This window comes from Lissotriton vulgaris, chromosome 5 (assembly GCF_964263255.1).
Source record: "Lissotriton vulgaris chromosome 5, aLisVul1.2, whole genome shotgun sequence".
In the NCBI taxonomy this organism is placed as follows: domain Eukaryota; kingdom Metazoa; phylum Chordata; class Amphibia; order Caudata; family Salamandridae; genus Lissotriton; species Lissotriton vulgaris.
Genome location: NC_141693.1, coordinates 2,012,713,412 through 2,013,730,689, shown reverse-complemented (window position 1 = coordinate 2,013,730,689; position 1,017,278 = coordinate 2,012,713,412). Strand labels below are relative to the sequence as shown.

General features: G+C 49.4%; 1 protein-coding gene across 15 annotated transcripts; it reads right to left on the bottom strand.

Moving 5' to 3' along the window:
- Positions 1–124,688: 124,688 nt before the first annotated feature.
- Positions 124,689–1,012,158, bottom strand: FNBP1 (formin binding protein 1). 15 transcript variants are annotated; one of them, XR_015296123.1, is made up of 18 exons: positions 1,012,010–1,012,158; positions 838,395–838,510; positions 791,018–791,074; positions 736,984–737,131; positions 613,362–613,424; positions 559,216–559,320; positions 508,045–508,173; positions 458,444–458,590; positions 384,114–384,311; positions 352,513–352,689; positions 300,828–300,842; positions 299,387–299,496; positions 298,770–298,902; positions 233,244–233,368; positions 171,867–172,006; positions 164,113–164,271; positions 142,460–143,150; positions 124,689–124,875 (listed from the first exon to the last, which is right to left on the bottom strand). XR_015296123.1 is itself a non-coding variant. In XM_086924822.1 (17 exons), the coding sequence occupies exons 1-17, from the start codon at positions 1,012,031–1,012,033 to the stop codon at positions 124,817–124,819; spliced, it is 1,905 nt and encodes a 634-aa protein (XP_086780948.1). In that variant the 5' UTR covers positions 1,012,034–1,012,158; the 3' UTR covers positions 124,689–124,816. The 15 variants fall into 15 exon arrangements, 14 of the variants coding, with proteins under 14 accessions (XP_086780948.1, XP_086780950.1, XP_086780953.1 ...); XM_086924822.1 differs by lacking the exon at positions 142,460–143,150; XM_086924824.1 differs by lacking the exon at positions 142,460–143,150 and having other exon boundaries at positions 171,867–172,003.
- Positions 1,012,159–1,017,278: the final 5,120 nt, after the last annotated feature.

The window sequence follows — 1,017,278 nt, the reverse complement described above, 5'->3', positions numbered from 1 at the left end:
AAGGGTAAACCCAGCCCTGGGAAGATTGTATTTTTGTCCTATGCAGGGGGTCCTTTTGCTAGCACACCCACCTGATCCAGTGGTTTAGGGAGTGCTTTCCCGGGCTATTTCTTTCCCCTCAGCCAGTAAGAGAATTTCAGTTTTGAAAACCTCCTGGCTCCCCCCTTTGATTTTACAGACCCGAAAAGGCCAATCGGAGAAAAAAGCTCCCTCATCCAATCGGGTTTTAATATATGTTTACATGTTGGTCACTAGAGGTCCTTGAAATTACCCTCTCGGACCTCTGGATAACGATACATATAGCTCTATAATTTAACCTTTAACCCTTTTAAGAACACATAAAACATTTTTAATACTAATTTCTTGAACTGAATGGATTTACATCAAACCAAGCAAAAGCACTTCCTTGTAAGTTTTAACTGTTTGCACAGTTTGATGTAATGGAGAGCAAAGATTCCTGAGACTTTTTTGACCCCATCTCCCTTTTTAGGTCTCGCCCAGCGACGCAGCGCCATGTGTTGCTCGCCTTGGCGAGCTCTATTGTTGTCGACTTGGTTTGCGAAGGGGGACAGGATATGTACAAGCGTAGAAAAGACAGCAGTCGTGCACGCATATGGCATCGTCAGCAGGACTCGGAGGACAAGAGATGTGCATGCGAACTGCTCGCGGCACGTTAACACTCCTCCTTGCTTACTCCCACGCCTACAGCGGTGTTAGTATAACTCAGAGGGCAGAAGATGTGCACGCGTCTTGTAATACATCTTGTAATACATCCTGCTCGCTCCCTGCCGCTCCTCTTGCTCGCTCCCTTCCTCCCTCTTTTTAAGGCACGTTCTGCTTTAACTGCATTGCGTGCTTTTTCCTTTCCTCATACCATCAGGCTCCTACGTAGTTTTTTTAAATGATACACCGTCCCATTTCCCACAATAACGCCTACTATCACCAAACTGCTACTTGCATCAACGCGTACAGTGACGTTAGCATAACTCAGTGGACAGTAGATGTACATGCCAGTGGTGTAACGAAACTTGAGGGGGGCACCCTGCAAAGCACATGGAGGGCCCCCCCATGCTCTGGACCCAGTCAGGCGTTCTCAGGCCAGGGCCGGACTGGGAACCGGAAGCAGCATTGACATATTTTGTTAGACCAGTCTCTCTATGGTACGTAGCGAGTCAGCCTGATTCTTGCAAGTGGGCTGGGGGGGTGGGGTTCTCCCCCAATAATCTTTTTTTTTTAAGTGCAAAAGCTGTGCATTATACAACATATTTTTCATTGTATATTCAAATGTATTAACTTTTAAAACATAGTAAATGATGACCTTAGAGTGCATTGGGATACCCAGTCATACCCACATTCTTACAGAGAACATAGAAGATGGACCGGAGAAGCACCACTAAATATGTAAGACTTTCTTTTGCACGTTTTCCATCAAAGGTCACTGCTTTATCTGTAATGTTTGGCACCTGAGGGGAGAGCGTGGGTGGCAGACAGAAGCCACATGGAAGTCAGGCTCATTTTGGTCTCGAGGATCCGACCAAGAAGAGCTGAGCCAGAGCAATCATCTGCACGGAGGGTCCGATCTAGCTGCTGTGCCGGAGCTGGTCAAGGCCCATCACCCAACTGGAAGCAGGATATCAGGAGAGAGGAAACAGGCCAGGCTAAGCCTACCTCCCACCAAGCCTCATTTGGAAAGCCGCCTGCGCAACTGGGGGCTGCCAGACACTGTAAACATCCCAATAGAAGCAACGCTTTCCCACCACCTCTCCCTTAGGAGAGAAATACAGAATCCCCAAAGAGGAAGAATGCAAATGTGTTCTGTATTCACTTCCTGCTCAGATGGAAATATGCCTCAGAGGAGCTGGTACCGCCCACAAATACTGAGGCGATGCAGCTGGAAAACTGCTGGATGGTGCCCCTCACCAACGCAAGGGAGTGGCTGTATAAACCTTCTTGTGCCCACCCCCTTCCCTCGTGTGTCTTAGTGCGTAGACCTCTATCTGCCTGCAACACGCTTTAAATCAGCAATGGTACGACGTATCACAGCCCAGTAACATAACACAATATAAAAGCTTAGCAACGTAACATAGAAAAACGTGGCACACCATACTATTTAACAACATAACATATCATGCAATTTCATTATACCATAAGCCAACATATATGGCATAGCAGCTCTTGTAAGGTGGTCCGATTCTTACAATGTTGCTCTCATAGTTTTATGTTTAATATAACCTTTCATTTTAAACAGCAGGGTCACAGAATTTTAACGTTTTCAAAATCATCTTTAGAGTTGCACTTTCATCAAACAATCTACTACACTCTGTCTCGTGTTAAAACAACAACGGTGCAACCTCAAACAGGGCTAATTTGAGGCATGCACTTAAATATTGAGTCCTGCCTCTTATGGGGTCATCCAAGAAATCAGGCCTCCTATAGCCCTGCCAACCTAACTAACAAATAAGTCAGCCTCACCCATGCAACCCAGGGCATTACAGTCAGGATTTTGAAAAAACAGCTTTCTTGAAAAATGGTCACATGCTTTTAAATGTTTTTTAATCAAATATTATGTCAATAAAAATTAATCTTACTGATGCTTATTATTATGACCACATTATCAATACTTTCAGCCACTGTGAATCTATATCATAAATATGCCCACCCACACTTTCTGTCGATGGCATGGACTGCACTGGCAATGTGGTGCCACGAACGCACACATGCTGGAGAAAGTATCTCTTTCTAATAAATATTTCAGTCAATGGTGGCTGGCGTATTTGAACTGATATATTACCAACTTGGTAGCAAACCATAGCATCCTTAGTCAGTTGTTCTCAAAATAGCTACATTGTGTATTTTTTAATCCTCTGCACCTTAATAATGACAAGCACCACTTCAAGACTGCGTTATGACAGAAAGGCAGACATTGCGCTGTCGAAAATACAGGGGCATCCAAGGTAGGTCCAGGAGGGCCGGACCCTTGCCAAATATTTAGGATATCCAAATAGAAGACATCCGCATAAAATGACTCTAACTTGCATTTGTTTACATAGCGCATTGATAGCTGAATATCTTGCATGGATCCGGTTCTCCTAAACCTATGTTGGACACCCCATTTCTTTCCGAGGAGGCACAGAAAGAAAAAGTAGCAAGAGAAGCTTTGTATTTCAAGTGGCTGCTGAATTTTAACAAGTGTAGATTGTTCTAAAAGCAAATCGGCTACAGTGACATATGACCACCATGGACAGATGCACAGAAAACCCAGGCTAAAAAGAAGAATTATGGACATTTGAAAAACCAGTCTGCACCAGGGGAGTGCAGCCCAAGTCGATAAAAAGTAATTAGTGGAGGTGGCAGCCTACACAAAAGTTAGTGGATTTGTTCATTTCAGAGTCAAAGACGTACCAACGTTTTTAAATATTTTTTTTATTTCCTCAAAACAATGGACACAAATTTTGTTAAAAAAAAGAATTGTTCCTGCACTGAGATGACGACCTTGAGTTTTCTCAAGTTGAAAGGAGATGGTCTCCTGCAGTGTAAAGATTGGTTTAAATTGCTTTTTTCATTTTTTTTATTTGAAGTGTGTGCACTACTGGGAAATCTGACGAAGGCAGATAACAATTAGCAAAGGTGCCGAGGGCGTGTGATGTCGACAGGCAGGAGAGCAGAGTCGCAGAGACTTGTCATGGACAGGTAGACTGGCTCACAGGAGTCGGCTCCTAAACACTGAGCAGTCAACACTGGCGTGGCGCTTGGTTATAGTGCGGCTGGGTCTCGGATTAAGGCTCATGGTCTCATACTGTACAGAAGAGCGGCAGAAGTGCGGAAGCGGGTGCCTCTACCCCAGGTTCAACCTCCACCTTAGCAATGGAAGATACAGTTAGATCCAGTGCAAGATCAGTGAAAGGATGTAGCAGACAGGCTCTCACCACTACAGGCGCACATCAGTGGCTGAAATAGTAAATACATCCAACTCATACAGTGCACGCTGCACTCATTGAATAGTGGGTTCATCTGAATCTGTATTCAGCTTAATGTTATGGCCTATGACACAATAATATTACTCAAAAAGTAAAACATACAGACGACTTTCTTCAAACTGCCGCCCTTTGCAGCAAGTCTCTTTTATTATCCTGAAAGGCATGAAGTCTTTTTGGAAGAAGCACGCATGCCAACTGTTGCGACAACATAAGACGCCGGCAGACTTATTGTGGCCTCCGACAAACAATGATGTACATACTAGCATGTTTAATTTATGTTTCCATGAGGAAACTGCAGGTGATAAGGCTTCATCTGAGTTCTCTCCTGGCTTACAAATGTGCTTGTAATGCTTAACCGGTCTAACTCTGTGCGGATGCACGCTAAACTCCTCTATATAAGTAACTGGGATTGCTGACCTTTTGCTGTTATGATGACACAGGGCCTGGCCGTCCTGGTGCACACCCTGGCCTTGCAGTGCATGCCCATTCACTAAGCCGGACTCAAGAACTTCTACTGAGGCAGCCCACTAAACACCTTTCATACTGCAAATCAAACAAGCGCAAAGACCTTTTTCAGGATCAGATTGGCGCTCGGCTCCGCTACAGGTTGTGCCATCTGCTGTCTTGAGAACGACGTTGTCTTTCTTTTATTTCCGTGACGACTGACTTGGAAATAAAAGAGGAACAACGGCGTTTAGTTTAACCCCAGTGCTGCTACTTCTAAAGCTGGCATTTAGGCAGTGCCAAACACCTTGGATGGGTCAGGTGGCGTGATGTAATATAGAACCCCAATAAGAAAATCGCCCCACAGAACAAAACCGGCCCCAGGAAACCCCAGGTACTGCCAGTCTGGGCCTGTCTCAGAGCAGGGGCCCACTGCACGTGCTCAATTCCAGAGGGGGGCCCTGGAGCTCAGGGCCTCCTGCGCTGTAGGGGCTGCAAGGGAAATTCTTATGCCCCTGCCATTATGCACAGTGACAGTTAACTGGCACACTCATTTATTCCGCAACGCTCCAAACACCAATCAGATGAGCCAAGGAACTAATGCAACGGAATAGAGTGAAGGCGGGAAACAAAAATGAACAATCAAGGTAACATAATGAAAGATGTATTGCAGAGCATGAGTTAGAAACATAGTTAGACCAGACACTTTCATAAAGAGGATGCTGCTGTAGAAGGTGGAGGCTACCAGAAGAGAGTGACCGTCTTTGACGAGAAACAATACTGGAGGAAAGAAGCAGCAAGAAAATAAGAGCGGTCAAACGACGAGAGACAGCAGGCCATAATGGATGCATAAGAGGAAAGAGAGACTGAAAGAGGATGCAAGGTGATACAGTCAAAGAAAGAGAAAGAAAAGGAGATCGAGAAGGACAGTCATTACAAAAAGTGGGTAGAGAGAGTCAGTGAGTAATGACGGAGCACTCTTAAATAATATGTATGAGAGATTAATGAAAGAGTTAGGGATAAAGAGAGAGAAAGACTACTTAGAAAGTCAGGATAGTTGGCAAAGAGATAAAGGAATGAGTGAGAGAAATAGGTCAGAGAGGTAAGGGTAGAAAGGAGGGACATTTATGGGAAAGAGAAGAAAACAAGAAAGGGAAAAACAGAGAAAGAAACAAAAGAGCTAGAAATAGAATGAGGATATGGAGGGTCAGGAGTGACCACCTCTGAGCAGATGCTGTCCAGAGAGTAAGATTACCTGAAATGAGGGTCACTCACAGTGCATGAAGGGGACTATATGGAAGAATGAGGCACAGAAGACCAGTACATCATAGTAGCAGCTAGAGAGAGGGGAGGAAAGAGAGCAGAATGAAAACTACACGTTGGGAGATAGCGGAGATCAAGTGACCCACAGAATAAAAAGTGAGGCAACCAACAGGGAAAAAGAGGGATGTTGTGTTGGGGATAGAGATTTGAAAGGTGATGGGAAGACTCACGGAATAAGTACATTGAATGTAGCGTGAATGTTTGCTTTACTTCGAGTAGCCGAGCTCTGGGAGCTTTTACACAAGTTTTCAGTGCTTTCCTACAACACGAAAAACATACATTTAAGGAAGTGCAGTGCACTCATTGTAGTGCAGTTTGAAAAATAGAAATGCTTTCTCTCCCAGCTTTCAATATTTATAGAGGAAAAACATACATGTAAAAGGAGCAATGTCCCCTATTGGGATAGAGCTGCAGGCCAGGGCCCGGAGCCACAGGGCCACCCTGCTACAATACCTAGGCACTGACAGTCTGAGCCGACAGCGCCTCTGCGAGAGTCACAGGAACTGAACCTGGCGTGGCTCTCGTCTCCATTCTCAGACCAGAGCAACACGTGCAATCCACATCTGCGCTAAATGTTATAAATCCTAATGCAGGTGCATTTACTTGGTCAGATCTCGCTTTTTTGGGGCGGGGGGGGGGGGGCAGCAGAACCTACCTCTGAAAAGCCAGACAAGCAATGCAAGGAGTCGCTCATACCCAGATTCCATCGCTGTCACAACAGTTGCCTTTGTTCAGCACTTGCAGGGGCCCCAGTGGGGGCTTCTGCGGTTTTGTTAAGTCTTGTGTGGCCACGTAGTGAGGCATAAAGATTGCTATGGTATCGGCCCAGAACCCCCAGTTCCTGCAAGTTACTCTATGCCTCCCTTTATCACATCAAGGTAGAAAGAAAAGGGCTGTTGGTGGACTCACCTGTTTGGGTGACCCCAGTTAGTCCAGCGCTGGACTCACTACTTCTTTAATCCCCGGGAATCCCAGCCCTTCCGCAGATGAAGGATGCCAGCATGGCCGGGGAGAAGGCTGCTCAGGACGCATGAGACCATTTTGCTCCTTGCTGCTTGCCACCTCTGTAGTCTGACTGATAATGGACTCAGCTGGTTGTGGGAGGGTCCACAGACAATCACTGAATCCTGCTTTAGTCATCCATCCAGGCCTTCTGCAAGAGCCCTTCACCCTCTCCTGCAATTTAAAAACCCTGGCTGGCGTCCTGTAGAATCAGTGGTTTCCTAAAAAGTAACCATAAAGTGTTACTTACATTTCTTCAGAGCAGTGTCAACCTATTGCACCTTTTCGGCACAAAGAACAGAGCAAGTTGCTGTCTGCTGAATATCAGGACAAGCAAGGTGCATGGCTGAGGGTTGCCGGGTCCTCCTGCACCTGGCGGGTGGGTGGGGGGGGGGGGGGGGGGGGGGGAGGGATAGGGCGTTAAGCACATTTGTGTGCACACACATTCACACACAGAGTTCTTTCATCTGTCTCTTCCTCTCAGCACTTCTTCCTTTGAACTTCCTTTTGGCTTTCTCCTTTTTGCTGCTCTGTAGACTCTGCACGCCAGCACTCTGATTCACAGATACATCCTGGGTGCCTCCTTCCCTTCCAGGCCTCTGTACACATGCAATAAACCAAACCTATGAATTGCAGATGTTTCTTTTTTGTGCCCCAGATCTTCAGAACTCTGCTACCTGCACAAAGAAAGGCTGCAGTTTAACAGAACTGGTGTGCATTGCTCAGGCCTGTGCTTCAGTGTGGCACCGGGGGCGGGGGGGCGGGGGGGGGGGGGGCTCTGGGGAGCAGGCCCCTTCAAGTGTAGGGAAGCCTGGGGGCCCCCATGCACCGCTTACACCCCTGCTTCCAGTGCCTCCCAGCCAAGGACATCTTAAGCATTTTGGGGTCCTGGGCCAAACATATTTGGGGGCCCCCTGTGCTGTACAGCTTTGCCCTCTTTGGCCAGCACTGACAGTGCACAGGCGCAGCCCAAATGCTCAACATTGCAATATAGCAGCCGCTTAGTAATATTACTGCAAATATTATCTGGCACCCTGCTGTTTATTGCGTATGAGATCCTGTTATGATATAAAAGAAACTTTTTTTATGAGTGTTGCATGAAACATAAACACAACATTTATCTGCAAAATGCCTGTAATAGTCTCTCACTCATCTCCCACATTCAAATAAAATTTAATAAAAAACAATATTTAAAACAATCCGTTTAAGAATTAGTCAAGGTCATCAGGTCAAGATTCCCTGCAGAACCGAGCTTGTTTCTATCAGGGGCCCCCCCAGAAAGGCTGGGTCCTCGGCAGTGGCCCCCCAGGATCCAGAACCAGTGAGTAGCTCTCAGGCCTGCCCATGCACAGTGCCAGAGTGACCCTCCTGGAGCTCCAGGCCTCCCGGGCTGCGGTGGCTATTGTTGCGCCACTGTCCCTCCTGACATGTATAAACTACACGTTTTTCACTGTAAACCAGGTTCTGAGGGTCACAGGGCAACCCCATTATATTGAATGGCTTCCTCACATGTAGGCAAGTACTAACTTGCACTCAGGCAGAGTGTGGGTTCTAGTAATGACCTTCTACACAAATGTAGCTCGAAGACAACACCCCTAATTAAGGTAGGTTCAGCTAAAAAGATAGAAAAAAGGACTGTACTCTAAGACTGAATCATCTGCCACCAATCGTTAGTACGTTCAATGATTGGGTATGGGGACAGCAGTCATCTGCATTAAAAGGAGTACCACTGTTGTCACCACAAAGCCACAACAGTCTGGAATTCTGCTAGTGAGCAACACAATATAGTTATGTTAAAGCAGTTGCCAGAAGACTTGTGCCAATTATCCCCTGTACCAGGAGGGTGTGATGGTTTGAAGGCATGTGGCAGAGTCAGCACACCTTAATATCTGTGAAATGATGGCAAAAAATTAGATAGCACAATACAAAACACCCTCAGGTGCAAGCAACCACACAGCTGACTCAGTAAAAGTGCTATTTTCGCACTGTGCTTATGTCACGTTTGCAGGGATTGGTCAAGATAAATGTCATTTTGCACAGTTTGATTGGTGCAAATGCTAGTCCAAACATGCTCTTTCATCAGCTCAGAAGTTGGCAGGCAATGCACGTGACATGGCCCCTGGTGTATTAGTGTACCAAATATTTAACATACTTCCACATAAGCAAAGGATTCACCTGGCATCCGCTGAATGGTGGTTTTCCCTAGAACTAAGTTCAGCTATCCAATAAACCTGCCATTCACCATCTCCACGAGGATATTTTTACATTCTCTTCTTACGTTTATGCCATTTTTCTCATCGATTCTTTTGTTGGAGAATCTTCATTTCAGATTCGCTGGGGCCACCGAGGAACGGGTGAATTAATGATTTGTAAAGGAGGCTGGTAATGATGAAGGAAGATGGCTGCAGGCAGAGAAACGAGGTTTACTGCGCACGTGAGCCCCTGTGCAGAGGAGGGTAAACAAATATTAAATTTGTCATTTTGTCCACTCAAGGCCAAAAAGACGGCTAACTCTCGGTACACAAGTCTTTCACTAGCAGTAAGAAAGAGCATACACTCATAGAAAAACGTTTAAATTCCATTAAATGCCCAACCGTTAGCCATGCCCGTTTGCTACCGGGTGTACACCAACTACTTAACGCCCCCTAGCCGCTTAGATGCATTACTTTAGTTCTCACACAAAAGCACTGCTTAGACCTAAAGTTACAGGAAATGTAGTTAATTTCTTCTTTTCCTTCTTTCCCACAAAAATACTTCACAAAATCGGACTTGCAACATACTTTACAGAGCGTGCACATGACAAGGGACCTTTGGTTGGTTGGGAGCTTACGCTAGCATGGCATGGGTTAAAACCATATGGCCGGGATGCCTGTCACCCCCTCCCAACACAATCCCCAAGGATGGGAAGACGGACACAGTTCTGAACTTTTGGAAGGCGGGAGGGAGTTACCCTCCCGGCCGTATTTATTAAAATATGAAACAAAATTAAAACATTAAAATAACAGTTTCATATCATGTACAATTTTTCATTTATGACATTACGATGCAGACACGTTTATTGGCTAACCTTAACAAATCTCTAATACAAAGGTTCTGCTAGCCGAGTCTAAACATCCTGCAAATGCATACTTTCTAAATAAAAATTGTACATCCTAACATTACGGGCCAACGGCAAGGTCGTAACCGGTGTCGGATCCCGAATACCAGAACTCCCCCCTCACTTGTGAGGGGCGGGCGCACAGAGGACTGTACCTCTGTGCCAACTTCCAATTTCCCTTGTCTTAGCGGGGGCCCCTTATTTAACTCGACGCCATCTTAATGGTCGTCCGAGGACTCGTGTGAGGTGTCTAGAAGGTAGCGTGGACCCCCCTCCCACCCCACACTGCTTATCACATCCGCCGTCGCGGATGTCCTGGCCCCGGGAAATTCGTAGGAGGGGCATCTAGCCGCCTCTTCCCCTGGGAGGGGCCTATGACCGCCTTCCCTTTAGGCGACCCCATACTTAGTGGGTGCCGCCTCCCCGTGCGAGGGGCCAATGGCCGCCTCCCCCCGGGCGCTCCCATCCATAATGGGTGGCGCCCCCCCTCTAGGGATCTTGAAATTACTGCTCACCGATCATGACCTTACCGCCCGACCAAAAATAAATACGACGTTTTATCTACCTATTGAAGAAAGAAAATAAACTTTACATTGCAATACTTATCCTCTTAACTAAACATTCAACACATCTTTCCATTAGACTGTGATACTCTGTTCCACTGGGGAAGAAAATGTTATGAAGCAAATCATTTTATTGCAGTACCAACATTGACATCTTTATTAACCACTAAAACAGGAGAAAAAGATACTATCAAAGCAAATCAATTTTATTGCAGTACTAATCGTTGCCATAAGGGGCTGGTGGGTGGGTCAAAAATTGCTCCTTGTTCCGTCGAGGGCTCACGTGCAACGAGAGGGTGCAGCTTCCAAGCACAGGAACAAGAGGATGCTTCTTTGGATTGTTGCTCCTTTTATTCCTCTTCGGGAGGGCGTGTACCCTCCTCCGGTCCGCCTACAGGGTGTGGCCAACGGTGTAGGTGTCTAGGACAACCCTTCTTGGGCGGGAAAAAGGCGCGCCCCGGCTACGCCGCTTCGGACATACCAGCCGAGACACGCCCCCGCCCAAAATGGTTTCCCGGGGGGATCCGGGCCCCCTACCATACGTTCGGGGGGACCGAGTGGTCGCCCCTTTCCATATGGCCGGGATGCCTGTCACCCCCTCCCAACACAATCCCCAAGGATGGGAAGACGGACACAGTTCTGAACTTTTGGAAGGCGGGAGGGAGTTACCCTCCCGGCCGTATTTATTAAAATATGAAACAAAATTAAAACATTAAAATAACAGTTTCATATCATGTACAATTTTTCATTTATGACATTACGATGCAGACACGTTTATTGGCTAACCTTAACAAATCTCTAATACAAAGGTTCTCCTAGCCGAGTCTAAACATCCTGCAAATGCATACTTTCTAAATAAAAATTGTACATCCTAACATTACGGGCCAACGGCAAGGTCGTAACCGGTGTCAGATCCCTAATACCAGAACTCCCCCCTCACTTGTGAGGGGCGGGCGCACAGAGGACTGTACCTCTGTGCCAACTTCCAATTTCCCTTGTCTTAGCGGGGGCCCCTTATTTAACTCGACGCCATCTTAATGGTCGTCCGAGGACTCGTGTGAGGTGTCTAGAAGGTAGCGTGGACCCCCCTCCCACCCCACACTGCTTATCACATCCGCCGTCGCGGATGTCCTGGCCCCGGGAAATTCGTAGGAGGGACATCTAGCCGCCTCCTCCCCTGGGAGGGGCCTATGACCGCCTTCCCTTTAGGCGACCCCATACTTAGTGGGTGCCACCTCCCCGTGTGAGGGGCCAATGGCCGCCTCCCCCCGGGCGCTCCCATCCATAATGGGTGGCGCCCCCGCCCTCTAGGGATCTTGAAATTACTGCTCACCGATCACGACCTTACCGCCACAGGCCGGATAGTTGACCGGCTATCCGGCCCCCCCACACTCCTACTAAGGTCATGCTTTTACAAACCCCTTAACCATGCTATGAAGTCTCCTATGAGTAAGACATTCCCTCCCCGGGACAAATGGACCCCATCTTCGAGATACATGTGATCCCCCCGAATACATCCATGCGGAATACAATGCAACTGTCCCGAGCGAAACAACCTACTAAGCTTGTTATTGACTTTCTTTACTGAATGATTCAAAGCTGATACAGAGAGGGCCCCCCGCCACACCTTCCTGGGAATCATGTGTGACCATGCTATCGTGCACCCCGGAATCCTTCTCGCCAACCAGCTAACAGTAGATAGAACTCGCTCGAGTAGTACTCGCCGACCGAGTGTCACCAAATCATTGCCTCCCAGGTGTAGTATGATTACAGACGGCGGTGACCTTGTCCGCTCTAACAGTCCCTCAACAAAACATTGAAATTGGTCAATACAGAGCCCGCCCCTTCCGTGGAAGGTCACCCTGTACCCGTATTCCCCAGCCGCGTGAATCATGTCACCTGCTTTGAATACGTCCCCGGCACGCCTCACGTATGAGTGGCCAACGACCCACACCACTCTTTCCTCAGCCGGTGATCTTTGACCGCTGGTCCCCAGGTGTCGGGTCGACTGCACAGTCCGCCCCGCATAGCATGCTCGCGAAACTGTAAACCAAACAGAAGACAAGAAGCGTGAGTGCATGACATTGGCTTCACAACATGTGCAACCGCACATACCTTTTATAACAGTTCGAGGACCATCGTCCCAATTGTTTCACCTTTTCCACACTCAGACCCCTGGCTGTAGCCTCTGTAGCAGCCCCTATCCGAAAGGAATGGGTCCCAAAATCGCCCGGGTCCAAGCCCGCTGCCGCGATTGCCATTGTTAGCACCCGCTGAAACTGAAACCTAGTCAGTGGGGTGGCGTCGGTGTGTCTCAGCAAGCTTCCCCCCCATGCTACCGCCCTTTGCGCTAAATATTCCTCAACGCATTTCACCGGGCACATGGGGGATCCTCGCATGCGCTGGACAACAATACTGTCCCCCATAGCACCCTGATCGGTCTTGGACCTGGCTATTGTGGCTACCATTGAATCACCCTTGATCAGAATGTGTTCCCGACACAGACCTCCCCCCGTATCCTGCTTATTTTTTGCCACCAGCTCGCTCACCCGCATAGCCCCATGGAATGCTAATGCGAAAGCGGCCCGGAACAGCACTGCCTCGGACTGGGAGGAACATGTCGCGGGGAGTACCGACATCAGCAGGGACAACCTTTCTAGCCCAATCGGGCGCCTCTCGTCTACTCTATGACCCTTGAGGCGTTGCCACCCTCGCAGTGCCTTCTTTACCAGAAAGCACGATGTGGGGTCCTTGATGCCATGCGCCTGTGCCATGAATGCAATGGCCGCCCGGTGCCTATTGGCCGTTGCCGCTGATCGGCCTGCCTTGTGGAGTGCTACTAAAAACTTCAGGACATACTCCTCCTGCCCCCAATTATCCCCTCCTGCTGGACCCAAAAATGCACAATAGGAACGAAACGCTCCTTCGTATGCCTTCCTTGTCCTGGGGGCTAGGCTTGCTCCCACGAGGTCCTGTAATCCGGGGCACCGAGTAACCAGAGACCTTCGGGAAATGATGCCGCCACTAGGTCCGCGGAAGGTAGATAACCCCTGAAAGCCTGCATGTGGGAACGAGAGAGCGCATCAGCCGCCTGGTTCAGTACACCCGGCACGTGCCTCGCCCTAAACTGAACGTTCAGTCTCATACAAAGTAGTACAATTTCCTTCAGTAATCTCAATATCCACTTGCAGCGTGCTGCCTGATTATTTATACATTCGACTACGGTCATGTTGTCGGACCAAAACACCACTATGCGATCACGAAACTCATCTGGTCATGCCTTCAGAGCCACAAAAATGGGGAACAACTCAAGAAACCCAATGTTACCTGTGAGCCCACTGGTGTGCCACCACGTCGGCCATGTTTGTGCCGACCATCGATTACCGAAGATGGCGCCAAATCCCACGCTCCCTGCCGAGTCGGTCCACAAACCCAGCTCCTCCGAGGATGCTGGTGACTTGCTCCACACGACTCGACCGTTTAAATCTGCCAGAAATGCCAACCATATGCGCATATCCTGGCGAACCTCTGCAGACAGTCTTGTGCGGTGGTGCCCTTCCTTGAGACCGACCATGGCTTGTGCAATATAGCGGGAAAAGGGGCGGGCCATTGGTATCACTCTAAGGGCAAAGTTAAGCTGTCCCACTGCTTGCTGTAACTGATGGAGAGTTACTTTTTCTTTGTTAATGCACAGTTCTAGAGAGGCCCTGAATTTCACCACTTTTTCCCTGGGCAAACGGAAGCATCCCTTCACAGAATCGAGCTCAATTCCAAGAAACTCGAGTGAAGTCGATGGCCCCACCGTCTTCCCTGGTGCCAATGGCACACCAAACTGCTTCATGAGAGTGCAAAATTCCAGTAAGGCCTGTGCACATTCCGTGTCACCGGCTGGCCCCAAGAACAAAAAATCATCTAGGTAGTGCATAACCTGGGTATAGCCCGTGGCTCTGGTGAACGCCCATTGCAGAAAACAACTGAATTTCTCAAAATAAGCACAAGAGATGGAGCAACCCATTGGCATACATCTATCCATGTAATAGCGTCCCTGAAACACAAAACCTAACAGACGCTGATCCTGTGGGTGTACCGGGAGCAACCGGAACGCTGACTCAATATCCGATTTAGCCATCAGCGCTCCGGGCCCCAGGCGATTCAACATGGCGACGGCCTCATCGAAGGATGCGTACCGCACCGAACAGATTCCTGGATCAATCGCATCGTTCACCGAAAGACCCCTAGGAGCCGACAAGTTATGAATTAACCTAAACTCACCTGGGTCCTTCTTGGGGACTACTCCCAACGGTGAACAAACGAAATTAGTGACTGGCGGGTGCCTATATGGGCCAGCAACCTGGCCACGGGCAACCTCTTTTGCAATCTTACTCTCCACCACCGCCGTATGCTGCTGAACCGACAGTTGGTTTTTACACAGTGATTCCCCCCGAAAATCCCCCGCCGGGATGTGGAAACCATACGAGAAGCCGTCTCGCAACACCCCAGCGGAGACATGATCAGGGTATTCATTTAGCCAGGGGATCATTGCCATGATATCTACGGGGGTAGGTAGCGGTACCCCTTGGTCGACATTAGACCTGTTTGGCCCCTCCTCTACCCCCTGTATCACCATTCTTGGCTCTGCACGAACTCTCAGGGTGTGAAGAGTGTCCGCACCCTGCACACTCATGCCTGAACTTACATGTCCCTTGTGTGCACTTGCCTCTGTTAAAGTTCCAACAAACCCCTTTTTTACCCCCATTCCCACCACTCCTTGGTTGGTGGTCACCAGCGGCGCCTGCTCGAAAGGGCGCCGCCGATTGATGGCGGGAGGGCGCCGACCTATTCCCGCCAAGCGAAGACGACTTCGTCGCGCCCGGCAGGAGCTGCTTCTGCCAAGAGATGGAGTCGAGACAATCCCACGTCAGAGATGAATCGTGCTCCTTGGCCTTACGAAACTGAGTATCATAACCCAACCATTCATTGCCCTCATACGTTTCATAGAAATCCATTATACGTGTCTGATAGCAGACCAATTCGGTCAAAACCTCGGGCTTACGTTCCCCCATGATCGCAGTAAACATCGCAAATGCCCTGGCCCAATTGGAGATCGTCTCATCCACCCTGAATCCCGCCATTTTTGCACGCCACACATTCGGGTGCCACAAATCCTTCTGACTTTTAACATACTCCACCTCGTGATGGTCAGTCAAAAGAGAAAACATATTCACATACTTATCAGCCCAAATCAATTCTTTCGTGGCCAGCGGAATATGTTGGACCACCTTTTCCCTTCTTGAGGGTAACGTTCCCCCCCTCGCCATTGGCAATGGCTGCTTACCCGAATCCATAGCTGGTCCCGCTGTTTTTCCAACGCCAGACGCCGGTCGTTCTGAGGGAACCTGTGGGGAGACAAGAGGGAGATTCGCCTTCGCGGCATCTCTCGATTGCCGCAACTGCTTCATTAGTAACCTGGCCTCTTCGGCCGTGTCTCCTGGTGCCGTAGCACCTTCATTATTTTTGCCGAGCCATGCGGCTAACTGGGCGGCCAACTCCGGAGGCATATCCTCCTCGTTAGTGGGCGTAACTACAACCGGAATCGGTTGGCCCGCGTCGGGGATCGGAACCGGGGCCTGTACTGGACTAACCGGGCTTGCCGGGGGTGCCTCGGGAACTGGGGCCTCCCCCCCTGCCGCCCTATTCCTGGCCCTTTTACCTCTCCCAGCGGGGACTACTCCCGGCAATGCTAGTCTGATGACTTTCTTCGGTCTGCCCGCATTGTTCATTGCCGCCATCTGTTTTTTCATGCTCGCCATATCCTTCATCAACATGCGAAGCATCTGGTCAGTCCCAGCCTTCTTTCCGGCCTTCTTGCCAGGCATCGTTGTCGGATATTCGATCCTTGATGCTCCACGAGGTCCTAGATCCGAAGGTACGGAGTCGCTGAAAGAGAAACACAAAAATTACAAGTTCTCAAAAATTGCTCCTTGTTCCGTCGAGGGCTCACGTGCAACGAGAGGGTGCAGCTTCCAAGCACAGGAACAAGAGGATGCTTCTTTGGATTGTTGCTCCTTTTATTCCTCTTCGGGAGGGCGTGTACCCTCCTCCGGTCCGCCTACAGGGCGTGGCCAACGGTGTAGGTGTCTAGGACAACCCTTCTTGGGCGGGAAAAAGGCGCGACCCGGCTACGCCGCTTCGGGCATACCAGCCGAGACACGCCCCCTGCCCAAAATGGTTTCCCGAGGGGGATCCGGGCCCCCTACCATACGTTCGGGGGGACCGAGTGGTCGCCCCTTTCCATTTCCTTTCGTCATCGGTGGATTTTCCGGGGATTGGTTGTACTCTTGATGTGTTGCATTCTGGAAACGCGGCTGGTATTGTGGTCTCCAGTTGCTTCGCCTCATCTGGCGGCGCCCTAAAAAAGGCTGTCTATTTTGATAACGTGAATTCGCTCTGGAATTTTGATAACCACCATCATAGTAAGTCCCTTCACTGCTAGAATCTGATGACTCAGAAAATGTGTTGACCTTTTTACCATATTTCATCGTTTTTTGCCCCCAGGTGTCGGTTATATTATCAACATTTTTATAAAAGCTGTCTGACAGATATGGATAAGTGGTTTCTTTTCTGTAGTACTTAATGTCCTTTGGTAGTTTCTCTGTCTTTCTCTTAATCAGATAATCTGAATAGGAGTTCAGATCCTTTTCTATGTCATCCAACTTTTTTTGACATCTTCCACTATTCCTGAACTCTTTATTTTTTCCTCTAGATCTGCAATTTCCTTTGCCAGTTGTTGTAGCATATCGTTAGATGTCTCCACTATCGACATCATGTAATCTCTGGAGCATCGGTTCGATATTAAAGGCCAACGTTCCAGAAATTCCTTGATGTGTTAAAAAAAGCACAGAACTAATTGACTAATTTTATAGTTATCATTGATAAAGACTATATACAGAGTTCCTGAGGAAGGCATTGCCGAAACGCGTTGAATGGAATTTTTTCTGTATATAGTCATGGACAACAGTATTGTATTCTATAAATTTAGAATTTTATATTATCAATGAATTTATACTAGTAATTGAAAAATCTGTACATAAATTAATCCATTGTATATATAGGTTATGAAAAGAAAGAGATAACTTCACATTTAATGAAGAAAAAATAGCATATATGAAAAAGGAAAAAAAAAGAATTTAATAAAAAGAAAGTTGAATCAGAAGTAAAAGTGTCAGTTGAATTAAATTTGATAAAAATAGGCATCTATAGGATGTTTTAAAACATGCACAAAGCCGGTGCTAATTTTGCGATTTTCAAAACCGGTTTTTCCTTGCCAGGGTTTATCCTTTAAGGCAGGGGCCCCTAATTTTTCTAAAACGCATATAGTTCTAGGATTATGATGGCCATTTTATCAAATTATGCAGCCAAATAAACACAGGGCCGTAGCCAGGAGTGTATACTTTGGGGGTCACGGCCCCCCAGTACTGACAAGGAAATGTTCTCGGGGACAAGTTGGATGTGGTAGCTTGCGAAAAAATGCAGTGCAAATGGTGATGTGAGTGGTAAACCGAATTATTCTTTTTATGCTGTTCGCCCAAGAGGTTAAAGTTGGAGACAAATATTGCATTTTAAAGCATGTTAGTCAAAACTGCACTTACTGTAAAGACATCCTTACATGAGGGATACGATATTCGTCATGGAATCTGTTGGAACAGGAATTTCTGGTGCTGCACATATAGCACATTGGACTAGTACACTGGAGTAAAATTAACCAGACTTTGAAGTCTACTTTGCATGGAGTTGGAATAGACTTATGTCATACTTATTGGCATATGGAACATTACAAAGCTCATTGGAGCAGTCAAATTAGTTCAAATCGGATCATTTCGAAGACAACTTTACAGTTGGAGAATCCCTAAAAGGTTATTTGAGAATATTTAAGGCACATTTATAAGTGCAAAGGGTAAGTAACACTGATGAAAACTCAAAATGAAAACATGACTTCATAGGCTCGGGGTTCAGTTAGTTTGTACTTCAAGGAATCTAGGAGTAAAATAGAAGTCAAAATGAGTATTGTAAGCAATTTTGTCAAAAAGCGTCAATACACACTGGTTATGGTTTAATATCAAGCCCCGAGTTCGACAAATGACATGTTTGGATGTAGTACACATTAGTGCCAGCTACCCACTGATGCCCAATGACCAAAATGTCTGTAAAAAAACAGTATGAACCTTCTTTCCCGGTCCACAAACAACAACAGAAATATGTGCCTTTCCACAACTATCATTATTATTCCAAAAAAAGGTGTTACTCATCAAGAAATTAGAACCCGATCAGTACCCAATAGATCACCCGCTGCACAAATTTAAAAATGCAAGGCCAATGGCCTGCTCCAAAATAGCCACAAACCTGACAGAACTACTGTTTGTATGTTCTCACTTTTTAGCTTCCCTCACTCCTCTTTCCTTGTAAGAAGGGCATACCAAACTGATAAACAAACCCAGTGCACTCAATATAACTATCTCCTAAATAGTTGGAATAAAGATTCAACCGAGAGCGGTAGTTTAAGGATGGTATTGAAAACAGAAAATGTATTAATCCGAAACGCTAGAAAATTGATAATGGATGTGAAGAATGTCCCTTTTTGTGTGCTTACCCCCATTGTTTCCTGAAAAGTGTTGTGGGTTATAAGACTCTGTACATTGTAGCATTTCGGTTCTGTGCCCAGTGGTTGTGCTCTGACCCTCAAACATGTTGAAATAGGCTAAGCCTGATTCGTTTATTGAACTTTTCTATGTCTATAAGGGTATAGTATAACGTGTGGGAATACACCTACGGCATTGGACGTTGAATGTCACCTGTAGGCTGCAGCACATATTATGCATAGTCTTGGGCCTACTGCAGTTGCCAGACTGCTGCAATGTAAAACCTGCTATGAGACCTAATAAAATAACTTTTTTGATAAATAGAAACCTCTTTTTTAATTATGATAACATTATAGCTCGCAAGGAAGGGTGCGTAACATTTAAAAGGGGGACATGTAGAAAATAAACATTACCAACTCCTAAAAGTTACAAGGACTAACCACTATTTCACTGTTGCAGGTCTAGCTGTACTATGCAGAATACCACAGTAAAGATCAGAATTCTAATCCTGCTATCTCTAGAATGGAACAAGCTACAAACAAAGTAAACGACTATTTTAATAGTTATTGAAAAAACAATGGTGAAGTCAGTTTTTTAATAAATAGGGAAGGCAACTTTTAAAAAGTTTTCCTTTACCTGCCGTAACTGTCAGAAGACTAATTTGCAGAAGCCAAAGCCCGTGCTCAAGCCTGGGAAAGGTACAACATAGGTGTGAAATGCCTCCAAGAAACAAGCAGTAGACTGACCTAAATGGGTGTAGATGACACTTCTGAGCCCAACTGAATATGCCAGGTGGGTTCTGTGGGCATCATGATTACACCAAATTGTAAAATCCAGCTTAACAGATCTTTTGAGCCACATGCAATATTTTGGGCACACGGGACAGGGAGAGAGCAGGATGTCAAGACATTTCCTGTGTACCCTTTGTTTGGTTGCTGCGGGCTCAGCTTATGCCCTACTAGAGTTCTGTCTCTGGGTTGGTTGTGGGTACATTGCCTGCCTCAAACTGGATTTTCACGTTAGATGCGGGTGGGCACTTTGACTGCCATAGTAAACTCCCCACTCACACCCCAGCCTCCGGGCCAAGTTTAGTGTAGTCTAAGACACCATTTTGGATTTGCCCGGACGCATTGCATTTTGGGCCTGTTTGCAGTAAAGCAAACAGAAACGACTGCAAAAGTAGGTAGGCAGAGGCTTAGGAGGCTAAGAAAGAGAAGCATCTCCACCGCCTGTATCCAAAAAGAGCGCTGTCGTTCTAGCATGACCGAACAAGAGTTCCGGGTGGATGACCAGCTCTTTGAGGGGTACGTGGGAGCTAAAAAGGGTGGGGCAGTGCAGAAACTGACCATTTCTTGCTTGGTCGTTCTCTGCATTAAGACCTGCTATGCCCTGGCTAAGAAGCAGCCCCCCCCCAAGGGCTTATGTGCTCATTCCACCAGGGGAAGTCTGCGACCATGGCTGTCCCAGTCCTTGACATCTGCCAGGCAGCAACGTGGGTATCTTTGCACATGTTTGCCAAGCACTACTGACTGGACAGTCAGGTCCACAGGGATGAGCGTTTTGCCCGTTTGACTCTCCAGGACTTGTTAGTGTATTTAGCTACAGATGCCTTACAGACCCACCCATGCCTCCCTGCTCTGTGGACTCATTTGTTAGGGCTAAGGAGCTCCCTTTCTCAATTCCCTAGTTATGACACATACTCAAGCCAGTCACTTCATGGCTCTGTGCTTCTGGTGTGGAAAAGTGAAAGGTACTGCAGTCTGCACGCCTGGGTGTCACCTATATAGGTGACCGTGACATCATAACCAACTATTACAATGTTGACGTTGTCACATGGAGCTGAACGAAGCCACCCGACCGCGCGCACAGGGGTGCTGCGCACGCAAACGTTTCCGGATCCAGCCGAACGCCTGTGAAATTCAAAGGTAAGGAATCTGCAGCTAGATATTGTCTCTGCAGATAATGCATTACCTAAGGTAAGAAACTTGTTCGTTAAGACTGATGACTGTGTTTTCTTGCGGTGGTTTACTTCAGCGAGATGTCAGTGAGTTTGAAACACTAAGCGTCCATCCTAATATTTTTCCCCACACAGATTGGTTCTTCGAACGAGCTGCTCTCCTTCCAAAGAGGGCAACCCCTTGCCATCTGGGATCCTCCATTACTCCTTGCCATCTGGGGCCCTCCATTACTCCTTGCCATCTGGGGCCCTCCATTACTCCTTTCCACCTTCCTTTTATCCTTTGCCACACTCCACGAAGGAGGACGAGAGAGTACACAGGCAAGATTCTAGAAGAGGGATTATTTCATCAACCCCACAAGGAGATCAGGTCTGATGACCAGCTGTTTGTGGGGTGTGAGGGGAGCAAAAATGTAGGGCAGCCCAGAAGAGGACGGTATCCTTTGACCAGGGTTTTCTCCTTTACTGACATCTGAGCTTCTCTTTGCAACTTCCCTCCAACCTTGTTTGGACTTGGAGGAAAGAACGCATGTTTATTTTGCACACTTAATAATGCAACTTTTCCTTTTATAACCGTTCCTTTAGATCCTCCTCATGAGGGAGGGGGGGGGGGGGGAAGGGGGTTCTTCTTTGCAATCTGCTGAGGAGGTGTCCACTAGAAGAAAAAGTGATTTACCTTCTATAACAATCTTTTTGGTGAACACTGTTTACCTACAGATTCCGTATTTATTTGGGACCCCCACCTCCACATTCTCAAGGGTATTTGAAGGATAAGTTAAAAAGGTTCTAATTTAGGTGGTTGCTTTGCACAAGCACAAATTAATGTCATTATCCTCCTTTGCCTCGAAGGACATAGAAAGAATGGATGGGGAACTGACATCATGGTGCCGGAAGTTGCTCTCTGCGGCTCCAGAGATGTCACAGTAGCATAACATTTGTTGCAAGCTCAGAACCAGTGCCCTTTTCAGCCATGGGAGAACTATTTAAAGTTTCTGGATCGTGTCTAGTACCTGGCATATTCAAGAGGCCAGGGCAGAAATCTATAAGTAAACAGAGTCGCCACCAGAAAGATCTGCACAATGTATTCTACAAGAGAGGTTTTCCTTAAATAGATCTAAATTCTACAGCAGAAAAAAAATGCCTAAAATGTACTTCCATATTCTCTGAATAGGAGCCGTACGCAGTACCTGTTTGATCAGGTATGGGAACTTTTCTAGCACTTTTGTAAATGTAAATGTGTAAATGTGTGTATACTTGTAAAGCGCGCTATCACCTAGAAGGTATCTTGGCGCTGTATACCGCTGTGGAACCCTTCCAGGCTTTCCCTGTGAGATGGCCCTTACTGGGCACCTCCAAGGTGAGGCCAGGCATCCCAGTGTTGTAGGGGCCGTTGTGGAGATTAAGCAAGCCATTGCCCAGAGTTGCAGAGTGGGACCCATGATTAGAGTAGGCACCTAGGCGAGAATTATCGAGTCCGCGGACATTGAGCCCAAGACCCTGCCACGTCTGGAATTGAACCCTGGTCCCGGGCCAGACCTCTGCCTCAGGGTCTGCCGCTCTAATCATTGAGCCACACTTCTGCCAATTAATTCAATACGGCCAACTCTAATAAAATTGACATATTCTAAGGCCAGCAGAATGACCCTTTTTTTGGACCAGAATGGCCAGGGCAGTAGAGGTGCATGGACATGCTCCAATACCACCAACTACTAAAAGTGACGAAGAGGAGCGCACTGGCCTACCGCATCGAAGCCAGCTCTAACCACAGGAAAGAATTCAACATAGTCAGGGAGTTCTACAACCCCTCAGCCACTGAAAACATCATCACCCCTTCTCAGGAACTCTGTGACAACTTGGCGGACTTGTTCCACAACAAGATCTCCATCATCAACAAAAACTTTGAACCCCAACCCACAGCCACCCTCAGCCTTCTCGCTCCCACAGATGGAAACCCCAATGCTATCTCCGACCACCTTCTCACAGTCTGGGACCAGCTCTCCACACAAACCACCACAGCCATCATGAACTCCGTCCACTCAGGAGCACGCATGGACTCCTGTCCCCACTACATTTTCAACCGCAGGAGCCAAATATTCAGCAGCATGCTCACCACCATCTTTAAGTCATCCATAACCACGGCCACCTTTCCTGAAGTATGGATACTCACAGAAGTCAAACTCCTTCTCAAAAAATCTTTCGCCGACCTCAGTGAAATCAAGATCTACCGTCCAATCTCTTTGCTCACCTTTCCTGCCAAAGTCCACAAAACGGCTGTCAACTCACAGCACCTGGAGATCAAAAATCTTCTGGACCCCTCCCAAACCGGATTTTGCACAACCACAGCACAGGAACTGCCCTGATCGCTGCCACTGATGACAACAGAACCCTCCTCGACTGGGGAAGAAACAGCGGCCAAAACCCTCCTCGACCTCTCAGCAACATTCAACACTGTATCCACCACACCCTTATCAAGAGGCTTCATCACATCCGAATCCTCGGAGATGCCCTCAAAAGGACTGCATCCCTCCTACCTAGATGAACCGCCGCCTCCTTTCACCTCTACACCCAAGAACATCATCTGCAGTGTCCCTCAGCCCTACACTGCTCAACATCGACATGGCCCCCCTGGCCAACATCAGCAGAACCCACGGAATGAACATCAAATCCTATGTAGATGATACACAGCTCATCCATTCGCTATCAGAAGACCCCTCCACCACGAAGGCCAACTTCCACAAGATCATGACGGGCATGGATGAGTAGCAACTGCCTAAAACTCAACACAGACAAAACAGAAGTGCTAATCTTCGGGAACAACACCTCCCAGAGGAACGACTCCTGGTGGCCTACCGAACTAGGACCAGCACCCTCTCCAACAGACCACACTCTCAACCAAGGCATCATCCTCGACAGCAAGCTCACCATGAAAAGCCAGATCAACGTAGTCTCTTCTGCTTGCTTCCTCACCCTTTGCATGCTCTATAAGATCTTCAAATGGCTCCCATCAACACCAGACGAACTGTCACTCAAGCCCTTGTCACCAGCTGGCTTGACGATAGCAACACACCTCTACGTAGAAATCACCATGCACCTCTTGAAGAAACTACAGACCGTACAGAGTTCAGCGGCCAGACTCATCCTTGACCTCCCCAAACGGACCCCCCCACTCCATCTCTAGAAGCTCCACTGGCCCCCCACGCAGAAGAGATGTCAATTCAAGATGGTGATCAACACCCACCAGGCCCTTCACAATCCAGAGCCAGCATACTTCAACCACCGCCTGAACTTTCACCAAACCTCCAGACCCCTGCGCTCTGCTTCCATCTCCCTCATACACCCCCGCATCTGCCGCAGCAACAGTGAAGGACGGTTCTTCTCCCACCTCATGGCAAAACCCTGGAATGACCTCCCCTTCACGCACGGACCTCACCCTCTCTTCTGGTATTCAGGAAAGGACTCGAGACCTGGCTGTTCACCTGGACCCCTTAGCATCTGTGTTCTCAGCAACTCAGAACCCTCGTGGTTGATCAGCCGCGCTCTATAAATCTTGATTGATTGATTGATTGATTGATTGATTGACGTCTCAGCGAAGGCTTTTAAAGAGATTGGCTTGCATGTCGAATCCAGGTTTCATGGCGCTATGTCAACGCAGCCTTGTATCCTCAACGTAGAAGCATGACCATTAACTCTCCCATGGACTCAATGGCTATTTTACAGGAGTCGAACAGACCTTCATCCCGCGCCACGTATGCCTTCAAATGCAAAGGGTTCTGCTCAGGGAATCAGCAGAAAAGCATCAACCCCACTGCTGGGCACGAGGAGGCTGTGTGCCGCAGAAGGCCAGATCAGGGTTCTAGATGGATGCAATCCCAGTGTACAGAAACATACATCCCAGACTCCTGTCTTCACAGTCTGTGTGATAAAGGATTTCATGGAAGGGATGAAAAGGGTGTTTCCTCTTGATAGACAGTCCCATCTTTGGTATCAGTTTAGCTGAAGGCTCCACCTTTGCACTGATTCACAAATACACATTGCAGCGTTTGTCCAGGGAGGCTGACTTATGTAGCAGTAACTTCAGCTTGTAGGGTCAGTGCGATGAAGGCTGCCACGCCCTGTGTGAAGCACGGGTTTGAAATTCACACACCTCACCCAACACTTCCCATATTAGACATACTAACCCGAGCATCTTTTGAAGCACACACTCTTGATGAGACAGATGCAGAAGCAGTTGCTAAAAAACATTTTATAGATGAGATGGGACTTTTGTCATTCTAAAGTAAACATAAGTAAAATGTAGTAAACATCGAAAAGTGATGAGTGTAATATAGCCAGTGGTTGAAGACTACATGTTTGTAAAGAGAAGAAATAACTACTACAAAGCAAGGGTTGCACATGGACCAAAACGTTCAAATGGGTACTACTTGTAAATAAGTAGGGGATATTGTTAAATACTTTTGCAGGAAAACGAAAAATAATTGAAAATTTTGAAATGCATATTTGTTTTTTCCCTTTGAATGTTGGTGGGTAGTACTGGCTTCATCTATGCACAGGTGTGACGTCAATGGAGGTGTATAGTGCCACCCCAGCGCCTTGACATCATTCTCTTTATGGAGTAAGCGGGGTGCTATATCGCTGCATGTTCTTTGCCTAGGGGGCAGTAAGCCTTGCATGCAGCGGATGGTATGTGGTATGTTCTGTCCTGTGTGGCCTGTGCCCTTCCAGCGGTCTCTGTTTGTCCAAGGACTGGATAGAGTGTTTGTTTATGGATTAGGAGGCAGCTGTTAGGAGAGCTGGGTCCTGACCTGCGCAGAGGGTTCCTTATTCATACCTACAATAAAGTTTATTTTCACAATCTAAAGGAATTGGATTCATCTTCCTTTGGGCTTCTATATCCTGCTGGACACGTTCTAGTGTCTCAGCAGACACAGGGGCATATTCTCAAGAACGTGTGATAATAATCACAAAATTAGCTTAACGCAACTCTTCACTACGTTGGAAAATAATGCCATGTTAAGGTTGTATTCTCAATACCGCGGTACCATGCGATAGGCACACGATAACGCGTCAAAAGAGCGCGTTAAAATCAACGTGATGCCGCAAAAATGCGAATCACGAATGCAGAAAAAATTACGATGAGGCCAATCGCGATACAAAAATCAACGATAACCAGCGACAGGCCTGCAAAACTGCGTAGCACCATGGATGCACCCGGACCGAGTGCAAAGGCCAGCGTGAGCCCCCACAGACCACCAACAAGGAACCTCGGGGTCAGGAAATGCCAAGGAGAACAGGAAGAGGAAGACTGGGTTCAGTCTGCATGAAAACCGGATCAGCGTCACGGAGGTGACAGAACACTACCAACTAGTGTACGTCACCTCCACTGTGTCATTGGCAACACAAACGGAAATATGGTGGCCACAGTTATCATTGCGGAGACGGTGCAAGGAGTTGGGAGTCTGGACACGCTCAATAGGACGTGACACAGCGTCAACAGGGTGAGTAACGACCTGGGACTGGGGGGACAGTGGGAGATGGGCACAATGGCACACATGCACAATGATGTGTAGCACACTACATACCCACAATGACCATGGATGATGTCTCTGATCCCTTTGGCACACTGCAGCACACATACAAACACCAAGTAGACCCCCGTCCACCACGTGCCCAAAGGGGTCCCACCCCAAACATCAACAATCCCACAACCAACACGTGTGAAAGCCTGCAAAGATGCGCATTTGTGAGCCACACTGACAATGCAAGTGACACTACATGATGATCAGCATGGCTGCAGTACAATCATCATGACATTGTGCACGCCACAACACTGAGGTGGCTGAGTGTAGACCACATCCGGAAATGAGCAGTGACACATCCATGTACACAAACAACCCCCGACGTCAACAATACATCTACAGACAATGTACAAGAGTACAAAAAACGTCCAACAACACAAATGACCCAAGTCGCCAACATCTCAGCACCGTAAAAGCACAAAAGTCAAAGGCACACCGCCTCAAAGGGATAAGGTGTGATCGAGCAAGGCTTGGGTCCGTAACTCCCCAGAGTGGACAACCTCAATATTGAATTAAGAAAACAGGATATCTGGGGGTGTTATTTTGATTAGAGTTGTGATAAACTTAGACCATTAATTTCAAAGTTTTCAAGCTTTATTTTGCTTATTTTTTATATTTCAACAGACATTCATAAATCAATAGAGCATGTCTTTTTAAAGAAACACCACATTAGTAAATCGCACAATTCAAAAACGTTTGAAAAAGAACTATATACAACATTTACATAGTGCAAAAAAAAAAGAATTTGTGAGAAAAAATAATAATATATGAAACGTTTTTGCAAACAAATAATAACAACAAATCAATAATCACAAGAAAAACATCAATAACTCATGTGCCGGTCTGAAATTAAACCAGTCCCTGGTTTGATTTCAGGCTGTTCTATTACAAACGTATTTCAAACGTTTTTGAATTGTGCAATTTACTAATGTGGTGTTTCTTTGAAAAGACATGCTCTATTGATTTATGAATGTCTGTTGAAATATCAAAAATAAGCTAAATAAAACTTGAAAACTTTTGAATTAATGGTATAAGGTTTATCACAACTCTAATCAAAATACCCCCCCCCCCCCCCCCCCCGAGACAACAAAGGGATAAGGGGCAGCAAATAACAGCTACAGGGACGACTCTCCCACAATGCAGCACACACACATAGCAAGAACAGCACATCCACATTGATGACAATGTGGTACAAAGTGCAACACTTACACTGCAGAACAGAGGAACCGTCTGGGTCCGCTTGTGCGTAGAAACTGGCCAATCACATCTGAGAGCAGGAAACTGAGAGATGAAAATGTACGTGCACAACCTCACATCCGTCATGTAGTCCAAATGTCAAGTCAAGTCATAAGATTTATATAGCGCGCTACATACCCGGAGGGTCTCAAGGCGCTTGAGGAAGGGTGGGGAGTTATTTGTCGAATATCCAAGTTTTAAGTTGCTTTCTGAATGCTAGATGGTTCTGAGTGAGACGAAGGTGAGTGGGGAGTGAGTTCCAGGTTTTAGCTGCGAGGTAGGAAAAGGATCTGCCTCCAATGGTGGTTTTATTGATGCGAGGTACGGTAGCAAGGGCTTGGTTGGAGGATCGTAGCTGACGGGAGGGGGTGTAGAAGGAAAGTCGTGTGTTGAGGCACTCGGGTCCAATTTCGTAAAGTGCTTTGTGTGCGTGGGTTAGGAGTCGGAAAGTTATCCTCTTATTGACGGGGAGCCAGTGGAGGTTTTTCAGGTGACTGGAGATGTGGTCTTTACGCGGGATGTCTAGTATGAGTCTGGCTGATGCGTTCTGGATGCGTTGGAGTTTATTCTGGAGTTTTGCGGTGATACCGGCGTATAGGGTGTTTCCGTAGTCCAGACGGCTAGTAACCAGTGCATGGGTGACCGTTTTTCTGGTTTCGGTGGGGATCCAGCGAAATGTTTTTTTGAGCATGCGAAGGATGTTGAAGCAAGATGATGAAACGGCGTTTACTTGTCTGTTCATAGAGAGTGAGGAGTCCAGGATGACGCCCAGGTTCCGTGCGTGGTCCGTCGGAATGGGTGCTTTTCCAAGGGCCTCTGGCCACCAAGAGTCATCCCAGGCGGAGGGGGAGGTACCTAAGATGAGGACTTCTGTTTTGTCTGAGTTCAGTTTCAGACGGCTGTGCTTCATCCACTCGGCTACTTCTTTCATTCCTTCATGTAGGTTGGTTTTGGCAGTGTTAGGGTCTTTGGTGAGTGATAGGATCAGTTGAGTGTCATCAGCGTAGGAGATGATGTTGAGGTTGTGTTGGCGTGCGATGGCGGCGAGGGGGCTCATGTATACGTTGAAGAGGGTGGGGCTGAGTGAAGATCCTTGTGGCACGCCGCAGATGACTTCAGTGGCCTCTGACTTATATGGTGGGAGGCGGACTCTCTGGGTTCTTCCGGTAAGGAACGAGGTGATCCATTCCAGTGCTTTTCCTTGGATTCCGATGTTTCTGAGGTGCTGTAATAGAGTGCTATGGCAGACTGTGTCGAAGGCTGCGGAGTGGTCAAGGAGGATGAGGGCGACTGTGTCTCCATTGTCCAGAAGAGTTCGAATGTCATCTGTTGCTGCGATGAGGGCGGTCTCCGTGCTGTGTTTGGCTCGGAAGCCGGACTGTGAGGAGTCGAGGGATTTGTTGGTTTCGAGGAAGGCGGCGAGCTGGTTGTTGACAGCTTTCTCGATGACTTTGGCTGGGAATGGAGGGAGCGAGATGGGGCGATAGTTTTTGAGTTCGGTGGGGTCCGCTGTGGGTTTTTTCAGAAGGGCGCTAAGTTCTGCGTGTTTCCAGCTTTCCGGGAAGGTGGCAGAGTTGAAGGAGCAGTTGATGACGTCTCGAAGGTGTGGTGCTATGATGGAGTCTGCTTTGTTGAAGATGTGGTGAGGGCAGGGGTCTGTGGGGGATCCTGAGTGGATGGAGTTCATCAGGCGGATGGTGTCCTCGGTGGAGATTGGGTTCCAGTCATTAAGGATGTTCAAGGGGGGTGAGGGTCCTGCAGAAGGTTGGGTGGGTTGGTCTCCGGGTCGGTTGTCGAAGCTGTTGTGGATGTCTGCGATTTTGTTGTGGAAGAACGAAGCTAGGGAGTCGCAGAGGGCTTGAGAGGGGGTGATGTCGTTGGAGTTGGCTGAGGGGTTGGTAAATTCTTTGACGATGTTGAATAATTCCTTGCTGTTGTGGGCGTTGTTGTCTAGTCGGTCTTTGAATGCGGCTTTCTTGGCAGATCGGATTAGTTGGTGGTGTATGCGGGTGGCGGTTTTGAAGGTGTCGCTGGTGCTGTTGTTTGGGTCTTTTTTCCAGGCCTTCTCGAGGGAGCGACAGAGTTTCTTGGATTTCTTAAGATCATCGTTGAACCAGGAGGCGTTTTTGCTGCCTAGTTTGATTTGACGTTTTTTCAGCGGTACTAGGATGTCGGCGCTGTTGAATAGCCATTGGGTGAGGTTAATGGCTGCTTGGTCGGGATTTGAGGAGTGGGCAGGGGGGTTTTGGAGAAGCGCTGAGGAGATCTGGTCGATGGTGATTTTGTTCCAGTTTCTTCGCATAGTAGGTTGAGGATGGTTGTGAGTTGTCCTCTTTTTGTAGATAAAGTGAACGCAGCTGTGGTCCGTCCAATGGAGAGTAGTGGTGTGACTGAAGGAGACATGATTGCTGGAGGTGAAGATAGGGTCGAGTGTGTGACCAGCGATGTGGGTGGGTGTAGTGACAAGTTGTTTGAGTCCGAGGTTGGCGAGATTGTCCAGAAGGGAGGTGGCGTTGCTGTCATTTCTCTTTTCCAGGTGAAAGTTGAGGTCTCCCAGCAGAATGTATTCTTTGGAAGGGAGGGCGTGTGGGGTGATAAAGTCAGTGATAATGTCGCTGAATTGTGCACGGGGTCCTGGAGGTCGGTAGAGGAGTGTGCCTCTGAGTGTGGTTTTGGGGTCGGTATGGATCTGGAAGTGAAGGTGTTCTGCGCTGGCAAGGGTGGCGTCTGAGCTGGTTGAGATGCGGATGGAGTTCTTATGGACAATAGCGATGCCTCCTCCTGTTTGGTTGGTGCGGTCCTTACGGATGATCTTGTATCCTTCCGGGATGGCTATGGTGATGTCTGGAGCTGATGAGGCGTTCATCCATGTTTCTGTTAGGAAGGCGACGTCCGGAGAAATGGTGTCTAGTAGGTTCCAGAGGTCGATGGCGTGTCTGTGGACTGAGCGGGTGTTGAGCAGGATGCATTTTAGGTGGTTGGAGTCAGATTTCGGTTGTGTGATCGTGGATGAGGAGTTTTTCTTGGTGCCGTCGAACTTGCAGGAGTAGCAAGTGAAGGGTCCATGGGTGTGTCCAGGAGCGGCTTGGGCGCAGTTGGAGAGTCGGCCGGGGTTAAGGGCTAGGAGGGTGGAGGCGTCGTAAGTAATGAGAGAGGGCTGGGCAATGCGTGGACCAGGGGCTCTGGCGCTGGGCGCGGTCCAGGCGCGGACGGGCGTAGACGGGCTTACCTTTGGCGCACCTTCGGCGCAACTGGGGTGCGGACGCTGCGCGTGGACGCTGCGCGTTGGGACATTGGTCATAAATGGATAGTGGAGGGGGCGGAGCGTGGGAGGGGCAGCAGCTGGGAGGCGGTGGCAGGAGGAGGGGCGGACCAGGGGAAACAAACAACAAAATGGAGGGTCAAAGGCGAACAGAGACAGGGGCAGCAAATGCTCAACAGCACTGAGTGTGCAGGCTAAAGAAATGTAAACACACCAGCCTCAGTGTAGTGATATTAATTCTACCAGCCTTAGCAAGGTCGCTCAAATAATTAAATAATATAGTGCGGCGCTACGCGAGCAAAGCGCTACAAGGCTGCGAGGATCAGCCAAACAAAGCTGTATATGCTACTGAAATGACAAACAAAGCTGAAATGACAAACAAAGCTGTATATGCTACTGAAATGACGATACCGCTAGGGCGACAGAGCGTGGCAGCTGCAGTTCAGCAGGAGCGTGGGGGAGCAACCGATCTGAATGAAGGTCCAGGCGGTCACACTGTCCACTGTCCCGCATCAAATATTCAGCTCCTCCCAAATAGTCACAATGTACATAGTCATACAGTATGTATGTAAACATGACCAATGCGCCAACATACATGTCAACACAATGTCTAAATGCATTTCCCCTTCACATTGCAGATGGACAAACAACACCTCCAGCAGAGCACACCAAACAACTCATCAGTGATGCTGAAGAGGACCCCCCACAACCAACCCACCTCCAGGAGCAGGGCAACCCAGTTGCATCGAGGAGACCCCACCCCCTGCACAGACCACACAGCAGGAAGCACCCACCACCACGGCTGGCCCCCATCCCCTCACCGAAGCACACATCGCATTCCAAGGCCAGGTGTTAGACTGCCAGAAGGAGGTGGCCAAACGGGTGCAGGTGGGGTTCGACCTCATGGAAGCTGAACTAGATCACATACGTGGGTGTCGAAGTCCCATCAAGGACCACTTACACTCCCCAACATAGACCCACACTGTGACAGAGACAGATACATTTGCACATTTCCAGTACTGAAACACGCCCAGGGCCCCAGGATAATCATTCACACCCCCCCGCTGGACTTGCGTACGCCAGGCCAGTCCAATCTTCTTATGTATTGAATGGGTGACGACAAAGCTACATGTCCAAGGTCTTACCCATAAGCCTGCGTTGACCTGTTTGCGTCCGCTGTACACAGCACAATGTAATGATGTAGGGCCCAGGCCCTCATGCATACATTATGACCACACTGACACACTCCGATAGTTTGTGGAACTGGCTATAAGCACGTGCGCCCAGCACCTTTATTGCCAGGGTCACATGTCCAGTGACGCCTGTACTGGATGTGTATGGGGTGATTGTAAGCCAGCCCTCTCGGAGTGGTTGGTGCTGGCAACAACTCGACTTGGACAGTGAACACTATCAAAGCGGAAACAGAAAACACCAGCACTACAGAAACAACTGCGAGGCGTCATGGTGGTAGCCAGAGCAAGTACAGAGCTCACCCAATACGCAATCAGAAGTTTCCGTAAGGTGCAGTGCACTGAGTTTGGGGCAGTAGAGTTGAGCGCGCTCATGTGACAAAATTGTCTAGGATTGTGGCCATTCGGGATATTCCTGCTGCAGCTGCAGTTGGGTGTGTTCCACCTGCATCATCTTCCTCATCATCGTCCCAGGTGTTCCACACTGCCTGAGGGGACATTGCTGCGTCTGCTGTCCACAGCACAAAACTCCATCATAAATGGTTCATGAATTGTGGTGCACTCAGTTAGTGGCACCTGAAGAGCTGAGCAGGGTATCAGGCAGCACAGAGTTAGTGGCCCAGGATGCACTGCGGCCGGCACAGACACACCGCCATGGAACAGTGACTTGCAGTGCACTGAGGTAGGGCCACGCGAGCTGAGCGAGTCATTGTCGATGTCGAAGGTGAATGTCGTGGAGGGTTGTGGGGGACAGTGGAAGTTGTCCTTCCAGGGCATGATGCTGAGGGCAGAAGCCGGCAGAAACAGGCAAATAGAGAAGTGGAATACTACAGCCTCACTTTTTACCACCAAGTCAGTATCACCTACATGATGACCCCCAGGCCATAGACTCAGACGCCACCAAAGTTCAACCAGAGAGTGTCCATGAATGTCGGGCCACAGACTTAGTGGCACCGGACCTGAAAGGTGATGCAGTCTGCGATGAGGCCTGTACAATGATGTAAACTCTGCTATGAATAAATCAAGACTCAGTTCCAAATGTGTGACCAACTATGCCGCAGCGTAGGCCGGAGGCAGTGCTCAGCAGGGTCCCACAGCCACGTGTCGGTGGCTTGCGAAACACAGAGTCAGTAGCACCAGAGCAGTTGTTGGTAGTGTCCGATCACCTCCGTAACGACGATCCTTTTTCCCTCCGGAATGAACCATGTCTTCCTCTTACTCCTCTCCTGGCGTGCAATGAAATGTACTCTGCCATTGAGAAATCAAGACTCCGTTCCAAATGTGTGACCTACAGGACCGCAGTGTAGGCCGAAAGCAGTAGTCAGCAAGGGACCACAGACACGTGTGGTTGTAATGCTATACACAGAGTTGGTAGCACCACATCGAGGGAGTACAGTGACATTAAACGTCCCATGAACATATGAACTCGGCCATCAGGATATCAAGACAGAGGGGCAGATTTACAATAACTGGCGCATCCCCAGGGATGCACCAGTTATTGTGCGCCGCAGCTCCGCCACCCATGGTGCGCCGCATTTACAATGTGGCGCACCATGGGGCAAAAACGGCACAGATGCGTGACGCATCTGTGCCGTAAAGGCGGCGCATTGCTGGAGTTGTGTGGCAAGCGCGACGCAGCTCCAGCAAGACTCGGCGGTGCCCTATCTGTCCAATGCTGCGTCAAGCCTTACGCTGCTTCAAGCAGGCGCAGGGTTTTGCCGCAGCTTTGGCCTAAAAGTGACTGAGTAAATCTTGCAGATTCCAGTCAGCCACTTTTAGGAGGTGTTCCTGCGCAGGAATGCCCCCCCCCCCCCTGCGGCGGAACGCCTCCTTATGGCGCAGGGCTTTACAACGTGACGCATCTCCCAGATGCGTCACGTTGTAAATACCCCGCACCATGGTGCATCTTTTGCGTGACGCAACGGCGGCGTAAAAGAGGCGCAAGGGGCTTGTAAATCTGCCCCTTAGTTCCAAATGTGTGACCTACTTGACCGTAGTGTAGGCCGGAGGCAGCGGTGGAGTACGTCAACGAGAAAGGAATACTGCTGCCTGTGTCGTGGAGGCCGTGATGGTCTGAAGAGGCTGCCAAGGTCGCGGACCTTAGGCTTGGAGCTTGCACCGGCACGTGGTGGGCCTTCTTTGACACACGCTAGTGTCAGCAGTTGAGCAGTGAGGCCTGGGTGTGCAGGGGCGGTCAAGACAGTCGACTCTCCTTCTACGTACCCAACAGGAAACTCCCCTCCGCAGACCTCTCCCTGGCCACCGCCCCACGCATCCGTAGAACGACAGCTGGAGGCAGATCCTTCTTCCACTGCACCGCCACAACCTGGAACACCCTCCCCCTCATCCTACGACAAACCGAAGACCTTCTAACCTTCAGGAGTCAACTCAAGATCTGGCTGTTCGACCCTCCTTCTCCCCTCCCTTAGCGCCTTGGAACCCTTGCGGGTATGTAGTGCGCTCTACAAATTATTTGATTTATTGATTGATTGGGGACCAGCAGTCTGGGGTGCAGCAGGTGCACAGGATCGCATGCAACACCACTCACGACATCGGCCTATTGGTGGGGTGAGAGGCGCCGCCCTGGCAGACACGTTGGGCATTCCGGAAGAGAACCACGCCCAGAGCAACGTGTTTTTTTTATTCACACCCCTACGCTGGCTTGGCGCACTTCGGGCCAGCCCACTCTGCTCAGGCTTACAGGGTGGGACATAACAAGTTACATTTCCGTGACCTTCCCCACTGGCTGAGGTAACATGGATGGTTGTGTCCACTGTCCACTACACTCCAAACACCAGCAGTGTATGTCGTCATGGGTATGTGTGTGTGGTCTGCATACTGCAATCTTGCCAGCACATCCACGCCGCACTTGACATTGTTTACATTCTCATTCACGGGTCACTGGCCTCCTTCGCACATGCCTGGTTTCCACCTCTCCCCCCATTCTGCTATTGTGTGGCTGCGGTGCCAAGCCATTGATGGCTCATGTACATGGCTAGCCACGGTTACCACAGTAAGTTGTGCTGTTGTTTCTTGTGGGTGGGCATGTTGTTAGGCATGTTGAATGTGACTTTGTAACGTGTGCATTACCGGAATTGTGAGTTGCATGATTGTGGAGTTGGGGTGTGTGGTGTGTTCATTTGGTTCTTGTCAACGAGCAGAGCATTTCCGTAGGTGCCATCCTGGAGGCGCCGGTTGATGATGGACTGTCCAAAGATGTGGGAATCATGCACACAGCCTGGGAAGTTGGCGAAAACATTGGCGCTGGAAGCCAGCTACGGCGTAGACGCCTTGCTTGGTCTCCAGCTGTTCCTGCGCAGTGTGGCGGAAGTGAAGGTGCTGGGGTACCAGGCTGATGATGGCATCCAAGACAGTTGTGATGAACTTTGATTGGGCTGGCTGTGAGACTCCTCCGACTCAGGCAGTTGTTGGTTGGAAGGTACCAGAGGCCAACAGATGCAGCACAGCCAGCAGCTTTGTCTGAGGGGGGATGTTGGTTGTCCGCTGTGTTGGTACTGTCAGCCTGTGGGCTATGATGTTCAGGATGCAGAGGATGGTTGTCCTTTTGAGGCTGTGGTGGGCAATGACATCCTCTGGTGTTAGGTCTGTGAGGCTAGTGCATTTTCTGAAGGTCTGCTGTCTTTATCTGCGCTGCCTCTGTGGTAGTCCTTTCTAGGGGGGGGAGCACGTAGGTGTGGTGGCATTGGGTGTTGTGGCCCTCTTGGGGCTCCGAGCTGCATGATCAGTAGCTCCATGGGATCTGTTGTTCTTCAGGTGTGCCTCTGGGCTGGTCTCCCTTTTATGGTGCAGATTATTGTCCGTATTTACACCAGGTCAGTGCAAGTGTTAAATCCCTGCTGGTAACACGCCTTATCGCCTGTTTTGGGATCTTAACGCCGATCTGGCTGATCGTTGGGTACGTTGCAGAGTGGTGTTGTCACAACTTTTTTCACAGGAACACCTACTCTGCATCTCATTAGCGTTCCATGCTGGGGTCATCTGTGGTGATGTTTTTTGCGGCTGCTATCGCAGATAAACTGGTGATATGGGCTGTTAGCACCAGCTTGTGAATGGGGCGAGGAATTCATCGCCACTTTGGCTGCAATAAGGTACATTTAACTCGGCGATAAGTCCTTGAGAATATGCCTCACAGTTTGTTAACCACTGCCTTGGGGGATTGGGCACACATGCACCCCACACCCATCCAGCACAGGCGCAGGAGATACGTGAGCCTGTGCATAAAAGGGCCCGGATTCACGTGCTCGTGGCCAGTTCCAGATATAATACTCCGGTGTTGAGGTTCTGTGAAATCCTGATTGGCCTCGTGAGGTCATGGTTCCGTCACGATTTTGGTGATTTCGAACCGTATTTAGTGAGTGCGGCCAATATGGAGTGAATTCGTCACGTTAACTAGCGAGTTCATTACGTATTCAGAGACTACGTTTTCGAACATGGGTTCCATTTTGTTTGGGACTCAATTTTATGTTGCCATCACGTAGGTACGTGGGCCCGTGGAGGTAACTAAAACGAACGAAGTTGCATGAGCTTCGCTGTTCATACACTTATTAACTAGGCCTTTTCTCGACTTTAAGGTGCATTGTAAGAAACTGGCCCCTCCATCTGAAACTGACCTCGCTAAGCCAATTTCCTTGGTTGATAGTGGTCTGAGATTCCGAACCAAGGTTCAGGACATCGTTAACTTTTAGGTTCCTTACACATGTTTTATCTTGCTCGTTATCTGTCATTGTTTCCTTTCCTATGCTCTTTCATTACATGCATTGTGCTTCCAATTATGGGTTTGTCCGGCTTGTGAAGATTGGATTTGGGGCATTCCTAATAATTAACTTGTGGGTTGGGGCAATGTAAACTGAGAGTTTCTGCTATGTGATACTTTGTTTGAGAATGTACCTTATTGGTTAGAATTTTGCGCAATGGGTGTGTACTCGTATTGTGGATTTTGGGATAAAAAGGGATGTCTTGCCTTACAAAAATTGAACAGTTTCTTGGGTTGTACACTGTGTTGTATTGCTGAGATTACTGTTACTAGCTGCAGCTAATAAATTTGGTCTCTGACGCCACCCATAAGTATTCCGTGTCTCTGTATACTAAGACAGGTGAACTCGAAGACTTTGGGCGCCCCTGGGTTCTAAAACCCAGTTCTTCAACTGGCGCCCACGTGGGGCGACTTCAGTGGTTCCGGTCCAAGCCTGAAGATCGTGAGGAGCTTCGTGAGGAAATACTGGAGGAGGGCCCCCACTTCATCGACCCCTGCATGTCGACTGTGGACCGAAGGTCTTTACTTCGAGGCTTCCCCTTTCCGACGGCTACGAAGGACTGCTGCCCTGACTGTCGCCCTGTCTTGGACCCGTTTGTGAAGATTTGTAAGGCGAGACGATAAACGGTCTTCTGGTGGCGTGATAGACATTTTGGTTAAGTACAAGTGGGTCGCTCCCACGACTTTGTTTGGATTCTTGGGTTTCTTTGATTTGATCGTTGCAACAATCAAAGCAGAGGGGCTCGTATATTTGCAAGTATATCGTGTTGATAACCCCTTGAAGTTTGAAGCTAGATTAGTGAGCTATATGATGCCTGGTCTTAGCAAATTTAGGAAATGGTTTTGTTGTTCTAACAGGGATTCCCGATTGGAGGATTCGTGTCCGATACCTCCGATTGGAACTCCAACTTATGAGCTCTTTTCAAAGCATGGTGTGGGTCCAATTACGTATAATGAAATATGGATCCGTTACACCAGGAAAGATGGTGTCTTACGATGGCCCCAACATGGTAGTTTCGAATTAGTGGTTTTAGATAACCTAGAAGTTGCGCTATTTAGGAAGAAAGCCCGGCCGGCGATGTTTGACTCTTTCCGCCTCTGGCGTAAGGAAGCCAAACAGCGAGAAATTAAGCAAGCGTAGAAAAATAGGAAAGAGAAGAATATATCGATTATGCAAGCTGCTAGGCAGTTTAAAGAAGATGAAGAAGATCGTGCGATTGAGGTGTCAGATAGACAACATTGCATGGCCATTGACAAATGTTATCCGGCTTTGCCATCTCTTCTTTCGAATGCGACAAATGACCCTGAAAAGGATCCTTTGATTTTGCATTTGTTGAGATTACCACCCCCTTATGTGCAGAGTGCTACAGCACCTCAGCAACCCCCAGTTGTTCAACCCCCTGGTGTTGCTCAGCCGCCAGCTGTTATTCCACAGTTGGTTCTTTCTCCATTGGCGCAGCCTTCTCTAGGGCCGCCAGCTTTGTTACCAGTCTTGCCTCAAACTCCTTTGCCTTCTTCACCTGCGCCTTTGACTTCTTTTTCTACTGATCCTATGTCTTTGTCTCCTCAAAACACTTCGTCTCCTGTTCTTATGTCGACTACTTCTCCTTCTGCTCGGATTTCTGAGACTGTTGTCAGTCTTTTGTCTCCATTCTTTGGGTCACTGAATATGATCCCGGTTTCGGAACGTAAGCAGAGTCATAGTCAAATGCTTCTAGGTATGATTTACAAGCAGTTATGGATGTTTTCTTGCAGTGGGATCCGCCTAAGCAAAGGTATGTTTTTGATGTGATGTGTCCTTCGTGAAGAATGGGAAAATAATGAGTTGGGTCTGATTACGCAGGAAGTGCTCGATGTTCAGTCTGAATTTGCTAAAGGGACGGTAGTGGGTCCCGATGTTGAGGAAGCGGTAGAGACGCTTCTGGCGTTAAGATGTAAACTTCCTTCTCAGTCGTTGTTCGAACCTGATCCTTCTGTTCGGAGGAAAGTGAAGCAGTATCCTATGAGAGAAGTTCCCCCTGTATGGAGAGAGGAAGTTGTGGCTAATCTTAATCAGGGTATTCAAGGAGTACCGGCTCATTTTCAGCGTCTATGGGTACATGTCCCTTGGAAGAGAGCAGAGGTCTTGGCTCTTAAGCAGACCTTGCCTGGCCCCTGTACAAGGAGTTGTCCCAAACAGTTGATGCGTGTGTTATGAATCTAGCTGACATAGATATGTTGTTGGATAATGTAGTTCCTCAACCTTTGTGGGCGAAGATCCGTCATGAGAATCACGCACAAGAGTTGGGAGATACGTGGGCTAACATTTCTGCTGCAGATGGTCGACAGGTAGGAGGTGCCAAACCTGAGCATTTAGTTGCAGAATCACCTGGTAGGATTATTAATCTAATGGAAACTTTGATGCCTCCCAAGCGAGTGAATTGGGACAAGTTAGCAGCATGCAAACAGAAGAAAGATGAGAGTGTGTCTGATTTCTTCACTAGGTTCGAAGAGACATTTATCGATCACAGTGGTCAGGACATGAGTACAGAAGGTGGCCAACGATTGTTTGTGGATAAGTTTGTTTTTAATTTGCTTCCCGAACTTTGTAATAAGTTGAAGGACTCTGAGAGGTTGTGGGCTGTTTATTCTTCGGCCCGGATATTGGCTACTGCACAGTACTACGAGAATAGGGATAAAGAAGAGAAGGATAAAGCAGAAAAGAAGACTAAAGATTTAAAGACGAAGGTTCTTTTGCAGCAGGCGTATCGGCCTCGCTCGAATCAGCGTCCGCAACCTTCCCAGTTTCAGCAGCCCCCACAGTTTCAGAGATTGTTGCAGAAGCCTGAGTCTTTTCCTCTGCGACTTCCGTTAGGCCCTAATCAGTGTGCTTATTGTAGGGAAGAGGGTCACTTTAAGAATAGTTGTTCGGTTTTGCTACAATGTGCAAATGGTGTGTCTGTTCAGAGAGGTCGTGGTGGTTTTCAACAAGCATCTAGGGGTAGAGGACGTGGTACGTTTTCTCAGAATGAACGTTCCTTTCCCCCTCAGAACTCTATGAATTATTTTGATCAACAGAACGATTCGTCTGTTCAGTCTGCTCAGTACTACACGGATAACTATTATGTAGAAGGTGAGAGTGCTGGCTTTAATGACAGCTAGGACAGCCATGGACAAAGAGAGGGAATAGTGTCAGTTCCAGTAGACCAGAGTGGACCTTATGTTGAAGTAATTACATCGGGTGTGTCAGAACCTTTTCTTTTGGATACTGGTGCGGCTAAGAGTTCTATCATGCACTCTAAACTCCCTGGCGCACCTTTGTCTGGCTTGACGAATGTCTCGGTAGGATTTTCTGGCGCCCCAGTTCGTAATCCGGTTTCTAGTCCTTTGTCTCTTTCTATTGGTCTTTGTGAATTGGAAGCACCCCTTATTCTAACGACAGGTTGTGGTGAAAATCTGTTGGGTTTGGATTTGTTGAAAAGATTGCAAGCGACATTACATTGTTCTCCTTCAGGAGTACATCTTACGTTGTGTAAGAGAGTGATCTCTCCGATGTATTTGTCTAAAGATCGGCTTCCACTGGAATTGCGTTCGCTTCCCGATACTTTGTGGGCTACAAGTCCGAATGATGTTGGCCTTTTGCAGATTCCACCCTATGTGTTACTCTCAAGTCGAATGCTAAGCTACCTCGCATTCCGCAATATAAGATCTCTAGTGATGGTGAGAGAGATCTTTTAGCGATTATCTATGATTTGGTTGAGAAAGATGTGATTGAAGAAATGAGAGGTAACGTGTGTAACAGTCCTGTTTTGCCTGTCCTTAAGCGTACTGACTCTTATCAACCACCTGTGTATCGGTTTGTGATTGACCTTCGAGAGGTCAACAAAATTGTTGTGCCACAGTTTCCTGTTGTTCCGGACATTACTGCCTTATTGACTATGATCCCTGCCTCGGCTGCTTGGTTTTCTGTCATTGATCTGAAGAATGCTTTCTTTAGTATTCCGATTGATGAAGAAAGAAGAGATATTTTTGGCTTCTCTTTAGGAGGTCGAAGCTTCCGGTTTAAGTGCGCTCCTCAAGGTTATTGTCAGAGCCCTCCATCTATAGTCAGGCTTTGAAAACTCAGCTCAATGCTTTTGTTTTGCCTCCTGGTGCGACTCTTATCCAGTTTGTGGATGATTTGTTGGTTGCTGCTGATGATGAAGAGATTTGTAAAGCAGCTACGCTTTCTTTGTTGCGACATTTGTCTGACCTTCACCATAAAGTGTCGTTTTCGAAGCTGTAATATTGCCGCCAAGAAGTGACCTACTTAGGTCATCTCTTGTCGAAGGAGGGAAGACGATTGACCCCAGAGCGTATACAAGCGATTGCCCAGATGACGGTGCCATCCACACAAAGAGAGGTGCGTGCATTTTTAGGTATCACCTCGTATTGCAGGCAATGGATTCTGAATTTTTCTCTATTGGCGAAACCTTTGTTGGCACTTACCCTTAAGGATACACCGATTCCTATTCCTTGGTCTGACGAATGTCAGAAGAGTTTTTCTGAGTTGCGTGATGCATTGTGTTCTGCTCCGGTGTTGGGTACTCCCGACTACAGTAAGCCTTTCACACTCTACGTACACGAGAGAGAGGGTTGTGCGTTATCAGTACTGACACAGCAATTCGGGGACAAGCAGCGCCCATGTGCGTATTTCTCGTCTACTTTAGATCCGGTAGCTAGAGCGTTGCCGAGTTGTTTGAGGGCTACAGCTGCAGCGGCTGTTTCTATCCGACAGTCTGCTGGCTTGGTATTGGATAATACATTGATTGTGATGGTCCCACATGCAGTGGATACCTTACTGAATAAGACTAGGACTCAGCACCTTACTAGTGCACGATTGTCTGGTTATGAGTTGACACTTTGGCTAGTCATGTGCACATTAAGCGGTGCAATACGTTAATCCAGCTACATTGTTGCCGATTTCTGTAGAGACAGATGCTCAGGAACAGCATGATTGTTTTCTTCGGACAGAGGAGGAAACGAAGGGTAGAATTGATTTGAAAGATACTCCTCTTTAGAAACCAGATGGTACTCTATGGGTAGATGGTTCATGCTTTAAGCTTCCGAATGGCGATACGACTGCAGCGTATGCAGTTACGGCTTTGCACACGATTGTTGAAACTGCACGAATTGCACAGAATTCAGCTCAAGCAGCAGAGTTGATTGCACTGACGAGAGCATGTGTATTGTCGAAAGGAAAGAGAGTGAATGTGTATACTGATAGCCAGTATGCATTTGGTGTTGCCCTTAGCTTTGGACGTTTGTGGAGAGAAAGAGGTTTCATTACCTCTCATGGTGCAAACATTCAGCATGTACAATTGGTGAATGAACTTCTTGATCACTTACTTACCGACACAAGTTGCGATTGTGAAATGCAGTGCACATAGGAAGGTTACGGATGATGTTGGTCGTGGTAATGCGTTTGCGGATGAAGTAGCGAGAGAAACAGGGAAAGATGTGATGAGTCGAATGTATGTTGCAGGCCCTGCTAGATGGGTTATGGCAGGAGGAATGTGCGAAGACACAATAGAAAGTGTGAAATCGATTCAGGCAGAAGCTACTGAGAAAGAATTGAATGTGTGGAGAGAGACTACGGGAATGTTGGACTCGACTGGCAGTTGGGTTGAATTGTAGGAGCATCAGCGAGGGTTGTTGCCTGATGCGTATGTGCTCCCAGTGGTTACAATGGCTCATGGATTTGCTCACATCAGTTCGAAAGGGATATGTAAGTTGTTGGCTCCGGTATGGCAGAATGCTGGAATTCCAAAGTGTGCAGAAAATTTGGTTAAAAACTGCATGATTTGTTTGATGCATAATCCTGGCAAGGGATCCCCAACTCCAGCTGGTCACTTTGCTCCTCCAACGTATCCGTTTGAGGTGTTGCAGTTGGATTTTAATCACATGGAGAGATGCAATAACCTAAAGTATATCCTTGTGGCTGTTTGTGCCTTTTCCCGATGGGTAGAGGCCTACCCCCTAAAGGATTATACTGCTATATCTACAGCCAAGGTTTTGCTGAAGGAATACTTCCCTAGGTACGGTTCGCCGAGGATGGTATGGAGTGATAACGGAAGTGAATTTGTGGGCCAGATTATGAAGAAAGTGTGTGCGGGTTTGGGAATCAAACAGAAATTTCATGCTGCGAATCACCCCCCAGTCAGCTGGTTTGGTTGAATGCTACAATGACACTCTTAAGCTTAAATTGGCCAAGATACAAGCGAGCACTGGTCTTACATGGCCCGATGCTTTGCCGTTGGCACTTTTGTCAACAAGGACGACAGCTCATTCTCGTGTGGGACTTAGTCCGTATGAAATTGTTTTTGGTCGCCCGGCGAATGTTTGGGGTGTGCCGAGGCTGAATGAGTATAGCGACATCGAGTATCCTATGTTGGTTGATTACTTACATGACCTGACTGCTAAATTGCTTATTCTTCACCAACATGTGCACAATATCTTACCTTCAGCTTCTGTGGATCCAGGACATTCAATACAACCTGGAGATTGGACCTTGGTGAGGAATTTCCAGAGGACAAAGAATCTTGAAAGGAGGTGGGTAGGACCATTCCAGGTTCTACTCACAACAAGGACTGCCGTTAAGGTTGTTGGGAAAAAAAACTGGGTGCATGCCACCCATTGCAAGAGGATTCCTCTGCCCTTACCATATGATCAGTGGGCGATGGAAGGAATTGCAGATTCAGAAACCGAACGGGTTCCTAATTTTGTGCCTTTTAGTGATGCATGTTTGACATGACTCAGTCGGAACGTGCAGATGACGAAGTTCTACAAGAAGCTGTGCCTCCTCACCTGAAGCTTGACACTACCCAACCAGAGTTGCTTTTTAAGGATCAGACGGTGTCTGGTAAAGAACGCTATAATCTGAGATCTAACATGGACAAGTAAAAACTGAGTTTTTTTGGGAACTATACTCTTTCAGACAAAAAAACTTTTTTGTTCTATTTTTCTTTTTTGAGCTACCATCCGAGCTCAGCTGTAGGGTCGCGGTATAAAGACTCAAGGTTGTGAGCCGTGTAAACGCAAGGTCGACGGTTCTGGTTTGTTCTAGGGCGTTCCCTGGACTTACAGACGCACACTTGAGTGAAAAGAATCAACTGCCACGAACAGCACGGTTAGAGGATGGAGTTTATTGTAACTGAGAGAGTTGTTGATAAAATGAATTTTAAGATGAGATTATGTACATTGATGCGTAGCAAATGTTTTATAATACTGTGTTCTTTTATGCTTTTAAGTATCACATCAGCCTTTGTGGGTTTGATTGTCTATGCTACTCCACTGAATTCTGCACCAACGTCCCAACCTATGCTTTCTTTTTCTACTGTTTCTTCGCACCAATTTTACACGTTGCCTGAACATGAACAGATAAGGAGATCGGAATTTGTTAACAATTCTTTTATACAGTTGTTGCATCAGCATCAGTTGGTAGTGAATACCACTAATTGCTGGGTTTGTGGTGTTATGCCTCATACGACAGATAGAGGTATGCCTTATTTGGTTTTGCCTTTTTCTTTCAATGGGTCTGTAGGGGATTTTCAGACTATGTTTATCTATGCGAATGAGGTATATCCTTTACGTTCCATGAAAGACAATCCGAGAAATAGTGCCTTGATAAAGGGAATAGTAGATATGATCCGAGATATTGATGCATATAATGCTATCCCTAAGGATGAGGTGCAGGCTTACGTCGGATGGAACGTGACTGGGTATAGTACTAGTCTGACAGTGAAGGAGAGGCGAAAAAGGTCTCGCCCGATTTGGATTGTACCACATCGAGGCCTCTTTTGTTTGCAAGATAGTGGTCAAAATCCGAGAGCTCAGTTAGGTAAGAGTGTGTGTGCTCACACCTATGTTTATGCATCTCAGACTTCTCCTCCGTTCGTGCCAGCTAAAGAAACGTATTTTGTTTGTCATGACAGAGCCTACACATGGTTGCCACCTGATTTTTCGGGAACTTGTTATGTGGCATTTTTGCTTCCCCCTACGTATACTGCTACTCCAGACTATCATAGGACAAGATATGGTAGAGGTGTCTTTGATCAAAAAGATACCGCAGCACAGGAAGTAGGAGACTTTTTCAAGGGTTTCCTACCGTTTTGGGGTCCTATGGCCAAAAGCAGGAATATACGACACCTTACGAGAGTGGTTGAGGCCACTATCAATGAGACTGCAGGTGCCCTTAGTAATGTCACAGCTGAGCTTCAAGCGGATCGTCTTATGACGTTACAAAACCGTGTGGTTTTAGACATTATACTTGCAGATAGAGGAGGGGTATGCAAATTGATCCAATCTAGTTGCTGTGTTTTCATACCAGACAATGCCCCTACGGTATACCAGGCCATTTCTTACACATGCTTTATCTTGCTCGTTATCTGTCATTGTTTCCTTTCCTATGCTCTTTCATTACATGCATTGTGCTTTCAATTATGGATTTGTACGGCTTGTGAAGATTGGATTTGGGACATTCCTAATAATTAACTTGTGGGTTGGGGCAATGTAAACTGAGAGTTTCTGCTATGTGATACTTTGTTTGAGAATGTACCTTATAGGTTAGAATTTAGCGCAATGGGTGTGTACTCGTATTGTGGATTTTGGGATAGAAAGGGATGTCTTGCCTTACAAAGAAGGGATGTCTTGCCTTACAAAAATTGAACAGTTTCTTGAGTTGTACACCGTGTTGTATTGCTGAGATTACTATTACCAGCTGCAGCTAATACATTTGGTCTCTGACGCCACCCAGAAGTATTCCGTGTCTCTGTATACTAAGACAGGTGAACTCGAAGACTTTGGGCGTGCCCCTGGCGCCGCTGGGTTCTAAAACCCGGTTCTTCAGTGTCCGTGTCGATTATTGATAGCATGTGGGCCTAGGGCCCACAACATTACATTGGCGACGAGGGGGTCTGATCCCTGCGAACACCTCGGCTGCAGCTCTGCCATGCTCCAAGGGAAAATGCAGTCCGACGCACCGTGCAACTGGTGCCTGTAGGGCATGAAACTGCAGCCGCACACAGTGAGCCTGCACAAAATCGGCCTGGGAGAGAAAAAGGGATGAAGTACCACCGTAGCATGAAGTGACGCCCTCCGGCACCTACAGCACCCCTGTGGGGTGAGGAGAGAGTGTGCCCAAGTGCTCGCAACGAAGAGATGATGCATGCCATGCTGCCGCCCTGTCCTGAAACCACCTGCTAGCTGCGCTTTGGCTCGAGTCCCGCTGAGGTGATGAGTCCTAGGCGGTCACAGCCCATGAGCTTTACACTAAGCAGCAAGAAGGCCCTTAGCCTATTGTCAGTGGCGGAATGAATCGAGTCTCCTCCCCTAAGCCATAAGGTGCTAGAGCAGTGGTCTTCAAACTGTGGGGTGCGAACGCCCCAGTGTTGTGAAAGGGGGTGCTGCTTGACAACCACAGCATTGCACGAGTCCCACAAGAAACAAGCTTGCAGTTTTCTTCACAACATTTTGTAGCCTACACTACTCGTTTTAAGTTTTGTGGTCTTATTTTTAAAGGCAGTTCCCGTTTACTGGAAATGCTCCTTTCAGACCTAAACCTCATTCCAGGAACACTGGAAGCTCTGTAGGCAGGGTCAGGCTGGGATCTGAAAGCAGCCTGGGCCAAATGTTGAAACAGACTCTGCTACTTTCCGCGCCTTCCAAATTCTATCTTCCTTGTTTTGTTCCTTCTGTGAATGTTGCCTTAAACCTGGGAGCTGGAGACATAGGCTATAGCCCTCAATGGCTCGGACCTCCTTGGAACCCCCTCCCCCCAGGGCAAGAAAATGTCCATAGAATAAATAGGTAACCAGGCCCAGCCCAGGGACCTGCTGCAAGAGTCTAGTGCTGAGGATGAAACCTCAAAGGAAACTTGCAGCTTACACAAGTGGGAGCAGTCAAGATAACTCCGCTTCCAAGGATGTGCTAAATGGTTTCTTTTCCACACATGTTAATGTTTTTTTTTAGATCATTAGAATATAACATGCATCATCCAACCTAAACAGTTACACCAATTTTTCAGTGGCTTTTCCGGATCTTTTTTCATGAGTTCCTTGTAGTGATTGCATGTTCCTTTAATTGTTAATGGAATTGTAATATGCATTAGAATCTTGTTCGTGGTGTTCTGCGGATTGTAGAATGTCATGACTTCATTCTTATACTGGTTACCTGTTTGATCAGCTGCATGCACTTTTATCTTCTGTACTTCGAGATTAATAAATACTAAATACAACCTCTGGAGAGTCGACTTATTCATGAAGGAGGTCACTACATTCCTCTTATAGGAAATTTCAGTTCAATTTGTTTTTTTTAAAATTATTTCCTGAAAACGCTGACTAGATCGAATTGTAGAATAGGACACTATCTACCAGACAAAAAAAGTAGTTTACGTTATGGCAAGTAAAGCAAACCCCAGAGCTAGAGATTTCTTTGCTTTCATTCGCATGCCTCTTGTTCATCTTATTGCCCCATGCTACCTTAACTTGACAGCACCGCACCTTGGCCCTCCCCTGCTTCATCTAATCTTTACCCCCCTGGCCCTACAATGTTCTCTATTCGGTCTTCTCGACACTGGGCAGGGGGTATTCCTGCCTCTCAAATACCTCTCACACAAGTTGCTGGGGCAGGGCACTGTGAGGCAAAGAAGCAAACAAGCAGTAGCACATCCATCCTGCTGTTTACCCCCACTCCCTAATGTCCCAGCCCCACCCCCATCTTTTCAATCACCTCCACACTGGGTGCTCATAGTCCCAAACACATAGGGGCGTATCAACAAGGGGCGGCGATAATATTATCGCTGCTTTAGAGCCCGTTTTTGGGCGAAAAGCGGTGATAATATCGCATTATCAACAAGGACACACTAGCACGAGTTTCCTTGCATTAGCGCCCCTTGTCAGCACGCCTCCCGTCACATCGCTAATGAGATGCAAAGGAGGGCGTGCCTGACAAGACACCATGGGAAAGTATCGCTAACCCAGCTTCGTGATATTAACAACGAGGGTTAGGGATATTTGAAATTGTGTTAACTCTGCCTTAGCGCAGGAATTTAACGTCTGTTAAATTCCTGACTAAGGCATACCTAACATTGGGGGTGGATTGTGTGGCTAAGACCACAGGCCCTATCATCAACGATATCACCGTTTTCCATGGCACATCGTTGTAAAACCAGCGATATGCCATGGAAAACATCGCTATCACTGGAATAATTGTCGCCATTGCGCTATGCGTTGTTGATACATCGCTAGCATGGCGATAATTTCCGGCGATATGCAATCTGACGCATAAGAAGCCCAGCAGGGCATGAAGAGTGCCTGAGGCACCTGCAAACACTCATCCGCCACCAGCGCCGGGTGGGCAAAACCCCACGAGCTGCCACGGTGTGCCACAGCGCCACCAGGTGGCTGGTGACTGCACCTGCATTGTAAAACCAAGAGGCTGTGCTGCCGCAGCGGCACCATGGGAAGCTCTGCACCGGGGTTACAGCCCTCCCTAGACCCCCCCTCAAATGAAGCGCCATCCAGTGGCCGCCGCATTGTACTGCGCTTGGTATACAGGGACGAGTGTGAAGTGGCGGGCAGCCATATAACACTCATGCTGCCGGACACTAGCACAGCCTGCCGCGGCCCCCCCCACCTCAACAGCATTATTTATTTATTTTATTTAAAACAATTTTATATAGTGCAAACTTTACCCGAAGGTGTCGGAGCGCTTTACATAAGAACCAGTTGCAAAACATAAGGACTAAGGATTACATGCATTACATAAAAGATACAAACAGAAAAAATTGCAAATATACAAGATGTAAAGTCACAAAAGGAAGAGATACACACAGAAAGAAAAATTGCAAATGTACAAATAGTAAAGTCACTCAAGGAAGAGATACGAATGGATATACTCTAAGAGTCACATAGGAATGGTAGAGAGTACAAAGGTCTACTGCATGTACTTGTGATTAGAGTTATCTCTATATACATAGGGAAGGGATACAAATGGATATACTCTAAAGTGTCACATAGGAATGGCAGCGAGTACAAAGGTCTACTGCATATACTAGTGATTAGAGTTATCTCTATATACATAGGGAAGGCATATGAATGGATATACTCTAAGTGTCACATAGGAATGGCAGAGAGTACAAAGGTCTACTGCATATACCAGTGATTAGAGTTATCTCTATATACATAGGGAAGGGATACGAATGGATATACTCTAAGAGTCACATAGGAATGGCAGAGAGTACAAAGGTCTACTGCATATACCAGTGATTAGAGTTATCTATATATACATAGGGAAGGGATACGAATGGATATACTCTAAGAGTCACATAGGAATGGCAGAGAATACAAAGGTCTACTGCATATACGAGTGATTAGAGTTATCTCTATATACATAGGGAAGGGATACAAATGGATATACTCTAAAGAGTCACATAGGAATGGCAGAGAGTACAAAGGTCTACTGCATACACTAGTGATTAAAGTTATCTCTATATACATAGGGAAGGCATATGAATGGATATACTCTAAGTGTCACATAGGAATGGCAGAGAGTACAAAGGTCTACTGCATATACCAGTGATTAGAGTTATCTCTATATACATAGGGAAGGGATACGAATGGGTATACTCTAAGAGTCACATAGGAATGGCAGAGAGTACAAAGGTCTACTGCATATACCAGTGATTAGAGTTATCTCTATATACATAGGGAAGGGATACGAATGGATATACTCTTAGGGTCGCATAGGAATGGTAGAGTACAAAGGTCTACTGCATATACTAGTGATTGGAGTTATCTCTATAAACAGAAAAGCAGAGTTCCATTAAGTGGGGTCGGAGGAGGGACGCAGACACAGCACCAAGGGAGGGTGGTAGGGATACAAGGGTATGGAGAAAAGGCAAATCAGAAAAGGGAAGAAACATTTGAGGATCGTCAAGGGGGAAACGAGGGAAAAGGGTTAAAGGACGAGGGAATGGGCAAAGTGGCGGGTCAGGGTCCAGAGAAAAGCGGCCGAGAGCAGCAGCAAAATGGCGGCCAGGACAAAAGAAAAAGTAAAGAAGTCCAGGAGAGTCCATGGCGTAGTTTCTTTCCTTCAAATGTGGCTGCAGGGCTGCTGTCTGCATCTGGTGTTTTCACGGCCCGTTGCTTTGTTTTGCGGAGGGGTGTGTGTGGCCCGAGGGCCGCTCCGCATGGGCCCTCTCTACTGGCCCAGAATTGCGGGGGCACCTGCTCCGCACCCGCAAGAAGAGAGAGGCGGCCGTGAGATCAGAGTGAAGAAGGCACCTAGCATCCCTGGCGGCTGCTCGCTGTGAGAAGTTGGCCTGATATGCAGTGCTCACTATTCTAGTGATCACTATGCATCAGTCCAAACAACCCTTATGGTGATTGGTTGTAAGTCAACCTTAGACCAGCTATCCTAGTAGCGTGGATATGAGCAGTCTTCGGGCTAAACTCTAGAGGGCGTGTTAAGCCAGCTGTTATACCATCACATATACCCCTTGAACACCAAGTGAAAGGACACCACACAAGTGTTATGAAAATAAACAGTGTATTTATTTAAATCACAACAGCCCTGTACTCTTTGTGAGGACAGGGTACTAAGCACACAACAAAACTCTTGGGAAAATACTTCAAGTGCACAATCTACACAAATGCCCGAGGGCACGGAAAGTTTAGTGTTCTCGGGCGAACCCGATAAGGTAAGTCGGAAGCGACAGTGACTCTGGACCCTTAGGTAATGAGGCTATGCTGGGGCACCGAAATGCCGAAGTTACCTAGCCCAGGGGCTGCGGCTGCATAGGTCTTTACAGACGTCGGGAATCCTCGCTGACGAACCAGGAGCCTGAAGGAAGGAGTTGCTGGCAGGCGACCAGTGAAGATAGTTCGAAGAGATCCAAGCCTGGATCGAAGATGGATGACACCTGAAAGCAGAGGGGACCAAGTTCGTAACTACTAGCCACTAGTCAGAGGGCACCAGGAGGGCACCGGATGATCGTCACCTCGACTAGGTGAGTGGGCGACGCTGGGCTCTGCAGTCTCACGGACCAGGAGGCGTTGTCGGCAACCAGGATGGAGGTGCGAGCTGTCCCACGATGGTTGATGCTGTCGGCGTCGCTGGGCCCAGGATTGGGGCAACAAGCCGTGGCAAATTCAGGGCCACGTGGTGGACCTAAAATGGCGTCTTGAGTGGACCAGGAGGGTCCGGGGTGCTCCTCTTTCAGAAGGGAGCAAGGGCCAGTCTGGAGCAACCAGACCAGCAGCGTTGTTGTCGTCGGGCGTCATCGAGAAGGCCACAAGCCAGCGGGCTAGTAGCTAGACAACGTGATGAGAAGCAAAAAGCAGAAGGGCCCAACGCAGATCGTGGAGATGCTGGGAGGCTGGACTTTGGTGCTGGAGCTGCTCAGGGTCGGGGCTTCTCGGACCCCAAAGCACTCACCAGAGGATCCCTCGGCGGTCGTGCTGGATAGAAGTCGTGCAGTCCTGATGATGGCCGGTCCCTCGAGGTCTCGTCGCACCCACGGATCTCAGCTGAGCTGACGATGTGGGTAGAGGTCAGAGGTGCCAGGGAAGCCGGGTCTCGTCGAGCTGGGCAGTCGGATTCCGGAGGAATGACGTGCAGCAAACCGCAGAGTTCTTAGATGGTGCCTGCGGATGCAGGGTGACTACTCCTTAGTCACAAGGGAGAAATCTTGAGAAGAGTCGAGAGTTCCTTTCGTAGAAAGTAGTTTCTTGATTCAAAGATGATCTAATTTGGAAGGGTCCCCGCTCCTGCCTTTATCCTAAAGAAAGGGGTGGGTACGCGACTAGGTCCTGCCCTAGGGGTGGGACCAGGAAGGGGGGTGGTTACACACCTCTCCCATGCCGGACTTTCCCCAGGCCAGGGGCTGGTGTGCCCCTGGAACTGGTTCTAGCCGGCAGATGCGTAGTGAGCACCGGGGTGCCACTCCGCAGTCACCTTCCTGTAAAGCCCTGCCTACCCAGGATACACAAAACCCTGTCTGGGATGGTGCGAGCACCGCCCCGGACAGGAAACCCTTTCTCCAAGCTCTCCTCGCTGGAAGGACTCCCAGCAGCAGGAGGTCAGACTCGTGTCTGTGGTGGCAGCATCCATTTTGTGGAGCTGAGGCTTCAGTTAACTTTAACCGGGGTTCACAGTTACGTACATGTCGTGTCCCTCTAGAAGGGTGGGATGCTAACCCCGTCGCCAGCATTGGCGAGGGGTTAGTATCCCAATTCGTATGACACCTTACTCGACATGTTTTGATAAAGCGATACCAAAGTTAGCATTTAAGAGTATATTGTACGCGTTATCATGGAACAGCCATTGGGACTTGGTTCCGCAAGCTGCAAACGGGCTCAGCTCATGCCAGAGCACCATTTCACACGATTCCACGCACTCTGCCTTCAGGATTGTCAAGGCCTGCCATAGGAGTGACTGATAGGAATCCGTGTGTCCATTTTCGGGGTTAGATATAGGTATACTATATCTAAAGCAAAGGGTGATTACACCACCTTGCCCCAGCTGTCATGCAGCCAGTTGTGTCAGATTTAGATGGCCATCCAGGGGTGGCATAATACCTGCTTCAGCCCCTGGTAGGCCCTGGGTACACCTATTCCCTGAGTTACAGGGTCTGATAAGGTGGCCCAGTACCAATTGGAAATGTACCTAAGGTACATGGAATCCATTTTAGAGAGAGAGCAGTAGGCCTGGGGTCCTGATTGGCAGGGCCCCAGGTCAAGTAAGTCGGAAAACCAGCAAAACACCAGGCAAAAAAGTTGGGGGTAACCATGGTCAGGTATCTACCTTCCTACACAACCCCCCCCCCCCCCCAAACGAAAGGAGATAAGGCTATCCTTGACCAGGTAAGCCTATATTGCCTGAGTGGCCATATGAGGTGGTACATGCACTGGCATGGTTACCCCCTGTATCATGGTCCACTAAGCAACCCCTCACCCTAAGGGTATCTGAGGGTCTCCACCATAGGGAATCACTACCTGTGGTGTGCCTTGGCAAAGTAAAAGGCTGGTGAGGGAATGGAGTATTGAAGTGAGACTCCACTATTGTTGGGCTCAACTTCCTCCAATCACTATCCACCATATGTGCCTTTCTTTCCAGTACTGAGTTGCTATGAGCTCTCAGGGTCAACCTCTGGCTACCTAAAGCTGGAGGCTGAGTCCCTCTGTTTGGCTTCCTGGAGGGACAGGTCAGGTTAGGGGTTTTTAGGCCCCATGTTTGGCTGTGCCCAGCAGTGTCCAGCTGTGGGAGTTCCCTAACTAAGTTTAAGGGGGATCCCTCAGGAGTCTGTTTTATTTTCACTTGGCTAGGGCTACTAGCTTCAGTGATCCTAATCTGCTGATTGGGGATTTTTGGACAGGGGGCCCTTTGGGGTCCACCACTGGCCTTCCTGACCTCTACAGCCCTGGGCTGACTGAGGCAGGGTAGAGAGGTGCAGGCTACCTGCTCCAGACTGGGTCCCACCTGGGAAGGATCCACTGTCATCAGGGGCTCTGCCAGGCTAGGCCTGACTACCTCTGGGGCAGCTCCTTCACCAGGGGTAGAGTCATTTCCCTGAGGAGGCTGGCTCTCACCTAGTATCTGGGAGGGGGAAGACTTTTCTTCCTCCTCAATGCTCTCAGTTTGAGTGGAGTGATCCATTGTTTCAGGCTTCACAACACTATTATCTGTCTGAGTTTGAGCTGTGGCCATCACAACTCCACCAACCTTTTCAGGAAGGGACTCAGTTTGGGTTTGGGCTGTGACCATCACAGCCTTGCCAACCTGTTCAGGAAAGGCATCTTTCTGGGATAGGGCTGTGACTGGCACAGCCCTCCTGACCTGTTCAGGGAGGACATCTTGGACTGGGGCTGTGGCTATCACTGCCCCACTACCCTTACCATGGAGGTTTACCATTTTAAAATGTGTTTCTTGCTCTACCTCAGCCCAGGCTGAGGTCTCTAAATCATTCCCCAGTAGGCAATCTACAGGTAAGTTTGGTGACACTGCCACTCTCTTGTGACCAGTGACGCCTCCCCAGCTGAGATTTACCACTGCTATGGGATGATCTCTCTGCACTCCATCAATGTTCACTACCTGGTATGTGGCTCCAGGTATAAGTTGCCTTGAGGGGACTAGGCTCTCAGTCACCATGGGGATGCTATCCCCTGTGTCTCTGTAGGCCTCAACCTTTGAACCATTGATGAGGGGCTCCTGACTGTACCTGCCCAAAGTGTTGGGACAGGTTGTGAAGTTGGCAAACCCCATGCCAGTCTCACAGACAAGAGTATCTAAGTCAGGGGACCTGGTTAGGCCAGAGTCCCCAGGCACTCCCAAAGAAAATGCACCCAGATTTTGGGGGCACTCCCACCACCTGGGGGATTACTACTAGTAGTAACAGGAGGCTGGGAAGCTTTATTTGGGGGTATGTTCTCCTTATTGTTGTTGGCCTTGGGACAACTGCTGTCAGTTTTGTAATGGCCTACCTGTTTGCAGGTATGACAATAAGGTTTCTTTTGGGTTTTGGGAGAAGTTTGGGACCCACCCTTTTCAGAGGAATTTTGGGGCCCTGTGGTTTGATCAGAAGATTTATTCCCACCCTTCTCTTGAGGCTTGGTTGATTCCTTCTTTTGGTCACCACCCTGGTTCTTAGGCCTGACCCTGGTTCTGACCCATTTGTCTGCCCTCTTACCCAATTCTTGTGGAGAGGTCAGATCAGAGTCTACCAGGTGTTGGTGTAATAACTGGTTCTGACAATTACTTAAGATTTGCTCTCTCATAATTAGATTGCATAATCCTTTAAAATCAGTAACCTTACTTCCCAGTAGCCAGCCTTCAAAAGCCTTAGTGGCACAATCAACAAAGTCAGTCCAATCCTGAGACTGAGTTTTCTGGGTGTCTCTGAACATCAACCTGTACTGTTCAGTGGTTAAACCAAACCCATCAATCAGTGTATTCTTCAGGACTTGGTAATTGTTAGCATCCTCAGCTCTAGTAGTGAGGAGCTTATCTCTACCTTTGCCTTCAAAGGAGAGCCACAAGATAGCTGCCCACTGACTCTGGGGAACACCCTGCACAGTGCAGGCCCTCTCCAAAGCAGTAATCCATTTGTGGATGTCGTCCCCTTGTTTAAAGGGGGGCACTATCTTACTCAGGTGTCTAGTGTCTAAACTCCTGTCTTTTTCTCTTGGGAGAATGCTGCCACCAGTGGGGTCTGCCCCACACAATTTTTGCTCTCTAGCAAAGGCAAGTCTCTCTTTGGCCAGGGCAAGTTCTTCCCTTTCAATCCTCAGATTGACTTCCCTCACTTTGGCTTCATACACTCTCCTCTGAGGGGATGTCATCCCTCTTTGAGAAGAGCCCTGAGAGCCATTGGTTCGAATGGATCTGTTAGAGCCTCTGGATAGAGACCTAACTCGTCCATTCCCAATGTTAAGCTGGCCTGAGAGGGGCCCCAGGGGTCTCCTAGTACCATTCTCATGCCTGCTTAAGTTGTCCCTAGTTAGCTGGCTAACTACTTCTGGACCTTTGTCTGCCTCATCCTCAGATGGCTCTAGATCCTCATCCTCCTCTTCACCTTCTGCAGAGGGATGGATAAGGTCAGGGTCACCCAAGGTTCCCTCGAGGGGAGGCATATTCCCATCTGGATGAGAAGGTTCTGTGTTACCAGCCCTCCTAGCATCATAAGTCTCTAAGAGACCAATCAGAAAAGGAATGGTAGGGTTTGCACCCTGTTTTAGCTTCCTGGATGTACAGATTTGTCTCATCTCCTGGAAGCTAAGTGCAGCATATCTGGACATGACCTGTGGAGGGTCGACTGACACAAGGGGAGACTCAGGGTTTCCTCCTTTGTCTGACATGCTGCTTCTAGTGTGGTGTAAGTGATGCACCTACCTACACTATATGTTTGCCTACTGATCCCTTGCTAAGAGTTGTAGCCAAGGTGTGCTAGCCTTGAGGAGCTACAACAGCTGGTTCAGTAGAACTCAGAGTATTCTAAGCTAAGTTATATGTACCTGGAGTACTTATGCGATCTTTCACAAGATATTCTTAGGATACATGTGGTAAAACAACAGCAAGCTCAAATCCCAACCGCTGCTCACCAATGTGAGAAGTTGGCCTGATATGCAGTGCTCACTATTCTAGTGATCACTATGCATCAGTCCAAACGACCCTTATGGTGATTGGTTGTAAGTCAACCTTAGACCAGCTATCCTAGTAGCGTGGATACGAGCAGTCTTCGGGCTAAACTCTAGAGGGCGTGTTAAGCCAGCTGTTATACCATCACATATACCCCTTGAACACCAAGTGAAAGGACACCACACAAGTGTTATGAAAATAAACAGTGTATTTATTTAAATCACAACAGCCCTGTACTCTTTGTGAGGACAGGGTACTAAGCACACAACAAAACTCTTGGGAAAATACTTCAAGTGCACAATCTACACAAATGCCCGAGGGCACGGAAAGTTTAGTGTTCTCGGGCGAACCCGATAAGGTAAGTTGGAAGCGACAGTGACTCTGGACCCTTAGGTAATGAGGCTATGCTGGGGCACCGAAATGCCGAAGTTACCTAGCCCAGGGGCTGCGGCGGCATAGGTCTTTACAGACGTCGGGAATCCTCGCTGACGAACCAGGAGCCTGAAGGAAGGAGTTGCTGGCAGGCGACCAGTGAAGATAGTTCGAAGAGATCCAAGCCTGGATCGAAGATGGATGACACCTGAAAGCAGAGGGGACCAAGTTCGTAACTACTAGCCAGTAGTCAGAGGGCACCAGGAGGGCACCGGATGATCGTCACCTCGACTAGGTGAGTGGGCGACGCTGGGCTCTGCAGTCTCACGGACCAGGAGGCGTTGTCGGCGACCAGGATGGAGGTGCGAGCTGTCCCACGATGGTTGATGCTGTCGGCGTAGCTGGGCCCAGGTTTGGGGCAACAAGCCTTAGCAAATTCAGGGCCACGTGGTGGACCTAAAATGGCGTCTTGAGTGGACCAGGAGGGTCCGGGGTGCTCCTCTTTCAGAAGGGAGCAAGGGCCAGTCTGGAGCAACCAGACCAGCAGCGTTGTTGTCGTCGGGCGTCGTCGAGAAGGCCACAAGCCAGCGGGCTAGTAGCCAGACAACGTGATGAGCAGCAAAAAGCAGAAGGGCCCCACGCAGATCGTGGAGATGCTGGGAGGCTGGACTTCGGTGCTGGAGCTGCTCAGGGTCGGGGCTTCTCGGACCCCAAAGCACTCACCAGAGGATCCCTCGGCGGTCGTGCTGGATAGAAGTCGTGCAGTCCTGATGATGGCCGGTCCCTCGAGGTCTCGTCGCACCCACGGATCTCAGCTGAGCTGACGATGTGGGTAGAGGTCAGAGGTGCCAGGGAAGCCGGGTCTCGTCGAGCTGGGCAGTCGGATTCCGGAGGAATGACGTGCAGCAAACCGCAGAGTTCTTAGATGGTGCCTGCGGATGCAGGGTGACTACTCCTTAGTCACAAGGGAGAAATCTTGAGAAGAGTCGAGAGTTCCTTTCGTAGAAAGTAGTTTCTTGATTCAAAGATGATCTAATTTGGAAGGGTCCCCGCTCCTGCCTTTATTCTAGAGAAAGGGGTGGGTACGCGACTAGGTCCTGCCCTAGGGGTGGGACCAGGAAGGGGGGTGGTTACACCCCTCTCCCATGCCGGACTTTCCCCAGGCCAGGGGCTGGTGTGCCCCTGGAACTGGTTCTAGCCGGCAGATGTGTAGTGAGCACCGGGGTGCCACTCCGCAGTCACCTTCCTGTAAAGCCCTGCCTACCCAGGATACACAAAACCCTGTCTGGGATGGTGCGAGCACCGCCCCGGACAGGAAACCCTTTGTCCAAGCTCTCCTCGCTGGAAGGACTCCCAGCAGCAGGAGGTCAGACTCGTGTCTGTGGTGGCAGCATCCATTTTGTGGAGCTGAGGCTTCAGTTAACTTTAACCGGGGTTCACAGTTACGTACATGTCGTGTCCCTCTAGAAGGGTGGGATGCTAACCCCGTCGCCAGCATTGGCGAGGGGTTAGTATCCCAATTCGTATGACACCTTACTCGACATGTTTTGATAAAGCGATACCAAAGTTAGCATTTAAGAGTATATGGTACGCGTTATCATGGAACAGCCATTGGGACTTGGTTCCGCAAGCTGCAAACGGGCTCAGCTCATGCCAGAGCACCATTTCACACGATTCCACGCACTCTGCCTTCAGGATTGTCAAGGCCTGCCATAGGAGTGACTGATAGGAATCCGTGTGTCCATTTTCGGGGTTAGATATAGGTATACTATATCTAAAGCAAAGGGTGATTACACCACCTTGCCCCAGCTGTCGTGCAGCCAGTTGTGTCAGATTTAGATGGCCATCCAAGGGTGGCATAATACCTGCTTCAGTCCCTGGTAGGCCCTGGGTACACCTATGCCCTGAGTTACAGGGTCTGATAAGGTGGCCCAGTACCAATTGGAAATGTACCTAAGGTACATGGAATCCATTTTAGAGAGAGAGCAGTAGGCCTGGGGTCCTGATTGGAAGGGCCCCAGGTCAACTAAGTCGGAAAACCAGCAAAACACCAGGCAAAAAAGTTGGGGGTAACCATGGTCAGGTATCTACCTTCCTACACTCGCCACCACCAGGGGAAGACTAGGGGCCTCATTTATGAGAAGTGCCACACCAGCAGACGGCTAGCCACCATTCCGTGAGGTGTGCTGCTGAGGAGCACACATGCTCCCGCAGAGGCGCTGTGAATGCATCATCATAGCAGCAAGTAGCAACTCCAACTCGCATCCTCCGCTCCGAACGGATGAGACACAGTGCGATCATGACAAGTCGAACCAGGCTATGCAATGCACTATAAGTGCCACAAGAGGGTGCTGCAGCATAAAATACAAGCATTTGCAATGCAATAGGTCTCGCAGTACTGAAAGTTTGAGCTGTTGGCATTGCTAATAATAATGCAATGCCAATAGCTTAAACTTACCGTAATATGACAATTACTGGATTGCAAATACTTTTTTTTTAGGACTTCCGAGCGACCAATGTGGGTACTACAAAAGCCTTGCAAGAGGGACATAACTGACCTAATCAAAAAAAATAATATATGCTTTTTTTTCGAAAGCTTGGCAGTATTTTGTGTATATAAAGGTTGCGTTGAATGTCGCTGCGCATAAGAGAAGCACCTGTTGCTGAAATCTATAAAACAGTCACGTTTACAGAGGTCTCTGCCTTTTTTTGTTGCTGCCAGTTTTATATAGCGCGAACTCGACCCATGAACATTGGAGCACTTTACATGAGCGCCAGTCACATTGACCATGGTCAGATTCATTTGTCGTATCCTAGGGGCAAACAAGCACCGTAAATGGATGAAGACACGCATGCATGGTCAATAAAGAAGAGACTAGGAAGACAAGCCCACGAGTGGTGCGAGCGAGCAACAGCGAGCCATGTGGTTTCAATTATCGCACCCGTGTCTGGGCACGATATATATATATATATTTTTTTTTAATGCGTTTTTATATAGCGCGGACTTTACCTGAAGGTGTCAGACATGGCGGCTGTGCGTTATGAGTCCCCGGGCTGGGCCTGCGACTTCTCTTCACCCTGGGCTGGGCTTGCGCCGTTGTGTGAGCCTGGGCCAAAGTCACTGGACCCCCAGCTAGACCTCCGCAGTCATGTGACCCTGGCTGGGCTCAGAGGTCTGCGCCATTGTGTGACCCTAGGCTGGGCTCAGAGGTCTTGCCCATTGTGTGACCCTAGGCTGGGCTTGCACCGTTGTGCGGCCCTTTCTCTAGTTAAGACTTCTGCAAGCCTCAACTCTAACATCAGGCTTATTAGAAGAGGTGATGTGTACCCGAGGAAACGTCTCTGAACCAATCTAAAGTGGACACTCCGCAGTGTAGGCGCCCTATCAATTGTTAATGTTTCATAATAAATCCATAATAATATTTATGAGAGAGCTAAAGGCAAGAGGTTGAATGAAGAATGCAAGACGGGAAAACAAGGCTATTATAGAAAGAGAAGAGTGGACCAGTGAGTGCACTGATTGTTTAAAATATTAAAGAGTTCCCAATGTTACCAAGCCTGAGTGATAGGTGCCCGTGTGTGAGCGAAAGTCTGACCCTCTCTCACACATGCACATACTGCAAACATTCACGTATGCCGGAGCAGCAGTGGACGAAACAAGTACTCCTTGCTTTACTCTGGCACCTGCATTTCCACCGCGCTTTCTACCATCAGGAGGGGCGTCAAGGCGCTTTCTCAATCTGGCTGCCTTTTCATATGATGGGCGTTTACATCAGCCGCGTGTACTTGGTTGTGTGTCTGTAACAGTAGTGGATCTTTAATGCAGAAGTAAATTGAGTTCAACCCTATCCACGAACTTTGTAGTGTGCTAGGAGTCTGCTCCGGAACAACGTGCATTTGTTGCTAAGCCACAACATCGTGGTCTGCGCACCATTAAATGTACGCCAGAAAAACAACACATTTCCGGGGGGGGGGAAATCCAGGGGCCTCATTTATGAAAAGTGATGCATCGCTGCGTGAAAACAGTGATGCGTCAATTTTCATTGCGCCCTCCTTGCCACACCAATAATGCGTCATATTTACAGTATGACGCATCATGGTGCAAGGAGTTACAGATACGTCAGTATTTCTGACATATCTGTATTGCGCAAAAGTGACGCACTGCTGGAGTGTGTCACAAAAGTGACGCAACTCCAGCAATGTGTCCTTTCACATGGGGCAAGCCCCATGTGAAAGGGCCTGTGTCAGTCTTATGCCTGCTGTGAGGCAGGCGCAAGATTTTGACGCAAAGGCGTCACTTCTACGACCCTTCCTTGCGTCAATACACCCCCCTTGCATACATTATACTTGGTGCAGGTATAGTGTGGCGCAGGGGTCTTCAAAGTGACGTATCTACCTAGATGCGTCACTTTGTAAATATGGGGCAACAAGGCGCATTTTTTACGCCACTGGTGCGTCACAAATAGTGACGCACTGCGCCGTAAAAGTGACGCACAACCTCATAAATGAGGCCCCAGGCTTTTTTGTATTATTCACCTGAATGACACAACCCTGTGGAGCACGTGAGAGTGTATGTATGTGTGCACGCATTTGGAGGTGTGTACCCGTGTGTGCTCCTGTACCACAGGGAATCCGTGCAAATCGCTTTCCGTAATCGCACCTGTTATAAAACATGCTTGTAGTGGTATTAACTGCTTTACTCGCTTGCAGAAATGTAACGCTCAATTGATTATAAGTCTTGTAATAATTGCGACATCACGTCCATATCTTGGCCAACTATCGCATCTCTTTGCACGTGTGTCATGCTCACAGCAGTGCAGCCAGAGGCACGTTGTCGTGTGATATATATGTGAGATTAATGTGCGGCACAGATCCAGCCAATGGGGGCGCAGCACGCGCCACTGGCCCTGGCAACAGTCCCATAGGTAAAGCCCCCATCCCTTTCTCTGTAACCAAGTGTGCAAATTGGACAAATGAGGCCTTTTGGGGTCTAATTGCGCGTGAGAGAAGGAGCTGCCCCCGTTAATGAGGTCCCTTTTCATGCCTTCAAGAAGACCCCCCCCTTTCAGTCCCCATAAAATCACCAATCACATGATATGGCAGAGTCTGTCGGGACAGGCGCGCGGAGGCCGCTATCAGGAATGTTAATTAGTGCGGAGATTGTTTCTCTCAATTGAATCCCCACGGGGCTGTCTTTTAAGGCACGGGGGATTCACAGGTAGTGCACACAGGGGCACAGCGTCGCCTCTGAGTGCGGCATCACGAACCAGGTAAACACACCCAGTGCAACAGCCGCGTGACTTATGACAACAGAGGTAAATTAATTGCAGGATTATATGTGTTTGGGGCCAGGCGGGAATCCGTTAGACAGCTCCCATCCTTGCCTCGTGTACACATCTGTGCGGTGTTCAGCCTGCACAAGGCACGAGTAGGACACCGCACCTGTGACGCAACATTGGTGCCCACTGGAACACCTCAAGCATGTTACACCCCCTTACCTCTGGCTGTGGTGCACATAAAATGCCTCACATGACTCAATGTACACTATAGCAAGGCACATCTTCGCTTGTTGCACGTGAGAACAGATCAGGTGTGTCAGTGTTGAACTATGTGGCACCTTACATATATCAAAAAGTGGAGCACACTCGAACAGTTCTAAAATCAGAAGTATTACACACTCGAACAGCTTAAATCGGGCTTTAGTGCAATCTAGAATGCCCGCATCTGATAGTGTGCACACTAGTACACCTTGCGTCTTTTACACTGAAATAGCTCACATGTGCCACTAGTGCACATAGGGACATCTCACATCTGTACATGGTGAACCGTGCTACACCTCTGCCTTTGGTGCATGTGATAACGGCTTGACAAAATGCACGTTAATGTCAGGCAAACTGTTTGTGGATCCCACAATGTCAGAGCCAGAGCTGGAAGTATGGAGGCCTAGTCTGCGAGGCATGCCCTGCAGCCGCAGCACTGGTGGTGGTCTAATGCAGCGGCGGCTGCCCGTACAAACATAACCAGTGGTGTGCGCACACCACAGAGGAACGGGGGAGGGGAATCGAAACCAGTGGTGCGCGTGCACCACAGAGGAGCGGGGATGAGGGAGTGCGGCAGCAAAGCGAACATGCTAATTAGAAACACATGCTTATTATTAGGTCTCAGATGCCGCTGCTGCGCGTAACAGACACCAATAGGACATGAGCGGTTACATTTCTAAAGAAGCTGGGACATGCACCCGTCTTTCACCAATGGCTTGCTGCCTTTTTGTTTAAAAACCGCAAAAGCCAATAGCAGCTGACGGAAACAAAAGCACACGCACAAGCGTGTGGTCAGCTTTCTGAAGCCCCTACATGAGGTCTCTCGCTGCGCGAGCAATGCTGCGCACTGCAACGCTAGGCGCGAGACCTAATAAAACCAACAGGGGCCTCTGCTATGTCTTACTGGACTGCAGCCACACCGTAAGTGTTACTACATGTGGAGGGACCAGCACAGCGTCTAGGCTTCACATCTGGGGAAGAGCCAGCAGGCTGGGAGCAGCACAGTATCTACGCTTCACATCTGGGAAAGAGACAGCAGGCTGGGAACAGCACAGCATCTAGGCTTCACATCTGAGGAAGAGCCCGCAGGCTGGGAGCAGCACAGCGTCTAGGCTTCTCATCTGGGGAAGAGACAGCAGGTTGGGTACAGCACAGCCTCTAGGCTTCACATCTGCGGAATAACCAGCAGGCTGGGAACAGCACAGCATTTAGGCTTCACATCTGGGGAAGAGCCAGCAGGATGGGAACAGCACAGCATTTAGGCTTCACATCTGGGGAAGAGCCAGCAGGATGGGAACAGCACAGCATTTAGGCTTCACATCTGGGGAAGAGCCAGCAGGATGGGAACAGCACAGCATCTAGGCTTCACATCTGGGGAAGAGCCAGCAGCCCGGGAACAGCACAGCATTGAGGCTTCACATCTGGCGAAGAGCCAGCAGCCTGGGAGCAGCACAGTATTTAGGCTTCACATCTGGTGAAGAGCCAGCAGCCTGGGAGCAGCACAGTATTTAGGCTTCACATCTGGTGAAGAGCCAGCAGACCGGGAACAGCACAGCATCGAGGCTTCACATCTGAGGACGAACCAGCAGGCTGGGAGCAGCACAGCATTTAGGCTTCACATCTGGGGAAGAGCCAGCAGGATGGGAACAGCACAGCATTTAGGCTTCACATCTGGGTGAAGAGCCAGCAGCCTGGGAGCAGCACAGTATTTAGGCTTCACATCTGGGGAAGAGACAGCAGCCTAGGAACAGCACAGCGTCTAGGCTTCACATCTGGGGAAGAGCCAGCAGCCAGGGACCAGCACAGCATCGAGGCTTCACATCTGGCGAAGAGCCAGCAGGCTGGGAGCAGCACAGCAGGTTGGAAAGTTAGCCCAGCGCATGTGGGACAGGAACTGTGAGAGTTGCAACTGTTGCGACTTCTCCGGGAAGAGAATCCAGCGAGGGCTAAGATGGCGGCCGGAGTCCACCTTTGACGAGAGACGGCTCGACCCCTCTGAACAACGTGGCTTCCACAGACGCTTTGGACACACCGGGACCTTGAGGAACGCAGCGGTGAGCCCCGCAAAGCGTGCTAGGGGTTTCTGGAGGCAGTGGAGTCTGCAGCGCTGTACATCCTCAATGCCTGACTTCAACAATCCAGCGAGGGACAAGATGGCGGCCGGAGCCCGCCCGTGATGAGAGACAACTCGACCCCTCTGAGTAACGTCGCGGCTACAGACACTCGGAACCTTGAGGATCACAGAGGTGAGCCCCGCGAAGCGCGCGTGGGGTTCCTGGAGGCGGTGGAGTCTGTGGTGCTTTACATCCTTAATGCCTGACTTTAACATGGCGGCCAAAATTGCCCTCAAATGCGCCTGGAGCTGAAGCTCCGTGTCGACCCTGCTCTCCAGGCTACAGAAGGGATCTTTGCAGCATCAAACTCTGGAATAGAGAGCGTGTTCCAGCGCCGGAATTTGGTTGGAGGTGCATGGGCATAATATCACTGCCCTAACTTGTGTAGCTGGCCCCAAAATTGGAGTTTTCGGTTGCAAACACCGGTGAGCAAGATAGCGACTGCTCCAAACTGTCTGGTTGCGGATTACCCTAAATTTCAATTTTTGACTTTGCCAGCGGCTGGTTGCTGAACCTTTACATGCACCCTTACACTTACCATATGTCAGAACAGCTGACGTGTAGCGTTCACGCGCAGCGGTCGCGCCCCATTCGCGCCGAAGGTGCGCCAAAGGTAAGCCCGTCTACGCCCGTCCGCGCCTGGACCGCGCCCAGCGCCAGACCCCCTGGTCCCCGCAAATCGCACTCATCCCGCATAACGTATAACGCCGCCACCCTCCTAGCCCTTAACCCCGGACGCACATCACAATGCCACGAAGCTGCCCCAGGACGTACCCACGGTGCCTTCGCCTGCCACTCCTGCAAGTTCACCTGCATCAAGACCCCCACCAAATCCACCAACTCCAAACACAGCTCAGACCCTAACCACCTGAAGTGCATCCTGCTAAACACCCGCTCGATCCACAGACACGCCACTGAACTCTGGGACCTACTCGACACTGCTTCACCGGACATCGCCTTCCTTACAGAAACCTGGATGAACGCCTCTTCAGCGCCCGACATCGCCATAGCCATCCCGGACGCTTTCAAGATCATCCGTAAAGACCGCACCAACCAAACAGGAGGAGGCATCGCCATCGTCCATAAGAACACCATCAAAATCACGACCAGCCTCGACGATAACCTTGCAACCGCCGAACACCTTCACTTTCAGATCCACACCTACCCCAGGACCACACTTAGAGGCATCCTCATCTACAGACCACCAGGAACTTGTAAACAATTCAGCGAAGACATTACTGACTTCATCAGCCCACATGCCCTCCCCTCCGAGAACTACATGCTACTGGGAGACCTCAACTTCCACCTGGAAAAGAAAAACGACAGCAACACCACCACCCTTCTGGACAACCTGGCCAATCTTGGTCTCAAACAACTTGTTGACACCCCCACCCATATAGCTGGACATACGCTCGACCCAATCTTCACTTCCAGCAAGCACATCTCCTTCGATCACACCACAGCTCTCCATTGGACGGACCACAGCTGTGTTCACTTCAGCTACAAAACTACCTCGACCCACAACCTATTCCACGAAGAAACTGGAACAAAATCTCCACCGACCAACTCCTCACATCGCTCAAACAAAACCCTCCCGCCCTCTCATCGGACCCAAACCAAGCGGCCACCAAACTCAAACAATGGATCACTCACAGCGCTGACGAACTAGCACCCTTGAAAAACCACCAAACCAAACAGGGTAGCAAAAAGGCCCCCTGGTTCAACGAGGACCTTAAGAAATCCAAGAAACGATGCCGTACTCTCGAGAAAACATGGAGAAAAAACCCAACCAACTGATCCGATCCACCAAGAAGTCAGCATTCAAGGATCGACTCGACAACAACGCCCAAAACAGCAAGGAACTATTCAACATTGTCAAAGAATTTACCAACCCCACCACAGCCTCAAACGACATTACTCCCTCCCAAGAACTCTGCGACTCGTTATCCTCTTTCTTCTACAACAAAATCGCCGACATACATAACAGCTTTGAAAACATCTCCAAAGAACAGTCCACTTCACCCACCTCCGAACCTAAACCGCCCTCTAACATCCTTAACGCCTGGAACCCAATCACCACTGTAGAAACCATCCGCCTAATGAACTCCATCCATTCAGGCTCGCCAACCGACTCCTGTCCCCACCACATCTTCAACAAAGCAGACTCCATCATCGCACCCCATCTCCGCGATGTCATCAACTGTTCCTTCAACTCCGCTACCTTCCCGGAATGCTGTAAACATGCCGAACTCAGCGCCCTTCTGAAGAAACCCACAGCAGACCCCTCTGAACTTAAGAACTACCGCCCCATCTCCCTCCTGCCTTTCCCTGCCAAAGTCATTGAGAAAGCCGTCAATAGACAGCTTGCCACCTTCCTTGAATCCAACAACTCCCTCGACTCCTCACAGTCTGGCTTTCGGGCCAAACACAGCACCGAAACCGCCCTTATTGCAGCGACAGACGACATCCGAACACTACTGGACAATGGAGAAACAGTTGCCATCATCCTACTCGACCTCTCCGCCGCCTTCGACACAGTATGTCATAGCACCCTCATACAACGCCTCAGCAACATCGGCATACAAGGAAAAGCCTTGGACTGGATCATCTCGTTCCTCGCCGAGAGAACTCAAAGAGTCCGACTCTCCCCATTCAAATCAGAGGCCACCGAAGTCATCTGCGGAGTACCACAAGGATCATCACTCAGTCCCACCCTCTTCAACGTTTACATGAGTCCCCTCGCATCCATCGCGCGACAACACAACCTCAACATCATCTCTTACGCTGACGACACCCAGCTAATCCTTTCCCTTACCAAAGACCCTAACACTGCCAAAACCAATCTTCATGAAGGCATGAAAGAAGTAGCCGTATGGATGAAAGACAGCCGCCTAAAACTTAACTCAGACAAAACGGAAGTCCTCATCCTAGGATCATCCCCCTCTGCCTGGGACGACTCATGGTGGCCATCAGCCCTGGGCACGGCACCCACACCCACAGACCACGCACGTAACCTAGGCTTCATCCTAGACTCCTCCCTCTCGATGACCAGACAAGTCAACGCCGTCTCATCCTCCTGCTTTAACGTACTTCGTATGCTCAAAAAAATCTTCCGTTGGATCCCCACCGAAACAAGAAAGACTGTCACCCACGCCCTGGTCACTAGCCGACTGGACTATGGAAACAACCTCTACGCCGGAACCACATCCAAATTACAGAAAAAACTCCAACGCATCCAAAACGCATCAGCCAGACTCATATTGGACATCCCGCGCTAAGCTCACATTACCGGTCACCTGAAAGACCTCCACTGGCTTCCCGTCAACAAGAGAATAACGTTCCGTCTCCTCATCCACGCACACAAGGCCCTCTACAAACTAGGACCCGAATGCCTCAACACACGACTGTCCTTCTACACACCGACCCGCCAACTAAGATCCTCCAATCAAGCCCTCGCCGCAGTTCCGCGCATCCACAGATCCACCATGGGAGGAAGATCTTTCTCCTACTTGGCGGCCAAAACCTGGAATTCTCTACCCACTCACCTCCGCCTCACCCAGAACCACATTTCCTTCAGGAAGGAACTTAAAACCTGGCTATTCGATAAATAATGCACCCCCTCCCCCGAGCGCCTTGAGACCCTCTGGGTGAGTAGTGCGCTATACAAATTCCTGAACTTGAACTTATAAGACGCTTTGGAGAATCGTATGACCACAATTACAGCTCCTGGTACGAGAAACTCCTGAGGCATTGCAATTGTGGACCACAGTCTCTCATGGACTTCTTTACTTTTCCCTTTGTCCTGCCCGCCCTTTTGCTGCTGTTTTCGGCCGTTTTTTCCCTGGTCCCCGACCCGTCATCTTGTCCATTCCCTTGTCTTTTTACCCTTTTCCCTCTTCCCCCTTGAGGATCCTCAAATGTTTCTTCCCCTCTCTGTTTTACCTTTTCTCCATACCCTCAAATTCCTCCCACCCTCCCTTGGTGTTGTGACTATGTCCCCCCTCCGACCCCACTTAATGGAACTCTGCCTGAGGAAATCTACTATGTTTGTATATATATGGATAACTCTAATCACTAGTATAGGCAGTAGACCTTTGTACCATATACCATTCCCATGTGACTCTTAGAGTATATCCAGTCATATCCCTTCCCTATGTATATAGAGATAACTCTAATCACTAGTATGTGCAGTAGACCTCTGTACTCTCTACCATTCCTATGTGACTCTTAGAGTATATCCATTTGTATCCCTTCCCTATGTATATAGAGATAACTCTAATCACTAGTACATGCAGTAGACCTTTATACAATCTACCATTTCTATGTGACTCTTAGAGTATATCCATTCGTATCCCTTCCCTATGTATATAGAGATAACTCTAATCACTAGTATATGCAGTAGACCTTCGTACTCTCTACCATTCCTATGTGACCCTTGGAGTATATCCATTTGTATCCCTTCCCTATGTATATAGAGATAACTCTAATCACTAGTATGTGCAGTAGACCTCTGTACTCTCTACCATTCCTATGTGACTCTTGGAGTATATCCATTTGTATCTCCTCCTTGTGTGACTTTATATCTGTACATTTGCAATTTGTTCTGTTTGTGTCCTTAATGTAACGCATGTAATCCTAAATCCTTATAGGGCATATTATCAAGGGGTTTTATATCGGCTTTTTTGGCTTTAAAAGCCACGAAAGCGGAGATAAAATTATCTCCCTATTACCTAGCTGTCGCTAACACCAGTTACTAGTAGGAGATAGCGACCATCTTGGGCCCCGCTTTGCATGTCAGTGAAATTTATCACTAATGAGATGCAAAGTGGGCGTGCCAAGATGTTAGCGACTGGAAACAGTCGCTAACCTCGCTATCTCCTATTAGCAACTTTTGGAGATATTTGCGCTAAGCGCGAATATCTCCAAAAGCTAACACCTGCCCTGAGCAGTTCTTAGCCATGTTATCCAATGGGAGGTGGATACCATGGCTAAGAGCATTAGCTCGCTAATGCATGAATATCGCTGACTTTTCAGCGATATTCATGCATTTCGGCCGATTTTTATCGCTAAGGAGATAAACCTTGATAATAGCAAGGTTTCTAAGCGATAAAAATCACTGTAGCTCGGCGATAAAAATATCCCTGTTAAACCAACATAGCGATAATTATCGCTAGTTGTTGGTAATATGCCCCTATATTTCTCAACTGGTTCTTATGTAAAGCGCTCCGACACCTTCGGGTAAAGTTTGCGCTATAGAAAATCGCATAAATAAAATAAAATAAAAATAAATAAATAAATAACTCACATCCTTCCGCTCCGAACGGATGAAAGACACTGTCTGATCGTGTCAACTCAAACCAGTGCAATGCACTATAAAGGCCACAAGAGGGTGCTGCAGCATGAAATATAAAACCCACAGGGGCCTCTGCCGGACTGCAGCCACCCCGTAAATGTTACTACATGTGGAGGCACCAGCACAGTATCTAGGCTTCACATCTGGGGAAGAGCCGGCAGGCTGGGAGCAGCACAGCATCTAGGCTTCACATCTGGGGAAGAGACAGCAGGCTGGGAGCAGCACAGCGTCTAGGCTTCACATCTGGGGAAGAGCCAGCAGACCTCAGACACTAGGTCTTATCTAGCAGATCGATGGCCCAATTCTTTTCAGGCAACGCGGTGAGAATCTGGAACTCACTTCTGCCGCAGCTCCGGACCACCACCTCCTCCCAGGCCTTCAAAACTGACCTCAAAGTTCTCCTACTTCAAAGACACTTCCAAATGTAATTCACGCCCTCTCTATTACCTGAAGGAAGACCCTCCATTATAGGAAATTCTGTTCTCCATGACTATGGAAGTGCCTTCCCAGTGTGTTCTTGTGGCCTGAGTGCCTGCCAGTTATTGCAGTATTATACTTGTACTTGAATTGTGTACTTTTTTGTAACATGCACACGTCACTTTTCCTCGTGTAATGTATCGTTTGCTACCTCTTGTATTGTGTTTGCTCTTCTTGATACTTGCACAAGTGCCACCATTGCTTCATGTAACGTAACGTTTGTTCTTGTGTTTTGAATATCTGCCTTTTATTGCAGTTTGTACTTTGTACGCTTTTGTAACATGCACACGTCACTTTTCTCCTCTTGTAATCTATCGTTTGCCACCTCTTGTATTTTGTTTGCTCTTGATACATGCACAACTGTCACTATTGCCTCATGTAACGTAACGTTTGCTTTTGTAACTTGCTCACTTGTCATTTTCTCCTCATGTATCATTGCTGTTCCTATTGTGAAGCCTCTGACACTTTCGGGTAAAGTCCGCGCGATATAAAAATGCATAAAATAAAAATAGCAATTAGCTCTCTCCCCAGACACGCTACGGCAGATTTACAAGCCCCCTGCGCCACCAGTACGCCACTTTTCGTGACGTACTGGTGGCACTGGCGGCTCCTCCATATTTACAAGGAGAGGAAAAGCCACCCTGCGTGACTTTTCCTCTCCTTGTAAATACGACCCCTTCACACGCAGCAGTTTGCATTGAAGGGGCGTTCCATGGGTGTTGCTATGGGTGTTCCCACGCAACACCCATGGAACAAGACACAACTCCAGAGTTACGAGAAATCGTAAATCTGGAGATGCGCCTGAATGCTACGCCACCCTAGAGGTGGCGTAGCGAGGCGCAACGAGGAGAAATGTTATCATTTCTCCTCGTTTTTTCCTCTTTCAATGCGTGCTGCATTCTACAGCACACATTGAAAGAGGAAAACACCTGTAGTGATTGTTTTTGTGCAGGAAGGTGCCCCTTCCTGCACAAAAAACAATCTCCCCACGAGGCAGGCATCTTTGCACCATGGTGCAAGGGTGCCTGCACCGGCGCTTGGCAGCTGTTTGTGAGCCAGCGCAGGGGAGAGCCCAGGAATGCGACATATTCTTGTAAATATGTTGCATCCCTGCGCTCTGAATGTGCTGCAGCGTGGCGCAGCCAAAGGGCTTGCGGTGCCACGCTGCGGCACTACCGTGTAGATCTGCCCCATTGTTCTTCTGTGGTGCTGCTAGAGTGCCCCCAGGGGGTAGATAGATAATGTATGGCTACACGAAAGAGGCTGTATCAACCAGTCACCCTAGCACAAACCCACCGGAAGAGAACAGCAGCATACACAGCTCTCCATCTCCGGTGCTGTAATGCTGCAGGTACAGCGGCCTGAAAGGAGGAGATGCAGCCAAGTGAAGCCTCCTCTGCATACCAGGCTCCACGGGGGACAGTTCCAACCCTGGCCCTCCCCTGTAAAGGCTGCCCACAAGCAGACAAGAAAGCCTCCGATCGGAACTGTAGTGAGCATGAAGAAGAACCTCCATTGTTGCCAGAACGCCCAGAGAGGGCCAGAGCCATTTCATCAGCATTCAGACAGAGCAGCAGTGCCTGTGATGGAGCAAGGTTTCAAATGTAAAGAAACTTGCTGGAACTCAACCCTCTCGAAATAACATGTAATAAATTAACTGTTTTGTAAGGACTAATATTTGCACAACATGACACTTACTGTATCTAGGGGAAGCTTTTAAATGTGCTTTACTCACAGTAACTCGAGTATCTTAAAATGGCTGCCGAAAACACGGGAACTCTTCTGCGCATGCGTCTACTGCATCAACGTAGTAGGACGTCTATCGCTTTTGGTGGGAAATCTTTGCAGCTGCGTAGTAGAAGCAAAGATGGCTGCTTTGAACTTCACATGTTTATGAATATGCTTTCGTTCAAATTAAACCTCACTTGTTCTGCTAAACTATTAAAGCCATAGTTAAAATAAATAATGGGATTAGAATAGAAATAAGTGGTCTACAGTGCATTAATTTATTTTCGTATTCTAATGTGTCTTTCTTTGACTTTACTATTAGCTCGTATTTGGGTCTGAAGGGTGACTGGTATCGCCATTGCATGCGCTGGGAATCCTGCAAGACCTCGAGCGGTGACATTGAAGGGCTGCCAATTCCCAACTTACCAGTGATGCGCCTGAGAACTTTACCTTTTGACCCGAAGAGAGGAAGAAGATGCGAACAAATAAAATACATTGTATCAAAAGTAATATGAATGTTGATGGAGGAATAAAGCTTGGGAAAGTAAATTAAAGGCGGGATCATAGAACAATTAAATTAAAGAAGATTACTTCATATTAGTATGGTGTGATGACCTCTCCCCATCCCATTGACCAATCGAATGCAGGGAATACACGAATATTGAAACATTGGGGGGTGGTACATACACTGAGAATAGTATAACTAAGGTAGGCTTAGCTAGTTAGATTGCCCGACTTGTCACAGACCTGTCACTGACCCAACATTTGCCAGAGGAGATCGTGGATTACTCGTAGCTCAGAGGGCTGGTCGAGCACTCTGAAAGAAGAATCCGTAGATTTGCTGAAAGAGAAGACTCTGACCATCTAGAAGTGGAACGAGAGTAGCTGCAGAGAGGGGTGTATTGCTGGTGTTGCACTTAGAGGGGGTTACCTGTCCTGTCCTGTTGGCTCCTGACTAGTCAGGAGCCCTTTCTTTCCAGCCCTTGGCCAGGGGTTGGTCCTCGCACCATTCTAGGTAAATATAAATCCGTGTGGTTACGTATGTCCTGGTATCGTATCCCTTTCTCACCCTTCCCAGGTACCAACGTCTAGAGATTTTTCTAAGTCTTTAAAGATTTTTGCTTTGATCATTACTTTTCTCCTTGAAAAGTTGGTGATTGACATGTATTGGTATTTGACTCACTAAATTTTGCATAGATAAAGTCTTTAAAACTCTCCGGAGTCTGTGATCATTTCATGAAATAAGGTAAATAGATTGTTTATACCTATTATGCTAATAACCTGATTTGTTGACCTGAGTAACTTAAAATCTGAAGTGATAAGGAATTGGTAAGTTATGGAATACAGGTGCAAGTCATTATAAGGAAAAATAATTCCTGATCGGCAGCAAATAGATTACCGGCTTATTGTGTGTGTGTGTATGGGCCCAGGTGAGTATGGTGTATTATGAGTAACCCAAGCTGGTAATCTCGCGTCATCACCTGCATCACCTGTGCCAGCAGACAGCACGCCTCAGGAGACAATGCGAGTTACAGCAACGGCCTGGGAGTATGCCAGGTGCCAGCGTAAGGGACACTGGACATGTCCAGTGCCACCAGTGCTCCCCAGATCAAAGAAGGGAGGAGAGCCCTAGTGTGGCCCAAATGAGGTAAGAGAGCCTCACATCGCCACTGCTCCAGCAAAGCCCCGCAGTGGGCCAAAGAGAGCACTGTGTCCTCCCTCACTCTGCCTCAAGACGGAGTCGTCGGTGACCCAAGACAGACAAGAGGAAAGTCGCCCCCTCCACGGGGCAAGTTGTCACCGCAACCTGTGCCTCAAGGACATGCAGCACGTGGCCAATTGCCGCATTGCACTGGAAGCAAGGAGCACGTCAATTGAAGTGACCAAGCTTGCCTGAAAGGAGGCAGGATCAAGCACCAGGATTGCACAGCCTCGAGGCGCAAGCACAACGCCCTCGAGCGAAGAAGGTAACGGGCACCCTGTCATCATGTAAATCCAGGAAGAAGAAAAAGAGAGGAGGGCAACTGGAAGTCTTACCAGCATAGCCCAGGGACTGTCAAAGGTGATAGGCCCAGTTGGCCTGATTGGAAGAAGGTACATGCAATTGCACACGGGAAGAAGAACCGAAAATAAGAGTGACAATCCGGTCACCATGAAGAAACGGACAAACAAAGGTGCGCTGTAGAGAACAAGAAGAGACGAACAAGGACCCGGACCATCGCAAGCCAAGAATGCACCCAGAGACACCAGACAGCCACCAAGGTGTACTGACGTCCCTGGAGACAGCCCCAAGGGAGAACCTGTCATAAAGTGAAGGTTTCACTAACCTTAATAGCCGGATACAACAGGAGAGATGCTAGGATACCAATCCCCCTACTCTGGCAACACCTGCGAGTCTATGATAGTGACTCTACAGATCATACCATAGCCGGGGAAAGGGTAAAAAGGGACAAAGGAAAAAATAAAGTTGTTGCAGTAAATCAATGAACGGCTGTATTGGAAGTTTGTTGTCCTCACTTCTCTACGTGCCCCTGGGTTCCTGCATATAACACAAACAAACAAATAGTGAGTACAACCCCGCCCTACCCTTGTACTGGATAAACTAAAGACACAAAGAATCTTTACCTATGCACTTACAATGATATACTGCCCCATTCGCTCCAAGAAAAAACAGCACAAAAGAGAAAAAATGAAAGAAAAGAAATCAATGATATCTGTAGACTTTCCAAAATGTCTGAGGAAATTCTAATGTTCAGTTGAATCCTCTTTCTTGTAGTAGCAAAAAGAGAATGGACTACAAAATGTACTTAGCTGCCCAGCTGAATGTTGAAGCAGGAGTCGGAAAAAACAGACGATCCTAGTGCACCAAAATGAAAGACCAACACTGCTTCTTGCTTCAGAAAGCCGTGATCGAATATAACTCTGTGGAAAACAAACAGACTTTCCGACAAACTGCCAAATACAAGCCCATTCAGGACTAGCCTTGGTAAATGCGGGAAAAGGCAATCCTCTCGTAATTCCACCACTGATCCAAAAGAGGAAAAGAGAAAATCCCAAAAATGGCGGCAGCTGCCGCGAATGCGCTCCGGCGCTGACAACAACGATTAAAGTAATCACTTGAGAAAACAAACGCGCTGAAGCTTCAGCGCTGATGCGGTCAAAAAATATAGTCTGGTTCAGAAAACCACAGCGATACCTGGGCAGGATAAACGAAGACAACTCCTCTCAGGAATGTCCAGGATGTACTCAGGTGACAAGCACTGGGAAGGGGGAGGAGCGGGTTTACATAGAAAGAAACAAAACAAGGAAAGAGAAGTAGGACCACACTACAGTCATTCTGGGAGATGTAGTTTGAGCAGTGTTCTACCTAGCCTATGGCTTGACCGTGACAGAACCAAACGTAAGCCGCAGCATGCGTAAACCGCGTCTCTCCCAACGATTCCCAGTGCGACCGCCCATCCACGAGCGTCGGCAGTCTAAGTCGGACAGCATCCCTGCTCCTCACCACAGATACCATGGGTGAAGGAACAGCCTCAGCAAGATAAAGACACATGGCTGCGATGTTCCTCCAGAAGCCTCCTCTCCTAGAAGATCATCACCATCTGTCGTCCAGGTCCAACGGCAACCACATCACCATTGCCATGTGCATGTCACCGCACTGAGCAGGAAATGTGGAAGTGTGACCGGAGGGTCTAAATGAAGAATTGGACAACCAACCAGGTTCAGGGGGGGGAAGTAGAGAGTGGCTGGGCCGGACATTGATGAGAACCCAATCTGCTAAAGGAGCGCATACTGACACACCACCAGCAAGTGAAGGGGGTGACAACCAGAGAATGAACTGGTGACTACCCAGCGGGAGACAGAGGGTAAGCTGTAAGCCCGCGCAAACAGACTCATGCCTCACCTTTCTCAACGTGTCCATCACGCCAGTCACCAACGTCCTAGTAGCCCGTGAAGTCCAAGTGCACAGATGTAACTGCCTCCCCAAAGGAAATGAAGCCACCTGGCCACCCCCGCTCCAGGTGATCCACTCAAGACTGAAGGCCTTCAACCATCAAGGCAAGTCATCACCAACCGTTCTCCAGATTCACCACAGCTGGCAATGTCATCACGCCAGTCCTCATCAAATGCGTCATACACTACTATCTCGGGTACCAATGGACTGGATTCCTACACCGTTGCCAAACCAGCCGACAAGAAGACCCAGCGACTACCTGCTAACCTGGCCTACACCTGAACTGCGGCAGCGAGAGCATGTCTTGATCAAGACTCATTCACCCCTGAAGTTTGTGCGAACAACTGGGTACTGGCTCCTCGGTGTTCTTGCAGCTGCCCCACGCCGGCACACGCGCAGCCCCAGAGCAGCTCACAAGCAGTCCTGTGGCAAACCCGACAAAGGGCCTCCCGAGGCGGGAGAGTTGGACGAGACATGGCCCCACCGACAGGATACCGGAAACAGCAAAATAGTCTAATAGAGACTTCAGTCGATCCAGCAACACTTTCGTGAACTTTCACCATGGACTCCAACCATGTTCTTGACGCACCCTGTTTATTGAACTGTTAGTACCCACCACATACCATCCTCTATGTAAGCGAAAGGGAGTCACCTCAGCCTAAGAGACATATTTCCACCGGCCTGGAACGAGAGTGCAGCTGACGTCTTCAAGCCAGCGTTCATGTCCTGAACCACTCAGGTTAAATTATGAGTGCCCGCCGAGATCGTCCTGCTGCAGTCAGAGTCACCAGCCCCTGTCTGCGGTCTTCCTGCTGCCTGACAAGAAGCTGACGGACCCTGTGGTGTATAGCTAATTGTTTTTACCCCTACAGGTTGGACTAGTGGTTGCTTTATTTTCATTAAAATTTGAGAGGAATGTAGTGTCCAGTTGGACACGTTCTGGTGTCTCAGCAGACACTGAGTTTGTTAACCACTCCCTTGGGGGAGTAGGCATACATGCACCCACACCCATCCATCACAGGCGTCACGAGTGACGTGAGCCTGTGAATAAAAGGCCTGGGTGCACGTGGCCAGTTCCAGATATAATACTCCGGTGTCTGTGCCAATTATTGTTAGCATGTGAGCCGAGATTACAATACTTTCTGGTGACAAGTTTCGTTGGAGCCGACGAGGACTCCTGCACGTTTCTGCCAAGATACTGTTCTTACCTTGTGGGATGCATGCTGTGGTCTTATTTCCATGCTATGGATTACTTGTCAGTTATTTCTTTACTGAGGTCTCAAGTAAAGGTCTTATATGACCCGTTGTGTTTAAGTTTGTTTATTGCAGCATCTTTTGATCTGAACCGCCTCGTGCTCGTCCCTCGAGCTGCCGCTGTTTCTCATCTTGACTGACCGAAGGGACCACCTTTCTCTGCTCCTTCCTCCTAGGCGTGGCTTCCCTGTGGTCATGCACATGTGTGCGTGTCCTGCCTACATATGAGAGGCGGCCTCGTCTCCCTGCGTCCAGACTTTGGGCTTTGCTGCCCTGATCAGAGTTTCTATTCTATTCCTGTATTATCATTAGCCCGCGATGGCCTGTGGGTAGGTCTACATTATTTTGCAAGGGATCTTTGGATAAGTTTCTCTATACTTCTGGTGGGACACTAGAACATGCATCTTTGGGAATTACTGCTTCCTGAATACTTCTTGGTGGAAGACTAGAGCGTACATCAATTTGCAGTCATTCCTCATGTTGGAAAAACAGTACATTGACTATTTTCATGATTGCATACTGCGCCAGTGCCTTATTTTCGAGCATATGTGTATTTGGTGTTTTCTTAACCTTACTTCACTTTGCAGGTTCTACTTTCTTGGCATCTCTTCTGGTGTTATATGAGGTTGATTAATAATTTCCACTGATCTACTTAAGTATGCAAAACAAGTCACCCCCACCTTTTTTTTTAGGACTCGGCCTGGCGAAAGCAGCGCATGCGTTGCTCTAGTCATACGAGGACTTCTTGGAATCAATACGATTCAAGAAGTCGTGTCACGGCTCCGCCTGCAATTTTGATTGGTACATGTCGTTTTGCGTCATTGACGATGCAAAACACATTGCAATGATTGCACCGGAGGCCATTATTACACTGAGGGTTGCCACCCGGTCTGCTTTTGGCCCCACCCACCGGGATTTGATCTTTTACTGGCGGCTTTACACACAGTCCTTTAAAAGACAATCTGCACTCTTTTCTTTACATTGTCTGCGCTGTCGTCTTTGGCTGCGCTTGTTTTTATTTGCATCGGCTCGTGCCCAGCTCGGCCGCGCTTATTTAATGTGCCTTGATTTGTTTTCTAGTGCTGGTTTACTTTATTTCGGAGCTGTGCGATTGAGGTGGCTACAAATGTAGATGGCGTTGGGCTTTGCGCTCATCCCCTTGCAGTTTGACTAAGACTTGGTTGCTTTTAAGCTTTCCCCTTGTGAGACTTGGATACATTGAAGCTGAGATCTGCTTGAGAGCATTCAAGCGAGTGCACTGTGGAGTTGGGAGAACACAGTTTGGATCAGTGAGCGCTGCGTGGCTTGGAGCTGACATCTGGGCTTCTGTGAGCTGGAGTGAGTGCAATGTGGCACTGGGAGCAGATGAGTTGGTTTGGTGAGGCCTGCTTGCCAGTCAGCCAATATCTGGGTTTCGGTGTCGCTGAAAATACACGGAATGCTTTCATGAGGCGTGCGTGCCTCGGTGCGGATAGCTGGACTTCATTGAGTTAAAGCAATAGTACCGTTGTGCTGACTGCATACGAGGTGGTTCAATGAGGCCTGCGTGCCTCGGAGCTGATATCTGGGCTTCGGTGAGCTCGAGTTAGTGCACTGCCGGCACACTGGGGGTGCTGTCCGCAACAGCCCTCTGCCCTGAAGCCATATGCCAGTTGTGACTGCGGCTCCTGACAGCTGCCTTCCCTCACTCCGCCCTGCCCGGCTAACCCTTCAATTCGTCCTGACTCGCAGCCGATGGAAAGCCTTGACAAGGAAGGAGAGTGGAGGCTCGTTTTATTGTGTTTTACCGTGTTCTGCTGACCTACTTACACCCGCCTCCCCCTATCGTTACCAGCGGGTTCTTACAAACGAAGCCTCTTGTCGTGTTGTGATCTCCCGCCATCAGACTTCACCGGAAGCCCCAGTGAGCAGATCACGTGAGTCTGCACTTGGTGCTAGAGTCGGGGAAGGGGTGGGCCTGTTGCCAGGATGTACGTAATAATTGGTAGTAGTATTTTGGGTGCATTGTTACTTGGGGCACCTACACTCTTTAAGGACGGTGCGATCTCAGTTCTGATTGTTTGGCTTTGTGTAGATCTTTACCCAGCTGTTCCCTGCTTAATCGGTGGTGTCTCTTCATCAGGATCTGAGCAATGGACCAAAATGACATTTGGGAAAGCTACTGTCATGCTTGCAAGTGAGTGTCAAACCTGCCTAGGGCCACACTGATAATCAGTTGAATTAAAAAAAAAAAGGAATCGATCTACTGGCACACTGAAGGACAGGTGGAAGTGCGTACACGTCAGGCTGTCCGAGCTGTCAGACAGCTGCCCTTTGCTTTTTTGACTCCATTGTCTGCACACCAGTTTGTCTTTAGCCAGATCATGGGGGATCTTTTTACTCTGTTGATATTTCGTGTTGCTAAAACATTACCAGTCAACATCGACTATGTCAACGAGGGGCAGAGAAAAGTCCAAACTAAATGGAAGTCTAATAGGAATGCAATCCTACCTTTCTCGCATCGATACCTAGTGTATTGGGTAGGTTGAAAGAAACCCAGGCGAGGTGTCTACCAGAATCACAGACCAACCTTTTCCTACTTTTGTCTGAATCATATTGACACTTCGATGCACTGGCCTTTTTAGGTCTCGGCCTGGCGAAAGCAGCGCATGCGCTGCTCTCATCGTACGAGAGCTTCTTGGAATTGTAACGATTCCAGAAGTCGTGTCGGGGCTCCGCCTCCAATTTTGATTGGTGCACGTCGTTTTGCGTCATGGATGATGCAAAACACAGTGTAATGATTACACCGGAGGCAATCATTACACTGCGGGTTGAATGAGGTGCCTACAACTGTAGGTAGCGTTGGGCTTTGCGCTCACCCACTTGCAGTGTGACTAAAGCTGGGTTGCTTTTCAGCTTTCGCCTTGTTTATTTGTATTCCCCGATCCCATCATTCACGCCCCCTCCCGTTATCCGTGTTTTCCATCCTCCTCCCTCCAGTTAAAAATGCAATAGGTCGCGCCTTTCATTGAGTTAAAGCCATTTGCTTTGCTCTACAATACCATTAGCAAAGCAAATGGCTTTAGCTTAATCAAAGGCAAGACCTATTGCATTTTCAAAGCTTGTTTTTTTTACTGTTCCCCGGAGAACCAACTTTACGGTGATCCAAGTGAAAGTTTTATTTCTGTGAAGCGACCAGCTCACCAGAAAAAAGTCAATGCTTATGTATTTCTTTTTTATTTAAAGAGTTTTATATAGCACTGGCAAGACCCGGGGGTATCAGAGCACTTTACAGACATAATCAAAGCTGTGTGAAAAAGTCCTAAGTTTCGAAAATAACAGCCTGCTTGCGGATCGGGTCACAGCACAATAGATAACATGGAGAAAAGAGTTGAGTTGTGAGCGATGTGACGACAGTCCAGAGAGGTATCGATCGAGGAGAAAGTCTTTTAATTGTCTTTTGAAGCTCCTAATACACTGTTGGGAGCCGAAGGTCAGGAATTTTTTTAAGAATTTGCCAGATCCATCAGATGTTGGTCCAGATTCACCCTCTGCGTGGTTAGGTAAGTTTGATATTGCCTTAACTGGATAAGAATTTTCTACCTAAAATTTCTACTATTCTCGAACGGTAATTTTGGTATGAGAGCAGCTAAGGATGAGTCTGCCAATGATTTTGTCACTGTATTAAGAAAATTAGCTTCTACATGCAGTTTTAGAGACTCTGTTAATGAGTTTATTAGGGACCAGTTCTTGTTACAGTTTAACAGTGATAAAATCAGAGAAGAATGTAGGTTTACCGATAACCCAAAGCAGGGGGAAGTTATCACCATAGCTAAGAGAGTAGAACATTCGGTAGCTTGTGTTTGTGAATTATGTAAAAAAAAAAAAACTATTGTGCTCACATTCATAAAATCACTTCTAAGCCAGCATTTGCCCCCAAACCACCCTCTTTCAGTAAACTTAAAACTTCCTGTTTTCATTGTGAAAATGCCAATCTTTTAGCTAAATGTAAGAATTGTCCTGCCATTAGGGTGGGAAAAGGCTGTGGTAAGACAGGTAAAATGAAATTCATTGAGCCGGTATTGATGAATCCAACTTGGTTTATTTAAGATACTGTGAAACACCTCAGCCACCACCTTTGCTTCTGCTCCAACCCTCTCCTCGCATTTGAATCCACCATCCCACATTCTGATGCTGACCTTAAGCTCCACGGATAGCAGGTTCCATGGAGCTATATGATGTATACATTCTAATACTTACCTAGAGCTCCACGGATGGCAGGTTCCATGGAGCTATATGATGTATACATTCTAATGCTGACCTTGAGGTCCACGGATGGCACGTTCCATGGAACTTCATGATGTATACATTCTAATGCTGACCAAGAGCTCCATGGATGGCAGGTTCCATGGAGCTTCATGATGTATAAATTCTAACGCTGACCTTGAGCTCCACAGATGGCAGGTTCCATGGAGCTTCATAATGTATACATTCTAACGCTAACCTTGAGCTCCACGGATGGCAGGTTCCATGGAGCTTCATGATGTATACATTCTAATGCTGACCTTGAGCTCCACCGTTGGCAGGTTCAATGGAGCTTCATGATGTATACATTCTAATGCTGACCTTGAGCTCCACAGATGGCAGGTTCCATGGAGCTTCATGATGTATACATTCGAACGCTGACCTTGAGCTCCACAGATGGCAGGTTCCATGGAGCTTCATGATGTATACATTCTAACGCTGACCTTGAGCTCCACAGATGGCAGGTTCCATGGAGCTTCATGATGTAAGTATATTCTAATGCGGACCTTGAGCTTCACGGATGGCAGGTTCCATGGAGCTTCATGATGTATACATTCTAATGCTGACATTAAACTCCTTTCCCAGATGGCAGGTTCCATAGAGCTTCATGGTGTATACATTCTAATGCTGACCTTGAGCTCCACTGATAGCAGGTTCCATGGTGCTTCATGGTGTATACATTCTAACACTGACCTTGAGCTCCACAGATGGCAGGTTCCATGGAGCTTCATAATGCATACATTTTAATGCCGACTTTGAGCTCCATGGGTAGCTGGTTAAATGGAGCTTCATGATGTATACATTCTGACACTGACCTTGAGCTTCACGGATGTCAGGCTCCATGGTGCTTCATGATGTATACATTCTAATGCCGACCTTGAGCTCCACGGATGGCAGGTTCCATGGAGCTTCATGATGTATTCATTCTAATGCTGACTTTGAGCTCCACAGATGGCAGGTTCCATGGAGCTTCATGATGTATACATTCTAACGCTGACCTTGAGCTCCACGGATGGCAGGTTCCATGGAGCTTCATGATGTATTCATTCTAACGCTGACCTTGAGCTCCACGGATGGCAGGCTCCATGGTGCTTCATGATGTATACATTCTAATGCCGACCTTGAGCTCCACGGATGGCAGGTTCCATGGAGCTTCATGATGTATTCATTCTAATGCTGACTTTGAGCTCCACAGATGGCAGGTTCCATGGAGCTTCATGATGTATACATTCTAACGCTGACCTTGAGCTCCACGGATGGCAGGTTCCATGGAGCTTCATGATGTATTCATTCTAACGCTGACCTTGAGCTCCACGGATGGCAGGTTCCATGGAGCTTCATGATGTATTCATTCTAATGCTGACTTTGAGCTCCACAGATGGCAGGTTCCATGGAGCTTCATGATGTATACATTCTAACGCTGACCTTGAGCTCAACGGATGGCAGGTTCCATGGAGCTTCATGATGTATTCATTCTAACGCTGACCTTGAGCTCCACAGATGGCAGGTTCCATGGAGCTTCATGATGTATACATTCTAATGCTGACCTTGAGCTCCACGGATGGCAGGTTCCCTGGAGCTTCATGATGTATACATTCTAATGCTGACCTTGAGCTCCACGGATGGCAGGTTCCATGGAGGGTCATGGTGTATACATTCTAATGCTGATTTGATTTGTTACATGTAAAGCACTCGAATGCCGTGGCGTCTTGGCTCTGATTGGAGTACATGAGAATGGAGAGCTCTGAACGAACCATTACATCGTGGAAAACAACCAAGTTTTAGCGTTTTCCTAAACATCAGTAGGTTAGGTTGGTGTTGTAAGTTGGACGGCATCTGATTCCATAGCTTAGCCGCACAAAATGACAGGGTACGGCCTCCCGCCTTACCTTGCAGATTTTCGTAGTGCAAATGAGGCTCATCATTGTGGATCTGAGTATTCTGATAGGAAACTACCTAGAAAACAACTTTTGTATCTCCCCAGAGATTCCTCTGTAAAGGGCCTTATGCACCAGACAGAAGGACTTGAGTTCAGCTCGTTGCTGGGCAGGGAGCCAATGCAAAGACCTGATGGCAGCGGAGGTGGAGAAACCCTTAGGGATGTTTCATAAGTAGTCTGGCTGCTGCTTTTAGCAGGTATTGCAGCTTCCTCCTCTGCGCCTTATCAATTCCTACAAAGAGCGTGTTGCAGTAATCTAACTTAGAAAGAAAGAGTGCCACTACAACGGTCTTTATGAGTTCATGTGGAATGAACGGAAAGATTTTCCAAAAGGAAGAATCAGGAAGAGGTCAGATGGTTAACTTGGGCCGAGAAATTGAGTTGATCATCGAAGATCCCACCCAAGTTCCTAACTTTAGTGACAGGGCGAGGGCAATCACCCGCCTCTGTTGGCCAACAGGTGTTATTCCATAAAGAAGGTCCCTTGCCAAACTCCAGGACCTCTGGCTTGTCAGTATTTATCTTCAGAAAATGTTGGCTCATCCAGCTCATGATATCCTTCAGACAGGCATAAAAACTGCTGGCAACGATCTCTGGTTGTTTAGATACCGATATCATGAGCTGGGAGTCATCAACATACGTGATCAAGGTTAAGCCATGTTTTCTGGTAAGATTAGCTAACAGGGATACATATATGTTAAAAAGCGTCAGTGACAAGGTAGATCCCTGTGGGACTCCGCATGGGAGGTGGAAAGTCTCAGACTGTAGACTCTCCCAGTGAAGGATCTGCTCCCTGTCTTCTAGGAAGGAGGAGAGGAGTGTCAGAGCGGTATCCTCTATTCTCACGTCCCTCAGCCGCTGCCCTTATACTGTGTGGTTCAAGGTATCAAATGCTGCTGATAGGTGTAAGAGGACGAGGACCGCTCTGCCCCCCTCTCAACTATCTTCCGGATCTCCTCAGTGGCTAATATCAAGGTTGTCTCAGTAGAATAATAGATCCTGAAGCTATGCTGTGTCGGGTCCAGCAACTTATTTTCTTCAAGGTATTGTATTAGCTCCTTATTCATTGCTCTTTTGAAGATTTTCCATGGGTCCAAGAGCTGTTTTTTTAAGTATTGGTGGGATACAGGCTTTTTTCCAGGCACTGGGATACAGGCTGGTTTTTAAGACCTGGTTTAGAAGAGGGGTAAGGTGAGAACAGATAGTCTTAGATACTAATTGAAATAAGGCCAGGGGGCAGGGGGTCATTGGAGGAGCCCGACTTTGTTGATAATAGGAGCTTGTTGACATCCTCCTGAGAGAGTGACCTGAAACCTGAGAGCCTACAGTGTACTGCCCTGGTTTCCATGAATGGAGTATCTGATAGAGACTACTAGCCACACATTCCTTAAGGTAGAATTATCCCCAGACGTGAGACTGGCTCCAGAAAATCTTTGCCACAGCATCCCTGCGCACTGGGGGGATGGTATCACGTGACTCCGCCCAGGCGTTGTCCGCTCATGTGACCTCAGCGAGGTCACATAAGTCCCACCCCAGAGCGCCTATCTCAGTTTTTTCCTTTTCCGCGTGCAATGCGGATCCGGTTCGTGCTCTGGGCCTGTTTAGGCCATTCCCTTTCGCTATTGCGTGTGTTTGTGGGAACAGTGTGCGGATGCCTTCGGGCTTTAAAACGTGCTTGTCTTGTGGACGCTTGATGTCGGCCACCCTCACCTCATTTGCATGTGGTGCTTGGGAGAACGACTCCACTGATTGCGAGGCGTGCCAGCAGTTGAAGCCAAAGTTGCGGCGGGAGTGCAGGATGAAACTTCTCTCGGCTTGCATGTCCAGATCGGCTTCTTCACCTCGATCAGCTTCTGCGGAAGGATTTCGAAGCCGCTGCCATCGTTGTGGTCCTCGTCCCTTTCCTAAGCCGCATGAGCATCGGTAAGTGTTGCAGTTTGTCCCCAGGGGCTGGTTTCCGGCATGTTGGGGGTGTGGGCTCCCCATGAGTGATGCGGTCCGCGTATCGTCCCCTATCCACTATGTCTCCCGGTGTGGGGTCGTCGAGAGCCCAGATGGAGACATATGCGGCGGCTTTGCAGGCCTCGCTGGCTTCTCCTCCTCCTCCTTCCCCACCAGGGACGACAGCAGATCCCTTGTGCTGTGCAGGGCCCTCCGCGGCATCGCCTGTGGCTCCAGCCCCGGCGCCGACTGGTTCGGATCCAGGCTTGGAGGATGTGGTGCCGTTGCGATGCGGCCCTTGGGGGTCCCTCCTTCGGACCATGGCGCCTCTGCTTTGCCGCAAACTCCTGCGGGAGTCCCTGTGGTGTCTTGGGATGTCGCAGACCCTCCTTCCACTTCGGTATGGCTAGGGTATCTATTCTACGTTACTTACCTTTGGTAACAATGTATCTGGTAGAGGCGATTCTAGCAGCAGATTTCTTCACGGCCCGCCCTTCCTCCCCATTCTGTGAGGCCATTTGGCTTGGTTTTCTGCACTTGCCTCCCTGTGGGTGGCTAGGTCTTATGTGAGTGCGTTCTTTTCCTCTTTCTGACAGGGTGTTCTTCCTGTTTACTTGTTCCTTTTCCTCCCCTGTTTTGCACATTGGAAGATGGGTTTATGGGTACTTCTGTGCCCTTATGCTCTAGTTGCTCCAGGTTGGAGCCTATCCTTCAACCCCACCCCCTCCTCTCCCTCTCCTCCTTTAAAACTAGGGTTCTGAGGCCTCTGCTATCCTCTAGGTTGGGGTCTTTTGGCTGTGACTCTGACCATTGTTCCTTGGGGTTTGTCACACTCTGTGATGGGACTGTCTTGTAATGTTGTTGCTCCTTGTTTGTCCCCTTCATTGCTATTAGTTGGGGTTGTAGTCCTGTTCTTGTCTCGGGGGGGGGGTTGGGGAGGGAGGGGGGGGCTATCTCCGTACTGGCAGGGTTGCTGCTCAGGGCTGGGCTCTGTTCTTTATTCTTTCCCTGCCTTTGGGTACTGCAGTACCTGGCACTGCTCTTTATGGTGTGTTCCTCACCATTCCTTTTTCCACTTTTTCTGTTATTTCGCACACTGTTCCTATACTCTCGCAGTTTTTTCTGATGGCTCTGCGTTGTGGCGCGGAAAAGTTCTCCAAAGAAAACTGACGTAGGCGCTCCGGGGTTGGACTTATGTGGCCTCAGTGGCGTCACATACGCAGACAACGCCTGGGCAGAGTTGCGTGATGCCATCCCCCCGGCGCGCAGGGATGCTGTGGCAAAGATTTTCACGTCAAGGAATAATTCTATGTTAAGGAATCTGCGGCTAGAATCGTCTCTACCAGATACATCGTTACCGAAGGTACATTAATACCAGTCATAGCAGTGGCCGAGTTCAGAAGATCGTTATAAATCAATTGCAATTTGCTGTGTGACAAGATAGCCAGTTTGTTACAAAAAGCTTGGTCTGGTCTGAACTGATCGGCGTGCTGTGGTTTAACTAATGTTTTAAAAAGTTCCTTGGAGGAGTTTCTGGCAACCCTCAATTTTAGCAGTAAAATATGCTCGCTTGGCTTCAATGATGGCCCTCTTGTATTTTTCTAGGTTTAAGTTGTAAGCTAATGCTGACCTTGAGGTCCACGGATGGCAGGTTCCATGAAGCTTTATGATGTATACATTCTAATGCCAGCAAGTCACTTAATCAGCCAATATCAATGCCAGTGATTAATCATTAAAGCAGATACCACACATCTCCCTCCTATTGACAAAAGAAAAACAGAAGCGAAGATGTAACTGAAATTGGTACAACAAATGAGAAAATATGTTTCTCGTAACTAATTACAAGTTAAGCTTTACTTGGCACCCAGTACCAGAAGAATGTATGTGAAAGAGACACGTTAGTGATAGATTCCTTACCTTAGAATATCCCCAGGCGTCAGACTGGATCCGGAACGTTTTTCGTCAGCAGTACACCTGCGTGTCGGTAGGTGGCGTTGTGCGGCTCCGCGTCCGTCGCAGACGTCGTAAGCGCTGAGATGACGTCACAGAGACTACTTGGGTGCCACCCATGCGCGGGAACATCAATTCTCTCTTTTTCTGCACCAGCAAGCGCAGATCCGGTTAGAGCACGTACCCTAGTCACTTTTTGACTAACTTTTTTGAGACTTTTGTCTCTACTTCTTTTGAGTCTTTGACTCCTGGTGCCATGTAGGGATGCCTGGGTTTAAATCCTGCACGGCCTGTCGCCGTACGATGTCGGTGGCTGACCCCCATGGCATCTGTCTCTACTTTCTGGAGCACGACCATGACTCCCGGTCTTGTTCTGACTGCCTGGCCATGCTTCGAAGGTTTTGCGGGAGCGGTCGTGAAAGGTGCTGGAGGCCAGGCAGTCGTCTCCGCGATGTTAGAGGTCCAGGGGTCGCTCGAGGGACCGACCACGGAGCCATCATCATCGCTCCTCTGGGTCTTCACCCTCGGAATCGGGTAAGAGACTTCACAAGAAAAAGTCAAAGAAGTGTGTTCGCTCTCCGACGTCCTCCCGTCGGTCTCCGGACGCGGACGAGGGGGCCAGGGTCCTTACCCTGCGGCTCCGTTGGAGCCTGGGAATCCCGCAGCTTATCCGGGTCCGTCGGCAACTCCGGCCCCGTGCAAGAGTTTTTTCCCACCATGGACCACCTTTTCAGACCCAGGGCTCCCGCTGGCGCACCTTTGGCCCCGCGGTCCCTATTGAGGGCCCTTGCTTGCCACCGACAGCTCCGGCCCGGGGCCGTAAGGTCCTCCGCCAGCGTCTCCAGCCCTGTGCCCCCTGCAGCTCCATTCCCGGAGCCGCCATGGGTTCGGTTCGTCCCACCTCCGCCTTTGCCAGAGTTTCAGTGCAGTTCTGCTCCGGCTTGGCACCCTAATTGGGACATGGAGCCGGATCGGCGCAGACCGGCACCGGTCAAAATGCCGTTGGAGCATTTTCTTTTCCCCTGTGCCTCCCCCGCCGCTGCCACCTGTGCCTCGGGCCGCGATGGAGGGGGCTGACTGGGAGGAGTTAGAGGACCCTCTTGCATGGCAGTGCGAGTCCAAACATGAGTGGGAGGAGGACTCAGAGGATGCAGGTGGCCTTGACCTCTCCTCTGAGCCTGGATTTGTGTCTCCTCCCGCTGTCATGGAGGAAGGCACCACATACACTGTGGTGCTCCGTAGAGAAGCTGAGGCTTTTGACCTTGATCTGCCTACTGTTACCCTCAAAACTAACCTCCTTACTGAAGTGCTTCAGCCGGAGGCAAGTTCTATGGAACCTCTGCTTCCATTCAATGAGGCCTTGTCGGATGTTTTAATGGGCACCAGGTCTAGACCAGCCACAGGAGTTCCTGTGGATAAAAACGTGGCCAGGCGTCATCTCCCAGCACCGGGTGACCCTGCCTTTTTAACGAATCATCAGACCCCGGAGAGCCTGGTCATTCAGGCCTCCACTTCCCAAAGTGCATTCCCTACCGCTCCGCGAGATAAGGAGTAGAAAAAGCTGGAGCAGCTTGGCAAGAAGTTGTTTTCCTCTGCCAGACTGGGGCTGCGGTCAGTCAACACCGCGTGACTCCTGGACCGCTACTCTCATGCTGTGTGGGACGCGGTGGCGCAAGTTCTGCCCCAGTGCCCGGAGGACGTTCGGGCTGTACTTTCCCAAGCTGTTGTGAAGAGGAAGGATGCCATCTCCATGATGGTGGCCTTGTGTACCAATGCCTGGCTGCGGTCTGCGGGGTTTTCAGGGGATATCCAGTGTTCCCTCATGGACATGCCTTTTGATGGTACTCGCCTGTTTGGCGATAAGGCAGACAGTGCGCTGCAGCGTTTCAAGGACTCTCAGGCTACAGCCAAGTCCTTGGGTCTCTCCACCACACGCCCGGCCACGTCTACTTTTCGTTCCTTTCGTGGCCAAGGAACAGGCGCCCCTACACGTTCGTTCAGTGAGAAGCCTGCGCAGAACCAACCTCAGCATGGCCACCGGCATGGTGGACGCCGTGGCGGTACAGGGGGTCAGCGTGCGGTTCAGTCCACCTCGCTCCAGCTGCATCCTCCTCAAAGCCTTCCTAGTCCAAGCTTTGGTGTGCACCCTATGCCGATGGGCAGCAGGATCCAACATCACCTCCCCCACTGGCGCTCTGTCACTTAGGACAGGTGGGTGTTGCAAATCGTCCGAAGGGCTACTCCCTCTCCTTCGAGTCTACGCCCCCAGCCATGCCACCTCAGTTCCACCGCATGTCTGGGGATCACTTTGCACTTCTCCAACAGGAAGTCACGGCCCTCTTGGCCAAGGGGGCCATCAAGTGCGTTCCTGGGCCAGAAGTAGGACGTGGTTGTTATTCCCACTACCTTCTGGTCCCCAAAAAGGAGAAAGGGGGCCTGCGCCCCATCTTGGACCTCAGGAATGACAATCGCTTCCTCCGGAAGGAGAAGTTCAAGAGGTTGACTCTAGCTCAGGTCTTGGCTGCCCTAGACCCTGGAGACTGTATAGTAGCGTTGGACTTGCAGGACGCATATTTATACATCCCTGTCCTGCCGGCCCAGCAGCGTTCCCTGCAGTTCACGGTAGGCCAGGAGCATTTTCAGTTTGCCGTGCTCCCCTTCGGCCTTACCAGCGCTCCTCGGGCGTTCACGAAAGTAATGGCGGTGGTCGCAGCCCATCTGCTCAGGTTAGGGGTTCCAGTCTTCCCCTACCTCGACGACTGGTTGTTGAAGGCGGGCTCGTCCCAGGCAGTCGTCACCCACCTTAAGACTACGGCCAACCTCCTTCCTTTGCTGGGATTCTCCATCAAATTGCAGAGTCGCACTTGAGTCCCTCTCAGAAGCTCCCCTTCATCGGAGCGGTTCTGGATTCAACGCAGTTTCGGGTTTATCCTTCGAGCAGCGAGACTGGGATATTCAGGCTATGATTCCGATCTTTCATCCTCTATCCCGGGTTTCAGTCAGGATGACCCTCCGGCTCCTGGGCCTGACGGCCTCCTGCATCCTGCTAGTGCAAAATGCCAGGTGGCATATGCGGGCTCTGCAGTGGGACCTGAAGTTCCAATGGGCACAGCATCAGGGCAACCTGTTCGATCACATCCAGATCCCGGAGGGCACAGCACGACAATTTCAGTGGTGGCTCACGAATCACGATTGGGTCAATGGCAGATCTCTCTCCCTTCCCCAACTGGAAAACACAGTGGTGAAGGATGCGTCCCTCCTGGGATGGGGAGACTACATGGAAGAGACCTCTGGTCTCCGGCGGAGTCCCGGCTCCACATCAACCTTCTGGAGCTTCGGGCGATGCGACTTGCACTGAAGGCATTCCTTCCCTCTGTCCGGGGAAGTGTAGTGCAGGTGTTCACGGACAACACCACTGCCATGTGGTATTGTAACAAACAGGGCGGGGTGGGATCGTAGACCCTATGTCAGGAGGCTCTGCGCCTCTGAAGTTGGCTGGAACATCAAGGTATTACCTTGGTAGTTCAACACCTGGCAGGTTCTCTGAACGCCAGGGTGGACAAACTCAGCGGCCGGTGCTTGATAGATCACAAATGGCGTCTGAACTCAGATGTGGCGCAAGGTCTCTTTCTGCAGTGGGGAGAGCCTTGGTTAGATCGATTCAACACCGAAGAGAACGCGCAATGTCATCAGTTCTGCGCATTGGAATTTCCAAGGCGGCACTCGCTCGCCGGCGCTTTTTGTCGCGAGTGAAGTTGCGGTCTATTGTATGCCTTTCCGCCTATACCACTTCTACCCAGAGTGCTGAAGAAGATCAGACGCAACAGGGCCCAAGTCATTCTTGTGGCACCGGACTGGGTTTGAAGAGTTTGGTATCCCGAGCTACTCAATATGAGCATGGATCCCTCAATCCGACTGCCTCTTGGGGAGGATCTTCTGTCGCAGCAGCAGGGGACGGTCCTCTTGAGGAAATATAAATTTTTGGTCATGTTATGTTCCCTAGCGCGTACCCCACCGACTCCATGTACCAGATTAAAGTGCATGTAACTTCCCTCCTGTACCAGTTATGAAGACGCAAATACATTTGCGTCCAACGTTAACTTGTCCTCTTTCAGATCCACCCTGAATGGATTATGTAGTCCGTTCCTAAGTATGTTATGCCACCGTCTTTTTGCAGTACACTTTACATGTTTTTCCTGCTCTGATAGAGTAGGCCCTGAATTCCTGCCATCGAACCTCTTTTTGGCTCCTGACTCTGACAGCCTCTGCCCAGGCTACCTCTGTACCCGTGAACTCTGACTTACTTTCAGCGCGGCCCCTCGCGCTCGGCTCAGCCTGCTTTCTGCCAAGACTGACTATAACCTTCGAGTTATCTGTTCCGCTCCTCGAGAATGCATTCCTGCCTACTAGCTCCAGTAAACATCCTCTCCAGCTGCAGAGCCAAAGGGCCGACCTGTCTCAATGCAAGTAATTCATGACTCTGTTACCATGCTTCCATGGAAGGCCCCGTGCCCCCACGCTTCTCATGTAGACACTTAGGCGCTTATACGCGCATCCACAGTTAGCATAGAATAGCTTCTGCCCTAGAGACCTTTCCGCCCAGATAGTATGGTTCCTAAACATCAGATATCAGATACGATAAAAGTACAAGTTGATCTGACATGCCAGACTTCTGTCTCTTTCCGTCAATGTAAATGTCAAGTCCCCTGCACCCCGTCAATCACACGTCATGTAGCTGCGCGCGCATCCAAGCTTCCGATTTCTGCTGACATTGCAACAATTCTGTTAGCACCACCCCTTGGTGCCACCCACTTGCGTCACCTATCAGTAACGTTTCTAGCACACACCTCTGATTCACGCCTAGTTCACGCCTCTTGATTACGTACTAGTAACACGTGCATACTGTTATCTTGTCTTCTCTCAGCTGTTACGCCTCTTACATTACTTCCTATGGTATAAATCAAGTATATAAGCTATGTAATGTCAATAAAGTTTGCTCTATCCCTTCTGACACCCCTGTGGTGGTCAGAACATGATATCCTGGTCTTGACCATTCCTTTATGAGGAATAAAACCCTTAGAAACTCTAACACCACGGACTCTGTCTTGTTTCATCCGATCTGAGTTATTATTGATTAAGTACTTACCTGCATAGAAATTAAGAGAGTAAATTAATTATTTACGTCATTTTGGCGCCCGAATAGGGACCCCTCCCCCACCTCACGCGCCGGTTGGCGCATTGCAAGCTCTGTCCCCTGCCGTCAGTTAGACGGAACCTACGCGTACCGGCAGGATTTCCTGCATCTCCCTCTGACCCAAGGAGGTGACGAAGACTGCGATCAGTGCCCAGACGAGGCGGTGAGGAGTGCGGAGGATCCCGACCAGAGCCTAGCCGAAAGAAGCAAGGTCCGAGGTGTCAAGAGGCCCACCAGGTTTCCGAGGTTTTCCGAAGTTTTCCGAAGTACCGAGTCGAGTCCAGTCGAGTTTTCCGAGGCCTTCTGTTTCCGTGCTTCCCGGTGAGTACCATTGCTGGGTCGTATCTAGACGGGTTTGGGTACGCAAGTCCGGTCTGCACTGTTTTTAGGCAGTGTATCTGTACTGTTTAGCAGTATATCTAGTATTCCGAATTTCTGCACTGTTACACCAGTGTATCTGTACTGTTGAGCAGTACATCCAGTATAGGGGGGTAGTCATCTATGTCTCAAATGTTTTCATGTGATTAATGTCGTGGTATGAATGTGACCGTTTAATGTGCATTATTGTGTTTCTTGTATCAATTAAGTTGTAACCAGTATTAAGTAGTAAGGATCGAGCATTCAGTAATAAGTAAGCATAATGCCGTTTTTCAACAAGTTAAAACAGATAGGAACTAGGAAAGGGATACTGGAGGAAGAAATTCCTATTCCCCCTAGGGACACTCCAGGTAACTTTATGTACCACAAGCATGGCTTAGATGCCATACTGTATCTAGATTTATGGGCCGATTACACCAAGCACCTAGACGAAAGACACAGATGGCCTGTTACCGGAACATGGGATGCCGAGTGCATCATGAAGGTAGAAGAAGCATTATGGAAAAAGAAAGCTAGACAATCCCAGAAAGACGCCATAGAATTCTGGCGTAAGGAATCACATAAGCGTGCTGAGAAAGCACTCCGTAGAGAAGACAGACTTAAAGAATCAGAAAAGGCTCAAGAAAATGAATTAGTTATTGAAGGGATCCGAGTAAAAACAGAACAAATAGATCGTGCCCGAAATAATCTTGTAAACGGAATGTATCTCGCGGCCGAAGGTACACCTGAGGCCCTATCAGAAATACCGAAAAACTTACCGCCACCATTAGTTCCAACTAAAGTAATGCATAAGACTACTAAAGACATATTCTTAAATTCATATTTAGAGGATATAGCACCAGCTTACGCCAATCTGCCTGTTCGTGCCCTGCCCACTGACAGGGACGGGGGTGGCACTACGCCCCCAGATCATGTTCCGCCAGTACCACGACAGACCTCCCCTGTTCCGCCAGCTCCGCCACTTCCCACACCCAAGATTGACCTACCGAAACAAGTTCTACCTGATCCTACTAAACGACAAATTCAAGTTCAGATCCAGACTCCACAGGGAGATAATGCCCAAGCATCCGCTTCAGGAGGTGCGACTGCGGGTCCTCGGACCCCGCCATTAACACGCAGATTTAATTTCAGGGACACGCCTACGTTCCAGTCTCCTCGCCTTGATGCATTAAAGGAAAATATGTCAGTTTGCAGATATGATCCAGTACCCGGAGGAAATGATTTAATGATATTGGCATCACTACGGTTAAGATCTGCCACTGATATCTTACTATGCTATGTAGGAATGAAGGAGCGTCTCGATAGAATATATGAGTTTGTTCAGACAGGGAAAGACCCTGACAGTATCAAGGATGCCATGGATAAACAGAAAGTTGACATTCAAGCACAGATATTACGATTTTTCATAAATTGTCTAATAAGAGAACGAGACAGGCCTGAGACAGATCAAAGTGAATTAGATGTACTAACAAAGTGGGGTCAAAATATAGCCGAAGGAAAACATGACAGGGGGGCTTGCATAGCCAGTATGTACCAGAAAATCAGAAAAACAGTGATAACCGCACACCAGAAAGAAAAAACTTCCTCCGAGGAGGAAGAAGAACTTGCAGAATCAGGAAGGTCTACAGATACTATAGCGTATGTAGGTAAGGGAAACTACCTTAGGAAGGGCATCCGTCCGGAAAACAAGAGAGTTTTCCTCTCTGCTTTAACAAACCCGAATTCTTCTGAACATCAGTTCCAGGAAACTGATAAAAGGCTTCGAGACCGAATGGGGTACCATGTACTGAATTCTATGGATGAACAGGAACTAGCCCGGTCAGCCGTGTTATGGGCCGAAAACCCAGACATATATAATGATGATACGTTAGCACAGACATTCTTGAACCTTTCCCCAGAGGAACAGAAATTAGCAGGCGTATACATGATTCAGCACCTCCTCATCAAGTTCAGAAACCACCATTCCGATCCAGGTCCCTTACACGAAACATTAGAAGCACTACTCATGGATAGATGGAGAGGTTTCAGTACCAAGTTAATACAAATAATTCTAGAACAACGACACAAATATAACACCTTCATAAACTCTGAATATGTTCCCGCCCCGCCTCCAGAAAGAAAAACGTATCACATGCAATGCCTGAGTGGCATTGAAAGTCAGAACCCCTTACGAGAAGTACACCCAGTTATGGGTGCGGATCAAGTCCTGAAGCGTGTGTATGTTCACACACCACTGACTAAGTTAGAACTGTTAGAAATGAAGAAACTAGTTCCGTGTCACGATAAAGACCCAGCAGGTTTTCACAGAGAGCTTAAAGACATGTTGTTAATGGGGGATTACACGTATGATGATATTATGAAAATGTTAAAAGTACTGTTGCCCACGGGCATTTACGAGAAATTAAAGGAAAAGGATTGGGAGGTGGGAGAGACAAAGATAGCATGGGCAGAAATAGAAGACGAAGAAAGCAAACGAATCCCAGGGTTAGGCCTTGGGGATAGGACTAAAGCATTACCCGGATTAATAGTACAGGTTTTGCCAAGATTATTGACAACCAGAAAGGAAGATTGGGACGCAATCTCGTCCTGTAAACAGAAACAAGATGAAGATACGAGTGACTTCTATTCAAGATTCGAGAAATGTTTCATTATAAATAGTGGCCTACAACCAAGCAGCGAGTCATATCCACACCTTTTCGTATCAAAATTAGTCGAGAATTCCCTACCATTAGTTAAAAATAGAGTGTATAAAGTTGAAAGTACTTGGCAGGCAAATACGCCATCCCAGATGTTACAAATGTTACAATATCATCAAAACAGAATTAGGGAAGAACAAGATCAGGAACAAAAGCGTATGAAAGATACGAAAATGAAAATGTTAGTGGCTCAGACGGTCCCAGCCGACGGTCAGAGAAAAGGTGGGGCCCAGACAAATCACACTACAGCTCCCGTTAAAGGGACATGTAATTATTGTAAACAGCCAGGTCACTATGTACATGAATGCCCAGTCCTGAAACATAACATCTCAACAGGTAAAACTAAAGAAAGACCGCATCCGCCTAGACACGATCAGGTCCAGCAACAGACCTCACAAAATACACAGCCTATGCATGCTCCATCCCACACAGCGCAGACAGTAGCAGTACCACAGCCACAGCCCATTGCCGCGACTCAGCAAGTCTCACAACAGATGTACCAGTATGCCCAATCTGCATATCCAGATTATCCCCGATATACATGAAACAGCCTAGAGAGGGAAGGTGGTTTGCCTCTTATTGAAATTCCTGTAGATCAAGAAGGTCCTTATGTACATAGTCACGTATTGGGAAAAGACAGAAAGTTTTTAATTGACACAGGGGCAAGTCGCACTACAATCAGTCACAATGAAGTCCCAGGGGCACCCCTCTCAGGCTCACAGAATGTTTCCCTTGGTTTTTCAGGACAGCCTATTGTAAATGAAGTATCAGAACCAGTACCATTGGCTGTGGGTCCATTATCACGAGTTACAGACTTGTTACTTACGAAATCATGCCCAGAAAATCTGTTAGGAATTAAAACACTGAAGGCTCTAGGAGCTATAATATGCTGTTCCCCGGAGGGAGTTAGACTCTTTCTACGGGATTTCAAGGGTCATTATGTTTTGCGAGATTTTGATGTCAGATTGAAAAATGTACCAGATCACCTCTGGGCAAGAGGCCCAGCTGACGTAGGTTGTATGCATATCACTCCATATCGTGTTACACTCAAGACAGGAGTTGTTCTACCCAGAATCAGACAATACAAGTTACCACCCGATGCTGTAGTGGCTTTACTGAAAATCATTGAAGAGCTTATTGCCCAGGGAGTGGTCGTAGAGACCGACTCCAATATCTGTAATTCACCCATCATTCCAATTCTTAAACGTACAGACCCCAATGCACCGCCAGTATATCGGCTGGTGATTGATCTTCGAGAGCTGAACAAATGCATTGTACCACAGTACCCTGTGGTCCCCGATATCTCTTCCCTATTGACTGCTATTGATTCAGAAGCAACGTTCTTTACTGTAATTGACCTCAAGAACGCTTTCTTCAGTGTACCTATTGATCCGGAGAGCCAATATCTCTTCGGATTCAGTTTAAATGGACGAAGTTTCAAATTTTCCCGCGCACCTCAAGGATTCACAGAAAGCCCCAGCATCTATAGCCAAGCACTGAAAAAACAACTAGATTGTATTCAAATGCCAGTTAACACCGCTTTACTGCAATACGTCGATGATCTACTGATCACCGCACGAAGTGAGCCCGAATGTGAACAAGCATCATTGACAGTTTTACATTTCCTGGCCGACAAGGGACACAAGGTGTCTCCTTCGAAGCTACAATTCTGTGTTCAGCAAGTTGTGTACTTGGGTCACTTGCTGTCCAAAGTGGGGAGACAGCTCACTCCCGATCGCATTCAGTTAATTGTAAATATGCCACGACCCCAGACACAAAAGGAAGTGCGGGCCTTTATAGGCCTCACCTCGTACTGCAGACAATGGATTCCTCAATATGCATTTCTAGCTAAACCACTCATCCAGTTAACGACGCAGGAGGCAGCAACTTCGCCTGCCCTCCCTTGGACTCAGGAACATACACAAGCCTTTGAGGAATTAAAGAAAGCACTATGCCAAGCACCAGTTTTAGCGACACCATGTTACAGCAAACCGTTCACACTTTTTGTTACAGAACGTGACGGTACAGCATTGTCTGTCCTCACTCAAGACCAAGCAGGTTCACATAAGCCTTGCGCTTATTTTTCAAGTACATTGGACTCAGTAGCCCAGGCACTCCCTGCGTGCTTAAAGTCAGTAGCAGCAACAGCGCTAGCAATCAGACAGAGCGACTCAATTGTTCTAGGTCACCAGTTAACAGTACAAGTTCCACACTCTGTAGAGGTTCTGTTAAACAGAACCCAAACTCAACACTTGACTATAGCACGACTGACAGGTTACGAATTGACACTATTCCAGCCACACATAGAAATCAGACGCTGCAGTATCCTGAACCCAGCAACACTGTTACCTACAGATATGACAGATCCAGCTCCGCATGATTGCATAGAGATCATTAATGCAGTAACAAAGCCCCGACGAGACTTAACAGATGTTCCATTGACAAATCCTGACCTGACACTTTATGTGGATGGTTCATGTATGAGAACAAGTACAGGAGAATTAGTGGCCGCGTATGCCGTGACCACTGAAACTGAAGTTAAAGAGACACATCGCATTGATACACTGTCTGCTCAAGCGGCAGAGCTCATCGCTCTGACCCGAGCCTGTATTCTAGCCAAGAACAGAAATGTCAATATATACACTGATTCCCGTTATGCGTTCGGAGTCGTACACGACTTCGGCATGCTATGGCAAGAACGAGGTTTTCTGACCTCTCATGGTGCCAAGATTCAACATGGTCCCCTCATTCAAGCATTATTAGAAGCAATACATCTGCCTTCAGCCATATCCGTTATGAAGTGTAAAGCACATACTAAAGTCACAGATTCTGTTTCCCAGGGTAACGACCTGGCAGACCAGACAGCAAAACATACAGCACTGACTCACATTCAGACAACTGATACGACAAAGACAATAGGACCGACAAATTGCATGTCAGTCAGGGATCCCGCACTAGATGTTATCGATATTCAGACACATGCTACTCCAGAAGAAATAAAGAAATGGATTGAACTAGGAGGGATCCAGACAGATCAAGGTTGGATGACGAAGGGAAAATCTACATGGTTTCTCCCTGACTCTATGGTTCAAGTCATGATAAATACAGCACATAGTCCTGCACATCTAGGAGAGAAAGCGATGTTAGACAGTTTACAAAATATTTGGAACAATAAACACTTACGAGCAGCCGCAAAACAGAAAGTGCGTACTTGCATGATCTGTTGTCAGTTCAATCCAGGTAAAAGCGTCCCTGTAGAGCAAGGTGGATTTCATCCTCCTGATCACCCTTTTGAAGTCCTCCAGATGGATTATATCCAGATGGACCGTTGTCGAGGATTTAAATATGTTCTCGTAATTGTTTGTGCTCTGTCCCGCTGGACCGAAGCATACCCAGTCCCAGATTACACTGCTCCGACCACTGCCAAGCAGCTGGTTCGTGAATTCTTCCCACGATACGGCTTGCCTCGTGTCGTGTACTCAGATAACGGTCAGCCATTCTCGTCTGCATTAATGAAAGAAGTTTCTTTATTACTGGGATATCAGTGGAAGTTCCATTGTGTCCGACACCCCGAAGCAGCAGGCCTTGTAGAAAGGCATAACCAGACACTAAAGATCCGCCTCGCCAAAATATGTCAGGAGAAAGGGGTCGACTGGATAGTCGCCCTGCCAGTGGCACTATTCTACATGAGAATGGTCGCCCATTCGAGATCAGGGCTATCCCCGTACGAGGTGGTTTTTGGCAGACCACCGAATATGTGGGGGACGCCCATTCCGAAAAAGATTACTGATGTTGATTGTAATATGTTGACAGATTACCTTGCCTCCTTGATGTCTGCACTCCAATCATGTCATTCACAGGTTGCCGCAGCCTTCCCTGACAACACTGATGTAAAGCCACACGACGTCCGTCCTGGTGACGTTGGGCTCGTTCGCAACTTCGACAGAAAGAGTCCGCTGGAGCCCCGCTGGAAGTACCCGAAGACCGTTCTTCTCACCACAAGGACGGCCGTGAAAATTGAAGGAAGAAAGGGGTGGGTCCACACGAGTCATGTGAAGAAATTCTTGGGACTGAAAAATGATCGAGACTCGTCCACCCCCACCAAAGACTGTGTCGAACAAAAAGACTTTACGGAATCTGAACGAGAAAACACTCCTCAAGAAAATTATCGCATGAAACTCCGATCTAGCAAGTCAGACAGTTTAATTGTTTAAGTCCTCCCCTAGGTGAATCGGTTAAATAGTTTCTGACATGTATCCCCTAGATCGAGATAGAGAGAGAGAGAGAGAGGCCAAGAAACGTACATATTGTAAATCACTTCGTAGTCACTGTATAGTGACACTATTAATCATGTTTATTCTCAGTATTCTAATCATTGTTGCTAGCATCCTGTTACCTATATATTACCCTATTTTCAAGCGTGAACATTCTGCCTATAATGTATCTGCTGAACACACTTTTAGTGAGTTACCTCCACACGAGCTTTCCTACAGACTTGCGCTGCGCAACAATACATTCATTAGTATGCTACATCATTCTCATCAAACTAACAATGCTACAAATTGCTGGATATGTGGCCGACTCCCTCCCTACCAGAACTACAAGGGAGCTCTGCCCCTCTTTCCGTACCCGTTCACTCACAATGGCTCCTGCGGAGCATGGTTTAAAATAATTAATTCCTTAGATCCTGATATTGCTGTTTTCGATGGGGGTTGGGTTTGGGGAAACCTGAACTTAGTCCTGCTCGACGTCTGTTACCCAGATAAGGAGGGACTCCCCACTAGAATAGGAACTGATCTAGAAAATGAAGTGTATGGATTAGGTAACTATACAATTAGCCTTATGATCCTTACTGTCGAATCCGAAGACGCACCTGTTATACCTACTATGTCAGTATTGCCAGTCACTGGTGAATTATGCATCAAGAAGAAAGGTTCAGTACACTTAGGTCATAGTAAATGCACTACTGTGGTCAAATTCAGTGATCATGGAAAATCGTCCTTTAAAGCTATTAGTCATTCTTACTTTGTTTGTGGTCATACCGCATACATACGTCTACCTCCAGATTGGGATGGTACCTGTTACATTGCATTCCTTCTGCCACCTGTTTTCCTAGCTCCCCCTGATTACTATAGAAATACTAATCTAGTAAAGAATAGACCCAGAAGAGATATCCCACTTGTCGACTACACAGAAACGGCATGGGAACAGTACACCGACTTTAATAAAGGATTCTTTTTCTTCTTAGGACCTGTTCAGAATAGTAAATTAATACGCAGATTAACTAGAACACTTGAAGCAGTAGTGAATGAAACTGCCTCCGCCTTAGGTAACTTAACAGAAGAGCAGTCCGCCATGCGGGTTGTTGTCCTTCAGAATCGTCTTGTTATTGACGTCATCTTGGCAGATAGAGGTGGAGCCTGTAAGGTCATCGGGTCAAGTTGCTGTGTTTTCATACCACAAAACGCACCATCTGTATATCAAGCTATCACCCGTCTCCATAAAATTGCAAATCAGATACATCAGAATCCAGGCACCTGGACTTGGTCCGGTTGGTTCTGGACAACGTTAACAGCTTGGGGATGGAAGATCCTATCCTTCCTAGGCATTGGCCTAGTCCTAGTATTCAGTTGCTGCCTGTGCCTGCAGTGTGGGCCAGCGATTTGTGGACTGTGTGCCTCTTCTTGTATTGAACATTCCAGTTTTCTCTCAAAACGTAAACGAAAGAAGGAAGAACAAATGATGTTACAAGAACAAACTGATCGATTCATGAGGATCGATATTTCATGAAGGGTCCGTAGGGAACAAGGAGGGAATGAGGAAATATACATTTTTGGTCATGTTATGTTCCCTAGCGCGTACCCCACCGACTCCATGTACCAGATTAAAGTGCATGTAACTTCCCTCCTGTACCAGTTATGAAGACGCAAATACATTTGCGTCCAACGTTAACTTGTCCTCTTTCAGATCCACCCTGAATGGATTATGTAGTCCGTTCCTAAGTATGTTATGCCACCGTCTTTTTGCAGTACACTTTACATGTTTTTCCTGCTCTGATAGAGTAGGCCCTGAATTCCTGCCATCGAACCTCTTTTTGGCTCCTGACTCTGACAGCCTCTGCCCAGGCTACCTCTGTACCCGTGAACTCTGACTTACTTTCAGCGCGGCCCCTCGCGCTCGGCTCAGCCTGCTTTCTGCCAAGACTGACTATAACCTTCGAGTTATCTGTTCCGCTCCTCGAGAATGCATTCCTGCCTACTAGCTCCAGTAAACATCCTCTCCAGCTGCAGAGCCAAAGGGCCGACCTGTCTCAATGCAAGTAATTCATGACTCTGTTACCATGCTTCCATGGAAGGCCCCGTGCCCCCACGCTTCTCATGTAGACACTTAGGCGCTTATACGCGCATCCACAGTTAGCATAGAATAGCTTCTGCCCTAGAGACCTTTCCGCCCAGATAGTATGGTTCCTAAACATCAGATATCAGATACGATAAAAGTACAAGTTGATCTGACATGCCAGACTTCTGTCTCTTTCCGTCAATGTAAATGTCAAGTCCCCTGCACCCCGTCAATCACACGTCATGTAGCTGCGCGCGCATCCAAGCTTCCGATTTCTGCTGACATTGCAACAATTCTGTTAGCACCACCCCTTGGTGCCACCCACTTGCGTCACCTATCAGTAACGTTTCTAGCACACACCTCTGATTCACGCCTAGTTCACGCCTCTTGATTACGTACTAGTAACACGTGCATACTGTTATCTTGTCTTCTCTCAGCTGTTACGCCTCTTACATTACTTCCTATGGTATAAATCAAGTATATAAGCTATGTAATGTCAATAAAGTTTGCTCTATCCCTTCTGACACCCCTGTGGTGGTCAGAACATGATATCCTGGTCTTGACCATTCCTTTATGAGGAATAAAACCCTTAGAAACTCTAACACCACGGACTCTGTCTTGTTTCATCCGATCTGAGTTATTATTGATTAAGTACTTACCTGCATAGAAATTAAGAGAGTAAATTAATTATTTACGTCACTCTACCAGAAAATGTCCAGCCTCCACCTCCATGCGTGGAGATTGAGCGGCAACATTTGACAGCCATCGATCTTCCTCCCGAAGTCTGTGATGTCATTCTGGCAGTCAGGCGTCTCTCCACTAAGACGGTATACCCCGGCAGGTGGAACAGATTTGTGGCATGGTGCACAGCAAATCCCCTTTCTGCCCCTCTTTCTGAGGTCCTTCTGTTCCTACTGTCTTTGGTCCAGCAGGACTCTGCTCTGGGCACTATCAAAGGTTATCTTTCGGCCATCTCCGCCTGTCTAAGGCTTCCAGATCAGCATTCTCACTTTAAGTCACTGGTTGTTAACCGTTTCCTGAAAGACATTACACACACTTTTCCTCCTGTGCCTTTCATAATGCCTTAATGGAACTTAAATGTTGTCTTGACCTATCTGATGTGCGCTCCCTTTAAGCCCCTTCATAACTGTCCTTTACGTCTTCTCACTCTAAAGACGGCTTTCCTGGTAGCTATCACCTCTGCCAGAAGAGTGAGTGAGCTCCAGGCTTTCTTCTAAACCTCCTTTCCTTTCTGTTAATCAGGACAAGGTGGTTTTAAGGACCCGTCCTTCTTTCTTGCCAAAAGTTGTCACGCCCTTCCACATCGGGCAGACCATCACTTTGCCCATCTTCTTTCCGCCTCTGCATCCCTCAAAAGAGGAAGAGAGGCTCCACCGTCTGGACCCAAAAGGTTCTATCTGAAGCGTACACAGCAGTTCCGGGTGGATGACCAGCTCTTTGGTGGCTATGTGGGCGCCAAAAAGGGTCGGGCCATGCACAAACGGATCATCTCTCTGTGTGTCGTTCTGTGCATCAAAGCATGTTACTCGTTGGCTAAGAAGGAGCCCCCTGTGGGGCTGTATGCCCATTCTACCGGGGCAACGGCAGCCACTACTGACTTGGGACGCGGCGTTCCCTTGCAGGACATTTGCCAGGCAGCTACGTGGGCCTCGCTGCACACGTTTATCAAGCATTACTGCCTTGACAGTCAAGTCCGGAGAGACGGCTTCTTTGGCCGTTCTCTTCTCCGTGACTTTCTGGTGTAATCTTATTCGCAGACCCACCACCGGGGTTGGTATTGCTGGGGTATCTATTCTAAGGTAAGGAATCTATCACTAACATGTCTCTTTCAGATGCACAAGTTTCTACTTGTGTAACAATATATCTGTAAGAGCCATTAGTTAGTGATAGATTCCTTACCGCCCCATCCATCCCCCCCGTTCTGCGAACTGATTTCTAGGGTTAAGGACATCCCTTTCAGGGCCCTAGTTTCATGGCACCAGTGGTCAGTTTCTTGCAGTGTTCTGTGTTCCTTTCCCGGAAAGTCGTGTACAGAACTGACGTCAGCGCGCATGGGTGGCGCCTAAGTAGTCTCTGTGACGTCATCTTGGCGCTTATGACGCCAGCGACGGACACAGAGCTGCGCAACGCCACCTACTGACGTGCAGGGGTACTGCTGACAAAAAAACTTTCCAGATCCAGTCTGACGCCTGGGGATATTCTAAGGTAAGGAATCTATCACAAACTAATGTCTCTTACATATATATCGTTACACAAGTAGTAACTTGTGCATTACTCTATACATAATCTTTCAGAAATGTTGGTCTCCCACAAGACCTTACACTTTTCCTCATACTATGTTTGTTCTGATCATTCCTTTCATCCTTGGAAATGTTTAAATGCCAATTCACTTTTACAGCTCTATTAAGATTTTAAATTCCATTATCTTCTGTCTATATGGAATTATTCAAAATTGTAATTCCGTTCAAAAGAGCAGAGAATTTGCATTGAGGTTTAGAGAGCCCTATACAGGCATGTCTGGTCTTTACAACATCGCCAGCCTTGCAAATGTCCGATCTGGCCTGCCATTCAGACATTTTCTCTAGTTCTTTCACTCTTTTTATCTTCTTCTTCTTCATCATGTTCCACGCTCATTCCATCTCTTGTTTTACTATTTATCCATGAAGGGCAAATCAAAGTGTTGGCTTTTTTTGCGAAATAACTCAAAAGGTGTGGTCCCTGTTGCTGTGTAAGGTGTAATTCTGTAATGTTGTTTTTACTTTTTCTAGTAGCTCCTTCTCCCAACACAAATTACTTGCTTAAGCTCTTTGCAATGTTTCTTTCAGCAGTATATGGAGCCTCTCCCCCATGCCATTTGTTTTGTTTTGGGATGGTACAACCTGAGTTCTTGTGTTTGCTATCCCTGTCCCCAAGAAATCTCCATTTCCCAGGACACAAATTGTAACCTGGTGTTCATTGAAATGGAGGAAGGCAAACCTTCCCTCGGGAAAACTTTTTCAAGGAAATTGATTACATCACCTGTCTCTTCTGAGCAGATGATTCCCACCTCTGGCCCCCTTTATTACATGTCAATTAATAGAATAACATACCTATCAGTACTTGAGCATCTACTGGTTCCTAAGAAGTCCATGGACACATCCTCCAATGGTACATTTGATATTTCACTCATGCCTATTGGCTGCGCTCTGCATTATAGTGTTTTGTTAGCATTAGCACATTCCCTACACTCTCCAACACATGTCTTGACTTGGATGTCCATCCCAGACTACCAGTACATTTGTCTGAGCCGTTCCTTTGTGGTAGAAATTCCTAGATGACTATAATTTGCAAATCTTCTCTCAGAGATGTTGGAGGAATTAATCTGGTTCCCCTCAGTACCAGTTCACCCTGAGCGGCTAATTAATCCTGGACTCTCCAAAATCCACATAATTGATCTTGATCTTTATCTTGTCCACCCCAACCATTTTTAAATCTTTGTGCAGCTTGTTGCATTACTTTATCTCTTTTAATTTCAACAACCCATTAATTCTTCTTTTACTTTCCTCTGCCTGATCAGACATACCTCCCCTCACAAACCAAGTCTTCCACTCCCACTAATCATAACCCTTGTAGGGATACCACCCACTCTCATATTGTCCCTGATATGGCATTCAAACCCTTTTTTTTCAAAGATTTCATTTAGAGGGTTGTGGTTCATCTTTATTTTAAACCTGCCACCCCCCAAAAAAAAATCTTAATTTTCTTAATTTCCATACAACTCAAAAAATAGCCTGCACCTCCTTCTCTATGACAGAGTAGTTTAACTCCACTCTTTTCAATCCTCTAGAAATAAATACAATTTAAGGCAATTAAAGTATGTCTTAAGAAGGCGTCCTGTTTGCAGAGTTTTGAACTGGGACATGAGTCATGTCAGACGCCATTGCGAAAGGTCTGGAAGCGGTCTTGTAAAAACACAATGGAGTGAAAATTACTTTTCTGACTCACAATCAGCATTCCATTGAAAAGTAGCTCCCTTTTTAAACAGCAGCCTCATGTTTTTAGTTTTTTCAGCTAAATTTACAACAAATGTACTATAATATTTCATCTTTCCGAGAAATTCGACAACTTCTTTGGACTAGCTAGGTTGTCAATCGTGCCGTCCAATTCCTTTTTAGGCTGTGTACCCTCAGGTGGTATTATATGTCCCAAGTAGTTAATCTCATCTAGATTATATCTGCACTTTTTAACCTTTGAAATCAGCCCCCAATCTCTAGAGCACCTTTTGCGCTTGGTTGTTGTGTTCGTCCATATTGACTTCCGCTAATGAGACCAAATGGCATTCTTACAAATGTAAAGGTTCCAAATGGCGTGGCAAAAGTTAACTCTTAGGAGTCCTAAAGTGACTCCAGTCGATAGTAAGCGGAGGTTAGATCAATAGACAATTTTTTTTGCCCCCTTTAGCATGGGCAGCATTTCATTGATGTTAGGCAAAGGATGGTTATCTACTACAATGCATTTATTCAATTCACACAAGTCTACACAGAGTCGAACATTACCATTTGCCTTTGCCATGACCTCAGGCGCCAGACAATTCACTACTACTGAGAGCTTGGTGTTTCAAGCTTCCCCCGCAAAGTGAGTCCAAATTCATTCCCCATGACTACCACCCCTCTCCCTGAAAAGGAGTTGAAAGAGATTGGGCATTTGGAAACAAAGGTTCTCTTCAGCCACTGTAGGCATAATGTCAGCCAATGCGGCTCGCCTATTAGGCTGAGAAAAATAGGGCAAATAATCATTCATACTGGCTTGGACACTACTGATTGCTTGGAGCTAGCAGTCCGCATTAGTGTGGTGCGTCGTCGTCATGAATGGATGCGACTCATGAGTGTTTGAGATGTACAGGCATTGATGCATCCCACCTACTCAACTAAAACACTTACTTAGAATACTTTAACCCCTTCACTGCGGCGGCTATTCCGCCGCAGTGCTAAGGGGGCGGGGCGGCGCATGCTGGTGACGGAACCGCTCCGTCACCAGCGTCGGTGGCGCTGTGCTTATGACGGAGCGGTTCCGTCACGGCCCGCCCCGCTCAATAGAACGCTCAGCGCAGGTGCGGAATTCGCACCGCGCATGAGCAGCGAGCGGGCTATGACGGAAACGCTCCGTCATCAGCACAGCGCCACCGCAGCTGATGACGGAGCGGAGGCAAGGCCAAGCGTGTTTTTTTTAGGATGGGGACAACTTGGCCAGCCTTGAGCGAATCAGGAATTGAGCCCTGTAGGAGGTAGGCGTTGATTGTTGAGGTCCAGGAAGGGATGATAGCCTTGGAGGCGGCAGCTAGAGGAGAGAGGATCATTAAAGTGATTGTTCGGTTTTAAGGAGGCAAGAGTTTTTGAGATAGAGTTATTGTCATAGATTTTAAATTTGGACCAGTGCGCTAGGTTTTTGGGGGAGGTTTGGGAAGACAACGCGGAGAGAAGAGGTGGAGCTGGCTGATTTTGATTTTGGTGGTGCATTGCGGATTTAAGTTCCTTTCCTAGGGCAGAGATTTTGTCACAGAAGAAGAAAGAGAATTCCTCGCTTGAAATTAAGGGGTTAGGTGTTTCTTTGGCAGTTTTAGCTAGTTTGTTGGATTGGTGTTTGACCAAGTCGAACCGCTTGCGAGGTCGACTTTTGACGTTCTCCAGTTCAGTTCTGAAGGATTCTTTTTTAGTGTTGAGGATTTTTTTATTGTAGGCATTTCTGGCCTGTCGAAGGAGTTTTAGATGTACTGCAGATTCGTTCAGACTGTCGCAGGGATCTCCTCTCCTTGTTGAGGGCTACGCTGAACCAGGGATTTCTTTCTTTGATCTGGGTTCGTTTCATTTTTAATGGTGCCAGGTCTTCAAGAATGTCGGATATGGTGGAGCAGTAATGGTCCGCTAGGTTGGTGACCGTTGTGCACTGTGGGGGGGGGAGGGGTGTGAGGTCCGATTCACAGCGCGCTGCCAGTTTCTCGTAGTCGAGGTTCTTGGTGTCCCTAACCCATCGTTTGGGAGTCACGGGTTGGGTTGTCCATGATTCGTGGGTGCTGAGCAGGAGGAAAGTGATGGCATGGTGATCACAAGGATCAATGGAGATAAGTTTGACCGCTGATTCCTTATCAATGATCCAGTCAAGGGTGGCACCTTTCGAATAAGTAGGGAGGGAGCAGGCTTGGGGAAGGGCTTGATTGGCCAAGAGGTCTCTGATGGCATTGGCCTGAGGGTCCTTGGGATCGTTCCAGTGCAAGTTAAAGTCGCCAAGGAAAATGTCGTTAGAGTTAGGGGACACCTTGGCTATGATGATTCCCATGAGGTCTGTAAAGGTGTTGTTCTTGCCAGGGGGGTGGTAAAAGAAGTGAAGTTTGCACAGCTGTGAGGTTTTGTTGGAGATGGCGAGTGCGAGGTAGTCGCAGGAGTCCGTGGGGTCCACTGGCAGTTCCGTAACAAGGAGGTTGGAGCGGTAGATACAGGCAATGCCACCCCCTTTTTTCTTTGAGTGCCTGTCCATCCTCACGATGTTATAGTTGGGTGGGACTAAGAGGTCAATGTAAGGCAATGAGGAATCCTTGAGCCAAGATTCAGTCAAGATCGCAAAGTCCAATTTATGACTAAGGATTAGGTCGGCGACATCAGATGCATGCTTTACAGCTGACTGGCAGTTTATTAGTAGGCCGGCTAGGGAGGGGTAGGAGTGGGTGTCGAAAGTCGAAGCAGAGTTGGGCACTTTAGCTAGGTTGCTATTGACCACCCCTTTGATGCGGAGGTTAGCAGATCTCTAAGGGTTGGTTGCAACCGTGCAAATAGGGTGTACTCCATTCATGTCCAAGGGGCATAGGGTTGTCAAGGCAGAGTCGTAGCTACTGAGGTCAGCCACTTCTTCCTCCGTGAGTTCTGAGGGATTAATCGCACATGGGGAGGGTTTGTAGGTGTGGAGGAGAGCAAGAATTTCCTCCTCAGAGAGGTGGCAGGGTTGCTTGCGTGGGCGCAAGTGTCTCTCTGGGATAGTGGAAGAGGGTGAAGGAGGGGCTTTATGAGGTGGATGTGAGTCGCATTCTGTGAGAGCCATAGTTTAGAGAAGGAGAGTTCAGTGATCTGAAGGAGGTGCTTTAGGTCCAGAATTGATTTTTGGATGCTCTGTGTTAACTCGGAGGATCTACAGCGGGGAATATCAATATCTCTAAGAGAGGTATGTTCTGGTAGGCCGGGGTCCCATTGCCAGGGAGCGATTCTGATGGTATGTTCAGGTAGCCTAGAGGTGGGTTCAGGTGGGCTAAGGGCTAGTAGCAGGTGAGCTATTGGGATGGAGTGAGGGGGGCTAGGTCGATCCGCATCCCTATGTGAGGGGTGGTCTTGTGGGCAGTGGGCCAAGAGGGTGGGAGCGATTTTGTCGGATAGAAATTGCAACCTAGTGGAGGGGCTAACTCGACCAGAGTTCTGGGCCATATTAGGAGTTTCTATATCAGTGTTGTGAACAGTAGGCCGGTAGCAGGCGGTTAAGGGATTAGGGACGCTACTGAAGTGTGCTGGAAGCGTAATGGCGTGGCTGGGTTGACATGAGAGGTGGGTCCTAGGGGGTTTCGGAGTTCGATGGAGCGGGAATTCCTGGGAGGTCTAAGTGCAGTGGTAGGGGGGCGCAGTGGGTGGCATGCGTGGGTGACGGGGACGGGTTGCCCAAAGGCAAGGTCACTGGCAGGAGTGGTTGGTGAGAGGCCAGGTATACTTGGCGGAGTGGGCGTGAGGTGGAGAGGCGGGAGAGTGGACTGAGAGGGGTTGTGAACATGTTTTTTAAGGAGAGTGAAGAGGTCTGCAAATTTGATTAGGTTTTTAGAAACCCTTGATTGAGGATAGTGCCGCTGTTGTATAAGGTGATAGTAAGGTCTGCACGTAGATTTGCAGAAGGAGTGATTGTGAGTTTTTTTCCGTGAGGGATGTCCCTTGTTTCTTGGACCTTGAGGAGGCTCGAGAAGGCATTGCACCAGAGTCGTGCTCACATTTGGCCCAACCAGTGCCCCTCTGATGTTTATGACGGTGATGGCGGTGGTCACAGCATAGCTCTGGAAGCCAGGCATCCCAGTCTTTCTCTACCTCAGTGACTGCTGTTGAAGGCATGCTCGCCACCATCAGTTGTAAAACATCTCCAAACAACGGCAAACGTCCTGAGTTCTTTGTGGATCTGATAGAGACATCTAGCTGCAGATTCCTTACCTTAGAATTCTCCCCAGGTGCCTGACTGGATCTGGAAAATGTTTCCAGTAGAACCTCTGCGTGTCAGTTGAGGGCGTCATTTGACTCCGTAGCGATGTTGTCCACCAGACATGATGTTAAGGTAGTCCATACAAACCCTTCCCCAATGCTCTGACCTCAGTTTCTTCTTTTCCGTGCTACAACGCTCATCAGGAGAAGCGGTTCCTTTGGCCATTTTTCAGCCTACAACATTTTTTCATCTGGAGTAGTGGGCCTTTTTTCTATGCCTTCAGGTTTTAAGCCTTGTGAGTCTTGTGCTCAACAGATGTCAGGCACGGACCCTCCTTCTGACTGTATGTGGTGCTTTGACAAGCGTGGCGCTGGTGAACAAATGAAGCCAAAGGCATTGTGGGATCAACGGATGAAGCTCCTGATATTGCAGTTGTCGAAATCTTCTGAATCTTGCTGGTCTCCTTCCCGATCAACGGTCCCTTCATAAAGCCGGTCCCACAGACGTTGCTCGCTGACGACATCCAGCGTTAAGTTGCGTCGCAAGCGGTTGAAGTCGCAGAATCACCCGGCTTCGTTGTCTCACGACGTGGTTTCCCATGACTCCTCACGCCTTCAAGCTGAGTACTCTGTGCAAGAGTCTCTCCCGGGCGTCCCTGCCTTTTCTAGATCCGGGGCGACTTGAACTAAAATGAGAGATTATTATTGTGCTCGCCACACCATCTTTGAGTCTTCACATTCCCTTGGAGCTCCTTCAGGCCCCAAATAGGTGACAGGTGATATGACTATGCACACTCTGGTGGGCTTGCCCTCAGTGGCAGTTAGGTCCCTATACACATCAACGCCTTAGCACAGCCCTTTGGGATTTGACTCGACTTGGCTTGGCTTCGGGCTCACTTCTGTGGCGCCGATTGCCCCTTAGGGGCTTGCTCCAGAGACGCTGGCCTCCCCTCATGATCGCGCCGTCAGAGGCCCTACCACTGTCTTCTCCTGAACTCGGTATGATGCCGGACCTGCGCTGATTGCCGTCTGGTGCAGAGTCAATGCATCAGGGTTTGGTTGAATGATTTTTAGAGAAAATGAGGTGAGGGTTGGGCCTGCGGATCTTCCTATGGTGGATAGTTTGATTGCTTATTTTGGTGAAACAAGCGGGTTCGAGTCTTCCCCTGCTTTTGACCTTCTTTCTCATCCTGGCCTGCCAACAGAGGACAGCTCTTCTTGGGTAGACATGCTGGAAAGGGTGGCAGTAGTTTTAGATTGGTCTCTTCCTTCTGTGGCAAAGTTTACGGACCCCCTATTGGATTTCTTCATCCAGGCCAATCAGGTGTTGAGCCAGTATTGCCCTTTTGAGAGGCACTGCATGATGTTTTTTGGTCCAAGCCATATACTGGTGCTTTTGTGGACCGTTAAGTGCCTGCGAGCACCACCCTGCCCCCACCGACCAGGATTGTCTCCTCCGTCCCAGACACACCGCAGTTTCGTGGTGCAGGTCACTATGGCTTCTCATGATTTGGATTGTCTGTCTCATACTCCACATGATAGAGATTCCCAGCGACAGGACTCTTGTGGCAAGCATATTTTGTCTTCCTTCAGTGCTACTTTACGTTCCATTAACCCATTTTGCGTTTTTCTAATGCCTTATGGGACTCGTTGGCACAGCTGCAGGCATTGATCCCAGAGGCTAATCGGACCGATCTGGCCTAGTTAATTTAGGAAAGGTAGCAGTCTGCTAAATTAATCATTTGGTGTGGGGTGGACAGAGCCGATTTGGTTGGTTGCACCGACGGGCTTGGCTTCGAAGCACAGGGTTTTCAGAGGCAGTCCAGTCCTCTTTAGTTGACATGCCTTTTGATGGCCTCCATTTATTTGGCGCCCCTGCTTACACTGCTTTTTGCTGTTTTCTAGACAGTTGGGGTACTGCAGACGCTTAGCTCTTTTACCCCTTCTCTCAGCCTTCATTGTTAGTCTACAGCTGAGTTGGACATGTTCAGCTTGTTATTTTGTGTTGTCAGAGACTTGTGTTCTGTTATGCTTTTTCAAGGGCCCCTATGTGTGACTCTGTATAGCACATCACCCAGAGGGTTGTTCCTGCTTCTGCAGGTCTTATTCTTCTTTGTATTTACACTGTCAATGGCAGGTTGTCTTTTTTTGTGACCTTATGTAGGTCTACTACCTTTTGAATAGGTTTTTACGTTATTTCTGCTGAAGGACTCCTCGCTCAAGACTTCTTTTTTCAATGGTATTTCTTTCTCAAACAAGATAATTTACCTGTTTTACCTGCTCTTGGGGGCACTTGCTGTAGGCATACTGCCATTCTTTTGACTAATTTGATATCCTTTATGGGATCCTGTGGCTTTTTTCCCCTTGTTAAGGTTGTGTACAGTTTGTTAAGATGCCACTACTGTTGCATCGTTGGTCCATCCTGATTTTCTCCAAGAGCAGCCTTTATGTTAAAGATTTTCTACAGGAGCAGTGGAACATCTGGTAGAGTCTCTACTTGGCAATCGAAATTCTGAGCCTGACCAGTGATAACCCCCGCACTGCGCCCCATTCATGCGTATGTACCCATATGCTTGGGACCCTCGATGGTCCTCGGAATAAATAAGCCAACACTGTTTTATTCTCTTGGTGGCAATGTTGGCCGCAGTTTTATTATCATACATGCATATTCATACGTCATATGGCATTTGTCATACAGCACTATTTTATGACTTGTCATGCATGGTCATAAATCATCCGCTTGCCTTTTGTGGATCACTTTGTTGTCCCTTTGGACTGGCTGTTCGCTCGTTCTCTCTTTTGGGTTGTCTCCTCGCTTCCTCTGCGCGGGGGTTGTGTTAAGGCGCCGGCTCTCGAGCCCCCTGCGGGGGCGGCCTCTGCGATAACCCCCGCACTGCGCCCCATTCATGCGTATGTACACATATGCTTGGGACCCTCGATGGTCCTCCGAATAAATAAGCCAACACTGTTTTATTCTCTTGGTGGCAATGTTGGCCGCAGTTTTATTATCGTACATGCATATTCATACGTCATATGGCATTTGTCATACAGCACTATTTAATGACTTTTCATGCATGGTCATAAATCATCCGCTTGCCTTTTGCGGATCCCTTCGTTGTCCCTTTGGACTGGCGGTTCGCTTGTTCTCTCTTTTGGGTTGTCTCCTCGCTTCCTCTTCGCGGGGGTAGCTTCCTTCCTGGAGTTAGGACCCTACTCACCACCATGTTTGTCTCTGTTGTGCCCTGCCAGCCGGCGGGGGCTGGGTGGCGAGTGCCGTCTCCGTTGCTACCCCCTTCTCCTTGTTTGACCCCTCACCCTGCCATTCGGCATCCCAGTGTGAGGGTCCCACTTCTTACACACCGCCCGTCGGTGTGTCTCCGTAGCAAGTATTATCTCCTTATTTCTGCCACGCCGCCAGGGAGGCTTACGTCTTCCTGCGGCTCCCCCCTTTGTGTCCGAGACAGGGGGCTTCTCTTTATTTGCAACCCGCCATCGTCATCGCACCCCACAGGTTGCTCCACAACGCCTCTAACCCGACATCGAACAGGTGTACTCCGTCCCTTGCATAGAGCTCGGGGCGGCCCAGGTGGATGAGCCCGTGCCTTACACTTCCCATACCGTTGACCCTGCAAAATGTCCTTGCTGCTATGTTTAGCTTCCTCCTGGAATTTTCTACTGCTCTTCTTGACTGCCCCGCGCAATACCTGTCTGCTGATGAGCTCCGACCATATGACAGCCGTACTCTCAAACGCTCTAGCTGTCTCTGTGAGGTCTCTCTGGATGTCATGGAGGAGCGCCTTCCTTCCCCTGCTCACCAGGTCGTTTCCCCCCTAAGTGGATGATCATTACATCGGGTAGTCAGGGTGTGTCTGCCTGTACTCTCTCCAGCGTCGCCGGTAGCTGGTCCCATCTCATCCCCGGCCTGCCCAACCATCGGATGCATGTGTCCACCGGCCTATCTTCCCGCTTGCAGCCGGCGTGCTGCAACCTGGCCACGAACGAATGGCCCACCACCACCACCAGCCGAGGTCTCCTCCCTGCCGGAGTAACATTTACAATAGTCAGTTTGCTGCCGGGGCGATGCCCCCGGGCCTGTCGATGATCAATTGCTTTTTTATATCAGGTGAGACCTGACGTATGCCTGGAATGCGCGGGAACGCCACCTACCCACAGCTTTTATTCTTTCCTCTGACATCCCGTGCTGAGCTGCTGACGTGCCCGCCCCAATCCTGAAAGAGTGGGACCCGAAGGCGGCGGGTGGGAGACTTGCTTTGCTCAACACTAGGCGCATTACTGTCGTGAATTGGAATCTGCTCAAATGGCTGCCATCCCTGTGTCTGAAGAGGGGCCCCTCCCCTACTGGTCTAATTGCCATGAAGGCCTGAAGGCAGCATACTGCGCAATACCTCGGCTCCTCTATGCAGTGCAGTCGGATGGTGCTCCACGCACCAGACTGGTCGGTCTTCGAGCGCCGTAGCTGAATCTCAATCTGGGTCCTTTGTGGCGTTATGTCCCTGGCTTGTAGGCAGTCGTCAGCGGGCCCACCCCTGCGCGGTGCCACCAGTTGGCTGATGCGGAAGGCACCGAAGAAAGCTATGGCGAAGGCTGCTTTAAACAGGCTGAGCTCGACTGTGTCCCTCGTGACACCTCCCAAGGCTTCTAATAGGAGAGCCAGTTTGGAAAAATCTATCGGCCATCTGCTGTCCTTTCTCTTGCCCTCGACGCGCCTCCAACCTTTCATGGCTGCCTTGATGTAGTGAGATGCCGCTGGATCGTGCCCTGCCGCCAGCTTTGTGAAGTGTGTTACTGCTGCTAGGTGTGCCTGGGCCCAGGACCTTGATTTGCTACAGTTGTATGCCCACAGAATGAACCTCTCCACTGCCGAGCCTGTTGCCCTGGCATCCTCTAGGTTTTGGATACCCCCTATCTGCATTACTGTACCCACATACTTCCTATATCTCTTCGCTGCTTCGGGGGCGAGGGCCTGGTTTACCAATGCTGCGAGGTCTACTCCGCTAGGTCCCACAGGTGGCCCAGTAAAAGGGGTCATGTCCTGATCTGCCCTGGGTGCCAGCTGCCTGAATCTGTCCATCTGTGCTCTTGAAAGGGCGTCTGCCAGCTCGTTCTCCACCCCTGGTACGTGCCGTGCCCTCAGGCCTATGTTGCCTTCCAACTGTAATTTAACCAGATGGCGCATTAGTGTCAGTATCTCTGGGCACCTGGCCGCCCCCTTGTTGATAGATTGTACCACCCCCTTGTTGTCGGACCAGATTGTGAGCTTCATGTTGCGCAGCTCGCGTTTCCAGATCGCCAGGGCCACCACGATGGGAAATAGCTCGAGGAATGTTATGTTTCCTATTTTGCCTGAACTGTGCCAGGCGCCTGGCCATTGCCACCTGCACCACTTGCTGCCCAGGATGGACCCAAAACCATGGCTCCCGGCTGAATCTGTGAAAAGCGCAATCTGTCTGCATGTCACCCATCCTTCCCTCCAGATGAGAATCCCATTAAAGTTCCTCAGAAATGAGTCCCACATCTGCAGGTCCTGTTTGACGCGCGCCCCTAATCTAACAGGGTGGTGTTTGCTTGTCATGCCTGATATCAGGTGGGTCAGTCGCCTAGCGAACACCCTGCCTGCCGGGATCACCCTTGCCGCAAAATTGAGCTTACCAATCAGCCCCTGGAGCTCCCTGAGTGTTGCTTTTTCTTTTCCGCATAGGTTCTTGATATCTTCCTTGAACTCTGTCACCTTTACTTCTGGCAACTTGGAGGTGCCTGCAACGGAGTCCAGCTCTTTCCCTAGGAACGTGATCGTTGTTGCCGGGCCCACTGTCTTCTCTGCCGCTAGCGGTACCCCTAACTCCTTAGCCAAAGTTTGGAATGCGGCTAATGTCCGTCCGCATATGTCAGTAGTGGTTGGGCCTGTGAAGAGGAAGTCATCCAGGTAATGGAGCTTCCCCCCTTCCTTGTGCCTGGCGTGTAGGGCCCATTCCAGGAACGTGCTGAACATCTCAAAATAAGCACAAGACACTGAACAACCCATGGACAAGGCTTTATCGAAGTAGAGCTCCCCCCCCCCCGCTGAAAACCCAGGAGGTGGAAACTGGAAGGGTGGACTGGGAGGAGGCGGAATGCCGATCCTATGTCTGCTTTAGCCATTGAGGGCTCCGTGGCCTGATGCTCGTACTAGGTCGATGTCGTCGTCCACTGTGGCGTAACCCACTGAGCAAGACTCTGGGCTGATCTCATCGTTAATGGATGACCCTTCAGGGAATGACAGATGGTTAATCAATCTAAATTGACCTGGATCCTTTTTTGATACCACCCCTAGTGGAGAGACCACTAGCCCCGAATGCAATAGGGGAGGCAAACGGCCTTCTATTCTGCCCAGTGCTTTCTCTTTTTCCAACTTCTTGGAGACTACCTCGGGGTGTTGGAGGGCCGATTTTAGATTCTTTGCCCCGCCTCGCGGCGGGGTGCCCTCGAAGGGGATAACAAACCCCTCCTCAAATCCTTTCACTAATGTCTTGGTGTCAGCTTTGTTGTGGTACATGTTTGCAAGCCTGCGTAGTTGTGCTGTGTTGATGGGGGACCTGGCTAGTCTGTATTGATGGAACTCTCCTGGACTACCCCTCTCCTCGGTCGCTCCCTCACTGCTTCTTCCCTTTCTCTTTTTTGTCTCTTCCTTGGTCGCTTTTTCGCTTGCACCCCACTGTTGGGTGTCCGCCCCCGCAACTGAAGCAAACGTGCAGGAACTTGCACGACGATCCCCATGAACATTCGTTAGCTTCATATTTCCAGCATATGGCAGGCCCTCCCCGCGGTGGGGAGGTCTTCCATGTGTTGTGCGCTCTGCCTTTCTGGAAAGTCCTACTCTTTCCCTTGTGATGGGGGGGGGGCGAAAGGGCTGTTCTCTCCTCCCTGCCCAGTGCCTGGTTCACTTAGCAATCATCATCTTGTGGATGAACCCAGACACATCTACCTCGTTCCATTCAATCTCTGGATGGGTCTGCATCTTTAAACAGAAGCCCTTATCATACTCCAGCCAAGTGTCCCCGGGGAACTGTCTCTGCGCATTGTGTATGTTGGCCTCATAGAGCCAAAGGTCTGCAGCGCAGCGCAGGAATTTCTCCACAATTATGCAGGCCATGATCCTAAAGGTGTTTAACCAATTGTCAAAGCTCCTCTCTTTCCTTTCCCTCCGCCTTTCTCTCCTATCTTCCTCGTTCTTATCGCAAGCCGTCAGGCCTAGCCCATCAAGTTGGATCTCTAACAAAGTAAAAATGTCTATAAACTCCTTCTTCCAAATTCTCTCCTTGACTGAACGGTATCAAACTGGCTAGACCCGTGGCTCTAGTTGTTAAGGATGCGGGGCCGGGGGAGGGCTGCGCATAGGGGTCTTGCGCCGGGAGGGCAGGTGGCAGGCCTCCGACTGGGCCGCCCTCAGCCTGTTACTGGTGACCCTAAGCCGCCTTGCCCTGTTGGAGCGCTCTGACCCCTCAGCTGCGCTTGCCGCACCCACCCAGGATCTATCAAGTGCCACGGAAGGCCTGAACATTCCTCGTACTCTGGGTCGCTGGCGCCCCCTTCTCCTTGCACGTTCTGCCCCTGCAGGATGAGGGGCGTCATGGCTTTCATACATTCTTGCACGATCGTGCCAATATCCTCACCGCTCGTTGCTGCCGTCTCTATTTCTCGTCCTGGCCCTTCCGTCCTCAGCTTGCCTGCCGGCGTGGGCGCTTTCTTTCCTGGCCGCGTCTTCTTCGTAGCCGATGCCGTCTCCTTCAGCTTCACTTGGATTCTTCTCTGCCGCTTCTGCGCTGGCTCCTCGGCTACTGCTGGCGGTCGTTTGCTTGGACCTCCTCCGGCGCCCTTGCTTTTTTATATCAGGTGAGACCTGGCGTATGCCTGGAATGCGCGGGAACGCCACCTACCCACAGCTTTTATTCTTTCCTCTGACATCCCGTGCTGAGCTGCTGACGTGCCCGCCCCAATCCTGAAAGAGTGGGACCCGAAGGCGGCGGGTGGGAGACTTGCTTTGCTCAACACTAGGCGCATTACTGTCGTGAATTGGAATCTGCTCAAATGGCTGCCATCCCTGTGTCTGAAGAGGGGCCCCTCCCCTACTGGTCTAATTGCCATGAAGGCCTGAAGGCAGCATACTGCGCAATACCTCGGCTCCTCTATGCAGTGCAGTCGGATGGTGCTCCACGCACCAGACTGGTCGGTCTTCGAGCGCCGTAGCTGAATCTCAATCTGGGTCCTTTGTGGCGTTATGTCCCTGGCTTGTAGGCAGTCGTCAGCGGGCCCATCCCTGTGCGGTGCCACCAGTTGGCTGATGCGGAAGGCACCGAAGAAAGCTATGGCGAAGGCTGCTTTAAACAGGCTGAGCTCGACTGTGTCCCTCGTGACACCTCCCAAGGCTTCTAATAGGAGAGCCAGTTTGGAAAAATCTATCGGCCATCTGCTGTCCTTTCTCTTGCCCTCGACGCGCCTCCAACCTTTCATGGCTGCCTTGATGTAGTGAGATGCCGCTGGATCGTGCCCTGCCGCCAGCTTTGTGAAGTGTGTTACTGCTGCTAGGTGTGCCTGGGCCCAGGACCTTGATTTGCTACAGTTGTATGCCCACAGAATGAACCTCTCCACTGCCGAGCCTGTTGCCCTGGCATCCTCTAGGTTTTGGATACCCCCTATCTGCATTACTGTACCCACATACTTCCTATATCTCTTCGCTGCTTCGGGGGCGAGGGCCTGGTTTACCAATGCTGCGAGGTCTACTCCGCTAGGTCCCACAGGTGGCCCAGTAAAAGGGGTCATGTCCTGATCTGCCCTGGGTGCCAGCTGCCTGAATCTGTCCATCTGTGCTCTTGAAAGGGCGTCTGCCAGCTCGTTCTCCACCCCTGGTACGTGCCGTGCCCTCAGGCCTATGTTGCCTTCCAACTGTAATTTAACCAGATGGAGCATTAGTGTCAGTATCTCTGGGCACCTGGCCGCCCCCTTGTTGATAGATTGTACCACCCCCTTGTTGTCGGACCAGATTGTGAGCTTCATGTTGCGCAGCTCGCGTTTCCAGATCGCCAGGGCCACCACGATGGGAAATAGCTCGAGGAATGTTATGTTTCCTGTTTTGCCTGAACTGTGCCAGGCGCCTGGCCATTGCCACCTGCACCACTTGCTGCCCAGGATGGACCCAAAACCATGGCTCCCGGCTGAATCTGTGAAAAGCGCAATCTGTCTGCATGTCACCCATCCTTCCCTCCAGATGAGGATCCCATTAAAGTTCCTCAGAAATGAGTCCCACATCTGCAGGTCCTGTTTGACGCGCGCCCCTAATCTAACAGGGTGGTGTTTGCTTGTCATGCCTGATATCAGGTGGGTCAGTAGCCTAGCGAACACCCTGCCTGCCGGGATCACCCTTGCCGCAAAATTGAGCTTACCAATCAGCCCCTGGAGCTCCCTGAGTGTTGCTTTTTCTTTTCCGCATAGGTTCTTGATATCTTCCTTGAACTCTGTCACCTTTACTTCTGGCAACTTGGAGGTGCCTGCAACGGAGTCCAGCTCTATCCCTAGGAACGTGATCGTTGTTGCCGGGCCCACTGTCTTCTCTGCCGCTAGCGGTACCCCTAACTCCTTAGCCAAAGTTTGGAATGCGGCTAATGTCCGTCCGCATATGTCAGTAGTGGTTGGGCCTGTGAAGAGGAAGTCATCCAGGTAATGGAGCTTCCCCCTTCCTTGTGCCTGGCGTGTAGGGCCCATTCCAGGAACGTGCTGAACATCTCAAAATAAGCACAAGACACTGAACAACCCATGGATAAGGCTTTATCGAAGTAGAGCTCCTCCCCCCCGCTGAAAACCCAGGAGGTGGAAACTGGAAGGGTGGACTGGGAGGAGGCGGAATGCCGATTCTATGTCTGCTTTAGCCATTGAGGGCTCCGTGGCCTGATGCTCGTACTAGGTCGATGTCGTCGTCCACTGTGGCGTAACCCACTGAGCAAGCCTCTGGGCTGATCTCATCGTTAATGGATGACCCTTCGGGGAATGACAGATGGTTAATCAATCTAAATTGACCTGGATCCTTTTTTGATACCACCCCTAGTGGAGAGACCACTAGCCCCGAATGCAATAGGGGAGGCAAATGGCCTTCTATTCTGCCCAGTGCTTTCTCTTTTTCCAACTTCTTGGAGACTACCTCGGGGTGTTGGAGGGCCGATTTTAGATTCTTTGCCCCGCCTCGCGGCGGGGTGCCCTCGAAGGGGATAACAAACCCCTCCTCAAATCCTTTCACTAATGTCTTGGTGTCAGCTTTGTTGTGGTACATGTTTGCAAGCCTGCGTAGTTGTGCTGTGTTGATGGGGGACCTGGCTAGTCTGTATTGATGGAACTCTCCTGGACTACCCCTCTCCTCGGTCGCTCCCTCACTGCTTCTTCCCTTTCTCTTTTTTGTCTCTTCCTTGGTCGCTTTTTCGCTTGCACCCCACTGTTGGGTGTCCGCCCCGCAACTGAAGCAAACGTGCAGGAACTTGCACGACGATCCCCATGAACATTCGTTAGCTTCATATTTCCAGCATATGGCAGGCCCTCCCCGCGGTGGGGAGGTCTTCCATGTGTTGTGCGCTCTGCCTTTCTGGAAAGTCCTACTCTTTCCCTTGTGATTGGGGGGGGGGGGCGAAAGGGCTGTTCTCTCCTCCCTGCCCAGTGCCTGGTTTCCTTAGCAATCATCATCTTGTGGATGAACCCAGACACATCTTCCTCGTTCCATTCAATCTCTGGATGGGTCTGCATCTTTAAACGGAAGCCCTTATCATACTCCAGCCAAGTGTCCCCGGGGAACTGTCTCTGCGCATTGTGTATGTTGGCCTCATAGAGCCAAAGGTCTGCAGCGCAGCGCAGGAATTTCTCCACAATTATGCAGGCCATGATCCTAAAGGTGTTTAACCAATTGTCAAAGCTCCTCTCTTTCCTTTCCCTCCGCCTTTCTCTCCTATCTTCCTCGTTCTTATCGCAAGCCGTCAGGCCTAGCCCATCAAGTTGGATCTCTAACAAAGTAAAAATGTCTATAAACTCCTTCTTCCAAATTCTCTCCTTGACTGAACGGTATCAAACTGGCTAGACCCGTGGCTCTAGTTGTTAAGGATGCGGGGCCGGGGGAGGGCTGCGCATAGGGGTCTTGCGCCGGGAGGGCAGGTGGCAGGCCTCCGACTGGGCCGCCCTCAGCCTGTTACTGGTGACCCTAAGCCGCCTTGCCCTGTTGGAGCGCTCTGACCCCTCAGCTGCGCTTGCCGCACCCACTCAGGATCTATCAAGTGCCACGGAAGGCCTGAACATTCCTCGTACTCTGGGTCGCTGGCGCCCCCTTCTCCTTGCACGTTCTGCCCCTGCAGGATGAGGGGCGTCATGGCTTTCATACATTCTTGCACGATCGTGCCAATATGCTCACCGCTCGTTGCTGCCGTCTCTATTTCTCGTCCTGGCCCTTCCGTCCTCAGCTTGCCTGCCGGCGTGGGCGCTTTCTTTCCTGGCCGCGTCTTCTTCGCAGCCGCTGCCGTCTCCTTCAGCTTCACTTGGATTCTTCTCTGCCGCTTCTGCGCTGGCTCCTCGGCTACTGCTGGCGGTCGTTTGCTTGGACCTCCTCCGGCGCCCTTGCCCAGGTGCGCCTGCAGCCATTCTGTTCCATGCACCTCGGAGGCCGCTCGGATCTGTTTCAACAGCTCCCCCAGCTCCCTCTTACTGGCCATGTTGCTGGGTGCTACGTCTTGTTTGGAAGTGCTCGGCCGCTCGGTGGAATCACTCTTGGATAGCCTTTGGCCTCTTCCCGCTCGTTGTCGTCCCGGACTCGGGCCAAAGCATGGCCCGGCTCGGTCTTCTGCCTGGTATCGCCGTTGATGGTCTGGTTGCTCGGCAGCGCTTCGCCTCCACCTCGTCTCCCTGGACAAGATCCTTTCGCCGTGCTGCCGCTGTCCCCGGGTCCAAGATGCCAACTGGACCGGGGTGCGGTGTTCTTATGCCCCCCGACTTAGCATCTCTGGCTAGCCGGCCTTCTTCCCCATTGGGGGGTTTACCCCTCGCCCCAGCCCCATTGACCGCTAGGCGAGGCGCCTACCTGGCAAGGCTAGCGGGGGGCCGCAAGGATGTGCGACACGGACTTTTCCGCTTCTGGGGGCGCCGCCCCGAACCGGCTTTCCTTCCAGGGGCCTGGCGTGGGTTAAGGTGCCGGCCCTCACGTCCCACTCCATACCCCAACCAGAGCGGACAGTGGTGATGGATTCATCCCTTCTGGATCAGAGTGGCCATCTGGAAGAGTTAGAGATCAAAGGCCCCTTGGTCTCCAGCGGAGCCCCAGCTCCATATCAACTGCCTAGATTTGAGGGACATATACCTGATGTTGAAGGTCTTCCTTTCGCCCATCAAAGGGAGGCTGGTGCAGGTGCTTATGGACAACAATAAAAACATGTGATATTGCAAGAAGGAGGGCAGTGTGGGGTCCTCGAGCAAGTGCAGAGAGCACTATGCCACTGGAAATGGATGGACCATGGAGGTATCTTCCTGGTAGTAAACCTCTTGGCAGTACCTTTGAACTCATTCATCACCTCGTGGATCACAAGTGGTAGTTACACCCTGAGGAGACTGAAGTTCTCTTCCACAAATAGTGAGAACCTTATCTCAGTCCATTCACCAACACAGAGAACAGGCAACGTCAGCAGTTCTGCTCGTTTGCGTCTCTCGCTGGGAGACTCGTTCCCCCAGAGTGGAACTTGGGACTCCTGTATGCTTTTCCACCAATAATTCTCCTGCTCCTGCCCTCTAGCTGATGATTGGACCACTACCAGAAAGAGCATTATCGAAGGTAACTTTTTCATCTTCTCCTGCACTCGATAACTCCTACAGCTATGTGCTCAACTGATCTCACCTCACACTCAACTCCTGCAGCCACACATCTCCTTGGCCGCCTTTTGTAGTCAGTGACTGCAACACACAGCTGATCTTATCCTGCACTTAGACTCCTACAGCCACAAGCTCAACTTGGTGACTCCTAACGCAGGCTTCACTGATCTCACGTGCTGAATGACTCTTACGTGCTGAATGACTCTTACACCCACATGCTCAACTCATTTCATCCTGCTTATGGTTCACTGATCTCCTTCAGTACCCCATGACTCCTCCAGCAACAAGCTCCACTGATTTTGTCCCACGCTCAGTGGCGCCAACTGCTACGTCCTCAAGTCATCTCATGCAGCTCTCAGTTCTACAGACACACGATCAACTGATCTCCTTCTACACTGAATAGCTCCTACACCAACATGCTCAACACACAGGCACATGGCACTGGTCTCCTTCAACTCACTCAGATGAAGTACAGCCCCACGCAGACCAATGCTTGTCAGTGCTGGGCTCCAAGCTTTGCAACCTTCTCACTCAAGTGATGGACTATACATAACCCACAGATGCTTCGCTCTACGGGAACGTCAACTCTCTGATCTGCCCGTTCCGATGGACAGCCCCTTGGAGTAGTGGACCCTCCGGTATGGAAGCTAATCCCTTAAATAAACGACCCCCTCTTGTAGACATACTTTGTAGTGCCAGGCCAGAAGCTTCGAAAGGTTTTTCTAACTGAAATGAAAGACTGCCCTTTACTGACCGATTATTTGTTGTGCTGAGCCACATCATCTAGAACGGACTCCGCTGAAAGCGCTCCTCACGGCCCCCAAACTTTGCTAGGAGCTCAGATGACAGACTACCCCTTGCATACAGATGCTTTGAAGGGCTGGCCCAGTCTCCAGGCATTACCTTGCTCCTATGAAGAACCGGCGCTCTCCACCTGATTTTAGGAAGGCCGTCAAGACCTTCTATAAGCCAAAGGCCTGATTGACTGGTTTCCACTGTCCAATGAAAGGACACTGTTTGTGCTTTGGTTTTAGGTCTTGTTGACAGACAGCTTTTAGCGATCTGTTTTGTATTCTACCAATGCTTAGAGTGACCTTTCTTACCACTGATTGACAGTTATTGGCTTGGGTCTTATTGAACAGCTTTCCTTCCTCTTCTCGTGCATGGGGAATACCTTCTTTACCATCCTTTCAATTAGATGACTTGTATCTTTCCACTGCTTACATTTAGGGAACTACTATTGTCTTTCAGCATTCCAGCGGATCGCATGTGGCTTCTTGCTTCCTCCTCCTTCCATCCCTGCCCCCTGTTGCTAGTTCTTCCATTGTTGCCCTCGCCTTCAGTTCCTCTATGGCTCTCCCTGGCCCCAGCTCCCTGATCCTCTCGATGCTCAGTGGCATTGACTTGTCACCCTTCTTCTGTGCCCAGCGTGCTCTCCTTTTTTGGGAGTACACAGCAGATGCAATTTCCTCCCAGTCCACTTCTTCCTCTTGAATGTGTGTTCACAAGCAGTTTTTGTAATTTACCCCTCAAAGATTGGGGTCTGCCTCATTCCTGGATCAGTGAAACAAATATTGCAGGTTAACATGTAACATCATCGTGCTTCTGTATTTTTTATTTTTTTTATAATGCTTTTGCCACTGCACGTTAATAATCTAATTTGTATCTTTTTATCGATGCAGAACAGTATCGGCAAAAACATTGGTAAAGCCGAAAGGCTGAGTATCACCATTGAAAAGCGAGATATTTGGCTTTGCCAATGCTTGTTGCCTGTTGTGATTATCACACAACTGCCCTCCCTTTAGAGGTTTTGTGATGCATCTGCTTCATGTGGACAATGCAGTTTAGAGTGTGAACAATGTAAATAAATAACCAGGCTGCACCAAAGTCAGTATATCATGGAGTTTATTTATGGCAAAGCGGCAGTTCTTGGAACTGAATGGCAAACTCTAGACATGCTTTGTGTTACACGCTTGGCTCCGGCGCCCTCTGTATCCAGTGGCCGAGGCTGCTCTTCATCCCCTGTCCCAGCTGCTGAATAGACAGGCTAGGAAGCTGGACTCCTTCTGATGAACTTTTAAAACAAGGGGGAGGACACAGAGCTTCTATCACAAATGCAGAGTTCAGTGTGTCAACAACACAAACACAAAACAGAATAAAAATAACACAGAAAAGTGCTCAACACCATTCGGCTAAAATATAGGTTTGGCTTAAGTGTGACACTTCACGCAGAGGGGTGAGGGTAGCAGAACACAAGAAGAACATTTTAAAAATCTTTACTGTACACGTGGACTGGGGCTCTCGCCCACGCCATTTCCTGCTGCCTATTTACACGTTAGCGATGAGCACTTGTGACACGGCTGCATGAGTGGTTTGGTGATCATGTGCACGTGACAGTGGTTATGAATGTATGTGAGATGGTAGCTCGGAGGGCACTGCCAAGTGTGCAAGGAGTACTCATATCAGACTTCTGGTTATCCTGCTGCGTGTGCAAGGAGTATCGGTATCAGACCTCTGGTGATCCTGCTGCGTGTGCAAGGAGTATCGGTATCAGACCTCTGGTGATCCTGCTGCGTGTGCAAGGAGTATCGGTATCAGACCTCTGGTGATCCTGCTGCGTGTGCAAGGAGTATTGGTATTAGACCTCTGGTGATCCTGCTGCGTGTGCAAGGAGTATTGGTAACAGACCTCTGGTGATCCTGCTGTGTGTGCAAGGAGTATTGGTAACAGACCTCTGGTGATCCTGCTGTGTGTGCAAGGAGTATTAGTATCAGACCTCTGGTGATCCTGCTGCGTGTGCAAGGAGTATTGGTATTAGACCTCTGGTGATCCTGCTGCGTGTGCAAGGAGTATTGGTATCAGACCTCTAGTGATCCTGCTGCGTGTGCAAGGAGTATTGGATCAGACCTCTGAAGATCCCGCTGCGTGTGCAAGAAGTATTGGTATCAGACCTCTAGTGATCCTGCTGCGTGTGCAAGGAGTATTGGATCAGACCTCTGAAGATCCCGCTGCGTGTGCAAGGAGTATTGGTATCAGACCTATGGTGATCCTGCTGCGTGTGCAAGGAGTATTGGTATCAGACCTCTAGTGATCCTGCTGCGTGTGCAAGGAGTATTGGATCAGACCTCTGAAGATCCCGCTGCGTGTGCAAGGAGTATTGGTATCAGACCTATGGTGATCCTGCTGCGTGTGCAAGAAGTATTAGTATCAGACCTCTAGTGATCCTGCTGTGTGTGCAAGGAGTATTGGTATCAGACATCTGGTGATCCTGCTGTGTGTGCAAGGAGTATTGGTATCAGACCTCTGGTGATCCTTCTGCGTGTTAAAGGAGTATTGGTATCAGACCTATGGTGATCCTGCTGTGTGTGCGCAAGGAGTATTAGTATCAGACCTCTGGTGATCCTGCTGCGTGTGCAAGGAGTATTGGTATTAGACCTCTGGTGATCCTGCTGCGTGTGCAAGGAGTATTGGTATGAGACCTCTGGTGATCCTTCTGCGTGTGCAAGGAGTATTGGTATCAGACCTCTGGTGATTGTGCTGCGTGTGCAAGGAGTTTTGGTATCAGACCTCTGGTGATCCTGCTGCGTGTGCAAGGAGTATTGGTATCAGACCTCTGGTGATCCTGCTGCGTGTGCAAGGAGTATTAGTATCAGACGTCTGGTGATCCTGCTGGCAAGGAGTATTGGTATCAGACGTCTGGTGATCCTGCTGTGTGTGCAAGGAGTATTGGTATCAGACCTCTGGTGATCCTTCTGCGTGTGCAAGGAGTATTGGTATCAGACCTCTGGTGATCCTGCTGTGTGTGCAAGGAGTACTCATATCAGACTTCTGGTTATCCTGCTGCGTGTGCAAGGAGTATTGGTATCAGACCTCTGGTGATTCTGCTGCGTGTGCAAGGAGTTTTGGTATCAGACCTCTGGTGATCCTGCTGCGTGTGCAAGGAGTATTGGTATCAGACGTCTGGTGATCCTGCTGCGTGTGCAAGGAGTATTGGTATCGGACGTCTGGTGATCCTGCTGTGTGTGCAAGGAGTTTTGGTATCAGACCTCTGGTGATCCTGCTGCGTGTGCAAGGAGTATTGGTATCAGACCTCTGGTGATCCTTCTGCGTGTGCAAGGAGTATTGGTATCAGACCTCTGGTGATCCTGCTGCGTGTGCAAGGAGTATTGGTATCAGACCTCTGGTGATCCTGCTGTGTGTGCAAGGAGTATTAGTATATCAGACCTCTGGTGATCCTGCTGCGTGTGCAAGGCGTGTAATGAGCTCTGTTACGTCTCTAAAATGAGTATATATCTCTTGGGACCCTGCTTGGCGTGTAAAGAGCTCTGTTACGTCTCTAGAATGAGTATATATCTCTTAGGACCCTGCTAGGCGTTTAAAGAGCTCTGTTACGTCTCTAGAATGAGTATATATCTCTTGGGACCCTGCTTGGCGTGTAATGAGCTCTGTTACGTCTCTAGAATGAGTATATATCTCTTGGGACCCTGCTAGGCATTTAAAGAGCTCTGTTACGTCTCTAGAATGAGTATATCTCTCTTGGGACCCTGCTTGGCGTGTAAAGAGCTCTGTTACGTCTCTAGAATGAGTATATATCTCTTGGGACCCTGCTAGGCGTTTAAAGAGCTCTGTTACGTCTCTAGAATGAGTATATATCTCTTGGGACCCTGTTTGGCGTGTAAAGAGCTCTGTTAAGTCTCTAGAATGAGTATATATTTCTTGGGACCCTGCTTGGCGTGTAAAAAGCTCTGTTACGTCTCTAGAATGAGTATATATCTCTTGGGACCCTGTTTGGCGTGTAAAGAGCTCTGTTACGTCTCTAGAAGGAGTATATATCTCTTGGGACCCTGTTTGGCGTGTAAAGAGCTCTGTTACGTCTCTAGAATGAGTATATATCTCTTGGGACCCTGTTTGGCGTGTAAAGAGCTCTGTTACGTCTTTAGAATGAGTATATATCTCTTGGGACCCTGCTTGGCCAGTAAAGAGCTCTGTTACGTCTCTAGAATGAGTATATATCTCTTGGGACCCTGCTTGGCCAGTAAAGAGCTCTGTTACGTCTTTAGAATGAGTATATATCTCCTGGGACCCTGCTTGACTTGTAAAGAGCTATGTTACGTCTCTAGAATGAGGAAGGATCTTTCAATACCTTGCTGGACATGTAAAAAGCTCTGTTAAGTCTCTAGAATGAGTATATATCTCCTGGGTCCTTGCTTGGCTAGTAAAAAAGCTATGTTAAGTCTCTATAATGAGTATATATCTCTTGGGACCCTGCTTGGCCTGTAAAAAGCTCCGTTAAGTCTCTAGAATGAGTATAGATCTCTTGGGACACTGCTTGGCCTGTAAAAAGCTCTGTTAAGTCTCTAGAATGAGTATATATCTCTTGGGACCCTGTTTGGCGTGTAAAGAGCTCTGTTACGTCTTTAGAATGAGTATATATCTCTTGGGACCCTGCTTGGCCAGTAAAGAGCTCTGTTACGTCTCTAGAATGAGTATATATCTCTTGGGACCCTGCTTGGCCAGTAAAGAGCTCTGTTACGTCTCTATAATGAGTATATATCTCCTGGGACCCTGCTTGACTTGTAAAGAGCTATGTTACGTCTCTAGAATGAGGAAGGATCTTTCAATACCTTGCTGGACATGTAAAAAGCTCTGTTAAGTCTCTAGAATGAGTATATATCTCCTGGGTCCTTGCTTGGCTAGTAAAAAAGCTATGTTAAGTCTCTATAATGAGTATATATCTCTTGGGACCCTGCTTGGCCTGTAAAAAGCTCCGTTAAGTCTCTAGAATGAGTATAGATCTCTTGGGACACTGCTTGGCCTGTAAAAAGCTCTGTTAAGTCTCTAGAATGAGTATATATATCTTGGGACCCTGCTTGGAGTGTAAGAAATTCTGTTACGTTTCTAGAATGAGGAAGGATCTCGGTGCCTTGCTTGGTGTGTAAAAAGCTCTGTTAAATCTCTAGAATGTGGCAGGTAATGTTTTCTGAATAGTCTGCAGGTGGTGCAAGAGTGTATAAAGGTTGTAAACTGCGGCGCTTGTAGGGAGAGTTTGTAAACACTGCTGAGGGCTCAACATGTAAGCAGCTCTAGAAAAGAGCAAAGAATTGTGGCTTCATAAACCTTGAAATATGTGCTAAGTCTCAACAGACATTGAGGAAGGGTCTCAACAGACTGTTGAATGTGTAAGGACAGTGTAGAGAACTTGGATGATACTGATGTGGGCAAGGAGTTTAGAACAGATTGTGGGGTGTGAGCTCGAGAGAGCTCCCGTATCACTACTGGGCACTAGTGCTGGGTATGATGCAAGGCACTGCTGAGTGTAAAGCGATCTAGGTGCACTGATGTGTGTGAGGAATCAAGGTAGTCTGGGTAGAGTGCTGAGTGTGCGCAATCAAGGTATTCTAGGTAGAATGCCTAGTGTGCAGAATTGAAGTACTTTGGGTAGAGTGCTGAGTGTACAAGATCAAGGTGTCCCAGGGAGTGTCAAGTGTGCATGATCAAGGTGTCATATGTAGAGTGCCAAGTGTGAAAGATCAAGGTGTCCCATGTAGAGTACAGAGTGCAAGATCAAGGTGTCCCAGGTAGAGTGCCAAGTGTGCTTGATCAAGGTGTCCTAGGTAGAGTGCCAAGTGCAAGATCAAGGTGTCCCACAAGATGTCCCAGATAGAGTGCCGTGTATGCAAGATCAAGGTGTCCCAGGTAGAGTGCCTAGTGCAAGATCAAGGTGTTCCAGGTAGAGTGCTGAATGAGGGATCAAGGTGTCCGCAAGGTGTCCCAGGTAGAGTGCAGTGTGTGCAAGATCAAGGTGTCCCAGGTAGTGTGTCATATGCAGGATCAAGGTGTCCAAGGTAGAGAACAGAGTGTGGTTCAAGGTGTCCCAGGTAGAGTGCAGAGTTTGCAAGATCTAGGTGTCCAACAATGTGTACCAGCTAGAGTGCAGAGTGTGTAAGATCAATGTGTCCCAGGTAGAGTGCCGAATGCAGCATCAAGGTGACCCGGAAGGTGTCCCAGGTAGAGTGCCGAGTGTGCAAGATCAAGGTGTCCTAGGTAGAGTGCTGAGTGCGGGATCAAGATGTCCCGCAAGGTGTCCCAGGTAGAGTGAAGTGTGTGCAAGATCAAGGTGTCCCAGGTAGTGTGTTGTATGCAGGATCAAGGTGTCCCAGGTAGAGAACAGAGTGCGGTTCAAGGTGTCCCAGGTAGAGTGCAGAGTTTGCAAGATCAAGGTGTCCTGCAAGGTCTCCCAGGTACAGTGACAAAAAGATCAAGGTGCCCCAGGTAGAGTGTCGAGTGCGGGATCAAGGTGTCCCGCAAGGTGTCCCAGGTAGAGTGCAGAGTGTGCAAGGTCAAGGTGTCCCAGGTAAAGTACTGAATGCAGGATCAAGGTGTCCCAGGTAGTGCGCTGAGTGAAGGATCAAGGTGTCCTCCAAGAGGATCCAGATAGAGTGCAGAGTTTGCAAGATCAAGGTGTCCCGCAAGGTTTCCCAGGTACAGTGACAAGTGTGTAAGATCAAGGTATCCCAGGTAGAGTGCTGAGTGCTGGATCAAGGTGTCCCGCAAGGTCTCCCAGGTACAGTCACAAGTGTGTAAGATCAAGGTATCCCAGGTAGAGTGCTGAGTGCTGGATCAAGGTGTCCCGCAAGGTGTCCCAGGTAGAGTGTGCAAGATCAAGGTGTCCCAGGTAGAGTGCCGAATGTGTGCAAAATCAAGGTGTCCCAGGTAGAGTGCAGCATGTGCAAGATCAAAGTGTACCAGGTAGAGTGCTGAATGCGGGATCAAGGTGACCTGCAAGGTGTCCTAGGTAGAGTGCCGAGTGTGCAAGATCAAGGTGTCCCAGGTAGAGTGCAGAGTGCGGTTTCAAGTTGACCCAGGTAAAGTGCAGAGTATGCAAGATCAAGGTGTCCCAGGTAGAGTGTCGCGTGCGGGATAGAGGTGTCCCGCAAAATGTCCCAAGTAGAGTGCTGAGTGCGGGATCAAGGTGACCCGCAAGGTGTCCCAGGTAGAGTGCAGATGCAAGATCAAGATGTCCCAGGTAGAGTGCAGAGTGCATGATGAAGGTGTGCCGCAAGGTGTTCTGGGTAGAGTACAGAGTGCGGATCAAGGTGTACCGCAAGGTGCCCCAGGTAAAGTACCGAGTTTGCAAGATCAAGGTATCCCAGGTAGAGTACAGAGAGAAGGTTCAAAGTGTCCCTCAAGGTTTTCCAGGTAGAGTGCAGAGTTTGCAAGATCAAGGTGTCCTGCAAAGTGTCCCAGGTAGAGTGCCGAATGCGGAAATCAAGGTGTCCCACAAGGTGTCCCAAATGGAATGCAGAGTGTGCACGATCAAGGTGTCTCAGGTAGAGTGCTGAGCGCAGGATCAATGTGTCCCACAAGGTGTCACAGGTAGAGTCTAGAATGTGCATGATCAAGGTGTCTCAAGGTGTCATATCTAGAGTGCCGAGTTTACAAGATCAAGATATCCCGGGTAGAGTGCTGAGTGTGCGGGATCAATGTGCTCTTAGTTGAGGGCAGTGTGTGCTGGATCAAGGTATTCTGGGTAGAGTGCCAAGAGTGCAAGATCAAGGTGTCCCAGGTAGAGTGCTGAGGGATCAAGGTGTTCTAGGTAGAGTGCCAAGTCTGCAGGATCATAGTTTCCTGGGTAGAGTGCTGAATAAGCAGGATCAAGGTATTCTGGGTAGAGTGCGTAGTGTGCAGAATGAAGGTGTTCTGTCTAGAGTGCCAAGCGTGCAGGATCAAGTATCCTGAGTAGAGTGCCGAGTGAGCAGGATCAAAGTATTCTGGGTGAAGTGCAAACTGTGCAAGATCAAGGTGTTATGGGTAGAGTGCAGAGTGTGCGGGATCAAGCTATTCTGGGTAGAGCCGAATGAGCATGATCAAGGTATTCCGGGTAGAGTACCCAGTGAGCAGGATCATGATATTCTGGGTTGAGGGCCTAGTGAATAGGATAAATATATTCTGGGTAGAGTGCCGAGTGTGCAGGATCAAGGTGTTCTGGCTAGAATACAGAGTGTGCAGGATCAAGGTGTTCTGGGTAGAGTGGCAATTGAGAGGGAACAAGGTGTTCTGGGTGAACCACTGAGTGTGCAAGATCAAGATATTCTGGGTTAAGGGTTGAATGAGCAGAATCAAGGTATTTTGGGTGGAGTGCCGAGTGTGCGGGATGAAGGTGCTCTGGGTAGAGAGCCGAGTGAGCGGGGTCAAAGAGTGCTGGCTAGAGTGCAGAGTGTGAGGGATCAAAGTGTTCTGGCTAGAGTGCAGAGTGTGCGGGATCAAAGTGTTCTGGCTAGAGTGCAGAGTGTGTGGGATCAAAGATTTCTGGCTAGAGTGTCAGGTGTGCGGGATCAAAGTGTTCTGGCTAGAGTGTCAGGTGTGCGGGATCAAAGTGTTCTGGCTAGAGTGCCGAGTGTGCGGGATCAAAGTGTTCTGGGTGTGCGGGATCAAAGTGTTCTGGCTTGAGTGCAGAGTGTGTGGGATCAAAGTGTTCTGGCTAGAGTGCTGAGCATGCAGGCTCAAAGTCTTCTGAGTAGAGTGCCAGTGTGTAGCATCCAAGTGTTAGCACTATGAACGGTGACAGCTTTTCACTACATGGTTTCCTTGTAGCTTTCGCTAGTCCAAGCCAGCCATCACATACTGTTAAGAATAGTTGTGTGCACTTTCTATAAATTATTTTCATAGACACCTGCCCGTACTGGCTAGACATGTATTGCAAGGCAGGGTCTGCAGGTTCGAATGCAGGATTATATAAATGGACTAGTAAGTTCTGATGGCAGCGGAGGCCAAATAAAATAACATTTGACAACATGGAACCAAAAACTAAAATGGTATAAGTCAAATAGTGTGACAATCAACATAGACGCAGATCTCACTCTAGAACCCAAGACAGATGTTGTGGTAAAACCTCCTGTGAACATGCTCAGACTCTGGATACTCATTTCCCAGTGCGTTGCGCCTCACAGTTTTTCAGTCATGGCCACACTGTACTCCCAAAGTCTATGTTGATGGCCTTTACAGAGGGTTTCCGAAAATCATCCTCAACAATTTATAAGAGGTGCAAGCCTCAGCTTCCACACTGCCACCACATCTCAAGTCCCAAACCCTATGCGAGGCTCCCACCACATCTCAGGTCCCTGACCCTATGCAACGCTCCCACCACATCTCAGGTCCCTGACCCTATGCAAGGCTCCCACCACATCTCAGCTCCAGGAACTTATGAAAGGCTGCCACCACATCTCAGGTCACAGACCCTATGCAAGGCTCCTACCACATTTCAGCTCCAGGAACTTATGCAAGGCTCCCACCACATCTCAGGTCCCAGACGCTATGCAAGGCTCCCACCACATCTCAGGTCCCAGACCCTATGCAAGGCTCCCACCACATCTCAGGTCCCTGACCCTATGCAAGGCTCCCACCACATCTCAGGTCCCTGACCCTATGCAAGGCTCCCATCAAATCTCAGGCCCTGGATAAACTTCATGCTCTCACCACTGTACTGGCTTCAGCCATTTGCGGACCAGGCTAGCACCACATCCCAGGTCCCAGAGTCTAAGCAAGGCCCCTACCACATCTCAGGTCCTGGATCTTGTGCAAGGCCCCTATCACATCTCAGGCCCTGGATCAACCTCGTGCTTTCACCATTGCACTGGCTTCAGCCTCTCGTCTGGTTACTCCCATGCTGGCCCCCCATGACACATCAAGTTTCCTAGAACAGAAATGTCATCATCACTGCCCTGGCATGCAGTCTACTTTCCAAGGCACGTGCCTCGCTTCAACAGCACCCGAGATGGAGGTTGCGCTTTTTGTCAGAGCCAACAAACTTTGGAACTCACTCCCTTCTAATAAAGACTTTGAAAAAGCACCCTACTTTCTTCAGACCCTGAGTGATCAGTAATGTCATGAAGAACAGGAAAACAGCAGTGGCATCCACTGCAAGCCTCCGTATCCAGAGCTCTGACAGTAAGGACTCGGGAACACACCCCACATGCCATGACCTATGTGGAATGAAAGCTGCACAAGGTGCGCACCTTCGCTTTTCACGTAACCTTTAACCTACCTGATGCATACCAGCAATGAGAGCAGCCCATTTCTGAGGACCTCACTTACCACACCAAACTGCCCACACAGACACCAACAACCACTGCTGCCTTCAACCAAATATCCAGGTGAGGACCACACCTACCACACCAAACTCTGCCCACATAGACACCAACAACCACTGCTACCTTCAACCAAATATCCAGGTGATTACCTCACCTACCACACCAAACTCTGCCCACATAGCCACCAACTACCACTGCTGCCTTCAACCAAATATCCAGGTGAGGACCTCCCCTACCACACCAAACTCTGCCCACATAGATACCAACAACCACCGCTGCCTCCAACCAAATATCCAGATAAGTGTGTATGTGCTGCGATGCCTCACAGGTGGCAACTGAGTGCAGTATAGATGACAACAGAACGTGGGCAGGAGTACGCTGAGAGCAGGCCATGCAGCAGCCATTTTGTAGAAGTGGAACCACCCTACTTTAATCAAGGTGCAGGGCTGTGGAGTGTTTGAAGACACGGGGAGGGAGGGCTTGCCACCAGGGGTTCCACCCAACCTGGGCAGACCATTAGTACTTTAGGAAGATGGTGGGCCGGGCAGAGCTGTTCACAAAGTCCAAAGGGCTCTGGCAGTCACAAACTAGGAAAGCTCTAACTCATAAAAAGTATCAAAGTCATTGACACTAGGTGCTAGTAGGTGGCTTGGGTTGTAATAAAGCCTTGATTCCAGGGCGTATAACCTTTTGCAAACTCATTGTTCTTTCTGATCACTTTTATATCTTATAAACTGCCGCACAAGTGGGGTTTCAAGCTGAATGTCGGTAGGACCTCTACACAGCTCCACATAAGTACATAAGTGACAGCACTCAGTCTTTATTCCAAAGTTCTACTAGTGGGCCTATAAGTACAACTGTGTCCCTATCATGGACATTACAATGGACCTGCTGTTATTACACATAGGTGTGCATATTGCCAAAACTTCAAGAGCTGTATTAACAGAAATGTTCAATGTGGGTCCCTGCTTTTTGCCCCCCTGGGGCCGTTGGGTATTACAGAAGGGGCTGCATATTCTTCCACAGTACAATAAGGTGCATGGGGTGTGGCCCCCTGCAAATAAGGAAACACCTTGCCTACGTACCTGTGCCATATTATAGATGCGGGTGCAGAGGCAAAGAGACCATCAGGAGGTGTACTGATTGTCAGCCACACTGACCAGGCACACAGAACCCCCTCCCCTCCCAGGTGGCCCTTTAGAGGGGTGGGGGGGTGTCCGTGTCGGGGAAACCACAGACCTCCCCTGTCGACAATTCAGGTTCAGTCATGGTTTGTAGATTTATATGGTGCAGCTTAACACCAGTGAGGGTATCCAGACACGGTCCATGAGCAGGGAAGATTAGGTAATTTGCCCACAATCACAGGATGTGGTACTGACACAGAGACTAGAACCCAGATCCCCAGCTCTGGCCGCTGGGCCACATCCTCTCCTTCGCTAGCCTGCAGAGAGATCTCTACCCCCCTTTCAAATATATGCCAGGTTGCTACCTGCACAGTGAAAGGTGGATCTGTGGCTTCAAACAGCTCCTCCATAAACACTACTCAACTACTTCAAGGCAGGCCAGAGGTGACGGCTGCAATGGGGACAGCACATTCCCTGAAAGGGGAGTGCATCCTATCTGTAACATGGGCCTAGGCTGCTTCTGTTGGGCAGAGGAACACATAGTAGGTCCGCCTTGGATTCTTTCAGAACAGCTTCGGTACTGGCTGTAGAAATACTCCGAACCCCCTTTGTCCGCGCCATCCCCTTGGTCGGGTTAGGGTGTCTGGGCACTCTCTAAACCAAAATGGTTATAGGGTTACATGTTCTCACACCCTCCACTTATCCCGCCTACACACGTTCCCAAGCCCTCAGCTCTTCTTTATGGTGCTTATTTCAGAAAACAGAATCTAGGTGTAACTCCAAATATGGTGCACCGATTGGCCAAAGGCAAATGAATTACTTAAGGTGGCAAGGCGCTGCCACCTTCCTGTAATCTTGGGGTGATTCCTCTACTACTGCTCTGCTTCACCTGACCCGTACAAGTAGTAGGCCTTAACTGCTGCAACTACCTGCTCTGCCAGTTGTGTCCCGCACAAGCAGTGAACCTCCACCTTTGGTAGTGTCTGCTCTGCCAATTTGTGTAAGAGTTTCGAGTCCTGTACAAGAAGTGAGCTTCCAAAGGGGGGCACAGGTTACCCTGCCTACTCAGATAAAGGCTTCAAGTCCTGCACAAGTAGAGGGCCACCACTGGGGGCACACTCTGCTTTGCCAACATGTGTGCAAGAGTTTCAAGTGCCATACAATATGCTCCACTGTGTGCATTGGCTGCTCTTTCAACTTGTATGTAGTTTTGAGTCCCTTACCAGAAGTGGGCTTCCACCGGGGCAAAGTCTCCTCGGCCTGCTTGTGCCCAATTCATATAGGTTGGCCTTCCATGGTGGCAATAGCTTCTCTTCCAACTTGTGTAAGGGATTAGAGTCCATTGCACATTCACCCAGGGCACAGGTTACTTTGCTTACTTGTGTAAAGGTTCTGAGTCATGTACAATAAGTTGGGCCTTCACCTGGAGCACGGGTTACCCTGCCTGTTTGTCTAAGAGTTTTGTGTCCCGTACAAGAAGTGATCTTTCTCCTGATCAAAGGTTACCCTGCCTGTTTGACTAGGGGTTTTGTGTCCCGTACAAGAAGTGATCTTTCTCCTGATCAAAGGTTACTCTGCCTGTTTGTCTAAGGGTTTTGTGTCCCGTACAAGAAGTGATCTTTCTCCTGATCAAAGGTTACCCTGCCTGTTTGTCTAAGAGTTTTGTGTCCCGTACAAGAAGTGATCTTTCTCCTGATCGAAGGTTACTCTGCCTGTTTGTCTAAGGGTTTTGTGTCCCGTACAAGAAGTGATCTTTCTCCTGATCAAAGGTTACCCTGCCTGTTTGTCTAAGAGTTTTGTGTCCCGTACAAGAAGTGATCTTTCTCCTGATCAAAGGTTACTCTGCCTGTTCGTCTAAGGGTTTTGTGTGCCGTACAAGAAGTGATCTTTCTCCTGATTAAAGGTTACTCTGCCTGTTTGTCTAAGAGTTTTGTGTCCCGCACAAGAAGTGATCTTTCTCCTGATCAAAGGTTACCCTGCCTGTTTGTCTAAGGGTTTTGTGTCCCGTACAAGAAGTGATCTTTCTCCTGATCAAAGGTTACCCTGCCTGTTTGTCTAAGGGTTTTGTGTCACGTACAAAAAGTGATCTTTCTCCTGATCAAAGGTTACTCTGCCTGTTTGTCTAAGGGTTTTGTGTCCCGTACAAGAAGTGATCTTTCTCCTGATCAAAGGTTACTCTGCCTGTTTGTCTAAGGGTTTTGTGTCACGTACAAGAAGTGATCTTTCTCCTGATCAAAGGTTACTCTGCCTGTTTGTCTAAGAGTTTTGTGTCACGTACAAGAAGTGATCTTTCTCCTGATCAAAGGTTACCCTGCCTGTTCGTCTAAGGGTTTTGTGTCCCGTACAAGAAGTGATCTTTCTCCTGATCAAAGGTTACTCTGCCTGTTTGTTTAAGGGTTTTGTGTCCCGTACAAGAAGTGATCTTTCTCCTGATCAAAGGTTACCCTGCCTGTTCGTCTAAGGGTTTTGTGTCCCGTACAAGAAGTGATCTTTCTCCTGATCAAAGGTTACTCTGCCTGTTTGTCTAAGAGTTTTGTGTCACGTACAAGAAGTGATCTTTCTCCTGATCAAAGGTTACTCTGCCTGTTTGTCTAAGGGTTTTGTGTCCCGTACAAGAAGTGATCTTTCTCCTGATCAAAGGTTACTCTGCCTGTTTGTCTAAGGGTTTTGTGTCCCGTACAAGAAGTGATCTTTCTCCTGATCAAAGGTAACTCTGCCTGTTTGTCTAAGGGTTTTGTGTCCCGTACAAGAAGTGATCTTTCTCCTGATCAAAGGTTACTCTGCCTGTTTGTCTAAGGGTTTTGTGTCCCGTACAAGAAGTGTTTTTCTCCTGATCAAAGGTTACTTTGCCTGTTTGTCTAAGGGTTTCAAGTCTCGTACAAGAAGTGATCCTTCATCTGGAGCACGGGTTACTCTGCCTATTTGTGTAAGGGTCTCTCAGTCCACTGCTGTCAATTGAGAGAGATGTTGAGGAGCTTACAAGTGTTAAAAGAGCTCTGGTAACACTGTTGTATTCAGGGCTTCCTTGCAAAGATTGTACATTGTGTTCAGGCTGTGGGATGTCATCAAGGTATTGTTTTTAACTAAGTTTGTAACCACATTTCTGAATGGACAGCATGCTTTCATTCCCTGAACTCCAATCAGTGAAATGTACAAACTCCACAGGGAGTGTGGGGATGGGTGGGAACGATTTTGAAGAACACCAAGCAACAACTAGGACTATGATTTTGTCCTCTTACAATGTCAGGTTCATGTGGTTAAATATGCCACCCTCTCTCGCTTCCTTTGGGGGAAGAGTTGCATCTGTAGAAACACAAAAAGACCAGCCTTTCATAGAAACCTCTCCAATTACTAATTGGCTTAAGGAGAACTTTTCCTGCTCTGTGCAAGGCAGCCAGGTGCTGGTATTAATGGACAATATTGCTGCCGTCTCTATATCAACAAGTTCCGGCAAGCGGGCTGCTTGAAGAATGTCCAGGAAAGCAACAATAGTCTGGCATTTGGCAATTTCCAGGAGCATCCATGTTCGGACTTCTTATTTGGCAGGGAAAAACAATGGTAAAAACAATGATCATGCAGATGCTCTCATTAGACTCCAGTCTTCACAAAAATGAAGGTCACATTTAGATGAATGCTTGTGATGTCATTTAAGTTTTGCTTAAAACTCTTTTCCTTACAGCAGGAGAGTGGGTTATAAACCTTATTGAGGGGTTAGCTTCATACTCGTTGTACAAAGAATAGTTAGCTTGCAAGTGTAGCCATCCTTTCTTCATTCCCTCCTTTCCACTATAACATCCATCTAAGTTGAAGGAGAGACTTCACAGGCACTCAGTCATTTCATTGTGACAGCTCATTGACCACTTTGGGAGGGCTTCTACGGGTGCAGCTGTTACAAAAAGGGCCATATGAAGATAGGTAATATGGTGCCTTAGGGGCGAGAAAGGCTTGATGCCCTTTAGAGGTGGATTGGTCGACTCCAAAGCCTTCTCTCTGTGCCAAACGGAGCCTGTAGGCGCTCAAACTCCAGTAGGTGGCTGTTTCTTTTGCCTGTGCTTCAGGCTCGATGTTGGACTCCCAAAGGAGGAATGCCGTAACTCGACTCTGGACTTCGTATGCAACCTTGATTTGGTTGCATGGCTCTCAGAGACTAGTGTGTTACTAACAACCCTATGATCTTCTTGGTTTGAGGGACTGCAGGCTTCAGCATGTGTTCAACAACTTCTTCTTTATCGTGCTCTAAGTTGCTCAAGAAAACAGTCTCTGGACTGGGTGTTGGCTATGCTACGGGACCTCAGATGGACCTGCATCAGCCTTTTTCAGAGTTGAAGGGATATTTCCCACCAAAAGCGTCCCTACTATCAGAGGATGTTTGTTGGGATATTTTGTGGTGTGCCCAGAACCTCTCTCTATGGTAACTTAAGCTTTGAGTATAAAGTGAGAAACACCTTGCAGGAAGTGTCATAGTGGTCAGGGGATAGGCAGAGATTACAGACGTGGAGATCCAATCACAGATACTTAAGAATTACACCTAGGGCAATGTGCAATGTGTCCATCGCCCATTTAAGACTCCGATTCACCTGCTTCCGGTCTTCATCATCTGGTGCAGATCGTGGAGTAATCCCTTATGGTCCTAGAAGGATGAATCGGAGTCCAGGGAGTTGAACAGTAGTCGGCTGTCTTACGAAAGATCCAAGAAATGTATGAGGATCACTATGAACTCAGAGGTCCCTGATGTATGCCTGAACCCTACTGCAGAAAAGAAATTTAACATGGAGTTGGTGCCTATGCACTTTGTTGGCGATTATGGAAAAAGGGAGGCATTGCATCACATCGTGTGACTCCAAGCTTTCTTCAGAGAAAAATAACTAGCAATTTCTGAACCCAAAACTAGATGGCAGGGATATGCATATCTACAGCAACTCATGCTACAAACACTCAAATGATTATGTATTTGTAGAAAATGATGCAGGTTCTTGTGCGTAGGCAAGATAATTCCGTTCTTATGACTAAAAATGAAGATTCCCTTGAAGAGAACACTGTATCCGTTGGATACACTATGTCCTCTGCAGACCTTTTCCAAGCCCAGCCTCTCCTCTGGGTCATCAGACCTTCTTGTGGACAAATGTCTGAAACACTCCCAGAACTGAAGCAGCTAGACAGGGTTGTGCCGTCTGGTTGGTAACACGCAACACCAGTGTGCTAGCTTGGACATACGCAGCACCAAGAGTGCCTTAACATGTAAAATCCCTTTAGGGATAGCAGCCCTCATTATCTAGGCTACTGAAGATACAAAATACTTTCCTGTAGAAGAGTAGTGCGTGGACTCCTGTGTTCCATTCTTTGCACTGTATGAACATGGTGCACATCTTGTGTTAGGCGGGCTGCCGGACTGAATGTTGGACAGAACATTAACGGGCGAACTCCAAAGTGACGCAGCCCAGGTCATAGAATCATTAGAAAAGGGGTCGTCAGGAGGCAATATGAGAATGTAGACGGGATACAGGCCCGCAAGGGTATACTGGCTTGGGCATGATTCTGAGAGCACGTGGGGACATGTCCTCATGGAAGCAGCAAAAAGCTACATAATATGGATTGAAGCACAAGTCAGTCTCTCGCTTGTCCTCTCCTGGGCCAACACTGCATTTCTTCCAAGTACAGGAAGACTTGCTGTCTCTCATGCAGGTGCTCGCCTTCGATGTGAAGAGACCAGAGTCTGCTCCACAGAACACGTTTCCACTGTAGAGTGACGGTCCACCTCTTGATAAGGAAACCTCTCAGCGACTGACTGAAACACGCTGTTGTCCATTACACGTTGTGAAGTGTTTGCCAAACTTTAATATTAAGAGGCAGCAACCAATCGTCAGACAGTCTTCTTTTCCCTTCATGGTGCCCTTCAAGACCTACAACTCATGTCTGCATAGATAGTTCAGGAGCCGGCTATAGTCAGCAGCAGCTCCATTGCACTCTGATCTCTTCTGGACGAGCTATCCCACAGAGTACTCCGGTCTTACACACCAGAGTTAACTCCATGTTTAAACAGACTACACATTTTACTTGTTCAGACATTAGATAGCAAATAAACTCTGCCCTTTAATAGTGAGCAGAGCTTTAAAGTCGGTTGACTAGTACAGCAGTGCTAACCCTTAGTTATCAACGGCTTCACAGGCTCAGATAATAAAGCACATTTAACCACATCAAAGGCCTTCATGCTCCTGCATGGTACACTAAAGCTATCCATTTGCTAATAGAAATTTCAAAGTGTGAGGTGACTTGCATTAGGACCACTTTCCTGATCATGTTACTAGCTTAGAATTCATAGGTTCCACAGATGTCCAGAACCAGGGAGTATATCAAATGCCGACTGTTTTCACACACTTTACAGACCTGTGCCTGGTTCACCAGGTCTCCTTCTCTAGGATATATCTAAGAATAGCTTGGATTTTGCAGCAGAATGTTTTCGCTTATTAGCACGCTCTCTGAAACATTCTTTATCATCATCATGACAAAGGTATTCCTAAGGTAACCCTCTCAGGAGGTTTGAGGTAACATACACAAGAGCTAACTCTCTAGCCAGCGATCTTAAAGGCTCTAGCCCTTGACAGAAAAACTAGACCTCAACTAACTCCAATCTTACAACACCTTACACAACAGAACCATAACTTGTGCGTCAACTCTTGCAGGCAGTGACCAAACAGTAGAGCTGTCTCCATCCTCACTGCTCAGGCCTCAAGCAGCAGAGCTGTCTCCATCCTCACTGCTCATGCCTCAAGCAGCAGAGCTGTCTCCATCCTCACTGCTCAGGCCTCAAACAGCAGAGCTGTCTCCATCCTCACTGCTCAGGCCTCAAACAGCAGAGCTGTCTTCATCCTCACTGCTCATGTATCAAATAGCAGAGCTGTCTCCATCCTCACTGCTCGGGCCTCAAACAGCAGAGCTGTCTCCATCCTCACTGCTCAGGCCTCAAGCAGCCGAGCTGTCTTCATCCTCACTGCTCATCTATCAAACACCAGAGCTGTCTCCATCCTCACTGATCAGGCCTCAGACAGCAGAGCTGCTCTTAGAACCTTGGAAGGCAAAAGAAGACATGGTGGTCCAGTGCACCAGACACTTAGTGAGGAGGGCCCCGCGCCACAACATGGACACCTACTGGAACTCCCCTAATGAGGACGCAGTTCGAACAGTGTGCTCTGTTTAGCTCATACAACTCTTACAAAGTTAAAAAAGCAAGAAAAATAAAATATTTATCTTTTTACAAATAAAAAAGTGATAAATGTATGTATAGCATCTGATAACAGCAATAGTGCATGAGTGCAATAGACCTTAAGTACGCGGACACACCAGGTCGGATGCCTATGCCAAATCCTGCAATGGTGCACACCAGTGCCATGCACTTTAGCCAGACGGACACTCCATGTCAGATGCATCATCCTTCAATAGTACATACCAGTGTCATGCATTTTAGGCACCCAGGGTAGAATCCTACAATTGTGCACAAGACTTGCAAGCAGTCAAGGATTCTTAAAGAGCAGGTGGCCACAGAACGTAGGCTTCCGGACACACTAATGCAGGAACCAGAACCCTTCTCTACTCATTCTGTCATGCTGTGCTGCCCACCAATTTGGCATCATTGCATATGCTGAGGATGCCCAATGTTGCCCCATTATGTGGAGGAGGACAGGGGGATGGCAATCTGGAGCCAGGACAGCGCACATCTATAGAAAAGCAGCAGCAAAGCTATCGGAAGCAGCGAGGGTTCTGGCTACAACAGCACTGTGCCTCTCATGGAGCCTTGCAGAGGGTCACACACCAATGACTGGTCCTCTGAGCAATCATGGAGCTGATGGGAGGGGCGCGAGGAGTGTACAATGATCGCATGCACCACACAAGGGCTGGCTGGAGAGCTTGGAAGGAGCAGGTAGCTTGAGGCAGGCCGCGTCTCAACCCCAGGAGAAACGAGTGCCTGGCAGAGTCATGACCAGCGGTATCACAATTTGTCTTTGTCATTTTGACTATGTCCAGCCTAGAGCAGCCCGCTCCCAGGGAAATGTTTAAAGACACCAAATGTGTGATGTTGTAGTTTCCTTCTGTGGAAAGCCCGCCCGAAGTTCTTGCACCAGCACACCACCTTTAGGAATCTACAACATAAATGGAAGACAACAAAAAAGAGAGAAAAAAGAAATAAACCTCTGAGACACAGAAAGAGGCATTGAAGATTGAGGAAGGGTCCATCAAGCAAAATATGAGCTACCCACTGTAGTGACTCCTGCCTTAACTAACCCAGAACATCCTCAACATTAGGTGTGGTGCATCTTTTGCCCAGCACAAAAGTGAAATAGAAGCCCCTTCCCATGGCAGTGACCCACTCCCCTCCCCCAGCATGCTGTGGCTCACCAATTCCTCATTTAATATTTTCTCCACCCAATAGCACTAGCCTTCAAAGGGAGCAGGGATGGTGGCTGATACACCTGAAGTAAGGAAGGACAGGATTCACCATGGTAAGTAACTTGTCCTTATTCTGCCAAGTTCGCCTACTTCGAGCCTAATGGAAAGCTACCAAATCACTGTTGAGCTATCAGAGGGAGGTAAAGTCCAGAAACTTGGCTTGCATAAACTGGGCATCAGTTCTATGGCAGCATTCAAACCATCTTGTTTACAGATATATGGAGCCACCCAGGTGGCTGTCATGGATATTACTTGAAATGGAATGTTAGGCTTGACTGCCACTGACACTAGTTTGCTTTTTACTGCCGTGTGGACACCGTCAAGCAGGGCCATGTCTGCAAAGTGAACGCCACATGAAACAGTGAGGATATAACGCTGCTTGAATATTCACCACATTTGCTTTAGATGATTCAAGCTGGCCAAGGGTCATTGTCTCAAGAACTTGGCGGCTCATCTCAGAGATGGAAGGTACAAGTGAAGAAAGGGGTTTCTTTCTGAGGCAAGAGATAAAGTCTGTTGAGTGACATAAGAGTGGTCTTCTTTTGAAGCTAGCAGGAGGGACATAAACCAGAATTAGCCAGGCCAACAGAAAAATTGTGCAGTTGCAATTTACTCCTTTGTAAATTACATTTTGGGGAAGACTGTAAATGGTTGGAATACGTGTAGAAATGGAAGAACTCAGTTTAAAAAACAGAAGATCTCTGGCATCGAGCCAGCCATCCCCATCAAAGACGTCAACGGTGGAGACTCAGATGACTCCACTGATGCGAAGAGGTTCAGAGACGATCCGCGTATAAGGTTTGATCTCGGTCCCATTCCCTAAATCAACAAAGCCACCTTGGAGGTCGGTCTTCATTGCAGTCAAATCCCTCAGGTAAGTCAAAAAAAGAAGCACAAGAAATTGAAGCGGGATTCCGCTTCCTTGCGCCTTCCTTGCTCCACTCGCATTTGTCTGAACCTGTGCGGGAGTAGCGCCACAACCCTTGATCACACTCTGGAAGTCAGCCGACTTCAGAGCTGATCCTGCAACTAGTTCCGGCACAACTTGAGTTTCCGGGGCCAATAGACAGGCCAAATCAGATCGAAGAGCTATGCTACAGCTCTTCGGATCCCTTCAGACTCCATTGGGGGCATCTTCGGGCACCAAGGAGCCGAGAAGTCCTCTAGCTGGAGTATCAACTGCGGGTTCACCCTCGATGCCAGTTGGACCCTCTGGGCAGGGACATCTCTAGAATTTTGGGGGTCCTGGGCCAAACATATTTTGGGACCCCAGTTCATAACAGCTGTGAATTTATGATCTAATTACAGCTCTTACATGCCCTCTTTGGCAAGGTCACTGACAGTGCACAGGAACACTGGTCCAAAGTCTTGTATCACGTGTTTTCAATAGTGTAATACAGCAGGAGCTCACTGATATTACTGTAACTAATCTCTGTGACCCTCTCCCATTGTTCTTATGTGAGGTCTTGTTTCGGCTGAAATTAACTTTGTTATGGCTGTTGCATGGTGCTGAATTTTTTTTCTGCAAAATGTTTATAATGAACTCCCACACATTACCTGAATTAAAAATACATTAAAATGAAAACTGTATTTATAACAATCTAGGTTTAAAAATCATTTATGGTCATCAGGACAGGAATGTCTGCAGTACAGAGCCTATAAGAGGGTCCCCTGAATGGCTTGGGCCCTGGGCTAGCGCCCACATGGCTTAAAAAAGTGCCTTCCTCCGAGCTAGTCTTGCCTCTGGCTCCACTTTTGACCTCACTTCTGGCACCAACCCATATACCAGCCCCGGGGACGACTACATCGGCACCAGGGGGCAAGGTCCAGATATTTTTATCCAACACAGACTCAACGCTGATCTGACCTCAACCAGAATTGCGCTCGATAACAACCAAGGTGCCATTCACCCCACTTGAATTACATCTTTTAGAAGGGAGAACACAGACCCGGTGAGGAGTTTGTCAAACCTACCAGAACGTTCTTTGGTATGATGACTTACAGGAGGCTACTGGTCTCAACACCTCCCCAGAAACAGGTCTACTCTCACCCTCTAACCGGCCAGAGGAATCCGCTTTCTACACCATGGGGATGTTTAGGGTGGCTGAAATGCTTAACCTCCAGGTTCCCACTTTGGAGTTAAGACCAAAGTCCTGTAACCAGAGCAAACATCTTCCGATCCCCTTCTCCACTGAATGAGGCTCTGCAAGATACATTATTGGGGCTTGGTCAAACTGTATTCCTGCCCTAGTCAATCGTCAAATTGCTCTTGTCCTGCTCCAGCCGACCCTGCTTCTCTCTCTCAACAGATTTTGCCCATATGTCTAGCCTCCACAAGCAGGTCTAATTCAAACACTTTCACAACCACAACCCAGACAGGGATTCTAAGTGGTTGGAAATGTTTGCGAAACCAGTGTTTTCCTCTACCAGTTTGGCTCTCGGATCATTTAATGCCAGCTTATTGTTGGAAAGCTATTCCCACTCTCTTTGGGACTTGATGGCACAAGTCCTCTCTGGTATGCCTGAAGGTCTTCCACCTATTCTCACTCAGGCAATTCAAGACTGTCATGATGCGGCCAAGTTCACGATTCGTTGAAGCTTGGACACTACCAAATAAATTGGGAGCGCCATTGGCATCAATGTTGTCATTCACCACCATGTGTGGCTATGTTCGACTGGGTTCTCAGGTGATGTCCAGCGCTCCCTGATGGACTTGCCCATTGATGGGACTCACCTGAATCCGCTCTAGAGCGTTTTAAAGATAGCGGAGCTACTGCACACTCTCTAGACTTGTTCCCCCCATCTTGACAACCGCAACAGTTCCACTGCTACTCTTGCAGATTTGGCCTTGGTGCCCCATACCATCAGCTTGTCCAGCCTCGACAAGGAACCCAGCAATTTCATGGTTGAGGCTATGGTGTGCCCCCCCCTATGACCAAGGTTAACATGCCACCAACCCTCCAGTGACTGACGGAGGACCTTCGCTCCATTTTGTGGCAGGAAGTGCAAACTCTTTTGGCCAAAGGGACTGTTAAGAGGGTGCCAGTGCCACAAGTAGGTTGCGGTTGTTCTTCCAGTTACTTTCTGGTGCCCAAGAACAATAGAGGCCTGCTGCCTGTTTTAGACTTGTGCCCTCTCAACACCTTCCTCCAGAAAGAGAAGTTCAAAATGCTCACCCTAGCCCAGGTCCTATCTGCCCTTGACCCTGGAGACTGGGTGGTGTCACTGGACCTCCAAAACATCTATTTCCATATACCCATACTGCTGGAACAACAGCGCTACCTGCAGTTTGTAGTGAGACAGGAGCATTTTCAGTTTGCTGTACTCTCTATGATCTCACTAGTGTCCCTTGGGTGTTCACAAAAGGGATGGCGGTGGTGGCAGCACCCCTATGAAGCTTAGGGGTGCCAGCCTTTCCCTACCTTGATGACTGGCAGTTGAAGTCAGTCATCCACCACCTCCAGACTACAGCGAGCTTCCAGGCTTCCCCAGGGCTCAATATAAACATGCCAAAGTCAGGCCTTGTTTCTTCTCAGATGCTACCTTCTATATGAGCTATTCTGGACAGTTCAGTTTTGTGGCTTTCCTCCGGGAAAGAGAGTCCATGACATTCAGGTTTTTATACTGATCTTTCTTTCTCGGTCGACTCTGAGGCTACTGGGGCTGATGGCCTTGTGCATGTCTATTATGCAGGTGGTGTATGAGGACTCTGCAGTGAGATCTGAAGTTTCAGTGGGCCAACATCAGAGAAACTCTCCGACCAAGTTCAGATTTAAGAGGAGACTGCAAAATACCTGCATTGGTTTCTGGACCGCGATTCGATCAGAGGCTTCTTGCTATGCCACCCAGAGCTCACAGTGGTGACCGATGCATTGCTTCTGAGGAGGGCAGGCATTAACCTGCCGGAACTGTTGGCCATTCATTTGGTGCTGAGAGTCTTCCTTCCGTCTATCAAGGGAGTCTGGTTCAGGGTTTCACAGAAAACACCACCACCATGTGCTACTGTATAGTAATCAACGGGGGTGGGCGGGTAGGAGGTTGGGGTCTGGGATCCTGTGCCAGGAGGCGCTGCACCTCTGGAAATGGCTGGACCACCAGGAACGTTTACTGGTGCTCAACCACCTGGCAGGTTTTTAATTGACAGCGGAAACAAACTCAGCCATTGGCGCCTAGCAGGTCAAGAATGCAATGACACCTGGAGGTGGCACAAGGCCTCTTCCGCAAATGGGGAGAACCTTGGCTCGTGACTTTGCCACCAACGAGAACACACAATGTCGCTGCTTGTGCGGCTGGAGTTTTCAAGACATCGCTCAATCAGAGACATGTTCTGCTTCCAATCAGGCTGCCCCTTCCGGAAGGACCTGCTGCCACAGGAACATGAGAGTTTTGCACCCTGGCCTTCGCAACCCTCATGCTTGGAGATTGAGCGTCGAGAGCTGAACACCTTCGACCTTTCTCAAGGAGGTGGTTGATGTCATCATGGCAGCCATGCGTCCCTCAATGAAAGCTGTATATGCTTTTTGTCCGGACAAATTTGTGGTTTGGCGGGCACATGCCAGATTGACCCTCCTCCAGGCCAAGTTATATGGCGTCTTTTACTTGTTTTCTCTTTGGCTCGGAAAGGCTTTGCTTTGGGCATGGTAAAAGGTTATCTTTCATCTTTCTTATGGTTGTCAGATCAGCCCAATCTTGTTTAAGTCACCAGTTCCGATGTGATTATTGAAAGGGATACCACATATGTTTCCCCTTCTCCTTTGTAATCCCCAATAGGACCTGAATCCGGTCCTCACTTACTTGATGTGCGCTCCGTTCAAGACGCTTCACATCTGTCCTTTACGTCTGCTTACTATTAAATCTGTGTTCCTTGTCGAATTCACCTCGGCACAGTATGTGAGTGAGGTTCAGGCTCTTTATGGTTAATCCACCATACACTACCTACTTCCCAAACCAACTCGTACTGCGGACACAAGCATCTTTTCTACCATGCTGTGATGCCGTTCCATGTCAATCAAACTATCACCCTGCCGGCATGCTATGCTCCAACTCACCCTTCAGAGATTGGATCCCAAGAGAGCCCTCAACTTTTACATTGATTGTACTAAAGAATGCCGATTAGACGATTATCTTTTTGCGCAGTTGTCTGGAGCAAAAAAGGGCAAATCTGTGCAGAAGAGAACCATCTTCCTTTGGATTGTGCACTGCATTAAGATCGGCTACATGTTGGCCAAAAAGCAGCCAAGAGAAGGACTGCGTTCACATTCTACCAGGGCCAAAGCTGCTACCTCTGTGTTAGCAACCGGAGTCCCTATCCTAGACATATGCCTGGCATCTACGTGGACATCCCCCTATTCGCACAGCGCTACTGTTCAGATAGTCAGGTATGCCGAAAGGGGAATTTTGGCCACTCGGTCCTGCAGTACTTTTTGGTTTGAGTCCATTCACAGACCTGCTTCCAAAAAGGTACCGCTTTGGTATCTATTCTGAAGGTAAGTAATCTGTGGCTAGAGGTCTCTACCAGAAGAATAAGTTACTTACCTTTGATAACTCTCTTTCTGGTAAAGACTCTATTTAGCCGCAGATTCCTCATCGACCCTCCCATACTCTCCTTTCTCTGATTGGACTCTATCCATTAATAAGATCCTAACTGTAGGAATCTGCACTCTGGTCACAACCAGTTTGCTCTTGGAGCTCTAAATTTGGGAGCGCAGACAGCCTCGAAAGCAACTGACGTCAGCACACAGGGGTGGCGCATATATAGGCTCTGCACATCATGTGCAGAGCAGAATGTTACCATTGTGAAGTGGCAAGGTGCGACCTGACAGCACGCAGAGGTACTGATTAAAAGTTTCTGAATTCATTCTGATGCTTGGTGAATGTTCAAAAGTTGAGCTATCCGCGGTTAGATAGAGTCTCTAGCAGAAATAACATTACCGAAGGTATTTAACTTGTTCACCTGGAGCATAATTCTATGACAGACCAGTGGCGACTATAGAGAATTTTAATCTGAGAAATCAATGGAGATGCAGGTGTCCAGATCTGAAAGGAGCAGGAGAACCTCTTAGGAGATAGGTGCCCTCTTCAAGCCACCATGGGACCACTTCCTTCACCAGCTGAGGAAGTGGAACAGGTCTGGGTTGTGGGTGAGGCTCCCGATTTCATGGTTGTAACAGGTTTATCTAACTAGCCCTCATTCTAAAGTGAATAAAAGTGTGCAAATTCACACACAACCCATTAACACTGCAAAAAAGATCACTCTCTCAATGTCTAGACTGGCACCTTGAGGGGCATATGTTCTCACTAACCAGCCGTTCAAACAAAAGTCATTGTGGCCATTAACTTTTTAAAGCTTGTCGGAGCAAAGGTAAGACCTAGTGGTGCTCACTCCCACCGCATCTCACGTCATCCGGGCAAAAACTATGAACCAAAGGAAATTCCTCTATGGTTTCCACACTGGGGTGTAGAAGAATCAATCGCTGTGTTACAGCGCACAAAGGTGGTCCCCCAGTCGTAAGACTAAATCTGCTTATGCCCATATAACCAGGAAAAGGCTGATATGGCGGATGCCGGGAATAGTCCCCAAGCTGTGAGAATGGTGCTCAAACTACAAGAGCTGTGCAGAGATTGAGAGAATGGTGCATAGACTGCCTCTTTTGCACAGCAAAGAGAGAAAATATACTACAAGAGTAAACTCCTGCTACGAGTCCTTCATTGACACTGGAACAAGGAGGAAGAACCGGGGGTAGGGTTTCTAATGGCCTGTCAGACCACCAATAGAACCATAGAGTAAAGGTGGACTCCCCTTCGTCGTGGCGATTAGCCTGACACAAGTGGGTGAACAGAGTCCATTTAATTTTCTTTCACTCGGAATAGAGGAGAGAAGAACTCCCAGTCTAACCACTGTTAGAGCAGGCCTCTCTCTCTTCAATAGTGAGCAAAGCTTTCAAAATTGTGTGGATCTCTAGATCAGCCCTGCTTAACTCCTCTGCCTGGAAACTATGTGGGTTAAGGTGGAGGTTTGGTGGTGATCATCTTTCACATCCTCCCCTTACACTAGATGAAGATATCATCCACCGGAGCAGAAGTGCCCTGCTGTCTCCATGTAAACCGACCATCTGTTGAGAATCAAAGAGCTGCATTTGGTGCCACCAGAACCTTGTCTGCAAAAGAAGCAAAACCAGGGCGTTTCGATTCTTCAGTATAGCAAAGAAACGCAGGACTAGGCCAATGAGAGTGACAGCACTTTCACTGGAGGCTTGCCATCCAACAGTTTCAGAGCAGTAGGGCTTGTATCTAATTTGATTACCTCGTTTCAGAACATCTTTGAAGATCGCAGAGGAGGGTTTGTGGCCTGTGGCCAACACACTTTTGTCAAAGAGGGTTCTCCAGGCCGGAGGCTGCTCCAGAACATTACATTTCCATTCTCCTTCACCATCTGTTTCTATGCCAGCACTGAGTAGTGTCAAATAAGGGTGACATGCGCTAATAAACCTACAGGACAGAGATGAGGAGCAGTAGGGAATGGAGACCCACAGAGGAACAATAGGTGGAAGAATTTAGCAGAACAGGTGGGTTTATCTGCTGCACAAGTACATGATGACTGGACACCATGAATCCCAGTGAGGTTGATGGCTCCAAGTGTACTTGGACCATCGTAGAACAGAAGGGATGTGTGACACTTTATACTGCCTTTGGAGCCACTGATCCTGCCAACAAGTAGCTGTGGCCATAATTAAGAATATCCTATGGCCCTAGCTATGTTTTTTTAAAACAGGGCAGTACAAGTCTTCAGGAAAAAGTGTCAAGAGGGTCACCAGAGGGCCTGAGTCTTGTGAAAACAACCTCAGCGAAAAGAAGCCCCCACCTTTGAGGAGTGCCTGGCAAAGAGGGCTTGGAAATCGGGTTGAAGGCAAAGACCAGGCACTAAGATACTGCTGCCTCTGTTGAGTTGCTGTTTGTCGGAATCTGGTGAGAAGCCACAACCTGCAGCGGCTACAAAAAGACAAAAGCCTCACTAGCAGACACAAGCCTCTAATGCTTTTATGTCTTTCAAGACTCTGTGTAGCATGGTAATTAACATCTGAAGGTTGAGCCGTTATAGTGAGTGTAAAAGTCCTTGATAACTAGCACACTGTGAAAAAAATCAGCCCTAGTAAATACCACTTGAGAATACTGGAGAGTCGCAACAGGTCAGAAGTACAGAAAACATGGCCGATCAGCAACAGAAGAGAAACAACATTTGAGGGATGTAAGTTTCCAATAACATGGCATTCTGGTCTTCACTTGGGCTTACAGATTTGAACCATGAAAAGACCTCAGGGAGATCTCAAGTTCTAGGCTGCAACTCAGTGATGGTTCCTTTGTCAGGTACCTCCGAATGCTATGAAGCTACTTCATGAAGACCTCAAATGTTAGGCTCTGACAGGCGCCCGAGGGATTGTTTCAGCCCGCTGTTAAAAGGTACCTTGAAACTAAAGATGCTCGAGTAGGCCTCCTATTATCCGGCCATATTTTGTTTACTCTCGAGCCCTTAAATTAAGTGGACTGCTCCCTGTTGGAACTTGGAAGGCATCCTGTTAGACAGCTCCAGCTGCTTCTGGAAAGGAGACCTCAGGTCATGTGAAGAGATGTGACCGTGCTGCAACATGGACAATCAGTCTTACTGTCCTATATAACAGCAAGTTCCACTAAAGTCCAAACTAAGTGTAGTTTTCAACATTACCTCCATGAAGCAGAGTGAATTCCATAAATGGAAAGCAAGTCCATCAAACTAGTCAAGGGAAGTGTTCAGTCAAAGATCAAAGTAAGTGGAGGCAAACTTTCAGGATAGAACAACGTGGTGGGTCAGTGATAGGAGAGAAGCAGTGCTTTCCCTCATCACACATCAGATGCGCTTTCACAACGGCCTGAAGGAGGGAAAGCTGCAAATTGGAGTGATTTGAGACAGCCTATCTAGGAGGTTGTGAGACGGGGGCATAAAATAACTAGGGTAAGCATGATCTAGAAAGCTTAGGTTAAAAGGGACAGACTGGGGTAAGGGGGGGGGGGAAGAGCATTCAGGAATGGTGACAGAGAACTTCTGTAATCCTATTGCATCAAGGGTCAAGTATACTTTGAGAATGTACTTCATCAAACACAAACACAAATAGCTTTCACAGAAGCTGACATAACCCAGACATAAAAGAAAAGAACAAGCCCCTCAAAAGCTGAATACCCCAGCAGGGAACAGAAAAGCAAGTCTGTTTAGTGATCTTTTACAGCACATGCACAACACACAAAAGACACATTAATCAACCAGGATCTCTCACCACCTCCTACAGTAGTCTAAACTTGACATAAGTGCCAGTTCCATTATATCAATAAACCTCCAAATGATACCATCAGGGGTACTTGGGGTCTGTGCTGCCACTCGAGGGCACTGTGTATAGCACCGTCAAAAATCAGGGATGCATATAGTATGTTATTAGTATTTGTATGACACACATATCATCCTGTGTGAGTATCCCGATCCCTGGAGAAGGAGGCTTTATGAGCCAGGTACGAAAATGCACGTCCGCCGGCTCTGGCACTTCATATTCAGGGGCCGTGAGCGAGTAATGGGCCGGCCATGCAGAAGTGTCTGGCTGGAGTGTGGAAGCTTATGCGGCTGTTCAGGTATGCAGGGCATCGGTAGTGCAGGGCTATGTATGTGTGTGTGAGGAGCTTCAAAAGTGCGTACTTGTGAACAGGGACCAAGTGAAGGTTTTTGAGATGAGTTGTGATGTCAGTGCGGGGTAGAAGTTTCAGCATAAGTCTAGCCGCTGAGTTTTGGATGACCTGGAGTCTCTTGGTGAGCTGAGGAGTGACGCAGATGTAGAATGTGTTGCCGGTGTCCATCTTTGCTGGTGATCAGGGCCTGTATGCTTGCTCTTTGGGAGTGAAGCAGGAGCCACCTGAAGAGGTTTCAGGGGCGATTGCGGCTGTGGAAGCAGGAAGAGGAGAAAGAGTTGATCTGGCTGGTGATCGAGACTTGGTTGTAGATTACAGTTCTAAAGTTTCTGGTTTGGTTCAGTGCTGAGCTCAGTTTGGATGGCCTCTAGGCTGAGATCCAGCATGAAGCGTCTTTTTCTTCTTGTCAGAATTGAGTTTTAGACAGTTGGTATTCATCCAGTTGGCAACTTCAGACATATGGGAGATGAACATCAAGTGCCTATAGGGGTGTTGTCGGAGATAGAAAGGATGAGTAGGGTGTTTTCAGTGTAGGAGATGATGTTAAGGCTGTGGGCTCGGATGATGGTGGCAAGCAGCTCCATATAAACTTTGAAGAACATAGGGCTGAGCAAGGATCCTTGCAGGACTCCTCATATCAGATGGGTGCAGAAGAGCTGTATTAGGCAGGCTTATGTACTGAGTGCGTCTGCTCAGGAAAGAGTTGATCCATCAGATGACGAGTCCGTGTAAGCCAGTTTTGTGGAGGTATTGAATGAATTTGAGGTGTGAGGTGGTGTCGAACCCGGCAGAGAGGTCGAGAAGGATGAGTGCTGCTGTCAGTGGGGGCTGCCTCAGAGTAGCACGAGGGTGAGACGGAGGGTGCGGGGGGGGGGGGGTTTAGGGATAAAAAATTAATTTAAAGATACTTACCTTGCTGCTTCCGCTGTCTCGCCTCTGTCCTCTTCTGTTCCTGCTTGACGCATACACAGGCTCTCCATAGCCAGTAACAACGCTGATTGGTCTGAGCCCCGTGGTTTGGCGCACAGACAGGGACTGGGAGCCTGTGCATGTTCCTCACCAGGCTGTGTATTATAGCCTGGTGAACATCCAAAGCGTGCATGACGGTTTGGCCGGTCCAAGACAAATGGCCAAACCGCCTTTCGCACTTAAGTGCCCCAACCTCTCCTCCCCCGCTGGCTGTGACGACAGCCAAGCCCTACCCCATAAGCCTGCCTGACAATGGAAAAATAAAATGATAAAATAGTGTTGTTATCATTTCATCTTTCCTTTTTCCACTGCTCGAAGAGAAGTGAGGTGGCGCTCCCCGCCTTAGTGGTGGAGCCGCCGCTGGCTGGTGTGCCTCCTTGGTCCATGATAAGACAGCTGTTGCCAGTAGAAGCGATGAGGGCGTTCTGGGTGCTATAGCTGGGCCTGAATCCAGCCTGTGATGGGTCCAGGAGGTAGTTTTGATTGAGGTCGTCAGCTAATTTTCTGTTGATGAGTTTCTCCAAGACTCTGGCTAGGTAGGGTATCAAGGAGATTGGTCTTTAGTTGGCTAGGTCTTCGGGTCTCCAGAAGGCTTCTTCACTAGAGGTAATATGGTGGCATGTTCCAGGCATCGGGGAAGATGGCAGTGGTGAGGGACTAAATAAGTATCTGGGTGCTGGGGTTTAGCCCTTCGGGGAAGATGAAAGGTTGGGAGGGGTCCGATGGGGTTCCTGAGTGGATGGAGCACATGGTGTCTGCAGTTACTGAGGAGGTGATGATGGGTCAGCAGTTCAAAGTGAATTCTGGGGTGCTTGTCTCGGATTGGAGGATGGCAAGGGTGGATAGGTCCGGCTGGAGAGTGAAGTTGTATTTGGTACTCATTTAGTTGCTCAAGTAGTGGGAGAGATGTATGCGGAGAGCCTCTAATGGGGTGATGGTTGTGGAGCTGGCAGCAGGAGGTGAATTCCTTCACTATGGAGAATGTTGGAGCTGGTCTCAGTTCGATCAGTCAGAATGGTGCTCTTGGAGGACTTGAGTCGCTGGTGGTAGAGCTGGAGGGTTGATCTGTTGGTGTTGCTGTAGCTGATGTTGTGGGTGTGTCTCTATGGGCAGTCTAGTTGTTTGCAATGGCATTTAGTGAGTCATAGTTCTTCTGTAAACCAGCTGTTTTTGGTCCATTCCAAGGGATGGTGATGGTCTTGAGCTAGGCCAGGGTGTCTGCGCACAAGGGGATCCAGGCATTGAAGTTAGTGATGGAGGTTGTTGGATTCCTGAGGTCCAGGTTTTCACAGGGATCTTGTGCCAGTTGCCACGGGAGGCTCTGGTGGACACAGTTCTTAATTAGTGGGGGAGGTGCAAGTCGAAGCAGATAAAGAAGTGGTCAGTCTAGGTGAATGGGTGGGTTTGCCCTCCGTAATGTAGTGAAAGTTGTGAAAAACGAGGTTGAGGAGATGCCCGGCGGTGTGAATTGGGTCCTGAACTCGTTGGGTGAGTCAAACTGTGTTCAGGACGTTGATGGTGTTTGGGTTGGATGAACCTCCTGGTGGAAGTTGAGGTTGCAGAGGAGGCTGGAGTCAAGCACTGGTGAGGTGATGAGGTCTGAGATGGTGCTTCCAAAGCTGATTCTTGGTCAGGGACAACCGTAGAGATGGCCCCTCCCAGGGAGATGTTGTTCGAGAAGGTGAGCTTCAAGGCAGGTATTCAGTTGGACGCTGGCATAAGCCAAAGTGATTGAGCAGTGGATGTTGTCCTTGTAGATGATGGCTAGGCCTCCTCTGGATTTGCAGGTTTCGTCCTGTCTTCAGATCTTGAAACGTTTGGGGCAAGAGGGATTGTGAGTGGGTTGCTGTGCGATGTCGGGCCATTGTCAGGTTGACCCAAATCTAGGTCAGGAAGAGAAGGTCCAAAAAGAAGTTGGGTAGAAGGTCCCAAATGTCAATGGCATGTCTGATGAGTGAGTGGGTGTTGGGGTCGTTGGAGTGTGTAGCGATGTTGTACAATGTGGGGTCATGAGCGTGGGGTGCGAAGGGGGAGGGTGAGGTGGGCTGGGGGGCGCAGAGGACAAGCAGCAGGCAGCACAGGAACACACACCTTCAGAGTAGGCAGGGAATGCACAGGGGCAGCAGATGTTTGGTGTTCAGACTGTGAAGTTCTGTGGCAGAGTAGTGTCTTGGGCTTCAGTGGATGGAAGTAGGACCAAGTCTTCTGGTGCTGGGCGCAAGTGGCCTATATTAAGTGGGTCTGGAGGGCTAAGCTTTTAGGGGTAAGAGTGTTCAGGAGCGGGAAACTGTGAGAGCAGCAGGTAGGTGTAGGGAGATGGCGGGAAGGTTGCCATGGGGGGCAAGGGTGCAAATGGGGTAAAATAAAGAGAGGGAGATGGCTACAGAGAGAGGTAAGAGATAAAAGTAAACAGGCAAATGGTGCAAAAGATATGGAGAAAAAGATAAAGAGATGATGAAAAAAGAGGTAAAAGATTTAATAAGAGGTGGTGAAAGAAGAGGCATAAGATGAAAAGGGGAAGAAGCAAATATGCAAAACAGGTGGTGGGACTGAGGAGTGAAAAAGAAGCAAAAAAGTCTAGAGAGACAGTGCGAGAGAGGGTACAACACAAAAAAAGGGAGTGAGAGCGCTATAAGCAAGAGGCCTGAGGGTGCTAGAGTTATAGAGAACAAACAATGTTCAACTGAAGTACAGAGAGTGGAGAAGGAGTCAGATGGCAGAGCAAGAGAGTGAGACAGAGAGGCCTCGGTTCAGCCACGTTGGAGAAGGTTTAAAAGGGCCAGGCCTGATCTGAGTACCAGGCTCAGGTAAGCTGGCGTGGGGGCTTTGGGGGAGGGCCAGAAAGACCCTGCTTAGTCCTATAGTGATTATCACTCGCCATTTCACTGCGGATCTGATTTGAGTGAGATCAACCCTGACCCCTTATCCTGAGCATATGGTTTGCCTTACTGAGTCAGGGATGAGTGGCATAAGGGGGAATTTACATTAAAGTGGCAAAACTTAGTAACCAAGGGGGGAGTGACAGTCAAGAGACCCAGCATATTAAGGAAACCTCTACCCTCAGGTGACACAGCCTAATGAGAATGGGAGTTTTAGCAGGGAGGTGGGTTGACCTAAGAGAATGTGAAGTTGGCAGGCATGATCCAGTGTGCAATGAATGGCAGAGAGCAAGATGGGTCATCAAGTGGATAAAGGCTGGGAGATGGCATTTGACCCATCTACTGGGTAAATGCTAGTGGAAGTCCGGTGGTATATCTACATTGTAACGGTGAGTGAATAGACGCTGTTGGACTGTGAAGTGGCTTGCTCTAGTGGATAAAGGCTGGTGGCCATTAAGGTAGCAACTGCAGTGGGCAGAGACTGCTGGATAGAGAGGTGGTTTGTGTAGTGGTGCTGCAGGACTCTAAACCACCCCTGATCCATAGGTGCCCAGCAATATCAGTAAAAAGTATTTCCATACTGTCTGGATATTGCTGTTATGCAGGCAGTCTCAGCAGGGGCCACGGCCTAGCATAGAAGGCAGACTCAGCAACAGAAGTCACAGTGCAGCCATATGGGCAGTGGTAACAGAGCCCATGGTGCAGCGTAGGAGGCAGTCTCAGGCCACCTGCAGGCAGTCGCACCGGAGTCCATGGTACTGCCTTAGAGGCAGACTCAACAGCAGAGGACACAGTGCAACTCCACAACCTCCAAATGCTCAGTTCTGCTCTCTGTTGCCTCAATATGTGTACTGATATTTTGGCATTTGAGAAGTCCACTCGAGTACTACAAAGTATTCATTTCCACTCTTTTCACTCATTAAGGGAACTCTTGTTCTTTGCTCTCTCAAGGACCTCATGTCTGCTCTCTGCTATCTCAAGATGTTTACTAATATTCTGAACTGCCGCAGGAAGTTCATCCTACCAGCGGTTCCATGAGAAGTTCACATTCTTAGTTTCCTCTATCTAAAAGCTCATTCTACCTCTGCAGCTTTGAGATATCAACTCTTAATCTCTGTCCCTTGATGATGGGCAGCCACCCCCCAGCCCTGGCTCCTTTAAAGTCGAATTCCTGTTTTTTTCTTCCAGTAGCTGTTCACACCAGCTGTGTATTCCCCCCAAAATTACATGTACTCTCTGCTCCATTAGAAAGTTCTCTCCTGCTTTCTGCTCTCTTAAAGAGTTCATTTGTGCTTTCTGAGCTCTCACGAATCTCTTGAGTCTATTGAGAAGTTGACTCCAGTTCCCTGCTTGTTCAAGAAGGTTACCCCAGAGCTCGGTTTTCTCAAGAAGTTCACCTCCATTGTGTTTTCTCGATAAGTTCAGTTCTTCTCTCTAACCCCCAAAAGGATCTCTATTTATTTGGTTACCTTCAAAAGTTCACCTGTGCTTTTTGTTCTGTCAAGAAATTCTCTTAATCTTTTTACTTCCTCTGAATATTGTCTTTCAATTTCTACTGCTTTGAGATGTAAAATCTGGATCTCTGCATCCTTAGGAAGTTAATTCTTGCTCTGTCCTACCATTCTTTGTTACGATGAAAGGTTCACACCTGCTGCTTGCTCCATTAAAATAACAATGGACTGTAATGCAGCCCAGTGGCTGAGATTCATTCAAGCCATCTATACTTTAGTGTGTTGCTCTAACTGGGATGGGTAAGCCAAGATGTGGGTCCCGTGCACACTGTGTCACTGGAACTAAGCTGTACCCGGCTGATGAGCCATAACTAGGTCAAAACCAGCCCTTGGCTGCTTGTGTTCAGGTTCAGGCAGGACATGCTTTTTCTGGAATCCCACTCCTATCCTGTAATACCTCAAGAAGGTACATCCAGCTGTTGACTCTCTCAATAAGTCCTCTCTTGATCTCTATGGAGAGGTTTACCTCCATGCTCTGTTCTGTCAAGTTCAGTCACACACTACTCTTTCCTAGTGAAACCCACTCACATTCTGCTCCCTCGGAAGTGCACTTCTGATGCCTAATCTCTTAAGAAATAAATTCCCACTCGCTTGAGAAGTTCACCTAGGACTTCCTTTTGGCTTCAATTTTCCTCTAGATGCTTATCTTAGTCTTCATTCTCTATTAAATCCACTCCCAACCCTTTCTATTTCCTCAGAAAATCCACTCTCATTCTTTAATCCATAAAGAAGTTTGTGCGTTTCCCCATCTCACTGCAAAAATGTATACCTCCTGTGAGTTCCTTGAAGAAATCAACTCCCACTCTGAGCTGTCCCAAGATAATTACTCCCTTAAAAAGCTAACCTGCGTTGTCTCCTCTGAAATGCATGTTTTCTTCTCCCTCAGGTGCTCTCCCCAAATGATATGTCCTACCAGCTGCTTCCTCAAGAAGTGCACCCTCAAGAAGTTTATACCCACTCTGCTCCCCCTCATGATATTCACTTGCACCCTCATCTCTCCTATGAAGTTTGCTCACACTTAATGTTCCCCTTGATAACACCCATTATGGGAATAAAAAGAAGCAAAGGGTCTGAAGGCAGACTTGCTCCTAATGATTGAACAGAGCATGGCAGTCTGGAAGGTGGGCTTGCAGTAGAACATGGTGATAAAATGTAAAACAATGCCAGTATGAGAAAATATAGGTTTTATTTGAGACACGTGGTGGATGGGACATGAGGAAGAAAACAAGAGAGACCGTGGGTGAGTAGATCTCTTCCTACAAGAAGTTCATAAAGGGTAGGCGCAATCTCTCTAGCGGTTATATACAAGGCGTGTGCAAAGGAAGAACAAGTTGTAGGAGACATGCACATGCACTAGAACACAGAGATGCGGGCGATACACAATATTTGCAGCATGGGATTCATTGTTAGAAAAACAAGTGTGTTAGGCGTTGCAAAACTGGTTAGCAAAATAATGGTTAAAATGCATATATAAATTAGAAAAAAACAATAAAAATGTAAAGCAATCTTGTAATATATACACAAAAATGACCTGCGTCTAAAAACACTGGCTATATGTACACATTCAATGGCAACAAGGAGAAACTCCCGCTCGGCTCAAGAAGCAGCACCTCGGATACATTTTGGCAGACATTCTGCTTCACTGCAGAGGACAAGTGCACACTCGCCTGGGGTGTATCATACTGAAGTTTGCTCCAAATTTGGGACAGTAGTGGTTCATTCTTCACTCAAGGGTGGCCCGACCTGCAAGGTTAACAACTGGTGATTTAGAGTCTACTGTGAAGACGCGGAAGAAAGTCCTCAAGAACAGAGTCGTGTTAGGACTTCCACTACTCTCACATTAGAGGGATGGAGCCTGGCTTTAGTAATGGTCAGACAAGACAACTATGCTATGATAATTACAAATGGCAGACGCTTAGGTGAACAACACTGTTACTGTACACAGTCCAATTTCCTTCACTACACTGATACCGAGGCACTTTCTGGAGCCTGAAAAGATGTTCCAAAGTTCAGCTGCTTCCTCCAAGCTGGTTTCAGCTAATGGAAGGCCACCTAAGCCCGTAAAGCGAATGCAACAGATATTAAAGATGTCCTCCACAGATTTTTTTCCAAGCTTAGTATGTTTTGTTAAGTAATATTTGCCACAGTGAGCCATGGGGAACACCCAAAGTAAAATGGGTGTAACTTATATACATGATTGCACATTGTTTCACTATGAGCCGTCAAGACTAGCCCACGCAGGTGAGGCCATGACACTGCTGCCTTCTGCCCTCCAGGATCGGTACAAGGTCTTCCCTGTAAGTAGCATGACACTGAGATGCTTCGGTCTAACCTGAAGAGAGCCATGGCTCCGCTCCACACACGCCTTCCAAGACAGAGAGGAGACTTTCTTGACAAGGACCTCGACAATCACATGCTTCGGCATGTCAAATATGAGCTGTAACATCTTAACAAAGCAAAATTATCATTCATATCTCTTAGCAGGCCTCATTATGCTTGTACTGTTTGCACTTTTCTCTGCATTTACCTTTTTCGGGAGCAAATTTAATTCCATGACATCACACTAGATACATTTTCAGGGTAAGCGGGGGCCAAGTGCTTCTTCTTGACAGGAGAAATTTGTTTTAATGGCACCAACTGGTCTTACGCCGGGCACAACCTTTAAGAAAGTTCAGAACAGGTGAAGCCCTTCACTGAATGCTTTGGGGTCTATCGCAGCTGGATAGAGACCTCATATGCACAGCTCAACATTCCGACCACTAACAGAATGCCACGAGACAATAAAAACACTCATGGCAACATTGCCTGGGACAGCACCCAACCTGCCGTCTGCGGTTTCAGCACCATAATCAAATCCTAACTTCCTTGCGCTTCGTGAAGCAGAAGAAAATAAATGACATGCACTTGATGAGTGACTACTGGTGGGAGCTCCTCTTTGTTCCACAGACAATTCTTGGAAGGGGGCGGGACACAGAAGTCTTCTATTAACTTGTCCAAAAATTGGGACAAATGTCTGGCATTAAGAGAAGAATCCAAAGCAGCTGCTATCCCTCAGATTACTGGCCCTGCATATTCCATGAAGCTGTCTTCAGATGCTAACAGCACACACATGTACCTGGGATCTGCTGGGACTGCAATTAGATCCCTGAATCGATCCCCTTGCTCTGGCATAGGTGGTTCTTTGATACAGACCATATGGTTGGCATCTCCAGCGGTGCAGTACCACCATTAGGGTATCCCTAGTGATTCATTGCTTCAATTAGGAATTAGCAAAATCTCTGAAATATCTGTGTGTGATGCATGGTCATCTGTGTTACCCTGGCTATTGAGGGCACCCTTCTGTACCATGTGCACTCCTTCAGGCCACGTCGGATGCTTCTTTTGTGGTCAGTCTCGCAGTTAGAAGGAGCTTAGCCTGCTGCTGCATGAGCATCTGCTGTGGATATTTTCAGCCCTCCTCTGCTGATGCTCGCTGCACCTCTCAATACCACTACCAACAAGACTACTACTTCTTGTTGATGCATAATGCTTCTGCCGAGACATCCTATAATCCAAGTTTTGTCTGCGAATTGTATCTTAATCAGCAGGCTAAGGGTCATGTCCTCCCAGAGCCCCATGATCTAGATTACTGAAACTGTTACTATGTGCAAGACTATTCCAAAAGCATCTTAGAGCAACAGTCCCAACACCCTTGTCAATAACTGTTTTACAAAAATGTTAACAAGGTTTCCAAACTGATTTTCTTAAAAGTTGACCTTTTTCCAATACTGTTGCTCCCAACGCTTTTTCCTAGTGGATGCTAGGTCCGTACATGCCAGCAAGATCACTAGGTTGCCACCCAACTCTTCACCCGCCACATTCTTGACATGCTGGATGCACCACTGGCCTGATCACAGCTGCCTGTGAAAGAGGACCGCCGCTTCACAACAACACCGTACTTAGAGGCTATGTAGCAGGGAGTGGGAGTTCCTATGTCAAGATGTGCGCCCAGAGGCAGTTTGTAGCAGAGTGGGCGCTCCTGGATGAGTCTTACTTGAAAACACCCCTGGAGATACAGAACATAACAGGAAGCGAGTGCTCCTGGGTGTAGATGTGCCTGCACAGGGAGTGGGCGTTTCTAGGTGAAGACAGGCCTGGAGTGGTAGTCCAGAGCAGGGTGCGGCTGGTTGAAGAAATGCCATTAGAGTTAGTTGGGAGCAGGGAGTGAGCATTTCTCTGCGAGGACATGAGTCCACAGAGGCAGTTTGAAGAATGGGGTGGGTGCTCCTAGGTGAAGTCATCCACCAGAGAAAGTCTGGAGCAGGCACTGTACATTCCTAGGTGAAGGCACCATTAGATGTCCTCATCTACGCTTCTAATCTATTGAGTGAAGCCCTTGCAAGAGTCAGATATTGTACACCTGCGGGATATTACAGAGGGTGGTGTCCTAACCTTTGTGTAGACCATACCCGGTTGGTTAGTGGTGCTTCAGGATCCCCAAGAGACTTTTTATTAGAGGTGTGGAATGGTGTGTGCCTCCTGCTCTCTTGGTAGCGCGCCAACTGGTTTAAAATTAGTTAGGGACATATTTTGAACCTGTACAGATGTTTGTACGGAATCGGTCTCTTTGACATATCAGCAATGAGAGTGGTCACCTTTTCCTAAACCAGGATAGCCTTAGAAATAATACATTTCATTAAATGGTGAGCGAGAAGCATTTTTAACAACCAGTGCCTATGTCTACGATTTGAGGGCACATTCCATGGCATCTGGCAAGCCCAATATCTGCTTCTCCTACAATAAAACTTCTTTAGCAGCGGACCTCTAAATCTGATGGTAAGGTGGGAAAGGCAGAGGTACTAATTAAGAAAAGTGCACTAAACACAATCTAGACGCTTTCAAATGCTGGATCCCCTGCAACATTTGTATAAAAGGCTAGCTCCAACTTCAAACAAATGTGATACAAGCTCACACACAGCCTTAAGAGAAATAGAAGCCATAGTGGGCCTTCTTGCAAAGAGATCCATGTCTACTCTTTCTTCCTGCAGCCAAGGATATCCCACTCCATGGAGAGGCATCTAGCGTGGGAAAGGATCATCTCACAAGAGAAATGGTTGTTCAAATGTATACTCCAATTCCAGAACTATGGAGCGTTGACCCCTGCTGGAAAGAAGGCTCCTGGTGTGAAATACAATAGGTTTACCAAGTGAAGAGTTACTTTTCAGTTGCACTTATGTAGACCCATAACAAACAACTATGACAGAATCAAAGTCATAGATTACGACGGAGGCTTGAAGCGCAGCAGGTGCAGAAGAAGCCAGACAGACGTGGGAGACATAGCCTAGGCTGCTCCATGTTAGTAGTCCTCCCTGAACTGCGTCAAGACTGCAACTGCTTCCAGAGCCAGCCTTCTCTACTAGTTGATCACACCTCATACATATGGACTCTAAATCCAGCTCTTACAGAGCGGGAAAAAGTTTCATTATCAAAAACCAGAATCCAAGTACTATGAATATCCACCCAACAAGGGGTGCATGGGACACAGCAAGCTCCTTCCTTTAAAGAAACATCAAAACGATAGCACAGAGTGTATTAAATGTATGTCATTGCACCTTTGGCATTTCTGTCCAAATAGACTTCCACGTATGACGTGGGAACGTAACCTTCCTCGTCTTCATTTCGGCGAATCCGTGTCCAGCCATCTCCTTTGTCTTCTTCAATGACGCTCAACACTTCTCCTTCCTCGACAGCGATGGTTCCTTCATTCTGACCTAGAGAGAGAACAGGAGAGCGGGGCTCAGTATATGCCCAAGGAATGGCAGCTGGGAACTGGTCTGACATGCAGAATAGGCAAAGTATCTTAAACAGTAAGTCAATAGGACCAAGTCTGTAGCTCTTCCTTACTAACTTGTGAGAAAGCAAAAGATACTTCCTTGCAATTTTTGTTCTCTATCATGGAAGTCTTCATTGTGGTAAATACTTACCTGCATGGTAAAGGTTCTCCTGCCAACCCACAGGACCGCAGTACATTTATTTATTTATTTGGGTCATTTGTAATGCGCACGAATCATCCCCAAGGGTATCTCTCGGCGCCTGAGAAGGGACAGGCAGTCACTGGGGTGCAAGATTAGACTAGCCAGGTCTTAAGCCATTTTTTAAATTGAGACAGGTTCGGGCATTCCCGAATGTACTCAGGGAGATCGTTCCAGAGTTTGGGGGCCAGATATGAAAAGGCACAACCTCCCATTTTTCTGGGAGCACAGCATACGATTGCTGGATCTGAGCTGACGTGCCGGGTGGTACCATTTAAGTTTATTAGTCAAATAGACTGGTCCCAGTCCGTGCAGGGACCTGGCGCAGCAGTTTAAAGGTGGCCCATTTATTGACTGGAAGCCAATGTAGTTGGCGTAGGAGGGGCGAAGAGGGGGTTCGGGCAGATTTATCCAGGGCAAGACGTGCAGCTGTGTTTTTCACAACCTGTAATTTGGATAAAAGATCTTCCCTAATTCCAACCAATAGGGAGTTGCCGTAATCAAGGCGACTAATTAAAAGGGCTGAATCAGGGTCTTCCTGGCACTGAGCAGGATCCATGGGAAGATCTTTCTCAACATCCGCATGGTCCCGAAACAGGAGCTTGCAAGCGGGAGAACGTAAGACCCGGCAAATAACAGGCGGTGAGGGTGCCTTGGAAGCTACTGGCAGCGGACGGCACATGCAGCGCATTTCCATCTTGGCTCCCCGGCGCTGAGCGCGAAGTGTGGAGTGCAGAGAAAGCCCGCGGTGCCCGTTTCGGCCCGACTTGGTGTGCGGCACACCATCGGAGCATACGGTAGGCGAGGCGGCCTGCGTACCAGATTGAGGCCGGGACACGAGATATGTTTGTGTTCGCCTCGGATTGTGCATGACTCGACGTTGGGCTTGAACGGCTGCACGCGCGCCCTGGCGAGAGGTGTGGCCTGAGCGCCCAAAAGAGGCCGGGACCTCAATTAATGCTGCGACCCGCATGCGGCGATTCCACCGGGAGCAGGAAACACGCGCATCAGGGATCATATGGTGGCAAGGGATTTCAGCGCTGAACTCCCCATAAGGAACCCGGGGGTTAGATCAACGCCCGAGATAGCGTTGGGCACACTGATGAGCGACAGCCTTCAGGAATAGAAGGCCATAAGTATTGCCCCAGGGGGACCTGACTTATGTACCAGTGTGGCTTCCCTGAACGGTTTGCTTCCGGCAGTGGCTGCGCCTGGACGCGGATACGTTGACAGATAACCCCTAGCATTAAGTAGAAAGTGCGTAGACTGACAGTCTCATATACAGTGAGGGGTCGGCTACAGGACCATGACAATGGGCGGAAGACTCCGAGCACTGGGGCAATACCTGGTGGCGCGGAGCACTGGCGTGCGGCTTCCCAGCCTGAGGGACGTCTGGAACGGTCCTCACTATCTGGAAGGCAGGTGCCCTTCGGGGTGCATAAGGAAATTTGTGGATCCTAGCGACAGTGGGGCTCAAGTACACGCGCCGACGGAGGCGGGGCTCACGGACCCCAGATACTAAGAAGAGCAGTAGGAGAAGACACACGGAGACTAACCGGCTGGCGGCCCCCGACAACAGAGAAGTGAAATTCGTGAAGCGCATGCTACAGGGGAACAGCGTGGGAGACATTCCTGTCCTTACGTCACCACCTAAAGACCTTGTAACATCATCCAGTGGCGCAGAGAGAAAACTAACAGGCCACGCGTGGGGCAGACAGTGGCGATAACCGAATAGCGCCGAGCAATCCAGGCGAGGATGGGTGGCAAGGGCCCGCACACGACCGCCCCGACCAAACTGGACAAAATTCGCCTACAGAAAGGACTTCCCTCCGTTGCCTGAACGTAAGGGCCCTACGGACCAGACCGCTGGAGAGGAAGGTGCACACAAGGTAACATTGGAAGACATAATGACTGCCCTCACCAGTGTACAATCCACGGAGGGATCGATATCCGCGGATGTCTCCTTCCTACGAGCGGACTTTCAAAAAATTACGGCCCGGGTCACAGAAGTCGAGCAGGTGACGAAATCCTTGACAAAAGATACTACAGCTCTGATACAAAGGGTAATTCGCCTGGAGGCAGTGGACAAACTCATGGCAGTAAAGCTGGACGACCAGGAAGGACGTTCCCGGAGTAACAATGTCAGAATTATGGGAATTTCCGAAAGCAAAGGGAGCCCAGCCTTGGACTTGTATATAGAGGACCTCATAAAAACTAGACTCCAAACCAGGGGGCTCTCGACTTTTTTCTCAGTTGAGAGGGCCCACAGAGTGCCGGGGGGTAAGCCCAAACCCGGGCCCCCCCAGACCTGTTTTCGCCCGCATCTTTAATTTCAGGGATAGAGACGCTATATTACAAACAGCAAGGGTGGCTCCGCCGCTACGTATCCAGAATTCACTGATGTCGTTTTTCACTGATTATACGGCGGCGGTCTCTAAGCGCTGCAGGAGTTTTATGGAGGTCAAGAAAGAATTGAGAGCCAGGGAACTGCCATACTCAATGCTATTCCCAGCGAGACTGCGTGTGGTAGCAGACGGGAAAACTTGTTTTTTTTTATACACCCGAAGAGACACACAACTGGCTCGAGGGATGGCGTCGGGTGGGAGGACCCAAACGGTCAGAGAGAAGCCAGCGACGACACAGGATAACTGGGGACCCGGGGGACAGTGGCCGGGAGCGAGAGTAAGAACGCCTGCACCAGAGTGAGACCGAGGAGTGAGACCGAGCGAGAACGATGGACATTGCGGCTGGACGATGTGCGGTGGAGCGCAGACGGACTTACCTGCACAAAGAAATGGTCTATATTTTCTGCAAAAGCTGTCTTTGGGGTGGGGAAGGACTGCGACCGTCCTTGGACCTCTCCCCTCCCGTAGGCAAGTACTGTTTCAGGGATTTGGGACTGAGCGCTCAGCAAAATTGGGGAGGAGGGTAGTTCTGAGTCCGCCTGGCAGGGAGGGGGTGGGGGGATGGGACTGTTTCTATGGTTTTGTATGTTATTGGTTTTTGTTTTCAGCGGCTATTTCAGGTTTGTAGCATTGTCCTTACTCATGTGGAATGTGCGCGGGCTGGGGGACAAAATAATGAGGGTCCTGGTCCTACAGTGTCTGAAACGATGCGCCCCAACGGTAGCCCTGTTGAAAGAAACGCACCTCACTGGTAAAGCATGTAAGGCGATGGACAGATGGGGGTACAAAATGATAGTGCACTCAGAGTTTTCTTCTGGTTCCAGAGGAGTTGGCATCCTGGTGAAAAAACAATCCCCAATAATAGTGCATAAAACAAAAACGGACGAACAAGGCCGATTTGCGGCCGTACTGGGTCAGTGGGAGGGGCGGTCAGTCAATATAGTATCTGTATACATCCCTCCAGCACTGCATGCGATAGCACTCCCAGCCCTTAGCGACTTCTTACTTGACTTTCCGGAAGGGGAAATCCTGATAGGAGGAGACTTTAATGCGACTATAGATGGTAATCTGGACGCGTGCCTGGCGTCTCTCGTCTTCAGAGTTTTCTGGAGGCGCTTGGGCTGATTGACGTGTGGAGAAGGCAGCTCTCCACGACACACCACTACACATTCCACTCAGGGGTACATAGCAGCCTTTCTAGAATAGACTACTTCCTGGACTCGGCGGATAGTATTAGGAACATTGATGGTATAGAAATCAGACCTAGGGGCATTTCCGACCACTAGTAACTTATTTATATCACCGCAAGACTCAGAGGCGTATTTGCCCCATTTACCCTGGATATTTACAGGACCCTAAGATCAAGAAAGTGGTGGTTATGGCGACAAAACACTACTTCAAAGAAAATGCTGGGTCGGTCAGCTCGCCGACTACCCTGTGGGAGGCTTACAAAGCTGTTATTAGGGGGAAGGCCATAGTCTCTATTGCAGGGCACAAGCGGGAGAAGCAGCGGGAATTACATGTCATTGAACTAAAGTTGCATGAGGCTGAGACACACCATTCTATAGAGAATATCTTCGAGAGGCGACCAAGTCAAGGCTTACGACCACTAAACATAAAATATACGAAACCGGTGACAAGGCAGGAAATCTTCTGGCGTGGCTCGACAAGAGGGAGCGAGGTAATATGGGGATAGCACAGATTCAGATGGGGGAAGGCCACACTGGCACAGCATTTTAGAAGAGCATATAAGTCATCCTCCACGATGACAATGGAGGATGCGTTGACTTATATTAAAGATATAGCGATGCCTAGGCTCACCCAGGAGGCGGCCCTCATGCTTGAGGCGGACCTCACGGTGGAAGAACTACAAGTGGCGATCCGATCGTTGCAATCTGGCAAAGCGGTAGGACCTAACGGTATGCCTATTGAGCTATATAAAAAGACGGCGGGGACTATTGCCCCACACATACTACGCATGAACTCCGACAGCCTGAAGGGAGGTGAACTCCCGCTTGATCAACGATTAGCTACCATAGTAGCAATACCTAAACCGGGTAAGCCTGCTGCAGAGTGTACAATGTATCCCCCAATATCGTTGATCAATGCGGAGGCCAAAATCCTCGCGAAATTATTGGCGATTAGACTTACACCGCAACTCGCGACCCTGATACACACAGACCAGTCCGGGTTTATGACAGGCAGGAATACAGCACTGAACCGGAGACGCCTACATGGAGTGATGGCCCGAATTCCACATCTTCGAGAGCCAGCTGTCGTACTCTCCTTGGATGCACAAATGGCGTTCGATATGGTTGAGTGGCACTTCCTATTTACACTACTTCATCACTTGGGCTTTGGCCCCAAATTCTGCGCTTCTAAGCCAGTAGCACATGTTACGGCCAATGGGCTCATCGCCGATGATTTTCTGCTTGCGAGGGGAACGTGTCAGGGCTGTCCCCTGTCACCACTGCTCTTCGCCCTGGTGCTAGAGCCGCTGGCAGCGTGGATCAGATGGGAACCAATGATACGGGGTCTCGGGTGGACAGGCGGGTGGGAAGACCGCATCTCCCTATAAGCGGATGATGTTTTGTTATATCTGGCATCTCGCAGGCGCTCCATACTGGTTCTCCTCAATATCTGCAAGCTTTTCGGAAGGGCATAAGGATATACCATAAACTGGTCCAAATCTATCTTATATGTCCTAAATTGCCCCCCCAACGCAACTCCCTGCTGACTGTCCACTCCAGGTTACGGACAACACATTTAAGTATTTAGGTATATACATAACAGCCAACCCAAATGACTTCTTCTCAGGAAATCTGGTCCCCCCGTTGGAGCCTCTGAGAAGACATGCAACACACTGGGAATCGTTACCGCTGACTCTGTTGGGAAAAGCAGCACTTTTTAAAATGATGGCCCTTCCCCATTTTCTATATGCGCTAGAAAACACGCCGTTCCCAGTACCTCCAGGCTATTTAAAAAAAATAGCAGCCCAAGTAGCACAGAATAAGTTGACCCGTGGGTGGTACGATGGTGGGATAGCACTCCCGAATATACAATTGTATTACTGGGCGGCGCAATTAAAGGTGATCAACCAGTGGATACATGCCCCGCAGATAGACCCCGCATACAGAGTGGACAGGTTTTCATTGGGACCCGGAAATGTACTCTCTGCACTATACAACAAGAGACATACCCCTGCGTTAATAGGGCTCACACAACATTCTGTCACCATATGGCATGCTGCGCAGGCAAAAATGGGCTGGCAAGGGGTTTTGACCCAACTTACTTCTCTCTTGGACACAAAGCGATTGGGACGATTCAGGAATAGCAAGGGCTTTGAGCAGTGGGATGCCATAGGCATATCCACGGTGGGTGACATGTGGTCTAAAGGGAAAATAGTCACATTTGAGCATCTTCAGCGACAATACGAACTGGCATCCTCTGAAATCTTTTGCTACATGCAGATAAAACACGCGCTGACCACAGCCATACCACACGGTACCAAGGTTTCCCCTTTGGAGGACAGGCTACTGACGGACTGCATGCAATAGAGGGCTACGTCATTCACTTACCGGAAACAAGTTAATAACCTTCCAGACCCCACAACACCACTCAGGGATAAATGGAACCGCAAATTAGGGACACCTTGATGACACAGAGTGGCAAGAGGCACTGGCCTCGCCACTGGAGGTGGGCATACCCTCACGACTCAGGCTAGTACAGCTTAAAATCTTCCATCGTACCTATTACACTAGGCACACCATATGCAAGATTGGGAAAAACACTGCATCCATATTGCCTCAGAAGTTGTGGGGAGGACGGTACCTTCTACCACACCATATGGCACTGTCCAAAAATCCCTGACTACTGGAGGAAAATAATAAAAACAATATCGCAGACAGCAGGGGTGTCGTTGGTACCAGAACCAAAGAGGTGTATGTTAAACATATGGGAGCCAAATGACCGTACTCATCCGGCACAGAACTGGGCCACGCTACGGATAATGGTTGCTAAACGTAATATTGCGCAAAAATGGGGGGCGATGGAGGTGCAGTCTCTGACCGCCTGATGCAAAGACAGGGACACGGCTATGGTGGCTGAAAGGACAGTGTCTATTAGTCGTGGCTGCCCCCGGAAACGGAGTAAGGTGTGGGGAGCGTGGAACAAATTCAGGGGAGACATTTGTGAACCGCCGCCGGAACGAAATGAGGACAGTTAGGAGGAGGAACATTAAAAATAGTGTCATGGCCTATATGGGAGGATTGAATATAGATTCTGTTGATCTAGATGAGACTTTGTACATTATTTTTGTATTAATGATATGGGAATGTGGAAGAATGTGTTTCACTATGTTTGTATCACACCTGAAGATTTTCGGCTACGCTGATAATGAAAATAATTAAGAGAATTTAAAATAAATAAATAAATAAATGCTGTTTTCAGGCAGCCACCTATGGTGCACAAAACAAAAATACCATGAGTTGTAACCATTAGATACAGAGTCTCAGAGAAGGTGGGAGTCAATGAAGAAGTGGCAAAAAAGACCAGAAATCAAAGGGAAGACAATGTTCTATATGTGATCAAAGTCACAGTATATAGCGACTCAATAACAAGAGAGAAAGAAGGAGGTATGGAAGCAAAAAGAGAAAGCTGAAGCACGAGTGTTGAGCAATGTGCAGACGGAAAGAGATGAAAGTATGGTGGGAAGCACAAAAGACAGACGATACAGAGAATTAAACATGGGAACTAAGGCTACAGCACAATAACAAGCATGTTCAGGAAACATGGACATTTATGTGTAAAGAGGGAAGGAGTTTAAAGAGTGGAGAACACTATCCATGAAAGGCAATGGCACTGCCGGCGTACAGTAACCGGCAGATGAAAGAAAAGGCCAAGAAAGCCAATAAAACACAGTCAAGTTACCTTCAAACGGATACAGCGCTTTGCAGGTTCCGATGGTGGGCAGGGGCTCTTCATCATCAAACTCGTCATCGAACTCGGTTGGTGTCACCTTCACCTCAGTCTCCTGACTCTGATCCTCTGTGTAACTACCATCCGGGCTGCTCAAGACAGAAAGCACAAAGCCACTATAGCAACTGCCTTCTAGGGTGCACAGAAAATAAAACAAAGCAAACCAGACACAGCCACAATAGCAACAAGCGCGAGGCTCAGAGAATACAAAGAAGTTGTCTGACATGCACCCATAGTAAGTGGGCAATAGACAGCTGGTCAGAACATCAAAAAGACAAGATACCACACCTGGCCTCAACAGCAATTGGCATCAAGGGTGGAGGTGCAACGAAAACATGCACAGTGTAGCAGCAACAACCACTACTGCAACTGGCATTGAGTGTGCATGGAGAAGAAAACACAATATACCACAGAAACAGTTGAGAGTTCAGTAAAGCACACACTGTACCCCTCACAGGCCATACGACAACTGGCATTGGGGTGCAGGGAAAGGAAAAACCCAATATACCCTACCCAGCCAATATTGCAACTAGGATTGAGAATGGAGGTCACCCCCTCTCCTGAGTGTGAATCCAAACGCATAAAGACCCATGGCAAGCACATGTTCTTGTCTGCCAACCTGGCATTACGCATTGCCAATGCCTGATGCTTCCTGGGTCCTACACCCACACTTTGTGCACATGGTAGATAAAATCCTACTGGCAGTTCTGGAAGACTTATAGACATTTTTTGCCCAAACCATCCATGGTAGCTGCGATGCAGTAAAATTTGCAATTCGGTCTAGCCTGAACACAACCGATTGCTTGGGGCAGGCAATCGAACAAGTGTAGTACTTCAGTCCCGATCTGGATGAGACTGTAGGTTTTTCAGGAAATGTCCAGGTATCCTTCATATTCATACAATTTGATGACTCTTGCCTCTTCGGTGAGAAAGCAGATAGGGCCTTGGAACTCTTTAAAGGAAGTTGCACTATAGTGCGTTCCTTGGGCTTTCCGTCCCTACCGAGCACTATCCACAACTGTTCGGCCCCATTTGGGAATATGCCAGGGGGTTTCAATCTCGGCGGAACCATACCTATTGTCGGCACAACAAATATTTAAGCTCTTTCTTGACCGAGGCGCGGCTCTCAGAGACAACGTTAGGGGCATCAGGGACAGCATGCAGATCAGTCTCCCACCCACTGGCAACCACAACCACAAAATCACTTTAGTGTGTCCTTTTTGACACACACCTATCATCCTGTAGGAGGCAAGAGCTGACAGTTCTTCAGAGTGTGGTGAGTCGTCACTTTGGACATCTAGATCCTCCAAAACGTCCAACAGGGCTATGCCTTCACATTTCTTCTACCCTGCCGCACCTTCCAGACCAGCATGGCTGACGCAGGATCACATGTCAGTTTCGCAGTTGTAAGGACAGTCCCTTTTGGGCCACAGATAGGTTTACAGCCTCGGAAGTAGGACCTGAGTGTTACTCCTAATACTTCCTTGTGCTGAAAGAGGAAAGAGGTATTCGTCCTATTTCGATCTCTGTCCTCTAACGCTTCTCTGCACAAGAACACATTCAAGATGCTCACGGTGGCGTAGGTCATCTACCCTGGATCCTGTACATTATATGGTAGAGTCAGACCTGCAGGACCCTGTGTTCCATATTCTTGTCCTGCAGGTCCACAGGTGTTATCTGTCAGGCGTTCACAGTGGGCCAGGAGCATATCCAGATTGTGGTGTACCCTTTTTATCTTACTTGTGCCTCTCAGGTCTTCACAAAAGTGATGGCAGTGGTCGCAGTGCATCTTTGGAGGTCGGATGTTTCAGTCTCCCCTCACTCAACAACTGGCTGTTGAAGGCAGGCTTGCTCCAGGCAGTCATACACCACCTACAGCCGATGGAGAACCTTCTATCATCACTGGGATTCAGTATCAATGTGCCGAAGACACAACTGACACTACAGATGTTCCTGTTCATTTGAGCCATGCTGGATACAGTGACAGTTTTGTGACATTCGGGCTAGGGTCCCAATGTTTCAGTATCTGTCCTGGATCTCAGTGAAGACGGCATGGAGTCTACAACGACTATTGGCCTCCTGCATCTTGCTAGTCAACAATGTCAGATGGCACATGCAGGCTTCACAGTGGGATCGCAAGCCCCAGTGGGCACCGTACCTGGAGAACCTATTGCATTCTATCCAGGTTCAGGAGAAGACTGCAAATGACCTCCAGTAGTGGCTGCCAAGCAGTGATTAGGCCAGTGGCAGACTCCTCTCCTTGTCCCAACAGGAGTTAATGGTGTAGACGGATGCATCACTGCTGGGCTGGGAAGGCCATCTGGGGAGATGGAGACTACTTAGATGAATCCGGTCTCCAGCGGAAAGCAGCCTTCACATCAATTTGTGGGTGTTGCGGGCGACCTGCTTGGCATTGAAGGCTTTCCTACGATCCATCAAAAGGAGGCTAGTACAGGTACTCATGGACAACACTGCCACCATGTGGTACAGCAACAAGTAGGGCTGAGTCAGCCCTGTGCCAGGAGGCTTTGCAGCTCTGTATGTGGATGACTTGCCAGGAAGTTCTCTGGTCGTGAACCACCTGGCAGGAACTTTAAATGCCAGGGCAGACTAACTCAGTTGACGACACCTAGCAGATCACGAATGGCAGTTATACCCAAAAGTGGAGCACAGCACTTTCCAGCAACAGGAAGACTCCTGTTTCAATCTTTTTGCAATTGCTGAGAACGCCCATGTAAGTGTTTTTGAACGATAGAGTTCCCAAGAGAGCTCTCTTTCAGAGACAAATTCTACCAGACATTCCTATATGCCTTCCCGCCTCTACCCCTCTTGGATCAAGTTTTAACTAACCGGGCCCATGTATTCCTGGTGGCTCTGGATTGGCCAAGAGCGTGTGGTACCCAGAACTTCTGGGCATAAGCATTGGTTCTCCAATCAAGCTACGTATTCCTGGGTGGCTCTACTGTGGCAGCAATAGGGTAGAGTCCTGCACCCGGGCTTCTGCAATCTGCCCTCCCATGCATGGAGACTAACCTTCGACAGCTAGTTTCCTTTGTGCCTCCTCCTGTGGTCATTGATATTATTCTGGCAGCTAGGCATACATCTACGAAATTGGTGTACGCAGGGTGCTGGGACAGGTTTGTGGTTTGTTGTGGCACCCACCATATTGGCCCGCTACAAGCTCAACTGTCTGTAGTGTTGTGTGTTTTGTCACTAGCCCAGCAGGGACTTGCAGTGGGCAGCGCTATCGGCCATCTGCCGGATCTTTTGGCTTTTTGACGGCTGCTGGATCAGCCTTCTTTGATCAAATCACCTGTTGTGATGAGGTTTCTTAAAGGGTTACAGCATACATTCCCGACTAAGCCCTTTGTGGTACTACAATGGGGATTGAATCTGATGTGCAGCCCCTTTGAGCCAATGCACAGTTGCCCACTACACCTTTTGACTCTGAAAACATTCTTGTATTTGACGATAACATTGGAGCGGAGGACTTGAACTGCATTCCTGCCATAAGTAGTAACACCTTTTCACATCAGATACGGTATTATCCTTCCAGTCTTCTCCGTATCACTTCACTCCTCGTTTTGATCCCTAGAGGGCCCGCAGTTTCAATTTCTTCATTTTTCGTACCAGAGGTCATTGGGTGGACTCTTAGTGGGCTTCTCAGGAGCAAAGAAGGTGCAGAAAAGAACTCTCTCTAAATGGATAGTTCTCCGTATTAATATTTGCTACACATTACGATTAGAAGCATCCTCCTTGACCCCTCCGATGCTGTTGACGAGCTCAGCTCGTCATCAGCCACGGTGCTCGTGTGCTGATGACGAGCTGATCTCGTCATGGCCGTTAGAATGCTCACATGCGGGGATAATTCCCCTGCTGTGCTGAGCGTTCTAAGGAAACGGGTGTGGCCGTAACGAGCTCAGCTCTTAAATCAGCACACGAGCACTGTGCTGCATGACGAGCTGAGCTTGTCATGAGCACCGGGACGCTGTGCGCGCCCCCAGCACAGCGGGGGAATAACCCCCGCAGTTAAAGGGTTAAGGATTAAGGGTTCATTCCACACAAGCTAATGCTGCTCCTACTGTGCTGGTTCATCACTGAGGGCATGTTCTAGATATCTCTCAGACTGCTAAGTGGACCTCAGTGCACATGTTCACGAAACCTACTGCCTTGATAGCGAGATCTGCAGAGAGGGGCATTTTTCCTGTTCATTCCTCAAGACGTTTTGGTCTGAGCCATTCCACAGACCCACTTCCTGAGGAGGTACTGCTTCGGTATCTATAGATAAGGTGAAGAATCTGCAGTTATAAAGTATTCATCAGAAGAACAAGTTACTACAGAAATGCTCTTTTAAGTGGATAATCCAAACCTCAATTTCCTCATCACACTCCCACTTTCCCGTTCTGTGAAATAAACTATTTTCCATCTAGAAAAACACTTAACTAGAGATCTGCACACTCATCAGGCCAATTTGCCTATAAGTTCAGTGTCTGAGGGCGCAGATTGTAGTGTAGTTCCTATATTCCCAATAGGCTCTGCGCATTGGAATAACATAAACGATAGTTTACACGTAGGACTGAGGTCGACTAGGTCTCTATTGAATATGTTAGACTTAATTGTGTGTGCCAGCTAGCTCAGAGGTCACTAGAAACTTTATTGAGTAAACAGGAAGGTGTTTAGCTTTCCTGAATAGACAAGAAGGGATTAGCTTCTGACAACCATATCACATGACAACTTTGTTCCCCCTGCAATAAGGAATATATCTCCAGAGTCGCGGAAACAATAGATAGCTATTTTACTCAGTCAATCGTGCATGCTTCGTTTCACCAGAGATGCAGAGAAATAGAGAGACTGCCGTTTTCAATAAAAGGATTATTTATTGAGCAGTCTTCTTTCTCATGCAAGAGAAATGAATTGCCACAATTGCAATACTTGTCATAAAGTAAAGTGCGTACAGTAAAAGGAGTATTATGAAATAATACTGTAAAAGCATTTATATGGTTTCAAAGCCATAAGATACTTAAAATGGATAAATTACATACAATGATAAAATAATGACTAAACGTACTCAACTGGTGTTTCTAAGATACGCCTACCCCAATGTACCTAACCTAAGCCTAGTACAGGGAAGGAGTAAATGAGTTACAGTTTTTGCCAAGAATCTGAATCAAGAATTCTCTATGGGTCTAATCAGCTCCGTACCTTGGGTATAGAAAGAAGGAGGTCTTGTATCTCTCTCTCATGACTCAATCTCCCAGTAACCCGCAAGGGTAACAGGGAAACAATGGAGTTGAATTTCTCGGCAGGAGAAAAGACAGCGTCTATCTCAGTGCGTCAGCAGGGAGGGTCGGTTTCCTTCGGCACTCGCAACAGCAGGGCGTTGGGCAAGTAGATAGCCGATCTGCTCCAAACTACTGTGTGTTGCTTAAGGCAGATGTTGGTATATTTATACCTGGAAGGTGCCGAGTTTGACGTAAGGTTGGACATAAGACGTCACTAAGAACTGGCAGTTCTTTCAGGAGTCTCAGGAGTTCTAGGACAAATCAAAACAGAAGCAGGGGGAATTCCCTGGCTGCTGGAGGCTTGGTTTGTTTAAGAACGCGTTGTACTTTCTAGGAGTCTATGGGAGTAGCCTTGCCGTATTTGGACTGCATTGGCTATGACTTAATATGGATATGATTCTCATGTCTTTATAAGGATATGATTTGTTATAACCACGTTAGGGCATAAATCGGGAATGTCTAATTAGGGTCCTAGATACATTCACAACAAGATAAGCCTTGAAAAGCAAATCTCAGCACAACCTGAAGGCATTTATATGCAGCCTAGCGCATCACTTCCGGAGTGGAATTTTGTTGGTGTGGAGGTGCACTACACCACCTACAGGTGTGCAGGAGTACTGCTGTTAAGTTTCAGGATCCAGTCTTATTCCTGGGGAAATAGTCACAAGGTTAGAAACCTGCAGTTAGATAAGAGTATCCACTGGAAGGAAAATTACGCACCCTGTAAGCATCTGTTTTTGCATGCAGTGTTGTAGATTCAAATGATGTGCATACTCCTGCCATCTAGTGTTGGGCCTCGATGTGTGCAAGGTGATTTTCTTCAAAGAAGTTTTTTGAGTCACAAGGTACTGTTACCCCATCTCTTGCTGATAATGCGACTCAATTGTTACGATTGTTTTCCCGCATGGCAGGTGAGGATGGAATCTGAAGCAAAGCGATGTATAGAGAGATGTCCATGAATAAGAGAAGAAAAAAGATCGTAAGATACTGCAACAGCCATAGGCGTCCGGGAAGGAGGGTGTCCACATGTGAATCTGCAGCACTACATACCACAACCAGATGCTGACATGGTAAGTAACATGTTCTATTCCAGACATGTGTGGCTGTAGAGACACATGCTGTACATAGACTGTAAAGGAGTCCTCCCAAAAATCGGTGGCTAGCCTTCGAGTTTTGCAGAAGATTAAAAGAGTGTATAGAGAACTTCCTGACCCACATTAGCTTGATGGCAGACTAGAACATCTACACAGTAACATTTAGTGAAAGTGTGTACCATGTAGCTGTTTTGCATATATCCGCTATAGGAATGTTCCCCCGGAAGGCCACAGTGGCTCTGTTCTTCCAAGTACAGCGTTCTCTAGGAGGCTTTAGCATAGCATGTCTGGATGCATTAGACTATCCATCTGGCAATACCAGACTTGAATAGAGCCTTCCCTTTGTGGGGTTTGGAGAAAGCAACAGAAAGTTGTTTTTGTCCTAAATGGCTTGGTTCCATCAACGCAGTACATGAGGGTTTGTTTTACCTTCAAATTATGGATTGCTTGTTCCGCAACTGAATCAGGATGTGGTAAAAAAACAGGAAGGTCAATGGACTGATTAGGGTGAAAATGAGAAACTACCTTAGGAAGGAATTTAGGGTTGGTGCAGTGGACAATCATATCCCTATGCACTTGGAAGAAAGGTTCTTCCAGGGTTAGTGACTGAACTCACTGACACGCCTGAGTGAGGCGACAGCAACCAGAAATGCCACCTTCCAAGAGAGGAACTGAAGGGGGCAGGTGTTGAGGGGCTCAAATCAAGGAACCATCAGTCGTGTTAGTACAACTTTGAGATTACATGAGGGTGCCGGTGGGACCGGAGTAATGATAACCGTCTTGAGACCCTCCATGAAAGCTTTAATGACCGGTATCTTGTCGAGAGAGAGAGATGCTGTTTATTCTGAAGGTAATCAAAACGAAAGGATCCACCTTGAAGGGGGGGTTCTCTTGATAGAGTGTCTTACTGTGTCAAGAAAGTGTGTTTCCTATCCGGGGTTGGATACACATAGTGTTTGCCTAAATACCCCTCACACACCAAAAGGGCCCTTGGTGTCATGCTTCATCATAGGGGTCTTCCCGTCCCGCTGCGGGACGGGGCGTGCTTCGGCCTGCGACTACGTGGGAGCCCTGATCTTACAGTACTATGTGTTGTGTAAGGGTAGTGAGAGGAAGTTTCTGGAGTGAATGAAAAAGTGAATTTAAAAAGGACATGGACTTAAGAAACTTTAATAGGTCATAGAGGCTGGACCTGTTAAAAAGGTGATTTGGAGGTGTCCTGCGTACAATGTGCGGATACTCATAGTGAGTCACCATGTTTCGAAGCATTAAGGCTTCTTCTTCTTCAGTACTCACTACATTGCTATCAAAATGTGATTGTGCTATATACAGAAGTGAAAAAATGCACAAATGTCATGCATTTTATACAATACCCATTGGTATTCCTAAAATGTTAGTCTGAAAGAGAAAGTACAATCAGTATTATAATTGCGCCTACCAATGCGCAAACACTTGAAACCTGTAAACGTAAAAAGCCAAAATGAGACTGTTTTGTATTAGGCCTTAGTTTTATGTTAAAACATAGGCGCCATGACCTGTGGAAAGAGAGGACAAATAAGACACACACACATAAAACAAAAATCACATACTCTATGCTTGTGACTAGATTAATTGCAAAGGAAGTGGGTATGTAAATGAACATACACTTGTAAATACATACTATATAATGTAGTAGACAATACTCCATGAGCCTCTGAAATGAGTGGGCAGAGTGTCGCCACTGTATTCAGTTAATTAAAGACAGGGAAAAAATATAGGTTCGTAGTCCATCGCTCTGCGGTTTTACAGAGGGCTGTGGAAACCTTGGTTCTTCAAACAGCTATACCGCACTTACGTAGTTGTCAACACTGCCTCACTTTCAAGAATGCCATCCCGCGGCTCCGCTGTGTAAATGAGTCCGCGGGGAAACTCTATTTATGAGGCCGGTAATTGGTAGTTACGAGAGTAAGTGATTGCACCTGTTGAGCTGCCCGCAGTGACCCGGAAGTCAAAGGCTGTTTGCTTCCGGGGCCGGGTAGCGGTCGCGCACTAGAGCGCTGCCCTCACTTTGAAGGATTTTGCCGGGCTGGTCCACACAGAAAGTGGATCGGCCCGGCTGGGTTCTAGAATATTACACCGTAATTCCGCATCATGGCCAGCAGATGGATTTGAACTTCATATATTATGGCTATGAGTTCTTTGAACACTGTGAGGAAAGAAGGGAAATTAAGTTTAAGGAAAGGAGCACAATATTAATATGGCTGTATTATCAATATTAAGAAAGTATAAAAACTAAATACACTCGTACAGCCTACCTAGTCTGGAGAGGGGTTGTTATAAACTTAAGCCTCATGGGGCAGTATGTCTAGTGGGTTGTAAAAATCTGCGTAACTGGGCCGAGGAAAGGCTTCTCCTGCAACAGGTTGTCGTTGTTTCACCACTGCAGTGAGCGACAAGTGCGGCATGCAGTCAACAATGGATTATCCCAATGATCCTCCACCTTAAACCACTGTTGAGCTAAGCATTCCTGAAACAGACGCATATGTAGTCTGGCATATGGAACTATGGCAATGCAGGAGGCAATTATGCCTAAGAGGTGCCTGCCTGTTCTGACTGAGTTGTTGATTTGGTTAGAAAAGAGGGAGCAGTGCCTGAAAGGACGGGATCCTGACAGAGTTTGGGTAGGCTATGCCTACCTCCGAGTTGAGAATAGCCCTTAGGTAGGGTTAGATCTGAAGAGGTTGAATGTTGTGGCGTTGGTGGTAAACTGTAAAGAGATGAAGATGTGTGTGTTGGCACCAGCTGGCAGGTGGCATTTTTGATCAGCCAGTCGTCCAGATATGAGAAAACATGGACGCCCTGTCTGCATAGGTGTGCAGCCACCACCGCAAGGCACTTGATTAACACCTGAGGCACAGTAGTAACCCTAAAGGGGAGCACATTGAATTGGTAATGTTTTTCGCTGACCGCAAACCTGAGATACTGGCGATGGGTGGGATGTATTGGTATGGGAAAATAGGCATCCTTCAGGTTGAGTGCGGACAAGAAGTCTTGCTGGAGAAGGGGAATGACATCCTGAAGGGTGACCATATGGTAGTGCTACAACGGTATGTGTTCATTTATGGGCCTAAGGCCCAGAATCGGCCTGAGGTACCCGTCTTTTTTTAAAATCTGGAAGTACAGCGAGTACATTCCTGGCTCATGGTGGGGGACGAGTTCTATAGCCCCTTTGAGGAGGACTGCTCTGACCTCCTCTCTGGGTAGCCTTTGATGTTATGGTAAGAGTTTGTGTTTATGAGGTGGAATGGTAGAAGGCATAATAGTGACCTCCAGACAATAACCATGCTGGATAATATTCAACACCTACTGATCTGAGGTGACTGTTTGCCATGTCGGGAAAAAAGCCTTGTAGGCACTTCACAACCAATGCTTTGTGGTCCAGGGAAGAAGAGGCAAGTCAGGGATTTATGGTGGTTGTAGCTCTTCTTGAGGATGGATTAGTTACTTACCTGTAATCCTAGTTTTCTTCCAGGGGTATCCTCATCAAAGTCATAAGCACTAGAATATTCCCGCCCATGCACAGGACACCGGAAACACAATCATATATGTGCCTCATATATGTATCTCTCTATTACCTACTGGCGGTCGCCAGTAGGTAGTTATAGTTAGGATTATTTTCAATGCAAAATCTCAACATTCTATTGTGAATAACTTTGGCGCCGGTTGAGGAATCAGCCTGAAAATGTCCTCAAATTTGCCTCACGGGGGATTTGGGGGGGATTCGTCAATGGGGGCCGAGATAAAAGGGGGGTCCCAAAACGTGTTTTACCCATGTTAATTTCCATAGGGCGGTCAACCTCACTTTTAGCCTGAACGGCTGAACGGATTTCCACCAAACTTGGCAAAATTATAGGGACTGGTAGCCCGATGTGCCTTTGCTATGTCTCAAGAGATGTGCTCCAGTGGTTTTTGAGTAATTTAGGTTCAAAAAAATATATATATCTATGGCCGCGCCCCGGTACGCGCACCGGGACGCTAACCAGCGCGCTACGCGAGTTCGCGCGCGGAAAGAAAGCTGATTGGCTCTCGGGTGTCTGTCAACATTCCAAACAGTCCGGAGCGGCCGTCATCTTGTGTTTCGGTAGGATCGAGACACAAGAGTTGGCAAAAACAAAGGGGGAAATGACATAAGGGGCAGAGTAGACCCCACCCCCCCCTCCCCCCCCTCCCCACCCCCTGACCCCCTAGGTTTGATGTGGGGGCTATAAAAGGGCCCCGCGGGGCAAAAAAAAAAATTTGATTTGCGCGGGGGGTGCGCCCGGTACGCGCACCACGGATCGTACCGGGAAGCGTTCCATGGGAAAAAAGAATGATAGAGTTTTTTTTAAAATGTAGCCTTTTTTAAAAATTGGAGGTAGTTCTAAAAAGAACTGTTTTTTTTCTTCTTTTTGTTGTTTTATATTTTTTAATGTTTTTTGAACATTTTGTACTTTTTTTGGCTTTTATGAACTTTTTTATATTTTTTTTGTTATTTTTATGGGGAGAAACAAAAAACAGGGAATTGAAAATGGCTCAACTGGAGCAAAAAAAAATCAGGAACAAATTAGGGTTTTTTGGGGCAATTGTGGTTGTCACCAGCAAGGAGGATGAGCTTTATGCTCTGTTCACCATAGGAGATGGTCTTACCACAAAAAATACATGTAATTCTGAATTCCCCAAACCGTGGTTGTATGCAAGGGATCGTCTCCCTTGTCTCTGGTCCCGATGGAGTGGGTTGCTTTCTTTTGGAGGTGGTGGTTGAAGATTGGGGAGGGTTACTGGCCAGTTCTCACCTCTGCGGCAGAATAGTTGTTTGGATGCTTGCGCTGCATGTGTATCTAATCATGGTATTATTACCAAAAGAATATTTTTGTTAGGGTTCCCCTTTGAAAGTTCCATGCCACAGATTAGGCAAGTCACCTTGGGCGCATTGACTTTCTTTTTGCCCTCTGGGATAGAAAAAAACTCTCATACAATGTGCTGCCTTGGTTTGTATGGGGTATTGTCTTCTTGCAGCCACCTTCTCCCCTCCTCCTCCTCCTTCTCCTGCTACTCTTCTTGACCACCAATGTAATGTTGTGGTGGTCCTCTTGATGGTGGTGGTGGTGGTGGTGGTGCAGATGCTCCAGCTGCTGCTGCTACTGTAGCCATTTTAAAGTACAAAATATTTCTGATAGATTTCCAAACAGGTCTTCCTCAGTCAAAGGACAAAGTCAGAATAAGGAAAAAAGGTGGGGTCTTTCATCATTTGGAAAAAAAACTGTCCTGAACCAATGAAAAGTGTTATTTTCAGGTCACATGAACCGGGCTTTCATCATTTAGAAACCAAAACTGTTCTGCACTAATAAAAAGTGTTATTTTTAGGTCACATGACCCGACACGCTTACGCGTCGTGCCCCCGGGCGCGCGCCACGGGGGCGCGTCGAGTAAGCGCGTCAGATAATTACGTTGCGCGATCGTATTTGCTCGAGTATTTCCGGGTGCGCTTACGCCGTGCGTATCACGCGGACACGGCTACGCGATATGTCATGATGTTTTCGTTCGCGGCAATAGCACTAACGGGACGCTCACAGGTGCGCGACCCGGGGCGCTCCGAAAAAATGCGCTTTCCAGTGCGCACACCGGGGCGCGCACCAGGGCAAAAAAAAATGTATTATATAAATATACAATATAGGATTAATTATAAAAAATATTACATTTCATAGGTTTTAGGCCCTATATATAGTTAGGAATTAGCATTTAAAAAACCTTTGAAATTCACTGAAAAAACCATAGGTTTCACACCAGTTATAGTTAGGAATTAACATTTAAAAAACCTCTTAAATTCACTGAAAAAACCATAGGTTTCACACCAGTTATAGTTAGCTGGAAATTTTACTGACATAAAACCATAGAAATTCCAACGTTATAATTAGTTGGACTCACTATAACAAGCGTTCCTGCAATGCACTGCTGATGACGTCACATATTACAACACTCATGACATCGTATGGTTTTATGTCAGTAAAATTTCCAGCTAACTATAACTGGTGTGAAACCTATGGTTTTTTCAGTGAATATATATATATATATATATATATATATATATATATATATATATATATATATATATATATCACCCAAAGCTTGCTCAGCAGTTCGAAGCCGCACTCCCAAGCAGGTTAGGAACATCCTTTATTAAAAGAAAACAGCCAGCTTCGCATCCCGTGTTGTAGTCCTTTGGCCGACGCGTTTCGGAGAATTCTCTCTCCTTCTTTCTGGGCCAATGCAAGCATTTCAAAAAATTTCACTCCTGGAACCGCGACCCTGCGTGCTATTTTAAAAGTCACTAATTGGCTTCCGGTGTGCCCGTGATCTTCACTTTAGTCCCATTGCATTCTGGTTGATACAATGCACGCTGGTTGATGTAGTTCCCAATTTTTTGCATAATTTTTACCCTCCAGTGGGCTTGGGTGCTCGCATTTTAATACAGGACAGTTTACGGCCCTCTATTGAGCCCCCGGATGGGACTCTGCCTGTCTGATTTATCTTTCCTGCCACGCCATCAACGAGGCGAATTTCCCCTCGTCGGACCCTTCGTTGGTTTGGAGGTGGTGCGCTCGCTTCTGCGACCTGAAGCCGTCGCATATCTATCACCCAAAGTTTGCTCAGCAGTTCGAAGCCGCACTCCCAAGCAGGTTAGGAACATCCTTTATTAAAAGAAAACAGCCAGCTTCGCATCCCGTGTTGTAGTCCTTTGGCCGACGCGTTTCGGAGAATTCTCTCTCCTTCTTTCTGGGCCAATGCAAGCATTTCAAAAAATTTCACTCCTGGAACCGCGACCCTGCGTGCTATTTTAAAAGTCACTAATTGGCTTCCGGTGTGCCCGTGATCTTCACTTTAGTCCCATTGCATTCTGGTTGATACAATGCACGCTGGTTGATGTAGTTCCCAATTTTTTGCATAATTTTTACCCTCCAGTGGGCTTGGGTGCTCGCATTTTAATACAGGACAGTTTACGGCCCTCTATTGAGCCCCCGGATGGGACTCTGCCTGTCTGATTTATCTTTCCTGCCACGCCATCAACGAGGCGAATTTCCCCTCGTCGGACCCTTCGTTGGTTTGGAGGTGGTGCGCTCGCTTCTGCGACCTGAAGCCGTCGCATATCTATCACCCAAAGTTTGCTCAGCAGTTCGAAGCCGCACTCCCAAGCAGGTTAGGAACATCCTTTAATAAAAGAAAACAGCCAGCTTCGCATCTCGTGTTGTAGTCCTTTGGCCGACGCGTTTTGGAGAATTCTCTCTCCTTCTTCCTGGGCCAATGCAAGCATTTCAAAAACTTTCACTGCTGGAACCGCAACCCTGCGTGCTATTTTAAAAGTCACTAATTGGCTTCCGGTGTGCCCGTGATCTTCACTTTAGTCCCATTGCATTCTGGTTGATACAATGCACGCTGGTTGATGTAGTTCCCAATTTTTTGCATAATTTTTACCCTCCAGTGGGCTTGGGTGCTCGCATTTTAATACAGGACAGTTTACGGCCCTCTATTGAGCCCCCGGATGGGACTCTGCCTGTCTGATTTATCTTGCCTGCCACGCCATCAACGAGGCGAATTTCCCCTCGTCGGACCCTTCGTTGGTTTGGAGGTGGTGCGCTCGCTTCTGCGACCTGAAGCCGTCGCATATCTATCACGACGGTTCCAGCAGTGAAAGTTTTTGAAATGCTTGCATTGGCCCAGGAAGAAGGAGAGAGAATTCTCCGAAACGCGTCGGCCAAAGGACTACAACACGGGATGCGAAGCTGGCTGTTTTCTTTTAATAAAGGATGTTCCTAACCTGCTTGGGAGTGCGGCTTCGAACTGCTGAGCAAGCTTTGGGTGATATATATATATATATATATATTTACAACAGATTTCCTCAGTCCTGGGGAGGTTTGGAGTCGCAGAAAAAACTGAATCAATCGCTTACTTTCGTGACAGTATTGTGTTTATTCCATCAATCCATTGGGGGATCAAAAACAAAAACAACCAACGCGTTTCGACAGCGTCCGCTGTCTTGATCACGGTCAGTTTTGTGCTCAGTGCTCACAAGTTTTAAGGACAGCATAACAATAATGGTTACACCCATATGGTCACATGGTGTATCCCGCAAATGGTTGGAATTCTGGGAATGGTAGTTCTTAGCGATGCAATGCTTTTGAAAGTAATAAGTTTACATTTTTCAAGCAGTTCAGAAAGAAACCATTTGAGGGTAGTCAATATTCATAAATTGTTGTGAATTGTCCAAACTATAATTCCGCTTTTTAACACCAAGAGTACCGCCCTCCGGTGGGCGAAACAGCCATAAACAAACAATTATCAACAAACAGTACTGCCCTCTGGTGGGCAATTGGAGACCTGTTGACAAAAAGCGGTTTCATATATTAAGTGAGCTTATGCAAAGGTGAGAAAAGGTGGGGGAAGTGAACTCTCTGAACTGTGATTAAGTGCCAAAAAATCTTGAAACTGCAATATAAATCCGACTAAGGGATTTAGCAAAACTAAAGAACTCGTGGTACAATCAATAAATACGGAGAGATTTGAATATAAATTCGCTTTTTTCAAACACGATAAAATACTGAATATCCACTAAAGGGGAATCAACCAAAAGAGAGAGTCAGTAGGGAAGGAATTTATTGTCACAATGTTTGACAAGAGTGACATAAATAAACCCACGGAAAGCAATAAGGAACAAGGAAAAAACGACACGAAAGATAAACTCCGCCTATGGGAAAAGCTAAATAAAAAAGAAATAAACAAATCTTGGGAATTGATTTCCTTGCAAAAATATTTGGAAGTGGAGCGGGTGCCGCGTGGCTTACGCATACTCATAATGCCCAGCCAACAGGATGCAACAAACTAACTACTCCAGGAGTGGGGTGAATACACAATAAACTCTTCATTAGGATTGATAAAAATACTGATGAAACATATAGAGGTAGCCCTGGAGAAAATAAAGGAACAGCTACGAACATTGGAAAAGGAACTAGACAATTTAAAACTCAATACTGAAATGACAAAGTTCAAGGAGGATTTAAATAAACAAATCGAGAAGCATGAAGAGGAAGTAAGAATTAGAAAACAAACTCAATTTGAGAGAGACGCTAACGATTACGCGCAAGGACGCATCTTCACCTTCGCCCGAAAATATGATCCTTTCAGACCACCTAAAACAGATATAGCCAGCTCATCATCAAGCCTGGCATCCTTAACATCAGCAGAACTTAGTGAGGATGACTCTAACTTGGACCCACTACAAAAGGCTTTTTTAGGGGGCATGCGCCTAGTTCTATCACAGCGACAATGGGAACACAATCACGGGGCGCAAAGAAATACACGTGGTCGAGCAAGATAAAGGGGGAGAGCTTGGCAACCGAGATTCACAAAACCCACACAAGGAGGAGCCGCAGGCGAAATGGTTACAAGCGAAAAAGTTGGCACGGAAACCAGATTAATGAAACAAAAGAAGGGGAAATGAATGAGGAACTACAGATAATCAACCTTTCGGGGAGAAAAATTACGGAAGCGGAAACCTCACTCCTAAAGAAAGGAATCAACTTTTGCCCAACAGCGCACTTGGATATGGCACAAACAAGAATTGACTTGTATCTTTATATTCGTAAAATCAAACTTGCAAAATTCTTTGCCGAGAGAGAAAATAAGCCTAAAATACCAAGATGCCAACCGAAACCAACATCTACCCTGTCAGCAAAGGAGTCAGAAGCATACTTAACAGTTCTAAATTTAAATGCGCAAGAGGGCAAAGAAATCAACCTAAAGACAGCAATACCGCAACTAGGAGCAGGAACCAGCGGCTTGAGGGCCAAATCCAAATTCTATCCCCAATTGACACCGGGAAATAAAATAGATATGTCATCCACAACCTGTATAAAATCAACATTAAAGCAAACACCAATGACAATTTATCCAAAAGTGAAAGACAAGCCCTGATCTCACTACGAAATGATGAAAACTTTGAAATCAAGTTAGCTGACAAGGGCGGAAATATAGTGCTGTGGGACAAAAAATTATACATTGCGGAAGCTATGGACCAACTAAACAATCAGCACTATTACGAAAAACTTGAAAGAAACCCAATTGACAATATAAAAAGAGAACTGGACAAGAAATTATGCCAATGGGAAAATGATGAACTTTTGGATTTAGATGAGAAAAAATACTTGACAGTAGATTTCCCAAAAATAGCAACTGTGTATTTTTTACCTAAAATTCACAAAAACGCCACCAAACCACCGGGGAGACCAATCGTGTCGGCCAATGGCTCTTTGCTTGAACCATTATCAAATCTCATTGACTTTTACCTAAGTCCACAAGTAAAACTCTTGAAATCCTACATAAAGGATACTACTGACTTTCTGTGCAATCTGAAACAAATCAACTGGCAACCTGATTTCATCATGATCACCATGGATGTGATCTCGTTATATATACTAACATTGACAATGAGATGGGTCTTAATGCATGTAAATATTTCCTCAAAGAACGGAATATCCACTATCAAAACCACAATGGCATGCTATCAGAAATGATCAACTACCTGCTGTCTAACAACATCTTCAGGTTTGGCGACACACTATACCGACAAAAAAATGGGGTGGCCATGGGGTTTTCCTTTAGCCCTAACTATGCCTGTACGGCCATGGGATGGTGGGAGGAAACAACGGCATGGAATGAAAAACTTCAAACATTCACACAGCACATCATAGTCTGGAAAAGATTTATTGATGATCTGTTTATAGTGTGGAACAGTGGAAAGGAAACATTTCTGGAATACTTCCAAATACTAAACAGTACACCATGCATAAAATTCACTTACAGCATCAGTCAGGACAAAGCTGTTTTTCTTGACACAGAGGTGTACATTAAAAACAACCATATGGAAACGACACTCCACCGAAAATGCACCGCAACCAATGCAACATTGGAGGCCACAAGCTTCCACCAACAATCCCTCATATCAAGCATCCCCTATGGGGAATTTCTTCGCCTAAGAAGAATCTGTAGTGAAGAACAAGAATGGCAAAAACAAAGTAAAAGCTCCATGAAACGTTTCCAAAACAGAAAATACAACCAGCATACCATAAGACAATGTTGGGAAAGAGCAAATCAAACGACAAGATCGGATTGCCTAAAGCCAAAAGAAATCCAAATTTCAGCAGAGGATGAGCCAATCAGGCTAATTCTAAACTACAGCAAAGAAACCAAACAAATAAACCAAATTCTGAAAAGAAATTGGAAGATCTTGCAATTGGATCCAGTTATAGGTTAAAAAAAATGGGCAAGCACCCCACAATAACATACAGAAGGGCAAGAAACCTCCAGGACCAATTAGTCCACAGTCACTTCCAAACAACCATGAAAAAGAAACACTGGTTACAAACTAAAGGCTTCGTAAAATGCTACAACTGCAAAATCTGTGAAATTGCCAAACCCACAACAGAAATAACCATGCCAAATAACAAGATCTGGCAAATCAAGGAATGCATAACATGCAACAGCAAATATACCATATATATGATCGAATGCCCATGTAAGCTGAGGTACATAGGCAGTACCATCTGGGAGTTAAAAAAGCGCATTCTGGAACATGTTCGTGCTACTGTGCACAAGGACAGGGGCAATGCAGTTGCCAAGCACATGGAATCGAACCACAACGGGGACTGGAAACAACTACGCTTCTGGGGTATTGAGACCATGAGCCTCTCAGCAAGGGGTGGCCACAATGAAAAACTTCTTCGACGCAAAGAGTCAAAACATATCCTAAGTTTCAGAACTATGACTCCGTTTGGGCTTAACCAATCTGAAGAATTGTACATACATCTTTGAAAATGAACCATGATTGAAAATTGACCTCCTTATATCATCCTGCCTGCCATACCATATTTTAAACACAACATTATTGTTCCCCTCTTGTTTTCACTTCCCCCACCTTTTCTCACCTTTGCATAAGCTCACTTAATATATCAAACCGCTTTTTGTCAACAGGGCTCCAATTGCCCACCAGAGGGCAGTACTGTTTGTTGATAATTGTTTGTTTATGGCTGTTTCGCCCACCGGAGGGCGGTACTCTTGGTGTTAAAAAGCGGAATTATAGTTTGGACAATTCACAACAATTTATGAATATTGACTACCCTCAAATGGTTTCTTTCTGAACTGCTTGAAAAATGTAAACTTATTACTTTCAAAAGCATTGCATCGCTAAGAACTACCATTCCCAGAATTCCAACCATTTGCGGGATACACCATGTGACCATATGGGTGTAACCATTATTGTTATGCTGTCCTTAAAACTTGTGAGCACTGAGCACAAAACTGACCGTGATCAAGACAGCGGACGCTGTCGAAACGCGTTGGTTGTTTTTGTTTTTGATCCCCCAATGGATTGATGGAATAAACACAATACTGTCACGAAAGTAAGCGATTGATTCAGTTTTTTCTGTGACTCCAAACCTCCCCAGGACTGGGGAAATCTGTTGTAATGGTCAGCGGTTGGCTCAACCGCAGGAGTAACGCGACCAAGGAAAAAGCAGCGCCTAACGGGAGAGGAAGGGAGCCAAGTGGTAGATATATATATATATATATATATATAAGCAACTGCAGCCTAATACACACCAGAGCTGAATAATGCTGTAAGGACTCCCCATTATATCATAAAAGCATACATTAGAAAGAGGGAAAAACAACAGCAAAACATGTTTTGAATCCGTTTTAATGCTTAGCAGTCATAAGAAACTCTTACATAGGACTGAAAGTATATACAGCTCCCAGGCTGCATTGCAGAAACATAGTCTAAAAAGGACTGAAAAGCGAACTCATAGCAACACAGAAATAAACTGACACCGTGCCTTTAAGGCAGTAATGACCCACAGCTTCCCATCATGCCTCAGGGGTGAGAGTTAGGTCAATTGTTCTTTGCGGCGACTCAAAAAGCCATAACACAAAGAGTTGACATTACCTCATTAAAACACAATGATCCTTTGCCCAGGGAGGCAGGAGGGTTGCTTATGACTTTGATGAGGATACCCCTGGAAGAGAACTAGGATTACAGGTAAGTAACTAATTCCTCTCTTCCAGGGGATCCTCATCAATAGTAAGCATTAGAATAGAATACCGAGCCTCACCTCATCCACCTACAGGCAAAGGAAACATATTGGTAAATTAATCAATCAGCTCAGATAACTAAGCCTGGATAGATAGATTACTATCAGAATAGATTCCTCAAGGAGGCCTGGCCCACTTGAGTATCAGCCCTGGAATTGGATTCTAGACAATAATGCCTTTTGAAAGTGTGAACCGATCTCCAAGTTGCAGCCTTGCAAATTTCTTGACATTGGAACATCATGCAAGAAAGCTACTGTGGCCGCTTTTCACCTAGTGGAGTGTGCTTTAGGCGACAACAAAAAGGGTTTATGTGCCAACTGGTAAGCCAATTTTATACAGGACACTATCCATCTTGAAATGGATCTTTTGGAGGCTGGGAAACCTGTTCTCATGGCACCATAATTCAGAAACAATTGATCCGATTTCCTTATTTATTTATTTTTGAGATTTAAACAGCGCGTACAATTGCCTGTAGGCGTCTCGGCGCTAGAAACTTTGAATGTATTCCCGAGGTTAGGCCGGTAACTATTCTTGATCAAACAGCCAGGTCTTTATCTTTCTGCGGAAATGCATCAGGGATGGGCTGTCTTTGATGGAAGCTGGCAGGGAGTTCCATAACCTGGGAGCTGCCACAAGGAAGCGTCTATCGCCCCAGTTAACTGTTTTTGTTCGTGGTATTTGAAGGATTTTAAGGTTGTTAGATCGGAGCGATCTTATGGAGGACTGGTATCTGAGATGGGATTTCAGGAAATGTGGACCACAGTTGTGCAGTGCTTTATAGAGTATGCACAGCGCTTTAAACTTGATCCTGTTTCGAATCTTGAGCCAATACAGGTCTCTTATAGTCTCAGAGATTGGTGAGAACTTTGGGATTCCAGACAAGAGGCGGGCTGCAGCATTCTGGATGGTCTGCAATTTGTTGGTCACTCTTGCTTGGGCGTTGATGAATAAGCTGTTACAATAGTCAAGAGATGACAGCACGAGGGCGCTTACCAGCGTCTTACCTGCTGAGGTTGGTAGAAACTGCATGATTTTCTTGATCAGCCTAAGTTTGTGATGAGCTGTTGCTGCTATTTTATTTGAGTGGGCCATGAAATTTAATTTATCGTCAAAAATCACCCCCAGATTTCTGACGGTGATGGCTGGTGTAGGTGGTGTTCCGTGCGTAGGGGGCCACCAGGTGTTTGACCATCCGGGGGGAGAGATGTCCAAATAGGACGACCTCTGTTTTTTCAGCATTTAACTTTAGGCAGTTAGAGGCCATCAACTCACCGATCGCCCGCATGCCCTCTTGGAAGTTTTCAGCTACATTGTCTCCATTCCCGTTGATGGCCAACACAAGCTGGGTGTCATCCGCGTACGAGGTAAGGCTCATCCCATAGGCCTTGATGACAGAGGCCAGGTCCGACACGTATATATTAAATAGTGTCGGACTAAGGGATGAGCCTTGGGGAACCCCACACGGTAGTGACAGCTTGTGCGATTGGAAGGGCCCCAGTGTGACCACCTGTGATCTACCGGCCAAGAAGGAGGAAAGCAGATTTCTAGCCATGTGGCGGATGCCCAGGTTTTCGGCACGGTCGACCAGGATCTTGTGGTCGACCGTGTGGAAGGCTGCCGACAGATCGAGCAGTACGAGTATTGCTGTACCTCCCTGGTCCCGGATCACTCTTATGTCCTCTGTAGCTTTTATTAAGGCAGTTTCGGTTCCGTGGAAATTGCGGAAACCAAATTGGGTGTTGTCCAGTAGTTGATGTTTTTCTATGAACTCTGAGAGTTGTGAGTTCATAGCCTTTTCCACTACCTTGGCTAAAAAGGGGAGACTGGCTATGGGGCGGTAGTTTTTTAGTTGGTCCTTGTCCAGATTAGCTTTCTTAAGTAGGGGTTTGACCAAGGTTTTTTTTTTAGGGAGTCTGGGTATATCCCAGTTCTGAACATTGTGTTGCAGATTGATACAATGTCAGGGGAGAGATAGTCCACGATCGGACGAATGACTTTTAGAGGGCAAGGATCTAATGCTGAGCCTGATTTGATTGTAGCCGTCATTTCCTTGATTTGTGTTTCTCCAAGGTCTAAGAACTGAGAAGGTTCGATATTGTTAGTCCTGTTGTTAGATGTGGGGGGGGGGGGGGGAGGGGGCTGATTACTGTTTTTGTGGAGAATGCTTGATATATATCGTTCACCTTTGTGAAAAAGAAATCAGCCAGAGAATTACAAAAGACTTGGGATTGTGGAGCATTCAGGTCCGGTGCGTTTCCTGCTAAAACCTGTTATCTCAAAAAGTTTTTTACTTGAGTTTTTAGCAGAATTGATTTGTTCAGTGAAATAGGATTTTTTTGTCTCAACTATAAGGGCTTTGTATTGTCCGAGTGCTTCATCATAGCTGGTCTTGCTTTCAGCGCTGTAGGATCTGCGCCAATGTCTCTCCCTGTTTCTACAGAAATGCCTCTTAATACGGAGCTCCTCTGTAAACCATGGGGCTGATGGCGTTGCTCTATTTCTAAAGAATTTTTTAGTTGGGGCTAAGGAGTGGGTGGCGGTACCTATCCACTCCTGAAATTGTCGTGTGGCCAAGTTTGGATCAAATGTTGAGTCAGGACGAGTTTTTTCAAGTAGGCTCGTTAGCTCAGCGTGATCGATGTCCTTCCAAACTTTAATGGTTTGTGGTTTCGGTACAGAGTGGGGTCTGAGTCTATTTAATGTGACTGATATTTTTATTAAAATGGCGAAGTGGTCGGTCCATTGCATTGGTAAGGTATCTATGATATTAACGCCTTGCATATTAGTAAAAATGCCATCTAGCGTGTAACCGGCTATATGGGTGGGGGAGGTTACCAGTTGCCGAAGACTCATGGTGTGCATGTCTGATATCAAGGAATGGGTATCTTTGTCAGCTGCATGCTCAAGATGGAAGTTCAAGTCGCCCAATAATGTAAATGAGTCTTCCAGCGCTGGAGCTTCTAGTATTGCACCCAGATTTGCTAGAAAGTTGGTGCGAGAGCCTGGTGGTCGATATAGGAGGATACCTTTAAAATTAAACGATGGGGTGAGTTTAAGATCGAAAAGAAGGGCTTCGCAGGAGGTGGAGTGGATGTGAGATATTCTGACCGTTATGTGGTCGCGGGCGATGATGGCTAGTCCTCCTCCGCGTTGCCCCACTCTATCTAGGCGATAGGCGTTATAGGCTGGGGGGGGTCGCAACTGCCATGTCAGGATCGGATGCTCCATCCGTACATGTCTCCGTGAGAAAGAGACAGTCAAGGTTGTTGTTGATAATAAGATAGTGTATTTCTTGCTGGTGCTTATGCCCTTGGTAACCTCCAGATAGAATTTAAGCACTCTTTTGAGGTCCAAGGAATGTAGCGACCTCTCCGCAGGAGTCGCGGGGTTTGGAAAAAAGGACGGTAGGGAGATTGACTGATTAATATGGAAATCAGATATAACCTTTGGCAAAAAGGCAGGGTTAGCCCTTAATACTAGACAGTTGTGGAGAAACACAGTATAAGGTTCTTTTGCACACAGCGCTTGGACTCTGCACGCTGATGTTATCGCTACCAGAAAAGCGGCCTTCCATGTCAGGTGCTGCAAAGAGGCTTTATGAATGGGCTCAAAAAGAGGACCCATTAATATAGACCTATTATCACAGGGGCGACCCATTAAACCACAAAGGCATCAGGGAATATAAACTAAACTTGATGCCTATGGAATTGTTTGGATGGTGACTAGATGAATGAATACAAAGTACATTTTGAGATTAATTCAATTAGTATTTGAAAAACCTAGGACAGATAATTTATGGTATCGGTCTAACATTAGATATTTCAGAGAGCATTACCATAGGCATCATCTTTGTAAGTTTAGTTACATTAATATAGACAGCACCAGATTCAACTCCCAGGAAGGAGAAGGGTTTTGAACCGGGGGATACACTTTCTTCAACCCCTGTAAGAAATCCTTAACCACCTGCATTTGGAAAAAGGAAGGTTGGCTGGGTGACTTTCTGTATGACGCAATGGCTGAAAAATTTACCCTGATTGAGGCATATTTTAAACCCGCTTTAGCTAAATACAGAAGGTAAGAAAGAATGACGTCTTCCTGCCCCTTCGTATGGTCAAAATGATTTTCAACACACCATAGGTAGAACCTCTTCCACTTAAAAGTGTATGACGCTTTTGTGGAGGGCCTCTTAACCTCTTTCAGAATATGCATGCAATCTTGCGGTAGATTCAAGTGTCCGTATTGTAGGACCTCAGGAGCCATGCTGCCAAGTTCAGGGAGGGAAGGCTGGGATGGAGAATCTTCCCGTCCATCTTGGTCAGCAGGTCCGCTCTGTACGGCAGCCTCCTGTGGGGGAGTACTGATAACTTGAAGAAGGTCCGGGCACCACCACTGTCGTGGCCAGTCTGGAGCTATCAGAATCATCTTCATGTTGGATCTGATGAACTTGGACACGACCTTCGGGATCAGAGGCAGAGGAGGAAAGGCGTAAGCAAATGTCTCTGACCAATCCATCAAAAGCACATTCCCCCTTGTCCCTGGACAATGGAATCTGGATGCGAAAGCGAGGCATTTTTTGTTTTTTGTCGTCTGCAAACAAATCTATTGATGGACGACCCTACTGTTGGAAAATATCTGCCACCACCTCGTCGTGCAACATCCAGTCTTGGCTGATCTTCGAAGGGCCGACTGAGTATGTCTGCTTTGACATTCTACTCTCCCGGAAGGTGCACTGCCACTATGGAAAGGTTCCGGCCAGAAGCCAGAGCCAGATCGCTTGAGCCTCCAGGGAGAGAGGGCGAGAGCGCATACCACCCTGTTTGTTTAGATAATATAGGGTGGTCGTGTTGTTTGTTTGGATCAGGACCGAGTTGGACGTGATCGAAGGCAAAAAAGCTTTCAGAGCAAGATGGACTGCTCATAGCTCCAACATGTTTATGTGGTAGGACTGTTCTGTTCTTTCGTGGACCACCGGCCCTGCATTTGAAGGCACCCCATGTGTGCCCCCCATCCTTGCAGAGATGCATCCGTGATCAACAATCGCACTGAAAGGGACTCCCACCAACAGATTCTGCGGCCGAGTCCACCACTTGATGGAGGATTTCGCTGCTTGGGAGAGCACAATCCGATCCTCCCAGCGGCCCGTTGCTTGGTCCCACTTTTCCCCTAGATCTTGTTGCAACGGTCGCATTCTCAGCCTGGCGTTGGGGATGAGAAATATGTAGGAGGCCATCGACCCCAGCAGAGATGCCACTTGTTGGACTGCTGGGCGATCTGTCTGAAGCAGAGCCTTGCACTTCTGCTGCATTGAAGAAAGTCTCTCCTCCGAAGGAAACGCTCTTCCTTTGTTTGTATCCAGAGTTGATCCTAGATAGTGGATCGTCTGTGTGGGCTGTTGTACAGACTTCTCCATGTTGACATGAAGACCTAGTTTGTGTAGTTGCTGTAGACAGACTTGGAAATCGCTCCTTACTTGTTGAGGAGATGGCCCTTTGAGGAGCCAATCGTCTAAGTAAGATAACAGACCTTTTCCGTGTAAGGCGGCCGCCACCACTGCCATGCACTTGGTAAAGACTCATGGGGCAGATGTCAGCCCGAAGGGTAAGACCATGTACTGATAGTGCTTGTCTCCAATCACAAACCGCAGATACTTGCGATGACGTGGAGCAATGGGTATTTGGAAGCACGCATCTTGGAGGTCCACGAACACATCCAATCTCCTGCTTGCAGATGTGGACATATTTAATGAGGGGCCAACATGCGAAACGTCTCCTTCACGATGACTCTGTTTAGCAGGCGAAGGTCGAGGATAGGCTGAACTTGTGCTCCTGGTCTCTTTTGGGCACAAGAAAGTACCTGGAGTAGACTACCTTCCCTCGCTGCGTGGAAGGAACCTCTTCTATGGCCTTTTTTCGCAGAAGGGTTGGTGAGAACGAGATCTTTTTGGAGGAATGTCCTTTGGAAGCACACGAAAACGTAGTGCGTATCCATTGCGCAGTATATTGAGCACCCAACGATCTTTTGTGATGCTGCACTACCAGATGATGTGAAGCACTTCCTCCCACTGGAGTGGGCAACGGCGCCAGAGGGAGCTCCTGGTCAGGGCTTCTCTGCCGATCTGGCTGTGGTAGAGGACTGCTGCTGGTGACCACCTCTACCTCTGTTTGATTTACGGCCCTGATACTGCAACTTGCCTTGGCTTTTTCCTTGGGACCATTGAGGGGGTTGAACACTCGGCTGGTATCCCATGCGCTGGTTAGGCTTGTATCGACGCTTGAACTCCTTCTTCTTCTCCAAGCCAACGGCTTTGAGGGTATCTAGTTCCGCCTTCATCCTGCCCATTTCCTCATCTGCATGGGTGCGAAACAGAGAGGAGCCCGAAAACAGGAGATTTAGGATTCTCTGCTGCGCATCCGGCTTGAGTGCTGTCAGCCTCAACCAGGAGGATCTCCTGGCACAAACCCCATGGGCATATGAATGGGCCAATAGTGTAGCCCCGTCCGCTGCTGTGCTGATCACTTGGTTGGCAACAAGCGACCCCTCGTGATGATCTCTTCAAAGTCCTTTTAATCCTCTTTTGGCAGCTTCTCTTTGAAGCTGTCCGAGGAGTCCCACAAGGCCCTGTCATAGCGACCTAATAAGGCTGCAGCACTGGAGACTTTTAATGATGAAGCTGCCGAGCTGCAAACCTTACATCCCCAAGAGTCTCCTGCTCCTCGACGCCGAACATCGTCGTGCAGATACAGATGAAGAGCTCTGCTCCTCTACGCCGAACGTCGCCATGTTGACGACGGTGGAGGGCTCTTCTTCCTCGACGCCGATCGTTGTCGAGACGACGGCGGAGGGGTGCCGATCCTCGACGCCGATCGTCGTCGAAATGACGGCGGAGGAGTTCCAATCCTCGACGCCGATCGTCGCCGGGTTGACAACGGCGGAGGACTCCTGCCCCTCTACGTCGATCGCCGATGGACTGACGACGACGGAGGGGAACCTGCCCTTGACGCCGAATGTCGTGCTGTCGACGGCTGGGTACTTGTACTCCTCGATGCTGATCGTCGCCGCGTTGACGACGGCGGAGGGCTGATACTCCTCGACGCCGATCGTCGCTGAGTTGACGATGGCGGGGGGCTTCTGTTCCTAGACGCCGATCGTCGCTGGGTTGACGACGGCGGAGGACCGGGATTCTTTCGCATCGACGACGTACCTGAATGGCGATGTCTTCTCGACGGCGAGCCCGCCGTCGATGGCCTTTTCTTGGAGAAATGACCTACCGGTGGTAGATTTTTCAGCGCCGAGCCCGACGCTGAAGTAGAAGGGTGAGGGATCTGGCTTCTGGCTGGAGATCTAGCCCTCTTGGAGCTCTTCTTAACTGTCAACCTAGCCTGTTGATGAGGGGTAATGCCAGAAACTGGTCCCAGGATGCGTATTTCCGGCCTAAGGGAGGATCTGGCCTGGCAGTTCAGGCTGAACTTTTCCCATGAGGAACAGGGTCAAGACTGATTTGCATATGGCTGGGTTTAAACTCGAATGACATGGAGAGCACAAACACAATGGATTTAGGCCCAGATCTCTGTACTTGGGGAAATGTTTGACATTGATCAGCATTCTGTCTATCAAATGTTCTTTAGATCTTTAGGTCTTTCCAGGACAACTGCTTTAAGGGTCTCAACTTCAGATTTATTGCGAGCCATCTCATCGTCAATGAGGCTGCCGAAGAGGGTACAACCTGAGAAAGGAAGATTTAAAATCCTTTGTGGTGACTGGTTTCAACGGCGGAGACAGGAATCCTGCATTAAGGCGATGCCATTCACGGGCCGCTAACAGAGAGGAATCTACTTCAGTACTGATGGCTTGGTTGGAAACTATATGTCCTTCATTCACAACCTCAACAAAGTCTTCCCTTTTGTCCCTAGGAAGAACATCTGCAAATTGTTGGATAGAGACCCAGAGTGCTGTATCATACCTACCCAGGAGGGCAGTAGCACTGGCTGCTTTCATGGACGACGCAGCTGTGTTACAAACCTTGCAGAGAGCACTGATGATCTATCTAGCCAGGTGAAAACTGTCTCAGTATGGAGGAGTTGACGAAGGATGAACGTTTATAGCCTGAGGCCTTGACTCCCCCTTTGCTTGTAAAATGCCTTGGTCTTGGGAAAGGACCACCCCCCCTCCCTCCCCCACCACACACTATTGTTGTTTCTTGACGGAAGAGCTCTTTGGTAGTACCACATTGGAGACTGGAGTGATCAGCTGCCAACAAAATGGACCTTCAAATGTTTTTTAGTATTTCCACGCCGGAAGCTGCCCTGTTGATTCTTTCATTGTTCTCCCTTTTTCCTTGCATACCTGACAACCTTCATACTCATATGTCCGCTACAGACACTTCAGCCACACCATTTACAGGGTTTTATAGTGAACCTCTGGGCACTCCCAGCTCCCATCAGATCCCACATACCTATGATTAATATACTTAACGTGAATGCCTGAGGGCTTAATGCACCTGTGAAGCATCATGTACTCCTTTCCTTCCTCAAAGATACTAAATGCGACGACTGACTCATCCAGGAAAATTACCTGCAAGGCGGACTGAAGGCACCTATGCTCCTGGTGGTTTGACAGCCAATATTTTCTCTCAGGTCCCAGACAAAAGGTAGGTGTTGCAATCCTGCTTGCCACTCTCTTCCCAGGGAGGGTGGCACAAAACCACTCCGAGTTACCTGGAAGGCTCCTGTTACTATGCATGGATTTGAAGGGTCACAGTTTTACATTAGCGAACTTCTATGCTCCTAATGATCATCAAGAATGCTTTCTTAAGGATGCAGTAGGCCACTTCATAACCACCCCTGACACTGACATCATCATTGGAGGGGATTTTAACAGTCATTGACTCACACCTTGACAGATTTATCCTCCGAACGAGGGAAATGGGTGCTTTTATGCTTGACTGTAAGCACTGGCTAAAGGCCATGGGGTTAACGGATGTTTGGTGGCAAACACATCCATCCATGAAAGATGACACTTTCTTTTCGGTACAAAAGGGGGGGGGGTGATGGACGGAGCATCTGGACCAATCAAACACTCACACCCAGGCAACAGATCTGGGTTTAATCCACCACCGTTCTTTAGCCCACTCTGCCACCCCAGTTCAGGCATGGCCATATGCAAATCAGTCTGACCCTGTGCCTCATGGGAATAGTCCAGCCCGAACTGCCAAGCCATGCCTTCCCTGGACCGGATTCAAGCTTCCTAGGACCGGTTTCTGGCATTACAGCCGCCTTCAGCCAGGCTTGCTTGAATCCAGTGGCAAAGTAAGCAAGGGACTCACGTCTGAGCATACCGTGCCAACTTATGGCGAACAAAGCGGTACAAAAGGGGGTGGTGAAGGACGAAGCATCTGAACCAATCAAACACTCACACCCAGTCAACAGATCTGGGCTTAATCCATCACCGTTCTTTAGCCCACTCTGCCACCCCAGTTCAGACATGGCCATATGCAAATCAGTCTGACCCTGTGCCTCATGGGAACAGTCCAACCCGAACTGCCAAATACCTCTGGCTTCCCTCCCCGCCCAGCCATTTCCTCCACCCCTACTGAAGTCCTCTTGGCCATTCAATGCCTGCAACCTGGTAATGCTCCTTGGCATGATGGGTACAATACAGATTTCCATAAAGCATTTGGGCCACTGCTAGCATCCACGCTGGCAAATGTGGGCAATGCCTTCAGCATGACGGGTACCCTTACAGGCATGATACAGCTTGCAACGATCACTGTAATCCCCAAACCTGGGAAGGACCCTAAAAACTGCTCCTCCTACCATCATATTTTGTTAATGAATGTGGACGCTAAGATCTTTACGGGTGTCTTGGTAAATAGGCCTGCCCCGTATATGCAAGGCCTTGTGGACCCTGATCAGACCGGGTTTATACTAGAGAGAGGCTGCAGAGATAATACAGAATGCATTTGTCACCTTTTAGACAAGACGCAGCACTCTTGTACAATGGCTCTTCTCCTCTCCATTGATGCAGAGAAGGCCTTTGACCGGGTACACATTGGCCATTTCTTTGCTCGGTCTTGACGTGTTTTGGTTTGGCTACCCAATTCGACATTCTGTCCACTGTAGTTATACCTCCCCTAACGCAACAGTGAGGGTTAACAGGATTTTATTCCAGCCCTTTAGCATCTCCAGAGTACTCGTCAGGGCTGCCCCCTTTCACCCTCATAATTTGCTCTGTATATGGAGCCTTTCAGATGAAAACAAGTTACTTACCTGTAACTGTAGTTCTCCAGTATTGGAAGCTTTCATAGATTCACATGCCTGAATCATTCCCCGTCGTCGAGACTGGAGTCTCCAATACATAAAAAAGCAATGCTTAGTAGTATAGCAAACTGAAAAGAGGCATAGGTCCATATCCCTTTTGCAACCCAGAACCCTTGTTACGTAAAAGAGACCAAACTTTTCCTTGAACCAATCAGAGCTCCTCACCCCCTAGAACCCTCCTGATAGAATCTTTTGCTCCTCAGATTTTCGCGCACTTGTGCATGAAAACACTCTTCGTGCTAAATCCAAGGTGAGCCTCTCAGGGGAGGAGGGTGGGTCGCATGTGAATCTATGAAAGATTCCAATACTGGAGAACTGCAGTTACAGGTAAGTAACTTGTTTTCATTCTCCAGCATTGGAGCTTTCATAGATTAACATGCTGGAATCAGAATAGCGAGCAGTAGCATAAAGCACATTTTTTTTTCATATAGTTACTTAATACAGCTACATCCTGTACATAGTTAGTTTAGAATTCTGCGTATCAATATTGCAATCACCGTAACTAAACATAACAATAGAAAAAATGTGCATTTGTAACAAAGACAAAAGGACGGAGGGATGTAAAGAGTGCTCACCGTTATTAGATAATGTTTCTCAGCACCGCTTCTCCCACCGCCACATCTGTCTCTGCGGCTGCTTCCAAGCAGTAGTGCCTGGTGAAGGTGTGCGTAGATCTCCATGTCGTTGCCCTGCCGATATCCTGGATCGGCACTCCTGCAAATAGAGCAGTGGAGGTGGACACTGCTCTCGTTGAATGAGCAGCAGCTTGGTGACAGTATACTATCACACTGGAAATCCATCTGGCAATCCAACGCTTCGATAAAGGGAAGCCTTTCCTGGGTGTGCTGAAAGCGACAAAAATCTGTGAAGACTTGCAAAAGTGTTTAGTCTCTTGAAATAGAATTTGAGACATCGCTGGACGTCCAGCGAATGTAGAACTCTTTCCGCCGCTGTTGTTGGTTGTGGAAAGAAACGTTTTAGAACTAATGGCTCATTCAAATGAAAATCAGTTGGTACTTTTGGGATACATTTCGGATTAGTTCTGAGAATCATTCTGTCCTCTTTAAATTGCAAAAAAGGGTCTTGAATTGTGAGAGCCTGTAATTCCCCTACTCTTCTGGCCGAAGTTAGAGCGATTAGAAGTGCCACCTTCCACGATAGGAATTTGAGATCTGCCCTGTGTATAGGCTCGATGGGCTGCTTCATTAATTGTGAAAGGACTATGTTCAAACGCCAAAGAGGTGGCGGAGGCTTTATTGGAGGAAAAACTATGACCAAACCCTTCATGAATTGTTTAATAATTTTTGCTGACCACAAGGATGGTCCTGAGGCAGTCCTTCTGTAGCAGGATATTGCGGCTAAATGCACCTTTATAGATGCGTGAGCCAAACCTGACTTAGCTAAAAGTAACATGTATGGAATAATCTCATGAGGTGCCGAATGCAAAGGATGAACGTTACTTCTTTTGCACCAGAGACAAAATCTCTTCCACTCCATTCTGTAGGTTTTGTTCGTACTATCCGCCCTGGCCTTTGAGAGGATGTCTTTACATTCTTCTGAGATGTTTAGATGCTGAAATTCACAGTGCTCACGAGATAGGCCGTCAAGCGCAAGGATCTCAGGTCCGGATGGAGCACTTGTCCCTGGGACATCGTCGGAGGCGATGGCATTGGTTGGAGGCGACACGGATGGACCTCCAATAGCAGCAGCTCCGTGAACCATTGTTGTCATACCCACCATGGGGCTATCAGGATCATTCTGCAAGGTTCTTTCTTGATCTTCACAAGCACTCGCGGAAGCAGGGGAATCGGAGGAAAAGCGTAGGCAAAGACGCCTGACCATGCCATCGAAAACACATTCCCCCAAGATCCCCGCTAGGGAAGCCAGCTTGTGAAGAACCGCATTTCTTTTTCTCCGCTGTTGCGAAGAGGTCTACTGTCGGCTCTCCCTATGTTTGAAAAATGTTATTCAAGATCCCTTGGTCTAACTCCCACAGGTGGCACGAGGACTTGATCCTGCTGCGAAAATCCGCCTTGATGTTTTGATCCTCTGGGAGATGTTCTGCTGTTATGGATATCCCGTGTTGTAACGCCCATTTCCATATGTCCTGACTTCCTGAGAGTGGGGGAGTGATCGTGTTCATCCCTGCTTGTTTAAGTAGTGCATTGCAGGGATGTATGACGTTACATCGCGCACACTGATATTGCGCGCTTTTTTCCCTGCATCTTTTACATCGCACAGACCATGACATCGTCTGTTTTTACCTCGCTATCTGTTGCAACGCGATTCCGTTGCTTTCTATTGGCCCGTACATTACCCCACAGTACACCAAGTCGCATGGCAAAACAACGCGGTGTTTGATATCGCCTGCGTGAACCCGCCTGTAAGCCCTGGTCCCCACTCCCCCCCATCCCCCCCACCCCCGTGCCCCCAACGCTAATTCTTCACTTTTCATTGCACGTTTGTGTTTTTTTGGGGGGGTGTAAATTAATTTTATAAATATATCCTAACCTTTGTCCTGAATTTTTACACTCACTGTCCTGCATTTGCATCTATGCCAGTTGGTCCCCCTACCCAGGATCTTTGTATCGCGCAAAAGGGATGTGGGATTGTTTTCGGCATCTCAAACGAGTTCATTAATTCGAAATCTCTCCGATGAATGCATGTTATTCGACACCAGAGCACGGAATCACAGAGAGGCAGTTACTGCATTGTGTTTCTGAGCTTCGCTATCAGCAAAACATGAATTAACTCAGTATTACATCGAGTTAATCTACGCGCTCGAGGCGGCAAAAAGAACAGCACAGATCCCTTCTAGACTGGCACAGCGCAGAACACGGCATCTTGATACAGTCACTGGTGATTTTGGAGAGATTGCTTAGTATCTCTATAAAGCCTAATGGCAGGGCTTTAAGTGGGGCGGGCCCTGTCAGGTCTTTAAGTGGGGCAGGTCCTGCCAGGTCTGAGCACTGGTAGAATTTTCAGAGGGTGATTAAACGAATCATTTCTGGGCTATGTAGATATCCCACTAACTGAGCTCAGAGCAAGAATTGTTTCCTGATCAGCATTGTCAGGTCTGAGAGGGAGGCGATTAATGGAAATATATGTGTGTGTGGTTTCTCCTCCAACTCTCTGTGGCAGGACTGTGGTCGAGCATGAAAAGGAACGATCAAAATGTAAATCTGAAACTTTCTCTAAAAGTTGAAGGCAGCTGTTCCCCTCTGACCCGTGGCCCGAATTTCGTTCTGCCTTGCGTTTATTTGCTGCCTTCCAGCGTCTCAGGCAGCATATGCTGTATTCAATTTGTGAGGAGCAGTTTTCCAGAGGCACTTGATTGAGGGATGGCTCCTCTTACAAAGATCACACCTTTTGAAAGAACCTTTGGACACACCTTTGGCCATTCCAACGCCCCCCTCTCCCCCAAGATTGTTTTATTCCACCGCCTAATGAAGGTATCTGAGGCAACAGCTGTATTTGGCCTATTCACCACTACACCAAGCAGAATTAAAAGATACGTCTTCTGCGCTAGAATCTTGAATTGACCAATTTGTCAAAAGAATTTGGGAAGTTGCAAAACACCTTGGAGAACAAAACCGAAGAGATAGCCTTACGTCATACACATAAAAGAAAATAGAAAGAATGTATTGACATCCTTCCTTGACCCACTGGTTAAAGAGTCATTAATGACAAGTACACCAAATGGTGTCAGTTTCCAGACTGCATAAGACACTTATTTCAATACCCACGTGGCACAACATAAGAATTAGGCACACATACTATTGTACACCATCACAGCCTAAATTATTACTGTAGGGAAAGCTTTGGATAGCGTAGGGGTGAAAATTACTATTCCCACTCCAGAGAGTGCAACAGTAGGGAAAGCGTTGGATAGCGTAGGGGTAAAAATTACTATTCCCACTCCAGAGAGTGCAACAGTAGGGAAAGCGTTGGATAGCGTAGGGGTAAAAATTACTATTCCCACTCCAGAGAGTGCAACAGTAGGGAAAGCGTTGGATAGCGTAGGGGTAAAAATTACTATTCCCACTTCAGAGAGTGCAACAGTAGGGAAAGCGTTGGATAGCGTAGGGGTAAAAATTACTATTCCCACTCCGGTGAGTGCAACAGTAGGGAAAGCGTTGGATAGCAGGAGGGTAAAAATTACTATTCCCACTCCAGTGAGTGCAACAGTAGGGAAAGCGTTGGATAGCAGAGGGGTAAAAATTACTATTCCCACTCCAGTGAGTGCAACAGTAGGGAAAGCGTTGGATAGCGTAGGGGAAAAAATTACCATTCCCACTCCAGTGAGTGCAACAGTAAGGAAAGCATTGGATAGCGTAGGGGTAAAAATTACTAATCCCACTCCAATGAGTGCAACAGTAGGGAAAGCGTTGGATAGCGTAGGGGTAAAAATAACTATTCCCACTCCAAAGGGTGCAACAGTAGGGAAAGCGTTGGATAGCGTAGGGGTAAAAATTACTATTCCCACTCCAGTGAGTGCAACAGTAAGGAAAGCATTGGATAGCGTAGGGGTAAAAATTACTATTCCCACTCCAGTGAGTGCAACAGTAGGGAAAGCGTTGGATAGCAGAGGGGTAAAAATTACTATTCCCACTCCAGTGAGTGCAACAGTAGGGAAAGCGTTGGATAGCGTAGGGGTAAAAATTACTATTCCCACTCTAGAGAGTGCAACAGTAGGGAAAGCGTTGGATAGCGTAGGGGTAAAAATTACTATTCCCACTCCAGTGAGTGCAACAGTAGGGAAAGCGTTGGATAGCGTAGGGGTAAAAATTACTATTCCCACTCCAGAGAGTGCAACAGTAAGGAAAGCGTTGGATAGCGTAGGGGTAAAAATTACTATTCCCCCTCTAGAGAGTGCAACAGTAGGGAAAGCGTTGGATAGCGTAGGGGTAAAAATTACTATTCCCACTCCAGTGAGGGCAACAGTAGGGAAAGCGTTGGATAGCGTAGGGGTAAAAATTACTAATCCCACTCCAATGAGTGCAACAGTAGGGAAAGCGTTGGATAGCGTAGGGGTAAAAATTACTATTCCCACTCCAGTGAGTGCAACAGTAGGGAAAGCGTTGGATAGCGTAGGGGTAAAAATTACTATTCCCACTCCAGAGAGTGCAACAGTAGGGAAAGCGTTGGATAGCGTAGGGGTAAAAATTACTATTCCCACTCCAGTGAGTGCAACAGTAGGGAAAGTAAATACTTCATATATTATTTAAAAAATATATTTATATCTATAAAAAATTGATTAAAATTACCAATTTGATATAATAATTAATTAAAAATCCAAATAAAAATTAATTATTACAATTAGTTACCTATTAATACCAATTAATTACAAATTAACAATTAATTAGCAAATAAATACCAATAAATAAATGTACATATTTAATTAATTATAATTAAATTACTTCCCACCCTATTCCCCTATAAACCAACAATCCGCTACAGAATTAAATTACGCAAAAGTTAAATAACAAATTTCATTAATTAACATAAATTATCCACCCACCCATCCACCAACGCATCCACCTACCCACGCATCCACCTACCCACGCATCCACCGACCCACGCATCCACCCACCCATCCACCGACCCACCCAGCCACCCACGCACCCACCCACGCATCCATCCACCCACCCACGCATCCATCCTCCCATCCATCCACGCATCCACCCACCCATCCACCGACCCACCCACCCACGCATCCACCCACCCACGCATCCACCCATCCACGCATCCACCCATCCATCCATCCATCCACCCACGCATCCACCCAAGCATCCACCCATCCATCCACCCAGCCACCCATCCATCCCCCCACCCACCCACCCACCCATCCACCCACCCATCCACCCACCCACCCATCCATCCACCCACCCACCCACCCATCCATCCACGCATCCATCCATCCACCCACGCATCCATCCACCCACGCATCCGCCCACCCACCCATGCATCCATCCACCCACCCACCCACCCACACATCCACCCACCCATCCACGCACCCACCCACCCATTCACGCACCAACCCACCCACACATCCACACACCCACCCACCCATCCACGCACCCACCCACCCATCCATCCATCCATCCACCCACATAAAAAGTAGTAAGTGTTACAAAAACACTTAACATTTAGTAAGTGCATATTTGGGGTGCTCGCACGCAGGTTAGCTAAATTTATATATTTTATGATCGTTTCCCATAACATTAATATATTAGGTGAGCGTTTGTTTTGGGAGACGTGACAGGAGGCTCGATTCTGACTTCTCAGCACCAAAGACGGCAGCGCTTGGCCTCAGACCACATCGTTTCCCGTTATGTGGTTGTGAATCTTTTGTAGTATTTGGGGGCCTCGCACGCAGTTTAGAGTTTGTGATCGTTTCCCATAACATTAATATATTAGGTGAGCGTAGTGTCAACAAAACACATTAAAATTTGTAAGTGTATATATATTTGGGGGCCTCGCACGCAGCTCAATTAAGATATTTTGTGAGCGTTTCCCATTACATGGTGAATATTACATCGTTTCTGGTCCTCGCAGATCATGGTGAATATTATATCGTTTCACACTGTGACTCGCACGTCACAGTTTAGAGCAATTTTTGTTTTATTTTGGTGTATATCGTGCAGTTTAGCATTTTTGCTAATTTTCATTAATTTTGGTGAATATTATATTGTGCAGTTTAGCATTTTTCCGTGTGGTGAATATTATTTTGCATTTTTCCAATTACATCAGTTTTGCAGTTTAGAGCAATTTTTGTTTCATTTTCAGTTTCTTCATTTCCCATTCACAATGCGATGTCATCACTGGCGATGTAATGGCCCATGTCATCGCTGGCGATATAATGGCTTGCGATGTACAAGTCATTGCGACGTCTTAGCATGCGGCGCGCTAGCATGCGGTGTGCAGCCATCCGCGAAGTAATAGTCACGTTGCGATAGCAACGCAATGCAGTACTTTCGTTGTAACGGGTGTTTCCCGCATTGCAGTTGTGTTGTCCGTTCTTATCAACAGAGATGACCCTCTTATCCTTGGTAGGAAAGCTGGCAATGAGAAGTTCTAGTAAGTTTATGTGTAGTTGTTCCTCGTGCAACCTCCAGCGACCGCTGACTTGAAGGAACGCTCCCCATCCTTCTAGGGACGCATCTGTCATCACTATCAATGGGGCTGGAATTGTAAGAAATGAAAGACCCTGCAAGACATTCCGTTTTTGGGTCCACCATGTTGCTGCTTGAACCATGACCGGCGTGCCTTGGACAACACCCTCGAAGGATCCCTCTGCTTGACGCCATTGCAGATCTAGTTGCTCTTGCAACGGACGCATTCTTAACCTGCAGTAAGGTACGAGGGGAATGCAAGATTACATTGTTCCCAGTAATGACTTGTACTTGAGTACTGAAAGACACTTTCTTTTTGTAAAGTCTTGGAAGAGAAATATAATTTTCAGTTGCCTTTCTTTGGAGGGGAACGCCTTGTTCCTCTCTGTATCCAGTATCGCCCCCAAAAAAGTGATGTTTTTCGTTGGTTGGAGGGAGGATTTTTCTTCGTGTAGAGTCAGACTTAGCCTGGCAAATAACTCCACGGAAGCCTCTGTTGATGCTCGGGCTAATGCTGCTGATGGTGCCATGACTAACCAGTCGTCGAGGTAAGGAAATACTTGGTGTTTCTGTCTCTTTAGAACGCAGCCACTGGAGCCAGGCATTTCGTAAAAATTCTTGGGGCTGATTTCGGGCCGAACTGCAGTACCTTGAATTGGTAATGTTCTCCGGCTACCACGAACCAACGGTACTGCCTGTGTGAAGGATGGATGGGGATATGAAAGTACGGATCCTGTAGGTCTAGTGTGGTCATATGGTCTCCTGGGTTTAATAGTAGAATGATGTCTTGCAGAGAAACCATCCTGCAAGATTGCTTCTTGAGATAGGTGTTTAGGGATCTGAGGTCTAGAATAGGACGCCATTGAAGGATGTTTTTCTTGACGAGAAAAAAGCGGGAGTAAAACCCCCTTCCCCCCCTCTGGGAGTTCGGTACCGGTTCAATTGCTCCCTTTTGGAGCACTGCCCGAATCCCTTCTCGCATTTGATGTAAATGCTTGATCTTCTGATGTATCGGCGGTGTACGAGGGGTTTTCTGTAGAAATTCTAGAGTGTGGCCGAATTGAATAATGTTGAGGACCCATTGGTCCGTAGTTATCTGTTGCCAATTTTGAAAATAATGAGCAATCTTTCCACCCAGGGGAACATGTGATCTCAGAGGAATCAGTGTAGCTGGAATTAGAAGGTTGTCATTGTCGTCGGGTGTTGTCTTTTCCCTGACGACCTTCTTTACCTCTCGGAGTAGATTATGTGTAACTTCCTGACTGGCGCTGTGTATACTGCTGACAGTAGGGCTAGGATGAGGTGGAGTAAGAGGAATATCAAACCTGTTGGTATACTCCCCAGTAAGATGATTGACCTTTACCTTTAGAGCCTCGAAAAGGAACTTTCCTGTATTGTAGAGTTCCCAATGACTTAGCCGTAACCGTATCTTTTTTGATACTCTGCAGTGCTTCTTCTATATGCTTGCCAAATAGATCTTCACCTTTGAAAGGAAGATCCAAGATTTTATTCTGGACCTCCGGTCTAAAAGCCGTTGCCCTCAACCATCCTTGTCTGCATAGTACCGCAGCTCCTCCCAGAGATCTTAATGCTGTGGTCGCTATGTCCATAGCGCAATTATAACTTCGGCTGAAGTCCTCTCCCCCTCTTGCTGAATTTTTCTGGCTTCTTGTCTCTCCGCCGTTGGTACACGGTCTATGTAAGGCGAAAGGTCGCACCACATTTGCCTATCGTTCCTCCCTAGAATGTCCAGGGCATTCACAGCTCTGACTAACAGGACCGACATAGAGAAAAATCTCTTTCCTGCATTGTCCAGCCTTCTACCCTCTATAACCGGAGGTGTCATAATAGGAGCTGACGGATTTCTTGATTTTTACTGAGCTGCTTGGGTAATAACTGAGTCCGGCTTAGGATGACTTAAAAGATAAGCTGTAGCATCTGAAGGCGCTTTATATTTTTTGTCCAGTCTGGCGAGCACCGGAGTCACTGTAGCTGGTGCAATCATGACCTTCAGGCCTTCCTCCCAAAGATGACTAACAATCGGTAAGGATCAAACTGTCCGGCTATAGGGTTCCTTGAAGTCATACAAGAAACATTCAGCCTTATTCTCTGCCATGGTAAGTGCCAATCTCTTAGTGGCTCTCTCCATTCGGTTATGAAAACCACTGATGTCCTCCGGTGGAGAATTAACAGGCTTCGGTGAAGGAGAAGAAGGTGACGGAATGAGATAATCGTCCCACTCTCTGCTAGGGTCCGTAATCTCTCCTTCTAACTAGTCATCATCTGTGGTCCCTGGATCTTGACCAGATCTCGGTGGTGGAGATCTAGGAAGGAGCTCCGGTAAGATCTCCCGCCTACGCACTGGTGTACATGGTACAGAGCCTGGTTGAGGCTTAGCCTCTGGAATTTCATTTAAGGCTTGAGGTACAGGATATCTCCTCCTATAATCCTCTAACATGAACTGCAGATCTTTTAACAAAGAAGATGGCACACTCGTCATCTCCTCCTGATGTTCCTGGCGGTATTGTTGCTGGGGACGCTCTTGAAATTCATATTCATCCTGTGAATCCTCCTCTTGGTACTTCACCTGCAACTGAGACGGGTTACTAGCATAACCAAAAGGACCGTGATCATCTTCGTCCCCTTCCGAATCTTCTTACTCCAGAAGGTGAGATGGTACCAGAGACGACATCTTACTTGGAGAGGTAAGTTCTGGTGTAATTGTCCTCTTCCAGGCCAAAAACCTCTTTTCTGGGGTTTTTTCCTTCGCCGACGAGCCCGTTGACGAGATCGCCGTCAACGATATCATCGTCATTGACTCTTCCGTCGACGTTGCCATTACCACCGTTGTGGTTGCCGGCGATGATTCAGTCATCACTGCCGTCGTCAACAATTGCGTCGATGACATGGTTGTAGTCGTAGTTGTTGTCTACGCAGTCATCGTCAACGCCATCGTCGTCGCAGGTCTCGGTGTTGATACTGTCGTCGACGGTGGTACTGTCGACGGTGATAAAGCTCTTGAAGCAGCTTTTACCTCAGGTTTATTCGACAACTATGTTATTTTCCTTGCCGACGCTCCCGTCGACGATGCAGATTTCTCCACTTTCTCCTCGGAAGATGTGGAGGATGGCTTCTTGACAGTAATATTGAACTTATTGGGAGATTTTGAGGGCTCTGAACTAGTTTTCTTGGTATGTTTAACCCCCGAAGCATGACTCTTCCTCCCCTTTTTTTTGCCTGAAGGAGATTTTAAGGGACTGCACCATGAAGACCCTGGGGTGGTCTTTTTAAGGGACTTCTCAGGTCTTTCACCTGAGGTATGAGCCTGAGGAGATCTACTCCTTTTCTGAGATCTCCTGGAAGAAGAGGACTCCTCCTCGCTGTCACTGGATAAGATCTCCTTCCTAGCTTTCACCTTTTGAAGCCAGAGTAGAAGCCTTCCTTCACGGTCCCTCAAAGGTTTATTGGAAAAGGTACGACATACCTTGCAATCCTTTGCCTGATGGTCTAGATAAAGGCAGTAGATGCAGTCTTTATGAGGGTCGTCTGTATAGAGCCTTTTCTTAGAGCAGGTGGCACAAGCTCTAAATAATCATTTTTTCTCCTTGTCAGCCATGGTAGAAGAAGGAGAAATAATCTGAAGTATTCCAAATAATTAAATCTGGAGAAGGAAAAAGACTCGGGTCCAATACAACTTGAATAGAACTGAAGAGTTTGAGCAGAGCTCAAAGGAGACTCCCTAGCACAACGTGCGGTAGAAAATCTGAGGAGCAAAAGGTTCTCTCAGGAGGGTTCTAGGAAGTGAGGAGCTCTGATTGGTTCAGGGAAAAGTTTGGTCTCTTTTACATAACAAGGGTTTTGGGTTGCAAAAGGGAAATGGGCCTAGGCCTCTTTTCAGTTTACTATACTACTAAGCATTGCTTTTTTATGTACTGGAGACTCCCGTCTTGACGACGGGTAATGATTCAGGCATGGGAATCTATGAAAGCTCCAATACTGGAGTAAACATGTTAACCCCAATATTACCAGTGTGACCATGGGGGGCGGGGAACACAAAGACATGCTCTATGCTGACGATGAACTATTGATTTGATCAAACCCGTACGTCTACCTGCCTGCTGTGATGCAAGTACTGACAGTCTTTGGTGCAGCCTCGGGCTTGAAAACTAACCTCCAGAAATCCTCCAACTTGAATCTTACCATCCTCAGAGCTGACCAAGGTCAACTCGAGAGTTGATTCCCCTTCTCCCGGGTTTCAGAAAGGACAGGTTACTTGGGTTTACAGATCCACCCCACGGCTGGGCACACAGTAATCTTCGCAACCGCCTGCTCCGATCGGTCTAGGTGAAGGGGAAGCGGCCTCTCCTAGCTGGGCCATTTATCAGCCGTCAAGATGACACTTTTACAGAAAATCCTCTTTATTATGCAAACTCTGCCTCACCAGCCCTCCAGGAACATTTGACAAATTGCTGCATCTTATATAGGAATTCATTTGGGCGCGTATGTCCAAGAAGCTGGCTTATCGGTCTCAAGAGGACGGAGGACTGTGTGTCCCCAATCTAAGGAACTATTATCAGGCAGAAAAGTTGTGTTACATAGTAGAGTGGAACCGCCCCAACTCTGAAAAGACATTACACTAAAGAGGGTTGAACCCATGCAGTCACGGGGACCTGGGCGCTATGTGGTACATATAGATACGGGGTCCCCGCAAGAAGGTGTATTGTACTAGATATACTGACACATTAAACAAAATTCAAAAATAAGGTACACGTATTTATGAAACTTACACAGTATTGTAATTTATTAACAACACTGAGCACCTAAACTGGTGACAAATACTTAATATTAATTGATCTATTAAGAAGCCCCAGGGAGAGGGGAGAAAGGAAAAGAAAGGGGGGTGCTTAAAGATGTGAAGTACAAAAAGAAATAGTCATATTCAGTCAGAACAATCAAATAATGACAAACCAAAATCAAACATTTCAGATGCAACAAACCGAAATTTGTGGCCAAAATTGATACAACTTAGAAAGACATTCTACGGTCACAACCTATCAATGGGAACGTCAGGGACTTGAACCGGATGTCAAAATAAACAACACAAGCCGTCGACGTTTCGACCCCTGTCTTATAGGTCAAATTAGGTCCTTAGGCGGGGTCTTCATCAGGACAAAACAGGGAAGGAGGTGATGGGGCAAAGATATCTGAAATTTAAAAACAAAGAATCAAACATTCAAAGGGGTACAGCTAATGTTACAAATTAACTTGAGACGTCGTATTTACGGCGTCAGAATTATTTTTAATAACAATTACCATGGACAACAGGCCCCAGAAGGCTCTGCTATGGGAACTCGGGTACACCACTCAGTCGTAGTGGATGCCACCGCGAAAACAAAATAGCAACTACAGAGGAATAAGGGTAAGAAAAGGGAGTCCATTGTTAGACACACTATGGTTTTACAGGAGCCTTACAGATGTATGACTAAATGAATCAGGTCATAGAGGATACCCTCTTACATCAGATGATTAGGATTATCTCAAAGCATAGTGGCCCGTGGGCATTTGAAAAAGAAGGATTCACAACATACACTAGAGGTACGGTTACTACCATCATACTAAAAGTTGTCTCATGATCTAATACAGATGGAGATATATATCATCATGGTCACCAGGCTAATTACAGAGTAGTTAAATAAAAGCATCATCTAGGAAGCATTCATGTCCGTTGTGCTCACCCTTGCTTTAAAACAGACTGGGACATCTAGAGAACCGAACTGGTTTTTAGGATTGTAATTATTCTACGCGCGGTCCTCAAGGGTCATGTATACCAATGACACAGCATTTGCAAGGTGATATCACTTCAGACAAGCCACGCTGTGGGCAGAAAAATGATGAGACTGATCAGTGGATTAGTAACATGCTAAAGTATCGCACCACCCCCTTGTTGTGAAAGATTTAGGCACTTACTATTATGTGCTGAGAATGTTAGAAAACAAAGCACCTGGTTTCAAAGGGTCAATTCAGTGCGGCACTACAAACAGGATAAAGGAATTTTGTTACTTATTACAAAAGCTCCTGTGAAATATGGTCTGTGGTTCAAGCTTAGCCACGAGAAATACGGGGAATTACTTACATAATCCTAAAGACGGGGGCCGGATGGGTTAGAACTGCTTAACACGTCCCATTCGATAGTCGCTGTTTGGAGGATAAACAAACAAACGGAACACCGATCTGTTACTCGTTGCGGAAATCGGCTTGGAATAACTAGCCAGACCGTGCTTTCTATTTAAAAAGAAGGGGTGGAGTGTGAACTTACGATCAGTCGATCTCGGAACGCCATCCAGCGGATTGACGAACGCCAAGGCAGAGCGCCGTTGACACTACGCGTAGTTTTGGATTGTCGGGTCACGTGTCCAAAACATGATAGAAAGTGAAGACATACTTCACCATTCAAGCAGGTCGCGTGTTTTTACCCGTATGAACCCGCGTACATTCATGGATTCTGAACAATTCGAAATTAATTATTGGAAATTTTAGAAGTGTAAAATTATAAAACTCAAAGGTAAAAATAAGGGGGTTGACAATAAAAAACCTCTGTATGTCCAACCAAATTACCAATGCAAAGTAAAGTTTGAGGAAAAAGGTGAATGGTTTCTCTAAGCGGTGATCGTGCAACTCTCAAGCATAAGGTTGTAGACGATTTATAACACGCGCAACTGCCATCACGTTTACAATGTATTTCTGTCACTCATTACATAACACATTTTATTTAAATATATGCGAGAGGCCATCTGAAAGCTCAATATGGTTCTAAATCAGACGGAATCGGATCACCTTAACAAATTCATCGGAATTACCCGTGCAACTCTCGAAACATGAGATTGTAAACGGATTGTATTCAAAAGATAGGTTACAACAACACAGAATATCTGACAAGTGACATAATCCTAGTATCAGTTTCATATCTTTTAAAAATGAGTGTTCTGTTAGATTTTTATAAACAACGTTAAAATCCCGGAGTCATGGAACGATGCTACCATTTCTATTATCTTGAAACCAGGTAAAAACCCAAAGAAATGTGAATCCTATCACCCAATATCCATCCTAAATCGTGACTATAAGATCTTTACTCAAATCCTGGCAAAAAGATTGGGGAAAATAGCGGGGTCACTAATAAACCCTAATCAAAAGGGCTTCATGGCAGGAAGGCATCTTCAGGATCTCACACGAGTTGATCGGGGCAATTGACATCGCTATTGTAGAGAAAATCCCACTATCAATAATTACAATTGACGCTGCCAAAGCATTTGACAGGGTAAACTGGTCCTACCTAAGTGAGGTATTAAAGAAATTTAAACTGGGCGACAACATCATAAAAGTCGTAGAAAATATTTACAACTCACCCAGAGCCAAAATATTAATTAATGGTCACCTAACTAATAACATTCAAATAGGTAGAGGTACACGCCAGGGATGCCCCCTCTCCCCCCTGCTTTTTAATTTCTATATAGAGCCAATTGCAGAATATCTTAGGAATCTCCCTTCAATCTCCCCATTTGGCTATCAAGGGTGGCACAAGAAAGTTGCTTTATATGCAGACGATCTCATGATTTTTACTTCAGACCTAGAAGAGGCTCTCAAAACAACTGAAGAGACCTTAATAGACTTTGGGAGGATATCTGGTTATCAGATAAATCAAACAAAAACTGAAACTGGAAGCTGGAATGAAAATTTCATATCCCCCTTTAGTAAAGAAAAGATAAGATACCTGGGTATTGATCTGGTAAAGGAGATTGATAGAATTACCCAAATACATTTTCATAGGGTTGAGATGGAGGTAAAGAAGTTACTGAAAGTCTGGAGAGCTCTGCCCTTAACATTCCTGGGTAAATCGAACATCATAAAAATGGCAATATTACCAAAACTCACCTTTATTTTTAACGCTATCCCGCTCGAGTTCAATAGAGACAAGATAAAAAAGATGCAGGGAGACCTATCTAGTTTCATATGGTCTTCTAAAAAACCAAGAATCGCATGGCGTAAATTAAGAAGATCTAAAGAGCAAGGAGGTATAGCAAGCCCAGATCTACTAGAATACTGCAGGGCTTTCCAATTCAAAAGTATTAGAGTGTTGTTGGGTCCTTATGAAAACTATCCATTATACCTACGAATTTTAACAAATAATTCCAGCCACTTTCTCTACAAATTCGGTCATCCGAAGTTCTTTAAAAAAATTAAATTTAAGGTCCTGAAATCTGCAGCTAGACTGTGGTACTGTATTAGATCCACAGTGGATATCCCCTTTTACAGTGATAAGGCCCCGATCTGGGATTCTCAGATCACACCAGACTGCCTTAAAGACAGTTTAGCGATTCCGCTAAGATCAGCAGGAATAACGGAATGGGGACAGCTCCTGTTTCAAAATAAACTTCTTGACTGGGATATATTATCTCAATGCACGAACTCCACTCTTTCGAAATTTAAATATTACCAACTACTGAGTTGGAGCAAGTCCCTCAAAGAATTTAGAAAAGGTAACATCGCCCTGGAGATAAAGATGCAGATGTCCAAACCATTTCCGAAAGAAATTTCCTTCTGGTACTGGGCTCTAATCTCGGCTGGGGAGGACGACTTCCGAATTCCAGAAAGTATCTGGGGAAAAGACCTGCCGACGCTGGATACAAGTATTGCATGGCAAGTATCTATGAGCATCTGCTGGTCAATTGTAACGTCTGCTGCTCTCAAAAGAAATCATTTACTCACTGTACACAGAGGCTACTGGACACCGAAAAGATTATCCAAACTGAACGGGGCCACAGTGAAGAGCTGCCCAAAGTGTGGTCTACAGGTGGTTGATGACCTGCATATGTTCTGGCGCTGTCCCAGCCTGGACAGAAGTGGGTACTACCTTAGAAGGGGTTTTTGGAAGACAACTTTCTGTAAGTATCGACCTAGTTATCTTTGGGGTCTCAAGTACGAATGTAGGAAGACCTTTTACTAAAGCTCAAGAAAACTTAATTTTCATACTGATTCTCTTGGCAAGAAGGGAAATTTGTGTAAAATGGATAACTCCTGTGCCCCCCACTCATAATGAATGGCTGGCTTCAGTTTTGAAAGTGTTCAACCTAGATAAAAATAAGAAACATGCTTCTAAAAAAATATAAATTCTGGGACTTATGGGAAGAATATCATAAGAGGTGAATTTAATGGAGCGGTATATATATTGTGCACGTAACATGGTGGTATCATTCCTGGATTTCCCACTTCTCCTCTGTAAAATGTCCAATGATTACGCTATCGTAACAATGTCGAGGAAGGCTTGCAAGAGTAGCAAATATGGCTAGCTCAACCTACTACGATACAACAATCCTCCTCCTTATAAGTGTATGGATGTAAGGGGTCTCTTTTCTCAGGGGAGCCACGAAGTTGAGAAAGGTCCCTGAAAACTCCTTACTTTTAACTGTTGCGTAATGAGGACAAAAAAAAAAGAAAAAAAAATGAGTGTTCTGTTAGAAAGCTGCCAAACAGGGGGGCCTATCATAATGACTCGGGCACTTCTCTGGCACGAGAGTGAAACCGAGTATTGTTGTCTCAACCCATATGATTCATGCATAACAGTCGCATTAGAAAATGCTACAAATGTCCCACTATTAGCCAAGTGCTGCCAATTGGGACAGGCTACTGTCCCAATTCTGGACTGAGGTCTTGGAGGCTGTGAACGAAATGTACAATACTAACCTGCCACAGTTTCCCAGCTACATTTTCTTAGGCCTCCTCAACCTCTTGACATACCAATTAAAATCTGGAAGGGGGTGCGCTATTACATTGGTGCTGGTAGTTGCTAAACAGCTCTTGCTCTCCCGCTGCGGCTCTGATTCAATCCAGATGCGCTTCGACTGGCTGCACAAATTATGCAAACTCTTGGGATTGGAGAAACTGATGGTGGTGGCATCACGTACGCTGCCTCGGTTTAAAAAGACGTGTAGACCATGCATACGATACCTGTCGGATAAATTTAGGGAACTGACCTGCCCGCAATGTCTGCGGGTTCTTCGCCTAACACATCTAGACTGTACACCTACTTGAACCAATGACATGGATACCACCATCAAAGCTCCACAACTTCCCTTTCCTGTCCTCATGCAACTAGTTTCTGGTTCTAATCCAGCTGACAACGTTTCCCACCTCCCATACACCCATTCAGATTATTGAATTTAAATTCTTCACTGCTCCCACTGGCCGTGGATGTAGGTGGGCTGATAGTTGCAAATAATAACATGATTACAAATTGTTTTATAGTTGGATGTAACACACAACAATGGGGGAAAGCACTTGCATTAAATACACCGAAAACCTCATTCGCCCGTCGCAGAAATGCAATTTGCAAAGCATAAATACTTTTCTCAATTCACTCACAACACAAAACTATTATTTCAGCTCACCACGGGCTACCACTGGTTCCAAGTTGCCCCAATGTTGTCTCTTGCCACAGTTGGTCCATGGTGAGGAACCTTCCCTATCAACCGGTTTCAACGAAGGGACTCCAACTTTCCTGCAAGGACTCTACACTTCCTACGCAGTCTTTGCAGATAAAGGCTGGGGACTCCTCCACCAGAGGCAGCTGCTGCACACTACCCACCTCTCAAAAAGGACCACATTTCTTAGGGGTTGCCACTGCTTCCTCTAAGAGCCTGACCTTGTCTCTCCATGCTGGAAACCCACCCTAAGGATAGAGCCGCTTTTAAGCTCTGGCTACAGGCCTATCATTTTGGAGCTTGTCTAACTACCCTGCCTCAGGAAAGGTTTGAAAGAGATGAATGTACCAATTTGTCACTATTCCAGGACCTACTGGTCAGAGGTCAATCTATTTCATTCAAAGAAAAACAACATCATCTTTTCCCTAGCTAATGTCACATTTCACAGGTTTATTACTGTAGGATACCAAAGCTTGAGCTACCATGTTCTAATTACTTGGCTCACTTACCCCTAGAAGGTTTTCTGTATTGGAACTGTCCCACCAAACGTATGACAGTGATGGGCTGGGAACGGCTCTAAATTGCTGTGTTATGTGAAATGCGCCCCCCCACCCCGAGCCTACAAGTAAAATAAACATGTAAATGTGAACATTTGAATGTTTTGGTTCTTTGGAAGCAAGAGTACTCAGTGCACATTGGATGACTCTAAGCCTGGCACCTGCTGCTGCTGGTGTTTAATCGAGCTTACTGGAAGCTGCAAGATGACTGGCCAATATAAGCACAGAAAAGCAACTCTAGGAATACACAGAGAAGCACCATTTGCTCTATCAGTAACTAGATATGAATGTTGCCATCAACAGCCTTGACAGAGTAAAATACTCTACAGTAGATGTTTTAATAACACTTATTAGCTCCTCGTTCGACAGCATGGCCCTTTTTAATGTCCACCTGAGAGGGGGTTTCGGTTTGTCACTTAAGTATAGGAAAGTTATTGGAGCATTTCTATTTCTATTTTCTATTTAAAATATTTGTACAGCGCACGTACACCAGCGGTTTCTTGGCGCTAGAGACTGAAAGAGGTCAGAGAAGAAGTCCCGGGGTAGGCGAAAAAAGAGAGACTAAGGAATTAAAGGATTTGGCAAAAAGGTATGTCTTGAGTTGTTTTCGAAATAACAGATATGAGGTTGAAGCTCTGAGTTCTGCAGGCAGAGAGTTCCAAAAAGTCGGGGCGAGGGTCGCAAACTTCGAGCCTCCCCATTTCTTTCTTCGAAACCGTGGGACAGTAAGAAAGGATTGGGAAGATGACCTTAGTTCCCTAGATGGAACGTAGGGGATGATCTCTGAAGAGATGAAAGCTGGCGCCGTGCCCAGTCGTGCTTGGAAGGTGATAGATGCAAGCTTAAACTGGACACGGGCCCAGACGGGAAGCCAATGTAAAGCTTTCAAAAGGGGAGTGGTATGGGAGGATTTAGGGAGTTTGAACACCAGGCGTGCCGCCTGGTTCTGGATCTGCTGCAAACGCCGAAGACTATATGCAGGGATACCTGCATATAGGGCGTTGCCATAAACCAGGCGGGATACGACCATGGCAAGGGTGATGAGTTTTAGTGCGTCAAAAGAAAAGAAACGGGACACCTTGCGAATGGTGCGAAGAGCCAGGAAGGAGGAAGAAACCACAGAACTCACCTGGGAGTGAAGGGTAAGTTGTGAGTTGAGCTTGATGCCAAGGGTTTTAACCGAGGTGGAGGGAACAGGTGGGGCACCAAGGGAAGGGGGCCAGAAAATGGGGGACCAGGGGCTGGATGATCGGATAAAATACATGGAAGGATGGAAATATCCACTAAATGCTCCAAACCCCACCTATCCGTAAGGATGTAATCTATTCTCGAAGAGTGGCCATGCTTTTTACTGAAAAAAGTAAAACCTGGTTCCCCATCCCTTTTAGACCTCCAAAGATCTACCAACCCGAGCTCATGCATCATATTAATCATTGCCCGACGTGTACGATGAGCAACCACATGTCGGCTATGGTTTGACCTGTCTTTAGAGCAGAGTTCTTCAAACTGTGGGGCACGCCCCCCTATGGGGGCTCGACACCATCCTAGGGGGATGGGGGGGGGGGGCGCGCACTCCACTCTAATTTCACCTTTGTTCCCTGTCGCAAGTCGAGGGGGGGGGAAATCGATGGGGCACGAAGTGCCCATGCTTTTATTATGTTCACCGTCCCAGGAGGGGGTTAATTCATTCAGCTTCAGCGAGCAGACAGGAAGTCTCCTCTTCTAAACCGAAGGTAAACTGCCTCTCCAGGACATTTCATTTAGGAAATGAGGTCTGTGATAGTTTCTGCTGATATTCGCAGAAGCCATGGTGATGCGGCAGGCACTGCTTCAGGTGACTGAGCCCAATTGAAAATGATGCTTAGTGAAAAAAATGGGAACAGTGCCAACTGCAAACAGGATTCAAAAAAGGGGGTGGTGATGAACAGAGTGTCTGAATTAAGCAGACCACTCTTACCCAGTCCAAAGATCAGGGCTTGATCCATCACCGTTATTTAGCTCACTGCACCATCCCAGCTCAGAACCTGGCTATATGCAAATTAGTCTGTCCCTGGCCCAGTGCATCATGGGAACAGGGCAGACCAGACTACCAAGCCAATTCTTCACCGGAAAGGAGACAAGCTCCCGGGGACCGGTTTCTGGCATTTCAGCCGTCGTCGGCCCGGCTTGCTTGAATCCTGATGGTGCAGTGAGCAAGGGACTCATGTCTGAGTATACCCTGCCACACCTATAGTGGCCAAAAACGATTAAAAAAAGGGGGTGGTGATGAACAGAGTGTCTGAATTAAGCAGACCACTCTTACCCAGTCCAAAGATCAGGGCTTGATCCATCACCGTTATTTAGCTCACTGCACCATCCCAGCTCAGAATCTGGCTATATGCAAATTAGTCTGTCCCTGGCCCAGTGCATCATGGGAACAGGGCAGACCAGACTACCAAGCCAATTCTTCACCGGAAAGGAGACAAGCTCCCGGGGACCGGTTTCTGGCATTTCAGCCGTCGTCGGCCCGGCTTGCTTGAATCCTGATGGAGCAGTGAGAAATGGACTCATGTCTGAGTATACCCTGCCACACCTATAGTGCCAGGAGGGGATTAATTTATTCAGCTTCAGCGAGCAGACAGGAAGTCTCCTCTTCTAAACCGAAGGTAAACTGCCTCTCCAGGACATTTCATTTAGGAAATGAGGTCTGTGACAGTTTCTGCTGATATTCGCAGAAGCCATGGTGATGCAGCAGGCACTGCTTCAGGCGACTGAGCCCAATTGAAAATGATGCTTAGTGAAAAAAATGGGAACAGTGCCAACTGCAAACAGGAAGCATTTAAAGTAGACACGGAGCCTGGGCCCCCTTTGAGATGAAGTGAAGCCATACCAAGAGCACATAATCGTAAAGAACAAAACCATCCAGAAATTGGGCAAAGTCACAACATGCAGACTATGAAACAGGACATATTGTTGCAGCCCTTTTGATTACAGTTACTTTCGCAAGAGGAGGACGTGCCCACCTCGGTGCCACACAGCACCACCTCTTCCTCCCCCTTCTGATTTCCTGACACAGTGCCAGAAAACAGGCACCGAAATGGGAAATGGTAAAAATGTTGTATTGTTGCAGCCTCATTTTGACACCTTTAAACAATTGATTTGTGGTGCTTGCCAATGGTCCCTTAACCCACATTCCTGATTGTATGTCTCCAGGTAGAGAAAAAGCACATAGATGCTGCATGGGTGGCATGGGTTCACCCACGAGTTTGGATATAGCTCATCCAGAAGCGTAACCTAGCAATTATAAGCAATGTCCTTGGGAAAGGACAAAAGGTCGTAGGAAATTCAGTTCCTGCAAATCGGCCAAATATTCCTTCACTGATGCAGCTCCCACCACCTGGAGCTCTCTTCTAGTTAATGTGAGAAGCTGTGAAGAAACAACTCCAAGTTCGCAAAGGGCTAAAAAAATCACCTGTTTAATGCCTGTGATGATTTCTGTCGATATTTGCAGAAGCCCTGCTGCTTCGGGTGACTGAGCCCAAAGGCAAATTATGCTTCATGAAAAATGGGAACAGTGCCAACTGCAAACAGGAAGCATTTAAAGTTGGCCCAGAGACCGGGCCCCCCTTAGAGATGAAGGGAAACCATACCAAGAGCACATAAAAGTAATGAATGAAAACAGTTTTGGGGGAGTGTACTATTGATTTCAAATATCCTGAGATTGCGCTCGAGTTCATCTTCCCACCTCCCTGTAAGTGGTTCTGCGGGCCCTGCAGTTTCTGAGACGCCAGTGATTCTCTCCGCTGTAGTTTGCCGAAAAAAATGAATTTTCAAAATTTCACGGGCAGTTTTGTAAAAATCGTGGACTTTTTACAAAACTGCTGATTTCGCGATTTTTTTGCAAATCGCGAAATCCTGGAGGGTCTGATTTCAGCTCTATGAATTAACCCCCTCCTGGGAGGGTTAGCGCTTCCCAGAAAGGAGACAAAGTTTCATTTAAAACTACACAGGCAGGCGCGCAAAATGCCAGCCAGCCATGTGTTCTTTTAACCAGACTGCAAATTGCTTCTCTATAAATAAAGAAGCATGTTCCCTTTTATTATCAGCCATAGATTGTTCAGGCAGCCCTAGAACACAAGCAAAAGTTATTTCAATTTATATTTGCAGTTCAAAGTATGCAATGACAAGTACTAACAAAACAGCTTGAGGTGACTGCTTATTTTTGTACCGCCTGGGACATCAAAATAATGAGCTGGCAACCCTAATCACAACATTCTCATTCTCAAAAATCCATCCACAGATTGACCGTCTGTGGCGAAAACAGGCCCAACCGTCACATTTATGTTGGTGGTGTTATCAATCAATGTCATGTGTAAAACAAAGCATCCTAGTAAAAACAATTTGTGCACATTTTATCTAGGAAAATGGTGGTTTGAGCTATGTAATAATCTGTCATTTCAGCACACCCACTCACAAACCTGCACTTAACTATTATCATGTTGGACATTATATGCTGGATATGGCCCCGGATATGCGCGCGGCGGTCAATTATGAAGTGTACCAGATTCCAGCAATTTCTGTCAGGTATTGGGGGGGGGGGGCCAACAGCTAAAACAATTGAGCTGGGGGGGCTCAACCTACAAAAGTTTGAAGGCCTAAGCTAGATCTAATCAAAACCGCTACCCTTTTATTATGTATTGTCTGCTCAGAGCAGCGAAAGCATTCAATCTATTTATATTTACCAAAGACTACTCTAGACTCAAGATGACTCAGGTGAGTCTCTTGTAGAAGGAAAACCTGGGCAGAGGATTGTTCCAGGTATTTCATAATCAACCTTTGTCTTCGGGGACATCGCAAACAGTTGAAATTCCATGAAATAAACTTTATTTTTGTAGACGTCATTCTATACCGGATTCTCCTCCCATCCTCCCTTTCCTCCTTTGGCCAGGCAAACTAAAAGGCAGCTTACTCTTTGAAATACAATGGAAAACAAGGACATTTTTTATAATTACTCCCACTGCTACCCCACCCGTGCTCCTCCTCACCCTTCCCCACCCACTCTCCCCCCGTGACCCCATCCATCCCCCACACCCTTGGGGAACCCTCCCTTTTCCTCAGGGCATATGCCCTTGGACAGAAATCCCCCTTGATGTGTGGCTATAAGAAAATAATTCTACAATTAATGCTGATAGACTGACCCTTCTCAGCTACATGGGCTTATCATTATTCTGTTACCTCTAAACACTCACCCTGCTGTTCTAATTTTATCAATTACGAATAGGTGTATTATGGATATCGGATGTTATGCATGCCTTTACTGATTACACCTTACTAACACTTCCACCACCACTTCCAACCCCGCATCCCTCTCTGATTTTATCTATTAGGGAGTCAACTTCATCTAGATGGCGCATCTTGTACATGTGGTTGTTCCACATGATCCGCAGGGACGCTGGAAATCTCAATTGGGTCTTAGCTCCTAATGCATTCAAGATCATCATTCTTTTGCTCAGTTCCCACTGCTTTGTGGCAGTGATGTGAGACACATCCGAACGGATAGAGAAGGAGAATGCAGCAGAGAACGAACTACACTTAAGACGGCTGGCTCTCAGGGCTAGAGATAATATTCTCTCCTTGATGTTATACGTGAAGAAGTTCACCAAACAATTTCTAGGACGCTCTCTTTCTGGGATTCTCCTGAATGGGTCCCGATGCACCCTTTGAATGTCTGTAATCAGCTCCAAACCTACATCTACAGAATCTTTCAGAATAGTTGCCTTCAGGAGAGATACGACAAAGTTCTTAATATCGTTCCCTTCAAGATCTTCTTGGACATTTAGGATTTTCAAGTTGTTTTTCCTGGAATGATTTTCCAGCCGCTTGATGTCTTTCAGGTCCTGGTTTTGCCTGACCAGCTTGTTCATTGAGGCAGAAGACGTACACAGAGCTTCCTTGATTTTCGGAATCTCAGCCTCAAGAGCGTCCGTTCTCTGTGTAACTTCCTCTACCTGTTGTGCTACTACATCACAGGAAGCCTGGATAGCTGCCTGGTTAGCCTCCGAGGTAGTGAACCTCCTACTGATATCTTCCCTCAAGCTCAACAGGATATCAGCCAGTGTCCCAGGTGACCGAGATGACCCAGAGGACCCAGATACAGGCTGGATGGACAATAGGGATAGCAGAGAAGAATGCTGAGGAGACTCAGGATTTCCTAACATCTGTTGCCCTGATTGAGACCCACACCCCTTCGCTGAAGTTATACTGGGGGCATTTTCCTGATCAAAACTCAGAATCTCCAGCGCTGAGAAGCTGTTTGACAGTTCCACTAACGGGTGAATATTACCGGGTGATCTTGCAGTAGTAAGCTCTCCGCTGTGCCAGCAGGGATGCTAGAGGGAGGCTGGGGGTTCCTTTCACTAACCATAGGTCCTGCTAAAGTAGTGGTGGCTAGAGCAGCAAGATCAACAGTAGTAGTAGTAGCAGCCACCATATTTATAGCCTTAACATTACCTTTATAGTTTTATCCTGCCCGCACACCACAGTATTAGTGGAAATGACCTTATAAAAGGACTTCAGCGATGGCGTGATATTTAATTTAACTGAAGGCCCCCCAGTTTTTTTCCAGCCTTTTCCTTTAACTGGGTGTGTTTCCGCTGTTGTACAGGCGCCTGTCCCCTGTCTTGTGATGGCCTTTACTTTTATTATCAGAGTTGAAACAACCTTTAATTTAGGGACCACTGAAAGGCTATCGGCGGGCCTATTACGCAGTGTATACCGACAGACCGTCGGCTCGTGGGAGGAAATTTCTTTAGCACGATACAAACTACTATCGGGGACACTACCCACACACTCCTCCATACGATTCACTGTTTGGTATGCAGTGGTTTTGGTTGTGTAAGGTGCGATGTCCTCCTTGCAAACCCCCAATACTGGAGGAAAACATGCAGCTCCCAAGCCCAACCCGATCTGAGCGGCAGGCCCCAACCCTTGCCTCGAGTCCAGTCGCGCCGTAGAAGAAAACGCTCCCCACGCTCTCCGCCCCAGCTACTACTGCACTCCAAAATGGTCCGGGAGCTGGCGAATCCCTCCCCACAGCGTGCCGGAATGGACGAGGCCAGGAAGTCGGTGCCGCGAGCAGGTGCAGCTGAAGCTGCAAAACGAAAACCTGCCGCTTCCACTCTCGAGCCACACTGAGGACGCTGCTGCACGGAGGCTCAGAGACCGCTCCGCCCCCTGCGTCTTGCACCATCCGCGCGCTGCCTCAGTGGATAGTTCAGCAGCAACACAGGGATCCGTCAAGGTACTAAGCGGGTGGGAAGGATTTTAGGACGGATTATTATTCTGATTTTTACGGAATTACCAAAGCAGCAGACCAAAATACAATAGCCGCCAGCCGCTGTAGCGATAAGGTCAGACATCTTCGAAGCCACACATCAGGGAGCTCCGTCGCGGCCGTTAGCTTCCGGCCGCCATGTTCTCCAGGATTCCCTGCCTGTAGAGTATTTTACTGAAAATATAGGGTCAACATCTCTGGAATATGTTTGAGACGCATTTAAGGCCCATATTCGTGGAGTGTTACATAGTTAGAAATGCTCCAAAAATAGGGAAGAGCTTTTAGAATTTTAAAAAGTGGAGAAGGAGATATCAAGGCTAGAAAAAGTTAGATCGAGTTGTCCACCTGATGACCTGCCACAAGTCCTGGAGAGCCAACGTTTGGCATATAGAGGTAAATTGGATCAAAAAATTAGAGCTCAATGGGTAGTCCATAAAATGGAAAATTACAAATATGGCGAAAAGGCAGGAGCCACTTTGGCATGGAAGGTTAAAACCGACAGAGTGAAGAAAAACATCAATAAGTTGATCGTAGATGAGACTGGTGCGACCTAATGTGATCAGGAGGACATGCAGAGCTGCCTCCTGTCTTTGTTGTCAAAGCTTTATAAAGAAGAGGGGGCACCTTCCACTGATTTAATTCAAGACTGGCTAAAAAGTAAAGCTTTACCTATATTGTCAAGAGAGAGCCGGGTCATTTTAGAATGCTGAAAAACAATAGTTTAGGAGGGTCCAGGGGACTATATTTATAGACCATCCAAACTCAAATACCCCTAATCAAGCTACAAAGAACAAGAAGAGTTGGAGGGTCTGTGAACCAAAAGAGCCGAGCCTATACGGTCCTATTTAGAAAACCACACTTTTGGATTGCACTAAACCAGACCAGGTGGTCACATGACACAAGTATATGATAGATATCCTATCAGCCCACCCACTTGGCGGAGCCTCGTCATGTAGGACGTCTAACCAGGATGGTGAGTCCGAGCCCAGATGAATTGGCCAGACAACACACACTTCTGGTTCATATAGTGGAAGTGTCCATGCCACAGAGTGGTGCTGAAAAAGTGCAGTGCAAACAAAAAAGGAGTGAAGTAAGTGATGTTAAAATGACGGTCGAGGCAAAAGAATTTTTTTTTATTGATATTCACCAGGACGCCAGATTAAAAAGAGATGTAGGACAGTGTGAAAAAATCACTGTTTGCTTTGGTGTGTTGTGGATTAGGCACCCTAGAATGGCCATACATGATAGCGGTGCTCCGTAAAATGGGATTTGGCCCAAACTTTATAGCATGGGTCCGTCTTCTCTACTCGGAACCCCTAGCCCAAGTGGTAATTAACGGCAAAGTCTCCGAGGTTTTCGCCCTGGAGAGGGGAACCAGACAGGGCTGTCCGCTCTCTCCCCTCATATTCGCACTCTCCCTCGAACCACTCGCGGCGTGGATCAGGCAAGACGTGTACCTCAAAGGGATACACTGGGCGGATGAATGGGAGGATAAGATATCCTCCTCCACTTGTGCAAACCACGGAGGTCTATTGTGGCAGCAATGGATATATTCACTAGTTTGGGAAGAATTCGGGGTTCGGGATCAATTGGAGCAAGTCTCTTCTCTATGTCCTCCATGGAAGCCCCCCCCAGGCTTCCCAGTGACTGCCCACTCACCGTTGCGGAGGACGGATTTAAATACCTGGGAGTTTTTGTCTCCACAGACAAGGCTATTCTCTACGACAGGAATCTATTACCGCCCCTGAGACGGCTCCAACGTGACTAACACTTGGCAGAAACTTCCACTATCCATGCTGGGCCGGGCGGCCCTCTTCAAAATGATGGCACTGCCTAGGTTTCTCTACACCCTACAAAACTATCCAGATCTGGTACCGAACTCCTATTTTTATAGCAGTAGAGGCGGCGCAGCGGGCTCTCCTCTGGTCAGGTACACCTAGAATAGTGCTCCACAAACTCACGCTGGGATGGTACGATGGAGGGATAGCCCTCCCAGATATCCGCAAGCATTACTGGGCCGCCCACCTGTCTGCGATCAACCAAGGGACATACAGCGACGATAATGATCCAGGTTATGGGATGGACAAGTGGTTACTCCCCGGTGGGAACTATGAAGCCGCACTCTATTCTAGACCTGGTAAACATCAGCTCACGGGACCGACAAAACACTCGGTACAAATATGGCATATGGCGCAGCATAAGCTTGGTTGGTCCAATACTCTGACCATGGCCCCTCCACTATGGGCATCCGAGAAATTAGGCAATCTGGGACGCACAAAAGGGTTCAATAGCTGGGACCTTATTTCAGATATATGCAAATTAGACACTCCCTCCAATCTAACATACCACCGGGGACTAAACCTTCACAGGCCTCCCCACTCGAGGACAGGCTGCTCGACGGACACATGCCAGAACACGCCATCTCCCTCACATTTAAAAAACTGATAAATAATCCTCCTGACCCACTCGTGTCCCTTAAAGAGAAGTGGGTGGCCGACGGCTGGAGATCGATGATGAAGAATGGTTGAATGCGCTGGCATCTCCTAAGGAGTTGGCGATATCGGCTAGACTTAAGCTCATACAACTTAAAATACTGCATAGAGTATACATCTCCTTCACTAGACTACAGTCGATGGGAGGAGGGGGGAGGGACTCTGCAGGCGGGGCAGCGGTGAGACAGGCTCTTTTCTCCACATACTGTGGGACTGCCCATTGGTGCGGAGGTACTGGAGACGTATGGTGCAATGTATGCAAGAAGTATGGGAGGTAGACATACGCCTGGAAGCCAAGAGGTGCCTCTTGAATATCTGGGAACCCACAGACTTGCCTTCAAAAGGGAAAATCTGGTTCACACTGGGGAAAATGGTGGCAAATAGAAACATCGCCCACCTATGGGGTGCATCCCCCCCACCGAAACTAGCCGAATGGCAAAAAGACATGGATTGGTGCATGCTGCAGGAGAAGACTGTATATACTGTGCGAGGATAACCCCGAAAATGGAGGGAGGTATGGTCAAGCTGGAACAAATACAGAGGTGACATATGTGAGCCTCCACAAACCCGCCGTTCTGGTATGGAAGATATAGAATAACATGTTGCTCTCCAAAGCTAATTCAATTTACATTTTGTATCACACTGTCAATGTATTGTACTGGTGTTATAACTGACTCTACTATGCAAAATGTATTGACCAATTTTGTTTACTTTATTCTGCAAATAAAAAGAATTAAAAAAAAATAAATAGAAGGTATGGTTAAAAGTAATAAGGTCAGCATTCAATGTATGGCATAACATCAAAGCGAGATGGGGAATAAGATATTACTCTGATTTCGTCCCAATTTGGGACTCTCCGGGTCTCCCCGTTTGCCTAAATGATAACTTAGCCATCCCTATTAAGAGGGCTGGAATTTTGATCTGGTCCGATTTAATCTCTTCGGACGGTGTTCATCCTTGGGATTTGTTAAGGGCAAAAATAGGCGACTCTTTTTCTTGCTTTAAATATATACAAATACACTCCTGGTATGCAGCTGAAAAGGACCTTATTGGTGGAATATGGGAGATCGAACATACACTCCAAAATGTAACCCTCAGAAAGGAGGAGGTAGGGCTATGGTATAGGTGTCTTCTTGATGCGGAGGATGCTGAGCTCCCTCCTCCCTATAAAGTATGCAATTCATCAGCCCTGGAAGATGCATCTGTTAATTTCTATTTTCTATCCCTCCAAAATCTACACAAGTATGTTAAGTCAGCTTCTTTAAAAAAGAATCACTTTTACGTTATAAACAGGTTATATTACACGCCCAAAAAAAAACAAGGTTCGCCCCAAACTCATCTTCTAAGTGTCCAAGGTGTGGTTTAGTGGAGGCAGACGATCTGCATATGTTTTTTGATTGTGTTCATTTAAGGGTTTTTTGGCAGAATGTGGAGAGCGCACTGGAGGGAATCTTTAAAGTTAAATTGAATCTTAATTTTGCATTAGTTGCTTTCGATACCGAAAATAACCTTATAAACCGACTTCCTAATAAACAAATGGGTTTACTCCTCTGCTTGAACTTAATGACCCGTAGAGAGACCCGCAGGCTGTGGAAAGGCCCCAGACCACCGCATTATGAGAACTGGTTGGGAGTAGCTTTCTGCATGGCGAGATTGGACCAAGGGGGGGAAAACATTTCGCCATCACTAATCACCTGGGGTACGGTAATGAGGTTGGTCTAAGCCCTCAATGGTCCAATGATTACACCAAGCCTTGCACAAAAGAAGCTGGCCCGGTCGGCCCAAAGTGAATGCAAGAACATGGACCCAGGGCGCCCAGGTAGGAAGAGGGTCTTCATTGAGTGAAGTAGTGTGGCTCACTGGTTAGAGGCGGCAGACCCGAGAGCAGAGGATGGCCCGGGACCAGGGTTCGATTCCCGGCGCGGCAGGTTTCTGGACCAGGGTCAGCGGACTCGATAATTCTCTCGCCTCGGTGCCCACTCTGATCAGCGTTCACACTCGGCAACTCTGGGCATTAGCTTGCCTCATCTTCACTAACGGCCCCACCAGACCGCCGGGGATGCCTGGTCTCACCCTGGAGATACCCATTAAGGGACCATCTCTCAGGGAAGCCAGGAAGGGTTTCGCAGCAGTCGAAGCGCCTTGGGACCCTCCGGGTAAGTAGTGCGCTATATAAATGCCTATACATTTACATTTACATTTTACATTTACATTGTGAAAATTGCAGACGCTTACGGTGGGATGAGGAATAAAAAAAAAACAACAAAAAAACAGCCTTGACAGAGTATGTGTTTGGGGTCCCAGGCAAAGAAAGAATCTGCTGGAAAATGGTATTCATTAGGAGAGGTGGCTATCAGGGAGCTGGAAGGTCTTGTGAATTATGATTTGCAAAAGTAGAGTTTAGCCATGTCTGTATCATAAAGGCAGCTCCTGAAAATATTCTTCTGGCCAATGTGTGTGCTAAGTTTTGAGACATCTGGAGATGGTTAAGCAGTGACAGTATCAAGAACTACAATTACATCTAAGCATTCAATAAAAATCATACAGTACTGCCCTGGCATCTGCTTAGGACTGTCGATCAGGCAATCAGAGAATTAACAAGAGGTAGTGTGTAGTAGTGAAGCATCCAGGGGCTTGTATAGTGCAAGCGCATGTGGTTGGGGGGTAGAGAGCTTGTGCAGATGGGAGTGATGCATCTCAATGCACCCTGGTGAACCATATGATGAAACATGAGTCAAGGACTTCAGATTAATGGCACTTTGACAGCGAGAAGCAAAAAGTACTTAACAATTCCTCGACATCTAGGGCCAGGCTATCATGTAAATGTTTTAGTGCTTATATAGCGCACAATCACCCCAAGGGGTATCACGGCGCTGTACATATACCGCTCTGGAACCCCTCCTGGCCTTTCCATGTGAAGTGCCCACTCCTGGGCCCCCCAAGGTGAGGCCAGGCATCCTGGCGCTGTTGGGGCCCAGGAGTGAATTGCATCCACTCTCACAGGTAACTGCCCCACTTGCCCTGATCATAGATCACTCAAGTACACGTATAGTGCCAGTGTTGCAGCACCTGGGAGAGCTCAGTGCACATCGGGCAATGGACCCTCCCCTCTATCTGAATCAACGTAACAGGGGACTTCAATGCAAAGACAATAAATACTGCAAGGACAGGTCACAGCTGTGTTTGGTCTGAAAGCTCACAGCAGCTTGTTCTTAGTTAGACTATGTCAGTCATAGTTGGGGAGTTTGTCACTGTTTGTTTAAGGGTTTGGACCTGGCCTATCCTACTCGGGGAAGGTGGTTGGGTGAAGGAGTCCAGACTGGTCCATTATTATCCAAATTGGCATAGGGTTGAGCCAAGGCAGTTCAGATTGGGCAGATTTGGTGATATCTAGGGTTCTATTATGCTTGCACTTGTTATAGGTTCATAGCTGTTGACTGGGGGTTATGAGGTCTAGAACTTGTTTGGAGGAAGGGGAATCTATGTGTGCATGCGGCGGGTTCAGAATGTCCATCCACATTGATACTGTACCTCTCACGATCTTGTGCACAGTTGTTGTTTACTGTGGTGTTGTTCTGGCCTTCATAGACTTCGCTTTGTCGTCTGGAGTTATCATTTCTCGTGGGCAGTCGACCTTCAACCTCCGCCAGCCATCCCTAAAGAGGAGTATCCGGGTCACTGCATGCATCACTCAAGTATGGTCAGTGTTGGACTTTTCTAGAAACTAGAAGCATCACTCAATTGTTCACCAGGGTTTAATTATTTTTTCCTTTCATATAAAGTTCTATTTTTCGGTGTCAAACTTGTAAGCTGTTCAAATCAAAAGACAGCCATTGTAATCAAACAAGTTACTTACCTTCGGTAACGCACTCTGAGGTGGATAGACTCTAACCACAAATTCCTCTGATGTCAGATTGGATCAAGAAGACTCAAAGACAGTACTCCTGCGGATCGTTAGGTGGTGTCGTGAGGCTCCACATCAACATTGTTCTGCTAAGAGTCGCATAAAGGCACCCTCCATGTTCGCACATGTCAGTTTCTTTCGCAGGCCTGTTCGTACCTTCAGAGCCCATCAGCAAATTGCTATGACCAATGAGTAGATCTCTACATTGGAACCTTTTTAGATAGGAAAAGAGTCCATTTCACAGAGCAGGGAAGAAGGAGGCGTTGAGGAATATGATGTTAGATAGAGTATCCACTAGAGAGAGTGTTAGTGAAGGTTGGGTACCTTGTTCTTCTGATGGATTCCTCTAACAGTGGATTCTTCACCGTATGGATAGATAAAGCAGTACCTCCCCAGGCGGGAGTCTGTAGAACATCTCAGACCAAAATGTCCTGCAGGACCAAACGGTCAAAATACCTCTTCCGATGGACCGGATTGTCAAGTCAATAGTGCTTCGTGAATGTGTACACTGATGCCCACATAGCAGCTAGACAGCTTTTTAGGACAGGCACTCTGCATATCAGCGCAGTAGTAGTAGCCTGAGTGGAATGATTTGTTAATCTTTGAAGAAGCAGCTTCTTACCTAACACTGATCAGATTGTAATACACAGGACTGTTCACCTAGAGATGAGTCTTTTTTGCCGTGCCTTTCTTTGCCCCAGAGAAACTCACAGAGTTGATTGTTCACCAAAGTTTCCCTGGTACAATCAATGTAAAAACTGAGGGCTCTCTTGAGATCCAAGCTATGAAGTCTCTCCTCTTATGGGGGGTGAGGTGGGCAAAGAAAGTTTGAAGGGTGATACCCTGCCTGACATGGACCAGTGTTACAACTTTCAGCTGAAATACAGCTTGAGTTCTCAGCAACAGTTTGTCTGGAAAAAATGTGTGGATGGTGGCTAAACTGAGAGCATCGTGCCGAGCTGATATCACATTCAGAAAGACCTTTCTCAGGATGAAGAGGCTTAGTGGGCAACTGTTTAGTGGCTCAAAATGGGCACATATTAAAAATATAAGAACCAGATTAAAGTCCCACTATGGCATTAGAAAGGGCTTTGGTGGAAACATACGTTTAAAAAACCTCATCACAACAAGTGAGTTGAAAAAAGAAGGCTGATAAAATTCTGCAAAAATGCTGAAAGAGCTGGCAAATATCCTGTAAAAGTGCCCAGTGAAAGGTCTTGCTGGGCTAAAAATAAAACAAATAACAGTTTGGCCTGCAATGGGTCCATCTGACATTTGCCATACAAAGCCATTAACTTGTCCCAAGTGGTCAGCATACCTGAACTTTGTGGAAGGGGACCTAGATGCCAGGATGATATCTATGACCTTGTGAGGGAGATTAAATGGAATCAACTGAAGCTGTTCAATCTACACAAATGGAGGCACAGTATGCAGACCTGACTGCAAGACCCTGCCCTGATGCTGCGACAGACAATCCTTCCGAAGCTGCAGCTTGATAAGAGGACAGATGGTCATGCTAGATCAATCCAGAGACACTTGGACTCGGCCGGTCCTGATCTTTTTGAGAACTCAAGGCAGAGAAGGAAATGAATACAGGATTCCTGAGCAAAACTGGAGGCAGAATGTCTCTTTGAGAAAAAGCCTTCTTGAGAACTCAATGGGGCAACAGTGTTGGTATTACATCGTCTCAGCGTTGCCTTAAATATCTAGTCAGGGTTCTCCCCATTGCTGGAAGATGCCCTGCACCACCTCTGGATGTAGTTGCCATTCATGAACCGCTAAGAAGAGGCGGCTGAGTTTGTTTGCCCTGGAATTTAGAGATCACATTAGTTGGTGCACAACCTCAGAAATGCCAGATAATGCACTGTATATAGGATGCCTCAGATGAACAGGAGTGCCTATGAGGAGTCAAGTGTGACTTTGGCGTGTTAATGCACACGTTACTTACCTCCGGTAACAATATATTTGCAAGAAACATTAGTAGTGAGATTCCTTACCTTAGAATTACCCCCAGGTGTCAGACTGGATCCGGAAAGTTTTTTGTCAGCAGTACCCCTGCGCGTCGATGGGCGTCGTCATGCGGCTCTGCGTGCGTCGTTTGCGCCGGGATGACGTCGCTGGGGCTACTTAGACAAGCCCACGCGTGCTGACTTCAGTTCTGTACACGACTTTCCACGCCAAGAACGCAGAGCCATGCAAGAAACTGACCACTGGTGCCATAAAACTAGGGCCCTGAAAGGGGTGACCTTAACCCTAGAAATAATTTCGCAGAACGGGGAAGATGGGTGGGGCGGTAAGGAATCTATCATTACAAATGTTTTTTTACAGATATATTGTTACCGAAGGTAAGTAACTTGTGCATCAGAAAGAAACACGTAGTGCTAGATTCCTTACCTTAGAATAGATACCCCAGCAATACAAACCCCGGTGGTGGGTCTGCGAACCAAGATCACATCAGAAAGTCCTGGAGAACAGAACGGCAAAAGAAGCGGTCTCTCCGGACTTGACTGTCCAGGCAGTAATGCTTGGGCAGCGAAGCCCACGTAGCTGCCTGACATGTCATACAAGGGAACTCCCCGTCCCAAAGCAGTAGTGGCTGCCGTCACTCTCGGAGAATGGTGCGTAGCCTCACCGGAGGCTCCCTTTTTAGCCAAAGAATAACAAGCCTTAATGCACAGAACGAACCACCGAGAGATGGTCTGCTTGTGCACGGTCCAACCTTTCTTGGCACCCAGGTAGCCAACAAAGAGCTGGTCATCCCCTGGAACTGTTGTGTGCGGTTCAGATAGAAAGAGAGCGCACGTTTTGGATCCAAACGGTGGAGCCTCTCTTCCTCTTTTGAAGGATGCAGAGACAGAAAGAAGGTGGGCAAAGTGATGGTCTCTTCTCTTATAAATGCTAGATCTCTTAGTAAGCATAAAGAGGAAATTGCCGATTTCATCGGCACTGAAAAATTGGATCTATTGTTTGTAACAGAAACGTGGACTACTCCAGCATCCGAACCCGATCTCCTGGCAGCTATACCTGAGGGTTATAACATCCATAGGCAGGATAGACTATTAAGAACTGGAGGAGGGATTGCTATAATTTACCGAAGTCAGTTTAAAACCACTGTCAATCCCCTACTTCTCCCTACATGTGAGGCTCTGCAGTTCGATATACTCCTCGGTCCGTCCCAACGTTTCAAAGAGGTTCTTCTTTACCGACCCCCGGGTAGTAAAAGCCAATTTCTCGCCACTTTTTTAGAAACAATGGAATCTCTTGCCATTGAAAACACCGCTACTATCTTAGGCGACTTCAACTTTCCGCTGGAAGATGGGACAAATAATGACACCAATACCCTTATCACGGACCTGGAACCACTCGGTCTAACTCAAAGGATTACAAATAGCACACACGAAGCAGGACATACCCTCGATGGGCTATTTACCAATGAACTGAGATTACACATCACGGAAATTATTCCATTGGGATGGACTGATCACCATGCAGTCGTATTCACTATTCCATCCTTCCCTCCGTCCCATAAGGAACATAACTTTCGACCCATTAAAACGTTTAGATCTTGGAAAAATATTGATTATAAACAATTCCATGATTTACTTTCTGCTTCCGTAACTAACCTGCCCCCAGATCCCAATGAAGCAGCCACAGAATATAAGATTTGGCTTACTCAGACTCTAAACAAACTGGCACCTACCAGAACTAGTTGAAAAAATCGGACCACCCCGTCGGCACCCTGGTACTCAGAAGAATTAAGAATGCAGAGACAACTCTGTCGTAACAAGGAAAGACATTGGAGGAAAACTTACTCCAATCAAGATAAGGAACATTACAAGAGAGAAATGTCCATATACAAGTCCCTTATTCTTCGTGCCAAAACTTCCTATTACTCGTTGCAAATTGAGCAGGCCAAGAACTCAAACAAAGAACTCTACAAAGTAGTAACTAAACTATCACATCTACCCCCACAAACTACTCCCAAACCTACCCAGGCATTCTGTAATAACTTAGCCTCATTTTTCTATGATAAGGTAAATAACATCTATGCCAAATTCTCACAAGATACTCAGTCAGACCCCTGTCCTAATCCCGCCCCCATCAAACATCCCACCTTTTCACAATTTCACAAAGTCAACCTTATTCAAGTTGCCGAAACCATGAAAAGCATCAAATCAGGATCAGCCAATGACCCATGTCCAGTCTCCATTCTCCTTTCTCTCTCAGATCTCATTGCACCCCAACTTACTAACATGTTCAACATCATGTTTAGCACTGGAGTCTACCCCGCAATCTGGAAGGATACGATTCTCAAACCCCTTCTCAAAAAATCCCATCTTGACCCGGAGGACACCAATAACTATCGTCCAATAGCCAGTCTGCCATTTCCAGCAAAAGCAGTCGAAAAATTGATGAATTCCCAACTGTCACAATACATAGAACAACACTCTCTATTGGACGATAGTCAATTTGGCTTCCGTAAATTTCATAGTACTGAGACGGCACTCATCAAATCTACCGATGAGATTAGGAAAGCACTTGATCAGGGAGGAGCAGCGGTCCTCATTTTGCTGGATCTTACCGCGGCGTTTGACACGGTCGATCACAACATCTTGATCGACCGTGTCAATGCCATTGGCATCCAAGCCAAAGCTAAAGATCTCATAAGATCCTTCCTAACAGGCCGTACTCAGACAGTTCAGCTAGATACATTTTCATCAGAACAACTGACCTTACCCTGTGGTGTTCCTCAAGGCTCGTCCCTTAGTCCAACCCTATTTAATATCTACGTCACTGATCTGGCAAGGGTAATCAAGGACTGGGGGATGAGCCTAACATCCTATGCGGACGACACCCAGCTGGTTCTCACCATCAAAGAGAACGGAGAAAAAATTGCTGCCAGTTTCCAACAGGGCATGCTAGCCATCAGTCATTGGATGTCAGCTAACTGTCTTAAGTTAAACTCAACAAGACAGAGGTAATGATTTTTAGCAAACTTACTCCCTCATGGTCTGATGTATGGTGGCCTACTGATTTGGGTCCTCCCCCACCCCCTGTCACCAAGGTTAAAAACCTTGGTATAACATTAGATAAAACACTCTCCTATTCAGTTCATGTCAATACCACAGTGTCATCTTCTTTCTTTAAACTGAAAACTATAAAAAAGATTCTTCCTTATCTTCCCCCCAACTCTGGTAAAACTCTGGTCACATCATTTGTTATGTCCTCAGTGGACTATTGTAACGGACTTTTAATGAATACTCAAAAGAAAGTCATTAAGAGGTTACAATCTGTACAAAACGCCGCAGCCAGACTACTTTCTGGCACCCCCAAATTCAAATCCATTACCAACACTATAAAAAACTATCACTGGCTCACAGTCAACAAAAGGATAAAATTCAAAGCACTCTGTATAGCCTATAAAGCCGCGCACAAACAAGGCCCTCGCTTTCTCATTGATCCATTCACGTTTCATGTCCCCAATCGTTCACTTCGGTCCATGAAAAATTTCACTATGACAGTCCCTCGCACCAGAACAGTTGCATGGGGAGATCGCAGCTTCCACATTGCAACCGCTAAACTTTGGAATTCTCTTGATCTAGAGATCAGGTCAGCTCCTACTCTTATCATTTTCAGAAGAAAAATTAAAACATGGCTCTTTGACCAATAAAGCAATTCCTATTTCTTTCTGCCTCATTCATAGCGCCGAGACGCCCTTGGGCAATTGTTCACGCTCAACAAATTCCATAAATAAATAAATAAATAAATAAATAAATGGTCTGCCCGATGTGAAAGGCAGTGACAACCTTTGGCAGAAAAGATGGACGAGTCCGCAGAACAACTTTGTCTGGATGGACTTGGAGAAATGGCGGCTTACAAGAAAGAGCCTGGAGCTCACACACTCTTCTGGCAGAGGTGATGACCTCCAGGAAAGCAGTCTTTAAAGTGAGAAGACGAAGAGGACAGTTGTGAAGTGGCTCAAAGGGAGCACACATCAGATAAGTTAGAACGAGGTTCAAGTCCCACTGAGGCATTATGAAAGGAACAGGAGGGAAATGATGAGTAATGCCTTTTAGGAATCTATTTACAACAGGGGACTTGAAAAGAGAAGGCTGATCTTTAAGTCGTAAAAAGGCTGAAATGGCAGAGAGATAGCCCTTTGGATGTGAGCCTCCGGCTAGGCTAAAGCAAGTAGAAAGAGGAGGACCTCTGAAAGAGTGGCAGAAAGGGGATCCACTGCCTTTGCTTTGCACCATGCCACAAATGTATTCCACCTGCAGACGTACACCGTTTTAGTGGAGGGACGCCTGGCTGTCAAGATGACATCACAAACTTCGGGAGGCAGGTCAAAAGACATCAACTGCCGCCGCTCAATCTCCACACATGGAGGTGGACGCTGGACAGGTTCGGGTGGAGGACCCTCCACTGCTGCTGCGACAGAAGATCTTCTTGAAGAGGCAGACGGAGCAGGGGATCAAGCACCATGCTGAGTAGCTCGCGCTCGGGACACCATACTCTTCAAGCCCAGTCCAGAGCCACAAGAATGACTTGGGCCTTATTGTGCTTGATCTTCTTTGACACTGCGTAGAAGTGGAATAGCCAGAAAGGCGTATAGTAGACCGCAACTCAATTCGCGAAGAAAAGCGTCGCCCAGCGAGTGCTGCCTTGGAAATTCTAACGTGCAGAATTGATGACATTGCGCGTTCTCTTTGGTGGCGAATATATCCAACTAAGGCTCTTTCCATTGCTGAAAGAGACATTGCGCCACGTCCGAGTTCAGATGTCATTCGTGATCCATCATGCACCGGCGGTTTAGTTACTCCTCCCTGACGTTCAGAGATCCTGCCAGGTGTTGAACCACCAGGCGAATGTCCTGATGTTCGAGCCATGTCCAGAGGCGCAGAGCTTCTTAACATAGGGTCCACAACCCCACCCGCCCTGTTTGTTGCAGTACCACATGGCGGTGGTGTTGTCTGTGAACACCTGCACTACTCTACATGACAGAGGGAAGGAATGCCGTCAGTGCAAGTCGGATCGCCTGAAGCTCCAGAATGTTGATATGCAGTCGGGACTCCGCCGGAGACGAGAGGCCTCAAATCTCTGCCTCTCCCGCGTGGCCGCCCCATCCCAGGAGGGAGGCTTCCGTCACTACTGTGTACTCCGGTTGGGGAAGGTAGAGGGATCTGCCATTGACTCAATCACGATTCGTGAGCCACCACTGCAATTGTCGTGCAGTGCCCTCCGAGATCTCGATGTGATCGGACAGGTTGCCCTGATGCTGTGCCCACAGGAACTTCAGGTCCCACTGCAGAGCCCGCAAATGCCATCTGGCATGATCCACCAGCAGGATGCAGGAGGCCATCAGGCCCAATAGCCGAAGGGTCATCCTGACCGAAACCCGGGATAGAGGCTGAAAGATCTGAATCATAGCCTGAATATCCCGGACTCGCTGCTCGGGATGAGAAACCCAAAACTGTGCAGAGTCCAGAACTGCTTTGATGAAGAGGAGCTTCTGAGAGGGAATCAGGTGCGACTTCCGCACATTGATGGAAAACACCAGCAAATGCAGGAGGTCGGCCGTAGTCTGGAGGTGGGAGACGACTGTCTGGGACGAGCCCGCCTTCAACAACCAGTCGTCGAGCATACACCTATTGTGGCAGTGCCCGGGTATCCAGAGATTCTGGATCAGGATCTTTACCGAAATGAGCAAGATCCTAGAAATCGAGGTGATGCCCGACCCCGCCCTGACCCTCTTGGGCCTCTCTCTGGGCCTTCCCGTCGCGATGCGGCGGCTAACTGATATGGGCATTCTGATGGCTAGACGAATCGTAGCTATGTGCTGGATGAGGGCCCCCCTTCCGACTGTACAGAGGTGGGAACGAGACATGAGTTATTGCTGTACGCAGTCCGAATGCTACAGTGAACTCCCCCCTCCCACGAGTCGTCCAAAAAATTTCTGGAGCCTGTACCGCGACTACCTCAGGGTAAAGGAGACTGAGAAGGCAGTGCGCGCGGAAGTACCTGAGGGGCAGGAGCGCTCATACGGCGTGCCCTCTGTTGACGGATCGCCCGGATGCTCAGTGACTGGGCGAGGGGGGTTCCGACAGGAGGCGGAGTAGTGAACTCAGATGGCGTGAGTCGAGCGCAGTCGCAGCACAGCAGATTAAACCCGTATCCTTATATGAGTGGTGACCCTCCCACCAGTAGTACAGTCATATACTCAGGAGCATGGGTCCATATCACACTACACCTTTTCCCAGACGAGTGGGTTCGAACAGCAGAGCACAGTTATGAACATTAGTTAAGGTAGTGTAGGGGGGGGCTCTAGTACAGGGGTTGGGGGCTGTTGGGGGTTGTGTTAGTAACGAATACACAGGGAACATGAATCTGTACGCGGTGACTGACTGCCCTAGAGACAGTAGAGGCGAGGAACAGGTTACACTGTCACCCCTGAGGATCAACGCACATTACACCATAGGTATCCTACATATGTTTGTCTGTGCAAACAGGATATTACTTCAGACGCCGCCGGACCCCCGGGTTGTCGGCCACTGGCTGTGTGTAATTGATGATAAGAGAGATTCTAAAACTGATCCTGCTGCCGGCCTCCGGGTTGTGGCTAATTGCTGTGTTTGACTTATTTACATAATAAAGGTATTTCAAACTTAAAAAAAAAAAAAAAACAACCAGTCGTTGAGATAGGGGAAGATTGGAACCCCTGATCTGTGCAGATGAGCTGCGACCACCGCCATCACTTTCGTGAACACCCGAGGGGCGCTGGTAAGGCCGAAGGGGAGCACAGTAAACTAAAAAATGCTCATGGCCAACCGTGAACCGCAGGTAACGCCAGTGGGCCGGCAGGACGGGGATAAGGAAATAAGCATCCTGCATGTCCAACGCTACCATCCAGTCTCCAGGGTCAAGAGCAGATAAGACCTGAGCAAGCGTCAACATCTTGAACTTCTCCTTCTGGAGGAAGCCGTTTACGTCCTTGAGGTCCAAGACAGGACGCAGGCCCTTGTCCTTCATGGGGACCAGAAAGTAGTGGGAATAGCAACCAAGACCTACTTCTGGCCCAGGAACGAGCTCAATTGCTCCCTTGGCCTTAGTGAAGTAGTGTGGCTCACTGGTTAGAGGCGGCAGACCCGAGAGCAGAGGACGGCCCGGGACCAGGGTTCGATTCCCGGCGCGGCAGGTTTCTGGACCAGGGTCAGCGGACTCGATAATTCTCTCGCCTCGGTGCCCACTCTGATCAGCGATCACACTCGGCAACTCTGGGCATTAGCTTGCCTCATCTTCACTAACGGCCCCACCAGACCGCCGGGGATGCCTGGTCTCACCCTGGAGATACCCATTAAGGGACCATCTCTCAGGGAAGCCAGGAAGGGTTTCGCAGCGGAAGGGTTTCGCACCGGTCGAAGCGCCTTGGGACCCTACGGGTAAGTAGTGCGCTATATAAATGCCAATACATTTACATTTACTTGGCCAACAGGGCAGTGACTTCCTGCTGAAGAAGCGAAAGATGGTCCCCCAACATGCGGTGGTACCAAGGTGGCATGGCTGGAGGGGTAGGCTTGAAGGGGAGGGAGTAGCCCCTTCGGACTATCTGCAGCACCCACTTGTCCAAAGTGATGTTGCGCCAGTGGGGGAGATGATGGCGTATTCTGCCGCCCACTGGCATTTGATGGGCCTGAAAGGCCCGACTAGGAAGGCTTTGAAGTGGATGCTGTGGGGGTGAACTGACCCGCCCGCTGGCCCCCAGAACTGCCTCAGCGGTTCCCAAGTCCGCGGCCCAGCTGAGGTTGTTGCTGGACCGGCATGTGGCTCTGGAATGAACGTGTTGGGGCACCCCTTCCGTGGCAGGTGACTAGACCACTGGCATCCCCCAAATCCTCCGCCCAGTCTGGGACATCACCGCACTGTTGTGTGAGAGGGTCCTCAGACCCCTCCCAGTCCTCCCCTTCCTCCGAAGTCTGTGAAACAGGCTGAAAATGAGGAAGACGGACATAGGGGTAGAAAGGCCCCTGGTTTCTGTATTCCTTGTACTACCTCCTACAGTGCCCAAGGGTGTTGGATTGACGTAGTCCAACTCATAAGTGATTAATAAACTTGTTATTTGATATTCCAGCTTCCGTGCCAATCTCTATTTTGTTGTTATAAGGACCAGAGGACAGGTAAGGGTGAACCCCCGCACCGATGGGCCCCTAAAAAGGCTAATTTCCAAAAAAGGAGGACCTGCCGCTCCGGGGCACGTGCCAACGGTGGCGTAGGGGTCGGAACCACCGATGTCAGAAGGGTAGGACCTCCAGTCTGGCATGCGAGGCCCAAAGGCGCACCGGCGGGGTCAGACGGCTCAAAGAGTTGGGCCATGGCAGCAAGAAACTCTTGCACCTGTGCAGGCATCGCCGACGGACCCGGAAAAGGTGGGTAGACCGGAGCCGCCGGGGTGGCACCAAACGCACCCTCAGCCGCGTCGCGCAAGGGGAAGTCGAAGAGCGACTGCGCTTCTTCGACTTCTTCTTGGAATGCTTCAACTTACCTGACCCGAGTGCGAAGACTTAATACCAGAGGAACAATGGTGAAGGCTCCGCGACCAGTCCCTCGACCTCCTACAGGACTGGGACCTTGAACAGTGCGGAGACGACTGCCGGACTTACAGCAACTTTTGGGACCGCTCCCGCAAAGACGTGGAGTCGTGGTCGCGCCCCAGGCAGTAAAGACACACGCAGTGTCGGTCCGTCATCAACATCATACTGTGACAGTCCCCACAGTTCTTAAAGCAGGGCATCCCTACGACACCAGGAGTCGATCAACTCGAAGAAATGAGGTAAAAGGCTTTGAAAAAACTTAGTCAAAAATTGACTGGGGTACTTGCTCTTCCCGGATCTGCGCTTGCTGGCACGTAAAAAGAAAGAACTGACGTCAGGGTGCGTGGGAGCATCAAAGTAGCTCCAGCGACGTCATCCCGGTGCCAACGAGGCACACGGAGCCGCATGACGACGTCTTTTGTCGCGCAGGGGTACTGCTGACGAAAAACTTTCCGGATCCAGTCTGACACCTGGGGGTAATTCTAAGGTAAGTAATCTACACTACTAAGGATGGGAATGTGGAAATAAGCATCCTGCAGGTCCAACGCTACCATCCAGTCTCCAGGATGCAGGGCGTACAGATTCTGAGCCAATGTGAACATCTTGAAATTGTCCTTTCACATAAAGGTGTTAACCCCTTAAGTGCTGCGCCCGTTCAGCGGCCGATGGCACCACTACCTCGGGAGTGCTGCCGTCGGCCGTTGAACGTTCCAACTGCACCTGCGCAATGGAACGTCCAGCACTGGAGCTGGACGTTCCATAGCTGCTAAGGTGTTAAGAGGGTAAAGGTCCAAGATCGGCATAAGGTAAAAGCAGGAGTAACACTCAGTTCCTGCCTCAGAGTCCAGAACAGTCTCTACGGCCATGTGGTCTTCCTTCAGTCTCTCTGATATAGGTGGGAGGTGCAGCCATATAGAAAGAAAGGAGAGGGTGAAGCCCTGATGCACAATTTGGAGGACCCATTAGTTGGAAAAACCACTGTGACATTCTTGGAGGAAGTGATGGATCCTGCCTCCTAAAGAGTGATTGTGTGCCGGGAAGGACACATTAAAGTTGCTTTGAAGATATGGGTGCTGGAGGGTCAGTGGATTGAGCTGCACATTGTCCCTTATGGGCTGGGCACTTTCTTTGGGAGCTGCGGTCTCACCCTCAAAGAGGTGAGTAGTATGCTGTGCCGGAATTAAATTGACGTGGTATTAAAAGCCCCTGGCCTACCCCCAAAATGGAAGAAATTATCTGGGAAATTATCTGTCAAGCAGGTATAGAAAGACCCAAAGAGTGGGCTGTGGTATCACTCTTTGAATTGTGCTAGGGCGGAATCTGCTTTCTAACATAGGAGGCGAGCACCGTCAAATGTAGTATTCATTAAGGATGCCTGAACACCTCCGGAGATGCCCGTAGACCTCATCCAAGCATGCAGCTGTATTACCACACTCATGACAACAGACTGACCTTAGTAATAGGTCGTGTCGAAGCCACAGCGGATAACAAATTTAGTCACATCAAGTCCATCCTGCATTGTTATGATTAAAGCCACACGCAGGTGCTCTGGAAACACCAGTAAGATCTGACCTACCATGTCCCTTAAGGCAAGGGTGTATCAGCCAAAAAGGCAGCTAGCATTCAGTGAGCGCAAGACAACGCTGGTACAAGAAAACATGCAGTTGCCAAATGTTTCCATCCATTCTGATTCACGGTGAGGTGGGTTGAACAAGGTATCTGCAGCGAGTACGCTGAGCCTCATTTGATGCCGGGTAGGCGTTCTGTACTTTCATCCGGTACAGAACACGTACCCGGCATCAGATGAGGCTCAGCGTACTCGCTGCAGATATCTTGTTTTATCCGGACCACCATATACTGTGGGTCTTTGCTTACTGGCCATAAAAGAAAGGATTTGCTACTGTTATAGAATATTCGATTCCTGATACAACCTTGAAGAGTGATACTGAAACACTCATAGTCGAACCATTGACCAACCGGGTCGTAATTATAACTGGCAGAGAGACGTGCAATATTTACACAGAGAACCGAACAGCCCTGAAGAAGTCTACGGATAATCTCCAACGATGAAACATGCATTGGCTGTACATTCCTTTCTTCTAAACTAAAGACAAAGAAAGGACTACAAGAGACATTATTTTTTTTTGCACTTGGCTCTAAAAAATATTATGATGTACTCTCATTGAATACCCATTCGTGTGCATAGGACAAGCTATAGATTAACTGACAGTATGTTTTGGTCCTACTTTATTGGGGGTCTAGGGTGTTTTTCCTCACCTTTGCACCGTGATATTACTGATAATAGGCCACATTACGCTTATCAGACAGGCGCAAATATCCTGTGCTAATAACACCCCGACATTTGCGATATATTTTAAAGTATGGAACTTCACTTTCAACCTGCAGTGCCAATTACGGGGTCAAATGTTTTTTGGAATGGAGTATCAAACCGTAAAAACTTGGAAGGGGAACAGAGTGCTTGTTTCCACTGTAGGACACTTTTAGAATCACCTTTCCCATTTGAGTGGTTGCCTTTCGGGGACTAAAACACAGGTTCTTTCACCAGATTCTGGACTACTTCTGGCAGATAAATCCCCTGGTAATAAATGGACTTTTTGGAATGCAGATTGAGGAGACCTAAGCTTCAAGGCATAGTCTTTTACGCAATATTAAGCACCCACTTATGTTTGTGATCTAACGTCCTACTATCAGTTGGTATGTTCTGTTTCCAACTACTTAAAGTGGTTGATAGAGTTAGGAGAAAAAAAGCCATTAAATTGCAATAGAAGGGTGCTGCCCTGATGCAGCGGACGGTGATGACCTACTCTGCCTCTGGACAGATAATGAAACATTTACATTTCCTTCCAATGGCTCGTTGCAGCTTTTCTGGCTCTGTTCCCTATTCTACATCACTGCATCTTTCAAAGTGTCTGTTTCAGCCTTTATTTGATACATCTCATTACATTTCTTCCCAAACAATAGTTACAAATTGATGTGCTCACAGCTTTTATGATCCCACAGAAAAGGTTTCAGACAGATTTGGTGAGCACTGCTGAACTGTACAAGCAAATAGGAGTTCATTCACAGAAATCCCAAGTACCAACATTGGCTGTGTCCTTTGTCAACTTGTTAATATTCAGATGCAGGCACAGCCAACATTCTCATGGCCATCATCAGGACAAACAGCTGAAAGCAACTGCACATGGAATTATGTTCTAAACGAGGGCCAGACCTGTGCAGGTCTGGCAGTTTTGGTTGCTGCTTGGGGAGTTATGCAGTCAAGGTCTAAAAATTCAGATGAATGCAGATCTTGAGATGAGAACTGCAGCAAAATGTGACGGATACGCTAGGAGGACATTGCGGCTTGGAAAGTGGAGGCATATCTATAGAATGCAACAATACAGAAAATATTTATGAAGCGAAAATACGTGTCCGTTCCAAAGATCATATGTGGGGTAAGTGTTGTATTGTTATCCATATAGACAACCGCCAAAAAAGAGAATCAGGCGGTGAGGCATGCAGAACTATCCATCCCCAGATACATGCAATTCTGCATGACCAGAAGTAATTTGCGGAGGTTGTGTTGGGTGATAGTTGATATGCTACTTCATTAGTCAAACCCCTGAGGTACAAAAGCTTTTAGAAGTGGTGCAGACCACCTATGTTAGCAACTGCACCGTTGTCACAAACAACTGCGTATCTGGCTTTTTGTGATGAACTTTAGTAAATAAGGTGGAGCATTCCTTCCCAAACAGAGTCTGAATATGACCAAACAAGACTACATGCACACCCTTTTGCTCGTTCAGGCTATGCTAAGTGACATCTCAGTGAAATCTCACAGTCCTTGCCAGAGGTAGGCTGCTTAATAGCAAAGTCTGGCCAGCTTCCTTTTGGCAGCTGTCCGCACAGTTCAGATGAGTTTAATATCAGATAATAATAAAAAACAGTATGACATTGGATTATTCTCATTCTCACAATTGAGAACAATTGGAAGGGAACAGACCTATAGAGACACGAAAAGCAGACAAGGCTATTTATCGCCAAAGACTAAGGCCCCTTAGAGAGCGCCAAAGGCTAAGGCTTTATCACTAGATGACGAAGAGTTGTGAAACTGAGGCCATGTTGTCTGTGTCAATCAATAACATTTCTCCTCCACGCATATGAAGGAAAACTAAGGGTTCAGAATATAGCCTTCTAGCTAGATGCATACTGGTATAGCCTAATAGGACACACATCATAAAACACAAGAGACTTTCAAGACAAGCTCTCTCAGATTAAGAGAGTGTGATCTCTTTGGAAGTGAGCCTTGCCGAATGAGCCTTCGGACACGAGCAGGTTATCTTCAGCATGCTTGTAGCATTATTGAGGGTCCCCATTGCTAGACAGAGGAATCTGCTGAATGTTTATGCGAATTCTCATAAGCAGGACCATAGATGGACAGGAGGTGAGGAATCTGAGGTCCCTGGAACAACCTTGCTGCAATGACTTTTACATTATTAAATTGCTATTTTGTATCTTTCAGTGCAAGGACATGTCCTTGAAGAAGAACTGCTACACCTGCCCCAGTATCCAGTTTAGGACAAATGAATCCCATTGTATTGGTGGTGATGGGCCTCTTATTCCCCAGCTGTCAAGGTTCCTTCTTTTGTCATGTGACCACACAGGGCTGCCACAGTCCTGAAGAAGGTTTACTTACCTGTAACTGCAGATCTCCATCCTTGGTATCTTTCACAGATTTACATGCTTGGATCCTTCCCTGTCGATTACAGGGAATGATTCAAGCATAGGAATTTAAGCATGCCATAATGCTGAAGAACTTCGTATGATTGAAATACATGAGGAGAACTCAGTGTGAATAATTAAATCTCCACTAGTCCGAAATTCCAGATATTTTACGGGGGTGCCAGAAAGCACTGTTGAAGCAGATGTCCTTAATATATTCAGAAGACTATTAATCCTCCTGTGGGGGTGACTGGGGTTCGGCTAAATGAGATGTTTGCGATATACCAATCCAATAAAAAGTGGTACAGTTGAACAAGCTACTGGCCTTCACTAACACTCTTTCTGGTGGATACTCTAGCTAACCACAGGATTCCTCGACTTTAGAATATATCCTGGCGCCAGACTGAATTTGAGATTTGTTTTCAGCAAGACTTCCTGTGCATCAGAAGGTGACACCTTATGGCTCTGTGATGATTTCTTAACAACACAAAAGTGACAAAGCATAGCTGTATAAAAGCACCACCGCTGTGCACAGATGTCAGCTTCTTAATCCTCTTCCTTCCGCGCTCTCAGACATGGAACACTTGGTGAAATTGTGCCTAAATCTGACTTGGGACCTTTTATAAATGACCAGAGTCCACTCTACAGAAGAGGGAGGTGGCACTGCAGTGAGGAATATGCGGTTAGAGTTTCCCCAGAAGGAGTTGTTACAGGAGATAAGTATCATGTTCTTCTGATGGATACTTGTAACTGCAGATTGCTTACCATTACAATAGATACCACAGCAGTGCTTCCCAAAGGTGTATGGTCTGAAGACTGGGCTTAGAAAAGGAAGTCTTCTAGGACTAAGTGGGGAAAATGGCCCTCCTGTCGTACCTAACTGTCAGGGCAGAAGCGTTTTGTGAAATTGTGCACTGATGCCCATGTCGGAGTCTGGCTGACGCAGTGACCCTGCAGTCCCATTGCCAATATCATCGTAGTGGCCTGGTGGAAAAAGCCTGCATGCCTTCTGGGGATTCCTTCATAGCCAGCATGTAGCAGACTTTTATGCAGAGGACTATCTACCTGGACAGTCCTTTAATGCACCGCCTTGCATTTCTTGTCCCCAGTGAACCCTAAAAAGAGCTGATAATCCAAACAGTGGCCTCTAATATGGTTAATGTAGAAACGCAAAGCCTTCTAAGTTCAAGCCAATGGAGTCACTCTACCCTTCTGACATTTTAAGGTCCATCACGAATCTGGAAAGAGGAATAAACTAGTTACTTACCTGTACACTATGGTTCTCCAGTATTATCTTTCATAGATTCACATGCTTGTATCTTCCCCGTCGTCATGGTGGGAGTCTCACGGTAACAGAATGACTATAGCAGTATTATAGAGTAAAACACACGCATAGAAAGTCCCATAAGGGACCATGATCTTTGGTTGCCAAACCTCCTCATTATTTGGACCAAATCTCAGCTAATCAGCTGCCAGCCCTGACATCACACTCCCCAGCAGTCATCATACCTCAAATTTCCAGCCCAGAGTGAGAGCCAAGGAAATATCTAGAGATAAGAGCTCTACCTGAGTAACTGGGAGGTGGGAGGGTCGCATGTGAATCTATGAAAGATAATACTGGAGAACCATAGTGTACAGGTAAATAACTAGTTTGTTATCCAGTATTGAATCTTTCATAGACTCAAATGCTTGTATCAGAATAGCGAGCAGTACTTATAGAAGATGCGTTGCTCAGGATAGAACCTCACAGTCTCTGGGCTCTGCTCCTATTTTTTGTATATAAATAAACAGAATCTTAGAATAGTTTTCAAACTTTACACAAGTCATGTCTGTTGAACAAACAGAACATCAATAAATCAAGAGCATAACCTTGAAAGAAAAGCAAATTTCGCCATGCTGTATCTAGACAATAGTGTCTAGTAAAAGTGTGCACATTTTTCCACGTTCCTGCTCGGCAAATGTCTGGCAGAGACACTCCTACAAATAGGGCCGAATTGGAGAGGATTACTGGCTTTGTCATGGCACAGAGAGATAGTCGAAGAAATCCATCTAGAAATACTGGATCTTGAAAGTGCCAACCCTTTTCTTGGACCCGAAAATGCTACAAAAAGCTGGGTCGTTTTTCTGAATGACTTTGTCCTGTCAATGTAGAACTTTAGACACCTTTTGACGTCTAGAGAATGTAGAGATTGCTCCGCAGGCGGCGAAGGACTAAATTGGAGAAAAGGTTCAGAAATCGAGAAAGCCTGAATTTCACTTACTCTCCTTGCTGAAATGAGAGCTAAAAGCAAGGCCGTTTTCCATGATAGAAATAGAAAATCCGTTTTATGTATTGGTTCAAAAGGAGACTTCATGAGCTGTGCTAGAACCGTGTAAAGCTGCAATGAGTCTGTTGGGCGGAAGCAAGATGGCGGATCGTAGACGCCACTCCCGATCGAGCCCTGAACTCCGAGAGGCACGGACGTCTTTTCGCCGATCGAAATATACGAACTGAACACCGTATGGCATAGAGAAAGTGCTTAACATATTAGGATTGCCGGATTGCCAGATTAATGGTTTGGCCCGCTGCAGCCTCGAGAAACGTGGAGACAAGTCGGGCTGAGCTGAGTTGAGCTGCTGCTGCTGCCAGAGTGCTTCGCTCCGCCACTCCATCGCCTGAGGCAGAGGCTGCGCAGGTGTTCGCCCGTTCGGCACCCTTTCGGCACGCAGGCACGGAGGCAGCTGGAAGTGTGCAGATTCGACAGAGGAGCCATAGGAGAGTACGGTCACAGTTCCAGCGAGGTTGTTTGCCCGTTTCTTTTACGTCTCCCACTCATTGGGAGCCTAGTTTTCTTGGAGGAAGCCCCGAATAGCTGTTGAAGGCAAAAACGAACGAACTAAAACGAGAAGCTGCGGTGAGTTGCAGTGCTTAATTGATACAAGGGCTTGCTGCAGGGGAGAGGGGGAGAGGGGAGAGAGGGGTGAGAGGGGTGAGAGGCTTAAAGGCTTGCTGTTTGTGGCTATTTCTGGCTGTTTTCTGATTCACGGAAAAGCGAAAGAGCAGCGCCGATGACGCGTAAAAACCCAGTGCGACAGAACCGAGCGGGGAAAGGTGTTCCTTCGGGAGAAAGTGCAGAAGAAGGGTCCGCTTTGGTATTTAAAACGATTAAGCCAATTTCACCTGCAGTAGTTGCAAGGACGCTGCGGCATGTTGTCAATGCTCATGAAAGTCCCGGCGATACAGAGACTAATGCTGGTAAGCCTCAACCTACTCCCCCGCACCCTCTTTCTCTTGTTACGCCTTCTAAAGATAGCATCTCCTCACCAACTCTAAAAGATAAAGATAAAAATAAAAACTTAGCAGCCAGGAAAGCTTCAATAAATACTATGGGCTTAGATGTCGAAGGCAGTCTTGTGTCTGCGGCTGAGACAGAACTTAGTAAACTGACGGGGGCGAAAATACTAGGCCAGTGGTATTATTTTAGGTATTTGAGGCGCCAGTCAGAATATCACACTGATGTAGAAAATTCAGTATTGAAGACGGTGCTATAAGGTAAAGAGAACCACAACCCTTTTTAAGTTTGGCAAAGTCCTATACATAACCAAAAAACTCCCTAGCACACGTAATATATCAAGTCCTTTTTAGTGTTTCAGAGTTATATATTCATCATTCTTGGATTCAGAAAATGACTCTTGTTCATAGCGTCCGGTCGTTTCTTATGAAGTTTATTCCTGGACTTTCACAGCCAACACGTGTTTCGTCGTATTGGGAACATCTAACTACGACGCCAAGATCGTCCCTAACAGAAACCCAAAGCGGGTTGGAATTATCACCGCAAAATAAGTAAGTGATGAGAATAGGTGTACTGACAATGCGATAAGTATACCTAGAGGGAAGCTAAATTATATACTGATGATCTATTGAAAATCTCATCATATTTACAGATACAACCGCGTTACCAAAGAAAGAGGTATTTCAGGGAATTTGATTCACTTTCACCAGTTATTATGCATGCAACGTTCACATCGACAACCATTCTATTTTCACACCGACCCAAGAAAATAAGTTCCCTAGTCAACTATATCACATCCCAAACACTAAAAGATTTACTGATAGATGCAGCAATCACGGATATGTCTATTCTGCACGTGGTCTCTCCGTCTTACTATGAGTTCATAGACCTACTGAATACAGAGGTACATTATGTGTTATATGAACAATTAAATATTACTATATGTAGCTTTACAGTTTTCAATGAACTAAGTGAACTGACTAACCACCACCCAAGAAGCTTTAATGCACAGTACTAATACTAATGTTTATCAATGACCCAACTTGGACAATAACTAATGGATAACAGTGTGATGAATTAACGCTGAAATAATGGGACTTTGTATTAGGTCTTAAAACAGTATTGTATGTTCTTTTCTTTCACCTAGGCAGCCTTGAGAAAGTCGTGGGTTACATTCCCAATACGACGAAACACGTGTTGGCTGCGAAAGTCCAGGAATAAACTTCATAAGAAACGACCGGACCCTATGAACAAGAGTCATTTTCTGAATGCAAGAATGATGAATGTATAACTCTGAAACACTAAAAAGGACTTGATATATTACGTGTGCTAGGGAGTTTTTTGCTTAAACTGACGGGGGGCTGCTGCCCCTAGCAAGAGCCCGGATGTGGAGGCTGAGGTGGCTTTGGAGCATATGAAAACGCTGGGGGGGAACAGGGGAAACAGGGGGGGGGGGGGCAAATGGAATATTGGCGGAACAAGAGGAAAAGCAAGAGGAAGAGCCTGAAACATCCCTTGTAAATGCTGCCCCTCCATCTCCACAATCTTCTGAACCCATCCACTCTATTCAATTTGATAATGACACCAATGCAGGGTCAATTAAGGAACTTACTCTGGCTGGGGCAGGGATAGGGACAGGGGCAGGGATAGGGACAGGGGCAGTGGCAGGGGCAGTGGCAATGGCAATGGCGGCGGCAGCTGCTGCTCAAACGGAAATAACAACTGAAAATATCAGCATTTCCCTGCCAGCACCAGCACCCGCACAGCCCCTGGCAAAAATTCTTTTTGTTTGTGATTCTTGATTTTTTACGTATGAGGTTGATACGGAGAGATGTGGTTCTCGGTGAGACCGCTCTGACTGGCTGCCCTTCGAGCGGCAGCAGAAATAGGGGTAGGCTTCCGGGGAGATACGGGGAGGGGGTGCTTTAAGGGTTGGGGGTCAGGGTTAGGGGGTGACTGTGGGGAGGGGAAAGGACAACGGGGGAAAGGGCGGGGGAAAAAACTGAAAAGGACAAGACAAGTTTAAGGGTGATTGACTTTGTAGCTTATAGACTAGGAAAGGTACAGTTTACTTTGATTTTGTAACTAGTCAATATGTTGCGTTTTAGATGTTTAGCCTGGAACGTTTCAGGCTTGAATAATAAAAACAAAAGAAATTTGGTATATGAAGAATTGAAAATATATGATCCACATATGGTTTTGTTAACCGAAACGCATATTTGCTTTAAGGATAAGAAGCTATTGGGCCAATTGGGATACAAGATGATGATATGCACTACTTTAAATGCTCCTATTCGAGGTGTGGCTATTTTGAAAAAGCAACAATTATGTGTAGAAGTGATTAAATCTGCTGGGACAACGGGGGTCGTTGGGCAATTACCCAATTGCAGTTGGAAAATCGTAAATGTTTTTTGTGCTATTTAAGGCCCAATACCGATGACCCACATATTTTTGATTGGTTAAACATGGAACTACTTGCATGGGAGGGGGAACTTATTTTGATGGGGGATATTAATTGTGTGTTAGACTATGATAAGGATGTTACAAAGAGAGGTATATTTCGACGTATGCGTAAAACCAGGGCTGCAATCTTAGAATTAGCAAGGATACACAATGTTAAAGATGTATGGAGAAATGTGTTTCCCGGTATATCTGGATATACTTATTACTCCCCACCTCATAAACGGTGCTCACAAATAGATCTGGCTTGGGCTACGGATGAAATTATTGATACAGGACACATGGAGATCTTCCCAAGGGTCTCATCCGATCATAGTCCTATACTTCTCATATTTAATATTTTTCAAGGGGTACCTGAACTCAGACCCTTCACGTTCCCTAGATATTTGTTAACAGACTCAGTATTTGTAGCTAAGCTTAAGGAACATATTAAAGAATTTATTGAAATTAATATTAACACTGCCAATCTCCTATCAGTTTGGGATGCTTGCAAAGCTTCTATCAGGGGAGTTGTGCAGCAATACGTATTCAAAGAAAATTTTATGCGCAAGAAAGACTAAGGCTATCCTAGCTAATATTTTATTACTTAAAAAACAATTAGATGACAGACTTAGAGCTGATGAGATGAGCGCGCAAAGCATAGCTCAATTAGAAACTAAACTTGTAATTCAGCGTTCAACTTTTAAAAGCTCTCTTAGGGAGAAAAACAGTCAGAAAATTATCAAATATAAATTATCTCAATATGAATGTGGGGATAGAGTTGGGAAGCTTTTGGCTTATAAAGTTGCAGATGATCGTGCAACAACCCTAGTTAAAGCTATTAAGGGTCCCCATAATATTCTATATACTCAATCAGCACAAATTCTGGGACAAGTTGTCTCATACTATGAAAGCACAAGTTACTACTTGTGTAACGATATATCTGTAAGAGACAGTAGTTAGAGATAGATTCCTTACCTTAGAATAGCCCCAGGCGTCAGACTGGATCCGGAAACTTTTGCGTAGCAGTACCCTTGCGCGTCGGAAGGCGTCGTCTGCGGCTCCGCGTCCGTCGTCGGCGTCATGGGCGCCGTGATGACATTGTCGGAGTACTTAGATGCCGCCTCCACGTGTTGACGTCAGTTCTTAGACACAGCTTTTCCGCGTCAGAAGCGCAGAGCCATGCCAAAAACCAACACTGGTGCCATGAAACTAGGGCCCTGAAAGGGGGATGACCTTAACCCTAGATATCGGTTCGCAGAACGGGGAGGATGGGTGGGTCGGTAAGGAATCTATCACTAACTAATGTCTCTTACAGATATATCGTTACACAAGTAGTAACTTGTCCATCTGAAAGAGACACGTTAGTGATAGATTCCTTACCTTAGAATAGATACCCCAGCAATACCAACCCCGTGGTGGTGGGTCTGCGAACCAATAATCACACCAGAAAGTCCTGGAGGACGGAACGGCCAAAGTAGCCATCCCTCCGGACTTGACTGTCCAGGCAATAGTGTCTTGCAAATGCAAACGTGTGCAGCGAGGCCCACGTAGCCGCCTGGCAAATGTTCTGCAAGGGCACACCTCGGCCCGAGGCAGTTGTAGTGGCTGTGGCTCGAGTGGAATGAGTCCTCAGCCCAACAGGGGGTTCCTTCTTAGCCAAGGAGTAACACGCCTGGATGCAGAAGATAATCCACCGGGAGATGGTCCGCTTGTGCACCGTTTTCCCTTTCTTAGCGCCCGCGTATCCAACAAAGAGTTGATCATCCACCCGGAACTGTTGTGTGCGATTCAGATAAAATGAGAGTGCACGTTTTGGGTCCAGACGGTGGAGCCTCTCCTCCTCTCTCGAGGGGTGCGGAGGCGGAAAGAAGGTGGGCAACGTGATGGATTGCCCAATGTGGAAGGCCGTGACTACCTTGGGTAGGAAGGAGGGCCTCGTCCGTAACACAACCTTGTCCGGATGGACTGAAAGGAAAGGAGGCTTACAAGATAGAGCCTGGAGCTCACTCACTCTCCTGGCAGAGGTGATGGCTACCAGGAAGGCAGTCTTCAAAGAAAGAAGGCGAAGAGGACAGTTGTGAAGTGGCTTAAAGGGAGCGCACATCAGAAACGTAAGAACCAGGTTCAAGTCCCACTGAGGCATCACAAAGGGAACAGGAGGGAACGTAGGAGTGATGCCCTTCAGGAATCGATTAACGATAGGGGACTTGAACAAAGAAGGTTGGTCAGGCAGCCTCAGAAAGGCTGAAAGAGCTGAAAGATAGCCCTTGACAGTGCCCAGAGCAGAGCCCTGCTGGGCAAGAGAGAGAAGAAAGAGGAGAACCTCAGAAAGAGGGGCATTGAGGGGATCCACAGCCTTTGCTGTGCACCATGCCACAAATCTGTTCCACCTGCAGGAGTATACCGACTTTGTGGAGGGACGCCTGGCTGCCAGAATGAGGTTACAGACTTCAGGAGGCAAGTCAAATGGCCTCAACTGTCGCCGCTCAATCTCCAAGCATGGAGGTGGAGACTGGACCGGTTCGGGTGGAGGACCGTCCACTGCTGCTGTGACAGAAGGTCCTCCTGAAGAGGCAGACGAACCGGGGGATCGACTGACATACTGAGTAGCTCGGGATAACAGTACCTCCGTGCCCAGTTCGGAGCCACAAGGATGACTTGTGCCCGGTCGCGCTTGATCTTCTTCAGCGCTCTGGGCAGAAGTGGTATAGGCGGAAAGGCGTACAACAGACCAAAGCTCCACTCGCGACGAAAAGCGTCTCCGAGCGAGTGCCGCCCTGGAAATTCCAACGCGCAGAACTGATGACATTGCGCGTTCTCTTCGGTGGCGAATAGATCTAACCAAGGCTCTCCCCACTGCTGAAAGAGGCCTTGCGCCACGTCCGAGTTCAGACGCCATTCGTGATCCATCGAGCACCGTCGGCTGAGTTCGTCCGCCCTGGCGTTCAGAGAACCTGCCAGGTGTTGAACCATCAGAGTCACGCCCTGATGTTCCACCTATTGCCAGAGGCGCAGAGCCTCCTGGCAGAGGGTCCATGACCCCACCCCACCCTGTTTGTTGCAGTACCACATGGCGGTGGTGTTGTCCGTGAACACTTGCACTACACTCCCTCGGACAGACGGGAGGAATGCCTTCAGTGCTAGACGAATCGCCCGTAGCTCCAACAGGTTGATATGGAGACGGGACTCCGCCGGAGACCAGAGGCCTCTGATCTCTGCCTTTCCCATGTGGCCTCCCCAGCCCTGGAGGGACGCGTCCGTCACAACTACGTGCTCCGGTTGGGGAAGGGAGAGGGATCTGCCGTTGACCCAATCGCGGTCCGTGAGCCACCACTGCAGCTGACTCGCAGTGCCCTCCGAGATCAGGACATGGTCGGACAGGTTGCCCTGATGCTGGGCCCACTGAAACTTCAGGTCCCACTGCAGAGCCCGCATCCGCCACCGTGCATGATGCACCAGAAGGATGCAGGTGGCCATCAGCCCCAGAAGCCGCGGCGTCAACCTGACCGAAACTCGGGATAAAGGCCGGAAGATCGGAATCAGAGCCTGTATATCCCGAACCCGCTGTTCGGGCGGGTAAACCCGAAACTGCGCCGATTCGAGAACCGCTCCGATGAAAAGGAGCTTCTGAGAGGGGCACAGGTGTGACTTCGGCACATTGATGGAAAATCCCAGCTGGTGCAGGAGATCCGCCGTAGTCTGGAGGTGGCCGACGACTGTCTGGGGCGAGCCCTCCTTCAACAACCAGTCATCTAGGTAGGGGAAGACTGACACCCCTAACCTGCGCAGATGAGCTGCGACCACCGCCATCACCTTCGTGAACACCCGTGGGGCGCTGGTAAGGCCGAAGGGGAGCACGGTAAACTGAAAGTGCTTGAGGCCTACCGTGAACCGCAGGTAACGCCGGTGGGCCGGCAGGACAGGGATGTGGAAATACGCGTCCTGGAAGTCCAACGCTACCATCCAGCCTCCTGGGTCTAGGGCAGCTAAGACCTGAGCCAGAGTCAGCATTTTGAACTTCTCCTTCCGGAGGAAGCCGTTGACGTTCCTCAGATCCAAGATAGGGAGTAGGCCCCTTTTGCCCTTCTTGGGTACCAGAAAGTAGTGGGAGTAGCAACCACATCCTACTTCTGGCCCAGGAACGCGCTCGATGGCCCCCTTGGCCAAGAGGGCCGGAACTTCCTCCTGCAGGAGCTGCAAGTGATCCCCCGATACGCGGTGGTGTTGCGGTGGCATGGCTTGAGGAGTCGTCTCGAAGGGGAGGGAGTAGCCCCTCCGGACGATCTGCAGCACCCACCTGTCTGAAGTGACAGTGCGCCAGTGAGAGTGGTGATGGCGAACCCTGCCTCCCACTGGCGTCACATTGGCCGAAAAGCACGGACTAGGGGGGTTTAGAGGTGGATGCCGCGGGGGCAGGTGTGGACTGACTTCGCCTGGTTCCCCGACCGCCTCCGCGGCGGTTTCCACAGCCGCCGCCGCCCTGGCGGATAGTTTGCGGCGAGTGGCTGGCGGCACGTGTGGGGGCGCCCCTTCCCTGGCCACGAAAGGAGCGAAAGGCACCCGTTTGCTGGCGCGGGGCCGAGAGGCCCAAGGAGTTGGCCGTAGCCCTGGAGTCCTTAAAGCGCTCAAGTGCGTGGTCTGCCTTGTTGCCAAAGAGGCGACGGCATGTCCATCAGAGTGTTCTGGACATCTGCCGAAAAATTGGCGGATCTCAGCCAGGCGTGGCGTCTCACCGCCACTGTCGTAGCCATCGCTCTGCCTAGCGAGTCGGTAGTATCCAGCCCACACGTGATTGAATACTTGGCTGCATCTCGGCCCTCCACAAGGGCTTGGCCGAGTTTGGCCCGTACCTCCAACCGGCACTCTGGCAGCACTTCCGCCACCGTCTCCCACAGAGGCATGCGGTGTTAGAAGACAGCAGTCCCAAAATAAGGGAGGAGAATATCTTCTTTCCATAATTCTCGTACCTCTTGGATTCCCTGTCCGGCGGGGCCGTCGGGAATGCGGTCTGGGAATTAGAGGCCTGGATGACCAGACTCTCGGGGGTGGGGTGGGAAGACAGGAAACATGGGTCGCCCAGAGCCGGGCGGTGGCGTCTGGCCACGTTCCTATCTACGGGCGAACCCGTAGTGGGCCTGGACCAAGTGCCCAAAAGAACGTCGGTCAAGGCCTCATTAAAAGGCAGCAGAGGCTCAGCCGAGCATGACTGCGGTTTAAGGACCTCTGTGAAGAGGTTAGTCCTCACGGCCGCGACGGGGAGCTCAAGGCCCAAGGCCTTGGCAGCCCTCGTCAACACCACACCATAGGTAGCTCCCTCCTCCGAAGCCACGGTAGGAGGAGAGACAAACCCAGTGTCTGGAGAGGTGTCCAGGCCACTGGCCTCCCCAAGGTCTCCTGCCCAGTCCATATTAGACTGACACTCCTTGGTCAGAGGGTCCTCAGACCCCTCCCAATCCTCCTCATTACCCATCTCCTGAGATTCAGGGTTGTAATTTAATGAGGTCGGTTCATAGAAGTAAAAATCTCCAATCGGCGTCGGGTGCGGTGCCGGAACCGAAGCAGAGGAGGTATCGGGGACAGCGCCGCCCAAGGACGGCGCCGGAGGTGTCACCACACGGACCGACGCCGGGGGGGTCGTAAGGTCCACCGGTGACGATCCAGAGCCCGAGGAAGGCCGAGCGGCGCCGGTGCCCGAAGGCGCCGGCGCCGCTGTTCCCTACGGCGCCGGGCCCGAGGGCACCGGCGGTGTCGGGATCGTGGGGCCCTGCGGCGCCGGGCCCGAAGGCGCCGGCGGCGTCAGGCCGAAGCACCCAATGGCGTCGGGGTCGAAGCCCCCGACCCACTAGGGCCCCCAGACGGGTCCGCTGGGCCCGGAGGCGCCGGGGAGCCCGTCGGAGGAGAAAGGGACCTCATGGCCATGAGGAAACGCTCAATCTCCTCCGGCGTCGCGTTCAGCCCAGGGACCGGAGGGTATGGGGCCGGACGCGACGCCCGAGGAGTCGCATGGGCGGTGTCACCCGAACCCCCGGCCGCATCGTGCGAGCGTCGGGGGGGGGGGGGGAGGGAGGGGGGGGACTTGGGAGTCAGAAGAGCGATGATGCCTCTTCGACTTCCTGTGTTTCTTACCTGACGACTTGGACCCGGAGGAGTGGTGCCGACTCCCGGAGCTGTGACGGCTCCGTCCCCGCGACCTGTCCCTCGACCTCCCGTGGGACCGGGACCTCACGTGGCGCGGGCCGACTGCCGGAGTTCGAGCCGCCTGCGGGACCGCTCCCGCCTGGCTTTCCTCGAAAGGGACCGACAGTCGGGGCAGGCCTCGTCGTCGTGGTGGACGCCCAAACACGTCAGGCACTGGCGGTGAGGATCCGTGACCGACATGGTGCGGTCGCAATCTTCACAATGCTTGAAGCCGGGCATTCCTACTGCACCGTCGGAGTCGTAAGACTTCGAAAAGGATCAAAAAGATCACCAAAAAGTAAGTCAAAAATTGACTTGGGTAACTGCTCTTTCCAGATCTGCGCTGGCTGGCGCGGAAAAAAGAAGAACTGACGTCAGCACGCGGAGGCGGCGTCTAAGTACTCCGACGACGTCATCACGGCGCCCACGACGCAGGCGACGGATACAGAGCCGCTGACGCCTACCGACGCGCAAGGGTACTGCTACGCAAAAGTTTCCGGATCCAGTCTGACGCCTGGGGATATTCTAAGGTAAGGAATCTATCACTAACGTGTCTCTTTCAGATATGTATATACCCCTGAGAGTAGATGCACTGAAGTTCTGATACAATCCTATATTAATAAGAATTTGCCTGCAGGAATATACTTGGAACAGACATGCATTGACCAATGGAAAGAGGAGGTTACATTAACAGAGCTTCGTCTCGCTGTTACCTCTCTTCCATCTAATAAACCGGCTGGCGAGGATACACTTTCCATAGAGCTATACAACACTTGCACGGATGAAATTCTACACTTCTCTGCTTGGTCATTAATTCAATTGGTGCTATTGGGAAGGCCCCGGATTCATGGGAGACAGCTAAAATTATGTTCTTAAAAAAAATAAACCTCCTGTGGAGTGTGGGTCTTATAGACCTATATCTCTGATAAATACCGACACTAAAGTTTATTCTAAACTTTTAGCAATGCGATTAGCTCCTCTTATGCCCCAATTGGTAAACGATCAACAGCACGGCTTTGTTGTTGGGAGGGACACCACCACACATGTCAACATGGCTATTACTGCTTTCGATGTGGCTACAACTAATCTCACCTCACTCGGTATGATACTTTTAGACGCAGAGCAGGCGTTTGACCAAGTGGGGTGGGATTATTTGTGGGGAGTCCTAAGGCTATTTGGTTTCAGAGGGCGTTTTTTGAGAAGTATACAGGCATTATATAAGGACCCTAATGCCAAAATCAGCAATGCGGGGGAACTCTCACCAACTTTTTCAATTCTGCGGGAGACGCGGCAGGGATGCCCGCTTTCACCCCTGCTTTTCGCTCTCTCCATGGAGCCATTTATCAACGCTTTGGAGGCTCAAGCCAAGATTGCCCTTATTTTGCATGAAGGTAAAACTCTAAAAATTACCGCATATGCGGATGATTTAGCTATTTATACCACCAATGTTGTGAATGCATTAATAGGGATAAGGGCAGAAGCTAAAAATGTTGGGACTATCTCAGGCTATAAATTAAATATAAATAAAACACAAGTTATTATAAATTATCAGGCCAACCTACCAGTGCAAGGACTCTGTCAATCTGCAGTATATCTAGGGGTAAAGATATCATCTAAAATTGCTGATATAAATTCATTAAATTATGATCCTTTATTAAAAGAAGTGACCAATCTTTTGAAAAAATGGCACAAGATCCCATTAAACCTCCTAGGTTGTATGAATTTGATCAAGATGAACATTCTGCCAAAGTTTTTATATATTTTCCGTTCCATACCCTGCCGCGTTAATAACTTATTCTTTAAAAAATTAGACGGCTGTGACGGGGCACGTGTGTCGGAACCTCAGGCTAATGCAGAGTGGTGGTCAGCCACACCTCTTTTACCGTGCCCCTTGTCCCGACAGAGTACACCCTCGTCATGGACTGAAGAGGACGAGTCAGGATGGATCCCGCTCGGTAATGCGGATGGTCCCTTTAAGACCTTGGACTACGGAGACGAGACTCCGTCCCCGGATAGCGTAACGACGTCAAAAGCCGGAAGGACAGAAACCTCATCGGACGGCGTTTCCCTAGGAGTGGACGTGCGAGTGGAAGACGACGGGAGCTGCCAGGATCCTGAACAGAAGGAGAACAACACGCCTGGAGGCCAACGTTTTCACGCTGCGCCCCGCCACGTTCCCACGGGAGGAGCGTGGCTCCAAGAGGTACGGGGACGGGTAGCGGGTTGGGTCGGGCGGAGGAAACAACCGTGATTGTGCCTGTAGATAAGCCCTGAACCCTCTGCCTTTTCACGAGCACTTCCTTCACCTTTACCTGTGTAATTGATACGTGCACCAGCTCACTACGGTTCTCCCCTCACTCCCGGTCCCTTGATGTATTAGTATATTACATTGTCCTGACCCCCGTTTCCTTTTCTTTGCCGGTACGGGAGCGGATTCAAGAAGACGACGTCCCTCTCAGAGCACAGCCACCCTGCCCCAGGACTAGACGTACCGAAGCTGGAGAACTGACGCTAGAGAAAGGCGTATTTCCTTAGCTACATTCAAGAACTGTTTTTCATGAAAAAAACTTACATCCCAATAAAGCCTTCGTTAAAACCGTTGCTGAAGGCACCTGTGTTCCTCTTTTCCCCTACACCTACGGTAGAACCAACAGTAGCCAGTAGAGGTCCCCAAGTCCCGTCCTCCTCGGGACAACGGCATTCTAAGCAGTTTCATTTGGGGCTATAAGAAGGCTCTAAGGTCTATGACAATATTAAAACTCCCATCTGAAAAGGGAGGTTTGAACTTCCCTGATTTCAGAGCTTATTTTTTTGCTTCCTTCTTAGGCCGGCTTAGTAGCCTATTTGGCGCTAACAATCAATATTTTTTTCACCAATTCATGCTCGGTGGTCACTCAAAACAATTCCTGGCAAAAGTACAAGACCCAAATTACTTCGAACGTGTAAAATTTAAGACTGCGAGAGATGCAGTATTTATATGGAAACAGATGTGGACTAAGTGCAATACTTCCTTTTTCACAATGAGCTGCCAATATGGGACAACCCTGGGCTTCCAGATATTTTTAGAGATAAAATTGGTCGAGAATGGGCTAACTATGGTATTGAGACATTAGGAGATCTGTATGGTATTGATGGTTTTCTACAATTTGCAACATTGCAACTTCTGGAAAAAAAATTGCCTGAAAAAATGAGATATAAATACATTCAAATGAGGGACTACTTAATACGTAAAATGAATCTGATAGAAATTACCAGTTCAGATATATGGACTTGTTTCTATTCTGTGAATAGAAAATCATTAATTAGCTTGAGATACAAGTGTCTCAGTCAAAATAGCTTTGATGAAGCCCCTAGATTGGCGCTAAAATGGACTGTTAGCTTAGGATCTAACGTGACAGCCCAGAATATCTCTGCTGCCTTAGTCAATATCAGCAAAGCCGTCCAGTCTTCCAGTTTGAAACTCCAATCGTATAGGACGATTAGTCAACTTTACTATACTCCATTAAAAATTTCAAAATGGCCACAAAATAACTTCAATAATGATCGTACTAAATGTCCTAAATGCGGTCTGGTGGCAGCAGACCTCATACATATGATTTATTCGTGCCCATCACTAAGTATTGGTTGGACATAGAAAATATTTTAACCCAAAATCAACTGATTAATTTTCCATTAAATGCAGCGGCGGTATTATTATCCATATAGCCGGTTAGTTCTATCTATAAAGATTTGCTAAATATTACCTTGGCTTGTGCTAGACTGGCGATTGGTAGGGCTTGGATCTCTCAGAACCCTCCTCATACAACCGAATGGTGGACATTGGTTTACGAAATTTATACTATGGAAGATGCCATTGCCAGAAATAGAGGAATTAAAGCCAAAACAAAGTTTGCTAAGATATGGGGTAATTTTTTGCAATGCCCGTAATGATATGGATCATGGATGCTCTTTCTGTTCACGATGTTTTTAAGTATTAGTGATTTGTCCTGACTAGGAATTACTTCTTTTACTTTTATTTGTGTCTTTTCTTAATATGAACTTGCACTAAATTGAATTCGATTTATTTTATTTTGCTGATTCTGTATTTGGAAATGTTAATCTCCATGACTTGCTTGTCAAATAAAAAATTAAAAAAAAAAAAAAAAAGAGACTGTTGGGCGGTGAACTGGAGGAAACGTCCTGCAAAGTCCCTTGAGAAATTCCTTTACTACTCTCTGAGAGCAGAGAGATGGACGGTTAGGATGTCTTCTATATCTTGAGATAGCTGCCAAATGTCCCTTTATAGAAGCATGGGAAAGTTTCGCTCTAGCCAGATGCAAAAGATAAGGCAGGATTTTTTGTGAAGAGATATTAAAAGGATGAATATTTTGAGAAGTGCACCATTGACAAAACCTCCTCCATTTTGCCGTATAGGTCTTGTTTCTAGAGATCACCCGTGATTTGGAAAGAATCTCTCTGCATTCCTGAGAAATATTCAAAGATTGAAACTCATGTTCATGAGGTTCCATGCCGATAAATTGAGCGATTTCAAATTCGGATGAAGAATTTGGCCTTTGTTCATGGAAATCAGATTCTGAGAGAGTGGGAACTGAATCTTGGGTGCCACTGACAGCTTGAGGAGATCGCTTGTCTTGGCCATGCTAGAGCTATGAGAATCAAGTGGCACGGCTAGGATTTCATTTTCCGGATCACTTTTAAAATTAGAGGAAATGGAGGAAAGGCATATGCGAACATTCCTGTCCAGCACATTTGGAGAGCATTGCCCCACAATCCTTTCTGATGGAATCTGCTTGCGAAGTGCTTGCATTCTGAGTTGCGAACTGTCGTGAAAAGGTCCAGTGATGGGGTTCCCCATAGGCGAAAGACTTGGAGAAGTTGATCTAGATGTAATTCCCATTTGTGGAAACATTTGGAGATCTGCTGAGAGCATCTGCCCTCAAGTTGTTCATTCCCGGAATATGCTGCACTTACAGCAAGATGTTGTGGAGAAGTAAACATCTCCAAATCACCGGCGCTTGTCTTGAGAGAAGTTCCGACCTTGTACCCCCTTGTTGTAGTAGGTAAAACATTGTAGTCGTACTGTCGGTCCTGACCAGAACCGTGGAACCTCTGATCCTGGGTAGAAAAGCCTGTAATCCCAAGAACACTGCCTTAAACTCTAGTAGGTTGTTGTGAAGATGAGATTCTCTGTCTGACCAATGACCTTGAATTTCTAATTCTTGGAGATGTTCCCCCCAACCTTGCAGAGATGCGTCTGTCATCATTACATAGCTGTGATGCTGAGGTTCGAATAGCAGACCTTTCGTTAAGTGTTTTTTGATTGTCCACCATGACAGGGCTCTTTTTATCTGAGGAGAGATGGACACCCGATCTTCGAAAGATTCTAGAGATTGAATCCACTGTTTGTCCAGAAGTTCTTGAAGAGGCCTCATATGTAGCCTGCAATTGGGAAGCAACAGGATACAAGAAGACACCCCCAACAATGACTTGTAGATCCTCACTGAAGTGAACTTTTTTGTTCGCAGAAGAGATGCCAGATTTATTATCTTCTGAACACGTTCTTCTGAAGGGTAAGCTTTTGCTTCTTTTGTGCGAAGCATGGCTCCTAGAAACTGAAGAGATTGAGATGGGAGAAGACACGACTTCTCCATGTTGACTTTCAAACAGAGACGACTGAAGAGATCCATGCAACGCTGCAGAGAGAGCTGTGTTTCCTGAATTGAAGCACGTTTTATGAGCCAGTCGTCTAGATACGGGAAGACTTGGAGACCTTGAAGTCTTAGGTGAGCTGCTACTGGCGCCATACACTTCGTAAAAACCCTTGTGGCTGACTTCTGACCGAATGACAAGACTTTGAATTGGTAGTTGCGCCCTGCCACCACGAAGCGAAGAACTTTTCTGTGTTTCATGTGGATTGGAATATGAAAATAAGCATCGAAGAGGTCCAGGGATGCCAAATCGTTCCCTCAGCAAATAAGTAGTAATATTTCTTGAAGGGTTAACATGCGAAAATAAATCTTTTTGATGAAATTGTTTAAACTTCTCAGGTCCATTACCCTGTAAGCTTTTTCTTTATCAGAAAGAAATGCATATAAAAGCCTTTCCTCGTTGAGGACGTGGCACTTCGTCTATTGCCTCCTTTTGTAAGAGAGATAACATTTCCATTTTGAGAGCGGACAGGTGCCGTTGTTTTCGGAGGCTGATTTGGAGGCTTCTGTATAATTACAGGGTATGGCCCTGATGGATTATGTCCAAAACCCATTTGTCCGTTGTAATTGACTTCCATGCTTGGTAAAATAGAGTTAGATAATGGTTGATTGTAAGGCTGATATCTGCCAGATTGATTTGCTGGTCTCTGAGTATACTGACCTCTCGATCCTTTCCTTCGAAAGGACTGAAACTTTCCTTGTTGCAGAGATCCCAGTGCCCATGCCGTATCAGTGTCGGCCTTGAAGCCTTGAAGGGCTTCATCAATGTCCTTACCAAACAGATGTTCTCCTTTGAACGGCATGTCAATTATTTTTGTTTGGACTTCTGGTCTAAACGAAGTGGCCTTAAGCCATACCTGTCTTCGCAGCGCTACAGCCGCTGACATCTGTCGAAGAGAAAGCGAAGACATATCCATTGCTATATCGATGGACTCAGAAGCCGCTCTGGAGCCATCCTGGATTATGGAGGCTGCCTCTTCTTTTTTAGCTTCTGGCAAATGTTACAATAAAGGAGCTATAAACTACTGCATTTGGCGATTATATCTACTGAGGAGAGCTAAGGCATTTGCAGCCCTAATCGGTGCTGCCGCCAGCACAGCAAAGCGCTTCCCCGCTCCATCCGTGCGTATTCCTTCCTTATCCGGAGGCGCTGCAGTTGTTGAGACCGTATTTTTCCAATTGCGTTGCGCTGCCTGCATCACCACAGATTTCGGCTGTGGATGCTCCAATTAAACACGCCGGAGAGGATTCAGGTGCCTGATACTTTTTTCTATCCTCGGCACCGAGGCTGCGACGGAGGCTGGGTTCTTCATCAATTTTAACCCTTCTTCACAAATGAAATCTATAATTGGGATTGACCGGACGGATTTTCGTGATTCTTCTTTAAAGTCGTAAAGAAAACACTCTGCTTCTTTGACTGGGAGCTCAAATCTTTTTGTGGCCTTCTCCCATGATGTCATGGAATCCCCCAATATCTTGAGGAGGAGAAGAGGACGGCCCGGGACCAGGGTTCGATTCCCGGCGCGGCAGGTTTCTGGACCAGGGTCAGCGGACTCGATAATTCTCTCGCCTCGGTGCCCACTCTGATCAGCGTTCACACTCGGCAACTCTGGGCATTAGCTTGCCTCATCTTCACTAACGGCCCCACCAGACCGCCGGGGATGCCTGGTCTCACCCTGGAGATACCCATTAAGGGACCATCTCTCAGGGAAGCCAGGAAGGGTTTCGCAGCGGTCGAAGCGCCTTGGGACCCTCCGGGTAAGTAGTGCGCTATATAAATGCCTATACATTTACATTTACATTTACATCGCGGCGGATCCGGCGTGGTGCGTAACTGATGGCTGGATGCAGGATGAAGGTTTTGCATCCAGCCATCAGTTACGCACCACGCCGGATCCGCCGCGATGTGGCTCTGAAAGCCGAATACCGAGAGGCTCTCGACCGGATAACACAACTATAAAACGTTCTAGAAACTGATCCTTTATTACGGAATCGAGCCTCTCAGTCGACCCGAAAATAGAACGCCTAGTTTCATCATAAGAAAAGATCATAACGAGTATAATATAAACATATAGATGCCATCAGCGATAAAAGACGATATCCTATGAACTACATACTACAAAGACAGAGCGATATCGGAACACCAATTCCAACGTCGAGACGGCTACTTACAAACATTTCGGCAGACTTTTAACCACGGTTGCGAAATTTTGACATAAACCTAGAAAACGCGACCATTAGAAAATCATAGCTATCTGAAGACCACTTGTGTTACATCCAATGTTACAATCAAGAGCTGGCGAATATAATAAATAGCTTTTCTAGTCTGCATATCAAGGTCTGGATACCTTTGGTTACAGCAATACACGGCCACCTGAGGAAGGCTACATTGGCCGAAACGCGCGTTGTGAACCATCTTGCCGTATTGCTAACACCATTTGTTCTATTTTCATTCACTGTCTGTTTATAACTGTTTTTATAATTCATGTATGTGATTTATCAATTACTACCTGCTATGTAATAATAAGGAAAAAAAGAATTTTATACGTAACAAGAATACTAACAAAAGATATAAAAAAATCTTCTTGAAAAAAACTTTATAATAAATAAATGAAATAATATTTTTCTAAATTGGTTTGTGGGTGACTTTTTCACTTAAACACTGGGTATTGACAAACATACATATCATAATGTACATCATACAGTTTTTATAAGTTTTGAATTTACTTGGCTATAGACCGTTTCCAACCTGATTTACTTCCCTATGTATAGCAAATATACTAGTACGAATATATAGGGGTCCCCTACTTTCAAAAATGGATGACTTTGTCTACAGAGACTTAAAATGTGTCGTCGACGAGTCTCCCGTTGACGAAGTTCCCCTCGTTGACGAAATTCGGATTATCGTCGACGCCAATGATGCAGTTGTCGCAGAGGGCGTCGACGAGATTGTCGTTGACGGCGCGGTCGTCGACGGTGTCGACGTTGATCTTCCCATCGACGCCGAACCCTTCATCGACGGTGATGCCTTCATCGTCGACGTTTCAGAAAAGGGGGTGGTGATGAACAGAGTGTCTGAATTAAGCAGACCACTCTTACCCAGTCCAAAGATCAGGGCTTGATCCATCTCACTGCACCATCCCAGCTCAGAACCTGGCTATATGCAAATCAGTCTGTCCCTGGCCCAGTGCATCATGGGAACAGGGCAGACTAAACTACCAAGCCAATTCTTCACCAGAAAGGAGACAAGCTACCGGGGACCGGTTTCTGGCATTTCAGCCGTCTTCGGCCCGGCTTGCTTGAATCCTGATGGTGCAGTGAGAAAGGGACTCATGTCTGAGTATACCCTGCCACACCTATAGTGGCCAAAAACGATTCAGAAAAGGGGGTGGTGATGAACAGAGTGTCTGAATTAAGCAGACCACTCTTACCCAGTCCAAAGATCAGGGCTTGATCCATCACCGTTATTTATCTCACTGCACCATCCCAGCTCAGAACCTGGCTATATGCAAATCAGTCTGTCCCTGGCCCAGTGCATCATGGGAACAGGGCAGACTAAACTACCAAGCCAATTCTTCACCAGAAAGGAGACAAGCTACCGGGGACCGGTTTCTGGCATTTCAGCCGTCTTCGGCCCGGCTTGCTTGAATCCTGATGGTGCAGTGAGAAAGGGACTCATGTCTGAGTATACCCTGCCACACCTATAGTGGCCAAAAACGATTCAGAAAAGGGGGTGGTGATGAACAGAGTGTCTGAATTAAGCAGACCACTCTTACCCAGTCCAAAGATCAGGGCTTGATCCATCACCGTTATTTATCTCACTGCACCATCCCAGCTCAGAACCTGGCTATATGCAAATCAGTCTGTCCCTGGCCCAGTGCATCATGGGAACAGGGCAGACTAAACTACCAAGCCAATTCTTCACCAGAAAGGAGACAAGCTACCGGGGACCGGTTTCTGGCATTACAGCCGTCTTCGGCCCGGCTTGCTTGAATCCTGATGGTGCAGTGAGAAAGGGACTCATGTCTGAGTATACCCTGCCACACCTATAGTGGCCAAAAACGATTCAGAAAAGGGGGTGGTGATGAACAGAGTGTCGGAATTAAGCAGACCACTCTTACCCAGTCCAAAGATCAGGGCTTGATCCATCACCGTTATTTATCTCACTGCACCATCCCAGCTCAGAACCTGGCTATATGCAAATCAGTCTGTCCCTGGCCCAGTGCATCATGGGAACAGGGCAGACTAAACTACCAAGCCAATTCTTCACCAGAAAGGAGACAAGCTACCGGGGACCGGTTTCTGGCATTTCAGCCGTCTTCGGCCCGGCTTGCTTGAATCCTGATGGTGCAGTGAGAAAGGGACTCATGTCTGAGTATACCCTGCCACACCTATAGTGGCCAAAAACGATTCAGAAAAGGGGGTGGTGATGAACAGAGTGTCTGAATTAAGCAGACCACTCTTACCCAGTCCAAAGATCAGGGCTTGATACATCACCGTTATTTATCTCACTGCACCATCCCAGCTCAGAACCTGGCTATATGCAAATCAGTCTGTCCCTGGCCCAGTGCATCATGGGAACAGGGCAGACTAAACTACCAAACCAATTCTTCACCAGAAAGGAAACAAGCTACCGGGGACCGGTTTCTGGCATTTCAGCCGTCTTCGGCCCGGCTTGCTTGAATCCTGATGGTGCAGTGAGAAAGGGACTCATGTCTGAGTATACCCTGCCACACCTATAGTGGCCAAAAACGATTCAGAAAAGGGGGTGGTGATGAACAGAGTGTCTGAATTAAGCAGACCACTCTTACCCAGTCCAAAGATCAGGGCTTGATCCATCACCGTTATTTATCTCACTGCACCATCCCAGCTCAGAACCTGGCTATATGCAAATCAGTCTGTCCCTGGCCCAGTGCATCATGGGAACAGGGCAGACTAAACTACCAAACCAATTCTTCACCAGAAAGGAGACAAGCTACCGGGGACCGGTTTCTGGCATTTCAGCCGTCTTCGGCCCGGCTTGCTTGAATCCGGATGGTGCAGTGAGAAAGGGACTCATGTCTGAGTATACCCTGCCACACCTATAGTGGCCAAAAACGATTCAGAAAAGGGGGTGGTGATGAACAGAGTGTCTGAATTAAGCAGACCACTCTTACCCAGTCCAAAGATCAGGGCTTAATCCATCACCGTTATTTATCTCACTGCACCATCCCAGCTCAGAACCTGGCTATATGCAAATCAGTCTGTCCCTGGCCCAGTGCATCATGGGAACAGGGCAGACTAAACTACCAAGCCAATTCTTCACCAGAAAGGAGACAAGCTACCGGGGACCGGTTTCTGGCATTTCAGCCGTCTTCGGCCCGGCTTGCTTGAATCCTGATGGTGCAGTGAGAAAGGGACTCATGTCTGAGTATACCCTGCCACACCTATAGTGGCCAAAAACGATTCAGAAAAGGGGGTGGTGATGAACAGAGTGTCTGAATTAAGCAGACCACTCTTACCCAGTCCAAAGATCAGGGCTTGATCCATCACCGTTATTTATCTCACTGCACCATCCCAGCTCAGAACCTGGCTATATGCAAATCAGTCTGTCCCTGGCCCAGTGCATCATGGGAACAGGGCAGACTAAACTACCAAGCCAATTCTTCACCAGAAAGGAGACAAGCTACCGGCTTTTGTAGTTTGGTTTGCCCTGTTCCCATCATGCACTGGGACAGGAACAGACTAATTTGCATACAGCCAGGTTCTGAAACTGGGATGGTGCAGTGAGCTTAAAAAACGGTGTTGGATCTAGCCCTGATCTCTTGACTGGGTGAGAGCTTTCTGCTTAATTCAGAGACTCTGTCCCTCACCACCCCTTGTTGTAAATATTTTTGTCCACCCTAAGCGTGGAAGGGTATTCTCAGATGTGAGACCCTTGCTCATTGCACCATCAGGATTCAAGCAAACCGGGCCGAAGACGGCTGTAATGCCAGAAACCGGTCCCCGGGAGCTTGTTTCCTTCCCAGTGTAAGAATTGGCTTTTGTAGTTTGGTTTGCCCTGTTCCCATCATGCACTGGGACAGGAACAGACTAATTTGCATACAGCCAGGTTCTGAAACTGGGATGGTGCAGTAAGCTAAAAAACGGTGTTGGATCTAGCCCTGATCTCTTGACTGGGTGAGAGCTTTCTGCTTAATTCAGAGACTATGTCCCTCACCACCCCTTGTTGTAAATATTTTTGTCCACTCTAAGCGTGGAAGGGTATTCTCAGATGTGAGACCCTTGCTCATTGCACCATCAGGATTCAAGCAAACCGGGCCGAAGACGGCTGTAATGCCAGAAACCGGTCCCCGGGAGCTTGTTTCCTTCCCAGTGTAAGAATTGGCTTTTGCAGTTTGGTTTGCCCTGTTCCCATCATGCACTGGGACAGGAACAGACTAATTTGCATACAGCCAGGTTCTGAAACTGGGATGGTGCAGTGAGCTAAAAAACGGTGTTGGATCTAGCCCTGATCTCTTGACTGGGTGAGAGCTTTCTGCTTAATTCAGAGACTCTGTCCCTCACCACCCCTTTTGTAAATATTCATCGTCGACGTAGCTGTCGTTGTCGAAATCGTTGTCGACTAAGTGGTCATCAACGGTGTCGTCGACGTTTTGACAGGAATTACAGCTGGAGATACTCCTACCTTGAATGAAGGAGCAGATGATACCTCTCTTGAAACAGAGGATCTTTTCAACGGTGTTTGAGGCAAAGAAGATGAAGAAGACTCTTTTTCTTTGGTTTTTTGCTTTTTAGCAATCATTTTCTCCTTAGGAGCAGAAGACTTTCTTTTGTTGGGAGTCTGAGGATCAACATCTTCTTCAGAGTCCGAATCTGTAGTGGCTTTCTTCTTTTGAAGCCACAATAATAAATGTGCCTCCCTGTCCCTCAAGGTTTTAGCCGAGAAGGTTTTACAATGCTTGCAGACTTTAGGGATATGCTTAGGGTGGAGACAGAATAAGCAGTCCTTATGTGGATCCTCAGAGTATGGTCTACGTTTTCCACAGAATCTGCAGGGCCCGAAAAGCCTCTTTTTAGAGCTTTCAGTCATTGTAGGTAAAGGAAATAGCGCAGTACCTCAATCCAGTAGCAAGAAAACTTTCAGTTGAGAAAGGTGAAAAGTTCACAGGAACTAAACTGAGCAGAGCTCAGGGAGACTCCTCTTCACACGAAGGCGGTTGGAAATCTGAGGTATGATGGCTCTGCTGGGGAGTGTGATGTCAGGGCTGGCAGCTGATTGGCTTAGTATTGGTCCAAATAATGAGGAGGTTTGGCAACCAAATATTATGGTCCCCTATAGGACTTTCTATGCAGTGTTTTACTCTATGATACTACTATAGTCATTCTGTTACCGTGAGACTCCCACCATGACGACAGGGACGATACAAGCATGTGAATCTATGAAAGATTCATTACTGGAGAAATTGACTAACCGACATGGAAGGGTGACACTGCCTTTGGCAAGAAGGCAGGCCAAGTGCTTAGCATCGACTTGTCGGGAAAGTGGTATAGGCAGTTGCCCAGAAAACCTCTGTAGTTCATTCATGTGGCACACAGGATTAATGAGGATAAAAAGACAGTTTTCATCGTCAGAAGCTGTAGCAAGCAACTGTCCACAGGCTCAAATTACGTGTACTTAGGGAATGTCAGGACTAGAGATAGGTTCCACAGGGAAATGACAAAGGCTTTGGAGGCATCATACGTATCCAGTCCTTCAAATCACAACTGGTGATTTAAAGAAAGAAAGTTGATCCGGCTTACATAAAAAGGTTGAATGTGCCGACCCTAAACTGGGCCCACTACAAGGCCATGCTGGGCCAATAATAAAACAAACAGCAAAACATCAGTGTCGATATGACTGACCCAACACCAGGCCCAAACTTTTCTCAGCACTCGTCATAGAGGGGCTTTGTGGCCAGGGGTCTGGATGTAAAGAAGGCACGCATTACTTGAGCCAGCCAATCAGAAGTGCTCAGTAGTTGCAGATCTATCTCCATGCACGGAGGTTTAGGTTGCAGAGTTCAGGTTTAGGACACTTCCCTGTTGCAGAGCTAGGAGGTCCACCACCACAAGTAGCCCGATCGGAGGACAAACTCAGACACTTTGGGTACCACACTGTCCTGGCCCAATTCATGGTTAAGATCACCTAAGCCTGGTCTGTCCTTACTTTCCTCAGAGCTTGAAGCAAGGTAGGCAGTGGTGGGAATGCGTACATTAGACCTGCACCTCCCAATTACCTCTTCGGAGGAAGCACAAATGCGAACAAGCCTTGACTCTGAGTTCTCGATGGTGGCAAACTGATCTAGCCAAAGCATGCCCCACTGATTGCCCAGCTTGTTTGTTCCGGCGTTCAAGTATTCCACAAGGTGCTTGTCTACCAAAAATATCTTCTGCTGATCAACCACTTGCAGAGACGTATAGCCTTCTGCCACAGGATCCAGGAGCCCACACTGCCATTCTTGTTACAGCACCACATATTGATCATGTTGTCTGTAAGGACCTGTACCAGCCTTCCCTTCATGGTCAGTAGGAAGGCTTTTGGTGGCAGATGGATCCCTCAAAGTTCCAAGGGTGATGTGGAGTGGTCTCATGTGGAGACCAGAGGCTTCTGATCTGCACATCCACCATATGGTCTCCTCAACCCAGCAATGACTCATCCATTAAAACTGTGACAGCACGATGGGGAAGGAAGAGTGGTCAGCGATTGTTAGGTTGGTTCTCATCTGCCATCACATGGGGTCCCGAGCCACTTCTTGAAAGATCTGGACAGAGTCTGAAAAACAACCCCTGTGCTGAGCTTACTGAAATAGTAGGTTTAATTGCAGGGTCTGCATGTGCCAGCTGGCGTGCGAGACTAGCAGGAAGCACAAGGCATGGAGCTCAGATAGTCTGAAAATGAGCAAGATCCAGAGCCCAACCTGAAGCGCTCACAATCAGATCATGAATGCCCCAACTCGGTGCAGCAATGGAAAAGCCTTAACGGCTACTGTGTCCAGGATAGCCCATAGGAAAGGAATCCTCAGCATAGGGCTCAGGAGGGACTCCAGTTTCATTGATGAACAACCCGATGGTGATCAAACACCGAGCCAATGTCCGCAGGTAGTCTGTGATTGACTGTTCAAGTCTGCCTTGGGAAGCCAATCATGTTGGTACGGGAATAGATGCATCTCCAACCTCCGAAGGGGAGCCACGGCCGCCGCCATCCCTTTTGTGAGCATTTGTGGGGCCAAGGTAAGGCCAAAGAGAAGCATGGCAAATTCGAAGTATTCCAACCCCTTGGTGTACCATTGTTTTTTTTTTTTATTGATTATTTTTTGTGTCCTCATACATGCCACCAGAAGATGAATACTGTAGATGGGCACTCTCTGTGCCTTTCACACAAACAGACTCGATTGCCACCCTGGTGTCTGTGTGCAGCAAACAGGGTTCACCCAGAGGTAGGCTGTCTCCTTGTCCAACTCCCTTTCCCTTCGATGGACCGTCATGGGAACCCGGGAGGACCGGACCACAAACCTCTGGCATAATCATTGGACCACTGTTAGTTCTTCGACCGGGCCACCAGTGCGGACCAGACCCTGTCAGCACTTGCTTCATCGCAAGCCATATCTGACTTACTGACCATCATAATATTTTTTAGACAGTCCAACTCAGACTTCCATTCCCTACATATGTCTCTCCTAGCAATGACTATCACATAGAATAGAAATTGTGAAGCAAAGCTATTCATATTGAATTCAGATGGCAAACAACAAAAAAACAGTCTAGGGGAACATATAATCGAGACTGACAAAACCTCCTCCAAAAAACCACAAACGGCCTCCCAATATCTGTAGATCTCTGGGCATTCTAAAAACATGTGTCGGTCATCCGCTGCCGGATCTTTACATCTAGGGCAGTAATAATTATCCAGTGTTACCTTGGATAATTTAGCCGGAGTCCAATAAACCCTGTAAGCTGTGAACAAATGGTTCCTCCTCAGGTTTGCTGGCTTTATTAATCTCTGGGTCATAGGGAATGAATCTGTCCATATTCTCTGAGCCTCCTCTGGACTATCAGATAAAACGTTTCCCCAGAGGTTCGCCAATTCAGATACCAAGGTATCCTTTACCCCCACGAACGACCTATACCAGAAAGAGACCTCCCGTTTCTAAACTCCACCCCTACAGATAGAATCTAGAACCCCTGTGTCCCCTCCAGTCCCTGCTGATTGCCTTGACCACCAGGCGGAGAGCTGATAGAACTTAAATCTAGTTAAAGTCTTGTTGGTTAAGTTCGTTAGAGACTCCCAACTCATAAGGCAAGAGTTGACACAAGGATTTCCCCATCTCTTAAAACCTGCCGCTTTAAGCGGCTGCAACAATTGGTCTTGAAGACATTCCGGGGTGCCGGGGGAATCCCAAATTGTGGCCTGTGTGTTGTAATAGGATATCCCCAAATTTCTGCGGACATAACTCCAGTTCTTGAGCGCTGCCTGCAGGATCTTAAGGCGACTTTTTGGAAAAACTTTTGGCCGCCAAATTTGAAAAGAAAGAATTCCAGGTCCTGTGACTGATCGTGCAACAACACCTGAAAGAGGCGGCCTGTGAAGAAGAATCTAGTTAATTGGCCAATATTCTAAAATTCTTGAAGTGGAAGGCATGGCAGTATCTCCAGTCAATCCTGGGTGATTTTGCGGCCCATATGAAGGATCTGATCTTCCCTTTAAGGATAGCAATGTCCTTAGGGACAAATGGTAACGGGATGGTGTTAAAAAGAAAGGTAATTTTGGGGAGGATGGTCATTTTCACGAGATTGACTCTCCCATATAAATTCAGTGGCAGACTTCCCCATCTTATTAACAGCTTGGAGACTTCCTTCACTACTATCTGCCAACTGACTTTAGGGATATCAGTCAATTTTTGAGTGAGGTGGATTCCCAAATACCTAAACTTTTTTCTAGCCCCCTGAATAACGGATAAGTTGTTCCAACCCATTATATCTGTTTTCTCCTTATTAATTTTGTACCCGGATACCCTTCCAAATTCCTCGGCCAGTTCGAATAGCCGAGGGATTGCCTCAAGTTGATTTGAAGTATATAAAAGAAGGTCATCTGCGTACAGGGCGGTTTTAAGCTCTAGATCTGCAATTTTAAAAGGTGAAATTATACGGTCCGCTCCAAGTGTACAAACAAAAGGCTCAATATAAAGAATAAACAATAGGGGGGACAGGGGACATACCCGCCTAGTACCTCGAGAGATATCAAACCACTCAGATAAGCCTCCATTAATCAGGACTTTTGCTCGAGGGTTCCGGTATACAGATTTAACTCCTTCGATGAAAATCAATGGAAACCCAAACCTCGCCATGGCAGCCCAAAGATACACCCAGTTAACCTGATCGAACGCTTTGGCCGCGTTGATTGCTATGATGGTGAGTGGCAACCCCCTCTCCTCTGCGAAATCAATTGCCACAATTACCTGGAACGTTAACTCGTTAAGCTGCCTTCGCGGTATAAACCCTCTTTGATCTGGGTGAATGATTGTTTTTATAACTGTGGCGAGTGTAGAGGCCAGTATCCCAGAAAAGATCTTCAGATCCGAATTTAAAAAGGAAATTGGTCTATAAGACTCAATTTTTTGTGGATCTTTAGTCTGCTAAGCTATCAGAGTTATGGTAGCTTCTGACCAGGAAGGAGGGATACTATTGCCATGTATAAAAATACTATTAAAGAGTGTAGTAAGCACCGGAACCACTGACTCAGAAATATCGGAGTATATCTCAACCGGCAAGCCATCTGGGCCGGCGGCTTTACCTCGGCTCATTTTCTTAAGTTTTTCACTTATTTCCCCCTCCGTAATCTCACTCGCTAGATATCTCTTATTAAGTTCAGACATCTGGGGCAGATCTCTCTGGCTCAACCACGCATTGACCTCCTCTAGTCCGAGGCTACTCTCTTCTTGATATAAGCCCTGCATGAACCCCCTGGCCTCTTCCCTAATTGCCGCATCCTCTGATATTGGTAGGGCGGACTCCCTTTGAATTAAAAACTTAATTATTCCTAACCCTCTCCGTCCTAGATTGCCACTCCAAGAGGGCCCCACATTTTTAGCCATATTCAATGTTTTTTTAATCAACTGACCTCCCACCTTTCATTAATGATCTTATCGCTTGCGGCTTTAAATGCTATTTGTAAATCTAGCAGCTCTTTCTCCAGCTTCTGGATTCTCTCCCTAGCTGACCGAGCGGCCGACTGTAGTTCTAGATCTTTTTCTTTTATTGCTTTCAGATCATCTAGTTCTTTTTTCTTAATGGTTTTCCTCTTATGAATCATCAGTGAGCTCAGTAACCCCCGGAGGTAAGCTTTGAAGGACTCCCAGACTATTTGTTCAGTAGAGGAACCAATATTGAAGTTAAAAATTCGATTTTTTTCTTTTACCTCTACCTTCACTCTTTCATCCAGAAAGAGCGTTCTGTCAAGTGTCCATCTAATCTCCGTGGTCCTGGAACCCAGCTTAAATACTAGTTCGACCACTGAATGAATGGAGATCCCCACTGGAATGTGGCAAACCGATACTATATCTGCAAGCAGTCCCTCATCCGCCAAGAAGTAATCTATTCTAGAGTACTGCTTGTACTTCTTGCTATAAAAAGAATATTCTCTTATAGCACCATATTTAGCTCTCCACACGTCCAGGAGGTTAAGTTCTTCCATGATATTTCTAAGTGTCGAAACAGTTTTAGTTGGAGCACCATATTTCACCCTGGAGGTCCGATCTAACTGATGATCGAAGACCAAATTAAAATCTCCCCCGAGTATTACGGGGTCCGAGGTCAGTAGCAAACTAACACCAAGTTTCAAAAGAGGACCAGGATTAACGTCATTCGGGATATAGTAAACAGCACAGGTAAAAAGTGAGCCGCATATAGAGAGGGTTGCCACGAGCCACCTATCAGACTGATCAGTGTCCCATTTCTGTACCCTAATCCCCTTATTTACCCTAACAACAATTGCTACCCCTCTTGTGCCTTTCTGCCTTGAGCATAATACATCCTGAGCCCATCCCACTCTACCAAATACTTGTTCACATGCATTCGACTCTAAATGGGTTTCCTGCAATAAATAGACGTGGGCATCAGTATTTTTTAAATATTCACAGACCCTGGATTGTTTCCTCCCTCTCCCTAGAATATTCACATTCCAGGAGAGGATTTTTATACCGGTTGACCTACTCATGAGCCGACAGGTGATTGCCATACATCTAGAGCTTTAAAAAAAAGTAGTGACTGCTATGTATGAGGACAATTTTTCCATTCTCCCCCCGGTGATCCCTCTCAATCCCTCCCTCGAGGAACCCTCCCTTCATACCTGGCGTTGAAGCCGCCTTTAGGGGCCCCATGGAGGCAACACAACGACTGAATTATCTTCCGTTAACAAGGAAGGCGACATGATTTTATAGCTTTTCCCACTGAGTTTAATATTAATTCATCTATATATATGTAAGTGCCAGTGCAAGTGTAGGTGATTCCTATATTTCTATATGTGTTTTTTATGTTTTCCCCCTCCTGATTGTAAAACCCTACACCCTCATAAGGTATCATTTCACTATTCAGTCCTTCTCTTCTCAATTCTACCCAATTCTCTCCCAATTTAGTATCCTCCTTCACCCTTTCCTCATACGGACCGGAGTGGAATTTCTCAACCTCACTTTATTACTGTCTCATCTGAGATAAAAGGTCGTCGACATCTTCTGGCTGACTACAATTGTACATTTTATTCCTCCACATAATCTTCAATAAGGCAGGGAACTTCATTTGAACTGGTGCCCCGAATGATCTTAATTGAGGCATTCTAGATCCCAGTTCCCACTGACTCTGGGCTTTTCTCCCTCCAAAATCTGATATTGATTGGCCCTGTGTTGGAGAGTAGGTCGAGATAGACACCTACCTAAAATTAGCTCCTTGACACTATAGGTCTGAAAGTTAAAAAGGATCTTCCTAGGAGCTTTCCTATCTGTGTGTAACTTAAAGGGGGCCCGGTGCACCCTTTGTATCTCCGCCTCTAGATCAATATCAGGCCGATCTTTTAAGACTCCATCCCTTAATAACTTGCAGACAAACCCATTGATATCCTCCAGCTCTTCCCCTTCGGGAATCTTCAATATTCTGAAATTGTTCCTGCAAGCTTGCATCTCTAGTCTCTCCATGTCCATCGTAAGGGATTGATTCTGGGCCCTAAGGGCATCGATATCCTTGGTGCCCCTGAACAGATTCTGACAGAGTGGTAACTTTCAGCTCAAGGGTTCCTGTCCAGGTGCAAATACCATCCAGTCTAGACTCTAGAAGATCAAACCTATCGTGGATAGCTTTCTGATTGCTCTCGGAAATTTCAAACTTAGTCATAAGGCTCCCCTTAGTGACTGCAAAAGGAAACTCAACCTATCTCCATCCGGACTGTCTGACCGCTGCAGGCTCCCTCGGACCTGAACATCCAGCTGGGGCTGAACTGGGACTTGTGGTTGACAATGCGTACTACGATCCGCTTCGACTTGTGGGAGCAGAGGGTCTAATACCGTTAATGACACCTGAGGAGCTTGTGAGGCTTGCGGAGGAGGGAGGCAGTTAATATGACTAGCAACCAACTATCTCACAGAAGAGTCGGCGGAAGAACTTTCAGTCAAACTCACCACGTTCCCTGAATCCGGCATACTTTCCAAGAGCGTGTAACGGTTTTCAAGTGGCAGCGGGGGGCAACTGGCCTCCTGGGCCGGTATGGCTGTACCTGGTTTCGCCCCAGAGCCTACAACCTGCTCCATAATTTTAAAGAAGGTCTTAAGTGATGGAGTATTTTTTGGAGGAGGTTGGACTGTCTTCGGGCCCTTTACCTTTTTAATCCCTCCTGCTTTTTTTCCCTTTATGGGGGGTTAATGTAAAATGTAAATTGATACTTGTATAGCGCACTACTCACCCGCAAGGGTCTCAAGGCGCTTGTACGAATACCGCTGTGGAACCCATCCTGGCTTTCCCTGTGAGGCGTCCACTCCTGGGCACCCCAAGGTGGAGGCCAGGCATCCTTAGCGTTGTGGGGGCCGTTGTGGAGATTAAGCAAGCTATTGCCCAGAGTTGCAGAGTGGGGCTCCATGATTGGATTAGGCACCGAGGCGAGATTTATCAGGTCCGTGGAATTTTGAGCCCAAGACCCGCTGAGGCGGGGAATTGAACCCTGGTCCCGGGCCAGACCTCTGCATCAGGGTCTGCCGCGCTAATCATTGAGCCACACTTCTCCAATGGTATAGGACCCTCCTTCTCCACCGAGTACAGCACACCCTTTGATCTTAGTTCCTGCTGGGATCTAAGTTGGTATCTGTTTCTATATTTTTTCAGGGGTGAGATTGGCAGCTCCCTCTGGCCCTTCATAGGATTTTTACTACTAATACTAATAGCACTCGAACCTGAACCAGAGCCAGAACCAAAACCGGGTTTTTCAGCCCGCCCCTGGCGCTGCACAATGACCCCTCCTCCCCACTCAAGGGGTTAACTGGATTTACCCCTGAAGACTCCAGATCCATACAGTCAGGCTGCCGCTCCTCCCCTGCTTGAAAACACATTACCGCGGTAGGCTGTGTAAAGTTGCAGTGAGAAAGGGAAAAATCCTTGCAGACCGGCCCCCGAAGCTGAAGATAAGCCAAAGCAGCTCAAGCTCGTCCCCAGAAGCTCCTCTGACGATCTCCAAACCGCCGCGCTGGGGAGAAGCCTGCTTCCTGATGTGTCTGCCCCGCCTCCTTCTCCACCTCGTAGCCCATCGGCTTCCCGAGGCCCTAGTGCCGCCAAAACGTCACAGCAAACCGCAAAAAAACCCCGATCCTCGGAAAATCAAAAAAAAAAGGAAAGCAGGCCGGTTAATCGCTTTTGCCCGAATAATTTAAAAGGCGCCACATCGTTATCTTACCCAGAGTGTTACAGCCGCAGATTCACCCTCTCTCATGCCGCTCTATTCCGCTTCAGCTTCAGCCTGTGCCACCTCCCGGAGCCCCTGCGACCCGCGTTCAGCCTGCCGCCGCCATGTTTCTCCTGGCTCCGCCCAGGTGCTGTCCTTGGTGTACCATTGTTAGCATCCTATATGAAAATCATGTTCTGCAAGTCCAGGGACACCATTCATTCCCCCAGATCCACAGCAGAGAGGAGCTGAGTCAGAGTGAGCATTTTGATCGTGTTTTTCTTCAGAAAGGCATTAAATGACCAGAGGTCCGGTATAGGCCTGAGGCCCTTGTCTTTCTTCAGGATGAGGAAGTGACAGCAACAGCACCCCTCTCCAAGTCCGACGCCTGCTTGATGGCACCTTTGGCCAACAGGAGACTGACTTCATGCATCAAGATAGTGCTGTGGTCCACCAAAAAACGCTCTAGTGCGGGTGTGGGACAGGGTGTAATAAGAGGTGGGGATGAAATGAAAGGCAAGGCACATACCCTTTAAACAATTTGTAAAATTCACTAGTTTGACATGATGAATTTCCAGCCAAGGAGGAAATTCAGCATCCTGGTCCTATCGGCTGATCATGGCTAACCAAGGTCTGTAAGAGCTTGGAGCATAAGATCAGATGCCTCAGTGTTTGACAGCTTACCTGCTCCATCCCTTTATCTCCACCCAGGTCCTGTAAGCCTAACCATCTTCTCTCAACCTAGGGGCAGGTGGAGTTACCTGGAATCCTCTCCCTAACTTTCTGAGACGTTTACTCAACCTTATCAGCTTTAACAAAGCACTAAAGAACAAGTTACTTACCTTCGGTAACGCTTTATCTGGTAGATACAGTATCTGCCTGTGGATTCCTCACCTTGGGAATATCCCCCTTGCGTCAGCAATATTCGGAAATTCTTTTTGTAGCTTCGCTCCGACGTGGACTTGGACGTCATAGAGACACGGCATCGCTCGCGACACAGCTGACGTCACCGACGCCTACCATAGGCTCACGCCGGCGTGATGACATCAGTTCCGCCCTTTTTTCCGTTCCCATCGAGGAACACGGACGGACCAATGACAGTAGATATATACACAGTATACACAGTACACAATAGTCAAGGTAACACACACAGTGTGAAGCAAATGCAGAAAACATTTTAAATAACACATTTTCTTGACCTTGAAGTAAAAACATTACAGTAATTCTGGTATAGAAGAGTGGACAACGGGGAGGCGGGCGGGTCAGTGAAGAATCCACAGGCAGATACTGTATCTACCAGAAAAAGCGTTACCGAAGGTAAGTAACTTGTTCTTCTGATAGATAACTCTGCCAGTGGATTCCTCACCTTGTGAATAGAGTCCCACAGCAATCCCCACTCCCGGAGGAGGGTGTCCACTCTTCTAAACCAGGAAGCCCTGGAGAACTGAGCGCGCAAAGTGACCCTTCCTCCTCACTTCGGTATCTAAACAGTAATGCTTTGCGAAAGTGTGGAGGGAGGTCCAAGTCGCGGCTCTGCAAATATCCTCTACAGGCACACCTCTAGCCAATGCTGAGGTTGACGACATAGCCCTTGTAGAATGAGCCCGTATACCCTCTGGTGGTTCCTTACCGGCCAAAGAGTAGCAGATCTTAATGCAGAGGACGATCCATCTTGATAATGTTCTTTTATGGACCGCTCTACCTTTTTTACAACCAGCAAAACCAATGAAGAGCTGGTCATCCAAACAACAGACTTTCGTTTTGTCCATATAGAAGCTTACAGCCCTCTTAGGGTCTAGACGATGCAGTCTCTCCTCCTCCTTGGAAGGGTGAGGCGGAGGATAAAAGGTAGGAAGAGTAATGGATTGACAAAGGTGGAAAGGAGTCACCACCTTAGGGAGAAAAGCAGCCCTGGTCCCAAGAACCATTCGATCAGCATGAATGGTCAAGAATGGGGGCTTGGAACTAAGAGCTTGAAGCTCACTTACCCTCCTTGCTGAGGTTATTGCAACGAGGAAGACTGTCTTTAGAGTCAAGAGCCTCATAGGACATTTGTGAAGGGGCTCAAAGGGAGCACCCATTAAAAAGGTCAAGACAAGATTTAAGTCCCACTGAGGCACAATAAAAGGAATAGGAGGGTACTTATTTGTGAGGCCCTTCAAAAACCTCAGCACTACAGGAGACTTAAAAAGAAATGGCTAGTCTGGAAAGCAGAGAAAAGCCGACAGCGCAGAAAGATAGCCCTTAACTGTGGCAACAGCAAGCCCTTGCCGCGCCAGAGATAGAGCAAACTGGAGAACATCCGTTAAATTGGCTTTCATAGGGTCAATTGTTTTCTCTCTACACCATGCGACAAATCCTGACCATCTGTATGAATATATGGACTTAGTGGAGTCACGCCTGGCTGATAAGATGACATCCACCACATCAGGCGGGAGAGAAAAGGAATTCAGGTTGCCCCGTTCAATGTCCATGCATGTAGGTGTAATGTCTGGAGGTGGGGGTGTAGAACCTGTCCCTCCATCTGAGAGAGGAAGTTTGCCCTGAGAGGGAGACGGAGCGGCGGGTGAGAGGAGAGGTGGAGAAGATCTTTATACCACACTCGGCCAATCCGGGGCGACCAATATAACTTGGGCCCGGTCTTGGCGAATCTTCCTCAGAACCCGAGGAATCAAGGGTATGGGAGGAAACGCGTAAAGGAGTGGACTTCCCCAATTCAACTGAAACGCGTCCCCCATGGCTCCTTGCATCGGATATTGGAGACTTCAGAATGACGGGCAGTGAGCATTCTCGTGAGTGGCAAACAGGTCCACCCAAGGAGTTCCCCACATCTGAAAGATGTCGCGAACTACCTCTGGATGGAGCCTCCACTCGTGGTCGGCCGAGAACTGCCGACTGAGATTGTCTGCACGATCGTTCAGAACCACGGCCAGATGATTTGCCATCAGACAAATCTGATGGTCCTGAACCCAGGACCAGAGCCGCAGAGCCTCCCTACTGAGACACTGCGACCCCACTCCTCCCTGTTTGTTGATGTACCACATCGCGGTGGTGTTGTCCGTCAGGACTTGAACCGACCGACCGCGAAGGGAAGGAAGGAAGGCCTTGAGTGCCAAACGTATCGCCCGCAATTCCAGAAGGTTGATATGAAGCAACCTTTCCTCTGGAGACCAAAGACCCTTGACCTCCAGATCCCCTAGATGAGCACCCCACCCTAGAGTGGATGCATCCGTTATAACTGTGGCCACCGGATGAGGCAGATGAAAAGGCTTCCCTTGAGACAGGTTGCCTTCCATGCCCCACCAAGACACATCCGCTGCAGCTTCTCTGGAGATCCTCACTGACTCCCTGAGATCCCCGTTGTGTTGATACCACTGCCTGCGGAGACACCACTGGAGCGCCCTCAAGTGCAAGCGTGTATGGTTGACCAACAGAATGCATGAAGCCATCAGACCGAGCAGGCGAAGGACCTTCAGGACTTTAACAACCGCTCCACTGTAAAATAAAGGAATCATTTCCTGTATGTTGCAAATCCTTTGAGGAGGAGGGAATGCACGACACACAGTTGTGTCCAGTACCGCACCTATGAACAGGTTGCGCTGGGAGGGCACCAGGTGAGACTTGGGTACATTTAGTGAAAAACCCAACCTGTACAACAACTGGATTGTCTCTTGCAGATGTTTCAGCATGTTCTCTGATGACTCTGCTTTGATCAGCCACTCGTCCAAATAAGGGAATACCGGGATCCCCGACCTTCTGAGATGTGCTGCCACCACCGCCATCACCGTGGCGCAGTAGTAATCCCAAAAGGAAGGACCGCAAACTGGTAGTGTTGCGACCCCACCGTAAAACGGAGATACTTCCTGTGCGACTTCAGGATTGATATGTGAAAATACGCATTCTGCATGTTGAGCGACACCATCCAGTCTTCTTCCAGCAGCGCTTGAAGAACCTGTGCAAGGGTGAGCATCTTGAATTTCTCCTGTTTCAGATAGAGATTCAAGATCCTGAGATCCAAGAGTGGACGAAGTCTCCCATCCTTCTTGGGGATCAGGAAATACCGGGAGTCGCATCCCTGACCCCTTTCCTGCTCTGGGACCACCTCTATCGCACCCTTTCTTAACAGAGTCTGTACTTCCTCCTGTAGATGTAACAGATGTTCCTCTGTGCAATAACCTTGGCAAGGAGGGTAATTGGGAGGGTATTCCCGAAAGGGAAGGGCATACCCATTTTACACGAGATTGAAAACCCAAAGATCTGATGTAACCGATTCCCAATCCCGTAGAAAGTAGGTAAGCCGACCCCCCACCGGACCCACGTGATCCTGGATGGCGGATCTAGGGCTGCTTTTCTGTGGCTGGGGGGTTGGAGGAGAGGGAGGAGGAAGAGGCTTGACATCCTCGAGGACAAGACCTTTGCTTTCCCCTGTATGACCTATGCAAGGTATTTTGCTGCTGCTGCTGTTGTTGCTGCTGCTGACCTTGTCTATAGGTCCGAAATGAAGAGCGTCCAAATCCTCTGAACTTCCTGGTCGTTGAACCTCTTACTTGAAGACCAAGAGATTTTGCAGTTGCTCTGCTGTCTTTAAACCTCTCTAAGGCTGTATCTGACTGCTTGCCAAAGAGTCAAACTCCATCAAATGGCAGATCCAACAGTGCTGCCTGCACGTCTGCTGAAAAATCCGAGGATCTTAGCCAAGCTGATCTTCTTGTGGCTACCGCAGTGCCCATAATCCGTGCCACAGAATCAGCAGTATCTAGACCGCTTTGGATAACTTGACGTGCTACTGCTTGAGTATCAGACAACACCTCCTCAAAGTCACCCCTGCTGTCATCCGGAATCTTAGGAATCAACGTGCGCATTGAGTCCATAGTGAGTGCACATACCTCCTCATGAGACAAGTGGCATTTGTTGACTTTAACGCCATACTTGCGGAAGAGAATGTCTTCTTGGCCACTTGATCTTGCTTCTTGGCCTCCTTGTCACCAGGCACCTGGGGGAAAGCATCAACTGACTTCTTAGAGCACGCAGCTTGAATTACCAGGCTTTCAGGAGAAGGGTGAGATGTTAAAAAGGCAGGGTCTTCCGGTGCCACCCTATATCTCCTCGCCACACTTTTTGAAACAGCAGGTGCAGAAAGAGACTTTTTCCACACCTCCATAATGGGTTCAGTTAAAGCCTCATTAAATGGGAGTAACGGCTCCACTGCTGAGCTTGGTGAATGGAGTACTTCCGTAAGCAGATTTGACTTAAATTCAACAGTTGGTAATGTCAAATCCAAAAGACCTGCTGCCTTCCTCATTACCACATGATATGGCTGGACATCCTTTGAAGGCGCATCCGGACCTGATGGTAATTTCATCTCTGGGGAAAAATCTTGGCCACTAGCATCAGCCAGCTCTCCGAAGCAATCCTCATCCAGCTCACCTTCCTCCAAGTCTAGATGAGACTCGATGTACCTTCGTTCCTCCAAGAGGCGTTGTGCTTCCCTCCTGGACCTCTCCTTTACACGCCTCGCAACCGGATCCACCATCGACTCCGACGGAGCCGGAGCCGACGTCGGTACCAAATCCGATGGCCCAGATGGATGCTCCAAAGGTCTGCTTGGAGCGGGCGATGCCGGTATCGGAGTCGTCGACTTCGGCCGTGCCGGTGTCGACCTCGGCGGAGCCGGGTACTGCCACGGCGCCGTCGGGGCTGGCATAAACGGCATGAATGGTGCCGGGGCATAAGAGTGTGGAACACCCAAAATAAATGCCAGTGGACCCATGGGACCCGAAGGTGCACCAGAGGGGTACCATGACCTCGAGAATACGCCATACATAGTGTTCAGGAACGCTGATGGGTCCTGGCCTGGTGCAGGTAAAGTAGGATGAACACCATCAGGCCGATCTGGAGGTAGGTTCGAATCCGGCTCTTCTACAGGCGCCCATTCTTCTTCCTACACAGGGACTTCCTCCTCCTCCTCTTGAGCCGGAGACGGTGTAGGAGTTGGATTAGAAGCCGGAGCCGGAGAATGAACTTGTGACTCCGAAGGCGAGGCCTCACCTTCCCGATCTGAATTCTCTTGCGGCGGGATCACCTTCGATCAAACCTTTTTGGGCAACCTCGACTTAGAGCCCGACTTCTCACCTGAATGACGTCGAGACTCATGCCTCCTTCTCTTGTGCTTCTTATGCGACCTCGAAGCATGTTCCGACGAGGACTTCGAAGCCGATGCTTCTCGAGATCTTGATCTTGACTTCGACCTCGACTTCGTCCTCCTCGAGCGGGATCTTGAAGTCTTCCTACCTTTGTCGGCTTTCAGCTTCGCTACAAGAAGTTTGGTTTCCCTCTCACGCAGGGCCTTTGGGTTAATTTTTCGGCACGATGAACATACATCCACGACGTGATCGGAGCTTAAACACCAAATACAGTCTTGGTGCGGATCCGTAATGGACATCATCTTCCCGCACTCCCTGCAGGGATTAAATCCGGTTTTCTTTGACGACATTTTAGGGAGATAAAGAGGCAAGAGAAGAAGAAAACAAGGAAAAACATTAACAGAGTTACCAAAAGCTACTGAGTATCCCAAAACCGTAAGCGTCGACGATGCGGAAAAAAGGGAACTGATGTCATCACGCCGGTGTGGGCCTATTGTAGACGTCGGTGACGTCAGCGGAGTCGCAAGCGATGCCGTGTCTCTATGACGTCCAAGTCCACGTCGGCGCGAAGCTACAAAAAGAATTTCCGATGTTGCTGACGCAAGGGGGATATTCACAAGGTTAGGAATCCACTGGCAGATGTATCTATCAGAAATCTTCCTTTTATGGTAGATTCCGTTGGGACATTCTGGATATCATGTGCATAAAACATACTAAAAAGGGATGGACAGGCGTGTTTCACCATAAGATGTTTATTCTAAAAGAATGTCAAGAGTGCTTCAAAGCTACCACAATTACATTCCCACTGAGAAGAATTTGTAGAAAATGACTACTCTCTTTTCCATTTGTGGAATTTGTTTTGCCTCAGACATGAAAGCAATGGAACTACAATGAATGGAAGGCAGTAACTTTTACTACTGACTAGGAGCCAAAGGTCTTCTGATATTTATCTATACTGGTATATGTATGATAAGATACAGGCACCTATTTCTCATGTTACTTTGTGATAGGAAGCATCTCCTCTTACCGTTGAAACGAACAGTGCAAGGGCTAGAGGTGCAAGTCAATATGAGAACAATCTAAATTATGTTAACAACCTTTTCTTCATCCATATATACCTGGTTTTTACAACGTACTCCACATCGCAGTTTTTTGCACTCTTTATATGCTGTTATACCCAATCAACCAATCAATCAATCAACCAACCAAATTTGTAAAGCGCGCTACTTACCCGTAAGGGTTTCAAGGCACTGGGGGGGGGGGGGGGGGGGGGGGGGCTGCTACTGCTCGAAGAGCCAGGTCTTGAGGAGTCTTCTGAAGGCGAGTAGGTCTTGGGTCTGTCGCAGGTAGGTGGGTAGGGTGTTCCAGGTCTTGGCGGCGAGGTAGGAGAAGGATCTGCCGCCGGAGGTGGTTCGTTGAATGCGGGGAACGTTGGCGAGAGCGAGGCTGGCGGAGCGGAGCTGGCGGGTGGGAGTGTAGCAGTTGAGTCTGCTGTTTAGGTAGGCTGGTCCGGCGTTGTGGAGTGCTTTGTGTGCGTGGGTGAGGAGTTTGAAGGTGATCCTCTTGTTGACGGGGAGCCAGTGGAGCTCTCTCAGATTGGGGGTGATGTGGCTGCGGCGGGGGCCGTTTGCGATGAGTCGGGTGGAGGCGTTTTGGATGCGTTGTAGTCGTCGTAGGTGTTTGGCTGGGATTCCTGTGTTAAGTGCGTTGCCGTAGTCCAGTCTACTGCTGACGAGGGCCTGTCTCACAGTTTTTCTGGTTTCGGTCGGTATCCACTTGTAGATCCTGCAGAGAGTGCGGAGGGTGTTGTAGCAGGAAGAGGAGACGGCATTGACTTGTTTGGCCATGGAGAGGGAAGAGTCGAGGATGAATCCCAGGTTGCGAGCGTGGTCGGTGGTGGTTGGTGCCGTTCCTAGGGTGGTAGGCCACCAGGAGTCGTCCCAGGCTGAGGGGGAAGGTCCGAGGATGAGGACCTCTGTCTTGTCGGAGTTCAATATCAATGGTACTCAATTACCGACCTAGGAAGGAAGGAAGGTTTGCTGGGACTCGAATGTTTGACCTGAACTTCAATGCAGGTGTTGAGGTGAGGGTGCAGCTATTTAGCTAACTAAACTATCCAGCGTCACTAAGCGACTGATGGAGGAATTTGGGTCATTACTAGCTGTTGTGACGCTGCACATCCCCTTCTAAAGAAGACCGAAGCAAGACTTTATATCATTTATAGTCGACTTCATCTGTGCTGCTTGTTGCGCCTGCAACAGTCATAATGGAAAATCAGGTGCTTCAGGACTCCTCACATTCTTCAGGAAAAAATCAACCAGGGACAAAGTCTCTGAGTCTTGGTAAAATGAAAAGTTGCATCCATCACACTCTGCAGGACATAGGATGTTTTGGGTCCTGAAGATACATCAGATGAATGTCTGGATCTGCCCCGTCATTTCTTGAGTGCAGCTGTGTTCTCCGAGGTAAACCATAATTCCATTCCTCAAAAATGACTGAGGTGCAAAAAGAGCAGCCGGGAAGAAAAGGCAGCTCCAATGGGAGGGTTTGTGAAAATAAACTCTCTATTTACTTGAAGTTAAACATAGTTAGGAAACCCAGCAGAACCAAGGGGTCAAGCCCTTCAGGGACAACACATTTGTTGACCTCTAGATCTTGGCGAAGCATACAAGTGGCACCAGTCCACCAAGAAGGATTAGTTACTTACCTGTAATCCTAGTTCTCATCCAGGGGTATACTCATCAAAGTCATAATCTATGAATAATCAGCATATAGAAAATACGTATATATATATATATATATATATATATATATATATATATATATATATATATATATATATATATATATATATATATATATACATACATATATATATATACATATATATATACATACATATATATACATACATATATATATACATACATATATATATACATACATATATATATACATACATATATATACATACATATATACATATATATATATACATATATATATATACATATATATATATATATATATATATATATATATATATATATATATATATATATATATATATATATATATATATATATATATATATATATATATATATATACATATATGTAACAACACTCCTGGTTTACTCTCCTTTCCTTGAAATAGCCAGAATCGGGGCCCCAGTGCAGTTTAAACGGTGATTCAGGTGTATTAGGCAAGAAAAAACGCAACGCGTTTCGAGATCAACCGATCTCTTGCTCACGGGTGGAGCTTACGTGTACCATCATTCTTTTAAAGTGACATTACCGTGTTTACACATTCACACGTGATCTATAGACATAAAGACGTTATTTCATTCCTACAATGTCCTTGATATTTAACAATTTTAAATTCATTCAAAACTTCCCTTAACATTTAAGTCATGCTATTGTACAGGAACGGAAAGTGTACAAATTATAGTACCCAAGAGGCAACAAAAAGCATATTAAAACAAGTGGGCTCAAGGCACATTAGTGTTTGAAATTGCTCTTTACAATAACACAATGTATCTAGTGTCAAGTATGCATAAGTGAAAACATATACATGTAGCCTAAAATATTTCCAAAATGGCAAAGATGCTAAAATAACATAGGTTTGCATAGTAGCACCTATACTCTCCCAACCCCTAAGGAAGAAAGAGAGCAGTAGACATTTGTCATACAACAAAGCTTTATTGCCATAGAAAAACCTGTAATTGCAGGCATTTGCCAGTAGGCTGCAGGAGAGTACCTGTAGACGCCCCCCTGCTCCCATGATGCACCACAGGTGGTAGTTAGGTCAGTTCTTTTTGGAGGTGCATAAACACCTGAGTAAATCCGTAAGTAAAATACCATAACTTTGCAGTAATGCTCGTCCGGGGAGGTGGGTGGGTCGCTTATGACTTTGATGAGTATACCCCTGGATGACAACTAGTCCTTCTCATCCAGGGAATACTCATCAATAGTCATAATCTATTAATAGATTAGCAAGCTCATACCCAAAGTCTTGCGGACGAGCAATCAAGTATACAGCAAAAATATGAATCAACTTCACATTTATGATGCAGTTATGCAAACAAATTCCTTAAAGAGGTCTGTCCCACTTGGGCATTGGCCTGTGCATCTGAATCTAGGCAGTAATGGCGGGTAAAGGTATGTACTGAACGCCAGGTAGCCGCCTTACAAATCTCAGATATTGGAATGTTGCGAAGGAGAGCTGTTGTAGAAGCTTTTCCTCTAGTAGAATGTGCATGAGGTTTGCCCTATAAAGCTCTGTTAGCTAATTGGTAAGACAGAGCTATACAGGAGACGATCCATCGCGAGATAGACCTTTTTGAAGCTGACAGACTTATTAGTTGTACCATAATTAACAAAGAGCCGGTCAGACTTCCTAAGTGGAAGAGTTTTAGCCAGGTAAAATTTCAAAACCCTCCGGAGATCTAGAGAGTGTAAAGACCTCTCCGGGGGAGTGGCTCGATGAGGGAAGAAAGCAGGCAGAGTGATGGTCTGATTGATATGGAAATCCAAGACCACCTTGGGCAGGAAGCCTGGATGTGTTCTCGCACCACTCTATTGGCATGAAACACTGTGTAAGGTTCCTTGCAACACAGGGCCTGGATCTCGCTCACCCTGCAGACTGAGGTAATGGCTACCAAAAAGGCAGCTTTCCAGGTCAAGTGCTGCAAAGATGCCGTATGAATAGGCTCGAAAGGAGCACCATCAACTTGGTAAGACCGATGTTAAGCTCCCAGGGAGGAGAGGGGGACCTCACTGGTGGAAACACTTTCTTAAGCCCCTCTAAGAAATCTTTGACCACAGGCATGAGGAAGAATGAGGTCTGAGAAGGAGACTTCTTATAGGCTGTTATTGACGCTAAGTGATCCCTGATGGAGGGGTACTTGAGGCCTGATCTTGCCAAATGCAATAAGTGTGGGAGAATCACCTGCTCATGACCTTGAATCAGATCAAGAGCATTGTCCATACACCAAATGTAAAATCTCTTCCACTTGAAAGCATAGGACTTTCTGGTGGAGGGCCTCTTCGCTTCTCTCAGGTTGTCCATACAGTCAGCCGAGAGGTCTAGGTGGCCATACTGGATGAACTCAGGAGCCATGCTGTCAATCGAAGGGAAGGGAGATTGGGGTGAAACACCGTCTCCTCGTCCAGTGTGGGCGGCAGGGCAGCCTCCGTGAGGAACCTCTGACAGCTGAAGGAGATCCGGGTACCACCACTGGCGTGGACACTCCGGCGCTATCAGGATCATCCTGGTGTTGGTCCTGTAGAATTTCTGTATCACCGCTGGGATCAGAGGCAGTGGAGGAAAAGTGTACAGCAATGTCTGAGAACAGCTGATCAAATGTGCATTCCCCCTTGATCCCTTCTGGGGGAATATGGACACGAAGACGGGGCATTTCGTGTTTGCTGCGTCTGCGAACAGATCTATGTCTGGTACGCCCCATTGTCGAAACACCTCCTGCACAACCTCTTCGTTGAGCACCCAGTCGTGCGCTTCTACGAAGTCTCTGCTTAGGCCGTCCGCCTGAACATACAGGATTCCTGGAAGGTGAACTGCAACGATGGAAAGACCTCTCGCCAGAAGCCACTGCCAAATGGATTGAGCTTCCAGAGACAGAACTCGTGACCTGGTGCCTCCTTGTTTGTTCGGATAGAACATCGTTGTTGTGTTGTCTGTCTGAACTTGAATATGGCTGGAGTGCATAGACTTGAGCGCCAGATAGACAGCCTATAGTTCCAAGAAGTTGATATGATAGCTTCTTTCTGTCTCGGACCAGAGACCTTGTACCTGCAGCTGGTCCATATGAGCATACCAGCCGTGCATTGAGGCAACCAAGACCATTGTCTGCGTTGGAGGTGACTGATGAAACGGAACTCTTGCAACAGGGGAGAACGTTTCATCCACCATCTGAAGCAGTCTCAGGCTACTTGATGAAGAGAGACACGATCTTCCCAGTGGCCTGACCTCTGAGACCATTGGTCTCATGTGAAGGCGTGCATTGGGCACAATGTAGATGCACGAGGCCATCGATCCCAGTAGTGACGACACTTGTCTGGCTGTAGGACTTTGGGTGTCGAGCAGGGTGCGGCACTTCAGAAGCATTGATGACAACCTCTACTCCAAAGAGCACACGCTTGCCTCTGCGGAGTCCAAGGAAGCACCCAGATATTGTATTCGTTAGGTGGGGTTGAGGACCGACTTCTTGTAGTTGACTTGCAACCCCAAAGAATGCATCAGGTTGAGATAGTAGGAGAGATGGCTCTGAAGCAGAACAGGAGTGGACCTTTTTAGGAGCCAGTCGTCTAGGTAGGGATAGACGAAGCTCTTTCGCCTGCGGAGGAAGGCAGCCACCACCGCCATGCACTTGGAGAATGTCCGGGGGGGCGGATTTAAGGACGAACGGAAGCACTCGATACTGGTAGTGGTGACGGGCTATCTGAAATCTGAGAAATTTGCAATGCTTTACTAAGACAGGTATATGAAAGTAAGCGTCCTGCAGGTCGATGGCACACATCCAGTCTCCCTGGTGAAGGTGCGGAAAGATCTGGTGCAGGGCTAGCATTTCTCCTTTCTGATAAACCTGTTCAGCAGGCGCAGGTCGAGGATAGGTCTGTACTCTTGCGGAGGAGGAGACTTGAACCTCAGCAAGTAACCATGCTGCACAATATTCAGCACCCATTTGTCTCTTGTTATGGCTTTCCACTGTTCCAGGTGACAAGCTACACTACCTTCCACCAGAGTGGCGAACGGTTGCGGAGGAAGCAACAACTCAAGGCTTGGGAGGCTGATTGGAGGTGGACTGTTGTCTGTTGTTGTTGCCTCTACCTCTCCCAGGACGTCTTTGTTGGAACTGGGATCTTTGTTCGTTCTAGGAGGACCATTGAGGGGTTTGAACCCTCTGTTGAAACGAACATTTGTCGCCCTGACTGAAACGTTTCTTGAACTCATTGCGCTTCTCCAGACCAACCGCCTTAACAGTGTCCATCTCAGCCTTCATTTTGGTCATCTAGTCATCAGCGTGAGCCCCAAACGGAGATGATCCATTAAATGGGAGGTACAGAATTTTCTTCTGGGCATCAGGCTTGAGGCGCAGCCAGTCCGAGCGTCGTGAACAGACTCCATGTGAGTAGCCATGAGCGGCGAGATCTGAAGCGTCTGCTGCAGCACTTATTACCGGATTAGCTACTAGCCCTCCTTCCTGTAGAGTTTCAGTGAAATCCTGCCGGTCTTCTTTGGGAAGCTTCTCAGCAAAAAGTGTGAGGGAGTCCCAAAGAGATCTGTCGTATCTCCTGAGAAGGGCAGAGGCACTCGCAACCTTCATTGATGACGCTGAAGTGTTGCACATCTTCCTCCCATATGAGTCCATCTGTTTGCTATCCTTCTCAAGAGGCACAGAGGATGAGGTAGAAGCGGAGTAGGACTTCATGGCTGCGGCCACAATGACGGAGTCCGCTGGTGGATCTGCCCTGAGAAACAACGGATCCTCTACTGGAGCCTTGTAATTTTTGGCGACTCTGGATGGCACGGAACCTACCGTCGCAGGAGTGAGGAAGGTGGCCATCGCCGGTTCCAAGAATCCAGGCACCAGTGGTAGCAGCGGTCTAGGAGCTGTCTGGTGATGCAAAGTGTCAAAGATGACAGCCGTGGGAACCACGGGGTATGCAAAGTGATGTTGAGTTTCTTTGCACCCCTACCCAGAACATTTGTGAAGGTCGAGATGTCATCTATGGGCGACAACCGTGATGGAGGCGCTGAGGAGAAGGTCGGAGTGTAGACCCGGACCGTAGATCTTGTAGAGGAAGACCATGTAGGTGACCTTGGGCGCCTCCTCTTATGGGGCCTGTCATGATGACGTCTGTGATAACACCTAGACCGACGTGTAGAGGGCGATCTTGGGCTGGAGGGCGATCTTGGTCTGGAAGGCGCCATTGGTCTGGAAGGCGCCCTTGGTCTGGAAGGTGATCTTGGCCTGGAAAGCGATCATGGTCTTCTAGGGGGAGACTTCGAGGGTCCAGGCGGAGTGCTTGTCCGAGGAGTGGGCCCGGATGGTGAGTACGTGCGGGAGTAATCCGAGTCTGGACTACTGCGCCCACCTGACAGAGCGCCTTGCAGATAGCTAGCAAGGTGACAAACTGCGAGCCCTCCCCTCCGCAGGTTTGGGGGATGCTTCTGGTGAGATCTCCACAATGTGCAGTCCTGGAGATGATGACCGGTCTCCTGACGATGATCTGGACCCGGGATCTGACTGTCACAGGGACTCCGCAATTCCCATGACTTCTTCTTTTGACGCCGAGTGCTTCGACGGCAATGAGGTCTGGGTCACCAGCGGCGTCGAATGAGGTCTCGATGTCCTTGACGTCGATCGCCTGCGGCGAGTTGGAGACCTCGACGTTGATCTGCTACCACGTAGAGTCGACGGTTATCTGCCATAACGTCGAGTCAATGGCGATCTTTCACGACGTCGTGTCAACGGCGAACCTTCTTGCCGTTGTTTCGACGTCGAGTGATGGGACCTAGACTATCCTCTCGACGGCGGCAAGCCCTCCGGCGGCGAGATGTTAGCCGTCGTTACTCTCGGCACTGACCCACTCGAGTGTGGTGAAGAGTGTCTCGACGTCGACGGAAGCCTCGAAGTCGATGGAGACTTAGGTCTCTTAGCACCCACAGCCTTCGAGCCCGAATGTGTGGTGCCTCAACGCCGACTTACTTGCATGCGGTGGAGACTCTCGACGACGTCGAGATGGTGTTCCTGAAGAGTGTCTGGGCTTCTTTGATGGCGACTTCGACATGGACGGTGAATCTCTCGTCCCCTTTCTCTTCCTAGGGTCAGGAGGTGGAACGTCGCCGCTTTTGACGTTGCTTGCTGGAAGATGATGTCCTGGAGCCTCCATGGCCACCCACCTGATGGCTCTGGTCTTTTTCCAGCAGCGCATGACGTTTAATGCGTTCCCTGTCGCGCAAGGTCCGCATGGAGAACTTCTGGCAATGATGGCACTGGTCAGGATTGTGAGATGATGGAAGACACACAATACACAACAAGTGTGGATCTGCCAGTGCCATTTTCTTGTTACAGGAAGGACATTTCCTGAATAAGGCTGGTATTCTGACTGGAAAAAAATGATGGAAGACCACAAAACCAGCAGCAGAAGCCTTTAGAAACAAGAAAACGTAGAATTTTCTGAAAAATTCTCTTCAAAATCAGTTTTAGTGAAAAAACTGAAGAGCTCAAGCTCCAGGATCCTCTCAGAAGGAGCCGGAAAAAAGAACTGACCTAACTGCCACCTGTGGTGCATCATGGGAGAAGGGGGTCACCTACAGGTCTTAAAGGCACGGTACCCCCTACTTTAATGTCTTAAAGGCAAGGTGTCAGTTTTCTTTGTTTCCTTATACTCTGCTGCAGCCTACTGGCAAATGCCTGCAATTACAGGTTTTTCTATGGCAATAAAGCATTGTTGTATGACAAATGTTTACTGCTCTTTCTTCCTTAAGAGTTGGGAGAGTATAGGTGCTACTATGCAAACCTATGAAATTTCAGCATTTTGCCATTTTGGAAATATTTTAGGCTACATGTATATGTTTTCACATATGCATATATATGTATATATATGTATTTTCTATATGCTCCGGGATCCCGCACAAGGGCGTGGGATTATTAATAGATTATGACTATTGATGAGTATCCCCTGGATGAGAACGAGGCTGCCTGATGTTTAAAACATATAATAAGGCTCAGAGGCGAAAACAGACAACTGCAGGTGCCACCACATATGTGCGCCCAATCTCAAAGCACAAAAAAACAACATCAATAGGTGAGAGACCTCCTTAACTGCCCAAGGTGGAGAGAAGATGGTTAGGCTTACAGGACCTGGGCGGAGATAAAGGGATGGAGCGGCTAAGGTGTCAAACAAGGAGGCTTCTGATCTTATGCGAAAATGCAAGGCTGATAATGCCATCCAACAGCTTAGATATCACTTATGCAGGTCTGATGGGTTCAGCATCATCAAAGAACAATGTATGTTCTCTGTATATCCCCCACTCTGGTATTTCAGTGGCAACACCACCATTCCTAAAACACATTGAATGCTTCATTAAACCATAACAAAATATAATAGAAGAAAAAGAAGAGCAAAGCTCACAGGTACCTCAAACTTCTGTGCTTCCAGTCGCAGTTTCTCGATGTTCTGCTCAATCTCGGGCAGCTTTTGATCGACACTGGCGGCGTCTCCCATCTGGGGGTTTTTACTGTACACATCCTTCATCTTCGTCAAGGCATCTCTGTACAGGACAGAGGCACAATCAAAAGCAGGACTGGTACTCTCAGAAGACTGTTTCAACCACTCACACGGTCCTCAGAAACCAGTCTAAACTGACCTCAGGTACACTGACAGCCCAAACTCTGCCAGCAATGCCCTAGGTATGGAACTGGTGAATGCATTGATTCATTAAGTAAAACATTATAATCTCTGAATTCATGGGATGGAGTCTAACAGCCTAATAAGGGAAGTAGTGGGCTGTAAACTTAAAACAAGAGAAGGTTGGAGCATTCCATGGGTGGGAGCAAACACTCAATTATTGTTATTTTCCCAGACAATGGCTCATGAAGCCTGGACAAAGATGCTGCACAATCAGAGCACCGTGCTTCTGAAAAGCATACTGGGTCCTGGTGCTTTCAAGCCCTCCCAGTGAGCCGGGGTAAGGAGCATGGCACAGTGAAAGAACTTGGTATAAGCGCAAGGCAGAGCCAGTAGAGTTCTCTTACCGCTGATCCAGCTCTTTCTGTAGGTCTTTGTTCAGCTCGTCCACCTTCTGTTGCAGTTTCTTCCTTCTTTGCTCCGGCGGGAGGTTGCTGAAGTCTTCGGGGCTTGTACCCTTCAGAGGAAAATATACATCACAAAACAGAACCCCTTGCTGGGTGAGAAAAACTAGAGACCAGACAGCATGCAGGAGAGTCTGCAAGAAACAAGGCTCAAGCGTGAATGAAATATTTCCAATTTCTTTACATTACTTGATTTGCTTAGGCCCTAAATCACCTCGCAGGCCTTTGTGTCCCAAAAAAATGTGTCCACAAGCAAATACCACAAGAATATCTTCTAGGGGTCAGGACGAGAAGCTCTAAAAAAGATAAACTACATCTGTTAAACCAGATTCTCTTGCTACTGGTCTACATGCAATGGAACAGTGGAAGAGGGTCTGTAGACAAATAGACCTCCTTGAAGGGACACTTCTGAGCAAGTTTAATACTCGGTCCTTACTTCAGTAGATCAAGCATCCCACCAGCTACATGAATCCTGGCACATTGTCTTCCAGATCACTCGAGTAACTCATCTCAAGTGGTCACCTCTCGCTGCCGATTGTGGATGCAGTCTGTGATAGACTAAGGCTGTGTTCAGTGGCAGGTAGCATATCTTTTGATGAAGCGGCAAACCTCTGCTATCTTCATTAAACAAAGACTTTACATTTGATAAACAGGGGCCCTACTACGCTCACTGCTGTCTAGATAACCCCGATGGACTCAACCCTAGCTGAAGAGATGATGCTTGACTTACAGGACATGTTGCGGGAAGAGAGAGGAGGCTGAACACTTTTTGCCTTCATGAAATGCAGAGGAAGTCTGCACTACCCGCCTTGAATTGGCGATGCATGCTCACACTGAGCGTGTTGTGTCAAGGAGCCATAACATCTGACAAACACATCTTTGAGCTTGCATTACAGCGTCAAAATCAACTGCCCTTTAAGATTAAACATATGCTCTGATGAAACAAATATCTAAGGTTCCATTGTCCAAAATATAAACTCATGAACATTTCAGCTTCTTCTACTGTTCAAGCATTTATTTTGAGGGCTGACGCCTAGCCGAGGTCAGGAAGTGAGGTTCAGGTTACAATCATGTGTTAGTAGCTCATTATAGGAACATTCATTTTCTGATTTTGCAAGCAATGTTTGATCATTGGATAACCCTTGTAAGATCAGTTACTAAAAAAAAGCTGTGTTCTAGTCATCTAGACTCGGTGCATGAATATTCAAAGTTAATTGATTAAGAAACATTTAGTTGCAGATAAATAAACAAAAACAGGAAATTAATTCAAGGGCCTGTGCTGCTTGTGTCAGGTCACACGTAGAAACAGACACACAAAGGTGACACAAAAACACACATGGTGGTGAATCACAACACAAGTGGTTCATGCTGCAACAGGGCTTACCAGCTTCAGAGAAAGCTTCATGGAAAATTGTAGGGTGTGGGGAAAAAAAGAGAAAAAAAACAAGAGCACATGAGTAGACAATGAACTTTCAAAGGTCTGATCCCCTGGTGACAACTGAAACATCCTTTTCACAAATTTGACAACAAAAAGAATGAAAAGCTAAGAGATCTGTGCCAATGTTCACAAGCCCAGCCCAGTCTTGCTGCAAATCTGCCTTTGTCCTTCCTGAGCACTGTGATCTTGGTGCACAAATAGAGAGTATTTAACAGCTTCCTCTGGTAGGAGTAAAGAAGCTAGCCACCCGATGCCCCTGAGAGGAAGGCAACAGAATACGCAGGAATCAATGGAGGAATCATAGAACGCGTGAAATGGGCCCACCTGAAGGCTCTGATAGTTAGGCAGTTACTGGAAGAATGCTGCTGCCTCCATCACCTCAAGTTCCTTCTGCCCCTTTATCTGGGATTCTCCGCTGTACGAGGTCCTACAAGTGACTCTATATTTTGATTACACAGAGATAGATAGATAGATAGATAGATAGATAGATAACGCCACTCTAGTATTAGTTGCTGCCTAAACATGGTCGGGTTAGAGCCTCATGCTTATACGGTGGTTGGTATTCGGGATTCTCGTCTCACTGCACTTAGCAAACCACCAGTCCCCTTGGTCTTTCAACATTTTAAAGCGTTTTGTTCTTATACATTCTTTATCTTTTTTACTGTAAAATTGCTCATTCTTTTCCTTTGTTGGAGGTACAATACTTTTATCAACTAATTAAGGGGTAAATCTGGTCTCTCCTGTGTACAGAATGATCTCCAGTCATGTGTACTACTTCTACAATGGCCAATGTCTACCTCTACCATGCTCTGTAGATCAAACATGGAGCACTATCGGAGCCAGGAGAGCTTTTCAACTCCAACTGAAATGGTCGAAGCCCAACGGGGAAACTCAAGAACTACAGAGAGCCTTTGGCAAGGAGGCGATCGGAAAGAGGGTCATTGAGGGATCCATTTGACGTGTATATTACTCTGCTGACTTCATTGGCTGTACCGTTAAAGATGTGTTTAGGCCCCTTCCCCAAGCCTGGTTGTGTGAATTAGGATTGCAGAACTCAGGGCTTCTCTCCATGTCACAGTTCTTTTTTAAAAGGCTGTACTTTGATACTGGTCATTTAATATCTCGCTAATCAATACTTTTTTAAATGTGAGATATTGAAATAAATGGACACAACCAGGTCTCCACAGGTAGCTAAATTGCACTGTACTTCCCCAAAAGCATTATCAGACCAAAGTAGTGGTGGTAAGTGCACCCCGCCCTTGTTTCAGAGTTGGTTCTGATACAGCCAGTTTGTTGTACTCAGAAGAGGACAAGGTTTATATACGACACAAATGAGAATGTTAGGGCTGTTAAAAACATGTATCTGTCATCATCTTTGATCAAAAGGTAGAGGGAGGCTTGAGTGCTCTGGAGGCTTGGTGTCTGAGAAAGCCACTTAAGCACCCCAAGCACATCACCTTCTGCACTTAAAGAACAGTTACTCGAGATGTCTTACTAGTGCCATTCGTTTTAAGCAACGCAGCAGACCCCAGGGGTTCTTGACCAGTAGGAAAAGAAACTCCTCACTTACCTGCAACAGTACTTTGACCACCTAGGATAATTCTAGATTGTCATCCTGTTCATTATTGTTCTATCTGGTGGATGACCCAGAAATGTTCTTTGTCAAATATAATTTAGGTTGTCCTTTGGATTTCTGCCATAGGAGATTGTATGACTCATAATTCCATCCAATGTAAGCCAACCCACCACAATCACTCTGTTCTCTGTTGGTGACCCTGTGGGCTTATCATATAATTGTTCCTACTCTTCTGCCTCTCTGCTACTCAGCCTCACTGAGAATGTTGGAGGAACACATGTGAATATTGGACAGGCTTCTCCAACTAATAGTTCGCGAGCTACTGGTAGCTCTCTGAGTACCTGTAAGTAGCTCACGTGTCCAGCTCAGCCTACTAAATTAGAAGCTTTTGCTTGAAAAATATATGTATACTTAAATTGTGTATTCAAGACGACAATTAGTGTATTTTCAGAACTCATAAGCTGATGTCTGGAGGAAAATGGTCGGTTTCCAAAATATTTAAATCTTAGTAATAGTATTTTCTTGTTGCCACTGCCATTGAAGCTATAGCTATTATGTTTTATAACTGACCCATCATTGTCCATTATTGCTGGCTATCCTGCCTGATGCACTGAGGTCATCACGGCTAGTAATCTTGCCTGGTGTGGTCACTGTCAGTAGCTGGGGATGCTTGTCATTGATGGTTGGAGTCTCCTCAATCAGTAGAACCTTTGTATCCGTCTTCGATCTTAGAATGAACTCGGCATACATTGGCAGACTGCGCATTGATTATTCAGTCCTAGTCTTCAGAGGAAGGTTTCAAAGTGCGAGTTGTAGCAATGCATATGCCTTCAAGTGGTTTGCCATTCTACTGCTTTCTGGCATGACACCCAGACTGAGGGTTTTTAACAGTGTGCACTGAAGACCATGTGTCTGCACTGTAAGTGTCCCTATGTATGCTAATGAAGGAGTCATGGTTTTGCTGGTTTGGGCTTTCATGCTAAATATACTCCTCGATCCACCGAGCACTTTAACACGTTGGCCTGATTTAGATCTCGGTGGACGGGTTACTCCGCCACAACGGTTAGGGATATTCCGTCCGCCGAAATGTAAATCCCATTATATCCTATGTGATGTCCATTTCGGCGGATGGGATATTCGTCACCGTTGTGACGGAGTAACCCGTCCACTGAGTTCTACATCAGGCCCCTAGTCACGGTCCTCCCTATTGAAGGTGAGGCATGGGAAACCAAGAGTTGCTGTACTGTCTGATCAGTTTTGTTATCAGCGTCTTCTAATATGCAACATGTGTGAAGCAGTTAGATTTTCAACCAAAGTTGGCAGTTGAATATTCAGATTGTGAAAGACCGCCACTACTTTCCTTTAAAAACAGAAATGCATGTGCTCTCAGCAAAGCTCAGGTGACTGTAGAAATCCGTCTTTAACGTTATATGTTTTAAGGTGGCCTGCTGTAGGCCGTGACGGAGGTGGGAAGCATTCTCTCTTAGACCTTCCGGACAGCGAGGAGCCTCACGCGCTGCTGAAGAGTCTGTAAACTGTATCCTGACTGCTGTCTAAGTTGAATGGAAATACAGGAACTTCACAATATATCGAACAATCACTTTTCTCTTCGGGACAACAAACCTGTTGGGTTTTTTCCATACTGTAAAACAAGCTGTCATTTTGCTTCCTAACACTTCTGTGGCTGTTAGCCTCTCTTCAGAATCTCCATACATGTCTGACAACTTTATGGGTCTGAATTCAGCATGCGTGATTATCAGTGGGTATCTGTATTGTCCCCCTTTACCATGAGTAACCATGGACTGGCAGTACCCTCCACCATCTCTCCAATGCCATGCTCATTAAGTGAGTACCCTTGTTAGTGTTAATGGGCAGGCTGTAAGTGTTGGCCACATGAGGTACCACAGGGATGAAGGAGAAATCATATGGAAGGATTGTTGACCCACTCCTCGACAGAGCATTCCCCCGAGACTGAGGGTGTGGACACCTGGAAGTGAAGCCTCCACATTTTCTTCTGCTTCTCTTTAATAAATCTCACCACTTTGGTAATATATCCTCTGTGAAAAGCTGAAGTAGTTTGCATTCATGAGATATTCCCACTTGTCTGTGATGCCATTACACATTCCTAACAGTGGAATTAATGAACTTGCAGATGTTCTACATGAGATCCACCGCACACCCTGGAAGTAAGACATCTGCTGTAACTCTTACAGCTGAGACTACAACCGAGAAAGATACTCCCACCATCAATTTGTGTCCATCAGCACAAGGTGTTTATGATCTTTTAAAATACAAGCCCTTGGTCATCTCATCTCCTCGGTGACTGTGACAAATGATTCCTGAGCAATCTGTTGCTGGGATGGATTTGGGGGTTAAGTCTTCATTGTAACCAAGATCCCAAATTGAAGCAAGAATTCCATGATCTTGTATTTACGTTTTTAAATATTTCACAAGAAGTGCTAGAAATCATTCAGCTTGGACATGCCTACGCGTCAACTGACCATAGAGATTAAGAAAGATTAAAGAAAATTTGAGATCATTGTAATGTAAATATACATTTAAAAGATGTGGAAACATCACAATGCTTATTATAAGACAAGAGACATGCTTAGCCGATGCTGGTTAAGTTTTAGACGCGTGTTACAGTGATGGTGGCGAAGCCTCCATACTCTAGTACCTGCCACATTAGGTAGCTTAGCCCCAGGACACCTGTATACTGTTCTGGCCATGAAGGATGAATTAATTCCCCTTTAGCCGCCACGCGTCCACATACGACTGATTTCATGTGCTGCCACTACTACTAAGAATTTAGTGGACAGTCTTACCCCCGACTTAGGGCCAAATGGAAGAACTTTGAACTAATCTTCCCACCTGCCACACCTCTTCTCTTAGAAATGGGTACAGTGTGTGGGGGATCTTGGGGTGTGATTGATTGTCCTCAGATAGTCCCTCTCTCTCTCCTAGCACTGGAATGACATTTTGAACATCCAACAACATCCTCATGTAATACTACAAGGACCGCAGGTCCACCAGGGCTCTCAATGTTAACTGTGTACTTACTGCCGCAAGAAAAAAACACGGTCTTCGTATTCTTAGGATTTATGGTGGTTGGCTTGTGTCTTAGAACTGTGCGATACCTATGTCTTATTATTGCAAGTCCCATTGATTTGAGGTATTTCCTGACACTTCCTTTGCTAAACCCTCGCATATCCCTTGACAGGTGTTGAGTGCTACAGGGAACAGATGTTTTGTCACTTGTAGAGGATCTGGCCCTCTTCCTTACCTCTATCCTGAAAGGTTGGTCTTTGGCGGAGTGAGAACTGCTGTCATGAAGCTTTTATCTAACAACTTTCTTGAATATGCTGGGAGTATATCAGTTGTTGATACCCCTTTCTGCCCATTGTCATCTTTGAGTTGGAGTCTCACTCTGACATGTTGCTCTGTTCTACAAAGCCCTATCTCTTCCATTTTCGTTGTCCTTTTTCTTGCGCTTCAAAGGCTCTTCTGCTTAGTGTCCATAGAAGTATGCTTTGTCAAAAAACATGTATCAGTTACTGCAGACTTAAACTCTGGTTTTAGCCATGATTCTCTCCATTTTGCAGGCCATGTTGTGGAGCTGTTGTTTCTGATAGAGTCTTCTAACCACAGATGCCTCACCTTAGAAAATTCCCCAGGCCTCAGAATGGATCCCAAAAATCTTGAGCAGTACCTCTGCGCGCTTGCAGGTGACGCTGAGAAGCTCTGCGTCTGCATCTTTCACGTCGGAGGTGACGTGTGCAGTGCCTATAAAGGTGTATTCTCAGCATGCCGACCTCAATTCCTTTCTTTCGGCTCAAATAACATGGATTCGGAGAGGTATATCATCACTTTTTGACCACTTTGTTCGACCTTTTGATGATCATTTTTGAGCAATTTGCTCCCACTGTGATAGGGATATGTACCCTAACAAACCTCCGTTTTTTAAATCTTGTGGGGAATATCCTAGACCGATGCCGGATTCTGATCCTCATTTGGTCAGTCTCTGGTGCCTGGAGTCGGGCATCAACCCCAAGGCCTAGGCAGAGTGCAAGACAATGAACCTCAAAGTGATACGCAAGCGGGAAATGAACCTCCTTGTGGTGCTGCTGAAGAAGGCTATGCTTTGTTCCCGTGGAAGATCTCGGGTTGCTCTGGTAGTCGTTTCTGCAGACAGTCGTCTTCCCACTCCAAAACCTCTAATTCAAAGTTGGAGAAGTCCAAAAAGCAGAAGCGTTGTCGAAGCATTCTTTAGCTTATTCATCCAAACAACGTGCTTTGAGGCCCTGCTCCCGCACTCCACCTGACGATCCAGTGGCCGGCCCAGTTCCACACTTCCCGAGATGGCCAGAGCAATCCTCACCCAATTAAAGGAAAATGCTAATTACCAGTATGCATCTGTTCTTGGCATGTAGAGCTGCAGAGTTACACACTATGCATAGATGGCCACCTAGTGTTGGGCCCGGATGTTTGCAGTTTGTTTTGTTGTAGAAAAGTCTTTCGGAGTCAAGGGAGTAGGTGACTCCTCCTTAGGATGATACTTCACATGGGCATCAGCTCCATCCCCAGATTGTTTTTCGCCATTAGGGAAGTGATGGAGCTGTACAAGAAGTAGTGATGTCCATGTGATTTGTATCTAATTAAGATGATACTGGAACAGATAAAGGTAGCCAGGGAGGCGGGTGGGCGTGTGTAACTCTGCAGCTCTACATGCCAAGAACAGATGCACACTGGTAAGTAGCATTTTCCGTTCGAGGCATATGAGCTGCAGATTACACACTATGCATAGATTGTATAGCAGTACCCACACCTAGCGGCGACCACCCGTATCTGTTGCAGTTGTTTGACACAGTGTTTTTAATATAGCCTGGCCCACAGTGGCTTGTTGTTTAGTTTGCACATCTACACAATAATGCTTTGTAAATGTGTGCGGTGTAAGCCATGTAGCTGCTCTGAATATGTCATCTAAGGGGATGTTCCCTAAGAATGCCATTGAAGCCCCTATCTTTCTTGATGAGTGGGCTTTTGGAGGAATTGTTAACGTGCGTTTGGCTTTTTGGTAACAAATTTGTATGCATTTAACTATCCATCTGGCGATCCCTGATTTTGATATAGGGTTGCCTTTATGCGGCGGCGAAAAAGACACAAAAAAGTTTTTTTTTTTTATGAAACGATTGTGTTCTTTTGATATAGTACAGCAGAACTCTTTTAACGTCTAAGGTGTGTAGAGCCCTTTCTGAGACTGTTTGAGGCTGCGAGAAGAATACGGGCAGCTCAACGGATTGATTTAGATGGAATGGTAAAATGACTTTAGGCAGGAATTTTGGATTAGTACGAAGAACCACTTTGTTATGATGCATTTGCAAAAAGGGTTCTTGAATGGTAAATGCTTGTAGTTCACTAACCCTTCTAAGAGAAGTAATTGCTACCAGGAAAGCTACTTTCCAATTTAGGAATTGCAATTCACATTTATGTAATGGTTCAAAGGGAGGACCCATTAACCTTGGAAGAACAATTTTGAGGTTCCACACCGGTGCTAGTGGCGTTCTGGGAGGAATTATTCTTTTGAGTCCTTCCATGAAAGCTTTAATAGCTGGTACTCTAAAAAGAGATAGATGTTGTCTATTTTGTAAATATGCTGCAATGGCAGCAAGGTGTAGCCTGATAGACGTATAGGCTAAGTTACACATTTGAAGGTGTAATAGATATCCTATGATGTGTTGGATAGACACGTCTTAGGGATCTATTTGGTTGTTTTGGCAGTATATGACAAAGGGTTTCCACTTAGCAGCATAACATGCTCTGGTAGTGGGGCGTCTAGCTTCTTTAATGATGTTCATGCATTCTGGAGGAAGGTTCAGGTTACCAAACTCTATGACCTCAGGAGCTAGATAGCTAGGTTGAGCTGAACTGGTTCCGGAAGTCTGATCTCTCCATGGTTCTGCGTTAATAGGCGTGGAGATAGATTTAGTTTTTGATGTGGCACCACAGACATTTGCAGCAGCGTGGTGTACCACGGTTGTCTGGCCCAAGTTGGACCGACTAGAATGATTGTGTCAGGGAATGTTGTTGTAGTTTGCGCATCACTAACGCAAGTAGTGGGAGAGGAGGAAAAGCGTACGCAAATAGTCTTGACCAGATCATCTATATCGCATTGCACTTGGACAATGGGTGTGGGTATCTGGCGGCAAAGTTTGGGCATTTTGCGTTTCGTGGGTGGCAAAGAGGTCTATCTGAGGTTGCCCCCATATTTGGAAGAACAAATGAAGAACCTGTGGGTGAAGTTCCCACTCGTGGATCTGCTGTGTTTGTCGACTTAGCAGATCTGCGATAGTGTTTTGTACTCCTGGGACGTGTTGGGCTAAGAGGAAGATTTTTAGCGGTATAGCCCATCTCCATATCTGCTGTGCTAACAGAGAGCTGCAGAGAGTGCCCCCCCCCCCTTCTGTGTTTGTGTGGTACATAGCTGTCATATTGTCTGTGTAGACTAAGACAGCTTTGCCTGACACTTGAGTTTGAAATGCTTTCAGAGCTAGAAACACGGCTAGCAACTCCAAATGATTGATATGAAGTAACTTTTGTTGCGGTGACCACCTGCCCTGCAAAGTGTGATGCAGTAGATGGGCTACGCAGCCCGAGAGCGATGCGTCCGCTGTCATGACTACTTGGGGAACTGGCTCTAGAAACGGCCGTCCTTTGGAAAGGTTTTTGGTGTTCCACCATTGCAGAGAACGATGAGACCGACCGTCTACCAACACTAGGTCTGTTAAGTGACCTTGAGCCTGGTTCCATTGGCGTGCTAGGCACTCTTGAAGTGGACGCATTTGCAATCTTGCGTGAGGTACTACAGATATGCAAGATGCCATCATTCCTATGAGTTGCATGAACACTCGAGCTGGTACCGAGTGCTGTGGTTTGAATTTTGTTAGGACAGTTTGTACACTTGTTATCCTGGCTGGAGAGGAAAAAGCTAGTGTTAATTGGGTGTTTATTGTAGCGCCATGTATTGTTGTATGTGTGAGTAGTGCAGGTGCGATTTGACGTGATTTACCGTGAATCCCAAGTTGTGAAGCAGTTGAATAGTAGCTTGAGTGTTTTGCACACACTGTCTGTATGAGCTGGCTTTCATGAGCCAGTCGTCCAGATATGGGAAGAAGTGTATGTGCTGTCTTATTAGGTGTGCTTCTACTAATGCTAGGCATTTGGTAAACACCCATGGCGCTGTTGTGACTCCGAATGGGAGCACTTTGAACTGGTATTGTTGTCCGTCTAGCACAAATCTGAAATATTTTCTGTGTGCTGCGTGGATGGGAATATGGAAGTAGGCGTCCTTGAGATCTAGAGTGACAAGGAAGTTGTTTAATACCAGTAATGGGAGGACCTGTTGTATTGTGACCATATGAAAATGATCCGACTGTATGTAAATGTTTAGAGGTCTGAGGTCTAGGATGGGTCTAAGAGATCCGTCCTTCTTTGGTATTAGGAAATATAGGGAATATACTCCTTTGTTTTTCTGATGCTCTGGAACTATTTCTATTGCATTTTTCTGCAGGAGGGATATTACCTCCTGTTTGAGCAATGTTAAATGTTCCTGTGACATTGGACGTTGCTTGGGTGGTATGTTTGTGGGGGTAGATGTTAGTTCCAGACAATAACCTGATTGAATTATTTGGAGCACCCACCTGTCTGATCTGATGTTTTCCCAGGCTGGCAGGTACTGTTGAAGTCTTCCCCCGACAGGAGTGGAATGAGGCGAGGAAGGGAGTCATTGGGCAGGGGTAGAGGCAGAGCGTTAATTGTTATTTTTGTCTCTGCCTTTGTTATTGTTACCCCTGTACCCACCCCTTTGGGAGCCTTTACTGTAGGTAGACTGTGTAGAGCCTTTGTAAGAGGTAGAAGAAGTGTCTGAAGTATATCCCCTGGTGGCACCTCGATAGTTTGAGCAACAAAATGAACGTCTGGGAACCTGCGACTGTAGGGCTCCCATAGATTTGGCGGTGTCTGTATCTTTTTTCATTTTCTCCAATGATACATCTACCTCGGGTCCAAATAGGTGTAGTTCGCAAAAGGGTTGGTTAAGAATGGCGCTTTGTACCTCGGGTTTGAACCCTAATATGCACAGCCAGGCATGTCTGCGTAGCAAGACGCTGGTGTTAACTGCCCTACAGGCCGTATCTGCTGCATCAAGGGCACACCTAATAGAGGTGTTTGTGATGTTTTTCCTCTCCTGGATGAGCTCGTTTGCTCTATCCTTGTAGTTGTCAGGGAGGTGCCTCATTAGTGACTCTAGCTCATCGTAATGTGCCCTGTCATATCTGGCTAGTAGTGCCTGTGTATTGGCGATACGCCACATGTTCGCTGCTTGAGATGCTGTTCTTTTGCCTGATGCGACAAGTAGCTTAGACTCTTTATCTGGTGGTGCAGCCTCACCGGATGTTTGTGAGTTTGCTCTCTTGCGTGTGTTGGAAACTAAAAGTGAGTCTAGTGGTACTGGGCCTTTAATATATGCTGGGTCTGATGGGGCAGCTTTATATTTTTTCTCTATCCGAGGTTTAATGACCCGAGTTCTGACTGGGTATTTGAAGACTTCAGTAGCATGCTTGATGACTCCTTTGAGCATGGGCAAGATGGATGAAGACCTTTGTGCATTATCAAGTGTATCCATCAGTAAGTCTTCCTCAACAGGGTCTGTATAAATATCTACCCCATAATAATGTGCAGCCCTGTGAATTAATTCATTAAACCCTATAGTGTCTTCTGGTGGAGAAGGCCTTGAGGGGTATATGTCATCCTGAGGGACATTTGGGACATCCGGGGTGGTATAATTGTCCTACGGGTCTGAAGATCCTGTGGGCATTGTTGGATCAGGTGTGTTACCCCCCCATATCGTCAGAACTATCATCCCTGTGTGGTGTGATAGGGGATGCTGAAGAATGCTGTGGTGGTGGTGGTGGTGGTGATGGTACAGGCGAGAGAGAAGGGGAACGCAGTCTTAAGGGAGAGGTAGCCATGTCCTTCTTTGAATGCAGAGCTGAAGCTGGTGTGTCCAGTGGTCGCTTTTTTGGAGCCAAAACTAGGTGTACAGTGACTGCGTCCTTAGCCAGAGTCTTTTGAGCAGGGTCTGGGTAGGATAAATCCACTGCAGGGGATTGATCTTTTAGTGTGGAGGAATTCTTGTGCACCGAGATGGCCTGTTTTGGTTTCTTGGCAATGTCTTTCACTGGGGAGGCAGCCGTCTTTTTCGGCTCCGAAGCTTTTTTTGGCTCAGAGTGGTTTTTCGGTTCCCGTACGGTTTTTGGATCCGATGACCTTTTCGGATCCGATGATTTTTTCGGTTCCAGTGGTGTCTTGGAATCCGAAGCGGGCTTGCTTGGTTCCGGCCTGGGTTTCGGTGCCGAAAGAGTAGAGGTGTGCTTCGGTGCCAATGGCATGGATGTCGGCTCGTTGTCTTTTTCGGTGCCGGTGTATGTGCATCGGCACAGTGTGAAGGTCGACTCGAGCTCGAGTCGCCTGAAGGCTTGGTTAGCTTCTTAGCCGGGCCCGAAGGTGGGGCAGTAGAAGCAGTTTGAGGGTGTGCGCCCGAGGGCGAGGGTGTGACCGGGGCCTTCTGTGCCGGGGAGGGGTCGGGGTCGACTGTCTTACTTACGACCCGCTGCGCTGGAGTGATGTCCTCGACTTCGGAAATATCTGCTTCGGAGCTGCTGTCGACGTCGTATTGTTCAGGGATGTTGACGCCCTCCTCGAAGATGTCGTTCGGAATCGGAGCTGAAGATTTTTGAGCCATTGTTCTCCTCGCTCTTCGGTCCCACATAGTCTTTTTGGAGCGGAAAGAGGCACAAGCTGAACAGTCTTTCGCCTCGTGCTCCGGAGAGAGATAGAGGTTACACACCTCATGCAGGTCGGTGTGGGGAAACTTCGAACCACATTGAGGACACTTCTTAAATGGCGTCCTTTCCATGAGCTGGAGTTTAGGCCTAGGTAGGCCCGAAGGCCGTCGACGACGACCGGAATCGAGATCCTCAATGTTCGAAGATTAGCGTCGACTGGAAAACGTTTGTAACTAAGTTTTGTAGTTTGGTGAAGATTGCACGCCGAAGGAAATCGGTTCCAACACGGAGCACTGGAAACACATCCGAGCCCGGTGGCGGACAAAAACAATCTGGGGATGGAGCCGATTCCCATGCGCACTATCCTCCTAAGGAGGAGTCACCTATCCTGTGACTCCGAAAGACTTTTCTACAACAAAACAAACTGCAAACATCCGGGCCCAACACTAGGTGGCCATCTATGCATAGTGTGTAATCTGCAGCTCATTTGCCTCGAACATAATTTTACAATGCCATGCATGCAATCTTTGGGCTACTGACTTTCTCTTGTGTGTCTTGAGGCACCATGGAGCCAAGTGGTGTCCCTGCTAGGTTACACCCGGCCAGTTTGCCCCCACCACCAGCCATGCCCTCTGGATTCTCTCCCAGATCTGGTCCAACGCGGTCAAGGGTGCCTACACCCACCCAGCCCCTCTCAACCATTTTGGAAACCCATTCGATGTGTAATAAGGATACATACTGGCTCATTCTTTGTGTAGGCCTTAATATCTCTATAAGAAATCGGGTTAGTACTGGGACCAGAGCTCAAACCATAGCAGTAATGTAATACCATTTTAGATAAATACAGGTTCTTTGAAAAAACGTGACCTTTCCTCTTTAGTAGCGACCGTACACTGCACAGTGGTTTTTTTCCCCAGAGAATTGTGAGTAAAGGATACGAGCAGTAAAATGAAATGCAGGCAACTAACCAGTAACATTTCCAAATCAATTTTCAAATCATCATGTCATCTGCTGTAAATAGTCTACATGAGCATGTTTCCAGATCATGTTCCTGAGAAGCCTTCTCAGCCTCCAGTTAAATCTTTGGTTTATCTTTTTCTTAACCCCAACATCATAGCATGCAGTGATGTCATCAGCTTGAGATGGTCTACATGAGCATGTTTCCAGATCATGTTCTGAAGGAGTTAACTTAGCCTCCGGTTAAATCTTTGGTTCATCCTGTGTGTACCCTAACATCATGGCATGCAGTGGTCTTTTGCTGGAGATTGTCTACAGGAGCATGTTTCCAGATCATGTTCACGAGAAGCTATCTCAGCCTCCGGTTATATCGTTGGTTTATCCTTTATATTCCCTAGCATCATGGCATGCAGTGGTCTTCTGCTGTAGATGGTCTACATGAGCATGGTTCCAGATCATGTTCCTGAGGAGCTGTTTCAGCCTCCAGCTATATCTTTGGTTCATCCTTTTCTTAACCCTAGCATCCCTAGCATCATGGCATGCAGTGCCTTCTGCTGTAGATGTTCTACATGAGCATATTTCCAAATAATGTTCCGGAGGAGCTACCTCAGGCTCCGGTTAAATCATTGGTTAATCCTTTTCTTTACCCTAGCATAGTGGCATGCAGTGGCTTCTGCTGTAGATGTTCTACATGAGCATGTTTCCAGATCATGAAGAGGAGGAGCTATCTCAGCCTCCGGTTAAATCTTTGGTTAATCCTTTTCTTAACCCTAGCATCATGGCCTGCAGTGGTCTTCCGCAGTATATGTTCTACGTGAGCATGTTTCCAGATCATGTTTCGGAGGACCTATCTTAGGCTCCGGTTAAATCTTTGGTTCATCCTTTTCTTAACCCTAGCTTCTGCAGGAGATGTTCTACATGAGCACATTGTTTACTTAATTTCTTTTGGGACCGACATGGGGTTTCAGGTGTAGTTTCATGGTAATAGTAGCTCCCAAATACGACCTCTGATTCACAGAACTGTTCTCTCCGTGCTTTCTGTGCCCCTTCTGCACTCAAACCTTTGGCAGAAGAGTCGATTTCAAATACTTATGATTGGGCCAGAAGTCTGAAGCATACTATGATCTGATCTGTGTGCCACATCGGAACTGGTTCAACGTTTTACTTTATAGCTTTTTTGCCTTTTCGGGGGATACTTTGCACAACAATCCTACTCTGTGAGGTTAATGGGATGCAACATTTACAAACCTTGTTTTAGGCTACCACAAGGTACCTTATAAGGCAAACACCACATAATCCTCATGGTTTTATAACTATATCTAAACAAAACAAAAGCTGCAAAAAAAACCCAGATAAAACACCAAACAATAAATTCTCTACATCCTCTTTCTCCTATGGTTTACGACCTCAAATAAAATCTTTAAGAGAGTTCCCAAAAGTTGAAATACCCGTGCCAGTGGTGGAAAAAAAGAACCTGAAGATGGTGGTCATCTACTGGAGCATTCTGGGCTTAACGTTGGTGTTTTAATGAGTCAAAATCACTCCTCCTGTGGTCCATTCTCATCTAAAACTTTATTCACATTTGACAAAGAACATTTCCAGACCAAACCACTAGATTATGAAATAATAATAAAAAAGGCAAATATAGAATAGGTTTATACTGCACAATTCTGCTTAAGTGCATGGTTTAGTAATTCTGCACTCTGCCACGACATGTTTCCACCATCTGTTGCTAGGTATCCTCCACCTGCTGCAGTTTGTTTTCAAGTTGACTGTGCCACATTGAAAGACTTAATAGGGCACCCTCTATTTCGCTTTGCTGATTGTACGTTAACAACGATAGAGGCGTAAGGCTGATCTGGAAAGTGGGAATGAGAAGGAGGGCCCTGTGCTGCTGCTGGTAGCCCATCAGCAATGCAAACATTTACAGTAAAGTTAATTAACGAATAATTTGCATTTGCAGTGCTAATCCATGAGCTGAAAGTGGGCATTTCAGAGTTAGCTGCTGACATATAGTGTAGAGGAGACTATTGTGATCTTAGCATGGGTTATTGCCAGGCAATGTGTTATTGAAAATGTGTTGACCATTTCCTGTATGTTATCTTCCCTCTCTGTAATAAACATGGTAAGTTGATAAATTACATAGTAAATGTGGCTAGAAAACATTTGTATACTCTCTACTCCGACCAAGGCTGGAAATAGTCACTAGTCACAGACGTGAAGACTGGATGTGCTCTTTCTGAACACACTGCAGCGGCAGAGCTGTGAACATCGGCCCGATCAGATCCGCACACCATTTGTCATAGATAGACAATAAGCACATTGCATGGAGAGCAAATGTTCCTTCTGCTGGTCTACGAAGCAGTCTGTAAGACGTAGACACACACTACATGCTCTACTGCACAACCTCATGAACACACTACAAAGTCCGCAAGGGCTAGAGCTAGAGCAAGGCAAACCCAAAGCGCAGCATACATATATCTACGGAAATCTTAAATGAAGCAAAAATAAACACAAGGCTCACAGTGCCCTCAAGCCACAGTCTAGCACACGATGACTGGGAATCCATCTTAGACGGAGCCATAATGAGCGAGTGGCCAACAGAGCCTGTAAGTCCCAGTGGGGTACACATGTTACTATGCTAATCCCTAAACTAAAGCCACAAGAAACATGTGGTAAATGGAGACTATAAACAAAAACAGAGAACTCATGAATCTACAGGAAGACATCCCAAATACAGCCATAGAAAGCGATTGGTCAAATATACCTAGGATAACCATCTGAGACTGAGGCAAATGGACATGTGCTCAATGCAGGCTGTACACAGCGGAGCACACATGTATGTATGGGAACCCACCTTAGATAATGGACTTGTGGTCAATGTGGTGTGTAAGCCACAGCTGAGCACACATATACGTATGAGAATCCATCTCAGATAATTTACATGTGGCCAATGCAGCCTGTAAGCTAGAGAAAAAGCATTCATATGCGTCTGGGAATCCATCTTAGATGAAATCATAATGGAAGGGTGGTCAATGGCCTGTAAGCCACAGCGGGTGACTACTGTTACAATGGAAATCCATTTAAGATGAAGCCATAACAGTCATTTGATCAACTGAGCCCGAATGTCACAGCAGTGCACACATGCATCTATGAGAGTCCATCTTAGATGAAACTGTAGTGGACACCTGGCCAAGTCACTCTGCAAACGCTCAGCTGATTTCCTAAGTTATAGCTATATTTGACATATGGGCAATGATGCCTTGAAGGCACAACAGAATCCTAAATGTACAGGAATCATTCTCAAATGTAGCCACAATAGAAGGATGGCCAATAGAAAAAGCAAGCCAAAGCAGAGCACCATATTCCTAGCAGACTCCAGATGGATGGAGTGAAATTGGACATGTGGTCACTGCAGCATGTAAGCCTCAGCCAAGCTCACATGTATGTGTGGAAATGGATGATTAGGCAATCAAGCTGTGAGCCACAGCACAAAGGAGCTACAGGAACACATCTCAGGTAGCGCCATAACGGAGGAAATGGTCAATGAAGCCTACAGGCCACAGGGGAGATCACATGTCTATGTAACTCCTTCACAGATGTAGCCTTGCCGCATGTGCAGTTATTGCAGATTACAAGCCACAAGGGACCACACATGTATCTATGGAAATTTATCTAAGATGTACCCTAATTGTAAGTGGAGTCAACAAGGCCTGTAAGCCACAATTTATCTATGGAATGCATCTAAGATGTAATCATAACTGATGCATTTTAATAGATATTGCAAACGACATTAGTATGTATGGAAATCCATCTAGCATTCTGCATTAAAGGGTGTGTCGCCTATGGTATTTGTACACCCACAAAAGAGCACCTATATATCCATGGGCATCCATCTCAGATGTAGCCATAATGGAAGCATGGTCAATGGAGCCTGTAAGGCACAGTAAAACACACATGTATCAACAACAAACAATCTCAGATGGAGCTATAATGCAAGTGTGGTCAATGAGGCTACAAGTCACAGCAAAGTACAAGTGTATCTACCAGAATCCATCTCAGATGGAGCCATACTGGGAATGTGGTTACCAGAATCTGTAACCAACAGTGAAACACACATATATCTCATCTTCAAGAAGCCATCTTAGATGGAGCCGGAATGGATGCGTAGTAAATGGAGGCGAAAAGCAACAGCAGGGCACATACATATCTACATGAATCCATCTTCGATGTACTCTAAATCGATGTGTGGTCAGTGGAGCCTACAAGTCACTGCAACGCACAAGCTTCTAAAGGAATCCATCTCCGATGGAGCCAAAATTGGAAAGGTGGTCAATGGAGCCACTGTTTAGTAGTTACTTCAGACTGGCAAATTGCCCTAAAGGCGTTGTAGAAATACAGCTGTCACACAGAGTGCAATGCTGTGGAAGATGTACCGGTGGAGAAATATTGATAGAAGCAATAACTTGCTGAATGAAAACGAGTGGCTTTGTGAAGCAGACAGGGTGAGATCAGTTACAATTACTATTTACTAAACTACAACTAGATCACAATCTAAATAATTTTTATAAAATATTGTGCCATTTCCATGGTTTAGATTTCACAAATATGTTGAGAGAAGATTCTAGGAGCAGGTACCTAGCAGGCGGTCTTAGCATTGTGAGTAAGTTGGAGGCCCACGAGGTGTCAATGAGGAACGTAGAGCACACATAAATGGGAGTTTTAAGACAGTCACGGACACTAACCTCACTTACAAAGGGCAGGGTCACTGCACCAGCTTGGAGACACTATACACCATGTACAGATATTTCTCTACAACCCATAGAGGGATTTGGCACCTCGACCCTCCAAGTGCACAGTTCCAGACACCTTTTATGCTCAGGCGCAAAATTTACAGCAAAAACTGAGATCACATAGCTGGGGAGAGCCCAAGTCTGAAGCATAAACTCTCCTGGCAGGAACCAGATGAATTGTGTAAGATCTCACTTTGCACTGTCCGATGTGTGTGCTGCACACATTCAACACATGCTCAACACTTAATCCTCTCAATTAGAAATTTGAACATAAACGCTTTTGTTGCATGAATTGATCTTTTAGTTGTAAATGTGGTTAGTGACTGTGTGGCCTGACAACAAACACAAACTTACAACATAGGCCCTAGCTTCAAAGGCACAGGTGGGCCGCCCTAGCGTCCTCTTCATTAGCCCTTTGTGACAACTCAAGGTTTGCGTCTGCCGGGGTGTCCGTAAGAGAAAAGACAATACAGTTACAAGGGTAAATGCATACAGACAGACAATGCAGGGCTGACCTAAAGGTCTCGTATACAAAACGTGGTATTTTTGCACAAGACCTGTACCTCTGGACGACATACTCTACTTGTATGTAGAAAGAACAACAATCCTCCTCTATGTGTATGGCATGGTAAGATTGTGTAACACATTACAGGTCTCTCAGATATGTATTGGAAACCCCATTCATCCAGACTACAGGGATTCCTGGGAATGGTAGAATGTAAGATTAGAGTTCATGTTTACCCGGAATGAGAATGGTTACCATAGAAACCTGCAGCTTCAAACTGGAGTCCCTCCTCTCTATGTTTAGGCCATCACAAGTTCTCAAGGGTTGGGTAGTTCCTTATCCAGAGCGAAGAATTAGGGCAGTCAGTATAAGTACAGCATTTGCTGGAACTGGCAGTGCAAGTTCCTTGAAATTTCCGTTTCACTGGGTAATCTTGCATACTTTTGCTAATTTCGCATTATGCTTGTTACACCAATGTTGCATTTTGCTGAATTTTCCCACATTTTTGCATAATTCTGTATATTTCGTAGACCCAGGGAAAGATTTGACTTTGGCTAACATCTTATTTGTTATCTGGAGACAACAGGCACCATTGTAGAGTCCCGGATTTAGTGAAGTACAATTTTAAACAGCTTCAGGCTCTGGCATCTGACCTGAAACGGATACCTGTGGCATGGCTCTTTCAAAAGACATAAGGAAATGCAGCAGAGAAACCAAACCCTGGGAAGAAACCGAAACAGCCTTGACACCCTTACTTAATGGGCATACAGCCTAGTAAAATGATCCTTTCATCTTAAAAAACAAAAGAATGCAAGTGAATGAAGCGATCGCCCCTCAAGTGACAAAGGAGCCATCCTGCTCTATCCTGAGGTCCAGAAGAACTATGTGAGCTTATGATCTTTCTTGGCATCCGAAGATGACCTTAGGAGAAGGGATGGAGGTAAAATTAAAATTGGGCAAAATATGTGATAAAAGTGAATGACAACTTCATCTTGGTAAAATACAACGTGGGCACACTAGCGGACAGTGGTCATTGTCCACTAGCCCTCCTGCACATGCAACAACCCCATAAAACACAGTCTTTGGTGAGGCCTATTGACTCTCGCTGGTTGCTCTATCCAAGGCAAGTAGTAGTCTTCAATCTTTAGTTAATATGATATGAAGTTATATGATATTTTTATATGATATAAACTTATATAGCACAAACAATTACAAAAGGGCGTCAAGGCACTGATTGCCAATCCCAAGAGTATACCCGTCCATCTACAGATCAGAAGGGGAGAATAGTCTGTTACACAGATAAGACCAGGTTTTCAAGGCCTTCCTGAATGGCATATAATGTGTTGTACTGGTCAGATGGAGGATTGGCCGCAGCAAATTAAAAAGCTCTACTCCCCATCTCTTCCTGTGCACTCTAGGGTAACCCCCTTGTTGAGGCTTTACTTATTTATTTTTATTTATAAAGTTGTTGATCGAAGGAGTCTACTTGGTGAATACCACTGAAACAGATTTGATTCCTCCTGGACTCACACTATAAAGTGCTTTGTGAACAATAGACATAGTAAACTAACTAGTGAAGGAGACAAGCACCAATTCCTGGAGCAAGAAAGAACTAATCTCACAATCTGAGGACTCACACTGCAGACAGGTAATACCCGAATGAATCAACTTGGGGCGAGAGGCACAATAGTGGCAGTCATACAAGGAAGACAACTAGATTAATTCATTTAAAGGTAGACCAATGCCAAACCCTTTGGAAAGGTGAATGACAGCATTAAGTCTCCAAAATACCACCGGAAAGCATGAGATGCCCATGGACAAGCTGCCCTAGGGTCATGCAGGCAATGAATGGCAAGCCCAGCTCCTGAAGTAGGAGGCAAATAAGAGGTGCAGTGCACAAATATTATATGCATTGAAATTGGGAGTTATACCTGCTTTCTAGCCCTGCAAAGGTGCTGGAGTACTCTGTCAGACTCTGCTGGTGGAACAGGCGAGTCTGTGATATGATTTATGGAAGTAGTCTTTCAGTGGAAGACATCCAGAGTTGTGCTCTTAGAGGGTTTTATCACTGCATCCTAGAGTGTAGTGAAGCTCAAGAAGCGAGAGAGAATACTTAGGTGTGTAAGAAGCCAATGTGTGAATCAACAGAATAATGTCTAAATGTCGTGTGGCCTGGGATCACGTATATGTCAGAAGCTTCTCATATGACATTGTGAACATGTAACTGCGGCTATGCACGAAAGAAGGTAAAGAAGAGTGAGAGAGTTGTACATGTAGTTGTGCCCCCCCATCCTCAGGGAGATTTGTTTCAGGCGGGTATGGTTCCAAGTTTTGGAAAGTCCAACACTCTAAGCAATGGCATGAGATTCTGTGAACTAGGTCTTGGATACATCTTGGAACGAGTTAACTCTTCACTGCCTTCCTTAGTTACAGGTTATTATGGATTGTTTTTTAGAAAATTGAAAGTTGTTTTGCTTTCACCAATGTGATTTGAGGGAGGCACCACTAGGTGGCAAACTAGAGTGTCCACTTCTATGACTATCTTTTCAGTTTTACTAGAATGAAAGTTGGTGTGTACTATAGATGGGCCGATGTATGATGCAGAGAGTATCGAAAGAGAATCATCTGTGAAAGGGAGCAAGTTCTTAGGGATGCTGGTGACATGTCATATAGATGGAGGTCTAGAAGATGTAGTTACTGTGTTCTGGTTTCTTTGCAGCAAAAACAGTAGGACGACATAAAGGACCAGGTTGCATATACAAGATGAGACAGAAGAAATGTGTTACTTACCTGTAACTGCAGTTATCCAGTATTGGTGTCTTTCATAGATTCACATGTCTGAACCATTCCCCGTCATCGAAATGGGAGTCCATGGTATATAAATAAAGTAATGTCCCACAGACATATAGATAAATAGGCCTAAAGGCCTCACATTTGTAACCTATCCCTGTCCTTTTGTAGAAAGGACCAAACTCTAGAAAAGAGCCAATCAGCTGTCACCTCCCTCTAGAACCCTCCTAAGAAGGAGCCTCAATCCCTCAGATTTTCGTACGCACAAAGCTAAGTCGGTGTATTACTGAGAGAAGTAGGTGAGCCCTTCCAGGGGAGGCAGGAGGGTTGCATGTGAATCTATGAAAGACACCAATACTGGATAACTGCAGTTACAGGTAAGTAACGCATTTCTTATCCAGTATTAGGGGTGTCTTTCATAGATTCACATGCCTGAATCAGAGTAGCAGGCAATAAACAAAGCACATTTCGGATGGCATAGGATATACAAGTCATTATATAATAACATATCAAACGACTAATAGAAACATGCATTTGCAAACAAGAAATACCACCAAATCATACAATAGAGAAATGTGCATACATGAGAAGGATGAAAGGATGAAAGAGGGCTCACCTTTTCTGAAACAGATGATGAAGTACTGCTTGTCCCACTACAGCATCCTTCATGAGTTCTGTATCTAGGCAGTAATGCCTAGTGAAGGTATGTGGCGACTTCCATGTTGCCGCTCTACAAATGTCTATGACCGGCACTCCAGCAAAAAGCGCCATAGATGTAGATATTGCCCTGGTAGCGTGGGCTCGCACTTTAGATTGCAGGGGCTGCCCTGCCTGTTCATGTCAAAACGAAATAGCTGCAGAAATCCAGCGGGATATACTTTGCTTGGTGAGTGGAAGACCTCTCCTGGGCCTACTGTAAGCCACAAATAGCTGATGAGGCTTCCTGAAGAATTTTGTCTTTTCAATATAGAATTTGAGGCAGCGCTTAAGATCTAGAGAGTGCAACGACCTTTCCGCTGCCGTCGTGGGATTCGGGAAGAAAGAGCGTAAGACCACAGGCTCGTTGAGATGGAAGTCCGAGGGGACTTTTGGAATAAACTTTGAATTTGTCCGTAAGATTACTCTGTCCTGCTTCAATTGCAGGAAAGGCTTCTGTATTGATAAAGCTTGGAGCTCACTCACCCGTCTTGCGGAGGTGAGTGCAAGCAGGAGGGCTGTCTTCCAAGAGAGGTATTTCAGGTCAGCCCTGTTAACTGGCTCAAAGGGATGCTTCATAAGCTGGTTAAGGACTGTGTTCAGGTGCCAGGTAGGTGGCAAAATTCTCACAGGGGGAAAGGTTCTGTAGAGTCCTTTTAAAAACTGTTTGATCAATCTGTGAGACCAAAGAGAAGGGCCAGTAGGAGATCTTCTGTAACGAGATATCGCCGCCAAATAGACCCTGATGGAAGCATGAGCAAGGCCTGAAATCGCCAGATGGAGAAGATAAGGCAATATTTGTTCCGGAGAGGAAGAGAAAGGATGTATACCTTGAGCCGTACACCAGATGCAAAACCTCTTCCATTTCAAAGAGTATGTTTTGTTGGTGCTATCCGCCCGTGCCCGAGCCAAGATTGCTCTACATTCTGGCGGAATAATCAAACTCTGAAATTCTCTGAACTCGGGAGCCAAGCAGCTAATTTGAGTGAGGCCAGATTTAGATGCTGGACTTGCTGGTTGCTCATCGTGAGGAGAGATGGAAACTGTTTCAAGCGTATCGGCGGCTCCAGAAATAGGCGGTGGAGTTCCGTGAACCAATGTAGGCGTGGTCAAGTTAGGACTACCAGAATGAGAGTACAAGGCTCCCCTTTAAGCTTTCTGAGGACCCTGGGAATCATTGGAAATGGTGGAATGGCGTACGCAAAGATGTTGCACCATGCGATCGAAAATGCATTCCCTAGGGACCCTTTCTGGGGATGCCAACTTGCGAAGTGTGGGCATTCGGTGGTGGACCTGTGGCGAATAGGTCGATCTGGGAAGTGACCCATCTCGAGAAAATTTGGTTGAGGATTCCTTGATCCAGTTCCCACTCATGAGACTTTGTCCTCTGTCTTTTAATGAGTCGGCAAGTACATTGTCCATGCCTGGAACATATTCCGCCCGAAGAGATATATTGTGTCCGATTAACCAGTTCCAGATTTTTTGTGTCTCGTGTGAGAGTGTCAGAGAGCGAGTTCCTCCTTGTTTGTTGAGATAGTGCATCGTCGTAGGGAACAAGTTACTTACCTTAGGTAACGATATATCTGTAAGAAGCAGTAGTTAGAATTAGATTCCTTACCTTAGAATATCCCCAGGCGCCAGACTGGATCCGGAAATGTTTGCATAGCAGTACCCTTGCGCGTCGGTAGGCGTCGTCTGCGGCTCCAAGTCCGTCGTGGGCACTGTGATGACGACGTCGGAGTACTTAGACGCCGCCTCCGCGTGCTGACGTCCGTTCTTAGACACAGCTTTTCCGCGCCAAAAACGCAGAGCCATGTCAAAAACCAACACTGGTGTCATTGAAACTAGGGCCCTGAAAGAGGATGACCTAAACCCTAGATATCGGTTCGAAGAACGGGGAGGACGGGTGGGGCGGTAAAGAGTCTAATACCAACTACTGTTTCTTACAGATATATCGTTACCGAAGGTAAGTAACTTGTTCATCTGAAAGAAACAGATTAGTATTAGATTCCTTACCTTAGAATAGATATCCCAGCAATACCAAACCCGGAAAGTCCTGGAGGATGGAACAGCCAATGAAGCCATCCCTCCGGACTTGGCTGTCCAGGCAGTAGTGTCTTGCAAACGTGTGCAGCGAGGCCCACGTAGCTGCCTGACAAGTGTCCTGCAAGGGGACTCCCCGACCCAGGGCAGTGGTAGCCGCCGTGTCCCGAGTGGAATGGGCCCTCAGCCCAACAGGGGGCTCCTTCCTTGCCAAGGAGTAACAAGCCTTGATACACAAGATGACCCACTGAGAGATGGTCCGCCTGTGTACCGCCCGTCCCTTCTTAGTGCCCACGTAACCAACAAAGAGTTGGTCATCCACCCGGAACTGGCGTGTGCGATCCAAATAGAATGAGAGCGCACGTTTTGGGTCCTGACGGTGGAGCCGCTTTTCCTCCTTTGAGGGATGCGGAGACGGAAAGAAGGTGGGCAAGGTGATAGACTGCCCAATGTGGAAGGCCGTGACAACCTTGGGCAGGAAAGAGGGTCTTGTCCGCAACACAACCTTGTCCGGATGGACAGAAAGGAAAGGAGGTTTAGAGGAAAGAGCCTGGCGCTCACTCACTCTCCTGGCAGAGGTGATGGCAACCAGGAAAGCAGTCTTCAAAGTAAGAAGGCAGATAGGACAGTTGTGAAGTGGCTCAAAGGGAGCGCACATCAGATAAGTAACAACCAGGTTCAAGTCCCACTGAGGCATCACAAAGGGAACAGGTGGAAACGTGTGGGTGATGCCTTTCAGAAAGCGATTTACAATAGGGGACTTGAACAAAGATGGTTGATCAGGCAGCCTCAGAAAGGCTGAAAGGGCAGAAAGGTAGCCCTTGATAGTGCCCAGAGCAGAGCCCTGCTGGGCAAGATATAGAAGGAAGAGAAGAACCTCAGAAAGATGGGCAGAGAGAGGATCCACAGCCTTTGCTGTGCACCATGCCACAAATCTGTTCCACCTGCAGGCATATACCGACTTAGTGGAGGGACGCCTGGCTGCCAGAATGATATCACAAACTTCAGGAGGCAAGTCAAATGGCCTCAACTGTTGCCGCTCAATCTCCAAGCATGGAGGTGGAGACTGGACAGGTTCGGGTGGAGGACCATCCCCTGTTGCTGCGACAGAAGGCCCTCCAGAAGAGGCAGACGAACCGGGGGATCGACTGACATACTGAGTAGCTCGGGATACCAGTACCTTCGTGCCTAGTCCGGAGCCACAAGGATGACTTGGGCCCGGTCGCGTTTGATCTTCTTCAGCACTCTGGGCAGAAGTGGTAAAGGCGGAAAGGCGTACAACAGACCGCAACTCCACTCGCGACGAAAAGCGTCTCCAAGCGAGTGCTGCCTTGGAAATTCCAACGCGCAGAACGGATGACATTGCGCGTTCTCTTTGGTGGCGAATAGATCTAACCAAGGCTCTCCCCACTGCTGAAAGAGGCCTTGCGCCACGTCTGAGTTCAGACGCCATTCATGATCCATCATGCACCGGCGGCTGAGTTCGTCCGCCCTGGTGTTCAGAGAACCTGCCAGGTGTTGAACCACCAGGGTCACACCCTGATGTTCCAGCCACTGCCAGAGGCGCAGAGCCTCCTGGCAGAGGGTCCACGACCCCACCCGGCCTGTTTGTTGCAGTCCCACATGGGGGTGGTGTTGTTCGTGAACACTTGCACTACACTCTCTCGGACAGAGGGGAGGAATGCCTTCAGTGCTGGACGAACAGCTGCAGCTCCTAAAGGTTGATGTGGAGCCGGGACTCCGCCGGAGACCAGAGGCCTCTGATCTCCGCCTCTCCCATGTGGCCTCCCCAGCCCTGGAGGGACGCGTCCGTCACAACTACGTGCTCCGGTTGGGGAAGGGAGAGGGATCTGCCGCTGACCCAATCGCGGTCCGTGAGCCACCACTGCAGCTGTCTCACAGTGCCCTCCGAGATCAGGACATGGTCGGACAGGTTGCCCTGATGCTGGGCCCACTGAAACTTCAGGTCCCACTGCAGAGCCCGCATCCGCCAACGGGCGTGATGCACCAGAAGGATGCAGGAAGCCATCAGCCCCAGAATCCGCAGCGTCAACCTGACCGAGACCCGGGATAAAGGCTGAAAGATCGGAATCAGAGCCTGTATATCCCGAACCCGCTGTTCGGGGGGGGGGGGGATAAACCCAAAACTGCGCCGAGTCGAGAACCGCTCCGATGAAAAGGAGCTTCTGAGAGGGGCACAGGTGTGACTTCGGCACATTGATGGAGAACCCCAGCTGATGCAGGAGGTCTGCCGTCGTCTGGAGGTGGCTGACGACTGTCTGGGGCGAGCCCGCCTTCATCAACCAGTCGTGGAGGTAGGGGAAGACTGAACCCCCTAACCTGCGCAGATGAGCTGCGACCACCGCCATCACTTTCGTGAACACCCGTGGGGCGCTGGTAAGGCCGAAGGGGAGCACGGTAAACTGAAAGTGCTCGTGGCCTACCGTGAACCGCAGGTTGTGCCGGTGGGCCGGCAGGACGGGGATGTGGAAATAAGCGTCCTGCAAGTCCAACGCTACCATCCAGTCTCCTGGGTCCAGGGTAGCTAAGACCTGAACTTCTCCTTCCAGAGGAAGACTTTGACGTTCCATAGGTCCAGGATAGGGCGGAGGCCCCCTTTGCCCTTCTTGGGTACCAGAAAGTAGTGGGAGTAGCAACCACACCCTACTTCTGGCCCAGGAACGCGCTTGATGGCCCCCTTGGCCAAGAGGGCCGTAACTTCCTCCTGCAGAAGCCGCAGATGATCCCCCGATACGCGGTGGTATTGCGGTGGCATGGCTTGAGGGGTCGTCTCGAAGGGGAGGGAGTAGCCTGTTCAGACGATTTGCAGCACCCACTTGTACGATGTGACAGTGCGCCAGTGGGAGTGGTGATGGCGAACCCTGCCCCCCACTGGCGTCACATGGGCCTGAAAGCACGGATTAGGAGGGTTTTGAGGCGGATGCTGCGGGGGAAGGTGTGGACTGGCCTCGCCGTTGTCCCCGACCACCTCCACAGCGATTTCCACGGCCGCCACTGCGTTGGATGTTAGTCTGCGGTGCGTGGCTGGCAGCATGTGTGGGGGCGCCCCTTCCTTGGCCACGAAAGGAGCGAAAGGCACCCGTTTGCTGGCACGGGCCGAGAGGCCCAAGGACTTGGCCGTTGCCCTGGAGTCCTTAAAGCGCTCAAGCGCATGGTCTGCCTTGTTGCCAAAGAGGCGACGGCCATCAAACGGCATGTCCATGAGAGTATTCTGGACATCCGTTGAAAAGTTGGCGGACCTTAACTAGGCGTGGCGACGAATCGCCACCGTCGTTGCCATCGCTCTGCCTAGTGAGTCAGTGGTATCCAGCCCACACCGGATGGAGAAACGTGCCACATCTCGACCCTCCGCAAGGGCTTGGGCGAGTTTAGCCTTGACCTCCGCCGGGCATTGTGGCAGCACGTCGGCGACCGAGTCCCACAGGGAGTGGGTGTAATGGCCCAAGAGGCATGCGGTGTTGGAAGGCCACAGTCCCAAACTAAGGGAGAAGAATATTTTCTTTCCATAATTCTCATACCTCTTGGATTCCCGATCAGGTGGAGCCGACGGGAATGCGGTCTGAGAATTAGAGGCCTGGATGACCAGGCTCTCGGGGGTGGGGTGGGTGGACAGGAAACAAGAGTCGCACGTGGCCGGGCGGTGGCGTCTAGCCACGTTCCTATCTACAGGCTGGCCTGCAGCGGGCCTGGACAAAGTGCCCAAAAGAACATCAGTCAAGGCCTCATTAAACGGCAGCAGAGGCTCAGTTGAGCTTGACTGTGGTTTAAGGACCTCAGTGAGGAGGTTAGTCCTCACGGCCGCGACAGGGGCTCAAGGCCCAAGGCCTTGGCTGCCCACGTCAACACCACACTGAAGGTTGCCCCCTCCTCCGAAGCCACGGTAGGAGGTGAGACAAAACCAGTGTCTGGTGAAGTGTCCAGACCACTGGCATCCCCAAGTCCACCTGTCCAGTCCTCCTGGGACTGAAACTCACATGTCAGAGGGTCCTCAGACCCCTCCCAATACTCCTCATCACCCATCTCCTGATAATCAGGGTTGTCAAATGACGGGGCCGGTTCATTGAAGTTTAACTCCCCAAGCAGCGTTGAGAGCGGCGCCGCTCCAACGCCGGAACCGGGTCGAGGGAGGTATTGGGGACGGCGCCACCCGAGGACGGGCCCGGAGGTGACACCTGTGGTATCGGCGCCGGTGAGGTCGTCAGGTCGACCGGCGACTATGCGGATCCAGTGGGGCCCTGCAGCGCTGGGCCCGAAGGCGTCGGCGGTGTCGGGGCCGAAGCACCCGCCGGCGTCGGGGCCTAAGCACCCGCCCCGCTAGGGCCCCCAGACGGGTCAGCTGGGCCCGCAGGTGCCTCAGAACCCGCCGGAGGAGTGAGGGACCTCATGGCAATGAGGAAGCGCTCAATCTCCTCCGGCGTCGCTTGCTACCCAGGGACCGGAGGGTATGGGGCAGGTCACGACGCCCGCGACTCCGACGGAGCTGCGTGGGCGGTGTCACCTGAACCCCCGGCCGCATCGCGCGAGCGTCGGGGGGAGTCGGAAGAGCGATGACGTCTCTTCGACTTCTTGTGCTTACCTGATGACGACTTCGACCCGGAAGAGTGATGTAGACTACCGGAGCTATGATGGCTCCGCCCCCACGACCGGTCCCTCGACCTCCGTACGGACTGGGACCTCTCACGGCGTGGGGCCGACTGCCGGAGCTCGAGCCTCTTGCGGGACTGCTCCCGCCTAGTCTTCGAGGTTAAGGCCCGACAATCAGAGCAGGTCTTGTCGTCATGATCGACGCCGAAACAGTGGAGGCACAGACGGTGAGGGTCGGTGACCGACATCAGTCGGTCGCAGTCCCCACAAGGCTCAAAACCTGGCATCCCTAGCGGCACCGATCGGAGTCGAAGACTCGAAGAAATGATCAAAAAGATCTCAAAAAGTTAGTCAAAAAGTGACTAAGGTACCACTTTTTCCGGATCTGCGCTGCTGGTGCTGAAAAAAGAAGAACTGACGTCAGCACGCAGAGGCGGCATCTAAGTACTCAGACGACGTCATCACGGCGCCCACGACGCCGAGGACGGACGCGGAGCCGCAGACGACGCCTACCGCCGTGCAAGGGTACTGCTACGAAAAATTTACGGAAGCAGTCTGACGCCTGGGGATATTCTAAGGTAAGGAATCTAATACTAACCTGTTTCTTTCAGATGTTGTCTGTACGGACGAGCACTAGGGAATTTTTGAAAGGCTTGAAGGGCGAGGAAGACTGCCCATAGTTCCAGGAGATTGATATGCAGCCCTTTTTCTAAGGGGGACCACTCCGGCTTATCTGTGGCTCTTGGAGGAAAGCTCACCAACCTTCCAAGGAGGTGTCTGTTGTGATGATATGTGGTGTAGCCGGAACCAGGAATGGTAAGCCCCGAGAAAGGTTCCGAACAGATATCCACCATTGCAGGGCCATGACCATCTGAGGAGTTACTATTATGAGATCATCGAAAGACCCTGTGCATTGGACCCATTGTTTTGAGAGTGCCTCCTGGAGTGGGCGCATCTGTAGACGGCAGTGAGGTATCAAGAGGATACATGATGACATCATTCCCAGTAGGGATTTGAAAAGGCGGACCGTTAAGGTCCTCTTTGAAGCCACAAGCATAGCCAGTGTTAAAAGCTTGTTCTTTCTCTCTTGAGATGGGAAGGCTTTCCTCAGTCGTTTGTAGAGGGTTGCACCTAGGAAGTTGATGCACTGAGAAGGTAGAAGGACTGATTTCTCCCGATTGAGCGAGAGTCCTAAATGATTGAAAAGTTGCAGACAGGCGTTGGAAGACCTGGACGCGTCTTCTAAGGATGGAGCCATGATCAGCCAGTCGTCCAGATATGGAAAGACTTGCTGACGGTGCTGCCTGAGATATGCAGCTACTGGGGAGAGACACTTTGTGAAGATGAATGGTGCAGACTTGAGCCCGAAGAACAGGACGCGAAATTGAAAGTGTCTGCCTGCCATTGCAAATCTTAAATATTTTTTGTGATTTCTGTGAATCGGGATATGGAAGTAAGCGTCCTGAAGGTCCAGGGACCTCATGTAATCTTCCACTTCCAGGAGATGTAAGACCTCCTGAATCGTTACCATGCGAAACGGCTGCTTCTTCAGGAATTTGTTGAGGGCCCTGAGGTCCAAAATCAGTCTCCACTTCTTCTCTTTTTTCTGAATTAAAAAGAAGCGTGAATAAAATCCCCTCCGCCGTTGAGACAGAGGGACCTTCTCTATTGCCACTTTCTGGAGCATAAGAGAGATTTCTCGGAGAAGCAGCTGTAGATTTTTGTGAAGCATAGGGCGGGGAGGAGTTTGGGGAGGAATATGCGTGAATTCTAGAGAATGGCCGAATTGAACTAATTGTAGGACCCACCGGTCCGTGGTAATCTTCTTTTCTTTTAAAGATATGGGAAATATTTCCTCCAAATTTTGATGAGGGAAATGAATCCGGGACTGGCTGAAGAGACAGGTCATTGTCTACATCCGTTGTTTTTTCGTTGGCATATACCACGAAAGGGCGACTAGCCATAAGAAGATTGTTGTCAATGTTGCTGGCGCTGCTGATACTGGGATCGACTCTGGCCTGAAAAATATGAAGACCGGTATTGGTAGTTCCCTCTATAAGAGGACTGTCCTCTTCCTATAGACTCACGAAAGGATTGTTTTTTGTACTTGAGAGTGCCCAATGCTCTAGCAGTGTCCGTGCCCTTTTTTATATTCTGCAGCGCTTCATCAATCTTTGAGCCGAAGAGAAATTGGCCATCATAGGGCATATCCCCCAAAAAAAATTCTGTATCTCAGGACGAAAGGAAGTTGCCCTTAGCCAACCTTGTTGTCACAAGACTGCTGCTCCAGCCAGTTGGCGAAAACCTGTTGTAACGATATCCATTACACAGTCTATTATTTCTGACGCCAAGGTTTCACCCTCTAGTAATACCTTCTTGACCTCTTCCTTGGATTTGTCTGGTAGTTCTGATAGATATGGGGCTAAGTGCTAAGGCATTGGCCGCCTTCAACGTCATTGCAGACATTGAGGAGAAACGCTTCCCAATGTTGTCTAATCTCCTGCCTTCCTAATCCGGAGGTGCCGATAACGGGGCAGAAGGATTCCCGGAGTTCTTCTGGGCCGCCTGTGTCACCACCGAATCCGGTTTGGGGTGTCCTGTTAAACAGGCCGGTGCAGTATCAGGTGCTCTATACTATTTAAATCCAAGCGAGGCACCACCGGAGGTACAGAGGAAGGGTTCTGCATGACTTTAACACCTTGCTCCCACAAGTATTCAATAATGGGTATTGATCTATCTGATTTTTTGAGAGGCTACTAAAACTCATACAAGAAGCAGTCTTGTTCTTGAGAGACCATTGGTATTTTAAAACGTTGAGTGGCCCTCTCAACTACGTTATGGAACCCTCCAAAGTCGCCTGGTGGTGAATCTGTGGGCACAGGCACTGGAGACGCGGGAGAGGGAATAACATAGTCATCTCAGTCATCATGAATAGATTGAGTATCTTGCAGTTCTCCCTCTTCCTGCTGTTCTTCCTCTTCCTCATAAGTAGTCGGAGGATGTGGTAGATCAAACCGCTCCGGCTGAACACTCAGAGGTGGAGGCCGTGGTCTTGGTGAAGGAGATACTGTGGAAGGTGGAGGAGCAGGAGACTCTGGAAACCTCTGTTTGTAGTCTTGCATGAGGTACCTCAAGTCAGTAACTAAAGAGACTGGAAGGCAAACCATAGGAGGAGGTGGCGGATGATATTCCTCCTCCTGATCCTCTTCATCGTCTGAACTCTGACATTTAACATGAAGCTCCGATGGGCTTGTCGCCGTCTGAAATCTGAATCCTTCTCTTGAAGAAGACATGCTGGAGGCAGTGGTTGAACTCTGCTTGGCGATGTTAAAGCAGGCGTCAGCGCTTTTTTCGTGATCTTTAGGCGCACACCTGTGGTTTGTAGAACAGAATCTATCATAGTCGACGAGCCCGTCGACTGCGTGGCCGTCAACGGTGGAACGTCGGCGGGTGTTGTAGTTGGCGGAGTCATCGTCGACGGGGCCCCCGTCGACGGTGGAGACATCACTGTCGTCGACGACGTCTTCATCAACAGTATCTTGTGCTTTCGTCGACGACGTTTTTGTCGATAGTGTAGACGTCGACGATGTTGGCTTCGTCGTCGAGATCCCATCGTCGACAGGTTCTTCGACGTCAACTGTGTTTTCTTGATGGCTATCGTCGACGACAAAGTCTTACCTGCCGTCGACGATGGGGTCGTAGTCGTCGACGAGGATAATGACGATGCCGTTGATGTAGAAACAGTCGTCGTCGATGTTGATGTTGATACATACGATGCAGTAGACATAGCTCTCCTCGACGATGAAGACGTCGTCGACGATACGGTCATCGATGGTGTTGAAACAGGCTTTTTGAAGGTGTGAACTTACTGAGAGGGAACCTTCACAGAAGTTGCCTTGGAGAGAACTTCTGAAGACTTCTTTGATGTCTTCTTTTGAGGAGGAGCTGTAGGGCTAGGAGAAGCCACCCTTGGTCTCTTTAGAGAAGATTTTTAAGAGACTGAAAAACCTTCCCTTTCCTCAGAAGATTCTGGGTGTTCCCGGTCTTTCAGCCTCTGGAGCCAAATTAAAAGGCGTCCCTCACGATATTTGAGGGTTTTAGTGGAAAAGGTACAACATACCTTGCAGTCTTTAGAAGAATGGTCCGGATACAGACAATACAGACAGTCTTTATGCTGGTCATCAATATGCAGCCTTTTCTTTCCACATGAACCACAGGATCTAAAAAGACCCTTTTTTGATGTGTCAGCCATGATAATATCAGCAATCACAAAAGAATCAGGATAAAATATCCAAGAACACTGGAAACCAATTGTGAAGAAAAAATCTGAGCAGAGCTCAGAGGAGACTCCCTTAGTGCGGTAGAAAATCTGAGGGACTGAGGCTCCTCCCAGGAAGGTTCTAGAGGGAGGTGACAGCTGATTGGCTCTTTTCTAGAGTTTGGTCCTTTCTACAAAAGGACAGGGATAGGTTACTAATGTGAGGCATTTAGGCCTATTTATCTATATGTCTATGGGACATTACTTTATTTATATACCGGGGACTCCCATTCCTACGACGGGGAATGATTCAGGCATGTTAATCTATGAAAGACACCCCTAATACTGGATAATGAGGAAGCTGCTACCTGGAGTTTCCATAGGAAACCTAGATGCTGAAAGATTTGCTGTTGAGTGTCAAGGTTTAAAAGGTGCTTCTTGTTATGTGGTTCATTATGGAGAATGGGCATATATTGGATTCTGTGATCACTTCAATGTTTCTCACATCTGTCAATGTCACAAGGGGTACATTGAGCTCTTGTGGCCACATGGTTACAGATTAAAATTTCTTCCAATCTCCGTATATTAGGATCTCGGTTTAGGATAATTAAGTGTAGGATGACTCCTCAGCACTCAGTGCTCAATGGGTTGGAGGCAATGATCTAGTCCTGGGGTGTCTGGGTCCATTTGACTTTCCAGATCAAGATGGTCGGAATGGCATTGATCTAGCTGTAGCATCCAAAAAAGGAGCTGACCTGTAAATCAAACAGGAACCCTCTGTGCAACACTATCACAAAAATAATGGTTTTTTTTGTTAACATTTTCACTCTGTAGGTTTACAGTGTGAAAATGATACCTAAGTGAGCCATTCTATTTGTTCATGTTCAAGTAAAACAGTAGGACTAGATCAGATCCAGTAGTGGAATGAGGTAGGCACTAAAGAGAACTGGTGGGATTACTGAGCCTTGACGTGCACCAGTCTCAATGCCCAAAGTTGGGGATGTGAACGGTGGCAGACTGAGCATACTGGGTCTACCCGAGAGGTAGGAGAAGATCCAACTGTGCATGCTTCCCATGAAGTCAAATCCCTCTAGATGTGTGGCGAGTGGCGACTTCTTTTGTGTCCCTAGTGAGGGTCAGGCTGTCTAGAATAAAAAGGAAAGCAAATATGTTGCCCCTTCCCTGGCAAAACCTATTTTGTTCATCTGAAGTAGGTTGCTTTCTTCAGGTAAGGCGCAGATCTGAAAGAATTATGCTCTTGATCAGTGTTCTAAGAACCAACTGAGATTGGTTTATAGCTGGCTGCGTCTGATGGATATATGTTATCCTAATAGATAATTCTAATAGCCTTTTCCTCACCTTTAAAATATCTCCAGGCACCACACTGGATCCGGAAGATACATTCATCAATGTCCCCACATCAATAGGTGGAGTTGTGCGGTTCCACGTTGAGTCTGCTCTGCCCAGAAAGTGACTGGAGCCATATATAGCTGCACTACTAACATCAGTTTCTTTCTTTCCACACCTTCGTTCGCAGATACAGAGTTCGCTCCTTTTTGTCGCGTCAGTTAAACTTTTTCTTCTTAGAACTTTTTCTAGTGTGCAAGGGAAATGTCACCTCCTAAAACCACAGGTGTTAAACCTTGTATGAACTGTCATAAGCAAATGTCTGCGACAGATCCCCTCGAGGTGTACCTCTGCGATCTAGGGGCAGGTCACGACTCCACATCGTGCTGGAAGTATACCTTGATAAATATGAAGGCAATCCGAGACCACAAAGCCAAGCTCTACGTCGCCAAGCGAAGCTGAAAATCACCCTTTCACTCTAAGTCAAGGACACAGACCCGTTCCTGTTCTCGAGGTAGGTCCCACAACAGATATATGTTACACTCTCACTCGGGTAAGTTCAAATCGAAGAAGAAAGCCAAGATGGCGAAGTGGGCCTTATCCCAGCCTCATCGCTCTCCTTCTGATAAGTCATGAGACGTGAGCATGCCCCACAGTTTCGCAAATGATTCAAATGCATCCTGAGCCACGACAAATATAGGCATTGGAGGAAGTCATGCTTCGCCTATTCAGCACCTTACAAGTTCCTTTTGGCGCACATTCGAAGCCCAAGTATTCACAGATCGAAGCTGCTTGTGAGCTTGGTTGCTACACACCTGGCTGGAAATCATTCTGATTCAGACAAGACAATGCCTTTACCTAAAGGCTGCCCCCCCAGTACATCAACAAATCTTTAGGTTAGACTCTGATCAGAACCAACCTGCTTTTGGTGATGATGCTGATGGTGGAGAGGATTTTTTGCCTCAATAGGATTATGCCAAATTCTATATGGACCTACAAGAAAGCACTGGGCTGGATATTTAGTCACAATAGGCTGACTCCTATTGACAATGACCCTCTTACGAAGCATTTTACTCCGAACTGTCCGGTGGTGCAGGCATCCACCTCAAAGTCAACCCTAATTTCTTCCCTACGCCCCCACCAGATAGGAAGTTGAAGAGAATGGAGGCATTTGGGAAAATAATGTTTTCCTTCACCAGCCTTGACCTTCAATCCGTCTACACAACTGCTGTGCTCTTAGAGTCTACTTCCATGTATTAGGGAACTCCATAGCTGAAAATATGCAGGCACTGCGTGCAGTCAGTTGTAGCTTGGTTCCAATAGCCCAGTGAGCACAGGAGTGACTGCCAGTGTTTAGACCTATTGAAAGCATTGTTTCCATCACTTTTTGTGTATTTGATCAAACACCCAAAGTAGCAAGGGTACGCTCAAACGTGGGTCCTGTGCTCACTGTGCCACTAGGACCTAACTACACCCAACTGATAAGCCCCAATCAGGTCTAAAACGGTCTTGGTCTGCTTGTGTTCCAGTTAAGAGAGGACCTGGCCTGGTAGTTTGGGCTGGTCTGTTCTTGTTGCAACAGGGTCGAAACTCATTTGCATAAGGCAGGGTCCAAACTGAGGCGGCATGGTGGGCAAAGAATGAAGGGTTAAAATGCTACCCGACCAATTGCCAGTGGTTAGACTTATTGCAAGCATTCCTCCCATTGCCTTTTGTGTGCTTGATGCTTGGGTAGCCTGGTTGGTACTTGAGTGGTGTTCCAGCAGACCCTGAACATCTGATGCGGGCAATCTCTCTAAGGCCGTTTTGCCAAAGAGAGCTGTCACTTCCTGACGGAGTAATGATATGTGGTCCTCCGTCATCCTGTTGCACGTTGGTGGCAAGGGTGGAGGGGTAGTCGCAAAGGGGATGGAATAGCCCCTTTGGACCGTCTGGAGAACCCAGATGGTCGGATGTTATCAACCTCCACTGGTACTGGTGATGGCATATCCTGTCCCTAACTGGATGCCCATGATAGTTGGAGGGCAATCTAAGGAGGCTTGGAGACTGCAGCTGCCGGGGGTGGTGAGCTGGCCTGACCTCTGGCTACCTGACCCACGAAGTATGTGGGTACAACATCCTCAGCCACAAGAGGGCTGGGAAGCGTGTTGGTCCTGTTGGCTGGGCAGGTAGAGAAGTGTCTGGAAGCCCATTCCGTGGCCATGAAAGGAGCCGCAGGCGAACTGGGGTAGGCGAGGGGCCCAAAGACCTGGCCGCAGCCCTTCTGTCCTTGAAGAGCTCGAGCGCTTATTCCACCTTGACTTGGAAGAGATGGGAGCCATCCAATGGCTTATCTTTGAGCGAGACCTCGACATCCTCCGAAAAGTCAGTGGTTCTCAACCCTCCCACATTCCCACATTACAAGTAATGCACTGTAGGATCTTTAGTGATAGTCGAATATTAGAATAGAATCGCAGCTTGCCCACCCACATTACAATTAATGCACTGTAGGATCTTCAGTGAAAGTCGAATATTAGAATTGAAGCTTGCCCTCCGACATTACAAGTAATGAATTGTAGGATCTTCAGAGATAGTCGAATATTCAAATCGAATCGCAAGCTTTCCCTCCCACATTACAAGTAATTCACTGTAGGATCTTCAGTGACAGTCGAATATTAGAATCGCAAGCTTACCCTCCCACATTACAAGTAATGCACTGTAGGATCTTCAGTGATAGTTGAATATTAGAATCAAAGCTTGCCCTCCCACATTACAAGTTATGCACTGTAGGATCTTCAGTGATAGTTGAATATTAGAATCGAAGCTTGCCCCCCCACATTACACGTTATGCACTGTAGGATCTTCAGTGATAGTCGAATATTAAAATCGAAGCTTGCCCTCCCACATTACACGTTATGCACTGTAGGATCTTCAGTGATAGTTGAATATTAAAATCGAAGCTTGCCCTCCCACATTACAAGTTATACACTGTAGGATCTTCAGTGATAGTCGAATATTAGAATCCCAAGCTTACCCTCCCACATTACAAGTAATGCACTGTAGGATCTTCAGTGATAGTTGAATATTAGAATCGAAGATTGCCCTCCCACATTACAAGTAATGCACTGTAGGATCTTCAGTGATAGTCGAATATTAGAATTGCAAGCTTACCCTCCCACATTACAAGTAATGCACTGTAGGATTGTTACAATTAACCTTGTTGGTACATTCTGCTCACCCCTACCCCCTGCCCCTGTTGGGTTCTCATGAAGGTGGATAAGGATCTTAGTACCTTAAAAGAGCACCTCAGAAAAGGTTGGCCGAACAAGAAGAAAGATGTTGAAGCAGGAATTTAAGAGTTTTGGGAAATCAGAAATGAACTAAGTGTCATTGGAGAATAGGTATATCGCAACAATAGAGTGATACCCCCTAGAATGAATGAATGAATGAAAAACAACTTATAATGCGCAACTAAAACCTGAAGGCATCAAGGCGCCTAACAGACAAAAGTCCTCAAAAAAAGGCAGAGACAAAAACTACAGGTAGGCTTTGGCAAAAAGACAAGTCTTCAAAGCCTTTCTGAAGGCTTGCATAGTAGGCAGGGACTTAATTTCATCCAGTAGGGTGTTCCACCATTTAGGCGCAAGACTCGAGAAAGCTCTGCCCCCCCACTTAGCTCTACGAATGCGGGGCGCTCGTAGCAGAGACTTCTTGCCAGAGCGTAAATTTCTGGAAGGGCTATAAGGGACCAAAAGTTCTCCTATTCCTTCCGGCCTATTTCACGCCAAGGCTCCATATGCCAGGCAGAGAATTTTAAAAAGAATCCTGTCCTCCATCGGGAGCCAATGAAGGAGTTTCCTAGCAGCGGTGGCTGATGAACGTCTATGCAGGTCTAAAACAAACCTCGCTGCGGCGTTCTGAACCATTTGTAAACGCTGCAGCAGGCCCTTGTTGATCCCTGCATATAGAGCATTACAGTAGTCCAATCTTGACCCTATGAGGGCTACCACGACTTGCTTTCTCGCTTGCGGGGACAGGTAGTGTTTGATCTTCCTTAGAATGTGGATAGCACCCCAACAGGTGGCAATTGTTCTGTTCACCTGCTGCTGCATGCTAAGCGAGGGGTCGATCAGGACTCCCAAATTCTTAGCCAGGCCCGTAGGTGCTGGACAGGCTCCCAACGAAGTGGGCCACCAGTCCGCCGACCATGTCTCCTCCTTTCCGCCGAACACCAGAATCTCCGTCTTCTCGCCGTTAAGCCTCAATGAATTGCTGATCATCCACTGGGTGACTGCCTCCATGCATAGTCTAAAATTGGAGGCAGTCAGAGTGACAGACTGGGCGAGAGACACCAGAATCTGCGTGTCGTCGGCATAGGAGACTACCTCCATCCCAAAAGATCTAATAAGCCTGGCCAGTGGGGTTACATAGATGTTGAAGAGGGTCGGACTTAATGCCGACCCCTGAGGAACCCCACAGTGCACAGGAAGGGATGGAGATAGAAACTCTCCCAGCTTGACTTTGTTCTCTCCGATCAAGAAAGGAGGTCAGTGGGCTAAGTGCAGACCCCCCCACCCCTATCTCCCTCAGTCGAGATGTTAATACCGAGGGGGAGAGGGTGTCAAACGCAGCTGTGAGATCCAGGAGGATGAGCAAGGTAGTCTGGCCCCTATCCACTCTAGTGCGGATGTTGTCGAGCACAATGGTGAGGGCAGACTCCGTACTGTGCCCCCTCCTGAAACCATGCTGCGAATTATCAAAAAGATCGGAGTTTTCCAGGAAGGCTGAGAGATGCTGGTTCAGATGTATTTCCAGCATCTTTGCAGGGGCTGGGAGCAGGAAAATTGGGCGGAATTTTTTTAGCACCCCCGGATCCAAAGTGGGTTTTTTCAGCAGTGGTTTCACCACTGCCCTCTTCCACTGCGATGGAAAAATACCGTCCCTCATCGCCCTATTCATGATCTCCAAGAGTGGTGGCAGCAGAGTCTCCTTGCACTGCTTTAGGAGCTTGAGGGGGCAGGGGTCTAGCGGGGAGCCCGACCTGATCCTGCTGAGAAGATTCTCCAGGTCTGAAAGAGAAAGGGGAGGAACGCTACACAGACTACCCTGTAAAGAAACCTCAGCCACCAATAAGGGGGGGAGAAGGAAGGGGGGGAAATGGATAATGAAGTCTTCTGCAACTCTTAACGCAGCATAGATATCCCCAATTTTTGATTGAATAAATTGGGCAATGTCGTTGCAGAGCTGTTGAGACCCAATGACGGGGTCAGACATCTGCAGGGAGGTGAGAGAATCCACGATTTTAAAAAGCTCTTTAGGAGAGGACAGGGAGGTGGTACGAGTTGTAAAATATTCCTGCTTGGTTCTGATAACCTCAGCCTTATACCTCCTCAATAATGTTTTATGAGCTACTTTGTCCTTAAGGTCCCAGGAAGCCCGCCAGAGGCGTTCCTGTCTCCTGACTCCCTGCCTAAGAAGCCTTAGCGACTCAGAAAACCAGGGGGCCGACGGCCTTTTCCTGGCGCAATAACGCAGGGAGGCCGGGGCCAGCTCATCCATTGCTATTGTGACAGCGGTTTCTAGTTGATGTACCGCCATGCCTACATCTTCCTCCCGGGAAATAGCCTCACTAGGGATCCTCGGGGCAAGTGAATCATTAGAAATATTTTTAAATTTCTCAGAGATTCCATTTTACTCCCAACCATAGCTTTACTAATCGTGGAGGTAAAGGTCAATTCTATCGGGACGGCAAAGTGATCAGATCACGAGAGAGGAAACGGGTCTTTGACTGTCAGCCTCCCGTCATTCGAAAAGATCCCGTCAAGCGTATGACCCGCCTGGTGGGTAGCCCCCTTTACTCGCTGTTGTAGCCCACAAGCAGATAAGGCATCCAGGAGGGAGAGGGTTTCCGTGGACTCCAAATTCTCTAAATGGTAATTCAAGTCCCCCAGAATCGTTAGGTGCTCGCAACCAAAATAGGGTTCTAAAATGCCGAGCAAATTTTGTCCAAAATCTTTTCTGGACCCCGGAGGTCGATAGATGAGGATGCCCGTAAATGGGATCACATAAGGACCATTTAAAGAGAAATAAAGGGCCTGAAAGGCATCCTGAGGGTCAGTTAAAGTGATGGTGTGACATATGAGACCCTCCTTAAACAGAATACCTAACACTCCCCCTATCCGTCCGACTCTATCCTGCCTGACTAGTGTGTAACCTTCTGGGACAGCTTCCACCAGATCAGGGCCTGAGGAATCTTTGGCCCAAGTTTTGGTAACAAAGAGGTACTGGTGACTGAAGAGGTAAGATGCATCTTGGATTCAGGGGGATCAGTGGCTCTGATCCTCCTGGATCTGAGTGCTGCATTCGATACTGTGGATCATGCAGTCCTGGCCCAACGCCTGGCCCTGCTGGGCATTACAGGATCAGCCCTTAAATGGCTGCAGTCCTACCTGGAGGAGAGATCCTTCAGGATCTGGGAAAATGGGTCCATGTCGGAGGCCTTCCCTCTTCAGTGTGGGGTGCCGCAGGGCTCCTCCCTCAGCCCCACACTGTTTAATGTCTACATGGCCCCGTTGGAGAAGGTGATAGCCCCATTCGGGGTTAAATCCATAAGCTATGCTGACGACACCCAGCTTGTCGTCTCGTTGTCACAACATGGGGGCAGCCCGGTCGATCTCCCAGACTGTCTTATAGCCATTTCCTCCTGGATGTCCAGCTCGAAACTTAAACTAAATGGATCTAAGACGGAGATCATGCTCTTAGGCAATCAATTCACCTCTCTGCCCCCTGAGATGTGGCCTGCCTGTATGGGAGATCTCCCACCCCCCAAGCAGCAAATTAAAAGCCTAGGGATTTGGTTCGAACCCCAACTGACCTTCAAGACCCATGCGCAGAAAGTGGTTGGAGGCTGCTTCGGCCTGCTTCGGGCAGCCCGGAAGGTCCTCCCTCTCCTTCCGTTTCAATCTAGAAAGCTGCTAATCCAGGGTTTGATTCTGTCCAAACTGGATTATGGTAACTCCCTTTTCCTCGCAGCCCCTCTTGCTACTATCAATACTCTTCAGCGAGCTCAGAATGCCGCAGCCAGGCTGCTGATGGGGGCGCCGAGACGGGCCTCAGCCAAACCATTGCTGAAAGCCCTGCACTGGCTCCCCATCCAAGAGCGGATCTCTTTTAAGCCTCTCTGCATCGCACATAAGACTCTGCAGGGTAAAGGCCCTCCGGCCTTGAGAGGACTGATCCGACCTTACAAGTCGACCAGGGCTCTTCGCTCGGATGGAGAAAATCTGGCCATTGTTCCACGAGTGAGGAAAGCACGAACAGGAGGCCGACGGTTCTCACTGAATGTGTCAAACAAATGGAATGCCCTTCCTAGAGAACTTCGAATGGAACCGGATCTCCTGAAATTTAGAAGAGCACTCAAAACCTTTTTGTTCCCTACCATCCCCGAAACCTTGCTTCTCGCTTGAGTTCACCAGGTTCAGATTAGGATTAGCGCTGGGACGCTCCAGGGCAGCCATGCGCTCTACAAGTCCAAATCAAATCAAATCAAATCAAAGACCCAAGAGGGTTTTCTATCTAGGACAAAATCCTTAAAAGCGACATTATGTTTTATAATTGATTGTGCGTTTAAAAGGAATCCATGTTCCCTCAAGGGGCAACTGCCCACAGTATCACCTTTCGCGCCCGAAATAGGGCCCAAGAAAGAAACAGACCCAACGGAACCTGTCTGAAGGCAGACGCACGGGGGTGAATTAAGAAAATCCTCCGGCCTGAATTAATGATGGCAAGACATCCTGGTCGGATGAAAAGTCAGCAGATCCTGCCAAGAGTACCTGATAGGAGGGAGCAACAATCCCAGTCGTCCGCCCGACCAGCCCGTCCTCAGCGCGGACGGGCGCAGACGGGCTGGACTCTGGCATGACTCCGGCGATGCTTCGGCGCACACGCAGCGCGCACACGCTGCGCGCCACCATACCAGGATTTTAAAAGGCTCTAGCTAGTCAGCCTGACTGCTAGAACGCTCGTCCCAAGTCTAAAGCGTCCCCTCACAACCCCCAAGATGGCGCTCCAAGTTGCCCTAAACGCGATGGCCAGCCCGCTGAAGCCGCGGTGGGGGGCACAATTATGGTGCAGGCAATGCGGTGGGTGAGCTGAAAGCAAGGCGAAGTGCAAAAATAAATTTAAACTAAAAAGACAAAACGGGGAAAGTTAAAAGTAAAGCGGCGCCTGATTTACAAAGCTTACCCTCCCACATTACAAGTAATGCGCTGTAGGATCTTCAGTGATAGTTGAATATTAGAATCAAAGCTTGCCCTCCCACATTACAAGTTATGCACTGGAAGATCTTCAGTGATAGTTGAATATTAGAATCGCAAGCTTACTATGCAACATTACAAAAAATGCACTGTAGGATCTTCAGTGACAGCCGAATATTAGACTAGAATCGAAGCTTGCCCCCCCACATTACAAGTAATGCACTGTAGGATCTTCAGTGATAGTTGAATATTAGAATCGAAGCTTGCCCACCCACATTACAAGTAATGCGCTGTAGGATCTTCAGTAATAGTTGAATAATAGAATCGCAGCTTGCCCACCCACATTACAATTAATGCACTGTAGGATCTTCAGTGATAGTCGAATATTAGAATCGAAGTTTGCCCTCCCATATTACAAGTTATGCACAGTAGGATCTTCAGTGATAGTCAAATATTAAAATCGAAGCTTGCCCTCCCACATTACAAGTTAAGCACTGTAGGATCTTCAGAGAAAGTCGAATATTAGAATCGCAGCTTGCCCACCCACATTACAATTTATGCACTGTAGGATCTTCAGTGATAGTCTACTATTAGAATCGAAGCTTGCCCTCCCACATTACAAGTTATGCACTGTAGGATCTTCAGTGATAGTTGAATATTAGAATCGAAGCTTGCCCACCCACATTACAATTAATGCACTGTAGGATCTTCAGTGATAGTCGAATATTAGAATCGAAGCTTGCCCACCCACATTACAATTAATGCACTGTAAGATCTTCAGTGATAGCCGAATATTAGAATCGCAGCTTGCCCACACACATTACAATTAATGCACCGTAGGATCTTCAGTGATAGTTGAATATTAAAATCGAAGCTTGCCCTCCCACATTACAAGTTATGCACTGTAGGATCTTCAGTGATAGTTGAATATTAGAATCGAAGCTTGCCCTCCCACATTACAAGTTATGCACTGTAGGATCTTCAGTGATAGTTTAATATAAGAATCGAAACTTGCCATCCCACATTACAAGTTATGCGCTGTAGGATCTTCAGTGATAGTTGAATATTAGCATCGAAGCTTGCCCTCCCACATTACAAGTTATGCACTGTAGGATCTTCAGTGATAGTTGAATATTAGAATCAAAGCTTGCCCTCCCACATTACAAGTCATGCGCTGTAGGATCTTCAGTGATAGCCGAATATTAGACTAGAATCGAAGCTTGCACTCCCACATTACAAGTTATGCACTGTAGGATCTTCAGTGATAGTTGAATATTAGAATCGAAGCTTGCCCTCCCACATTACAAGTTATGCACTGTAGGATCTTCAGTGATAGTTGAATATTAGAATCAAAGCTTGCCCTCCCACATTACAAGTCATGCGCTGTAGGATCTTCAGTGATAGCCGAATATTAGACTAGAATCGAAGCTTGCACTCCCACATTACAAGTTATGCACTGTAGGATCTTCAGTGATAGTTGAATATTAGAATCGAAGCTTGCCCTCCCACATTACAAGTTATGCACTGTAGGATCTTCAGTGATAGTTGAATATTAGAATCGAAGCTTGCCCTCCCACATTACAAGTCATGCGCTGTAGGATCTTCAGTGATAACCGAATATTAGACTAGAATCGAAGCTTGCACTCCCACATTACAAGTCATGCGCTATAGGATCTTCAGTGATAGTTGAATATAGAATCGCAAGCTTACTATGCAACATTACAAATAATGCACTGTAGGATCTTCAGTGATAGCCGAATATTAGACTAGAATCGAAGCTTGCCCCCCCAACATTACAAGTAATGCACTGTAGGATCTTCAGTGATAGTTGAATATTAGAATCGAAGCTTGCCCTCCCACATTACAAGTAATGCGCTGTAGGATCTTCAGTAATAGTTGAATAATAGAATCGCAGCTTGCCCACCCACATTACAATTAATGCACTGTAGGATCTTCAGTGATAGTCGAATATTAGAATCGAAGTTTGCCCTCCCATATTACAAGTTATGCACAGTAGGATCTTCAGTGATAGTCAAATATTAAAATCGAAGCTTGCCCTCCCACATTACAAGTTAAGCACTGTAGGATCTTCAGAGAAAGTCGAATATTAGAATCGCAGCTTGCCCACCCACATTACGATTTATGCACTGTAGGATCTTCAGTGATAGTCTACTATTAGAATCGAAGCTTGCCCTCCCACATTACAAGTTATGCACTGTAGGATCGTCAGTGATAGTTGAATATTAGAATCGAAGCTTGCCCTCCCACATTACAAGTTATGCACTGTAGGATCTTCAGTGATAGTTGAATATTAGAATCGAAGCTTGCCCACCCACATTACAATTAATGCACTGTAGGATCTTCAGTGATAGTCGAATATTAGAATCGAAGCTTGCCCACCCACATTACAATTAATGCACTGTAAGATCTTCAGTGATAGCCGAATATTAGAATCGCAGCTTGCCCACACACATTACAATTAATGCACCGTAGGATCTTCAGTGATAGTTGAATATTAAAATCGAAGCTTGCCCTCCCACATTACAAGTTATGCACTGTAGGATCTTCAGTGATAGTTGAATATTAGAATCGAAGCTTGCCCTCCCACATTACAAGTTATGCACTGTAGGATCTTCAGTGATAGTTTAATATTAGAATCGAAACTTGCCATCCCACATTACAAGTTATGCACTGTAGGATCTTCAGTGATAGTTGAATATTAGAATCGAAGCTTGCCCTCCCACATTACAAGTTATGCACTGTAGGATCTTCAGTGATAGTTGAATATTAGAATCAAAGCTTGCCCTCCCACATTACAAGTCATGCGCTGTAGGATCTTCAGTGATAGTTGAATATTAGAATCGAAGCTTGCCCACCCACATTACAATTAATGCACTGTAAGATCTTCAGTGATAGCCAAATATTAGAATCGCAGCTTGCCCACACACATTACAATTAATGCACCGTAGGATCTTCAGTGATAGTTGAATATTAAAATCGAAGCTTGCCCTCCCACATTACAAGTCATGCGCTGTAGGATCTTCAGTGATAGCCGAATATTAGACTAGAATCGAAGCTTGCACTCCCACATTACAAGTTATGCACTGTAGGATCTTCAGTGATAGTTGAATATTAGAATCGAAGCTTGCCCTCCCACATTACAAGTTATGCACTGTAGGATCTTCAGTGATAGTTGAATATTAGAATCGAAGCTTGCCCTCCCACATTACAAGTCATGCGCTGTAGGATCTTCAGTGATAGCCGAATATTAGACTAGAATCGAAGCTTGCACTCCCACATTACAAGTCATGCGCTATAGGATCTTCAGTGATAGCCGAATATTAGACTAGAATTGCAAGCTTGCCCTCCCACATTACAAGTTATGCACTGTAGGATCTTCAGCGATAGCCGAATATTAGACTAGAATTGCAAGCTTGCCCTCCCACATTACAAGTAATGCGCTGTAGAATCTTCAGTGATAGCCGAATATTAGACTAGAATCGCAAGCTTGCCCTTCCACAATCTGCTGCCTCAATCTGATATCAAGAGAACCAGTGAAGCTAAGTGTAGGTTCTGACAGGAAGAGGTTTTTCAGAGCAGCTTATCTATCCAGCCTGTCTGTTTTATCATCCGAATCTAACCAGCCATGCCTAGTGAAAGCAGCTTTGCATGTGTCATCCAAAGGATGACACATGTATTGGGCCACAATCCCATGCAAATGAGGGAATTCCTTCTTGCGACAACGCTGTCAGTATTACACAAGGGAAGGCACAAGTGTCTGCGGCCCCTTCTTTAATACTAAAGCGCCCGGGGGTGCGCCAATTGGGCGCACTTGCCCAGTGCACCCTTGGTCCACTTTCTGTAATACAGCCCCTGGCCTTTAAGAGTTCTTTGTGAAATTTTCTTACCAAAATCACAATCTACTGTCGAATATGAAGCAGGAGGGCAGGCTATACAAAAGTGCTAGGGCTGGAGGCTGCTTTCTTCCTCCCACAGGAAGGGGACGTCACAAAGAGGAAGCCTTTTTAAAGTAAAAATAACACTCTTAAGGAGCAGTTGAAAAAAAGCACACAGATGTTTCACATGACAAAATAATTTGCCTAGTTCTGACAGAATATTCTTAAAGGAAAGAGGCACAATCCCCGTGGAGTATTCAGAAATCCTACTTAAACAAGCTGGAAAAAATGAGCTGACATTCTGAGGTAACTGCTAGGATAACGTACAATGGGATATGGAGACTGTTGGCTTCTTAAAGGAACAGTATGTCATTTTGTGCTGGGCAGTAAAGTTAGGGTGCATGCTCCAATGCAGTTTTAGGTATTTTTCGGTCTTCTCATACTTCAAAACATTCTGAACAATTTGGAAAATGCAGCTAAAGATGAAGGTTATTTTTTTAATTTAAAAATGGCAGTTTCCATCTTTCCATTTTTGGGGGGATGAATGTGAATGTTCTGGGAATACTGTAACATTTATGACCATCAGTGAAGAACCTACGATGCAAAAAATCTATACAGTGCTATACAAAAACAAGAATGCCGCTCAGGAGCTCACAAATGTGTACCTGATCTCAGCCATTAATAGATTAAGGACTAACGCAGGAAAAAGTTGGCAGCTTTCACAGGTTTCAGGGAAGGGTGGACCCTCACTCGGACAGGCTTTCAGCTGTGACAAGTTTTATACAGGCCACATAGGTGCCAAAAGTTCTACCATCTGATGGATCAAAACCTCCAGAATGCAGAGGGTTTCAAGGTAGCAGTCATGCGCTTCTGTGGTCGGCAAACAGCAGCATGGAGCGTCTCCTACAAAAAACTGTGCACACATACCGCTCTATCAGCACTGTTTCTCACTACTCACACCCCATCAACATTACTTACTGTCCGGCTGCGCCATCCTCTGCATCCTCATGACATCATCGCTTCCCTGCGGTCACTGTTCAATGATGGTTCTCTGACCGTATTTGTATCATTCAGTCCAGCCACACTCACTGTACTATTCACCCAACACCAGTGACACGTCTCTGCACTCACTGCTTAGCATGTGGCACTGCCCTAAATAATACTCTCCATCCAATCACAGTAGTAAACTGGTACACAAAGTGCAATGGCATGCCTACTACATGGAGCAAGGGAGGAGATCTTTGGAGAGTTGTCACTGACAAGAGACCAATGCAAAACATCTCCACAGCGAGGGAGGAAGAGGGTGCGTGCAGTACACAGGCATGTGAAACGGAAGTCGTGCATTCATGCTGTACATGGCACACAGAGATTAAACAGTAAGAAAGCTAAACAACTTTCCTCTGGGAAAGAAGGCATGATCATTCCAGTTATGAAATACTGCACATCTGAACAGTTACAAGCTATGTGAACATACACTGAATGTTGCTCAAATGGTCAATACCCTTTCATGGCCAAGTGCAGAAGGTGTCTGTTGGACTTGGCCCTTTTTGCAGGTTCACCCCTAAACTTTTTGCATTTCTCCCAGCCTTTTTCTCTGTTTAGTGTTAGTTGTTTTTAGGCCGCTGGGCACTTTAGCACTGTGGTCCAGTGTAAAGTGCGTGCGCTCAGTGTTACAATTAGTGGGAGTGAGAGTGGCCTGCCCTCCCATAGGAATGCATGGGGGATTCCCTGCTCAGTGCGTGTCAGTGGTAATTCCTGTTATGAGAGGAGCAGTAAAGTCAAGTCTGGTATGTATGAAATCGTGAGAATAAAAGCTGCACAATGGTGTGAATAGATTTATTATGACTATGTGAGAAATGCCACTTTTAGAAGTTGGCATTTCTATGTGCTATGGGTCTGCCTGCCTGATGTGAATTGCATGTCTGGTTTTGGAGGGACGGGGCAGGCTGAGCCAGACATGGACTGAATAGAGAGATCTGCAGTTGTAGTATGGGGAGGGGTGACCCTTTGATCTGAATGACGGCTCCACCTTCCACTGTGCGTCTTTATTGGCAGACCCCCTCTTCCTGAAAGGCAAGATGCAGCCTTATAACCAAAGTGCTCCAGGACCACTGATTCTGGCTGGGTTCAGTGACTTTTGAGAACAAAGACTTTTGGTGATATAAATATAGGGTCTGTGACCCCATGAGGGGTTCAGTTCCATGATGCCACGATTCTGTGCTAATCCTGCTGGGGCATGCTGCTGCTGGGGCCCAGGAGCAACAGCCATGAGGGCTTGCCTCCCTGGGCCCTGCATTTCCCCCTTGATTGCCGAGGACTTTTGCTTTTAGAGCTATGGCTCCCTGCGCCCTGTGAGCGCTTTTTGTTTTCCTCGTGAAGGGGAGCACGGTGCTCGGAGTTCCCCAGGAGAAGAGGCAGAGCGTGGGCTTCGCAGCGCGCGCTGCAGTCCCTTTCCCGGCGAGAGGGATTGCCCTTGTGGACTAAAGCGGCGGGTGCCCACCCCGCTTATTTCGATATTCAAATAGTGGGTGCCCACCCCACATGACCGCTTCATGTTTATTTCTTGAGGATGGGTGCCCAACCCGGCTCGTTGTGCATTTTAAAATTGACGTGTGCCCACCCCGAATTGCTGCCCGGAGAGAAGAAATCACTGCCACGGCGCGATCGGCTCAACAGGAAGTCAGGCAAACCTTGTCGGCACCTGGGCGGGTCCTGCTGTCGAATCAGAAGTCGCCTCAGGCCCTGGGGAAAGAATGAGTAGTGCAGCGTGGTGAGAGGGGCTCCCTTAACCTGTGGGGAGCCCCGGCACCAGAAGGAGGAAACAAAAGGCATCTGGAGCCTCCCTGGCTCCACATGGAAGTCCCGGTCCTAAGAGAGGGGGCCAGGTGAAGAGGAGAGCCCCGCGTGCAGCAACAGAGACCGAGCAGCAAGTCCCACCAAGAGCCCGGTGAGTAGGGTACGGAGCAGGGCACATCGCGAGTTCTCGGTCCCTGATCGGTCCAGTCAGGAAGCAGGCCACTCCTACTTGGGGGTCATTTCCTTTGCAGGGTCCTGGGGTGGGGCTTTGTGGCATTTCTGGGCACAGGTTGTTGGAGCCAGTGAAGACCAGCCGTTGTGTACCACTCAAACGTTGGGGCACATTTATTTAAAGCACCCCAGTGGGGCCCCTAGGGCACAGATGAGCCAGGGCCCCTTTTCTGCATTCCCAGCTGCGCCGCACCAGCGCGGGGAACTACTGCGAGATGGGCATATTTGATCCGAGGGCACAGTGAATGCCCAGGCCCTTCTTTTATTCCCAGCTGTGCAGCAATTAGTGCCAGCTGCAACGTTTAGGCCACAGTTCCGTGGGGCTCCCGATCGGAGCACATTGTCGGTGCTCGTGCTCCTGCCACAGTTGCCCCGCTTGACAGTGGGCGACTGCAACATTTTGCGCACATTTGTTAAGGTCCACGTTCCGCTTCACAGCTGCCCAGCAAGTAGAGAGCAGCTGCAATTTTTAGGCCATCATTCCTTTGGGGACATTGTGGGAGATAGGAGTGAGCGACACTCCTCTGCCACAGCGCAGATGCGCGCTTTTGGAGACTCTGCTGCAGTGGCAGCAGCCCTGACATTCTGGACACAGGGCAGTTGAGCCCCTTTGAGAAGGCCAGTTGGCCAGGGGGACTGTTAGGTTAATAGGGTACCAGGCCCTAGTGTGATTTATGTAGTGCTAGGAAATGTGATGCATGTATTATGATTTATGCACCCTGATTTATGGCTCTAATGTGGTTTTATGATTATAAGGTTGTGCATACTGTGTTTATATCTGAGTTATTCTATACTGTGATATATGCCTCTAAATATGGTGTAGGTAGGAGGTTATTTGCATACTGTGGTTTATGGTAGTGAGATAACTCCCTACTGGGAGGTATACCCCTAATGTGAGTTATGCTTAGGAGGTTGTAGTCTAATGCGTTTAGACTTATGAGAAAGATTGCATAATGTGTTTATGCTGGTGAGGTTGGCGCAGAATGTATTTCACGCCTAAATGTAATACTGTTCATAATATGGTTTGTGTTACAGGATGATGCTGAGTGCAGTGTTTGCCAGTAATTACTGGTTGTGTTCTACGTCTATTACATGTTCTACATTTACTATCTTTACTAAGTGATGTTTCTGACAGTGGCCCCAGTGGCCCTGTCATGTGTACATAATCCCCTGTAAATACTGCCCAGTGCTAGCTGGCACGGTGTATATTGTATGATTACTAATCTAATGTGTGTTATGATAATACAAAGGCTATTTTTGATATAACCTAGTGTGGAGTTCCTTTTGTGGTGTGCCTAGTATGTTGTTGCTGTGTGGGTTGCGCAAATGCTTTTTACATGGCCTCTGGGATAAGCCTGACTGCTCGTGCCAAACTACCAAGTGGGTGAGTAGGGGTTATCTTTGGCGTGTAACTCCCTTGCCCTGACTAGGGTGGTGGTTTCTGCCTGGCTTAGGCGCAAGCCCTAACCAACCAGAAATCCCATTTCTAACAGTGTCCAATGAAGAACAGTTCTTGATGTTTGTGGGAACACTGGTTGTAGATCTATTTGTACTCGTATTCCTGGAATGCATAAAGAGCATGGTGTGGCCACTGAAAGAATCCCTGGAACAGCAGCAAGCTTGAGCAGTGCCTGAAGGGCTCAGGTGGACTGACACAGAAAGCACCTCTACAGACCTACAGGATTAGTAAGCAAAGTTTTGACCCCACATCTGCATGGGGCCTCCCTTCTTGTGACCTGATGTAGGGGTCTCCACTGGGGAAGGGGACGTGGTTTACCATGGCGAAGAGGCTGGAAAGCCGCTCAGAAAAAATTTCATATGTTCCTTTAAACTCCTGGTAAGAGTTTTCTGGTATATGTTTAGGGTATTGCCCTGAACAGATAACTACTCTTTCGAGCTTTGTTGATGACTGAGCCCTATGAATGCGAGGCCCTCACTCTCTTGATCAAGTTGTTGTTCTTCAGAGAAGGTTACTCATACAAAAGGCATGCTATGATGCTGTGCAGCAGACATGGCTTTTAGTTACAAGTCCCCATATCTTCAGGAGTCTGCTCCAGGTGCAGAGTACTGACCTTGGCTGGGGATGTATTAACAATCCATAGCCTCTCTAGCTCAGGGAAGGTGAAAACATCAACATCTTAAATTCTGCAAGAAAAAAGCTTTATTTGATGGTGCAATAAAAACAATGGGTTCTATCCTTTTCCTTCACACCTGGAGTTACTCACGCGTAGACCTGTGGGTATATCCCTTTGAAAAATGTTTACTTTTCGTAAAAACTATTCTCTTTAGCAGCAGCCAAAGGCCACGTTCTGCTTTGAGTCTCACCCCACTACTACGGAGAGGTCGAGGTAAAATAGTGTATTCCCTTTGTTGCTAAAGAAGCACATCTTACAAATCTGCCATGGGATAGTGATGGTGGCTCCGAAGTCTGCCTGCTGCTGATCTCAGACACCTCCTCTGGTGTCAGGGCAGCTTGTTCTCATCCCTGAAGGAAGGCAGGGGGGCTCCCACATGACCAATGACACGCACAGTTTCACACTCCCACTGTGGACGTCACGCACATGGCTTAGCTGTTAATTAACAGTGAATACATTAAAACATGTTAGGTCTATTTTAATACACTCTCTTTCTTCCTAACAAGAAGCCCACTAATGTGGGACAAAGAAAAGCCGGATCACCCATTTTTCCACCACGGTTTCTAAAGTCAGAGAGTGACAGTGTACCGGGCAGGAGGCATAACAAAATATTCACTTGTTGTGTAGTCTCCAAATGTTCAAACCAAGAAAGATGTCACCAATCATGGCCAGTAAAAGCCTCTCCTAAACAGGTCTACTGAGGGTCTGTCTGGGATCTCCATCTGTGAAGCTCTGTGTGCATGTTCAGGACACACCATCGCGGTGTATTTCTTTTTAGCCAGGAATGGACACTCGGCATGAAAAGCAATGGAAACAACCTAGGATGGATTCAATGATGAGACACAACTTGAGCAAAAGACAGAGTGCGCCAGAAGCATGAACCCAAGACAGAGAGAGAGAGAGAGAGGTAACCAAAGCAGCACTTACCCCTCGCTTTAGGCTCCGGAAGCAGTGGATTTTGGGTTTGGACGTCATGAAGTCGTTGAAGCGGTGGGAGAGGGGCTCCTTTTGCTGCTTGGGAGACTGGGGGCCATTGGGAACAGCAGAGGGGGAGGCAGGAGGAGGAGGAGGGGGCTGATGAGGGGATGTTAGAAGGGACATAAGCTAAGTATAAGAGATGGAGTAGTGATAGAATATAAACCAACACAAAGATAAAAAAAACACAAAACCAAAATAAGGATCAAATAATATTTCATTCCAAACCAGTGAAACACAAAAATTAGGATTAATCAAAACTCGAGCCATGGTTTGGAAGAAAAAAGTATTATCACAGTGATACAGAAGGATGAGGATGAAGTGGAAGGGTAGTTAGTAATGCGGTGACCATGAAGAGCACAGGCATGCAGAGTCCTTTCCATGCACGCGACTTCAAAATGGAACCAAGAGGAAGGTGATCGCCTGGCAGCACGCGCATGCAAATCGGCACTCACTGGTGATACTTTAAAGGGCGCCACATTCTCCAAATTAAAGTTGTATCTGCTCTATTCTTGCATGACGCTGAATTCCAAGAACATTTTGCCTTTATGCTTCCTTTTATTTTGAAAAAATTAAGTTGGGAATCCCACATTCTATTTCAATGTGGTGGCCCATATCGGAGTAGAAATCCTCCAGGAAAAAGTACAGATGATAAGTGACTGTCCGAATCCACTGCTAGGGCTGTTTTCTGCTGTCAGTAGAGCTTGTTTTCTCCCACTTTCTTGTGCATCTGTGGACCTCCTGCTTCAAACTAGCATCTGATTTTAGTCAGATTCTGAGCATCCAACAAAGGATTGTCTGTGAGAAAAGGTGGCGCATAGGACACACGATAACAATACCGAAGGACAAGTGACACATTTGTCTTCATCACTGGGGTTTTTGAAGATGTCAGTAGTATTTCAATGGAGTAGAAAGTGATGAGGAGGCCAACAAACACGGTAAGTTCATCAGCACATCCTGTCTACCTTACGTATCCTCCAGTGCACCCATGTCCAAGCAGTAATGCTTGGTGAAGACTTCCGGACCGCCTTGCGGCTGCCTCACACACAGGTGTAGATGTGGAAGCTTTGCTTTGCATTGAATTTGCTGTTTTTCACCCAGTCCACACACTATTAGAGTTATACCTTCTACTAGCCATTTGGAGGTGAACAACTTGGCCACCGCCTGACATTTTCTGGCAGACAGTCAACCCACAAACTGGGTGGCTGAATCTAAATCACTCTTCAGGCAGTATATTTGTGCGGTAGTCATTCTCCTGGAATTAAAAGGATGCTTTGCAAATGTATCCAAATAGCAGGTGTCTACAGTTTTGGTAGAGGGATGTCTGGCTGCCAAATGACACCTCGGGAGGGAGCTCGAAGACTTTCAAATGCTGCTGCTCAATCTCCAAGCATGAAGGTGGAGCGTGTGCAGGTTCGAGTGCAGGACCCTGCCCTGCTGCTGCAACAGGATATTCACCCAAAGGGGAAGCCTAATCGGAGGACCGTGGCTCATACTCAGGAGTTCTGGATACTCTACTCTCAGACTTCTGGAGCTACCAGAATGACTTGGGCCCAGTGGCTCCTGATTTTCTTGAGAGCTCAGGGCAGGAGTGGTATCGGTGGAAAAGCATACTGGAGTCCCGAATTTAATTCTAAATGGAATATGTGGCCTAGCGAGAGACATCTTGGAAACTCCAACATGCAGAACAGTTGACATTGTGCATTGCAGGCGGCGGGCGAATCAATCACACCAAGGCCTCCCTATTGACATAAGAGACCTTGCACCGCCTCCAGGTGCAACTGTCACTCACAATCCACCAGGTAACGACGGCTGAGTTCATCCAACCGGGCATTTAAAGATTCTGCCAGGTGGTTCACCACCTGGAAAATCCCTTGATGGTCCAGCCATTTCGATAGGTATAGTGCCTCCTGGCAAACAGCCCAAGACCCCACTCCGCCCTGCTAGTTAAAATACCACATGGTGGTGCTTTTTTTAGTAAGCACCTGCTTCATTTGATGGATGGAAGGGAGGCTTTCAAACCCAAGCGATGGCCCGCATCCCCAAGAAGTTGAAATGGAGCCGGGCCTTCAACTGAGACCTTTGATCTTCACATCTCCGGATGGCTGCCCCAACTCAGAAGGTACGCATCAGTCACTACTGTAGATACTGTAAATTCTGGGTGGGATAAGGTGAGGGGTCTGCCGCAGACCAGATCATAGTCCAGTAATCACTACTGTCCTACAAAACCAGCATGTGGTCAGAGAGGTGCCCTTGCTGTTTGGTACACTGAGAATTCAGATCCCAGTGCAGAGCCCGCATATGCCACCTGGCGTTCTTGAACAGGAGAATTCATGAAGTCATCAGTTCCAGCAGCCTCAGAGTCAGTCTCCCTGAAAACCAGGACAGAGGCTGAAAGATTGAGATCAGAGGCTGAATGTCTTGGACTCTCCTTCTCTAGGAGGAAAGGCACAAAACCAAACAGTGTCCGGGATGGTTCCGATGAAATCTATGGAGTAAGGTGTGACTTCAGCACGTTGATAGTGAACCCCAAGGATGACATGCGATTTGCCACAGTCTGGAGGTGGTTAATGACTGCTGGTTGATCCTGCCTTTAACAGCCAGTCGTCGAGGTAGGGGAAGACTGGAACCCCTGAACTCCAAAGATGAGCTGCAACCATCACAGTCCCTTTTGTGTACACTGAGGGGCGCTGGTGAAGCCAAAAGGGAGCACAGCAAACTGAACGTACTCCTGGTCCACCGTGAACAGCAGGTAATGTGGGTGGGCTCGCTGGACGGGGATGTCATGTGTCTAGCCCGCACCGAATAGGGAACTTTTCTGCATCCTGACCATCCACAAGGGCTAGGTTGAGGATGGCTGGCCCTCCTTGGGATGCATGGGAAGCAGCTGTGCTACAGAGTCCCACAACACTTGGGACTCATGGTGTTCACCAGCTGCATGGCTAGGTTGGTGAAAGCAAAGATGTGCTTACCAAAAGGTGCCCGGCCTCTTGTATTGCCTGTCCATTGGAGTGAACCGCAAAACATTTTGATTGACCTTAGAGGTTGCGGCTTGCACCACCATGCTCTCAGGGGAGGGATAATGGGAGACGAAGGCCGGGTCTCTTGGGGCGGTATGATGGTGTTGGGCAATCAAGCTGTGCACAGGAGCCCCTGTGCAAGTCTTGCCCAGGCCCCCAAGAAAACGCTTGTAAGAGCTTCATTAAAAGAAAGCAAGAGTGCAGCGGTGCCCCCGCCTGGGCTAAGCACCACAGCCAAGACGTTGGTTTAGACCTAGACTGCTGCCATCTGCAGGTCAACAGACTCTCTTGCTCTGAGCCTCACAGTGGCAAAGTATGTCAGAATCTGGGGAACAGTCCAGCCTACTGGCGTCAACCAGCTCCTCATACCAGTTCTCAGCTTGGACCTACATAGGACCAAACCTTTACTCTACATCTCTACATGCAGGGAGGTAAAGGTTATCAATAGGCAGGAAGTCGAGGTTGGTAAGGTCTGGATGGGGCCTGCAACAATGTTGAGCAACATTGGCTTGGAATCAGGTCTAAGGATGGGCTTGTCAACTTCAAGTAGCGCTGTGATGGAGAGCGCCAGGGTGAAAAAAGGCACCTGTGTTGGAACGGACCCAGGGGTGGATCCAGTGGGCCCAGTTGGTATTGGGGGCGGACCTGCTTGCGGTAATACAGCCAGGACACCTCGCAATTCTGTGGCGCCTGAAAGTGTACCAGAAGGAGTGGGTGTGCCAAAGATGGAGTGCATGGCATTGTAAACTTTTGAGTTGGGCAGGTGTCACTCCAGCTCCAGAACTCGGGGTAGCACGGAGGGGGCCCCGACGCCGGCTTCGCAGGAGGACTGCAGGAGCAAGCCTACAAGCATGGCGTTTAGATGGCAAAGCTGCAGAATGCTTTGCCTTCTTATTCTTGTGCTTGAAATTACCCGACTAGGAGGAAGACGTTCTTGAGTGCTTAGACAACCGTCCGCGGTAGCGGGTACGAGAACGGACCCAAGACGGAGAATGGCACAGAGCCACCTTCTGCCACGCCAACAGGAGCTTCATCTCGCACTTGCAAATTGCCTTGGTCTTAATCGATCTGCACTCTGCGCAGGCCTGGAATCGTGCCCTGACCCCAGGCACCAGAGACAGACCAAGTGGGGATCAGACACAGACATCTGTCTGAGACATTCCCCACAAGGCTTAAAGCAAGTAGGCTTAGAAGGGGACATTCTGGGAGAAATTGCTAAAAAAGGAGTTGACAGAAAAGTAAATACAAAAGAGGTAAAAACAAAATGAATGCGGTAGCTCTCCGGATCAGCGCTCTTGGTGTGGAAAGAAAGAAACTGGTGTCAGCACTCTGAGATGGCAGTTATATGGGCACCGCAACATCACTTCTAAATCCAAGCGGATGGACACCACCTACCGGCGCGCAGAGGTACTGGTCAAGATCTTCTGGATCCAATCGGAGATCTGGGTAATATTCGAAGGTTAGGAATCTGTAGTTAGAAGCCTATATCAGAAGGAGTCAATTTAGTCCTCTCATTGAGAGACGCCTAGCTGCCTGGTTTTAAGACAGTGTTTTTCTTTCTACACTTGTGAATTTTCCTTGTCCTTGATCTTAAACTTCTCACTCTTAATATTTGAGACCTAGGAATTATTCCCCTCCCCGATATTTTTCTTTCTCACATTCTCTCTCCTTCCTGATCTTATTCTATCTGCCTCTTCTTCTTCAGCTCCATTCCCTGAAGATTTTGTCACATTCAAAGTTGGCCTCTGCATTGGTCTCACTAACAAACTATGTATCAAGGTACCATACAGACGTCTTCATTTGTAATGGCCATTACAACGAGGATTTAGAGGACAAGACTGCCATGGATGGCACTGGCTCCAGAGTCAATGACTCCAGTGTCAATATAAGCAACAATCATGTCAGCGGTCATATTGCGAAACATGGACGCGTGGTGTCAGATGTGGATGGGAACATAGGTTTCATCATTGAAGCGGAGAGACAAAGGGATTTGGAGTTAGAGAGTATTCTGAGGAAAATTGTGAAGCAGAGAAAAAAAGACAACACTCTTTAAACGCTTGGGCTACGCTGGTCCTAAGGTATTCCTATGTATCCTTCCCCAGAGAGAGCAGATGGGTTGGAAAAATCTTAGCTAAACATATTTTTGTTGGGTGTTTTTGATCCATGCTCAGATTCAAAGGGCAGTGATGCACAAGTTACTACTTGTGTAACGATATATCTGTAAGAGACATTAGTTAGTGATAGATTCCTTACCTTAGAATATCCCCAGGCGTCAGACTGGATCCGGAAAGTTTTTCGTCAACAGTACCCCTGCGCGTCGAAAGGTGGCGTCAGTTTAGTACATGACTTTTTGCGCCAGGAACGCAGGGCCATGCAAGAAACTGACCACTGGTGACATGAAACTAGGAATCTGAAAGGGATGACCTTAACCCTAGAAATAAGTTTGCAAAACGGGGAGGATGGGTGGGGCGGTAAGGAATCTATCACTAATTAATGTCTCTTACAGATATATTGTTACACAAGTAGTAACTTGTTCATCTAAAAGAGATACGTTAGTGATAGATTCCTTACCTTAGAATAGATACCCCAGCAATACCAACCCCGGTGGTGGGTCTGCGAACAAGATTACACCTGAAAGTCACGGAGAACAGAACTGCCAAAGAAGCTGTCTCTCCGGACTTGACTGTCAAGGCAGAAATGGTAAACGTGTGAAGCGAGTCCCACATAGCTGCCTCACAAATGCCCTGCAAGGGAACGCCGCATCCCAAGGCAGTAGTGGCTGCCGTTGCTCTGGTAGAATGGACACGCAGCACCACAGGAGGCTCCTTCTTAGTCAACGAGTAACATGCTTTGATGCACAGAACGACCCACTGAGAGATGGTTCGTTTGTGCACGGCCCAACCTTTTTTGGCACCCACGTAGCCATCCACCTGGAACTGTTGGGTGCACATCAGATAGAACGAGAGCGCCTGTTTTAGGTCCAGAAGGTGGAGCCTCTCTCCTCTTTTGAAGGATGCGGTAGCAGAAAGAAGGTGGGCAAAGTGATGGTCTGCCCGATGTGGAAGGGTGTGACAACCTTTGACAAGACTGAAGGACAAGTCCTTAAAACCACCTTGTCTGGATGAACAGAAAGAAAAGGATGTTTGGAAGAAAGAGCCTGGAGCTCACTCACTCTTCTGGCAGACGTGATAGCTACCAGGAAAGCTGCCTTAAAAGTGAGAAGACATAAGGGACAGTTATGAAGGGGCTCAAAGGGAGCGCACATCAGATAAATCAAGACAAGATTTAAGTCCTATTGAGGCATTATGAAAGGCACTGGAGGAAACGTGTGCAAATGCCTTTGAGGAAACGATTAACAACCGGGGGACTTAAAAAGGAGAAGGCTGATCTGGAAGCCGTAGAAAGGCAGAGACGGCCGAAAGATAACCTTTGATAGTGCCCAGAGCGGAGCCATGCTGGGCCAAAGATAGATGGAACAGAAGGACCTCGGAAAGAGGGGCAGAAGGGTGATCCGCAGCTTTCATGTGCACCATGCCACAAACTTGTTCCACCTGCAGGCGTAAACCTTAGTGGAGGGACGCCTGGCTGCCAGAATGACATCATAGGCTTCGGGAGGAAGATGGAAAGCTGTCAACTGGCGCCGCTCAATCTCCGCCTCCTGACATAGGGTCCACGACCCCACCCTGCCCGGTTTGTTGCAATACCACAAGGCAATGGTGTTGTCCGTGAACACCTGCACCACACTTCTCCAGACAGAGGGAAAGAATACCTTCAGTGCAAGTCAGATCGCCAAAAGCTCCATAAGATCGATATGGAGTTGGGACTCTGCCGGAGACCAGAGGCCTCAGATCTCCGCCTCTCCCAAGTGTCCGCCCCATCCCAGGAGGGACGCATCCGTCACCACTGTGTGCTCCGGTTGGGGAAGGGAGAGGGATCTGCCATTGATCCAATCGTGATTTGTGAGCCACCACTGCAATTGTCGTGCAGTGCCCTCCAAGATCAGGACTTGATCGGACTGGTTGCCCTGATGCTGTGCCCACAGGAACTTCAGGTCCCACTACAGACCCGTATATGTAATCTGGCATGTTGCACTAACAGGATGCAAGAGGCGACGATGCTTAGGAGCCGGAGGATCATCCTGACTGAAACCCAGGATAGAGGCTGAAAGATTGGAATCATAGCCTGAATATCCCGGACTCGCTGCTCAGGAGGATAAACCCAAAACTGAGTCGAATCCAGAACCACTCTGATGAAGGGGAGCTTCTGCGAGGGATTCCGGCATGTTGATGGAGAATCCCAGCAAAAGCAGGAGGTCGGCCGAAGTCTGGAGGTGGGAGACAACTGCCTGGGGCAAGCCCGCCTTCAACAGCCAGTCGTCTAGATAGGGGAAGACTGGAACCCCTGATCTGCGCAGATGAGCTGCGACCACTGCCAACACTTTCGTGAACACCCGAGGGGCACTGGTAAGGCCGAAGGGGAGCACGACAAACTCAATGTGCTCTTGGCCTACCGTGAACCGCAGGTAATGCCGGTGGGCCGGCAGGACGGGATATGAAAATATGCGTCCTGCAAGTCCAACGCTACAATCCAGTCTCCAGGGTCGAGGGCAGCCAAGACCTGAGCCAGAGTCAACATCTTGAACTTCTCCTTCTGTAGAAATCGGTTCACGTTTCCGAGGTCCAAGATGGGGCGCAGGCCCCATTTTCTCCTTCTTAGGGACCAGAAAGCAGTGGGAATAACAACAACGTCCTATTTCTGGCCCAGGAACGCGCTCAATGGCCCCCTTGGCCAAGAGGGCAATAACTTAATGTTGGAGAAGCGCAAAGTGATCCCCCGACATGCGGTGGAGTGGAGGTGGCATGGCTGGGGTGGCAGATTCGAACGGGAGGGAGTAGCCCTATTGGACGATTTGCAGCAGCCAACTATCCGAAGTGACAGAACGCCAGTGGAAGAGATGATGGCGAATCCTGCCGCCCACCAGTGTGGGGTGCACCCCAAAGCTCGGACTAGGAAGGTTTTGAGGCAGATGCTGCGGAAGGGGAAGTGGACTGTCCCACGCGCTGGACCCCTGTCCCACACCGGCGGGAACCACATCCGCGCGGAGGTTGGTTCTGCACAGGGTTTTGGCTGAACGAACGTGTCGGGCGCCCCTTCGGTGGCCACGAAAGGAACAAAAAGCAGACGTGGCCAGGCGCGAGATGGAGAGACCAAAGGACTTGGCTGTAGCCCGGGAGTCCTTAAAACGCTCCAGCGCACTATCGGCCTTATCGCCAAACAGGCGGGTACCATCAAAAGGCATGAGGGAACTCTGAACATTCCCTGAAAACCCAGTGGACCGTAACCAGGCGTGACGATGCAGGGCCACTGTGGTGGAAATCGCCCAACCCAAAGAGTCTGCGGTGTCTAGTTCACACCGGATGGTGAACTTTGCTGCATCTTTCCCGTCAGCCACAGCTTGGGAAAGCACTGTCGAACTTCCTTCGGACACTGAGGCAGCGTCTGCGCAACCGTGTCCCACACAGCGTTAGAGTAGCGGCCCAAGAGGCATGCGGCGTTCACCGACCGCAGCCTTAAGCTGGCAGAGGAAAACTGTTTCTTGCCAAACTGTTCCAGCTTCTTAGATTCCTTATCCGGCAGGGCGGTAGGGAATGAGCTTTGGGAGGTGGAGAATTGGCTCACTAGGCTCTTGGGAGTTGAGTGAGTCGTTAAAAAGGCAGGGTCACTCGGGGCCGGACGATGACACCTTGCTACGTTCTTATCCACAGGGACCCCCGTGGCTGGCCTAGACCAGGTGCACATTAACACACCCGTTAACGCCTCATTGAACGATAGCAGAGGCTCCACAGAGCTTGCCGTCAGCTAAAGGACTTCAGTGAGGAGGTTCGTTTTTAGAGTAACCGTAGGCAGGTCAAGGGCCTTAGCTGCTCTACGGAGCATCACAGTGTATGTAGCGCCCTCCTCCATGGGCACAGGAGGAGGAGAAAGCAAACCAGGTTCAAAGGAGAGGTAAAGGCCACCTGCATCCCCCAACTCTTCTGCCCACTACTGCTCCGACTTGCACTGCCAGGCAATAGGGTTTTCAGACCCCTCCCAGTCGTCCCCCTCCACCACTACCCAAGGCACAGGCGGCGGAGAGGTATAGGGGAATATAAATGGTCCAACGGCGCGGGGAACTGTGCCGATCGGTGCTGATCCGGCTCCATATCCCAGTTAGGGTCCCAACCCGGAACAAAATTGTCCGGAAACCCAGGCAAGGGCAGAGGTGGTACAAACGGAACCCATTGCGGCGCCGGGAACGGAGCCAAGGGGGTGCCGGGGCCGGACCTGCAGCCGTAGGACCTTGCGGTGCTGGGGCCGGTGTCGGTATCGGAGCTGGCGGCAAGGGAGGCCCCTAAGGTGGGACCACGGGGCCGGGAAAGCGTACTGGCGGGTGCCTGAGGCTGAAAAGGCGGTTCATGGCAGCAAGAAAATCTTGCACCTGGGCCGGAGTCACCAACGGACTCGGATAAGGTGAGTAGGCCACGGGACTCACAGGCTCCAACAGAGCCGCGGGGGAGGGACCCCCAGCCCCCTCGTCCGGAGACCGGTGGGGGGACGTCGGAGAGCATAAGTGCTTCTTCGACTTCTTCCTATGACGTCTATTACCTGATTCAGAGTGTGAATACATCGACCCCGAGGAGCGATGATGATGGCTTCGCAGTCAGTCCCTTGATCGATCACTGGATCTCGAACGGTGAGGAGACGACTACTGGGCCTCCAGCAGCTTACAGGAGCGGTCCTGTAAGGCCTTCGGAGCCATGGCCAGACAGTCGGAACATGACAGGGAGTTCTGGTTGCGCTCCAAACAGTAGAGACAGACACCATGGGGGTCGGCCACCGACATCGTACGGCGACAGGCCCCACAGGATTTAAACCCAGGCATCCCTACATGGCATTAGGAGTCAAAGACTCAAAATAGTGGAGACAAAAAGTTTTTAAAAAGTTCTTCAAAAGTGACTAGGGTACGTGTTCTAACCGGAAAGAATTGACGTCAGCGAGCATGGGTGGCGCCTAAGTAGTCTCCGTGACGGCTTCTCGATGCCAGCGACGGACGCAGAGCCGCATGACGCCACCTTCCAACACGCAGGGGTACAACAGACGAAAAACTTTCCGGATCCAGTCTGACGCCTGGGGATATTCTAAGGTAAGGAATCTATCACTAACGTGTCTCTTTCAGATGTTCAGGCTATTCCTCTGCTTCAATTTAAATCAAATGCTGCTGTCCGAGAACTCAGAGTCTGAGTGCAAAGTGCGCACATGTCACCTATATTGGCCACTGTGTAACACACCTCGAAAAGACCCTGTGTTTGGTTCGATCTAAAAATGAAACCTGCCCTGTTGCCGGTACAGGGCAGTAATGCGTTGCTCCTCGTGACCTATGTGCACAACCAGGGCACCTGAATTCTCTTTCAGCCCTTGAGGACACCGAGCTCAGCTCTGTTGGAGGGTTTCTTGGACCTCAGGCTGTGCCCGTGGAAGGAGCCAGGAGGCCTGAAGGTGTAAAGTGTGGGTGAAAACAAACTCTACAGTCTACACATGCTACTGACAGAAAGCAGTCCTGGTGAGGGAACATATCTGAGGAGTATGTGAATCTATCAAAGAGGCAGCACTGGACAGCTGTTCTTTCTGAGCCACTTGAAACAGCATGCACTTCTAGACTGTTTCCCAAAATACCTGCAGGGCTGAGACATAGCCTCACTGTGACAAAAGAGATATGCATGTATTAAAAAAGCTTCTTCTATTGCTGGCCATTTGCGCAGGATTACCAGATCCGCTGCCAATAATCTATCGGAAGGTGAGGATACATTTCTACAAGCCATGCCCGTTGGTGGCACTGCTAGGGGCTCTTAGAAAGTGCTCTTAAAAAGGATGCCTCCATGCAAAACCCAAAGATGTCATTCACATAGGATTCGAGGTCACCAAAAGGGAAAGGCTAGAGTGCAGTTGCACACATGCACACATGTTCTGTTTGACTCATGGACTCAACATCTGTCACGGTGTGGCTCAGCGCCAGCATGTAGGAAGTTAGAGTATGTCAACATAATGTGAAATCACAGATCTGTTCATTCTAGCTCAGTGGTGTGAAGTGCCATAAGCAGACAGAATACAGACATTCAAGAATGGTGTGCCTGGGACCTGCCTCTGTTGGGAATCGTGGCACTTCAAACGGTGTCACTCCAACACACTTCCTGCTGTAAGGGGGTCCAGAGAGGCAGGCTGTGGAGAAGGAGTTCACATAAAGCACCTGGTACCCTGGACAGGACGGAGTATAGAGAACCTCCCGTCACCGCATCCAACATATGAGGTAGCGAATCTAAACCGATGCTCGCAATGGACACGTGGTCTGCAGGCATTTTCTAGGTGATGAGGGAATAAAAGACAATCCTGGGTTTGAATTCAGTGGAGTGCTCTATAGGCAAACATAATATACCCTTGCTGCACACAGCTGCATTCTGCACTCCATGTGGACTCCAGATGTGCTCAGATGGAAGGTGAGTAAGAGGCGTGCTTTTCATTATGGGTCATGTACAACATTAGAATCTCTCTGCCTATGTGTGGGATCCCGGAACAAACGTTCATAGTTAACATTTGCACGTTTTAAAATCATCTTAAACAAAACATGACCTACAGAAAATAACATTTTCAGTTTTTCCCCTTTAAGACAATCAATGAGACTTTTAATATAAAAATACATCTGACCAAAAGACCTCAGTTAAAATGACACTCTAAAAAAGAAGAACGAAGCGTTGTGCACACGGGCATCACCCTTTACTGATTAAAGTAAACCAAGGTGCACATAGCAACACCCTGAACTGCTCTCACTAATGCAGGTCAAACAGGGTCAAGACATGTCCAGCAGTGGAAGGCAGCTTAATCTGTCGCTCCTTGAGACATGGATGTGTGCACAGCATTTTATCCTAAACCGTGTGTCCTCAGCAGCCCAGCATTACTATGCTGGTTCCTTTTCATACTAAGCATCCTCTACTGGGCAGACATCTTTGGTGGTGCTGATCTCAATTGTCGGCCGGGGTAGTAACGATTGAAGTTTTTGGACAAGTATGTTGGGCCTCGTTTATGGAACGCTCTGAAGGTAATTATCAAAACTTTAAACAGGATCCGCTTTTGTATGGGGAGCCAGTGAAGATTATCGAGCGCTGCAGATGCCGAGGTCTTTCTTGGCATTTTAAGCACTAATCTTGCCGCAGCATGTTGTACCATTTGCAACTTATGTAGGGCTGCTTTATTGATCCCAGCATAAAGGCTGTTACAATAATCCAACCTGGATAATATTAATGCCACCGCTACTGTTTTTCTGGCTGATAGGGGGAGAAAGTTAAAAAAAATTCTGAGACCCTTTATTACATTGAAGCATGAGCCTGCCACTTCACTTGCCTGTTGCTTAAAGGATAATGCCTCATCGAATTTAATTCCTAAATTTCGAGCACTCTTAATAGTGCTCGGCGGGGCCTCAGTGTCTGACGGCCAGCAGGTCTGGGGTGAAAACAGATTGTTTTTGCCAAAGGGTAAAATTTCAGTCTTTGCGGTGTTGCATCTCAGGTGATTAATATTCATCCACTTAAAAGTGGCTTTCAGGCAATCCCTCAGAGAGCATTCAGCAATTGCCGCGTCCTCATCTAGAATTAGGACTAGTTGGGTGTCGTCGGCATATGCTATTGAACTTATAGCAAAAGAAGAGATGAGCTTCATTAATGGGACCATATAGAGATTAAATAAGATGGGGCTCAGACGAGAGCCCTGAGGTACCCCAGATTGGACTTCCCTTTCCTCCGAACAGTACTGCCCTAGCATGGTAATCTGCTTTCTTTGTCTCAGGAAGTTGGTAAATCATTTCAACACGGTGCCCACTATGCCTACACTTCTTAGGCGGTGTATCAAGATATCGTGGGACACCGTGTCGAAGGCTGCAGATAGGTCTAACAGGATCAGGACTGCTCTTTTGCCGTGATCCAAAGCAGCTCTGATTGTTGCCGTAGAAAAAAGGAGGGCAGATTCTGTGGAGTGATGGGATCGGAAGCCCGCTTGGTTTGGATGGGGAAGATTATTGTCCTCCAGGTATGCTGTGAGTTGTTTATTGATGCAGGACTCTGCAAGTTTGCATAGCGCTGGGAGAAGCGATATGGGCCGGAGATTTGACAATACTGTTGGGTCTTGAATGGCTTTTTTTTGGAGAGGTTTAACAGCAGCCACCTTCCAGCATGTTGGAATATCTCTGCTGCTGAGACTCTCAGTAGCGAGGCATCTCTTGCTGCTGAGACTCAGTAGCGAAGCATCCTATGCTGCTGGGACTCTCAGTAGAGAGGCATCCTTTGCTGCTGAGACTCTCAGTAGCGAGCATCCCTTGCTGCTGAGACTCTCAGTAGCAAGCCATCCTTTCCTGCTAAGACTATCAGTAGCGAGGCATCTCTTGCTGCTGAGACTCGCAGTAGTGAGGCATTCTTTGCTGCTGATACTCTCAGTAGTGAGAAACCCTTTGCTGCTCAGACTCTCAGTACTGAGGCATCCTTTGCTGCTGGGACTCACTGTGGTGAGGAATCCTTTGCTGCAGAGACTCTCAGTAGTGAGGTATCCTTTGCTGTTGAGATTCTCAGTAGGGAGGCAGTCTTTGCTGCTGAGACTCTCAGTAGTGAGGTATCCTTTTGCTGTTGAGATTCTCAGTAGTGAGGTATCCTTTGCTGTTGAGATTCTCAGTAGCGAGGCAGTCTTTGCTGCTGAGACTCTCAGTAGTGAGGAATCCTTTGCTGCGGAGACTCTCAGTAGTGAGGTATCCTTTTGCTGTTGAGATTCTCAGTAGTGAGGTATCCTTTTGCTGTTGAGATTCTCAGTAGTGAGGTATCCTTTGCTGTTGAGATTCCCAGTAGTGAGGCATTCTTTGCTGCCAAGACTCTCAGTAGTGAGGCAGTCTTTGCTGCTGAGACTCTCAATAGTAAGGCCTCCTTTGCTGGTGAGACTCTCAGTAGTGAGGTATCCTTTGCTGTTGAGCCATGCGGAGGTGAGTAGGAAGAAACAGATCTACCAGTGATCAGAGCATTCAGAGCTGCTCCCCATCCAGGTGATCAAACTTTGGCACCTCAAGAGGATGAATCTTTCCTGCCTCCCAGTGGAAAGTAATGACTCCACAGCAAACGCCACCAGTGACAGTGCCTACACCATATGGTTCTCCTACAATAGACCACCCACCGCCACCTGAAGGAAGACTAGTTAGGGGCAAGTCTCAGTTCTCCTTATACACTCAGACATCTCTCTAGGTGAAACAAAATGACACAGGCAAGACACTCTGCAAACACAAAGTGAGTCTCTTACAAGGGTGCATATTCTATTGAGTAATTCCAATCGGTTTTTTTCCACACATACCAAACTTTCTTACTGACTGACAATAAAACTGCATATTGATCCTTTAATGCTTCGAGTACAATCTTTAAGCAGTTTTGAGAACTAGCACAATAAATTACAAGACGGAGTCCTAGATCCCATCAAGGAAGTATTTCTGAGGGCCAGGGGAAGAAATTCAATTGCCACCTAGACCAGGACCTTTTCTTCTTGTGGCAGAATGGTCCTGTATATTCCCAAATATGTTTACTGTTCCTCAGAGATTCTTTCATCATCATCTCCTCCTGTGAAAGAAAGGAGACCAGACAGATGTGCTTTCGCGAGCAGCAGGTTCTACAGCCCATCTAATCCAACAGGACAGCGTCCTGCGAGATCTTTTAGGGCCCTTGTGAGCATACAAACATGCCAATTCAGAGAAGACTTCAAATGAAGACATGGTCACCTCTAATGAGCAAGTAACTCTGCCACAGACCCAAGGAGTTGTCAGCACATGGTTGGTCCTACTGTGTGGTTCTGAAGAACAAGTTACTTACCTTCGGTAATGCTTTTTCTGGTGGATGCAGTATCTGCCTGTGGATTCCTCACCGTGTGAATATCCCTTGCGTCAGCAACATTCGGAAATTATTTTTGTAGCTTCGCGCCGACGTCACAGAAGCACGGCATCGCGCGCGGCTCCGCTGACGTCACCGACTCCATAATAGGACCACGTCGGCGTGATGACATCAGTTCCGCCGTTTTTTCCGTGCCTTCGAGGCACACGGACGGACCATTAACAGTAGATATATACACAGTATACACAATTGTCAAGATAACACACACAGTGTGAAGACAATAAAGCTAATCAAGTAGAATAACACAATACTCTTGAAAGCAACACATATGCATTAAAACATTGCCAATAACTTAGGTATAGAAGAGTGGACAACGGGGAGGCGGGTGGGTCAGTGAGGAATCCACAGGCAGATACTGTATCCACCAGAAAAAGCATTACCGAAGGTAAGTAACTTGTTCTTCTGATGGATACATCTGCCAGTGTATTCCTCACCTTGTGAATAGAGTCCCACAGCAGTCCCCACTCCCGGAGGAGGGTGTCCACTCTCCTATACCAGAAAGTCCTGGAGGACAGAGCGCGCAAAGTGACCGTCCCTCCTCACTTCGGAATCCAAGCAGTAATGCTTCGCGAAAGTGTGGAGGGATGCCCAAGTCGCCGCCCTACAAATGTCCTCTACAGGTACACCTCTAGACAAAGCAGATGTAGCAGATGTAGCTCTAGTTGAATGAGCTCTTAAACCTTCAGGAGGTTCCTTACCCGCCAAAGAGTAACATATCTTGGTGCACAAGACAATCCATCTTGAAAGTGTGCGCTTGTGCACTGCTTTGCTTCTTCTGGCACCAACAAAGCAAACGAAGAGCTGGTCATCCACTCTAAATTCCCTGGTTCTGTCCAGGTAGAAGCTCATCTCCCTCTTCGGGTCCAAGCGATGAAGTCTCTCCTCCTCCTTGGAAGGGTGAGGGGGAGGAAAGAAGGTAGGGGGGTAATGGACTGCCCTAGATGGAAGGGAGTTATCACCATAGGCAGAAAAGCAGCCCTGGTCCTGAGAACCATTCGTTCAGCATGAATGGTCAAGAATGGGGGTTTAGAGCTAAGAGCTTGAAGCTCACTTACCCTCCTTGCCGAGGTAATTGCGACTAGGAAGAGCGTTTTCAAAGATAAAAGTCTCAAGGAATTTGAGTGTAAAGGTTCAAAAGGAGAACCCATCAAAAAAGTAAGCACAAGATTCAAGTCCCATTGAGGCACAATAAAGGGAGTAGCAGGAAATTTATTTGTAAGACCCTTTAAAAATCTTAATACTACAGGAGATTTAAATAAGGATGGCTGATCAGAGAAATGCCGACAAAACCGAAAGATAACCTTTGACCGTAGCCACAGCAAATCCTTGCTGAGCCAAAGAGAGTGCAAATTGAAGTATGTCAGATAAACGAGCCCTCAAAGGATTGATGGACTTTTCTCCACACCAAGCAACAAATTTAGACCACCTATAAGAGTAGATAGATTTGGTCGAGTCACGTCTGGCTGATAAGATGACATCCGCCACATCATGCGGGAGAGAAAAGGAATTCAGGTTGCCCTATTCAATCTCCAAGCATGAAGGTGTAAGGTCTGGAGGTTGGGGTGTAGAACCTGCCCCTCCATCTGTGAGAGGAGGTCTGCCCTGAGAGGGTGGGCACGAGGAGAGGTGGAGAAGATCTGTGTACCACACCCTTCTTGGCCAATCCGGGGCGATCAATATAACTTGGGCCCAGTCTTGGCGAATCTTCCTCAGAACCCGAGGGATCAAGGGTAAGGGTGGAAACGCGTAAAGGAGTTGAGACTTCAAACTCAATGAAACGCGTCTCCTAGTGCTCCTTGCATCGGAAACTGGAGAATGCAGAATGACGGGCAGTGAGCATTCTCGTGAGTGGCAAACAGATCCACCCGAGGAGTTCCCCGCGTCCGAAAGACGAAACGAACCACCTCCGGGTGAAGCCTCCACTCGTGGTCGGCTGAGGACTGAGACTGAGACTGTCTGCACGCACATTCAGAACTCCGGCCAGATGATTTGCCATCAGACAAATCTGATGGTCCTGGACCCAGGACCAGAGACGCAGAGCCTCTCTGCAGAGACACTGCGATCCCACTCCTCCCTGCTTGTTGACATACCAAATCGCAGTCGTGTTGTCTGTCAGGACTTGAACCTACTGACCGCGAAGGGATGGGAGGAAGGCCTTGAGTGTCAAATGTATGGCCCGTAACTCTAGAAAGTTGATGTGAAGCAACCTTTCCTCTGGAGACCAAAGACCCTTGACCTCCAGATCCCCAGATGAGCACCCCACCCTAGAGTGGATGCATCCATTATCACTGTGGCCACCGATGGAGGTAGCTGAAAAGGCTTTCCTTGAGACAGATTGCCTTCCACGCTCCACCAAAACAGATCTGCCGTAGCTTCTCTGGAGATCCTGACTGACTCCCTGAGATCTCCGTTGTGCTGATACCACTGCCTGCGGAGGCACCACTGGTGCACCCTCATATGCCAGCGGGCATGGTTGACCAACAGAATGCAAGAAGCCATCAGACCGAGCAGACAATGGACCTTCAGGACTGGAACGACCGCTCCATTGTGAAATAAAGGAATCATTTCCCGTATGTCGCGAATTCGTTGTGGAGGAGGAAATGCCCGACATACAGTTGTATCCAGTACCGCACCTATGAACAGGTTGCGCTGGGAGGGCACCAGGTGAGATTTGGGTACATTTATCGAAAAACCCTACCTGTACAACAACTGAGTTGTAACTTGCAGATGATGGAGCACCTTCTCTGGAGATTCCGCTTTGATCAGTCAATTGTCCAAATAAAGGAATACCGGTATCCCTGACTTTCTGAGATGTGCCGCCACCACAGCCATCACATTGGTGAAGACTCGAGGGGCAGTAGTAAGACCAAACGGAAGGACCGCAAACTGGTAGTGTTGCGATCCCACCGTAAAACGGAGATACTTCCTGTGCGACTTCAGGATTCGGATGTGAAAATACGCATCCTGCAAGTCGATCGACACCATCCAGTCTTCTTCCAGCAGCGCCTGAAGGACCTGTGCAAGGGTGAGCAACTTGAACTTCTCCTGTTTCAGATACAAGTTCAAGATCCTGAGATCCAGGATTGGACGAAGTCTGCCATCCTTCTTGGGGATAAAGAAATACCGGGAGTAGCATTCCTGACCCCTCTCCTGCTCCGGAACCACCTTTATTGCGCCTTTTTTTTAGCAATGTCAGGACTTCCTCCTGCAGGAGCAGCAGGTGGTCCTCCGAGCAAAAGCCTTGGCAAGGAGGGTAATTGGGAGGGAATTCCCGAAAGGGAAGAGCATACCCATTCTCCACGAGATTGAGAACCCAAAGGTCCAATGTGACTGATTCCCAATCCCGCAGAAAATAGGTAAGCCGACCCCCTACAGGACCGACATGATCCAGAATGGCGGATCTAGGGCTGCTTTCCTGTTGTGGGAGGGGGGTGGGTAGAGGAAGAGGAGGAGGAGGAGGAGGAGGAGGAGGAGGAGGAGGCCTGACGTCCCCGAGGACGAGCTCTTTGCCTGCCCCTGTATGACTTATACCGCAGATTTTGTTGCTGTTGCTGCTGCTGCTGCTGCTGTTGCTGTTGGGATTGTCTATAGGGACAAAAGGAGGACCTTCCAAAACCCCTATATTTCCTGCTCACAGAACCTCAGGATTCTAGACCCAATGATCTGGCTGTAGCCCTGCTGTCCTCAAACCTCTCCAATGCTGCATCAGCCATTTTCTCAAAAAAGCCTGAGCCATCAAAGGGCAGATCCAATAATGCAGCCTAGACGTCCGTAGAGAATTCAGACGACTTCAACCAAGCAGCCCTTCTCGTAGCAATTGAAGTCCCCATAACTCTAGCCACTGAGTCAGCAGTGTCAAGACCACTTTGAATGACCTGCCTTGCAGCAGCTTGAGTGTCAGCCAACACTTCATTAAAAACATTTCTGTCCTCTTCCGGAATCTTCGGGGCCAATAGCCTTACAGAGTCCATCAAGGCATGAATATACCTTCCCATTAGACATGTGGCATTCGTGGACTTAAGAGCCATACTTGACGAAGAAAATATTTTCTTACAGTCTGGTCCTGCTTTTTTGACTCCTTGTCTCCAGGCACCTGAGGAAAGGTCCCAACAGATTTTTTCGAACAGGCCGCCTGTATTTCCAAGCTCTCTGGTAAAGGATGCGATGTCAAAAAGTACGGGTCGCTCAGATCAATGGGAGAGAGAGGACTAGATAGGCTAGACTGTATCCCCTGAATTATATGTAAATATCAATAAGGACTAGCTAGAGAAAGGAATTTAGAAGACTCAGGTAGGTACGTCAATATGTAGGGAAAAGCATTGTTTTCCTTATAAAGCCCTCACCCACCTACCTAGTCGGTGGCATGCTTCATCATCGGGCCCACCACAGTGGCACCGAATGTGCCCTGGGTGTGCTTTAACGCCAGGAGACTGCGGAGCTGGTATGTTGCTGAGTGTGCAGTGAAAAGGGTGAGAAAGTGAAGAGTTAAAAGCTATACAGGCGGTCCCAGCACCCGAGGGTTACTTACTTTTAATAAACTGGGCCTCTGTTAGCGAATAAAAGGCAAGTAGACGTAATTTTGGAGTATGAATTATGACCTCCAACGTCTAGTGTGGTCTACATGTTTCAGCCAGTGCCTTTGTTTAAGCTGGCTTTCCTCAGGACCATTTATTTATGTGAGAACGTGCAAATTAAAAAATAAACTTAAATTTAAGTGGTTGTGTAGTTCTTTGACTATGTGTAACTGTTAGAGGGGGATTCCCTCAAGCTTGACTACAGATAACACATAGGACAAAGACAAGACGTACATGGTAGAGTCATGTTAATATAGTATATTGTTGTACTTTAAAATGCCGGCATATAAGGTGGTGAACGACCTATAATGGGCTATAGTGATTTCATGCCAGCTGAATGAAGTAGGTGAGAATTCTAGATAAAACCGTTAGTGTTTGGTGGTGGGCTAAAGAGCGTATTTACAAGGTGAGGTACAGGTAAGTATAATGCTAGGTCCTCACTCTGTTTTATCTTGTAAAAAGCTTCAAGGGTCGCCTGGCAGAGAAAGAGACCCTGTTGGGATGAGAGTTTGGTCAAAATGTATCCAACCTGTAGGGAGAAAGCGTGATGGCTTACCCCAGTTGTAGCTGTAGTTTTACTCACGAGTATTTCGATCTGGTTCCTCCTTGGACCTATTCGTCCTTCCGCGGCGCCCGTTATGGAGGAAGGGGCCGCTGGTATCTTTTTTATACATCCTATTTGATTGGTTTCACCTGTATGAGGTAGAAAGAGAGGGAGGGGTGCGCGCTAATCGCCATGTCATTGCTCCCCTGTTGTGCTCATGCGCTGAGGAGTAGTGCGCGATTGCGCATGCGCTGAAGAGTGGTGCGCGATTCGCGCATGCGCTGAAGAGTGGTGCGCGATTCACGCATGCGCCAGTGTGTAGCGCATGCGTGCTGATATCGGTTTGGGATACTGGCTGGGGGCATTGGTGTGCGAATGCGCGGGTGTGCGGCGCATGCGTACAGAGGCAGGCGGGCTGGTCTGTTCAGGGGTAATTTAAGCAAAAAACGCCAACATTGTGGCGATGGATATTGAACAGTGAAAGACTAAAACACGGGGGTGATTTTATAAGTGCACATATGTGCACCGGGGACTCGCACTCATATGTGGTGCTCTTTTGGAAGAAGATAGGAATCGGGACGGGGACGCTCATGCATAGATACCCTGGCACAGGTATCGAGTCTGTGTTGACTGTTTCTTACTACAAAATAGAGTTTTATACAGCTAAGGAGTTCCAAGGTATGGCGTCATTGAGGCCATGAGTATGTGTGGATAAACAATATATCCATCCTATTTTTTAATTTGCACATTCTCACATAAATAAATGGTCCTGAGGAAAGCCAGCTTAAACAAAGGCACTGGCTGAAACATGTAGACCACACTAGACGTTGGAGGTCATAATTCATACTCCAAAATTACATCTACTTGCCTTTTATTCGCTAACAGAGGCCCAGTTTATTAAAAGTAAGTAACCGTCGGGTGCTGGGACCGCCTGTATAGCTTTTAACTCTTCACTTCTCACCCTTTTCACTGCACACTCAGCAACATACCAGCTCCGCAGTTTCCTGGCGTTGAAGCACACCCGGGGCACATTCGGTGCCACTGTGGTGGGCCCGATGATGAAGCATGCCACCGACTAGGTCGGTGGGTGAGGGCTTTATAAGGAAAACAATGCTTTTCCCTACATATTGACGTACCTACCCGAGTCTTCTAAATTCCTTTCTCTAGCTAGTCCTTATTGATATTTACAAAAAGTACGGGTCACCAGGCGCCACCCTGTGCCTTCTTGCAACACCCTTTGCAACAGTAGGAACCGAGAGGGGTCTATTCCATACTTCCAAAATAGGCTCCGTCAAAGCATCATTGAAAGGAAGCATGGGTTCCACAACAGAAGACGGAGAATGGAGGACCTCAGTCAGCAAATTAGACTTGAACTCAGCAGTAGGCAGAGTCAAATTTGAGAGAGTTCTGCTGCCTTTTTCATGACCACATGATACGGTGCATTATCCTTAGAAGAGGACAACTCCCAGTCTGGCGAAAATTCCAGACCACTAGCCTCCCTCAGGTCATCAAAACAATCATCCTCCTGCAGCTTCCTTCCTCAATTTCAGCCTCTCTATACCTCTGCTCCTCCAGAAGGCGCTGAGCATCACGCCTCGATCTTTCCTTTAAGAACGGCGTTGGCGGATCCGCGATCGACTCTGACAGAGCCGGCGTCGAGATCGGATCCGGATAAATAGGACGATGCTCTCGAGGTCGGGCCGGCGCCGGTGACACAGGTATCGAAGAATGCCATGGCGTGGTCGACACCGGCATAAATGGAGCTGGGGCATAAGACTGGGGCACTCCCAGGTCGTATGCCAAAGGACCCATGGGACCCGCAGTTGCACCAGAGGGGTACATAGCTCTCGAATAGACTCCATACATCGTGTTTAAAAACTGTGTAGGGTCTTGACCTGGGCCTGGAAAGGGTAGGTATGGGCCCAGAGGATGTCCTCGAGGAGGTACAGGATTTGTCTCCTCTTCCTCGGGCTGATGACCTGGAGTCGCCAAACCCTCTGGTACAGGAGCCTCTTCTTCTCGTACTGGGGATCGAGACGGCGCCGAGAGGGATTCGCCACCGGAGCCGGTGAATGCTCCGGCGACTCCACAGGCGAAACCTCACCAACTGGATCCTCAATTGGAGAAAGCTCTTTACGACGTCTCCTACCTGCGACTTCGGCCTCGAATCCGAATTCTTGCCTGAGTGATGTCGAGACTCATGCCTTCTCTTCTTATGCTTCTTTTCGAAGATCTAGAAGCATGCCCCGACGATTACTTCGCAGGCGAAGCCGTGTGAGACCTCGACCTCGTCTTCGATCTCGACCTCCTCGAATGCGACCTTGAAGACTTCTTCTCCTTTTTACCCTTTAACTTGGCTACCAGAAGCTTAGCCTCTCTTTCACGAATAGCCTTCGGGTTCATCTTTTTACATGAAGAGCAACCTTGAACATCATGGTCCGAACTCAGGCACCAAATGCAGTCCTCATGCGGATCCGTGATCGACATCCTCCTTCCGCCATCTCCGCACCGCTTGAACCTGGTCTTCTTCGAGGATATCTCGACAGGTGACAAAGAAGCAAGAAGAAACTAGCAGAAACAAACAGTAACAAAGTTACCAAACAGCTACAGAGGATCACTCGAAAACCGTTAGCGTTGACGACACGGAAAAAAGGGAACTGATGTCATCACGCCGACGTGGTCCTATTATGGAGTCGGTGACGTCATCGGAGCTGCGCGCAATTCCGCACTTCTGTAACGTCGTCCACGTCCATGCGAAGCTACAAAAAGAATTTCCGAATGTTGCTGACGCAAGGGGATATTCACAAGGTGAGGAATCCACTGGCAGATGTATCCATGAGAAGCAGTTGTACTTTTCCTTGCTTTACCGACTGCACAACAGAAGGCTAAACATTTCAAATTTTTCTGGAAAGGTTCAGAAAATGGAAAAGAATAATAACACCCTGAAGCCGATTGAGCTGAAGAACTTAATACCCCAGTTCAGCTTAAGGTTTATGAGAGAGACGTTTCCCATCTGCAGGTTCTGGTACACTGCGGACAGATGTACATGAACCAACAGCAGCATCACCACCACCTGGAGAGCTAACCTACCAGCAAGAGAAGAAACAGTCTATCAGGGAAGAGAGTGATATCAACAATCCAAAGTGCTTACACAAGCTCAAGCAACTACCAAACAACCTCTACTTCTTGTCACCGCGTGGGAGGAAGCACTCCTTTCCAGCAACACACTTTTTGTAGAATTGCAGATTTAAAAACTCAGATTTCTTAGTTTGTCAATCAACAATGTTTGGCATACATTACAGATGTAGACAACAAACAGAAGCATACGAAAATAAGGTGATTCACTTTCATTTTCAACAGGATGATAGAATGCGAGCTGTAGATTTGTGAGCTCTCAGAAAACAAAGGAAATTCCTCTGCTTCAATATCAGTCATACGCACCACCTGGCATAGTTCTGCCCTGCGGGGTGAAGTGAGCCTCATCTGCCTTTGCCAAGTGCTCAGTAATAGTGGCAGTCTTTGAGAAGCACAAGTTTTTGTCCACCCATACTTGGACAACAGGCTGGTCAAAGTGCACTCTCAACAGACGTTTTGTAAACTATACATAAAGCATCCAAAATACTACACAGTTTGTAGGGTTTCACCTAAGCTATCATGATTGGCTGCTCTAGTTAGCCAATGCTTTGAGTCATTTTGGACACAAGGGTCACTAAGGAAATCCTCAAGTGGAAAGAATAATTTCTATACAGTAAAGATATTTCCAGCTTTGCAAACTACCAAATTTGATAACACATCAGATCTGTTCACTTTTGGGCTCCGAGGAATCCTGTGTCTTCATACAGAGACAGATTCCACATGAGGTCTTCTTCAATAGTGGAACTGTGACCAGAGAACTGGAGACTGGCAGGACTGATTGACACACGTTCTAAAAGTGTTGCAATTGTTCCCTTGGTCTTGCCACTTTGAAGCATACTGAAAGATCTCTCCTAAAGCATTAGTCATTCAACCCCAGATACATTCCAGAAGCTTACACGGAATTGGGAGACAGATGTGGGACAGACGATGCGGACTAGAAGGATGCCCTGCTCATTCCTCCAGAGTAAAAGAAGGAAGTTTCCCGACACGAGATTTACAGAACACCTATCTGAAAATCTGCCCACACCTTTGCCAAACATTACTACATTGACCAGGACTCCAGAACTAACACCATAGTGGTTTTGGTCTCTCTGTGAAGGACAAGTTACTTACCTATAGTAATGCCTTATCTGGTAGAGACATACTCTAGCTACAGATTCCTTACCTCTGAACTTCCAGGCATCAGGCTGGATCCAGAAGATTTTGATAGCAGTACCCGTGTACGATGGTTGGTGGTTTTGCTCGACTCTGCGTGACGTCGTAGACGTCTGGCTTGTCGTTGTTGTGACGTCTGCATCATCTATATAGGCACCACCACGACGCGCTGTCAGTACTTTACATGACTTTCTACACCAGAAGTGTGGAGTCATGAAGTGACTGACCATGGTATGTTAAAAGCAACTAGGACCCAGAAGGGGAACACTCCTTGACAATAAACTCAATCTGCAGAGCAGGGAGGATGGGTGAGTCGGTAACAAATCTAAGGCTAGATTATGTCTTTACAGATAAGGCATTACGAAAGGTTAAGTAACGTATCCACCTGATGGAGACATCTAGCTGCAGATTCCTTACCTCTGAACAGATACCCAAGCAATACCTTCCCGGGAGGTGGGACTGCAGAAAAGATTTAAAAAAGAAAATCGTGCAAGACAGAGCGGCCTAACAGGTCCTCCCTGCAAACCTGAGAATCCAGGCAATAGTGTCTGGCGAACGTGTGCAAAGTACCCCAGGTAGCCGCTTGGCAGATATCAGCAATTGGAACACCACTCTGGAGGGCTGTGGTGGCTGCCTTTGCCGTGGTGGAATGGGCCCCAAGGCCTTCAGGAGGCTGTTTCTTTGCTAAGGCGCAACATATTTTTATACAGAGGATGACCCAACATGAAATGGTCCTCTTCTTTGCTCCCACGTACCCTACAAAGAGTTGGTCATCCACCCGGAACTCGTTTGTGCGATCAAGGTAGAACAATAACGCTCTTTTTGGGTCCAGGTGGTGGAGAAGGATGCCAAGGTGCATAGAAGGTGGGCAGGGTAACTGACTGTCCCTGATGGAAGGGTGTTAACACATTAGGCAGAAAAGATGACCTAGTGAGGAGCACCACTTTGTCCGGAAAGGCGCTCAGGTAAGGAGGCTGAGAGGATAGAGCCTAAAGTTCGCTTACACTGCTGGAGATGTTATTTGCCACTAAAAAGACTGTTTTGATAGTGAGGGGATAATTGTATAGCTGCTCAAATGGTGCCGCATCAACAAGGAAAGGACCATATTAAGGTCCCAAAGAGGCGTAATAAAAGGAGAGGGGGAAACAAATTAGTTAACCCCTTCAAAAATCTCTGCACAAGAGGAGACTTAAAGAGTGATGGCTGATCTGGTAGCCGGAGAAAGGCAGCTGGGGCGGAAAGGTAGCCCTTTAGAGTGCCCAGAGCAGAGACCTGCTGGGCCAAAGAAAGAATGAATAGAAGGATAGCTGACAGAGAGGCAGACAATGGGTCAACAGACCGTTCTGTACAATATTTACAAAATGTGATCATCGCAAGGCGTGGAGGGACGCCTGGCTACCAGAATAACTTTGCAAGCTTCAGGAGGAAGGTCCAAGGCTGTCAACTGTCGCCGCTCAATCTCCATGCAAAGAAGGAGGCGGAGAACACACAGGTTCGAGTGGAAAACCCTCCCCTACTGCTGTGACAGAAGATCCTCCCGAAGGGGAAGCCTGATCGGAGGATCGATGCTCACTGCCAGAAGATCGGGATACCAGACTCTCCGTGTCCAGTCTGGAGCCACAAGACGACTTGTGCATGGTCACTCCTGATCTTCTTGAGACCTCTCGACAGGAGTGGTATGGGCAGAAAGGAGCACAGGAGGCCTGAGCTCCACTCATGACAAAAGGTGTCGCCGAGTGAGAGCCGCCTTGGAAACTCCAATTAGCAAAACTGCTGACATAGCGCGTTCTCTTTGGAGGTGAACAGATCTACCAAGGTCTCCCCCCCTCCTGTACTACTTCCGGATGGAGATACCACTCGTGATCCGCAAGGCACCGAAGGCTGAGATTGTACACTCTGGCGATCAGAGAACCGGCCAGATGTTGAATCACTAGGGAAATGCCCTGTTGTTCCAGCCAAGCCCAGACACGCAGGGTCTCTTGACAGAGGGTCCACGACCCCACACCACCCTGTTAGTTGTAGTACCACATGGCGGTAGTGCTGGCGTGAACACCTGAGCCAGCCTTCCCTTGATGGATGGTAAAAAGGCTTTCAGTGCCAATTGGGTTGACCAAAGCTCCAACAGTTTGATACGGAGCCTGGCTTCATCGGAGACCACCTCCCCCATATGGCCACCCCATCCCAGAAGAGACGCATCCGTCACTACTGTGAGATCTAGGTGGGGAAGGGAGAGGGATCTGCCCCTGACCAAATTGTGGTTTGTTAGCCACCACTGCAGGTCTTTCGCAGTGCCCTATGATATCTGTACCAGGTCGGTGAGATTTCCCTGATGCTGTGCCCATTGGAACTTCAGGTCCCACTGCTGAGCCCGCATGTGCCATCTGGCATGATCAACAAGCAGTATGCAGGAGGCCATGAGACCCAACACCCTCAGAGTCATCCTCACCAAAATCTATGATAGAGGCTGAAACATCGGTACCATTGCCTGAATATCCTGGACTCATCGCTCCGAAGGATAAGCCCGAAACTGCACTGTGTCCAGAATTGCTCCGATTAAAAGGAGTGTCTGAGAGTTAGTCAGGTGTGACTTCGACACTTTGATAGTGAATCCCAGCGAGTGCAGGAGGATTGCTGTAGTATAGAGGTGGGAAACGATAGCATAGGACGAGCCAGCTTTCAACAACCAGTCGTCGAGATAGGGAAAGGCTGGAACCCCTAATCTTCGCAGATGGACTGCAACCAACGCCATCACCTTTATGAACACCTGAGTGGCACTTGTGAGGCCAAAGGGGAGAACAGCAAACAAACCGCAAATAGCGATGATGGGCACGCGGGATGGGGATATGGAAATAGGCATCCTGCAAGGCCAACGCTACCATCCAGTTTCCAGAGTTCAGGGCAGACAGGACCTGAACGAGGGTGAGCATCTTGAATTTCTCCTTTTTGAGGAAGTAGTTGAGGGCTGTGAGGTGGAGGCTAGGATGAAGGCCTCCGCCCTTCTTTGGAACCAGAAAATATCAGGAGTAACGACCACAGCCTATTTCTGCCCCGGGTACCCTCTCTATAGTTCCCTTGGCCAAGAGGGTTTTGACTTCCTTGCGGAGTAGGGCATGGTGATCCTCCATCAGCTGATCGTAAGCAGGAGGCATGGATGGAGGGCTAGTCTTAAAGGGGAGGGAGTAGCCCCATCAGCCTGATTGCAACACCCACCTGTCAGAAGTGATGTCCCGCCAGTGGTGGAGGTGATGGCGTATCCTGCCACCAAATGGACGGCATAATCCGGGGGGGATCGGACTAGGAAGGTTTTGCGGTGGAGGATGGGAGTGTAGCTTGGCTCAACTTCTGGCCACCTGGCTGAGGACGTCTGGATTTTCAGGCGATGTCCAAGCTAATCATATGGACATTTGATGGCCATGTCTCTTCGAGACAGAGCTGATGCAGCATTTGAGCGTTTTAAGGACTCGCGGGCTACAACCAAGCCCTTAGGCCTCACCATGTCATCCTAGCCTGCGTCTGCTCCACTCTGCGGATCCTCGAACGCCGAGGTTTCTTGGTCTCGTCACGTGATTGACGGGGCACGCTTCGACTTCTTGTGTTTCTTATGGTGCCTCTTACCTGACTGCAATGACTTCAAGGAAGAGGACTTCAACCCTCGGTAGCGGTGCTCTCGACATAGACCAGGCCCGGGAATAAGATCGGCGAGGAGACCTCCGTGGTGCCGTACGATGGACCACAATCTGCTTTAGGGACCACTCCCTCAAAGCCTGCAGCAACTTGGCCTGGCAGTTGGAGCACAACTTTGTTTCATGGTCACGCTACTAGCACCAGAGACACACAAGGTGAGGGTCCGTGACCAACAAGGCGCGTGACAGTCACCGCATGGCTTGAACCCTGAGGTCTTCTTACTAAACATCACTACACACCAAAAGGAGTCGACAAAAAAGTCTGTCAAAAATGACAGGTACAAGCGCTCTTCAACGGATCTGTACTGGCTAGCGCGAAAAGAACTGGTGTCAGAGCGCTGGGGTGGCACCTATATAGACGATGCAGATATCACAATGACGACGAAGCCGACGCCTACGACATCACACGCAGTGGACAGATGCCACACTCCGGCGCAAAGGGGTACTGCTATCAAAATCTTCCAGATCCAGTCTGACACCTGCAAGTTCAAAGGTAAGAAATCTGTGGCTAGATGTCTCTATCAGATACTATTTCCATGATCAGAGTCTAACCTTCTGTGCATTTTCTCCTTAATGACTCAGCTGTTGAGTCGCAGTGAGGAGTTTCTTCTTCAGTTATAAGTTTAGGAATATCAGAGAAGGCCCCATAACAGAGTGGAAGGTTACTTGTAAAACCAAGTCTCCATCATTGACATCTTTTTTAACTCTTGAAAAACAGTCTAACTGACACTACTATGCACCATGGGCAGCAGAGCACCATTGTTGGTCATAGTAGCAGTATCAAATGTTTCCTTATGAAGGGTGATACCTACAAGCACACTTGCTAAATTTGGGGGCAGGAGTCAACTAAAGTGAGTTATTGAGTACAATTTATTTTTAGGGTCAACATTTAATTCTATTCATCTCTAATTAACAAAAAAGTTGACTTTTGCAGTTGTTTTCTCGATGAGACAATTCTAAAACGTAATCTATGCAAATGTGATTCGAGATCCTGTACATAGGCAGCATATTCTAACATTTGTAGGAAGGGGAGCACAACTTACTGGTAAACAGTTATCCTGATAAATACTGATGGCGGTAAATAGTGGTTTGTAATTCTTCCTCCTAAATATCCACCGCTAACAAGGCTGAGTAGAGAATAAAAGAATGTATTGGAGGTGGTTGATCTGCTGTGTTGGTAGTCTTGTGAGAAGTATGTCTCCTTATACGCTCTTACCATAACTGTCTAGAGGCAGAGGAAGGTAAGGGAGTACGTAAATATGATGGTCTTGGTCGTCCACTGAGAAGTACGCTTCCATAGTCGTTCATATCTGGGTGAAGGTGGCTATGCTTATCTGCCACCACGGCAAGTGACTCCGCAAGGACATCAATAGCCAGGGAATGGCTCTGTCAACAGCCACAACAACAGAGCAAAGACTGACATGAATAAAACGTAGCACCTCAGCGAAAGGAAATACCTCAACGACACAGAATTGTGTAAAGCTAAGCAATGAGGTGCTCAGCCTCTTGAACATAGCTTTACTGTTGGGATGCAGTCATTATTACTGGTGGCCACGTGGGATGTTTCCCATCGCTAGGAAGGATGCATAACGATTCCCATGCCACCGGTGGCCATAGGTTTACAGTAGGACTATTGCCACTACCGATTGCAAACAAGCAGTCCTAACTGTTCTGCTGCCAACTGCGAGTGCATGAAAGATATCACACTAGGATCTAAAGACTGGTTTTAGTTCAATTAACCTTGTTGAGAAGTATTTCAGAACATTTTAAATCTGTTTCAAAGATGTGGATAGTGGAACTAAAAGGGCAAGACTCTAGAGCAGTGGTTCCTGATCCCCACTTAACTTTTAATAGAATCCGAGGACTCCCACTGAGTCTTTGTTGGAACCTGGGGACCCTGGCCTAAGGAAATTCAATGATTTGTACTGCTAAACAATACAGAAAAATACATACGGAAGCGTTCATTAAACAAACACAAATGATGAAATATTTTAATTCGCCAAATAAAATAAAAATCTACTATTTGATTTTAATGTAGGAACTTTTTTTTTAATTCAATTGAGGTCATCCATCATACACTCTAGATTGTGTTTAGCTGCTCCCAAGAACTATACTGAGGATACCACCCAATTTTTAGCCTCCAGTTTCAAATGCCTTCACATTAACCGAACGTTTTAAAATGTGTCATTTTACATTTTGCTTCTTTATTTGTATACGACTTATTAATCTGTTAACATCATTCATTTTTCTACTCAGCCACGGACCCCCCTAAGGAGGCTTTGTGGATCCCCAAGGGTCCACGGACCCCAGGTTTAGAACCGCTGCTCTAGAGTGTGCAGTGATAGCAACAATTGAGGCTGAGTTCTACAGGGCAGAAGTCCCAGGTTTGGGGTTTGCAAGACAGGATCTGCTCAGAGAAACCCTATTAAACATAGGAACCTGCAGAGCAGCGCAGTATTGGAACGGGGAGGCGCTCAATGGGGCGAGTATGGAAGAAGTAAAGCAGGGGTGCTCACTGAGTCTGCGAGACATCGTCCACCATCAGAAACAAAAGCAATAGAAATGCAATATTAAAACTGCAGTCCTTTCAGGTGATGTGGGGAAGATTGTGGCAACAATCCAGCCAGGGTGACATGGACCTGGGCACAGGGGAATAATGCCAACTTGCTGGCATTGTGTTCACCTGTGCAAGAGTAGCAGTAGGAAGTTACAATAGTATAGGTGCAGAAGGCCAAAATGGACCCTACCACTGAGAAGGGTGCAGAAGTTGGATCACCCCTACTTGGGGAGGGGGTCATCGAAAAGTGGGATAGTCCTACCACGAAAGAGCATTCAACCACTTTGGTCGTACCCATTGGGAGATGGAGGGGAGCCAAAGCCGGCCTCCCCTGAAGAGCGTGCAAGAGCTAACGCGGCAACAAGGCCGGCTGCTGTGGATGCCAGGGCTATGCAGCATCGGGCACAAACCTTATGAAAAAGAGGGACTCTATGGTAGGACACAGATGTGGGTGGCAAGGATGACAATGGTTCACAGAAAACCAGCAGCCTGCGATTTACAGAGTTAGAAATGCTAGAACATCAGAACCTGCAGGAATACTGCCCAACAAATGACAGACATGGTGATGTTACAGAGTTAGTTGGTGGTGAGCACAGACGCCATTGCAGTGTGATCCAGCACAGTGTTGAATGCAAAACAGAAAATGCAATGGCAAAGCCTTCACACCGATAAGAAATTTATGAATATAAAATATAAAAACACAAAAATCCCCAAATTTTTTTCCCCAAAAACAACACATTTTAAAAAATAAACATCAGATAAATATAGTTAAGCATTCAGGTGACATTTCTTAAGCTATAAAGCGCAGTGAAGCTGCACAGGTTGTACAGTGAGGGGCAGAAGGCAGACCACGCCCCAGTCTAAAGCTAGCTCTGGAAGGCAGTACCTTGTTCTTCTTGATGAAGGGCCACAGTTTGCCCCGTGACTTGCCCCCAGGCTTGGCTTCTGTTTTACCATCACTCTTGGAAGTGGTCAGGCTGGTGTCAGAGATGGTTCGTTTCATCGGCTGGGTGTAGTCCTCAAACTCCACGTCTCCGGGTGGCTCAAACCCAGATTTAAATGCTTCAATCACCAACCTGGAATCCTAAAATGACATTAAAGCACATCACGTTCAGCAAAAGCAGTTTGTAGTCAAGGGCGTCTTTCTATGGCTCAACCCCCTTGATTCTAGTGTCTCACAGTATGCTAGGTGTTGTCGGAACAATTCTCATTGAGAATTGTTCAGACAACACATAGCATGCTGTGAGACACTTGAATTAAGGGGTTTGAGCAATTAGGAAACAGCTACATTGTTCATCTTCTGGCCACAGGCATAGGCTCCACTGTATATTGCTCTTACAAGTGAAGCTTCCTCTTGTAGCAGAGGCGAGCACCGCCACTCAATCCAACAGAATTGAGATGTATCACGAATGGAGCGTTTAACATTTCGATTCACATCATGATTAGTTATACTTCCAAGAACAGTGTCTCTGAATTATTTTTATACCTCTGAAGCTATTTACATATTGATTCGAATATTATGGATTGTGGGCACATTTAACGGAAACAGATATTAACAATAACTCACAATGTGATTGCCAACCCATGATGAAATTGAAATGCTCCAAAAGCCAATCCTCCTATTCCTGAATCCCACCACACCGAGAGATCATGGCAGGAAGAGTCATCCAGCGGGAGTGTCTTATAACATCACTGGAGACCGTTACCTGGTTTCTTCTGTTATGGAGTTCGCTCAAACTAAGGCGTGCAATCAATGGGAGATGCTAGCAAGCCCCTGAAGAAACCTAGGAGTGGATGGGAGCGAGCTGGAGTAGAGAATGGACACACATGCAAATCAAACAAAACAAACAAGAAGGATTCATTGCAAAAGATGTTCATTAGTAGCAGCCGAAAATGGCCCTGATTCAAACAAGGAAAGCGGGTCAGATCATCTTTATCAATGTTTAGATCATAAAGACATTTCTACCGCTAATTTCCATATCTATCACATTAACACTTGTTCCGGGGACAATTAGGGATACAGGCAACAAGGAATTTATGGAGTAAGCCAGAACCCTAAACAAACACCCAAGCAAGGACCAGATGAAACATTGTAGCAGAATGAGGGCAGTTAGAAGGAAATAAATGCATGACAAAATTATGAGCAATTAAATACAAGAGAAGAATATGGTATATAACAATACACTAAAGCTCACACAAGAGGCTTGACTGAGATGAGAAAGAAAGGGGGATAAGAGTTCAAGTCCTGCTTGCAGCTGCTGACTCCTTGGACAGAGTTAAAAGCTCTGGATCCGATGCACTCCGCCTCATTTTATCCATTACAAAAGCAGGACGAGGATCTTTTCCATGTACAAGGTTATCACGAAGCAGTATAGATTCAATTCTATCTCCACCCTCTATCTATTGTTATTGTATTTAAATATCTTGACCCTCTGGGTCAACACCACATTTCTATCAAAGAGATTGGCATGTTTTTCTTTCCGCTTGTAGGCATTATCATAAGTCTTAAAGCGTGTTTGATATGTTTAGAGATTCAGGGTGTCATCTGCTTGACCACTAAGGATGACAAAAAACTGAATCAAAGTCAAGTTGCCATTTGCCACTTCAACAGAACTATGATCTCCTTTTCAGATACTTCTCCAGTTTGAAATTAAGGCCCAATAACATTTGCTAGACGAGCTTCCAACGACTCTACTTGACCTCCTATAGGAGTCAAGAAATAAACCGAGGGTTAGTGGGTCCAGGGAAAGTTTAACGACCAACACAGATATAATCCCAACCAGAACTAGAAAATACAACAATGTATCTGTGGGTCTCTTAATTCGCCTAAGCTTCCTATACACGAGCCTGAATAATAAAGTACACGCACAAGTTACTACATGTGTAACAATATATCTGTAAGAGACATTAGTTAGTGATAGATTCCTTACCTTAGAATATCCCCAGGCATCATACTGGATCCGGAGATTTTTTGCGTAGCAGTACCCATGCGCGTCGGTAGGCGTCGTCCGCGGCTCTGCGTCCGTCGTCGGCGTCGTCGGAATACTTAGATGCCGCCTCCGCGCACTGACGTCAGTTCTTATACACAGCTTTTCCGCGCCAGAAACACAGAGCCATGTCAAAAACCAACACTGGTGCCAGGAAACTAGGGCCCTGAAAGGGGATGACCTTACCCTAGATATCGGTTCGCAGAATGGGGAGGTTGAGTGAGTTGGTAAGGAATCTATCACTAACTAATGTCTCTTACAGATATATCGTTACACAAGTAGTAACTTGTGCATCTGAAAGAGACACGTTAGTGATAGATTCCTTACCTTGGAATAGATACCCCAGCAATACCAACCCCGGTTGTGGGTCTGCGAACCAATAATCACACCAGAAAGTCCTGAAGGACAGACCGGCCAAAGAAGCTTTTCCTCCGGACTTGGCTGTCCAGGCAGTAGTGTCTTGCAAACGTGTGCAGCGAGGCCCACATAGCTGCCTGACAAATGTCCTGCAAGGGGACTCCTCGGCCCAGGGCAGTAGTAGTCGCTGTGGCCCGAGTGGAATGGGCCCTCAGCCCAACAGGAAATTACTTTTTAGCCAAAGAGTAGCACGGTTGGATGCACAACTCGATCCACCGAGAGATGGTCCATTTGTGCACCGCCCGTCCTTTCATAGCACCCACATAACCAACAAAGAGTTGGTCATCCACCCGGAACTGGCGGGTGCAATCCAGATAGTATGAGAGCGCACGTTTTGGGTCCAGGCGGTGGAGCCTCTCTTCCTCTTTCAAGGGATGCGGAGGCGGAAAGAAGGTGGGCAAGGCGATGGACTGCCCGATGTGGAAGGCTGTGACTATCTTGGGCAGGAAAGAGTGTCTTGTCCGCAACACAACCTTGTCCGGATAGACAGAAAGGAAATAAGGTTTAGAGGAAAGAGCCTGGAGCTCACTCACTCTCCTGGCAGAGGTGATGGCAACCAGGAAAGCAGTCTTAAGCGTAAGAAGACGGAGAGGACAGTTATGAAGCGGCTCAAAAGAAGAGCGCACATCAGGTAGGTCAGAACCAGGTTCAAGTCCCACTGGGGCGTAATGAAAGGAACAGGAGGCAACATATGAGTGATGCCCTTTAAAAATCTGTTAACAATCGGGGACTTGAACAAAGAAGGCTGATCAGGCAGCCTTAAGAAGGCGGAAAGGGCAAAAAGGTAGCCCTTGATAGTGCCCAGAGCAGAGCCCTGCTGGGCAAGAGAAAGAAGGAAGAGGAGAACCTCAGAAAGGGGGGCAGAGAGTGGATCCACAGCCTTTGCTGTGCACCATGCCACAAATCTGTTCCACCTGCAGGCATATATCGACTTTGTGGAGGGACGCCTGGCTGCCAGAATCACATTACAAACTTCAGGAGGCAAGTCAAATGGCCTCAACTGTCGCCGCTTAATCTCCAAGCATGGAGGTGGAGACTGGACAGGTTCGGGTGGAGGACCGTCCCCTGCTGTTGCGACAGAAGGTCCTCCTGAAGAGGCAGACGAATCGGGGGATCAATAGACATGCTGAGTAGCTCTGGATACCAATACCTTCGTGTCCAGTCCGGAGCCACAAGGATAACCTGGGTCCGGTTGCGCCTGATCTTCAGCACTCTGGGCAGAAGTGGTATAGGCGGAAAGGCGTACAACAGAACGCAACTCCAGTCGCGACGAAAAGCGTCTCCGAGCGAGTGCTGCCTTGGAAATTCCAACATGCAGAACTGATGACATTGCGCGTTCTCTTCTGTGGCGAATAGATCTAACCAAGGCTCTCCCCATTGCTGAAAGAGGCCTTGCGCCACGTCCGAGTTCAGACGCTATTCGTGATCCATCATGCACAGACGGCTGAGTTTGTCCGCCCTAGCGTTCAGAGAACCTGCCAGGTGTTGAACCACCAGGGTCACGCCCTGATGTTCCAGCCACTGCCAGAGGCGCAGATCCTCCTGGCATAGGGTCCACGACTCCGCCCTGTTTGTTGCAGTACCACATGGCGGTGGTGTTGTCCGTGAACACCTGCACTACACTCCCCCGGACAGAGGGGAGGAATACCTTCAGTGCAAGCCGGATCGCCCGCAGCTCCAGAAGGTTGATGTGGAGCTGGGACTCTGCCGGAGACCAGAGGCCTCTGATCTCCGCCTCTCCCATGTGCACCCCCCAGCCCTGGAGGGACGGGCCCGTCACAACTACGTGCTCCGGTTGGGATAGGGAGAGAGATCTGCCGCTGACCCAATCGCGATCCGTGAGCCACCACTGCAACTCTCTTGCAGTGCCCTCCGAGATCAAGACATAGTCGGACAAGTTGCCCTGATGCTGGGCCCACTGAACTTCAGGTCCCACTGCAGAGTCTGCATCCGCCACTGGGCATGATGCACCAGCAGGATGCAGGAGGCAATCAGCCCCAGAAGCCGTAGCGTCAACCTGACGAGACCCGGGATAAAGGCTGAAAGATCGGAATCAGAGCCTGAATATCCTGAAACCGCTGTTCGGGAGTATAAACCCGAAACTGTGCCGAGTCTAGAACCGCTCCGATGAAGAGGAGCTTCTGAGAGGGACACAGGTGTGACGTCGGCACATTGATGGAGAACCCCAGCAGGTGCAAGAGGTCGGCCGTAGTCTGGAGGTGGCTGACGACTGTCTGGGGCGAGCCCGCCTTCAACAACCAGTCGTCGAGGTAGGGGAAGACTGAAACCCCTAGCCTGCACGGATGAGCTGCGACCACCGCCATCACTTTTGTGAACACCCGTGGGGCGCTGGTGAGGCCGAAGGGGAGCACGGTAAACTGAAAGTGCTCGTGGCCTACCGTGAACCGCAGGTAATGCCGGTGGGCCGGCAGGATGGGGATGTGAAAATAAGCGTCCTGCAAGTCCAACGCTACCATCCAGTCTCCAGGGTCTAGGGCAGCTAAGACCTGAGCCAATGTCAGCATCTTGAACTTCTCCTTCCGGAGGAAGCCGTTGACATTACGTAGGTCCAAGATAGGGCCGTAGGCTCCCTTTGCCCTTCTTGGGTACCAGAAAGTAGTGGGAGTAACAGCCACACCCTACTTCTGGCCCAGGAACGTGCTCGATGGCCCCCTTGGCCAAGAGGGCCGCAACTTCCTCTTGCTGAAGTTTCAAGTGATCCCCCGACACGCGTGGTACTGCGGTGGCATGGCTGGAGGGGATGCCTCGAAGGGGATGGAGTAGCCCCTTCGGACGATTTGCAGCACCCACCTATCCGAAGTGACAGTGCGACAGTGGTGGTGGTGATGGCGAACCCTGCCCCCCACTGGCGTCACGTGGGCCTGAAATCTCGGACTAGGAGGGTTTTGAGGTGGATGCTGCAGGGGCAGGTGTGGACTGGCCTTGCCGTTGTCCCCGACCGCCGCCACGGCGGTTCCCACGTCCGCCACCGCGCTGGATGGTAGTCTGCAGCCCGTGGCCGGCAGGACGTGTGGGGGCGCCCCTTCCTTGGCCACAAAAGGGCCAAAGGCAGCCGTTTGCTGGCGCGGGGCCGAGAGGCCCAAGGACGTGGCCGTAGCCCTGGAGTCCTTAAAGCGCTCAAACGCATGGTCTGCCTTGTCGCCAAAGAGGCGACGGCCATCGAACGGCATGTCCATAAGTGTGTTTTGGACATCAGCCGAGAAGTTGGCGGACCTCAACCAGGCGTGGCGACGAATCGCCACTGTCGTTGCCATCGCTATGCCCAGTGAGTCAGTAGTGTCCAGCCCAGACCGGATGGAATAACACGCCGCATCTCGACCCTCCACAAGGGCTTGGCCGAGTTTAGCCCAGACCTCCACTGGGCATTCTCGCAGCACGTCTGCGACTGTATGCCACAGAGAGTGGGTGTAGCGGCCCAAGAGGCATGCAGTGTTGACTTGAGGAAATAGAAATTTTACATGGCCAATGTGTCCCCTGCTTGTACCCCACGTTTAGTGTATGTACATATCATCCATGCATTTTTCCCTCTCATGCCTGTAATAATTGATGCCTCTGCATTTCCGTCTCACATTAGAATGTCAGTTACCAAGCCTTCCATGAAAGAAACGTTAATTCTGCACTGAGGCCTATGTTGCCAATGTATTTGCATGGTGCACGTTTAAAAGTCGAGATGAACCCGTTTTCTGGCCCAGCCTGAGCCAGTTCCCGAATTAAGGTTTTTCATGACTCCAGACACTCTGAAAGCTGCAGCTCAGTTACGTATCCCTGACCTCTCGCATACTTCTGGCTCAGCCGAGAGGGGCCCAGCCCGTGGTGCCAAGACAGTATTTTGCACACAGTTATCTGCTTGCTCCTCAGAAAACACATTCCTGCCTAGTGAAGAAGGTAAACAGAACCCGTCTACAGAGATAGAGCCTAGTCTTCCTGGCTCCGTTTAAGTGATTTACAGAGCTCGCATCCATAGAAAGCCCATGGCCCCCACGCAATGCACGAAGAAATATATGCACACACTGGCTCTTAGTGATGAGCAACCTTTACTTGAGCGACCTTTACTTCAGATAATACATCCCCGGACCCAAGATATCAGATAATACCAGACGAGCAGGTCGTCCCGACACTGAAGGTCTCTCTACTAGATCGAAAGTCGGTTCCCCCCAGCTTCCCCCCAATTACACGTTAGTTGCACGTCATGACCAAAGATGCGCACACAAGTAGGGTAAAGGTTCCAGCTGGCCATGCAGACCCCCTCCATGTATCCACCCACCTATGACTCACCTATAACTCCTCAAGTGAACGCCTTCTTACACGCCCTCTTGCACGCCCATATGCTCTTATCTCTCCTTTCTCATGCTCTGCCTGGAGCGCTCCTCCTTCTCTATGCAAGTTAATGTATATCCCATGTATAAATATTGTACTCTGTGAATAAAGTTCGGAAGACCCTTCCTGAACCTTAGTGGTGATGGAACCCGATTCTCCCTTAACTCGAGTTACTGAAATAAAGCCCTTTTGAATCGGACACCACGGACTCTGCCTCTCATTATATGCATGACCTTTTGTTTAAGTATAGAAATTCCGACAGGGTAATATTTTATTTACCACAGACTGACCGCAATCCTAAACTCAGGGAGGAGAAAACTTACTTCCCATATTGCTCGTACCTCTTGGATTCCCGATTGGGGGGAGCCTCCGGGAATGCGGTCTTGGAATTAGAGGTCTGGATAACCAGGCTCTCGGGGGTGGGGTGGGTAGACAGCAAGCAAGGGCCGCCCGGAGCCGGGCGGTGGCGCCTGGCCATGTTCCTATCCACAGGCTGACCTGTAGCGGGCTTGGACCAAGTGCCCAGAAGAACGTCTGATAAGACCTCATTAAATGGCAGCAGTGGCACGGCCGAGCTTGACTGCGGTTTAAGGATCTCAGTGAGGAGGTTAGTCCTCATGGCCGCGACGGGGAGCTCAAGGCCCAAGGCCTTAGCCGCCCTCATCAGCACCACGCTATAAGCAGCCCCCTCCTCCATAGCCACGCTAGGAGGGGAGACAAAACCAGTGTCGGGCGAAGTGTCCAGACCACTGGCCTCCGCAAGCTCTCCTGTCCAGTTCGAAGAAGACTGACACTCACGTGCCAGAGGGTCCTCAGACCCCTCCCAATCCCCCTCGTCACCCATCGCCTGGTACTAAGGCTCAAAGGATGGGGCCTGGTCGTAGAAGCAAAAATTTCCAAGCGGCGTCGAATACGACACCGAGCGGCGCCGCTCCGATGCCAGACCCGAATAGAGGGTAGGACCGGGGACGGCATGATCCTGGGATGGCGCCGGGGGCGACACCCTTGGGGCCGGCGAGGTCGTGAGGTCGACCGGCGGCGACCCGGATCCGGATCCAGTGGGGCCCTGCGGCGTCGGGACCAAAGTCGCCGACGAAGCACCCAGCGGCGCCGAAGCACCCGGCCCGCTGGGGGACTCAGTCGGGCTGCTTGGCCCGAAGGCGCCGCGGAACCCGACGGAGGAGTGAGCGAACTCATGGCCGAGAGGAAGGCCTCGATCTCCTCCAGCGTCACGTGCTGCCCAGGGACCAGCGGGTATGGAGCAGGCCGCGATGCCTGTGGCTCCGGCGGAGCCGGTGTCGCCCGAACCCCCGGGCGCATCACGTGAGCGTCGGGGGGAGTCAGAAGAGCGATGGTGCCTCTTCGTCTTCTTGTGCCTCTTACCTGAGGACTTCGAGCCCGAAGACCGATGACGACTCTCGGAACGGTGGTGACTCCGGCCCCGCGACCGGTCCCTCGACCTCCTTTCGGACCGGGACCTCGAGCGGAGTGGGGCGGACTGCCGAAGCTCGAGTCGCTTACGGGACCGCTCCAGTCTAGCTTTAGACGTCAGGGCCCGGCAGTCAGAGCAGGACTTGTCGTCGTGGTCCGGGCCTAGACAGTGCAGGCACCGGCGATGGGGGTCGGTAACTGACATCAGTCGGTTGCAGTCGGCGCAAGGCTTGAACCCGGGCATCCCTACCGGCACCGTCGGAGTCGAGAGACTTTGAAAGTAGATCAAAAGGATCGTAAAAAGTTAGTCAAAAATTGACTATGGTACAACTTTTCCGGATCTGCGCTTGCTGGAGCGGAAAAAAGAAGAACTGACGTCAGCGCGCGGAGGCGGCGTCTAAGTACTCCGACAACGTCATCACGGCGCCCACGACAGACACGGAGCCACGGACGACGCCTACCGACGCGCATGGGTACTGCTACGCAAAAAATATCCGGATCCAGTCTGGCGCCTGGGGATATTCTAAGGTAAGGAATTTGTCACTAACGTGTCTCTTTCAGATATTTATAACCATGACCTCTCATTGGAAAGCCCTATTTAAAGGTCGGAATCCCATCACTCACCCAAAGGTGACATGCTTCATCATCTGGGATCTTCTCTCACTGTAAACCTAGCACATCCGAGGGCTACAACCCCCTCAGCTACGAGGGAGGAGCTCAGGGATGTTTTAACTAGTACCACTGGATACACTAAGATCGTCAGATGAAGAGCTAACTATCATTCAAAGTGATGGGTACAGTGCTTGAGTGAAAAAATGTGAACTGTATTAAAACTGGCTACTATGAGAAAACTGTTTTAATATCTATCTCATGGTGTCAGGGATTAAAAACAGTGCTTGTGCAGTTTGAAAAAACAACTGCCACCATAAGGTTTATGACAATCGGTCTACATGTTTCTGCTTCCGTGACCTACAGAGTGTCTAGCATTCCTCAGGACCTATGAATATAAGCTACTGCAAATAGTAAAAAGATAATAAGTGTAACAAAGTGACTACGAGTAATGTAATTACTGTTCAATGGAACAGATACAACCATACACACCAGATCTACAGAGGTGACGGCTCAGTATAGGCCGGGATACCGAAGGACAGGGCGGGGCCTCACGTCCTGAGCAGTTGCCAGGTGAGTTGAGGGGATTTGCCCACACATAATGGGTCTGATAATTACAACAGTCCAGAATCTGTAGATCTGGTGTGTATGGTTGTATCTGTTCCATTGAACAGTAATTAAAAATTTTTTAAATTACCTAACTGTTATTTGGAGATTAATAAAAACCATTACAAGAATTATCCATCATAATTTCAAAAATATCACAAACAACGCTTATTCCGACTTGTACAAAGAATAAAAAGCATTGGCAAAGCCAATAAATAGATCTAGCTTTAAAGTGCCAATGAGTGTAAATACAGATGTGCGCTGCATGTACAATCACTATTTAACATGTTCGAATCTGACTTGCAAACTTTTAAAATAGTATCAAAATTGACAAGAATCAAAAGCCAGGCTGACGTCAGTCCAGGAACCAGATGTCAGGTGATTATGACGTAAAGATAACACATGGGGAGCCTGACCCCACTCTAGTCATCTGTAGTCAAATCCCATGATCGGTCCAGTCCATTCACTTGCGATCAGACGGACAGCCGTACAAAAAACCTAAGCCCAGACTGTGACGTAGCAATAGCCCCCAGACGTCAGACTGACGTCAATCCAGGGTCCAGATATCAGATTGTCACATCACAACCTGTTGTCAAAAAGTGACATCCCTCCAGGAACCCGCCCGCAGACAGACTGGCACATCACTGCACCAGACATCGCGGCAGGAGTAAGTCATGGGCTGGACTGACTCACAGTTCCAGACATTCAGAACTTACCCATGGCAGCACTGGGTGAATCAATTTCCTCCTCTGGAACAGTGCCGGACACAATAACTGCCAACCTGCTGTTAAATTTGGCCCCGGATGACCTCTGCGGGCATGAAATAACGTGCGCGTGCACGCACACGGGCATCTACTTAAGGGGATGTGCATTCCTTTCGAACCCTCGCTGTCCAATATATATCCCTTGGTCTAATGCCTGCGTGCACGGGCCGTGCACGCAAATTAACTCCTTGACCGTGTTAATATTATTTTAGAAAATTTACAAAGCACAAGCTAAGAAAAGTAACTCATCTAAGCGTTATTTACAAAGAAGCAGCATATAATGCAAAATAAAAGAATACCAATGAAAAGTCGCAGGTAAGGATCAGCAGGCGTATATGGAACAAAAACAAAAAACATACACAAGAGCGTGCGCAGTTATGGATGAGCAGTACAAAAGGGGGTGGTGATGGACGGAGCATCTGAATCAATCAAACACTCACACCCAGTCAAAAGATCTGGGTTTAATCCATCACCGTTCTTTAGCCCACTCTGCCACCCCAGTTCAGACATGGCTATATGCAAATCAGTCTGACCCTGTGCCTCATGGGAACAGTCCAGCCCGAACTGTCAAGCCATGTCTTCCCTGGACCGGAAACAAGCTTCCGAGGACCGGTTTCTGGCATTCCAGCCGTCTTCAGCCCGGCTTGATTGAATCCAGTGGCAAAGTGAGCAAGGGACTCACATCTGAGCATACCCTGCCACACTTATGGTGGCCAAAAGCGGTACAAAAGGTGGTGGTGATGGACCGATGTTTAAAGTTCCTAATTGCATCTCACTTGTGACTCTTTGGTCACTGCTTACCCGTCTCGTGCTCCTAGTCCCCTTGATGGCTCAGGAGTTCCATAGTACATACAGCTCCTCAGAAGCGCGGCACATTCACGTGTTTCTCTGTACTACACGGGTCTTGTGCTTACCATACATCGGGTGGCGCTCGTTTTCAACGCTTCCTGAATTCCAGAGTGCTCACCAGAGTCTTTGTTTGCCGTTCCCAAGTGCTCCTCCTATTCCGTGTTTACAGCTCTCCCAAAGCTTCCAGTTTCAGTATTTACATGTTTCCAAAATAATCGACAGTAGCAGGATTTTCAATTCCCAAGAGTTCCAAGTTGTGATTTACAGCTCTCCAGATGTTCGAGGTCCTGCTTTTCCAGGTTTCCCACGTGATTGCAAATTCTTCCAGGTATATTTCCATGAACTGTCTGCTCCCAATATCATATGTTTACTGTTCACCAACGTGACACCAGTTCCGGTTTAGACTGTTCAGCAAAGCCCAGCTCACCTGGGTCTGTGCTACATGTGTTTACAAACCGACAATTTCTGTCCCTGGCAGCCTCGGTATTGCGCTTACAGGATCCGACTGCCACACAGTTTGTGTTAAAGCTTAAAGGGTTAACGTTTTCTCCCCGAGTAAACCCACAACATGAGTGTACAATGTCCTTTAGCCCCACGGATCTAGTATTTACAGTGCCGCCCGAGTTTTCATTTGTTGCCCTCCCGTGTTTACAATCTCCCTTGCCTCACGCCCTCACCCCTTGTTTTAGTTAGAATGCTGCAGTTACAGCCCTCATAAGTGCACTCCAAGGTCCTCCACAGACCCCGCTTACAAGTGATCAACCTCAGATTTCATGTGTTGACAATTGCCCTAACTCCTGTGTTTTAGAGCCCAGCTACACAAGCGTTGCCCCGCTTCCAGTGGTCATGGCCCTCTTCTCCCTACCCCTGTGTTAAAAGTGCTCCAGCCCTTCGGGTGTGAACAGTCACCAGCCCAACTTCACGTGTTGACAGGGATACCATAACCTATATTTACAATAGTGCCCCCCCATTCCTGTGTTTAATGGTGCTTCCCACTAGCAAACGTTGCGCGGCTCCGCCCCTTCTGTATTTACAACAGCGCTCCACCATTGTTTACAGTATGACCCCCGTGCTAAAGCTTGCAGTACCCTTCAGGCCGCGTCTCTTCCTGTTCTACAATGGAGCTCCCCTTCCTCAAGCTTGCAGAGCCCCATTACGAGCAATTGCTTGCCGGGGTCTCTATTTGCACTACGCACCGCCTCCCCCTCCACAAACAGCGTCCCTGACACACTTTTTAATACTAGATTATTCCTGTTTTGGAACACGGGAAAATCCCTATTTTCATTGGCTCGTCCTCTCCTTTTCTCATGCAGCCACTGGGTCAGAGGAGTTCAAGTAGTGTGAAGTGTGGGGATGCTGTGGGGGTGTAGGGGACCATATCCTCGCAGTCAGGGTTGCAGATTGCCGATTAATATCACGTCACCCTGTCCAGCGCACTCTCCAAGAGGCTCCTTTAAAGCCCCAAGGCGCACTCAGAGGGAAGAACTACGCCCAAGAACCACAGGGTTGACTTGGGGGACTAAGGAGAGGCGAGTTGAAATGACCGAGGAGGATGCTGGGGTCTTTGAACCACAAGGTTGACCGTGGAGGGTCAGTTAATGGCGGCCCCACATAGCCGCTGCCACCCGCCTGCCTTCTCATCTCATTATTGTGGTATGCAGACCCCGCAGGCATAAAAGCGAGCAAGCTGGTGAAAGCGCGGCAGTGAAACTGAAAGCCAGAGGGGAGACGCCATGAGCGTGAAGAAACAGTTCACAACCTCTCTTTCTTCTTTCATGTTGTTGCTTCCCTGTGAAATAGATCCAACAAAAAAGAACAGGCTGTCTCTGTGGAGCCTACGGGGGACAGAAAGTGAAAGCAAAGCAGAGGAGACACCATGCGCATGCACATCGGATGTCCGTGCGCGACAATGGTTTGTCTCCCTTTGCTAGGAAAAGCCACATAATAGAATCTCACCAAGGCGAAGAAGCTGCGCTGCTTTCGCTAGGTGAGACTTAAAAATTATGGATTTAGGCCCCGATCTCTGTACTGTGGTGAATGTATGACATTGTTCTGCATTCTGTCCATCAATTGTTCTTTTTACATTTGTCAGCCCATGTTGGACGGGTATGCTCAGACGTGAGTCCTGTGCTCTCCATGCCACTGGAGTCAAGCTATACTGGCTGATGAGGGGTAAAACTCCGAAACCAGTCCTAGGATGCTAGTTTCCAGTCCAGGGAGGACCTGGCCTGGCTGTGCGGGCTGGACTGTTCCCATTGGGCGCAGGGTCAAGACTTATTTGCATTCGGCTGGGTTGAGACTGGAATGGCATTCTGTCCATCAATTGTTCTTTTTGCATTTTTCATCCTGAGTGGGACGGATATGCCCAGACGTGGGTCCTGTGCTCTCCATGCCACTGGAGTCAAGCTATTTTGGCTGGTGAACGGTGAAACCCCGAAACTGGTCCTAGGATGCTAGTTTCCAGTCTAGGGAAGACCTGGCCTAGCAGTTCGGGCTGAACTGGTCCCACTGGGCGCAGGGTCAAGATTGAATTGCACATGGCTGGGTTCAAACTGGAATGGAACGGGGAGCAAAAACACAATGGATTTAGGCCCAGAACTCTGTACTGGGGTGAATGTATGACATTGTTCTGCATTCTGTCCATCAATTGTTCTTTTTGCATTTGTCACCCTGAGTGGGACGGGTTTGCCCAGTAATGGGTCCTGTGCTCTCCATGCCACTGGAATCAAGCTATCCTGGCTGATGAGGGGTGAAACCCCGAAACCAGTCCTAGGATGCTACTTTCCAATCCAGGGGGGACCTGGCCTGGCAGTTCAAACTGGAATGGCATGGGGAGCAAAAAAACATGGATTTAGGCCCAGATCTCTGTACTGGGATGAATGTATGACATTGTTCTGCATTCTGTCCATCAATTCTTCTTTTTGTGGAACTCTTGATCAGCCAATCATACAGATAGGGGAAGACATATATGTTTTCTCTTCGTACACTCACAGCTACTACAGCTAAGCATTTAGTGAACATGTTTGGGGCTGTGTTCACAACGAATGGTAATACTTTCAATGGTAGTACTTTGAATTGATAGTGACGCCTTCTTACCACCATCTGTATGTACAGGCGATAGTCTGGATGGATTAGTATATGGGAGTATGCAATGTTGCAATAGTTAGTCCATCTCATCCCAAGTTGCTCTATTATACTGGGATAGGAGGCCCACATAGTTTGTGATCCTCCCGTGATTGGCCTGTCTTGTCGCAACTCCCTTCCCTGCAGCGTCAATGCGCTTTCTCTTCTTGTCTAGAGATGGTGCTTCCCCTAAACTCTGAGCCAGTTGTTTTATGTGCTGTAGTTACTGCTAAGGAGTTTGCAGCAGGGTGTCCTCTGATGTACAGAGGGTCCGAAGGTGAGGGCCTGTATTTTCTCTCAATCCTGGGCATACGCACCCTTGATTTTACTGGGTATTTCAACATGTCTTTTGAGACTTTAAGCATGGATCCTATCATTGGTAGGTATTGGATCGTTCTCTCTGTCTTGGAAAGCGATTCCACTAAGAAGTCTGTTTCTTCCGCAGTGGTGTGCATTGGCAGTTTGTGATATTTGGTTCCCTTTTGAATCACACAATGATACGATGAGGTATCATCAGGTGGAGATGCCTTTGTTCAGACAGGCGGTTCAATGTCAACGTCTGGGAGGACCACATCATAGTCATCCCATGGGTCGGGGCTATGTGCGAACTCCCCCTGTGAGTCATAGTAATTTGCCTCGTGTACCGGGATTTCTCCTCTCTCCATTTCCTGGGTAGATGAGGGTGACCTTGTGCGTGGTGAGAATGGTTGAGGTAATGGCATGGGCCCTGTGACCCTATGCTAAGTAGCTCCCTTTTTTGGTAGTGGCTGTGGCACCTCCAAATCCTGTGCTTGTCTTCTGGATGCCTCCTTATGACATTTCTTTTTCATGCGTTCATTAAGCCATCAAATGCATTGCCTTCTTCCTCTTGCAATGCAGGCTTCTGATATGTTTTTGCCTGTTTCTCTGGCACTGGGGTTGTTGCCAAGGATTTTTTTTTATCTTTTGGGTTGTTGGCACCAAGGTCTTCCTCTGCATTGAAGAGTGGCTGTGCTGGCTAGGCTTTTTCAGGGTTGATGTGCCTTCGAGTCTGAATGGCTAGACGCTGAGCGTTTTTTTAAGATCCAACGCTTTGTCCAGAGCCTAAGCCTGGTATGGATGTTTGGTCGATGTAGATAGCTGTTCGGCATCAATATCAACCTGGTATCAGCCACATCCCTCCCTGTAGGCCTTGTCGACCAATCAGGAACATTCTGGTGCTGTCTCGGCTCTGAGGCATGCTCTCTGTGTCGACCAGAGCTGGAGGGCAGTTGCACACCGTGGCATGGAGGGGGAGATTTATGTATAATCATTTTAGCACAGGTGGGTCAATTGTACTCACGGCCCTTGGATCCTGGTCCGGTTCGACTTGTACGTTGGACTCTTCTCCCTCGCTAGATCGATCGGAAGCGACGTACTGTGGGCTGGTGATGACATACCGCTGTTCAACCTTTACCTCTGTGTCTGGCTCGGTCGCAATGTGCTCTCTTTCTTGGGAGCACATCGCGACCGAGCCAGACACTCTTTCTTGGGAGAACATAGCCTCTGTTGCCATTTCCATATTATGGTCTAGCCTTCGATCTTGTCTGCTACTCAGTGTCTTCTTGTTTTTAAACAGGTTGCACAGGTGTAGTCCTGCTGCTTGTGCTCCAGAGACAGACACAGACAACAGATTTCACGAGTGTCCCCAAAGGCGTATTTCGCCCTGCACCAAGGGCAACTCCTGATTAAAATGTCTTTTTTCTCCTCCATTACCCGGAGACAAATATTTTCAACTGCTGTGGATGGCCACGATGTGGAAGTCAATTGCTTTCACTCAATGTTTACATGGTGCCAACGTGTGCAGGAGCTGTGTGTTAGTCTCCACCGTCAATCTCCGATCTTTTGGATCCATAAATTGTCCTTAGGCAGTATGGGCGTTGAAAACTACAGAGCTCTGACGCAGTCATCCGAATCTAATGGCGGAAAAATTATCTAACAAAGGAAATACTGAACATGCGCAATGACTCGAGGAGGCGGAGATACGGTGCACGACAACGACGCCCGCTAGGGTGACCAACTGGCATAGGTGCAAATTCAGGACGGTGAGTGTAAAAATTCAGGACAAAGGGACAAAATTCAGGACAAAAGGTCAAAATTCAGGACAAAACTTCGGGACAAAAGGTAAGCTTTACAGACACGTCAGAGGTGGTTGCGCAATAGTATATAAGTAAGTAAATAGACAACCACCTAAGTACAAGTCAAAATAAGCTTATATTAGGTTGAGACAATCATGCACGTCAAGGTTTTCAGTATGGCCGCAGCTTGCTACCTTAGACGATTCAAAATGTGCATCTCGCTCCAGCAGGTAGATTAGTCACCAGACAATGGTGAACCACACCTGAATATAAGTGAGGCCGCTTTTATTGTTGATTGAAAACCACTGGATATACAATGAGTTTTGCAGTGCCAGCCCCCAGTAACAAACCCCCCGCCCCTCCCCCCCCCCCTCCAGCCTCTCAGTGAAACATCCGGCCAGTCCGGCCTTGCTACCACCTTTTATTGGTGCCCCTCATCTTCACTTAGACCGTCTCTCATGTGTATTTAATTTCTCTTATAGTGTTTCTCATCCCAAGTATGTAGGGCAGGGTGTCGGAGTACGTTACATCACACACACATTATATAGAGACAATGACTCATATTAACGTGAAAGTCAATTTATAGGAATGTTACTTAAGATAATGGGTGCTACAAGGTGTAATCATTCTTTCATCCATCATTCAGTCTTTCACCATTCATTCTGTCCTTCCATCTGTGTTCCCATCTATATCCAAACATATTCAACCATTTGCAAACCTATCCAGCATATATCCTTCCATCCATCATTTCACTCATCCATCCCTTCATCCACCCTTTCACTCATTCATCATTCATCTACCCACCCTTTCACCCCATCCATCCGTACAGTCATCCATCCATCTATTCACTCACCCATCCAGCCATTTACCCATTAAGCCATCCATTCACTTACTCATCCATACACCCATTCACTCGCCCATCATCTACCCTTCCACCCATACATCCATATATTTACTTTTTCTCTCACCCATACTTCCACGAATTCACTCATCCATCCATCGTTTCAATATCTATCCATTTATCCTTTCATTCATCCATTCATCCTTTCATTAATCCATTCAGCCATTCACACATTCCTATATTTAATTACTTTCTTTTTCACATTATGAGCTGAGCCTTTGTCTGCAGAGTCGCAGACAGAAGAAGCCCATCAAGAACTACACCTCGCTGTAGTTCCTAAAGCAAGGGGTGGGGTATGGTTCACTATGCCCCTGCACATAGGCAATCTGAAAACTTAGAAGTCATGAGTCATGCATGATGCACAGTGCCAGGATGTGAGGTGACTGTGACATGGTGTTGTTTCCATGGCTTTAACCCTTTCCATGCTAGTGACGGAACCACTCAGTCACGAGCCACAGGCACACTGTGCTCATGATGGAGTGGTTCCGTCACGCCGTCACGCCTATGCGGAATCAATTCCGCGCCTGCGCGGGTGAATTGATGAGCGGGCGGGGCCATGATGGAACCACTCCGTCATTAGCACAGCGTGCTCGTGACGGAGTGGTTCCGTCACAAGCATGGCGGCGCTGCTCTTGTGCTCCAGGAGGAGCGCAAGGCGCCCCCGTCAAGGGGGGGTGAGGCCTCTCACAGGGGAGCAGCGCTCCTCCCTGTGATGGCCAAAATTACGGACAAAAGGCGCCCGTAAAAGGGATCCTCACAGACAACGGACGTGAGGTTCAAATTACGGACGGTCCGTGAAATTTAGGGACGGTTGGTCAATGGTCACCCATAAACGACTTACTCGCGAAACATTAGCAGAGTATGGGCCCAACACTAGAGGGCAAGAGTGTGCACCACACCTGTATCTGCAGCCAACACATGCTACAAACAGGGACTTACCTATCATTCTAGCGCTCTCTGTTCTTTCTAAGTCAATATATAGTAAAGTATTTCTGTCCAGGTTTTGGATTCCACAAGCAGTATTTTAACAAATTATTAAAATGTTCAAAAAATGCCAAGAGGATGCAACTGTTCTTCTTTTTTGACAAACAATTAAAAAAAACAAATTAAGAGACTATTGCATTTGGCTGAAAGCACCATTGAAACAATCCATTTTTTAAAACTTAAGAAAATATCAAATGAAGCCTCAAATATATCTAAACACACATAGTACTAATTGGATACCACACTTTTAAGGCATCTCGAGGCATCCAGCCTTCCCATCATGCAGTGCAGGGTCCCTGAAGCAGTTGGTTTTGGAGGACATAAGGTGGAAGGATTTATGAGGTTGGGGCCTGCTGAAGGCCGTTGATGTCCCAGAGAGAGAGGAAAAGGATGGATCGAACTGTAACAGAATGGAGTTCTCAGTTGAGGGACAGGAACTCATGGAATTGGCTGTGGGGAAGGTAGAGTACAACACGTAAGCAGCGAATACAGAGAGTGAAGAAAACAACATATGGGAGGTGGTACAAAATCTGAGAGCGACAGTAACTCATGATACACTGGCTGCCACAATCTGTATATCATGAATGATCGATAATACCGCTTTTCCACCAATGACCTATGAAGTACCCAGAACCAGGAAGTGAGTATAATGAATAGTCCTTTCAGTTATTAGTCTTTTGTTGCCACCATTCTCGTCGGTTTCCAAGGGCACAATCTCCAGTCTATAACATCCCTGCATGTTTGGCTTGACTGTGCATCTCCCCCCTCTAAAACCCCTTCCTCCTGCTACCCCTGAACGCTATGTTGAGACTTGGTTTCAAAGTTTGGCAACTATGACATTCTTACCAATTGGAAAGCATGAAAGAAATCTGTGGGCACTTTTGACCTTTCAAACACATCATACCCTCCAAGTCACCAGGCACTGCAATGAGCCTCGATATATATGCAAGACTTTCATCTCCTCTACCTCATACTCCGGAGAGCTGTTTATTAAGACAGGCGGAGGTCTGCGGACTACATCCGAGACAGTGGGCTTAACTATAGATATATGAAATACAGGGTGAATGTGTCAGTAAGGGGCAGAGATAGTTGTACTGCAGAGGTGCCCACCCACCCTGTTACTGTGAAAGTGCCAATAAATTGTACATTTGTATGTGACCCTTGAATGGATAAATACTTTATGAATCACCATATATCACCCTTTTGATACAAAGGGTCTTTCTTCAGTAACTATATGCAAAGTGCCACCAGCACTAACTTTGGGGACTGGCCTTTATTTGTTTGCATCTGACAAACAGTCACATGGAGAAAGCAGGAACCTGCAAGAGTAAGCTCAAGGGGCAGGGAGTGTCTGGCAAATGATTAAAGAGGCATAAAGTGGATTTAGGACTACAAAACCTTGGGTATTCGGCACGCCGACAAATAGATTGCACTGGCCAGGGGCATCTGAGCAGTGCCTTGGGCACCAGCATTCATTCTTTCATAAGTTAAGCACTGAATAACCTCAACTGTCCACTGGGACAGTGGTGGTAGTGATCTTTGTGGCCACATCTAGGGATGGAATCCACACGAACAGAAGGGAGATCTTCCTAGCAAGGAGAAAAAATTGTTCTATGCAAACTCGGGTAACACAACCTATCAGTTCCACGCATTTTGATATCCATCATAACACAATATAAGGACTGTTCTGTGGATTGGTTTAATCGTTCTGTTTGTCCATTGGTTTGAAGGTGGTAGCTGGTAGATTTTAAATGCTGTTTGCCCATTTTTCTGGTCAATTCCTTCCAGCAAAGTGCTTTAAATTGAGTTCCTTCAGCGGAAGATTAAAGTGATGAACATGCCTGACAATTCAACCGTTATAGGGAGGTTTTTGAGGGGAAAGAAATGTTCCATCTTAGTAAAGTATTCCAAGACGACCAACAAGGTTGTGTAAACATTTAGCAGAAGTATTGTTATGATGAAATTCATAGTGTACATGCACCTTCTCCCCTGCAATTTCTTCCTGCTCATGGGGCAGGAAGAGGAGCCAAGCGTCCAGTTGCAGGCATATGTGATAATTTGACCAGAGCTCATACAACAACGCAGTTGTTGACAGCGGTCTAGAGATTGGGCCACAAAAATTCACAGCCAATTAACACCTTACTTTGCCCTGAATATCCAGTGGCAGGAGATTAATGACACAGTTTCATCACTATTAAGTGGGTCTTTCTGAAAGAAAGAAACAAGGTTTCTCCTCAATATAATAACTCATTCTATAGAGACATCTTGTCGGAATCTTGCTATTTTGATTGTTGATTCCCAAATTCCTATTGTGACTTTATGACGTTCTTCAAAAGTCCGTTTTCTGAGACTTGAAAATCGCAAGTATAAAGAGAGAATTGTTTGCTATCTCCGAGTTAACGCAAACACAAGGAGATGATGGATGGAGCGCTGAAACTTTTCAGACACTCACCCCCAGTCACAGATCTGGGTTGAATCCATCATCGTTGCCGTTAGGCTACATCCTCTCCCCACTATTGCATTTTTCTGTTAGGACCTCTATTGGTAGATAAGCACAATTACAGCTTTCCATGTCCACTGCACTCATCTGTTAAGACCTCTGTGGTTATATTAGCACAAATGCAGCTTTCCAGCTCCATTGCACTCATCTGTTCAGACCTCTGTTGGTAGATTAGCGCAACTGCAGCTTTCCGGCTCCATTACACTTTTCTGTTAGGACCTCTGTTGGCAGATCAGCATAGCTGCAGCTTTATGGCTCTATTCTATTCTTCTATTAGGACCTCTGTTGGTAGATCAGCACAGCTGCACCTTTACATCTCAACTGTATTATGTTAGGACCTCTATTGGTAGTATAGTGATATTGCAGCTTTCTGTCTCCATTGTACTCCTCTGGAGACCTCTGTTGGTAGTAGAATGAAACAAGATTTCCATTATCTACATTGTACCACTCTTCTGTGAAGATCTCTGTTGGTAGTATAGTGCAACGTGTGTACACCCACCCATAAAATAGTTCCCTAGGAATAAAACTGTTTAGACAGTTGTACTCCCCAGTGACTGCTAAGCTCTATGCACAGAGAATGTTATTAATTACTTCCTTAACAATCAACATATTTATTGTAAGTTGCAATGTTGACTCACAGCTATCAACCAGTTTTGGTGTCTTTTGTTATTCTTAAATGAAAAACAATAATAAAATTGGAAGAATGTGTATGAAACTTTCTAGGTTATAGCCACAACCCCTCAGCTTTGTGGCTGAGGAACAAGTTACTTATCATAGTTAACACTGCTTCCGATGGGCACTATATCTAACTGCAGATTCCTCACCTTTTCAATATCCCATATGTCAGACTGGATATGGAAAATTTTTAATAGCTCTCCCTATCCGGTATGGAGCGCCGGCTCCACTTGGTGCCGCATGCAGCCCCTTGTAACACCGCAGGAGCCCTAAAGCAACCCGTCTGCATGCTGATGTCAGTTTCCATACATTATATGGTGCACCTTGAGAGCTAGATGTATCACTCATAATTTCAACAGATTTAAGTGTAAAGTTTGTTCTTCTGGTGAGCAGAAGCTTCTGATCACCAAATTGTCCAGATGACCTCCTCACCCTAGAGTGCAGGCATCTGTGCTCAGTTGAGAAAGGTTGCTGCTCATGCTCCAACATTGCCGATCCACTGCAGTGTCCCTGAAGATTTTGATACTGTCTTGTAGATCTCAATTGTGCAGGCACCACTGGAGGGCTCTCATGTGCCAGTGTGCATGGGTGACTGAGATAATGCAGGAGGCTAGCAGACAGGGCAGGCGTAAGACGGTCAACACTGGAATAATTGCTCGGCGGGAAACATTAGAATATTCTTGAATTCTCTGAGAAGGCGGAAAGTCTCGACTCGATGCAGTATCCAATACAGCCCCTATGAACAGGGTCAGATTTGGGCTCCATGATTAAAAAGCCCAGGTCGAACAACAATCGTGTTGTCATTTGCAAGTGGCAAGATCCTATCTCTGAAGACCTGGCTTTGATGAGCCAGTTGTCGAGGTAAGGGAATGCTGGAATTTCCATTTGACTGAGATAGGTCCCATCCACAGCGGTGAAGACTTGTGGTGAGGCCAAATGGGAGAACAGCAAACTGATAATGTCGTGATCCGACAATGTAGGGTGTCAGAGCGCTTTACATCACACAGAGGCACAATAAGTCCTACATATCGGTAAATCAATGCACAGGAAATGTTACTTGCAAGAATGAGGGTTATGACTTATAAGATGTAGTAATCACATATCATCTATAGTAGTAGACATATGTTAAGAATGAACAGTCAGAAAAAGCTCCAAGTCAGGATATAAAACCTAGTGCAGTGATTATTGTTGTCTGTGCTAATAAGACCTTATTACTATCCAAGGGAAGCCTTCTTTCAATCTTAGAATAACAACGCATTGAGAAAAAAACTAAGACCTTATCCCAAGACTTACAGTTTGCATGGAGCTCCTTGATGCTGGTAACTGCGGCACTGTGCTATATAAGCCTGGCAAATTATGAACTGGAAGTAACAAAACTATCTGAGTGTCAACAGCAGTAGCCACCTCTCTAAATATAAAAACAAGTGAATAATGTGCATGTTAAACAAAGTGCTTTGCAGCAGGCACACTAACCCTCTGTGCTACTTTACGAGCCAAAATTGGGACTGGAAGTCAAATCTCTGCTATTCTCCCATAACGGATGACAACTAGAGTTATCTTACTGCTATTATAATCCTCTCTGTAATCACAACGATCTCTGCAGCAGGTGCTTAACCCTGTAAGGTATTTTAAAACGCAGCCACTTTGTGACCAATTAAGTAAACTAAAAGAGATGTTCTGTCAAACATGTCCTAGTTGCCAATGTATTTATTTGCAGTAGATTCTTTAAACATCATAAATGTATATTTTATGATCCCCCAATGTAGGAGTTCCCGGATGTAATATTTCCAATTGTTTGGCTGGCGAGACTCCAAGAAGGCCCAGCAGCACCCAGCGCCGCCTCCAAGGGTGAAGAAGGACCCCCTCCGCCCCGCGCGGGGCAGAGGGACTGAAATAGCAGCAGGCACTCAGGCAGCTCTGTCCACTTCCGCATTGTCTGTGTGCCGGAAGGAAGCCCACGCGCGAACAGGATCTCAGGGTCAGCACGCCCTGCTGGGGCCAGGGCAATGCCACGAGACAGGAAGGAAGCCATAGCCTGGGCAAGGGGCACGCGCCTCTATTGTCAGAGCTGCGCGTGCGTCGGCACGAGCGCCCTCCGCTGACGCCTGCAGCTGCTTATCGCCCACTTGTACAGCCTGGTAAACCCCAGAGCCAGCGGTGGCGCCGTGACCCGGAAACAGAAAGTACAACGGGGTCACAGTGCACGTATGACACAATGCAGCACGAGCTACAACCATGAATACAGCACAGGGAGGCAACGAAAACACTCCAGCAAGCTAAGTGCACGGTGAGATCTTAGGCTGCAGCCAGTGCAATGAAGGACGCACGGAGCCCTGAGCACTGCAGGCGCCATGACAGGCCTCACTGCACACAGAGGGACAGGCCTCACTGCACACAAGGGCGGCCGGGGGGCCTTACTGCACACAGAGAGACAGGCCTCACTGCACTCAAGGGCGGCTGGGAGTGGGAGGCCTTACTGCACACAGAGTGACAGGCCTCACTGCACACAAGGGCGGCCGGGGAGCCTTACTGCACACAGAGGGACAGGCCTCACTGCACTCAAGGGCGGCTGGGAGGCCTTACTGCACACAGAGGGACAGGCCTCGCTGCACTCTAGGGCGGCCGGGGGGCCTTACTGCACACAGAGGGACAGGCCTCGCTGCACTCTAGGGCGGCCGGGGGGCCTTACTGCACACAGAGGGACAGGCCTCACAGCACACAAGGGCGGCCGGGGGGCCTTACTGCACACAGAGGGACAGGCCTCACTGCACTCAAGGGCGGCTGGGAGGCCTTACTGCACACAGAGGGACAAGCCTCACTGCACACAAGGGCGGGCGGGGGCCTTACTGCACACAGAGGGACAGGCCTCGCTGCACTCTAGGGCGGCCGGGGGGCCTTACTGCACACAGAGGGACAGGCCTCACTGCACTCAAGGGCGGCTGGGAGGCCTTACTGCACACAGAGGGACAGGCCTCGCTGCACTCTAGGGCGGCCGGGGGGCCTTACTGCACACAGAGGGACAGGCCTCACAGCACACAAGGGCGGCCGGGGGGCCTTACTGCACACAGAGGGACAGGCCTCACTGCACTCAAGGGCGGCTGGGAGGCCTTACTGCACACAGAGGGACAGGCCTCACAGCACACAAGGGCGGCCGGGGGGCCTTACTGCACACAGAGGGACAGGCCTCGCTGCACTCTAGGGTGGCCGGGGGGCCTTACTGCACACAGAGGGACAGGCCTCACTGCACTCAAGGGCGGCCGGGGGGGCCTTACTGCACACAGAGGGACAGGCCTCACTTCACTCAAGGGCAGCCGGGGGGCCTTACTGCACACAGAGGGACAGGACTCACTGCACTCAAGGGCAGCCGGGGGGCCTTACTGCACACAGAGGGACAGGCCTCACTGCACTCAAGGGCGGCTGGGAGGCCTTACTGCACACAGAGGGACAGGCCTCACAGCACACAAGGGCGGCCGGGGGGCCTTACTGCACACAGAGGGACAGGCCTCGCTGCACTCTAGGGCGGCCGGGGGGCCTTACTGCACACAGAGGGACAGGCCTCACTGCACTCAAGGGCGGCCGGGGGGGCCTTACTGCACACAGAGGGACAGGCCTCACTTCACTCAAGGGCAGCGGGGGGGCCTTACTGCACACAGAGGGACAGGACTCACTGCACTCAAGGGCAGCCGGGGGGCCTTACTGCACACAGAGGGACAGGCCTCACTGCACTCAAGGGCGGGCGGGGGCCTTATTGCACACAGAGTGACAGGCCTCACAGCACACAAGGGCGGCCGGGGGGCCTTACTGCACACAGAGGGACATCACTCACTGCACTCAAGGGCGGCTGGGGGGCCTTACTGCACACAGAGGGACAGGCCTCACTGCACACAAGGGCGGCCGGGGGGCCTTACTGCACACAGAGGGACAGGCCTCACTGCACTCAAGGGCGGCCGGGGGGCCTTACTGCACACAGAGGGACAGGCCTCTGCACACAAGGGCGGCCGGGGGGCCTTACTGCACACAGAGGGACAGGCCTCACTGCACACAAGGGCGGCCGGGGGGCCTTACTGCACACAGAGGGACAGGCCTCACTGCACACAAGGGCAGCCGGGGGGCCTTACTGCACACAGAGGGACAGGCCTCACTGCACACAAGGGCGGCCGGGGGGCCTTACTGCACACAGAGGGACAGGCCTCACTGCACACAAGGGCGACCGGGGGGGCTTACTGCACACAGAGGGACAGGCCTCACTGCACACAAGGGCGGCCGGGGGGCCTTACTGCACACAGAGGGACAGGCCTCACAGCACACAAGGGCGGCCGGGGGGCCTTACTGCACACAGAGGGACAGGCCTCACAGCACACAAGGGCGGCCGGGGGGCCTTACTGCACACAGAGGGACAGGCCTCACTGCACTCAAGGGAGGCCGGGGGGCCTTACTGCACACAGAGGGACAGGCCTCACAGCACACAAGGGCGGCCGGGGGGCCTTACTGCACACAGAGGGACATCACTCACTGCACTCAAGGGCGGCTGGGGGGCCTTACTGCACACAGAGGGACAGGCCTCACTGCACACAAGGGCGGCCGGGGGGCCTTACTGCACACAGAGGGACAGGCCTCACTGCACTCAAGGGCGGCCGGGGGGCCTTACTGCACACAGAGGGACAGGCCTCTGCACTCAAGGGCAGCCGGGGGGCCTTACTGCACACAGAGGGACAGGCCTCACTGCAAACAAGGGCGGGCGGGGGCCTTATTGCACACAGAGTGACAGGCCTCACAGCACACAAGGGCGGCCGGGGGGCCTTACTGCACACAGAGGGACATCACTCACTGCACTCAAGGGCGGCTGGGGGGCCTTACTGCACACAGAGGGACAGGCCTCACTGCACACAAGGGCGGCCGGGGGGCCTTACTGCACACAGAGGGACAGGCCTCACTGCACTCAAGGGCGGCCGGGGGGCCTTACTGCAAACAGAGGGACAGGCCTCTGCACACAAGGGCGGCCGGGGGGCCTTACTGCACACAGAGGGACAGGCCTCACTGCACACAAGGGCGGCCGGGGGGCCTTACTGCACACAGAGGGACAGGCCTCACTGCACACAAGGGCGGCCGGGGGGCCTTACTGCACACAGAGGGACAGGCCTCACTGCACACAAGGGCGGCCGGGGGGCCTTACTGCACACAGAGGGACAGGCCTCACTGCACACAAGGGCGACCGGGGGGCCTTACTGCACACAGAGGGACAGGCCTCACTGCACACAAGGGCGGCCGGGGGGCCTTACTGCACACAGAGGGACAGGCCTCACAGCACACAAGGGCGGCCGGGGGGCCTTACTGCACACAGAGGGACAGGCCTCACAGCACACAAGGGCGGCCGGGGGGCCTTACTGCACACAGAGGGACAGGCCTCACTGCACTCAAGGGAGGCCGGGGGGCCTTACTGCACACAGAGGGACAGGCCTCACAGCACACAAGGGCGGCCGGGGGGCCTTACTGCAAACAGAGGGACATCACTCACTGCACTCAAGGGCGGCTGGGGGGCCTTACTGCACACAGAGGGACAGGCCTCACTGCACACAAGGGCGGCCGGGGGGCCTTACTGCACACAGAGGGACAGGCCTCACTGCACTCAAGGGCGGCCGGGGGGCCTTACTGCACACAGAGGGACAGGCCTCTGCACACAAGGGCGGCCGGGGGGCCTTACTGCACACAGAGGGACAGGCCTCACTGCACACAAGGGCGGCCGGGGGGCCTTACTGCACACAGAGGGACAGGCCTCACTGCACACAAGGGCGGCCGGGGGGCCTTACTGCACACAGAGGGACAGGCCTCACTGCACACAAGGGCGGCCGGGGGGCCTTACTGCACACAGAGGGACAGGCCTCACTGCACACAAGGGCGGCCGGGGGGCCTTACTGCACACAGAGGGACAGGCCTCACAGCACACAAGGGCGGCCGGGGGGCCTTACTGCACACAGAGGGACAGGCCTCACTGCACTCAAGGGAGGCCGGGGGGCCTTACTGCACACAGAGGGACAGGCCTCACAGCACACAAGGGCGGCCGGGGGGCCTTACTGCACACAGAGGGACATCACTCACTGCACTCAAGGGCGGCTGGGGGGACCTTACTGCACACAGAGGGACAGGCCTCACTGCACACAAGGGCGGCCGGGGGGCCTTACTGCACACAGAGGGACAGGCCTCACTGCACTCAAGGGCGGCCGGGGGGCCTTACTGCACACAGAGGGACACGCCTCACTGCACTCAAGGGAGGCCGGGGGGCCTTACTGCACACAGAGGGACACGCCTCACTGCACTCAAGGGAGGCCGGGGGGCCTTACTGCACACAGAGGGACAGGCCTCACTGCACTCAAGGGAGGCCGGGGGGCCTTACTGCACACAGAGGGACAGGCCTCACTGCACTCAAGGGCGGCCGGGAGGCCTTACTGCACACAGAGGGACAGGCCTCACTGCACACAAGGGCGGCCGGGGGGCTTTACTGCACACAGAGGGACACGCCTCACTGCACACAAGGGCGGCAGGGGGGGCCTTACTGCACACAGAGTGACAGGCCTCACTGCACACAAGGGCGGAAAAGGGGCCTTACTGCACACAGAGGGACAGGCCTCACTGCACTCAAGGGCGGCTGGGAGGCCTTAGTGCACACAGAGGGACAGGCCTCACTGCACTCAAGGGCGGCCGGGAGGCCTTACTGCACACAGAGGGACAGGCCTCACTGCACTCAAGGGCGGCTGGGAGGCCTTACTGCACACAGAGGGACAGGCCTCACTGCACTCAAGGGAGGCCGGGGGGCCTTACTGCACACAGAGGGACAGGCCTCACAGCACACAAGGGCGGCCGGGGGGCCTTACTGCACACAGAGGGACATCACTCACTGCACTCAAGGGCGGCCTTACTGCACACAGAGGGACAGGCCTCACTGCACTCAAGGGCGGCCGGGGGGCCTTACTGCACACAGAGGGACACGCCTCACTGCACTCAAGGGAGGCCAGGGGGCCTTACTGCACACAGAGGGACACGCCTCACTGCACTCAAGGGAGGCCGGGGGGGGCCTTACTGCACACAGAGGGACAGGCCTGCACTGCACTCAAGGGCGGCTGGGAAGCCTTAGTGCACACAGAGGGACAGGCCTCACTGCACTCAAGGGCGGCCGGGAGGCCTTACTGCACACAGAGGGACAGGCCTCACTGCACACAAGGGCGGAAAAGGGGCCTTACTGCACACAGAGGGACAGGCCTCACTGCACTCAAGGGCGGCTGGGAGGCCTTAGTGCACACAGAGGGACAGGCCTCACTGCACTCAAGGGCGGCCGGGAGGCCTTACTGCACACAGAGGGACAGGCCTCACTGCACTCAAGGGCGGCTGGGAGGCCTTACTGCACACAGAGGGACAAGCCTCACTGCACACAAGGGCGGCCGGGGGCCTTACTGCACACAGAGGGACAGGCCTGCACTGCACTCAAGGGCGGCTGGGAGGCCTTACTGCACACAGAGGGACAGGCCTCACTGCACTCAAGGGCGGCTGGGAGGCCTTACTGCACACAGAGGGACAGGCCTCACTGCACTCCAGGGCGGCTGGGGGGCCTTACTGCACACAGAGGGACAAGCCTCACTGCACACAAGGGCGGGCGGGGGGCCTTACTACACACAGAGTGACAGGCCTCACTGCACACAAGGGCGGCCGAGGGGCCTTACTGCACACAGAGGGACAGGCCTCACTGCACTCAAGGGCGGCTGGGAGTGGGAGGCCTTACTGCACACAGAGGGTCAGGACTCACTGTACTCAAGGGCGGCTGGGAGGCCTTACTGCACACAGAGGGACAGGCCTGCACTGCACTCAAGGAGGAGAGATGGACAGGTCTTCACTGCACCAGGAGTGCACAGGGGATCTGGAGAGAACCTTAAGTGCACATAGAGCCCAGGAGGAGAGGGATGGACAGATGTTCAGTGCATATCAGGAATGCACAGGAAGAGCAAGAACCGGCGTCCACTGCACACTAGGAGTGCATGGGGGCTATGGGGAGAACCTTCAGTGCACATATGGAGAGTCCAGGAGAAGAGGGATGGACAGATGGTCAGTGCACACAGGTAATGTGAAGGAGGTGGCACAGGTATCCACTTTATACTATGAGGGCACAGAGGGATAGGGACAAACCTTCAGTGCACACAGGAGTGTCCAGAACGAGGGGGATGGACAGATGTTCAGTGCACATAAAAATGTATAGTAGGAGGTAGGACAGGCATCCACTGCACACGAGGAGAGCACAGGGGGATACGGACAGAACCTTCAGTACACATACGGAGAGTCCAGGAAGAGGGGGAATGAACAGATGTTCAGTGCACAAGGGGAGTATATAGAAAGATTAAGGATAAAATGATGTAATTGAATGAAGTGTGATATCAGGTCTCCCTCAACTCTTCAACCAAGATGTTTTGGCCAAAAGGGTCTTGGACCTTTATCAGGGTTAATAAACCATATATGCTAACATGCTACACCAAAGCCTGTTTGTGGACTTCTCCACCTCCTCGGATACTAATCATGGCATTCTTCTTCCATCTTGTCATTCTCTTCTCTTTTTTAGGGGCTTCTCCCTGCTCATCTTCGGCATGCTCAGGCTTTCGTCCTCTTCTTTCTCTGTGTCCATCAGCAACATAAGTACCATGTTTGTAGGAAATGAAGGTGGATGATGTGCGGGCAGAGGTGAAGGTACTGGCTGTCGCTTCAGCAGACTTGGCTGGAATGCCTGCTGAGAAGGTAGTGAGGGGAAGCTGGACCAGAGCTCATCCATCATGTGCAGAAGCCTGGACAAAAGGAGGGCTTTGACAATACTTCTGAACTCGTGGTACTGCTGGTACTTCTCTCGCTATTCTCTATCAAAGTCCTACTTTGATTGGCGTCCATGGTAGGTGGAAGTCATTTAGCAACCCCCTCTTTCCCTTTTTGATCGCCGTGGTCATAGAGGTTGATGTTTCCCGTGTTCAGCCGGCCTGGAATGTAGATTATCATACTCGCTATCCTCTACCTTCTCCTCACTGTCCAGAGCACACGCGGCAGCTGTGCAATCACCCTTGGTGGAGAAATTAGAGGGGTTGTAAGGTAGGTGGGACATTAAGAGGAAATTGGAAGGAAGGGTATGAATGAACTTGTTGGATGCAAGTTTGCCCTCTTGGCGTTGGCAGTGTACTCAAGGGCATTGTAGTGAGTGTTTTCACTAGGATGGTAATTAACGAGAAGAGATGTGCTTAAGATTGAGCTCTGCCAGTGCAGTATCAATGGGACTCCCCCCTTATGAAACAAGAGGAATTGTCCATTGCTAAGTTGTGAACGAGCTATGTTATCCTGGAAGACGGCAACGTTGGGGGGTGGCAGCCTCTACATGGTCTTCGTTGACCTTCGGTCCGCGTTTGACCTAGTACCTAGGAGTAAATTATGGGCGGTGCTCCAGGACATTGGAGTCCCAAGCGCAATTTTGGCCGTCCTGAGAAGGCTGCATACACAAAATTATGCTCAGGTTAGATGTGGTAGGGAAGGGGTGCTGTCGTCCCGGTTTGCGGTCGCCAGGGGGGTCAGGCAGGGTGCGTCCTGGCACCAACCCTATTTTGTCTTTATGTGAACGGTGTTGTAGCGCACCTGGATGCGGTTCCCAACAATGATGCACTGAGACTGGCAGGGTAGGAGGGTGCCAGCGATAATGTTTGCCGATGACACCCTCCTGCTTTCCAAGTCCCCCATGGGGATCCAGCGAGTGCTGGATGGCTTTATCGACTTCTGTCGTTGCCGGGGACTGGAAATCAATGCTGATCAGGCCAAATATATGATTTTCAGTCCCCCGGCACACACTCGCCCAACACCGCTCCTTGGTAGGGTCAGACTGGAGAGGGTACAGACTTTTCAATATCTGGGGGTGACGATCAATGAAAATCTTTCTTGGGGTCTCCAACAGGTGAAAGCCCAACTCAAACTCTCCCAGTTAATGTTAATGTTAGTTATGTTAATGTTAATGTTAGGTGGTGTTCTATATAGCGCTCGGCTACTCCGAGGAGTGTCCCGGCGTTTTATGACCTACAGTGGAAACAGGGTGGCAAGCGGAGAGGGGGCAGGCCTACTGAACGAAAAGCCAGGATTTTAGGTCCTTCCTAAAGGCCAACAGTTTGGTATTCCTACGAAGAGTAATCGGCAGGGTATTCCAGAGCTGAGGCGCCAGGCGCTTGAAAGATCGGCCACCAGTCCGTACTCTTCCGCAGCCAGAGCCAGCGACTCTGACCTCAGAGATCTGGCAGGCTGATAGAGAGCCAGCCGCTTTTGAATGTATTTGGCCCCAGTAGCATGAAAAGCCTTGTGGGCCAAAGTAAGTGCCTTGAAAACTATCCGTTTCCGGATAGGCAACCAGTGAAGAGTGTACAAGAGGTCAGACGCTCTGGCTCGCCTATGAAGGCCAAAATGGCCCGAGCCGCCGAGTTCTGAACCACCTATAAACGTTGGAGAAGGTACTCCGGCAGGCCCAAGTACAGGACATTGGCATAGTCAAGCCGCGATCCGCTAAGGGCTTGCACCATAGTTTTCCTGTGTGCCAACGAGAGCAAGGGAAGGAACTTACGGAGCATCTTAAGGAGGCCGAAGCATGTTCCTGCTAAGCCAATAATCTGGGACTTCAGCGTTAAGCCGTTATCGATTTTAACTCCAAGGTTCTTGGCCATCGAAGATGCAGCCGATGGAGGAAACAAATTTACAGGCCACCAATCCTGCCAGCTTGGATCAGACCAACAGCCGAAAAAGAGCAACTCAGATTTGTCTGAGTTACACTTGAGGCTGTTTAGCTGGGACCATTTAAAAACAGCCCCAAGGCACCCTCGGATGTTCTCACCGTCGAACTCAGACCCCTTCCCACACGTGAAGAGGAGCCGAGTGTCGTCGGCATACGACACGATCTGGGCCCCGAAGGACTCTGCCAGTGCGGCCAGAGGGGTCATAAAGATATTAAAGAGAGTAGGGCTCAAAACAGAGCCCTGGGGAACTCCGACCTCCAGAGGCGGCACTACCGCAGAACAAGGGGGGTCCCAGACCGTTTGGCAGTGGCCCGCTAAAAAAGATCTGAACCAGCTGAGCACCGTCCCCCGCAGACCGATCTCACTAAGTCTGGTGAGGAGACCCTCATGGGGGACGGTGTCAAAGGCAGCCGACAGGTCGAGCATCACCAACATGGCAGACATAAGGGATTCCTTGAGCACAAAAGAACACGTATCTGTGAGTATTACAGATAATATCTATTCAAAAAATAATTGTCCATATCTGCGCATCCATAGTATGAAAAGTCCTTATTTTTGTTTTCTTAGTCCATAGATGTTCATGAAGACTTGTGGATACAGCAGTACAGTCTTGATACAGTACACAACAGCCAAACGCCAACACGTGTTTCGTCAAGGGATATTACCCAATGACTTCTTCAGGGCTGTAACAATAAATTTGTACCCAATTATAATCCCCATACAGTGGGGAGCCAAGTCTTGACACAAAATACCTTCACCTAAAGGTCATAAAGTGTATTAAACAAAGAAAAAATCACTCCAAGAAGAAAATGAAAAATGAGTGGGAAAAGGATATCCACAATTGCCAAAAAATATATATATGAGCCCAAAGCGTGCCAATATATAGGACACACCGTGACAAGGGAAAAAGGAGACACAGGAAACAGGAGAGAGGAAACCATCCCAAGATCAGCAATTGCAATCCGATCTTTAGGTGTAACTAGTGAAATGACTAAAAATTAACTGTGTGTTAAAAACCCAAGTGCAAAATACCTATACCTTTATTAAATAACTTCAACTCACCCTAAACTGTTCTTACTCTTAGTGTCATACAATCAGGCTCATATCAAGGACCTTTGTTCTATAATTCTCTATAAAAAAGATTAAAACAATCCAGGTTATTCATGCTTGTATATCATTTTATGAAAATGGTTCTAAGACAACCTAAGCATACAGTTTAATAGTTAGACTCTCTTACCCTTCAATTGGTTTTTCAACTATCCCATTAAGTAATCCACTGGTATGCCAGGTTTTCAATTCATTATTAACAACTTGTGTGATCTCAAAGACTGGATTGTTAGAAAGTTTAAGATAATTATCCTCTTTGGATAATTGGTCCAAGATCTCTGCCTCATACGCTGATTTCTGCATTACGACAATATTTCCACCTTTGTCGGCTTCACGTATGATGATGTTATCATTAGTCCTAAGTTGTTTTAAGGCAACCTGTTCTCCCTTCGTAAGATTATGCATATATACAATGTTCTTACCATGTTTTCTCATTGATACCTCACATTTATCAAGTTCAGATGGCGCTGGTGTTACACGCCGTATTGGAAATAGGATCGGACACACGCTTTGCTCGGAGAACCCGAGGTGAGTTTAAATAGAGGGTTTGTCGAGTGCTAATGACTTAGATGATATCCGTACAATTGGGGGTATTGTCCCCACTAGTCTTTGCGGCGATAATGCTTTAATTGTAAAGTTCGGCAGTTGGACATGGAATGTGAATAGTGTTTTTTACAAAAAGAAAATATTTCTTTGCAGGTATACGGTGTAATTTGCAATCGGGTATAGATAAAGATCTCTTTGCTCGGTTTTACTTTCAGATACTATTGATGGTTCCATAGAGCGAAGGCTGATATTGCCTGGTGTTACTTACCAAGAAAATTATATTAAGGAAAACAGTGACTTTTGGCAGTTACTTGCACTCCCTCTAAGCACTCCTCTCCTTCCATTGAGATTGGACTTAGGACTGAGTTTTATCCAGGATGAGCTAGCCCTGAAACCCTTATGGTTTTGGCGCAGGCTATGGATAACACCAGAACTGTCCAATTATAGGCACGAGTTGAAGGATGTGCTGAGCCATGCTAGCGTAGCTAAAATCCCCTGGCTTGTATTTGTGAAAAACGAACTAGGAAAAACGGGACTACTGGACCTCTGGTACGATCCAGAACGGGCATGCAGGGGGGTCTCCAGCAAAATGCTTGCGAAATCCTTTATGGACTATAAACAGAATATATGGTTGCAAGATTCTACAGCTGGCTCCCTGACAATAACTTTTCTAACACTCAAACATTCTTTTGCTTTTGAGGAGTGTTTGAATGTTATCTACCCAGTAGGAGCAAGGAAGTTATACATTCAATGGAGGCATGGATCATTACCGCTAGGGGCATTTGTAGGCAAGTGGTCGTCTTCTTTGAGCAAATCCTGCCCTGGGTGTGGTGCGTCTAAGGAGGATGAAATGCATATGCTCTTCTTATGCCATGCCTACAGAAAAGCTAGAAAGTACTGGCTTGTTCCCCTATGCAAGAACATGGGTTTTGATAAATGCTCTGTTGCAATGAGAGTTTAAGACAGATACATCTCCACATATAGTTTCTGCACTTTCAAAATTCCTTTTAGCAATGTGGTCCAAAAGATCCGCTCTTATTACAGTGGCACCCAGGGGTGATTTTATACAGTGACTGTATACATTGTATGACAAATTCATTTTTATCTAATCAATTTTATGCTTTTTATGTATACTGTTTTTATTGTAATCTTTTATGACTGAAAACATTTCGAAATAAAGATTTAATGAATGAATGATTATTTCAGAAACAGGTCAAGCGACAAGCTCTGTTCAGGGACTCCAGAAATCTAAGCTATGGTTGCCTTTGGCGAACTGTAATGCTCAGCATGTTCATTTCACTGGCTGAGGTTGGAGCTGCTTCTAAGGAGGTATACCTACTTATAAACACGGATTGTTGTTTTGAATTTGGATATGTTAATATTATTTACCATGTTAAAATAATGGAGATTCCCTGAATGAAAACAAGCAATGATTCTAGAACATAATCAATTAAAGATCCAATGCTGGGAAATTTTTATTCCCACCTACGGGTCCAAAAATCTCCAATCCTAAAAGCTCAAGTCTGCCAGATTCCTGTATTCAGAAGTCAAGTCAAGTCAAGTCAAATAATTTGTATAGCGCGCTACATACCCAGAGGGTCTCAAGGCGCTTGAAGACGGGTGGGGAATTACTTGTCGAATATCCACGTTTTAAGTTGTTTTCTGAATGCTAGGTGGTTCTGAGTAAGGCGAAGGTGAGTGGGAAGTGAATTCCAGGTTTTAGCTGCCAGGTAGGAGAAGGATCTACCTCCCATGGTGGTTTTGTTGATGCGGGGTACAGTGGCAAGGGCTTGGTTGGAGGATCGTAGCTGGCGGGGGGGGTGTAGAAGGACAGTCGTGAGTTGAGGCATTCGGGTCCGATTTCGTAGAGTGCTTTGTGTGCGTGGGTTAGGAGCCGGAAAGTAATCCTCTTATTGACGGGGAGCCAGTGGAGGTTTTTCAGGTGACCAGAGATGTGTTCTTTACGCGGGATGTCTAATATGAGCCTGGCTGAAGCGTTCTGGATGCGTTGGAGTTTTTTCTGGAGTTTTGCGGTGGTACCGGCGTAAAGGGTGTTTCCGTAGTCCAGTCGGCTCGTGACCAGAGCGTGGGTGACCGTTTTTCTAGTTTCGGTGGGGATCCAGCGAAATGTTTTTTTGAGCATGCGAAGAATGTTGAAGCAAGATGAAGAAACGGCGTTGACTTGCCTGTTCATCGAGAGAGAGGAATCCAGGATGACGCCCAGGTTCCGTGCGTGGTCCGTCGGGATGGGTGCTTTTCCAAGGGCCTCTGGCCACCAAGAGTCATCCCAGGCGGAGGGGGAGGTGCCTAGGATGAGGACTTCTGTTTTGTCTGAGTTCAGTTTCAGACGGCTGTGCTTCATCCATTCGGCTACTTCTTTCATTCCTTCATGCAGGTTGGTTTTGGCCGTGTTCGGGTCTTTGGTGAGTGAGAGGATCAGTTGAGTGTCGTCAGCGTAGGAGATGATGTTGAGGTTGTGTTGGCGTGCGATGACCGCGAGGGGGCTCATGTATACGTTGAAGAGGGTGGGGCTGAGTGAAGATCCTTGTGGTACGCCGCAGATGACTTCAGTGGCCTCTGACTTGAATGGTGGTAGGCGGACTCTCTGGGTTCTTCCGGTGAGGAACGAGGTGATCCATTCCAGTGCTTTTCCTTGGATTCCGATGTTTCTGAGGCGCTGTAGAAGGGTGCTATGGCAGACTGTGTCGAAGGCTGCGGAGAGGTCGAGGAGGATGAGGACGACTGTGTCTCCATTGTCCAGTAGAGTTCGGATGTCGTCTGTTGCTGCGATGAGGGCGGTTTCAGTGCTGTGCTTGGCTCGGAAGCCGGATTGTGAGGAGTCGAGGGAATTGTTGGTTTCGAGGAAGGCGGCGAGCTGGTTGTTGACCGCTTTTTCGATGACTTTGGCCGGGAATGGAAGGAGTGAGATAGGGCGGTAGTTTTTGAGTTCGGTGGGGTCAGCTGTGGGTTTCTTCAGGAGGGCGCTGAGTTCAGCATGTTTCCAGCTTTCCGGGAATGTTGCGGAGTTGAGGGAGCAGTTGATGACGTCTCGGAGGTGCGGTGCAATAATGGAGTCTGCTTTGTTAAAGATGTGGTGAGGGCATGGGTCTGTGGGGGATCCTGAGTGGATAGAGTTCATCAGACGGATGGTGTCCTCAGTGGAGAGTGGCTTCCAGTCATTGATGATGTTCAGGGGGGGTGGGGGTCCTGCAGGGGGTTGGGTGGGTTGGTCTCCGGGTCGGTTGTCGAAGCTGTTGTGGATGTCTGCGATTTTGTTGTGGAAGAAGGAAGCTAGGGAGTCGCAGAGGGCTTGGGAGGGGGTGATGTCGTTGGAGTTGGCAGATGGGTTGGTAAACTCTTTGACGATGTTGAATAATTCTTTGCTGTTGTGGGCGTTGTTATCTAGTCGGTCTTTGAAAGCGGCTTTCTTGGCTGACCGGATTAGTTGGTGGTGTATGCGGGTGGCGTTTTTGAAGGCGTCCTTGGTACTGGTGGTTGGGTCTTTTTTCCAGGCCTTCTCAAGGGAGCGACAGAGTTTCTTGGATTTCTTAAGATCATCGTTGAACCAGGAGGCCTTCTTGCTGGCTAGTTTGATTTGTCGTTTTTTCAGTGGTGCTAGGATGTCGGCGCTGTTGGATAACCATTGGGTGAGGTTGGTGGCTGCTTGGTCTGGGTTTGAGGAGTGGGCTGGGGGGTTTTGAAGAAGCGAAGAGGAGATCTGGTCAATGGTGATTTTGTTCCAGTTTCTTTGCAGAGTGGGTTGAGGATGGTTGTTGGAAGTGGTCTTGTTGTAGGTAAAGTGAACGCAGCTGTGGTCGGTCCAAAGGAGAGCCGTGGTGTGGCTGAAGGATACATGTTTGCTGGAGGTGAAGATAGGGTCGAGTGTGTGACCTGCGATGTGGGTGGGGGTAGTGACAAGTTGTTTAAGTCCGAGGTTGGCGAGGTTGTCCAAAAGGGTGGTGGTGTTGCGGTCGTTGTTCTTTTCAAGGTGAAAGTTGAGGTCTCCCAAAAGGATGTAATCCTCGGAGGGGAGCGCGTGTGGAGTGATGAAGTCCGTGATGTCTTCACTAAATTGTGCGCGGGGTCCTGGTGGCCTGTAAAGGAGGGTGCCTCTGAGTGTGGTCTTGGGGTCGACGTGGATCTGGAAGTGAAGGTGTTCAGAGTTGGCGAGATTGACATCAGAGCTGGTTGAGATGCGGATGGATTTCTTATGGACGATAGCGATGCCTCCTCCTGTGTGGCCGGAACGGTCCTTGCGAGTGATCTTATAACCTTCCAGGATGGCAATGGTGATGTCTGGGGCTGATGAGGCGTTCATCCATGTTTCTGTTAGGAAGGCGACGTCTGGAGAGATGGTGTCTAGTAGGTTCCAGAGGTCGATGGCGTGTCTGTGGACCGAGCGGGTGTTGAGCAGGATGCATTGTAGGTGGTTGGGGTCGGATATCTGTTGTGTGTTGGTAGATGAAGAGTTGTTCTTGGTGCCGTCGAATTTGCAGGAGTAGCAAGAGAAGGGTCCATGGGTGTGTCCAGGAGCGGCTTGGGCGCAGTTGTGGGAGCGGCCGTGGTTGAGAGCTAGGAGGGTGGAGGAATCGTAAGTAATGCGGGGGGGGGGGTGGGAGGGACGGGGGCCAGGGGGACTGGCGCTGGGCGCGGACCAGGCGCGGACGGGCGTAGACGGGCTTACCTTTGGCGCACCTTCGGCGCGAACGCTGCGCGTTGGGACATTGGGCATAAATGGATAGTGGGGGGGGCGGAGCGTGGGAGGGGCAGCAGCTGGGAGGCGGTGGCGGGAGGAGGGGCGGACCAGGGAAACAAACAACAAAATGGAGGGTCAAAGGCCAATAGAGACAGGGGCAGCAAATTCGTAGCAGCGCTGAGTGTGCAGGCTAATTGTAGGTAACACACCAGCCTCAGACTATCAAAAAGATTTCAGCCGGTCTCAGTAAGGTTGCGCTAATAATTATTTAATTAAATTAAATCGTGCGGCGCTGCGCGAGCAAAGCGCTTCTAGGCTACGAGGGTCAGTAAAAACACAGCTGAGAATGCTTATGGGGATAACGATACCGCCAGGAGACAGAGCGAGGCAGCAGCAGATCAGCAGGAGCGTGGGGGAGCGGCCGATCTGGATGAGGGTCCATACCCCTTAATAGGCTAGTTTTGTGGGACACAGAGTAGATTGTTTTGTATTCAGTTAGAGGCCAGAGAGGAACAAGTTACTAACCTTCAGTAACACCGTACCTGTTAGCTCTATGTAGCTGCAGAGTCCTTACCTTAGAATTATCTCCATGCGTCAGACTGGATCTGGATTTCTTTTGAGTAGTACCTCTGCGTGTCAGTAGGTGGCATTGCTCGACTCCACATGGCGTCGTCTGCACCAGAAGTGACGTGAGTGGGGCCTATATAGGCGCAGCGCCAGCCAGAGGCATGGAGCCACAAAGAATATTGACCACTGGTGTGGAAGACTAGGGCCCTAAAAGGTGAACTGCCTTGTCCGTAGAAATCCGTTCGAAGAGCGGGAAAAACTGGTGAGTCCATAAGGAATCTGCTGCTAGATAGAGTCTCTACCAGATAAGATTTTACCAAAGGTAAGTCACTTTTTCATCTGATAGAGACTTCTAGCAGCAAATACCTTACCTTAAAATAGCTACCTGAGCAATACCTCCCCAGAGGTGGGTCTGCGAAACAGTTTCACACTAGAAAGTCCAGTAGGACCGAACTAGTAAAGTGCCTGTCACAACGGACAGGACTATTCAGATAGTAATGCTTCATAAAATTGTGTGTAGAGAAGCCCACGTTGCTGCCTGGCAGATATCTAGGGCCGTAACTTTGTGTGCCAATGGACTGGTCGCAGCCTTAGCACTGGTGGAATGAGCACACAAACCCTCAGGGGGTTTCTTCTTGGCAATATTTCCACCTTTGTCGGCTTCACGTATGATGATGTTATCATTAGTCCTAAGTTGTTTTAAGGCAACCTGTTTTCCCTTCGTAAGATTATGCATATATACAATGTTCTTACCATGTTTTCTCATTGATACCTCACATTTATCAAGTTCAGATGGCGCTGGTGTACACACCGTATTGGAAATCGGATCGGACACACGCTTTGCTCTGAGAACCCGAGGTGAGTGTAAATAGAGGGTTTGTCGAGTGCTAATGACTTAGATGATATCCGTACAATTGGGGGTATTGTCCCCACTAGTCGTTGCGGCGATAATGCTTTAATTGTAAAGTTCGGCAGTTGGACATGGAATGTGAATAGTGTTTTTTACAAAAAGAAAATATTTCTTTAAAGGTATACGGTGTAAATTTCAATCGGGTATAGATAAAGACCTCTTTGCTCGGTTTTACTTTCAGATACTAATGATGGTTCCATAGAGCGAAGGCTGATATTGCCTGGTGTTACTTACCATGAAAATTATATTAAGGAAAACAGTGACTTTTGGCAGTTACTTGCACTCCCTCTAAGCACTCCTCTCCTTTCATTGAGATTGGACTTAGGACTGAGTTTTATCCAGGATGAGCTAGCCCTGAAACCCTTATGGTTTTGGCGCAGGCTATGGATAACACCAGAACTGTCCAACTATAGGCACAAGTTGAAGGAAGTGCTGAGCCATGCTAGCGCAGCTAAAATCCCCTGGCTTGTATTCGTGAAAAACGAACTAGGAAAAACGGGACTACTGGACCTCTGGTACGATCCAGAACGGGCATGCAGGGGGGTCTCCGGCAAAATGCTTGCGAAATCCTTTATGGACTATATAGCAGAACTTAATGCAGAACACGATCCACCGGGAGATGGTCCATGTCTGCACGGCCTTTGCTTTTCTTCGCTCCGACATAGCCTACGAATGGTTAGTCGTCCACTTGGAAGTCAAAATAGAATTGCAACGCTCTTTTCAGGGGCCAGACTGTGAAGTTGCTCCTCTTCTCTACAGGAATGTGGCAGAGCGTAAAAAGTAGGTACGGTGATGGACTGGCCTACATGAAACGGAGTGATGACTTTCAGCAGAAAAGAAGCTCTAGTGTGTAGAACCAGCTTGTCTGGGTAATTGTTTAGGTATGGAGGCTTGGATGACAAAGCATGATACTCACTGACCTTCCGAGCAAATGTTATTGCCACCAGGAAGTCTGTCTTGATGGTAAGGAGCCTGAGAGAACAGTTGTGCAATGACTCACAGGGTGCACACATCAGAAAAGTTAGTTTTAGATTGAGGTCCCACTGAGGCACAATGAAGGGCTAAGGTGGAAATATGTTGCAAATCTTTCAAGAAACTATTTACAACAGGGGATTTGAAGACAGATTGTTGATCTGCCAACCACAGAAAGGCTGAGATGGCAGGAAGATAGCCCTTTAAGGTGCCCAACGCGGAGCCCAGCTGGGCAAGATAAAGAGGATTGAGAGAGGGGAGCAGAAAGAGGATCAACCTCTTTGTCTGCACACCATGCCACAAACTTGCCCCAATGGCAGGCGTATACAGTCTTGGTGGAGGGACGGCTGGCTGCCAAGATAACATTGCAGAATTCAGGCGGCAGGTCGAAAGCTGTCAACTGCCGCCGCTCAACCTCCATGCATGAAGGTGGAATGTTGACCGGTTCGAATAGAGAATCCTTCCTGCAGCTACAAAAGAAGATCCTCTCGAAGGGGCAGCCTGACCGGAGGACTGATGGCCATGCTCGAAACCTCTGGATACCAAACTCTCCGAGCCCAGACGGGAGCCGCAGGGATTACTTGGGCCCGGCCGTTCCCGATCTTCTTGGGCACTCTGGGCAGGACTCGTATTGGCAGGAAGGTGTACAGGAGGTCAGCGATCCAATCGGGACGAAAAACGTCTCCGAGCGAGAGCCGCCTTAGAAACTCCAGCGTGCAGAACTGCTGGCACTGAGAGTTCTCGGCAAAGGCGAACAAATCTAATCAAGGCTCTCCTCACTGCTGAAAGAGACCATGCCCCACCTCTGGATGAAGACATCATTTGTGATCCGCTAGGCATCTTCGGCTGAGTTTGTCTGCCCTGGCGTTCAGAGAGCAGGCCAGGTGTAGAACCACCATGGATGTGCCCAGACGTGCCATATATGTCCAGAGATAAAGGGCCGCTTGACAAAGGGTCCACAACCCCACCCCATCCTATTTTTTGCAGGACCACATGGCGGTGGAGTGGTCCGTGAACACCTCGCTAGCCTTCCCTTGATGGATGGTAGAAAGGCTTTTAATGACAGGCCGATCGCCCAGAGCTCTAGAAGGTTGATGTAGAGTCTGAATTCTGATGGCGATCAGAGACCTCTGATCTCGACTTCGAAGGGAGAGGGGGTCTGTCAGTGACGTAATCGCGGTTCGTTAACCACCACTGCAGATATTTTGCAGTTCCCTCCAATACCTGGACCATGTAGGAGAGATTCCCCTGATGCTGTGCCCACTGGAACTGCAGGTCCCACTGTAGAGTCTGCATGTGCCAGCGGGTATGTGTCACAAGCAGGATGCAGGAGGCCATAAGGCCTAGCAGCCTCAGAGCCAGTCTTGCCGAAATCCAGGTTACAGACAAACATTGGTATTATAGCCTGAATTTCCTAGACTCGCCATTTGGGAGGATATGGCCGAAACTGCACCATGTCAAGAACAGCTCAGATGAAAGGGAGCGTCTGAGAGGGAGTCAGATGTGACTTTGGCACGTTGGTAGTGAACCCCAGCAAGTGCAGGAGGCCAGCCATAGTCTGTAGGTAGGAGACGACAGCCTGTGGTGAGCCCGCCTTCAACAGCCAATCGTCGGGATAGGGGAAGACTGGTACTCCTGATCTCCACAGATGAGCTTCAGCCACCGCCATCCCCTTGGTGAACACCTGAGGGGTTCTGGTAAGGCCAAAAGGGAGCAGGGCGAACTGAAAGTGCTGTGGCCTACCGTGACCCATAGGTAATGCTTGTGGGCAGGCAGGACGGTAATGTGGAAGTATGCATCCTGCAAGTCCAAGGCTACAATCCAGTCTCCCGTGTCCAAGGCAAACAGGACTTGAGAGAGCGTGAGCATTTTGAACTTCTCCTTTTTGAGGAAGACATTGAGAAGGCGCAAGTCTAGGATAGGATGAAGGTCTTAGTCCTTCTTGGGCACCAAAAACTAGTGGGGATAACAACCACAACCCATTTCTGGCATCAGCACCCTCTCTATGGCTCCCATGCCAAGCAAGAGTCATCATTCCTGATGGAGTAAGGAGAGCTGGTCCTCTGTCAGCCTGTCGCAAGCATGTGGCATATGTTGAGGGGAGGTCACGAAGGCAAGGGAGAAGCCCCTTCGGACAATCTGAAGAATCCAGCAGTCTGATACTTTTTAAAAATTATTTTTATTTCACAAAATAAAGTCGTAATCGCCATGGTTACAGAGCAATATTAACACCTCTCCTAGTCTCTTTTTTAGCAATCTTAACATTCTCATCATGTAGCCCACGGGATGTCACACCATGTGTTCCCCCTTAGTCGATTTGCTCATGTGTTTCCTCTCCCCCCTCTGCGAACTTGGGGCCATACATGGGAAGCTCACTTCCATACACCACGTTGAAGCACTGGATTATTGCTGCCCAATACTCCTGAATCCTGGGACAAGACCAAATTATATGAAAAAAGGAGCCTTCCAGCTTGCAGCCCCTGCGACAGAGAGCTTCTATCTGTTTTCCCGTCTTTACCAATGTGGTGCATGAAATGTAAGCCCTATGGAGGATTTTGAGCTGCACCAGTCAGAAACGAACCCTAATGGCCACTTCCCGCGGGGAAGCTTGCGCCTCGGTCCACTCATCTTGAATGTCTCTCTCCCATTTTTCCCTTAAATTAGTCAACTGGTCTGGTGCTTTATTTATTAACTTCTTATAGGTTAACGAGATTGCCTTTTTTAGTAATGTGCTCCTCCAATAACCTGCACTCTATAGGGGAGGACTCTGAAAGGGATTCCCCCTTGAGCTGAGCTGCCTGCAGGGTATACCTGATCTGTATGTATCGTAACGCTTCGGTAGGGGCGAGATTGTAGTCCTTCTGTAGATCAGTAAATTATCTGATACCCCCTCTCTTCCACACGTCTCTGACTGATGGGATGCCCAGAAGATCCCATCTGTCGAATCCCTGTCTTACCCTCAACCTGTCCAGGAGGTGGGACTCCCAAAGCGGCATCGCCTGTGTGATCCTATTTTTCCAACCCAGCTCTGCCATAGTGGAGTGTCGATCTGGACCGTAACAGCTGTGGAGCCCACCAACTGGAGTCTTTTTGGAGGAGGGGTGGGGTGTATACAGGGCCTGGAGGTATCCCCTGGATCCCATCGTCAGTCTATCCATCCGATACGCCGGTTCGGTCATGGGGCTGATGGGCCCATTGTTTGACTACCATTAGATGCACTGCTCTGTAGTAATTTCGGATATCGGGGAGGGTTATTTCCCCGTCGTACCATCTCTTGGTAAGTTTATTTAGCGCTATACTTGGCACCCCGCCGTCCCACAACAATTTCCTAATCTCACCCTGTATAGATTTGAAGTAATCGTCAGGTACCTGGAAGGGTGTATATTGGCAGACGTACAGGAAGCATGTAATCGCACACATTTTAAATAGGGTTGCCCCACCCAGTAGAGAGGGAGCTCTTTTGAATGCTGCACATCTTCCTTTATCTAACAAAACAAGGGCCAACGCTGAGACGTTCAGTTTACCAGCAACTAATTAACAAGAGTAGCTGTTTTGAATAGAGCAAGAACAACTTGCTTAAAGTATAGCAGATTTATTCTTTTTTGTTTGTAAATTTTACTTTCACTTATTGTAACACTATTTGAGTGCATGGGAATACAAACAGATTTATATACAATATATACATGAGACAACATCAATTACAATAAAACATTTGCACGCTTCATACACACTTGGCCATTCAATCATACAACACATTCACACAAACGTAACCTAAACAAAACTAAAGCGTCCACGTAATGGTTGTAGCTCCAATGGAAAAAATCCTTTCGTAATTTTAGTTATTATAGTCTTTACAAATCACAGTTCAAAGGGAGTATCCACATCTCTTGTGAATAATGAAAGGGTCGTTGTGAAGCACCAATTGAGGACCAAATACGGGACAGGGTCGGTCGACGCGTTTCGAACCCCTATTTAGTGTTGGGGTTCTCCTCAGGACCAATAGGGTTCTGTAAAAATAACAAAACAGCTATTTCAGAATAAAGCACAATAGAGACTAAAGACTAACTCCAGTGTCAACCAACTGCCGCTCCCTACCTTAAGCCATGATTAGCCAAACGTCAACAAGGCTCAAATTCCAAAATCAAGCGAAGTCATCAAACTTCTCCAAAGAATGACGTATTCCAAGGGGCTGCAGATAGACATACAACACATTCAAAGTGAGTGGATGCGCTACATTTAATCCCACACGCTTACACACAGTCACTCCGTCTGTCCTGTCTAGCGGTATAACACTTACCCGCTTGCGCGTTTACTTGTGGCTCGCTGGTCTGTTCAAATCCCTCCTATTACTTGAAGCTGAAAAATGAAGCGAAAGGAGGTCATAGTACGACGCTGTTGCGGGGATCGGAACCCCATCAAAACGCTAATATAGTGTGAGAGAACACGCATCGGCAAGGGGAAGGCGTCCGTCCTTCACTCGGGTGTAACAATTGTTCCGCCCTCGGTAGCTGCATGAACACGCTAGTACTTCCTGGATACAACGCGTCCCAGGGAGTTATGGGACTTGTAGTTCAAAAAACGAGTGTGCATAGCAATGAAACGTCAGGAAAAGAAGGAAAAGGATCTCTGGATAGGAGTTCAAGCAGTGGGCTTGTAGATTTCAGAAATCTCATTTAACCCCTTTATAGCCGTGTTAAATTTCATAATCAACAACGCCTCGCGCTGTGATAATTTGGCCTCCAGGTCGCCTCCTCGTGGGTCTCTTTCAATTTTAGATAAAACTGTCCATTTTAAGTCAGTTAACTTATGTTTCAAATTTGTCCAATGATTCACCAAAGGCGCATTTTCAACCCCTCTACGAATACGCGATTTATGTTGTGTTATCCGATTTTTTACTTCTTGTGTAGTCTTCCCAATGTAAACCAGAGGACATGGGCAAACAATAGCGTACACCACGTTTTTAGTTTTACAGTTTGTAAAGGTGTCATGCTTCCAATGAATGTTGTCATACGTGAATACAGATCCTTCAATAGTTTCACTGCAGCAGGTACATATCCCGCATTTGTGATGTCCTTTGGTTGGGGGTAATCCGAGTAAACTTTGCAATGTTGGAGCTTTCACTATCGGGAGGGCAGCCCTTACAATGTGGTTGGCCACGCTCTTTTCTTTCCGGTACGCAAAAAGTGGGGGTGTAGAAAAGTCTTCATGAAGATTTTTCAATAAATGCCAATTGGACATTATGAGTTTTTTGTGCTGGTTCGCAGCTGGACAGAAAGTGGTGATACACACCATCCTTTTGAGGTCCTGTTTGGTTTTCTTTTCGAGTAAAGTCTCTCGTGGGGTCCACCACGCACGTTTGATAGAATTTTTTAATAGTTTTTTGGGGTATCCTCTTTGGATGAGACGATTTTTCAGGTGGTCTGCATGTTTGAAATACTCCTCTTTTCCTGAACAGTTTCGCCGGATTCTAAGAAATTGTCCGTAAGGAAGATTTTGTCTCAGACTCCGTGGGTGGTTGCTACTGAAATGCAAGGCTTTATTCCTGTCGGAAGGTTTGCGGAATAAGGTTGTGCTCAGGCCCTCTTCATGGGGTTCCACTTTCACATCCAAGAAAGTGATGGCTTCATTGGATGCTGTGACCGAGAACTTAATGTCACTTGTTCGTGAATTGAGCCAACTAATGAATTGGTTCAAGTCTTCATGTCCTCCTGTCCATATGAGGAACACGTCATCAATGTAACGCATATAGTTGGAAATGCAGTTACTAAAGGGATTGTCGTTGTATATAAATTTATCCTCGAATAATCCCATAAACATTATAGCTAGCTCTGGGGCGAAGGGGCACCCCATCGCTACTCCCTTTATCTGATAAAAGAACTCTGAGTCAAATGTAAAAAAGTTTTTTTGGAGTGCATAGCGGGCTAGATCAAGAATAAACTCAGTGGGGACTCTCGTCGGTTTTTCCCTGCTTTCTAAAAACACCGTAAGTGTTTCCAGAGCTTGTTCCTGCGGGATTTGGGTGTACAGAGACACCACGTCTAGTGTGACAAGAAGTTGTCTCTTGTTGTCAAATTTAATAGTTGCTATTCGATTAAGAAAAGCAGTTGTATCTTGTAAATGGGCTGGAATATTGTGAATGAAAGGTTTTAGGGAAAAGTCGATATATTTGGCTACCGGCTCAAAGAGTGACTCGCACCCAGAAATTATGGGGCGGCCAGGAGGATTCTTTTCATCTTTGTGCAATTTCGGGAGCACATAGAATACTGGGGTTCTGGGATTTTTATTTTGTAAGAACGCTAGTTCTTTTGGTCCCACAAAACCTTGGTCAAAGCCTTTTTGGATTACTTCAAACATTTGGTTTTTTATTTCATAAGTAGGGTCTTTTCCATTGCGTCTATAGCAGTTTTGGTCATTTAATTGGCGGTGGACTTCCTGTTTGTATTTGGCGGCGTCCCAGATCACAATTGCTCCGCCTTTATCTGCCTGCTTGACTACAATGGTGTTGTCATTTTTTACAGATAATAAGGCATCCTTCTCTGCTTTGGATAAATTGTATTTAACTAAAGTTTTCTTTTTTTCAATTGAAGATATTCCTGATAACACCGTACGTTCAAACGTGGTCACTTCCTTCGGAATGCTAGGTCCTTTGGGGCAAAAGGACGATTTTCTTTTGAAACCTGTCACTTCCCCTTGTTGGTCTTTCTCAGATTCGTGGAAGAATGTTTTTAGACGAATCTTCCGACAAAATTCTAAAGTCTCCAATTTCATCTTTACATAATCTGTAGGTCTAGATGGAACAAAATTAAGTCCTTTGGTCAAAATGGATGTTTCAGCTGGTGAAAGGATCCTATCTGATAAATTATAGATTGGTGATTTATTTAATTCTTGTAGAATTTCTGACGTGTTCTCATTTCCCATGGTTGGGAAAAGCGGGAGCGGCCTCTGGGTTTCTCCTGGCCGCGTCCTAAAAAAGGCGTTTGGTTTTGTTGTTGCTGATATTGCTCCGATCGATTGCCTGTTCTATTTTGAGGTTGTCGGTTAGTGTTATCTGACTCACTTCCTGAGGATGAAGTTGTGTCGGAGAAGGTCACAAATTTCCGACGTGACCGTCCTTGGTTGTTTTGTAAGAAATGACGTGAATCTGAGTGTGTATAAAAGTCCTTGTTTAAATACGGGTAGATAGATTCCAAAGAGAAGTTCTTTTTGTCCAATTCGAATTTGTTATTTTTTTGGGTAACTGTAAAATCCTTGAATTCCAAGATTACCTTGTCAATTTTTTCCAAAAGTATTTTAGAATCTGTGATTAATTGGTTATTTTCAATTTCCCTTTGTAAAGCAGCAATCTCCTCTGCTTCTTGAAGAGATATCCTATGTGCAGTCTCGATGGTTAGGACCATGAGGTCTCTACTGCATTTTGTTTCGATCCCACTGAAGCCTTTTTTGTAGACTGGGTCGTCAGTGAAAACGACTGGTATATTACGAATAACAAGTCCCGCTGGAATAGTTCCTGACCGGAGGTGTTGAAGTAAGAAATGACCATGAAGGTCCGTCCGGATCTGTTTTTTGCGTAAACGAGTTAGTTTGTCCGACTCGTTCTGAGTATTAGCCGTAAGGCTTAGAGCTGCTAAGGCAAACACTGGAGGGTCTCTAATCAAATTTTGTATATGTTCTTCACTAAAAGTAAGTGTGTCTTTTTCTGCCATCACACAATTATACACGTCTCAAACACAAGAACACAAATGAAAAAAATGAGTGAAAAAAAAAAAAATCCAGACAAAAAGAGGGAAAAAGAAGGGGATTTTTTAAGAGAAACGTGACCATACACGATTGCCCCTACAGTGGGCAAGAAACCGTATCCTCACAAGAAAACAAATACCCTGCGGCAGAAGTATTCCTACCAAACAGGACCTCGCGAGCAACTGCCCGCTCAAAAGTCAATAAACAAACAAGGGTCTTGACTCTTAACTCAGCAGGCTGAGTCCAACAATTATCTAACAAAACAAGGGCCAACGCTGAGACGTTCAGTTTACCAGCAACTAATTAACAAGAGTAGCTGTTTTGAATAGAGCAAGAACAACTTGCTTAAAGTATAGCAGATTTATTCTTTTTTGTTTTTAAATTCTACTTTCACTTATTGTAACACTATTTTAGTGCATGGGAATACAAACAGATTTATATACAATATATACATGAGACAAATCAATTACAATAAAACATTTGCACGCGTCATACACACTTGGCCATTCAATCATACAACACATTCACACAAACGTAACCTAAACAAAACTAAAGCGTCCACGTAATGGTTGTAGCTCCAATGGAAAAAATCCTTTCGTAATTTTAGTTATTATAGTCTTTACAAATCACAGTTCAAATGGAGTATCCACATCTCTTGTGAATAATGAAAGGGTCGTTGTGAAGCACCAATTGAGGACCAAATACGGGACAGGGTCGGTCGACGCGTTTCGAACCCCTATTTAGTGTTGGGGTTCTCCTCAGGACCAATAGGGTTCTGTAAAAATAACAAAACAGCTATTTCAGAATAAAGCACAATAGAGACTAAAGACTAACTCCAGTGTCAACCAACTGCCTCCCTACCTTAAGCCATGATTAGCCAAACGTCAACAAGGCTCAAATTCCAAAATCAAGCGAAGTCATCAAACTTCTCCAAAGAATGACGTATTCCCAGGGGCTGCAGATAGACATACAACACATTCAAAGTGAGTGGATGTGCCACATTGTAAGGGCTGCCCCCCCCGATAGTGAAAGCTCCAACATTGCAAAGTTTACTCGGATTACCCCCAACCAAAGGACATCACAAATGCGGGATATGTACCTGCTGCAGTGAAACTGTTATTTTTACAGAACCCTATTGGTCCTGAGGAGAACCCCAACACTAAATAGGGGTTTGAAACGCGTCAACCGACCCTGTCCCGTATTTGGTCCTCAATTGGTGCTTCACAGCGACCCTTTCATTATTCACAAGAGATGTGGATACTCCCTTTGAACTGTGATTTGTAAAGACTATAATAACTAAAATTACGAAAGGATTTTTTCCATTGGAGCTACAACCATTACGTGGACGCTTTAGTTTTGATTAGGTTACGTTTGTGTGAATGTGTTGTATGATTGAATGGCCAAGTGTGTATGAAGCGTGCAAATGTTTTATTGTAATTGATGTTGTCTCATGTATATATTGTATATAAATTTGTTTGTATTTCCATGCACTAAAATAGTGTTACAATAAGTGAAAGTAAAATTTAAAAACAAAAAAGAATAAATCTGCTATACTTTAAGCAAGTTGTTCTTGCTCTATTCAAAACAGCTACTCTTGTTAATTAGTTGCTGGTAAACTAAACGTCTCAGCGTTGGCCCTTGTTTTGTTAGATAATTGTTGGACTCAGCCTGCTGAGTTAAGAGTCAAGACCCTTGTTTGTTTATTGCACATCTTCCTTTAGTCGGATGAGCGGACGGCGTAAATTCTTTGCCGTAAATAATTCCTGATTAGCCATGACAAAAACACAGAGATAGCTGAACCCCTCTGTCACCACCTCCGCCTCACATACCCTAGGTATTCTCGGTGCTTGTCTGTGTAGGATGAGCACTACCGATTTCGTCCGATTGATCGTGTACCCCGAGAACCGGCGATAAGTGGCAAAGATATTTACAATTCTGGGAATGGAAGATCTAGGTGAAGCCACATATAAAAGGATGTTGTTGGCATACAGTGATAATCTATCTTTCCAATCCATAGACCAGCGCAGGCCCCGAATCAACAGATCCCCTCGGATCCAGGTTGACAGTGGCTGCAGGGCCAGAGTGAATAGTAGGGGCGAGAGGGGGCTGCCCTGCCTGGTAACACGGTAAAGTTGAAAAGTTTACGACACCCGCTCATTGACCCTCACATGAGCGAGAGGCGCTCTGTATAAAAGCTGGACCCATGCCAGAAACCGTGGTCCCACCCCCATATGTTCCAGCACCGCTAGTTAGAAGGGCCACTCGATCATATCAAAGGCCATACGGGTGTCGAGGGAGAGCACCACCGCGTCTTCTTGCTTCGTGTTTGCTCGACCAAGAACCCCCTGACCTAGATTTAGGGCTGTGTTTTGGCCTGGGATGAAACCAGATTGGTTTATCACCTTGGGCAGGATGGCAATTAGGTGGCGCACCAAGAGTTTAGCCAGGATTTTTGTCTCTGCATTTAGTAAGGAGATGGGTCGATATGACCCACACTGGTCCCTAGGTTTCCCTTCTTTATGGATTACCACTATTAAGGCAATTCTCTGTTTCATGGGTAGTACTCCTGTTACTTGGCTCTCCTTGTACATTCTCAGTAGATGGGGTACTATGTGCTTGGCCGTGGATTTATAAAGTTCCAGGGGTACACCATTGGGACCCAGTGCCTTCCCAGATTTCACCTTCATAAGAGCTTATTGCATCTCTTCGGCAGTTAGCTCCTTATCTAAGGCTTGTACCTCTTCTGGTGTGAGTTGGGGAGGGGTCTATCTTTAATAAACTCTAGGGCTTTTTAAACTGTTATGGAGGAGTCAGATGTATAAGCCTTGGCATAATGATTGTCGAATTCCTCTGCTATATCCTGTGGGTCGGTGAGGATCTCCCGATCCTCCGATTAAATTGACGCCACCCATCTGTTGGCCCTTTCTTGTTTATCGAGCTAGGCCAAAAGCCTCCCCGCTTTAACCCCGTGCTCACACACGCAGTACCGTGTCTCGTCCTGCGCTGCCCACGCCGCGTTGCCCGTCAGATCCCTATATTCTTGGCATTTCAGACTCAATAAGTGTTTTGTATCGTCGCTGTCTGTGCTTCCCACTCTTTGTTTCAACTCCAACATAATCTTTTCCAACCCCTCCACCTTCTTTAGTTTTTCCCGCTCATGCCAGATCGTGGTTGCTAGTGCTTGCCCTCTAATAACTGCTTTATAAGTCTCCCAGAGTGTAATTTTTTATGTCACCAAGGACTCATTCTCTTTGAAATAACTCTCAGTCGCTTTCATGAGCTTTTCCCTGACTTCTGGTATTTTCAGGAACCTGGCATTGATGGCGATTGTTGTACCAGGTCCTTGCTTGCCGACCGAATAAGTCGCCCCCAGACTGGGAAGTGATCTGATATTCGCTGTGGGAGGTGTCTAACTGCACCGAAACACTGAGTTTGGGTGGAGGGAGTGATCAAGAGTTCTATCCTTGAGTGTCTATTGTGTACGTTAGAGTGAAATGTAAATTCTCTCTGCAGCAGGTTCTGGGCTCTCCAGAAGTCAGTGAGCCAGAGAGCTCGGAGAAAGTCAGCTAGGGGAGTCTGTCCTGCGTGGGTCTTTCTCACCGGATACCTATCAAGTGCATCATCCAACGTCCTATTAAAATACCCTCGATGATAAGTTGGCCTGCCAGGAGGTCTACTAGTAGTTTCCCCAGGTCTGGGAGAGTCAGATTTGCCAGGGACGGAGGGACATATACCGAGTGAATACTAAATGCTTCTCCTTCCCATTTCCCAGAGAGGCCTGCATTCTGTCCCAATTTATATGTCCATCTCCTTTCAATGATCAATGGGAGTCGTTTCTTAAGGAGAATCCCTATGCCCCTGGAGCCAGCGGTGAACCCTGCATGACTCTCCATCTTGTTTCTCCACCTGTCCATCGCCTTACATTTATTGCCCAGCAGGTGGATTTCCTGCAGAAGGATTATATCAGGTGAGTGTCGTTTAATAAATTGCAGTACTATAACTCTTTTTATTTTGTCCCCCAACCCGGTGACGTTCCACGTCAGCTGCTTTAGTTCAGGCGTCACCTTTTGGGCCATGTGGAGCATTGAAAAGAAGTAGGAAGCATTTGAGTTCAGGGACCCTCCTCTCTGCCGGTCTAGTTAAGTTATATCTCGCAAAGTGAACTATAGGTGTTTGCGCCAATGCATGGTGATCCTTCAATCAATCAATCAATCAGTGACACTTATAAAGCGCGCTACATACCCGTGGGGTCTCAAGGCGCTGGGGGGGGGGGGAGCCGCTACTGCTCGAACAGCCAGGTCTTCAGCTTCTTCCTGAAGGAGAGGTGGTCTTGGGTCAGGCAAAACAACTGGGAAACCAGAGGGGAGCGACCACGGCGTCAGCGAGGCCGGCGGCGAGGCAGAAGGCAGGCAGAGGGGAACACACGCAGCAGCTGGTGGCCGTGCGGCGCGGGGGTGTCCCACAAGTGGGTCATCCTTCCTTGATTCTGGGTTTACTATGTGTCTTTCAACAACAATTGTGAACTCACCCAACGGGGTGTCAAACTTCCCCCCCCGATCCCCTAAAATTTCCCCCAACCCCGCAACCCTGCCTGACGGACCCATCCAGCCCACCTCCCCCAACTTATCAGAGCGCCTGTCCTCCCTCCCCAGTTGAACAATCATGAGACCGTGTACTTCTCCAAGGTCCCGGCCTCCAACCCCATTAAAGCACATTCAATTTGGCATCCGACCCCCAACAATTAAACCCAACAATGTCCAAAGTCTATTTTCGGGTTGTGCGTTGCACAACATTGCATGTCCCAACCGAAAGTCATTTTACCTCGCCTCCTCTATGGGCAGTGGAAGTCGGGCACTTGTCGATCCTCAAAGGGGTCCACTCCCTCGACACTCTAATTAAACAGTCTTACCTCACACAAGTAACCCCAGCCCGGGCTCAATCTCTCTCACTTGTTACACTGGTCTCTTCTTCTCTTACTCACAATAGGTATCTGTCCAGTAGTTTGCTTATATTCTAAGCTTACACATAGCCATTTCCACACACAGTCATTTTACATTTCTAGACCCACAGTCTCTCCAAAGTCTCTCTTTTCATGGACTTAGAAGTGTGGTTGGGCCTTGTCCCTGTTTTGCTGGGGAGCGCCCTACTGTTCGCTAGCCCTCCAGCTATGCCCAGGCTTCCTCCGGAGATTCAAAGAACGATGTTTTACCCCCTTCTTCCAACCGTAGTTTCGCTGGGTACATCATTGATTATTCCACTTTTCTCCTACATAACTCCTGCTTCACCGACAGAAATGTTAGCTTCTGCATTTGTACTTTCTGGGTGTAATCTCGAAAGAAGGATATTTTTGCATTTTCATAACAGACCTGAGGGGCCACCACATCCCGGTCTGTATAATTAGGAAGACGGGCCAGTATCGGTCTCGGTGGGGCGCTGGGTCGTGGCTTCTCTCCCGGCACTCTATGGGTGAGGCTGCAGGTGTTTAACAATAACATCCTCAACAAAGGGGGGCGCTAGAGGGTGCCGAGCAAGATGGCCGCACGTATGTGAGGCTCTGCGGGGACCGTCTAACATTTGCTAACATATCCTGCATATCCCGCCTTTCCCGACCCCCGGCTCTGTGGCAGACGATATCCGAAGCGACTGGGCACCGGGTGTGGCGCTTTTCGACTGCCAGGGAGACTGCGAGAGCTGCTTCCTAAGAAGCGCCGTACCGCGCTGCACCCGCGACCAGAAGGATCCGGCCCTGCGACCGGTGACTCGCGGACGCTTTGGGACCGGACGGCCTCTTCCCCTGCCTGTGAGAAGCGACCAGGAAGAGCGGAGGCCCGCACTGAGGGCGGCGACGACAAGCTGTGGCGAGCGAAGCAGTGTTCGAAAAACGAGCGGCCTGGAGCCCGGCCCTGCTGGCGGCGGTGAGTGGGGCGGGGAGCTAGGCGAGCCCGAGGATGCGGAGGCGGCGCTGGGCCGCGCTAGGCCACGCCACGCGAACTGCGGCCGGCGGGGACGCGGGGGGGCCTGAAGCACGGCGGCGTGGAGGAGCTGGGGAAGCGCTGACGCCCACGGGGAGCTGCTCCCTGAGGTGCAATTGGCGATTAAGTGCAAGACCGTTTTGGTGCAGTGTCTCTGGCCGACAGTATTGGTGACTCTGCCCCTTGCTGGGAATAGCTGCGGAGGTACCGGGAGGCGCCCTGGTGCATTGTTACTTCACCACACCCTGGGACCTACTGGTGCCCACGAACCGGGAGCACTTTTGACTACGCCTCTCCCACGAACTATTGCGACTGGGCAAGGTCACAGATCAGATAGGCGCCATGGGCAGGCCGGAAAGAAACCAACCAAAAATAACATTTGAAGCCAAAAAGACAGCGCTATCTTCTTCGCAGACGCCGCAAGAAACAGAGACTATGGGGGCAGTTGGGGGCACCCCGAACCTAGAGGCCACACTGGTGGCGATGCAAAAAACGCTGCAATCCATAGAAGGCACCATGGAAGCGGTCAATCATCGACTCAATCACAAGGCGACACAATTTGACCGGCAAAATGAGCGGATGGGAGAGGTGGAACAGAGAGTGTCCGCCACGGAGGATGGGCTAGCCACGGTCACGACCAAGGTGTTCAATATGGAAAGGGTATTGGCGGTAATACAGGCGAAAAATGAGGAGTTGGAAGGGAGGTCCAGACGAAATAATATACACGTTACGGGCCTGCCAGAATCCACAAATGTTGGTCGGATGGAAGACTTCATGGAGCGCATGCTGGTGGGTATTTTTGGCTCTGACCAATTGTCCCGAGTCTTCATCGTGGAGCGCGCCCATCGCTCTCTGACGAAGCGACCAGTACCTGGGGCGCAGCCGCGTCCTATTATTGCTCGCATCCTTAACTACAGGGATCGGGATGTCATACTACGCCTTGCACGGGAGAAGGGCACTATTGAGTACCAGGGTAACAAACTGGAATTCTATCCCGATTTCACCATGGCGGTACAAACGGCCCGCAAGGAATTTGCCACAGTGAAACATCTATTAAGCGCCGAAAACATCCCATACGCCATGTTGTATCCGGCACGTCTTCGGATAGGGCCCCCGTCGGACAACAACATTTTCGCCTCCCCTAAGGCGGCCATGGACTATGCAAAAAAACAGAAAAAACGTAAAAGGGACTCGAATGTGCATCACGATGGGGAGGAGGACCTGCAGGAAGAGGTGGCCTAGGGAATTGACTTCTTGCTGCTGTAGTGTTGCTGTTGTTCATACATTGTAGAGTTGGTTGGTGCTCTGTCACAAGTTGCCCAATTTGACGCTAGTTATGATACCCTTACCTTAGGCGGGGCGAACACTAGTTCATGAAAAGAACTACCTGAGGATGTTGATATTTACTGTATAATGTGGCTCGCACCTTAGACGGCTGACAGAAGCGGGGATTATTGAGTGGGTCTCATGTGCTACAAGCGTTATCATGGACTTACATGAGTATTGCAGGCACTAGGAGATGTGCTATGGTACTACATTGACTGTCTGTGACATGTTCTAAGCATAATGGAAGCTTTGCTGCGGCGCAGTTAGGAGGGTTGATGCCTCTATTGCAGAATGCCGATTGTATATTGCTTGCTGTAATTCTTCTTGCTATGGAGCTGGGGTGGGAGGGATGGGATTGTCCAATGGTATGCACGGTCTGCACTCTCGTTAGTTTCCTGACGGGAGTTGTGTGCCACTGCGCCCCCTCGTATGGGAGATCCCCACACACTTTTGTATGTACTGTTGGGTTCTGTGGGGAGGGAGGAGGGGGGGGGGGGGGCGGCTTTCGCAGGTTGGGGATGCTGAAGTGGGTGGCGGGGGGATTGAGGGTTTCTGGAGTTCTTGGGAAGGGGTGCTGCGTTTCCTGGTCTACGGTGGGAGGTTTGGGTGGTCTGGAGAGCGGTTGGAGCATTACTTGTCAATGTGCTGCTTGACTTGCAAGGCACTTTTTGTTGACACTCGTTTGCTGGTGTATTGTGAGTGTCATATCATTGGTAGGCTTTTGGGATGGTTCTGCTGTCTCTGGGGTATATTGCAAACCTGGAAGTATGGATAGGAGGGGTAAACTTACCTGTATCACTTGGAATGTTAGGGGTTTGAATCGTCCGCAGAAAACTAGACAGATGCTGGCGTTCCTAAACAGGCATGGGGCGCACGTAGTTTTTCTTCAGGAGACGCACCTTCGGGGGAAGGCGGCGGAAACTGTGGGTAAGCAGTGGGCGGGTGTCAGACTGGCGACGGCCTATTCCTCTTATGCATGTGGCGTTATGATTTTAATTAAAAAAAAATGTACCATTTGACGTACTACATGAAGATATTGACCAGGATGGTCGGTATATTATAGTACATGGTAAATTATGTGGGACACTGGTCACCCTCCTTAATGTCTACGGTCCAAATGTAGATGACCCTGACTTTTATGTTAAACTTTGGAACAAAATTTACATGCTACCCCCATCGGCTGTAATCTGTGGTGGAGATTTCAATGTCACGCTGGATGGAGAGATGGACAAAAAACAAGACAGGCCTTGTGTGCGGCTGATGCAGTTTGTGAAGGTATGACTGGCCTTGGGCTGGTGGACGCGTGGCGATTGAGACACCCTGGCAGACGGAAGGGCACCTGTTACACATCGGCGCATGACACATGGTCGAGATTGGACTATTGGCTGGTGACTCGTGATGTGAGTGGATGGGTAATGGATGTGGATCATCTACCTCGCACGATCTCTGACCATGCGCCAGTTCGCTTGGTGGTGCAATTGCCGTCACATACACCGGCTCCTTTCACTTGCCGTCTATCGCCGGAACCGTTGACTGATCAGGTGCTGCGCGAGCGGCTTCGAACGATCATTGAGGAGTTCTTTGATAGGAATGTAGGGTCTGTTGACAATAGGAGTACGGTGTGGGAGGCATTTAAGGTGACTGTACGTGGGGCATGTATTGGCCTCCAGTCGGGGGTACTTAAGTCACTGAGAGATTCCATGTCCAGGTTGGAGAGAGAATTGTTAGCGCTGGAATGACAGTTGGTAGAATGCTCGTCGGAGACGTTGTTGGCAGACATTAGATTGAAAGTTACAGAATATAACGAACTAGCTGATCAGGAGGTGAAGTTCCTGTCCAAACACACTAGGGCAAGATATTATGGGGAAGGGGGTAGACCAGGGAAAGGGCTGGCGGATCGTATAAAGGACCCCTGGGCAAGACACTGTACTGTGCAGGAAATAGAAGACGGGGAGGATATCGTGACTAGCACGACTGGCATTCTAGATTGTTTTACGAAAGATTATAAACAGATGTATGAGCACAGAGAGACAGCGGGAGAGGAAGAAATAGCTCAGTACTTTGAGGACATAGCATTGGTATGGCTGTCAAGGGGGCAACAGGAATTCCTTATGCATCATATCACGGAGGGGGAATTTAGGGATGCGATAGCTGCTCTTCCAAATGGCAAAGTAGCTGGCACAGACAGATTGCCCTCCAAATTTTATAAAGAATACGTTGATCTTTTGCTTCCACACTTGGCGATGGTGCTGGAGGAAGCGGTGGACCAGGGCCAGTTACCGACTACAATGAGAGAGGCACTACTTGTAGCGTTACCTAAGCCAGGCAAGCCTCCTAATAAGTGTGATTCATACCGCCCTCTTTCCCCTATGAACACCGATGTTAAAATTATAGCTAAGGTTCTGGCTACTAGGCTGCGGTTGCTCCTCCCAGTCATGGTGTTGCCGGACCAATCAGGATTCATACCTCTCCGGTCTACCACCCACAATCTGCGGGCTCTGTTTGCGGTGTTACATCTGCTCAAGCCGGATTTGGCTGCGGTGGCCGTCATGCTTGACGCCGCTAAGGCCTTTGATTCGGTTGCATGGCGGTATACGATAGCCATACTGCACCGGATGGGGGTGCCTTTTTTCTTTACGTCACTGATAACTCTTCTATATACCAATCCCATAGCACGAGTAAGGGTGAATGGACATGTCTCAAGCCCGTTTCCGGTGCAGAGGGGAACAAGACAGGGCTGCCCTCTTTCGCCTTTGCTATTTGCTATTGTGATGGAACCACTGGCCTGTGTTCTGAGGCAGAGGTATGCGGAAGCGGCTTTGAAGTTCCCTCTTCGATCGCTGGCGGTGTCCATGTATGCTGATGACATGGTTCTCTATGTACGTGAGCCTGCTCTATATCTTGAGGCTATACTCCGAGAGTTCATCTGATTTGGTCGTCACTCGGGTCTGACCATCAACTGGGAAAAGTCTGTTATGCTACCTCTCACGAATGCTACTCTTCCCTTTCCCTTAGAATTCCAGCTAGAATGGGCGACGGATTCAGTGCGTTATCTTGGAATTTGGATGCATCGAGACAGCCAAGAAATTATTAGGGCTAACTATGGCGTGGCTATCTCCAAGTTGGAGGATCAGGTAGCGCGTTGGACTCGGCTCCCTCTTACCCTGGCAGATCGTGTATCTCTAATTAAAATGGTGGTACTGCCAAAATTCCTATATCTTTTTGTTAACATTCCTCTCCCGCTAAAGTCGCACTTTTTTGCCAGGCTGCGGTCCTTGTTGATTACTTTAACCTGGGCTGGTAAGAAACCGCGAGTGACGTGGGATGTACTGACTAAGCCGTACGAGTTAGGGGGTTTTGCTGTACCAGATATGAAATTGTATTATGTGTGCACAAGCACATTTTGCCTCCTACTGGCTGTCGGCTCCTCCGTATACCCCGCATGTGGCGCTTGAGGCCAGTGCTGTTCTGCCGAATCCGCTGAGAGCCATGATAGTAAACAAACATTCAGTGTTTGACAAAGGGGAAGTGGACACGGTGCAATCCACTGCTAACGCCTGGCGGGAACTGGGCAGACGAGCGGACAGATTGCCATTGTATGCACCTGCTGTGCCGCTTCTGTATCACTCGGAAATCTCAGTGTCGGGCGAAATTGGGGGATTGCAGGTCCTACAGGGGGCCGGACTGCATACTATGGGGGATCTATTCCCTTGGGCCTCATTCCTCTCATTACAGACTATGACGGACCGCTCTGCAAACACAGTTATGTCTACATTTATATATGTCAGACTTAGGGCTGCAATACATTCCTTATACCCTACGTATCCGGAAGAGCCGTTGGCACTTGGTGCCTTGCAATTGCTCTATACTACTACAGATAGGGTTAAGCTGCTCTCTAAACTGTATCGCGCTGCACAAGAGGATGAGGGGGGAGGTGCGGTACTGGCTAGGGCTAGATGGGACGGGTGTCTTCCAGAGCCACTGAGTGACGATGAGTGGACTGAATGCTACTCCATGACTGGGGGATACGTGGCCAACGGCAATTTTCGTCTTCTTCATTATAAATTTGTACATCAATGGTACTACACGCCAGTCCAGCTGGTTAGGTTTGGTCTTCGTGCAACTGCTCAATGTGTCCGGTGTGGTGAGGATGATGCGGACTTTGTGCACCTGGCCTGGGGATGTTCACGTGTGTATGCCTTCTGGGGGGCTGTGACTGAGGCACTAACTACAATGACGTCGACTGAGGTTGTGTTGGATATACGCCTGTGCCTCCTGGGAGTAGCCTCTGAAATACCGGCGAGAGTGCGGCGATTAATTGTGTTAGCATTACAACTTGCTAAGCGGAGAGTCGCTATGGTGTGGGGGGGGGGGGGGGGGGAGGAGAGCACCTGATGTCCAACTGTGGCTGACTGACATGGCATAATGCAGGGATCAACTGACTTGTTACTATGAGGGGCTGCTGGCGAAATCGAGACCGCGGGACATTTGGGCCCCGTATACAACGTATATGCTTTCCCTGGCTGATGACGACAGCACTGGTGATGAGAGTGGGGGACCATTGGCAGGAGGGGGAGAATCTGAGTGATTGCCTGAAGGAGTAACTATAATGTGAAGATACCTGGTGTATGCTGCCTTTGCGCCTGAGTGTGGGAGGTCTTTTAGAACTTGACTATATTCAACTGTAGACATTCCTTTTGTCAGCCAATGATTAATGATAAGTGATGGGTATAGAGGTCAGGGGCTGCATGGCCTGATCGATCGCTTTCTTGCATTTCAGAGGGTTGTGTATAATTTCACCGTTTTGCCTTAATGCCACGGGATACTTCTGTGACCAGGAACCAGGGAAGACTGGGTGGGGGGCTGGGGGTTGGTGTTGTTTGGTTTTACAAAACAAATTAAAAAATGAGACCGAGATTCCATATGTGTGATACAGCTGCAGGATTAGCGATGAACCTGGAACACTGGCTATTAATGACTTTGCATCTTTTCCTTTTTGCATGTTCTTGCTGGATGTTCTTGATTGCAGGTTCTGTATCATTGGTTATTGTACTGGTTGCGGCCGGCCCTACCAATGGGTTGTAGGCACACTGCTGTGTATATGTATTCTTTGCAATAAAGGTCTCCCAAAAAAAAAAAAAAAAAAAAAGATCCTCAACAAAGAGGTCAGTGGATGGGCCATCTGCTCTTTCAGGTACCTCCAAAATGCGCACATTCTTCCTCCCTGACCTTCCACGAAATCCTCCAACTTTGCCTCTGAGCTGATCAATGTTGCCTGGTGTTCCCCAACTTTTTCCTGCAGGGCTTTAGTGTCTTGTGGGAATGCCCCAGTGGTTTCTTTCACTCTTTGAAGCCTTGCGCCCATATTTCAGAGATCCGCCCATATCAGGGTCACCTCCGCATCCACGTTGTCTATTCACCCCTTCCAGGGCCGTTCGCACTCCCTGTATTTCAGCCATGTTTTGTGACAATAGGGTTTTACTCGTTCTCTGATGCAGAGGTGTCGTCGTCAGGTGCTCTCCAGGAGGGTCCATTCCCTCTTGGCTCTTTGGCAGGGTAAATTTATCCAGCTTGGTCTGGTGCCATCCCTTCGGGCCGTGAGCCCCCATCATCATATCTCAGGCTTCTGGATTTTCTGTGGGGGGTGCGAAGGTGGGCTCCGAGGCCCCGGGAACTCCCTGCCGCTGGAAGAAAATATCCCCAAGCTCTTCGACGTTGAAGTTAACAGGAGCAGTGAATCATTGTCTAGCACCCCCCACCCCCCTCCCCCCCCGACACCCACTCTCCGTTACTCTGGACTCTTCGTCAGTCGACCCCTTTCAGCCGTCCTGGGGCGTTCAAGATGGGGTCCGATCCCATGGAGGAGAGTATCTCTGTGACTGCCGCTGGTGAGCTGGGCCTACGGCTGCTTTGCACATTGCTGGGTACCACTTTTCCCAGCCCTGTTACCCCTGCATCTGTCTTTCCCGGGCCCTCCAGGAACACTGCCACCACTCAGAGCTTTAGACACGCCTGACCTGAATTTGGCCACCGGGCCCGCAGTCACAGGCGTCTCACCACTGGCGACGCCAGGTCTCACTTATCACCTGGATCTGAACGCACAAATCGATCCTCTCTCTGGAGCTGCGGCGCGTCTGGCTGCCGTTCGGCGATCGCTAAGCACCTCCGTCTGGGCCCTCTTTAGGGCGTTACTGTTGCTTCGTTGGCCGCACTCGAGGCCGAGGCTTAGCGTTGGTGCGTAGGCCCTGGAGGCGATCCCGGCCCTTACGGCTTCGGTGGCAGTTGCAAATTGACGATACCCCTCTGGCAGCGTGTTGGAGTCGGAGATGAGAATGTTGACAGCGGCGGGAAAAGTGGAGGCGGTACAACTGGTTCCAATCGTGAATCCAAGAGACCTGACTGAAGCAGAGAATGGGACCACCGGCGGAGAACCAGTCGGGCCCCTCGAACCTGCAGGGCCCAAAGGCGTGCCAGCAGTAACGGGCCGCCCAAATATGAGGTATATAGACTCACAGAACTCACATAGTTGGGCGGGGTCGCTCCGGCTCCCCGAAACTCAGGAAAGTACGGAGTCGGCCCAGACATAGGCTCAACTGCAGAGCCAGGCCTCGAATGACGACACTCCCACATCCCATTGGGTAACTTGGACAGACAGGGCAAAGTCCTCTGCGACGACTTCTTTCTATGGGACTTACCAAAGGATGTCTTCGAGGGTAACAAGGATTTTGGGGTCCGCGACCGATCCGGAGACCTTCCTCTCGGCTGAGATCGAGACCATCAAGGCATCACATGTCGAGCAGCAAGGCTCTTTAGGGAGAGCTCCCTTAAGGCCTTGATGGTGTATTGCGCAGCACTCGACGCAAGTCTTCACGTGGTCGCACTCGAGGGACCAGAGGCAAATAAGATGCAGGTCCGTCACTGAACACCTGCCAGTGACAGGCGTTACATGGCTTAAAGCCGGCCTTCCTAGATGCCATCCTGCAATACCAGGAGAAGATTCTCAAAAAGATTTAGACAAAAAGTTTAAAATGGTCAGTCTAAAAATAATTTGGGGTAGCTCTTTCTGGGTCTGTGCTGACTGGCGCAGAAAGAAAATAACTGACGTCAGCGCACTGGGTGGCATCTATATACGTCACTTCTTGCGCAGGTGATGCGACAAGGAGAGGAGGACACCACCTACTGGCATGCAGGGGTACTGCTTAGAAACAAATTCCAGATCCAGTCTGATGTCTAGGGATAATTCTAAGGTAAGGAATCTGTGGCTAGAAATCTCTATCAGACAGAGAGTATGAGAGCGAGAGCAATAAATGGAGCAGAGCATTTTGTGTTAATTAAGGTCTTAGTTCATCAGATTTAACACACCAGAGTGTCAGTGACCGGTTAAGCAATACAAGGCATCTGACCGGCATCCTACAGCTCTGAAAGTCATTCTGCAATATCACTCAGATAGGAAATCCACGGGGAGACTAGAAGGTAAAGGGAGATGATTAGAAACCACTTATCGCTTCAATCCAACACCTATACCATAGCAGCATCTAGAGCTCCGTCCAAAAGCAGAAATTAGATAACCTCATGGCTCTTGTCCGCTACCAGGACCCCAGTATCACTATCAGCAGAATACTTCCTTTGACATTCCTGAGCTGCTACACACAGTATCCCATTGCCCGACTGCCAGGGATAGTCTTCTCTTCACAAATCACGGCTATTTTAGATTTCTCTTAGTCACTCTTAACAGGCGTACTCGACTGCGCAGTCCCTGCCTTCACAAAGGAACTTGAATATGTGTGCTAACCTAGCAAGTTGTACAAAGTAGGAGTTGGTAAGAAGTGTAGAACACCAAGGTGAAGCCGACAACACTATGAAAGCAAACTGTGGACAACAAAAAGGATGTATACAAAGATCATGCAAGACTTGAAAAGCTGTGCAGGTACACATAGATTATGCCCATCGTCATGCCCCAGGCATACAACTCTTGAGTTGTGTGCCTGGGGCATGACGATGGGCAAAATAAAAATAGGATACAGGCAGCTGCAGGGCAGAGACCTTTAGCTTTAAAGAGGATCCTCTGAATGTATGCACTACTAAAGTGCCAAGTGTTTCGAGAGGAATACTAGAAGTCTAGAAGCAATAGTCTAAACACGTGGTTGAAGGAAGAAGGATGGGCCTTAACTTAACTGACCAAATATTTAAGTGCAGGCACCACACCAGAGTATAAAGAAGCCATATGCAAAGCTAGCCTGCGCTGAATGTGGCAAAGGTAGCCAAAAATAAGTATGATTTCAACTTAATCGTTAGGCTTGAATTACAAAGCACAAAACACTGAGAAGTCTGCGGACATTCAGTGGGGATCACAGAAAATAGTAAAGAAGCTATCGCTTTTAATGTACATATGAAAAGTCTATAGAGTCCATGCAGTCTATGGGAGGCTTTAAGTGAACTTTAATTAGAGATGGGTGGGGTGAGGGAGGCTTAGGGGGACTCTCCAGTTGAACAGCCTACGTATCCTGGGCCTTCTGAAATGCACAGCTATGGTAAAGTTGGATTCGTACATTGAGACTATGCTACAAAACATGTTTGAAGGCTAGCTTACAACCATGTTCTCGGTGGAGTGTGCTCACTGCTCCATGGGTTCCTATTTTTGTCAGTTTTCTGACTTACATAAAACAACACAAGGTCCTAAGATTGGAGAGGAAGCGAGGTAAACTTCAATATCAGGGCTGATCCCAAATTAGCTACTATATTCAGCAGTACAAAACACCTCTCAAACTATTTTACAATGAATATGTACAAATATTAGCTTCTCATCTACTGGCAATCTCCCACTATCACTGCGGGAAGCCTTAATTGTCACTCTCATGAAACCAGATAATCCGCTCACGAGCTGCGTTTCCCAAAAGTCCCTCTCTGTTATCAACGTAGACAATAAGCTGGTCACAAACAGGCTACTCCCCTTACTCCCTAACATCATTAGAATAGATCAGTCAGGGTTTATCTCGGGGCACTCCACAGCACACAACTTGCGGATCATATTCGCACTGTTAGAATCGATAAACCCACAATTAAAAGCTGTGCCTATTTTGTTAGATGCCACCAAGACATTTGATTTGGTGGAAATAAAATACTTTTTGATGTTACTGGAACAAAATGGATTCAGCAAGTTATTCTTCCAGTGGATCAAATTCTTATGTGAATGGCCCACTGCGGGGATAAGCTTTCGTGGGATTGTTCCCCCAGCCCAGTCTTCCATTGCCGTGGGTACCCGACAGGGACACCCTTTCATGTCCCATATTGTTTACGATTGCTATTAAGCCCATGGCATCTAGATTGATACAGCACCACTCTGAAAGAGGGTTGAATTACACAGCCAGGAGACTGGTGGCTTCAATGTTTGCTGATGATGACACAAAAAATGTCTTAGTTTCAGAGACAAATGCCCTTCCAATACTGAGAATTCCTTAAATTTGGCCACCTTGCTGGATCAGCCACTAACTGGTCCAAGTCATTTGCATTCCCCTTGACCTCAGCAACTTATTGACTTGACTCTGGGTTTCGCCTGAGATGGTCACCTACTGCTGTCAAATATTTGGGTTCCTGGGTCAGCAGAGATATTGATCAAATATGGTGTGAAAAGTACAGCAAGGCGATGGTGTGGCTGGAAGAGCAGGTGCTGATATGGATACAAGTGCCACTGTCCCTAGCGAGTAGAGTGGTCATTGCCAAAAAGGTGGTTCTATTAAAGTTCCTCCGCCCGTTTATTAACATTCCAATACCACTATCGAGGCACTTCAACAAGATCAGATCCAGCCTGGTTAGGCTTGCTTGGGCGGGAGAGCAGCCTAGGGTTGCATGGGAGGAGCCTACTCTGCCATTTGAACAGGATGGGATATGTGCACGGGATTTTCAACTCTGTTACTACTGTGCACAGGCCAATGTGAACATTTCTGGCACCACCCTAATCCTTTTCAACCAAATACTGCAATTAAGACCGACAGTGTGGCAACATGCCCATTGAACATTATGAAAACAAGTTACTTACCTGTAACTGTAGTTCTCCAGTATTGGAAGCTTTCATAGATTCACATACCTGAATCATTCCCTGTCGTCGAGACGGGAGTCTCCGGTATATAAAAAGCAATGCTTAGGAGTATAGCCAACTGAAAAGTGGCCTGGGCCCATTTTTCTTTTGCAACTCATAACCTTTGTTATGTAAAAAAAGACCAAACTTTTCCCTTAGCCAATCAGAGCTCCTCACTCTCTAGAAAACTCCTGAGAGAACCTTTTGCACCTCAGATTTTCAGGCACTTGTGCCATAAACACTGTTTGCGCTTAATCCGAGGTGAGCCTCTCAAGGGGAGGAGGGTGGGTTGCATGTGAATCTATGAAAGCTTCCAATACTGGAGAACTACAGTTACAGGTAAGTAACTTGTTTTTTTACTCCAGTATTGGAGCTTTGATAAATTCACATACCTGAATCAGAATAGTGAGCAGTAAATCATAACACATTTTGTTTTGCCACCTACTTCTCTCAAATAGGCAACACGTGTCTTTTCTCCCATAGCAGTAGCTGTATATAAATATCCATAGACAGACTGTTCATAAATTATATACAAGACAGTATACAAAAATAAAATGTGATTATCTTCCAAGGAATCAGGGATGACAAAGAAGGCTCACCGTTACTGGAAAAGGTTCCTCAGTACAGCTTGTTCCACTGCTACATCGCCTCTTGCATGAGCGTCTAGGCAGTAATGTCTGGTGAACGTATGCGCACTCCTCCAGGTAGCAGCCCTGCAGATGTCCTGGATAGGAACTCCTGAGAACAGAGCAGAAGAGGTTGACACCGCTCTTGTTGAATATGCACAAACACGTGCATTCAACGGCTTCCCCGCCGCCTGATCACAGTATTGAATGGCGTTTGAAATCCACCTTGCGATTCCCCTTTTCGACAACGGAAACCCTTTTCTGGGGGCACTAATAATTGTGTAGATCTCCTGAAAGATTTTGTTCTTTGCAAGTAAAATTTCAGACAACGCTGAACATCCAGAGTATGGAGAGTTCTCTCTGCAGCTGTAGATGGTTGAGGGAAGAATCTTTTAAGGATCAATGGCTCATTCAAGTGGAAATCCGTTGGTACCTTTTTTATAAATTTTGGATTCGTTCTGAGCACCATCCTGTCCTCTCTGAAGAGCAGAAAAGGTTCTTGCGTTGTAAGTCCCTGTATCTCTCCCACTCTCCTGGCTGATGTCAGAGCTTTTAATCGAGCCACCTTCCAGGATAGGAATTTTAGATCAGTTCTGTGAATTGGCTCAAATGATGGTTTCATCAACTGTGATAAAACAATGTTCAGTTGCCATAGTAGAGGTGGAGGCCTGATAGGTGGGTAAACTCTAAACAACCCCTTCATGAATTGTTTAACAATCCTTTCTGACCACAAAGATGGACCTGATGAGCTTCTCCTGTATCTAGAGATTGCCACTAGATGCACCCTAATAGAGGCATGGGCCAATCCTGACTTTGCCAGCCGTAGTAAATATGGGATGATCTGATGTGCCTCTGCCTGCAAAGGATGTAGGTCGTTCTCTTGACACCACAAGTAGAATCTCTTCCATTTCATTTTATATGTTTTATTAGTGCTCTCAGCCCTTGCTTTTGCCAGGATCTCTCTGCATTCTGCTGGAATGTTTAATTGATGAAATTCACGGTATTCAGGAGCCAGGCCGCTAATTGCAGAGAGGTCGGGTCTGGATGCCGCACTTGTCCCTGAGCCATAGTCAACAGTGCTGGTATTGGCTGTAGACGTATTGGTTCTGTTTCCAATACAAGGAGCAGTTCTGTGAACCAGTGCTGCCTGGGCCACCAAGGGGCTATCAGTATTATCCTGCACGGTTCCTTCTTCATCTTTGTGAGCACTCGCGGCAGAAGATCAATTGGCGGAAAAGCGTAGGCAAAGACGCCTGGCCATGCCATCGAAAACACATTCCCTCACGAGCCCCGATGGTGATGCCAGCTTGCAAAGAATTGGCATTTCTTGTTCTGGGCTGTGGCAAATAGATCCACTGTCGGCATTCCCCATTTGCCAAAGACCTCCAGTAGTATGTCCTGGTTGAGTTCCCACTCGTGACAGTTCGTCTTCTTCTTGCTGAGAGTGTCCGCTGTCGTGTTTTTTAATCCCCTGAAAGGTGTACTGCTTTTAGAGTTATTTTGTGACTTTTCACCCATTTCCAGATCTTCTGAGCTTCTCTCGACAGAGAGAGTGATCTTGTGCACCCCTGCTTGTTTATATAGTGCATTGCGGTTGTGTTGTCTGTCCGCACTAACACCGATCTTCCTTCGACTCTTGGTAGGAAGGCTAACAATGCCAAACCTATTGTCCTCAATTCCAATAGGTTTATGTGAAGTTGCTGCTCTTGCTGTTTCCATCAGCCATTGACTTGTAAATCCTGGAGGACTGCTCCCCATCCTTCCAGAGAGGCATCCGTGGTAACCACTAATAGGGCTGGTTCGGCAAGGAAGGAAAGACCCACCGAGATGTTGCTTCTGTGAGTCCACCACGTTACCGCCTGCAATATCGGTTGCGTGACATTGATTTTGTCCTCGAAGGATCCCTTTGCTTGGCCCCACTGTAGAGCTATCGCCTCTTGCAGTGGACGCATTCTCAATCGACAAAGGGGGATGAGTGGTATGCACGAAGACATTGTCCCCAGAAGCGATTTGTATTTCGGACTGAAAGACACTTTTTTCTCCTGAACTCTTTGGCTAGAGATACGAGTCCCAATTGTCTTTCTGTTGATGGGAATGCCTTGTTTTGTGAAGTGTCTAGGATTGCAACTAAAAACGTGATCCTTCTGGATGGTTGAAGAGACTATTTTTCTACATTTAAAGTCAGACCCAGATCTGCAAACAACTGCATGCATGCCGAAGTTTCAGCCACCTTCTCCGATGGTGCATTTATCAACCAATCATCCAGGTATGGGAATATTTGGTGTTTTTGTCTTCGGAGGTAAGCTGCCACTGGCGCCAGACATTTTGTAAAAATTCTCGGGGCAGACTTGAGGCCGAACGATAGCACTCCAAATTGGTTATGGTCTCCGGCCACTGTAAAACGAAGGTACTTTCTGTGGGAAGGATGAATGGGGATATGAAAATATGCATCCTGTAAATCTAGGGAGGTCATTTGATCGCCTGGGTTTAAGAGTAGCAGAATATCCTGGAGAGTCACCATCCTGAATGACTGTTTTTTGAGATAGGCATTTAGAGACCTTAGGTCCAGAATCAAATGCCACTGGAGAGCATTCTTTCCGATCAAGAAGAAACGGGAATAAAATCCTTTCCCTCTGTGGGAGTTCGGCACCGGTTCTATTGCTCCCTTTCGGAGCATTGCCCGAATCTTCTGACGCATTTGAGATAGATGTTTGATTCTTGATACATAGGTGGTGTGGGAGGAGGGAATTGTAAAAATTCTATAGTATGTCCGAATCTTATTATGTGGAGGACCCACTTGTCCAATGTTATTCTCTGCCACTGATGTAAATAGTAAGTTACTCTTCCACCCAGGGGAACATTTGTAGGTGTAGGAGTATAAGAAGTCGGACACCGAAGGTTGTCATTGCCTTTAATTACTGTCTTTACCTGAACTACCTCCTCGTCCTCTGGGAGCGGATTTAGAATAGCTTCCAGACTGTCTCTGTCGTAATGCTGTCGGTATTGCTGCGATGAGGAAGAATAAGAGGGGTATCTCCCTTGTTGGTATCCACCTCTATAAGATGGTTGTCCTCTCTCTCTGGCACCTCAAAGGGCACCTTCCGATATTGCAACATACCCAAGGCCTTCGCCGTATCCGTATCCTTCTTAATACCTTGAAGGGTTTCATCTACCAGACGTCCAAACAAATCCTCCCCATCAAATGGTAGATCCAGAATCTTATTTTGGACCTCCGGTCTAAAGGCAATGGCCCTCAGCCAGCCCTGGCGCCGTAAAACTGCCGCCCCTCCTAGAGAGCGAAAGGCTGTGGTAGCGATGTCCATCGCACAGTCGATGACTTCAGCCGAAGTCCTCTCACCTTCTTGCAGAACCTTATTCGCCTCTTTTTTGCGGTCTTCCGGAAGGAGGTCGACATATGGTACCATGTTGCACCACATCTGTCTGTCAAATCTGCCCAGGATGGAAAGGGCATTAGCTGTTCTAACTAGAAGAGCTGACATGGAGGAGAATCTTTTCCCTGCATTGTCCAATCGCCATCCCTCCCTGTCCGGAGGTGCAGAAATAGGAGCTGACGGGTTCTTTGATTTCTGTTGCGCTACCTGTGAAATTATAGAATCCGGTTTAGGATGGCCCAGCAAACATGCTGGTGCGTCTGAGGGAGTCTTATACTTTTGTCCAACCTAGCAAGCACAGGTGTAACCGTCGCTGTCTCCCTTCGTCGGATTTGTGTCTTTGTGCGGCCGACACGGAAACACCAGGAGTGAATAAACAACACGCTTTGGTGTTGAGGAAAATCAATATATTGAGCACACAGAAGTAGCACAAAAAGAGTGTACTACTCTTCAAGATTAAAGGCTAGAACATCTGCCCAGCATTAGGCATCTGAGATGTCTTTCTTTATCCAAGAAAATAAACATAACAACTTCATATATTCTGGGGATACAGAGATACATTCAACTGGGGATTCGGATGGACTCCAGTCTGGGAACATAAGTGGATTCCCTTTGACATTATCACCTTGAACTAATACTGCTATACTTCTTTCATGTTCCCTGGTATTTGAAAGATAGGTATCTGGAAAAGTCCTGAGGAAGGTGGTCCCAACATCTTGACTCCACCGAAACGCGCGTCGACCTTGTGTTAAGCTTTATGCCCTGCACTGTGATTCCGTTTGTGGCAGAGGCTCTCTCTTGTCACAGATTGTACTCAACTGTGTACAGATACTGGATGTTTGCAGTTGGTGTGAAAGTGGATGAATTGATATGATTGAAGTATGATGTATTTAATAAATTTAATCCAGGGGTTTGTGGTGGTTTTGCTTTAAAATTGAATTTGTATATGTTTCTATGTAAAAAAAAAATTGGGATTTGAACAATCACGGACTAAAAGAAATGTATTTGTGATTCTATAAACCATGATGAAGAATGTATAATGTGTTTTTATAAAAAAGATATAATGAAAATAAGAATCTAAAAAGAAGAAAAGAAAGAAAAAACTTTTTTTGATAAAATACAATAGTAATGAAAAGAAATGTTTTGTTAAAATAAAAGAATAATAAGATGATTATAGTTTTCACTGTTGTATTTTGATGATTATCTAAATGTTTATGAACAATGTTCAATGAGAAAGTATAACAGGCTGTGAGGGAAATATTTAATATTGTGTTTTTCCTAACCCCTCTCTTCCCTGGCCTAAACTACTAAATAGTCCCTTAACTCTTGCTGTAACCGTCGCTTGAGTCGTCATCACTTTCAAGCCTTCCTCCCATACATGGCTGATGATTGGTATGGATTAACCCTGGGCGTAGTATGCGTAGTGGGGATACGCGAAGCTACGCAAAGTGGGCGAAAAACTACGACCACCTACGCACTTCGCGTAGCCCCACTACGCGCCGCCTGCCCCCCTCCACTCCATATCTAATTTTTGAAAATATTGAAATAAAAGTAAATAAAAAGGCACTTACCTTGTCCGCTGCGTCCCGGGACTCCCTCTGCTCGTTCGCGCCGCGGTCGCCGCCATCTTGGATACCAATGCGCATGCGTGGGCTGTCGAAGTTCCTGTCGACGACCCGGTCGTCATCACCGTCGACGACGATCCCGTCGCCGACATGGTCGTCCTCATCACTGCCATCGTCATAGATGTCGTCATCGATGTTACCGGCGTCTATGCTGACGTCGACACCATAACAGGTAATGGCAATTTCTGTACCTCTGTCTTCGTCGCCGTAGACGATGATTTCTTCGTCGACACTCTCGTCGACGATCCCGTCGACGATGTCGATTTTTTGCTTTTCTCCGAGTACTAGAAGATGGTTTCTTGAAGAATTCCTTGACCAGAGTTGGGGAAGGTTCAGAAGAGGCTCTCTTTGAAGCTTTCTCTCCAGAAGTGTGTCCTTTGCTCTCCTTTTCTTTTGGCTGAGGAGATTTTGAAGGACTACGCCCTGAAGACCCATGAGTGGTCTTTTTTAGGGCCTTTTCAGGACGTTCCCCTGAGGAGTGAGCCTGAAGAGATCTTGATCTTTTTTGAGATCTCCTAGATGTAGAGGAGGATTCCTGATCACTATCACTAGAGATCACCTACTTACTGGCCTTAATTTTCTGAAGCCATATCAAAAGGCGTCCCTCACGATCTCTAAGAGTCTTGCTAGAGAAAGTGCGACATACCTTGCAGTCCTTGGCTTGGTGGTCCGGATAAAGACAATAAATGCAGTCTTCATGTGGGTCATCAGTGTAGAGTCTCTTCTTAGAGCCGGTTGCACAGGCTCTAAATAGACCCTTCTTCTCTTTCTCAGACATTCTACAGAATGTAGCTGAGAACAGGTCACAATATTCTCAAATCCAAGAGAAAATATAAAGAAATCAAGTTTCTGAAAAGCTGAATAGCTAGAGTTTGAGCAGAGCTCAAAGGAGACTCCCTAGCACAACGTGTCGGTAGAAAATCTGAGGGGCAAAAGGTTCTCTCAGGAGTGTTCTGGAGGGTGAGGAGCTCTGATTGGCTAAGGGAAAAGTTTGGCCCTTTTTTACATAACGAAGGTTATGGGTTGCAAAAGAGAAATGGGCCTAGGCCTCTTTTCAGTTGGCTATACTGCTAAGCATTGCTTTTTATATACCGGAGACTCCTGTCTCTAAGACGGGGAATGATTCAGGTGTGTGAATGTTTGAAAGTTCCAATACTGGAGTAACATTTGCACTTCTGCAAGACGCTCCAGTGTTTAGATTGGCATGGTTGAAAGCATGGTGACAGCCTGGGACAGGCTCTGCTATCAGGCGGGACTAAACTGTCTTTATGCAAATGGGATACCCATAGTATAAAACCCAGTAGCTGCCCCTTACAGCTAATCAGAGGACGAGCCTCCAGCTGCAGAGCATGCGATTGGCTACGATGGGAGACTTATACCTGGATGATCAATTTATCATGCTACAGTCCACCAAAAATGAATTCCACTGTACGTCACTTGACATATTCCTCTACGGCTATGTGCCATATGTAGGGAGATGCACGGTAAATTTCCGCCTACACCGCCCTGGATCCATATGCTAGACTAGTTCCTGGCGTCCCCCCTTCACCAAGAAATCAATCACCTGCTTAGACTACGCTATGTAAGACAAGACCCGCTGTAGGTACCCCGAGAGCGAGAGCAGCGTGGCAGATAGATCTAGACCCCTCGCCTCTGGAGGAATAATGGAGCTGTTGACTTGCTATCACCAAGTGTAGCGACTACGGATGATGCAGATTAAAATCCTCCATAAAATGTACCATACTCCTACAACATTGTACGAAAGGGCCCTCAAGTGTGATGTGACTCTGATGAGGCCCACATTATACATCTGGAATGGTTGTGCCCAACAGTGGCAGGGTATTGGTCATTGGCATTTGACACAATTGATGACAACACCGATTTCCGATCTCTGCAGTACGAACTCATTGCTGGGACATGTTAATGACAAAGCAAACACAAGGCAACATACTGGATGGGTTGCGATACGACAACTCATGGCCCTATTGCTCCTCTTAGTAAAGCGTAGAGTGGCAATAGGCTAGAGCCGAAGACCTTCTCCAGAGATGGAATGTTGGATATGAGACATTCTATACCGTCAAGAACAACTAGATGAATACTGGGCCTGATGCCCTTCAAATCCTGACCCAAGAGTGTCTGGTGCCCCCCTACTACCTACCGAGCTCTGCGAATGGAGGGAAGCCTCCGTTAGCTGGAAAAGATGCAGGAGAGAATTTCTGCCCAACCCATTCACAGTAATCAAAAACACTTCATGAAATGTATGCTTGTCCTGTCATGCCTTTGATTATGTTATGTTACATATGTGTGACCACAAACCCCATGGGATGTGGTGTGCCACTGTGCACTTGTGGGCTGCTATGAGACATCCAAAGAATATTGGGACAATTGTACGAATGACCTCGCTGTGCTGACTAATTACATTGCAGATCTACACTGTTCTCTGCAATAGCCTGTGATGTACAGCTAATTTCATGCCTTCTGTGTTGCTTTGTTTGATAAAACTCAATTAATTTTTTTTTTTAAATGTAGACGCACAAAATCATTCAAGTACACATGAAGAATCATGTTAGATCCCTGTTAAATGGTGAGAAGGACACTAACCTGCTGCTGGTCGATGCCCTCTGCTGCTTTCGTGATCCCGTCCAAGCACTTGCCAATGATTGGAATCACCTGGCGATCGATCTCGGCATACGTCTTTATGGATTCTCCAATCCTCACTATCCTCTTCTCCTCCATCTCTTGCAGTTTCTGAAACATGAGAAAGCATATATCCAAGTTGACTTGCTCACTGAATACTACTTGGTATCTTGAGTAAATATTGTTAATCACCTTATTTAACTAAATATGTACTCCTATTTCCGAACCCACAGTAAACACAATGCTTGGGGAAGAGGGCCCTCTTAGCCCACTCAGGTTGATTCATGTTACTCTTCAGCGTCGAACCAGTCCTTCAAGACTGGCTCATACACATCTTGCTAATACTCTGATGTAAAATTCCTAGTCCTCAAGAAGCCCATTCCTAACCATGATACCCCCCAACTACCACCCATTTTGCTCCATCCCCCAAATCTACCAATCACTGCTGACCCGGTCAGGCCGTAACTACCACTCAGCAGCCTTTATTACTACTCCAAATCACGGTTAACCCCGACTACCCTTCAAGAACAGCCCAACAATTCTCTAAAACACTACTAACCCTAACTCCTTTCAAGAATAAACCACTATCCTTCTATCACTTCTCTAAATCACTGTTACCCTAACTCCCTTCCAGAATAAACCACTATCCTATCAATTCTCTAACTAACTGTTAACCCTAACTCCCTTCAAGAATAAACCACTATCCTTCTATCACTTCTCTAAATCACTGTGAACCCTAACTCCCTTCAAGAATAAACTACTATCCTTCAACCAATTCTCTTAATCACTGTTAACCCTAACTCACTTCAAGAATAAATCACTATCCTTCCAACACTTCTCTAAATCACTGTTAATCCTAACTCCCTTCAAGAATAAACCACTATCCTTCTATCACTTTTCTAAATCACTTTAAACCCTAACTCCCTTCCAGAATAAACCACTATCCTATCAATTCTCTAAATAACTGTTAACCTTAACTCACTTCAAGAATAAACCACTATCCTTCCACCACTTCTCTAAATCACTGTTAACCCTAACTCCCTTCATGAATAAACCACTATCCTTCCACCACTTCTCTAAATCACTATTAACCCTAACTCCCTTCAATAATAAACCACTATCTTTCTATCACTTCTCTAAATCACTGTTAATCCTAACTCTCTTCAAGAATAAACCACTATCCTTCTATCACTTCTCTAAATCACTGTTAACCCTAACTCCCTTCATGAATAAACCACTATCCTTCCACCACTTCTCTAAATCACTATTAACCCTAACTCCCTTCAATAATAAACCACTATCTTTCTATCACTTCTCTAAATCACTGTTAACCCTAACTCCCTTCAATAATAAACCACTATCTTTCTATCACTTCTCTAAATCACTGTTAACCCTAACTCCCTTCAAGAATAAACTACTATCCTTCAACCACTTCTCTTAATCACTGTTAACCCCAACTCCCTTCAAGAATAAACCACTATCCTTCTATCACTTCTCTAAATCACTGTTAACCCTAACTTCCTTAAAGAATAAACCACTATCCTTCTATCACTTCTCTAAATCACTGTGAACCCTAACTCCCTTCAAGAATAAATCACTATCCTTCCACCACTTCTCTAAATCACTGTTAACCCTAACTCGCTTCAAGAATAAATTACTATCCTTCCACCACTTCTCTAAATCACTGTTAACTCCAACTCCCTTCAATAATAAACCACTATCTTTCTACCACTTCTCTAAATCACTATTAACCCTAACTCCCTTCAATAATAAACCACTATTTTTCTATCACTTCTCTAAATCACTGTGAACCCTAACTCCCTTCAAGAATAAACTACTATCCTTCAACCACTTCTCTTAATCACTGTTAACCCTAACTCACTTCAAGAATAAATCACTATCCTTCCACCACTTCTCTAAATCACTGTGAACCCTAACTCCCTTCAAGAATAAACTACTATCCTTCAACCACTTCTCTTAATCACTGTTAACCCTAACTCACTTCAAGAATAAATCACTATCCTTCCACCACTTCTCTAAATCACTGTTAACCCTAACTCCCTTCAAGAATAAACCACTATCCTTCTATCACTTCTCTAAATCACTGTTAACCCTAACTCCCTTCATGAATAAACCACTATCCTTCCACCACTTCTCTAAATCACTGTTAACCCTAACTCACTTCAAGAATAAATCACTATCCTCCCACCACTTTTCTAAATCACTATTAACCCCAACTCCCTTCAAGAATAATCCCCTATCCTTCTATCACTTTTTTAAATCACTGTTAACCCTAACTCACTTCAAGAATAAATCACTATCCTTCCACCACTTCCCTAAATCACTGTTAACCCTAACTCTCTTCAAGAATAAACCACTATCCTTCCACCACTTCTCTAAATCACTGTTAACCCTAACTCTCTTCAAGAATAAACCACTATCCTATCACTTTTCTAAATCACTGTTAAACACAACTCCCTTCAAGAACAGACCACTATCCTTCCGCCACTTCTTCAAATATCAGTTAACCCAGACAACCCGTCCCATAATGATCACTATCTATACCCTTAATCACTACTAACCTCGATTACCCTGGAAGGACAGCCCATTACTCTTCAACCACTTCTCCAAACCACTGCTGACAATGACAGCACCAACTGTCAGCCCGCATCTCCCACCCCCTACTACAAATCATGCAGACCCTGCCCCCCCCCCCAGCTACTACCCATTGCCTTCACATCCTATTCCAAATCACCAATACTCTCTCCTAGTTCGGTGTCGTCCTTTGAAAAGGTTGTGAAATATTGTAGTCTGACTCCAAAAGCTATTACGTCCCAAAGAAAGGAGGAGTGGAAGTTGTGGACTATCTCGGGTGAATCTGGGCCAAGGACAGCCCTTCCCCCAGCGAGGCATTAGCTTCAAAGGCCCAGAACTACCCAAGTGGAGTGGTTTGTTGAAGACAACAGCCATGCCATTGTAGATAAGCATCTACAAAGATGTACCATTCTTTTGGCAGGATGCAGATCAGTGGCCTCGAAGGAATATTCTCCCACAAACCACCTCCCTTAGGGTCTCCAACACAGTTCCTCCTAAACCCCCAGCTCGTTTACCAGCCTTGCTAACACTAGCGCCCGAGACCTTTGGTCTCCTCCCTTCTATCTCCCCCTATGGTCTCCATGGTTTCTAACACAGCTCACCCTAACCCCCTCAGCTCACCTACCAGCCTCCCTAACGCAATAGACCAGAGAACCTTGGTCTCCTCCCTTCAAGCTCCCCACTCGGACTCTGAGACTGGTACGCCTTCAACGACATTTTTTGATCCAGGTCAAGCTAGCCCCTCTAACGCACAAACCAGCCCTCCAATGGCCCATAACACAGTCCATCCTAACCCTCCTATCACCTTTACCGCACCCCCCCCCCTTTACATGGATAGCAATACTCTGCACTCCAGAGCCACCAAAATTATTCAGAGAATCCACTTCTCCATCCTGGATCTAACGAACCTCCTTCACGGCTGAACTCTCCTTCGTTAGCCTCAAGCCCCAGCTGAATTCCACTTCCCCTCCTATCTCAGAGCTCCCCAAACACCCACTACTGACATCCTGGAGGCACCTTTGCCCTTGTAAGCACCCTAGCCACTTATCGGAGGAGGAAACACTAGCCCTCGTCCTCTCCTACAACACTTCCCTCGCCACAGCAAATCCGCTAGACCTCACTGAAAAGGAAATCCTCGACATTCTCCAGGACCATAATGCAGCCCCAGTTACTCCTTGACTATCAGACGTGAGTGCAGAACATCCCATCCGCACGGTCGCTATCAACCCCTGCAGATAAGCTCCCATCTGTAACAAAAGTGTGATCAGAAGCAATCTAGCGCCTGTACACCTGTCTGCCCCGACTCTCCCTCCCTTCCCTCCCTGACTGGTCTCTTAATTAACTGCCGATCGGCAGTAAAGCATGCCGCCGATGTTGCTGGTCTCATCCTGAACAATAATTCCGACTTAGCAATTCTAACAGAATCATGGCTTAATGATTCCTCATCCCCATGTCTGGACCTCTTAGTCCCCCCCCCCCCTCTCCAACTATAATATTGCTAGGCTAGACAGACAACATAGCAAGAAAGGTGGTAGGCATTGCCTGCATCTATCGCTCTAGCCTTCTTGTCACGGAGCTTCTGGCGGATACCACCGATTCCTGCGAATACCTAGCCCTCTCAATTTGCAGTAACACCACCCAACTGTGCAACCTGCACATCTTTTACCACCCCCCAGGCATGAACGACTCCTTCACTGACCACCTCATGGAAATTCTCACAGCAAAGAGTTCCTCCAATACCAAAGACATTTTCCTCAGCGATTTCAACCTGCACTGGAATGATCCCAAGGATCCTCATGTCAATGCCTTTAAAGACCTCCGAGCCCGGACCCAAGCTTGTTCACTCCCAACACACTCGAAAGGGCCACTCTTGACTGGATCCTCTCTAAGGAAGCAACCGTCAAGCTTATCTCTATAGGCCCCTGTGACTGGTCTGACCACCACGCCATCGCCTTCCTTCTACCTGGCACCAACAATATAAGGGCAACACAACCGGTGCTTCCTAAACGCTGGGTCAGAGACACCAAGAACCTGGACCACAAGGAACAACTTGAGGTTCGCTGCAAATCTGACCTCCTCCCCCCTCCCACATATCAGATCGGTCAGTGACCTTAATCATCACTACTCTGCAACTATGTCAAACATTCTGGATGACCTAGCCCCTCTAAAACTAAAAAGAACTCAAGTCAAAGATAGAAACCCATGGGTCACTGGATCCCTCAACAATGAGAGGAGATCCCCCCGACAAGCCGAAAGAATCTGGAGACAGCACCCCTCGGCCGCGGACCTAAAACTTCTCCGCCAGGCCAGAAATACATACAACAAGAACATCCTCAACTCAAAAAAAGAATTCTGCAGAGCGGAACTAGGGAATGCCCAGAACAGACCCCGCAAACTCTTTGAGGTGGTCAAACACCAATCCAACAAATTAGCCAAAACATCGAAAGAAAATCCCAAGTCTCTAATCTCATCCGAGGAATTCTCCTCGTTTTTTGCGAACAAAATCAAAACCTTAGGTAATAAACTTTGTTCTGCCTCACTCTCTCTACCGCCCCCTGACCTGCCGCCTCCACCCTCGCCGCATCTACAGTCCTCACCTAAGAATCAAAAACACTGGACCGACTTCTCACTCTATGACGAAGACTCTGTCGCCAGAATCCTTTCCACCTTAAACCTGAACAACAATTTAAACGACCCGCTCCCCTCAAACTGTCTAGCGGCCGCCGCCAAAGCCATTATTCCTAGCTTGACTGCGATAATTAACGCCTCTCTCCAGCAGGGATCAATCCCTGACTCTCTGAAAGCGGGCCAAGTCCTCCCCATTCTGAAAAAGCCATCGCTGGATCCAGCCTCCCCAGACAATTTCAGACCTATTTTCTACATTCCTCTCTTAGCTAAAGTGCTGGAGAAGTGTGTGCAACTGCAGCTAATTTAATAACTTCCACCTACTCGATGACTGTCAATCTGGATTAGGACCTGGACACAGCACTGAAACCACCATGCTCCACATAGTCGATGATGCCCTACAAGCCCTAGACCAAAGCAAAACCTGTCTCCTAATCCTCCTAGATCTATCCTCGGCCTTCGACACGGTCAACCATGGGAAGTTACTTGAACGCCTCAAACTTAGGATGGGATAAGATGGCCCTGTCCTTGACTGGTTTAGATCATTCCTCCAAAATTGATCTCAGAGATTCCTAATCAATGGTTACTTGTCCGCTCCCTCCTTGGTTACGATTGGAGTCCCTCAAGGATCAACGCTGTTCGTCACCCTTTTCAACCTTTATTTAGAACCCCTTGCCGAAGTCCTTCGCACCGCAAATATCTCCTACCCTAAATTTAAATAAATAAATAAATTCTCATTGTGATCTATTTGATTCAGAGGCAGAGGGGGCGCAGCAGAAGATTGACCAAGGTCTGAAGGCATGAAAGCTATGCTTCATTATCCACAGCTCTCCAGAAGATTGAGGACTGTAGGCAGTGCTGTGTATAAAGGTGGGTTCTGGTACACACTTTTTGATATTCTCTGTACTTCAGCCTCTACAGCTGATGCAATTGCCAGAAGACAACATATTTAAACACAGAATTCTGGAGTGAACAGTGGTAAGAAGAATACCATGGCCAGGTGCTGTTGGGCCACAGCTACAGCATGTCATTTCCAAGTCTTGCAAGCAAAGAAGATCCATTCTTCCATGTGCAAGTAAAGCCACGGCTTCATCTTCTATTACATATTGCTATGCTGATAACACTAAGTGCATCACCATGGAAGATGTCAAAGGTGGAGCAGCCAAGTCTCAAGGCATGGATATAGGACAAGGGAGACCAAAGCTGGTACCAACATTTCTCCACCAAAATAATGGCATATTCCTAGACCCCAGCATGGATCTTAATCGCTACCTGGTGGAGTATTGGATCGCCATGTACTGGACATTGTCAAGTTAGCAGTGGTTTGTTTGGATCCCAGTGTCCTGGTTAAGCAATGGCTGGTGGGTGCAGTGAAGATGCAGACTCTGTGGCAAAGGATGCAGCAGTCTGTTTCCAAGTATTTCTGCAAGGGAAGGACACGAAAAGGCTGTGAACCCTATGACAGTTGTTGTACAAAAGGATTCACTGGGTGCTGCCTAGCTTTCAATTTGAAGAAAGTGAACCATTTAATTGAAAGGATCCATTTGAAAAGGGAGATGCCGCTACCTAATATCAAAAGAGTGCTAATCGTGCTGACCCTGGATGTGCAGAGTGCCTACATTCACATCCCTGGTCAACGGAAACAGAGATTTATGCCTGAACCTTTTCTTACGGAAGTTGTTCCCAGCATCTTAAAAGCACAGGGCCTAAACATTTCTGAGAGAGGAGCTGTCGGCTTTCATCATCATGTTTGTGACAAGGATGGCTATATGCTCTTGTTCCAAAGAGGTTCCTGAAATAGAAAGAGTTGGGCAGTTTGTTCCATGTGCCATGTATTCTACAGTGAGCTGGGTGTGCTTATTCCTAGCCATACTGCAATTTTAGGTTTAGCTAGACAGTGCAATTGTTCCCCAGACCTAATGTGAGTAACAAAAAAAACTTTAACAAGCATTGCTTGAAGAGGGCATTGGCTCCTCCCACCTATTGCTCTTCATCCCTACAAGGTCTGGGCAGAAGGTGCGTGCTGCACTGAATAAAGTGCTAGGTGGACTCCTGTTGCCTTGTGTAGGTTTCACCTCAAAGTGGAACAGCTACAGCTTTAAAAACATAGTGACACAGTGGCTTCAATTTCAGTCCTTTTGGAGCCAGAGTGTGTCCGCTCACCCAACAGGCCCACCATAATGAAGTTTGTGTGCCAAGGGAGTCACAGGAAAATGTTATTTTTTATTAATCTTTTTACATAAGTCTTTTGCCGTACTGACAATACATATTTTGGCAGTCATCAGGGTGTGGAAGGGATCTTATGTTTAAGGTGACATAGAGCTGGAGGGTTTTTAGCTCATCAGCCATTCTAGTGTGTTGCACAGACTGTCATCCACACATGCCTCTGTGTGTAAACAATAACCAGCTCTGTGTGGAGTAGGTTGGGTGTCATAGACCAGATGGAGACAAGTAATCAGTCCTTACATCGCCGGCATACCCGTCTGCAAGCAATAGGCGACTTCCGTCAAGAAGCATCCCCTCTACTTCACATTTCGGATGCGTCAGTCTTTTTTTTGCGCACCCGGTGAGTATCAACATGCCCTTTTCTCCCTCAGATGGACAGCTCTCACTCTTCCATCTGCAGGCACCTGTCCGGTTCAGTCATGCTGCTCCTCTACCACTGCCTTACCTCGCTTGGCTGCTCTTCTATCTGCAAGCACCCCATTGGTCACCGTATGATGCCCTCCTGGTCCCTTTATGCTGCCTTCCCGGTCTCTTCCTTCCCCCTGGTAGGCTTCTCTTCCATCTACATCACCCAGCGCGTCCCATCATGCTGCCCTTCTGCCTTTTTCATGCTCTAATGGGCTGCTCTTCTCTCCGAGCGCCCAGTAGGTCCCATCATGCTGCCTTCTTGTCCCTTCCTTCCCCGGTAGGCCCACTCTTTCATCTGTCAATACCGAAAGCAGTGGTTCCTCTCATTCTGCCCTCCTGTCACTCTTCCACCACCAGACTACTCTTCCATGTGCACCCACAGGTCCTCTTATACGACCCCTAGGGTGTGAGTGCATTGTGAGATGACAGTCTTTGTGAGTGCTGGATGCAGAATGTATCTTGTGAGTGCAGGTTTGAGTGGGTCTATAAAAGTGGAGGAAGGGTTTTGTCTGAGTGAAGTGCGTGGATTGAACTGTGCGAGCGCGGGGTGACCTGTGCCTGTTCGAGCACGGATGACCTGTGCCGGAGTGACCTGTGCCTGTGTGAGCGCGGATTGACCTGTGCCTGTGTGAGCGCGGATTGACCTGTGCCTGTGTGAGCGCGGGATGACCTGTGCCGGAGTGATCTGTGCCTGTGTGAGCGCGGAGTGAACTGTGCCTGGGTGAGCGCGGATTGACCTATGCTTTGTGAGCGTGGATTGACCTGTACCTGTGCGAGCACGGGGTGACCTGTGCCTGTGTGAGCGCAGAGTGACCTGTGCCTGTGTGAGCGCGGATTGACCTGTGCCTGTGTGAGCGCGGATTGACCTGTGCCTGTGTGAGTGCGGATTGACCTGAGCCTGCGTGAGCGCAGAGTGACCCGTGCCTGTGTGAGCGCGGATTGACCTGTGCCTGTGTAAGCGCCGGATGACCTGTGCCGGAGTGACCTGTGCCTGTGTGAGCGCGGAGTGACCTGTGCCTGGGTGAGCGCGGATTGACCTATGCTTTGTGAGCGTGGATTGACCTGTACCTGTGCGAGCACGGGGTGACCTGTGCCTGTGTGAGCGCAGAGTGACCTGTGCCTGTGTGAGCGCGGATTGACCTGTGCCTGTGTGAGAGCGGATTGACCTGTGCCTGTGTGAGCGCGGATTGACCTGTGCCTGTGTGAGTGCGGGTTGTCCTGTGCCTGTGTGAGCGCGGATTGACCTGAGCCTGTGTGAGCGCAGAGTGACCCGTGCCTGTGTGAGCGCGGATTGACCTGTGCATGTGTGAGCATGGATTGGCCTGTGTGAGAGCTGGATGACCTGTGCCTGTGTGAGAGCTGGATGACCTGTGCCTGTAAGAGCGCTGGATGACCTGTGCCTGTAAGAGCGCTGGATGACCTGTGCCTGTGTGTGCACTGGGTGACCTGTGCCTGTGTGTGCACTGGGTGACCTGTGCCTGTGTGAGCGCTGAGAGACTTGTGCCATTAAATGGAAGATATGGTTTATAGCATTTACAAAATATTTAAGGGCCATTGGTGGAAATCGATACTGTCCAGAAAGGAAAAGGTTTCTTCTGGAGCACAATTTTGGTTTCAAGAGGGAAACTTATTTTTGGATATCTTCCTCCAATACGAGCGTTAGACAATGAAGAGGAATTGGACGAATATCAGAAGTTAGAAAAACTATTTGATATAGTGCCAAGTCTAATTGTAAATAGACATACATTTTTTACAAGTAAACAGCATCAGGAGGAGTCAATAGATTCATATGTGGCAGCTTTATGCGTCTTAGCTGCTGACTGAGTTGGAGGATGTTATGAACAAATTGATCAGCGATCAAATTGTGGTGAGATGCCATGACAAGAGAGTGCAGGATATACTTCTTGCAGATAAGAATACTTCTTTAAATGAGACAGTTCACATGTCAATGTCAAAAGCATTTAAATATCACAACAAAGAGAGTTGAATAATAAGGAAAGTGGCTGGGCAACGTCTGAACACATTTCGGTTAAGGGCGTGGAAACTCCAAGTTTCCTGTCCAGAAGAAAAAATTTGATAACAATAGAGGTGACAAAAATCCAATTTCTAAGCAAAAAAATATGTTTCAGATGTGGGCACCCTCAACATTTCCCCACTGTGCATCCGTGCCCTCTCAAAAATGCTGCCTGCAAGAACTGTGAGAGACTTGGTCATTTTGCTAAAGTGTGCCAGGCAAAAAGGAACAATGTGAATGTGGTGTTTGGGGATGACTTAAGAGATGATATGACCAAGTTGATGGATGGAACAAGGGACATGGTTTAAGTTACACATGATGAGAGTGAACACGAGTGTTGAGACCCATATTCTGATTTTGTGAACAGTAAGGTATTGAAACTGCTAGTAGATTCTGGGGAAAAAATTACCATAATAACTCATGAGTTGTTTAAGTGCACGTGGGACAACAAGGTGTTGTTGCCTCCTGACAGGTGTTCGGTCACATATGATGGTAAAAGATCTGAGCTGGTTGGCTATTTTTTAACTACCCTCCAATTCAAAGAAAAAAAAACATTGTGGAAAGGTGTATGTTGGGAAAAAAGGACTTAAAATTTTAGTGTGGTATCATCAAGGATTGTTTGGTTTGACTTTGAGACTGGGCAAGGATGTACAGGTGTTGTCGGTCTAAAAGAGATGTGCAGACACTGGCAATGGGTTGGTGGCAAAGTCCCCCAAAGTTTTGGATGAAAATTTGGAAACGATTAGTGGGTTCAGGCACAAGATAAAGGTCCAGGACACTGCTGTACCTGTTAAACACAAGCTTGGGATGGTGCCATTTAGCATCAGAGAAGAGTTAGCTGACATTCTGGAAAGAATGTGTATCTAAGGCGTTATTGAGCCCATAAATTTGTCTCTAAGGCTTTCCCCATTGGTTATTGCAAGGAAGAAATCAGGAGATCTTAGGATTTGCATTGACCTGCGAAGCTTGAACAAAGTGATATGGGTTGACTCCCATCTCCTACCACGGATAGATGACATAGTGTCTATTTTGCGCATCAGTGTTTAGCAAGATTGATTTAGCGTCTGCATACCATCAGGTGGAACTTGATCAATCTTGCAGGCACCTTACTACTTTTATCTCACCAGTGGGCATGTTTCAGTTTAAAAGGATGCATTTCGGTCTGACATCCGTAGCTTCGGTTTTCAAGAGAGAAAACCAGTGTTTGGCGGCCAAACACTGGAATGCTCTTCCTTCAAGCCTGCGTTTGGAGCCATCAGAATTGATTTTCAGAAAAAAACTCAAGACCATTCTGTTTAGCAGGTAGTCGGCGGGGAGGGTGGGTGGAACCTCAGCTTCTCACTTATCACAGCGCGGGGACACGCCGGTGGGCGTACTTCCAAGCGCTTTATAAATGTCCAAAATGAAATGAAATGGATCATGAAGTCTATATTGAAGGGCATTAATGGGTTAGTTGTCTTTCAAGACGATATCCTTATTGCTGCTAGGGATATTCAGGAACATGACAAAATTATGTACAGTGTGTGGGAAAGGCTGGACTGTGCGGATGTCGTAGTGAATGTTCAGAAATGTGAGTTAGCTAAGACACAAATTGAATATTTATGTCATATGTTCTCGTGGGTAGAACCACATCCTGGATTAGTGGAGGCTATTGTAAGAGCTCCAGCACACAGAAGTAAGGAACAGGTATCGTCATTTGTGGGTCTTTGTGAGTTTTATACAAAGTTCATCAATAATTTTGCTAGAAAGACAGAGAATTTATGGAATTTGCAAAGTCAAAAAAATAAAAATCTGTTTTTAAGTGGGATGATGAGTGCCTAAAAGAGTTCGAATAGCTGAAGGTAGAGATAGGATCTGAGATGATTTTGACAACTTATGATCCCAGAAATGGATGCATCCTCAAAGTGACACGAAATAGTGGTCTGGGCACTACCTTCGCCCAAATTGTGGGTTCAAGTGAACGCACAATTAGTTTTGCATCTAGAGCTCTGTGTGAAAATGAGAAAAAAATCAGTATTAGAAAATGACTTCTTGCTTTTGTTTGGCAGTAGAGCATTTCAAATGTTTTGCGTGGGGAAAAAAGTTCAAAATTCTGACAGATCAGATCACAAACCTCTCCTTGGGATTCTGAGTGGGAATGTCATTAGAGATTGGACGCCAAGGGTTGCGAGACTGAGTGCAAACTTATCCAAGGTGGAGCACATCCCTTGTGGGAGGAATATAAGGGCAGATTATTTGTCAAGGTCACCTGTAAGTGTGGCCGAAGTAGAACCTGAGGATGAGGACCAGGAATATCTTATAGCGGCAGTGGATTCGTGTTTGGAAAGTTCTTTTGGAAGAGATGAATGGATGGAGGGTATGGACAAAGATGATGTTTTGAAGAAGGTTCAGGAGTGTATGATGAATGGATGGCCAAAGTAATCTGCATTTCATCCCAGTGTCCAACCATATTTTAAGGTATCAGAAGAATTAACATTAGAGGATGAAAATCTCATCATGAGGGGTGACAAGTTTACTCCTCTGGTGTGGCTCAGAAGGTGTTAAATGCATGCTGGTCGTGGTGGTCATTTGGGGCAAACATCACCAAGAGAAAGATTTTTGCTGTTTATTTGTGGCCTAGTATGGACAGAGAAATTATTCAAACAGTTAGGAATTGTGTTATTTGTGCTACATGTAATAAGGCCCGAAGACCGTCACTACACCCTTACACCCAACAGAGCTTCCAGAAAGGCCATGGTCCAAACTTGCTTTTTATTTCATAGGACCTTTCTGGCGTTTTGCCAACTAGATGCAAGTATGCCATTGTTTTGGTGGACTATTACAGAAAGTGGTGGGAGGTGGAATTTGTACAAGAACCGAAAACCAATGTTGTTATTTCGTTCTTCAACAAACTTTTTCAGAGAGATGGTTTACCAAAAGACTAGTTTGTGACAATGGTGTACCTTTCGTTTGAGGAAGTTTTTGTACAAAGAAGCTGTGACACACAAAATGGTGGCTTTGTCTCATCCACAAGCCAATGGCTTGGTGGTAAAAATGAATAGAACTTTAGTAGATTGCATCCGGTGGGCAGTTCAAATGGTGTTCATGTGCCCATGGCAGAGGAGAAAATGCTATTTGCCGTCACCCCAGTCCCAATGCAGTTTTGCGTGTGATATAGAGAAGTGTACTCGCCCTTTAGTGGAAATGGCAGAGGGAAGAGTGAAGCAGAGTTTAGATGGAAAACACGGTGGGAGCAAGCATGTTATTGCTATCATGATCGGAGATTCAGTTTGTATAAAAAAAACGTCGCATGTGCCAAAGGGTCAGACTTAGTTCAGTGAACCACAAGTTGAGGCTGTTACCGGTTAGTCCATTAACGTGAAGGGTAAGCAGTGGTGGTATTGCTCGAGGGTGGTGAAGGTAAAAGACAAATGATCTGGATAATGGTGGGTCCTCGGAAAGAGGAGTACGCCACAAAGGAGTAAAAAAAAGGTATCAACAATAATGTTTTAGAGCGGTTTCATTATTGCATGGCAAGGTACGTGCAGGTAAATTTGTATGTATCCAAATTTCTCTTATAGCATGTCGTGCAATCATTTTCTCATGGTGGTTTATTTGTCATGTTATTTTATTTAGTTTTAAATTGGTTATAGGGATCCTGAATGTGGGGTGGCAAGTTGCAATGGACTTGGAGGAGGAGGTTGAGGCTATGGTGTAGAAGGCTGTAGTGCCCAAGATGCTGGACCATGCCCTGGATAGCTAATCTTAGATACAGGGTATCCTTAAATTTTCACTGAGATTGCCTCTTCTTTTATTTTTTTAAGGTGTGGCATCCGGCTCCTATTGTGGTGGTGGACAGGCCAGGATCTTTTCCGAGGTTGAATGAATGAAGCGTTCCTCTGTCTCACATCTGGGACTTTAGGTAACTTTTTTGAGTGCCGATTTCTTAATGGGTGTCGGCACTCGAGGTGTTTGGTCCAAGCTTTAAGGCTTTGCTGGTGTCTTCTTAAATCAAGGCTCTGAGATCATGCAACAAGACTTCTCTAGGGCAGAGACTGGCTCTCAGTGTCGAGCAGGTTCAGAGGCTGGAGCTGGGTGTTTAAGCTTCATATGCCAAGGCTCAGAAGCCCAATGCCGGAGTCCATTTGGAGCAGTGCTTGGCCTCAATGTGAGACTGTTTTAGTCTCACATTGTATTAGACTTAGTATGGGTGTTTTCAGACTAGTCTTTGGTGCAGACCTTACTTCACCGCCTGTCTTTCCTCTTCTACATCGGAGCCTTCCGATGAGATGATGCACAAATTTTCCAGCGTCTCCCAAAGGACCTGTCCTCGAAGTCGTCCAGATGAAAAAGCACAGGTCAGATGGGTCATGTTGCTATATTTTATAAAGTGTCCAGCAAAGCTGCCTCAAGTATGTAATGGGCTTTTTGTTCTTCCATGCTTCACAGGCATAGCAAGTGGATACCACTTGGGGCCATATGTAGGTGGCCAAATACCGATCGGTAACACCGAAAAAGGCTCATTTTCGGTATTACCGACAAATATGTAGCCATGTGAGATGTAGGTAATACCGAATAGGATCGATAATAACGAATCGGTAAAAACCTTACGTCACCGAATCGGAATTACCGAAACAATGAGATCCGATTCGGTAGAAACGAATCGGTAAAACCCCCAAATATGCTATGTAGCAAACCCCGGTAATACCGAATTTGGCCAAAATCGGTGATAACGATTCGCTAATTACCACGTTTCTGGAGCATGTGGTAATCAGGAGGAGTCTATATAAACACACCCAAAATGCATCTGTATGACCACAATGGCAGGCCTCTATCTCATAGCAAGGCGCCTACGGCTGAGAGCAGCAGGAATGAGGATCTGGAGACGTGAGGAGCAGGTGTACAGAGTACGCATCACTCTGTTCCAATTGACAGACGCTGAAATACACGAGAGATACAGATTGCACCCAGACACCATCCTGGAGCTAATACGGGACCTAACACCCTATCTGGAGCATCAGACACCAAGGGCCCACGCAATCCCCCCCCATGTCCAAGTACTCTGCTGCCTGCACCTGCTAGCATCAGGAAGTTTCCAGGGTGTGATAGCAGCAGTGGGTGGAGTATCACAGAGCTGCCTCTCCCGGATCTTCGACACCTTCCTAGACGCCATGATGGACAGAATGGAACATTACATATCCTTCCCCAGTACGCAGGTGGAGCTGCAGAGAACCAAGCTGGAGTTCTATCAACTTGCCCACTTCCCCCACGTGATCGGCTGCATCGATGGGACCCACATTCCCATCTGCCCACCTGCAGCAAGTGAATACATTTACAGGAACCGCAAATCCACCCACTCAATCAATGTGCAGGTGATCTGCAATGCCAAACACATTATCACAGACATTGTGGCCAAATACCCCGGGAGTACCCACGATGCTTACATCTTCAGGAACAGTGGCATACATACACATCTGCTTGCTGGTGAATTTGCCGACGGATACATACTAGGTAAGTAAATGTCACACACCCTGATGTACACCCTGCCACAAGCTGTTGGGCACACCAATCAATGCCACTTACTTCTCTTCATAGGTGACAGCGCATATGCCCTCCGGCCGTATCTCCTCACACCATATCTGAACCCAACCACCCGAAGGGAGAGGAGATACAATGTGGCACATAGGAGCACACGCAACGTGGTGGAGCGCACTTTTGGTATGCTCAAAAGCAGATTCCGTTGCCTCCACAAAACAGGAGGTGCGCGTCTGTACAGCCCCATCAAATGCTGCAAGATTATTGCTACGTGTGCAATGCTACACAATCTGGCCACGAAAAAAGGAACTGCAGTGGAACTGACTGAGTCAGAGGACGAAGACGAGGACAACCCTCAGCCAAAGCCCAGCGCAGCTGGTGCTGCAATTGAACATGATGGGAGACATAGACGGGCAGAGATAACATCACACTACTTCTGAGTGAGTAACGACACTGAGGCATTTCAAATTACATGTACAGGTGTTTATTTGGCACACCTACAGCATTCTGAGCAATGTCCAATTGGACATGGGTTACATCACCCATCACATGCATGTGGACAGCCAGAGTCCTTCACTTCTTGCGTCCCCGTGCTGCACGTGCATGTTCCCCATCCACACTGACTTGTGAGTTGGACCGTTCCTGTGCTGGGACAGTACGTCCACTACGCCTCCTGCACTCGGTGGGTGAGGGTGTGACGCTACCACGGCTGGAAGCCTCCTCACTGTCCCCCCCCCCCCTTCCATATTTGAGGCCTTAGCATTCTGCATGAGCTCTAGCACGGAGGTCATGGACACCATCCCCCTGGCCACATCCCTGCTGCAATGCGCCATCTCCTCCTGCATGGCGATGGACCGGCGACACATCAGTGCTGTCGTACTGGCCAGCCGGTTCACCGACGAAGTATAGTCTTGGAGTCTCAGTCTCTGTCGGCGCATGCCAACACGGTCCTGCTCCAGCTGGCTGCACAGGTTGTCCACCGAGGTTGCTACCCTCTCCATCCCTGCAGACATATTCTCCCCCATGGCACTGATACCCTCCTCCATCTTGTGCATATGTCTGTTAATGTTTGCCACCTCCCTGTGTAACGACTTCATCTCCCTCCATTGCAGGCGCTGGACCTTCAGCATGTTGCCTTCCAGTCCAGCAAACACACTGCCACCCTGCTCAAATTCCACTGGACTGACCGGCCTTGCCCTGCGGCGTCGTGATGAGATGTTCGCACCCTCGGATGCTGAACCAGCCCGCTCCCTGTTGGATCTCTCTACAATAGGACTATGTTGGCGCTGGCTGCCCTCCTCCTCCGACTCCTCCATCTGCTGGAGGGTGATCACGGCATGCCTCCTGCCTGACTGTGGTTGTGGTGGTGGTGGTGATGGTGGTGGTGGTGATGTAGGTGAACGTCGCAGTGGTGACTGAGTGAGAGGGGATTGCGGCCCTCCCTGGCGCTGTGGTGATGTCTGTGGTGGACGATTGGCTGGCTGCGATGGCGCAGAGCTGGTGTTCCCTGCAGCCATGCTGTCTTCATCGTGTTCACTCCCCTCTGGCCTGGCTGACCTGCCTCTGCTGCCCTCAGCTGCACTGCGAGTTGACTCGCCTGAAATGACACAAATGTAAATTTTCTCAATGCTCTGTCTGCTATGCCATTGCATTAAAGTGCATGCCAACAGTGCACAGTGGTTATCCTGACCTGTCCAATTATGTTACCATGCTATTGTGTTAGCTGCCCTGACAGTCCTGATCATGATTTCACACTGACTACATCACCCAGTATGCATTGCAGGTAAGCAGTAAGACATGGTGTGGAGTGGGAGCACTTTTACCACTATGGGGGTTGGGGTTTGGGCAGCATGCTGGGCATGCTTTTTACCTTGTTTTCTAGCTGCTCTGGCGGAGCTGTCTGCGTCTCCTATGCCACTCACACTCTCCCGCTGGATGGTGGACTCCACCATCTGTTCCAGTGGTGTTGGTACTGGGGCTCGATTTTTTCCTCCTCCAGTTTTCCCTGCCAGCCTATGTCTCTCTGCCATCCTCTGTTTTGCAGTTTTTCTGAGGTCGTACCACCTCTTTCTGATGTCCTCTATGGTGCGCAGGGTCACACCTATGGCATTGATCTTGTCCCGAATGCCACTCCATATTTGCCTCTTCTGTGCGTCTGGCACTTGGTGGGACTGGGCTCCAAACAGCTTGTGGTACACTTGGGTGACTTCCTCAATCAGGATCTCAAGCTCCTTGTCGCTGAACTTGAGTTTTCTTTTTCTTTCACCTCCCTCCTTCTCCTTGTCCTGGCTTGCCATTGCAATGCTTGTTCTGTTTTTTTTCTCTATTCTTTTTCTGGTTATGTTGCTGCTGCCTCCTCAGCTCTCCTGCCTGCCTGTCTGCCTCACAGTGAACTCCAGGCCCTGTGCACATGGCTGGGTGTGGCAACTTCCTGTTTGGGAAGTAAATGGGTGTATCAGGATTGGCTGATTCACCAAAACGCTGTTTTTCGAATTACCGATTCGGTATTTCCGATTTTGGGTGTGGATTCGGTAACATCGAATCGGTATTAGCCTTTCGGTATGCATTTTTATTACCGATCTGGTCACAATCGGTATTTAATACCGATTCGGAACGAATCGGTAATGTTTAACGAATATTTACCTACATCACGTTTACCTCATTCTTAATACCGATTCGGTATGATTCGGTATTACGGAGTCGGTATTTGGAATTTACCTACATATGGCCTTAGGTCTCCAGGCAAGCAAAGGTTACACACTTGATGGTCTGACCACTAGAATTTAGCATTACATTTAGGGCAGGACTGGAAGACTGTGTTCTACATAACATTGCTGCCTCGCGTGCTCATACGATCTGATTCTTGGTAAGCCCCTCCTATCCCAGTTGAACCTGAAGCGTGGCTGGTGAAGAGGAGTTCTTCGATGCTGATTTTTGAAGACTCCGATGCCTCGTGTTGAACAATTTTCGGGTGTTGCTCAACGATCCTAGAGCTTGAAAAGAAATGTTTGAACACAATAGCAGGAAACAAGGGAAACCCTTTCTGAGGTGGAGTCTCTTTGTCATGGTGCAAACATTGGCATTATTAAAATAACAGATAGGGAACTGAGATTTATCCAGATCAATAGTGGCTGCTAAGTTCAAGACCATGTTGACAAAGATGGAGAATCAACACCAGAGGGTGGTTTGTTTTGCAGGGTTGTTGGCTCATTATTCCAATACAGAAGCATGCATTGTGAGATGACCAAGACAGTTTGGTTCCCTTTGTATAGTAAGTCCAAGATGACCAACAGTTATTGGTTAGAAGCTGGGATCAGCACACTGCCAACGCACTAAATCTACAGCGCCAGGGCCATTGCTAGGGACCAGTCATCTTTCTCTACCACCATTGCACAGATAACTCTCTTGCTCTGAAATCAGGGCCTGCCAGACCTAATGAACAGGTGACCAGGTGATGCTCCCCCTTCCTAATCTTTATTTTTCCAGCACTGGCACTACAAGGCTCTAGCAATGTGGTGCCCTCCAACCGCAAACCTGGGCTCTTCTCTGAGGGAAGAGCAGCCCTCCAGACATCACCACTCAGCTACCTTTCTAGCGATGAATGCTCACTCTAGTTCTAGAATATCATGCGGTGCACACTACTGCCACAGATCTCATACTGAACACATATAGCTTGCAACTGGCAATAACAGCATTACAACAATCGCCACACATCCACATTCTCTATTCGTGAGGCTTTCTTTTAGAACACAGTGCAGAGAATGCATTTTTGCATGCGTTGCTGGTTAACTAGCATCAGGCGAGAATGTCCCTGCCTAGGTCACGAACCAAGTGCCCTGAAGAGACCACAGCATGCAAAATAAATTGATATACGAATGTTTGACCAGCCCCCCCCTTTTGAGTGCATGATCGGTGCGAAATATGAATCCCCTCCCATGAAGATGTTGGGCATCAGTACATTATATTAATCATATCTATCATGTAAAACAATGCACAGCTGTGCGTACTATATATATATATATATTTTTTAAACTCTTTTTATTTAGCAGTTGTTCAGTTCAAAGCTGTTCAGTACAAACGAAAAGCAAATACGATAAGCCACTGGTAGGAGGCATTAAACATTTCTCTTTTTTCCATAGTGGTCAGCTTCACTAAGGACACTACCACATCTCCCCTGACCCACACCAAGAACCCCTATGGTGTGTCCAGCTACCCCAAATCTTGTCAAACTTATGGGGACATCCCCTACCATTCCCCCGGTGGTACTAGGCCCTATGAGCGTGTCCGAATTCCCACGAGGGTCGCAGAGCACGGCTTTCGCCCACCGGGGGCACCAGAGACCCACCAAGGGTCGTATTCTGGAACCTTGGCACTGCTGGATGCGGATCATATGACGGATGGCGTGTCTGAGGCGGTGAGCTCACCAGAGCTACTATATCGTGTGGCCATCTTGGCTGGAACCCTGCCACGCCCTGTGTGTGTAATATTTATCTTTTATGTGCATCTCACCTGAGGAACTAGGGAGTCTGACAATAACTGACAGCAAATAATATCATAAGAATAAGGAAATTTGGTAGATGTGTGAGTCTGTGTGTATTATTCATCTTTATGTCCATCTCACACCACGATTATGAAGAGCTGTCTGAAATGAACAAGTTACTTACCTTCGGTAACGCTTTTTCTGGTGGATACAGTATCTGCCTGTGGATTCCTCACCTTGTGAATATCCCCCTGCGTCAGCAACATTCGGAAAATTCTTTTGTACCATGCCGGCGTGGACGACTTCATAGGAGCACGTCATCGCGCGCGACTCAGACTGTCACTGACTCCTTATTAGGCCTACGTCGGCGTGATGACATCAGTTCCGCCCTTTTTTCCGTGCCTTTGAGGCACCCGGACGGACCAATGACAGTAGATATATACATATACAGTGTACACAGTACATAATATTCAAGATAACACAAATAGTGTGAAGACAATGCATGAAAAACACAATATATATATATATACATATATATATATATACACACATATATATATTATTGTACTATCGTGATCTAAGGGTTTTAACATATTATACCTTGATCTTAAGTGTTAATAAATCAAATATAATTTTAGTTATATTTTAATATTTATATAACTATTTATAGGTCCTTTTAACTTTTATATGAATTTTAAAAGTTTATTACTGCCTAAGCCTTGCAAATTTTCATGTATTAACATTGATTTTAAGAGAGAAAAACAGTTGTGTATTGTGTACAGTTTCATAATGTTTATCATTTTAACATGAATATATGATGCTTATTGTGCAGCTTTGTTAACAATATACGGGCATTCATGCCGTAATTATTTGTTTTGAAAATTAGAAACACTGATAGTATTTTTTCTGTTTCTAATATCATGTGATGGCACATTGCACTTTAAAAGGGTGATCAGCCCTCGTGACGTTGTCATGTGATCAAGGCTATCTCTAGCCGAAACGCGTCATGGCGGACTGGTGCTGGGCTACATACTAAAATAAAAAGATTTGCACCAAACTACGGGTCTTGCTGGTTCCTGTGTCCACTGATCGGCTAACTTGCTGTGTGTTGTCTAAGGAGCGCCACGTACCATATATATATATATATATATATATATATATATATATATATATATATATATATATATATATATATATATACACACACATTTAAACATTGCCATAAACTTAGATATAGAAGAGTGGACAACGGGAGGCGGGTGGGTCAGTGAGTCAGTGAGGAATCCACAGGCAGATACTGTATCCACCACAAAAAGCGTTACCGAAGGTAAGTAACTTGTTCTTCTGATAGATACATCTGCCAGTGGATTCCTCACCTTGTGAATAGATTCCCACAACAGTCCCCACTCCCGGAGGAGGGTGTCCACTCTCCTATACCAGAAAATCCTGGAGGACAGAACGTGCAAAGTGGCCATCCCTCCTCACCTCGGTATCCAAGCAGTAATGATTCGCAAAAGTGTGGAGGGAGGCCCAAGTTGCAGCTCCACAAATGTCCTCAACAGGTACACCTCTAGACAAAGCAGATGTAGAAGACTTTGTTCTAGTAGAATGGGCTCTTATACCCTCTGGAAGTTCCTTACCAGCCAGGGCGTCAAAAGTGTGCGCTTGTGCACAGCTCTTCCTTTTCTGCAGCCAGCAAATCCAACAAACAGCTGGTCATCCACTCAATAGTCCTTTGTTCTATCAAGATAAAAGCTCACCGCCCTCTTAAGGTCCAAAGGTGAAGCCGCTCCTCCTCCTTGGTAGGGTGAGGGGGAGGATAGAAGGTAGGAAGGGTAATAGACTGTCCTAGATGGAAGGGAGTTACCACCTTAGGCAGAAAAGCAGCCCTGGTCCTAAGAACCATTCGTTCAGCATGAATGGCCATGAATGGTGGCTTTGAACTAAGAGCTTGAAGCTCACTTACCCTCCTTGCCGAGGTAATTGCAACTAGGAAAACCGTCTTAAAAGACAACAACCTCAAGGGTCAATTATGTAAAGGTTCGAAAGGGGAACCCATTAGATAAGTAAGCAATAGATTCAAGTCCCATTGAGGCACAATAAAAGGAGTAGGAGGAAATTTATTTGTAAGGCCCTTCAGAAATCTCAAAACAATAGGAGATTTAAATAAGGACGGCTGATCCGGCAGGCAGAGAAAGCTGACAACGCTGAAAGATAACCTTTAACTGTAGCCACAGCAAACCCTTGCTGCGCTAAAGAAAGAGCAAATAGAAGTATATCTGACAAACGAGCTCTTAAAGGGTCAATGGACTTCTCCCCACACCAAGTCACAAATTTAGACCATCTGTAAGAATAGATAGATTTGGTGGAATCACGCCTGGCCGATAGAATGACATCCACCACATCATGTGGGAGAGAAAAGGAATTCAGGCTGCCCCGTTCAATCTCCAGGCATGAAGGTGTAAGGTCTGGAGGTGGGGGTGTAGAACCTGCCCCTCCATCTGAGAGAGGAGATCTGCCCTGAGAGGGAGACGGAGCGGTGGGCACAAGGAGAGGTGGAGAAGATCTGTGTACCACACTCTTCTTGGCCAATCCGGGGCGATCAATATAACTTGGGCCCGGTCTTGGCGAATCTTCCTCAGAACTCGAGGAATCAAGGGTATGGAAGGAAACGCGTAAAGGAGCTGTGAGTCCCAACTCAAATGAAACGCGTCCCCCAAGTCTCCCTGCATCGGAAACTGGAGACTGCAGAATGACGGGCAGTGAGCATTCTCGGGAGTGGTGATAAAAGGTCCACCTGAGGAGTTCCCCAAGTCCGGAACACGTGACGAACCACCTCTGGATGAAGCCTCCACTCGTGGTCGGCTGAGAACTGCGGACTGAGACTGTCTGCACGCACGTTCAGAACTCCGGCCAGATGATTAGCCATCAGACAAATCTGATGGTCCTGAACCCAGGACCAGAGACGCAGAGCCTCTCTGCAGAGACACTGCGACCCCACTCCTCCCTGTTTGTTGACATACCACATCGCGGTGGTGTTGTCCGTCAAGACTTGAACCGACCACCCGCGAAGGGAAGGGAGAAAGGCCTTGAGAAGGTTGATGTGCAGCAACCTTTTCTCTGGAGACCAAAGACCCTTGATCTCCAGATCCCCCAGATGAGCACCCCACCCTAGAGTGGATGCATCCGTTATCACTGTGGCAACCGATGGAGGTAGATGGAAAGGCTTTCCTTGAGACAGATTGCCCTCCACACCCCACCAAGATACATCCGCCGCAGCTTCTCTGGAGATCCTCACAGACTCTCTGAGATCTCCCTTGCCTGCGGAGACACCACTGGAGTGCCCTCATGTGCCAGCGTGCATAGTTGACCAACAGAAGGCAGGAAGCCATCAGACCGAGCAGGCGAAGGACCTTCAAGACTGGAATGACCGCTCCATTGTGAAACACAGGAATCATTTCCTGTATGTCGCGAATCCGTTGTGGAGGAGGGAATGCCCGACATACAGTTGTATCCAGTACTGCACCAATGAACAGGTTGCGCTGGGAGGGCACCAGGTGAGATTTGGGTACATTTATCGAAAAACCCAACCTGTACAACAATTGAGTTGTGTCTTACAGTTGATGGAGCACTTTCTCTGGAGATTCCGCCTTGATCAGCCAATCGTCCAGATAAGGGAATACTGGAATACCTGATCTTCTGAGATGTGCTGCCACCACAGCCATCACCTTGGTAAAGTCTCGAGGCGTAGTAGTAAGACCAAACGGAAGGACCACAAACTGGTAATGCTGTGATCCCACCGTAAAAAGGAGATACTTCCTGTGTGACCTCAGGATTGGGATATGAAAATATCCATCCTGCAAGTCGATCGACACCATCCAGTCTTCTTCCAGCAGCGCTAGAAGAACCTGCGCAAGGGTTAACTTCTTGAACTTCTCCTGCTTCAGGTAAAGGTTCAAGATCCTGAGATCCAGGATTGGAGGAAGTCTGCCATCCTTCTTGAGGATCAGGAAATACCGGGAGTAGCATCCCTGACCCCATTCCTGCTCCGGAACCACCTCTATCGCACCTTTTCGTAACAGTGACAGGACCTCCTCCTGCAGGAGAAGTAGGTGGTCCTCCGAGCAAAAACCCTGGCAAGGAGGGTAATCCGGAGGAAATTCCCGAAAGGGAAGAGCATACCCATTCTCTACGAGATTGAGAACCCGAAGATCTGATGTATCAGATTCCCAATCCCGTAGAAAATGGGTAAGCCGACCCCCTACAGGACCCACATGATCCGGAATGGCGGATCTAGGGCTGCTTTGCTGATGATGGAGGGGGTTGGGAAGCGGAGGAGGAAGAGGAGGAGGAGGCTTGACGTCCTCGAGGACGAGCTCTTTGTCTGCCCCTGTAGGATTTATATAGTGGATTTTGCTGTTGCTGCTGCTGTTGTACTTGACGGTAGGGTCGAAAGGCTGCACGCCCAAAACCTCTAAACCTCATAGTCGCAGAGCCTCTGGACTGCAGCCCCAAAGATCTGGCAGTAGCCCTACTGTCCTTAAATCTTTCTAAAGCTGCATCAGCTTTCTTTCCAAATAATCCAGTACCATCAAATGGCAAATCCAACAAAGCTGCCTGAACGTCCACAGAAAAGTCAGATGACTTCAGTTAAAGCAGCCCTTCTAGAGGCAACAGAAGTTCCCATAATGCGAGCAACTGAATCAGCAGTGCCAAGTCCACTTCGAATCACTTGACTTGCAGCCGCCTGTGTATCAGCCAACACCTCATCAAAATCCTTTCTGCTGTCCTCAGGAATCTTTGGAGCCAACTGCCGTACAGAGTCCTTCAGAGCATGTATATATCTCCCCATGAGACATGTGGCATTGGTCGATTTTAGAGCCATACTCGCAGAAGAGAAAATCTTTTTCGCAGTCTGATCCTGTTATTTGGACTCCTTATCCCCAGGCACTTGAGGGAAAGCACCAACAGACGTCTTCGAACAGGCTGCCTGTATAACCAGACATTCAGGCAAAGGATGTGAGGATAGAAACTCAGGATCACCAGGAGCTACCCTATACCTCCTTGCAACACCCTTAGCCACTGCAGGAGCTGTAAGAGGCCTGTTCCAAACCTCCAATATGGGCTCAGTCAAAGCCTCATTAAAAGGAAGCAATGGTACTACAATCGAAGATGGGCAATGAAGGACCTCAGTCAATAAATTGGCCTTGAATTCAGCTGTAGGCAAAGTCAAATTTAAAAGAGGCGCAGCCTTTTTAATGACCACATGGTATTTTGCAACGTCCTTTGAAGAAGCATCAGAAACAGAGGGCAGCTCCCATTCAGGGGAAAACTCTAAGCCACTAGCTTCCCTCAAATCATCAAAATAGTCCACCTGAAGCTCACCTTCTTCCATCTCAGCCTCAACCTCTCTATATCTTTGCTCCTCTATAAGATGCTGAGCATCCCGCCTCGATCTTTCCTTCACGAGCCATGCCGTCGGATCCGTGACCGACTCCGACGGAGCCGGAGCCGGCGTCGAGATCAAATCCGGAAGCACAAGCTGCTGCTCACGAGATCGAGCCGGAGCCGGCGTCGATGGAATCGGCGTCGACGACTTCGGCGGCGCCGAGAAAAGCCAAGGTGAAGCCTGCGCCGGCATAAATGGCATTAAAGGTGCTGGAACATAGGAGTGAGGAACTCCTAAATTATATGCCAAAGGACCCATGGGACCCAAAGGTGCACCTGAGGGGTACAAAGCTCTCGAGTAGACTCCATACATTGCGTTTAAAAACGAAGTAGGGTATTGACCTGCAGCTGGGAAGGGCGGGTAAGAACCCATAGGATGCCCTCTCGGAGGTTCTGAATTCGCCTCCTCTTCCACAGGTGGATTGACTGGAGTCACTGAGCCCTCTTGTAAAGGAGCCTCTTCCTCCTCTCGAGCCAGGGACGGCGGTGTAGAGGGACCCCACACCGGAGCCGGAGAATGCACCGGCGACTCCAAGGGCGAAGCCTCACCTTCTGGAACACCAAGCGAAGGAGACACCTCATCTTTTCTATGCCTCCTCTTAGGCGACTTCGGCCTCGACTCCAAGTCCTTACCGGAATGATGTCGAGATCCATGCCTTCGCTTCATATGCTTTTTCTTTGCTAACCTCGAAGCATGACCAGAAGACGACTTCGAAGGCGACGCCTTGCGGGACCTCGACCTCGCCCTACTCGAACGCGATCTCGAAGTCTTCTTCTCTTTTCTACCTTTCAACTTCGCCACCAGAAGTTTTGCTTCCCTCTCTCGAAGAGCCTTCGGGTTCATCTTCTTACACAAAGAACAGCCTTTGACATCGTGGTCCGAACTCAGGCACCAGATACAATCTTCATAGGCCTAACAAGGAGTGAGTGACGTCAGTCGGAGTCGCGCGCGATGCTGTGCTCCTAGGACGTCGTCCACGCCGGAGTGCTACAAAAGAATTTTCCGAACGTTGCTGACGCAAGGGGATATTCAAAAGGTGAGGAATCCACTGGCAGATGCATCCATCAGAAACTCATCTTCCACGTGCTTTCAGCTCCAAGTTGCTGGTTGCTGCATGTAATTTACCCATATTTCACCTGAATGATGTAGATTATTTGTGTATAAAATGAGTCCGGTCTCACATTGGAGATGCTTTGTATAACAATTTCCGCACAGATCTCATTGTGAGGTGCTGCGAGGTGCCTGTGTGGAACCTAAATCACATCTCACCCGAAAGATACTGGTAATGTGTATAATATTTATTGATATATATATTTCTATATAGCTCTTTCTATGTAGATCTATCTACCTAGAGCGATCTATCAATCTATCTAGATATCTATCTAGATCTTTCTAGATCTATAGATCTGTTTATATTTTCACTGAAAAAAGACAAAGTAACGTTGTAGTTAGATGAATATATCAGTGAAAACTAAAATTTTGAACACAAAAAAAAAGAATTCACCAGTTATAGTTAGCAGAGTTAACTATAACTTGCGCCCAGCCCTGCACTGCTTGAAACCTCACACATTGCATCACTTATGACATGGTATCTCAAATGATATGGGATTTTCTACGGTCTGCTAAGCATTAAACAGTTTCAAAACATGTTTTATTGTTGTTTTTCCCCAATTTTTAATGCGTGTTTCTCATGTTATGATGGAAAGTCCTTGCAGCATGATTCAGCTCTGATGTGTATGAGGCTGCAGTTGCTTATTTGTATATATATATATATATATATATATATATATATATATATATATATATACACACATATATATATACACATACATATATATATATATATATATACATATATATATATATATATACACACATATATATATATATATATATACATATATATATATATATTTATTTATAATTATATATATGTGGGCACATATATTGTAGTGTTTCCGGGGTCCCGCGCATGGGCGGGAATATTCTAATGCTTATGACTTTGATGAGGATCCCCTGGAAGAGAATCAATCAATCATTATACTTATAAAGCGCACTACTTACCCGCGAGGGTCTCAAGGCGCTGAGGGTAGGAGAGTGGGGCGCTACTGCTCGAAGAGCCAGGTCTTGAGGAGTCTCCTGAAGGTGAGGAGGTCTTGGGTCTGCCGTAGGTAGGTGGGGAAGGTATTCCAGGTCTTGGTGGCGAGTGAGGAGGTCTTGGGTCTGCCGTAGGTGGGTGGGGAAGGTATTCCAGGTCTTGGCGGCGAGGAAGGAGAATAATCTGCGGCCGGAGGTCGCACGGTGGATGCGGGGGACCGAGGCAAGGGCGAGGTTGGCGGAGCGGAGCTGGCGGGTGGGGGTGTAGAAGCTGAGTCGGTCGTTGAGGTAGGCTGGTCCGGTGTTATGGAGGGCCTTGTGTGCGTGGGTTAGGAGCTTGAAAGCGATCCTCTTCTTGACGGGGAGCCAGTGGAGTTCTCTAAGGTGGGGGGGTGATGTGGTTGTGGCGAGGGATGTTGAGGATCAGTCGGGCAGAGGCGTTTTGAATGTGTTGCAGTCGCCGCAGGTGTTTGGCCGGGATGCCAGCGTAGAGTGCGTTGCCGTAGTCTAGCCTGCTGCTGACGAGGGCCTGGGTCACCGTTTTTCTAGTTCCGGTGGGGATCCACTTGTAGATACTGCGGAGCATGCGGAGGGTGTTGTAGCAGGAGGAGGAGACGGTGTTGACCTGCTTTGACGTGTGAGGGAGGAGTCGAGGATGATTTCCAGGTTGCGTGCGTTGTTGGTGGGTGTGGGTGCTGTTCCTAGCGTGGTCGTTCACCAGGAGTCGTCCAGGCTGAGGGTGTGGGCCAGAGGATGAGGATCTCTGTCTTGTCCGAGTTCAGCTTCAGACGGCTGTTACTCATCCATTCGGCGACGGCTCTCAGTCCCTCGTGGAGGTTGGTTTTGGTGGTGTTCGGGTCCTTGGTGAGGGAGAGGATCAGCTGGGTGTCATCAGCGTAGGAGATTATGTTGAGGTTGTGATGGCGAACGACTTGTGCGAGGGGGGCCATGTAGACGTTGAACAGCGTCGGGCTGAGGGATGATCCCTGGGGTACGCCGCAGATAATGTCGGTGGCTTCGGACCGGAAGGGGGGGGGAGGCGCACGCTCTGGGTCTTGCCGGGGAGGAAGGATGTGATCCAGTCCAGGGCCTTTTCTTGGATTCCGGCTTCTTGGAGGCGTGTCTTTAGTGTGCGGTGGCAGACTGTGTCGAAGGTTGCTGATAGGTCCAGGAGGAGGATGTTTATCTGTTGTCTAGTTTAGTCCTGATGTCGTCTGTGGCTGCGATGAGGGCTGTCTCGGTGCTGTCGTTTCTTCGGAATCCGCACTGGGACGGGTCTAGGATGTTGTTGTCCTTGAGGTACTGGGTCAGCTGCGTGTTGATGTATACAGTACCCACGTCTCTACTCATAACAACTTCATTTCTTAATGCAGGCTTGGTGACTGTTTGGGGTTTGATACAGATAAAAGCTGTCTATAGTAGGACATTCGTTTTGGAACAGACGTTCAGTAGTTTTAGGAACTTGGCTTTCTCAGAACAGTTGTACACAGATTGAACTCCATGTGCAATAAGGGTTTTCCATAGATCTGTGGCTGATTGCTAATGTGAACAACGTTACCTGTGGATGATGTAGCACATAACTCATGCTTTCTACACCTACGGGAGTTGTATCTGTGATGGCATTAATGATGCCTCCTATTCCTCTGAGCTATTTTGTACTTACATTCAGGCCTCTAGAGCCATACTACTTTATACGGTAATATGTGTAAAAATAAAGCTTAGACAATGTCATACATGATGTCATTAACCATGTCATGAGTGATACAATATGTGAGGTCACAAGCAGTGCATGGCGGGGGCCCAAGTTATACTTAACTCTGCTAACTATAACTGGAGAATTTCTCAGTTTTTTTTTTAGTTCAAAACATTAATGTTGCCAATTACCTATTCACCTAACTATAATGTTACTTTAACATTATTTTGTTCAGTGAATAAACAAACCGATTTTTTTCTTTAATCACACCCAACTGGAAACAGTATTTTAACATTTGTTTTTTCCAGTAAATTTCTATGGTTTTCTTAAAGAACCAGTACTTACCTTAGGTATTTGCCTTATCTGGTAGAGACTATATCTAGGCACAGATTCCTTACCTTTGAATTTTCCAGGTGTCGGACTGGATCCAGAAGATTTATCGTGATCAGTACCCCTTTGCACCTAGGAACTGGGGACCGGATCCCCCAGGGCGCTTTTTTTGTTTTTAAGGGGGAGGAGGGCCAAGTGGCCCCACTCCCAGAGCCTTACCAGGCTCTCAGGCCACATACCCTAGGCCCATTTTTTATTATGAAAGGGGAGGGGGGCACGTGGCCTCCTACCAGAGTCTCATTAGGTCCTGGGGACCTCATCCCACAGGGTCCTATGTATTTTCAAGGGGAAAATTCAAAATGCCCGTCCCGAGCCTTATTAGGCTCTGCCCCCCCCCTCAGATCCCCCCTGGGGTGGGCACTTGGGCCTGTTATGGCTCGGGAAGGGGGTGGTGCCCTTCCCTTCTCCCCATACACAATCATTTTAGCCTTGGAGGTGGGCTTCCTGGGGCCTGTAAAGGCTCGCGGAGGGGGGGGGGGGTCATGCATTCCAATCATTAATAAAACACACCATAAATGATTCCGATCTTGCGGGAGTCCTGCGGGATCATGGCAATTCTTGACGATTATTTTTGATTTAGCCCGGGGATCCTTCGGAGTCCCCCTATGCGCCCTAAGGGGACAGGGTATATAATATTCAACTTTGTGTACCTCTAAATGTAAGATGTTGGGTAGCTGTGTGTAATATTCATCGTTTGTGTGGCTATCACACAGAAGATGCTCTGTATCAGCATGTAAGAGTAATAGCTCACCTGCAACATCTGGGGTACTTACATTTAATAATAGCTCACTTACAAGATGTTAGGTATCTGATGTAATGTTCACTGTTTATGTTGCTCTAACCCTGAATTGAGGTACCTAGATGTAACATTGTTATCCCACCTGGAAGATACTAGTTATGTATGTGCAATATTCATAGTCTTCGGCTGCCACACAGAAGATTTTGGAGGCCTACGTGTAATATTAACCCTTTTGCTGCTCGGCCTCCCCCCTTCCCCTCCCCTGTGCTAAACCTTTTTTTCCGATATTTAGGGTAGTTCGCGCTTAGGCCCCTAGTAACTTTTTGTCCACAGAAGGTATCCACACCAAATTTGCATCCTTTTCTTCCAACATCATTGGGTTTCTAAAGGTACCCAGGGTTTGCGGATTCCCCTGGAGGGGACCCAGAAATTAGCCAAAATACAGCTATTTGTTTTGTTTTTTGAGGAAAAAGTGCTGCAGAAGAAAGCGTCTGGTTTTTCCCTTCAAATGATATTAACAAAGGGTTTCGGGTGCTGAAATCACCATCTTCCCAGCTTTCAGGGACAGGCAGGCATTTGTCAGAAAACCAAACTTTTCTGCACAGTTTTGGCATTTTACTGGGACATAACCTATTTTTGCTACTTTTTGTGCTATCAGATCCTACAAGGTTTTGTTATAGAAAGTAACGGTTGAAAATAAGACATATTGAAAATGAGTTGAAAAAAACAGCCATTTGTACCAACGTTTTCACATGTAACAACTTCTAAGTTTCTAAGATTTTTGAAAGCAATATACTGTTACATCCGCTGGACCCTTCTGGTTGTGGGATATATCGGACTTGAAGGTTAACCTAAAACCCGAGGAACTCAGAGCCAAGAACTGAGCTGCGGCTTGCAATGGTTTTTCATTGTGTACCAGGTATATAGCAATTCATTTGGTAAAATATAAAGAGTGAAAAATAAGTATCCAGGACACCTATATATTTCTGAAATGGGGACAAAACAGAGTTTAAAAGCAGAAGTTATTTGCACATCTCCGAAATCGTGAGTACCCATACTAGCATGTGAATTGTCGAGCATTTTTCAAAGTGACTTCCTTTTTTACACATTGTCTTATATTTGGAAGGCAGCAATGCATAGAAAGTCAATAGGTAATAACAGCTGTTCTACAAATCTGTGTTCCCCTAAGTCTTTCGATACAAATGGTACCTCACTTGTGTAGGTAGGCCTAGTGCCTGCGACAGGAAACGGCCCGAAACACAACATGGACATATCACATTTTTCTAGTGAAAACGGACACTTTTTCTCTATGTGCCTAGCTGTGGATTTTGGACCCTAGCGCAGCCGGCACCAGGGGAAACCTAGCAAATGTGTACATTTTTTAAAACTAGACACCGAGGGGAATCCAGGATGGGGTGACTTGTGTGGCTCAGACAGGGTTCTATTACTCAGAATTCCTTGCAAACCTCAAACTTTGTAAAATAATAAAAAAACACATTTTCCTCATATTTCTGTGATGGAAAGTTCTGGAGTCTCCCGATAATAATGAAACCTCACTTGTGTGGGTGAGCCAAGAGCCCGCGGCAAAACTTATTATTGAGACATCAAGATTACCAGTCACAAAACAACCTGGTTTCTGGTTTTGCAGAGGGGAGGGAGGGTAACCTGGGTTTTAGGGCCCGGGGTCGGCGGCCATCTAATGAAACCTACTAACCCCAGACATTTACAAAAACTAGACACCTGAGGGAGTCCAGGGAGGTATGGCTTGCGTGGATCGCCCAACGTATTCCTACCCAGAATCCCCTTCAATCCTTAAATGTAGTTGAAGTTTTTGGATGTACACAGATTCCAGAACTTTCCATCAATGTGAGGAAAATGTGATTTTTTCAGCTAAGCTTGAGATTTTCAGGGGATTCTGGGTAGGAAATTGTAGGGGGATCTACGCAAGTCATACCTCCCTGGACTCCCCCGGGTGTCTAGTTTTCAGACATGTCTGGATTTGGTAGGTTTTCCTAGATGGCCACTGAGCCTGGGACCAAAAAACGCAGGTAACTCCCTCGAAAACCAGGTATTTTTGCGACCAATAATTTTGAAGTCTCCACAGTACGTTTTGGGCCATTTCCAGTTACGGGCACTATGCCTACCCATACAAGTGAGGTACCATTTTTATCGGCAGACCGGGGGAACAATGGGTGGTAGGAAATTTGTGGCGGCCCGGTGAACGCACTAATTTCCCACACCGAAAAGTGAGGAAAATGTGATTCTTTGTGTGCTAAATTTAAGGTTTGAAGGGGATTCTGGGTAGGAAACTGTTGAGAGATCCACGCAAGCCACACCTCCCTGGATGTCTAGTTTTCAGAAATGTCTGGGTATGGTAGGTTACTCTAGATGCCCATTGAGCCCGGTCTAAAAACGCAGGTGACCCCCTTGAAAAACCTGGTTGTTTTGTGATAGATAGGTGGGCACCAGTGTTTTTGGTCCCGGGTTTGCAGACATCTCGGGGAACCTAAAAATCCCAGACATTTCTGAAAACTGGACACCCGTGGGAGTCCAGGGAGGTGTGGCTTGCATTGATCCCCTACATTTTCCTTCCTAGAATTCACTGCAAACCAAGCTAAAAAAATCCAATTTTCCCCCAATATCAGTGTGAGTAGGTTGTGGGATCATTGCACAGCACAAATTTCCTACCACTCACCGTTCCCCTCAGTCGTCCGATAAAAATTATACTTTACTTGTGTGGATGGGCCAAGTGCCTATGACATGGAAGGGCCAAAAACGTGTAGAGATTGAGGGGGGTCCAAAGGGGCAGTTTGTTTATACGTTTTTAGGGTGACGCTACTTTGGGGACCCACACAAGTGAGGTATAATTTTTCTCGGGAAACAAAGGGGAATGCTGGGGTGTAGGAAATTTGTGCCTGTGCGGTGATCCTACAACTTATCCACACAGAACTGTGAAGTAAATGCGACTTTGTAAGAAAATGTTAGGTTTGCAAGGGGATTCTGGGTAAAAAATGCTGGGGGATCCATGCAACCCAGATCACCAGCCAAGAGTCAAGTACAAGCACACCACCAGCCAAGCGCCATCCAACCACACAGCCAGCCAAACGCTATACACGCACGCTGCCAGCCTAGCGCCACCCACGCAATCCGCCAGCCAGGTCCCATCCCAGCCAAGCAGGGCGACTGGGAACAGCAACCAGCCTTGGCAGATTGCTGCTCGACCAACCCTGGAAGGAAGGGGGGTTGTGCGCGCTAGTAAAAAGCACTGCTACCGCTTTTGTTACTGGGGCAGATATTGCAGCACTGCTGCAAAACCGGCCCCCAGTGACAAAAGAGACCCCCACAGCCAGAAACCGGCCCCAGGCCCACCGTGGAAATGCCCGGTGCCCGCTACGACCAGTCCGCCCCTGCAGCCAAGCATCATCCATGCACACAGCCAGCCAAGCAGAAGTCCACGTACACCGCCAGCCAAGCGCCACTCGACCAAAACCACCAGGCAAGGACCAATATACACACACCGTCATCAAGCGTGAGTCCACCCACACAATTAGCCAAGTGCAGGTCCACATACACCGCCAGCAAAATGCCAGCCAAAGGTCGGTACATGCAGACTGTCAGCCAAACTCCAGTGTACACACACACAAACTCTCCCTGGTTTGTAGTGGTTTTCTATCCCCGCTTGGGTGCAGCGAAGACTAAAAATATAATTGAAACAGTAGAAATGTGTGCCAAAAAAAAGGGAGCCTTCCTTGCCTATAGGGCTTCTCACTGGCATGCCCATAAACATATCCCTGGTTCCTAGTGGGCTTTCTGCCCCCCGGGGTGGGGGGCGGGGGCTGATAAGGCTCTTTTGCCACAATCTGCCTTCTGGGGTGGGGAGTGGATTAGCATGCCCATTCTCAACAGCCCCCAACCCTACGTATAAAAAAATCTCTGGTGGCTAGTGGGCTTTCTGCCCCCCTGGGGGCAGATCAGGGACTATTGCCTCATCTGCCTCCCAGGAGGGGCAGGAAGAAATGCGTTACTTACCTGTAACAGCAGTTATCCAGTATTGGTGTCTTTCATAGATTCACATGCCTGAATCATTCCCCGTTGTCGAGACGGGAGCCTCCGGTAAATAAAAAAGTAATGTCCATAGACATACATAGAGAAAAAGGGTCTAAGGGCCTCCCCTTAGTAGCCTTTCCTTGTCCTTATGTAAAAAGGACCAAACTCTCACAGTCAGCCAATCAGCTCCGACCTCCCTCTAGAACCTTCCTGGGAGGAGCCTCAGTCCCTCAGATTTTCGTACGCACCCAGCTAGGTTGGCGTAATATAGTCCGAGAGGGAAGTGAGTCCTTCCAGGGGAGGCGGGAGGGTTGCATGTGAATCTATGAAAGACACCAATACTGGATAACTGCTGTTACAGGTAAGTAACGCATTTCTTATCCAGTATTAGGGGTGTCTTTCATAGATTCACATGCCTGAATCAGAATAGCTAGCAATCATAGTAGCACATTCGTAAAGTAGAGTTGCTCTGCCGTCATGTTAGATAATGCATATAATATCATACAACAAGGAGACAGCATAGATAGAACATCATCAGAGCAAGAATGTGCATACCTGGAAGGCGGGATGTAGGAAGGCTCACCTTACTGAAAGAGATGGCGAAGCACCGCCTGGCCCACTGCCGCCTCCTTCTGGAGTTCGATATCCAGGCAGTAGTGTCTTGAGAAAGTATGCGGTGACTTCCAGGTCGCCGCTCTGCAGATGTCCAGGATCGGCACTCCAGCAAACAGTGCTGCTGACGTGGACATTGCCCTGGTGGAATGAGCAGTAACATGATCATTCAAAGGCCGGCCGGCCTTGTCGTGGCAGAATGAAATCGCAGAGGAGATCCATCTGGAGATGCTTTGCTTCGTGAGAGGCAGGCCCATTCGTGGTCTGCTGTATGCCACGAACAGTTGTGAAGATTTCCTGAGAGCCTTAGTCTTGTCCAGGTAGAACTTGAGGCATCTCATAAGGTCCAAAGAATGCAGCGACCTTTCCGCTGCTGTAGAAGGGTTGGCAAAGAAGGACTTCAGGACTATTGGTTCATTGAGATGAAAGTCCGAAGGTACTTTTGGAATGAACTTAGGGTTTGGTCGCAGTATCACTCTGTCATGTCTGAATTGCATATATGGTTCCTGAATGGACAAGGCTTGCAGCTCGCTCACCCTTCTGGCAGATGTTAGAGCGAGCAAGAGCGCCGTCTTCCATGAGATGTGTTTAAGAGATGCCCGATGAATGGGCTCAAACGGGTGACGCATGAGTTGGTTAAGTACCAGATTAAGCTGCCATGTAGGAGGTACTTTCTGAGGCCTCGGAAAGGATCTGTATAGCCCCTTGAGGAATTGCTTGACTAGCCGACTTGACCACAGAGAAGGTCCTGTGACAGTCCTGGTGAACCTCGAGATAGCCGCCAGGTGAACTTTGATGGACGCATGCGCCAGTCCCGACTGAGCCAAATGCAGGAGGTATGGTAATATCTGTTCAGGGGTGATGGAGAGGGGCCGTAGGCCCTGGTCGGAACACCAAATGCAGAACCTCTTCCATTTGAGAGTGTAGGTTTTGTTCGTACTGTCTGCCCTTGCTTTGGCTAATACATCCCTGCAGTCTTGTGGGATATTCAGGCCACCGAACTCTCTGTGCTCAGGAGCCAGGCTGATAATTTGAGCGATTGGAGGTTCGGGTGCTGCACTTGCCCGTTGGACATCGTCAGGAGGTTCGGGTGTTGTTTCAGGCGGATCGGTGATCTGATGGAGTCGAAGCAGATCCGAGAACCAGTGTTGCCTCGGCCAGAACGGGGCAATTAGGATCAGGGTACAGGGTTCCACCTTCATCTTCCTGAGGAGCCGTGGGATCATCGGGAATGGAGGAAAAGCGTATGCAAAGGCGTTGAACCATCCGATGGAAAATGCATTTCCTAGTGATCCTTGTTGGGGATGCCAACTTGCGTAGCTTGGGCATTTGGCGTTCCTCTTGGTGGCAAAGAGGTCGATGTTCGGGACTCCCCATTGAGAGAAGATGCGAGTCAGAGCGCTGTCTGAAAGTTCCCACTCGTGGGAGAGGGATTTTTGCCTGCTCAGGGCGTCCGCGATGGTATTGTCCTTTCCTGGGACATATTCCGCTTTGAGCGGGATTCCTTGCAGCACTAGCCAGTTCCAGATTTTTTGCGATTCGCGTAAGAGAGAGAGCGAACGCGTTCCCCCCTGTTTGTTGAGATAGTGCATCGTCGTGGTGTTGTCTGTCCTGACGAGCACCAGGGAGTTCTGGATGCGAGGCAAGAAGGCTTGGAGAGCCAGATACACGGCTCTTAGCTCCAAAAGGTTTATATGGAGCGATTGTTCCTGAGTGTCCCATTTGCCGCTGATCTGAAGGTCCTGGAGAACAGCGCCCCATCCCTCTAGGGAGGCGTCTGTGGTTATCACCAGCGGTGATGCTGGAAGGAGAAACGGTAACCCTACAGTTAGATTCTGGCGACGTTTCCACCATTGCAGAGCTTTGGACATTTTTGGTGTGATCCGAATAATGTCTTCGAAGGAGCCAGTACTTTGAGTCCATTGGCTCGTGAGTGCCTCCTGCAAGGGCCGCATTCTGAGTCTGCAGTGCGGGATGAGGAGTATGCAGGAAGACATCATCCCCAGGAGGGAGGTGTAAGTCCGAACTTTTAGGTGCGTTTTTGCTGCCACAGCCATGGCCAGGGATAAGATCTTGTCTGTCCTCTCTTCCGAGGGGAAGGCTCTTGTGCACTCTGTGTCCAATGTGGCCCCTAGGAAGGTAATTTTCGTTGCGGGGACCATGCAGGATTTTTTGAGATTGAGCGTCAATCCCAGATTCTGAAAGAGATTGGTGCAGGCGTTGGAGGATGTGACTGCGTCTCCAGGTGAGGGTGCTTTCACCAGCCAGTCGTCTAGGTAGGGGAAGACTTGGTGGCCCAGTTGACGCAGGAAGGCTGCCACTGGCGCAAGGCATTTCGTGAAAATCCGCGGCGCGGACTTGAGGCCGAATGGCAGGACTTTGAACTGATAGTGACGGCCCGCCACCTCGAATCCCAGGAATTTCCGGTGATTTCTGAGGATGGGGATGTGGTAGTAGGCATCCTGGAGATCTAATGATGTCATGAAATCTCCTATCTCTAGAATGCCCAGAATTTCTTGAATCGTCACCATCCTGAACGATTGGCTCCGTAGGAAGGTGTTGAGCGCCCGGAGATCCAGGATGGGCCTCCACTTGTTCTCTTTTTGCTGTACAAGAAAGAAGTGGGAGTAAAATCCTTTCCCCTTTGAGGATGCCGGTACCCTTTCGATTGCCCCTTTCTGTAGCATTGTCGAAAGCTCCTTGAGAAGCAGGCGCAGGTGTTTGTGTGTCCGTCTGCGTGGAGGGGTATTGGGAGGGATGGAGGTGAATTCGAGAGAATGGCCGAATCGAATAATTTGAAGAACCCACCGGTCCGTGGTGATGTACTGCCAATTGGTGAGGAAGTGGGTCAGCTTTCCTCCAATTTGAAAGGATGGAGAGGGTGTTTGGACTGGCTGGAGTAGTCGGTCACTGGCGGCCGCCAGCGCCCCTCTTGGTATTTTTACCTCTGTAGCTAGATCTTCCAAACGAAGACTGGCGGCCTTGTTGCTGTTTGTTTTGGTATTGGCCTTTGTGATTGTATGAAAACGAGGACCTGTTCTGATAGGAGCCTCGATAGGAGGACTGACCTCTGGACCTGTTGCCCCGAAAGGACTGGTTTCTGGACTGCAGAGTGCCCAGTGCCCTTGCCGTGTCTGTGTCCTTCTTAATGGCCTGCAGTGCCTCGTCGTTTTTTTCTCCAAAGAGGTGTTGCCCGTCGAAGGGCATGTCCAGAACCTTCGCTTGTACTTCCTGGCGGAAAGATGTCGCTCTCAGCCATCCTTGGCGTCGCAGGACTGCAGCCCCCGCAAGTTGACGGAAGCCTGTCATGGCTGCGTCGATAGCACAGTCAATGAGTTCCGCTGCTGATGATTGACCTTCCACCAGGAGTGCTTTCACCTCACCCTGGACTGCGTCAGGTAGTTCCTTCACGTAAGGGGCTATGTCCTCCCAGAGCTGGCGGTTGTAACGCCCCAACAAGGCAATGGAGTTGGCCACTTTGATGGTCATGGCCGATGTGGATGTGAAACGTTTTCCAATCGTGTCAAGTTTCCTGCCCTCCTTGTCCGGGGGAGCGGACAGTGGTGAGGAAGGGTTGCGGGAGTGTTTCTGGGCCGCCTGCGTCACCACCGAGTCTGGTTTGGGGTGACCATTGAGGCAAGCCGCCGCAGTAAGTGGTGCTCTGTATTTCTTGTCTAGGCGTGGGACCACCGCCGGTACAGAAGCAGGTGTCAGCATTAATTTCTTTCCTTGTTCCCACAAAAATTCTATAATTGGAATAGCCTTTGCGGACTTTTGAGTCTGTTCCTTAAAATCGTGCAAGAAACAGTCTGTTTCTGTTGATTCCACAGCCATGTGGAATCTCTTCGCTGCTCTCTCCACAAGCTTGTGGAAGCCGGCAATGTCCACAGGCGGGGAGTCCGCTTGACGTGGTTGTGGTGAAGCTGGGGATGATGCTATATATTCATCCTCTTCATCCTGGTCTGAGTGGTCCGAGTGTACCTCCTGGACCTCTCCTTCCTCTAGTTCCTCCTCCTCCTCATCATCGTCCGAAGAGACCACCACCTGAGGCTGGACGTCATGGTGGGTTTGAGGGTGATGCTGAGTTTGTTTTGGTGCGGACACTGTTACTTGGACTGTAGGTGTCTGATTCCCCTTGTCCTCAGGCGCATGACTCTTAGGCGTCTGACCGCCTCTGTCCGCCTCTGGGAAGCGTTGCTTGTAGTCTTGTACAAGGAATCGTAAGTCATCAACAAGGGTCGCCGGTAAGCATATCATGGGGGTGACTTCCGTGCGGACACTAGTATGGACAGAGTGTTCCTGATAGGTGAAGTCTTCCTGTTCCTCATCAGTGCTTTGGCATTTTATGTTCAGGTCCGAGACCGAAGTAGCGGGATCCAGATGGTCATCCTCTTCGGATTCCTCGCTTTGGAAGATTTCCTGAGGTGGTTGCTTTTCCACCTTGCTCGGAGACGTCGTTTCCGGGGTAATTTGAGGTTTGTTCGGCTTGCCAGACTGCACATCAGAGCCTGTCGTCGTCGAGGGAATCGTCGACGGCGGCAGCATCAGGGTCGATACCTCTACCAGTTTCGATTTTTTCCATGGCTCCGGCAGTGCCCCCTTCGACGACGAGCTCTCCGTCGACGGTGTCGTCGTCGAGTCCTTCGTCGACGGAGTCTTTGGTGTCGTCGTCGAGTCCTTCGTCGACGGAGTCTTCGTCGACGGGGTCATCGACGACGAGCCTTTCGTCGACGGAGTCGTCGACGAGGTCCTCGTCGACGGTGGAGTGGGCGATGGGATCTTGGTCGTCGACGACTGCGAAGTCGTCGTCGACGTCTTAGTCGACGGTGCTTTCGTAGACGACGTCCTCGTCGTCGAGTCTCTCGTCGACACCTTCGTCGTCGACGGTGGGATCCTTTGTAGCGCCTTCGACGACGATGGGCTCGTCGATGACGACGGCGTCGTCGACGGCGTCGTCTTCGTTGTCGACATGGTCTTCGTCGTCGACGACGATTTTAGAAGAATAATAGAAGAAACAGGTCTACCTGAAGATGAGGAGGACGTAGTCGTTGTCGTCGACGCTGAAGGCGACGACGCTGACGTGGTAGACACTGTGGTCGTGACTGAGGTAGTCCTCTGGGCTTGTCTAGAGGACGGAGCAGGCCTCTTAAAGGTTTTATCCTCCTTAGCAGACACTGAAGATGTCGCCGATCTCGCCTCTGAAGACTTTTTGTGGGTCTTCGTAGGAGGAGTGTCTGAGGGGCCAGGGGAAGCCTCCTTAGGCCTCTTTTTAGAGACAGCTGAGGTCCTGGAAACACTGCTCACAGAGGAGTCCAGATTGTCTCTGTCCTTAAGCCTGTCCAGCCAAATAAGAAGGCGACCTTCTCTATCTCTCACGGTCTTCTTTGGAAAAGACCTACAAATCTTGCATTTGTCTGAGACATGGTCCGGGTAAAGGCAATACAAGCACAGGTCGTGCTGATCATCCACATGGATTCTTTTCTTGCTACAGGAAGAGCAGGCCCTGAACAGGGCTTTCTTCTTCGAGTCAGACATGGAAGAAGCAGTGGAAAAAACACACTTACTGTCAAGACAGTGTAGTGCAGTAGTCCTTGAAGAGTTGAGGGTTTAGAGAACACTTTCCAAGAAAGTTTGATGAATTTTGAGTAATCCTGAGGAGAGCTCAGGCTGGAGACTCCCTAGCACAACGTGCGGTAGAAAATCTGAGGGACTGAGGCTCCTCCCAGGAAGGTTCTAGAGGGAGGTCGGAGCTGATTGGCTGACTGAGAGTTTGGTCCTTTTTACATAAGGACAAGGAAAGGCTACTAAGGGGCGGCCCTTAGACCCTTTTTCTCTATGTATGTCTATGGACATTACTTTTTTATTTACCGGAGGCTCCCGTCTCGACGACCGGGAATGATTCAGGCATGTGAATCTATGAAAGACACCCCTAATACTGGATAAGACTGTGGAATTAAGGGGGTGGGGGCATTGGCATGCCCATCTCTGGCAGCCCCCCCCCCCCAAATGTGCTGAAAAAAACAAAATATGTGGTGGCTAGTGCGCTTTCTGCCCCCCAGGGGGGCAGAAAGACTGAATATGGCAGAAATTATTTGAGGGGGAGCAGTGGGCGATCCCCAAGCAGAGATCCACAGGAGATTCTCCCCTTTCCAATAATACCTCACCTGTCTTTCTACGTGCACGGAGGGCTGAAATAGCCACACGAGCATGCAGAAAGTGAAACTGAAAAGTGCGATCAGAGAAACCAAGTTAACATCCTCGGGAGCTAGGGAAGCTCTTCCAATGCCATGGCACTGGAGATCCCTCTGGTGGGTGCGGGCACCAGAGGGATTTCCAGGGCCATGGTGTCGGACGTGTGGGAGCCATCTGACGCACATGAGCACTTTTGCGTTAGACTGCTCCTGCACATCTGATGCATGGAAAGGGTTAACAAAATCTCAGCTGGAAGATGCGGACTAAGAACCAAGTTATTTATCCAGTTGTATCTTTTATAGATTCACATGCTTGAATCATATCAAAGTGGGAGTCCAAAGTACTAAAATAAAGCAGAATAAAAAACCATATACTAAGAAAGCAAATGCGAACTGTGACCGAAGTCGAGACTTGGATCAGAAGACTCAGAAGAGCTGGGGACACAAGGAACCACCCGAGTTAGGTACCCAGGAACACCACGGAGGCTGTGTGCAGAGTGAAAACACAGCTGCATACTCAATGCAAGTCAATGGAAAAGTTGAAGTTTTCAAGAAGAAGGACCCATCCCAGAGCACCCTGATGAAACCTTGTGGAAGATGGAAGGTTGGAGAGTCACCCCACCCCTGGATACCCCAGGAACCAAGCTACCTACACCAGGGAAGCCATGTGCATAGGTACGGAGTGATGTTGGAAACCGCTGTAGACCACAATGGAGGATTTCAGTAAAGAGGACGCTGGCGAAAAAGGCGAAAAAGTCCAGTAGAATCCAAGGATGGATTCAAGAACAGGAGTACCTGCAAGCAGAGGGGACAGAACATACGCCATTCTGGAGTGACCAGGAGGCACGGAAGAGGAAGGACCACCAATGACAAAAGATGCAGCTGAGGTGACCTGGTCGCTTCAGCTGTGAGGGCCAGGTGACACGGTGGCAGACGAGGAGCCATTTACAAGCTGTCCCACGTGGGAAGTCGAGAACCAGGAGGTTGGTGTCCGGCAGGAGCACCAACAAGCCTTAGCTGCAGCAACAGACTTGGTAAACGGAGAAGGTGCAGTGTCGGGATCAGCAAGGTCCAGGAGACTCACCAAGTGCAGGAGGGTCGGAGTAGGCCCCGAGCAAGCAGGGGAGCCCACTTAAGCGAAAGAAGAACCTCCTCAAGAGGACCCACAGGCCGAAGGCACAGGAGTCGCAAGATGACCTCGAGCAGCTCACCAAAGATGGAGACCTAAGATGCAGATGATGCGGTGAGGATGAAGACCTTGGTAGGAGGAGATGCTGGAGCTTCTTGTTGTCTGAAGAGCTCTGGAGGACAGAATCAACAAGCCTTGGCAACGGCAAGTAAACGTGTGCACAGGGGTTCTGTTCCAGACGTTCCGACAAGGAATACTGGCCTCAAACTTGCTGTGAAGACTGTCCAGGCCTCGAGGGAGTTACAGAACCACCACTTGTGTTGCTGAACCTTTATTATTATTTTCTGTGACAAGGGTATTGCATGAACACTCCGATTTGTTTTTTTCTCTCTGCCTCACCATGTAATCTGAATCTCTCACGTGGTTCATTCTGTTGATATGTTACTCTGGTTTTCTTAATGCTGAAACTGCAGTGTATTCCAGGCTATTTTTATGTTTTTGATATTAGAAAACCTATTGCTCTTAGCCCCCCGTTACAGTGATGTTTTTGAATTAAAATTATTAGTTGATTTGTGGTATTCTCTACAGATGTTTTTTCCCACTGTGAGTTGTACATCTCCGCCCTGATGAAGGTGTAGCCCCGGCTGGGGCCACACACCGTAACGCGCGTCAGCGTTTTCTCATCTGGGGATTATCCGACTGATCTCCCCGATGATTTATTTCCATCTATGAAACTGAGATCAGCCCATGGCTGCTATGTACCCTTGGTTATGGTGTTTGTATGTGGTATGAATTGTATGTAACCTTGGTATGTATGACGGTATGAGAGTTATGTATGAAACTGGTGTGTGGGTCTTTATTGAAGACTTATTCTGTTTTAAGAATTATCAGCTGACTTGATATATATGTATAGAACAAAAATGTATTCTATGTAATAAAAATTCTATATATTTGTTATGATGCTTTGACATGATTATTTGACTTGTCTTTGGTCTGTTCTAGGGTCTTTTTTTTTAATTATTTAAGGACCTCCAAGTAAGGCCTATATTTGAATTTTATTGGCAGGTATTTCTTCTTTTTCCTGTATTGCTGAACCCTTTGGAGTCTGTGGGAGCTCAGGAGCAGTAGACCAGACAGCTTTGTTGCGGTACCTGCAGATACAGGGGAGGGACTCCTTCACTCCAAGGGACATTATTTTGGGTGTCTTTGATGCCCACAGGCCTGGAGAAGAACCTGGATGAAGCACAGGCACAGACGGTTGCGGAAGACTGGCACAACGGCGAGACCAAGAGCGGCAGGAGTCTTCCTTGATGCAGTCTCGGTTCCGGGCGAAGTCCAAGGTGCCTAGACGGTCGAAATTGAAGTGGTTTTGGGTTTGAATCTCGTCTCACGACGACTAGAGAGCCACCCGCAGGTAAGCCATTAAGTACACTAGTGAGAGGGTTAGGACGATTAAAGGGTCCCTCCCGGAGGAGGTGCTGGACAGAGGGGAGGATCCTCCCATGTCCTTTTTCCAGTCTCGCACCAGAGCGGAAGCCAAGAACTCCCTGAACGGGTTTCAACTGGAGTATGCAAGGAGGGCACCAAATATGCCCTTCAAAGCAGTCTGGTGGCGCTGGGAATTGCCCCCAACCTAGCATAATACACCAAGTACTGTCTGGGAGGTGATCACACCTCCCTGTGACAGGAAACCTATTGTTCTACTTTCCCCTGCTCCAGCTCAGCAGCAGGAGGGCAGAATAGTTTCTGGGGTTGGCATCAGCACTAGCTTGCTGACAGACCCTGGAAGGCTGTTACCGGGAGCACTGGGGGCTTCCCAGAAGAACACCCGGTGCATGGAATCATACCTCCAACACCAGTAACAGTGTTGGGGTATGATTCCAACATGTTTGATACCAAACATGCCCAGGTTCGGCACATCCAATATATAGTTAGCCATCGAGTAATGGGGCATGGCCACTATATGTATAAAAATGGCTGACAGCACTTACAAAGCCTGGATAATCGACTGTGGGGTTTGGTGCTGGTGTCCTGCTCATGCAGAGCACACTCACACTTATAACCTAGCACCATGCCTTCAGGATTGAAAGGCCTACCTTAGGGGTGACTTATAGGTTTTAACTGCAGTGACCTCAGATATAAGAAAACGTATATCTGTCGTAAGTGGTGCTAACACCAACTTAAACAGTCTGCAATGTTCAGTTCAGTTCAGGTAACTTTATTCGATTGTAAACATTACAATCATAAAAGTACATATCATCAACAAACAATTAAAAACGGTCCGGATAATTCATTTTGACAAGTAAGAAATCCAATACACAGTAAAAGGTAAAAAAGAGAAAGCAGCGGGCAACACGAGCATGAGCATTATTAAAAGTACATTAAAAACAAATATATTCATTATAAAAATTAAAATTGCCTAGAGCATTAGCAGTGTAATTATCCATCCATACTTTTCCTAAAGGTAATGGCTGATTTTAAAAAGTTACAGACAAATAAAGTGCAATCACAATTCAGCAATTGAAGATAGTAAAGTGCGGGTTTGATTTGTGCAGAGTTCAATTTTAAGGCATGGTTTAAGATATAATTTCCGTGGTAAAGTGTAGTAAGGACAAATAAATAAAAAGTGTGCCAGGTCTTGCGGAGACTTCCCGTCACACCCGCAAGCTGGCAACTTCTCACCCCGATGAGCCCCACTTGGGACCGCCATTAAGAGATAAAATAGGTCAAAGCGAAACCTTGTTAACAGAAAACGTTCGTAGCCAGTCATATGCCATGACAAGTAAGGTTCCATTTGTGGACAGGTTTTGAGTAGTAGGTGTTTCCTAACGCTGTCCTTCTGTAGCTCAACCTCTTCTCTGTCTGAGCATCTTAGTATTAACATAGCATTTTTTGCAAAGATAACATCGGGTTTCGTAATCAAGTTGGGAGCAAAAAACAAATCAGACCGGCCAATTGCCGTCAAACAGTCCTTTATATACTTCAACCACGGAACTTGAAACCTCCCATCAAGTGTTAAGGCTTCTTTTAACAAAGCTTGGGTGAGAGGTATATCTTTATTAAGCCAACAACTCAACCAGCACAGTACCGGGTTCATTGCTATTCTGTCACTTAAATAGGGGACACCCAGCTCCTCATGTATCGAGAAGTTCCCAGTGCCCCTTGGTAGCCTCAATATCTTTTTCAAAACATTATTTTCTGTAACCTCTAGGTCCTTTATCTTACAGTAGCCCCAAAGCTCGCTTCCATAGCTGGTGACAGCAACACTTTTTGCCTGGTATAGTTTGAGCAGGGCGGCCGTTGGACAATTTCCGATTTTTTTCGCAAAGCCAAGAATGGCCGCATTTACACGTGTTGCCTCACCCTTCTTTTTGATGACTGCGGGACCCCAGGATAATTTGTGATCTAAGAGGACTCCAAGGTATGAAAAGGTGTTGGTGGTAGGGATTTTCTCCCCATTTATACAAAAAGAGTTAGGTTTTCCGTATACCCTGACCTATTTTCATAACATAGGACTTAGAGTTGTTTATACTTAATCCACGGGACTCCATGAACTTAAAGAAGGAATTTAGTAGTTTCTGAAGGCCATTTGCTGTTCTAGAAATGAGTACAGCATCATCTGCATAAAGCAGCACAGGAACCCCTTTGCGCTCTACAAAGGGGTAGTCTGCTTCAATTTTTAGAAGAAATTCCTCCAATTCGTTGATATACAAATTGAAGAGGAATGGAGCCAGGATGCACCCCTGTAGTACACCCCGATTTATTCTAAATTCGCCCGTTACTTTTAGGTCTTGGTGTAACGGACATTGGCTCTTGTGTCCGAGTGCAGATCGGCCAAAAAGTTAACAAGATTCCTCTCTACACCCATTTTTATCAGGGTAGCCCATAGTGTGCCTCTGTCCACGCAGTCAAAAGCGGACGATAAGTCCATAAATGCCATATAGACTGTTCCTTCTTTGGCCAGGGTATATTTACTTGAAATCAAATACAGGTTCAGACACTGTGTAATTGTCGAATGACCGGGTCTGAATCCGTATTGTATGGGTGATAAAATATTATTTTCTTTAGCCCATATAGATAGCCTGTTCAGAATTATTCCTCCTACCACTTTAGCTACTGAATTTATTAGAGATATCGGCCTGTAACATAATGGGCTACTACGGTCGCCCTGTTTAAAAACAGGGACTATGGTCGATAACCCCCACACATTTGGGCATCCCAAGATCACTGCTGCATTCACTACCGCTGTGAGGACGGGAGCCCAAAAGGAAATACTTGACTTAAAGAGGTCCGGTGGTAAACCATCCGGGCCCGGGGCCTTATTACTAGTTAGTCCCTGGATACCCCTTTCAACCTCATTAACTGAAAAGCTCAAAAAATTATCGGATGGTGTTACAAAGACATTTTCTGCCCGTTGCTCATGACTCTTAAAAATTGTGCTAAAATGGGACACCCACTCCTCCTCGGAGATGTTAGTACCAAGGGCTGTATCATTAGGATTATCAAACAATGGTTTGTTGATAATTTGCCAGAACTTACTGCTGTTCCCCAACACTGAAGGGTCAAGGAGAGACTCTATAGTGTTGGCCTTAATTTCTTTTTTCCTAGCGGCTAATGCCTTCTTGTGTATCGATCGGAAATTTCTTATTTGATCATAGTCTCTGGGTTTGATTTTTAGAGCATTCTTCAAGTCTCTACTTGCCTTTGAACAGTTATGGTCAAACCATTTAGAGTTATTATCACATTGTCCTTTTGTTGGTGCTGTTAGCATAGGGCCAAATTTTGAAACTATCGCCTCAAACCCAGACAAGATGTTCTCAGGGGGTGAGTAGGAAGATGTACATGTTAACAATTCCTCCTCACATACTTTATTTATTTTAGAGTAAAACATATCTTGATTTACCATTGTCCATTTTATACGTTGTCTGCCATTTATACAGCTCATCGTTCCCCGATCATTGCGGGGCATGCGTTGTTTGAATAAAGTCCCACCCAGTTTGATAGTTAGGGGATTGTGATCACTGTGAACACTCGAAAGAATGGTGAAATTCGAAACCCAAGTTACGAGATCTGAGGAAACCAGTATATAGTCTATAAAAGATCCCTGACCAGGTCCTTTAAAGGTTGTAACATCATAGACCTTTGTTTCAGGAACCATAGACATGGCTACAATTAAATTGTTTTCGTTCACTAGATCGTTTAAGTTCTTGCCTCCCCTGGTATGGGCAAAATGGAAACCTTCTATATTGTTACATCCCAAAGAACCCATTGGGGTGAAGCCTGGATTACCACATGGGTGTACATTAAAATCGCCTGCAATCAACAACTTCCGTGACACAGTGCATGCAGTTTCTCTCAATATCTCTGTTAAAGACACAATATTACAATCACCATTACCATTAGCATTGTAAAAATTAATCAGGGTCAAAACACTTCTGCCACTCATAAGTTCAAGAATCTGAATGTTCCGATTGGCATTATAGCAGTTACTTATTTTGCAACACAGACCTAGATTGATGAAGATGGCCAAACCCCCCTTTGCTCTGCCCCTGGTTGATGCAGCTGCTGGTATGACAAAGCTTTGGAAACCCTCAATATGGACATTTTTATCCTCCATCCATGTCTCTTGAAGGCATATAATTGTGTATTTTTTAATAGATATTAACCAAGCGGGATCACATAATTTATCGGCCAAGCCGGCTATGTTCCAAGAAACTAAGCTCAAACTACAATCACCAGATGCTGTTTCTATGACAGTTTTTCTGTTAATTGGAGTTATCATTGGGTTGGCTGTATCTGTGTTCATCGCCCCCAAATTCACAATGCTGGCCAGGTCTGGTTCTAGGTTGGCCAAGGGGGGTTATGAGCCTCAGGCAAGACAGGAAAGTTGTTGTTATTGGGTGGATTGACCATGGTTGGCAATAGCTTACTGGGGTTGTCTAGCTTTGACATCAAAGGGGGGGCTACTATGGCTTGGTTGTATGCCTCTCCTTGTGCATGATTAGGTTCTGTGAAATCAGATTCTGCGAAATCGTCTGGCAATAATGTAGATGGACCAGCCTGTAGTCAGTCAACCCCCTCCAGATCACTTTGGTTATAAAAGGCGTCAAACCTGTTAGTGACGGGTGCATTATAGTAGATTTTTGGATCTATAAATTGGGGGTGTTCTTGATAATACGGCCCCTGAGCAACCTCCCAATTCTATGGATAGGTACCTTCATATCTAACCTCTCTGGGTTCCCAGGATGTATTCCTTCTTTGCTGACGCTGCTCCTCTGCGATATAGTGGCCTTGATTTCTAAATGTTATCCCACTATAATATTGATGAAAGTTATCTGGGGCTCTTACATGCTCAGCGGTAGAGAAAGAATGCACCGATGTTGGAGGATGGTTATTCGGGGGGTAAAAATAACTCAAATCCATGGTGCGGATCAGGCTGCTAATAGAGCTGTCCTTCCAGTCCGTTATAAACTTTGCTGTGCGGCCATCCTTGAAGTTAACTACAACACAATCACCCTCGGTGGATTTAAATCTATTTCCCACCCAATCCACTCTTCTGACATTTGTTATTTTACCACTGATATATGGGGGAATTGGTCTACGAACAGTTAGCCAATGGCTGACAGCACTTACAAAGCCTGGATAATCGACTGTGGGGTTTGGTGCTGGTGTCCTGCTCATGCAGAGCACACTCACACTTATAACCTAGCACCATGCCTTCAGGATTGAAAGGCCTACCTTAGAGGTGACTTATAGGTTTTAACTGCAGTGACCTCAGATATAAGAAAACGTATATCTGTCGTAAGTGGTGCTAACACCAACTTAAACAGTCTGCAATGGCAGGCCTGTAGTCACAGTTTGAATGGTCTCTCATGGGTGGCACAATACATGATGCAGCCCATGGGAGACCCCTGGTTACCTAAAGCCTGGGTATCTTAGTACCATATACTAGGGACTTGGAAGGGTACACCAGTACCCAATTGGGAAGGTACCAAAGTACTTACCACAGTCCAATTTAGGGAGAACGCACAGTGACTGGGATCCTGGTTAGCAGGATCCCAGCAGACTAGTCAGAAAACATAATGACATCAGCAAAAAGTGGGGGTAACCATGAAAGGAGATCCTACTTTCCGACAGTATTTACATGTAATATTCAGTATTTCACCTGGAAGATGCTGAATATCTGCATACATTAGTCACTGTTTATGTGGCTCTCACATAGAGCATGTTGGTGGGTTACTTACAAAATGAATATCTTACTTAGAAGACGTTGGGTCTCTATTTGAAACATTCATTCTCTGCGGCTTTTACATAGAAGATGTTTAGTGCTTAAGCAGAATATTAATAATAGCTCACCTGGAAGATGTTGGGGATCTGTGTGTAATAATGCTCGTGTTGTTCGTGATTGAACTTTTGGAGTGATAACGAATAATCCCCCTTGCTGTCCTCTGCCATCTGATGTCGAAGCTGGGCTTGCTGGCGAGCCTGTGAGTGAAAAAAAGAGGATGAAGCGGGACATGGAAGAATGATGAGACTGTATGAGGCCACTCCTGCCTCACAGGACATGACATGTCTGCTTACACTCCGACAGAAGCAGGCACTGCAGCAGGAAGACAGATGACAGACAAACAGACAGATTAATAATAAGGCAGACTTTCCCATCTAGAGCTCATGCCATGAGTTACCTGTGGTGAGAGGTACAGACAGCCCAGACTCCGCTCCTATTATCTTCATGCGAGAAGAGGCCTGCTCTAAGGTGGTGCAATAGAATGGACGGGTACCAGGGGTTGAAGGATGCAGGTCACCTGTGTGGGCTACACTTCACTCAAACTGGACTCCTGCATCCCTCTCACCTGGGTGCATCAACTTTCAATGTCAAATACATGTCATTACAGCACTTACAAGGATGTGCTTTAAATATATCTTGTTCATCAAAAGCCATGTTTAGTACCGTGGGCCTTTCAGAATCGTACAACGATGGCATCACACAGATAATGCTGATGACACCAGCTTCAAAGTAAGGCCATTTCAAGGCCCCTGTGAGGGGGGAGACAGTGGAAGTGGGGGCTTCAACTGAGAAAGAAGGAGAAGAAGCTCAAACATGGAATTTGTGCAGTTTTATTTTTTGTAGGAATACCTTTATTTAATGAAAACTACAATATGAACATTCTACATTAAATAGCGAAGTGAGTTGCCAGTCAAGGATCTATGCAGGTAAAACCCGACAGGTTTGAAATAAGCTAGATTAAAAATAAGCACTGTCAAAGCCAATAGGTCTGATATTCATGCATGCCAGAGGCAATAAGTAGCCATTAAAAAATCATATCATAGCAAAGCCAATAGGTCTCGCCTTAGATAGATGTTAGCTTTGACAATGCTTCTTGCCGATGCTTAACATCCTCAGAAAAAAGAAAAAGAAATGCGGCTATGCTGCAGATGCTGTAAACATTGTAAACAAATAAAAACTACAAAAAAAGGCTTAATGGCGGTCCTAAGTGTGATGAATTAGGCATGCAAATACGTCAAGAAGTAGCAAGCCTTGTAAGTCTAAAGAAAAACATTGGCTAATCATTTTTTGTTTTGAAAAGCACATGTTGCTATAGTAGTCACTGGCACTGAAAGGAACTACTTTGTGTGTGGATGTGCTCCTTGTGAAAGGGCTGAATGCCATTACTCACAGTGAACTCAGCCAAAGGCTGCAGTGGGTCGACAAAGTGACGCATGCTGTAATGGGCGGGAGAAAAATGTGACTAACAATTACACACCAATATATGAAGAGGTCTGGCTAAAAGCCCATATAATAAGCCCATATAATACATACTAATTTAATAAAATCAAAAGGTCCTAGTTAATGCTGGACATAAAATGTAGGTCGCTGAATAGCAGCCATGGAAGTATTCAAGTCATGCAATCAAAGAAAGTAAAGAAAGCCATCGAATTAGAAGCATGCAAATGAGACTGACAAGAAGGCCAACCAATGGCAAGCAATGGGCTGATCCAAAGCCCTGTGCAAGTATTGGTGTAGAACATAAGAGAATTTGAACGGCAGACAGCTGAAAGAGGTCTTAGTTGAGATAAAAAAAAAGACCGCTTTGTGCAAACCATAGAGATGAGCTGAAGAATCAAATCAAATGCCTGATCACAGTGTACACAGACATTAAATATTAGAACTTAAAATAACACAACAGTACCTGGATTGATCAATAGTGTTTTCCCCCATACTGTTTTCCTGCAATTGACTTTTTAGATCTGGCCTGAACGAGCATCTACCTACAAGCTGTATTGTCGCCAATTACTCGAGGTGTATGGAGGGTGCTTTGGCTTCACCTAGACTAGTATTACTCTTTCACTCACGCTCTTGGCTATTTGGTGTCTGATTCTGCCTTCCAGGAAGGGCTTCCATTGGAATGCATGAGGTACTCATTTACATTTGAAATGTATACTCTTGTCATTGCGCTGTGTGTTATATTCAGTCTTCTATGTGCATTCTATATAGAAAGCTCTCCTTTCATGCTACTTTAAAGCCAGCACTGGCAAAGTAAAAAGGGAGGACTGTAAAGTGACAAACTGCATTTGAGCATACGATGCAAGTAAAGAACCGGGCTGCAGTACTTTTCTCAGCTGGGCTGTAGTACATTTAGTGGGAGAGTACGACATTTCCCAGTGGGGCTGCAGTACTTTCAATGGAAAGAGTACCAGCGAATCTCAGGGGCTGCAGTACTTTTAATCGAAAGAGTACCAGCGCTTCTCTGGGGGATGCAGTACTTTTAATCGAAAGAGTACCAGCGCTTCTCTGGGGGATGCAGTACTTTTAATATAAAGAGTACAAGCGCTTCTCAAGGGGCTGCAGTACTTTTAATATAAAGAGTACAAGCGCTTCTCAGGGGGCTGCAGTACTTTTAATAGAAAGAGTACCAGCGCTTCTAGGGGCTGCAGTACTTTCAATAGAAAGAGAACCAGTGCTTCTCAGCGGGGCTGCAGGACTTTTAATAGAAAGAGTAATAGCGCTTCTCAGGGGGCTGCAGTACTTTTAATATAAAGAGTACAAGCGCTTCTCAGGGGGCTGAGGTACTTTTAATAGAAAGAGTACCAGCGCTTCTCAGGGGGCTGCAGTACTATGAATAGAAAGAGTACCAGCGCTTCTCAGGGGGCAGCAGTACTTTTAATAGAAAGAGTACCAGCGCTTCTCAGGGGGATGCAGTACTATGAATAGAAAGAGTACCAGCGCTTCTCAGGGGGATGCAGTACTTTTAATATAAAGAGTACAAGCGCTTCTCAGGGGGCTGCAGTACTTTTAATAGAAAGAGTACCAGCGCTTCTCAGGGGGCTGCAGTACTATGAATAGAAAGAGTACCAGCGCTTCTCAGGGGGCAGCAGTACTTTTAATAGTAAGAGTACCAGCGCTTCTCAGGGGGCTGCAGTACTTTTAATAGAAAGAGTACCAGTGCTTCTCAGGGGGCTGCAGTACTATGAATTGAAAGAGTACCAGCGCTTCTCAAGGGGCTGCAGTACTTTTAATAGAAAGAGTACCAGCGCTTCTCAGGGGGCTGCAGTACTTTTAATAGAAAGAGTACCAGCGCTTCTCAGGGGGCTGCAGTACTTTTAATAGAAAGAGTACCAGCGCTTCTCAGGGGGCTGCAGTACTTTTAATCGAAAGAGTACCAGCGCTTCTCAGGGGGATGCAGTACTTTTAATATAAAGAGTACCAGCGCTTCTCAGGGGGATGCAGTACTTTTAATAGAAAGAGTACCAGCGCTTCTCAGGGGGCTGCAGTACTTTTAATAGAAAGAGTACCAGCGCTTCTCAGGGGGATGCAGTACTTTTAATAGAAAGAGTACCAGCGCTTCTCAGGGGGCTGCAGTACTATGAATAGAAAGAGTACCAGCGCTTCTCAGGGGGCTGCAGTAATTTTAATAGAAAGAGTACCAGTGCTTCTCAGGGGGCTGCAGTACTTTTAAATGGAGAGTGCCAGCGCTTCTCAGGGGACTGCAGTACTTTTAATAGAAAGAGTACCAGCGCTTCTCAGGGGGCTGCAGTACTATGAATAGAAAGAGTACCAGCGCTTCTCAGGGGACTGCAGTACTTTTAATAGTAAGAGTACCAGCGCTTCTCATGGGGCTGCAGTACTTTCAATAGAAAGAGTACCGGCGCTTCTAGGGGGCTGCAGTACTATGAATAGAAAGAGTACCAGCACTTCTCAGGGGGCTGCAGTACTTTTAATAGAAAGAGTACCAGCGCTTCTCAGGGGCTGCAGTACTATGAATAGAAAGAGTACCAGCACTTCTCAGGGGGCTGCAGTACTTTTAATAGAAAGAGTACCATTGCTTCTCAGGGGGCTGCATAACTTTTATAGGGAGAGCACTAGCGCTTCTCACCAGGGCTGCAGTACTCTTAAAGTTAGAGTACCATCACTTCACAGTAGGTTTGAAGTAGTTTTAATGGGAGAGTACGAATACTTCTCAGGGGGATGCAGTACTTATAATAGAAAGAGTACCAGCGCTTCTAGGGGCTGCAGTACTTTCAATAGAAAGAGTACCGGAGCTTCTCAGCTGGGCTGCAGTACTTTTAATAGAAAGAGTACCAGCGCTTCTCAGGGGGCTGCAGTACTTTTAATAGAAAGAGTACCAGCGCTTCTCAGGGGGCTGCAGTACTTTCAAAAGAAAGAGCACCAGCGCTTCTCAGCAGGGCTACAGCAGATTCAATGGGAGAGTACCAGTGCTTTTCAGCGGGGCTGCATAACTTTTATAGGGAGAGCACTAGCGCTTCTCACCAGGGCTGCAGTACTTTTAATAGAAAGAGTACCAGCACTTCTCAGGGGGCTGCAGTACTATGAATAGAAAGAGTGCCAGCACTTCTCAGGGGCTGCAGTACTTTTAATAGAAAGAGTACAGGCGCTTCTCAGGGGCTGCAGTACTTTTAATAGAAAGAGTACCAGCGCTTCTCAGCGCGGCTGCAGTACTTTCAATAGAAAGAGTACCAGCGCTTCTTAGGGGCTGCAGTACTATGAATGGAATATGCTACTTACCAGTATGCATCTGTTCTTGGCATGAAGGGCTGCTGACATTCATATCTGTGCATAGATCCGCCGCCTAGTGTTGGGTCCAGATGATTGCACATTGTTGTCCTGGAAGAGTCTTCGAAGTATCACGAGATAGGTGGCTCCTCCCCTGGACTACAGTGCGCATGGGCATCCTCTCCATCCCCAGATTGTTTTTCGCCATTGTGGCAGAGATGGAGTGTAATACTGAAAGTGATGACCATGCCTGAAAATGATTCTGAGAGCTACAGCTGCAACAGGCACCGGGGAGGAGGGCGGGCGATATGAATGTCAGCAGCCCTTCATGCCAAGAACAGATGCATACTGGTAAGTAGCATATTCCTTTCGAGGCATGAGGGCTGCTGAATTTATATCTGTGCATAGAATAAATAGCAGTTACCTCCTTACCGGCGGGTGCCCGTGCCAGCTGCAGCAGTCTGAAAGAGAGTTCTGAGAACAGCCTGTCCTACAGCAGCTTGCTGTTTGGAGTGTACATCTACGCAGTAGTGTTTAGTAAATGTATGTATGGTGGTCCATGTGGCTGCTCTACATATATCCTCTAGTGGAATGTTACCCAGGAAAGCCATGGAAGCCCCTAACTTGCGTGTGGAATGCGCTCTAGGGGGAACTGTTAATGTGCGCTTAGCCTTCTGATAACAGATCTGGATACATTTAACAATCCACCTGGCTATACCCGACTTGGAGATGGGGTTGCCTTTATGTTGTGGAGAGAAGGCAACGAACAGCTGTTTAGTCTTTCGAAAGTCTTTTGTCCTGTCGATGTAATACAGGAGAGCCCTTTTGACATCTAAGGTGTGCAGTGCTTTGTCTGCCACTGAGTCAGGATTAGGAAAGAAAACTGGCAGTTCTATGTTTTGGTTAAGGTGGAACTGCGAAACCACCTTTGGCATGAATTTAGGGTTGGTGCGAAGCACCACCCTATTTGCATGAATTTGCAGGTAGGGTTCCTGAATTGTGAGGGCCTGCAGCTCACTGACCCTCCTTAGCGATGTAATAGCTATCAGGAAGGCCACCTTCCAGGTAAGGAACTGTATTTCACAGGAATAGAGTGGCTCAAAGGGTGGCCCCATGAGTCTGGTGAGAACGATATTTAAGTTCCAGACTGGTGAAGGGGGTGTCTGGGAGGGATTACTCTCTTAAGTCCTTCCAAAAAGGCTTTAATGGCAGGCACCCTGAAAACAGAAAGGTGCTGCCTGTTTTGAAGGTAAGCGGCTATGGCCGCAAAATGGATCCTGATGGAACTGTATGCCAGGTTGCATTGGTACAGATGCAACAAGTAACATATAGTGTTTTGCGTAGATGCGTCCAACGGATTAATGTTATTGTTGGAGCAGTAAATAACAAACCGCTTCCATTTGGCTGCATAGCAGGCCCTGGTAGTCGGTCGTCTTGCCTCCTTGATGATGTTCATGCATTCAGGAGGCAAGTTCAGGTATCCAAACTCTATGACCTCAGGAGCCAAATCGCAAGGTTCAACTGTTGGGGATCTGGGTGCTGAATGTCGCCATGGCTCTGAGTGAGGAGGCTGGGAGTGAGGCGCAGCCGCTGGTGAGGCACCACTGAAAGTTCCAGCAACGTGGTGTACCAAGCTTGCCGTGCCTACGTTGGAGCTACCAGGATGAGTGTCATGGAGTGCTGTCGCAGTTTGCGCGCCACCAGAGGTATGAGGGGGGCTGGCGGAAAAGCGTACGCAAATCTGCCTGACCAGTTAATCCATATCGCATTGCCCTGAGACTGCGGGTGTGGGAACCTGGCGGCGAAGTTTGGGCATTTTGCGTTCTCGCTTGTGGCGAAGAGGTCGATGTCTGGATGACCCCACCTTTGGAAGTATGGATGGAGCACTGACGGGTGGATCTCCCACTCGTGCATCTGATGACTGTGCCTGCTGAGCAGGTCCGCCATTTGGTTGTCGACACCCGGAAGATGCTCCGCCATGAGGAAGATGTTCCTCTGAATGGCCCACTTCCACATACTCTGCGCTAGGTGAGACAGCTGCGGGGAGTGCGTGCCTCCCTGCTTCTGGATGTAATACATGGTGGTCATGTTGTCCGTCCGGACTAACACGACCTTGTTGCACAGGTGCAACTTGAATGCCTTCAGTGCCATGAAGATCGCCATCAGTTCCAACACATTGATATGCATCCTCTGCTGTTATGTTGTCCATAGGCCCTGCACCGTGTATTGGAGGACATGCGCTCCCCAACCCTGGAGAGATGCGTCCGTCGTTAGCGCTATTTGTGGGACAGGCTCTTGGAACGGTCGTCCCTTGCAAAGGTTTTGTGGATTCCACCAATGCAGAGAGTTGTAAGCACGACCGGTCACCAACACTAGGTCTTTTAGATGGCCATGAGCCTGGTTCCACTGTCGGGCTAAGCATTCCTGAAGGGGACGCATGTGCAGCCTCGCGTGCGGGACTATGAATATGCAGGATGCCATCATACCGATCAGTTGCATGAACACCTGCGCTGGGAGGGATCGCTGAGGTTGGAACCTCCGAATGAGCATCTGCATGCTGTTGACCCTGGCCGGGTTCGGCTGCGCTGTGGCCAACTGGGTGTTTAGTGTCGCCCCTAGGTAATGTTGCACATGGGTGGGCTGCAGGTGAGACTTTGCGTAGTTGAGTGAGAACCCCAGACTGTGAAGGAGGTGAATGGTCCGCGACATGTCGCGGCCGCACTGCTTGGGTGATTTGGCCTGAACGAGCCAGTCGTCAAGGTAGGGATACACGTGAACACCTTTCCTGCGAAGGTGCGCTGCCACAGTCGCTAAGCACTTGGTGAAGACCCTGGGAGCAGTAGTGACCCCGAACGGCAGAACTTTGAATTGGTAATGCTGATTGTTGATTGTGAACCTGAGATATTTTTTGTGACTTGGGTGAATGGGAATGTGGAAATATGCATCCTTGAGGTCCAGGGTGGCTAGGAAGTCGCCCTGACGGAGCAGCGGCAGGACCTGTTGCAAGGTTAGCATGTGAAAGTGCTCCAAAAAGATGTATTGGTTGAGGGGTCTGAGGTCTAGAATGGGCCGCAGGGACCCGTCCTTTTTTGGAATCAAGAAGTACAGAGAGTACACCCCTGTACCCCGCTCTTCTACAGGCACGAGTTCTATGGCTCCTTTTTGCAGCATGGAGAGTACTTCTTGCTGCAATAAGTGTGTGTGCTCTGCGGACATAGGACGGTTTCTTGGGGGTATGTTGGGGGGGTGGAGGTCAGTTCTAGACAATAGCCGTACCGGATAAGTTGTCTCACCCACCTGTCTGTTGTGATGTCTTCCCAGAGTGGCAGGAACTGCTGGAGTCTCCCCCCGACATGTGTTAGATGGTCGGGGGCAGTGACAAGAAGTCACTGTTTGTTGGGAGCGGAGGACCTGGCGTTGTTATTGCCGCGGCCTCTCCCTTTGGCGCTGTTCCCACGGTATCCACCCCTGGTGTTTTTAGTGTAGGTAGATTGCGTGTTGCCCCAGGCGTACTCTGAATGCTGTAGAGCCTGTCCTCTTGTTGCTCCCCTGTTACCGGAGCGACAAAAGGAACTGCCCCGAAACTGCTGGGACTGGAGAGCCCCCATGGATTTCGCTGTCTCAGTGTCCTTTTTCATTTTCTCAAGTGTTGTGTCAACTTCCGGTCCAAACAGGAAGTCCGGATTAACCGGCTGATTGAGAAGAGTAGTTTGGATTTCGGATTTAAACCCTGAGATGCGCAGCCATGCATGGCGTCACAGCATTACGCTAGTATTTACTGCCCTTGCTGCTGTGTCTGCTGCGTCCAGTGCACATTTGATTGACGCATTGGAGATCAGTTTCCCCTCTTGTATAACTATTTCTGCAGCTTCTCTGTACATATCAGGCATGTGCTGCAGTAACTGTTCTAGGGTGTCGTAGTGCGGCCTGTCGTATCTAGCCAACAGGGCCTGTGTATTGGCTATTCTCCAAATGTTAGCGGCTTGCGCTGCCACACGCTTTCCAGACGCTTCAAAGATCTTTGACTCTTTGTCCGGAGGGGGAGCGTCACCAGTGGATTGAGAGTTAGCCCTTTTGCGCGCATTAGCCACCACGAGGGAGTCCAAGGGGAGCTGGCCTTTGATATAGGTAGGGTCCACTGGGGCAGGCCTGTATTTCTTGTCGATCCGGGGGTTGATAACCCTGGCTTTGGTTGGCTCCTTGAAAATGTCTGTTGCATGCTTGAGGACCCCTTTAAGCATGGGTAGAGTCTTAGTGGAGCGTTCAGATGTGGAGAAGGTGTCAAATAAGAAATCTTCATCCACTGGCTCGGCATGCATTTCGACGTCATGGTTAAGGGCTGCCCGCTCTATCAATGCATTAAATGCCGCGGTGTCCTCAGTTGGAGATGGTTTAACATTGTAGGACTGAGAGTCCGGAGTGGTATGGGGGTCGTCAGGGTCATCGCCTTGATCTCCTGCCCCTGCCCATTGATGCGAGACATCCTGATCAGTGTCAGTGTTGTAAGAGTAGGCCATTTGGCCATAGTCCACATTCAAGTCCTCCTCACTCTGTGCTGGAGAATGAACTATTTGCTGGGAATAGTCCTGAAGTGGTTCAAAAAGAACCGGAGAGGTAGAAGAGACCATCTTCTTCTTGAGGGGAATCCTGTAACCTTCCAAAGGATGTTCAGGCGTGATCTTCCGCTTGTGGACGGTAAGCCTGCCCGACTCCGAGTCAATAAACAGTTTTGCCTGGTTGTCGTAAGAAGGCTCGTGATAGACGACCTGTTCATGTGAGGACACCGTCGCCATCTTGGAAGCCTCGGCGGTGTCACGGCGTTCGAGATGCTTTGGGCGGAAGCCCAAACTTTATTGGCGCTGAGCCTGCAGGTTTCGAATCTGAAGCGGCCGATTCGGGTTTCTTCGACGCCTGTGCAGGCCGCTCGCTTGACCGCGTCGAATCGAGCTCCCGGGGCGGAGCGCCTCCATCCTTGGGCGTCGACGACACTTTCGGGGCGTCTTTGGTCGTGGGTTCAACCCGTTTTCCAAGCCCAGCCTTGAGTCCTGAAAGGTGTGGCTCGAGACTTTTAGTCAACTGAAGGCTTTTGCCCTTCTCGCCATTTTTGGTCATCGACGTCGGCGCCGACGCCGAGCCCTTCGAGGCGACGTGCTTGCTGGTCGAGCCCTGCTTCGATGTCCCAGTCTTGGAGCCGACGGGCATCTTCGGCGCCGAAGGATCGTCGACAGCGTCGACGTCGAACCGACCACCATCTTGAGTAGTTTCGGTTTCGATTTTGGCTCCGTCTGTTTCGGTTTCGATTTCGCAGAATCGACCGATGGCTCCTTTGAAAGGGTCTTAGCCTGGCTTTGGCGCGGGGCTGTAGACCGTGAGGAAGGATCTTGGCTAAGGCCTTTCGGCGATGCCTCGACCGGAGCCGGAGGGGGCGGAATGTTAATGATAGGCCCCGTAATTACAGGCGGACTCGGTTCTCCACCGGAGTCGTCATCAACGGCCACTAGGGCCTCATCGTCGTCCCCTACCTCGACGTCTTGGTCGTGGACGTATTCCTCGGCTTGCTCGTCCACCTCGAAATTGGAGTCCTGCTCAGACGCCGGTTCCGACATTTCTTCGGGAACGTCCTCTTCTTCCTCTTCCTCATCTTGGAAGAGTTCCTCGTCTCCGGCATCGAAGATGTTCGCAGGTGCTGGGGCCGACTGTTGGGCCGACTGCCTCGCCGCGCGTCGAAGTTTAATAGTTTTCTTCGAGCGGATCCTCGAGCAGGCGAAACATTTTGACTCGTCGGGGGACAAACATGTATTGCACACTGGGTGCACATCTAAGTTCGAATATTTTGAATTACAAACGAGCACCGCTTAAACGGGGTCCGTTCCATCGTCGATGTACTCTGGGCCTGTGTCGTCGACAGAAATTACTTCTTTCGACGCCGATTGAAGAACACGAAAGGGACAGGCACCGAACTATACAATACCGACGCTGTGAAGGCCTTTTGGCCTTAGGAATAGAAAGAGTACAAGTTTTTGAACTGGAGTCGAGATTAGACATCCGAACCCACTGGCGGAAAAAAACAATCTGGGGATGGAGAGGATGCCCATGCGCACTGTAGTCCAGGGGAGGAGCCACCTATCTCGTGATACTTCGAAGACTCTTCCAGGACAACAATGTGCAATCATCCGGACCAAACACTAGGCGGCCATCTATGCACAGATATTAATTCAGCAGCCCTCATGCCTCGAACAGAAAGAGTACCAGCGCTTCTAGGGGCTGCAGTACTTTCAATAGAAAGAGTACCAGCGCTTCTCAGGGGGCTGCAGTACTATGAATAGAAAGAGTACCAGCGGTTCTCAGGGGGCTGCAGTACTATGAATAGAAAGAGTACCAGCGCTTCTCAGGGGCTGCAGGACTATGAATAGAAAGAGTAACAGCGCTTCTCAGGGGCTGCAGTACTTTTAATAGAAAGAGTACTGGCCCTTCTCAGGGGCTGCAGTACTTTTAATAGAAAGAGTACCAGCACTTCTCAGGGGCTGCAGTACTGTCAATAGAAAGAGTACCGGCGCTTCTCAGCTGGGCTGCAGTACTTTTAATAGAAAGAGTACCAGCGCTTCTCAGGGGGCTGCAGTACTTTTAATAGAAAAAGTACCAGCGCTTCTCAGGGGGCTGCAGTACTATGAATAGAAAGAGTACCAGCGCTTCTCAGGGGCTGCAGTACTATGAATAGAAAGAGTACCAGCGCTTCTAGGGGCTGCAGTACTTTCAATAGAAAGAGTACCAGCGCTTCTCAGGGTCTGCAGTACTTTTAATAGAAAGAGTACCAGCGCTTCTAGGGGCTGCAGTACTTTCAATAGAAAGAGTACCAGCGCTTCTCAGGGGGCTGCAGTACTATGAATAGAAAGAGTACCAGCCCTTCTCAGGGGTTGCAGTACTTTCAATAGACAGGAGTACCAGCGCTTCTCAGGGGGCTGCAGTACTTTTAATAAAAAGAGTACCAGTGCTTCTCAGAGGGGCTGCAGTACTATGAATAGAAAGAGTACCAGCGCTTCTCAGAGGCTGCAGTACTTTCAATAGAAAGAGTACCAGCGCTTCTCAGGGGGCTGCAGTACTTTTAATAGAAAGAGTACCAGTGCTTCTCAGGGGCTGCAGTACTGTCAATAGAAAGAGTACCAGCGCTTCTCAGGGGCTGCAGTACTTTTAATAGAAAGAGTACCAGCGCATCTCAGGGGCTGTAGTACTTTTAATCAAAAGAGTACCAGCGCTTCTCAGCGGGGCTGCAGTACTATGAATAGAAAGAGTACCAGCGCTTCTCAGGAGGCTGCAGTACTTTCAAAAGAAAGAGTACCAGCGCTTCTCAGCAGGGCTACAGCAGATTCAATGGGAGAGTACCAGTGCTTTTCAGCGGGGCTGCATAACTTTTATAGGGAGAGCACTAGCGCTTCTCACCAGGGCTGCAGTACTTTTATAGAAAGAGTACCAGCGCTTCTCAGGGGGCTGCAGTACTATGAATAGAAAGAGTGCCAGCACTTCTCAGGGGCTGCAGTACTTTTAATAGAAAGAGTACAGGCGCTTCTCAGGGGCTGCAGTACTTTCAATAGAAAGAGTACCAGCGCTTCTCAGCGCGGCTGCAGTACTTTCAATAGAAAGAGTACCAGCGCTTCTTAGGGGTTGCAGTACTATGAATAGAAAGAGTACCAGCGCTTCTAGGGGCTGCAGTACTTTTAATAGAAAGAGTACCAGCGCTTCTCAGGGGGCTGCAGTACTATGAATAGAAAGAGTACCAGCGCTTCTAAGGGGGCTGCAGTACTATGAATAGAAAGAGTACCGCCCTTCTCAGGGGCTCCAGTACTTTAAATAGAAAGAGTACCGGAGCTTCTCAGCGGGCTGCAGTACTTTCAATAGAAAGAGTACCAGCGCTTCTCAGCGGGCTGCAGTACTATGAATAGAAAGAGTACCAGCCCTTCTCAGGGGCTGCAGTACTTTCAATAGACAGGAGTACCAGCGCTTCTCAGGGGGCTGCAGTACTTTTAATAAAAAGAGTACCAGTGCTTCTCAGAGGGGCTGCAGTACTATGAATAGAAAGAGTACCAGCGCTTCTCAGAGGCTGCAGTACTTTCAATAGAAAGAGTACCAGCGCTTCTCAGGGGGCTGCAGTACTTTTAATAGAAAGAGTACCAGCGCTACTCAGTGGGGCTGCAATACTATGAATAAAAAGAGTACCAGCGCTTTTCAGCGGGCTGCAGTACTTTTAATAGAAAGAGTACCAGCGCTTCTCAGGGGCTGCAGTACTATGAATAGAAAGAGTACCAGCGCTTCTCAGCAGGGCTGCAGTACTTTTAATAAAAAGAGTGCAAGCGCTTCTCAGGGGCTGCAGTACTTTCAATAAAAAGAGTACCGGCGCTACTCAGCGGGCTGCAGTACTATGAATAGAAAGAGTACCAGCGCTTCTCAGGGGCTGCAGAACTATGAATAGAAAGAGTAACAGCGCTTCTCAGGGGGCTGCAGTACTTTTAATAGAAACAGTACCAGCGCTTCTAGGGGCTGCAGTACTATGAATAGAAAGAGTACCAGCGCTTCTCAGGGGCTGCAGTACTATGAATAGAAAGAGGACCAGCGCTTCTCAGCGGGGCTGCAGTACTATGAATAGAAAGAGTATCAGCGCTTCTCAGCGAGGCTGCAGTACTATGAATAGAAAGAGTACCGGGGCTTCTCAGGGGCTGCAGTACTATGAATAGAAAGAGTACCAGCGCTTCTCAGCGGGGCTGCAGTACTTTTAATAGAAAGAGTACCAGCGCTTCTCAGGGGCTGCAGTACTTGCTATAGAAAGAGTACCGGCGCTTCTCAGCGGGGCTGCAGTACTAGGAATAGAAAGAGTACCAGCGCTTCTCAGCTGGACTGCAGTACTTTTAATAGAAAGAGTACCAGCGCTTCTCATGGGGCTGCAGTACTTTTAATAGAAAGAGTACCAGCGTTTCTAGGGGCTGCAGTACTTTTAATAGAAAGAGTACCAGCGCTTCTCAGCGGGGCTGCAGTACTATGAATAGAAAGAGTATCAGCGCTTCTCAGCGAGGCTGCAGTACTATGAATAGAAAGCGTACCAGCGTTTCTCAGGGGTCTGCAGTACTATGAAAAGAAAGAGTACCAGCGCTTCTCAGGGGCTGCAGTACTTTCAATAGAAAGAGTATCAGCGCTTCTCAGCGGGGCTGCAGTACTATGAATAGAAAGAGTACCAGCGCTTCTCAGCGAGGCTGCAGTACTATGAATAGAAAGAATACCAGCGCTTCTCAGCTGGGCTGCAGTACTTTTAATAGAAAGAGTACCAGCGCTCTCAGGGGCTGCAGTACTTTCAATAGAAAGAGTGCCAGCGCTTCTCAGCGGGGCTGCAGTACTTTCAATAGAAAGAGTACCAGCGCTTCTCAGCTGGGCTGCAGTACTTTTAATAGAAAGAGTACCAGCGCTTTTCAGGGGGCTGCAGTACTTTTAATAGAAAGAGTACCGGCGCTTCTCAGGGGCTGCAGTACTATGAATAGAAAGAGTACCAGCGCTTCTCAGCGGGGCTGCAGTACTATGAATAGAAAGAGTACCAGCGCTTCTCAGCTGGGCTGCAGTACTTTTAATAGAAAGAGTACCAGCGCTCTCAGGGGCTGCAGTACTTTTAATAGAAAGAGTACCAGCGCTTCTCAGGGGGCTGCAGTACTTTTAATAGAAAGAGTACCAGCGCTTCTCAGCTGGGCTGCAGTACTTTTAATAGAAAGAGTACCAGCGCTTTTCAGGGGGCTGCAGTACTTTTAATAGAAAGAGTACCGGCGCTTCTCAGGGGCTGCAGTACTATGAATAGAAAGAGTACCGGCGCTTCTCAGGGGCTGCAGTACTATGAATAGAAAGAGTACCAGCGCTTCTCAGGGGGCTGCAGTACTTATAGAAAGAGTACCAGCGCTTCCCAGGGGGCTGCAGTACTTATAGAAAGAGTACCAGCGCTTCCCAGGGGGCTGCAGTACTTATAGAAAGAGTACCAGTGCTTCTCAGGGGGCTGCAGTACTATGAATAGAAAGAGTACCAGCGCTTCTCAGGGGCTGCAGTACTATGAATAGAAAGAGTACCAGCGCTTCTCAGGGGGCTGCAGTACTATGAATAGAAAGAGTACCAGTGCTTCTCAGGGGCTGAAGTACTTATAGAAAGAGTACCAGCGCTTCTCAGAGGCTGCAGTACTTATAGAAAGAGTACCAGCGCTTCCCAGGGGGCTGCAGTACTTATAGAAAGAGTACCGGCGCTTCTCAGGGGCTGCAGTACTTATAGAAAGAGTACCAGCGCTTCCCAGGGGGCTGCAGTACTTATAGAAAGAGTACCAGCGCTTCCCAGGGGGCTGCAGTACTTATAGAAAGAGTACCAGCGCTTCTCAGGGGGCTGCAGTACTATGAATAGAAAGAGTACCAGCGCTTCTCAGGGGCTGCAGTACTATGAATAGAAAGAGTACCAGCGCTTCTCAGGGGGCTGCAGTACTATGAATAGAAAGAGTACCAGTGCTTCTCAGGGGGTTGCAGTACTTATAGAAAGAGTACCAGCGCTTCCCAGGGGGCTGCAGTACTTATAGAAAGAGTACCGGCGCTTCTCAGGGGCTGCAGTACTTATAGAAAGAGTACCAGCGCTTCCCAGGGGGCTGCAGTACTTATAGAAAGAGTACCAGCGCTTCTCAGGGGCTGCAGTACTTATAGAGTACCAGCGTTTCTTAGTAGTTACCAGTTCCTCTGGGAGAGTGAGTACTTGCACGTCTATTTATCCAAAACTTGGTACAAAATGAAATAACACAAACTTCACCAGAATCTTCTCACACACGATAAACCTGCCGCGCTGTAAAGACAGGAGAGAATATACAATATACAAATGAAGCATCCGCCGGGTCCATCCTGTGTCCGGACGGAGCGGAAATGTTGATTCCTGCGATGGAAAGGGTGGCTGCTGCCCCGAGCATCAGTCATCTGACGTCACTACCTGCCGTCAAGGGCTCTGCGACGTCACCAACGTCAAGGGATCTGTGACCTCACGTTTGGCAGGGGCTCGGTGAGCTCTGTGACGGCATCAAGGGCTTTGTGACGGCATCATGGGAAATGGAGGTGTGACGTCACCAAGGGCACCATTATCATAGGTTCAACGGGCTTAATGACGCCCCAGGTCTGACCGTCGAGGGACAGGCAGGAAAAAGAGCGGGGGCTGGGTGGGGCCGCAATTAAAGCACTCATGAAGGCTTGCACTCCGCCCCCACTCTTCATCTCCTTACGCTTCATTAGAGTGGATGCTCTCAGGAATTTTAATTATAAACTGATCTTATTCCAAAGGCCACAGCAATCAGGCAGCAGGACAGTTACCGCGCACAAATTGTGCATCATTAAATGTAATAGCTACGAAAGTAAATGGATATCAATCAACCAATCAGGGTTTTTGAAGCGCGCTACTCACCCGTGAGGGTCTCAAGGCGTGGGAGGGTGGGGGGATCGAGCAGCTCCGTGGTCATCCGAAGAGCCAGGTCTTGAGATCTACACAAGTCCACAATCCACAACGTACTTCCAATCCTCACCACCGAGCACCAAACGTCACTCACCACCACCATTTTGCATCAGCGCACCACCTATGCAGCAGGTCAGTCTGCCCTCGGAATCCGGCATCTCTCGATTCTCCCCTAGTGTTCGTCCGCTGCTCGTGTTCTAATTAAACTCCACTCCCTTGTTATTTATGTCCTGCTCCCCCATAACACATTTTTTTTAATAACAAACAAGCACGAGAACAGGCAGTAATTATGTGGCTTCAAAATATGTGGCACTGAATGGTATGAGAGGTGTATTTATGTTACATTGAGTAGAGTGTAATTATGTGGCGTGTAACTGTGTCACATTGAGTGGTATTATGTGGAGTGTATTTATACAGACAGGAAGAAGTTGCCAGCAGTGCAAGTACAAAAAAACTAGAAGACATTTTTTACGCTGAAATCTTTTTTTAATCAGGTTAATGCTTAACACTTTTCATTATAACTTTTCAACATGATGCACAGCAGCCACAATTCTCTCCAACATAGCCCAAAAATCTGGCTAAAGACAAGGACCCAAAGGCGAGACCTATTGCTATACCAATGCTTGTTTGTAAATCCAGTTTCCTTAATGCCCGTTCCCGGTCACCTCCTCTCGGATTCCCCGTCAACGCCAAAAAGTGGATACGAGAGAAGGGGAACTGGCATTAAGGAAACTGGGATCACCCCAATGTTCCCAACCAAGATGAGCGTTTGCACGCCCATCTTATCTCCAGCAGGTCCCTCTTTCATTCCGGTACCCCGCCTGCTCTCCTTCCAGATACCCTCTCTCCCTGTTCTTCTTTTTCTCTGTCTTTATCTGTTAGCCCTGCTCTCTTCTCCTCTTTTCCTAGACACATGTCCTGTTGCTTATCTTGGATGATGTATATATTAATCAGTGAACACAGGACCTCTCCCATGAAGAGGCGTGGGCTGCACTGGTAGATTTCTGTCTGAATGAGCTGTTTTCCATGAAGGATTGTATGTTTAATGTGTTTTTGTTGTGGTTCACAAATGCATTGGTATTTATGGCAGCTAGCCCGGTCACATTCGTTGTTTTTGTGTATGGGATCCCTTGGACCAGCGTATTATCTGGTGCCTGGGGCAATTTTAATGTCCGAGAAACATCACGTATTGTCACTAATGTAGAACAAAACTGGCGTAGTGACTGAATCACTGCACATGGTGGAATGAAGTACTTAGCAATAGGTTTTTCATTTTTTATAATTCACATTTCTTATATTTTTTATTTAAAAACAACCATTTGTGATATACTTGCATTATATGCATGATATGTATTAATTATGCAAGTTTAGATACTTGGCAGAATTCAAACGTTGATCTGCTACAAAGATGTATATGGTTCCAACTGATTTGCTGGTATGAAATCTTCTAATATGTATTTCTTTAGTTCAATTGTGTTGGACATTGGGTAACCATGATAATAAATGAGAGAAATCACACACTTGTATTTTTTAACTGGTTTGCTTTCGTTGCCTACACAAAATGACACCAGTCTGTTTTTTCAGGTCCTGGGTATCGAGTCAGGTGCTGTCAAGTCTTTTGACTATGTTTATTGATGTGTTAGCTTGGTGTTTATAGGTGCTAGGACACGATCACCACTTGTGTATTGGCTTCGAGAAAGACCAGTATGGTCGACACGCGTCAGCCGAATATGAGTTGAATTGGAAACCTTTGGAGTGCTGGCATCATTTGCGCTGTGGCGCGAATGCTCTTTTACATACTTACGGGGATCCTGTGCCCCACAGCCTTGCACCAACCTCGTGAGGTGGAAGTGGTCGGGCGTTCCACGGGAAGCAAAGGTATGCATATATGGATATATACTTACCTTGCAATGTAAAAGCATGTGTGGGTAAGGAATATGCATGGTAAAGGCTAGTGTTGTAAACACAATGTCAGGTAAAGGCATTGCGTGGCAATGGATGCGTGGGGAGGCATTGCGTTGTGATGCCCGTGTTGTAAAGGCTGTTTCCAGCTGAACACAGTTGTTTGCTGAAGCGTGATGCTCACTAGTTATGAAAAAGAAAAAGAAACATTGAAAAAAAATTAACCAGAGTAATTGAACAAGAGAAACTGATCGAGAGTAACTGACCATGGGTGACTTAAAAATGCCCCAGCATTCGAAGACCTTGCGCTGGCCTCACTTCATTCAAAACCACAGTAACCGAACAAGAGTAAAGAAACCACTGTAACTGAGCCATGCCTCACTCATTGGAGACTACAACGTCTTAGAGCTTATTCTCCTTCCAAGTCCACGTCCTCCACTCAGCCCAGCGCTCTCTGCTTCATAGCTCAGTAATTTAACCAGTGTCACTGAGCCATGCCTCACTCTTTGGACAACAAAGTCTTAGAGCTCAGTCTCGGGATCTGAGTTCAGGTAAGATGATAGCTAACTTCCAGTACACTGAACTTGCATCCTCTGGACCAGCTGACTCCACTGCACTGTCAGGGTACATTCCACCTGCACATGCTACCCTGGGATTCCAGCTCGGATACCGCACTTCGGACATGATTTAGATCTCGGCAGATGGGTTACTCCGTCACAACGTTGACGGATATGTCATCCGCCGAAATATAAATCCCACAGATATAATGGGACTTCTAATTCGGCTGACGGGATACTCAACACCAGGAGTAACCCGTCCACCCACACAATTCTATATCAAGCCCCAAGTCTTCCAAGTCCAGGTCCTCACCTCAAAGCAGCCTTCGCCATTTCATACCTCAGTGACTGAACTTGAGCAGCCGAACTATGCCATACTCATTGGAGATGACAGAGTGTCAAAGCTCAGCCTTCCATGTCCACGCTTTCTTCTCAAACTAGATCATTTAATTTCATACTGTACCTTAGTAACTGAACCAACGTAACTGAACCATGTCACACTCATTGGAGATGACGAAGTGCCAGCACTCAGACTTCTAAGTCCATGCCCTCTCCTCGAACTAAGCCGTGTAATTTCATCCAGTACCTGGACCAGACTAATGGAACAAGTGTCACCGAAACATGCCCCACTCACACGAGACAATGAGGTGCTCCATGTCCTCACTATTTCATACAATACCAGAGTAACCGAAGCAGGTAACGATCCATGCTTCACTCACTGGAGGTGACGAAGTGTCAGAGCCTAGTCTTCTATGCCCTCACCTCAAACCAGGCCCATCATTTCCTTCAGTTATGGAGCAAGTGAACCATAAACAACTCACTGGAGATCAGAGTGTCACAGGTCAGTCTTTCACTTTGAGACTTCGCATCAGGATTGCGCCTCATCATCTTATACTGTTCTGAAGTAACGGGAGAGTACTTCGTTCACTGAAGACCGTGACTCAGCCTTCCATCTTCATGCCCATGTGTCAAACAATGCCTCATCATTTCTTACAGTACAAGGACACTCAAACATTACTTAATACACTGAAGGCAATGGAGTGTCCGAGCTCTGTCACCGATGTTCAACCCAATGTCACTGAGCCAAGCCTCATGGTTTCTTCCAGTACTGGATTAACTGAAGGGTACACAAAACAAAGGGGGTTTACTGAAACGTGTTTCAGGAAGGGATTCGATATATGATCCTGTGATCAATGGACACTGTATGAGCTGGTCTGTAGGGTGAACTTCTGCTCCACACGATGTTGTGATGAAGTCAACAAGTTAAAGTGAACCTCGTGATGTGATGATCAGAACCTCACATCTCTTCCTGCAGGTTGTGAAGTTCTACTGCTTGATACAATGAAACCAAAGAATGAAAACCAGAACAATCATCACCTGGTTGACAGGGACATCTGAAGTGACACCTTTAAGTCCTTGGGTGTGACTTAGACATTTGAACTGACACCTGGAACACCTTGGGTGAAAACATCTGAACTGACACCTGGAAGTCCTTGGGTGTGACTTGGACATTTGAAGTGACACCTGGAAGTCCTTGGGTGAAAACATCTGAACTGACACCTGGAAGTCCTTGGGTGTGACTTGGACATTTGAAGTGACACCTGGAACACCTTGGGTGAAAACATCTGAACTGACACCTGGAAGTCCTTGGGTGTGACTTGGACATTTGAAGTGACACCTGGAACTCCTTGGGTGAAAACATCTGAACTGACACCTGGAAGTCCTTGGGTGTGACTTGGACATCTGAACTGACACCTGGAAGTCCCTGGGTGTGACTTGGACATCTGAACTGACACCTGGAAGTCCCTGGGTGTGACTTGGACATCTGAACTGACACCTGGAAGTCCCTGGGTGTGACTTGGACATCTGAACTGACACCTGGAAGTCCCTGGGTGTGACTTGGACATCTGAACTGACACCTGGAAGTCCCTGGGTGTGACTTGGACATCTGAACTGACACCTGGAAGTCCCTGGGTGTGACTTGGACATCTGAACTGACACCTGGAAGTCCCTGGGTGTGAGTTGGACATCTGAACTGACACCTGGAAGTCCCTGGGTGTGACTTGGACATCTGAACTGACACCTGGAAGTCCCTGGGTGTGACTTGGACATCTGAACTGACACCTTGAAGTCCCTGGGTGTGACTTGGACATCTCAAGTGACACCTGCAAGTCCTTGGGTGTGACTTGGACATCTGAACTGACACCTGGAAGTCCCTGGGTGTGACTTGAACATCTGAACTGACACCTGGAAGTCCCTGGGTGTGACTTGGACATCTGAACTGACACCTGGAAGTCCCTGGGTGTGAGTTGGACATCTGAACTGACACCTGGAAGTCCCTGGGTGTGACTTGGACATCTGAACTGACACCTGGAAGTCCCTGGGTGTGACTTGAACATCTGAACTGACACCTGGAAGTCCCTGGGTGTGACTTGGACATCTGAACTGACACCTGGAAGTCCCTGGGTGTGACTTGAACATCTGAACTGACACCTGGAAGTCCCTGGGTGTGACTTGGACATCTGAACTGACACCTGGAAGTCCCTGGGTGTGACTTGGACATCTGAACTGACACCTGGAAGTCCCTGGGTGTGACTTGGACATCTGAACTGACACCTGGAAGTCCCTGGGTGTGACTTGAACATCTGAACTGACACCTGGAAGTCCCTGGGTGTGACATGGACATCTGAACTGACACCTTGAAGTCCCTGGGTGTGACTTGGACATCTGAACTGACACCTGGAAGTCCCTGGGTGTGACTTGGACATCTGAACTGACACCTGGAAGTCCCTGGGTGTGACTTGGACATCTGAACTGACACCTGGAAGTCCCTGGGTGTGACTTGGACATCTGAAGTGACACCTGGAAGTCCCTGGGTGTGACTTGGACATCTGAACTGACACCTGGAAGTCCCTGGGTGTGACTTGGACATCTGAACTGACACCTGGAAGTCCCTGGGTGTGACTTGGACATCTGAACTGACACCTGGAAGTCCCTGGGTGTGACTTGAACATCTGAACTGACACCTGGAAGTCCCTGGGTGTGACTTGGACATCTGAAGTGACACCTGCAAGTCCTTGAGTGATATTGACATTTGAAGTGACACCTGGAAGTCCTTGGGTGTGACTTGGACATCTGAAGTGACACCTGGAAGTCCTTGAGTGATATGGACATTTGAAGTGACACCTGGAAGTCCCTGGGTGTGACTTGGACATCTGAAGTGACACCTGGAAGTCCTTGGGTGAAAACATCTGAACTGACACCTGGAAGTCCTTGGGTGTGACTTGGACATTTGAAGTGACACCTGGAACACCTTGGGTGAAAACATCTGAACTGACACCTGGAAGTCCTTGGGTGTGACTTGGACATTTGAAGTGACACCTGGAACTCCTTGGGTGAAAACATCTGAACTGACACCTGGAAGTCCTTGGGTGTGACTTGGACATCTGAACTGACACCTGGAAGTCCCTGGGTGTGACTTGGACATCTGAACTGACACCTGGAAGTCCCTGGGTGTGACTTGGACATCTGAACTGACACCTGGAAGTCCCTGGGTGTGACTTGGACATCTGAACTGACACCTGGAAGTCCCTGGGTGTGACTTGGACATCTGAACTGACACCTGGAAGTCCCTGGGTGTGAGTTGGACATCTGAACTGACACCTGGAAGTCCCTGGGTGTGACTTGGACATCTGAACTGACACCTGGAAGTCCCTGGGTGTGAGTTGGACATCTGAACTGACACCTGGAAGTCCCTGGGTGTGACTTGGACATCTGAACTGACACCTGGAAGTCCCTGGGTGTGACTTGGACATCTGAACTGACACCTTGAAGTCCCTGGGTGTGACTTGGACATCTCAAGTGACACCTGCAAGTCCTTGGGTGTGACTTGGACATCTGAACTGACACCTGGAAGTCCCTGGGTGTGACTTGAACATCTGAACTGACACCTGGAAGTCCCTGGGTGTGACTTGGACATCTGAACTGACACCTGGAAGTCCCTGGGTGTGAGTTGGACATCTGAACTGACACCTGGAAGTCCCTGGGTGTGACTTGGACATCTGAACTGACACCTGGAAGTCCCTGGGTGTGACTTGAACATCTGAACTGACACCTGGAAGTCCCTGGGTGTGACTTGGACATCTGAACTGACACCTGGAAGTCCCTGGGTGTGACTTGAACATCTGAACTGACACCTGGAAGTCCCTGGGTGTGACTTGGACATCTGAACTGACACCTGGAAGTCCCTGGGTGTGACTTGGACATCTGAACTGACACCTGGAAGTCCCTGGGTGTGACTTGGACATCTGAACTGACACCTGGAAGTCCCTGGGTGTGACTTGAACATCTGAACTGACACCTGGAAGTCCCTGGGTGTGACATGGACATCTGAACTGACACCTTGAAGTCCCTGGGTGTGACTTGGACATCTGAACTGACACCTGGAAGTCCCTGGGTGTGACTTGGACATCTGAACTGACACCTGGAAGTCCCTGGGTGTGACTTGGACATCTGAACTGACACCTGGAAGTCCCTGGGTGTGACTTGGACATCTGAAGTGACACCTGGAAGTCCCTGGGTGTGACTTGGACATCTGAACTGACACCTGGAAGTCCCTGGGTGTGACTTGGACATCTGAACTGACACCTGGAAGTCCCTGGGTGTGACTTGGACATCTGAACTGACACCTGGAAGTCCCTGGGTGTGACTTGAACATCTGAACTGACACCTGGAAGTCCCTGGGTGTGACTTGGACATCTGAAGTGACACCTGCAAGTCCTTGAGTGATATTGACATTTGAAGTGACACCTGGAAGTCCTTGGGTGTGACTTGGACATCTGAAGTGACACCTGGAAGTCCTTGAGTGATATGGACATTTGAAGTGACACCTGGAAGTCCCTGGGTGTGACTTGGACATCTGAAGTGACACCTGGAAGTCCTTGAGTGATATGGTCATTTGAAGTGACACCTGGAACTCCTTGGGTGACAACATCTGAAGTGACACCTGGAAGACCCAAGTGTGCACAGAAAGGGCGAACTTTCTTAATTCAAAAACTAACAATAGTCTGCACTGAATAAGACTTTTGGCCACGACCAAGTTCTCTGTGCCCAAAAACTCCAATCACAGAAATGCTTGAGCTACTCAGGACTCTGCCATAACAAAACAAAAAACGGACAATCAATTGCTTGTCTTGTTCTCTCACTGGAGGAACCATCTCCCTTAAGTAATTTAATGGCGACTTCAAGCCAGGCAAGATTCAAGCTTAACTTTGGCATGAAGCAGTGGTCTTAACCCTACTTAATCATTACTGGAACCTGGGGACCCCCGACTGAATTATTATTAGAATCAGGGGGAGCCCCACTGAGTCATTAGTGAAGGCAGGGGACCCCAGCCTAAGCATTTTCGATGATTTTGAACTGAAAAACAAAATGCTGAATACATAGAAACAAGCACTCATCAAAAAAATATACAAATGATGAAATATTTTATTTAATTCACAAACAAATATAAAAAAAAAATTCAATTTTTTGTGACGGTTGGTGCTTTTCTAAATTCAACTAAGGCCACTCATCGTCCATATTATCTTCTGTTTGGTGCACTTGCACTGCTCCCAAAAATCAATCTGAGGATACTAACTTAAGGTTTAGCCTCCATTTTTAAATTTCTTCACATTTATAAAACATTTTTAAATGTTAAATGTTGCTTCTTTATCTATATACACTGTACTAGTCTTTTATTATTTCCTTTTCTAAGCAGTCGTGAATGGCCTGAGTAAGCTTTGCGATCCCCAGTGGGTCCTCTTGGACCACAGATACGAACCAATGGTCTAAAGCGATCTTGTAAACAAAGTAGTACCAAGTAGTTGTGTCAGGAGTAAATGTGAATGGCTGTTTAAAACAACCGCGTGAACTACCTAATATCACAAAAAAGAGGCAGAGAGGACGCTCTGTGAAGCCAAACAAATGTTGGGTCATTGGCTACCCTACCCTGGCTGGTGTAAACCATTCCTCGTGCCCCAGTTGCATTGACACAGGAATGCCACTTATGAGTGCAGGGTCTAGGAGCCTCATTCCAGCCCTATCACAGAGGAAACATGCCAAGTAAAATCTTCCAAAACTCTATTTTTAAAGAGCCAAACTTTTGTTCTTGAATATGTTAAATATATGCTAATAATCACATTTTAACTTGGATTTTCAGCAATGATCCAAGCAGCAGATGCCTGCAATTTAATCTATACTGTGTTTTAGACGTGTCATTATTCTTTTCAAACTATGAGATTTTCATGTTTTAAGCCACATTAGGGGGTGTCGAAAGGTTCTTTGTAATCTGGCATTTCAAGCTTTAACGTCCCTGGCACACAGGCATTCGGATGCAGCTCCCTCGTAAAAGCAGTCCTTCACTAATGTTGCTCAACTCATCCCTGACACTCCAGAGCTGGGTCAACTTCGCCTGGTGAGTGGGAGCTAGCGACCCAGCACCATCTAAGAAGTTCCACCACTGCATCCGAAGTAGCACCTCTTTGACTTTGGACAAACTTATGTCCGTCATGCTTGCCTGCGTGACTTCCTCAACCGACAGGGCTCAAGGACATGCCTCATGCACGTCCATCCGTACATATACTTCAGCCCCTTCATCCTCATCACTCCGGCCATTGACGAGCTGCTTTTGGGGGTAGTCAGCCGGGTTATTCATTCCAAGGTATTAAACTACTTTGAAGGAATATGACTGCGGCTGCACTGCCCACCGCTCAATGTCATGTCGAGAAATTCCAGCGAAGAGCGGGACGAGTGGCTTGTGACCTGTGATTACCTTGAATTCCTGGCTGCAACAGTACAGAAGGAAATGGCGGCAGGTTCACTGGATCGCCAGCGCCTCTCGCATTATCTGAGCATATTTTACCTCAGTGCCTGGTAGCGCTTTCCTGGCATATGCAATTGGGTCCATGACTCTTCACTCTTCTCCTGTAGCAGTACAGCTACCACAATTTCCGTCCTGCGTCTCGGGTCAAAGTTGTCCATGGTGGCATCTGCCAGCAGTGCATTCTTCACCTGGCGAAATGCCATGTCTGTGTGCTCCATCCACGCCCAGGTGGTATCCGACCTTGTAAGGGCTCTCAGGGGTTCGGACGAAGTAGCCAGGTTCAGAATGAATCAGCCACAGTAGATTGCAATCCCAAGAAAGTGCCTCAACTCTGTGGCGTTCCAGGCAACTGATGCCTTCTGTATTGCTTCGACCTTTCTGGGGTCCACACTAAGCCCCTCTCTCAAGAACACATACCCAAAGTATTAGATTTAGTCTCCTAGAATAAACATATATTCTCGCGTAGTGCCAGGCCACAGTCTGCCAACCTCGCCAGCGTTGCTATGAGATGTATGCAATGTTCCTCTAGGGTCTCTGAGGAGATCAAGATGCCATCACTGATGTTTAAAACACCTACAAGGCCGGAGAGGGTCTCACTAATGGGGTTTTGAAAGTTCTCTGATGCCGAGGATATGCCCAAATGTAACCGCTGGTATCTCCTGAGGCCCATGTGCGTTGAAAACGTCGTTATATAACGACTGGCTGGATGCAGCTGGTGATAGCCAGCATTGGGGTCAAGTTTTGAAAAACGTTGTGCGACATTTGGATCTCCCACAATGTTATCCATAGCACGGGTGATATGCTGTTCACTCCAAATGGCGTTATTGAGAATGTGCATGTCCACACAGAGCTTAATGGCCCCAGGTTACTTTAGTTTGGGGGCAATTACTAGGGCTGAGGACCCAGGGTGTGGGCCCGGTGACTTTTTCTATCACCCCATTGCTCAAAGTTCTGCAATTCCTCCTCCACCAGGTGGTGGAGCACCGTAGACCTTAAGGAGTCATCAATGTGCAGCTGCACCTTTGGTGTTCATGAGCCGTCCCAGTTCTTCAAGCAGCTGAGGAAACTCCTGCATGATCGTTGTGGCATGCAACTCATGGATTTGTCTCACAAAGAATAAGAGCCCCAGGTCTTCAGCATGTGGCAGCCCAGGAGGGTGCTTGTATTGCCATCTGTGACATGGATGCGGGCCCTTGTCGATCTCCCTTTGCTTACCACTACCACTACTCTTACCTGTGCCAGTGGTCCCGTGCCTCCATAGGTATATATCCTCGCTCCGGTGTGAGCCAGCTTAGGGAGTGGGGCTATTTATATGTAGAAATGACAGAAAAGACAAAGTTGGGGGAGGTGTTGCAGTCATCTTTAGAAACTCCCTTCAACTTAAGGCTTTTCCTAACAGCTCCTTCTGCACTTTTGAATGCCTATCTCCTGAACTTCAATTGCACCACCGCTCACCCTCAGATTCCATGCCATTTACCGCCCGCCTGGTAGCTGCCCTTCGTTTATGGAGGAACTCACTGACTTCATCAGCGACCAATAAACGCAAAGTGACAAAAAGATCCTCGTGGGTGACTTCAATCTCCACTGGGGCTCGCTTCAAGACTCTTCTGGCCACCTTCCTCTCTAAAAGAGATCTTATCCAACACTGCACAGAAACAACACACTCTAAGGGGTCAATCCTGGACATTGTTATTTCTAAAGCAGGCATGCTTACTATCGCTATCCCTATTCATGTAGACTGGTCTGACCTCCTCATCCCATTCTCTCTTCATCTATCACACTCTTTAACTCTCGGTCAACCTAAGAGGCATACTTCCTGGTTCCTTGACACTAAAAATATTGACCTCGGTACACTCTGTGATTCAGCTTTGCTATCACTTCCAAAGCTAGACCCGAACCTGGATGTTAACGATCTCATCTCCCAAATGCCTCACAGTCCTTGCAGTCGAAATCAATAACATTGCTCCTCTTCAAAGCAAAAAGAAAAGGCCTACTCCCTCAGCACCTTGGTTCAACAAATACCTTTATGAAGAAAGGAAGTACCTGAGAAACCTGGAGAAACAATGGAGACAAGCACCATCCACCGATAATTTGGCCACGCTTCGTTCAGCTAGATCCAAGTACCATAAGCACATCTTCCTCAGAAAAGCATCGCACTTCAGAACCCTCCTCGATTCAGCCAAAAAAAAGACCCAAAAAACTATTTGATCTCATCAAGAATCCAAACTGCTCTACCCCAACCTCCAAGTTGGAGGATTCTACAAAGAAAGCAATGGAATTCACTATATTCTTTGATGAAGAAGTGTAATCACTTGTGGATCAGGTCATTCATCCTACCCCTCCAAAGGAGCGCAAATCCTTAGCCATTTGGCAGAACTTTGACCCCATCTCTGAAGATGCCCTCCTCAAATGCATCCTCGAAACAAAGCCCTACAACCATTCTCTTGACCTCATCCCTAGTGCCATTGCCATCGACTTCCATACACATTCTCTTTCCTATTGGACCACTCTGGTTAACCTCTATCTCTGTCAAGGCTCCCTTCCGGTTTCCTTCAAAACTGGGCAGGTTACCCCTCTGCTTAAAAAACCCACCGCTGATGCGAACGACCTCAACTTACACCCCATCACTAACCTACCTTTTCTTGCAAAAATCATAGAAAGATGTATAGCGAAATAACTCTCCTGTCATATCAAGGACAATGATCTTCTTGACAATTTCCAGTCTGGCCTCATTCAAAACTGCAGCACTGAAACAGTCCTGCTGCAAGTGATTGATGACGCGCTGCGGATACTCAATTCGGGGGAGTCTTGTCTTCTAATTCTCCTTGACCTTTCTGCAGCCTTTGACACTGTCAATCACAACACTCTCCTTAACACTCTTCAACAGAGAATGGGCATGGAGGGCACTGCTTAAATGGTTTGCTTCCTTCCTCTCTGATAGATCCCAAATGATCAAAATAGCAAACAGTCTTTCATCTCCTTTGGCGGTAGGTCAAGGTGTTCCTCAAGGCTCTATACTTGCACCCACTCTGTTCAACCTCTATTTGGAACCATTGGGAAATCTCCTAAGTAAATCCGGGATCCTCTATCATCTCTATACAGACGACACTCAAATCTCCCTTAAGGTGTTCTCCACTCACGATCTCTATATTTTAAGCTCTACTCTCAACTCCATTCAAATCTGGATGTTAACTCATCAACTGATTCTGAATCCCTCCAAAACTGAATTCCTCCTCCTCTACTCCTCCTCACCTTCTCCTCCTGCGGTTCAATCATGGATGGATTAGATGAATCTACTCAACAATAAACCCATCATTGTCGACAGGGCAAAATCCCTTGGGGTCATACTCGACAAAAAACTCAATCTACTCTCCCACATCAATTCCATTGCAAAATCTGCTCGATACCTACTGCGCCTTCTTTGGGGGATTCGTCGCTTCTTCCCGGAGCAAGACCTTAAAACCCTTGTCCAATCGCTGGTTCTCTCTAGATTGGACTACTGCAATTCTCTTCTTACTGGCCTCCCCAAATCCCACCTGTCCCCGCTTAAGTCTGTTCTCCATTCAGCAGCTCGTTTCATTTATGGGGCCAAAAGAAGCGACCACATCACACCCATTTTATCCACCCTCCGTTGGCTTTCCATTGAGGCAAGATCGATCTACAAGACTTCCTGTATCACCCACAAAGCCTTGCACTCCTCCTCTCCTCGCTACCTGGCGAATAAACTGAAACTCTCTGGAGGCTCTAGACCATCACGCAATGTGGAAAATGTATTGCTTGAACCTCCCACTTTCAAAAAGGAAAGATCGATGGCCCAATCCTTTTAAGGCAACGCGGTGGAATGTGGAACTAACTTCTGCCTCAGCTCCGGACCACCACCTCTTCCCGGTCCCTCAAAACTGATCTCAAAGTTCTCCTCCTCCAAAGACACTTCCAAATCTAATTCACGCCCTCTCTAGTCCCTGAAGGAAGTTCTTCCACTATAGGAAATTCTGTACTCCATGCCTATAGAAGTGCCTTCCCAGTGTGTTATTGTGTTTTGAGTGTCTGCCATTTATTGAAGTTTTATACCTCTACTTTTATTTTGTACGCTTATATAATCTGCACACGTCACTTTTTCCTCTTGTAACATATCGTTTGCTACCTCTTCTTGTATTTTGTTTGCTTTTGATACATGCACAATTGTTACCTTTGCCTCATGAAATGTAACGTTTGCTTTTGTAACTTGCCCACTTGTAATTTTCTCCTCATGTAACGCTACTGTTGGGGGCGTGGCTAAGCGCGCAACGGGAATGGCCGCCTTTGGGTAGAGCTCCGCTCTGAGGTCCCCGTCCCAGCGCATTTATCTGGGGATCCACCGCTCGCAGCCGGCCGAAAACCGCCGGCGCTGCAGAGGGATGTCTCCCTTCACCACCCTGCCGATTCCGAGAGAGATCGGTGCACACACGGAGCACCGGAGATTCCGCGGCACAGAGGCCGCACACGAAGCACCCGACCTGGGAAGGCGCTCAGGTAAGCCCGAGGCTTCGACGAACGTGGAAGGCCTGAGGCTGCGGCCTACGCACGAGGCGGCCACACGGAGCTGTGGAGTGGAGGTGACGCCCGGGATCAGACCTAGCCCGACTAGGGGGGCCCATGCATCATGTGCTAGCTGCCTCAATACTCGACCGGACAACAGGCTGAGAGTAGCTGGAGGGAGCTGGCCGGACAGACACGCACCGGAGGTAGGAAGGGGAAGGCTGCTCCATCAGCTGCGGGGGCCTACCTACACCCTCCGGGGAGGCCGGGGATCTTACCCCTCCACTCGGCGAACAGTGGGACAGGAGCAGCACGGCCACGAGTGGCGGGTGGCGCGCGACCAGGTGGCAGACACGGCTGGCTCTGACGACGCAACTGCGAAGCGACCTGTACAGCTTCACCTGCAAGACAGATCAATCGTCTACAGACGAAACGCGGCGGGGACACACAGGCGCCTTCGGCGGAGGAAACACGGCGCCCACAGCGCCACCCGCACCACATAAGCGGCGCAGTGGCCCGCACGACCCACTGTTGCACCTATCTCACCACGGGGAAGCACGCGCCGGCCCCACGCCACATGCAGACGGAGACGCGGCGGCCTACCTGACGCCGGACGCTGTGAGCCGCTGCCACGAGGACACGGACACGGACGCCTGTGTATACCGGGGGATAAACTGTTGCCCCGCCACTCGGCAAACCCACGCATCGGCTGGCCCTCTGGAGGTGGACCACGCCACTGAAGCGGGAGCAGCACCGTGGTACAGATGTCTAACGGGCCTAGAACACGAACTGGGACCGGAGGCACGAACTCAAAGGGCAAAATGGACAAGTCGGGGAAGGCAACGACCCAGACCAAACAGCGGCGAAGCTAGACACCATGCTGGCAGCAATGGAGAGGCTGGAAGAATCCATACAACTGACCCGCACCTCCCTGGCCACCAAAATTGATAGCGTGGTCATAGACCTGACGCACCTAAGGGCGGACCATAAGAAACTGGCGGAACGCACCACGACTCTAGAAGGCACTATGCAGGCGCTTCAACCTCAAGCCGACCAGTCACACAAGCAAATACAGGACTTATTGAACAGGGTGGAATTCCTGGAGGACAGAGCCGAGGATGCGGAAGGCAGGACACGCAGAAATAACGTACGCTTGGTCGGGGTCCCGGAGAAATGGGAGGGGAGATCCCCAGAGGAACACATGGAACAGTGGCTGAAGGACATACTGCCGGAGGGATCTCTCTCCCCACACTTCGTAATAGAATGAGCTAACAGAGTCCCTACCAAACCTCTAGCAACAGGCTCCAACCCGAGGCCCATGCTGCTCCGCGTGATGAACTACAGAGACAGGGACTCCATACTACGCGAAACCTCCAGGAGATCCAGATTGAAAATGCGTCAGTAATGTTCTTCCCGGACTACACCATACAGGTACAGCGGCAAAGACATTCCTTCATGGCGGTGAAAAAGCGCCTGAGGCAATTAGGCCTGCAATACTCTCTGCTGTTTCCTGCGAAACTGAGGGTCGTGGCCGGAGAACGAACTCATTTCTTCACGGACCCTGCGGATGTGGAATCATGGCTGGACAGTGGAGTAGATACGGACCCCAGAAAGACTACGTGACCTGCGCCCCGGCGACAATCCGGAGGCAACAGAAGAAGACGTGGACCCCGCCAGAGGTCGCGGGCTGGGACGAGCACCGAGACAAGGACTTCCCCCCCAGCGGACACCGCGCGACAGGAGAAACAAGATGCCCTCCGCCTGGTGATGGAACTCAGCAGATCCCGTGCGGAAGAACGACCGGATGTCACTCCCCAAACGGCGGACTACATCAGCTAACCACACGACGTGCTTGGCAATCCTCAGAGACATTTGCCCAACACCACCACGACGGCTCTGGAGCAACACACTACTGGGACCGAAGCGTAGCCACTGCAGGGAGCACACGCAGCTGCGATAAGCCCCCTTAACCCTGAAGGTCGGACGAGCGGAGAACACACACCAGGAGCCTCCCCGATGGGCAAGAGGCCATTAACCGGCACTGGGTGCCCGCCTTTGACCGGGGTGCAGCTGCAGAGACACTTCGCCTGGTAGCAGTTCGATTGGAACACGTAACGTATAATGTTTAATGCATGTACAAATGGGACTCCCTGTATGCAAGGGCGGTATAGACTGGAACATTCTTCCCGGGAAGGCGGTGGGCCTTCCTGCAATAACTTTACTGACTTGAAACAACTGATTAAGTGCGCATAGCACAACCACCCCCTTAGAATAAAATTTGGTTGCTCTCCTAGAGAGTATGGACGGGAGCACGTTTCGCATCCGACCTTTTGGTATTTTGACTGTTCATAATGTTCACTGGCTCGTTGTTTCTTTAGCCATGTTCCCTTCCCCCCCTCTGGTCTCAACGAAGTGGTGCGCCAACTTAAGTGTCTGTTTGATTGCAGGAATATTTGCTCGATGGAGGGCGTGGGTTGCGCAGGGGGGTGGTGGGCGGCCTGGGAGGAAGATGCTATTAAACAAATGTAATGTCGGCCATTAAGATTTGTATGTGGAATGTGAGGGGTATACATACACCGTCCCGACGCTACCAAATCTATTCGTACCTCAAACGCCACCACATACAAATCGCCCTCCTGCAAGAAACACACCTTAGCGCCACGGAGACACCCACGCTACGCCGCAGATGGCGCGGGCAATTATATGCTACAGGTTTCTCGTCTTATGCTAAAGGGACATTGGTGTGGATCAGGCCGGGCACTCCGTGGACCACGCTGGACGTACACATAGATCCCGGGGGGAGATACGTAGTAGTCCACGGCAGGTTAGATGGGAACCCACTGGTACTGGCATCAGTGTACGCGCCCAACACAGGACTGTCAGATTTCCTTGCCCAACTATCGCACACATTGGCCCCCTGGCATGGTGTCCCCTGGGTGCTCGGAGGAGATTACAACAGCTCATTAGACCTGGACCTGGACCGCTCCCACCCTCCACCACCCAACTCACAGGCACAAAACACTACGAACACACTCCAGACATGGTCCACACAATGGGATCTCCATGACGCGTGGCGCACTCGCAAACCGCGCTCCAGAGTCTACTCGTATTATTCGGGAGCACACGCCCTACATGTTCGCCTAGAAAGGTACATGGTCACCAGTGAGATCCTGCCACACGTCGCAGACACCACCTATATGGGCCGCACACACTCTGATCACAACCCACATCTATTAGAGCTGTTATGGGAGCAACCGCAGGCCCCGATACCAACATGGAGGTTACAACCCGACCTACTACTGGACGGCCATTTCCGAGGCTCTATAAGCGTACAAACTGCACAATATTTTGAGGACAACTCTGACACGGCATCGACACCACAGATAGAATGGGACGCTTTTAAAGTGGTCCTCAGGGGACAATGTCTAGGCACTCAGGCCCATTCCCGGCGACAATTAGAAGCTGACCTTAGACGCTTAGAATCGCGCTTGCTACAAGCGGAACAGGCAGCAGCTACGGGCGCAGACACTGACTTATTAGAGGCGCGGGCGGAGCATGACAGACTGATTGACAGGTTGAAAAATATTAATTACACGGCCCACTCAGCTCGCACACATCACACTGGAGACAAACCTGGTAAGCTACTGGTCTGGTTGATACAGCGTGAGGAGCGCACAGCGCCTGTGACAACTATACAACCTGTAGTCGGCCCGAGGGTGTACACCCAGACGAAAATCCACGAGGCCTTTGTGGAGCATTATGGGGCGCGATATGAGTCCCGTCTTCTAACGACACAACCCACCATAGATGCGTATTTAGACGACGTTGCGCTGCCGACCCTAACAGATGACCAACGAGATGACCTGGGGTCGCCGTTGGCAGCGGACGAGCTACGTGAGGCCATCTTTGCCCTCTCGAATGGCAAAGCACCCAGCCCCGATGGGCTGCCTGCGAAATATTATAAAGCCTGTTCCGATATCCTGATCCCGGAGCTCCTCAGGGTATACGCAGCGGCAGTGGAAGACTCGGCCTTGCCCCCGTCGATGAATGAGGCGACCCTAGAGTCCCTCCTTAAACCGGGTCGAGATGGCACGCTCCTGGGCTCGTATAGACCTCTAGCGCTGCTGAACATACTGGCGTCGACCCTGGCCCGTCGCCTGGCAGCCCTAGTGCCCGCCGTAATACACAGTGACCAGAACGGCTTCGTGCCCACTAGATGCACCTCCCACAACATACGGAGACTCTTCCGGGTGCAAACATATGCAACACGGGATTGGCCGAGATCGGGTTGCCTGGTTCTGGACCTAGAGAAGGCATTCGACTCAGTCAAATGGCCCTACCTGCTGTCAGTATTGCGCACATTCGAGTTAGGGTATGACTACATTGAACTGCTTGGACTGTTGTACAGACACCCCGTAGTGAGAGTCCGCATGGGTAAGCTGCTATCCGACGGCACCAGACAGGGCTGCCCACTGTCCCCACTGCTCTTTTCGCTCACGATAGAACCCCTTGCTGAGATATTGCGCAACAGGGGCGCACGCTGGGGCATCCCACTAGCGGACGGCGTGCACATTGTCTCGCTGTATGCGGACGACCCGCTCTTGTATGTCAGGGACCTCACCCGCATACCGCCGGAACTCTCAGAAATCTTCCGGCCCTTCGAGACCATGTCAGGCCTTAAAGTGAACTGGGCCAAATCAGGGGCGTATTCCTTCAATCCCAACATTCTAGATCCTGACATTAAGATTAATGGCGAACGATTGCCATGGCATCAAGCCACATTCAGGTATCTGGGAATATATATTTACAGAACACCCCCGGATATTCTGGACGGTAACCTAACACGCGCCATAACATCTATAAGGTCCCAAATTGCCTTCTGGAAGACCCTACCACTCAATGTTCCGAGCAGAGTAACGTTGACGAAAATGATTGTCCTACCCAGACTCCTATACTACTTCGCCAACATCCCGGTAAACATACAGGTCCGCACCTTCAGAGACCTGGCATCCATGATCAGGGACCTGATATGGAACACTGGGAGACCTAGAGTGGCCCTACAGAAACTGTACGCGCCAGTCAGCGATGGCGGCCTCGCAGTACCGAACTTAGAACTCTACTATCTAGCCGCACAGCTACAGTGGGTGACTGCTTGGCTCGCGGGAAAGAACCTGGAGGAAACGGCCACGGCAACAGACGTGCTGTCCTCCGCACAGATACATGCCTTATTCCACCCCCTGGCACACTCGAGGAAATCGTCACAACCGCATGTAGAAGTTGCGGTGAGATGCTTCACCAGAAGCTTACGGCTCATGAAACACACCAAGCCATATGCCCCAGCACTCCCACTCCTAGGCACCTCAAAGACCACTTCCGTTGTCACGGAAGCGGCACTGGAACACTGGACACGCACGGGAGTGGACACCATGGCGGACTTGTACGCCGAGGGTACCCTGATACCTTTCGGGACACTGGCCAAAGACACGGGCCTCCCAGCGGGACAGTTCCTACAGCACGCCTCAATAATCATGGCATACACGCAACGGTGGGGTAACATTACTGAGGAATTACCTACACATCAACTGATACAACACCTACATGTCATGGGAAACGGCACACATGTCGTACACTGGCTGACTCAGGCGCTTTTGTCGCACACTCAACATACTCTACAGCCACTACGTGACAAATGGGCACTTGACAGGGGACGAGGCTGGACGGATAAGGAGTGGACAATGGTACTCATGGGCCCCAGAAACATTCCCCGCAACGCGCGCTTCAAACTGATTCAGTTCTACATACTACATAGGGCGTACCTCTCACCTGACAAAATTAACCAGTACTTCCCGGGCGCCACAGCTAGCTGCCCCAGATGTGCACTGGTGGGAGCAGACTTGTTACATATGCTGTGGCAATGCCCACAGATTCAGGCATACTGGCAGACTGCGCTACAGATTCTAGAAAGATGCACAGCCATGCCGATACCACACACATGGGAGGCATGCCTCGTAGGCCTATACCAGCGGACCAAACAAAATAAAGTACCTTCTCGTTTCTGGGACCTCTGCCTCCTCACGGCCAAAAGGCTGATCATGAAACACTGGAAGCGGGCCACTCCACCCCTGACGGAACACTGGAGTGCCTCCCTAGACAACTGGGCGAAAGTGGAAAGCAATACCCTACACAGTGAGGAAACGGCGGGACTGAGACAGTTCCCGATCGCGACGCTGTGGGATGCGACGCTAAGCTCCTTTCACAAGGAATGCCAACTAGTGAGGAACCCCCCAAATGATTCCCCCTCTAGGAGAGACCAAGAGGCACTGGGCGGAGCGGAGGACACATAGGCCACAACCTTGGCACCACCGACAGGTCCATACACGATCACCCCGAAGACACAGTCGATGCACTGGCTGCCGACATCCCACACTGACCGCCTTGGTGATGTCCCACCCAACGCTTTCCACACGCCTGACACCCACCCCCGCCGACCCATTACCCTCCCTAACACAGGACCCACGCCTACACCTGTGATTTAATGGCATCCACGAGCCCCTTATGCATCGATGCACCCTCCACCCGATACACGCACCACATTTTCGAAATCAATGACCATAACCCCGCTTTACCTTATTCCCCTAGTTTTATATCTCCTTCGCTGTTTATCTTGTTATGCCTTCTCCTTTGTTGCGCCAAAATGCCTGGGACATTTGTAATGAACCACTGACGTGATGTATGAAGCAGTGCACTGCTATGTAATGTGATGTGCCTCGCGACCATGACAGACATCCCTGAGATGTGGAAATGAGTAAGATGTATCTTACAAGTTTTCTTTTCTCCTGTGTATTCAATAAAGGATATTTTTTTAAAAAATGTAACGCTACTGTTCGTATTGTGAAGCGCTCTGACACTTTCGGGTAAAGTCTGCACTATATACAAAACGCATTAAATAAAATTAAAATAAATATCCTATTGAGATGGACGATTTCTAGGCCAGCTCATGTCCTGGATTGGTTGACAGAACCCTAAGGTGGGTGCTCTTGGCTGGGGTCAACACCAGCGCCTCATGGGACAGTACCCACCCCTGAACACATCTTTGATGGGGGGCTGATGCATGTACCGCTGTTCGCTGTCCCCTGCCCATGGGATTTGCAAAATGCTGTTCCTAGAATTCTGAGTAGACAGCAGAGAAGGCTCAAGCTATTCTCCCAGGCAAACAAAAGAGAATGCGAATGTTCCCGCTGCACCTTAATAAACGTCCTTTCCCCGACTTTTGGGAGCACCCACCAGAGGGTTCTATCCCTCTCCCAATCGGGACATGAGCTGACCTGGAAATCGTCCACAAGGCACGGTGCTCCAAACACACCAGTGGGTGCCGTTCCTACCTCTCGCTGAGTTTGGGGCCCACAGGCCCTCAGCCCTCACTGCGGGGACACACCAGGACCGCAGGCAGCAGGGGAGTGAACCTAGCTGGAGCGGCAGATGGGGCTGAGGCCTAACCGCTGGTCTGATGGGGACCGTCCTCTTCTCGCTGCGGGCGGGGCAGTGCAGATGGCACAAGCGCAACCGGCCTCGTCGCCAATGGAGTGCCCCAGGGCGCAGGCAAACAGGTAGTCCTTGGGTATCAAGCGCTACTACACAAAGGGAAAAAAGATGCTAGGCAGAGGTGTAGCTGCAGTGGCCACCTACTTATCCCTTTGGTCCGCGTCTCACCCTCGGGTGCAATTGCATCAAAGTATCATAAATTATAATGGCCAGGTGGCACTCTACAATTAGGACTGGTTAGAAGAACGCCTTATGAGGTCTAAGATGCATTACATTGAGGCATAAACTGGTGTCTATCTCATTAAGACATTTAAAGAACCAAGGAACACAAAGATGAGACCAAAAGAAGGAAAGAACTTCAAAAAGCAGCGACAGACACCGCTGGCAGACCTATGACTATCACTCTGCATCGCAGCATCGAATCTGTCGCTGTCACAAACATCTCATGAGTGAGTCTGAAGGATGAAAATAAAGGGAGATGGGCTTTTGACTGGGCCTCGCCGCCCACTCCACCCCAAGAGGTCGCTGTGGTACATGGAGTGATCTGTTCACACTTTGCTATGCTCGTCTTCATGACTGCACAGTTTTCTGGTGAGTGCAGACGGACAGCCAACAACACTGACTTGTCCAAAGACCACAGCAAGGCTCAGAGCAGGCTGCAGTGGCAGAGAATGGCCCATTCTTCATCAAGTCATAACCACAGTTAGAATAAATTCCAGAGATGAGGCGCGGTCAATGGGCCCATTGTGACTCAGCCTTGTGCAGATGTAAACATGCAGCTCTGACTGGCTTCAGAGGGAGGCCTGAATACGTGAAAAGGGCATATCGGTCGTCAAGATGCAAAATGTTGGTCTATGTTGAAAACACTGTTGAAACAGTTAAACAATTTAGCTGAAAGTGTATCACTGGAGGCGCCTTTTGTCCAACCCCCCCTCTGTCCTTCGGGGTAGATGTGCAGAGGACAGCCACGTCTGTGAGAGGACAGGCTCAACTCATGCAGCGAGGCAGCAGCTAGCGGCAAATCTCATGCTATGGCAGCAGGCGAAGAACAACATTCATGGGGGTGGGAGGCACATACTGTCATTCAAAGTCAACATTTCAAGATTGGTTCTCACTCCCTGTGTCAGCACTCAGAGGGACTGTGAAAAGGCCATACGCACAATGGGTAGTTAGCTAGTCATCCACGCCCTATGAGAGGGTAGTGTGTCCTTGTAACGGAAGAAAACGGCGGTGAAGAGATTCACGAACATGTAACCTGAAATGTGCGATTTTTATACAGATGCTCCAAACATCACAATGAAAGTCAACAAAAACGTTAACAAGGGCTTCAGGAGCTGACAAGAATCCCACCAGGCTTGTGTCCACTCATATCCAAGAGAAGCCATCAAGAAGCAAAGGGACCGTCCCTTTCATTCCCAATCACTTAAGCAGGCTGTAGGGGGTCATGTCCAGTCAGATCCAAAAGAAGCCATCAAGAAGCAAAGGGACCATACCATTCCCATACATCCCACCAGGATTGAGAGGCTCGTGTCCAATAGAAGCCATCAAGAAGCAAAGGGACCATACCATTCCCATACATCCCACCAGGATTGAGAGGCTAGTGTCCAATAGAAGCCATCAAGAAGCAAAGGGACCATACCATTCCCATACATCCCACCAGGATTGAGAGGCTTGTGTCCAATAGAAGCCATCAAGAAGCAAAGGGACCATACCATTCCCATACATCCCACCAGGATTGAGAGGCTTGTGTCCAATAGAAGCCATCAAGAAGCAAAGGGACCATACCATTCCCATACATCCCACCAGGATTGAGAGGCTTGTGTCCAATAGAAGCCATCAAGAAGCAAAAGGACCATACCATTCCCATACATCCCACCAGGATTGAGAGGCTCGTGTCCAATAGAAGCCATCAAGAAGCAAAAGGACCATACCATTCCCATACATCCCACCAGGATTGAGAGGCTCATATCCAATAGAAGCCATTAAGAAGCAAAGGGACCGTCCTTTCTATTCCCATACATCCCACCAGGCTTTAGAGGCTCGGATTCAGTCATATCCAAGAGAAACCATCAAGAAGCAAAGGGACCATACCATTCCCATACATCCCACCAGGATTGAGAGGCTTGTGTCCAATAGAAGCCATCAAGAAGCAAAGGGACCGTCCCTTCCATTCCCATACATCCCACCAGGATTGAGAGGCTTGTGTCCAATAGAAGCCATCAAGAAGCAAAGGGACCATACCATTCCCATACATCCCACCAGGATTGAGAGGCTTGTGTCCAATAGAAGCCATCAAGAAGCAAAGGGACCGTACCATTCCCATACATCCCACCAGGATTGAGAGGCTTATGTCCAAGAGAAGCCATCAAGAAGCAAAGGGACCGTCCTTTCCATTCCCATACATCCCACCAGGCAATAGCGGCTCGGATACAGTCATATCCAAGAGAAACCATCACGAAGCAAAGGGACCATACCATTCCCATACATCCCACCAGGATTGAGAGGTTCGGGTCCAATAAAAGCCATCAAGAAGCAAAGGGACCATACCATTCCCATACATCCCACCAGTATTGAGAGGTTCGGGTCCAATAAAAGCCATCAAGAAGCAAAGGGACCGTCCCTTCCATTCCCATACATCCCACCAGGATTGAGAGGCTTGTGTCCAATAGAAGCCATCAAGAAGCAAAGGGACCATACCATTCCCATACATCCCACCAGGATTGAGAGGCTTGTGTCTAATAGAAGCCATCAAGAAGCAAAGGGACCATACCATTCCCATACATCCCACCAGGATTGAGAGGCTTGTGTCCAATAGAAGCCATCAAGAAGCAAAAGGACCATACCATTCCCATACATCCCACCAGTATTGAGAGGCTTGTGTCCAAGAGAAGCCATCAAGAAGCAAAGGGACCGTCCTTTCCATTCCCATACATCCCACCAGGCAACAGCGGCTCAGATACAGTCATATCCAAGAGAAACCATCAAGAAGCAAAGGGACCATTCCATTCCCATACATCCCACCAGGATTGAGAGGCTTATGTCCAAGAGAAGCCATCAAGAAGCAAAGGGACCATACCATTCCCATACATCCCACCAGGATTGAGAGGCTTATGTCCAAGAGAAGCCATCAAGAAGCAAAGGGACCATACCATTCCCATACATCCCACCAGGATTGAAAGGCTCGTGTCCAATAGAAGCCATCAAGAAGCAAAGGGACCATACCATTCCCATACATCCCACCAGGATTGAGAGGCTCGTGTCCAATAGAAGCCATCAAGAAGCAAAGGGACCATACCATTCCCATACATCCCACCAGGATTGAGAGGCTCGTGTCCAATAGAAGCCATCAAGAAGCAAAGGGACCATACCATTCCCATACATCCCACCAGGATTGAGAGGCTCATGTCCAAGAGAAGCCATCAAGAAGCAAAGGGACCGTCCCTTCCATTCCCATACATCCCACCAGGCAATAGCGGCTCGGATACAGTCATATCCAAGAAAAACCATCAAGAAGCAAAGGGACCATTCCATTCCCATACATCCCACCAGGATTGAGAGGCTCATGTCCAAGAGAAGCCATCAAGAAGCAAAGGGACCATACCATTCCCATACATCCCACCAGGATTGAGAGGCTCATGTCCAAGAGAAGCCATCAAGAAGCAAAGGGACCGTCCCTTCCATTCCCATACATCCCACCAGTATTGAGAGGTTCGGGTCCAATAGAAGCCATCAAGAAGCAAAGGGACCGTCCTTTCCATTCCCATACATCCCACCAGGCAATAGCGGCTCGGATACAGTCATATCCAAGAGAAACCATCAAGAATCAAAGGGACGATTCCATTCCCATACATCCCACCAGGATTGAGAGGCTTATGTCCAATAGAAGCCATCAAGAAGCAAAGGGACCATACCATTCCCATACATCCCACCAGGATTGAGAGGCTCGTGTCCAATAGAAGCCATCAAGAAGCAAAGGGACCATACCATTCCCATACATCCCACCAGGATTGAGAGGCTCGTGTCCAATAGAAGCCATCAAGAAGCAAAGGGACCATACCATTCCCATACATCCCACCAGTATTGAGAGGTTCGGGTCCAATAAAAGCCATCAAGAAGCAAAGGGACCATACCATTCCCATACATCCCACCAGGATTGAGAGGCTTGTGTCCAATAGAAGCCATCAAGAAGCAAAGGGACCATACCATTCCCATACATCCCACCAGGATTGAGAGGCTTGTGTCCAATAGAAGCCATCAAGAAGCAAAGGGACCATCCTTTCCATTCCCATACATCCCACCAGGCAATAGCGGCTCGGATACAGTCATATCCAAGAGAAACCATCAAGAAGCAAAGGGACCATTCCATTCCCATACATCCCACCAGTATTGAGAGGTTCGTGTCCAATAGAAGCCATCAAGAAGCAAAAGGACCGTCCTTTCCATTCCCATACATCCCACCAGGATTGAGAGGCTCGTGTCCAAGAGAAGCCATCAAGAAGCAAAGGGACCGTCCTTTCCATTCCCATACATCCCACCAGGCAATAGCGGCTCGGATACAGTCATATCCAAGAGAAACCATCAAGAAGCAAAGGGACCATTCCATTCCCATACATCTCACCAGGATTGAGAGGCTTATGTCCAAGAGAAGCCATCAAGAAGCAAAGGGACCATACCATTCCCATACATCCCACCAGGATTGAGAGGCTCGTGTCCAATAGAAGCCATCAAGAAGCGAAGGGACCATACCATTCCCATACATCCCACCAGGATTGAGAGGCTCGTGTCCAATAGAAGCCATCAAGAAGCAAAGGGACCATACCATTCCCATACATCCCACCAGTATTGAGAGGTTCGGGTCCAATAAAAGCCATCAAGAAGCAAAGGGACCATACCATTCCCATACATCCCACCAGGATTGAGAGGCTCGTGTCCAATAGAAACCATCAAGAAGCAAAGGGACCATACCATTCCCATACATCCCACCAGGATTGAGAGGCTCGTGTCCAATAGAAGCCATCAAGAAGCAAAGGGACCATACCATTCCCATACATCCCACCAGGATTGAGAGGCTCGTGTCCAATAGAAGCCATCAAGAAGCAAAGGGACCATACCATTCTCATACATCCCACCAGGATTGAGAGGCTCGTGTCCAATAGAATCCATCAAGAAGCAAAGGGACCATACCATTCCCATACATCCCACCAGGATTGAGAGGCGCATGTCCAAGAGACGCCATCAAGAGGCAAAGGGACAATACCATTCCCATACATCCCACCAGGATTGAGAGGCGCATGTCCAAGAGACGCCATCAAGAGACAAAGGGACCACACCAGTCCCATACATCCCACCAGCAATGAGAGGCTTGTGTCCAATAGAAGCCATCAAGAAGCAAAGGGGTCATACAATTCCCATACATCCCACCAGGCAATAGCGGCTCGGATACAGTCATATCCAAGAGAAACCATCAAGAAGCAAAGGGACCATACCATTCCCATACATCCCACCAGTATTGAGAGGTTCGGGTCCAATAAAAGCCATCAAGAAGCAAAGGGACCGTCCTTTCCATTCCCATACATCCCACCAGGATTGAGAGGCTCGTGTCCAATAGAAACCATCAAGAAGCAAAAGGACCATACCATTCCCATACATCCACCAGGACTGAGAGGCTTGTGTCCAATAGAAGCCATCAAGAAGCAAAGGGACCATACCATTCCCATACATCCCACCAGGATTGAGAGGCTCGTGTCCAATAGAAGCCATCAAGAAGCAAAAGGACCATACCATTCCGATACATCCCACCAGGATTGAGAGGCTTATGTCCAAGAGAAGCCATCAAGAAGCAAAGGGACCGTCCTTTCCATTCCCATACATCCCACCAGGATTGAGAGGCTCGTGTCCAATAGAAGCCATCAAGAAGCAAAGGGACCGTCCTTTCCATTCCCATACATCCCACCAGGCTTTAGAGGCTCGGATTCAGTCATATCCAAGAGAAGCCATCAAGAAGCAAAGGGACCATACCATTCCCATACATCCCACCAGGATTGAGAAGCTCTGATTCAGTAATATCCAAGAGAAGCCATCAAGAAGCAAAGGGACCATACCATTCCCATACATCCCGCCAGGATTCAGAGGCTCATGTCCAAGAGAAGCCATCAAGAAGCAAAGGGACCATACCATACCCACACATCCCACCAGGATTGAGAGGCTCGGATGCAGTCATATCCAAGAGAAGCCATCAAGAAGCAAAAGGACCATACCATTCCCATACATCCCACCAGGATTGAGAGGCTCATGTCCAAGAGAAGCCATCAAGAATCAAAGGGACCATACCATTCCCACACATCCCACCAGGATTGAGAGGCTCGGATGCAGTCATATCCAAGAGAAGCCATCAAGAGGCAAAGGGACCATACCATTCCCATACATCCCACCAGGATTGAGAGGCTCATGTCCAAGAGAAGCCATCAAGAAGCAAAAGGACCGTACCATTCCCATACATCCCACCAGGATTGAGAGGCTCGTGTCCAATAGAAGCCATCAAGAAGCAAAGGGACCATACCATTCCCATACATCCCACCAGGATTGAGAGGCTCGTGTCCAATAGAAGCCATCAAGAAGCAAAGGGACCATACCATTCCCATACATCCCACCAGGATTGAGAGGCTTATGTCCAAGAGAAGCCATCAAGAAGCAAAGGGACCATACCATTCCCATACATCCCACCAGGATTGAGAGGCTCGTGTCCAATAGAAGCCATCAAGAAGCAAAGGGACCATACCATTCCCATACATCCCACCAGGATTGAGAGGCTAGTGTCCAGTTAGATTTGAAAATAAGCGTTAAGAAGCCAAGGAAACATATTTTCCTTTCCCGCTCACTCCATTGTGCTTAACACAATCATGTGCAGTGAGGTCTAACCAAAGCCACCAAGAAGTGGAGGTCCAATCCCTTCAATTAGCTGCCGCTGCACTCTGTGCCCAGCCACCCAAGGCAGCCACGTTGTGTGGGCAATGGTTTCTGGATTCTTGCCCACTGGACTTAGCACTAGCCGCGCACCGGTCGAAAGGAGACCGGGAGACAGCTCCTCTGAAGAGGAGGGTTGGTCTCTCATCAGCTCTAGATTCTAGGAGGGGTTGGCGTTCCACTCCTTCTGCCCAAGCTTTGCGTCCTGGACTATTGTGGGGAGCACATAAGACAAAGGGGCAGCGTGCCGCCCGAGCCAGGCCAGCTGCAGGAGAGCAGAGTCCCAGGAAAGCAGTGCGGGCAGCATGTCTCAGCCTTTTGCCCATGAGACTGTGAGCACTGGATGAATCCCCCAAGTGACAGCAGCAGGAGAGGATGAAAGGTTATCATCTGTGAGCAGACATCGGATACTAATGTACTGTCCACTCTCGGGCAATCACCGAGCCCAGGGTGATGCAGAAGGAAGAGATGCTGGATTTCAAAGGGGAGTGACGGCCTCAGAAAGGAGGCACGTGCAGCCCCTCTACGGCAAACAATTACTGCGAAATGAAGCTGCATTTGATGAAGCCACTTCCCCCCCATTTCTATTGTTCCAGAAGGAGACAGAGGGTGTGCTTTAATTAATACCGAGGGAGGGGTTTACACCGTCCTCTGCAGCAGGCAGCAGGGCTGATGCAGGCTTTCACACAGGAAGGCAGGCCAGTGCCTCTCAGCAACACTGGAACAGGAACATGAACTGGGAGGACACAAATACACAGGATGCATCAGCACAGGTGAGTGAACGCTCCCGCCTGGCAGCGCGGGGACCCTCCACTGTATGAGAGGGGGGAAATCTGCAGCCAAAGAGGCGCAGATGATTCAAAGTGAGACCCGATGACACGAGCAAAGCAGCTCCAAGGCAAGATAAAGGGAGAGGGGTGCAGCGGATCCACAGCCAGATAGGGTGGAGGAGTGCAGCGGATCCAGTGCGAGATGAGGTGGAGCAGTGCGGCGGATCCAGGGCGAGATGAGGTGGAGGAGTGCGGCAAATAAATGGCAAGATGAGGTAGAGGAGTGCGGCGGATCCAGGGCGAGATGAGGTGGAGGAGTGCGGCGGATCCAGGGCGAGATGAGGTGGAGGAGGGAGAGGGTCCATGGCGAGATTAGAAGGAGGAGTGCGGCGGATCCAGGGCGAGATGAGGTGGAGGAGTGCGGCAAATAATGGCAAGATGAGGTGGAGGAGTGCAGCGGATCCATGGCAAGATGAGGTGGAGGAGTGCGGCAAATAAATGGCAAGATGAGGTGGAGGAGTGCGGCGGATCCAGGGCGAGATGAGGTGGAGGAGTGCAGCGGATCCATGGCAAGATGAGGTGGAGGAGTGCGGCAAATAAATGGCAAGATGAGGTTGAGGAGTGCGGCGGATCCAGGGCGAGATGAGGTGGAGGAGTGCGGCGGATCCAGGGCGAGATGAGGTGGAGGAGTGCGGCAAATAAATGGCAAGATGAGGTTGAGGAGTGCGGCGGATCCAGGGCGAGATGAGGTGGAGGAGTGCAGCGGATCCATGGCAAGATGAGGTGGAGGAGTGCGGCAAATAAATGGCAAGATGAGGTGGAGGAGTGCGGCGGATCCAGGGCGAGATGAGGTGGAGGAGTGCGGCGGATCCAGGGCGAGATGAGGTGGAGGAGTGCGGCAAATAAATGGCAAGATGAGGTGGAGGAGTGCGGCGGATCCAGGGCGAGATGAGGTGGAGGAGTGCGGCAAATAAATGGCAAGATGAGGTGGAGGAGTGCGGTAGAGCCATGTCGAGATGAGGTGGAGGAGTGCGGCAGATCAATGCCGAGATGAGGCGGAGGAGGGAGAGGGTCCATGGCGAGATTAGGAGGAGGAGTGCGGCAGATCCAAGGCGAGATGAGGTGGAAGTAGATCCGAGGCGAGATGAGGTGGAGGAGTGCAGCGGATCCATGGCGAGATGAGGTGGAGGAGTGCGGCAGATCCATGGCGAGATGAGGTGGAGGAGTGCGGCAGATCCAAGGAGAGATGAGTTGGAGGTGTGCGACAGATCCATGGCGAGATGAGGTGGAGGAGTGTGACAGATCCATGGCGAGATGAGGTGGAGGAGTGTGACAGATCCATGGCGAGATGAGGTGGAGGAGTGTGACAGATCCATGGCGAGATGAGGTGGAGGAGTGTGACAGATCCATGGCGAGATGAGGTGGAGGAGTGTGACAGATCCATGGCGAGATAAGGTGGAGGAGTGCATCAGAACCATGGCGAGATGAGGTGGAGGAGTGGGACAGATCCATGGCGAGATGAAGTGGAGGAGTGTGACAGATCCATGGCGAGATGAGGTGGAGGAGTGTGACAGATCCATGGCGAGATGAGGGGGAGGAGTGCGGCAGATCCATGGCGAGATGAGGTGGAGGAGTGTGACAGATCCATGGCGAGATGAAGTGGAGGAGTGTGACAGATCCATGGCGAAATGAGGTGGAGGAGTGTGACAGATCCATGGCGAGATGAGGTGGAGGAGTGCGGCAGATCCATGGCGAGATGAGGTGGAGGAGTGTGGCAGATCCAAGGCGAGATGAGGTGGAGGAGTGTGGCAGATCCAAGGCGAGATGAGGTGGAGGAGTGCGGCAGATCCATGGCGAGATGAGGTGGAGGAGTGTGACAGATCCATGGCGAGATGAGGTGGAGGAGTGCGGCAGATCCATGGCGAGATGAGGTGGAGGAGTGTGGCAGATCCAAGGCGAGATGAGGTGTTGGAGTAAGGCAGATTCACATCGAGATGAGGTAGAGGAGTGTGGCAGATCCATGGCGAGATGAGGTTGAGGAGTGCGGCAGATCCAAAGCGAGATGAGGTGGAGGAGTGCGGCAGATTCAAATCGAGATGAGGTAGAGGAGTGTGGCAGATCCATGGCGAGATGAGGTGGAGGAGTGCGGCAGATCCAAAGAGAGATGAGGTGGAGGAGTGCGGCAGATTCAAATCGAGATGAGGTAGAGGAGCGTGGCAGATCCATGGCGAGATGAGGTGGGGGGGAGCAGCGTGTGAGAAGTTGGCCTGGTATATGCTGACTACTAGTTATAGTGGGCACCTTGCACCAGTCCAAACGTCCCTTATCAATGATAGTCTTAAGACAACCTATATTGAAAGCTCTGAGTGGTAGCTGTGGAGAGCAGCCTTCAGGCTAAGTCTTGAAGGAATGTAAAGCAGCTTGTTTAACTAGTCTATAACCTCCTGAATGACTAAATGAAAGGAGAACCACACAGGCGATATATAAAATATATGTATTTATTACTAAACACTCTCTACTAATCTCTTTATAAGATTAGAGCACAAAGTACACAGTATTAAATCTGCAGAACGACAGTAAATAGCACAATACACAGTGGGCTCCAGGGGGAGACTAAACCATATACTCAGAACGTGATATAACAACCACGAATTGAATAGACACAGTGCCTAGAGCACGTAGAATCGCTGGGATCCCAAGGAACCCTTTCAGACTTAAAAGGTGTTGCAAAGTCATACTGGGCCCTGGGCACCCCCCAACTTTTTGCTGACTGATGTTGGTGGTAACTGATTTTGACTGACCCTGGACTCTGCCTAACCAGGCCCAGGGCCAGTGCTGAGCTGAAAGGAACAAATTAGAATACAGTTAAAACACCCAACATACACTATGGTATGGTGGGGTACCCCTGTATTTGGCATGACCTACCCCATAAGCCTCTAGTATATAATAGGGCAGGGGTTTGAAACTACATAGAAGTCCCCAGTACCCTGTGGTATGGCAGTTTAGAGGCCAGCAGCTTTTTTGCAATAGCATGAGTGCAGTGCAGAAGCGAGAAAAATAAAGAAGGATACTAACTCTTCTGCAGCTCTATATCTTAGAGATGCAATTAACGAGTTTGGGGTCATGTCTATATGGGAAACTAATATAACCAAGTCATCATTCAAGAAAATCATTAATAAAACCGCAGCCCACTTATCCATCATAAAGGATAAGGCTACCCTTACCAAGAGGAAACATGCCTGGACTGTGCTAAATGGTTACAAAAAGAAGGAGATACAACAATATCTGATAACCCAGTGGACGGAAAAAAACAAGCAGGTGCTCCTTAAAGCAAGATTCGGATCCATGCCAGGGCTATGTCATCTTCCCCCATGGGAATTTCAAGAAACCCAAACGCTATGCAGACTATGCGACAGGGGTGAGGAAAACATTCAACATCTTCTGTGTATTTGCCCTGAACTCCTTCAAGAGAGAAAAACATTGCTGAAAGTTCATCTCAAGTCACGCGGCATACGGTCATGCAGGCAGGCCGTGATTAAATGTATGATCCCAAATGATATCATTTTAAACTCCTCCTTTGTAAAGTTCCTACTGTTAGTTAGAAGGAAACTCAAAGACGTAATTATTGCAAATACTTAATGGATTGTAAAGGTCATTTTATATGATTTTAAACTGGAATATAACTTTTAAATTCTTCTTTTAGTGTGGAATGTTGTAAGATTTTAAAAATTCATCACAATAAACTACCTTTTTACCTTTGTACCCCATAAGCCCCTAGTATATAATAGGGAAGGAGTTTGAAACTACATAGAAGTCCCCAGTACCCTGGGGTATGGCAGTTTAGAGGCCAGCAGCTTTTTTGCAATAGCATGTGTGCAGTGCTGAAGCCTGAGGTCAGTTTAAAAGCAGCACTGGGTGCCAGGACAGCTTTTAAACAGTAAATTGTGCCCAAACTCGACTTTGGTTGTAGGGGCACTTAAAAATGGAAAACCTATAATGTTTTGGAATATTAGGCTATTAGGCACCCCTAGGGTCACCGGTAGTTATCCGAGAGGTGGTTGGGGGGGGGTCAGTAATCTATAAGGTACACCCTTACAAAATGAGTTTTTATACGCCTGGGTAAAGTGAAATTTCATATTTCACTCCCCACATCGTGTTAAAGTGCTGCTCAAATTCGACTTTGATGCTGGGAGCACTGGGTAAGGAGGATCTGCAATATTTCTGCAGATTCAGATCCCCTAAAGTCTCCCTTAGTTGCACAGGGGGTGGGGGTCCTGCAGAAATTAGGGAAATACTTATAAAATATGTTTTTATAAGCTCTGGTGCTAGGACACTGGCCCAAGTCATTTTCCCCATTGCAAACCCCATGGCCCATAGGTTAACATAATAGGAAGTTATCGATTAATAAATATTGATAGGAGAGGACTAGTCGGACCATTCAAAGACTTCCCAGAATGGTACTAGTAAATCCAACAATATAATATTGTTGAATTTCTCCTAAAGTGTACATACAAGAAGTTATAAGACTTTCTTGCTTGTAAGTCCAAATTCAGCCTTCCAGTGGTCTGTCCTGATTGGTCAAAGTTAAGTGGATTAGCCAGGCTGCTTTGAAGAGGTGATAAGAAACCCTTAGGGTTAACAACTCTGCTGGGAGGGCAGTGTGCTGGTCTAAAAGGAATGCCAGGCCAGGGGGTGGAGTCATAAACCATGCTCTTCAAAGGCAGAGGCGAGGCTTGGTTTTTAGTTTCACTCTTACAATCTTGACCCAGAGTCACGGGCTAGGCTTAAGGAATGTATGTGCAGATGGAAGGGGGAGAGTCTATGGAAATAAGGCCACCAAGGGGGTGTGTTTAGCCAGCTCTTACCTCCTTTCTGGAGAATCAGCCATTATGGATTTGGAAGATTGGTGCACTCTGGGACAAAATAATGTCTACCCATTCTAAACCTCTTGCATGTTTTTACAAAGTTTTCTTCAGGCCAATGTATCTGCTTGCCTCAGTCACCAGAAGGCAGGAATAGCAAAATATATGGTTTGTGAAATGTGTGCTCCTACTATACTTGCCACACCACTTTTAAATTTATGAAGGTGAATAATTTGACACTATCCGTAAAAGTATCAACTAATTCCAAAGATGACACAAGACACGCCTCTGATGCATTGAAGTGATGTCTCCCAGGAACCATATGTGCCACAAAACTACCTTTTGTACTCAAATGTGCTCACTTTATGTACCAGCTGGTAAGATCACACAAGGAGTTGTTCACAATGCACAGATGTACCATCATATATCAGTATGGGGCCAAATAGAGCACCCCGCCCCGGGTGCAGGAGTATACATGTTTGCCAGAAGGTTCATAGACTAGCATAAAATAGCTGGCAGATGCATACCTGTCAAAAACAAAATGCGGGTAAAGTCAAGGATTTAAGTTGGCGATCCCATTAAGGTGAATGGAGGTTGAGATGGGTTTGAAATCTGGGGGACCCAATTTGTTTGTCAGGCAGGTGAATACAAGTAAAGAGAGGATGAAGCCCACCAAATGAGGGTGAGTAGACAGGTATGTAGATGCCACACTGTAGGGAGATCAAATGGCTTACAGGGATACCACATAGCAGTCAAGCAGGAGGCGGAACCCACTAGTCTGGTTAGACCCAGCCTGAAGAAGGTGACTGAGGAAAATATGATCAATAAAGACATTAGTTAATCAAAGAGACTTCACAGCAGAGCTCATGTAGATGTTAACAATACTCCCAGAGGAAACCCACAATACCCACTAGCTCAATGAACATCTTCACACCCCCCCCCCCCCACACACCCACAACCCTCTTCATTAGAGCCCTGATGCACTGTATCACACATGAGCACAAACCCTACAAAAGCACTCTAGGCCCCAAGGCCTGGAGCTTACCTTCTCAACATCTGCTTTTGTTACATTGAGATCTGCATCCATCCTTTCGAAATACTGCTGCGCCCGGTCAGCCTCTTTACAATCCCGCTCAAACCTTCGCTTGCTCTGGAGAAAAGAGAAGAGGCCAGTCATACAGTGCTGGGTTAAGATACCTAGACTTTACTGCTGGGCGAGCCAGTATATATGACATCACTACTACTGGACTTACCTGCAATCCTTCATCCAGTGCTGGCTGCGTCCACCATTTTGAAAACACTGCCAAGCGGGAGAGGGAGCTGCACCAGATTTGTTCTTTGAAACTGTTACTCAGGATAGTCATGGGAGGATCAAGGGAACCAGAAGTTACTCTTCCAATTCCAACTCTGATCATCAGAAAGTTTGGGAAGGAACATTGTAAAATGCTCCTGCAGGTCCAACAACAAGCTTTGCCTTACCTAATTGATCCTAAGGAGGCATGCCTGTATTAACAGGACAAAGGTAGTGGCTTTTGGGAACGTATGCGTCTCTTACGTACATATTTCCCGGGCATGCCCGTACTTACAGGAAAAGTGTGGCTTTTGGAAATTTGTGCGTCCCCTTCGTACATGGCTCTAGGGCACGCCCTTATTAACAGGACAAAGACTGTGCCACTACATACTGGAGAACTGGGTATGTAAGGGCTGGCTTGAAAAACAATCAGACTATGGCAAGGTATCAGAGCGCGTGAAAAAACAATGGGACGGAGGAAGCGAGAACATAAGAAAGGCTTCACCCCGAGTACTGTGCTAGCCCAGGTCTAGTTCTCGCTGCCCTGCACTGCGTTCTGGAGCTCTCCTGGATTTAACAAGATGAAGGTGCAAATCGGGGAATGGAGACGAAGAACGTTTCAGATACACAGTCTCCTTATTTACAGGGAGTGCAGACAACACCCGTGGAACAATGTGTGCAGCGTCCTGAGAACCGCCTTGTTTCTATGGCACACCCTTGACTTTGGATCCTGAGGCACAAAGGACTTGTAGCTCAGTTATGTGACTGGCTGATGTCCTGGTGATTCGAGAAAAACATCTTCTATGTGAGAAGTTGAAGGGTTCATGAAGCTGATGGATTAAAAAGCACATACAACAGCCTGTCCAGAAGCAGGTACTGAGGCCGAAGCACACCTGCTGAGAGAGCTCGGCCTGAGAGCGCTCAGTGTGTATTGATCAAGGAGGAGGGAGTCCCCTGGCCTCTTCTGGTGGACTCTCTAATAAAAGAGAGGGACCCAAACACACCAAAGGGAGTGGGTACCAAGAGACAATTGTCAACAAATAGAAATCCCCTTGGGCATATAGATTTGAGTAAACATACCCATACAACTTACACACCAAGCATCACTAGGTATAAATGCAGCAATTACACAATGGCCATATAAAGGGATAAAATACAAATAATATATGTCACAGAATTTATTATAAAAGACAGAAATTAAAATTGACCAATATGGTCCAAATCAGATAAATACATTTCATAAAAAGTCAAAACACAATTTAATCATAAAAACAGGTTGTAACGGGACAGAAATATAAGGAAAAGTTTAGTTCCTATGAGCAAACATAAAAGGGGAGAAAACACAGAAATTGATGAACACAGTAAAGCTTATCATCAAAAAGCTGTTATCTCAATAGATGTAACGTGTTTCTCCTTTGAGTATCTCGACGCGTTTCGGTGAACCACACAAATATCATCACCTTCTTCAGGAAAACATATTACCATCCCGTTAAAAATCTGTAATATCAAAGATAAGCCCATTTAAAAACACTGCAACTTAGAGGTAGCAGAAGGGACGCATAACCTCCCGAGAGAAACACCACGTTAAGCTTACTAATATTGAACCAATATCCTGGTCAATACTTGGAAGAAGATTCAGTTATACTCACAACATCCCCACAAGAACCCCTCTGAGGGTTGGAATGATCACCTCAAATTATAACTAAAGAAACAGTGGAGAATAGCCTTGAAAAAGTCGGGGGTTACATTCCCCAAAACGACGAAACATGTGTCGGCTGTGACGTCTCCTGAAATAAACAACAACCAACCCTGAATAAAAGGAATGAGAATTTATTTTGTGTGAACTGTATGGTGGAAACACATGTATATAGTTGTAACATAATATACTAAACGTGTGCTAAGGAGTCTCAACCATTTAAAAACTGTATTTATACATTCTGCCAGACGTACATATTTAATTTATTCTCATTACGGCCAAAATTTCATCGCTAAACATCCCTATTTACAACAGATATATCACGTAGATATTGGACCACTAAACAGTAACAACTGTTATGTTGCCCAAGATCTTGCTGTTTAATGACCACAATTCGGCTTGGCCTATTGGGAGGGTAAATATGTCCTTTATCGCCTTAAGTACATATATACGAGACTCTGAGTAAGTTCGTTTTTATTTTTATTTTTAGACTATCAACCCATGGCATCTAGTAGTACGGATCGCTAATTAGGTGTGTCACCATTCTTTCAAGGGTCCCTGCACAGTGACGTTTATTCAATACTGCAACGTCGGGATCCGATTTCCCCGTATCGCCATGCATAGTTAAAAAGCGTTCCTTATCGCCTTATGAACAGGCTATTGAGACTCTAAGTAAGTTCTTGTTCGCTATTGGATTATTAACACGTGACATTTAGCAATACGGACCACTAATAAGACGTGTTATTATTTTCTGAAGGGTCCTTGTACAGTGACGTTTTTGAATAGGCGATTCCATACTGCAACGTCGGGAGACGTGTTCCCCGTATCGCCATGCAGTATTGATATGATGTACCTCAACTAAATATATAACCGAAGGTGCGTTGATTGTATCTAGCTACCTGGTGTTCGGTATATGCTTGGTATCGAAGTAATAATATTGGGCTATTTTTCATTAAAACACAATTTCAATTTTATTTTCATAGTAAACCGTTCCTGCTCATAGACAGAGGTCTCATTCTATGGACCAGAAGAATAGACTCAAGATTATATAGGAATTCTAATATACTATATTGATCCGGATTTCTAAGGTATGATGGGTGCCCACTTGAGCTTTGACATAACTATATATACTGGCCTGCGTTCCACAGCACGATTTTGACTAAGGAAAGGTTTTTTTGCCTCCTTTGCCACAAACCATATGATAATAGATGTGGGATGTTATTTATCTCTTTGGTCTTGTATTCTAGGAGGGTAACATTCCACTAGACATACAATGATATCATAGTCTCATATGTTTTTCATGTTTAAATCTTTATCTACCAGAGACATGATGATATAGGAGCTTTTTTATGTCTTACTGAAATGTATTATTCTGTAGGAATACATTGGCTGTGTTTAATGTAAATAATGATGAAGTTATAGATGTACTGTATATATTCTGCGAAAGTGTAACAATGAATTGTGTATGTAGATTTGTCTGAGAAAAATTGTGGTCATTGAACAGCAAGATCTTGGGCAACATATCAGTTGTTACTATTTAGTGGTCCAATATCTACGTGATATATCTGTTGTAAATAGGGATGTTTAGCGATGAAAGTTTGGCCGTAATGAGAATAAATTAAATATGTACGTCTGGCAGAATGTATAAATAAAGTTTTTAAATGGGCTTATCTTCGATATTACAGATTTTTAACGGGATGGTAATATGTTTTCCTGAAGAAGGTGATGATATTTGTGTGGTTCACCGAAACGCGTCGAGATACTCAAAGGAAAAACACATTACATCTATAGAGATAACAGCTCTTTGATGATAAGCTTTACTGTGTTCATCAATTTCTGTGTTTTCTCCCCTTTTATGTTTACTCATAGGATCTAAACTTTTCCTTATATTTCTGTCCCGTTACAACCTGTTTTTATGATTAAATTGTGTTTTGACTTTTTATGAAATGTATTTATCTGATTTGGACCATATTGGTCAATTTTAATTTCTGTCTTTTATAATAAATTCTGTGACATATATTATTTGTATTTTATCTCTTTATATGGCCATTGTGTAATTGCTGCATTTATACCTAGTGATGTTCGGAGTGTAAGTTGTATGGGTATGTTTACTCAAATCTATATGCCCAAGGGGATTTCTATTTGTTGACAATTGCCTCTTCTGGTGGACTCCAATGACTGCCACTTGAGCTCTGCAGGTGTCCACCGGCCACGTGTCTCAGCCAAGTGACGCAACATTTACCAAGTGGCAGAAATCTGAAGATATTTCCAGTGTTCTTGCAAGAATGCTTTGAGAGGTATGAATCCTGAAGATAGACTGGACGCAGTCATACCACGCTTGAGCCAAGCAGCTGCCAGGGCGAGATGCAACGTCAGCATCTTGAGCTTCTACAACTCCAGTTCATTGCTTTGCCTGGAAGCCCGCCCTTCTGTCTATTGTGTATTTAATGCATACCCTGCTTCCTTTTGGAATTCCCTGCATCGTCTCAGCACTCTGGCTAAAGGTTACCTGGCTCTTTAAGACCCTTTTTATGTTAAAGTGAGTTCCTTTACCCTCCATTTTCATGTCCTTGTATTTGCTCCCCAAGACTGTTAGAGCTCATTTACTTAAATTTTGGCTGTTATTTGAGCCTATTTTAGTTGCCAGTTTCTTTTCTTTTGGCCAGTTTTGGTGCAGTCGCCTGGCTTCCGTCTCACCCAGCGGGGCTGGTGTTGGACTCAGTGCTGCACCATCTACTTTTCCTTAAAGGAGTCCCCTCTCTGCTTCAGGGTGACTATATCATGGCAGCTGCAGCATGGACGCTTGTCTAAGGCAGGCCTATCCGTGCCAGTCCACGCATGGATCCTGCACAGTGTCAGGAACCCTGTTCTTGCCCTAGGGACACCACTTTAAGAATTATTGACAGTGCAGACCACCTCCCATGCACAATGGTTGTTGCAGGGCCAGACTGTCTTACATGGCTGCGCGCAGAGAATACAAAACTGTCATCACCCTAGCCAAATCGGAACACTTCTCCAATAGGCTCTCGTCTGCGGTCGATAAATCAAAGGAGGTGTTCAAAATCATGAATAAACTCACCACAGACGACAGAACCCTCTCAGCCCAGACCCCCACCCAAGAGACATGCGATGCTCTCAACCTCTTTTTTGTGGAAAAGATCATAAATATCAAGAACTCTATCCCCCCTCCACCCCAGTCACATCCCTCGGACACCTTCCCCAACAACCCCCTGACCCTTACTACACTCCCTGCCCTGAACCCCACTTAGTTAGTGGAACTCCCTACCCGGGTCAAATCAGGCTCCCCAAATGACTGCTGTCCGCCATCGGTCTTGCGGAATATCTGCCTCAATCTACCTGACTGCATCTTACCCCTGCTGAATGGCTCACTCAGCAGCGGTACTGTTCCTAGATCTCTCAAAGAGGCCATCCTAGTGCCCCTCCTCAAGAAACCTGGCGCTGACCCCGCGGAACCGTCCAATTATCGCCCTATCTCCCTCCTCCCTTACTTTTCCAAATTAATGGAGGCCCACGTCACTCGATGCCTTTCAAATTTTATTGAAACCTCCTGCCACCTTGAGCCCAACCAAGCCGGCTTCAGACCTGCCTACTCTACTGAGGCCGTCATTCTGGCAGTCCTGGCCACACTGAGGAGTAACGCGGATGCGGGGATCCCCCAAGCCCTCGTACTCCTGGATCAGTCAGCCGCGTTCGACACGGTGGACCATAACATCCTCTTCCACTGTGTCGGGCAGGCAGGCATCCAGGGCACCGCTCTTAAGTGGATCGAGTCCTTCCTGACTGGAAAAACACAGGCCGTTCGTCTGGGCCCCTATGCAGCGGCAAAAACTCCCACGACCTGTGGAGTCCCCCAAGGCTCCTCCCTCTCGCCACTGCTGTTCAACCTGTACCTCCGGCCTTTGATTCACTCACTTCAGAACTGGGACATTATTGTATACAACTACGCTGATGACTTGCAGATTGTCTTCCCACTCAATTCCCCTCATGCCATTAACACTTTTCACACCGTCATGATCCACATCCAACACTGGATGAACCTGAATCAACTGAAGCTAAATCCTGGGAAAACCGAGCTCCTCCTCCCTGGATCCAGCCCTGCTCACTGGGGCCCGCAGTTCTGGCCCTCTGAGCTAGGTCCCCCCCCAGTCCCGGTCAAATCAGTAAAAAGTCTAGGTGTGATTATCGACACCGAACTATCCCTCAAAGCTCAAGTGGGTGCTGTCATCTCATCCTGTATGCACCAGCTCCGGAAGATCCGCAAAGTCAGCCACTTACTGCCACCCGCCGCACTAACCCAGGTTGTCATCTCTCTGGTACTATCCCGTTTGGATTTCTCCAACTCCCTTTACTACGGTCTCCCACAATCACTGCTGCACCGCCTTCAGGTTGTTCAGAACCAGGCGGCCCGTCTCATCCATAAAACTCCCAAATGGCAATCGGCAAAACCCCTGCTTCACAGACTGCACTGGCTATCAATCGGTCAAAGGGCAGCCTTCAAGGTGGGCTGCCTCACATTCAAAGCCCTCCACTGCACCGGTCCCGCGTTTCTCAAGTCTCTAATCATCCCACATCGACCAACGCGCAACCTCCGATCAGCTTATCTTCATCTGCTAGTCACCCCCAAAGCTAAAACCAAGAAATTCGGTGGCCGTCGCTTCTCCCACCTGGCTCCCGGTTTTTGGAATCTCCTCCCTCTTTCCATTTTCTGAAAATCGCTCAAAACTCACCTCTTCCCTCCCCTTGGTTAAACTCCGCCACCCATGCCTTACCCTCACTCTCTCTGTCTCCAAGCGCCAGGAAACCTTTGGTGTCAGCGCGCGATACAAGCTTCATTTAACATAACATAACAGGGCATCTACAAGGCGGTAGAGGGCCCATTTTGCTGCCCCTTCTAAGTTTTCCCCACCTGGGCGCTCTTACATTAAACCTTTCTGTGAAAGGCTGGCTTAGTATATGGTGCTCACTTTTGTAAATGTAGCACCATGCACTAATCCAGACAACTCTTATGGTGATTTTAGTGGTCTTAGACAACCTTGGAAAGCTCCCTAAGTGGTAGCTGTGGAGAGCAGCCTCCAGGCTTAGTCCAGGAGGAGTGTTAAGCAGCGTGTTTTACCAGTACTTAATCTTATGGTATAGGAACCACACAGTGTAGTTATAAAAATATGTATTTTGTTACAAACATGCATTAACACATTGCAATATCTCCAACCCGAAGATATAAACACAAAACATAGGAAATAGAGCATGTAAGTAGCACATATACTAAAATAGTAGAATGCGAACCACAACTCAAGTCAAGAATGGACCCAGAAGACGCAGAAGTGTTGGGGACCCAAGGAACCACCCAAGGTAAGTACCCAGGAACCCCACGGAGGCAGTGTGCAGAGCATGAACACAACCGTGTGATCAACACAAGTCAATGGATAAGTCGTGTTTGCCGTTTTAAAGAAAAAAGACCCTTCTCAGCGGACCCTGAAGAAAGCCAGTGGAAGATGGCAGGTTTGAGAGTCACCCCACCCATGGATACACCATGGAAGCCGGGTGCTTAGGTATCCAGTGACGTCAGAAACCGCTGTAGACCACAATGGAGGACTTCAGGAAAGATGCTGCTGGAGAAAAAGACAACGGAGTCTGTTGGAACCCAAAGGTCGATTCAAGAGGAGAGGTACCCGCCAGCAGAGGGGACAGAGTCTACACCACTCAGGAGTGACCAGGAGGCACAGAAGACGAATGCCCACCGATGTCGGAGATGCAGGTGAGGGTGACGGTGTGGCTGTGTGGACCAATCGATGCTGTAGAAGACCAGGAGCCGTTCAAGAGCTGTGCCACGTCGGATGTCGAGGGCCAAGGGGTCGAGACCGCCTCCTTCCCAGAAAGCTGGAAACATGCAGAGATCAACGCCCTGCTCAAGAATCCCAAGGCAGACCCAAAGGACCTCAAGAACGTCCGGTCCATCTCCCTGATCCGATTCCCAGTGAAAGTTATCAAGAAGATAGTTAACAGACAACTGACCCAATTCCTCGAAGAGAACAACACCCTGGACTCGTCCCAATCCTGATTCCGCAGCAACCACAGCACCCGAACTGCCCTCATCGCCGCCACAGACGACATCAGGGCCCTGCTGGACAACAGCAAAACCGTGGCCCTCATCCTCCTGGACCTCTCGGCCGCCTTTGACACCGTCTGCCACCACACCCTTCGCACACGCCTCTACAACGCAGGGATACGTAACAAAGCCCTGGACTGGATCAACTCCTTCCTCATAGACAGAACCCAGAGAGTCCGCCTCCCTCCATTCCAATCCGAAGCCACCAAGATCACCTGCGGCGTACCCCAAGGATCTTCCCTCAGCCTGACCCTCTTCAACGCCAACATTGTCCGATCGCACAACCTCAACATAGTCTCATACGCCAACGACACTCAGCTGATCTTCTCCCTCACCAACGACCCCCCCCACCGCTAAAGCCAACTTCCACGAAGGGATGAAGGCCGTCGCAGAGTGGATGAAGAGCAGCAGCCTGAAACTGAACTCGGACAAGACAGAGGTCCTCATCCTCGGCTCCACCCCCTCCACCCCCTCCACCTGGGACGACTCCTGCTCGCTGAGAACTGAACCGACACCCACCGACCACGCACGCAACTTGGGGTTCATCCTGGACTCCTCTCGGTCAATGGCCCAACAAGTCAGCGCCGTCTCTTCCTCCTGCTTTAACACCCTCTGCATGCTTCGCAAGATCTACAGATGGATCCCCACCGGAGCCAGAAGAATGGTCACCCAGGCCCTCGTCACCAGCAAGCTGGACTACGGCAACGGCCTCTACGCGGGAACCATGGCCAAACTCCAGAAGAGACTCCAACGCATACAGAACACCTCCGCATGCCTCATCCTCGACATCCCCCACCACAGCCACATCACCGCCCACCTGAGAGACCTGCACAGGCTCCCTGTCAACAAGGGGATCACCTTCAAGCTCCTCACCCACGCTCACAAGGCATACCACAACACGGGACCAGCATACCTCAATGACCAACTCGACTTCTACACCCCGAATCGCCAGCTCTGCTCCGACAACCTCGCCTTCGCCACCGTCCCATGCATCCGCAGAGCGACCGCTGGCAGCAGATCATTCTCCCACCTCGCCGCCAAGACACAGAACACCCTCCCCACCCACCTACGACAGAACCAGGACCTGCTAACCTTCAGGAGACTCCTCAAGACCTGGCTGTTCGATCAGTAGCTGTTCCCCCCTCCACCCCCACACACACTACCCCACCCCTCAGCGCCTCTACACCTCACGGGTGAGTAGCGCGCTTTACAAGTGTTTTGAATGACTGATTGATTGAGTGTCCAGCTGGGGCACCAACAAGCCTTGGCAGCAGCAACCAACAAAGTAGATGAAAAGGGTGCAATGTCAGGACCAGCAAGGTCCAAGGGACTCACCACGACCAGGTAAGTCAAAGCAGGGCGCGAATAAGCAGGGGAGCCTACTAAAGCCAAAGAAGACCCTCAAGAGGACCCACAGGCTGAAGGCACAGGAGTCCCAAGAGGACCTTGAGCAGCTCACCAATGAAGAAGGCCTAAAGTGCAGAAGAAGCGGTGCAGATCTTGGCTGTAGGAGTTGCTTGAGGGTGGAGCTTCTTAGAGCCCAAAGATCTCAGGAGGAGAGAGTCACCACACTTTGGCAACGGAAAGTCGATTTGGGGCATAGGGGTTCTGAACCAGCAGTGCCAACGAGCGATACTGGCCTAAAACTCAGTATTAAGACAGTGCAGGCCTCAGGGGAATTGCAGAACCACCGGCTGAATTGCTGAGCCTTTCGGAGTCCGTGGGAGCCCAGAATCAGCAAACCGGTCAGCCACCCTGTGGAGCCTGCAAATGATGAGAGTACCAGGTTCTGACATTTTTGTCAGAAGGGGGTCCTTACTCCTAAAAAACGTTGACAAGGGGGTCTTGTAATCAAAAGGTTTGAAGATCTCTGCCTTAGTCCCATCTGCATAAATGATCGTCGAGTAGCCATGTTTCATCAGCCCTTCCCTGCTGTATTATATTCTGGAAAGTGCCTTTATTTGGAAATCAGGGAAGATTGAACTTGTAAAGCCAAGGTATGAGAGACTGCTTGCATTTGTACTTGTTGTAGGCAATGTTTGCAGTAATATCAGAGAAATCAACAGTAAAAACCGGCCAGACAGACCACAAAAGATGCTAGAAACAGCCCATAGACTGATCCTTCAGACTAACCCTTTGGGCACTTCCAGATTGCCCCTTTTGCCAGTCGAACCCTGCTGCCCACCATATATCTTAAAAGTTCAATATTCCTATGGCATCCCATTGTTGAACCCTCACGGAGCCTGCAGGTAGCGTGTCCGCCTTTATCGCCACATTCTGGCTTTGCCTGGCATAATGCTCATCCTGGACATATCGTTGCCATTCTGGGCATAATTCTGATTAGCCTTGGCATAATGGTGGTGATTACTGCCATATGAAGGGCACCCAAGCTTTTGATGAGCATGAAAATTGGGCATAAAAGGCAAACTCTGACAAAGTGTGATAGTTGTACATGTATGTGGGTGCTTGGTGGAAATGGAAAAACAATAGTTACTTACCTGTAATCTGTGGTTCTCCAGTATTGATGACTTTCATAGATTCAAATGCATGAATCATTCCCCGTCGTCAAAGTGGGAGTCCCACGGTACATAAAAAAATCAATAATATGCACATAAAAACCAAAAAACCTTGGTAATAAACAACCAGGAAGTAAAGTAGCCCTAAGCTACAAAAGCAAAAACCTCCACACTAATGAATATCATAGTCATTTTGTAGCCAATCAGGCGACAGCACCCACCAGAATGTTCTCCCCAGAGGCTCAGGCTCTCAGATTTTCTCGCACAGGAGTGAAGCTAAACATATAGCCTAAGAAACTCTGAGGGGAGGTGGGCGGGTGCATGTGAATCTATGAAAGACACCAATACTAGAGAACCATAGATTACAGGTAAGTAACTATTGTTCTTCTCCAGTATTGGGGTGTCTTTCATAGATTCACATGCCTGAATCAGAGTAGATAGCAGTACAAACCATAATTCTCGTTAGACGCTCATTGTATCACAGTATATATGAACATACGCATATCAATGCATTATGAATAAATCGTAAACGTATATAAATACAATAGTTCTGACACATACATACTGGGTAAGATATAAAAACAATTAATGAAGAAGCGTCTAAAAAGAGCATAGTGGAGGAGGGAGAACAGAGGCTCGCCTTATTTAAAAAAAAAATGCGGAGAACTGCTCGTCCCACTGACGTATCTGCATCACTTGCAGTGTCCAAACAGTAATGTTTGGTAAAAGTGTGCCTGCTGGACCAGGTTGCCGCTCTGCAGATCTGATGGAGAGGCACACCAGCAAAGAGAGCGGTGGATGAGGAGATCGCTCTCGTAGAATGTGCTCTCGGCATGGTGCGTAGAGGCCTTCCCGCCTGTTGATGACACAGACTAATCATCGAGGACATCCAACAAGCTATGGTCTGCTTGGATACAGAGTAACCCCGACAAAGCCTTCCATACGCTACAAAAAGTTGATCTGATTTTCGAATTGTTGCAGTTCGTTGTAGATAGAACTTAAGACATCTCCTGATGTCAAGGGAATGCAAAGCTTTTTCTGCCACTGTTTGAGGATTTGGAAAAAATATTTTCAGAATCACTGGTTCATTAAGGTGAAAATCTTCAGGAACCTTAGGCATGAAGCTGGGATTGGTACGAAGCACCACTGAATTTGATGGGAATTGTAGAAAAGGTGATTTAATCGTGAATGCTTAAATGTCGCTGATCCTTCTTGCCAATGTCACCGCCAACAGCAGAGATACCTTCCAAGAAAGGAACTTAAGGTCCACTTTATGAATACGTTAAAAGGGGTGACGCATGAGCTGAGCGAGTACCACATTCAAATGAGAGGATGGAGGCGGATGGCGAATAGGAGGAAACATTCGAAATAGTCCTTTAAAAAATTGCTGAAAAACTCCAGTAGAGTAGAGAGAGTTAGAACCATCCTGACGAAACCTCGAGATAGGTGCCAAGAATACCTTAAATTTGGAATGAGATAAACCTGATTTAGCCAAAAGAAGAAAGAACGGCAAGATCTGTTCTGGTCTGGCATGAATTGGATGTAAATTGGCAGAGTGACACTAGGTGCAGAATCTTTTCCATTTGAGTTTGTATGTTTTAATCGTGGCAGGTGCTCTAGTTTTGGCTAACACTTCTTGGAAATCCGCAGGTATATCCAAGTGTGCGAACTCAAGGTGTTGTGGAGCCAGGCTGCTAATCTCAAGGAGGCTGGGTCAGGGTGACAGATTTGACCCTCCTGAATAGCCATAAGGTTCGGTATTGGTGGGAACTGAATGGGATTGCACTCCGAGAGGAGGAGAAGTTCGGTGAACCAGTATTGGCGAGGCCATCTGGGACGAATGAAAATGAGGCAACAAGGCTGTCTCCTCATCTTGCGGATGACTCTGGGAACCAACGGAATCGGAGTAAAGGCGTATTCATATATCTGAGACCAGTTCATCAAAAGCGCATCCCCGCAAGAGTCCTTGTGGGGAGCCAGCTTGCAAAGTGTGGGCATTTGCGGTTCTGACTTGTTACAAACAGGTCTAGATCGGGGTGACCCCACTCCCGAAAGACTCGGTCCAACGTTAGTTGATGGATCTCCCATTCGTGATTGGATATTGCAGATCTGCTGAGATAATCCGATAGGACATTGGAAATCCCTGGAACATGGACAGCTGAAAGGTTGATCCTGTGATGTAGAGCCCAGTCCCAGATCTCCTGGGCTTGCTGAGAGAGTAGGCCAATTTTGTACCGCCCCGTTTGTTTAAGTAATGCATACTTGTATTGTCTGTCCAAATTAGTATCGAGGACCCTTGGATGACTGTCCGAAAGGATTTCAGGGCCAAGAATATGGCTCGTAGTTACAGGAGATGGACGTGCCACTTCCTTTGTTGCACATTCCACTTTCCGTTGATTGTCATTCCATGAAGGTGTGCTCCCCATCCCTCGAGAGAAGCATCCGTGGTGATAGTAAAATTTGGTACTTCCGCTAGGAATGCACATCCCTCTTGTAAATTCTTTATCTGAGTCCACCAGAGAAAGACTTCTCGCAACCGAGGAGTTATTTGAATGATGTCGTCGAACGGCCATGAAACCTGCAACCATTGGAGGTTGAGTTTCTCCTGTAGAGGTCTCAGTCAAGAGACGACAGTTGGGTATCAGAGGGATGCAGGATGAGATCATCTCTAGGAAAGATTTGAACATCCAAACTGAAACGTACTCTTTTTGTTGTAATAGGCGAGCCATCTTGCAGGTTTTGTGTTTTTCTTTTGAGACTGAGTGAGATGGGTGTCCTGTGTGGCTCCCAAGAATGACTTTCTTTGAGATGGAATGAGATGGGATTTCTCGAAGTTGATGAAGAGACCCAGAGACTGGAATAGTGACAGGCATCTTTGAATGTGTGCGCTTGCTGTTGCAAAAGAACTAGCCTTGATAAGGCAATTGCCCCAGTATGGGAAGATTTGAGTGCCCTCTAAGCGGAGATGTGCTGCCACTGGAGCTAAAACTTTTGTGAAAACACGGGGCGCTGAAGAAAGTCCAAAGGGGAGAACTTTGAACTGAAAATCCCAGCCAGCCACTCCGAATCGTAAGAATTTTCTGTGTCTGGGGAGGATCGGCACATGAAAATAAGCGTCTTGAAGGTTGAGGGTGGCCATTTGATCCCCCATTTAAAGAAGAAGGTGGAGGATTTCTTGAAGTGTTAACATCCGGAAGGACAACTTTTTCAAGTATTTGTTGAGGGCGCACAGGTCGAGGATGGGGCGCCATTCTCCCGACTTTTTTCGTATGAGGAAAAATCTTGAGTAAAAACCTGATCCTTTTTGCAAATAAGGGACTTTTTCAATCGCTCCCTTCTGTATCATCGAATTTATTTGGGTGAACAACTCCTTGATATGAGCTGGTGGTGCGCCCTTGGGAGAAGAATTTGGGGGAATCTTGATGAATTCCAAAATGTGGCCCCTGACCACTATATCCAGGAGCCACGTATCCTTAGTAATTGCGGACCAGTTTGAGTAGAATCAGGATATTTTTCCTCCAACATTTGACTGGGGGGAGGGTAGAGATGGTGGCAGGTGGCGTGTCTCATTGTTTTTTATTGGAATCTCTTCCACAGTAGGAGGACTTTCTTCTTGACTGCGTGTAGGAGTTACCACGCTGTCCGTAAGACTGTTGTTTGAAGGGCTGGTATCTCTGGTTAGTATGAGAGGTCGGATATGACTTCTGCTGATTGAAGTTTCCTCTGTTGGAAAAGGATCCACGCTCTTTAGCTCCCCGAAAGGACGATCTGCGATACTGAAGGCTACCCAAAGACCTCGCCATCTCCGTGTCCTTCTTGATAGCCTGTAGGGCCTCGTCAACATACTGGCCAAAAAGAAACTCGCCATCAAATGGCATGTCAACTATTTTGGTCTGGACCTCTTGGCGGAAAGATGTGGACTTCAGCTATCCCTGCCTTCTCAACACTGCTGCACCCGCTAGCTGCCTGAAACCTGTAGACATCACGTCTACTGCTGCGTCGATTATTTCTACTGAAGCAAGTTCACCCTCTCGCAATATCTGCCTTGCCTCCAATCCAGCAGGTTCTGATAACATCTCTACGTAGGGGAAGATGTCGGACCACATTTGCCTGTCGTATCTCCCTAATATCGCTAGGGAGTTTGCGGCACGTACAGTTGTTGCTGCCATCGTGGAGACCTTTTTCCCGATGGAATGCAAACGTTTTCCATCTCTATCTGGTGGAGCAGATATAGGCAAAGAGGGGCGGCCTGGCCCGTCGTCGTGCCGCTTGAGCGACAACCGAATCAGCCTTAGGTTGTCCTATTAGGCATGCAGGAGAGATGTCCGGTGCCTTATACTTCTTGTCTAACCGAGGTAAGACAGCAGGAAGAGAATTGGGTGTTGACATAATCTTTAAACCTTCCTTCCATATGAAGTCAATGATGGTAATAGTTTTGACTTGCCTTCACGGTTGATCTTTAAAATCATAAAGAAATCACTCCTTTTACTTTGTTTCCATTGGAATTAAGACTTTTTTAGTAGCAGTAGCTCTCTCCATAAGGAGATGGAAGCCTCCTATGTCTACTGGAGGGGAGTTAGCCATAGCAGGAGCAGAAGGTGATGGTATCTGAATTTAGTACTAGTCACACTCCGACAGACTAGATTTGTCATCCACCTCTCCTTCCTCTCTATCTTCATCCGTAGTGTTCGCCTCCTGAGAATGGTGAGATGGTGCTGGGGAAGGTGGTCTTGAAGATCTCAAAGGAGAGGCAGAGGCCTGAGGCATGGGAGTGGATGGGAGAGATGCGCTGACTCCGATGGAGGGAAGCGATGAAAGCAATTGTCTAAAATAAACTGCAAGTTATTAAGAAGGGCCAACGGCATTTGTGCTGTAGGCACCGTGGCAGGAGCTTGATCCACAGGCTCAGAGAACTGTTCTTCGTCTTGATCTTCCTCTTGATATTTAATGAGCAATTCAGACGGACTTGTAGCAGTGCGCAACATGTCGTCTACATCAGATTGCTCCTTGTCGTCATCGGAATCCAGAAATTGGTCAGGCAATTTAAGTGGTGATAGAGATTGCAATGACGAGCCACATCTTTCAAGCAAAAAAAGTGTCGTAACTGGTTGGGCAAAAGAGGCCATAGATGGTGTGGAAGACCATACTTGTAGTTCAGTACAAGTTGACAAAAGAAGCTTCGATGGTCTTGTCGTCGACGGTGACGTCATCAAAGGAGATGGTGTCGATGAGACATTTAACTTCATCAGTGGTGTAATCTTTGTCGACGATACTTTCGACGACGAGGCATCCTTCGTCGACGATGCATTTTTCGTCGACGATGTGGCTGTCGACAACAAGGTAGTCTTCGTCAAAGGTGGGGTCGTCGACGTCGAGCCAGTCTTCGTCAGCAGGTAGTCTTCGTCGACGGTGGGGTCATAGACGTCGAGACAGTCTTAGTCGATTGAGCACTCGTCGACGGGATCTTTCTTCCCTTCGTCGCCGGTGACGGAGCGTCGACGATAGAAGGCACAATCCTCGTCGATGAAATAGGTCTTACCGAAACAGAAACCATCGTCGATGGAGAAGAGGCTGACAACATTATCATCTTAGGCTTAGGTGATGAGAAGGTGACTGTCGACGTTGAAGTGGCGTCGACGATGATAATCGTCAACGAGGGAGCCGCCGACGGCGGGGTCTTCTTCTGAGGAAAAACCTTTTAAGGAAGCCTTTTAGAAATTAAAGACTTTCCAGTCTTTTTAGGGGGCGATACAAATGAGGAACCAGAAGGTGGAGAAGCCTTTTTTGCAGAAGGCAAGCCACAGCCCTTGGAGGGCTGAACTTTCCTCAACACCTAAGCCCCAGTAGCAGATAGATCTTCAGCCATCCTCTTTCTGGAGGATACAGATTCCCTGAGGCCACACTTTCCACCTCAGATAAAGGGTTGTCCTGGTCCTTAATCTTCTGTAGCCAGAGAAGAAGGAAGAAGGCGTCCTTCCCTATCCCTGAGGGTCTTCTGAGGGAAGGTCCTGCAGATCTTACACTCTCACCTCATGATCAGGATAAAGGAAGTAGATGCACTTTTTGTGGGGATCTTCTTTAAAAAGCCAGAGCTTCCCACAAGATTCACGAGGCCTGCCTGATGAGAGATGTTTTAGTAGATGACATCCTAGATGAAGAAATCCAGTCACCAAAGTGAAGTACTGAGCAGAGCTCAGGGAGACTCCCTTCACACGACGTGCGGTAGAAAATCTGAAAGCCTGAGCCTCTGGGGAGAGCATTCTGGAGGGTGCTGTTGCCTGATTGGCTGCAGTTTGGACTATACAAAATGACTATGATAGTCATGTGTGTGGAGGTTTTTGCTTTTGTAGCTTAGGGCTACTTTACTTCCTGGTTGTTTATTACCAAAGTTTTTTGGTTCTTATGTGCATATTATTGCTTTTTTATGTACCGTGGGACTCCCACTCCGACGACAGGGAATGATTCAGGCATGTGAATCTATGAAAGACACCCCAATACTGGAGAAGCTGATATCTGAAGATGAAACATGTATTTCCTACACATTTTAATCTGACGTTTAGGGACCGAAGTAGTTTTGTTTTCATGAAAACGACAAGCTTGGTTTCGGGGCAAAGGAAATTAAATTGCACAAATATGACATTTGGTATTTCAGAGTGAAATGCCTCTTTCAGAAAGTGCCAGGGTGATGCTCAGGAGCACGTGACTGCACTGATGCTTCGTCCTGAATTTGGCAGGCTACTGCTGAAGGTGGTTACTTGGTAGCAGAGGCCTCTCCACTGCTCTGACTGTTCCTTCCAGATGTGTATTGATGCAGATGTGCTGCAGCCTGGGGTCTGAGCCAGCTTGGCTGATGTAACCTGTCTGCTATGTGACACTGCTGCTAGCTCTTCGATTCCGAGCAGCAGCCCTGCTGGACTGGCCGGTACCGAGAGGGCCTCAGGAAATGATGGTCATTGTAGGAGAGTAGGGTCTGCAATCCTATGGTCACCCCAGATTTTTGCTTTTTGCTTCACTGGTTTACGACTTTCCCTGGCTGTGGGCCTGCTAATCAGACCCACAGCCTAGCTGTTCTCTCTCTACATTGACACACATGTACTATAGGTGCATTTACCAATTGGTATTGGGTCACTCTTGTAAGTCCTTGTACAGTGTACCATAGGTACCCAGGGCATAAGTGTACCCAAGGCCTACCAGGGGCTGCAGCATGTATTATGCCACCCCTGGCTGGCCATCTAAACAGACACAACTGGCTGGTAACACAGCTGGGGCAAGGTGGTGTAGTCACCCTTTGCTGTAGATATAGTATACCTATATCTAACCCAAAATGGACACATATACACCTATAAGTCACTCCTATGGCAGGCCTTATCAATCCTGAAGGCAGAGTGCTTGGAATTATGTGAGATGGTGCACTAGCATGAGCTGAGCCTGTCTGCAGCTTTCGGAACCATGTCCTTATAGCTGTTCCATAATAACGCTATACCATATACTCTTAAGTGCATTATAATCCTCGCGGTTATTGCTAACTTTGGCATAACATTATCAAAACATGTTGTGTAAGGTGTCATACGTTTTGTAATACTACCCCCCCGCCAGTTCTGGCGACGGGGGTAGCATTCCACCCTTCTAGAGGGATAAGACATGTATGTAACTAGAACCCCGGTTAAAGTTAACCCGAACCTCAGCATCACAAAATGGATGCTGCTGCCACAGACACAAGTCTGACCTCCTGCTGCTGGGAGTCCTTCCAGTAACGGAGGCCTGGACAAAGGATTTCCTGCCTGGGGAGGTGCTAGCACCACCCCAGACAGGACTTTGTGTATCCAGATAGGCAGGGCTGAAAGGAATGAGACATACCTGGGGCACACAAGGTGTCCCTATGCATACCCCGGGTCAAACCAGTTGCTGGGGCACTCCAGCCCCTGCTCTGGCGCGAAACCGGACAAAGGATAGGGGGTGTAACCACCCTCTTCCTGGTCCCACCCATGGGAGGGACCTAGTCACTAGTACAGCCCCCTTTAGCAGAATAAAGGTAGAAGCTGGTCCCATTCCAAATTAGATGATCCTGAACAACTCTACAAAGAAGAAACTCTGGACTTCGACGTTCTGCTCCACAGAAGAATGAAGAAATCTCCCTTGTGGCAAAGGAGTGACCACCCTGCATCTGCAGGCACCATCAAGCGTCCTAGCGGTTCACTTTTTCGTCCTTCCTGGTGGACCCAGACTTCAGAGCCCGACGAGACCCGGACTTTCAGACCTCTCCGACCTCAACTCACATCTGCAGCACAGCTGAGATCCGTGGGTACGACGAGACAGGTGGGGCCGGCCATCTTGAAGAAACTGCACTTCGCTTCAAACACGACCTCTGAGGCACCCTCGAGAAAGTGCTTTGGGGATTGAGAAGCCCCAGCCCCGAGTAGCTCCTGCACGAAGACCAGCCCTCCAGCCTCCACGAGATCTGCGTGGGGCCCTTCTGCCTGGTTGCTGCTCGACGCGTTGTCTGGTCACTTGCCGGCTGGCTTGTGGCCTCCTAGACTACGAACCTTGAAAACTACACCGCTGGTCTGGTTGCTCCAGACTGGCCCTTGCTTCCTTCCAAAAGAGAAGCACCCCGGACCCTCCTGGTCCGCACCAGACGCCATCTAACACTCACCGCGTAGGTTGCCTTTGCCAAGGCCTGTTGACTCCGATCCCGGAACCGACACCGCCGACAGCGAGAGCCTGCGTGGGACAGCTCGCGCCTCCATCCTGGTCGTAGAAGACACCTCCTGGTTCACGTGGCTGCAGAGTCAAGCGTCACCTCTTCACCTGATCGCGACGACATCATCTGGTTCCTTCTTGGTTCCTCGCCGGTGACTGGCTAGTGACTGTGAACATTGTCCCCTCTGCTTTCAGGTCTCCATCTTCCTTGATCCACCCTGGGATCACTCCGGACATCTTCCTCCTGGTCGCCTGCAGCATCTTTCTCCAAGGCTCCATTGACTTCAACGAGGAAACCGGACACACTTTCACACCTATGCACCCGCAGCCCGTGGGTGAGGTAACAAGAGCATTTCGGTGCTCATAGGTAGATTGACTCTCCTAGTGTCCTGGTATCCTGTAGTTTCAGTCTCAACCAGTCGGAACTGTCTTTACTTACCTATTTCGTAATTTGTTCATGCCCATTGACTTTGCATTGAAACCCGCGTGTGTGTTCTAACACTGCACACGCGTCCCGTGGGCCTCCTGCTCCTTACCTAAGGTTAGGGTAGTGTGGCCCAAGCGATTCTACAGCCTCTGGGCATCCTCATTTCTTCTATGTTTCTACTTATACCATTTACTTAGTATATGGTTTGCCGTGCCCCAAGGGCACCATTGTAATTTGTGCGACTTACTGTATTTTTCTTAAGATTATTGTTATGTGCTTAGCCCTCTGATCTCATAAAGAGTTCAGAGGTGTTTGTTAGTAATAAATATATTGTTTATTTTCATAACAACCTGTGTGGTGTCCTTTCATCTGGTATTCAAGGGGTTATATGTGGTAAAACAGCTGGCTTCACATGCCAAAAGAGTTTAGCCTAAGACTGCTTTGTCCATGCTACCATTAGGATAGCTGGTCGATAAGGTTGACTTACAACCAATCACCATAAGGGTTGTTTGGACTGATACAAGGTGATCACTAGAACTAGTGAGCATCATATATCAGGCCAACTTCTCACAGCCATGACCTAGGATTTGACATGTTTACAACCTGCTCCTTCCAAGGAGATTCCAACCAATAAGATGTGACTGAGAACCAGGCTGGAAGGAAAGACAGAAACATGAAATGAAGAGAAAGACCATCTATATTTTGTAAAATGATAGCCCACGCGCCACAGCATAACCAGATGTTAAAAACATTTCATGCATACTGCTCGCTGGACAATTTTTAGGGAAATATTGCTCAAAAAAATAAGTGTTGATCCACCATATTTTCTGAAGGGGGTAAGTAAGCCCGGCACCCTGGGGAGGGTTTGTTTGAACACCACAAATGTACTGGAATATTAGTGAAACTCTAGCATTGCTGTTGATTTATATAAAAGTTGTGCTGTATAATGTGCCATCTAATCATGGTTTGCCAAATTTTTCTCGCACATTTTTCGGGCAGGATCTAAAGGGCATTGCGCACACTCACCTCACTTTGGGGGTTACACCCCACATCTATCACTTTTCACCGCCTGCAACTGTCTACACCAGTGGTCTTCAAACTTTTTAATGCCATGCTCCCCCAGTGAAGAAAATAAAATCACCTGGGCCTTCCTTAAAATTGTTCTCATTCATTCTGTTAAACTGGCAATGTTTAAATATGTCTAGACTTGTTTAAATATTGCAGTTAAATTGTGTTACTGTTTTAAAAATGTAGTTAAGTACAACAAAATTGCCAGACATACTTTTCTGGTCAGGAAGGCCTTACTAACATGTAGGAGTATCCACGGTGTGATTATTAGAAGTGGAGTGGGGGGTTTGAAGAATATTTAGAGTCCTTTCCCTTTTGACACTTTCTCCAATCCAGGATATAAAAGATGTTAGTGATGGCCCGTTACAGAGCGGCTTACTGCCGCCATTTGTTTCTACTGAAAACAAAGCACTGTTATCAGCACAATGCTTCTTTTGGCCAGAGCACTCGCTGCTGCTGGGCACGTCTTTCTGTAGGCCAACACATGCGTGATGACGTGTGCACGCATGCAAAGTGTCCCCTCTTTCTTTTTAAATTTACAACCTAAGACGGTGGATGCCAGGGGGGCGTGGCTTGGCCGGCTGCAAGATGGCCACACTCTGTCTGGGCTCTGCCGGCCAAGCTCCTAATCCAATATGATCCTGCAGCCTACCCTGTTCTAGCTGCCCTACGCCATCTACCTGATCGTGGCGGTGCGTGGCGCTGGGCAACGCTTGCCAGCATTTCCTTTCCTCTCGCTGCCCGCCTTGGGGGATGGCTGCCTACTGCCTGACTCTAGCTGTGGTCTCGTTGTTGGCCTTCTGTTGCTGCCTGCCCTGCTGATGACCCTACCCAGCCGCTGGTGACCGTCACGCCTGGTCGTTGACTGCCCTGACCTTCCGCTCTGGTGCTGCACCCGCTATCGCCGCTCATCACTCTTGCCTGGAGGCCTCTCCACTGTGGCTTTCTTCCTCTGCTGCAGCCTCGAACCAACTACTGGTGCGCCCTTCGTGGGGTTGGGAGTGACGCCACCTCTGGCAGCTCGCCCCTGAAGCCTTACCCGGCAGTAGTGCCTGTTGCTCCTTCTTTGCTGCGAGCTGGCCGGGTCCCGGGGCTGTCATCCTTGGTGCTGGACCTCCTGTGATCGGCAGGGACGTTGACATGGCGTGTATATTTGCCCCCATACGGACGGCCAGCGGGCCCTCGCCCTACATCTCCTGCCCTGACCTGGGGTCCCTGGCGCTGTGGTGCGTCCTCCTGAAACGGCTAGTCGTGCGTGGTCGGCTTCACTGGACTGGCTCATCTCCTACCTACCTGCACGGAAGCGCCGCAGGACAGGGGTTGGTGCTCTGCTGCTTTGCTCGTCTCCCAGATCCTTCTGTCACTGGTTTGTTCCTCCTGCACTTCCTCTCTCACCCTGAGCCTTGTCGCCCCCTCTTTGTCTGCTAGACCCACGGCGATTTGCTCCGTTATGGGGAAGTCGGACCCCAAGCAGCAGCCCAAGATCGCCTTTGACCTTCGCAGGTCTTCCCGCCAGGATGGCGCGGGCTCTGAGTGGTGGACTCTGCTGGGGCTCCGGATGCTCTCCCCAGCCGCGATGACTATCTCAAGGTGATTATGCTGGAGGTGAAGTCTGCCGGTATCGCCTCCCAACTGGAACAGCTCCGCTCACCTCAACTCGGTGAAGGCCCGGGTAGACTCCCACGACAACAGGCTCCTACACGTCGAAACTAGGGTTTCGGATGCAGAGGATACGGCCACCCAGGATAGACAGAAGCTGCTCCAGATGGACAAAATCCTAGCTATCATCCGCAAGAAGAACGAGGACTTGCAGGCGCGCTCTCGTCGAAGCAACCTCCATCTTACGGGCCTTCCTGAATCCACCAAAATCTCCAAAATGGAAGACTTTATGGAAAACCTCCTCCGAGAGCTGTTTGGGGACGTCCTTTCATCTTTCTTTGTGGTGGAGCGAGCGCACCGGTCCCTGGGCCCGAGTCCCCTTCCTGGTATGCCTCCACGCCCCATTGTGGCCAAAATTATTAATTTTCACGACCGTGATGTCATCCTCCGAGCCGCCAGGGACAAAGGCACCATCACACACCAAGGCAATACCCTTTCATTTTATCCCGACTACACCATGTCTGTTCAGGCCGCGAGGAGAGAATTTCTACCAGCCAAGCGAATCCTCCAGAAACATGAAGTATCTTACTCTTTGGCCTATCTGGCGAAGTTGAGGGTCCGCCAGGGTGCCAAGACGCTGATCTTCCCAGACCCGAGAGAAGCTCTCACTTTCGCCAAACGCCTGGACAAGGAATCCAAAAACTCCCCCTCAGGGTCATTACATGAAGCCACCAACCATCTGAGTGACAATGACTGATGGGCCTAGCTGGGCACTACTGTGTCTCCTATGTTAACTGGTGCCGACCACGGCCCACATGCTAGTCAAGGGTGTTTTTTTTTTCTCTTCCTCTTTCCTTCCTGTCGTTTCTGGGGACCAACATTTTTTGCGTATAGTACAATGCATGTCTGAGATTTTGTGCTGATGCCTGGGGTTGCCCTTTCGTCCTTTTCTCTCCTCCTCACAGGTAGACTTTACTCTTGCTTATTATCAAGATTGCTGGGTAGTGTGGACACATTGTCTGTATTCTCCTTTTTTGAGGGCTCGGCCTACGGCGGAGCTCCGAGCCGTCTTGTTTCGGGGCTCAGAATAGTGAAGTAAAAATTCCTCCCTGCGCGAAATTTTTCCGTAGTTTATTTTGGCATCTGCATGCTAATTGGTCCTCGCAGTGCTGTGTTTCTAGTAGCCTTCACGCAATAGGCCATATGGATTTCAGTCTGTGCATATTCTGTGCGGTTACGCGCAGGGGAGAGCAATAAATTGTCAATTACGAGCTGTCAGGGTGCCGGGGTAATTGAACACAGTTTTTCGGGGCGCGTTCACCAGTCTGCAGTGAGTTTGGTAGGCGCGCGTTCGTCTGCATCCTTTCATGTGTAAGAGTTGGGCTTTGAAGAGCTGGCTTGGTCGTGCGCCGATAATGAGACACACAGTCTTCATTACCCCACAAAGTATGTAAGTGCGTTTGTATTGGAGACAGTAACGTCCAGGTACGAAACGGAATTCATTTCACAGGCTTCTAACAGTCCCACATTTTGCCGCATTCTCCTCATCTCATCAAAGGGGCTCATGTCTTGTTCAGCAACAAAACCAAACCTCCGAGAGCAGGAATGTGTTTCTGCATGGAGGGTCCGAGCAGCCGGGTTGCAACAGTTGTGCTTGTGTGTCTAACCTTGGGCCTCATGACAAGTAGGTTGATTTTAGGTGCAGGGATACACAGGCACTGTTGACACACACAGACACTGTTGACACACACAGACACTGTTGACACACACAGACACTGCTCACACACACAGGCACTTCTCACACACACAGGCACTTCTCACACACACAGGCACTTCTCACACACACAGGCACTGCTCGCACACACAGGCACTGCTCGCACACACAGGCACTACATACACACTCAGGCTGCTCACACACACCGGCACTGCGCACACACATAGGCACTGTTCACACACACAGGCAGTACATACACACACAGGCTGCTCACACACACAGGCACTGCGCGCACACATAGGCACTGTTCACACACACAGGCACTACATACACACACCGGCACTGCGCGCACACACACAGGCGCACTGATCACACACAGGCACTGTCCACACACAGGCACTGTCCACACACAGGCACTGTCCACACACAGGCACTGTTCACACACAGGCACTGTTCACACACAGGCACTGTTCACGCACACAGACACTGCTCACAAACCCATACACTGCTCACACACACAGGCACTTTTCACACACACAGGCACTTCTCACACACAGACAGTGCTCACACACACAGACACTGCTCACACACACAGACACTGCTCACACACACAGACACTGTTCACAAACACTGCTCACACACAGACACTGTTCACAGACAGGCACTGTTCACACACAGGCACTGTCCACACACAGGCACTGTTTACACACAGGCACTGTTTACACACAGGCACTGTTTACACACAGGCACTGTTCGCACACAGGCACTGTTCGCACACAGGCACTACATACACACAAAGGCGGTTCACAGACACCGGCACTGCGCGCACACATAGGCACTACATACACACACCGGCATGGCGCACACACGCCGGCACTGCTCACACACACAGACACTTCTCACACACACAGACACTGCTCACACACAGACACTGCTCACACACAGACACTGCTCACAAACACTGCTCACACACAGGCACTGTCCACACACAGGCACTGTCCACACACAGGCACTGTCCACACACAGGCACTGTTCACACACAGGCACTGTTCACACACAGGCACTGTTCACACACACACAGGCACTACATACGCACACAGGCGGTTCACAGACACCGGCACTGCGCACACACATAGGCACTGTTCACACACACAGGCACTACATACACACACTGGCACTGCACACACACACCGGCACTGCTCACACACACAGACACTGCTCACACACACACAGACACTGCTCACACACACAGTGCAGAGCTGGAGAACTTTTCAATGTGTTTAAAATAAAGATTTTTCAAGACACTACGTACAGTTTTGGATCCATACTTTGAAGCCCACTTACTTGTCATGAACTTGTGTCTAAAACTGATGAAAAGGTGGTGAAATAACCAATGTGTAATGCAGAAACATAACTAATTCCAAACTCCTTAGAGGGTGCTTGTTGCAACTTGGTTTCTTCCTAATTACACACATAGGCACTGTTCACACACACACAGGCACTACATACACACCGGCACTGCTCACACACACAGACACTGCTCACACACACAGACACTGCTCACACACAGACACTGCTCACACACACAGACACTGCTCACACACACAGACACTGCTCACACACACAGACACTGCTCACACACACAGACACTGCTCACACACACAGACACTGCTCACACACAGACACTGCTCACACACACAGACACTGCTCACACACACAGACACTGCTCACACACACAGACACTGCTCACACACACAGACACTGCTCACACACACAGACACTGCTCACACACACAGACACTGCTCACACACAGACACTGCTCACACACACAGACACTGCTCACACACAGACACTGCTCACACACACAGACACTGCTCACACACACAGACACTGCTCACACACACAGACACTGCTCACACACACAGGCACTGTTCACACACAGGCACTGTTCACACACAGGCACTGTTCACACACAGGCACTGTTCACACACAGGCACTGTTCACACACACACAGGCACTACATACGCACACAGGCGGTTCACAGACACCGGCACTGCGCGCACACATAGGCACTACATACACACGCCGGCACTGCTCACACACACAGACACTACTCACACACACAGACCCTGCTCACACACAGACACTGCTCACACACAGACACTGCTCACACACAGGCACTGTCCACACACAGGCACTGTCCACACACAGGCACTGTCCACACACAGGCACTGTTCACACACAGGCACTGTTCACACACAGGCACTGTTCACACACAGGCACTGTTCACACACACACACAGGCACTACATACGCACACAGGCGGTTCACAGACACCGGCACTGCGCACACACATAGGCACTGTTCACACACACAAGCACTGCATACACACACAGACACTGCTCACACACACAGACACTGCTCACACACACAGACACTGCTCACACACACAGACACTGCTCACACACACAGACACTGCTCACACACACAGACACTGCTCACACACACAGACACTGCTCACACACACAGACACTGCTCACACACACAGACACTGCTCACACACACAGACACTGCTCACACACAGACACTGCTCACACACACAGACACTGCTCACACACACAGACACTGCTCACACACACACAGACACTGCTCACACACACAGACACTGCTCACACACACAGACACTGCTCACACACACAGACACTGCTCACACACACAGACACTGCTCACAGACACTGTTCACACACACAGGCACTATATACACACACAGGCACTGCGCGCACACATAGGCACTACATACACACACCGGCACTGCGCACACACACCGGCACTGCTCACACACACAGACCCTGCTCACACACACAGACCCTGCTCACACACACAGACACTGCTCACACACACAGACACTGCTCACACACACAGACACTGCTCACACACACAGACACTGCTCACACACAGACACTGCTCACACACAGACACTGCTCACACACAGACACTGTTCACAGACACTGCTCACACACAGGCACTATCCACACACAGGCACTGTTCACACACAGGCACTGTTCACACACAGGCACTGTTCACACACAGGCACTGTTCACACACACACACAGGCACTACATACGCACACAGGCGGTTCACAGACACCGGCACTGCGCACACACATAGGCACTGTTCACACACACAGGCACTACATACACACCGGCACTGCATACACACACCGGCACTGCTCACACACACAGACACTGCTCACACACACAGACACTGCTCACCCACACAGACACTGCTCACACACACACAGACACTGCTCACACACACACAGACACTGCTCACACACACAGACACTGCTCACACACACAGACACTGCTCACACACACAGACACTGCTCACACACAGACACTGCTCACACACACAGACACTGCTCACACACACAGACACTGCTCACACACACAGACACTGCTCACACACACAGGCACTGTTCACACACAGGCACTGTTCACACACAGGCACTGTTCACACACAGGCACTGTTCACACACAGGCACTGTTCACACACAGGCACTACATACGCACACAGGCGGTTCACAGACACCGGCACTGCGCGCACACACACAGACACTGCTCACACACACAGGCACTACATACACACCGGCACTGCATACACACACCGGCACTGCTCACACACACAGACACTGCTCACACACACAGACACTGCTCACACACACAGACACTGCTCACAAACACAGACACTGCTCACACACACAGACACTGCTCACACACACAGACACTGCTCACACACACAAACACTGCTCACACACACAGACACTGCTCACACACAGACACTGCTCACACACACAGACACTGCTCACACACACACACTGCTCACACACACAGACACTGCTCACACACACAGACACTGCTCACACACACAGACACTGCTCACACACACAGACACTGCTCACACACACAGACACTGCTCACACACACAGACACTGCTCACACACAGACACTGCTCACACACACAGACACTGCTCACACACACAGACACTGCTCACACACACAGACACTGCTCACACACACAGACACTGCTCACACACACAGACACTGCTCACACACAGGCACTGTCCACACACAGGTACTGTTCACACACAGGCACTGTTCACACACAGGCACTGTCCACACACAGGCACTGTCCACACACAGGCACTGTTCACACACAGGCACTGTTCACACACACACAGGCACTACATACGCACACAGGCGGTTCACAGACACCGGCACTGCGCACACACACAGACACTGCTCACACACACAGGCACTACATACACACACCGGCACTGTTCACACACACACATGCACTACATACACACACCGGCACTGTTCACACACACACATGCACTACATACACACACCGGCACTGTTCACACACACACATGCACTACATACACACACCGGCACTGCTCACACACACAGGCACTTCTCACACACACAGACACTGCTCACACACACAGACACTGCTCACACACAGACACTGCTCACACACAGACACTGCTCACACACAGACACTGCTCACACACACATACACTGCTCACACACACAGACACTGCTCACACACACAGACACTGCTCACACACACAGACACTGCTCACAGACACTGTTCACACACACAGGCACTATATACACACACAGGCACTGCGCGCACACATAGGCACTACATACACACACCGGCACTGCGCACACACACCGGCACTGCTCACACACACAGACCCTGCTCACACACACAGACCCTGCTCACACACACAGACACTGCTCACACACACAGACACTGCTCACACACACAGACACTGCTCACACACACAGACACTGCTCACACACAGACACTGCTCACACACAGACACTGCTCACACACAGACACTGTTCACAGACACTGCTCACACACAGGCACTATCCACACACAGGCACTGTTCACACACAGGCACTGTTCACACACAGGCACTGTTCACACACAGGCACTGTTCACACACACACACAGGCACTACATACGCACACAGGCGGTTCACAGACACCGGCACTGCGCACACACATAGGCACTGTTCACACACACAGGCACTACATACACACCGGCACTGCATACACACACCGGCACTGCTCACACACACAGACACTGCTCACACACACAGACACTGCTCACCCACACAGACACTGCTCACACACACACAGACACTGCTCACACACACACAGACACTGCTCACACACACAGACACTGCTCACACACACAGACACTGCTCACACACACAGACACTGCTCACACACAGACACTGCTCACACACACAGACACTGCTCACACACACAGACACTGCTCACACACACAGACACTGCTCACACACACAGGCACTGTTCACACACAGGCACTGTTCACACACAGGCACTGTTCACACACAGGCACTGTTCACACACAGGCACTACATACGCACACAGGCGGTTCACAGACACCGGCACTGCGCACACACACAGACACTGCTCACACACACAGGCACTACATACACACCGGCACTGCATACACACACCGGCACTGCTCACACACACAGACACTGCTCACACACACAGACACTGCTCACACACACAGACACTGCTCACAAACACAGACACTGCTCACACACACAGACACTGCTCACACACACAGACACTGCTCACACACACAAACACTGCTCACACACACAGACACTGCTCACACACAGACACTGCTCACACACACAGACACTGCTCACACACACACACTGCTCACACACACAGACACTGCTCACACACACAGACACTGCTCACACACACAGACACTGCTCACACACACAGACACTGCTCACACACACAGACACTGCTCACACACACAGACACTGCTCACACACAGACACTGCTCACACACACAGACACTGCTCACACACACAGACACTGCTCACACACACAGACACTGCTCACACACACAGACACTGCTCACACACACAGACACTGCTCACACACACAGACACTGCTCACACACAGGCACTGTCCACACACAGGCACTGTTCACACACAGGCACTGTCCACACACAGGCACTGTCCACACACAGGCACTGTTCACACACAGGCACTGTTCACACACACACAGGCACTACATACGCACACAGGCGGTTCACAGACACCGGCACTGCGCACACACACAGACACTGCTCACACACACAGGCACTACATACACACACCGGCACTGTTCACACACACACATGCACTACATACACACACCGGCACTGTTCACACACACACATGCACTACATACACACACCGGCACTGTTCACACACACACATGCACTACATACACACACCGGCACTGCTCACACACACAGGCACTTCTCACACACACAGACACTGCTCACACACACAGACACTGCTCACACACAGACACTGCTCACACACAGACACTGCTCACACACAGACACTGCTCACACACACATACACTGCTCACACACACAGACACTGCTCACACACACAGGCACTACATACACACACCGGCACTGCTCACACACACAGGCACTTCTCACACACACAGACACTGCTCACACACACAGACACTGCTCACACACAGACACTGCTCACAGACACTGTTCACACACACAGACACTGCTCACACACACACTGTTCACACACACAGGCACTATATACACACACAGGCACTGCGCGCACACATAGGCACTGGTCACAGTGACTGCAGTGTGTGAGTGTGCAGGGTAAACAGTGTGAGTGTGCTGGGTGAACAGTGTGTAGTGAGTGCAGAGTGAGTGCGAGAGTTACTGTGAGTGCAGAGTGAGCGCGAAAGTGACAGTGAGTGCAGAGTGAGTGCGAGAGGATAGTGAGGGCAGAGTGAGTACGAGAGTGACAGTGAGTGCAGTGTGAGTGCAAGAGTGACAGTGAGTGCAGAGTGAGTGCGAGAGTGACAGTGAGTGCGAGAGTGACAGTGAGTGCAGAGTGAGTGCGAGAGTGACGGAGTGCAGAGTGAGTGCGAGAGGATAGTGAGGGCAGAGTGAGTACGAGAGTGACTGAGTGCAGTGTGAGTGCGAGAGTGACAGTGAGTGCAGAGTGCGACAGTGAGTGCAGAGTGCGAGAACGACTGAGTGGAGAGTGAGTGCAAGAGTGACAGTGAGTGCAGAGTGAGTGCAAGAGTGAGTGCAGAGTGAGTGCAGAGTGAGAGTGACAGTGAGTGCGAGAGTGACAGTGAGTGCAGAGTGACAGTGAGTGCAGAGTGACAGTGAGTGCAGAGTGACAGTGAGTGCAGAGTGACAGTGAGTGCAGAGTGACAGTGAGTGCAGAGTGACAGTGAGTGCAGAGTGACAGTGAGTGCAGAGTGACAGTGAGTGCAGAGTGACAGTGAGAGCGCAGAGTGACAGTGAGCGCAGAGTGACAGTGAGTGCAGAGTGAATGCAGAGACAGTGAGTGCAGAGTGACAGTGAGTGAAAAGTGAGTGCAGAGTGACAGTGAGTGCAGAGTGAGTTCACAGTGACAGTGAGTGCAGAGTGAGTTCACAGTGACAGTGAGTGCAGAGTGACTGAGTGCAGACTGAGTGCGAGAGTGACAGTGAGTGCAAAGTGAGTGCAGAGACAGTGTGTAAGGGGGCAGGGTGCACATTGTGTGAGTGTGCAGAATGAGTGTGCAGGATAAACAGTGTGTGACTATGCAGGGTGACATTGGGAGTGTGCGGGTGAGCAGTGTGTGAATGTGTAGGGGCAGTGTGCGAGTGTGCAGAAAACGCCACACACACATACACCACACACACATCACACACACATACACCACACACACATACAAACCACACACAACTCACTCTCTCAACACCACACACTTGTCACCATTCACCACAACACACTCACCACCAGACCCGCACCCCCACAGACTCACCCCCACAGACTCACCCCCACAGACTCACCACTACACACAAAACAACACACAGAACAACACACCCTCAGCAGTCAAAGAATGCTTTCACCAGGTACAAACACCAACAACCATCAATGTACTCTTTCACCAAAAACAAACACGACCATGCATCAGTGCCGCTAAACACCCACGCACACAACAAACAATGTCAGTGCAACTTTCACCAAACACACACACACACCAACAGCTGACAGTGCACCAGCCACTCTTTCAATTGGCACAATCATCAACAGCTGTCAGTGCACCCTTTCACCAACCACACGCATTACCATCCAGCTCTGTACGCTTGACAACCACACTCAGTAACAGCTCTTACTGCATGCTGCCCCCAGTCATACACACCTCAAGCCACCACTACACGCTTCCACCAAACACACACACCAACAGCCATCACTGCACAATTCCTACAGGCACACACATCCACCACCCATCAATGCACACACCAATTGATAACGCATCCACCAATTAATATTGTACCTATCGCATTATGCTGCACTTTACCTTTTAAAGATAATGCGTTACCCCTTAAGTGCTGCGCACGACCAATGGTCGTCAGCAGCGCTACCTCCCCAGTGCTGCGCACGACCATTGAACGTCCATTCAGCACTAGTTCTAATGGACAGCGCAGCACTGGGGAGGAATGTGTAATAGCAGCTATGGAGTTAAAGTGCAGCATGCCACCATTGATAACATTCCAATCCAACACATATATCTCCAACACACACCACATGCTTCCACTCCAAAACACATGCCTAAAACACATTGCCATTTACAATGCCATTATCTCTAACTCAAACAAACCCGAGCCCTAATGCATTCCTAATGCTTGTTTTTCAGGAGGCTGCTGTTCGTTTCGAGCTTGCCTTACTGCAGGGGTGTTCGCCGAGTCCTGCCATGCCCCACCTGGGATGATTCTCAATCCTTTGGTTTTGCTGCCCTGTCCAAGTTCTAGGTTCCCTGGGGGTGTGGGGGGTATGCTCAACCTGATTGGGGGGTTGGAGGGAGTGGGGGGGACATACGGGGGCTCTCTGATTGTTCTGTTCTGTGAGGACCGTGGTCTGCAAATTGTGCGGGTGGGTGGGTGGTCTGGTTCTTCAAACAAAGTTGTGGTTCTGTTGAGTTGTCTTCTTATTGATGCTCTGGATCATTAAATGTTTTGACGCTCCTGCTGTGCCATGTTTGAGATTCTGTCTTCCCGTGCTGTGCAACGCATGGGTTGCTACGAGAAGTGGGTGGGGGGTTGTCTTCTTAGCTGAGGGGTTGCCTTGGCTTGCTGCCTATCTGTTGAATCTGTTTAGCTGCGCATGCTCCTTTCTTGACGCTATGCTATGCCTGAAGCTCTGTTTTTATGCATTTGGCGCAAGGTGCTCCCCTGTACTTCTTGGCGTCTGCTCACCGCTGCGGCCATGTGCCCCTCTCCATTTATCAGCTGTATCACGGTGGTGCATCTGCTGCAGCCTCAGTCCTCTTGACCTTTGGTGCGCGAATACGATTTCCCTGGGCTGGACTTTGCTCCCTTGGGCTGCTGCCTATCGTACATCCCCCATTAGGTGACACGACTGCCCCGTTGTGACCGGATGTGGGACATGGCCGGACCCCCTGCAGCGTCCCCCGTACTGCGCTGCCTTCTCCTTTCCTTTTGATGGCTAATCTAACGTGTTGGACGTGGAACGTCCGAGGCCTGAATGATTATTTCAAGGCCCGCCTAACCCATGCCCATTTACACGCCACTGCGTGGATATCTGTTTATTGCAAGAAACCCATTTACTTCCCAGCTCGGTTTCAAGGCTCCAGGCACGTTATTGGGGTGAAACCCACTCCTCTACCTACTCCTCCTATGCCAGGGTGGTCTCTATTCTGCTGCGCTGTGGCCTCCCTTGGCAGACCTCCAATGCCTGCGTAGACCCGGAGGGTAGGTACGTGGTCTTGCATGGTGTAGGAAGGGGGAGGCTCTAGTTGGCGCAGTGCAGCACTAGCGACAAGCAGGTTCTCTCTCTTCCTCGTCAGGGCTGAGGGTTACCTTCCAGACAACCTCTGCTTACCCTCTAGGTAGTGTGGCTTAAGCAGTCGTAGGCTAATCTTTGGGGCACATAGGGTTAAACATTTGCAATATCACACCATCACAACCAACCCACCACATAAGGACACCAAACTGTATTTGTAAAAATATATATTCTTTATATAAACTTCAAGCAGGCTTGTAAATACAGTCTTGGTTCAATGCGAAAACAGTTCCCGTGTACTTTCAATTAGTTTGCCACAGTTCTATCTTTAGCAATAATCAATCTTCGGTGCTAGCGTTTCAAAACAGTTCTTATTCAGCTTATTCCCCAGAACGGAGATTCTGGGCTCCTCACAGTACTTTTCTCTACCCTGATGATCAATCCAGGATTTCCCCAGCGGTCCGCGGGTCTCCCTGCGCGGCTGTGCGCGGCTGACGGGGGGAGAGAGCGGGGGCCCTGGGAGCGCTCCGCACACAGCTCCGAGGGCGGGGCGAGGCAGCGGGAAGGAAACAGTACCTTGCGGGAGAGTTGGTGGGGCGCCGGTCAATGCGGCAGTCCGCGTCGCGTTGTCTTCCGTCCGGTGCTTGGAGCGAGCGGCGGCTCGGCTCTGGCTCGTGGGTTGACGTTGCGGCGCGGGCCGGGTTGCACTGGCCAAGCGCCTCGGGATTTCCTGATCAGGAGGGCACACTCAGGGGACAGCGCTCCTCGGCGCAGGCCTCTATTAATCCAGGCGACGTTCAGGCACCCCACGCAACAGCTGTTTCTCGGACAGCGGCGGCGCGTGCAGGGGTACAAGACACGAAGGGGGCAAGCAGGCGCCGGGCGCCACCTCTCTTCACGTGGCGAGCTGCAGCTCGGGGTCAGTCACGGTGCTCGGATCAGCTGGGCCGATCTTTACGATGCTTCTGGGCCAGGCAGGCGGCAGTCACTTTGTTTAGAGGGAGGGCAGCTCCCAGAGCGTTGCTGAGGAGCGCGATGATCACAGCGCGCTCCGCTTTTCCTGGGGAGGCTTGCAGAGGGGAGGCAGCGTCTTGCAGTGGTTCCTCTGTCAGGGGGTAGCGCCCACTGGTCCTGGGGCGCTGGTCAGGGGGCAAGTTCACAGGCAAGCCCTTGGAGATCTCTCAGCAGAGTTTGGCACAAAGTTTACAAAGCAAAAGTCTTCTTGTAGTCTATTCTTTCCCTCTCCTTCTGCAGCAAGGCACCAGACACAGGCCAGAGACAGCACTCCTCCTTGTCCTTCCAGGTCCTTCTCTTCGGGCAGAGTTTCTTCTGTAGCACAAACAGGATCTAATTTACAAGGAGCAGGGCTCCTTCTTTTATACCCAGTTTCTTTTGTTCTGACAGGCCAGGGGGGCCTTTGCATAGCCACTTTCAGTCTCTGAGTACTCTGTTGGGGCAATCTGGCTTCTGCTTTCAGTGTGAGGGGCAGGCACATCAGACGCTCCACAGGAGGTGGAGCCAGCATTGTGTGGACAGGGGCAGCCAGAAGTACCTTGTTGATGGGGCTTCGCCCTTCCTGGGCCAGGTGCCGGCTGAGTCATCAGTCGCTCCCCAGGAGGGTGGAGCCAGCATTGTGGTGGCAGAGCACAGCTAGATTCAGAGTCAAGGGGCACTCCTACCTCCCACTAAGGTGTAATCTTTGCATTCACCACCTGTCATCCCCCAGCCCTGTCACTCACACATCCCAGACAGTCAGATACACATACCAGCAGAGGCGGGCTGAAATGGTTAGGCAAGCAAATGCTAACTTTCTAAAAGTAGCATTTGCAAACCCAGGATATTAAAATAAACTTTACTAAAATAAATATTTTATTATTCTGAGTTCAGTCATACTAAACATGACTCTCTACCATGCTCCCTGAGCCTGCTGGGATTATAGAGTGTAATAATTCCAGCAGCCCATTCTGGCCTAAGGGGAGCAGGTAGCCTTGCAATAGTGAAAAACGAATTGGGTTGTAATTCACTACTAGGACATGCCACACACATCAGGGCTTGTCCTACCTTACACTTACAATGCACCCTGCCCTCAGGCCTACCATAGGGGTGACTGATATGAAGTTAAGGGAAGGTTTAGAGGCTGGCAAGTGGGTGCACTTGCCCAGCCAGCATGACAGTACCAGACTGCATGCAGGTTCTGCAATGGCAGACCCTAGACACATTTTACGGCTGCTTCTGTGGGTGGCGCAACCAGCGCTGCAGGCCCACTAGCAGTATTGGCATTTACAAGCCCTGGCACTCCTGGTGCACTTTACTAGGGACTAACAGTAAATCCAATGAACCAATCATGGACATCAATCACATGTACAGTTTTCAGAAGGGAGCACTTGCACTGCGGCACGGGTTGGCCGGGGCGCAGTGCCCTGAGTAGCGGAAAACCAGCAAAACATCGGAGGCACACCAGCAAAAAGTGGAAGGGAAACTCTAGCCAAGGTGCCAGGTCTAACACATGGCCTCCTGCTGGCACAGCCGATTACCATTGCCGCGGTGTATGGCCCGAACTCTGACGACCCTGACCTTTTCCACCATGTCTGGCATCTGATTTCTTCCTGCGGTCCGCTGCCGTTATCTGGGGTGGGGATTTTAATATTGCCTTCTCCACGGCGCTGGACCAGTCGGGCGCTTCTCGGTCTAACCCGCGGGCCGCCACTGCTTTGTCCTCCATCCTGGCCGACAATTCGCTCTTTGATGTCTAGCGCCATCTCCACTCGGACGCCCGGGAGGGTACTTGTGTCATGGGTACGAGGGGCTGCTGGTCTAGAATGGACCTCTGGATCGCCTCGCCAGACGTCCTGTCCTGGACTGTCGATGCCACTCATATGGCCCGCGCCCTTTCCGATCATGCGCGGTCCGGCTCATCAATCGACCCCCATGTTCTCAGCAACGGGCCTTTTCCTGGCGTCTTTCCCCTAATGGCCTCAGGGATTCGGTATTTTGTGATGAAATCCAATCCGCCATTACTAACTATTTTGAGCTTAACGTGGGATCTGTTGACTCTGCCTCTACCCTCTGGGAGAGCTTTAAAGTATTTATCCGGGGTGAGTGCATCTCTAAGCAGTCGTGTGTTATCTGGTCTATTCGATCTGCGCTTGCCAGGTTGGCGGGAGAGATTCGTGATTTGGATGCCGCTCTGTTGCTTAATTCTAGCCCTAACGTGTTGGCGCTCCTGCGCCAAAAACACACCGAGTACTCGGACGAAGCAGCCCGTGAGCTGTCCTTTCTTGGAATGGAAGGCCGAGCCCGCCGTTTCAGGGAAGGGGATCGTCCGGGGCGCACCCTTGCTAATCTACTGCGACCCCCGCGGGCTGCTTCTTACATCACCGCCCTCAGTGATGGGGGCCCGGATCGCACCACGTCCTCGGAGGAGATCAGGGCCCGGTTCGTTGAATTCTACTCCAATCTCTATTCCGCGGGTTCTCCTCCCCTCTTAGCGGAGTTTGAAAAATATTTCGAGTCCATTGCCCTGGTGTGGCCGGCGGACTATCATCGTAAATTCCTCTACGAGCCCTTCTCGAAGGAGGAGAATCTGGCAGCAATCAGCAGCCTCCCGAGCGACAAGGCACCGGGCCTAGACGGCCTTTTCTAAAGCGTTTGCCGCTCTCCTGGTCCCGCATCCTGCCGCCATGTTCAACGAATCCTTCGATACGGGCACTCTTCCACCGTCTCTTTGCGAGGCCTCGCTGACCCTCCTTCTTAAGCCTGACAAACCTGCTGATCGATGTGACTCCTATCGCCCCATCTCCCTTATTAACATAGATAACAAGATCTTCGCTAAACTGACTGCCTCTCGCCTTTTGTTATTAATGCCCTCCATTGCTCTTCCCGATCAATCTGGCTTCATCCCCGGTAGGGCTACTTCCCACAATCTCCGTACCATCTTTTCTGTATTACACCAAATTAACCCAGAGCTTCCAGCTGTGGCGGCATTGCTTGACGCCACAAAAGCGTTTGACACCCTGGAATGGCCCTTTCTATTTTATGTCCTGTCTCGAATGGGTTTTAGTGCCCATTGTTTGCAGAACATTCAACTCCTTTATACTGACCCGGCGGCTCGGCTTCGCATGAACTGACTGGTGTCAGATCCCATCGCCATTTCGCGTGGAACCAGGCAAGGGTGTCCATTATCGCCCATTCTTTTCGCCATCGCTATGGAACCCCTGGCTGCTCGGCTGCGGCTGCACCATATTCACAGGGGTATCGGTTTTTCATCCCGCTCCCTCCTGGTCTCCATGTACGGTGATGACGTCACTCTTTATGTTAGTCATCCCCAGGACAACCTCAGCCACCTGGTGCGGGAGATTATTCGGTTCGGCGGGCTCTCTGGAATAAGTCAGTGCTCTTTCCCTAGACTGACGCCACTCACCCATTTGCGCCTGATTTTCCTTTTGAGAGGGCATCTGGCCCCACGCGGTGCTTGGGATTTTGCTGAGCAGAGACCCAGACGAGCTCTGGCGATCCAATTTTGGACGCGCGGTGGATTGGTTCGAGTCTAGAATCCCTCAATGGAGTCGGTTGCCACTATCCCTGGAGGGTCGTATTGCTATAGCCAAGATGGTGGTACTCCCCAAATTCCTTTACCTCGTTTCTAACATACCTATCCCTCTTACCTCTTATTTTTTTCGCCGGCTTCGATCGCTGGTAGTATCGCTGGTCTGGGCCAGGCGACAACCCAAGATTGCTTACGATGTCCTAACCCTGCCTATGTCGGCCGGCGGGCTGGGTGCCCCGGATTTTAAATTGTACGCTCTTTGTGCTCAAGCTAGTTTTCTTCATTTTTGGCTGCATCCCACCTCTTACCAACCCCATGTTGCGGTGGAGCTGGATGTTGCCTCCCCCTGGCCCTTGTCCACAGGCTTATTTGCTCCTGCGGTGCGGCTCCAGGCGGAAGTAAACACTGTAGAGACGCTGCGCTGAGCATGGTCATTTCTGCGCCGCATTTCAGGTCTTTCGCATTTGTCCGCTAACGCCGTACCTATTGTCGACCATTTTCCGCCCCTGCATTCCTCCAGCATGTCTCACCATGCAGCGTCACAGGGCCTCAAGACCGTTGCGGATCTGTACCCGGATGATTCCTTCTACTCCCTCCCTGAGTCTCCCTCCTTGATGGACACTCTCCTCTTTATCAGCTGCGTGCCACCTGTCGGAAATTGCACCAGACCTTTCCGCACCCGCCGCCTACTTTCCCGGCACTGGATTTTGTGTGCACTTCGCCGTCCCCACACAAGCTTGTCACCAGATTGTATGCCTTTGCGCTGGTGGCCTCTCCCATCTCCTCGACTCGGGCGGGTGATGCGTGGAGTGCGGATCTCGGCGTGGATATTTTGGAAGCCGATTGGTTTTACTGCTGCAACCAGACTACCAAACTCTCACTAAACTATCGGCTCCGCTTGATTCATTTCAAGTTTTTGCACAGGTTTTATCGCACTTCGGTGCATCTTCATCGCTTGGGACTCAGCCCGGAGGACTCCTGCAGGCGATGCTCGGCACAAGCCGCAGACTTCGCTCATCTGTCCTGGCTCTGCCCGAGGGTGCAGGGGTTCTGGATAGAGGTTTGTTCCACTACTTTGATTCTAGGGTTTCCACCACTCATGCTATCCAGCCCAGGGGACACAGTGCTGCCACATTAATGTTGTCAAGAACGGTCTGCTGCTTTTTACCCATCTACTATTTTGAACAAGCGTCGAGACACGGCGTCGAGACACGGCTTGACAAATCCGAGAAGACAAAGGAAGGGGTCCGGGCGCACGGCAGCACCGGTAATTTCAGAGATAGTGGAACAGACCTCTATCCAGAACCCCTGCACCATCGGGCAGAGCCAGGACAGATGAGCGAAGTCCGTGGCTTGTGCCGAGCATCGCCTGCAGGAGACCTCCGGGCTGAGTCCCAAGCGATGAAGATGCACCGGAGTGCGATAAAACCTGTGCAAAAACTTGAAATGAATCAATCGGAGCCGATAGTTTAGTGAGAGTTTGGTAGTCTGGTTGCAGCAGTAAAACCAATCGGCTTCCAAAATATCCACGCCGAGATCCGCACTCCACGCATCACCCGCCCGAGTCGAGGAGATGGGAGAGGCCACCAGCGCAAAAGCATACAATCTGGTTACAAGCTTGTGTGGGGACGCCAAAGTGCACACAAAATCCAGTGCCGGGAAAGTAGGCGGCGGGTGCGGAAAGGTCTGGTGCAATTTCCGACAGGTGGCACGCAACTGATAAAGAGGAGAGTGTCCATCAAGGAGGGAGACTCAGGGAGGGAGTAGAAGGAATCATCCGGGTACAGATCCGCAACGGTCTTGAGGCCCTGTGACGCTGCATGGTGAGACATGCTGGAGGAATGCAGGGGCGGAAAATGGTCGACAATAGGTACGGCTTTAGCGGACAAATGCGAAAGACCTGAAATGCGGCGCAGAAATGACCATGCCCAGCGCAGCGTCTCTACAGTGTTTACTTCCGCCCTGAGCCGCACCGCAGGAGCAAATAAGCCTGTGGACAAGGGCCAGGGGGAGGCAACATCCAGCTCCACCGCGACATGGGGTTGGGTAAGGGGTGGGATGCAGCCAAAAATGAAGAAAACTAGCTTGAGCACAAAGAGCGTACAATTTAATATCCGGGGCACCCAGCCCGCCGGCCGACATAGGCTGGGTTAGGACGTCGTCAGCAATCTTGGGTTGTCGCCCGGCCCAGACCAGCGATATTACCAGCGATCGAAGCCGGCGAAAAAAATAAGAGGGATAGGTATGTTAGAAACGAGGTAAAGGAATTTGGGGAGTACCACCATCTTGGGTATAGCAATACGACCCTCCAGGGATAGTGGCAACCGACTCCATTGAGGGACTCTAGACTCGAGCCAATCCACCGCGCGTCCAAAATTGGATCGCCAGAGCTCGTCTCGGTCTCTGCTCAGCCAAATCCAAAGCACTGCATGGGGCCAGATGCCCTCTCAAAAGGAAAATCAGGCGCAAATGGGTGAGTGGCGTCAGTCAAGGGAAAGAGCACTGACTTATTCCAGTTGATCTGGACGCCCGAGAGCCCGCCGAACCGAATAATCTCCGGCACCAGGTGGCTGAGGTTGTCCTGGGGATGACGAACATAAAGAGTGACGTCATCAGCATACATGGAGACCAGGAGGGAGCGGGATGAAAAACCGATACCCCTGTGAATATGGTGCAGCCGCAGCCGAGCAGCCAGGGGTTCCATAGCGATGGCGAAAAGCATGGGGCGATAATGGACACCCCTGCCTGGTTCCACGCGAAATGGCGATGGGATCTGACACCAGTCAGTTTATGCGAAGCCGAGCCGCGGGGTCAGTATAAAGGAGTCGAATGTTCTGCAAACAATGGGCACTAAAACCCATTCGAGACAGGACATAAAATAGAAAGGGCCATTCCAGGGTGTCAAACGCTTTTGTGGCGTCAAGCAATGCCACCACGGCTGGAAGCTCAGGGTTAATTTGGTGTAATACAGAAAAGATGGTACCGAGATTGTGGGAAGTAGCCCTACCGGGGATGAAGCCAGATTGATCGGGAAGAGCAATGGAGGGCATTAATAATAAAAGGCGAGAGGCAGGTCTTGATGACCTGGCCCCTTTGCGTAAGGTGAGAGACAGGCCCAGAGGCCTAAATGCCTGGTTCAGTGAAGAGCTTGGGCACTTTAAACTTCGCTGCAAACAGGCGGAGCGTACATGGAGGAGAGGATATAGGGAGCAGGATAAGGCGGCTTATAAAGCAGCCCTGCATGAATACAAGGCCCAGTTAAGAATCGCAAAAGCTAAGTTTTTGGAAGACACTTTGGCGAAGGCCTCTAATAAATCTCAGACCCTGTTCAGACTGGTTAAGACTTTGTCTGACCCACCATGCACGGCGTCTACTATCCCGGCCTCGCAGGCACTGTGCGACTCGCTGGCCCTTGCATTTGAGGAGAAAATCAGGACTATCCTGACTGGACTCAAAAGTTCTGAACAATCTGTAACATCTGCAGTCTCTCTTCTGGACCCTTCTGACAATCTGGGCTCCAAATGGGCACCTAGCAAGGAAGGTATGCCTCAGTTGTCCAGCTTCCCTGTTCCCTCGTTAGAGGAATTTGTTATCCTGGCAAGTAGTGTATCGTCAGGATCACCGCTTGATCCAATGCCTCATAAGATCTGGAAGGCTTTTCAAGATGAGCTCTTCCCTCCGCTGCACTCCATCTGCTGTCAATCATTGACCACAGCGACAGTCCCAGACAGTTGGAAGATGGCAATTGTAACACCTTTGTTGAAAAAGGCTTCTCTGGACCCTCTTTGTTCGGCTAATTACAGGCCAATTTCGCTATTACCATTTGCGATAAAAATTCTCGAGAGATGGGTCACAAGAGCCTTATCCAACTTCCTGGAAACAAATCTCTGTCTGGATGCTGCACAATTTGGCTTCAGGCCAGCACACGGCACCGAGACGGCCTTGGTCACCGTATTGGATGATCTGCGAACGCGAGTCGACAAGGGCAAGTCTGCATTTCTGGTGCTACTTGACATGTCGGCCGCGTTCGACACGGTGGACCATGAAGTACTACTTGGCCGTCTTCGGAGCGCGGGAGTGAGCGGTCTGGCCCTAGACTGGCTCACTTCTTATTTGGACAACCGACAACAAGCCGTGGCATTACCACCATTTCGATCAGCCACTAGGCAGGTGAAACAGGGAGTCCCTCAAGGATCGGCAATTAGTCCGATCCTATTTAATATATATCTCCGCCCCTTGGTAGCACTGATAAAGTCATTCGGCATATCTGTCATCAATTATGCCGATGACACTCAGTTGATTTTTTCATTTGAGGGATCAGAGACCATTTCAAGGGATGCCTTTCACCGTTGTATGGCAGCTACAGCAGCATGGCTGCGAGCCAATGCGTTGCAATTCAATGGGTCAAAAACAGAGGTACTCTACTGCTCCTTGGACCGAACTTCCCGTACACTACCGGCCGATTTTTGGCCAGTGTCCATCCCGGGCTCGGTGGAGGCGGCAGAGTCAGCTCGCAATCTGGGAGTTCTATTCGAACCCAATTTGCAGCTTGATGCCTCCGTAAACAAGACGGCAGCGACATGTATGGGTTTGCTCCGTGCTCTACGGAAAATCTTGCCACTTCTTCCACGGGGCTCCAGAGCTGAGGTAGTGCGTAGTTCCATCCTCAGTAGGATCGACTACTGTAACGCACTACTTCTGGGTGCCCCGAAGATTCTGGTCCTAAAGCTCCAAAGGATCCAGAATATGGCCGCCAAATTGGCCTTGTCTCGACCGCGGTCTGCCTCTTCATCGGCAGCTTTGGCCGATTTGCATTGGCTCCCAGTCCAGCAGAGAATCGCGTTTAAAGCTCTTTGTCTTTGTCTTGTTTTTTTTTTTTTTTTTTTTTTTTTGAAAACCTTTATTTAGCACTGTTCATAATACAAATACGGGCCTACAACCATCCGGCCGGCCACGACACTTCTGAAGCTTGATAGCAAATTATACGTCCACTCAGTAGCACGTTAGCACATGAAAGCATACAACATACGTTACAGTAATTCCACGTGCACCAAGTGTCAGGAGATATTAAGGTTAATTTAAAATTTTTTATATAAGGAGATACAGAAACTAGAACGGATCAGTGTACAGCACATGTATCCTAGTAATAAATGGGCAACGTTCAACAGGAGAGTCCACTAACAGTAACATATCGAAAATGGCGGCACAAATCTAAGATACCAGGATAGTGAAACGAAACGAAGCGTGCCCCCTAACCGTCACCCGCCTACCAGCAGCTCCACCCACCGACCCGAGAAAGCACAGAAGAAAGAGGAACAGAAAAAGAGAGATAGAGGCCCATAGAAAATAAAAAACGAATCGAAGAATACCCCCCACCCTACACGCATGCCGAGGCTATGGCCTACCCCCCCCCCTAGCAGTGTGTCTGTCGCCCCAAAGGGAAACCCGAAATATAGGAGCAAGTAGAGAAAGAAAAAGGAAAGGTAATACATTTTTTATATAAGGAGATACAGAACTAGAACGGATCAGTGTACAGCACATGTATCCCAGTAATAAATGGGCAACGTTCAACAGGAGAGTCCACTAACAGCAACATATCTAAAATGGCGGCACAAATCTAAGATACCAGGATAATGAAACGAAACGAAGCGTGCCCCCCAACCGTCACCCTCCTACCAGCCGCTCCACCCACTGACCCAAGAAAGCACAGAAGAAAAAGGAACAGAAAAAGAGAAAAAGAGGCCCATAGAAAATAAAAAACGAATCGAAGAAGACCCCCCACCCTACACGCATGCCGAGGCTATGGCCTACCCCCCCCCTAGCAGTGTGTCTGTCGCCCCAAAGGAAAACCCGAAATATAGGAGCAAGTAAAGAAAGAAAAAGGAAAAGTAATAAATTCACGGTTGAACCCAGGGAGAGAGAGAGGAATAAGCTACCCCACGACTCCCGGGAAAAGGAAAAGCGGGGAGGAGCCCACCCAGCAACCGAGCTCCCGGCCTCCCTCGCCGTCCATGCATCCCGCGCCATACACAGCACAATGCCAACACACGGTATACGCCGGTAATCCAGAATCAGCAATATTGAGCCCCTCAGTCCAACACAAGCCCACACCCCATCAGGATAGGTAAGTATCAAGAGGAAGCAACAGTGACGTGCAACAGAAAAACAGGACAGTCAAAATTACTCAGCCAGTAGCATTAAATGCGATACAGTCCAGGTCCCCGCCGGTCAATCCAATCAAAGCCACATCAGGCAGTCCATCAACCCTGTCCGGATCGGCAGAAAGTCTTCAGGCCTGTCCACTGCTGCGAGTCACATCCTTCCAGGACAAAGAAGCAAGATGGCCACTCACGGGGGAGGGGAACAAGAAAGTCTCCCCGTGTCTCAGGGTCTCCAACACAGCAGGAACATGGTGCAGGGACTACAGTGATAAAGGCAGCAAGGGGGACACACGACAGGGAAAGCAAGTAGCCGGGCAAAATAGAGGGCGCCGCTGCAACTGTATCCTCGATGGCGGGCAAACGTGCAACAATGTAGCCAGGAAAGCGCCTCACCTCCGTCCCTTCATCCGGTAACAATGTATCCCCTTCAGGACCGAGCAAGGGCGGCGGGGGATCCTCCTGCCGGGCTCGCCCCACGTCAGACATTACACCATCAATTCTCCGGACCAGTGCCCGGGCAGAGCTCCGCATTACCGCCCTCAATTCCACGAGGGCGGCCAGGATGTCACAGCGGGTCGGGTCCGCACCTTCCCACTGCTTCCCCGATTCGGCCAGCATCTCAGGGGCATACGGGTTCTCCAGCCCTGCAAACCCGGGATCAGCGAGAGTCTTGTTAGGAATCGCAGGCGCCATGTTCTATCCGCTGCCGGCTGGCAGTGGAAAAGCGGGGACAATCACATAAGTCCTTAAAGCAAGGATGCAGTCGCCGGGGGAAACTCCGGGCGCAATTCGGGAGCTGATCAGGATAGGAACCCGCCACGAGTCCTGCATACGCTGTCCGTCCACTGCAGGGAGACGCTGCAAGATGGAGGCTGCCCGCCACTCATCAAAACGGTAACGAAGGAGGGCTGCCCGCGGGGGATCCCAGCGACATCCACAACACCATTCAAGTCCAACCCGGATAAAGGGACCGTCTCCAGCCACACGGGCAGCGCTCCATACACCCGTAACAGTCGGCGGCGCCCCAGCCCGTCTCTCTGTCCGTCCCTCAACGTCCAGCAGCGGTCGTCCACGCCGGGTGCAGGGGAAGCTCCGAAGGCAGAAGGAAAACACCGAATCCACCATCAAATCCGCCGGGAAAGGCACCAGGAGAACGCCAGTCCTGCCAGCACCGGTGTCCCTCGGCGACAGAGCGGCGCAGATCAGGATAGGTGACCAGGATTATCAAAAAAGCCAGACGGCTTACGGAGCCGGGAGCTCAAGCATCCGTCCCGTCCGCCATCTTGGCTCCTCCCCCTTTGTCTTGTTTTTAGGGCCCTGCATGGACTGGGACCAATACCTCTTCAGAATCTCTTCCTCTGGTATCAGGCAGCCAGACCTTTAAGATCGTCTTCGGTGTTCCTGGTAAAAGTCCCTAAAATTAATAGAATGAGAATGGGTGGTCGCGCTTTTAGTTTTACAGCTGCTACGCTGTGGAATACTCTCCCTCTGGCATTGAGGAGTTGCCTTGATTTGCTTACTTTTAAAAAGGACCTTAAGACTTACTTGTTCCCCAGAGTAATGTAGCTTATGTAACAGATGTATGGATAGGTCTCAGCGCCAGGATACCCTTTGGGTGACAGCTGCGCTCAACAAGCAATAAATACATACATACATACATGCAGTCAGTTTAGCGAAGATCTTGTTATCTATGTTAATAAGGGAGATGGGGCGATAGGAGTCACATCGATCAGCAGGTTTGTCAGGCTTAAGAAGGAGGGTCAGCGAGGCCTCGCAAAGAGACGGTGGAAGCGTGCCCGTATCGAAGGATTCGTTGAACATGGCGGCTAGATGCGGGACCAGGAGAGCGGCAAACGCTTTACAAAAGGCCGTCTAGGCCCGGTGCCTTGTCGATCGGGAGGCTGCTGATTGCTGCCAGATTCTCCTCCTTCGAGAAGGGCTCGTAGAGGAATTTACGATGATAGTCCGCCGGCCACACCAGGGCAATGGACTCGAAATATTTTTCAAACTCCGCTAAGGGGGGAGGAGAACCCGCGGAATAGAGATTGGAGTAGAATGCAACGAACCGGGCCCTGATCTCCTCTGAGGACGTGGTGCGATCCGGGCCCCCATCACTGAGGGCGGTGATATAAGAAGCAGCCCGCGGGGGTCGCAGTAGATTAGCAAGGGTGCGCCCCGGACGATCCCCTTCCCCGAAACGGCGGGCTCGGCCTTCCATTCCCAGAAAGGACAGCTCACGGGCTGCTTCGTCCGAGTACTCGGTGTGTTTTTGGCGCAGGAGCGCCAACACGTCAGGGCTAGAATTAAGCAAAAGAGCGGCATCCAAATCACGAATCTCTCCCGCCAACCTGGCAAGCGCAGATCGAATAGACCGGAGAACACCCGACTGCTTATAGATGCACTCACCCCGGATAAATACTTTAAAGCTCTCCCAGAGGGTTGAGGCAGAGTCAACAGATCCCACGTTAAGCTCAAAATAGTTAGTAATGGCGGATTGGATTTCATCACAAAATACCGAATCCCTGAGGCCATTAGGGGAAAGACGCCAGGAAAAGGCCCGTCGCTGAGAACATGGGGGTCGATTGATGAGCCGGACCGCGCATGATCGGAAAGGGCGCGGGCCATATGAGTGGCATCGACAGTCCAGGACAGGACGTCTGGCGAGGCGATCCAGAGGTCTATTCTAGACCAGCAGCCCCTCGTACCCATGACACAAGTACCCTCCCGGGCGTCCGGGTGGAGATGGCGCTAGACATCAAAGAGCGAATTGTCGGCCAGGATGGAGGACAAAGCAGTGGCGGCCCGCGGGTTAGACCGGGAAGCGCCCGACTGGTCCAGCGCCGTGGAGAAGGCAATATTAAAATCCCCACCCCAGATAACGGCAGCGGACCGCAGGAAGAAATCAGATGCCAGACATGGTGGAAAAGGTCAGTGTCATCAGAGTTCGGGCCATACACCGCGATAATGGTAATCGGCTGTGCCAGCAGGAGGCCATGCAAGACCACATACCTACCCTCCGGGTCTACGCAGGCATTGGAGGTCTGCCAAGGGAGGCCACAGCGCAGCAGAATAGAGACCACCCTGGCATAGGAGGAGTAGGTAGAGGAGTGGGTTTCCCCCCAATAACGTGCCTGGAGCCTTGAAACCGAGCTGGGAAGTAGATGGGTTTCTTGCAATAAACAGATATCCACGCAGTGGCGTGTAAATGGGCATGGGTTAGGCGGGCCTTGAAATAATCATTCAGGCCTCGGACGTTCCACGTCCAACACGTTAGATTAGCCATCAAAAGGAAAGAAGAAGGCTGCGCAGTACGGGGGACGCTGCAGGGGGTCCGGCCATGTCCCACATCCGGTCACAACGGGGCAGTCGTGTCACCTAATGGGGGATGTACGATAGGCAGCAGCCCAAGGGAGCAAAGTCCAGCCCAGGGAAATCGTATTCGCGCACCAAAGGTCAAGAGGACTGAGGATGCAGCAGATGCACCACCGTGATACAGCTGATAAATGGAGAGGGGCACATGGCCGCAGCAGTGAGCAGACGCCAAGACGTACAGGGGAGCACCTTGCGCCAAATGCATAAAAACAGAGCTTCAGGCATAGCATAGCGTCAAGAAAGGAGCATACGCAGCTAAACAGATTCAACAGATAGGCAGCAAGCCAAGGCAACCCATCCGCTAAGAAGACAACCCCCCTCCCCCCACCCACTTCTCGTAGCAACCCATGTGTTGCACAGCACGGGAAGACAGAATCTCAAACATGGCACAGCAGGAGCGTCAAAACATTCAATGATCCAGAGCATCAATAAGAAGACAACTCAACAGAACCACAACTTCGTTTGAAGAACCAGACCACCCACCCACCCGCACAATTTGCAGGACATGGTCCGCACAGAACAGAACGATCAGAGAGCCCCCTTATGTCCCCCCCACTCCCTCCAACCCCCCAATCAGGTTGAGCATACCCCCCACACCCCCAGGGAACCTAGAACTTGGACAGGGCAGCAAAACCAAAGGATTGAGAATCATCCCAGGTGGGGCATGGCAGGAATCGGCGAACACCCCTGCAGTAAGGCAGGGTGGCCAAGCTCGAAACGAACAGCAGCCTCCTGAAAAACAAGCATTAGGAATGCATTAGGGCTCGGGTTTGTTTGAGTTAGAGATAATGGCATTGTAAATGGCAATGTGTTTTAGGCATGTGTTTTGGAGTGGAAGCATGTGGTGTGTGTTGGAGATATATGTGTTGGATTGGAATGTTATCAATGGTGGCATGCTGCACTTTAACGCATTATCTTTAAAAGGTAAAGTGCAGCATAGTGCGATAGGTACAATATTAATTGGTGGATGCGTTATCAATTGGTGTGTGCATTGATGGGTGGTGGATGTGTGTGCCTGTAGGAATTGTGCAGTGATGGCTGTTGGTGTGTGTGTTTGGTGGAAGCGTGTAATGGTGGCTTGAGGTGTGTATGACTGGGTGCAGCGTGCAGTAAGAGCTGTTACTGAGTGTGGTTGTCAAGCGTACAGAGCTGGATGGTAATGCGTGTGGTTGGTGAAAGGGTGCACTGACAGCTGTTGATGATTGTGCCAATTGAAAGAGTGGCTGGTGCACTGTCAGCTGTTGGTGTGTGTGTGTGTGTGTGTGTTTGGTGAAAGTTGCACTGACATTGTTTGTTGTGTGCGTGGGTGTTTAGCGGCACTGATGCATGGTCGTGTTTGTTTTTGGTGAAAGAGTACATTGATGGTTGTTGGTGTTTGTACCTGGTGAAAGCATTCTTTGACGGCTGAGGGTGTGTTGTTCTGTGTGTTGTTTTGTGTGTAGTGGTGAGTGTGTGTAGTGGTGAGTGTGTGGTGGTGAGTCTGTGGGGGTGAGTCTGTGGGGGCACACTTGATTCAGCTCTCGGGAACCTTCTTCTAGCCTGTGATAGTTTTGGTCTCTCCCAACGGGTCTCTAAGGCCACCCACAAAGCGGGCCACCTCTTGGATCTGGTCTTTGCAGCACCAGATCTAGTGGCAATGGGGGAAACCCTGCCGATGGACTGGACAGACCACTCATTAGTTAAATTCTTTTTTCTTAAGAAGACGGGCCCCTACAAGGCCCCTGTCCTGACTAGGGAAATTAAGTGCAGAGACTGGAAGGTTCTCTCACGATTACACCCTTCTGGTGAAACATTCCATCTGGATTCGCTCTTTGAGGTGAAAAAAATTACTGATGATAACTACAACTCTCTTTACACCAGTATCACATCGGTTGTCGAAGCCCTTGCTCCTTTAAAAACTCGGACTTGCAGGGGTAAAGACTCTGCCCCATGGTTAACGACGATCTAAAAACTTTAAAACTTGGATGTAAACAAGCAGAGAGGAAGTGGAGACGCGACTATAATGAAACTTCGAAAGAAATGTGGAAAACTAAGGTCCTTGCTTATAAAAATCTCATTGAAAAATCTAAAGATGGCTACTACTCCTCTCTGATCTGTAATACCACCAATAACTCCAGTAGTATTTTTAACATCCTAAATAGCGTCACCAACCCGGAATCGTGCAAGAATGCGATCGTCCCGTCCCAAGACCTCTGTGACAATCTTGCCACATTCTTTAAAGAGAAAATAGAACTGATCCTTAAAGACTTGGACACCCCTCTTGATAATGATACCCCTTTCAATCTAAGACCTGTCCCTCCGGTGGACCAATTACCTGATTCGGTCTTGGCTCCGGAAAATTTATTACTCAGGTTTCTGCCGCTTACATATGAACATTTTACCAAGATTGCTAGAGGGATTGTTTCCGGGTCTCCTCTGGACCCGGTGCCTCCCAAAATTTGGAAGGAATTTGAAGATGAACTTTTCCCCCCTCTCCATCTAATTTGCAATCAATCCCGGCGTCCCAGCTCACTAAAAACGGGGGTTAGTCTCCCCCTTGCTAAAAAAACCCTCCTTGGACCCTGACTGCTCCAAAAACTATAGGCCCATCTCACTGCTGCCGTTCCCTGCCAAGATAGTTGAACGGGTGGTCAGTAACACTCTTTCCACCCACCTGGAACATCATCTACTACTTGACGAGGACCAATTCGGCTTTCAGCCTGCTCATGGAACCGAAACAGCCCTCATCACCGCCATGGACAAACTTCAAAGGCGCGCAGACAGAAGACAGGCATAGTTTCTGATCCTGCTCGATATGTCGGCCGCCTTTGACACGGTGAATCATAAGATCTTACTGAGGCGGCTGTTTGAGGCAGGAGTGAGAGATACGGCACTGCAATGGTTTCACTCTTTTTTGCAGGACAGGCAGCAGGCAGTATCTATGCCACCTTTCCAATCATCTTTCTCCCCAGTACTGTACGGAGTTCCTCAGGGCTCTGCTATCAGCCCAATACTGTTTAATGTTTACCTCAGGCCGTTAATTTCACTTATTAAAGGTTTCGGCATTAGAATCGTCAATTATGCCGACGACACGCAGATGATCCTCTCCTTGGAAGGAGAGGATTCTATCTCTGTGGAGGTCTTACATAATTGTTTACGGGACACGTCAAGGTGGCTGAAGGATAATTCACTTCAGTTCAATGTCCGGAAAACCGAGGTGCTCTTTAGCGCTGGAACGAGGATCCCCTGACCGTTCCCTAACAACTTCTGGCCCCCGGTAACAGGCTCCAACGACCGGCCTGCGGACTCTGTCCGCAACCTAGGGGTCATGTTGAACCATAGGCTCAGCATGGAGACCCATGTGCAAAAAACATCGGCTTGCTGCCTTGCCATCCTTCGTTCACTAAGGAAAGTTCTGCCCCTCTTACATATCCATGCTCGCGCCCAAGTGGTCAGATGCACCATCCTGAGCAGGTTGGACTATTGCAACGCCCTCCTGCTTGGGTCCCCTGAGTTTCTGCTGGACAGGCTCCAAAGGGTCCAATCTGAGGCTGCAAAACTGGCCTTGGGGCTGCCGAGAAGATCTCATGGACCATCTGCCTTGGCAAAACTACACTGGCTGCCTCTTAGACAGAGGATTCAATTTAAGGCCCTCTGTATAGTTTTTAGGGCCCTCCATGGTTGCGGTCCAGCCCCTCTACAATCTAAGTTTGTATGGTATGCTCCTACCAGACAACTTCGTTCATCTGACGCTAAACTGGTAGTCGTTCCCAGGTTTAGGAAGGTCAGAGCCGGAGGTAGATCCTTCGAGGTGGCTGCCGCCAGACTATGGAACACCCTCCCCATCGAGATTAGGCATATTAATGAACTCCTACAGTTTAGAAGAAAGGTGAAAACTAGGCTCTTCCCTGGCTAGCCTACCCTCTCTGTCTCTGCTTCTCGCTTCCCTCTTATTTCTGTCAGCGCCAGGATGCCTGCAATGGTGACAGTCGCGCTTTATAAATTCTTAAAATAAATAAATAAATAATACCCTTTGGGAAAAAAAAGGACAACTACTTCGAGGTGGAGAAGCATAACGGAGGAACGTGTTGGGGTGGGTAACAGAGAAACAACAAGCGAGGCGGACATTTGAGAGGAGGAATCAGTACAAGATAGGGGAGTGCAAGGAAACACATGAACCCTCAAGGAGATCTCAACGAAAAAGAAAAAAGTAGTTTACTAAATGTGAGCAGTGGAAGGACTCAAATCAGATAATTAAAAGGATGGTAAAGAGGAGCTGCTCCAGTGAAAAGACAAACACAACAAGCATTGGCAAACCCAATAGGTCTCAGCTATGCAAACGTTATTGGCTTTGCCAATGTGTCTTAGCTATGTTGTACACCAGCATGGCTGCTGTTCAGCGTGGCTAAAAGTGTGTGGCTTTGAGGAGAGTGGCGTGGAGTGTCTTAAAGTGGAACAGAGTGTTGTAGAATGGAGTGCCGTAGAGCAGAGTGGAAGGTCGTGGATTAGAGTGGAGTGTTGTAGAGTAGTGCGGTGTGGAGAACTGAAGAGTAGAGTGATGTAGAGTGGCGCAGAGTGCCACAGAGTTAGCAGCTTCGAGTGGAATAGGGAGGAATAGAGTGTTCTGGCATAGAGTGGACTAGAGTGGAGTGGCATAGCATAGAGTGGACTATTGCAGAGCGGAGTGGCGTAAAGTGGAGCACAGTGGAGTGAAGTGGCGTAGAGTGCCGCAGAGTGTAATGGCGTAGAGTTGTGTTGTGGGGAGGTTCATAGAGTGTTGTGGAAGGTCGCATATTCAGGTGGAGTAGAGTGACATGGAGTAGAGTGTTGTGGAGTGTCAGAGTGGAGGGCATAGAGTGGAATGTAGTAGAATGGTGTGCTGCAAAGTGGCACAGAGTGGACTATAGTTTAAGAGTGGAGTGACGCAGAATGGAGGGGTGTCGAGTGGCATAGCATTGAGTGGAGTGCTGTAGAGTGACGTGGTGCAGGCTGGCGCGCTGCAGGGTGGCACAGAGTGGAGTAAAGTGGCATAAAGTGTTGTGGAGTGGCATAGAATGGAGTGGAGTGGCATAGCATTGAGTGGCGTTGTGTAGAGTGGAGGAGAGACGAGTTGTAGTGTGTCATGTAGTAGAGTGTTGTAGAGTGGACTGGCATAGAGTGGCATAGTGTCATACAGTGAAGTATGCATGGAATAGTAGTGCACTGTGATTACACCGAGCAAATTTTCAATTAACGGACCATTACATTTGCTTGGACATAGTTTTACAGATAAAACTGCACAGAACACAAACAATGTGTGGAAATGGCATCACCAAGTGTATTGATTTACTTTGATCACATTACAATATTTGTTTCCACTATACTTCAGAATTACAAACACATTTGCTTCATTTGTGCTTTCCTAAATCTGATATATTCTGAACTATTTGCACAGTTCATTTACAGACATTTGAATTTTGCTATGTGGTAGAAAAAAAAACATTCTAAAGCAGCTGTTCTCACATGGGTAGCCAGCAGATTGTCATATAAACTCTCTCACTTTCAAGTCTGAGAAAGAAAACACCAAGCACCCTCAGAAGACAGAGCCGGACATCTGACCTTGGTCTTTGAATGCACAGCAAATGTGACAATGTAAGAACAACATTTAAAAGCCTGTTTATAAAAAAACAAGCACTTGTGGAAGAATACAGTAAACAGACTATGCTGCACGGGAGGGGCTTACAAACTGGACAGCCTAAAACAAATAAAGCCAGCTAACAGAAAGTAAGCACATGTGTGTTATAAAGAGCAAAACCAATGGCAAGCAATTGGCAGAATCCGGGGAAGCTTTCAGAATGTCCCCAAGATGTCTTTGCAAACCAGACAGCTGTGCTGATTGGTAGGGTTCGACCGAATGCAGCTCAACAATGTACGCAACAGGCGGGCTCTAGGTCTACTGTAAGGTTTCACTGTGGTTGGCAAGAGGCTTGGCCTTACCAGACAGATAAGAGCTGTCTGGTAGGTGAGACCTAAAAAGTCAATACAAGATATGCACTTAGATCAGTGTGCACACTGACGGATGCGGCCCAGCTGTGCTCTGCAGAGACTGTACATACCGCTTCAAGCTGCTTCCAACAGGTTTCAATGTGCTGCTGTATCTTGCGGCCATCGTGAAAATGCTGCAAAAGATAGAAATCAAATATACATAAGAAAAAGGATATTGGTAAGAACCATGTATTAAAGACATTCCCTGAGACCATTTTCATGAAACACATAGGCTTGGCTGACATATCCACTCTGTATGCCTCCTTAAATTGGGGATTTTCAGCACAGGGGAGTGATGCAAAGATGAATCCTGCACAGGCATAGTGCCTGCATCTGGGCTGAGGCAGCAGAAGCAGCCAGGGGCTCTGAGATTTGGGTCCTGGTACTATCTTCTAGAGTTACATCTCACAAAAGGAGGCCCTGGGTACACATATGGTGTTTCCCAGAATTCACGGACTTGACTCATTTCCTGCAGTTACTAAATCAAAATATTGCTCCTTTTAGACTCTTTTCCTGACTTCTAACATCAATGGACCCTTCTAACGAGCCCCTTGCTAGTGATCAGATCACACCCTGCCCTCATTCTCAACACAAGTAATCCACTGTCCTAGTGGTCCTAATAAACTCCTATACGGCTATTCACACTCACCCCGTACCAAGTTATTGGGGATTCCCAGCCTGAGGACAGGGACTGATTCAAGGATGTGAATCTATGCAAGATCCAATGCTGGTGAATCCCAGATATGACCATTAGGCTGGTTCTTTCCTCTATCCGGTGAGCAGGGCACGAGCCTCCATTCAGAGGTGCCCCTATGAAAAGTGGGGAAGAGTTAGAATGGGGTGATTGCAGAGGTTACATACTGAGGCTCTACTTGGCCCTTCATGGAGATGTCTGGACACAAGAAAGGTGCTGCCTTTATAAAAATGATGAAACTGTACAAATCCTCTCCCTGTTTACACCTCTGACTAGTGCCAAGAGGCATCTAACTGGACAGGGAGCGCTACACGAGTTTCTGCACACAACTATGATGTGGGAATCAAAATTTAGACCCATCAATGCAAATGTAGACTTGGAGTATTGATTTTAAACCTCGTGGCCTGCGGAAAGACACCAACATTCGGATAGATGCAGGTCAGCGCCTAAGGCAGACGAAAGGGAGTGTATCAATCATGGCCAGCGCAGTGAGCTGAAATCCTCTCATTGCTGCCAATATTTCTAAAAAGCCATATTAAAGTATTCTAATTCCTATACAGCGTAAAAAACAAAGGGCTCTAAGGATAAATGCAATGATGTTGTGGCTGAAATTGAGATATTTAGGGTCACCGCTGAGTGACAGCATCCCTCTGTCCTTGCTGTGGTGGACAGTCCAGCCACCACTCTCAAGCTGCTCACGGAGACTAGACTTGTTTCCCACTTGTTGTCTCAGTTTACAACTCTAACAAAGGCACCCTTACAGAAAGGAAACCTCTCCCCACATGTTAAGACTTGGAGAGAGGCACATACCACCAACATCAGGACTTTAGTAAGACCCACAGTATTTGTGTATACAATGCAATCTGGGTGCAGTTTACACCTTTAACAAAGGCACCTTAACACATAGAAAGAAATCAAGTTACTTACCTGTAACTTTGGTTCCCCAGTATTGGTAACTTTCATAGATTCCCATGCTTTTGAATCATTCCCCGTCGTCGGAATGGGAGTCTCTGTAACAAAATAACATAGCAGTAGGTACAAAAGAGAAAGAAACAGGTCTAGGCCTCATTCCCTTTTGTAGCATATCCGCCTCTTTTTGTAAAAGAGACCAAACTTAGACATCAGCCAATCAGAAGAGCCTCCACCATAGAACCCTCCTGAAGGAACCTCAGAGCCTCAGATTTTCGTAGCTGTTGTGTAACAGTCACCATATCTGCTGAAGGTTGAGCTTTCCCCGGGGAGGTGGGTGGGCGCATGGGAATCTATGAAAGTTACCAATACTGGGGAACCAAAGTTACAGGTAAGTAACTTGTTTTCTTGCCCCAGTATTGGAACTTTCATAGATTCCCATGCATTTGTATCAGAGTAGTAAGCAGTTAGCAATAAAAAACACATTTTGTGTCATAACATCCCTTGCAATAACCAACATGACATAAAAGATACAAAATGTGCAAAATAACGGAAGGTGGGATAGATAGGAAAGCTCACCAATTAGTGGAAGAGGTTGCTCAGGACTGCCTGGCCCACTGCCGTATCTTCTTGTTGTAAGGATTCCAAGCAGTAATGCTTAGTAAAGGTGTGGAAGCTGCTCCAGATAGCAGCTCTGCAAATGTTCTTAATCTGCACCCCCGCAAAGAGAGCTGTTGAAGAAGCCACTGATCTTGTGGAATGTGCTCGAACCCTGCCAGTCAGTGGTTTATCTGCTGCAGTATGGCAATGTAGAATGGCTCTGGTAATCCATCTTGCAATCCCCTGCTTTGACAGAGGGAGACCCTTGCTCGGACCACCAAAAGCAATAAACAATTGGGAGGATTTCCGAAATCCTTTGGTGCGATCCAAATAGAATTTTAAACATAGTTGTACATCCAGAGAATGTAGCGACCTCTCCGCTGGTGTAGCTGGGTGAGAAAAGAAAGCCTTAAGAATAACCGGCTTGATCAAGTGGAAGTCCAAGGGCACTTTGGCTATGAACTTTGGGTTAGTTCTCAAAATAACGGTGTACCTTTTGAATTGCAGGAAAGGCTCTTGGATTGTGAGAGCCTGCAATTCCCCAATACGCCTTGCCGATGTGAGGGCAAGAAGGAGAGCCAATTTCCATGAAAGGAACTTCATGTCTGATCGATGAATTGGTTCAAATGGGCTTTTCATGAGTTGAGTGAGGACTAGATTCAGGTGCCAAGTAGGAGGCGGAGGCCTCACTGGTGGATAGACCCGGAACAAGCCTTTAAGAAATTGCTGTACAATCCTGGAAGACCACAACGAAGGTCCAGACTCCAACCGTCTGTACCTTTAAATTGCCGCCAAATGAATTTTTATAGATGAACGGGCCAGTCCCGACTCAGCCAAGGACAAAAGATAAGGGAGAAGCTGATGAGGTTTTGAAGAAAAGGGGTCAATCTTCTCTCTCGTGCACCAAATGCAAAATCTCTTCCTCTTGAGGCGGTAAGTCGTGGAAGGAGCTCTCGGCTGGCAGAGGACTTCTTTAATCTCGTTCGAGATGGGGAGATTCATAAATTCTCGCTGCTCAGGAGCCATGCTGTCAGTTGTAATGACTGCGGATCTGGATGCCAAATATGTCCTTCTGACATTGTGAGAAGGTCTGGAATAGTCCTCAAGGGGAGCGGAGGAGCCAGCGACATCAGATGAAGCTCCGTGTACCAGAACTGTCTCGGCCAAGCAGGGGCTATCAAGATCATCCTGCATGGTTCCACTTTGATCTTCCTGATCAGTCTCAGGATCAGTGGGATGGGGGGGAACACGTAGACAAATGTCCTTGACAAGGCTATAGAAAGCGCATTCCCCAATGATCCTCGGTGGTGAACCTGCTTGCATAAGACCGGCATTTCTTGTTGGTCGGCGTTGGAAAGAGATCTATTGCAGGTCTGCCCCACTGGTGGAAAACCTCTTCTAGAATTCTCTGTTTTAGCTCCCACTTGTGACTGACTGAGGATAACCTGCTCAGTCTGTCTGCATTCTCGTTTAGAATTCCTGGCAAGTGTTCTACCTGCAGCGACATTCCGTGAAGGATCGCCCATTCCCATATCTCCTGAGCTTCCTGCGACAACGGGAGAGACCTGGTTCCTCCTTCCTTGTTCACGTAATGCATGGCCGTGGTGTTGTCCGTTCTGATGAGCACTTGTGAACCTCTTAGGCGAGGGAGAAAGGCTTGTAGAGCCAGTTTTATTGCTCTTAGCTCCAAGAGATTGACGTGGAGCCGACGATCGTGAGGAGACCAATGGCCGCTGACATGCAGGTCTTGCATCACCGCTCCCCAGCCATCCAACGACGCATCTGTTGTCACTACTTGAGGAGACGGATCACTTACGAAGGATAGACCTTGGGACAGGTTTCTCTGCTCTGACCACCACAGGGGTGCTCTTTTCATTGTCGGAGTGACTGTCACCTTGTCGTCGAATTATCCGTGAATCTGTATCCATTGGATGCCCAGTTGCTCCTGAAGAGGACGCATTCGCAGTCTGCAGTGAGGAATCGAGGTATGCATGACGAAATTACCCCCAGCAGAGATTTGTAGCGACGTACTGAAAGACACCTTCTTTTTCGTAAGTCCAGAGCCATGGACTGCAGTTTTCTCTGTCTTTCTAGGGTTGGAAAAGCTTTTGAGAGTTCTGAGTTCAGGATGGCTCCCAGGAAACGTGCCTCCTTGGAAGGGACCAGAGATGATTTGTCTTTGTTGAAAGTGAGACCTAGATTTTGAAACAGGTTTGTACATGCCTGAACCGCGTCTCGCGCAGCTCTCCTGGACGGGGCCTTCAGCAACCAGTCGTCCAGGTAAGGGAAGACTTGAAAATGATTCCTTTGCAGGAAAGCAGCTACTGGCGCCAGCACCTTCGTGAAGATCCTCAGGGCCGAGCGAAGACCAAAGGGTAAAACCTTGAATTGAAAATGGCTCTTGGCTACTGAAAATCGTAGGAACCTTCTGTGCACTGGGAGAATTGGTGCATGAAAGTACGCATCCTCGAGATCGAGCATGGCCATGAAATCCCCCGGATTGATCAGCCGCAGGATGCCTGGAAGAGAGACCATCCGGAAAGACAGGGAGATGAGATAGGTGTTGAGCTCCCTGAGATCTAAAATGGGGCGCCATTTCTCTAGCGTCTTCTTTACCAGGAAGAACCTGGAATAGAATCCTTGTCCTCTTTGGTCGGAGGGAACCAGCTCTATTGCCCCCTTCAGGAGCATTTGATGACCTTCAAGCCGCATATGTTTCGATGGAGTGGCTGCAGGGGGCTTGGATGGTGGGATTTGAGTGAATTCTAAGGTATGGCCCTTTCGAATGATGTTGAGCACCCAACGGTCCGATGTTATCTTGGACCAATTCTGAAGGTATTGGGATACCCTGCCTCCAACTGATGACTTCTTGGAGGAGGGTCCAGTAGGAAGAGCCAGGAGGCCGTTATTGTCGTTTGGACGTATCACGTCCCTGGCGACAGCGGCGTCACTAGGGGGGTGCGGACCGCACCGGGTGTCACCCCATCATGGGGGTGACACCAATCTGGTTACACTGGCTGGCTCGCTCTGCACTACAGACAGTGCAGCCTCACCTCTGCTCTGCTGCCAGTGCTGCTTTCATTATAGTGCAAGCCGCAAACGCACGGTGAGCACCTACTTATAAATTTAAATACTGCAGTTAGTGCTGTGAATGCAGCAAGTCGCCACGCACGCACGCACCACCTATGGTGATGTGATGATGCGGATGTGCAGTTTGTGGGTCCCAGGGCCGTCAATCTTTAGCGCTACCACCAATGACGGCCCTGGGACAGCCCCCGCGCGCTGTGCTCCTCTGACGCGCCACGGCTGTGCACGCCATCACCACGTCTGTGGGAGGAGACGAGACAGTTTCGGCGGTAGGGGAGTGCTTGCGCGCGGCGCTGCTAGAATAAGAATTATTAATGTCACCACCTTCTTTGATTCACGAGCGCCGTCGTCTCCCCTTCAAATTTGGAACTGACTTGGGTCCGGATGCCAAGGTGAGAGAAATATCATTTAAATTAATGAAGTTAGAAATGTGGCAGTGCAGTGGTACACAATCAGATGCAATCGTATTGCTCCCAGTCCCCAAGGCCGGCCCAAGAGGTGACGGGCTACCACCAGTACAAAGGAAGCTCTTAAAGGAACACCAAAAATCCACAACTCATCAGTCCCCAGACAGCCCTCTCTTTCCCTACCCTGACCTTCGCTACCCCCAATCTCTTATGCCCTCCTCTGAAGCAGCCAAGGGCCGCCAAGCCTGGGGAAGACCCTCTCCCCCTGCCGCGGCCCACTCAGGAACATTAGGCCCAAGCGACCCTCTTTACTCTCCCAACTCCTCACCCACCCATGCAGGGACTATCAGGCGGAAGACCTCGTTACAGTCAGACAGCTAGGTCCAGGCGCTTTCCTTCAACTGCCTTCCCAGCACCCATGGACCTTCATCCTGCCGAGGTGGATTCACACTTTTTTCAAGATCGTTGAATCTGTTTAAAATGGGGACATGTCCGGTATTTGAGCAGCTTGTGAGATAGACAGGTGCTCGCAGTGCCGTTAATATATCGCCTGAGTAATTTGTGGATGTCAGAAGCATGCACGTGTGAGACGTTTTCATTTCCTCGGCAATGCCTGTTCATTCCACGGGGGCAGTTAGTAAATGAGGCCTAGTGATTAGGTGTGCAGTTAGTTAATGAGATGGATTTTTTGTGCAGATGGCAAAGCGATTCGGTGGCGCTGAGATGGGGCTGCGGGCACGCACGGGAGTAAATGGGCACCCAAGTTGAGGGCTTTCCGATGGCATCAATACGGAGATACAGTAATGCTTAGAGGAACATGTTCTCGTAAAAATCTGGAATTGCCTTTTTATTCTGCATGCGACCTTTACGTGTCGATGTTACTGTGATACAGGATGTGTACAGACTTTACGACGTGCTGCTCTGTCTTTTTCTCAGAGGTAATGCGTCAGACCAGCAATGGGCTCCAGCTTCCAAATACACAGGGCAGAACAAATCGCCATTCACCTCTGGTGGTTTGGTTAAATGCAGGGCGTGGGGGTCGGAATTGGTACTGAAGGTCACTGCATATGCCAGGCGGCACCACCATGATGTCCAGGCACTAACTGTGTGCCAAACTCAAAACCCCCATTGAAATAGCACGGCGGACTCGGAACGGAGGAGGTCCATGTGGTAAGTCGTGAGGGGGTGACACCATGAGTAACCGGCACCGGGTGACACCAACCCTAGTGACGCTACTGCCTGGCGAGCCTGCTTTCCTCTGTTGTTAGGCCTGGAGTAATTGGAGTAGTCAAGTCAAGTCAAGTCAAAAGATTTATATAGCGCGCTACATACCCAGAGGGTCTCAAGGCGCTTGTAGAAGGGTGGGGAGTTACTTGTCGAATATCCACGTTTTGAGTTGCTTTCTGAATGCTAGGTGGTTCTGAGTAAGGCGAAGGTGAGTGGGAAGTGAGTTCCAAGTTTTAGCTGCTAGGTAGGAGAAGGATCTACCTCCCATGGTGGTTTTGTTGATGCGAGGTACAGTGGCAAGGGCTTGGTTGGAGGATCGTAGCTGGCGGGAGGGGGTGTAGAAGGATAGTCGTGTGTTGAGGCATTCGGGTCCGATTTCGTAGAGTGCTTTGTGTGCGTGGGTTAGGAGCCGGAAAGTGATCCTCTTATTGACGGGGAGCCAGTGAAGGTTTTTCAGGTGGTCAGAGATGTGTTCTTTACGCGGGATGTCTAATATGAGCCTGGCTGAGGCGTTCTGGATGCGTTGTAGTTTTTTCTGGAGTTTTGCGGTGGTGCCGGCGTAGAGGGTGTTTCCGTAGTCCAGTCGGCTCGTGACCAGAGCGTGGGTGACTGTTTTTCTAGTTTCGGTAGGGATCCAGCGAAATGTTTTTTTGAGCATGCGAAGAATGTTGAAGCAAGATGAAGAAACGGCGTTGACTTGTCTGTTCATCGAGAGTGAGGAATCCAGGATGACGCCCAGGTTCCGTGCGTGGTCCGTCGGGATGGGTGCTTTTCCAAGGGCCTCTGGCCACCAGGAGTCGTCCCAGGCGGAGGGGGAGGTACCTAAGATGAGGACTTCTGTTTTGTCTGAGTTCAGTTTCAGATGGCTGTGCTTCATCCATTCGGCTACTTCTTTCATTCCTTCGTGTAGGTTGGTTTTGGCCGTGTTAGGGTCTCTGGTGAGTGATAGGATCAGTTGAGTGTCGTCGGCGTAGGAGATGATGTTGAGGTTATGTTGTCGTGCGATGGCCGTGAGGGGGCTCATGTAAACGTTGAAGAGGGTGGGACTGAGTGAGGACCCTTGAGGTACGCCGCAGATGACTTCAGTGGCCTTTGACTTGAATGGTGGAAGGCGGACTCTCTGGGTTCTTCCGGAGAGGAACGAGTTGATCCATTCCAGTGCTTTTCCTTGGATTCCGATGTTTTTGAGGCGCTGTAGAAGGGTGCTATGGCAGACTGTGTCGAAGGCTGCGGAGAGGTCGAGGAGGATGAGGGCGACTGTGTCTCCATTGTCCAGTAGAGTTCGAATGTCGTCTGTTGCTACGATGAGGGCGGTTTCGGTGCTGTGCTTGGCTCGGAAGCCAGACTGTGAGGAGTCGAGGGATTTGTTGGTTTCGAGGAATGCGGCGAGCTGGCTGTTGACAGCTTTCTCGATGACTTTGGCCGGGAATGGAAGGAGTGAGATAGGGCGATAGTTTTTGAGTTCGGTGGGGTCAGCTGTGGGTTTCTTCAGGAGGGCGCTGAGTTCGGCATGTTTCCAGCTTTCCGGGAAGGTTGCGGAGTTGAGGGAGCAGTTGATGACGTCTCGGAGGTGGGGTGCAATAATGGAGTCTGCTTTGTTAAAGATGTGGTGAGGGCAGGGGTCTGTGGGGGATCCTGAGTGGATAGAGTTCATCAGACGGATGGTGTCCTCAGTGGAGATTGGCTTCCAGTCATTGAGGATGTTCAGGGGGGGTGGGGGTCCTGCAGGGGATTGGGTGGGTTGGTCTTCGGGTTGGTTGTCGAAGCTGTTGTGGATGTCTGCAATTTTGTTGTGGAAGAATGAGGCTAGGGAGTCGCAGAGGGCTTGAGAGGGGGTGATGTCGTTGGAGTTGGCTGAGGGGTTGGTAAATTCCTTGACGATGTTGAATAGTTCCTTGCTTTCTTGGCATTTCGGATTAGTTGGTGGTGTATGCGGGAGGCGTTTTTGAAGGCGTCCTTGGTGCTGGTGGTTGGGTCTTTTTTCCAGGCCTTCTCGAGGGAGCGACAGAGTTTCTTGGATTTCTTAAGATCATCGTTGAACAAGGAGGCCTTCTTGCTGCCTAGTTTGATTTGTCGTTTTTTCAGTGGTGCTAGGATGTCGGCGCTGTTGGATAACCATTGGGTGAGGTTGGTGGCTGCTTGGTCTGGGTTTGAGGAGTGGGCGGGGGGCTTTTGAAGAAGCGATGAGGAGATCTGGTCGATGGTGATTTTGTTCCAGTTTCTTTGCAGAGTGGGTTGGGGGTGGTTGTTGGATGTGGGCTTGTTGTAGGTGAAGTGAACGCAGCTGTGGTCAGTCCAAAGGAGAGCTGTGGTGTGGCTGAAGGAAACATGCTTGCTGGAGGTGAAGATAGGGTCGAGTGTGTGACCTGCGATGTGGGTGGGGGTAGTGACAAGTTGTTTAAGTCCGAGGTTTGCGAGGTTGTCCAAAAGGGTGGTGGTGTTGCGGTCGTTGTTCTTTTCAAGGTGAAAGTTGAGGTCTCCCAAAAGGATGTAGTCCTCGGAGGGGAGCGCGTGTGGAGTGATGAAGTCCGTGATGTCTTCACTAAATTGTGCGCGGGGTCCTGGTGGCCTGTAAAGGAGGGTGCCTCTGAGTGTGGTCTTGGGGTCGGTGTGGATCTGGAAGTGAAGGTGTTCAGAGTTGGCGAGATTGACGTCAGAGCTGGTTGAGATGCGGATGGATTTCTTATGGACGATAGCGATGCCTCCTCCTGTGTGGCCGGTACGGTCCTTGCGAATGATCTTATAGCCTTCCGGGATGGCGATGGTGATGTCTGGGGCTGAAGAGGCATTCATCCATGTTTCTGTTAGGAAGGCGACGTCCGGAGAGATGGTGTCGAGTAGATTCCAGAGATCAATGGCGTGTCTGTGGACCGAGCGGGTGTTGAGCAGGAAGCATTGTAGGTGGTTGGGATCGGATATCTGTTGTGTGTTCGTAGATGAGGAGTTGTACTTGGTGCCGTCGAACTTGCAGGAGTAGCAGGAAAAGGGTCCATGGGTGTGTCCAGGAGCGGCTTGGACGCAGATGGGGGAGCGGCCAGGGTTAAGGGCTAGGAGGGTGGTGGCATCGTAAGTAATGCGGGAGGGGTGGGCATTACGGGGACCAGGGGGTCTGGCGCTGGGCGCGGTCCAGGCGCGGACGGGCGTAGACGGGCTTACCTTTGGCACACCTTCGGCGTGGCCGTAGCGCGTGGACGCTGCGCGTTGGTGCATCTGACATAAGTGGAGAGGTGGAGGGGGCGGAGCGTGGGAGGGGGAGCAGGGAGGCGGGAGCGTAGGGGGAGGGACGGGCTGCAGGCACAACAAAATGGACGAGGGGAAAACAACAGGATCGGGGGATGCGAGCTGGCGGTGGAAGACGGGCACAATGTCAATTACAGGCACAAAGATAGCAATGCGGAGCTTTCCCAAATGAAAAAGTGCTACACGGGCCAGGCAATGCGGATATGTCACAGTTAACAATTCACACCAAACCAAGTAATGCAGAGCGCTACGCAGCGGAGTATTGGCCCTGCCTTTGCTGATAAGGCTGGCGGTATTGTTGCGAACCTGAGCCGTAGGGTGAGTATCTCTGTTGTTGGTAAGATCCTCTGTAGTTTGTACGTTTGCCTCTGGACCCTCTAAAAGGAGTCTTGCGGTAATGAAGCGTACCCAAAGATCTGGTGATCTCAGTGTCCTTTTTGATGTCTTAGAGAGTGTCGTCAATCAATTTCCCGAATAGTGCTTCTACATCAAAAGGAAGATCCAGGACCTTATTTTGGATCTCGGGTCGAAACCAGGTCGCCTTCAACCACCCCTGGCGACGAAGGACTGCAGCCCCCGCCAGAGAACGAAACGCTGTTGTGGCAATGTCCATGGCACAGTCGATGATCTCCATTGATGTAGCCTTCCCTTCCTGTAAGACCACCTTTGCTTCTGTGAGAAGTTGGCCCGATATGCAACGTTCGCTATTCTAGCGACCGCTATGTATCGTTCCAACGACCCTTATGGTGTTTGGTTGTAAGTCAACCTATAGACCAGCTATCCTAGTAGCGTGGATACGAGCAGTCTAAGGCTAAAGACTCGAGAGGGCGCGTTAAGCCAGCTGTTTACCACACATGTACCCCTTGAACACCCAGTGAAAGGACACCACACAAGTGTTATGAAAATAAACAGTATATTTATTAAGAATCACAACAGCCCTGTACTCTTTATGAGGACAGGGTACTAAGCACAAACCAAATCTCTTTAGCAAATACTTCAAGTGCACAGTTTAAAACAAGTGTCCGGGGACACGGAAAGGTTAAGGCAAGTCGGAAGCGCGGGACTCGGGACCCTAGAGTAAGGAGGCTATGCAGGCACCGAAGTGCCGAGTTACCTAGCCACGAGGGCTGCGGCTGCAAGTCTTACAGGCGTCGGGGTCTTCGCTGACGAGCCAGGAGCCGGAAGAAAAGGAGTTGCTGGCCGGCGACCAGTGATGAATAGTTCGTAGAGATCCAAGCCTGGATCGGAGATTGATGAAACCTGAAAGCAGAGGGGACCAAGTTCGTACTACTAGCCAGTAGTCAGAGGGTACCAGGAAGGCACCGGTTGGCCGTCACCTCGACCAGGTGAGTGGGCGACGCTAGGCTCTGCAGTCTCACGGACCAGGAGGCGTTGTCGGCGACCACGGTGGAGGTGCGAGCTGTCCCACGACGGATGTCGCTGTCGGCGTCTTGAGTGGACCAGGAGGGTCCGGGGTGCTTCTCGAAAAGATGGAAGCAAGGGCCAGTCTGGAGCAACCAGACCGGCAGTGTTGATTTTCGGATGTCGTCACAGAAGGACACAAGCCAGCGGCTAGTGACCAGACAACGTGCTGAGCAGCGAGCAGAAGGGCCCCACGCAGATCGTGGAGATGCTGGGAGACTGCACTTCGGTGCTGGAGCGGCTCAGGGTCGGGGCTTCTCGGACCCCAGAGCACTCACCAGAGAGTTACCTCGATGGTCGTGCTGGTTTTTAAGAGCGTGCAGGTTCTGATGATGGCCGGTCCCTCGAGGTCTCGTCGCACCCACAGATCACAGCTGAGCTGATGACGGGGGTAGAGGTCAGAGGTGCCAGGGAAGCCGGTTCTCGTCGAGCTGGGCCGTCGGATTCCTTGAGGAAGGACTTACAGCAAACCGCAGAGTTCTTAGATGGTGCCCGCTGATGCAGGGTGACTACTCCTTAGCCACAAGGGAGAAATCTTGAGAAGAGTCTTGAAGTCCTTTCGTAGAAAGTATTCTTGATTCAAAGATGATCTAATTTGGAAGGGTCCCCGCTCCGACCTTTATCCTAAAGAAAGGGGTGGGTACATGACTAGGTCCTGCCCTAAGGGTGGGACCAGGAAGGGGGGTAGTTACACCCCTCTCCCCTGCCGGACTTTCCCCAGGCCAGGGCTGTCGCCCCTGGAACTGGTTCTAACCGGCAGATGCGTAGTGAGCACCGGGGTGCCACTCCGCAGTCACCTTCTCGCAAAAGCCCTACCTACCCAGAATACACAAACCCTGTCTGGGACGGTGCGAACACCGCCCTTGACAGGAAACCCTTTGTCCAAGTGCTCCTCGCTGGAAGGACTCCCAGCAGCAGGAGGTCAGACTCGTGTCCGTGGTGGCAGCATCCATTTTGTGGAGCTGAGGCTTTAGTTAACTTTAACCGGGGTTCACAGTTACGTACATGTCGTGTCCCTCTAGAAGGGCGGAATGCTAACCTCGTCGCCAGAGTTGGTGAGAGGGCAGCATCCCGATTCGTATGACACCTTACTCGACATGCCTTGATAACGCGACACCGAAGTTACCGATATGGTACGCGTTATCATGGAACAGCCATTGGGTCTTGATTCCGCAAGCTGCAACCGGGCTCGGCTCGGGCCAGAGCTTAGTTCACACGAGCCCATGCACTCTGCCTTCAGGATTGTCAAGGCCTGCCATAGGAGTGACTGATAGGAACTCGGGTGTCCATTGGAGGGTTAGATATAGGGCTACTATATCTAAAGCAAAGGGTGATTACACGACTTCGCCCCAGCTGTCATGCAGCCAGTTGTGTCAAATTTAGGAGGCCAGCCAGGGGTGGCATAATACACGCTGCAGCCCCTGGCGGCCCTGGGTACACCTATGCCCTGAGTTACAGGGTCTGATAAGGTGGCCCAGCACCAATTGGTAAATGCACCTAGGGTACATCTCGTAATTTAGAAAGAGAACAGCCAGGCTGTGGGTCTGATTGGCAGGCCCGCAGCCAGAGAAAGTCGTAAACCAGTGAAACAAAAGCAAAAAATCTGGGTGATCATAGGATTGCAGACCCTACTCTCCTACATGACCCCCCCCCAAACGTCGGAACAACTAGCTAACCTTGACCAGGTGAGTCTTCTTGTTCTAAGTGGAAATATCTGGAGAGCCCATCGGCATTGCCATGATCAGTACCAGGTCTATGTTCCACTGTGAAGTCCATCCCCTGTAGGGAAATGGACCACCTAAGCAGTTTGGGGTTTTCACCCTTCATCTGATTTAGCCACAAGAGGGGCTTATGGTCGGTCTGAATCTTGAAGTGAGTGCCAAACAAGTATGGCCTCAGCTTCTTCAGGGCCCAAACCACAGCAAAGGCCTCCCTCTCAATAGCTGACCAATTCTTCTCTCTAGGGGTCAGCCGTCTGCTTATAAAAGCAATGGGCTGGTCTTGACCATCAAAATTCAGTTGAGAAAGAACAGCTCCCACACCCAACTCAGAAGCATCTGTTTGGACAATGAATGGTTTGGAGTAGTCCGGACTCTTGAGGATAGGCGCCGTGCACATGGCCTGCTTTAGGTCATCGAATGCTTTTTGACAGCTCGCTGTCCACTGAACCTTTTTTGGCATTTTCTTACTTGTCAGTTCATTTAATGGTGTCACGATGGAACCATAGTTCCTGACAAACTTCCTGTAGTAACCAGTCAGGCCCAAGAAAGCTCGAACCTGAGTCTGGGTGGTTGGAGGAGCCCAGTCCCTGATTGACTGTATCTTGCTCTCCAGTGGCTGAACCTGACCTCCACCTACAAGGTGGCCCAGGTATACAACCTGTGTCTGCCCTATCTGGCACTTGGTGGCCTTGATAGTGAGACCTGCTGCTTGCAGTGCCTCTAACGTCTTCCGCAGGTGGACCAGGTGATCCTCCCAGGTGGAGCTAAAGACAGCAATATCGTCAAGATACGCCGCACAGAAGTCATCCAGCCCAGTAAGGACGTGATTCACCAACCGTTGGAAGGTGGCAGGTGCATTTTTCAGACCAAAGGGCATCACCACGAACTGATAATGCCCACCAGGGGTTGAAAACGCGGTTTTAGGCTTGGCGTCCTCAGCTAACCTGATTTGCCAATACCCAGCTGTCAGGTCAAACGTACTTAAGTAGTTGGCCGAAGCCAATCTATCGATAAGCTCGTCTGCCCTTGGTATTGGGTGGGCGTCAGTCTTAGTGACTGCATTGAGACCCCTGTAGTCTACGCAAAACCTCTTTCACCCTGGGTGTGAGGTTTCGGCACTAGAACTACGGGACTAGCCCAAGGGCTATCCGAGAGTTCAATGACTCCCAGCTCCAACATTTTCTGCACTTCACTTTTGATGCAGTCTCTAACGTGATCAGGCTGCCTGTAGATTTTACTCTTTACGGGCAAGCTGTCACCAGTGTCGACCTCATGGGTGCACCAATCGGTCTGACTGGGTGTCAGAGAAAACAGATGTCGGAACGACTGAAGAACCTGTTTACAGTCGCTCTGTTGATGTTCGGAGAGGCTGCCACAAAAGACAACACCATCTACCGAGCCATCGTCAGGATTCTGAGAGAGCAGGTCGGGGAGAGGGTCACTCTCCTCTTCCTGTCCCTCATCTAGGGCCATGAGCAAACTCATGTCCTTCCTGTCGACATATGCTTTTAGCCTGTTGACATGAAGCACCCTGTGGGGGCTCCGGGGAGTTCCCAGGTCGACCAGGTAGGTGACCTCTCCCTTTTTCTCCAGGATGGTGTGGGGCCCGGACCATTTGTCCTTGAGTGCTGCTGGGGCCACTGGCCCCAACACCCACACCTTCTGTCCGGGCTGGTAAACAGTCAAGACAGCCTTTTGGTCATGCCAAGCTTTTTGGAGTTCTTGGCTGGCCTTAAGGTTTTCGGATGCCTTCTCCATGTATTCAGCCATCCGCGAGCGGAGGCCGAGCACATAGTCCACTATGTTGGTTGCAGGCTTTTTGAGAGGTCTCTCCCATCCTTCCTTCACCAAACACAGGGGTCCTCTTACAGGATGCCCGTACAAAAGTTCAAAAGGGCTGTAGCCAACCCCCTTCTGTGGGACCTCTCTGTAGGCGAACAAGAGGCAGGGGATCAGGACGTCCCATCTACGCCGAAGCTTTTCCGGTAGTCCATGAATCATCCCTTTTAGGGTCCTGTTGAATCTCTCAACAAGCCCATTGCATTGTGGATGATAGGGTGTAGTGAACTTGTAGTTGACACCACATTCCTTCCACATAGCAGTTAAGTAGCTCGACATAAAGTTTGCACCTCTGTCGGAGACGACCTCCTTAGGGAAGCCCACTCTGGAGAATACTCCAACTAGGGCTCTTGCCACAACAGGTGCTGTAGTGGTCCTAAGGGGAATAGCTTCAGGATACCTGGTGGCATGATCCACTACCACCAGTATAAACTTGTGCCCTGATGCTGTCGGTGGTTCCATGGGACCGACGATGTCGATCCCCACCCGTTCAAAGGGCACCCCCACCACAGGCATTGGTATAAGGGGGGCCTTTGTCGTGCCACCTGACTTACCACTGGCTTGGCAAGTGACACAGGAGCGGCAAAACTCCTTGGTATCTTCGTTCATGTGAGGCCAGTGAAAGTGCGAGACAAGCCTGTCCCACGTTTTCGTCTGGCCTAAGTGACCTGCTAAGGGAATCTCGTGGGCCAAGGTAAGTGGGAAACCACGCTGAGACAAGGGGACGACCAGCCTCCTGGTCATGCCAGGCTTGGGGTCTCTTGACTCAGTGTATAGGAGTCCATCTTCCCAGTATACCTTGTGGGTACCTGTGGCGTTCCCAGCAGCCTCAGCAGCAGCCTGCTGTCTGAGGGGTTCAAGAGAAGGGCAGTCTAACTGGTCCTTCCCCAGATCTTCCCTTGAGGGTCCCCCTGAGCCCAAGAATTCAACTTGATCAAGTTCGAACTCTCTCGGCTCAGTTTCCCTCAATTCCTGTAGGTCAGCCTCCTCTGAGACTTGATCCTCGACCTGGGGCAAGGGGGAAGGCGCAGCCTTAACCCTACTGCTCCTTTTCTTGGGAGGTGTCTGGTCCGTTGTTCCAGGATCCAGCACCTGTTCAGTGGGGCATTTCCTGACCTGTGACCTAGTCACAGCGAACACATGTGCTGGCAAACCTAACATTTCCATGTGAGTCCGGTGCTCCACTTCTGACCATTGTGACGACTCCAAATCATTGCCCAACAAACAATCCACTGGGAGGTCTGGACTAACTACAACCTTCTTTTGGCCAGTTACCCCTCCCCAGGAGAAAGCTACAATTGCCATACTGTGATTGGTAGTGACATTGCTTGCATTGGTCACCAGGAATTCTGTACCTGGCATGATCTGTCCAGGGTCCACAAAGTTAGGCGTCACCATGGTGACGCTGGCACAAGTGTCCCTATAGGCCTGAGCCATCTTTCCATTTATGAAAGGCGTCTGTCTGTATTTGCCCAAAGTATTGGGGCTTACGTCAGGGGACACGTCCACGTCCCCTGTACTGACAAGGACAGCCTGAGTGAGTGTGCCAACTAAGTTGTCACGCCCCTCAGAACCCAGGGTTAACCCTACTAAACCCTTGGGAGGCGCACTACCACTGCTGACTGTACTAGGGGGCACAGGTGCCTTAGGGGCTGCAGTGGCAGGAGTCTGCCCTCCTCCTTTCTTGGTGCACTCACTAAACCAGTGAGATTTACTTTTACAGTACTGGCACCATCGTTTGGATTGGCCTTCTTTCTTCTTTTGGGGAGCCTGACCCCCACCCTCTTTGGGTTGTTGGGGACCTGTCGAAGACTTCTGGTCATTTTGTTCCCCCTTTGAATCTTTACCCTTCTGGTCTGCTTTCTTCTGACCACCTTGATTCTGGCCCTGGTTCTGTTTAACTCTCGTACGAACCCATTTGTCTGCCTTCTGCCCCAATTCTTGGGGAGAGGTCAGATCCGAGTCGACAAGATGCTGATGCAACAACTGGTTCTGACAATTGTTTAAAATTTGTTCTCTCATCATCAAATTGTACAATCCTTTGTAATCAGTAACCTTACTGCCCAGCAACCAGCCCTCAAAAGCCTTAGTGGCACAATCGACAAAATCAGACCAGTCTTGAGTCTGCGTTTTCTGGGTATCCCTGAACAGCACCCTGTACTGCTCAGTGGTTAGGCCGAACCCTTCAACGAGTGTATTCTTCAAGACTTGGTAATTGTTAGCGTCCTCTACCCTTGTGGTGAGAAGCTTGTCTCTTCCTTTACCTTCAAAGGAGAGCCACAAGATAGCTGCCCACTGACTCTGGGGAACACCTTGCACAGTGCAGGCCCTCTCCAAAGCAGTAATCCATTTGTGGATGTCGTCCCCTTGTTTAAAGGGGGGCACTATCTTCCCAAGGTGTTTCGTATCGAAACTCTTTTCCCTATTACTAGGTACATTGCTGCCACCAGTGGGGACTGCCCCACTTAACTGTTGCTCTCTAGCAAAAGCAAGCTTTTCTTTGGCCAGGGCAAGTTCTTCCCTTTCGATCCTCAGATTAGCTGCCCTTTCCTTAGCTTCGTACACTCTCCTCTGAGGGGACGTCATCCCTCTTTGAGAAGAGTTGCGAGAGCCATTGGTTCGAACGGATCTGTTAGAGCCTCTTGATAGAGACCTAACTCGTCCATTCCCAATGTTAAGCGCACCTGACAGTAGCGCCGGGGGTCCCCCAGTACCACTATCATGTCTGCTTAAGTTGGACCGTGTCAGTCTGACGACTTCTACCTGTCCCTTATCTGCCTCGTCCCCAGAGAGATCCTCATCCTCATCCTCCTCGCCATCTTCGTTCTCAGTTGCGAGGTGAATGAGGTCAGGATCGTCCCGGGTTCCCTCGAGGGGAGGCATGCCTCCTTCTGGATTAGAAGGGCTAAGAAGCTTCTCAGCCTTTCTGGCATCATAAGTCTCTAGGAGACCAATCAGAAAGGAGGTGGTGGGGTTAGCCCCTTGCTTAATCTTCCTAGAGGTACATACTTGTCGTAACTCATGGAAGTTAAGCGCAGTATATCTTGACGGGATGACCTGTGGAGGGTCAACTGACACAAGGGGAGACTCAGAGTTTCCTCCTTTGTCCGACATACTGTTTCTAGTGTGGTGTAAGTGATGCACCTACCTACACTATGTGTTTACCTACTTTTCCCTTGCTAAGAGCTGTAGCCAAGGTGTGCTAAGCCTTGAGGAGCTACAACAGCTGGTTCAGTAGAACTCAGAGTATTCTAAGCTTTAGTTATATGTACTAACAGTACTTGTGTGATCTTTCAACAAGATATTCTTAGGATACGTGTGGTAAAACAACAGCAAGCTCAAATCCCACCGCTGCCACCAATGTGAGAAGTTGGCCCGATATGCAACGTTCGCTATTCTAGCGACCGCTATGTATCGTTCCAACGACCCTTATGGTGTTTGGTTGTAAGTCAACCTATAGACCAGCTATCCTAGTAGCGTGGATACGAGCAGTCTAAGGCTAAAGACTCGAGAGGGCGCGTTAAGCCAGCTGTTTACCACACATGTACCCCTTGAACACCCAGTGAAAGGACACCACACAAGTGTTATGAAAATAAACAGTATATTTATTAAGAATCACAACAGCCCTGTACTCTTTATGAGGACAGGGTACTAAGCACAAACCAAATCTCTTTAGCAAATACTTCAAGTGCACAGTTTAAAACAAGTGTCCGGGGACACGGAAAGGTTAAGGCAAGTCGGAAGCGCGGGACTCGGGACCCTAGAGTAAGGAGGCTATGCAGGCACCGAAGTGCCGAGTTACCTAGCCACGAGGGCTGCGGCTGCAAGTCTTACAGGCGTCGGGGTCTTCGCTGACGAGCCAGGAGCCGGAAGAAAAGGAGTTGCTGGCCGGCGACCAGTGATGAATAGTTCGTAGAGATCCAAGCCTGGATCGGAGATTGATGAAACCTGAAAGCAGAGGGGACCAAGTTCGTACTACTAGCCAGTAGTCAGAGGGTACCAGGAAGGCACCGGTTGGCCGTCACCTCGACCAGGTGAGTGGGCGACGCTAGGCTCTGCAGTCTCACGGACCAGGAGGCGTTGTCGGCGACCACGGTGGAGGTGCGAGCTGTCCCACGACGGATGTCGCTGTCGGCGTCTTGAGTGGACCAGGAGGGTCCGGGGTGCTTCTCGAAAAGATGGAAGCAAGGGCCAGTCTGGAGCAACCAGACCGGCAGTGTTGATTTTCGGATGTCGTCACAGAAGGACACAAGCCAGCGGCTAGTGACCAGACAACGTGCTGAGCAGCGAGCAGAAGGGCCCCACGCAGATCGTGGAGATGCTGGGAGACTGCACTTCGGTGCTGGAGCGGCTCAGGGTCGGGGCTTCTCGGACCCCAGAGCACTCACCAGAGAGTTACCTCGATGGTCGTGCTGGTTTTTAAGAGCGTGCAGGTTCTGATGATGGCCGGTCCCTCGAGGTCTCGTCGCACCCACAGATCACAGCTGAGCTGATGACGGGGGTAGAGGTCAGAGGTGCCAGGGAAGCCGGTTCTCGTCGAGCTGGGCCGTCGGATTCCTTGAGGAAGGACTTACAGCAAACCGCAGAGTTCTTAGATGGTGCCCGCTGATGCAGGGTGACTACTCCTTAGCCACAAGGGAGAAATCTTGAGAAGAGTCTTGAAGTCCTTTCGTAGAAAGTATTCTTGATTCAAAGATGATCTAATTTGGAAGGGTCCCCGCTCCGACCTTTATCCTAAAGAAAGGGGTGGGTACATGACTAGGTCCTGCCCTAAGGGTGGGACCGGGAAGGGGGGTAGTTACACCCCTCTCCCCTGCCGGACTTTCCCCAGGCCAGGGCTGTCGCCCCTGGAACTGGTTCTAACCGGCAGATGCGTAGTGAGCACCGGGGTGCCACTCCGCAGTCACCTTCTCGCAAAAGCCCTACCTACCCAGAATACACAAACCCTGTCTGGGACGGTGCGAACACCGCCCTTGACAGGAAACCCTTTGTCCAAGTGCTCCTCGCTGGAAGGACTCCCAGCAGCAGGAGGTCAGACTCGTGTCTGTGGTGGCAGCATCCATTTTGTGGAGCTGAGGCTTTAGTTAACTTTAACCGGGGTTCACAGTTACGTACATGTCGTGTCCCTCTAGAAGGGCGGAATGCTAACCTCGTCGCCAGAGTTGGTGAGAGGGCAGCATCCCGATTCGTATGACACCTTACTCGACATGCCTTGATAACGCGACACCGAAGTTACCGATATGGTACGCGTTATCATGGAACAGCCATTGGGTCTTGATTCCGCAAGCTGCAACCGGGCTCGGCTCGGGCCAGAGCTTAGTTCACACGAGCCCATGCACTCTGCCTTCAGGATTGTCAAGGCCTGCCATAGGAGTGACTGATAGGAACTCGGGTGTCCATTGGAGGGTTAGATATAGGGCTACTATATCTAAAGCAAAGGGTGATTACACGACTTCGCCCCAGCTGTCATGCAGCCAGTTGTGTCAAATTTAGGAGGCCAGCCAGGGGTGGCATAATACACGCTGCAGCCCCTGGCGGCCCTGGGTACACCTATGCCCTGAGTTACAGGGTCTGATAAGGTGGCCCAGCACCAATTGGTAAATGCACCTAGGGTACATCTCGTAATTTAGAAAGAGAACAGCCAGGCTGTGGGTCTGATTGGCAGGCCCGCAGCCAGAGAAAGTCGTAAACCAGTGAAACAAAAGCAAAAAATCTGGGTGATCATAGGATTGCAGACCCTACTCTCCTACAGCTTCTACTTTTGATTCTGGAGGAAGCTGATCCAGGAACGGTGCAACATCACACCATAGTTGGTGGTCATATCTGCCCAATATCTCTAGGGCATTAGCTGCCCGCAACAGAAGACTCGCCATTGAAGAGAATCTTTTCCGGCATTGTCCTATCTCCTTCCTTCCTTGTCCGGAGGAGTTGTTAAAGGAGCAGAGGGGTTGCAGGATTTTCTCTGTGCCGCTTGAGAAATTACAGAGTCCGGTTTTGGTGGCCCCTCAAGGCAGCTGGACCATCGTCAGGCGCTTTGTACTTTTTATCTAGACGCTGTAGTACAGGGACCACCGTCGCTGGATTTTTCATTGCCTTAAGGCCTTCATCCCACAGATGCTGCACTATTGGTATGGACCTTGTCGACTTCCTATAAGGCTTCCTTGAAATCATACAAGAAACATTCAGAGGCCACCGCAGGCATTGCCAACTTGAATCTGACCGTCGCTCTTTCCATCAGCTGATGGAATCCTCCTATGTCCGCTGGAGGGGAATCCACCGGATCCGGACACGGAGACGGAGGGTCCGGAATGATGTACTCATCCCATTCAGAATTTTGATCAGCTTCATCGTCCGAATTATGATCCTCATTCGAGGAATAATCATGGGTGTCTGCTGGTCTGGAAGACTCTTGTGGACTTGGTGCCTGTGGCTGAGGGGACACTTGAGCTGGTATCTCAGGAACAACCGTTGAGGTAGGCGCCGGGACAGGAACGGGTTGCGCAACTGGAGCCGGAGCAGGCTTTGCAGCTTTAGATTTGTAATCCTGCAGCATCCGGTGGAGGTCCTGAAGGAAAGAAGATGGGACCAAAACCATGTCTTGACCTGAATATTGTTGTGGTTGGTCAGAATGATGATGATGATGATGATGATGATGATGATGATGATAATCACCTTCTTGGTCATACCCTCCTTCTGAATCCGTTTCCTGGTACTTGACCAGAAGTTGAGAAGGACTGTCAGCGTAGTCATATGAGTTCTGATCCTCCTCTTCTGACTCATCCTCATCAAACAGCAGTGCTGGTAGCAAGGGGGTTACCTTTCTCGGAGATGTCATGTCCGGTGTAATTCTGGTAATTGAAATAGTGATTCTCTTCTCTGATGCTATGGAACTGAAAATGCAGCCGTCGTCAACGGAATATGCATCGTCGACAGAAATACTCGACGACATGATAGGGGTCGTCGCTGCCGTCGACGACGAAACTGTCGACATCCCCACCGTTGTCATTGTCAATGTTGCCGTCGTCGAGGCCCTCGTCGACGACACTGTCGTCGTCGCCACCGTCGACTAACTCTTCGTCGTCACCATCGTCGTCGGCGGCATCTTCGTCGAAGATGCAGTCGTCGACGACTCCTTCGTCCACGCTGTTGTAGCTGTTGTCGACGATTCCATCCTCGTGGACGATCCTGTCGTCGTCGATTGTCCCGTCGACGAGCCCGTCGACGGAACCAGTTTCAGCTTAGGCTTCTTTTTCTTCGTTGACGGAGCCTCCGTCGACAACGCCTTCATCAACGACGCCTTTGAACCTCTGTCAGTTTTTCCAGAAGATGGGGAAGAGGGTTTTTTTTAGGCTGGATCAGTCTTCAAACCCTTCGAAGGCGTAGATGGTCCTTCCCTCTCCTTTTCACCATGGTGAGGAGATTCGCCTGGACCCTGGCTCTCAGATCCTCTGGGAGTCTTTTTTGAGGCCTTAGAAGGATGTTCCACAGAAGGAGAAGGGGAACCGATACCCCTTTTGACTGACCTTCTTGTTGAAGACGCAGATGCAGTGTCCTCACTGTCGCTGGAGACAGTATCCTTCATGGACTTCAGCCTATGGAGCCATGTCAGAAGCCTGCCCTCACGGTCCCGGAGGGTCTTGGTTGAAAAGGTGTGGCAGATCTTACAGTCCGCAGCCTTGTGATCAGGATAGAGGCAATAGATGCAGTCTTTATGCTTATCCTCAATGAATAGTCTTTTCTTGCCACAGGTGGAACATGGCTTGAAAAGGGCCTTCTTTTTCTCCTTGGCAGAAATCCTGGAAGGATCAGCTAACAATCTGAAGAAAACCTGAAGAAAAAACCTGAAGAAAACTTCTGAAGAGTAGATGTTGAGCAGAGCTCAAAGGAGACTCCCTAGCACAACGTGCGGTAGGAAATCTGAGGCTCTGAGGTTCCTTCAGGAGGGTTCTATGGGGTGAGGCTCTTCTGATTGGCTGATGCCTAAGTTTGGTCTCTTTTACAAAAAGAGGCAGATATGCTACAAAAGGGAATGAGGCCTAGGCCTGTTTCTTTCTCTTTTGTACCTACTGCTATGTTATTTTTGTTACTGAGAATCCCATTTCGACGGCGGGGAATGATACAAAAGCATGGGAATCTATGAAAGTTCCAATACTGGGGCAAACTTCTATCCACGTGTTAGGATTTCAGAGGTTTGGAAGGACATACGGTAATTTACATCCCATGCAATCTGAGTGCGATTACAACTCTAACAAAGGCACCCTTACAAATAGGAAACCTGTCCACGCATGTTGAGACTTGGAGAGAGGCACATACCACCAACATCAGGAGTTTAGTAAGACCCATAGTATTTGTGTATCCAATGCAATCTGGGTGTAACAAAGGGTGTAACAAAGGCATCCTTATAAATAGGTAACCTCCCTCCACATGTTAAGACTTCAGGAGTTTGGTAAGACCCACAGCTTTTTACATCCATGCAAGCTGGGTGCAGTTTACAACTCTAACAAAGGCATCCTTATAATTAAGGAACCTCCCTCCACATGTTCAGTCTTCAAGACTTTGGTAGGACCCACGGTATTTGTGTATCCAATTGTAATCAGGGTGCAGTTTAAAACTCTAGCAAAGGCACCCTTACAATTAGGAAACCTGTCCCCACATGTTAAGACTTGGTGAGAGAGACATACCACCAACATCAGGAGTTTAGTAAGACCCATAGTATTTGTGTATCCAATGCAATCAGGGTGCAGTTTAAAACTCTAACAAAGGCACCCTTAGAAATAAGAAACCTCTCTCCACATGTTAAGACTTCAGGAGTTTGGTAAGACCCACAGTATTTTACATCCATACAAGCTGGGTGCAGTCTGAGCCTGGCAACGACGGTAGCAGTGGCCATGCTAGATAAGATGATGGTCCTTCTGGACTGGTCTGGGGCGTCCAACACCATAGAGCCTCAGATTCTCTTCATAGGACTTGGTGAACCTTGTGTCCGGGGCACTGAACTTACATCACTTAGGGGTCTTTAAGTCTTTATCTAATACTATGTCCAGGCCCCCATTACCTAAACCGTGGGGTCCAGCGGATCTCAACACGATCAATGTTCAACCTGCATGTCTGCTCTGTGGCCCTCCGGCTGCACTCCTTCAGGTAACTCTATGTAAGTCAGCAGCACTTAGATTGTGCTTGAGGTCTGGGATAGACCATCTTACATGAAATGATGACATGGCCCAGACTTGTCCACAGTAATGCCTTTATCTCGCCCTCCCCAAATCACTCAACTCATTACACTGCCTACCCAACTTAGGAGCAGACCAAGCTGAATTCCCACAGCCCTGTTCTTCCCCAGGGATCACTGCTACTGGTATAACAACCCCCCCCCCCCCGCCCCCGCAGCAGCTGGTTCTAGGGCACATGTAAGGGAGGCAGAGCCACCTCTGTTACTACAGCCACCTCAATGCCCATCTGTGGAAGGACACATCAGTGTAAGCGTGGAAAGAGCCTGAAAATCTGTCTACAGCCTTTTCAAACCCTTTCACTAGAGGAATCACTCTAGTGATGCCAACAGCGCATGGATACTTTTGGGCGATTTAACTGAGCTTTAAAAAGGGCCTTAAATTCAAATAGAGAAATCCATTCCACCCTTGGAAGTGCCCAGACTACGCCAAGAAAGGATGTCCTTTGTAGCAACTGTCCAACAATGAACTGTACGGTAAGTCCTCAATGTGTACTCCAAAGGAATATCATATCCAGAACTGAAAATATTAAGATTGGCCCATTGTTTGCTTAAGTCTTCAGGTAACATCACAGTGCTGAAACAACTGCCCCCAGTCCTTCGCACACGTATGCGCAAGGACAGAAAATTAATAAACAGAATGGTCTTGGCAAGTCTTTTCAACACGTGAGCTTGTCTAATCATCAAGAAATAGGCTGCTGCGGTGAGCAGGTATCATCACAACACGACAAAAGAGATGACTGGTGATCGCAACACGACAAAGGAAGTGATAGGTGATAGCAACACGACAAAGGAAGTGATAGGTGATTGCAACACGACAAAGGAAGTGATAGGTGATTGCAACACGACAAAGGAGGTGATAGGTGATCGCAACACGACAAAGGAGGTGACAGGTGATCGCAACACCACAAAGGAGGTGCTAGGTTATCGCAACACCACAAAGGAGGTGATAGGTGATTGCAACACGACAAAGGAGATGATAGGTGATTGCATCACAACAAAGGAGGTGACAGGTGATCGCAAAAAAACAAAGGAGGTGATAGGTGATCGCAACACGACAAAGGAGGTGACAGGTGATCGCAACACGACAAAGAAAGTGACAGGTGATCGCAACACGACAAAGGAAGTGATAGGTGATCGCAACACAACAAAAGAGATTGGTGATCGCAACACGACAAAGAAAGTGGTAGGTGATCGCAACACGCCGAAGGAGGTGCTGGAAGATCGCAACACAACAAAGGAGCTGATAGGTGATCGCAACACGACAAAGGAGATGATTGGTGATCGCAACACGTGAGCTTGTCTAATCATCAGGAAATAGGCTGCTGCGGTGAGCAGGTATCATCACAACACGACAAAAGAGATGACTGGTGATCGCAACACGACAAAGGAAGTGATAGATGATCGCAACACGACAAAGGAAGTGATAGGTGATTGCAACACGACAAAGGAGGTGATAGGTGATTGCAACACGACAAAGGAAGTGATAGGTGATCGCAACACCACAAAGGAGGTGATAGGTATCGCAACACCACAAAGGAGATGATTGATAATCGCAACACGACAAAGGAGATGATGGATGATCGCAACATGACAAAGGAGATGATGGATGATTGCAGCACGACAAACGAGGTGATAGTTTATCGCAACACAACAAAGGAGGTGACAGGTGATCGCAACACAACAAAGGGGATGATTGGTGATCACAACACGTGAGCTTGTCTAATTATCAAGAAATAGGCTGCTGCGGTGAGCAGGTATCATCACAACACGACAAAAGAGATGACTGGTGATCGCAACACGACAAAGGAAGTGATAGGTGATCGCAACACGACAAAGGAAGTGATAGGTGATTGCAACACGACAAAGGAGGTGATAGGTGATCGCAACACGACAAAGGAAGTGATAGGTGATCGCAACACCACAAAGGAGGTGATAGGTATCGCAACACCACAAAGGAGATGATTGATAATCGCAACATGACAAAGGAGATGATGGATGATCGGAACATGACAAAGGAGATGATAGATGATTGCAGCACGACAAACGAGGTGATAGTTTATTGCAACACAACAAAGGAGGTGACAGGTGATCGCAACACGACAAAGAAAGTGGTAGGTGATCGCAACACGCCGAAGGAGGTGCTGGAAGATCGCAACACAACAAAGGAGGTGATTGGTGATCGCAACACATGAGCTTGTCTAATCATCAAGAAATAGGCTGCTGCGGTGAGCAGGTATCATCACAACACGACAAAAGAGATGACTGGTGATCGCAACACGACAAAGGAAGTGATAGGTGATCGCAACACGACAAAGGAAGTGATAGGTGATCGCAACACCACAAAGGAGGTGATAGGTGATCGCAACATGACAAAGGAGAGGATGGATGATTGCAGCACGACAAACGAGGTGATAGTTTATCGCAACACAACAAAGGAGGTGATAGGTGATCGCAACACGACAAAGGAGGTGACAGGTGATCGCAACACGACAAAGGAAGTGATAGGTGATCGCAACACAACAAAAGAGATTGGTGATCGCAACACGACAAAGGAGATGATGGATGATTAAAACACGACAAAGGAGATGATGGATGATCGCAACACGACAAAGGAGGTGATGGATGATCGCAACACGACAAAGGAGGTGATGGATGATCACAACACGACAAAGGAGGTGATGGATGATCACAACACGACAAAGGAGGTGATGGATGATCGCAACACGACAAAGGAGGTGATGGATGATCGCAACACGACAAATGAGGTGATGGATGATCGCAATACGACAAATGAGGTGATAGGTGATCGCAACAACACAAGAAATGATAGATGATTGCAACACTACAAAGGAGGTGATAGGTGATACAACGCTACAAAGGAGATGATAGGTGATCACAACACGACAAAGGAGATGATAGGTGATCGCAATATGACAATGGAGGTGATGGATTAGTTACTTACCTGTAATCCTAGTTCTCTTCTAGAGGTATACTCATTAAAGTCATAAGCACTGAATAATCTCCGCCCATGAGCGGGAACCCGGAACACATAACCAAATACATACATATGTGTAAATATATTTAAAAAAAATAGTACATAGTACTAAACAAATTATACACATATAAACCAATAATATGCAGCCCAACCATAACATAAGGCCATCATTACATACTTTCTGCAGCATGAAAATAAACCATATAAACAATGCAATAAACAGGCATGAGCCTAAAATGCATTCCATATACAGCAAAACCTTTTATTTTCATCAAAGAACCCGTAATGAAAGGCAATTAGCCTAAGCAGGCTGCATATAGAAAAAATATGCCTGTACAGAAAATCAGACTGACACCTCACCTTTAAGGCCTCAGAGAATCTGAACACTTTGCCTTTAAGGCCTCCAGGAGAACTCTGCTCCCATCATGCCCCACAGGTGACAGTTAGGTCAGTTCTTTTATACGGTACAGTAAACCTCGCAGGTATCTGCATATGGAAGTGCAATAATAACATATTAAACCATAAAACCACTGCTCGCCCGGGGAGGCGAGAGGGTGCTTATGACTTTAATGAGTATACCCCTGGAAGAGCACGAGGATTACAGGTAAGTATCTAATCTGTCTCTTCCAGGGGATAATCATTAATAGTCATAAGCACTGAATAGAATAGCAAGCTCATACCCACTTAGAAGCGAGCGAGCAGAAAAAAGGAAATAACAGCTTTGACACACATATCTTAGCTATAATAAGCAAATAAATTCCTGAGCGATGCCTGCCCAACCTGAGCATCTGCCTGTGTGTCTGAATCAAGACAGTAATGGCGAGTAAAGGTATGAACTGAACGCCATGTAGCTGCCTTACATATTTCTGCCATAGAAACATTTCTAAGGAGAGCTGTAGTGGAAGCTTTCCCTCTTGTAGAATGAGCCTTCGGTCTTCCTGACAAAGACCTGTTTGACAACTGATACGCTAGGACAATGCAAGACACAATCCATCTAGATATGGACCTCTTGGAAGCCGCAGAGCCCGTATTAATAGGTCCATAGTTAATGAACAAACAGTCTGACTGTCTCAGAGTCTTTGTTCTGTACAGATAAAACTTAAGAACTCTTAAGATCTAAATTGTGTTGCGCTCTTTCAGGAGGATTGGTAGGATTTGGGAAAAAAGTCAGCAAGGTTAGTCTGATTAATGTGAAAATCTGACACTACCTTGGGCAAAAAGGCAGGATGCGTCCTGAGTACCACTCTATTAACATGGAACACAATGAAAGGTTCCTGGCAACAAAGAGCCGGGATCTCGCTCACTCTACGAGCAGAAGTAATGGCTACAAGGAACGCTACCTTCCAAGTTAAGTGTTGCAAGGAGGCCTTATGTATAGGTTCAAAAGGAGCACCCATTAACTTAGTTAACACCACATTAAGTTCCCAAGGTGGGGAAGGTGACCTGACTGGCTGATACACCATTCTTAAACCTTCCAGAAAATCTTTCACTACATGCATCCTATAAAAGGAGGTCTGAGTAGGCGATTTCCTCTAGGCCGTGATCGCTGCAAGGTGGACTTTATTAGAGTTAAACTGAAGACCAGACCTCGCCTGATGTAACAGATAAGGTAGGATCACCTGTTCCTGACCATGTATAGGATCAAAACCATTGTTCTCACACCACAGAAAAAATCGTTAACATTTAAAATCATATGATTTCCTTGTAGAAGGTCGCTTCACCTAATTAAGGATATGCATACACTCTGGATTCAACTGCAAGTGTCCATACTGGATGACTTCAGGAGCAATGCTGCCAGGCGTAGGGAGGACAGGTTGGGCTGGAACACTCTCCCCTTCTGCTTGGACAGAAGATCCGGGCGACACGGCAACCTCCTGTGTGTCAGAATCATCCTGGACTTGGTTTTGTACATCCGGTTGATTACTGTCGGTATCAATGGGGTCGGAGGAAAAGCGTACAGTAAGTTCTGACACCAGTCTATTAAAAGGGCATTCCCTTGGGACCCGACCTGGGGAAACCTGGACGCGAAGACGGGGCATTTTGCGTTTCCCGCGTCTGCAAACAGGTGGATATCTGGGATTTCCCATGCTTGAAAAATACTGTTTGCGACTTCCTCGTTGAGGACCCAATCGTGAGCCTCGACGAAGTCCCTGCTGAGGAAATCCACATGCGAGTTGAGGGACCCGGGCAGATGCACCGCTGTTATCTACAAGTCTCTCACCAGTAACCACTTTCAGATGGTCTGGGCTTCCATGGAAAGAGTCCAGGATCTGGTACCCCCCGCTTGTTTAAATAATACATTGTAGTTGTATTGTCTGTTTGCACTAGGAGGGACCGAGACTGGAATGATGGAAACAGGGACTTGAGAGCCAGATAAACTGCCCTTAGTTCTAGCAGGTTGATGTGATAGCCCTTCTCGGAGTCTGACCATAGCCCTCGTACTTGCAGAGGGCCCATATGAGCACCCCAACCCTGGAGTGAGGCGTCTGTGATCAGAGTTTGAGTAGGAGGATCTTGATGAAATGGCACTCCTTGCATTAAGTGGGACCTCTTCATCCGCCATCCGATGGAATCTTTGGCGGACTGATGAAGGAGTATTCGATCCTCCCTGCATCCCGTCCTCGGTCTCGATTGATCCTCTAAACACTGTTGCAGAGGACGCATGTGCAATCTTGCGTTTGGAACTATGAAGATGCATGACGCCATCGACCCCAGGAGAGAGGATACTTGGCGAACTGTCGGGGAAGTGGCTTGAAAAAGAAGCTGACATTTTGTCCTGATTGATAACCACCTCTCCTCCGAAGGACACATGATTTCTTTTTCTGTGTCCAAAAGAGCTCCCAGATAGTGGATTTGCTGGGTTGGGTTCATTATCGATTTCTTGAAATTGACCTGAAGACCCAACTTGTGCATGAGGTGAAGGCATATTGAAAGATGATCTTCCAGAAGAGATGGAGACGAACTTTTCAGGAGCCAGTAGTCCAAGTAAGGATATATGAAAATCCTCTGTCTCAGAAGGAAGGCAGCTACCACCGCCATACACTACGAGAATGTTCGGGGAGCTGACTTTAGTCCGAACGGAAGTACGGCATACTGGTAGTAATGGACAGACACTTGAAATCTGAGAAATTTGCGATGCCTCTGAGATTGGAACATGAAAATATGCATCCTTCAGGTCGATGGAACACATCGAGTCCCCCTGATGTAACTGGGGAAATATTTGATGGAGCGCTAACATCCGAAATTTCTCCCTTCGAATGAATCTGTTCAACAATCTTAAATCCAGTATAGCTCTGAATTCTGCATTGGGACCTTTCCTTCTCACCGAGATGAAGCGGGAGTACAGACCTTGGTTTCTCTGTGAAAGAGGAACTTCCTCTATGGCGTTTTTGCTCAGAAGGATGTTTACTTCTTTTTGTAGGAGTTTCTGACTTTGATGAAAGACTCTCTTTGGACTTATGACAGGAGGAGGTGATTTGAATTTGAGGAGATAACCATTTTGGATTATGTAGATGACCCACCTGTCCTTTGTCAATCTTCTCCACTCGTCCAAGTATAAAGCAATGCTTCCTCCTACCGGAGTGGACCACAGCTGTGGAGTAAGTTCTTTCTCATTGCTTCCGAGGCTGTTTCGCAGCAGAGGACTGCTGTCTATTTCCTCCTCTGCCTCGCCCAGGCCTGCGCTGTTGAAACTGCGACCTCTGTTGAGACTGGCCCTGGTTTTGCGACAATCAGTTTGATGTTTGCCCACACTGTTGAAACGACCTCTTGTCGTAGGGGCGAAAACGACGGCGGAACTCCTTCTTTTTCTCTAGGCCAACCGCTTAAAGAGTGTCAAGCTCCGCTTTCATCTTGGCCATCTCATCATCCGCATGAGATCCAAATAATGTTGTCCCGTTGGATGGCAGATTGACTATTTTCCTTTGGGCATCTGGCTAAAGGCCCGTGAGGCACAGCCATGCCGACCTCCTGGAGCATATGCTGTGGGCATAACCATGCGCTGCAAGATCCGCAGAATCAGCCACCGCACTTATACTTTGGTTTGCAACCAAACCACCTTCTTCCACAATCTCAAGGAAATCCTTTTGATCTTCCTTAGGTAGCTTCTCCGCAAACCTAGACATAGATTCCCATAGGAGGCAATCATAGAGACCCAGTAAAACCGCAGCACTGGCCACTCTCATGACTGATCCAGCTGTGTTACACATCCTCCGCCCTAAGGAGTCCATGTTTTTGCTGTCTTTCTCTGGCGGAGCAGAGGAGACAGACGTAGCAGAGTGACCCTTCCTGGCCGCCGCCACTATAAGAGAATCTGGCGGTGGATCTGTACGCAGGAAAATAGGATCCTGATCCGGTGCTTTATATTTTTTTGCAATTTTTGAAGGCCCTGAGCCCACCGTAGCTGGTGTCAAGAAAGTCTTCATTGCCGGTTCCAACAAACCAGGCACCAACGGAAGAAGAGGTCTAGCAGACGACTTATGATGTAGAGTTTCAAATATGACAGAAGACTTCACAGGAGGCACTGCCATCGTTATATTGAATTTGCTAGCCCCACGGCACAATACCTCATTGAAAGTTCCCAGATCATCCACCGGAGATATCTTGGAAGGTGGTCTTGATGAGATTGTGGGTGAATAGTCTCTGTAAGACGACCTCGATGGAGAGGAAGAGGCATGAGATCTATGCCTTCTCTCAGGAGTAGGAGACCGATGAGACCTACTGCGATTGCGAACGCCTCTTCACAGGAGATCTAGATCTTCTTGGAGAACCACCAGCCGGTGGTCTTGAAGCCTCCAAAGTAAGAGGCCTGTCATTGGGCCTTGGCTGCATCTTCTAATGGCGTATGCTTTCCAGCCATCTAGGAGACATGTTCACAGGAGGTGTTCTACGCACCGGAGAGCCCTCCGGGGTAACCTGCACAATCTGAATTCCCATTGAGGAAGAAGACGCTGAGGAAGAACTCCGAATAGACTGCGGAGATCTTGAAGCCGCATCTCTGGGGACCAATTGTCTATCCCTTGACGTTGAATTTCTCGACTTCGATCCAGAATGCGCCACAATAGAAGATTCTTTATGCGGAGAGGCTCTGACCACTGAAGACCTGTCCACAGATGTCCTCGACGTCAGTCTTTCGACGTAGACCTTGGAGGGTCAGCCAATGCGAGGTCAGGGAGGCCGATCTAGAATGTCTCGACGCCGACCATTTAGGCAGGTGACGGAGACCTCGACGTTGACTTCTTCGACGTAGGTTGCCTTTTCGATGTCGACAGTGCCCTTTCAAGCCTCGAGCCCGAGGCATGTCTCGACGTCGACCTTGATCATCTTCTTTTCTCAGGTCTCGACATCGTACTTCTATCTCTCTACGTCGATCTCACTTTCTCTCTAGACGTCGATCGCACTTTTCCTCTCGACGTCGACCTCACTCTCTCTCTCGACGTCGATCGTCTCACTCTCTACGTCGTCCTCACAGCAACGGACACCAAATGCCTCGAAGTCGACCAGCTTCTCGACGGCGACCTGGATCTCCGCTTCGACATCGACTTGTGCCTTAACGGCGATGACTTCGACGTCGATGTACTTCTCTCCACTGGTCTCGATGTCAACATACCTGACGGCGAACTAGATTTCGACATCGAACTCACTTTCTTCGACGTCAACGCTTCCTGATGTCGTTTTTTCTTACTTTTACCTTCAGGAGAAGCAGACCTTCGACGTTTTGCCGAAGAGGAGGGCCTTCCAGAGGACAACTCACTTCTTGCCCCCTTTTCATGATGTCTTTCTTTCTCGAGAAGTCCCAAAAGCCGAATCTTGTCTCTTTACTTCAAAGTTCTTCTGGAAAGCTTGAGGCAATGATAACATTTTTCCACATTATGTGTGGAAGGTAGACAAACCACGCAAACAGAATGGGGATCTGTTTTAGACATCTTCCCACAGAAAAGACAGTTGTAAAATAAAGGTGGCATAACTGACTGAAAAATTCTTGAAGAATTAGTCAGAAAAGGTAGAATATTACAACCAACAGCATATACGGTCAAATAAGACAGGAAAAAAACAAATTCTGACTGAAAAACAATCAAATTCAGCAGAGCTCAAGTTCCAGGATCCTCACAGAAATAGCCTGGAAAAAGAACTGACCTAACTGTCACCTGTGGGGCATGATGGGAGCAGAGTTCCCTTGGAGGCCTTAAAGGCAGTCTTCAGATTCTCTGAGGCCTTAAAGGCGAGGTGTCAGTCTGATTTTCTGTACAGGGATATTTTTCTATATGCAGCCTGCTTAGGCTAATTGCCTTTTATCACAGGTTCTTTGATTAAAATAAAAGGTTTTGCTGTAAATGGAATGCATTTTAGGCTCATGCCTGTTTATTGCATTGTTTATATGATTTATTTTCATGCTGCAGAAAGTATGTAATGATGGCCTTATTAGCCTATAAGGTATGGTAGGGCTGCATATTATTGGTTTATACATGTATATGTGTATAATTTGTTTAGTACTATGTATTATTTTTGTTTTATATATATTTACACATATATATGTATTTGGTTATGTGTTCCGGGTTCCCGCTCATGGGCGGAGATTATTCAGTGCTTATGACTATTAATGAGTATCCCCTGGAAGAGAACACAATACGACAAAGGAGGTGATCGTGATGGAGAGATTATAAGAATACGGCACATCGACAGGTAAACACTTCCTCCTCCTTGGAACTAGACTGCAAGGAGGTCTAGCTACCTCACAGGTGAAATAAGCAGGGTAGATCCTAACCCTGCTACTTGAGGTTCACCCATTGAGAATGAGGATTTATTTTATGTTCATTCAATACAAACTACCTCCGTTTGAGATTCTCCCTAGTTTTTCTGGCCACAAAGGCTTCCTTGCAGAGGATTGGCGTCCAGACATCTACTTAAGGTGTTGATAAATCTAGTCTTCTTATATACATTACAAAGTAGCAGTGTCTGACAAATCTTAGTTCCTAAAACTCTGCAGACCTCAATGATTCCCATCTGCTAACAGAGCTGCCAGGAGTATAAGTCTGGACAGAGCCCCCCGCTGTGCTCCGCGCCCTCACTGACAAACTGCAACTAGGAACAGATACATGAAAATGAGAGGAAATGTGATTAACTGATTCTAACAGTAAAGAGTTATTTGATGCCTTTAACAAATACACATGAGCTTACAGACCAAGTGGAAAGAAATGGTCCGAAGCCGTCAGGGTCGGCTCTTTCAGTGGTAGTGTGCCTTCTTGTAGTCTGTGTTAAGGTTCTTATTTATTTGAAAAGTTTTATAAAGCGCAAACATGGCACTTGCGGCTACATAGCGCTGTATACAGAGGTATGTGATTCCGACCATGATGGCGGCCCCGGGTGTTGGTTAGAAGAGGAGATACACGCTGAATTGAGTGACCTTGTGGACCTTGTTAAGGAAGGATTAGTTACTTACCTGTAATCCTAGTTCTCTTCCAGGGGTATACTCATTAAAGTCATAAGCACTGAATTATCTCCGCCCATGAGCGGGGACCCGGAACACAAAACAAAATACATATATATGTGTAAATATAACCAAAAGTACAAAGTACTAAGTAATTATACACATATACATGTATAATAACATAATATGCAGCCTAACCTTAACACATAGGCTAATCAAACCAAAACCTTACACGTTCTGAAGCATGAAAATATGCTGTATATAAATGCAATAAACAGGCATGAGCCTAAAATGCATTTCATAGCCATGAAAAACCTTTTATTTTCATCAAAGAACCTGTAGTAAACAGTTATTAGCCTAAAAGAGCTGCATATGAAAAAATGTCTGTGTACAGAAAATCAGACTGGCACCCTGCCTTTAAGGCCCCAGAGAATCTGCACACTTTGCCTTTAAGGCCTCCAGGAGAACTCTGTTCCCATCATGCCCCACAGGTGACAGTTAGGTCAGTTCTTTTGTACGGTACAGTAAACTTAAGCAGGAATCTGCACTTAAACATATTGAAACTTTTAAACCTTAATGCTACTGCTCGCCCGGGGAGGCGGGAGGGTGCTTATGACTTTAATGAGTATACCCCTGGAAGAGAACTAGGATTACAGGTAAGTAACTAATCCTTCTCTTCCAGGGGATACTCATTAATAGTCATAAGCACTGAATAGAGTAGCAAGCTCATACCCACAGAAGCGGGCGAACAGATTAAAGCATAGTCATACTTTAAAATCACAGTGTTTAACTAGTATTAGCAAACAAATTTCTGAGTGATGCTTGTCCCACTTGTGCATCAGTCTGAGCATCAGAATCCAAACAGTAATGGCGTGTAAACGTATGAACTGAACGCCAAGTAGCTGCTTTACATATCTCTGACATAGCCACATTCCTAAGGAGAGCTGTGGTAGAAGCTTTTCCCCTCGTAGAATGAGCCCTAGGTCTACCTGGTAAAGACTTGTGGGCTAGCTGATAAGCCAGTAAGATGCATGACACTATCCACCTAGAAATGGATCTCTTGGATGCTGCCAACCCAGTATTTGTAGGACCATAGTTCACAAACAGACGGTCCGTCTGTCTCAAAGACTTAGTTTTATCTAAGTAAAATTTCAAAACCCTTTTTAGATCTAATGAATGTAAAGTCCGTTCTGCCGGACTTGAAGGGTTCGGAAAGAAAGTAGGCAATGTTATGGATTGGTTAATATGAAAATCCGACACCACCTTAGGTAGGAAAGCAGGATGAGTCCTGAGCACCACTCTGTTTCCATGAAAAACTGTGTATGGTTCATTGCAACACAAAGCCTGGATTTCGCTCACTCTACGAGCAGAAGTGATGGCCACCAGGAACGCTACTTTCCACGTCAGGTGTTGCAAAGACGCTTTATGTATCGGCTCAAATGGGGGACCCATTAATTTAGTCAATACCACATTAAGCTCCCAAGGTGGAGACGGAGACCTGACTGGAGGATAAACCTTTCTTAACCCCTCTAGAAAATCCTTCACCACAGGCATTTTAAAGAAAGATATCTGTGTTGGCGATTTTCTATAAGCAGTTATTGCAGCAAGATGGACTTTGATGGAATTGAACTGCAAACCAGATTCAGCAAGGTAAAGAAGATAAGGCAAGACCACCTTTTCCTGACCATGAATAGGGTCCAGCCCCTTACTCTGACACCAAAGGTAAAAGCGTTTCCACTTAAATCCGTAGGATTGTCTCGTAGAAGGCCGCTTTGCTTCCTTAAGGATGTTCATACACTCCGGATTCAGCTGTAAGTGCCCGTACTGGATGACTTCAGGAGCCATGCTGCCAAGCGCAGGGAGGGCAGATTGGGATGAAACACTTGCCCCTTCTGCTTGGACAGAAGATCCGGGCGACACAGCAATCTCCTGTGCGGTGTTATTGACAACTGGAGGAGATCTGGGAACCAACACTGGCGTGGCCACTCTGGGCAAATCAGTATCATTCTGGAGTGAGTCTTGTACAGCCGATTGATCACTGCTGGTATCAACGGTGTCGGTGGGAAGGCGTACAGCAAATTTTGACACCAATCTATCAAAAGGGCATTCCCTTGAGACCCTTTCTGGTAGAACCTGGACGCGAAGACGGGGCATTTTGCGTTTGCCGCGTCTGCGAACAGATCTATGTCTGGCGTTCCCCAATCCTGGAAAATGCCGTGCGCGACGTCTTCGTTGAGAACCCAGTCGTGCGCTTCGACGAAGTCTCTGCTGAGGTCGTCCGCCTGTGTGTTGAGACTCCCCGGCAGGTGAATTGCTGTCATGGACAGGTCTCGCGCCAGTAACCAATGCCAGATGGTCTGGGCTTCTATGGACAGAGTCCTGGATCTGGTACCCCCCTGCTTGTTTAAGTAATACATTGTAGTTGTATTGTCTGTTTGTACCAGGAGGGACCGAGTCTGCAGCGATGGCGCCAGGGACTTGAGAGCAAGATGGACCGCTCTGAGCTCGAGAAGATTGATGTGATATCCTTTCTCGAAGTCTGACCATTGCCCTTTTACCTGCAGAGGGCCCATATGCGCCCCCCAGCCTTGGAGAGAAGCATCTGTTATCAGAGTCTGCGTTGGTGGGTCCTGATGAAAAGGGACTCCCTTCATCACGTGCACCTTCTTCATCCACCACCGGATGGAATCTTTTGCAGACTGTTGGAGATAAATCCGGTCCTCCCAGCATCCCGTCCTCTGTTGCCATTGATCTTCCAGACACTGTTGTAGAGGACCCATCTGCAAACGTGCGTTTGGTACGATGAAAATGCACGACGCCATTGAGCCCAGGAGAGAGGACACCTGCCGAACTGTCGGACGTGCAGTTTGAAGGAGAAGCAGACACTTCGCTCTGATGGATGACCACCTCTCCTCCGAAGGACACACGTTTTCTACTTCTGTATCCAGCTGAGCACCCAGGTAGTGGATCTTCTGGGTGGGGTTCATTATCGACTTCTTGTAGTTGACTTGCAGACCCAACTTGTACATGAGCTGAAGACAAATCGAAAGATGTTCCTCTAGAAGCGATGGGGATGAACTCTTCAGAAGCCAGTCGTCTAAGTACGGATATATGAAAATCCGACTCTTTCGAAGACAAGCCGCCACTACAGCCATACATTTTGAAAAAGTCCTGGGGGCTGATCTCAGGCCAAAAGGGAGCACTGCGTACTGATAATGACGAGCCGCCACTTGAAACCTGAGAAATTTGCGATGTTTTCTGGATACCGGAATATGAAAATAAGCGTCCTTTAGATCGATGGAGCACATCCAATCCCCTTGGTGTAATTGAGGGAAGATCTGGTGAAGAGCCAGCATTCGGAATCTCTCCTTCTGAATGAATTTGTTCAGTCGCCTCAAATCCAGAATGGGTCTGAACTCTGTGACTGGACCTTTTTTCTGCACAAGAAAGAATCGAGAGTACAGGCCTTGACCTCTCTGCTGGAAAGGGACTGGTTCTATGGCTTTCTTCTTCAGGAGAACGTTCGCCTCCTGTTGCAAGCGCTTTATATTCCACTGTACCATCTTTAGAGGGCGCATGACAGTGGGTGCCTTCTTGAACCTCAAAAGGTACCCGTTCTGAATGACATCCAGCACCCATCTGTCCTTCGTGATCTGTTTCCACTCGTCCAGATAACGCACAATACTTCCTCCAACCGGAGTGGGACACGGTTGTAGAGGAAGCATCCATTCATTGTTTCTGAGGCTGCTTGGCAGCTGATGACTGCTGCCTATTTCCATTGCCTCTGCCTCGTCCAGGCCGCCTCTGCTGGAATTGCGATCTTTGTTGATTCTGGCCTTGATTTTGCGAAGACCAATTCGTTTGTTGACTCCTTTGTTGAAAAGATCTCTTGTCATAGGGACGAAAAGTACCCCGACGTTTAAATTCTTTTTTCTTCTCAAGGCCTACGGCCTTAAGAGTGTCCAACTCCACCTTCATCTTAGACATCTCGTCGTCTGCATGAGATCCAAACAGAGTTGATCCATTAAAAGGTAAATTGACCATTTTCCTCTGTGCCTCCGGCTTTAGCCCCGTAAGGCGAAGCCAGGCTGTACGTCTTGCGCAAACACCGTGTGCATAGCCATGAGCCGACAAGTCCGCAGCATCAGCCGCCGCGCTAATGCTCTGGTTAGCCACCAAACCTCCTTCCTCCACTATTTCCAGGAAGTCTTTCTGATCCTCTTTAGGGAGTTTATCTGCAAAACGAGCCACTGAGTCCCAGAGCAGACGGTCATAGCGGCCCAATAGAGCAGACGCACTGGCCACTCGCATGACCGATCCTGAGGTATTGCACATCCTTCGCCCCAGGGAATCCATACTCTTACTGTCCTTTTCAGGTGGAGCAGAAGAGGTAGATGCTGCCGAATGCGCCTTTCTGACTGCCGCTACAATCAGGGAGTCTGGTGGTGGGTCAGACCGCAAAAACATTGGGTCTTCCTCTGGAGCCTTGTATTTTTTCGCAATCCTAGAAGGACCTGAACCCACCGTGGCCGGAGTTAGGAATGTCCTCATTGCTGGTTCAATCAATCCGGGCACTAACGGTAGGAGAGGCCTGCCAGTCGTCTTGTGATGTAAGGTTTCGAAGATGACTGAGGTTGCTACCTGGGGAACTGCCATTTTGATGCTGAATTTACTCGCTCCACGACATAACACATCATTAAATGTGCTTAAATCGTCTACTGGAGACACCCTGGAAGGAGGAGTAGAAGATATAGTCGGAGAATAGTCCCTATATGAAGATCTTGAAGAGGACGAAGATGATGTAGAAGATGGAGTAGGAGTTCTACGTCTTCTTTGAGGAGTTGCCGATCGTTGCCTCCTACGCTCCCTTGAACGAGATTTCTCTCTCACTAAGGATCTTGAGCGTGATCTTCTATGCAGTTCCTTCCGAGGGACCGGAGTTCTCTCCCCCATTATCGGACGCATCTTCCAGTGCCTTAAACTTTCCAACCACCTCGGTGACAAGTTAATAGGCCGCTCTGTATGCTCAGGTGAAGCCTCAGGTGACACCTGCACAATATTCAGCTCTGCGGAAGACTTCGAAGCTCTCGACGCTGCACTGTGTTCAGAGACCACTGAACCAGATGGGGTCCGCTGTCTGGGCACCAACTGTCTGTCATCTGGCACCTGCCCTGAGGACGAGCCCGAATGAGCCACCACAGAAGAGTCCTGGTGCACTATCCCTTGCCCCACTGCAGATCTGTTGTCTTGCTGATCATGCGGGGAACCTTCCACTCCAGGTTCGGGACTTATTTCTGACCTCGACAAAGACCTAATTGAGGTCCGAGAGGCTGGTCTTGATAGTCTCGACTCCGACCTATGCACAGGTGGGGGAGACCTAGACACTCCATGCTTCGAGCCCGAAGCATGCTTCGACGTCGACTGACGTCGCGATGGAGACCTTGACCTTCTCTTTTTAGGTCTCGACGTCGAATCCCTCGACGTCATCTCTCTCGACGTCGATCTTTTCCTCGACGACGTATGTCTCCCTCTCGACGTCGACCGATGACTCTTCCTCGACGTCGACCCTTCATCCTTCGACGTCGACCCTTTATCCTTCGACGGCGAACCTTTTTCCTTCGACGTCGACACACGATCCTTCGACGTCGGACATCTCTTATCCCTCGACGTCGACCTCATACGATCCTTCGACGTCGAGCGTTGCACTCCCGACGTCGTCCTTACTGCAATCGACACCAAATGCCTCGACGTCGACAAGGACTTCGACGGCGACTGCCTCACCGGCGATGTCCTCGACGTCGATGGAGCTCTCTTCGACGTCGACGGCGATCTTCTCGACGTCGAGCACACCTTTTTTGACGGTGACGCTCCCTGGAGTCGATGCTTCTTAGTTCTACCTTCAGGAGACGCTGATCTTCGACGTTTGGGCTGAGAAGAAGGCCTGGCAGATGATAATAGGCCTTTAGAACTCTTCTCACCACGGTTTTCTCTCTCCAGAAGGCCCAGCAACCTCATTTTCTCTCTTTCTTTTAAAGTTCTATTTGAAAGATTGAGGCAGTGATAACATTCTTCCACCTTATGAGAAGCTGGAAGACACACCACACAAACAGAGTGTGGGTCAGTTTTCGACATCTTCTTCCCACAGGAAGGACATTTGTAAAATAAAGGTGGCATTCTGACTAAAAAACACCAACAGCTTAGTCAGAAAAGGATAACAAACCACCACCAAAGCTATATTTTGTCAAAAAATGGCAAGAAAAACCAAGTTCTGACAGAAAATACTTCAAATGAGCAGAGCTCAAGTTCCAGGTTCCTCACAGAACAAGCCGGAAAAAAGAACTGACCTAACTGTCACCTGTGGGGCATGATGGGAACAGAGTTCTCCTGGAGGCCTTAAAGGCAAAGTGTGCAGATTCTCTGGGGCCTTAAAGGCAGGGTGCCAGTCTGATTTTCTGTACACAGACATTTTTTCATATGCAGCTCTTTTAGGCTAATAACTGTTTACTACAGGTTCTTTGATGAAAATAAAAGGTTTTTCATGGCTATGAAATGCATTTTAGGCTCATGCCTGTTTATTGCATTTATATACAGCATATTTTCATGCTTCAGAACGTGTAAGGTTTTGGTTTGATTAGCCTATGTGTTAAGGTTAGGCTGCATATTATGTTATTATACATGTATATGTGTATAATTACTTAGTACTTTGTACTTTTGGTTATATTTACACATATATATGTATTTTGTTTTGTGTTCCGGGTCCCCGCTCATGGGCGGAGATAATTCAGTGCTTATGACTATTAATGAGTATCCCCTGGAAGAGAATGAGATTGAGGTGCGAATGAAAACGCACCAAAGCCAGCTTTATATAAGAAGTAGTTGGTGTCCCTTGAGTGACCAGTTACCTGCTGCTGCCGAATTGAGCTTTTTGTGTAAGTGGCATGACCCAGGATCCATTGGTGCATGTGTCTTGCACGCAGTGGTTTTGACAGTTCTTTATCGCCCTGTCCTGAAGAGGCCAGATTTACCGGAAGGCCGAAACGCGACCGCGTCAACACTTTCCATATGGAGGAGTCCTTGTGTTGAATTGATTTTGGAAATTAATGCCTTGTGACACACTTTTTGATTTAGGTTCAGTAAATTTGTGCATTGAACCAGTGGTGTCCGACTACCTCCTAGTGCACCCCCTAGAGTAATTAGGAGGGCACTCAGCCTTTGCTGCAATATTTCTTTAGGGTGAAAAAGAAAACGTTTTATGCTTTTTGTCATTTTTTTTATTTTTGTCAAAAGTGTTTATGTTGTTGACTGTATACATTGTATCTAGGTGTGTATATAGGTATGTATATATTGGTATATGGTGCATAAAGTGCCCGTAAAACATTGTGTTTGTTTGAAGAAAAAAAGAGAATAAGAAATTAGATAAAAATTATTTGTGTTGAAAATGTGTAATCATGTCCCCTTGTGTGAGTGATGATGTCCAGAATGTTTGATTAATTTAGCATTGGACTTAGGTCATATAAATAGGCAAATGGATTGTCTCCTTTTTGAAAAAACAGTGTAGATCTGGTCCTCCTTTTTCCATTTTTCCTGTTCCTTGTATACAGAGGCAGAAGCATGAATTAAGTCAGAACAGTTGAGGTCAACAATGTAAAACAACAAGGAGTAAACAATCAAAAACAGATACCAGGTAGAAGGCCCTACTTATTTTATTTATTTTGAAGGTTTTATATAGTGCGAACAAGACTCTTACGAGTAACAGAGCGCTTTACAAAGCGATTTACAAGTCAAATGTAAGAGAGAAACAAAATGTAGCAAAACAAGAAATAGGTGAGAGCGATACATAGCTTATACATGTACAGTCAGCAATCTTGAAGGATCAAATGACAGCTATTGAGCAAAGAGACATAGATAGGTATAATATACAGAAGGCTTGCAAAGCGGCCAAAGTTCACATGAATTGAGCCATGAGGATCGATTTGACTTCTTTTTTGAAGGAGGCAGAGGACAGGTTTGTTCTTGTTTAAGTGGGCAAAGCGTTCCAAATCCTAGGAGCCATACCAGAGAATGAACGAATATAGTTTTTTTTTGTTGGCAAATCGTTGTGGTTTTAGAAGAAGTGTCTTGGCACTCCTGCGGGCTCTGCAGAGAGCTCCAGTTTCTGAGCTAGGTAGTGTGGGGAAGGGCCTTGTGAGTCATACAAGTGATTTTAAGATGAATTCTAGCTTTAAATGGTAGCCAATTGAAGGCTCTGGGGTCAGGGGATATGTGAGAGTTTCTCTTTGAGCCTGTGATGAGTCTCGCAGCTTAGTTGATAGTGGCTCTTGGTGGGGCTGTCGATGCCCTTGGGAGGCCGCATAATGTTACCGCCCCATATTCCACTCTAGGTATTACTAGGGCTTGAACTGCTTGCTTTAAATCGAAAGGCTGGCAGAAAGGGTTTCAGTTTTCGCAAGGTCTTCAGGTGGAAGTTGGCTCCTTTTGTGGAAGCGCTGATATGATTCTCCATCTTTAATTTGCTGTCAAGAATTATCCCAAGTGATTTTTCTGGATCGACGATGAACGGTTGACCTTTGAGAGCTGTTAAATGCTTCAACCAGTCTAGGATAGTGGGAGTTCTATTAGGGGGGAAGGGGGAGTGTGGAGGGTGGCGGGGGGGGGGCGATTAGGAGGAATTCCGTTTTGAGGGACTTTAGTTTCAATTGATTTTCGGCCAGCCAAGTTTAGGTATTTTGTGAAGTGGACTGGAGTGATTTGATGTCATCAAGTGAAAGGATCTTGATGTAGATTTGGGTGTCGTCTGCATACATATGGAAGTGGATCTTGGCAAGGCTGAGAAGATCGGTAAGAGGTTCCATAAAAAGGTTGAAAAGGGTCGGTGAGAGGGAAGAGCCTTGTAGAACTCCAAGTGTTACAGGCATAGAATTGGACAGGGATTGGTTGACCTTGAATCTTTGGGATCTGTTTTGAAGGAAGGAGGCGAACCAGTTAAATACAATATCAGACAAACCCATTCTGTGTTTCAGGAGTTCAAGTAGGTTGTCGTGTTTGACAGTGTCAAATGCAGACGATAGGTCGAGAAGGATAAGTAAGCAAGCTTCATTTTGGTCCAGAATTTTTAGAGCGTCGTTAATTACATGAGTCATGGCTGATTCGTTACTATGAACTGCTCTGAAACCTGATTGAAATTAGTTGAGCAGGTTGAATTGATCAATGTGACTGTTCAGCTGCATGTTAACACATTTATCAAGGAGTTTGGCTAACGTAGGTATGTTCGAGATGGGTCGATAGTTATTTAGGTCCGAGGGGTCAGCTATTTTCTTTAGGATCGGCGACACCTGACCAGTTTTCAGGATGTCTGGAATGATTCCTTGAAGGAGGGACGCATTTATAATCTTGGTCCAGAGAGGTAGTAGCAGGGGAATGAAATCCTTTAAGTAGTTAGCCAGGAGCGGGTCTGTGAAATGATTGGAGGGATTCAGAGCGTTAGTGTCTTTAGAATAGAGTCTTCACTGTAAGTGTTGAAGTGGGACCCAGTTGCGTTGTTTTTGAGTTTGAATTTAGGGAGGATGTTAGATTGAGCACCCACCAGGGCCACAGATGAATTCTTATCCATGTCTGAGATGGATAAGAGGTCCTTGAGTAGATCTGATTTTATGGATTCTGTTTTAGAAGCAAAGAAGGAGGGAAATTCTTCACAATTGGGTAGATTAAGAGGGATGTCGTTCGAATGGCTTGTTATGCTCTTTGCTTGGGTTTTGATAAGCTCGAAAAGCTTTTTGGGTTGGTTCTTGGCTTGGTCAAGTTGCGTCAAATTTCTCATATAGTGCAATATATTTCCTGTAAAATTCAGTAAAACTATCATAGAGGTGCTCATCACAGCATAGTAGAGTAAATGACAAATCTGTAATCGGCCCAAGAAGTATTCTTCTATTCTAGTTCTGTATGTGCCCTAGAGTAAAATAACAGTTTAACATCCAATCAAAATACATAGCGAAAGATACGTTGGGATAAATGTCCAATCTGTCAACAAGGGGACTAGAGAAAGAGTACACGATGATGCAGTTAATGTTCACTCAGGAAAAGCCATTTGGCCCGTTTCTTGAAATAGGCAGTGGAGGGATTTGTTCTCATCTCAGTAGTAAGAGTGTTCCAAATTCTAAGTGCAAGGCCAGAGAAAGGACGTTGGAACGTACTTTTCTTTTTGAATTTAGGAGGTTTCAAGAGTAGTGTGGACATACTTCTTAAGTTCCTACCAGAGCCAGAAAGAACAAGCTTGTTCGCCAAATAGGCTGGCGTGTTGAAATGCAAGGCTTTATGTGTGAGGCAAGCTATTTTGAAACAGATCCTGGCTTCAATAGACAACCAGTTGAGCTGCAAAAGGTCAGGTGGGATGCGATTGTGCTTTTTAGAGCCTGTGAGGAGTCTGGCTGATGCATTGAGCGTGGCTCTGAGAGGGGCCAAGCTCGCTTTAGGAAGCCCTGCACCAGGCCATATTCCAGTTGTGATATCACCAAGGATTGTACTGCATGTAGGAGAGGAGGATCTGCCTACTATGGTTACCCCCACTTTCTGCTGTGTTTCACTGATTTATCAACTTTAGTCTGGCAGGGCCTCTGCTAACCAGGACCCCAGCCTAGCTGCTTCCTCTCTAAACTGATTGCATGTTCATATGGTACACTCCAGATTGGTTACTGGGTTACCCTTGTGAGTCCCTAGTATATGGTACCTTAGGTACCAAGGGCATAGGTACCCCAGAGGCCTACCAGGGGCTGAAGCATGTATTATGCCACCCCTAGGAAGCCTTCCAAAAGGGCACCACAGGTCTGCTACTGCAGCCTGTGTAAGGTGGTGCTTGCACCCCTTACTAAGATATAGTGTACCTATAAGGTGTAGACGGTGGCAGAGTCTCCCCATATCTGCTTCAGATACCAGCTAGCGCTGCTGCGAGGAAGACTGTATGAATTTATTGAATTGCTGAGCGATTATTAAAACGGACACATTTTAAAATTTAAGTACTCTTGCTACATTTTATTATCATTTACTTACACGCACTAAGCTTTCCAGGGAGTCTGGGCTCAATTGCTAGCCTGCACGCCTCGTTCCAACTCAGTCATTAGCACTGTAGAGCGAAGGGCGGACAGGCAAGAGCCAGACACACTTCCGCCTCACGAGCGGTTAGCGCTCTAGCTTCCCCAAGTGCGAGGGCCATAAAGCCCTCCCACCACACTGAGCGTGCAGCGGTCGCGCTCAGGGGGACGCCTAAGGGATCGCCTAAGAGGAGTCAAAGAGTAGCCCGTCTGCGCCCGTCCGCGCCAGGACGGGTCTAGGGGCTATGGGCTCTGCTCCTCGGAGATCCTCTACTACCATAAGGACGCCTAAAATAAGGTATTCTAGTCATTTTTTAAAACAACTATGGACTGCCTCTCTCAAAGATTGTAATAGAGACTCCTGGCCATGTTCAGAGGGTTCGTTTTCTTGCATAAATTGTCAGTTGCAGGCATCCCATATTGTACCAACTGTTAGGGAAAAGCAACTAAAACCTCTGTTAGAATGCGGCTTGAAGTGCTTTTTATTGAACGTGCGTTCTCTCCCTAAGCACCATCTGGAAGTATGGGACTTTGTGTTTTCACTACAGCCTGATATATGCTTCTTAACTGAGTCCTGGATGAAACCTCATACTGTTCCCGCTATAACGCTAGGGGTTCCTTCAGGCTATACGTTTTTAAACTTTGACCGCCCTAATAAAATCGGGGGTGGATTAGCCATCTTACATAAGGAGGATTTGAAGGTCGCTATACTGGAACAAATCCATTGTTGATCAATGGAAATTATGATATTTAAATAAAGCTCTGATGCTAAAACCTTTTGGAAAGGAGCCCTAGTATATCGCCCTCCAGGACCTATGCCGGGCTTTACCCTATCCCTTGTGGAAGTATTGGCACCGCATTTTAAAGCGAAAGAAAATTTCATTCTTTTGGGTGATTTTAATATTCATGTTGATATCCCTTCGCACCCAGAAACCATAACACTATTAGCCGACCTTTCCACCTTGAGCCTTGAAATGCAGAATAAGGGCCCCACGCATATAGGAGGTCACACATTGGACATACTTTTCTCTTACTGCTCTAATATACGATGTTATCCTGCTACTCAAATAAGTTGGTTTGACCACTATTTAGTGGAATTCTCCTTATTGGGTGTACATAAACCCTCCCATAAGCCACCTTTCTCGCCAATTTGGCGACGACAGTGGCACAAAATAACAGTAGACGAGCTACAGAGGGTATGGAAGAGACCTATCTTCACTGATATAGATAGTGCGGATTCGGCTCTCTCCAAACTTACTGATTCCCTCATAAAGGCAGCAGATGTACTAGCACCGTTAAAGCTGCATAAACAACATCCCACCTCTTGAGGTAAAATAAATTTTCAGGTAGCCAATGTGTCCCCCACTCGCACCCTATCCATGCACCCATGTTCCATGTATGTCGTGTAACTTCTGTTCTGTACATGCTAGCCAGACGCAAATACATTTGCGTTCTTCCTTAACATGTTAGCTATCCAGTCATGCAAAGAAATCCCGTTCATTAGACTTCTAGGCATACGGTGCCAACGTCTTTACATGGTGCACTTCTGAATTTCGCACACGTTTTTCTCCATGTTTCCTGGCCCAGTCGAGCAAGGCCCTTAAACGAGGCCTCTCTGCCTCATCTCTCCTGTCTCCGAAAGCTGTACGCGTCCCTGACCCCCGCCTTACTTCCTGCCAGCGCAGCAGTGCCCGGCTCGGCCTTGACTACCTGCCAAATACATGTTTTGCCTACAGTTATCTGCTCAGCCTCCTCGAAAACACATTCCAGTCTAGTGTAATAGGTAAACATATTCCCGGCTGCAGAGCAAAGGGCCCGGCCTTTTCTGTCCTCCTTGCAAGTGATTTACTGAATCCGTTACCATGGTAGGCTCTTGGCTCCGCACGTTGCACCAAGACACGTATGCACGCACCAGCATTCAGTATTGTACGGCCCCTGCCCGAGAGACCTATTACTTCAGTTACTACATCCTCTAAACATGAGATACCAGATATGCTATAGGTACAGGTTGCCCTGACACTCCAGACACCAGTCTCCTCCACTAGTGCTAAAGTCAAAGCCCCCAGTTGCACGTCATGCTAGTTGCGCGCGCATACAGGTCAGAGGTTTCTGCTGATCCTGCACCTTTCTCTATGCATCCACCCACATGTGACGGTTCTTGTTACGTTTCTCTGACATGTACAGTGCACGCCCATGTGTACGCCTTTTTTCACGCCTCCTATTACGCACATGTGTTCTTATCTCTCTCTTTTCACCTGTTACGCCTACTGTATTGGATTCAATTGTGTCGTTTTACTATATATAATGTGTAATGCTAATAAACGTTGAATGTCCCTTCCCGAACCTTAGTGGTGACGGAACATGATATCCATCCTCGAGGATCATTGTCCATTAAAGCCCGTATGACTCAGATACCACGGACTCTGCCTCTCATTTGAATGAGCTGTCTTGTATTGATAATTATACGGAAAAATTGCATAGGTAAATTTATTTACCACATAATTTGGCGCCCGAATAGGGACCCCCCTTCCCCACTCGCCGGTGAAGTCACGCGGCCTTTGACCCCTTCTACTGCCCCGACGGAAACCGTGCACGTTTGCGGGATTTCCTGCTATTCTTCCCTCGGGCCCACGAGGGAGACGTAGACTGCGGTCCGGCGTCCAGACGAGGCGGTGAGGAATGCGGAGGATAACGACCAGAGCCCTAGTCGAGAGAGCAAGGTCCGAGGTGTCCGGAGGCCCACCTGTTCCGAAGCACATGCGTGGTAGCGTGATGCGTGCCCGTCAGATGTCGTAGCAGTCCAGTCCAGTGTCCGAGGCCTTCAGTTTCTTGCTTCCCGGTGAGTACCGTTGTTGGGAACGCATCTAGACGGGTTCATTAATTTGTGCCCGGTAAAGACAGATTTGGGTACACAATTCTGGTCCTGACGTGTTCACTTAGGTGGATACGGTCCGACGTGTCTCATTATGAGACCGGTCTGTACTGTTTTAGCAGTGCATCTAGTTATTTCTGTTTTAAATACCGAGAATATGTGTTTTCTATGTTCCAGGTAATTTCAGTCCGCAATGTTTTAATGTGTTTCAATGTTGTGGGGTGAATGATTGTTTACTGTTTATTACTGTGTTTATTGTGTTCGCGTCCGAATCACTCATGCCGCTGTTTTCAAAATTACGTCAGATAGGTACTAGGAAAGGGATACTCGAAGAAGCAGTTCCTGTCCCGCCTAGGGACACTCCAGGATATTTTATGTACCACAAACATGGCTTAGATGCTGTGTTGTATTTAGACTTATGGGTGGATTACACTAAGAATCTTGAAGAGAAGTTTAGATGGCCTGTCTCAGGGACATGGGATGCAGAATGCATCATGAGAGTAGAAGAAGCGTTATGGAAAAAGAAAGCCAGACAATCTCAGAAAGATGCCATAGAATTGGGGCGTAAAGAATCGCATAGAAGAACAGAAAAAGCAATCAGAAAAGCAGAAAAGAGTAGAGAAGAATCCGAAAAAGCCAGAGAAAAAGAGTTACTAGAAGAAGGAGAACAGGTCAGATTAGAACAATTAGACCACCAAAGAAATGCACTCATTACAGGCATGTATCCAGTTCTTGCCGAGGGCCTGCCCAAAGCGACCCCGGAAGTACCCCGTAACTTGCCACCACCATTGGTTCCGACTAAACTCCGTCACAAACAGACCGCAGCAGACATTTTCCTTTCTTCCTATTTAGATGACGTAGCTCCAGCATATACCAATGTACCCGTACAACCTGCTAATAATGTACCGCAGCATGTTCCGGCTGATCAAGCCACGACCCCTCCACGCCAAGACTCGCTTCCCGCACCTGTTGTCACTTCCCCTACTGATGCTGCTACTGGTCCCCCTATTATTGGTCCTCACAATCCTTTTGCGTCAGATACAACCCAGAGTCAGTCCCCGTTACATGTACCTTTCCCACCCGCCATGACGTCAGGTCATGCCCACGCTTCCGTTTCAGGAGGTGCTTCAGGAGGTCACTTTCACACCCCGCCACAGTTACAACGAGTGACAATGAGAGAATTAGCAACACAGCGTACTCCGAAAGCAATGACATATGAAAAGCTTAGACAGTATCTTACAGATTGTAGATATGATCCAGTACCTGGTAAGAAAGGAGACATGATGTTAGCCTCGTTACGTCTACGACGTGTTACAGATTATTTGGTGACGTTACCAGGAATGACAGACTATCTAGACAAAATATACCATTTTGTTATGACAGGGGAGAAACCTGAATGTATTCGTGAAGCCATGGCATATCAGAAAGTGGAGACACAGGGTCTACTATTACGATTCTTAATTAATTGTTTGATAAGGGAACAAGATCAGCCAGGTGTTGTTCAAGAGGAGATGGATGTCCTGATAAAATGGGGTCAAAATATTGCAGATTGTAAACATGATAAACAGACTTGTATAGATGCCATGTCCAGAAAGATCCGTAAAGAAATAGTAGCGATACATAACAGACGGAAGGCTGAAAAAGAAGCCGAGTCAGACAAGAATGACTCCTCGGAGGAGGAGGAAGAAGTAGAAACTCCAGCCGAGATAGAGGATAAAATAGCGTACGTAGGTAGAGTGAAACTCCCTAAACAGTATTTTTTTGATAGACCTTTTGACAGACCCATTCGTCTGGAAAACAAGAAACGTTTCCTTTCCCCGATACCAGAGCAATGTTCTCTTGAACATATATTCCAAGTTACTGATAAAATACTGAAAGAAAGAATAGGTTATCATGAACTTAATACCTTACGTGATCAAGACTAGTCAAGTGCAGCAGTGGGATGAGGGGAAGAAAGAACATGGATCTCTGTTACTGACTGAACAATCAATTGAGATAGCCCACTGCTGATCAGGAACTAGCCCGGTCAGCAGTCCAATGGGCCGGGGATGACAGTATATATAAAGATGATTTAGTAGTGCAAACATTTTTGAGCCTTACTCCAGAAGAACAGCGACTAGCTGGTATATACATGACTCAACATCTCATTACACTGTATGAAAATCAGCAATCCGATCCAGGTTCATTGTATAATTTGTTGCAAGACTTACTCCTGAGAAGATGGAGAGGCCTAGGTACCGATTTAATTGACATCATTCTAGAACAACGTCACAAATACAGAACCTTCCTAACTCCACATCTTGTTTCCGTTCCACCCCCAGTAAGACAGCCATATCACCTAGATAGACAGAATCCCTTACGAGAAGTTCACCCAGTTATGGGTACAAGAGGTACGCTTGAACGCGTATTCGTATACACTCCTTTGACTAAAATGGAATTATTGGAAATGAAGAAAATTGTACCTTGTCACGATAAAGATCCTGCAGGGTTCCACCGAGAATTAAAAGACATGTTACTCATGGGCGATTACACGTATCCCGACATTCTTAAAATGCTAAAAGTATTGTTGCCAGCAGGGATTTACGAAAAACTGAAAGAAAAAGAATGGGAGGTGGGAGATAAAAAGATTATATGGACTGAATTAGAAGACGAGGAAAATAGACGTACCCCAGGTGTAGGTCTTGGGGAGAAAACTAAAGCATTACCAGGATTATTAGTACAGGTTTTGCCTAGATTATTGACAGTTAAAAAGGAAGACTGGGATGCAATCTCAGCCTGCAAACAGACACAAGACGAAGACACTAGTGATTTTTATTCCGGATTTGAGAAATGTTTCATTATTAATAGTGGCCTGAAAACAAGTAGCGAATCATATCCACATCTTTTTGTGACCAAATTAGTCGAGAATTCCTTACCACAGGTTAAGAATAGAGTATTAAAAGTCGAAAGTACATGGCAAGCTAATACGCCTTCCCAAATGTTACAGATGTTACAGTACCACCAGAACAGAATTAGAGAGGAACACGATCATGAACAGAGACGTATGAAAGACACGAAAATGAAAGTACTAGTTGCCCAGTCTGTTCCAGCAGACGGTCAGAAGAGGGGTAACACACAGAACTCACAGACTAGTCATTCTGCAGCTCCTGTTAAAGGGAATTGCAATTACTGCAAGCAGCCAGGTCACTTTATAAATGAATGCGCCGTTCTCAGACACAATATTGCTACAGGCAAAACGAAAGAAAGACCACGTCCGCCTAGACTAGAACACGTTCAACAGAATATTCCACAGAATCCGCAACCTCCTCCACAGCATGCACAGCAACAGACAGTAGCTGTACCCCAACCCCAACCCATTGCCGCAACACAACACGTCACTCAGCAAATGTACCAGTATGCACAGTCTGATTATCCCGATTATCAGCAGTACACATGAAACAACCTAGAGAGGGAGGTTGGCTTGCCCCTTATCGAGGTTCCTGTAGATCAAGATGGTCCCTATGTACATAGTCAGGTATTAGGGAAAGACAGAAATTTTTTGATTGACACGGGGGCGAGCAGAACTACCATTAGTCATGACGAGGTCCCAGGGGCACCCCTCTCAGGCTCACAGAATGTTTCCCTTGGATTTTCAGGAAAGCCTATTGTCAACGAAGTATCAAAGCCAGTTCCCCTTGCAGTTGGTCCATTATCCCGTACTACAGATTTATTGCTTACGAAATCATGTCCTGAAAACTTGCTTGGTATTAAAACACTGAAAGCTCTAGGAGCTGTTATATGTTGTTCTCCGGAAGGAGTGAGATTATTCCTTCGTGACTTTAAGGGTCATTATGTGTTGAGAGATTTTGATGTAAGATTGAAAAATGTTCCACAGCATTTATGGGTGCAAGGTCCAACTGATTTATTTATTTATTTATTTATTTCTAGTTTTTATAGAGCGCGGCATTCATCCCATGGGATATCAAGGCGCTAAAAAGAAAAAGGGACTGCTGGGATAGTGCGGGGGGGAGTTAGTTTTTGGGGAAAAGGTGGGTTTTGAGTTTTTGCCGGAATTGGAGGAGGTTTGCGGTGTGTCTCAGGTCCATAGGTAGTTCATTCCATCGTTTGGCCGCCAGGTGAGAAAAGGCTCGTCCACCTGTCCTTGTTTTGTAGATGCGCTTGGGTTTTGCCAGGGCTGAGTTATTGGATCTTAAATTCCTGTTTGGAATATAGAACTCAATTTTCCCTTGCAGGATTGTAGGGCCTGTTTTATGAAGGGCTTTGTGCGCGTGGCAAAGTAGTTTGAATGTGGCACGCTGGCGCATTGGCAGCCAGTGGAGTAGTTTTAGGCATGCTGATGCCGAATCTCGTTTGCCTTTGTTGCATACCAGTTTGGCTGCCTGGTTTTGCAGGACCTGTAGGCGGGAGAACAGTTGCTCGTTCATTCCTTCGAAAAGGGCATTGCCGTAATCCAGGCGGCTGACTAGGAGGGCCTGGGTGATCGTACGTCGGCAGTCAAGTGGGATCCAAGTGAAGATTTTGGCTAGGAGTTTCAGGATTGCAAATCCTTTACCCCAAAGTATGCGTACATGATCCTTCATGGATAGTGCGTCATCCATCATAACGCCAAGGTTTCTGGCGTATTGTTTCGGGGTGGGGGCTGTTCCCAGTGACGGTGGCCACCACGTATCGTTCCACGATAGTTTGGCTCCTCCGAACAGTAGTATTTCGGATTTTCCTGCATTGAGCTTAAGGCAGTGGTTGCCCATCCAGTCTGCCATTTCGGAGAGGCAGCTGTGGAGTTTGTTTTTGGTTATTTCTGGGCTTTCGGATCTTTCGTCCATGGTCACCATCAGCTGTGTATCGTCGGCATATGAACAGATGCCGATGCCCCACTTTCTTCCAATGTCGGCCAGAGATGAGACGTAGACATTAAAGAGAGTGGGGCTTAAAGAGGCCCCTTGTGGGACTCCACAGCCAATGGGACGGGGTTTTGAATGGAATTGGCCCATGTGCACTGCTTGGGTGCGGTTGCTCAAGAAGGATTCAATCCATTGTAACGCTGTGTCTTGTATTCCTTTGCTCGGGAGGATGTTTAATAGGCATTTGTGCGACACTGTGTCGAACGCTGCCGACAGGTCTAACAGTATCAGAGCCACCGATCCCCCTTGGTCAGTGATGCATCTGATACTGTCCGACACTGCCAGCAGCGTAGCCTCGGTGCTGTTGTTGGATCTGAATCCGGTTTGGGTGGGGTCCAGAAGCGAGTTGTCCTTCAGGTATTTGGACAGTTGTAGGTTGACCATTTTCTCCAGTGCCTTGGAAAGGTAGGGAAGCTGTGAGATTGGTCTATAGTTCTCGGGGTTGAGGATATCGGAACCAGCTTTCTTCAGGAGGGGGGTTACAGATGCATGTTTCCAGCAATCTGGAAAGGACGCGGAGGCGAGGGACTGGTTGAAAAGTTTGTTTATGAGGGGGCAGAGAGTCAGTGCAATTTCAGAGAACACAAAGTGCGGGCAGGGGTCTGCAGGAGAGCCAGATTTTATTGCTCTGAGAATCGTTAACACCTCTTCTTCGGGGAGTGGTTGGAAATTGGTTAGACGTGGGGAGTTGCTTACGTCTAGATGATCGTTGTCGTTGTCGGATGTGGGTGGACATACATCAGGGTTGTCGTGAGGGGTGGTGGGACGGGAGGGGGTGAAGGTGGAATAAATTTTGTTGATTTTTTCGGAGAAAAAAGTGCTAATCCGTTCGCATGCTTCTATTGAGGGGGTGAGGGTTTGCGAAATGCTAGATGGGTTGCTGAGCTCTTTCACGATTTTGAACAACTCTTTTGCGGAGTTGTGGTTTTCGTGAATTCGTTGGGTAAGAAATGCTTTTTTTGCCTCTCGAATGGCAAGGATGTATTGTTTCCTTTTGGCGGTATAGATGGCTCTGGTTACAGAGTCTTTCGTTTGTCTCCACTGGTGTTCTGTTTTTTGGCATTCCCTTTTAAGGCTCTTAAGGGTGGGGGTGTACCATTTTTCGTTAGTGGTTGTTTTTTTCCTGACTTCTCGTAAGGGTGCTATTTTGTCCAATGTTTGGCGGATTCCGGTTTCTAGCCGGATGACGTTGTTACCAATAGATGCATTGTCTGGTAGAGAGATGTCAATTTCGTGAAAGTGATTTTGGAAGTTGGAGTCGTTGATTAGTCTCCAGGCTCTGTTGGCGGTGAGGGGGGTGGGTCTGGTCTTTACGGGTTTACCGAGAAGTTTGAGTGAGAATGAGAGCATGAAATGGTCGGACCATGTCAGGGGGAGGATTTCCTTGAGGGTGGTCAACTCGATGTTGGTGAAGAGGAGATCCAGGGTGTGCCCTGCTATGTGCGTAGGGCCCTCGACCAGCTGTTTGAGTTGGAGGATTTCCATGTCGTATTTGAGCTGTGTAGCTCCAGGGGCATTGGGATTTTCGTAGTGGACATTAAAGTCCCCAATGATCATGTAGTTTTTGTGCTTTAAGCACAAAGGGAGTACTTGATTCAGGAGTTTGGCGCTGAGGTTGATTTGTTGTCCTGGTGGGTTGTAGACAACTGCGCCTGCTAGCATAACGAAGTTGTCAGCGAGAATTTTGAATGATAGTAGCTCATGTTCGGGATATACGTTGATTGTATCCGTGAGACAAGTTAGGTGGTCCCTGAAAAACACGGCGACTCCACCTCCTTTTTTCTTGCTTTGTCTATTTTGTGTGATTATTTTGTAGTTGGGGGGGAGGACGTTGGCTAGGTCGGGAGCATTGGCATCAGATAGCCACGTTTCGGTGATAAAAACCAGATCTGGGGTTTTTGAGGTTAAAATGTCCCATATGTCTAAGGCATGCTTGGGTAGGGATCTGGCGTTAAAGTATAGACAATTTAGTTCATGCTGGTGGCTAGTAGGGATTGTGTGAAAATCCGTTGAGAGTTGACCCAAGCTGGTCCATTGACATGAGCGGCATGAAATGGGTCCATAGGATAGGCCTGGGCCGGTTTGGATGCAGTTTGTCGTTATGATAGGTTTGTTCAGGGCTAGTCATTCGCAGCGATTGTAGCGGATGGTAACTGCCCTGGATGTACTGAAGCCTGTAGGGGATATGGCCCCTGGTCCCAGTCGGTCGCGGACGGGCGCAGACGGGCTTGCCTTAGGCGCGCCTTCGGCGCGCAAACGTCGCGCCCGCTGCGCTCGCCCGCTGCGCGACCGAGGATTACACATGATTTATGCGCGAGTGTTGTGGGGGGGCGTGGCCTCAGGGGGCGTGGCCTCCGCTCGTGGTGGGAGGGCGCGAGGGGAAGAGTTCGTGTGTCGTCAGCGCTAGCTCCGCTGTAAACACGCCAAATGCCGGTGAGTGCAGTCAAAACATAAGTGGTCTGTGCTTAGATACAGGTTAAGTGGTGACAATAACATTTTTAAAATGATCTGCCTTACTCCCGGCTTCCGCCTCAGGAGTCCGCTTTTAATGTAGGTTGTATGCACATTACTCCTTATCGTGTCACACTCAAGCAAGGTGTTGTACTGCCCCGAATCCGACAATACAAATTGCCCCCCCGAGGCTGTAGCAGCCTTACTGAAAATTATTGACGAACTCATTGCCCAAGGAGTAGTTGTGGAAACTGACTCCAATGTATGTAATTCTCCTATCATTCCGATTCTTAAACGAACTGACCCAAATGCACCTCCAGTTTATCGTTTGGTGATCGATCTTCGAGAGCTGAACAAATGCATTGTACCACAGTACCCAGTGGTCCCAGACATTTCATCACTATTGACTGCCATTGATTCCGAAGCTGCGTTCTTTACTGTAATTGATCTTAAGAACGCCTTCTTTAGCGTCCCCATTCATCCGGATGGCCAATACCTTTTCGGATTCTGTTTAAATGGCCGAAGTTTTAAATTTGCACGTGCACCTCAAGGGTTCACGGAAAGTCCTAGTATTTACAGCCAAGCACTGAAAAGACAACTAGACAGTATTCACATGCCTACTGACACTGCTCTGCTCCAGTATGTTGATGATCTACTGATCACAGCACGGACCGAACGTGACTGCGAGCGCGCGTCACTGACAGTCTTGTATTTTCTAGCCGAAAAAGGGCACAAAGTGTCCCCTTCGAAGCTACAATTCTGTGCCCAGCAAGTGGTATACCTTGGGCACTTGCTGTCCAAGAGGGGTAGACAGTTGACACCAGATTGTATCCAGTTAATTGCACATCTGCCACAACCCAAGACACAAAAGGAATTACGGGCCTTCATTGGCCTCACTTCGTACTGCAGACAATGGATTCCCCAGAGTATGCATTTCTAGCCAAGCCACTCATACAGTTGACAACACAGGAGGCAGCGACTTCGACTGTCCTCCCTTGGACTCAGGAACATACACAAGCTTTTAATGACTTGAAGAAAGCTTTATGTCAAGCACCAGTTTTAGCGACACCATGTTACAGCAAACCTTTTACACTTTTCGTCACAGAACGTGACGGCACAGCATTATCTGTTCTCACACAAGATCAAGCAGGACACCATAAGCCTTGTGCTTATTTTTCTAGTACATTGGATCCCGTAGCCCAGGCCTTGCCTGCGTGCTTGAAATCAGTTGCAGCAACAGCTCTAGCTATCAGACAAAGCGATTCAATAGTGTTAGGACATCCCTTGACAGTACAGGTTCCGCATTCCGTGGAAGTTCTTCTGAACCGTACCCAGACTCAGCACTTGACCATAGCACGACTGACAGGTTATGAATTGACACTGTTCCAGCCACACATAGAAATCAGACGCTGCAACATACTTAATCCTGCCACATTGTTACCTTCGAGTACAACAGATCCAGCACCACATGACTGTGTTGAAGTCATTAATACAGTGACGAAGCCCCGACAAGACTTGACAGACATTGCATTGACCGACCCAGACCTGACACTTTATGTGGATGGTTCATGTATGAGAACAAGTACAGGAGAATTAGTGGCCGCCTATGCAGTGACCACTGAAACTGAAGTCATAGAAACACACCGTATTGACACACTATCTGCTCAAGCTGCAGAGCTTATTGCTCTGACCCAAGCCTGTATACTAGCCAAGAACAAGAAAGTTAACATATACACAGATTCACAGTATGCATTCGGAGTCGTTCACGACTTCGGAGTCCTTTGGGAAGAGAGAGGTTTCTTAACTTCTCACGGTACCAAGATCCAGCATGGTCCCCTCATTCAAGCCCTGTTAGAAGCAATACACTTGCCTACAGCCATAGCCATCATGAAGTGCAAAGCACATACCAAAGTCACTGACAGTCTTTCCCAGGGTAACGACCTGGCAGATCGTACAGCCAAATTCACAGCTCAGACAGACATCCCGGCTGACATGACAAAGATTGACACACCTACACCGACACATTGCCTGACAGTGAAGGATCCCATTCTAGATGTACTCGACATACAGACACATGCAACACCAGACGAAATCAAGAAGTGGACTGAACAAGGAGGGATCCAGACAGATCAGGGATGGATGACGAAGGGACGAGCCACATGGTTCCTCCCCGACTCTATGGTTCAAGTCATTATTAACACAGCACATAGTCCAGCACACTTGGGAGAGAAAGCTATGTTAGACAGTTTACAGAATCTCGGGTACAACAAACATTTACGAGCAGCCGCAAAACAGAAAGTGCGCACTTGCATGATCTGTTGTCAGTTCAATCCAGGAAAAGGTGTCCCCGTGGAACAGGGTGGATTTCATCCTCCTGACCATCCTTTTGAAGTCCTCCAGATGGATTATATCCAGATGGACAGATGCCGAGGATTTAAGTATGTCCTCGTAGTCGTATGTGCTCTTTCCCGATGGACAAGCATATCCAGTCCCCGATTACACTGCTGTAACCACTGCCAAACAGCTGGTACGTGAGTTTTTCCCGCGGTACGGTTTGCCCCGTGTCTTGTACTCTGATAATGGTCAGCCATTCTCTTCCGAGCTTATGAAGCAGGTATCACTCCTGTTAGGTTATCTATGAAAGTTCCGCTGTGTCCGACATCCCGAGGCAGCTGGTCTCGTGGAGAGACACAATCAGACTCTGAAAACCCGTCTTGCTAAAGTATGTGCAGATAAAGGTGTAGATTGGATGGTAGCTTTGCCAGTTGCCCTCTTTTACATGCGAATGGTAGCTCATTCTAGGACAGGGCTATCCCCGTATGAGGTGGTCTTCGGTAGGCCTCCGAATATGTGGGGGACGCCTATGCCTCGTAAAATCACAGATGTTGACAGTTCTATGCTGACAGATTACTTGGCTGCATTGATGTCTGCACTACAATCTTGTCGTTCACAGGTCGCGGCAGCCTTCCCAGACAACACCGAGGTGAAACCGCATGAACTTGTTCCCGGTGACATCGTCGTGGTCCGCAATTTTGACAGATCAAGCCCTCTGGAGCCCCGCTGGAAGGAGCCCAAAATCGTTCTGATGACCACAAGGACCGCTATAAAAGTTGAAGGAAGAAAGGGCTGGCTCCATTCGAGCCATGTGAAGAAATTTTATGGACTTCCGCCAAAAACTGTTTCCCAGGACTGCCACATTCCAGACACTGATACTAAACTCCCCCTGTTAGAGAAAACTCTGCAACAGGAGTATAAGTCAAAGTTGAGGTCTAGTAAGTCAGACAGTTTAATTGTTTAAGTCCCCCTCGGGTGAAGCGGTTAGACAGGTTTCTGACATGTATAGAATAGACCCCAGTAGTCAGAGAGATAGGCGTATCAAGAAAAGAGAACAGTATTGTAAAGTCTTGCACAGTAGATGCATAATTGCCTTGATCTCGATGTTTCTTCTGAGTCTTACGATTATATGCATTAGTCTAATGTTACACATTTTCTTTCCTCTTGATTCACTCGCACATGTTTCTTCCAATGACACTGTGGAGCACACTTTTAGTGACCTGCCCCCACATGAATTATCCTATCGTTTAGCCATGCGCAACAATACATTCATCCGTATGTTACATCACTCACACCAGACCAGCAATGCCACTAATTGCTGGGTATGTGGCCGACTCCCTCCCTATCAGAAATACCAGGGAGCTCTGCCCCTCTTTCCTTATCCGTTCACACATAATGGTTCGTGTGGTGCATGGTTTACTTTAATGTCTTCCCTAGATAGTAAATCCACGGTTTCCCAAGGCAATTGGATATGGGGGAACCTGAATACAGTCATGAATAAAATATGTTTCCCAGACCAAGAAGGTCTTCCCCAAAGGACACGGACCGATCTAGAAAATGAAGTGTATGGATTAGGTAATTTTACACTTAACCTCATGATCCTGAATGTGCAGTCTGAGACTAATTCGGACTTGCCGTTTATTACAGTTTTACCAGTGAAAGGTGAATTATGCGTCAGAAAGAATGGTTCAGTACATCTAGGACACAGTGATTGTAATACTGTTGTCGAATTCAGTGACAAGGGAAAGTCTACTTTCAGAGCCTCTCGCCATTCGTATTTCATATGTGGTCAGACAGCCTATGTACGTCTGCCATTGGATTGGGATGGGACGTGCTATATTGCGTTCCTATTGCCACCTGTTTTTCTAGCCCCGCCTGATTATCACAGAAATCCACATCTTGTACATGTAAGACATAGAAGGGAGATCAAGATCCCACTTGTCGATCAAACTGAAACTACATTAGAACAATATATAGATTTCAATAAAGGATTTTTTCCATTCATAGGTACTGTCTCCAATAGTAAATTGATACGTAAATTAACTAGAACCTTGGAAGCAGTAGTGAACGAGACTACATCTGCTTTAGGAAACCTGACCGAGGAACAGTCTGCTATGAGACTTGTTGTTCTTCAAAATCGCCTTGTCCTTGACGTCATCCTGGCAGATAGGGGCGGGGCTTGTAGAGTCATCGGATCCAGTTGTTGCGTGTTTATTCCAAATAACGCGCCATCCGTGTATAAGGCCATAACCCGGCTTCATGAAATAGCTCACCTGATACACCAGAATCCAGGCTCCTGGACTTGGTCCGGTTGGTTCTGGAGTGTAATATCTGCCTGGGGATGGAAGTTGTTGTCATTCCTAGGAATAATATTGGTCATAGTATACAGTTGTTGTCTCTGTCTGCAATGTGGGCCAGCGATTTGCGGCTTGTGCGCCAAAGCTTGTATTCCCCGTCCAAGGACACGTTCCCGTTCCCGAATCAAGAAAGATGAACAAATGATGCTTTATGAACAGATAGATGGTCTCATGAATATAGATATATCCTAAAGGGTGTAGTAGGGTCCAAGGAGGGAATGAGGTAAAAGAAATTTTCAGGTAGCCAATGTGTCCCCCACTCGCACCCTATCCATGCACCCATGTTCCATGTATGTCGTGTAACTTCTGTTCTGTACATGCTAGCCAGACGCAAATACATTTGCGTTCTTCCTTAACATGTTAGCTATCCAGTCATGCAAAGAAATCCGGTTCATTAGACTTCTAGGCATACGGTGCCAACGTCTTTACATGGTGCACTTCTGAATTTCGCACACGTTTTTCTCCATGTTTCCTGGCCCAGTCGAGCAAGGCCCTTAAACGAGGCCTCTCTGCCTCATCTCTCCTGTCTCCGAAAGCTGTACGCGTCCCTGACCCCCGCCTTACTTCCTGCCAGCGCAGCGGTGCCCGGCTCGGCCTGGACTACCTGCCAAATACATGTTTTGCCTACAGTTATCTGCTCAGCCTCCTCGAAAACACATTCCAGTCTAGTGTAATAGGTAAACATATTCCCGGCTGCAGAGCAAAGGGCCCGGCCTTTTCTGTCCTCCTTGCAAGTGATTTACTGAATCCGTTACCATGGTAGGCTCTTGGCTCCGCACGTTGCACCAAGACACGTATGCACGCACCAGCATTCATTATTGTACGGCCCCTGCCCGAGAGACCTTTTACTTCAGACACTACATCCTCTAAACATGAGATACCAGATATGCTATAGGTACAGGTTGCCCTGACACTCCAGACACCAGTCTCCTCCACTAGTGCTAAAGTCAAAGCCCCCAGTTGCACGTCATGCTATTTGCGCGCGCATACAGGTCAGAGGTTTCTGCTGATCCTGCACCTTTCTCTATGCATCCACCCACATGTGACGTTTCTTGTTACGTTTCTCTGACATGTACAGTGCACGCCCATGTGTACGCCTTTTTTCACGCCTCCTATTACGCACATGTGTTCTTATCTCTCTCTTTTCACCTGTTACGCCTACTGTATTGGATTCAATTGTGTCGTTTTACTATATATAATGTGTAATGCTAATAAACGTTGAATGTCCCTTCCCGAACCTTAGTGGTGACGGAACATGATATCCATCCTCGAGGATCATTGTCCATTAAAGCCCGTATGACTCAGATACCACGGACTCTGCCTCTCATTTGAATGAGCTGTCTTGTATTGATAATTATACGGAAAAATTGCATAGGTAAATTTATTTACCACACTCTAAGCAAGAAATATGGTACACCGAAGCACTTAGAGCAGAGAAACAGGGATGTAGAAAGATTGAGAAGAAATGGAGCAATATGGTGGGCTTTCAAAATAAAGGTATCCAGCACTTCTGAAGGAAGGACTTTAAACCGCGCAGTTTTCTAACTTTGGCCGTCGGCGAGATGAGAGACTTGGCGTCAGATTTGGGACTTGATTAGAGACGCGGATACATATCGAAAGTGTCACATATCATAGTGTACACTGCCATTCTGAGTTGAATCACGGCACCCAGAAGAATATGAATTTATGAAAGAAATACTGTGCTGACTGTTGGGGTAACTTAACACATTATGTCCATATAACGACCTCCCTTCTGAAGAGCTGGATACCTCTATTTTGAAAGCCCACCATATTGCTGTCAAATTACAGACTAACGCTGCTACATTAGTGAAATTTGAGCATCTCCCCTGAGGAAGCCCAACCTGGGCAAAACGCGTTGGCTGTTTGTCCGATCATCTTGTATCAAGAATACTTTCATGGATGCAATAAATGTGTTTTGTGTATATCATTGAAGGACTATTACTTGTTTCGTGAAAAATTGTACAAATATTCCTTTTGTTGGCTCCCTATTCTCCTATTGCAAAGCCAATTGAGCCAATGCATGATAATGATTACCTCTAATATGCAAACATTAGGGGAAAGACACATTCCAGTGCTAGTTGGCTAGTAAGATACACGCTTTCCCCTTTCCAAGATGGCGTCCACTGGTTGCCGACCTGGTTTGTTTTCTTTTTCTCTGCATACATTCTTGTTGTACATGTTATACACAATTCTTACATGCTAGTATTACTGAGGAGATTCTTATGCGATTAACATGGCGATCAACTAAAACTAGTTTTCTGTAAATGAGGATGACACCCTGCTTGCAAAGTGTCTATGTTTATCGCTGAGCACTTTTTGTACCATGTTGGCCCAGCCGTCCATCCATCCATTTATCCATCCATCCATCTGGACAGGAGGGTGGGTTGCCTCATAGAAATGGGTGGAAGAGAGGGCAACATGTGGAAGCCAAGGGGGGTGCTTCAGACAGGTGCAGCATAATGCATCAAAACATAAAAAAGAATGTTAAAAAGCAAAATAAGTCAGTGGGAAAGCAATGGCTGCAGTGGAGATGGAGGGAACAACATCAGACATGCAGAGTGGTGATGGTATCGGAGGGGGTGGCAGCAGCACACAAGAGATGGAGTAAGATAAAACATGCACTTGAAGAAAAGTAGTTCCCTGGATGTGAGCAGTGGAAGGATACAAGTCACTCAATGAAAAGGATGTTAAAGAATCTATGCTCTCGGGAAGAACCAACACAAGAAGATAAAGGAAACCCATTGAATGAGAAGCAATCAAATAAAATTGACGAACGCCAACCGATAACAAGCAAACAGTTGGCACAAAGCACACAGAAAGTTCTGGTATTCTGGTGATTCGCAAATAGACTCTCTGTAGGCAAGACCTAACAAGCACTTGCAAAGCCAACAGGAAAAGCCTTTGGGTTTGCCAATGCCTTTGGCAATGCTGTGCAGAATAGATAAAAGTGCATAAAAACAAAAAAAAGTCAAAACAAAAAGGCACGATGACGTAGCCGTGTCATGCATAATGAAGTCTAAAAATGGAATAAAGTAAAATAAAAGAAGCTGAGTGTGGAGGTAAACAGAATACCAGGGAGTGCTTATGGGATGGGGAAAGGCAGCAAAGGAAGGAGAGCAGCAAAGGTAGCACGGGGCGTGGGGAGGCAGAGAGTTTGGTGGAGAAAAGCACACGAGAGGGCCTGCAACAAGAGAGTGAGAGGCGCATGGAAGGGCAGGGGAGAGCTTGCAACAAGAGAGAGACAGCAACAGGGAGGAAGGGCAGAAGCACACGAGCGCAACAGCTGGTGGACACATCCACTCCAAAGGAGTGCTTAAAAAGAAGAAAAGAAGATCCTTACAGGTGAAGTGTGGAAGGAGAGGAGCCGGTCAAGCAGAAATGTCATTTATTTTTTTAGATTTATAAAGCGCTAAAATACCCGAGGATGTCACGGCGCTACCGACAACAGGCAGAAACAACAGAGAGACGGTAAAGAGTCTGAGCTCCAGGGGAAGAAACAAACACAAGATACACAAGCTGGGTCAAGGAAAGCCCCCGCAAATGAGTGCAATAAAGTAAACCACAGGTAAGCAATGGTGGGTTGCAAGCCCCTGTACATCCTTGGCAGGCACACGCTAGGTCCAATGGTGGGCTGTAAGCCCCTGTACATCCTTGACAGGCACACGGCAGGTCCAATGGTGGGCTGTAAGCCCCTGTACATGCTTGGCAGGCACACGCTAGGTCCAATGGTGGGCTGTAAAGCCCCTGTACCCCCTTGGCAGGCACACACTAGGTCCAATGGTGGGCTGTAAGCCCCTGTACATCCTTGGCAGGCACACGCTAGGTCCAATGGTGGGCTGTAAGCCCCTGTACCCCCTTGGCAGGCACACACTAGGTCCAATGGTGGGCTGTAAGCCATTGTACATCGTTGGCAGGGACACGCTAGGTCAAATGGTGGGCTGTAAGCCCCTGTACCCCCTTGGCAGGCAAACACTAGGTCCAATGGTGGGCTGTAAGCCCCTGTACATCCTTGGCAGGCACACGCTAGGTCCAATGGTGGGCTGTAAGCCCCTGTACATGCTTGGCAGGCACACGCTAGGTCCAGTGGTGGGCTGTAAGCCCCTGTACCCCCTTGGCAGGCACACGCTAGGTCCAATGGTGGGCTGTAAGCCCCTGTACCCTCTTGGCAGGGACACGCCAGGTCCAATGGTGGGCTGTAAGCCCCTGTACCCCCTTGGCAGGCACACGCTAGGTCCAATGGTGGGCTGTAAGCCCCTGTACATCCTTGGCAGGCACACGCTAGGTCCAATGGTGGGCTGTAAGCCCCTGTACATGCTTGGCAGGCACACGCTAGGTCCAGTGGTGGGCTGTAAGCCCCTGTACCCCCTTGGCAGGCACACGCTAGGTCCAATGGTGGGCTGTAAGCCCCTGTACATCCTTGGCAGGCACACGCTAGGTCCAATGGTGGGCTGTAAGCCCCTGTACATCCTTGGCAGGCACACGCTAGGTCCAATGGTGGGCTGTAAAGCCCCTGTACATCCTTGGCAGGCACACACTAGGTCCAATGGTGGGCTGTAAGCCCCTGTACACCCTTGGCAGGCACACGCTAGGCCCAATGGTGGGCTGTAAGCCCCTGTACATCCTTCGCAGGCACACGCTAGGTCCAATGGTGGGCTGTAAGCCCCTGTACACCCTTGGCAGGGACACAGCAGGTCCAATGGTGGGCTGTAAGCCCCTGTACACCCTTGGCAGGGACACGGCAGGTCCAATGGTGGGCTGTAAGCCCCTGTACATCCTTGGCAGGCACACGCTAGGTCCAATGGTGGGCTGTAAGCCCCTGTACATGCTTGGCAGGCACACGCTAGGTCCAGTGGTGGGCTGTAAGCCCCTGTACCCCCTTGGCAGGCACACGCTAGGTCCAATGGTGGGCTGTAAGCCCCTGTACCCCCTTGGCAGGGACACGCCAGGTCCAATGGTGGGCTGTAAGCCCCTGTACCCCCTTGGCAGGCACACGCTAGGTCTATTGGTGGGCTGTAAGCCCCTATACATCCTTGGCAGGCACACGCTAGGTCCAATGGTGGGCTGTAAAGACCCTGTACCCCCTTGGCAGGCACACACTCGGTCCAATGGTGGGCTGTAAGCCCCTGTACATGCTTGGCAGGCACACGCTAGGTCCAATGGTGGGCTGTAAGCCCCTGTACATCCTTGGCAGGCACACGCTAGGTCCAATGGTGGGCTGTAAGCCCCTGTACATCCTTGGCAGGCACACGCTAGGTCCAATGGTGGGCTGTAAAGCCCCTGTACATCCTTGGCAGGCACACACTAGGTCCAATGGTGGGCTGTAAGTCCCTGTACACCTTTGGCAGGGACACGGCAGGTCCAATGGTGGGCTGTAAGCCCCTGTACATCCTTGGCAGGCACACGCTAGGTCCAATGGTGGGCTGTAAGCCCCTGTACATCCTTGGCAGGCACACGCTAGGTCCAATGGTGGGCTGTAAGCCCCTGTACATCCTTGGCAGGCACACGCTAGGTCCAATGGTGGGCTGTAAAGCCCCTGTACATCCTTGCCAGGCACACACTGGGTCCAATGGTGGGCTGTAAGCCCCTGTACACCTTTGGCAGGGACACGGCAGGTCCAATGGTGGGCTGTAAGCCCCTGTACATCCTTGGCAGGCACACGCTAGGTCCAATGGTGGGCTGTAAGCCCCTGTACATCCTTGGCAGGCACACGCTAGGTCCAATGGTGGGCTGTAAGCCCCTGTACATGCTTGGCAGGCACACGCTAGGTCCAATGGTGGGCTGTAAGCCCCTGTACCCCCTTGGCAGGCACACACTAGGTCCAATGGTGGGCTGTAAGCCCCTGTACATGCTTGGCAGGCACACGCTAGGTCCAATGGTGGGCTGTAAGCCCCTGTACATCCTTCGCAGGAACACGCTAGGTCCAATGGTGGGCTGTAAGCCCCTGTACCCCCTTGGCAGGCACACGCTAGGCCCAATGGTGGGCTGTAAGCCCCTGTACATCCTTCGCAGGCACACGCTAGGTCCAATGGTGGGCTGTAAGCCCCTGTACACCCTTGGCAGGGACACGGCAGGTCCAATGGTGGGCTGTAAGCCCCTGTACATCCTTGGCAGCACACGCTAGGTCCAATGGTGGGCTGTAAGCCCCTGTACATCCTTGGCAGGCACACGCTAGGCCCAATGGTGGGCTGTAAGCCCCTGTACCTCCTTGGCAGGCACACACTAGGTCCAGTGGTGGGCTGTAAGCCCCTGTACATCATTGGCAGGCACACGCTAGGCCCAATGGTGGGCTGTAAGCCCCTGTACATCATTGGCAGGCACACGCTAGGCCCAATGGTGGGCTGTAAGCCCATGTACATCGTTGGCAGGGACACGCTAGGTCCAATGGTGGGCTGTAAGCCCCTGTACATCCTTGGCAGGCACACGCTAGGCCCAATGGTGGGCTGTAAGCCCCTGTACCTCCTTGGCAGGCAAACACTAGGTCCAGTGGTGGGCTGTAAGCCCCTGTACATCATTGGCAGGCACACGCTAGGCCCAATGGTGGGCTGTAAGCCCCTGTACCTCCTTGGCAGGCACACACTAGGTCCAGTGGTGGGCTGTAAGCCCCTGTATATCATTGGCAGGCACACGCTAGGTCCAATGGTGGGCTGTAAGCCCCTGTACATGCTTGGCAGGCACACGCTAGGTCCAATGGTGGGCTGTAAGCCCCTGTACCTCCTTGGCTGGCACACACTAGGTCCAGTGGTGGGCTGTAAGCCCCTGTACTTGATTGGCAGGCACACGCTAGGCCCAATGGTGGGCTGTAAGCCCCTGTACATCCTTGGCAGGCACACGCTAAGCCCAATGGTGGGCTGTAAGCCCCTGTACCTCCTTGGCAGGCACACACTAGGTCCAGTGGTGGGCTGTAAGCCCCTGTACATCATTGGCAGGCACACGCTAGGCCCAGTGGTGGGCTGTAAGCCCCTGTACATCCTTGGCAGGGACACTCTAGGTCCAATGGTGGGCTGTAAGCCCCTGTACCCCCTTGGCAGGCACACGCTAGGTCCAATGGTGGGCTGTAAGCCCATGTACATCGTTGGCAGGGACACGCTAGGTCCAATGGTGGGCTGTAAGCCCCTGTACCTCCTTGGCAGGCACACACTAGATCCAATGGTGGGCTGTAAGCCCCTGTACATCCTTGGCAGGGACACACTAGGTCCAATGGTGGGCTGTAAGCCCCTGTACCCCCTTGGCAGGCACACGCTAGGTCCAATGGTGGGCTGTAAGCCCATGCACATCGTTGGCAGGGACACGCTAGGTCCAATGGTGGGCTGTAAGCCCCTGTACCCCCTTGGCAGGCACACGCTAGGCCCAATGGTGGGCTGTAAGCCCCTGTACATCCTTCGCAGGCACATGCTAGGTCCAATGGTGGGCTGTAAGCCCCTGTACACCCTTGGCAGGGACACGGCAGGTCCAATGGTGGGCTGTAAGCCCATGCACATTGTTGGCAGGGACACGCTAGGTCCAATGGTGGGCTGTAAGCCCCTGTACCCCGTTGGCAGGCACACGCTAGGCCCAATGGTGGGCTGTAAGCCCCTGTACATCCTTCGCAGGCACACGCTAGGTCCAATGGTGGGCTGTAAGCCCCTGTACACCCTTGGCAGGGACACGGCAGGTCCAATGGTGGGCTGTAAGCCCCTGTACATCCTTGGCAGGCACACGCTAGGTCCAATGGTGGGCTGTAAGCCCCTGTACATGCTTGGCAGGCACACGCTAGTTCCAATGGTGGGCAGTAAGCCCCTGTACCCCCTTGGCAGGCACACACTAGGTCCAATGGTGGGCTGTAAGCCCCTGTACTTGATTGGCAGGCACACGCTAGGCCCAATGGTGGGCTGTAAGCCCCTGTACATCCTTGGCAGGCACACGCTAGGCCCAATGGTGGGCTGTAAGCCCCTGTACCTCCTTGGCAGGCACACACTAGGTCCAGTGGTGGGCTGTAAGCCCCTGTACATCATTGGCAGGCACACGCTAGGCCCAGTGGTGGGCTGTAAGCCCTTGTACATCCTTGGCAGGGACACGCTAGGTCCAATGGTGGGCTGTAAGCCCCTGTACCCCCTTGGCAGGCACACGCTAGGTCCAATGGTGGGCTGTAAGCCCATGTACATCGTTGGCAGGGACACGCTAGGTCCAATGGTGGGCTGTAAGCCCCTGTACCTCCTTGGCAGGCACACACTAGATCCAATGGTGGGCTGTAAGCCCCTGTACATCCTTGGCAGGGACACGCTAGGTCCAATGGTGGGCTGTAAGCCCCTGTACCCCCTTGGCAGGCACACGCTAGGTCCAATGGTGGGCTGTAAGCCCATGTACATCGTTGGCAGGGACACGCTAGGTCCAATGATGGGCTGTAAGCCCCTGTACCCCCTTGGCAGGCACACGCTAGGTCCAATGGTGGGCTGTAAGCCCATGTACCTCCTTGGCAGGCACACGCTAGGTCCAATGGTGGGCTGTAAGCCCATGTACATCGTTGGCAGGGACACGCTAGGTCCAATGGTGGGCTGTAAGCCCCTGTACCCCCTTGGCAGGCACACGCTAGGCCCAATGGTGGGCTGTAAGCCCCTGTACATCCTTCGCAGGCACACGCTAGGTCCAATGGTGGGCTGTAAGCCCCTGTACACCCTTGGCAGGGACACGGCAGGTACAATGGTGGGCTGTAAGCCCCTGTACATCCTTGGCAGGCACACGCTAGGTCCAATGGTGGGCTGTAAGCCCCTGTACATCCTTGGCAGGCACACGCTAGGTCCAATGGTGGGCTGTAAGCCCCTGTACATGCTTGGCAGGCACACGCTAGTTCCAATGGTGGGCAGTAAGCCCCTGTACCCCCTTGGCAGGCACACACTAGGTCCAATGGTGGGCTGTAAGCCCCTGTACATGCTTGGCAGGCACACGCTAGGTCCAATGGTGGGCTGTAAGCCCCTGTACATCCTTGGCAGGAACACGCTAGGTCCAATGGTGGGCTGTAAGCCCCTGTACATCCTTGGCAGGGACACGCTAGGTCCAATGGTGGGCTGTAAGCCCCTGTTCACCCTTGGCAGGCACACACTAGGCCCAAAGGTGGGCTGTAAGCCCCTGTACATCCTTGGCAGGCACACGCTAGGCCCAATAGTGGGCTGTAAGCCCCTGTACCCCCTTGGCAGGCACACGTTAGGCCCAAAGGTGGGCTGTAAGCCCCTGTACCCCCTTGGCAGGGCCACGCTAGGTCCAATGGTGGGCTGTAAGCCCCTGTACCCCCTTGGCAGGCACACGCTAGGCCCAATAGTGGGCTGTAAGCCCCTGTACCCCCTTGGCAGGCACACGCTAGGCCCAAAGGTGGGCTGTAAGCCCCTGTACCCCCTTGGCAGGGACACGCTAGGTCCAATGGTGGGCTGTAAGCCCCTGTACATCCTTGGCAGGCACACGCTAGGCCCAATAGTGGGCTGTAAGCCCCTGTACCCCCTTGGCAGGCACACGCTAGGCCCAAAGGTGGGCTGTAAGCCCCTGTACCCCCTTGGCAGGGACACGCTAGGTCCAATGGTGGGCTGTAAGCCCCTGTACATCCTTGGCAGGCACACGATAGGTCCAATGGTGGGCTGTAAGCCCCTGTACATCCTTGGCAGGGACACGCTAGGTCCAATGGTGGGCTGTAAGCCCCTGAACATCCTTCGCAGGCACACGCTAGGTCCAATGGTGGGCTGTAAGCCCATGTACATCGTTGGCAGGGACACGCTAGGTCCAATGGTGGGCTGTAAGCCCCTGTACATCCTTGGCAGGCACACACTAGGTCCAATGGTGGGCTGTAAGCCCCTGTACATCCTTGGCAGGCACACGCTAGGTCCAATGGTGGGCTGTAAGCCCCTGTACATGCTTGGCAGGCACACGCTAGTTCCAATGGTGGGCTGTAAGCCCCTGTACCCCCTTGGCAGGCACACACTAGGTCCAATGGTGGGCTGTAAGCCCCTGTACATGCTTGGCAGGCACACGCTAGGTCCAATGGTGGGCTGTAAGCCCCTGTACATCCTTGGCAGGAACACGCTAGGTCCAATGGTGGGCTGTAAGCCCCTGTACATCCTTGGCAGGGACACGCTAGGTCCAATGGTGGGCTGTAAGCCCCTGTTCACCCTTGGCAGGCACACGCTAGGCCCAAAGGTAAATTGATTGTTGTGTCTTGTAAAGCGCACTGCTACCCGGAGGCCTCGTAGCGCTATAGACCGCTGGGGAACCCGTCCTGGCTTTCCCTGTGAGATAGTCCCTCCTGGGGGTCTCCAAGGTGAAACCAGGCATCCCCGGCGTTTGTGTGGGGCCGTTGTGGAGATGAGGCAAGCTAATGCCCAGAGTTGCCGAGTGTGCTCCCTGGTCGGAGTAGGCACCGATGCGAGAATTATCAGTCCGCTGATCCTGGTCCAAGACCCTGCCGCGTCGGGAATCGAACCCTGGTCCCGGGCCGTTCTCTGCACTCGGGTCTGCCGCCTCTAACCAGTGAGCCACACCTCTCCACTACCTCTACAGGTGGGCTGTAAGCCCCTGTACATCCTTGGCAGGCACACGCTAGGCACAATAGTGGGCTGTAAGCCCCTGTACCCCCTTGGCAGGCACACGTTCGGCCCAAAGGTGGGCTGTAAGCCCCTGTACCTCCTTGGCAGGGACACGCTAGGTCCAATGGTGGGCTGTAAGCCCCTGTACCCCCTTGGCAGGCACACGCTAGGCCCAATAGTGGGCTGTAAGCCCCTGTACACCCTTGGCTCTACGCTTCCCAGCTGAGTGGTCGCTCCTCTGTGGCTTCGGTATCGTTGTGCAGGGCATTGTGCCGGAAACTGACTGAATTCCATTGCCTGCTGTGTGCTTTGAATGCCGCTTTGTTTATTTGCTATCTGATATTGCCAGCGCAACTTTCCTGCTGTGTTTGCGTTTTCCCCCAAGCGTTCTTGCCGTGCTGACCCCTTCGCCTCCATTTTGTTGTTGTTGTCCTCCTACGTAGCCCGCCCCGCCTCCCAGCTGAGCCGCCCTCCCACAGACTACAAACAGCGCTCCGTTACCTGGAAGCGCTGTGACTCGCTCTACGCTTCCCAGCTGAGTGGTCGCTCCCCTGTGGCTTCGGTATCGTTGTGCAGCCCATTGTGCCGGAAACTGACTGAATTCCATTGCCTGCTGTGTGCTTTGAATGCCGCTTTGTTTATTTGCTATCTGATATTGCCAGCGCGACTTTCCTGCTGTGTTTGCGTTTTCCCCCAAGCGCTCTTGCCGTGCTGACCCCTCCGCCTCCATTTTGTTGTTGTTGTCCTCCTACGTAGCCCGCCCCGCCTCCCAGCTGAGCCGCCCTCCCACAGACTACAAACGGCGCTCCGTTACCTGGAAGCGCTGTGACTCGCTCTACGCTTCCCAGCTGAGTGGTCGCTCCCCTGTGGCTTCGGTATCGTTGTGCAGCGCATTGTGCCGGAAACTGACTGAATTCCATTGCTTGCTGTGTGCTTTGAATGCCGCTTTGTTTATTTGCTATCTGATATTGCCAGCGCGACTTTCCTTCTGTGTTTGCGTTTTCCCCCAAGCGCTCTTGCCGTGCTGACCCCTCCGCCTCCATTTTGTTGTTGTTGTCCTCCTACGTAGCCCGCCCCGCCTCCCAGCTGAGCCGCCCTCGCCCCTCCCCCCACCCTCCATATATGACAGCTGCTCCCGCGCGCAGCGTCCACGCGCAGCGTTCGCGGCCCAGTCGCGCCAAAGGTAAGCCCGTCTACGCCCGACCGCGCCCAGCGCCATAACCCCTGGCCCTCGCATTGCCCACCCATCCCGCATTACCTACGATGCCACCACCCTCCTAGCCCTTAACCCCGGCCGCTCCCCCAACTGCGTCCAAGCCGCTCCTGGACACACCCATGGACCTTTCTCATGCTACTCCTGCAAATTCATCGGCACCGTCAACAACTCCGCTACGATCACCCCACAGACTCCCGACCCCAACAACCTACAATGCATCTTGCTCAACACCCGTTCGGTCCACAGGCACGCCATTGACCTATGGAATCTACTAGACACCATCTTTCCGGACGTCGCCTTCCTAACAGAAACATGGATGAACGCCTCTTCCGCCCCAGACATCACCATTGCCATCCCAGAAGACTATAAGATCATACGCAAGGACCGTACCGGCCACACAGGAGGAGGAATCGCTATCGTCCACAAAAAATCCATCCACATCTCAACCAGCTCTGACGTCAATCTCGCCAACTCTGAACACCTTCACTTCCAGATTCACACCGACCCCAAAACCACACTCAGAGGCACCCTCCTTTACAGACCTCCAGGACCCCGCGCACAATTTAGTGAAGACATCACGGATTTCATCACTCCACACGCCCTCCCCTCCAAAGATTACATCCTTCTGGGAGACCTCAATTTTCACCTTGAAAAGAACAACGACTGCAACACCGCTACCCTTTTGGACAACCTCTCCAACCTCGGACTTAAACAACTGGTCACTTCCCCCACCCACATCGCAGGTCACACACTCGACCCTATCTTCACCTCCAGCAACCATGTCTCCTTTAGCCACACTACGGCTCTCCTCTGGACTGACCACAGCTGCGTCCATTTTACCTACAACAAGCCCAAACCCAACAACCACCCCCAACCTACTCTGCAAAGAAACTGGAACAAAATCACCATCGACCAGATCTCCTCATCGCTTCTTCAAAAGCCCCCCGCCCACTCCTCAAACCCCGACCAAGCCGCCACCAACCTCACCCTATGGTTATCCAACAGCGCCGACATGCTAGCACCCCTGAAAAAACGACAATTCAAACTTGGCAGCAAGAAAGCCTCCTGGTTCAACGATGATCTTAAGAAATCCAAGAAACTTTGCCGCTCCCTGGAGAAAGCCTGGAAAAAAGACCCAACCACCAGCACCAAGGAAGCCTTCAAAAACGCCACTCGCACACACCACAGACTGATCCGAAAAGCCAAGCAAACCGCCTTCAAGGACTGACTAGATAGCAACGCCCACAACAGCAAGGAACTTTCCAACATCGTCAAGGAATTCACCAACCCCTCGGCCAACTCCAACAACATCACCCCCTCTCAAGCCCTCTGCGACTCCCTAGCCTCATTCTTCCACAACAAAATTGCAGACATCCACAACAGCTTCGACAACCAACCCGGAGACCATTCCACCCAACCATCCGCTGGACCTTCACCACCCTCGAACACCCTTAATGATTGGAACCCAATCTCCACTGAGGACACTATCCGCCTGATGAACTCCATCCACTCAGGATCCCCCACAGACCCATGCCCTCACCACATCTTCAACAAAGCAGACTCCATCATAGCACCGCACCTCAGAGACGTCATCAACTGCTCCCTCAACTCCGCCACCTTCCCGGAAAGCTGGAAACACGCAGAACTCAGCGCCCTTCTGAAAAAACCCACAGCGGACCCCTCCGAACTCAAAAACTACCGTCCCATCTCGCTCCTTCCATTCCCGGCCAAAGTCATCGAGAAAGCCGTCAACAACCAGCTCGCCGCCTTCCTCGAAGCCAACAACTCCCTCGACTCCTCACAGTCCGGCTTCCGAGCCAAACACAGCACTGAAACCGCCCTCATCGCAGCAACAGATGACATTCGAACCCTACTGGACAACGGAGACACAGTCGCCCTCATCCTCCTCGACCTCTCCGCAGCCTTCGACACAGTCTGCCACAACACCCTTCTACAGCGCCTCAGAAACATCGGAATGCAAGGAAAAGCACTAGAATGGATCACCTCGTTCCTCACCGGAAGAACCCAGAGAGTCCGCCTTCCACCATTCAAGTCAGAGGCCACTGAAGTCATCTGCGGCGTCCCACAAGGATCTTCACTCAGCCCCACCCTTTTCAACGTATACATGAGCCCCCTCGCAGCCATCGCACGGCAACACAACCTCAACATCATCTCCTACGCGGACGACACTCAACTGATCCTATCATTCACCAATGACCCTCACACCGCCAAAACTAACCTACACGAAGGAATGAAAGAAGTTGCCGAATGGATGAAACATAGCCGTCTGAAACTGAATTCTGACAAAACAGAAGTCCTTATCTTAGGTACCTCCCCCTCCGCATGGGACGATTCTTGGTGGCCAGAAGCCCTTGGGAAAGCACCCATCCCGACAGACCACGCACGGAACCTGGGCGTCATCCTGGATTCAAATGAAAGGGTTGCACTCTCAACACTGAGAGATGTCCTCTGGGTTCCAGAAAGGTCCTTGTATCAAGGTTTCATGAAAGGATTATAACTTTACTCGAAAAATAGTTGTTTGAATATTTATTCTCATATATTCATAGCTTGTTGTATTCACAAGTGTATTCTATTATTCGTGTTCCTTTGTCATTTTTTTGCACTCATATGATCCCAATGCATTTCGGCATTTCCATTATGCCTTCATCTGGATTCCTCACTCTCAATGTACAAACAAGTCAACGCCGTCTCTTCATCCTGCTTCAACATTCTTCGCATGCTCAAAAAAACATTTCGTTGGATCCCCACCGAAACTAGGAAAACGGTCACCCACGCCCTGGTCACGAGCCGACTGGACTACGGAAACACCCTCTACGCCGGCACTACCGCTAAACTCCAGAAAAAACTCCAACGAATCCAAAACGCCTCAGCCAGGCTCATATTAGACATCCCGCGTAAAGAACATATCTCTGGTCACCTGAAAAACCTCCACTGGCTACCCGTCAACAAGAGGATCACCTTCCGTCTCCTAACCCACGCACACAAAGCACTCTACGAAATCGGACCAGAATGCCTCAACACACGACTGTCCTTCTACTCCCCCTCCCGCCAGCTACGATCATCCAACCAAGCCCTTGCCACTGTACCCCGCATCAACAAATCCACCATGGGAGGTAGATCCTTCTCCTACCTGGCAGCCAAATCCTGGAACTCCCTTCCCACTCACCTTCGCCTTACTCAGAATCACCTAGCATTCAGAAAGCAACTTAAAACGTGGATATTTGACAAGTAATTCCCCTCCCCTCCCCAAGCGCCTTGAGACCCTCTGGGTATGTAGAGCGCTATATAAATTCTTTGACTTGACTTGACTTGACTTGACTTGACGCTAGGCCCAAAGGTGGGCTGTAAGCCCCTGTACCTCCTTGGCAGGGACACGCTAGGTCCAATGGTGGGCTGTAAGCCCCTGTACATCCTTGGCAGGCACACGCTAGGCCCAATAGTGGGCTGTAAGCCCCTGTACCCCCTTGGCAGGCACACGCTAGGCCCAAAGGTGGGCTGTAAGCCCCTGTACCCCCTTGGCAGGAACACGCTAGGTCCAATGGTGGGCTGTAAGCCCCTGTACATGCTTGGCAGGCACACGCTAGGTCCAATGGTGGGCTGTAAGCCCCTGTACAGGCTTGGCAGGCACACGCTAGGTCCAATGGTGGGCTGTAAGCCCCTGTACATCATTGGCAGGCACATGCTAGGCCAAATGGTGGGCTGTAAGCCCCTGTACATCATTGGCAAGCACACGCTAGGTCCAATGGTGGGCTGTAAGCCCATGTACATCGTTGGCAGGGACACGCTAGGTCCAATGGTGGGCTGTAAGCCCCTGTACACCCTTGGAAGGGACACTCCAGGTCCAATGGTGGGCTGTAAGCCCCTGTACATCCTTGGCAGGCACACGGTAGGTCCAATGGTGGGCTGTAAGCCCCTGTACATCCTTGGCAGGCACACGCTAGGCCCAATGGTGGGCTGTAAGCCTCTGTACATCCTTGGCAGGCACACACTAGGTCCAGTGGTGGGCTGTAAGCCCCTGTACCCCCTTGGCAGGGACACTCCAGGTCCAATGGTGGGCTGTAAGCCCCTGTACATCATTGGCAGGCACACGCTAGGCCCAATGGTGGGCTGTAAGCCTCTGTACATTCTAGGCAGGCACACACTAGGTCCAGTGGTGGGCTGTAAGCCCCTGTACATCATTGGCAGGCACACACTAGGCCCAATGGTGGGCTGTAAGCCCCTGTACACCCTTGGCAGGCACTCGCTAGGTCCAATGGTGGGCTGTAAGCCCCTGTACACCCGTGGCAGGCACACAGTAGGTCCAATGGTGGTCTGTAAGCCCCTGTACATCCTTGGCAGGCACACGCTAGGTCCAATGGTGGGCTGTAAGCCCCTGTACATCATTGGCAGGCACACGCTAGGTCCAATGGTGGGCTGTAAGCCCCTGTACCTCCTTGGCAGGCACACGCTAGGTCCAATGGTGGGCTGTAAGCCCCTGTACACCCGTGGCAGGCACACAGTAGGTCCAATGGTGGTCTGTAAGCCCCTGTACATCATTGGCAGGCACACACTAGGTCCAGTGGTGGTCTGTAAGCCCCTGTACATCATTGGCAGGCACACGGTAGGCCCAATGGTGGGCTGTAAGCCCCTGTTCACCCTTGGCAGGCACTCGCTAGGTCCAATGGTGGGCTGTAAGCCCCTGTACACCCGTGGCAGGCACACGCTAGGTACAATGGTGGGCTGTAAGCCCATGTACATCGTTGGCAGGGGCACGCTAGGTCTAATGGTGGGCTGTAAGCCCCTGTACATCCTTGGCAGGCACACGCTAGGCCCAATGGTGGGCTGTAAGCCCCTGTACCTCCTTGGCAGGCACACACTAGGTCCAGTGGTGGGCTGTAAGCCCCTGTACATCATTGGCAGGCACACGCTAGGCCCAATGGTGGGCTGTAAGCCCCTGTTCACCCTTGGCAGGCATTTGCTAGGTCCAATGGTGGGCTGTAAGCCCCTGTACACCCGTGGCAGGCACACGCTAGGCCCAATGGTGGGCTGTAAGCCCCTGTACATCCTTGGCAGGCACACGCTAGGCCCAATGGTGGGCTGTAAGCCCTTGTACATCCTTGGCAGGCACACGCTAGGCCCAATGGTGGGCTGTAAGCCCTTGTACACCCGTGGCAGGCACACGCTAGGTCCAATGGTGGGCTGTAAGCCCCTGTACACCCTTGGCAGGGACACGGCAGGTCCAATGGTGGGCTGTAAGCCCCTGTACATCCTTGGCAGGTACACGCTAGGTCCAGTGGTGGGCTGTAAGCCCCTGTACATCCTTGGTGGGCACACACTAGGTCCAGTGGTGGGCTGTAAGCCCCTGTACATCATTGGCAGGCACACGCTAGGCCCAATGGTGGGCTGTAAGCCCCTGTACACCCGTGGCAGGCACACGCTAGGCCCAATGGTGGGCTGTAAGCCCCTGTACACCCGTGGCAGGCACACGCTAGGCCCAATGGTGGGCTGTAAGCCCCTGTACATCCTTGGCAGGCACACGCTAGGCCCAATGGTGGGCTGTAAGCCCTTGTACATCCTTGGCAGGCACACGCTAGGCCCAATGGTGGGCTGTAAGCCCTTGTACATCCTTGGCAGGCACACGCTAGGCCCAATGGTGGGCTGTAAGCCCTTGTACACCCGTGGCAGGCACACGCTAGGTCCAATGGTGAATGAATGAATGAATGAAACTTTATTTATATTGCGCAGCTATGCCCAGTGGGCGTCAAGGCGCCTAGTCCAAATAAAAACTGTACGCAGAAAGAGACAGGGCCTACTTGTATGCTTTGACAAAGAGCCACGTTTTCAATGACTTCCTAAAGAGGTCCAGGGAGGGCAGTAATTTGATTTCCAGGGGGAGTGAGTTCCATATCCGAGGAGCCAGTATGGAAAAAGCTTTGCTCCCCCATCTAGCCTTCTTGGCTCTCGGGATGACCAGTTGATTAAGCTCACTGGAACGGAGACATCTACTTGGAACATATCTAGAGAGTAATGATCCAAGGGCATCAGCTGAACCTGCAGTTAAGGCCTTGTAAGTAAGGCAAAGGAGTTTAAAAGTAATCCTTGAGGGGATGGGGAGCCAATGAAGGTTCTTCCTCGCTGCAGTCATAGAGGCTAGCCAGGGCAGAGCGAGAGCAAACCGTGCTGCCGCGTTTTGTATGACCTGCAGGCGCAAGAGCAGACCCTTGTTGGCCCCTGCGTACACTGAGTTACAGTAATCAAGCCTTGAACCAACAAGGGCGATTACCACCTGTTTCCGTGCTTGTGGGGACAGGTAGTGTACGATTCTCTTCAGGGTCTTGATGACTCCCCAACAGGTGGCCACCGTTCTGTTGACCTGGAGCTCCATAGAGAGCTGGGTGTCAAAGATGACGCCTAGGTTCCTGGCAGATTGTGTCGGTGTTGGGCAGCTACCTAAAGAAGGGGGCCACCAGTCATCTGACCATATGCCCTGGTCCTTGCCAAAGACCAGGACCTCTGTTTTGTCCCCGTTCAACTTTAGAGAGTTGGCAATCATCCACTCTGCAACAAGTTGCATGCAGGCTCTAAAGTTAGAAGCAGTTTCACCAACAGAGTGAGTCAGGGATACCATAATCTGCGTGTCGTCGGCATACGACACTACCTCCATCCCCTGAGATCTTACTAGTCTTGCAAGTGGGGCCACGTAGATGTTAAACAGGGTCGGACTCAATGCCGACCCTTGTGGCACCCCACATTGCAAAGATTTAGCAGGGGAGAGGTATTCACCTAGCATGACACGTTGCTCTCTTTGTTGAAGAAAGGAGCTCAGGAGACTGAGTGCCGGTCCTTCAACCCCAGCCTCCCTTAACCTAGTTGTTAAAGTAAGGGGAGACAGGGTGTCGAATGCTGCTGAGAGATCTAGCAGCACCAGTACAGTGGTTAGACCCGAATCTACTTTTCTGCGGATGTTATCCATGACTTTCGTCAGCGCCGACTCCGTGCTATGCAGCTTTCTGAAGCCATGTTGGGACCCATCCAGGAAACCAGAGGTCTCGAGGAAGTTTGAAAGATGGAGATTCAAATGGGTCTCCAACATCTTAGCCGGGGCCGGCAGAAGAGAGATGGGTCTAAAATTCTTCAGTACTCCAGGGTCCAAGGTGGCCTTTTTCAGCAGCGGTTTTACAATGGCTTTCTTCCAAAGTGACGGGAAGATACCCTGCTCCAATGCTCCATTCGTAACTTCCAGCATTGAAGGGAGAATAGTCTCTCTGCAGCTCTTCAGAACTTTCAGAGGAACTGGATCAAGAGGAGATGACGATTTAGTTCTGTCCAACAGGCTATTAAGATCCTCTAGCGAAAGGGCAGGGAAATGATCAAGGGAGTGAGAGGATTCAGTAGTCAAGGCTTCCAGGCGTGTAATTTGGGAGAGGTCATCCGCACTAAGCGAGTTCCCCTGTGACTTTAGAGCTATGTAGATATCATCTATCTTTTTATAAAAAAAGTCAGATATGTCATTGCATAGCTCCTGGGAAGCGACTACAGGATCGGGGACCTGGAGAGAACAGAGAGAGTCCACTATTTTAAAGAGCTCTTTGGAAGATGTTAGGGAACAGGTTAGATCGGAAAAGTAGTCCTGTTTCTCCTTAATAATTCTATTTTTGTACTCTCGAAGTAGGCTCTTGTAGTCTTCTCTATCTTTGAGATCCCAGGATTTACGCCACTTACGTTCCTTCTGTCTGCAAGATTGTCTGAGAAGCCTCAGATCGACGGAAAACCAGGGGGCAGTTGGCTTCTGTCTAGCCGCAGGTTTCAGGGAGGGGGGGGCTAGTTCGTCGACGGCTCTGGTGATGGTATCAGCGAGTTCTTGGGCCGTCTCATCTACATTCCGCTGAGATGAGATATGGGCATTGAGGAAGAAAGGGGCCACAGCCTCCGGAGTGCAGTTTTTAAAGTTCCTTTTGAATTGTTTTTTACCCGGGACCGCAGTGACAACGGGGCAGGGAATGTCTAAGGACAGCGGGACTGCTGAGTGGTCAGACCAGGTAATCGGGACCGGGGTGCCAACACCTAATCTGGGGTCGTTGGAAAAGATCCCGTCAAGGATGTGTCCCGCCTTATGAGTCGGGAGGAGAACTCGTTGGACAAAGTCACATGCCTCCAGAGAGTTGAGCAGGGAGCAGGTCTCTTTAGAAGTAAGATCCTCTAGATGAAAGTTAATGTCGCCCAGAATAGTAAGATGGGGTCTACCAAAATAGGGTTCCAAAATTCTGAAGAGTTCTGAGCAAAAGTTAGCTCTGGACCCCGGGGGCCTATAAAGTAGTATGCCCGAAAAGGAGCTTACTGGAGTGTGGACAATACAGAAGTAAAGCGCCTCAAAAGGATCCGTAGAGACTGATAGGGGTTTAATGGTACATGTGAGAGTAGATTTAAAAAGAATGGCAATTCCACCCCCTCTACAGCGTTCTCGGTCTAACCTTAGACAGGTATATCCTTCAGGTATGGTGGGCTGTAAGCCCCTGTACACCCTTGGCAGGGACACGGCAGGTCCAATGGTGGGCTGTAAGCCCCTGTACATCCTTGGCAGGCACACGCTAGGTCCAATGGTGGGCTGTAAGCCCCTGTACATCCTTGGCAGGCACACACTAGGTCCAGTGGTGGGCTGTAAGCCCCTGTACATCATTGGCAGGCACACGCTAGGCCCAATGGTGGGCTGTAAGCCCCTGTACATCATTGGCAGGCACACGCTAGGCCCAATGGTGGGCTGTAAGCCCCTGTACACCCGTGGCAGGCACACGCTAGGCCCAATGGTGGGCTGTAAGCCCCTGTACATCCTTGGCAGGCACACGCTAGGCCCAATGGTGGGCTGTAAGCCATTGTACATCCTTGGCAGGCACACGCCAGGTCCAATGGTGGCCTGTAAGCGCCTGTACCCCCTTGGCAGGCACACGCTAGGCCCAATGGTGGGCTGTAAGCGCCTGTACCCCCTTGGCAGGCACACGCTAGGCCCAATGGTGGGCTGTAAGCCCTTGTACATCCTTGGCAGGCACACGCTAGGCCCAATGGTGGGCTGTAAGCCCCTGTACCCTCTTGGCAGGCACACGCTAGGTCCAATGGTGGGCTGTAAGCCCCTGTACATCCTTGGCAGGCACACGCTAGGTCCAATGGTGGGCTGTAAGCCCCTGTACATCCTTGGCAGGGACACACTAGGTCCAATGGTGGGTTGTAAGCCCATGTACATCGTTGGCAGGGACATGCTAGATCCAATGGTGGGCTGTAAGCCCCTGTACACCCTTGGCAGGGACACTCTAGGTCCAATGGTGGGCTGTAAGCCCCTGTACATCCTTGGCAGGCACACGCTAGGTCCAATGGTGGGCTGTAAGCCCCGGTACATCCTTGGCAGGCACACGCTAGGTCCAATGGTGGGCTGTAAGCCCAATGGTGGGCTGTAAGCCCCTGTACATCATTGGCAGGCACACGCTAGGCCCAATGGTGGGCTGTAAGCCCCTGTACATCATTGGCAGGCACACGCTAGGCCCAATGGTGGGCTGTAAGCCCCTGTACATCATTGGCAGGCACACGCTAGGCCCAATGGTGGGCTGTAAGCCCCTGTACATCATTGGCAGGCACACGCTAGGCCCAATGGTGGGCTGTAAGCCCCTGTACATCATTGGCAGGCACACGCTAGGTCCAATGGTGGGCTGTAAGCCCCTGTACACCCGTGGCAGGCACACGCTAGGTCCAATGGTGGGCTGTAAGCCCCTGTACATCCTTGGCAGGGACACACTAGGCCCAATGGTGGGCTGTAAGCGCCTGTACCCCCTTGGCAGGCACACGCTAGGTCCAATGGTGGGCTGTAAGCCAAATGGTGGGCTGTAAGACCCTGTACATCATTGGCAGGCACACGCTAGGCCCAATGGTGGGCTGTAAGCCCCTGTACATCATTGGCAGGCACACGCTAGGCCCAATGGTGGGCTGTAAGCCCCTGTACATCATTGGCAGGCACACGCTAGGCCCAATGGTGGGCTGTAAGCCCCTGTACATCATTGGCAGGCACACGCTAGGCCCAATGGTGGGCTGTAAGCCCCTGTACATCATTGGCAGGCACACGCTAGGTCCAATGGTGGGCTGTAAGCCCCTGTACACCCGTGGCAGGCACACGCTAGGTCCAATGGTGGGCTGTAAGCCCCTGTACATCCTTGGCAGGGACACACTAGGCCCAATGGTGGGCTGTAAGCGCCTGTACCCCCTTGGCAGGCACACGCTAGGTCCAATGGTGGGCTGTAAGCCTCTGTACATCCTTGGCAGGCACACGCTAGGTCCAATGGTGGGCTGTAAGCCCCTGTACATCCTTGGCAGGCACACGCTAGGTCCAATGGTGGGCTGTAAGCCCCTGTACATCCTTGGCAGGCACACGCTAGGCCCAATGGTGGGCTGTAAGCCCCTGTACATCCTGGCAGGCACACGCTAGGTCCAATGGTGGGCTGTAAGCCCCTGTACATCCTTGGCAGGCACACGCTAGGTCCAATGGTGGGCTGTAAGCCCCTGTACACCCTTGGCAGGGACACTCCAGGTCCAATGGTGGGCTGTAAGCCCCTGTACATCCTTGGCAGGCTACACTAGGTCCAGTGGTGGGTTGTAAGCCCCTGTACATCCTTGGCAGGCACACGCTAGGCCCAATGGTGGGCTGTACACCTGTGGCAGGCACACGCTAGGCCCAATGGTGGGCTGTAAGCGCCTGTACCCCCTTGGCAGGCACACGCTAGGCCCAATGGTGGGCTGTAAGCCCTTGTACATCCTTGGCAGGCACACGCTAGGCCCAATGGTGGGCTGTAAGCCCCTGTACCCTCTTGGCAGGCACACGCTAGGTCCAATGGTGGGCTGTAAGCCCCTGTACATCCTTGGCAGGCACACGCTAGGTCCAATGGTGGGCTGTAAGCCCCTGTACATCCTTGGCAGGGACACGCTAGGTCCAATGGTGGGCTGTAAGCCCATGTACATCGTTGGCAGGGACATGCTAGGTCCAATGGTGGGCTGTAAGCCCCTGTACACCCTTGGCAGGGACACTCCAGGTCCAATGGTGGGCTGTAAGCCCCTGTACATCCTTGGCAGGGACACGCTAGGTCCAATGGTGGGCTGTAAGCCCCGGTACATCCTTGGCAGGGACACGCTAGGCCCAATGGTGGGCTGTAAGCCCCTGTACACCCGTGGCAGGCACACGCTAGGTCCAATGGTGGGCTGTAAGCCCCTGTACATCCTTGGCAGGGACACACTAGGCCCAATGGTGGGCTGTAAGCGCCTGTACCCCCTTGGCAGGCACACGCTAGGTCCAATGGTGGGCTGTAAGCCCCTGTACATCCTTGGCAGGCACACGCTAGGTCCAATGGTGGGCTGTAAGCCCCTGTACATCCTTGGCAGGCACACGCTAGGTCCAATGGTGGGCTGTAAGCCCCTGTACATCCTTGGCAGGGACACGCTAGGTCCAATGGTGGGCTGTAAGTCCAATGGTGGGCTGTAAGCCCAATGGTGGGCTGTAAGCCCCTGTACACCTGTGGCAGGCACACGCTAGGTCCAATGGTGGGCTGTAAGCCCCTGTACATCCTTGGCAGGGACACACTAGGCCCAATGGTGGGCTGTAAGCGCCTGTACCCCCTTGGCAGGCACACGCTAGGTCCAATGGTGGGCTGTAAGCCCCTGTACATCCTTGGCAGGCACACGCTAGGTCCAATGGTGGGCTGTAAGCCCCTGTACATCCTTGGCAGGCACACGCTAGTTCCAATGGTGGGCTGTAAGCCCCTGTACATCCTTGGCAGGCTACACTAGGTCCAGTGGTGGGTTGTAAGCCCCTGTACATCCTTGGCAGGCACACGCTAGGCCCAATGGTGGGCTGTACACCTGTGGCAGGCACACGCTAGGCCCAATGGTGGGCTGTAAGCGCCTGTACCCCCTTGGCAGGCACACGCTAGGCCCAATGGTGGGCTGTAAGCCCTTGTACATCCTTGGCAGGCACACGCTAGGCCCAATGGTGGGCTGTAAGCCCCTGTACCCTCTTGGCAGGCACACGCTAGGTCCAATGGTGGGCTGTAAGCCCCTGTACATCCTTGGCAGGCACACGCTAGGTCCAATGGTGGGCTGTAAGCCCCTGTACATCCTTGGCAGGGACACGCTAGGTCCAATGGTGGGCTGTAAGCCCATGTACATCGTTGGCAGGGACATGCTAGGTCCAATGGTGGGCTGTAAGCCCCTGTACACCCTTGGCAGGGACACTCCAGGTCCAATGGTGGGCTGTAAGCCCCTGTACATCCTTGGCAGGGACACGCTAGGTCCAATGGTGGGCTGTAAGCCCCGGTACATCCTTGGCAGGGACACGCTAGGCCCAATGGTGGGCTGTAAGCCCCTGTACACCCGTGGCAGGCACACGCTAGGTCCAATGGTGGGCTGTAAGCCCCTGTACATCCTTGGCAGGGACACGCTAGGCCCAATGGTGGGCTGTAAGCGCCTGTACCCCCTTGGCAGGCACACGCTAGGTCCAATGGTGGGCTGTAAGCCCCTGTACATCCTTGGCAGGCACACGCTAGGTCCAATGGTGGGCTGTAAGCCCCTGTACATCCTTGGCAGGCACACGCTAGGTCCAATGGTGGGCTGTAAGCCCCTGTACACCCTTGGCAGGGACACGGCAGGTCCAATGGTGGGCTGTAAGCCCCTGTACATCCTTGGCAGGCACACGCTAGGTCCAATGGTGGGCTGTAAGCCCCTGTACATCCTTGGCAGGCACACACTAGGTCCAGTGGTGGGCTGTAAGCCCCTGTACATCATTGGCAGGCACACGCTAGGCCCAATGGTGGGCTGTAAGCCCCTGTACATCATTGGCAGGCACACGCTAGGCCCAATGGTGGGCTGTAAGCCCCTGTACACCCGTGGCAGGCACACGCTAGGCCCAATGGTGGGCTGTAAGCCCCTGTACATCCTTGGCAGGCACACGCTAGGCCCAATGGTGGGCTGTAAGCCATTGTACATCCTTGGCAGGCACACGCCAGGTCCAATGGTGGCCTGTAAGCGCCTGTACCCCCTTGGCAGGCACACGCTAGGCCCAATGGTGGGCTGTAAGCGCCTGTACCCCCTTGGCAGGCACACGCTAGGCCCAATGGTGGGCTGTAAGCCCTTGTACATCCTTGGCAGGCACACGCTAGGCCCAATGGTGGGCTGTAAGCCCCTGTACCCTCTTGGCAGGCACACGCTAGGTCCAATGGTGGGCTGTAAGCCCCTGTACATCCTTGGCAGGCACACGCTAGGTCCAATGGTGGGCTGTAAGCCCCTGTACATCCTTGGCAGGGACACACTAGGTCCAATGGTGGGTTGTAAGCCCATGTACATCGTTGGCAGGGACATGCTAGATCCAATGGTGGGCTGTAAGCCCCTGTACACCCTTGGCAGGGACACTCTAGGTCCAATGGTGGGCTGTAAGCCCCTGTACATCCTTGGCAGGCACACGCTAGGTCCAATGGTGGGCTGTAAGCCCCGGTACATCCTTGGCAGGCACACGCTAGGTCCAATGGTGGGCTGTAAGCCCAATGGTGGGCTGTAAGCCCCTGTACATCATTGGCAGGCACACGCTAGGCCCAATGGTGGGCTGTAAGCCCCTGTACATCATTGGCAGGCACACGCTAGGCCCAATGGTGGGCTGTAAGCCCCTGTACATCATTGGCAGGCACACGCTAGGCCCAATGGTGGGCTGTAAGCCCCTGTACATCATTGGCAGGCACACGCTAGGCCCAATGGTGGGCTGTAAGCCCTTGTACATCCTTGGCAGGCACACGCTAGGTCCAATGGTGGGCTGTAAGCCCCTGTACATCCTTGGCAGGCACACGCTAGGTCCAATGGTGGGCTGTAAGCCCCTGTACATCCTTGGCAGGCACACGCTAGGTCCAATGGTGGGCTGTAAGCCCCTGTACATTCTTGGCAGGGACACGCTAGGTCCAATGGTGGGCTGTAAGCCCCTGTACACCCGTGGCAGGCACACGCTAGGTCCAATGGTGGGCTGTAAGCCCCTGTACATCCTTGGCAGGGACACACTAGGCCCAATGGTGGGCTGTAAGCGCCTGTACCCCCTTGGCAGGCACACGCTAGGTCCAATGGTGGGCTGTAAGCCCAATGGTGGGCTGTAAGCCCCTGTACATCATTGGCAGGCACACGCTAGGCCCAATGGTGGGCTGTAAGCCCCTGTACATCATTGGCAGGCACACGCTAGGCCCAATGGTGGGCTGTAAGCCCCTGTACATCATTGGCAGGCACACGCTAGGCCCAATGGTGGGCTGTAAGCCCCTGTACATCATTGGCAGGCACACGCTAGGCCCAATGGTGGGCTGTAAGCCCCTGTACATCATTGGCAGGCACACGCTAGGTCCAATGGTGGGCTGTAAGCCCCTGTACACCCGTGGCAGGCACACGCTAGGTCCAATGGTGGGCTGTAAGCCCCTGTACATCCTTGGCAGGGACACACTAGGCCCAATGGTGGGCTGTAAGCGCCTGTACCCCCTTGGCAGGCACACGCTAGGTCCAATGGTGGGCTGTAAGCCTCTGTACATCCTTGGCAGGCACACGCTAGGTCCAATGGTGGGCTGTAAGCCCCTGTACATCCTTGGCAGGCACACGCTAGGTCCAATGGTGGGCTGTAAGCCCCTGTACATCCTTGGCAGGCACACGCTAGGCCCAATGGTGGGCTGTAAGCCCCTGTACATCCTGGCAGGCACACGCTAGGTCCAATGGTGGGCTGTAAGCCCCTGTACATCCTTGGCAGGCACACGCTAGGTCCAATGGTGGGCTGTAAGCCCCTGTACACCCTTGGCAGGGACACTCCAGGTCCAATGGTGGGCTGTAAGCCCCTGTACATCCTTGGCAGGCTACACTAGGTCCAGTGGTGGGTTGTAAGCCCCTGTACATCCTTGGCAGGCACACGCTAGGCCCAATGGTGGGCTGTACACCTGTGGCAGGCACACGCTAGGCCCAATGGTGGGCTGTAAGCGCCTGTACCCCCTTGGCAGGCACACGCTAGGCCCAATGGTGGGCTGTAAGCCCTTGTACATCCTTGGCAGGCACACGCTAGGCCCAATGGTGGGCTGTAAGCCCCTGTACCCTCTTGGCAGGCACACGCTAGGTCCAATGGTGGGCTGTAAGCCCCTGTACATCCTTGGCAGGCACACGCTAGGTCCAATGGTGGGCTGTAAGCCCCTGTACATCCTTGGCAGGGACACGCTAGGTCCAATGGTGGGCTGTAAGCCCATGTACATCGTTGGCAGGGACATGCTAGGTCCAATGGTGGGCTGTAAGCCCCTGTACACCCTTGGCAGGGACACTCCAGGTCCAATGGTGGGCTGTAAGCCCCTGTACATCCTTGGCAGGGACACGCTAGGTCCAATGGTGGGCTGTAAGCCCCGGTACATCCTTGGCAGGGACACGCTAGGCCCAATGGTGGGCTGTAAGCCCCTGTACACCCGTGGCAGGCACACGCTAGGTCCAATGGTGGGCTGTAAGCCCCTGTACATCCTTGGCAGGGACACACTAGGCCCAATGGTGGGCTGTAAGCGCCTGTACCCCCTTGGCAGGCACACGCTAGGTCCAATGGTGGGCTGTAAGCCCCTGTACATCCTTGGCAGGCACACGCTAGGTCCAATGGTGGGCTGTAAGCCCCTGTACATCCTTGGCAGGCACACGCTAGGTCCAATGGTGGGCTGTAAGCCCCTGTACATCCTTGGCAGGGACACGCTAGGTCCAATGGTGGGCTGTAAGTCCAATGGTGGGCTGTAAGCCCAATGGTGGGCTGTAAGCCCCTGTACACCTGTGGCAGGCACACGCTAGGTCCAATGGTGGGCTGTAAGCCCCTGTACATCCTTGGCAGGGACACACTAGGCCCAATGGTGGGCTGTAAGCGCCTGTACCCCCTTGGCAGGCACACGCTAGGTCCAATGGTGGGCTGTAAGCCCCTGTACATCCTTGGCAGGCACACGCTAGGTCCAATGGTGGGCTGTAAGCCCCTGTACATCCTTGGCAGGCACACGCTAGTTCCAATGGTGGGCTGTAAGCCCCTGTACATCCTTGGCAGGCTACACTAGGTCCAGTGGTGGGTTGTAAGCCCCTGTACATCCTTGGCAGGCACACGCTAGGCCCAATGGTGGGCTGTACACCTGTGGCAGGCACACGCTAGGCCCAATGGTGGGCTGTAAGCGCCTGTACCCCCTTGGCAGGCACACGCTAGGCCCAATGGTGGGCTGTAAGCCCTTGTACATCCTTGGCAGGCACACGCTAGGCCCAATGGTGGGCTGTAAGCCCCTGTACCCTCTTGGCAGGCACACGCTAGGTCCAATGGTGGGCTGTAAGCCCCTGTACATCCTTGGCAGGCACACGCTAGGTCCAATGGTGGGCTGTAAGCCCCTGTACATCCTTGGCAGGGACACGCTAGGTCCAATGGTGGGCTGTAAGCCCATGTACATCGTTGGCAGGGACATGCTAGGTCCAATGGTGGGCTGTAAGCCCCTGTACACCCTTGGCAGGGACACTCCAGGTCCAATGGTGGGCTGTAAGCCCCTGTACATCCTTGGCAGGGACACGCTAGGTCCAATGGTGGGCTGTAAGCCCCGGTACATCCTTGGCAGGGACACGCTAGGCCCAATGGTGGGCTGTAAGCCCCTGTACACCCGTGGCAGGCACACGCTAGGTCCAATGGTGGGCTGTAAGCCCCTGTACATCCTTGGCAGGGACACACTAGGCCCAATGGTGGGCTGTAAGCGCCTGTACCCCCTTGGCAGGCACACGCTAGGTCCAATGGTGGGCTGTAAGCCCCTGTACATCCTTGGCAGGCACACGCTAGGTCCAATGGTGGGCTGTAAGCCCCTGTACATCCTTGGCAGGCACACGCTAGGTCCAATGGTGGGCTGTAAGCCCCTGTACATTCTTGGCAGGGACACGCTAGGTCCAATGGTGGGCTGTAAGCCCAATGGTGGGCTGTAAGCCCCTGTACACCCGTGGCAGGCACACGCTAGGTCCAATGGTGGGCTGTAAGCCCCTGTACATCCTTGGCAGGGACACACTAGGCCCAATGGTGGGCTGTAAGCGCCTGTACCCCCTTGGCAGGCACACGCTAGGTCCAATGGTGGGCTGTAAGCCCCTGTACATCCTTGGCAGGCACACTCCAGGTCCAATGGTGGGCTGTAAGCCCCTGTACACCTGTGGCAGGCACACGCTAGGCCCAATGCTGGGCTGTAAGCGCCTGTACCCCCTTGGCAGGCACACGCTAGGTCCAATGGTGGGCTGTAAGCCCCTGTACATCCTTGGCAGGCACGTGCTAGTTCCAATGGTGGGCTGTAAGCCCCTGTACATCCTGGCAGGCACACGCTAGGTCCAATGGTGGGCTGTAAGCCCCTGTGCACCCTTGGCAGGCACACTCCAGGTCCAATGGTGGGCTGTAAGCCCCTGTACATCCTTGGCAGGCACACACTAGGTCCAGTGGTGGGCTGTAAGCCCCTGTACACCTGTGGCAGGCACACGCTAGGTCCAATGGTGGGCTGTAAGCCCCTGTACATCCTTGGCAGGCACACGCTAGGCCCAATGGTGGGCTGTAATCCCCTGTACATCCTGGCAGGCACACGCTAGGTCCAATGGTGGGCTGTAAGCCCCTGTACATCCTGGCAGGCACACGCTAGGTCCAATGGTGGGCTGTAAGCGCCTGTACACCCTTGGCAGGCACACTCCAGGTCCAATGGTGGGCTGTAAGCCCCTGTACATCCTTGGCAGGCACACGCTAGGTCCAATGGTGGGCTGTAAGCCCCTGTACACCCTTGGCAGGCACACTCCAGGTCCAATGGTGGGCTGTAAGCCCCTGTACATCCTTGGCAGGCACACGCTAGGTCCAATGGTGGGCTGTAAGCCCATGTACATCGTTGGCAGGGACATGCTAGGTCCAATGGTGGGCTGTAAGCCCCTGTACACCCTTGGCAGGGACACTCCAGGTCCAATGGTGGGCTGTAAGCCCCTGTACATCCTTGGCAGGGACACGCTAGGTCCAATGGTGGGCTGTAAGCCCCGGTACATCCTTGGCAGGGACACGCTAGGCCCAATGGTGGGCTGTAAGCCCCTGTACACCCGTGGCAGGCACACGCTAGGTCCAATGGTGGGCTGTAAGCCCCTGTACATCCTTGGCAGGGACACAATAGGCCCAATGGTGGGCTGTAAGCGCCTGTACCCCCTTGGCAGGCACACGCTAGGTCCAATGGTGGGTTGTAAGCCCCTGTACATCCTTGGCAGGCACACGCTAGGTCCAATGGTGGGCTGTAAGCCCCTGTACATCCTTGGCAGGCACACGCTAGGTCCAATGGTGGGCTGTAAGCCCCTGTACATCCTTGGCAGGGACACGCTAGGTCCAATGGTGGGCTGTAAGCCCAATGGTGGGCTGTAAGCCCCTGTACACCCGTGGCAGGCACACGCTAGGTCCAATGGTGGGCTGTAAGCCCCTGTACATCCTTGGCAGGGACACACTAGGCCCAATGGTGGGCTGTAAGCGCCTGTACCCCCTTGGCAGGCACACGCTAGGTCCAATGGTGGGCTGTGAGCCCCTGTACATCCTTGGCAGGCACACGCTAGGTCCAATGGTGGGCTGTAAGCCCCTGTACATCCTTGGCAGGCACACGCTAGTTCCAATGGTGGGCTGTAAGCCCCTGTACATCCTGGCAGGCACACGCTAGGTCCAATGGTGGGCTGTAAGCCCCTGTACACCCTTGGCAGGCACACTCCAGGTCCAATGGTGGGCTGTAAGCCCCTGTACATCCTTGGCAGGCACACTCCAGGTCCAATGGTGGGCTGTAAGCCCCTGTACACCTGTGGCAGGCACACGCTAGGCCCAATGGTGGGCTGTAAGCGCCTGTACCCCCTTGGCAGGCACACGCTAGGTCCAATGGTGGGCTGTAAGCCCCTGTACATCCTTGGCAGGCACATGCTAGTTCCAATGGTGGGCTGTAAGCCCCTGTACATCCTGGCAGGCACACGCTAGGTCCAATGGTGGGCTGTAAGCCCCTGTACACCCTTGGCAGGCACACTCCAGGTCCAATGGTGGGCTGTAAGCCCCTGTACATCCTTGGCAGGCACACACTAGGTCCAGTGGTGGGCTGTAAGCCCCTGTACACCTGTGGCAGGCACACGCTAGGTCCAATGGTGGGCTGTAAGCCCCTGTACATCCTTGGCAGGCACACGCTAGGCCCAATGGTGGGCTGTAAGCCCCTGTACATCCTGGCAGGCACACGCTAGGTCCAATGGTGGGCTGTAAGCCCCTGTACATCCTGGCAGGCACACGCTAGGTCCAATGGTGGGCTGTAAGCGCCTGTACACCCTTGGCAGGCACACTCCAGGTCCAATGGTGGGCTGTAAGCCCCTGTACATCCTTGGCGGGCACACGCTAGGTCCAATGGTGGGCTGTAAGCCCCTGTACACCCTTGGCAGGCACACTCCAGGTCCAATGGTGGGCTGTAAGCCCCTGTACATCCTTGGCAGGCACACGCTAGGTCCAATGGTGGGCTGTAAGCCCCTGTACACCCGTGGCAGGCACACTCCAGGTCCAATGGTGGGCTGTAAGCCCCCGTACACCTGTGGCAGGCACACGCTAGGTCCAATGGTGGGCTGTAAGCCCCTGTACACCCTTGGCAGGCACACGCTAGGCCCAATGGTGGGCTATAAGCGCCTGTACCCCCTTGGCAAGCACACAATAGGTCTATTGTACCCCGACAGCTTGTGCGTCCTGTAGGTTCGCCCTAAAAAGGACGCATCCTGGGTTGCGTGCTCCCTTATGGGGCCAGGAAAGACGGCAAGAGTTCAAACTATAGATGTATAGAGGCGCAGAAGAGATGCGTGGACCCACCTTATTCCTAAAAACTGGGAAGGGGAGAGAGATCGAGAGATCGCGTTTAAGAGACGCCACGGCACAGCAGGAACCAAGTTAAATGTTGCCCATTATTGTTGTTTCGACCCCTAATGCTCCACGGCTTGGCGTGCACCTGCCAGCAACCAGACTACCTCAGCGCCACTCCTGCTAAACGGAGGAAAGGCACCCCCTCCCCGGGACCGCCTGCAAACACAGCCCTTGCACCCCCATCGCAGCAGCTTGTTCACCGCCCCTGGGCAGCGCCTATGGATGCATTATTAATGGCTCGATGTGAGAAAAAAAAGCCTGGATGTTTGGAAAGAGCCTGGAGGGGCAACACACAGCGCTGCACCAGCGGCTGCTGCCTCAGACCAGAAGAGGGCGTGCCCTTGCAGCAGCTCCCTGTGCTGTGATCTGCCCCTCAGCAAAAGGAGGCTCCCAGGGAAACTGAAGAGATAGGGGCTCCCTGGCACTGAATAGATGGGGGCTTCCTGGCACTGAGGGGATAGGGACTCCCTGGCACTGAAGAAATAAGGGGACCCTGGCACTGAAGGTATAGGGACTCCCTGACACTTAACAGATAGGGGTACCCTGGCACTGAAGGTATAGGGACTCCCTGGCACTGAAGAGATAGGAGCTCACTGGCACTGAAGGTATAGGGGCTCACTGGCACTGAAGGTATAGGGGCTCACTGGCACTGAAGGGATAAGGGTTTCCTGGCACTGAAGGTATAGGGACTCCTTGGGACTGAAGGTATAGGGGTTCCCTGGCAATGAAGAGATAGGGGCTCCCTGGCACTAAAGGGATAAGGGTTTCCTGGCACTGAAGGTATAGGGACTCCTTGGGACTGAAGGTATAGGGGTTCCCTGGCAATGAAGAGATAGGGGCTCCCTCGCACTGAAGGGATAGGGGTAACCTGGCACTGAAGGGATAGGGGTAACCTGGCCCTGAAGGTATAGGGGTTCCCCGGCACTGAAGGTATAGGGGTTCCCTGGCACTGAAGGGATAGGGGCTCACTGGCACTGAAGGGATAGGGGTTACCTGGCACTGAAGGTATAGGGGCCCCCTGGCACTGAAGGTATAGGGCCCCCTGGCACTGAAGGTATAGGGGCTCCCTGGCACTGAAGGTATTGGGGCTCCCTGGCACTGAAGGTATAGGGGCTCCCTGGCACTCAGTTAAGGGGGCTCCCTGGCACTGAAGGGATAGGGGCTCCCTGGCAATGAAGAGATAGGGGTTCCCTGGCACTGAAGGTATAGGCACTCCCTGGCACTCAGTTAAGGGGGCTCTCTGGCACTGAAGGGATAGGGGCTCCCTGGCATTCAGTTAAGGATGCTCCCGGGCACTGAAGGGATAGGCGCTCCGTGGCACTTAAGGAATAGGTGCTCCATGGCAATGAAGAGATAGGTGTTCCCTGGTACTCCGTGAAGGGTGCTCCCTGGCACTGAAGGTATAGGGGCTCCCTGGCACTGAAGGGATAGGGGCTCCCTGGCACTGAAGGAATATGTGCTCTCTGGCACTGAAGGGATAGGGGCTCCCTGGCACTCAGTGAAGGGTGCTCTCTGGCACTGAAGGGATAGGGGTTCCCTGGCAATGAAGGGATAGGAGCTCCCTGGCACCGAAGGGATAGGGGCTCCCTGGCACCGAAGGGATAGGGGCTCCTTGGCACTGAAGGAATAGGGGCTCCCTGGCAATGAAGATATAGGGGCACCCTGGCAATGAAGATATAGGGGCTCCCTGGCACTGAAGGGATTGGGGCTCCCTGGCACTGTAGGGATAGGGGCTCCCTGGCACTGAAGGGATAGGGGCTCCCTGGCACTGAAGGGATAGGGGCTCCCTGGCACTGAAGGGATAGGGGCTCCATGGCACTGAAGGGATAGGGGCTCCCTGGCACTGAAGGGATAGGGACTCCCCGGCAATGAAGGAATAGGGGCTGCCTGGCACCGAAGGGATAGGGGTTCCCCGGCACTCAGTTAAGGGGGCTCTCTGGCACTGAAGGGATAGGGGGTCTCTGGCACTGAAGGGATAGGGGTTCCCTGGCAATGAAGGAATAGGGGCTCCCTGGCACCGAAGGGATAGGGGCTCCCTGGCACCGAAGGGATAGGGGCTCCATGGCACCGAAGGGATAGGGGTTCCCTGGCACCGAAGGGATAGGGGCTCCCTGGCACCGAAGGGATAGGGGCTCCCTGGCACCGAAGGGATAGGGGCTCCTTGGCACTGAAGAAATAGGGGCTCCCTGGCAATGAAGATATAGGGGCTTCCTGGCACTGAAGGGATAGGGGCTCCATGACACTGAAGGGATAGGGGCTCCCTGACACTGAAGGGATAGGGGCTCCCTGACACTGAAGGGATAGGGGCTCCCTGACACTGAAGGGATAGGGGCTCCCCGACACTGAAGGGATAGGGGCTCCCCGACACTGAAGGGACAGGGGCTCCCTGGCACTGAAGGGACAGGGGCTCCCTGGCACTGAAGGAATAGGGGCTCCCTGGCACTGAAGGGATAGGGCTCCCTGGCACTGAAGAGATAGGGGCTCCCTGGCACTGAAGGGATAGGGGCTCCCTGGCACTGAAGGGATAGGGGCTCCCTGGCACTCAGTGAAGGGGGCTCCCTGGCACTGAAGAGATAGGGGCTCCTTGGCTCTGAAAGGATAGCGGGCTCCCTGGCACTGAAAGGATAGGGGCTCCCTGGCACTGAAGGGATAGAGGCTCCATGGCACTAAAGGGATAGGGGCTCCCTGGCACCGATGAGATAGGGGCTCACTGGCGCTCAGTTAAGGGGGCTCCCTGACACTGAAGGGATAGGGGCTCACTGGCACTGAAGGGATAGGGACTCCCTGGCACTGAAGAGATAGGGACTCCCTGGCACTGAAGGTATAGGGGCTCCCTGGCACTGAAGGGATAGGGGCTCCCTGGCACTGAAGGGATAGAGGTTCCCGAGGCACTGAAGGGATAGGGGCTCCCTGGCACTGAAGAGATAGAGGTTCCCTGGCACTGAAGGGATAGGGGCTCCCTGGCACTGAAGAGATAGAGGTTCCCTGGCACTGAAGGTATAGGGACTCCCTGGCACTGAAGGTATAGGGACTCCCTGGCACTGAAGAGATAGGGGTTCCCTGGCACTGAAGGCATAGGGACTCACTGGCACTGAAGGGATAGAGGCTCCCTGGCACTGAAGACATAAGGGTACCCTGGCACTGAAGGGATAGGTGCTCCTTGGCAGTGAAAGGCTAGGGGCTCTCTGGCACTGAAAGGATAGGGGCTCCTGGCACTGAAGGGATAAGGTCGTCTACGATTGATTTAGCACCGGGTGCCCCACGAACATGCGGTGCACTAAGGGCGATGGAGGCGGCCCCCCTCCGTCCGCACTCCGGACCCCAAGCGAGCGGCTATACGCACCACCCTGAAGAGATAGGGGTCCCTGGCACTGAAGGGATAGGGACTCACTGGCACTGAAGGGATAGGGACTCCCTGGCACTGAAGAGATAGGGGTTCAATGGCACTGAAGGTATAGGGACTTCCTGGCACTGAAGAGATGGGGGTTCCCTGGCACTGAAGGTATAGGGACTCCCTGGCACTGAAGGGATAGGGGCTCCCAGGAACTCAGTTAAGTGGGCTCCCTGGCACTGAAGGAATGGGGGCTCCCTGGCACTTAAGGGATAGGGGCTCACTGGCACTGACGAGATAAGGGTACCCTAGGACTGAAGGGATAGGGGCTCCTTGGCACTGAAAGGATAGGGGCTCCCTGGCACTGAAGGGAAAGGGGCTCCCTGGCATTGAAGGGATAGGGGCTCCCTAGCACTGAAGGGATAGGGGCTCCCTGGCACTGAAGGGATAGGGGCTCCCTGGTACTGAAGGGATAGGGACTCCCTGACACTGAAGAGATAGGGGTTCCCTGGCACTGAAGAGATAGGGGTTCCCTGGCACTGAAGGTATTGGGACTCCCTGGCACTGAAGGGATAGAGGCTCCCTGGCACTGAAGACATAAGGGTACACTGGCACTGAAGGGATAGGGGCTCCCTGGCACTGAAGGGATAAGGGTCCCCCGGCACTGAAGAGATAGGGGCTCCTTGGCACTCAAGAGACAGGGGTTCCCTGGCACTGAGGGTATAGGGACTCCGTGGCACTGAAGGTATAGGGACTCCCTGGCACTGAAGAGACAGGGGTTCCCGGGAACTGAGGGTATAGGGACTCCCTGGCACTGAAGAGACAGGGGTTCCCTGGCACTGAGAGTATAGGGACTCCATGGCACTGAAGGTATAGGGACTCCATGGCACTGAAGGTATAGGGACTCCATGGCACTGAAGGTATAGGGACTCCATGGCACTGAAGGTATAGGGACTCCATGGCACTGAAGGTATAGGGACTCCATGGCACTGAAGGTATAGGGACTCCATGGCACTGAAGAGATAGGGGTACCCTGGCACTGAAGGTATAGGGACCCCCTGGCACTGAAGAGATAGGGGTTCCCTGGCACTGAAGGTATAGGGACTCCCTGGCACTGAAGGAATGGGACTCCTTGGCATTGAAAGGGGTAGGGGCTCACTGGCACTGAAGAGATAAGGGTACCCTGGCACTGAAGGGATAGGGGCTCCTTGGCACTGAAATGATAGGGGCTCCCTGGCACTGAAGGGATAGGGGCTCACTGGCACTGAAGGTATAGGGGCTCACTGGCACTGAAGGTATAGAGGCTCACTGGCACTGAAGAGTTAGGCGTTCCCTGGCACTGAAGGTATAGGGACTCCCTGGCACTGAAGGTATAGGGACTCCCTGGCACTGAAGGTATAGGGACTCCCTGGCACTGAAGGTATAGGGACTCCCTGGCACTGAAGGTATAGGGACTCCCTGGCACTGAAGGTATAGGGGGTCTCTGGCACTGAAGGGATAGGGGTTCCCTGGCAATGAAGGAATAGGGGCTCCCTGGCACCGAAGGGATAGGGGCTCCCTGGCACCGAAGGGATAGGGGCTCCATGGCACCGAAGGGATAGGGGTTCCCTGGCACCGAAGGGATAGGGGCTCCCTGGCACCGAAGGGATAGGGGCTCCCTGGCACCGAAGGGATAGGGGCTCCTTGGCACTGAAGAAATAGGGGCTCCCTGGCAATGAAGATATAGGGGCTTCCTGGCACTGAAGGGATAGGGGCTCCATGACACTGAAGGGATAGGGGCTCCCTGACACTGAAGGGATAGGGGCTCACTGACACTGAAGGGATAGGGGCTCCCTGACACTGAAGGGATAGGGGCTCCCCGACACTGAAGGGATAGGGGCTCCCCGACACTGAAGGGACAGGGGCTCCCTGGCACTGAAGGGACAGGGGCTCCCTGGCACTGAAGGAATAGGGGCTCCCTGGCACTGAAGGGATAGGGCTCCCTGGCACTGAAGGGATAGGGGCTCCCTGGCACTGAAGGGATAGGGGCTCCCTGGCACTGAAGGGATAGGGGCTCCCTGGCACTCAGTGAAGGGGGCTCCCTGGCACTGAAGAGATAGGGGCTCCTTGGCTCTGAAAGGATAGCGGGCTCCCTGGCACTGAAAGGATAGGGGCTCCCTGGCACTGAAGGGATAGAGGCTCCATGGCACTAAAGGGATAGGGGCTCCCTGGCACCGATGAGATAGGGGCTCACTGGCGCTCAGTTAAGGGGGCTCCCTGACACTGAAGGGATAGGGGCTCACTGGCACTGAAGGGATAGGGACTCCCTGGCACTGAAGAGATAGGGACTCCCTGGCACTGAAGGTATAGGGGCTCCCTGGCACTGAAGGGATAGGGGCTCCCTGGCACTGAAGGGATAGAGGTTCCCGAGGCACTGAAGGGATAGGGGCTCCCTGGCACTGAAGAGATAGAGGTTCCCTGGCACTGAAGGGATAGGGGCTCCCTGGCACTGAAGAGATAGAGGTTCCCTGGCACTGAAGGTATAGGGACTCCCTGGCACTGAAGGTATAGGGACTCCCTGGCACTGAAGAGATAGGGGTTCCCTGGCACTGAAGGCATAGGGACTCACTGGCACTGAAGGGATAGAGGCTCCCTGGCACTGAAGACATAAGGGTACCCTGGCACTGAAGGGATAGGTGCTCCTTGGCAGTGAAAGGCTAGGGGCTCTCTGGCACTGAAAGGATAGGGGCTCCTGGCACTGAAGGGATAAGGTCGTCTACGATTGATTTAGCACCGGGTGCACCACGAACATGCGGTGCACTAAGGGCGATGGAGGCGGCCCCCCTCCGTCCGCACTCCGGACCCCAAGCGAGCGGCTATACGCACCACCCTGAAGAGATAGGGGTCCCTGGCACTGAAGGGATAGGGACTCACTGGCACTGAAGGGATAGGGACTCCCTGGCACTGAAGAGATAGGGGTTCAATGGCACTGAAGGTATAGGGACTTCCTGGCACTGAAGAGATGGGGGTTCCCTGGCACTGAAGGTATAGGGGCTCCCTGGCACTTAAGGGATAGGGGCTCACTGGCACTGACGAGATAAGGGTACCCTAGGACTGAAGGGATAGGGGCTCCTTGGCACTGAAAGGATAGGGGCTCCCTGGCACTGAAGGGAAAGGGGCTCCCTGGCATTGAAGGGATAGGGGCTCCCTAGCACTGAAGGGATAGGGGCTCCCTGGCACTGAAGGGATAGGGGCTCCCTGGTACTGAAGGGATAGGGACTCCCTGACACTGAAGAGATAGGGGTTCCCTGGCACTGAAGAGATAGGGGTTCCCTGGCACTGAAGGTATTGGGACTCCCTGGCACTGAAGGGATAGAGGCTCCCTGGCACTGAAGACATAAGGGTACACTGGCACTGAAGGGATAGGGGCTCCCTGGCACTGAAGGGATAAGGGTCCCCCGGCACTGAAGAGATAGGGGCTCCTTGGCACTCAAGAGACAGGGGTTCCCTGGCACTGAGGGTATAGGGACTCCGTGGCACTGAAGGTATAGGGACTCCCTGGCACTGAAGAGACAGGGGTTCCCGGGAACTGAGGGTATAGGGACTCCCTGGCACTGAAGAGACAGGGGTTCCCTGGCACTGAGAGTATAGGGACTCCATGGCACTGAAGGTATAGGGATTCCATGGCACTGAAGGTATAGGGACTCCATGGCACTGAAGGTATAGGGACTCCATGGCACTGAAGGTATAGGGACTCCATGGCACTGAAGGTATAGGGACTCCATGGCACTGAAGGTATAGGGACTCCATGGCACTGAAGAGATAGGGGTACCCTGGCACTGAAGGTATAGGGACCCCCTGGCACTGAAGAGATAGGGGTTCCCTGGCACTGAAGGTATAGGGACTCCCTGGCACTGAAGGAATGGGACTCCTTGGCATTGAAAGGGGTAGGGGCTCACTGGCACTGAAGAGATAAGGGTACCCTGGCACTGAAGGGATAGGGGCTCCTTGGCACTGAAATGATAGGGGCTCCCTGGCACTGAAGGGATAGGGGCTCACTGGCACTGAAGGTATAGGGGCTCACTGGCACTGAAGGTATAGAGGCTCACTGGCACTGAAGAGTTAGGCGTTCCCTGGCACTGAAGGTATAGGGACTCCCTGGCACTGAAGGTATAGGGACTCCCTGGCACTGAAGGTATAGGGACTCCCTGGCACTGAAGGTATAGGGACTCCCTGGCACTGAAGGTATAGGGACTCCCTGGCACTGAAGGTATAGGGACTCCCTGGCACTAAAGGTATAGGGACTCCCTGGCACTGAAGGTATAGGGACTCACTGGCACTGAAGGTATAGGGACTCACTGGCACTGAAGGTATAGGGACTCACTGGCACTGAAGGTATAGGGACTCACTGGCACTGAAGGCATAGGGGCTCCCTGGCAATGAAGGAATATGGGCTCCCTGGCAAATAATGGATAGGGGCTCCCTGGCACTGAAGGGATAGGGACTCCCTGGCACTGAAGGGATAGGGACTTCCTGGCACTGAAGGTATAGGGACTCCCTGGCACTGAAGAGATAGGGGTTCCCTGGCACTGAAGGTATAGAAACTCCCTGGCACTGAAGGTATATGGACTCCCTGGCACTGAAGAGATCAGGGTACTCTGGCACTGAAGGTATAGGGACTCCCTGGCTCTGAAGAGATAGGGGTTCCCTGGGACTGAAGGTATAGGGGCTCCTTGGCAATGACGCAATAGGGGCTCACTGGCACTGAAGGGATAGGGGTAACCTGGCACTGAAGGGATAGGGGCTCACTGGCACTGAAGGTATAGGGGCTCACTGGCACTGAAGGTATAGGGGCTCACTTGCACTGAAGAGATAGGGGTACCCTGGCACTGAAGGTATAGGGTCGCCTTGGCACTGAAGAGATAGGGGTTCCCTAGCACTGAAGGTATAGGGGCTCACTGGCACTGAAGGTATAGGGGCTCCCTGGCAATGAAGAGATAGGGGCTCACTGGCACTGAAGGGATAGGGGTAACCTGGCACTGAAGTTATAGTGGTTCCCTGGCACTGAAGGGATAAGGGCTCACTGGCACTGAAGGGATGGGGGTTACCTGGCACTGAAGGGATGGGGGTTACCTGGCACTGAAGGGATAGGGGCTCCCTGGCACTGAAGGGATAGGGGCTCCCTGGCAATGAAGGAATAGGGGCTCCCTGGCACCGAAGGGATAGGGGTTCCCCGGCACTCAGTTAAGGGAGCTCCCTGGCACTGAAGGTATAGGGGCTCCATGGCACTCAGTTAAGGGGGATCCCTGGCACTGAAGGGATAGGGACTCCCTGGCACTGAAGAGATAGGGGCTCCCCGGCACTCAGTTAAGGGAGCTCCCTGGCACTGAAGGTATAGGGGCTCCATGGCACTCAGTTAAGGGTGCTCCCTGGCACTGAAGGGATAGGGCTCCCTAACACTGAAGGGATAGGGCACCCTAACACTGAAGGGATAGGGGATCCCTGGTCCTGAAGGGAAAAGTGCTCCCTGGCAATGACGAGATAGGGGCTCCCAGGTACTAAAGGAATAGGGGCTCCCTGGCACTGAAGGGATAGGGGCTCCCCGGCACTCAGTTAAGGGGGCTCCCTGGCACTGAAGGGATAGGGGCTCCCTGACACTGAAGGGATAGGGGCTCGCTGACACTGAAGGGATAGGGGTTACCTGGTACTCAGTGAAGGGGGCTCCCTGGCACTGAAGAGATAGGTGCTCCCTAGCAAGGAAGAGATAGGGGTTCCCTGGCACTCAGTGAAGGGTGCTCCCTGGCCCTGAAAGAATAGGGGCTCCCTGGCACTCAGTGAACAAGCGTTATTTGTAACTAAGTGAAGGAGTCTCCCTGGCCTGAGTGAAAGAATGCCCCCTATCACTGAGTGAATGGAGACTCCCTGGCAATGAGTGAAAGAATGCCCCTTATCACTAGGTGAAAGAAGGATTAGTTACTTACCTGTAATCCTAGTTCTCATCCAGGGGTATGCCTTTAAGGCATTAGAGTAAGGGTACAATGCCTTTAAGACCTTCAGGAGACCCCTTGCTCCCATGATGCACCACAGGTGGCAGTTAGGTCAGTTCTTTTTGATGGTGTATAGACACCTGAGTAGACATGTAATCAACATATAATAATTTCAGGAGTGCTCGTCCGGGGAGGAGGGTGGGTCTCTTATGACTTTGATGAGTATACCCCTGGATGAGAACTAGGATTACAGGTAAGTAACTAATCCTTCTCATCCAGGGGATACTCATCAATAGTCATAATCTATAAATAGAGTAGCAAGCCCATACACAAAGTCTTGCGGACGAGCAACAGAATATACAGTACATGAAACAACATCACATTCAAATTGCAATTATGCAAACAAATTCCGTACAGAAGCCTGCCCAACCTGGGCATCGGCCTGAGCGTCCGAATCTAGACAGTAATGGCATGTCATTTATCTAGTTATTCATTTATTTATTTATTGAACTTATAGAGCGCACTATCACCTTACAGGCATCCTGGCGCTGAGGCTCCAATGAAGGTGGAAAAGAGGGTGTAGTATAAGAACTAGAGGCTAGACCTTAGGAAACAGCCAGGTTTTCACACATTTTCTGAATGGGAGAAGTTCCTCAATTTGTCTAATCTCCCAAGGTAGAATGTTCCAAAGTTTGGCCGCTGCTACTCCAAAAGATCTTCCCCCTGCCCTGACTTTCTTGAATCTAGGTACTCTCACCAGACGAGCTGATGAAGAGCGAAGCACTCTGGTTGGAGTGTACCAGGCAAATTTAGATTGCATTGATCTGGGGCCTGACCCATGAAGAGCTTTGAAAACAAGGCAAAGGGTCTTAAATTGTACTCTCTGCCTAAGAGGGAGCCAATGGAGTTCGGCCAAAGCTGCTGATGCGGACGATCTTCTAGGCCAACCTAAGACCAGTCTGGCTGCAGCAGATTGGATTCTTTGAAGTCTATCCATAAGAAAGCTGGGAGACTCGAGTAAAAGGGCGTTGCAATAATCGAGTCTGCTCAAGATTGTGCACCTAGCCACTAAATCACGAGCATGGGAGGGAAGTAACGGCAGGATCTTACGAAGGGACTTAATGAGGGCAAAGCAACAGGACGCGGTTTTCGCAACCTGAGCTTCCATGGTTAGCTTATTATCCAGCATGATGCCCAGGTTGCGGACAGTTTTAACCGGTTGAACCTTAATCGATGTTTCTGGGGGCCAGAAATTGTCAGGATCTGGCTCCCTGCACAGAAAAGTACCTCCGTCTTGTCAGCGTTCAATTGGAGGGAGTTATTTTGTAACCAACCGGCAGTGTCCCGCAGACACTCATGAAATACCTCCAGCGAGGTCGAGTCCTCACCCTCCAAGGATAGGATCAGTTGGGTGTCGTCCGCATAGTTAATCGTATTGATCTTATAAGATTTGATCAGCGTAATCAAGGGTTTTAAATAAAGGTTGAACAAGATAGGGCTAATTGCCGAACCTTGAGGAACCCCATGCGGCACAGGGAAGAACGCAGATTGGAAAGGGGGAAGGGACACCGCCTGCTGTCTATCCTGCAGAAAAGAGCGAAACCAGCGCAAGGCGCAGCCTCTCACCCCGGCCTCGCTCAATCTTCTCAGGAGGATCTCATGGTTAACCGTGTCAAATGCGGCAGACAGGTCGAGCAGAATCAAAGCTGCTGCCTGTCCCCTGTATGCACGCCATTGTAGTTCATCCATAGCGGTAACCAGGGCCGTCTCAGTCCCATGGGCCGGGCGAAAGTCAAATTGCACTTCCTCCAACTGCTGATGCTGCTCCAAATGTTTGGAGAGGAGTGAGCTGACCATGCGTTCAACAATCTTTGCAGGAAAAGGTAGCATGGACATTGGTCTATAATTCTTTGAGCATTCTGGATCCAAAGATGTTTTTTTCAGCAACGGGGATACCAGGGCTTGTTTCCAGTGCGCGGGTACTATACCACTGGCCAGAGACTGGTTGCAGATCATGCGAAGGGTAGGAAATAATTCCTCTCTATAATCTTTCCAGATCTTATGAGGGATTAGGTCCATGGGCGAGCCAGAGGAAATACCCTGTGCAAGCCTGCTGAAGTCCTCCTCCATTAAAGGCGGAAACTCCGAGAGTTGGTCGGCAGGCTGAAAACAAAGGCCCTGATCCCCACCCTCCAAGGCCTGATCCCCCAGACCATGGGAGCAGCTGGACTCAGTGGAAATTTTGAGATCATTGAGGATTATCTCCATTTTTTCTCTGAAGAACTTAGCCAGGTTCTCACAGAGTTTCTGCGAGGGGGTATCGAGCAGTCAGGACTAGTGAAACTGTTCACAATGTTAAAAATGCTCCTAGAGCTGTTTGAACTTCCAGAGCAATCTGTCTGACTCTTTATAACCCTGCCTCCATTTCCTCTCGGCCTGTTTACAAACTAATTTCGAGGATCTTAAAGTTTCATAAAACCAAGGGGCAGAGGCTCTGCCCTTATAACTAAGTTTTTTTTGAGAGGGGCATGGGAGTCTACCGTTGCGGTGATCCTAAGGCACAGCGAGGCATAATTCTCATCGACCTTTTTGTCCAGGGAGAAACAATCTCCGACCTTGAACACTGAGTCAGAGGATCTCAGCCGTGCGAGGGCCTACAAAGAAATTCTGTAGTAGTATGCGGGCCCGGGTTAAAGCAACATTGAAATTAACATAAAATTTGATTAGGAAATGGTCTGTCCAGTCCATGGGCATAATGTCCCCTATGTGCAGCAGATGGGGAACCGAAAAAATTAGGTCAAGGCGATGTCCCTCCTTGTGGGTGGCTTCCACAACTTGCTGAAAAAGACCGAGGCCTTCACAAGAGTGGAGAAGATTGAGGAACCCAGTGTTGAGGGAGCCATTTAGCCACAGATTGAAGTCCCCTAAGACTATCAATTTGTTGTGGGTGGCTGCCATGTTAGTGAGGGTGGCTAACAACGATTGTTGTTGCTGAGCATTAAAGGCCCCAGGGGGTCTATAACAAATAACCCCAGTAAAAAATAAGCCCAGAGTCATTTTTTATGGACAGGCCAAGTAGCTCCACTCCATTAACCAGGTCCATGTCAATAGTCCCGATTTGCCAGGAGGCCGTATAAATGACCCCAAACCCCGCCACCTCTTCCATTAGGTCTGGAGAGGTGAAGAATTTTGAAATCATGCGGGCAGGCACAGCCCGGATCGATCTCACAGTCGGGGCGAGCCCAGGTCTCCGTCATGAATAGGACATCGAGCTGGTGTGATTTTACTAACAATTGAATTTCAACGTTGTGTTTTGGTAGAGACCTCACATTAAGAAGTCCGCATGATAGGAGACCCCCAGCCAGGAAGTCGCCCAAAGGGTGAGCTGACTCAGCAAAAGCAAGATGTCCCTTATTGGCATGGTACTCGCCTATATTAAGCAAGGCCTCACTAGAATAATGTACGGAGTCTCCTTCCAGAGGGGGGGCCCTCCCACCGGCAAAACGGGCAGCATAGCTGGTGCTGGGCGCTACCTTGGCGCGGACGGGCTTGCCTTTGGCGCGCCCACTGCGCGCGCGCTCCAGCGTAGTTTTATGGAGCCCTGAGCGCGAACCACTAGGGCGCGAGTGAGGACTACCCTCAAGATGACGGGTCCGCTTGCACGGGCGGAACTTGGCCAGAGGGAGCAGAACGCTAGGAGCAAAGCCGCTCCGGTCCCCTCACAAGTAAGTGTAAAAACACAGTACGACACAGTAAAAAAGAATGTCAGGAACCTTTTAAAATAGCCTTATTTTAAAATATCGCCGCTATCAGAGGATGCGTGACTGTGCTGGCAGAGCCCTACCAGACACACACCGCCACCCTCAGGAGCCAATACATGGATTGCGCGCTCGCTCCAGCCTAGTTTTAGGGAGCCCTGAGCGCGAACCACTAGAGCGCGAGTGAGGACTACCCTCAAGATGGCGGGTCCGCTCGCACGGATGGACCTGGCCAGAGGGAGTAGAACGCTAGTAGCAAAGCTGCTCCGGTCCCTTCACAAGTAAGTGTAAAAACACAGTATGACACAGTAAAAAAGAATGTCAGGAACCTTTTAAAATAGCCTTATTTTAAAATATCGCCGCTATCAGAGGTTGCGTGACCGTGCTGGCAGAGCCCTACCAGACACACACCGCCACCCTCAGGAGCCAAGCCAGTAAAGGTATGCACTGAACGCCATGTGGCTGCCCTGCAGATTTTAGACATCAGAACGTTACAAAGGAGAGCTGTGGTAGGAGCTTTCCCTCTGGTAGAGTAGGCTTTTGGTCTACCTTGTAAGGTCTTATTAGCTAACCGGTAGGCTAAAGCTATACAAGAGACGATCCATCTAGAAATAGATCTCTTGGAAGCAACTAGACCGGTATTCGTGGAACCATATTTTACAAAGAGCCGGTCAGACTTCCTAAGTGGAAGAGTTTTTGCTAGGTAAAACTTCAATACACTCCGAAGATCTAAAGAATGTAAAGACCTCTCCGGGGGAGTGGTATGCTGAGGGGAAAAAAGTGGACAGCGTGATAACCTGATTGATGTGAAAATCCGAGACCATCTTAGGGAGGAAGCTCGGATGTGTTAGAAGCACCACTGTATTACAGCACAGTGCCTGAATCTCACTCATCCTGCGGGCTGAAGTGATGGCTACTAAGAAAGCAGCTTTCCAGGTTAAATGCTGCAATGCGCATTGTGAATATGCTCGAAAGGAGCACCCATTAGCTTGGTGAGGACAATATTAAGTTCCCAAGGAGGAGAAGGGGATCTCACTGGTGGGAACACTTTCCTGAGGCCCTCTAGAAAATCCTTGACCACAGGCATTTGAAAGAATGAGATCTGAGTAGGGGACTTTCTATAAGCTGTAATTGCAGCTAGATGGACCCTGATGGAGGGGTATTTCAGGCCTGACTTTGCTAAGTACAGTAAGTAGGGAAGAATCACTTGCTCTTGACCTTTGATCAGGTCAAAAGCGTTGTCCTTACACCACAGATAGAATCTCTTCTACTTGAAAGCATAAGACTTTCTGGTGGAGGGTCTCTTCGCTTCCCTGAGAATGAGCATACAGTCAGCATAGAGGTCTAGATGTCCGTACTGGATGACTTCAGGAGCCATGCAGTCAATCGCAGAGACGGGAGGTGGGGATGGATTATCCTCCTCTCGTTCTTGGTCAGCAAGTCCGGGCGGCAGGGCAGCCTCCGGTGTGGAGCTTCTGACAGCTGCAGGAGATCCGGGTACCACCACTGGCATGGCCACTCCAGGGCTATCAGGATCATTCTAGTGTTGGTCCTGTAAAACTTCTGTATGACCATCGAGATCAGAGGGAGTGGCCGAAAAGTGTACAACAATGTCTGCGACCAGTTGATCAAAAGTGCATTCCCCCATGATCCTTGCTGAGGGAATCTGGACGCAAAGACAGGGCATTTTGTATTTGCTGCGTCTGCGAACAGGTCGATATCTGGCACTCCCCATTGCTGAAAGATGTTCGGAGTGACTTTATTGTTGAGCACCCAGCCGTGCGCTTCTACGAAGTCTCTGCTGAGCCCATCTGCCTGCACGTTCAAAGTCCCTGGAAGATGCACGGCTACGATCGTGACACCCCTTGCCAGAAGCCACTTCCATATGGTCTGGGCCTCCAGAGACAGGACCTGGTGCCTACTAGCTTGTTCAGATAGAACATTGTTGTTGTGTTGTCCGTCTGAATCTGGATGGCGTTGGACTGCAGGGATGGGTACAGAGACTTGAGAGCAAGATGGACCGCTCTTAGCTCCAAGAAGTTGATGTGATAACTTCTTTCTGCCTCGGACCAGAGACCTTGTACCTGAAGCTGGTCCATGTGAGCTCCCCAACCCTGCAGTGAGGCATCTGTAACCACTGTCTGGGTGGGAGGAATCTGATGAAAAGGTACCCCTTGTAGAAGGTGAGGGCGTTTCACCTACCATTGGATGGAGTCCCTTGCTGCATGAGGGAGAGAGACACGATCTTCCCAACAGCCTGACCTCTGTGTCCATTGATCTTCGAGTGCCTGTTGATGAGGCCGCATGTTGAAGTCTGGCATTGGGCACTATGTAAATGCAGGAGGCCATCGACCCCAGCAGTGAAGACACTTGTCTGGCTGTGGGATGCGTAGAGCTGAGGAGAGTGTGGCACTTGAGTAGCATTAATGACAACCTCTCCTCCGAAGGACACACGCTTGTCTTTGTGGAGTTCTGATAATGTATCTGTTGTGTGGGATTGAGGACCAACTTTTTGTAGTTGACTTGCAACCCCAAGGAATGCAGCAGATTGAGGCAGTACAAGAGATGGCTCTGGAGCAGTGCAGGAGTGGAACTTTTTAGGAGCCAGCCGTCTAGGTAGGGATAGACTAAGATCTTCCGCCTGCGGAGGAAGGCCGCCCTCACCGCCATGCACTTGGAGAATGTCTGAGGGGCGGATTTGAGCCCGAACTGGAGTACTCTGTACTGATAGTGCTGGCGAGAGATCTAAAACCTGACAAATTTTCAATGTTTCACTGAAACGGGGATGTGAAAGTAGGCGTCCTCCAGGTCGATGGCACATATCCAGTCTGAAGTTGGAATATAAACGGCTTAGGAGACAAACTGGAGGATCCTGAAACACTGAAACACTGAACTACCTGCAATCTTTCGATCTGATTCTCCTCCAGGAAACATGGGAGCCCAATGAAATAACTCTGCAAGGATTTACAGCTTGGACACACCTGGCCCGCAAAGAATCACATTATGGCCGCTGCTCCGGCGGTCTGGCAATCTTCACCTCAATACCAGTAATAGGAGAAATTAAATTACTAACTACAAACCTTACTCCGCCGAATGCAATTCAGGCGATATCAATCACAATAGGAAAAAATCAGGAAAGTCGACAGCTACTCGTAGTCAATACCTACATTCATCCTAAGAACAAGCTGTCTGGGTCAAATGAATTAGTCCGAGAATTAACAAGACTCATGGAGGACGAAGAAACGGAAAACATAATAGTGGGAGGCGACTTCAACCTCCAGTTATTCGGTGAACCGACAACCGATGAGATGACGCAAGAAATGGACACAGTATGGAAAATTCCTCCTCAAAAAAATCCCCACAGTTACAAACACAGCAACACTGCATCCAGGCTATTAAAATCTCTAGAGAAACTGAACCTGCGCGCCCTCAATGGACCTTTCAAAGAGGACATTCCTCCAGTACCAACATTTCACTCGTCATTGGCATCATCCTATTTAGACTTTATTCTAGTTACACTCCGGTTGTATGACAATGTACAAGATTTTAAGATAGGTGACAGAGCCCAGAGCGACCACTTGCCGCTAGAAGCCAACCTAGCACTAACCTGCAAGAACGAAGCAATCGAAATCAGAAGTATGTGCACAGAACATACTACCGACTATAAACGAATACGATGCAAGGTCTCGGACATAGAAACTCTTACAAACAGTGCAAAAACAATAATACAGGAAACACACAATACACCCGACAACCCCATTACCTTATGGGAAAAATTTACAACGGTACTAGGAGAAAAGCATGCCATAAGGAAGAAAGACCAAAAAGGGAACACTACTAGGCATACGTTTGGCAAAGTAACAACAGTAGAAATAAAAAATATCAAGCTCGAAATAAAGAAGATCCTCAAACAGCTCCGGCAAGCTCCAAATAACCCGGAAATTCAACTGCAGTTACGTAGGTCAAAGGCACGGCTACAAAAGAAAACTTGGCAAAGGAAGCGGGAACTGAATGAAGATCTATGGGCAAAAATGTTACACAACTCAAAGCAGAAGAACAGCTCTAGCTTTTGGAAGATGATTCACAGGCTCCAACAGCCAAACCACAGAAGTATTACTTCTGAAATACCGGAATCGGTTTGGGCCAACTACTTAACAACTCACTTTAACACAACTGATCCCGCAAAAAAGAAAGCCGAGGGGACAAACTCGGAAGAGGGAGCTTCCCTCCAACCAGGAAAAAATGATACTCAAGCCAAAAAAGAAAATCAAGCATCAAACATGGAAACAACTGGGCCACGCATTCTAGCAGTGAAAGATGCCATCTGTAAGATAGTCGATTCTAGTAAAACAGAACCCGGACTATCGCTCCAAGAAACAACAGACATGATCCTCAAACAAATTTCAAAGGGAAAACTTGAGGGGGCGCCAGGACCAAACGGGATCCCTCCAATATTATATAAACAGGATCCGGCCTTTTGGTGCTCCACATTGATCCCAATATTCTATGAAGCAAGGGAAATAGAAAAAATACCAGCATCTTGGAGCGGCTCGATAATAAGCCCAATCTATAAAAAAGGCGCAAGGATCGACCCAAGTAGCTACCTGTTGATTGCCCTGTTAGATGTAGAAGCGAAGTACTACGCAAGCCTCATTTTGAAGGATCTAATAACATGGGCAACAAAAGAGAACATCATCCCAGCTACTCAGACGGGCTTTCGGACGGGTCAGGAAACCCTAACCAACATCATGGCATTAACCCTACTGTCCGACGCAGCAAAAACGGCAAAAAGCTCTCTGTTTGTATGTTTCATTGACTACAGGGCCGCATTCGACCATGTAGACCGACACAAACTATGGCGGAAGCTGAGCTCATGAGGAATCCCCGGCCCCCTTCTACAGCAGCTGGAAATGCTGCATACCGATACATGGGTCCAAATAAAACTGGGATCCGGCACACATCTATCGAGGAAAATAAAGACCAGCAAAGGCCTAAAGCAGGGCTGCGTCCTAGCACCAACACTGTTCAACCTCTTCCTTGCGGATCTTCCTGAAGAGTTAGAAACAGTCACATCACACGCACCCCGGCTAGGAAATATCATGCTCTCAAATCTGCTTAACGCAGACGACCTGGTCCTTATCGGCCGGTCTCCCATCGGCCTTCAAAACCTTCTAGATAAAACAAATACATTTTCCAAAGCAAACTCCTTAACAATAAATCTGGACAAAACCAAGGTCATGCCAATGAACTACAATAAAAAAACAGAAGCCTGCATGGTATCTGGACCAACAAAGACTAGAACTGGTAGCCTCTTATAAATATCTAGGAGTTATAATAGAGGGCAACGGCTCTTCCAAGCACCAACTAGATGTCATCCGTAGGAAGGGTATGACCTTTCAAATATCAATAAGACCCCTGCAGAAAGTCCTTCCCGACAGGACACTAGCGCCACTTCTACAGGTAATAAAAGCTCGCCTACTGCCAATGCTCTCCTACGGCAGCGAATCAATGCGGGGTAATGACGCAAACACTCTGGACAAAACTATCAGTCGTGCATATAGGGCAATTTTCCACCTCCCTAAAAATTCCTCGCCTGCCCAAATTCGTCTTGAATTCGGACTATTGAAGCAATCGGTGGAGAGGAAAGGACAATATGTAAAAAGTTGGCGCAAAATCAAAGAATCGGAGCAGGGATCGCTAAATGCGAACCTATGGACCGAGCTTCACGCCAAAGAAATCTCCCCAGCAAGGGCCTACTTAACAAACTCATTGGAGAGCCTAGGATTAAATACGCTCTGGGAAACAAGTACGGACTTTGGGACTTTTAAGAAAACGGTGACAAAGGTCACAAAACTGGTCTCCTCACTCGAGGATAGAGCCATCCTGACCGGGAGAGCACACGTCTGGGTAGTGCTCGAAGGGTATGGAGCCATCAAGCCACAAGAATATCTATCAAGGGGCCTTACACAAAAAATAAAAAGCAAGTTCTTAAACATGCGCTTAGGCAACATACCCATAGCACATCACCTGGAACCTTGGAAAAGGCCCGATCCGTCTAACACATGTCGCCTTTGCCAATCTGCAACGGAGGACCTTATACATATTATATGCATCTGTAAAGCTTTTGAGGATATAAGGCGGTCAATGCTCCGGCCCTTATGGAATCAGAAGGGTGTAAGATCATGTAGGCAAGCAGTAATGCTCTGCTTCAACCCCAACGAGACCCAGTTAAACTGTAGAACAGTTAAATATTTCGAAATAGTGGCCAAAAAATTTAATGAAACAGAACAAGGATGCGAAAAACCAACCGCACTGGGACAAAGGTAGCCTTCTCAAACGACCCTTAATAAAACTATAAAGACTGCTGAGCGAAAATTAATTAAATCAGGGGAACAGAGATCCTGCAATTGCCTTATAACTACAAGAACTACAACTAACAATAGCAGTGATCAACAGGAAGATCCACTTAACCGATCACAGACTCTTCGAGACTTTATTTATGTGCAACATCCTTTTCGTTAGGAAAAGTTTTACATAGTCAAAAGACTTTTAATTTTTATTTTAATCTTTGTGTAAAATTGTGAGTTTTTATTAACTGTGCAATAAACAAATTCAAATTCAGTCTCCCTGGTGAAGATGTGGAAAGATTTGATGCAGGGCTAGCATTCGAAATTTCTCTTATGTGATAAACCTGTTCAGCAGGCGCAGGTCGAGGATAAGTCTGCACTCTTTGGCTACTCCTCGTTTTTGGACTAGAAAGTACAGTGAGTATATCCCCTGGTTTCTCTGGAGAGGTGGGACCTCTTCTATGGCCCTCTTGAAGAGGAGGGTGGCTACTTCGTCCTGTAACAGCCGATTTGTGGGGGTACTTGCGAGGGGAGACGTGAACCTCAGCAAGTAACCATGCTGCACGATATTCAGCACAGAACTGTCTTTTGTTATGGTTTCCCACTCTTCCCGGTGAAAAACAATACTCCCGGAGTGGCGAACGGGCGTGGAGGAAGCAATACCTCACTGTTTGGTACTAACAAAAATACAAAGCGTCCCCAGGAATTGTTTTAAGAAAAGTTCTAATTTTCAGATAGTCACAAAAGTGATCATAAATCCACTAATGCAGGGAATAGCACACAAAATATAAATTTGACTTTTAATTTTGTGTTATTAATTGAATTTGCAACATGGCAACATAAATACTACTACAATTCAAACTTGTTTCATGGTAGTATAGAACATCTTTTGCTTTTAGTACGGAAAATCAAAATACCATACATAACATAACTTTTTTGATACACAAAATCCAGAATCACAAAGGATTGGTGAATAAGCAAAACGATGTTGGGCGTCGACGTTTCGGTCCACCGTCGGTCTACACGATCCACAGGACCATCATCAGGACGAAAAGTTGCACATATATATCTAAAAATAAATATATCTTATATAAAATATCCTTAAAGTCCCTACATCTATGGTATGGTCTACTCACCACAAAGGAAAACAGTGAGAGGTATACACAGTGTAAATCAACCCACCTCCTAAATATGATATACTTCAATCCTTAATCAAAAACAGTGTGTCCCAAGACCACGTTTCTTAACCACATGTGACCATCACCATTTCTCAATCATTCTAATATAAAAGACATATATTACCTCTAACTTCCAGCCGGAAGTGGCTATATGTCCAAAAAAGAGGGTATTGATGTCCAAATAATCTACTACATAAATAAATAAAAAAAACGCAATTGTGTAGATGCCTAATGTCGAACTTTATACACTACAATTCTTGCATAATGAGGAGCTATACATACAGATGTTTAATGTATCTTCTCACCTACATTTTCTATAAGTCAATAACACTCGTTTAGTGTAAGGATGTCACAGATGACATTATCATCACACAAAACCATCATATTTACAATACTCACATAATTAAAGCGAGTATCCTGTATTTAATCTGTGAACTAAGACATTTTCAGATTAACTCACTGCCAGACCCAACCATGTTAATGCCTGTGTAACAATCATCAAAAAGGTGTCTTTTTGAACATACTCACAGCAGGACCTTTAGTCAAGCGTTTTAATCACCTAGAAACGACATAACCACAATTAACCACCGTCACTTAATACTGGCCACTCAAATAGAAACTCGAATAAAACGAACCAAAGTCTCATGTGAAGAACTTACTTGTAGAAGACCACAGCGTTGTTCCACATACACCCGACTGCCAGAGACCGAGTACAGCGTGTCCTGCAACAACGCGATGTAGAAATAGAGATAGAAACAGGCCTGCGGCAGTGACGTCAAGCGTATTCCTACAGTACCCGCCATCTTAGAGTGGTGCGGAAACTACTGTTAATGTTCTAAAACTCTAAATATCATCATTAGGAATGTTTATCAATCCACGAGAATGGAACAGTAATGAAGAAGTATCAGAATGAAATAAAATATCTAGAATGACATATTAGTGACAACGAACTCCTGCAATCGCCTGGTTGCATTTACTTGTCACATCCGTGAAATGTGATCCATTTGATAGTTTCAATTGGAAATCAATAAAAGATATGATCAGTTCTTATGATAATGCCCAAAGCAACCTTATCAAGGGGCAAAGACCTGGATATAACGTATTAGACAGGTACTTAATGTTAACTGATGGCTAAGATGGTTATATTTAAAGTGACATATTAGTGACAACGGATTCCTGTGATCTCCTGATTGCATTTGATGGTCACATCAGTCAAATGTGATCCATTCGATAATTCCAATTAGAGATCAATAAAAACCAAGAACATGATCAGTTCTTATAATCATAATGCCCAAAGCCACCTTATCAAGGAGCAAACACCTGGCTACAACATATTAGACAGATACTTAATGTTAACCTACGGCTTAGATTTATATCATTGCCAAGGTATGCCATTCAATCATCGAGTTTAACCCCTTCTCTACTGTGTTACAGGTCCAAATCCACCTATTTTCCTTTAAGGTGAGCAGCAGATCAACATTGTGATATCTTTTCGTATTTTTGACAACCTCCAGAACAAACCATTTAATTTCAGTTGGCAAATGTGATTTTTCTCGGTAGTGTTCCCCAAGTGGTGCAGAAATAACATTGCATCTTATACGCGACTGATGCTGTAATACACGTTTCTTTACTTCCTGTGTTGTTTTTCCAATGTAAGTTAAACTGCACGGACACTGCATACAGTATATTACATTTTCTGTACGACAATTGGAATGATGATACAGTTTAATTTCCTTGTTATTCAAATTACAGCTTTTTACTACACTCGTTGTAGCGCATACAATACAGTTGCCGCATGGATAGTGACCAATTATTGGGGCTAAACCCCATTGTGTTTGTATCGTGGCAGAAGAAGGTTCCTTATATGCCCTCACTAGATGGTCTTGTAAGTTCCTTGCTCTTTTGAAAGCGAAACGTGGTAGTGTCAATTGTTGTTCAACTTTCCTTATTAGGTGCCAATTGTGTTTAATGATCTTCTTGATTTGGTTAGACTCTGTGCCAAAAGTCATCACACAAGTTGTGTGATGACTTTTGGCACAGAGTAACATTGCATTACACAAGTTGTGTGATGACTTTTGGCACAGAGTCTAACCAAATCAGAAGATATATATGTGTAACTTTTTGTTCTGATGATGGTCCTGTGGATCGTGTAGACAGACAGTGGACCGAAACGTCCACGCCCAACATCGTTTTGCTTATTCACTAATCCTTTGTGATTCTGGATTTTGTGTATCAAAAAAGTTATGTTTTGTATGGTATTTTGATTTTCTGTACTAAAAGCAAAAGATGTTATATACTACCATGAAACAAGTTTGAATTGTGGTAGTATTTATGTTGCCATGTTGCAAATTCAATTAATAACACAAAATTAAAAGTCAAATTTATATTTTGTGTGCTATTCCCTGCATTAGTGGATTTATAATCACTTTTGTGACTATCTGAAAATTAGAACTTTTCTTAAAACAATTCCTGGGGGGACGCTTTGTATTTTTGTTATTAACGATACCCACTCCCTATGGGATTATTGGGTGGCTCCACTGTTTGGGAGGCTGCTTGGAGGTGGACAGTTTCTGCTTGTTGTTCCCCTTTTCTCTGCCAGGACGCTTTTTCTGGAATTGGGACCTCTGCTGGTTCTGGGAGGACCATTGAGGGGTTTGAACCCTCTGTAGGAAGGGACGTTTGTCGCTCTGTCGAAAACGTTTGTGGAACTCCTTCCGCATCTCCAGGCCATCAGCTTTGACAGTATCCAGCTCAGCCTTCATCTTATTCATCTCCTTATTGGCATGAGCCCCGAATAAGGAGGAGACTTTAAACAGAAGGTTCAGGATCTTTTTCTGTGCATCGGGTTTGAGACCTGTGAGGCGCAACCAGGCTGAGCGCCGCAATTAGATGCCATGGGAGTAGCTATGAGCAGCGAGATCTGAAGCGTCCGCTGCTGCACTTATGGCTGGATTGGCTACAAGACCGCCCTCCTGTAGGATCTCGTGGAAGTCCTGCCGATCTTCTTGGGGAGTTTCTCGGTAAACCTTGCCAGGGAGTCCCAAAAGATCTATCATAACGCCCGAAAGGGCTGAGGCACTTGCAATCTTCATGGATGATGCAGAAGTATTGCACATTTTTTCTGCCTCAGGAGACCCTCTGTTTTCTGTCCTTCTCTGGAGGAGCAGAGGATGAAGAGGATGCGGAGTGTGCCCTCATGGCGGCTGCCATGATGACGGAGTCCGCTGGGGCATCAGCTCTAAGAAACAAGGGATTCTCGGCTGGAGCCTTATACTTCTTAGCAATCCTCGAAAGGACAGACCCCACCATAGCAGGAGTAAGGAATGTGGCCATAGCTGGTTCCAAGAAACCTGGTACCAAAGAAACAGCTGTCTAGGAGCTGTACGATGGTGTAACGTGGCAAAGATGAATGACGTGGGAATCACAGGAGTATGTAAAGTGATATTCAACTTCTTTGCTCCGCTACCTAGAAAGTTGCAAGGTCATCGATAGGGGAAACCCTGGAAGGAGGAGTTGATGAAAACGTCGGAAAATAGTCCTGGACAGAGGACCTCGGAGAAGACGACCAGGTTGATGATCGTCTGCGTCTCCTCTTATGTGGACGTTCGTGGTGAGAGCTGTGACGACCCCGTGACCCTGATCGGTGTGTGGAAGGCGATCGTGGTCTTTTGGGGGGAGATTTAAAAGGCCTGCCAGGAGCACTTCTATCAGGAGAGATCCTGGGTGGCGAGTATGTGCGGGAGTAGTTCGAGCCCGGACTTCTGCGATCAGTTGTCCCGACACCCTGCAGCCATTGAGGTGAAAGACCATAGGCCCTCTTCTCTCCAAGTCCAGGCGATTTCTCTGGTGAAATCTTTACGATATGAAGCCCAGGGGATGATGACTGGGCTCTGGAAGCCGATCTGGATCTAGACGTCGACTTGCGCCGGGCCTCCTCCAAGACTTCTGCAATTTTCTCCATCGACGTCGAGTGGCTCGACGTCGATGAGGTCTGTGTCACCATTGGCGTCTATGTTCGTGGTGATCTGCTATGGGACCGCCGTCCTGCCCTCGATGTTAGTCTCGACGTCGACCGCGATGCGGAGACCTTGACGTTGACCTTCGATGGCAGCGCGGGGACCTTGACGTCTACTCCTCATGACGTCGTTGAGGGGTCGACCTTCTCAACGTCGAATGATGGGACCTAGATGACACTCTGGACGTCGACCAGTCCGCTTGTGGCATGATCTTCGCCGTCGTGACTATCGACGCTGACCCCTTCGAGGGTGGCGGAGAGTGTCTCAACGTCGATACAAACCTCGACGTCGACGGAGTTTTCTCAGGTCTCTCTGGAACCACAGCCTTCGAGCCCGAAGTGGTGTGCCTCGACGCCGACTTACTGGCATGTGGCAGATGGTCTCGATGACGATCTGTCCCTCGACGCTGAAGAGTGTCTCGGCCTCTTCAACGGCGACTGCGACATTGAATCTCCTGTCTCCTTCTTCTTTCTGGTATCAGGAGAGGTGGAACGTCGCAGTTTTTGATGTTGCTTGCTTGAAGAAGGTGCTCTGAAGTCTCCATGGTCACCTCCATGATGGCTTCGGTCCTTCTCCAGTTGAGCATGAAGCCTAATGCGTTCTGTTGCGCAGAGTGCGCCTGGAAAATTTCTGGCAATGATAGCACTGGTCAGGATTGTGTGAAGATGGAAGACACACAATACACACAGAGTGTGGGTCTGCCAGTGCCATTTTCTTGCCACAGGAAGGGCATTTCCTAAATAACGCAGGCATTCTGACTGGAAAAAATTTTGAGAAAACCAGTAGAATAAGCCTTCACAGTTCCTTAGTATGCCGTAGATCATCTGGCAGAGCATTCCACAGGGTGGCGGCTTTAACCACAAAGGACTGCCCCCCGAGCCGCGCTCGCCGAAATCTGGAGATCACCAGCCGTCTTTGCAAAGCGGAGAGGAGGGGACGACTAGGAAGGTAAAAGGCAAACCTGAAACTAATGTAGGAAGGGCCCGAGCCGTGGAGTAACTTATGCGTCATGGTCAGAGCTTTAAAGTGCACTCGCTAAGCGACGGGCAGCCAGTGTAGGTTGCTTAGCTGCTTACGAACCCTCACACACCTCGGGATGGTAAATAGAAGCCTAACTGCAGTATTCTGGATGACCTGCAGCTTTCCCAGGAGGTACACCGGGATGCCAAGGTAGAGGGCATTGGCGTAGCCAGACGAGACAAGATAAGCGCCCTGGTCACCGTCTCCCTAGCAGAGCGGGGAAGCAGGGGAAAAAACCTCCTCAAGGCTTTAAGTGTGCCAAAGCACACCCTGAGAGTCTCTTGATCTGCTCATGAAAGCCCAAATCCGCTCTAAACCAAATTCCCAGATTCTTGGCTACTCCACAATCTCCACTGGGACATGGGAACCCAGGAGGCCAGAGGGACTCTCTAAAAGCAGGAGCGAAATGGCCACAGAGGAGCACCTCAGATTTATCTTCATTGCACTTCAGGCTAGCCTGAGCCAACCAAGAAAATACAGATGACAGTCACCGATGGGCCACCTCGGTATGAAGATCATCACCCTTCCACGTGAAGAGAAGCTGGGTGTCATCGGCGTAAGCCATGATTTTAGCACCCAGCTTCTCTGCCAAATAGATTAGGGAGTGTGAGGTGAATATTGAAAAGAAGGGGGCTCAGTGTAGACCCCTGAGGGACCCCAGTGGCCACTCTACTGTCAGATGGAGAGAAGGGACGCATCCACACCTGTTGGGAACGGTTGTTCAAAAAGGATTTGACCCAATCCCAGGCCATGCCTGTGATGCCAACATCAGACAGGCGGGAGAGAAGCTGGAGGTGGGGTACCGTATCGAAGGCGGCAGAGAGGTCGAGCAAAATCAGAGCCGCCCTGCCGCCAGCGTCCAGACATTCCCCGATAGCCTCCGCAATTTCCACTAGTGCTGTCTCTTTGCTAAAGGATGTCCTAAACCCAGATTACGCCGGGTGAAGAGCTCCCGAGGATTCAACAAATCTCTCCAGCTGTTTGAAGGCCACTTTTTCGCACACCTTAGCTAAGGCCGGAAGAAGGGAGATGGGGCGATAGTTGGAAAGAAGAGTGGAATTAGCTGATTGTTTCTTAGGGAGAGGGAGGAGTTTAGCATGTTTCCATTGCAGGGGCACTCTTCCAGATTGAAGTGAGCTATTGACAAGCACCACTACCTCTGGGGAGACTATCTCTGCCACCCCACTCAGGACCCTTGCAGGGCAGGGGTCCGAAGGCGAACCTGATTTTAGTGATTTCAAGATGGCTAAAACATCCCTCTCCTCTGCTGGGATAAAATGCGAGAAGAGTTGGTTGGGTGCATTAGTGCACTGGGCGAGGGGTGTGGATGGAGAGTATTGCGCTAGCGGGGTGGTCCGTAAACTATCTTGTATCTTTTGAATCTTTGCAATAAAAAAGGTGGATAGATCGTCACCCCATTGAGAGGAGATAGGAGGGGTGGAGAGTTCAGCAGCAGGTGACAGGAAGCTACGCACAGGCAAAGATTTCTTTGCTGTCATTCTTGGCTTTAGATATTCATTCAGCAAAGAAGTTGCCTTTGGCTTCTTTAATGGCTGCATAGTACTCCCTCTGGGCGGTACGAAGTGCCACCTTAGCACGGGGGCAGTATTCCTGACGCCAAACCTGCTCTAATTTTTTACATCCTAGCTTCAATGTTTTAAGGGACTCGGTGAACCATTGCTGAGAGGGAGGGCTGCGTGGTAGGCATCTCGAGGAGGACTGAGGGAGAGAGTTGACGGCCTGGCTAATCCAGTTCGCAAACTTTTCCACCGCTCCATCAAGATCAGAGGCTTCATCCGGGAGCGTAGGGGACAGCGCTCTGGACAAGGCCGGGATGTTAATCTTCTTAGGATACTGTCCTAATGCCTTGCCAGCCAGTAGAGGAGAGCTGCCGGTGTTCCAGGAAAAGCTAACCAAAAAATGATCCGACCAGGTAACATGCCTGGGAGCTAACACACTAAGCTCGAAGTTGGAGCATACTGGATCTAATAGGTGACAACATTTGTGAGTGGAGTCAGGGACCCGCTGGGTCAAGTGGGTCAGGTTGCATAGATCCGACAGGTCCCTCGTCCCTGGAGCTAGCAGGTTCTCCAAATGAATATTAAAGTCTCCTAAAAAAATAAACCTAGAGAACCGGAGCACTCGCGAGGCAAGAACCTCGTTGAGAGAATTAAGAAAGGTGCCCGGCGGGCCCGGGGGACGGTAAACCAATACCCCACCCAAAGTAAAATGAGGAGATATGTTCAGCGAGAACTCCAGAGCTTCGCCTTCCATAATCTCCCCCGTGAGTTCTTTGGTGAGAGTCCACATTTCTCTAAAAACCACTGTAATACCACCCCCTCTACCTGACTGACTGTCAACCCTGACTATCTTATAGCCCCGAGGGATAGCTAATTCGACCACTGGTGAGCAGGAATCATTTAACCCGGTCTCCGTGACGAACAGAAGATCTAGTTGTTCGTCAACGATCAGCTCGTGCACGTCCGCGGCGTGTTTCGCCAGTGACTGTGCATTAATAAGAGCCGCGCGAATATTAGTTTTCCGTACTGGGCGAGGGTTAGGGGATTGGGCTGGTCTATTTGAAAGTAAAAGTGACAAGAGGAACAGGTCCGCGTCATGTCGTTAAGGACCTCCCACTTTCTAGCACTGTAGCAAGGAATAGTGTCTAGCTTTATTAAGGTCTCCCGGTCATAGGATAATCTTTCAGAAACGGCGCTGGCCGTGTTACATCCAGCGTTCCTGGCCCTGTGTGCTGCCGAGGCGCGGACGGGAGCAGACGGGCTTACCTTAGGCGCACCTTCGGCCCGCCATTGGCACGCCCACTGCGCTCGTCCGCTGCGCGCACGAGGACACATGTGCATTTTATGGCGTGCTCCCACGAGCAGCTGGACCGCTAACTTCGGTCCAACCGCGCTTCGGGACACACAGGCAGGGTGTCAGTTTTCTTTGTTTCTTGTTACTCTGCTGCAGCCTACAGGGAACTGCCTGCAATTACAAGTTTCTTTATGGCAATACAGCATTGTTGTATTGCAACTGTTCAGTGCTTCCTCTTGTCCTTATGGGTAAGGAGGGTATGGGTACTACAATGCAAACCTATGTTATTTCGGCATTTTTTGCCATGTTGGAAACATTTTAGGCTGCAGATATATGTTTTCACATAAGCATATATTTGTATATATATGTATTTTCTATATGCTCCGGATCCCGCACATGGGCGGGGACTATTCATAGATTATGACTTTGATGAGTATCCCCTGGATGAGAATGTCCCAAATCACTAAATGGATGGGGACTCTCTCAGCTGAGTGAAAGAATGTCCCATATCACTTAATGAATGGGGTCTCGCTGGCACAAAGTGAAGGGGACACTCTGGTACTGAGAAAATAAATCACCCTGGAACCTAATAAAACTAAAGCTACCCGGGACTAAGTGAAGGATTACCCGCTATCACTGAGTAGATGGGGTCTCCCTGGCACAAAGTGAAGGGGACTCCCTGGCACAGAGGTGGATGCAGGCTTCCTGCACAAAGTTTGAAGGAACTCCCTAGCACTGAGGTGGATGTAGGCTTCCTGCACAGGGTTTGAAAGGGCGCCTTGGCACTGAGGTGGATGCAGGCTTCCTGCACAGAGTTTGAAGGGACTCCCTGTCACTGAGGTGGATGTAAGCTTCCTGCCCAGAGTTTAAAGGGTGCCCTGGCACTGAGTGAGGATAGGCTTCCTGTACTGAGTTTGCAAGGGCTCCCTGGCACTGAGGTGGATGTAGGCTTCCTGCACAGAGTTTAAAGGGTGCCCTGGCACTGAGTGAGGGTAGGCTTCCTGCACAGAGTTTGCAAGGGCTCCCTGGCACTGGGGTGGATGCAGGCTTCCTGCACAATGTTTGAAGGGGCTCCCTGACACCGAGGTGGATGTAGGCTTCCTGCACAGTTTAATTGGTCTCCCTGGCACTGAAGTGGATGTAGGCTTTCTGCACAGAGTTTGAAGGGCGACCTGGCACCGAGGTGGATGTAGGTTTCCTGCACAGAGTTTGAAGGGACTCCCTGGCACTGAGGTGGATGTAGGTTTCCTGCACAGAATTTGAAGGGTGCCCTGGCACCGAGGTGGATGTAGGCTTCCTGCATAGAGTTTGAAGGGTGCCCTGGCACTGAATGAGGTTAGGCTTCCTGCACAGCGTTTGCAAGGGCTCCCTGGCACTGGGGTGGATACAGGCTTCCTGCACAAAGTTTGCAAGGGCTCCCTGGAACTGAGGAGGATGTAGGCTTCCTGCACAGAGTTTAAAGGGTGCCCTGGGCTTCCTGCACAGAGTTTAAAGGGTGCCCTGGCACTGAGTGAGGGTAGGCTTCCTGCACAGAGTTTGCAAGGGCTCCCCAGAACTGAGGTGGATGCAGGCTTCCTGCACAGAGTTTAAAGGGTGCCCTGGCACTGAGTGAGGATAGGCTTCCTGCACAGAGTTTGCAAAGGCTCCCTGGCACTGGGGTGGATGGAGGCTTCCTGCACGGTGTTTGAAGGGACACCCTGGCATTGAGGTGGATGCAGGCTTCCTGCAGAGTTTGAATGGGCTTCCTGGCACTGACACACAAGACGGCACCCTGGCATACGACGTACAAGGGGACTCCCTGGCATCGATGTACAAGGGCGCTCTCTGGCACTGCCGTACAAGGGGGCTCCCTGGCATTGACGTACAAGGGTGCTCTCTAGCACTGCCATACAAGGGGTCGCTCTGACATTGACGTACAAGGGGGATCTCTGGCACTGACGTACAAGGGGGCTCCGTGGCATTGATATTCAAGGGCACTCCCTGGTATCAACGTACAAGGGCGCTCTCTGGCACTGACATACAAGGGGGCTCCCTGGCATTGACGTACAAGGGTGCGCTCTGGCACTGACATACAAGGGGTCCCTCTGGCATTGACGTACAAGGGGGATCTCTGGGACTGACGTACAAGGGGGCTCCCTGGCATTGATATTCAAGGGCACTCCCTGTCATCGACGTACAAGGGCACTCTCTGGCACTGCCATACAAGGGGGCTCCCTGGCATTGATGTACAAGGGTGCTCTCTGGCACTGACATACAAGGGGTCGCTCTGGCATTGACGTACAAGGGTGCTCTGTGGCACTGACATACAAGGGGGCTCAGGCTCTCTAGCACAGACATACAAGGGGGCTCCTTGTCACTGACTTGCATGGGGGCTTCCTTGTAGTTAGTAGAAGTTAGCTTCTTGGCACCCTACAGATGCTAAAATTAAAGATGTTGGCTCAAGGGAGGATGTACGAGTGCATGAATGAAGAATGTTAGTGGAGTGAAGGAGGATTCGAGGTACAGCAAACAAAGTGCATTTTGGGGACATGGGCTACCTCGTGGCCAATGCAGCTGGCTCCTGAACATGCACCGCTCAGGGCACCAATGAATGGGGTAGAAATCTTGAGCTCAGCTGGCTCCCACGACCTGATTTAATCCAACACATGCCTTCTCACGCAGACCAGATCTATAATCCCCAGGTGCGCATCTAACCACAGCTCCAGCCAGCTCAAAAGGCATCATCAAATAACACCAACTTACCGACTTCCTCTCTTGCTTGACCTCTTGCACATATCGCGACAGTTCCGCCGTGATCTGCGAGGACATGTTCTCAGAGATGACCTCATGCTGTCCGGCATAGTCATTCATCTCATGCAGCGTGCTCTGGAAGGCCTTACAGGAGGAGTATCTGTAAAGGAAGAAACGAAATATCAGTAACCTAGTCGAGAACACTGCACCCCCTAAGGATCCTACAGAAAACAACGACTAGGAAGAACTTACAGGAGAAGCATATGGACAGAAAGCAGACACAAGTCATTTCAGGACCCTACATCACCTAGAACACTCCCCCCCAGAAGGACCCTGCAGAGGGCAGGGCCTAGGAAGGCCTTAGACAAAGTGTCATTCCATGACCCCACCTCACCTAGAACACTCGGCCCCAGGAGGACCCTGCAGAGGGCAGGGCCTAGGAAGGCCTTAGACAAAGTGTCATTCCATGACCCTACCTCACCTAGAACACTCCACCCCGGAAGGACCCTGCAGAGGGCAGGGCCTAGGAAGGCCTTAGACAAAGTGTCATTCCATGACCCTACCTCACCTAGAACACTCCACCCCGGAAGGACCCTGCAGAGGGCAGGGCCTAGGAAGGCCTTAGACAAAGTGTCATTCCATGACCCTACCTCACCTAGAACACTCCACCCCGGAAGGACCCTGCAGAGGGCAGGGCCTAGGAAGGCCTTAGACAAAGTGTCATTCCATGACCCCACCTCACCTAGAACACTCCGCCCCAGGAGGACCCTGCAGAGGGCAGGGCCTAGGAAGGCCTTAGACAAAGCGTCATTCCATGACCCTACCTCACCTAGAACACTCCACCCCGGAAGGACCCTGCAGAGGGCAGGGCCTAGGAAGGCCTTAGACAAAGCGTCATTCCATGACCCTACCTCACCTACAACACTCCGCCCCAGGAGGACCCTGCAGAGGGCAGGGCCTAGGAAGGCCTTAGACAAAGTGTCATTCCATGACCCTACCTCACCTAGAACACTCCGCCCCGGGAGGACCCTGCAGAGGGCAGGGCCTAGGAAGGCCTTAGACAAAGTGTCATTCCATGACCCTACCTCACCTAGAACACTCCGCCCCAGAAGGACCCTGCAGAGGGCAGGGCCTAGGAAGGCCTTAGACAAAGCGTCATTCCATGACCCTACCTCACCTAGAACACTCCACCCCAGAAGGACCCTGCAGAGGGCAGGGCCTAGGAAGGCCTTAGACAAAGTGTCATTCCATGACCCTACCTCACCTAGAACACTCCACCCCGGAAGGACCCTGCAGAGGGCAGGGCCTAGGAAGGCCTTAGACAAAGTGTCATTCCATGACCCTACCTCACCTAGAACACTCCGCCCCAGGAGGACCCTGCAGAGGGCAGGGCCTAGGAAGGCCTTAGACAAAGTGTCATTCCATGACCCCACCTCACCTAGAACACTCCGCCCCAGGAGGACCCTGCAGAGGGCAGGGCCTAGGAAGGCCTTAGACAAAGTGTCATTCCATGACCCCACCTCACCTAGAACACTCCGCCCCAGGAGGACCCTGCAGAGGGCAGGGCCTAGGAAGGCCTTAGACAAAGTGTCATTCCATGACCCTACCTCACCTAGAACACTCCCCCCCAGAAGGACCCTGCAGAGGGCAGGGCCTAGGAAGGCCTTAGACAAAGTGTCATTCCATGACCCTACCTCACCTAGAACACTCCACCCCGGAAGGACCCTGCAGAGGGCAGGGCCTAGGAAGGCCTTAGACAAAGTGTCATTCCATGACCCTACCTCACCTAGAACACTCCACCCCGGAAGGACCCTGCAGAGGGCAGGGCCTAGGAAGGCCTTAGACAAAGTGTCATTCCATGACCCCACCTCACCTAGAACACTCGGCCCCAGGAGGACCCTGCAGAGGGCAGGGCCTAGGAAGGCCTTAGACAAAGCGTCATTCCATGACCCTACCTCACCTAGAACACTCCCCCCCAGAAGGACCCTGCAGAGGGCAGGGCCTAGGAAGGCCTTAGACAAAGCGTCATTCCATGACCCTACCTCACCTAGAACACTCCACCCCGGAAGGACCCTGCAGAGGGCAGGGCCTAGGAAGGCCTTAGACAAAGCGTCATTCCATGACCCCACCTCACCTAGAACACTCGGCCCCAGGAGGACCCTGCAGAGGGCAGGGCCTAGGAAGGCCTTAGACAAAGTGTCATTCCATGACCCCACCTCACCTAGAACACTCCGCCCCAGGAAGACCCTGCAGAGGGCAGGGCCTAGGAAGGCCTTAGACAAAGTGTCATTCCATGACCCTACCTCACCTAGAACACTCCGCCCCAGGAGGACCCTGCAGAGGGCAGGGCCTAGGAAGGCCTTAGACAAAGCGTCATTCCATGACCCTACCTCACCTAGAACACTCCACCCCGGAAGGACCCTGCAGAGGGCAGGGCCTAGGAAGGCCTTAGACAAAGTGTCATTCCATGACCCTACCTCACCTAGAACACTCGGCCCCGGGAGGACCCTGCAGAGGGCAGGGCCTAGGAAGGCCTTAGACAAAGTGTCATTCCATGACCCTACCTCACCTAGAACACTCCGCCCCAGAAGGACCCTGCAGAGGGCAGGGCCTAGGAAGGCCTTAGACAAAGTGTCATTCCATGACCCTACCTCACCTAGAACACTCCGCCCCAGGAGGACCCTGCAGAGGGCAGGGCCTAGGAAGGCCTTAGACAAAGTGTCATTCCATGACCCTACCTCACCTAGAACACTCCGCCCCAGAAGGACCCTGCAGAGGGCAGGGCCTAGGAAGGCCTTAGACAAAGTGTCATTCCATGACCCTACCTCACCTAGAACACTCCGCCCCAGGAGGACCCTGCAGAGGGCAGGGCCTAGGAAGGCCTTAGACAAAGTGTCATTCCATGACCCTACCTCACCTAGAACACTCCGCCCCAGGAGGACCCTGCAGAGGGCAGGGCCTAGGAAGGCCTTAGACAAAGTGTCATTCCATGACCCTACCTCACCTAGAACACTCCGCCCCAGGAGGACCCTGCAGAGGGCAGGGCCTAGGAAGGCCTTAGACAAAGTGTCATTCCATGACCCTACCTCACCTAGAACACTCCGCCCCAGGAGGACCCTGCAGAGGGCAGGGCCTAGGAAGGCCTTAGACAAAGTGTCATTCCATGACCCTACCTCACCTACAACACTCCGCCCCAGGAGGACCCTGCAGAGGGCAGGGCCTAGGAAGGCCTTAGACAAAGTGTCATTCCATGACCCCACCTCACCTAGAACACTCGGCCCCAGGAGGACCCTGCAGAGGGCAGGGCCTAGGAAGGCCTTAGACAAAGTGTCATTCCATGACCCCACCTCACCTAGAACACTCCGCCCCAGGAGGACCCTGCAGAGGGCAGGGCCTAGGAAGGCCTTAGACAAAGTGTCATTCCATGACCCCACCTCACCTAGAACACTCCGCCCCAGAAGGACCCTGCAGAGGGCAGGGCCTAGGAAGGCCTTAGACAAAGTGTCATTCCATGACCCCACCTCACCTAGAACACTCGGCCCCAGGAGGACCCTGCAGAGGGCAGGGCCTAGGAAGGCCTTAGACAAAGTGTCATTCCATGACCCTACCTCACCTACAACACTCCGCCCCAGAAGGACCCTGCAGAGGGCAGGGCCTAGGAAGGCCTTAGACAAAGTGTCATTCCATGACCCCACCTCACCTAGAACACTCCGCCCCAGGAGGACCCTGCAGAGGGCAGGGCCTAGGAAGGCCTTAGACAAAGTGTCATTCCATGACCCTACCTCACCTAGAACACTCCGCCCCGGAAGGACCCTGCAGAGGGCAGGGCCTAGGAAGGCCTTAGACAAAGTGTCATTCCATGACCCTACCTCACCTAGAACACTCCGCCCCAGAAGGACCCTGCAGAGGGCAGGGCCTAGGAAGGCCTTAGACAAAGTGTCATTCCATGACCCTACCTCACCTAGAACACTCCGCCCCAGGAGGACCCTGCAGAGGGCAGGGCCTAGGAAGGCCTTAGACAAAGTGTCATTCCATGACCCTACCTCACCTACAACACTCCGCCCCAGGAGGACCCTGCAGAGGGCAGGGCCTAGGAAGGCCTTAGACAAAGTGTCATTCCATGACCCCACCTCACCTAGAACACTCGGCCCCAGGAGGACCCTGCAGAGGGCAGGGCCTAGGAAGGCCTTAGACAAAGTGTCATTCCATGACCCCACCTCACCTAGAACACTCCGCCCCAGGAGGACCCTGCAGAGGGCAGGGCCTAGGAAGGCCTTAGACAAAGTGTCATTCCATGACCCCACCTCACCTAGAACACTCCGCCCCAGAAGGACCCTGCAGAGGGCAGGGCCTAGGAAGGCCTTAGACAAAGTGTCATTCCATGACCCTACCTCACCTAGAACACTCCGCCCCAGGAGGACCCTGCAGAGGGCAGGGCCTAGGAAGGCCTTAGACAAAGTGTCATTCCATGACCCTACCTCACCTAGAACACTCCCCCCCAGAAGGACCCTGCAGAGGGCAGGGCCTAGGAAGGCCTTAGACAAAGTGTCATTCCATGACCCTACCTCACCTAGAACACTCCACCCCGGAAGGACCCTGCAGAGGGCAGGGCCTAGGAAGGCCTTAGACAAAGTGTCATTCCATGACCCTACCTCACCTAGAACACTCCACCCCAGAAGGACCCTGCAGAGGGCAGGGCCTAGGAAGGCCTTAGACAAAGTGTCATTCCATGACCCTACCTCACCTAGAACACTCCGCCCCAGGAGGACCCTGCAGAGGGCAGGGCCTAGGAAGGCCTTAGACAAAGTGTCATTCCATGACCCCACCTCACCTAGAACACTCCGCCCCAGGAGGACCCTGCAGAGGGCAGGGCCTAGGAAGGCCTTAGACAAAGTGTCATTCCATGACCCTACCTCACCTAGAACACTCCACCCCAGAAGGACCCTGCAGAGGGCAGGGCCTAGGAAGGCCTTAGACAAAGTGTCATTCCATGACCCTACCTCACCTAGAACACTCCACCCCGGAAGGACCCTGCAGAGGGCAGGGCCTAGGAAGGCCTTAGACAAAGTGTCATTCCATGACCCTACCTCACCTAGAACACTCCACCCCGGAAGGACCCTGAAGGGGGCAGGGCCTAGGAAGGCCTTAGTCAAAGTGTCATTCCATGACCCTACCTCACCTAGAACACTCCGCCCCAGGAGGACCCTGCAGAGGGCAGCGACTAAGAAGGCCTTACAGAAGGAGTATATGGACAGGAAGCAGACAAAATGTTAGTACAGGACCCTACCTAGCCTAGAACACTCCAACCTAGGAGGATCATGCACAGGACAATGACTAGGAAGGTCTTAGAGAAGAGGTATATTGAAAGGGGGCAAAGTGTCATTCCCTGACACTGCCTAGCCTAGAACACTCCAACCCAGGAACCTGTTTAGGGAAGCCCCCAATAGAGGACAAGCTGCCACTGCCACCCACAGGACCTGTGTACAGATGGATGAGATCACCCCCGCATTGACGTCACGGAGAAAGGAGCAGCGCACAACTTCACATTTGCTGCTAGAGCAGGACAGAGAGGGCCTGCATTTACCTTTTATCAGTAAGTCATTATTCTGCAATCTGCTCATTTTGAGAAATTCATTAAACTCATGTTTCTTAGTTCTCGATCAGAGGAGTTTGGGAATGGCCGTGTCCCTAGAGTACACTGCACTGATCCCGTTACCTAGATACAGATACCATGATCAGAACAGCTCGGGAATGGCCGTGTCCCTAGAGTACGCTGCATTGATCCGGTTTCCTAGATACTCAGATCATGATCAGAGCAACTTGGGAATGGCCCTATTCCTAGTGTACGCTGCACTGATCCAGTTACCTAGATACTAAGATCATGAACAAAGCAGATTGGGAACGGCCGTATCCCTAGTGTACGCTGCATTGATCCTGTTTCCTAGATATTCAGATCAATATCAGAGCAGCGCAGGAATGGCTGTGTTCCTAGTATACGCTGCATTGATCCTGTTTCCTAGATATTCAGATCAATATCAGAGCAGCGCAGGAATGGCTGTCTTCCTAGTGTACGCTGCATTGATCCTGTTTCCTAGATACTCATATCATGATCAGAGCAGCTCGGGAATGGCCGTGTCCATAGACTACGCTGCATTGATCCGGTTTCCTAGATACTCAGATCATGATCAGAGCAACTTGGGAATGGCCCTATTCCTAGTGTACGCTGCACTGATCCAGTTACCTAGATACTAAGATCATGAACAAAGCAGATTGGGAACGGCCGTATCCCTAGTGTACGCTGCATTGATCCTGTTTCCTAGATACTCATATCATGATCAGAGCAGCTCGGGAATGGCTGTGTCCCTAGAGTACGCTGCATTGAACCTGTTTCCTAGATATTCAGAACATGATCAGAGCAGCTTGCGAATGCCTGTGTTCCTAGTATACGCTGCATTGATCCTGTTTCCTAGATATTCAGATCAATATCAGAGCAGCGCAGGAATGGCTGTGTTCCTAGTATACGCTGCATTGATCCTGTTTCCTAGATATTCAGATCAATATCAGAGCAGCGCAGGAATGGCTGTCTTCCTAGTGTACGCTGCATTGATCCTGTTTCCTAGATACTCATATCATGATCAGAGCAGCTCGGGAATGGCCCTTTTCCTAGTGTACGTTGCAATGATTCAGTTAACTAGATACTCGTATCATGAGCAGAGCATCTTTGGAATGGCTGTGTCCCTAGAGTACGCTGCATTGATCCGGTTTCCTAGATACTCAGATCATGATCAGAGCAGCTTGGGAACGGCTGTGTTCCTAGTGTACGCTGCATTGATCCTGTTTCCTAGATACTCAGATCAATATCAGAGCAGCGCAGGAATGGCTGTCTTCCTAGTGTACGCTGCATTGATGCTGTTTCCTAGATACACATATCATGATCAGAGCAGCTCGGGAATGGCCGTGTCCATAGACTACGCTGCATTGATCCTGTTTCCTAGATATTCAGATCAATATCAGAGCAGCGCAGGAATGGCTGTCTTCCTAGTGTACGCTGCATTGATCCTGTTTCCTAGATACTCATATCATGATCAGAGCAGCTCGGGAATGGCCGTGTCCATAGACTACGCTGCATTGATCCTGTTTCCTAGATACTCAGATCATGATCAGAGCAGCTTGGGAATGGCCCTTTTCCTAGTGTACGTTGCAATGATTCAGTTAACTAGATACTCATATCATGAGCAGAGTATCTTTGGAATGGCTGTGTCCCTAGAGTACGCTGCATTGATCCGGTTTCCTAGATACTCGGATCATGATCAGAGCAGCTTGGGAATGGCTGTGTTCCTAGTGTGCGCTGCATTGATCCTGTTTCCCAGATACTCAGATCATGATCAGAGCAGCTTGGGAATGGCTGTGTTCCTAGTGTACGCTGCATTGGTCCTGTTTCTTAGACACTCAGATCATGATCAGAGCAGCTTGGGAACGGCCATGTCCCTAGTGTACGCTGCATTGGTCCTGTTTCTTAGACACTCAGATCATGATCAGAGCAGCTTGGGAATGGCCGTGTCCCTAGAGTACGCTGCACGGATCCAGTTACCTAGATACTCCTATCATGATCAGAGCAGCTTGGGAATGGCGGTCTTCCTAGCGTACGCTGCATTGATACTGTTTCTTAGATACTCAAATCATGAGCAGAGCAGCTTGGGAATGGCAGTGCTCCTAGCGTATGCTGCATTGATCCGCTTTCTTAGGTAGTCAAATCATGATCAGAGCAGCTTGGGAATTATAATGTTTAAGTAAATACACATGAAACGCACGTAACGGGTTGAAGTTGGAAGTTTAATCATAAACACCTCATTCATCTCCAGCCAGTGCGCAACTGACAGAAGAGGAATGTCAATAACATATTTCAGGTTCTACATTGCACAGAACTCTGAACATTGAATACCAAGAAGGAGAACACCACACATCTCCCTTCTAACATTAAAGAGAATGTGTAATATACAATTACAGAATTACAAGGAAAACAAATGGTTGTCACAAAATACAAAAGAACTAGTTAGTATAATCTTTCAAATAAGATGGCATGGTTGTTTTACTTCCACTCAGTCTAAGATCCGAACAAAGCAACTGAGGAGAGTCTTCACATTGATCTTTCTTCTCCAAATCCATTTCCGGACCAGACTTAAGAATTACAACACAATTCAAATTCCAGATTCTTCCATCTTCCAATTTGCTAGAGTTTTTAAAAAATTTTATTACACGAAAAGGCTTTGTGAATTTCGACCATGACAAAGTGCCCACAGGCGCTTTGACTCTAACAATGTCACCTACTTTTGCAATAACCTGCTTTACCCTATTTTTTTCATCATAACTTTTTGTTGTTGTTGCAATCTCTTTTCTCTCTCTTTCTCCAAACTCCCACACGGTTATCCTTGATACCTTAACTCCAAGTCATCCAACCTAAGGACAACTTGGTATTGGGAGTTCTACCTTTAAACAACTCAAAAGGAGAATTCCGAGTAGAAGTGTGAGGAGAAGGAAAATGAGCCAGTATACATTTATGAAATTCTTCCTTCCAATTTAACACCTTAGCAGCGTCGAACGTTCAGGGCCCAGTGCTGAACGTTCGAATAACGGGTGCTGGCCCGTCGGCCAACGGTCGTGCGCAACACTGGCAAGGTAGTGCTCGCGACGACCGTTGTCCGACGGCAGCACTTAAAGGGTTAAACAATTTACTTTAGACAATTGAATATTTTCTTTGATTACCCTATTGAATCATTCGACAGTACCATTGGCTTCCGGATGATGAATTGAGTATTTTTAACAAAGATCCCACATGTCCTCAAGAAATCCTCCATTTGTTTTGAACAAAATTGAGAACCATTATCTGACAAAAGAGTTTTAGGAAAACCTTTTCTTCTGAAGACATCTTGTTAAAAAGAAATCATACATGTAGAAGTCACATCTGACACACTAGAGACTTCCACCCATCTTGAATAAAGATCAATGAGAACTACCAAATAAGGTATAGAATGTTCACCAGAAAGTGGCCCAATGATATCTACAGCAATATCCTCCCACGGACTATTCTGTAATTTTCGACAGACCATAGGTAAGGTCCGAGGAGTAGGAATCTTATAATTGACTTTACATTGTAAGCACTCTCTGACCTCACACTGAATTTCCAAATCCATCCCAGGCCACCAGAAACTAGCTCTCAACCTTTCTTTAGTTTTCACAATCCCTAAATGGCCCTGGTGAGCTTCCTCAATGAATTTCCTCCTAAGGGACAAAGGAGAAATGTACTTTGTACCTCTTAACAAGATACCATTGTCCACATACAATTCATATGAAATCATTCGTCAAGTTTTTGATAATGAACTATCACGCATAGTATTAGATTTAAGCATGCTCATAACTTTCATTAACTCCCAATCCTTTTGTACTTCTTCTTTCCATTCCTTTTCATCTATTATACCAGAAGTTATTTCACAAACACTTACATCATCTTCTAAATTAGCTTTCCAATTCTGATCCTCTTCTACATCACCAACCAAACAAGACAGACAATCTGCTTTTACACTTTCTACACCTGGAAGAAGTTCAACAACAAAATTAAAATCCTGAAGGACAACCACCCAACGTCTTATCCTTGAAGAAATGAAATCTACACCCTTTTTTGAAAAAATTTCTTTAAGAGGTTTATGATCTGAACATACTTTAAAATGAGATCCCCAAATAAAATTATGAAACTTATTCAGAGCCCAGTAGATAGCCAAAGCTTCTTTTTCAATTACAGAGTAATTTAACTCTGCTCCTCTTAGACTTCTTAATGTACAAGCAATAAGCTGTTCCTTACCATCTCTTCTTTGTTTCAAACTTGCTTCTAAACCTTTCGAGCTAGCATCTATAACTACCAAACTCTGGAATAAAGGCCTGCAATTTAGGAGCATCTTTCAGATTGTCCTTCAATTCTTCAAACTCTTTTTGACAATCTTGCGACCAGACAAACTTTTTATTTTTACTAAGCAATTGTCTCATACTGTTGGATTTACTAGACAAATTATTTATGAACTTTCCATAAAACTCAACCATTCCAAGGAATGAGACAACTTCCTCTGTTGTCTTCGGAGTAGCCAATTTAAGAATAGTGTCTACTAATTCCTTCTTAGGAACAACACCCATGGACGTGATGCAATGACCTAAATAGTTGACCTCTTGTACTAAAAATTTTAATTTGTCAAATTTCAAAGTGAGACCAGCATTTTCAAATTTCTTCAAAACGAGACCCACTCTAATGTCATGTTCTTCCTGAGTCCCCCCAAAAATTTATAGATCATCTTGATAACATTTGACCCTTTTGATACCTTTTAAGATGGAGCACATCACTCTGAAAAACTGATGCAGTGCTCACCAAACCAAACAGCATTCTTTTATACTTGAACTCTCTCATAGGAGTGATGAAAGCCATCAAATCCTGGGAGTTCCGAGTCAGTTCAATTTGGTGGTACACGCCTGAGTGAGATCTAGTGTCGTAAAAATATTTGTCCCACCTAATGTAGATGTAATTTTATCAATATTAGGTAGTGAAAATGTATCCACACCAACTTCTTTGTTTAGTGAGTAAAGATCAACACAAAGTCTTATGTCACCATTAGGTTTGTTGGCAACAACTACAGGAGCCAATCATTCTGAGGCTTCCACGGGAGTGATAATTCCTTGTTTAAGAAGCTTATCTAATTCTTGTTCTACCTTTTCCTGCAAAGCAATTGGAATTCTCCTTACTTTGGCAATTGATGGTACTGCTCCATTTTTCAGATTGGTACAATGTTTTTACCCTTTTAAATATCCCAGCTCGTCCTTAAAAAATTATGGACAATTCTTTACAAAATCATTATTGCTGGTCTCAAAATCTTGAATTTGAACTTAAGGTCCCGCATTAGGATTAAGAGTAACCCCCAACAAACGTAGATGAGGCCACCCAAGTAATACATCACCCTTTTTTGACACAAACTTTTCCCAAAATCAACTTTTTTTCCATTTCAATAGTTGCATTAAAATAGCCCAACATGTTTATGGGTGGACCATTGTAACAACCTGGATTTACATCCATTTTATGCAAGCGATTCTTCTCCTGTAACCACTTGAAAAAAATGTCCTTATCAATAATAGTAAGTTGAGTGCATGAATCAAATTTCATTTCAAGATCAATTCCATCCACGCTTACTTTACCCACAGGATGATCATTACACCTAGTTTCATTAACTTGACATATAACTTCTTTTACACTTTTTTTCTGAAACCTTTTCTGTTCAGATTTGCATAACCTTTAAAAATTTCCTTTTTTACCACAACCATGACAAATCACGTTCCTCAGTCGTCGCCAGTATAATGTTTAAGTAAATACACATGAAACGCACGTAACGCTTTGAAGTTGGAGGTTTAATCATAAACACCTCATCCATCTGCAGCCAGTGAGCAACTGACAGAGAGGAATGTCAATAACATATTCCAGGGTCTAAACTCCCTAGAACTATGAACATTGAATACCAAGAAGGAGAACACCACAGGCATGGCCATGTCCCTAGAGTACGCTGCATTGATCCTGTTTCCTAGATACTCAGATCATGATCAGAGCAGCTTGGGAATGGCCATGTCCCCACTGTACACTACACTGATCCAGTTTCCTAGATACTCAGATCTGATCAGAGCAGCTTGGGAACGGCCATGTCCCTATTGTACGCTGCATTGATCCTGTTTCCTTGATACTCATATCTTGATCAGAGCAGCTCGGGAACGGCTGTGTTCCTAGTGTGCGCTGCATTAATCCTGTTTCCTAGATACTCAGATCATGATCAGAGCAGCTCGGGAATGGCTGTGTTCCTAGCGTACGCTTCATTGATCCGGTTTCCTAGATATTCAGATCCTGATCAGAGCAGCTTGGAAACGGTCTTGTCCCCAGTGTACGCTGCATTGATCCTGTTTCCTAGATATTTAGATCATGATCAGAGCAGCTTGGAAACGGTCTTGTCCCTAGTGCACGCTGCATTGAGTACCTTTCCAGCCATCTGTCACTGGGTATCTCTTCCAGGAAACTATGGTGTGAATCGATTGCACAAGTTACTACTTGTGTAACGATATATCTGTAAGAGACATTAGTTAGTGATAGATTCCTTACCTTAGAATATCCCCAGCCGTGAGACTGGATCCGGAAATTTTTGCGTAGCAGTACCCTTGCGTGTCGGTATGCGTCGTCTGCGGCTCCGTGTCCGTCGTCGGCGCCGTGATGACGTCGTCGGAGTACTTAGACGCCGCCTCCGCGTGCTTGACGTCAGTTCTTATTTTTTTTTTTTCAATAGAAAAGGGCAACCCAATAATCCCCAAGGAACTGGGTAACAGCATTTGTAAAAAGATTGGACGAATGAGCTGACTGATGTTTCAGGAGCACGTTATGTGTATATACATTTAATACATACTGTACATCTTGTACCAACGGTATAACACACTACTAGAAGCTATATTGAATGTGGTAGTGTCTTTTGTTGCCTGTTTTCTGTATTCATTTTCTGTAAAGATTTGTGACATGGATTTGTTTCAAGTATGATATAAGGCAAGAAATCAAGATACCACGTTTCTTATGTTCCTTACGAATCAATGTACATATTTATGACTAGATATAGAATAAATAATGAGATGAAATAATTCCTCAAGGCACATTTATCTATTTGACGTCAGTTCTTAGACACATCTTTTCCGCGCCAGAAACGCAGAGCTATGCTAAAAACCAACACTGGTGCCTTGAAACTAGGGCCCTGAAAGGGGAAGACCTTAACCCTAGATATCGGTTCGCAGAACGGGAAGGATGGGTGGGTCGGTAAGGAATCTATCACTAACTAATGTCTCTTACAGATATATCGTTACACAAGTAGTAACTTGTGCATCTGAAAGAGACAAGTTAGTGATAGATTCCTTACCTTAGAATAGATACCCCAGCAATACCAACCCCTCAAAGGGAGTGCACATCAGAAAAGTAAGAACCAAGTTCAAGTCCCACTGAGGCATCACAAAGGGCACAGGAGGGAAGGTATGCGTGATGCCTTTCAAGAATCGATTAACAATAGGGGACTTGAACAAAGAAGGTTGATCAGGCAGCCTCAGAAAGGCTGAAAGAGCAGACAGGTAGCCCTTGATAGTGCCCAGAGCAGAGCCCTGCTGGGCAAGAGAAAGAAGAAAGAGAAGAACCTCAGAAAGAGGGGCAGAGAGAGGATCCACAGCCTTTGCTGTGCACCATGCCACAAATCTGTTCCACCTGCAGGTGTTAACCGACTTTGTGGAGGGACTCCTGGCTGCCAGAATGATGTTACAGACTTCAAGAGGCAAGTCAAATGGCCTCAACTGTCGCCGCTCAATCTCCAAGCATGGAGGTGGAGACTGGACAGGTTCGGGTGGAGGACCGTCCCCTGCTGCTGCGACAGAAGGTCCTCCAGAAGAGGCAGACGAACCGGGGGGATCGACTGACATACTGAGTGGCTCAGGATACCAGTACCTTCGTGCCCAGTCCGGAGCCACAATGATGACTTGTGCCCAGTCACCCCTGATCTTCTTCAGCACTCTGGGCAGAAGTGGTATAGGCGAAAAGGCGTGTAACAGACCGCAAATCCACTCGCGACGAAAAGAGTCTCCGAGCGAGTGCCGCCTTGAAAACTCCAACGCGCAGAACTGATGACATTACGCGTTCTCTTCGGTGGCGAATAGATCTAACCAAGGCTCTCCCCACTGCAGAAAGAGACCTTGCGCCACGTCCGAGTTCAGACACCATTCATGATCCATCATGCACCGGCGGCTGAGTTCTTCCGCCTTGGCGTTCAGAGAACCTGCCAGATGTTGACCCACCAGGGTCACACCCTGATGTTCCAGCCATTGGCAGAGGCGCAGAGCCTCCTTGCAGAGGGTCCACGAACCCACCCCGCCCAGTTTGTTGCAGTACCACATGGCGGTGGTGTTGTCTGTGAACACCTGCACTACACTCCCCCGGACAGAGGGGAGGAATGCCTTCAGTGCTAGACGAATCGCCCGCAGCTCCAAAAGGTTGATATGGAGCCGGGACTCCGCCGGAGACCAGAGGCTTCTGATCTCCGCCTTCCCCATGTGGCCTCCCCAGCCCTGGAGGGACGCGTCCGTCACAACCACGTGCTCCGGTTGGGGAAGGGAGAGGGATCTGCCGCTGACCCAATCGCGGTCCGTGAGGCACCACTGCAGCTGTCTCGCAGTGCCCTCCGAGATCAGGACATGGTCGGAGAGGTTGCCCTGATGCAGGGCCCACTGAAACTTCAGGTCCCACTGCAGAGCCCGCATCCGCCAACGGGCGTGATGCACCAGAAGGATGCAGGAAGCCATCAACCCCAGAAGCCGCAGCGTCAACCTGACCGAAACTCGGGATAAAGGCTGAAAGATTGGAATCAGAGCCTGTGTATCCCGAACCCGCTGTTCGGGTGGGTAAATCCGAAACTGCGCCGAGTCGAGAACCGCTCCGATGAAAAGGAGCTTCTGAGAGGGGCACAGGTGTGACTTAGGCACATTGATGGAGAACCCCAGCTGGTGCAAGAGGTCTGCCGTCGTCTGGAAGTGGCTGACGACTGTCTGGGGCGAGCCCGCCTTCAACAACCAGTCGTCAAAGTAAGGGAAGACTGAAACCCCTAAACTGCGCAGATGAGCTGCGACCACCGCCATCACTTTCGTGAACACCCGTGGGGCGCTGGTAAGGCTGAAGGACAGCACGGTAAACTGAAAGTGCTTGTGGCCTACCGTGAACCGCAGGTAACGCCGGTGGGCCGGCAGGACGGGGATGTGGAAATAAGCATCCTGCAAGTCCAAAGCTACCATCCAGTCTCCTGGCTCCAGGGCAGCTAAGACCTGAGCCAGAGTCAGCATCTTGAACTTCTCCTTCCGGAGGAAGCCGTTGACGTTCCGTAGGTCCAATATAGGGCGTAGGCCCCCTTTGCCCTTCTTTGGTACCAGAAAGTAGTGGGAGTAGCAACCACATCCTACTACTGGCCCAGGAACGCGCTCCATGGCCCCCTTGGCCAAGAGGGCCGAAACTTCCTCCTGCAGAAGCCGCAAATGATCCCTGATACGCGGTGGTGTTGCGGTGGCATGGCTTGAGGGGTCGTCTCGAAGGGGAGGGAGTAGCCCCTTCGGAAGGATCTGCAGCACCCACCTGTCCTAAGAGACAGTGCGCCAGTGAGAGTGGTGATGGCGAACCCTGCCCCCCACTGGCGTCACATGGGCCAAAAAGCACGGACTAGGAGGGTTTAGAGGGGGATGCTGCGGGTGGATGGTGTGGACTGGCCTCGCCGTTGTCCCCGACCGCCTCCACGGCGATTTCCACGGCCGCCACTGCGCTGGATGTTAGCCTGCGGCGTGTGGCTGGCGGCACGTGTGGGGGTGCCCCTTCCTTGGCCACGAAAGGAGCGAAAGGCACCCGTTTGCTGGCGCGGGGCCGAAAGGCCAAAGGACTTGGCCGTAGCCCTGGAGTCCTTAAAGCGCTCAAGCGCATGGTCTGCCTTGTCACCAAAAAGGCGACGGCCATCAAACGGCATGTCCATCAATGTGTTTTGGACATCGGCCGAAAAGTTGGCGGACCTCAACCAGGCGTGGCGTCTGTTGAATAATCAGGAAACATCAGTAAAAATATGATGAATATTTATTAGCAGCACGGCAATCCATCTTCATGTATCAGAGTCCAGCTGTAACTGACTCTCCCAACCAACAACATTACAGTTCCACAAACATGTGGAATATGGAACACAGAAACACTCCTTTCAGCCGCAGGTACAATCATAGTACATTAAGAAAATAAGTTTAAAGGTACATACCAAAACTTCAAAAAGATGGAAATGAGTAAAAAACTGTGAGTTCAACACCACTCAATTCCGTGCTGCTTAGTGGTGATTTCCCTCGTCGCCATATTTTGTTGAATAATCAGGAAATATCAGTAAAAATATGATGAATATTTATTAGCAGCACGGCAATCCATCTTCATGTATCAGAGTCCAGCTGTAACTGACTCTCCCAACCAACAACATTACAGTTCCACAAACATGTGGAATATGGAACACCATTGAATGATAACATGTCACATGCAGTGGCATGCGACATTAACCATACTACTTAAAGAGATATACAATAAAATGAGAATATAACAGCGTCTAATCGCCACCGTCGTTGCCATCGCTCTACCTAGTGAGTCGGTGGTATCCAGCCCACACCGGATAGAATATCTGGCTGCATCCCGGCCCTCCACAAGGGTTTGGCCAAGTTTTGCCCGAACCTCCAACGGACACTCTGGCAGCAATTCCGCAACCGTATCCCACAGAGAGTGGGTGTAGCGGCCCAAGATTCCCTGTCCGGCGGAGCCGACAGGAATGCGGTCTTTGAAGTGGACGCCTGGATGACCAGGCTCTCAGGGTTGGGGTGGGTGGACAGGAAAACTGGGTCACCCGGGGCTGGGCTGTGGCGTCTGGCCACGTTCCTTTCTACGGGCGAACCCGTAGCGGGCCTGGACCAAGTGCCCAAAAGAACGTCGGTCAAGGCCTCATTAAACGGCAGCAGAGGCTCTGTCGGGCAGGACTGCGGTTTAAGGACCTCAGTGAGGAGGTTAGTCCTCTCGGCCGCGACGGGGAGCTCAGGGCCAAAAGGCCTTGGCAGCCCTCGTCAACACCACACTGTAGGTTGCCCCCTCCTCCGAAGCCACGGTAGGAGGGGAGACAAAACCAGTATCTGGAGAGGTGTCCAGACCACTGGCCTCCCCAAGTTCCCCTGTCCAGTCCTCTTGAGACTGACACTCTTGGGTTAGAGGGTCCTCAGACCCCTCCCAATACACCTCATCACCCATCTCCTGATACTCAGTGTTGTCAATTATTGGGGCAGGTTCATTGAAGTAAAAATCCCCAAGCGCCGTCGGGTACGGCGCCCAGCGGCGCCGTTCCGACGTCGGAACCGGAGCGAGGGAGGCATCGGGGACGGCGCCGCCCGAGGTCTGGGCCAAAGCCCCCGACCCGCTAGGAGCCCCAGACGGGTCCGCTGGGCCCGAAGGCGCCGCGGAGCCCGTCGGAGGAGAGAGCGACCTCATGGCCATGAGGAAGCTCTCGATCTCCTCCGGCGTCGCGTCACGCCCAGGGACCGGAGGGTGTGGAGCTGGACGCGACGCCCGCGACTCCGACGGAGCCGCGTGGGCGGTGTCACCCGAACCCCCGGCCGCGTCGTGCGAGCGTCGGGGGGAGTCAGAAGAGCGATGGCGCCTCTTCGACTTCTTGTGTTTCTTACCTGATGACGACTTCGACCCAGAGGAGTGGTGCCGACTCTCGGAGCTGTGGTGGCTCAGAGCCCGCGACCTGTCCCTCGACCTCCCGTGGGACCGGGACCGGGACCTCTCGCGGCGCGGGACCGACTGCCGGCATTCGAGTCGCCTGCGGGACCGCTCCCGCCTGGCTTTCGAAGAGAGGGCCCAGCAGTCGGAGCAGGCCTTGTCGTCGTGGTCGACGCCTAGACAAGTTAGACACAGGTGATGAGGATACGTGACCGACATCGTGCGGTCGCAATCCTCGCAGTGTTTAAATCCAGGCATCCCTATGGCACCGATCAGAGTCGTACGACTTCGAAGAGATGATCAAAATGATCCAAAAAGTTAGTCAAAAAGTGACTAGAAGTACTGCTTTTTCCAGACCTGCGCTTGCTGGCGCAGAAAAAAGAAGAACTGACGTCAGCACGCTTATGCGACGACTTCATCACGGCGCCCACGACGGACGTGGAGCCGCAGACCACGCCTACCGACGCGCAAGGGTACTGCTACGCAAAAATTTCCAGATCCAGTCTGACACCTGGGGATATTCTAAGGTAAGGAATCTATCACTAACGTGTCTCTTTCAGATATCCCAAAACATAAAACCTGGTGTTCATTAGAACAAATGATTTAGAAAGCATACCCATTACCTTGACCACAATGATAGCACTAAATCTCCCCTCTTCGCAGTTTCATCGTCGCCATCAAGAGCCAGGACCCGAAGACGTTTCACTTGAAAGGCTTTGTTCCCTGCTGTTCAAAGCCAGTAGGTCATAGGGAGAAGCAACGTTTCTACTACTAGTTAGGAATTTTGTATGCAATGTCTGCAATGGAATCCGTGGCCTCCGACTCTTGAGTGGTGGCTATACTCAAGCAGTCAAGCTTACTTAGCTAATATATAGGAACTTTCTAGCGTTGCAGATTTTGGAAATTTATGGTACCATATGAAAGGAAGTAAGAACAGCAGGGCCTATGAGCCAGTGTTACAGCAGCCACAATTCACTTAGATCATTCAACTTAGATTAAATGGATTATGGCCAATGCGACCCTGCTTCTTGGGCCCAGTTATTCTTCCCTAATTTTTTTAATCAGGGCACGGGGAGGGTGACAAGAGATGTGTGGGAATATAACATAGATCGACAGCAGAATACACAGAGAGGGGTGAAGGAGAGATATTCAAAGAGACAGATTCCATACATCCGTCAATTAGCATGCTTAATTTCAAAATATTCATGAATGCTGCAAATAAGTGCAGTGTATAAAACTTGACTCTTAAGTTGGGGGACAGGAGATGCCGGTTGTGGCAACAATTTTGAATGAGCTTGCATAAGAACTTACAGCCAGCTTAGTTAAAAAGATAATATAAATTTGAGGATTGTAGCATTTTCCCTAGCGGTGTGAGTAAATGAAGGGTGATTTTTTTGTTTTTTGTTTAGTTCATGTCACACTTTTAAAAGTAGATCGTTCCGCAATTGCCCATCCTACGATCCTGTTTGCGAAGCGCAGAATAGCGTTGCGTTGGGCTACAGTGGCATACAGACATGGAGTGTTGCAACACACAGTCCAACTCATATCATGACCTTATGCCGGTCCGTAGCCAACCAAAGAATATCTGAAGGCCCTGCCAGGCATTTCTGGCACAAGCAACTGATGAAGCTGCAACTGTGAGGAAGGGACATGAAGGGTCGTTGCTGGTGAGAAAAGAGATTGGAATAGACCCACTGGATGGTGGGATGTCTGCATTCGTCACTGCATTGTGTGGCTTGGGGTGAGATGAGGCACAGGTGTCTGCTCTAGATCTGCGGCGACTATGGTAGAGGCAATTGATTGACTTGGGGCTTCTGTGGGGTATGGGCTGGGAGCATGATCACTTTGCATTAGGTATTGATCCATGTATTCCTAATTGTCACCCTGATTGCATATCCTATCGTTGGTTTGCCCGTACTTGCAATGTATGTAACTCGCCAGAGATTAATGTGCCAATATCTGCTTTACGGTTGTTGAAAAATAAAAATTTAGTTTTTTTAAAAGCAGACCCTTTAGCCAGCTTCGGGATATATAAGCTTTTGAACACATCATATTTTAATTTCGATGCAAGTGTGAAGCAAATCACGCTTGCAAACATTTGAACAGGCATAACAATGTTTCACACAATTATAACTGTTTTCCTACTGCCAAATATTGCAATTTACAAGGGAACAGGGGTTTCAATGATACTGTAGAGTAAATGTAGCTGTGGTGTAATCAGAATGCTTGCCCTACACACTTGCAAAGGTCAACAACTGGAGTGTCCCACCCGTAGGGTAACTTCTGCAGTCTTCTTCCAGGACCTTTATTGACATCAACAATAGGCCAGGTAGTCTGAACAGCACAGACCTAAAACATGGATGAATGATTCCAGCAGGGGCATGGGCATTCTGAGGATCTGGCTTGACTCCTTGTGACCAGATGTACGATCAGGGGAAAGGTGTAGCTGTGAGGCATCAGAAGCTCTTTGCTGTGGTAAGGAATGCTGTTACATCTTGCTTATGTCTTGCATTTCCCTTGCTTGGATTTCCCCATTGCCTAGCCACTGTATCTGGTAGAATGTTTGATGACACCTTGGAATGTTTGGTACCTGACTGATCTGTGGAGAGGCAGTTGATGGCAGGCAGGCTGAGCGACAGAGGAACTGCTCCTGGTGGGGGTTTATATTTACATCTTCTTATATCTTTATTATTATATTTACCTGGAACTAAGCTACTATAAATCATACCTATTTATACATACTGGATTTAAGGACTTTATTTGTTACAAATTGGCGACGAGGTACAGAACAGAACCTATGTGTGGAAAGAAGACTGTTTAAATGGATTACTACTGCAACTAAGAAACTACTTAAAGCTGGAAAGGAAAAGGTAAATTAACATAAACGCCCTGGTTAGCCCCACCAGTATTCCCCGTCATCTGGACAGCCTGCATCCCAAGGCGTTTGTCATTTTACAGCTTTAATCGTGCAACTACTGTGTATCCTGTTGTTAATATTCTACCTGGGAAGATTGGTCCAACAATGGAAATTTACTTTATTTTGAGCTCACCACAAACAGTCTTTATGGAGTACAATCGTTATATTTGATGTCAGAGCCACATTGGATGTTAAGAAACTGCTTTTGCTTATGAGGAATGAGAGGTGTTTACAACTGCACTTGGTAGGGGAAATCGGCAGCTGTGCCTTTTGTCCTGTGAGGGAAGTCAGGGCCGGCATTTCTGCAATTTGGTGAAGGCATTGGTCCTGAGGTGTATTGTGTAATGGGAGCGCAATTCAGCCCTTGTTTTGCGGGAGCACAAACAAGATATGCACTTTTGAGCTTATGTCTGAAACTTTGGTGAGTGACTCTTTTTAATTGGCCGAAATATTATTTGGCCGTTAAAATTCTCTGTGCAACATTTGAATATTTTTCAATGTGCGCAACAAGCTTTACCGCGCGCTTCTCACCTCTGCCTGCAGGACCTCGAGAGTCTTGTGTGACGTTTCATTTCGTCAGTCGTCATTGCTGCCTATAGATGTCTTCAAGCAACAACGTGCCGAGAGCCACCCGGTATTGCTTACGCGGCGTGCTGCCATTTTAGGACTCGCATTTCTAAAGACTTTGTTTTCTTTAATTCCGACATGTTTTTCACTCGCATTGCCAACACCGCTCTGTTTTCTTCAAGCGGACTCCTAGTAATGTGGAATTACGATCTTCTAATGGGTTGAACATTGCTGGTGAGGACTTTGCTTGTTCTGGTCCATGATAATGAGTTCGGGTGAGGGAACAAACTGTCGGCATTTCAACAATCAGACTTCGGAGTTTGGGTGAGAGATCACACTGTCGGCATTTCAACAATCAGACTTCGGTGACTACTTTTGTTTTAATTTCTTATTTTGGAAACTGTTCAATATTCCTTACTTTTCATATTTACAAACTTGCCTAATCTATTGTTGATAACATAATTCACAGTGTTGGTGATGTCTATTTTACTTTTACGTATCTCTGTTTCTTAATTATGAATGGTGTTGTGTTGTTTACTTTTATTGGATTGTGCCATTTATGTGCTCAACTTTGGTTGGGGAGCTCAATTCGTGTTGGTTTACTTTTATTGGTTTGAGCCACTTGTGTGCTCAAATTTTGTTGGGGTGCTCAATATGTTTATTTTTCATGATATTTGCGGAAGTGTTGATATTGATATACTTGTTTATTTCTCATGATATTTGCTGAAGTGTTGATACTGATACTTGTTCGAACCACATTTGTGCTCAAATAGTTTTTGAGGAGTTCATGTTCGAACCACATTTGTGCTCAAATAGTTTTTGAGGTGTTCATTTCTATTTTAATTGTCTGATGATTAGTTTCTTGTATTTGGACATTTTGAATATGTATTTTTTTTTTTTTTTTTTTGCTGGAGCCACTTCGGTGCTCATGTTTGAGGTGCTCCACATTTGATATGTACTTTTGGGGGAGCCACTTCGGTGCTCATTTTTGAGGAGCTCCGTTTTTCTAGTTTTAGGTTTTGAAGAGCCGCAGGTTGCTCAATTTTCTTAATATGGACTCTGAGGGGTTCAATTGTTTAATGTGGTGAAGAGCCGTAGGTTGCTCAATTTTCTTGATATGAACTCTGAGGAGTTCAATTGTTTAATGTTGTGAAGAGCCGCAAGTTACTCTATTTGGCTGATATGAACCACGCAAGTGCTCTAATGTTTTAGAGGAGTTCATATTGTATTTATTTTTGGTATGGAAGTCGTGGGAGCTGTGTACTCCAATTTATTTTTAAAAGTTTAGGGACCTGTGTGTCCAAGTTGTGGATTATAGGAACATCTGTTTAATTTTTCCATAGGTAGGGAGATGGGGTCATTATATTTGAGAATGCAATTCTTGATTTATTTGAGAATGTAATTGTCAGGTTGTCATATTTGAGAATGCAATTATATTTGAAAATGCAATTCTTATTATATTTCAGAATGCAATTGTCATATATTTAAGAATGCAATGTAATGTGTTCCTTTCAGATTGCGTTGTGTTTTTCTTGATTTGTATATATATTTTCTTAACTTCAGTTTGTTGTTTTCTAAGGAAGGGGGATGTGTTACATCTTGCTTATGTCTTGCATTTCCCTTGCTTGGATTTCCCCATTGCCTAGCCACTGTATCTGGTAGAATGTTTGATGACACCTTGGAATGTTGGGTACCTGACTGATCTGTGGAGAGGCAGTTGATGGCAGGCAGGCTGAGCGACAGAAGAACTGCTCCTGGTGGGGTTTTACATTTACATCTACTTATATCTTTATTATTATATTTACCTGGAACTAAGCTACAATAAATCATACCTATTTATACATACTGGATTTAAGGACTTTATTTGTTACAAATGCCCTTTGTAAGATAGTGGACTTTCAGTGTGGCAGAGGCAGTTGCTGGCGTAGGACAGTTTTTCTTTCATTCAACTTCCAATTGATTTTTTAGGGCTTTTCCTTTGGGGAAGAGATTTGAGGGGTATTTTGACCCCATTTTGACCCATTTACCTTGCGCTCACTGCATCGCTAACTCGGCAATGGAGTGAGAGCAAGGTAAACAGTTTTATTTATTTATTTACTTACTTTACTCCTGGTCGTCGTATGTCAGTTTCCACTACCACCCATCCTGCCCCTCCCCCACCCCACCCCAAAGCACTCTTTCTGTGAGCCGCCAATGTCAATATCCTAATGAGGCTTATGACCATGCTTTACAATGGGGAGGGGAGTGGATTGGATAGGTGAGGAATCTACAGGTAGACAAGTACCCACCAGAAAGCTCAATAAAAAAGCAGGGATCTTTTTCTTCTGATGGATATTTTTACCTGTAGATTCCTCACCCGTTGACCGTATTCCAAGGAAGTACTCCACCCAGGTGGTGTGTCTGAAGGAATGATCAGACAAGGAAATCCTGGAGCACCGAACATGCACAATTGCCATCACCTCTCCCCTCTGAATTCAAACAATACTGCCTGGTAAAGAAGTGAAAGGATGCTCATGTTACAGCACAGCAAATCTCAGTCATATGAGCACCCCTGTCCACTGCTGAGGTAGTAGACTTTGCCCTGGTGGAAGAGGCTAGTACTCCCTCCAGCATTTCCTTCGTCTTAAGGGCACAGCACAACTTTATTTAATGTATTATCCATCAGAATAAAGTCCTCTTTTGGACCAGCTTGCCTTTCTTGCAGCCGGTATACTCACAAAGGGCGGGTCTTCAGACGCTAGCTCCTTGATGCTCTTCTGGGCTCCTACTCCTTGGCGGGATAAGGGGGAGTGTAGAAAGTAGGGATGGTCAAAGATTGACCAAGATGGAAAGGAGTCACCCCCTTAGGAAGGAGAGCTGTTTTAGTTCTGAGGACCAATATATCCGGTAAAGAGCACGTGTAAGGTGGATGGACACTCAGTGTTTGCACCCCATTGATGAGCTTCGCTAAGGTAATGGCCACTAGAAAAACTGTTTTAAGAGTCAACAACTGCACCTTTGGAACGACTAAAAAAAGGTGAGCATCAAGAAAGTCAATAGAAAGTTTAAGTCCCATAGAGGCAGGGCAAAAGGAGCTGGTGGAAACATGTTGGCCAGTCCCATCACAAACCTCATCATGATTGGGTCATACGTTTAGTTATGTTATGATATGTTATGTTTATTTGTATAGGGCACACCTGCGCTTGCCAGGCCCAGCTCAAGTCTCGGCCTCGCCCTCCTTGCATGCTGGGGAGCCGAAAATATTTTCTTATAGGCCATTATTTGATAATTCACTAACAATTCATCCATTTTGCCAGGGAAGGCCAGGAGACCATAAGACACTGCCGGGAGCAGTTTGGCACGTCTGACCCTTAAGTTTGGCTCGGCTCCCCAAAAAACCACTCCTTGCAGCTTTGAACGACTCGTATACTAAGGGGAAATCTCAACCATATTTTAACTATTCTCTTCAATCACAGACTTACAAAAAAATCATTTATATGCGGTTGTTAGCCCTTCCAATTCATGACTTTAACCCGCTGTGGGCTTGGAGGAATGGTCAGCTAACATGTAGGCTCTGCAATTATCCATTTGAGTCCTGGTTACATCTGTTATGTTGTTGCCCTCATCTTGCCAATGATCGCCGACGCCTACTGGTTCCAGTTTTTCGGGAAAAGTTACTGAGACATTGCAGGGAAGCATCCGATTTGTGCTTCTGTAACAATTCAGCCCAAGTTCTAGCAAGAGCTGGGAAGTTTGTTAACATTATTTTAACTGCCCTGCATAATGCCCAGTATTAAGAAACTGACAAGCCCTACTCTTATTGCATAAATGAACATCGATGAAAGTTAAACCTTTAGTAACAAGTATTGTGACACTTTTTGCTATTGTCTTTTATACTATACATTTTTTGGGGGGATCAAACTGCCAATTTTGATATATTCAATTAACTTGAAATGTTGCTGTTTGGACTTTAAATTTATTTGTATTCCCAGATTTACAAAAGCGTACATAACTTTTTATTAATCCTTATATTTTAATATTTTATCAAGTATCAATATGACATTTGCATGTTACGGTTTTAATTAACTGTATAATAAATTGAATTGAGTATAGGGCACTCCTCAGCCAGGAGGGTATCCTGTTTCTCCATGATCTGTGGTCCGTTCTACCTGTGAGGCTCTGCCAGTGGTTTGCACGGTACAGATGTCTGTTGACAAAAACCAATCGATCAGCCTTAAGGACAGTGAGCCGGATACCGAGAATGGTAAGAAAGTGGTAGGACTTTCTTTGTGTAGCTTATCAATATCATCTGTCTGTGATTACTTGGATGCCTTGTTGTCGAAGAGATCCACTGCTTTCTGATCATTTGTTTCTAGGGCCATTGGTTGTAATAACGTTCTTTATGACATTACTCTTTGGGGGACTTCATTTCTTCCATACGCTGAACGGGCAGAGGAGTGTGTCCCAGTTTGGGATTAGCCTGGGAAGTACCTGGTAAGTCTTCTCCGGGTGAATGCTCTTCCCAGAGGTGCACATCTTGCATGTGTGTAATATGGCTGGAGTGTTTCCTTCTGTAGGGTCATTCTCATGCTCTGAAAGGCACTTGCCCCTGCAGGTCCTCAGTGGGAATCAGTGTTGCCTGGAGGGTCCAGTGATTATGCTGCACTAAAGAGTAGGACAACAGTTCCCTGCCCACTCACAAAAAGCATTACAGAAAGTATGAAGGAAACTGCTCTTTCAGGAAGTAGTATTTTCACTGCATCTTCATTAGTATACTTAAGGGGAGCAGACTTGCCCAGGATTGTTATGGATTCCAGCCTGCTCTCAGGAGAAGGACAATCACTCTATATAAGGGCATGAAGATTTTCAGCAGGTGTCAAGGAAAGGGATCACATAAACAGAACTCATCACAAACTTTAAAAAAAACAGAATAGTACAATAACTTGCAGAACGTCAATAAAATGTAACTGAAGTTTCTATTCATCTATCAATATACGTATAATCTATGATTTAGTTTCCATGGGTGAAATCAATCAAGTGTAAAGTCAGAATACATGTTGGAAAAGGCTCTTTCAAAATTGGTTCGCGTGGACCTTCAGTGTCAAAAAATGCTTTACACAAAGCTGAAAAAAACTGTTACAAGTCAAAAGATCCTGTTATTGTAAAATAATATAAATACATATGTAGTCAATATAAAAAATATTTTATGAAAAAAAATTGTTACATTAGTTATTTCAGAATTATGTTATGTTTTGCTATGGGTATTTGTGGAACAATTCGCCTGGGAGGGGATCTTGCCACTGAAGAGCAGGCGTGGCGTGGCGTGGCCCGAGCCAAGGCAGAGACTGGGTCATGAGCCATATCTTTTACATTCTTGCAAAACTGAAGAGCTGAGGAGGCTGCTCTGACGTGAAGGGTAGGTTGTTACAGGTTTTGGGAGGGAAGCAGGAGAAGGATCGACGTTGGTTCTGGTTCTGTGTATACAGGGGATATGTGCGAGCAGGAGTCCGGCTGAAGAGAAGTGTTGGGTAGCTACACAACAATAAATGCGACTGGTGAGGTAGTTGGGGCTAATGTTGAGCAAGGCTTAGTATGTGTACAAGAGGAGCTTGAAGACTGCCCCTTTGTGGATGATGGGCCAGTGGAGGTCTTTGAGGGACAGGGTGATGTGGATGCAGGTAGTCTGGGGGGGTCTGAGTCTGGCAGCTGATTTCCGTATGGTAGCGAGTCTTCTGGTCAGTTGCATGTGATGCCTGCATAGAGTGTGCTGCCATAGTCCAACCTGCTAGCGGCGGGGGCCAGGGTGAAGCAGATGTTGAAGGGATGCCACTTGAGTATCTTGAGTGGGTGAAAGCAAAGACTGTGTGGAATACAGCATTGAATCAATGTTCTCCAAGCAGGGAAATTGAGTAGGGGGTACAGCACAACTAAGTGTCACCTATGATGGGGGTTTGAAAGTGATAAGGAGAGAGGAATTTGTTACAGGGGAGGGTCAGCATTGCTGCCTCTGGGGAGGATTGCTGCAGAGTGGTGGGCAGCTGAAAAGCAGACCCTTTTGGGCCAATCCAAGTTGGAGTGATCGCAATGAAGTGAATGAGGAGGAATGAGAATCAATGTTGTCAGTTAAGAAGGCAGTACAGGAGGTGAGTAGATCTGCTGGGTTGCTAAGTGTGGCTTTGAGCTGGGTAGCATGGTGGTCACGGGCGATCATCAAGCAAGCACAGAGATTAACTATTCTCAGAGCACCTCCTTCATGTTTTTAAAGTTCTAATGATCAAAAAATGATCTACGTCAGCCCCAGACATCACCATTGCCATCCCGGAAGGTTACAAGATCATCCGTAAGGACCGGACCGACAAAACAGGAGGAGGCATCGCTATCGTCCACAAGAAATCCATCCGCATCTCAACCAGCTCAGACGTCAATCTCGCAAACACTGAACACCTCCACTTCCAGATCCACATCGACCCCAAGACCACACTCAGAGGCACCCTCCTCTACAGGCCACCGGGACCCCGTGCACATTTCAGTGACGACATCACGGACTTCATCACCCCACACGCCCTCCCCTCCGAGGATTACATTCTTCTGGGAGACCTCAACTTTCATCTCGAAAAGAACAACGACCGCAACGCCACCACCCTTCTGGACAATCTCGCCAACCTCGGACTTAAACAACTTGTCACCACCCCGACCCACATCGCAGGTCACACACTCGACCCTATCTTCACCTCCAGCAAACATGTCTCCTTCAGCCACACCACTGCTCTCCATTGGACGGACCACAGCTGCGTTCACTTTACCTACAACAAGACCACAACCAACAACCATCCTCATCCCACTCTGCGAAGAAACTGAAACAAAATCACCATCGACCAGATCTCCTCATCGCTTCTTCAAAACCCCCCTGCCCACTCCACAAACCCCGACCAAGCAGCCATTACCCTCACCCAATGGCTATCCAACAGCGCCGACATCCTAGCACCGTTGAAAAAACGGCAAATCATTCTAGGCAGCAAGAAGGCCTCCTGGTTCAACGATGATCTTAAGAAATCTAAGAAACTCTGTCGCTCCCTTGAGAAGGCCTGGAAAAAAGACCCAAACACCAGCACCAGGGACGCCTTCAAAAACGCCACCCGCATACACCACCAACTAATCCGATCTGCCAAGAAAGACGCTTTCAAGGACCGACTAGATAACAACGCCCACAACAGCAAGGAATTATTCAACATCGTCAAGGAATTTACCAACCCCTCAGCCAACTCCAACGACATCACCCCCTCTCAAGCCCTCTGCGACTCCCTAGCCTCATTCTTCCACAACAAGATTGCAGAAATCCACAACAGCTTCGACAACCGACCCGAAGACCAACCCACCCAACCCTCTGCAGGACCCCCACCCCCCTTGAACATCCTCAACGACTGGAACCCAATCTCCACTGAGGACACCATCCGCCTGATGAACTCCACCCATTCAGGATCCCCCGCAGACCCATGCCCTCACCACATCTTTAACAAAGCAGACTCCATTATAGCACCGCACCTCCGAGACGTCATCACCTGCTCCCTCAACTCCGCTATCTTCCCGGAAAGTTGGAAACATGCCGAACTCAGCGCCCTTCTGAAGAAACCTACAGCTGACCCCACCGAACTCAAAAACTACCGCCCCATCTCGCTCCTTCCATTCCCGGCCAAAGTCATCGAGAAAGCTGTCAACAACCAACTCGCCGCCTTCCTCGAAACCAACAAGTCCCTCGACTCCTCACAGTCCGGCTTCCGAGCCAAACACAGCACTGAGACCGCACTCATCGCAGCAACTGACGACATTCGAACTCTGCTAGACAACGGAGACACAGTCGCCCTCATCCTCCTCGACCTCTCCGCAGCCTTTGACACAGTTTGTCATAGCACCTTAATACAACGCCTCAGAAACATCGGAATCCAAGGAAAAGCACTGGAATGGATCACCTCGTTCCTCGCCGGAAGAACTCAGAGAGTCCGCCTTCCACCATTCAAATCAGAAGCCACAGAAGTCATCTGCGGCGTGCCACAAGGATCTTCACTCAGCCCCACCCTCTTCAACGTATATATGAGCCCCCTCGCAGCCATCGCACGCCAACACAACCTCAACATCATCTCCTACGCTGATGACACCCAACTGATACTATCACTCACCAAAGACCCCAACACCGCCAAAACCAACCTACATGAAGGAATGAAAGAAGTAGCCGAGTGGATGAAGTACAGCCGTCTAAAACTGAACTCCAACAAAACTGAGGTCCTCATCCTTGGCACCTCCCCCTCCGCCTGGGATGACTCTTGGTGGCCAGAGGCCCTTGGAAAAGCACCCATCCCGACGGACCACGCACTGAACTTAGGTGTCATTCTGGACTCCTCACTTTCTATGAACAGACAAGTCAACGCCGTCTCATCTTCTTGCTTCAATATTCTTCGCATGCTCAAAAAACATTCCGCTGGATCCCCACCGAAACTAGAAAAACGGTCACCCACGCACTGGTCACGAGTCGCCTGGACTACGGAAACACCCTATACGCCGGTACCACCGCAAAACTCCAGAAAAAACTCCAACGCATCCAGAACGCGTCAGCCAGACTCATACTAGACATCCCGCGTAAAGACCACATCTCTGGACACCTGAAAAACCTCCACTGGCTCCCTGTTAACAAGAGAATTACTTTCCGCCTCCTAACCCACGCACACAAAGCACTCTACGAACTTGGACCCGAATGCCTCAACTCACGACTTTCCTTCTACACCCCCTCCTGCCACCTACGATCCGCCAACCAAGCCCTTGCAACTGTGCCTCGCATCAACAAAACCACCATGGGAGGCAGATCCTTCTCCTACCTGGCAGCTAAAACCTGGAACTCACTTCCCACTCACCTTCGCCTCACTCAGAACCACCTTACATTCAGAAAGCAACTTAAAACCTGGATATTCGACAAGTAACTCCTCACCCTCCTCAAGCGCCTTGAGACCCTCTGGGTATGTAGCGCGCTATATAAATCTCTTGACTTGACTTGACTTGACTCCAAGGCTGTTCAAGATCAAACCACATGGAGGCCTACTTCAACTAAGGCACAGGAGGAGCGTGGTTCACCATGATGTGGTATAAGGGATCACTCTAATCAAAGAGGGGTACAGGTCACTCAAGGACCAGATTTTACATAGATTCTATATGGCAACGAATTAACACACAAAATGATACCGCAAAGTGGTGAACTTCAAAGAGTGGAAAGGGCACAGATAACTCAAGAGTAGGATGGCATAGGGCAGTCGGGACTCGTACAGTCGACGAGACGTAATTACTCCCCTCATAAAAAAGAGATTTACCTGGCTCAACTTAAGGAATACAAAAAATCTACTCAACCTACTAAGGCCACTCACTTCTCCTTTAAGATCCTGAGCTCCAAGGGTCGCCCCGCTGAATTCATCGAGAAATGGCTGAGATCCTGGCTCACGGAGGGCTCTCTTTCTCCTTGGTTCGTAATAGGGAGAGCCCACCAATCCTTTGCTCCGAGGCCCCCGACGGGGGCGCCGCCACGTCCGATCATAATGAAAATCCTTAATTATAGAGACCGCGACTCCATCTTTGCAGAGGCCCGCAAGCATCAACGCCTCCCCTACGAAAATAACTCAATCCTGTTCTTTCCAGACTACACTTGGGAAGTCCAGGGTCAGTGTCACTTGTTTGGAGAGGTCAAACAGAAGCTTAGAACTCTCAATGTTCTGTACCGCCTCCTCTTGCCGGCGCACCTGTGGGTGCTGTTCGCAAACAAAACCTTGTTGTTTGACTCACCCGCAGAAGCATGGTCTTGGGCCACAGAGGAGTGTCCCATTCGGCCCAATGCTCAGATTCCTCTCCAGAACGGTGGGGCGGGTCAGCCAGATCGCGCTGGTCTGGCGGGCCCAAGGCACCAACACAACCGCCCACGTAGGCGCCGTGGGCATAGGAGGGCCCGACCCAGGCATAATCCAACTGTGCCCTGCTATAAACACCTGGATGTAACTTCATTTAAATTATGCACTAGAGAAGAGCAATATACTGTCTGGGGGAAAAAAAGACCAACATCCTAGAAAAAGCAAACACTCATAGGGTGTGCAAGATTAAGTAAAGAATTTGAAGTGTAAGCAGGGACAACATGGTTACCTTAACGCTTTTACACTCAATATTCAAAAAAATCAGTGAGTGCTTGTCCCTGAAAAGTCAACGACATGAATACAGGGTCCAGAAGGGACACGTTTTAATGTCCATTGCTTCTATCCTGACAAAACGTTAGCAGTATGGTTTAAAAATACCACATCCATGAACAGAGAGCAGCAGTACACCCTTTATGAACTAAAATAAGGAATACAGCTGACAATTATCATATTAAACGTTTTCCAATCCACCAGGAATTGCAGTACCTCCAGGAATGGTGCACTTCCCCACTCGGGGAAAACAATACTGTTCAAATAAAGACGAGAAAACGAAATTGGCGCCTAACTGGCAAGCTCTAATGGAGTGGTTGTCAATAAAACCAATCTGGCCACTTTGCGACACTCCGTCTAGCTTTATTTAGTTATTCATTTATTTTTCCTCTTTTGAAGCAAAGGTGTTTTTCTTATCTCAGGGGTGAAGTGATCGCTGAAACGCAATAGATGAGATAAACTAAAGAGGAATTGTACTAGAGAGGAAGCAAGGGAAAGGCCACCCTAGAGCAGAATAGGGTAGTAACCAAAGGAAGAGCACCCTCCCTTCAAGCATAAAGAGGAGGCGCGCCCAGTCCAGTCTGGGGATGAGATGCCAGAAGGAAGAGCAGAGAGGGAAGGTTGACCCACCACCACCACGCAAGAACACTGATCAATTAAAGACAATCTGCGGCGATGCGTCTGCAGGATGAAATGCAGAACGGACAGCGGGGCAGGGTCAGCCGTGTCTACAAGGTGAGGTGTGACCGCTGCCAGGGCTGGTGAGGGGTAGGCCTCGCCCCTCTGTCTTCAGGCCCCACCTTTGTTGACCAAGAATCCATTACGAGGTGTGGACGGATGATCAGCATGGGGCCAGAATACATCAGCCAAGGTCTGTGCCAAGTCCACCAGCCGCACCCTGGGCTCGCCCTGAGGGCTCCTTGAAGAGAAGGACTGCTGTCTGCTGCCCCGGACATAAGCACCGCACAGACCGCACCACTGCGAGCACTTCACTCTCGGTCTGGTATCTGTCCTGAAGGATGCATCACCCCTCTGACACATTTACAATGGGCAGGGACACAGTCAGCGCAAAGCCTGCTGGGACAGGGCGCTGCACACTGGCCCGACTCGACCTGCATTATTATATTAATGAATTTTAATCCAAAATCAGGCTCCCCAGCCTTGACCGAAGTCGCGAGCAAAGATACTGTTTTAAGTGAAAAGACACGTTTTCAATGACTTCTGGAAGCTTAGCACGTTTCCATTTATTCTAAGGTAATTAGGAAAGGAGTTAAGAAGTTTGGACACCAAATAACCAAATTAGCGCACCGCGCCTCCCCTGCTCTCTTAATTCTTTAGACGACAAGAAGGGAGAGAGAGGCCGTTGGATCTCGACTCTGGTGGCGCCATGCGGGGATATGAGATGCGAAGGATACATATGTGGGCCAGGCCTGTGTTTTATGCTGTGAGCAATGCACAAAACTTTGAATTCAGTCCTTGTGTTTATGGGGAAACAAAGCAGGTTGACAGGGGCAAAGCGTGCGGATTGCATTTGAGGTGAACCCAGCAGTGCTCGAGCCGCGGCATTTTGCAGGACTTCCAACTTCTTGGTGAGATATGAAATGTACCTAGATAAAGAGACCTGCAGCAGTCTAAAGGGGAGAGCGTGAGACCTTGAGTCTCAGCTGGAGAACGCCAGACCTTGGACCGTCATCCTCTGCGCAGTCTAAACGGGAGAGCGCAAGACCTGGAGTCTCAGCTGGAGAGCGCCAGACCTTGGACCGTCGTCCTCTGCGCAGTCTAAACGGGAGAGCGCGAGACCTTGAGTCTCAGCTGGAGAGCGCCAGACCTTGGACCATCGTCCTCTGAGCAGTCTAAACGGGAGAGCGCGAGACCTTAAGTCTCAGCTGGAGAGCGCCGAGACCTTGGACCGTCGTCCTCTGCGCAGTCTAAACAGGAGAGCGCGAGACCTTGAGTCTCAGCTGGAGAGTGCCAGACCTTGGACCGTCGTCCTCTGCACAGTCTAAACGGGGGAGCGCGAGACCTTGAGTCTCAGCTGGAGAGCGCCAGACCTTGGACCGTCGTCCTCTGCGCAGTCTAAACGGGAGAGCGCGAGACCTTGAGTCTCAGTTGGAGAGCGCCGAGACCTTGGACCGTCGTCCTCTGCGCAGTCTAAACAGGAGGGCGCGAGACCTTGAGTCTCAGCTGGAGAGCGCCAGACCTTGGACCGTCGTCCTCTGCGCAGTCTAAACGGGAGAGCGCGAGACCTTGAGTCTCAGCTGGAGAGCGCCAGACCTTGGACCGTCGTCCTCTGCGCAGTCTAAACGGGAGAGCGCGAGACCTTAAGTCTCAGCTGGAGAGCGCCGAGACCTTGGACCGTCGTCCTCTGCGCAGTCTAAACAGGAGGGCGCGAGACCTTGAGTCTCAGCTGGAGAGCGCGAGACCTTGAGTCTCAGCTGGAGAGCGCCAGACCTTGGACCGTCGTCCTCTGCGCAGTCTAAACGGGAGAGCGCGAGACCTTGAGTATCAGCTGGAGAGCGCCAGACCTTGGACCGGCGTCCTCTGCGCAGTCTAAACAGGAGAGCGCGAGACTCTGAGTCTCTGCTGGAGAGCGCGAGACCTTGAGTCTCAGCTGGAGAGCGCCAGACCTTGGACCGTCGTCCTCTGCGCAGTCTAAACGGGAGAGCGCTAGACCTTGAGTCTCAGCTGGAGAGCGCCAGACCTTGGACCGTCGTCCTCTGCACAGTCTAAACGGAGAGCGCGAGACCTTGAGTCTCAGCTGGAGAGTGCCAGACCTTGGACCGTCGTCCTCTGCGCAGTCTAAACGGGAGAGCGCTAGACCTTGAGTCTCAGCTGGAGAGCGCCAGACCTTGGACCGTCGTCCTCTGCACAGTCTAAACGGGGGAGCGCGAGACCTTGAGTCTCAGCTGGAGAGCGCCAGACCTTGGACCGTCGTCCTCTGCGCAGTCTAAACGGGAGAGCGCGAGACCTTGAGTCTCAGCTGGAGAGCGCCGAGACCTTGGACCGTCGTCCTCTGCGCAGTCTAAACAGGAGGGCGCGAGACCTTGAGTCTCAGCTGGAGAGCGCCAGACCTTGGACCGTCGTCCTCTGCGCAGTCTAAACGGGAGAGCGCGAGACCTTGAGTCTCAGCTGGAGAGCGCCAGACCTTGGACCGTCGTCCTCTGCGCAGTCTAAACGGGAGAGCGCTAGACCTTGAGTCTCAGCTGGAGAGCGCCAGACCTTGGACCGTCGTCCTCTGCGCAGTCTAAACGGGAGAGCGCGAGACCTTAAGTCTCAGCTGGAGAGCGCCGAGACCTTGGACCGTCGTCCTCTGCGCAGTCTAAACGGGAGAGCGCGAGACCTTAAGTCTCAGCTGGAGAGCGCCGAGACCTTGGACCGTCGTCCTCTGCGCAGTCTAAACAGGAGGGCGCGAGACCTTGAGTCTCAGCTGGAGAGCGCGAGACCTTGAGTCTCAGCTGGAGAGCGCCAGACCTTGGACCGTCGTCCTCTGCGCAGTCTAAACGGGAGAGCGCGAGACCTTGAGTATCAGCTGGAGAGCGCCAGACCTTGGACCGGCGTCCTCTGCGCAGTCTAAACAGGAGAGCGCGAGACTCTGAGTCTCTGCTGGAGAGCGCGAGACCTTGAGTCTCAGCTGGAGAGCGCCAGACCTTGGACCGTCGTCCTCTGCGCAGTCTAAACGGGAGAGCGCGAGAGCTTGAGTATCAGCTGGAGAGCGCCAGACCTTGGACCGGCGTCCTCTGCGCAGTCTAAACGGGAGAGCGCGAGACCTTGAGTCTCAGCTGGAGAGTGCCAGACCTTGGACCATCGTCCTCTGCGCAGTCTAAACAGGAGAGCGCTAGACCTTGAGTCTCAGCTGGAGAGCGCCAGACCTTGGACCGTCGTCCTCTGCGCAGTCTAAACGGGAGAGCGCGAGACTTTGAGTCTCAGCTGGAGAGCGCCAGACCTTGGACCGTCGTCCTCTGCGCAGTCTAAACGGGAGAGCGCGAGACCTTGAGTCTCAGCTGGAGAGCGCCAGACCTTGGACCGTCGTCCTCTGCGCAGTCTAAACGGGAGAGCGCTAGACCTTGAGTCTCAGCTGGAGAGCGCCAGACCTTGGACCGTCGTCCTCTGCGCAGTCTAAACGGGAGAGCGCGAGACCTTAAGTCTCAGCTGGAGAGCGCCGAGACCTTGGACCGTCGTCCTCTGCGCAGTCTAAACAGGAGAGCGCGAGACTCTGAGTCTCTGCTGGAGAGCGCGAGACCTTGAGTCTCAGCTGGAGAGCGCCAGACCTTGGACCGTCGTCCTCTGCGCAGTCTAAACGGGAGAGCGCGAGACCTTGAGTCTCAGCTGGAGAGCGCCAGACCTTGGACCATCGTCCTCTGAGCAGTCTAAACGGGAGAGCGCGAGACCTTAAGTCTCAGCTGGAGAGTGCCGAGACCTTGGACCGTCGTCCTCTGCGCAGTCTAAACAGGAGAGCGCGAGACCTTGAGTCTCTGCTGGAGAGCGCGAGACCTTGGAGCGCCGTCCTCTGCGCAGTCTAAACTGGACGGTGCTAGACCTTGAGTCTCAGCTGGAGAGCGCCAGACCTTGGACCGTTGTCCTCTGCGCAGTCTAAACGGGAGAGCGCCAGACCTTGGACCGTCGTCCTATGCGCAGTCTAAACGGGAGGGCGCAAGACCTCGAGTCTCAGCTGGAGAGCGCCAGACCTTGGACCGTCGTCCTATGCGCAGTCTAAACGGGAGAGCGTGAGACCTTGAGTCTCAGCTGGAGAGCACCAGACCTTGGACCGTCGTCCTCTGCGCAGTCTAAACTGGAGAGGTCGAGACCTTGAGTCTCAGCTGGAGAACGCCAGACCTTGGACCGCCGTCCTCTGCGCAGTCTAAACGGGAGAGTGCGAGACCTGGATTCTCAGCTGGAGAGCGCGAAACCTTGGACCGTCGTCCTCTGCACAGTCTAAAGGGGAGAGCGCGAGACCTTGATTCTCAGCTGGAGAGCGCCAGACCTTGGATCGTCCTCCTCTGCGCAGTCTAAACGGGAGAGCGCAAGACCTCGAGTCTCAGCTGGAGAGCGCCAGACCTTGGACCGTCGTCCTCTGCACAGTCTAAACGGGAGAGCGTGAGACCTTGAGTCTCAGCTGGAGAGCGCCAGACCTTGGACCGTCGTCCTCTGCGCAGTCTAAACGGGAGAGCGCAAGACCTTGAGTCTCAGTTGGAGAGCGCCAGACCTTGGACCATCGTCCTCTGCGCAGTCTAAACGGGAGAGCGCAAGACCTTGAGTCGTAGCTGGAGAGTGCCAGACCTTGGACCGTCCTCCTCTGCACAGTCTAAACGGGAGAGCGCAAGACCTCGAGTCTCAGCTGGAGAGTGCCAGACCTTGGACCGTCCTCCACTGCACAGTCTAAACGGGAGAGCGCAAGACCTCGAGTCTCAGCTGGAGAGCGCCAGACCTTGGACCGTCGTCCTCTGTGCAGTCTAAACGGGAGAGCGCTAGACCTTGAGTCTCAGCTGGAGAGCGCCAGACCTTGGACCGGCGTCCTCTGCGCAGTCTAAACGGGAGAGCGCGAGACCCTGAGTCTCTGCTGGAGAGCGCGAGACCTTGGACCGCCGTCCTCTGCGCAGTCTAAACTGGAGAGTGCGAGACCTTGGACCGCCGTCCTCTGCGCAGTCTAAATGGGAGAGCGCGAAACCTTGAGTCTCAGCTGGAGAGCGCCAGACCTTGGACTGTTGTCCTCTGCGCGGTCTAAACGGGAGAGGCCGAGCCCTTGGACCGCCGTCCTCCGCGTGGTCTAAACGGGAGAGAGAGAGACCTTAGACAGCCATCCTCTGCGCAGTCTAAGCTGGAGAGCGCCAGATCTTGGTCCTCCGGCTGAAGACTGGGGGTACGGGCTCTTCTCGAATCTGCGCTTGCTGGCGCGGAAAAAGAAAGAAATGACATCAGCACGCGTGGGCGCGTAAGTAGCTCCAGTGTCGTCATCTCGGAGACGACGACGCCAACGACACTTGCAGAGCCACACAACGCCGCCTACCGACACACAGGGGTATTGCTGACTAAAAACTTTCCGGATCCAGTCTGACGCCTGGGGATAATTCTAAGGTAAGGTAAGGAATCTATCACTACGTGTTTCTTTCAGATAAAGTCAGAAATCTATTAGTTGGCTATCTTACTGTTATACATTTCTCAATACACATGAACGGCACAGCAACAAGCATTTGTAATGCAGCAGGTCTCGCATTTGCGAGAGTTTGAGCTATTGGCATTGTAAATGACAATGCCTTTTATTTATGTGTTTTAAAAACCTGCAAGCGGTGCGTAAACACAAAATTGGTACTTGCAGTCCTTGCTTCCCAAAAGCAAAGTTGGCATTAAAAAAGGCACAGTTACTGCCAGCCTAGCTTCCGGTAAGCAATGACTATAAGTACAAAGAGTGTGTTTATGTACCGCATGCAGGTTTTCAAAACATAAAAGACATTGTAATTTACAATGCCAATAGCTCCAGCTCTCACAAATACGAGACCAATTGCATTGCAAATGCTTGTCTGTTGTATCATTCTCTGGTGTGTGTTGTAGCATCATTCTCCAGGGCTCTAACCAATAGCTGCTAAGGTTTCAGAATGGTTATGAGTGATAGTTCTTTGGATTCAGTGACCTTATGAGTGACATTCAATGGCCAAATGCGTGACACTTGCAGTCGCACTTGTGTTTTCGGTGGGCTGCAGGATGTATTGGGTATCTTTTCGGGGGCTATGCCATTCAGCTTCCTCTCTCACCTTGGAATCATTTTCATCCTTCGGTAGGTTCAATGCCTCCCATGGACTTTGGTAGGGTCACTGTTCTTGAAAACTTTCCCCGTTGCCAAAACTTTTTCTCTACACTGACTTTACCCTCATAGCTGCCACGTTTTGAATTTACATATGTGACATTTCTATTTTTTGGTGTACTTAAGTGTAACATTTCAGTTCCTCATATTTAATTGCTAGAAAACAAAGGACCTACGCTCATATCATTAGATAAATATTAGAAATTAACCTTTTTGGTCGTGTAATTTCAAGAAACTGACTTAACATCCCATAATGCAACCTACTCTGGCGGAAGATGTATGTTTGACAAGCCAAGTGGATAGTAAACCGATGTGGAATGAGTTTGCAACTCTTTCAGACCTTTTTCTCTCAGTTGCCTCGCCCACCCCTCCCCCCAACCCAAAGGAAACGCTAATTTCTCTATTTAGAATGCCACTGAAAAGTTAGCGACTTGTAAATATCAATGTATTGCCAGCGAGGCCACTGTAATGTGGACCTTTAGGTCTATTGGACAGAACCGAGAGTGCAAGTTGAAGTTGGCAGATTGCATTAAGTCATTCTCTGGACACTCACGTGTGCGAGATTCAATTGTCAATCAAATATTGTGCCACTTTGGAACAAAAATCTATTTATTTTCTTGACTGCCACTGAAAGGTGGAGCAGTCCCATTGTGACTGTTATCTACGACAGCCAAGCATAGCTCGAAGTAGAACCCGATAAAATTGAACAGCATCTCTCCAAATCTTGCTCAAGTTGTTACCATTACGAGAAAATCCCCTGAAACAGGCACTCCTATTTTAAGAATAAGGAGCACATATAGGTATGGACATATGATGTAAGTTACTGAACGGTCCAGCTCTTCCGGAATCCAGCTTCATAGCATGCTCAGTCATGGTTTAAACTTGCCCTTTTCGTCTCCTGTACGGTGTACTGGCCGCTCCGTCTACCCATACGCCAAACCCGCACCACGTAGTGCTTTATTGTAGGCGGGTGCATAGTGCTAAATAGCTGCAGCATCTCCAAAAAATGGGCTTTGTTTGAAGCGCTTGCGACCTACAGCCTTGCAGACAGGCGCTACCATCCCAATGTACCCAAACAGTGTGCCCTGACTGCCACGTGAAGGAGGGGGAGGTGGGGGGCACAATCTGCCCCCGCTCAGGCACGCGCCACTGGATTTTATCACTTGTCTCATGATGTTTGCATCCGTTGTGGCATTGATCTGATTTTATAATTTTCGCCTCGTGCTTTTCGCTGGAGGGTGATGTTTTCCATATAAAGAAAACCAACGGGGTGGGGGGGGATTTTTCCATTGCTGATGTACAGAACATGTGGTAGTCACCAGTGCTGGTGTCTGTTGTCAGCAAAAGGTGCCAGACATCGAGTCACGGCTGCTCCGTGCAAACATGTTGTGTGATCCCAGGGAGATCGCTTTCTAGTCCGGGTCCTCTTTAGGTCTCGGCTAGCGTAGGCTGCGCTTGCGCAGTCTCGCTGGAGAGATTTTATGTTCTCTAGTAGTGGGGCTTACAACCGCCCCTCTTCTCCATTGGCTGGCTTCCTAAACGGCTGGCAGCCATTGGAGAAGAGGTTTGTCTGTCAATTTAAGCCCCGTCTTTTTCTGATTGGGGGGCATGTTTTTTGGGTTCTTTCTCTCCGAGACGTCCTCAGTCCAAAACACGCCTCCCAATCTGAAAAGGATGGGGCTTATGGACAAATGGCAAGCGCTCGAGCGCTTGTTCTTCATAATAGCTGCTTTGAGTCTGTAGATTTGCCAATCTCCACCTCAATGTCCACCGCAGAATTGAAACTTTCCTTTGATGGCTTGTTTTTATTCTCATAAATGCAAGGTGTGCACGCCCCCTAAACGTTAGTTCCCTACTATACAATTTGAGTTCTGGGTCCTCATTAAACATATGTGCGGAACTTTTTTCTATAAATAAAAATAGTATCAGCAGCGTTGGTGCACTGTAAGCTGTTTCAGTCTGCACATTAGTCGACGCCATCGGCCTGTGCTGGGTAAAACAGTTGATGGCGAACACGCAGTTCCCGTATGGCAAGAGCTGCCAAGCGCAAGATGGCTAAAGAATAGCCCCTGAAAATATTTCTCGCGGTCGTCCCTAATCCGGGTTCATCCGACACCAAAACTGCAATCCGTGGCACAGCACACGGTAGTACCTTTCCGCCATGCCTCCTAAGTTTGACCCCACTGAGATCAAAGTCGGTACGTGAGCGGCTCAGCGAGAACCCCAGGGTACAGGCAATGGCTGACCTGGGATTATCGCGTATGTCCCAGGGCAGCGGGACCCGTGCACCACGGTATGGAGGTGTGATGGGTAGGGCGTCTGGCGGCCATCTCGAAATGAGGCCTGTGATGTTCAGGGTAGGGTTCTGCAGTTTTGTGTCGATCGAGGCCAATATTGAGGCTTTATTTTTGTGCGGGTGGTGGGGTGTTATATGTCGAAATTGTATCCTTGTACTAGATTAAAAGTGGCTCATACCTGTTAGGAGCGTATGATAGCCGTTATTCACTTACCTTCCACGTTGTTGTACCCTAGGCTGAAGACAGGCAAGGTGACCTATTAAATGGGTCAGTGGTGTATACTTTCCAATCTCCATGTTCGGGAACTGACCTCGCTTGATCAAAGCGCATGCGGATGTAAAGTAAGCGGACTACCCGCCCAAAAATGGCGTGCTGCAGGCATAACGTCTTTCATACACTGTATGATGGACATCCAGGCAGCCTTTTGTTTTAAATCTCCTATAACACGCTTTGGGGCAATCTTTCGAGTTTAATGGCGTGTTGTATTACCACTCTGCGTACATACTGTGGTTACTGGCCAGCCCGTTTCAGCAATTCTTGTTCTGTGCATAGTAGCGTTTTGCCTGTTCACGTCCATACTTGCCTATGGTGTTACCGGGCCAGTTTCATTTACCTATATATTTATTGCGTATGTTTTAAAAATGCACGTTGTAACCTTCCATATGTATATTGGTTTGGTCAATACTGTTTACATTAAGAATCCAATACACTGTATTTATTGGAAGATGTTCTTTTAGGAAAAAGGTCTGCTTGTGTTTTTTTGGGGTATAAAAATGCATATGCTATTTACTTACACCCCCGCAGCTTAACGCTCAATTTGGTGTGAATAAAATGTATTACAGGTTGAGAGGCCTATGCAACGCATTACTTGCACGCCTGTATGTTGGGGGATCTGCCATGTTAGGGGTATTTTATCAATTGGTAGAGCATGCGTATGAAAATGTTCAGACACCCGCCACTATCATATTGTATCTCAAATACATTTCACTCGGGAAACGGGGCAATTTGTGCCAAGCTTCTGCTTTCATGCAATAAGTTGAATGCTTTAAAAGCCAGCTCTCCAGTCAAACCCCATGAATAATGTCCCTATCTCTGTGCCTTTATACGCATGTTGGGCGGGGATTGAGGGAGGGAGCTCCAGGCGAGAAATCGCTGTAACGTGTCCTCTAATGGGGTGCTGAATAATGGGGTGCTGAATAAAAGTGAGTTGTGGAAGGCCGTCGTGCTGATCAAAAGGTTTAGAGACCAACAAGATAAAGTTGTTAAAGCAAGTAGATTAGACTAGACAAAGCCAATCCATGGCACACAATGGCTGTAGGTCCACTGTAAGTTAATAAGGCTTTAGCAATACAGTCACAGCTGTCTTGTAGGCACGATTTGTATGTATAACATTCCAGCTTGTCACAAAGCATGACATCATATTTAAAATGTACTACTTGTTCATGGTATATCAAGGCTATGCCCAGGTAAAACCTGCCTTGATACTACTTCTGGACGCTGCAGTTAAGCAACCCTACATGTATATTTTTTTCATCTTAGTCTCCCAAGAGGTTGGTGATGACATTGCCAAGGCAACCGGTGACTGGAAAGGCCCGAGGATCACAATCAAGCTCACCATCCAAAATAGGGCATGCTGTAAAATATCTCAATCACTTGTTTTGGGTGGTCAAGTATACTTGCCCAATAGTTGCTAATTTTCAGAGTAACTATCTCTTGGGATGTCTACTCCATGTAACAGTAGAACAATCTTCAGCTAGATAACTTGAATGGTATAAGGGAGGGGGGGGCGGTATCATCGATGTAATGCAGTGTGAGCTGTTGTGGGGTGCAACCACTTGAAGTAATCATTCTGTGGGACTTAAAGTGCTTTATTTGTTTTCAGATTGAAGTTGTCTCATCTGCCTCTGCTCTGATTATCAAATCCCTGAAGGAGCCACCACGCGACAGAAAGAAGCAGAAGAACAGTAGGTTTACTTTGTGAACGTTTAATTGGGGGGGTAGTCTGTTCAGCCACCCGCCACTATAACAGTCTGAATGTGTATGTGTGTGGCTCTGTGTGTGTGGCTCTGTGTGTGCGTGGCTCTGTGTGTTTGAGTAGCTCTGTGTGTGTGGGGGTGGCTCTGTGTGGGTGGGTGTGTGGGTGGGTGGGTGGGTGGGTGGGAGTGAGTGAGTGAGTGAGTCAGTGAGTGAGTGAGTGAGTGTGTGTGTGTGTGTGTGTGTAAATGCAATAGGTCTCGCATTTGCGAGAGATTAAGCTACTGGCATTGTAAATGACAATGCCATTTATTTATAGGTTTTAAAAACAAAAACAAACAAAAATATTGTCATGAGCAATCCCAATAGCTCATTGATTATGTGAATCTTCTGTTCTTTCTTTAATGTGTTCTTTATTTTCTTTTAAAATACACAGGCACAGCCAACGCGTTTCATTCCCTTTCGTGCCTTGGGAATTTCGTCAGGGCATATAATGAATAATCATTCAGATTCCATAGTCCTTAATATGATAGCACCTATGAAGCTGGTGCTGAAGGATTGATATTCGCAATATGATCCCAAAGTATTCCTGGATGGAAATGACGCACAGTTCCAGGCGGAGTGTTTGTTGTGGTGTCCCAAGTTTGCCACAATGTTAAGCTGAGAAAGTCAACGAGTATGTATCCTGGCCCCCTTAGTGGATCGGCGTAGAGGAAGGGGGGACAGTGTGCGCTGGATGACGAGTGGATGACTTCCAATAATCCATGGGGAGGAGCAGGGGACTGCAGAGACCTTATCACAGGTCCCGCACCCTACGAATACTTTTGTAACTAGTCTGGACGCCACTCGTCATCCAGCGCACACCGCTTATTCATTATATGCCCTGACGAAATTCCCAAGGCACGAAAGGGTATGAAACGCGTTGGCTGTGCCTGTGTATTTTAAAAGAAAATAAAGAACACATTAAAGAAAGAACAGAAGATTCACATAATCAATGAACTTTTTGTGCTTTTGACTTTATCAAGTGCACCTCTCTATTCCTTTGTAAAATTGCTCTGACAGACATCCTTGGCAGCGGATGGTGAGAGTGGTTGCACCACTAATTATTTGGAAACAGAAAGAGTTGATGTGCGAAACCTTGGTCTGCTGCTGTGTGCTTTGGTTTATTGTACAATGCCAATAGCTCTAACTTTAACAAAGACGAGACCATTGCATTGTAAATGCTTGTTTTTCAGGTATCGCCTGGCATTGCAGCGCACATGCGCTGCTCGCTCTGCGAGACTTCTTGTAATTCATTTACTTTGAGAGGTGGAGTTTAGGCTCCGCCCGTTATTTCGATTGGTTTGTGTCATTGTTTATGGTAAACAGTGTCTTTTCATTGTGACTGAGGCTTTTTAGTCCCTCCTGGTTACCACTCTGTCCTCTTTTTGCCCCGCCCACCCGGACTGGATCTTTTACTGGCAGTGTGACACAGTGTGTTTTATAATTACTGGGTCGGCACTTTTTTTTTATTTTACCATTACTGTCATGTGGGTTGTGCGTTTAGCGTTGTGTTATGTTTAACTAATAATGACTGCCATAAGTTTATTGCGGCTTGGGCCGCTACCTACGCACTGAAGTTAAGAATACGTACAGGTAGCCATTTTTTGCCTATGCGCTTTACCTTCAACCATGTTAAGCTAAAGCGTGGGTGCCGCGATTGTTGAAAAAGTAAAGAAACAGATGTTTTTCTATTTGTTTACTTTTGCTATAATCGCGGTACCAGCGCTTTACTTTGACATGGTTAAAGGTAAAGCTTGGGTGCCGCAATTGTTGAAAAAATAAACAAATAGAAAAAAAAGTTACTTCTTTACTTTTTCAACAATCGCGGCACCCACGCTTTACCTTTAACCACGTTAAAGTAAAGCGCGGCTCCCGCGATTGTAGCAAAAGTGCCACCCTCACACATCTGTGTCCTTTATTCAAATGAGGAAAACATGTACCCTCACATACCTCCGTAAGCCTCTGGTAATACTGTTGCAGGCCTCTGGAGACTGACTCGTGCACAGACTCCCATGAGCCTCTGCTCACATGTGAGCGGGGTGCCACCCTCACACACCCCCCTAGTCCTCTTGAAAAGAGAAAAACGTCCACTCACACACCTCATTGGGCCTCTATATCAGGGCATCTGGACTTCGGCACTGGCCCTAGTTCATAGGACTATTGGTGTTCTGCAGAGGCCTCAGGTAATATGAAGGCTGCTTGTCTCGCGCACAGACCTCTTTAGGCCTCTGCTCATATAAAGATACCCTGCCTTCCGCACAGCAATTTTTGCTCCTCTCTTCGAATGAATGTAGCATGTGTCAGGCACGGACCTTTTTTCTTTCATATAAAGATAGCGTGTCTTCCGCACGGACATCTTTGCTCCTCTGTTGGTATGAGGGCAGCTTGCCTGCTGCACAGATATCTTCGTGCCCCTGTTTACATGAAGACAGATCGTCTTCCGCACAAACGTATCTCGGTTCGCATGAGGAAAACTTGTCCCCCCACAGAACCCGTTGACCCTCAGTTCTGCATAATGGATGTCTCACCCACAAACCCGCTGGGCACCAGTTCAGCCGAGGGCAGCTTATTTGGCGCAGAGAAGCTCCCCCGTTCCCCTGGCCTCCTCTGTTCATGTTAGTCCAGCCTGTCTTCCTCACAGATTCCCTTGGCCTGTGTTTATGTGAAGACAGTACCCCCTACTCGCACGGACCTAATTATTCCTCTTTTCATATGAAAACATCTTTTCTTACCCACAAACAGCTTTGGGAACAAGGACAGCATTTCTCACCTACAGACCCATTGGTATCACTTCTGGTGAGCATCACCCACAGACGCACTGGACATCACTTCAGTCCAGCACCCCATATCTCCTTCACATGCCACTCTGCATATCAGGGCAGCGGGTCTCCCGTAGCCGCCGATGGTAGTTCAGATGAGGCTGGCACGTCTCGCCCACAGACCCCTTGGACATCCGTTCAGACGAGGGCAAAATGTCTCAACACATACCCACTGGGCATCTCTTTAAACGAGGGCAGCCTGTCTTCAGCCCTCTTCTACAGACCCCATGCGGCTCCAGGCCAAGCCGCCCCTTCAGACACCATAGGCTTCTCCCATTGCTCGGTGATTCTGGTGGGAGAGACGCTTTGTGGGCGCCAGAGATGAATTTTCTGGCCTGGCTGTTAACACTAAGTCTGTGACTGAGAGGAGATATATATATATATATCATACACTCACTCAATAACATGTCTAAAATACAATACCATTAGCAAAGCCAATCACTCTAACTTAAACAAATGCAAGACCTATTGCATTTCCAATGCTTGTTCTTTATGTACTGAACGGGGATAATATGCTATAATGACGTGCTACTGAAAAGTAGACGTCAACCCCCAGGGCTGTATTCATAATATGAAGATCTTAACTGCAAAATGGTTTGACATAAAAACAAAAGGGCGTACACCCTTCGATGTGTATGTAGGTCCATTATCGGATGATAAATACTGACAGGGCAATAAATGGATGCATTACAGTACAAAAGACGCCGAGGGTGGGACAGTAACTCAGCCAGTCTCACAATCGCCAAAGACACCCAGGGTTTGGCCGGACCAGGGTTCCCAGTTCGGCCCCTGTGGTGCAAGACACCGGCTCCGAATAACAGGCGTTTTATTTTACACAACACTAGCCACCACTGAGCTCTTTTCATCAACCACAAAAAAGATGAAAAGCAGAGCCACCCTCCTTGCATTTCTGTCCTCGTGCCCTTCACATTAGACACAGGTTTATTTACAGCCACATTAACCTGCTGTGCTGGCGCAACCACAAATATTTCTTTCTGTTGAGCCGTCTTTCCTAATTTTGCTTTTTAATTGTCCAAAGCAAAGATGGAAGACGCTTCGAAATATATCAGCGTTTGTTCGAATCCATATATCATGATTGGTGATCAGGGGGTCGTAGGAGCAGGAAAGAACAAGCTGTCGCCATTGCCAAAGCTGAATGAAAAAAAAGAAAGTGTCTACTAACTAATGAAGGAAACAGTGTAACGCCGGAAGTAAAAAATACAGTAATGATGGGCGGTCACAAACGGAGACAGGGCGGTAACAAGGAGGGACTAAGAAGCCTCATTATCAATCGGAAGCCAGCGTTTACCATAGACAATGACACCAGCCAATGAAAAATATGGGCGGGGCTTCCACACCACTTCTAAAACATACCCCACTACAGCATGCCTCGCAGAGCGAGCAGCACATGTGCTGCAACACTAGGCTCGACCTAAGAAAACAAGTTACTTACCTGTAACTTTGGTTCCCCAGTATTGGTAACTTTCATAGATTCCCATGCTTTGTATCATTCCCCGTCTTCGGAGAGGGAGCCTCGGTAGTATCACAACCATAGAAACAAAAGAGAAACATAGGCCTAGGTCTCATCTCATTTTGGATACTATCACTCTCTTTGTGTAAAAGAGACCAAACTTTTGCCAGGACCAATCAGAGCAGCCTCACCCCATAGAACCTTCCTGAGAGAGCTCAGAGCCTCAGATTTTCGTAGCCGTTGTGCAAACCGCCACTAACTCTGTAAAAAGACCGAGCTTTCCCAGGGGAGGAGGGTGGGCGCATGGGAATCTATGAAAGTTACCAATACTGGGGGACCAAAGTTACAGGTAAGTAACTTGTTTTCTTTCCCCAGTATTGGAACTTTCATAGATTCCCATGCTTTGTATCAGAGTAGCTAGCAGTAAATTACCAAGACACATTTTGTAAATACATGGTATTACATAACCACATAGCAATACTTATAGCATAGCAAAAACAAGAAACAAAATGTGCTCACCAGGATGGAGGGACTGTAGGGAAAGCTCACCTCTCAATGAAAAAGATTCTGCAGAACTGCCTGACCAACAGCCGCGTCGTCTCGTCCTGCAGATTCCAGGCAGTAGTGTTTCGTGAAGGTATGAGTACTGCTCCACGTTGCTGCCCTGCATATGTCCTTAATGGCGACTCCAGAGAAAAAAGAGCCACAGACGATGCCACAGACCTTGTGGAATGTGCACAGACTTTTCTGTTCAGTGGCTTGCCCGCCTCCTGATGGCAGAATTGCATCGCACTTGAGATCCAGCGGGAAATGCCACTCTTTGCCAAAGGAAACCCCTTCCGTGGTGCGCTGTAGGACACAAACAATTGGGATGATTTTCGAAAGGGTCGTGTGCGTTCCAAGTAGAATTTCAAGCATCTTTGAACGTCCAAAGAATGTAATGTGCGTTCCGCAGGCGTAGAAGGGCGCGGAAAAAAAGACTTTAAAATCAAAGGTTCACTCAAGTGGAACTCAGAAGGCACTTTCGGAATAAATTTCGGATTGGTGAGGAGAATAAGCACATCCTTTTTGAATTGAAGGAATGGATGCACTATGGATAGGGCTTGAAGCTCACTAACTCTTCTCGCTGATGTAAGAGCTAAGAGGAGGGCAAGTTTCCAAGACAGGAATTTCAAGTCAGCCTTGTGCACGGCTCAAACGGAGCCAGGACAAGATTGAGCTGCCAAACTGGCGGAGGAAGGCGAACCGGAGGATACATCCGAAACAAGCCCTTCAAGAATTGTTTAACAATCCTAGAAGACCATAAGGACGGGCCTGAAGAACTGCGCCGAAACCTCGATATGGCTGCAAGATGTACCTTCACAGACGAATGCGCCAAACCAGACTTAGCCAATGATAGTATATATGGCAAATGTTGATGCGGTAGAGATTTGTAAGGATGGAGACCTTGTCTTTGACACCACAGGCAGAATCTCTTCCATTTCGCTTTGTAAGTTTTATTAGTGCTTGGTGCCCTTGCCTGGGATAACACTTCTCTACACTCCTTGGGGACATTCAGATGACGGAACTCTCTGTGTTCAGGAGCCACGCTGTCAAGTGCAGCGATTTCGGATCCGGATGGAACACCTCCCCTGATTCCTCGACAATAGGGATGGAATTGGTCTCAAGCGAATTGGATGATACTGGGAAAGTAGAAGGAGTTCAGTGTACCAGAATTGCCTGGGCCACGCCGGTGCAATGAGAATCATCTTGCAAGCTTCCGCCTTCATCTTCCTGAGTACTCGTGGGATGAGGGGAATTGGCGGAAAGCGTAAAAGAACGCGCCGTACCAGGCAATCGAAAGAGCGTTCCCCAGAGATCCCTGATGGTGAACCTTGCTTGCGTAGAACCGGCATTTGGCGTTCACCGGAGAGGCAAAGAGGTCGATGGTCGGTGTCCCCCATACCGAGAACACACTCTCCAGAATGGACTGATTCAATTCCCATTCGTGATTCGCCTCTGTCTGGCGACTCAGGGCATCCGCCGTGACATTGAGAGAACCTTCCAGGTGTTCGGCCTTCAAATTGATCCCGTGCAGAATCGCATAATCCCAGATTCTCTGAGCCTCTTTGGATAGAGTTTGTGACCTCGTTCCTCCCTGCTTGTTGATGTAGTGCATGGCCGTCATATTGTCCGTTCGGACCAGCACTGTCTGATTTTGAACTCTGGAAAGGAAAGCCTGCAAAGCCAACCGAATGGCCGTCAGCTCAAAAAGTTTATATGGCACTGGCGCTGCTCTGGACTCCAGTGTCCGCTGACTTGAAGCTCTCGGAGCACTGCTCCCCAGCCTTCCAAAGAGGCATCTGTAGTCATAATCAGGGGGGGATGGTGAAATCCTGAATGTCAGACCTTCCGCGATATTGTCTTTTACTAGCCACCACTCGCATGCTGCTCTCATTTGTGGCGTCACCAACAGATTGTCGTTGAATGATCCCTCTGCCTGGCACCATTGCTGGTCTAGCTCCTCTTGCAGAGGACGCATTCGCAATCTGCAATGCGGTATTAATGGTATGCAGGATGACATCGACCCGAGCATAGACTTGTATTGTTGGACTGAAAGGCATGTCTTGTTGAGCACCTGGCGAGCCGAGACGATCAACTTTTGTTGACGTTCCTCCGAAGGACGAGCTGTGCATTGCGTCATGTCCAAAATGGCACCAAGGAACTTTGTGGATCTTGAGGGCTGCAGAACTGACTTGTGTTTGTTTAGCTGAAGGCCTAAGTGATTGAACAACTGGATACAAGTTGAAACGGCTTGAGAAGTTTCCTTGAGAGATGGAGCCTTGACGAGCCAGTCGTCCAAGTAAGGGAAAACTTCCAGGGATTGTTTTCGTAGGAATGCTGCTACTGGTGCTAACACTTTGGTGAAGACCCGTGGTGCAGACCGAAGGCCAAACGGAAGCACCTTGAATTGGAAATGGCTCTTGCCCACTGTAAAGCGTAGATATTGTCTGTGAGCTGGGTGTATTGGTATGTGGAAATGCGCATCTTCTAAATCCTGAGACGCCAAAAAATCTCCTGGGTTCAAAAGAGGAAGAATATCTTGGAGAGTGACCATCCTGAAAGAGAGTTTGATGAGATAAGTGTTGAGCTCTCGTAGGTCTAGTATGGGACACCAAGTTTCTGCTGTCTTCTGAACCAGGAAGAACCTGGAATAAAAACCTCTGCCCCTCTGAGAGAGAGGTACCGGTTCTATTGCCCCCTTGATGAACAATTGGTGGGCTTCGAGATGGAGCAGGCTCAGATGTTTTGTGTGGTTGGCACCCGGAGATCTTGTTGGAGGAAGATCTTGGAATTCCAACGTATGGCCACTCTGGACAATATTCAGGACCCACTGGTCCGATGTTATACACTTCCAGCTGTTCAGACAAAAGGATATCCTGCCCCCACTGATGTTACTGGGAGGAAAGGAACAGTAGGTAGAGCCAGGAGGCTGCTATTGCCTCTTGGCATTGTCACGTCCTTGGCGGTCCGACGCCCTGGCTGAGGCTGGCGAGAGAAAGACGCCGATTGCCCCTGCCGTTGATTTGAATATTGAGTCTTGTAAGACTGTGAAGACTGAGGAATATCTCTGCTGGGTGTTTCCTCTATAAGAAGAGAAGCCTCTGCCTCGTGCACCTCTAAATGGGACCTTACGATAGTTCAGAGATCCCAATGTCTTTCTCTATACTTTGCAGGGCATCATCAACATGCTTACCAAAAAGCATCTCCCCATCAAATGGGAGGTCCAGGATCTTGTTTTGGACCTCCTGACGAAACCAGGTGGCTCTCAGCCAGCCCTGCCGACTTAGTACTGCTGAGCCTGCTAAGGCACGAAAAGCCGTGGAAGCAATATCCATCGCACAGTCAATTACTTCGGAGGAAGATTTTTCTCCCTCCATAAGGACTCTCCTAGCCTCTTCCTTCGCGGAGTCTGGCAGTTGTTCCACAAATGGTTCCATGTCACACCACATCTGGCGGTCGTATCTGCCTAGAATGGCGAGAGCATTTGCTGTTCGAACAAGCAAGCTGGCCATGGAAGAAAACTTCTTTCCCACGTTATCCAGGCGCCTACCGTCCTTGTCTGGAGGCGTAGTCAAAGGCGTTGATGGGTTTTTGGATTTACTTTGAGCAGCCTGGGAGATCACCGAATCAGGCTTCGGCTGACCAAGAAGACAAGCTGGACTGCCCTCTGGAGCCTTATATTTCTTTTCCAGCCTAGACAGAACTGGGATAACGGTGGCTGGATTTTGCATGATCTTTATCCCTTCATCCCACACATGCTCAATTATGGGAATGGATTTGACTGATCTTTTGTATTGTTCTTTAAAGTCATACAGGAAACATTCAGACTCTTCCCTTGTAATTAGTAGTACAAACCTCTTTGACGCTCTTTCCATGAGGTTATGGAATCCCCCTATATCGACTGGAGGGGAAATAGACTTATCTTGACCAGTGGCGTCTGGATCTTGTAGTCCACTGTCACTGGGATCCAAGTCTGGGTCCTGCAATGGATCAGTCAAAGGATCCACCTGTACCTCCTCATCAGAAGAGGAATCCTGCTGAATGGTAATGGCGGGCTCGGGATCCGATGTTCGGGAAAGGACCGTTGGTATGACCACTGGCGTGAGAGGCAACTCCTGCGAAGGAGGCTGCACGACCACTGGCTGCGCTTGCGGCAACACCCGAGGCAGAGGTTGCGCCGGCTGCAATAAAAGTTCCGAAGGAAACCTGGTTCTATAATGCTGCAGCATCATCTGAAGATCAGAGATTAGAGAGACCGGCATGGCCATCATGTCCTGTCCTAAACCAAGTGGATGTTGCTCCTGAGGAACATAGCGATGAGCCTCTTGATCATATGCCTGCTCATAATATTCCTCTGTGTCAGTCTCTTGCAAATTGACATGTAAATCTGAGGGACTGTAGGCATCCCTATATTTGCCACCATCATACTCTTTCTCATCCGACTCGGCATCCAGAAGCAGTGTAGGTGGAAGCGTTCAAACCAGTCTTGGAGACGTCATTTCAGGTGTAATCTTCAGCTTTTGAATAGGAAATTGCAAGCTTTGACTCGTCGTCGATGGTGCGCTACTCGTCGACGCTATCGTCGATGGAATCGTCGACGGTGCAGTGGACCTCGTCGATGGAGCCTTGGACATCGTCGACTGTATTATTGTCGACGGTCTCGTCGACGAACTCGTCGTCATCAGCATGAGCGTCGTCGGCGACGTTGTTGTCGTCGACGTAGTTTTCCTCGACGACGAGGCCGTCGACAGCACTTTACTGGAGATCTTCATCGTCAACGAGGAAGAAGTAATCGTCGACGAACCTGTTATCTTAAACGACGATGAAGTCGTTGACGTCGAAACCGCCACCGACGACGATCCCGTCGACGGGGGCAAGGAAACAGCGGGAATTTTCATAGAAGTACTCGTCGTCGACGTACCTGATGTTTTTGTCGTCGACGGACGCTGTTTTTTATCAGGAATGGTCCCTGGAATGACTGTAGAGTGTTTTTCATCAGTCTTTTCCTTTTTGGACGGAGGAGAAGCGAAACCAACCCCCTTTTTGTCCTTAGTGGCTTTAACCAATCCAGCAGCCTGTCCCTGCCGCTCCTTTTCACTTCCGTGAGGAGATTTAATGGGACTAGCCCTCTCAGACCTGTCAGAGATCTTATGAGGGGCCTTGATGGGGGGCTCGGCTGAAGAAGAAGAAGGAGGAGGAGACCTACCCCTCTTCTTGGATCTTTGAGAGGAAGCCATAGATGTCGAATCCTCTTCATCTGATGAACACTTCCTTCCGAGTCTTCATTTTTTGAAGCCAGGTCAACAGCCGACCCTCTCTGTCCTGAAGTGTTTTTGTAGAGAGGGTTCTACAAATCTTGCAGTCAGTGGCCTTGTGGTCCGGGTATAAGCAATGTATACAGTTGTCATGCTTATCTTCCACAAAAAGTCGTTTTTTATCCACAAGAGGCACAGGACCTGAATAAGGCCTTCTTCTCCTTGTCAGACATGTCTTGATTGAAGTTGAAAAAGTTGTAGAAATAACTTGAAAGAATGAGAAAACTGAGCAGAGCTCAGTGGAGACTCCCTAGCACAACGTGCGGTAGAAAAATCTGAGGCTCTGAGCTCTCTCAGGAAGGTTCTATGGGGTGAGGCTGCTCTGATTGGTCCTGGCAAAAGTTTGGTCTCTTTTACGCAAAGAGAGTGATAGGATACAAAATGAGATGAGGCCTAGGCCTATGTTTCTCTTTTGTTTCCATGGTTGTGATACTACCGAGGCTCCCATTCCGACGACGGGGAATGATACAAAGCATGGGAATCTATGAAAGTTCCAATACTGGGGCAAATATGAAGCTTCAAAGCAATGTCCAGAGCTGGTAACTGACCCAACAGACAAATCATTGCCAGCGCATTGCATTATTGGTAGAGGTGCTAACTCTGCACTCACTGTGCTCCTGGTATTAAGGGCTCTAGGTGGCGCAAATACATGTGCAAGGCCTGTTGCACTTTAGAGATGCTTTTGCTCACATGGAAGCCAGATGACATAAGCACTGAAAGGAAAACAGGTTTCATCAGCAGGGAGCTCCAACGTAAGCAGGGAAAGAGCGCAGGAGGCGAGAGAGTGAACTACAGTGTCACAGGGGGGCAACTGTACCACAAGCAGAGAGGGCACAATGGCATCACAAGTGGCCACTGATGTCATAGGGAGGGGCACGGCCACTGACGTCATAGGCAGCAAGTGGACAAGGCTGTCGCAAAGGGGCACTGACCTCATAAGCAGGCAGCGGCAACAATGACATCAGGTAACTAGTCAAGCGAACTGAAGTGGGGTAGACTGGGATGATTTGGGGACAGGAGGCACATGAGGCTGTGGGGCAGACAGCGGCTGAGGTAGCGGAATAGGTGATGGTTTGGATAGGGATGCATAGGAGCTGTGAGAGGGCGTTAAGGGCAGTGAAGTGTGGGTGACTGTGGAGGATTTGGGGACAGGCGACATATTAGCCTGCGGGGGAGAGAGCAGGCTGAAGTAGGGTGAGTGGGATGACATGGACAGGGATGGCGTAGGAGCTGGGGGAGGGAGTCAAGGGAAGTGAAGTAGGGGTGACTGGGATGATTTGGGGGACAGCTGGCACATGAGCCAGAGAGAGAGCAAGCTGAAGTGAATGAGAGATGGATGGTTAGGACAGGGACAGCATAAGAGCTGGGGAGGGAGTCAAGGGAAGTGAAGTGGGGGTGACTCGGGAAGAGTTGGGGACGGGTGGCACCTGAGCCTGTAATGGAGTCAAGATCAATCAAGAGGTGCTCACTGGGGATGGTTTGGGAATCAAGTTAAGAAAAGTGGGGAATTAATCCAGGCACAGGTGGTGGCACATGAACTTGTGGGGAAGTCGAGGTACACAACGTGGGAGAGATCTCTCAAGGGATAGCACCCGAGCCTTAATGGGAGTCAAGGTGAGTTAAATTGGGGTGAGTAGGGATGTTTTGGGCAAGGATGCCACACAACCTGAGGGCGAATAAGTAGGATTTAGGATGGGTAGCTGCCTGTCAATGGATGATGCTCTACTACTAGCTTACTAAACACACTCACTTGTTCTCCTCTTCTTCCTTGGAATTTTTCTTGGGCTGATACTTCTTTGATAGATTCCTGCAATAAAACAAAAAAAGTAAAATGAAGCCTCCGTGAGAATTCCCTACATCTGCCACATGAATGCTTCCAATACAAAATTTACAGTAGTATCAGCAGACTGTGCATCACTTTCTGAAAAATGGAAGCCCCTGAGATGAGTACGAACAGCAGCCTTAAGCACTAGAATGAACTCATTGAAGTGATGAAGGACTTAAACCCAGATTAAATGTAGATACCAAGTTCAAGGTGATAAAGAACTTGTCATCCAATATTGTCAACTGTATCTTTATAAGATTGGAGAGGGAAAACATATCCAACATAACTTCTTTATTCAACCCATTGAAGTCTATGCACAGCCTAATGGCCCCACTTTGCTTTTGGCCACCACCATAGGGGCCGACCATTCAGTTACCTCCACTGGGACAATTATACCTTTCTCGTGTGCCTTCAACAGTTCATCCTCCTCCTACCCACCCCGGCACATTCAAGGGCTTCCTCCTCACCGTCAACAGAACTGCAGCAGCGCCTTTCTTTTATTTAATCTGATGGGAACAATTCTTTAGACATCCTAATCTTGAGCTAAACACTTCAAGATATTGTTTAAGGAAGACTTCACGTCCCACTAAGGCTTGTCATTTGGAGACCTGCTGTCTGCATTGCGGTTGAGGAACGCCAACAGATCCTTCTGGTTGGGCCAACCCGGGATGCTGGTACTACAACATACACTTGACATGAGCGAATAGAGTCTTCTATTCAATGGAGTCATGTAAGTAATCATTTGGATGACATGCCCACCATACCCCCCTGGCTGCATATTGATCTTCAGCAATGACACCTTACACTCAGTATTCTTTGTAATACTGTAGTAAAATAAAGCTGAATCTTGAACACAAGTCAAACTTAACCTGCAATCACATGCCTTCAATCTTCACTTAGACCGAGATTCACTTCCCACCCACAACACAACTGTCACACACGGCTTAACGCACTCTTATGATTTACCCCCACTCCTGCAACATTTCACAAAATGGCCAAGTAGTTACACACTATCCTGAAAGCCGGACAAATCTTGTTGCAATGAAATGCTCACTTGGTGATGGGATGTGGGTGATATACATTAAGTGTCACAAACCTATTTAGGTTTTTTGGTTAGGTTGTTTTTAATGAATGTGTAACGACTAGTAGTTTTTATTGGTAGTTGACTGTGAGTATTGTCATTGACCTCATGTTGTCAAAGAGGCTATTTTATGTATATAGGACTGTTCCCCAGCACTAATATGGATTTTTGGTTATATGCACCCTGTTTAGGTTCTGTTGAAATATACTCATGGCTTCCTGATGAAGGCTGATAGCCGAAAGGCGCGTAGGATCTACCAAAATTAAAGCCATGTTATCATCGAATATTGTTCTGACATTGTAAATGTGTTATTTAGTTTAATGAATTTAGAAAGTTACACTTGAACTTTAAAACTGTGAAAACAAGCAATAAAATTGAAACACAAGTATATAATTTGTATTGGGCAACAAAAAAACTTTTTGATAAGTGTAATTGCTAAGATTATTTTTCTACTGGTTATTTATAACAAAAAGAAAATTCAAAAAAGGAAACAAACAGTATTTGTGGTTGTCCATTGTGCACTAGACAAGCTGTATTTACACTGGAATTGATTGTGTTGTATCGTGCTGGAAGTTTAGGTTCAGAATTATTAATCTTATTTTTCTAAATGTATATGTTTCACACTTGATGCATTAGCACCGGTTTACGAACATTAGTCAGGGGTACCTCTTCTCTTTACAAACACAAATCTTGTTGCTTGCCATGTGCCCAGGTGTACCACATCTGAAACTACTGTCATCAAATACACACGGTCACTCCTTTCTTTGTTTCTACCACATCCACATCTTCTCTCTTTTCTCTTTCATTTTTCAATTCTTCTACACAACTGAGGATATGCACCACATGATTAGCAGTTGCAATTACATCACTCAGTGGTGGGTTTGTCCATTAGCCAAAGTTCCTTACACATCTTGTCCAACTTACAACGTAAGACAAATTGGTCCCTTATGTTTCTCATTAAGGGCATCAAATGTCTAAGGCGCTGACAGTTTCCTCGATGCTGTAATGTACTGCTTTACTGTCTTGTGCTCCTTCTGCTAAAATATGATCTTTCAAAAATTGTGCTGACCCACAGAAGTTAAATCCAGTTCTTTTTTACTACCGTCTTAAACTACTTTAAACCATGTTCTTCCCCATGAGTGAGTCAGTCATGTGCGCAGTCCACACGATGGATGCTGTGGCCTGTGAGAAGAAGGATGTCTAGAATGGGAGAAATTATGGGCAAGACCATGTTTCTGTGATGTAGAGAACATGTGACAGTTGATGAGGACTGTGATGTCTGGTGCGTGGAGTACTAATGAGAGAGTGTTGATGAACATATTTTGGAATGTGTGTTCTGTAGGTAGTCTGAGGGTGTGTGATAATTAGTGGGATGTGTGCATGGTTGGATCCATGTCTTGTGTGAATGGTATGTAAGTGTCAGGGATATCTATGTCAGGATGTGTTTGGGGGGATTGGCAGTATGGGGTCCTGGGTGAGGCATATGATAAAATCTCTCCTTAGACGTTTCAGAGGAACAGGGGTTTTGCATCGAGGCCCTTCCTGACCCTAACAGGCCCAAACAGGTGATGAACATTATTTTATATACATCTCATAGAGACTTCTAAACACTGATTCTTTATCGTAGATTTAACCCCAGGCGATTTATCCCCAGGCGTCAGACAAGTAGGTGGTGTCCTCCAGCTCCGCATCGGCCGTGCAGGATGGGAAATGCACGGTACCTACATAGGCGCCACACCAGCACGCTGACATCAATGCCTTCCTTTCCGTGCCCATCATCACAGTTCATGAGATGGCTATCCCTAGTCAATTTCTGACTAACCTTTTTTAAGCATATTTTAAAGATTATTATCCTGTGTGCTAGGAATGTCCCATAAAAAGCCTACAAGTTTCAAGCCATGTGGTACCTATCACAGGCAGATGTCTGTGACAGCCCCACATTTGGTTTGCTTATGCTTCTTGGAGCCTGACCATGACTCCAAGACCTGCGAGGACTGCCGCGTCATGAACTCAAAGACGACGCAGGAACGTTCCCTGAAACTCCTTGCCGCCTGACATTAGATGACCCCACGAGCCTCAAGATCCCGGTCACACAGAAAGCCCCGGGACCACTTGCGGAGCCGATCTCGACGATCGTCATCCCAGTTAAATTTGTTATGCAAGTCCCACAAGCGAAAGAAGTCAAGGTTTTCCACGTCATTGGACGAGGCACAGGAACGACAACACCTCAAGGCCTCGCTCCTCCGCAGAGCCTGTGCTTGGATCCACTCCACGCCTCCCAGAGCCGGAGCAACCCCCGCCCAACTAAAGGAGTTCTACAAGGCTATGCACCATATATTGGGCAGCGCAACCCTCTGGAGTGCCTTTGGGCCCTATAGGTTCGGAAGGGGCCCTTATTGTATTCCCACCAGCAGGTCTGCCCTTAGCACCAGTTGTGTCCCTTGGATTTGGTGTTGGATCTGTAGCGGCTCCACCAAAGAGACCATAACCTTCCTCGGAGTCCGCTCCAGTGATGCTGTTCCTGGCGCCACTGACAGCACGTGGCGGTGCAGGCTCCATCATCATACCTGACTCCGATACGTAACCAGATGAGCATCGTCTATACAGACGCTGGCCCTGACCAGTCCCATGCCTTCCAAATCGGCCTGGAGAGGGAGAGGATTGAGAGGGGTCTGAAGACCCTTATAGATACCATCATCCCTTTGAGGAACCAGAGGACAACTGGTATGAGGATCTGGCAGATGGTTTGGATACCTGGCAGTGGCTTGGATACCTCACCAGAAACTGTTTTGGTCTCTCCTCTCACTGTTGCTTCGGAAGAGGTAGCCTTTTTGCTAGGGTGATGAGGAGAGCGGCAGAGGTCCTGGGAGCTTCAGCTTCCCTCAGTAACAGTTAAGATTGTCTTGACGGAGGGGCTTCAGCCAGGGGTGCTGCCGCCAAACCTTTACTACTATTCTATGAAGTCTTTACAGATGTAATCTTTGGGGCCTGGCCCAAGCCCTGTACAGGGCAAATGGTTGTTGCCATTGCCCCACTCCTGGAGACCCCAGTTTGCTCTCCCAGCACCCTAATCCGTAGAGCTTAGAGGCTTAGAGGTCCAAGCCTCCATCTCCTGTATTAACCCTGGCGTGTTCCCTACATCCCCACTGGATAGTTTTTTTTTAAATTTCTTTTTATTGGCATTTTCAAACAACATGCAGAAAACATGGCATAAGCAACTTGCGCTAGTCACTACACATTGCATAATCAAATTCTGATGCAGGTTTGTGGTACATGAAACAGAAATGAACTCGTGCAGAGTTACATGCCCCTCTATTGACAGTTCTTGATACAGAAAAAAAGAAACAAAAACAGCTGTAGTTATACGAGGGCTTCATCCCAGCATTCAAATAAGCAAAAGTAACAATTGAATAGGCGTCACACATTGCACCTCCCACACCGTTATGACATTCATTACATACCCACCCCGCTCACGCAGTGAATACAAAAAGAGGCCATATAACATAACATAGCACCCCACAAATTAGCACAATAGCCAATTCCAATCGCCGTCATTAGTCTACCTCCACCTCACCCTCTACATTTTGTCGTTCATCTACCCATTTTGTAAATGGTTCCCAGATATCACACGATCTGGAAGAGGGTGGCATTAACTCCCAGAAGATCCCCAACTGCGTGTGTCCATAGGCAACATCTTTAGCCAACCCTTGATCGGCGGCACCCGCTTCGCCCCCAGTGTATTGCAATGCGTCTCTTAGCATATATCAGTAACAGTGCATGCAGTTTCCTGAATTTGGGCAATGTGTCCTTGACATACCCCAGCACTCCTAACTCGGGGGAAGGGTCATCTGTTCGTCCTATTATCTGATTGATTCCCTCAAAAATCGAGGACCAGTATTCTTCAAGCTTAGGGCAGGACCATGCCATATGTAGGAAGGTCGCTGGAGAGTATCCACATCTCCAGCACCCATCATTCTCCCTGAGCCCCATTCTGTGGAGGCTAATTGGCGTCCTATAGATCCTGTGCAAATATTTCAAATGAATTAGTCGCAATCTATCTTCTTTCTTTAATTTTGATTATTGTAAGAGTCGTTGTGCCGACACTATATCCATCTATACATTGGAAGATTTATTGTATTGTCTTTATTTTCAATTTTATCCAATCTTCAATAAAAAAGATTTGAATTAAAAAAAAAAAGAAAGTTCAGTGAGTTGTCCACAGGAGAAGTCCCATTGTTCCTCAACTCCGCATTCCAACGTTGTAGCGCTAAGGGCTGGCCACCGGGTAAACCACTTTGCATCTCCATGGGGACGAGGAGCTCACCAAGGTCTCCAATGCAGGAAAGGTCTGGGGAGCTAGCGGGAATTCACGACTCGGTGCACAGCATGCTGATTTCAATTTATGATATAAGGATAATTCCGCAAAGGGTGTTTCCTGTCCTTAAATCTGCAAATGTGTAAATGCCTAGCTTCCTCTGCAGCGGTTGACTAATGCCCCCCTCAATGCATGGTAGTAGAGGGTTCTAAGCTAGAGATAGTGAGAGAACATACATCAGAGGGATCCCTGCATTTTTCCGCAATTTATCCCACACTCATCGCAGCGTTTCGACCGTATCTACATCTCCTCTGGGATGCTTCGCCTTCACACATATGGCAACCGACAGCGGGATCGGCACAACCACATCCATCTCCACAGTTACGTGTGGTTGGAACGGGGTCGGGTGTATCCAGAAATGGAGGAATTGAGCCTGGGCGCACAGGGCATAGCGGTGCATGTCTGGGGCCCCCAATCCTCCCCTCTTCAAGGGCAATGTGAGTATATCCCAAGAGACCCTCGCCTGTCCACCCGCCCATGCCAATGTTACAAGTTGTGACTTTAAAGTGGCAAGGAAATGGGTTTGGGATATTCACAAAGAGGTACAGGAATTTGGATAATATGATCATTTTTGCTAATGCAATCCTACCTGTAAGCAACAAGGGCAGCCCTGCCCACATTTTCACTTTGCCTTCCAGCCATGTCATGGCACGGCCATAGTTCAGTTTCCATATTTCCTGGAGGTTCCTACTAACCCAGATGCCCAAATATTTAACCTCTTTAGCTTCCCATTTCAAGGGGAACTCCGAAATGACCTGCGGGGAACTGTGTCAAGGGAAACACAACCGATTTGGACCAATTAATACAAACTCCGGCCAGACCACCAAAGCGAATAAACTCACGCAGCACTGGATCTAGATTCAGTTCAGGGTTAATGAGATAGAGGGTTCCGTCATCTGCATATAAGGAGATCAATAGGCTCCTGGAACTGAACCCTATCCCCCGCGCAGTATGGTGTTGGCGGATACGAGCCGCAAGCGGCTCCATCGCTATGGCAAAAAGTAGCGGGGATAAGGGGCATCCCTGCCTTGTTCCTCACCAGACAGGAAAGGGGTCAGAGATCAGGTCATTCACTTTTATCCGGGCACAGGGTGCCGTGCACAACAATTTGATCCTGTTAATGAAAACCGGACTGAAACCCATCCTTGTTAAGATGGAGAATAAATATGGCCACTCCAAGGTGTCGAAGGCCTTTGTTGCATCCAAGAACACCACCGCAGCGTGGACACTGGGGTGTAAATCATGCAATGTTGAAAAAATAGTGCCTAGATTGTGCGATGTTGAGCATCCTGGAATGAACCCCGACTGGTCAGAGAGAGCTATAAGGGGCAGAAGGGGTTGAAGCCAGTTAGCTATTAGCTTGGCGAAGATCTTGAAATCAACATTAATCAAGGAAAGAGGTTTGTAGGAGTCTAAGTCCTCCTCTGGTTGTCCAGGCTTTAAAAGTGTAACTATCATGGCCTCTCTCATAGTGTCGGGCAACTTCCCGACCTCTAGTGCTTCTTTGTATACCGCTAGTAACTTTGGAGCCAGCTCCTCAGCATATGCCTTGTAAAAGGCTGTGGTAAGGCCTTCAGGACCACGAGCTTTGTCCAACGGTAGACTTTTGATGACTTGGGCAACATCCTCAGCGGAAATCGGGAGATCCACATACTTTCTGTATGTGTCATTGAACCAGGCTAGGCTTATTGAATCAAGAAAAGAGTCCAACCCCTCCGGACAGGCAGTCTGAGTGGCAGTATACAAATTAGAATAAAAGCCCAAGAAGGCCTGAAGAATCTCTCTCTGGTCTCTGACTACAGTGCCAGATTTGTCGTGTAACTGATGTACATACGTTGCAGCTCTGGGTGGCCTAGTCATAGCAGCTAACGTGCGCCCTGGCCTGTCCCCCACTCCATATCTCCTGGCCTCTGCATATTTACTGAGGAACTTAACCTCCCATTGTGCCTCATCAGCATAGTTTAATAGCTTGGCCCTAAGCAGGCCAGCAGTTTCACCATCTCCCGCATTAAAATACCGTGTCTCAAGGGATTTGATTTCAGACTCCAGGGACGCCAGTGTCCCTCGAATAGCTTTAAGGACCCCCGCTTGCCGGGCAATGCACTTGCCGTGGATGACTACTTTAAATGCGTCCCATAGGGTACCTACAGCATCTACGGACCCTGTATTTATCTGGAAGTAGTCCTCGATATCCTGCCTGATCTCTGCCTTAAAGGCTTCGTCCAGCAGAGCATGCAGAGGAAGACGCCATGATAATGCACGTCTACGCATGTTTGGGAGTGATATTTGCAGCAGGCATGGCGCATGATCAGACAAGGAGCGCGGCAGATGCTTGATCTCAGTTGTATAAGTAGCCATGTCTCTGGACAGTAGCCAAAAGTCTAAGCGGGACCATGCATTATGGTGGTCCGCAATGCAAGTACCTTCCCTCAGTAATTTGCTTCTGCTCCTCCAAATGTCGACAAGGTCGCCCTCAGATATTATCTCTCGCAGGGCCTCGCTTGCCGCCGGATGGAGAGTCCTAACCATACCTTTCCTGTCCATCGCGTCCTCAATGATCGCATTAAAGTCGCCTCCCCATAAAATCGTGTCACATCCGAGCTCCCTGACTTTAGACCATACAGTATGAAAGAAGTCAGGTGAGTCCGTGTTCGGACCATACACGGCCACAATGAGGATAGATCGACCATATAAGAGTCCCTGCACCAGAACATATCGTCCCTCTGGATCCCCTTGGACAACACCTTCTCTCCAATCAGCCCTCTGAGAGCGATCTCCCTCCTCACTCGCCTCTGAGGCCTTCCTTCACCAGCAGCAGCCTGCCCTCAGAGAGCGGTCTCCCTCCTCACACTCCTTTGAGGCCTTCCTTCACCAGCAGCAGCCTGCCCTCAGAGAGGGGTCTCCCTCCTCACACTCCTTTGAGGCCTTCCTTCACTACCAGCAGGCTCCCCTCTGAGAGCCGTCTCCCTCCTCACTCTCCTTTGAGGCCTTCCTTCACCAGCAGCAGCCTGCCCTCAGAGAGCGGTCTCCCTCCTCACACTCCTTTGAGGCCTTCCTTCACCACCAGCAGGCTCCCCTCTGAGAGCCGTCTCCCTCCTCACTCTCCTTTGAGGCCTTCCTTCACCAGCAGCAGGCTGCCCTCTGAGAGCGGTCTCCCTCCTCACTCTCCTTTGAGGCCTTCCTTCACCAGCAGGAGCCTGCCCTCAGAGAGCGGTCTCCCTCCTCACACTCCTTTGAGGCCTTCCTTCACCACCAGCAGGCTCCCCTCTGAGAGCGGTCTCCTTCCTCACTTTCCATTGAGAGCTGTCTCCCTCCTCACTCCCCTCTGAGAGCTGTCTCCCTCCTCACTCCCCCCTGAGAGCGGTCTGCCTCCTCACTCTCCATTGAGGTCTTCCTTCACCAGCAGCAGACTCCCCTCAGAGCTGTCTCCCTCCTTTGAGGCCTTTCTTCACCAGCAGCAGGCTCCCCTCTAGGAGCGGTCTCCCTCCTCACTCCCCCCTCAGAGCAGTCTCCCTCCTCACTCTCCTTTGAGGCTTTCCTTCACCAGCAGCAGGCTCCCCTCAGAGAGCGTCTCCCTCCTCACTCACCTCTGAGGCCTTCCTTCACCAGCAGCAGGCTCCCCTCAGAGAGCTGTCTCCCTCCTCACTCTCCTTTGAGGCCTTCCTTCACCAGCAGCAGGCTCCCCTCTGGGAGCTGTCTCCCTCCTCACTCCCCCCTCAGAGCGGTCTACCTCCTCACTCTCCTTTGAGGCTTTCCTTCACCGGCAGCAGACTCCCCTCTGGGAGCTGTCTCCCTCCACCCTCAGAGCGGTCTCCCTCCTCACTCTCCTTTGAGGCTTTCCTTCACCAGCAGCAGGCTCCCCTCAGAGAGCGGTCTCTCTTCTCACTCTGCATTGAGGTCTTCCTTCACCAGCAGCAGGCTCCCCTCTGAGAGGTGTCTCCCTCCTCACTCCCCCCTCAGAGCGGTCTCCCTCCTCACTCTCCTTTGAGGCCTTCCTTCACCAGCAGCAGGCTCCCCTAAGAGAGCGGTCTCCCTCCTCACTCGCCTCCAAGGCCTTCCTTCACCAGCAGCAGGCTCCCCTCAGAGAGCTGTCTCCCTCCTCACTCTCCTTTGAGGCTTTCCTTCACCAGCAGCAGGCTCCCCTCAGAGAGCTGTCTCCCTCCTCACTCTCCTTTGAGGCTTTCCTTCACCAGCAGCAGGCTCCCCTCTGAGAGCTGTCTCCTTCCTCACTCTCCATTGAGAGCTGTCTCCCTCCTCACTCCCCTCTGAGAGCTGTCTCCCTCCTCACTCTCCTTTGAGGCCTTCCTTCACCAGGAGCAGGCTCCCCTCTGGGAGCGGTCTCCCTCCTCACTCCCCCCTCAGAGCGGTCTCCCTCCTCACTTTCCTTTGAGGCTTTCCTTCACCAGCAGCAGGCTCCCCTCTGAGAGCTGTCTCCTTCCTCACTCTCCATTGAGAGCTGTCTCCCTCCTCACTCCCCTCTGGGAGCGGTCTCCCTCCTCACTCCCCCCTCAGAGCGGTCTCCCTCCTCACTCTCCTTTGAGGCCTTCCTTCACCAGCAGCAGGCTCCCCTCTGAGAGCTGTCTCCCTCCTCACTCTCCTTTGAGGCCTTCCTTCACCAGCAGCAGCCTGCCCTCAGAGAGCGGTCTCCCTCCTCACACTCCTTTGAGGCCTTCCTTCACCACCAGCAGGCTCCCCTCTGAGAGCGGTCTCCTTCCTCACTCTCCATTGAGAGCGGTCTCCCTCCTCACTCCCCTCTGAGAGCTGTCTCCCTCCTCACTCCCCCGGGAGCGGTCTGCCCCCTCACTCTCCATTGAGGTCTTCCTTCACCAGCAGCAGGCTCCCCTCTGAGAGCGGTCTCCCTCCTCACTCCCCCCTCAGAGCAGTCTCTCTCCTCACTCTCCTTTGAGGCTTTCCTTCACCAGCAGCAGGCTCCCCTCAGAGAGCGTCTCCCTCCTCACTCACCTCTGAGGCCTTCCTTCACCAGCAGCAGGCTCCCCTCTGAGAGCGGTCTCCCTCCTCACTCTCCTTTGAGGCCTTCCTTCACCACCAGCAGGCTCCCCTCTGAGAGCCGTCTCCCTCCTCACTCTCCTTTGAGGCCTTCCTTCACCAGCAGCAGGCTCCCCTCTGGGAGCTGTCTCCCTCCTCACTCCCCCCTCAGAGCGGTCTCCCTCCTCACTCTCCTTTGAGGCTTTCCTTCACCAGCAGCAGGCTCCCCTCTGGGAGCTGTCTCCCTCCCCCCTCAGAGCGGTCTCCCTCCTCACTCTCCTTTGAGGCTTTCCTTCACCAGCAGCAGGCTCCCCTCAGAGAGCGGCCTCTCTTCTCACTCTCCATTGAGGTCTTCCTTCACCAGCAGCAGGCTCCCCTCTGAGAGGTGTCTCCCTCCTTTGAGGCCTTCCTTCACCAGCAGCAGGCTCCCCTCTGGGAGCTGTCTCCCTCCTCACTCCCCCCTCAGAGCGGTCTCCCTCCTCACTCTCCTCTGAGGCTTTCCTTCACCAGCAGCAGGCTCCCCTCTGAGAGCGGTCTCCCTCCTCACTCTCCTTTGAGGCCTTCCTTCACCAGCAGCAGGCTCCCCTCAGAGCGGTCTCCCTCCTCACTCTCCTTTGAGGCCTTCCTTCACCAGCAGCAGGCTCCCCTCAGAGAGCTGTCTCCCTCCTCACTCTCCTTTGAGGCTTTCCTTCACCAGCAGCAGGCTCCCCTCTGAGAGCTGTCTCCTTCCTCACTCTCCATTGAGAGCTGTCTCCCTCCTCACTCCCCTCTGAGAGCAGTCTCCCTCCTCACTCTCCTTTGAGGCCTTCCTTCACCAGCAGCAGGCTCCCCTCTGGGAGCTGTCTCCCTCCTCACTCCCCCCTCAGAGCGGTCTCCCTCCTCACTCTCCTTTGAGGCTTTCCTTCACCAGCAGCAGGCTCCCCTCTGAGAGCTGTCTCCTTCCTAACTCTCCATTGAGAGCGGTCTCCCTCCTCACTCCCCTCTGAGAGCTGTCTCCCTCCTCACTCTCCTTTGAGGCCTTCCTTCACCAGCAGCAGGCTCCCCTCTGAGAGCTGTCTCCCTCCTCGCTCTCCTTTGAGGCCTTCCTTCACCAGCAGCAGGCTCCCCTCTGAGAGCTGTCTCCCTCCTTTGAGGCCTTCCTTCACCAGCAGCAGGCTCCCCTCTGGGAGCTGTCTCCCTCTTCACTCCCCCCTCAGAGCGGTCTCCCTCCTCACTCTCCTTTGAGGCTTTCCTTCACCAGCAGCAGGCTCCCCTCTGAGAGCTGTCTCCTTCCTCACTCTCCATTGAGGACTTCCTTCACCAGCAGCAGGCTCCCCTCTGAGAGCGGTCTCCCTCCTCACTCGCCTCTGAGGCCTTCCTTCACCAGCAGCAGGCTCCCCTCTGAGAGCTGTCTCCCTCCTCACTCTCCTTTGAGGCCTCCCTTCACCAGCAGCAGGCTCCCCTCTGGGAGCTGTCTCCCTCCTTGTTGGACAGGCCACGTGAAGGGCCGCTCCCCCTCTGCCCGACCAGGCCCGAGCCTGGTCCCTCAAGTGTCACACACCACCACTTCACGTTTTCCGTCCCCTCCGGGACCCTTGCCTCTGAACATATCGACCTCGTGGGCCCGATCCATTACTGGCCCGCGCGCCCAGCCTGGGCGCCATCTTGGACACTCCGCCACGAGGCCGCGTGGCCCCCGATCGACCCCAACCCTGGGCCTGGCCAGGCCTCAGACATCCCGGCACCACCATCCACCCAGGAGGTGAGCGGACTACTTGGCAGGTCAATGGGAGAAAGAGGTGTCGATGGTTCTCCCTCGCCAGGTGCCGCTCGCCCACAACATCCCCGGGCGCTGGCTCCACCCCCCTGCTGGGTGTCTGGACCCCTTCATCCCGGGCCCCCCAACCTCCAAGTGCGAGGGTCCGGACATCAAAGGGCATCAGCCCTATAACTGGGGCAGCTCCAGAGCAGGAGGGCAGTTGTATCCTGGAGTCGAGAGACGCAGTGAAGAACTCATCCTTGACGGACTACTGGCGCTGCCGTAGCCCTGCCTTGCGAACCATCGTCCTGCCTGTTGGCGCTGCCGCAACCTTCGTAACCTTCATCGTCGTCGGGACCTGCTGGCGTGGCCGCGGACCGTTTGTAACCATCATCTTCATCGGGACCTGCTGGCTCCGCCGCGGACCGTCGCTTCCTTCGTCCATCTCGGGACCTGCTGGCTCCGCCGCGGCCCGATCATCTAGAACGCCGAGCTCGAGGATTGAGAGCTATTTTCATCTATTGGTAACAAGACTGTCCCGCTACCCTTTTCCCAATCCAGAGACTAGAATCGAGGGGACCCCTGAGTCCAGACCTCCTTGTATAATTTTACCGTACCTAAAGAATTGCTGATAAAGTATCGTTGAACCTTATCCTGGTGTGGTGTCCGTTTGTGGGGGGGAAGTTACTTGTCTGTACGATCGCTGGAGACGGCTCTCCCCGGAGACCTCTCCCCTTGTCCTCGGCCGACCCTCCCGGTCCGTCTAACATTGGTGGCCAGCGGCGCGATCCGAATCACCGCATAATCGTACAGAGAGTAGCTCACCCCACGACGAAATCACGATGACAACCAAAGAAAGCGGATCCACCGAGAAATTTCAAATGGAGAAATTGAACGAGTACAGCCATCGTGAACTAAAACAATTCTGCATCGAACTAGGTATCGCTACCACCGGTCTAAGTACCAAAGACGATTTTAAGCAGGCCTTAGAGTCCTGGGCAGAAACCGGGGCCGTGGGAACCACCGACCAAAACATCGCAGCAGTAGAAAAAAACACCACGGCCCCCGAGGAGCAAAGAACGGGTCTCTCGCAAGACGAGATCCAGGAACGAGAAAGAACACGACTACACGAACTAGAAATGGCCCGGCTCAAAATGGATGTTGAACTTAAACTGGCCGAACAAAAAATAAGCTTAGAGCACCTGCGTCTCCGAGAAGAACGAGAGGAAAAACAGAGACAAAGGGAGCTCGAGGAAAAGAGGCTGGCGTATGAACATGAGCGCAAACTAGCTGAGATAGACTTACGCAAGCAGAACAGAGAATTAGGGGTGCCCGAGCAACCCCGCGACCCAGGGGCAACAGAGAAAAAGGTACACATCCCCAAGGATGTCGTTCGAGAATACTTCAGAGAGGACGACATCCAGCAATGGTTCAAGGCCTACGAAATCGCTATGACCGCCCACCGGATCGATCGAAGCGATTGGGGAGCCGGTCTATGGGGGAGATTCCTCAATGAGGGCCGCGATGCCCAGCTACAGCTCCCGGACCATCAGATGACCTCCTATGACCATATGAAAGCTGCCCTCCTCACCCGCTATGGGCTCACACCCGAGATGTACCGTCAGAGGTTCCGAGACTGCACCCGCATCCCGGGTACAACTTGGGTGGACTACGTGAACTATTTTAGCCGAGCCTTCGAGGGCTGGATCAAAGGAAGCAATGTCACAACGTACGAACAACTCTTCAACCTCATGGTGTGGGAGCATCTATCAAACAATTGCTTCATTGAGCTCCGGCAGCACCTCCTCGACAGCAAATTGACTGATCCACGGCAGCTCGCAGCCGAGGCTGACCGGTGGGAAATCACCAGAGTGGGCCGAAATGGATCCTATGAACAGAACCGGAACAACAACGGTCAGCACCGTCCCCGAGGAGGAGGAGGGGGCCAAGGGCGAGGAAGAGACAACGCTCCGGTCGCCCCCGCTACCAGCACCACCCCCCCGGCCAACCGGGGCAGCACCCCGGCGCGACCGGGATACAGAGCCAATGTCACGTGTCACTGATGCCAACGAGTCGGCCACTATGCAAACGACCCAAATTGCCCGCAGTACCAGAGCCCAAGACCCCGCCAAGTGGCCGCTGCTGCCCTAGGGGAAGAACAGATCTCCGAGGAGCAGGAAGAATACGAACAAGAGCATCAAGAATGGGAGCCAGCCGCCATGACTTTAGCATGCTTAGGGGGGAAAGACATGGTCCCGCGGGTCCCCCTACCCGCTAACACCCGGAAGTACAGCCAATGGGTGAGCATCAATGGACGCCAGGCCGAAGCCCTACGTGACACCGGGGCCAGTGTAACAGCCGTCCGCTGTCACCTGGTGACACCAGAACAGTTCATACCAAACATCCTCTGCCCTGTCCGTTCAGCCGATAACTCGGAAAGTCTGTGTCGGATGGCCTGCGTCCCTTTCGAATGGGGAGGGGTCTCCGGCATGTTGAAAGTAACGGTCCGAGATGATGCTCCCGTAGACTGTCTCCTGGGAAATGACCTTGAAAGCTCTCCCTGGGCAGCCGTAGAACGAAGAGAACACCTGGGGATGTTGGGCGTCCCGGACTGGGCGTGCGTCACCACCCGGTCCATGGCCGCCCGTGCCAATCCCCGACAAGAGGAACCCGAATGGCCGGCGCCTCCTCCCCCGGTCGCCCCAGTCGAAGACACCGACCATGCCGTCCCCCCAGAACCAGCTCAACCTCCGGACCTCGCTGGCCTCGACCAGTGGCATCAAGAGGGGGGACCCACACAGGAACAGTTTCGCCAAGAGCAAAAGACCTGTCCCTCCCTCGAGGGACTCCGCCAACAAGCCCTCGCCCAGAGCGCAGGGGATACCTCCGGAACACATTGGATCTACTGGGACAATGATCTGCTATACAGTGAACAAAGGATCGCAGAGTTGGGGGCCAGCCGAGTGCTGGTGGTGCCCCTCCGTTTTAGAGACTTCTTGCTAAACCTAGCCCACGATGTCCCCCTGGCTGGACACCTGGGTCAGGATAAAACCTACAGCCGCCTAGTAACCCACTTCTTCTGGCCCAAAATGAGGAATGATGTACTCCAGCATTGCCGATCTTGCCCCACGTGCCAAGCCAGTGGAAAGAGCGGCCGCAAACTAAAGGCCCCCCTGCAACCATTTCCCGTGGTCACCACCCCGTTCGAGAGGGTCGGGATAGACATTGTGGGGCCCCTGGACCCCCGTACAAAACAAGGACATCGGTTCATCCTGGTACTGGTGGACCACGCCACCCGCTACCCCGAGGCTATTCCCCTGCGAACTGTGACAGCCCCGGTGGTCGGCCGGGCCCTGATGGGGATCTTCTCCCGGGTGGGCTTCCCTAGAGAAGTCGTCAGCGACAGGGGCACAAACTTTATTTCCAAATATATGAAGTCCCTCTGGCAACAGTGTGGGGTCACCTACCGATTCACGACCCCCTATCACCCTCAAGGAAACGGACTCGTTGAGCGGTTCAACCGCACGCTCAAAGGGATGATTGGGGGGTTGGAAGAGCCCCTCCGTCGCCAGTGGGATGTGCTACTGCCGTGCCTCCTCTTCGCATATCGAGAGGTCCTCCAGAAGTCCCTCGGCTTCAGCCCGTTTGAACTGTTGTATGGACACCCCGTACGGGGACCGCTCAGCCTGATCAAGGAAGGCTGGGAAATGCCCCCTCTAAAGAACCCCCCAGATGTCTTCAAATACCTCCTAACCCTCCGCAACCAGACCCGACGGTTCAGAGAGCTGGCGAAAGCAAACTTGGAGGCCAGTCAAGAGGACATGAAAAAGTGGTATGACCAAAATGCCTCCTCCATCGAATTCGAACCCGGCCAACAAGTATGGGTGATGTCCCCCACCGAACCATGCGCCCTGCAAGACAAGTGGACGGGGCCCTTCAAAGTAGTCGAGCGCAAGGGCCCTGTCACCTATCTCATCGACCTGGAAACCTCACGGAACCCCCTCCGGGTCCTCCACGCTAATAGACTGAAACCCCATTTCGTGCGTTCAGAACTCAGCCTCCTAATGGCCACAGACAATGGAGCCGAAGAAGACTCCGAACCCCTCCCTGACCTCCTACGGACTCGGGAGAAAGACGGCTCCGTGGACGGGGTCCGACTCTCGGAGGCCCTCACCCTGGAACAACGCCAAGAATGCCGAGACCTTCTGTTGCAGTTCGCCAGCCTGTTCTCCCTCACCCCAGGTGTCACCTCCTGGTGTGTGCACGACGTGGACACGGGGGACAGCCCCCCTATCCGCCACCGGGCCTACCGCGTACCAGATCGGGTACGGGCCTGCATCCAGGAAGAAGTAACCAGAATGCTCACCCTCGGGGTCATCGAGCCCTCAGACAGCCCCTGGGCCAGCCCAGTAGTACTGGTCCCCAAAGCTGCCGCTCCCGGCACCACACCGGAACTCCGGTTCTGCGTCGACTACCGGGGCTTGAATGCGGTCACCAGGACGGACGCACACCCCATCCCCCGCGCCGACGAGCTAATTGACCGCATGGGAGCTGCCCGCTACCTCAGTATTTTCAACCTGACGGCGGGCTACTGGCAGATCGGCCTCACACCCCGGGCCCAAGAGCGATCTGCATTTTCCACTCCTGATGGCCATTATCATTTCAAGGTCATGCCCTTCGGCATGAAGACTGCCCCCGCAACATTTCAGCGGCTAGTCAACCAGGTCTTGGCCGGGCTCGAAGGATTCAGCGCCGCCTACCTAGACGACATCGCTGTGTACAGCCACCACTGGTCCGACCACCTCCACCACCTCCGAGCAGTGCTACAGGCCCTTCAGCAAGCTGGCCTCACGATCAAGGCCAGCAAATGCCAAATTGGTCAGGGGTCCGTAACCTACCTCGGACACCAGGTGGGAAGCGGCCTGGTGGCCCCTCTGCAGCTTAAGATTGCCGCCATCCAGTCCTGGCAGCCCCCCATCACTCAGACCGAGGTCCGCGCCTTTTTGGGACTCACGGGCTATTACAGACGGTTCGTGAAAGACTATGGTACCATAGTGGGGCCCCTCACAGAGCTCACGTCCAAAAATCAACCCAAGAAGGTCAACTGGACCCCAGATTGTCAAACAGCCTTCGAACAACTGAAGGCCGCCATGTGCTCCGCCCGTGTGCTCCAGGCCCCCGACTACAGCCGGGAATTCGTCGTCCAGACGGATGCCTCCGACCACGGCATTGGGGCGGTCCTGTCTCAATTGAACACCGAAGGCCTTGATCAGCCAGTGGCCTTCATCAGCAGGCGACTCCTACCTCGAGAACAACGCTGGAGCACCATCGAGAGGGAGGCCTTCGCTGTGGTATGGGCCCTCAAGAAGCTCCGGCCCTACCTCTTTGGCACACACTTCCGGGTGCAGACCGACCATCGACCCCTGCAGTGGCTGATGCAGATGCGGGGGGAAAACCCAAAACTACTACGTTGGTCCATCTCCCTACAAGGGATGGACTTCACTGTTGAACACCGGCCTGGGCCAGATCACGCCAACGCAGATGGCCTGTCCCGGTTTTTCCGCCTCGACGAGGAGAGTCCCCAAGAGGATGGGTGACTCTCCCCGCCTTCAGCTGGGGGGGACGCATGTTGGACAGGCCACGTGAAGGGCCGCTCCCCCTCTGCCCGACCAGGCCCGAGCCCGGTCCCTCAAGTGTCACACACCACCACTTCACGTTTTCCGTCCCCTCCGGGACCTTTGCCTCTGAACATATCGACCTCGTGGGCCCGATCCATTACTGGCCCGCGCGCCCAGCCTGGGCGCCATCTTGGACACTCCGCCACGAGGCCGCGTGGCCCCCGATCGACCCCAACCCTGGGCCTGGCCAGGCCTCAGACATCCCGGCACCACCATCCACCCAGGAGGTGAGCGGACTACTTGGCAGGTCAATGGGAGAAAGAGGTGTCGATGGTTCTCCCTCGCCAGGTGCCGCTCGCCCACAACCTCCCCGGGCGCTGGCTCCACCCCCCTGCTGGGTGTCTGGACCCCTTCATCCCGGGCCCCCCAACCTCCAAGTGCGAGGGTCCGGACATCAAAGGGCATCAGCCCTATAACTGGGGCAGCTCCAGAGCAGGAGGGCAGTTGTATCCTGGAGTCGAGAGACGCAGTGAAGAACTCATCCTTGACGGACTACTGGCGCTGCCGTAGCCCTGCCTTGCGAACCATCGTCCTGCCTGTTGGCGCTGCCGCAACCTTCGTAACCTTCATCGTCGTCGGGACCTGCTGGCGTGGCCGCGGACCGTTTGTAACCATCATCTTCATCGGGACCTGCTGGCTCCGCCGCGGACCGTCGCTTCCTTCGTCCATCTCGGGACCTGCTGGCTCCGCCGCGGCCCGATCATCTAGAACGCCGAGCTCGAGGATTGAGAGCTATTTTCATCTATTGGTAACAAGACTGTCCCGCTACCCTTTTCCCAATCCAGAGACTAGAATCGAGGGGACCCCTGAGTCCAGACCTCCTTGTATAATTTTACCGTACCTAAAGAATTGCTGATAAAGTATCGTTGAACCTTATCCTGGTGTGGTGTCCGTCTGTGGGGGGGAAGTTACTTGTCTGTACGATCGCTGGAGACGGCTCTCCCCGGAGACCTCTCCCCTTGTCCTCGGCCGACCCTCCCGGTCCGTCTAACACTCCTCACTCCCCCCTCAGAGCGGTCTCCCTCCTCACTCTCCTTTGAGGCTTTCCTTCACCAACAGCAGGCTCCCCTCTGGGAGCTGTCTCCCTCCTCACTCCCCCCTCAGAGCTGTCTCCCTCCTCACTCTCCTTTGAGGCTTTCCTTCACCAGCAGCAGGCTCCCCTCTGGGAGCTGTCTCCCTCCTCACTCCCCCCTCAGAGCGGTCTCCCTCCTCACTCTCCTTTGAGGCTTTCCTTCACCAGCAGCAGGCTCCCCTCAGAGAGCGGTCTCTCTTCTCACTCTCCATTGAGGTCTTCCTTCACCAGCAGCAGGCTCCCCTCTGAGAGCTGTCTCCCTCCTTTGAGGCCTTCCTTCACCAGCAGCAGGCTCCCCTCTGGGAGCTGTCTCCCTCCTCACTCCCCCCTCAGAGCGGTCTCCCTCCTCACTCTCCTTTGAGGCTTTCCTTCACCAGCAGCAGGCTCCCCTCTGAGAGCTGTCTCCCTCCTCACTCTCCTTTGAGACCTTCCTTCACCAGCAGCAGGCTCCCCTCTGGGAGCTGTCTCCCTCCTCACTCCCCCCCTCAGAGCAGTCTCCCTCCTCACTCTCCTTTGAGGCTTTCCTTCACCAGCAGCAGGCTCCCCTCTGGGAGCTGTCTCCCTCCTCACTCCCCCCTCAGAGCGGTCTCCCTCCTCACTCTCCTTTGAGGCTTTCCTTCACCAGCAGCAGGCTCCCCTCTGAGAGCTGTCTCCTTCCTCACTCTCCATTGAGAGCTGTCTCCCTCCTCACTCCCCTCTGAGAGCTGTCTCCCTCCTCACTCCCCTCTGAGAGCTGTCTCCCTCCTCACTCTCCTTTGAGGCCTTCCTTCACCAGCAGCAGGCTCCCCTCTGAGAGCTGTCTCCCTCCTTTGAGGCTTTCCTTCACCAGCAGCAGGCTCCCCTCAGAGAGCGGTCTCTCTTCTCACTCTCCATTGAGGTCTTCCTTCACCAGCAGCAGGCTCCCCTCTGAGAGCTGTCTCCCTCCTTTGAGGCCTTCCTTCACCAGCAGCAGGCTCCCCTCTGGGAGCTGTCTCCCTCCTCACTCCCCCCTCAGAGCGGTCTCCCTCCTCACTCTCCTTTGAGGCTTTCCTTCACCAGCAGCAGGCTCCCCTCTGAGAGCTGTCTCCCTCCTCACTCTCCTTTGAGACCTTCCTTCACCAGCAGCAGGCTCTCCTCTGGGAGCTGTCTCCCTCCTCACTCCCCCCCTCAGAGCAGTCTCCCTCCTCACTCTCCTTTGAGGCTTTCCTTCACCAGCAGCAGGCTCCCCTCTGGGAGCTGTCTCCCTCCTCACTCCCCCCTCAGAGCGGTCTCCCTCCTCACTCTCCTTTGAGGCTTTCCTTCACCAGCAGCAGGCTCCCCTCTGAGAGCTGTCTCCTTCCTCACTCTCCATTGAGAGCTGTCTCCCTCCTCACTCCCCTCTGAGAGCTGTCTCCCTCCTCACTCTCCTTTGAGGCCTTCCTTCACCAGCAGCAGGCTCCCCTCTGAGAGCTGTCTCCCTCCTTTGAGGCCTTCCTTCACCAGCAGCAGGCTCCCCTCTGAGAGCTGTCTCCTTCCTCACTCTCCATTGAGAGCTGTCTCCCTCCTCACTCCCCTCTGAGAGCTGTCTCCCTCCTCACTCTCCTTTGAGGCCTTCCTTCACCAGCAGCAGGCTCCCCTCTGAGAGCTGTCTCCCTCCTTTGAGGCCTTCCTTCACCAGCGGCAGGCTCCCCTCTGGGAGCGGTCTCCCTCCTCACTCCCCCCTCAGAGCGGTCTCCCTCACTCTCCTTTGAGGCCTTCCTTCACCAGCAGCAGGCTCCCCTCTGAGAGCCGTCTCCCTCCTCACTCTCCTCTCAGGCCCCCCTTCACCCCACCAGGCCCTCTTTCAGGCCCCCCTTCACCCCACCAGGCCCCCTCTCAGGCCCCCCTTCACCCCACCAGGCCCCCTCTCAGGCCCCCTTCACCCCACCAGGCCCCCTCTCAGGCCCCCCTTCACCCCACCAGGCCCTCTCTCAGGCCCCCTTCACCCCACCAGGCCCCCTCTCAGCTCCCCCTTCGCCCCACCAGGCCCCCTCACAGGTCCCCCTTCGCCCAACCAGGCCCCCTCTCAAGTCCCCCTTCGCCCCACCAGGCACCCTCTCAGGTCCCCTTTCGCCAAACCAGGCCCCCTCTCAAGTCCCCCTTCGCCCCACCGGGCACCCTCTCAGGTCCCCCTTCGACCCATCAGGCCCCCTCGCCCCTCAGCTCCCCCTTCGCCCCACCAGGCCCCTTCTCAGGTCCCTCTTGACCCCACCAGGCCCCCTCTCAGGCCCCCCTTCACCCCACCAGGCCCCCTCTCAGGCCCCCCTTCGCCCCACCAGGCCCCCTCACAGGTCCCCCTTCGCCCAACCAGGCCCTCTCTCAGGTCCCCCTTCGCCCAACCAGGCCCTCTCTCAAGTCCCCCTTCGCCCCACCAGGCACCCTCTCAGAACCCCCTTTCGCCAAACCGGGCCCCCTCTCAAGTCCCCCTTCGCCCCACCAGGCGCACTCTCATGTCCCCCTTCGCCCCACAGGACCCCTCTCAGGTCACCCTTCGACCCACCAGGCACCCTCTCCCCTCAGCTCCCCCTTCGCCCCACCAGGTCCCCTCTCCCCTCAGCTCCCACTTCACCCCACCAGGCCCCCTCCTCCCCAGGGCCCCTCTCCACTCAGCTCTCCCCCCCCCCCCCCCTTCTCCCAAGCCCCCCCCCCCAGCTTGCCCGCAGCCTCTATTTTTACTGCGGCTGCAGACACCTGAACACCGGCACTGAAGGTCAGTTCGACCCCCGGGGCCTGGAAGGAGAGGCCGCGGCTATTTATACCGAGAGGAATCCGCTGCTGAAGCCGTGTGGGGACCGGGGAGACCCCTGCTCCCCTGGGCGCAGGCTCCAGGAGGAGAGGAGGTAATGCACCGCAGGGAGGGTGCACCGCAGGGAGTGCACCGCAGGGAGGGTGCAGCCGAGGGGTCCCTAGAGGAGGCAATGCACCGCAGGGAGGGTGCAGCCGTGGGCCCCCTAGAGGAGGCAATGCACCGCAGGGATGGTGCACCGCAGGGAGGGTGCAGCCGGCGACCCCCTAGAAGAGGCAATGCACCGCAGGGAGGGTGCACCGCAGGGAGGGTGCAGCCGAGGAGGCAATGCACCGCAGGGAGGGTGCACCACAGGGAGGGTGCACCGCAGGGAGGGTGCACCGCAGGGAGGGTGCACCGCAGGGAGGGTGCAGCCGAGGACCCCCTAGAAGAGGCAATGCACCGCAGGGAGTGTGCAGTCGAGGACCCCCTAGAGGAGGCAATGCACCGCAGGGAGTGTGCAGCCGAGGGCCCCCTAGAGGAGGCAATGCACCGCAGGGAGTGTGCGGCGGAGGACCCCCCAGAGGAGGCAATGCACCAGAGGGAGGGTGCACCGCAGGTAGGGTGCAGCCGAGGGCCCCCCAGAGGAGGCAATGCACCGCAGGGAGGGTGCAGCCGAGGGCCCCTCAGAGGAGGCAATGCACCGCAGGGAGGGTGCACCGCAGGGAGGGTGCACCGCAGGGAGGGTGCAGCCGAGGGCCCCCTAGAGGAGGCAATGCACCGCAGGGAGGGTGCAGCCGAGGGCCCCCTAGAGGAGGCAATGCACCGCAGGGAGGGTGCAGCCGAGGACCCCCTAGAAGAGGCAATGCACCGCAGGGAGGGTGCACTGCAGGGAGGGTGCAGCCGAGGAGGCAATGCACCGCAGGGAGGGTGCAGCCTGCGACCCCCTAGAAGAGGCAATGCACCGCAGGGAGGGTGCACCGCAGGGAGGGTGCAGCCGTGGGCCCCCTAGAGGAGGCAATGCACCGCAGGGAGGGTGCACCGCAGGGAGGGTGCAGCCGGCGACCCCCTAAAAGAGGCAATGCACCGCAGGGAGGGTGCACCGCAGGGAGGGTGCAGCCGAGGAGGCAATGCACCGCAGGGAGGGTGCAACGCAAGGAGGGTGCACCGCAGGGAGGGTGCAGCCGAGGGCCCCCTAGAGGAGGCAATGCACCGCAGGGAGGGTGCAGCCGAGGACCCCCTAGAAGAGGCAATGCACCGCAGGGAAGGTGCAGCCGAAGGCCCCCTAGAGGAGTCAATGTACCGCAGGGAGGGTGCACCGCAGGGAGGGTGCTGCCGAGGGGTCCCTAGAGGAGGCAATGCACCAGAGGGAGGGTGCACCGCAGGGAGGGTGCACCAGAGGGAGGGTGCACCGCAGGGAGGGTGCACCGCAGGGAGGGTGCAGCCGAGGGGTCCCTAGAGGAGGCAATGCACCGCAGGGAGGGTGCAGCCAAGGATCCCCTAGAGGAGGCAATGCACCAGAGGGAGGGTGCACCGCAGGGAGGGTGCACCGCAGGGAGGGTGCAGCCGAGGGGTCCCTAGAGGAGGCAATGCACCGCAGGGAGGGTGCACCGCAGGGAGGGTGCACCGCAGGGAGGGTGCATCCGAGGGGTCCCTAGAGGAGGCAATGCACCGCAGGGAGGGTGCAGCCGAGGACCCCCTGGAGGGGGCAATGCACCACAGGGAGGGTGCAGCCGAGGGGTCCCTAGAGGAGGCAATGCACCGCAGGGAGGGTGCAGCCAAGGATCCCCTAGAGGAGGCAATGCACCAGAGGGAGGGTGCACCGCAGGGAGGGTGCACCGCAGGGAGGGTGCACCGCAGGGAGGGTGCAGCCGAGGGGTCCCTAGAGGAGGCAATGCACCGCAGGGAGGGTGCACCGCAGGGAGGGTCTAGCCGAGGGGTCCCTAGAGGAGGCAATGCACCGCAGGGAGGGTGCAGCCGAGGACCCCCTAGAGGGGGCAATGCACCGCAGGGAGGGTGCACCGCAGGGAGGGTGCACCAGAGGGAGGGTGCACCGCAGGGAGGGTGCAGCCGAGGGATCCCTAGAGGAGGCAATGCACTGCAGGGAGGGTGCAGCAGAGGACCCCCTAGAGGAGGCAATGCACTGCAAGGAGTGTGCAGCCGAGGGGCCCCTAGAGGGGGCAATGCACCGCAGGGAGGGTGCACCGCAGGGAGGGTGCACCGTAGGGAGGGTGCACCGTAGGGAGGGTGCACCGCAGGGAGGGTGCAGCCGAGGACCCCCTAGAGGGGGCAATGCACCGCAGGGAGGGTGCACCGCAGGGAGGGTGCACCGCAGGGAGGGTGCACCGTAGGGAGGGTGCACCGCAGGGACGGTGCAGCCGAGGGCCCCCTAGAGGAGGCAATGCACCGGATGGAGGGTGCAGCCAAAGGTCCCCTAAAGGAGGCAATGTACCGCAGGGAGGGTGCTTACCATTACTGAGGCTACCATTATTGAGATGCTACCATTACTGATGCTTACCATTACCGATGCTTACCATTACTGATGCTTACCATTACTTAGGCTACCCTTACTGAGGCTTACCATTACTGAGGCTTACCATTACTGATGCTTACCATTACTGATGCTTACCATTACTGAGGCTACCCTTACTGAGGCTACCATTACTGAGGTTTACCCTTACTGAGGCTACCCTTACTGAGGTTTACCATTACTGATGCTTACCATTACTGATGCTTACCATTACTGATGCTTACCATTACTGAGGCTACCCTTCCTGAGGCTACCATTACTGAGGTTTACCCTTACTGAGGCTACCCTTACTGAGGTTTACCATTACTGAGGCTTACCATTACTGATGCTTACCATTACTGATGCTTACCATTACTGATGCTTACCATTACTGATGCTTACCATTACTGAGGCTACCCTTACTGAGGCTACCCTTACTGAGGCTACCATTACTGATGCTTACCATTACTGATGCTTACCATTACTGATGCTTACCATTACTGATGCTTACCATTACTGATGCTTACCATTACTGATGCTTACCATTACTGAGGCTACCCTTACTGAGGCTACCATTACTGATGCTTACCATTACTGATGCTTACCATTACTGATGCTTACCATTACTGATGCTTACCATTACTGAGGCTACCATTACTGGGGTTTACCATTACTAATGCTTACCATTACTGATGCTTACCATTACTGATGATGCTTACCATGACTGATGCTTACCATTACTGATGCTTACCATTACTGATGATGCTTACCATTACTGATGCTTACCATTACTGAGGCTACCATTACTGAGGCTGCCATTACTGAGGCTACCATTACTGAGGCTACCATTACTGAGGCTACCATTACTGAGGCTACCATTACTGAGGCTACCATTACTGAGGCTACCATTACTGATGCTTACCATTACTGATGATGCTTACCATTACTGATGCTTACCATTACTGATGCTTACCATTACTGATGATGCTTACCATTACTGATGATGCTTACCATTACTGAGGCTACCATTACTGAGGCTCCCATTACTGAGGCAACCATTACTGAGGTTACCATTACTGAGGTTACCATTACTGAGGCTACCATTACTGAGGCTACCATTACTGAGGCAACCATTACTGAGGCTACCATTACTGAGGCTACCATTACTGAGGCTACCATTACTGAGGCAACCATTACTGAGGCAACCATTACTGAGGCTACCATTACTGAGGCTACCATTACTGAGGCTACCATTACTGATGATTACCATTACTGAGGCTGCCATTACTGAGGCAACCATTACTGAGGCAACCATTACTGATGATTACCATTACTGAGGCTGCCATTACTGAGGCTACCATTACTGAGGCTACCATTACTGAGGCTACCATTACTGAGGCTACCATTACTGAGGCTACCATTACTGATGCTACCATTACTGAGGCTACCATTACTGATGATTACCATTACTGAGGCTGCCATTACTGAGGCAACCATTACTGAGGCAACCATTACTGATGATTACCATTACTGAGGCTGCCATTACTGAGGCTGCCATTACTGAGGCTACCATTACTGATGCTACCATTACTGAGGTTTACCATTACTAATGCTTACCATTACTGATGCTTACCATTACTGATGCTTACCATTACTGATGATGCTTACCATTACTGATGATGCTTACCATTACTGATGCTTACCATTACTGAGGCTACCATTACTGAGGCTGCCATTACTGAGGCTACCATTACTGAGGCTACCATTACTGATGCTACCATTACTGATGCTACCATTACTGAGGTTTACCATTACTAATGCTTACCATTACTGAGGCTACCATTACTGATGATGCTTACCATTACTGATGCTTACCATTACTGATGCTTACCATTACTGATGCTTACCATTACTGATGATGCTTACCATTACTGAGGCTACCATTACTAATGCTTCCATTACTGAGGCTACCATTACTGAGGCTACCATTACTGAGGCAACCATTACTGAGGCTACCATTACTGAGGCTACCATTACTGAGGCTACCATTACTGAGGCTACCATTACTGAGGCAACTATTACTGAGGCTACCATTACTGAGGCTACCATTACTGATGATTACCATTACTGAGGCTGCCATTACTGAGGCAACCATTACTGAGGCAACCATTACTGATGATTAGCATTACTGAGGCTGCCATTACTGAGGCTACCATTACTGAGGCTACCATTACTGAGGCTACCATTACTGAGGCTACCATTACTGATGCTACCATTACTGAGGCTACCATTACTGATGATTACCATTACTGAGGCTGCCATTACTGAGGCAACCATTACTGAGGCAACCATTACTGATGATTACCATTACTGAGGCTGCCATTACTGAGGCTGCAATTACTGAGGCTACCATTACTGAGGCTACCATTACTGATGCTACCATTACTGAGGTTTACCATTACTAATGCTTACCATTACTGATGCTTACCATTACTGATGCTTACCATTACTGATGATGCTTACCATTACTGATGATGCTTACCATTACTGATGCTTACCATTACTGAGGCTACCATTACTGAGGCTGCCATTACTGAGGCTACCATTACTGATGCTACCATTACTGATGCTACCATTACTGAGGTTTACCATTACTAATGCTTACCATTACTGAGGCTACCATTACTGATGATGCTTACCATTACTGATGCTTACCATTACTGATGCTTACCATTACTGATGATGCTTACCATTACTGAGGCTACCATTACTGATGCTTCCATTACTGAGGCTACCATTACTGAGGCTACCATTACTGAGGCAACCATTACTGAGGCTGCCATTACTGAGGTTTACCATTACTGAGGCTCCCATTACTGAGGCTCCCATTACTGAGGCTCCCATTACTGAGGCAACCATTACTGAGATTACCATTACTGAGGCTACCATTACTGAGGCTACCATTACTGAGGCAACCATTACTGAGGCTACCATTACTGAGGCTACCATTACTGAGGCTACCATTACTGAGGCAACCATTACTGAGGCTCCCATTACTGAGGCAACCATTACTGAGGCTACCATTACTGAGGCTCCCATTACTGAGGCTCCCATTACTGAGGCAACCATTACTGAGGTTACCATTACTGAGGCTACCATTACTGAGGCTACCATTACTGAGGCTACCATTACTGAGGCTACCATTACTGAGGCTCCCATTACTGAGGCTCCCATTACTGAGGCAACCATTACTGAGGTTACCATTACTGAGGCTACCATTACTGAGGCTACCATTACTGAGGCTACCATTACTGAGGCTACCATTACTGAGGCAACCATTACTGAGGCAACCATTACTGAGGCTACCATTACTGAGGCTACCATTACTGAGGCTACCATTACTGAGGCAACCATTACTGAGGCTACCATTACTGAGGCTACCATTACTGAGGCTACCATTACTGAGGCAACCATTACTGAGGCTACCATTACTGAGGCTACCATTACTGATGATTACCATTACTGAGGCTGCCATTACTGAGGCTACCATTACTGAGGCTACCATTACTGAGGCTACCATTACTGAGGCTACCATTACTGATGCTACCATTACTGAGGCTACCATTACTGATGATTACCATTACTGAGGCTGCCATTACTGAGGCTACCATTACTGAGGTTACCATTACTGAGGCAACCATTACTGAGGTTACCATTACTGATGCTTACCATTACTGAGGCTACCATTACTGATGCTACCATTACTGAGGCAACCATTACTGAGGCTACCATTACTGAGGTTACCATTACTGATGCTTACCATTACTGATGCTTACCATTACTGAGGCTACCATTACTGAGGCTACCATTACTGAGGTTTACCATTACTGATGATTACCATTACTGAGGCTGCCATTACTGAGGCTACCATTACTGAGGCTACCATTACTGAGGCTACCATTACTGAGGCTACCATTACTGAGGCAACCATTACTGATGATTACCATTACTGAGGCTGCCATTACTGAGGCAACCATTACTGAGGCAACCATTACTGATGATTACCATTACTGAGGCTGCCATTACTGAGGCAACCATTACTGAGGCAACCATTACTGATGATTACCATTACTGAGGCTGCCATTACTGAGGCAACCATTACTGAGGCAACCATTACTGATGATTACTGAGGCTGCCATTACTGAGGCTACCATTACTGAGGCTACCATTACTGAGGCTACCATTACTGATGCTACCATTACTGAGGCAACCATTACTGATGATTACCATTACTGAGGCTGCCATTACTGATGCTTACCATTACTGAGGCTGCCATTACTGAGGCTACCATTACTGAGGCTACCATTACTGAGGCTATCATTACTGATGATTACCATTACTGAGGCTGCCATTACTGAGGCAACCATTACTGAGGCTACCATTACTGATGCTTACCATTACTGAGGCAACCATTACTGAGGCTACCATTACTGATGCTTACCATTACTGAGGCAACCATTACTGAGGCTACCATTACTGAGGCTACCATTACTGAGGCTACCATTACTGAGGCTACCATTACTGATGCTTACCATTACTGAGGCAACCATTACTGAGGCAACCATTACTGAGGCAACCATTACTGAGGCTACCATTACTGAGGCTGCCATTACTGAGGCTGCCATTACTGAGGCAACCATTACTGATGATTACCATTACTGAGGCTGCCATTACTGAGGCTACCATTACTGAGGCTACCATTACTGAGGCTACCATTACTGAGGCAACCATTACTGATGATTACCATTACTGAGGCTGCCATTACTGAGGCTACCATTACTGAGGCTACCATTACTGATGCTTACCATTACTGAGGCAACCATTACTGAGGCAACCATTACTGAGGCAACCATTACTGAGGCTACCATTACTGAGGCTGCCATTACTGAGGCTGCCATTACTGAGGCTGCCATTACTGAGGCTGCCATTACTGAGGCAACCATTACTGAGGCAACCATTACTGAGGTTTACCATTACTGAGGCAACCATTACTGAGGTTTACCATTACTGAGGCTACCATTACTGAGGTTTACCATTACTGAGGCTACCATTACTGATGCTACCATTACTGAGGCTACCATTACTGAGGCAACCATTACTGAGGTTTACCATCACTGAGGCTACCATTACTGAGGCAACCATTACTGAGGCTACCATTACTGAGGCAACCATTACTGAGGCTACCATTACTGAGGCTACCATTACTGAGGCTACCATTACTGAGGCTACCATTACTGATGATTACCATTACTGAGGCTACCATTACTGAGGCTACCATTACTGAGGCAACCATTACTGAGGCTACCATTACTGAGGCTACCATTACTGAGGCTACCATTACTGAGGCTACCATTACTGAGGCAACCATTACTGAGGCTACCATTACTGATGCTTACCATTACTGAGGCTACCATTACTGAGGTTACCATTACTGAGGCTACCATTACTGAGGCTACCATTACTGATGATTACCATTACTTACGATTTCATGAAGCGGACAGCAAACTTAAAGCAGTAAATAAAAAACAATATAGAAACTGTGCACATTTACATTATTTAGAAAGGAGAAGCCTGGTAGCAAATTGTCGCTGCCACACTCTCCCCCAATTATTTTTTTTAAGTAAATGTGACAGTGCCAAATCCTTGAAGTGCTGATATATGAAGCCGGTGATGTCCTCACAAGCATACAAGTATATGGAGCAACGAGGCAGTCTACTACCTGGCAAGGCCTCATGTTTCCAATTCGGGTTAAACTCTAATTACGGGGGGCGTGGCCAAGATGGCGGGGTGAGCGGACGCTTCCTCCCGTAGCTCCTCCGGCCCAGCTCAGCTCGAGCCCCGATTCCTGCGCTTCTCTCCCCCCGCGGCTGCACTGCGGGCGAGAGAACTGTGCCGGAGTTCCTGGGGCACATTTTGATATCACTCTGACTCCTGTTGCCCCGGAGGAAGTGCCCGAAAAGTTTGTTCAACAATCGGCCCACGGAGAAGAGCCTGGATCGGCCCGAGGAGAAGAGCCTGGAGGCGGAGCGTCTTGCAGCGCTGTCCGCGCGCCTCGGCTGGGCCGAGTGCTGAAAGCTAGTAATCCCGAGGGAACAGACCTGACGGGCTCCGCGGTGCATGGAGGCTTCCTGGCCGGAGCCTTCGTGACCAGAGTCATCGCTGGGCAACGGACCCCGGACCCACGCTGGCGATCTGCCCCCTTGCCATGGATGTTGGTGTATGATGCCATGCGGACCTCGAGCCTGGAGGCAGGAGACGGAGGGATTTGAGCGGCGACCGATCTGGGTGTACCGGCCGGTACAACTGTGGGACACTGGTTTTGCACTTTCCCGACCCATTGCTGCCCAAGGGTCGCCCGCGGACTTGCTGGCCTAGACCGCCCTCCCGGGTTTCGCCCTTCCGCCATCTTGTCGCCGAGGAGCTGGAGCTGGCGACCCTCGCCCGCACCCTTGTCAAACGGATGCCTCCTTTCCTCCTAGCTCCTGCACCATCCTCCCTGGGAGTACACTGCTGAAGGACTCTGGCTTTGGCCCTGTTCACCGCCCTGGTTGGCCCGATGATCGTCTCGCCCCGGCCTGTGCCGCCATTTTGTCGCCTGTGGCGCATCACCCTTGTCTTCGGCGGGGCCTTCACATCTGGTGCCCGCGAGCGACTGGGCGCATCTACAGCGGCCAGCTCTGAGCTTCACCCACCGCGGAGGCCAAGATGACTGGGAGAGGAGGCGCGAGAAGGGGGGACCGCACTCTACCAGACATGCTCAGCAGGGCCCAGCAACTGCGGGACAGGACACAGCCGTCCCCGGGGTCCTCCCGGGCCTCGGCAGACGCCACCGGGGGCGAACCACCGGTCACGAGGTCCTTCATGGAGGACTTATTCAGCTCCCTCAAAGAGGAATTCCAGACGCTCAAGACCGAGGTGGCCAGCGAGGTCCGTGAAGTGCGCAGAGAGGTTGAGGGCCTAGGCGAGCGTGTCGACACGGTGGAAACGGCGGCCCAGCGTCGCGATGAGGAGATAGTCCATCTCCAGCAGGACGTTCTCCGCCTACGGGAGCAGTGTGTCGAGCTCCAGGCCCACTCTGAGGACCTCGAGAATAGGTCCAGGCGCAACAATATCCGGGTGCGGGGCGTCCCGTCCGCGGATGAGGGAGAGGACCTCGTGGCCTACCTGCAGGACCTGTTCCGGGACATTTTGGGAGAAGGAGCGGACTTCCCGATCCGCATCGACAGAGCGCACAGAGTGGGCCGCCAGCGCCAGTCATCGGCACCCCCACCTGATATCCTGGCGTTTCTGCCGGATTTCCCCCTGAAGGAGCGCATTATGACGGAGGCCCGCAGGAAGCAGCCAGTAACCTTCAGAGAACGGCCCGTGGCGCTCTACCAGGACCTGTCCGCCATCACGCTGCAGAAGCGCAGGTCCTTCCGTATCGCTACGGACTTTCTGCGGGAACATGAGACGGCCTACTCTTGGGGTCACCCCTTCCGTCTCATCTTTCGATGGAATGGGGTGCTGCACCAGCTGCGCTCCCTCCAGGATGTCTGTGGGGTGCTGGGACTCACGGCTACAGAAGAGGAAGGGGCGACGCCCGCGTGGAGGCGCCCCGAAAGACGGGGCCGACGGAGATCGAGGAGGCGCCAATCGTCGGCAACTGCGAGTCGCCCTGACTCCCCTACCATCAGGGCGGACATGGCGGAGGCCCTGAGAACTGCGGCCAGGAACCTGCCTGAATCTAACGGCGTGGCCTTGACGGCCTAACTTCACTCCGGGGGGAGAGATTCTTAGCCTCTGCGATGCTGGGTTGGGGCTGGGGGTTGGGGGGGAATGGTTGGAGGTGAGTGGCTGGACGTCCACTTGATTGTTTTCTACAGACTCGCCCGTTTGGGCTGGACTGAGACAATGGGGTGTTTTTTCTTGTTTATGGTTTTGGCTAGTTGCCATGGGTTGGTTTTGGGGGGGTTTAGGAGTTGGTTCGATGTGGGTGGGGTCCCGTCCGATATTGTCCATGCACACGCGAGGCCGGCTCTGGCCTTCCCTGCGCCCCTGTCCCGCGCGCCCCCTCCACTGATCCCTCACTTACTACATAGCGCTTTGATTCCCTGGGAGCGATGCCGTCCTTGAAAGTGGTGACCCTTAATGTTAAGGGTCTGAATAACCCTGTGAAGCGTAGGGCGATCCTTTCCCTGCTAGAGGGGTCGCGGGCGGACATTTGCCTCCTGCAGGAAACTCATTTATTCCCCAAAGATTGCCATAGGCTGCGTTCTGCCAAGTTCCCCACGCAATTCTTCTCCTCGGCAGCGACCAAGACTGCGGGTGTAGCCATTCTTCTAGCCAGCTCCTTTAGGGGCGAGGTACTGTACAAATTTGCCGAACAGAAGGGGAGACTCCTAGTGTATCGCATGCGGCTTGGGGGTATCGCCTTCACGGTTGGCTCCGTGTACAGCCCGAATGACCACCAGGATCGCTTCCTGGAATCTGTGCTGGTGGACGTCACTGCCTCGCCCGATCGCCATGTTGTCTTGGGGGGAGACCTAAATATGGTCTTCGACTCAACCTTGGATAGGTCTGCCCAGCGCTTCCCGCAGACGGGGGAGCTTTCTCGAGCGGTACAGGACCAGATTGCGGAGATGGATCTGCATGACCTCTGGCGCACTATGCACCCCACGGATAGGGACTATTCATATTTTTCTCACGCGCACCGCACTTATTCGCGGTTGGACTATCTTTTGGTGAGCGGGCCGCTTCGCTCGGCCGCCACGGCGGCAGACATTGGGGTCTTGTCCCTGTCCGATCATGCACCGGTTTCCGGAGTTTTTGCTTGGCCGGCAGCCCCCCCCCTCCAGAGGGATGTGGCGGCTTCGGGACACGCTTCTCCATAAGAAGTCGGTGGTGAAGCGAGTGGGGGAGGTCATTCAGGAGTACCTGGTCCACAATAGCAACTCCGACACGTCTCTAGCGACGCAGTGGGCAGCCTTGAAAGCGGTCCTCAGAGGGGAATTTATTTCCATCTCCTCGGCGGAGAACAGAGAACGGCAATGTAAGAGGGATGAACTGACGGCGCAAGTCAGGGAACTTGAACAGGTTCACCGCCGGACGGGGGCTCCTCGAGTTTGGAGGCAGCTGAAGGCGGCGAGGAAACTCCTCTCTGCGCTGGACCTGGACCGGGCGGAATATTCAGCGTTGCGCCTGAGGCATGCCTTTTATACCGGCGGGGACAGATGCGGTAAACTCTTGGCCCACCGGCTCAGGGCTGCGCAGCAACGAAACGTAGTAAAAGAGCTAGTGGGCGCGGATGGGGTCCCGGTTTCCGGTGACGCGGAGGTGGCGGATTCTTTCCGTGGCTTTTACGAGGCGCTGTACGCCGCAGAACCCTCCCCACCGGGAGAGGCTGAGGCCTATCTGGAGTCAGTGACCCTCCCAGCCCTGGAACCCGCCCAGGCGGACCACCTGGAGAGGGACATCCATGTGGAGGAAGTCATCTCCCCTATTGCACGGCTGAAACACGGTAAGGCCCCGGGCCCGGATGGCTATACAGCCTTGTTCTACAAGACCTTCTGCTCCACTGTGGCGCCTCTCCTGGCTCGCTTGTTCAACTCCTTCTCTGAGCCGGGGGCCATCCCACCGGACCTTCTCTCGGCGACGGTGTCGGTTATTCCGAAACCTGGGAAGGATCGGACCCTGTGCGGCTCGTATCGGCCCATTTCGCTTCTGAATGTGGACCTCAAGCTCTACACGGGGATCTTGGCGGCCAGACTGGGACTGCACCTGCCGGGCCTGGTGGAGGCGGACCAGGCTGGTTTTGTACCTGGTAGGCAGACGGTCGACAACACCAAGAGGGTGACGCACGTGCTAGAAAAGGCCTCACGCGTCCCGGGGGAGCGGATGCTACTGTCGGTCGATGCGGAGAAGGCCTTTGATAGGGTTCATTGGCCGTACCTTGAGCTGGTTCTCGGGAAGCTGGGGATCGGCGAGAAGTTCCGCACCATGGTCTTTAATTGTTATAAGAGACCGTCGGCATCGGTGCGCGTCAACGGACACAGCTCTAGTAGCTTTGCCATTGAGCGTGGCACGAGACAGGGTTGCCCCCTCTCACCGCTCTTGTTCGCCCTCTACATGGAGCCATTTGCCCAGAGGATTCGCGACAATCCGGACGCTATTGGGGTGAAGATGGGTCAGTATACACATACTGTTAGCTTATATGCGGACGATGTCCTGCTGACCCTGGATGACCCCAGGCGGTCGCTCCCTGCCTGCGTCCAGGAACTGAACGCCTTTGCTCGCGTGGCCGGCTTTAAAATGAACATGTCCAAATCGGCTGCCCTGGATGTGTCACTTTCCGCAGACACCAGGCGGGACCTCCAGCGTCTTTTCCCTATGCAGTGGTCCTCCTCCACGGTGCCATACCTGGGGATTCTGTTAGCACCTTCGCTGCCTGAAATGGTCACGGCCAACTATTCTTCCCTGGGCAAAAAGATCAAGGAGGAACTCGGCCGATGGGGCAAGGGCCTGCTCTCGTGGCTGGGCCGTATCGCGGCGGTGAAGATGACGGTACTGCCTCAGATCTTGTATCTTTTTCGCGCTCTACCTCTCCAGCCCCCTGTGGTTTGGATACAGCAAGCGCAGGCTGACATCTCCCGTTTCGTGTGGCAAGGCCGTAAGCCTCGGATGAAGAGGGTTCTTTCCACGCTTGCCCAGGAGGCAGGGGGTCTCGGAGTTCCGGACCTCCGGAAGTACTTTCAGGCGGCGCAACTCCGGTATTTGGTGGAATGGAGCAGGTGGGAGTCGGACAAGCACTGGCTCTTTCAAGACCAGGCCGTTGCGGGCCGTACCCTCCAGGAGGTTCCATTCCTGCGGCGCGCTCACCGCCCGTCTAATCTCTACGCCTCTTTTATCACCCGGGTTCCGCTACGGGTGTGGGATGCGGTGTGTGAGCTCCGCGAGCTCACTACTTTCCCATCACCGTTTACTCCTATTGCTGGCAACCCGGACTTCACCCCGGGCCTGGAACCGTGAGCCTTTTCCCACTGGGTGAACGCGGGTTGCAGGGCGCTCTTTCAGATTTACGGGCCGGAGGGCGTGCTCCCCTTCCAACACCTCCGACAGGAGTTTGGTCTGACGGAGGGGGACAGAATGCGTTATATGCAGGTCCGCCATTGGGCACTCCAACCCCCAGTGCGCGACGTCGCTGCCCGTCCAATCACGCCCTACGAGCGGTGGCTGGTGACCCGGACCTCGGATGCCAAGCTTATCACCGATTTATATAAATTTCTCCAACCCCCGCCGTTTCATTACCATAACCCGGGGAGAGAGCGCTGGCACAGGGAGTTGGGCAGAACTCTGAGCCACAAGGAGTGGGACAAGATCGCATATCGGGCGAGGCACTCTGCGTACCACACTGGGCTGACGGAGACCTTTACCAAGGTGTCTACCTACTGGTATTACACCCCGGAGAGGCTCTACGAAATGCACAAACTCACGGATAAGGGCTGCTGGCGCGGCTGCGGACAGGAGGGTACTCTCTCGCACATTCTCTGGGCGTGTCCGGTGCTGTCTGCCTATTGGAAGGAGGTCTTGGATGAGGTGGACAGGCACTTTGAGATCGAACTCCCGCGCTTCCCGGCATATGTCCTGCTAGGCCTCCCCAATGACTTGATGTACCCGCTGAAGTCCCGCAGGGGCAGGCAGATTGCGATCGCGCTAGGCTCGGCGGTTCAAAATATCCTTGTACACTGGCGCACCCCCACTGCCCCCTCTATCACTGGCTGGTTACAGGCTGGTTACACAGGCTTTGGCAGGTACCGGGTATGGAGAAGATGTCGCTTACAGTGGCTGGAAATGTAGATCAGTTTGAAGAGCTCTGGCACCCCTTTTTGGCACTGCTGTCCACGGAATTCCGCGAGCTCACATGTCCGCGGTACCTACGCCTTCTTCGGCTGACACCGCCGGCGGCTCCAGCAGAATGAGAGAGGTGGGATCGGGGGTTTGGGGGTTGGGTGTAGGGGATGGGGGTACATGCTTCTAACACGGACTTTTGGACGGGGTTGTTGGGGTATTGTTTTCTTCCTTTTTCTTCCCTTTGTATTTTCCCCTCCTAATTTCTTTGGGGGCGGGGGGCTCGGAGGGACTGTGTTATTTTCACTGTGTTGCGGGACGCTACTCAGGCTTGGCTTTGATTGGGAGGTTGGGGACCACTGGAGGTTTCTTCGCACTGCCTTATTGCCTTACGACATACGCCTTGTTCCCCTCCGGGGCTGCCGACCTCCCTACTTTCCTCTAGACTCGATGCAACATTCAGCCTTTTGTACTGTATGTAAACTTGACCTCCTATTCCCCTTCCCCATGCCTTTTTGTGCTTTAATAAAATGCTTTAAACCTAAACTCTAATTCCATAACCCCCCGTCTATACTATCCGCCCCGCCCCCTCACTTAAGGCACATAGCTGGCGTGGTAGAGGGTCGCCGGATATATCAATGTGTTGATGCTCATTTCCTTTTGTGAGACTTGATCGAATGAGCGAATCTTCATCACACAAGGTACTTGTATCGAGATTTAGGCACTGGCCACACTTTGCATATCCGCTGTGTTGATTTTAGGCCAAACGGGAGCACCTTGAATTGATAGTGGGTGCCTGCCATTTTGAATCTTAGATACTTTCGATGTTTTGGATGGCTAGGGATTTTTAGGATAGGAAATTATGCGTCTTCCATGTCCAGAGAAGTCATGAAATCCCCTTCGTTTAAGCATCCCAGAATATCGGAAAGTGTTACCATCCGGAATGTTTGTTTCTTGAGAAACTTGTTGAGTTAGCGGAGATCCAGAATCGGTCTTCCTTCTCCTGACTTCTTTTTGATTAGGAAGAAACTAGAATAGAAACCTGTTCCTTTCTGCGTTAATGTTACTTCCTCTATCGCTTCCTTTAGGAGCATGATCAAGACTTCTTTGCACAATAAGTGAAGACACGTGGGGACCCCTGGTTGGAGTGGTAGGTGTTTTCTGGACAAATTCCAGTGTGTGACCCTTGGTGACTAGGTCCAGTACCCATCAGCCTGAAGTGATCTCGTGCCACCGCCGTGCATAAGCTGACATTTTTGCGCCCACGGGTAGGGAGGTAAAATTGACTGGCACCATGAGAAGTTCATTGTTTCCTGGCAGAGTCACGGCCTTGTTGCTGTGTTCACTTCCGGCCACACTGGCGAGAGAAACCAGCTGTCGTTGACTGACAATAAGACGATTAGTTGTAAGATTGGCAATATTGAGGCTGGTATTGACAATACTGTTGATTCGACTGATAGCCGCCAGATATGTAGTAAATCCTCATCCTCTGAAAGGAATACGTCTATACTGTAGAGCACCTAAAGATTTTTTGGTGTCTGTGTCATTTTTAATTGGTAAAAGAGCATATTCAATAGGTTTCCGGAATAGTGAATCTCTATCATAGGCCATGTCCAGGATCTTCGTCTGAGCTTGGGTCTAAAAATAGTTGCTTTAAGCCAACCCTGGCGCCGAAGAACTGCTGCCCCAGGTAACTGCCAAAAGCTTGTGTTGGCGATGTCCAACGCACAATCAATTGTTTCGGAGGCAGCTCGCTCACCCTCTAATAAAATCTTCCGTGCCTCCTCTCTTTGATCCTCAGGGATAAGATCTATTAATCCCGCTATATCAGACCTCATTTGGTGGCCATAACGGACAATGATTGCCAAGGCATAAGCAGCCCTAATGGATGCCGCAGCCATAGAGGAGAATTTCTGCCTCCTAAGGTCCATACAACGTCCCTCTTTGTCTGGAGGAGCGGTAATCGTTGTTGTCGGGCTTTCCGAACACCGCTGTGCAGCCTGAGATATGACCGAATCTGGTCTTGGGTGACCCACGAGGCAAGATGGACTGTTTTCTGGAGTGCTGTATTTTTTTCAATATGAGGTAGTGTAGGAAGGTACATCCTGACTATGGTTGCCCCCAACTTTTTGCCCTGTGTTTTAGCTGGTTTTTGACATAGTCGACCTGGGATCCTGCCAATCAGGACCCCAGGCCTACTGCTCTCTCTTTAAAATGGATTCCATGTACCCTAGGTACATTTCCACTTGGTACTGGGCCACCCTATCAGACCCTGTAACTCAGGGCATGGGTGTACCCAGGGCTGCCAGGGGCTGCAGCATGCATTATGCCACCCCTGGCTGGCCTCCTAAATTTGACACAACTGGCTGCATGACAGCTGGGGCAAAGTCGTGTAATCACCCTTTGCTGTAGGTGTAGTATACCTATACCTAACCCTAAAATGGACACACAGATTCCTATCAGTCACTCCTATGGCAGGCCTTAACAATCCTGAAGGCAGAGTGCTTGGAATCGTGTGAGATGGTGCTCTGGCATGAGCTGAGCCTGTCTGCAGCTTGCGGAACCAAGTCCTAATAGCTGTTCCATGATACCGCATACCATATACTCTTAAGTGCATTATAATCCTCGCGGTTAAATGCTAACTTTGGTATTGCTTTATCAAAACATGTCGAGTAAGGTGTCATACGAATTGGAATACTAACCCCTCGCCAATTCTGGCGACGGGGTTAGCATTCCACCCTTCTAGAGGGACACGACATGTATGTAACTGTGAACCCCGGTTAAAGTTAACTGAAGCCTCAGCTCCACAAAATGGATGCTGCCACCACAGACACGAGTCTGACCCCCTGCAGCTGGGAGTCCTTCCAGCGAGGGGAGCCTGGACAAAGGGTTTCCTGTCAGGGGCGGTGCTAGCACCGTCCCAGACATAGTTTTGTGTATCCTGGGTAGGCAGGGCTTTTCAGGAAGGTGACTGCTGAGTGGCACCCCGGTGCTCACTACGCATAGGCCGGTCAGAACCAGTTCCAGGGGCACACCAGCCCCTGGCCTGGGGAAAGTCCGGCATGGCAGAGGGGTGTAACCACCCCCCTCCTAGTCCCACCCATAGGCAGGACCTAGTCACCGGGTCAGCCCCCTTTTTTAGTATAAAGATGGGAGCGGGCCCCCTGTTCAAATTAGATCATCTTTGGAATCAAGACACGACTTTCTGCGAAAGGACTTCACGATTTCTTCATCAAGATTCTCCCTTGTGGCTAAGGAGTAGTCACCCTGCATCCGCAGGCACCATCCTAAAGAACACTGCGGTCTGCTGCAAGTCCTTCATCACGAATCCGACGACCCAGCTCGACGAGACCCGGCTTCCCTGGCACCTCTGACCTCTACTCACCTCTACAGCAAAGCTGAGAACCGTGAGTGCGACGAGACCTCGAGGGACCGACGATCGCCAAGACTGCACAACATCTTAACTGCAAGCCCACCGTGTCCTCCACGGGTGAGTGCTTTGGGGTCCGAGAAGCCCCGACCCTGCGCAGCTCCAGCACCCAAGGTCAGCCTCCCTGCATCTCCACGATCTGCGTGGGGCCCTTCTGCTGTTTGCTGTGCACCGCGTTGTTTGGCTACTAGCCGGCTGGCTTGTGGCCTTCTGAACGACGCCCGACGACATCACTGCTGCTGGTCTGGTTGCTCCAGACTGGCCCTTGCTTCCTTCTTGAAGAGAGGCACCCCGGACCCTCCTGGTCCACCCCAGACGCCATTTTAGGTCCACCGCGTGGGCTTGAATTTGCCAAGGCTTTGTTGCCCAATCCTGGGTCCAGCGACGCCGACAGCTTCTATCTTCGTGGGACAGCTCGATCCTCCTTCCTGGTCGCCGACAACGCCTCCTGGTCAGTGAGATCTCCGAGCCCAGCGTCACCCACACGCCTTGTCGAGGTGGCTACCATCCGGTGCCCTCCTGGTGCCCACGGACTACTGGCTAGTAGTCTCGAACTTGGTCCCCTCTGCTTTCAGGTGTCATCTTCCATCGATCCAGGCTTGGATCCACCGAACTTTCTTCACTGGTCGCCTGCCAGCAACTTCTTTCTTCCAGGCTCCTGGTCCGTCAACGAGGATTCCCGACGTCCTTTGAGTCCTATGCAGCTGCAGCCCCTGGGCTAGGTAACTTCGGCATTTCGGTGCCCCAGCATAGCCTCAGTATCCAAGGGTCAGAATCTACTTTCGTTTTCTCCCTACCAGGTCGGGTTCGCCCGAGAACACTAACTTTGCAAATTCTAGCTACCATAGACTTTGTCCCGCATCTCGCGTGAGAGTGCACACACTGCACCCGAGTCCCCTGGGTCTCCTAGAAGTAATCTAACGATTCTATAGTCAAGTCCTAGCGATTCCAAAGCCTATTAGTACTGTACTTACCTGCTAGTAATTTCGCATTCCACTTTTCAAGTATATGGTTTTCCGTGCCCCTCGGGCATTTGTATATACTGTGCTAACTTAAGTATTTTTATAAGAGTTTTGGTTTGTGCTTAGTACCCTGTCCTCATAAAGAGTACAGGGCTGTTGTGATTCTTAATAAATAACTGTTTATTTTCATAACACTTGTGTGGTGTCCTTTCACTTGGTGTTCAAGGGGTATATGTGGTATAACAGCTGGCTTAACACGCCCTCTCGAGTCTTTAGCCTTAGACTGCTCGTATCCACGCTACTAGGATAGCTGGTCTATAAGGTTGACTTACAACCAATCATCAATAAGGGTTGCTGGACTGATACATAGTGTTCACTCGAATAGTGAGCACTGCATATCAGGCCACCTTCTCACAGGTAGCACCACCGTTATGGATACTGGCGACTTCATGACTTTCACGCCCTCCTGCCAGATGTATTCGATGATAGGAATAGAGAGTATGATCTTTCTAGTATCCTCCTTGAAGTCATGTAAAAACAGTGTTTGTTTGACAGTAATAGGGAGCTGGAACCTAGTGGCTGATCTCTGGATCAAATTATGAAATACTCAGATGTCTTCAGGAGGAGAATCAGAGGGTAAATGTGGAGGCGGAGATGGTGTTTCGATGATATAATCGTCCTAAGGATCTGGAGCATTTGCCTGGTTAGGTAATTCACCTTCCTCAACCTCTTCACCCGAGGAGGAAGTGTCTTGGTGTCCATTGTCAGGTGGACCTTGTACAGGAGCTGGTGTACTAGGTAGAGCAGGCTCTGGAATTGGAACAGGAACCTCTACTGGCGGAAGTGGGTTCTCTGTCGGAAGTAATTGAGGAGGAAATCTCTGACAATCTGCCAATATAGCTTTTAGGTCTTGAATAAGTGCTGGAGGAAGATGAGCCATCTCCTTCTGTCGAGATTCTTGCCTGTGATGGAACTGGTATGAATGACGTGGAGCCATATATTGCTCATGATAATAATGCTTCTCTTGGTAATGATCATCCTCATTAGTGTCTTGGCACTTAACGTTGAGCTCAGATGGACTATGAGCCACTCTGTACGGATCCTCCTCATCCTCCTCATCATAATCCTCGTCCTCTATGAAGCCCACTAAGAGGTGGGATGGTGGTAGAGGCAAATTTCCTGAAAAGGCTGTTGAAAAGGCCTCTGAAATGTCTTTAATTAGGAAACTCTAGTCGACTGGGTCGTCGACGGCTCTGAAATAAGAATTGTAGGAAGGTCTCTCGTCCACGGTACTGTCGTCAACAGTGGTATCATTAGTGGGCTCGTCGTTGACGGTGTCGTTGGTATCTTCGTCAACGGTACTCTCTTTGACGGCTTCTTCGTCAACGGACTTCGATGATGGTCTCGTCGTAATGGTGATTCTCGTCGATGAGATGAAATTGCCATTGTCGTAACAGGCGACGAGGGTGTCCACGGCGCATACATATTGTCGACAATGAGGTAACAGTAGTTATCGACTCAGATTTCTCGATGTGTTTTCTACGAACTCTGAAGAAGATGATCTTGGATGCTCTGTGAGTGGAGTAGAAGGCGGAGACGATGCTGGCTCAGAGGAATGTTTAGAACTCCTCTCTTTATGAACAGATTTATGTCGAAGAAGGTGGCCTTTCTTTAGACTTGAGCCAGAAGAGTAATCTTGCCTCTCTGAGTCTTGCTGGGAAAGGTACAGCAGATTTTACAGTCTTTAGCCTCATGTTTGGGGTAGAGGCAATAAAGACAATCTTTATGAAGATCATCAACATGGACCCTCTTCTTCCCACAGGTCCTGCAGGAGCGGAAGAGGTCTTTCTTGTCAGACATAGTTGCTTGAAGATCTGAAGAGAAGAAAACTGGGTAGCACTCAAAGAGACTCCCTTCCACACGACGTGCGGTAAAAATCTGAGGAGAACTGCTTCTGTTGGGAGTGTTCTAGAAGGTGCTGATGGCTGATTGGTTGGAGCTGACTTTTTGTCCTTTACCTATAAGGACGTAGATAGGCTACTAAGAAATGGCCTTTGGCCTCTTTTGGGCCTATTTGTTATTTATGGCACTACTTTTGTATTTTACAGTAGAACTTCCATCTCGGCGATGGGGAATGATTCAGGCATGTGAATCTATGAAGGATACCCCAATACTGGATAAGAGTACAGTACACGCTACGAGTCAGTGTGAAGAGCTGTGTCAGAGCTCTCTGTGGGGCAAGTGTTTGCACAGAAGGGTACAGTACGCACTGGGGGTCAATGTGAAAATCTGTGCCAGAGCTCTCTGTGGGGCGAGTGTTGGCACAGAAGGGTACAGTAAACGCTATGAGTCAGTGTGAAGAGCTCTTCCAGAGCTCTCTGTGAGGCGAGTGTTGGCAGAGAAGAGTACAGTAAACGCTATGAGTCAGTGTGAAGAGCTCTTCCAGAGCTCTCTGTGAGGCGAGTGTTGGCAGAGAAGAGTACAGTAAACGCTATGAGTCAGTATGAAGAGCTCTTCCAGAGCTCTCTGTGAGGCGAGTGTTGGCACAGAAGGGTACAGTAAACGCTATGAGTCAGTATGAAGAGCTCTTCCAGAGCTCTCTGTGAGGCGAGTGTTGGCACAGAAGGGTACAGTAAACGCTATGAGTCAGTATGAAGAGCTCTTCCAGAGCTCTCTGTGAGGCGAGTGTTGGCACAGAAGGGTACAGTAAACGCTATGAGTCAGTGTGAAGAGCTCTTCCAGAGCTCTCTGTGAGGCGAGTGTTGGCAGAGAAGAGTACAGTAAACACTATGAGTCAGTGTGAAGAGCTGTGCCAGAGGTCTCTGTGGGGCGAGTGTTGGCACAGAAGGGTACAGTGCGAGCTGTTGGTTGGGTGCAGAGCTGTGCCAGGGGTCTCTGTGGGGCGAGTGTTGGCATAGAAGGGTACAGTACGCACTGTTGGTTGGGTGCAGAGATGTGCCAGGGGACTCTGTGGGGTGAGAGTTGGCACAGCAGGGTACAGTGCAAGCTGTTGGTCGAGTGCAGAGCTGTGCCAGAGGTCTCTGTGGGGCGAGAGTTGGCACAGCAGGGTACAGTACGCACTGTTGGTCGGGTGCAGAGCTTTGCCAGGGGTCTCTGTGGGGCGAGTGTCTGCACAGCAGGGTACAGTACGCACTGTTGGTCGGGTGCAGACCTATGCCAGGGGTCTCTGTGGGGCGAGTGTTGGCATAGAAGGGTACAGTACGCACTGTTGGTCGGGTGCAGAGCTGTGCCAGGGGTCTCTGTGGGGTGAGTGTCGGCACAGTAGGGTACAGTACACGCTGTGGGTCGACGCAGTGCTGTGCCAGGGGGCTCTGCAGGGCGAGTGTTGTCACAGTAGGGTACAGTACATGCTGTGGGTCGGCGCAGTGCTGTGCCAGGGGGCTCTGCAGGGCAAGTGCTGGCACAATAGGGTACAGTACACGCTGTGGGTCGGCGCAGTACTGTGCCAGGGGGCTCTGCAAGGCGAGTGTTGGCACAGTAGGGTACAGTACACGCTGTGGGTCGGTGCAGTGCTGTGCCAGGGGGCTCTGCAGGGCGAGTGTTGGCACAGTAGGGTACAGTACTCGCTGTTGGTCGGATACAGAGCTGTGCCAGGGGGCTCTGCAGGGCGAGTGTTGGCACAGTAGGATACAGTACGAGCTGGTTGTCGGGTGTAGAGCTGTGCCAGCAGTCTTTCTTGGGGGGAGTGTTGGCACAGTAGGGTACAGTACACGATGTGGGTCGGTGCAGAGCTGTGCCAGGGGGCTCTGCAGGGTGAGTGTTGGCACAGTACACGCTGTGGGTCGATGCAGTGCTGTGCCAGGGGTCTCTGTGGGGCGTGTGTTGGCACAGTAGGGTACAGTACGAGCTGTGGGTCGGTGCAGTGCTTTGCCAGGGGTCTCTGTGGGGCGTGTGTTGGCACAGTAGGGTACAGTACGAGCTGTGGGTCGGTGCAGTGCTGTGTCAGGGGTCTCTGTGTCTGTGTGGCGAGTGTTTGCATAGTAGGATACAGTACGAGCTGTGGGTCGGTGCAGTGCTGTGTCAGGGGTCTCTGTGTCTGTGTGGCGAGTGTTTGCATAGTAGGATACAGTACGAGCTGTGGGTCGGTGCAGTGCTGTGCCAGGGGTCTCTGTGTCTGTGTGCCGAGTGTTGGCACAGTAGGATACAGTACGAGCTGTTGGTCGGGTGCAGAGCTGTGCCAGGGGTCTCTGCAGGGCGAGTGTTGGCACAGTACGCACTGTGGGTCGGTGCAGTGCTGTGCCAGGGGTCCCTTTGGGGCGTGTGTTGGCACAGTAGGGTACAGTACGCGCTGTGGGTCGGTGCAGTGCTGTGCCAGGGGTCCCTTTGGGGCGTGTGTTGGCACAGTAGGGTACAGTACACGATGTGGGTCGGAGCAGTGCTGTGCCAGGGGTCCCTTTGGGGCGTGTGTTGGCACAGTACGCACTGTGGGTCGGTGCAGTGCTGTGCCAGGGGTCCCTTTGGGGCGTGTGTTGGCACAGTAGGGTACAGTACACGATGTGGGTCGGTGCAGTGCTGTGCCAGGGGTCCCTTTGGGGCGTGTGTTGGCACAGTAGGGTACAGTACACGCTGTGGGTCGGTGCAGTGCTGTGCCAGGGGTCTCTGTGGGGCGTGTGTTGGCACAGTAGGGTACAGTACACGCTGTTGGTCGGTGCAGTGCTGTGCCAGGGGTCTCTGTGTCTGTGTGCCGAGTGTTGGCACAGTAGGATACAGTACACGCTGTTGGTCGGGTGCAGAGCTGTGCCAGGGATCTCTGCAGGGCGAGTGTTGGCACAGTACGCACTGTGGGTCGGTGCAGTGCTGTGCCAGGGGTCTCTGTGGGGCGTGTGTTGGCACAGTAGGGTACAGTACGCGCTGTGGGTCGGTGCAGTGCTGTGCCAGGGGTCCCTTTGGGGCGTGTGTTGGCACAGTAGGGTACAGTACACGATGTGGGTCGGAGCAGTGCTGTGCCAGGGGTCCCTTTGGGGCGTGTGTTGGCACAGTACGCACTGTGGGTCGGTGCAGTGCTGTGCCAGGGGTCCCTTTGGGGCGTGTGTTGGCACAGTAGGGTACAGTACGCGCTGTGGGTCGGTGCAGTGCTGTGCCAGGGGTCCCTTTGGGGCGTGTGTTGGCACAGTAGGGTACAGTACACGATGTGGGTCGGTGCAGTGCTGTGCCAGGGGTCCCTTTGGGGCGTGTGTTGGCACAGTAGGGTACAGTACACGCTGTGGGTCGGTGCAGTGCTGCGCCAGGGGTCTCTGTGGGGCGTGTGTTGGCACAGTAGGGTACAGTACACGCTGTTGGTCGGTGCAGTGCTGTGCCAGGGGTCTCTGTGTCTGTGTGCCGAGTGTTGGCACAGTAGGATACAGTACACGCTGTTGGTCGGGTGCAGAGCTGTGCCAGGGATCTCTGCAGGGCGAGTGTTGGCACAGTACGCACTGTGGGTCGGTGCAGTGCTGTGCCAGGGGTCTCTGTGGGGCGTGTGTTGGCACAGTAGGGTACAGTACACGCTGTTGGTCGGTGCAGTGCTGTGCCAGGGGTCTCTGTGTCTGTGTGCCGAGTGTTGGCACAGTAGGATACAGTACACGCTGTTGGTCGGGTGCAGAGCTGTGCCAGGGATCTCTGCAGGGCGAGTGTTGGCACAGTACGCACTGTGGGTCGGTGCAGTGCTGTGCCAGGGGTCTCTGTGGGGCGTGTGTTGGCACAGTAGGGTACAGTACACGCTGTTGGTCGGTGCAGTGCTGTGCCAGGGGTCTCTGTGTCTGTGTGCCGAGTGTTGGCACAGTAGGATACAGTACACGCTGTTGGTCGGGTGCAGAGCTGTGCCAGGGATCTCTGCAGGGCGAGTGTTGGCACAGTACGCACTGTGGGTCGGTGCAGTGCTGTGCCAGGGGTCCCTTTGGGGCGTGTGTTGGCACAGTAGGGTACAGTACACGCTGTGGGTCGGTGCAGTGCTGCGCCAGGGGTCTCTGTGGGGCGTGTGTTGGCACAGTAGGGTACAGTACACGCTGTTGGTCGGTGCAGTGCTGTGCCAGGGGTCTCTGTGTCTGTGTGCCGAGTGTTGGCACAGTAGGATACAGTACACGCTGTTGGTCGGGTGCAGAGCTGTGCCAGGGATCTCTGCAGGGCGAGTGTTGGCACAGTACGCACTGTGGGTCGGTGCAGTGCTGTGCCAGGGGTCTCTGTGGGGCGTGTGTTGGCACAGTAGGGTACAGTACACGCTGTTGGTCGGTGCAGTGCTGTGCCAGGGGTCTCTGTGTCTGTGTGCCGAGTGTTGGCACAGTAGGATACAGTACTCGCTGTTGGTCGGGTGCAGAGCTGTGCCAGGGATCTCTGCAGGGCGAGTGTTGGCACAGTACGCACTGTGGGTCGGTGCAGTGCTGTGCCAGGGGTCCCTTTGGGGCGTGTGTTGGCACAGTAGGGTACAGTACGAGCTGTTGGTCGGATGCAGAGCTGTGCCAGGGGGCTCTGCAGGGCGAGTGTTGGCACAGTAGGATACAGTACGAGCTGTTGGTCGGGTGTAGAGCTGTGCCAGCAGTCTCTCTTGGGGGGAGTGTTGGCACAGTAGGGTACAGTACACGCTGTGGGTGGGTGCAGTGCTGTGCCAGGGGTCTCTGCAGGATGAGTGTTGGCACAGTACGCTCGGTGGGTCGGTGCAGTGCTGCGCCAGGGGTCTCTGTGTCTTTGGGGCGAGTGTTGGCACAGAAGGGCACAGTACGCTCAGCGGGTCGGGGGTAAAGCTGTGCCAGGCTGGCATTCATAGCAGCGACTTCCCCGAGCTTTAAAAGCAGAAACAGATTCATCCGCCCTCCCCCCGCCCCAGATCCCGGGGTCGGTTCCAGCCACGGAAGCCAGGGGGGCCTTACCGGAGCTGCTTGGCATAGCTGATCTCGATCTCTGCCCGCTCCTTCACGAACTTGATGTACTTTTCGAGCACTTCGATGCCCCACTGCGTGTGCTTCTCGAGGTTGTCAAACTGATCCTGCAAAAAGTAAGACAAAATAGCGGTTAGAAGCCTGTCCGGAACAAGGGGCGTGCTATCATACAAGACAACAGTGACAGGGACGAGGCAGGAAGCCGAGCCTGGTCCCAAGCCGCCCGAGCTGAGGGTGCTGGCGACGTCAGTCAGACATCTGAGAGACAACAGAACCCTCGACAAGACCCCAGTCTGCAGCCACAGCTGAACCCACCCCTCCAGCCAGGGGTCTATGCAGGGATGTCTGGCCCTCACAGCTCCAGACCCTCTCATAGTGGGGCCTGACCTCGGCTGTCAGACATCTAAGACCACACATGAACACTCGACAAGACATCAGTCTGCAGATAGAGCTGCACCCACCCCTCCAGCCAGGGATCTATGCAGTGATGTACACCTGTGCGACATGTGTGCCCCCTCACAGAGGGCCCCGACCTCAGCAGACAGACACCTGAGGGACAGGGAACAGATGAACCCTCGACATTACTCCTGGCTCTAGACACAGTTCACCCCCCATGCCCCCAGGCAGGGGTCTATGCAGGGATGTACACCTGTGCGACATGTGTGCCCCCTCACAGCTCAAGAACCTCTCAGAGTGCTCAGCCTCGGCTGTCAGACACCAGAGAGAGAACAGGCGAACCCTCGACATTACTCCTGGCTCTAGACAGAGTTCACCCCCCAGCCAGGGGTCTATGCAGTGATGTACACCTGTGCGACATGTGTGCCCCCTCACAGAGGGCCCCGACCTCAGCAGACAGACACCTGAGGGACAGGGAACAGATGAACCCTCGACATTACTCCTGGCTCTAGACACAGTTCACCCCCCATGCCCCCAGGCAGGGGTCTATGCAGGGATGTACACCTGTGCGACATGTGTGCCCCCTCACAGCTCAAGAACCTCTCAGAGTGCTCAGCCTCGGCTGTCAGACACCAGAGAGAGAACAGGCGAACCCTCGACATTACTCCTGGCTCTAGACAGAGTTCACCCCCCAGCCAGGGGTCTATGCAGTGATGTACACCTGTGCAACATGTGTGCCCCCTCACAGAGGGCCCCGACCTCAGCAGACAGACACCTGAGGGACAGGGAACAGATGAACCCTCGACATTACTCCTGGCTCTAGACACAGTTCACCCCCCATGCCCCCAGGCAGGGGTCTATGCAGGGATGTACACCTGTGCGACATGTGTGCCCCCTCACAGCTCAAGAACCTCTCAGAGTGCTCAGCCTCGGCTGTCAGACACCAGAGAGAGAACAGGCGAACCCTCGACATTACTCCTGGCTCTAGACAGAGTTCACCCCCCAGCCAGGGGTCTATGCAGTGATGTACACCTGTGCAACATGTGTGCCCCCTCACAGAGGGCCCCGACCTCAGCAGACAGACACCTGAGGGACAGGGAACAGATGAACCCTCGACATTACTCCTGGCTCTAGACACAGTTCACCCCCATACCCCCAGGCAGGGGTCTATGCAGTGATGTACACCTGTGCAACATGTGTGCCCCCTCACAGAGGGCCCCGACCTCAGCAGACAGACACCTGAGGGACAGGGAACAGATGAACCCTCGACATTACTCCTGGCTCTAGACACAGTTCACCCCCATACCCCCAGGCAGGGGTCTATGCAGTGATGTACACCTGTGCGACATGTGTGCCCCCTCACAGAGGGCCCCGACCTCAGCAGACAGACACCTGAGGGACAGGGAACAGATGAACCCTCGACATTACTCCTGGCTCTAGACACAGTTCACCCCGCATGCCCCCAGGCAGGGGTCTATGCAGTGATGTACACCTGTGCGACATGTGTGCCCCCTCACAGAGGGCCCCGACCACAGCAGACAGACACCTGAGGGACAGGGAACAGATGAACCCTCGCCCATTTCAACCCACCCACATGGTCTGTGCACCTCACATTAGCAGGGAGTACGTGGGCTCCCTTTACCCCCTCCACCCTCCCTGCCCGCCGCAGAGGAGGGTCTGTGCACCTCACATTACCAGCGAGGAGGGCCCCTGTACTCACTTCGGCTCAAGGGCCCCCAGCTGAAGAAGGTCTGTGCACCTCACATTACCAGAGAGGAGGGCCCCTGTCCTCACCTCGGCTCAAGGGCCCCCAGCAGAGGAGGGTCTGTGCACCTCACATTACCAGAGAGGAGGGCCCCTGTCCTCACCTCGGCTCAAGGGCCCCCAGCTGAAGAGGGTCTGTGCACCTCACATTACCAGAGAGGAGGGCCACTGTCCTCACCTCGGCTCAAGGGCCCACCGTGCTGCAGAGGAGGGTCTGTGCACCTCACATTAGCAGAGAGGAGGCGGGCCCCTGTCCTCACCTCGGCTCAAGGGCCCCAGCAGAAGAGGGTCTGTGAACCTCACGTTACCAGAGAGGAGGGCCCCTATCCTCACCTCGGCTTAAGGGCCCCAGCAGAAGAGGGTCTGTGCACCTCACGTTACCAGAGAGGAGGGCCCCTGTCCTCACCTCGGCTCAAGGGCCCCCAGCAGAGGAGGGTCTGTGAACCTCACGTTACCAGAGAGGAGGGCCCCTGTCCTCACCTCGGCTCAAGGGCCCCCAGCTGAAGAGGGTCTGTGCACCTCACATTACCAGAGAGGAGGGCCCCTGTCCTCACCTCGGCTCAAGGGCCCCCAGCTGAAGAGGGTCTGTGCACCTCACATTACCAGAGAGGTGGGCCCCTGTACTCACCTCGGCTCAAGGGCCCCCAGCTGCAGAGGAGGGTCTGTGCACCTCACATTAGCAGGGAGGAGGCCCCTGTCCTCGCCTCAGCTCAAGGGCCCCCCTGTGCTGCAGAGGAGGGTCTGTGCACCTCACATTAGCAGGGAGGAGGCCCCTGTCCTCGCCTCAGCTCAAGGGCCCCCGTGCTGCAGAGGTGGGTCTGTGCCATACATGCCAACCCTCCCGATTCAGGCGTGAGACTACCGATTTGATGGCTAGTCTCCCGCCTCCCGATTCTTGTAATCAAAACCCGATTCCCTGCAGATTGCCAAACTTAGAGCTAAATTGAGTTCGGAAATGACCTCTGCTCTCTGCCCTTTCTCCCCAGCCTCCGAAGTTGCCAATACATTAAAACCCGAGTCCATCCTAAACCCATTGGCTGAAATGTGAGCTTGGGCAGGCCCAGGGGCGAGAACTCCGGAAAGGAATTTTGCCTGGCTACGTCCTGCGTAAAAGTATTCCTCGGTGGGCTTTGGCAGGCACCAGGGATTAGTTTCCTGTGACTCGAAGTAGGCACTGCAGAAACCTGCTCCTGCAATATTGTCACACTCCCTTTGCCTGTCATAGCGTTTTTCTATGCTCCTGATACACGTTAAGGTAAGAAAAAAGAAAAACAAGTGAAACCCATCAATTGTCCCTGGGAGAACAAATGTGTTTCAACCAAGGTTTCTAACTCTGTGTTTCTTTGAACTTTGTAAAACTATGAAAATTAAAATGTTGATGCCAATCTCATTCACACTCTAATCTCCCTCTCCAAGAATTACCTCTGACATTAAAGCTTAACTCTTTGTCCTCAATTTTTTGGGGAGGGAATTAACTTTTTTTGTTGGGTCCATTTCACATAGTGCTTACAAAAACAGAGTTTAGAACTCTGTTTTTGTTAGCGCCAACAATGAAATGCTGATTCTCCCTATACTCAAGGGGCCTCATTTATGAGACTTTGCGTCAGTTTTGCGCTTCAGATGCGTCACTTTTTGTGATGCATCGGAGGCGTAAAACATGCCTCCTGTTGCGCACTATTTACAAAGTGACGCATCTAAGCAGATGCGTCACTTTGTGAATCCCAGCGCTACATTATACCTGCATCAGGTATAATGTTTGCAGGGGGGGCGTTCCCCCGCAAAAAGCCTCGTAGAAGTGACGCAGTGAAATCTATGAGATTTCACTGTCATTTCTAGGACGCCGTTGCGTCAAAATCTTGCGCCTCAGGCGTAAGACTGACGCAGGCCCTTTCACATGGGACTTGCCCCATGTGAAAGGACGCATTGCTGAAGTTGCGTCACTTTTGTGACACACTCCAGCAATGCGTCACTTTTGCTCTTACAGATATGTCAGAAATACTGATGTATCTGTAACTCCTTGTGACCTGATGCGTCATACATTAAACATGACGCATCAGGTATGGCGCAAGGAGTGCAGACTGAGAAGTGACGCATCGCTGCTTTCACGCAGCGATGCGTAATTTCACGCAGCGATGCGTAATTTCTCATAAATGAGGCCTAAGATGTGGTGTTGGGGCCAGAGTTGCATACTTTGGAACTGGGACCCAGTTTTAAGTCCCAGCATTGGCTCAACATCTTGTGATTCTGGGCAAATCACTTAATCTACCCATGCCAATAAACAATGAATGGTGACATTGTGTAATATAGCTGGTGCTTATGTAAGGCGCTCCAGTACCTTTGGGTCAGTTCATGCTACATGAAAAATGAACAAAAAGGTAAAACCAAAGCATTTGCATAAGTAAAGACAAATGGATATCTATTTGTTGGCTGATTTGTAAATTGTGGCTTCCCCGTTTAAATTGTGTGATCTTAGTCAAATACTTTATTTCACCAAAACTCTTTTTTCTACAAGATCGCATATGAAAGCATTTTCAAATATGTGAGTTCAGAATATCAGTTAATCTGGACAGTTGACAGGTTTTACATGACGCATGACTTGCCTCTTATTTCACAAATGGTTTGTGCCTTAAAACTATCACTAGTAAGTATTCTTAGTAAAGTGCTGTAATGTGACGTGATGTTTTAATGTTAAAGCTTTTACATGTTAGAGAAATTCACTTTTTTGAATTTTGAAGAGATTTTGTCATATTTTACGTGATGTTTGTTGTATGATGTACATAGCAAACATTCTCACTGCTCAGCTTGTGCACGAGCCCTAAAAGCCAAGCCACACTCCTGGCTCATCTCTCCCTGTTAATTTTCTGGTTCTCCCCTCTTAGAAAGCAATATCCTTTAATATCAGAGGCAGGTACCCAACTACTGGTTGGCTGAACTGCACAGTGTGCAACTAGAAAATCAGGGATCATTGCTTTGTCCTTAATTCTTGGAGGGGGTGATTATAGTCTGTGACATATACCAACATGTTATTTTTGGCAGTTTTACACAGCACAAACCAAAAATAGGAGTTTGGGAATGATTTCGTTGCACTAGCACTAACTATTGTGCGGCTGCTAAAAATAAAATGCTGACTCAAGGGCCAAGGATCTACTGTCTTCTTTTTTGTCTAACAGAACACAAGCAGTGACCTTGGGATCATTTCAATCCGCTGATCTCGCCCTCCCATGTGGCGTTCCGCAAGGCTCATCCCTAAGTCCGACACTTTTTAACATCTATGTGTCGGACTTAGCTAGGGTTATCAAATACTACCGGATGAGCCTGACCTCATACGCTGATGATACCCAGTTGGTGATTGCCATTAAGAACGATGGCGAGGAAGTATCCGCTCGGTTTCAGGAAGGCATGTTGGCAATCAAGGAATGGATGGCGGAGAACTGTCTACGACTTAACTCAGATAAAACTGAGGTAATGATCTTTGGAAAGTTATCTCCACAGTGGTCTACCACTTGGTGGCCGACTCCACTCGGAGCCCCTCCAGAACCTGTGCAGAAGGTTAGGAATCTAGGAATCATTTTTGATGATAAGCTCAACTTCTCCAGCCATGCTAATCAGGTAGCTTCATCGGCCTTTCACAAGCTTAGGCTCCTCAAAAAAATCCTACCTTATCTTCCAGAGAACGCAAGAAAAACAGTGGTGAGCTCCTTGGTACTTTCTTCTCTGGATTATTGCAATGGATTATTTGCAAATGCGCAGGCACGGGTGGTAGCCAAGCTGCAACTTATCCAAAATGCTGCAGCAAGGCTACTATCCGGCACTCCTAAATTTCATTCTATCAAGCAAGTAATCAGGAACTACCACTGGCTAACGGTGAGAAATCGCATCAGATTTAAAACCTTGTGCCTCACCTTTAAAGCTCTTAATGGTCATGGCCCGGCGTTTCTCAAACATAAACTTCTCTACTATCTACCTAACAGATATCTAAGATCTGAACAGAGGCATCTACTGACAGTGGCGCGTACCAGGACGGTCACATGGGGCGATAGATGCTTCACCAACACCGCGGTCAGACTTTGGAATACTCTTCCAAAGGCAATTAAATCTTCACCCTCACTACTTCAGTTTAGGAAACTGCTGAAAACCTGGTTGTTTGACCAATAATAGTCCAGGGTATCACTTCCGAAGGTAGACAATGCTTAATCAGAGATCTTTAGCAGAGTCACAGCGCCAAGACACCCACGGGTATATGTTGCGCTTTATAAATTTTAAAAATAAAATAAATAATAAAATGATTGCCTGTTGCACAGGCTCTAATCTCCCCTTTCAAGAATTAAGGACAAAGCATTAACCTTTGATGTTAAAGATAGTACCCATCTGGTAGCAGAATTGCACAGCGTGAACCTGGAAAAGTTGTAGATTAATCCCAACTTCTCTGCTCGACCAAAATGTCTGAGCCATCGCTAGTGTGTGGAATACAAAGCATGTCCCTTTATTAGTGGCCCAGCCATCTTCCTGTATAGCTTCAGTGATTCATCGGTACTTTGATAACTTCCACCTTCTGCTTAACAGCATCCAGTAATGTGATTCTGTAGCCATTCCATATGCACCCTTCTTCGTCGGGTATCTTTGTGTAGGATTTTGAACATTCACTAATTTTGATGACAGAAGACACAGAGCTAGATGTGTATTACACCTACCCTTTATTATATATATATATATATATATATATATATATATATATATGTATATATATATATATATATATATGAAGTAAGTGGTATAAGAATCACAACTCAGGTTGACACACAGTCAAGAGGACCTAGAATTGCTGAGGGCCCAATGAACCACCCAAGGTAAGTATATAGGGATCCCACGGAGAGCGTGTGCTGTGTGTGAACACAACCGCAGTCTCCGTACAATTCAATGTGTATATTAGTGCACGGTGCAAACAGTGCTCTAATGTGCTCTCAATAGGTTTGTGCTAATTGAGTGTCATTGAGTGGTTGTGTGCAGGTGCGCCTTCATCCAAAGCAGTTCTGAATTATCTTCGGGTCTCGTTCCCACTCTAAACAGTAACATTCTTTGAAGTGCAGAGTGACTCTGCACTTCAAAGAGTGTTAGTGTTTATAGAGTGAGAACGCAGACTGGTGCAGAAAATGTTTCTCACTCTGGAGCTACAGCCCTACCACGCATGACGCACCTCTGAGAAGCATACACACTGAGTGCCTTCACTGGACCTAGTTTAAAAAACATAAAAATAGAAATGTTTCTGACTCTAGGCCCTGCTGGCACGCTGCGGGTAAATTGCTCAGAGGTGCGTGGCACAGGCAGGGCCTAGCTTCAGAAACATTTCTAGCCACATGTTGTTTTTTGACATCCCTTTATTAATGTATACTGCACTTTCACAATTGCTTTATTAACCTTCTGGTTTCTCAAATTTGCTTGAAAAGGCACCATTTACCCACTCTTTTTTTCAAAATTTTCTCGGGGGGCTGAACCCCCCGAACCCTCCTTAAGGTGTTCAGGCTCGCAAGCTGTGCTCGCTCGCCGCAGTGCACTCCCACAGATGTTTACACCCCACAACTTTCAAATGTCACCAGCCACCACTGCCTGCAATCGATTTTGTATTACGCCTGACCCGTTTCGTGTTTCGCCTTATTCAGGACTTTCCACCCGCGAATATTTCTCCCTCTTATCGAAGTTGAAATGTTGGCATGTATGGTCTGTGCACCTCACATTAGCAGAGAGGAGGCGGGCTCCTGTCCTCGCCTCAGCTCAAGGCCCCCCTGTGCTGCAGAGGAGGGTCTGTGCACCTCATATTAGCAGGGAGGAGGCCCCTGTCCTCGCCTCAGCTCAAGGGCCCCCCCTGTGCTGCAGAGGAAGGTCTGTGCACCTCACATTAGCAGGGAGGAGGCGGGCTCCTGTCCTCGCCTCGGCTCAAGGGCCCCCTGTGCTGCAGAGGAGGGTCTGTGCACCTCACATTAGCAGGGAGGAGGCCCCTGTCCTCGCCTCAGCTCAAGGGCCCCCCGTGCCGCAGAGAAGGGTCTGTGCACCTCACATTAGCAGAGAGGAGGCGGGCTCCTGTCCTCGCCTCGGCTCAAGGGCCCCCTGTGCTGCAGAGGAGGGTCTGTGCACCTCACATTAGCAGGGAGGAGGCCCCTGTCCTCGCCTCAGCTCAAGGGCCCCCCGTGCCGCAGAGAAGGGTCTGTGCACCTCACATTAGCAGAGAGGAGGCGGGCTCCTGTCCTCGCCTCGGCTCAAGGGCCCCCCTGTGCTGCAGAGGAGGGTCTGTGCACCTCACATTAGCAGGGAGGAGGCCCCTGTCCTCGCCTCAGCTCAAGGGCCCCCGTGCTGCAGAGGAGGGTCTGTGCACCTCACATTAGCAGGGAGGACGGCCCCTGTCCTCGCCTCAGCTCAAGGGCCCCCCGTGCTGCAGAGGAGGGTCTGTGCACCTCACATTAGCAGGGAGGAGGCCCCTGTCCTCGCCTCAGCTCAAGGGCCCCCCCTGTGCTGCAGAGGAGGGTCTGTGCACCTCACATTAGCAGAGAGGAGGCCCCTGTCCTCGCCTCAGCTCAAGGGCCCCCGTGCTGCAGAGGAGGGTCTGTGCACCTCACATTAGCAGGGAGGAGGCCCCTGTCCTCGCCTCGGCTCAAGGGCCCCCCCTGTGCTGCAGAGGAAGGTCTGTGCACCTCACATTAGCAGGGAGGAGGCCCCTGTCCTCGCCTCAGCTCAAGGGCCCCTCCTGTGCTGCAGAGGAGGGTCTGTGCACCTCACATTAGCAGGGAGGGCGGGCTCCTGTCCTCGCCTCAGCTCAAGGGCCCCCGTGCCGCAGCGCCTGCTCTGCTGCAGACAGTGCCACAAGGAGCTTGCTGACTGCTGCCAGCTCAGTGCCCAGGCTGTAGGCATGAATACCAACGAGCAGCAGCGATGTGCCTCGGGTACTGATGGAGGCGGCGCTCCACAGCATCCAGGAACCGCGGAGACAGATCACCTTCTGCTTTCAATGACGTAAACTAACAAGCACTGACAAAGCAAACTGGTCTGATTTTTGTGCAGTACACTCACAGGCACGCAGTATTCAAACCCTGATTGATATTGTTTTTTCATAGATTGGTGCTTTAAGCCGTGTTATTCATATATTAGTTTTATATAGCATGACAGGAATAATTAGAACAACATGATGACAATCACGAGGTGTGGAAGGGCACGAGAATATTCAATATACGCTTGGGCATGCACGGCAAGGCTGCCTGGAAGGGGATCAGTAGGCCTTGGGGAGTTCTGCATAACTTGCCTCCCCCAGTGTGGACAAGGATCCAGATCCCTTTTAAGCAGGTGTTACCATGCCTGGAGCTTCTAGGACTCCTTTGCTTCCTAAGGCAGAGTGCATAGAACGGTGAATACCTCAAGGTCAGCAATTTCAGCAGAAACGTCAGAGTGGACAGGAGACCGGTTGGAGAACAGCCATTGATGTGTCGTCCTTTCTAAACCTCCTTAATCCAAGTATAACCCTATGGGGGTGTGAATATAAACATGTTGAATTCTTGGAATGACACCACTGACCTTTCTTCGAAGTATTTGTCAGCTAAGTTAACCATGCTACTACTTCTAGTGTCTCTAAATCGCCTCTCTGATGCCAGGGCTTTGGCTATTCCTTCTGTTCAATGTACCGCTAGGGGTGTACGTTTTCGGGGTTCATATGAGAACGAAAACTAATTATAAAGTCTTTCATTACCCAGACTTTACATTTCAGACTAAAATTTGGGTTGTAAATTGTTTAAAAGTTTACTTTGGTAGAACAGCAAAAAATAAGAACATCATCTTCTGTCCAGTTAGTAATTTCATTCCAGAGGCCTCACAAGCTGGTCTCATCTACTACAGTAGCTTGCTTAGGCAGAGTAGTGCCACTGCTATGCTCGATGCACACTATCAGAGGTGCCAGGGCCTCTAGAGCCTTTTGGGCTGGCGTTGGTCTGGTGGACACTCATAGATCGGCAGATTGGTCCAACGATTCCACTTTCAAAACCTTTTATGGTAAACGTGTTACTCATTTTGCAAATACTGTTGTTTCTATGCTTTGAACAAGCACAGTAGGAGACTCAGGTCTTGTAATAAAATGGGGATTTCCCTAGGTTTAGTGAAGAAAAGTCTAGATTATATTAAAAGCCAAAGTCAAAGTCAAAAAGCTTTATTTCGATAAAACAATTATCATAAAAGCAGCTCAGTGGATCAGGAATTACAAGTAAAAAACAGTAATAGATTAAAAAGATTTTTGTCTGTGTACAGAACATTTAAAAAAGACAGTAATTTCAGTAAATTCAGTAAAAATGCTTGTACAATCTTAAGCTAGCCAATTAATTGATTGAATTTTTACAGATCAAGCAAAAATGGCAGTTCATTCAATTGAGAGTTTTTATAAAAATAGAATTAAACAGTTAGTTTTAGCTTTTTGGCTCGAATAGCCCAAGCCCATGATAGAAATTTGGCTAGGGCACAAGCATAGGGTACACTACTATCAGATATGAGTATCCTAATTGCCACATCATGACTCCTAGTCCCAGCTGGCGGCATAGGTTTTTGAGCCAGACCCTCCTTGGAGTTGCGAACTCACTGCACTCAAACATAAAATGTGCCAATGATTCAGGTTTGGCAAGACAAACTGGGCATAGCTCAGGCATTTCCACACGGGATTTCCATCTTGTGGTGAAATAATTAAGTGGGAGGGTTCCCACTCTGAACCTGAAGTACAAGGCCCTATCAAAGGGTTTTCCAATTGCATCAAGGTACAGTTCCCGTCTAGGGCAATCTTTAAACCTCAGAAATTCCTCTGTAAGCCTGCCCAAGTTGGTACTAGAATTTCTTTGTGTGCAAATCCAGTCCCAGTAAAGCTTTTTGAGGACTTGCTTCGGGGGTGAAGTTCTATTCAACCATGATTCAATTTGTCCCAACTTAGTTAGTAAGCTCTTCATGTCTTTTAGCCATTTGATTTTATGCCAACTTGGCGATGACATGATTTCTTCAAGGCCTCTAGCATATCCACTTAATTCTTCCACCCGCCAGATGCGTGCCCATAGTAATAATGGGCGAAATTTTGCAATATCGCCAATCTGGGGGCAGCCTAGGTCCAACATTAAAGGAAGTGTAGGGGTGCCTTGTGGGAGGGACATAATTGCTCTACAGAATTTGTTTTCAGATCTCTGCAGAGCATCAGTGGTGGAAGAGCCCCAAAGTTCGGCTCCATAAAGGGCAGAGCTAACACCTTTAGCCGAATAAATCTCGAGGACTGTGGCTATAGGCCTTGTTGAACTGGATCGTTGCTCTTTCAAAAGGGCTCCTGTAATCCTTTTGTGGCTCAACAGCATTTTGTCTAGATGTGGCGACCAGTCCATTTTATCCGATAGGCGTATCCCAAGATAGTCAAAGACCTTTACCCTTTCCAGGAGCTCAGCATTTAGGGTGGGAGAACGCATACGTTGCTTCGGTGGATTCAGCACAAGGTACTTCGTTTTATTTGTGTTTATTACCAGACCTCGTTTGGTGCAAAAGGATTGAAAATTGTCCAAAAGTCTCTGGAGTCCCATTGGGGATTTGGAGATTAAAAGCACGGAGGTGAGTATTGTGAGAAGTTGGCCTGATATATAGTGCTCACTATTCTAGTGATCACTGTGTATCATTCCAAACGACCCTTATTGATGATTGCTTGTAAGTCAACCTTATAGACCAGCTACCCTAGTAGCATGGACAAGAGCAGTCTTTAGGCTAAACTCTAGAGGGCGTGTTAAGCCAGCTGTTATACCATCACATATACCCCTTGAACACCAAGTGAAAGGACACCACACAAGTTGTTATAACAATAAAGTATATTTATTAATAACAAGTCTACCCTGAACTCTTTATGAGTCAGGGAGCTAAGCACAATACAAAACTCTTACGAACATACTACAAGTTGCACAATTTACACAAATTCCCGAGGGGCACGAAAAACCATATACTCTAAAAGTGGAATGCGAAATGCTAGCAGGTGAGTAACACGATCCAGAGGCTTCAGGACCGCTAGGACTACCTTACTGGACCCTAAGGTTAGGAGCAGGAGGCCTAGGGAGATCGGGTGCAGAGTGTGAACTCTTACGCGGGATGCGGGACAAAGTCTATGGATGCTAGCAATTCTAAAGTTACTGTTTCCGGACGAATCCGACTAGGTAGACTAAAAACGAAAAAGGATCTGGACACTTTGATAGTGAACCTGCGTTGGAGCACCGAAATGCTCGGGTTACCTTGCCCAGGGGCTGCGGCTGCATAGGGTTCAAAAAATGTCGGGAATCCTTGTTGTAGTCTATGGAGCCTGAAAGAAGATGTTGCTGGCAGGCGACCAGTGAAGATGTTCGATGTGATCCATGGCTGGATCGGTGATGGAGACGACCTGAAAGCAGAAGGGACTCAGTTCTTAATCACTAGCCAGTGATTGGGTGGGCACCAGGTTGGCACCGGATGAGGTCACCGCGATCAGGTGAGTGGGCGACGCTGGACTCTGCAGCCACACGGGCCAGGAGGCGTTGTCGGCGACCAGGCTGGAGGTGCGAGCTGTCCCACGAGGGTGTCTGCTGTCGGCGATGCTGGATCCAAGCTTGGAGCAACAAACCTTGGCAAAGGCAAGCTCACTCGTTGGAGTCAAAATGGCGTCTGGAGTGGACCAGGAGGGTCCGGGGTGCTCCTCCTTTGGAAGGGAGCCAGGGCCAGTCTGGAGCAACCAGACTTGCGGTGAAAACGTCGTGGTACGTCGTCAGGAGGGTCCACTGGCCAACGGGCACGTGACCGGACATCGTGGCAAGCAGCAAAAGAGCAGAAGGGCCCCACGCAGATCTCGTGGATGCTGGGGGGCTGAACTTCGGTGCTGGAGCTGCTCTGGGTTGGGGCTTCTCAAACCCCAGTGCACTCACTCGAGGATCCCTCGGCGGTCGTGCTGGTTAAGCGTCGTGCAGGTTTTGAAGATGGCCGGTCCCTCAGGTCTCGTCACACCCACGAATCTCAGCTGGGCTGATGATGCAGGTAGAGGTCAGAGATGCCAGGGAATCCGGGTCTCGTCGAACTGGTCAGTCTTGATCCGGAGGATGGACGATCAGCAAACCGCAAATGCTTAGGTGGTGCCTGCGGGTGCAGGGTGGCTACTCCTTAGCCACAAGGTAGAGTCTTCAGAGAATGTCAAGAGTTCCTTTCGTGGAAAGTAGTTCAAGATTCAAGATTATCTAATTTGGGAAGGGGGCCCGCTCCTACCTTTATCCTAAGAAAAGGGGCTGGCACGCGACTAGGTCCTGCCCATGGGTGGGACCAGGAGGGGGGTGGTTACACCCCTCTCCTTTGTCCGGTCTCTCCCCAGCTCAGGGGCTGGGGTGCCCCTAGAACTGGTTTGAGCCAGCATATGCACAGTGAGCACCGGGGTGCCACTTGCAGTCACCTTCCTCTCAGCCCTGCCTACCTGGGATACACAAAACCCTGTCTGGGATGGTGCTAGCACCGCCCCTGACAGGAAACCCTTTGTCCGAGCTCTCCTCGCTGGAAGGACTCCCAGCAGCAGGAGGTCAGACTTGTCTGTGGTGGCAGCATCCATTTTGTGATGCTGAGGCTCGAGTTAACTTGAACCGGGGTTCACAGTTACATACATGTCGTGTCCCTCTAGAAGGGTGGAATGCTAACCCCGTCGCCAGAATTGGCGAGGGGTTAGTATTCCAATTCGTATGACACCTTACTCGACATGTTTTGATAATGCGATACCAAAGTTGGCAAATAACCGCGAGGATTATAATGCACTTAAGAGTATATGGTACGCGTTATCATGGAACAGCTATTAGGACTTGGTTCCGCAAGCTGCAAATGGGCTCAGCTCATGCCAGAGCACCATCTCACATAATTCCAAGCACTCTGCCTTCAGGATTGATAAGGCCTGCCATAGGAGTGACTGATAGGAATATATGTGTCCATTTTAGGGTTAGATATAGAGATACTATACCTAAAGCAAAGGGTGATTACACCACCTTGCCCCAGCTGTCGTGCAGCCAGTTGTGTCAGATTTGGGTGGCCAGCCAGGGGTGGCATAATACATGCTGCAGCCCCTGGTAGGCCCTGGGTACACTTATGCCCTGGATACCTAAGGTATGCTGTACAGGGACTGATAAGGTGGCCCAGTACCAATTGGTAAATGCACCTAAGGTACATGTGTGACAATTTAGAGAGAGAACAGCTAGGCTGTGGGTCTGATTAGCAGGCCCACAGCCAGGGAAAGTCGTAAACCAGTGAAGCAAAAAGCAAAAATCGGGGGTGACCATAGGATTGCAGACCCCACTCTCCTACAAGTATTATCCCACCACTTTTATCTAACCCTCCCTTTGGCTCCACATAGTGCCAACTGCATCAACTCCTTCCACGTAAGAAACTTCCACGATCTGTCAACATGTTCGATCTGCTGGCAAAGCCTTCTCGCTCTCCATGAATCCACCGAAGCGGCCAATAGTCTTGGATCCGCGCTCCGTTCTCACTTTCGTCTTCTGTGCCTATACTGGACTTGGATGTTTTCGGTCTCCCGAAGGCTGGCGTGACTGATAGGGGTATTTTCCCAAGGTATGTTATTCTTAACTGCTCTTGCAAGAAAGGCGGGCTTGCTGCTCACAGTCAAGACTATTATTACTGCAGTTTACTACTGATTTGCTGCTTCATTTTAAAATCATAATGTAGTTTTCCTGGTGGTACCTGACAAAAGCAGTTTGTTTTATCGTGGCTGCTATTAAGTCAAAGCAAAAAAAACGAATACATAATATTCAATTCTGTCTTTAACAAAATCTATACTTTTCTTCACAAAAGCCAGGGAGGTGGTAGAACAACCTCCAGAAAGAAAGTGCGATCAGAAACATATCAACCAATGGCCAGACCAGGGTAAGGATCTCTGGCACGCAGGGGACTTAGTGACATTTTTCTACTCCCCTCCACCAGCCAGATCTTCTGCTTCTAGGGCTTAGCCGGGTCCGGACCTACATTAATTCCCCCTGAACCTGCCTGACGCAGAGCACCCAAGCCTTCACCTGGAGACTCAAGTGAAACAGCGACGCCTTGATATTTAACGCACAGATGCCCCTTGCGTGAGACCAGGAGAGGATCACAAGGATCCACTGGCCTTTCTAGCACAAGATAAGGCTACCACGGCCTCCATCGGCACTTTATCAGCACCGGTTTCCATCCATGCTTACAAACCCAAACACACTTCCATACTGAAATATACAACAGAAATAACACTTGTAAGCTCTGTTGGACAGTTTTAAAGTGTGCCTTAAATAAGCCACGCTATACAATGAAATCCGGTACTTGTTTTCACACGGAGAGGCATGATCTCTCGCTCCAAACCATTCTGATGGTCTTTCCACGCTGTAGCCGGTGCACATAACTTGCACCTTTTCTTCCCTCATTATTACTTTTTTTAAATGAAAAAACGTAAGACTGCTATTCATATTACTCGGCCAAAAACATTTCTTATACGTTGTTAGAACATTAGTGATAGTTTATTTTGAGATAAAGAGTAAGATTCCCAATAAAAAGGGAGTACCAGAATCCGAAATACAGAAAGATTAGCAATTACTATTCGAGAATTAACTGACTCTTCCACCAGGACTGAGTAGGCTTGAGCACTGGCCCTCACAAAGCATCTCTACAAACATTAGTCATATGGATAGTATATGCCCTCCACGTTCATTTATGATCTACTTCTTGAATGAATTTCCCTTGACTGCAGAGAGGCTACGGTGCAGAGCCTCTATGAAGCACCCAGACCTAAAGGACATTTACAGCACTTAAGACAGCAAGCTTTCAAGTCAGAGTGTACATGTGTGCAGCAGTCATCCTACCTTATTTCATTCCCTGCGAATTGCCCGAATTTGACAAAAGCAACTATTATTCGTTTTATTAGATAGCCCTTGAAAGCACAGGGTCGCTGCCAACCCCACTGCCTTGCTACTGGCTCCGATAAACACTGGATTCAGGAAATTAAATCCAGGCTGATCCAATACCAGAAAATGATATTATTTATACACTCAATGGTTTCCAAAGTATCACCAGACAGTCAACGATAGTTTGCAACAGTTTCGTAGCGCCACCATTAATCAAATGGAGAATTCCCCATAAGTGCACCCTCAAGACAGGTGCTTCCCATCCGAAGTTAGAATTGATTCTCTGTAAGTTTGTCTGCCTAGAGCAGAAGATTTACACATTTTTTAAGCATCACGCTTAAAAACCATCAGCCGATGTTATTAGATGTCCTACTGTTATTACATAATTTAAGATTTTAATTATATTTGTCTATCATTATTTAGGACACCTTTAATGTTTTGCCTCTTTGCTCTGTAAAACGTTTACACTTGAAAAATACATCAGGTCCTGTATTGATGAGGGTAGATAGGCATTTGGCCGGATTTGTTGGAGTTATTCTGTTTCTATTCTCTGAACTCGATTCACCTGTACAGCTACAGGTCAATCAACCACGCCCATGACCCCGAGCCCTCGACGATTTCAGGTCCCCCAGAAGTCACCCATCTGATACCGAGTGTCTGCAACCTACACACTAAACTGAGCAGCCTGGATGCCTCTGCATCAAACTGGGAAAAGACAATGAATTATACAACTTATCCTTTCTGAAGTCGTTAATTAATCTGTTTTCTATTTTAGGCTTTCCGAATCCAGGCCAATCATCAGACAGAGTGAACAATGTGGAAACAATTATAACCCCTTATCTTTTGAAGCCCTCGCAGCAGCTGCCAATGTTTTCATTTTGCAAAGAAGGGAAATGAATGCTAACTGAAGACATACTGAGGAACCATGTGTTGTTTACTGTTAACATTGCCTACTTAGTACCAGTACAGGATGCCCTGTTTGCAAGCTTGGATATATTTTGATAGCCAGTAGGTTCATTTCCATATGTAAGCTACAACTTTCACTACACATGGAGGGCCCTGGACGCACCATCTAGCTCTCAATTTAAGAAAGGGCCAGATATAGAGGAGAATCCCCCGGAACCTTATACTGTGCGAATACTAACCCCAAGAGGAATCAATCTCATTCAACAATAACATATCTACAGAGAGCTCAATGGGTGAGGCCACACCCCTCCCTCCCTCCCATAAGAAAGCTCCTCCATCAAACCTGTTTGAAGATGGAAAAGCCCATCTTTAATCTACTTATGCATATGGATCCAGAACAACTGTTCTTCACAGACACCTAGTTGGAAACCGATATAGTTTCAGTATTCATGAAGCTTCCCCATCTAGATATTAAACAGTAACACCCAGTCCAGAAGGTAAAGAAAGAAGGTGGCCTGGATACTGTCTTTAAGGTTACAATAACATTTCCCAAGATGAAAGAGGTAACTATACAAGGTTGTGAAGCCCTTCTTAAATGGATGCAAACTCGGCCACACTTAACTGCAACTTGTGCTTGCTTGACAGACTCTCCCACCCAACAACAGAGCCTTTTGCAGAGACTTTATTGGACAGTATATCAGATCTTTGTATATTAAGTGACCTAAGCATGTGGTCTGATAACCCCATTATCCCTCAACCAAAGTCAATCCTATCAGGACTAATCACACACACCTTACAACAGACCGTCTCTAGGCCCATCCACGACAGGTTATACATCGGATGTCATCTTCTACAGCAAGAAACATCTCCATTCAATAACATTCACCAGTCACATGGACCGATCATCAAATCTTCACCTTCTCAATCAAGATCCTGAATGAAATACCATCTAAATCACACATCACCACAATCGCTTAGAGAGAAATGAACAAATTAAACATGCAGCAGAAGGAATCTCATCTAACCACAAACGCTCAATTGGAGACAATAAACTCAATAAATAGAAAACCCCATGTTTGGAAGATCACATCCTTTGATATACTAATCTTAAGAATAACTTCGAAACAAGGCAAAAAGAAGTCTCCTGGGATGATCAAGGAGCAGAAAAAAATAAAAGGTAAAATCTTAACATTTCAACACAGATGGCTTAAATCGAAGAACCGTCAAGACCAAATGTGTCTACACAGATGCAAGTTACAAGTCATACATAAACAAGTCCAAAAAAATCCAGTATTCAAGCAAGAATGACAATAACAAGGGTAAAGCCAGAGAACTCCATAAACTTGAATCAGAATGTTGTCATCCAAAACGATGTTAAATCTCCACACCATCTTCATAAGACTTCGGCTATAAACTAGCAACGCATTACTTAGTCAAAAAAGACACATTGGATTTATCGAACAATCAAGACAAAACCTGATCCTGAGATATACAGGTAACAACAATCCCAGAAAAAAAACTATTTCCATCTAGATCACCCTTCCAAAAAATGACAACCTCAGAATTTGAAGACCAGGTGAAAGAAAGCCATCAGCCCAGCTCACTGCCCATCAGACCCCAGTCATCTACAAAGTTTGGAAAAATAGTCTTTTACCAACATCTGCACCTATCCAAGTCCGACTTTTTAATCAATAACTCTTTAAACACAGGACTTTTTCCTAAGTACATTAATTCAGAACAACAACTTGGCGCCAAAAGACCCACACAGCTACAGACCAGTCTCCAATCGCTCTTTCCTTGGCAAATTTATGGAAGGAGCATCACTTCACCAAATCTGGAATTCATAGAAGAACACAAACCACTCATACTGGCAAACAGGAATCCCACAAGGAAGAGGAACCAAATCTGCCCTCATCACAATATGGAAGGGCCTAAAAACACAATATGTGGATGCATTATTACTCCTGGCTCTTTCAGTAGCTTCTGAAACAGTACACCTCGAGTCCTTAATTCTTAGACTCAAAGAAGTTGGTTCAGATGGTGTGACTCTTGCACAAATAACAAGTCCTACTTGATTTATATTCCCTCTTTTCCATCAGACCCTTACTGCACAAAATAGGAGGTTCACGAGGATCTAATACCTCACCTCTACTTTCAACATATACATAAAGTACTTCAAGACCTCAAACAGTTCGGAATCTACCCCTAACAGCTATGCCAATGACAACACAAAAATCTTCAAATTGGAAAACCCTTAGGACAAAGGAAACCAAAGCACCACTTCGAACACTGAAATACTAATGTGCAATGAATGGAAAATGTATAACCCTCTGTCTTTCTGGTAGGATGTACTGGGACCTTTGCCAAAAAATATCTAAAGAATTACAAAGCCTGGAGCCATCTAGGATTCTCCAATTTCCATAAACACTCTAGTGGGCACGCTACCTCAATCAATTTTCTACAAAATGAAACACTCAGATGTATTATTCCACTTCTTGGATTCCCTCAAAGGACACAACAACATCGCTCAACCTCTCTGAAATTGATTGTGCTGAGGGACTATAATAATAATAAAGGGGTTTGTAAAGCGCCTGGTGACGCCATCCCGGCGTGTCCCCGCCCTGTGGAGAGAGTAGCAGGATGGAGGGCAGAAATTAAAGGGTGTACAGGTAGGTTTTTAAGTTTCCTAAAAATAGTTTCTGTTCCAGCTAGTCTGATATTCATGGGAAGATCATTCCAGTTTTTTGCCGCCAGCACGCGAAAGGATCGTCCTCCCATCCAGGCCTTCTTTATACGAGGAATTTTAAGGAGACCAGTTACCATAGAGCGAAGTGCTCTATTTGGCTCATAGGGTATAGCTAAGTCCTTGAGATATTCAGGGGCTTTCATGGAGTTAATCCTGTAGCATAAGAGCAATGCTTTGAAGAGGATCCTTTTTTTTATAGGAAGCCAATGAAGAGCATCCAAGGTGGGTTTAGAAGGAGCTCTTTTGGGTAACCTAAGAACTAACCGTGCTGCCGTATTTTGTAGGACTTGAAGCTTTTTCAAATTCTTTTCTGTTGTCCCTAAAAGTAGCACATTACCGTAGTCAATACGGGAGGTGACTAGTGCTTGGGTCAGGGTGCGTCTGGCCTCTAGGGGAAGAAGGTCTAGAGTTCGATTTAAGGTTTTTAGCACCCCAAAGCACTTCCCTACCACTTTATGAACATGACTGTCAAAGGAGAGTTTGGGATCAACCCAGACCCCCAGATTCTTGGCTTCTTTGCCAGGGGTAGGTAGAGGTCCTAGACAAGAGGGCCACCAATCCTGAGTCCAGCTGGTATCGCTACCACCTATCACAAGTACCTCTGTTTTGGAGCCATTGAGTTTTAGGCAGTGTTGGTCCATCCAACCTGCCAGCTCCTGCATGCAATTTTTGAAGTTGGTTGCAGCTAAGGTAGGGGCTTGGGATAGCGAGATAAGCAGCTGGGTATCGTCGGCGTAGGATACTAAATTTATTCCATACGACTGTACCACATCTGCCAGTGGGGCCATATACAAATTGAACAGGGTAGGGCTCAGGGCAGAGCCCTGAGGCACCCCCTGTTCAAGGGCAATGCTGTCTGAGAGGAAGGAGCCTCTTTGGACCTGAAAGCTACGGCCCAGAAGGAAAGCTTTAAGCCAACCCAGTGCTGTCTTGGTGACTCCAGCTTTGTTTAGACACTGTAGCAAGATGGAATGTGCTACAGTGTCAAACGCAGCACTGAGGTCCAGCATGAGTGCCATTGTATGACCCTCGTCAGCTCCTGCCCGAAGAGTTTCAGTTGCTCTTAGGAGAGCTGTCTCCGTAGAGTAGTTCGTTCTGAAACCAGATTGGGATCCATGTAGGGAGTGATTGGATTCTAGGTGGGCCATAAGTTGTCTGTTAGCAATTTTCTCGGCCACCTTCGCGAGATAGGGAAGGAGGGAGATAGGTCGGAGGTTTTCCAATGTATCCTGACTGATGTTAGGTTTCTTTTTAATGGGCAATACTATCGCTTTTTTCCAATCTTCCGGAAGACAAGCCGAGGAAAAGGATACTTGAATGACATGCCTGAAATGGGGTTCCAGTACTTGTAGGCTAGTGGTTAGAACTTTAGGAGGGGCTGGGTCCCGAGGGGATCCAGATTTAACACTTTTGCATATATTTATAAGCGTTTCCGTGGGAGGTACCGAAAAGTGTTGGAGACTCTGCACCATAGGATCGATTTCTAAGCTTTCCTTAAAATCGTGACCAGAGGTCATCTGTTCAGAGAAGTTGGCATAAATGGTGGTGATTTTCCCGGAGAAATACTGAGCTATTTTGTTGCAAGTTTCAACCAAGTCATTGCAGGATTGATTGTCGTTGGTAAGCACCGAAATTTCTTTGAAAATTTTAAAAAGCTCTTTAGAGGAGTTCTCAGCCTCCCCTATGCGAATTTTATAGTGGAGAGCTTTGGAGGAGCGGATTTTTTTGTTGTATTGTTTTTGTGCATTTTTGTACTGTGTTTTAATTACAGGACAAAAATTGGTGCGCCATTCACGCTCCAGTTTCTTACAAGCAGATTTAATAGCCTGAAGTTCAGGCGTGTACCAAGGGCTAGATTTCCTCACTGTGTTAGGGTTTTTCATTTTCCGAATAGGGGCGGTGGTGTCTAGGGCCTTTAAAATGTGATTCTGCACATGACTGTAAGCTGTTTCACAGTCTATGCCTCCCAGAGGACCTCCTATTTCAAGTAACTTATTAAAAGTCTCATGGGAGAAGTTTTTCCAGTTCCGTCGTAAGTAACGGTGATTGCAGGCTGGTTTAGGATCAGATTCAGATAGCTGGATGATGAATGGGATAATAAAGTGATCAGTCCACGGGACCGGAATGGGGGAAGTGACTTGTACTCCGGAGCCATTCATAAAGATTGGGTCTAGGAGGTGGCCCAGTCTGTGAGTGGGATCACTGTTAATAAGGTCGAGCTGCAAAGAATGAAGTTCAGACCTGATGTCCTTAGCTTCTGTATCGAGGGGATCGTCAAAGTGGACGTTCATATCACCAAGCACTATCAGTCTGCTTTTCCTAATTGCTAAGTGTGCTGTGGCTTCTATCAGGCTGGTTGTAAAATCATACAGTCTGCCAGGAGGCCTGTATACAAGAATGCCTGACAAGGAAAGTTGAGGTCCAATGACTAAAGTAAAAGAGCCAGCTTCACAGTGGTCAATTGAAGTGGGGGATAGGGAGCAGACTATTGGAGATTTGATGGCTATAGCAATTCCTCCTCCCCTACCATCCTTTCTGTCTATTCTGGAGAGGGAGTAACCAGGAGGCATAGCCTCTATGATGTCAGGGTCTGAAAATTCGCCTAACCAAGTCTCAGTTAAAAACAGGATATCAAGTCCATCATCCTCAAGTAGATGATATATTTGAGTGCTGTGTTTACTAAGTGAGCGGCAATTAATTAGGCCAGCCTTAATCTGCCTAGTGATAGGAGTCCTAGTAGGTGACATAATCGGCGTAAAAGTGCACGAAGGGCAGCTATGCAGGGAAAGAGCCTCCATAGTGTGTTTGCATGGGAGGGGGACATCAGGACATAAATCCAGCAGTACCTGCTTGTCATATCGTAGCGATGAGGGATGAGGGTGGCAAGGAGTCCTGGCCCCGCGCCCCGTCCTGTCGCGGACGGGCGCAGACGGGCTGGACTTTGGCTCGACTTCGGCGCGCTTCCGGCGCGCCCGCTGCACGCGTCCGCGCAGCGGACGCGGACCTACGCACATTTATAGGCGACCTAAGGGCGACTAGAGCGCTGAACTAGCAGACCTTCGCCCGGAAGTGCTGGGCTCCTCCGCAACAAACGCCCAAGCTGGACGCGGCGGACCGGGGCGGGAGTTTTAGAAGTAGAACAAAGTGTAGCAGGGTGGGGAGAATCTGGACAAGAGACACTGTGCAACACAGGTAAGTACACACAATAAAGGGAGTGAAAAAGAATGTGTCTTATATTTACATATACAAACTGAAGGGTGGTTTAAATAAAAAAGGACACATACTAAAATGTCTCATCATCTTCTGGGGCAGAGATAGAACTCACAGTCAGAATCTTCATGTCCAGTTAACGAGCTAATAGAGACACTGGGCACAGGTTTCAGTAAAGTTAGAATCAGCTGGGGAGTTAAATGTGTCCCACAGGCATATTCCAAGGCAATGGGCCTACTGGAGTTGGGTTAGCAGTTAAAGCATATTCTATGACAGCAGGAATATCAGAATTTCAAGAGCTCACAAGTGGGGTTTTGCTGATCTTAGTAATGCACCCCAAGGAACAACCTAGGAGGGGATATGGGTTTCAGCTTGAGGATTCAATTACCGCTTAAAATGGTTAACCTCTCAAAACAATGAGGACTAGAAGATCAAATGGTTTGCTCACTGTAGACCACCCTTCCTCAAACAGTTTACTGACTTGCAAATGCAGTTAACTTGTAAGACAATATACAATGTCCATTAACCATGAATTAAAAACCAGAGGAGTTTGCAAGTGTAAGAAATTGGGTTATTTGTTGAGAGGGGTGGAAGCCCCACTTAAGCAACAACCACAAATCTGGTCAGGGTGAACCACAAAAGCCACTAAATTAACCTGTGCTTAGCCCTCAGTTAGCTTGGCACAAAAACAGCCGGGCTTAACTTAGAGGCAATGTGCAAAGTATTTATACAGCATACAAACAGTAATTAAGTGAAAACACAGCACAAGGAAATCCCCAAAGTAAAGTAAAATGTAATAAAAATCAAACCAGAGCTGATAAAATCTAATTAGTAGAACGGGAGATACTGACTTTTAATGTTTCTAGCAAAAAATAATACTAAAGCTCAAAGCACTATTCGTGGTAATCTGGTCACGCTAGACCAGAGGAAAGTTACAAGTTCAGGCAGACTGTGATGGAGCACGGGTCGGATACAGGGACCAGGTTAGTCAGATTTCTTAAGCCCAGCCTAAACAGTTCTATTCGCATTGGAGAAGGCTGCAATGAGCAGACTTTAGGCGCAACGAGCAGGTCAGAGTCACATGTGACTGTTGCTGTAGAGCAAAGACGCAGACGCTGCCGGAGTTTTGCGTTGGTTGATCATCGCAGATGGTCGCTGTCCATGTAAAGTGCAGGTCTCACGTTGCCAGTTATAGCGGATGGTTATTGTTGGCACAAACAGCAGGTACCACTGAAGCTTCATGTTGGCAGTCGTAAAAGCGGTAGAGTTGTGGTGCAAAAGGGCCCATTTGAGGTTGCAAAGAACCCAAAACAGGAGCTCACATGGAGGCCAGCCAATGGTCCATGACGTGGCAGGCACCCCTTGGGGATCAGGAGTCACTCCAACAGAGGCCAGCAGCATTCCTCAGGCAGGTCCAGTTTGTGCTGGTTAGCTGGGTAGTTGTAGGAAGGCCGCTGGAAGCTTATGTCTCTGTAGCTTACACAGGAGGTCAGCCAACACTCCCTTGAAGTCACTCTGGATAGCCTCAGATCACGGCAAGCTAGCGGCTAGCATCAGACAGCAAGGCAGTCCTTCAAGCAGCAGCACCGTCCTTCTGACAGGAGGTCAGTCCTTCTGAATCAGATGGGACAGATGTTTGTAAAAAGCTACTCTAGTGGGTAGCACAAAAAGTGCTCCTGCCCTCTGGAAGCAGTTCATTTACAGGCAATGGGTACAGTTAGTACTATTTTCTATTAACTTACACGTACATTTATTGTACCAAACAGGTGTAGGCCAAATTTACCATATTTATAAGGGAGAGCACAAGCACTTTGTGCCCTTTATCCCTACTAATCAGCAGTTGAGTCCTAAAAGCCAACAAACACGGGTTCAGCACTGAAAGGCAGAGGAAAGTAAACAAAAATCTGGGGTGGCCCTGCAGAAAGGGCCAGATCCAACCGTAAGACAAGAGCTTCCTCAGTGTTTCTCTCTCATGTTTTTGGCCCCTGTGATCAGTGTCCTAGCTTTGGGGAGCAGCATAAGTGAGGCTGTCATTCTTGTGCAAGGACCTTGTCCATCAACAGTCTTCTTACACACTTGTACCGAATGACAACCCGTCTGAGGAGGAAGTTCAGTCTATGGCTGTGGTCAAATTACTACTCCTACTGGTTAGCTACTGCTGTCGTTTTGCAGTTCACCATGTGCCCTACACCTCCAGGAGTGTGATTTAGCTATATCTGGGCACTTACCTTTCTGTGGCATAGACTCTCCCCATCAGAAGAACACTGGCAGCCACTACACCTAGGAGTATAAAACCATGCACCCTGCCTTGGAGCTTCGTCTGCCATCCCAAAGTTTATTTTTCAAAAAGGCAGGGGCCTGGGGAAGTGGGGTGGCCACTGTCAGCACGTTAAGGGTTACAAAGCCGAAAAGAATGGACTGAGATTAGAGACGATTGGTAATGGTTAAGCCTCGATTCTCAGCCTGTCCCACACCCTTAGATCAGAATTCAAGCAGGAAGAAGTATTCAAGTTTTCATATATTGATTCTAGTTCGTAGTCGAAAGTGTCCCTCCGCAAAGAACGATTTATGCAACATCTTGTGATCCAATGTTAGCAGTCTGCTCAATTCTGGATTTTGCTGGCTGGGGCTGGGTCTGGGTGTGGCTGGTGTGAGGAGAAAGCGTGCCCGGCATCCTCAGCTTTATGTTCAAGTTAGAACCATGCGAAGGAAGAGACATTTGTGGTCAGGACGGCCTGCTGTTGGCAGAGAGCCAGGTCATGACCCTCCCATTGAGAAGGAGCAGAGATGAGTCAACTTCTGTTGCTGGCGTGGAGGGCTCGTGGACTGAGTCATCGAAGGAACCAAGAAACAGAAGTTGGTGGGAGGCCTCCCGCAATGTGTCAGCACCGGGAACACTGTCTGCCTAAGGCTAGAGGAGCCGCCCGAGAGCTTAGATTGGGGTTAGCCATGCAACCGAGCCCAGCTCCCAGAAAGGTGGATCTATGGATCCCCGGACGTGTAGAGGACTGATGAGGAAAGCGATCACACACACGAGTGATCGGATTCATCGAGTGAGCAAGGCAGCTTCCCAAGAGAGCCGGCCATACCAGAGTCTGCAGCAACCCCTGCCTTGGGTGCATTGTGGCTTCTGCCATCGAAACGTGGGCGTGTCACCAATCAGTACAAGTGACAAGTTGTAGGGGGAACCTGTGCTCCTCGTGGAGCCTGGAACAGCAAAGGAGAGAGTTTTGGTCAACATCCCCCATCTCAGAGGTCCAGTGTCCTGTTTTATGAAGACCTTGGTACTAACACAGCTCAATAACCCAACAGCAGGTGTGGTTGGAGGGAAGCACGTACAGAAGGTGTCTCCACTGAGGACAGACTGAAACCTATTGACAGCGTTACAGAGATCTGTGGATTATATACTCCTTCCACCTGAAGAACCGATGAGCAATGTCTGGCTCCAAGTCAACCTCTCAGTGACACTACCGGTCACCGAGTCCTGTGCCAGAGCCACTGCCATGCCAAATCTGAAGCGATCACGGTGAACACTGAAGAAACTCAACACAAAGAGACTCATATCTAGACCAACCGAGACTCTAGACCTCGTCGGACTGGAAGAGACCTTGGTAATGCCAGTCGTCAGAGGTGATCAAGGAGAAGCAAAGAACGCTGATCTCGCAAACAACTGAGCAGATGGACTCATCAGTTCTTGTTTCACAAGTGTGAGGTTCAGTGGTATTCTTTACCAGGACCCTAAACATGCATCTGCATGCCGCCGGCACAGTGGCAGCAGGGTTCCATCACCCAATTAGACCAACGGCCCCACAGATCTGGAGTGACTTGACCCCTTGCAGGGAATAAAAGACACACAGAACTTGTCACCAGCCAGGTGTGGCAATGCCAACCAGTACAGAGGTGAAGCTATGCAATAACTAAGCTTTGTCACTTCAGTGGTGAACTTACAGTAGTCTTAGAGCCTCTCCATTGCTTACCACTAGATGGCTTTTTCCACTCTCATTTACTTGCTTCATATTCAATGACTTCCTCTTCATCTGTTTCTCCCTCCTGTAGAGCATAGCTTTTTTTGTGATTTTTTTCCATTGAATCTCTTGTATCCTTTCATTTCCGTTTTCGGAGATGGAGGATAAAAGTTAGTTTGTCTTCCTACTCACCAGAAAGGGCGAGTAGGGCCTATAACAGCTCGTCCTCATTAAATTTAGCTCGCAATTGCGAGCATTCAAGTGGATTTTTCGAGCCCTGATAACTTTACAGAATATTTCTTGAATAATGTTTTTAAGGTAGTCTCATTTCTGAGACACAATATTGGGAACTAACTTTTTTCAGGAGAGTGCATGTGCTAGTTCTAGCTCTCCCCATCTTGTGCCGCGTTTTAACCCCTCAGATACTGGCCCTGAGCTGTTTTTCTCCCCATCCCTCCTATTTTGTATTTAAAAACACACCGATATGGATAGTGGATATTTTTGCTGGAGTGTGGCTGTAGAATAGATTGTAAGAGTTGTTTTTCTTTTGCTCCCTTCGTTCCAAACACTGCAGGGAAGTACAATCGTTGCCATACAAAGGGTTTCATGGCGCTGGGGAACAGCTATCTGCTGCATTCACTCAACTGGTGTCTGAGGCAGAAAGTGTACTTAGCATGACACGTCTCTTGGAGCCTAATAAATCTTCTCTCTGGGCTATTGCAGAGGACTAAATGGCTAATTCCTGTGGAAAGTAAATTAGGCCTTAGCAAATGTTTCCATTATATTTTAGAACTTCTTTATTCTTTTCAATCTCTTTTCAGTTTCCAGAGTGAAAATTCTCTGAAAAATAAACCATGTCCTTTACAAAGATTAAAACATTAAATTCAATGTACTGTTTTAAAATATCTAGAGATATTAGTTGGCTTTGCCTACAGTCATTGGATTTAAAAAAAAAAAACATTTTTAAAAGAATACTTGACAAACATTGACAAATCCAACAGATCAGTACTCACGTTATAAAGATGAGGATTATTACCTACGTTAGGGAACATGAAGGGCTACATGCAGGAGCAGGTGCTGCCCTCTCTAGAGGCTCTCCATAAAGTCTGACCATATTTAGGTGTAGGAAATCTGCCCTTTCTCTGTGTTCACCCCATAGTGTTTGCCTTTGGCTGGACTCTATATTTTTGCTTGCTGGCATTAAACCTCTGTACACTTTAATCCTACTAGCCAGTGGTAAAGTGCCTATGATTCCCCTTTAAATATGGTTGAACTGGTATATTCCCAATTGGTATATTTAATTTACCTACAGGTCTCTAATAAATGGGACAAAATGTCCTGAGTGATAGTAAGTTAAATGCCACCAGTGGACTGTTGCACTGACTGTGCCATCCACTGATGTGACAGTGTAAAACAATGCTTCAGCCCATCACTTTAGACTGAGCGCCGCAGTTGAAACACTGCAATTCGAGCGGTCAAAATATACCCTTTCAATAGGTCAAAACCTCTTCTTTTAAATATTAATAAGTCACATAGACCTTGTAGTCCAAAAGAAAGAGGGCACTGTAGATAAAAGGAGGACATGTAGAAATTCAATGTTATTATGTTCTTACAGTGACTCATCCAAAACCTATTTTGGCTGTGGATGGCCTAGCTATCCTATGTAGAAAACCAGAGTTCAGATTAAAATTATATTATTGTGTCTCGGGAATGAGACTACCTAAAAAACATTATTCAAGAAAAATCTGTAAAGTTATCAGGGCTCGAAAAATCCACTTGAACGCTCGCAATTGCGAACTAAATTTAATGAGGACGAGCTGTTTTAGGCCCTACTCGCCCTTTCTGGTGAGTAGGAAGACAAACTAACTTTTATCCTCCATCTCTGAAAACGGGGCAAATGTGACAAGTTAACAAGATTTAAAGACATTTTTATTGCTCACAAAGTGAATGAGCAATAAAGATGCCTTTAAATCTTGTTATCTTGTCACATTTGCTCCGCTTTCAGAGACAGAGGTCAAGAAGGTTGCAGTTAGGTCGAGGACATTTTTCAAGGTACTAGACCTGCAGGACTAATACCGTTTAGGGGATTTTTCGAGCCCTGGTTATTAAAAATCTAATTTATTGGCAATTCATACTTTTAATAATTATTAAGTAAAAGTAGCCTTTAGAAATGTACCTTTTCCCTGCCTGAAGTTCCTGGAGGTTAATTTGTATTTGCTAACAAAATTCTTTCTCCCAACCAGGGATTAGCATTTGAATAGGCATGAGAAAAGGTTTAAAATGTCTCCCAGTAGCAAACCATAGGCTGGCCTGAATGGGCAGAGGTGACTCATCTGAACCTCACAGAATATGAAGGGTGGGAGCTTTGAGCATCCTTTTTGGCATTAACTTGTCAAATCCTGCTTGAGAGGTCTGCTGGGTTTATAAAAATACTTTAGGGCACACTTGAAAGGCAAAGAACAGAATGGCAAGAAAATTCTTGTGTATCCACTGATTGGTTGTTGATGGACCCAGGTTTGTTACTCCAGACTTAACTCTGGGTACAGTGGCAGCTTCAAACTGGGTCTTAAAGTTAAAAACAGGCGGGCTCTAGGATTACCATAGTACACTCCTCAAACACAATCCCCAGTTCTCAGATCACAAGTTGATTGTAGCCAAATAATTTTGTTATCTTGAAAATGTCCAAAGTATGTATGGTTTTTCCAGGAAACTTCTACCCCAATGTATGGGTATGCTCATGAGTCATTCCCACTAACTAGCTCATTTTATGCATGAATGTGGCCATCCCAGGCATTCACTTCAGAACACTCCTGGACCCAAGGAAGAACAGAAGAGTACTGGAGCTGTGGTCTGTAACCTGAGAGGAGCCCTGAAAGACTTGACCAGCTCTCTCTAGTACCTAGGACAACAAAGTGGACTTCAAGGGTCATAAGGCTGAAAGTGCCTTCCTGGAGGTCCCAGGGGGCTTTAGAAGTGTACGCCTGCGGTGGGAAAACCCTGGTTGGTGCAGTCAGCCTCAAATTGCGCTTAGATCCTGGTCTACCATGACCATTGACTATCATTGGAACTTTGTGCTTTTTGGTGCTAAACCTACTTAAAACTTTCAAAATTAATGTCTCCTGTTCCCCTTATTGGATTTTTGTCATTTTGTTCATTACATTTGACTATTTTTCCAATTCAGTTTTTTATTTTTATTGTTTTGCATTATGGCTTCATTATTATTATGGAACCGCTTAAATACTTTACACATTTCCGTAGGTTAAGCCTGTTTGCTCTCTGCCATAGATACCAAAGGAATGAGCTCAGGGTAATTTAGTAACTTAAAGGGTTTACCCTGACAATGATTGTGATTATATCTTGAGGTGGGTAGTCACCGACCCCAATTAATAAAAGTGTCTTACACTAGGGAAGAAGGTAGGTAACATGCATGAGCAGGTCTAGAGGCTCACCTACATTCAGGGGGGCTGCCCGCTTTGGAGGCTCTCTTCTAGGGCTGACTATAGCTAGTAAATAAGGAGGACTACATGCAAAAGCTGGGGTTGACCTAGATAGAGGCTTACCTAAAGCCCAACAATAGCTGGGAACATGAAGTGCGAAGTGGAGGAGAAGTGACTGCCCTCGATAGTGGCTTTCCTCACAACCTGACTATAGCTAGGGCACAAGGTGGACAACATGCATGAGAAAGAGCTGGCCTCTCCTGAGGCTCACCTACATGCACAGGACAGTCTGATCTGGAGGCTCTGCTCAAAGTCTAAGCATGGTTAGGGAGCAAGAATGGCTATGTGCAGGATCAGTAGTTGCCCTCTATGGGAGCTCTGCTTCCTGCAGCTTTACCTAACGGTGGTGCTCCTTTCTAGGTCCAGACTAGAGTCCTCCTGACTACACTACTATGGTGACCACTACAACATTTTCCACGCCTACACCTCACCTAAAACCCTCTTACCCACATGCACCAACTGGCAGGAACAAAAGATCTCCGATAAAGAGCCCCTCCGCGGGTGCCCGTCAGACATTGCAGCCCCAGTCTGACGAGGAGAAAAACCCAGATGATGAAGCATGACACCTAGCTTGCTGGGTGTGTGAGGGTTTTAGTTCCGAAAGGGGGCTTCCACCTCTTTCACCGTCCTTGGTTCTTACATCCCTCCAACCTTTGGGGAACAGTGTATCCTTTTTTGTCTGAACACAATCAGAGTGTCATCCGCATAGGAGGTGAGCTGAAACCCAAATGACCGGATGATGTTGGCCAGGGGGGCCACATAGATATTGAAAAGGGTGAGGTTCAAAGAAGAGTCCTGTGGCACCCTGCAGGGGAGTGAAAAGGGATTAGAAACATTCCCATCTAGGTCCACCGACTGGGACCTTTCAGCCAAAAAGGAGTGTAGCAATTTCCATGCTAAACCCTTGACTCCAATATCCGAGAGTCGGTTCAACAGGACCCCATGATGGACAGTATCAAAGGCTGCAGATAGGTCCAATAGGACTAAGATGGCTTTTCCTCCCCTATTCACGGCCTCTCTGATTTCCTCTGTAGATTTAATTAAGGCCAGCTCTGTACTGTGATAAGCTCTAAACCCAAACTACGAGGGATCTAAAGAGTTGTTGGCCAGAATGAAGTTACTGAGTTGTCTATTCATTTCTATCTCCAGTACTTTCGCTGACAGAGGAAGTCTGGAAATCAGGCGATAGTTGTTCGGGTCCTTGGGGTCCAGTGATTGCTTCTTCAGAAGAGGGAGCACGGAGGCCTTTTTCCAGTCTCTAGGAAATATACCGGTCCGAAGAACCAAGTTTAATAGGGGGTCAGAACTTCTCCAATAGTGTCAGGGATTGACTTAACAGTTCTAGGGGGGCAGGGGTCACTGGGGGCCCCTGATTTCATGGTGAACAGTAGTTTGATCAGGTCAGCCTTCTTAATGGGAGAAAAGTGATCCAGGACGCCTTCGATGGTAATTGGGCAACCCAATACCCTAGGACCTGAGCCAATCTGTTTGCCGGTGACCTGACCCACCAGAGAGGTAAAGATAATTTCAACGTTGGTTTTAAAATGGTCCGCCATCTTATCATGCGTCAAGTGCAAATCCATGGATGTCAGTGTTGGGAATTAATCTCCAGCCTGTACTTTCTCTCTGGCTCTGCCCAAGTGATAGTTTTTGACAATAAAACAGTATCAGAGCATCTTAATCCTGATATCTATGTTGGTTGGTCTGTTTTCGATTCATCACTCAAGTTTAATTAATTAATTAATTAATCAGACCCCCCCCCCCCCTAATGCCCTCCCCTCCAAACACACACACGATAAGAATAGGCTCAAGAATGCACTGACATGTTTCATGGGGCCAGATACCTATACTGGAGCTTCCTTTTCATGCACCGGTACTCAACAAGGACTAGAAGACCACTGCTCCTTAAGCACGACTAAGACACCTCCCACCATATGCAAGGGGTATGTCCACCCTCTGGGCTTCGCCCCACTTCAATATAGCATGAGAGAGGGCCACCACAACAAATGGGAGGGAGTACCGCTATTCAACAATATAATCAAATCTCTGCTTCTGAAAGTGCCGTGCTCCACATGTTTACTTTGTACACACCGTCAATCCCTCTATAGGCCAATAATATAGTAAAAATCATTCAATCAAACTAGTACCGCAATGTAGACAAGCTCCAAACTTTTAATAATGTGTTTCACATATACTGTTTAGAATTCCAGGTAGTTTCAATATCAAAGTGAAAAGATCAAATCATCATACAGGTTAAAAACATTGTTATACAAAAACACATCCACATTTGCCGCAAAATAAACAACATTTATTTTCAGAAATGTAAATAGAAATTATAACTATATATATATATATATATATATATATATATATATATATATATATATATGTTTATGAATATATATATATAGGGAGAGACACATAATACACCGAACAATTGCCTTTTAAAGTAGTATTAATCTGTTTAGAACATTATACATGATACATAATGTTCTGTTAAGAGCCGCTATCTTTCATATCAAGATATTTCAACAGATTTGGTAAATCAAATATGTCGCCATGTTTAAGTGGACTTCCATAATTTTTGCCACCTTCTTCAGGACAGAACATATATTCTCCCACATAATTGTCATAAAATACATAAAACCAGAGTGTGTGATTTGGAATTTCTTCCTTGGACCTATACACAAATGTTATAATCCCCCATTCAAGTTTGTCTTTAGTGCTTAAATCTACCTGAGGCCCACAATAAATTTGAGAGGCTCTCACTGTGTGCAATTTAAAAACCCTGACTGGTACCTATGAGGAAATGTTAGGGTCCCCAATTCATATTCATATTTGATATTTAAAACTGCCAGAGGGCCACAGTTTGTCCAAATAGCGCCTGTGGCACCAATCTTGTTACTGTAAAGGGTGGCTGGTCAACCAAACTTCGTTCCAAAACAAACACAAAGGAATATAATCCTTGTTCACACGTCTGCCACCGCCGCTCAATTCATGCAAGAGTTTTGTAGTTCTCGACTGGCGAAAGCAGCACGCATGCGTTGCTCTTGTCATACGAGGGCTTCTTGGGATCAATACAGGTTCCGAAGCTCTCGGGGCGGAGTTGAAGCCCCATCCATCTTTTTAATTGGGTAGTGTTATCTTCAATGCCAAACGCTGGCTTCTGATTGTAAAGGAGGTTTCTTAGTCCCTCCTTGTTACCGCCTTATCTCCTTTTGGCCCTGCCTACCGTGATCGGATCGTTTACTGGAAGCGTGACACTCTCTCCTTTATTAGTCGGTACACACTTTTTTCTTCACATTCGGCTTTGGCAAAGTCAGCCGCGTGTTTATTTCCGCATCGCGCTTTCACTTGCGAAAATAAACACACGGCTGCCTTTGCGGTACCTTGCTTGTTTTGTAATGTCGCAGTCCAACGGTGAAGTCTAAACTTACTGTGATAACAAATGTTTCTGTTACCTAACACACTGGTACCTATTTTGTCCATTTCAGGAGAATCGGCTGGTAAATTGGGCGTGCAATGCACAGATTAGGAGTTTGAGCCTGTGGGATGTAGGTTGAAAACCAGTCTCTGCAGTTTTCTCAGAGTTAGAGACTCACCCACAGATCTGTGACTTTGAATAGTCTCCCATAACCACTCTCACCTGTTGCTTGGTTCAAGTTAGGAGTGACAGAAAACGGGTTGTCTCACCAGTGGCGTAACAAAATATGAAGCCTCCCCCTCCCCCGCCCCATCCCCCCTGCAAAGTAAACTGAGGGGACCCCCTCCGACCTCCGCTTTATGCTATGCACAAATAACAGTGTTTTTTTATTTTGTGTGCTTCGTGTTATGTTATATTTCAGTTGGTCCATTTTCTGTCAGTTTCATGGTCTCGTGGCGCAATTATCAGTGTGGGGACGTTCGGACTGGTTCCAGTGCGTGCCGTCACAGCAGGCTGTGAAGCCTTGTGATGGGTATTGTGTTGAGTCTTGCTTTCAGTTATGTGATGGAATGGAAAATTCTCAAACCATGGGTGTGTGAGAGATTTTGTGACCATGCTGAGGGAGCCAAGCTGGGGCGTAGCAGTCAGTCACCAAGCCTTGGATCTCAAGGGAGGTGGTGGATGCAGGGGGGGTAGCTTGTGCGCCATCTGTGCCTCTCAGATGGACCCTGCATAAGGCGCCTTAAAGTGCTGCATTTCCTGGACGCAGCTGCAGCACGGATGGAAGCTGGAGGCAGTTCAGCTCTCCAGGGAGGAAGAGGGACAGGATATGTGGGGGAACCTTTTCTGGAGGTGATGTCTTTCTACGTCATTTATTTATTTATAAAGTTTTATATAGCGCAAACTTGATCCCGAAGGATATCAGAGCGCTTTACAATTTGAGGCAATTAAATAACTTCACACCTTATTCCCCTATAAACCCACATCGCACTATGGATGACCGTAAAAGTTTAAAGATAAGTGTTGGAATGCAAAAGTCCTCTGCGTGGTTATGGACATGCACCCCTGGCCCCAGTGCCCAACTGTACTGATGACTGGATCCCTAATACTGATTTTTATTGTCATAGGTTAACACAAATTATGCATGTGTGCATTGATATAGGCCTCTACATCAAAATGTATAGTTTTCTATTCGGTTTCTTAAAGAATGACGCTGGTTAGAGTGAAGAATATATTTATTAAACTACCACGTATTTTCAGTTATGTTTTTCAGGAACACAATTGTCTCTTCTACAAGCAGTGTGTGTTGTGTATCAGACATTCTGCCCTTGCTATTAACATCATAGCATCTTTCGAGGTCGCGACTTTCCTCGTGGAACCGAGGTCACTATCGCAGAGTAGTGTCGGATTCATCTTGTGACGATGCATAGTAAAGCTTCAGAAGGCGCAGGTTACCATCGCAGAGTAGGGTCGGATTCATCTTGTGACGATGCATAGTCAAGCTTCAGAAGGCGCAGGTTACCATCGCAGAGTAGTGTCTGATTCATCTTGTGACGATGCATAGTCAAGCTTCAGAAGGCGCATGGTCTCTCTAGTTGCACGCGCTGTAGTCGCACCAACGTTTTAATCCCACTTAGAATGGGATCCTCACATACCAATAACTTAAGATATGCTAGTTAGGTTTCTGCCCTAAGGAAGAGGACTACCCAGTCTTGTCCCAGGTCACCTTCCGCTCTTGGTTCTCTTAGCAAGTTGAGTACTTTATTTTGGATCCCGTGGGTAGAAGATGGTATTTCTCAAAAGATGGTATCTCTCGGCCCTTCCACAATTTCGTTGCAGCGACTTCACTTTAATTTGTAGCTGAAAATTATATTTCAGGGAGTGAATAACAAACAAGTAAACAAAAGACGAGCAATATTGTTTCTTGCCAAACATTTTTCTCCTGCTGCCATCCGTAAAAAAAAAACATTCTAAGGAAGGTGCACAATCACTTAAAAAAGTAATGCAAAATTGTGTAATGTAAAATTGAGGTACATTTTGCAAAATTCAAAAATGTTGAAAATTTGGCTGACGTAACTAAAATTTCCCCTGGGTAATTTTTTTTTTAAGTGGTAAATTCTATATACAACCGTACCTCTGAGTACTTTTTGTAGATGGTACAGATGAGATTGTTCGGGGTCATGCAGTATCTGTCCCCTTTCATCGTTGGTTAATGAGCAGATCCAACCTGCACAAAAACCTCTCTTTCGGGCAAAGCATATTTTTCAGTAGATTTTCTCACTGCATATATCTGTTTGTACTGTATCGGATATTTATGACAAACTATTGGTGCGCTTCTACCTCCAGAGCCAATGTACATGTATGCAGTATGTCATAGCTTTGACAATTTCTGCTGTAGAGAATACATGGGATTAAATACCCTTTTCAGTATATTGTGAATATATTGTGTTTTTTATATGCTGCCATAAGTTTATAAAAATGGATGAGGTGCTGTGGGGTAAATGCAATATTGGGTTTAGGACAGTTTTGGGGCAAATATATTAAATTATACTTTTCCATCCAAAACATACCCACAGTTAGCCATACCCTCTCATTTAAAACAGCATGCTCCCTTTTCTGGGGCTTGTAGCATTTGGGTGGATGCATAGATAGAACCTGCCAGTTTTTTTTCATTAGATTTTTGTTTCTTTCCAGTAGTACAGTACCAAAATTGTATGGCAGATTTCATATCCAAATGAAAGTAACCATAAGCATTAAAACGAGTACGAAAGCACACTATGGGTTGAAAAGGATTGTGGGAATAATAAAAAGCGTCTTGAAATGATGGCAGTGGGATAGGATAAAAATGTTTTAAAGACAAACAAGTACAGCAGGCAGAGAATATAAGAGTCGCAGCTCCTTAGAAAAAATAAAAAAAATGGAAATCTGTCCGAGATATCCAAGTAAACTTTCCTATTTATTCTTTTGTATTTTATGCGGAGTAGTGACTGTTAAAAATGTGTATGCCACTTTCTTCATTGTGAGCTTGGTTGGTTTATCTGGACAGGTCAGCTAGACAGACAAGAGGCTAAGATAGCTCAACAGTAGAGGGAAGTTGTGAGAGACCATGCTGAAAAGGCAGAGGTGGATCTAGAAGATGCAGTGCCGGAATTTACGGAAACTGTGATTATGGAGATGGCTTTCCTGTGCAAACATGCATGGGCTAGGGACAGAGATATTCAGGCGTTATTTAGCCTGGCTCATTGAGCAAGAGGTTACGCAAATATGGTAGCAGCAATTCATAATGAAAACAAGCATTAAAAACGCAATAGGTTTCGCCTTTCATTGAGCTACAGACATTTGCGTTGCTATACAATAAATACTATTAGCAAAGCAAATGGCTTTAACTTAATCAAAGGCGAGACCTCTTGCATTTTCAATGCTTGTTGTTACAAAGCGCATGTCTCCTGCAGAGTACGAGCCGGAACCTGTGGCACCACTTCATCCAGATCATGTGGATGGGACAGACTAACCAGCCTCAGACTAAGCACCGCAATACAAGGGCACTGAGTTTCACAGTTGTAAGATCACTTGTGCCAGTCGGCAGCAACAACAGTCATCTTACAATGAAAACTCTCTCTGGCTAGTAAGAAAGCGTCAAAGTGCATACACTACAGAAGCCTTGGCTGGGACTGGACACATGAATCCTGGCTCAGAAGTGGATCCACTGATGGCAGCCGATCAGCGAGGAGCAGAAGGAAGAGAACAGAGGAACTAACAGAGAGTGAGAGCTCGCACAGTCTGACAAGCACCTTGGTCTCTGGAATTCTCTTGCTGTGTGGAACCAGAAGGGCTCCACTCAGTAAGCAGTGGGGCGGCGAATGCATGGGCCAACACTTCCAATGGGAGAAGAGATTATAAGCAGCAACTGCAAAGGAACAGATTTATATTCATGGCCTGCATGAAGAATGACATGGCTTTCTTCAATTCCCCAAAATATACAAACAAGAGATAAGAATACTCACGGAAACAATAGCCACGCAAGCCTAAGTGATAATAGAGTGAGCACCCAGCAGATCTCCCGGATAACAAACTGTGTGCTGAGCAGGCCTCGCTGATACCAGAGTCTGAACTGCGAAGGCCTCGCTGATACCAGAGTCTGAACTGAGCAGACCTTGCTGATACCAGAGTCTGAACTGCGAAAGCCTCGCTGATACCAGAGTCTGAACTGCGAAGGCCTCGCTGATACCAGAGTCTGAACTACGAAGGCCTCGCTGATACCAGAGTCTGAACGGAGCAGGCCTCGCTCATACCAGAGTCTGAACGGAGCAGGCCTCGCTGATACCAGAGTCTGAACTGAGCAGACCTTGCTGATACCAGAGTCTGAACTGCGAAAGCCTCGCTGATACCAGAGTCTGAACTGCGAAGGCCTCGCTGATACTAGAGTATGAACAAAGCAGCCCTAGCTGATGCCAGAGTCTGAACAGAGCAGGCCTCGCTCATACCAGAGTCTGAACTGAGCAGGCCTCGCTGATACCAGAGTCTGAACAGAGCAGGCCTTGCTGATACCAGAGTCTGAACTGCGAAAGCCTCGCTGATACCAGAGTCTGAACTGCGAAGGCCTCGCTCATACCAGAGTCTGAACTGCGAATGCCTCGCTGATACCAGAGTCTGAACTGCGAAGGCCTCGCTCACACCAGAGTCTGAACTGCGAAGGCCTCGCTCACACCAGAGTCTGAACTGCGAAAGACTCGCTGATACCAGAGTCTGAACTGCGAAAGACTCGCTGATACCAGAGTCTGAACTGCAAATGCCTCGCTGGTACCAGAGTCTGAACTGCGAAGGCCTCGCTGATACCAGAGTCTGAACTGCGAAGGCCTCGCTCATACCAGAGTCTGAACTGCGAAGGCCTCGCTCATACCAGAGTCTGAACTGCGAAGGCCTCGCTCATACCCAAGTCTGAACTGCGAAGGCCTCGTTGATACCAGAGTCTGAACTGCGAAGGCCTCGTTGATACCAGAGTCTGAACTGCGAAGGCCTCGCTGATACCAGAGTCTGAACTGCAAATGCCTCATTGATACCAGAGTCTGAACTGTGAAGGCCTCGCTGATACCAGAGTCTGAACTGCAAATGCCTCACTTTTACCTGAGTCTGAACTGCGAAGGATTGCTGATACCAGAGTCTGAACTGCAAATGCCTCGCTGATACCAGAGTCTGAACTGCGAAGGCCTCGCTGATACCAGAGTCTGAACTACGAAGGCTTCGCTGATACCAGAGTCTGAACTGTGAAGGCCTCGCTCATACCAGAGTCTGAACTGCGAATGCCTCGCTGATACCAGAGTCTGAACAGAGCAGCCCTAGCTGATACCAGACCGAGTCTGAACTGCAAAGGCTTAGCTGACACGAGAGTGTGGCCTGGCTGAAAACACAGTTGGTTACTGTTATGATGTAACTTGTTAAGGCTTCCAGAATGGAAGGCTGAGGGTGCTCCACGAAAACCAGTTGCTCCTGGCTCCTTGGAGTGGATCGACGCCAGGTTCTGTGCTGCCATAAATCATCTTGAAACCACAACCTTGACGGTACAGTGGTGTCTTCTTTACAGCAGTTACTAGGCATTCCTGGCTGATACCAGTCTGCGAACGAGCATGCCCAGTGATTCCAGAGTTCGCCACTAAGGAGACCTGGCTCTCTATTGAACAAACGCACTCAGCATCTCAACTTCCAGAACACGGTCCTTTGAGAAAAAGAGCCTCCTTGAAATGGCCCAACAAACATCTGTTTATGAAATATGAGGGCTGGCTTAAAACCTCATGGACGCTGTTCACCTGATGCCACTCCCACATCCCATGGGACACGGTGGCCACTGCATTCTGCCTGAGCTACATCAGGGCCAGACATGGCTTTGGCCATTGAAGCAGAACACACACCCCTTGTATTTACAACCAGTGCCACAAACCTACATTTAAGGAGCACTTTGGCCCCTCAGCAGGCTGCAACTAGGCAAGCAATATTTATCTGCCAGGAACGACATCTGGACTAAAAGAACGAGGCTGGCCCCTGCTCTAATGGATTTTCAGACTGGAAACATTTCCTCAGCCCTGTTCAGGTCCAAGGAACTCCCGCAGCGCGCTCTCACTGCTGGATGAGAGCATCAACAACAGGGAAACAACAAAACCAAGCGCATCTGCTCGGCGACCAGACTGCCAAACCCAAACCAACATCATTCAGAACACAAGGAAGCAAAGCACAGGCTCGGGTCCCCCAGCGCCCCCTCGTTATATGCGGCCTTTAATTAGAAACAGAAATCACGGGGGCTCCATGCATCCAGCCTCCATTGCTCATAAGTTCATGGCTCAAGAGGCAGGCCAGGCAAACCCCACTAGGCCCTTCTAGTACATCATGCAACCAGGAAATGGACTTGCATCACCCAGCACCTCAAGAAGCTACACTGGCTCCTGACCCAGAAGAAATGCCAGTTCAAGATGCTGACTCGCGCATACAAAGCCCTGCACGACAAAGAACCAGCATACATCAACAAACGCATGACCTTCCAACCAACCAGACACCTGCTATCCACTTCCCTTTTCCTCGCAGACACCCCCCAGATCTGCCGACCCCACAGTGGAGGGCGCACCTTCTCTCACCTCACAGCAAAAGCCTGGAATGGCCTTGCCCTTCACCCTCAGAAGATCCAAAGCCTGGAGCAACCTTTCCCTACACCTCAGGAATGCAACATCAATCCGGGATTCAGAAACGAACTCAAAACAGCGTTGTTTGAATGAACAGAGCACCGTGAAGCAGTAGCAACTCCAGCGTACTGAGAACGTCACAGGTGAATTGCAGTGCTTCAAAATCCTAATCGATTGGCTGAAATGTGCAGCCACTGACAATCCAAGCTGGCCTGAGCGTGCCCAGGTGCCTGGCTCAGGGGCGCCTTTAAAGCCAAGCCGCTGTTCTCTCTGCCCCTCCTCTACACAGTTTGCGCTAAACATTTTCTCCTTTTTCGGTCGCATCTCCGACAGAGCATGCCCTCTAACTTGCGAGCGATATTGTATACAAGGGCTTGCTTAACATTTGTTGGTTGAAGGTCACTCTTATTGGCTGCCTTCTACTTGGCCAGCCCGTTCTCGCTTCATTTACTCTGCGTTCGGCTGGAGCATGAACCAAGTACTGCTGCCCTTCCACTCATCACATTGTTATTGAGGCACTATTTGTATTTGTTCTTCTTCCCTGTCATCCTTGTTTACCCTCTTGCCATTTGTAGCAGTGTTGTCACTATGCCGCACACACTTCAAAGAATCCTTTTCCTATTTTGAAATAGATGTTTATTGTGACAACAGATGTGATCTGTTTCCAAATGTATTTTTACTCAGACAAGGAAATAGGCGCATTTCCTTTCTTTATGTAATAGAAACTTTTGCCAAATGTATATATTTTTTTCTTTTTCAAGCATGGGGAAATGAACAAATTTGCTCAGAATCACAGGAGTGGTGTGCCGAGGACTAACTGTAAAGATGGTCAAACACGGTAAGTGTGACTTCAAATGTGTTTTAATGTAGAAACACTGGTACAGCAATGTAACGCCTCCGCTCCCTTCTCAGCTCAAACGTTCACTAACCCAGCACTCTAGAACTCGTGCTGATGTGGGAACGCAGAGCGAGAGGTGGAACTAAGAAAGACCGATGACATAGCAATAACATAACACATCTTCCTACCCTTAACAAAACAAAACAAAAAGAATTAATATACATCTTCACAAACATAATCCGCCATCCATTTAGGTTTAGAGCGAATACGTTTGTCACAAAGTGAAAGATTACATTGCAACATTGCATTCCCCATCACCAGTAGTCACATCATTATTTACAATGGGAAAAGTAGAATCCCCACCAACACATTTCGAAACATCCATGGACTCCCCAGGATTGTGGCCTGGCTCCAGCAGGATTGGTAGGAATTGTAATTGAATTGGTATGAACACTTTCCTCAGCCACAATGACACACTCAGCAGGAGTATCCGAAGAGCGAGGAGTACCAGAAGAAAAGAAATTCTCGGAGCAATCGAGACTTGAGCGAAAAAGGGCTTCCAAACCTTGCCTTCGGACTAGATGGTCTGCATGATTAATGGAACACCCATGCGATTGCTCATGTCATGTGAAACTGCCGGCTATGTTTAATGTGCACATGTTTATGCTAACAAGGAATGCGGACATTGGTTTCTACACCTGGTACATGTGTTACTTAAACCGTACAAATAAAGTGAATACATAAATAATCGCAATGGGACCAGTAACTGCTCTTCCCAGCCCCATCCGAATTAAGAAGCCACTCAGTATGAGGGTCAATTTGAGGAAAAGAGAAGACATCAAATCGCATTTTCTATAATATGTGAACCTATATAATCTTGGCCAGTCACAGTACCGCGTTGATCTGCAGCACTGACTCAGCCTAAACTCATCCTCGTGTACACCTGAAGCAGTGCTCACCCGCCTCCAACGGGGAAACCCCTTAAACAACCCAAGAATAGACCCCCGAAGGTAAAAAGAGGAGCACGAAACCCTGAGCCTGCAGTAAATGTTCTTTATTGTGGCATCGGACTCGCCATCGCATTTCGGCACACATGCCTCGATCACAGGTATGGAAATACAGAGCAAACAGGTTTGTTTGTTTTTACGTTCAAGTAATTAACATAATAAAGAAATTACTTCCAGGGAAAAGAACCCCTCTCCACAAAAATGGTCGCCATCTTTAAGTAGAATGATCCAATGTAAAATGAAAAATAATTACTAGGAATATATTCTTAATCGAAAAATGTTCACGAAGGTAGGCCATTTCAAAACAAACCGAAATAAAAAGGAACTCAAACATATGTAATACACAGCATATCACAAAGCACAATAATGTTGAGAATTATGTGTACTATACTGGAATGTACAAGAACAATGCCTATATATCTATCTATCTCTAATACAACTTAAATACAGTCTAAGGCTGTGAGAAGTTGGCCTGATATAGGATGTTTCCAATTCTGGAACCACCTTGTATCAGTCCAAACAATCCCTTATGGTGTCTGGTTGTAAGTCAACCTTATTAGACAAGCTATCCTAGTGGTAGCATAGACTAAGCAGCCTTAAAGGCTAAACTCAAGAGGTCATGTTAAGCGAGCTGGTTTACCAATCACTATCCGGTAATATCAAATGAAAGGACACCACACAAGTATATATTATAAAAATATATGTATTTATTACTCAAGATAACCCCCAGTACTCTTTATGAGCAAAGGGGCACAAGCGTTTAAATCAAAAGCACAGTATAACATATGAAAGTTGCACAATTATGGATGAGGGCGGGTGGCCACTCAAACCATATATTAAGAAAGTGGTATAAGAGATACCAATCGAACAGTGGTTAGGCCTAGGGATTTAGGGAATCGCTGGGAGCAGTCGGGACAAGCAATGCTGAAGTCGGGAAAAGCTCACGGGATTCTGGTGCAGCGCTTAAAGTACACGCATACACCCATGCAAAGTCAATGGTGCGTAAAAGTTACACAAATAGAGTTTAAGGATACTTCGGCTGAACCTAGATGGACAAAACTTTAGACATAGAACCTAGAGGTGTGTACCAGTGTGGGAACACCGGCGTTGCGGAGTTACCTCACCCACAGGAATCGGGTGCATAGGGTCGAAATGGCGTCGGGTTTCGTCATGCAGGTTTGTTGGTGCTTGAAGCTGAAGATGCTGCAGGCGATGTGAAGGAGAAGTGTCCGGTGCGATCCAAGGGTGGATCGGAGTAGAAAAGTACCTGAAAGCAGAGGGGACAGAGTCTGGGTCACTCAGCAGTGACCAGGGTGGAACCAGGACGGAACCAGGCCATGTCGGGCACAATCAGGTGGTTGTCGAGGAGCTTCTCTCCGCTGCCACGTGGGCTCTGGGGCATCTGCGACGTCCAGGAGCGAGTCACGAGCTGTCCCACGCAGGCTCTCACCGTCGGCGCTGTCGTCTTCAAGATCGGAGCAAACAACACTTGGCAAGAGCAATCCACGCGGGATTGGAAGATTGCTTCTCACTCAGACCAGGAGGGTCAGAACGGGTGCTCCTTTTCAGAGGAGAGGGTGCAAGTCTGGGGCAACCAGAATCACAAGTCGGTTTTAGGTTTTCGCCGGCACAGGGGCCACAAGCTAGCTGGCAAGTGACCGGGCCAACGCGTTGAGCCAAGGAAAGCAGAAGGGCCCCACGCAGCACTCGTCGAGTTTAGAGGGGTGAGCTTCGGTGCAAAAGTGGCTCAGGGTTGGGGCTTCTCAAACCCCGGTGTACAGCTTCGAGGGTCACTCGTGGGCTGCACAGTCAGCGTCTCGTGGTCTTTTCAAGATGACGTGCCCCACGCTTCCGGTCGCCTCCACGGGTCTCAGCTCTGCAGGGACTGTGGATCGGGCTGTAAGAAGGCAGGCAAGCTTGATCTCGTCGGTCTCTGTTGCTCGAGTTCCGGCGGGAAGTGCAACAAAGCAGACGTCGAGGTGCTGGATGATGCCTGTTTGCACAGGGTGGTCACTCCTTGACCACAAGGGAGATTCTTCAGTCTTCTACGTTGAGTAGGATGTCAAAGGGTCCAGAGTTTCGTTTCAAATGTTTCATCAGGATAATCTGAGTGCGTTGGCACTGCTCCCATTCTTATACCAATCTAGGGGGCTGGATTACCTGCTAGGTCCCCTCCTATGGGTGGGACCCAGGAAGGGGGTGGATACACCCCTTTCCTTTGATCCAGGCCGCGCTGGGACTGGGGCTGGTGTGCCCCAGAACCGGTTTGGCCGGATTATGCAAGGGACAGCCTTGTGCTGCTCCCCAGGCAGTGTCTGGCTTCTTTCAAACCTCCCTGCTACAATCCACTATCTCCTGTCTGGGGTGGTGTAGCACCTCCCTGCGACAGGAAAGCCTTTGTCCAGGCCTCCTCTGCTGAGTTTCGGTCAGCAGCAGGAGGTCAGACCTGTGTCTGTGGCAGAAGCATCCATTTTGTGGATCTGAGGCTCTTTTAAAATCAACCGCGTTTTAGCAAAGTAACACGTCGTCTCCCTCTAGAGGGGTGGAATGCTACCCCGTCGCCAGGACTGGCGAGGGGGTAGTATTCCAAATCGTATGACACCTTACACGACATGTTTTGATAAAGCCAAACCAAAGTTGCTATATAACCGCGAGGATTATAAGGCACTTAAGAGTATATGGTATGGCATTATCCCGGAACAGCTTAGGGAATTGGTCCCGACAGCTGCAGACAGGCTCAGCTCATGCTAGAGCACCATCTCACATAAAACCAAGCACTCTGCCTCCAGGATTGTTAAGGCCTGCCATAGGAGTGACTGATAGGTATATATGTGTCCAGATAGGTTTAGATATAGGTATACTATATCTAAGCAAGGGGTGATTACACCACCTTGCCCCAGCTGAGTGATCAGCCAGTTGTATCAATTTTGGATAGCCAGCCAGGGGTGGCAAAAGATATGCTGCAGCCCCTGGTAGGCCTTGGATGCACCTATGCCCTGGGCACCTATAGTGCACTGTACAGGGGCTGATAAGGTGACCCAAGCCAATTTAGTTATGCACCTAGGGTACATGGAATCCATTTTACAGAGAGAGCAGATAGCCTGGGGCCCTGATTAGCAGGGAACCAGGCCAACTAAGTCGAAAACCAGCTAAACACAAGGCAAAAAATCCGGGGTAACCATAGTCAGGTAGCCACCTTCCTACAAAGGCATCCAAGTCTGATCATCTAATCTCATAGGGAGCTTCGCTCTTCAATACAGAAAAAAACGGCTAAATCGAATTACATCAACTTTGGCATGAAGGCAGAACTTTTCGAAAATTGCATTTAAACAGGGGCTCAGGGCGGCTATGAAAGGTTAAACAAATGTTTAATGCCGTCTGGACCGTTAATATTCTTTAATCCAAGAATTAAAAAAATAGTCGAATCCGCATAGCAGCGGGTACATATTCTCAAGTCAGCCATTTTGGATCTGGGGATCGAAAGGTGGATCCACAGACCAGAAATGATCTAATTGGATGGCAGCGGCATGAAAGAAAATATTGTGATTGTCATTAGTCAATTCAGGGACTCTGTTCCCAAGTCAAAGAGAAACATTTAAAAGAGCAAAGAAGCGCAAGTATGGTGTCCCCAAAGGGTCCCAACCAAAGGTTAAAACTAAAATCTATATATAGAGACCCTGCTTCCAATCCCTGTTAGCAGTCTTTCTGTAGAGTAGGTTGGCTGCTAGTGATGAGTTGGGTGTAGGGCATGGCTGGGGGATACGCCCTTCGACCAACTTCTTCAATGCACCGCCAAAGGCCATGTAGAGCAAGGTTTGCACTCCTGTGACGGGAAGTGTGCATGGAGCCAGGCCGCTATGCCGAACCCTCCTGATAACAGCCATGGGGGAATGGTTGCAGGGAACTAACTGCTGGTTGTGGAATATAAAGAAAAAAAACTGAAATTCACAGAAAAACCAGGGTAAAGTGTATTTCTGAATATCTGTGGTCGACCTAGAACTTCTATAACAAGCACTCTCTTGCTCAAACCCCCGACATTCAGAACATCGCTTGCTCAAATACAATGCTTTCTAGCACTGCCCCGGCCACCTGGAAAACCCTTCCAGTAACTAAGAAAGGCCCTGGACATCCTCTCCTTCTGGAAAAGACTCAAGACTTTCCTCTTCACAAACTCCTTACGTACTCGCCTGGGGTCAGTACTATTTAGAATGTGGCCCGCTCTGAACCCATTCTCTCACCCCTTCCCTACCATTTAGTGAGTTTGATCGGCTTGTTTTTGAAACTCTCAACCCTATGTTCTCCAACACTCTGGACTATCCCATCCCACGCCACACCCTTCCTGGCCTCCTCCATTCTAACCCTGCCCTTTGCTCAGTCATCCATGCTTTCCTGTATTTCTATGTAAACATACCTTCAAATTTAGTTAAAGTTCTCCGTGTTTTTTCGATAGCTCCGTTTCACTAACGGGTATCACAGCACTGTACAAATAAAATAAATACACTCTTGGGGTGGGCTAATTGAACCGACAGGAATCTTAAATACTGTAGTGAGGGCCTGGGGATATGGAGTCCTGGTAGCATCGGGCCTCGTGCTAGGCGCTTAGTATGGTAGTGGCCAGAGACTAACCACACCCGGGGCCACGGGCTATTTATTAACACTCACCACCTGGTCTGGCGTACGCCAGCCCAGCTCACTACGCTTACGTCTGGGGTGGGACATGACATGGGCGGCGGGCCTTCCCCGCTGCGCGGGAAGAGATGGTCTCGCCCTGGTCTCCACAACATTACATTCCTCTTATACCAGGAATAACAACAGCTAAACATAATAACAGTTGAAACACAAATCAATTGGTGCATTTACAGTCCATGAGCTAAAGTCTGTGTTATCACAACAGAAATTGAACATTTGTACTAGGTGCATTTGCTCCGTTTGTGAGTCACTCGGACACAAAGTCTTTGTACCTTTGCGCCGGTCTCTGGTTCTGGCCTCTTGTCAGCGAGTGAGTGGGTGATGGTGACAACAGATCACTGTCTGGTCCAGGACTCAAGTCCTGAGGGATGTCGAGGGACGGCATCGTGATGATCCTACTGCTGTCGCTCCTGACTGCTCTCCGCTGGCAGTGGTGGGATGGGAACGCCCCCACCTGGTGACTCACTTTCTGGAAGTCCTCCATGCAGTACGTGGGGACTTTCTTGAATTGTGACACATTTATTGGTATAGTCTCTTGGCCCCTTGTACCCGCTCCTTGGGTGCCTTTGAAGCTTACCACCACCCAGGGGTCTAGTTCAAAAGGTTGACAGAATTTTCCTCCGGGTTGGCGGTCTTGTACCAGTACCTGGTCTCCTACCAGGAGTGAGGGTTCTCTAGCGTGTCTCCTCCAGGAAGCTTTGTCGTTTGTACAGGCTCTTCGGGCGTCAGACTGTTTTGGGGTTCCCTCCCACACAGGGTGATGTGGAATTGTGTCTGTCACAGTTCAACCTAGGCATAGTTTGCTCGGAGAGATGCCGCCTGAGAAACCTGCACTGGCTGCCCGTCGACTAGAGGATATCCTTCAAGCTCCTCACCCACGCACACAAGGCACTCCACAAGACCGGCCCAGCCTACCTCAACAGACGGCTCACCTTCTACATCCCCAACCACCAGCTACGCTCCGCCAACCTTTCACTCGCCACCGTCCCGCGCATCCGAAGAACAACCACCGGTGGGAGATCCTTCTCCCACCTCGCCACCAAGACATGGAACACCCTCCCACTGAGCCTACGACAGACCCAAGACCTGCTGACCTTCAGGAGGATACTCAAGACCTGGTTGTTCGATCAGTAGCCCCCCCCCCCCCAGCGCCTTGAGACCCTCGCGGGTATGAAGTGCGCTTTACAAAAGATTGATTGATTGAATGATAGAGCAGTTTGGGGTGAGCCGATATTCATGAAGGAACTAGTACAGAGCTTGCTCAGGTTGCAAACCTTTCACTAGCGCAATCTGAATAGTCTTGTTTAGGGTCCTCATTAGGCGCTCTACTTCGCCATTGGCTTGAGGGCAGCAAGGGGTTATCTGGCGGTGTTTGATATGGTGGGATGCTAGATAGTTGGTCAGTTCTATGCTTGTAAAAGGGGGCCCATTGTCGGTGCAAATCTCCTTGAACAGCCATGATTTTTTCTAGTTTCGAGATCAGAATCTCTACCTCTGGGTATCGTGAGAAGTCGTCTACCACCACCAGCATGTGTAAACCTCCAGGGAGACTGCCGAACTCCCCGCTCACTCTCTCCCACGGGGCGCCAGGAGCAGCTTCGGTGATGATCGGCGCTGGCTTATCTGGAAGGCTGGTTGCCAGGCTGACGGGGCACTGTTTCACAGCTGCTTCCACTTTCAGGTAAGATACGGGAACCAAATTTAGCTTCAAAGGCGTCTTTTTGATTTGACAATCCCTTGGTGGGCACCGTGCGACAGGAGGGCGGCTTTGTGGGTCAGGCTTGCCGGTAGCACGAAGCGAGGACCTCTCAGAAGGCAACTATCTGTGGTCACAGAGAATTCCTGGCGAACTAGGTATAGGACCTTCAGACTTGACTGGGCGGCCTCTGTGAGTATGGCGTCGGGCTTTGTAAAGGTTTCCAGTCGCCAGACGCGACTCTTTGAATTGCAATCTGAAGGCAGTCTTCTTTTGTGGCTTCAATTACGTCTTCAAGGGAGATCGGGAGAGGCCGGGATCTCTCTACAATCAATCTCACATAGTCCTCGGTTGCAGTTGCTTCTGCTGCCTCCTGGATTGTGGCGGGCCGAGCGTGTCTCGACAGAAAGTCTGCTGGATTTTGTGTACCTGGCTTATACTCTACAGTGAACTGGAACTCCTGGAGTTGTAGGATCCACTTTTCAATCCTCAGGGAGGGCGAGAGGAGGAGCATTGAAACAGTGGGAGTAGGGTTTTGTGGTCAGTGACGACTGAACAGTATATGCAAAAATGCCGGCAGCCACACAAGATGGCAATCGCTTCTTTCTCACTTTGAGAATACCGCAGGTGTGAGAGTCCGACTGGCGTAGGCTACAGGTGCCCATTCTCTGCATTCTTGGCACTGGGCTAGGACCGCTCCGAGACCAGTGGGGCTGGCATCTACCACGAGCTGGGATTCTCTGTTAGGATCGAAGTATACCAGGGTGGTATCCACTGATAGGGCTGCTTTCGTCCGTTTGAACGACTCTTCGTGCTCTGACTCCCGCACCCATGGGATGGTGGCTTTCGTCAAGTTTCTGAACAGGTCTGTTAAGTCAGACAGATTCTTGATGAATCGCCCACAGTATGTCACCATACCTAAAAAAAACTTCGGACTCCTCACACGGAAGATGGGGCTGGCATGTCTTGTATGTCCTTCACTTTGTCGGGATCCGGGCCAATGCCGTTGTCAGAAAACCTGTAGCCAAAGAAGCTGATGTCTCTTTGCAAGAAATCGCACTTTTCGGGGTGCAGCGTGAGCTCGCAGTCTCTGAGGCATGAAAAGACGGCTTGGAGGCGGAGGATGTGTTCTTCCAGCATGGGAGCATGGACTAGGATATCGTCGGTCAAGTTGACAACCCCTTGTAATCCGTGGAGAACTTTCTTAATAATGTTCGGGAACACTTCAGCTGCGCTGGAGATGCCAAAGTTGAGCCGCATGTACCTCCAGAGCCCTGCATGAGTTGAAAACGTGGTGATTGGGCGGGAGTCGGGTGTAGAGGTATCTGGTGGTAGCCAGATCATATGTCCATCTTCAAGAAACACTTGGATCCTGCCAGCTCGCCGATGATGTCATCCACAGTCGGTGTGAGGCGGCGTTCATGCTTTATTGCTAGGTTTGGGACTCGCATGACAACGCAGATGCGAACTGCGTCCGGCTGTTTATGTTTCTTTGCCACGACTATAGGTAATACCCATGGTGTTGGACCACTCACTCGCTTGATGATGCCTGTTCTTTTGAGAACTTAAAGCTCGGCCTCCGACTTCGGCCGGAGATGGAAGGCAGTTTGTCTGTGTCGAAGGGCAATTGGGGCCACAGACTTGTCTATGTGTAACCGGATGGCTGGTCCTTTCAAACATCCGATTCCTACAAATAATTGGGTCGACCGTGGCAGGAGCCGTTTGAGTGGAGGGCGGGGCCAAACTCTCCCAGCTGACTCGACAGGGGCGGGGAAGGAGCGGAAGCACTTTGGACTTCCCTACATTAGCTCATGGGCCTCTGGACGCGCAGCGGGCGCGCCAATGGCGTGCCGAAGGAGCGCCAAAGGAAAGCCCGTCTGCACCCGTCCGCGACCTTCCGGGACCAGGGGACAAGAACCCTGCCCTCAAAGCCACACTCCCGAGAAGAGTCCTCACCTATACCAGATCAGAACTTCTGAAGGGAAAGGACGCAGTCCTCCCGGAGTGCCAGCACTTGTTAGATATAGAACAAGTGCTGTACTGTCCGGTATGCGGGTTCAAGGGAGATACAAGTAACAACAATAGGCTTGAAACAGAGGCAGAAACGACCAAATGGAAAATAGTTAAAATGGGATTAATTAACAGCAGATCCCTACCCAAACACGCGCTGGAAATCAAGCTACTGCTGGAAGAAGAGCGCCTAGAGGCTCTCTTCATTACTGAAAGTTGGCTTAGAGATAGTTCTGCCCCAGATATTGCAGAAGCATTACCCCCTGGCTATAAAATTGCCCGCCTCCATAGGGAAGGAGCAATGGGAGGAGGACTGGCTATCATATATCAGGCACAACTTGAATGCACAATATCTCCCCTAAATATCAACAACTCCGAAGCCTGTGGCTTCAGACTATCCTTCTATGCAACAAGCCCCTTCACGGGAGGGCTAATCTATAGCCCCCGGGACCCTCCACTGGGTTCCTGGATTCAGCCCCAGACCAACTAGCAAGTATGCTCATAGAGAAAAACTCAATAACAGTGTTAGGTGACTTCAATCTCCACTTGGATGATCTCCATGACTCTTGTGCCAAGAGGTGCCTAACCAACATGGAAGCTTTACAGCTCCCACAACTGGTCCCCTCCGCCACACATGAGAAAGGACACCTTTTAGACCCCGTTTTCTCAAATGACCAAAGACTAAAAGTTTCAGACCCAATCTGGATGCCATGGACAGATCATGCCTTGATGCCATTCCACCTCCAGATCCCCATTACAGAACCTAACAAAACCCGTATAGTTACAGGACGGAAATGGCCCATAAGTGTACCGGAGGCCTGGATCTGTGATCTGGAATCCTCTACACACCCCGAAACTAAAGATCTGCACGAGTGTGTAATAAAAGCACCCATACATGGTAGATTAATTATAATACATTATACTTGTTCACAAAAAAAGGTAAAAGTTTATTATGGTTCACTGAACACAAGCTTGAAAAAGCTTTAATCCCTTTGCTGCGGGGCAGATTCCGCAGCGGTGCGAGAAGGGGCGGGGCTGGGCGTGGAGCTGCCGTACGGAAGACGGCTCCCGGCCGTCATGAGTCACAGTAGTCATGTGCTCATGACGGCCGGGAGCCGTCCGAACTCCGCCCTCTGATTAATTCTCCCGCACAGGTGGGGAATTAACCGGGCGGAGCGGCAACGTTTGGACGGCTCCCGGCCGTCATGAGCACATGACTACCGTGACTCATGACGGCCGGGAGCAGTCATGAGCACTCAAGGTGTTAACATGTGCATTAGTTTATCCACCATAACTTGAGCCACCTGCCATGTTTTGCTCTGAAGGGAAACAAAGAAGGCTTGGGTCTATATACTAACTGGCCTAGACCACTCAAATTGAAACAGCAAAAACATTGGCCAGGTAGATTGTTTGTAAAGACAAAATATAGTACCACTTATCCAATAGATCTAAGCGGACACACTTTTCATTTAGTATTTTTTACTCAGTCTTTCATTTTCAAAAACAACATTCATATATGTCTGAAGAAAGATACCATTTCAGTATCAAAATTTGCATAAGAATTACAATATTCAAACCACAAAGTTGACAATCACTGTGAATGAGACATATTTACATTTACACCATATATACCAAAACACAGACAAAAAATGCCTATCTTCATTCAATGTTTAAGGCACCAGTCCTGATATAAAACCTACAGACAAGCAAGGGGCCGTTCAGTATTTTTGCTGGCCTCCTTGCTTGATTATGCTGGAACCTACTGACTACTAGGGTCAAAACTCAGGTAGACTTCATCTACAATTAAAGTCCTGATATGCCCTTCCTGAATCTTGATCCAGCATCGACTCGATGCTGGAACAAGATTCAGGAAGGGCATATCAGGACTTTAATTGTAGATGAAGTCTACCCGAGTTTTGACCCTAGTAGTCAGTAGGTTCCAGCATGGCCTCCATTGCATAAGAGCAGGGCCAGGCGCCTACCAGTACAGCCTTCATGTTCCTTATCATCGAAAAGCACACTTGGCCTCCAGTGCATGAGAGCACAGGATCAGGCACCAACCAGTAGAGCCTTCTTGTTCATTCTGATCAGAGCACCCTTGGCCTCCACTGCATGAGAGCGCAGGGTCAGGCACCTACCAGTACAGCCTTCATGTTCCTTCTCATTGGAGTGCGCCCTTGGCCTCCAGTGCGTAAGAGCGCAGGGTCAGGCGCCGACCAGTACAGCCTTCATGTTCCTTATCATCGAAAAGCACACTTGGCCTCCAGTGCACGAGAGCGCAGGATCAGGCACCAACCAGTAGAGCCTTCTTGTTCATTCTGATCAGAGCACCCTTGGTCTACATTGTATGAGAGCGTAGGGTCAGGCGCCTACCTGTACAGCCTTCTTGTTCCTTCTCTTCAAAGAGAGAACCCTGGGCCTCCACTGCATATGAGCGCAGGGCCAGGAGCCTACCTGTACAGCCTTCTTGTTCCTTCTCATCAAAGACCGCCCTTGACCTCCACAGCATGAGAGCGCAGGGTCAGGAGCCAACCAGTAAAACCTTCTTGTTCCATTCATCAAAGAGCACCCTTGGCCTCCACTGCATGAGAGCGCAGGGTCAGGCGCCAACCAGTAAAGCCTTCTTCCTTTTTATTGAGGAGCGCTATTCTCCTCCACTGCATAAGAGCACAGGGTCAAGTGCCTAACTGTACAGCCGCCTTCTTCCTTTTCATCGACGAGTGCCATTGTCCTCCACTGCATAAGAGCGCAGGGTCAGGCACCTAACAGTACAGCCTTCATGTTCCTTCTCATTGGAGTGCGCCCTTGGCCTCCAGTGCGTAAGAGCGCAGGGTCAGGCGCCGACCAGTACAGCCTTCATGTCCCTTCTAATTGGAGTGCACCCTTGGCCTCCACTGAATGAGAGTGCAGGGTCAGGCGCCAACCAGTAAAGCCTTCTTCCTTTCCATCGAAGAGCGCCCTTGTCTTCCACTGCATAAGAGCACAGGGTCAAGCGCCTAACTGTACAGCCGCCGCCTTCTTTTTCATCGAAGAGCGCCATTGTCCTCCACTGCATAAGAACGCAGGGTCAAGCGCCTAACTGTACAGCCGCCTTCTTCCTTTTCATCGCAGAGCGCCCTTGGCCTCCACTGCGTGCCTTCATGTTCCTTCTCATCGAAGAGCGCCCTTGTCCTCTACTGCGTAAGAGCGCAGGGTCAGGTGCATACCAGTTCAGCCTTCATGTTCCTTCCCATCGAAGAGTGCCCTTGGCCTCCACTGCATAAGAGCGCAGCACGGTCAGGCGCCTACCAGTACAGCCTTCGTCCTTCTCATCGAAGAGCACCCTTCGCCTCCTCCTCATGAAAGCGCAGGGTCAGGCGCCAACCAGTAAAGCCTTTTTCCTCTTCATCAAGGAGCGCAATTATCCTCCACTTCATAAGAGCACAGGGTCACGTGCCTAACTGTACAGCCGCCTTCTTCCTTTTCATCGCAGAGCACCCTTGTCCTCCACTGCATAAGAGCGCAGGGTCAGGCGCCTACCAGTACAGCCTTTATGTGCCCTCTCATTGAAGAGCGCCCTTAGCTTCCACAGCGTAAGAGCTCACTGTCAGGCGCCCAACAGTACAGCCTTCTTCTTTTCCATCGAAGAGCGCCCTTGGCCTCCACTGCATAAGAGCGCAGGGTCAGTTGCCTTCCAGTACAGCCTTCTTCCTTCTCATCGAAGAGCGCCCTCGGCCTCCACTGCTTAAGAACGCAGGGTCAGATGCCTACCAGTACAGCCTTCTTCCTTTTCATCGAAGAGCGCCCTTGTCTTCCACTGCATAAGAGCACAGGGTCAAGCGCCTAACTGTACAGCCGCCTTCTTCCTTTTCATCGAAGAGCGCCATTGTCCTCCACTGCAAAAGAGCACAGGGTCAAGCACCTAACTGTACAGCCACCTTCTTCCTTTTCATCGAATAGCGCCATTGTTCTCCACTGCATAAGAATGCAGGTTCAAGCGCCTAACTGTACAGCCGCCTTCTTCCTTTTCATCGCAGAGCGCTCTTGTCCTCCACTGCATAAGAGCGCATGGTCAGGCGCCTACCAGTATTGCCTTCATGTTCCTTCCCACCGGAGAGCGCCCTTGGCCTCCAGTGCATAAGAGCGCAGGGTCAGGCGCCTACCAGTACAGCCTTCATGTTCCTTCTCATCGAAGAGCGCAGGGTCAGGCGCCTTTCAGTACAGCCTTCTTCCTACTCATCGCAGAGCGCCCTTCGCCTCCACTGCATAGGAGCGCAGGGTCAGGTGCCTACCTGTACAGCCGCCTTCCTCCTGCTCATCGACGAGCGCCCTCGGCCTCCACTGCATAGGAGCGCTGTAGAAAGGATGTCCCAGGAGCGGAAGATACTATGGAGGATGATCTGGTCATAGCATTGCCCGTGAGGTTTGATGAAAATAGTGACGCTCCTGGTAGAAAAGGACTTGTAGCAGTACTCGACCGCCAAAAGACCACACACAGGTATGCTAGAATGCATCCTCCATAGTATCTTTCGCTCCTGGGACATCCTTTCTATTTTATCTTTAGGTAGATACAAAATCTTTGCGCTAACAATTATACATCATTATTGCTCGCCTCCGGATATTTTATCAACTTGTGGAGATAAAATACTCGCTTCCTTCACTATTGCTCTCATCACCTTACCATCTATTCACTGGAAGTTATCCTCGTGGAGGTTCTACAAATGTCAACACAAATAACGATCTGAATCTAAGCTACCTCCACTATACTGTTATACCACCTCCTTTTCTCTGATGTCATAACATCATATGACAAGTTATAGGACTACATCGTTCCACATTTCAAGATCTTAAGAAGCTGCTTTTACCGACTGACCTTTTATATCCACGCCACACCTAACTGTGAGTCCTGGACTCTTTGAAACTCTAACAATAGACGGTCACCTGAAGAAGGCTCAAGAGCCGAAACGCGCGTAGTGGTGTCTACCGCTTTGCCTTCATCACTGTATATATGTTTCATGTCTATTGATTTTGTATTTTCTCTTCTGTATTTTTTAATTCAAGACTATATAAAATTTAAACACATAATCACTTATAAAAACTATATATATATATATAAAAAATAGTAGAAAACAAAAGAAAAATAGTTAACAACAATAAACAATAAAGCTCTATCAGAAATTATTTTGCTCATTGGTTTCTGTACACTAGTGGACTTTAATATACTGTTTCAGTCTAGGTTTTTATTTACAAAAAACCGCAAATTGTACTATCTAATCAATGTCTGTCACTTTGCTATAGACCTTTCCTAACTTTGTTTCTTCCCTATGTATAGCAAGTGCTACTATATTGTATAGGGGTCCCCTTTTTCCAAATATTCAGGAGCCTACCTGTACAGCCGCATTCTTACTTTTCATCGAAGAGCACTCCTGGCCTCCACTGCACAAGAGCACAGGGTCAGGCGCCTACCAGTACAGCCTTCTTCCTTCTCATCGAAGAGCGCCCTGGGCCTCCACTGCACAAGAGCACAGGGTCAGGCGCCTACCAGTACAGCCTTCTTCCTTCTCATCGAAGAGCGCCCTGGGCCTCCACTGCACAAGAGCACAGGGTCAGGCGCCTTCCAGTACAGCCTTCTTCCTTCTCATCGAAGAGCGCCCTGGGCCTCCACTGCACAAGAGCACAGGGTCAGGCGCCTTCCAGTACAGCCTTCTTCCTTCTCATCGAAGAGCGCCCTGGGCCTCCACTGCACAAGAGCGCAGGGTCAGGCGCCTTCCAGTACAGCCTTCTTCCTTCTCATCGAAGAGCGCCCTGGGCCTCCACTGCACAAGAGCACAGGGTCAGACGCCTACCAGTACAGCCTTCTTCCTTCTCATCGAAGAGCGCCCTGGGCCTCCACTGCACAAGAGCACAGGGTCAGGCGCCTTCCAGTACAGCCTTCTTCCTTCTCATCGAAGAGCGCCCTCGGCCTCCACTGCACAAGAGCGCAGGGTCAGGCGCCTACCTGTACAGCCGCCTTCTTCCTTTTCATCGAAGAGCACCCTGGGCCTCCACTGCACAAGAGCACAGGGTAAGGCACTTACCAGTACAGCCTTTTTCTTACTCATCGTAGAGCGCCTTGGACTCCACTGCACAAGAGCACAGGGTCAGGCGCCAACCTGTAAAGCCTTTTTCCTTCTCGTCGAAGAGCGCCTTGGCCTCCACTGCACAAGAGCACAGGGTCAGGCGCCTACCAGTACAGCCTTCTTCCTTCTCATCGAAGAGCGCCCTGGGCCTCCACTGCACAAGAGCGCAGGGTCAGGCGCCTTCCAGTACAGCCTTCTTCCTTCTCATCGAAGAGCGCCCTGGGCCTCCACTGCACAAGAGCGCAGGGTCAGGCGCCTTCCAGTACAGCCTTCTTCCTTCTCATCGAAGAGCGCCCTGGGCCTCCACTGCACAAGAGCACAGGGTCAGGCGCCTTCCAGTACAGCCTTCTTCCTTCTCATCGAAGAGCGCCCTGGGCCTCCACTGCACAAGAGCGCAGGGTCAGGCGCCTTCCAGTACAGCCTTCTTCCTTCTCATCGAAGAGCGCCCTGGGCCTCCACTGCACAAGAGCACAGGGTCAGGCGCCTTCCAGTACAGCCTTCTTCCTTCTCATCGAAGAGCGCCCTGGGCCTCCACTGCACAAGAGCGCAGGGTCAGGCGCCTACCTGTACAGCCGCCTTCTTCCTTTTCATCGAAGAGCGCCCTGGGCCTCCACTGCACAAGAGCACAGGGTAAGGCACCTACCAGTACAGCCTTTTTCTTACTCATCGAAGAGCGCCTTGGACTCCACTGCACAAGAGCACAGGGTCAGGCGCCTACCAGTACAGCCTTCATGTTCCTTTTCATCTAACAGTGCTCCAGCAGTGCCCTGGGTGTCTGCTCGAGCAGCGCCTGTCTTCAGTGCAGCCTGAACTGATGCTGAGGGCCAGCATCCATTGACTAACAGTCGGTGATCGTCCCCTTAAGCTGCTTAGTGGAATCCGACTGCAGTGACACACATTATGTTTGTTGCTCAGAGGCCTGTGCTGGGGTGATTTCCTGCACTGGCCACACTCACTCAGCCCAAAGTCCCCGTCTGACTCGAGCTGATTGATTTCATTCCACGCTATGAAGACTTCATCTTGTGTCTAGACGGGTCAACAAGAGCTCCCGAGAGCCAAGGCGCCTGGAATGGGCCAGGCCCCTCACTAGAGCGGTAAGTACATGGCTGGCCTCACTGGGGGCACCCACCTTTGCATAGGATCAATGCACGGACGCGGAGTGGGAGCCCAGCACAGCCCCCTGCTATGCAGAGGCTCAAAGATGGGCCGAAGTGCAGCCCAGCACAGCACCCTGCTATGCAGAGGCTCAATGATGGGCCGAAGTGCAGCCCAGCACAGCCCCCTGCTATGCAGAGCCTCAATGATGGGCCGAAGTGCAGCCAGCACAGCCCCCTGCTATGCAGAGCCTCAATGATGGGCCGAAGTGCAGCCCAGCACAGCCCCCTCCTGTGTAGAGCCTCAATGATGCAACCCAGTGTGATGCACAGCTCGATGCCGCTCATAGTGAGCTACAGATTGTGCAGAGCCTAAGTGCATAAAGCGGCACAAGTCAATACCGCTCGCGATCCCAGGCCACGCACATTTCCATGCAGCACATTGATGCACAGTCCATTAGAGCTCAATAATTCACACAGACATATGACACACAAGCCCACACAGTGCATGTGGCAGACAAACTAGTCCATGCTAGCCACAGCTCCATGCTGCACCCACACACCTGAACAGACATCACAGGTCCATGCCAGGCACAGCTCCATGCTGCACCACACACACCTGAACAGACAGCACAGGCCCATGCCAGGCACAGCTCCATGCTGCACCACACACACCTGAACTGGCAGCACAGGTCCATGCCAGGTACAGCTCCATGCTGCACCACACACACCTGAACAGACAGCACAGGTCCATGCCAGGCACAGCTCTATGCTGCACCACACACACCTGAACAGACAGCACAGGTCCATGCCAGGCACAGCTCCATGCTGCACCACACACACCTGAACAGACAGCACAGGCACATGCCAGGCACAGCTCCATGCTGCACCACACACACCTGAACAGACAGCACAGGTCCATGCCAGGCACAGCTCCATGCTGCACCACACACACCTGAACAGACAGCACAGGTCCATGCCAGGCACAGCTCCATGCTGCACCACACACACCTGAACAGACAGCACAGGCACATGCCAGGCACAGCTCCATGCTGCACCACACACACCTGAACAGACAGCACAGGTCCATGCCAGGCACAGCTCCATGGTACACCACACACACCTGAACAGGCAGCACAGGTCCATGCCAGGCACAGCTCCATACTGCACCCACACACACCTGAACAGGCAGCACAGGTCCATGCCAGGTACAGCTCCATGCTGCACCACACACACCTGAACAGACAGCACAGGTCCATGCCAGGCACAGCTCTATGCTGCACCACACACACCTGAACAGACAGCACAGGTCCATGCCAGGCACAGCTCCATGCTGCACCACACACACCTGAACAGACAGCACAGGCACATGCCAGGCACAGCTCCATGCTGCACCACACACACCTGAACAGACAGCACAGGTCCATGCCAGGCACAGCTCCATGCTGCACCACACACACCTGAACAGGCAGCACAGGTCCATGCCAGGCACAGCTCTATGCTGCACCACACACACCTGAACAGGCAGCACAGGTCCATGCCAGGCACAGCTCCATGCTGCACCACACACATCTGAACAGGCAGCACAGGTCCATGCCAGGCACAGCTCTATGCTGCACCACACACACCTGAACAGGCAGCACAGGTCCATGCCAGGCACAGCTCCATGCTGCACCACACACACCTGAACAGGCAGCACAGGTCCATGCCAGGCACAGCTCCATACTGCAACCACACACACCTGAACAGACAGCACAGGTCCATGCCAGGCACAGCTCCATGCTGCACCCACACACACCTGAACAGACAGCACAGGCACATGCCAGGCACAGCTCCATACTGCAATCACACACATCTGAACAGGCATCACAGGTCCATGCCAGGCACAGCTCCATACTGCAACCACACACCTGAACAGGCGTCACAGGTCCATGCCAGGTACAGCTCCATGCTGCACCACACACACCTGAACAGGCGTCACAGGCCCATGCCAGGCACAGCTCCATACTGCAACCACACACACCTGAACATACAGCACAGGTCCATGCCAGTCACAGCTCCATACTGCACCCACACACACCTGAACAGACAGCACAGGTCCATGCCAGGCACAGCTCCATGCTGCACCACACACACCTGAACAGGCAGCACAGGTCCATGCCAGGCACAGCTCCATGCTGAACCACACACATCTGAACAGGCATCACAGGTCCATGCCAGGAACAGCTCCATACTGCAACCACACACATCTGAACAGGCATCACAGGTCCATGCCAGGCACAGCTCCATGCTGCACCACACACACGAACAGGCAGCACAGGATCATGCCAGGCACAGCTCCATACTGCAACCACACACATCTGAACAGGCAGCACAGGTCCATGCCAGGCACAGCTCCATGCTGCACCACACACACCTGAACAGGCATCACAGGCCCATGCCAGGCACAGCTCCATGCTGCACCACACACACCTGAACAGGCAGCACAGGTCCATGCCAGGTACAGCTCCATGCAGTGGCACACTGAGCACAGGCCAAAACCCCGCACACCTGAACAGGGAGCACAGGGGTTTCGAAGCACAGCAGGGGGTGAATATGATGGACCCAGAGGGTGCCGAGAAACAGCAGGGGGTGAATATGATGGACCCAAAGGGTGCCGAGGAATAGCAGGGGGTGAATATGATGGACCCAAAGGGTGCCGAGGAATAGCAGGGGGTGAATATGATGGACCAGAGGGTGCCGAGGAATAGCAGGGGGTGAATATGATGGACCCAGAGGGTGGCAAAGCACACCAGGGGGTAATTATGATGGACCCAGAGGGTGCCGAGAAACAGCAGGGGGTAAATATGATGGACCCAGAGGGTGCCGAGGAATAGCAGGGGGTGAATATGATGGACCCAGAGGGTGCCGAGGAATAGCAGGGGGTGAATATGATGGACCCAGAGGGTGCCGAGGAAGAGCAGGGGGTGAATATGATGGACCCAGAGGGTGGTAAAGCACACCAGGGGGTGAATATGATGGACCCAGAGGGTGCCAAAGCACAGCAGGGGTTGATTAGAATGGACCCAGGGGGTGATTAGAATGGACCCAGAGGGTGCCGAAGCACGGCAGGGGTGAATAGGATGGACCCAGAGGGTGCCGAAGCACCGCAGGGGTGAATAGGATGGACCCAGAGGGTGCCGAAGCACAGCAGGAGGTGATTATAATGGACCCAGAGGGTGCCGAAGCACCGCAGGGGTGAATAGGATGGACCCAGAGAGTGCCGAAGCAAATCAGGAGGTGATTATAATGGACCCAGAGGGTGCCGAAGCACAGCAGGGGGTGAATAGGATGGACCCAGACGGTGCCGAAGCACGGCAGGGGTGAATAGGATGGACCCAGAGAGTGCCGAAGCAAATCAGGAGGTGATTATAACGGACCCAGAGGGTGCCGACGCACAGCAGGGGGTGAATAGGATGGACCCAGACGGTGCCGAAGCACAGCAGGGGTGAATAGGATGGACCCAGAGGGTGTCGAAGCACAGCAGGGGTGAATAGGATGGACCCAGAGGGTGTCGAAGCACAGCAGGGGTGAATAGGATGGACCCAGAGGGTGTCGAAGCACAGCAGGGGTGAATAGGATGGACCCAGAGGGTGTTGAAGCACAGCAGGAGGTGATTATAATGGACCCAGGGGGTGTCGAAGCACAGCAGGAGGTGAATAGGATGGACCCAGAGGGTGTCGAAGCACAGCAGGAGGTGAATAGGATGGACCCAGAGGGTGTCGAAGCACAGCAGGAGGTGAATAGGATGGACCCAGAGGGTGTCGAAGCACAGCAGGGGGTGAATAGGATGGGCCCAGAGGGTGCCGAAGCACAGCAGGGGGTGAATAGGATGGGCCCAGAGGGTGTCGAAGCACAGCAGGGGGTGAATAGGATGGACCCAGACGGTGCCGAAGCACAGCAGGGGGTGAATAGGATGGACCCAGAGGGTGTCGAAGCACAGCAGGGGTGAATAGGATGGACCCAGAGGGTGTCGAAGCACAGCAGGGGTGAATAGGATGGGCCCAGAGGGTGTTGAAACACAGCAGGAGGTGATTATAATTGACCCACAGGGTGTCGAAGCACAGCAGGGGGTGAATATGATGGTGCACAGTGCCGTGTGGTAAAGGAAGGTGTCCGCGTGATGTCTAGTGATTGCTTGCACTTCATGAGATCCTGTAACATAATCGGGGGCGCAGCACGGTGGCCAACAGTGTCAGAAAGGGGCACGATCACTGATGGGAGCAGGGAGGGGGCTTCTAACACAGCAGGGGGCAAAGAGCATGATGAACTGGGTCTTCTACTGAAATATCTGGAAACGAAGTCCCGCTAATCATCATCGGATGGGGGCAGGGCCTTCAAAAGGAGACTTTACTGTAAGATTCTTACATATTCCGTCAGTAACCACAGGAACATTCCCACGGCGGGAACACGCTGAGGTTTGTTGCTGAGCAGCTGTGTGGTGCTCAGAATTGACACTGGCAGCAGCAGGCTTGGGTTCAATCCAAACTCCACATTGTGGGCTTCCCAAATTGAGGCCTCAGGCCACTTGTTTAGGTTGGTGGTTTCCTCACAGCTTCAAATAGCAGAGCAGTAAACCTCAGAAAAGCAAAGTGTTTCTGGAAATGGTTCCTGAGAAGGGCTCGCGCGGAGCAGCATGTGGGGGGGGGTTTGGGGTCATTTGAGACGACCCTATCGAGGAACCCCAAGGTCACCGTTCAGGGGATGCACTCAAAACTCTCCGTCGATGTTCAGGTGGATGGAATTCCCTTTCAATAACTGAGAGGAAACGGATTCATCGTGGGGGGTTTAACACGGAACAGGCGGCGGATGGGACTCCTGCTGGTCAGCCAGACCCCAAGATGTAGCCTGAGAGACATCTGTGGCGCGGACCTCAAAGGCAACGCTGAGGTCAATCCAACATGCGAAGCTCGGATAGTGCTTCGCACACACAGGGTTTGGAGCAGACACCGCTCTTGGTCGGTAGAAAGAACCAGTGCCCGTCCGGGTGGACCCGAACCAACCTGCGCTCACTATACACACACAATAAACCCAGGGCACTCATTCAACTATCACAGCAGCTCATTCTTTTCAGCGAGTGGTACCCAAAGTATCCAATCACAGAATTACATGCAGATATTTGAAACGATACTAGCTTTACTCAATTTCATACATTTTTGATATGTGAATGACAATGGGGCACATTTAAAGCATAAACAATCCTCAATATTTAATCCATTACATACGTTTTTACATTTATTTTAAAAGAATCCTCTCTGTCCCCCTTATTGTTTAACTTATATTTACGCCCATTATTATATTCTCTAAAAAATTATAAAGTTACCATTTTTAATTATGCGGACGATTTGCAACTTGTTTTCCCTTTAAACGCTGCAGACTCTGTGACTGAATTTCAGAACACCATGGTTCACATTCAGAGGTGGATGAACCTGAATCACCTCAAACTGAACCCGGGCAAGACAGAATTGATCTTGCCCGGGAAAAGTGAACTCAGCTGGGGCATCCACTTTTGGCCACCTGACATGGTCCGCCCATCAATCCCGCACGGTCAAGAGCATAGGGGTGACACTTAATGAATATCTGTCACTCAAAGGTCAGGTAGGGGCGGTGTTATCCTCAAGTTTCTTTCAACTTAGAAAGATAAAAAAAATTGCTCACCTATTGACATACTCCTCACTTATCCAGGTAATCATAGCCCTTGTTCTGTCCCGACTGGATTTCTCAAATAGTCTTTACTTGGGACTCCCAGAGGGTCAGCTTAAAAGATTGCAGCTTGTTCAGAACCAGGCGGCCAGACTTATTTTTAAACAACCTAAATGGAAATCTATAAGACCTGGCTTACAAAAACTATACTGGCTACCTGTGGCTCAAAGGGTTGAGTTTAAGGCAGGTTGCATTATCTTTAAGGCTCTGCAGAGTAGGGGTCCCAAATTCATTAGGAAAATGGTACTCAAGTATGCCCCCTCACGTAACCTTCATTCCGCTCACAAAGACCTGTTAGTTGTTCCTCGGTTTAAGAAGAAACGGCAGGGCGGGAGCTGTTTCCACTTTTTAGCTGCTACCCTCTGGAACTCTTTAACACTGCCTTTAAGACAGTGTGAAGATCTTACTTTTAGATGTTCTCTCAAGACATGGTTATTCAGACAGGCTTACCCATAGAGTAGTGTGTTGAGTGTCCTATAGAGCATTGTGTTGTGTTTTTCATTCCACTAGCGCCATGAAGCCCACGGGCGTACGAGCGCTTAAGAAATAAATATTAACATAACATCTGGTATCTGATGGCAAATGTGAAGTTGCCATCAGAGCACAGCAAACCCGGCATTACCTTGTTGGATTTAGAACTTTGTGAGGGAGAAACCTCGGCACACGCGTTCACTTCGGAAGCGTACGGCGAGGAATAGTATCCTACATTTCGGATCAGGCCATCCAGTTAATCAGAAAAGGAATGTCCTTTGGGGAGTTAATCAGACATAAGAGGAATTGTTTGAACCCAGAGGACTATGGAATAGAAGAACAAAAAACTCTGGCGAGACTATCAGTGAGGAGGTAGCCCACTAGAACTTTGACACAATCTGTCAAAAAGTTCATAGCACACCAAGAAAAACGCCACTGAGACAGAAAAAGGTCCTTACTAGACAACATGTCAGATTTGTTACTACATTCTGCGCAGATAAAGATGTGATACTCAATGATTTCATAAAGCATTGGGGTATTGTGAGCTTAGATAAGGTTCTTGAAGTCGTGGATAGCCCACATCCCATGATCACATTCAGGAGAGCGGAAATACTTAAAAACATATTGAGTCTGAGTAACAGGACTGGTGTGTTCCGAAGAAAGAGGATACATGGATTAGAACCAAAGCAGAAGGTTGTTACCGAGGTCAAGGTTGTGTCTGCTGTAAATGTAAAGTATTTGAGAATTTTGACAAAAATAAAAAAATTCAATATCAGAAGTTTTTATCAATTACAATACAAGTTTCTGTACATGTCTAATTACCTGTTCCTGTGATAAACAATTTGTGCGTTCTACAATTAGAGCACTGAAAGCAAGATAAACGAACCTATTAATTCCAGCAGGAACTGTGATACATTTCAAACAAATGCATGTTGGCAAAGATCTGTCTAGAATCACTGTCCTGAGAATTGACCATATCAAACGCACCACAGAGGAGGTAACAGAGTGTGAGAACATGGTGGATCGACTCTACGATCTGTAGACCTTTGTCTGAATCTGGGAATTTCACACACGTTATGACGTTTGACCATATAGAAAAAAGTTATATCTTTAAGTGGGGTGGTCGCCCCATTATGGTACTCACTAGTTAATGTATTCTTGTAGGCCTCTATAATGATTGAATTTCATATATAATTCTCTCTTTTTCTTGCCAATTACGATCCCTCCTTATTTTCCTACTTCCGTTTCATAGCTTTTTCTAGGTGTCTCACAGAATCATTTGCAAGAATATGAAGCACAGTCGCACTGTAGGCATTTCAAGTAGAGTAAGGATGTAGGTTCATATTTTGTGGAAGTCTGTGTGTTCATGCAGCAGGGACATTTCATAGACAGATTCCAGATAACGAATAGGAGCGGGCTTATAAGACAAATTCGTATTTCTTTCTTTCCGTTTTCGTCTTCTGTCATGGAAACATCAAGAAGGGATATTAGTGCTAACCACCGAGAAGCCATATGGGGTGTAATACAAGGGGGTGTCAGCAAACCCATTGCTATTGGTGGATAGTGGCGCGTGCCTGTAGAGGGGAAGCCAATGCAATAGTTCGATTCTAGAAGGACAGCAGCAGATGTGTGAAAAGAAGGAATGTTTTTGTTGTGAGTACATTTAGGATGGGTACAGCCATCTGAAGCAGATGATGTAAGTGCTGCTGATTTAAAGAGCACAGCATCTAATGGGAATTCTAGTGGATTCGGCATCCGATAGGCCATGTGCTGAACCGAAGTTCGGATCCAAGGCTTTGATTTCAGGACATTTATGTTTACTAATTGTTCCAATTTTTCTTTTTGCTGTTTTGGCGAAACGGAGATAAAGCAAGAAGACCCCACAAATTCTTGTCCCTAAGGTGTATGGTGCAAGTATCAGTGAACGGGTCCTGTGAGCACGGAGATGGGCACTGGTTACATGCCTTGGTACATTGGAAAGGATGGCTGTGAGACTTGGTTAGTGGAGCAATGAAGGGCACGGCTGATAGCAAGTCGAGCGGATCTTGACCATGTTTGGTCCTTGTGGGAAGGCACTAATGGAGTTTTTCATGGTATGTACCAAATTGAGGGGGGGGGGGCTAATTGCAATATACCTGTGTAAACAATGTGGCAACTTCATTTGAATTGGGGTGTGGGTGCTCTGTCTGACCTGCAGATCGAAGAAGAATCTTAGTGGAAGCTGAATGAGAGCGGAACTTTTCGTAGTTTAGTAACATCAGTTGCTTGCTGGGTTCAGTGAGGACTAGGTTAACAGAAATTATTTTTGTTTCTATAAATAATTACGATTCTGAAAGACGTGTATAGGGAAACCTCTAAGTAATTACCCACAACATCCCGGAACCAAAGTTTCAACTATAAAATAACAGGGTGAGTGGAATTGGTCCCCACTACTGGATTTTTGATTAAGGAGACAGCATCACGTTGAACTTCGTGGCAATTGATGTCAAGAGTTTGTAGAAAACACCTCTATGTCGTATCTTTACCCGTTGTATCCTATCCCCTTTTCTATCTAGAAATGTATTTGTTGATTTGTTGACTTCAATCATTATAAAAGGAAAATTCATAAAGAACGTATGGCGAATGATTCTTACTTCAACATTTATTAGGTAACAACATCCTAGGTGCAAAGTAACACGATTGTGGGCAATCTGGGAGCACTGTCCTCTCACTGCGAGCCCCACATGTGCAGACATCACCGAGGGAGCCCGGTCCTCTCACTGCGAGCCCCACATGTGCAGACATCACCGAGGAAGCACTGTCCTCTCACTGCGAGCCCCACATGTGCAGACATCACCGAGGGAGCACTGTCCTCTCACTGCGAGCCCCACATGTGCAGACATCACCGAGGGAGCCCGGTCCTCTCACTGCGAGCCCCACATGTGCAGACATCACCGAGGAAGCACTGTCCTCTCACTGCGAGCCCCACATGTGCAGACATCACCGAGGGAGCACTGTCCTCTCACTGCGAGCCCCACATGTGCAGACATCACCGAGGGAGCATTGTCCTCTCACTGCGAGCCCCACATGTGCAGACATCACCGAGGGAGCCCTGTTCTCTCACTACGACCCCCACATGTGCAGACATCACTGAGGGAGCCCTGTCCTCTCACTGCGAGCCCCACATGTGCAGACATCACCGAGGGAGCCCTGTCCTCTCACTGCAAGCCCCGCATGTGCAGACTTCACCGAGGTCGCAGTGTCCTCTCACTGCGAGCCCCACATGTGCAGACATCACAGAGGGAGCAGTCCTCTCACTGCGAGCCCCACATGTGCAGACATCACAGAGGGAGCACTGTCCTCTCACTGCGAGCCCCACATGTGCAGACATCACCGAGGGAGCACTGTCCTCTCACTGCGAGCCCCACATGTGCAGACATCACCGAGGGAGCAGTCCTCTCACTGCGAGCCGCACATGTGCAGACTTCACAGAGGTCGCAGTGTCCTCTCACTGCGAGCCCCACATGTGCAGACATCACAGAGGGAGCCCTGTCCTCTCACTGCGAGCCCCACATGTGCAGACATCACTGAGGGAGCACTGTCCTCTCACTGCGAGACCCACATGTGCAGACATCACTGAGGGAGCACTGTCCTCTCACTGCGAGCCCCACATGTGAAGTCTGCAGACATCACCGAGGGAGCCCTGTCCTCTCACTGCGAGCCCCACATGTGCAGACATCACTGAGGGAGCACTGTCCTCTCACTGCGAGCCCCACATGTGCAGTCTGCAGACATCACCGAGGGAGCACTGTCCTCTAACTGCGAGCCCCACATGTGCAGACTTCACCGAGGTCGCAGTGTCCTCTCACTGCGAGCCCCACATGTGCAGACATCACCGAGGAAGCACTGTCCTCTCACTGCGAGCCCCACATGTGCAGACATCACCGAGGGAGCCCGGTCCTCTCACTGCGAGCCCCACATGTGCAGACATCACCGAGGAAGCACTGTCCTCTCACTGCGAGCCCCACATGTGCAGACATCACCGAGGGAGCACTGTCCTCTCACTGCGAGCCCCACATGTGCAGACATCACCGAGGGAGCACTGTCCTCTCACTGCGAGCCCCACATGTGCAGACATCACCGAGGGAGCCCTGTTCTCTCACTACGACCCCCACATGTGCAGACATCACTGAGGGAGCCCTGTCCTCTCACTGCGAGCCCCACATGTGCAGACATCACCGAGGGAGCCCTGTCCTCTCACTGCAAGCCCCGCATGTGCAGACTTCACCGAGGTCGCAGTGTCCTCTCACTGCGAGCCCCACATGTGCAGACATCACAGAGGGAGCAGTCCTCTCACTGCGAGCCCCACATGTGCAGACATCACAGAGGGAGCACTGTCCTCTCACTGCGAGCCCCACATGTGCAGACATCACCGAGGGAGCACTGTCCTCTCACTGCGAGCCCCACATGTGCAGACATCACCGAGGGAGCCCTGTTCTCTCACTACGACCCCCACATGTGCAGACATCACTGAGGGAGCCCTGTCCTCTCACTGCGAGCCCCACATGTGCAGACATCACCGAGGGAGCCCTGTCCTCTCACTGCAAGCCCCGCATGTGCAGACTTCACCGAGGTCGCAGTGTCCTCTCACTGCGAGCCCCACATGTGCAGACATCACAGAGGGAGCAGTCCTCTCACTGCGAGCCCCACATGTGCAGACTTCACCGAGGTCACAGTGTCCTCTCACTGCGAGCCCCACATGTGCAGACATCACAGAGGGAGCACTGTCCTCTCACTGCGAGCCCCACATGTGCAGACATCACCGAGGGAGCACTGTCCTCTCACTGCGAGCCCCACATGTGCAGACATCACTGAGGGAGCACTGTCCTCTCACTGCGAGCCCCACATGTGCAGACATCACTGAGGGAGCACTGTCCTCTCACTGCGAGCCCCACATGTGCAGTCTGCAGACAACACCGAGGGAGCCCTGTCCTCTCACTGCGAGCCCCACATGTGCAGACATCACAGAGGGAGCACTGTCCTCTCACTGCGAGCCCCACATGTGTAGACTTCACAGAGGGAGCAGTCCTCTCACTGCGAGCCCCACATGTGCAGACTTCACCGAGGTCGCAGTGCCCTCTCACTGTGAGCCCCACATGTGCACACTTCACCGAGGTCACAGTGTCCTCTCACTGCGAGCCCCACATGTGCAGACATCACTGAGGGAGCACTGTCCTCTCACTGCAAGCCCCACATGTGCAGACATCACAGAGGGAGCAGTCCTCTCACTGCGAGCCCCACATGTGCAGACTTCACCGAGGTCGCAGTGTCCTCTCACTGCGAGCCCCACATGTGCAGACATCACAGAGGGAGCACTGTCCTCTCACTGCGAGCCCCACATGTGCAGACATCACCGAGGGAGCACTGTCCTCTCACTGCGAGCCCCACATGTGCAGACATCACTGAGGGAGCAGTGTCCTCTCACTGCGAGCCCCACATGTGCAGACATCACTGAGGGAGCACTGTCCTCTCACTGCGAGCCCCACATGTGCAGTCTGCAGACATCACCGAGGGAGCCCTGTCCTCTCACTGCGACCCACACATGTGCAGACATCACCGAGGGAGCACTGTCCTCTCACTGCGAGCCCCACATGTGCAGACTTCACCGAGGTCGCAGTCCTCTCACTGCGAGCCCCACATGTGCAGACTTCACCGAGGTCGCAGTCCTCTCACTGCAAGCCCCACATGTGCAGACATCACAGAGGGAGCAGTCCTCTCACTGCGAGCCCCACATGTGCAGACTTCACCGAGGTCGCAGTGTCCTCTCACTGCGAGCCCCACATGTGCAGACATCACAGAGGGAGCCCTGTCCTCTCACTGCAAGCCCCACATGTGCAGACATAACCGAGGGAGCACAGCTAGGGTGACCAACCGTCTGTAAATTTCACAGACCGTCCGTCATTTTAGTATGATGTCCACAAGGCGTCCGTTATTTGGGGACCCCAAATTACGGACGCCTTACAGACATCATACTAAAATAGAAATGGGAAATCTCAGTAAGGAATGCTGTTTCCCAAGCGAGAGGCCCCGTGAGATAATAAGATTTCACTCGGGGCCTCTCGCACATATCTTTTAAACTGAAGAGGCTGCCTGCAGCAGCTCGTCCCGGACCTCCCTCGTGCAGACTGTGAAGTGGCCCATTGTCATTCTGAGCACTTGTAGAATGATAATGGGCCCAATTGTAGTGACAGCATGTGGGGTGCCTTCTCCTGCATGGGACTGTCTAGGCAAAGCATTCTGCTTTTGTCTTGGCGCCATGCTTGAGAAAATAAAAATAACATAACTAACAGAGTTTTCACTGCACATTTAAAAAACAGATTTCAACATACAAAACAAAATACCATTTAATGTTTATTGTTACTAGCACAAATATTGATTGAGGAAAGGGCCCGATGTCGCTTTGCAAAGCTGCGCACATACTGAAAAACTGTGAATTACACGATTGTCTCAACCTTATATAAACTTATTTTGACTTTTATTTATTTCGGTTGTCTATTTATTTACTTATATATCATGCCACCTCCTCGGATATGTCTGTAAAACCTATGTTTTGTCCCAAAATTTTTGTCCTGAATTTTGACCTTCTGTCCTGAATTTTTGTCCTGAATTTTTGTCCTGAATTTTGACACTTTGTCCTGAATTTTTACACTGACCATCCTGAATTTGCACCTATGGCAGTTGGTTACCCTAAGCACAGCCCCCTCTCCGGGGCCGGCCCAGCCCCAACCGCGGTACAGGGGCCGTGGAAAGGGTCTATTCCGGGCCACCGCTGCCCGTGCAGGTCGGATGTGCCGAAAGCGCTGACACCGGCTGGACAGATTTAGCCGAGCGGAGCAGGGCACGCCACCGAGCATAGACCTAGGCACACATAAATTGCGTCTAACTGTATGTCAATGTAAACATATATAGCACAATATGCAAGGCAACAAATACAGAAATGGTCTTCTGAAGAGTTTGGAAAATGTTCAGTCTTTTCAATTTTCAAGCAAACCAGCCGACGCTTGTTTCGTCGCATGTGGAACAATCTTTCTGCGACTTCCTCAGGGCAGAATGAGGCAGTCTGTATAGTTAGGTGCCGTAGGGGAAACAAACCCGAGGAACGGATGTTATGGTCCATAACAAGGAACACAGTGGCCCGTGGGGAAGGTGTCCTAGCATACTCGCTGTTGAGATCACCTTGTATTCCTTGTTATGGACCATAACATCCGTTCCTCGTGTTTGTTTCCCCTACGGCGCCTAAATATACAGACTGCCTCTTTCTGCCCTGAGGAAATCGCAGAAAGATGTAAATTGATACTTGTATAGCGCACTACTCATCCACAAGGGTCTCAAGGCGCTTGTACGAATACCGCTGTGGAACCCATCCTGGCTTTCCCTGCGAGGCGTCCACTCCTGGGCACCCCCAAGGCGGAGGCCAGGCATCCATAGCGTTGTGGGGGCCGTTGTGGAGATTAAGCAAGCTATTGCCCAGAGTTGCAGAGTGGGACTCCATGATTGGAATAGGCACTGAGGCGAGAATTATCAGGTCCGTGGAATTTTGAGCACAAGACCCGCCGAGGCGGGAAATTGAACCCTGGTCCCGGGCTAGACCTCTGCATCAGGGTCTGCCGCTCTAACCATTGAGCCACACTTCTCCACGATTGTTCCACATGCGAAGAAACAAGGGTCGGCTGGTTTGCTTGAAAATTGAAAAGACTGAACATTTTCCAAACTCTTCAGAAGACCATTTCTGTATTTGTTGGCTTGCATATTGTGCTATATAGGTTTACATTGACGTACTGTTATACTCAATTTCTGTGTGCCTAGGTCTATGCTCGATGTCGTATTGTGAGGGTTGTTCCCGCACTTAATTGGGGTGTTACAGGGCTTATCAGCTCACCAAATTGAACCATACTGATATTATTTTTATTTTTTCAAACCACTGCGTCTATTTAAGCCGAGCACCTAGAAACGTCCCTGTTCACTAAAAAACCCTTCTCTAGGGCACGCCACCCTCCCGCTGTGCAGGCCGGGCCCTGGTGTTGAGGCCTGACCAGGCCCTCATAGCGCCTAGAGGGCAGGGCAGCCCACCCTCCCGCTGATCAGGCCGGGCCCTGGGGTCGAGGCCTCACCCGACCCTCACAGCGCCTAGAGGGCAGGGCAGGCCACCCTAGGGTGACCAACTGGCATAGGTGCAAATTCAGGACGGTGAGTGTAAAAATTCAGGAAAAAGGGTCAAAATTCAGGACAAATATTCAAGACAAAAGTTCAAAATTCAGGACAAAACTTAGGGACAAAAGGTAAGTTTTACAGATACGTCAGAGGTGGTCGAGCAATAGCATATATGCAAGTAAAAAGACAACCATCTAAGTACAAGTCAAAATAGGTTTATATTCGGTTGAGACAATCGTGCACTTCACGGTTTTTCAGTATGGCTGCAGAATGCTGCCTTAGACAATTCAAAATTCGCATCTCATTCCAGCAGGTACATTAATCACCAGACAATGGTGAACCACACCTGAATATAAGTGAAGCCGCTTTTATTGTTGATTGAAAACTACTGGATATATAAGGAACCTTGGAGTGCCAGACCCCTGTAACAAAACCGCCCCCCCTTTCCAGCCTCCCAGGGAAACACCTGATGCCCGGTCCGGCCAGTCCTGCCTTGCTATCAACCTTCAATTGTGCCCCTCATCTTCACTTAGACCGTCTCTCATGTGTATTTAATTTCTCTTATAGTGTTACTCATCCCAATTATGTAGGGTAGGGAGTCTGAGTGCGTTACATCACACACATTATATAGAGACAATGACTCATATTAACGTGAAAGTCAATGTATAGGAAATGCTACTTAAGAAAATGGGTGCTACAAGGTGTAATCATTCTTTAATCTATCATTCAGTCTTTCACCATTCATTCTGTCCTTTCATCTATATGCCCATTTATATCCAACATATTCAACCATTTGCAAACATATCCACCATATATCCTTCCATCCATCATTACACTTATCCATCCCTCCATCCACCCTTTCAGTTATCCATCCATTAATCATCTACCCACCCTTTCACCCCATCCATCCTTACAGTCATCCATCCACTCTTCCACCCATCCATCTATTCCCTCATCCATCCAGCCATGTACCCTTTCACCCATCCAGCCATTCATTCATTCATTCATTCATCCTCCTTTTCTCTCTCCATCCCCCTTTCACTTATTCATCCATCCATCCATCATCCACCCATCCATCCATCTACTCATCCATTCATTTATTCCATCCATTGATCCTATTACTCATCCATCCTTTCACTCATCCATCCGTTCTCTCATCATCCACCCTTTCACATTTTCACTCATCTATTCATCCTTTTGTCCATCTACCCCTTTCACTTATCAATTCAATCCATCCATCCTTTCACTCATTTATCCACCCATTTACTCGCCCATCATCTAAGCTTTCACTCATCCATCCCTCCTTTCATACACCCATCCATCCTTTTACCCATCCATCTACCCTTCCACCCATACATCCATCTATTTACCTTTTCCCTCATCCATACATCCATCCATCCTTTCTTTTATCTATCCATTCACCCTTTCATTGATCCATTTATCCTTTCAGTCATCCATCCAGCCATTCACACATCTCTTCACTTACTTACTCACCCACCTTTTCACATTATGAGCTGAGCCTTTGTCTACAGAGTTGCAGACAGAAGAGGCCCATCAAGAACTTCACCTTGCTGTAGTTCCTAAAGCAAGGGGTGGGGTGGGGCGGGGGAAGTTCACTATGCCCCTGCACATAGGCAGTCTGAAAACGTAGAAGTCATGAGTCATGCATAATGCACAGTACCAGGATGTGAGGTGACTGTGACATGGTGTTGTTTCCAGGGCTTTAAGTGGTGTAAAAAAAATAGGGGGGTCTCTTCAAAGGGGGTGTTCGATGTAATTAAGGGCGTAGTTTAAACCACCTAGGCTAAAAATCAACGCTAGCGTAGTGTTCCTCCCGACTGGTATTATGTTGTTTATGTCTTTGCATCTATATATATATATATATATATAAAAATCAGCAAGTATCATTACACCAACAAAAACCAGTACAATTGGTTTTGTCAATGGTTGTTAGTTGCTTAAAATTAAAAAAAATGATTCAGAAAAGGAGGTGGTGATGAACAGAGTGTCTGAATTAAGCAGACCACTCTTACCCAGTCCAAAGACCAGGGCTTGATCCATCACCGTTTTTTAGCTCACTGCACCATCCCAGCTCAGAACCTGGCTATATGCAAATTAGTCTGACCCTGGCCCAGTGCATCATGGGAACAGGGCAGACCAAACTACCAAGCCAATTCTTATACTGGGAAGGAAACAAGCTACTGGGGACCGGTTTCTGGCATTTCAGCCGTCTTCGGCCCGGCTTGCTTGAATCCTGATGGTGCAATGAGCTAGGGACTCACATCTGAGTATACCCTTCCACGCTTATGGTGGACAAAAATGATTCAGAAAAGGGGGTGGTGATGAACAGAGTGTCTGATTTAAGCAGACCACTCTTACCCAGTCCAAAGATCAGGGCTTGATCCATCACCGTTTTTTAGCTCACTGCAGCATCCCAGCTCAGAACTTCGCTATATGCAAATTAGTCTGACCCTGGCCCAGTGCATCCACTTCAGCTTCAGAAGAAACACGACCCACCACCACCCGCAACAGATTCCTCGCAGGAGCTGGAGCAAGATCACCGCAGAACAGCTCACCACCTCCCTCCGCCAGCACAACGGACCCCAACGAAGCAGCCAGCAACCTCACACAGTGGCTCACCAACTGCGCAGATGACCTCACACCACTGAAGAACCCTCCCAGCAGACCCGGCAGCAAGAAAGTCCCCTGATTCACCGACGAACTCAAGATCTCTAAGACATCACTCCCTCGCAAGACCTCTGCGACTCACTCGCCTCGTTCTTCCACCGCAAGATCGCCGATGTACACAACAGCTTCGGGGCACAAACCACGCACCCAACCACCGAACCAACGCCCCCCACCACCACCCTCTGCGCCTGGACCCCGGTCAGCACCGAAGACACCACCCGTACGATGAACACCATCCACTCCTGATAGCCAACCGACCCCTGCCCCCACCACGTCTTCAACAAGGCCGACTCCATCATCGCACCCCATCTCCGTGACATCATCAACGCCTCCTTCCACACCGCCACCTTCCCGGAGATCTGGAAACACGCCGAACTCAGCGCCCTCCTGAAGAAACCAACAGCGGACCCCACCGACCTCAAGAACTACCGCCCCATCTCGCTGCTCCCTTTTCCTGCCAAAGTCATCGAGAAGACCGTCAACAGACAGCTCGCCGCCTTCCTCGAGACGAACGGATCCCTCTACCCCTCGCAGTCCGGTTTCCTAGCCAACCACAGCACCGAGACCGCCCTCATCGCAGCCACTGACAACATCAGATCCCTGCTCGACAACGGGGAAACAGCGGCCCTCATCCTCCTGGACCTCTCCGCAGCATACGACACTGTCTGCCACTGCACCCTAGTACAGCGCCTCAGCAACATCGGAATCCAAGAGAAGGCACTGGAGTGGATCATCTCGTTCCTCGCCAGAAGAACCCAGAGAGTCCGCCTCCCCCCTTTCAGATCCGAGGCCCCCGAAGTCATCTGCGGCGTACCACAAGGATCATCACTCAGCCCAACCCTGTTCAAGATCGACATGAGCCCTCTCGCAGCCATCGCACGTAAACACAACCTCAACATCATCTCCTACGCCGACGACACCCAGCTAATCCTCTCCCTCACCAACTACCCCGCCACCGCCAGAACCAGCCTACACGAAGGTATGAAAGACATCGCCGAATGGATGAAGAACAGCCGCCTGAAACTGAACTCAGACAAGACGGAAATCCTCATCCTGGGATCATCACCCTCCGCCTGGGACGACTCCTGGTGGCCCCCTGCCCTGGGCACCACCCCCAAACCAACGGACCACGCACGCAACCTGGGTTTCATCCTGGAATCCTCCCTCTCGATGACCAGACAAGTCAACGCCGTCTCTTCATCATGCTTCAACACCCTGAGCATGCTCCCCAAGATCTTCAGATGGATCCCCACCGAAACCAGGAAGACGATTGTAGGAAGGTACCTCCTGACTATGGTTGCCCCCAACTTTTTGCCCTGTGTTTTAGCTGGTTTTTGACATAGTCGACCTGGGGCCCTGCCAATCAGGACCCCAGGCCTACTGCTCTCTCTGTAAAATGGATTCCATGTACCCTAGGTGCATTTCCAATTGGTACTGGGCCACCCTATCAGACCCTGTAACTCAGGGCATGGGTGTACCCAGGGCTGCAAGGGGCTGAAGCACGTATTATGCCACCCCTGGCTGGCCTCCTAAATTTGACACAACTGGCTGCATGACAGCTGGGGCAAAGTCGTGTAATCACCCTTTGCTGTAGGTATAGTATACCTATACCTAACCCTAAAATGGACACACAGATTCCTATCAGTCACTCCTATGGCAGGCCTTGACAATCCTGAAGGCAGAGTGCGTGGAATCGTGTGAGATGGTGCTCTGGCATGAGCTGAGCCTGTCTGCAGCTTGCGGAACCAAGTCCTAATAGCTGTTCCATGATATCGCATACCATATACTCTTAAGTGCATTATAATCCTCGCGGTTAAATGCTAACTTTGGTATTGCTTTATCAAAACATGTCGAGTAAGGTGTCATACGAATTGGAATACTAACCCCTCGCCAATTCTGGCGACGGGGTTAGCATTCCACCCTTCTAGAGGGACACGTCATGTATGTAACTGTGAACAGCGGTTAAAGTTAAACGAAGCCTCAGCTCCACAAAATGGATGCTGCCACCACACACACAAGTCTGACCCCCTGCAGCTGGGAGTCCTTCCAGCGAGGGGAGCCTGGACAAAGGGTTTCCTGTCAGGGGCGGTGCTAGCACCGTCCCAGACATGGTTTTGTGTATCCTGGGTAGGCAGGGCTTTACAGGAAGGTGACTGCTGAGTGACACCCCGGTGCTCATTACGCATAGGCCAGTCTGAACCAGTTCCAGGGGCACACCAGCCCCTGGCCTGGGGAAGTCCGGCATGGCAGAGGGGTGTAACCACCCCCCTCCTAGTCCCACCCATAGGCAGGACCTAGTCACCGGGTCAGCCCCCTTTTTTAGTATAAAGATGGGAGCGGGCCCCCTGTTAAAATTAGATCATCTTTGGAATCAAGACACGACTTTCTGCGAAAGGACTTCACGATTTCTTCATCAAGATTCTCCCTTGTGGCTAAGGAGTAGTCACCCTGCATCCGCAGGCACCATCCTAAGAACACTGCGGTCTGCTGCAAGTCCTTCTTCACTAATCCGACGACCCAGCTCGACGAGACCCGGCTTCCCTGGCACCTCTGACCTCTACTCACCTCTACAGCAAAGCTGAGAACCGTGAGTGCGACGAGACCTCGAGGGACCGACGATCGCCAAGACTGCACGACTTCTTTGTAACAAGCCCACCGAGTCTTCCACTGGTGAGTGCTTTGGGGTCCGAGAAGCCCCAACCCTGAGCAGCTCCAGCACCGAAGATCAGCCCTCCAGCATCTCCACGATCTGCGTGGGGCGCTTCTGCTTTTGCGTGCTCACCGCGCTGTGTGGCTACTAGCCGGCTGGCTTGTGGCCTTCTTCACGACGCCCGACGACATCACTGCTGCTGGTCTGGTTGCTCCAGACTGGCCCTTGCTTCCTTCTTTAAGAGAGGCACCCCGGACCCTCCTGGTCCACTCCAGACGCCATTTTAAGTCCACCGCGTGGGCTTGAATTTGCCAAGGCTTTGTTGCCCAATCCTGGCTCCAGCGACGCCGACAGCTTCATCCATCGTGGGACAGATCGCTCCTCCATCCTGGTCGCCGACAACGCCTCCTGGTCCGTGAGATCTGCGATCACAGCGTCACCCACTCACCTTGTCGAGGTGGCTACCATCCGGTGCCCTCCTGGTGCCCACTGACTACTGGCTAGTAGTCTCGAACTTGGTCCCCTCTGCTTTCAGGTGTCATCTTCCATCGATCCAGGCTTGGATCCACCGAACTTTCTTCACTGGTCGCCTGCCAGCAACTTCTTTCTTCTAGGCTCCTGGTCCGTCTACGAGGATTCCCGACGTCTTTTGAGTCCTATGCAGCTGCAGCCCCTGGGCTAGGTAACTTCGGCATTTCGGTGCCCCAGCATAGCCTCACTATCCAAGGGTCAGAATCCACTTTCGTTTTCCTCCTACCAGGTCGGGTTCACCCGAGAACACTAACTTTGCAATTACTAGCTACCATAGACTTTGTCCCGCATCACGCGTGAGAGTGCACACTCTGCACCCGAGTCCCCTAGGCCTCCTAGAAGTAATCTGAAGATTCTATAGTCAAGTCCTAGCGATTCCTAAGCCTATTAGTACTGTACTTACCTGCTAGTAATTTCGCATTCCACTTTCAGAGTATATGGTTTTCCGTGCCCCTCGGGCATTTGTATATACTGTGCTAACTTAAGTATTTTTGTAAGAGTTTTGTTTTGTGCTTAGTACCCTGTCCTCATAAAGAGTACAGGGCTGTTGTGATTCTTAATAAATAACTGTTTATTTTCATAACACTTGTGTGGTGTCCTTTCACTGGGTATTCAAGGGGTATATGTGTGGTAAACAGCTGGCTTAACACGCCCTCTCGAGTCTTTAGCCTTAGACTGCTCGTATCCATGCTACTAGGATAGCTGGTCTATAAGGTTGACTTACAACCAATCATCAATAAGGGTTGCTGGACTGATACATAGTGTTCACTAGAATAGTGAGCACTGCATATCAGGCCACCTTCTCACAACGATCACCCAGGCACTCGTCACCAGCCGACTGGACTACGGAAACACCCTCTACGCCGGAACCACAGCAAAACTTCAGAAAAGACTCCAGCGCATTCAGAACGCCTCCGCACGACTCGTCCTGGACATCCCCCGACACAGCCACATCTGCGGCCACCTGAGAGACCTACACTGGCTCCCAGTCAGCAAGAGGATCACATTCAGGCTCCTCACCGACGCACACAAGGCCCTCCACGACCGGGGCCCCAAGTACCTCAACAACCGCCTGACCTTCTACGCGCCCACCCGCCAGCTACGATCAACCTGCCTCGCTCTCGCAGCCGTACCACGCATCCGCAGAGCCACCGCCGGGGGAAGATCCTTCTCCTACCTGGCAGCCAAGACATGGAACTCCCTCCCGATCCACCTCCGGCTGACGCAGGATCATCTCTCCTTCAGGAAGCTCCTCAAGACCTGGCTCTTCGAGCAGTAGCGGACCCCCCCCCCCCCAGCGCCTTGAGACCCTTCCGGGTCAGTAGCGCGCTATGCAAATGTCCATGATTGATCATGATAGAATGCCCTGCTGTACACTGAGGCAGGAGGCCCCATCAGGAAGGTGAGGCCTCGCACAGGGGAACAGTGCTGCTCCCTGTGATGGCCAAAATTACGGACAAAAGGCGTCCGTAAAAGGTTTCCTCACGGACAACGGACGTGAGGCCCAAATTACGGACTGTCCGTGAAATTTACGGACGGTTGGTCACCCTAGGCCACCCTCCTGCTGTGCAGGCCGGGGCCCCGGGGTCGAGGCCTGACCCGGCCCTTATAGCGTCTAGATGGCAGGGCAGGCCACGCTCCCGCTGTGCAGGCCGGACCCTGGAGTCGAGGCCTGACCCAGCCATCATAGCGCCTAGAGGGCAGGGCAGGCCACCCTCCCACTGTGCAGGCCGGACCCCGGAGTCGAGGCCTGACCCGGTCCTCATAGCGCCTAGAGGCCAATGCTCGCATATGGCATCATTCACAGCTCTGGGAGCTGTCTGCTTCGTGGGCTCACTCTCCCATCGCAGGCCCGGGAGCGCACACCCAGGAGCTCGCCCTCCCATTGCAGGCCCAGGAGCTCACTCACCCACTCGCCCTCCAATCGTAGGCCGGGAGCTCGCCCTCCAATCGTAGGCCGGGAGCTCGCCCTCCCATCGCAGGCCAAGGGGCTAACCCTCCCATCGCAGGCCCGGGAGCTCGCCCTCCCATCGCAGGCTCGGGAGTTAACTCCCATCGCAGGCCCAGGAGCGCACGCCCGGGAGCCAACCCTCCAATCGCAGGCCCGGGAGCTCGCCCTACCATCGCAGGCCCGGGAGCTCGCCCTACCATCGCAGGCCCGGGAGCTCGCCCTACCATCGCAGGCCCGGGAGCACGCCCTACCATCGCAGGCCCAGGAGCTCACTCACCTTCCCATCGCAGGCCCAGGAGCTCACTCACCCACTCACGATCCCATTGCAGGCCCGGGAACTCACTCTCCCATCGCAGGCTAGGGAGCTCACTCTCCCACTCACCCTCCCATCGCAGGCCCGGGAGCTCAACCTCCCATCGCAAGCCCGGGAGCTCACCCTCCCATCGCAGGCCCGGGCGCTCACCCTCCCATCGCAGGCCCGGGAGCTCACCCTCCCATCGCAGGCCCGGGAGCTCACCCTCCCATCGCAGGCCCGGGAGCTCACCCTCCCATCGCAGGCCCAGGAGCTCACTCACCCACTCACCCTCCCATCGCAGGCCCGGGAGCTCACCCTCCCATCGCAGGCCCGGAAGCTCGCCCTCACATCGCAGGCCCGGGAGCTAACCCTCCCATCGCAGGCCCGGGAGCTCGCCCTCCCCTCGCAGGCCCGGGAGCTCACTCACCCTTCCATCGCAGGCCCGGGAGCTCGCCCTCGCATCACAGGCCTGGGAGCTCGCCCTCCCATCCCAGGCCAAGGAGCTCACTCTTCCATCGCAGAACCCGGGAGCTCACTCTCCCATCGCAGGCCCGGGAGCTCACTCTCCCATCGCAGGCCCGGGAGCTCACTCTCCCATCGCAGGCCCGGGAGCTCACTCTCCCATCGCAGGCCCCGGAGCTAACTCTCCCATCGCAGGCCCAGGAGCTAACTCTCCCATCGCAGGCCCAGGAGCTCACTCTACCATCACAGGCCCGGGAGCGCACGCCCGGCAGCTAACCCTCCAATCGCAGGCCCGGGAGCTCGCCCTACCATCGCAGGCCCGGGAGCTCGCCCTACCATCGCAGGCCCGGGAGCTCGTCCTACCATCGCAGGCCCGGGAGCTCGCCCTACCATCGCAGGCCCAGGAGCTCACTCGCCCTCCCATCGGAGACCCAGGAGCTCACTCACCCACTCACGATCCCATCGCAGGCCCGGGAACTCACTCTCCCATCGCAGGCTAGGGAGCTCACTCTCCCACTCACCCTCCCATCGCAGGCCCGGGAGCTCACCCTCCCATCGCAAGCCCGGGAGCTCACCCTCCCATCGCAAGCCCGGGAGCTCACCCTCCCATCGCAGGCCCGGGAGCTCACCCTCCCATCGCAAGCCCGGGAGCTCACCCTCCCATCGCAGGCCCGGGAGCTCACCCTCCCATCGTAGTCCCGGGAGCTCACACTCCCATCGCAGGCCCAGGAGCTCACTCACCCACTTACCCTCCCATCGCAGGCCCGGGAGCTCACCCTCCCATCGCAGGCCCGGAAGCTCGCCCTCACATCGCAGGCCCGGGAGCTAACCCTCCCATCGCAGGCCCGGGAGCTCGCCCTCCCCTCGCAGGCCCGGGAGCTCACTCACCCTTCCATCGCAGGCCCGGGAGCTCGCCCTCGCATCACAGGCCTGGGAGCTCGCCCTCCCATCCCAGGCCAAGGAGCTCACTCTCCCATCCCAGGCCCGGGAGCTCACTCTCCCATCGCAGGCCCGGGAGCTCACTCTCCCATCGCAGGCCCGGGAGCTCACTCTCCCATCGCAGGCCCGGGAGCTCACTCTCCCATCGCAGGCCCGGGAGCTCACTCTCCCATCGCAGGCCCGGGAGCTCACTCTCCCATCGCAGGCCCGGGAGCTCACTCTCCCATCGCAGGCCCGGGAGCTCACTCTCCCATCGCAGGCCCGGGATCTCACTCTCCTATCGCAGGCCCGGGAGCACAGGCCCGGGAGCTCTCCCTCCCATCACAGGCCCGGGAGCACAGGCCCGGGAGCTCTCCCTCCCATCACAGGCCCGGGAGCACAGGCCCGGGAGCTCGTTCTCCCATCGCAGGCCCAGGAGCTCACTCTCCCATCGCAGGCCCGGGAGCTCTCCCTCCCATCACAGGCCCGGGAGCACAGGCCCGGGAGCTCGCTCTCCCATCGCAGGCCAGAGAGTGCAGGCCCGGGAGCTCACCCTCCCATCCCAGGCCCGGGAGCGCATGCCCAGGAGCTCGCTCTCCCATCGCAGGCCCGGGAGCTCGCTCTCCCATCGCAGGCCCGGGAGCTCGCTCTCCCATCGCAGGCCCGGGAGCTCGCCCTCCCATCGCAGGCCCGGGAGCTCGCCCTCCCATCGCAGGCCCGGGAGCTCGCCCTCCCATCGCAGGCCCGGGAGCTCGCCCTCCCATCGCAGGCCCGGGAGCTCGCCCTCCCATCGCAGGCCCGGGAGCTCGCCCTCCCATCGCAGGCCCGGGAGCTCGCCCTCCCATCGCAGGCCCGGGAGCTCGCCCTCCCATCGCAGGCCCAGGGGCTCACTCTCCCAAGGCAGGCCCAGGGGTTCACTCTCCCAAGGCAGGCCCAGGGGCTCACTCTCCCAAGGCAGGCCCAGGGGCTCACTCTCCCAAGGCAGGCCCAGGGGCTCACTCTCCCATGACAGGCCCAGTGGGTTAACTCTCCCATCACAGGCCCAGGGGCACAGGCACAGGAGCTCACTCTCCCATCGCAGGCCCGGGAGCTCACTCTCCCATCGCAGGCCCGGGAGCTCACTCTCCCATCACAGGCCCGGGAGCTCACTCTCCCATCGCAGGCCCGGGAGCTCACTCTCCCATCGCTGGCCCGGGAGCTCACTCTCCCATCGCTGGCCCGGGAGCTCACTCTCCCATCGCTGGCCCGGGAGCTCACTCACCCACTCATCCTCCCATCGCAGGCCCGGGAGTTCGCCCTCTCATCGCAGGCCCGGGACTCCCCCGCCCATCGCAGGCCCAGGAGCTCATTCACCCACTCACCCTCCCATCGCAAACCCGGGAGCTCACTCTCCCATCGCAGGCCCGGGAAATTACTCTGCCATCGCAGGCCCGGGAGCTCACTCTCCCATCGCAGGCCCGGGAGCTCACCCTCCCATCGCAGGCCCGGGAGCTCGTCAGCCCATCGCAGGCCCGGGAGCTTGCTCTCTCATCGCAGGCCCGAGAGCTCACCCTCCCATCGCAATCCCGGGAGCTCACTCACCCTCCCATCGCAGGCCCGGGAGCTCACTCTCCCATCACAGGCCCAGGAGCTCACTCTCCCATCACAGGCCCAGGAGCTCACTCTCCCATCACAGGCCCGGGAGCTCACTCTCCCATCACAGGCCCGGGAGCTCACTCTCCCATCACAGGCCCGGGAGCTCACTCTCCCATTGCAGGCCCGGGAGCTCACTCTCCCATTGCAGGCCCGGGAGCTCACTCTCCCATTGCAGGCCCAGGGGCTCACTCTCCCATCGCAGGCCCAGGGGCTCACTCTCCCATTGCAGGCCCGGGAGCTCAGTCTCCCATTGCAGGCCCGGGAGCTGTCTCCCATTGCAGGCCCGGGAGCTCACTCTCCCACCGCAGGCCCAGGAGCTCACTCTCCCATCGCAGGCCCGGGAGCTCACTCTCCCACCGCAGGCACAGGGGCTCACTCTCCCACCGCCTAAGACTGACACAGGTCAAGACCTGGACCTGGTTCTAATGACAGGCACAGTAGCTCACTCTTCCATCGCAGGCCTAGGGGCTTACTTTTCCATTGTCTCAGCCTGACCAAAGCTGAGAACTGGTTCTAAGGAGAGGCACCAGAGCTCACTCTCCCACTGCAGGCCCAGGGGCTCACTCTCCCATTGCCTCGGCCTGATACAGGCCGCAAACTGGACCTGGTTCTAATAACAGGCACAGAGGCTCAGTTTTTCACTGTCCTAATCGGACACAGGCCAAGACATGGGCCCGATTCTAATGACAGGCCCGGGAGCTTACTCTCCCACCGCAAGCACAGGGGCTCACTGTCCTATCACTTCACCTGACACAGGCAGACAACTGGACCTGGTTCTAATGACAGGCACAGGGGCTAACTCTCCCACCGGAGGCACAGGGGCTCACTCTCCCATCGCCTCGGCCTGACACAGGCCAAGAAATAGATCCGGTTCTAATGACAGGCACAGAGGCTCTGTTTCCCACTGTCCTAACCCGATACAAGCCGAGAATTGGACCTGGTTCTAATGCCAGGCACAGGAGCTCAATCTCCCACCTCCTCGGCCTGACACAAGCCAAGACCTGTATCTAATGACAGGCCCAGGGACTCACTCTCCACCACCTCAGCCTGAAGCAAGCTGAGACCTGGACCTGGTTCTAATGACAGGCCCAGGTGCTCTGTCTCCCACCACCTTAGCCTGACACAGGCCCAGACCTTGGACCTTGTTCTAATGACCGGCACAGGGGCTCCATCTCCCACCGCCTCAGCCGAACATAGGCCCAGACCTGGACCTGGTTCTTACGACAGGCACAGGGGCTCAGTTTCCGACCATCCTAACCAGACAAAAGCCGAGAAGTGGACATGGTTCTAATGACAGGCACATGCGATCACTCTCCCACCTCTTCAGCCTGACACAAGCATACACTGGACCTAGTTCTAAAGACGGGTTATGGGTCACTGTTCCACTGTCTCAGCCAAATACAAGCTGAGAACTGGATGTGCTTTAAACGACAGGCCTGGGGGCTTACTCGCCTACCTCCTCAGCCTGACAAGTGCAGTACTGGAACTGGATCTAATGAAGGGCACTTGGACACACTCTACCGTCTGTTCACACAGGGAAAACAAAGCATTATGATTCAAAAGACGGAGTAAAGCACTTAAGGGTGCGGGCCAGGGCCAAGATTTAGGAATCGCAGGCATTAGCTGCCTTTAGGGCAACCCCATAGAGGATGGATTACTTATCGTCCATTTCCTCACTTTATCAGGTGGACTCCGATTCCGAGGCAGAAAGAACCCAATTTAGTAAACCAACACCGACCTCCCACCCACTCCTTTGAAAGGGAAGAATCACATGCCTTGCACTGCAGCCCTGGAAAAATGCTACCTGTCCTGTAACGGATTCTTTAATTTAACCCTTATTGGATTAATTGCCACAAAAAGGCCCTAACCAGGGCTTTAAGTGTGCCAGGTCCCACCGGAGCTCAACATCGGCAGTTTTTAGGTCTCCCCTGAGCTAGCGCATGCGCTGCTCTGCGAGACATTTAGTAAACAGGCTTTAAAAAGTCCGACCACAGCTTTTGGGGTGGCATAGAGCGTGCGGTTAAGCTCACAATCACAAGCAGAGGTGCCATCTGGCTTTCCTCTCTCGTCATGGTGCGCGCACATCGCACACCACTCGCCAGCCTGCTTTCACTTTTGCTGTAGCGCACCTCTGTCTTGCTCGCCCCTCCCCCTCCCCCACCACAGAGCATGGCGGTCAAAAGTATTTTTCTATCTAATTATTTCTTTGTATTGTTTTTGTTTCCTCCACAGACTTCAACTGCCTGCTCCTAAAATCTGTTTCCCTCGCACCGCCTTCTCCCTCCCATAGTCCCTCTTCTCTCACACAGCAATTATTTTTATTACTGTTATTTAACGTATGAATATGGTTTTATTTGTTTACTTTTTCATCATAAGAGCATTCTCCTGTGTGCTTTACTTATTGTGGTATAGAAAAGTAACAAATGGGTAAATACGCAGTTTCCATTTCAAGATGGTGACTATCTTCTGCCACTGGTTCATTCAGATATGCGGCAGGATGTTCGGTCACATGCACTGGTTTCAATTTTGAGAAAGTGCAGTGAATGGTTTCACAGTTCGGGAGTTCGTATCAACACGTCTTTCACCTTCAAGGTAAGGCCAGTTAGTAAGTTTTGTTTAACCGTGTGGTCATGAATTCTTTAATTGAATAAGTGACAGGGTATGGATGTAAACAAAAATGTAACACTAATACCACATTTTCTATATTATGAACGATTCTGCTGCTAATGTATGGATGTGAAGAACATTTTAGAATACAGTGCATTGAAAAATATCAACATGGTGTATACGGTTTTTGGGGATTTTTAATGCATGGTTAACATCACAATATACCAGATTTGGATGCTTCATTGCAGATCAGTTGTTTGGCATGTGTTTTTTTACGAGTTTGGAGAAGACTTTTGTATTTTGTTTAGATTCTTTTTGTCTCTGCCCTCTCTCTTGGCTGCGTCATTACTCTCTCCATCTTCTCTCTGCACCTCTATGCTACATGTTCTCTCATAATGTTTTAATTTCCCCCAATTCTCCTCTTTTTAGGTCTCGCCTCTCAATGCGCATGCGCATTGAGCGAGACTATAGGGGCTTAAATAAGCTTTACCTAGACTGGCGATTGACTGGCGATTTGATGCTGTGCCCGTGCGCTTTTAGGTCAATGTGCAAGCGCATTGACCTAAAATGCGCGTGCACATCATCAAATCACCATCTGTTCCCCAGCAGCACTCCTCCCACACCTTTGAAGTGAAGCTTGGTGCAACAGTTGATGTTGTTTCACCAAGGATATTAAGCTGCATATTTAAATACTTATAAGGTCCTAAAAGCGAGACCTATTGGCTATGCCAATTCTTGTTAAAAGCAGGTGCTCAACTCTGCAATAGTACCATCTGTCACTGCTTTGATGCAACTTCAAAGAGACTCATTTTTCAGTTTTATATTCCGCAAATTTGGAGAAAACCAGTTACATTACACAAGGACCTATTCATGTTTTGAATCACAGGATGTTGAGTCGATGGGAGGCTGAAACCTGCACTCCAGCTCCAAAATCGGCAGCTCTAGCCATACGCCATAACCTCTCCAACAAGAACTGAAGCATTTTAAATCTTCTATACAACCAGGGAAAAAGTCCTAAAAAAAAAAAAAAGAAGTGGGGGGACTAACCTAGTTAGGCAGTACGCAAGTGACATCACGGGGCCCAACATCACGTCAAATGGCATCACGGCACATGACATCACACGTGCATCACAGGAATTGACATCATAGAAAGTGGCATCACAAGCCACGACTTTACAGGACGTGGCGTCACAAGATGGTATATCAGATCTAAAGCCCTCACATATATGATTAGAAGGTCTATCATGTGTACATTTGAGCTCATTGCGAGGATAAAAGCACAATGAGCTATGGAAGATGATATGTGACTTCTACACCTTGCAATCCCCCAGTTTTATGTAACACATCCTGTACATTCATTTACAAACATATATAATGTATTGTACATGTACTATGCAGGTGTTGATGTAAAGTGCTCTGACACCGGGCATTGGCATGAGTAGGGCTATGCAAGAAAAAATAGTGGTACTTAAATTATTTCAACGCCTCCTCAGGGGAAGTAAGCTCTTTATAAATGCAATTTGTTTTGTGTAAAAGCTGGAAAAGACCAACATACCTGATATTTTTTCAGTGCATGCATATCTCCTAAACAGGGACTGAACACATTGAAAAGCTGCCTCTCTTAAGCATGTGTGAAGTGCTAACAAGGTGTGATCCTTTCCCCCCTCAGGTTCCTCACTGCTCCAAGCCAAGAGACTGAAACAAAAGGAAACCTGATGACCCTCTCAAATTCAGCCTTTGTTATGAGTCCAGCAGGACTCTAAAATAAGAAAGCCCCATCCCGCCTGCACGTTGTTGCTTGTTCCAGAAGGAAAGTAGATAGGCGCTGCTGAAAGTGTCCTGGTGTTTCCGGGATGAGTTCAGCCCATTATTCAGTGGGGCCCAAATTCTTGGCAGGGTGGAGGGCGTTCACCCTGTGAAAAAAGTGGGTGGAGGCTTCCACCCGACTCGTGCCCTGTATACAACGAAGCCACAGTAGTTGCTTCTTTATCTCGTGCAATAACATAGGATGACCAGGCGTCCCGGATTTGCGCATATAGTACCTGTTTTTCGCCAGCTGTCCCGGCAGATTTCAGGAAATTAAGCCCATGTCTCGGTTTTTAGAGAGGGTGGGAGGTATCTTTTTACGTTTTGCAAAGCTGGAATAGTTAGCAGCTGTAATAATAAAGGAATTTAATTAACAGGCATGCTGCTGGCTTTAAAAATTTCATTTTATGTATGTTCTAGCTGCCGCTTCTGTCATTCTCTGCTAAAGCGCGCTGTCATTCTGAGCTCTGGGTTGCTGTAAAATTGTAGTCCTTCTATTTTGGGGAAATGTCCCGTTTTTTTGGCTTTAACATTCTGGTCACCCTAACTAACAACGACTGACAAAGCCAATAGTCCTGGTTCGTTGTAGGTGTAATGTTGTTTGTGGTGTTATATATCTGGATGAATGGACAGAAGCAGCAAAATACCTGTGGGGCAGCACACTATGCTAACTACAGATGTTTAGCTTAAGGGTTTTAAGCAACATCGGCCACGCCCCTATGAGAGACCCCCCAGTTTTTGCATCCCACTTAAAGGCGTTGCCCTATCGCAAGTGCCTCCGGACCACCTTGTCCTGATGAAGACCCTAGTGTTTATGATGGTTATGGGTCCGATCCGAGCTGCACCCTGCCCATCCTCTGCTTAGTGGACCAGTTGATGTGATTCGGCCAGCTTCATTTCTGTCCCACACATTGATGACCCTGGACCGACACTTTTCCTGTGCAGTGCACCCCGCCGCGTGACTGGAGCAGCAGACTGCACCTTCTAAGGGTTAATCTGGTCGACTGACAGAATACAGACTTTCATCACGGATTCTCCGTTGCCAATGACTCCACTCTCGGTGCAGTGACCTGCTGCCTCGGGCTGTTGTCCTCCAGAGGTGTCCTCATGAACCATTGTTCTTGATACACATGTCCGTCATGACCTCTGGCCCCTCCCCCCAGATGTCCCTCCATGCTCAGCTGGAGACGAGGGAGCGGCTTCTGGTTCAAGGAAACAGGGTGTTTGTATTTTTGCTCTTCCCTGGGATAGGGAGCTCACCTCCTTGCACAAGTCTCACCAGTCAGTGCCCCAGGTTCTCACCCTCCAGCCCTCGATGGCTTTCATCGAAACCTTCTTCTACAGTTGGGGATTACAGACCGGGCTGAATTACCCTAAAATCTCAGGCGTTATTCCATCCACCCAGAAGGGAAGTCTTCCAACCAGATGAAAATGAAGGTAGGGTTTCGAATCCTCCGGTCCTTCAAGACACATTGAAAGTCCAAACCAGTGCTGAAAGGGTTTTCATCCCTCCCGGTAGCCCTGGTGGTAGATGCCAATCTGCCCTCCTCTCCTGCGACTCCCTCATATTCTAAAGATATGCTCTATCTCTTCTAACAGGCTCAACCTCCCTCAGGCAACAGTCATGGCTCTCCTCTTTAGCAACTGCCCCACAGCCAATCCTTCCCAACTCACTAATTACACACCTATCTCGTTACTTCCACTTTCCTCTAAAATCTCTGAAAAAGCCGCCCCTAACAACTATCTGCACATTTTGAGAAAAACCCTGTTAGACACCCTCATAGTGCGGATTGAGATTGCTCCTCTGCCGATTCTGCATTTTTGGCCATGGACGATGATCGAATTTGCGCTTAGGACCAAAGCGATACTGCCTTGGCACTTCTGGACCGTTGAAGCCTTACATACTGCCTCGCTTTCAGTGCGGTCATCAACGTTGGGCAAACCTGCATCTATTATAAGGCTCTCAAATGGCTCCACTCTCTTTTCTCACAGACATCCGATTCAAACCTATCTGCCGTATTCAGTCTTCTCGGTTCTCACTTCGTTGTGGAGTTCCTAAGGGTTCAATGCTCGGTCTCACACCCAGTTCAAGGTTTACATTTCTCCAGTGCCCTCCCTGGTCACAGCATTTGGTTTCAGTATCACCTCCAATGCACATAAATAACAAGCATTTACAATGCAATAGTCTCAGCATTCTTAAATTAAAGTTAGAGCTATTGGCTTTGCTCATGATATTTTTATTTATGTTTTAAAAAAACCCAAATAAATGCATTGTCATTTCAAATGCCAATAGCAGGGCAGGAGAGCAAGCACAACAAACGAGGGGGCAGGACAGCAAGCACAAGCAACGAGGGGGGCAGGACAGCAAGCACAAGCAACGAGGGGGGGCAGGAGATCAAGCACAACCAACAAGGGGGGGGCAGGAGAGCAAGCACAACCAACAAGGGGGGGCAGGACAGCAAGCACAAGCAACGAAGGTGCACGACAGCAAGCCCAAGCAACGAGGGGGCAAGATAGCAAGCACAAGCAACGACGGGGCAGGACAACAAACACAAGCAACGAGGGGGGGCAGGAGAGCAAGCACAACCGGCGAGGGGGGGCAGGAGAGCAAGCACAACCAACGAGGGGGCAGGGGAGCAAGCACAAGCAACAAGGGGGCAGAACAGCAAGCACAAGCAACAAGGGGGCAGGACAGCAAGCACAAGCAACAAGGGGGCAGGACAGCAAGCACGAGGGGGCAGGACAGCAAGCACGAGGGGGCAGGACAGCAAGCAACAAGGGGGGCGGGGGGCAGAAGAGCAAGCACAACCAGCGAGGGGGCGCAGGAGAGCAAGCACAACCAACGAGGGGGCAGGGGAGCAAGCACAAGCAACGAGGGGGCAGGGGAGCAAGCACAAGCAACGAAGGGGCAGGACAGCAAGCACAAGCAACGAGGGGGGGCAGGGCAGCAAGCACGAGCAACGAGGGGGGCAGGACAGCAAACACAAGCAACAAGGGGGGGCAGGACAGCAAACACAAGCAACAAGGGGGGGGCAGGACAGCAAGCACAAGCAACGAGGGGGGCAGGACAGCAAGCACAAGCATCGAGGGGGGCAGGACAGCAAGCACAAGCAACAAGGGGGCAAGAGAGCAAGCACAAGCTGTGAGCAGTTGGCCTGTAATATAGTGCTCACTGTTCTAGTGATCACTGTGTATCATTCCAAACGACCCTTATTGATGATTGGTTGTAAGCCAACCTTATAGACCAGCTATCCTAGTAGCGTGGACAAAAGCAGTCTTTAGGCTAAACTCTAGAGGGCGTGTTAAGCCAGCTGTTTTACCATCACATATACCCCTTGAACACCAAGTGAAAGGACACCACACAAGTTGTTATAAAAATAAAGGATATTTATTAATAACAAGTCTACCCTGAACTCTTTATGAGTCAGGGAGCTAAGCACAATACAAAACTCTTACGAACATACTACAAGTTGCACAATTTACACAAATGCCCGAGGGGCACAAAAAACCATATACTCTAAAAGTGGAATGCGAAATGCTAGCAGGTGAGTAACACGATCCGGAGGTTTCAGGACCGCTAGGACTACACTACTGAACTCTAAGGTTAGGAGCAGGAGGCCTAGGGAACTCGGGTGCAGAGTGTGCACTCTCACGCGGGATGCGGGACAAAGTCTATGGATGTTAGCAATTCTAAAGTTACTGTTTCCGGACGAATCCGACTAGGCAGACTAAAAACGAAAAAGGATCTGGACACTTGGAAAGTGGACCTGCGTTGGAGCACCGAAATGCTCGGGTTACCTAGCCCAGGGGCTGCCGCTGCATAGGGTTCAAAAGACGTCGGGAATCCTCGTTGTAGTCTATGTAGCCTGAAAGAAGAAGTTGCTGGCAGGCGACCAGTGAAGATGTTCGGGGTGATCCAAGGCTGGATCGGTGATGGAGACGACCTGAAAGCAGAGGGGACTCAGTTCTTAATCACTAGCCAGTGATTGTGTGGGCACCAGGATGGCACCGGATGAGGTCACAGCAATCAGGTGAGTGGGAGACGCTGGACTCTGCAGCCACACGGGCCAGGAGGCGTTGTCGGCGACCAGGCTGGAGGTGCAAGCTGTCCCACAAGGGTGTCTGCTGTCGGCGATGCTGGAACCAGGATTGGAGCAACAAGCCTTGGAAAAGGCAAGCCCACGCGGTGGAGTCAAAATGGCGTCTGGATTGGACCAGGAGGGTCCGGGGTGCTCCTCTTTTGGAAGGGAGCAAGGGCCAGTCCGGAGCAACCAGACCAGCGGTGAAAACGTTGTGGTATGTCGTCAGGAGGGTCACTAGCCGACGGGCAAGTGAGCGGACAACGTGGCAAGCAGCAGAAGAGCAGAAGGGCCCCACGCAGATCTCGTGGAGGCTGGGGGGCTGGACTTCGGTGCTGGAGCTGCTCTGGGTTGGGGCTTCTCAAACCCCAGTGCACTCACTCGAGGATCCCTACCGGCGGTCGTGCTGGTTAAGCGTTGTGCAGGTTTTGAAGATGGCCGGTCCCTCAGGTCTCGTCACACCCACGAATCTCAGCTGGGCTGATGATGCAGGTAGAGGTCAGAGATGCCAGGGAATCCGGGTCTCGTCGAGCTGCTCAGTCTTGATCCGGAGGATGGACGTGCAGCAAACCGCAAATGCTTAGGTGGTGCCTGCGGGTGCAGGGTGGCTACTCTTTAGCCACAAGGGAGAGTCTTCAGAGAATGTCAAGAGTTCCTTTCGTGGAAAGTAGTTCAAGATTCAAGATTATCTAATTTGGGAAGGGGGCCCGCTCCTACCTTTATTCTAAGAAAAGGGGCTGGCACGCGACTAGGTCCTGCCCATGGGTGGGACCAGGAGGGGGGTGGTTACACCCCTCTCCTTTGTCCGGTCTCTCCTCAGCTCAGGGGCTGGGGTGCCCCTGGAACTGGTTAGAGCCGGCATATGCATAGTGAGCACCGGGGTGCCACTTGCAGTCACCTTCCTCTCAGCCCTGCCTACCTGGGATACACAAAACCCTGTCTGGGATGGTGCTAGCACCGCCCTTGACAGGAAACCCTTTGTCCGAGCTCTCCTCGCTGGAAGGACTCCCAGCAGCAGGAGGTCAGACTTGTGTCTGTGGTGGCAGCATCCATTTTGTGATGCTGAGGCTCGAGTTAACTTTAACCGGGGTTCACAGCTACATACATGTCGTGTCCCTCTAGAAGGGTGGAATGCTAACCCCGTCGCCAGAATTGGCGAGGGGTTAGTATTCCAATTCGTATGACACCTTACTCGACATGTTTTGATAATGCTATGCCAAAGTTAGCATTTGACCGCGAGGTACATAATGCACTTAAGAGTATATGGTATAGCGTTATCATGGAACAGCTATCAGGACTTGGTTCCGCAAGCTGCAAATGGGCTCAGCTCATGCCAGAGCACCATCTCACATAATTCCAAGCACTCTGCCTTCAGGATTGATAAGGCCTGCCATAGGAGTGACTGATAGGAATATATGTGTCCATTTTAGGGTTAGATATAGGAATACTATATCTAAAGCAAAGGTTGATTACACCACCTTGCCCCAGCTGTCGTGCAGCCAGTTGTGTCAGATTTGGATGGCCAGCCAGTGGTGGCATAATACATGCTTCAGCCCCTGGTAGGCCCTGGGTACACCTATGCCCTGGGTACCAATAATAACCTGTACAGGGACTGATAAGGTGGCCCAGTACCAATTGGTAAATCCACCTAAGGTACATGGAATCCATTTTACAGAGAGAGCAGTGGGCCTGGCGTCCTGAATAGCAGGGCCCCAGGTCAACTAAGTCGAAAATCAGCAAAACACCAGGCAAAAAGTTGGGGGCAACCATAGTCAGATATCCACCTTCCTACACAAGCAACGAGGGTAGGGCAGGACAGCAAGCACGAGCAACGGGGGGGGCAGGACAGCAAGCACGAGCAACGAGGGGGGGCAGGACAGCAAGCACCAGCAACGAGGGGGGGCAGGGCAGCAAGCACAAGCAATGAGGGGGGCAGGACAGCAAGCACAAGCAACAAGGGGGGGCAGGACAGCAATCACAAGCAACGAAGGGGGACAGGAGAGCAAGCACGAGCAACGAGGGGGCAAGACAGCAAGCACAAGCAACGAGGGGGCAAGACAGCAAGCACAAGCAACGAGGGGGGGCAGGACAGCAAGCACGAGCAACGAGGGGGGCAGGACAGCAAGCACAAGCAACGACGTGGCAGGACAGCAAGCACAAGCAACGAGGGGGCAAGACAGCAAGCACAAGCAACGGGGGCAGGGGTGCAAGCACAAGCAACGGGGGGCAGGGGAGAAAGCACAAGAAACTAGGGGGGCAGGACAGCAAGCACAAGCAACAAGGGGGGGTAGGACAGCAAGCACAAGCAACGAGGGGGGCAAGGGAGCAAGCACAAGCAACGAGGGGGCAGGACAGCAAGCACAAGCAACGAGGGGGGGTAGGACAGCAAGCACGAGCAACAGGGGGCAGGACAGCAAGCACAAGCAACGAGGGGGGAGGCAGGGGAGCAAGCACAAGCAACAAGGGGGCAGGAGAGCAAGCACGAGCAACAAGGGGGCAGGACAGCAAGCACAAGCAACGAGGGGGGGCATGACAGCAAGCACTAGCAACAGGGGGCAGGGGAGCAAGCACAAGCAACGAGGGGGCAGGACAGCAAGCACTTGCAACGAGGGGGAGGACAGAAAGCACAAGCAACGAGGGGGGGGCAGGACAGCAAGCACAAGCAACGAGGGGGGGGCAGGACAGCAAGCACAAGCAACGAGGGGGGGCAGGACAGCAAGCACGAGCAACGAGGGGGAGCAGGACAGCAAGCACAAGCAACGAGGGGGGACAAGACAGCAAGCACAAGCAACGAGGGGGCAAGACAGCAAGCACAAGCAACGAGGGGGGTAGACAGCAAGCACAAGCAACGAGAGGGGGCAGGACAGCAAGCACGAGCAACGAGGGGGGGCAGGACAGCAAGCACAAGCAACGAGGGGGGGCAAGACAGCAAGCACAAGCAACGAGGGGGGGCAGGACAGCAAGCACAAGTAACGAGGGGGCAGGACAGCAAGCACAAGCAACGGGGGGCAGGACAGCAAGCACAAGCAACGGGGGGCAGGACAGCAAGCACAAGCAACGGGGGGTGGGCAGGACAGCAAACACGAGCAACGGAGGGCAGGGGAGCAAGCACAAGCAACGAGGGGGCAGGACAGCAAGCACCAGCAATGAGGGGGGGCAGGACAGCAAGCACTCACCGGAGGACTCTGCAGCTTCTCGACTTCTTGCGGCGGCGGTCGGGCAGAAATGGAGTCCGAAAAGCGCCGACATTTTCGCATTCGGGGGGGCGGTTTTTGCTGTTGAGTGACGGATGACGTCACGGCGAGAAAACTGCAAAAAACACGCCCCCGAATCCAAAAAAGACAGGGCTTGAACGGAGTGACGCCCCTCTCCTCCAATGGCTGGCCTCTGTTTAGGAAGCCAGCCAATGGAGAAGAAGGGTGGGTTCAAGCCCCCATACTAAAAAAAAAATTAAATCTCGGAGCGAGACTGCGCAAGCGCAGCCTTCGGTCCGAGACCTAAAAATACATCCAGGATTTGTAAAGCGTGGCAAATCATCCGTGAAGGTCTCAAGGTGCTGAATTGTAGGCACAAGGAGATTACTTGATGTGCCCAGAATCGCAGGATGTTGAGTCAATGCCGAGATTAGAACCTGGTTCCCCCAACTGACAAGCAAAGCATTCCATCCGTTTCAGAGACCCATGAAAATACCATAATCAACTTTCGACATTAAATGGCGGCTGTGACCAACTGGATGAACCTAAACTGCCTCAAACCTCATTATGGAGACACCAAGGAGCTTCTGCTTCATGGCAAACAATCCCTGTGGGGGCTCAGCAGTGCCGATCGCAAGAACTGGGGTCTCATCCGGTTACGGCTAGTTCTGCAAAAACGTTTTGGTGTTGGGTTCAACAGGTGACTCTTTTTCAGCCCAAATCAATCATGTGGCTGTCTCTTGCTTTCACATACTTGAGGATGTTAAGGAAATGGCTCCTCACATGTTTGTTTAACATGATTGGGGGGGCCTCATCTCCTCCTGTTTCAATTGCAGAAATTCAGTCCATTTAGGCACTATGCCTTCTTCTGTGTCTGAAGCTCGTGCAGAACACAGAAGCCAGGCCTGTTTCTATCGGATCTCATCTTCAAGCACTACACTGGCATCGGGGGCATGAATTCTCCATATTCAAAGACTTCTCTATTTTACATACAAAATTCTGCCCAACACAGGCCCTGTTTACGTCAGAAAGAAATGCATTCAATATTGTGGTGTGCGGCAGGGCGGTTATGGTAATGCTCACATGCTATATAAGAGGGAGAGAGAAAGAGAGACACAGAGGGGCTTAAAAACTAATATTCTGAATGGAATAATGCAAGAGCCATTGGCCTTGTCTATGTCTTTTAACCATGTTGTATAGCAGCATGGCGGAAATTCATGGAAAAAAGTGCCATGACACAGCCAGGGCTGGCCGGGTCACATTACTTTTTGTCTAGCAGGAGGGGCAGGATAACCAACACAACAATAGGATAGGGCAATCAACACAACACAGAAGGGGGATGTAGGGCAGGAGGGGAGAAGCAAAAAAAAACGCTATGATGCAGCCAGCAGCGTCCGTGTCCTAGTGCTTTGTTTTGTCACAGGTGGGAGGGAAAAGAAGCAACATGGACACGGGTGGGTGGGAAGGAAAAGAAGCAACATGTTCGGGACGGGTGGGAGGTGAAAGAATCAACATGGACGGGACAGGTGGGAGAGAAAAGAAGCAACATGGAAGGGGGTTGGAGGAAGAGAAAAGAAGCAACAGGGGCGGGTGTGAGAGAAAAGAAGTAACATGGAAGGGGGTGGGTGGGAGAGAAAAGAAGCAACATGGACGGGGCAGATGGGAGAGAAAAGAACATGGAAGACGGTGGGTGGAAGGGAAAAGAAGCAACATGGACGGGGTGGGTGGGAGGGAGAAGAAGCAACATGGACGGGGTGGGAGGGAGAAGAAGCAACATGGACGGGGGTGGGTGGGAGGGAGAAGAAGCAACATGGACGGGGGTGGGTGGGAGGGAGAAGAAGCAACATGGACGGGGTTGGGTGGGAGGGAGAAGAAGCAACATGGACGGGAGTGGGTGGGAGGGAGAAGAAGCAACATGGACGGGGTGGGTGGGAGGGAGAAGAAGCAACATGGACGGGGTGGGTGGGAGGGAGAAGAAGCAACATGGACGGGCGGGTGGGAGGGAAGAGAATTAACATGGACGGGGCAAGTGGGAGGGAAAAGAAGCAACATGGACGGGGGTGGGTGGGAGGGAGGGAAAAGAAGCAACATGGATGGGGCGAGTGGGAGGGAAAAGAAGCAACATGGACGGGGCAGGTGGGAGGGAAATGAAGCAACAAGGACGGGGCAAGTGGGAGAGAAATGAAGCAACATGGACAGGGGTGGGTGGGAGGGAAAAGAAGCAACATGGACGGGCGGGTGGGAGGGAAGAGAATTAACATGGATGGGGCGAGTGGGAGGGAAAAGAAGCAACATGGACGGGGTAGTTGGGAGGGAAAAGAAGCAACATGGATGGGGCGGGTGGGAGAAAAAAGAAGCAACATGTACAGGGCGGGTGGGAGAGAAAAGAAGCAACATGGACAGGGCAGGTGGGAGGGAGAAGCAGCAACATGGACGGGGGTGGGTGGGAGGGAGAAGCAGCAACATGGACGGGGGTAGGTGGGAGGGAAAAGAAGCAACATGGACGGGCGGGTGGGAGGGAAAAGAAGCAACATGGACGGGCGGGTGGGAGGGAAAAGAAGCAACATGGACGGGCGGGTGGGAGGGAAAAGAAGCAACATGGACGGGGCGGGTGAGAGAGAAAAGAAGCAACAAGGACGGGGCGGGTAGGAGAGAAAAGAAGCAACATGGACAGGGCAGGTGGGAGGGAGAAGCAGCAACATGGACGGGGTGGGTTGGAGGGAGAAGAAGCGACATGGACGGGGTGGGAGGGAGAAGAAGCAACATGGACGGGGGTGGGTAGGAGGGAGAAGAAGCGACATGGACGGGGCGAGGGAAAAGAAGCAACATGGACGGGGCAGGTGGGAGGGAGAAGCAGCAACATGGACGGGGGTGGGTGGGAGGGAGAAGAAGCAACATGCAGGGGGGGTGGGAGGGAGAAGAAGCGACATAGACGGGCGAGTGGGAGGGAAAAGAAGCAACATGGACAGGGGCGGGTGGGAGAGAAATGAAGCAACAGGGGCGGGTAGGAGGGAAATTAAGCAACAGGGGCGGGTCGGAGGGAAATGAAGTAACAGGGCGGGTGGGAGGGAAATGAAGTAACAGGGGCGGGTGGGAGGGAAATGAAGTAACAGGGGCGGGTGGGAGGGAAATGAAGTAACAGGGGCGGGTGGGAGGGAAATGAAGTAACAGGGGCGGGTGGGAGGGAAATGAAGTAACAGGGGCGGGTGGGAGAGAAATGAAGTAACAGGGGCGGGTGGGAGAGAAATGAAGTAACAGGGGCGGGTGGGAGGGAAATGAAGCAACAGGGGCGGGTGGGAGGGAAATGAAGAAACAGGGGGGGGGGGGGGGGGGGAAATGAAGCAACATGGACGGGGATATGGGAGACCACCTAAAACACAAGTGGAGTGTTTGACCAAATAGCTCCAAAAACAGGAGCTGTTGAATGATTCAAATACTTGGTCCATGCTCCAGGAAGGGCAGGCATTATCAAACATAACAAACAGGTACATAGCAAATAAGAGTGACGCTAAAGCTAACCATTGGTAAGCTATGGGCGTTGTGCTGTAAGCCAGCTGGACATACAAAATGTCTCGAAGGGAGAGCATGCACTTAAAGCCGAAGCCTAAAAAGATAACTTTAATTTTCTGCATGTTGCAAACATGGGGCCCCCTTCCTCTTTGAAATACGTTACGGCCCGGGGGGATGGGGTCCCTGGGGTCTGTGAGGGCCACACTGCCCCTCACCCTTTTTATTGTTTTGACCCCTGGACACATGCTCTCCAGGGCCTAATAAGGCTCATGGAGGAGGGGATGCGATCCCTCCTGGCTTTTGTTTGTGTTTTTGGCCTCAGTGGATGTGGCCCGCTGGACCCATTAAGGATTGTGCAGGGGCTGCACGCCCTCCTCCCCTGTTTCACTTCATTTGGCTCTGGGGGATAGGGTCACCAGGGCCTTACAAGGTTGGGGAGTAGGTCTGCTCACTATAACTGGTGAATTTCTGAGGTTTTTTTGTTCAAACTGTTAATATTGTTACTGATATATTCACTGAACTAAGACGTTACTTTAACCTTTCGTTTTTCAGTACATACATGCACACACGCCCTCTGAAACGTCGTACTAGCAGCGCAACAAACAAGTCTACTTGCCCTTCCTGAATCACATCCACCAGGAAAGGTGTGCCCATGAAACCCTGGTCACCTGCTGGAGGCCTCAGTCCACAGATAGCTCAGCGGGTGGTGGCAGCATCCTGGTAACTGTGAACAGGCGTCCTGTGTGTACTCGGGGTAATTAATGCAAAGGTCCAGTCTCAAGCTTTGATAACTTAATTCACACAAGACAAGAAAAGAGGCAGATGAGAGGGGGAGGGGGGAGAAAGAAAGGGGAAGAGGCAGAGGAGATGTCGGAGGGGAGAGGAAGCGGGGGAGGGCGGGGAGAGGTAGAAGAGAGGAGGAAGACACGCATCTCAAAGCAAGAACAGCTCCCGGCGCAAAGAAGAAGGCCAATGTTTGTCTCACACACACATCACCGAAAAAGGAATAGACATTTGCGTCGAAAGGTGAGGGTGCTCGACCAATCGACCCCCCCCCCCTAGTTAATGGCGCCTGCAGCATTTACTCCCCCCTCCCCCCCACCATCCCCAGTTGATTCATTGCTGCAGCCAGCCAAATTCTCCATCACCATCCTGGTACAGAAATACAATTCTTTTCTACACATTGACCTCATCACAACGAAAGAAACGTATTCTTTATTTATTTATTTGTGCGTTTTTATATAGCGTGGACTTTACCCGAAGGTGTCGGAGCGCTTCACAATAGGAACAGAACTGATACATGAGAACATTACAAGTGAACAAAATACAAAAGCAAACGTTACATTAAATGAAGCAATAATGACAATCGTGACCCAACAAAATACAAGAGGTAGCAAACGGTGCATTACAAAAGTGACAATCGTGAACCAACAAAATACAAGAGGTAGCAAATGGTGCATTACAGGAGGAAAGAGTGACGTGTGCAGGTTACAAAAGCGTACAAAGTAACCATAAAGGTATAATACTGCAATATATGGAGGGCCCTCAAGCACAAGAACAAACGTTACGTAGGCCATGGTGGCACTTGTGCAGGTATCGAAAATAAACAGATGTAAGAGGTAGAAAACAGTGTGTTACAAGAGAAAGTGACGGGTGCATGTTACACACGAGTACCAAACACAGGTAGAAAGATAATACCGCAATAAATGGCCGACTCTCAAACCGCAAGAACACACTGGGAGGACACTTCCATAGTCATGTACAGTAGATTTTTCTATAATGGAAGGGCTTCCTTCAGCTAATAGAGGGGGCATGGATTACATTTGGAAGTGTCTTTGAAGGAGGAGAACTTTGAGGTTAGTTTTGAAGGCCTGGGAGGAGGTGGTGGTGGTCCGGAGCTGCGGCGGAAGGGAGTTCCAGATTCTCACCGCGTTGCCTGAAAAGGATTGTGCCATCGTTCTTTCCTTCTTGAAAGTGGGAGGTTCAAGCAGAAGATTTTCCGCATTACATGATGGTCTAGAGCCTCCAGAGAGTTTCAGTTTATTCGCAAGGTAGCGAGGAGAGGAGGAGTGCAAGGCTTTGTGGGTGATACAAGCAGTCTTGTAGATAGCTCTAGCCTCTATTGGAAGCCAGCAGAGGGTGGATAACATCAGTGTGATGTGGTCGCTTCTTTTGGCCCCATAAATGAAACGAGCTGCTGAATGTAAAACAGATTTAAGGGGGGACAGGTAGGATTTGGGGAGGCTAGTAAGAAGAGAATTGCAGTAGTCAAGTCTGGAGAGGACCAGCGATTGCACCAGGGTTATAAGGTCCTGCTCCGGGAAGAAGCGACGTATTCCCCAAAGAAGACGCAGATGGTATTGCGCAGACTTTGCAATGGAATTGATGTGGGGGGTTAGATTGAGTTTTTTGTCGAGAGTGACACCCAGAGATTTTGCGCTGTCGGCAATGATGGGTTTAGGGTTCAGTAGATTCAACTGATCCATCCATGATTGCACCGGGGAGGAGAGATTGAAGAGGAGAAGAGGAGGAATTCAGTTTTGGAGGGATTCAGAATCAGTTGATTGGGTAAACATCCAGTTATGAATGGAGTCGAGAGTGGAGCTTAGGATAGAGAGATCGTGAGTGGAGGCAACCTTGAGGTAGATTTGAGTGTCGTCAGCATAGAGATGATAGTGGATCCCGGATTTATTTAGGAGATTTCCTAGTGGTTCTAAATAGAGGTTAAACAATGTGGGTGCAAGTATAGAGCCTTGAGGAACACCTTGACCTACCGCCACAGGAGATGAGAGACTGTTCGCTATTTTGATAATTTGTGATCTATCAGAGAGGAAGGAGGCAAACCATTTAAGCACACTGCCCTCCATGCCCATTCTCTGTTTAAGAATGTTGAGGAAGGTGTTGTAATTGACAGTGTCAAAGGCTGCAGAAAGGTTAAGGAGAATTAGAAGACAGGACATTGACATTAACATTAACATAACATTGACATTGCTTGACATTAAAGCAACGTTTTCCTAAACCAGAGTGAACCCCCACCCCCCCCCCTCGCGTCAGCAGCTCCTCTGCTTGAAGTTTGCAGAAAGAAGAGGCCACTTCCTGGTTTGCGGTCTCGACGCGCACACACTTGAGATGGGGGGGGGGGGGGGGGGGGGGCGGCCTGGGGCGGGGCGGATGGAAAATGAGGAGAGATTGTGGTCTGAGGGCTAGACTGCCGACTTTGGAGCTGGGAAACCAGGGTTCGAGCCTCGGGGTCACATCCACATACTGTGATTCTGAGCATATCACTTAATCTCCCCATGCCTACCCAAAAAAAAAAATTTATGTGTTATTGTGTACTAAAACCGGTGCTCACGTAAAGCGCTCCAATACCTTCGGGTCAAATTTGCGCTATATAAATCTGAAAAATAAAAATATGTACAGCACATGCTCATCTGGTGCACAGATATGTGGAAATCTTTCGCACGCGACGAGCAGAGCGGCTCCCAGCCTCAGGACACTTCACCCCGGAAGCACCCGTAGGAGCACACCGGCCTTTGGGTAACCTGACCGCACCCCGCTTGAGTGGAGACCAGGGCACAAGTCCTAAAAAAAGAAGTGGGGGAACGCTGACGTCACAACAGGAAGTGACGTCACGAAAGGTGGCTTGCACTCAGTTGCAGTTTATAGTTATCGCGCTCCCGGTAAAATAAGTGGTGGGACGCCGTCCACCTGCGTGATACCCAGACTCGAGCCCTGGTGGAGACCACACTTTGGGTTCATTAAACGGAAAACTCAGAGCAACTGGAAGTGCCCGACCTGCCATCTTAGCCAGCTCCGAACTCCAACCAGAGTCTAAATACAGCCACCAGGCCCACAAACTGCTGAAAACAACCACCAACTCAGCGGCCTGGCACAAACAGGGCTTGGTCACAACTCTGACCAGCTTCGAAAATTACCTCTACAGAGGAGAGAACTGGCTCCAAAAACCGAGAGCTCAACCAAGGAGCTATAGACGGCCTACACACAACACCGACATGTACAAGGATGTGCAATTCCTATAGCCCAACGCCCTGGATTTATTGTTTGGGGTCAAGGGCAACACGTTTTCATGTGTATTTTGTCTTTGGGACAAGTAGGCCAAACCCCCTACAGCACAAACACTTTGGCTGCCTGTTTAGAGTAACACATTATGGATCAGAGAAGGGCATTGTCTTCAGTTAAGGTAATATTTGTGTCTATCTTTTAATGATCTTCAAATTTGTGTGTATGGTTCATTAATGCACAGCCTTTATTATTAGGGTGAGCGCTCTAAGTTAATGTTGTAAGCTCTGACTGCACTACTGACAGTGGTTCCAGTATAAATATGTGTACACTTTTTCAAAGGTTAGCAATGTGAGGCTATGTATAATGCTCCCAGAGTGCTCTTTTATTTAATGTAAATATTTGCAGAAGCTTGAAAGCAAGACTGGTGATCCTTTGCTTTCAAAATAAAATGTTCATAAAAAAATGAAAGCAGGAAAAAAAAAAAATTTGCTAAACTACTGTAAAATTCCAGGTACCATTTCTTTGCAGCATCATTTAGTAATATGTGTTGAAGCATGCTAGTAGTTCCCAAAAATATTTATAATGGAAAATCAGTGTATCCAGTTTCAATGACATTAGGGGAAACAAAAAAGAAACAAGCTTGGCAAAGCCAGTAAGGTCTGAAATTGGTGGTCAGCTTTTTAGTTTTGTCAATGTGTGACTTGCTTGGGCATGGTTTTTGTAAAACCTTATTGGTGTAGGAGCTGCTGGGCCCTCACCATTAAAACAAACGTTGGCAAAAGCAAAAAAAATTGGGTATGAAAAAGAACACTGCCAAAGTAGTTACTGGCACAGAACAACACTACTTTGTGTGCAGATATGCTCCTTGTGAAAGAGCAGAATGCTGTAACTCACAGTGAAGTCAGCTGATACAGAGAGACAGAATTTTAATAAACACAAAAGGTCACAAGTCCACGCCAGACCAAACTAGGGGCCCAATTATTAAAGAAAGTCTCAAAAGTGCACTCATGGTGTATGTCCTTGCAATAAGTGTAGCTATACAGCCTTTGTGAATTCCCAATAGTTTACAGAAGTAGGACAAGAAATATTAGCCCTAGAAAATATTTGTGAACTGCATGTGTAGATTTGCTCATGCGAAAATCTCAATGTTTGCAAGTTCACTCATCCTCCAATCACTTTCTACCCCAACTCTGGAAGAAGGTTTACGTCTGTCATTGTCAGGAGTACATTTCCAACATTTCTCAGTATGGGAAAAGATTAGAGAAGAGTTGTTGAAAACCCTTAAAACAGTTAGTCCAGACTCAAAAGGCCATTCTAACCCTGGAGCTTTTGCTTACCACAATCTTCAGCCCAAGTATGTAGATCTGCGGAAACTTGGCAACATAAGGGGATTGCAAGTATTCAAACACTACTATGAGATGAGCCCTGGTGTAATCAGAAAGGCCATATCAAAACTCTTCTATAATGAGACTACATGGCATCAAAGGGGTACGTGGATTTTGTTACAGTACAAGTAGACTTAAGAAGCAACCTGCCCCAAGGACAAGAAGATATTTTATTAAATTCCACACCCCTGCATGTAAAAAACACCATCCAAACGTGTAATTAAAGGGGCAGGAGCTATAAACGGCCTGCAGACAACACCGACATGTAAGACACTACATTTCAATTTGTAATCAAAGGGGAAGGGTGCTATAGACGGTCTGCACACAACACCGACATGTAAGACACTACATTTCAATTTGTAATCAAAGGGGAAGGGTGCTATAGACGGTCTGCACACAACACCGACATGTAAGACACTACATTTCAATTTGTAATCAAAGGGGAAGGGTGCTATAGACGGTCTGCACACAACGCCGACATGCAAGACACTACATTTCAATTTGTAATCAAAGGGAAAAGGTGCTACAGACGGTCTGCACACAAACATCTGCATGTAAGACACACCATCCAAAGGTGTAATTAAAGGGGCAGGGGTTATAAACGGCTTGCACACAATACCAATATATAAAATAAACCATAAGAATGCAGAATCAAAGGGGCTGGAGCTAGAGACGGCCTGACGTCAAATACCCACATCTAAGACACACCATTTGAATGTATAATCAAAAGGGGCAGAGGCTAAAGACGCCTGCACACAAACACCTACATGTAAGACTCACAATTCAAATGTGCAATCAAAGGGGCAGGGGCTACAGACAGCCTGCACACAAACACCTGCATATAAGACACACTCATTTAATGTGTAATCAAAGGGGAAGGAAGTTTTCTTTTACTTTGTCAATATTTAGACCAATGTGTAACTTCTTCTGACACATTTGTACAGAATCCCAATTGTAACTGGAATAGGTGACAAATGCTATGTGCGCTATGCAGGGAGGCCAAGGATTGGATTATCATGTATTCTGGATCCTTTTTTCCCCCGTAGTTTTATATAGTGCAAACTTGACCCAAAGGTATTAGAGCGCTTTACACGAGCACCAGTTGGATTACAGACGGACACATTCATTGTGCTTTTTTTTTTGTTAGGCACGGGGAGATCAAGTGTTTAAGTGATTTGCCCAGAATCACAGGATGTAGAGCGTCCCTGCCGAGACTCGAACCCGGTTCCCCAGCGTCGAGGCCGACTGCTCTAGCCGTAAGGCCACATCTTCTCCCCTTTAATGAACTATTGACTGGAACTGTGAGAAATTCTCAATCGCGGTCCCTTATAAACACTAAGACGTGACTCTGTTCAAAATATGCACCATACCAGACAATATGTTACCCAAAAAATAAAGCAAACAAAAATATAGCAAACATAAAAAGGAACTGCCAGGCCAGGCCCTCCTTGGAGTGGAATCAAGCATCCTGGGACCGGATTCAGGGGTTCACTCCTCATCAGCCAGGCTATCTTAAATCCAGTGGCAGAGCGAGCAAGGGAACCACGTCTGGCCACTTAGAGCGAACATAACAAATACAAAAAGATTATTTTTTCTGGTACAGGGAGGACCTGGACTGGCAGTTCAAGCTGAACTTTTCCCATGAGGAGCAGGGCCAAGACTGATTTGTATATGGCTGGTTTTGAACTCGGGTGGCACAGTGAGCAAAAGAACAATGGATTCAACCCAGATCTCATGACTGGGGGATGAGTGGTTGAAAAGTTTCAGCACTCCATCCATCATATTGTTGCGTTTGCATGTTGGCACTAAGTGGCCAAGAGTATGCCCAGACGCAGGTCCCTTGCTCGCTGTGCCACTAGCTAGCGAAACCGGTGCGAGAATGCTTGTTTCTGGTCCAGGGACGACCTGGCCTGGCAGTTCGGGCTGGACTGTTCCCGTGAGGAGCAGGGTCAAGACTGATTTGCGTATGGCGGGGTCCAAACTGGGGTGGCATAGTGAGCAAAAAAACGATGGATTAAACACAGATCTCTTGACTTGGGGTGAGTGGTTGAAAAGTTTCAGCACTCCGTCCATCATCTTGTTGTGTTTACCCAAAAAATATATGCAGAAACACAACTCCCCTGAAATAGCTAGCACAACATTCTGGGAATTTAAAATGTGAAACAAACATGAATTATGTAGTTGTCATGGATCACCTTAATGATTTTTACATTCAGTGGTCAGAAATCAATCACTGTTCCTGTCAATCAGCTTAAGGACAGGAATACAGAGCCCGACATGGGCCCATCCCAATGTCTGTTTCTAACTGCTAACCGGTCTGTGATCCGGAGGGACGCGGCCACTTGAAGCTCTGCTCATTACCCTCCTCTTGTCTTCGCTACGTTAACACTCCACCTTCATAGCCCATTCCGAACTAAGACTTGAACAAAAAAAAACACGGGACACTGCGATGAGAGCTGCATGGCTACCTAACCCACATCATTCAGAATATGTCAAACCTGCTGCCCTGCTGGAAAATTGTCATCGTACTGCAACCCACGCCAGCGCTGGACAAGCCTACGCCAATTCGGAACAAGCCAACGCGGGACAAGCCAATGCCAACGCGGGACAAGCCCACACCAAGGAGGGACAAGCGGACAGCAATGTAAGACAAACCTACGCTGAACAAGCCTACGCTGGACATGCCAACGCTGGACATGGCTATGCCAATGCTGGATAGTCTTACACCACACCTCGACAAGCCTACGCCAATGCTGGACAAGCCTACGCCAATGCTGGACAAGCCTATGCCAATGCGGGACAAGCCTATGCCAATGCGGGACAAGCCTACGCCAACGCTGGACAAGCCTACGCCAACACAGGGCAAGCCTAGGCAAGCCTAGGCCAACACAGGGCAAGCCTAGGCCAACACAGGGCAAGCCTAGGCCAACACAGGGCAAGCATAGGCCAACACAGGGCAAGCCTAGGCCAACACAGGGCAAGCCTAGGCCAACACAGGGCAAGCCTAGGCCAACACAGGGCAAGTCTAGGCCAACACAGGGCAAGCCTAGCCCAACACAGGGCAAGCCTAGGCCAACACAGGGCAAGCCTAGGCCAACACAGGGCAAGCCTAGGCCAACACAGGGCAAGCCTAGGCCAACACAGGGCAAGCCTAGGCCAACACAGGGCAAGCCTAGGCCAACACAGGGCAAGCCTAGGCCAACACAGGACAAGCCTAGGCCAACACTGGACAAGCCTATGCTAACTATGAATGTGCCGTGCTCAACTGTGTGAAATTAAAACTGTGAGCAGCTAATTAAATATTAGTGGCTGAGGGCTAGAGATGAAACAAAGCAAGATAGCCATCACTGAGGAACTCTACAACAAACCTCAACCGCAGAAGAGGCTACACAAGACCACCCAGATAACAAAAAGGTCTTCACTAAATGCACCAGGAAGGCATTCATGCGGATAAGGGAAATCTGAGCACGCTCAAATAGTTCTCCGCCCATCACGAATAACAATGCCTACCGTGACCCAGTAGGACTCTATGACACTACTTCTGTTCTTGGAATTTGTAAATATCTCCTCACACTCCCCAGTCTTACTTCGGCCGAAAGAAGCAACAACTCATCATTTCTCAGTGTCCCTTATTACAAGGCAAACAGAGGATTTCTTCTTTCTCCACAGTGCCCTTACCCCAAGACAAGCAGTCTTTCTTCTTTGTTCAGTGTTTTTTAACTCCAAGACAAGCAGGGGCTTTCTTCGTTGTCCCCCAGTTTCCCTTACTCAAAGACCAGCAGGAGCTTTCTACTTTCTCCACAATGTCTCTTACTCAAAGACCAGCAGGAGCTTTCTACTTTCTCCACAATGTCTCTTACTCAAGGACCAGCAGGAGCTTTCTACTTTCTCCACAGTGTCCGTTACTCCAAGACAAGCATGAGCTTTCTTCTTTCGCCCCCAGTGTACCTCACTCAAAGACAAGCAGTGTCTTTTCTCTTTCTCCCTCAGTGCACCTTACTCAGAGACAAAGCAGGGTCTTTCTTCGCAGTGTCTCTTACTCCAAGACACGCAGGGGCATTCTTCTTTCGCCCCAGTGTACCCCAGGGCGGTTATGCGCTATACAAATGCAATTTTTCATTTCATTTCATTTCATTTCACTCAAAGACAAGCAGGGTCTTTTCTCTTTCTCCCCCTGTGTACCTTACTCAAAGACAAGCAGGGTCTTTTCTCTTTCTCCCCCTGTGTACCTTACTCAAAGACAAGCAGGGTCTTTTCTCTTACTCCACAGTGTCCCTTACTCCAAGATAGGCAAGATCTATCTTCTTTCTCCCCCAATATCCCTTACTCCAAGACAAGCAGGGGCTTTCTTCTTTCTCGACAGAGTCCCGAACACCAAGAAAAGCAGGGTCTTACTTCTCCCTTCCCCGCCCCCTCCAGTGTCCCTTACTCAACGACAATCACCCCCCCACCCTCAGCAAGACCCTCTTAATTATTTCCCCTTACTTTGACACTGGAGAGGTGCAATGCAGACAGAAGGGAATAGCAAGACCGAGACCCACTGGAGCAGGGCAAGACCGAGACCCACTGGAGCAGGTCAAGACCGAGACCCACTGGAGCAGGTCAAGACCGAGACCCACTGGAGCAGGTCAAGACCGAGACCCACTGGAGCAGGGCAAGACCGAGACCCACTGGAGCAGGGCAAGACCGAGACCCACTGGAGCAGGGCAAGACCGAGACCCACTGGAGCAGGCCAAGACCGAGACCCACTGGAGCAGGGCAAGACCGAGACCCACTGGAGCAGGGCAAGACCGAGACCCACTGGAGCAGGGCAAGACCGAGACCCACTGGAGCAGGGCGAGACCGAGACCCACTGGAGCAGAGCGAGACCGAGACCCACTGGAGCAGGTCAAAACCGAGACCCACTGGAGCAGGGCAAGACCGAGACCAACTGGAGCAGGGCAAGACCGAGACCCACTGGAGCAGGGCAAGACTGAGACCCACTGGAGCAGGGCAAGACCGAGACCCACTGGAGCAGGGCAAGACCGAGACCCACTGGAGCAGGGCAAGACCGAGACCCACTGGAGCAGGGCAAGACCGAGACCCACTGGAGCACGGCAAGACCGAGACCCACTGGAGCAGGGCAAGACCGAGACCCACTGGAGCAGGTCAAAACCGAGACACTCTGGAGCAGGGCAAGACCGAGACCCACTGGAGCAGGTCAAGACCGAGACCCACTAGAGCAGGGCAAGACCGAGACCCACTAGAGCAGGGCAAGACCGAGACCCACTGGAGCAGGGCAAGACCGAGACCCACTGGAGCAGGGCAAGACCAAGACCCACTGGAGCAGGGCAAGACCGAGACCCACTGGAGCAGGGCAAGACCGAGACCCACTGGAGCAGGGCGAGACCGAGACCCACTGGAGCAGAGCGAGACCGAGACCCACTGGAGCAGGTCAAACCCGAGACCCACTGGAGCAGGGCAAGACCGAGACCCACTGGAGCAGGGCAAGACCGAGACCCACTGGAGCAGGGCAAGACCGAGACCCACTGGAGCAGGGCAAGACCGAGACCCACTGGAGCAGGGCAAGACCGAGACCCACTGGAGCAGGCAAGACCGAGACCCACTGGAGCAGGGCAAGACCGAGACCCACTGGAGCAGGGCAAAACCGAGACCCACTGGAGCAGGTCAAAACCGAGACCCAATGGAGCAGGGCAAGACCGAGAACCACTGGAGCAGGTCAAAAACGAGACCCACTGGAGCAGGTCAAGACCGAGACCCACTGGAGCAGGGCAAGACCGAGACCCACTGGAGCAGGGCAAGACCGAGACCCACTGGAGCAGGGCAAGACCGAGACCCACTGGAGCAGGTCAAGACCGAGACCCACTGGAACAGGGCAAGACCGAGACCCACTGGAACAGGGCAAGACCGAGACCCACTGGAGCAGGGCGAGACCGAGACCCACTGGAGCAGAGCGAGACCGAAGCAGGGCAAGACCGAGACCCACTGGAGCAGGGCAAGACCGAGACCCACTGGAGCAGGGCAAGACCGAGACCCACTGGAGCAGGGCAAGACCGAGACCCACTGGAGCAGGGCAAGACCGAGACCCAATGGAGCAGGGCAAGACCGAGAACCACTGGAGCAGGTCAAAAACGAGACCCACTGGAGCAGGTCAAGACCGAGACCCACTGGAGCAGGGCAAGACCGAGACCCACTGGAGCAGGGCAAGACCGAGACCCACTGGAGCAGGTCAAGACCGAGACCCACTGGAACAGGGCAAGACCGAGACCCACTGGAACAGGGCAAGACCTAGACCCACTGGAGCAGGTCAAGACCGAGACCCACTGGAGCAGGGCAAGACCGAGACCCACTGGAGCAGGGCAAGACAGAGACCCACTGGAGCAGGGCAAAACCGAGACCCACTGGAGCAGGTCAAAACCGAGACCCACTGGAGCAGGTCAAAACCGAGACCCACTGGAGCAGGGCAAGACCGAGACCCACTGGAGCAGGGCAAGACCGAGACCCACTGGAGCAGGGCAAGACCGAGACCCACTGGAGCAGGGCAAGACCGAGACCCACTGGAGCAGGTCAAAACCGAGACCCACTGGAGCAGGGCAAGACCGAAACCCACTGGAGCAGGGCAAGACCGAGACCCACTGGAGCAGGGCAAGACTGAGACCCACTGGAGCACGGCAAGACCGAGACCCACTGGAGCAGGTCAAGACCGAGACCCACTGGAGCACGGCAAGACCGAGACCCACTGGAGCAGGTCAAGACCGAGACCCACTGGAGCAGGTCAAGACCGAGACCCACTGGAGCAGGTCAAGACCGAGACCCACTGGAGCAGGGCAAGACCGAGACCGACTGGAGCAGGTCAAGACCGAGACCCACCGGAGCAGGTCAAGACCGAGACCCACCGGAGCAGGGCAAGACCGAGACCCACTGGAGCAGAGCAAGACCGAGACCCACTGGAGCAGGTCAAAACCGAGACCCACTGGAGCAGGGCAAGACCGAGACCCACTGGAGCAGGGCAAGACCGAGAACCACTGGAGCAGGGCAAGACCGAGACCCACTGGAGCACGGCAAGACCGAGACCCACTGGAGCAGGGCAAGACCGAGACCCACTGGAGCACGGCAAGACCGAGACCCATTGGAGCAGGGCAAGACCGAGACCCACTGGAGCAGGTCAAAACCGAGACCCACTGGAGCAGGGCAAGACCGAGACCCACTGGAGCAGGTCAAGACCGAGACCCACTGGAGCAGGGCAAGACCGAGACCCACTGGAGCAGGGCAAGACCGAGACCCACTGGAGCAGGGCAAGACCGAGACCCACTGGAGCAGGGCAAGACCGAGACCCACTGGAGCAGGGCAAGACCGAGACCCACTGGAGGAGGGCAAGACCGAGAGGGCAAGATCGAGACCCACTGGAGCAGGTCAAGACCGAGACCCACTGGAGGAGGGCAAGACCGAGACCCACTGGAGGAGGGCAAGACCAAGACCCACTGGAGCAGGGCAAGACCGAGACCCACTGGAGCAGGGCAAGACCGAGACCCACTGGAGCAGGTCAAGACCGAGACCCACTGGAGCAGGGCAAGACCGAGACCCACTGGAGCAGGGCAAGACCGAGACCCACTGGAGCAGTGCAAGACCGAGACCCACTGGAGCAGGGCAAGACCGAGACCCACTGGAAGGTCAAGACCGAGACCCACTGGAGCAGAGCAAGACCGAGACCCACTGGAGCAGGTCAAAACCGAGACCCACTGGAGCACGGCAAGACCGAGAACAACTGGAGCAGGTCAAGACCGAGGCCCACTGGAGCAGGTCAAGACCGAGAGCCACTGGAGCAGGTCAAGACCGAGACCCACTGGAGCAGAGCAAGACCGAGACCCACTGGAGCAGGTCAAAACCGAGACCCACTGGAGCACGGCAAGACCGAGACCCACTGGAGCAGGGCAAGACCGAGACCCACTGGAGCAGGGCAAGACAGAGACCCACTGGAGCAGGGCAAAACCGAGACCCACTGGAGCAGGTCAAAACCGAGACCCACTGGAGCAGGTCAAAACCGAGACCGACTGGAGCAGGGCAAGACCGAGACCCACTGGAGCAGGGCAAGACCGAGACCCACTGGAGCAGGGCAAGACCGAGACCCACTGGAGCAGGGCAAGACCGAGACCCACTGGAGCAGGTCAAAACCGAGACCCACTGGAGCAGGGCAAGACCGAAACCCACTGGAGCAGGGCAAGACCGAGACCCACTGGAACAGGGCAAGACCTAGACCCACTGGAGCAGGTCAAGACCGAGACCCACTGGAGCAGGGCAAGACCGAGACCCACTGGAGCAGGGCAAGACAGAGACCCACTGGAGCAGGGCAAAACCGAGACCCACTGGAGCAGGTCAAAACCGAGACCCACTGGAGCAGGTCAAAACCGAGACCCACTGGAGCAGGGCAAGACCGAGACCCACTGGAGCAGGGCAAGACCGAGACCCACTGGAGCAGGGCAAGACCGAGACCCACTGGAGCAGGGCAAGACCGAGACCCACTGGAGCAGGTCAAAACCGAGACCCACTGGAGCAGGGCAAGACCGAAACCCACTGGAGCAGGGCAAGACCGAGACCCACTGGAGCAGGGCAAGACTGAGACCCACTGGAGCACGGCAAGACCGAGACCCACTGGAGCAGGTCAAGACCGAGACCCACTGGAGCACGGCAAGACCGAGACCCACTGGAGCAGGTCAAGACCGAGACCCACTGGAGCAGGTCAAGACCGAGACCCACTGGAGCAGGTCAAGACCGAGACCCACTGGAGCAGGGCAAGACCGAGACCGACTGGAGCAGGTCAAGACCGAGACCCACCGGAGCAGGTCAAGACCGAGACCCACCGGAGCAGGGCAAGACCGAGACCCACTGGAGCAGAGCAAGACCGAGACCCACTGGAGCAGGTCAAAACCGAGACCCACTGGAGCAGGGCAAGACCGAGACCCACTGGAGCAGGGCAAGACCGAGAACCACTGGAGCAGGGCAAGACCGAGACCCACTGGAGCACGGCAAGACCGAGACCCACTGGAGCAGGGCAAGACCGAGACCCACTGGAGCACGGCAAGACCGAGACCCATTGGAGCAGGGCAAGACCGAGACCCACTGGAGCAGGTCAAAACCGAGACCCACTGGAGCAGGGCAAGACCGAGACCCACTGGAGCAGGTCAAGACCGAGACCCACTGGAGCAGGGCAAGACCGAGACCCACTGGAGCAGGGCAAGACCGAGACCCACTGGAGCAGGGCAAGACCGAGACCCACTGGAGCAGGGCAAGACCGAGACCCACTGGAGCAGGGCAAGACCGAGACCCACTGGAGGAGGGCAAGACCGAGAGGGCAAGATCGAGACCCACTGGAGCAGGTCAAGACCGAGACCCACTGGAGGAGGGCAAGACCGAGACCCACTGGAGGAGGGCAAGACCAAGACCCACTGGAGCAGGGCAAGACCGAGACCCACTGGAGCAGGGCAAGACCGAGACCCACTGGAGCAGGTCAAGACCGAGACCCACTGGAGCAGGGCAAGACCGAGACCCACTGGAGCAGGGCAAGACCGAGACCCACTGGAGCAGTGCAAGACCGAGACCCACTGGAGCAGGGCAAGACCGAGACCCACTGGAAGGTCAAGACCGAGACCCACTGGAGCAGAGCAAGACCGAGACCCACTGGAGCAGGTCAAAACCGAGACCCACTGGAGCACGGCAAGACCGAGAACAACTGGAGCAGGTCAAGACCGAGGCCCACTGGAGCAGGTCAAGACCGAGAGCCACTGGAGCAGGTCAAGACCGAGACCCACTGGAGCAGAGCAAGACCGAGACCCACTGGAGCAGGTCAAAACCGAGACCCACTGGAGCACGGCAAGACCGAGAACCACTGGAGCAGATCAAGACCGAGACCCACTGGAGCAGGGCAAGACCGAGACCCACTGGAGCAGGTCAAGACCGAGAACCACTGGAGCAGAGCAAGACCGAGATCCACTGGAGCACGACAAGACCGAGAACCACTGGAGCAGGTCAAGACCGAGACCCACTGGAGCAGGGCAAGACCGAGACCCACTGGAGCAGGTCAAGACCGAGAACCACTGGAGCAGGTCAGAACTCAGCGAGGATGTTATTTCAGGTGGTGAACTCTCTGTCTAGTCCTCCAGCTGGCTCCACAATAGAGAACTCGCAGGAATTCGGTACCGCCCTAGCCACATTTTTTACTACTAAAGTAATGGATATTTACTCCACTTTTTCTAAAGAGCCGGTAGGAAGAACCGCTGATTTAACTATTCAACCAGCACTGAAGCACACTTCCTTTACTCAGTTTCAGTCAGCTACCGAAGAGCAGGTCAACGCACTTGTTGGCAAAATTAAATCAGGCTCTCCGTTGGACCCATGTCCTCCGACCATAATGAACCAACTACACAATGTGGTTACCCAGCCGCTGACCAACATATGCAACTCCATCTTTAGGACAGGTGTCTATCCACAGACCTGGAAGAAGGCTATTGTTAAACCTCTGATTAAGAAGCCATCTTTAGACCCTACCATCACTTCCAACTACAGGCCAATTGCCTGCCTTCCATTTCCTGCCAAAATAGTGGAGGCAATAATGAATAAACAGCTCTCTGAGTTTATTGAACAACATAAGCTCTTAGATGACACTCAGTTCGGGTTCCGGAAGGGACACGGAACTGAGACAGCATTGATAAAGGCCTCGGATGAAATTCGAGAGATCATGGATTCGGGAGGTGCTGCAGTGCTCATCTTATTGGACCTGTCAGCTGCTTTTGACACGGTCGACCACGTCATCTTGGTCGACCGTGTCGCAGCCCGTGGAATTAGTCATCTGGCTAAAGACCTTATAGCCTCCTTCCTTGTTAATCGCAAACAGGCAGTCAAACTGGGCAACTACTACTCGCCCACTTCTGAACTGCCCTGTGGAGTCCCTCAAGGATCCTCGCTAAGTCCCACGCTTTTTAATATCTATGTTGCGGACTTGGCGAGGGTTATTAAATCACATGGGATGCGATTAACTACCTACGCGGATGACACCCAGCTTGTGCTGGCGGTGCATAAGAACGGTCCAGTGGTAGCAGCTAAGTTTCAGGAGGGGTTACTGGATGTACAATCATGGATGCACAGTAACTGCCTGAAACTTAATGCAGAGAAAACCGAAGTTATGACTTTCGGTAAGATCTCCCCCGAATGGTCCCCAACTTGGTGGCCCAGTCAGATGGGCTCCCCCCCGATTCCAGCTGTCAAGGTTAGGAATTTGGGAGTGATCTTTGATAACAGGCTATCTTTTGGTTATCATGTCAACAAGGTGGTCTCTGCTGCATTCTTCGTGCTGAAGAAAATAAAAAAACTCATGCCATACCTACCCGCTTCGGCAGGGAAAACACTGATCACCACCTTAGTGTTTTCGAAGCTGGACTATGGAAACGCCCTCTTCCTTGGCACTCAAAAATACATCCTGAACAAACTGCAGTCCGTGCAAAATGTAGCAGCACGGATTCTGCTTAATATTCCTTGGCGACACTCTACTTCAGCAGCCATACGCCATCTACATTGGCTAAGAGTGGAGAGCAGAATTAAATTCAAGGCTCTCTGCATCGCCTACAAGGCCATTCATCAGACTGGACCAAAGTTCTTAAAGGAAGCTTTTCAGGTGTACATACCTGGAAAGAATCTAAGATCAGCAGCAAGCCACCTATTGCATGTTCCCCGAACAAGAACGGCCACATGGGGAGATAGACGCTTCCTGGTAGCGACCCCCATACTGTGGAACACACTCCCCTTGTATATTAAAACAGCACCAACACTCATTGCCTTCCGTAAGGCTCTGAAAACTTGGCTATTTAATCAATAAGTTCCTGTCCTGAATTTTGTGTATCCTAGAGCATCTCATTGCGCCTAGACACCCTAGGGTATTAGTTGCGCATTAAAAATCCCATAAATAAATAAATAAATAAATAAGACCGAGACCCACTGGAGCAGGGCAAGACCGAGACCCACTGGAGCAGGTCAAGACCGAGAACCACTGGAGCAGAGCAAGACCGAGATCCACTGGAGCAGAGCAAGACCGAGATCCACTGGAGCAGGGAAAGACCGAGATCCACTGGAGCAGGGAAAGACTGAGACCCACTGGAGCACGGCAAGACTGAGACCCACTGGAGCACGGCAAGACCGAGACCCACTGGAGCAGGTCAAGACCGAGACCCACTGGAGCAGGGCAAGACCGAGACCCACTGGAGCAGGGCAAGACCGAGACCCACTGGAGCAGGGCAAGACCGAGACCCACTGGAGCAGGTCAAGACCGAGACCCACTGGAGCAGGGCAAGACCGAGACCCACTGGAGCAGGGCAAGACCGAGACCCACTGGAGCAGGGCAAGACCGAGACCCACTGGAGCAGGTCAAGACCGAGACCCACTGGAGCAGGTCAAGACCGAGACCCACTGGAGCAGGTCAAGACCGAGAACCACTGGAGCAGAGCAAGACCGAGATCCACTGGAGCAGGTCAAGACCGAGAACCACTGGAGCAGAGCAAGACCGAGAACCACTGGAGCAGAGCAAGACCGAGATCCACTGGAGCAGGTCAAGACCGGGACCCACTGGAGCAGGTCAAGACCGGGACCCACTGGAGCAGGTCAAGACCGGGACCCACTGGAGCAGGTCAAGACCGAGACCCACTGGAGCACGGCAAGACCGAGACCCACTGGAGCAGGTCAAGATCGAGACCCACTGGAGCAGGGCAAGACCGAGACCCACTGGAGCAGGTCAAGACTGAGACCCACTGGAGCACGGCAAGACCGAGAACCACTGGATCAGGTCAAGACCGAGACCCACTGGAGCAGGGCAAGACCGAGACCCACTGGAGCAGGGCAAGACCGAGACCCACTGGAGCAGGGCAAGAACGAGACCCACTGGAGCAGGGCAAGAACGAGACCCACTGGAGCAGGGCAAGACCGAGACCCACTGGAGCACGGCAAGACCGAGACCCACTGGAGCACGGCAAGACCGAGACCCACTGGAGCAGGTCAAGACCGAGACCCACTGGAGCAGGTCAAGACCGAGACCCACTGGAGCAGGGCAAGACCGAGACCCACTGGAGCACGGCAAGACCGAGACCCACTGGAGCACGGCAAGACCGAGACCCACTGGAGCACGGCAAGACCGAGAACCACTGGAGCCGGGCAAGACCTAGAACCACTGGAGCCGGGCAAGACCGAGAACCACTGGAGCAGGGCAAGACCGAGAGACACTGGATGAGAGCAAGTCTGACAGACACTGGATAGGTGGAATGCCGACAGACACTGGAGAAGAGCAAGGCTTGAGAATATTGGAGGAGCATGGGTGGCAAACACAGGAGTGGTGCGAGGCTGGTGGATACAGAAGAGGTGAAAGGCAAAAGAACACTGAAAAGATGCATGGGTGACAGACACAGGAGAGGTGCAAGGCTGGAGAACACTGGAGAGGTGCAAGGCTGGCCGACACAGGAGAGGCGCAAGGCTGGTCGACACAGGAGAGGCGCAAGGCTGGCCGACACAGGAGAGGCGCAAGGCTGGCCGGCACAGGAGAGGCGCAAGGCTGGCCGGCACAGGAGAGGCGCAAGCTGGCCGGCACAGGAGAGGCGCAAGGCTGTCCGACACAGGAGAGGCGCAAGGCTGTCCGACACAGGAGAGGCGCAAGGCTGGCCGACACAGGAGAGGAGCAAAGGCTGGCCAACACAGGAGAGGAGCAAAGGCTGGCCGACACAGGAGAGGCGCAAGGCTGGCCGGCACAGGAGAGGCGCAAGGCTGGCCGGCACAGGAGAGGCGCAAGGCTGGCCGGCACAGGAGAGGCGCAAGGCTGGCCGGCACAGGAGAGGCGCAAGGCTGGCCGGCACAGGAGAAGCGCAAGCCTGGAAGACACTGGAGAGGTGCAAGGCTGGCCGACACAGGAGAGGTGCAAGGCAGGCCGGCACAGGAGAGGCGCAATGCTGGACGACACAGGAGAGGCGCAAGGCTGGACGACACAGGAGAGGCGCAAGGCTGGACGACACAGGAGAGGCGCAAGGCTGGACGACACAGGAGAGGCGCAAGGCTGGACGACACAGGAGAGGCACAAGCCTGGAAGACACTGGAGAGGCGCAATACTGGCATTGGAAGACATATAAGATGTGCAAGGCAGGCGGACCCAGGAATGGTGCGAGGCTGGTACACAGGAAAAGAGTGAGGCTGGCACAGACAGACACAGGAGAGGAGTGAGGCCGGCACTGGCAGACACAGGAGAGGTGCGAGGCAGGCAGACACAGGAGGAGTGAGGCTGGCAGACACAGGAGGAGTGAGGCTGGCAGACACAGGAGGAGTGAGGCTGGCAGACACAGGAGGAGTGAGGCTGGCAGACACAGGAGGAGTGAGGCTGGCACTTGCAGGCAGGCTCAGGAATGGTGCAAGGCTGGCAGACACTGGACAGGTGCGAGGCTGGCAGAGAGAGGAGGGGCGCGAGGCTGGCAAGAAGGTCTGATAAAGGCGAGGTCTCAAGGCGCAGTTTGGCCCTGTGCACAGCTATCCTCGGACCCCCTGATGACAGTGCACATGCTTTTCAACGGAAGTACTGATGGCATGACACATCGCTGTGCCTCTGCAGTTTATTCAGCTCTTGACCGCACACTTTTGTGTTACACGTTACATACAGGTCGGGGGTTGTCATGTGATGCTGCGTCGCCCATTCAAAGTAAAACTGGTTGTGCGGCTAGGAGAGGTATGCTGACAGGGCGCACTGGAAAGGAAGCGGAGGCCCAGGGCTGAGGGCCGCCCCCTCCGAGGTGGCTTCTACAACACACCAAGAGGCAGGCCGAGGAAGGAAGTGGGGGAAGAGGTGGCCGGGCCAGCATCGGCCCAGGCCCGTGACTCACCGGCTCCGGAGCACTCCTCGGCACGCTGTGCTGCTAACCGAGATATCAAGCCGAGGAGGAGGTTAGAGGCAGATTGCAGACACACTGAGCCTTACCGGCACCCTATGAGCCTTGCAGGCACCCTCCCGCCCTCTAATCAGTGCAGGCACCCGCTCGTGAGACTTGCAGGCACCCACTCGTGAGCCTTGCAGGCACCCACTCGTGAGCCTTGCAGGCACCCACTCGTGAGCCTTGCAGGCACCCACTCGTGAGCCTTGCAGGCACCCTCTCGTGAGCCTTGAAGGCAACCACTCGTGAGCCTTGCCGGCACCCTCTCGTGAGCCTTGCAGGCACCCTCTCGTGAGCCTTGCAGGCACCCACTCGTGAGCCTTGCAGGCACCCACTCGTGAGCCTTGCAGGCACCCACTCGTGAGCCTTGCAGGCACCCACTCGTGAGCCTTGCAGGCACCCACTCGTGAGCCTTGCAGGCACCCACTCGTGAGCCTTGCAGGCACCCACTCATGAGCCTTGCAGGCACCCACTCATGAGCCTTGCAGGCACCCTCTCATGAGCCTTGAAGGCAACCACGCAGGGACCCACTCGTGAGCCTTGCAGGCACCCACTCGTGAGCCTTGAAGGCACCCACTCGTGAGCCTTGAAGGCACCCACTCGTGAGCCTTGCAGGCACCCACTCGTGAGCCTTGCAGGCACCCACTCGTGAGCCTTGCAGGCACCCACTCGTGAGCCTTGCAGGCACCCACTCAAGAGCCTTGCAGGCAACCACTCAAGAGCCTTGCAGGCACCCACTCAAGAGCCTTGCAGGCACCCACTCGTGAGCCTTGCAGGCACCCACTCGTGAGCCTTGCAGGCACCCACTCAAGAGCCTTGCAGGCACCCACTCAAGAGCCTTGCAGGCAACCACTCAAGAGCCTTGCAGGCAACCACTCAAGAGCCGTGCAGGCAACCACTCAAGAGCCTTGCAGGCAACCACTCAAGAGCCGTGCAGGCAACCACTCAAGAGCCTTGCAGGCAACCACTCAAGAGCCTTGCAGGCACCCACTCGTGAGCCTTGCAGGCACCCACTCGTGAGCCTTGCAGGCACCCACTCGTGAGCCTTGCAGGCACCCACTCGTGAGCCTTGCAGGCACCCACTCGTGAGCCTTGCAGGCACCCTCTCGTGAGCCTTGCAGGCACCCACTCGTGAGCCTTGCAGGCACCCTCTCGTGAGCCTTGAAGGCAACCACTCATGAGCCTTGCCGGCACCCTCTCGTGAGCCTTGCAGGCACCTTCTCGTGAGCCTTGCAGGCACCCTCTCGTGAGCCTTGCAGGCACCCACTCGTGAGCCTTGCAGGCACCCACTCGTGAGCCTTGCAGGCACCCACTCGTGAGCCTTGCAGGCACCCACTCATGAGCCTTGCAGGCACCCACTCGTGAGCCTTGCAGGCAACCACTCATGAGCCTTGCAGGCAACCACTCATGAGCCTTGCAGGCACCCTCTCATGAGCCTTGCAGGCACCCACTCAAGAGCCTTGCAGGCACCCACTCATGAGCCTTGCAGGCACCCACTCATGAGCCTTGCAGGCACCCACTCATGAGCCTTGCAGGCACCCACTCGTGAGCCTTGCAGGCACCCACTCGTGAGCCTTGCAGGCACCCACTCAAGAGCCTTGCAGGCAACCACTCAAGAGCCTTGCAGGCAACCACTCAAGAGCCTTGCAGGCAACCACTCAAGAGCCGTGCAGGCAACCACTCAAGAGCCTTGCAGGCACCCACTCGTGAGCCTTGCAGGCACCCACTCGTGAGCCTTGAAGGCAACCACTCATGAGCCTTGCCGGCACCCTCTCGTGAGCCTTGCAGGCACCTTCTCGTGAGCCTTGCAGGCACCCACTCATGAGCCTTGCAGGCACCCACTCGTGAGCCTTGCAGGCACCCACTCATGTGCCTTGCAGGCAACCACTCATGAGCCTTGCAGGCACCCTCTCATGAGCCTTGCAGGCACCCACTCAAGAGCCTTGCAGGCACCCACTCATGAGCCTTGCAGGCACCCACTCATGAGCCTTGCAGGCACCCACTCGTGAGCCTTGCAGGCACCCACTCGTGAGCCTTGCAGGCACCCACTCGTGAGCCTTGCAGGCACCCACTCAAGAGCCTTGCAGGCAACCACTCAAGAGCCTTGCAGGCAACCACTCAAGAGCCTTGCAGGCAACCACTCAAGAGCCTTGCAGGCAACCACTCAAGAGCCTTGCAGGCAACCACTCAAGAGCCGTGCAGGCAACCACTCAAGAGCCGTGCAGGCAACCACTCAAGAGCCTTGCAGGCAACCACTCAAGAGCCTTGCAGGCACCCACTCGTGAGCCTTGCAGGCACCCACTCGTGAGCCTTGCAGGCACCCACTCGTGAGCCTTGCAGGCACCCACTCGTGAGCCTTGCAGGCACCCACTCGTGAGCCTTGCAGGCACCCACTCGTGAGCCTTGCAGGCACCCTCTCGTGAGCCTTGAAGGCAACCACTCATGAGCCTTGCCGGCACCCTCTCGTGAGCCTTGCAGGCACCTTCTCGTGAGCCTTGCAGGCACCCTCTCGTGAGCCTTGCAGGCACCCACTCGTGAGCCTTGCAGGCACCCACTCGTGAGCCTTGCAGGCACCCACTCGTGAGCCTTGCAGGCACCCACTCATGAGCCTTGCAGGCACCCACTCGTGAGCCTTGCAGGCACCCACTCATGTGCCTTGCAGGCAACCACTCATGAGCCTTGCAGGCACCCTCTCATGAGCCTTGCAGGCACCCACTCAAGAGCCTTGCAGGCACCCACTCATGAGCCTTGCAGGCACCCACTCATGAGCCTTGCAGGCACCCACTCATGAGCCTTGCAGGCACCCACTCGTGAGCCTTGCAGGCACCCACTCGTGAGCCTTGCAGGCACCCACTCGTGAGCCTTGCAGGCACCCACTCGTGAGCCTTGCAGGCACCCACTCGTGAGCCTTGCAGGCACCCACTCATGTGCCTTGCAGGCAACCACTCATGAGCCTTGCAGGCACCCTCTCATGAGCCTTGCAGGCACCCACTCAAGAGCCTTGCAGGCACCCACTCAAGAGCCTTGCAGGCACCCACTCAAGAGCCTTGCAGGCACCCACTCAAGAGCCTTGCAGGCACCCACTCAAGAGCCTTGCAGGCACCCACTCAAAAGCCTTGTAGGCACCCACTCAAGAGCCTTGTAGGCACCCACTCATGAGCCTTGCAGGCACCCTAACGCCCTCTAAGCAGTGCAGGCACCCTCATGAGTCTTGCAGGCAACTTCTCATGAGCCTTGCAGGCACCCTATAAGCTTCTGAGGCACCCTCCCGCCCTCTGAGCCCAGGCACCCTATAAACCTTGCAGGCACCCTCTCCTGAGCCTTGCAGGCGCCCTCCCGCCCTCTGAGCCTTGCAGGCACCCTATCGCCCTCTGAGCCCTGCAGGCACCCTATTGCCTACTGAGCCTTGTAGGCAGGCTCTCGCCCTCTGAGCCGTGCAGGCACCCTATCGCCCTCTGAGCCCTGCAGGCACCCTATTGCCTACTGAGCCTTGCAGGCACCCTCTCGCCCTCTGAGCCTTGCAGGCACCCTCACGCCCTCTGAGCCTTGCAGGCACCCTCACGCCCTCTGAGCCTTGCAGGCGACCTCTGAGCCTTGCAGGCACCATCTCGCCCTGTGAGCCTTGCAGGCGCCCTCTGAGCCATGCAAGGACCCTCTGAGCCTGGCAGGCACCCTCCTGCCCTCTGAGCCCTACAGGCAATCTCTCACCCTCGGAGCCCTGCAGGGACGCTCTCGCCCTCAGAGCTTTGCAGGCGCTCTCCCACCCTCTGAGCCTTGCAGGCACCCTCACGCCCTCTCCCCGCCCGCCCACTGAGCCTTGCAGGCAGCCTGCCGTGCTCTGAGCTCTGCAGGCACGCTCTGAGCTCTGCAGGCACCCTCTCGCTCTCTGAGCCTTGCAGGCAGCCTCTTGCTCTCTGAGCCTTGCAGGCAGCCTCTCGCTCTCTGAGCCTTGCAGGCACCCTCACGCCCTCTCCCCGCCCGCTGAGCCTTGCAGGCAGCCTCCCGCCCTCTGAGCCTTGCAGGCAGCCTCACGCCCTGTGAGCCTTGCAGGCAGCCTCACGCCCTGTGAGCCTTGCAGGCGCCCTGTGAGCCTTGCAGGCGCCCTCTCGCCCTGTGAGCCTTGCAGGTGCCCTCTCGCCCTGTGAGCCTTGCAGGTGCCCTGTGAGCCTTGCAGGCAGCCTCCCGCCCTCTGAGCCTTGCAGGCCCCCTCTCGCCCTCTGAGCCTTGCAGGCACCCTCTCGCCCTCTGAGCCTTGCAGGCAGCCTCCCGCCCTCTGAGCCTTGCAGGCAGCCTCCCGCCCTCTGAGCCTTGCAGGCAGCCTCCCGCCCTCTGAGCCTTGCAGGCAGCCTCCCGCCCTCTGAGCCTTGCAGGCAGCCTCCCGCCCTCTGAGCCTTGCAGGCAGCCTCCCAGGCAGCCTCCCGCCCTCTGAGCCTTGCAGGCAGCCTCCCGCCCTCTGAGCCTTGCAGGCAGCCTCCCGCCCTCTGAGCCTTGCAGGCAGCCTCCCGCCCTCTGAGCCTTGCAGGCAGCCTCCCGCCCTCTGAGCCTTGCAGGCAGCCTCCCGCCCTCTGAGCCTTGCAGGCAGCCTCCCGCCCTCTGAGCCTTGCAGGCAGCCTCCCGCCCTCTGAGCCTTGCAGGCAGCCTCCCGCCCTCTGAGCCTTGCAGGCGCCCTCTCGCCCTCTGAGCCTTGCAGGCGCCCTCTCGCCCTCTGAGCCTTGCAGGCGCCCTCTCGCCCTCTGAGCCTTGCAGGCGCCCTCTCGCCCTGTGAGCCTTGCAGGCGCCCTCTCGCCCTGTGAGCCTTGCAGGCGCTCTCTGAGCCTTGCAGGCAGCCTCTCGCCCTCTGAGCCTTGCAGGCAGCATCTCGCCCTCTGAGCCTTGCAGGCAGCATCTCGCCCTCTGAGCCTTGCAGGCAGCATCTCGCCCTCTGAGCCTTGCAGGCAGCATCTCGCCCTCTGAGCCTCGCAGGCAGCATCTCGCCCTCTGAGCCTTGCAGGCAGCATCTCGCCCTCTGAGCCTTGCAGGCAGCATCTCGCCCTCTGAGCCTTGCAGGCAGCATCTCGCCCTCTGAGCCTTGCAGGCAGCCTCCCGCCCTCTGAGCCTTGCAGGCAGCCTCCCGCCCTCTGAGCCTTGCAGGCAGCATCCCGCCCTCTGAGCCTTGCAGGCAGCATCCCGCCCTCTGAGCCTTGCAGGCAGCATCTCGCCCTCTGAGCCTTGCAGGCAGCATCTCGCCCTCTGAGCCTTGCAGGCAGCATCTCGCCCTCTGAGCCTTGCAGGCAGCATCTCGCCCTCTGAGCCTTGCAGGCAGCATCTCGCCCTCTGAGCCTTGCAGGCAGCATCTCGCCCTCTGAGCCTTGCAGGCAGCATCTCGCCCTCTGAGCCTTGCAGGCAGCATCTCGCCCTCTGAGCCTTGCAGGCAGCCTCCCGCCCTCTGAGCCTTGCAGGCAGCCTCCCGCCCTCTGAGCCTTGCAGGCGCCCTGTGAGCCTTGCAGGCGCCCTCTCGCCCTGTGAGTCTTGCAGGCGCCCTCTCGCCCTGTGAGTCTTGCAGGTGCCCTCTCGCCCTGTGAGTCTTGCAGGTGCCCTCTCGCCCTGTGAGTCTTGCAGGCGCCCTGTGAGCCTTGCAGGCACCCTCCCGCCCTCTGAGCCTTGCAGGCAGCATCCCGCCCTCTGAGCCTTGCAGGCAGCCTCCCGCCCTCTGAGCCTTGCAGGCAGCCTCCCGCCCTCTGAGCCTTGCAGGCAGCCTCCCGCCCTCTGAGCCTTGCAGGCAGCCTCCTGCCCTCTGAGCCTTGCAGGCGTCCTCAGAGCCTTGCAGGCACCCTCTCGCCCTCTGAGCCTTGCAGGCACCCTCTCGCCCTCTGAGCCTTGCAGGCACCCTCTCGCCCTCTGAGCCTTGCAGGCACCCTCTTGCCCTCTGAGCCTTGCAGGCACCCTCTCGCCCCCCGAGACTTGCAGGCACCCTCTGAGCCTTGCAGGCGCCCTCTCGCCCTGCGAGCCTTGCAGGCGCCCTCTCGCCCTGCGAGCCTTGCAGGCGCCCTCTCGCCCTGCGAGCCTTGCAGGCGCCCTCTCGCCCTGCGAGCCTTGCAGGCGCCATCTCGCCCTGCGAGCCTTGCAGGCGCCATCTCGCCCTGCGAGCCTTGCAGGCGCCCTCTCGCCCTGTGAGCCTTGCAGGCGCCCTCTCGCCCTGTGAGCCTTGCAGGCGCCCTCTCGCCCTGTGAGCCTTGCAGGCGCCCTCTCGCCCTGTGAGCCTTGCAAGCGCCCTCTCGCCCTGTGAGCCTTGCAGGCGCCCTGTGAGCCTTGCAGGCACCCTCTCGCTCTCTGAGCCTTGCAGGCACCCTCTCGCTCTCTGAGCCTTGCAGGCAGCCTCTCGCTCTCTGAGCCTTGTCTCGCCCTCTGAGCCTTGCAGGCAGCCTCTCGCCCTCTGAGCCTTGCAGGCAGCCTCTCGCCCTCTGAGCCTTGCAGGCAGCATCTCGCCCTCTGAGCCTTGCAGGCAGCAGGCAGCATCTCGCCCTCTGAGCCTTGCAGGCAGCATCTCGCCCTCTGAGCCTTGCAGGCAGCATCTCGCCCTCTGAGCCTTGCAGGCAGCATCTCGCCCTCTGAGCCTTGCAGGCAGCATCTCGCCCTCTGAGCCTTGCAGGCAGCATCTCGCCCTCTGAGCCTTGCAGGCAGCATCTCGCCCTCTGAGCCTTGCAGGCAGCATCTCGCCCTCTGAGCCTTGCAGGCAGCCTCACGCCCTGTGAGCCTTGCAGGCGCCCTGTGAGCCTTGCAGGCGCCCTCTCGCCCTGTGAGTCTTACAGGCGCCCTCTCGCCCTGTGAGCCTTGCAGGCACCCTCCCGCCCTCTGAGCCTTGCAGGCAGCCTCTCGCCCTCTGAGCCTTGCAGGCAGCCTCTCGCCCTCTGAGCCTTGCAGGCAGCCTCTCGCCCTCTGAGCCTTGCAGGCAGCCTCCCGCCCTCTGAGCCTTGCAGGCAGCATCCCGCCCTCTGAGCCTTGCAGGCAGCATCCCGCCCTCTGAGCCTTGCAGGCAGCATCCCGCCCTCTGAGCCTTGCAGGCAGCCTCCCGCCCTCTGAGCCTTGCAGGCAGCCTCCCGCCCTCTGAGCCTTGCAGGCAGCCTCCCGCCCTCTGAGCCTTGCAGGCAGCCTCCCGCCCTCTGAGCCTTGCAGGCAGCCTCCCGCCCTCTGAGCCTTGCAGGCAGCCTCCCGCCCTCTGAGCCTTGCAGGCAGCCTCCCGCCCTCTGAGCCTTGCAGGCAGCCTCCCGCCCTCTGAGCCTTGCAGGCAGCCTCCCGCCCTCTGAGCCTTGCAGGCAGCCTCCCGCCCTCTGAGCCTTGCAGGCAGCCTCCCGCCCTCTGAGCCGTGCAGGCAGCCTCCCGCCCTCTGAGCCGTGCAGGCAGCCTCCGCCCTCTGAGCTTTGCAGGCACCCTCTCGCCCACTGAGCCTTGCAGGCACCCTCTCGCCCACTGAGCCTTGCAGGCACCCTCTCGCCCTCTGAGCCTTGAAGGCACCCGCTCGCCCTCTGAGCCTTGCAGGCACCCTCTCCCCCTCTGAGCCTTGCAGGCACCCTCTCCCCCTCTGAGCCTTGCAGGCACCCTCTCACCCCCTGAGACTTGCAGGCGCCCTCTGAGCCTTGCAGGCACCCTCTCGTCCTCCGAGCCTTGCAGGCACCCTCTCGTCCTCCGAGCCTTGCAGGCACCCTCTCGTCCTCCGAGCCTTGCAGGCACCCTCTCGTCCTCCGAGCCTTGCAGGCACCCTCTCACCCCCTGAGACTTGCAGGCGCCCTCTGAGCCTTGCAGGCACCCTCTCGCCCTCCGAGCCTTGCAGGCAGCCTCTCGCCCTCCGAGCCTTCCAGGCAGCCTCTCGCCCTCTGAGCCTTGCAGGCAGCCTCTCGCCCTCCGAGCCTTGCAGGCAGCCTCTCGCCCTCCGTGCCTTGCAGGCAGCCTCTCGCCCTCCGTGCCTTGCAGGCAGCCTCTCGCCCTCCGAGCCTTGCAGGCAGCCTCTCGCCCTCCGAGCCTTGCAGGCAGCCTCTCGCCCTCCGAGCCTTGCAGGCAGCCTCTCGCCCTCCGAGCATTGCAGGCAGCCTCCCGCCCTCCGAGCCTTGCAGGCAGCCTCCCGCCCTCCGAGCCTTGCAGGCAGCCTCCCGCCCTCCGAGCCTTGCAGGCAGCCTCCCGCCCTCCGAGCCTTGCAGGCAGCCTCCCGCCCTCTGAGCCTTGCAGGCACCCTCTCGCCCTCTGAGCCTTGCAGGCACCCTCTCGCCCTCTGAGCCTTGCAGGCACCCTCTCGCCCCCCGAGACTTGCAGGCACCCTCTGAGCCTTGCAGGCGCCCTCTCGCCCTGTGAGCCTTGCAGGCGCCCTCTCGTCCTCTGAGCCTTGAAGGCACCCTCTCACCCTGTGAGCCTTGCAGGCACCCTCCTGCCCTCTGAGCCTTACAGGCACCCTCTGAGCCTTGCAGGCACCCTCTCGCCCTCTGAGCCTTGCAGGCACCCTCCCGCCCTCTGAGCCTTGCAGGCAGCCTCCCGCCCTCTGAGCCTGGCAGGCAGCCTCCCGCCCTCTGAGCCTGGCAGGCAGCCTCCCGCCCTGAGCCTGGCAGGCAGCCTCCCGCCCTCTGAGCCTTGCAGGCAGCCTCCCGCCCTCTGAGCCTTGCAGGCAGCCTCCCGCCCTCTGAGCCTTGCAGGCACCCTCTCGCCCTCTGAGCCTTGCAGGCACCCTCTCACCCCCTGAGACTTGCAGGCGCCCTCTGAGCCTTGCAGGCACCCTCTGAGCCTTGCAGGCACCCTCTCGCCCTCTGAGCCTTGCAGGCACCCTCTCGCCCTCTGAGCCTTGCAGGCACCCTCTCGCCCTCTGAGCCTTGCAGGCACCCTCTCGCCCTCTGAGCCTTGCAGGCACCCTCTCGCCCTCTGAGCCTTGCAGGCACCCTCCTGCCCTCTGAGCCTTGCAGGCACCCTCTCGTCCTCTGAGCCTTGAAGGCACCCTCTCACCCTGTGAGCCTTGCAGTCGCCCTCTCGCCCTGTGAGCCTTGCAGGCGCCCTCTCGCCCTGTGAGCCTTGCAGGCGCCCTCTCGCCCTGTGAGCCTTGCAGGCGCCCTCTCGCCCTGTGAGCCTTTCAGGCTCCCTCTGAGCCATGAGAGGTCTTGAGAGTGGTTCAGATGGGGCACAGTCCTCACAGGAATGGAAGAGAGGAGGCGCACGAACATATCCCTCCTAGACAACATTTGGGTTAACAAAGCTTGGAACGGCAGTCTTGCTACGCGTAAGAGCCTCCGCCTCAGTTCTTCAATTCCGCAAGAAGCTTAAATCCTGGATTTTCGAGTATCCCACAAGGCCCTACGGATAAACAGGTCTTGTCCCTTAAACTAACTGCTCATCACATTTCGACAGAATCTCTCTGATTTGACATTATACATTTTCTATCATTTAACACAGGGGTCTCGAGGTCACAACACTACTGTTCTCCAACTGGATTACTCCCTGGAGGCACTTTACCCCAGCACTAGTTAGATTATGAATTCAGGGCAGAACATAATAATCTCTAATAAACTCAACACCCAGTCCCAGCCCTACCTTTGAAAAGCAATGTCTTTGTGTACGTAGATGCAAAGCATGAATAGTACAAACACACACGGCCCCGGTGCCTTCTGGGAGACACACTTCTTTAGGAGTTAAAGGCTGTGATCGGAATAACGCTGGCTCTGAGTGCGCTCACTCTGGGGGCCGGGGCGGCAGCTCTCTGCCACAGAGCTGCTCACAGTGCCTGGAGGTGCCAGGCTGTGCGATGGGGAGGTACCCACCGTGCCAGGACCGGCGTACAGTCCGAGCACCTGAGAGGACCTGGGTTTTAGAAAGGGTAGCTCGGTGGCTATACACCCAAGCTGCTGTGAACTTGCCCCAAAACACCAAAAGTCCCGAATTAGAACAGAGCCAAGATTACCGTCCAGTCCACAAAAAGATTCAGGTTCGCACAAAGAGCGAATCTGCACAGGCCGCTGGGAGCTAGGGTTTCTGCGAGGGCCACAGACACAGTTAAAGGGAAGGTCGGAAACTACAAGCTGGGAGCCACCTCATGAGATCTGATCTTTGGGGCCCATACGTATCCAGCGACCTGGACCAAGAGAGACACGTGATGGAAAAAAACTTCCAAACACCAGGCATAGGGTGACCAACTGTTATGGGTGCAAATTCAGGACGGTGACTGTAAAAATTCAGGACTAAGGGTCAAAATTCAGGACACAAATTCAGGACAGTAGGTCAAAATTCAGGACAAAACTTCAGGACAATTGGATAAGTTTTACAGACACATCAGAGGTCGCGCAACAGTATATAAGTAAGCCCAAACATATTCAACCATTTGCAAACCTATTCATCATGTATCCGTCCATCTATCATTTCACTCATCCATCCCTTCATTCATCCTTTCACTCATCCATCATCCATCCATCCACCCTTTCACCCTATCCACCTGTACACTCATCCATCCTCTCTTCTACCCATCCATCCATTCACTCATCCATCCAGCCATTTACCCTTTCACCCATACAGCCATCCTTTCACTTACTATCCATCCACCCAGTCACTCATCCTTCCAACATCCATCCTTTCAGTCATTCATCCATCCTCCCTTTCTCTCTCCATCGACCCTTTCACTTAGCAATCCTTCCTTCCATCCATCCATCCACCCACCCATCTACTCATCCACTCATGAATCCATCCATTGACCCTATCACGCATCCATCCTTTCTCTCATCCATTTATCCTTTCACTCCTTCACTCATCTATTCATCCTTTTGTCCATCTACCCTCCCTTTCACTCACTCATCCGTCCTTGCATCCACCCGTTCGCTCATCTGTCCATCCATTCACCCCTGCACTTATCAGTTCATCAATCATCTATCATTTCACTCATCCATCAACTCACTCACCATCAACGCTTTCACTCATCCAGCCATCATTTTACTGATCCATCCACCCTTTTACCCATCCAGCTCCCCTTCCACCCATACATCCAGCTATTTACCTTTTCTCTCTTCCATCCTTCCACTCACTCATCAATCCAGCCATCCTCTCTCATTATCTTTCAATTTAATCTTTCATTCATCCACTCACCCTTTCACTAATTCATCCAGCTATCCACCCATCCCTTCACTTACTCACTCTCCCACCTTTTCATATTAATTTTGAGCTGAGCCTTTTTGAGAAGAGGCCCATCAGCAACTTCACCCTCGCTGCAGGAGCCTTTCCAGGAGTGAGACAGAAGCCACCCAAAGCAGAGACAGGATCCACCCCAGAGGAGGGGGGGGACAGGAGCCATCACAGGCAGAGGGGAGGGGAGAGGGGACAGGAGCCATCACTGGGGGGGGCAGGGGGAGGGGGGGGGGGGGGCAGGATGATCACAGGGGGGGGCAGGAGCTATCACAGGAGGGGGAACAGGATCCACCAGGGTGGGCGCAGGGGTGGGTATGCAGTATTCTAGTATCATCCGGTCTCTTCCAGGGTGGGGTAGGGCTCCTCACCCCCTCCTGGACAAGACAACGGGAAGACAGGCTCTCTTTCCAAAATGTTAGTTTTGCCATCCCACCAGTCACCTACTGTGATGTACAGCACTTAAAAGAGATACTCCAAGAGAACTGATTTAACTGATTGTCCTCCATACTTTGTTAATCAGTGTGGGTGCGATTGTGCCATTTCTTTACTTTATTACATTATAGGCTGCATGTTTGAAGAACCGCTCTGTGAAGAGAACCAGTGCTGCAATCAGGGCCGGTTCTAGGATGTTTGGGGCCCTGGCAGAAAGGGAATGTGTGAGGCGGCGGCCCCTCTAAATTGCAGAGACGCATTCAGGGCTGTTTGCATCCGAATAGATGCCCCTGCTCCTGAAGCCACAGCCCCTCCCTCTGTCACCTTCGAGCACCTCTTAACAGCTCATCAAGGGCTGGAGGTGTGAGGCTATCCCACTGTGCCTCTCCAATGCTGCTGGGTATCTGAGCTTTGGAACAGTCTCGGAGTTAGGACGGCAGGTGGGTGGAAGCTGTGCCCGGTTAAAATTACGGACAAATGGCGTCCGTTAAAGGATCCTTCACGGACAACGGACAGACGGACGAAATTACGGACTGTCCGTGAAATTTACGGACGGTTGGTCACCCTAACCAGGCACCAGAATGTGCATAAACGTCTACAAGCAAGCCAGGATAAAATGGATGGTTCACGCAAGCATGCCCGCACCAAACCGCACCCAAATACGCCACTGGCAAAAGCCAGGATCAAATGTATGGTTACTACAAGCATGCCCGCACCAGACCGCATTCAAGACTCTTGTGGGAAAATCCAGAATCAAATGGATGGTTCTTGGAGGCATGCCCACACCAGACCGCATTCAAAGACTCCACTGGGAAAATCCAGAATCGAAAGGATGGAAATCGCAGCCATGCCCACACCAAACTGCACCCAAATACTCCACTGGCAAAAGCTAGAATCAAATGGATGGCTCCGGCAAGCATGCCCACATCAAACCCAAATACTCCACTAGTAAAACTCAGGATAAAAGGGATGGTTTCGGCAAGCATGCCCACGCCAAACCGCACTCAAAGCCTCCACTGCTATAAGCTCGAATCAAATGGATGGTGTGAGAAGTTGGCCTGGCATATACTGTTCACTATTCTAGTGGGCACCTTGCACCAGTCCAAACAACCCTTATTGATGGTAGGTTTAAGACAACCTATATAGAAAGCTATCCTAGTGGTAGCTGTGGAGAGCAGCCTTCAGGCTAAGTCTTGAAGGAATGTAAAGCAGCTTGTTTTGCCAGTCTATAATCTCATGAATGACCAAATGAAAGAAGAACCACACCAGTTATAAATATCAAATATATGTATTTATTCTAAACACATCCCTATAGTCTCTTTATGAGGCTAGAGGCAAAAGTACATTCAGTAAACTTAATTGGAACGCAGCAAATTATCACAATATTCATTGAGCCCTAGGGGTGTACCAAACCATATATTAAGAAAGTGGTAGAAGAACCACGACTGACATAAATACAAGGCCTAGAGCCTTTAGAACCGCTGGGGCCACCAGGAACCACCCAAGGTAGTGACACAGGGGACCCAGGGGGGACGTGTGCAGTGTCTAAACACAGCCGCGAATCACCAATAACTTCTATGGGGAAAGTCGCGGTTAGAATTTTAAAGATTAAAGACACTTGGAAGAGGACTTGGAGCAAACCCCTTTATAACTAGGCAGTTCTAAAGTCACTACCCACGGGAGCACCGGAGTACTCGAGTTACCTCACCCAGGGAAGTTAGGTGCATAGGTGTCTTTTGATGATGGGTTTCGTTGTCGATTTCAATGGTGATCTGCTGCAAAGTGCTGCTGGCGACCAAGTTGAAAGTGTGCGGGTGGATCGGAGATCTGAAGAACCTGAAAGCAGAGGAATCAGAATCTGGGTCCCTTGCCAGTGACCAGGAAGGCGATGAGCGGAAGCCCACCTATGTCGGTTACTTTCAGATGAAGAAGGTGAAGCTTGATTCTTCAGCCACGAGGACCAGGAGGTGTTGACGACAACCAGGAGCTGGATTCGAGCTACCCCACGAAGGATGTCGAGTGCTGCGGTGTCGGTATCAGGATTGGACCCAACAAGCCTTGGCAACAGCAACTCACGCAGAAAGCAAAGATTGGCTTTGGTGCAGACCAGCAAGGTCTGAGGGTCTCACCACTCAGTGGGGAGTCAAGGCACGTCTGGAGCAAACAGGAAAGCCCAAGAAACAGATGTTACCTTTCTGGGGACCTACCAGTCGACGGACCAGAGATAGGGAAGGAGCCTCAAGCAGAAATGCTAGAAGCAGGCCCACGGAACACTCGCGGAGTGTAGGTCCACAATCTTCGGTGCAAATGGTGCTCGGGGCTTGGACTACCAGTAGCCCAATGCACAACTTCGGGAAAGCTCGGGAAGTGGATGACTTGCAAATGTGCACAATGTCCAGGAGTTCCGGTTCCACGTCACTTGTGAGGGCTGTGGGTCTCAGCTTTGCTGGGATCTCGTGTCGGCCTCGGAGAAGTCTGGAAGTCTGTGTCCTGAGTCGCAAATCTGTCAGGATCAGGCGGGAGCTTTGGAAATGCAGACTGGCAAGATGATTCATTGGTGCTTGTTTGAACAGGGGAGTCACTCCTTGACCCCAAGGGAGATTCTTCAGTCTTCTAGTCGAAATAGAATGTTGAAGTTCCAGGATATATGTTGCAGAGTTTCGTCCAGGTGTAATCTGAAGTCCTAAGGACTGGGTTCCCATACTTATACTAAGTTAAGGGGTTGGACATACTCTGGGGACCCACCTATGGGAGGGTCTGGGAAGAGGGGTGGTTACGCCCATTCCCTTTGTCCAGTTTCGCGCCAGAGCAGGGGCTGAGTGACCCTGCAACCGGTTTGAACTGGGGTATGCATAAGGACACCAAGTGTGCCCCCAGCACTGTCTGAAAAGCATTCAATGAATGCACCCACCCAACCCAAATGCACTAAAGCCAGTCAGAGGTGGTTACACCTCCCTGTGACAGGAAACCTATTGTTCAGGCCTCCCCTGCCAGAGTTTCATCCAGCAGCAGGAGGTCAGACTCGTGTCTGTGGCTGCAGCATCCATTTTGTGATGCTGGGGTTCTTTTAAACTATTACCGATTAGGTTAGTGTGTACATGTCTTCTCCCTCTAGAAGGGTGGAATTCTACCCCCGCCGCCAGGACTGGCGGGAAGGGGGTGAGGGAGGATTCTGTTTGACACCAAACACGACATGTTTCCATGCAGCCATTACACAGTTAGCATTTACCGCAAGGTTATAATGCACTTAAGAGTATATGGTCTGGCTGCATCACAAAACAGCATCAGATAATTGTTTCCGAAAGCTGCAGAGGGGTCCTGAACATGCATGGGCACCCTCTCTCACAAAACCAACCACTCTGCCTTCAGGATTGATAAGCCCTGCCATAGGAGTGACTAATAGGTTTATATGTGTCAGTGATTAAAGGTAGATATAGGTAACCTATATCTTAGTAAGGGGTGCATGCACCACCTTACCCAGGCTGCAGTAGCAGACCTGTGGTGCCATTTTGGAAGGCTTCCCAGCAGTGGCATAATACATGCTTCAGCCCCTGATAGGCCTCTAAGGTACCTATGCCCTTAGTGCCTAAGGTACCATATACTAGGGACTCACAAGGGTAACCCAGTAACCAATCTGGAGTGTACCTAAAGTACATGCAATCAATTTAGAGAGTAAGGTGCTAGGCTGGAGTCCTGGTTAGCACGGCCACTGTCAGACTAATGTCGAAAAACAGTGAAACACTAGCAAAAAGTGGGGGTTGCCATAGTAAGCAGATCCTACTCTCTTACAGATGGTTCCCGCAAGCATGCTCACGTCGAACCACACTCAAAGACTCCACTGCTGAGAGCTGGAATCAAATGGATGATTCCCGCAAGCATGCCCACACCAAACCGCATTCAAAGACTCTACTGATAAAATCCAGGATCAAATGCGAGGTTCCCGCAAGTATGCCCATGCCAATCTGCACTCAAAGACCCCACTCCTAAAAGCCAGGATCAAATAGATGGTTCCCACAAGCATGCCCACGTCAAACCCAAATACTCCACTGATAAAAGCCAGGATCAAATGGATGGTTCCCGTAAGTATGTCCATGCCAAACCGCACTCAAAGACTCCACCAATAAAAGCCAGGACTAATAGATGGTTCCGCAAGTATGCCCACGCCAAACCCAAATACTCCAAAAGCCAGGATCAAATGGATGGCTCTGGCAAGCATGCTCACACCAACGGCACCTAAATACTCCACTGGCAAAAGCTAGAATCAAATGGATGGCTCTGGCAAGCATGCCCATGTGAACCCGCACGCAAAGACCTCATTGCTAAAAGCCAGGATCAAATGGATGGTTCTCGTCACTGTTAAGGATACGGGTGAAGGCAACACCTGCAGAAGAGGCAGGGCACAAGGTGCCAGACCTGGTAAGGCCTCACCCCTTATTGAGAACCTTAACCCAATCACAGTCGGTTCAGAAAAATCGGCCTGCTTTCTGGAGAACCGCCGAGAACTGCCCTCGCCTCGGTCGGCTGGACCCGACCCTTCCAGCCTGTGATCGGTCAGTGCTCTGAAGGGGCCTCACGTGACATGCAGCTCTCCCGAAAACTTCAAAGAAGAGCCAAGGAGGGGACAGCAGCCACCCTCTCTGTGTGTGGAGGGCATGGCCCAGAGCAGCCCCCCCCTTCCCTGGCAGTGCCCGCCGTTACAACCCACACCCACTAAGTGACGAGCACAGATACCACCGTGCACAGCTTTCTGTGGTCACAGAATGAACGCATCCCATGTCTGAAAGCCACCCTGCTATAGCCCTGGAAAATGTGGATTTCTGCTGTGTGCAGCCAGAAGCCACTCAGCCCTTGTAGGGTGAAAGCTGGGCGCATCACACCCCGCCCCGGGAATGCATTACACGGAGCCCAAGAACGGGGAAGGCTGCTTTATTTACAGGATAACATCCCTCCCAGGAGCAGGGCCTGTGATGTACGTGATCAATACTAAGCACAGTGCAAGGGAGAACTAGGCAGGAATCTGTGGCTTCTGGGGCTTCTGTTTCAGGAAAAGCTCAGATAAAACAGCAGTGCTCCCTTTAAAGGGCCACACAGCCGTGCTCCATTCTACCCAGATATACACATCAATCCGCCCTCCTTGCACCAGATGCCAAGAGGTAAATGCCCAGCACATTTCAAACCAGCAGGCACAGGCCTCTACTCATGCCAAGCTCTTTAAAACACACCCAGTGAGGGCCAGAGAAGTATGACTCGGGGGCACTGAGGTGCACCATTCCACCCCAGTGCATGAGAAGCTACTTCACATCGCAACAATACCTGAACACATTCAATTCTTTATCTCACAACAGCACTGTATACGGAAAACCACAACAGTTGTGTTTTTGCCACAGACTGTGTCAGTGCTCGTTTTATACATTGGCAGTCTTGCAAAGCTCTCAATTTTCCCCCTTTGAGAAGTCTAACGTTTTCTGCCTTCAGAGGTGCAAGTTTTTTCGCAAAGACGAGACAATTTCAATAGCTTTAATTTTTTCTCCAACCAACCATGAAGTGCAACTTCGCAGGTTCTAGTGACAACGACCAACAAAAAAAACGGGCCTATGGGTGATCACAGCGGAAAGCAGAAAATGATGCTAGGGCTGAGTGACCAAGAAGGCGACCAAATCGGAGGACCATGAGACAACGTCTGGGCCAATCGGAAGCTGGAACTGAAAGTGATCACAAGTGGTGCTAGAGATAATCAGGAGAAGGAAATCATATCAGAGGAAATGGCGCAGTGCTAGGGCCAATCAAAAGCAAGATCTGAAAGTGATCAGGATTCATGCCCATAGGGAGGTTCTTGAGCCAATCTGGAGAGTGTGAAGGTGATCATATTTGAAGACCGCGAGGTGACGCCACAGTATAAAGGCAGCTTGGTAGGAGCGTGGACATTTCACTCTAAAATTCCTCATGTATACAATTGCTCAAATCCAAATACGGATATTCTGAAGAAGTCTCAAGAAAACGTCTTCAGGAGGATTCTGAGAAAGGCAAAGAAACTACAGACGAGCTACAAATACGATTTAGTGTTCAAAAATAATTTAAACGAGAGGGGAATTTACATCTTTTCAGTGTGGGCTCTAAAAAATACAGAGGATAATTTAAAATGAATAAAATATAATAACCACAACTACCAGACACTGGCTGAAACTTGTGCAAGCCATGGGTAAGGGTTCTTTCCCTTTCTTCACTGGGTTTTTATGGAGGACACATTTAAGTCAAGTACATCTTTGTAAGCTGGAGTGCCCGTGACGTATCTTAGTACATCTGGGTGCGTCTCTGTAACCCTAGGCACACCCGTGTAAGCGGCAAAGCACCTCGCTGTGTGAATGATGGTAGGTGCACATGCTGACCACCATGCAAGCTGCCGCGCTCCGGATTACATCTATACAAACCAGAGCATGAAGGGAAATGGGAGGCCCTCAGCCCACCTTACACCCCGTTGAGCTTGGCGCAACGGGGGCATATTTACTGATTTTTACTATTGCTTTTCGCATTCATGCACATTTACAGCTTATCACTTTAAGATCCGCACACTGTGGAAGTCCTGGGATTACGATTCATACAAGTCTATCGTCCGCAAAGCACCGTAAACACATATCTTCAGTACATCTGGCCACAGTGCGCAGGAACAACAATGCATGAAGACGGCACAAGGTGTTGTGCAGGGCAGCTGGTACACAGCACACCAGTTACACCACCAACTTGGAAACACGTGGCTTCTGGTGTGCAGTGTGGATACACAAGACGTTAATACATAGTCTAAGATTGTAAGAACAGTGGGCTGCTCACTGCTTCTGGAGGACACATGGTCCAGTGCCTGTCAGTACCGTAGGCCCAGGCTCATTGGCACTCCAGACCCCCCATGTTTATGTGAGTGAGCCAGTAAGGCCAGCACGGTGTATGGTGTGACTTTGTCCTTGTAATTCGCAGGAATTAACAAGCTGCACCGTCTACACCCCCTGCCTGCCTATCTGCAGGTACAGGGCTAGGAGTAGGTACAGGGCTAGGAGCAGGTACAGCGCTAGGAGCAGGTACAGCGCTAGGAGCAGGTACAGCGCTAGGAGCAGGTACAGCGCTAGGAGCAGGTACAGCGCTAGGAGCAGGTACAGCGCTAGGAGCAGGTACAGCGCCAGGTACAGGCACAGCGATAGGCGCAGGCACAGCGATAGGCGCAGGCACAGCGATAGGCGCAGGCACAGCGATAGGCGCAGGCACAGCGCTAGGAGCAGGTACAGCGCCAGGAGCAGGTACAGCGCAGGTACAGGCACAGCGATAGGCGCAGGCACAGCGATAGGCGCAGGCACAGCGATAGGCGCAGGTACAGCGCTAGGAGCAGGTACAGCGCCAGGAGCAGGTACAGCGCTAGGAGCAGGTACAGCGCTAGGAGCAGGTACAGCGCTAGGAGCAGGTACAGCGCTAGGAGCCGGTACAGCGCAAAGAGCAGGTACAGCGCGAGAAGCAGGTACAGCGCTAGAAGCAGGTACAGCGCTAGAAGCAGGTACAGCGCTAGAAGCAGGTACAGCGCTAGAAGCAGGTACACCGCTAGGAGCAGGTACAGCGCTAGAAGCAGGTACAGCGCTAGAAGCAGGAACAGCGCTAGAAGCAGGAACAGCGCTAGAAGCAGGTACAGCGCTAGGACCAGGTACACCACTAGGAGCGGGTAGACCGCTAGGTGATCGGTTAAGTCTTGTACTTCAGACATCCGCAGCAACCCCGCTGAGCCTCTCTAAACACATCCCGGCTCTAGGCTACAATACAGCTCCAATCCACGGCACACCATGGCTGCAGCCAGACCACTCATTTAGCGTACCTGATCAGTTGTGTCCGCCAGGGCTCTGGCAAGAGCTTCACAAATATGATTAGTCTAAAAACTGTTCTCAAGCAAAACAAGGCCTTCAGCAGGCTCGAATGTATTCTTTTGAAATTCAGTAAAGTTGAAACACTGTAACAAGACACCAGGTAACTTTCCAACAAAGGCTGTAGCCCTTATAAACAACTCTAGGTCGCATAAGACACTGCAAAGAAGGCAGTGATTTAGGCCAATAGTATTTAATAAATATTAAGACCTTACTGACAATGCACTGGTTTACAGCCCAACTGTATTTAAGTAATACCGAAGCACTGCGAACGCCACACTGATTTACAACCCAACAGTAATTAAGTAATATTAAGACACCACAAACAATGCACTGCTTTACAGTCCGACAGTATTTAAATAATACTGAAAACACTGCTAACAATGTACTGGTTTATAGTCCAACTGCAATATTAAGACACTACGAACAAATACACTGGTTTACAGCATAGCAGTATGTAAGTGATACAGAAAAACTGCAAACAATGCACTGGTTTATAGCCCACGGTATTTAAGTGTTACCAAAACACTACGAACAATACATTGGTTTATAGCACAACAGTACTTAAGTGATACAGAAACACTGCAAACAATGCACTGGTTTATAGTCCCTTTCTAAGCATTATTAAGACACATATCAGCAATGCACTGGTTTATAGTCCAATTCCAATCAATATTAAAACACTACAAACCATGCACTGGTTTATAACCCAACAGTATTTAAGAAATACAAAAACACTGCAAACAATGCACTGGTTTATAGCCCACGGTATGTAAGTGTTACGAAAACACTACGAACAATACATTGGTTTATAGCACAACAGTATTTAAGTGATACAGAAACACTGCAAACAATGCACTGGTTTGTAGTCCAATTCCAATCAATATTAAAACACTACAAACCACGCACTGGTTTATAACCCAACAGTATTTAAGAAATACAAAAACACTGCAAACAATGCACTGGTTTATAGCCCACGGTATGTAAGTGTTACGAAAACACTACGAACAATACATTGGTTTGTAGCACAACAGTATTTAAGTGATACAGAAACACTGCAAACAATGCACTGGTTTATAGTCCAATTCTAAGCAATATTAAGACACTACTAACAATGCACTGGTTTATATACCAACAGTATTTGAGTAATACCGAAACACTGCGAACAATGCACTGGTTTATAGTCCAATTCTAATCAATATTAAAACACTACAAACAATGCACTGGTTTATAGCCCAACATTATTTAAGTGATACAAAAACACTGCAAACAATGCACTGGTTTATAGCCCATGGTATGTAAGTGTTACCAAAAAACTACGAACAATACATTGGTTTATAGCACAACAGTATTTAAGTGATACAGAAACACTGCAAACAATGCACTGGTTTATAGTCCAATTCTAAGCAATATTAAGACACTACCAACAATGCACTGGTTTATAGTCCAATTCCAATCAATATTAAAACACTACAAACCATGCACTGGTTTATAACCCAACAGTATTTAAGTGATACAAAAACACTGCAAACAATGCACTGGTTTATAGCCCACGGTATGTAAGTGTTACGAAAACACTACGAACAATACATTGGTTTATAGCACAACAGTATTTAAGTGATACAGAAACACTGCAAACAATGCACTGGTTTATAGTCCAATTCTAAGCAATATTAAGACACTACTAACAATGCACTGGTTTACATGCCAACAGTATTTGAGTAATACCGAAACACTGCGAACAATGCACTGGTTTATAGTCCAATTCTGAGTCCAAATCTAAGTAATATTAAGACACTACGAACAATGCACTGGTTTATAGTCCAATTCTAATCAATAATAAAACACTACAAACAATGCACTGGTTTATAGTCCAATTCTAATCAACATTAAAACACTACAAACAATGCACTGGTTTATAGCCCAACAGTATTTAAGTGATACAAAAACACTGCAAACAATGCACTGGTTTATAGTCCAATTCTAATCAATATTAAAACACTACAAACCATGCACTGGTTTATAACCCAACAGTATTTAAGAAATACAAAAACACTGCAAACAATGCACTGGTTTATAGCCCACGGTATGTAAGTGTTACGAAAACACTACGAACAATACATTGGTTTATAGCACAACAGTATTTAAGTGATACAGAAACACTGCAAACAATGCACTGGTTTGTAGTCCAATTCCAATCAATATTAAAACACTACAAACCATGCACGGGTTTATAACCCAACAGTATTTAAGAAATACAATAACACTGCAAACAATGCACTGGTTTATAGCCCACGGTATGTAAGTGTTACGAAAACACTACGAACAATACATTGGTTTATAGCACAACAGTATTTAAGTGATACAGAAACACTGCAAACAATGCACTGGTTTGTAGTCCAATTCCAATCAATATTAAAACACTACAAACCATGCACGGGTTTATAACCCAACAGTATTTAAGAAATACAATAACACTGCAAACAATGCACTGGTTTATAGCCCACGGTATGTAAGTGTTACGAAAACACTACGAACAATACATTGGTTTATAGCACAACAGTATTTAAGTGATACAGAAACACTGCAAACAATGCACTGGTTTATAGTCCAATTCTAAGCAATATTAAGACACTACTAACAATGCACTGGTTTATATACCAACAGTATTTAAGTGATACAGAAACACTGCAAACAATGCACTGGTTTTTAGTCCAATTCTAAGCAATATTAAGACACTACTAACAATGCACTGGTTTATATACCAACAGTATTTGAGTAATACCGAAACACTGCGAACAATGCACTGGTTTATAGTCCAATTCTAATCAATATTAAAACACTACAAACAATGCACTGGTTTATAGCCCATGGTATGTAAGTGTTACCAAAAAACTACGAACAATACATTGGTTTATAGCACAACAGTATTTAAGTGATACAGAAACACTGCAAACAATGCACTGGTTTATAGTCCAATTCTAAGCAATATTAAGACACTACCAACAATGCACTGGTTTATAGTCCAATTCCAATCAATATTAAAACACTACAAACCATGCACTGGTTTATAACCCAACAGTATTTAAGTGATACAAAAACACTGCAAACAATGCACTGGTTTATAGCCCACGGTATGCAAGTGTTACGAAAACACTACGAACAATACATTGGTTTATAGCACAACAGTATTTAAGTGATACAGAAACACTGCAAACAATGCACTGGTTTATAGTCCAATTCTAAGCAATATTAAGACACTACTAACAATGCACTGGTTTACATGCCAACAGTATTTGAGTAATACCGAAACACTGCGAACAATGCACTGGTTTATAGTCCAATTCTAAGCAATATTAAGACACTACGAACAATGCACTGGTTTATAGTCCAATTCTAAGCAATATTAAGACACTACGAACAATGCACTGGTTTATAGTCCAATTCCAACCAATATTAAGACACTACGAACAATGCACTGGTTTATAGTCCAATTCTAAGCAATATTAAGACACTACGAACAATGCACTGGTTTATAGTCCAATTCTAATCAATAATAAAACAGTACAAACAATGCACTGGTTTATAGCCCAATATTATTTAAGTGATACAAAAACACTGCAAACAATGCACTGGTTTATAGCCCACGGTATGCAAGTGTTACCAAAACACTACGAACAATACATTGGTTTATAGCACAACAGTATTTAAGTAATACAGAAACGCTGCAAACAATGCACTGGTTTATAGTCCAATTCTAAGCAATATTAAGACACTACTAACAATGCACTGGTTTACATGCCAACAGTATTTGAGTAATACCGAAACACTTAGAACAATGCACTGGTTTATAGTCCAATTCTAAGTAATATTAAGACACTACGAACAATGCACTGGTTTATAGCCCAACATTATTTAAGTGATACAAAAACACTGCAAAGAATGCACTGGTTTATAGCCCACGGTATGTAAGTGTTACCAAAACACTACGAACAATACATTGGTTTATAGCACAACAGTATTTAAGTGACACAGAAACACTGCAAACAATGCACTGGTTTATAGCCCACGGTATGCAAGTGTTACCAAAACACTACGAACAATACATTGGTTTATAGCACAACAGTATTTAAGTGATACAGAAACACTGCAAACAATGCACTGGTTTATAGCCCATGGTATGTAAGTGTTACCAAAACACTACGAACAATACATTGGTTTATAGCACAACAATATTTAAGTGATACAGAAACACTGCAAACAATGCACTGGTTTATAGTCCAATTCTAAGCAATATTAAGACACTACTAACAATGCACTGGTTTACATACCAACAGTATTTGAGTAATGCCGAACCACTGCGAACAATGCACTGGTTTATAGTCCAATTCTGAGTCCAAATCTAAGTAATATTAAGACACTACGAACAATGCACTGGTTTATAGTCCAATTCTAATCAATAATAAAACACTACAAACAATGCACTGGTTTATAGCACAACAGTACTTAAGTGATACAGAAACACTGCAAACAATGCACTGGTTTATAGTCCCTTTCTAAGCAATATTAAGACACTACCAACAATGCACTGGTTTATAGTCCAATTCTAATCAACATTAAAACACTACAAACAATGCACTGGTTTATAGCCCAACAGTATTTAAGTGATACAAAAACACTGCAAACAATGCACTGGTTTATAGTCCAATTCTAATCAATATTAAAAAACTACGAACAATGCACTGGTTTACATACCAACAGTATTTGAGTAATACCGAAACACTGCGAACAATGCACTGGTTTATAGTCCAATTCGGAGTCCAATTCTAAGTAATATTAAGACACTACGAACAATGCACTGGTTTATAGTCCAATTCTAATCAATATTAAAACACTACAAACAATGCACTGGTTTATAGCCCAACAGTATTTAAGTGATACAGAAACACTGCAAACAATGCACTGGTTTATAGTCCAATTCTAAGCAATAATAAGACACTACGAACAATGCACTGGTTTATATACCAACAGTATTTGAGTAATACCGAAACACTGCGAACAATGCACTGTTTTATAGTCCAATTCGGAGTCCAATTCTAAGTAATATTAAGACACTACGAACAATGCACTGGTTTATAGCTCAACAGTATTTAAGTGATACTGAAACACTATGAACAATGCACTGTTTGATAGTCAAATTCTAATCAATATTAAAACACTACAGACAATGCACTGGAAGGGCTTGAAAAATCCCAAAAATTGTACTAATCCTGCAGGACTAGTACCTTAAAAAATGTCCTCGACCTAACTGCAACCTACTTGACCTCCGTCTCTGAAAGAGGAGCAAATGTGACAAGATAACAAGATTTAAAGGCATCTTTATTGCTCATTAACTTTGTGAGCAATATAAATGCCTTTAAATCTTGTTATCTTGTCACATTTGTTCCGTTTTCACAGACAGAAGACAAAAGTTGGTCTGTTTTCCTACTCGCCAGAAAGGGGAGTAGGACCTAAAAACAGCTCGACCTTGTTAAATTTAGCTCGACTATGCGAGAGGTCGGGTGGAATTTTCGAGCCCGACTGTTTTATAGCCCAACAGCATTTATTTAAGTGATACCGAAATACTATGACCAATGCGAAGGTTCATAGTTCAATTCTAAGCAATATTAAGACACTACAAACAATTCACTGGTTTACAGCCGAACAGTATTTAAGTGATACCGAAACACTGAACAATGCACTGGTTCATAGTCCAATTCTAAGTAATATTAAGACACTACAAACAATGTATTGGTTTATAGTCTAACACTGTTAGGCAATACTGAAACATTGCAAACAATTTGTTGGTTTACTTCACCTCTACTTAAACAATAGTGAGACACATCAAACAATGCACTGGTTTACCGTTCAACCCACTTTAAACAACACAGAAACACTGTAAACAATACACTGGTTTATAGTTCAACTCAATTTAAGTAATACAAATCTAAGGTGGCTGGGTTTACATAAAAGTGGTTCTCCAGAAGGGAGTAATAGCCACCAAAATAGCCCTCAAAGAACAAGTCTAAGATATAGAATTCGACTTTGAGAACTCAATCAGCAATAAGACAAACAATGCTAACGTCACTCATAGGTTCTTGCATTCGGTTTATTGTCACCAATACACCCTCATAAATCATTTACAAAAGGAGTACAAATATTTAATCAATCATTTAAGAAATAAAATTCTGTATGATTGATATTCAGGCCCATTTCTACTACATTCGGTTTCATGTTCCACACTGCCTCACTCTGTCTAAGTTTAAGGACCCTGTTCCCTCCTCCGACCCCCAATCAACCCCTGATTTTTATTAGCTGCCTGTGATCCACAGGCGTTACCAAACCTCTCCTGCCTAATTATGGGTCGGGGGACCCCAAGCAGCGACAGCTGCCATTTCAACTTACCAAAACTACCATGCGGGAAGGCGGCGCCACCAAGACGCGTGGCGATCCCCTGGGCCCCACTGACCCACCAGATGTTGAACAGAGGGGGAGCAGCGGCCATAATAGCGGAGCTATGGGCTGGTTTCTTGGCCATTGACACGCGTTTTTACAACCCGGCGGAGCACCTTGCACCATGCATGGCCACCTAGATCAACACGAGGCCCGCATTGAATCCACCAAAAAACAAATTTCCGACACAGAGGATAAGCAAAAATACAGAAACAGGGCAATCAACACACTGGTTTAGTCAACTTCTAGGAGTAATACTGAAACACAGTAATCAATGTGGTGGTTTCTGCTCCAACTCTATTTAAGTAATATTGAAACACTGCATATAATGTATTATTATTATAAACAAACTCGATTCAAGTAATATTTAAGTAATACCTGAGCACTGCAAATAACACTGAAAACAATGCACTGTTTTATTGACAGTACTATACAAAGTCATACTGAAGTGTGAAGTTAACGCAGTGGTATATAATCTACCTCTATTTAGATAATGCTGAAACAGTGAACAATGCAGTCACTTAGTCCAACTCTATGTAAGTAATACTAAAACACTGTAAACAGCACTGCAAACAATATGCCGGTTTATAGCTGGTCCAATTCTATGAAAGTAATATGGAAACAAAGCAAACAATTCAGTGGTTTATGGTCCCAATATTTTTGAACAGACAAAGCCCTGGTTTATACAACAAATATTTTTAAGTAACACTAAAACAATGAAAACAATGCCCTGTATTATTGTCCAACTCGATATGAGCAAATAATGCATTGGTTTAGTCCAGCTGTATTTAATTAGTATTGAAAAACAGCAAACAATACAGTGCTTTATGGTCCCAATATGTTTAAGAAAACCATGCAGTGGTTTAGTCCAACTCGATTTAATACCGCAATGTCAAAAAATGTGCTGGTTTTTAATCCAACTGCAAGTAATACTGAAACTCTACACACTGGGAACTGGTTTGTAGTCTAACTCGATTTAAATAATACTGAAACACTTCAAACACTTTAATGCCCAACTCGATTTAAGCAAACAGTGCCCCTGTTTGCACTAAAACTCGATTTAAGTAATATTGAAACACTGCACTGGTTTAGTTCAATTCTATTCAAGTAATATTGAAACACTGCACTGGTTTAGTTCTATTCAAGTAACACTGAAACAAATCAAACAATCTACTGGTTTAGTTCAACTCTATTTAAGTAATATTTAAACACTGCACCGGTTTAGTTGAATTCTATTCAAGTGATATTGAAGCACAGCTAACAATTTACTGGTTTAGCTCAACTCTATTTAAGTAATATTGAAATACTGCACAGGTTTAGTTGAATTCAATTCAAGTAATATTGAAACAGCAAACAATCTACTGGTTTAGTTCAACTCTATTTAAGTAATATTGAAACATAGCACTGGTTTAGTTCAACTCTAAGTAATATTGAAACAGCAAACAATCTACTGGTTTAGTTGAACTCTATTTAAGTAATATTGAAACATCAAACAATGCATTCCTTTAGTTGAACTCTAGTTAAGTAATAGTGAAACAAATCAAACAATGCATTTGTTTAGTTCAACTCTACTTGAGTAATAGTAAAATCCATTGTTAGATTTGGGGGTCTCTAGTTGGCACAGGTAGTTACTTGTGACAAATAGGGGCACTCTCCTCTAGTCAGGATAAGGGGGGATTACACTCTTAAAATAACCCCTGCTCACCCTCTAGGTAGCGTGGCGAGAGCAGTCAAGGCTTAGTTCAGAGGCGTTGTAAGTTAAGCAGTTGTAACCACATACAGTAACCCAGTGACAACACTACAAATGGACACCACACCGGTTTTATATAAAAAATAAGTAGACTTTATATATAGAGTTACCACAAGACCATAAACGACAAAAATACACACTATGATTACTTTAAGATGGTAGATTTAAGCTTAGTTCAGTTCAGTTCTTAGATGCGACACTCTGCGTCAATGTACCTTAGGTTGTGTTGCGCTTCCACGACAAGCAATGTCGCAGCGATGGGAAATGCGGAAAAGTTCAGGTACAAAGAAATAAAGATGTGAAGAACTTCCAGATATGGCCCGCTTCTTGGGGATGCGAGAAGTCTCGGTTCGATGCGTGGACTACAGCAGCAACATCCAAGATGCGACGGCAGCAGCTCCAGCGGCGACACTCTTCTCCCACGATGCGTGAAGCTTCCGCCATATGCGACAACTACAGCGGCGACATCCAAGATGTGACGGTAGCAGCTCCGACAGTGGCGCGCTTCTCGGGGATGCGAGGTGCTCTTGATCGATGCGGTGCAATGCGACAGTTCCAGCGGCGACACCCTTCTTCGGAGTTGCGACGGCAGCAGCAACGACGGCGACGCGCTTCCTCTTCGTTGCGGCACACTTCTCTCCGATGCAGTGCAGTGCTACAGTTCCAGCGGCGACACCCTCTTTCGGAGTTGCAACGGCAGGCACAGCGACGGCGACATGCTTCTTCTCGTTGAGTCGCGCTTCCAGCTCCCTGCGACACGCAGTTCCTCAGAAGGCCCAAAACAGCAGCAGGCAATTCCACAAGAACTCTGGGGAGCTGGGGGTTGAAGTCTGTGGTCCCTGAGACTTCAGCGGGAGGCAAGCTCTTTTCCAAGCCCTTGTAGATCCTTCACAAGTTGAAAGCTAAGTACACAATGTTCCATTCTCCTTACTTTGGCAGTAAGGCAACCACTGCAGGCCAATCCCCCAAGCAGCACTTCAGCTTGGATATAGTCTCTCCTCAGTTTCTTCAGGTTCCTCTCCTCAATAAAGGTATCTTCTTGTAGTCCAAAGTGATCTAATTTCATGGGATCAGGGTCCCAATATTTATACCCCAAAAGCCTTTGTACTCTGAGGGGGGAGGGGCCTTTGCCCGGTCCAAACCAGTTCTGAAGCACACTGTTTACCAGACTTCTCCTTTCCTTTCACAGTGCAGGGCAGGTACATCAGACGCCCCACAGGAGGTGGAACCAACATTTTGGAAGGCAAGTACAGTCCTGGAGCACTTTATTTACAGGACTCCTTCTCTTCTTTCAGTGTGCAGGGCAGAGACATCAGCCGCTCCCCAGGGGGTAGAGTCAGCATTGTGGAAGGCAGGCACAGCCCTATTCAAGGTTCAGGTGCAACTCCTCCCTCCCATCTAGATGCAGATCAGTCTATTCACCACTGGGCTGACTCACCCTGTCTCCTGGAATTCCCCAGCCCTGTCACTTACAAAACCAGACATAGGAATACACAACCTAGCAGAGGCAGGTTTGAATGGTTAGACAAGCAAATACCTACTTTCTAAAAGTGGTATTTGCAAACACAGATTATTAAAATATACTTTACTAAAAGATGTATTTTATTATTCTGAGTCCAGGCATACTAAACTCTAATTTCTACCATGTTCTCCGAGTCTGTTAGGATTATAAAATGTAACAATTCTAACAGCCCATTCTGGCCTATGAAGAACAGGTAGCCTTGCAATAGTGAAAAATGAAAATTGCTGTAATTCACTATTAGGATATGCCACACACATCAGGGCTTGTCCTACCTTATACTTACAATGCACCCTGCCCTTGGGCCTACCATAGGGGTGACTGATATGAAGAAAATGGAAGGTTTAGGGACTGGCAAGTGGGTGCACTTGCCCAGTCAGCATGACAGTACCAGACTGCACGCAGGCTCTGCAATGGCAGACCTTAGACACATTTTACAAGGCTGCTTCTGTGGGTGGCACAATCAGTGCTGCAGGCCCACCAGCAGCATTTGGATTACACGTCCTGGCACACTCAGTGCACTAGACTAGGGTCTGACAAGTAAACCAAATAGCCAAACATAGAACGACTGATTAATACATCAATTTTCAATAGGGAGCACTTGCACTGTGGCACTGAATAGCAGTGGCACAGTGCCCAAAGCACCTAACACCAGCAAAAATACATGAGGCAACAGCAAAAATGGAAGGGAGACCCACGCCAATGGTGTCAGGTCTAACACCCATCAAACAATGTATTTGCTTAGTTGAATTCTAATAGTGAAACACATCAAACAATGCATTTGTTTAGTTAAACTCAACTTAAGTAATAGTCAAACACATCAAACAATGCATTTGTTTAGTTGAACTCTACTTAAGTAATAGTGAAACATTAAACAACGCATTTGTTTAGTTGAACTCTGCTTAAGTAATAGTGAACCGCATCAAACAATGAATTTGTTTATTCCGACTATTAAGCAATACTGAAAGACTGCAAACAATGGACTAGTTTAGTTAAACTTTAAGTAATACTGAAACACAACAAACAATAAACTGCTTTATTCCAACTCAATTCAAGTAAGATTGAAGCACAGCAAACAATGCACCGGTTACGTCCGAGGTCTTCACTTTCAGAGTCTTCCCCTGGGGATCCGCAACTGTATTCCTAGGAGGTACAAATGCCTCAGCAAGTACTGGTCAATGAAGACAGCCTGGAGGTGCATTTACAGGCTGTCTTCAATTACATGATTCGGCTGAAGTGTATAAAAAAGTATAGTTAACTGTGATCCTGAGTGCCATGGGGGTGGAGTCACCGGATAGGGTGGTGGGTTCAAAGAAATGGTTAAAAATAATAACATTCTATTCTTTTGGTTTTTCACTTCCAGGTTAACTGCATATAAAATCACACACACCATAATTTGAAAACAAATGCTAGTTTAACTAATCCGAGGGAAAGTTATGAAACGTCAATTGGTTAATGTGATCACTGCAGATGTCTATGTTTGACAGAGAGCCACATAATGAAATCCTGGTTGGTGCAGTGGGAAATAGGGACTTGTGTATTCATAGAACCACAAGCTCCAAAACTGTATCAGAAAGCACTGTGAATATGTAAGCCATTGTTTTACAATATTATTACACGCTTTATAAGATAGGATGCAGCAAAATGATTTAGAGTTCAAGATAAAACAAGTGCTTTCAAAGTATATATTGAATTGGTACATAATCAGATTGCACCACGGCCATCACCTTAAGTGTTCAATAAAAGCACGTTTTGTACAACTCACCTGATAACACCCCTACATTACCTCTCAAAAACAATAAATCTTTCTCGCCACTGAACCTCGAGTGGCTCCATTAATAAAAGCCTATATTGGCTTCGAAGCAACCTGTGCATTCTGTGATTAACCAACTGCACGTATTTACATTTTTTTCCAGGTAGTAGCCACCCTGGTGAGAAGGCCTGTTTCTTCTAGTTCTCTGTCCCTCCTTTGGCTTCAAAGCACAAGAGACTCTACCCTCCCATGCCCCTGCACTTTGAGCCTTAGCCACCTCAGAGTATGCATTAAATGAAAAAGTACGACAACTGTTTTCATAAAATTCAAATAAAGCGTGCAGATTTTCATTGCTGACTTTAGGACCCAGGTCACCACTGCTGTGCCGGGAACAGGCCCGAAACAAAAAGAGTGCGAGGGGTGGGTGATTTTTTCCTTTTACACAAATGGGATATCACCCTGCTTTGTGTCTCAGGCCTTGGAGTGATGGCCTAGTTGGCGTAGGTATCATTGGTGCTGAAGGTGCAGCAGCTTCAAGTACCAGAGGTCCGAAGGGGCAACTACACCTCAATAATCGCTATGTATTAACCTTTCTTGCTTGAATTAGAGCCCAGTTCACCCTTGCTGTGCCTGTGTAGCTTAGGGTCTCGAAGCAATGGCACAAGGGAGGGAAAGATTAAAAAAGAGGAGAAACCTTAGTTTAGGCCTCAAAGAGATAGCAGGGAAGGAAATTGGGCAAGATGTGGGCCCGTGCATTTTTGCAATGAGAAGGCGAGACATCCCACTTGCAAGGAAGAAGCATGTAGCTAGTATTAGTGAAGCAGGTGCAGTGGTACCGAGTCTCAGAACTGTAAGGGGCCCACTTCATCACAACTATGAGACTCTTTCTTTGCATAAGGGGCATGGGGGTATTTTTCTTGCTAACATTAGGGCCAAGGGCATCCTTGCTACAAAGATGTAAGGGCAACACTTGAGAGTACCAGAAAGGAACAGAGCATATTTCAAGATTGGAGTGATTACCAGGCCGGGCGGAGAAGGGGTAAAACAAGTAGGGAAGACAGCCTGCTACCCATGGCCACATCTATCATTTGTGGAGCAGGTGCAGGTGCAGTTGCATTTGGGCCCAAGAGTGTGACGGTCTCACAACCGCCCAATGATGGGGAGAAACGTGTTTGGTCAATCTCTGTTTTTGTTCAATGTGTTTGTGCTTTTGATAGTCTCACATTTAGTGTGGATTACGAGCTGCAGAAAATGTACTGCTGAAATTCTCTCATAAATCCCGGCCACAGTTCTCTGCCTGACCTTCCCATTCCCCAATCCTTGCCATTAAGTTCTAGAGAGAGGCCTGACTTCAAAACAGTTTGCTCATGGGGGTAGACTTCTGAGCGTCAACTGATTTACAAAAACTCTGTTTTGTGGTAGAACATATAAAAAACATGATTCAGTAAGCCAGAATAGACATTAAAAGGGTGGGAGTAGAAGGTCTAGGTTTCAGGGACTCACTCTTCGGTGTGAAGGGAGTGCATGAATAGGGTGAACAATGGGTAATTATTATTATTATTATTATTATTATTATTATTATTATTATTATATTCTTATATAGCGCCAGAATCGACCCCCGAAGGGGTATCTCCGAGCTTGCCTTGGGAACCCATCCTGGCTTTTCCCTGTGAGATAGCCCCTACAGCGCATCCCCAAGGTGAAAGCCAGGCATCCCGACGCGGGGGGCCGTTGTGGAGATTAAGCAAGCTTAATGCCCAGAGTTGCAGAGTGTGAACCCATGATTAGGTCAGGCACCGAAGCGAGAATTATCGAGTCCATGGACATTTGAGCTCAAGACCCTGCCGCGTCGGGAATTGAACCCTGGTCCCGGGTCTGACCTCTGCTTCAGGGTCTGCCTGCTCTAACCAGTGAGCCACACTTCGCCCATGGCAGCATGTGAAGAAGAGGAAGGGGCAAGTCTCAAGAGGTGAATAAGGCAGAAGATGGCGAGACAAGGGGGTGGTTAAAAAAAAAAGGAACTTTTTCTCTAAAACATGAATGTAAGTTGTGGTTGTAGGAGAGGGGTAGTATCACAATTTGTGGTTATAAATGATGACTACAGTTATTCTACTGATCCATGCAGGGATGTGAGCTTCTCTGGTCTATCCCTTCACAAGTGGGAGGTTTCCTAGCCCTGTTTGGATCTTTTACCAGTGAAAAAAATATGTGCTTTAAAGATGTCAGAATTGATTAATTATCCGTCATCTTTTTTTCTGCAGAAGTGGCAGATCGAGTTCCACCGGTGATAGACCGTCGGAGAATCAGGGTTATCCAGCCAGATATGTTCCAATACAATGCAATTGCATTTGTTAGCGAAGAGACTGGTGTACAGAATGAAAGAAGTTGTTCTTTTAGAGACATGTCTGTAATCAGTCAAATAATGATGATGATTTTGTGAGGTATCTTAATCTAGTAGGTCTCTAATTAGGGAACAGTAGAACAACATCAGATCAATAGTGATGCTTCCTCTGTGGCTGCGCCAACATGCATCGTCTTCTGAAAGGTTGGGCTTGCTGAGTTTGCAGGGGGTGGTGCCCTGTGCAGTATGAAGTTGATTGGTTGTGAAACCAATACAGACTTAAGCCATCTGCTTTTCCTGTCTCAAATGTGTCTCTGAAAGTCCTCGGGTAGACTGCTATAGAGAAGGTTATCCTATGGCTACAGGAGAACAGAGAGCAGAAGTGGTGAGATGTTGTATTCTAGGTATCCCAACACTCGAGAGGTTTACTAGATAGTGGGCAATGTTTTGCATTATAGGATTGCTCCTTTTTTTCTTTCTTTGTGTCCATTGCTCTGATGGTGTTGTAGACTACAAAGGGAGTGAATGTCATCATGATGGTGTCCGGTAGGCCCTGCCCCAGAACAATCGATTAAGAGGAGACCAGAATGCTGACGTTTTGTATTTCTTCCAGGATTTATCTTTCATTCTGGATTAAATTTATATCTCAGAACTTGATGACACAGAATGCCAAGATTGGTGATGGGGTTCCATTTAAATTTGGAATCGGATCTCTGGCAGACACTGCTGAAAGGAGGATTTGGTCGGCCTAAGGATATTTCCAGACAGTGAGGCATAAAAACCCAGTTGTTGTAATGGGGGGGGGGAGGGAGGGGGGACACACCGATTTCAGAGGATTATTTATAAGCAGGGGGAAGTCGTTGGCATGCGCAGAGAGCTTGACTTTGTCGGTGTGGAATCGGATCCCGAAGATCAATTAGTTGCATCTCATTCTCTTTAGTTGTGGTTTGGGAGCCAGATTGAAAAGGAGAGGAGATACTGGTCATTCTTCTCATTTCCTGTTGTTGAGTTTAAATCTGGGGGAGAAGATACTATTAGTGAGATTAGACACCTGGGGACTCGCATGAAACATTTACTGTATCTGATAAAATTGTCAAGGAAGACAGAAGGGGACAACTCTGTGATGCCTTTAGGGAGGTCAAAGGTGAGTAATGTAAATTCTGCTAGATCTGCTGTGTTTATTTTCTGATCGAACGTCTGTATTAATCCCTTGGGCGCAGCCGCGATTCTGCGCCTGTGCGGGCGATTTAGAGAGTGGGCGGGTTCATGACGGCCACCAGTAATCATCAGCACACGAGCACCGTGATGCATGCCGGACGGGGGCCGTCATCAGCATGGAAGGATATGCTTTAAGTGTGCTCCTCTGCTCACTTACTAAAGGCCATGATTTCAACAAAGGGCTCTTACCCTCTCTTCTCGATTTGTTCCTCTGTGGAATGGATCCAAAAATGAAAAACTCTGGCTGCAAATGTCTCTTTGGAAGAACTCTCCTGCAAGCACGAACCCGACCGGAAGGTACTGGAGCGCTTTTCTGAGCAGTTCTCCAGTTCCAAAGGGGCAGCTGGCTGTGCTTTGCTTCATGGCTCAGATTACGTGTAAAGGGTGTGCTTTCACCCCCAGCTTGACGTTGCTCTCGTTCATTAGTTTTTCTCACCTTGCCTGCTACATTGACCTGTCTATCGTTTGCTTCCCTACCCCCTCCGTGCCCCTTCACTCACCACCGATTTTTGCCACAGAATCTGTTTTCTGCTGAGAAGTGGAGGTACTCCTTGTCCCAGGATACTGGTTTGCTGCTGGGAATCGCAGGTATTTTTTGGTCCCAGGGTACCTGTTTTCTGCTGAGAAGCACAGTTACTCCTGGTCCCAGAGTACCGGTTTTCTGCTGAGAATTGCTGGTACTCCTTGTCCCACAAATCTGTTTTCTACTGAGAAATGGAGGCACTCCTTGTCCCAGGATACCGGTTTGCTGCTGGGAAGCGCAGGTATTTTTTGGTCCCAGGGTACCTGTTTTCTGCTGAGAAGCATTCTATGCTGAGGAGAGCAGGTATTCTATGTCCTAGAGTACCTGGGCCATACGGTATATGGCGACCAATCGAAGTGGCACAAAGTTCTACTCTGGCCAGTGCTTGAGATGGAAATAAAGAAGTGCAGGTATTCCTTGTCCCAGAGTACCCGTTTTCTGTGAAGTGCAGGTATTCCTTGTCCCAGAGTACTTGTTTTCTTCTGGGAAGCTCAGGTATTCCTTGTCCCAGAGTACCTGTTTTCTTCTGGGAAGCTCAGGTATTCCTTGTCCCAGAGTACCTGTTTTCTTCTGGGAAGCTCAGGTATTCCTTGTCCCAGAGTACCTGTTTTCTTCTGGGAAGCTCAGGTATTCCTTGTCCCAGAGTACCTGTTTTCTTCTGAGAAGCTCAGGTACTCCTTCTGCCAGTGTACCTGTTTTCTGCTGAGAGTCGCATGTATTCCTTCTCTCATACTACCTATTTCTGCTGAGAAGCGCAGGTAATCCTTGACCCAGAGTACCTGTGAGCTGCTGAGAAGTGCCAGTACTATCCCTTCCAAATGACGAAGTGCAGGTGCTAAGTGCTCAGGAGTACCTACCTATTCAAAGCCCTGCCTCTGGCACTGCTCTGGTTCTTAGGGCCCACTGAGCAGTATAGAAATTACAAAATAATTCAGCCATCCCAGGCCAAGCTGACACTAACGGCCTGTCGCCACATTCACATCATAGGGCACAGACTCTAGTCTAAAGAAGCCCCCTGGTGTGCTGGGAGGTGCGGCTGGGTGGGCAACCTCTTCGCCATGTGGACACTACAGATAACCGTGCCACCCAGTACAGAAGTCTGGGCACTGAATGTACACCACATGCCAAGGGCCGATGGGTGAGCAGGTGGGGTAAGCAGGGGCACCAGTTATCTGAAGCAGATACACCGGCCTGGTTCGGAGACTAAACCAGTGCCCAGCTCACCCTTCACAGCTGACCCGTTGCACTTCCAGGACCTGGTTCAGCAGGGGTCGGACATGCATTAGACTCCTGATCCATCATTCTTCTGGGTGGTGTATTCACCTGGCCAGGACTGACGCACTCTGCCATTTCAATTATCTGGCTGTGTACTGAAACGAGCATGACCTGCTACTGTTGGCAATTTAACTTTCGAAGATAAACAGAGCTCTGGCAGCTTGTGCCGCTCTTCCGTGCTCATCAAACGAAAATACAATGTCATTCAAATAATGCCAGCACTTTGTAAATACAACCCATGTCCCTGGAGGCTTCGAAGCTCTCCCTTTTGGCAAAAGCGTTTACATCAAAACATTACACTCCAACTATGACAATGAAGCGTTTGGATCCAAGGGGGAGGCAGCCCGGGGGCGGTGACGGAGGAGCTTGAACACAGCTGCAGCCCATATTAAAAGCCCTATTAAACTGATGGGTGAGGGACGGTGTGTGGCGCACACGGCATCAACCGAAGCCTTTTCAGAACCACGAATCAACCCCTCACCAAGCCGAATGAGCCCAGGTCCCACTGGAAAGCTGCAGGATGGACCAACAGGCGCAAAAGACTCCCTCCTGCTCGACCAATGGCACTGCTCGGTGGCACACACCTTCTGCCTGGCATCACGGCCAGCCAATGAGATCTCTGGGTATGCACACATCTTCCGCTGCATGGCATTGCTCCAACCGACCACACCGTCCCCTGCCCAATATTAACACACACATTCCCCTGCGTGGCACTGAGGTAGTGCCAACGCTCAATGTTCACACACCTTCCCCTGCGAGGCACTGAGCCAGTGCCAGCGCCCAATATTAACAGACCAACCTTCCCCTGCGTGGCACTGAGGTAGTGCCAACGCTCAATGTTCACACACCTTCGCCTGTGTGGCACTGAGCCAGTCAGTGCCAACGCTCAATGTTCACACACCTTCCCCTGCGTGGCACTGAGCCAGTCAGTGCCAACGTGCAATGTTCACACACCTTCCCCTGCGTGGCACTGAGCCAGTCAGTGCCAACGCTCAATGTTCACACACCTTCCCCTGCGTGGCACTGAGCCAGTGCCCGCGCCCAATATTAACACACCAACCTTCCCCTGCGTGGCACTGAGCCAGTGCCCGCGCCCAATATTAACACACCAACTTTCCCCTGCGTGGCACTGAGCCAGTGCCCAATATTAACACACCAACCTTCCCCTGCGTGGCACTGAGCCAGTGCCCAATATTAACACACCAACCTTCCTCTGCGTGTGCCAGCGCCCAATATTAAAAGACCAACTTTCCCCAGCGTAGCACTGAGGTAGTGCCAACGCTCAATGTTCACACACCTTCCCCTGCGCTGCGTGGCACTGTGCCAGCCCCCAATATTATCATACCAACCTTCCCCTGTGTGGCACTGAGGCAGTGCTAGCGCACAGTGTTCACATGCACACCTTTCCTTGCATGGCACTGTAGGAGGGCCAAGGTGTGATCTTCACACTATTTTCCATACATAACGGCCAGGCTCAGTTACTCAGTCACCCTCCTCTAAAAAACACTTGTAACAGAGTGCCAACCTTGGATCTTCACGCACTGTTCCGTGCACGGCACTGTGAGGGGGGTGGGGGGGGGGGGGCAATTTTCACACACTTTTCAATCCAAGGCACTGTACTATGGGGGCACTTAACACACAGTGCCATGTGGCACTGTGGAGGGGCCGGTTGGATCTGAACACATCTTTTACTGCGTGGCATGGTGCCAGGGATCCACCTTGTGTGGGTTTATCCATGGACCATGCCTTACTCCTCGGACGCCTATTCATGTACAGTTCTATACCTATACCAAGGCTCCACTGTCACACACCTCTCCCTGCATGGCACAGTGCCACCCACGGCTGGTTTCGACACTTCTTCCTCTGTGTGGTTCGATCCCTGTGCCACGCGCAATCTCCTCGCAATCATTTCCTTGTGCCAGGGGTCCATCCCCGGCTCTCCACCCCTGTGCAGGGTCCATCCCGGTCATCTTTCCCTGACTCTCTATCCATGTGCCAGGGTCCATCCTCGCACACCGTTCCCTGGCTCTCCACCCCTGTGCAGGGTCCATCCCCGGCTCTCCACCCCTGTGCAGGGTCCATCCCCGGCTCTCCACCCCTGTGCAGGGTCCATCCCCGGCTCTCCACTCCTGTGCAGGGTCCATCCCCGGCTCTCCACCCCTGTACCAGGGTCCATCCCCGGCTCTCCACCCCTGTGCAGGGTCCATCCCCGGCTCTCCACCCCTGTGCAGGGTCCATCCCCGGCTCTCCACCCCTGTGCAGGGTCCATCCCCGGCTCTCCACCCCTGTGCAGGGTCCATCCCCGGCTCTCCACCCCTGTGCAGGGTCCATCCCCGGCTCTCCACCCCTGTGCAGGATCCATCCCCGGCTCTCCACCCCTGTGCAGGGTCCATCCCCGGCTCTCCACCCCTGTGCAGGATCCATCCCCGGCTCTCCACCACTGTGCAGGGTCCATCCCCGGCTCTCCACCACTGTGCAGGGCCCATCCCCGGCTCTCCACCCCTGTGCAGGGTCCATCCCCGGCTCTCCACCCCTGTGCAGGGTCCATCCCCGGCTCTCCACCCCTGTGCAGGGCCCATCCCCGGCTCTCCACCCCTGTGCAGGGTCCATCCCCGGCTCTCCACCCCTGTGCAGGATCCATCCCCGGCTCTCCACCCCTGTGCAGGATCCATCCCCGGCTCGCCACCCCTGTGCAGGGTCCATCCCCGGCTCTCCACCCCTGTGCAGGGTCCATCCCCGGCTCTCCACCCCTGTGCAGGGTCCATCCCCGGCTCTCTACTGCTGTGCAGGGTCCATCCCCGGCTCTCCACCCCTGTGCAGGGTCCATCCTGGCTCTCCACCCTGTGCAGGATCCATCCCCGGCTCTCCACTCCTGTGCAGGGTCCATCCCCGGCTCTCCACCCCTGTGCAGGGTCCATCCCCGGCTCTCCACCCCTGTGCAGGATCCATCCCCGGCTCTCCACCCCTGTGCAGGGTCCATCCCCGGCTCTCCACCCCTGTGCAGGGTCCATCCCCGGCTCTCCACCCCTGTGCAGGATCCATCCCCGGCTCTCCACTCCTGTGCAGGGTCCATCCCCGGCTCTCCACCCCTGTGCAGGGTCCATCCCCGGCTCTCCACCCCTGTACCAGGGTCCATCCCCGGCTCTCCACCCCTGTGCAGGGTCCATCCCCGGCTTTCCACCCCTGTGCAGGGCCCATCCCCGGCTCTCCACCCCTGTGCAGGGTCCATCCCCGGCTCTCCACCCCTGTGCAGGGTCCATCCCTGGCTCTCCACCCCTGTGCAGGGTCCATCCCCGGCTCTCCACCCCTGTGCAGGGTCCATCCCTGGCTCTCCACTCCTGTGCAGGGCCCATCCCCGGCTCTCCACTCCTGTGCAGGGTCCATCCCCGGCTCTCCACCCCTGTGCAGGGTCCATCCCCGGCTCTCCACCCCTGTGCAGGGTCCATCCCCGGCTCTCCACCCCTGTGCAGGGTCCATCCCCGGCTCTCCACCCCTGTGCAGGGTCCATCCCCGGCTCTCCACCCCTGTGCAGGGTCCATCCCCGGCTCTCTACTGCTGTGCAGGGTCCATCCCCGGCTCTCCACCCCTGTACCAGGGTCCATCCCCGGCTCTCCACCCCTGTGTAGGGTCCATCCCTGGCTCTCCACCCCTGTGCAGGGTCCATCCCCGGCTCTCCACCCCTGTGCAGGGTCCATCCCTGGCTCTTCACCCTGTGCAGGGTCCATCCCCGGCTCTCCACCCCTGTGCAGGGTCCATCCCCGGCTCTCCACCCCTGTGCAGGGTCCATCCCCGGCTCTCCACCCCTGTGCAGGGTCCATCCCTGGCTCTCCACTCCTGTGCAGGGCCCATCCCCGGCTCTCCACCCCTGTGCAGGGTCCATCCCCGGCTCTCCACTCCTGTGCAGGGTCCATCCCCGGCTCTCCACCCATGTGCAGGGTCGATCCCCGGCTCTCCACCCCTGTGCAGGGTCCATCCCCGGCTCTCCAGGCTGTGCAGGGTCCATCCCCGGCTCTCCACTCCTGTGCAGGGTCCATCCCCGGCTCTCCACCCGTGTGCAGGGTCGATCCCCGGCTCTCCACCCCTGTGCAGGGTCCATCCCCGGCTCTCCACCCCTGTGCAGGGTCCATCCCCGGCTCTCCACCCCTGTGCAGGGTCCATCCCCGGCTCTCCACCCATGTGCAGGGTCCATCCCCGGCTCTCTACTGCTGTGCAGGGTCCATCCCCGGCTCTCCACCCCTGTGCAGGGTCCATCCCTGGCTCTTCACCCTGTGCAGGGTCCATCCCCGGCTCTCCACCCTGTGTAGGGTCCATCCCCGGCTCTCCAGGCTGTGCAGGGTCCATCCCCGGCTCTCCACCCCTGTGCAGAGTCCATCCCCGGCTCTCCACCCCTGTGCAGGGCCCATCCCCGGCTCTCCACCCCTGTGCAGGGCCCATCCCCGGCTCTCCACCCCTGTGCAGGGTCCATCCCCGGCTCTCCACTCCTGTGCAGGGTCCATCCCCGGCTCTCCACCCCTGTGCAGGGCCCATCCCCGGCTCTCCACCCCTGTGCAGGGTCCATCCCCGGCTCTCCACCCCTGTGCAGGGTCCATCCCCGGCTCTCCACCCCTGTGTAGGGTCCATCCCTGGCTCTCCACCCCTGTGCAGGGTCCATCCCCGGCTCTCCACCCCTGTGCAGGGTCCATCCCCGGCTCTCTACTGCTGTGCAGGGTCCATCCCCGGCTCTCCACCCCTGTACTAGGGTCCATCCCCGGCTCTCCACCCCTGTGCAGGGTCCATCCCCGGCTCTCCACCCCTGTGCAGGGTCCATCCCCGGCTCTCCACCCCTGTGTAGGGTCCATCCCTGGCTCTCCACCCCTGTGCAGGGTCCATCCCCGGCTCTCCACCCCTGTGCAGGGTCCATCCCCGGCTCTCCACCCATGTGCAGGGTCCATCCCCGGCTCGCCACCCCTGTGCAGGGTCCATCCCCGGCTCTCCAGGCTGTGCAGGGTCCATCCCCGGCTCTCCACCCCTGTGCAGGGTCCATCCCCGGCTCTCCACCCCTGTGCAGGGTCCATCCCCGGCTCTCCACCCATGTGCAGGATCCATCCCCGGCTCTCCACCCCTGTGCAGGGTCCATCCCCGGCTCTCCACCCCTGTGCAGGGTCCATCCCTGGCTCTTCACCCTGTGCAGGGTCCATCCCCGGCTCTCCACCCCTGTGCAGGGTCCATCCCTGGCTCTTCACCCTGTGCAGGGTCCATCCCCGGCTCTCCACCCTGTGTAGGGTCCATCCCCGGCTCTCCAGGCTGTGCAGGGTCCATCCCCGGCTCTCCACCCCTGTGCAGGGTCCATCCCTGGCTCTTCACCCTGTGCAGGGTCCATCCCCGGCTCTCCACCCTGTGTAGGGTCCATCCCCGGCTCTCCAGGCTGTGCAGGGTCCATCCCCGGCTCTCCACCCCTGTGTAGGGTCCATCCCCGGCTCTCCACCCCTGTGCAGGGTCCATCCCTGGCTCTCCACTCCTGTGCAGGGTCCATCCCCGGCTCTCCGCCCCTGTGCAGGGTCCATCCCCGGCTCTCCACCCCTGTGCAGGGCCCATCCCCGGCTCTCCACCCCTGTGCAGGGCCCATCCCCGGCTCTCCACCCCTGTGCAGGGTCCATCCCCGGCTCTCCACTCCTGTGCAGGGTCCATCCCCGGCTCTCCACCCCTGTGCAGGGCCCATCCCCGGCTCTCCACCCCTGTGCAGGGTCCATCCCCGGCTCTCCACCCCTGTGCAGGGTCCATCCCCGGCTCTCCACCCCTGTGTAGGGTCCATCCCTGGCTCTCCACCCCTGTGCAGGGTCCATCCCCGGCTCTCCACCCCTGTGCAGGGTCCATCCCCGGCTCTCTACTGCTGTGCAGGGTCCATCCCCGGCTCTCCACCCCTGTACTAGGGTCCATCCCCGGCTCTCCACCCCTGTGCAGGGTCCATCCCCGGCTCTCCACCCCTGTGCAGGGTCCATCCCCGGCTCTCCACCCCTGTGTAGGGTCCATCCCTGGCTCTCCACCCCTGTGCAGGGTCCATCCCCGGCTCTCCACCCCTGTGCAGGGTCCATCCCCGGCTCTCCACCCATGTGCAGGGTCCATCCCCGGCTCTCCACCCCTGTGCAGGGTCCATCCCCGGCTCTCCAGGCTGTGCAGGGTCCATCCCCGGCTCTCCACCCCTGTGCAGGGTCCATCCCCGGCTCTCCACCCCTGTGCAGGGTCCATCCCCGGCTCTCCACCCATGTGCAGGATCCATCCCCGGCTCTCCACCCCTGTGCAGGGTCCATCCCCGGCTCTCCACCCCTGTGCAGGGTCCATCCCTGGCTCTTCACCCTGTGCAGGGTCCATCCCCGGCTCTCCACCCCTGTGCAGGGTCCATCCCTGGCTCTTCACCCTGTGCAGGGTCCATCCCCGGCTCTCCACCCTGTGTAGGGTCCATCCCCGGCTCTCCAGGCTGTGCAGGGTCCATCCCCGGCTCTCCACCCCTGTGCAGGGTCCATCCCTGGCTCTTCACCCTGTGCAGGGTCCATCCCCGGCTCTCCACCCTGTGTAGGGTCCATCCCCGGCTCTCCAGGCTGTGCAGGGTCCATCCCCGGCTCTCCACCCCTGTGTAGGGTCCATCCCCGGCTCTCCACCCCTGTGCAGGGTCCATCCCTGGCTCTCCACTCCTGTGCAGGGTCCATCCCCGGCTCTCCGCCCCTGTGCAGGGTCCATCCCCGGCTCTCCACCCCTGTGCAGGGTCCATCCCCGGCTCTCCACCCCTGTGCAGGGTCCATCCCCGGCTCTCCACCCCTGTGTAGGGTCCATCCCCGGCTCTCCACCCCTGTGCAGGGTCCATCCCCGGCTCGCCACCCCTGTGCAGGGTCCATCCCCGGCTCTCCACCCATGTGCAGGATCCATCCCCGGCTCTCCACCCCTGTGCAGGGTCCATCCCCGGCTCTCCACCCCTGTGCAGGGTCCATCCCCGGCTCTCCACCCCTGTGCAGGGTCCATCCCTGGCTCTTCACCCTGTGCAGGGTCCATCCCCGGCTCTCCACCCCTGTGCAGGGTCCATCCCTGGCTCTTCACCCTGTGCAGGGTCCATCCCCGGCTCTCCACCCTGTGTAGGGTCCATCCCCGGCTCTCCAGGCTGTGCAGGGTCCATCCCCGGCTCTCCACCCCTGTGCAGGGTCCATCCCTGGCTCTTCACCCTGTGCAGGGTCCATCCCCGGCTCTCCACCCTGTGTAGGGTCCATCCCCGGCTCTCCAGGCTGTGCAGGGTCCATCCCCGGCTCTCCACCCCTGTGTAGGGTCCATCCCCGGCTCTCCACCCCTGTGCAGGGTCCATCCCTGGCTCTCCACTCCTGTGCAGGGTCCATCCCCGGCTCTCCGCCCCTGTGCAGGGTCCATCCTGGCTCTCCACCCTGTGCAGGATCCATCCCCGGCTCTCCACCCCTGTGCAGGGTCCATCCCCGGCTCTCCACCCCTGTGCAGGGTCCATCCCCGGCTCTCCACCCCTGTGCAGGGTCCATCCCCGGCTCTCTACTGCTGTGCAGGGTCCATCCCCGGCTCTCCACCCCTGTACCAGGGTCCATCCCCGGCTCTCCACCCCTGTGCAGGGTCCATCCCCGGCTCTCCACCCCTGTGCAGGGTCCATCCCCGGCTCTCCACCCCTGTGTAGGGTCCATCCCTGGCTCTCCACCCCTGTGCAGGGTCCATCCCCGGCTCTCCACCCCTGTGCAGGGTCCATCCCTGGCTCTCCACTCCTGTGCAGGGCCCATCCCCGGCTCTCCACCCCTGTGCAGGGTCCATCCCCGGCTCTCCACCCATGTGCAGGGTCGATCCCCGGCTCTCCACCCCTGTGCAGGGTCCATCCCCGGCTCTCCACCCCTGTGCAGGGTCCATCCCCGGCTCTCCAGGCTGTGCAGGGTCCATCCCCGGCTCTCCACCCCTGTGCAGGGTCCATCCCCGGCTCTCCACCCCTGTGCAGGGTCCATCCCCGGCTCTCCACCCATGTGCAGGATCCATCCCCGGCTCTCCACCCCTGTGCAGGGTCCATCCCCGGCTCTCCACCCCTGTGCAGGGTCCATCCCTGGCTCTTCACCCTGTGCAGGGTCCATCCCCGGCTCTCCACCCCTGTGCAGGGTCCATCCCTGGCTCTTCACCCTGTGCAGGGTCCATCCCCGGCTCTCCACCCTGTGTAGGGTCCATCCCCGGCTCTCCAGGCTGTGCAGGGTCCATCCCCGGCTCTCCACCCCTGTGCAGGGTCCATCCCTGGCTCTTCACCCTGTGCAGGGTCCATCCCCGGCTCTCCACCCTGTGTAGGGTCCATCCCCGGCTCTCCAGGCTGTGCAGGGTCCATCCCCGGCTCTCCACCCCTGTGTAGGGTCCATCCCCGGCTCTCCACCCCTGTGCAGGGTCCATCCCTGGCTCTCCACTCCTGTGCAGGGTCCATCCCCGGCTCTCCGCCCCTGTGCAGGGTCCATCCCCGGCTCTCCACCCCTGTGCAGGGTCCATCCCCGGCTCTCCACCCCTGTGCAGGGTCCATCCCCGGCTCTCCACCCCTGTGTAGGGTCCATCCCCGGCTCTCCACCCCTGTGCAGGGTCCATCCCCGGCTCGCCACCCCTGTGCAGGGTCCATCCCCGGCTCTCCACCCATGTGCAGGATCCATCCCCGGCTCTCCACCCCTGTGCAGGGTCCATCCCCGGCTCTCCACCCCTGTGCAGGGTCCATCCCCGGCTCTCCACCCCTGTGCAGGGTCCATCCCTGGCTCTTCACCCTGTGCAGGGTCCATCCCCGGCTCTCCACCCCTGTGCAGGGTCCATCCCTGGCTCTTCACCCTGTGCAGGGTCCATCCCCGGCTCTCCACCCTGTGTAGGGTCCATCCCCGGCTCTCCAGGCTGTGCAGGGTCCATCCCCGGCTCTCCACCCCTGTGCAGGGTCCATCCCTGGCTCTTCACCCTGTGCAGGGTCCATCCCCGGCTCTCCACCCTGTGTAGGGTCCATCCCCGGCTCTCCAGGCTGTGCAGGGTCCATCCCCGGCTCTCCACCCCTGTGTAGGGTCCATCCCCGGCTCTCCACCCCTGTGCAGGGTCCATCCCTGGCTCTCCACTCCTGTGCAGGGTCCATCCCCGGCTCTCCGCCCCTGTGCAGGGTCCATCCTGGCTCTCCACCCTGTGCAGGATCCATCCCCGGCTCTCCACCCCTGTGCAGGGTCCATCCCCGGCTCTCCACCCCTGTGTAGGGTCCATCCCCGGCTCTCCACCCCTGTGCAGGGTCCATCCCCGGCTCATCTTTGCCCACGCTCCCGCACCCATCCCCGCCTGGCTGGGCGGCAGCAGGCGGTGTTTACAGTCGGTTCATTCAGGCACAGACGATGGATGCTAGTTGCTCCCACTCCACGGCAGAAGCACGGCTTTGTTTTGGCAACAAACGAGCAGCCTCGGGGACGGCCCGCCCTCGCCCCCGCACCCGTCTGGGCTGCAAGGGGGGGGCATGGAGGGCTCGTGTGCCAGCCCATCGCCGAACCCCCTGGGCATGGGGGGTGGGGGGTTCTGCTCATCGCACCCCTCCCCGCGGGGCTTCCTCCTGAATCCAACTGACCGCCGTGGACACCAGCACCCCCTTTTAAAGCCCCGGCTGACCATGTTGAACCGACCTTCACCCCCACAGCTAGACACGGTCACCCCCCCCCAACCCAAGAGGACCAATGATTGACTCACCCCCAGTGGACCAATGATTGACTCACACCCCAACCTGCCAAACCATGGACTTACCCACCCCCCCCTCCTCCAGTAATGATTGATTTACCCTGAGGGGACTCCCCCAGACACTGATGAGGGGCTGCCCGCCTCTCCAGTGCCCCAATGATGGTCTCACTTCCTCCCCAGATGACCAACTAATGGTGGACTCACTCACCCCTCATCCCACAGTGGACTAATGGTGGACTCACTAACCCCTCAGTTTGCCAGTGGACTAATGGTGGACTCACTCATGGACTAATGGTGGACTCACTCACCCCTCATCCCCCAGAGGACTAATGGTGGACTCACTCACCCCTCATCCCCCAGTGGACTAATGATGGACTCACTCACCCCTCATCCCCCAGTGGACTAATGGTGGACTCACTCACCCCTCATCCCCCAGTGGACTAATGGTGGACTCACTCACCCCTCATCCCCCAGAGGACTAATGGTGGACTCACTCACCCCTCATCCCCCAGTGGACTAATGATGGACTCACTCACCCCTCATCCCCCAGTGGACTAATGGTGGACTCACTCACCCCTCATCCCCCAGTGGACTAATGGTGGACTCACTCACCCCTCATCCCCCAGTGGACTAATGATGGACTCACTCACCCCTCATCCCCCAGTGGACTAATGGTGGACTCACTCACCCCTCATCCCCCAGTGGACTAATGGTGGACTCACTCACCCCTCATCCCCCAGAGGACTAATGGTGGACTCACTCACCCCTCATCACCCAGAGGACTAATGGTGGACTCACTCACCCCTCATCCCCCAGTGGACTAATGGTGGACTCACTCACCCCTCATCCCCCAGTGGACTAATGGTGGACTCACTCACCCCTCATCCCCCAGTGGACTAATGGTGGACTCACTCACCCCTCATCCCCCAGTGGACTAATGATGGACTCACTCACCCCTCATCCCCCAGTGGACTAATGGTGGACTCACTCACCCCTCATCCCCCAGTGGACTAATGGTGGACTCACTCACCCCTCATCCCCCAGTGGACTAATGGTGGACTCACTCACCCCTCATCCCCCAGAGGACTAATGGTGGACTCACTCACCCCTCATCACCCAGAGGACTAATGGTGGACTCACTCACCCCTCATCTCCCAGTGGACTGATAGTGGACTCACTCACCCCTCATCCCCCAGAGGACTAATGGTGGACTCACTCACCCCTCCTCCCCCAGTGGACTCACTCACTCCTCATCCCCCATTGGACTAATGGTGGACTCACTCACCCCTCATCACCCAGAGGACTAATGATGGACTCACTCACCCCTCATCCCCCAGTGGACTAATGGTGGACTCACTCACCCCTCATCCCTCAGAGGACTAATAATGGACTCACTCACCCCCCCAGTGGACTAATGGTGGACTCACTCACCCCTCATCCCCCAGTGGACTAATGGTGGACTCACTCACCCCTCATCCCCCAGTGGACTAATGGTGGACTCACTCACCCCTCATCCCCCAGAGGACTAATGATGGACTCACTCACCCCTCATCCCCCAATGGACTAATGGTGGACTCACTCACCCCTCATCCCCCAGTGGACTAATGGTGGACTCACTCACCCCCTCCTCCCCCAGTGGACTAATGGTGGACTCACTCACCCCCCCCAGTGGACTAATGGTGGACTCACTCACCCCCTCCTCCCCCAGTGGACTAATGGTGGACTCACTCACCCCTCATCCCCCAGTGGACTAATGGTGGACTCACTCACCCCCTCCTCCCCCAGTGGACTAATGGTGGACTCACTCACCCCCCCCAGTGGACTAATGGTGGACTCACTCACCCCCCCCCCCAGTGGACTAATGGTGGACTCACTCACCCCTCATCCCCCAATGGACTAATGGTGGACTCACTCACCCCTCATCCCCCAGTGGACTAATGGTGGACTCACTCACCCCCTCCTCCCCCAGTGGACTAATGGTGGACTCACTCACCCCCCCCAGTGGACTAATGGTGGACTCACTCACCCCCCCCCCCAGTGGACTAATGGTGGACTCACTCACCCCTCATCCCCCAGTGGACTAATGGTGGACTCACTCACCCCTCATCACCCAGAGGACTAATGATGGACTCACTCACCCCTCATCCCCCAGTGGACTAATGGTGGACTCACTCACCCCCTCCTCCCCCAGTGGACTAATGGTGGACTCACTCACTCCCCCAGTGGACTAATGGTGGACTCACTCACCCCCACCCCAGTGGACTAATGGTGGACTCACTCACCCCTCCTCCCCCAGTGGACTAATGATGGACTCACTCACCCCTCATCCCCCAGTGGACTAATGGTGGACTCACTCGCCCCTCATCCCCCAGTGGACTAATGGTGGACTCACTCACCCCTCCCCCCCAGTGGACTAATGATGGACTCACTCACCCCCTCCTCCCCCAGTGGACTAATGGTGGACTCACTCACCCCCCCAGTGGACTAATGGTGGACTCACTCACCCCTCATCCCCCAGTGGACTAATGGTGGACTCACTCACCCCTCATCCCCCAGTGGACTAATGGTGGACTCACTCACCCCTCCTCCCCCAGTGGACTAATGATGGACTCACTCACCCCCTCCTCCCCCAGTGGACTAATGGTGGACTCACTCACCCCCCCAGTGGACTAATGGTGGACTCACTCACCCCCCCCCCCCAGTGGACTAATGGTGGACTCACTCACCCCTCCTCCCCCAGTGGACTAATGATGGACTCACTCACCCCTCATCCCCCAGTGGACTAATGGTGGACTCACTCACCCCTCATCCCCCAGTGGACTAATGGTGAACTCACTCACCCCACATCCCCCTAGGGGACTAATGGTGGACTCACTCACCCCTCATCCCCCAGTGGACTAATGGTGGACTCACTCACCCCTCATCCCCCAGAGGACTAATGGTGGACTCACTCACCCCTCATCCCCCAGTGGACTAATGGTGGACTCACTCACCCCTCATCCCTCAGAGGACTAATGGTGGACTCACTCACCCCTCATCCCCCAGAGGACTAATGATGGACTCACTCACCCCCCCCCAGTGGACTAATGGTGGACTCACTCACCCCTCATCACCCAGAGGACTAATGATGGACTCACTCACCCCCCCCCAGTGGACTAATGGTGGACTCACTCACTCCCTCCTCCCCCAGTGGACTAATGGTGGACTCACTCACCCCCCCAGTGGACTAATGGTGGACTCACTCACCCCCCCCCCCCCAGTGGACTAATGGTGGACTCACTCACCCCTCATCCCCCGAGAACTAATGATGGACTCACTCACCCCTCCTCCCCCAGTGGACTAATGGTGGACTCACTGACCCCTCAGTTTCCCAGTGGACTAATGATGGACTCACTCACCCCTCACTCCCCAGTGGACTAATGGTGGACTCACTCACCCCCTAGTGGACTAATGGTAGACTCACTCAAAGTGAGTGAGTGAAGTAGTGTGGCTCACTGGTTAGAGGCGGCAGACCCGAGAGCAGAGGACGGCCCGGGACCAGGGTTCGATTCCCGGTGCGGCAGGTTTCTGGACCAGGGTCAGCGGACTCGATAATTCTCTCGCCTCGGTGCCCACTCTGATCAGCGATCACACTCGGCAACTCTGGGCATTAGCTTGCCTCATCTTCAATAACGGCCCCACCAGACCGCCGGGGATGCCTGGTCTCACCCTGGAGATACCCATTAAGGGACCATCTCTCAGGGAAGCCAGGAAGGGTTTCGCAGCAGTCGAAGCGCCTTGGGACCCTACGGGTAAGTAGTGCGCTATATAAATGCCTATACATTTACATTTACACTCACCCCTCATCCCCCAGTGGACTAATGATGGACTCACTCACCCCTCCTCTCCCAGTGTACTAATGGTGGACTCACTCACCCCTCACCCCCCAGTGGACTAATGATGGACTCACCCCTCCTCCCCCAGTGGACTAATGGTGGACTCACTGACCTCTCAGTTTCCCAGTGGACTAATGATGGACTCACTCACCCCATCATCCCCCAGTGGACTAATGGTGGACTCACTCACCCCTCATCCCCCAGTGGACTAATGGTGGACTCACTCACCCCTCATCCCCCAGTGGACTAATGGTGGACTCACTCACCCCTCATCCCCCAGTGGACTAATGGTGGACTCACTCACCCCTCATCCCCCAGAGGACTAATGATGGACTCACCCTCCTCCCCCAGTGGACTAATGATGAACTCACTGAACCCTCAGTTTCCCAGTGGACTAATGATGGACTCACTCACCCCCTCATCCCCCAGTGGACTAATGGTGGACTCACTCACCCCTCATCCCACAGTGGACTAATGGTCGACTCACTCACCCCCCCCCCAGTGGACTAATGGTGGACTCACTCACCCCCCCAGTGGACTAATGGTGGACTCACTCACCCCTCATCCCCCAGAGGACTAATGGTGGACTCATTCACCCCCCAGTGGACTAATGGTAGACTCACTCACCCCTCATCCCCCAGTGGACTAATGATGGACTCACTCACCCCTCCTCCCCCAGTGGACTAATGGTGGACTCACTGACCCCTCAGTTTCCCAGTGGACTAATGATGGACTCACTCACCCCCTCATCCCCCAGTGGACTAATGGTGGACTCACTCACCCCCCCAGTGGACTAATGGTGGACTCACTCACCCCCCCCAGTGGACTAATGGTAGACTCACTCACCCCTCATCCCCCAGTGGACTAATGATGGACTCTTTCACCCCTCCTCTCCCAGTGGACTAATGGTGGACTCACTCACCCCTCATCCCCCAGTGGACTAATGGTGGACTCACTCACCTCTCATCCCCCAGTGGACTAATGGTGGACTCACTCACCCCTCATCCCCCAGTGGACTAATGGTGGACTCACTCACCCCTCATCCCCCAGTGGACTAATGGTGGACTCACTCACCCCTCCTCTCCCAGTGGACTAATGGTGGACTCACTCACCCCTCATTCCCCAGTGGACTAATGGTGGACTCACTCACCCCCTCATCCCCCGGTGGCTAATGATGGACTCACTCACCCCTCATCCCCCAGTGGACTAATGGTGGACTCACTCACCTCCTCATCTCCCAGTGGACTGATAGTGGACTCACTCACCCCTCATCCCCCAGAGGACTAATGGTGGACTCACTCACCCCTCCTCCCCCAGTGGACTCACTCACTCCTCATCCCCCAGTGGACTAATGGTGGACTAACTCACCCCTCATCCCCCAGAGGACTAATGATTGACTCACTCACCCCTCCTCCCCCAGTGGACTAATGGTGGACTCACTGACCCCTCTGTTTCCTAGTGGACTAATGATGGACTCACTCACCCCCCCCCCCAGTGGACTAATGGTGGACTCACTCACCCCCCCAGTGGACTAATGGTGGACTCACTCACCCCTCATCCCCCAGAGGACTAATGGTGAACTCACTCACCCCCCAGTGGACTAATGGTAGACTCACTCACCCCTCATCCCCCAGTGGACTAATGATGGACTCACTCACCCCTCCTCCCCCAGTGGACTAATGGTGGACTCACTCACCCCTCATCCCCCAGTGGACTAATGGTGGACTCACTCACCCCTCATCCCCCAGTGGACTAATGGTGGACTCACTCACCCCTCATCCCCCAGTGGACTAATGGTGGACTCACTCACCCCTCATCCCCCAGTGGACTAATGGTGGACTCACTCACCCCTCCTCCCCCAGTGGACTAATGGTGGACTCACTGACCCCTCAGTTTCCCAGTGGACTAATGATGGACTCACTCACCCCCTCATCCCCCAGTGGACTAATGGTGGACTCACTCACCCCCCCAGTGGACTAATGGTGGACTCACTCACCCCCCCAGTGGACTAATGGTAGACTCACTCACCCCTCATCCCCCAGTGGACTAATGATGGACTCACTCACCCCTCCTCTCCCAGTGGACTAATGGTGGACTCACTCACCCCTCATCCCCCAGTGGACTAATGGTGGACTCACTCACCCCTCATCCCCCAGTGGACTAATGGTGGACTCACTCACCCCTCATCCCCCAGTGGACTAATGGTGGACTCACTCACCCCTCATCCCCCAGTGGACTAATGGTGGACTCACTCACCCCTCATTCCCCAGTGGACTAATGGTGGACTCACTCACCCCTCATTCCCCAGTGGACTAATGGTGGACTCACTCACCCCCTCATCCCCCGGTGGCTAATGATGGACTCACTCACCCCTCATCCCCCAGTGGACTAAAGTTGGACTCACTCACCTCCTCATCTCCCAGTGGACTGATAGTGGACTCACTCACCCCTCATCCCCCAGAGGACTAATGGTGGACTCACTCACCCCTCCTCCCCCAGTGGACTCACTCACTCCTCATCCCCCAGTGGACTAATGGTGGACTCACTCACCCCTCATCCCCCAGAGGACTAATGATTGACTCACTCACCCCTCCTCCCCCAGTGGACTAATGGTGGACTCACTGACCCCTCTGTTTCCCAGTGGACTAATGATGGACTCACTCACCCCTCTTCCCCCAGTGGGCTAATGGTGGACTCACTCACCCCCTCATCCCCCGGTGGCTAATGATGGACCCCTGCCCCTATGTTTCCACTTGACACATGGAGATGGACACACTCCCAATTTAACAAGATCATGGACTCACCCCCATCCCCAAGCTGACACATGATGGACTCACCCCCACCTCCAAGCTGACACATGATGGACTCACTCCCACCCCAAGTTGGCACATGATGGACTCACTCCCACCCCCAAGTTGGCACATGATGGATTCACTCCCTCTACAAAGTTGACACATGATGGGCTCACTCCCACCCCAATTTGGCACATGATGGATTCACTCCCACCCCAAGTTGGCACATGATGGACTCACTCCCTCTACCAAGTTGGCACATGATGGTCTCACTCCCTCTACCAAGTTGGCACATGATGGTCTCACTCCCTCTACCAAGTTGGCACATGATGGGCTCACTCCCTCTAACAAGTGGCACATGATGGACTCACTCCCTCTACCAAGTTGACCCATGATGGGCTCACTCCCACCCCAAGTTGGCACATGATGGGCTCACTCCCACCCCAAGTTGGCACATGATGGGCTCACTCCCACCCCAAGTTGGCACATGACGGGCTCACTCCCACCCCAAGTTGGCATATGATGGACTCACTCCCTCTACCAAGTTGACACATGATGGACCCACTCCCTCCCCAGCTGAGACATGATGGACTCACTCCCACCCCCAATAGGGCACATGATGGACTCACTTCCAATACCAAGTGGGCACATGATGGACTCACTCCCACCCCCAATTGGGCAGATGATGGACTCCCTCCCTCTACCAAGTGGGCACACGATGGACTCACTCCCTCCCCAGCTGAGACATGAGGGATTCACTTTCACCCCAAGTAGGCACATGATGGACTCACTCCCTCTGCCAAGTTGACACATGATGGACTCATTCCCACCCCCAAGTTGACACATGATGGACTCACTCCCTTCCCAAGCTGACACATGATGGACTCACTCCCTCCCCAGCTGAGGCATGATGGACTCACTCCCTTCCCAAGTTGGCACATGATAGACTCACTCCCTCCCCAGCTGAGGCATGATGGATTCACTCCCACCCCGAGTTGACACATGATGGACTCACTCCCTCTACCAAGTTGACACATGATGGACTCACTCCCTCTACCAAGTTGACACATGATTGACTCACTCCCTCTACCAAGTTGGCACATGATGGACTCACTCCCTCTACCAAGTTGGCACATGATGGACTCACTCCCTCTACCAAGTTGGCACATTATGAACTTACTCCCTCCCCAGCTGAGACATGATGGATTCACTTGCACCCTAAGTTGGCACATGATGGACTCACTCCCTCTACCAAGTTGGCACATGATGGTCTCACTCCCTCTACCAAGTTGGCACATTATGAACTTACTCCCTCCCCAGCTGAGACATGATGGATTCACTCCCACCCTAAGTTGACACATGATGGACTCATTCCCTCTACCAAGTTGACACATGATGGACTCACTCCCTCTACCAAGTTGACACATGATAGACTCACTCCCACCCCCAAGTTGACACATGATGGACGCACTCCCACCCCCAAGTTGACACATGATGGACTCATTCCCACCCCCAAGTTGAGACATGATGGACTGACTCCCTCCCCAAGTTGGCAGATGATTGCTTCACTACCACCCTAAGTTGGCACATGATGGGCTCACTCCCTCTACCAAGTTGACACATGATGGGCTCACCCCCTCCCCAGCTGAGACATGACAATCTCGCCCCCTCCTCAAGCAGAGACAGTGTGGTGGACTCACCCCGCTGGCCGCAGATGGGCTCATCCTCCCTCCCTTTGTTGACCACAGGTGGACACCCTCAGACTCCCCTCCTGACCAACAGCAAGCTCACAGCCCCCCTCCCCTCACAGTGTCCACAGCATCTTCAGTGATCCCCTGGACCTCCCTCTGCTCCCAGGATGGTCCTCAGACGCCTGGTCCCCTCGCAGCATCCCTCGCGCAGGAGCCCCCGGCCCCTCACTCACCCAGAGGTCGCTGCCCCAGCTCATGGCTCCGCTCCCGGGCCCCCCGGAGCTCGGACACCCGCGCTGCCCTCTCGCCGCCCGAGCTGCGCTCTCTCCGCCTCACACAACCGCTCAGTGGCTGCGGCAGCGGGAGCGCGGGCCGCGGGCACGAGCCGAGGCAGAGCCGCAGCAACACTGAAGAGGGACTGGAGGTGGGGGCTGCCCGGAGCTCGCTCTGGCGCGGTCAGAGCAGGCGGCCATCTTGGAAGGGAGCACTGGGCGAGGAGGCCGGGTACGAGAACTGTCAAGGAACGGGGATCCAAGCCGCGAGGAAGATCTGCTTCACGGAGAGACGAGAACCCGTCAATATGATGCTTGTTTCTAGCAAATTCTTTCAGACGCTCAAATGTTTTTAGTAAAACGCAAATCATATATTAAAATTAGGTAACACCACCATTTTTTACGCATGATAGGATTTGAAAGTTTCTTTAATCAATACTTGTGTGTGTGCATGCCTCTGGCTTCGTCGCCCGTAAACGCCCGTAAACTCGGAGACGTCGGTTACCGGCGCGTTCACTCACTCTCGAGCGTCTAGTCCGTCTACCATGTCCACGTCCTGGCAGGGGATGTCAGTTGAAGCCTGAAGGCGTAACGCCAGCAGAAAGGGGCGGGGCGCAAAGTGACAGCTCGGGGAACGCGCGGCGCGCGCTCGTACAAAAATAACGGGCCGGATAGGGGCAGCTGTGACAGGGCGAAGACGTCACCGCATCGAGGTGGGAGGGGGCGCTCGGGGCTGCGCGTGCCTGCCACAGGGACTCAACAAGCACGCAGCCAACAGACGGCGCCTCGCGCTCATAGGATGACTGACGAGGGTCCTCGCGCCCATTGGTCACGGATACGGCCGCACGCTCGCCTGTGCTCCGTAGCGGCACGCGACTGAACCCCGGAGACAGCGCGCGCCCCCCCCCCCACTCCGTACTTACGCCTCATGCGTACGCACGCTCGTTCCCGCGCGTTCTCCTCACACCTCCGGAGCGGACGGCGTCCTGTCCCCCCACACCCTGAAGGAGGCGGCGGCGAGAACATTCCAGACACTAACGCTTCGTTGTCAGTCGCAGATAGCAGGTTCAGAGGGCACCGCAATGATCGAGGGCGGACCCCTCTCTGCTATTCCTGGTTCGGGTCAGAGGCTCTCAAAGTAGTCCGCAGGAGGAGTGCACTCAACATCTTTATTCAGGCTCTCTGGAGCACCAACGACGAGAGCGAAACCTGGCACGACCCCCCTCATTCACATCCTTCAAGCAACTGAAGATGAAACGAAGCATCCTAAGGCCCCATTAAACCCCCCCCCCCCCAACAAACCTAATATGAAAGCTACATAGGCCTCATTAGCACGCTTACTAGTGACAGAACCATTCCCAGGAGGGTGTCATCTTCCCGCAGGTCAATAGATTTTATTATGGTAGACATGATCGGGAGTATCTTTTGCGAAAAACTTCAGTGTCCCGCATGATCTTGGCTTGGGAAATGGATCAACATTATCCTAATGTAGCTAGGTTACCTAGCTACCGCTTAAGACGGAAGGTGTTAAAAACGCGAATTGGGATAAATCCCTGTTACGCGAATAATTTAACAAACAATCCTCTCATTGTAATAGGTGGAACTACTCTGTCACTTCTTTTAACTACATTCTTTACTACTGACCATTAATTCCTAACTTCCTCAAAATATTTTAATTCTGGAGCAAGCTTATACATCCTAGGCCATCCTCACTCTATCAAGCCCATTTATTCTTCTAAAACAACAGCCTATCTATATTCATTCTTCCTCATTAGTCACTGGTACACCCTGGTCATGAATTATTGCCATTTGATACTCCTCCTACTCACTTTAGTCGCACTCTTGAATGTCAAATGGCATTCGAGATAAAAAAATCTGTCATTGCATTACTCTTTGCTGGTTCACATTCAGTTCTATAAATCAAATCCTGTGATCTCATCAACATTCTCCAAATCATTTTGAAAGCATTAAACATACCTTCAATAGCTAATAGTTTAACAAAATGTTTATTATCACTCCTCACAACACACAGTTTACCTCAAACAAAAGCTAACGCCCAGTCACATGCTAAAGATTCTTTTTCTATGACAGAAAATTTCTCTTCAACTGGTCATACATCGTGCGAGGCAAATATAATATTCACTTTCTTGCCCTTATTATCATTCTGTGTCAAAACACTCCTTGAACCTTTATTACTAGCATCAGTTGTAATGATGTTCTGTAGGTTAGAATCAAACAGTTTTAGAGCAGGAGCTTTAACAAATGCCTTATTAATTTTTTGAAATTCCGTTTGACGCTGAAGACCAGAAAACTTGTTTCTGTTTTTTTTAGAAGTTGTTTAACATTATTAACTCTATTTATATCCTCATTCACACATTTAGCACAAAAGTCTACAATACCAAAAAATGATATCACTTCCTCTTTCTTTGAAGGGGCCAGAGCATTCTGAAATGCTTCCACTAATGCAGATTTAAGAGAAACACCATCTTCACTCGAAACATGGTATTTTATGTTATAGATATTTTTAGAGTGCATCGGTTACCTCAAGGGCGTCCTGGCGCTAGTTACTTCTCCTTTAGGAAGAGAGCGGAGAAAAAGCATTTTTATTTATCAAAAAGCCAGGCTTTAGACCCGTCCTAAATGCCACAATATCAGTGGTATTTCTCAGATGGAACGGAAGGTCAATCCAGGCTTTTGCCGCACAAAAAGCTAAACTTCTACCACCCCACATCACTTTTTTTTGTGTGGTAGCACTATGACCAGCTTGGCTCCCAGTGAGCAAAGAGCTTCTTTTCGGAGTGTACCATTGAAACTGGCGTTTTAAATGGTCGGGTTCTATACCTTGCAGAGCTTTAAAAAACGTGCAGAGGGACTTCAAGCGCACTCGATTCCTTACCGGGAGCCAGTGCAATTTTTTGATTTCTTTGGATAGTGGGGAAAACCTGGATGTCCCGGTTGAGTAATCTGGCAGCTGCATTTTGCAACAGCTGAAATTTAGTTATCACATGGAAGAATGGACACTTGTAGCGTTCATAACCATTGGTTAAGCTGGATCACCCTCATAAACGCAGTTACTGGATTGCGGTGTATATCTTTTCTCCGCTGGATCACCCTCATAAACGCAGTTACTGGATTGCGGTGTATATCTTTTCTCCGTTGTGGCATTATCATCGGATGTCCCTGGGGGGCAGAGTCAGCACAAGAGAGGCAACCTTCCCACATGCGGCTCTACGCTGCAGAGTAGCGGTGTACCCTGAGGAAGAAACCAGCACTCTCAAAAAAGGTTTTGAGAGCAAGCTAGCAAATAGTGTTGTAACCAGACACTTTTCAATACTACACAAGTAGTGTAATTATTTTTATGTTTGTATGTCCTGACGAAAGCTCTACAGACCCGGCTGGGCGTAAGGGAGCTGAAACATGTCGACAGTATTAAACCAATAGTACAACTAGATCCAGTACCCCGGTTTAGACACTGTACCCACCAGCAATTTTATTAACTGAAACTCACCTTTACATAATAAAAGTTCTTCTGGAGAGTTTCCGTTTTTTAGTAATCCTCACCATTTTTCCCTTTTTTGTCTTTTTTTGCTATTTCACTTTTCTGGGGCTGACCCTCATTCTCTGGACACTGCAATCTTAACCAGAGGTTGCCTCTGGATGAGGCCGACATATAGCACGACAATGAACAGCCGATGATAATGCCACAACGTTTATGAGGGGCGGAGAAAAGATATACACCGCAATCCAGTAACATAGCGTTTATGAGGGTGACCCCCGCCCGCCCCGACATTGTGCAGCAGCCCGGCCCCCCGCCTGCCCTGACATTGTCAAGCAGGTCGGGCCCCTGCCCGCCCCGTCCGCCCCGAGCAATCAGGCTTTATGGACCCCCGCCCGCCCTGACATTGTGCAGCAGCCCGGCCCCCCACAGACATTGTCAAGCAGCTCGGGCCCCTGCCCGCCCCGTCCCCTGCCTGCCCCGACCCCCGCCTGCCCGGAGCCTTACCTCAGCTGCCGCTCCTCCCCCGCGCTCCTCATTTCACCGCTCCGCCACTCCTCGCCGCTTACCGCTTCTCCCGCCTGTCCGCAGGTCCTCACCGCCATTCCGCCGTTCGTCACTGCTCCTCCCCCGCGCCATGTCCGCCGCTCCTCTTCCTCTTCCGCTCCTGCACGCCGCTCCTCCCCGCGCTCCTGATGTCACCACGCAGGTCGCGGTCGGCGCTACTTGCAAGGGACTACTTTTTTTTTATCGTCAATTTTTTAAATAACGTATATTTTTTTTATTTATGTAGCCATGTCCATCTGCACACCCTGATGATTACAATGATGTATCGGGTGTGTGGATTGGCGCTGTGGTTCCCGAGTTTACCCGCCTCAAAGGTGCAAAGTTCTTCCTTTATTATAGTAGTATAGAAGAACGTAGCGATATCTTCACATAGTTTCTGACTGAACTGAACTTTTACTGGACCAAGGGAGGCAAGGCTTGAAACCGTTAGGAACAGCTCTTTTGCTGAATTTTTCGCTAAGTCAATTTGTGTTGCATAGAACGTCTGGTTAGGGGAAAGAAGTAGTTGTTTATAGCTCTGGAAGATGATTTTATATAACGTTTTCTCTGTTTCTTTGTAGCCTTTCCTCCAGCTCCGCTCAAGACGTTTACATATGAGGATTTGATTTCTCAATTCTTCTGCAAACCATGGGGCGGCGGAGGGTTGTAATTTTTTGGGGAAGAGGGTTTTTACTGGGGCTACTTTACAAGAGGCTTGCTCCACACATTTAGTATATGCAATGGTGGCCTCCTCCACTCCCAAAGGCATTTGGCCTGCTGTGGTGGTAAGGAGCTCCTGAAAAACGATCCCCTCAACTTTGTTCCAGGCTCTAATTTCTAATTGTCCTTTCGGACGTTTCCCACTTGCACGCTGAGCCGTGAGAGTCAACTAAAATTGAACGGCAGCATGGTCAATCCACACCAGAGGTACTCACCCAGTGAACTGAAGACGGGTGGTTCGAAAAAATACCATCCAGGGTATGTCCTGCCGCATGAGTCTGACCAATTACGTCCTGCCTAAGGTCGGCGCTGTTCATCATGTCGATCAGATTCACTGTGTCTGGTACGGTAACAGCCTCCAAATAGTAATTAAAGTCTCCCATAATGGTCTAGGCGTCGGAGCAAAGGCCCTCTTCCAGTAGACTCCCCATTGATGCTCTACAGAGGTTCCCAGCTCCCGGCGGTCTA

Bases quoted from the DNA above. Each gene is read 5' to 3' on its own strand.
- FNBP1 (XM_086924822.1), bottom strand. From the start codon at position 1,012,033: ATGAGCTGGGGCAGCGACCTCTGG. The intron at 384,312-458,443 runs GTTAGTGTCCTT...ATGTCATTTTAG, and splicing joins AGGGCATCGACCAGCAGCAG to GATTCCAGGTTGGTGATTGA. The intron at 233,369-298,769 runs GTACCTGTGAGC...ACTCCTCTTTAG, and splicing joins TGGAAGCACAGAAGTTTGAG to GGATGGCTGGCGGAGGTTGA.